This window comes from Delphinus delphis, chromosome 1 (genome assembly GCF_949987515.2).
Source record: "Delphinus delphis chromosome 1, mDelDel1.2, whole genome shotgun sequence".
NCBI classification, from domain to species: Eukaryota; Metazoa; Chordata; class Mammalia; order Artiodactyla; family Delphinidae; genus Delphinus; species Delphinus delphis.
The window spans coordinates 84,892,172-86,045,604 of NC_082683.1; the positions used below are offsets into that span (position 1 = coordinate 84,892,172).

Sequence of the window (1,153,433 nt, forward strand, 5' to 3'; positions counted from 1 at the left end):
CTCTAATTTTTGCATGTGTATTTCTGTTTGGCTTGTAGATGTTATTCTATGCTATCCGGTAAGAAGAAATCTACAGTGATAACTCGTACCCCGTATCATACCTGACTTTCCCTTATGGTCTTAATTTTGTTAGTGAAGACTGATATTTTTCTCTTCTCTATATTTCTCTTTTCTTTTGTTTGAGACTATCCCATATTTTATTTTGGAATATGTCATATTTTACGTTGAGAAGATGGACTCCGGACAAAATTGTTCCTGAATTGCTTAGTTTGTACCTTACTTAAAAACAATTGGTTATTGCAAGCCACATTACCCACAGAATGTAGCTGGCTCATGCCAGTCCTTGATTTAGTAATTTACTATAGATTATTGAAGGGGTTTTGCATTTTCATTTTTCAAATTGTTTCAAGAGCGTTTTGGTCATTTACAACAAAAACTTCAGTGAGCAGGATACACATGTAACATTATTTTTTACAGAAGGATTGCTGAGACTCTGATAACTAAGATGGCATGTGGGTTAGCACATGGTGAAAGCCATGGATCTTGAGTAGGACTTCTGGGGTTTGAACCCCAGATTCTTCATTTATTTGCCACGTGGTTTTGAACAAGTTACTTAGTCTTTCTGTACTTTATTGTTTTTGCTTTTTAATCTGTAAAATGGGCCCAAAATGACACTTTTAGCTTAGCTCAGAGCCTGGCACATGAGCAGTATTATTGTTTTGATGATTTAAAAATTTCAGGATAAAATTGTCAAAACTGGCCTGCAATGAACTGGAACGTAATTACACATTATTGCCTTAATTCCATGTCTCTTGGCTATTAGCTGTTGGGTTTCTGTTATCCAGAGAAAGCTGTTCTATAGCCCAGCATTATACTTGTACATTGGGGAACAAAAGGGAGCTCATGTAAAATGAAGCTGAAAAAGAAGTTGATGATTTAAATAAATGAGAATTGTTTCTTATAAAACCCGGGAAGGATAAAGAACCCCACTCAGTTCATTAACCAGTCGCTAAATGGTGTTTGTGTTATCTCCATGAATACTAAATGAATTCATTATGATATGTGCTATTATGGTGAATAGCAAATGAATTCATAACGATGGGCTTCATAAAAATATTCCTAATGGAGAAGTTATGCATTATCAAGCTGGTTTCTAGAGTAACTAGGGCTTACACTTAAATGGGGGAAATAAATAATACTAGTCACGACATTGGTTAGTTGGAGTTATTTGGGAAGGTTCTACAGAAGTGAGAACACAGTTCATGTCTTGGTAATATATCAGTAGCCTCAGATGACTCTCAGTTTTTGGTTTCTGTCTTTTGTTACTGATGGCTGATATCTATTTTTGTCTTTGATTCAAAGAGAAGGATCCAATTATATGCAGCTAGTCAACAGTAAACCTTTACTTTGTGATTAGAAAGATTAAGTGAGAAAGTCTTAAAGCGGTTTCAACCTTTCCTGCCCAGAGGCTATCTGAAGGAATGGTTATCACACTTCACCAATCTTCAGGTCAGTTGCTGTACATAAAATGCAGTGAACCCCCTCATCTGCCCACTTTCTCTCAGCATAAGAATAGAATAAATTTTAGAATTAACGGCATGAATAGTGTACCCTTGAAGTAATATTTGAATTTTATTGACCGTCATAAATAGATTATGAAATCATGGCAGCAACAAAAGCACAGATGGTGTCTTATCATAAACCTGCAAACTGCAAGCAATGAGCCTGAAGACCCCTCAGAGGGCACTTGTGGGCCATCAGTGGTCTAGAAACCACACTATGCTAACCTCTCATCTAAAGGTAGAATTACTTTCTTAGAAAAAAATTCACACAACTTCTTGATTTCATAATAAAATTAAAATACATCCAGGGCTTAAGTTTCAAGAACCAGCAGTTTTATGTGTAACCCTAATTTATGAATTACATTTGAGCCTCTAAGAGAAATATTTACTGAGAAGTATAAAAAGTAAAAGAAATACAAGGTAAAACTTTACTAATGCAAGCAGCTTAACAATTCAATTAAATAACATTACTTGCAGCCTACAATGTGCAAGGCATTGAGGGAGGTATGTAAATAAGACACTGTGTTAGTCTTCAAGAAATTTTCAATAGAGTTTGTCGTGTACATATTTCACTATGATATAAATTAAACTGGGATAAGACTTAGAACTAATACATATAATGGAATGTGAATAATTATAGCAAAATAACAGTAATCACGTACATAGGATTTTTTTGTGTGCCAGGAACCTTTCTAAACACTTTACATAAGTTCTTCATTTAGTCCTCACAACAAGCCTATGATGTAGGCACTACTGTTATCCCCAATTTACGTGTGAAGAAATGGAGCCACAGATGGTAAAGTAACACAGAGATAGCTGACTGTGACCTTTTCTTGCTTTTCTTCTAGGAAGGAGTGTTTTACTGAGAAGAATTTTGAAGCTGTAAAAGAGGGTGGAGTCAGAAGATGGAAGAAGGTTGGATTCCTGATACCATAAAAAAGATCGGACTTTCCAAAACAGAAGGTGGTATCAAAAGCAACAGAGATATAAAATAGGGTGACTGGTGAAAAAAAGCAAAGAAAGATGTTTGATAACTAAAACATCAATGGTATTTTTAAGTGAGTGGTTCATGGAAGCATTAGTGCATAGACATGATTTCCAGATTAAACTTAAAGAAAGAATAGGGCATAAAAATGTGAAGACAGTAAGTGACGCCTGTTCTTTTGAGAAATTTGGTATTGAGGGCCAGGGGAGCAAGGATGAGATTAGTTATAGGTATTTTTAAAAAGGAGAGCTTTTCAAAATAAGCATGGAATAAATTTAAGAGTGATTGTCAGAGGGGAGGAGTCGATGGAGACAAAGTGATTAAAGATGCAATCATCCCACCCTTTCTTGGGAGGGATATGCAATTTTATTTAATTTGTTTATTGAAATATAGTTGACATACAATATTATGTTAGTTTCAGGTGTACTACATAGTGATTTGATATTTACATACATTATGAAATGATCACCATGATAAGTCTAGTAACCATCTGTCCCCATACAAAGTTATTACAATAGCATTGACCATATTCTTTAAACTGTGTATTACATCCCTGTGCCTTATTTATTTTATAACTGGAAGTTTGTATCTCTTAATCCTCTTCAGCTGTTTCACACTGCCCCCACACCCCACCCTTTAGGCAAACACCCTTTTCTTCTCTGTATCTACGAATCTGTTTTCATTTTGTTTTGTCTTGTTTTTTGGGATTCCACATATAAGTAAGACCATATGGTATTTGTCTTTCTCTGACTTATTTCATTTAGCATAATACATTTAGCTCCATCCATGTTGTTGCAATAACAAGATTTCCTTTTTTATGGCTGAGTAATGTTCTGTTATATTACAGCTCCTTCTGTTATATTACAGCTCCTTTATCAAGTCATCTATCAATGGACACTTAGGTTGTTTATATATCTTGGCTATCATAAATAATGCTGCAATGAAAATTTCATATATCTATTTGAATTCGTGTTTTTGTTTTCTTCAGGAAAATACCCAGAAGTGAAATTGCTGGATACATGGAAGTTCTACTTTTAATGTTTTAAGGAACCTCAATTTGTTTCCATAGTGGCTGTACCAAGTTACAATCCCACCAATAGTGTACAAAGGTTTTCATTTCTCCACATCCTTGCCAACACTTGTTATTTGTTGTCTTTTTGATGATAGTCGTTCTGAAAGGTGTGAGGTGGGATCTCAGTGTGTTTTCAATTTGCATTTCCTTGATGATGTTAAGCATCTTTTCATGTGTCTGTTGATCATCTGTATGTTTTCTTTGGAAAAATGTCTATTCAGGGCCTCTGCCCATTTCTTAATCTGGTTGCTTTTTATTATTGAATTGTATGAGTTCTTTGTATATTTTGGATATTAACCTCTTTTGGCTACATCATTTGCCTACATCTTCTCCCATTCAGTAGGCAGCCTTTTCATTTTTGTTGTTAGTTTCCTTTGCTGTACAAAAGGTTTTTAGTTTAATTTTTTTTTCTTTTGTTTACTTAATTGAAGAAACATAAAAAATATTGCTAAGATCAATGTCAAAGAGCATACTGCCTATGTTTTCTTCAAGGAGGTTTATGGTTTCAGGTCTTATGTTTAAGTCTTTAATCCATTTTGAGTTAATTTTTGTATATGGTGTGAGAAAGTAGTCCAGTTTGAGTTTTTGCATGTAGCTGTCCAGTTTTTCCAGCATCATTTATTGAAGAGACTGTCTTTTCCACATTGTGTATTTTTACCTCTTTAGTCATAGATTAATTGACCATATAGACTTGGGTTTATTTCTGGGCTCTCTTTTCTGTTCCATTGATCTATGTGTCTGTTTTTGTGCCAATACCATGCTGTTTTGTTTACTGTTGCATTGTAATAGTCTGAAATCAGGGCACGTGATACCTCCAGCTTTGTTCTTTTTTTCTTTTTTTGGCTATTCTAGGTCTTTTGTGTTGGTATTTTATAGAATATTTTTTCACTTCTATGACAAATGACATTGGTGTTTTGACAGAGATTGCATTGAATCTGTAGATTTCCTTGGGTAGCATGTTAATATTACCAATATTTATTCTTCCAAACCACGAGCACAGAATATTTTTCCATTTGTTTGTATTGTTTTCAATTTCTTTCATCAGTGCCTTATAGTTTTCCAAGTACAGGTCTTTTGTCTCCTTAGTTAGATTTATTCCTAGATATTTAATTATTTTTAATGCAATAGTAAATGGGATTGCTTTCTTAATTTTTCTTTCTGATAGTTCATTTTTAGTGTACAGAAACACAACAAATTTCTGCATTTTAATTTCATATCTTGCAACTTTACCAAATTCATTGATGAGCTCTAGTAGTTTTTGATGGTGTCTTTAGTATTTTCTATATAAAGTATCACATCATCTGCAAAAAGTGACAATTTTACTTCTTCTTTTACAGTTTGGATTCCTTTTATTTCTTTTCCTTGTCTTATTGCTGTGGCTAGGACTTCCAATACTATGTTGAATAAAAGTAACAGGAGTGGTCATCCTTGTCTTGTTTCTTATCTTAGAGGAAATGATTTTGCTTCTAACTGTGGAGTATGATGTTGTCTGCAGGCTTGTAATATATGGCTTTTATTATGTTGAGATATGCTCCCTCTATACCCACTTTGTTGAAATTTTTATCATAAATGAATTAACTCTGCCCAAAGCTTTTTCTGTATTTATTGAGATAATCAAATGATTATACTTCTTCAATTGGTTAATGTGGCATATCATATTGATCAATGTGCAGATATTGAAGCATCCTTGCATCCCTGGGATAAATCCCACTTGATCATGGTGTCAAAAAGATTTGTTGTTAGTTATAGGGATTGGACACCATGGTGTGAGGAAACATGGCTCGATGGTGATTTTCCTAGCTCAGGCTCTTCATTAACCAATGGACCTATTTCTTATTATTGTAATCCAAGAAGGGAAGGAAAGGAACTTGTGACCAAGATGGAGAAGAAAAGTGAATCCAGGGAGTAATTTCAGGGAATCCAAGAGAAAAGTTTGCTGATTTTTTCAATGTTTGGTACATTTCAATATCACTTGCATGTTTTCTGAAGAAATTTTTATCAATTTTTCAGACTCTGGACCTTCATTAAAGAAAGTTTTATAACACACACACACACACACACACACACACACACACACACACACACACCCCTACAGTTACTCTAACTATAATACACAAAAGCCTTAGTTTTGAGTAATTTCCTATATTACTTAAACATGTAATATAAGGTATATATAAGGTATATACCTTATATATATATATATATATATATATATAAGGTATATATATATAAGGTATATATATATACCTTATATATAAGGTAACTTTATATAAGGTATATATAAGGTAACTTTACCTTAACTTCATTAAACCAATGGCATTAGAGTCTATCTAACTTATTAATGGCACATTACACATTTCAGAAATGAGAGAACTTTTCACATAGTGTCTAGCAAAATGTTAAATGAATTAAATGTAGTTAAATATGAGCTTTAACACACATCTCATTTAACACTCACAAAAATCCTGTGAAATAGGTGTCATTATCCTATTTTACACATGAGGAAACATGTTAAGTGACTTGACTAAGGTTACAAGGGGTGGAGAGGAAAAGCATGGTCTTGAATGGGTTTCAAATATCCTAGTAGTACTTTCCCTTGCATTACATTTGTTTCATTTGTACTTAAAATTGAAAGTATAAGGCAAGTTTAAACTATAAACTTCACTGTGTATTAAAAATTATAATATTTTTGTGTAATGACTTCTAAAAACTGTTCACAGTCTTGTACTGTGGCTTACACCTCAGCAGAAAAAGCTCTCAGCTCTTTGAGAGTGGGACCATTTTATGTAGCCTAAAAATGCTCTCAAATGAAGCCATTTAGTAGCAACTCCACAGACAGCCTCCGGAATATAAAGTATGAACAGAGTCTAAATGGGAAGAAATGTTTTTGTGGGGGAAGAATGCTATTATTAGTATCCTTACAGTCACCATGCTTGTGGTGTGGAACCTGAAGAAAAACAATGATGTAGATTTATTGATACTAGTCTCTAGTACCCTCCTGGAGGTAATTGATAATCAATTACTTATCTGACCTTAATATCTTTTCTATTTCTACCATAACAACCACAATAAGAACACAAGTGGTTTAATGCAATCATTTATTCCTTCCACAAACTCTTTTTAAGTAATTATTTGGTGCCAGGCACTGGGATTAGCATTTTCACTACAAATATGAACAGAGTTCCTAATCTATTCCCTTGAGGCTCTTGTTCTCTATTGTGTGTATTTTAGGTATATATATATACACACACACACACACACACACATATGTAGTATTACACATAAGACTGTTAAAATACATTATAAAAGATATTATATTAATGATAACCTGGCATTATGCATCAAACTAACAGTTGTCCCAGACGACTCAAATTCTAAACTTTTTCAGGAGAGAAGCTGCCTTATACAGCACTTCTCTTCCCTCCCTAACAGCTCCCCTCCTCACCAGCTGGTACAATGGCTTAGACTTAATGAGTGGCCAAAAATACTAATTAAATGATTTCTTGATTGGCTTTTGATAATCTTTATTCTTTAAGGTATATATTTAGCATTTTTCTCCACAGCAATAATTTTTAACCATCAGATAGATTTATTCTTTCATCAAACTCTAATAAATGCTACTAGACTACTACTACTAGGTAGTTTCTGGATAATTGTCACTGAGTTCAATTCACATCTAAACAAAGTCTTGATGCTCCAGGATTACTAAGGATGATTTGGCATATGTCAAAATTATTTCCTAAGGTCAGTAAATCAGGCAGTGTCTGCATAATGCCACCACCATTACATGATCTAACTTTCACATTCACATGTTGGCTTTATGTTTGCCCATCCAGGGGAGGAGAAAAAGTGAGAAAACCAAAATTTGCTTGGTCATAGAAGGCAAATCACTCAGTCAATTGTCTTGCCTCTCTAGGAAGCTATGGCTCAAAAACAAATTGAGCATATCTAAAGCTGATAAAGTGCCTAAGCTTCAAAAGCAAAACAAACCCAGAAACTGATAAATCCCTTTGCTTAAAAGCAAAACTGAAGAAATTTAAGTGACTAAGAGAAAAGCTTTTGTTTAGCAGCCAGGGATATGACACATAGTCTTGTGGGAGATGGGATGAGAATTAAATGATCGCATAAATGATCCCACTGTTTTAATGGATGATTATGAAAAAAAAATGTTGTCTCATTTTGATCAGGGTTTACGGTAATACAGTGGAACAAGTTTGATAATTAAAGAGCTCCAGGAAAGCTGATGTTTATTTAAAAAAAAATTAAAATAAGCCATTCTCCTCACTATGTAATTTAGTTGACGACATTTTTTGTTTGTTTATTTTCATGAAAACCACTTCATTCTTTATCAGCTAGGCTCACTCATTTCTAAGAAGTCAGAATTATGTGCCCCCAAAGTCAATGATGTACATTGCAGAGCAATCAAATCAGCTTGAAGCATAAAGTCATTTTGTGATTAATTAGATTTGAACTAACTCTTCTTTGGAGGATACTTTGTGATAAATCCCACAATTTTGTGTGTGTGTGTGTGTGTGTGTGTCTGTGTGTGTGTGTGTGATTTGGGCAGTATTTAGCCCCGTGACCCTTTCTTACTTGTTGAAATACTCTCTACCTTTGGACTGCATGATAACTAACTCTCTTGATTTTTTTCTCAATTTTTTTACTTCTTAGTCTCCTTTCTAGGGGTTTTCTTCTTTGCCCCATCTCTTTAACTTCTTAGTTTTCTGCCCCAGTTTTAACATGTGATGAAGGGCATAAGCTTTGAGACAGATTGTGGCTTCTCAATAACTATGGGACTTTGAGAAAATATTTTAGCTTTTTATGTCTTGTTTTCCCTCAATAATATGCCAAGATAATTGTACTTGCCTGTTTGTTTCCTAGGGCTGCCACAACAAAGTACCATGACCTGGATGGCAGTCTCACAGTTTTAGAGATTAGAAGCAAGAAATTTAGTTGTTAGCAGGACCATGCTCCTTCTGAGACCTGCAGTTTTGCCTCTTTCCAGATTCTGGTGGGTTGCTGGCAATCTTTAGCATTCATTGGCTTGCAGTTGGGTAACTCCAGTCTCTGTCTTTGTAATCACATGTTTTCTCCCTGTGTCTATGTCTTCACATGACCGTCTTCTTATAAGGACCAGTTACATTGTATTAGAGGTCTACCCTACCCAGTAGGACCTCATTTTAACTTAACTAATCACATCTGCAATGACCTTATTTCCAAATAAATTCATATGCTGAGATACTGGAGATTAAGACTTTTGGGGGGACCATTTCAACCCATAACACTGACCTATGGCATTCTTGTTTGAACTAGAATGACTGATCAATTGCTTGGCATCTAGTAAGTGCCACAAAATTATATTCCCTTCCTTTCTCCTTCATGCTGGGTTATTATTACAGTGTCTGTCCATGACTGATTTCAGTCTGTCCCAATGTCCTTAATCTTTTTCCAAAAATGTGCACTGAATGTGGTGAAAGTTGGGTCACCACATTGATCTCTATTGATTCTCATCCTCACGCTGGTTTCTGAGGGCATGGGCTTATTAATGTTATTTGGTGTTTTTGTTTAGAGAAGCACTTACTTGCACCTCATGCAGTGTTTACCCATTGTTGGTTTCTTTCTTTGTCATCTTATTCAGTTTTACCGCAGTCTCTTCCACACCACAATATGCTTTTGTGCAAGAAATCAGATTACTCTAGGGAGAGGGTTAACGTCCACAGAGAGTGGACCCCAGGAGCACCTGATCTGCTACAGGAGGCAAGATGGCTCTGGAAGACACAAACTGTCCTAAGTTACGGATGCTCGAAGAAGAGTGGTTAGTTTTCATTGTAATACTTTACTTTTGGCTATGCTTACCTCCTGCCAGATTTCTAATTCCCTTGACATTTAAGATTGCCAAATCAGGCCATCTGTAAACATGAAAAGTTGTAAAACTGGGGTCTTTCACCAAAGTGATAGTTTTAATATTCTGAACAGAAGAAGGAATGATTTTTCTGGTCCGGAAAGTCCCAAACAATTTGGTTTGGAGTGGGTATACCTTCTTCCTTCTCTACCCTCTGTAATTTCTAGGGCTTTCTAAATGTGGGTGGATTTTGGTTCAATGACCATCTTTTAAAATTTTTCTTTTTTCCTTTCTTTCCGTCCAGAATGCGCCTTGGCAAGCATTGTGGAGAAGCCCAGCACAGCCTTTCATGAGCCAGAAAGGTTAAAACTGTGATGAAAGGACAGCACCAGCTCTCTGGTGCTGGTGAGTTATTCTGTTTATTCTACATATGTTTCCTTTTAATTAAAATGTCATTTTTAATTAAAAATGAAATGTCAAGAAGGAAAAAAAATTGGCAAAGTCTGGACTATTGCAATGAATGCAAGCAGAAAAAGTCAGTAGAGAGGAAAAAACTTTGAAAGGATGAGAACCGTATCTCATTCCCCATTTTTGTAGAAAGAAAAAAAATCTGGAAGAGGATTGGAGAGGTTTGAATGGTCCTTGTTGTTCATGGCACACACACACATCTGCTTTATAGCATGTTCCCATAATTAAAAAATATATATTCGATATGTGGGCACACGCTTTAAGTTAATGAGTGATACTGATGGGTGCCACATTTTTCATGAGTGACAGAGCCACTAATGAGATGCAACATTGACTGCAGAGGGCACCAATAAATTGTGTAAAACACACTTGCTGGCCATTTATTTAATATATTTTACAGAAGTGTAATGCCTTATAGCTTAATATGGGGCTTTTATTTTGTTATAAACACCCAAGCCTACAATGGGCTTTTCAAGAATTATGCATCATTTATGCCTCCCATTTCAGCATCGCTCTGATAGAGAATGTTCCACATTATGATTAAATCCTCAAAGGGATGCTTCCATAGACAACTAAATTCCATAAAAATAATTGCATGAGAGTATCCATCCCTTTTTCTAGAGTGTAGGAGCTGACACACGGTTAGGAAGATGGTGGGGCATGTAGACATCAGCTGTGGAGGAATGACAAAAAAGTAGTTTTTGTATTGAATAAGGGAGAAACCAATGAGGAGTGAACCTCTCCCCAGCAGGTAGTACTTTGATTTGGCCTTTCATCTCTTTCATTTTTGTCTTGTTTGCTCTTTCGATGAAAACTTCCCTTCCCTCTCCCTGTCTGTCCACGTTGGCTTTATTTTCTTCCCTCTGTGGTACTATGCTTTTCCTTGACTCGCGTCTGTGCATATTGTTTTCCTTATACTTGAAATATAATTTTTCCCCCAAACTCTCCCCTAACTCCCTTCCTAGCTACTCCTTCTCATCCTTTGCATCTCAGTTTATAAAATCAATTCTCAATAGCATCCAAATCTACTGCCTTTTTTCTACCATCAGTAGGTTCTGTGATTACCCACCCACCATGATATTCTTTCATAACACACTGGACCTCTCCCTTGTAGCTCTTATTGCAACTGTAATTATATAATGAAATGCTTAACTTCCAACTTAACTTGCCTACTTTTTCTAGAGTGTAAGCTCCAGGAGGGGAAACCATGCCTACCTTATTGATGACTATGTCTCTAGCACCTGGCTCACTGTCCAGTACATAGTAAATGTTAGATACATATTTGCTGTTGAAAGAAGTTTACGGTCAGTGAAGTAAGACTCTGTGTGTGGTTAATATGTTTTGCTACAAAGCAGGTGGAAAGTAGTGTAGGTTCCTGCAGATTATGAACAGGCTCTACAAACAGTCAAGCACACCTCTACTGTAGATTTAGCTGTCTCTAGTATGGCTATGATCCATGAAAATGATAATAGTGCTTAGAGTTTTATCCTGAAAAGATCAGGAAGAAAATGCAATTTATGGAGACATAATTCAGTAAACCGATATTAAGTTTCTACTGGCAGTGTGCTTGGTACCTACTGTACAATTTAAGAGCTCTCAGTTTAGTAAAATTTGTGGAGCAAGTGAGAATGAAAGAACATTTTTCTGCTGGCTATGCTTTTTGTTCTCCACCGGTAAATGTTATCTAGAGGAAAATGAAGGTTAGGTATCTGCCCAGTTCTTCACTGGGTCTACAAGGAAACATACTTGTAACTATTTACAAAGCTGAACCTGAAGGAGATCGAAATGGTGCTAATTGTTTACCTTAATAGCTGATGAACTAACATGAAATGACTGCTTTTGTTGAAAAATAAATAAAATGGTAGAAATTTTATTAGGTATATATTAATTTCCTTGCCTCGTCCTCAGTTTTGTAAATATAAGTAATAAAAGTAAAGACATCTCCTATCCATTTCACTGGATATTTTTTGACAGCTATCTTTGAAAAATATTGAAAAGGTTGCCCCATTTTTCTTTATCACCATGACAGTCCAGAAGTCCTGCTTTGTGTCCAATTGAAATCCCTCCTGTTTTATTAAAACAATTTCTGCTTGTTTGCTTCTCTGTATCCACGGAGAACAACTGATCAGCATATAAAACCCTTTATATTCTTGGAGGCAGTAATTTCCTGTGAGATATTTAGTTGAAAGTTTCATAAACTTTAAGAGAAAAAAAGGACTGTGATTTTGTAACTTTACATTGTGTAAAGTTTATACTTTACAAAAATATTATCCAAAGTTTTGGACATAAAGATAATTACATTTACCTTCCTGTGTGACAAATTAACTCTAACCCTCTTTTAAATAGCATTTTGAGTCCCATCATAATACATTTAAATCACATATTTCCTGTCAAACATGGTTAATTATTTTGAAAGTGTGTGCATTATAGCACCTCTTTTTGGTTTCTCTTAATTTCTTGGTAAATCTCTTCTACTGTATTCTATCATTTAAATTTGTAATTGTTCCAATATGAATTATCACTCATTTTGAATTGATTTTGGCAATTTGATTTTAAAACCTTGAAATCTGATTATGGATAACCAATAAAAAAAATTCATGTGAGAGACAATAAAATATTATCTTTTAGGGTTGAGTGATTCGATTTAGGAGCAGTTTTTAAAAATAGCTTATCTCTAGCATTAATTTCACATTAGTTGTCCACAGTAGTCTAAGACATCCAAACATTTACATAACAAAAAAGGCAAAATGTCACTTAAACTGCAAACATTTGTATGTGATCTAGAGGTGAAGTTATTTTCTGGGATTGACAGCACATGGTATTAACTGTCTCACAATTTCTTCATTCTTCACAGCAAGGGAGCTCTTCTTCTTGGAAGTTCTATGATTGGAGGGGTCTCGATACAAATTAACAAAAAGTTCTGCCCAACTGTTTCCTTGGTTTTGGTGAAAGGCTGCCCTCTTGTGCAGAGATGAGAAGCAACTGTTTAAAAACCTCATTTGCCTTATTAGTGATGCAATTACTGTTGGATTCTGAAATGAACATTAAGACTTTGCTTGGCACACACAACTCATCATTTAGAAATACCAAGAAGCCACTCTTAATCTTCCTTTGGATTCCTTCTACTTTATAAATGAATTATGATTTCCATAATTCTTTTATGCAACTCAGGCCAAAGGTAAACTTTCACTTCGATATAAGAATATAGCCCACTAATAGGAAGAATATACATGGCTCCCCTTTTAAAAAATAAATGTCCCAGCTTACCCTTCCCCCTCCCATGTCCTCAAGTCCTTTCTCTAGTAGGTCTGCGTCTTTATTCACATCCTGCCCCTAGGTTCTTCATGACCAATTTTTTTTTTTTTTTGAGATTCCATATATATATATATGTGTTGGCACACGGTATTTGTTTTTCTCTTTCTGACTTACTTCACTCTGTATGACAGACTCTAGGTCCATCCACCTCACTACAAATAACTCAATTTTGTTTCTTTTTATGGCTGAGTAATATTCCATTGTATATATGTGCCACATCTTCTTTATCCATTCATCTGTCTTTACATTTTATTAAAATATTCTCTCATGGAAAAAAAATAAGTAAATGATGTGCTTATTTCTAATTACAAAATCTTCTGATCTGTTAACAAACAGGGTCATATAACTAAATAAAAAAGAAGTCAGGGGGCTTCCCTGGTGGTGCAGTGGTTGAGAGTCCGCCTGCCGATGCAGGGGACAGGGGTTCGTGCCCCGGTCCGGGAAGATCCCACATGCCGAGGAGTGGCTGGGCCCGTGAGCCACGGCCGCTGAGCCTGCGTGTCCGGAGTCTGTGCTCTACAACGGGAGAGGCCACAACAGTGAGAGGCCTGTGTACCTCAGAATCATTCCTTTTGGTCTGTTGAAGGCTGGTTCTTGACTTTGTCACCAGAGGGAGAGAAGAAACTTGGAAAATCCTTCCAAGATTAGCACTTAAAAGTGAAAAATAGAGCACACGCACTCTCCCACCCTCTTTTGGTCTTATTTTTCCAAGTATTTAGTTTCACCGAAGTAGTGATTCCAAAATTCATCTTTGATAAATAGATAGATAATAGTATATAATAGCAGTAGATAATAAGTGGATTATTTCTATCTAATACTTTAATAATGTTTTATTTTATGCAAATGCTTTCTTGCACTTTTTAAATTTAGGATTTTAAAGAACTTAACAAATAATTATTATTATTTAGAAAAGAATTAGTTGACTATCTGTGAAAGGTATGAGCAATGAAGAATACTGAGCATTGACTATCTGTGAAAGGTATGAGCAATGAAGAATACTGAGCATTGCTATCTGAATTAATTACTCTGTCTTTAACCCATAACTCACAGAATGGAGAAGTAAAGCTTTGATGTGGCTTACACTTTAGAATTCCATGAGGTCTTTAGTCATCTGATAATGTTCGAACTCCATCTTTTTAGAAGATAAGAATGACTTAAAAGCTAAAGGAGCCCCCCCAAAATAAAAATATATGTCCACACAAAAAGTTGCAAACAAATGTTCATATCAGTATTATTCATAATAACCATAATAGCCAAAAAACGGAAACAATCTTAATGTCTATCAGTGGAAAAAATGTGGTTTATCCATACAATGGAATATTATTCATCTATAAAAAAAATGAAGTACTTATACCTACTACAACATGGATGAATCTTGAAAACATTATGCTAAGTGAAATAAGCCAGACACAAAAGGCTACATAATGTATGATTCCATTTTCATGAAATGTTCAGAGTAGGCAAACCTATAAAGATAGAAAGTAAGATTAGTGGTTTCCTAGGAGTAGGGGTAACAGGGAAGGATGGAGAGGGAGAGGAGAAAAGGAGAGCTGCTATTAATGAGCACAGGATTTCCTCAGGAGGTGATAAAACTGTTCTAAAATTGATTGTGGGGATGGTGGCACAGCTTTGTGAATATATTAAAAAAACGTTGAATTGTACACTTTAGATGAATTGTATGGTATTGGAAATACATCTCGATAAAGTTGTTGTTTTTTTTTTTTAAAAAAAAAGGTAAAAAGAAAACAAACCCTGCCCACTGTGTTCTGTAACAAAGTCTTTTCCTTTATTGTCAATGTCTAACATTTGGCATTCAAAACTCTTCTTATGTGTGCAGTTAGCCTCACAGAACCTTCCTTGGTTTTTAAAGATTTTATGTCACTGGTTCAAATCTGCCTTCTTGTTTTATGAGTTTAATTATTATGAATAATATTCCTTCAGACATTTTTCCCCCCTTCCAGGACAAAATGCCTTGCAGGGAATGTAAATATTTTAAGTGTTGTTACAATATTTATATGTGCAGAAACAAAGAGTCAAGGGCGGCCCTTTGCCCTAACAGATCAGAGCACAGGCTTTGAGGTCTGACCGATTAAGATTCAAATCCTGCTTATTAGTTGTGAAATCTAGCACAAATCCTCTTTTTGAGTCTCAATTTCCTTAGCTGTAAAATGGGGACAGCTTCACACAGCTGTTCTCTCATGTATTAGATGAGATAATGCATTTAAAACACTTTGCAAAGTTGCTTAGCACATGATAGATATTCAAAAAAGAGATTAATAATAATTCTGAAGGAAACAATTTCGTTTATTTAACTAAAGTACATGACTAGAAAAGAGTTAGCTTCCTCAAGCCACTTTAATGTTAATTAGGGAGTTTTTGCTTTGGTCTTTAAAAATATGAATATTTCTAGAGCGTTCAATATGAAGATGCATTTTTTTTCCTTTAAAAAAAAGCTAGATAGAAACATGTAAGGAGTCATCACAGCTTTGGGAGAATGGACAAAATTATTCTCTTCAGGTATTATTTTCAAAATAATGGATTTTACTTGTCTTAGGAATTTTTTAATTCTTTTCATCACAATTGCAATCAGCACACTACCTGCTGTCAACAACAACAGAAACAGCTGGATCACCCATTTTGATGAGGGATTACTCTTCAGTATTTATAGTAACACCCATTTCACCAAGTGGAGCCCAAAAGAAGGAAAAAACAAACAAGTGACTTTCCTTATAACAGGTAACTGCTTTCTTTTGTATTAAATTTCCTTCCCTATTGCTTTCCCCAGCTTCAGAGTCTGAAGCCCGTTTTGCCACTCAGGGGACACTTTGAAAGCAGCCAAACCAATGTAGCTAATAGAAATTTAACTTAAAAAATACAAAGCTTTGCTTTAAATATCCTGTAGAAGCATTAAGCAAAATATTAAGGGATAAAAATAAGCACATAGCCATGCCAAAGACCTTGAAATCTGAACAGAGACTAGGTTCGAAGTCAGACATGCATAAATGTCTTTTCTCAGTGATATTAATGAAATGGTTAATTCTGTTGTCATGGCAACAAAGAACAGCTGTGATAAAAAAGCTAAAGGTCTATACATAATGCCCAATACAAGGTCTCTCTAGTTCTAAAGCTGATTTTCTTAGCTACAATAGAAGTGATGTGTTTTCAATATCATCCTAAGCTTTCACGTCAAATCCTCCCAGTTAATCCAATAAATAGACAAGTAGCATAAAAAGGAATATATGTTTGTACATTATAAACCTTATAAAAGAAGTTTACCTGTGCTCTATCTTAAGAGGGGATCTGGAAGGTAAACATATGCTCCTGGAAAAATAAAAACCTTTACTGAGTGGAAATTGTAAAAAATAAAATATGTTCAAATGGGATATCAGAGTAATTATCAAACACATTATTGTCTAGCCAGTCAGTAGGAATGTATTATATGTGAGATAACAATATCACTGTCAACAACAGCAATGCAACAGCAAAAGTAACTCAATTTTTAAAACTCACCAGAACATAATAAGTGAATGAGTTTGTTTTCCAGGCCCATCGGTGTTGTTTGTGTGAAAGTGAATTCACTTCAATTCACTGAATAATCACACCAGTAAATCCACCCTGACTGCAGATCAATTTTGGACTCTGATAAAGACCCATATTTCATCTTTCTTCATAAATCTCTTCTCTCCACCTTCTGGTTCCTGGAAGTTGTCCTAGCTTTCTTGGTCTTCCTCATCTCTCCTCCTCATGGGTCTCTATCAGAACTATTCTCTCCACTCTCTTCCATGTTTGTAGCTCGGGTACTCATTGTGCCTTCCCTGCATTACTCTAATAACTGAATGGGTCCCCAATTTAATGTCTTCTCAGATGGCAGAGTGATCTTTTTAAAACACAAATCAAATTGTGTCATTTGTCTTAAAATCTTTCAGAGAGTCTCCCTTTACATTCAGAAAAAAATCCAAACTTCTTTCTTTGTTTATTCATCTGTCTTTATTTTTTAAATAAACACTATATATATTTAAGGTGTACTTGATGATCTGATGTACCTATACATAGGGAAAAGATTACAACAGTCAAGCTAATGAACATATCCATCTCCTCACATAGTTACCATTTTTTTTGGTAGTGAAAGCACCTGAAATCTATTCTCTTAGCAAATTTCAAGTGTATAATACAGTGTTATTAAGTACAGTCAGGCCATTCACTAGATCTCTAGACTTAACACATCTTACACAATGGCAACTTTGTATCCTGCGACCAACATCTCCTCATTCCCCAACCTCCCTGCCCTTGGTAACCACCATTTTGTTCTCTGCTTCTGTGTTTTCAACTTTTAAAAATTACACATATAAGTAAGAGCCTGAAGTATTTTTCTTTCTGTGTCTGGCTTATTTCGCTTAGTATAGTGTCCTCCAGTTTTATCCCTGTTGTTGCAAAGGGCAGAATCTCCTTCTTAGAAGGCGCTTCATGATCTGAACCTTAGTGACTTTACTCTCATCTCCTGTGACACCGCACATCTTCCTCTCTGGCCAAAAAGACCTTTTGAAGCTTTCCAAATGGGCAATATGTTCTCAATATCTGTGTCATTTTACAACTCTTTCTTCCTTTAATTTGAATGTCTCTTTTTGCTTCTCCATCTAATACTCTCCGATTTGTAATTTTAGATCTAACTCATATTTTCAAAGGTGAGCAACATAGTATTATATGTAATGCAAAAAAAAAAATTAAATGTCCCATAGTTAAATAATCTAGTTAAATAAATTGTGTCATAGACGCAATATGGAATGTTTCAAAGCCATTACAAACTATGCCAGAGATATACATGTATTGATACAGAAAATATTTACTGCTATTTTTTAGGTTACTATCAGGTGAAAAAACAGTATGTTCAATGTGATTCAAGTTTTTAAAATTAACTTTCTTGATGTATAATTTATATACTATAAAATGTACACATTTTAATTGTATAGTTTGATGGGTTTTTTTTTTTTAAATGCATACTATCATGTGACCATCGTCACAATCAAGATAAAGAATATTGCATCAGCCAAAACTTTCACTGGCTCCCCTTACTAGTTAATCCCACTGCTACCCCTGGCCCCAAGCAACCACTGATTTCCCTTCTATTAATATAGATTTGATTTTCTTTCCTAGAGTTTCAATGAAACCATATAGCATGTGCTTTTTGTGTTTGGCTTTTTCCTTCCAGCACAGAGATTTTGAGATTCCCCCATGTTGTTTTATCGATAATCCTTTCATTTTATTGCTGAGTGGTACTCTACTTCGTTATTCAGTAATTTATCTATTCACATGTTGGTGGACATTTGGGTTATTTCCAGTTTTTGCCTAATATTAATAAAGCTGCTATGAACAGTCAAGTACACTTCTTTGCATGGACATGTGCTTTCTTTTCTCTTGGGTAAATCTCTAGGAGCAGAATTGCTCAGTTGATTGGTAAATGTATGTTTAACTTTATAGGAAACTGCCAAATTGTTTTCCAAAGTGGCTGAACAATTTTACATTTCCATCTTCAGTGCATGAGATTCCAGTTCCTCTGTAGTCTTACCAAGTTTAATAGTGCCATTCGTTTCAATACTGGCCATTCTAGTGGGTGTGTAGAGGTATCTCACTGTGGTTTTTATTTGTATTTACCTGTTGATTAATGACATTGAGCACCTTTTCATGTGCTTGGTCATCTGTTTATCTTTCTGGTATCTATTCAGATCTTTTGCTCATTTTAAAATTTGTCTCTTTTTCTTGAGTTGTAAGAATTTAAATTTTTTTTTCTGGAAACAAGTTCTGTTTTATGTATGTATTACACAATATTACATAATGTTTTATGTAATACTTACATAATATTACATAATATTTTCTCCTTGTCTATGGCTTGACATTTCATTTTCTTAATGGTTTCTTTTAAATAGGAGAAGTTTTCTTTCTTTTTTTTTTTTTTTTTGCGGTACACGGGCCTCTCACTGTTGTGGCCTCTCCCATTGCGGAGCACAGCCTCCGGATGCGCAGGCTCAGCGGCCATGGCTCACGGGCCCAGCCGCTCCGCGGCATGTGGGATCTTCCCGGACTGGGTCACGAACCCGTGTCCCCTGCATCGTGTCCCCTACTCTCAACCACTGCGCCACCAGGGAAGCCCTAAATAGGAGAAGTTTTTGCATGATTATGTTTTGGTAAAAATAAAGCATAAGCACATCTATCAAACACAGACAAGAACTTAATTGCGTCTTTCATCTTCGCATTCCTAGAACCTGGCTCAGTATCTGACATAGTCAGTGCACAATAAAATTTGATTGAATTCATTCAGCAAATATTACTGAGCACCTACAATGTGCCAGGAACTATGCCTGGAACTGGGAACACAAGTTATATATGAAATACAGACCTTGCAAATAAGTAGCTTATAGTTGAATAAATGAGAGGCAGAAATACTGTATATGGACAAATCTCTATATTCTCTGTGCCTAGCAGGATTCCTAGCACTTACTAGCTACCTGAAAAAAGTGTGCTGATGAATGAACTGCAGTGATAAAAACTGAGCCTTGCATTTTTTAGTGCCATTGTTTCAGATACACTATCCATTTATTTGAGAGGATTTTTTGCTTGTTTGCTTATTTGTTTTTAACTTATTTAATAAATATGAAGGTGGACAACCCAAATAAATGAGAATTCGATAGAAGACTGAGAAAAGTTTATAGCAGAGTTTTGTTTGGAGTGACCCAACCAAGTGAGCTGTTACTCTGGGGTCTCTGCAGAGCTGATGACTCCTAAAAGGAGAGGGATCAGGCAAATAAAATTTTTTTCATTTTTTTTTTTTAGGAGAGTTCATCTTTAAATAAAAATAGAGCCCCAGATGTCTGCATGGAGCTATCTCCTTTTCTTCTCTATTAGAAGTGGTCAGATCATATCTCAAGTCAGTTTAAATGTCTTAATTATTAACAAGACTACGATCATTCTTTACATAGATGTTGTCTATGTATTCCTCAGTCATTAGAATCAGGACACTAGTGTCATTATCTGTATAATCAAATTGGATGATTTCATCCTCAGGCTCTCTAATCAGCATGATACTGGTAACTCATTTCCTGTGAAACATTAACTCCAAGATATTAGATATATCATTATTGGTTACTACATTTGAACCTTTTTCTAATAAGGGCAAATAGAAATCGTGATTGCAAGAAGTCTCAAAACATATGAATAAAGAAAATGTTCTTTCAGCAGATGATAAATTCTAGTTATGTAGTCATTCATGTGTAAATAGAAAAGGCAATCAGGAGTGTGGAAGGATTTTTTATCTGGATAAATTGATCATTGACTACTATTTTAGGCATGGGATGTATTTTTCCTTTTATGATAATACTTAACAGGCAGGTTTTTTAGTATCAAGATTTAAGATGGGAGATTAAATAAAGCATTTTTAATTTTATGGTAGCATTCTACAGGGTAGGGACTTTTTACAAATACTAGTTTCCTCTGAGTTTAGCTTCTGTCTTCAGTTTTGAGAATAAATCACTACCTGTGGGTGGAAATATGCATCTTGATACATTTGGTAACAGCTTTGAAGACAGAAAAACACACACACATTTTTTGGAATGCAAATAGAGAAAATGCACTTATTATAATCTTTGCATTTTTTGGAATGCAAATAGAGAAAATGCACTTATTATAATCTTTAGACAGGAATGCATTTCTGGGGAACACAAGGCTGTTGTCTAATTATTGGTGAATTCAGAACTGCTTGTTAACTTGTATTAAATTGAATTGGGATCATCCCTTAATCTGGCCAATGCATTGCCCTATTACATTTACTAAACTTTACCAGCTGGTTCATGATAATTCTTTCGTCCTTCTACAGGACAACTGGTTATATAGAATTCCTTAAAAAGCAACAAGACTTATTTTTTAAGTTTTCTAATTTCTTCCAGCAGCTGATAGGCATTACTGTAGAAAGCCTTGGAGACGACAGTGAACTTTGTCTGGCTTAGATTTGTATGGGAAAACTCTGAAAGAGACAGCAACGTTTTTCACACAGAGAGAAAGCCCTGGAAGAAATCAGTTACCTTCTTGGGGGGAAAGGTGGCTTCTATTGTTCTGTTCATAATTTAAAATCCTAATGATTGAAGAAGAGGGTTCTTGGAGGGAAGAAAGAATGATATATAATTTTATCCTCAACAATTAAAAACCAACAAACAGAGACCCAAACTCTAACCCAGTTGTAATGTTCCATCTCATCAATAAAGACAGGAATTTTTAAAGTTTGTAATTTTGTTAATTAATCTACCATTGCCTCAGTATCCTTGTCTAGAAAATGAAGATAATCATACTATCTTTGTCACTGACTTATTTTGAAGTTAAATCAAATTATTTAAACAATCCACTAGGACAATAGATGACACTTAGTACGGGCTCAATAAATATTAGTTTTACTATTAGTACTATTTTTAATACTATTATTTTCCACTTTTATTATTATTATGGATAACTCCTCTCTGGTTTCTGTAATGTTTAGGGTAAAGTCTGTAAAATGAAAAGAGCTGAGCATTCATCTTTGGGGGTGATCAGGAACTGACACTGGCCTTCTGGAGAGAAGTATCCTCAAACATTAGAGATCACCATGTCCTACTTAACAGATAGAAGGAAGCTGTGTAAGCCTTTCAGGCTTGCATCTTGGAGGGAAAAGGATGTCATGGGAGACCTTGGCCTGAGCCAAGGTCCTGGGACATGATCGTGTTTCCCACTGTTCTGAGAAAGCACCAAAGATAAGTCAAGAGTTAGTGGTAATCAATTCACAGTTTTATTTGGAAATACAGGTCCATGATCTTTTCTTCCACAATTCTAAACAAAACCTCCAAAATCCAAGAGGGTTTGGGGTTTTTTGTTTTTGTTTGTTTGTTTTTTAGTAACTTATCATTTGCCAGTAAAATTAACCTGACTTGCACTCATTTGGGGGTGAAATCTGAAGCATCATCGTCACCCTTAGAGTGAATACACTGATCCAGAAATATTAATGACTTCGTATATGGAGTGCTGCCCTCATCTTTCTAGGGATGTATATGATATACAGCATATGCATATGCATTTTTTTTCCTAAAATGTGAGAAATTCTGAAATGGGAAACACGTGTGGCCCCAAGCTTTGTGGATAAAGGATTAAGAACTACATCTCCTCACAGATTCACTTTGGTCTGGTAGGGTGAGCTGACCCAGTGTGCTCCATCGATTCCTCCCTGGGCCACTACCTCTGAGTGCCCACTCCTGGGGAGGCGTCTGTCATCTCCATGCAGCACCGGTGGGCTCGCCAAGAGAAGGGAGGCCATCGAGACTGAAGCCTCAGCCTGACTGTGGTGACTTCTTGCTTTAGAGAAAGCAACCCATCCCCACTTTTTTTGAAGCCAGGAGTCAAAATTTAAAGACTATTTGGACAATCAGAATTCAATCTGAAGGGTGACCTCCCCAGTGAGAGTAGAATATGGCCTTGTGAGTCGAACATTTCTAGTTCCAATAAAGCCTTTGTATATTGGAGACTTGGGCTCCTACCCATCTTTGGCTTTCAGTTTGGTGCTGAGAGCTCCTGCCGTAGTGAGATGTCCACACTTTGCCCCCCACTTCAGTAATGTAGCTAGTACGTTGGGACCACTCTGGGCTGACGCCTTCCCTCTTCTTTCCACTCATCTTGAAAATAAGACACTACCTCTGAGATTTATCAGTATCTAACCAATCATAGCAGACATATAAGGTCATGTTAAAGAAAGACTAAACATAGATGCTAGTCTTGGTACTTAAATATTCTAGAGAAGGAATGTGAATTGGAAAGGTGTTTGTTTAGTAATGAAATCCTAGAAATGGGATCACAGATGGAAATCATTAAAGCACCTTGGAGGGAAGGGACTCTGGCCGGGGGAGGTGACTAACCAGCCCAGGTGCTCTGGACGATTAGAAAGTAATGTCAGTGAACATTCCAACCATCTAACCAACTCCCTTTACTTTACTCCTGTTTTCCTTGTTAGAGAGAAAAAAATATGTTGACCCGAAGGCTTGAGAGTCCAAGCTCCTTGGCTGTTCTAGTTCTTATTGCACAGTCTGTTTCATAGAACTGTGTCTCTGAGTGGAGGTGATAGGAGTTTACCCCAAGATGTGGAGCTAGTCTGCTATGTGCGCTAATAAGCCCCCAAGACTAAGTTACCACCCTGGAGGCATTCTTGTAGGTGGGCGGCAGCCTTTCCTGAGACTGCCTGCCTTTGCCTGCAGAGAGCGGATGGGTGATTAGGAGAAGCTGACACGGTAACGTCCCTAGTTGTCAGATGGGAAATGTGCGTCTTCCCCTCCAGGTTTTCTTCCTGAAGGAAAACATCTATTTTGGTATTCTTTATTCTATTCTAAGGTTAGGGTACATCAGGTTGACAACAGTTAGTCAAATAAAAATATTTACTAAGCATCTATTGTTTTATCCTCACAGAGCCAGGCCTTAGGGGTGTGCAAAAGAAGGGGAGCTATGTTCCAAACAAACTTTAAACAAGAAGAAACCATTCCTGCAGCTAAAGCAGGGCAGGTAACTGTGGCTGGTTTGATTGACAGTGGGGAGAATTGGGGGTTGACTTAGTTAAAGGAGGGGGAGAGAGGTGTGAGCAGAGGTGGTGAGAGGTTCTAGAAACTTGGAAACAGGGAAGACACTTGCGTGTCTGCAGGGGCCAAGCAGCCAATGAGAGGGGTGAGTGGAGGTGGTCTGTCCACTTGGAGAGCCCTGCCTGAAGGGGCAGCTGCTTCTAGTTTTAGCGCAGGGGTCAGCAAACCTTTCCTGGAAAGTGCCAGATAGTAAATATTTCAGCCCTACTGTCTCCGTCATGACTTGTGACTGTGAAACTCTGTTGCAACCCCACTATGCAACTTGTTACCCATGACAGCAGCCATAGACAGTTCGGTTAGTCAATGGATGTGGCTTTGTTCCATAAAACTTTATTTACAAAAAGAAGCTGCCTTGGCGTGGCTGCTGAAGTATGCCAACCCCTGCTCTAGAACTGATGGCTGTTGGATCTGAGTTTTCAAAAGGATTTAGAAATCAGGATCGTGATGTGACATATTTTGATCTTAAGATGTTGACTCAGTAAAATTTTTAATGCCACCTGATCCAAGCAAAATCATGTCTATGGCCCCATTGCGGCCAATTTGTTCACTCTCAGGAAGATCTGATATAGGCTTGGGGATAAGCAGGATCTGACAGCTGATGAGGAGAAAGAAGAACTTTCTAATAAAAAGAATAGCATGAGAAAGACGATCAGGGAGCGGAAGGTGCTCGTGGCGGGTGGTTAGGAGTATAAACACTAAAGCCATCTTCTAGCTGTGAGACTTTGGACGAATGACCTCACCTCCCAGGCTTGGGTTTCCCATCTCTGCATAACAAGGATTAGATTAGTTATTATTTGTAAAAGTGCTTGAAACAATCCCTGGCACAGAGGAATCACCAAATAGCTACTGGGTTAATAATAATTTAAACAATTTGTTAAGAGGACTTGTAAATAACAAGCTAGATGTTTAGGCCAGCTTACTCTTAGGAATAAGTGCAAAAATTTTCACTCATTGTTCATTTTCCATTGATATGGGTGCTTTATTATTTGTAGTAGAGATTAGTGAATTCTACACAGGCAGACAACTTCCATTTGGTCCGGAGTCAAACTCCACTCCTGACTGGTCACTCACTCTGCAAATGTGTCTCTTGATCCCAAGGGGGACCAGATAGACTATATATACCAACTTGGGAGGAGAAGAGAGAAGGAACATCTAAGGAAATCTATTATATGCTAATTGCTCCTTAAGACGTTAGAATTCGTACCACAATCCTGTGAAGTAAATATGACAGTCTTCCCTCATCCTCCAAGTCCAGTAGCTTGCTGATGCTAAAAGTGGCCGTGACAGAAACTCAAACCCGGTTTAACATCAATGCCCATGTCCTTGCCTCTTTGGTAGCTGGGGTTTTCAAAATGTGTCTTGTGGCACTCTAGAATTTAGGAAAGCGACCATAAGCTCCTTGTGAGCAGAGATTTGTCTGTCTTTATGTTGAAAACACCAAGTCCTAGAGTATGCCCTAGGTATTTGTTAAACAAATGAATAAATATCGATACATAAATAAAGGAAGGGAGGAAGGGACATAGGACGATTTTTCGTGGCCTGTTTCAACCAGAGCAATTCCACCTGCATCTGCTTTACCCTTCTGGAAGCTCCTGCAGTGCATGTCACTGCCTCCTCACAAAAGCACATTATCTTCTCTGTGACATTTGCAGCAAAACTCAGAGAACGATAGTGTTATTGCTACATCACTGTATAAGGGTGTCTTCTCTAGGCCTGAGCTGAGATTAGAATCATCTAGCAAGTAGAGGCTCTTGAGCCTATGCTTCAGGAGCCCAGAATTCCCAACCATCACTTCTAGGACTTGCCCAGGCCTGTACCCTGGGTCCCCTTTCCAAAGGCAGATCCTACCATGAGACCTGTCATGTGCGATGTGGGACAGGCTCTTTGGAGGAAAATACGTTTTCGGTTTTTTTTTTTCTATTGACCTGCATATTGGCACTAAGGTGTCCACAGGCATGTGTCTAAGGCCACTGACAGGGGCAGAGAGAGTGCGGAGAGAAAGGTTTAGGCTGGGAAGACACTTTCCATTTGTACTTTTGTTCCAGGCACCGTAAATATTAGGGCCAACACATTGGACCCCTTTAACAGAAGGTAATATAAGGAGTGGGGGCAGCTTTTATTCCTTTTACCTGAAAGTAGAGCTGATGTCACAGAAGCTAAGAAGATTGAGAGTTCTGTTGCCTCTGGGACTGGAAGGATGTGAATGAGGATGTTAATGATGCAGTGGAAACTCAGGTTAGCAGAATCCAGGTTTAGAGTGATGGGACCCTGGTGTCTCCAGGAGCAGTGCTGGTGTGCAAGAGGATGGGGGAGCACATGGCCCCTTGGAGACAGATGTTAATCCTTTTGTTGTTGTTGGAAATTGGGAGTGGGATGTGCTCTTCAAAAACGGCTGACATAGGTAGGCTTGCAGGTGAGGGTTGGCTGTTAACATTTATTTCATAATGTCCGTGTGACCTCATTGGTCCACACAGTGACCTAGTGAGGCCTGAAGATATTCAAATCAGGTGAACATTTCACATGAGCACTGTTTTATTAGCCCAGTGCTGACAGTTCAGCATGTGTCCCCATCGGAGCTGTCCTCACTAAAATTCAGCCCTTCTTGCAATAGTTCTCTTTAAGTACGCTTTGTAATTCTTTGGATGAGGGTTTCTAAAAACCTATTCTATTGGGGAGCCCCAAATCTGTAATTTCCTTCTAATGAGTCCTGTTAATTTGATGACAGCCTTCTCTAACATCAACACCACCCTCCTTTGGTCTGTAGGGGGCTTCATAATAAGACAGATCCAGGGGGACAGAGAGCTGCTAGACACATTAAAGAAGCTAGCGTCCCCGACTAAGGAAGGACTTATTAATGATTTTAGTCCCAAAGGGAGAGACACACAGAAATTCTTCAGAAAGAAATGGCGATGGCGAAATCAAAGCAACCCAGATGGCCTATAAACAGGCTAATTATGTGGAGGACCCAGAAGCAGCTCTGAAGTTGCTTCCCCAGCTGCCTTTGGAGTCTGCCTGGTAGCCAGCTGCTGGCGAGGCAAGCACATCTTCCACAGGTCATCAGCAAAGTGATGCCACATATTAAAGCAAGCGATAACCCCCTAGGATACTTCTTTATGTAACAAAGAATATTTTACATCTTTATGGGTAAAATTCTAGAGGATTTAGAAACCTCCATATTATTCAATGAGTAAAAAGTACTTATAAATTGTTTTTCTTACTGGAAAGGCATAATTATGGAACACTGCCTATATGTATTTGTTCACACCCATAACCCTGATGTCAGATTAAGAAAATGGTACTAGTACATGGTTAATGTATTGTAATTGAGAGATAAATGGCAACATTTTGATGAATAATGTCATTTAATGTCAAAGTTTTCTTTATCATGTTAGAAGTAGCAAGCCCAAAGCTTGGTGCAGACTCTGAAATTAGAGGTCAGGATTGAAAAACTCTGCTCAATCTCTTGGCCTTCACCAGACCCTTTGTGACACCCTGACAGACATCCTAAAGCAGGGAGTGCAGGGCTTTCTCCCTAATTGAGTTTGGTGATTCTTTTTTAAATTAATTAATTTATTTATTTTTGGCTGCGTTGGGTCTTCGTTGTTGCTTGCGGGCTTTCTCTAGTTGCGGCGAGCGGGGGCTACTCTTCATTGCGGTGCGTGGGCTTCTCATTGCAGTGGCTTCTCTTGTTGCGGAGCACGGGGTCTAGGCGTGCGGGCTTCATTAGTTGTGGCTCGTGGGGTCTAGAGCACAGGCTCAGTAGTTGTGGTGCCAGGCTTAGTTGCTCCACGGCATGTGGGATCTTCCCAGACCAGGGCCCGAAGCTGTGTCCCTTGCACTGGCAGGCGGATTCCTAACCACTGTGCCACCAGGGAAGCCCGAGTTTGGTGATTTTAGCAATGTCTGCAGAGAAGCCAGGCACCTGATTCAGAATGGAGGAGACAGATGGTGGGAAAAGGAAGTGTGGAGGCTTCCTATTTAAAATGAATGGATCAATTTAACAATGGCCAGGATGATGTCATTAAAGGCATCTTGGTGATTACTAATTGATGTTCCCATGAGGTGAAAGACAAGTGCCCCCCCAGAAATCTAGATATTATGCACGTGTCATTTTTAACTATATCTCATAGGAGGAAAGAACAATTGTTTGTAGTAGTTCTATGTTCAATATACGGGCTTAGTTTAGAAACCTAGAAGAGATTCCTAGCTGACCCTTGCACTCTTCTGGGCTTACACACTGTTATAGGATTTTCTGGTGTACCTACCAGTCTCCATCATCGTACTGTGAGTTCCCTGAGGGACGAGCCATGCCATTTAAATCAAAATTTTATTACGGGGGAAAGAATGGTCTTTCCAACAAATAGTGCTGGGACAAATGGACATCCATGTGCAACAGAATGAAGCTGGACTCTTACTTTACACCATCTAAAAAAATTAACTCAAAATGGATCAAAAGCCTAAATGTAAAAGCTAAAAATATAAAAATCTTAGATGAAAACATAGGTGTAAGTTTTATGACCTTACACTAGGTAATAGTTTCTTAGATATTACACCAAAAATACAAGCAACAAAATAAAGTAGATAAATTGGACATCATCAAAATTTTAAAAATTTTGTGCTTCAAAGGACACGATCAAGAAAGTGAAAAGGAAACATATGGAATGAAAAGAATTTTTACCAATTGTTTGTCTGAGCAGGGGCTTGTATCTAGAATATATAAAGTACTCTACAACTCAGTATAAAAAAGACAAATAACCTAACATAAGAAGAGAATATGAATAGACATTTCTCCAAAGCAGAGATAAAAATAATACACACAAGAAAAAATGCGTAACAAAAAGCTATCAGGAAAATGCAAATCAAAACCACAAGGAGATACCATTTCACTTTGCTAGGATGACTATAATCAAAAGGACAGATAAGGGCTTCCCTGGTGGCGCAGTGGTTGAGAGTCCGCCTGCCGATGCAGGGGACAAGGGTTCGTGCCCCGGTCCGGGAGGATCCCACATGCCGCAGAGCGGCTGGGCCCATGAGCCATGGCCGCTGAGCCTGTGTGTCTGGAGCCTGTGCTCCGCAATGGGAGAGGCCGCGGCAGTGAGAGGCCCGCATACTGCAAAAAAAAAAAAAAAAAAAAAAAAAAAAGGACAGATAATAACAAGTGTTGGTGAGAATGTGGAGATATTGGACATTCTTATACTGTTGGTAGGAATGTGAAATGGTGCAGCAGTGACTTTGGAAAGCAATCTGGTAGTTCCTTAAAAGGTTAAACATAGTTACTACATGACACACCAATTCCACTCGTAGGTATACACTCAAGAAAAATGAAAACATGTCTACGCTAAGGCTTGGACATGAATGTTTATAGCAGCTTTATTAATAATAACCAAAGATGAAAACAAATGTCCATCAACCGATGAATGGATAAATAAAACATTGGTATATCATACAATGGAATATTATGTAGCCACAAAAAAATGAAGTATTGATACATGCTACAAGTTGGATGAAACTTGAAAAGATTATGCTAGGTGAAGGAAGCCAGTCACAAAGGACCAAATATTTTATGATTCCATTTATGAAATGTCCAGAATAAGCAAATCCACAGACAGAAAGTAGATTGATGTTTGCCTGGAGCTGGGACAGAGAGGAATGGGGAGTGACTGCCAGTAGGTATGGGGTTTCTTTTGGGGAGTGATAAAATTGATAGTGGTGATGGTGGCACCCCTCTGAATATACTAATAGCTAGTGAATGTTATACTTTAAATGGCTGAATTTTATGTTCATGAATTATACCTCAGTAAAGCTGTTAAAAAAATAATTTGTTGTGTACCCAGCCCACAATATGCCAGGACCTCAACCTGGCCCTGGGAATGCAAATATGCGCATGGCAAGTGCTTGCAACTTAGTGCACTCATAGGCAGATGCATAAGGAGCAAAGATATTATCAGGAGGGAATGATTAACTCTCATGTCTGGGGATGCCCTAGAGAAGAGGTCCCAACGTCTTGTGTTAGTTTTTGAAGAAAGAAAAAAAATTACTCCTTGTATGAAGAGCAATACAGAACAAGGAAGCAGCACATGCTAAAGCATTAGGGTGTTTTATATATTTTGGTATAGGGTTCATTTTGTAAACCTCTATGCTAAAAATGGGGAAAATAAAGAAGTTTAGAAAGCACTTCATTGGGCAATTGTTCTAGTATTGATGAGAAGTGGGAGGATGTCAGTTCTGGTCGAAAGTGTAGGATGGAGGGAATGGAGGGCAAGGACCACGCAGGGGGCATGTTCATGGGGCCCTCACTCTGGACCTCTGTGCGTCAGCTCTCTTCATCCGCAGCAGCCCCCCTATAAGGTCTGTTTACTCTTTTTTCACTTTAGAGACAAGGGAAGTGAGGCACAGAGAAGTTAGGTAACTTGTCCAAAGTCTAAAGCTAAGTGGCGAAATTGGGATTTCAAACCTGGGAAATCTGTCTCCAGAAACTGAACTTTTAGCCACTACTTTATTTTGCATCCCCTGAGAAACCTGCCACAAGGCTTAACCCATCCCTTGTCCTTGGAAAGTGATTGTTGATGGAATGAACCCAGCTCTCCTGTCAAGCCCAAAGAGACTGTGCTAGGAAGCCCTGCCCTTGAGCATGGGCACTGCCACCACCTACAACCAGAGAAGTTGGAGATAGAGGCCCTGGTCTCATGTTTCAGGACAGCTGCCTCCTTCCTTCCTTTTTACTCTTTATAACATTCAGCCAGCAGATCCTACTGCCCAGGGGCACCATCCTGAAAAGCTAATTTAAAAAAATATTTGATATTATATTATAATTTTGTATTATTAAACTAATATTTATTACACACTTTGCACGTGCAGGCACTGAGCGAAGCACTTTGCATGCAGTATCTCCTTTTGACCTCACAATAGTGCTGAGAAGTTGATCACTGAGAGAGTGGTATATTGGTTAATGGCGTGGATTCAGGAGATAGACTGCATGCGTTCAAATCTCAGCTCTGCCATTTACCGGCAGTGAGCCTTGTACATATTGTTTAGTAGCTCTGTGCCTCAGTTGCCTCGGCTCTAAAACTGATGATAATAATAGTACATACTTCATAAGACTGTGATGGTTAAAAAGACTATAGGATGTACGGTGTTTGGAATAGTGCCTGGCATGTAGTGCCGACTGGTTAAATGTTAGTTGTAATATCCTTTCTCCTGAGAAAACAGGCTGAGATTATTAAGTATCTTCCACAAGAAGACACAGCTAAGCGGCAGAGCCAGGATTCAAGCACAAGGAGTTTGATTCCAGAATCTGCATTCTACATCACTACGCCATGTCACCAGTCCACGAGATTCTGTTCACCTGGTATATATCTTCTGTGAAGTATCCTTTGCCTTTCCCAGATGAACTTAAGGATGCATTTATATTATTTCCATAATAGCACGATCAACATTCTATTAGAAGAAAATTACTGTGTATTTCTAGTATTTTTCCATTACTTTACACAGTGGCTGGTATCTACTGGTTATTAATAAATATATGGTGTTCTCAACTCTACTGCTAAATATATCTTCAATCCATTCCTTCATCTCTAACCCCACTATTGCTGCCTTATCAGTTCAAGTTCTCAAAATTTCTTGTTTGAGTGGCTGTAAGGTCACTGTAATTAAACTTTGTGCTACCATGCCCATCACCATATGTCATGATATGAGATACTCTTAGTAAGCCTTTGTCTGTGCAATCAAAAGACTCTACAGTTTCCCTGCTGATAAAATTGATCTGAAAGCTAAATGTATATACACTTAGACCCGATAATTTCATAATTTGGACAGCCCCACCACCTGAAAGTCCTTAATAATTATCACTTGATGAATGTGGAGCTGTCTCTGCTATTTAAGGCATGGTAATGAAGAGTTAATTTGTAAACACCTCCTGGCTGAGTGTAAAAATGGTTGATGCAATACTATCGATAATATGCAAAGTATGGTTTTCTTTACTGTTGCTGTACCAAACAAGCCGTCTAAGATTTTCAACCACCCAACAAATTCCATAGGGGTCTGTATGTAGTAATGAACATCTTCCCTAAGGAAGGTATCTTCTAAACTCTCTGAAATTGACAGTCATTCATTCATTAAAATCTCACTTGATACAGGAACTAATAAACTTCCTTTCCTAAATAACAAATCCTTTACAATGAATAAAGATTAAGAAAACTTCATTTCTCATTTTGCCTCAGCATGAAACCAGTAGGCTAAATTTTATTTACTGCTCAATTACACACTCTGGTTAGGGGCCAAGCAGCTTCAGAATTTTCTATTTACTACAATTCTTTCAGGTTTTTTTCTATCTAGTGGAGTTGTACCTTATATTTTAGTTTTCAATACCTTGAAGCACCTTTTTATACACTTGTTTACAGTTAGAATATCCTCTTTTTGTGAGGCATCTATTTATGTCTTTTGCCCATTTGCTCTATTGGTGGTCTGTTTTTTTCTTATTGATTTGTAGGCCTTTTAATATTTTGTAAGTGAGTTCTTTGCCAGTTATATGTATTGCAAATGTATTTTCTCACTCTGTGACTTACCTGTTCATACTCTTAGTGGTCCTTTTGATGAAAAGAAACTCCTAACTTTTAAAAATTTTTTAAATTTTTGGCCGTGCCTCACGGCTTGCAGGATCTTAGTTCCCCGACCAGGGACTGAACCCAGGCCCTCGGCAGTGAAAGCGAGGAGTCCTAACCACTGGGCCACCAGTGGGAGTTTCCCAGAAACTCCTAATTTTAATGTTGTCTTTATCAACTTTTTCCTTCATGATTAAGATTTTTGTTTTCTGTTTATTAAATATTTACCACTATGCACCCATCAGATTGCTAACACCCCTCCTTCCAATATAAAGTGTTAACAAGGGTGAAGAGGAACTTGAATGCTGCTGGTGAAGTGTAAATGGCTATAATAATTTTGCAAAACATTTCGGTAGCACAAATAATAATAAAGACACACAATTCCTACGATTCAGCTATCCCCTTCCTGGTTATTTCTCAAAAGAAATGCATACATCTATGCACCGAAATACAAACACAAGAATCTTCATAGCAGCATTATTTGTAATAGTAAGAAAGACTACCAACGACCTATATTTTCTTCAATAATAACATAGATATGAAATCATGTCATTCTTATGCACTGGAATACTATACAGGAATAAAAATCATCAAATTACCATTACATGCAATGGCATATATGACTCTCCAAAGGCTAATATTGAGTGAAAGAAATCAATCATTTAAAAAAATACATATTGTGGGGAACTTCCGTGGTGGTCCAGTGGTTAAGACTCCATGCTTCCACTGCAGGAGCACTGGTTCCATCCCTCATCCGGGAACTAAGATCCTGCATGCTGTGCAGTGTGACCAAAAAAAAAAAAAAAAAAAAAAACTTATTGTGTGGTTCTATTTATATAAAGTTCAAAAATAGGCAAACCAGCATGGTGCTAGAGGTCAGGATAGTGGTTACTTTGCAGGAGAAAGGAAGAGGTCCAAGAAGGATTTCAGAGATGCAGGGAGATTTTTGACTTGGGTGGGAATTAAATGAGTATTGTTCTCTTTGGGGTGTTCCCTTTTTTTTTTTGTGATACGCGGGCCTCTCACTGTTGTGGCCTCTCCCGTTGCGGAGCACAGGCTCCGGACGCGCAGGCTCAGCGGCCATGGCTCACGGGCCCAGCCGCTCCGCAGCATGTGGGATCTTCCCGGACCGGGGCACGAACCCATGTCCCCTGCATGGGCAGGCGGACTCTCAACCACTGCGTTACCAGGGAAGCCCTGTGGTGCTCCCTTTGTGTGATAAGCTGAAACTTATGACTTGTGAATTTTTCTGTGTGTGCTATATTTTAATAAAAAGTTTATGGAAATAAATTAGCACATAAGACAAAAATCATATTAAATTTCTTTTTGAGAATATTTGACTCTACATTTTACTGTCTCATCTCCTATACATATCAATGTAATCTGATATTTTTGGGCACAAATGAATGCTTTGTTTTTACTTCTAAGGTCATGTAAATTTCTACTTTAGACAATTTTTTTTTTTCATATCTTAGGTACTAGATTCTAGCAACACGGAACTATTATGGACCTTACAAATTATCTTTAAGTCCCTTGATAAAGACCTGAAGTAGGACAATGAGAATAGAAGAAGATACAGAAGCACTTCTTATTTCAGAGGTAGAAGTTGATAAAAACTGGCAAAGGATGGGAGGAATGCAGTGGGACAGACTGTAGTTGATTTTTATTCTTTGGTCCATCCGTTTACCCAAATTTGGTAACAACAGAGGCTCTTGATCCTTGCAGAATATATGAGATTCCTATTGTTGCTGTAACTATCACAAACTAAGTTACTGAAAGCAACACAAATACTTATCATCTCACAGTTCTGGAGATCAGAGTCTAAGAAGTGTCTCCATTGGTTACAAACTAACGATGGGCTAAACTGCCTTCCTTTCTAGAGCCTCTAGGGGAAAGTCCATTTTCTTGCTTTTTCTAGCTTCTCGAGGTGCTCGAATTCCCTGCCTTGTGACCCCCTTCCATTTTTAAAGCCCTAAGTGACCAGCTGAGTATTTCTCGATTGCATTGCTGACATTCTGTCTTTTCTGCCTCCCTCTTCCACTTACTGAGGACTCTTGTGATTACATTCAGCTCACCCAGATTATCTAGGGTAATCTCCCTATTTTAAGGTTAGTTGATTAGCAACCTTAATTCAATCTGGTATTTATTCCCCCCCTTGTCATGTAGCTTGATAAATTCACAGGTTCCAGGCATTAGGACATAAGCAGCTTAGGGAGGGGACATTGTTTTGTCTACCACACAACAATATGATATTTTTTATGATACAACAAAGACGATGTGAACTTAGAGCTCCAGGGGTCACACGTGGAAACTGAAAATAAAGCCACAGAAGGCAGAACAGAGAGATGAAGGGAATCTGAGTTCTGCTGATGCCGTTGTTTGAAACTCTGGATCCAATAAACACTACCCCTGGGTTTTTAGTTATGTAAGCCAATAACATCCTTCTTTCTTTTCCTAAAATAGTTTGAATTGGATTTTCTGTCACTTGAAATTAAGCTTCGTGACTGATATGGGGCAGGAGAGAAAGGAAGAGCTTATTTTGATTTTATTGGATCAATCCTGAGTGACTAGACGAGGAGCAAAGCTATGATATACGAAGAAGGATGGGAAGAGATGAACTAAGGAGGAGATAAGAGTTGATTTTAGGCATCCGAAGTTAGGCTTTGTAACTGAATATCCGTTGCACAACAAGGACTCTGATATACACATTTGAAATTCAGAGAAGTGGGGATGACACATAGACTTTGGAGTCACCAGTCTTTCTCCTCTTATCTTTAATGTAGATGTTTTATCTATGGTGTTCTTTGCTAGGTCCTTGGACTCCTACACTGCTGTCTTTAGCAGAAGAGAGCATAAAGTTGCCATGTTCTTGTCTTCAGGAAACTTTCAAAGATTTTTATTTTAAGGGTTAGCTCAGAATAATACTGGAATAGGAGGCATTGCCATTGGCCATAGTTGTTGGTAAGACGTTGCAGTAGGATAAAAATTATGCATGCTGGGCTTCCCTGGTGGTGCAGTGGTTCAGAGTCTGCCTGCCGATGCAGGGGACGCGGGTTCGTGCCCCGGTCCAGGAAGATCCCACATGCCGCGGAGCGGCTGGGCCCGTGAGCCATGGCCGCTGAGCCTGCGCGTCCGGAGCCTGTGCTCCGGATCGGGAGAGGCCACAACAGTGAGAGGCCCGCGTACCGAAAAAAAAAAAAAAATTACTCATGCTTGTAGTCTCAAAAGAGAAAACGAACTTTCATTATTAAACATACCATGCCCCCCCAACCACATAAGTGCCCCATCAAAACATCACAACCTATAAGAAGGAAGAGCAAGATGTAGTCTCCCAAATGTTGCAAAACAAACGGGGAATGTAAAAAAAAAATTATGGTTAGCTTCCTACAGTTCTGTCCCAAATCCCTAAGCCCTCCCTCTCTGTTTCACTCAGAAGAGATTCTTTTAAAACAGAAAATAAGCATTTTTGAGTTTCTTACATAAAGACATGAATTGAACGTTTCTTATCTTTCACTCAGGTTCTTATATCTCCAAGAAAATATGCAGACTTAACCTTTTCAATAATTGAGTCTTAACATACATGTGTCTTTCTCACACTTGTGTGTGTGTGTGTGTGCGTGTTTGTGTATACTTGGCACTTTATCTTTGACCAAATACCTAGATTCCATGGAGCTGGATACCATAAAATCACAGAAGGTCAGGAAAGATGAATAAGCCAGCACTAGTAATAGGCAGGTAGATCTTAGTTTCAACAGAAACACATGAAGGAAAATTATTGGTAAGAGAGGAGATCTTGACCCGTATGTTGACTAATGCAAATCTTCAAAAACTTCCAGCAGTGTATGAATTTGAATTCATCAATGGTAGTGGAATAGAGAAGGCAGGGACACAGAAGACTCTGGGTGCTCGCGGAACACAACATGTGGAAAAGCACTACACAAATTCTGTAAAGAAATAACTGCACAGATACATTAACCAATATGACTCAGTACTATAGACTATCTACCAGTGACAAGATGGCTTGGTTTCTTTAATGGCACAGCAGTTTATAGTGCATATTAGAAGAACAGTAAACATGAAAACAATGATAGACAATATCAGAGTTTATAAATGCTATAGATCAGTTAATGAAAGGCTAACATACTCAGAGGGACAATTAGCCATGCAAGTTTCCAACCTGAATGGGACTATTCACTTAAAAAATGTCATTTTGTAATTAAAAAAATTTAAGCAGAAAATCTGTACTAATTAATAAAAGAGGTACTATATTAATTAATGTTACCATATTAATTAACCCTTTCAGACAATGGTTATTTCATAGTTTCTTCAGGCCATTAAATGGCACCCTAAGACCACCAAAAGTGAATAATGCATCTCCAAATATTCATATTGTAGAAAAATAGGTAATACCCACTTAGTAAAATAATATGGAAGAGAGGGCATTGTCTGAAAGTCAAGTCAGCTGAGCTTCATTTCTAAATATGGTAATTGGATATATATATATATATATATGTATATATATATGTTAAGTTTCATTACTGGGATCTTTCATTTTTGTTAGAATTAGCTACCCTACTCTCTCTCTCTCTCTCTTTTTTTTTTTTTTTTTGCGATACGCGGGCCTCTCACTATCGCGACCTCTCTTGTTGCGGAGCACAGGCTCCGGACGCGCAGGCTCAGTAGTTGTGGCTCACGGGCCTAGTTGCTCCGCGGCATGTGGGATCCTCCCAGACCAGGGCTCGAACCCGTGTCCTCTGCATTAGCAGGCAGATTCTCAACCACTGCGCCACCAGGGAAGCCCAGTGTAAACATATTTTTAAGTGAACACATTAAAGATTTTAATGAACTCACTGTTAACAAGGGAACCAGTAAGATTTAAACTTGTTCCAGTATAAACATTTTCATTTTAAAATAACAAACATAGGGGCTTCTCTGGTGGCGCAGCGGTTGGGGGTCCGCCTGCCGATGCAGGGGGCACGGGTTCGTGCCCCGGTCCGGGAGGATACCGCGTGCCGCGGAGCGGCTGGGCCCGTGGTCCATGGCCACTGGGCCTGCGCGTCTGGAGCCTGTGCTCCGCCGCGGGAGGGGCCGCGGCGGTGGGAGGCCCGTGTACCGCAAATAAATAAATAAATAAAATAACAAACATAATAGGAGAGACAGAAGATGATTTGTATCCAAAACATATCTTTGTTTTCTAAATTGCTTCACTGTAGGATGCTTTTAAGTGAGGAAAAAAAAAGTGAATACTTATTCAATAAGTTATTTAATTAACCTGTATTATTTTGTTTTATCCTCACAATAACCTTAGGAATTAGAAACTATTTTAATACCAGTTTTATAGATTAGGAAGTTTGGTTGTCTGAGGTAACAAGCAATTAAGTGACAGCCAGGTATCAAACTCTAAAGACTGCAATTATCTTCCAACTTTGGTTAAAGCCCAGAGTATGTAAAGGACATATGTTTGGAATAGTAGTGGAGGCTCTTAGTAGGAGAGTATTCAATTCCATTTTAATGAAACTGCATTTAATTTGTTAACACATGAAAGGATCTGGAGGTTTTTATGGTGGTGGAGAAATATGATGGGACATTCATGTTGGCAAGTAATCTATCAATAGAATAGCACTGAAGAAGTGGAAGGAGATGTTGGATGGCCTGTTAGGAGGTATTACAAGAGCTGCATAATACACAATGGAGGAAAGAACCATGGCAGTTTCTACAATTTAGAGCTGGGGAAAGACTTGGGGAATGTTTTAGTAGTAAAATTGTTGGACATGGTAAGGGACTGCATGAAAGGGAAGACAAAAAGCAGGAGAAGTAACTATTTTGACTTTTGACATTGAGTTTGAAATGCTTAAATACAGCAAGTGGTCAGATACATGGACAGAAGTCCAACTTGGAGGTATAGATGTTAGCACCATCTGTATAGAAGGGGTTATCAGAGTCAAGAGTGGGAAGAAATCTTAAGGACACCTTCATTAGATTTGAACTAGCTTGATATGTATGACTGACTGTGAATGGAATTTGCTGTAGAATTAACACCAAACTGCTCTACCAAGAGATAGCAAAAGACCGTGTTATTTAATAATGCTTTATAAAATTTTATTTGGTATTATTCAATCATACAGATTTTGTGGTAAATGTGCATTTCTAAAAGTGCATAATCAAACATTTAATTTTTCTTGATCTTGCATTTGTCATAGAAATATGCCACAGATGATTACATAAAGATTCACTACTTATGGATTCATATTAAAATATGCCACAAAGAAGAGATAAACTAATTTATAGGATGCTATTTGCTGATTATGAAAATAGAGAAATACGAAAATATCATTTGGCAGTAACAGAAAATATTTCTTTTTTATTTAATTACTTTCAAAATTCCACATAAACACTAAAATAAAGAGTTGGTAAAGTGGTATCACACATTTAATATATATTTCCAATACTATATTTTTCATTCTTGAATGATGAAGCACATGACCCACTGCTGTATAATCTGGGTTGTGTTCAAACATTAATTGCTGTAATCATGAAGGTTACTATTAGAAGCAGATAGAACAGATCTGTGCACAGCAAAAGAGTGGCTTTAACCAGAGCTCCGTCCTAACACATCTTACTTTGTTAGGAACATAGTTTAAATATTTAAAGAAGAATGTCATGTTGATTCATTGGTGGCGTTTGGACACCCATCTAAGGAGTGAGTGATGAATAGCACAGTGTGATATGAATGGTTACTAAATACTCTCGCCTTCAGTATCCAGCACCAAAAAGAAGTTATTTCAGCGAAGGGGCCTGAAAAAAGTTTCCCAAATCCTTGTTGGCTTTCTTTTCCTGCCACAGAAAATTATTATGTGACTTCATTTGAGCTTTATGGAGCTAATTACCTCTGCTTAGAAACAGAGTTAAAATTAAATGTAATTTTTAATTATAAAATGTTGCCTTGGAAACATTTGCTCATAAGTTAAATTGTACTTTGTTCTAAAATACTTATTTCTTTTACAATTAGAAATCAAAGACAGAGCCCAGCATAGGGCAATTTGGAAACTGTAGTATTAATTGCCACAAAACTGCTAATATTTTTCATAATGGACAACTGATGGTGAACGTCCAATTAACTGCTACACAGTTATATTTAACAGCTCTCCTCAGAAAAGAATTATTCTATTTTATGACCATTAACTGAATGGTCACTGGCAGTAGACATTTTTAAAATTTAGAAATTTCTTTAGAAATTATCTTTTTTTATTTAGAAATTATATGTTTGTTTGAATTTAGAAAGAGCTGAGCATAATGATCACAATTAAAAAGATCAGCATAAGTAGGTGACCTCAAGGTCCACAGCAACTGTTTCACAAATCACCTTAAGACATGGGATTCACAGCCAAGGGCAAGCCTCTCTTTGGTTCATAAGGTGTTGTCCTGGAAACCATTCTGATGCAGTCGATAATAGGGCAGACGGAGAGACACAGGGTACAGCCTGTACAACTGTCAGTAATGGTGGGCAGGTGGGTTTCAGGATCAAACTGGATAGCCTGCGAACAGAAATAAAGAGTCTTGCTGTCACTGCCCACAAAGGTCAAGAATGCCCCCATTTTAGCATCAACGTTTTTTTCCACTGCAGGAGAGCTGCACTTGGAGACAACTACGCCCAGCACCGTGGTGCAGCTATAGCAACAGTTGAGCTGCCAGGGAGAAGGAAAAAAAAAAAAAAGGACAAAAAAGATATGCCTTTAAAATTAGAAACACAATGTTTAAAATTCCTTAGAGGTATTTTTCTCTCTTTGTGTGAGGAAAATATTTCATAACATAGTAACTCTCTAGTGTCCTGTGTTCTGAGAAAAACACAGGTCTTGTCAGTCTGACCATGACTGGGCAGGTGTCAGCTACCTGAGGGGGGCAGGGTGCTTCCACACCTTGTCCTTCTCGCACTCATGGTTCTCGGCAGTGGAGAAACGTCACTGTCAGATGGGGCAATGAATGCACTTGTTTGGATTTCAAATTATGTGTGTAGTGTTTAGAAGAAGGCAATAGGAAAAAAAAATTAGCTTAAGTGCCAGCTTTCAGGTTTGAGGATTTCCAAGCTGATTCTAGGCATTACCCGACCACCAAGGGGAAAAATCACTGAAAGATGGGAGCCTGGACACCGCTTCCTGGTCCTGGCCTGACACTCCTCAGCTGGGAGAACCAGGATAAGTCTTCCAGCTCTAAAACTGCTCAGGATTTTGAGAAATTCAATAATTTATTCCATTTCCCCCCCTCCCTTCTTTCCTTCCTTCCTTTCTTTTAACATGAAGCAATCTATAATGTGCAATGAAAATACCTAGTGTGAAATTTACAATTAGATTTTTATTTAAAGTCATGATGATTATTTGTTAAAGAGAGAAACATTTGTTTCCAAATGTTATAACATTTCTTATTTGGAAACAACATGCAAGAATTTCCATCTAGGGGAGACTTCAGGGTAGATACGTGGGGGCAGAGGGGACTTGAGGACTTGTCTGGAATCTTGCAGAACAATTTGATGTTTTTACTCAGATGGTGCACTAATTTGGAGGAACAAGCTAGGGGGCTGAGCAAAATTATGAGGGTCATTAAGCCCCCGCCTCACTCCAGATACTCCTTGAGGCCAGGTCTGCAAATCTTACATTTTGAAATAATTACTGAATTCTGTTGTGTTTTTTTTTCCTGTGTCATACAACATGCTATATAATCCAATTCAAAATATTTTTTATGTTTAAACTTTTCCTCCCCCAAATGAGGCTACTTGTAACTATAATTTTTTTCTCTTTTATGCACATAAAAATGAAAATGGTCTCAGAGTAAATTATGTCAGGCTGCTTAATATTTTTTAAAAATTTCTGATCTTTAAGGAAACAACCATATATCTGAACAAGAACTGTAGTTATGACAAACTATTAGAAAATTTGTCTAAACAAATTGTTGCTATGTTTTGTAAAACAACATCTCAGATGGCTGTTTAAATGAGTAAAAGCTATTTCTCTTCTTTATGTACCCTTTTATAAATAGAAATCCAAGAAACAATTGATGAAAATAAAATAATACTTATGTTTTAGAAATCTTAAACTTTGGGCTTCCCTGGTGGCGCAGTGGTTGAGAGTCCGCCTGCTAATGCAGGGGACACGGGTTCATGCCCCAGTCTGCGAGGATCCCACATGCCACGGAGCGGCTGGGCCTATGAGCCATGGCCGCTGAGCCTGCGCGTCCGGAGCCTGTGCTCCGCAACAGGAGAGGCCACAACAGTGAGAGGCCCGCGTACCGCAAAAAAAAAAAAAAAAAAAAAAAGAAATCTTATACTTTGAAAATTTGCAAACATGTAAAACTTTTCAGTTGAAGATTTTGATTTTCTATTTTTTATCCTTTAGAGACATAAGAGTCAAAGGACTTTTAAAATCTTTTTAAATGTATAATTGTGATTTTTTTCCCCTCATTAATAAGATTATTTTTGCTAAAATTGTACCAAGGCTAGAATTCCAAGGTGGGAGTAATAACCTCTAAGATTTAAGATGTTAGAACCCTGATGCTGTGATTTTAGTGATGAAACTTCCTTACTTATCTCTGATTGGTTAATTAGAGAAAAGAAGAAATGAAAATGAATGTGATATGATTAGCATTTTCAAAGTAACTGTTAGAGACACTTCTCAGATAGAAAAAAAGTGATACAAGGGTGAAAACTTGGTATAGAAGTAGTGTTAAATTAAGGAAGAAGAGATTTTTAAAAAATTAAAATTATGTCTGTCATACCTGTATTAGGTGATCAGAAGAATATGTAATATCGTACCACAAGCAAATAGGAACTTTCTCCAAGCTGAATAAGGTAAATGAACTACAATTTTTAACAATGGCCAGTTTATCTAATTTGAAAATTCATTAATCATCTTAAAGGGATCTTATTTTACTTTATTATACTTCTTTATAGCTTGAAATATTTAATGAAAATAATATTATTCTGTAGTTTTTAGCCTGAAGACAGTTGAATGCCCATTTTTTCTTTATTGTTCCATGGCAGACTCTCAGCTGAAGGCTGAGGAACTGGAAAGAATCTCTGGATCATTTCATGTGGTAGGAATACAACTTGTTGACTCTTCCAGCTATAGAGGAATTTCTGGTCCCAACCAGCCCATCTAGTTGGTGGGAAAATGCTTCTTCTTTCTAACTGAAGCTCAATCAATACTGAATGCAAGAGCATTCTCTTTTGGTAGAAGGAAGCAAGTCCTTTCAGGGTCATGGCAATAAATTGTAGCTCTTTTCCCTCTGCATGAGAGCATAATGCTTCCTCATGGGCATAATTGTGTGAATTTCTTTTTTTGTTTGAATTCTTCCTTCCAATTTTATGAGTGATGAAATGATACTAAAACAGTACTGTCCACTGAATGGTGGCATCGTTAGTATGAGTTATGGCTTCCCTTTAAAAAAAAAATCACTATGTTATGAGGGTGAGAGGACAGAGAGCTATGTCACTGCTGAGTAGCAATGTTTGGCACGTCTGGTCTGAATCCCACACTTTGTGACAGAAGATGCTTTCTGCTACAAAAGCCAAGAAGAAACATGCCTCACAGCATCCTAATTGCAGCAGGATTCTTACCTGGTAGCCAGAGTCATTACAGGTCATGTAGCATTTGCCACAGCTGATACACATTTCTTCATCAATCACAGCCACAACTTGCTCTACGGTGCTCAGTTCACCAAATGTTCCAAGGTACTGCAGTGCTTTTCCAATCACATCCTGAAAGATAGGCACTGAATTACTTACAGTGTTCATTGTAAAACATTGCCATGTGATGATTAGTATCTGTCCAAATTTCCCTGTTTTTATAAAATCCTGCATTATATAACTTAGAAGGTTTTGGATACTGTAGTTCTCACAGATATACTTTTTATAACTATAGCTTACATATTTCTGTCTCCTGAAAGATGGGCTTTCTGTATATATCTAGCGTAGAAACACAAGACCTAACTAATTGCATTCATCAGGTTTTCTACAAATGATCTAAATCAGTGTTTCTGTGGACAGAAGAAATGACACCCTTTTCAGTGGTTGTGGCTTCCTTTTTCTCAATTTTGGACTTTGAATGATCCAAAAGTAATGAAAAGTGACAAAGGGTAATGCACTGATACTAGAAAACTTTAGATTGCTAGGAATGAGGGGAATAAAAATGTGGACACTCTGCATTTATAGCACTGCATTTGGAGTCTAGATTTCATTTAGAAGAGTGCTTTGATAGCATACCCCCCTGTCATGTCTTGAAGAGTATATTTCACGATTTAAAAATTCTAATTTATGTTAATTAATTAGGTTAATTTAATAGCTAAATAAGATGCTCTTTTACTATTAAAGAACTAGGATTTTCTTCATTCACCACTGAAGATTTTTCATGCTGTTACACATTGCTTTGTTCTTCATATTAATTGGAAGTGTGCTTAATATGTGAAGCACAGAAGATGTTTCATCAACAATAAGAAACACTTTGTTTCATAAAACAGAAGAATGTAACAATGTTTGTAAAATTAGTATGCTGTCGAGATTTTCTGCTTCTGTTTTTAACTTTTAACAAGACAATCTTTTGTTTGAATTCAAGGTCCGTCTTCAAGGTGGTTTGACTCACATTTAAAGCCACCTTCCTATATTCTCTATGGTATCTTATTTTCTGTTCTTCTTTTTATGACCTTGGTTACCCTTTTTTACTCTATTTTTTCCCGATTTCAGCTCTAAATGACAATATGCTCATGACTTTGAGCTTTTAAACTGAAACAAAGCTTACATAATTATATACCATTTGTGTGTCTCTCAAAAAATAAGGTGATCAAAAACTTACTGTCTTGACTATTTTCTTTTCAGTGTGTTGAAGGTATAATTTCAGTGATACCACAGTCTGTTTGTAGAGGGGGGGCACTTGATGTCCAAATCAATATCTCCATTCTGAATTTCTCTCACAGACTTAAGATCTACTTTTATCAGCTGCATGATAAGCACTGTCATTAGAATTTGGTATGTCAAATTCACCCCTCACCGAATTTTTCATCAGCATCACAAAACTGGATCTTCCTTCTGATTTCCTTAGTCTTACTAACACTGTTAGGATTTCTTCAGTCACTGAGGCTTGAAATTTCAGAGCTGTATTTCACTCTGACTTCTCCCTACTCCAAGATCTCATTAGTTGCCAAGTCTTCTGAGCTTTGGATCTGCAATATCTTCTGAATCCTCTTTCCAAGTCTACTATAATCTTTAACCATTACTAATTAATTTCCCATTACTTCTAATGTACTTATAAGAGCCTACATGTCTCATCCTCTTATTCTCCCTTTCCTTTCTACCTTATGCAGTGTTGTCATCTTCATCTATGCTGTAGAGCACAGCTTAAATGTTCTCACTACCTTACTCAAAAATCTGTTGAATTAAATACAGTTTCACATTTAAGTCTAGCATTTAAGGCTTTCTACCAACTAGTCTTTTTTGGTCTTATTTCTCACTTCCGAACACCATGTGCTTTAGCTACACTGGACACATGCCCTACACTGAACACACTTGTCAGTCAACTCCTCTGGCACCTAATTTTATCTTGAGTCCTCTGTCCAGAATACCCTTCCTTCCCATCTTCACTTTGAAAAATCCTGTCCATCCTTCAAAGACATCTCACATGCCACTACTTCCTGAAAATCTCCTTAATTCTTCCTTCTCCTTTCCTAACCAAATTGAAGGTGTGATCTCCCGCTTCTTCATTCTCTTCTTCCTTTGTCTCCTACATCTTTTCCTCCTGCCCTTTCCCCCTCTTCATCCTCTCTCTCTCCCCCTCCTACCAATGCAATGGCCTAGAGTGTTTTATCTATTATGTGGAACTAATGGTTACAGATTACTTTGAGTTCTTACTATGTATCAGGCCAGTGCCATAATTTTTAAGCATTTTCTCATTTAAATCTCACACATTTTATAGAGGATGAGATTATTGACATTTAAGGTATAAAATTAAATAAATGATGAAGCAGGGATTCAGACCAGTGCTGCCTAACTTCAAATTCTATGATCATAAGCACTCTGCTTTACTGGCTCATCGGTTATTTCTCTATTTAGCAAAGTTTACTTCATGTTGTAGGTATTTTCTACATTCAGCTCCTTATTTGCAGCCTCTTAGGAGGCTTTATTCATCTTTGTATCTCATGTTGTGTATCTTGCTCCTCAGATCACTGAAACATAACGGGTACTCAAATCTTTGTTAAAATAAATGTATCTTTAGTTTTTCTATATACTAAATATTCAGCAAAATATTAGGCATACAGTTGTATGAGCTAACAGCTACTTTTTGATTTACCGAATACTTTTATTAATATGAGATTCACAAAAAGATTTAAGTACCTCTTTAAATACAAAATAATCATAGTCAACGTATCTGGATATGTTTAATATTTTCTAATATTTTAAGACAGCAAATGCATGAGGTCACTCTATGGCTGTAAAAGACTCTACGTGGTAGAAAATAATTTTTTCAATCTAGTAAACAAATTAGCCAGAACAGCTGTTTCATTGAATTAGATCATGGCTTGACTGAAATCATCAGTAAATATTCAAAAGATGATTAAACAGGAAACTCCTTAGATGGTCATCCAGCTTATAAGGCTTATTCCAAAGAAACAGTGCATATTTCTAAGGTATTTTATTGAAGGAAGCAAATTCACATTCTGTGTATATCAAATACGCCTTTTGCTCTATATTGGAGATTTGCTGTTGTCATTTATTAAAACATCATTGTTTAATGCAAAACTAAATCAAACAAAGTCCTTGGAGCCTCTAAAAATTATTTACACATGGTGTTAAAAATCACCCCTCATTCATCATAGTTCTTAAGAAAATTATGTATATATATATTTAATCTGGAAGAGGATAAAAGAATGGCAACAATTTTAAGTTATTTTGTAAAGAGTAATCAAAGAAAATGAATTATCATTCTATGTGGCAGAAAACGTGGACATTTGTTTAAAACTCAAAGCTTCCAGGTAGTACTGCCAGCTTATCAATACCCTTGAGTACACGTTCTGGAATTTGGAGTTTGCTGAAAGTTGCATATAATCAGTGAAGCACATATGGCTAGTCTAGTCCCTGTTGGACACATACCTGTGGAGATTAGGGTACCTACATTCATTATTCCAAGCAGGGTGTGGATATACAAAGGTCGCGCGATCTGCTATAGCCATCCCTGATTAGTGGAAAAGTTTATGTATGAATGTGTATGTGGGAAGAGTGATGCCAAATTCTTTAAAGTGTAGGTGATACATGTGATTTAAATATGTTTTCCCAAAATTAACATTGGGAAGCAGTACAGAATTCTAGAATCACATCTTTGTCAATTAATTATTTGTTTGGGATAATCAGAAGTATTTTTAAAAACTAGATCAGTCAATATTTCTGTTTGATATAAAGTTTGGGATCAAAAGTGAGGAACTAGAGGGCCCCCATCCCATCCCTGCTGCATCATACTTAATGTATTAGGCTTAGTATGACTTTCTTACTTTTGGCCTATTTTTTTTTACGGGTGATTGAAGTATTTTCAAGTTGTGATTGATATCTGGCGTGTTAACTGTCCTTAGATTTAAGTCTTCTACACATCTGATTAGCATACTATTTACGATACCTGTAAAAATGTGTCATTCAAAGGCCAGGACCAAGGACAGTGTGCTGTGGGCAATCACTATGATGTCTATCCAAAACAGATCAAAATTATTTGGACGTAGCTGTTTAATTACTTTACCATTTCCTTATCTGTACCATTACCAATGTCACAGGTTCTTATCTGTTATATCAAGTTCACTGCTTGCCTAATAAACCTATCAAAATAGGAAATGAGATAATTTGGTTTGTTCTCACAGAATTTATGCTGACACTTGATAATTTCTTCCTTTACTAATGCTCTCAAGTCAAAAGTTTAATGATCCTTAATGAAGCTTTCTGGTCTATTTCTATCTTTTCTTCACTCCCCTTGCCACATCAACCTTTTCCTTTTCTAAAGAACCTAGAGCACCATTTAATTTTTAGCAGTGTGATACAGCAATATCATACTAAAATAGTTTCAAAAATACAGCATACAATTTATTTTTGATATCCTATATAATGTCCTCCGAGCTAGGAGACAGGGATGGTGACTGTACAATTAGATAGGGAAGTCTTGAGTTTAAATTCAGTAGAACTCTGATAACAGGACTCAGTGTGAATAAGCTGAGTTGGGAGGGCAGAGACAAAGCATGATTCAGGAAATAAAATAGTAAGTAAATTAGTGGAGAAGGTAAGAGAAACAAGCAAACCAAGAGATGGGGTAGGAGCTAGTGAGGACCTGGGAACTGAAGTGGGTGAGAGAGGGTGGAGTGGAAGGGAGCTTGTTACTGAGAGACAGATGGGTGAGGTTTGGGTGTAGTCAATATTGGTTCAGTAGAGATCTGTGGCCCTGATCACTATATTCTTTTTATGTGGGCTGGCTCAGGCTTTAAAGTAGCAAGTTCTTGCCAGACACTTTGGATTTAAATACATTTAATGAGGCTAAATGTGATATGTTTCTACTTTATCCTTACCTATCTTGGGCTTCACCTCTCGAATATGTTTTCCTTATCCTTTTCAGTTCTAAAAGCATTCTTTATGGGGATGCTACAAAGATAACAGGAGCTGAACAGTTCTAATTGTAAGTTAACAGTATACCATCTGCTCTAAGTAGTGGGTGTATTCTCTCTTTTTTTTTTTTTTTACTTTTAATAGACAAAATACATTTCCATTTTTCCTAATATTTTCTCCAAATTCAGATAATTTGAGGCTTTGGTATTTCTGAAACACTTTAAAATCTTGACGCCACTCTTTTATGATCGTCGTTGGTAATGTGATATCTATTTTCTCATATGACTATTCAATACTGAGTTATCTAAACGCTTCACTCTTTTCCTATTCCTCGTGAAACTCAGAGATTATGTCACCAAATTTCAATTTGACAGCCTCTCATTCTTCTTGATCCATGTTCAGGTTAGTGCTCTGACTACAGGATTGTTTTCTATTGTCGTTTCTGAGCTCCCTGAAAGTAGATTTACTAAAGGTGGCATACTTGTACATTTAAGTTTAGACTTCCTTTCTGTGGCCTAACAAACTCTACGATGATATGGGATGGTTACTTTCCTTCAAGATTCTTTTAGCTGCCATTTTCCCCAAACAGATTTTTATAAGGAACCAGAAATAAGTCAATGCAGTAAGTCTCTCATTGCTTCTCTCTCCTTTGTGAGATTAAATTTCCAACATGGCAATTCAATAGTTTTGCCAATGTTTTGCCTTTAGTGGAGTGGGATTTTCATCTGAAGTCTGTAAAGGCTTACATCGCTGCTCTATCTTGCCTGTCCGTATTAACCATCTAGTTATGGGGTCTCTGATGTAGTCCCGGAAAACATTTCTGTTTTCCTTTCATTTCACTCTCCTGCAGCTGCTTCCTCCATGCTTCACTTTCACGTTTGTGGATTTCCATGCATGTGTATATCTTTTTGACATATACTGTTCCTCCCCCAGCCCTTTCATCAGACTTATTTATTCCAAAGAAAATATACCTTTCCATCATCATATTCCGGTCAGGAATCACATCTCAAAACATCCCTGTAAGACTTAAGAGTTGATTTTCACCATATTCTGTTCATGTGTTTTAAAGTGCAGTCTGATAATTTTTCATCTGCTATTTGCCTGTATATAGACAACTGAGAATGTTAATGCCTCCCGCCCATTTCTCTGGTATCTTCTGAAAATGCTGGGAGAATCCTCTACTATTTTTCTTCCTGTGTCATCCCTTTTATGCTCCATAGTATCTAATATGCCTTACAGTTATATATGAGTACTTTTCTCCTTCCCCTCACAACTCAATTGAAATAATAAACCTCTCGATCAGACTGACTGGTCTCCTGCCAACACTGTCTTGCCAGTCTTATGAGATGCAGTCTATCTCTTCCTAGAAGCAGCAGGAAGAGATGAAAACATCACTAGTGCCCCTAAACCATTCATTTTCCTACCCAGAAATTCAAAGACGTTAGAGATACATTCCTGGCTTCATAAAGAGAATGAGAATTCATTCTCAAATATATCAACAGAAGTGGGAAGCATTCGGGGAACTTTATAAGCCTTGGCAGACTCTCAAATCTCTGTTATATGCTGCCTGGGACTAAAGCACGTTTCTCATTTAGCAGGGCCAAATGTGCACGCTGTCACTTCAGTTCTCTTCAGCCAGGAGATAAAACGGCTTCCTATTTGGTTTCTTTTCTCTAGCACAGGTGAACCTGTGGAATGTGTTAGGAGCTTCTTCAGAAGGTCCTGGTTCATCTTTTAGAAGGAGACCTTTACATCTATTGCTGGAGGTCAGTTGTCTTTTTCTTACTTTATCTCATTCTTCCCCTTCCCCTTCAGCACTGATTTTGATTACCCTCCTCTTCCTCAGAAGCCTTTTCTTTCACAAAAGCGACAGCTCTGCAATATGGCAATATGTATGGTAAATGTGTCACTATGAAATGGAAATCCAGATGTAGGGTTGATAAAGAGGAAATTGACTGGACGCCAGGCTGACGCTAGGGCCCCAGACTATTCCCTGCGGTAGGACTGACAGCCTCTGAGACCATTTCTTAGCTTCCAAGGACGCAAGGGGAAGCTGGATACCATGTTGGCTAGTGAAGACTTCTGGTTCTCAAGGACCCCCTAGTCACAGTGTAACACTGGGAGTAACCACTCTTGACGCTCTAGCTGAAATCCTTAAATGTTTAATCAGTATATCCCCTCGCCCTTTTACATCATGTTAAGACTGAGCAAGAAAACTGGATTATTTTCCTCATTACTGCCTCTCAGTTTGGTCCTTTCTAGGAAATCCTATTGAACAAAAGAATGAGTTTTGTATTGTATTTAAGGTCCCATGGCTGCATTTATTCCAAGTATGTATTAACACTATGCTTTGCAAACATACTCATATGCTTGAAATGCCACCTTCCTTTTTTTTTTTTTTTTTCTTTCATGAGAGACAGAAGAAGATAGTGATTAAGGACCAAGTTTTAGAGCCAGATTTTGGAATCAAGTCTTGGTTTTCATGTCTTCCTAGCTGTGTGACCTTAGACAAGTTATTTAACCTCTCTGTTTATTAATTACTTAATCAGTAAAATAGGGAAAATACGGATACCTGATAGGGTTATGGTGAGGATTAAATGAGTTAATTCACAAGCATGCAGAACAGTGCCTGAAACCTCATAAGTACTCAATAAATATTAGCTTTTATTATTAATTCTCTGCTTAATTAACACTAATTTATTAAACTCCATGTTAAGTATCACCATCTCTGTGAAGCTTTGCACAATTACCCGAGGCGGAACTAATCCCTTTCACTCCTCTGTGTTCCCAGAGCATTTTGTACATATTTGATTGAACTGTAAATAATTTTTAACGTGTCTTTCTCCCTTGTTAGACTGTGAGCTCCGTAAGGATAGATATCTCTCTTTTTAAAATTCATGTTGTATTCCCAGTTTCCTGGATTGCAGCGAGTGCATAATAAATATATGTTAGCACTACATCTCCACCAAGATCAGGAAAAACCTGGTGCCTTGAACCATACCTTGTCAGTCTCTGGACGAAGACCCAGTCCTGAGCACACTGCTAAGGTCACATAGCAAATACTCAATAAATACTTACTGATTGACTGATATTGAAACTGCCTACTTCTGAAGCAGCAGACCATTAAGTCTTATCTGAGGCATTTGAAAGAAAAGAACAAAAGATGAGATCTATTGAGCATGGCTTGCTTAGAAATAATATTGTCACACTCATAACCAGAGAAGATGGGGGTAGATTAGAAACTTGAATCCATGACTGAAAAACTTGTTCAGACAAGAGGGGCTTAGTCAACTTTGTGGGACACTGGGGCCCTTTCTATAGCAGATGGGGAATAATATACTGTGCTAGCTGAGAGGATAAACAAAGCAATGGCATGGAGTTTAAACTATTGAACAGAGGAATCTATAAAGAGGCCAGCAGCGAGTAGGGAAGAAACATGCTAAAATAAACAGATAGGTGGACAGGGAAGATATTAAGCACGAAAACAGATAACCCAGGCCCTCAGGAAAAAGGGGAGATGGAAAAATGGTATGTCAAGAACAGAAGAAACACTGTAGGGAAAACATAAAAGTAATGATGAAGCAGCAGAGGGAAGTACGTAGCATGCCTGGGTAAGTGTGGTACAATAAAACAATAAAAGCACAAGAAGAAATGTCTGATTCACATGCAGAGAGAAAATGACTCTTAAAGGGAACGTGGCTGTTAATTTCAATGGGGACTGAACAACCACATGGCCGCATCATCCAGATGGAGTCTAAAATAATGGGCAAGGGGGCAAGGGACTCGTGAGAAAATGACAACAACCGTGGCTCCTTACATTTGAATAGAACTATGCCTTGTGCAATACTTTCACACACATCATTTCATTTAGAACAATGGAGTTGAGGTCTTCCGGCCTTATCTAGTATTTATTCTCCTTCCTGCCAATCTCCCACCTAGATTGTTACAACAGCCTTCTAACCAGCCTTCCTGCTTCTGTCCTTGCCCATCTAGGATCTTGTATCAACACCGCAGACAGAATGAGCCTTTGAAAAATTTTGTCAGATCACATCATTCTTCCTTTTAAAAAGCCTCAATAGTTTCCTGCCAAGGACTTTCCTACTTCGGGGTCTTTGCATTTTCTGTTCCTTCTGAATGGAACGTTCTCCCCCGACCCCGATATCTATCTGCATTTATCACTCTCTCACTCTTTGAAGTGTTTACTCATATGCCATTTAACCAGGCAGGCATCTCCTGGTCAACCTCTCCAGCAATTACTTTTCCCCTAATCCTGCTGTATCTTCTCCACAGCACTGTGACCATCTGACGTAGTATGTACCCACTCGTTCATTTGTTTATTGTCTGTTCTATAATGTAGACACCAAATGTAGGCACCACGAGAGCTGGGCTTTTGTTTTGTTCACTACTGAATTGCTAGAGACTAGAGTAGTGCTGGAACATAGTGGGTGGATGTTAATAGTTGTTGGATGAATGACAAAATGGATGTATGGGTGAATAGGACAATTATTGCCAACTGGAAATTGGAATCTCAGTGGTTACGTGTGAAAGGCAAAATGAAACAATACCAGATGTCCTTGCCAAGATGAGCAGTGCTTTCTGACCTGTGGACCACTTCCTCATTCTTAAGACTTCCTCTATTTTTTTCTCCACGTCATCATTTCCTTCTGGTTATTCTCTTATTTCTTTGATCACTTGTTCCCATTTGCTTCCCCAGAACTTCCTACTCCCTCATAGGGTATTAGGTTAAGCAAGAAATGAAGAAAATATACGTGAAGCCTCTGTCTTGTGTCTGGCACCCAGTAGGCGGTCAGCATGTCAGTTCTTTTTTCTTTATATCATCCAGCACAGGTGCAAAATTAGTTTGAGTTCACTAATTTCAATATGCTCAAATCTAAATTTTTCACCCCACATTAAAAAACTCATCAAACCTAAAACACCAAGATTAAAACCCTGATTCATTATCTTTCATTTTTCTTTATCTCAGTTAGTGGGACTATCAAAAATCTAATCATCTTAGTCTCCTTATTTTCAACTCCTTACTGTCCCTTATACTTCAGTATATAAAGAGAATCATCAAATTTTAGAGGGAGAATTATCAAGTCTTCATCAATTTAACCTCTGCTTCTGTTTCCATAACCATGGCCACTCACCAAATCTAGGACCACATTATGAATCACCGGGAACAGCCCTTTTTCCACTTACCCCTCTAATCACTACCCAGTCTACAGGGCTCCTTAAACGCCAGTTCCTCAGAGAGGCCTTCCTCATCTCCCTCAATCTAAATTAGGTCTTGCTATGAAAGACTCCACACATCCTGTATTTTTCTTTATTGTTTGTATTACAAATATAGCTTTATATTATTAGTGTGATTCTTTGTTTTAATACCTGTTTCTTTCTCTATTCTGTATGCTTCATGAGGACAGAGGCTGTGGCTGTTTTATTTTTTGTACTATAGATGCTCAATTCCTAGCACACTGCTTGTCTCATGGTAGGTATATGATAAAAATTTCCTGAAAAATATATGGATTTCTTCAAAACTTCCAACTTGGTTGACTTCCAGAGCTTTATGTATTCCTACTAACATTCTTGAGTTCACTTTATTGGACATATGGAAATGGAGGGTCACCCTAACCTGTTATCTACTTCAAGCTGTCCATTCCTAACATCATAACTAATAGTGGGTAACATATACAGTATTTAGGATATGTTTGGTGCAGGCTAAAAGCACTTCACACACTACCTAATTTATAATCCCATGAGGCAGACTCTTTTTTTTTTTTTTTTTTTTGCGGTACGCGGGCCTCTCACTGTTGTGGCCTCTCCCGTTGCAGAGCACAGGCTGCGGACGCGCAGGCTCAGCGGCCATGGCTCACGGGCCCAGCCGCTCCGCAGCATGTGGGATCTTCCCGGACCGGGGCACGAACCCGTGTCCCCTGCATCAGCAGGCGGACTCTCAACCACTGCGCCACCAGGGAAGCCCAGGCAGACTCTTTAATTATGTCCACTTTACAGATTAGTTAACCGAGGCAAGTTCATGTAGCTGCTAAATGGCAGTGGCATAATTTGAACCCAAGCAGCGTGACAGAGTAGTTCCAGGCTTAATTCAGGAAACTCTTTTCCCATAAATATAATCTTCTAAAATCTTATAAACCTTGCTACATCTTGCAATGAAGGAAATAGCTTCTTAAGACTTTCTAACAGTCACTTTCTTCAAACACAGGCTACTTACTAGAATGACACTGGTAAGCCCAAATTCAGTTTCTTTAAATGCCTATGGCATTGCAGTAGGTAGAAAATCATATGTCACTCTCTTATCCAAGATGACTTAATGTATTGTCTGGACTCCATTCCTTCCTTATTTGCCAAGGATATAGCTTCTTTAATCATGCCCTTTCTGGTAGCTGTAGCTCTCCTTTCCTAGCATATAAACACATGCAAGCTTATAGTATCCTAACATATACAAACCAACCTTTCCCTCTACTACATTTCTTCTTGTCACTTTCCTTTTGATCTTTCTCAAGTTCAGGGAAGAGTATTCCATATGCCTTGTCCTTAATTTTGAAACCTTTATTCACTCTTCAATTTACCACCTCCTGGATTCTACTTTTCACCACTCCACTGAACCTGCTTAGGCCAAGATAAGCTAAAATATGAAGGTCTGATGTTTATGCTAAGGAGTTTACCTTAAGATCATGCTTAAGATGTGGGAATTTTAAGCAAAGGGTAAAACAATCAGATTTGCATTTAACAAAGAATACTTCATAATAGTTGGAGGATACATTAGGTAAGAATGAGAAAAGAAGGTGGGAGGCCAGTTTGTAGAATATTTCAGAATTCCAGGAAAGAATGTATAAAGAACTTCCCTAAGACCTTTGCTGTAGGGAAGAGCAGAAGAGGAAGAGGACATGACAGATAAAAATGGTGGACATTGGTGAATGTCTATGATCCCATTCATGAGTGAGATGAGTCATAGGATGAAATCTAGGCCAAATTTCAGGTTTCTGCTTAGGTAAGAGGGTAGATAGAGTGCTGTTCGTTGAGACACAGGACTCAGGAGGAAGATCAGGCTTAGAAGGAATGATAATCAGTTTAGTTTGAAGTACGATGGCCTTTAGGCACCTTGCTTAGACTATCCAGGTGGAGGTATCCAGAAGATAGTGGGTGACACAGGTTTGAAGCATAAAAAGAGGTAGGGATGCAATCCAAAAATGGGCAGAAGACCTAAATAGACATTTCTCCAAAGAAGATACACAGATTGCCAACAAACACATGAAAGGATGCTCAACATCACTAATCATTTGAGAAATGCAAATCAAAACTACAATGAGATATCACCTCACACCGGTCAGAATGGCCATCATCAAAAAATCTACAAACAACAAATACTGGAGAGGGTGTGGAGAAAAGGGAACCCTCTTGCACTGCTGGTGGGAATGTAAATGGATACAGCTACTATGGAGAACAGTATGGAGGTTCCTTAGAAAATTAAAAATAGAACTATCAATCATACGACCCAGCAGTCCCACTACTGGGCATATACCCTGAGAAAATCATAATTCAAAAGGAGTCATGTACCACAATGTTCACTGCAGCTCTATTTACAATAGCCAGGACACGGAAGGAGCTTAAGTGTCCATCAACAGATGAATGGATAAAGAAGATGTGGCACATATATACAATGGAATATTACTCAGCCATAAAAAAGAAACAAATTGAGCTATTTGTAGTGAGGTGGATGAACTTAGAGACTGTCATACAGAGTGACGTAAGTCAGAAAGAGAAAAACAAATACCGTATGCTAACACATATATATGGAATCTAAAAAAAAGGTTCTAAAGAACCTAGGGGCAGGACAGCTATAAAGATGCAGACATAGAGAGTGGACTTGAGTACATGGGGAAGGGTAAGGGTAAGCTGGGACGACGTGAGAGAGTGGCATGGACATATATACACTACCAAATGTAAAATAGATAGCTACTGGGAAGCAGCCGCATAGCACAGGGAGATCAGCTCGGTGCTTTGTGACCACCTAGAGGGGTGGGATAGGGAGGGTGGGAGGGAGGGAGACACAAGATGGCGGAGATATGGGGACATATGTATATGTATAGCTGATTCACTTTGTTATAAAGCAGAAACTAACACATCACTGTAAAGCAATTATAGTCCAATAAAGATGTTTAAAAAAAAAAAAGAGGTAAGGATGGAAGATAGTTGAGTCGATATATAGGAAAAGTTTAAATGAATCATAAAGGGAAATGATATAGTAAGAAGGAAGCAGAGAGAGGAGTCCAGACACCATCATCATGTTCTCTCTCCACCCTTTTCTCTTATTGTACCCCAACCTGCACCTGCTTCTGTCATGTGAAGCTACATGCTTCTACTTGAACTCATCACCTCAAGGTCCACCTTCTGCTACCTTTTCCATCTGGTTCATATCAAGAAGAAAAGGGAACTATGTTGAACATATTTTAAAGTAAAGAATCAGCACTGTAGTAGAAGAAACATTTTTGTCTTCACAGAAATGTTAAAAGTAGTACTAAGGTCTTGGTTTCAAATAAGGGGCTTATAGCCAAGAATTCTGGACTTTGTCAGAAGGTTTTATTTGTAAAGTTTTTTGTTAAACTCTTCCTTATTAGACAAAGATTTACTTAAGGTATGAAACTTTTTATAGAAATTGGCCATCCTTATTGGAACTTTGTCTAACCCATTTCTGATTCACTCTTGAAAAGCTTTAGCGAATTCTGAGACACTGAACATTTAAATGTAAAGTAAGTCATGCAATTTATGATACATTTTTTTGTCATTGGATCATAACTTGAGAGAAGGAAGGAGTCACTTTAAAATGCAAATATTGAGATCTTGGAATGGTTGCTTATTTGTGAAAAAAAATTAAAGGTATAGCCATATCTGATACTTTAGAGCAGAACAAATTTTAGATTAATTAAATAATCAAATGTAAATTCCAAAAGAACCAGATGGGGTGAATGCATATGATCTTAAGGCAGAAAAAGCTAAACTAAGCAAATAAAGAAAGGGAGAAATCACAAAACTAGCTTTTGCCAGATATGATTTCATAAAAGTAAAACTTCTGTATGTATATCTAAAAACACCATCATACAAATTATGAGGCAAATGGCAATATATAAAAAGTTTATTAAAAAAATCTATAAAACAAAGATAAATACGACAACAGAAAACTGGTCAAAAGAAATAAGTAACAAATTCACAAAAGAAGAAATGGTCCAAAATATATTAAAAAATCATGCCCATCTTACTACTATTTAGACATTGGAAATTAAAGAAAAAATACTTTTTTGACTATTATATTAGTTAAAATTAAAAATAAATCTATTGTTGATGGGTGTCTAAGAATATGAGTCCTCTCTTACATTTTTTGGCAGAGTGTAAATTTGCACATTCTTCCTGGAGGACAATTTGGCACTATGTATCAAAAGCCCTACAATTTCACCTGCAATTTCTCTTGAGGAAACAATAAGAGATCTACACAAAGATTTTTGTACAACGATAGTTATAATAGCATTATTGGTAAAAAATTCTGGAAATAGCCTAAAAATTCAACAATAGGTTAATTTTTAGAAGTTAATAAGTTCATATTATGAAATATTATAAAACCATTAGAGTGATATATAAATAATTATGAGGTTTTTATATAGAAAATTTGAGTATTCTATGTTTATTTTAATGTATTACATTTAGGTTTAGAAAAAGAACTAGAATTTTATAAATATAAATTTTAATAGTGATTAAGTTGAGGTGGTAGGATTATGGGTAAATTTTAGATTAATCTTTGTGCTTTTAACAGAAACAAAACAAAACAAACAAATGAAACTACAGAAGGTCAGGAGGAGGAAGAAAAGCAGAAAGGAAAAGAGACGTCTTTGTCCAGTGGTCTCCTCTTACAGATCTCTCATTAGATATTTTTCCCAAATCAAGTGATTAGTAGCACAGTGGTGACAAAAGCTATGTGTCACAATTCCCTTATAAAACGTTATTCTCCTTGTTCTATACTGACACCTTCATCTTCCATGAGCAATCTCTAGGTATATTTCATATATTTGCTAGAATGGATCCAAACATTTGGTCCCTATTATGAGCCAATCTTTTCAATCCTAAGCCAACAATTCTCAATTTCACCTCCATCCCCCACTCTACCACTGTTTACTATGTGACTTGATCAAATTATTTAATGCTTTTTAATTCCTCAATTTTCTTATCTGTAAAATGAATATAAAGATAGCACCTATCCCAGGTATTGTGAAGATTAAATGAGATAAAACATGTATAGCACTTGGAGCAGTATTGGCATATTAGAGCTATTGGTTGCTACATACTTCCATTGGTGCTTTCAGGAGATGAAATTTCTCTCCTATTCTGGAAAATCATACTGGAATATGAGTAAAAGTGAATTTATTAGAGGACAACTGTTCTAATTAAAAATACAATCATACACACACAGAGCTCACTTTTGGTAACAACATCATGACTCTAGCGATCAAGTGTCATCTAACGCCACCACGAATATCTCTGGGACAGGAACAGATCTCTATCTTCCTTCTTCCTCTAAAACATAAGCTCTGTCCCACTCTATAGAGATATAAAGCCTTATAGAAAGCAAGATGAAATGAGCAGTCATTGTCATGGCAAATGTAATTCCTCATTTTCCAGAAATAGTTGCACCTATAACTGGTGAAAATTCCCCATCTCTCTGCAGAAAAACCTCACCATTATCAGCTACCATTATGCTTTCTGACAGGATACACCATATTTCTAGAAATGATAACAGGTATTATAGAATGGGTATAGACACCCTGGGAAGAAAAACAAGATAGTGGAATATCCACTGGACATTGAGAAAAATCTACCATAGCAGCCCCTTAATATGTCAGCACTGTTATGGTCTTAGTTATGGGAAGATGGTGTCAATGGTCTCTTGAGGCTTATGTAATGTAACACCAGGGGTACTTCAATTTGGATCATCTCTGAAGTAACAATTTAGGAGAGGAATGTAAGCCTGTACGATTTCTAATAAGACTCCTCATCTCTTCTTGAGACTTTAAAAAAATGTTTACTTACTTTCCTGACTTCCCAGTTCTTTGGTTTATTTAATTCTGCTGAGTTTGATATTTTATTTGGATTAGTGATCGGCTAGCTTTAATTCAACTTCAGCAGGTTTTTTGTTTGTTCTGTTTTTGTTTTGATTCTAGGTTATCAATATATTCCCTGACAGAATAGAAGCCTAAAAAAGGCTGCAATGCTTTTATAATCACCTTGCTCTTCCTTTATTTCAAATATAAATAATATTTTTCTTTTGAATTTTGTATACATAAGGAAAAGATGGAGATCTTACATTTATTTCAAATTAATTAAGTGGGAAAAAACAAGCAGGGACAATTCCCACTTAACCCCAAATCATATATTAGTTATAGCCAAAGGGTGGGGGAAATGTGAAGAGTGGAAGGATCTGGCTTCTTCTTTACCATCAGTGTCCAGTTCATCCTTTCAGTATCACACAAATAATTGAAAGGAAACAGCTCAAGAGACTCTTTGGGGCTATTATACTGCTGAAAGTCCCAAGTGTTCACTTTATTTGGAATTATGGCATTAAAGTGCTGGTAGAATTTGTGTTCAGCCACTTCCATATTTCCTTTCAGAGCTCTGAATAACTTAGCCCTCTCAACATCGTCTAAATTCCACTGTTTTTAGCATAGGACACATTTCTTCTTTCTCATAGATAGAGGGGATTTTTAAGGGTTCCAACTCCTGTTTGACTACTAAAGAGGAATTTCAAAGAGCTCCTAAGAGTCAGCTTTTCAGCTGATGCTTCAACCAGGAAATGGAGATAGTCACTAAATGGAGAAGAGTAAGTTTCAGTGACTGAAAACCACATTCCCTGATGGTGACTTCAGAGAGAATGTGGACCAGTAATACTCCTTTTTTTTTTTTTAAATTATGATTGCTTTAAAATAATTCCATCTTGAGGGAGGTGGGCAGGAGGGAAGTAGGTGTGGCTATAAAAGGGCAAGCTGAGGGATCTTTGTGCTGATGGAACTCATATCTTGACTGTGGTGTGGATACAGGAACCTACCCATGGGGTGAAATTACACAGAACTAAACACACGTGTGTGCTCACACACACAAATGAATAGAAGTACAACTGGAGAAATCTGAATAAGATCAGTAGATTGTATCTGTGTCATTATCCTTGTTGATTGTATCTGTGTCATTATCCTTGTTGTGATGCTGTATTACAGTTTTACAACATGCTACCATTGGGGGAAACTGGGTAAAGGGTACATGAGACCTCTCTGTATTATTTCTTACACCTGTATGTGAATCTACATCTTTTTCAAAATAAGAAGTTAAAGAAGAAAAACAAGAAATATAATGCACACATAATTCCATCTTAATGATAATTTTTGATATTATCCAGAAAATAATTTCCTGAAACCCAAATTTGTACAGGCTTTCCCAAGGCTGAAGCAGAGAAAGTTTGTCCAAAATGTAAGGTATCGTGTTGATATTGATGGTGCATATTGATAATTTAGTTGTACTGTATGACTAAGATACCTCTTCGATTTAATTAAGATTACAGTAATTTTTAAATGAGTGTAAGAAGACAAAGAGTTCACTGTAATATTTTATGGCCTATTTAATACATCCAAAATTTGCATGAAACACATATTTGACAGTGTTCTAAAAAGTATAAAATATACAAATAAAAGAGGCTATCCTGTCACTGCAGACCGAATTTTTAAAACTCTCAATATATTAAAAAAAAAAACAGTGGTATATTTAAACAGGAAATAAACACAAACTAAACAATAAAATAGACATATTTATATATACAGCTTAATCTTTACCTTAATAGTGGGAATAGGCTTTTTGGGGATAAAATGGTTTCTCTCAAGTGGTGGAAAAGTTGCATTTTGTTCTTTCAGTCTAATCTTTTCCTCTGCTATGATTTTCTTGCGCTGCTCAAGATAAGGTCCAAAACTTGGCAGTTTCTAATAGGAAAACACACAAATAAGAAAGTATGTTAGCTCACAGAAGAGAAAAATGTGAGGATATAAACACAAATATTATAAACAAACAAATGTGTGTTCTGAGACTGTTTCACATATACTGTAACAAGGTCTTCATTCATTCTTGGACCCTAGTCTTCTACGTAACAGAGTCCATTAATTATTAAAAAGAACACAATAGCACAATACCTTTACCAAATAGGTATGTATTAGATATACAAATATTAATTGAAATACATTTCTAAACAGAGTAAAATTCACAATGGTAAACCAAATCATTCACTTAAAACAATAGCTATTTGTTAAACCATTTGTTTAGTTCATATAGACAGAAGGTGAAACCTATTGATGCTTTTTTTCCTCTTCATCAGGTTTTTAGCACAATATAGACACAGCCTAGTCTCTGACAAATGCTTTTGCCAATAGCAAAACTTTGCCAAAGTTCAAATCTGTATCTCTGTTTTATTGTGTTCAAATTCTTACTACATCTCTTTAAAGATTGTAACTAACGTTGATTGCAGTTTACTGGAATAGCTGAAAAACAAAATGGTAAAAATATTGATTTCTCTGCACAGAAAATAAAGTTTATTTTGCATGAAAGAGGCAAAAATAGAAATGAAAAGCAGAGGAAATAACACAGTGCTTCAACAAACTCCCTCAGTATTCAAAATCACATTATGGAGCTTTAAATCTCAAGGTTATTCAATTGTACTTTACAAAGTTCATTTAGAAAGATACCTGGGTGTCATGGAAAAATGCTAAGTGGTTTCACGTTAACATGAATATGCCCTCATACTATTCATTATCCGACAATTATTTCCTCTTCACTTTGTCCTTCTCTTCTAGAACCTTTGATCTTCACTTTTACTGACATATACTGCTGGTGATAGACACCACTGAATTCCAAATGTTCTGTGTCTGCCTGGAACCTGGAATTGCTAGGTCTCTTTTCAAAGACTGCAAAAATACCACCCGCCGCCCCCGCACCCCCCCCACCTCCCCCCCGCTAGCTCTCCTGCAGAATAAAGCAGATTTACCTAGCCAGTGAAGGCTTGGAAAACTACAGCATTCCAAGGTCATCCTGATCTCTGCCCTAGCAAGTAATTAGGTGAAAAAATCACACTTGTTTTAAAACACTGGCCTCTACCTACCAGGTTGCATAACACTCTAGGAAAATGAGTTCTCTGGTCCTTTAGAGATGTCACTACAGTAGGTAAACTAAACTGAAACTGTGTTCCAATTTGGCCAAACTGCAACTGAAAATTTATATTAGCAGAAAATATTCATGTGGAACTATCTAAGATTGTTATTTCCATTACCAGTTTACTGTAATTATGTCAACAAGTTGAGCAAATAGAAACAATGTTATGAATGCCAAATTAATACACACAATTAAACCAGAACTATATACTTCATCTCTGCACCTTAATGCTTTTCTAAATTACAGTATTTAATGATTACAGTAATATGAAATGATATGACAGAGGGAGAAAATATATGAATATGTTGTATCTATTTTATCATAAAATAAGTGATGCTGTCTTGTTAAAAAGCATAAAATAGAGTCTAAAACAAATCCTCAATATTATCACATATGTAAGCCCTTTTCATGTAGAAAAGATAGTGCTTGCTTGTCCTATTATGAAATGATTCTTTTCCTAGGGCAGATGAGGTGTTACAGATTACACTTGGTGCCAAAGAAATGCCCCGAGGGTCCTTTCTTTGGTGAATGTATGTCCACTTGATATAAATCTTGTCAGAATATCAATCTCCCCACACTTCTCTTACACATCAAGGACACCTCTACCCTAATCTTATATCCTTGAAGATTATTATCAAGACTTGTTAGTGTGAAACACATGACCTCTGAGTCTAGCAGATCCCTCATGATAAAGGCAAGCTCTATGAAAATCTGAACCATCATCCTGATTCCTTGATGGGGCCTTACCTTCCTCAACACTATCTCATTCCACCTAAATGTTCTGTAAAATTATTCAAAAGGAATTATTTTCAGAACTTTTTAACCTATCTTCTTTTAAACATAGACCAGAGGAGATATTTTTTTCCATTTAGATTATTCTTTATCCAAAGAGAAATAAAGCAGTTAAATTTAAACTGTGATGATTTTAAATTGTTCCAATAATGGTAAAAATAATAATAATTAATAATAGGAAATCCCTTGATTCAGAATAGAATACAGCCTGAATAGACACCAACCGCCTGATATTTTCTATAACTTTTTTGCCGTGGTTGACCACATTTACCATATTTAACTAATGCAGCCTTTCCATAACTAAAGGTGCTACGATTCTAATGTGCTAATCTTTTATAACTAGTCCTAAGGAGAGGTTTTCAATTTAACATAGAGATTCCTATAGGATTTTCTTTGTGTGTGGGTTGAAGAATCAGTGGAAAAAAAAGAAAACTGTTGCCAAAGTTTTCTTTAAATCGAAAGCACACCCACACAGAATATCAGTGACTGCCCCCTCAACGTTCTGCCATTTATCTCCAAATCAAACAGGGTCTATTTTCATGTAGTTTCTCACTGCCATATGGAGATCCCAGAGGCTGAAGTGTTGTACCAGGTTCCAAAACTTCAAGGCTGCCATAGTCACTTTGCTTTCTGCATTAGTGTGAGAAATTTCACTGCTTTAAAAAAATTATTATTACATCGCACGTTAGAATGCCTCTAGGATAGCTGAGAACTGAACATTTGAAAAGTTAAGTTTTCTGCAAATAAAAAGGTCAATTCTCCCTTGCACCAGAGGATCACATATTACATTTACGCATATGTTTGTGTTCAGATCTTGCCAAAGGAACAAACCAAAGCAAAATAGAAATAAGAGTGAAGGTGAAGGCAGAGAGGGCCACTGTATATGTGTGCAATCAGCGATGATTAATAAAGCATTTAGTTCAAATCTCTGTCTGAACATATAGTTAATTGATTTCCTATTGCAGGAGGAGAAGCAGCAGGGCCTGACAGGGCCAGCAGCAGGAGCTTTTCCTCTTCATTCATTATTTTCTTGCAGAAAAAGTTGTAGCCTGCGGTACCTCAAAGAGAGCAGTTTTGAGCGTCATGCTATATTTCTTAAACAAAGGAAAAAGTTCTTTAGGACTCTCGAAAGCTGCTTTGTAACTGATGAGCTGAACAAAGCTCAGAAATGGTGTGATTTTTGTTTCAATGCTTTCTCCAGGGATTCATCATTGATGAATTTGTCCTCACCAGAAAAGCTAAATCCTACTCATTTAAAGATAACAGTATCTCACACTAAAACTGTCTCTGTCCAGATATTAAAAGCATTACACTGCCAATAGAAAAGTGACAACATAATGAATCAACAAGGATACCTTAAGCCAGCAAAGCTTTAGGGTAAAGAGGTCTATCTGGATTATAATTTATTCATGGATCAATCTAAAGGTAATTGAGCATATTATGAAGTAGAAGAGGGTTCTTGTTTCTAATAGAAGCAGGCACTAGTATCTTCCCATTTAAATTGCATAATTTTTATGAGAATGGCAGCAAGTTGGCTAATAGCACTGGTCTATAGTGCTGTAAGAGATCAACTCTTATTTTCCTAATCATACTCTCTCATCTGATTTGAAACAATGAGGGCAAGAAAAGTAATTTATTTGATATTCAAATGGTAATAAAAGATAAAATGATTTCAGGTTTATACTTAGTGCAAGATATATATATATATATGTATAGATATAGTGCATATACTGTAAATATATATATATATACACACACACTGAGTGCAATATATATGTGTGTGTATTTTAATTTGTATACATATTTTGTACTCAGTATAAACCTGAAATCCAAATATATATATATGTCTCATTTCTGTGTGTATACACTGACAGATTGAAGAATAAATTAGAGGTAAAGGATATAGTATGCTTCACAACTAAGAATTTATTTTATATGTTTTACAAAAACATGTTCACATATGACTTAGTTACACTATCTATCTTTTGTCATTTATTCAACATATACAATAACAAATGCCTACTCTGGGCCAGGAACTGTCCTTTGCTACATTAAAGGCTGAATAATTTCCATACGTAATGTGTGTAATTATCATTGCAACTAATTTTGTAAGTATCTCTTATCATTCATTAAGGGGTACTGCCAGGCTGAATTATATGTCAAGTATATCTGGTTATTGCAGTTATCTAAAGGCATTGTATACAAAGCTCCTTGGAAAACTATTTAATCTCAATCAAATGACCACCAAAGAGAAAAGTGAAGAAAACAAACTTTCGAAGAGTTGATCTTTAACAAAACTCAGAAAGGCAACGGAGTACTCTTGGATACCTAAAATAAAAAATGCAGGGCTTCCCTGGTGGAGCAGTGGTTGAGAGTCCGCCTGCCGATGCAGGGGACACGGGTTCGTGCCCCGGTCCGGGAGGATCCCACGTGCCGCGGAGCGGCTGGGCCCGTTGGGCCATGGCCGCTGGGCTTGCGCGTCTGGAGCCTGTGCTCCGCAACGGGAGAGACCACAACAGTGAGAGGCCCGCGTACCGCAAAAAAAAAAAAAAAAAAAAAAAAAAAAAAATGCAGGAGCACGATGGCTGGGAACCTGGGTTCTCTGAGTGTGTTCCTAGCACACCCTAATTTCAATCACTGTGCACTTGGCTCGATGCAAGGAAGTATGGGAGACAGAGATGAGAGGTCTCTGTTCTGTTCTGTCTGAATTCAGTTACTTTTCTTCTTCCCTTCCTTCAGTTATGACAGTAATCACTTACATTTGATCCTGATTTTTATTCCAAAATCTGCTTTCATATGGCTTACATTCAGAAACTCAGATTTTCCCCATGAATAACTGGCTTGTAATACTTAATCACTGATATAACAGCAAGCCATTTTTCATGATATTATCAGATTTGGACAGTGGAAAACAATAAGAAGACAAAGAGAGAAGGGCCATCTGTACATTATATTACCATAGTGCTATGTGGTGCCCAGTGGTGCACATTGGGACACTGGAGTAGGACATGCAAAATATATGAAATTAATGAAATATAACTCTTAGTTTAACCTGATAAATTTAAGTGGACAACTTCTGATCAAAAATGCAATGTCTATAGCAGTCAAAAGCAAAGATAACTCATGCTTCATAGTGAAAGCAGAAAGCCAGCATTTGCATAGTGGTTAGGATACTGATTTAGAAGTCAAATTTGCATTAAAATCACAGTTTTACACTCATTACCTGTGTGACTATGAGCCAATTACTTAACCATTCTGCTACTAATTTTCCTTATCAATGAAATGAGAATGATAGTATCTAACTCACGATACATTTAATGCTCGGTATAAGCATTAAAATGGAATAATTGTAAAGTGCATGCCTGCCAATTTATTCCCACAAGCCTTAACTGCTTATGTTGCATTGTGTACCAGGCTCTGTATTTCCACGTTTGCTCATGCTAGAACGAGCCCGCCCTGTCTTTTTTACCTGGTACAGGCCCATTTGGCATTTTCCTCTCAGCTTGGTATTCACAGCATTGAAGTAATGTCCTTTACTGACTCCCCTCTGTCCGCAGTGTTACGGGGGCCTTGCAGTGCTGCAGAGCACTCTGGGCACTTTTTAGCCTTGCACTTATGTCGCTGCCTTATCACTATTAGCTTCTGCCTCCATCTTCTCCACTTGAGGTCCTAGTTAGTTTTTGATCCAGCACATAACAGGTACTCAATATGTTTTTTCCCCCCTTGTTTTTGGCTTGTTGCTTAGCTTTTTTCTCAATAGGTTTTTCAAAACTTGAAAAATTATTGAATGAATGCATGCATGAATATCTTGAATGTATTTTAAAAATCCCGCTGGTTGTTTGAAATGTCAGGCAATCCCAAACAATTACTTTCAGAAAGAAATTAAGTTACAGAAATAAGTTCTTTAAAATTAAAAATTATATCATACTTACACAACAGCTGTGATTCATAAATTTAAAAAAACCACTTGTAGAGTGCAAGACACTTACAATTTATATATAAAAGACAATCTGTCTCCTTAAAGAGCCTGTCGTTAATAACAATTGCAATACTCCAAGACAGAGGCTGTGGCAGAGGTGCCCCAGGATGTCAGATGAACAATGACAATGTGCACCTGACCCCGGCTGAGAGGACAGAACTTTTCTAGAAATGACATCTGAGCTGAGTTCTGAAGGATAGGGTGAAAGTCGGTTGGCAAGTAGTGAAGTTGGAGGTGTGAGGGTCAGGAAAGGGGAGGAAAATCCTCCAAGTGGAATAAACACCAGAGAGAGAAGGGCGATACTTTGGAAGAGATGCTGGGGAGCCAGCAGACTGCTGACCCTCTGCTCTGTGTTTAATAAGATACAAAGGGTGAGCAGCTTCTTCCGTGAAGGGGAAGCAGAGCACATTTTGTTGTGAAGTGATAAAGTCGGGATGTATGTTACGGAGAATGTCAACCAAGAGAAGAAAATCTAACATGAATGGAATGCCAGCAAAGGATGAAGGAGATAAGACTTGCTTTTTTGCCAAGGACTGTGCATGTGCTGGAGCTGCAAAGACAACTAGGAGGTCGTTCTTTCCAAAAGCAGTTTATGGCCTGTAGGAGGACTGACTCATATTCAATGGAACTGAGGTGAGAACATTATTGTTTTATATTGAAATATCATTTAAATGATGTATAGCAGATTCCTCTAAAGAAATAAACTTCATTGCTTAAAGCGATAACTTTTAAAGCAATATCTTTAGCTTGGAGTTCGGGAGATTAAGCCCTGATGGCATGATTGAAGAGAAACAAAACCAAAGAGATGGTCAAACCACTATGCATGAGAAATGCAGAAGAATTTTGAAACAGAGACGCAAGAGGGAAGAGATATGGGGATATATGTATATGTCTAGCTGATTCACTTTGTTATAAAGCAGAAACTAACACACCATTGTAAAGCAATTATACTCCAAAAAAGATGTTTAAAAAAAAAAAAAAGAAAGCAGAGAGGAGAGGGAAGAGGAACGTGCATGAAGAGAAGGAAAAGCGAGAGATATAGAGGGAGAAGAGCCTATTGATGTGATGACGGGAGTACTTCTATAAAGAGGAAGTGCTAATATCCAATTTTAAGCAATCCAAATCCTCCCCTATGACCCCTAAAACTTTAAAAACGTCTCCTACCCACTTACATATCCTGGAGAGAAATTTGGAAGAAAGTCGGGGAAATAGGGTTGAGTTTCATGCTTGGATTGGCATATAGCTCAAAGAATAGAGACCAACGAGAGACAAGATTTGAGGGAGATTCAGAAATCAGTGGGAATAGGAATTTACTGCCAGAAGTGACATAGAGAACATAATCTCTAGGAATTTTGTAGCAATATCCAGAAGGATGGGACTGGTTGACCTCAGCTGACATTTGGGTTATGTAGGTAATTATAAGGAAGAAAGGGATAAGCAGAGGAAGAGATGCACAGTTTGATGTAACCCTGATTTAATGAGCAATTAATTCCAACTAAGAGACTTCTTAGTGAAGGAGGAATTTAAATTGTGATGAAAGATTATAAAAGGGAGAAATAGTGTGTGGTGTTGGAAAGGGGGGTAAAAAGAGAAAGGAATGGATGAGTAAAGGGTTGAAACATTAAGAAACTACAGAATGAACTTATTCTTACATGACTAAAACAGAGTAAGTGTCTGAGGAATACTAGCAGGTAAAGCTGGGAAATCTATGAAGGGCTCCGAATTCTGCGCAAAGCAGTTTGGATTTTTATTCTTCAGGGTGAAGGGAAACACCAGATATTTGAAAATATGTAATCGGGTCTTTGTGGTGGCAGAAAGAAGGATGAATTTTGGGTAGGTGCTTTGGCAAAAAGAGGAGAATGATCCAGAATGTTGGAGATAGGATTCTGGTTGTAGCAGAAAAGGGAAATAGATGACATAACATTTTTTAAAAGATTATACAGTACTCTGGAAAATAGAGAGCCAATACTGACTACACATCCCAACTCCAACAGTACACGTTGATTTTCACTCCCTCACAACCCACCAGCTGCTGCACCGCTGCTCTGACAGTGACTCCTGCCTGAAACCACCTAGCTTTCATTCTTTCTGACACAGAACCCTCTCTGAAAATCTTCTGTCTCTACCTCTTTGCTACTCATCTTTCTGCAAATGACCCCTCCTCTCTCACCATCCCCTGCTCAATCAGAGTCTCCAACATTTTCAAAATCACATGGGAACTGTGTTCACGGGTGGCTGCATAGGCTGTGAACTACAGAAGAGTTACACCTTAGTGAAAATGAGCATAAAACAGTGGTGGTAGGGAGCCTGGGAAGGATGAAATAGGATTTGTTTTTCTTTCCTTGCATTCTGGAGGACTCCTGCTTGTGTTTTGTAGTGATGATGAATTGGGGGAGAAGTGAAGGAAATCAACTTCCTCAACAATAGCTCTAGTGAGAGGGGATTGTAAGTTCTATACAGGAAGGGACTGCACCATCATTATTATCTTCATCAAAATCAGCATATTTATTGAGCATCGCTATACACCAAGACCTTTGCAAAGCGCATGAGTACCTAATCTCTTCTTCATTGCAACCCCATGAGGTGGGTATTGTTCTTGTCCCCTTTTACAGATGAGAAAACTGAGGTTCAGAAAGGCTAAATAACTTGCTCCAGTTTTCACTTATTAATAAATGGCAGAGCCAGGATTCAAATCCCAGTCTGCCAGATGCTAGACTCTCTGCTACGCTGTCACTCATATTTCGATGTAGTACTTACAAAGTTTATTAAATGAGTATTTAATGTATTCTTGATTGCTATAAAGAAGCATACTACACACATATTCCATTCCTTGAAATCTATGCTTCCCGTTTTTCTTTTTCCACAAACTGTGAAGCGGAAAACACCTCACACAGTAGACATCATTAAAGAAAATGCTGAACACATACCATGCAAAATATCTGTGTTAGTTTAGTCCTGTTTATTACTGGTCTCAAGTTTAATGAGCTCAAGTTAATACAGGTGAAAGGCCAGAGTGTTACATGTAGCAGTTAATGAAATACCATAGAGATGCTGAGAAAATGATTAGCAGCCAAATGTGAATTTAATATACTTCATTCTCAAGATGCAGCGCCCTGTGGGAGGCATCTTTCTGGGGGAAATAATGTGGTATATTGGAAGTAGCACTTGCTTCCGAGTTGGGAGATGGGGCTCCGATCTTAGTCTTGCTATCAGCTCTTCTTGTGACCTATGACAGTGTAGTGACTCCCTCTTAGTCTCAGTTCTCTTATCTGTAAAATGAGGAGGTTGGACCAGATAATTTATAAGGTTCCTTCCAGTGTGTCATTTTGTTTTGTTTTCAAATTCAGTTAGAAATCCTCAGGGTTTATGCCCAGGTAGCATCACATAGTCTGTGGATGAAACATTGGACTGAGTCATAAATTATATTGATATATACCTCTTTCCCTCCTATTTAGCTATAGAACATTCTGAATCTGTTGAAGCTGTAAAATATAGATATTATAAATAATGTTTATCAAACTCCTAAGATTGGAGTTAAACTGTTTTAGACTTCATCAGTACAACCACAGATAGCATTGCTATTTTATCTCATTATTAAATAATGAAATCTGTATAGATAATTAACAGAAATAAAAACAATTTTAAAAAGAAAGCTATTATAATCTGTATAAATTGGGAAATTCCTACGATCACAACTAACACTACACTGTAATTATCTTTACGAAGTTTGATGTCTAGTTACAAACTCACCTGAGACACACTCTATATAAAATCAACTACACACATAGTAGGAGTAGATATAAGTGATAACAGGCATGAAATTGCCAAGTGAGTAAGGTTAAAACACAAATACACGTCAACTGCATTTGTGTATATTCAAAGTTTTAGGTTGTTAAAGGAAAATAGGGCCTTCTACTAAAGCAGTGCAATATACAGAATGGTCACTCGTCTTGGGATGCAGAGACTAAGACACTTAGTTTCTAAGACAAATCACCTGCCCTCTGTGAGCCTCAGTTGTCATCTGTGTAAAACAGAAATAACAATGACCACCCTTCCTCCCTACTCTTCATAATTTTTTGAAATAGGAAGGCACGAATAGATTACTAAAATACAGCTTTTACCATTTTAAAAACTATAAAGCAGCATAGAACCCAAGTGTTATTTTAATATGAATATAAATATGATTTATGCTCAATATGATGAACAATATAAAGATGAAGTATGCTGAATTATAAAAATGTCACAAAATACTAGCTACACATGAAGAAAGACTTCCTGAGCTATAGTTCTTCCAATGCTTTAGGACGACTTGAATGAAATAATTGGCTTTTGAAATCCACCTTCAAAATGCTACTGCTTTCATGGCTAAACATTGCATAGAATGTCAAGTGCAAACACCAATAAGGGAAAATGGAATAAAAATTACTTCATTCAATGGTGTGGAAGCAAAGGAAAACAGAAAAATGGAGTGATGAAGGAAATGGGACCGCTATCAATATGAAAAAAGCATTCAGGATTCAGGCTATATTTGGAGCCAGAGTAGAAGATTAATCAATCTTTTCCATATTTATTCAATATGATACCTAGTATTTCCCTACACAAGAAACACCTGGATGACTGCTTTAAGCCTTCTTACCTCAAAGTGTGGCACAAGACAAAAACTGTTACATTTTGATCCAATCAAAACTATTTGGAGTTACATTTCAGGACATACTGGAAAAAAAGATCATCATTTTGAAAGTCAATTTTTAGGGTTTCTATGCTAAGCAGGAGATTTATACTGGAGAGAAAATAAAAGTAAGTGCAAGTTTTTAGTTGAAAGGAAAAGACTTTTCTAACATAGTTAATTACCATGCTAGTAGGAAGTATTTAACATGGGAAAAGAATCTTTTATATGCGTGGCAAAGTTCTCCATAAACAATAGCTTCTGCATACAGAATAGAAAACACTAGCTAACATCCATCTGTAACATCAGACTCATATCCAAACCTAGGTCACTACAGAAGGCAATCCTTGCCCCACAGATTTGGATTTTCCTCTCTGTCTCTCTTCCACATCACTTTCTAAACTATAATACCATTATTTATGTATTTTCTATTTTTCTGAATAGATCATAAACATTTTGAGAACAGGATACTTTTTTAACATGTTTTGTCATTCCTCTTAATTCTTTACATATAGTTGGCTTTAATTAAATATTTGATGAATGAATGAAGGATTAAAATCAACAGAAAGCTGTGCTGACAAGAAATTTCAGCTAACCATATGTGGTCACAGCTTAATGATGACAATAAGTGATCTAGTCTAAACACTTTTCATATAAAATATTCAGAAAGATTCTCTCTATGCACAATGCTGGGCAAGAGTGGGATTGATCTAATGCCTAATGACCAGGCAAATACAATTTTGCCTGGTCCATAATATTGCATAATCCAATATCTGATAATAACAGGGAATTGTAAAAACAGATAGCATTTGTAGTGATAAGGTATTGTAAGGTATAATTCCAGCAATCAATTTAGATTCAATGGCTTAGAGCTCAATACAAATAATTTCTTTGTATTTTCCAGGTTCTTTGTTTAAAGTTTTCTATCAAGAAAATAGTAATGACCAACTATTTCATTTTCCTATTCATAACAAAAAAATCCAACAACAAAACATTTTATAGACCATAGTTACAAAAACCATTATTTTATTAAAAGTTTACTTTGAACAATTGTGAATCTAGGCAATTATCACATTAAGTCAAATACTCAGCTTCAGGGAAAGAATAATCCACTTGATTCTGTGGCCTTTACAAAGGCCATATGGCTATGCAGTACATGCTACTGTTCTTTTGACCCCCTACCGCAGCCATTGGCTGCCACAGTCTTTTATAAAGATGACCCTAATTCTTTGCATTGGCTAATACCACAAAATGAGGACAGCAGTCAAAGAAACAGCCATTAGTACATAATTTTCTGAGCTTCATCAGACATCAGCCAATTGTTGAATATCACATGTCCTAAGAAGCATTAACACCAAACTCTAAAACTCTTATGTAGCTCTAAATTTCTAAAACCATAAAACCATAGCGGTTATGGTTTTAGAAATTGTTTTTGTGTATTATCTCAATTTCCACAATAACATAATTATTATAATATTGCTGAAACTTGAGGCCCACAGATGTGGCAAACACTTAATGCCCAAGTCCACATAACAGTAGGCAGCAGAGTAAACTCAAACCTAGGTCTCCCAACTCCAAGCGTAGCCCCTTCTCCTCTATATTGACTGGCCATGTCCTTCCCAAGCTTTTTAGCTGCTATTTCGCCAAAAATTATTGTATGTTTTTTGGCAAGGGAAAGATCTAATAAAATGTGTTCTTGTGGAAGGCTCATTCTATGTGCTAAGTATTGAAGATGTAACAGAGGGCAAAAGATATGATTCCTATCCTCAAGGAGTCTGTAGTAGTTTGTCATGTAATAGGATTAAACATAAATAAATAATCCTATGAATACATACAACATTTATACAATTTTCAATGATATATAGTTATCTGATTATTTGTTTAAAGTCTAATCCTATCCGACAACAACCTCTAACCCTTTGCTTTACTCACCAGGCAAAATCTTAGCCCGTATTTAACCCAAATATCCAGCTAGTCTATATTTACACTTGAAAACTGAATATGGCTGGAGAATATGACTGCTCCCCATTCCCCAAATGGGCACTAAGTACCCAATAAGCCTTGGTACGGTACCACTGTCATTCTTTTTTTTTTTTTTTTTTTTTTTTTTTTTTAGCGGTACGTGGGCCTCTCCCGTTGCAGAGCAACAGGCTCCGGATGCGCAGGCTCAGCGGCCATGGCTCACGGGCGCAGCCGCTCCGTGGCATGTGGAATCTTCCCGGACCGGGGCACGAACTCGTGTCCCCTGCATCGGCAGGCGGACTCTCAACCACTGCGCCACCAGGGAAGCCCACCACTGTCATTCTTGAACTTTCTCACTACAAGATGACATTCTTATACCTTCTTCTTTCTCCTAAAAACTAAACTGCCACTCCTTCTCATTGTTAGTTGATGATCTCGGTTAAAGATCATTACATTATTGGTTAACATTTTTGAAGTAATTGTTCTAAATTTTATAAATCCACCTCATCTGTACTATCATCCTTCATCTTTTCTTCTTGCTATGATGGGAAGTGTCCTGGTTCTTTCAAAGGCTCCACTGAGGGCTCTATCTCACACCTGCCTGGTCATCCAAAGGAATGTGCCTCTGTAATTTTTATCTCTGCCCACCCCATGATTCACTCTCACTTTTAAAAAGTATTCCATTAACACACAAATGTGCTTTAATCTCTCATCCTGAAAACAAATACATAAAACAAATAAAATAACTCCTTTGAATCTACAGCCGCTTCTAGGTATTATTTATCTACTGCCTTTTAAATTTCTTTTAAGAATGGTTAATCGTGTCTGTCCTCACACCCTCACCTCCCATTTACTCCTCAGTATACTCTTGTCAGGAATTTGTCCTCCATTCCAAACCATGGAAATGCTTTGGTAATGAGGTCAACGAACACCTTTATTTCTCAAATTACATGGCTGCATTTTTGTGCTCATTTTACTTTATCTCTCAGAAATATTCAACCTAGGTAAGCCCTCCCTCCTTCTTAAAATACTACCCTTCTTTTCCTCCTACATCACTTCTGTATTTCTTTTGCTGGTTAAATCTTTCTTTGTGAAACTTAGAATATCCAAGGCTCAGTCCTAGACACTCTTTTTTCCCCCTCTGTTGACATACTCTTTCCAAGTGATTTAATCTTGTCTTATGGCCTTAAACATCATTTAAACTGTGGCTTTCAAATTTATAGCTCCAGTTCTATTCTTTAAACTGAGCTCTAGACTCTTATGTCCAGCACCTTAATTAACATATTTAATTAAATGTTGAGAAGCAATCTCAAAACTTAACATGTCTTAAGTAGATTCCTTGTTATTTCACTCCAAATAGGTTTCTTTTCTAATCTTTCCCATCTCAGATAATGGAGTGACTGCTCACCCATTTGCTCAAGTAAAAACCCTAGGGTTATTATGGCTTCTTTCTTTCCCTTACCATCCTGCGTAGATTGATCCTTCAGCAAAACATCCAGGCTCCACCCCCAACACACATCCCCAAACTCCCCACTTCTCACCATCTTCATTGATACGGAACTAGCCTAAGGCTTCACTGTCTCTCACAGTGAACATGGCAATAGCCTCCTAACTGATCTGCCTGCTTTCTCTTTTGACTTGATATAATGTATTCTCCACATAGTTACCAGAGCAGTTATCTCAAACACAAGTGAGAACAGGTCACTCCTCTGCTTAAAATTCTCCAATGGTTTCCCAGCGCACTTAAAATAAAATCTAAAAGCTTCACAATGATTGCAGATTTATCTGGTCCCCAACTACTTCTGCAGTTTTCTTTTTTGCTGTTCTCCTCTTAATTCACTATACTGCAGGCACACTGGTCTTGCTTTTCTCAAGTCTTATAAATTCCTATAGCCTTAGGGACTTTGCAGTTAAAGTAGGCCCTCCAAATCACACTCTGCGTATCTCCCTTTTAATAATAATCCTATAATTAATTAATTAATAAGTTCATTTCTCCATCCTCTCTAAAAGGTATGAACTACCAGAATAGGTTGTTCATCAATTTCATTCACTGATGTTTGCCCAGAACCTTGAACCCTGACTGACTCATTGTATATTCTTAGTGAATGAAGGTACTGGGTGGCAGTGTATTTAGGATAAACAGTGCAGTCCTTGAACTGAGCTTGGCTTCCAATCCTGGTTCCATTATTTACTAGGTTTTTGACCTAGTCAAATTTTGCTTAACCTTCATATTATCTCAGTTGCCTCATTCATACAATGGGAATAACATTTCATAGGGTTGTAGTAAGGATTATATAATTTATACACTGTATATAAAATGAAGCTAGAGTTTTGTGCATAGCAGGCACTTAATAAATGTTAGTCCTTGTCTTCAACATCATCATTATTACAGAAATTCCAGCAGTGTATTATAGTTTTTTCAATTATTATCTTACATGTGCTTTAGCGTCTTTTGCTATGGGCTTACCATTACCCTAGAATTAACATTCCCCTCCCTCCAGTAAACTATTTTTCCATCTTTTACAAGGAAAGTCAATGGATTAACATCATGTTTTACATGAAGGAAAATTGTTTATTTCACATCCAGACTGCATACCCTCTATAAAGTAAGAATTGCTCACATTGTTATATAATTTTATGCTCCACATGTTTAAGTAAGTAAAAGTAAGGAAATGAAGATTTGATAGTTGCGAAGTAAATGTAAACACTAGTGCTTAAAGAATGAAGCCAAGCCCTAAAGTGAATGCTGTCATCTGTAGGGGTTGGGGAAAGATCCTAAGATCTGAGCCCATTACCGTGCTACTTCACGAACATCTGGCAGTCTGTCACTTCACAGGCAACAACATCTTCTCTAAACAGAAGAGACTTGAATTCATCAGGGAATCCCATAGTACAGTATATGCTTAACTTAAGTACCTGCTTTCCGTGATTTCCATAGATTATCATATTCATGACACTGTGGAGTGAAAGCATTCTTCTCACTCTCTAACCAGAACATGAAAAAGAAATTAAAACATTGGCAGGCACTTTGTCTCCAGTTTGTTGGACAAGTAAGAAAAGGACTGTCTACCCATTTATGTAAATGAAATTCTGTCAACTCAGCGCATTTTAAAAAGATGACAGCTGTCTGTCTATTAATAAATACCTGACAAGATAACAATTACATTTGGAGTTGACTGTTTTTTCTTTCAATAAATGTAGGTCAGTGGGTATTTTTAAGATTTTGTTTAAAATAAATTTTCAAACCCCAATAACTTTCCGCCTCATTTCCATTAAACCAGAAAGAGATTTCAACATGTACATTCTTGCTTTCTTAGCAGTGGTTTCAGAACATAATGGTCAAAGCCTTTTTTAATATATATAACTATGAAATTAAATACGTATGAGCTTACTGTGTGTATATACATACATACACACACACACATGCAAATACGACATCCATACTCTAATGCAATATTTTGAATTCTATAGAAAGGTGTAAAACATAGTGGGCTCTCTGGGCTTCCCTGGTGGCGCAGTGGTTGAGAGTCCGCCTGCCGATGCAGGGGACACGGGTTCGTGCCCCGGTCCAGGAAGATCCCACATGCCGCGGAGCGGCTGGGCCCGTGAGCCATGGCCGCTGAGCCTGTGTGTCCGGAGCCTGTGCTCCGCAACGGGAGAGGCCACAAGCGTGAGAGGCCCATGTACCGCAAAAAAACAAACAAAAAAAATAAAACATAGTAGGCTCTCTGTTGTCCAGTGAGCGGCTACTCAGTTTAGGGATTATCTGGGTTCTTGTGCTGCTTCTTCTATTTGACTTTGGATTTTTATTTCATTGTTAACTATCAGAAAGGAAGGGTAAGGATATATAACAAATTAATTAATCTGGTTACCCATCAAGCTTTGGGAATATATTTATGAATAATATATTAATGAATGATTTGAGTTTGGGTGGATTATCTATAGCACCCATTAATCCATCCTGGCCCAACGGCCTATTAGTTAGACTTCAGAAAGTGAGTTTTTTAAACAGAATGAGGATGAGATTTTGAACTTCCTTTTATGGAAGATCATTCCAGGAGAATGTGTTTTTCTCTGTCTAGTGGAGTTTGGGAGAGGGTCTATGTTGATGTATTAGAATGCCAGTTATAAGTACTGGATAATTTTATCTTTATTTATTACAGATTAAGAGCACAACATTGTATTTAATCACATTTAAAATGTTATGTTATTATTATGCATACTATAAGAGGAAAAATATAAGCAAAATAAATTGTTTAAAATATTAATAAAACTTTTTACACCTTCAGAGTCTGCTAATTTAAAGATGACATCAATTAATTGCAAGACATTCTGATTCAGAGGTATTAAAATGTGAAAAAAATGCATGTCTCATAATTGATGGAATGCATTATGTTCCCTAAATACTTACTGGTGCAGTTCTAAGGTTCTTTCTCATCATTGTTAGTAGCTGTAACAATGGTATTTCATTATTCCTAGAGCAATGCTGTATGAAAATTACATCATCATCCTAAAATTCTATTTATAAATAAATGTCCAAATTTTAGAAGTATAAAACAATAACAAAAACCTTATCATCAGAAAAAAGGCAGGAAATAAATATTGTTTTATTTCCAGCTTTACCCCAAAAAACAATGTGAGTATCTGAAAGAAAGAGAAGGCAGAGAAGAGAACTCACTGGATGCCTCTGATTTGGGTGGAGTCCAGATCCGAATGCTTCTGAGATAGGTATCTGTTGTTTCCTGAATTCTATTTTCCCCCTATATCTATTCTAGAGGTAGGTAGTGCCACTTAGAAAATAAGATTAATGTGAGTTCAAGAAGAAATTATCGGGGGCTTCCCTGGTGGCGCAGTGGTTGCGAGTCCGCCTGCCGATGCAGGGCACATGGGTTCGTGCCCCGGTCCGGGAAGATCCCACATGCCGCGGAGCGGCTAGGCCCGTGAGCCATGGCCGCTGAGCCTGCGCGTCCGGCGCCTGTGCTCCGCAGCGGGAGAGGCCGCAGCAGTGAGAGGCCCGCGTACCGCCAACAACAACAAAAAAAATTATCATATGCAATAGTGTTCCTTCAAAGCAAATCACGATATCTGACCATTTTTTAAAAAGCAAAATTCACCTCTTGTATTTCTTATGAATGTTTTTGCATGAGCTAAATACCTGAGCAGTTGATGGACTTAGTTATTTCCAGGAGAAATTTCTGTTGATCAGAGTGCAGGGAATAATTCTATCACAGCCCCTTGGAAATATTTTTTTTTCTAGGACAGAATGAGCCACAGGGAGAAAGATACACAAGACAATGTCAAAAGATACAGCATCATTATGCCATTTAATGGCTGGTGTGGGTTACGTCAGCCAATAGTCCTGGGAAAGTAGGTTTTCCCTGAATAAAAATGAATCAAAAAGATAATGTCATATTTTATTAGACTCAATAAAATCATAAGCAAATACCATACATTCCTGTTAGTCATCTAGTGATGGAACTGTGTATGTGATGGCACTAATGGATTCCTTAAATGTAAATTACTGCTAAATTCCTAAGTAAACCGTCCCTCACTTCAGAGCCATTGTAATCCATCTCTTATGTCAGTTGAACTGTGATGCTTATCCTTCTGATTGCACAGGCTTTACTGCTTTTCTTCATTCATCTCTCATACTCAGTAATCTTTTTACCTCTCCTTTCCAAGTTTGTAATTTAAAAGCAATCTATTCACTACTGAAAAAAGGACCCTAGTGTAAATAAGATGACTTCGAGTTATGACCAAAGAAGCCATTACTGGCTTCTAAGAAATGGTCCAGGTTCTATTACACATACGACAATCTGGGGAGCCTCACTGCTCGCGCGCCTTCAGCAATGTTTCGTGTCAACACACAGAATCAAGGCTGGGTACTGACTTTGGGGTCTCCTTCTGTTCCTACTTTTTTCACATGGTCTTACATTTCACATTTGAGAGAAAAGTCCCAGAGGGCCAAGATTTGCTGCATTAAGTTCTTTGTCATCAAAATGGATTTTGATTTTTTTTAAAGTTGCAAAATAGTGGATTGGCTAAATTGGAACTCATTCCTCAAAATCCTAGATGGCCATTAAAAAGAAAATCATATACAGGAGGATTGTAAGAAGTATAGAAAATGCTTACATAATAAGAGAAATAAAAAGCAGAATTAGAGCAGTGTATGCAGTAGGATACTAATTTAGTTTGAGAAATTATTGTTTGTATGTGTATACACACACCCGCACACACAGTTGGGATCTCTGAGTAGTAAGATTAGCAGTGATCTTTTTTATACTCAATGTATTTTGCTAATTTCTACAGTGAGCACATATTACTTTTATAATCAGAAAAATGTTATTAAAACAAATATTGTCTTAAAAGGTATACTAATGGGAAATATTATAAAAACCTTTGTGGGAATAAAATTACAGTTATCATTATGGCAAAAATTGTTCTCTTTTTTTAAAACTATGAGCTTCAAAAATTAATTTAGAACTGTAGCTACCACGCAAACCTAAGTTGTGGGAGAAAGCATAAGCAACGATGAGACAGAAATATGATAAGCAGACCTCAGGCCAAATTCTAAAATATTGTTAAATACATATTAAATCGGAAATGTTCATCCACTCCAGCAAAGCACGGTGCACATTTGAGGTTAGAGATATTTATTGCTGAATACATGACTAGATTTCTGTCCTATGTGGGGTGTTGGCAAATTAATGTGCTTCTAAGAATTAAACTGTAATGTAAACTTTTTAAGAATTAAAATTCTAATATTAGCTTTTATTAGAGTGAGTTATTTTTAATTTATATTTCTGAAGGAAGACATACATTTAGATAGATGTACATATAAAATATTTACACGCACACTCAGAATAAAACTTCGAGCTACCTAAACAACGGTAGTTTTCTGAATGTCCCTGAGCCTAAAAACATTGCATCTCCAGAAGGCTCTTTGGTGGCAAGTATCATCTGCACTGAACGGAGCTGAGAAGAGCTATCAAGCTAAGAGTTACCCTCACATTCAGTTTTGATGGGTCCGTTTGTGGATTGAAAGAGAACACTTTTGACTGGCTAGTGATGTCTTTTGTAGGCCAGTCTTTTTATGTAGAAGTCAGTGACTATGAGAGAAGTTTCACTAGAATAATAAACCAATTTCTAAAAATATGAAACAAAGACTATACATAGATTAGAGGCCATAGAAGCAAATACATTGATGCTGGAAAAATAAGGTATCAGTAGAGAGAGGATCGTAAACAACAGTTGGTGAGACACAGTGAAGGCTTGGATTTTACAAGCACTGAAGACCCATTAAGGTAATATCTACTTCCCAAACACTTAAAAACGGGTATCTGTATTTCACTAAGGCCTGCTATAACACATATATAACATGTATATAAATATATAACAATATATACTATATAAATATATATATTGTATGTGTATACACACACACATAAGTACACATGGAGAGAAGCCAACTGTAATTTCAACTCCATCTTCCTCTGGAAGCAAAGGACAAATGCATAAAAGGGAAACTGGGCATGTGCACATGATCTAAAAGAAGATAAATGAAGGAAAATATTAATGAGTCAATAAAATTTTCTCATTGCATATGATATTGAAGTTCAGAAAAAGTAGCTGTGGAAACTCTGCAAATGCTGAGACATTGGATGTGATTTGAAAGCTGAATAATCTTCTGTCTAAATAATCCAGTTAAGTTACACCAACGTTTCCTGAGAACCTACAATTTTTTAGGCATTGCCCTCTCTCACTGATTCACTGTTCAGCAAGGAGACTCAGGCTGACTGCACCATGGACACCTTCTAAAGGCGGCTATGCTGTATTGTACTGAGACACCAGCTTCGGAGGCCTAGAGACATACAGCTGGTGTGAAATGACAACCCTGGATCTGCTATGGATGCGGGGGAGCTCTTCTCACAGAACTCATTTCTGTACACAATCTCTTTCTTGCAACATTTTGTAGTGAAGATGAATTACCGTTATTGTCTTCTAATATCTATCCCAGCAGATGCTTGAACAAGTAACTCAAGTCCCCATGGGATAAAAAGCATAATGACAGGTTGAATGTGCTAACACTATAGGTTTCCCCACTAAAACCTTTATTGATTAAATGCCTTATCATCATCAAGAGTCACTCATTTATCCGATGCTTTCAAGTATATGTGAATGTATGGATGAACTACTTTTTCCTGAACAGTCTTCACTAAAAGATCACTTCAGAATCATCAGCTGAAGCTTTATTAATGTAGAATAATTGCAGAGGACACTCAAAGGAAGTTAGGTCAAGCACTGTTACCATCTTACTCATATACTGATTCAACCTATATACTGGGGTTTATCCACATTCTAGAAAGCTAATACAGAGATTAGAAGAGAAAGTTAATCCACTGTAGAGATACATTGCTTGGAACTTTTACATCATTGTAATGTCAATACAATTACAATTTTACATCATCACATCGTTGTAATGTCAAAGATGCAGTTTTTAATATTATTTGGTTTAGAATTTTGCATCTTTATTCATAAGTTGAAAATGGTCTATAATGTATTATTGCAGTGTTATCTGGTTTTAGTAGTAAAGTTGATCAAGGTTAATAAATTTATTGGGGGGGTTTCTGTATCTTTCTATAAGCAGGGATTGTTTAAATAACAGAAACTCTGACAAAACTATCAGCTATTCAGTTGCAAAACTACTCTTGCCTGATATCTTTTTAATGGTAAAAGTTAAAGTTTGCTTTCCAGTTCTATAGATGATAACTGGTTACATATTTCAAAATTTTTGTCATTTATATTTGATGAGAAATTAGCTACTCTCTCTAGATTTTATTGCCAAAGTGTTATACATAACACATTATTCTCTAATTCTCTTATATTTGAGGTTACTTCTGGTTTCATTCTTACAGAATATATTTTTACTTCCTCCTTTTTGAGTTTTAATAATAATTTTATCTATTTATTGGCTTTTTCTTTTCAAATGTCATTTAAAATTAATTAGTTAATTAATTAATTAATTAATTTTGGTTATTTCCCAAACAGTCCTTGCTGACACCCAGGAGAAGAAAATATTCCTTGTAGATGCAGTGTATTTCCCCCTGGTGCAGGCTGACCTTCCCTTCTCTGAGCATCCTGAGCTGTCTTTATAATCTTCAGGTTCTATTGTGAAAATACCTTCTTCCTTTTCCCTCCTATCTTGCCCCTGTCCTTAACCTTCTGCCTAGATGCTCTTTCTTTTTAACATTAGATTTCTCTTTTTTTTCAGGCCAGAAACTTTGGCTTCCCTGCATACAGAGCATTTAAATGTACATGTGTAGAAAGCAGTAGGTGATTATAAAATAGATTCCCTCATTTCTTGGCTTCTGCAAAGAAGTAGGGATGGGAAGGGCGTCAAAAATTAGATCCAGCAATAATGAGTGACATTATTAGGTTTTCTGTCTGTTTAAGTACCAGGAAACAGCAGCATCTACTGAAAAGAATACTGAGCCTGGAATCAGATAAGAAGATTAAGGTTTTAGGTCTTTGTTTAAATTATTTTTTTCTGCCAGATTCAAAAATTAAGGCTTCTCTAAGGGATCTTTTACCAAATTTCTCTCTTTTTACTCAAAATATTAGAGAAGTACATGCAGCCAAACTGAAAAACAAAACAAAACAAAACAACAACAACAACAAAAAAACTAATTGTAAGTTTTGTGGTCTGGTGAATCTGCTTCAAAACTTTGTAAAAGGTTATTTGTTTATTTTTAATAATTTACCTTTCAGTGGTTTAGACCAGGTCATCTGAGGATTGAAGTTTAGTGAGAAAATTACTGTGCCAGTTGCAAATGGAAAAGAAGTTTCTAAATTTAGGTTCGTGGCTTTGGAGATCTTTGACTCTGGGATGAACCTGGTATCTGCATGCTGACCTGGGCAAGGAGCACAGCTCCCCCCGTGGATACCTCTTAAGTATGTAAGACAAACTATCATCATTTCCAAAAGATGTAATGAGACAAAAAATAATGTAATATTATTTAGTAATGAAGGCAAAAAAACTCCTCATTGTTTTTCATAGTCTTTGGAGACAAAAGGTTCTTACAATTTTGAATAAAAAGCCTTCAGTATAAAGCACACTAGGTGTGTTATTTATTGTGATTGCTAGTGACGTATTAGAGGCCAAGCAGAAGAGTATTTGAAAAGAAAGACCAATGCCGTGCATTCTGTAACTCTGGCTCACAACCAGTAAGACGTCAATTTTATGCCATCGACAACACATCTCATCCCTTCAGTGTGTCCCCAGAAGTCAGGTAGGAGTTCCGTGTAACAGCCTTGCACGAGAAGACGGTTGAAGACAACGACATGGAAATTAGCACATCGCGTGTCCCACTTTGCAGCCCAGTCTCTTGATTTCCATGATTTGACAGGAGATGATATCAAAGGCTGAAGAAGGGTGTTAAGGAATAGGTGAGCAGTTAGGATCGCGAGTCACACACTGACAGCAGAGGGAATGCTGGGGTGAGTGAAGCCACGGACATGGGCCCTATCATAGAAAATATGCTTTTTGTTAAAGCTCTCCGTATCGAGAGGGAGGAACAACCTTTCTGGCATGAATACTCTACTGCTGTGAGGATCTAGTAAAAGGTCTTCTCAGGGTTTGTTCAAAAAGGTCAGCTCAGGGACTACTGACCCCCACGACTTCATCCTGACAGTTTCAGCCCTCTCACAAAATCACTCTTGTCACTTCTAGCCTCCTGTGCTTTTCTGAAAACAAAACCCTCTACCACCTGCCGTCCATTATTCCATCAGCGAGCAACACGCGCTCTCTTCAGCTGATATTTCAATTTATTTGTGGTTAGATGTGCTATAATCCTCTGACCGAAGCCAAGGGAACAGTTTAAAGATTTAAAACAAAACGAAGCCAGTGCTTCAAACAACTCTTCATGCAATACTTACCAGACACAAAAATGTGGCTAATTCTCATCCGCACAAAAGCAAAACTAAGACACGCAGATGGTCAGTGCCTGCCCTCTGCAGAGGGAGAAGCAGGGTTGGCTCCAAGTAACAAATAATTATCCAGGTCCTTTGTAAATCAAGTTGTACCACTTCTCCTGTGAGCATCCACAAAGACGGCTGCATATATTTGCTATTAGCTCCTTCTTTGTCTGGGGATTTTGTTAATGCCCTTTCTTCATATAAGTTTGTGTCGCCTTGTTCTCACATTTGACACCAACTGAAATAGCCTCGCAGAACCTTTGTTTCTATTTTCTTCAAAATGTGTGTTCCTCAATGAGGTTTCATCCTAATCTCTTCTTTTCAAAAGGATATGAATTGAACATGCAGAGAATCAGCCTAACAGGACCGATTATCAATTTCCATTTCCTTTCAGCGCCTCTGCCACCCGTGGGCCCCCTAGACAGCGTTCCTTGAAGACAAAGGGTGTCTGAAATGGACAACTTTATTTTCTACACTGATCTCTCTTAGTGGACGACAGAGACTCATCGCCCATAATAAATCCTTCCTCTGACCCTTTTATATAATGCACAGCTGAGCTAAAAAGGAAATCAATGTGGCAATTTTAATTTAGCAGTTTCATTCTGTTAATTTATCTAAAAAATCCTATGCCATGACTTCCCCTTGTCAAAACAGCCAATTCCTGTCAATGTGAAAATGTGAAAATGCTTTGAGTTTCTTCCCTTTTTAAAAATAGTATGGCTGTAAAAAAAACCATGGGTCACATACTGAGCCCTCTGTGATTTTCTTGTGAGTGCAAAGCTCCTTTTGAAATCAATGTGAGCGCAGCAAGTTGGAGAAATGTGGAGGGTCTCTAGGGAGAAAAAAATCTGGGCCTACATTGTTTGTTAGCTTCGCTAAAGATGCCTGTGAAACACTATGGAAATGGGATGCCAAGAATCTGCAGTCTGTATGTGGTGGTGAAGCCTGGTCATTTTAGTAAAGTGGGGGCTGTCTAATCATGATTCATCCTTGGGGAGAGTTCTAAGTAACGAACCACACTGTGTTTTCTGTCAGGGCACCGTAAAATGAGCTTGAGCACGACCAGCAGACAGAGCCTTACACTCTGCTCTGGATGCCACGCTGTGGTAGGGGACGGAGGCCACCTCAATGCGACACAGCCATCAGGGCCACGGTGGGGTGAGCAGCAGTGGGGCCTGGGAGAGGTGCAGACTCCACAAGGGAGGTGGATTCTGCTGCCTTTTCAGTAGGAACCTCATGTCAAAGGAATTGCTTTTTCAAGTCTTTGTTCAAATCTGACTTTTCCGAAACATCCAATTTAAATTGAGAATTTTTCCTGCCTCTTGCCATTCCCCAGACCTACCTAGACCACTTACATAACTTTTTTCTTTTTTCCTCCTTGGCACTTGTGACTTTCAACCACCTTTATAATTTACTTATTTATTTTTATTATCCACCTCCATTCCAGGTAAAATGTTAAGTGCCCTGACTGCTTGTTCACTAAATCATCCTCAGAGCATGGCACAGTGTTTGGCACACCGTATGTGCTCAATAATTACGTTTCAGAAAGAAATGTTACAGGCCCACATCTGCCAAGCTGTCCTTTGGGTGTGGGAATGGCAGCATTGCACCTCTGTTGTCACCCCAGACCCGCTGTAGACGGTTTCCTGGAGGCTGACTCACATCATGGCCGTGTTTGGGAAGAAAATCACCTATTGCTCTGAGAACCCTCAGGACTTCCATAAGAACTGAGACTGGTAGAGGAGAGGAAGTCCAACTCCAAACCAGATCAAGGAACTAGCACAAGTGTGGGCTTATAAATAGTCAGATCCTGGGACTTGGGAATTGTAGAGACAAACCTAACTGGTTTCAGTTTGATACAAGGCTTCAGCTGTTGGGCCAGCATGCTTCAGCACAGTCAGTCAGTGAGGGCCATTATGGTATAGATACCATGCCAGGCACTGCAGAGGAGACAGCAACTGGCCTATGTCTACAAGTAGATTATGATGTATAGAAGTTAGCTTATGTTTCAAGTCCAGAGCAAGACATGGGGTTTAGTATCTTGAATCTTGAAGAACGGCAATGCTTTCAGCGGTGGAGATGAGACGAATGACGTTAAATGTAATGGGAATGGTGTTAAGAGAAGCAGAATGCATTTGAGGAATAACAATCATGTAATCCACTTACCTTGCAGACATATTTACTGGAGGGAAATTGAAAAGGGAGATAAATCTAGAAAGATCGGTGGCTAATTATATTGGAGATGGGTTTTATATGTTGTATTATTTTATTGGGGAACCACCAATAGCTTTTAAGGAGAGGGCAGACTCCTTCGGAAGTCTGTGCTTTAGGCAGGATGTCTTATTTTATTTTGTTTTTGTGGGGGTAATGGGGTGGTGGTAAACATAATTACTTAAGTAAATAAATATTTATGAGTGCTGAACTATAAAACTTAAGAACTATGAAATCCATCCAACTTCTAATCTTTAAGTGATAAAAGAATATTCTAGAAAGAGTCATGTATTTGCTTTTCAAAGACCTCGCAGATAGAGACTTTGCAACTTTGCTCGTCAATCTTTCTAGTACTCTGAACAGTTAAGAAATTCTTCTTTATTTCCAAATCAAATCTCTCTCTCTTTTTTTTTTGGTACGTGGGCCTCACTGTTGTGGCCTTTCCCGCTGCAGAGCACAGGCTCCGGACGCGCAGGCTCAGTGGCCATGGCTCACGGGCCCAGCCGCTCCGCGGCATGTGGGATCTTCCCGGACCGGAGCACGAACCCGTGTCCCCTGCATCGGCAGGCGGACTCTCAACCACTGCGCCACCAGGGAAGCCCCAAATCAAACCTCTTAACCTTCATTATAGCCAATTTTACCTGACTTCATCCTATGTGTATACAGAGAATTACCATATGCTATACAAAAAGTCAGCCTACTATATGCCTGAAGAGAGTAAGCAAGTAAATTTTGTTGAAATAATCTACTGTTCTCTAAAAACCTTGTTGCTTTAATCTTTCCTAATGTCACTCATTTTATCCCTTCAGTGAAAAGAAACAAAACAGAACAAAACTCTTAGGTCTCTTTGCTATCTTTATATTTCCTTCTGAAGATTGACATTAAAACTATACCTAGGAGAGTATGTCTATTGGAGAGAGTAGTGGATGATCATTTTGTGACTGTTTAATGTCATTGACTGACTTTTTAGTCCTCAATTGCATTGCTCTGATTAGTCTGATTAAATATAAGATTGCCTATACCCTCAGATTTTTCTTTTTTCTATACTCAGACCTAGTTAGATCAGATCATCCTCTGTTATCTTCAGAGTAAAGGTTAACTACCACGTGACCAGGGTACAGGGAAACATGGTTTTGACATATTAATTTGTTTTAAAGGTAAAACTCTCAGTTTTAAGTTGATAAAATATAGACTGAAAATTTTAATGCCAACAATAACATTCTGAAAATTCTGGGTATCTTTACATATCAGAAACATATTTACCTTGCATACCAGCCAGTTCTAAGATATACACACAAAGAGTTTACCACAGTTCCTGTAGATAAAATTTATTTTTCAAATAAATTCTGCCTCTAATAATAAGGTTGGAGTTTGACCAGTTCATTGAGACTTGGTCCTTTATTACCCTCTGAAATTGGTACTATCAAGTGAATCTAAGAAAACCAGTAAAAATTCAACTGAATAGGGTTTGAAATATAGCACCTTCAATAGCCCAGAGCACTCTGCTACTTTCTAAATCCGATAAAAAAAGTAAATATATGAAGAAAAATATATTTGCTCCTTGACATCACATTTATATACTAGCTTATTTACGAAATTTTTCTTTATCGGTCCTTTGAATGTAAGAAAATAAGAAACCTAGATGCTTTAAAAATGGATGAGAGCACTTATTAACCAAGAAAATATACACGGATGTATATCAATATTTACTTTTGTGTTTTTATTCTTTCATTGTTCCCTAATTTTTCTATTTTATTTCCTATCTAATCTTTAACAGATTTTTAGAAAGCTACATCACAACATCCTAAGCATCCTATTTCATATTAAGCCACTGCTGGGCTTAGGTGGATACTTTTTTTTTTTTTTTTCGGTACGCGGGCCTCTCACTGTTGTGGCCTCTCCCGCTGCGGAGCACAGGCTCCGGACGCGCAGGCTCAGCGGCCATGGCTCACGGGCCCAGCCGCTCCACGGCCTGTGGGATCTTCCCGGACCGGGGCACGAACCCGTGTCCCCTGCATCGGCAGGCGGACTCTCAACCACTGCGCCACCAGGAAAGCCCAAGGTGGATACTTTTATTGAGTTGTCAGGACGATGAAGGTTCTGAGCCCTCAGCATATAGAAGTCAATATGCAGTAGTGAATCTGGGTCCCTGCCAAATATGGTCTGCCATTGTGAAGTTCCATGCCTGCATTTTAAATCGTGCTGGAGTTTCTTGCATTTCACTTTTCCTTGGATTTTGCTTCATTAACCAACTTCGGGAGAAGTATTTTACGCTTCCAATCTCTGTGTGAAAGTCACTGATCAATCAGTGGATTTATGGTTTACAATGACACAATGCCTGATATATAGGAACCAAAATAAAATTTCATAATGAACTCCTTCCTTATCATTTTACTGAAGCAAATGGCTCCCCCTGCCCTGCTCCAAATAGCACATATTTCTGGCATTTTAATATATCGTTAGTTGGACCAGACAGATTTTAATCCCTAACAAAATAATTCTCCTAAACCTTAACTTATTTATTTCTCTTAATACTTTGCTATGAGAAAAGGCAAATAGTCATGTTAACTGGGTCACAGTGCTTTAATATTATAACTTTTAGTAACTTTTCTCAGTAATTTTAAAAACACAGAGAGGCACAGTTCCCAACAGACAGCCAAGGGAAACCAAAGAACTAGATTTATTCCAAGCACAGACTCCATAGGGCAATGTCCACATTAGAATTTGTGTTTTGCATTTTATATTATTTCCTTCAACTTGTTTCAGTGTCTCTCAAGGATGAGAAAATTATATTTTCTATGGTCCATTTGGAATTTATTCCTCCATATTTGTACAGATACTAGGGGTAAAATATTTGGTTTCCATGGATAGAAGACCACTGAGAAAAACTAGATGCTACTAAAATTTGCCTGCATCTTTGGACATCCTGTATGATCCTTCTCTTACTCTCCTCCTATCCCAAATATCTGTGCATCCACACAGAAAATAGAATGGTTTGCATGCTCTTCTCTTAGTGATTTGCTGGGCAATCTCTGTTTTATGAATTTAGGAAACTCCTTCTATCTGTGGGCCCTTACTTTTTCTACTTGGTGTGAAAGAAAAACTCTAGTTTCATCCTAAAAAACATCTGGAGGAAATGAATCAGTAAGGTAGAACCACAACTTCTATAATATTGTTTTAACCTTAATCTTGAAATCTTTAAAAAGGATTCTTTTGGAATAAACTAACTAGTGGGAAAGAAATAAACCACTTATTTTTGGAAATAACAAATGATTTTAGGACCCTGTAGTAGCAACTTCCCAAATTAGTTCTTAGATTAAAATTTTCAGAAAAGAGGAAATATTTTAAAATAATCACATTTTCCTATCTAAGGTGAGGATGGTTTGTTGGTGAATGGAAACCGAACTTGTATCACTATGTCTCCTGTTTTATGTGGATGAATCTCTTTTTCAAAAGACTGTCTCAACCGCATGAGTTCATTTTTTTTAACAAACAAACCAAAAAGTATTGCATCTTAGACATTCTGATTCTTAGACAAAGCATCAAAGCATCTCACTTTACCACAGAAAGTTAAGTATATTTCGGTTTTATAGCAGATCATCTACATAGGAGTGAAAGAGAAATTCCAGTTTTATAACTTCCTAGTACATATATTTATTAGAACTATGCTGAATACTTGCATAGGCCTGAGGTTTAAGAGCCCTAATTTACTGAACATGACAGAATAAACCATGATGAGCAATAAATTATTTCTATATAAATGCTTGGAAATAGTTCACTCTGCTTAGTGGAGATATAATTTATACCATTCCTTTCTTTTGATACTATTAATGTTTTATAAATCCTTTTGAGATTACTAGTACAATGATCAACTTTAGCCTTGCTCTTGTCTGACTTGTCACAGATTCTCAATTTTGGGGATAACAATGAGTTAAATTTACTGTATGTGTGAGACTTTTTCCAGAACTGTTCTTTGGCTCTCATTCTAACAGATGTGGTCTTAAGTGATAAATATCAATAGTTGGAGAAATTGAGAGGCAGTAGCTATGTCTCCACTTTCAGCACAAGTTTCCCAGTTGATTTGGTTTGGGATATCTTCTCTTTAGATACCAATATCTATACATAAATCTGATAAATTTGCTTGAGTAGAACTTCTGAATGTGAATATTTGACAAACTTGATTCTATCCTAGTGATTTTTATTATCTGTAGATTATAAATCATTTGTATACAAATGTCTTGCTGAAAGCTCTGGATCTTCACAAAACAAGCACTTACTTTGACTTGCCTCCCTGGCCCCTTCTTCCATACGTACACTGCAGCCAGACTAAACTTCTTTCAATCCCCAAATGCTGCATTATGTCTCATGCCTCTCCATCATGCACATACTGTTCTCTGGGTCTTACGTACCTTTTCTCTAGTCTTAGTCTTGTGAAGACTGACTATTTCTTTAGGTCTCAGCTTTTTTTTTTTTTTTTTTTTTTTGCGGTACGCGGGCCTCTCCCTGCTGTGGCCTCTCCCGCTGAGGAGCACAGGCTCTGGACGCGCAGGCTCAGCGGCCATGGCTCACGGGCCTAGCCGCTCCGCGGCATGTGGGATCTTCCCGGACCTGGGCACGAACCCGTGTCCCCTGCATCGGCAGGCGGGCTCTCAACCACTGCGCCATCAGGCAAGCACAGGTCTCAGCTTTGATATCATTTCTTCTAGGAAGCACTCCTGTCAACACTTACTTCTATAGCACGTGGAATTAACCCATTCAGAGCATTTCCTCTGCTACCTTGAGTACCTTATTTTCCCCCAGGCTAATTCCTCGAAGGGCAAGGATTGAATGTTGCAGTATTATTAGCACAATGCCTGTCACATAGCTGCACTCAAATACATTCATTGAATAAATGAAAGGCTGAGTGGGTAGTGAAAACATCGTCTTTTCTTTAATGTGCTTTCTGTACATGATTTCCCCATTTCAGTTCTTTTTTTCCTCCTGGAAATAGTACCTTGAAATGTTCTCAAATACTCTGTTTTCTTTGGAACTTTTCTGCCTTGCTCTACCTGGACAATCATTTATTCATTCACAAATATTTCTGAGTTTTGTTTATGTACAAGGCATTTTGCAAGGTTGTGAGAAGAACTCCAAGAGAAATCATACTTGGGTGTGGCCCTCAAAAAGTTTACAGTCTAATAGAAAAGGAAAGACTGGCATAAAGAACACTATCATCAAAGTAGAGAATAGTGCCAGGGAAAGGAAATGATGTATTCAGTTGGAGAGATAAGACAGGTCTTCCTAAACATGAACAAAGTCTTAAAGCATGTGCAGGGTCTGGACATCATGGCATACAGAGAAAAGACATTGCAAGCAATGAGATAACGTGTGCAAAGAAGAAAGAGGAAAACAGAGAGCGTATAAACACAGACAAAACCTGTTTGGAGCTCAGGGTTTATGAAGAATTGGAACAATGCTGATGGTATGTTGAGAAGGGAGCCTGGGTCTAGAAAGTAGAGATCCTTGAATGCTGAGCTAAGAGTTAGATTTCTGGCAGACAAAGGGGACTACTGAAGCTATGAGCAGAGCTGTAAATCTCTCATCGTCTGGCTGAGTCTTGCTTCATCTTCCTACACAATATTTCCGTATCTAACTTTTTTTTCCTACAAAGCCACAGAAATACTTCTCATCCTGTTCCTGTTCCTTTTCCTATTATTTTATGACATAGTAATTGATTCTTCTAAAAAGCCCCACTTGAAGGCTGCTGGAAAGGTCATTGTCAAAGTACTTTCCCCCATCCTCATTAAGCTTTATTACTTATATTAAGTTAAAAATCCCAATAATTAGCCTCTTCTGTAGTTTCCTGCTGGCATCCTTCCAATTCCAATTTACCTGCTATACATTTTCCTGGTCCTTCTGAGACCTTTGACTCCAACTCTTCCATTTCTGGAGCCATTTCCTTGTCTTATATACCTCTGTGTTGTCTCTCTTTTTTGAAACACCAACTCACGGCCAAGCTCCCTTGGACATCTTGGATTATGGATAAAGCATATTAAATAGAAGTCATTAACCCCCCAACATGATGTTATATGTTGCCATAATAAACCTGGTCTGTATTGCTCATCTTGCATGAATCAAGCACATAGTAATAGGTATTTAATAAGTGCTTAGTGAATAAATGAATGGAATGAATCTTGATTCATGTTGGAATACATGTTCCTTATGAATAGGAATTAATTTTTATATTCTACAACCTCCTCTACTCTCACTGGTACAGACACTCAATAAATGCTAATTAAATGAATGTAATTAATCCTTTCAGAAAAAGGAATGCTGTGGAAAAATCCCAAGGAGGTGCCAAAGAGAATAAATTTTGTCACCTCAACATACTCAGAGCCTCATATATGGTATTTAAGATAATACAGAAATGTACTCTTTAGCTCTCATTTACTGATGCTTGGCCTATATGCTTTCAATAAAATATAGCCATTGTTGATTTTTTTTAAAGTCCACCTCAAAGGTTTCATATCTGGGTTTTTATGGCTTGCACAAACAAACAGAAGCTGGATGTGCTTAGAGTTATCCGTGCCTAATATTTTAATTCCATTGTTCAATAATTCCCATTCCTTTGCATTACTTTTGCTTTATTACACTCTTATAATACTCTCAAATATATCTATAAAACTTTACAACCCTTTTCCAATGGCATATGGTGTGTGTTCTGAAGAGAAACATGTTTATGAGCTGAAAGATGGGAAGAAAATGTAAAGTACTCCTATGGGACTTGGGGAGGGATTACTGCCTGTCTGCATGGCAGGAACACTGCAGTATATCAGACTCTTGCAACCTGAATCAGAGCTCTTCTGTTTCCGCAATGAACAGAAGTCTGGGAATGTACTATGCCAACTTTGATGCTTTTAGGGGTTTTTTGTTTTGTTTTTTTGTTTTTCCTGCTGGAGACTGAAGTCAGTAGTTCCTTAAATGATACTTAAATTCTGTGTGCTATAGAATAATATCTATTAGCAAGGAGAGGAATTTAGCATGTGGACAGAGGTATGAAACCAAATACAATTTTACTGTCCTCTCCCATTGGAGCCCCCCACCCCCCAAGACTTTGTCAGGCCACAGTTAGTTCTTGGAGAACTTGTCCTTCCATAATCATTTTTGTAAGCCTACAGATTTTTGTTTTGAAAGACCCTTTTGTGTTCTTAAAATGCTTCACTTGTTGGGCTCTCAATTCAAATTTTGAGCTGCCTCCGATATACAGTCCCTATTTGTCTTTCTCATCACAATCATGGAGACACAGAGTCTAGAAATCTTAGCTTGGTCTCTAACCTTTCTCGTTGCTCCCTAATCGGTCAACAAGTACAGCCATTTCTCCTCTCAGTTCTCTCCTACCCACTTCTCGCCTCCATCTTCTTTGCTCTTCCCTAGTTTCAGGCCTTGACCTTATCTCCCATGGCCTACTTCAGTCATATCTTAATAGATCTCTTCTGACTCTAGCCTCTCCCACTCAGATTACCCTCCAACATGCCACCATAGGATGACTGTTCCTTTAAGAAAGCCTTAAAGAGCCCCTTAAATAAACAACAGCCCCCTCCCTCCTGGCTACTAAGTCCCAGAGGACTTTGGGATTGCACTGCTCCACACACTCTTTACATCAGCAGCACTGGATGCACTCAGGGTTTTCTGCACATTCTACTCAACCTTAAATCCTCTTGAACTTCTTCACCTCTGAAATACGGCTCCTCTGTCAAAGGTGGCTCAAAGACTCTCGTATGTATTCCTGGATTTCTCCAATTAAAAAGAGTCTCCCTTCTATGCTCCCTGACACTATTGTTACCGCATCTCCATTGCAGCATTTTTATCCTGCTTTTTATTAGAATTTGTAACTTTAATTCCTGTAGCACCCAGTGAGTTGCATCTTCCTGTCTTCTTCAGCATCTCCATTACCCATTTGACAGTGTGTTTTAAGTGGACCCAAAATTATCTTTGCAGAAAGTATTGGCTCTACTCATGAGGATTTTTTTGGTCTATATTCTGACATTTTTAAATGACCCAGCCTTCCTTGTAGATATTCTAGTAACAGGTAAGATAAAATGGCATGGACCTGCCTTAGCAACACTCAGTGATGATCAAACAGATTTGAAAATAAAATATTCAAGGAGAATGGTTTGAAGGATAAATTTTTCTAGATTTTCTAAATTTTATTTCTAGGTGTTCTAAATTCAAGTTTTAGAGATCTACTTAACTAGATGGTCCTTTGTAAAAATCTCATCACTGTCAACAGTGAAGGATGGTGTAAAGTGCTGCACTAGGAAACCCACATTGCATTTGTATCGGGATGGGGCTCTAGAACATAGTATCTTTGTAAGGATATAACAGACATTTCTGGAGGGATTCTTACCAGAAAAAGCTGTGCTTCATTCATTTCTGTTGGTTTATACCTACAGGTATTATGAATTGTATATGTGATTGTTCCACTTTTTGCATGTTGCTAGGCAGTTTAGAATCTTATTTTCAACAATGCTTTATTAACAAACACAAGGCCACTCATAGACAATGGCTACTAACTCCATTCCTTTTCCATTTTATTTTTCTCACTTTAATATCTACCCTCTGATTTTTTCCCTTTCTAAGATCTATCTAACCATCTGTCTATCATCTACTTATCCAGTTATTACTTATAACTTGAAAATCATTGTAAGAAGTTTTAAATATGAACAGAGTTGAGGGAAAAAAATTAGAAATTTCTATTTCATACAAACTACATAAGGTAGCACTTTATTTGTAGAAGGTACTCAAGGGTTTCCTGACTGAACTCAAAGAATTTCAAAGCACTGAAAAATCCCAGAGAAAAAGGCTATAGGTCAGATGTAATCAGTCACTAGAAGGAACCCAAATAGGCTTTTGGTCAAAGTTGAAGACAATAATATGGTACTCATTGTTATTGGGTTTCATGTATTTATAGTGACTCATACTTCATAATTTTACATAAAAAGAGTGAGGCAACATATGCAGTATTTTTCCCTACTATAATCCTCATAAAGAGGGTCTGAAAGAGAATGGTACTTTTCATGCATGTACCAATACTCAGGCACCACTACATCAGCTAACTCAAACAGCAGTCACAAAAGTCACATCAATATTTCTCTTACCTCCACCTGAGAAAGGTTAGTGTTATGGGATGTGCACAAGAAGAAGGGCAAGGAGCATGGATTGCTGGTCCCTGCTGTATGTCAGAGCAAGACAACTGAAATACACTGAGAAGGTCAAGAGCAGTGGAAGCTGAAGAGACAACTGTTTGTGTGTGTGTGTAAATGTTCATAGGATCTGAAGAAACCTCAGTACAAATGTCAGTTTTCATGACCTGATCACATATGACTCAATACAGAGGTGAAATCAAGATGCCCCTACTGAGAAGTTCAAAGTATAGACCCCTGAAGAATAAGACTGCAGCAAGCCAAGGGATCCAGTCATAACGGGAAGGAAATCCATGAACACACTTTTCATATTACGCTCAGTTGGACTAGCAATGAAGATCATTAAAAACTGAATAATTTTAGTTTCTAGGGTTACCTTATTTTATTTTTTTACATTACAAAACTTTTCATTCATTTATTTACCTTTTAGTGTATGCTTTTTAAATGAAGATATATGGTTGCTAAGGTGTCTACAATTTAAAATACACTTGAAAAGATTTCTGTGACTTTCACAATTACCATGCTATTAACAGTGAACACAACTAAAATTGGGAGGGACATGGAGAAAGAAGCCGAGGAAAAAAATTGTCTTTAAAGATGTTTTTAAAGACACACACACAAAATATAATTCCTTCATTATCTTCATCAGACTTTCTTACATCTCAGCATTCTTTAGGTCAATCAGTCAAATCGCTGCTAATTCTTTCATCAACAGGAACATCATGATTGAGGTTAACACATCTGTGCAAAAGCTGTTACATTATAATAAAAAATTATAATTCTAAGAACTTTTTCCCTTAAGTGATATAGAAAATGCCCCTACAGATAAACTACTATTATATATCATTTCATTAATCTATTCCATGTTCATTACCTTGGCTATAGTATAGTTTACTAGGATAGGAAATGAATAAGATGCAGGAAATCTTTATAGCATAAGAAATATGCATAAAACATCTTGTTTCTATATTTTACAATTATAAAGGTAAAATAATACTATAGAAAAAACTGACACATAGAGAAAAGTAAAAGAAAAACACACACAGAAATCCAACGCTCTAAAATTGGTATTCTTATGGGTCCTCCTTCCATCTTTGTCATGTGCAAGTCATCATGATGTAAAATTACTGTTAGAATGTGTTTGCTCATTTTGCATTTTATCATGTGGAGTGTGCCATATCACTGCCTAGAAACTGAAATACTCTAACTAATGATATACCATAATTTAATCAATTTTCCATATTGCTTCCAAGTTTTTATAGTTAGTACTATTTGATTATTAAATAATGATGAAGTGAACTTGTGTGCACATTTAAAAAGATGTATTTGGGAATATTTCCTTAGAATTAATTCAAAGGCTTTAGATTATAGGATTTCTTTTCCAAAGAGTTGAAACTATTTCCAAAGTTATCAATATTTACAAGATCGGAGAGAGGGAGAAGATGGCAGAAGGGTAAAACGCGGAGATCACCTTCCTCCCCACAGATACACCAGAAATACATCTACACGTGGAACAACTCCTACAGAACACCCACTGAACGCTGGCAGAAGACCTCAGACCTCCCAAAAGGCAAGAAACTCCCTACATACCTGTGTAGGGCAAAAGAAAAAAGAAAAAACAGAGACAAAAGAATAGGGACGGTACCTGCACCAGTGGGAGGGTGCTATGAAGGAGGAAAGGTGTCCACACAGTAGGAAGCCCCTTCGCGGGTGGAGACTGCGGGAGGCGGGGGGGGGGGGGGGGGAGTTTCAGGGCCACGGAGGAGAGCGCAGCAACAGGGGTGCAGAGGGCAAAGTGGTGAGATTTCTGCACAGAGGATCTGTGCTGACCAGCACTCACCAGCCCGAGAGGCTTGTCTGCTCACCCTCCAGGGCGGGCGGGGCTGCGAGGTGAGGCTAGGGCTTCGGAGGTCGGATCCCAGGGAGAGGACTGGGGTTGGTGGCGTGAACACAGCCTTTAGGGGGTTAGTGCGCCACGGCTAGCTGGGAGGGAGTCCGGGGAAAAGTCTGGACCTGCTGAAGAGACAAGAAACTTTTTCTTCCCTCTTCGTTTCCTGGTGCGCGAGGACAGGGGATTAAGAGCGCTGCTTAAAGGAGCTCCAGAGACGGGTGCGAGCCGCGGCTAACAGCGTGGACCGCAGAGACGGGCATGAGCCGCTAAGGCTGCTGCTGCCGCCACCAAGAAGCCTGTGTGCGAGCACAGGTCACTCTCCACACCCCCCTTCCGTGGAGCCTGTGCAGCCCACCACTGCCAGGGTCCCGTGATCCAGGGACAACTTCCCCAGGAGAACGCACGGCGCGTCTCAGGCTGGTGCAACATCACGCTGACCTCTGCCGCCGCAGGCTCGCCCCACACTCCATGACCCTCCCTCCCCCCCGCCTGAGGGAGCCAGAGCCCCCGAATCAGCGGCTCGTTTAACCCCGTCCTATCTGAGCGAAGAACAGACGCCCTCCGGCGGCCTACACACAGGTGGGGCCAAATCCAAAGCTGAACCCCAGGAGCTGTGTGAACAGAGAAGAGAAAGGGAAATCTCTCCCAGCAGCCTCAGGAGCAGCGGATTAAATCTCCACAGTCAATTTGATGTACCCTGCATCTGTGGAATACATGAATAGACAACGAATCATACCAAATTGAGGAGGTGGACTTTGAGAGCAAGATTTATTATTTTTTCCCCGTTTCCTCTTTTTGTGAGTGTGTATATGTATGCTTCTGTGTGACATTTTGTCTGTCTTTGCTTTCACCATTTGTCCTAGGGTTCTATCTGTTCGTGTTTTGGTTTGTACTTAAAAAAATTTTTTTTCTTAATAATTATTTTTTTATTTTAATAACTTTATTTTATTTTACCTTACTTTATTTCATTTTCTTTTATCCCCTTCCTTCCTTCCTTCCTCCCTCCCTCCCTCCCTCCCCCTCTTTCTTTCTTTCTTTATTTCTTTCTTTTTTTCTTCTTTCTTCTTTTTCTCCCTTTTATTCTGAGCTGTGTGGATGAAAGGCTCTTGGCGCTGCAGCCAGGAGTCAGTGCTGTGCCTCTGAGGTGGGAGACCCAACTTCAGGACACTGGTCCACAAGAGACATCCCAGCTCCACATAATATCAAACGGCGAAAACCTCCCAGAGATCTCCATCTCAACACCAACACCCAGCTTCACTCAATGACGAGCAAGCTACAGTGCTGGACACCCTATGCAAAACAACTAGCAAGACAGTAACACAACCCCACCCATTAGCAGAGAGGCTGCCTAAAATCATAATGAGTCCACAGACTACCCAAAACACACCACCAGACGTGGACCTGCTCACCAGAAATACAAGATCCAGCCTCATCCACCAGAACACAGGCACTACTCCCCTCCACTAGGAAGCCTACACAACCCACTGAACCAACTTTAGCCACTGGGGACAGACACCAAAAACAATGGGAACTATGAACCTGCAGCCTGCGAAAAGGAGACCCCAGACACAGTAAGATAAGCAAAATGAGAAGACAGAAAAACACACAGCAGATGAAGGAGCAAGATAAAAACCCACCAGACCTAACTAATGAAGAGGAAATAGGCAGTCTACCTGAAAAAGAATTCAGAATAATGATAGTAAAGATGATCCAAAATCTTGGAAATAGAATAGAGAAAATGCAAGAAACATTTAACAAGGACCTAGAAGAACTAAAGATGAAACAAGCAATGATGAACAACACAATAAATGAAATTTAAAATACTCTAGAAGGGATCAATAGCAGAATAACTGAGGCAGAAGAACAGATAAGTGACCTGGAAGATAAAATAGTGGAAATAACTACTGCAGAGCAGAATAAAGAAAAAAGAATGAAAATAACTCTCAGAGACCTCTGGGACAACATTAAATGCACCAACATTCGAATTATAGGGGTTCCAGAAGAGAAAAAGAAAAAGAAGAGAAAAAGAAAATATTTGAAGGATTATAGTTGAAAACTTCCCTAATATGGTAAAGGAAATAGTTAGTCAAGTCCAGGAAGCACAGAGAGTCCCATACAGGATAAATCCAAGGAGAAATATGCCAAGACACATATTAATCAAACTGTCAAAAATTAAACACAAAGAAAACATATTAAAAGCAGCAAGGGAAAAACAACACATAACACACAAGAGAATCCCCATAGGGTTAACAGCTGATCTTTCAGCAGAAACTCTGCAAGCCAGAAGGGACTGGCAGGACATATCTAAAGTGATGAAGGAGCAAAAGCTACAACCAAGATTACTCTACCCAGCAAGTATCTCATTCAGATTTGATGAAGAAATTAAAACCTTTACAGACAAGCAAAAGCTGAGAGAGTTCAGCACCATCAAACCAGCTTTACAACAAATGCTAAAGGATCTTCTTTAGGCAAGAAACACAGGAGAAGGAAAAGACCTATAATAACAAACCCAAAACAATTAAGAAAATGGGAATAGGAACATACATATCGATAATTACCTTAAATGTAAATGGATTAAATGCTCCCACCAAAAGACACAGACTGGCTGAATGGATACAAAAATAAGACCCATATATATGCTGTCTACAAGAGACCCACTTCAGACCTAGAGACACATACAGACTGAAAGTGAGGGGATGGAAAAAGATATTCCATGCAAATGGAAACCAAAAGAAAGCTGGAGTAGCAATTCTTATATCAGACAAAATAGACTTTAAAATAAAGACTATTAGAAGAGACAAAGAAGGACACTACATAAAGATCAAGGGATCGATCCAAGAAGAAGATATAACAATTGTAAATACTTATGCACCCAACATGGGAGCACCTCAATACATAAGGCAAATATTAACAGCCATAAAAGGGGAAATCGACAGTAACACATTCATAGTAGGGGACTTTAACACCCCACTTTCACCAACTGACAGATCATCCAAAATGCAAATAAATAAGGAAATACAAGCTTTAAATGATACATTAAACAAGATGGACTTAATTGATATTTATAGGACATTCCATCCAAAAACAACAGAATACACATTTTTCTCAAGTGCTCATGGAACATTCTCCAGGATAGATCATATTTTGGGTCACAAATCAAGCCTTCATAAATTTAAGAAAATTCAAATTGTATCAAGTATCTTTTCCGACCACAATGCTATGAGACTAGATATCAATTACAGGAAAAAATCTGTAAAGAATACAAACACATGGAGGCTAAACAATACACTACTTAATAACGAAGTGATCACTGAAGAAATCAAAAAGGAAACCAAAAACTACCTAGAAACAAATGACAATGGAGACATGATGACCCAAAACCTATGGGATTCAGCAAAAGCAGTTCTAAGAGGGAAGTTTATAGCAATACAGTCCTACCTTAAGAAACAGGAAACATCTAAAATAAACAACCTAACCTTGCACCTAAAGCAATTAGAGAAAGAAGAACAAAAATCTTCAAAATTAGCAGAAGGAAAGAAATCATAAATATCAGATCAGAAATCAATGAAAAAGAAATGAAGGAAACGATAGCAAAGATCAATAAAACTAAAAGCTGGTTCTTTGAGAAGATAAACAAAATTGATAAAGCATTAGCCAGACTCATCAGGAAAAAAAGGGAGAAGACTCAAATCAATAGAATTAGAAATGAAAAAGGAGAAGTAACAACTGACACTGCAGAAATACAAAAGGTCATGAGAGATTACTACAAGCAACTCTATGCCAATAAAATGGACAACCTGGAAGTAATGGACAAATTCTTAGAAATGCACAACCTGCCAAGACTGAATCAGGAAGAAATAGAAAATATGAACAGACCAATCACAAACACTGAAATTGAAACTGTGATTAAAAATCTTCCAACAAACAAAAGCCCAGAACCAGGTAGCTTCACAGGCGAATTCTATCAAACATTTAGAAAAGAGCTAACACCTATCCTTCTCAAACTCTTCTAAAATATAGCAGAGGGAGGAACACTCCCAAACTCATTCTATGAGGCCACCATCACCCTGATACCAAAACCAGACAAGGATGTCACAAAGAAAGAAAACTACAGGCCAATATCACTGATGAACATAGATGCAAAAATCCTCAACAAAATACTAGCAAACAGAAACCAACAGCACATTTAAAGTATCATACACCATGATCAAGTGGGGTTATTCCAGGAATGCAAGGATTCTTCAATATATGCAAATCAATCAACATGATACACCATCTTAACAAATTGAAGGAGAAAAACTATATGGTCATCTCAATAGATGCAGAGAAAGTTTTCGACAAAATCAGCACCCATTTATGATAAAAACCCTGCAGAAGGTAGGCATAGAGGGAACTTTCCTCAACATAATAAATGCCATATATGACAAACCCACAGCCAACATCGTCCTCAATGGTGAAAAACTGAAAGCATTTCCACTAAGATCAGGAACAAAACAATGTTGCCCACTCTCACCACTCTTATTCAGCATAGTTTTGGAAGTTTTAGCCACAGTAATCAGAGAAGAAAAGGAAACACAAGGAATCCAAATTGGAAAAGAAGAAGTAAAGCTGTCACTGTTTGCAGATGACATGATACTATCCATAGAGAATCCTAAAGATGCTACCAGAAAACTACTAGAGCTAATCAATGAATTTGGTAAAGCAGCAGGATAAAAAATTAATGCACAGAAATCTCTGGCATTCCTATACACTAATGATGAAAAATCTGAAAGTGAAATCAAGAAAACACTCCCATTTACCATTCCAACAAAAAGAATAAAATATCTAGGAATAAACCTACCTAAGGAGACAAAAGACCTGTATGCAGAGAATTGTAAGACACTGATGAAAGAAATTAAAGATGATACAAATAGATGGAGAGATATACCATGTTCTTGGATTGGAAGAATCAACATTGTGAAAATGATTCTAGTACCCAAAGCAATCTACAGATTCAATGCAATCCCTATCAAACTACCACTGGCATTTTTCACAGAACTAGAACAAAAAATTTCACAATTTGTATGGAAACACAAAAGACACCAAATAGCCAAAGCAATCTTGAGAACGAAAAACGGAACTGGAGGAATCAGGCTCCCTGATTTCAGACTATACTACAAAGCTACAGTAATCAAGACAGTATGGTACTGGAACAAAAACAAAAATATAGATCAATGGAACAAAATAGAAAGCCCAGAGATAAACCCACGCATATGTGGTCACCTTATCTTTGATAAAGGAGGCAGGAATGTACAGTGGGGAAAGGACAGCCTCTTCAATAAGTGGTGCTGGGAAAACTGGACAGGTACATGTAAAAGTATGAAATTGGATCACTCCCTAACACCATACACAAAAATAAGCTCAAAATGGATTAAAGACCTAAATGTAAGGCCAGAAACTATCAAACTCTTAGAGGAAAACATAGGCAGAACACTCTATGACATACAACATAGGAAGATCCTTTTTGACCCACTTGCTAGACAAATGGAAATAAAAACAAAAATAAACAAATGTGACCTAATGAAATTTCAAGGCTTTTGCACAGCAAAGGAAACCATAAACAAAACCAAAAGACAACCCTCAGAATGGGAGAAAATATTTGCAAATGAAGCAACTGACAAAGGATTAATCTCCAAAATTTACAAGCAGCTCAACAAAAAAAAAAAAACAACCCAATCCAAAAATAGGCAGAAGACCTAAATAGACATTTCTCCAAAGAAGATATACAAACTGCCAACAAACACATGAAAGAATGCTCAACATCATTAATCATTAGAGAAATTCAAATCAAAACTGCAATGAGATACCTTCTCTCACCAGTCAGAATGACCATCATCAAAAAATCTAGAAAGAATAAATGCTGGAGAGGGAGTGAAGAAAAGGGAACACTCTTGCACTGCTGGTGAGAATGTGAACTGTTATAGCCACTATGGAGAACAGTATGGAGGTTCCTTAAAAAACTACAAATAGAACTACCATATGACCCAGCAATCCCACTACTGGACATATACCCTGAGGAAACCATAATTCAAAAAGAGTCATGTACCAAAATGTTCATTGCAGCTCTATTTACAATAGCCCAGAGATGGAAACAACCTAAGTGTCCATCATCGGTTGAATGGATAAAGAAGATGTGGCACATATATACAATGGACTATTACTCAGCTATAAAAAGAAACGAAATTGAGCTATTTGTAATGAGGTGGATGGACCTAGAGTCTGTCATACAGAATGAAGTAAGTCAGAAAGAGAAAGACAAATACCGTATGCTAACACGTATATATGGAATTTAAGAAAAAAAAATGTCATGAAGAACCTAGGGGTAAGACAGGAATAAAGACACAGACCTACTAGAGAATGGACTTGAATATATGGGGAGGGGGAAGGGTAAGCTGTGACAAAGCGAGAGAGAGTCATGGACATATACACACTAACAAACGTAAGGTAGATAGCTAGTGGGAAGCAGCCACATGGCACAGGGATATCGGCTCAGTGCTTTGTGACCGCTTGGAGGCGTGGAACAGGGAGGGTGGGAGGGAGGGAGACATAAGAGGGAAGAGATATGGGAACATATGTATATGTATAACTGATTCATTTTGTTATAAACCAGAAACTAACACACCATTATAAAGCAATTATACTCCAATAAAGATGTGAAAAAAATTTTTTTACAAGACCACCAGTTTCATACCAATACTTGACATTGTCTTAATATACGTAATTGTAATTTTTCTGCTTATTTGTTATGTGATATAAAAAGGAGAACTTATCTTTCTTTTAATTTTCTTCAAAAAGCAGTGGGCTTGAAAAATTTTTCTGTGTTCTTTATTAGTTGTGCTTTTGTTCATGTATTTGACTATAGAGGTATCAAGATATTTTTCTAAAAATTTTAATTTAACCTTTTATTAAATAAAAATAGTAACTCTGCCACATTTATTATACTCTCCCTAAATTTATTGCTAGCCTTTTTAATTTAGGCTATACATTATGTACACAGGTTTTAAAATTTATGCATATAAATCTATAAATTATAATTTATATGTGTATTAATAAATGGAGTCTATAATTGTTGGTATTACCTTTATTTTATTTTTAAATTGCTTTTCAATAGTGATAACGTGCAGGGATATTAAACTTTATTTTCTTGTAAGTTTTTAAAGTTTATAGCTAACATACAGAGAAATCTATTTGTTGGTGTATTTTTCCTTTTTGTTGCTTTTTAAAATTGATTACCTATAGAAGTTTGATAAATATTCAGTTTTAATTTCTACCTGTTCTCTGGTTTGTTTTTTATATCTAACTATTTAATCCATTTGGAATTTGCTTAGGTGTATGGTATGAGACATTTTCGATTTTTTTTCTACGTAACTGCTATATATTATCATGTAATACATTTTAATTAAAAAATACTTTCCCACTGTTGCATGAAACTTTCTGTGATGCATAGAATTCATAGAACTTACTATACATACAAGGTTCTATTTTTAATTTAAAAAATTATATTCCATATAGGTATAGACTGTTCGTTAAGGGCTAATTACATTGATAATATATGATAATTACAGGAAGCAACATTACACTGATAATTTCCTTATCTTCTAGGGAATGACTTTTGACCAAGCTGGACTTTGGAGAGTTGGCACTGGGCTGATCATAAGTTTTCAAGAAATGAGAAGGATATTGCCTTCAATTTTTAAACTAAGTTATTATTCTATCTCCAAAATGAAAATAACCCTTCTCATTATATCTGAGTATAAACGTTTGTTTTCCTTTGGTAAATGAACTGTTTAAAATAAAACTGCATTTTGTATCATCACATAGTATTGTGAGCATGGATTCTGAAGCCAGACTGGCTGAGTATAATTCTCTGGGCTGCTACTGGCAGGCTGGATAGTTTGGGGCAAATTACTTAATCTCTTTGTGCACTACTTTCCTCATAAATAAAATGACAATAATAACAGTCATTATCTCCTGGGGTTATTACAAGGATTGAACGAATATTTATATTATTTTACCTAGTTTTAGAGGAAAAGGGGAAACTGTGTTAACAAAAGTTTCCTAGAAAGGGTTATCATTTGGCTAAATCTTAAAACATTAAGTAGACGTCCACTATTTGAATTTTCCATTTTGACACCAGTTTCGGAAGCTGGTGGTTGCCGATTTAGCAGAGAATTTTTACTACATACTTTTAGAAAGTTCTGCTCAGCTCTGCTGGGACAAGTAGAATATTGCTTTTTCAAAGAAGTTCTAGCATAGGTTTCTCTTCAGATCATATAAATCTTTTGCCTTTTTTTTTCAAAGAAGTCTTAGGCCTAATGATGAAGTATGTCAATACTGCCTTTGACAGCTATCTCCTCTCAGTAGAACTAGTGCTGAGAGTACCCCAGTGTTGAGAGTATACATGGTAAAAGACCTGATAGAATAATTTACACACAGGTGAATAGTAGCTAGTGGGTTACTTCTTTTAGGCAGGATCTTATGTACATTTTTTATTTAAAAAGTGTCTCAGAAAGAATTGATATTTAAAAATATCACCCTAAAGGGCAGCTTAATCCACTATTTTTCTGGGTTTCTCTAAGCATTAAATTTGGTCACCATGAAGCAATAATCCTAGAGTTATTAGCTTAGGTCTACTAACACACACTTCTACTTAGTTGATTTAGCTAATCCTTAGCTTCCACTAAGAATTGATATGGTATAGTTATTTGAAGGACATTTTTGTATCTTTCACAAAACAGCAGTTGTAGGCATTGTACATTATATTAAGGAATATTTCTTAAATATGGATCCATGTAACAAAATTTCCCAATATTTAGTGCCTGTCAGAGCAAAATATTGTCTCTTAAGGCAAACCTAAACTTCTCCTTTTATCAGACCACAAGCACTGCAAAGCCCATGACCTTCTTTAGTTTCTTGGCTACCATTAAGTTTAAAGCTAAACTTGGTGTCCTGTTTCAGTACTATAGCTTATCTTTGGTTTCTGATACAAGTACTTCTTACTTCCTAAATGATTCCTGATCACTCTTAAATTAAAAAAAAAAAAAGGAATTATCTTAAATATTTTAAATCTATAAGCTGTTTTAAAAAGCATATAGGTACATGAATGAAATAGTTATTATCTGTATTCCTCTTTTGACCTTTGTTAAATGTTAATTTTTAAAAGACAGTGGTAAATTTTTTTATTTCCAAGTAAATTTCAAGGTCCTACAGCAGGATAGGATTTCTTGTTTTATACCTTCTATACCCTTCACTTATAGGTACTCAATAAATAACTTGATTGGCTGACAGCTGTCTTTTAAAAGAGGATGTCTAGCTTTCGTTAAAAAATGATGGGTTAATAGAAATATTGAGCCAACAGAGGCTTTCTGTTATTTTCAAATTACTCCACAATGGTCTATGATTATTTTCTATATGTAAGGGAGAGTATATCCAGGATCACCACTCTTTAAACTGGAAGGAATTTTGACAGAGTCCAGTTCCTTTATTTCAGGGATTAAGAAAACAAGGCCCAGAGAGTTTATATCATTTGCAAAGGTTACATGCGAAGTCATTAGAAAGTCAAGACTGGAATTAAGGCTTCTCATTTTCTAGTCAAGTCATCTGAGGCCAATCTATTTATTCACTTTCTACATCCACACAATAAGAATGACTTGCACACATTTTAAGGTTTGAAATCAAGCATGACCCTAATTAGAATCTTCATTCATAAAACTCTAAGCTTTAAAAGCGTTAGGAGTCATGACACAAATAACAAAGTTCTAAGAGCTCACTGTGCCAGGCCCTGTGTTAAACATGTTTTATTATTTCATACAATCTTCACAATAACCCTCGATGTAAGTATTACTGTTATTCCCATTTTACAGATGAGAAAATGGGTGGCAGGCCCCATGCTTACTACCAAGATTCAGCTGAGCTGAGCTGAGCTCTCATTTACTATGAGTATTGCCTCACAAATCCATTACAGTACATGCTTTCCTTTTTAGATATGTAGATATTTTTTCCTAAACCAGACTGGGCTACTGTAATAATCCTCTACTAGAATCCTTAATTCCTATCCACTTAGGCCTTTTCCCTGGAAACTTCCTGCCATCAAAACAGTAATTCATACTCAGCCCTTCAGGACTTAAGTCACAAGTAGTGCTGGAATCCAAGAAAACACCAAGTATTCAGACAAATCGGGGAGGAATCATCTGAATTCCTTCAAAAGTCAGTGAAAAGAAGATGCTGCAATTAAGGAGTACCTTGGAGGAATGTAGGAATCAAATTTGTGAGGAGAAGGAAGGAATCTAAGGTGAAAGCAACTGGATCCTTTCTTTGTTTATGCCGTCCTCAACACCAGTAAAGAGGAGCGTATTGATTGTCTTGGACTAGAAAGAAGAGCTAAAATGGACAACTAACACCATAATATTTCAAAGTGACACATATCAGAGAAAGTCTCAGCTAACCACTTCACTCCATAAGTATGATATTTGTGAAAGGTGATCACCTGTTAATGTTGCTGATGAAGCCTAAGGAATCATGTGGCAAATGCTGAGGAAATAGTTCAATTCGAGCCAGATTAATTGTTCACCTGTTGGTGCCACAGTTCTGTGTAGTGGTTGTCGGGTCTTTTTGTAGCTGTGGAATACAGGGCCTCCTGAAAATGCTGAGAGTGTAGTGTCTTCCCGGAGCCGACTCTACTAGATGCCAGCCTCAATCACGCATGTGCCAGCTAATACCAGGCCACACAACCCATCAATGTTTTCAGCATATTTAATCATCTGCCTTGGAGAGACAGAAAATATTACTATTGATTTAGCTTGGTGTTTAATGTGGTTGTTAAATTTTAAATCACTGTACAATGACCAATACTTTGGGTAGTAATGTAATTCTTCCAGGTTTATCATCTCTCTAGAAGCTTAACTATTTAGTTCATTGTGTAGCATTAAATTCCAGAGAGAGGAATAATTTTTAATAACACAAACACTTAATAGAACAACTTTTCTGTAAGCTTTCTCATAATGGTAACAGGAAAAGACAATTGCTCTCACTGTGCTCCTCTGTAGACGTTCTGCCTGCTCTGTATCTCTGTTGGTTTTTCCATAATGTGCTCTTGGCACACTTACTTTAGGATTGCCGGTTTGAGAGCACTGCTTTTTTTATCCTTGTCACCAAATGTGATATTTTGAGCATTCAAGATACACTGCAAGTGTGGATAAATATTGAGACTGATTAATATTGAGACTGAAATGGAGAACATGTAGGTTCATCTACCTCTTTATAAAATGAGCCTTTAGGAAATTATTTCATCTTGGGGATATGCCTGGCTATTCTACACAATTTTTTCTAAAAGGCTAATAGTTAATGTACCAGGCAGCACTCCTTCTGTACTCACTGCCTACAGGCAGAGTGGTCTTGGTAGGTACACACCTTAACATAGTATAACATCAACTCTTGCCTTTCCCACAGAGAAACTGATGGCTCCACTGAGTACACATCCCTGATCCAAAATGTTAGTGAACACATTTCTTATCGGCAGTGGAGCTCTCAAAGGTTTCTTCACTGTTCACCAACCACGTTCCAGTGTGGAGGAAGGATGTTAGCTAGGTATGGGACTAACAACAGATGCAATCTGGGTATTCAAGCTGACCCTACTGGTGGATGTTGGCTGCACACTGAATGTGGCCTGACTGAAACCTGTTCCTATATGAGTGTGGCACGTGGAAATTGGAACAGATGGCGGGGTCAGTAATAAGAAACTTGTTTGTTGTTGCCGATTGGAGGCCATTTCTCCTGCCAGCATGACTCCACAGATTTATCCTGGCATTGGTGACCAAGGGGAGACAAACAACGTTGTTCAACAAGCATTCTGAAAGATAGCATATGGCCAGGAATAAATCTCCAGAGAATACCAGGATGTGTTGTGTTGTGCTACACTGTGGTAGTATTGCTCCTAAGCAGTAGAGGGCATGGTGAGTTCGTCTGGTTAGCAGTATAAATAGAAGTGACTGAAAACAGCAACAAATATAATCTGGTGAGCTTGGGAACAATTGTGTGGTGTGCTGCTTCTAAGATTACTTGCTTAATAAACTGCGTTTGTTTCATTCTTTCTCATTTTACTACCAGAAAATATTCACATGGGTTGGGTTTTAGGGTGACAAAGTGTTGAGAATGTTTGTTGATTTTATATACATATATATATATATATATATATATACACACACACACACACACACACACACATGTGCGTGTGTATGTATATATGTATATACATAGTAACTAATAAGAGAGAAGCGTTAATGATGCTAGTCTAGAAGCTTAGTTAATTGGGAGTCTCTGGGGGGAGCAACTCAAGTTGGTGTCTGCTAATTAAGGCAATGCATTTTCCAGGGATTTAGAAAACCAAGAGCCCGTCTGACTTTATGACCACTCACGGGTTATAATGCAATAGCAGTGACTAGCTTTCACTGATTCTACTCACATGGCTGACTTAGTTAGATGCATTTCACTCTCACAACAAAAACTCGTGGGCAGTAATATAGTAACATTAGTCATAGAATAAAATACCAAGGTGATTCCACTTTAACATTTTTTCAGAAATCTAGAAATTTTGTCATTTAATTTGGTCCTTTTGATAAAAAGAAACCTGTCACAATTGCATATTTCTTCAGAAGCTTTGTGGATTCACAAATCTTATTCAAATATAGATTAATTTCCTGAGATACCTCCAAATTAGGTATCCTGAAATTCCATTCATCCAGTTTTGATCCATGCCGGCTCTGGTTCATTAGTGCTGAGCAGGTCCTGGTGCCTCAGATCCTTCTCCCTCATTTCTGATGCTATAGCAGGATCTTCCCAATTACAACTGATCAAGTAAATGGGAGTTTTAGAAAATTGCAAGGTACTTTTCATTCTTCTGAGAACAAGTTATAAAAATAAAAATATTTACTGTTAAAGTGGTTTCACAAGATGAATCAAAGAAAAGTCAAACCATCATGAAAAACCCAATAATACAACTTCCAGATATGCAACAGAACAATGAAACAGTGCCAAAGCCAAAGACTTGGTTTTATTCATGGATTTAAAAAAATCTTGGACTTCTGGTATTTAAAACTCCTCTCCCCAGAATCTGGGTTTAATCCTAACATATGAGAGTGACCATAAAAGCTCTGAGATCTGCCTAGGGTTTTATCCAAAAGGAAGAAAAGAACCTAGTGGGTTTGAGAGAGAATAGAGATGTTCCTGGCTAGTTTTGAAAGTGAAGCTCATTCAGTAAACTGTAGTATCAGTTTTTCCAAATCTCAAGTAATTAAGTTTTGTGTTATCCTACAAAGCTGAACATAAGTGTGAGCTGAGAGTGGGCCTTAAGTCACATAGGTTTGCAAACAGGTGGAGGGTAGGGAAAGCTCTCTTCTGAGTAGATATTACACCTGCAAACCTTGTCATTATCATCCCAAACAGGGTGGAATGGGAAGTGCTACTATGGTGACCTGGCTTCATGGAAGAGGGTGCTTGCATTTTCTAGCACAGTTCCTGGCACACAATGGAAGCTCTAGACATGCATGTCAGACAGAACTTCAAAGCTTGGGAGACCATGGGGCGGAAGGGCACAGAAGGTGGCCAGCAGGTTCCTGAGTTAGAAGGGAATTAAGTTAGGGCATGAAGATGGGCACCCTTGCTCCACTCTGCCTTACCTCCTTGAATTTATCTCCTGTTACTTCCCCCAACCATTCTACTCCAACACACTGCTCCCTGTTGTTCCTTAAGACTTTCACACTGCCTGTTCCTTCTGCTTGGAAATCTCCTCTCAGGCATCCACGTGGCCTATTCTTCACATCCTTCACCACTGTGCTCAAATGTCACTGTCTCAATGAACTGCAACCTGTCTCCTGACTCCCATACTTTTAACTGCCTTACCCTGCTCTGTTCTTCCTTTTATATAGCCATGCCTCCTAACACACTATCATTTCTTATCCTTATTGTTCTTTTTTTTTAACAACTTTATTGGGGTATAAATGCTTTACAATGGTGTGTTAGTTTCTGCTTTATAACAAAGTGAATCAGCTATACATATACATATATCCCCATATCTCCTCCCTCTTGCGGCTCCCCTTATTGTTCATTTTTATGTCCTCTCTCTTGAAGATAAGTTCTACAGGGGTAGGATTTATTTTTACTGATGTGTCCTAACTGTCTAGAACAATGTCTGGCAAACAGGGATTTGACAGTTATCTTAGGTTTCTGTGCCATGTGAACTGAATTCCCTTTGAAGCATCACAGAATATGTGCTGAGGGAAAGTAAGGAATTATTGACTCCTATGCTAAGTAGCTGCAGTGCATATCCATGACCTCCTACCAAAAGCCAACATCCTGGGTATTCTAAAATCACATTCAAGAATTACTCAGTGGCTCTCGAAGAGATATATGCATTCCCATGTTCATTGCAGAAGTATTCACAATAGCCAAGGTATGGAAACAACTTGTGTCACACACACACACACACACACACACACACACACACACACACACACAGGAGTATTATTCAGCTATGAAAAAGAAGGAATTTCTGCCATTTGCAACAAAATGGATGGAGCTTGAGGGCATTATGCTAAAGGGAATAAGCCAGACAAGAAAAGACAAATACTGCATGGTATTACTTACACGTGAACTCTAAATAAAAAGGAAAAAGAAAAGACAGACTGAGAGAAACAGAGTAGAAAAGCGGTTGCTAGGGGCTAGGGGGAGGGTGGTGGAGGAAATTGAGAGAACTTGGTAAAAGGGTACAAGCTCAGTTATAAGATGAATAAAGTCTGAGGATCTAATGTATAAATGATGACTACAGTTGATAACACTGTAATTATCTGAAATTTGCTAAGAGAGTAAGACTTAAATGTTACCACAAAAGTAAAAAAAGCAAAAGAAAACAAGGTACATATGTGAGGTGATGTATGTGTTAATTAACTCTATGGGGGAAGAATCCTTTCACAACGTATACAAATATCAAATCATCACCTTGTCCACTTTAAATATCTTACAATTTTATTTGTCAGTTATATTTCAATAAAGCTGAAAAAAAAAAAGAGAACTACTCAGGGACTCTCAAGTCAAATGGCAGGTCAAAGAGCTCCTTTGGATTCCTCCTTGGCTGTTTGCAAGTAGGGTCTACTAAATTAGATTTAGAGGTACTCAAGGTTTGAGAGCTATCCCTATATAATGCAGAGAGGATAGGAATTTAGATACCATTGGAAATTAAAATATATTGAAATGGAATCAATTTAGATTAGATAGTTCTTCAAATCAACTTGCACTCAGAGATCACGGGAGCAGTTTTTTAGTCAAAAATAATCAAACTTCACATTAAGGATAAATAAATCTATCTTCAGTAGGACTTCACCAAATATTTCTGGTGTTAGTGTGAAGAACTAACTTGAGAATTCTTTTTTTTTTTTTTTGCGGTACGCAGGCCTCTCACTGTTGTGGCCTCTCCCGTTGCGGAGCACAGGCTCCTGACGCGCAGGCTCAGCGGCCATGGCTCACGGGCCCAGCCGCTCCGCGGCATGCGGGATCTTCCCGGACCGGGGCACGAACCCGTGTCCCCTGCATCGGCAGGCGGACTCTCAACCACTGCACCACCAGGGAAGCCCAAACTTGAGAATTCTGGTGAATGCATTTTAAAGAAAACTTCAGATAACATTAGGGAAGGAAAAGAAACTCACATCTTTCATATAGTTCCACACATTTAGAATACAGATACATGAGAATCTCTCTTTTTCTCGAAGACCTAAGAAAAAAATCAAGAGATACAGAAAAAAAGGAGAAAAGAAGTAAAAGGAAAAAGAAAAGATTCTAGGGATTTTTGTTTCAGTCCTCTTCAAATAGCTTATTCTCATCACTTCTATCGGATTTAACTTTCTCGTATTGGCTTAATTTCCCTTCCTCAGTGGTAGACTTAGAAAACTGCACTCCTTAAAAAAAAAAACTTTACATAATAACCCTTTTTAAAAAAGAAAAGTAACAATTTTTCTTCAGCCTTTCTTTTTTTGGCTAAACTAAGTTTAATTTAGTCTACAAAGCTAAATAATGCCCTTCCGGATTTTGCTTTTTGGCACTTGAAAAGTCTGGATTCTTTTACATTTGGCTCTTCTAGGGCTATTTTGATAAAATATTTGATCAATATTCTTTAGAGACTCCTACAAAACCTTCTAAAGCTACTACTTTCATTTTTAGACTTTGTCACTATAAAAAATATATGTTCACTCTGGGAAATTAAGGAAATACAGAAAAGAAAAAGAAGGAAACCAAAATCACCCAGAATGCCTGCTCTCAGAAATGCCAGTTAATATACAGATATCTCCTTTGCTTTTTTTCCTGTCCACATATACATGTTTTTTGAACAAAGCTGGAATTATATTTAGATATCATTTAGTTTCCTACTTTTTTTTTAAACTTAATACGAGCATTTCTAGGTACAGTGTACATTATTTTTAAATATTATATTTATTTTAAAAAGGAGTCACTTTCATTCTACCAAGGGTGTTTATAACAAGATATATTTTTGAAATCCTGCTTGGTAGAACAGTTATATAAGAAGTGGGGTATCTCAGCATTTGCTTTAAACACACTGAAATATTTAATGGCCAGCACATTTGGAACTGAGAACACTTGACCAATTAGAGTAAATTCCTTGAACTGCAAAGTAAATAAACCCAGAAAAGTGATTTGAGGACCACTATTACTGATTGAGGTATCTGATTCTCTTGTCCACAGTGGAAAGAAACCTCAGGGATGAGTGGACCTAGACTCCTGAGTAAGGCATTTTAGCATCATCCAGTGACTGTAGAAATTAGGTAGACCCTTCTATGCAGTAACTCAGTATATATAATGCATACATTTATAATGCTATCTATAAAATAGCAAATACAATCTTCATCTATATTCCACAAGTACTTTCTTAGAATTTAAGTTTTTCAAGCATTCACAGGCTAAAAATGATTTCTTTTTAATCATAAGAATTTTTTTACTATAGCATATTACCAGTGAACTTAGCTATTCATTACCTCAGGTTTAGTTTCTGAGATGAGTACAATCATAAAGCAAAAAGCATTCTGAAAAGAAAACTTACAACCCATCTTTGTAGGGCCATTTCTTATACGTCATCTTGCAAATTTTACTCTACCAGAATTTGGGCAGAGTTATTCTTAATAAGTGTGTAAAGGCTGCTTTTCTGTGTCATCAAGAAGAGTTATTCCCCCAGCACATGCCGACTTATTCCTCTAGTGTATGCAGTATCCCCAGTTACAGACCTTTCCTACATGGTAATCATTATTCCTGTTTTGCTTTTCTGGTCATCAAACCCCAGTACGTATCACCATGAAACAAATGTCAAATAAACGATTGTCTCAGGAGAACCCCAGAGCTGAACGTTTGACTCTCAAGACTTTGGAACAATATTCTCTGACTTTAAGGCCTTTGATAATTCAAGTGACTTTTTAAAGCAGAAGGACAAGAAATAGGTATGCTTCCTTAAAGTCGATACATAGGCAAGTGTTTTTCTTCCTGCTTTGCACAAATATAGTAGAAGAATCTTTTATATTCTGGCAACCAACCAGAACTCTATAAACTGGTAGATGAAGTAAACTAAACTATATGTTCCAGATGTAATAGGGAACAAATGCACTCAATCCATGGAAGGTAAAGTCACAGCCCACAAATGGAAAGAACTAAAAGTTATCAGGTCATTCTACATGAAAAGTCCATTTTGACATTTCTGTTGTATTAACAATCTGTTCCTGCTTTGGTGGCCTTGGAAGAATGAACAGCAATATTCATAGTCTCTACTATCAGCCTTGTTAATTTTTTTGAAGACCACTGGATAGTTATTAACCTACGACTTTTCACTACTTGAAGTGTTCTCATTTCTATAACAAATAGATTAAAATCAACAGAGAAAAGTTCCAAAGAGTGACAAAGTTATTGGGTTTTCTTGAGATTGTTATGCTTACTTCTTCATAATGGAGGTCTTTTGAGTCATGGTGAAATATCACCTATTTGGAGTCATATGCTGTGCTTTAAACCTCTGGTAGATCAGAAAAAGAGAGAACTTGGGTCCATCACTGAAATCTGATGCAGCAAAGAGGAGTGACAACTGAAGGAGTCTTAGACGAGTTATCATATTTTCTTACAAATTACGTTCTTATTCATTCTACAGTTATGCCAAAATAGCATTCGTTCTCTCAGCAAATTTAACAAATAAAATAAAATACCTTTCAATGTAGTGGCTAAGATTCAGTGATGTTGAGGGAAGGATGATAGGTAGAGAGATGCTAGTATGGTACAGGGTGTTGGTGGTGGGGGAGCAAGTGTGCACCGTTAATAGGAGAAGATGTCAAAAAAAAATGAAGCATAATAATAGTGCAATTTATCCTTGCTAAACGTACTGCAGTGTGCTATAATTAAATATGAAAACCTAAATTTATCTCTATGTTCGGTTGTCATTAATTTAACAGGGAGTGCACATGTTCTAATCTAATGGCTGATTTTTTTTTTCTCCATGTGCAGCATATTAAAATGTATATTAGCCTCAAGGTGCATAAACACAAAATAATAGACCAAAGGTTTTGGCCTGTGGAGAAAAAAATCCATGCTCAAAGGCCGTCAAGTAGCTGTGATGCAGGGGAGACACTCACTTAGCCTCATTAAGCCAAAGCTCTCTTTTGCTTGTCTTTTGTTCTGCATGACAGCAGCCTCTTTGTTGTATAATAATTCATTCCGAGTTCGTTCCAAGCTACCGAAACTGGTGAACTGTGGCCATTTTAATGAGAAGTATTGGTGGTATGCATAATCTGGAAGCCACGTGGCCAGACAATCACAGAGCACTGCAGCCCGCAAAATGAGATATTGTCGAAATCACAAATTTGTCAAGTTGTTTTTGGACAGGGTATTATAATAAGCACTAAAATATGCATCCTATTACTCTGCATCTGCCAGTCAAAGATCACAGTAATGAATGCGTGCTGCAGGGTAAAACCAGGCCGTTTTCCTAAGTAAAACAAACCACAGAGTACAGAAAAGAATTATGCGGTAGGTTTTTTTGTTTTTGTTTTTGTTTTTGGCATTGCTCGATTTCTTTTTTTAATCCTTTTGCACCAGGAGTCAGGTTCTCCTGGCATGGTGTCCACTGCTAGCAGTGAATACACAGAACCTTCTGATTCCAGGGAGTTTACGTGAATACATTGCTTTTTAATAGGTGTGCTTACCAATGGAGAATACAAAAACCTCAAACTCAAAGCTTAAACTGAGTCTAATGAAGAATTCCTTGGAGACAAAAGAAAAAAAGAAGGATAAGAAAATCTCTCCCAATGATATGATGCCTTATGTTTTATCCTTTCCTACTTCAAATGGTTTAGGCGTTGGGGCTTGTTTTTTGTTTGTTTGTTTGTTTCCCTGGGTTTTGTATCTGTTTGTCTGTTTCTTGCTTTTTTGTCTGTCTGTTGGTTTGTCTTTTTGGATTAACCTGAAGCTTCCATACTAGCCAGTTTAAGAAAACCAATACAGTGTATAAGGTAAGTCTTTTCACTTGTCAATAAAAATGGTCCTTAGGGAGAGTGACCATATAATTTATCATCTAACCCAGAGCGCAATTGAGAATGAAAGGGAGAGGGGTATCAACAATTGAAGGCATAAAAAACTGGTTTGTCACAGGCAAACTGGCCTATACGATTATCCTAACTGTAGGTTTTTGGATTGGTAAATGTGAAAGAAACTCACAATGACCAAAGGAAGTACAACACATTCTGTTATTTTAGACAATCTGTATTAAACGTGTAGGGGTTTTGTTTCTGTTTTTGTTTTTGCCTTCAGCTTACGGACTCTCCATAAAGCCCGGCTAGAAGTACAATGACTGGAAGACAATTGCAGAATAGGGAGAAGAATCCACCGTTCCACTCTTTTCTAACCACTCATTTAAACAAATTTTATTTGATCAGCAGGCACTATGAGAGACAGCAATCTATAAAACTATGGTCCTCATGGTGTTTATAAACAGGACTGGGGGTGGAAAGATGGTTAAAGACAAGTACCACAGTGACTCAAACAAACAGGTACACACATAGTAAATGTTCGTGTAGGTATAAACCAGATGGTCCCTTAGTTCAGAGGAGAGAAATATACTTGCTGGTGAGGAAAAATGAACAAAGCTTCCTGAAGTAGGTAATGACATCCTGAAGAATGAGTAGAATTTCATTAGGCAAGGACAATTGAGGCAGGGGAATTAATTGCACGTCATAAGCCGAGATGTTGAGGTTGTGATAGGAAGGAGGAGGGCATGTTTCAGGACCACCTGACTCAGAGATGATGCTGTATGTGCAGAGGAATAACAAAAGTAAGAGCGTATAACAGGTTGCTGTGAGATCCCAAAGAGCCTTGAATGCCAAATAAAAGAATCCCTCGGGCTTCCCTGGTGGCGCAGTGGTTGAAAGTCTGCCTGCCGATGCAGGGGACACGGGTTCGTGCCCCGGTCCGGGAAGATCCCACATGCTGCGGAGCGGCTGGGCCTGTGAGCCATGGCCGCTGAGCCAGCGCATCTGGAGCCTGTGCTCCGCAGCGGGAGAGGCCACAACAGTGAGAGGCCTGCGTACCGCAAAAAAAAAAAAAAAAAAAAAAAAAAAAAATCCCTTACGTCTATTGATCAAGCAGTGTCATTGAAAGCTCTGAACAGGAAAATGAGTTGTGGAAAGAGTAAACTGGCGGTGATATATAAGAGGGTTGGAGCGGGAGAAGCTGGAAGGAGAAAGCCTACGGTTGAAGAGCAGGAGAGAGGTCCTAAAAACCTAAACTAGAATGTTGTTATTTGAGTCAGATAAATGGGGCTCATCCAAGTGCTCCCATTCTTTCTGAAATATTTCTACTGTGAGACTTACACATATTCCCCAAGTTGCATCATATCTTCTCTGTCTTCCGTGCCCTCAGCCACCAATCCATCTTGTTTTCATGAACATCTCTTCTGTGCCTTGTCTCAGGCGCAGTGATTGGAGAGCACGTGAGTGGTCTTGAGCTCTACTTTGAAAATGCTCAGGACCAAGAGGGTGAGTCTATGTGACTTGGTATAGCCTAAGCTAGTAGGCATTTTCTTTTGCTTTAATGTTTAAAAGTGTAAGCACTTGGGCTTCCCTGGTGGCGGAGTGGTTGAGAGTCCGTCTGCCGATGCAGGGGACGCGGGTTCGTGCCCCGGTCCGGGAAGATCCCACATGCCGCGGAGCGGCTGGGCCCGTGAGCTATGGCCGCTGAGCCTGCGCGTCCGGAGCCTGTGCTCCGCAACGGGAGAGACCGCAACAGTGAGAGGCCCGCGTACAGCAAAAAAAAAAAAAAAAAAAAAGTGTGTGTATACTTTGGGGACATAACTATTTTATTTTATAGGTGCAGGTTTGCAAAGGAAGATAAGTGCAAGGCAAACCAGAGCCCCGAGTTTGTCTCAGGAGATACAAGCTAGAAGCTCTGCCCACAGTTGAATCATGGAAGCCTGAAAGTGTAACAAATGTCCTGGGATGTAATGTCTGGAGTCTTAAAGCTGTGATGCATGACAAGCTAAGCTCTTCAGTGCCAGAGGTCTCTGTCTCTGGGGCACTAATACATCCCTCCATTGCTCAAGTCTTCTGTTTGGGGTGTATCCGTGTGTGTGTGTGTGTGTGTGTGTGTGTGTGTGTGTGTGTGTGTGTGTGTGTGTGTGTGTGTGTGTGTGTGTGTGTGTGTGTATGTATGTGTTTTCCTTTGGTACATTTGCTTTGAAGTCTGGTCATCAAACTAGGCTCTTCCCTGGTGAGAGCACCATCCTATAGAGAAAACATCCACATTTGCTTGCAGTTTGTGTAACTTGCTAAACTGAAGACAGGCACACTGCACGGCAACCAGAATGCTTTCATTCACCTTTTAATTTCATTAGATTTGCATCTACTGGTCGAAATTCTGGTTTTATTTTTCAACTCTGATGATGAATACTAAGAATTATTTTACTTATAGCTCTATCTCATTTTGTAGGGAATGAGAAGTATTGTGGATTTTTTACTTTAAAGACTTCAATAATATTTATCTTCTAAATGGAATCTTCAAATATACCAGGGGTATCTTATGGCTTACTACATACTGAGACATGTCTACTATGAGATCCCTGGAAATATCTGTCTCAATAATATCATTCCACATGCTGATGTCATGACAAGAATCATTGAACACCTGTTAAATAATCAGAAACACTTGATAAAATTTCTAATGATTGTTCTACATAAATGGAATCCCCTACAGTGCATTGCTTGTATTTTCTTTATATTCCCCTTGAATATTCTTCCTTGCATTATAGCTATTTAAATCTTACCTTTCAACTAAACTATAAGTTCTCAATAGATAACACCTGCTTCACTCTAAGTTCACAGCACAGAGCCTTTCATGTGCTTTGGGCTAAATAGATATTAGTGGAATAGAAAGGTAAATCTAAATGTTTCACACTTTTCAGAGTTCCTCTCTATTATAGAAACATAATATGCAGATGTGCTAACAGAGGATGACAAAAAATAGCAGTCTTTTGAAAACTAGTATTTATTAAATGGATGGAATATATGTTATAAATTAGTGTTGTATAAACAATTAAAATGCTCTACAAGGACCAAACTGAAAGCTCATATTGGTGGCAATATGATATTGGATTCTAACTGTATTTCACCTGCAAAAGATTACTTTACTCCATCCCCAGTGCTATCATCTTAGTGTATGGCAACATTGTCTTGTAACTAGATTTCTCTAACAGCCAGTCCCACCTGCCCAGTGCACAATAAAAATGCAAGGCCCATTGTTTTAAAAAGCATTAAGATGGAGTTGGCAGGGCATTAAACCAAGAGCAGAACTCTTTTGAAGAGGGGACTGTTGTGAGACTGCACAGGTCACACACCCATGAAGCTGGCCCTGGTAATAGTCTTCTAATGATCTCTCGGATTTGATTTTGCGTATTTTCTATTTTCCCACTGCAGCACAATGATGTATTTAAAATGAAATTTAGATAATATCATTGTTTCTGGGTGAAACCATTTGACAGCTTCCCCTTGCACACTTAATATAATCCAAATTCTTTGTCATAAAGCTCCACATGATGTGGTCACTGCCAGCCTCTCTAATCCTATGTGGTATGACTTTTACCCTTTTTCTCTAACTTTGGCCATACAGGCCTTCTTTCAGTCTGTTAAACTGAATCACAGATGCTTTTCTCTCCCAGTGGAATGCTGTTCCCTGACTCCCTCTCATCCTTCAGATCTCATTTCAAATATCACTCCCTCAGAGAACCCTTTCTTGATACCCAAACCAAAGTAGCTACACATTCCACATATTCTCCTAAGCACACCTTTTTCTCCTTCATTATAGTTATGACAAAATTTAACTTTTAAAAATATTAAAATTGTTTCTCTCCATTATCTGACTGTAATCTCCAAGAGGGCCAGAGCCCAGTCTATCTTCCTCACCACAGTATAACATCTGGCACAGAGCCTAGCTTATAATAGGTGCTTAATAAACATTTGTTGAATGAATGAATGAATGATTCATTCAAATGATCAATGACATTTTTCTCATTCTTTTAATGAAGTTAAGATGTAATTTGCTTGGGCAACCAGAAATATACAAGTTCACTCTGGCATTTGGAGGGGGGAGTACCAGGCTCTGTCCTGTACCCAGGAAGAAACTATTTTCTCAGGATAATGAGTATTTATTAATATTTATTTTTGTTATACAAAATAGGACCCAGAACTAAGTACATTCCCTCATCATCTGTTTTCATGACTCCTGGGTGGTCTGAAATATAATGCCTCTTTCTAGGGCCTTCTCTTTCCCATTTTCTATTCTATTTCAGAACAATGAGCTGTTATTTTTCACTAGCCATCTTGTCCTTCTTTGGCTTCAAATAGAACTAGGGCTGTTTTTAAGAAACTACACACAAACAGAGTATATTGCCTCTTCCTGGAATTCTAGTACATTATTATGACAAATGTTTTTCATAGCAATATTCATTGCATTATGTTCAACTGTTTTTGTTGCTTGCCTGGAAATACTAGAAGTATAATTACTAGCTTTGACAAAGTAATAAAGTCAATAGAAAAAACTATGCTAGGATTATGGCCTCTTGTTAAGAGATAAGCAGCGAAGTCAATACATACATGGAAAATTAATATTGATATCAAATCCAGCTATCTTATGCTCAAAATAAAAAATCATTACATTCTTAAAATATTCTTCTATGAAATGTATTCCATTTATAACTTGAATGCTATAGAAAACATTAAAATGCTTTATATATATTTATATAGCACCTTACTTCATTTAGAAGCTTTTAATGATATGTTTTTATTATATATATATTATGCTTACATATATAATATATATATATAAATATATATTATTTATATATATAAATAAATATATATATTTATTATATATAAATATATATATAAATAAATATATATATATAAATAAATATATATGTGTAAACTTTCTTTTGATTCTCTATAACAGTTCTATGAAATCAGCAGAGGAAGATTTAGTTATCTCCATTCTCTAGATGAGAAAACTGAGGCTCAGAAATATTACCTATGACCATGCAATCAGCTAATGATAGATTCAGAATTCAGATTTTCAGATTCCTGTTCTATTTTACTGTTCTATGTTTAACAAATACAGCAGATATAAAAAGCATTTTTTTTTTTTTTTTTGCGGTACGTGGGCCTCTCACTGTTGTGGCCTCTCCCGTTGCGGAGCACAGGCTCCGGACGCACAGGCTCAGCGGCCATGGCTCACGGGCCTAGCCGCTCCGCGGCATGTGGGATCCTCCTGGCCCGGGGCACGAACGCGTGTCCCCTGCATCGGCAGGCGGACTCTCAACCACTGCGCCACCAGGGAAGCCCATAAAAAGCATTTTAAATTAAAAACATTTTGATGAACGTATTCTATTATTCCATAGAAGAACTTAATAGCAAAAAGTTAATTCATGAAGAAGATTTACGATCGTACATTATCTGAATCGGTCTAGTATTATTTACTAAGCCCTCTTCAACCTTTCCCCATCAAAAAGAAGTGTATTAAATTAACATTATAGTTATTTAAGAACTATTTTTTTTCTAGCCTGATTTAACTTTATGGATAAAGTATTAATTATCATGATTTCTTGGTTTTCCATCAAAATGCAGTTGAGGATATTTAAACTGGTATTTCCAGGAAATTCCTTATGCTAACTTGGTAAAGCATTTACTGCACAGGAAGTATTTTCAATACTTTCTATAGGAAATTACACTGTGCAATTTCAGCCAAAGTTTCCAGGGATATGCAGGATTTATTTCCTGGCCTAAACCACCTCTAAATGAGATTTAAGAGTTTAAAAGCTGGTAGTGGAGGGGAGTAGTGCCTGTGTTCTGGTGGATACGGTCATACAGAGTGAAGTAAGTCAGAAAGAGAAAAACAAACACCGTATGCTAACACATATATATGGAATCTAAAAAAAAAAAAAATGGTTATGAAGAACCTAGGGGCAGGACAGCTATAAAGACGCAGATGTAGAGAATGGACTTGAGGACACGGGAAGGGGGAAGGGTAAGCTGGGACAAAGTGAGAGAGTGGCATGGACATATATACACTACCAAATGTAAAATAGATAGCTAGTGGGAAGTAGCCGCATAGCAGAGGGAGATCAGCTCAGTGCTTTGTGACCACCTAGAGGGGTGGGGTAGGGAGGGTGGGAGGGAGATGCAAGAGGGAGGAGATATGGGGATATATGTGTATGTATAGCTGATTCACTTTGTTATAAAGCAGAAACTAACACACCATTGTAAAGCAATTATAGTCCAATAAAGATGTTTAAAAAATAGATAAATAAAATATATTCAAATTAAGGGACTTCCCTGGTGGTGCAGTGGTTAAGACTCCACACTCCCAATGCAGAGGGCCTGGGTTTGATCCCTGCTCAGGGAAGGAGATCCCACATGCATGCTGCAACTAAGAGTTCACATGCCACAACTAAGGAGCCGGCGTGCCACAACTAAGACCCAGTGCAACCAAATAAATAAATATATATATGAAGATATAAAAGATATTCAAGTTAAGTAAAATATTTCATGTACAAAATAAAATTTCATTCACAAATAAAATTATTATGCCTTAAAAAAAAAAAAAAAAGCCGGTGGTGAATGTATGGCTGGGCTACATTACATTCAGATGAATAAGATTTGCAAGGTCAGTGTCAGTATCAAATTTGGGTGTAAAATGCAAAGGTAGGAAATTTGATGTTCTCACTTTTTTAGAAGATGACTGACTCACATATATTGTGTATACCTATATATGAACACATACATATGCAGAGACCCATATTTAATATCTATTAGTGTATCTATTAAATGATGGTGTTAATCACATATACATACACACTCATATTTAATAGATATTAATATATTATATATTATACATAATATATGCTATTATATATAATATATGCAGATAGGCATACATACAATAGATATTGACATATACAATACAAAATCGATATTGACATATGATATTTTTTATATATTAATATATATAATTATCTATATGATATTAACACTATCAGCTTTTTTTGGTCAAGTTGTTACTCTCTCAGGTATAGCATGACTAAGAAATGGATACTTTTTTAAGCTTATGTTTGATGATTTTCATTGTATTTTCCCACTGATAAAGTAGAATTTTAAATATAACTCATTTTATTTTTATCTGTCCTCAATTGGACAGATTCATTAGTTCATTAAATTTAGAAATCCCTTCTCACTGCCCCTCTGTCATGTACTTAATGATCTGTAAAACACTTAAAAACACTAGAGGAGTTCGTTTTTTAAAAGAAACCCTACAGAGAAGCTTTCCGAAATGTCAGAAAATCTTTTGTAATCAGCGATTTATTTATTTGTGCTTTAACTACTAATGTTCATATAGTAGAGGCATTCTTTTGCAGGGCAAACCTGCAGTATGCTCTGCAGCTTAATCTGATGATAGCTGATACAGCTTATTTAAAAAAAAAATTTGTTTTGCATTGCTATTGTAACAAAACTAGTTTAGAGCCTAATGAGCAGAATTAAAAGCCAGAAGAACAGGATTTAGGTTCAGCTGTGGGGGAAAGAGAATAACAGCTACACTGCATCCACACTCCTTTCCTAGCACTGTCTTTTTTGTGGACTATTTGGTAACATGGCATGATAGGTGAATTGAGGCCTGGCTGTAGGCTGTAGAACGTGGTGAAGACAGTGTTAAGAGCATGTGTCTAGGTAATCTGCACAGTAGGTACCCTTGTCCTAGGTAAGTTAAATGTGTTTTTACCTGTGTCATCACGAAAGTGGAACAGGCTAGGGCTGTACTAGACTGAACTTTTCTCAAGACCTGGTAGTGAAGTGGGGAGTTGGCCTCTACTGGTTATCTTCTGTGTGGGGTAAGGCTTACCTGGCCTGAATGAGTACCCAGACTTGGGCTGGGTACTTCTAGGTATGTGGGATGTAACATTTGGGACATAGTTTTCTGTCTGATTTCACTACTATACGTCAAACATCATGCTTCCTAAAATCAAAGGCTTTTCGCATTTCATATTTCCGTGTGCTGTCATACGTCTGACCTTGGAATCATCATTTAAACTATTCATAGTTCTTTTCATCTATCAAATTTTATAACCTGTTGTTCTCTGGGTCCTGTGTGAAGCATGAGCCTTTCTGCTTTTGTGTCCAACTATTCTCTTTGAGTTTTTACCTGAGTCATTATCTGCCTCTTCCATGATTTGTCTCTGGATAGGAGGCCCCAAATTGCATTAGCTGTTTTTATTATCCTAATACATTGAAAGCCTGATTTTACTATAATTTGTTCTTCATTTTCATCCCAGTTCTAGGTCTCCTGATAATCTGTTTTCTAAATTGTGTCTATTAAATGTCTTATTTGGCATTGCTTTTTCACAGATTCATATCTTACATCTAACCAGGTTTCGCTTCATTTCTTTGTCCTTATTTGTAACCTCTTTAGATTCTTTTATAGAAGTCAGCTTTTTCTGAGAATTGAAAAGTGGCTCTCAAATTATAACCATCTACAAATTTCCTTACTGTTCTTTTGACCTCATTTTCCAATGATTTCATTAAATAAGATATACAAAGTCCTTCCTACTTTGAGATATTACTTTATTGTATTATATAAACCAGTATTTCTCAAACTTTAACATACACATCAATCACCTGGAAATCTTGTTAAAATACAGATTGTGATTAAGTAGATCTGGGGTTGGGCCTGAGATTCTGCATTTCAAACAAGCTCCAGGTGATGCTGATGTTGCTGGTTCATGTACCACGCTTTGAGGAGCATTTATCTAGACAATTTTAGTTCATGCAAATAACGTAAATAACCTGATTTCAAATAAAGTTTTAAGGAAACTGTTCATGTTTTTACACATGGAACCTATTTGAAATGGTGGTTACTTGAGATGAATTTCTTTGTATTAGACTTTGTATTAGAGAAAGGATCTTACTTCCATATGGCCTAAGAGGGTGATTAGGATTTGATTTTCCCTTCTTCAGAATCTAGGGTCCTGCTTTGGGGTACAAAAATGCTTACGTGGTTCTTTCAAACCCTTCTTGATGGTAAGCTATATTACCTAGTGTTTGCTCCCATTCAATCACATGTCACCTTTTCCGCCTATTCATATAACTTTAGAGATAGATCCCTTTTCAGTGTATTGTCATCCTCTTGCCTTTTGCTTATTGGGGAGATTTATCTACTTATGTGGGATTTTATTCCTCAAATAAGATAGGTTTGATTACTGACCCCTGAGGAACACAAATGCCTAGTTATCCCTATTTGTAATTTCCTATTATTAAGTCAGTGCTCTATGCAGGACAACAAAGTCCCTCTCATTTCCATGGTGACTGAATGAAGAAGCAATGATTACAAGGAGCCAGCCAGAGCATATGAGACAGAAAAAAGGAGGCTTGAAATTTCTCCAGACTTAGGAAATACGTATTCCGTGGCACAGAATGGAGTATCACTTCTGAAATATTTCAGTTTCTGTGAGAACTGCCTACACCTCTTGATGGATATATTTTGAAGTCGTACAAGCATTCCCATACCAGTAATATGTGTATAAGCTCTCCTTTATTTTTGACTCTTTTATTTACCCTTAATGGTACATGGAACTAAAAGTGATATATTTTCTAGACATGGCTTGATTTCAGGTGATATATATGTGCAACCAGAGAATAAGATTCTTTACAATGAGCAGTGTTGAATAGGTGCTTCTACAGTAATCAGGCGTCATGTATTTGGACTTGACTGCCCAGGGTAACCATATATATTCTTATAGAAGCACTGGGTGCTTAAAAATGCTTTACTTCATTCCAAAGTTAACAAAAATGACCCTGAAAAGTACACTGATAGCAAGCAATATTGCACCAATTATACCCTTCACTGCCTTTGATTGCGGGGTTTTCTCTTTATTAGCTTAAAAGTGAGCAATACCAAGTCTAATTCCCCAGGGCCTTTTGTGCTTCTACAAATCATGTCAAGTTGCTCACAACCACTGAATTCATTGCTCTGATTTAGAGATAGCAGTACGTTGGATGAGAATTTAAAAACAACAATAGCAAAAATCATTTAGGTCTTCAATTTATACAAATTCGCAATTTCAGAGAGTTTTATACCTAGGTGAATGTTCTTTTTATGAGGATTCTTCATGTTCCTCATTAACCAGAGGTGAATTCTGGAGAGTCCACTTCTGGTAATGGCCAAGGACCTTGTGTTGAACTTCTGCAAGTAACTCACCACACACACACATACAAAGTTATCCAAAGGGATTTAAGAATGATTAAAAGAAAGCAGAAACTGAAGGGAAGTTGACATTTGGAAGAAGGGAATAACACCATTCTTTTTGCTTGAGGATGGGTTCAGGTGGTATCAAGCAGGGAGGTTAAAATTCAGAGAGAAATCCACAGTCCTACTAGTTGAGAACGCAGAGTTCAGCGCCATCAAAGCGTCTAGAAACTGGGGGAATTTCTAGGAAAGGGGAAGGCTACAGAGAGCATCGAATTCTGCATATGTACTTGGCCCAAGTCTCTGGCTGACTTCTGAGCTATGAATGTGCTTGGCGGACTTCAAGCAGCCCAGCCAAAGCTGAAATAGCTGAAAAGATATTTCAGCTTCCGCTAAGTGCAGAGGCGTCAGAGTTCGGGGTTTGTGTTCACATAAGTTAACTGTCTGCTGAAACAAACAAAGTCAGCACTCTTAGGTAGCAAATAATAGAGTCCAGAGTCTCCACAACGTATCATTCACACAGTCCAGAAACAATAAAAAATTACCAGACATACGAAAAAGCAGGAAATTCTGCCAATTCTCAAGAGAAAGGGCAGTCAATGTAGATCAATCTTGAGACGATCCAGATATTGGAATTAGAGGTCAAGGATTTTAAGGCAGCTATCATAACTATACTCAAGGTATAAAAAAATATAATGATAATGAGTGATAAGAAACCTTGCAGGAAAGAAAATCTATAAAAATAAACCAAGAAGACATTCTAAAACGGAAAAATGTGGGATCTGAGATAAAAAAATTTCACTAGGTGGGCTTAACAGCATAATGGTGATGGTACAAGAAGAAAGATTCAGTGAACATGAAGGGAGATCGATAGAAATTATCCAATCTGAAAAACAGAGAATATAAACAATTGAAAAATAAATAAATAAAGGAACATCAGGGACCTGTGGAACAATATCAAACTCTAATAAATATTTAATTGGAGTCCCAGAAAAGAGGAAAGAAAGAATGGGACACCAAAACTACTTGAAGAAATAGTAACTAAATATTGCCCAAATTTAGTAAGATGCATACATTTACAAATTCAAGAAGCCCAGAGAAACTTAAGCTGAATAAATATTATAGTTGATTTTGAAACATTAAAACGTTTTATAACATTTTAATACTATGTAGGGGCAAGCTGGGGAAAAATTTGGGGACTCTGAATTTGTAATATGTTTGGGGATATGGAAAAATGGGAAAATAACAAAAATGAACTAGAAATGCATTTTGTTCCTTTTAAATCTATTATTAGAATGTTAAACAGGAGTACTATAAGAATGAATTATCCATTAGATAACTAAATAAAAATAATATTATTCAGTCACTATGCCACTTAAATAAATTCTAAGATTTCCTTTCATTTCCCTCCCTTCCTTCCTCACTTTCTCCCTCTCTCTCTCCTTCCCTCTCTCCCTTTTATCCTGGAGAAAGGCAAAGAACATAATTTTTCTTATTGGCAACATTAGATTGAAGAAGAAATGACATTTTATTATTTGGGTCAAGAGTTACTGTGATAACCAATAGTTTTATATTTATAATATTGCATATTTAACAAATTTCTCCACAATTATTATACAGTAGAGTGCTAGGATATCTAAGATTATTTTAAAATAATTTCTATTTAACAGATATGAAATTAAAACAGAAAATTATTTTATGAAAATAGGTGATAAAGGAAAAATAACAAGCCAAATTTTCTCTATTAACCATTCAGAATATTAGAATAGGGTGACTGGGAAATTATACTGAAAATGCAAGATAGAATGTTTTCTCTACACTACTCATAGTAGAATGTTAATTATACATCCTCAACTGAACCAATGCCCTGGAGCTTTTCTATAATATTGATAAGAGAGTTCAAAATGGATGTCTCTTTAATGTACCACCTGACAAATACGAGATTAAAGGTCCTGCAGAATTTTGAAGGCCAAATGATGGGGTGTCTGATTCTGAGAGATAAGCTAACTCTTTAAATAGAAATGAAAGATTGCATGAGACTTACCCCCTTCTATCAGCCCCCCTCTAATTCCCAAGGTTTAAACTCAATTACATTTTCATTGGTACTTGAATTTTCCCTTATTGTCACAAATTTTGAACATCTGAATTTCAAAGAGAACACAACAGCCTTACACGCAGAATCAGTCATAGTTGGAAGGGTACCACCCAAATTATTTAGTTCGTCTACAAGAGACTGTACCATTACTGGGATTCAATAATGTGATATCTGAATAAAAGTCTTACTTTAATTACTGCTTTCATTTTTTTTTTCAAAGCCCAGTTCTTAACAAATTTTGAAAACATAAATTTGGACCTGGTCACTGTCTGTTCTCCGGTTAATTCTTCAAATAGCTTCAGGATAGCTTTAGTTAACTTGGCAAAATGCCCTCAGAAATGAATTAGCATGTTTAACAACTTGGCCAATCTCTCCCTCATCCCTACCCCAAGCAAAGCCTATTTAATTTCAAGCAGGCATTTTAGCATATAGTGGTTAAATTCCATCCTGCGTTCCTATCTTGAATTGGCTGATTTGGAGGCAGGCAGACTTCCTTCTGTATCTCATGCAATTTAGAAACAACAGCAGATTAGCGATTAAATTGGCTGAACAACTTCTGGCTCATATCAATTAATTTCTCCAAGGATTTTTCCTTAAATAAAGCATCTTTTATACACAGCTGCAGGGAATGTCTCAAACAACCCAGCTATATAATACACCACTATCTTTGAATACTTTCATTTTTAATGTTAGAAGCTCTGCCATAGAAAAGAGCCTGGAAATCCATCATTATTCTACACTGATACAAGTATAAGAAATAACAATATCAGTGTCCCAATAAATTAAGACTCTGTAAAGAAGAACTCTCACCTTCTGAAAGGTGCTGCAATCATGAGGGATCTGAGGGTATTTCTAAGCCAGTCAAAGAGCTATATATTTGGCATCTGTAGAGGTATTCTCCTTTTTAATGTTAAATTCAACATGAAATCTAAACCATGTGTAGTTAAAGTGATTTTCCAAGTAGAAAGAAAACAACCTACCAACCAAGTCCACACACTGTGAACAGTATAAGAGGAATGGGATCACCCTCCTTTGGAAACAGGGCTGAGAGGATAAAGTTGTGGTATTCACTTGTTTCTGGCTCCTAGAGTTCGATTCTTAAAAAAAAGTGGAGGGTTAAAAAGTTGTATAGTAAAACTGAGTCTTCATTCGAATGGGAAAAATAAATCACTTTCCTCTTGGGGTTTCCTTAAGATGCTTGGTGGTTTACCTGTACTGTCCCCTCAGCTTTTGGAAGCTGATCAACCCAGCTACCTACTCCTTTCAAACTTCTCTATCCTCCCAGATCAGAGGTACCAGGAATTACCTATCAGGAATTACATTTTGTGTTGAGAACTCTCCAGACATAAGCAAGAACCCAGAAATTTGCCAAATGGGCTAAAACTTGTGCTTTAAAGTTTAAAAAAAGAAATCAGAATTTAATGCAGATACAGGAATATTACCTATGTTCCGCATTATCTGAGCATTTGGAAATTTTCCTTATATTTTATTTTCAGTAATTTTTATTACCACTAATGTTTTCAATAACTTTAGAGAGTATATTAATGCTAAATTAGATAATGGGAATGTTTCTGATAGCAAAAGTTTAGATTTATTAAAAAAATGGAAGAACAGATTTACACATTAAGTTTTTAGAGTGGCTTTTTTTTTCTTCTCAGCAGATATCCAGTGGAAATTTTATATTTATCAAGAGTTTTAGTGCAGGATAAAAGTTAGAATTATTCCTGTCATAGGAAGAGCACAATAAACACTTCTGTGGAATATCTACCTCATATTTATATACTCCCTGGATTTATTTAGTATCTCGCTATTAGATTTAAAAATTAAAGCCCGTATCACTCTATTTCCTGTAAGTTACCACTTCTTGACACTGTACAATTCTTGGACATAATTACTTTGAGTCCCTAGAGTAATGTCAGTAAGCAACTCATGAAAGCTTCCTGGTAGAAGCAGATAGAATGAGACAATGACTACATTAACTGAGATCAAATTATATCCGCAGGGAATATGGTGCTCTCTGTATCCTATGAAAGTCTACATGAAAAGCTCACTGATTTGGATGAATAGTGTGGAGAGTTCTTTCGAGCTGGTGAAAAGTCTGAATTATAGATTATTGGGAAAGAAATGCATATCCACTGGAAGAAACCACTAACAAGTGCTCATTTAAAACAGTACCTACATTGTTGGTTTTCATAAGCATTTTGATAGCATACTTGAAAGCTGTTAATTATCTAAAGTAGGTTAAACAGTTTCTTGCAATGTGTTTATACTGATAATTTGTTTAGCAAAGCAGTCCTTTTTATATCAAATAGCATAAAGGTATATTACAGCTACTGATGACTAAACATCCTGCATTTTAAATTAGTTATATCTCAAATTTACAAGTTTGTAGTTTTTCATTTCTAGTCTCTGGAAAAATTCTAGGACTTTCTTTCAGAGGTCCACTATTCTTATTCCATATTCACAAATATATAACTTTAATTAAATATGATCATATCCTGAGAGAATTATGTTTTCAAGTTTGGATGACAGATTTCTATAGTGCATGATAAGCTTAAACTTTTTCTTTTAGTCACATAGTCACAGATTCTAATTGTAAATCTGAGGAACTCTGAGAAGATGAAACCTTTTTACAAGCGTGATATTCTCCAACCAGCAAGTTAAGCTTTTCACAGGGAAATAAGAATATGATGAAGCTTCCCTAATTAATACCTATCTTGCTCTGTGATAGTCACTCCTACAGTGTTCAACAGGCTATCACAGTCAAGTGTCAAATAAGTTCCAGAAATCAAAGTACATTTTACCAGCAGCCGTTCCTCTCTTCTGAGAAGGATGTGGACTGGTTTGGGTTTGTGTTCTGATTTCCTGTTGTCTGGGTTCAAATCCCAGCTTGGCTATTTACTAGCCTTGACTGTTTTCTTATCTGTGAAGCGGGGACACCAGCAAGACCTATTTCACAGGTTGGTCTGAGGCTTAAATGTGGCACTCAGTCCAGCACACGGTACTTAGTAGGAGTCAGGAGAATGTTAACAATTGTTATCTGTTTGCTAGAAACATAGCCAAAGGAAGTTAGGTTCATTTGGCATGAATTGTTCTTATCGAGTTTTCGTTTCTCCATATCCCTACCCATTCTGCTTCCCAACGAACACTGTTTTCCTTTTTTCACAATTATATATATATTTAAAAGCAGTGAGTTCAAGTTTTCTCCAGGGGGCCAAATTCAACTTTAATATTCAGAAATTTTCAGAATTCACATTTTTTTCCCTTTGGGAAAATCAATGTATCTTCAAAGTTTTGGCCCTGCTCCTGGGGATGATGGTTTCTCAGAGATGACCAGTACTGTGTTCGATCACATTTTCAAGCTCTCTCAGTTCCCTTGATGCAATCTGTATGGGGCTGGAGACTTGCATTTAAAGTGGTTAAGTAGTACCTGACTAAACTTGCTCACATCAAAACAGGGTTTCAGTTTCCATTTAGTGATTTTTGTTCTGCTCTTTCCAGACTGAGATGATCCTTCTTAGTGGAGAGGATGGAAACAAAATAGGAGTTGAGTAGTTCTGTCAACTGTGTGTCGCCTGTAAACACTTAACAATTTTCCATTTACTTTCCTAAGAAATGGTCTGATCACTACCATTTTCATCTGGTAGCTCTAAAAAAAGATGTTACTGATGAGATGGATACCATCCATATTACTCTATTTTTTTCTTTCCAAATCAAAATGTCTACATATTAGCAAACTTCTTACATTTTGTCTTAGATGAAGCATCTATTTCTTTCCAAGGCAAAACAGTTGGGGGAAATACCCTTAGTATGAAAATGAGCTTACAAATGCCTGTAATAATGATCAGAGTTTCTTCTATTTTTTTTGGACAAATTGGGTTAACTTTTGAAACACTGCCATATTTTGCTCTTTAGATGAACTCTATTCTCAACTTGAAGCAGTTAATCACTACTGAATCAGGTTATATTGTTCTAACTTGCATTAGAACAGGCGTACATATTTGGCATAATAAATTAAAAAACTCAAAAATACTCTCTGATGGTGAACCAATGGTGTAACTCTTGTATACACCAATTACGCTCTGCCTGGGATTGTCGCTTGACTTTGTATACTCACTATGCTGAAATCTCCTCAAAGACAACCTTGAAGCTCATCCCTCAACCCCCAAATCCTGCTGCTGCTTCACCTCACCCCACCGAGCTCTGGCATGCTATACCTTGTAACACCAAATTAAAAATAAGGAGTAGGGCTTCCCTGGTGGAACAGTGGTTAAGAGTCCGCCTGCCGATGCAGGGGACACGGGTTCGTGCCCCGGTCCGGGAAGATCCTACAGGCCGTGGAGCAGCTGGGCCCATGAGCCATGGCCGCTTAGCCTGCGCGTTTGGAGCCTATGCTCCGGAACAGGAGAGGCCACAGCAGTGAGAGGCCTGTGTATCACAAAAAAATAAATAAATAAATAAATGAGTAGATAAAAATTTTAATGTTTTCCTGCGAATTTTTCTTAGGTCCAAGAATATAAGGCCAGGTATCCTGTAGGACTTCCAGAAAGAATCTTATAGGAGCAAACACAGGAAATATACAAGCATTGTAAAGCTAGGGCATAGTACCCACATACAGATCTAGGGTACTTTCAAACACCACTTAATTTTGGTTCGCTGCAGACTGACATGCACCACAATGCTTGAATAAGGACTGCACGAATGGGAGCTTCGCCTGGAGTATAATGAAAATGTTCTAATGTTCTTGGCAAGTGTGTGTAGGGGTTTGCTTACCATTAAGTATAAATCAGTCATTGCCTGGTACCCTGAACAGTGAAGGGCACTAGAAGCACATAAGAGACTGTGTACCACAGGAGAGTCTAAAGTCCATTCAAATACCAGTTACTGCCTAGATGTCTGATTTTCTATGGAACTGAGATGACTTAAGAGAGAAAGAAGTCAGTGTTCACAGTTTGGCTGGGCATCCAGCCAGACGTGCACACAAATCTAGACAGGCACTGCAGCTGCCGAAGGAGAGGCCCGATGCTGGGGAGGGCGGAGAAGTCTGCGGGAGCCTGTGCAGGCTCCTCCCCATTGAAGGCTCTCTCTTCTCCATTACCCCCCAGCTCTCTTTATCTCAAACATGTTTAAAGACATAAATCAGCAGACAAGAAGGACTAGATTCATTAAGGCAATGGGTGGGGAAAATATATGCATATAAATAAATATCTAAATTCATAACCCAAACTGGAATTGTTGTAGAGGAGCTCAAAGTCAAGAAATCCAAAATAAAGAGACAGAACTGAAGGAAGAGATGGGTTCGTGACCTTTGCCTGTAAACAGAGTACATGGTGAGAGGATCAGGCCAGTGGGCAGGATGGCAATGTGGCTAACGATCTTGATGCCAGCAGTGAAGGGCCTAGGAAAGGAGGTGATGTGCCTGCAAAAGTAATGATTTATCCTGAGTCCACTGAATACAGGTGAGCAAGCAGGTGTCGTGTTATTCTCAGTACAATCCACTACCACAGGTCACTGGAAGGCAGGTAGAAAGTTCACCACTTTGCCCACAGATTAATAGAATCTTAATCTGCTGTCAACCCAGCTCAAATCTAAAGCATTAGAAACAATGATTGTCTCAGCACAGGATGATAAGTAGAGGCAGTGAAGCACAGTGGGCAAGTGTGCAGATTTTGTGAGCACATACACCTGGGCTAGAATGCTGTCTCTGCTTTTACTAGCATGGGAACTTGTACAAATTTCTTAACCTCCCTGAGTCTCTTTTCTCCACAGGAAAAAGAGGAAAATGGTTCAAACCTTACATGGATTGTTATAAGGATTAAAGTAGGTAACATACAAAGCTGTCAAAACAATACTACACAGCAACCAGTTGAAAGTATTTTTATCATATCATCATAATTATTAATTCTACATTTCTTTGGGCAAATGACTATGAAGTCATGAACTGACTCTAACAGCTTTGTCTGTTTTATAAGATGAACACATACATCACTGAATGGTAGATGCAGGACTTAGCCAGGCTGTGCATTCAGTGGGTACAGTTGAGGGGCATCACCGGCCCCTTGGAATAACAAGACGGATCCCATTGACAAGACATGGGATGATGAAACCATGTAAGAGGAAGTTCATTGGAACAAAGGAATTCTTGGAATGGGAATATTAATGTCTAGAGAAGATGTAAGAAAAATTTTAAGCTAAGGAATCATTGTGTTTATGGCCATGACACAGGAAATAAAAAATCAGGTGAAAGTAGATTTTGTGTCTCATAGAATTTGAAGCACCCTCATTGTCACAATCATAGGTAGATGATGCTGTTACTTTCTTCATAGCCTTTAGAGTCTCTAACAGTGAGTGTGAGAAGGGGATTTGTATTTTAAAAACTCCAGAGTACATATATAAATGAGTAAAAAGTGTATCTTACTCTGGCTAACAGTTTTTATTGGACATCCTTCAAGTACCAAATAAAGTACTTAAAACTCATTGGATTAAGTTCTGATGAGCCTAGAAATGCTAAGGAGAGGGAAAGACATGATTTGATACAGAGTTATAGATCTGATTTCTGTGTGTGGAAATTCACATAAATTTGTTTTTGTCGCACTGATTTTGATAACGTGCCATAAAACTTTTGTTAATGCTAAGAGGAAAGACATAGCTAACGCTATAAATTCATATAGATATCTCTGCCTTACATATTTTGGTAGCAAATTAAATTTATCACTTCATTATCCCTTCCTGGCAGTTGGAAGTTGTAGACTTTAATGGAAGGTGCCAGGGCTGCTAATAGAATCTTCTCGTCACAGATGAAGGAAATGTAAAAGCAAAACTCACAAAGATTTGATGGGTTTTATGCTAAAAGACAACAGCACCCAAAAACACAAGCTAAGAATGAAGCCTGTACCCTATCAGGGGATGGAATTAATTATCTAACAGATTTGTAACTCTTTCTCTGCTATAAATAAAAATGCAGCAGTTTTCACAAGTGATCATTTGGCCACAGCCATTGCCTAGTATAGATTGGAATTAATGAGGACATTTACATAAAGCTTATACTACCATTTTCCACCCTCGAGACAGTTCATCTGTCCTTTCCCAATTGCTCCTAATTTCCCAGATTGAGATGGACACTTGTTCCTTTCTGCTTCTATAACTCCAGTATCATAATAGCAGTTATGTTGAAAGGAGGTATAGTTTAGTGGGTAAAGGCACAGTTTTGCAATAAACAGAACTGGGTTTCTATCCTGCTTCCACTAGTAATAACTAAACCTCTTTAAGCCTCAGCTTCCACCTTTATAAAATGAGGGTTTATATACATATAAGTAAATGCATGTATATATGTATATGTGTAGATAGTTATGTAAAGCAGTTAATTAATCTATTACTGTTATTATTATTATTATTTTTGCAATTGACCATCCCTTGATGATAAAGGGTTTATCTTGTTCATCACTCAATCTCAATTATCTACCACAATGCCTGGTATGTAACAGATACTCAGTATTTGTTGAATGAATATACATATGTTTAAATGATTAAAAGCCAAACTCAAATTAAAGCTTCTGAGCTAAGCAGAGAGACATAAATTCTAGTTAGTTCCCCAAATCAAACCTGTCACAAATGTTATGAGTTCAGAAAAGATATGTGATATTTGTTTCCAGCCATAATTTTTTAGGAGATGCATCTTAGATAATAGGAAGCACAAAAGCAGAAGCTTGAAGGAAAAAAATACCAGCATCAAAATATAGTTTTGAACTTTTTACAACTTTGCCATAGTAACGCCTCACAAAATACACAAAATGTATACGTGTGAATCGAAATTCAACCTCAAGAGTTTTGTCTTTATTTCTATAAATGTTATAATTTTATTATCTATTAATAATGGTGCTATTACAAGACAAAATGTCAATGCATATATTAAAGCATCAGAAAGGTATTTGGCTTAAATTTCCAGACAAATGTCCCACTGGGTTTGTCTGTATAAGGGTGCGTAGGACATTAGGGCAAAAGAGCCCAGCCTTGCATGTAACACTCTATCAACAATCAATTTAAGGTTCTGTTCTGGGAGCTGTGGCCTCAGGCAAGGCCAGCTTTTCTTCAGAGGCTGCAAACACTGGCTGATGATACAAAGCAAAGGAAGCTGAAGGCCTACCAAAGGACCTAATCAAATCTTCCATCTTTCTGAAACAGCTTCTCATTTGCATTGTGATGCCGCATCCCTTACCTGTGTCACTCCTCACGGAGCCAGTTGTTCCCCTTCTAGATTTCTAAGCCCTAGCCAACCTCCCTGATGTGCAAGGCCTAAAGTATTCCAATTCCACGCCCAGTTGGCAGAGGGAGTTGGCAGAGGGAAATACATTTGTTTATGCCCCCAGCCATCCATTTGCTTTAAGCTGGTTTCCAGCCAAGATTGTTATCTAGGTACCAGTTATTCTTTTCCAATAGTTAAATTCATAAGGTTTTAGTTTCCCAAAGGCTACCTGATTAAAGTAATTTGGACATAAAAAGTGTCTTTAGTATTTCTTGTATGATATATCTTACTTTGTCCCTAGAAATATTACTGAATGCTTCTTTTCTAGTTTCTTTCAGAATTAGTTGTTTATTTTTTAAAAGTTCATTTAACATATTTATGTATATTTACACACAGTAAAATACACAGTAGACAGTTGGAGGAGTTTGAATAAATAAATATATCCATGAAACTATGACCCTAATCAAGGTATAGGACCTTGTTATCACTCCAGAAAATTCCCTTGTGCCTTCTTCCAGTCAATTTCTACTTATCACTGTTGTCATTTTGAAATCAAGTAGGACCCTGTAGGATCCTGTGGGGATCCTGGGCACAGAAGCTTTTCTATATCCTCCATTTCTTGTTTATAGGGAATAGCCTTCAGCTTCCATGACCTTCCCTGAATTCCAAAGGGTAGGTTCAAACTGTTGCTAATCAGGGAAGGGAGGGGACACACAGACAGACAAAGGAGGAACAGTCCAAAAACAATAGCGCAGCCTTGGGGCAGGGTCCTGCTTCTGCCTCAAGGGATACACATAACCATATCTTTGAGCTCTTCTGCAGAACCCAACCCCCCAACAAATGGAAGATGTTAACTACTTGATGAAGGATTCTTCATTTCAGAGAGAAGGTCACAGTTTGATAACCTCAAGAATCACAGAAGTTCACTGGGAGACCACCTGAGGCCAGATTAAAGGAATACAGGCCCTGCACACACCTTGATCCTTATCAGCAACCCTACCCTTGAACCATTGCTATAAAACTCCTCACCAAATCCCCTGGGGTTGGAACACACAGTTTGGCGGCAGGAGCCTGCTGTGTCCCCCTTTGCCTGGCAAAGCAATAAAGCTATTCTGTGCTACTTCACATAAAACTCTGTCTCCAAGATTCAATACAGCACCAGTGCACAGAGGACAAGTTTTCAGCATCAATTTCTAACAAAATTTATTTTTCCCATACTAAAATTCCACATAAAGGGAATTATTTCGTAAGTATTCTTTTGTGTCTGGCTTCTTCCTCTTAACATAATGTTTTTGAAATTCATCTATCTCAAACTTTAAGGAGATATGTTTTTATTTCTCTTTGATAAATACCTGGGAGGAGAACTGTTGGGTCTTATAAGAAAGTGCCAAAGAGTTTTACAAAGTGGTTGTAACATTTTATATTTCCACTGGCAAAATACAGAGGTCTAGTTGCTCCATATTCTTGCCAACATTTGACATTGTCAGTCTTTTCAATTTTAGCCATTACAGTGGGTGTGAAGAGGTATCTCATTGTGGTGTTTCACTGCACTTTTTTTTTTTTTTTTTTTTTTGCGGTACGCGGGCCCCTCACTGTTGTGGCCTCTCCCATTGGGGAGCACAGGCTCCGGACGTGCAGGCTCAGCGGCCATGGCTCACGGGCTCGGCCGCTTCGCGGCATGTGGGATCTTCCTGGATCGGGGCACGAACCCGTGTCCCCTGCATCAGCAGGTGGACTCTCAACCACTGCACCACCAGGAAAGCCCTGCTGCACTTTTTAATGTCACCTAAGCTTTTTCTGTTTTTCCTTACCCAGGTTTGTCAGTTCTTACCTAGTACTGTCATTTACTTAGGAGAATATCATTCCTAATCACAGGTCAGGCTACCTAAACTATGGTGACGTGCAAGGTCACCTGTGTGATGGAATATAAGTTGGTGATGACAAAAGATGCATCTACCAAAACATTTCCTTGACTCACTCCTGCTAAGCTTCCTTTGGGTTTTCCAGGAGGGGCAGAATGTACCACCATCACAGATAGGCTTATCAGGCTTTTGGTAAATTAATTTTGGTAAATTAATTAAACAGAAGTCTGCTCAATTTTGGTGCCAAAGGACTAACGGAAGAAAAAGGAGTGGGGCAAGGAAGTGGGGCTATAGAATGTCTGTCCTTGGACTCTACCTTGTTTCTTTTATTCAATTACTGCCTGCTCTAGGCCTTGACACCTACCTAACCAGTTAATGCCTTCCTCCTTAGCCCACGGAAATTATCCTTGAAGCTCCTTAGAATCAAGTGTATCTCTTATTAATTGACTTAATGTGAAAAAACCCCACCACATTTCATACAATTTAGGCTAAATACATTTTTTAAACACAGTGCAAATCAATTGAACTGTCCTTTCATGTTGCATCCTTCAACTGCTGAATATTCTATATGGCATTTCACAGAAATATGATTTGATTTGAGAACATCTGCAGCAGTCTGGAACACATTTCCCCCTGTACTTGACTTTTAGCTCATTATAGCTCTCAGATGTTCTCTCAGCAATCCTGTGACATATTGGAGTGTTACTGAACAAACATCAGTGAAGCCTATGTCTTGAGTAGTGTCAATCTCGGTTGAAAATGTTTCAGCTTTCTTAGCATCAACACTAGAAGAATTTAATTAACCCACTGAAACTTTCAAAATGATAGCTAATGCATGTAAGAAATGAGAAATCTGAAACGTAGGGGGAGAGTGGATAAGTGCTTAACCTCCCACAAGCTGATGCCTGCCACCCTCAGCCTGCGCTTAGGAAGCCCATGAAAAGCCTTGCTGCTCTGTGCAGCCTCCTAGACTTTGCCATGAAACCTCTGGCTTGCTCTGTCACCCCTCCGGAGATGGAGAAGGTGGAGGTGGCAACCACTGCTGTCACACTCCCCTGGTCCCCAAACGAGGTCAGCTTCCAACCTCTAATCAGCTCCCATCCAGCTGCTCTTATGTTTTTAGTAGGTGGGGTTGGGAGACCAAGGTCAGAAAAGCGCTGTTGGCAGTGACACGGTTTTTTGCCCACTGCTGCTATTACATTAAGGAAGCAGCTGGTGAGATAATGTATGCCAAAGTGCTTTGTAAATTATAAAGTGCTTATATAATTGTCAGGGATAATCACTACTGTTGTTTTATTCCTAGGTTGCAGGAAGAGCACTGAACTGGGCTACTGGGTGGCAAAGTCCACCAGAAAGCTGGAGAGATGGGCGTGTGGGGTCCAGAGGGGGGGTCTTGGTGAGAGTACACATTTGGATGATAACAGCAAGGAGATTAAAATTGGCTTCTGGGTCTGATGAGCACAGACAGTAATAGAAGAGCCATGGACAGGGGAATGTTACGTGAGGGCCAAAAAAGGGGAGGGGTTCTAAAAGATTAAGTCCAAGAAGCTTCTGTTCAGACACAGAAATGTTGTTTGACCCCAAGCCTCTGTCATACTTTTGGCCTTAGCTTGGGCCCTAGCCTTCCCACACTTCCTAGGCCTTAATTTCAGATTGTTTTGGAAAACATTCTCAAGTTCCCTGCCACCCCTGCTATTCTGTGCATATCTCTATATCACTGTAATTATCATACTATATTATATAAATAACTCTTTAATTGCCTAATTTCCACACTAGTCTGTGATCCTTTTAAAGAAGGCAGCATTATAACGCCTGGCACATACTAGGTGCTAACTGTCGTTTGCTTGATAAAAAGTAAGGGAGAAATCAGGAGAAAAGAGTGTTCAAAAATCAAAGAAGAAATTTCTAATAGGAAGAAGTGGTCAATTGTTGAATGTAAGAAGATCTAGTAAAGACAAGACTGGAAATTACTGGATTTGGTGATCACTAAATCACATAACTTGAACAAGAGCAGTTCTAGTGATTTGGGGGGTGGGGATGGATAGAAATCTAATTTTGATGGGTTGGAGATAGTAAAGCAAGTAAAGAATGAGAGACAATGAGTAGAGATGATGTTTTCTGGAACCTGACCTGTGAGAGGAAGAAAAAATTCAGACCCTGTTATTTATTTTTCTCAACAATCCTATGGGATACCTATTGTTATCCCAATTTTTTAAACAAGGAAATGGTGGCTAAGAGGAAAGTATGTAAGCTGCCCAAGGCCTTACTACTAACAAGAAAGAAGCTATGTGAAAAGCATAAACGCTGCTCAGTTTCATCAGTTGGATTAAGCCAATGGTGGGATCTCTTCACAATAACTTATTTAAAACCAGCTACAAAGCAGGAATAAATATTTTTGCTGTACGGTTTGGAAACAAGGCTATCTGGTATCTTCCGGCATTTTGCCAAGAGATCAGGCCCAGGGTGGAGTGATGTAATGGAAAACCGCATTATGGAAAACCGCATTATGGTACCAGCTGCCAGCACGTGGAAAGAGGTGCAGAAAGGAAAGTGAAGGTCACTAAAGAGGAGCTCTTCCGTTTTACAATTTTCAAAGGGCTACAGAGCTATCAGTCCTCTGGCAACAGCTACAAGTTATTTGCAATTCTGTATTAATCCTCACTGGCTGGTTGTACTCTGGTAATAATCATACTTGAAATGTCAGTGACTTAACACAATAAAAGTTGATTTCTCACTCATAAAAAAAAGCCTGTTGTGTCTCTGGATATCCTCAATGTGGCGGCTCGGCAATCCAGGCCATCCATTTTATGTTGCCACTTTCTCAACGTGAGAATTCAGAGTTTGCTATGGCAAAGGAAAGGGAATTTAGAGAACTGAGTGCCAGCCGTGAAATGTTTCCACTCAGAATTACATGCCACATTTCACTCACACTGCATCAACGAGATCTAGTCACCTAGTCCTATGAAGCCTCCAAGAGGCAAGGAGGTTTACTTCTCCTACAGAACAAGGAAATATTAGTGAGCACCACCAATGCTGACCACAGACTCTGAGGGTATGAACAGAGAAGGATAATCTTGCAGGCTTGTTCTATATCTCAGTGAAGAATGTATACAGTAGTCCTGGGATAATTCTATTTTCTTAGGAGGCCAGGATTACTACAAATGCCATATGTTTACTTTCATTAATTTCACTTGGGACCTATATTGAACGTAAAGAAACATTTAGGCAACATTTGGTAACATTTAGGCTCCAAAAGATGACCAGCTTGATAGCCCTGAAACGACGGGTGACATTCTATAGCTCAGTTGGAATGGGCATATGCAGAGAATAATTGAAAGCAGAGGATCTAGAGAAGGTTCTCTAGTTTGAGATGAAATAGGATACAATTGATAAGCAGGAAAGACAAGAAAAATGCTTTAAAGATATACAGCAACAGAGGTTCAGGAGGCACGGTCTTGACATGGCTTGCCAGGAACAATCCACAGTAGATGGGGCAGCATGGGAGTGAGGCTTCAGGGCACTTCCAAGTCTATGAGGCAACTTCACAGACAGAGCCTGAAGCTGCAAATCAAAGAATTCCCTATGTAGCATTAGTCACATTCTCTGGGCAGGTTGTAGTCACAGCTTCTCAAACACGTTTCTAGGGGTCACTCGTGGCCATGAAGCACAGACTAATATAGGGCATGGATTTTAGACATGAATAAGATTGCTTTCCAATATCTATACAGCATGAAACGGAGGGGATATTTAGAAATTAGGTGGTTAATTAGGTCAATATGGCAACCAAACAGAGTAATCAGGTTTCTAAGGAGAAGAGGAGAAGGGATAGATATTTCATCTGGATATCTAAATGGATTTAGTTAATTGGGAGACTGCCAATTATTCAGAACAATTGAAGATATCTTGGCCTATCCTTCCTAAACTTCCAGGGTTTTGGTAATGCTATTCAATGGCAGTTACATGCATATAATTTCAAAGGTAAAAAAATACAAAACCAAAACCAAAATACAATAACAAAACCAAAGAACTATGGTTTGTCTTGTTTGATGTTTTGTGGGAGGGGGTAAATCACATCTTTCTTTTGAATTTCAAATAGCATTTAATTTTTTTTCTCAAATCTTAGATTAGGATAGGGCTTCCCTGGTGGCGCAGTGGTTGAGAGTCCGTCTGCCGATGCAGGGGACACGGTTTCGAGCCCTGGTCCGGGAAGATCCCACATGCCGCGGGGCAACTGGGCCTGTGAGTCACAACTACTGAGCCTGCACGTCTAGAGCCTGTGCTCCGCAACAAGAGAGGCTGTGACAGTGAGAGGCCCACGCACCGCGATGAAGAGTGGCCCCGCTCGCCGCAACTAGAGAAAGCCCTCGCACAGAAATGAAGACCCAACACAGCCAAAAAAAAAAAAAAAAAAAAAAAAGAAATCTTAGATTAGGATAAATTGTCATAAAGCTGAATATAATTAGAATCTCTGATTGACTATAATTGACTCTTTGCATTATCAAAATGACTCCTTTAATACCAGAATATTATATCTTTTATATAATGCTCCGTTTATTCAAGTGGACAGTGAGCTTAAACAGAGATATAACAAATGCCTATTTTTTTTCTCAGGGGCATAGCTCAGAATTACAGAGAGATATTTTGCTTTATTCCATAAAATCAGGATTAGGAACAAAGCTAACTGGTTTGCGATAAATGTTCACTGATTTTGTAGAGTTCTTAGGAGGGAGGATAGGAGATGAGTTTGAGGATAGTATTTGAATTCAAATTTTATCTTACATGCTTATACTAATGGTTTCTTTACAAATCCTCAGTCCCCACCCAGAACAAGAAAAATCCTAATTTCTTTTCCTGGCTTAAAAGTACCATCAGAATTAATGTGGGTAACTTGTGTTGAAGATGAAAAGCACTTTTACACAAGTTCTAAGTATATAATTAATATTAATGAGGTGCATTCTGATTAAAGTAGTATATTTGATGAAGTATGAGGAATTATACTGAACCACTTACTTTCATGAAAGTGACAAAGGGAATAATTTCATTTGTACTTGGAATTAGATATCAATTTAATGAGTGAGAAGAAATAGGGACTCGTAAGTTTTAAAAGCATGATGGGATGCTGGAAACAGTAAAAATGTTGTATGGCTTACATTTTATTTCAGGCACACAGTGGTGGACTGCAACGAGGTGGGTATAATGGTTACAAATTCAAGAGCTCATCGCTGCCCAAATTCCTAAACCAGTCAAGCTGTCAGTGCTCCACACTCCAGGAAGTGCAAAGCCATATCCTGCAACATCTTTCTGTGTCGGTGCCCATGCAGGCATTACCAATTGATCACATACCTCCGCTGGGCTTGGCTTTGAGTTAGAATTCTCCTCTACAAAATGCTCTCAGTAATTGCCACCAAATATCAGAGTTCCCCTGTGCAATGAACCCACCTACCCCTGAGATGGGAGAGAAAAGAAGCTGGGAAGGTTTATAGGGGCACACACTGGTTATAAGCAATGCAAAACTATCTCTTCCTATAACATGAGAGACTTCTACCAGCCCCTCCTATAATTGTTGATATTAAATTCTGATACAGTTACTCTGATTTGGCAACAAAGTAGGCCCCTCCCTTTCACCTACAGTAGGACCAGTGATGAACCATTCATGCTAGTTTACTGCCCAGACCCCAAATTAACAAATTTATCTCCATTTTGCTTGGAAAGCAAACATTTCTGATTTGTTTAGGAGCTTTTTTGTGTGTATGAAAGGGAATGCTTCAAAGGACAAAGTTGCAGGCTTTTAAGCAGATCAAACAAAACTAACCTAATAAGGGCATGTTATCAATAGAAAGCCAAGAGAATGTATAAAAATAATGTATGAGTATCAGCTGGAAAATCTACACAGAAGATTGAAGAAATCCACTCATAAAGCATTGCTCAAATGTTTATGCTTACCCTAATGTTATCCATATATTTTGGATACAAATATATCACATATCCAAATTACCCCAATCTATCTATCTATGTTAGACTTAATTATAACAATAACTGCCATGCATTGAATGCCTGCTATGTGCTACATACATCATATATATGTTTTCTGGTCCTCACAAAGCACCCATGAAATCAGTATCATTATCTCACTTTGGCATTTCAGCAAAGGGGAACTGTAGGATTCATGTGGTTGGTCCAAGTTCACCCAGTAGTAAGACACTGAGGTGGGATTCAAACCCAGACCTGCTGGACTCCAAACACAGTGCTCTTTTTACTACAGCGGCATATTGACTCCTTTGTGGGATTCTTACACATTAATGAGCTGATGAGACACTCAGGACTACAAGAGGGGGATATCAAATCTTATCCAGCATTTTTTGCTTATAAGTAGGAATAATCACCATTTATAACAGGTGATTGCCCTATTCTAAAAGGATACTTGGCAATTCAGCATTCTACCTAAGATACTACTCAAACCATCTGATGATATTTAGAGATGTAGATAAGTTCCCATATCTATGCAGTAGACTCATTTGGTAATTTTGGAAAGTTTGAATTTCCAGGAACTGATGTTTTTTTGCCATGTTCTATGAAATGAACTAAAACAATAAAAAATATTTAGCCTCATGCAATCAGTCATAGAAAGCAATAATATTGATTTCTATTTCAATCATTACCCAAGTTAACTGAAAGAAATGTAACATGTCATCTGGAACTTCTCTAACTGTATAATGTATCCCCAAAACATAACTGCAGGGACAAAGCTGCAATGAGAGAAAATAGCATGGACAAGAACTATGAGGCCGTAAGATGAACTTGAAAGAAAATCGCTTTCATCACCTTTTCTCTCTCTTTTCTGGGCTAGCCGTGCAAGTGGTCATGGATAGGAGTTTGCTGCAAGAGCCCACGGGCTCCCTCACAGTGGATTTTTCATTGTAAGATTCCGTGTACTTGTTGATAAGATTAAATTATTTCAAATCCAGTTTACTTGCATAAAGTATTACATATATTTATTCTGGTCACAAGTTCTTTGTGAGATATAAGTATTATGGATATTTTCTCTCATTCTGTGACTTAAATTTTCATTTCCTTAACTTGCCTTTTGATGAGCACTTGCCTTTTGAAGTGCAACTTATCTTTTTTTTTTCTTGTATGGTTAGTGCTTTTTGTATCCTATCTAAAAATTTTTCCTTATAAGTAAATATATTTACTTATATTTTCTTTAAAACTTTTATAGTCTTTTTACTTTTATATCTATGATATATTTAAAATTACTTTTGTGTCCTGTGTGAGGAAAGTATGAGGTTCATTAAAATATATCTATATCTATATCTATGCTTATCCATTAATTCTAGCACCATTTATCAAAAGGATTTTCCTTTCTCCATTGGATTGCTTTAGTGCCTTTGTCAAAAATCAATTGAGTGTATATGTGAGGGTTTACTTCTGGACTTTCCATTGATCTATTTGTCTATCCTGACACTAAAACACACTTGCTTGATTACTGAAGACTTATAGAAAGTCTTGAAGGCAGATAGGTCAAATCATCTAAGTCTGTTCTTTTTCAAGATTGTTTTGGCTATTCTGGCACCTTTGAAATCCAATGTACATTTTAGAATCAGTTTATCAACTTCTACATAAACGTGTGCTGGCATTTTGATTGGGATTGTCATAACTCTACAGATCAATTTGGAGAGAACTGAGATCTTAACATATCTCTCCATTGATATTTCTTCATTAATTTTTCTCAACAATTCTTTGTAGTTTTCAGTGGGTGGCTATTGCATATATTTTAATTTGTTCCTAAGTACTTTGTAGTTTTTAAATGCCATTGTAAATGGCACTTTAAAGTTTAATTTTCTGTTTATTGTTCCTGTTGTTCATACAGAAATACAACTGACTTTTGTATATTGTCTTTTGTCCTGAAACTTTGCTTAATTCATTTATTGACTTTAATAGTGTTTTTATAGGTTTTTTAGGATGTTTTATGTACACAATATTACTATCTGCAAATGAAAATAGTCTTAGTCCTTTGTTTCCAATCTGGATGCCATTTCTTTCTTTTCATGTCCTTATTGCACTAGTTAGGACCTCCAGTATAATACTGGATATAAGTAGTGAGCATAGACATTTACGCTTAGTTCTTGATCTTAGGAGAAAAAGTTTATTTTTTTTTGCCATTACATATGAAATGAGCTGTAGAATTTTTGTACATGCCCTTTATCAGATTGAGGAAGTTTCCTTCCACTAGATTGCTTAGGGTTTTATGATAAGTAAATGATGAATCTTTTCAAATGCTTTTTCTGCATCTAAGGACTTGTACTGAGAACATATAAAGAACTCCTAAAGTTTAATTAAAAATAAACCCAACTTCTAAGTGGACAAAAAATTTGAATAGACACTTCACAGAAGAAGATATATGGATGGACAATAAGGACACAAAGAAGTGTTTAAATCATTAATTTTCAGGGAGATGAAAATTAAAATTACAATGTCATACCAATGTACATGTACTAAAATGTCTAAAATTAAAAAGACAGAGGATACAAAATGTTAGCTGGAAGAACCGAAACACCCATCCACAGTTGGTAGCCGTGTAAAATGGTACCACCACTTTGGAAATCTGTTTATAGGTTTCTTATAAAGCACACACATCACCTTAAGACTCAGATATTACACTCCTGGGTTTTACTCAAGAGAAATGAAAATATGTATTCACAAAACCAGTTATGCCTGAATGCTTATTTCAGATATATTTATAATAAAGGGAAAGTGAAAATAGCCCAAATGTCATTTTGAATAAATATACAAATTGTGGTATATTTATACAATAAAATATTTTTTACCAATAAAAAAAATGAATTACTTAACACTCCCCAAATCATGGATGAATCTCTGAAACACTGTGCAGAGTGAGAGTAACTACACACAAAAAAAACACACAATGTGGAATTCTAATTATATGATGTTAAAGAGTATGAACAAACTAATCTATGTTGATGGAAATTAGATTGTGTTTGCTTCTGGTGGTGAGGAGGAGGGAGAGATAATGACTGGGAGAGTGCAAAAGGGAATCTTTGAGGTGTTGACAATGTTCTGTATCTTGATAGAATTAAGAGTTGCATGGGTATATCATTTGTCAAAACTCATCAAATGGTTTATTTAAGACCTGTGTTTTTAAAGACAGACCTTTTTTCTTTATGTAAATTATATCTCAATTTGGAAACATAAAAAGCATGAAAAAATAAATAGCATGAAGACATAAAACTTTTAAAGTTTCGGGTAAACAGGAGATACCACTCTCCTCTTCTGAGACTGTTATTATTAGAACTTTTGTGATGATCATGTTTATGACATTATATATTCCTTGTGGATATTTCTTTGTTCTCTGTGTTGGATAATATACCAGAGACAAATAAATAGACATCTACATATCAAACACCATAACCAGATAGCAGTAGTTTTACAAAATCATATTACTTTTGGTTTTAAAAACATGAGAATGATGCATCTGGTCATATAGATGCGCCAATTTTGGTTTCTATCATCAAAATAAAGCCTTGTTTTATGAGTCATTATACAAGCACCACGACAGTTTCTCTGACTTTATCCTAATGAAAGCTTTTTAATGAGTACACATTATGTTCACTTATTAATATCACTGATATGTATTTCATCATATTTTAATACCTACTGAAAGTAATTTGGCACATTTACTGTTTTCTTCTAAAATGCCTGCTATTTTTGAAAGGGCCTGGCTGGAATTTTAATTATAAATTTGTTTCCTTTTTTTCCTTCCAAATAAGGACAGCACAGATAGTCTGTGCAACTTAATTGTATAAACATGTAGCATTGTGCTAGTTGCTTGAAAACTCAAGTGTAAATAAGACATGATCTCTGTTTTCAAGTTGCTCATAATGAGCTCAGCGATGGACAAGAAGTAATGTTAACTAGAAGATAATGTCATAACTGCAATAGCAGTTATATGAACAAAGGGCTGTAGGAGAAAGGAGTGACAATTTTCCCAGAGGGAGAGGAAGATAGTCATAGATGGCTTCACAAAGTAAGTGACATTTAAGATAGATCTTAAAAAAAAGATCAATTCATCAATTCGGCTACCACGCTGTTGCTCCCACATGGTAGATATTGGGTCAGGCACTGGCACAGAGTGTGTGGTCTAGGCCCTAAAGAAGCTTGTACTCTAGGTACATTTTGCCAATCCTAGAAGGAATGCAGGTTGCTCACTTGCCTATCTCACTCTTTCCACTCTGGTTTCTTTCCATTTCATTTTACTAAAATAGACTTATACACCAAAAGGAACTTTTAAGTTCAAAGTTATTATTTTTCTTTATACATTTTTTCATTTCTGATGTCATGGGAAAAGTGATGGCTTGATAAGTCATTGACTACTAATATTTAGTTCTACCACTTAGCTGTTTTCTTACATTAATTTATTCGTTCAGTTACTTACTCGAGCATCATTTATTAAGCCCTTTCTGAGTATCAGTGGGTCCCCAGAAATTGGGATACAAAGGTGAAGAAGACTGTCTGGTAGAAGAAACAGAGATGCAAAAATTCAAATGCTGTGTGATACTGGTTGCAACTAAGGTTGAGGAAGAGAAGGAGAAATTAATTCTGGTGTAGAGGTCAGAGAATAACTCAAAGAGAAGTGGATGCTTTCATTACTCTTTAGTGAATTGGAAAGACATTTCAGATGTAAGGAACAGCATGTGAAAATGAACGCAGAGACTAAGCAGTCAGTAGTGTTGTCCTGTGCTGTTTCCCTTTCAAAGGCTCTTGCTTAGGAATCCTTCATCTCAGGCACAAAGAAGTGAAGTCATTTCCTCCTATGCTTTCTGACTGTAACATTCTCTGTTCTAATATTGGAGCCTCCAATTTCTTTCATGTTTCTCAAGCAAATAATCTCCACATAATTCTTATTTCCACACCTAAAAATGCCAAATACTAACAGTTTACTTTCTAATGTCACTAAAATATATACTTTGTCTCCAACTCTAAAGAAGAATTTGTGGATAAAGGTATAATTGCAACTATATTCTCACTTAAGTATTCTTCACAACGCTTTATCTAAAATACTTGGGGCCAAACGTAGTTCAAAATGCAGAATTTTTTTTGGACTTTAGAAAAGAAAAATGGTACACATACTACCTTTTCCCTAGCACCTACAGCAAGATGTGGCGTGGCAACCTGGACTTCAACACATTCGTCGCTCGGAAGTAAACACGTAAATGTTCACTCTAAGAGGAATAAATAAAGATTATAAAAGCCTCCCATCGGTTCAGGCCGGGTTTGCTGCCAAATGAGTTATGTGAAACATTTGGTTTCAGAGCTTTTTGGGTTTCAGAAGTGTTAATGAGAGATCGTGGACTTGTACTGTGGTTATCCTCATTTCATAGTTTTAGAAACAGATTTAGAGAGATTAATTAACTTGTCCAAGTTGCTTAGCTAGTATAGTAAGGAAGCATCATGGAAACCTAACAGTCTTACTTGGAACTCTGTTGGTAACCACTGTCCCATACGTAGCAAGCAAACAGTTCACTTTTATTAAGTCGCAAGGTTTTCACCAGGTAGAAGAGGGGATTAAGGTAACTGAGTATACAATAAAAGTGCTTTGCTACCGATGCGCCTCCTTTTTTTTTTTTTTTTTCTTGCGGTACGCAGGCCTCTCACCGCTGGGGCCTCTCCCGTTGCGGAGCACAGGCTCCGGACGCGCAGGCCCAGCGGCCATGGCTCACGGGCCCAGCCGCTCCGCGGCATGTGGGATCTTCCCGGACCGGGGCACAAACCCGTGTCCCCTGCATTGGCAGGCGGACTCTCAACCACTGCGCCACCAGGGAAGCCCCCGATGCGCCTCCTTTTTGATGATACTGTGAATAGCCTCTTCTTCCTTATCCTCACAGACTTCCTCGTTGCTGACTGTCTGCGTGGACTCTGGGTGTCATGCTTTGAGAACTGTATCTGTCCTTACAATTCTTCTTGCTTACATGTCTTTGACCTAGCTGCTGAACTAACTCCCGCTCCTGGTTCCTCAATGGGTATTTTCAACCATTGGCCATTCAGAGCCCAGTGTGCTGCTTTTCTGGATTTCCTCTCCTGACTCTCTATTTCATTTCTCTTCCAGCTCAAAACCATTTCTTACCAGCTTTCTCCCTCAAGAGAAGCTTGTGTTGTTCCCATTGCTAACTTCTCGATCTCCGACTGTATTCGGTTGCTATTCTTACTTTCATTTTTCTTGGCAATGCGGATCCTTGTATGCTTCCATCAGAATCAGGTTGTTAGAATGCAGATTCCTGGACTCACCTTTGACCAATGAAATCAGGATCTCTGGGAGCGGAGCCTGGGAATCTACATTTTCATAAGCATGCCACATGGTTTTTAAGCACCAGGAGTTGGAGGTCAATAGCTTTGTGGTGCAGCAGAGCTGGTGACTGCTCTTCCTGTGGGATCTACTTTCATGCTTGCAGGCACGAATTTATACAACTTGCACTGTAAGACCAGAGCAAACCATAAATGCCTGACTGCTTGCTCTTCCAAAGTCACATGAAGAAACATTGCTTGGGAAGTTTAATCAATTTATACGTGAGGTATGCATTAGGGAGACTATATTAAATATACTAATTATGTATATTAAATATACTAATTACTTGAAAGATAACATGACTAATTTGGCCAAACTAATTTGTTTCCATGGCTCAAGTCTCATTTTTCCTCCATCTTCAAACACTGTACTGTAATTCGTTTCTTCTAAATTTCTACTCTAATTTATTCTAGCCTGACCTCTGAGTGAAAGATGAAAGAGAGTAACAACTGTACTTTCCAAACAAATTTTTTCCTATCTAAAGAAGCCAGCTACTTCCAGCGGGGCTTTCTGGAAAGGGTCTGCAACTTCTCTTGTCCATTTATCATGAAAACAGGGTAAGAACCAGCATCCTATTCTTTAGCTAATGAGAATATAATATGAATTATTTTCAAAGATGCACACACACACACACACACACACACACACACCTGCAACACTAGGAAGGAATAGCTAGGAAGCCGCAGCACTTTGATTCACTATTAGGGATATTAACCTAAAGGGGATAGTCACCTATTGTCTGAGTCATGTCAGCCCTCACCAGAGACTCTGGAGCATAGATCTATTAGCAGACCATCTGCTTGTTCCTCAGCTTAGTGCTGAGAAATGAATTGCTAATATAATCACATAGGCAAAATCTTTTTTTTTTTTAACAAATGATAATGCTGGAAATTACACTTTTGATTTTGATGAAGGCTGGACATACTAAAATAAAGTCTGAATCTAGATTCAAACTATCAGAAAATCAATTTCCACTTAAGTCACTGACACAAGTGTTTCCATCATTATCCATCTTCTATTTGAATATGTAAGTTTTCAAATGAGTGTGGAAGTCTTTTAAAGACAAAAATGGCACAGTGCAAGGCAGCTACTTCCATTTCAGCTTGCATGGTGACTGCATACATTTGAGACAATGCTTTTATAGACAGTCATAAACTATCAAAACTACCATGTCAGAAACAATTGACTTGATATATTTACATTGGATGAGTATAAAGTTATTTGTAATTTTTTTTTAGTTATGAACAATTTTAGGATATTGATGGTCATTGATAAAGGCAAGAACACTCACTGTCTAAATACTTGCAGACTCAGTTTATGATAATATGATTAGTTACACTAATAATGCTGCTTAGGCACAGTCTCGCTAATTATAATATTATAAATATTAATGTCACCCAGCCTTTTTGTTTGATTGCCACTCATGGAGTCATTCATCATGATATTTTCCTGGAATCCACACTGTAAGATTTTATTTCTTTCTCCCTTTTATTTTTCATCACTGGACTTGCAGGGATACACATTATTCTCCAAGAAGCCCTTATTTTTGGCTATCTGTTTGGAGAGGAATAGTGATATTTCCCATTAAAATTAGCCAAATGTAAATTGTTATATGATGTTTCTCTTATTCTTTCTGAGTCCCTAACCTTGCCATCCAAGGCAGAGTACCCAGGGTTTTTGTTTTCCATTCTTTTTCATGTGACCTGTTTCAAGTTAAGATTCATTTGAATTATTAAATGCTTCCTTAAAGAATCCTTTTACTTGCCTCTCTTTTTTTTAAGTTAATTATTGATGTAGTGACAAGCTGAAAAGACTAAGAATTATAATTTTTTCCTCCCCTCATTCAGGACTCAAGAAACGTCTTCTGACAATGGTTATCTATTTAGAATAGTACAAAGGAAATACAAAGGCGAAATGCTGAATGTTGTTTTAGAAAAGATTTGCTAAAATCACTGTATTATACAAAATGTAAATGTAGTGTATATTTCTCTGAAAATAGCAGTTAGTGAGAAAGTTGGGACATAACCTTTTGAGCCCAGGTTTAACCACACAGCAGAAGCAGTTACAAAAGATACTGATTAGATTTTAATTTTAAAAACTTCATCGTATTATTCAGGGCTCCAGTGATTTGATTGTCTTGAAAATAGAAAGGTAATGTTATAATTTCCAGAGCTTGTTAAAGAATAAAGAAATCTCCAGCCTCCTACTGGAAAGAATGCCAGTCATCACCACAGTAAGCAAGAATTTGGAGGCACTTTACACTATAAACTTCAATCTTTTTCTTTTATATGACCTTGTGTTATATTGGTTTCATAAAAATGTAACTCAGAGACCTATCATAGAGTTGTAATCAAGCCTCCTTCAGAACGATTCTACAGCAGAAATCACATCAAATGGGCACTGTGTTTCCTCTGTTAGTGAGATGGTAGGAGGGCAAACAAGACCTGAAATAGAAAGTGAACAAGGCAGAGTTCTCAAGGACAACCCAGGAGAGGTGGCCACGTACCTTTCCCACGAGTTCAGCAATGCGAGGAACTGGTTTCCCTTTCTGGTGACTCTCGGTGGCTGGACTCTGCCCGTCCCAGTCTTGTAGCTCTTCAATGCTTTTCAGATAAAGCAAGGCTTTGAGGCCAGTGCAGTAGTCTTGAATGACAGTGAAATCCTGATTCTGAACAGCACTGCATACCTAGAAAAGGTGGAGCAACCAACTAAAAGTCAAGCTAAGAGCTAATTCTCCAAACAGCCTCACTTTTCATATAGTCAACACAATTTATTTTATGTGCCAGGCACTGTTCTAAGCATGACAGGTCAGTTGTTGCCTGGAGGGGATGGGAGTGGTCGGGAGGGAAGGACTACAAAAGGGACAAGGAAACTTTCAGGGACTGTGAATACTTTCATCAGCTTGATGTGGTGATGGTCTCACAGGTATACACATATTTCAAAACATCAGACTGTACATTTTAAATATGTGCAGTTTACTGTATGGCAGGTATAGTCAGTATGGCTGTAAAAAAGTTAGGTCCAACCAGAAGAATTTCCCAGGAGTTAAATTTAGCACAACATGAGAATGGACATTTTAACTCTCTCATTCTCCCTCCGTTGAGACGTGCAGCCTGGACGTGGTTCTCATGCGAGGAGGTGGTCCTGCTGAGCAGGAGACCCATCAACTCAGCCCTCATGTACCACGGCCTGCCTCTTTAGCCTCATCTATCACTGTCCCCCTTTGTATTCACTGTGCTCCAGTCAGCCAGGTCTTTCCTCTTTTCCTCGAATTCGCCACATTCCTTCTTTGCCTTAAGACCTCGTAAGATCTCGCAGCCTAGAAGGTCCTTCCCTTCTACATATGGCTAACAGCACAGCTTCAGTCTCATGGGAATTATCACTTCCTCAAGGAGGCCTCCAGGAGCCCAAAATAAGTTAAGACCTTCTTTAGCTCATATATTTTTGACTTCTAAGTCTTGCAACGTTATTTGATTGACAGTTCCCTCCCCCAATAGACTGAATCTTCAGGAGGGAAGAAGCTATTTTATTTTGCTCAACATATTATCCCCAGTGACCAGCACAGAGTTTGTCATTTATTCTGCTCTTAATAAGTATATGTTGAATGAATGCGTAATTCAGAAGAGATTTTTTAAATTTGAGTGACATTTCTTAGAAAATAGAGATTTAATTCTAGAGTTAAGGAAGGTTGATTCTGAGAAATTAGGATCATTCAAATAAAAATATACTTGAGAGTCTGTGTTAGGATTTGAATTAGAGCTTGAATTTACTGGAGTTAGAGAAACACTCCAGGTTGATTATTTACAAAGATACTTCTCCAATTTTGATACCATATATAGTCTCCAGAGACTCATTTACAACTGCCAGTAGGACCTCCTCGCCCCTATGGCCCATCATCACTTCAAATTCAAAATTTACCATATAGAATTCAACACCTCTCTGCATCCATATTTCAAATCAATCCAAAGAAACAGCTATCCAAACAAAACTAAGCAAAGCAAAACTCACTTCTAGCCCATCTTCCCAGATATTAAATTCTTAGCATATATCATAGTTACTGGTGATTGCAGCCAATAAAGAAAAACCATGTCATACATGAATGTAGATGAAGAAATACCTGAAAATAGAATAAATCATATTCTATTTCAAGTTCTCTTAAAGCCTTCTGAGTCTTTAATTAACACATTTCATTGTAATCCTCATGCCTAGTGCACTCCCTGATACCTAGCTATTGCTAGGCTGGTTGAGAAAATTTATTGAAAACACACTAAGGGGTTCCAGAATAGGGAATGGGAAGTAGACAGAGGCAGAGAAAGGGCAAGAAAAATATATACCTAAGAGTTCACAGCAAAAAGTGGTAGTGATTTCATCATATATATGAAAAAGAAGGCTAAGTGTGGAATTCTGGGAATATGAGCATTTAAAAGGAAGGCTAAGGAAGACCATGAAGGACACTAAGCAGAAGAGATACAAGACGGCATCACGGAAGATGTCAAATGCTGCACGAAGGTCAGTGACATCGGAGGTGAAAAGTGATCGTTAAATTTACCAATCAAAAGACTTTAGCATTTATGGGGGAGAAGCTCTGCAACAGGGCAGAAGCCATCTTATAGCGAGTTGAAGAATGGATGAGGATAGAGGATGTGACAATATGAAGACAGACTGCTCTGATGAGAAGTTTTGCTCCTATTAAGAGAAATAGGAGAGCTAGGGGTATAAGTAGGAGAATTTTGAATTTTTTTTTTTTTTTTTTTTCAGTACACGGGCCTCTCACTGCTGTGGCCTCTCCCGTTGTGGAGCACAGGCTCCGGATGCGCAGGCCCAGCGGCCATGGCCCACGGGCCCAGCCGCTCCGCGGCATGTGGGATCTTCCCGGACTGGGGCACGAACCTGTGTCCCCTGAATTGGCAGGCGGACTCTCAACCACTGCGTCACCAGGGAAGCCCTGTATCTTATTTTTATAAGGATGGAAATAGCTATGTTTTAGGGGAATGTGGACATTTTATATTTCAGAATAGGAGAGAGTGGCTTCTGTATATTATATTTCTGTCAAAATTGGCTGAATGATGGTGTGCTAAGAAGAAAACAGTGTAATATCTAACATGAGATGAGCTCTTACTATGGGCCACACACTCTGTTAAACACTTTTTAATGTATTGGGTTGTCCAAAAAGTTCATTCTGGTTTTTCCATGAGGAAATTATATCATTTAGTCCTCAAAATAATGCTGAGGTAGGTTTAATTTTTAGCCCTATTTTACAGATGAGGGAAGTGAGATGCAGAGACTTGCCCCAGGCAGGCCACATGGTTAGAAAGTGGATTATACTGCATAATTCATGACCATGCAGTCTAAGGTGACTAAGGTATAGACATTCACGAAGGAAAACTCTTTTCATGTAACTACAATTATCTTTTCCATGACCCAAACACATGTATATATAATTTTAAATGATCAATTATCTTCAACCCAAATATAACTATTGTTTTGAAAACTCGATACTGCTAGATAAAAATTGTCAATGTCCTCCTGTTTTATTTACTTCTTACTTGTACATGAGTAGAAACAACAAGGCAAAAACCAAAAAGCAGAAATAAAAACCTTTCATTTCCTATTGTGAAGGGCTGTATGTTACCACAGTGCAGGAAAGAACATTGAATAACCACTAAATACAGACAAGAATATTTTCTAGGAAGTCCATTTATATCACATTAAAAAAAAATGTTTCTCAGGAGGAACAATTTAAGCATTAATTAGGCCTGTTATAACTTTCTTAGAGTTGATTTTCTTTTCAGAACAATTATAAAGAACATCATTATAATTTCCTCCACGGGATTTTTTTTTTTTAACTGTAAAAGTCAACTGATGCTTTACTTAATCTTCTTTGTTCACCGTGAGATTCTATTTTTTGGTAGTATATGTTAATGTGTATACTTTTACTATAGTCTTAAAATAGTTCCCCATATGGACATCATAAGAAATCAGATTTTGAAAATCACATCATGTCATGTAATTTATGGGATGTTCATGACTGCTGTGAAAACCTGCTGCTAAAAGGACTCTAGATACTCTGCAGTGTATGAATAGTCAAGTTGAATCTCAGTCCTCCCTAACTTTTCCAATGAGAAGATACAAGAGCCACTACTTCTCTTAATCCACAAACATGGCACAATTGTGTAGAGTAGATTCAGCCAAGTGGTGCTGGAGTGATCACAAAGTAGACTTGTGTATTTTAACTATGGAAGAACATGTGGGGCTAAAGGCTAAAAAGACTCCCTCCTTGCCCACCCTCTTGTATGCACTTTACCCTATAGTGCTAGTGTTTCAGATAAATGGGAGCTACACCGAGCATGTGAAGGGGACACAGAACTTGAAGAGGTAGGAGAGACTACCAGATGGCAACTGAACATTGCTGGGATGGTGTGATATGCTGGAAACCCTGGACGCCACCATCAGGCATGGGTGTCAGAGGGGACCACTTCAGATATGTTTCATCATCAATCAAATGTCACACTATTTATATACCTTCCTAAAGTGAGTAATTTACCTTTTACTATCCATAAGATTAAATATTAATTTTCTGATAGAATTTCTGATAACAGAAGCGTTCACATTGATATTTCTTTGAAAATTTTAACATATATATATATTATCGGAGGGTCTTATTAAAATGCAGATTCTGTTTCTGTAGGTTTGGAGTGAGGTCCAAGATTCTGCATTTGTGACAAGCTCCCAGGTGGTGCTGATGTCGCTGGTCTACACTTAGAAGAGCAAGGATTTAAGCACTGGTGGGGATGAATCTCATCTTATCCTGAAATGCTGTCTGCAAAGTAAGTTTCTTCCAAACAAATAATTTCTTGATTTTTACTATTAGATTGTAGCAACATTTTCATGGCCCTTTAAAGCAGCACTACTTATCATAATAAGTCTCGTCTGAAAAAAAGAGAGTCATTTTCTGATGAAATAGTAATGAGACCCAAAATAAACTTAGGACGCAAGCACACCACTGGGAACAGAGCTTTGTCCATGGGATTTGATGCTCAGAAAATGGATTTGCTCAGAAAGGTGCCTCGCTCTTGCCTAACCTGCACTGAGGGCTTTATCTCTATCTCAAAGGCAAATGGTTCCTTTTAAAACTCCAAACATGTAGCTGCTATTCCTAAATGGGTGTATTTTATATGACATCTCTTAATTGTTTGTTTAGCAGCTCTGATTAGGACTCTTAATAGCTGTTAACATGTTTGCTCAGTATAATTTGTAAGTTCTTTATGGTGAAGGCTGGTTTATCTTTCTTCGCAGCAGGGCATCAGGTGCCATTATAAGGATCATTGCCACCATTAATTATTTCCATAAGCGTGAATCTCCCTACAGTGAGCTGTTCTAAATAGGAGCCCCTGGATTCTCAGCAGGACCAGCCCTGTGCAGGGGCTGAGTAGGTGGTGACCCCCCTGTGCGGCATGTTTTGAGGTGTGCAGTAAAGCTCCCGTGGCCACCGGACAGTCTCCTCTAGAGGTCCGACACAGTGCCCTGACTTTTCACTTTAGGTGCAGCCACATTTAATTGAAGGCTGTCTATGTAAAGCAACTGTAAAAATACCTGGGAGGTGACAGAGGGTTGAGGGGTGCTATTCCTTTCTCATTATTTCTCATTAAATGGGATTAACCATATTAATAGTAAATTACCTATTTACGGTGATTTATATTTTTAAAATCTCCTTTACATACATTATCTCTTTCAATACTCCGAATAAAACTATGAATTAGGCAGGGGAGAGGATAGTATTTTTACTTTAACAATGGAAAGAGCTTGGACTTGAAGAACTATTTCTTAAAGTCTAATTGAGTGGTTTTTATGCCATATCAAGGGGTTAAGAGCATACATGTAGAAGTTTGGCAGAATCAGGTTTAAACTGCATCTTAGCTGCCTAAGTGTGAGCAACTTTCTTCACTTAAAAATGGAGATTAAATACTTAGCACATAGGAGCGTCAAAGGCAATGTATTTAAGTGCATAAACTAGTAGCTAGCACTTAGTAAGCTAGATTGGCACCAAAAATAAATTTCATAACATGAATAAATCATTAGAGCATGAATTAGGCAGAATATAATTTTTTAAATCTATACTTTTTTGGTCTAATGCAGTAAAAGAAGGTCACGGATACTATTTTTGTTTACATTAAGTAATGACCTCAAAAAAAGCTCTGGTCTTATTGTCAGAAGACATGTGTGAGACCCAGCTCTGTCCTTCAGCACCTGTGTGACTGAAGCTAGTCTTTTAGCTTGTTGTTTCCTGCTCTCACACCTCCCAATCTGAACACAGTGGATGATGATAGCTAATTCATTACTGTGAGGATTAAATTACCTCATGTAGGTGGAACTGCTGTGGAAATTAGAGTACCATTCAGACAGAATGGTATCAAACCTCAGAGTTATTATCAGGTAATCTAGAATTTAAAGGGCCTGGTGGAGGTCAAAATAGAAACTTTTGCCTGTAAAGGAAAACAAACTCCTTGAAACGTAAAAGACAATGTACTAGAAAACTAGCAAAGAGAATTCAAACTGGATTAAAAATACGAATCCCAGGCAAATAACTTGGCCAAGAAGAGTTCTATAGAAATAGAACACTGTGGGGCTGGGACTTGTTATGGTGCAACAGAGTAGCACCTCTTTCAAATGATATTTTGAAAATGTGACAAGGTTCTTAAATAGAGATCTTGAAGTATCAGACACAACTCAGATGAACCCATGATCACAATGATTCCGTTTCATTTCTTACCACATAGGTGGACAAACTACACTCCAGGTCTCAGAAATGTGTGCCACCAGACTGTAAGCAAGTAAAATACATGTTTACATTTTAAGTCCAAAGTAGTCTCAAAGTTTCTGTACATTCATTAGTAAGAGGGATATTGGAGAGTAACTACACTTAAGCAAAAATGGAAATTCTGCAATGCTTATCACATTCCAAAATATACTAATAACAGAGCCTTATGTGGCTGGAAGAAGTTCAAGAATATTCCCATGAAATATGTTTGAACCATGAAATATGTTTCATAAATGAAACACTGAATAAGGAGGATTATCCATCCAATTCTTAAAAGATTTCCCAGAAAAAGAAGAAAAATGTGATCCTATGATCTCTCTTTACTAATCTCTTTTGATAAAGGGTTAATCTGTTTAAGCAATGTAAAACACTTGCAATATTTTACATAGTGCTTTATTGTTTTCAAAGACAAAAGGGAATTTAGACATTTTTCAGACCAGCCTCCCTGTTTCACAGCTTAGGAGTCCAGAAAGGTTGAAAGAACTGTCCGTGGTCACACAGGTGGAGGCAGGGCTGGCCTCCCCACCTGGTCTGAAGCTTTTGCGCTAAGGCACTGCCTTTCAAGTGTCATCACTTAGTCCATACACCAATTCGGAGAGGAAGACAGAGAAGGTGCTATTAAATGTTTAGTGAGTGAAGAAATGGAAACTAAACATTGAATGTCCCAACTCAAAAGATTAGTAGGTGGTTGAGTCAATGGTCAGATTCGATCTTCTGACCTCTGCTTTTATTTCTCTAAATTCCGAAATCTTAATTGTAACGTGTCTTCCATGGTTCAATATGCTCATACTTATAATTTTCATAAGAAGAAGCACATTATTGAACAATGATTTCAAATTTATTATTTAATGAATAATGGCAGAAATCCACAGATTTTTAAAAGCATCCTAAAATAATTGGAGGACTACTTGAAGGTTTACTACTAAAACTGGAAAACAGACCTCTATTGTTGTTGGATGAAAATGCAGTTTCCAGTTCCATCTGTCCACACCCACTGATTAAAAACATCAGATCTTCCGAAGGCATGGAATCAGTCATTCCTCACTGAATTGAGTTCTGACCAGTACTGATAAACATGTATAAAACTACATTGTACTTTTGAAACCGGTGTACAATACATACCGTTAAAGTAATAATTCAGAATAACAATATCCCCCTGTGAGGTTTTGGTACTACATAAACATGGTACTGCTTACTAGAATTCATGAATAAAACACCAAAATTATGATTTTATAAAGCTATAGGTGAAAAGACAGCCCCTGGAGATACATAGTACATAGGGAGCTAGATAGGGATATATTTGCATATCCACATAAAACCACAAATCTTAGTAGTTCTGTCATATTAGTTTCCATTTGTTGGAGCTGTACAACATCAAAGTTGTGATGTCCCTATATACTGCATTTAGCAGTAATGTAATGGACTACGTGAAGAAATCAAAGTGAGAGTTTCTAAGTAGTTTCCTGGCAATTGAGACAGCAGGCTCTTTCATGTGCTCTGTAACTGTAGCAGTGCATTGATTTAAACTCCTTCTGAGATCTCAAATGCTTTTATACTCTTAGGTCTCTCAAGCAGCATTTTTTTTTTCAAAGTGATAAAATTCTAGCATTCAGCAGAATACCATCTTGTTTGCCCCAAAAGGAGAGGGCTTATTTCAACTTTGCTACTAAACTGCACAGGATCACTAAGTAAAACAGCTGTCCAAATGCCATCCTATTAAGAAATCTGGCTTTGAGTTCAGTTTTCTATGTTCTGACCATAGCAAATTGGATTGGGGAAGAAAGAACAAAAACCAAATAGCCCCACAGATGTTGTTTTTGTGAAGGTTCAGTTCAGAAAAAGCCCAATGGATAAGCAGTTAAGCTTATTAATTTTTTTTCAAAGTTATCCTTTAATTGCTACTCATTGATAAATCCTAAAGGTATAGGAGTCACTTAATTTTTGTTTTGTATGTCATCTATTTCATTGTCGATTACATTCCTTATCCTCTTACCTAGCCATTTAAATTACCTATTTTCTGACAAATTCTAAGTATATGAATACCTCTTTTTTCCCAATCAGGAAGGAATTTTATGGAGCTTGAAAGGCTATTTTTCAATGTCCATCTGTGGTCATTCTCTATCTGATTAATTTCTTAACACACATTCAGCTGAAGACAGACTAAAGAGAATAAAGTGTTTCCAAGGTATTTTACACTGAGATTCAGACCACATTTTGCCAACCAGAATATATTCATCTATTCTCCAAGTACTTTCTTACAGGCAGCACAGGTGATGGGCCACGCCCTCGACTATTATTCAGAACAGCATTGTGGGACTGATCTTCTCACTTGTACTTTGTTGATGACACAACTTGACTGAGATGGCCTGGGCTGATTAGTCAAAGGGATGTGCCTTGCAGGTGAGATTGCCTCTGTCTCCTTCCTTATATCGTCCTTTACAAAGTCACTTCCAACTGGATTCAGATCTCAGTTATGACCTGAACCAATAAATAATAATAGAAAAGAATCATACAGAGACACAGCACTGCTGTCTGCCTTTTATGAGGGGCTAGAGATAAAATGGGTAAGCCAGGCACAACATGTAGGGCCAAAGAACTGTGACTGCTTACCTGCCTCCTCAAAGACATTGCTGTTGATGGCCATGCTTCCCCACAGACATAAATACAAGACAAAAAAAACTGAGGCAAGGCCTGGAGTCTTCTGCACATCAGGGTCTTATGTAGCCCATTCTTCAGTTAGGGGCTGTGGCTGCAGTTTGAGGAAGCTTGGTCCCTTTTGCTTCAGAAGCAGTAGGATTTTTCTACTAAAAAAAAAGAATCTCACCATCCTGGGCTATTGCTGTGGTGCAGCATCAGTTACCACAGTAATTTTCAATTACTCTGCAGTAACACAGGTGGTGGTGCAAGGGTTTCACAGAGCATTGTGCAAGCTCAGCACCTCCCATGATCAAAGTGGGGCAAGAAAAGGAAACTAAATATCCAAACAATAGCTGTCAGATGACTAAAATCCATAATTTTAGGCAATCTCTCTTTTTCAACAGTCAACACAGCTGCGAAAACTTGACTTACAATATCATTTACTAAAATACCGCACGGGGTTTGGATGACAGAAGGAGAATAAGTCATAATGCCTAGAAAGGAAATGTCTATTGGGCAAATTATCCCATGGAAAAATTTTTCTGGACCTTGAAGATGGATAAAGGTATGTGGTTATTCAACAATATAAGCAGACATTCATCATTCCAAGAAAAAAGGACTATTTGCCTGCAACGAGAAAAATGCTATTAATGTGAAAATAGCATCTCAAATAATAGTGTCCACTTCTTAACTCAAAGCCCTCACAATTCAGTAGTTGATTTTATGGTTAATATATTATTGATGAAAACACAAATTTGTGAGAGTAGTGTGTAGCTATTATCAGTGAGTCAAGAATCTTGACTGAGTTGCCAATATAGTCTGGGACAAAAAAGTTAGACAAAGTTCAGCTGATTGAGTGAATACTTACAGAGTTAAGTGCTATAGAAAAAAACCCTACCAATGTTCAAGTTAATATACTGAAAGCACTCGTATACACCGATGGAAGGCTGGAGAAGCAAAGCAAAAAAGTTTGTATTTTTAAAAAGATGTGCTCTTTTTAAACATTGAAGACCTAAAGACAAAGAACATTAAAGACTTGTTCTTAATTCCTTTACTATACAGTTAGAAAACGTGAGGCTCACAAAGTTTGTGACTTTGTGGAAAGACCAGGGAAGTAAATTGTGTACCAGGTTTTTATTTTTTAAATTAATGAAGACCAAGAACCTGAAAACAAAATGCCTGGTTTTCAAGCTTCCACAAATGGATCGCTGGGATATGGTTACAGATGAATGAATGCAATGACCAAACAGGCAGTTTTATTTCTGCATTTCTCACTAAAAGAGCACATATTTTATGATTTATGAGTATGAGAGTTAACCTGAAGGAAGATAACAAACACCAGTAAAAGTTCTAGGCTGAGAGTTTTAGGAGGATACTCAGAGGTGATCATATGATTTACCATTGAAACTATGACACTTGAGAGTAAACAGGGCAATTATTCATAAAAACACCAGGACAATCATCATAAATTAAAATTGTCCTAGACAAACCTAGATCTATGATTTCCTTACTTATTAGAAGGTTTTTTCCCCCGTGTTTAGATTGGAGGGAGATTTTCGCTTATCCTCATGGAATGTGTTCTGAAATGCTCTGTCACTTTTGGTTTGGTTTAATATTCTGGTCCTTCAGGTACTTATGCAGGCCTCAGAACCTTAACAATGGATTGAAGTCACGGGGCCTTTACTACTTAGGTGGGAATTTGGAGTCATGGATAGCTGACCTGATCCAGATAGCCCTAGGGTTAAAGAGGCCCTCTTGGCCTCCAAGGGTCTTTTGGCAGGAGAAGAACTCAAGAAGAAAAGAAACAATAAGGACTGTCCCAAATCTGAATCTTGTAAGCCAGAATCTTGTAAACCACCCTTAAGGGTGGAAAAATCTGATGTACTTTACATATTTAAAAGTCTGTTCTTTTGTAGCTATCATTTCTTCATATTTTACCCAAATTCCTTTAGGCTTACTGTGCTTTGAAATTCACCTAGTGGGTATTACATTCCAAGTTCATGTGTAGCACCACATTTAAACTTCACAATAATACCATGAAATGTGGTATTATTTTCTTCAATTAGCAGATGGGTAAAAGAGGGTCAGAGAACTAAGGACCTTGACTAAGATCATACAGCTAATAAATAGCAGAGCAAAGGTTCAAATCCTGGGTCAGTCTGCTTCTAGGACCCTTTCTAATAACTTCTGTGTACTCTTGCTTTTCCGTTGTAACCACGACAATCACTCATGTGGAAACAGGGATAAATAAATAAATAAATTTTGTATTATATATATTTATATATATATATTATGAATCTATCTACCTATCTATGTATCTAAAATAGAACTCTTATGAGGAATATATCGAATAAAATATGTAAGTATCTGGGTCAGTACCTAAAGTACATGTATGGTAGGTATCATTGTCTGGATCTCATTCACCAGTTTTCAGAGACACAATAAAAGGATAGGTACGATATCTGTTTTGTTCATCACTGCACACTCACGTAAAGATTTGCGCTTGGCATGTGATTTGTTCAATGAATAAATGAATGAAGCAAGAGAAAGATATCAGAGCAACAGCACTCAATGATGAGCATAGTTCTTTCATTTTCTGTCAATAATTCATTTTCTCTTCCTCTACAGTAAGATATTTTTATTTCAATTCCTATTGAATTTAGAGTCTGTTCCATTCATTGCACCATTAAACATTAATTTCTTTGCACTTAACTCTTTTCTGGGAACACCAATGTATTTCTACGATGCAAAGAAGCAGCTCTACTTCTTTAGCATTCTTCTTGATACTCAGCATACTGTTTGTCACAGCCAAACTTGGCCTGTATTTGGATTATTACTTATCTGGTGGTCCCACTCTAGATACCTGAATGTTGATAGCAGCTGTCATTTGATTTTTCTCTTCTAGTAGTCTCCTTTAATCACAACTGGATAAACATGTAATTTATTATTCTATAAAGACCTCATTTAATAGTGACTGAACTTACAGTAACATGTCCAAATTATGCAATGTTCTAAACTACTAATTTTCATTCATATATGCATATATGTTGAAGTGTTTATATATAGCAATCTAGATGCTATCCATGGTGAAGAACAGATAAAATAGAGCCAGGAGAAACTAAGAGAAAGGTCTTTAAGTTCATTTGCGTCTGGATTGGCTTATTTAATTTTTTTGTTTCTGCGTCACTCATATCCAGTTGTCTCCTTGGATCAGGACCAATATTTCCATTCTAAAGAATTCTTTCTCTATCTTTGATTATTTCAAGTTCATCCTTTAAATTTAAAGTTCAGAACTTCATCAACTTACTCTAAGTAGTTCAAGGTAAATAATCAAATTTACTACTGAACAGATTTGTGGAAACACTGGCATTTAACACAATTTGCCCTCCTTTAAAATATATCCTGCAAAATTGCTGCATCTTCCCAGTAAAGACCTTTTCTCTCTATTTGCTTGGGATGTAGCCAGGAGTGTTTAATAGATCAATATGAATTTTAATCATCAGAGAGCAGTTTTATGACATCATTTCTTCAAAAAAGTTTTACTCAAAAATTACCCACTCATTCATTTATTTTTTCATTCAAAGATACTAATTTATGAACCAGTCCTCTGGTTTCTTTTCAAATTCTATTATCAAACAAAACTGACTGCAGCATCCTGAGATGATGCTGTTTGTTTTATATCTATCAGAATGAACCTTCCTCAAAAAGATGTTGTCGGGACAAAATGAGATAAGAATTATGAAGAACTATATACAGGAAGGCTTTCTTGTTATATGTATGTCACAGTGAGTCTCATTCAGAGGTAAGAGTAACTATTCAAGTTTTTAATTGTGTATCTTGATGTGAAACTAGTGCCTTTTGAGTTTTCTTTCCATAATGATTAATTTCTAAGATAAGTTACTACATTGAGCCCCAGGACTAAAATTATCACATCTATGTTGTAAGCAATTGGCTTATCACACACAGATGAATATATAAGATAAAATGTGGAGACCAAGGAATAACTGAATTTCAACTGTCATGCTTTGACAACATAAACTAAAATCTGATTGCCATCCCCTCTCCACAAATCAACATACTGCAAGTTTTAAATCAATTAAGAATATGAATTAGAATATGTATATGAATTAAAGGAAAAGATAAATAAGGTAAATGCAGCTTAAGTGAATTTTATGTGTCTTACATTTCAGTCTTATCTATAAAATGTCACACTGTAAGTTAAACTATTGCTTACATCCTGAAGCTGTTATAAGGAACAGTCCCTAATTACATAACGCTCTAAAATGCAATAGAACTGGCTTATTTTTTTTAACTCTCTTTAGATTACTCACATTTACTTTGTGTGTTTCAGAGACATCATGCTCTATGAATATGCAACATTATTCTTAATTTAGCTCTGTAAAACCAGGCATGTGCAATGTGTGGTGTATTTGGCCATGCTGAATTCACCAGTGATTAAACTGATTTTTAGCTTGCGTCATTGTTTTCAGGCCCCATGATGAGTCACGGAACTTTTCTCTCACCTCATATATATTACTGCATCTGGTATCATTAGGATGGAGTTAACATCCAGGAGGTAGTGATTGATTTAGGGAGATGATAATGAGATTATGGCTCATGCCCTTAAAGCATGACAACTGAAATCCTATCCTTTTCCACATGAGGAAATATGCTAAATATTATAATATCTGACACGTCTATCACTGTGGGATTAAGCCAGCTATCTGAAACAGGGTTGATATTTTGATCCTTAGACATATTATCTTCTTTGTCTTACAAACACAGAATAATTGATTCGGAGATAATGAAGGTTTAAATCTGCATATCCAAATTTTTAATTCCAAGAAGTTTTTAGGTCCTCTTGGTTCAGATCTGTCAGCTTAAACAAAAGAAGCAAACAACCATCACTGTCTCTCTTTCCTCTGATTTTGTGGGGCGGGATCAGTAAACAGGATAAGAGAGGTGTTTAACTAGGTGTTTAACTAGGAATATGTATGTTTCAGACCGGGAGAATCTGGTATGAAAGTTTTCAAAAGACCCACAAGTCACAAGAACATTAAATGTGTGGGAAATCTGACCACTTAAACACAACAGAGAAGCAATATTTCCTGAGTGTTTGAAGAAAATGAGTTAGGGAAATGGATGAGCATGTTTTTAAAGACTAATAAATTTAGGCTTTTTTTTTCCTTTGGAAGGAAATGTTTTCTAGACCTTTTATTTACTTTATTTAAAAATATACATTTGATGCAAATTTCATTTCTTTTAATCTTTTCCTCTAACATAATCTTCTAGAACTCAGCTTCAGGATATATATATATATATATATATATCTCTCTCTGAGAATGATAAGGGGTAACTGAAACTGCCCTCTGAACTATTCAACACCCAGACGCTTTTTGTCTATTTCTAAACATTCACTGATAGAGACATCTACCCATTCATTTCTCAGCATCTGTACACGAGCATGTATCCATGTATCTACTTTGTGCCTAATCACTACCAGGCATTCATAAGAAATGGAAAGGAATATACATCCTAGCTGAGAGAGAAGACATATTTTTATGGGTTATACATGCATTTGAATGCTCGGTACATCTCTGGAAAGTAGGATAGAGAAAAGGAGATGCAACTGCCTATCTGACATCTCCACTGAGATGTCTCCTAGGCACGTTAACTATGGCCAGAATAGCATTCTTAATTTTCCCACTCCTTACGACCTAATTTTCCAATAGTCCAAGACTTAGGAATCATTCCTTATTCCTTTTTTTTTTTTTTTTTTTTTTTGCGGTACGCGGGCCTCTCACTGTTGTGGCTTCCCCCGTTGCGGAGCACAGGCTCCGGACGCGCAGGCTCAGCGGCCATGGCTCACGGGCCCAGCCGCTCCGTGGCATATGGGATCTTCCCAGACCGGGGCACGAACCCGTGTCCCCTGCATCGGCAGGCGGACTCTCAACCACTGCGCCACCAAGGAAGCCCCCCATGTGCCCTTTTACAGTCATCCTCCCACTTCCTCCCCAAGCTGCCGGCAAATGCTGATCTGTCTTCTGTCCTCACAGATTTGCCCCTTTGGATCATTTTCATATAAATAGAATTCTGTAATACAAATAGTACAGTATTTTGTGTTGGCTTGTCTTCACTTAGCATAATGTTTTTACACATGTTAAAACAACCTATGCTGTTATGGTGTCAGTTAATTTCATTGCTGAATATTATGCCATTGGACGTACCCCATTTTGTTTATCCATTCATCAGCTGATGTGAATCTGGATTTTCTCCATTTTGGGGGTATTAGGAACAGTGCTGCCACAATCATCTGTGTACAAGTCTTTGTGCGGATATATGTTTTTATTTATCTTGGATAGGTACCTAGGAGTGAAATTTCTGGACTGTATGGTACATTTACGTTTAACTTTCTAAGAGCTGTCAAACTGTTTTCGAAAGTAGTTGCACCATTTTACATTCCCACAAGCAATACATGAAGTTTCCAGTTTCTCCACATCCTCAACAGCACTTATTACTGTCTGTCTTTTGAAAATAGTCATTCTAGTGAGCAAAAATGTCAGTATAGCATAGTGGTTAAAATCAGAGATGCTAGGCCAAATTATGTGAGCTTAGATGACAGCTTTGCCACTTACCATCTTGTTATTTAACATTCCTATCTATAGAATGGGGACAATGCTAATATCTATCTCGGAGGATTATTGGAGGGGTAAGTGTAATAGAACTAATAGCTTACAAGAGTATCTGACACATAGTAAATTCTGTGTGAGCATTAGCCATTATAATAGCTTTGTTATTATGATTTGCAAAGTTATAATGTACGTATAGCCTGTTTGTGGATCATAGTGAGGCTGTGGGAAGATATTTATGTTCTCTTCATTAAGAGTCTCTTATATGACGCTGGGCTAAGATAGTTATAACAAAATCCAGGCGCTAGAATGTCAAGTTTTATAAAAATCAAACTAAAGATCTTACATATAATTAGAATGGGTAAGACTCCAAATGGCCAGAGTGACCTATCAGACAACTTCGGTTAAAATTGGGACTTAGACTGATTTAAGCAGTGGTTTCATTTATTCATAAAATATATCTATCCATGAAAAAAAATGAAAAACTAGTATAGACAAGTTGTTTTCCTACATAAAGTTGCATTCAGTTCTCAATTACTTGACCATAAGGACCTTCTTCCTCCCTTTTCTTTACCTGTATATTTGTACCTTTGATCCCTTTTTTCCTTTGCTTGACTGTTTGGATGATTAATGAATCATTGCGTGCTTCAACCAAGGAATGAATGGAGAAACAGCCAAAGAATGATATTCCCCCTTCTCAAATCACTACAATGCTCATTTTAGACACTTTTCCGGAGAGAACCAAGTCCCATCTTCGTATCAGGTACACTTCTGATGAATAACTTTAGAATATGTTTTGCACGCATGCTACTCAGTTTTTACGTATTACTGAAAGCATTTCAGAGCACTTCCCCTGGGTTTCCTGGTATAAGCAGGAATCACTTCTGCATGCTTAGGTTACTGCTGTCCTAATTTCTCCAGGTTCCAGAAAGCCTTTGGGTACCCATTTAATTCTCTCACAGCAAGCTATTCCTACTTGAGAGCTTCCTAGCTTCCTGTGTCTCATTCTGGGAGTGAAGTGATCTAGGTTATCGTGTAGTAAAAATATTACTATAAAATTGCACACTATTTTCACTTACCTATATTACCACTTATGGTTATAACCAAAGAAATGAACAGTATGAATATAACATTTAACTGTTTCTGTACTGACAGGGTTTTTCTCCATTTCTGAAATTCTATGCTTTTACAAAATAAGATGAATATATTCTCTTTAAAAAGAAGTAGTAAGGCCAACGGATGAAAGATACATTGAAGTAGAGTTTCCACAGTATGAGGCAGAATTTGCTTATAATTTTAACTGGATAACTTGTAAGGTCATAAGTTATCTGTCACTGTGAATATAGAGGCTCGATAACCAGATGTGTAGAAGAGATTAGAATCTGGATGAAGTACCACTATGGGCTACACTCCAGTTTGTAGGAGCCCGCTTTCACAGGGTGATAAAACCCAGAAGCAGGGAGAGTTAACTCTCCAGAAGGATGAACTTTAACGAATGGAAGAGAGAAGACCCAAGGGAATGGCAGAGAAGTTTTTTCTTCATTTTCCATGTGATGGATTGTCCCAAGGCACAGTTGTGTTTGTTTGTTTGTTTTGTGCCACACCATGCTGCCTGCGGGATCTTATTTCCCCGACTAGGGACTGAACCCAGGCCACTGCAGTGAAAGCTCCGAGTTCTAACCACTGGACCGCCAGGGAATTTCCCCAAGGCACTGTTTCTCTAGTCTGTCTGGAGGCAGTCCATGTGGCCAAGTGACTGTAGCTTCTCTTTGCGTCTTGTGAAGCAGTGGCCAACTCAGTAACGCATTAACTTGTATTCAAATCGCATCTTCCTCTGTCTCATTTCTAGTTTCTTTTACTCTAACTATCCTAGATTTTACTTTCCAACAAAACATTAGCACTTGACCTTTCCCTCAGGCTCCTTTTCAATCCACCTGAGCTAAGACTAGCTACATGCTAGCCAAAAGCTAGAATAGAGGGCTGTAAATTTTGTTTTAAAATTCTTTGTGAATGTATAAAAATGCTAGTGGGGGATGATGATGATGAACCTTCCTATCTAACATCTGTGGGGTACTTTTTTGCAGGTACTATTTGAAGTGCTTTACATGTGATAATGTTTAATCCTCACATCCATCCTACGAAGTAGGTATTACTATTATCCCCACTTTACAGATAACAAAACTGAAGTATAAAAAGTTCACACACCTATTAAAGCCAAGGTCATATAGCTAACGAACAGTAGAGCTAGGATTTCACTCTAAGCAGTTTGATGCATTTTCATTTGTGTTGAAACATACATCAGTAAGACCTCAGAAGACTGAGGTCCCCTGTGCTTAGCTGGCAATTCTGAGGCTATCATTGCCTGTGTAGCCGACTCTGGACAAGGCCACTTGGGTCCTTGCCACACTTTTATGATTAGAATGTGGTCGCTAAACAGCTGAGATCCACTTGCTTTCAAGAATGCGTGCTTGGGGCATCCGACTCTCTACCTCCCAGGCTACTTAGCTCACACGTTCAAAAGGAAGCATCCTAAAACACACACTTGGTTGCACCAAAGTTTCTCATATCTTCCTGCGTAGAGGTTTATTACAGAGACCTGTAATAAAACAGACTTTTATTTTATGCTTAATTCAGGGCATTTGTAGTTTCACCTTGCATCATTTTTACCCACCATCATACGGTGCATATTACATCCATCCTGCACACAGACAGACATGCCCACGCTCAGGCTCATTATACTTATACGACTATTGGGGCTGTACTACAAAGGTTCCTATTTGTGTTGTGTAAGATACTTACAGCTGAGAGTGACCTATACTTTCGTTTTGCCTTTCTCTTGCTCTATTTAAAATAATAACCACAGAATCTCTTTCAACAAAAGGTCATCTGGGTCAATGGACAGAACACAGAGGATCAGATCACCTGCCATAATTGCAAATTAATGCTCTCCTGGTAATGCATTAACTACACACTATTGATCTACAATTGAATCACAGAAGAACTACTGAGAAGTGATTTTACTTTCCTATTTTTTTGTGCTTTTATCGCTTTCTCCAAAACGCATTTTTCTTTCAACTGGAATTTTCTCTAATTGTCTCCATTTTTAACTTCCAACAGCGAGATGACTTCTAACTTGTAATTAGAATCTGTAAAAATTCATGTCTCTGTCTCAAAAGGCTTTTGGAAATCTACTGAACTGTAACTTTGATGCCATAAAACACGTACATGATGCACAGATACATACTTCTAGAGAGCCAAGCTTTTGAATGATTTTTTTTAACTTAGATAAAACAGAAATCCATTTGGTCCTCTATCTGAAATTACAATTTGTTGAATAGTCTGCAATAAAATATTCAAAACTTTCCCTTAAAAGCATTTTGCTTGGGAGCATTGATGATGTGATTTCCCTTCCTTGAGCAAACTTTTAACATATAAGTAAACTGTTTCTATCAGATACATTGTTTTAAGGAGTGTAAATGTGAGAGGAAGATGAAAAAATCCAGTAAATATTTATACACAGAATACTTCTGACAAAATCCAGATTTCCTCTTGTTTGTGGCAAACTCAATTGATAAAAATTCTTCTACTGAGTGGAGCTGATCATAAATTTCAATGCTGAATTTGATCATGCTCCTAGTTTATACAAAGGTCATCTGGCCTAAGCCTGGTTTCTGAATTGTGAATTAGGAGTCACTTGAACTGGAGACGGAAATTTCCTGACAGAAGTTTCCTGTACTTCTCATACACCTTAAACTTATCACTGATTTTTTTAAAACTTCTAAATGGGAGACATAGTTGTGATTTCTAAGAAAAGTCTTTTAAGAATGTTTTAGGCCTATAAGGACTTTGATATTTTACTGTAATTTCTTTCATAATCACTATTTGCATGAGTCCTAATCAATACTATGAAAATAAATGTGCATCCAAATTATTTGCTTATTCTTTAATCCTCAGTAAGTCACTGTCATCTGTAGCAAGAAAACCTCTAATAAATGTCAATTACATGACTAAAATTACATGATCTTGGTACTCTTTCTTCTAGGAGTTTATAATGAGAGACCAACACAATCAGAGTTGATATGCATTTTCCAACCAATCTGAGAGCTGGACCAGGGTGCTGGAGCCTCCCTGATGTGCCAGGCATCGCTGGATGGCAAGAGGTTGGCAGGATCAGAGAGGCTGGATCAGGAGGGAGGCACTAGACGTACTGGGACTCTGAATCGTGATACTTCCTTTAACATATTAAATATTTCTCACAGCAACCCAATAAGGTAGATACTATAACTTCTATTATACAGATGAATCAACCAAGGTTTACAGAGGTTAAATAATTAGCTTAAATTTATTTAGTTATAAAATGGTGAGTCCAGGAGTTGAGCAAAGAATTGTAGAACTTCAAATCTCCTTCTCTTAACTACTGTAATATACATGGCAATACAACCAGATCTGGATACATAACAGAGGCACACAAATACTGTCAAGAATCTTCAAGACTAGAATAAACAAAGTTTCTGAAAAACACTAGGGACCAACAAGAGGCTTTCTTAACTGAATGCATTAAGAGCAAGGAACTTGAGACACTGGTTGGCAAGATAAACGAAACAAAACACTACATATTAGACAATGATATAGAGGTATACGGCAGAACTGTTCAGCTTCAATTTTACCACACTAAGAAGAGATCCCACTAACCTTCCTAAGGCAGCTCTCAGAGCTCAGTTATATCTTTGGTGCAGAGCCCTAGGTGTCCTGTAGTGCAGTTACTGCCTAACAGAGTCGTCCTCCCTCTTCCTCTACCTTAGACACATCCTGTATTAAGATCAGAAAGTGAATAAACAAATCTTCACATTTCTAATCTTTGAAGATGGTTAGAAATAAGACGTTTTCAAGGCTACTCCGTAAGAAATGAGCTAGGTGTTCATATTTTAAATACTGCATGTTATACCCAAAACAATATTTTTAATAAACAGGACAGGTGAAAATTCATATTTGCATGACAATTATTTGTAGTGCACAAAGGCATTTTCTTTTTCATACTTATTTCTTCTCTCACACAAGAGAAAATTAACTCTGTAGTATGCTCTAAGTAAAAATAATTTGTTAAACACACATATTGCAAAATTGCAGGATTTATTTTAATTCACAGAGTAAAATGTCTTTTGGAATGTTCTAATGTAAATAAATCCAGGTTACCGTGACCAAAAAAAAAAAAAACAAGAAATGAAAGAAAAGAGAAGAAAAGTGATAAAGAATTGGGATAGCACATACAAAGCAAAATAGTACAGTACAAAATTGAATGTCAGGCCTGGGAACTCCTAGGGAGGTAGGTACTTATGAGAAACCAACTGTGAAATGTCTTTTTGTGGTCTGTATTTTCATTTTTTCTTGTAAGAGAAATATTTAGAATCTTTGTGGTCTGTACTTTCATTTTTTCTTGTAAAAGAAATACTTAGAATGGCACAAACAATCTATTCTGATCTGAACTCTTGGGGAAAAAAATTCAAATATATTAAGCATGTGATAGAACTGAATGATTCCGGAAAGGGATTTGTGTTAGTCTGATTTTTAGATTCATATCTAATAACATTTTTGTTGTATAGAAAATTGATGATGATGTTCTACCATTAACAGAACATGTACTGGGAGATATGTTTTTTTCTAGAAGTGATGGATTTGTGTTGATAAAAACAGATTTTTGGAGACCATCATCCTTGGAAACAGTAAAAAAATATTTGCAAGGCAAGGATGAGGGAGGCTGGCTGCAGCCCTAGAAGAGAGGAGAGTTGAATCACAAAGGATAAAAACCATAAATTAAAAGTGAACCATGTGCTCTGGAAGTTCAAAGTAGAAAGGGCCCACTGAGCATTTATTTGCTCCTGGATTTGTGGAGAGAGCGAAGGGGTATGGTGTCAGACTGTGAAAATGTAAAGACCTTGTCACTCTTTAATAGCTTCCCATTAAACAGAGAATAACATCTAAAATTTTTATCGTGGCGTACAGTACCCCACAGGAGCCACCTCTGCCTGTGACTGCCCCTTCATCTCCTATCATCCTCATCTCCGCTGTGTCTTTCTGTCCTGAAACAAGACAAGACTGCTCTCACCCTTGTGCGCCAGGCCTTTGTATTTATGATCTTGCTCTTCCTTGTGCCAGGAGGACACTTTTCTCCCAGACCTCTGCATGGCTGACTTCTTTTTTTACTCATCCGAATCTGGGCTCGATTATCGTATCACTCCTTTGAGGGGGCTTCTAGCATGCAAGGTTCCTAAAAGCATTCTCAGTTGTCTGAAAACATCCTTGTACCCTTGGGGCTAGAACTATGCCTGGCACATAGTGGGCACCCACCACGTGATAAATGAAGATGTCATCTGATGTGAGTTCATTGAGGACATCATTTCCCTTTTACTAAATATCATATCTCAAATACAACTAAGATCACATCAACATTTACTGGGAAGCTACATCAATATGCTATTTTTGTTGACCTTATTGTGAATTAAATCCCTCCACAGCTTTTCTACAAAATCTTCTCTTTGCCATAGTTACGTCTATTTTAGATGTATAATTAAGTTTTTGCACCCAAGGATGTGTCTTTATATTTATCAACAACCAGCTTTATCTTCTTATACGGTATGAGTCACATATGTGTCTCTTGCTTTTCCTGAAGCTACATTGGAACTTACTCTGCCTCCCTATTTCACGTTACTTAAAAATTGATTAACTGGATTTCTACGTTTTCCCCAAACAGAACTCAGGAGCCCTAAGTTAGTCAGCTTTCTAGAAATCTCATGATTTCCTTTACTCAGCACATGAGAAAATTTATTAGAATTTAAAGTAATTTTGGAAACTGAAGAATTCAGGGATAAATTATTTAAGAAGGAGTAAGCAGTTCACCTGGAAAATTATAAGACTGGGATAAACAAATGATACACAGGTGTAGTTCAAGAGTTGAGAATGAATCATCAGTTAATAAGTCAAGGACAGAGCATGCATTCACGTGTTTGTGAATGATGATGAATTTCTTTTTCATTTTCTAGAACAATTTCTTGAGCACAATAACATGGACGGTAGGAGACGCAGAGACAAATCATGGGATAGAAATCAGGAAACATGGTTTCTAATCACACCGGTTAGCCAACTGGTGAAACAAAGTTAAGGTAATTACAAATTTGCAAATCTACAAAATGGGTTAAAAATGCTTATTGATATGCCCTGAGCTTTGTAAGAGCCAAATGAATTAATAACTAGAGAGGACTTTTTGAAAAACAGATGGTAATTCATCATTAATATTCTTTACAATACATTTGCTATGGCCTAGCATTTTCTAATAACTCTCTATTCAGTCTGAATTCTGAACCCTAACTTAGTACCAAAACGAGTCTCTAAAATATTGAGGTGGATTTTTCAACAAATACACAATTATACACATCTAAATTAGTTTGGGTTTTTCAAAATAATGTTGGTGGATGTTGGCACTGCTCAGAATAATTTTGTTACACATTTTTTTGAACAGCTTATTAAAGTCAGTTTATGGACTGACAGAAAAGGAGACTCATGACTTTGTATACCTAACTCAGTTCAACAACCAACGTTGTTCACTTGGCTTGGCTCTCTTTAGCTTTGTTTACAGGAAATGAGATCCATTCTCAAAGTATGAAGAGTAGTTACTGATGGTATTGAAAATACATTAGCTCCCAAGTGACTATTTCTAATAGTCATTTGGGTGGATAAGTTATGGAATGATTATTAAAAAATTAGTTATGTTAAATCACAATTCATTTCAAATGATAAATTGATAAATTGGAAAGATTCAGAGAAAACCAACAGAGAAAACACAATGTTTGGAAAATAATATGTGAAATAAGAATATCTAAACAACTAGGATTTTTTTTTTAACTGAAGAATAAAAAGGTAAATAGTAGTTTAAAACTTTGGTCAGACATATGAAGATTCTTTGATGAAGAAGTGAAACTAGTAATTAACCATAGCTCTGCATACAATGCAAAAAGGAAAAGACAATATAAAGGATCTGGCCAGAGTCAGGAAAAAATTTAGCCAAGGAAGTTTATACAAGATCAGAAATTTCATATGGCTAATTGCAAACATCTTAGCTAACTCATGGTTATTTTCTCACATAAAATAGACATTGTGTGGTAGAGTTACTTTTTCTTATAGTAAAACTGTCATTCAAAAAGATTAGATTTAATTTCAATTAATTTCTTTTGAATCTAGATATTAATCTTTCTATCAAGTGGCGAATGTGTAATCATTCGAAAGCCTAGCAGGTTTCCATTTAATTTCCTCTGTTTGCTTATAAGCAACATTGTTGCACCGCAATCAAGATACTTTCCAAAAATTAAAACCTCTTCCATTAAAGACACCATCCATTAAAGTAATTTAAAATAATGCAATAACTGACACAGTAATTTGAATTTCACTGAATGGATACTACTTTTTTCCTATATATTATTCTACAAATATAGGGTTTCTATTTTTTAAAATAACTACTTGCATATTGTTCTTAACACTGTACATGAAACACTCATTAAAGCTAGGAAACAAGAAACTGCATAGTGGAAAGAAAAATGTGTCTATTTTAACTAGCTATGTGAAATAATTCTGATGCCATTTAAAATAACTTTGAATGGTATCAACTATTCTTCCTTCATGTATCATAGCCTGACTTTAATGATGATGATTAAATAAAAAATAAGAAATAATTGAATAAATATATTTTCCGCTTACCCAATAAGAGTTTAAAATATAGTACGCAAAATTTTTACCACCTAAAGACCCCATCTATATAGTTGAAGCACTGCCGTCTTCCTGTGCATTATGACCAAGAGAGAATGTCCATAATGCATCTGCACTCATGTGGAAACAGTGTCATCGTGCTGCTTCAATTACCTCTTTTTCTCTAGTTTCAATAAAATAATACATCTCTTGATCACGTTAAAAAATTCCATTTAGCTTGAACTAGCTCCATCAGAGCAGCTAATTATTGTCAAAAATTGATTTGGTTATATAACTCTAGTGAGTGTCTGTCACATGACCATGACTCACAGCAAATGCCCACTATACTCCCTCTTTCTCCTGTATTTCAGGATTTTCTATTAACTTCAGTGAAACCCATACAAAAGAAATGGAATAAAAAAACCCACCCATACAATCTCAATGAAGGCACAGGTCATAATTGTACATGAATGAACTTCCTATAATTTCTGATGTCCTGAATCAAAGTCCTTAAAAGATTGAATTGTAGTGGCAATATCATTAAATTAAATTATAGAAACCCAAAGTAATTCAGTGAAAAAAAAGGTAGCATAGTACTTATATCCTCTATCTATATACAATAGAGGAGAGTGAACATTTTGTGATGAAACCTAAAAGCAACTAAACCTAAAAACTAAAAGCAACTGACTCCGTCTGGGTTTTGGTTGCAAAAGAAATCCCTAAATAGTTTTTATTAACAGAAATTGTAGACTAGTACTTAAATCAGATGAAGGGGATATAGAATTCATTCTGAAGGCTAGATCTGGGACAAACAACTTAAACTACAAGTTTAAAAAAAAAGCCAGTGTTAATTTATTAATCTTTTCAAACGGTTTTAAAGGGAAATTATTCAAGTTGTTTATTTACTATGCTTTTCCTGAATAACTAATTGGCAGGCAGAAGCAAACTTCCTTTTTTCAGAGTAGCCTTTCAAAAGATTTAAGACCTCAAGAGTTTATGAAGAGCTTGAGAATGTAATTTAACAAATAGGTATTTATAAATTTCAGTGTTCGGTATCTTAATTTTTTTTTTTTTTTTTTTTTTTTTTTTTTTTTTGCGGTACGCGGGCGTCTCTTTGTTGTGGTCTCTCCCATTCCGGAGCACAGGCTCCGGATGCGCAGGCTCTGGACGCGCAGGCTCTAGACTCACAGGCTCACCGGCCATGGCTCACGGGCCCAGCCGCCCAGCGGCACGTGGGATCCCCCCCAGACCGGGGCACGATCCCGTGTCCCCTGCATCGGCAGGCGGACTCCAAACCACTGCGCCACCAGGGAAGCCCGGTATCTTAAATTTAATAATAATTTTCACTTAGAATTTTTATAGATCTAACTTGCATATTCTAACTAATGAGAGCCTATCAAAAAAGATGAAAAATAAGATTTCAAAGACACTGGGGTTCACTTAAATAAATTAGAAGTTAGTTGGGTTGACTGACAAAGTAATAAGAGCAGCTACCAAGAATACACACCCATAATTAGGTTTGAACCTTATTTCTTGGCCAAAGTGTTGCATGTGGTTCTGTTGTAATAGTCATTTTTACTCCAAAGTTGTTCCAGGGGAATGATCTGGAATACTCAAATTATTGTCTAGCTAACTCCTTAGTTTTTATATAAAACATTAACTGAAGCATTTTTAAGATAGGGTTATTGGATGCTTTACCACTGAAATGTTAAAATCCTCAGCAAAGCAAGTTGTAGAATAAGGTAATAGAAATAAACAGTGCCAATGAGAAATGGTACATTCCTAAAAATTGTAAGAAGACTTCAAAAAGCAAAAAATTGCCCATTAAAATGCAGCCTAGGGCTTCCCTGGTGGCACAGTGGTTGAGAATCCGCCTGCTGATGCAGGGGACGCGGGTTCGTGCCCCGGTCCGGGAAGATCCCACATGCCGCGGAGCGGCTGGGCCCATAAGCCATGGCTGCTGAGCCTGCACGTCCGGAGCCTGTGCTCCGCAATGGGAGAGGCCACAGCAGTGAGAGGCCCGCGTACCGCAAAAAAAAAAAAAAAAAATTGCAGCCTGAAACCTAAAAGGCATTTTCCATTTTTAAACTGCAAGGTGGTCTAAAGTATTTTGTGATTTTTATATTTCAGTTAAACTCTCAATTAGCAAAAATTTAAGCAAGTGATGCTATAACCTAAGTATTTTAATTCAATAAAAATTTCCCTGATTCCTCGCCTTCAGTTTTTTATACAAATATTACCTTTGCAATGAGACCACTTTTTCACAGCACATATCATCTTACATACCGGATAATATACTTATGTTTCATATTTATTATATCTTTGTCCTCACTAGAATGTAAGCCCCATGAGGTGATGGACTTTTGTCTGTTCTATTCACAGAAGTATGTATTCCAAATTCCTAGAATAGTGCTAGGCATGTAGATTCTCAATAAATATTTACTGAATGAATAAATGAATGAATGCTTCTCTGTGATGCAAACTGATCAACAAGAAAAGAATGTTCTATCACACTTATCAAACTTATGAAAAAAATTTTAGCTTTCCACTTTTGAAATGTCAATACTTTTTCTAAAGTCACATAGAAGGTCATGGTTATTAAATTCACTTAAAAATTGAATTTGAAATTGCTACTTTGAGAATAAATCCTTATTCCAGTAGTGCACTCGCCTAACTACATAGTTTATTTATGTGCATCAAGAAAATCAGAATCAAAATGTTTAATTTATATCACTATTTCTGTTTATTACTTCTCTTTCTAAACTCCAGTATATCAGCACCATCACACTACTTAAATACATATCATCTGTCTGATTATGTCTTGCAAAAAAATGCATCTTGTCAGTACATACTTTACATCTGAGTAGAAACAGAAAGCTAGATTTGATAGTATTCCACCTTAAGTTATGTAAGCGGATGAGCTCTTCAAGGAAAATATTATAGAATCAGAGAAGGGGAATGAGGTGGGCAGTTAAGAGCCAGTGAACAAATGGCAACAGAGGAATGGGAAGGTGATGATGGAGGGATTTAGGGCCTTGAGGTGTACAAAAAAGATTTGAACCAACTGCCAGAGGGAATTTGATGGGAAATTTTTTTTAAAAGATGAATAAAAACATGCTTACCAGCACACCAAGGCCCAGCTGACATTAAACACTGTGAATTTGGAGTAAATTCAATTGGCAAAGTTACCTGAATTTCTCTAATAATATTCAGCATCCCAGAAGTATAGAAAATGAAAGGTTAGATTAACCCAGGACTAGGGAGTGGAACAGGGTAAAATTCAGTTACAATGGAAGAGAGATAGAAATATTATACATTCTCCACCCCATTCAAATGCCAAGCCAAAATTGTATATTCAGGGATTTTCCCACTCATAACTGTCCTGAATATATCTTAATACTGATTTTAGTTCAAACTTTAGCTAAAATTGGTTTAAAAATATTTTCCGGCTGAATTAAAACGTGACTAAAGCTAATGACACATAATTGATACATAATCTGTAATTTTATGTCAGTAAAAGCCTATGTGTGGAAATTTACCTTTTTAACAACATCAATTGGGAGTCAATATTTTACATGGCTGGGAAGTTTCTGGGCCATTCTTAGCCAGAGCTGAAGGGGCAGTGCTTTGGCAGCCACTTTTTAATACCATGTTGACCTTCTCATCGCCTCTTCATAATCTGGTTTAAAAAAATGACGGGCTTGGGCTTCCCTGGTGGCGCAGTGGTTGAGAGTCCGCCTGCCGATGCAGGGGACACGGGTTCATGCCCCGGTCTGGGAAGATCCCACATGCCGCGGAGCGGCTGCGCCCGTGAGCCATGGCCGCTGAGCCTGCGCGTCCGGAGCCTGTTGCTCCGTAATGGGAGAGGCCACAACAGTGAGGGGCCCGCGTACCGCAAAAAACAAACAAAAAAAAAAAAAACGATAGAAAATGACAACTCGAGCATACTCATTTAAAAAATACATTCAACAAATATTTAATGTGTTTTTCCTATACCCTGGTCAATACATCAGATGACCAGTGTTCTAGGATGAGGCCTGGCATGAAAAGATACATTGAGCCAAACAGATTTCCTCTTTTGAAAATCTGAGCCAACAGATACTAAGCTGGTGAGGTATTTCATGTAGAAGGTGGAGCTGAAAGACCACCATGTCGAATGGGTCCATGATGAGCATGTGCTAGGCAGAAGTTCAGAGGAGGCAGGAACAAGGAGTAAGTCCTGAAGACAAAGGATCGAACAGAGCTACAGATTCCTTTGAGGGAGAAATCACATGGCTCACAAAAGAGATGGAAAAGGTCTCTGCCCAGAACTGCCCCATTGGTTCTTGCAGTTCCCGTCTCCATTCCCATATCGAATACAATAGGCTTCATTTTCTTCAAGTGGTTTGAGTGAGTCTCTGCTTCTTGATCCAAGATGAGCCTAAGCAGAAACTGCAATTTGAGCGATTATTTTACCACACGTTTTTATGAAGACACAAAGTACTCCACATATTTATATGTGTCCATAAACTGAGTGCACATCTGTGTTTGGAACATATCATGTTATTTATTTTTCTATGTTCCCACATTTCTTCTCTTCTTTGAATCCTTACTCTAAGAATTAACTTGTAGCCTGAACATATAAGCTTTGAGTAGATGGGGAAGATCTGCCTATTACTGCTACTCCACCTTAGAGGTTCTGGGAGGGGGACAGGCGGTATGACCAGTTGGAAGAGCATTGGCTTTGCAGTCGAGAAACTCAAGGTTTTAGTTCTGGCTTTAGCGCTAGTCATGTGACTTTGGCTACACTACTTTCATCCTCCAAGCCTAAGATGATGTCAAAGAAGTATAAAATGATTTCACTCTCAGGTAGGCATGGAAATACTGTATCTAGCAGTAGCTAGAATCAGCACACGGTAGACAGTCAACAATTACCACCCCTCATGTGTGACTCGCCCAAGCTTACATGTCTGGAAATGAGCAGGAGTCCTTTCTGGAACCCACTCATAATGCATTTTTATACTTGAGTTCATGTATTCCTCCATGTTCATGAAAACAAATTCAGGTGATATTCAAGCCTAGACATCCATTATCTTCCAGATTCTTCTTGAAGATACTGCTCTGTATTCTCCCTTCATTTCTGATGCCCACAAGTCCCTTCTTTTACCATTTCCCTTCTTCTTAAGAAAATTCCTTCAGTCGTTCTTTTAGTTATGCTTCCTGGAAATAAATTCTTAGTATTTCTTGAGTTAAGAATGTCTTGTTTTATCTTTCCTTTTTGAAGGAAATAGGATTATGGGTTGATAGTTCTTTTCTTTCAACAGTTGAAAAATTTTGTCTCACTTTCTGGACTTGATGGTTTCTGATGATGAGAAATCTATTGTCATAGTTGTTTGCTCCTCATAGGTAAGATGTCATTTTTTTCTTGCTTTCAAGGGCCTTTTGTCTTTAGTTTTCAGAAGTTTGATAATGATGTGTTTTGGTATGGGTTTCCTTGGATCTCTCATGTTTGAGATGCATTCAGCTTCTTGAATCTTGTAGGTTTATTTATGTCTCTTACAAAACTTGGGAAGTTTTCAGACATTATTTCTTTTTCATCCCCTCCTTCTGTGACCTCTCCTCTGGCACTCTGATAACATGAATATTACAACTTTTGTTACACTCCCACAGTTCCCTGAGACTTTGTTCATTGTTTTCCTTTCTGTCTTTTTTCTCCCTGTTTTTCAGATTGGTTAATTTCTACTGCTCTATCTTCCAGTTCACTGATTATTTCTTTGTCCTCCCCATTCTTTTGTTGAGCCCATCAACTGAGTTTTGTATTTGTTATTAGATTTTTCAGTACTGAAATTTCCATTTGGTTCTTTATAACTATGTCTTTTTTGAGACTTTCCATATTTTCCATTTGCTTCAAGCCTGTTTGTAATTGCTTCTTAGAGCAACTTTATGATGTCTGCTTTAAAAATCTTCATCAGATCATTCTAAATCTCTGTTACTGCTATCTTGGTATTGGCATCTATTAATTGTCTTTTACCATTCAGCTTGAGGTCTTCCTGGGTCTTGGAATGATGAGTGATTTTCAATTAAAACGTTGACATTTTGGGTATTATGCTAAGGGACTCTTCATCTTATTTAAACCTTTTGTTCTAGCTGGCATTTTTGGATACCATTCTGGTAGAGGAGGGCAAGGATGCTGCCTCATTACTGTCCAGATGCCCTACTTGTCCTCCTTTGACACCTGAGGGACATAACTCCTTGTTACTGCCAAGAGAAGATAGGAGTTCTGGCTCCCCTCTAGGCCTCATCTGACACCAGGGGGCTGTGACGGGGCGGGGACAGAGTGGCCTTGTTACTGCTGGGTGGTGATAAAAATCCTGACTCTCAGGCTTCACTGGTGGTGCAGTGGTTGAGAGTCCGCCTGCCGATGCAGGGGACACGGGTTCGTGCCCCAGTCCGGGAAGATCCCACATGCCGCAGAGTGGCTGGGCCCGTGAGCCATGGCCGCTGAGCCTGCGCGTCCAGAGCCTGTGCTCCGCAACGGGAGAGGCCACAGCAGTGAGAGGCCCGCGTACCGCCAAAAAAAAAAAAAAAAAAAAATCCTGACTCTCCATTAGACTTCCTCTGACAAGGCCCCGGGGGGGGAGGAGAAGGGACACCTCATTACTGTCAATGGGGTGGAAGTCCATGCCTCCCACATATGGGAGCTTATTATTGCCCAGGAGCGATGCTGGGTGCCTTGTTACAGCCTCCTGAGGCTGGAGGTAAGAGACCCATGCTTGTCCTTTGCTTGTGTGGACAGGTGTGGCGCTGCAGTGTTTAAGCTGTGGTGTTTGGCTAGAGAAGAGCAGTTACGGTCAAAAATTTTCTGTCTTGCTAGGCTGTCTTTTCCTGGTTCTCTGGCTAGAAAGAGTAGGGGTTTTTTTGTCTGCACCTGTTGTTTCTGGGTGGCTGGCTTCTTTGGCTCCAAGTCTGGGATATATGAGGCAAAAAGAAAACTCAGGAAATTCTCCACTGTGTGGTGCCTTGGGTCCTGAGATTCCTGGCCAGACTGCCTTCTCCCCTCCTTTCAGAATCTCTTTATGTTCGTTCTAGATATATAAAGGTTTTTAATTGTACTTACTCAGAAGCATAGGGAAAAGTACACCTACTCCATCTTCCTGGAAGCAGAAGTACTCCTCCATTAGCATTCTGATATATGTTATTTCCACTTTATATTTTATAACAGGATGTTAATTCTGATTGTTAAATTGGCAACACAAGATACTGCACTCCACTTTCTTGCCAGAGAATATAAGTGATGCTAAACACTCTGCTCCCCAATTACCATCAATGTTAGGTAGTAAGCAGCCATATTAAAGTGGGATTTACCTCAGAGGTCACAGTCTAGTCCTCACATGAAAAATTTTACCTGGGTCATGTCAGACCATCCAAACCTGCATATCTGGTCCCTGAGAGAAATGCTTATGCTATAAAGTGCTGAGGCACTGTACTGCATCTATGTTGAACAACATTATAATATAAAAAGCAAGTGTATAAATAATAAAAAATTAAGTAATTTCTAAGTTATTTGTAGAGGGCTAATAAGAGTATGATGGGGCTTCCCTGGTGGCACAGTGGTTGAGAGTCCGCCTGGCGATGCAGGGGACACGGGTTCGTGCCCCAGTCCGGGAGGATCCCACATGCCGCAGAGCGGCTGGGCCCGTGAGCCATGGCCGCTGAGCCTGCGCGTCCGGAGCCTGTGCTCCGCAGTAGGAGAGGCCACAACAGTGAGAGGCCCGCGTACCGCAAAAAAAAAAAAGAGCATGATGTACTACATCTCAAAGTATCACTTTATGAAGACAATGGATGATTTTCCCTCAGCTTTGTACCACAAGACGGTAAACAACCAATTCATTTCTATATTTTGAAAGCTGTGATTTCTTTGCTTTGGCTACCAGGAAGTTCACAGTCAAGTTTGTTAATGCCTCCAGTACCATATGGCATAGATTGTGTGTATTGGCCTTGCCCCTGACTTCTTTTATTTTTCAATCAAGATTTTACTTTTACCCAGAGTTCCTCATATATTTGGGTTTTTTTTTTTTCATATATTTGGTTTTTATCCAGTAGTACAGTATACATTTTGGAACATGATCTCATTTATTTTAGAAACATACAGGTGAACAAATATGTTAAAAAAAAAAATAGAGGGTTTGTAAGCCCTCAAAAGGACAGGAAATGAACCTCAGGTTTGTTCTCAACCCGTAATAGAAACTTAATGAGTGCTATGCTTTTGATCCCGCAAGGCCTCTTTCTCAAGAGACCCTACAAGAACATACTTGTCACATAATTTTCACTTTATTTGTTAGACGGAGTTTTGTGAAGGGACACACAAACACAAGTACTACCTGGAGGACCGAAGCACCACTGTGGAGAAACTGAAGACCACTTTCAGCTGAGTCAATTCCACCAGTGGCCAAAATGGGAAATCCAGGCAAAGCGCGAGCAATGGTGGTCACAGCTCTCAAAGCAATAGGTCTGATGGCTGTGCCTACAGAAAATGAGGATGATCAATGGTTAGTATATTGACCACTTGAGCATATTGCCTTATAATCACTATCATGTGATGGCAGTGTTGTACTAGACGAAATTCAATTTTATCTCTACTTAAGATATATACGTATGTAATATACAAGCATTGCTATGTTTCAAAGTATGTTAATTTGTAAATGGATATGTACTTATTTTAAGGACTTTGATGCTATTATTGCATGCAGGCATGTTATGCAAGTGGGTATAGCAACTCTAGGACTCTCACATAAAATACATACATATCACAATTTGATATACAGTAATGTGTAAAAGATTGTATGGAACACTTGAGCATCTGTTTTAAAAAGAACAAGGAATAGCAGATTTTGTAAAAGAAAAACAATCACATACAGTGCATAAATAGACATACAGCTCTGTTATGTTTCCGCGAAGTATAAAGCAGCTGGTGTGAATAGAGATACTGCAAAAACAAGCAAGGTGCTGATGAACTTACAGATTCCATATTGCATTTTACATGTATTTCCCAAAATCTGATAGTGATTTTACTCAAACATAGTAAGCCTAATCTAATTTTCAATACATTAGAACATTTTAATCAAGTTAAAGAGAATTTACTAGAATTCAGTAATTAGAGTATGCGTTTGAGTTTGTATACATTATTTAACCAAACATTACCAATACATTATTTGCTAATTGTCATAAAGGCTGTATGGATGGACAGAATACTCTGAGGTCACTTTTTACATGATTACACTGTATAAGGCTGCTTAGACTCTCAAGGGTTAACCCAACTGGGAGTAAATTAATGCTCTCGTAACATAGTAATATAATTTGATATTTCAGATGTACACTCATACGTCAACGGTCCTTTAAAGGCATTTTCTGAAGTAAAAATAGTTCTTTTTGTGCAACAATGTGGCATTGCCTCAAATAAGGGCTCTACAAACAACAAAACAAGCAAAGGGTAAAATAAGCCCCATGTGGTGCATACTTTGGCATCTCCTCCACCACCACAAGCATCCTTACCAGCATTCTCAATATGTATTCATTGGTGCTCCTATTAAGGAAGCACAAAGAGCTTTCATTAAAATCAGCGGTTTTCTTTTTATCCTGTTCATTTCAGATGAAACTGAATTTACGTGTAAACTAATGCTTTAGCACTCAACACCAAAAATGTTTGTGGAAATGTCTACTTGGCGCTCCCACACCTAAAAAATCTTCCTCTAGGTAGCAGTGTTTCTTAGTCAAGAATATTCAATGCTGACACTTCAGGATTCCATAACTGACATTTAAATACAGGGTAGTAAGTTAGGGCAAATTAGAAACTGAACGTCAAGATTCTATTTCTATTTAAAAATATTTATCAGCAACTTCTTCTTAGTCTATATGTTTTAACCATAAAAAAGGCTAACATAGTGGACAGGAGAATGCATGGAAAGAATACACACACATATTTATAGAAACATACCTTTAGCTATACTAAAAAGAAATTCAAGAGTAAAAGTTAGAGGAAAGCATTTTTAAAGGAAGTTGTAACTTAAATAAACCTTTTAGACAGACATACAGCTATCTTGGCATAATATAACTGATGTGTTCAATATATGCTAAGTTGATGGCTCCTTTACACACGTTACTTTGAAGTAATAAAGAAATATTGGGATTCTTTTTTTTTCTTATTTAGTTGACCCTGGAGAGTAAAGGAAATTTTTGCTAAGCAGATAAATAATTTATTTCTAACTGCACTGTTAGAAGACTATCATTAACACTAAGGGGTAAAATTTCAAAGTGGTACACAGGGATTTGGCCACATATTCCAATTGATATTAATGGACATCAAATGGCAAAATCCCAGAACACAGCTTTGAAAATTTAACCAGTTACATTTAAAGGGCAACATTATTACACAGGTGTTAAAAAACATCAGCAAATCCTCAGTGGCATTAGAAGATGTTCAATTAGGTCAATAAGACATTTTCTATTTGATGTATTTCTTCTTTTCTAAAACTTTTCTAATATAACGAATGAACATGAAAACCTTTCAAACTAATAAAGGTATCTTTTCAAAAATTAAGGGTAATTATGTTCTCTGAGGAAATGGGATCCAAAAATGAAGAAATGGATCCTTCTGTTGCTGGGTAATAGTAAATTCAGTTTTAATTTCCATTATAAATTCCATTTGATTGGTTTTCTTTATAACTCAATTGATTTAGTATGAAATATAATCTACCTGTTCTCAGCATTTTTATGGGGAATAGATTTTAAAAATGACTTTTATTCGCCATGAAAGGTTTTTGGAAGGAAACTGAAGGTATGTAAAAGGATCTTTTTAAATTGTTGTACAGAAATTTCTTTTTAGTTTTAAAGTGACAGAAATGAAAAAATAATAGATTCAATATAAAAATAAAACTTTTGGTGTGAAAGAAATACATATATCGATATCATACGAGATTGTACATATGTTAATTAAAATGCATACAGATTTCCAGAATCACAGTTATTGAGATAAGAATTTTAAAAACTTTGTCACTGCTACAGTAATTAATGATTTTAGACCAAAGACCAGGGAGGAAGAAGCCAGTTGAGAAGCTCAAGGAATTAAAAGTGGACTCCATCCTAAAGGAAGCAACAAGGTTTAAATCAAAAATTGAAATCCTATAAGCTTAAATTAATTAATAGGCAACGTGCAATTTAAATTAAGCCTTCATCTACATGGGGTAACCAGATGAACCTGATGGGAAATTAATTACATCAAGCCTTTCTGTTTCAACAGTGTGGGAGGTGCCAATGAAAGTCAGCCATTCTGAATCCCCACATTTTGAAACAAGCTGCAGGTTCAAACAAACAAAAAGTGAACTAGACCTTTGAGTTCCAGCATTGCTGTGAAGAGTCCTGATTTGTGCCAAAGTGACCCTAGCAGAAAACCTGGGGGACTAGAATGAACTTTTGGTATCTAATCAATCGAGACCCTCCATATAGTCACATCCTAAAATGCAAATCAGTATGTTGAATTCATAGATCTTTGATAAACTTCACTTTACATTTGATTGATTCACGATCTAGAAAAACATTTCAGTAAGCCAGAGATGTTGAATTCAAAGGTAACCAATCTGAATTCAATGATTTTTTTTCTTAAGAAAATACTTTCTTATTTTAATTGCAATTTCAAAAATGCTACCATTAGTAGTAGTATTACATATTGATATGCAAGTAAGAATTAATGTATTATGACTTAGGTTCCTTACTCAGGCCTCATTTATCCATTCATCTGTTCATCTGTCTATTCAAGAAATATTAAGCACCTGTGCCTTCTTTTAAAAAAGAGGTAATTGTAACTGAATTGGAAAAGCTTAAAAGACAATCTCAGGTAATCAGTTTATGTTGTAACCATATTGTCACCCAGGGTGGATACCCAAAACACCAGCCTCAGTGATCTTAGGAGGTAATATGAGTTCAGTTATTCATTCTGTACATATCCCATTAGGAAAGCTTCACATTCATTTAAACATCATATATTTTATGATTGCTATTAATACAAATTCTAGAAAGAAGGGAATTTGAGGATGAATTAGTTACATCAGAGAGACAACAGGGCCAACTGCTTAGGTTCAAATTCTAGCTCCACTATTTACAAGCTCTGTAATCTTGTGAAAATTTCTTAATCTTTTCATCTATAAAATAATAAAATTATAATAACTTCACAGAGCTGTTTTGAGGATTAAATTATTTAATATATATAAAGGGCTAGCACATAATAAAGATTATACAGATGTTTGCTATTGTAACCTGTACTACCTAGAAGGACAATTGATTTCAGAGGGAGCATTTATTTAGTTTACTTTGTGCCTTTTATGCTGTTGCTGTGTGCTTAGTAATGCAAAGAAACCTTTTTTTTTTTTTTATTGGAGACAAGATCGTGATGCCTAGGATGAAGAAACTTTATAACCTCTGCTCCCTTAGGAGAACCACACATCTCCCTCTCCCTTTTCCCCTCTCCAGCAGCTTTCATTTAGTGGTGTCATAATGTTGGTAGGATTAACTGACTCCAAAGCTAAAAATCTCAAAGGCAGACATCCATATATTTAAGATTTTATTTTGAGAATCAAAAGGTCCATGCATTAAATCAATATGCAAGACTTTTAATGACAACATCAGAAGTTGAGTTTATTGGTGAGAAGAAGGCAGAGCTTTACTTAGCATGACTAAACCTTTGAAGAGAAAAGACATTTTTTAATGGGCAAGATAGTGTGGAACATATGCTAATTTTGGATAACTGAAATTTTGAATAATTGAGTTTAATTCTGTTTGTTTTTTGCTTAATCATTTGACTCCTAAGACAGCTACTGTTACAGAGTTAGTTGTTAAAGCTAAGTCCACAATAAACTCCCTGATAATGGCTCTAGCTGGCAATAAAACAGAATTGGGTTATAATACTCACTCATGCTCACTGTGTATACAAAAAGAAAATGTAGTTTTAATTTGCTTACATTAATTAACATATAATGAATTAAGTGGATAACAAATTCCTTAGAAATTGAACTTTGACTGTCTAATTGTTAACAGTCTTAACATCACCCAGAAGAAAAAAAATATTAGCAAATCAAGAATTTCAAGGATTTAGGAGTTGAGAGATTGATTGTTATAAAATAAACATAAATCAAGCACCAAAAATTTATCCTTTAAAACAACTTTAAGGTATTAATGAACCTAACATACTGATAAATATGTAAAGCACATATATACATATATATATATATATATATATATATATACACATATATACAATGGAATATTACTCAGCCATAAAAAGAAATGAATTTGTTATTTGTAGTGAGATGGATGGACCTAGAGTCTGTCATACAGAGTGAAGTAAGTCAGAAAGAGAAAAACAAATACCGTATGCTAACACATATATATGGAATCTAAGAAAAAAAAAAAAAAGGTCATGAAGTACCTAGGGGTAAGACGGGAATAAAGACACAGACCTACTAGAGCATGGAGTTGAGGATATGGGGAGGGGGAAGGGTAAGCTGTGACAAAGTGAGAAAGTGGCATGGACATATATACACTACCAAATGTAAAATAGCTAGCTAGTGGGAAGCAGCCACATAGCACAGGGAGATCAGCTTGGTGGTTTGTGACCACCTAGAGGGGTGGGATATGGAGGGTGGGAGGGAGGGAGACGCAAGAGGGAAGAGATATGGGAACATATGTATATGTATAACTGATTCACTTTGTTATAAAGCAGAAACTAACACACCATTGTAAAGCAATTATACTCCAATAAAGATGTTAAAAAAATAAAATTAAATAAATAAAAATACATCTTTACACATGGATTAAAGTCCTCTGAGAAAATTACCATAATTCAACTAGAAACTGAAGTACTACAAGGATCCAGGGTTATATCAAGAGATATGAAATCTAAAGAGGAGAAATGGGAAAAAGAAAACCAATTATTTTAAGTTGTTATTTTAGGTTTACTGAAAAAGCTAAAAATTTTCTTATGAACATGTTTTAATTTTTGTTGAATATTTCAAGATATTTTTTCTGAGTCTTCATGTCTCTATAGCTGTTTATCTGCTTCATAACATATTCAATATATTCATAGTCAATTTATATTCAATAATTTGGTACCTAGCATGTGCCAGGCATTTTATTTTAAAGCAATAGAATTAATACTATTTACCAGAGAAGGGGCCATTTTCCTTTCTGAGCATTTATTTTTGGAGTGATTTCCATAGCCTGACACGGAGACTGGGGCTTCACACAGTGTGTGATTTAACCCTTAGAGTGCTGTGCAGGTAGATGCTATCATCTCTGTTTTGTATGTGAAGAAAGGGAAGTTCAAGCTGAATAAAACTTGCTTTATGCCAAAGTTTAAACACCAAGTCTCTGTGACTATCAGAGTTCATACTTTTCAGCTGCTACTGAGAAATGACAGTGCAGCAATTATGACGAGGATCACTTGCACATTGTCTTTGCCTAAGAAAACCAGTATCAGTATCATCTGTGGTCTAATGCTCAGAGCACAGGTTCTAAAGTCCAACCAATTAGGTGTAAGTCTTTGCTCTATTACTTTACACAATTGTGACTCTGAGCAAGCTCCTTAGTTAGCTTCCTAGAACATCAGTTTTCCCTATCTGTGAAACAGAGACATCAATAACAATAATATCGTAGCAACTTGGGGACTATTACATGATACAATTTGTGGAAAGCACTCGGCACAGGGCCCGGTTCATAGTATATATAAGCTAATATTACTATCAAAGCCAGAGAAAATTGATCAGAAAAATAAGCATTCACTATAAACATGTGGGGATAAACACTTAATACTTAGGGGGTGTTAATTAATCTCCTAGATATTAAATTTGGAGATCCTAAGTCATTTCATTTCTAAAAATTATAGTTTGAGTTTATGATTGTAAATGCATGTATTTGTGTGAATAGCTCTTTATTAGATGTATAATGCAATTGCAATATCTAAATGTATATGTCTTATCCAGAAACTCTATTTCGAGAAATCTAATCCATTAGTGCATAGACATAAAGTTACATGTACAAAGATGTTCCTTGAATATTGTTTCTTATAGCAAAACAGTGAAAACAACCTAAATAATCACTAGCAGTTATGCTAGTAAATAAATTATAGTTCATCCATGTATGTATGATATCACAGGAAACTTTTAAAACTGACGTGGAAATATCTCTAGGATATGATGTTATGTGTTAAATGACAAGTAGCAGAATAATATATAGGGTGTAGTCCCATTTTAGGTAAAAAAATGTATGATTACATTTAGTATGTGGGCATGTAAATGCAAAGAATGTTGAGTTTTAAACTGCTAATAGTTATTTCTGGGGAAGAGGTTGAAGAGGAACTTTCAAGTTCGATATCTATACGTCCATATTATTTTATTCTTTTAGGTAAGAAAGTGTTTATGATTCACTTCTGCAACGAAAAGTGATTATTTTTTATAATGCTTCTAAAACAATACAGGAATAGGCATTTTCAGATTCTGTGCTGTGAAACATTTGTATATGGGATGTGCAATGATCCTACCCTCTGTACATTCAGAAGAGCACATTTGGTTCTATATCCAATATTTTAAGTAAAATATTAACAAACTTAGAATATATCCAAAACAGGGTGAATAGAATGATCTCTCTCTCTTTCTCTCATTCTCCCCCCCCCCGCCACATACACATATACACATGCACACACATAATGGGATGGACCCAGAGATGGAAAAAGCCTATGAAAAGTTTTGTTTGGAATCAAAGGGTAAGCAAAACCAGTAAAGCAAAATTTCAGTATGTCAGTTTTCTGAAGTAGTTTAGGATATGGCGATTTAGAAGAACACAGAAAAGCAAGAAAGTGCTTCACACATATCAAATTAAGGATGTCGAGTTATGTTACTAGTGTATGAAACTTTAATTTTAACATTGTCTGCCAAAATAAACTTTATTCCCCATAACTTAAAATGCATATGTATATATATATGTATATATAATATACATATCATATATTATATATAAATAGTTTATTATGTACAGCTAATTCCACTGTTATGGTGCAAAAAGATTGATTTTGAAATAAAAGTTTTTTTAAATAATATGTGTGTGTGTATAAAATGGCTGAAAGTAATCCCAATAGTTGTTCTTCAAATATTTAAGGGACAACCATGAAGAAAGACTTCATTTATGTTTTCCTCAAAAGATAACGAGAACAAATGGTTAAGAACACACTATTGGTTTTATTGTTATTTTTATCATTAATTTGTTGTAAATTCAGCAACAGAAGTAGCTACATTTGGATGCCCATATCCCTTAAACCTAAATGGATATTTGGCAGGTAGTGGCAGGTAGTGGCAGGTAGGATGCAATAAAAAAGACATCTGTACTATAGAAAATATTGAATTAGATGATCTCTTCCAATTCAAAATTCCAGGATAATATGAACTTTGTCATGGTATTTTAAGGAGCAATTTTATATGCTCTGTGGTTTCCCAGTAGATACCAGTGATGAAGTTAACTTATAAAAGGATTAAGTATGAGTTAAAGTGAAATTTTAACATGCAATACATTCATTATAGAGACTCCTCTTTTGAGTGCTTTCTAATTGCCAGGAGTTTTCCTAAGTGTTTTTTCATGCATTGTCTCAGTGACATTACCTTAGGTATTTTTCTGTCCTCATGTTCTTAGATTTGTAAATGAGATCGTAAGAAATAAATATCTCACCCTCAAGATCACTCAGACAATGTGGGTCCAGTATTTGCATCTAGGTGTACCTGACTCCTAAATGCCATACTCTTAACCACAATACTATATTTCTTCCCTATTTTAATTGTTTGCATATTGATTAAGTTATAGAGAGAGGAGTTAATAATTGTTATAAATAATAAAGGTATGTTGTCCACATATGATAAAACCAAGAATATTGGCATTATATTAATTGTTGGCTAGTAACTAGATAGAAATGATAGTAGTTAGTAATTGGTCTAACTAGAGAGACCATATGACCTGGTTTGCCCAGGAGAGTTCCAGTTTATCACACCTATATTTATTTGTAATTACATGATGTAATTATAAACTGCATCGTCTTTCACTCTAAAAGTAATCTAGTTTGTTTAATCAATTATAATGATAATTGTATCTAGGAATTATAGGACAAAGATAATTATGGAAGCAAAGTGAAAGTTGATTTAGAACAAAACCATAATCTATGAAAAACTTAGAAACTAACTACACCTTCCAAGACTCAAAGGATGGCATGAAGAGATAAATTTCCTTGAACTTGTTACTAGAGGGAAAAATATATGGCATTCATATGTGATATCTAGGCATAATTAGTCTATATGTTCTTTCTGTTTTCAACCTGTAGGTGGCCACCACAAGCTACACTTATTAAACAACTCATTAGTAGCATTTTCAATACTGTCATCTTCAGATAATTAGCAATTTATTTAAATAACCAATTTCTGTAGAAATAATTGCCATGAAATGCCCTGAACCTACTTTTTTCATAAACTATAATAAAAGTGTTAAGATAATCCCTGACATTTGCAAATGCCATTAGTTCACCTTTCCTTTTGATAGTGCTATGGCATTATGTTTAAACAATTACCCGATAACACAGCAGTTTAATGAAACAGTACAGTAAGCACATTCTTCAATATGGCCAGCGAGGACATTCAGATTTAGAAAGAAATCCAGACATGTTAACATAGAGGAAAGACACACAGACAAAAGAAAAAGGATTATTGAAATAAGTACATTATTGCTATTTCCAACTTGGTTTAGTTTTCATAGTAGATGCTACAACATATGTACTCTCTTTGGAAACAAGAATGGAGAGTTTTGTAAATTGATTCATGTAATTGGATGGTGTCAGTTAAAATCGTATGAATCTATGAATATGTAAAATATACTCATCATATTATTTGTTCAGTAACCTCCACACACAAGAAACAAGTAGGGAATTTTTCTTACTCTCATTTTTCATGTATTTGTGTTTTTACTTACAAAATGGTTTAAATTTTCAAAGTAGAGTCATCAAGGAAAAACTATAAATGGCTTTTACATCTCAGATGGTATTTAGCATTTAAAATGGACCAGGGTTCTAATCTCAGTTTCTTCCTTGTGATTCGGCTCCCTATTTTAAGAACTACTGATGAGGGCTCCTAGTGTGTTTCTGAGTTACCAGAGATAAAACTCTCTGAGACCGTCACAATTTTTAAGCTGTTTGTCTTCAGATTGGGATTGACACAGACACACTACTATATATAAAATAGATAACTAATAAGGACCTACTGTATAGCACAGGGAACTCTACTCAATATTCCGTAATGGCCTATATGGGAAAAGAATTTTAAAAAGAGTGGATATATGTATATGACTAACTGATTCACTTTGTTGTACACCTGAAACTAACACAACATTGCAAATCAACTATACCCTAATAAAAATTAAAAAAAAAACCAACAACTAGAATTCAAAAGCAGTGACAATATCATTTTACGGCTTAAAGGAAATAATGCTGAGAACCTACTGAATACCAGGTGCTCTGCTAAGTTACTTACACATTACTTATATCTTCACAGGTCACATATGCATTATCCTCCTTGTACAGATGAAGAAATTCAGGCTCAAAAAAGTTAGATAGCATATGTATACAAGAAAGGCAGGGTTGTGTAGTAAAATAACACATTATAGCAATAAAACAATTAGTTCACAATGTGACCATAAAATTCATTGATGGGTTTGAATTTGAGGGCTTTTCTTTATTTCCAGATTACCATATGCCTCAGTCCCCCCCCCCCCCCCGCCATAAGTACTTCTGGCAGTACTGTAAGCTTATAAATATAATGAATTTACCTATTAATATGTGACTCTTTAAAAATACACATATTTCCTTAGAGAGGAGATTCTGAACCATGACAGACTTAGCAAACTTGGTGTATAAACATCTCTCATAAGATTTTGCCTAAGGATGTTCAGGGCAGATGTTATCATACCACATAAAAATCTCACAGTCTATGTGTATTCAAAAATGGTTATTTGAAGAGGAGAAAGAGAAAGATTAAAATGACGATGATAATGTTGATGAACCAGAACTAGGCTTTGCTCTTGGAGAACCCAGGACAATTACAAAGGGGCATTTTTCTGAAGATATAAAAAATAACAAAAATTTTCCCACATCCACTAGGATCATATTATCTCTTTCTTTGTAAAGCCATGATTTCTTTCCTCTCTGAAATTCTGTACTCTGTTTACACTGTGGGTGGTTCCATGGTCAGGGTGTCCATGGTAGCACTTGCCCTACTGTCAATCTATTCCTTTTATTCTCACTCTCTTTTTCACTTTACAATGAATTACATGTGTAAATCTCTGGGCCTTGTGATAAGGCTGCATTCCACAGAGTCTGCTGAAACCCAGGTTGTAGAGCAAGCACTAAGGTTTTGTTCTCTCCTCTGGGCTGGACATCTCTCAAAGATATTAATGGGCTTTAACTTTTTTTTTATTGAAGTATAGTTGATTTACAGTATTATATTAGTTTCAGGAGTACAGCACAGTGATTCGGTACTTTTACTGATTATAGTCCATGAAAAGTTATCAGAAGAGAATTGGTTAATTTTCTGTGCTATACAATATATCCTTGTTGCTTACCTATTTTATACACAGTAGTTTGTATCTCTTAATCCCATACCCCTATTTTGCCCCTCTCCCCATCAGTAACCACTAATTTGTTTTCTATATTTGTGAGTCTGTTTGTTTTGAATATACATTCATTTGCATATACATTCAAGATATAAGTGATATATAATAGTTGTCTTTCTCTGTCTGACATATTTCAGTAAGTATAATATTCTCTAGCTCCAACCACGCTGCTTCAAATGGCAGAATTTCATTCTTTCTTATGGCTGAGTAATATTCCATTGTGTATATCTCATCTTCTTTATCCATTCATCGCTTTTTTTCTTTTAACATCTTTATTGGAGTATAAGTGCTTTAAAATGATGTGTTAGTTTCTGCTTTATAACAAAGTGAATCAGTTATACATATACATATGTTCCCATATCTCTTCCCTCTTGCGTCTCCCTTCCTCCCACCCTCCCTATCCCACCCCTCTAGGTGGTCAGAAACCACCGAGCTGATCTCCCTGTGCTATGCGGCTGCTTCCCACTAGCTATCCATTTTACATTTGTTAGTGTATATATGTCCATGCTACTCTCTCACTTTGTCACAGCTTACCCTTCCCCCATTCTCTAGTAGGTCTGTGTCTTTATTCTCGTCTTACCCCTAGGTACTTCATGACCTTTTTTTTTTTTTCTTAGATTCCATATATATGTGTTAGCATACGGTATTTGTTTTTCTCTTTCTGACTTACTTCACTCTGTATGACAGATTCTAGGTCTATCCACCTCACTACAAATAACTCAATTTCATTTCTTTTTATGGCTGAGTAATATTCCATTGTATATATGTGCCACATCTTCTTTATCCATTCATCTGTTGATGGACACTTAGGTTGCTTCCATGTCCGGGCTATTTTAAATAGAGCTGCAATGAACATTTTGATACATGACTCTTTTTGAATTATGGTTTTCTCAGGGTATATGCCCAGTAGTGGGATTGCTGGGCTGGATGGGAGTTCCATTTTTAGTTTTTAAGGAACCTCCATAATGTTCTCCATAGTGGCTGTGTCAATTTACATTCCCACCAACAGTGCAAGAGTGTTGCCTTTTCTCCACACCCTCTCCAGCATTTATTGTTTCTACATTTTTTGATGATGGCAATTCTGACCGGTGTGAGATGATATCTCATTGTAGTTTTGATTTTCATTTCTCTAATGATTAATGATGTTGAGCATTCTTTCATGTGTTCGTTGGCAATCTGTATATCTTCTTTGGAGATATGTCTATTTAGGTTTTCTGCCCATTTTTGGATTGGGTTGTTTTTTTGTTATTGAGCTGCATAAGCTGCTTGTAAATTTTGGAGATTAATCCTTTGTCAGTTGCTTCATTTCCAAATATTTTCTCCCATTCTGAGGGTTGTCTTTTGGTCTTGTTTATGGCTTCCTTTGCTGTGCAAAAGCTTTGAAGTTTCATTAGGTCCCATTTGGTTATTTTTGTTTTTATTTCCATTTCTCTAGGAGGTGGGTCAAAAAGGATCTTGCTGTGATTTATGTCATAGTGTATTCTGCCTATGTTTTCCTCTAAGAAAACATATTAATGGGCTTTAACTTTTTTTATTGAAGTATAGTTGATTTATAGTATTATATTAGTTTCAGGAGTACAGCACAGTGATTCGGTACTTTTACTGATTATAGTCCATTAAAAGTTATCAGAAGAGAATCAGTTAATTTTCTGTGCTATACAATATATCCTTGTTGCTTATCTATTTTATACACAGTAGTTTGTATCTCTTAATCCCATATCCCTATGTTTTCCTTTAATCCATTTAGAGTTTATTTTTGTGTATGGTGTTAGGGAGTGTTCTAATTTCATACTTTTACATGTACCTGTCCAGTTTTCCCAGCACCACTTACTGAGAAGGCTGTCTTTTCTCCACTGTATATTCTTGCCTCCTTTATCAAAGATAAGGTGACCATGTGTGTGTGGGTTTATCTCTGGGCTTTCTATCCTGTTCCATTGATCTATTTTTCTGTTTTTGTGCCAGTATCATACTGTCTTGATTACTGTAGCTTTGTAGTATAGTCTGAAGTCAGGGAGCCTGATTCCTCCAGCTCCATTTTTCATTCTCAAGATTGCTTTGGCTATTTGGGGTCTTTTGTGTTTCCATACATATTGTGAAATTTTTTGTTCTAGTTCTGTGAAAAATGTCAGTGGTAGTTTGCTAGGGATTGCATTGAATCTGTAGATTGCTTTGGTTAGTAGAGCCATTTTCACAATGATGATTCTTCCAATCCAAGAACATGGTGTAGCTCTCCATCTATTTGTATCATCTTTAATTTCTTTCATCAGTGTCTTATAATTTTCTGCATACAGGTCTTTTGTCCTAGGTAGGTTTATTCCTAGATATTTTATTCTTTCTGTGCAATGGTAAATGGGAGTGTTTTCTTGATTTCACTTTCAGATTTTTCATCATTAGTGTATAGGAATGCCAGAGATTTCTGTGCATTATTTTGTATCCTGCTACTTTACCAAATTCATTGATTAGCTCTAGTCATTTTCTGGTAGCATCTTTAGGATTCTCTATGTATATAGTATCATGTCATCTGCAAACAGTGACAGCTTTACTTCTTCTTTTCCAATTTGGATTCCTTGTGTTTCCTTTTCTTCTCTGATTGCTGTGGCTAAAACTTCCAAAACTATGTGGAATAAGAGTGGTGAGAGTGGGCAACCTTGTCTTTTTCCTGATCTTAGTGGAAATGCTTTCAGTTTTTCACCATTGAGGACGATGTTGGCTGTGGGTTTGTCACATATGGCCTTTATTATGTTGAGGAAAGTTCCCTCTATGCGTACTTTCTGCAGAGTTTTTATCATAAATGGGTGTTGAATTTTGTCGAAAGCTTTCTCTGCATCTATTGAGATGATCATATGGTTTTTCTCCTTCAATTTGTTAAGATGGTGTATCATGTTGATTGATTTGCATATATTGAAGAATCCTTGCATTCCTGGAATAAACCTCACTTGATCATGTGTATGATCCTTTTAATGTGCTGTTGGATTCTGTTTGCTAGTATTTTGTTGAGGATTTTTGCATCTATGTTCATCAGTGATATTGGCCTGTAGTTTTCTTTCTTTGTGACATCCTTGTCTGGTTTTGGTATCAGAGTGATGGTGGCCTCGTAGAATAGTTTGGGAGTGTTCTTCCCTCTGCTATATTTTGGAAGAGTTTGAGAAGTTTAGGTGTTAGCTCTTCTCTAAATGTTTGATAGAATTTGCCTGTGAAGCCACCTGGTTCTGGGCTTTTGTTTGTTGGAAGATTTTTAATCACAGTTTCAATTTCAGTGTTTGTGATTGGTCTGTTCATATTTTCTATTTCTTCCTGATTCAGTCTCGGCAGGTTGTGCATTTCTAAGAATTTGTCCATTTCTTCCAGGTTGTCCATTTTATTGGCATAGAGTTGCTTGCAGGAATCTCTCATGATCCTTTGTATTTCTGCAGTGTCAGTTGTTACTTCTCCTTTTTCATTTCTAATTCCATTGATTTGAGTTTTCTCCCTTATTTTCTTGATGAGTCTGGCTAATGGTTTATAAATTATGTCTATCTTCTCAAAGAACCAGCTTTTAGTTTTATTGATCTTTGCTATCGTTTCCTTCATTTCTTTTCCATTGATTTCTGATCTGATCTTTATGATTTCTTTCCTTCTGCCAACTTTGGGTTTTTTTTTTTTGTTCTTTTTTCTCTACTTGCTTTAGGTGCAAGGTTAGGTTGTTTATTTGAGATGTTTCCTGTTTCTTAAGGTAGAACTGTATTGCTATAAATTTCCCTCTTAGAACCGTTTTTGCTGCATCCCATAGGTTTTGGGTCATTGTGTCTCCATTGTCATTTGTTTCTAGGTTTTTTTGTTTTTTTTTGCGGTACGTGGACCTCTCACTGTTGTGGCCTTTCCCATAGCGGAGCACAGGCTCCGGATGCACAGGTTCAGCAGCCATGGCTCACAGGCCTAGCCGCTCTGTGGCATGTGGGATCTTCCCGAGCTGGGGCATGAACCAATGTCCCCTGGATTGGCAGGCAGACTCTCAACCACTGTGCCACCAGGGAAGCCCTGTTTCTAGGTATTTTTTGATTTCCTCTTTGATTTCTTCAGTGATCATTTCATTACTAAGTAGTGTATTGTTTAGCCTCCATGTGTTTGTATTTTTTACAGATCTTTTCCTGTAATTGATATCTAGTTTCATAGCATTGTGATTGGAAAAGATACTTGATACGATTTCAATTTTCTTAAATTTACCAAGGCTTGATTTGTGACCCAAGATATGATCTATCCTGGAGAATGTTCCATGAACACTTGAGAAAAATGTGTATTCTGTTGTTTTTGGATGGAATGTCTTATAAATATCAATTAATTCCATCATGTTTAATGTATCATTTAAAGCTTGTGTTTCCTTATTTATTTTCATTTTGGGTGATCTGTCCATTGGTGAAAGTGGGGTGTGAAAGTCCCCTACTATGATTGTGTTACTGTCGATTTCCCCTTTTATGGCTGTCAGTATTTGCCTTATGTATTGAGGTGCTCCTATGTTGGGTGCATAAATATTTACAATTCTTATACCTTCTTCTTGGATCGATCCCTTGATCATTATGTAGTGTCCTCCTTTGTCTCTTGTAATAGGCTTTATTTTAAAGTCTATTTTGTCTGATATGAGAATTGCTACTCCAGCTTTCTTTTGATTTCCATTTGCATGGGATATCTTTTTCCATCCACTCACTTTCAGTCTGTATGTGTCCCTAGGTCTGAAGTGGGTCTCTTGTAGACAGCATATATACGGGTCTTGTTTTTGTATCCATTCAGCCAGTCTGTGTCTTTTGGTGGGAGCATTTAATCCATTTACATTTAAGGTAATTATCGATATGTATGTTCCTATTACCATTTTCTTAATTGTTTTGGGTTTGTTACTGTAGGTCTTTTTCTTCTCTTGTGTTTCTTGCCTAGAGAAGTTCCTTTAGCATTTGTTGTAAAGCTGGTTTGGTGGTGCTGAACTCTCTCAGCTTTTGCTTGTCTGTAAAGGTTTTAATTTCTCCATCAAATCTGAATGAGATCGTTGCTGGGTAGAGTAATCTTTTTTTTTTTTTTTTTTTTTTTTTTTTTGCGGTACGCGGGCCTCTCACTGTTGTGGCCTCTCCCGTTGCGGAGCACAGGCTCCGGACGCGCAGGTTCAGCGGCCATGGCTCACGGGCCCAGCCGCTCCGCGGCATGTGGGATCTTCCCGGACCGGGGCACGAACCCGTATCCCCTGCATCGGCAGGCAGACTCTCAACCACTGCGCCACCAGGGAAGCCCTAGAGTAATCTTGGTTGTAGGTTTTTCTCCTTCATCACTTTAAATATGTCCTGCCACTCCCTTCTGGCTTTCAGAGTTTCTGCTGAAAGATCAGCGGTTAACCTTATGGCGACTCCCTTGTGTGTTATTTGTTGTTTTTCCCTTGCTGCTTTTCATATGTTTTCTTTGTATTTAATGTTAATAGTTTGATTAATATGTGTCTTAGCATGTTTCTCCTTGGATTTATCCTGTATGGGACTCTCTGTGCTTCCTGGACTTGATTAACTATTTCCTTTCCCATATTAGGGAAGTTTTCAACTATAATCTCTTCAAATATTTTCTCAGTCCCTTTCTTTTTCTCTTCTTCTTCTGGGACCCCTATAATTCGAATGTCGGTGCATTTAATGTTGTCCCAGAGGTCTCTGAGACTCTCCTCAATTCTTTTCATTCTTTTTTGTTTATTCTGCTCTGCGGTAGTTATTTCCACTATTTTATCTTACAGGTCACTTATACGTTTTTCTGCCTCAGTTATTCTGCTATTGATCCCTTCTAGAGTATTTTTAATTTCATTTATTGTGCTGTTCATCATTGCTTGTTTCCTCTTTAGTTCTTCTAGGTCCTTGTTAAATATTTCTTGCATTTTCTCTATTCTATTTCCAAGATTTTGGATCATCATTACTATCATTATTCTGAATTCTTTTTCAGGTAGACTGCCCATTTCCTCTTTATTTTTTAGGTCTGGTGGGTTTTTATCTTGCCCCTTCATCTGCTGTGTGGTTTTCTGTCTTGTCATTTTGCTTATCTTTCTTTGTTTGGGGTCTCCTTTTTGCAGGCTGCAGGTTCGTAGTTCCCATTGTTTTTGGTGTCTGCCCACAGTGGCTAAGGTTTTTTCAGTGGGTTGTGTAGGCTTTCTGGTGGAGGGGACTGGTGCCTGTGTTCTTTGCTCAGACAGGATGTGGTTAAAGGAGCAGCTGCTTCGGGGGCTCTGGCTCACTCAGGCCGGGGGGAGGGAGGGGTAGAGAGTGTGGGGCGAGCCTGCAGCAGCAGAGGCCAGCGTGATGTTGCACCAGCCTGAGGCGTGCCATGCGTTCTCCCGGGGAAGTTGTCCCTGGATCACGGGACCCTGGCAGTGGCGGGCTGCACAGGCTCCCGGGAGGGGAGGTGTGGATAGTGACCTGGGCTTGCACACAGATTTCTTGGTGGCTGCAGCAGCAGGCTTCACGTCTCATGCCTGTCTCTGGGGTCTGTGCTAATAGCCACGGCTCGAGCCCATCTCTGGAGCTCCTTTAAGCAGCGCTCTTAATCCCCTCTCCTCGCGCACCAGGAAACAAAGAGGCAAGAAAAAGTCTCTTGCCTCGTCAGCAGGTCCAGACTTTTCCCTGGACTCCCTCCCGGCTAGCCGTGGTGCACTAACCCCTTCAGGCTGTGTTCACGCAGCCAACCCCAGTCCTCTCCCTGGGATCCGACCTCTGAAGCCCAAGCCTCAGCTCCCAGCCCCCGCCCATCCCGGCATGTGAGCAGACAAGCCTCTCGGGCTGGTGAGTGCTGGTCAGCACCGATCTTCTTTGCGGGAAAAGATCTCTATGCTTTGCCCTGCACATCCCTGTTGCTGTGCTCTCCTCCGTGGCTCTGAAGCTTCCCCCTCGCCACATGCAGTCTCCACCCGCGAAGGGGATTCTACTGTGTGGAAACCTTTCCTTCCCACTGGTGCAGGTCCCATCCCTATTCTTTTGTCTCTGTTTTTTCTTTTTTCTTTTGCCCTACCCAGGTACATGGGGAGTTTCTTTCCTTTTGGGAGGTCTGAGGTCTTCTGCCAGCATTCAGTGGGTGTTCTGTAGGAGTTGTTCCACGTGTAGTTGTATTTCTGATGTATCTGTGGGGAGGAAGGTGATCTCTGCGTCTTACTCTTCCGCCATCTTCTCAAATCTCCATTCATCTGTTGATGGGCACTTGGGTTGCTTCCATATGTTGGTTATTGTAAATAGTGCTGCTATGAACATGGGGTCCATGTACCATTTTGAATTAGTGTTTTTGTTTTCTTCAGATGTGTACTCAGGAGTGAAATTGCTGGATCATACTGTAGTCCTATTTTTAGTTTTTTGAAGAACCTTCATACTGTTTCCATAGTGGTTGCACCGATTTACATTCCCATCAACAGGTACAAGGGTTCCCTTTTCTTCACATCCTCTACAACATTTGTTATTGGTAGACTTTTTTAATGATAGCATTCTAACAGGGGTTAAAAGACATTAATGTGGACAAGGGCATTTCCAGGTGGACCTGATCAGAACTCTCTGAGTACCAATGCTCTCTGTAAACTGACCAGGCACTTAGGAAAGTAGGGGCTCTACTCACTAATATTTGCTCTACTGATTAGTAATTGCTCTCTCAGTTAGTTGACAATAAAATTTCTTCCTAAATTACAATAGGGTAAAAAAACGAGAAATCATTTTTAGTCAAAAGTATTGCTTGTACCCAGCACTATGTCAGTTACTAAAAGGCAGCAATAAAGGTACTTCCTTTCAGCAAACTTATGGGACTGAGTAGATGTGATGAAAACATGGGCAATGCATGTCCACATCCTGATTATGTGGAGCAAAGTAAAGAATTTCTGAAACTCAGAGGATAGGACGATCCAGGAGACTGAAGAGGTTCAGGAAGGCTTTGTGCGAGATGCAGGATGTCAACTGGGCTGTCAAGATGGATAGGTAGGTGTGGGGTTGAGAACTAGGATATTTAAAATTCAGGCAGGGGTTGGGGACAAGGTGAGCAAAACTGCAGATACAGTAATGAACAATTCATGTTTGTGAGACACTTAATGTTAATGGCAAAACTAAAGCAGCCTCTCAGGTTGGGATATGGTATATGACTCATTTGGGTGGGGAGAGGTGTTGCCTGGTGAGCAGAGGGACAGCCCCTCCCCCACTCCCCCAGCTATCATCATAAATTGCTGTATGATATTCTATTTAAAAAGACGGTTTTTAAAATTTTGAACTGGCATAAGAATTCTTCAATTCTTATGAATTTCAACAGTGACTGAACAAAAGATATAATAAAATGAAAGAATTCCAGATTTATTTCATTGTTAATAAAAAATATTTCTCCAAGGGAACTAAACAGAATATATAGTCTATGTACATGTCCCTTGCTATAGCCTTTCAACAACTGTCACCAGTATTGCACATTTTTATTTTCATAAATGCATTTATACTCTTAACAAATGTCATAAATATTGCAGAAATCTGCAGTAAGCATAAAATAGAGCACGTGATAGATCAATTAGGGAAGGGAAAATAATTTAACATTGCATTACTTCAGATAAGATCTTCCAAAGTATTACCTAGAGGAGCTCTCATACTATACTAGACGTTGGGGATGTGCATCACTCTGGTAACCTCTTCTACCATGCCAGAGGGCAGCTAGGTGCCTAAAACTGGTCATCTACTCTCAACATGTGCCTATCCATGTGGCCTTTGATACTTTAGGGCTCTGGACTATAAGCAAGGATGCTCCTCAGGCAAGTGGCTAGTTAGAAACCAGCAGCTATTTGGATAACCATATAGGGGGTAAGAACATCTATTGGACCTAAATAGAATCAGGTAAAATCAAATCAAATAATGTATGTAAAGCAGATAGCACAGTGACAAGCACATATTAAGTGCTTAAAGCAGTACCATCACAACAGATTTTAAAAACAATAAAAATATAAGGGAACACTGTGAACAACTTTATGCAATAAATTCAACAACTGAAATGGACAAATTCTAAGCAAAACACAGCTAACCAAAACTGACAACAAAAAACAGAAAGTCAAAATAAAAAACAACCCCATAACTATCACCCAAATTGAATTCATCATCATCATCATAATAAAAAACATTTGTACCAAGCAAACTGCAGGCCCAGATGGCTTCACTGGTAAATTCTATCAAGCTTAAGGAAGAAATAATACCAATCTTATACAAACTCTTGCAGAAGATAGAACAAGAAGGAACAATTCACAACTCATTTTATGAGGCCAGTATAATTCTGATACCAAAACCCAGCAAATACACTAAAAGAAAATAAAACTATAAGCCGATATCCTTCATTAATATAGACCCAAATATCTTTAATAAAATTCTGGTAAACTCTCTTTGAAGAAACTGATAAACTGATTCAAAAATTTATATAAAAATATAAACTAGAATAACTAAAACAACTGTGAAAAAGAAAACAGAATTCAAGGATGCTATTTCATTTCAGGACTTGCCATAAATCTACAGTAACAAGATAACAGTATAAAAATATAGAACAGGATGGAATCCAGAAATAGTCCCTACATACAAAGTCCATTGATTTTTGACCAAGTCACTAAGTTAGTTCAGTGGGGGAAAGAAAAATCATTTTAACAAATGGTGCTGGAACAACTGGATATTTGTAAGAAAAAGGGGAAAAAAAGAACCTTAGTTGTTATCTTACTTCATAGAAAAAATGTTTAAAGATTCAGAATGGACTGAGGACTTAAACGTAAACCCTGAAACTATAAAGTTTCTAGGAGAAAAACATAGGAGAATATCTCTGTAGTCTGGAGTTAAGCAAGATTTTTTGGAAAGAATATTAAAAGCACTTACTAAAGACAACCCTCAAATGGGAGAAAATGTTTGCAAATGAAGCAACTGACAAAAAATTAATCTCCAAAATACACAAACAGCTCATGCAGCTCAATATCAAAAAAACAAACAACCCAATCCAAAAATGGGCAGAAAACCTAAATAGACATTTCTCCAAAGAAGACATACAGATTGCCAACAGACACATGAAAGGATGCTCAACATCACTAATCATTAGAGTAATGCAAATCAAAACTACAATGAGGTATCACCTTACACCAGTCAGAATGGCCATCATCAAAAAAATCTACAAACAATAAATGCTGGAGAGGGTGTGGAGAAAAGGGAGCCCTCTTGCATTGTTGGTGGGAATGTAAATTGATATAGCCACTATGGAGAACAGTATGGAGATTCCTTAAAAAACTAAAAATAGAACTACCATATGACCCAGGAATACCACTACTGGGCATATACCCTGAGAAAACCGTAATTCAAAAAGACACATGCACCCCAATGTTCATAGCAGCACGATTTATAATAGCCAGGACATGGAAGCAACCTAAATGTCCATTGACAGATGAATGGATAAAGAAGATGTGGCACATATATACAATGGAATATTACTCAGCCATAAAAAGAAACGAAATTGAGTTATTTGTAGTGAGGTGGATAGACTAGAGTCTGTTAGACAGAGTGAGCTAAGTCAGAAAGAGAAAAACAAATACCTTATGCTAACACATATATATGGAATCTAAAAAAAAAAATGGTTCTGAACAACCTAGGGGCAGGACAGGAATAAAGATGCAGATGTAGAGGATGGATTTGAGGGCATGGGGAGGCGGAAGGGTAAGCTGGGACAAAGTGAGAGAGTGGCATGGACAATATATACACTACCAAATGTAAAATAGATAGCTAGTGGGAAGCAGCCGTATAGCACAGGGAGATTAGCTCAGTGCTTTGTGACCACCTAGAGGGATGGGATAGGGAGGGTGGGAGGGAGATGCAAGAGGGAGGAGATATGGGGATATATGTATATGTATAATTGATCCACTTTGTTATAAAGCAGAAACTAACATACCATTGTAAAGCAATTATACTCCAATAAAGATGTTTAAAAAAATAAAATAAAAGCTTACTAAATTTTAAAAAATTGATAAACTGGATTTTATAAGAAATCAATAAAGAAGCCAAAGTCTAGAAAAAATATTATATTTATACACATAAGTTTGAAAAAGAACTCATATCTAAAATGTATAAAGAGCTACTATAAAACAATAATTACAAGATGAATAACAGCTAAAATAAGCAAAACTTGAGCAGATGTTTCAAAAAAGAAAACATATAAATGGGCAACCAGTACATTAAAAAGTACTCCATCTTAGGGAAATAAAATCAAAACCTTCGTAAGACTCCATTTCACAATTGTTAGAAAATAGGTAAAAATCAAGAAGGCTGATAATACCAAACGTTGACAAGAGTGTGTAACAAGTAGAACTCTCATATATTGCTAGTTGGAGCATAAAATGAGAAAATCACTTTGGATAATTGTTTGAAAATGTCTTTAAAAATTAAACATACATCTATCCTATGACTCAGCCATTTCATTGCTAGATTTCTCCCCAGGAGAAATGAAAACAAGACTACAAAAGTGTATGTACAAGAATGTTCACTGCAGCCTTACTTATAATAGCCCCAAACTGGAAACCACCCAAATGTCCTTCAACAAGAGAATGGATAAACAAATTGTGGTCAATTAATTTACTGAAAATTATCATCAATAAAAAGGACTTGCCTACTGATACTGAAACAACACAGATGGTTATAAAAACTATTATGTTGAGTAAATGAGACCAAAGAGTAAACACACACACACACACACACACACACACACACACAGTGGTAGGGGTGTGAGAAAGAGAGAGACAGAGATCACAGAGAGAGAATGAATAATTTCATTTATATGAACTTTAAGAATAGTCAATATCTATATATATCTACAGTGACATATATATAATATGGTGAAGGAATTGACTGCCAAGCAGTATTAAGAGAAGTTTCTGGTATGAAAGAAATATACTCTATATTATTTCAAACTGTAGTTACTACAGATGTATACAATTGCCAATGCTAATTTAGCTGAACACTTAATATCTGTGCATTGTACTGTATGTAAATCCACTTCATTCAAAAAATAAAAAAAATATGTAAATACATATTAGAGGTAGCAAAAATGTCCATCTTAAAAGTAAGCATCTCCCAGTTGGATCCACATCTAAGAAATCTTTGATGGTCAGATCACTCAAAGACTTCATTTTATAAAATATGAGAGCATCTTCCCATTAGCGGGCAGAAACTACATCCAAGAGAAAGTGAATCTTATATTTTAAAGGTCAATAGGACTAAAGATCATATATGCAGTACATCATGAACGAGAAATCCGGAGAAGTACATGACCCATCAGGAGCACTTTTTATCATATTATTGGCCTCTTCTATGCTTGTAATCTCCATGAAATTTTCTTGAAAGCAGTGCTTTTAAAGAAGCCATATATATCCCATATAAGCATGTACAGCAACATATACACACTGTCAGTGATAAATTACTGATTGTTAAGAATAAAGATACATGGAGTATAAAAATGATGCAAATATGAAGACAGGTATTACGTCCAGACCCTAGATCTAAAGCACAGCGCCTGAATTAGCCAGGCATTGTAAGCAGCGCTCCATGTAGAAAGACGACAGCTCCAGTAAGCTGCAAAGGCAATTTGGCCCTTTGCTGACTATTGTACTAAATGAAGACCCCAGAGCCAAATTTCAGAAATGTCATCAACTGATCACAAATATTGTTAACATATAATGAGAGTTTCTGTTTCTGCACTTTATGCCCAAATTGCTGTTCGAGTATATCTTTACCTCTCCAAAACAACAGTGAGCACTCTAGGGTGTTATTCCTATTAAAACCTTGTAATCATAAACTGATCTTCCCAGCCGAATCTTTAAAGAATATTTGGCTTATAGCTTATGTCAAGTCTATGATGGGTTTGCAATGGAAAAAAATCCTCCCCCTATTTGCTGCTTTTCCAGTCTTTTATGTTTTCTGATGAAATTTCAGGCTCTTGTCAAATTGAGGTCGTTACTTCGTAGATTGGCAAGGCTATTTAGGCTGAATTGGCAAGTGTGCAACCCCGGATGATTCAACTCGTTGCCAAATGGCATTTAGCTAACTTCTGCATGAATGAAAAGGAGACAGCCTATTCTGAGAACCAACTTGGTGGAAAAGGATATATAGTCAGTATCTAATGCACGTATCTAAGCAGAAATGTGATGCATATGTTTTTCCTCATTCATAGATGCTCATTCAGTTTATATTGTTGCCGTAAGTGTTTCATCATCCAAATGCTTAAATTGTGCATAATGATTCCAAATAGCATTGGACCATTCAGAATTGGGCATTGGGCATCACAGATGTGCTAAATCCAGCTACAGTGGCATGGCTAGAACATGGTTTCCATGCCTCAAGGGGAGAGACTTTTCTAGTAACCTTTGCCAAAACTGCTATATATTGTTTTCTCAACAGAGTTCAGAGACTCTTTGTAATTGTGTAGAAACTGACAGAAATCATATAGGACTATACCAATCTTTCAAATCTTTTCAAGTATATCTGCAATGGGTGTAAATAGGGCCAGCAGTCACAGTGTATTTCTCTTTTCTAACACTAATATTTATTTTACTCTAGGCAATAAGAATAAGGTGTGAGAAATGGCATGCTCACAGGCAGTAAGTGGCTTGAAAAAGGTCTCCCGTTTGCATTCTAGAAGATCATTTATTTATAAACTCCAAAATACAAATCATAAGACTCCCAGAGTTCTTATTTACTAAAAGCTAAATTGTTACAGGGCAGCTCTTGAAATTTGATATTTTAAAATGGCAAATTATAAAAAGTTTCAAGAAAAAATAATATATGTCCCATATCTAGCACAAACTGAACTAGAGAAACATATTTGTGATTGCCAAAAAGGGCTAGCACTCTAAAGACTGTAGGCAAACAAAATGCTAACAAGTTTAATTATTCACAATGGCACATTTATGGAGAGTATAATGCCGCAATCAATAATTACAAGCCCACACAAACAGCATTGTAATAATTCTACAAGGCGTGTTCAGAAGTGAAATAATTTAGAATTTGAAATCAATAGCATTTATAGACATTGGAAAATGTCAAATGGAAAATGAATGCCAGTGTTTGTATTCTTTCTGGAGCATTTTCACTATTCAGATTTTAATTATTCCTTAAAAGATTTCCTAGTACCTAAAAGCAAAGGCAAACATTTGCCCTTTCATGTCTCAATTAACTCTTCCAACAGACTCAGATTTGTCGGGAGCTGTTTTATATACAGGAAAGTGACAAGTCTTCATGAGAACTAAGGTTTGTCCCAAGTTTTCCCCTTTAGTCTTTGTCCCTTTTGGCTTCTCTCCCTTATGACCTTCTCAGCCTCCAATCTCACTTTGTTTCAATTCAAAACACTCTTTTTTAGCATGTCAAAATAAAGGTTTTGGCACAAATGCTTTCTATCACAAGATATTACTTGGGTAAATTCGTAAATTAAAATGCTCCTTATAATTAAAAATAAAAGAAACTTTGTGAGGGGTATAGGGAAACTCTGAGTACTATCTTTTCAACTTTTCTTTAAACCCCAAATCATTTCAGAACAAAAAGTTTATTTTGAAAAATCCCTTATACAGCACTTGGAATCTTCCTGCTCTTACAAAAAATATCAGTTTGTCTACATTATTTGGCAAAAAGGAAGACACAAACTTGTGCATACTGGAAATAGTTTTTTAAAAACACAGTACTTATAGTTGCTTTTATTAATTGCCATTTCCTACTAAGAAATAATAGCAATAACATCTTTTATTGAACTACTATGTGCAAAGCACTCTATTAAGGCTTTTACTTAAATAGTTTCGTTTAAATCTCAGAAAATCCTTAGGAGCGATTACTTTTGATGCTCAAAGTGGTTAAATACCCTGCCCTTGTAATAATAACTGAAAGATCTTAGTTTCCACCCAAATCTGTTGACTCCCAAATCAGTGCTGCTTTCCACATTGCCTCACTTCAAACAGTTAGCATTTGTGTGTACTTATGTTCATACTAATATGATTCCAGGCACTGTACTAGGTTACATATTTGTAAGAGTGCTCAAAAATAACCCTGAAAACAAGTTGCTATTAGTCCTAAAAACAAAAGGAAACACACCGACGTTTTCTAGTAAAAGCTGTTCTAGTTATGAAAGCATTTCACTGTCAACTCTAGTCTTTGCTGACACTTCTTCAGGTTACTAAAAAAAAAAAATAATCTATATTTAGCCATTTCTTCATTAATGGATTGATGTCCAATCACCTTATATATCACCAAGTTATCTATCCACTGAAAAGGAAAAAGCAGAAAATTTCATTTCAGGTTACTCCAGAAACTATGGCAACCAGGCTGTTTGGCAGTCAAAGGGTGTAAAATCCAGATTAGATAGATGGATATATTTACATATTCACTTTTACATTAAACAGAGTGGATGACACATCCCTGTATAAAACCTATTATTTAAACACTTCAAGTGAAAAGTGTTAAAATAAATGGCTCATGACTTATGAAGTGTTAAAATAAACGTTTATTTCAACACTATACATGTCATAAGCCATTTATTTCAACACTTTCTACTTAAGAAGCCTCAACCAGACAAAAAGGAAAGATTTCCTTTGCTAAGATATGTCAAGAGGCCAAGACACAGAGGCTAAAATTGGAGTTTCAGTGCTAGAGGTCTTGGTTTGGAGAGGCTAGACCAGAAGGTATGGTGGGAGGTTTGATGCTTCACACCTGGTAAAAGCTCTATGCTTGTGGTAAGCAACATCACCCACATTGACTTCATTTAGACATCACATTTATCTAAACCGATTTTGAGACTTCAAGGCATGCCTGAGCATCAAACTGCAAATGAAATGTACTGTTTGGTGGTATTTCTACAAAGAAAACATATGTTCTATTTCATGTCTCCACTAATTAGAAGAGTCTGATGTAACCCAAACTCTGCAGGAAACAAAGCTTCCAAGAATAAAGGCAGAGTTTCATAAGTATAAAACAGCTTATATAGCACTTCTTATATGCCATACTTCATTCTAAGTGCTGTACAAATATCAACTAATGTAATGTAATCCTCACAACAATTTGGAGATGTGAGTTCTCGTATTTCAGCCATTTTTTTTTTCAGATGAGAAAACTGAGATACAAAGTGGTTGAATAACCAATCCAAGAGAAACCAGTAAGTAGTGGCACCAGGATTTTACCCCAAGCAGTTAGCACCAGTCCCCACACTTCATCCCTGGGCTAGGCTGCTGCCTCTTAGAAATAGGATAGCAGATTACTTCGTGTTATGGTCTAGAAGTTATGTAAGCTTGAGAAGTTGTCCAGTTCATCAATTCATCTTCAGACAGGGCCAAATTAAATAGGTGAAAATTTCTCCCCTTTGTAAATAAGACATATAAACACAAATAATTAATGATGTTTCTATAAGATATTAGTATTGACTGATGACTGATGGCAGTTATGAATTCTTTCAGTTTTGCCTATTTTAAGATTTTATTTTCCTACAAATAAAACATTTATGGTTAAAATGAGAATGTCTGATAGTGACTAAGTTATTTCCCTCTAGGATGTTTCTATGGCCTCAATGCAAAAATGCTGGCAAATGTTTCCATTTTCAAGCAAACCCAATAGCAGTAGACTTCATATTCTGAACATCTCTCTGGGGTCTCTTTTATAACGTCTCTAATCCCATTCACGAGGGCACCACCCTCATCATTTAATCACCTCCCAAAGGCCCTACCTCCTTATACCATCACACTGGGTGTTGGGCTTTCAACATATGAATTTTGGAAGGACACTAACCTTCAGTCCATAACACCAACCAATCCCTTTGACAATCTCAAAGCCAAAAATTGGTAAAAAGAAGTCAGGAGACAGAGGACATTGTGACATATGAAGAACATACTTTTAACATACCACAATGGGGAAAAAAATTCTTAGAGAGATTATAGGGGTATCTGGCATTTCAAAAGAGAAAACTAAAGTGTAGAAAAATTATGAAATGTATTTCACAAAAAGATGTAGGATTTTTTTTTCAAATGACAATTTGGTTAATATTAAAATATATACTAATATGTTTAAAATCTCTATATTTGATATATTATTAGAATATAAACTAATACTTTAATAGTATAATTTTGATAATTATTTATCATATATTACATATACTAGATGAATGAGATCTATCTTTTCATAAAGAAACCTGATATTTAAGAATTATTATTGAGAACAAATGTTTTTTTACTACTATATATATATGTCTGAGTGTGAATATCTTAACAGCTTTTCCTCAGTTTAAGAAAAGTTTCAGACCTTCAACCAGAAAACAAAGTTTAAATTAAAAATGAACTTTTATACAAATTTAAAGTATACATTTAAAGTATTTAAATATTTCCATCCATTAAATCACCAGACATTTCTTGAATGCTAACTATAAAGTAGCCATTATGTTTGGTGGTGGTGAAATAACATTAGCATGTAATACATGCTAATGGCTCCAGAAAAAATCTGAGCAAATGACCATGACAGCTCAGAGGAAGGTGCAATAGTATACTTTGTTGGGTCATCTTTAAGATAATATGAGCTAAATCTTAAAGGAGAAGTGGCATTTTAGAAGATGGAGAAGGCAGGCAAAGGAATCACAGATAGAAAGCACTGCATGAGCAAAAGGTCAAAGATCTGGAAGTAATTGGAACATGAGATGTGTAACAAGGCCTAGAGTAAAGGATGGATTAGGAGAGACAGGAAGGGGACAGGTCTGAAAGGAGGGTGTGGCAGGTATCTCTGTGACCCACATCTCACGTCCTTAACCACCTCCGATTTCAACTGTTGCTGCCATGGACAGTTCCACGCCACCTATTATTAACCCAAGAAGGCAGAGGCCCACTCTAAGTTCTGCTAGGCTTCTTTCTTCTTTGTGCCCCAGGGCTGCTGCTGACACAGCAGAAGCCTACCAGGTCTGCGCAATTGCATCCACAAAAGTGCCAAGCCGTTAAAATTCCCTGGACAGCTTTCAAGTAGGGGGTGATGGGCACCCCTGGATAAATGCTTCGGCTTTCCATCCTTCAGGTGGAAACTTCAGCAAGACCCTCTGCCGTCTCTATACTTCTCAGGAGTTTGCAACAGCGATCTCAAAATAACACTCTTAATTGGTTTTTGCTTCTTCTTTGTCTTACTCTCCTTCCTCCCTAAGGCCTGCTTCCTGAGATCAACTCCCAAATAAACAACCTGCATCCAAGTTTTTGTCTCAGGGTTAGCTTTCAGAAGAACTCAAACTAAGGCAGTGAGAGTTACAACAGGGCCAGTGTGTGAAGGGTCCTGTGCTCCACTCAGCATTTTGGATGTTTTCTTACAGGAGCAGGAACGCCTCTGCGAATTTTGAGCAGAGTGGTCACCAGATGAGACAGTATTTTACAAGTTATAAATGATAGTGGTGTTAAACAAGGATCAGAAGGAGATGAAAGTGAAAGTGAAGAGATTATTAAAAGGTCATTTAAGAATTAAGTCTGTTGGAGTAAAAAATGTAAGTCCCCAAATATACTCTATACTGTAGCATCTGCTTTGTATAAAGTACAAATCCAAGCAAAATTAAATATCATATTGCTTAGGTGTATTGCGCACACACACACACACACACACACACACACACACACACACACACACGATAAAATTAAAGAAAAAACAAGAACTTGGTAAACATAATGATAAAATTTAGGATGGTGGTAATCTCTGAGTGTGAGACAGGAGAACGGGATAGGGAGGGTCAGCTAAGTGTCGGTTATTGGCAACATTCTAGTTCTTACATTGGGTTAGTGGGATCATAGACTTATAATATTAATGAAATAATGAATTAATAAGTAAATAAGTAAATAAAAGAGTACCATTCATGGACCAATCATGATAGTGTTTTGTGACTGAAGACCCATTTTTGTGCATCCGAGATAATCCAAACAAATGAACCCCAAACTAGTGAGATTAAGCAATAAGTATATCTTTGTAGAAGAGTTCCACGAGGTTGTTTGCTGGTGAAAAAAATGTGGACTTAACTATTCTCCACATATTTTACTTCAGCTTTGAAAAAATCCATTGGAAGCTACTAAAGAAATAATAACTACTAAAAATAATAGTAACTGCAGTGAAACGAAGTTACTTAAAGTGTACACTGCTCTCTGATTGGATAGTGGCTAAAACAGACATGATTTAAAAAAAAGAATTAAGTTCATCATCTGTAAGTTCAGGCCTTGGACTAAATCAAGGTTATAGAGATAGAAAATGAGGTAAAAGAGTTCTGTCACACTCAGAGATGGACCATATTGTACCTTGTGATTAATTAGATATACAGAATAAGAGGCTGGGAGGTTAATGTTATTAACTGTGATAATTTTTAGGGTTTGTAGAAGATAATAATTTGGATTTGGGTGAGTACCTGAGGTTACCTAGATGGAAAACATCTGAGCTACTTAGGAACATGAAATATAGTCCATTATTTATATCTTGGTTTGCCATGCATAGTGCACTGTATAATTGGGATTCTGTAAATGTCTTATTTATATATAGTAGCCTAGGGCTGAAAGAGGATGTGACGGTATTGACTACTGGAAAGCATTTCCTAAAATGTTGTCCAGTTGAAAAACCATCTATGGACTTTAGTGTCGTAAAACCTTGGTATAAATTCTGCTTTCCTCTCTTAATAGCCACTGTGAGCTGGATTTTAAGCAATCTAAAAATAAAGCTAACAACACTTACCTCATAAGGTGGTTGTGAGAATCAAATGAAATTCTGAAAATGCTTTGAAACAGTAAAAGTGTTACACAAATAGCAGTTACCACATCATTTTAAAAACAGCTTTGGAAATTGATGAATATATAGCAACATGGATTCTGATGTTTCTGATGATGATGATGATGAAAGCTAAAATCTATTACCCTTACTATCTGCTAGCTAGATCTTTAAGTACTTTATAATGATTATCCCTTAATGATGATGGCAGAAATTGGAGTGATAGATCAATGAACCAAGGACCAAAGTGTTCAATCAAGGTGAGAGAGTGACTTAAGGACAGTAGATGAGATCGAGTGGCATAACTGAGGCAAGGTCAGTGCAAAAAGTCGAGGTGGTGTAAAGAAGACCAGAACTTCAAAGAATGGTGATTGAAGACCGTACAGCAATAATTTGGAAGGAGTAAAATAACAAAACAATTATATGAACATCATTAATTTATGATCACATTAAAACTCAACAAGCTTTGGACAGTGGCATATATGGACAGATAGGTATGTACACATACCTCTACATATATATAAAGTTGCCTGCCTTTCACCACTGTCATTCTTGGCAGATAAAACACTATAATCATTTTATAGTTGAATGGCATATAATACAATGAAAGGTCTTCAGAGGAAAAAAAAATATTATGTTTTCCCCCTTTTACTTTCTTTAGCAGTGATTAGTTCCAGAAATATAAGGTATCATCACTTCTCAAAAAGCGCTGTAGGCTATAAGACTGCTCCTCTGAAGTGGACACCATGTAATAAATGTGCTTTATTCCAAAACATCAATCAGTTTCAAGAATGGCAGCTGCTTGTAGAATGGTAATAATAGAAATAGTCAGCTAAGAAGTATGCTAGGCTTTAAAACACTGGATGACAGATGTGAAGTCTTCTTGTTATAAAAGAACACTCTCATATAATTATGGTTTTATAACTAGTTACATCAGTTTCTAAATATTTAGTTTTCAAGATTTCTGTATCTTTTTTGTAACGAAACTTATATGGCAGTGTTCTGTACTGACATAAGAAATAAGATATAGAAATATATTCAAGAACTATATGAAAGTATTCTGGATAGGTGCGGTGGCTCTAGGTCATTTAATCGGAAAACGACCCCATTTTAATCATTACTAAAAGCATGATTTGAAAGTATTTTAATTTACTGCAAAAGTATGGACTCGGAGTAAGAATGTTTGTGATACATCTTGCAATTACACGAAGTTAAAAGTTTAAGCAATTTATGAAATAGATACGTATACTTTATTGAATGTGCTCTTTGGTAAAAACCATGACGATTTTTATTTTCAAAAGCAAAACTTCATTTTGTGTCAAATACATAGAGAAAGTGGGTCCCTTACCTAAATTGAGTTATATTTTGCTGGAGAGAGGGTTTGCAGACTGAACCTAACTATATAATGTAACATACCTAAATGCCAAAGAAATACAGTGGACGGTTCTAAAGGAGATTAAAGAGCAGGTGAATTCCAGGATGTGCTGGGAGAAAGTGATCCTCAAAGTACAAAATGAGATAAGCGGACGTCAGGCATTCCAAGCTTCAGAAAGTTTTTGAAGGAAGGCATGGAAGTGAGAATGTACACACTGATTTTACAGAACAAGGAGATAAGCATTCACCCTGGGTAGACAGTGTGTAAAATGATCACTGAGATGTAAATTGGGAAGTAATGCTTGCTAGATTGTAGAGGTTTAGTCTAGGATGACTAAGAAGTTTGACAAACAGGACATTGGCATAATACACAGAGTTCTTTCTGTGTGGCACTGAGCAGATTTTGAAGGGGATTTTAATATAAAGGTGAAGGGAGAGAAAGGGAAGGGGAACTAACTGGGTGCCCCTATGTGTTGGGCAGCGTGATAGACAACTTTGACTTTAAATGTCATCCTTATAATTACACTTTATTATTAATATAAGTATTTGAAATCGCATCAATTCAAAATTATTTTAGAAAACCAATTGCACAAATATGGGGAAGTTTAGTACTAAATGACGCTTGCTCATGGGGATGAAGTTATGACAACCCTCTTTGAGAAAGAGATAAAAGAAGAACTTATATATCAAGAAAGAATCAATTTGCATCTCTCTCCTAACATGCTATAGGAGGAAGGAAAATTAGAAGGAAAACTGTGCCAAATGGTTGTTTTATTTTAAAAAATTAGTTTCAGAAGGTGGTTCCAAAATTATTTCTGAAGGTTGCGAAGGGTATGATTTTACTTGAGAAGATAACAAGTGTTCTTAGAATTGAGAAGTAAGAGTAGGCCAGGCATTCGGCATGCATTATCTCATTTATTCCTCATAAGAGCTCTGGGAGGCCTGATTTTGAGTATTATCTTCAATTCGCAGTGAAGATACAGAGGTCGTCAGCTGGTAAGTATGCTTTTGACGTTTAAACTCAGTAAGTTCTTTGCATCATTTATGTGGCCTCCATCCAGTAACTCCTGAAACACTGAATTATTTGCAGTTTCTTGAGGAGATCATGTTTATTCCCATCTCTGTGTCAATTCTCTTGCTATTCTCACTGCCTGAAATGTTCTTCACCTTCTTCTCCTATTCCTCCTTTGAGGCCCATATGAAATGTTATATCCTTTGGGAGGCCCTCCTGGATCATCCCCAATCACCACATTCCTTCCTTCTTGTTCCCTCTAGCACTAGCAGCCATCACCTTGAATGACAGCCAAACAGGCATGCATGCCTCTTCCTTTGTGGTATGAACTCTGTTAGGGCAGGAGAAAAATCTGGTTCCTACCTTGCCTGTGGGTGTATCCATGGGAAAGAAAATGAAAGGAAGCTTTAGGAAACACTGAGCATGGCTGGATGAGTTCATGAAGCTCTCTTCAGTCTGTTTCTTCATGTGTTAAATGGGGCCAATGGAAACCCCCCCATTTAACCCTGGGGGGTTCCTGTTTAACCCCCCAGGGTTAAACAGGAAACCGTGTGTAAAGTGTTCCACATAAAACCTGCCACACTGTAAGCCACCAACGCGCGTTATTTCTTACCACCACTGCCACTACCATCATTATTCCTAGAAAATTCATTCCTTAACTTCCTAAAAGATCAAAAAGCATTATGCTTTCCTCTAAAACTTGAAGACAATTTTAAGTTTTATAAAAACGATTGTCATTGGGAGATTGCCATTTGAGTTTTAAATGTCACGATGAAACATAAATTAACTTTTATTTCTGTTATAATTTATATTTTGTCTTAACTTTTGATCAAAGCCTCAAAAGAATTAGCAATTTGGGGTATGTTAACTTTTACCTAGAAGATACATAAAGGATAATATTATCCTTCTTATTTCTCTTTCTCTTTTAGGAGGTGGAAATTATAAGACATTTTCCGGTAGAAAAGATATCAGACTTAGGTATATAGTCAGTTTTATTCTGGATCCATGCTGGGAGAGAAAACAATGAGTGTTCCACTTCATTTATGATTTCCACTGTGAAAATGATAAGGACTAGTATATTCTCAAATCAAATTAATCTATAGTTGTAGCATTTAAGATACAGTGAAAATCCCTAATTCAAGGGATTCAGTATCACCTATAAAGCCAAAATAAATGGGGTAAGATAAGAGTTCTCAGTCTTGGGTTATAGTGTCAATGCAAGACTTGAGCTGTGTTAATTCAACAAGCTTGATCTTGATTGCCAAAGCATGCTTGTCAATATTTAGCTCCCAAGGGGGCATGTCAGGGGCCTTTACAGAAACTAGCTTAAATACAAAATACTATAGGAGGATTTGTGATCCTTTTCCTAACACTAAGATTAAACTGCTGTTTTTTTTTTTCTTCTAGCTTTTTAAACCAGGAATGTGTTTTCCATATTTCTACAGTAACAAGAAGAGGAGAAATTGCATAGAAGAATTGTAAATGCTGTTATTAGGATTTCTTGAAACCCAGATAAAATTCTGTCACATGAAATCACTATAAGGCTTTTATCTGAGGTTTGAAATAGAATTTCCCCACCGTGATTACAATATGGGAAAAAGTGTGGAAAAAAACCGTTAATCTGTATTGAGAAATAAATGTAATACAGATGAGATGACGGGTAATGATTCCTACAAACTTAAAAACAAATGGCTTGCAATTTAGTAACTCTATACTTAGAATCTTCTGCTACAATGATGCTATGAGGTTTCTAGACTTCTGTAGCCATTATTCCTTACATTTAAGAAAATATAGTGAGGATGAATCTTATAATGAAGAAAACCTACACCCTCTATGGTGATTCAGAATAAAACATGATATGAAAATTAGCCTTTTTTTCCTAAACTAATACATTTCTCTTTCCCATCTGACTTTTCTGGTTTAATAGATAGAGGTTAGCAATCTACATTTCCCTTTTATTGATCCTGACAAAGCATTTATGAAATTGAGTAGGATGAAGATTATGGCAAAAATAAAAACAAAATGTTAAACGTATATCTCACGTAATTGAAAAATTACCCCCTTCACTTGGTGATCAAAATTTTTATATATGTCAAGTCCTTATAACATAGCAGAAAATGGCCTTGATATCATCTATCTATCTTAGTTTTTACCCAAAATAATGACTAAAGATGAAATCAGATCAATGCTGCACTAGTGAGAATCAGGCTGAAACGACCAGAACCAGACCATGATTTAGCTATTTTCGGTTAGCTATAGACAGCTGTGATTGACAATACTGATTTTTAATACATAAATGGCAAATTTCTCTTCTCAGTCTACAAGTTTCTGAATTGAAAACTCTGACGATTCACTGAAAAAACTGTTTTGATTTATCATATTTGTTTTACTAAGGTAAGACAAACGTCTGAGATACATTCTTAAATTCTATTTGAACTTTTATGTAGTGATAAATCTTCCCATCATTGTCCCTAATTTAAGCTTCCTAAATGTCAGTTGACCCTCATAACTATTACCATATTTTATAGATGGATGGATCAAGTGAGTACAAGGTAGCATCAGAAAGCTACCAGTATTTAAACCAGGACTTGAACCTGGTTTTGTTGATTACAACCTTGGGCTCTGTCTTTAATACAACATATCAGAGATTTCTTGATTGAGGCAAAGCTTGTATACAATGATGAGACTTCCAGACCTAAAAATGTTTTTGGTTTTAGAGAAACGTTACTCTCCAGCATGTGTCAAAGATTTAGTTCAGCATGGACATATATATACTACCAAATGTAAGGTAGATAGCTAGTGGGAAGCAGCCACATAGCACAGGGAGATCAGCTCAGTGCTTTGTGACCGCCTGGAGGGGTGGGACAGGGAGAGTGGGAGGGAGGGAGATGCAAGAGGGAAGAGATATGGGAACATATGTATATGTATAACTGATTCACTTCGTTATAAAGCAGAAACTAACATACCATTGTAAAGCAATTATACCCCAATAAAGAAGTTAAAAAAAAAAGATTTAGTTAAGGAAAGATAAAACATTATGGTTTTCAGTTATATTGTGTGTTGTCTTTTCTTAGAAAACCACTTCAATTTCCCCCCAGTAGATGACAATGGCAAATCAGTTTTTATTCACTATCCCTTTTATCCTTGGACACTGCCTTATTGGATGCTGGGAATCCTAATTATAAACTACACCCTACTACTCTTGCTGTGGCTCACCATACTTCTGCCTCACTAGTATTTACTGTTTCTTAAATTCCTAAACTCGTGGTAGTAGGTCCTTTGCATGCCCTCTTCCCTCTGCCTGGTGCTATAAGTATCCACATGATTGCATGATTGGCACCTTTTATTCACACAAGTCTCAGCTCAAATGTTATTTCTCAGAGGCACCTACTCTGAGCCCCAATTTAAAGCTCTGCCCCTTTCTTCCTCTATCAAAATTATATCATCTAGTTTTTCTATATTCATAACAGTTAGGAGTATCTGAGATTATCCTTACTTATTGTTTATTCCTCACCTCCCGTCCCTCTCATCGTTGTTTGCTCAGAGTCTAGAACAGTACCTAGTACATGGTAGGCTCTCTAACAAATATGTTTAAAGGATAAAGAACTGAATCAGTCTCTTTAACATCCAAATATAATATATCCCACAAAAATATTTTTAAGAATAACATTTGTCATTATCAGCCCCATCTCTGGGAATTTAATCATAGCAGAATTTGTGTTACTGTGATGTATAAACAACCTCATAGTCTATTTTCTATTATGTAGTGTATTTTTAATATAAATACTGATTTGAAATAAATCTGGTATTTTAATCTTTCCACTCAACTTTTAAACACAATATTTCTTTAATCATTTCAGGTCGCCTACTGACTAGCTCAATTTCAAACATGTAACCTATCTATTCATAAGTCAGAACATTTTAGTATTCTCCACTTAGATAATCAGTTTTCTAAGAAAACCCCATTCCTTTATTATAGTATAAGTTTGATTCCTCCACTCAGAATTTTATAAATTAAACATTCCATATCAGATGTATTCTACAACATTTTTATTGAGAAAAGTAATATATTGTACTCCGAGTAAAAAATTACTTTTAAGTCATATGAACTTAGACAAATAGAAGTATTGAATAAAGTTATTACCAATTACCAGATTTTTTAAGCTAAAAAGATGGAGATATACAGAAATAAAGAATTTAATCTAAGTTTCCCAAGAATTAGCTCATAATTTTAATAGAATAAGAATTTCAGAGAAATACTGTGCTATAAAATCTGTATGATTTGTCCGAGTTCAGAAGGGTATTAATAAATGTCCCTAGGCAGCAACTTCCACTTGGCTTAGGATGTCAAGGGAGAATACTAGCCAGGGAATGAAAAAATAGTGCAGTTGTGCTCAGAATGCCCAGCTGCTAGGAGAAGAAATCTCCGCACCATGGACAGAGTGCACAGGAAGCATCCAGACAGACTCTAGGACTGTGACCCAATACCTGATTAAATAACATTGCTGTGGCCTGAAATTCAGGGTCCTGGATCTTTGGCCTTCCCATGCAATTCAGTTCAATACCATTATACCATGTCAAGGGATCTCTGGTGGATTTGCAGTTTTCTTCATCTTTTATGTGAATATTTCAGATGAATGCTGTATCATCTAGTTCTGCCCCTCCCTTTAGCAGACTAGTGAGAAACAAGAGTTTTATTTAGGTCAGAGTAATTTAACTGACCCACAGCAGAAAGTTCCTGAAGAGCTCAGCATCTTAGCTCGAATGCTGATTTAAAAAGAGAGATGGAGTTGGGAAAACATTTTTTTTTTTTTTTTCCTCTCTGAGCTGGGACAAGCCTTCAAGGCAGCCTGAAGTTGTAGGTTGCAAAGGATTATATTCCAGATCATTCTTTAATTTTGCTGAGGATAAGTAGGATTAAGACCTGATTTCATGTCTGTTGGCTTTGAAGAAGTGCAGAGTTAGAAAACAACCTCACGAAACTCCATAGCCAGTCCGAAAGATCAGGTGCTAGATTCCTTTTTTTCAGCAGTGTGCTTTCTGCTAAGCCACTGAGGAGAAGCTTTATTGTCAATGAAAGAATATTGTACTTAACATTACATCAGAGTCCTTTAATTCTGATCTCATCATTTAGCATACCTGGACAACCACTTCCCCTTTCTGAATCTTGGTGCTGTTATCTTGAAGTGTTCACTAGGATTCTTCAGAGGATTAACTGAGAGAAGAGCATGGGAGCTCTGAGTGTCATATGGAGGCACGTTCTTTGGCTTTTCTGTCAGCTTTGTTAGCTAAGCACAAGGTCCCTACTAGCTATTGGGGGAGCTCAATGTTTGTGCTCAGGACAAGGATCACACCAAGGAGAAATCTGACTCAGCAGTTGTCTTTTCTTTGGGAATTGTCACCATTAGTCCCTCAAGAAGAATATACTTGTCAACAGCTCTGGCTGCCTCCCCACTTGCTCCAAAGGCTAGATCTTTGAGCTAATAATAACTTTTCAGTGTGTTTGCTATTTTTTCTTATATTCTAGGCAATCTAGGAATATTATGTAACTATTACAAATGATAATCATGACAATTTTTAATCGCATGGCAAAGTACTTATGATGATATAACTTTAAGTGAAAAAGAATGCAAATAAAATTGAATATATAGTGTTTTTCTATGATGATAAAATATAAATTGCTTGTGTGTATACACATACATATATATAATGTATGCATGCACACACATATATTAATAGTGAATAGAGGACAGACTTACTGATTTTTATCTTCTTTATATATTTCTCTATTATCCAGATAAAAATTTTCAACAATAATGTCTGTTTTGATAATAATTTGGAGGTGGCAAATCCATTGGCTTTGAGATTATTACAGTTTGGAATGATTTGGTATGAGGACTATTTGTTATATTACTGGTAGCCTTGTCACTCACTGCTGAAGTCTCTTCCCTTTCCCAGCCTCAACTGGGACCAATGCAGGGATGTAATTTCTGCCATCCAAGCGTACCTACCATAGTTAGCCATAAAAAGGAGGAGCATTTTATGTCTTTTCCCCCAGATGCTGTTCTATGACAACTTGCTTTTTACCATTAATGCTTGCCTGCTGTAAATGTGTACTTACTCATTGTATTAATCAGGTAGGTTGGGCTGCCATACCAAAATACCATAGACTGAGTGGCTTAAACAGTAGAAATTTATTTCTCAGAGTTCTGGAGTCTGGGAAGTTCAAGATCAAGGTGCCACCTGATTCAATTCCTTAGGAGGGGAGGGCTCCCCTCTTGGCTTTCAGTCAGCAGTCTTCTTGCTATGTCCTCACATGGAGGAGAGAGCTCACTCTGGTGTCTATTCCTCTTCTTATAAGGGCGCCACCCTTGTGACTTTATTTAAGTTTATTCCTTCTTAACATGTCCTGTCTCCAAACACACTGGGAACTAGGGCTTCATAGTGAACATGAATTTGGGGGCGGGGGGGGGCATAATTCAACCCACTTAAACTGAGCTAAAGTATTCAACCGTACACAAGCACTCAAACTGAAGATGAACTGTAACTCCTCAAATTATACCACTGAGAAGAGAGTGACCTATATTTAAGCCCTGATAGTCTTTCAATTATGCTGTACTCTCCCAATAAACTTATTTTGAAAAGGAAACAATTTAATATGATATTTTGGATATGTCAGTATTTATCTGATAGAATTATAAGCAGGCAAATATTTTTTAAATTATTTAATCATTATTCTTGCATGGTGGGGAATGACCTCACAACTGAAAAGGCTGGATATTAGAATAAAAATCAATTTAAAATTTAAGAGTTGTAAAGATCATGAATGTATCCGTACATGATAAAGGGGAAAAAAGACCAAAATTTAGGTGAATTGGCATTTGTAGCTTGATATAAAATTTTCACTGACAAAATTACATATGATTTCAAAACTGTTTTATGGCAAATATATTAGATATAAGTAAAAATGTCTTTAGGAAAACTGTATTGGGTAACTAAAAAGTAGCTTCATTGATGAGAAATCACTTATTGATGGTGTGTGTGAGAGTTTGAATAAGATTGTTCATGAAATGAACATGAGAAAGATTACTTCCAAATTAACATATTATTTTATACACAATGTACTTTTATGTATGTATAAGGAAATTATGATATTAAATATTATTATTAAGTATTTGAAAATTTTCTTCACATCTGTACAATTTACTTATTCAGATTGGCTGAAAGCTTTTTTTTCTCAATCATCTCACTCAACATAGAGGATTGCCTTATAGTCCTAGGCACCTTGTACTTGGACATAAACTGCCTTTACCCGACACTTAATCCAGAAAAATTGTAGTGTGTGAACTACACAAAAAATAGTGTTTTAACACTAACTCTGTGGATATTATATTGAAACACTGGAGAGAGATGCTCATGTAATTGATAGTTTTCTTCATTCACTTAGCACAATTGCAATTATCTTCTAAATGTTCAAGAGTTATTCCCTTACTTCAAGGTTATTCCCATTGCCTTGAAGGCCTGGGGTTGTACATGTTTCCTTCACTTCATTCCAGCAGATTGCTTGGCATATATATTTCTTAAAGGAAGGAAAGAGGGTGGAAAAGTTAGCAAGAAGCAGCAGAATCACTAAGCACCTAATAATCTTCCACTAGGAGTCTGAATTCATAAAGAGTGGGAGAATGAGTTTCACTTTCCCCAAGGATCTATGCTATTGTGGTGTTGAAAGACAGAATGCTACTGCAGAAGAATGTCTACAGACTCTAAACCTCGATCCTTCTCTCTCCCCAAATCTGCCTCCTTGCATTTCTGAACCAGGTGCTGACACTCCTCGTATATGAGCTACTCCTTTGGGTTACATCACAGATCTCCAGAAGAATCTAATTAAAACATACATACATTATCTGTGGAAGTTAATTAGCTAAGCCATTTACGCCAAAGCTCACTCACATGGACAGCTATGATGTCTGTGAGGGGATAAAACATAGGACAGGTAAATTCTGCTGTGAGTTTGGGGCCAGAAAATATTTGGAATACAGGCAATCGCTCCCTCAAGCTGAGGCTTGGGAGACAAAAGTTGGGCTCAAACACCAAAAGGCAATATGGACACTGGGAATTTGTCTGCTGAAAGAGGAAGCAAAAGTGAGAGAGACAAAACCTTTTGTCTAGTTAAGTTCTAGAGTACAGCCCTGCCTGTGCTGAACATTTTAAAGGAATTAGTTATATATGTTCTCTCACAAACTGTTTTATGTGTTTTGAGTAATTTTAGTCAGGAAGATTTCTGTTCTTTACTTAATATCTGTCTCTTGTGTTGATTCCCTAAGCTGTTATTGAGTATCCACTACTACTGCTACATACCAGTGACTTTGCTAATAGAAGATTTTTTAAAAAATTGACCAATATAGCATTTCTGTGCTAAAAGATCTTTCAGACTACTAAGAGAGAGATGTAAACAAACAATAACCACACAAATGATTGACTTCTTTGACAGAAGCACACGGAGAGTACGTGGAAGCCATTGAAGGGAACATCTAATTTAGCTAGAGAGTTCCCAGAGAAGATTTGTTTGCACACTGAAGAAAAACTGGGATTTCCCCAGACAGGGGAAAAGCAAGAGATAAGCAAGAAGCATGGGGACCAGGGAGCATTTGAAGACCAGAGAGTGGTCCCCTGTGACTGGAGCACAGCTGAGTCTAGGGAGGTGGACAGGCAGAAAAAAACTAAGGCTAGAAACTTGCTTAGGAATGAGTTTGTGGGCGTAAGGAGTTTGAAGATTAAATAAAGTTGTCTGTAGTGTAAAGAAAGAATAGACAGAAGATGGGAGAGAAATCATGGAAGTAAAATCAGGTAGGAGTTTATTTCAATATTCCCAGTCAGCGATAGTCTTGGGGGTTAGAAGAAAAAGAGCAGCTCAGAAGAACATTAAGTAAGTAGGTTTCTTAGGCTTTAGAGATCAATCAGATATGGTAATCTTATCATAGCCACCTGTTATCATTTTGGAAGAGGTAATGTGCATTGAAGGTAAAATTGTAATACAAGTCAGAGGCTGTCTTTTTAAATTCAATATTTTTCAAGAAATCTGCATATTCTCCACACGCTGATGATACTATATTTTGAAAGCCCTACAAAAGCATCAATTTCATTAATGCCGATTAAAAGAATGTAGAGAACAAATTACTAAAGCATAAATATACAGACCATTTTTCAATTTATTGCCCACTCACCAATGCCTTCTACTTCACCACATTCCAGAATAATTGTTTGTATTCCCCGTTCTCCCACTTGGTGAACGACTGAATCATGGTGTTCAAATCGAAGGACTTCCACACTTTGAATAATAATAATTGATCTCAAGCATGGTCTCTTAGGATTTAACATTCACTGTATTCTTCTCTCTGAAGTGTTTTTATATCAGTAACTGTAGCTTCATTGGCCCTTATATCACAGTGTTTGTTTTAAGAGCAAACCAGTACCCTGAGATAACTGTGAGCCTCTTTTTGAAAGATGATTTGCTTCCTGCAATTTGAATTTAGGGCAACAGATTTTGTCAAAGGCAAACAAGCACATTTTTCTCTTTTAAAAACCCAAGTTTTGAACATCTGTGAGAGGTCTCAATTGAGTTTGACACTCCGCCACGTCCCAGAAAAACCCCAACTCACAGTCATGTTTATTTCTTCTCTACTTTTTCTCTAACTTCCACTACATTTTAAAATTATTGCCTGACTAAATTAATAAAAACAAATTGAAAGATGGCAGAGAGCACAGGCACAGAAGCTTATTTTTTTTGAGAGGGCTACATTTAGCTAAAAGCATATTCTGTTGCTTCTAGTTTGAATCTTTATTTACACAACAATTAATCAGCTATAGTATGTCTTTTATCTGAGTAAATGATCAACAACCCTTTCTAAATATGTTAAGGAGTTCATTTCCATCTGAATTCTCCTGGCAAATACTAAAATAGATAACCTTAATAAGGCACTAATGAGATCATTATAAGTAGTTTTGTCTGTATTTAAAGCACAGATTTAAGATCTTCATTAATGATTAACTACTGGAAAACTTTGTCCAATCCCTTGAGTTATTTTTAAATCTTCATACACTATAATTACATATACTCAATCATAAAACTTTCCTTGGTGCTGAACACAATTGAACTTTGAATAAGAACAAGTATGTTACAAATCTTGGCTGTTTAAAAGGTTAATCTTTAGGTAGATTAATGACGTAGTGATCTTTACTCATTTCAAGCATTTTTTGACTGTGGAAAAGATGCTTTACTTACAAGTTATCGCTCTGACCAGACTTATAGGGATAATTTCTCTAGAATATTTAACAACAAACACCTTGAACTTTCTGATTATAAGGTGTCTCTGAGATCAGATAAAGTCTATCACTGGTCTTTATTTTCGGTCGTAGTAAAATAAAGTGCACTTTTTCTTATCAGTTTTGAAGGAGTGACAATTAGTTTTTAAATTATATTTGAGCTAAAATCAATGTGCAAGACTTTAAGCCTAAAGTTACCTGACAAAATAAGGGCATTTTACATGTGATACCACAAAATTAAAAAAAACAGAAATACTTGATATTCCCGTTCATTAAATATAAAATAGTTATTTCAAAAAATAACTCGTAGGTGACTATATTTTAAATTCATAATGTACAATTTCAGAATTAAAGTCAGTTTCAAGGCAAATTAGCTAGTAGTTTCCAGCAAAGAGGTGAATTTAAGAAATGTAATTTTCTAACGTAATCAAACCTTTCAAAACATGGTTTGCCATGGGCCCAACAGGGCTAAGGGTAAAACTCAATATTTTCTGATCCCTGAAATCTTTGCAAAAAAAGGAATTCAGAAAATCAACACAGAAGTTTAAAAACTATACTAACATACTAATGGGGCAACATTGATATTCATCTATAAAGTATTCCCTCTCACAAGATATCATTTTTTAATACAGTACAATTACCTCCATAGTGACTGCAAAATGGCAGTTAAAGTTTTAAAGTGTAAATCTTTACTTTGAGTGTTTACCAGGCAGGGCTTTAAAAAGTGTTGGAGAGGACTAAGGAAGGTGGTAAGCTATTTATAAATGGGAAGGTCTTTTGCATTTGTCTAGGAATATATACTGTTAATATGTGATTAAATTACCATATCAGTCTTCCTGAAGGATTTCTGTGTTTATTGCTTTTTTTGGTGAAACATTTATCCAGCTCTCTCAGCCTTTAATATATGAATTCACATATATTAAAATGCAGGTGTGGGCTTCTCTGGTGGCGCAGTGGTTGAGAGTCCGCCTGCCGATGCAGGGAACACGGGTTCGTGCCCCATTCCGGGAAGATCCCACATGCCGCGGAGCAGCTGGGACCGTGAGCCATGGCCACTGAGCCTGCGCGTCCGGAGCCTGTGCTCCGCAACGGGAGAGGCCACAACAGTGAGAGGGCCGCGTACCGCAAAAAAAAAAAAAAAAAAAAAAAAAAAAAAAAAAAAATGCAGGTGTCTTACTTGTCTGATATATGTCATTTGCATTATTTGAAATCCTGCAGTACCCCAGTTTCTTGGAGTCCCTACAGTTCAGGAACAAGATTATTTAGTAATAAGATTCTAAGGATAAGACGATGTCTAATGAAACATACATATAACAACAACTTCACAAGCAATCTTTTCAATTTTCCTGTTGAATTTTAGGAGTAAAGGTGGAGAAAAATGTCTATGTTGAAGGAAGCACAGACTAAATTATTGTCATCATAGCCTGTGAATTATTATTGGATGCTCATTTTGCTCACAGGAGACTTTATACACCATAAAGTTATGGCAATCTTTATTTTAGAAGCTTATACTTTAAAGAATAAAATGAAGTAAAATAAACTTTACTTTAAAGTAAGTAAAATAAACATTAGCTCAGATACATACATCTAAGTGCAAGTAATTTGGAACTATATGAACAAAGTACATATACTCATTAACAATGATCATCGTAATAATAACTAAATGTCCAATGAGCATTTACTAAGTATTGCTATGCTAGAAGCCCCATGGGGACAAGGAGTGATCAGTGTTAGTGACCACTGTATCCAGTATGTGGGACTCGCATCAATTACATGCTAGGCAAGTCCTTCTCTCCTGAAGTTCACAGTCTAAGGAAGACAGACAAAAAATTAGAAGTAGAATACCATAGAACCATGATAGAGAGATGCACGGTATGCATGGACTCAGGGGGAGGGGCTTCTAAAGTTGGGGGCGTATAAGGAAAACAGTGGACTTTGTCTTGAAGAATACATGAAAGAGTGGCTCTCATGGTAGGAATGCCTCTATGTCTAAGGGAGCGGTATGTTTGTAGATGCATCAGTAAGAGAGAGCTTGGCATGAGGTAGATGTGTGAGTAGCTCAGCATGGTTGATCATGGCCCAGAGTAGCTGTTAGGAATGACAACAGATGAGGTTGATTTGACTGGGACAAAATCATGCAGGGCCCTGGGATGCCACTGTAAGGCGACTTTTATCCTGGAATTCTATCCATTTTATAAATTCTGGTTAAAAATGATACCTCTCCCACAAACCTTCTCTGATCCTTCCAGAGAGAAGTGAGCTCTCTCTCCATGGAGCTCCTACAGAATTCTCTTTGAGTTGATCTTTTGGCATTCACCACATTTTCTCTTGCAATAGGTTGGTGGACTGAAAAGAATAGGGAAGTAGGATTCAGAAGGCAAGAGGTCTACTCTCAATTGTGCCTTTGGACAAATGTGTTAACCTTATTAATTCTGGGTAACAATACTTATAAGCATTTACCACATAGGGTTATTGTGAGTATGTGAAAGTGCTCTAGAAATTCTGAAATGTTACTTGAGTTATCTGAGTATATATCATGTATTTCCTATAAGAATGTACACACCTTTAAAAGGAACAAGAATTAGACTCTAGGAGGGGTGGACAGTAGTTTGCCAATTATTTATAAGCCTAAAACCTTGAAGATTAATCTCAATCTTTATTTCTTCCAGGAAATCTTTGCTTTGTCCCTCTCCCTGATGTGTTACTTCCCCCCTTCTTCTTCTTTTTTTTTTTTTCTGCAGTACGTGGGCCTCTCACTGTTGTGGCCTCTCCTGTTGCAGAGCACAGGCTCCGGACGCGCAGGCTCAGCGGCTATGGCTCACGGGCCCAGCCGCTCCGCGGCATGTGGGATCCTCCCAGACCGGGGCACGAACCCGTGTCCCCCGCATCGGCAGGCGGACTCTCAACCACTGCGCCACCAGGGAAGCCCCGTCCCCTCTTCTTGATTCACACACATGTGCACAGCTATTGCATGGTGCTTGCCATATTATGCCTTCTAACCTTCCTCCTCTCAGCTTCCTTTGCTGGATCCTCCTATTCTTCCTGATCACAGAATGTGAAAACAGTCTTTGGATTTCTTCTTTTCTTTGTCTGTATGCATTTCTAGTGTATCTCATCAGGTCCCATGATTTGTAAATACCATACACTGTTTACAGTCCGAATGCTCTATTTATGTCTTAAGCTCTTCCTTTACCCTGAGCTTCATAATCAAATATCCAATCAGTGGCTATACGTCTTCACTTGCATTTTTAATAGACATTGTAAATCCAACACATCCAAAATGAACTACTGATCTTCTTCCCCACTCGCCTGCCATAAAGCTGTTCTTCTCCAGGGTTCTCCATCACTTTAAGTGGCACCATTATTCATTCAGATCCTTGACCCAGACTACTTGGAATCGTCTATAATTTCTCTTCCTCTCATTTCCAAAACGCAATCCCTCAGCCTGACTTACTTATAAAATATACCCTGAATGCAACATTCCCACCCTCCATTGCTTCCATTACTACCTCACTAGTCTAAATCACCATCATCTTTGGCCTGGATTCCTGCATTAGCCATCAAAATGATCTCCCTGCCTCCATTCTGTCTGCCACAGAATAGCTACTGTGACATTTGATTTAAAAATGGAAATCAGGTCATATACCTATCCTAAAAATTAGAATAAAATCCAAAATCCATAGAGGGCCTACATGATCTCTGGTTCCCCCTCTCATTGTATTGTCAAACACTCTCCTTGTTCACGCTACTTCACATCACATATCCTCACTGCTGTTCCCAAGCATTCCACCATCTCAGGGCCTGTGTGCTGTGCTTGCCTCTGCAGGTGAAAACATGGCTTGGGCCCACATTTAATTCAAGTCTTTTCTGACCACCATACTTTCTAAAATTGTGATTATATACTTCCCTTGCCCCAGAACTTATCACTATATTGCATTTAGGTATCTCTTTACCTATTTATTTATTCCCTCTCTCCTCTATTAGAATGTTAACCTTCGTGATAGCAAAAAAGCTTATCTACCTTGTGCAGTCCTATATTCCTGAGCAACTGAAAATAGCAAGACTGAATACTTACTGAATAAATATTCAATTAATAAATGTTTAATAAAACAGGCATTATAAGTATATTTGAATAACTGATTTCAAGTAATGGACCAGTTTAGCATTTGGATGCCGTCTGATCAAGATCATGCTCAATTGTCTCTTAATCCACCAATCTTTTCTTCATAATTTAACTGAACATTCCTGGCCGATAGCTTACCTTCTAGGTTTCCTCTGTAAGGCACTTTCTTCAACATGTTTTCTTTTGGTGGTGCTGATCTATGTATTTAGTTTGCTATTGCTCAGTTCAATTTATGTAACTAACTCTGACTAATGTGCCATGTAAGTGTTTACTGTCATTCATCTCATGACTCGGCCTGTTCCAGGAAATGCAAAGATCAAAAAAAAATTAATTTCTCTTTGATTGTGGCTTAATATTTTTCATCTTCAGAGATGTATTCCCCTCTGACTTGAACAACGTCTAATGTCAATGAAAGTCTGCCTACTCAGGGACTTCAAAGCCAAAAGTAGTGTGCCAGTCTAAAACAGAGCAGTGTGCTTTGAGGTTCCAATTTTTAAAAGTTAACATTTACTACTTGACTGCCCCTTTACCACATTACAATTCAGGGAAGGACAACTAAAAACTCCAGAAGGTGAGTGGATAGGGAAAGAGATACATAATTGTTATTGATAATATAACAACACATGACTAAGCTGCACTAGTTAAATGTTCCTCAATGTTCTTAACTCCATGCCTAGATTTAGAAAGTCACAGATCAGGACTCCAATTATGCTGAATTACCTGGGTATTACTAACCCCCAAGCCGACTTCCTGCCGTTGCTCTCCTCTAAAACTGTGTAGAGGAAAATGACAACCAAATCCGGCTAATTTCATGTGCATAATTGGAAAGAAAGCATCATTTAAGAAAAAAAAAATAGTTTCCTGTCATTTGGCAATGACGCAAAAAGCTAGAGAAATCTAAAATCCTGAATTCTGTGCGGAGAATATTTTCCTCGCACAAGGAAATTTACTAGTTCCATATCAGTTTTAATTATGCGTGTATGTGTACACACGCACAGACAAAACAACACACATACACATACATACACATTACACTGTTAATAAGACAATGGTATTTCACAGAAATTTTTCCATAGCTCTTTGTAGACACTGAACGTGAGCTTATGAATGGCAAGAATTTACTTTTAAAATATAATGTGAGGCCAGAAACTATCAAACTCTTAGAGGAAAACATAGGCAGAACACTCTAGGACATAAATCACAGCAAGATCCTTTTTGACCCACCTCCTAGAGAAATGGAAATAAAAACAAACATAAACAAATGGGACCTAATGAAACTTCAAAGCTTTTGCACAGCAAAGGAAACCATAAACAAGATGAAAAGACAACCCTCAGAATAGGAGAAAATATTTGCAAATGAAGCAACTGACAAAGGATTAATCTCCAAAATTTACAAGCAGCTCATGCAGCTCAATAACAAAAAAACAAACAACCCAATCCAAAAATGGGCAGAAGACCTAAACAGACATTTCTCCAAAGAAGATATACAGATTGCCAACAAACACATAGAAGAATGCTCAACATCATTAAGCACTAGAGAAATGCAATTCAAAACTACAATGAGATATCATCTCTCACACCAGTCAGAATGGCCATCATCAAAAAATCTAGAAACAATAAATGCTGGAGAGAGTGTGGAGAAAAGGGAACACTCTTGCACTGCTGGTGGGAATGTGAATTGGTACAGCCACTATGGGGAACAGTATGCAGGTTCCTTAAAAAAACTACAAATAGAACTACCATATGACCCAGCAATCCCACTACTGGGCATATACCCTGAGAAAACTATAATTCAAAAAGTCATGTACCAAAATGTTCATTGCAGCTCTATTTACAATAGCCAGGAGATGGAAACAACCTAAGTGTCCATCATCGGATGAATGGATAAAGAAGATGTGGCACATATATACAATGGACTATTACTCAGCCATAAAAAGAAACGAAATTGGGTTTCCCTGGTGGCGCAGTGGTTGAGAGTCCACCTGCTGATGCAGGGGACGTGGGTTTGTGCCACGGTCTGGGAGGATCCCACGTGCCGCGGAGTGGCTGGGCCCGTGGGCCGTGGCCGCTGGCCCTGCACGTCCAGAGCCTGTGCTCCGCAGCGGGAGAGGCCGCAGCAGTGAGAGGCCCACGTACCGCAAAAAAAAAAAAAAAAGAAACGAAATTGAGTTATTAGTGAGGTGGATGGACCTAGAGTCTTTCATACAGAGTGAATAAGTCAGAAAGAGAAATACCATATGCTAACACATATATATGGAATCGAAAAAAAAAAAATGTCATGAAGAACCTAGGGGTAAGACGAGAATAAAGACACAGGCCTACTAGAGCATGGAGTTGAGGATATGGGGAGGGGGAAGGGTAAGCTGTGACAAAGTGAGAGAGTGGCATGGACATATATACACTACAAAACGTAAAACAGATAGCTAGTGGGAAGCAGCCACATAGCACAGGGAGATCAGCTCAGTGCTTTGTGACCACCTGGATGGGTGGTATAGGGAGGGAGGGAGACACAAGAGGGAGGAGATATGGGAATATATGTATATGTATAATTGATTCACTTTGTTATAAAGCAGAAACTAACACACCATTGTAAAGTAAATATACTCCAATAAAGATGTAAAAAATAAAATAAAATAAAATATAATGTGACACGCTGAATCTCTAAGTATCATGGTTCTTACATTGAAATTTTTCAAAGAATTGTTTTTTAATTATCTAAAAATGTAACATATTTTGGTGAAACATTGCAGATTCACCACACCTATACACTCTTCCTGAAAACCCCACCTTAATGACAGAAAGTAAATACTAAAAGACAAAAAGCATAGATGCATGGAGACAAAGAGAGTAAGGAAGGTGTCTTCTATAGATGAAAATTTTGGAACTTGGAAAGTGAATTGAGAAGTGGTAACTGCCGTAGTAGAAACCTACGAACATGCATGGTGTGGAACTCCCAGAAAGGCTCAGGACTGTGGAACGCAGCAATGCAGTGGAATGAAGGGCCCACAAGGGACTGAAAATGGGAACATCATGTGAAGATTGGTATGTAGAATCAGCAAGACCCCAGGTCCCCTCTCCCACTCTTTGCAGTCAGATTTCTAGTAGTCTGCTAAAGACCAGAGATTTACTTTTATTGAGAAAGTGTACTAGAGATACACCAGATATCAAAACTAGTGGAAGGCTGTGATTGAGATGATAATGAAAAGTAGGGAAATGAAATGAAAGTCTGCATATTGAACACTGAGACTACCATTCACCCTCCTTTCCTTTTACATCAGAGGACATGTGCTTCCATGATAGGAGACTTGAGGATTCTTTTCCTAAGAAACTATTTGTTCCTAGAGAAAAGACCCCATATTTATGAGCCCCAATAAAAAGGACAGCTTACAGTTCAATCATTCTACATTTAAACTCTATAACTGCTCAACTTCACTCACAAACTCAAAGCTTCCAGTCAGCTTTTCAGTGTCTCACACTCAAAACTGAATCAAGAAAAAGAGCCCTGGATCTGCAGGCATTTCAGAAAGTCTCTTACATGAACTAGAGAAACCAAAACAAATCATCAAAATAAATAAAAGAATGAATAATGAGGAGGAAATAGTAAGCATATAAGAATTGAAGGAAAACTGAAAGAAAAAAAACCAAACAGTTAATATCCTTAGAAAGGGCAAGATAAGGCATTGCATTCAAAAGAAGAGCATGCAATAAAAAAGAAACTATTGGAAAACAAGAAAGAGTTTTAAGAAAATTAAAATATAACTACCAATAAAATAATAGGTTAGGGGATTTAAAATGATATAAAACTATATCCCAAAAGATAGAATAATAAATCTCCCAAAAGAGAGAACAGTAAGATTCAAGTAGGAAAAAAAAGATTTTTGAAAATTAGCAAGGAGAATGATTTAAAAAGACTGGAGAAAAATGAAGACAAATTATAACAAAATAACACCACAAAATTTCTTAGATCTAAACGTATAAATTTTCAGATAGAAAAGACCTGAGAGCTCAACAACATATTGAAAGGAAAATCCTCACTGCAAAAATCAGATCACAAGGGGTAAAGAGATCTGAAAGGGGGGAAATATATATATATATATATATATATATATATATAATATAATATATAATATATATAATCGTAAATGAGCAGATATTAATTGCAATCAGATTTCTCAATAACTGATAGAATAAATTGGAATAATGGCTTCAAATGTTTAGTCAAAAATGACGTTAATGTGGGAATTTATGCTCAATCAAATTATTAACTATGAAAATAGAATAAAGATATTTTAAAATATGCATGAGCTGAAAATTTATGAGTATGCTTAGACTATCTCAGGAAGTTCTCAAGCTAAGTTCCAGAAAAATATGCTAAGTAATTACACTAAGAACGAGGAACATGGAGGAAACAGAAATAGAGAATCCAACACAAGTACTAAGTTAAGGGACATTCCTAAATGATATCAAATAGGCATACAGGCATAGGTTTTGTTTTGAAAATGTATATCAAGTTACAATTCTACCAATCGAGTGTCAAAATCTCTACTTCACCACCATTTTTTGAATTAAATATTCCCTTTAAAATATTTTACCAATTTGATACTTAAAAATACCTCACTGCTGCTTTACTTTGCACGTCTCTGTAAACTGAGTTTTAAAAGGTTTTTTTTCCTTGTGTTATTATTTATTTTCCTTTCTTGCTCAAAGAACTTTAAAACTCCACCTCTAGTTTACGACAGACCAGAAAAGAGCTGATTTTTTGACTTACACCTGGATATTATGCTATAAACTGAGGGATGTCATTAGAAAACCAACTCACTGGCGATAGCATGTTGGCTGTTAAGCCTTTTGTTGAGGATAGAACTATTATATTATATGGTATTCACTTAATGAGAAGGCATGCACCTTGGTTCTGAAGCAACTGAGTTATTATCTTACGAACACTTTTTACATTCATATTTTAGTTTTGTTCATGTTTTTAAAAAATATATAGATGTTTAAAATTACATGCAAACACATTCAATATCTTCACTGTGATATTTTTTCATTTCTTTCACCTTTAGAAAGCTTTTCTTTTCCATTTTAAATAGGGTAACTATCCACCTATCATTTTTCTTTTTTCAACAGTTTAATCTAGTACAGTTCTTCTTTTAGGTTTTAATATAAAACTTGTTTTGATGTATAGTATGAAGAAAGGATACACTTAGATTATTTTTCCCAAGGAGCTAATTTACCCATTCATTATAAGTTTAATAAAAGATCTTTTCCCAATTGACTTGAGAGTCTTCTTTTATAATATGTTATGTTCTTTGGAATACAGAGTTTCAGGGCTTTCTGTTCTGTTCCTTGGTTTTTCATTGATTGTTATGCCAGCAAACACTTTTGAAGCATGTCAAAAACCTCAGTGTTCACTCGTCGCCCCCATAATTCCAGTTTGACTTTGAATGCAGCCACTTTATCCCCCGAGTTGAACACAGTTGTCATTCTTCTTTGAAGTGACAGATTGAGTTTGTTGAGCAGGTTGAATATGTCACACAAGTAAGCAAGTTTTGTGACCTATTGTGTGTCACTGAAATGTGCTGCCAGTGGTGACTGTTTTTCTAAAAGAAATCTCTGGAGCGGCTCTCATAGCTCAAAAATTCTGGCCAGTGATCTGCCTTTAGAAAGCCATCTCACTTCTGTGTATAAGAGAAGACCTGTGTGCTCTGCGTCCATCTCCTCACAGAGCTGCACGAACAGACGTGAGTTAAGGGCATGTACTTTAATGTGGTTGATAATTTTAATTACCTCCTGCAAAACGTTGTTAAGTTCAGGTGATATTTTTCGGCTATCCAGCATTTCTCTATGGATGACACAGTGCATAGACTCACATTCAGAAGTGACCTCTTTGACCCGAGTAGTGAAACCAGAAAGCCGTCCAGTCGTGGCAGCCACTCTGTCCGTGCATATACTGACACAAAATGACCAGTTCAGTTTTCCTGATATGTAATTATTCAAAGACTTTAATATTTCTGCAGCTGTGGTGTTGGTTGGCAACAAAAGTGCACATAACGCATCCTCAATGCACAATCTCCTGAAAAATATATTGCACAAAAACAAGCATTGTTGCCTTGTTGTCAACATCAGTAGACTCATCAACCTGGATTGCGTACCACGGTGACTCAATCCTCTCTAACAGTGGTGCCTCAATACCCTCTGCTATTTCATCAGTTGATCTAATTATGGTGCTAGCTGAAAGAGGAACACATGTCACCTTTAGAACTGCAGCCTCTCCTGAAAGTTCACGACAAACGTCCTTAGCAGCAGGCAGGATCCACTCTTCACCAACAGTAAAGGGCTTCTTAGCTTTAGCAATGCGGTTAGCCACTAATAATGATGCTCTCAGCGCAGACACATTTGACAAAGTGGTGGCCTTCAATAATTGCTTCTGTTCTTTGTGTCCACATTTTTTTCCCTTTGAAAAACTCCAGAGGCATGTATTTTAATGCAGGGTGCTTGGTCTCCGTGTAGTGAAGCAGTTTTGAATGTTTCATGGCTTCACTGGATAGCCGGTTGCCACATATTATGCAAAAGTGAGCTTGGAGAATGTGAATCACCTTTTCAATGAACCCATAATTTAAGTAGGACTCTTGGTATTTTCTTTTAAACGCAGCTTTCTTTTTGTGGGCAGTCTTAGTGTCTTCTGTTGTCTCATCATTGGGTCTTTCCCCCTTTTCAAAGAAGCTCTCCAGCGATGTTAGTTTTTTACTCATTTTGGCTAGGGTTAGCCTGTTTTCTTACCAAAACTGTGACTGAGACAAGTGCAAAGTGCAGGAAAGAGGTGCGGATGGAAGTGGTAAATAAAACAATGGGCGGGCCATGTGTGGACTAAAATAAGTGTTGAATTCTGACTTAAAGCCTGCCACCAGGTGCAGACGTACAACTGAAGTACGTCAACTCACTTGCCACTATAGTCTGCCACCAGATGCAGCTTAATTGCCACTTGCCACTCATTGATAGGGTTTTGATATGAGCCTGGAAGCAATTGATTTATTATGGTCTCTGTGCAGTCAAACCTCTCTGCTAATGATAATCTGTATTTGCAGCCGCTCTCCAGCGCTAGCATCACTGCCTCAGCTCCACCTCAGGTCATCAGGCATTAGAGTCTCATAAGTAGCGCGCAACCTAGATCCCTCATATGTGCAGTTCACAGTAGGGTTTGCATATCTATGAGAATCTAATGCCGCCACTGATCTAACAGGAGGGGCAGCTCAGCGGGTAATGCAAGCGATGAGGAGCGGCTGTAAACACAGATGAAGCTTCACTTGCTCACCTGCCGCTCATCTCCTGCTGTGCGGCCTGGTTCCTCACAGGCCACGGACCAGTACCAGGGTTGGGAACCCCTATTTTACCACAAGGGTGTACTATGTTTTTGTCATTTATTCAAATCTGCTTCTCCATGCTCTGCAGTTATGTTGTTTCTCACATTTAGCCCCCGTATATTCTTTGTTAAGGATGAATATTTTATTTTATTTTTTTTATTTTTCTTTGCTAGTGTGAATGTTAGTGCATAGGACAGCAACTCATATTTGTATGTCTGCTGTATGGTGCAGGCCCTACTGCCCCAAGAGCATAGGCTTGGGAACCAGTCAGACTTGGCCTCAAATAAAAATGAACCTGAGTCTCTGGCACAATTTTCCTCATTCATGAAATAACTCTTTGTAAAGGCTGCTTAGCTCAGTTCCTGGCACTGAGGGGCCCTTTAATAAAAGGTAGCTGCTATATAATATCTCAGTGCCACCATTGTCATTACACTGTCCTATACTCTTATTACTTCTAAGATTTAATATTTCATTTTGCATTTCCTAGGTATATGAGCAGAGCATCTCCAGGTAAGTAACTATATTTTCTAAAAATTCATATACCTTTTTTCGTGTAACATATGTTACACATAACTTCCAGAACAACATTTAGTAACAATCTAATGATATTATATAAATAATATTCATAATATTAAGCCACCCTTGCATTCCTGGAGGATTATTCTTTGGTCAAGATGGATATTTTAATATAGTATTGAATTTAACTTCTTAGTTATTAATGTACATTTAGATTCATAACTGAAACAGATCCCAAATTTTTATTTAGTGCTTCTTAAAAAATCAACTTTCTAGTGTGCTGAGTTTCATAATTACTTCCATTACAGAAATATTCTGGTACTATTTTTGTAGTATCGGCAAAGAGGAAGCACCTTATAAATGTAACCATTTATTTTATACATATCATTTAGTTTAACCATCACAAAAACCCTCTGAAGTAAGCCTTATTCTTATTCTATAGATGAGAAAACGCAGGAGATAAATGTTTCCCAAGGTGTCAAAATACATTAATTAAAAAATCTGTGCTTTTGAGCACTATGCTGCTTAACATGACTTTCAAAAATATTACTTTCTAATTATATTGCAAGACCACCATTCTTTATGTCAGGTCCCAATTTTTAATATTCATTCATTCAACAGTGTTTATTAAGCACCTACTATGTGCCAGCCACTGTTCCAGCAACAGAATATATATCAGTAAGTAATACAGTAAAATATCTCGCTCTTGGGAATTTTACTGAGTAGTAGCAGACCATAAACACAATAAGTAAGTAAATAATTTGTGGGCTGTGTCTAAAGCAACACTTAGAGGGAAATTTATAGTTTTATATATTTATATTAAAAGAGAAAAAAAGTATAAAGCCAATTATCTGTACATCCATTTTCTATTCTAAGAATCTAGAAAAAGAGGAACAAATTAAATCCAAAACAAGGAAAAGGAAGGAAATAATAGAAGTAAGAAATGAAAAGAGAAAATGAACAAAAGCTAGAACAAATCAATAAAGCCAAAAGGTGGTTCTCTGAAAAGATCAACAACATTAATAACTTCCAAGTAGACTTATCAAGGAAATAAAAGGTAATGCTCAAATTACTAACAATAGGAATGAAAGAGGCTAATAATTATAGATTCTAAAACATTAAAGATAATAGACATTAAAAGAATTATAAATAAGTATATGTGTCCTCTTTCCTTCCAGTTTTATTGAGATATAATTGACATACAGCACTGTGTAAGTTTGTGTACAGCATGATTTGACTTACATACATCATGAAATGATTACTACAGTAACTTTGGTGAACATCCATCATTTCATATAGGTACAAAAAAAAAGAAAAAATATCTTTTTCTTTGTAATGAGAACTCAAGATTTACTCTCTTAACAGCTTTCATATATAACATACAGCAGTATAATTTTATTAATCACATTGTATATTACATTCCTAGTACTTATTTATCTTATAACTGGGAGTTTGTACCTTTTGACCACCTTCATCTAATTCCCCATCTCCTCACTCCCCACCTCTGGTAAAATCTGATCTCTTTCTCAGTGAGTTTGCTTCTTTGTTTTTGAAGTATAATTAATTTACAACATTATGTTCACTCCTAATACACACAAAAAAGCGAGTCGATATTTCTATACATTAGAAAATGATCACCATGATAAGTCTAGTTGCCATCTGTCATCACACAAAGATATTACATTATTGACTATACTCCCCACACTGTACATTCCATACTCATGACTCACTTATTTTATAAATGAAAGTTTGTACTTGTTAATCTCCCTCACCTATTTCTCTCTTCCCCCATCCCCTCCCCTCTGGTAACCATCTGTTTGTTCTCTGTATCTATGAATCTGTTTCTGTTTTATTAGGTTTGTTCATTTGTTTGTTTTTTTTTTTTTAAATTCTACATATAAGTGAGAACATTATTTGTCTTTCTCTGTCTGACTTATTTCACTTAGCATAATACCCTCTAGGTCCAACCATGCTGTGGAAAATGGCATAATTTCATTTTTTATGGCTGAGTAATACTCCATATATATATACCACATCTTCTTTATCCATTCATCTATCGATGAGCAATTAGGTTGCTTCCAATCTTGGCTATTGTAAATTATGCTGCTATGAACATTGGGATGCATATATCTTTTTGAATTAGTGTTTCTATTTTTTTCAGATAAACACCCAGAAGAAGAATTGCTGAATCATATGGTAGTTCTATTTTTAATTTTTCAGGAATCTTCATACTGTTTTCCATAATGGCTACACCAATTTACACTCCCACCAAAAGTACATGAGGGTTCTCTTTTCACCACATCCTTGCCAATATTTTCAATTTGTTGTCTTTTTTATAATAGCCATTCTGACAGGTGTGAGGTGATATCTTACTATGGTTTTGATTTGCATTGCCCTGATGATTAGTGATGTTGAGCATCTTTTCATGTATCTATTGGTCACCTGTATGTCTTCTATGGAGAAATGTCTATTCAGCTCCTCTGCTCATTTTTAAATCAGTTTGTTTGTTTTCTTGATGTTGAGTTGTATGAGTTCTTTGTATATATTTGCATATGAAACTCATCAGATATATCATTTGCAAATATCTTCTCCCATTCATTAGGCGGCCTTTTTGTTTGGTTGATAGTTTCCTCTGCTGTGCAAAAATTTTTTAGTTTGATGTTTTCCCATCTGTTTGTTTTTGCTTTTTGTGCCCTTGCCTGAGGAGACATATCCAAAAAAAAATTTCTAAGACCAATGTCAAAAGTACTGCCTGTGTTGTGTTCTAGGAGTTTTATGGTTTCAGGCCTTACATTTAAGTTTTTAATCCATTTTGAGTTTATTTTTGTATGAGAAAGTAGTCCAGTTTGCTTCTTTTGCATGTGGCTGTCAGGTTTTCCCAACACCATTTATTGAAGGGAGTATCTTTTCCACATTGTATATTTTTGCCTCCTTTGTTGTAGATTAATTGATCATCTAAGTGTGGGTTCATTTCTGGGCTCTCTATTATATTCCATTTGTCTATGTGTCTGTTTCTGTCCCAGTACCATATTGTTTTGATGACTATAGCTTTGAGTTTGAAACCAGGTATCATGATACCTCCAGCTTTGTTCTTCCTTCCCAAGATTGATTTGGCTGTTTGGAATCTTTTGTGTTTCCACCAAATTATTTATTGTAGTTCTTTGAAAAATGCACTTGGTATTTTGATATAGATTGCATTGAATCTGTAGATTACCTTGGGTAGCATGGTCATCTTAACAATATTAATTCTTCCAGCCAATAAGCATGGTCTATCCTTCCATTTTTTGTGTTGTCTTCAATGTCTTTCATCAGTGTCTTACAGTTTTCTGAGTACAGGTCTTTTACCTCTTAGTTAGATTTATTCCTAGGTATTTTATAGTATATGTCCTTTTTAAATTTCACTACTTCAAATAATAATTATCCTTAAGTTTTTCAAAAAGCTGTTTCAAGTTTTTAAAATTATCTACGTCAAGAGTGAAGCAAAAAAAAAATCTCCAATTTAGGATAAGAAATTTGCACACCTGAATTTCCACCCACCTACTTTTGTTATTTCTCACAAATTATTCTTTGTTAAAATAATCTGGAATTTAGATCTAAGTTTTTCCTTTTAAAATTTTGTTAATATTTGTGGCTTCTTTTTCAGGATTAAGTTTTGACACAGGCATTTAATTTTGAAACAATTTCTAATACATGTTTAGGCCTACATATATGGTTAACATTTTAAAAGCTTAACATTTATGCAATGTCCTCCTAACTCTTGGATTCATAATTTAATTCAATGGTTCTCATACTTTAGTGTGCATCAGAATCACCTGGAGGGCTTGTTAAAACAGACTGCTGGGCCCTACACTTCAAAATTTCTGATTTAGTAAGTCTTGGGGTTCTCCCTGAAAAATCTGTGCTTCTAATAAGTTCCCAGGTGATGCTTACTGCTGGTCCAGAAACCATAATTTGAAAACCACTGTTGTAATTTATCACTCAGTTATTTAGTACATATATCTTCAATAATATTTTTAAAGAATGATATATTTTCTGAGCCCTTGTATATCTGAGAATTTTCGCACATTAATATCAACTTGGATGTTTGATTACCCTTTCTTCTAAAAATATATGCCACTCCATTTTCTTCTGCTATTTAGTGTTCTTGAGACCATATCTGTGGCTAGACTAATTTTATCCATATATTCTTGTAATTCAAACTATTTTGTAGAATGTGCTAGGTAAGTCTCTTTACAGATTCTTCTGGTAATCAGTGAATTCTTTCTAATTATTTTTTAATTTAGGAAAGTGTTTTAAAAGTTTAAAAATATATGCCTTTCATTATGAATTAACATATGGAAAGTGCCTATTAAAGAAACTAAAATTTAGAAAGTAAGCTTAGAATAGTGACTGGTATTTTTTCTTTAATTACCTGCTGCCCCACCCCCATTCTGCTACTTTTATCAAGAATTCCGTTTTTGGTTGTCTGTATGTCCATCACCTTCTCTTTCATGATATTGACTTCTCTGTCCTATTTGTCTACATTTTGGAGAGATTCCTAAGGCCACCCTTCACAACACTGATTTGAGTTTCCATGGTTTCAATTTTTCTCTGTCATAAAAGCAATGTGGATTTTATTTGTGCTATTGTATTTTGGCTTTTTTACTATTTTTCCTTTTCTCAACTATTTCCCTATACATTCTGCATCTTCTCATCTCAGTCCAGCATGAATTGCCCCTGTTTTTTCTGTCTGCATGGTTAGGCAAATCCCCTCTTCAGGACTAAAGGTATGTGCAGCATTGATGTTCACATTTCAAAGGCAAATTGGCAGAATCTAGCAGATCATGGGAGTCTGTGAGACTAAAGTGGGAAAGTTTTATTTTTTTCTCCTTGCCTTGATCTCTGACACTCTTTACAGATGGAATATATGTAAAACTACATAATTCCCTGTGAACAGATACTAGGACTCTTCGAGTCTCTAATTCTACTTGAAGATGTTAGCTTATGAGGATTAGAGCTCTTAAACATTAGGCATTGCCTCCAGCTACTCCTGGCCACCCCTCACAGAGAGAGAGAGAGAGATGAAGTTTTCATTCATTCTAGAATCTATCTTAGGGCACTGGAACAACAGCAATGCTGCTTGCCTTAAAGTAGGTATAAAAGTGCTGAAAGTGCTTCTTGGCTCTGTTTTAATCTATTCCTGGTTCAGAAAAACAAAAAAATCATCCAAAATATTCTCATAAAAACAGCTCTTTTGATACATCCAATCATACGCACATTCTCAGAAATACCTGGTCAGGAATACTATAGGAGTAGAAAAGAATGGTCTCTAAAGATATATCCCATCATCCCAAATTTAATACCTATACGTAAAGCTCACCAAATAGAAAGTAAAAATTGCTTGACAAGTGTGACATTTGGCTAAGAGTTAAGTCAACATTTTGCTGTTCCTTTGAATATTGGTCACTCTTTATTTGTTCATAAATGTTAGTAAGCATTTTGGAGAATCCTTCTGAGGGTCTACTCATTTAAAAATCTAAATTATTATTAGAAAGATCAATGACTAAACTGAACCATCAACGATATACTGGTTCACTTCATTCTCCTTAAAACAAACATCTCAAATTTTTATGCGAAGTTTTATACCTTGTAATGGTGACATTCCCCACATTAAAATGCCCCCACCAACCCTGTGCCAAATGGGGACTGAAGATCACAGGTGTCAGAATACTCTGAGATTCTTGTTGAGAAAAGTATGTATTCCTGGTCTCACTTCAGATCTACTGAATTAGATGCTCTCTCGGCCCAGGAAGTGGCATATTTAACAAGCTCCTTGGGTGACTACTATCACACTAAACACTTTGGTGATCCCTGCTATATTATAAACCTATACAAAAATGGTGAAACTAAAGAAAAGTCTTTGGGGAATAATTTAGAATAATGGATAAGGAACAAACATGCAAATACACACACACACGCGCGCGCGCACACACACACACACACACACACACACACATTATTTCTACCAAAAAGTTACCATACCCCCATCAAGTATAAACTTGCTATTAAAACAAGGATTTAGGGAGCTAGAAGGGCCAAGGCAAAAAGATATTTCCGCTACTCAAACTATTACTGTTAGCCCAATTCTTTTCTATTATGTTTTATTTTACACTATTTCAGACAGAAATTTATAATTCCATTTTAACGTTGGGCTAAAGTAAAAGACCAAATGTTTGGAGCTAGTGAATAAAAATCCAGCACAGAAATAATTTGATCCATTAAACCTTTGGCATCTCCCTTGAAAAGTACATATGTTTCTTTGTGTTATTTCTCAGTATATTAATATGAGAAATGCATGAAGCACAGAGGTTAACAGGAATACTGAGAGGTTTACTAGGCCACTTACAGTATAATTGTGACCTGTCATTACTGTGATATTTTTTAAACAGTGATTAATCTTAGTGGCATATTTATAGATTATTTTCAGTCTAATTTATTTTTTGTTGGTAAAGAAATACAAAAGTGGGTCTCTGTGTATTTTCATCCTATAATATATTAAGAACATTACAAAAGCATAATAGAGTAAATTAATACAGAATGAGCTGGGGTAGGAAAGTTGCTATAACATAGTGGTTAAATTCATAATATCAAGAGCCAGACAGCATGAATCCCAATATACATAGATATCAGCTGTGTGATATTACAGGATTTACTTGACCTTTCTGTGCCTCAGTTTCTTTTTCAGTAAAACAGGTCACTAACTGAGACCACCTGACCAGGTTATAATGATTAAATGACATCACACATGAAAAGTTCTTATAGAATTTCTTATAATTTCTTCTTAGAATTTCTTAGTTACAAAAAGCTCACCAGCAAGTCAAGGTGGATGGCAGAGATTAAGAGACAGTCTGATCTCCAAAACCTTCTGAATTGTACACAGCTGAAAATTAAGAATCAAAAGGTGTTTCTTGCAGGTCTAAAATGTGCCTCTAACTTTCCTACATTTTGGTGGAGATAACAAAGAAACAGCAATGGTTCCTGCTTTCAAGAAGCTTATAATCTAAATAGGTCAATCATTAAACAGATGTGCTAAATGAACAAAGATGTCCAAGAAATATTCCTTGGACTCTTGACTATGTCTATATACTTTTTTTCAAATTAATTCACAATGATTAAAATTTCTCATGCCATATGATACCCAATGTATGCTAAGAGGGTTTCACCTTCTTCTTATTTTAATTATATTTTATCTTCTTTTGTTTTAAACCAGGGAAAGTGAGAAATAGTGTAGTTTACTATTTCCCTTTCAGAAAGGGCTTAGCATAGGTTTTATGGCCCAATATCTTCCCCACCTCACTACTTTCAAAATGTCCTTTTCACTCTCCCCACTTAATGAAAAACTAACATCTCTGAATTACTTAATACTGCTTTTTGCAAGCTCAGTTGAAATTATAAAGGAGACAATACTGCTCCTGGGGAAAAAGATGGATCTGTCCAAAAAAGAAGGTGAGACAGTTGCAGAAATACATGGTCATTTGTAACTGACTGAAGATTACAAAGAAGGAATTAAGAAGGACCCCAAAGTTTGTTCTCAGTATCACAGTTGGACCAAGCCCTCATTCAGTTTATCTAAGTCAGTAACAAATAAGGATATTTATGGCTATATTGATGTCAGTTTCATTTCAATTGAATGCTGCATGCTTACGTTTTAAGAAAAATGCCTGAATGCTTCCTGTCTTTTTTTGTTGTTGTTTTTCTTTGGAATAAATTCAAGAATTTTCCCCTAATTCATCTATTTGACTCAATTTTCCCATTTGGAGATAAAGTGATACAGATAATAAGGGACATGATTTTGACAATGTTCACAGACTGTCAAATCGTATAATAAATTTTAGATTACTAAGTGACATCTGTAGCCTATTAGAATTTAATGAGTATACCATAGTTATACCATTTAGACTTATTGTGGCAGATTTTGGATGAAGACATTGAATAAAAATGCCTAGCAGTTCATCTTTGGAGACAGATCTTAGCTTGAATCCAAACTATGACATGTCCTGGCTCAACTCCAGATGGCTCAACTCCATATGGAGTTTGAGTCTTTAAGTCTGTAAAATGGGCCCAGTAATGTCCACCTCATAGGGTTATTTAAATAAGAATGCACTTAGAGTGTTCAATACAGTGCTGGGCACACAAAGATCATATTATTAAAAAGGCCTGGATATTCCACACAGCTGTTACTCATTTTTTGAATTGCCAGGGCTGAGGAGTGCAGAAAGGCTGATCAATTTTGCTAGTAACACAAGTGACTAGCAGCATAAATGTTCAAATACCACCATTAGCACATGTTAACTTATATACTGAAATTTATTAACTCATACAAGGAAATTTTCTCAGAATTGCTGGTGCTACTTTAAGAGACATAGTCGAGTTTACATAAAAAGTAATAAAACCAAGGTACTGTTTTGTTGTCATAAAGTTGTGCGAAGATTAGATGAAATAAGCTAGCACTCTTGTCCTAAAACTATGTATACTCAGTGATGTACTTCATATGGCAGTATGTATCCCATGGGTAAATTGATTTTAAGGGAATCACTTTCTAGATCCCATATTTCCATATGTATTATTTCTTAATTTATATTGCCTGAGAAACAGCACAGTCAAGAGATCATGCTGGCTCTTCTGTTCCCAACTCCCGTGTCTCAACGTTCCTTTCCACCTTAGAAAAAAAGCATATTTCTCAGTGATCTCAAATACTGCAATGGTATATTGCCCTGTGGTATAAAGATTCTAGGGTACCAAATGGAATGATAATTCAAAATATTGGCGTTGGTCTATGATTGAGTAAAAACTATTTTTGCAAGTCAGATGACTTCTAAGTTATTGCATCAGAAAAACTGAAAGAGAAACTCATCAAATTATTTAAGTATTTTTGGTTAAGATCGATAAGTAATGTTTAGCTTATAACATGAAAGGTGTCCAAAGATTTGGGTAAAATGACTATGATATTATAAAACTCCACTCTAAAATTAAAATTATTTAGATGAACAAGGACTTTCAATGTTCACATCTAAAAATAAAAGCAGGATAGAATGATGCTGAACCTGGGCATTTTTAGGAATAACATGCATCAATGGATACATGATCAGATATTTTTTTTAAAGCCATATTTTTCTCATTAAGAAATACATTTCCAATAAAATTAGTTTCATGTTGAAAAATAATCAAAACTTATAATACATTTATATTATTATGATAAAGTATAAATTTTAAAGTCTAACAATATGAAAGAAAAAACATTTATCATTTAAAGTCTTATCCCAGAAATTTAAAAAATATAAATGTCCAGTTATAGACATATATTTTGTTAAAGACAAATTCCATAGAGCGGCTTATAAAAGAAGTTCAAGCTTAAAAAATAGGAAAATAGAATAAAACAGAATAAAATCTGGTGAGAAGTTCAATTAAAAATATTAGTTCAAGGGAAAAAAATCTATGTAAAACTTTCAACTATTATTTAGAGCTTGTTTATGTACTTTTAAATAAGATGATGAGTATAAAGTCACTGCTTTTTAGACTCTATTAGGTTTATTTACAAGAACGATGTAGCAATTTCATTTTAAGAATGAATATTTGCAGAACTCGGAAAATTCTGTCTTTTGCTATCAAGTAAACTTATAGCCAAAATTTGTAAAGTGAAGGGTACATGGTATATAATTTTTTAAATGTGGGGTATTTATGAGCATAAAAATTTGAAGACCACAGACATAATATGTATAGAATCCTTAGTATACCTTCTGCACCAAACTGAATCAAAGTGCTGGACTTTTTGTAAAAGCATAGCAAAGAGGTTAAGCTGGCCTGACCAGATTCCTTTGGCTCCTCTTTTCCAATCCTAACTCTTCCTGTACCATCACTCCTGTATCATCTTGGCAGTCTGTACCTTTAATGCATCAGATACCGCATGGGTCTCTCAAAGGTTTACCATGTTCTACACTTAAGGACCTCTTGGAACTTATCAGGTATTCACATGATACAAAATTGTCTGGGCTGCACACCAGGACACTCCTCCATCCAAGAAGGCTGTAGGCAGCTTCCATGATTGATGAGCATTATGGCAAACAGGCTATAAACATGACTTTGGAAGACTCTCAGTGCATAGTGTAATCATGCAAACAGCAGGGATACTGTACACTGAAATAGCTTATCTCTGCAACATTGGTTATCTCCTTCCTTTTACTGCTAAAAGGATACCATTGTATGGGGATGACAGGAAAGAAGTAAGTGAAGAGAGAACAGAAGGCTACCAATACTGTTGTCTTCTATATTTTAAGAGTCTGAGAAAGTAACTTAGGTTCATTGATATTTAAGTGCTTGTCCTGGGAGAAAACTGTTATTATTCAGTATGTTAGTATCTGCACAAAGTCAAAAAGGAAAACATAATATTTCACAGTCGTGAGCTTAATTTTACCCTTGTCTACCTCTGACGCCTTCAAAGGATTACTAATATCCATAAATCGTCTTTAGTGGCACTCAGAATGTATTCTCTTCGCATAAACAATGGTTTGCAATCAACATTTAATCTGGAATGGGGTGACATATTCTTTCTATTCTGAAACATCAAATATTGTGTTCTATACTTTTTCTACGAATTAATTCTGACCTTATTAACTACAATTTGTTTCAGATACTTAACTGTGGGCAGAGATTCTGCATTTATTTATAGAATACCATGCTTCTCTAATTTTACCTTGGCTTAAAGCCTTTTAAGTTATTTGAGAAGTAAGTTATTCAAACCAAAATGCTCACTGACACTAACTGTACTTCATCTACTGTTCAATGCATATTTTCAGGCCCTCCCATACTTATGTATCAGAAATTCAAGAGGAAGGCTCCAGCAATCTGTATTCTAATAAGTCCTCCACGTACTGGTACACATTAAAGTTTGAGAACCACTGATCTCCTGGAGTCTCACCTCACCAGCAGGACTTCCATAAGTAAAAACTGGCTACAGTTTAGAAGTTAAATAGAAATATTTCCTTTATCAACATACATGAATCCTGATACATAAAGGAATCATATATACAAATCTTAAGTCCAACAATTAAGGGTTAATCTATTTTCTATTATGTGATCAGGCATTTGCTTCTAGAGGGTTTCAAGATCTCTAACTACTGAAAACCAATGACATTTTGATAGTTCTCTAGATGTTAGCAATAAATGTGTTAGCTTTATAGTCAGAGTTTGCTGGAGAGTTTGGACCAACGCTTACGGATTTAAGCCAATGAATGGATAAAGATGTGAAGAATCTCATTCTAATCATGCCCTCCTTTCCTAATTTCCCTTTTCACTGTTTGGTCTTCTCCTTTTCCTTAGGGAGCCAAGTGATTGATAGCCTAATCCAATGACTATTACAGCTGCCTCAACTAGGACTCTTTTCCTTATCATTAGCAGTTAGCCTATGGTTAAATTCACAGCTCACTGCTTGGTACAGCCCCTGAGATTTAAGGGTCTGGCCTTTAGAAAATATTTAACATAAAACTGAAATCTTGACATACTGAGAACTCAGTTCTCTGCAAGGTTTCTTTAATTAATCCAATGACTGTACCATTGTTCTGTATGAGATTGTGACATGGTGAACTGTTTCTGAAGCTTACAGAGATGTGTAGCTCTAAATTAAACAGTCACTGACATGTACCTACACTGATTTTTAGTACAGTAGATATGCATGAATCTGTGAATATTTAAATTCAAGCTCAAACAGTGACAAAATACTCTCTAGTTTTACTTTCATAATAGAACATTTTTGATTAATTTCAAGCTTGAAATCATTCTTTACGAAAACACACACACACACACACACACAAGAAAGAAATTTAATAATTCATTACCACTGCTGCAAAGGTAAGTTTTCTTAATATGCTTGTTGGTGTCCTTTAGTTTACAAAGTCTATCAAATATTTTCTTAGGAGCTGGTAACAGACATTAATTTATTTTCCTAATTTTGAACAAAGAAAACATATATACTATCCAGATACCCAAGAATTTTTTGGCTCTTAAACATTATTCGATTTTATCATTTGTCTGCAGTTATTTTAAAATACCTAAGGAAAGAATATAGACCTTGATCTATGCTTTAAACCTTTGCCCTTGCTCCAGTCTGTCGATGAGCTGTAAGCGTCTATGAATATGGCAGCTGAGTCCCAGATGAAAAATTATGCATCTCATAAACTGCTATTCTGCTGAAATGTCAAGCCAAGGCAAGGCTGTACCTCAAACTCAGCACTTGGCATTTTCCTTCTGTCTGCTTTGTTGCCGTGAAGCAAACATGAACAGTGAGGATTTGTGTAGGGCAGGTAGCAGGCGAGCTCACTGTCAAAAATCTATTATTAGGGCTCTGATCTCCTGCATAGACCAACGACGGCCAAACAGTAAGAAACTCAGGCTTCGGGAAAAGCAATATAATGCAAAAGGGGATTCTTTGTCAATCTGTACGTGAATATACTCAAATAAGCATGATTTAAATGAGAATAGTCCTAATGGTGAGCTTCTCTCAACTAAACTGATAATTTATAATGAAAATTGTAATTCAACATCTTTATTTGATATGCCTACTTTTCACTATTCTGCAAATATAGTACATATATTTATATAACAAGTTCTTTAAGAATTTGATCAGTTAAACTTGTGATAGTCTAAGAATGTTTTTACATATGTGAATAATAGACTAGAATTTTTTCCATTATGTTGGTACATATAAAAAAAGAAAATAGATAAGTGAGTATAAAATGGAAGGCTCTCCTTTTCATTATTCTTTTTGGCATGATTTATTACTGCTTTTTTATTCATTTAAATATTGTCTTTATCAGGTTACTTTAGATATTTCAGTATTAAAATCTAAGCTCCTATTGATAAAGATGGTTACAATAGATAGCTGAAATTTTATAACGGATAGTAGGTGTGTTTTTCTGAAAGGATTATATGCATCAGTAATCATGTGATTGACACATAAAAAAATCCAGCCCATTAAAAACTACTTCCTATAAAAAATATCAGTACTGCAGTTTATGATATAATTGTAACGTATAGTATAAGAACTTCAAGCAATCTTACTAAAATTTTCAGTTGCTTGCATGTGTGAAAATAGCTATTCAAAACAAAACGAAACTTCTGAGTCTCCAATCTAGTATATGTTTTGTCATCTTCTCCATTTTACACAATAGTCACTAATAAATACAACAAAAGAAGTTTAAGTTTATGCTTAGAGTGGGTTACATTGGATTTGTGTTTATGTAGTGCCCAGTAGCTGAGTGCATGCTGCTAAGTCCCGGCAACTCTTGAGTAACTATTTTAAAGACAAACATAAAATATGCAGTGTGGAGACAATGCTTAAATTCTTTTTTAAGCTACTATTGATACATTATTGATACATCGATTCCCTCAGGTTTTCTGAACTATACACGTTGTACTCATTTCTAGCCCTACATTGTCACAGAGTTACAAATTACTAGCAAATTTCTAACTTGCACCTTCTTTTATTGGTAATTCCCATGTTGATTTTACAAAGAAAACACCTTTAGGCTTGTAACTATAAGAGCTCAGTTAGTGTGCACTGTCCAATAGCCCACATAGCTAGATATCAAATCATATATCATTTATTTGTAGAATGTAAGAACATTTATGGAGTATACCATTATCATTTGTTGAGAAATACACCATCATTTCTTAACCTCTGTAATATCCTTCACGTGATTAGTAAAATATGGGTTCCTGAAACAGAGATCAAATCTTGAAGGCCGTCTTTGATGAATTATTCAGAAAGCAGTATAAAGTTCATAAGTATTAGTAGTGAATAATAATAGTGTTCTACTGTTTTAACTAAGTTGATACAGAATCAATAATTTCAAACATCTAAAATTTGAAATTGAGGACAAGAATTTCCCTTTTTTGATAAAATAAAACAAATTTAGCAAATAAAATAATTTAAAATGAGTTAATTTTTCAACCTTGTAGAAAGTAAATTGTACTGAGCCTAAAGAATCTATCATCATCTCAAAGTGCCTTCTGCAGAGAAATTTCAGAACTTTTCCCTATATGTGGGTGTGCGTGTATGCATTTTCATGTAAAACAAACGAAATATGTGCGGGGCAACGGAATAACAACAAACCTAAGGAATATGCCCATCCCTCATTAATAAAAAGAACCTTTTAAAACACAATAAGGAACAATAACAAAAACTCCTTCAAATGAGTTTACCCCATTGCTTGATTACTATTTCTCCCGATGCAGCTATAAATGAATAAAAGTTATCCTTGTGAAGTCAGTTGCAAGAAACACATATCTTTAGTTATGCCATGCAGGACTCATTTTTAACCATCTCTAAAAGAATCTTATCTACAGGGAGGACTTCATGTGAAAATGTTCCACCACAGCTGGATAACACCATTTATACAGGTGATAGTAATCACAGAGTTAGGGGCAAGCTTAAGATACCATTATTATTTGGGGACAAGTTCAAGAAAAGGGTCAAAATTTGAAACTAAATCAAGAAAAAAAATAACCAAACAAACTAGGTAAAATAATGAGTAATTCACTTGAGGACAGAGTTTAAAAATAACGTTCCTGATGAGATTAGTGTTCCTTCTAACCAAATAAATAAAGCCAAGGAATTTTCTCCCCTCCCCCTCAAAAAAAACACAATAATTTATTCAACTGTGTAGTGATACATGAACTAATTGCTGTTTGATGTTAAAAAGTGTTCTGCATGGATTCTAGAAAAAAAGAAAGTTAGGTGGTAACAACTTATAGTATTATGTTTCTACTGTCCATAGAAAGGTAGAGAATATTGATTCTTTAGAGCCAATGATTTAGACAGAAGTACTTGTATGGTGGAGAGCTTAATTAGTCATCCTAGTCATGAAAATATTCCTTATGAATACAGAACAAGCTTTCTTTTGATACTGTTCTCACTATGAAATCACCTTTAATAGACTCCTACTGTTATCACAAATCTTGCCAGGTATTTCTCCTACAATTAAAATTTAGGTTTATAAGTCATTTTACTACGAATTTGATTCCTGTGTTTGACCATCTTCCCCACTCCAATAACCTACAGATGAGTTGGAAAATGCAGTTTCTAAAATAACAAAGCTGAGGATGAGACCTTGGAATGAAGTCCTAACTCTCCCTCTTGATATAAATTTTAAACTTCAACAAGTAGAAGTTGCCTCACTTAATGACTTCTACAGGCATAATGACATCTTTTATTTAACAAAGAGACCTCCCTCTAAATCAGCAGCTTTCTGACATTTTTGAAGTTAACCACAATAAAAAATTCATTTTACATCATGGCCTAGCATAGAAATATACATATGTGCGCATTATATGTATAACTAAAAAAAGACGTTTGACCAGTGTTTATCCCAACTGTGTGCAAAGCATTCTGACAGTTTTTTCTGTTCTATTTCATTAAAAAAAAAAATTTGTCCAGAGTTCATTAAGCTTGATTCCATAGTACACTCATGAGTTGGGAACCAAAGTTTGAGAAATATTGCTTTAGAATACTCTAGAATCCAGACTGATCATATTTGAAATAATTAAACTGACATTCCTTAGCTGAGGTTCTGTTTTTGACGCTAGTCACTGCACCCTACTAGCTAATATGTTTTAAAAGAAGGACATTACTGAAATGTGACCATTGTTCTATAGCATGTGCTCTACTCTAGTTCCTCACCATTTCCCCATTGACACAAAACAAAATATTCATTTCAAATAGCAGGGATCTTATTCGGAGAAAAAAAAAAAAAAAGACTGATAGAGAGCTAGAAAGTTTTGAAAGAGAAAAATAGCCTTCCCTGGTAATGAAAAGTACGTACTGTATTTCAGGTGGCTATCCAAAACTGAACTCTTTGTAGCTTTCACTTAAAAAAAAAAAAAATCTATGATTCAAGCAGCTCTTCCAAAAGTAGATATTCCAGTGTTCTGAGAGAACACTTGGGTAAGTATTAGCACTGTGCTGTGGGAATTTTTTTTTAAATTTTGTAAAAATACCTGGCATATTTTGTGTAGTTTTCTATATTGAAGCAGCATAATTCATAAAACTAGGAATGGTATTTAGCCATTTTGATATTTTCATCACTCCTAAAATTTGAAGCCATTATTATTTAACACATTTTGTTAGGGTAGGTTTTGCTATAACTCATTCTGAAGGTACTTTGTTATAGAACTTACTTCTGTCCTAAAATATATTATCATTGCCTGTTTAAACTGCTTTTCAGATTATATTACCTTTAAATTAAAGCAAACATTGCTTAAAAGGAAAAAAAAAACTATTAATTTTGTCAATATGGAGAGAGTCTATTTTCAAAACAAATTGTTTATAATGTGAAGGGACTTATTATAGAACCTATCAGAAATGAGGTACAAACCCTTAAAAATGTTAGGGACATTTTGTTGTTTAAAATGAAAGTTCTACCCAGGCTTGGTTGAGTTTATAACCCAAGTGAATATTTATAGATGAATTTATAAATCTTAGAAATAGAGTTTTATGGAAATGTTAACGGGCCCTGAGGTACAGCTAAACTTGTTTGCAGATACTGCTATAATTTCCAGTGTGTGTATGCTTAAAAGACTGCAACACAAAAGACTTTTTCTAATGCTGTAATTCCGTCAGTTTATTAGACTGAGTTATAGTATGGGAGAATATTTAGAAACTGCAGCTTAAATGAGAAAACGCGAATGGTGTTACTTACATAAAATACTACTGCAATAGTTCTTTTATTAATTTTTAATGTTCAGCACCCTCTGTGACCTCCTTTATTCTCTTGCTGTCAACATGGCAGGCTGGAAAAATTGAAATGGGCTGACAGAAAACATAGCGCACGTTACAGCCCAACTCTGGAATCTCTCGACTCTCTTTCTGAGACACATGCTAACTTGCTCCATGTTATTCTGCATTACAATAATATTTAAGGCCCTGTTTGATAGCTCCTGATAAAAGGGAGTTCTGTCTGGACCCTGAGCAGGTGCTCCCCTACAGCCTTCCTCTTTCTGACATTGTGGGAATGGCATTCAATTAAAAGCAGAATATACTTCTTTTTTTTTTTTAATCATGGCTTATAGGCACACTTCACGCTCTCAGAACATAATACCTCAGCATGGAGAGAGCTTTATTTGTGTCTATGCAGCCTCTTCCAAAAGCACATTTTGGTCTGATTCAGCAATGCTTTTCTTGAACAGTGGGACACTGCTATGTTATGTATATTTACCACTGTCTCTATCACCAAGGAGACTAATCCCCATACCAGTACAGTCAAGAACCTCACAGCATTGTCTTTGCAAGACCAAGTTCATGCTGTCACAGCAACAGAGTGCACAGGGCAAAAGATACTGAACAGGACTTTGGGATTAAAACTTCTCTTTCTGTTTCAAATGAAAGCATTCTATGATGAGAGAAAGTGTGCAAAGGTATGAGGTCTGCAAATATCTTGTCAGCTGAAGCTATAAACATAATGTTTTAATGATTTATTTCACAGTTGTGAAGGTAAGATTTTTGAAGAAGGTAGATTTCAAACTTCTAGGAAGACTGGAAACTAACCCAGACTATGAAAAAAGATATTAAAATCAGGGTGCTTATATTCTTCTTTTAGAAGGCCTTGTTATTAGCCTTTACTAATTAATGATGAGACAATTGTGACAATGAGAAATTCTGAGTAATGCACAGACTGCAAGAGAAGAGAATTTGTATGAAATCCTATCTTGGTATACTCTCTTCTTGTGCTATCAGTCACTTGATCAATCTGTCCCATCTGTCATAACTATTAGGAGTTTTGACCAGCAGTGAGTTATAAGAATTTGGGATCATAAAAGGCACAGTATTCTTGCTTGTAACATGATCTCTTGATTTTTCACCAACCTCCAAGGAAGCAAAAATGCAAGGAGCGGGTAACACCTACCGGACACGCCTCCGTACGTAGTCCGTTTCCCAGTGCCCACTGCTGGCCAGGGTGTGCCATCGGCTTTTAATCCCATGAGACCTGAGACGGTGTTGGTGGCTGTAACGCCGTCTGCGCCACCTATGAAAAACACAACATTTTTCTGCAGTTCTTAAAGGGACGATTGCTAAAGCCCATTCAAACCCACACAACCCAGAAAAATGCACACTCTACTTCCTCTTGAGAACATTTCCTCCCCTCAAATATATTCACTAATTTCATTCCTATAATTATACTTAAAATGCTAGACATAAAAATTTTTAATTAGCACCACTTTATTTTTCGAATTATTATACAGATTTGTGGATGCCAAATGTTTTGTATTCAGTGTTATTTTTCCAGCTAATTTACAATATCTTTACAAATCAGGATGCAATTTCCATTGGATAGCACACAAGCATATATGATTTGTAAAATCATGCATTGACTGTATGATTTATGTATTCAAGATATTTATTGAGCATGTGTTTAAGGCAGAGTACTAGATCCCATCAAATATAAAGGGAGCTCATAAGAAATTTCACCTGTGGAAGCAGCTATCTTTTTAAAAAGTTTCATTAAAGGTTCAGGTGCTATTGCTGGACTGTTATATTGTGAAGTCATTCATTTTGGAGTGGTTTGTTGCGACTGTGGCTTCGGTTCACAATTGTTTGTGTGTAAACCAGGTGTTCATCAGGAAAAATTATAGATATTCTTGTATTCCCAGGCCACTTAGCTTGAGTATAGGTATGGAGCTGTTACATTTGTGAGGTCAAGCGCTCAATTTAATACTTTTCTTAAAGTTTAAAGAGAGATATGCACATATATTTGTGGATAAAGATATACTTTAACATGGCTATGAAATTTAGGCCCATACTTACATAACGAGGCAATTGATGTCAGTCAGGTTCTTACCTTCCTTTGCAGCTCTGGCGATGCTTACGATATCAGTGACATTTGGGGTCAACTTGGCAAAAAAAGGAATCTGAACAGCTTGCCTAACCCAGCGACAGATGTTTCGCACCAGCTCTGGATCCTGTTCAAATAGGTCAGTCAAATATAGAACATAATTAAAGAATTGTGATCAAAATGTGTGCTGGAACAACAGCAAAGCTGGAGATGTGCAAGACAAATCCAACTTGACAATGAGCAACATGATATATTTCTCAAATTCCTCCTCAGTATTACATCTAGACTCATTAGGGAACTAAGGTTAACACACTTCAAGTGAACTGCAAATTCATCACATAAAGGTTAAATTCCTCAAGGGAGCCTTTGGAAAATAAAATTACAAAGAACCAAATGGAAGAAAGTGTTTCCCACTTCCAGTTAAACAATGTCAGAAATAAAACATAAACTTCTGGTGATAAGTTCGGGAACCATTACAGAATTTCTAATGACCTCATTGGTTTAAGCCTAATAAAAATATTTGAATAGCTGACTCCCAGGTGAATGGTATGAAATCTGAAGTCTATTGTTTTCATTATTAGAAGACTTAGTCTTGTTGAATTGTATTCAAAAGAAAATATGTGACTTCCTAATCAATCTAATTACGGTATATAGTATATGCTAATATGGGGTAATTCAGTCTTAGGTTACACACGAGCTGATCAGTAACTTTAGCTTACTTTTGCAAATGTTGCCAAGAGCTGTGTAGCACTTTTCAACATTGGTCAACTTGAAAGAATTGATTAAAATGACAAGAATGAAACAAAATATCTAATGCTCATTTTTAAAAGCAAGGAATAGATGTTTTCCTCTGCCTGTTTCTTGTGATTTTTCAGGCTTCTATTTTCTCATGGGACAAGTATCATTGAGAGGGCAATAACCTATCCTTCCTATTGAAAATAACTTAGCAGTAGTAATGTTCTTTGATTTCAACACATACAATAGTCCTTTTTTTCATTACTTTTAGTGCAAAATTTATTCTGACAGGTACTGATAATGTGCTTTGATAAATTACATTAAAATATGCAATAGCAATTCATTATTGAACTTGGTAATATTATCTTAGGAAGTTAAAATGCTTTTTTTAAAAAATAAAAGATCCACCCAGAAAAATGCAGACATATATTTAAACTATGAAACAGTAGGCAAGTATTTCATTTGTAATTAATATTTTTATATGTAAGAAAGTTGCTCTTTGCATTTTAACCTTTCAAATTCTTTTAAGATGAGATTTCTAATGTTATAACCTTTAGAAAGAACCTTTTCACTTAGGTTTAATGTATCTTGATCAGTCATCTTGTATTACTCTACAAGTTATGTGGTTGTGTGCTAAGACACTGTGATGAGGTAATTTCTGTTGATTGTTATTGTTGCTATTCAGCAAAACTAATAATTTCAACAAGAAATCTTTGACTCGGCTTGTTCTCTTTTCAGAACAGTAATTTCTTCATTAAACATAAATATTAAAAATGCACTATATGGAATGCTCTACAGGGCATATTGTGTATTATGAATAGTAAAATCTGGAGACTTAGCTGTACAAATTCTAACTCATGAAAATGGAGATCTGCCCCTGCCCATGCAATGTTCATGAAATATTTATAACCACTGCATTGGCATTATGAAGACAGTTGCATCTTTGTGACTTTCATTTTTAAGTTATGAATTTCCATGGGACTTAGCCTAGAAATGACAGTAACTCTAGATGACATCAATTGCATGTCCTTTGTGAAAGCTTTCTTTAAGGTAGAATTTGCCGATAATTTAAAGATCACTTGAATTGCATAATACATGGAAGGTAGCCTGATAAAAATTAGTATAACAAATTTAAAATATTATCTGGTTCCAATAGAGTAAAGACTAATAATCTGATCTAGGTTTCTAAGTGGCTTTCAATACTATTGACCACCGTGTCTTTATATTTACTTTGAACATCTGTCACACTTTTTTCTGTTGATTCTCACCATACTTTAAATGGATGCCTCATACATTGTTTAACAATTTGAAATTTGTTCAGAGTTTTTCAGTTTTTGTAAAAAAATATGGTCCATTGGTTACCTTTATTTACTTGAATCATCTGCTGCTATTTTGAGATACCATAGTTTAATCCTCCGATAGTTCTATGAGTAAGGTTTATGGTGTTCAGATATATTTTACCTGTCTTCATACTCAGTTAAGCCAGCTGTTTACTAATCTTCATACCCAGCTGAAACACAATTTGATTACCTGAGAATTTTAAAGACAACTTATAGCCAACATTATTGTAAAAATTATTGACTGTTCCATAAATTGCAAAGTTTTGTTTGACAGGCATAATAGGGAATATTTTAATACAACTAGAAATGTGGTGAGGCTAATAACATGAAAAAATGAATCTGTATACTTTGGAGAAACTATTCACACATTCCTATTTCCTCACATTTTTGATATGAATGATCGAGATCTAAAAAAATTAATAGTGCTTCTGCATCTTGACCTTCTCATTTGCTAGTGATAGCATCAGGTGGCATGGCCCTTCCTAACAAGCCAATTTTTAGAATCTTATTGAAATGAATAAATTTTAGACAATTTCTAATTCTCCCCTACAAAAAGTCTTCAGGATAGGAAATACACAAAGTTACTACAACCTCTCAGACAGACTGAGACTTTAACATTATCCACACCAACAAAAATTAAATAAAAGAAGACAATTCTGGATTGCTTTTCTACTTCTAGGCATATAACATTGTAGGCACTCAAAAAAATTTGTTGTGTCAATGAAAGAAGACTAAATGAAAACTTGGCAGATTTTCAATTTATTTCTTTATGTATCCATCAATTTATAGATTATGTTTGGGTTTAAGAAAAACACAAATATATGTTATGATAGATACTGTCTAAAAGGATGAAATTCACTAAGACTTCTTTACAAAGCAGGAAAAATTCTGAAGAAGAATGGTAGATAATCATGGAAAAAAGAACAGCTTAACAAGTCTTTTAAAGTGTCTAGTCCACAAAAAGCCCACCTGTATCACCAATTTTTTACTGGCTCTTCCTGCAGATATTCATAATGTGCATTCCTGATCATGATTTGTAATCCCTCCCATAGCAACTGCTTGTGTGTGTGTGTGTGTGTGTGTGTGTGTGTGTATACTACTTTAATACCTGTTAACCCTTTTGTTATTTATATGATCGTCAAAGAAAGCTGTGAGGGAGCAGAATGGGTTTTCCTGTGATGGAGGTGTGTGATATTACTAGCAAGAAAGCAGTGAAGCCCTTAAAGGAATGAGTGACAGGTCTGGGGAGCACGTGGTGGTCTTGGGGGTACTACATGACGTGAAGGTAACAGATCAAGCTTGTGAGGTGCTAAGAAGAGGATAAAAGCAAACTAGAGATAAATGTGGCCTGTGACAATTTTAATGAGGACCAACCCTGTGTCTGTCTGCAATTAATACACTCTGGAATAGATTTCTGTGAAAACCAAACAACAGTGACAACAGCAAAAAGCAGAAAATGTATTTCTGAGCAGACTGTTTGTTGCAGAAATTTCCATTGTCCAAAACTGGCTGCTTTTAAAAGCTTAATGTTCTATCTGGGCCACAAGATAATAATTTTTAATTCTAGTAACTAGCATGTCTCTAGTTACACATTAAGGGGGTTCTATATATGATGCACCCTGCTGTTTTTGAGGACCCTTAGATGACCTCTCCATTGTTGGACAGGTATTTTCACCAATTACCTAGGGCATCAAATCTCACTGATTTCATGCCCTGTACACAGGAATAAGCACTGGAGAATGGTTGTGAGAATTTCTTGATAAGTTAAATTACTAGTGAAATCTTTGACTTTAAGAAACATTTTCTCCAATTTCCCTGGTAATTTCCACTCTGCACAATTCTTTTCAAAATGGTTTTCTTAGAAGGTGGCATTTCAATGAACCCACTGAAAAATTTTACCAGTTATGAAATGTTTTTTACTAAGGAACTCTTAAATCTTAATTCACATGGCATGCTAGGAAGTAGCTAGCATTTTTATGTCCACTTTTCTGATAGACAGAACTAGGGTCTAGAAGATCAATCTGAGCACCTATTGCTCCTTCTTAATTTTCTTTCCCATTATCCTGTCCTAAACCATCATCTTCTTTAGCAAAATTGTTCCTTAAAGTAAAATGCAGCCATCAATTGTAAACTAGAACTATAAAAGGCTTCTACTTCATATATACCTGTAAGACTAGCTGTAGCTTCAGAGTAATAGGCAAAAGTGATATATTTATCCTTCTATGTCAGTAAAGTAAGACAGAAAGAGTTAACTACTCCAGGTAGAACTATTAGTAAATGCAAAGACTAGGCATCGGAATGGGGATGTTTTAAATTAACTTATATTTTAGCATGTGTCCTTCTTGCACCAGTTTTCCTGATTTAAGAATTCTAACGATGGCATAATCACCTTGGAAAACCGTTTGGTGGTTTCCTCTAAAGGTAAATGTGCACTTACTAATCCATGCAGCAATTCTACTCTGAGTAATATATTCAAGAGACACGAAAATATATATCCACACAAAGACTTCCACACAAAAGTTCATAGCAACTTTTTCAAAATAGCTCCAAATTGGAAACAACTCAAATATCCATTAGTATGTGAATGAAGTGGCATGTCTACACAACGGAATACTATTCATCAATTAAAAAAAAAAAAAAAACTAAACTACTGAATCATGCAACAACTTGGACTTAATCAAGGAAACATTATTCTCAGTTAAAGAAGTCCACAAAATGGTACATGCTGCATGATTGCATTTATATGAAATTCCACAAAGGAAAAGCTACGCTGACAGAAAGCAGAGCATTGGTTGATGTCACTGAGGTTTGGGGATGGGAAAGAGACTAAGTGGGAAAGGGCATAAGGAAATTTTTTAGGGTAATGGAAATGTTCTGTATCTTGATTGTGATGGTATTTACATGAGAGTAGACATTTGTCAACACATATCAAATTCTATACTTACATGTATTTTTTTCTGTTATAAGTAAATTATACCACCACAAATTTCTTTTAAAATTTTAAAATAATTCCAAGGGTGTTCAAATATAAGTAGAAAAATTAAAGCCAGTGGCATTCTAGGCAATGTGGGTTCTATCCTTTTAACAAATTTATTTACTGACGACAAGGCACTGCAACTAGCCTATGCTGGAGACAAAGATGAGTGAGACAAGGAAGGCAGAGTCTACTAGGAAGTACAACCCAGGCACATAAATAACATGTATGTTGGATGTTAAGTATAAAAAAGGAAATCCTGATATGCGCTCTTATTTCAGAGTATTTGAGAGCATGTAGCACAGAGTTCAGCACATAGTAGGCACTCAACAAATACTGTCGACTTGATAGAGCTCACATTGCATAAATTAACATTGACTTTCTTATTTCTATTTACTCAGAAGAAAACTGGGAGTATAAAATTACTGGTTCCAAGATAACCTAATAGACAACTGTTTCAGGCACTATGCACTATGTTAGACAATGGTGTTAGAAATATGATACACTATCTCTATTCTTAAAAAACAAAACAAAATAAAACACTTCATAATCCAGGGGGGAAATGCATATAACAAACATATAATATGAATATAAAATGCTATAGGTCTATAGCAATGTATCTGTATATGCATATAAAATATTTTATATATATATATATATATATATATATATATATATTTTTTTTTTCCTCCACTTCCCTTGTGCCTTAAGCTGAAGATGACACAGAACTAACTGCTTGTGTGTTCTCTCCTCCCCAGGCACCCGTAGCCTTCTCCATCCTGATTCTTGCTTCAGGCTTTTCTTTCTCTCTCTCTGCCCAAAATGTCCTTCATCTCTTGTCCCTTGGATAACATCACTTCCATCCTACCTCAACACAGGATGGGTTAATAAATAATGATTCCCTTTTAAATACTCTCATAATGTTTCTTTATTACTTCATTTATCACAGTGTTTTATAATCATGTTTTTTTTCCCCATCTCTACCAGACTATTAGTCTCTTAGGGGATGTATCCTGCTCTTTTATCTTGATCCTCTTATGTAGAGTCTAAGACACTAAAGATAATAAATACTGTGTTGAACAAAAGAATGAAGAATTCCTAAATGTGGATCAGATTTCCACAGTCAGCAAGAAAACAACTGTCCCTTCCCTTCAGTGGAGCCAAAATAAGCTGGAGATATTAGTAGTTCTTGCTCCATAAGCCAGTGGAATTTGGAAACAGTCTTGCTGTTCTCTACCAGCTAGCTGGACTGCCTGGAAGACAGCTGTGCCCTCCTGTGGCCCGGCAATCCATTAAAAACTCCCTGAGGTCCCGACTGCCCATGGCCCTTTCTGTCTAAATCTTTAGGATATTGAAGATTTTCCAGTCTGCACTCCTAACCTTGCCTCAAGTCCCAGTCCTTGGTCCCTGAGGCCTGGTGGGGAAGTCTATCCATAGTTTTGCCAGTTAAAGGGAACTTGCATTCCTTTAAATACCATTTCCTGTGACTACGGTTTAATGCCGCTGTTTCTTCCATTCAGACAGCATTTCCCTAGCGTACCATTCCTCTGATATTCCTAGTGTCAGTGTTCCTCATTCCCACACACTTAGTTTCAGAAGCTTAAACCTTTCACAAATGGATGAGAATTGCCATGAACTATTTAGATAATTCTTAAGAAGTAGGTAGTCTTTGAGTCATTATTTTTATCCCCTCTGATGACTAGCCCCTCTTTATCCCCTCTGGTCCACTAGCTCACTTCTTTATTCCCAAGTGGCAATGTAAGGATGGAGGTCAGCTCTGAAAACGGTTCAAACTTCAAATCTTCCCCTCCATAATTTGTCCCTATGGAAGCAGATTCAGATTTCCTCAGATTGCCTTGATCCTATCTTAATCTCAACTAGAAATCCACTGCCTCAACTGACCATGGCAATAAAGTGGGAGAAGTACCTGTTCAGTAGTCAGGCCAATGAACATCTCCTGCTCACAGGTCCATGTGATATTCTAGCCAATGAGTGTCTTGGGGAGGCTCTTCCTCACAGCACTCTTGCTGTCTTATTATACAAATACCTTGAGTCTCTATTGTAGGAACCCCAAATTATAACAAAAAAAAAACAAACAGAAAAATAGAAACTGATTCTGCAAGTTAAGGGGTCAACTTTTTGAACTGTTGAAGAACTGTATAACCTTTCACCAGAACTAATGAGTAAATACACTAAGGTGACTTAACTAGGATCCGAAATGTTCTTAATGAGTACACGTAGAAGCAAACAACTATGACAGACCCAGACATGCACCACTCAGATCCTCCTTCAGGAAAAGACTTGTGCCCAGCTGCTACAGTGTGGTAGAGCAGACAACTTCTAACTGGTCCCTCCTTCAGATCCCCTTCAGCTTTCAAGCTAAGGTCGGGGTCCTCTTGGGGAGGTCCCAGCCAAGACAGCAAAACTGTGGTACAGGGGCCCAGCCATTTCTATCCAATGCAGGATTTCCCTAGTAGGCCATCTTTGCCCTAGGGCTCTCTGTCAGACTGGTGAAGATTCTTCTCATATCTGTTTCAGGGTCTGACTGCTCCCCTTCCCCAATCCTGCTTCATCCCTATCCGTCCCTATTCCTTCCACAAGTGTTACTCCCCAATAAACCTTTTGCACTTCTAACTCCATCTATGTGTTTGATTCCTGGAGGCCTCAATTCCTTACTTGAATTTTTTTTTTTTTTTTTGCGGTACGCTGGCCTCTCACCGCTGTGGCCTCTCCCATCGCGGAGCACAGGCTCCGGACGCGCAGGCTCAGAGGCCACAGCTCACGGGACCAGCCGCTCCGCGGCATGTGGGATCTTCCCGGACTGGGGCACGAACCCGCATCCCCTGCATCAGCAGACGGACTCCCAACCACTGCGCCACCAGGGAAGCCCCCTTACTTGAATTATTTTAATTCTCTTCATGATAGGGTTAGGGTGTATTCTAAGAAAGTCAAAGAAGATAAAGAAGCTCACCCAAATGACCCCAGGGTATCTCACTGAGAGAAACTCAAGAAAGCTAAATGGAATCCTAACAAAGCTCTTAAACCCAGCTTTACTGGAAGGTCCTGGAAACAATCAAGCCTAGTTTACTCAACAACGGACAATATATGCTTCTGGGTAAGAAAGGGTCCAACATCAAGAAGCAGGACTAATTTTTCCTGTGAAAAAGACTGCGTTAAGGGACATAGTAGCAGACAATGATTGGGTGTCCTCTGTTCAGATACAGTTCAGAGTCATCACTGGAGAGTTTAGAAACCTACCTTATCTTTTGATTCAGAACCTGTTGGAAAAGCCACTGCTGTGATGTGGGACACTGGAAATGACTGTGCGAAGTTTACAGATAAAGGAGATGATACCTTTGTGTCTGAAAAGCCAGGTCTACCCATCAGGGAAGTATGGCCAGGGGAATCAATGCACATGCTAATCCCTACCCCAGTGCCATATCCCTTGTTGATAAAACAAATTAATAACAACCTCTTTAAAAACATCATGAAGAGGTCGTCTGGCAACTTCTGGCAGGTGTGTTGGGTCTCTAATATTCTATTCTAAAGTCTGCTTTTGCTTTCATATCCATTCTCTTTGCCTGAACTCTTGCATTTCTGGACTTTATCCTTTGCCCACTTCTTTCGGGATAAGACCCCTTTGAGTCCTGACGCTTACCTGAATTGGCCTGCAGGTGCCCTGTTTGCATCCATATTTGATCCATGACTTATTGGTCAGTTACAGGCAGTCATTCCTTTCTGCTTCACAACGATTTTCCTTCACCTCTGCCGGATATTTCCATCTCTACTTCCCTTTTATCATCTCTCTCCCCACCCAAATGAAGAATGAAGCAGGCTCCATGTCTGTCTTCATAGGCAAAAAATGCCCTTTGAGAACCATACATTGGCCATAGTTCACAGAAATTAAGACACTTCAAAATCCTCTACATTAAAACATGTTTGAAAATGGCTTATTCTTTTTAGCATTCTTTACACTGAGCCCCCCAAAATACCTTGATCTTTCCTTATATGTGGGGTGTTATTTATTTCTGAATTCAAAGGTTAGTATTGTCCATGATGCAGAAAAAGTGCTGTCCATAGTCTGTTAATGAAGTTATTCAGTGTAACCTGAAAAATCTTATATGTGGAGAAACAGGCTATGAACATGCTTTGCTGATACCACGGGTAGGGGTTCAACATTGTGGACCAGCTGAGCCAAACTGAAACTCAGCAGGCTCCTTCATCACTGCCCAGAACACACCGAAAAGGCTTCAGTGGGTAATGAAGTGACAGCAGTCACTTGCACTTCTGTGAATGGATTCATTTTAGATAAGGGCAAGTAAGTATTTAAGTGTATAATATGGAGTTTTTATTCTTTGCAGACGTTAGGCAGCTTGTCATTTGTTTTCTTAATGCAAAGCATTAGTGTAAGCAGTGTAACAATTGATATTTTATACATCTGTTGGTCTACACACTTAGCCTATGTTTTTGAGTGATAGAGTTAGAAAACAACCAGAAGCACAAAACCTCAGTGTCTTTATAATCCCCTATTCGTGTGAATGATTAACTGACACAGGGAGGAGGCTAGTGTAAAACAGCCTTCTGCCCTGGAGCACCCATGATGCTGATACATTTAAGACGAAGAGTCTAGGGAAGCCACGCTTCTGTCCTGGGAACTTTATGAAATCCAAGCAAGAAGGAATTACTGTTGAGGCAATTTTAAATAACGTAGCAGAGGAAACCTCAATCCCTTGGCAATGAACGGTTTCAGCTTAGGGGAGCTCATCCGTAACAAGATGGTACAGTTCCTTAAGGGATTTCTTCTGCTGCTGCTAGAAGAGCTAGAAAGAAATACCTAGGCCTTTGTTTGTTTTGCCAGCTCAGTAGACTGATTTCCCTCTATGAGCTGAAAAGGATTTGGAGATAACTAAAAGTGGGGTGACTTTATTGAAAAGCGTTTGCGTGAAAATGTGGGATGGGAAAGATATTAAACATGACCTTTTGTAAGTGTGATATTAACAGACTCTTGACAGATAATTCATGGATGTTAGATTTTACTCCAAATTTTGAGCAATCTGAACCTAACTTAATCTTTATCAATGTATTTATACTCATGTGGTTTGCAAGAGTACACATCATAAGGTGTGTGTGGGTGGGTGGGTGTGTATGTGCATGTGTGTGTAAAAAGAGGATTCTCTATTTTAAAGTCTCTCAGGTGTCAAGAAAAGGAACCATGCCCCCAACCCCCATTACTGAGGGCTTATTACAAGTATATATGGAGAAGTAAGAAGGTAAGTGAAATGTTTTTGGCAAAGGAAGAGCCAGTCCTCTGGGGTCTGGGATGCCTGTCACTCATCTTGTAGGACACACAGCAGCTCTGGTGACCCACCAGTGAAATCAGTGACAGAGAGCAGCTCATACTTTCTTGTTTTTCCTTTAAGAGTTGGTGTCTATTGCTTTTAGGATTAGAAACTCTGTGATACTAATGAATCTGCTCTTACTTTTCAGTATCTCTTTTTCCATTTCTACTTCTACTCACTTTCTTTTCTTTCTATATTGCCTTTTTGGTTCTCCCAATCAGTTTTTCTACAATCCACCAGAGAATCTATATATTTCAAAACCAAACCCACAGAGAAGATCCTCAGATAAAAACAGAATAATATTTTTGTTTTGTTTTTTGGCCGTCCTTCCTATTTCACACCCTTCCCATTTATTTTGTTAAATTCCCACTGTATGAAGTATCGGTGGAACACAGAAACTATCGCCACTATGGAACCCACTGAAAAGAAAATTTTTGTCTCTCTATTCTCTGGCAACCAACAAACAATTGCATGATTCTCAGCATGGCCAACTGATGCTCCAGCCAAAATTTCAGTCTCACAATCAGAAAAGTGGCTGAAGTTTCTTTGTGGTAGTGTGTGGTGCAAAGTCTCTCGACAGTATCCAACAATGGCAGTAGTGGCAGATAACAGCACTGGTACAGGCTGTGTATTATCTGGGCAATTCTTGCTACCCATTCTCTGGATCCATTTGATTTCTGACCCTTTTCTAAGCCTGTTGTTCCTGCCTTCCCTGATTCTCTAAGACATCTTGTATCCTGCCAATAAATCTTTTCACTTCTGACAGCTAAAATCAGTTTCTGTTGCTTGCAATTAAGAGTGCTAAATGATAGTCAGAGAGCCAGTACCCAGTACAGAGTGACCTTATTGCTTGAGTTATGGCACCACACTCCCTGAAAGGCTGCTGATCTCTCTTTATTCAGACTACAGCTGGTCACTTTCTGCTCAGGATACAATATCTAGTCCAATGAACTGTGGCCAAAGTCTCCAGGACACATGCTTTTGTGACAGCTTGTACACAAGATATTGCTTTTGGTCACTTCCCTTTAGAAAGGAGCTTTAGGTGTGGCAGGTCCTCAGCTACATGGATCGTGTATAGTAATAAATAAATAAATAAATAAAACTTTTTATTTAGCTCCTAATAATTAACCTGAAACGTCCCATGAAATGTGAAAATTACAAAAAAATAAGGTATTAATTTGTCCTCAAATACAGTCAAATTAGATCACTTAGGGCACTAAAAATTGGTCAAAGTCAATAGAATATATAAATGGCTTTTGGGATTAGTATACGTCATTATTTTTCTATAAATCATTTAGCATTTGAATATGTCATAATAAGCAAGATGTCATATAATTCAAGAGACCCTTGCAGAAAGAAGTAATACATATCACCCAGGTACAGGAAAGCTTGATTTGAGATGTATTAAGAGTAGCTATGAGTTCTTAAAAGATGGATATGTAAACAGAGAATGGTAATATAGCCCATAAGAAAAAATATCCTGAGGCCCTGAAATTAATTTAAAATATGATCTCCCTTTCACTCTGAATACCTGCATGATTACCAATTCAACAAGGATCTTTCGTTTATCCCAATTCAACTTTACTAAGGTGCCTGCAGCCTACATGGTTGATAAAACAGTTAGGAAGCTTGCATGCGGGGAAAAAAATCTTCAAACTGCTTGATACACAAAATCGTATTAGTATTAAAAACAGGTGAGTATTTACTTTTGCAATATTCAAGAAATGTAAAGTACCCAAAGAACTGCTAAACTTAGATAGTTTAAAACTTTGCAGTTTTTTTTTCCACTTAAAAATAATAAGTGTGGTAACCCTTACTGGGTCATGTAATTAACATCTAGATGTTGCAGCATATAATTAGGTTTTTAGAATATTGGGCAAAGGCATCCAGCATCAAAAAAGGTTTACTCATATATTTCCAGTTGCTAATATTCTTAGATTTTAACATGCAACAGTTGAAATCACAAACGCGACACAGTTACTTCTTACTTTATCCTTTCTCTGCTAAGTAAGGTATTTGTGGGAATTCAAAAACTATTGAATCTAAACCTTACTGGACATTTGCAATCGTCCTGCAGTTAACCCCAAAGACTTTATGAATGGTTTCATTTTGGTATAAGAAAAAGACATAAAAACAACCCCAAGCAATTTGCTCTCCTTGAAGTGTATACAAAGAAAGTGGGAAGTTAGTGGTAGAATGATTACTTTTATTTACTTCTAAAGAGTGTGTGTGTATGTGTGTGTGGCGGAGGGCACTGGAGTCTTGAAAGAGTCACAAAATGGCAGCAACTGGATTAGGGCCTGTGGAGAAACACATGGGTAAGGAATGCATAGGAAGACTCTAAAGCATGGGAATGCACTGTGTGATCGGGAAATAGAAAGAAAATTCCAAACTATTGCTTATGAAGGGAGCAGAGAGGAGATATGGCTAAATGGTTCAACTAGAGTTTAGAGTCAGCTTCCTACAGATTCTGTGCCTTATCCTTTAGACAATAAGAAAACACGAAAAGCCACATGGTTAAATCCCCGTTTTAGAAATATAATTCCATATATGTCTATGGGTTGAGTAGGATAAGATACAGAGCAAGCAGGGACACCAATCTGAAAGAGAAAAAAGGCCTAGTGCTAGGCAAGAACTTCAAGTGGACTAGAACATCATTTTAAGGATGAATATTAAAAACTTTCAAGATTAGTACAAATTGGAGTTGGGGAATGAAAATCAAAAATAATTCTGTGGTTTGTCATTGTAGGAGAATAGTAATTTCATCAACCAAGTGAGGAAATACTAGAGAAGCAGGTTTGGCAATAAAATGATGAATTTTAGATACATTGAGTTTGTCCCTATAAGACACCTAGCTGAAAGAATCCAGTTGAGAGTTAATAGGAATCTGGATCACAGGATCACTAAATCATAGGTTTATGAGTTGTTAGTATGTAGTTGGTGGTTGAAATCTTGTGAAACCCTTGCTATGTCAGAGAGAGAAGAGAACAAAGAGGAAAGATCCAAGGAAGAAGCGAAACTCCAATAAAGAAGATGTAGATGTAGTTCTTGATATAAAATACACCAAAGACATCAGGTAGGATGAGGACTGAAATGTAGGCAATAGATTATACCCCTTAAAGTCACCGGCAACTTATGGCACATATAGCTAAACATAATAGGGATGGAGACAGATTACAATGGTTAAGTAGTTATATCTATAGATACACACAGCCCAAGGAAACCAAAAATAAATTTAATCTGAACTATCAGAGCTTAGAACTGTGCTTGACATAAAAGGTGTATGCAATGAATATGTTGAGTAATTATCATTTTATTTTTATCACAATTAGAACTAATGACACAGTGGAAGATCATTTGTTATGTTATGAGGCAATGCATATATGTAAGGGAGACTATATGACATTTTTAAAGGAATCGGTTACAGTTTAAACAATATCTCTGAATTCTAACAATGTGAAATCCATGACAGTCTGAGATCTAAATAATAAGCTTTGTTAATTAAATAACTTATTGAAATCACAGGCCTAGATAGGACTCAAAGAGGTTATTTAGACCATTCTCAGGCAATATTAAAAATAACAAACATACAACACAGTGATTTACAAGTGCTCTCACACATCGTAACTTAATTATCCTTAAATAATTCTACGTTTTGTTTTCTATCAAGTTATCCCCAGTGAGAGATACAGTAGACCCACTTCTCACAACATTTGAAGACAAGTTCACACAAATCTCTTTTGCATCTTAATATAAATTAAAATCATATATTTCTGTTTACCTTGAAAGAAAAAAAATAAAAATTGTTTAATATAATTTATACATTATCCTTGCATTAAATCTTTCTTCAAATGTCATTTTTAAGAAAGTTTTCCATGATTATGAAAGGATGATTTCATAACTATTGTGGAGTAATTTTTTGAATAAATTAATTAAAAATTATTGACTAAGAAAAATTAAAATTACTCATAATAAAACAACCAAACAACAGCACTATTAAAAAGGTTTATTTCCTTCAATTTTCTTGGAGTAAGAATACAGTTTCCTCAAAACTTAATTCTTACCATTTTTACAGTTGTATATCCTTTATTTTTTTCATTATATCATGCACACTTCCTATGTCATTCAACTTCTTTAAAAATACTAATTTGATATCCATAAAATATTTCATCATATAGATATACCCTATTTTACTTAATTATTTCCCAATTTTTGCACTTTGAAATATGTCCAGTTCCCATTATAAATAACACTGAACTAAATCTCTTCTGGTGATTGGTGCTCCTAATTCCCTTGCTTTTGTTCCTAGGTGCTGTGTTTATGGATAAAATATGAATTCTCTTAAAGCAAGCAAACAAAATCAGACATTTAGAATATATAACCCCTTAGAAGAGCTGGATAGTCAATAGACCTGGGCCTGACACTAGTGGAAACTTATGTTGCTATATGTTATCATGGGAGCAATTGGTGAGGGAGACGGAATTGGATTTTTCAGTTGATGCAAAATAGGCGAGAGCCCAACCACAATCAAACAGTCAGCTTTTAGCCTCTCCCCCATCCCTCCGCACCTCCCCACCCCGGCCCTGGACCTAGAGTACACAGGGCTTCCATGTCTCACTCACAGATGGATTTCTCTTCAGTTAGCACATGTACAATTTGGTTCCTCCACAATGTTTAATTTAAGCCAATGCTACTCATAATGGGATTTTCCTGAACCTTATATACCACAGATATCCCTATTAAGAGATAAAATGATAATGCTATTATACTGTGGCCACAGTCATTTCTAAATAATTAAGAAATAGACAATAACCTATGCTGTACATATAAACCATGGTATGCAGTCAAAATCAGTCACTACGTAATTTTAGAACAGTCATGTTAGCCCACTTATGTTTAACTACCAGACCAGAATTTGTTAATACGCTTCCTCCATCCAAAATATACTTCCCCATTCATATCACACACATTAGTTCCAACCCTTGAGAGAATTAATTTCTTCATTTATCTTTCCTTAGGATTTTATATATACTTGTATTTGGATTGCTCAATAGAAATGTATTAGACGAATGAATGCATATTATTTGTTATGTAAATGGATAATATGATAAAAAAAAAAAACTTTAAAATGTCAATAGGGCTATACATTCCCAAAGACACATTAGTTAGAAAAGACTAGGACTACATACTACTAAGTGAAAAAAAAAAGGTCAAACTACATTAAATACAGGCATGCTTTTATAAAGCATCCTTATGTAATCTTTTGCTAATTATCTGAGAATCATATATATACTTTTCTTTTCTTTTCTTTTCTTTTTTTTTTGCAGTACACGGGCCTCTCATTGTTGTGGCCTCTCCTACTGCGGAGCACGGGCTCCGGACGCACAGGCTCAGCGGCCATGGCTCACGGGCCCAGCTGCTCCGCGGCATGTGGGATCCTCCTGGACCGGGGCACGAACCCGTGTCCCCTGCATCGACAGGTGGACTCTCAACCACTGCGCCACCAGGGAAGCCCCCATATATTTACTCTTATACAACTAAATTTCCTTAAAATTTGCCAAAATTTTACTGTGATTATGTTGCAATCAATCCTTACAGAAAAGAGTTATCATTTATAAATTCTTAGGCTAGTTTTATTACATCAGTTCTTCATAACCAAGAGGCTTTTTAGTTTATATCTTTGTTTTATTCCACATTTAATTAAAGCTAACAATTTGTTTAAAGTGTGATAAATTAAAGAAAATGTTTCCCAACTTGAGTGAGAGACAATTTTTAAACGTTACTTCCTAGATTTTTGGGCAATTTGGTAGGATGAACTTAATAGCCTAAAACAGCTATTTACGAACAAGAGAAAAGAATAGTTGTAAATCTGAATTTTGTTAAAAATTGCACGAATAGGAATGAGCATTAACAAAAATATGTTTTGTAAGATGGAATTGCTACCAATTTGAAGTATGCATAAATTCATTTTTATGGTTATGCCATTAACTTTGAATTATCCATATTGGACTGGTAAGAGACACTTATAAGCAAACTCAAAAGCAAGTATATTTCTCTTTGGGATATAATCACAGTTACAAATGTACACTTTTAACTTTTTTATTTCCAGTATTTAATCCTGGATTAAAGTGATGCTTGGTGAGCACTCTGCTGGTTACTAACAGGTAAGGGTAAGAAATATCTTTGAGTCACCATGCATGAATGGAACACTAAATAAATATCTTACTCTACATTAAAGCAAATATACTATCAGATTATCTTATACCATATTTGTGAGTTTGATCAATATTAAATATTAGCATATTCAAATTTACAAAAGAATATACATACAATGATCTTTTATTTCTATGGTATTTCCCATAACTTCTGCAATACCAAAAGTACACTATGTGTTTCAAGAACACTTGACAATTTATTTAGACTTTCCAAAAATTTCAAATCAGAGCTTTAGTAATTTTATTATTAGTTATACATATAAAATCTTAATATACAAAGAACATTTTACATATATTCCTCTCTTCTTAATAGGAAATGGATAAATGGACAACTGTTTGAACATTAAATATCCTATAATTCATCCTGATATAAAAATGAAGACCTGAAAATAAATACTGATTTTCCTGTTTATAAAAGAAATCAGGCTGAGTCCCATGTCAACAAATGAATTCGCAGCAGCTCTAAAGAAACTGTAAAGACGATCAGTCTATTTTCTTTTTTATTATTTTCTTGTCGTTTATTGTCACAGTTGTTGCTTAACGAAGATGTGAACTTGTGTAACTAAAATCTGCACCACAGGAAACAATAAGGCATCATCAGCCATATGCAACTTATTTGCATAGTAGTGGGCTGTGTGTTGTGTAACCAGTTGTAACCATCTTTTCCTTATTTGGTGATATTCATCCATTCATTCAACAAATATATATTCAATTACTATCTTAGCTGCTGGGGTAAATAAGTAAAGTGAATAAGACAAAGTTATGGTTCTCACGGAGTTTTCATTCAACTCGGAAATACAATAAGGAAAAAAGAAATAAATATGTAACACAATTTCAAGTAGGTAATAGAAAATTTAGAGCAGGGTAAGAAGATAAGGAGAGAAAGAGTGACAGGGCTGTGGGTATGGTAAACTGAAGATGGGTTGCTTCGTTTAAACCTGAGGAAGTCACATTTAAGTTTATGTATATTCTATGACCAAAACAAATAATCACTTTGCTTTTATAGTACCTTAAAATTATTTTAATTTCATTTAGTTAATTTTTTTTCTTTGTTCCGAGATTTTGAATTGTTTCAAGTCGGAGACCATTTTTTTTTTCATCATGCAATATCATCCACAGAGGCAAGCATAATACTGATATACAACAGGCACAATAGATGTACTAATCACTGACTAAATACTCATCACTTTAGATAAAACTTTATTAGAACGAGATGTGACTTCAGAGCAAATACTATGTTGATTTTATATGATCACTACCTGTTTCTATTACCTAGTTTTATGTTTAATACAATAACAGGAAACTGAGATGCAGATGTTAGCTAGTAGAATGCTTGTAAAAGTTAGACTAATTCTTAGCTAAGTGATTCACTTATACTAACCTTAATGTACAATTCAAATTCCTTGCAGAACTATACACTGCTATATTTTATATGAGATCACTCACCAGTAGTTAAAACTGCAAATGCTCACACTCATGTTAAAATGAGTTATGGCTAGGTAGTGAGATTTAAGGAGGAAAGGAAGAAAGGTAGGAAGGAAGGAAGGCACATAGGCAGGCAGGCAGGCTAAAGAAGACTAGACCTAAGTAACTGAATTAACTCCTCCAAGGCATCATGGTATTTGGTTTTTGTTACAGATTAAATGATAGTGCCATATATTTAGAGTGGTTTAAGAATGATGGCTGGTTTTACTTTTTCAGACACAGATATAGAATAGTATAAGATTAATTGAATGCCTGCTTTTATTAAGACAATAACTTTAAGTTCTACTTAAAGTTACATAATGCTTATGCTAGAGCAGGTGTTCAGAGAAATACAATTCCATAGTACTAAGGGGATATTCTTGGTACTATGTATCTATTATCTAGGAACTTTTACATTAGAAGAAAGAATACCTTATTTCAGCTTTAAGTTTAATATTCCAGGTCCTTTTTATTCCATCTGAGATGCTACTGAGATAATCACTGTTAATTAACCTCTGATTGTGTACCTAGGAACACTGAGAATATACTTGGTGTTTCTGGGCCTTGATACACCCCTCTTGCCTTGCTGTGCTATTTGGCATTCTGAGGTCTCAGCTACCTCCTTAAAATGATGACACATCCTGTCTTTGAGGTCATCAAATATATGAGGTCTTTGAGCCAGTTCTCCTGTTTCTGTTTTACAACTTATATAAATGTGTATATATATATATATATATATATATATATATATATATATATATACAACCACATATATTTAGTAAACATATTAATAGTGGAAGTAATATGAAAGTAGGACTAGGGTTAGCATCACTATAGGCAAATTTTTTTTTAACATCTTTATTGGAGTATAATTGCTTTACAATGGTGTGTTAGTTTCTGCTGTATAACAAAGTGAATTAGCTATACATATACATCTATCCCCATATCCCATCCCTCTTGCGTCTCCCTCCCACCCTCCCTATCCCACCCTCTAGGTGGTCACAAAGCACCCAGCTGATCTCCCTATGCTATGTGGCTGCTTCAAGAAATGAAATTGAGTTATTTGTAGTGAGGTGGATAGACCTAGAGTTTGTCATACAGAGTGAAGTAAGTCAGAAAGAGAAAAACAAATACTGTATGCTAACAATATATATGGAATCTAAAAAAAAAAAAATTGTTCTGAAGAAACTAGGGGCAGGACAGTGATAAAAACACAGACGTAGAAAATGAAATTGAGGACATGGGGAGGGGGAAGGGTAAGCTGGGATGAAGTGAGAGAGTGGCATGGACATATATACACTACCAAATGTAAAATAGGCAAATTTTTGAAGTAAGAATTCTATCTCTGAAGACCTGACCATTTTGTTTGATTCTCTGTCTTAAAGGCATCTTCATCTACTCCAAGCCACATACCCTGTCTTCACGTTTGAGCATGAATATAATTCAGGATAGTCATCAACAAATGATAGTGGTGATGTATCATATGACAGAGACTAAATATTTACCATTTATTGGGTCCTGGCACACTATAAGCAGTAAAATAAATCACAAGCTCTGGGGAAATAAATTGTTAGTTAGGAGTCAATAAATAAATAAATTCCTTATGATTACTGATGTACACTGAAAAACAGTAAACACAAGAATTAAAACTACTACTTAATATAGTAAGTCTCTGATATTCATAGACTAAACATTTGAAGTCTCAACTCTTTGTGAATGATCCCATAGAGCATATATTAATATGTAATTTTATATGAAACTTGGAGGATGTTGTGAGCTTGGTCTGAGTGAGTCACTTGGCCAGGAATAAGCCTAACTTTTAATAGATTTTCTAGCCAGCACCTACGCTGAGGTGCAGGCTTAACTTTTTTTTTTTTTTTAATACTTAGAAGTACAAAATAATTTTTGAACATGTCAGAAGACTTTGTGTAGAGTGAATCCCAAAGAAAGCCAATTGTTAATTCTCATGACGGAAATAAGGAAAAAGTGAAACAGTTTTATAAAATTGATGCATCTTAGAAAATAGAAGTTCTGTATAAATTTGGTGGTGACTCAGGCAAAAATTAGTAACCATATGCTCTATATGGGAAACAAGAAAAAGTGATGTTTGAAAACGTTTCGGCCGGTGCTCAATTCAGAATTTATGTTAATAGCATTATAAATGACTTAAGTTCTGTTTCTATAGAATCATTACGGTCTACAGGGACCATTTAAATATTTCAGTTATACTTTACTGCTTTTTATGAGGAAAATTATATATTATAGTGATACTTAGGGATTTGAGAAGGTCTTGGGACCTATCCCTCATTAATATTTAAGTCTCAGCACTTGTCGATTTACTTTTCTGCTATAATTTCCTGTTGATTCTTCAGTAATTGCTAAAATTTGGCTTATTCAGCTTATTATTGAACTCTTTATGAAGATGCAGAGTTTTCTTGAAAGTTTTTGTTAAATTTGACACTACAATGCATGGAAACTTAGGACTTAAGATACCTTAAGAACTGCAACTTCTCCAAATGTATATCCCCAGCTACTGATTCCTGCTGTTTGGTCATTTTTTGACTCATTTTTGAAAACGATGGCAGACTTTATGGGATTTCACACACAGTCTGTGGTCATACGTAGTTTATAGTCTAAGAGGGAAGCAAAGCACGTAATCGTGCTTTGTGTAGGCTGGTATGGGATGCTAGAGGCAGCATGATGGCATAATGAAAAGAATATGGGATTGGAGTCAGCTAACCCTCTGTTTTCCTGGATCTGTCACTTACCAGCTATATGACAGGTACCAAGCACATAGCAGGAGGTCAACATACAAGGTAAGCAGCACAAACTGCTGCCAAGTTTAGAGAAGGAAAGGGTCATCTGGGGCAGCAGTGGTCAGTAGAGATATTTGACTCTATCCTTGGAGAACAAACAAGCTTGACTGGGCAGATGGTGGAAGGAAATCTGTTCTGTGGCCCAAACACAAACGAGGGTGCTGCAGGGAACAAGAAAGTGGGGTGCATACTGGGGAAAGCAGAGTGTGTAAGTGTTGCAACATGGAGGTTCTGTGGACAGGTGAGGGGAAATCAGATCAAAACTGTAGATTTTGAAAGAAAGACAGGTTGCCTATCTCTGTGATAAGCTTCAGGAGAGGGTACTTCCTTTGTTTTTCATCATGCTTTCCTTGGCAACATGCACAGGAAGCTCTGCTGTCAGCTTTTTGTAGAGGCTGCTTCCTAAATTTAATTAGAAGACGCTTCCTAACACAGAAGCAGAGCCTCCCCTCTTCTTTCCATTATTGCACTTTATCTAATCAAACTCAGCTCCTCAAATTTCCAGCTTAGCTGTTTTCAACACTGCCTGTGCATCAGAATCACTTGTGGAGTTATACACACACACACACAGGCCTTGGGCCCAGACTTCTGGACAAATCTAGGGAAGAGGGGTCCATGCACATTTTAAAGAGAGTTTCATTGGTGATTTTAATCTTCAGAAATGATTGGGGGAGAACTTGTAGCTCATATCTTCTTTCTTTAAAATGCGGGTCAAAGGTAGTCACCTGTTCAGATACAATAGCATGCTTATTTCTCCTTGGGATAACTGTACATTTCTCCTTAAAATAATGGAATATGTCACCTTGTGGATTAATTGTAGAGCTGTCAATAACCAAAGGCCTACTTTATTTACCACAGCTCTGTCGGACCCAGTGGGTCCCCACAGTCTTGCATTACCTCCCACTTGGCCAATTCAACAGATAGGACCAAGGATAACTAAATTTCTTACATTTTAAAATAACATACTGAAAAATATACCAGTGCAGTTGCTGCTCTCTTAAAAGTAGTACATATGCCTTTTTGAGGCAAAGACACAACGCAGTGTACTCTTTCTAATATTCTTTATTATTCCATTCCTCTACCTTCATCCTAGTGACTTGAGGTTACCGAGACCGCCTTTCTCCCTTTACTCCCATGGGCTATTTTCTTTATTCAGTGCCTTATGTCCTGTCTTACATCTCATTCTGTCTCTTTAAGGTAACTGGTTTCATAAATTTAAATCATGAAGTTATAAATAGATTAATGATTTTTCCTTATAAAGAATAGCCACATTTTAAAAGATAACTCCAGAAAACAACAATGTAATAATGTCTCCACCTCACAGAATGACTCAATGATGGTGGATAGTTCAGACACCACGGCACAATAGTAGGAAAGATACATTTGAACAAGTACGCCTTTACAAAGCGTCTCTGGAATTACACCTTGTAGACTATTCTAAGACTGACTAGTAGGTACGCAAGAAGTGTTTTAGAATGAAGAACTATGCCAACATATTTCAATAATGTCAAGAAAAGAGAATTGAACCAGGAGCCAGGAAACCTGAGTTTGAGCTTAGGAACAAGATGAAAATGGACCTGAAAAGGGGGGAAACAAGTGCTTAGAGAGATGGGAAGTGAACCAGAAGAGTTCCTTTCCTTTAAAAGAAAGGAAATAATTTCAAGAAGGTGTTCTAAATAAGGTCAAATTCTGTGCAAGAGATAAGGTAGACGATTGTGAAAATGTTATTGGTGACATTTCTGATAGTATTTTGACTACAGTGAGAGGAAAGTTAGACAGAAGTTTGGAGTGTATAAATGGTGAAGAAGTGAAGACAGTTTTCTAGATGACTGGAAATGAAGGGATGAAAGAAAAAAAAATGGACAGGTGTACTGAGAGGATGGTAGGATTGGAACAGGGTTTATCTCAGGATTTTGTTCATGTATGTAGGAGATGGGGAAGGGGCCAAGGTGAAGGAGGAATGAAAAATATAAATACGGGGAAGAGAGTGAGATATTAAAGAAGTAGATGAGGTTGGGATTAAGCACTTGAGCAGAGGGGTTTGTCTTGGAAAGGAGGAGGGACTCTTATCTGACATTTGGGTTAAAGGAGAATGCTGACTAGAAAGATATGTTTCCAGGAATGTCAGAGCAATGAGGAGGCAGAATTCCTCAGGCCTCTACCAAATATTTCCTGTTGTACTCTCTGTTCCAAGAAAAGTACTCATTGCACCTCGCTGAGACCACCACCCATAGGCCCAACTCTATGGTATAATGTACTTATTCAGTTAGGTCTCCCAGGACAGATCCCTGTCTCCCATTGCTCTAAGGCAGAAGACCTCTGAAAGACATATTAGCTGATGGGCTAAACTCCTAGGCTTTTTGCGAAGAAACTACTAAGGCAAGACTGAATTGAAGAATTATGACTCAACACATTCTTGGGAATTGGTTTCCAGCTAAGAGAGTGCCTCAAATGAAATTAATACAGAGTTGAGTAGGATTCTGAAGGACTATATGGCCAAGAATCTCCAAGTCTGGCAGAATGGCAAGGGATAGCTTAATAGCTAAATACCACTTAACTATATTAACAGTTCTTGCCAATACTGGGCAAGAACTATCTCCCAGCAACAGAACCTGAACCCATGGCAGCCACATTGGCTAAATAAAGAACTTGGTTTACTTCAAAGGAAGTGAGTTACCACTAAATCGGCAAGCAGAAGGTGGGCCCTGCTTAGTTCCATTGACGGCTATATCTTGGTTCCCTTCTTCCACTATTCTAAATGGGTGGCTCCTCCATGACTGTTTATTAAGAACGGCAATTACTGTATTAAAGAATTTTGTAGATGAAGTAGTAGGACATCATGATCCCATTATTTTGACCTACCGTTTTAATCCAAAAGATATTTCGACTGAAACTCTGGGAAAATTAGACTCAGTAGAAAAAAACCCAAACAAAATGACTGTGAAAGTGAAAAACTGTATAACATTAAAACTTTACACTTGATGGCAATATTTAAAACTGTGAAAAACAGATTCTGGGAAGATAGAAAGTTGCCAGAATAACACAACACCTAAAGAAGCTTTGAGCTCCCCAGAGAAGAGAGCAAGTATGAGGCTTCATTAACCTTGGGAAGAGGAGGTAAGCAGAAGTCTCACTAGGTCTGAAGTTAACACAGCAGATTTTTTTTTTTTGGAGAGGGCTCAGCCAACACATGCCAGTGATGCTCCAATCTTGCACATCTGTCAATATTTCACATGGTCCTCTGGGAGGCTAAATAATCCTGCTAGGGCTGACAGACCTAGAAGGGTTGGAGGGTGGGGAATAGGTGGAATAAATTGCTCCAACCATTCATATTTTAGGAGGAACTGACCTTTTCCTACTTTCACCAGAGTCTTAGGACCTGGTCTTACACCCTTCTCAGAAAAGGGGTCCAGGTATGCCAGTGTGTGATCACTAGAAGACAAAACCTCTGCATCATCCACAACCTTCCACTTGCTCAAGAGAACCTCAAATCCTGGCCTGTTCTTGAGTGACAAAACCTACATTATAGGGAAGTCAAAGGAGAACTACTACCTATTTCATAGACCCTGTAAGTTGTGGGAAGGAGGTCAAGCTGAACCAGTAGCTACTGTTAAAGAACAGCTAATGAATTAGATAGAGAAGAATGTTAATTTACATGTAATGAGTATTCTCAAGGAGCTGCAATTAGAAAATAAAAATAATAATCACTTGAACTGACAATAATGATTTTCAGAATTCTAAAACCAAATAGAGAAATTGAAAAAGAGTGTAGTCACTGCTGAGAACTGACTTAGTTGTCTGCATGATCAAATAAAAGGGGGAAGAAAAAGAAAATTAGCAATAAAATAAGAGACTTAGAGGAAGATCTAGGTGACATAATACGCAAAGAGGAGTTTCAGATGGGGAAAAATTGAGCATGGAATAGAAGTGATAATCAAGGAAATAATAGAATAAAAATTCCCTGAGTTGAAGAAAGACTTGTGTCTTTTGAATGAATAGGCTCACTAAGACTCAGACAGGATTAATTTTACGAAAAGCCACACACCTAGACATAATCAGGGGAAATGTCTGACCTCCAATGCTAATGAAAACAATTCTTTCTTCGACCCAGAACAAAAATAGTTTTCTTACAAAGGAAAGATTATCTGACTATGCTATTAAAAGAAAAGGCCTACGATCCAAGAATCTTTATACTAGCCAATATAATACTCAAATGTTAAGGAAAAAGCACAATGGTTTTCAACATTCAGGGATTCAGAAAATATGCCACCCATGTATTGATATCTTATCTGTAGAAAACACTCAAGGAAGTACTCCCAACCTCATAAAAATTCAACCAGAATCAAATCTTTACTTTCTGAGAAGAGGAAAGAAGAACAATACGATGAAATACTGTTAAGCAACTTGTTTTAATTTATATGACGACAATTCTACAACTAAGATTTAGAATAGAAGTTATGACAGGATTCTTAATAAATATGTATTCTTAAAATTATATGCTTAAAATAAGAGATATATATATGTGTGTGTGTGTGTGAGTGTGTGTGTATATATATATATATATATATATATATATATATATATATATATGTCTTAAATAAGTTTAATAAAAACTTGCAACTAAATTTTTTCAGCTACTTAGGAAACCCAGGAATTGCGAAGGGAAGAAAGTAGAGGAAGAAAGGCAGGCTGAAGCCTAACGGTCTCTAAAAACAAGTAGAATGAGGAGGACTTCAGGGGTAAAATGAGCAAGTAGGCTGTTCTAGTAAGGACATCATAATTATTGAACTTGATATACTAATTGAGAAATATTGCTTTACACATCATTGTGAAGAGAAGAATGAAAGTCCATATTAGAGTAACAAATAAATAAATAAATAATAAAACAATGGGGGAAAACTTCAGCAAAGTAAGCAAATAGTAAACACAAAATAATATGAACTATTAAATCAAATAGACCAGTTACCACTATATGTGTGAGTAGGCTGAATTCCTTATCAAAGTAAAAAATACCCAGATTGGGTTTAAAAAATCAAATCAAATACCTAAAATAGAAAACAAAAAGCAAAAAAGAATGTAGGAAGAGCAATTTAGTTTTGAGTGAAAATCTAGACCAAAAGCATTAATGAAGATAAGGAGTGATATTATACAGTGATAACAGACATGATTCCCAAAACTATATGCATAAACTATAGAGCAAACAAGATAAGGCATATAACATAACTTTAAGGCATGAGTTTAGCATAAGGCTTACAACCCTAGGAAACAAATAGGAAAATATATAAAAACACGATGATAATTGGAGATTTTAATAGATGTCTTTTAGGTGTTGACTGAAAAATAAGCAAGGATGTAGATAATTTGAATCATACAATTAACAAGCTTGATCTAATAGATAATTGTAGAATTATGTAACAAATCTAGCACATGCATTTTTCTCAGATAGCAATGTGAATACACTGGGAATACAACTGGCCACAAGAAGAACACCTCAGCGGTTTCTCCCCAAACAGTGGTTTTATTCACTGAGTTCTTTGACTAGAAATTAATAAACTTATGCATCAACCACTAATCGATGACCTACCACACTCTTTCATCCATTGCTGACATTGTAGGAGAGTGACAATAAAGCTGAGCTATGGAGAGAAACTGATTCAATAGACAGAGAGGGTACTGAGGTGTCAAGTTCTTGTCTCCACTTTTCCCCTGAGTCAGCTGTACTATCATTCCTGTGGTTTGGCTCAAGTCAACATTTCCCTCATTTGGCTTAAGCGTTTATATTTTCATCCAAAAAAAGGGTCAACTAACCAAAGGTTCTCTCTCTCTCTTTCTCTCCACACATACACGCAAACATGTATATTGAACTTATACAAACACCTTCAATTATGTCATGTTGAATTACAAAGGCCCTAAATTAATGCAGATATCCTCAGATTTATATCCATATGCACAAGGCTTGACAAGTTAGACTTTTCTCATGAACCTTCCTTTTCTGCCCCAGAATAGCATAATTTAAGAAAAAAATAATTTGTTGAGTATACTTAGGAATCCATGGAATTTTCAAGTTTCTGAATTCTTTCACTGAACACAGACTACATCATTAAAAATAAACATTTTGAGTTATTTGGCTTAGAATTTAAAAAGGTGAAATTTACCTTAAAGACTTTTCTGTTTTACCTACAAAGTTAATGGTTCTCATTTCCTTTATCTCAGAGCAGATAAGCATGATGATCTGATAAGAGCAGCTGGTTTCTTGGTCAGTCACTTCATCACTCTGTGTTTCACTCCTTGATAAAGATTGGCACATCTTTTTCTGTTGTCAGTGTTCTAGTAGTGCTCATAGCGGCTGCAGAACTAAGTCTTTCATAGATGAAGCCTAACTATTCCAGTGGTGGACTGGAACCAACTCTATATTCAGTGACATCAGGTGTAGCTTGAAACTGGCCATAGTGGGAGCATTTATACCACAGAAACCACAAATGCTACAGATCAGGGGTTCATTTTCCATAGAGCTAGTTTAACAGCACACTACTGATTTTTGTTCCAGGTAGCTGATTTGACAAAGTTTGGAATCTCATACTCTAGTAGGAAGAAATAAAGTAGAAAAAAGGCCTATCAGAAATTTATTATTTTCTGCTTGAGTAAATGAATTTATTTCTGAGAAGTATAGTTTTTTTAAAAAGTCATGGAGTCCTTAAACTAATAATTTTAGGAAATGTTAAGTCTGAAAAATCATCTTATAAAATTATAAGCTTAGAAAAAAATTGTACTTTTGCTTAAGGCAAGTTAAAAACATGATCTTGTCTACTCTCCTCTTTTTAATCTCCTATATTCTTGTAGTAGTGAATCTTTCTAGTTTCTACTTCCAAGAACAACTAATTTAATTTTTCAAAGGATGGTTAGAATGACATTCCGGTGAATAAGAATTTTTCATATTATGCCTTAATAAAACTTGAAGACCTGTTATTATTCTATGGGGAAAAAAAAATTACCAAAGCTTTTCCTTTCTGATAAAGCACTGAAACATTTTTATTACTTCATACAACTTAATAATGCTAAGCAGAAGTGAACTTATGTTCTTAATGGAATTAATCAATGTCCAGCTGATTATAACCAGTATTAGGTTCAGATTGGGCACAAGTGCTTCTCATGTGTGGGAACATGAACTGAAATCTCTTAATTTTCATCCACAAAATGTCCAGAAAAGTAAGAAAGGTAAAGACAAGGTCAAAACTGAGCGCCGAAAGTTGAACACCAATCAATGTGCAGAAGTCTAAGAGGGATTTGTGTTGGGAGTTGAAGTCGTGATAAGGGGCCTGTCAGGAGGAGGCAGAGCCCTGCTCTAAGGGGCTTGAGTTGTTTTTACTTAGCAGCCTTTGTACTTTGTGCCCTTGCCAGCTCATGAAGGGGCTTATCATTAGCACCCCACCACTCACCATCATCACCACTCTAAGAAGGACAATTCAATTTATTTTTATGGCAGAGACCAGTTTTTGAGGTCTGGATGAAGTCTGCTACCCCCTGTATTTGACTTACAGTTTCAGGTATTTAATAAACACTGTTAAAACAAAGAAGTGAAGAAAACCACCTCCAAAAATGACAACAACAAACAAAAAACAACAACAACCAAAGATAACACCAAGCAACTTAAAAAAAAGCCGTATAAAAAATACTGAGAACCAGTGCATTTCCTTAATGTTATAAAGGTCTGATATTCCTGTGTGTGTGTGTGTGTGTGTGTGTGTGTGTGTGTGAGTGTGTGTGTGTGTGTGTTTAATTGTCTCAGCTATCTTCTATGAACCGAGAAAGACCTTCTTTTGTTTGAATGTGACAGATCAGTTAGAAATGTGGCAACTACCATTTACAGCTATTGATTTCCATGTGACATTAAAGGCCCCAAATTCAACCATTATTCTCTTCAATTGTCACAAACAAAGGTTAATAATAGTTGAGTTTGGACTGAAGGAATCAAGTAAAGATTGCCCACTGAAATTAGCACGCTGTTCCTTTCTGAGTCTCAAGTCAGTATGAGGGTCTGTGTTCCACAGATTACATGTATATTATCACCCTTTTAAAATGTGCCTTTCTCACAAAAGTAATATTCGAAATACAGAAAAGGAAAATGTAGTTTCAAGCTATTTAAAATAATAAATAATTTAAAAATATATTTCTCTTTGCGCAGAGTAAAAACATTTTGTTTTGTTGCTTCTATTGCAGCAAAATAATGTTTTTCATAACTGTAAAAAGTGGTATGTAGCATGATTAAACAATATTTCAATCCCTTAGTTCATGCAGAGGTTACCAGCTGGAGGGGAGAAAGGTTTGATTAAGTTTATGTCTTCCATGAGGAATTTTAAAGGAAAGCATACAACTTCTTTAATATATGAGTGCTGAAGCTACAAATGGCTTTTTCTCATGGGTAGGTATGAAAGAATAAAGTCCTTTTACTATAATAAATAGGCAAAAAATAGCTGGTAAGATATTATAAATCTTCACAAAAGCAATGGCAAATTTTAAAAGTCTACAAGTCTTTACAATTTCAACTTGCTTATATTTATATCATGATTTACTACCTATTTATCCTATTTATGAATGGTAAATAAAGATTCATGTGCTGTGTCCACTGTAAACATTTTTTTAACAAGTACCTTATTTTGAAAAAATTATTCCAATAATTTTATTATTTATTGATATATTATCATTAAATAGTTATATAGCATTATCAAATTATAATTCTCATTAGATGGAAACTAGTCATTTTTGGACTATTTCATAGACAGGAATTCTAGATCAAGTAAATGAGTTTAGGATAATTTATTGTAGATCATTATTTCTAAAAAAAAATGAGACTCCTCCCAAAAGTTAACCTGTGGTTGTTAGTAATCATTCTAAGGAATTTTGGAAGTGGAACAATATATTTCCAAATAAACCTGGTTTATTCTTTGAATAGAAAAAACACTGGGCCTGACTTAATGTCATGCAATAGCATTTCATACCAACAGTGGTAGTGAAATTATTTTAACTACAGGATACTATCCTGTGCACTCAAGCATAATAATATCCATTTAAAACCTGACTGAAATTTTAAAACACCCAAGAATTAACAATTGTTCCTATATAATTGTATAAAAGAAGAAATAAAATTTCCCCCTTCCCAATCCCAGAGTTTCTAACCACTACGAACATTAGTGTGTATTCTTTCCATTTTTTACCCTATGTTTATATAGGCATATCTGTATATACTTATGTATTATTGTTATTTAACAAAAATTTAATCGTTTGCTTTGTTCTCTCTCTCTCTCTCTCTCTCTATATATATATATACATATATATGTATACACACACACACATATATATATACACACACACCACATACATTGATATATGTGACATGTTCACTTTTTCCCCCTGATTAAAACATACAGACCTACCTCGTTCTTGTTAATAATGGTAGAGTATCCTGTTGTATGGATGTGCCAGTCCCTTAAAGATGAACAATTAAGTTGTTTCCAGTTTTTGTGTTTTTACAAATACTGCTGCACTGAACTATTTTCAACATGTTTATGCATGTGCTAAGATTTTTATAGGATAGATTCCTAGAATTGGATTACTGGGCCTAAAAGTTCATGCCCTGAAATTTACTCAGATTCAGCAAAACACTTTCTCAAAGTGTGGTACGATTTACTTCCCCATTAACAAAATGTGAGAGTGACTGCCTCCCCCACATCCACAACAGCACAGAAGGTTATCACTCTTTGCCAATTTAATTGATGAAAAATTTAGTGTCTGTGTTGCTTTAATTTGCATTTCCATGCAGACCTACTGAGTTGGCTATCTTTCGCGTTTACTGGCCATTTGCAATTCTGCTTCTTTAAATTGATGATCCATTTTTTATTGGGTTGTTTCTCTTCTTCTTAATTGGCTAGAAATCTTTTTTTCTAATGTCCTTTTCTTCCTGCTTATATGGATAAGGCATGCTCACTTTAGAAAATACATATAGGCAAAAACAAGATTAAAGCTGTCCATATTGCTACCCACACAGAGAGGAATATTTTTGGCATATGTTTTGTTAGTAGCATGAATGATGAGATGAAATAATTGTGTCCATTCTGTTATGTCACCTCTTCTATTCACTCAGCAACATAGCCTTGGCATTTTTCTATACTTTTAATGTTCATTCACAGCTCAAAATTAAAGTTGAATCAAAGCCGAGCTGCTCAATCAGCTTCCTCTCATAACTCATATCCTGTACTGGATCATGATTACTGTGGGAATGCAAGAAAATGCCTTTTAGTTGATAAGTAGAAAACAGCAGGAAGAAAAGTGACAAGAATCTTAATGGCAATTACATACGCAAGCAGACTCTATTCTTCTAAATATTTACATGTATTTTAATCTTCACTACAGCTCTATAGGATGAATACTATTATTAATCCATTTTACAGAAGAGGAATTGAATGCAAAGGCAGTTGCTTTATATAGCATATAGTATGCATACAGACTGAATTCAGTAATCCAGTTTTGTAATCTATGCTCTTAGTGACTATGCAACCTGCCTAACAGAAGTACAAAAGCAGCAGTGAAATCATTTGCATTTGGATTGGTGTTTTCTGAATTATTTTTCCCAAGACTATTTTCCGATTGCAGGGATTTTGAACATAGAGATTTTTTTCATTATTTGTCTTTTTGTTTGTTTTTACTTGTTATTTTATATTGGAGTATAGTTGATTAACAATGTTGTGTTAGTTTCAGTTGTATAACAAAGTAATTCAGTTATACATGTAAATGTATCTGCTCTTTTTCAAATTCTTTTCCCAATTAGGTTGTTACATAATACCGAGCAGAGTTCCCTGTGCTATACAGTAGGCCCTTGTTGTCATCCATTTTAAATATAGCAATGTGCACATGTCAATCCCAAACTCCCTAACTCTCCCTCCCCTCCACCCTTCCCTCCCAACCTGTAACTGTAAGTTCGTCTCTAAGTCTGTGAGTCTGTTTCTGTTTTGTAAATAAATTCATTTGTATCATTTTTTTAAGATTCTGCATATAAGTGACATATTTCTCTTGCTGTGTCTGACTTACTTCACTCAGTATGACATTCTGAATAGAATAAATACAAAAGAATATTTATAAAATATATTTTTTTACATAAAAATACTTGTGTTTCTCATTTCCTTGCTTTTCAAAAATTAGTTTTACCATATACGTTTACATCCCTAAAAAACATATAATTTAATATTAAATAATTTTATATTATTGGGTTGGCCAAAAAGTTGTTCGGGTTTTTTGGTAAGATGTTACAAAATCCCGAATGAACTTTTTGGCCAAGCCATTGTATATATGTGGAATTATATTCTTTCTTACTTATTCTTCTGAAACTTTCTTTTTTAGCTCAATATCAAATTCCTAAGATTCATTTACATTTTTGCATGTAGCTGTGTACCAATCTTTTTTATTGCTGTATAGTATTTCACTGTATAACTACATTACAGATTTTTCTATCTTTTTTATTGTGGATGGGCGTTTGGTTGTTTATAGTTTTTATGTTATCTCTTAAGTGACTATTCAATTCTTTTCCCCATTTTTCTACTGAGTTGTCTTTTTCTTGTAAATTTGAAGAAATGCATACATTCTAAATTTTACTCCTCTGTCAATTGTTTGTAGAACAAATGTTTACTCCCAGTTTGTATCTTGCCTTTTCACTCTCCTCATGGTATCTTTTGATATCAATCTTTTCTTTTATGATTTGTGCTTTTTCTGCCTGTTTAAAGAGAGCTTCCAGATCATGAGGTCAATAACACATTCTTCAACATTGTTTTCTAAATGTTTTTAGCAAATGTTTTTGCCTATCACATTTAGGTCTTTAACTACATGTATTTGATTTTTGTGTATTGCTAACAATTGTCCTAGCACCATTTAGCTCTTAGTTCAATATTTTTGCACTGGTTTGCAATTACAGCTCACTTAAATCAAGTTTCCATATATGTTTGGGATTTTTTCATGAATTCTCTATACTGTAACTGCTCGAATATCTAAACCTATGCCAAAACCACTATTCTAAGAGCTATAGCTTTATAAGAATTTTTGATAGTGGTTAAGGCCAACTCAATGTATATTAGGTGCTTAGAGCAATGTTTAGAACAGAATAAATGCTATATGAATCTTCGTTATTAGTATTATTATTGAATGCCTTGGCTATTTTTTTGTCATCCATATAAACCTTAGACTCAGTTGGTCAATTTCAGTGAAATAATTTTGCTGGGATTTTGATTGGGTTTGCAATAAACATAGAGATCTACTTGGAAAAAAATGAAAATCTTTCTATAGCAATATCTAATTCCTGAAGATGATATTTTCCATTTTTTACATCTTTTTAAAATGTCTTTCAATAAAAATTTTTAAATTTTCTACAAAATGATTATATGTATCTTTTGTTAGATTAAATCTATTTATTTATATTTTTTAATGCAACAATAGTGTATAGTTTAAAAAAATACATTCCTAACTTGGTGTAGCTAGTGTATAAATGAATTGATGTTTGCATATTGATTTTTTCCCTAGAAACTTTCTAAAATCTTTTTTTTTTTTTCGGTACGCGGGCCTCTCACTATTGTGGCTTCTCCCGTTGCGGAGCACAGGCTCTGGATGCGCAGGCTCAGCGGCCATGGCTCACAGGCCCAGCCGCTCCGCGGCACGTGGGATCTTCCCGGACCGGGGCACAAACCTGTGTCCGCTGCATCGGCAGGCGGACTCTCAACCACTGTGCCACCAGGGAAGCCCTAAAATCTTTTTAATTCTAATAATTTATCAGTGGATTAGTTTATAATTTCACTATAGATAATCAGAAGATATATATCATCTAATTTTTTAATCCTTATATTTTAAAATTTTTATACTTTTATTTTATTATAAATTGATTTTATAATATAAAATTAATTAGTCTTACTGCATTGACATTTTATATCTAGTACAATGTAGGACGGATATGCAAATAACAGGTATCCTTGTTTCACTACTGATCTTAAAGAAATGCTTACCATTAAGTTTGCAATATGTATTATTGCAAAAATAATATATATTGCAAGTATTTTGCAAACATGTTAGATCACTTTAAGGAAATTCATTCCTATTCAGAGTTTTCTAAATGGTTCTAAAATTATGAATAGATATTGAATTTTATCAAACATTTTTTCTGTAGCTATTGAGATGATCATATAAATTTTTTCCCTTTTGACTGTTTATGTGATGATTTACCTTAATTAATTTTTTTCTTTTTTGGTTAAACCAACCTTGCTTTATTGAGGTAAGCCCCAAGTGTCATGCTATGTTCACATTTTTTATGCATTGTGGGATTCAACATGTTAATATTTTGTTTGGTATTTTGTATCAACGCTCATGAGTGAGATTAGCCTGCAATTTCTCACACTGACCTTTCAATATCAAGGTTATGCCTGACTTATAAAATGAGTTGAGAGGGGGGTATTCCTCTTTTTGCTATAGTCTGTAATACTTTAAAATCTTTTCTCCAAACACTTCCCATTTTTTGAAGCTAGTTTTGCAAGGGCTGCTTTTTCCTATGCACAAAAGACCAATCTGACTATAATGTTGGTCAGCCATTCTATAGTTAAAATGAAAATTATGAGTCTTTTTGACTAATTAGGTTTCAAACAGCTTTTGGTTGTACAGTATATCCATGGATGTTAAGACAGTATTGTCACAATTAAAGTTTTTGAAAAAAAATCCTTTCCAAGAGGATGTTTTCCATCAATAAACAGAAGTAAAATTAAATGCCCGATTAACAAACATAATGTCCTCTTTAATAATTCTCAGCACTCTGGTAATTCTGCTAATATTACTGTGCTATCTACAACTCTTTCCTTTTGTTTCATGTTTTGAATAATTCAATTAAAAGTCTGACAAAGCAATAACAAGGGATTAAATGTTGTAGAATTGTAATTCGAAATAAAAACATAAGCTCTTTGGAAGTATTTATTAAAAATTCTACAAAACCTTTTCAAGTATACGAGATCCTTGGATTCTATAAAGTTAACTGCTTAGCCAAGTTATCCTGCTTCGTCTTTTGTACTCAATTCCAGTAAACGAAGAAAATAAAAATATGTAAAGCTGAATGACGTCCTTGCAAAACAGACCACTTAGGAAGGACTCTGAGACTTCTCTATTTGGCCTACATTGAAGGAAGGATGATACCTTGCCTTCTTTTCTCCTGTATCGTGAGAAGACTCATCTGTTGTAAGATGATCACTGAACAGCAGGTTTATAATTTTGACCCTTTATCTGGAAACCATTAAGGTACAAGGCAATGAGGAGGATATGAAAAGGAATGTGATATAGACCTGCCGTTAGAAAATATTTACATTAGAAATGGAGGTAGGACAAAAGTCACTTTCATGCATAAACTAATCTCATGTGGTTGGTGGGCAGAAAGGAGCCAAGAAAATATGCTAAGGAGCATATGGATCAAGATGTCAACACCACAGGATTCAAACCTCCCATATAGATAGAGTTCTGCTCTCATCAGATTTAATGATGAAGAAAGATACAACGGGGAAATCGCTTATTCTTACATCAACATTAAAAACAAATTAATATAACGTGGCATCACTTTAGAAGAGGAGCTATGGAGTGGTGGTGAAGTGTACAGGCCTGTAGTTACACACCCTGACTCTGAGTCCTGGCTTGGCCACGTCTTGGCTGCAGGATTTTGGACAAATTGCTTAACCTTTCTATGCTTCTATTCTTTTATCTGCAAAAATCAGGAACATGGTAACACTAGCTCAGAGGGTTGTTTGAGGATTAAATAATATAATCTATGTAAAATGTTGACACATTTCCTGGCATATAGTAAACTCTCAAAAAAACAAGAGCTATTTGTTGCTAGCAATGTAAGCCAATCCTACAAATTCTTATCAAAAAATTAGTGATGATTCTATGAGAATCAGAAACCATAAGACACATGCAATCAAGAAAAATGCTAAGTAAGCATAAAAAGAAGAAAAATATAATTAAAGAAATAAAAGCAAGTAAACCATGAGATTTTTTTTTTTTTTTTTTTTTAAATCTTGTGAGATGAAAGTAGTCTCAGACCTGGGACTGCTCCTCTTCAGAGCAGGAGAGAGAGGTAAGAATGACAGGGAAGGGGACCACAAAAGAAAGGGAGTCATGAGGAAATCGAAACGTCTTTTTTTTTTTTTTTTTTTTTTGCGGGCCTCGCACTGTTGTGACCTCTCCAGTTGCAGAGCACAGGCTCCGGATGCGCAGGCTCAGCGGCCATGGCTCACGGGCCCAGCCGCTCCGCGGCATGTGGAATCTTCCTGGACCGGGGCACGAACCCGCGTCCCCTGCATCGGCAGGCGGACTCTCAACCACTGCGCCACCAGGGAAGCCCGAAACTTCCTTTTTAACCAAGTAAATTAAACTTTATTATAATACTGACTGGGGTATTGGTGGTGAGAAGAAAGAAATTAAATATTCAAGTCATAAGATTTAGCCCAAAATACATTGCTTAAACAGCTTCCTAATCTGAAGTGTACCACTGTATACAAACATTTAAAAAATAATAATATAGCCCTCTAAATTTACCTGCTTTCTCTATTTTTATGTTCACAACTTATACCAGAATGTGTGTTGCCCATGCCAATTTTATATTTACTAATCTACATATAAGACTGGATAACTTCTGTAGGCAACTATTCCATTTGACAAATTTGAGGTGATCTGAAAGTTTGGGTACAGGGGTCAGTCAAATAAACTAACTGATAAGTTAATAGTTTAATTTTGGAGAGTTTTTTTTGAAGATGACAGGTTTTATATTAAGACTGACACCAGTCAAGGAAGGCACAGGAAGAAGTGAACTTCAATTATTCATGGTACTATAAGTCATAAAATCAGGAGAAAACATACGATGTAATTTTTTGGATTGTTTTATATGCTGATTTTAAAAATGTTATCATTTAGTCAATGGTTTATATCATAGGTGGAATCCGGTTGATAAAAATGCAATAGGAGATTCAAAAGAGATTGATACTGTAGACTTTTAAAAATTAGGACATCATGTCAAAGGCACACAAAACAGGAGCGATGCCTCGTCAAGGCTGAGCCATTTAGTATCGGGATGAATAAAACTATAGAGGGTGAACTGGGTTCACCTAATACAAAAGTCAGTTTTGTTTAGTGGAATCAGCTACAAAAGCCCTGCTTTTTAGGAACAAATCTGTGGGAGGTTTCCTGAACTTCTCATCTTCTATCTTGTCACCAAAAATATTTCCCCCATGGCATCCTTTAAGTATGCAAGTGTCCTAGTTACCATATTTGCTTATTTACTTTCAGTTTATTATATCCCTTTCACTTTTACAACATCTTGATAGCTCTTTATATATGTTCCTCCCTCTTCTCTTCTCCCAACTAAGGAAGACAATATTAAAAATGGAAGTGTGAAATATATGAGAAAATAATACGAGCATTTTACTTCATCTGGAAGCTGACAGGACAACTGACTTATTCTTTTGGGTGCATAAAATGCACTATATTACAAGTTTGAGAGTTTACTCTGAAGGCCAATTAGTAAAAATAAGAGAAGCTGTTCCAATGGCATTTGTAAAATGATATTAAAGGGACCAGTGTTTCTTTTAAAAATAAAAAGACTGATACAGGAAAAAGTTAAAGGGCAGAATTCAAAGTGGCAAGAAAAGAGAAAAAGAAACCACAAAATGAAGGAAACACTTAACTAGAAATTTGGAGACATGAGGAACAGTGGAGAGATGAAAAATATAAAGAAAATGATTATGGAGATAGAAGAAAATCATTTAAGTGGCAAAAAACAATAAACTAGCTTTTCTGAGCTACTAAAGCAATTCTTATTTAAAATATCAAGTACCAAAAAAATAAAAACAGCAACAACCCTGGAATACAATAAAGTAAAAAAAATAGAGAATGAAAGTATAAAAATACAGTAGAGATAGAAACAGAAAACCAAACGTGATTCAGGAGAAACCAAATTAGAAGATAGTAATTTTACAGAAAGAGAAAATAAACAACCAAATAAAAGCAAACAGAGGGAGAAACATTTAAAAGGAACAAGGAACTAAATGCCGCAAAAGGAAGAGTTTAATTATAGATTTTTATTTAATTACACTAATATTTAATAAGTATACATATTAATACAATTAAATTCACCTACTGCAAATATTACAAAAATCCATAATCATACCAGATGTGAGGATACTGTTTATGTTTGTCTTTAAATGCAACTCAAAAATGAGACTGAAGAATCTGGCATATTCTCGGATAATCACTGCCAAGGAAATTTGAGCTTTCTAATCCAATTTAGGAAGAAAATCAGAAATTCTTTGTAAATAAATCTAGATAAAGAATAGGAGTGCTAGGTCCAAAAGGATCAAGGAAGAGAAAATGGAGAAGGCAGAATAACAGACAGCAATATGAGGTGTCCACAGAAAGAGGAAAGAAATTGGGGATAAGGGACATGACTAATTAAAGAATGCAAAAATGCAAAACAAAGCTGATGGTATCCAGTATCCTCAACACCTGCACAATTCCTACCACATAATAGTTGCTCAATTAATAACTAATTAATTAATTGAATGAATGGATGTTTCAGCTACCAGACTATCTTTTCAGGCTGTGTTCATCAATAGAAAAACAATGAAGGAAAAGCAAATAGGTAGATTTGCCAGGAATAGTGTCAACATAATTGCCACTTTGGAATAATACACCAACTTTTGGAAAAAGATGAAAAGCCTGAATAATACAGAAAATTAGGAACAAAAACATACAGATTCTATGTGAATTGATCTACAGGGAAGGTCTGCACTCTTCTCAAAGAACAATTCTTACTGGTTGCTTTGATTGTTTTTTATTGTCATCAGCCTTGGCACTCCTCTTGACGTGTGTGTAGGATTCTTGGAACCAAAACGAATATCACGTACAGTAAAGTACACCTATCCTGAAGGGAAAATGACAACCACATAACACCATGTAAAAGAATGCCAGCAAAAAGAGAATTTGTTTTTGCGTTATATGAGACAATAAGGCAGAAAGAGAAAGAAAAGTAAAGCAAATGACTGTGTGACAGAAAAGAACAAGGCTCACGACATACAAGACCAAGAAAAGGAGGTGGGGGAGCCCACGAAGGCAGAAACAACGTAACAAAAAGGACAAAACCAGCAGTAGAAAAGAACTGTCAGACACAAAACCCTCAAAACAATAGATACGAAAAAAAGGATCAAGATGACAGGAAAAGAACAGCATGGAATCTAGTAAGAAAAAGAAACAAAAATTTCAAATAATGGATTTTTTAACACCCCCGCTGTTCCACCAGTGCATTGTGTCACAGCCTCACAGAACAGTGCATAATTTATTATGGTCACTCGCTGCCAGGCTGTTCTAAAGAGCAACAGCTATATGAAAATACTCCCCACCGTTGGATGGCTTAATGATCCACCCTTTGTAGAGGGGTAGGGCTGTGGAATGGCCAGCGAGGACAGAACCACTTATGGTCAGGATGGTGCTCGGCATATTTAGTGCTCTCTACCCTGTGAAGAAAGGGCGAATTAACTCTGGGGCACCTCTGTGGGAGTTTTTTCACCCCTCTTCAGCTTCTCCTGAATAATCACCATCTATCAGGAGTAGTTTCTGAATGCTCAATATCACATATTGCCTCCTCTAGGGGAGGGATGATGTTAAATAGAAACAAAAAAAAAATGGATTTTTAGAATAAAAACAGTCCTTGAAAATGAACATTCATGGCTGTAAAATTGCACTGTATTTTAATCACGTCTGGAGATTTAAAAAATAACTGTTAGGGCTTCTTTTTAGAAATGAACTTGGATACAGAAAAAATAAATATGACATAAAAATAAAGATCATTCAAATTATTTTTACCAGTCATTTTCAGGAGCATGGCCTTTTCAGTAGTTTATATAGAAGAGTTTTCATTACTTCCACAAATAGCACTATCTTCAAAGACATGCATCATTAAGATATGTATCCATTTCTATGATTAGTAAAGCCAGGGATTACTTCTTTAAAATTCTTTTTTTAGGGGCAGTAGTGCCTGAGGTTGGGAGCAGAGGTTCATGAATCAGATGCCCAGGTTTTGGATCCTGATGCTGCCGTTTACTTGCTATGTGACTCTGCCACATTACTTACACTTTCAATCTCTGGACTCTCCCCTTCGTACAGTGGGAAATAATAATAGTACATATGCCATAGAGTTGTGATCAGGATTACATGAGTTAGACCTTGAATCAGAGCCTGGCAGGTGTCAGTGATGGTACCTGCTCTCAAAGTGCGAGGGGACATTCAGGAGGCATTTGTAATCCAGAACTGTCTGCCATTAGGTGGTGGGCATGGAGACAGCAGAAAATAATGTTCTGCTCCAGATCTTCTCAATAAAAATGGCACAAAAAACCACTTTGTATGAAGGCTTAATTCATCCACTCATTCATTCACTCACTCATCAATTCATATCTTTATTAATCTGTCCAAAAAGTATTTACTGAACATAGCATGTGTCAGAATAACATTAATCTTGGGGGTTCAATGTAGAGCAAGTCACTCTAGCCATAGTTCCTTTGTCTGTAATATAGATAATGTTCTATCTTCCACCTCAAAGTTGATTGAGGAGTGGATGTGATTCCATGTATAGAAAGACCTAGCAAATTGCCTAGAATAATACGGGCACTAAGTGAATAAACTCAATTTCTATTGTTCATAAAAACTCTTCATGAATTTATTATCTTGGTGTATATTTATTTATTTATTATACACACACACACACACACACACACACACACATATATATATATATATATATATATCTCATGGTACTTTCTTTGTAGCCACCTCAAAACTATAATTCCTTATTTACTATCTATTGGGAAAACTGTATTTCCCTTTACACTAAATCTATCATTTCTATAGAGAGAGTGAATATCTAATATATATAATACTCAAAATTTTATATGTGTAAGTTTTTAATTGTTTAAAATAAGGATGGTTCCATTTAGAGGAAATTTTTTAATAAGAGCTTAGTGATAAGGATTGGAGAAAGTATACTGAAAATATCAGAATCACAGATATCAGTTCATGGTCCAGGATTGGAAAAGTAAAGATCCCCTGATAGTTGGGATTATAAACCATGGATTTGTCTGAGGCTAGGTCATCAGATGGATAAAGAATGCTTATCTGTTGTGGGTAAGAATGAGTCACTCACTACACCATGGAACGAAGAAGAGAAAGCTGGAGAGAGTGTGAATGCTGAAGGCATCATCTGTCTTCCTGGATCCGGACAATCATGAGGTCACCTTCAACCTTGTACCATCAGTTACATAAGCTAATATACCTATCTTAGTTTGTAATACCAGAATTCCTCCATCTGCAGAAGACAGAAAGCTAAGAACTATCTTTCCACTTGTTTCTTCCTTAAAACTCATAGCCAATTCATCCTCAATTGCTGTTCAATATACTCCTTACCTTTGGCATATCCATTTCTCTATCTCCACCATCATTTTCTTCATCTAAGCTACAAACCATTGATATTTTTTACTTGAACTACTTTCTGCAAGAGATTTCAGCTGGTCTTCTCAAGTCCATTCTCATGCTCCTCTATTCTCTTCTCTCAAAATGAAAATATAATCCTATCATCCCCACCATGGTCACCGTCCCACTCACCAAACACATGCACATGTACACACGCACACACATATTCAATAAACCCTTTAATAGCTTTCCACTGCTGTTTGGATAAGATCAAAATGCTTAACAAGGCCTGGTTATGGGGTCTTTGACAGCATGACCTATATTTTCCTCTCCAATACCGTCTTGTGCCACACACATCTGCTCTAAGCACCCCATTCTTATTTCTTGCCCTTCGACAGGAGTTATTTCAGCCACAAGGCTTTTGCTCATGTTGTTTCCACTACCTGTAATGCTCTAACCCACCCCAATCATTTCACTTAGTTAAAAATCCTCTAAGTATTTCAGTTATCAGATCGAATATCACTTCCTTAAGTTATCCTTCCTTGACCTTTCAGAGTAGCCCAGAAACTTCATACTACATGCTCTTAAGTATCCTGGACCACTGCTTCATGGTTACTATGTCAGTCATACTTTGCCGTTTGTGGGGTTATTCATCCAATGTCTCTCTCCTTTACTAAATGGAAAGCTACATGAGGACAGAGAACATGTCTAATATTGCTCATCATTGTATTCTTAGCATTTCACACAATTCTTGGTACATGGTAGATACTCTAAATATTTGTTGAATGAATGAAAGTAGGGAAATATATGATGATTTGGAGAGTACAAAATAGGGTCTCTAGAATCTATTTCTCCTAGATAAAAAGGCTAGTTTCTAAAAGTTTGAGACCTAGGTGACAGAACATAGAAGGAGAATCAAGAGTGAATGCAGGAAAGAGGAACAGAGAACAGACACTAGAAGTGAAGGGAGCTAACTGTTCCTTCATATACCAAGTTCTCCCATATTAGGCAAAACATAGTGATAGAAAAAACAGGAATGGAATGCCTACTCTGTTGCCATACGGCTTCTTGCATAGTCAAGAAAAGAAAAATGTTGGCAATGGAAAACTGGCAACAGAAATCTCATTTGATAGAGGACTAGAAATTTTACAAATAAGAGAAAAAAAATCTGCATTGTCTTTTTTTTTTTTTTTTGCGGTACGCGGGCCTCTCACTGTTGTGGCTTCTCCCGTTGCAGAGCACAGGCTCCTGACGCGCAGGCTCAGCGGCCATGCCTCATGGGCGCAGCCGCTCCGCGGCATGTGGGATATTTCCGGACCGGGGCACGAACCCGTGTCCCCTGCATCGGCAGGCGGACTCTCAACCACTGGGCCACCAGGGAAGCCCTGCATTCTCTTTTTTGATGAGTGATTAACATACATTAAATGTAATTGAATTTGCAGTTACCTTTGATCTATGAGGACTTTTAAAGCTGAATACACCCAGGAACAAAAGATAGGGAGGGAAGAATAAACACCCAACCTATCATTTCTAGAAAAAATAAATAGCAAGTAATTAGCAAGTAATATGAAGAAAGAACCAAAGATATTTAAGACATCTCAAAGTGGCTAAAATTGACAGTCATGCTTTAAATTGGTATCTCTTTAAACAAAACTTTTTTTTCAGAGTATGTATTAGTTAATCATATTGCTACTTGATAAATTGACTTTATTTTGAAAGGACAAAAACAATGTTAGCTCCAAACGTGACTGTCATTAAGATTTCTGCAGTGTAATCAACGTCAACACAGACTTCATGTTTGTGTAAAATCCGTGATTCCCCTTTAGGACCTCCTCATGTGTTTCAGGGGATGGGGGATGTAACAGTTCCCTGGGAATGTGACTGCCGGACGATGGTAACAAAAGACATAGAAATTTCAATTTTGAATCAGTACTCCTAGGCTGTAAAATGCTATGAGTTTGATAAATCTATTTTCTTTGACTTACTTTTCTGGGGGTGGGGAGGGGCAATATTTTCTTCCATAGTCAAATAAACCCATGTGCCTCCTTCCTAACATTGCTCACCTACTCCCAGCTGGAAGCCTTAAACTGATTGTACTTTAAAAGATTACTTCTACCCCAGCGAGAAATGTGTAAAAACTTTCTCTCTGAAGTAGAAGTTGCCTTAATTTTACGGTCTTCTTAAAAGCAGTGCCTCTTATGCCTTCCCTTGATTTGCCTTATTCATTATCCTCTCTCTTGCCTTATCTTGAACTCTGCTGCCTCCGAGTCTGTTAGCTCCTGAGTTCTTATTAGTTTTCTGGTCCAGTCTTGCTTTTTAGCCCAAAATGCAGTGTCCTTTTACTCCTGGGTCTTTTGTCCCTATTAATGCAGGACTCAAGTCCTATTTGCCAGTTCTTTTGAATATTCTAGGCTAGTTGGATCCCGTGACTGGACCCGCCATTCCATTGCCAATATTTCTATCTTAGTAATTTTGGTTTCCAACTTTGTTCCTATTCTGCACTGCTGATACCTATTTATTCTGGTGTGACATTATGGTACACAAACTGTATGATATCACAGACTAAGATCATAGCCTCTCCCCACCTCATTTCCACATCTCTCTCTTTAGGTCAAACATGTTTTTGGTTCATCTTTGTGCTATAGTCAACAGACATATAGAAAACTCTCAAATTCACTGTGATGTGATCATTTGAGAGTGATTTTAAAACAATTTGAAATGCTATTGCTGCTTTATTTCAGGAATATAACATGATGAGTGTAGTAAAAACCACATTAAGTTTGAAAATACATATTTAGATATTTTTCCTGCAACCATTCACCAGGTGGTCCACCTATTTGTACTAAATATATATATATATATAAAATTTTTTTTAACTGACAGACCCATGATTGTTATTCTAGATAAAAACAATGACACTTCCTGATCTAGAACTAGTATCTCAGTTAGATTTAAAGGGTGTTGCTTTCTACTAAAGATTTATTATTTTTAAAAGAAAGGGATCATTTTTATATCATTTTATATCATTATATCAACATTAATAACTAAAATTGAAAAACTCATAGAGAACCAGCTTAAGGCAAAATATTGGCAGTTCTGTAAATGCCTCTTACAGATCTCCTGTAGTTGTCTACTTATCCAAGCACCCATGTCTATGTGAATGTCTGGGAATTAAAATCAAATAAAAAATTAGGCAACATAATATAGTGTAAAGCAAATATTTCTTTTTAATCAGATATACTCTTTCTCATAACCAAGTTGATAATTTATTTTAAAGCACTTCCAAAATTATACCGCCAAAAGGAAAAATAAAAGAAGGCAGGATAGTAAAATGTATTTGGGTAATATCAGATTTCAGTCGCTTTTGCAGAAGCTTATACCATGCACCCGTTTCTTGTCTGTCTTCCAGGAATGAGGTTATTTTACAGTGCAGTGATTTCCAAGCCTGTGACATCTCAGGGGCTCAACCCACTGAGGCTAACCTAGCCTAGCCCACGTTTAGCCAGTCAGCTCATAGACCTCAAGAACAACTTCCTAGCCCGAACTTACATTCGTCCATGTTGATTAGAGCAAAGTTAAACACCACATTCAGGACAAAGCAACACTTTGACACCCATGTTTCTTAGAAAGGCTAGAGTCAGAAGGGATGAGAAGAATCAAGAACCTTAAACAGAGGAGGTCTCGTGGGCACATACCTAACCAGTATCAAAAAGAAAATTTAACTCAGCAGTAAGCCTCACCTTAGATTCCCCCAAGAGATGTCAGAGAGGTCACTGTGACTTGAGTTTGTTGTATTTTACCATTGGTGGGGCTCCCACATTTCTTTCTCTAACCTTTAAGATTTCTCATACTCTTGAGTTCCTGCATTTCACCCCTGGGAAATATAGGAAGTGCTATCACTTGTCAGCTGTTTTGGCTTTAAAAGAGGTATCTTTATACTGTCCCCTCCGCAGACATTCAATGGGGACCAGATTGAGGCAAGGCTGTGGTCATTGTTCCCTAGACTTTGTATTGCATATGAGATAGAGGGTCTGTTAGCCCAGCCGCTGGAAGAAGGTTTTATTTCCTAAGGGAAGCGCTAGCACATCTGGGGCAACGTGGTCCTCACATTTAGTTTTGGATTCTCTTCCTGGTGACAGACATCTGCTGTCTGGCAAGGGCAAGAGCAATAATCTGCGTTTTATGAAAAATGTTGGCATGTTTTAACAGAAGCAAACCCTTTCTCTCTTTTTTTAATAAAAATACAGAGTTTATGTAAATTAAATTTGGACACAGAACAGATCATGAGGGAAATATCAAAGTGTTGCTTTAGGTGATCTTAATATAACTCAACAATTATTTAAGATCACTGAACATTTTAAGATTTATCACTTTTAAACTAGTTTGTTTTGCTTAGCTAAATCATCATAAAAAGCAGAACTGTATACATATTTCCTGACGAGAAAATTAATGTTAAGACTGTTTTAGTTGAATAATCCAGTGTTTGGAAATTCTATGCAGAGAATGTATGTAAATAAATGGAGGGGGCTGTGAGATAGAAAGACATGGCAGGTGATGATGTGACACCGCCATCTTTATTCAGAACTCTGCTTTGCCTGTAAAGCTAGAGTAGTCTTCTCTCCAATTACATACTATCATTTTGGAATTTTCCATCCAAAGGAATTGTTACCAAGCTAGTTGTGCACTATTTAGTAATCACACCCACAATGAAAGCCAAACCATGGCACCCAAAACACTGAACAATGAGAATCCTCCAAGGGCCAGATAAATAACATCTCTGTAGCCTCTTAGAACTGTTAGGTAAAGAAATCCAAATTCATTGACAGTGATTCAATCTCTAGGTCACCATAGACTGAAATGAGAGTATGCACCTAGTTTCTACCTTTAACCTGTTCATATATAAAATATTATTTTTCCTTTCTCATGGAAGATTTGTTTGATTGATAAAACATACCCAATTAATGAATTAGATGTCATTTGAAATAGAATTAGACAGGTGATTTTTATTTGAATAATTTCAGTTGAAAAGATACGAATTCCAGGCGGAGGGAATAATAGTATTCAAAAAGGTACAAAGTGAGAAATTTCCAGGGCAATTGACTGACTTATTCAGTTGCCTAGAGATTTGGTTACAACCAAATGACAAAGTAGAAAATACTGGACAGAACACCGGATGGGGGTCAATGACAAGGGCATCACAGGCTCTGAGCCTTGTTAGTTGGTTACCTCAGGCTAAGGTTATTTAGATCACTTCCCAGTCCCCAGTTCCTGTCCTCTAAATAAGGAGGCTGAACTGGGAAATCTTCAAGGTTCCTCTCAGTTCTGAGAGTCTGTGCCACATCACTGACTCAAGGCAAAGAAGGAAACAGCTGGTGTGAAAAGTAACTCAAGAAAAGACTTTAAAAATGTATGCTTTCTGATGGCAAGGACAAAAAATCATGGGGATTATGTAACCAGTATTTTAAAGTCCTGTGGAGCATGTTTCCTCTTGCTCTCCTTTTTTGCTATGTGGAAGATAAAATAGGAAGGTAGGAAGACAAGGCAATTTATCCCATACCCCACGCCGCCCCCACCAACTATTTTTCTTTTGGTAGCTGATGGAGGGTCTAAGAATTAAAGGCACTGTTGGCTGAAGAAGGCAGCCTAGAGAATCTTCAATGTCAGGAACCCAGAGGATTAGCAAAAATGCTGGGAAGGCTTGGTTTCAATACTTAAAGGTTGAACCGGACAGGCACATACTGATCAAATCCATGTTGCGAATGAGCACTTATCCTTGGTCAAATGTTTGCTGCTGTTTACATGTACCAGATACATTGTGAAAGGAGCCTAATTAAGCTCTGGTTCCTCACTGCTGCATGGCAGTGCAGGCCAAGTGTGGCCATATCTTCCTTATCACAAGAGACCTAAGAAGTCGAATTTTTTTGTCCAGCCGCCTGTTTTTAAAATGTTGGTAATAATTTCAAAAACAAAACAACCACAACAACAGTAGAAAGCTACTCAAGGTCTATTCAGCTTCTGTGTGAACCTAGGTTAGAAAGTTCTACAGGGTGGAAGTAAAAATATTCAGTATAATTCTAAAAGGACAAAAGAGGGATATTCACTTAATGCCCTATGAACACTTAGCATTTCAGAAAAGGAGAAGACCTCAAAGAGGTGCCATTTCATCTGGACTTTAGAGAATTTATTGTAGTTCAAGTACCTTTATAAAGTAATATGCTGCCACAGGAAACTGGTTTACACAGATTGCATGTAGACAACTTTAAATTTGAATGTCAAGACATCAGAGAAGCTTCCTTATTCCCAAGAGACAGAACACCTCCATAGTAGGTTCAGGTTTGTTTGTGACTTAGAGCTTACTTAGTCCTGCACTTAATTTTAAATTAATAATAATAATATTTATGCTAATATTCAAGTACTGATTTATTAGGAACTGTTCTCCGTGCCTTTCCTATATTCAGGCTTACATGCTAATTAAACTCAGGCCCCAGGAGCCACTGACCAGCTTTGTGACCTGGGAAACATGGAAGCTCAGGTGTTTTGTTTCTTATTTTTTAACTTGTTCAATGGGATAAAAACTCATCCTACTTCAGAGGATTGTTAGGAGCAGAAGGAAGAAGACAGAAAAAATTTTCATGTTGTAATATACCTCTGACTCTTTGGAGTATACACAACCCAAACTAGAGCACATTTTCACCTTTACTTGAGCAATAAGTAAAACGTTGACTTTTATGCAGACCAGGGAAAATGTTAATGTTTTTAAAAAGAACAACATGATATGCATTTATTTCTTTAGTTGTTCTTGTTTTACCAATGCTCTTTATGGGTAGATTAAAAAATTACATGTTAGCCTGCTGCCTATAATGTTAGCATTTAAAGAACATTAAACCTGGAGGGGACTTAGAGATCATCTAGTTCAAATTCCATGTTATAGAAATGGAAACTGATGCTTTAGGAGAGTAAGTGGCTTGATCAAGGTGACATAGATGGTTGATGGAAAGAATAAAGAATGAGACTGCCTTTAAACACTTAGAAAGTGTCATGCTAAGTGTTTAAGATTTTATATGAAGTTTCACCATGCAGGGAATATACAATTCAAATTCCCAAGGTCGGCTTGAGATATTATTTATTTCTATAAATTCCATAAATATATATGATGTCTCTGTGCTGTAAAGGTTAGAGCCTTTTCTATTCATATATTTCACAATTTTTAGTCAGTTATGGAAACATAAAGAGTTTAACTATATATGTATATGTTTAAATATATACAGCTAATTTAAAAGCACTTAGGTACAAAGGCAGTACTTTTCACTTATTTGATATTTGCAAGAAGATATTTGAGACAAAGGAGAATAAAACAGATGTTTAGAGAGGAAAATGTACTGTATTATGATACCTTACCTCATCTTGAGCTAAAATCACTATTGTTTCTAGAAACACCAGAAATGTGGACAGTACAAGAGAGTGTTTCCAATGGATAAATATTCTAGCCATGGAATTAAGGTCAGTTTGTTTCATTCATGAAGCAAACATTTATCAGGCTCTGGCGATACACACAGGTCTGTGCTTGGCACAAAGGGAGCTTTCAGCAGATGGGATTCAGGATCACACTGTGATGGGAAAAATGAATTGGAATGGCTCCTCAGTCCCCCTACACCGAGTACAAATTCCCCATCCCACCAACTGGCAAGTGTTTAAAACTATGAACCTTAGGGAGGGAAGACGAGCCAGTGGGAACAGGAGACAGAGAAAGGAAAAAAGGAAATGAAAGAAAAGATGAATAAGCCCCAGATGTTTTTGTGCCCACTCTAAAAATTCAGAGTTATAGTAAAGATTTTTTTTTTCAATGCGCTAATATTCTTCCTTCCTGCTATTTAAAATATTGAACATTCATGTGTCCCGAGGCAGAGTAATCATTTAAATTATGTTGGAGCAAAATGATTAAATTAGCTTTATTTTCCTATTATATAATTTGAGGATATAATTCAAAAGAAAATTTCTAAACTTGGCTAATAGAAAGAATTGATTATAGTTTTAGAGATTATAACTAACAAGTGAAATGGAAATGGTTCTAAGTTTCCTTCAGTCTAAGATATAATGGTTTTTGGAACACATGTTTTCCATGAGTTCAAATTTTCCATGACTGCAAAATTTTAGCACTTGCATCTTCATTCAGCCAAAGGCTGCGAGAAAATCTGTGTGGCTAAATAACTTTCTGGAGAGGATACACCTAAGACACTTAACAGCTGGGTAAGTTTAGAGGTGTTCCCAGAGCAAAAGTCTACTTAAAAAAATAAACTCAAAGCTGGGCAACATTTTCAAAATCATTGTCATATTTGTGGCAAGGAATATATATTAAAATACATCTTTCTTTTAAAAATTAGTCAATAGATTTAAATTTTCCATAGCTGTTTTAATCCATGTAACTGAAAGATATTTTGGTTCTAAGTTTCAGACACTGGGAAAGGGGTAAAGAGAGAAACTTGACTCCCTCAGGCCCTGCTGCAGGTGTCCTTTTAGGAACCTTCCTCATTTTAAAGAAGTTACACATCTTGACACACTGACAGTTGCCTAATCATATGACTTATAAAAGTTATGATTTAATACAATGGTATTTTTCCTCTACAGGTAATTCTGAGGCTCGTTCTATTACCACATTTCTGGATAATCTGTTGTGAGTGGAACAGAGAATGTACTTGAGCAACATTTGACTAGACCATCCTTTCCTGCTGCCGTAAAAGAATGGTTTCTTCCTAAGTCACAAATCTATTCTGAATGTTAATTAAATATTTACAAGGTACTTTAAAATCCTCCCTGAATGCTAATATGAAAAGAGCAACCTATGTTCATTTGAATAAGCAGAAATTTCTGCCCAAGTTAAGGGCCTCTGGCCTCTGAGTTTAATTCAAATAATTCTATGACTTAAAAAAAAAGAATTGAAGAATTGAGCACCTACTGTGTACAAGGCCCTGTGTCACATGTGGAAATAAAACTAAACTTTCTAGGACTAGGAAATTTGTCATAAATTACAACATTTTGTATTATTTAATTCACATCATTTTCCTCTGGGCTTAAAAGCTAAATTAGATGCAAAATACTCACCTTTTTAGCATTAAGCTTTTACATTGTTCCTTAACGTATAACATTGTATCTAGTTACACAAAGATGCAATATTTTCTACATATTAACATATATTTCCACATTTTATTCATTAGGTTTTTGAAAGTACTTTAGCATGAAGTTTCCATTTATTGTATCCAAAAATAAAAATAGCATCAAAGTCTTCTTGCAACTCCCAAAACACAGTTAGGGAATAATGATCATATGCTAAAAAATGTAAAATGCAATTTGTGCTGTGCCCCATTTACTACAAAATCACTACGAACAATGCATTTTGTACAGTATATTGCTCCAGGGAAACTGGATCAGCATCAGGAATGAATAAAGAACATTGCATTTGAAATCAGCTAATTCTGCTTCAGCGCTTTTAAAAACTATTTGTTATAATATTACCTCCTGTCAAGCACATAATGTGATATTTTCCTCAATAAACCTAAACAGTTGCTGTAATTTCAACTTCTCTCATTTTCCACTTTTTAAGCACTAAATATTTAAACAATGCAGACCTGGAAGTCTCAAGCCACTCATCTGATCCTCCCATCTTCCTGCCTAAAGTATAGTAACTATCCGTACACGGCCTGTTCTGTCACACAGACATACATAATGGCAGCTGTTGAGGTCCTTACCTGCCCGCAAGCCAGGCCCATTCCTCTTTCTCCCATGCCATGTGGACACGATAAATTTAACTCCAGGGCGTCTGCTCCAGAAGCCTTTAAGATGTGGAAGGAAAATGAAAGTAAAGGCAAAGCTTTATTCGTGTACTGATAGGTTTCACCATTGATAACTCAACATAGGTCACATTTGCCAAATCTCAACTACTCTGCTTTCTGCACCACGGCTACCTTGTGAGATAAATTCTGACTCTCAAATGAGAGTGTGTATGGCAGCAATAATAATAACAACAGCAAATGTTTATTGAGTGCTTATAAGATGACACTCACTGCACCATATGAGTTATATTTGCTATCTCTGACTCTCATAATCCTTGGACTATTAGGGTACCAATTTTACAGATGAGGAGACTGAAGCTCAAGGGAATTAAATGACAAACCTGGTTATCAAATGTCACAGCAGAGATTTTAACTCAGGTCTGTTTGACAGCACATTGATTCTGCCCTACACAGCTTCTATTTTCATATAAACAAATCTTACTAATTCTGGATAATTGGTACTGGAGGTAGCAGTGCAAAGAAAAATGTAGTAGGCTAGCTGGAATGAATTTGAGTAAAATTTTAAATGTTCCTCTTTTATCAATTAACTTTTATTACTCATTAATACTGCTTTCATATGCTTCAGAGCATTCAAGCATGTTAATTCCCCAAACTGGAACACCATTCATTATGTTCTATGTTGCTTTAAATAAATTTAAAAGTAAAATAAAACTTTGGTAACAGTTCAAATTAAACCAAAGTATAGAAAAATATAGTCTTTCTCTTCTCTCCTTCAATTTCCTACTTCTAAAGTAATCAATGTTAACAATTTAATGTGTAATTTTCTACTTTTTCTATGTATAGAAAAAAGTAAAACATACATATAACACATGCATCGGGCAGCTTTTTCTTCTTGGTTTTGCTCTTTATACTTTTCATTTTTTTCTTCCAGTTTCATTGAGATATAACTGACATATAGCACTAAATAAGTTTAAGGTGTGCAGCATAATGATTTGACTCACATGCATAACAAAATGATTACCACAAGAAGTGTAGAGAACATCCATTATCTCATATAGATACCAAATAAAAGAAAAAGAAAAACAGCCCTTGTGATGAGAACTCTTAGGGTTTACTCTCTTAACAACTTTACATATGACATACAGCAGTGATAATTATATTACTCAAGTTGTACGCTACATCCCTAATACTCGTATATCTTATAACCAGAAGTTTATGCCTTTTGACTGCCTTCACCCAACACACCCTGACTCTGATAACCATAAATCTGATCTCTTTTTCTATGAGTTTGTTTGTTTGTTTATTTTTGAAGTATAATTGACCTACAACACTGTGTTAATTCCTAGTGCACAACATAGTGATTCAATATTTCTATACATTTCTATACATTACAAAATGATCACCATGGTAAGTCTAGTCACCATCTGTCACCATATAAAGATATTACACTACTACTGACTATATTTATCATACTGTACATTTCATACCCATGACCCATTTATTTTGTAATTAGAAGTCTGTACCTCTTAATCTCTCTCTCCTATTTCTCTCATGTTTTTTAACTGATAATCAATTTTATTGTATTTCTTAAAAGTCCATGCTAAGAAACATGAAGTACAGATAATTTTGTCTTACTTTAATAATTAAATGGGAATCTTTCTTATTTAACTCATTAATTCATTAGTATACAAATGGGTCTTAAAAATGAAAAAAATATTTCATGCTAAGCATTCTTATAATAATTGGAGAAACACAGAATTTTTGAGAAGTCTTCTGTAAAAACTCTTAAGAACAAACAGGACGCTTTTTAATTTGAGGAATGGAGGATAAACTAAACAATTCTTTTACCTAACTTCTGGAACTCTTCCAATGCCACAATTTCCTTTTAAGTAAGGTAAACCAGAAGCTTGAATCAGTTCCCATAATATTATAACATGTCTATAGAATCACACAAAGACTTAAAGAAAACTTCATTATTTTCTAGGTGTACCAAACCTTCCTTTAGGCCAACAGAGTCTCTTCAAGTCTCTCTTTTCTTCCTAATCAATCAAGATTTTAGCCTATTTTTTCCTGTTTCATGAATTTTAAATAGGACCTCAACAAACATAAAAAATTCTAGTTAGTTCTTTCTTGGTTGACGTCTTACCCACCTTTATTCATTAGTGAGTCTGCTTTTTCTTCTGTACATTTGTGAAAATTCATTTGCTCATTCAGCCTATTTTCTAACATGGTTTTATTACGGTTTTTGCTTCTTTAATTCAATTTTAAAATGCTTCATGTTATTTGAAAATTACCATGAATCATGCTACATTTTTTCCTGCTGGTTTGGTGGTAAGCTTGGACAAAGCACAAACTGCTAAACTCTTGAACTCTAATTCTAGAGCTGCTAAGGAATTTGGGCAAGTCAGTTAACTTTCTTTGTTTCCATCTATTTTAGTGTAAACCGGAGATAATATGACTTATCTCAAAACCATGTCATGTGGGAATTTCCAGCTTAATTAAAACATAGTACGTTGTAATTATATACAATACTGCGCTTTTCTTATTATTTCTTAGTTATTTCAAATACTTCTTTTAGACTTCTTTATTTCTTTTAGACTGCTAGTTGAATTGCAGCAATTAATAGTAGATCAATTCAACAACATTTTGGAATAAGTTTTAGGTACCATTCGTATACATATTTACATTATACACATTTCCTAAATTGTAAGTGCAAGTTTACAATTAGCTATCATAGTAGACAATAATAGCTAACATTTACTGAGTACTTACAATACGTCAGACATTTTACTAGGCTCTTTGTAATGGGATATACCACTATCCCCATTTTGCAAGTGATAAAACCAAAATACAAAGAGTTCAAGTGACTCACTTTTTGTTCTATAGCTTGTAAATGAGAGCAGGGTCTTGAACCCAAGCATTCTGAGTCCAGAGCCTGTATTCTTAGTCACTATCATAACTGATTAGAAATCACTTATTCCATGGCTGGAGTTGTTTCAGTGTGTTAACAAAACCTGACAACTCGACATCCTTAAAGCTTCTAAACTTTAAATAAATATTAAAATCTTGTAAAACCACTTATCCAATTTAAAGTCTGTTCAGTGTCTAATTGTTAAAAATGTCCCCAGTGTTATACACGTATACAAACACTGACTCACCAAACACACCTGGAAAGACCTTTGAAATGAGCATCTAGGCTTCAAAAACAGATAATCCTGCTCAAGGTAACACCAAGAGATGGGGAATATTCAATTGGCCTCTGCTTGAATATTTCTGTCATAGGGTACACCACCTTAAAAGGTAGTTAATTCTATTTCCAAGCAACTATATGCATTCAAAAAGCCTTAATTGCTGAATTCGCATGAAATGTTAAATAAACTGAAACTGGGCATGCATTCTTACTCTTGTTAGTCACAAGCTTTTTAGTTTAGTCACTTAGCCCAGAGTTTATTCTGCCTCACCTAAATGATTATACAATAACGTAATCTAGTGAAGGCAGTGACAGAAAATTTGCTGTTTCTAATTTCATATATTATCTATCACCCATTTATCGGCATGAAGTAGAATGATATGTTAATAGTGTGGACTATGGAGCCAGAGTTCATGGGTTTGAATCCCACTTTTACCACATCCTAGCTGTGTGAGTTTGGGCATATTATTTAACAACTTTTGGCCTCAGTTTCCTCACTTCTAAAAGGTGGAAAACAATGAAAGTAACTCGTAAGGTTGCTTTTAATCAAAGTGAATGACTTAGAAAAGTGCCTGGACTACATTAAATACTACGTGAGTGTAAACAATTGCTATCTATCTACCTGTCTCTCAGCCCATCCATCCATCCATCCAATTAGAATCTCCAACTTGCCCTTCCTCAGCTTTGATCTCAAAAAAATTTAGAGTAGCTATCCATACTTCAGGGGGAAAAAAGAAAACTATTCTAAGGAATCCTCAGAGTAGTGGTAGTAGTGTGATTTCTAAAATTTTATGAATCATTTTATAAAAACTCTCAGAGAAACTAGGGAAGCAAAACCACAAACCCTTGTACAATATATACAGCAAAATCGGGTACACAGCTCTTTCTCTTCTCCTTTCCTTACCTCTCCCTTCCTTCCCGATCAATGTAGTTATAAAGTCATTGGTTGGGGTAGAGCAAGGTAGGTGACTAGGAAGATCTAAGGAAGAGCCATGAGGGTCCAGTGTGGGATATCAGAGCCCAAGCACAGTGAGAAGGACAGACATGCGGAGGGTGGCTTGGTGTCGTGCATCAGAGTCCTAGTGGGAAGGGAAATCTCCCATGGATCAGGGGAACAGGCAAAGGACAACAGAGCCCAAGCAGGGTGGAGAGGCACGAAGCTACACTTTTTGGATTCTCTCTTAATTTCTTCTGTTAAAAGAATACACGAGGTCCACTGCCAACTTTCTATGTAGCAACAGTGCCAACTAGTCTCAACTATCCAAAACTGGGGACACAAGTTTTCTGGGATCTTAAACCACTTTGAAGTGGACGTGGCACAGGTAAACACTGAACTGGCTTGGGACCCACTGGGCACAAAGTCTGTGACTATCTCTTGTCTCCAACTAGGTGTCTATCTTCCCTGATTCCATTCTGTCCTGCTTACTGTTAGTGTTCAGGGACTTATATCCAACGGGTCCTACATATTTCTGTAATGCGCCTCTCTGCTTTTTACCTCAGTCTATTTGAGATTTCCTAACTTCAACATCTATTTAATTTTATGAAATACTGCTAGCCCAGACCCAGGTCAAAAATGACAAGAACCTGGCTTCAAAGTGGCTTACTTGGACTCTCTGCTAGGAGTAGTGTGGTTTGACACACTACTGGTTTGACATCTACACCTCTCAGCTGGGCCTTCCTTGCCTCATCCTACCAGTTACAGCCAGACCCTTCGCAATCCCTCATCAAGTCCCTGACTTAAAATCTTCAACTTTGGATCTTAATCACCTCAAGTTCATTGGTGCCCAATAAAGTGCACTCTTTCCATTTATTGTATAATTGCTTCCCTTTTGTTCGTCACATGCCAGTATGCCAGCTCTGTGCCTCTATTTTGCTTCACTCAACAAATATCTGAGGACTATCCGCTGGCTGGCAAAGCTATATGTTTGGAAATGGGAATTAAACAGTGAACCAGATGGGGGTCTCTACCCCCCTGCCAGAGTTTGCTTTGTCATAAGGAAGATAGGTTACAGGGCTGATGACACCACTGTTTATCACCATTTTATTAAATTCTGCAGAAAAAAGGTACAAGCAAAGGTAGACCCAGATTTGGCGGAGCCTGAAGTTTGTACGATTTGGGGAAACTTCTTTAAAAATGAAAAATAATTTTAAAATGACAAAGAGAAAATTAGTACAGGCACTTGGAAGTAGCTTGTACAAGTCAGAGCTCTGAAACTTAACCTTCATTAGCTTTATGGTAAACCAGTTTTTGAGGACAGGATCTTAGAAGGAGTAGGACAGGGGGTTAACCTACTGGTTAGGGAGCGCAGAGTGGAGGAAGAGGGAATATTCCAGGCCAGGGGAACAGCAAAGGCTCTGAGGTGTAAATGTATTGGAGGAGTGAAAGAAGGCCATCGGGGACTGGAATGTAAAGAACATACCCAAGGTGACACTGGGGAAGTGGCAAGGTACCATACCATGTAGGTCAAGTCAGGAGTTTTGCATCTTAAGAAAGGTAGTGGGAAGACTGTGGATTGATTGAGGGAGAGATTAGTGGGGCATCCTGAGATAAACTTAGATTAGGATGGTAGCATTGTTTATTGAGCCACACCTAATTTATATGTCTCCTCAAATCTGATGGCCTTAATTGCCACTCAAGCTTTTACCACTAGCTTAAAAAGTGCTATCCTACATCTCCCATCATTGCCAGCTCTCACAGCTCCCTCAGGATGAGAGCGGGGCTCTGTCACAGCCTCCACTGTACCTGTCAAAGTGGGAGCTCCAGGAGGGCCAGTGCCCTCAATATGCTGTGGGATTTGACTTCCCTAGCAGCTACCTAAAGGGGGCAGGACACATAACACAAAAGTGCAGAAGAAAGTAAAGTGTTGTAGTGTAAAATTTTACCAATGAGAGACAGGAGACAGGAAGGAACCAGTAGATAGCTCCCTCCCCCTTCTTCTCCTGTAAACTGGTGCGAGGCAGGACAATTCCATACAGCCCTCCCGGTCCCACACGACTAAGCGATTGGCTCCATCTCCTTGGGAAGTGGCAGCCAGCTCTGGAATGCATCATGCTCTCTCTGCTTTCCCTTCCTCCTATTGCCTTTCCCCGCCCTCACTCTTACTGCTCTGGAATTGAATCCTTCAATGAACCATCTTCACATTAATTTTGACTCAGGTTCTGTTTTCTAAGTTAACACGCATTAAGAAAGAAATGGATTCAAAAATCTATTCAAATGAGTTCAAGATCTATTCAAGACCTACTATTGTGTATGGTTCAATTTGGTATACACATTTAAACTGTGAACATATCTACACAGCTGAGGCTCTACCGTATTCACCTTTGTTTTGGCTGGCCAGGGACTCTGCACATAGTAGGTGCTTCATGGATCTTCCTTGCATGGAATTGGAATAGGTTATCAATGTCCCAGAAAAGTAGGATAGTGTGTGATCAGATAACTGAGCCAAAAACAATTGAGCAGAGCCTAACCATGCTACTGATTTGACACCAAGCTGTAAAAACTTTTCCAGAGGCTGCTTCTGTTTTATGGTGTTCATAAGACAAGACAAATGAAAACCAGGTTGAGGAATGCATAAAAGAAGACATTAAAAGTGTGGGTATTCTAGGGTTAGAGTGAAAAGGAAGGTTTGGTTCAACATGGTTCTATTTCCAAGAATATGCATGTGACAAAAAAGATATACTGTATGTGCATTAACTTTTAAAAACAGCATTTAGTAGAATTTACTATATTTTAAGAATGTACTAGGTTCTTTTTTTTTTTAACCACCCACGTGGTCTTAAATGTTTATTCAAAATAGTGAAATAAAATGGTATCCTCTGGTGAAACAACTAATAATGATCCCTTCTTGTGCAAATTTTCATTCTGATACAGAGTTTCTGTCTCTATTTTTTCATGTTCTTATACAACTGGATCTGCTCTGCTGTTACACATGTGCATTTCTGTTTTCAGATATAACAGTAAAGAGCAGATTTCCTCAATTCCCTACTGCGTAATTCAAGAATTAATCTACTCTAAGGAGAGGAAATTCATGAATTTAAAGTATACCCATCACCACATTAAGTGATTTGCCGAACTTAAAAGCAGTGGCTCGCTACAACAGCTGCTGTGTTATCTCAGATTTCTTACCCCTCATTATCACCACCCCGAAAGAAATGTACATTCTAAGTGGTATAGTAACTTTGGCTTGAACACTCTTTGTTTTTGTTGATTTGTTTTAATGTGGGCTCTTCCATTGTAAGAAAATCTGTTTTAATCTGTTTTGAAGTATGTGTTCATAGAAACAAAACCAAATACTGACTCTACAAAGCTTTACTGGGTGTCCCCCATATAAGCTGTGATGGAATCATGCTGCCTATCGCTGCCCTCCAGGGGGATGTGAAGACCTGGGGATAGTTCCTTCATGTGCTATACCCTGAGTTGGTCCATATCTTAATCTTAGAGGGAAGTGTTTTTTTTTAATTGACACCATCTATGGATTGAACTTCTTGATATGTATATTGCTTTCCTGTGGAGAGATCCCACACACTGTTTTGACTGAATGGAAGGCATATCTTTTTCTTTTTTTTTTTTTAATGTTTTCCTTTTTTTTCCCTCCTTACTTCCCCTTTTACTTTTATTGATTGATTGATTGCTATAAGAACCTAGAATATGATATCAAATTGTAGTTTTAAACTATAATTTAAGAAATAGGTATAGAATGTGAGAAATATGAAAAATATCTTTAAGTTGCTTACATGTATAAAGGCTTTTGACTTTTTAAAAGTAAAATTTGCTTATTTAAAAATTAATGCTCATTATTGAAGAAAATTCTTTAAGTATTTTATTCTACAGAAGGCAGAGAAGCTAGTAGCGTGATAAAGCCATTCATCATAGTCAAGCTTTAAATTGGCAAAACTCATGCCAAACATGGGCTCTGTGGAAGATTTCATGGTCAATTAGGCCAATACATGTATGAAATGGACCCAGCTACAAAGATCATAAAGCCAGTTACTGATCATGTTAATTTCACGCCCCCCAAGTCCCAGAAATAATTTTTGTCCTCGCAGGTTTAAGATATCCAAATAAAATATACAATCAATATTTTTGAACACTATAGAAAGCTTTATAATATTTTATAATGTAGAGTCCTTAGTTCATAAGTATTGTTAGATTTAGTCTTCTGTATTTCTGAGAGGTTTTCAAGAAACCCCAGCTCAAGCTGTCTACAGTATTTTTCATGACAACACGATGGACATAAGCATACAATTTTAGGTATGTATTTTTCCACTTGAAATACAAATTTGAGGCACATGGTTAGTTGTTTGCATTTGTGCAAGCTTCAATTTATACTATAGAAAACCTGCTGACTGGTGTTCCACTCAGGAGCATTCTGTCCTACCATTTTATGCATGTCTGTATTCAAACTAGAATAGTATTAAATGAACCTTTTATATTTTAAATATTCAAGAGTTTTATATTCAAAATTTCTTTTCTCGCTGTCAAACTAGTTTGCCTAAAGGCAAGGTAAGATCAAGTTAGACTCTCAAAGGTAGAATTAAATTTTATCATGGCATCCATCATAATATACAGTTTGCTTAATATGCAAATAAAGAGCATATGGATTCAAAGAATAAAGGATTTTCAGGCAGTGTGTGAAATCCAAGGGACCACTTTTATAGAATAGATTCCTTTTAAATTTACATTCCCATCATTTTAATGAAAACATAGGGTAAACAAATTATAATAGAAATGTTTTAAGTTACTATTTTCCATTCAATTTTACTTCTCCTGGGTTATTTTTCATGACAGCTCTTTATTTAAAACTAATAAAAATAGAAGAGAAGAAATAAAATAAATATACTAGAAAGAAATCATTACCTCAGCCTTTCTGGAGAGTTCCATCCAGTCATTTTTGTTGTAACTGCACATAATGCTAGCAATCACAATCTTTAAAAAGAGAAAGGAAAGAATATTAGATCAAATAGTTATGCCTTTGTACACAAGGGTATATGATATATATATATATATATGTTTATAATGATAAACTATATTATAAAAATTAGTTTTCCATCTGTTGAAAGAAATCATTAAAAAAACAGCAGGGCGTTATAGTGAAGCAAAGGATGAGATCTGGAGCTTCAGACTTACGTTAGAGACTTTCTCATTTACTCTCTTTGTATACTTGAGCAAGTTACTTAAGTTTTCTGATTCTCAGCATTCACATTTTTAAAATGGAGAAAATAATACTGACCTTGCCCATCTCAAAGAGTGATGGTTGGAATTACATGGATTTGTGTATGTGAAAGGGTTGTTTAAATTATACAATGACACAGAAATATTTATTAATATAATTACTGGTATAGCTAAAAGTTTTCAAGGTATGGAAAGGAAGTGAATTAGTGTCTTCTTCAATCATATCTTATTATAGTATGGATAATAACACCTTACATATCATATTCAGAGTGAATTATAGTTTTAAAGTTTGTTAAATGTTGATTATTTAACTATAGTCTTACAGTAACCTTATAATGGAGGCTACATAGAGTAGTATTTACTAGTATCTGCTCTGAAGCCAGAATGTCTAGATCAGAGCTCAGACTCTACCACTAACTGTGTGGCCCTGGGCAAGATATTTAGTTTTCTCACTGGTTAAATATGGATAATAGTACCTTCCTACTTAGAAAAGTGATCATTGAATTGCTAAGATTTTATGGCTCTAATGATGTGCTAGGTAATGTTTTAATGGATTTTACTTTATTAACTTACTTAATCATTCTCAACATTACTCTCCCCATTTTACAGGTGAAGATGCTAAGGCACTGATATGGAAAGGTCACAGCCAGGACTCAGACCCAGAAATCTGGCTGACAGTCTGTGCTTTTAACCACTAGGTTTTGCTGGCCTAATGTAAATATTCAATATATGTCAGTAATTCTTTTTATTATTACCATTTAAAGACTATGAGATTGTGACACAAAGAGTTTGTGCCAAGCCTAAAGTCACAGAGTCCAGTGGAAGAGTCCACTAAAAGACACTGGGCTCTCACCACATACAGGTTTTTAATGTATGTCTAAAAAACAAAAGAAAACAAAGATGTGCTGTACAAGTCAGATGAATGCTTTTAATATTAAGAGAAAGACAGAAAATATGTTGGAGAGAGTTCTGAATACCAGAGCTCGAAATACTGAACAAGTCTGTCCTTAAGATTGGGTCAATTTTTTCTCTCCTGATAGACTGTAATCTCCATGGGTGCCTGGACTGCTCTGCATCATGCATCATTTTATCTACAATAACCAGCATGATGTTTGGCACATAGTAAAACTGAGTGAATAAATGTACGAGGGCACTAAAGGTTTAGGAACAGACAGTTGCTTTTGCAGCTCATCCTTTTAAAATTAAGCAGAAATGAACACCATGCGTTAGAGAAGGGAAAAAAAAAATAAACAATTGGTGAAAACTGTTGGCAAATAATTATTATACGAGTCAGAGTGAAGAGTGAGCAGGGCAGTTGCGAGGGCTGGTCTTGCCAATAGAAAAAAGGGTCAGATGTCAAAATACACAGAACTCGTGAACTAGAAGGAGTAATTAAGAAAGAAGAATCAGGGGCTTCCCTGGTGGCGCAGTAGCTGAGAGTCCGCCTGCCGATGCACAGGACACGGGTTCGTGCCCCGATCCAGGAAGATCCCACATGCCGCCGAGCGGCTGGGCCCGTGAGCCATGGCCGCTGAGCCTGCGCGTCCGGAGCTTCTGCTCCGCAACGGGAGAGGCCACAGCAGTGAGAGGCCCGTGTACCGCAAAAAAAAAAAAAAAAAAAAAAAAAAAAGAAAGCCACTTCCAGGGAAGGAAGGTTTACTAGCACTGACAACTGGATATGATAGATGCTTTCAACTAGTGACTAAGATGGTTCCTCTTTACTAAGTGGCGAGTTTTTTTTGTGTTTTTTTTTTTTTTTTTCTTAAAGAAGATGTTGGGGGTAGGAGTTTATTTATTTATTTTTGCTATGTTGCGTCTTCATTTCTGTGCGAGGGCTTTCTCTAGTTGTGGCAAGCGGGGGCCACTCTTCATCGCGGTGCGCCGGCCTCTCACTGTCGCGGCCTCTCTTGTTGCGGAGCACAGGCTCCAGACACGCAGGCTCAGCGGCCATGGCTCACGGGCCTAGTTGCTCCGCGGCATGTGGGATCCTCCCAGACCAGGGCTCAGACCCGTGTCCCCTGCATTAGCAGGCAGACTCTCAACCACTGCACCACCAGGGAAGCCCTAAATGCCGAGTTTTATTTTGATAAAGCTGTTTTTGCTCCAAATATATATTGATTGTGCCTGGACTGGTTAAAATCGTCACTTGCCTTATAAGGCCTGGGGATCACAGGAGCTACACTTGAGCTCGATGGAGAGAAATAAGTATCACCCAGAGAATTTTCCTGAACTTTGAGAACACTGGTACCATCAAATGCCTAGGAACGCAGTGACTAGATATGATTTGGGGCACACTGTCATTGGGGAAGGGTGACCACAGGTGGGAGAGATACATTACGTTGAACAGATACAAGTTATATTTGTATGCTCTGAGCAGCCGAGCACTACCCTGTTCTTCCCTCATCATCTAAAAACAGACTTTATCTTCTTGCCCAAAAAGCTGGGAAAATATCCCCAACAGGGTTAATCACAGTGATCAACTACTCTGGTCTCATTAAAGTCCTTCAATGGAGCTGGGGAGTTAAAGGCTTTTTTCCTCTTTGGTCCCTGAACTGGAATGAAGGATGTTCAGAGTAGCTGGTAATCACTGACTGCTTACCTAACCAACCCAACCCTCCCACTCCTACCCAAGGCTAGCTGCACTAGGTAAAAACAAAGCAGAGACAGAGGAAGGTAGAGATGCAAGATGGAGAGATGTTTCTGCCACTTCTAAGTCAGGTGTACCACTAATATGCCTGTACAAGTGAACCAATAAATACCACTTTGGGCTTAAGAAAACCCAAGTTATATTCTATTTTCTATCACTGACAGTCTTGGCAATTACTACATGCAAAACTAGAATTGTCACTTTTAAAATAACTTCCTAAGCATTTTTTTTCTGTCAAGTAAATTTAAGGGAAAAATAACTTTATACACTATTTTTATATGCTAAATTATCTAAGAAGTCTAAAAATCTTTATCTAAAACCAAGGGATAGTTTGTGAAATTATATGGTAACATTCTATTTCAGAGGAATATGATGACTCCAAATCATTTTATTTTTTATTAAGAGATATTAGGATTTTTCGAAAAGTCAGGCTAAAAGACATTAACACTAAAAGAACACTGGACAGAATTTAATCTTTCTTTGATGATTAGAAAGCCCTTCAGTGTTTTGATGTGCTTAGTTTGTAATCAAACAAAGGAAGACAGGTTACTTTTTTCCTATGGAAAAAAAAAGAATTGATGTGTATATTACATTGTGAAACATCATGAAATGTTACTAGAAATGAATACCCAATGAAACATTTTTAAAACCAAGGAACATTTCCCTATCTTTCATTTAATTTATGCCATTTCTAAGTACTCCGTTTTTCATGGCTAAATTTTAAAACATTATTGGATGAGTCTATACATAACTATATCCTACATTTTTTGATACACAGTCTAGTGAGAGATTCAAACAATGTCAGTTAATCAATTAATATGGAAGCTGAGCATCTGCTGTGGTAGGCACTGGATGACATGCAGAGGAGCTTAAGATATTGATTCAGAGTCTTTGTTTATCAACATTTAACCAGTATCTTTTGAGACCTTCTATGCGCCAGTAACTGTAACTCAAAAGTGATGAGCAAAAGAGGAAAAGTCCCTACCTTCCTTCAGCTTACATTTTTAGGGAGGGAAAAAGTCATTTAAAAAATACATTATTAGGACTATTTCCAGGTCAAGATTAAGGAAAAATAGAGGAGAGCAAGATGGAGAATCACAGGGGTGCACAGAGCCTCATTAGTTGATGGTCAGTAAAGGGCTCTCTGAGTTGAGAAATAAAAGATAAGAAGGCACCTCACACAGAAGAATGGATTGGGACCTGAGTGAAAAGTGGCATTCCAGGTAGAGGAAACGGCATGTGCAAAGACTCTGAAGTAGGAGTGAGCCTGATATACTTAAAAAGAGAAGCCCTTTGTAGATGGTATTCCATGACAGGGCAAGAAGAGTGTAAGAGGAGACGAGAGAAGCAGGCAGTAGCCATATCTCTGGGAGCTGAAACCTGTGGGAGTTTGGATTTATTGTAGGTATAATGGGAGACCACTGAAAGGTTTAAAGGAGGGTGATAAAATGATCCGATTTACATTTTCAAAAGGTGCTTCTGGCTACTTTACAGGGAACGGAATGAGGGGCTGTAGGGTAAAAGCAAAGAGTCCAGTTGAGTTGAAATAATGTGGCTTGCATAATATGCATGGAGATACCACGAAGTGGAACTCTGAGCTAAGACCAACAAGGCAGGTCAATGGTTAGACTCAGGAGGTGAGAGGAGAGAAAAAATTAAGGATGATCCCTAGATTACTGGCTTGAGCCACTGAGTGGAGCATAGACACTTCACCAAGATGGAACAAAGCGTAGTGCAGTAACAAGTGGGGGACTGTTAAGAGGTTCAATTTTTAATATATTACATATAAAATGACTAGCAAGCATCCCATTAGTGATAACATCAAGTGTGCCACTGGACACATGAGTCTAGAATTCACTGAAGAGGTTAGGGATGAAAGTGAACACTGTAGAGACTTCAACATATAATGGTATTTAAATCTACCTAGCTTAGTGACTTCTAAACAGAATAGCATAAAATAGAGAAAATGAAAGAGATGAAGATTAACCCAGAGCCACATGAAAATGCTAAGAGAGGGAAGTGTTCCAAAAAGTAAGGAGCAATCAACGGGGATGAATGCTTCTGACAGCTGGTGTAAGAAAACAGAGAAGTGTTCACAGGATTTGGCAGTACAGATGCCACTGGTAAGCTTTACAAGAAGGGTGGCGGTGAAACAGGGAAGACAGAAGTCAGACTGGAGTAGATGGAATGAACAGAATATGAAGGAGTGAGAGAATTGATACACAAAGCTCTGTAACAGTTTTTGTGGGCTAGCTCAAAGAGCAATGAGGCAGCAGATGAAGGGCTGTGGGAGGTCTAGTGAGATATATATATTTTTAAATGGACTATATTTGAGTATGTTTTTATGCCGATGGAAATGATGTGGAAAAGAGGAAGAAGCTGTTGAAAAGGCAAGAGGTGATGATGAATCTATAATAATTTATGAATCAAATTTTGGGTGTTGTTTCTCCCTGAAAAATACTTCAAAGGTTAAAAACAACAGGACACTTACTCTGCAACAAGGAAAAGTAGTGTTAAATGGCTTCAACTGTCATCCTTCCAAACTTTTAAATTAAAGAATCACGATTCATAGTCAAATTATTTTTTTTTATAATTCATTTCCTTATGGAATAAATAAAATGATTTTATTAAGTATTTATTTTTTCAATCTGAATGACAGTAAAGTCTGCACATCAGAAATTAAGGTGAAGAGCAACATAAAATTTCCAAGTAGTTACAAGCAGGCCGTCTTGTCAAATTCCCAAATACTTACAGTCTATGCCTAGAACACAGGTTGGAAACACTGATTTGGTATTCTGTAATCATACTGTGAACTATATTGGAAATTCAGTCAACAATTCAGCTTCAAGACAACCTAAATTTTTTAGTACGGAAAAACTGCAAAGTGACAAAGGTGAACAATTGTAAATTACAAGTGGCCAAGTTAGGTTTTGTCAAACAATTTAACAAAATCATTGCTAACACTACTGGGATTATATTATATTGAGGAGGAAAAATAGCATGGGACATGTGATTTTCAAAGACATTTAAAACTAAGAAAATATGTTTACTAAATATTAACTAATTGTACAACATTCAAATTGTAAATGTTCTTTATACCACTGTACAAATACACTAAAGTGAGATTGGTACAATTTTCCTGAAATGTACACATTGAGAGTAGAACATTAAAAGTAAAACTCATAAGCTCTTCAAATTTTATATGGTTACTGCTAATTTAATGGTTGCAAATGAGAATAGTACTCTTAAAGCTGTCTTCTATATTATTTTAAAATTTATCATTTTCTTTGCTTATTTTGGGACCCACAACTACCTTGCTTACACAACTATTCCTAATACAGAAAAGTCATGTTCAAAGTTATAAAATATGCACATGGTGTCCATAGAAAATCAGAGATGTTTTCCACTAGAACAAGAAATAGAAAATCAGAGATGTTTTCCACTAGAACAAAAAAAAAAAACAAAAAACTGTAGACTATTCAGGAACTACAGTAACTGCTTTTTTCCTCTCCTTTTCATCACTTCTTACTAGGTTTTTATGTACTTTCCGTCCCCACTGTATTTAGCAACTGATCTACCCTAGGTCACCAGTAACCTTGGCAAAATTATTAGATACTTTTCAGCCCAAATCTATACTGGAACTCTTTCCAGCACTGAGATGGTTAACCACCTCCACTTCCTGAGACCCTCCTCTGTGTGAGCTTTGGAGATACCTCCTTCTACCCCTATTTTTCCTATTTTTGCTATTCCTTCTCAGGCTGTCCTGCCTTTAGCCACCTTTCCACATTGATGTCCCCAGGTTCTACTCATGGTCCTCTTTTAACGTAGACATCATGTTCACAATGAATTCAGAGAATACCTATATGCAGAAAATTCACAAAGTAAACACCTCCAACCTGTGTCTTTCTCTTGAGTGCAAGAACGGCATATTCAACTATCTTTGAGCACCTATGTTCAACTTGCCCCAAATCAAACTTAAATTTCTCCACCCTGAATTTGCATTTTCCCCACATCGAATTTGCTTATACTCTACCCTTTTGTCCCAAGTTAGAAAACTAGTAGGAGATTTTCTTTCTTCATTTCTCCCTCATTGCCTACATCCAATTACTTACTAAATACTCTCTAGTCCACTGGTTCTCAGACTTGGCTGAGCACTGAAATCACCTAGAGAGTTAAAAACATAACCCCAAGATCTCTATGTAGTTAGGCCCAGTCATCAGTGTTTTGTCAGGATCTCCAGATAGTTCTAACATGCAGAATAGTCTGAGAAGTATTGCTCTAGTTTACTCATCAAATATCTCTTCTAGGTGCTCCTGACTCTTCATCATGACTGTCTTAGTTAAGACCTTCACCACTGCTCCCCTGGATTACTGAAGTACCTTCCTTATTAGTCTCCTCATCTCTGATATCAGCCTATGTCATCTGCCAGATCCGTCTAAGAGACAAACCTGATCATATCACACTTCTGCTTCAAATCCAAATTCATGCTATACAAGACCACAATGGGACATTTGCTCCAACCGCACTGAATTACTTTGCTTCCTTTTTTTTTTTGCAGTACGCGGGTCTCTCACTGTTGTGGCCTCTCCCGTTGCGGAGCACAGGCTCCGGACGCACAGGCTCAGCGGCCATGGCTCACGGGCCCAGCCGCTCCGCGGCGTGTGGGGTCTTCTTGGACAGGGGCACGAACCCGTGTCCCCTGCATCGGCAGGCGGACTCTCAACCACTGCGCCACCAGGGAAGCCCTACTTTGCTTCCTGAATGTAACATGTATTCTGCATTCTCTTGACCATATGTCTACTCCTTTTATCTGAATGAATAAGGAATGGTCCCTGTGCTCATATGGTATAATAAAGGAGACATATGTAAATTGATACAAAAATAATTATAGTGTATGAACCAGAATACAGTGAGAGCAGAAAGGAAAGAGTGATTATCTGTATCTGTGTGAATCAGGGAAGTCCTCAGAGTAAAGGAACTCTTATTCGACTATGAAATCATCCATGGGTATTTACTGGAAACTGATTAGAAATGAAAAGGCCAAGAGTACTCCAGTTGTAGTAAGCAGCAGAAACAAAGGCACAGGGTGCTGTGTTTAAGGAATATGCTCTGCTTAAGGAATATCAAGCAGTTCAATTTAGCTTTGGGGGAAATGAATGGCTACACTTTGAGGGCATGGAGCTGGATGCATAGGTTGAAACCAGATTTATTCAGGCAAGGGGTTAAAACAATGGTTTCTAATCCGCTGAGCATTTGGCATTGAATTTTAGATTATTTTGTCTAGTAAATTCCTGCTCCTCTTTTTCCCATTATCTTTCCCAGGAAGGCTTACCTGTTCACCCTTCCTCTCCTGTGTCTTCTGAGATCCCATAGCACCCTTTGCATGTCTTTATCATAACATTTACTATATTGTACTAAATTGTGGTTTGTATGTCTTTCAAAAGATGACCGAAGTTTTTGGGGATAGGGCCCAGATTTTCATCTCTATATCTCTAGAATCTAGTATTGTACCTTATATTCAATTAGGATTCAAAAATGTTTGCCTCAAAGGGATAATGAAATAGGTAGCTGAGAAAAGAAACTGCAAGTAACACACACTGCAAGTAATCCAAGCAGTTAAATAATGTATTGCATTACATTTACAATATCTAAATGTAAGTAAATTTCTACATTCTACAGAAAGAATGAGAAGGACAGGTAGGTGGTGCAAGGTAAGAAGTTCAAGAACCTCTCACATTTTATAAAGTATATTTTATATCAATGAATAAGAATCCATTATATTTGTTTATAGATTTACACTTAATACACATTTTCACATACATTATCTCATTTATTCCACATAATAATTTTGAACTTAGAAAACCTTGTATTGAGAATAATGAGCACAGATAATTTACTTTACCAGCATAAAGTAAATCAATAGCACAGGCAGGGATTAAGCTCAGGTCTGTTGACTCCAAGTTCCTCTTGACTACATCAAGACTATACCATATTGATTTCCTATCCTTTCAGTTTACATTAGAGATTCTAGCTGATTCTGTGTCCTCAACCCTCTTGTGGTAGTCTATTTGAAAGAAAGTGTTCCCCTCCCTGTATCCATACCCCCTTGCAAAGTAACTGTGCAGCTACTCTGATAAAGTGGGGGATTTATTTACCTGCTTTTTGAATGTGGGCTTTGTGACTTGTTTTAATCCATAGAATATCACAGAAGTGATGCTGTGCCAGTGTCAAACCACAGCTTGAAGAGGTCTTATCCTCTTCTGTTTACTCTCTTGAAATCCTGCCTAGCCATGTGATCAAGCTAGTACAGCCTGCTGAAGGATCAGAGACCACATGGAACAGAGATGAACCATCCAGCTGAGGCCACTTGGGACCAGCCAGCACATAGCCCACTTGGAAGTTGACTATAGACGGAGTAAGACTAGCTGAGACCAGAAGAACCACACAGCTTAGCTCAGCCCAAATCGCTAACATGCATGCAGAATTGTGAACTAAATTCATAGTTGCTTCAATCAACTAAGTTTGGGGTGTTTTGTTATGTAGCCAAAGCTAACTGATACCACTTTTATTAAGTTTAACAAGAACAACAAGAACTAGCACTTGCTCTGTACTTGCATGTGTCAAGCACTATGTTAAGCATTTCACGTGTATTATCTCTAATCATGATAAAGTGGAAATTATCAGCCCCAATTTACAGATAGGAAAGAAAAAAACTTATTTAAAGAGGTTAAGTACTCAGGACTGTACAGCTAACAAGAGTAAATATAAATCTTAAACTCTCTACCTATAATATTTTTTCTCTGACTCATTTCTCTTTGCTCCTTAAACACATCATTTATAGAAAACTATGTGGGTTTATTTTTATACATGATGCATTTCATTCAATGTGTGTCAATTTTTATTACTTTTATTTTCAGAGACCAACCTTATTTCTGTGTTCTTGCTCCATGTATTATTTCACTGTGACTCCATAAGTACCATCTAAGCTAGATAGGCAGACTGAACTGCCTAGGAAATCATGAAGTCAAAGGGAAGATCAAGTGAGAAGGACCCAATGAGATGATCGCTGTTTCCTAACCACCTAAACATGTTAAGGAATGAAAACAGGGTAGTGTTGGCTCTTTATAATTCGGTCCCAAATCAGCTTGCTGCCCCTTATCTTGACACACCAAACTGAATACACTATATATACTGGCCACCAGACTTTTCTTGGCTTCCATTCTTTTCCCTGTGCTGTTCCTTCTTCTTATAGCCTACCCTACTCCTCTGACAGTATATCTCCTATTCATTCTTCAAGTTCTAACACAGAGCTAACTTCTACCACACTGCCCTCAATGATCTCAGAGACAGAATTACTGTTTCTACTAGGTATTTGAGTGTGATGCCTCTACCTCTATTTCAGTTTCTATCACACTATAACACAGATGTATGTTTATTTATACCATTGTCTTCCCTTACTCCACTCAATGGGAAAACATGCTAATTTTTATTCACCTTCATTTTCTTATCATTTGGTTCAGCATTGAATAGCACCTAATGTGAACTTAACAACTGTCTGTAGAAGGAAAGATGGCCTTTTGTTATTTTTTTTATTCATTTAAAAAACTTTTCTAGTTCATCCCTATAAAGATTACAGTACTTGCTGCATCAGTGGAGAAAAAGTACATATATGAAACCACCAAGACTACCGTATATTTTCATACCTATAAGTCATTTACTGTCTTCATAGCATGATTTTGGCACTGGCTTTAATCTATGATGTCTAACTGGATTTAGGTTGTTCTATCACTATTGACCCTTCACTGAGGTTGCAGTAACTCAGCTGAAGTCATAAAATTTGAATTCACTGTACACAAAAATGCTGTCACCTACATAAAACCTGTGAATGAGATTTGATTTTTCTTCTGCTTAAAAGGTCATGATATGTTGCCTGTATTGATGTGGTTCATTCAGGGACACAGCCTTTCAAAGGCACATAAAGGAGTTGGTTTGAAATATGTTATAAAGTATCTGTATTCCAATTTTAAACTTTTTCAATTTAGAGACTATAACAAATATTCATTTAATGAAATGCCTTCATAAATTAATAAGGTTAATAAATACAGTATTAAAATGTGCTATAGGAATTTGAGGTTTAAAAACAGGTTAAAAATAAAGTATTATTAAAAAAAAACCTCTCAAGATAATTACATGGAATAATGCGCTACCTTAAATAGTCTGGGCGCTTCTTCCAATACTATACATATAACACATGGGTGTTATAAAGATTATTGAAACATTTTCTGTAAAGATTTTAAATTCCAAATAAAAATTTTATGTAAATACTGTTATTGTAATTATTTTATGAGATGTAGCTCTTTTGCTCTCATTAACTATGGTTGCACGTTTAATGCATATTCAATTAGATAATCCTGTTGTGTAAGTTAGTGGTATCGTGTCTTAAGTTCTGGATGGTAAGCTTCTGGAGGACGTTGGCTGTGTCTTCCATCTCAGCCTATGTCCCTTGTGGGCTGGGATTGCCTGTTCTGTTTACTAATGTACCTGACACACATTAGGAACTCACAAAATATTTGTTGAGTGTAGAAGTAAATAAAAGAATAGCTGAAATGCAATAAATGTTTGTTAAATGCAATGTTTTTAAGAAGTCAGGGACTTCTAAAAACAAACAACTCTTTCCCAACTATATGCTATTACCTCACAGAAATTCTATAGGAAGCTTTAAATCCAGTTCACTGTGGAACATGCTGCCCACCCTTGGGAGACTCTGATTCTGTTCTGGGGACTTCTTCAAACTTACATATTCTCCCCTAGACATCCACAGGCACTCTCCCACACTTCCTTCCATTCTCTGCTCAAATGTCATTGCCTCAGTGACACTTTACTTAAGACTGCAAACCATCCCCTCCCAGCTCTGTTTTCTTTCCCATGGCACTTTCTATTATATCATTTTATTTAATATAGTTAATGTCTTTCTTGCCTCGGTGCGAATGTAAGCTCCACTAAAGTAAGAATCTTTGTTTTGGATACAGAACAGTGCTGGCATATATAGTGATGCCCCTTACTTGTGAAATTAATAATCAAATACTAACATGTCATTTAAATGTCTTTTTGCATCAGCTACCTGATCTATAAAATGGGAATAACTTGGCTTCCCACACTTTTTTCATAGGGATTATTCTGAGAATAACATGGTTTCATATATTTGACATTAAATACTTTTCAAAGAAATTCAATGGTTTTTTATGACTACGAGAATAATGCCATATTCAGATTTGCCATTTTCTACAATTTAGTTAGAGTGCAAACAATGACATTTTGAAATATTGCACCACTTTGGTTTTAAACATCCACTGATAAGACTTTTAAAAATATGCTGTTGGAAAGGGTAGAAAGCATCATCTGTATATGCTCCTTTGATCTTTGGTAGGTGTCACTTTGTGGGTATATTTGTAAATTAATGCAGTTTAAAAAAAAAGAGGCAGATCCACAGGATCAAACTTTATAGATCAATTCACATTTTATAGATATTTTAAAATTATTTTTAGATTTCACTGAAATATTAGGAAATTCACTAATATCTAGGACACCTTTTATTAAATTATGTGTCTTGGCTTAAATTGTTTTATCAGAATTGAGATTAAATTTTTTTTCCTACTCACTCAGAAAAAATTCTAAGATCTTTGACCCCAGACATGTATGATTCCCTATTTGGAAGACCCAAAGAGGGCCAATACTGCAAACAAGTAGCACGTTAAGGATAGAGGAGTGTGCTGCAATGAGGAAAGTCTGGAGAGTAGGGGAGGCGTTAGCAGCCGTGCCCTTTTCCTGAGAGGTCTGAAGAACACACACTTTAGACCATAAAGCTGGAAGCTTTTCTCCTCACCCATGCTCTGCATGAGACACGTGTATTTCCATTGCTCCTGTCCTTCCCCTATGCACTTCTGTAAGTAGTCATTCATCACCTTTCTCCCCATGAAACCACCTGCTTCAGTGCCCACCTTGAGACAGGCACAGAGAAGGCGCTGAGGGAAAACTAGATGGCTGAATAAACTAATGATCTTGTGCACTCTCTTTTTACACAAATAATGCCATCTTCACTTTTTTTTTCTGCTTTCCTTCTCCTCTTCATCACATCCCATCCCCACCACAGTTTCCCTCACCTCACCAGACCTTTCTGAACAGGAAGCTATTTCCATGTGGGGACTCATGTGCTTCCACCTCCTCCATCTGGAGGAGCCGCATCTGCCAACAATGGGCACCTTGGTAAACTGCAGTAGAAACAAACCCTCTAACATGCTGCACTTTTCAGGATAATGATTAATGATACTTAACTAATAAAACATTCATTGTATCATTGAATTTTGATCAATGATTCCCTGCCTTAATGTGCTGTTCATACTTGGGAATCAACCAAAGATATTTCCACATTTTGTAAACATCTTAGGGTTTCATCTATATTTCAAATTTCAGTTCAAAATGTTCCTTCTCAGAAGCTTGGCGTAGTGATTTACAACAGAAATAATGACAGGATCTTTTTCAAAGTGATTGGAACCTTTCCGGTATAAACTTTACACAGCATAATGAATGTGTTGGCATTTTGAACTTATGTGCATACTATAAAAATAAAACAGAGTGTACAACAAAGTCCCTGTTAAATTCACATTACCTGTTAAATGAAGATACCAAAAGGCAGAGTAGCCTAATTAAAATCAAGAAATGCTATTCAAGCCATACTTATATACCTCTAAGATAATACATATGCGCTAATATTTACAATGCATGAAAAGGGTATACATCTCATTAAGCACATGGGAAAAAATCCCCAAATTTCTTTGCTTTAGTGAGTTATTTCATAAAATATTTCTAATATCAAAATTAGCTGTTTCAACTGCTGAGATAAAGTCACATTTGTCAATAATCAATGTACTGGAACTTCTAATCCAAAGCAAACTCTGAAGGACCTTTTCAGAGTTTAAAATTTGACGTTTTTTCAAAATAATATATTTAAAGCTTAAAAATTAAAAAGTTTTTCTCTTAAATGTTCTTTTTGCTCATTGTTCATACTTTCCAGCTTGCTCACGATTGCACAGATGTGATATAAATGCTGTTTTTAAGAAACAGCAATGAAGTGTTTGTTTTGTAATCTTTTCTCTCCCATATCCCACATATAATTACATGATCTTTGAAACATTCAAAACAAATAAAAGTAGCCTTTCTAAAGTAATTTTATGGCTGGAATTTGTAGTCCTCTATATTAAAGGTAGATTATACATATTCCCTAGTATATAAGATTTGCCAATTTGAAAGTTTATTTAAAAAATAAATTTATAAGCATACACATGTCTTAGGAACTACTGTATAAAAGTATACACAATTAAGAGTTGGGAAAAAGGCATAAGACTGAAATTTTGGGTCATCAAATGTTTTGTTTTGATAATTACTATGTATTTTCAAAGAGCATTATAAAAACTATAGCACTGATTATTTTAATTACTTAGAATATGGCAGAGAACAGCCTCCATAATAATTTGATTTAAAAAAACCAAATTCCTGTTTAGACCTTTTGAATTATTTACAACTACCTCCAATTGTTCTATCAGTTAATGAAGGAATAGTGAGGTATCCTTACCTGCCCCACCACACAAGTCATCACAGTAGAATACCATAAAAGCATGTGATGAGGATTTTAGTCTCAGATGCAGCCCATGTCCCCACATGTCTCATAAATTCTTCTAATGCATTTTCAAATGCATGATCATGAATGCCTATTCAGTGAAAAAGTTTACCATATGCTACATTTTTCAACAACCAAGAACAAAGAGCAAATGGTTCCTGGCCTTGTATATGGAACAAAAAGCATAAAAGCAAAACAAAAACCTCTTACATTTTTACTAAATAAAGGAATGAATGCAGAATTGTAAAGACTGAGTGGAAGCTTCTTTGGGCACCATGCTGTTCTTTTCTTGAGACAAAAGTGTTCAATGAGAGACAGATAGGAAGGAAAGGAGGTACAAATGTAGACCTCATGTGTCACCCAATCCATCTTCTGCTTAGTAAAAACTGTTTGCTACAGTATAATATTCAATGCTTCCTTCAGTATACTTTAAGTAACATGAATTTTTATTATTTCTTTAGGAAGAATTCACAATATAGTAAGTAGGAAGTTACTGTCAAGAGTTTTTTTTTCCCTTCCCCCTTCAAGATACTCTTGGGTATGCCTCTTGAATCAGGCTAAGAAATCCCTTTCCTCTTTTAATATGTTCTAATGACTTGGAGTATTATTTCTCAGTAGATATTAATCAGTCAAGCCAGAGATATTTACTGCATTGGCTAAATGTATAATATATTCCCCCAAATTATTTATGTAAATAATATATACATATGTATGCTTAGAAATCATATATATATTATATGCATACATATACAAATACACTTCCCCTTAATCAACCACCCCAATAACTCTACAATGATCCAGCCACCTATGAGCCTGAATTACTCAGCCAAACACACACACACACACACACACACGCACACACACACACACACACACACACACACACAAATTCTATGAACTGAAAGGAAAAATACTTAACCTTACATTTTTGTCCTATCTAGGCAAAGTCCTTCTTTTTGAATTGTGACTTATTACAATTAGTCTTTTTATCAACTGGTTACCAGCCTTGGTTGAGTGCACAAGCAATTTCTGGTAAAGGACTCATTGTATCAAAATACCTTAACCAATAAGCTATAGGTTCTGAGAACCTCATTATATGGGATATTATCTCTATCATATACTTTGGTCTTAAGACCTGCCAGAAAAAATTCACTCAAAGCAAATTAGTGGCTACATTTCATGTATTAAAGGACATGTATAGTTTTGGTCTGGTGTCAGTTTCATGGTGTCATTTTACTGATGTGCATCAGAAGGGACCCATGGCGGAAAATTAACTTGGGCTTTTTAACTGGCAGAGCAAGATGCTCATCTTCTAAAAATACTTATGCCTTAATGGTGTTTTTTTTTCTCATATAGAATTATTCTGCCCCACTCCATTTCTTACTGCCTTCTTATTTATTTGCAGAAGAGCTATCACTCCACTGAATATGCTGTAGCTATAAAATTGCTAAGAATCGAGTCTCTCTAGGTGCAAGTATTTTAGTGCACAACCTGTATCTTACTATGCATGCTAACAGCAAGCAGTATTGAAGCATTTTTATTGCCTGACTTGACCTTTGGTCTGGTTTAAAGTGTCAGCCTCTTCCTCTGTTCATTTCATCTTGAATAAATTTGTCAATGAATATATTTTTTAATATCTTTATTGGAGTATAATTGCTTTACATTGTTATGTTAGTTGCTGCTGTATAACAAAGTGAAGCGGCTATATGTATACATATATCCCCATATCCCCTCCCTCTTGTGTCTCCCTCCCACACTCCCTATCCCACCCCTCTAGGTGGTCACAGAGCACAAGCTGATCTCCCTGTGCTATGCAGCTGCTTCCCACTAGCTATCTAATTTACATTTGGTAGTGTATATATGTCCATGCCACTCTCTCACTTCGCCCCAGCTTACCCTTCCCCCTCCCCATGTCCTCAAGTCTATTCTCTACGTCTGCATCTTTATTCCTGTCCTGCCCCTAGGTTCTTCAGAACCGGTTTTTTTTTTTTTTAGATTCCATATACATGTGTTAGCATACGGTATTTGTTTTCTCTTTCTGACTTACATCACTCTCTATGGCATAAATCACAGCAAGATCTTTTTTGACCCACCTCCTAGAGAAATAGAAATAAAAACAAAAATTAAAAAATGGGACGTAATGAAACTTAAAAGCTTTTGCACAGCAAAGGAAACCATAAACAAGATGAAAAGACAACCCTCAGAATGGGAGACAATATTTGCAAAGGAAGTAACTGACAAAGGATTAATCTACAAAATATACAAGCAGCTCATGTAGATTTCTAGTAGATTTCTGGTAGCATCTTTAGGATTCTCTATGTATAGTATCACGTCATCTGCAAACAGTGATAGTTTTACTTCTTCTTTTCTGATTTGGATTCCTTTTATTTCTTTTTCTTCTCTGATTGCTGTGGCTGACTTCCAAAACTATGTTGAATAATAGTGGTGAGAGTGGGCAACCTTGTCTTGTTCCTGATCTTAGTGGAAATGTTTTCAGTTTTCACCATTGAGAATGATGCTGGCTGTGGGTTTGTCTTATATGCCCTTTATTATGTTGAGGTAAGTTCCTTGTATACCTACTTTCTGGAGGGTTTTCATCAAAAATCGGTGTTAAATTTTATCGAAAGCTTTTTCTGCATCTATTGAGATGATCATATGGTTTTTCTCCTTCAATTTGTTAATATGGTGTATCACATTGATTGATTTACATATGTTGAAGAATCCTTGCATTCCTCATATAAACCCCACTTGATCTTGGTGTATGATCCTTTTAATGTGCTGTTGGATTCTGTTTCCTGGTATTTTGTTGAGGATTTTTGCATCTATGTTCATCAGTGATGTTGGCCTGTAGTTTTCTTTTTTTGTGACTTCTTTGTCTGGTTTTGGTATCAGGGTGATGGTGGCCTCGTAGAATGAGTTTGGGAGTGTTCCTCCCTCTGCTACATTTTGGAAGAGTTTGAGAAGAATAGGTGTTAACTCTTCTCTAAATGTTGATAGAATTTGCCTTTGAAGCCATCTGATCCAGGACATTTCTTTGTTGGAAGATTTTTAATCACAATTTTAATTTCAGTGCTTGTGATTTGTCTGTTTATATTTTCGATTTCTTTCTGGTTCAGTCTCAGAAGGTTGTGCTTTTCAAAGAATTTGTTCATTTCTCCCAGCTTGTCCATTTTATTGGCATACAGTTGCTTGTAGTAATCTCTCATGATCCTTTGTATTTCCGCAGTGTCAGTTGTTACTTCTCCTTTTTCATTTTTAATTCTATTGATTTGAGTCTTCTCCCTTTTTTTCTTGATGAGTCTGGCTAATGGTTTATCAATTTTGTTTATCTTCTCAAAGAACCAGCTTTTAGTTTTATTGATCTTTGCTATCATTTCTTTCATTTCTTTTCCACTTATTTCTGCTTTGATCTTATGATTTCTTTCTTTCTGCTAACTTCGGGGGTTTTTTGTTCTTCTTTCTCTAATGGCTTTAGGTGTAAGGTTAGGTTGTTTATTTGAGTTGTTACTTGTTTCTTGAGGTAGGATTGTACTGCTATAAACTTCCCTCTTAGAACTGCTTTTGCTGCATCCCATAGGTTTTGAGCCGTCATGTTTTCGTTGTCATTTCTTTCTAGGTATTTTTTGATTTCCTCTCTGATTTCTTCAGTGATCTCTTGGTTATTTAGTAGCGTATTGTTTAGCCTCCATGTGTTTGTATTTTTTACAGTTTTTTTTCCTGTAATTCATATCTAGTTTCATAGCATTGTGGTCAGAAAAGATACTTGATATGATTTCAATTTTCTTAAATTTACCAAGGCTTGATTTGTGACCCAAGATATGATCTATCCTGGAGAATGTTCCATGAGCATTTGAGAATAAAGCGTATTCTGTTCTTTTGGATGGAGTGTCCTATAAATATCAATTAAGTCCATCTTGTTTAATGTATCATTTAAAGCTTGTGTTTCCTTATTTATTTTCATTTTGGATGACTTGTCCATTGGTGAAAGTGGAGTGTTAAAGTCCCCTACTATGATTGTGTTACTGTCCATTTCCCCTTTTACGGCTGTTAGCATTTGCCTTATGTATTGAGGTGCTTCTATGTTGGGTGCATAAATATTTACAATTGTTATATCATCTTCTTGGATTGATCCCTTGATCATTATGTAGTGTCCTTGCTTGTCTCTTTCAGTAGTCTTTCTTTTAAAGTCTATTTTGTCTGATATGAGAATTGCTACTCCAGCTTTCTTTTGATTTCCATTTGCATGGGATATCTTTTTCCATCCCCTCACTTTCAGTCTGTATGTGTCCCTAGGTCTGAAGTGAGTCTCTTGTAGACAGCATATATACGGGTCTTGTTTTTGTAACCATTCAGCCAGTCTATGTATTTTGGTTGGAGCGTTTGATCCATTTACATTTATGGTAGTTATCGATATGTATGTTCCTATTACCATTTTCTCAATTGTTTGCGGTTTGTTATTGTAGGTCTTTTCTTTCTCTTGTGTTTTCTGCTTAGAGAAGTTCCTTTAGCATTTGTTGTAAAGCTGGCTTGGTTGTGCTGAATTCTCTTAGCTTCTGCTTGTCTGTAAAGGTTTTAATTTCTCCATTGAATCTAAATGAGATCCTTTCTGGGTAGAGTAATCTTGGTTGTAGGTTTTTCCCTTTCATCACCTTAAATAGGTCCTGCCACTCCCTTCTGGTTTGCAGAGTTTTTGCTGAAAAATTAGCTTATGGGGATGCCCTTGTATGTTATTTGTTGTTTTTCCCTTGCTGCTTTTAATATTTTTTCTTTGTATTTATTTTTTGATAGTTTGATTAATATGTGTCTTGGCATGTTTGTCTTTGGATTTATCCTGTATGGGACTCTCTGTGCTTCCTGGACTTGATTAACTATTTCCTTTCCCATATTAGGGAAGTTTTCAACTATAATTTCTTCAAATATTTTCTCAGTCCCTTTCTTTTTTCTCTTCTTCTTCTGGGATGCCTATAATTTGAATGTTGGTGCATTTAATGTTGTCGCAGAGGTCTCTGAGACTCTCCTCAATTCTTTTCATTCTTTTTTCTTTATTCTGCTCTGCAGTAGTTATTTCCACTATTTTATCTTCCGGGTCACTTATCCGTTCTTCTGCCGCAGTTATTCTACCATTGATTCCTTCTAGAGAATTTTCAATTTCATTTATTGTGCTGTTCATCATTGTTTGTTTGCTCTTTAGTTCTTCTAGATCCTTGTTAAATGTTTCCTGTATTTTCTCCATTCTGTTTCCAAGATTTTGGATCATCTTTACTATCATTAGTCTGAAGTCTTTTTCAGGTAGGCTGCCTATTTCCTCTTCATTTGTTTGGTCTGGTGGGTTTTTACCTTGCTCCTTCATCTGCTGTGTATTTCTCTGTCTTCTCAATTTGCTTAACTTATTGTGTTTGGGGTCTCCTTTTCATAGGCTGCAGGTTTGTATTTCCTGTTGATTTTGGTTTCTGCCCCCAGTGGGTAAGATTGGGTTGTGTAGGCTTCCTGGTGAAGGGGACTGGTGCCTGTGTTCTGGTGGATGAGGCTGGATCATGTCTTGCTGGTGGGCATGGCTGCGTCCAGTGGTGTGTTTTGCGATGTCTGTGACCTTAGTATGATTTTAGGCAGCCTCTCTGCTAATGGGTGGGGTTGTGTTCCTGTCTTGCTAGTTGTTTGGCACAGGGCATCCAGTACTGTGGCTTGCTGTTTGTTGAGTGGAGCTGGGCCTTAGCATTGAGATGGAGCTCTCTGGGAGAGCTTTCACTGTTTGATATTATGTGGGGCCGGGAGCTCTCTGGTGGACCTATGTCCTGAACTTGGCTCTCCCACCTCAGAATCTCAGGCCTGACACCCAGCCAGAGCACCAAGACCCTGTCAGCTACTCAGCTCAGAAGAAAAGGGAGAAAAAAAGAATGAAAGAAATAAAATAAAATAAAGTTATTAAAATAAAATATATGTTTTATTAAAAATAAAAAAAATTAAGTAATTTAAAAAACGAAAGAAAGAAGAGAGCAACCAAACCAAATCCACCAATGATAACAAGCACTAAAAACTATACTAAAAATATAAAAGAACAACAAAAAAAGAGACAGAACCCTAGGACAAATGGTAAAAGCAAAGCTATACAGACAAAGTCACACAAAGAAGCATACACATACACACTCACAAAAAGAGAAAAAGGAAAAAAAATATATATATATATAAATAAATAGGAACAGAGCAACCAAATCAATAAACAAATCTACCAATGATAATAAGCTTTAAATAGTAAACTAAAATAAACATAAAACTAGAAAAAAAATAGATTCAGAAAGCAAGCCTGAAGTCTACAGTTGCTCCCAAAGTCCACCGTCTCAATTTTGGGATGATTCGTTGTCTATTCAGGTATTCCACTTATGCAGGCTACATCAAGTTGATTGTGGAGATTTAATCTGCTGCTCCTGAGGCTGCTGGGAGAGATTCCCCTTTCTCTTCTTTGTTCTCACAGCTCCCGGGGTTCAGCTTTGTTTTTGGCCCCGCCTCTGCATGTAGGTCGCCCTCTGGCATCTGTTCTTCAACCAGACAGGAAGGGGTTAAAGGAGAAGCTGATTAGGGGGTTCTGGCTCACTCAGGCCATGGGTGGGAGGGGTATGGAATGCAGGGTGAGCCTGCAGAGGCAGAGGCCAGTGTGACGTTGGAACAGCCTGAGGTGCACCATGTGTTCTCCTGGGGAAGTTGTCCCTGGATCACTGGACCCTGGCAGTGGTGGGCTGCACAGGATCCCAGGAGAGGAGGTGTGGATAGTGACCTGTGCTCGCACACAGGCTTCTTGGTGGCTGCAGCAGCAGCCTTAGCATTCCATGCCCATCTCTGGTGTCCGCGTCGGTAGCCGCTGCTCCCACCTGTCTCTGGAGGTTGTTTAGGCGGTGCTCTGAATCCCCTCTCCTCGCACACCTGAAAATAATGGTCTCTTGCCTCTTAGGCAGGTCCAGACCTTTTCCCGGATTCCCTCCCGGCTAGCTGTGGCGCACTAGCCCCCTTCAGGCTGTGTTCACGCGGCCGACCCCAGTCCTCTCCCTGGGATCTGACCTCCGAAGCCCGAGCCTCATCTCCCAGCCCCCATTCACCTCAACGGGTGATCAGAAAAGCCTCTCAGGCTGGTTATTGCTGGTCAGCACTGATCCTCTGTGCGGGAATTTCTCAGCTTTGCCCTCTGCACTCCTGTGGCTGTGCTTTCCTCCGTGGCTCTGAAGCTTCCTTCCGGCCCATCCCTCGTCTCCACCAGTGAAGGGGCTTCCTAGTGTGTGGAAACTTTTCCTCCTTCACAGCCCCCTCCCAGAGGTGCAGGTCCCATCCCTATTCTTTTGTATCTGCTTTTCCTTTTTTCTTTTGCCCTACCCAGGTACGTGGGGAGTTTCTTGCCTTTTGGGAAGTCTGAGGTCTTCTGCCAGCATTCAGTAGGCATTCTGTAGGTGTTATTACACATGCAGATGTATTTCTGATGTATTTGTGGGGAGGAAGGTGATCTCCATGTCTTACTCCTCCTCCATCTTGAGGTTCCTTATAGCTTTGAAAGGATTTCAAACTGTGTCATTCCATCTACGTATAAGGTCTAAATTCACATGAATTAGACTCTCACTCATTAGACTGTCACTCTCACTCATCACTCATGTAATGTGGTACAGAAACTTCTTGTCTTGTCAATGGTTCATGTAGAGCTATAATTTGGAATATGCTAAAGAAATGTATCTAGTGACTGTTCATGGTGCTAGATCCTTCCAGAATCTTTGACTGAGTAAATACTTAACTCTCTGATTTGCCATATCCATAAGTATTAAATTTTGGACCTCCCTCATTTAACTTTAAAGACACTATTTTGTTTTAGCTTCTAGATATACAGCAACATTTTCCCATCAGAAATGGATCCTAGAATACTTTGAAGCAACTGGCATAGAACTTATCTCGACGTATGTCTTGTGGTAATTAGCAGTTGCCAAAACGTCACATTATTCTTGGTGAAATAGAAAAACTTCTATCTGGAAATCATTAGAGGTCCATGATCTGTAAAGCTATTTGCAAACCCAACACAAATTTAAACAATGTGAAAGTGTTGCTCCATTCATCACTCGGATGGAATTAATCCAGACCTTCTGGGATATCCTTAACTGAGAGGTGGTCACTGAATCCCCCCTTTAATTAGGCCCTGGTTTCATCTCAATCCCAAAAGATTTCTTATTGACTCATATTTTCCTACAATTGGTTCTCAACATTCAACCTCTAATATAATACAGCCACTAAAGATTAATTAATTAACTTTAAATTTTCTAAGGTGTGTTCTGAAAGATCTTTGACTCCTGTCTCCCCTGCTTGTTAGCTGTTTGATCACTGAGAGGAAACATACTTCCCTAAACTCTACAAGGGAGGTCACATGACATAGTGAAAAGAGCTTGGACTTCCACATTTATTAGCTGTGGAGCTTAGGTAAATTTCATAGTTCCTTGGGTAAGTCAGTAGTTTCTGTGAGACTCAACTTCCTTATCTGTAACATGGGGTTAATAATAGCTGCCTTAGTGAATTCTTGAGCTACTGTTTAAAAAGCATTTCTATTTATTTGTCTATTTCTATACCCGTCTCTGTCGCTTTCTCTAATCCTATCTCCATCTCTACTTCTACACCTGTATTTCTAAATGATAAACACAAAACACCCCAAAAGTATTAGCTAGCTCCTTTGACTCTGTAATTATCTAAAATTAGCACATATTTCTTATATACAAATATTAAATCCAATATGTAAATTTCAATTTCAACAAATAACATATTACAATACATGCCTTTAAGCAGGAGAATTGCATTAACTGAACGGTTGAAGGAAGTACACGAAATACATTTCTTTTAAACAAAACTACATATAGTAAGAAGAATATTCTTTAAATAGACATAGTCTATTGCCTGGTAAATCTGATTTTGATTTTATTTTACTGTGTGTTTTCACTTCAATTTTTTTCAACATTGAAATACAAATATGTTTCTTATTAAAAACTACCTAGAACATCAAATCCCATGCAGTAAGAGTGTTAACCATTGTAAACCCTGTCATGTCTCTGAGAAGCAAAGGAATTATCTTGTTATCAATTTAATAATGGAACATTGAAGTAAATGATGCCATCCACTGACACCAGTAACACTGTCTCTCTGGGGAAATTCATGTCTGTGAGAACTGTCAATCCAGATGGATACGGACATATTAAACATACTCCTTTCAATCCATAAATCTACCCTTTCTGGGATGCCTTAATAAAAAGATTCCTTATTTTGATAAAGACAAGCTATGCAGAATATCCTGACATTACTGATCTATAATCCTTTTATTTAAAAAAAAATATTTTGTGGAAGGGGTTAGTAAATAATTTAACAAATTTTCTTCTTCCTTTGTTTGCTTTAACATAACCTGCATGTAAAATATTATTCTGAGGTTTTAGATGAATGAAGTATTAATAATTACATAGAGATGTAAAAAGCAGATATAAGGTATTGAGATTCAGCTATTTGCTTTAGCAAGCTTTCTGCAAAACACAGTTTACCTCTGCTGTTTTGCATTAAAATTGCTTCTAGTTCTAATTCAGATGTATATAAGATGATTCTTTATATTAAATGTGTCATACATTTTCCCATGAGAATATATGACAAGAAAAGTAAAAATCGTAAGTATAAATATATCAATCAAATATACAGTACTAGAAAAGAATGAAAATCTTCTCGGTACAAAAATACATTATAAGAAGAAGCAGAAAGCAAGAAATCAGTTCAGTTGCATTGTAAAATTACTGAGATGTTTTGGTATCTTAGATTGCTGGTGCATATTAAATTGCATTAATGGACACAGGTTTTAGCCAAAACCTAGAAGTAATGACATCCTCAATGCCTAAAAACTGTGGAAGGAAGAACACATATTGATAAGGGGAAAAGAAGTTCAAGATGGAAGTAAGGATTCTAGAAAAGGTTCTTGAAATTTCCAACTGATTTTGAACTATTACTCCCACCGTCCCCACCCCAGACGATTATATTCCAGGGTGAAGAGAGGGCTAACTTGCCATGAGATCATTCAACGTGCTCCTGTCCAAATGCCTTGTGGGCAACCCAACTAGATATCTTAACAGGCACGAGAAATACTATGTACCCAAAACCAAACCCACCATTTCCCTCCCCAGATCTGTGTCTCCTGCTACATTCCATCTTTAGTGAATGGAGCCATCAAATACAGTTATGTAAATGAGAACTGAGAATCATTCTACAATACTTCATTTCTTTATGCAATAAGTCCTACACTTGCTACTTGAATAGTCACTATCTCTGGCAATTCCAACTGTTACACCCTCTAAAATTTATCACCTCTTCCATGTCCACTGCGCTTGTCCAGGTTGTTCCCATGTATCACCTATGTCAGGTCCTTCTATAGACCTGGTACCTAACAGCTACATACGATATATTATGGCTTTAATTCTCACAACAATTTTATGACATAGGCACAAATATTCCCATTTTAAAGATTTTTTTAAATTAAAAATAACTTGTATTAAAGTTTAGGTAATTGCAACAGTTCAGAAAAATGCAAAATGAAGAATAAAAACCTACCTCTAACTCTATTCTCTACCTCTAGGCCCTTTTTCCACAAATGTGAACACTATTAATGTTACTTATCTATTTAAAAACATACATTTTCACACCAAAGAGATCACATTATGCACATGGTTCTGCAACTTGAACTTCAATTCCAAAATTATCTTTGATATTTATTAAATCAGCCTCTATGTATTTTTTCCAATTTTTTAAAAACCATTAAACAATACCACAAAAACTACTTTTGTACACATATGTTGGAGATTATATCCACTGAATAAAATCTTAATGAAGAGATTTCTGGGTCAAGGGGCACATGCATTCAAAATTTTATTGCTATGGTCAAATTCTTCTGCAGAAAGTGTGTACTAATCCCACTATCAGCATACGAAAATGCCTATTTTCCCATATTCTATTATATTAATCAGAATCCTGGCAGGAAACAGATGGCACACTCAATTTGGGTAATTTGAGTAAAGATTAATAAAAGGGCTATTTACAAAGGAGTAGCCTTGTGGAGGAAAACCACAAGGGAAAGTGGAGGATAACAAAGGAGCCAGTAGGGAGCCATTACCATCCCAAGACCTGAAGGCTGGTGAAGAGGGAGGGCCATCAGACAGGAGCTGAGATTTAGTGGCAATCACAGCCGCCTCACAGTGACTCTTCAGGGAGGGAGTTCCCAACCTTTCCACAGTCTCTCTGGTCCTCCTGACTGAGCCCAACTGGAAGCCAGAGGACAAGATGGCCCATTGATGCAGGTCAGCCTTCCAGATCCAGATATGGTGTGAAAGGGGAGAGTGGATCTGAACACACACTGAAGATGTCGACTGGACCTTATAATTTTCCAGAGTTGAAAGTTAAAAAGGGCTTGTGCATAATATTGAAGCATGTGGGTACTTCTATTCTGTCATGTTGCTTTCTGAACTATTAAATACTCCTTTGCGAAGTGGTTTTGGTGCCTCTACTCTTGTTCTTTTTCCAACAAGTTTCGGTAGAGCTACTCAGGGATCTTTCCAAAATGTAAGCGGGATCATGACATTTCTCTGCATAAAATCTCTCTGTAGTTCTCCACTTTTCAGGGATAAAGTTCAAACTCCTAGGCAAGAATAAATGGCTTTCATAATTGGGCCCCTGTGGTCTGGGGCCATCTCTCTAGCCATCGCGCCTGCTACCAAAAAACTGCCTGTTTGTATTCAGCTCTCAACCACTGCTGAGCCATTTGCAGTTCCCAGTTGTGAACCATTTTCTCACACCTGTGTGTGACTATATTACTTGGTCAGCAAAGCCAGCTCCTCCTTTGTACACATGGTCAACTCCTATTCATTCTTCAAGATGCCACTCCAGAGTCCCTACCTCTGGAAGGCTCTTCCCAACCAACTCTCTTTTGGCAAAGTTAGACACTCGGTACTCTCAACCTCTATGTGACATTGTGCATTTCTCCCTTGCACACAGTTTTCTGAACCTGTTTACTTGCTTATCCTCCCCTTTAGATTGTGAACAACTTGAGAGCAGGGCTTGTTGCTTGCTCATTTTTTCATCTTCCTCTTTGGTATAGAGCAGAGACTCTGATGTCTGATGAGTGTGAGTCCTGGGGCCTTCACTAATTTGCTGTATGTACTTGGTAAAGTCCTTTCATTTCTCCAAGTTCCTTAGCTTATAAAATGCACGTAATCTTAGCACCTCACTCTTACGATTGTTGTGAGAGTTAAAAGAGTTTTAAGTTTGCCAAACCTTTAGCACTATGTCTGGTATAGAAGCCCTCAATAAACTGTTAGTCATTAATCTTGTTTGCTCCAGAATGTTTACGTATCATATCAAACCACCAAGGATTCCATTTCCAAGAGGTTCACAGCGACTATTTGCATGAAGAAACACTACCTTTCCCTAGAGTGATGTGAAAATGTTTGAGGCCTGACATTAAAACTCCTGAGGGCATCAAATTTAAGATTTCTGGACAAACAAAAGAAACAAGTGTTTGCTCAAATCTCTGGGTAACTAGAGAAATACAAGGGTAGACTTGTTTTGTCAGTTATTGTTCATTGTGTAATCCATAGCATACAAGAGTGTCTAACACATAATGGGGGATAATAATACTTAGTGGAAGAATGTATATGCCTTAGGTTGGGGGGGGGACACCAACTGCTTATCGATATGAACCACTGTTGTGGCCTAAAGTGCCACACAAGCCCATTGTCAGTGACTGGGAAATTATTGCAACTCCTCAGGAGGGTGGAAACACCACTCAAAAAGCATGACAACAATGTAGGGTCTTAAAAACTGTTATCTCTGGTGGGAAATTCTCCCTCAGCTTTGAAGACCTGATGGCAGAATCAATAGGAAGAATATTTCCAAGAGCAGAAGCAGGAAGAATTTCTGTAAGAGGTGAGGTTCTAAACTAGTAAGACATGTAAAGTACTGAGGACAGGAGCAAGGAGATAGAGCATAGAAGCAATGGGGATTGGAGTTCCGTGTTAATACTGAGTGCTGCTTCTGAGTCAAATGCTCCTGAAATTCTGATTCATTCTTACTCCTTGTTTTATCTTTGGGAAAAGGGAGAGAAATAGAATTCTCCTCACCATTAATTCTAAGTGATATTATGAATAAACTAAAAAAATAAATCCGATTTTTAAATTATAATTTACAATATTAAGAAAAGTACCACTAGTTGGATACAGTTTAGAAAATGCAAATTTTAAACAAATAATACATTCATTAGGGAGAGTTTTACAATTAGACAGAAGATGGCTTTCACAATTTGATTATTTAGTCCTTATCAAGGCACGATGAAAATGACTGGATAGAGGGCAAATGACAAGGGCAAATGATATTAAATGAGGGGATTAAGGTCACATTTGCAGACTTCCTCTAATAACATGTCCACTGATGAGTAGGTATTGTGGTAGGCTGACCTAGGAGTCAGGACAAAGGCATATAGCCAAGCCTTTGTCCTTTGTTTTTTGAAGTTAATTATCTATATGTTGGTAAATCCAGACCTAGGAGACCATGAAATCAGCAAACTAAAGGCGGGGTAAAGCACAATAAACTTTTCTCATCACGGTCTAAGACATCCCACTTCCTACTTGCATGGTGGTGTTAGGTCAGCGGCGTTGCCTCAGATCCTACAGGTCAGGAGAGAGTCTTAGCACATGACAGGGTGGTAGGCTCTGGTGCTTCATTCACTGAGCACCTACTGTTTGCCAGGAGTTGTGCTAGGTTCTAGGTATACAATAGTCAAGAAAACAGATGTGATATCAGCGTACATACCTCAAGATTACAGTCTAGCGAGGAACAGAAGTACTCAAAGAACATAAAATGGTGTATGCCTACAAACTGTGATGAGTGCTGCAAGTAGGTTGTTACGGTATCCAAACAAACACATACATACATAAAATAATGGGCACTTGACACAGATAATCCTTTCAGGTAATGTCTACCCATAGAAGTGACTTGCAATTGAAAATCTGACAGATGAGTGGAATTTGGGGGGTGAAAATGGCCAAATTCAACTAAGCGGATTATCATGTATCAAGACCCAGATGCAGTGAGAACTAGCCATGTTTAAAAGCATAAAAGAAGACTAGTATTGCTGGATGGTACCGACAGGAGGGAACGGAATAAGATGCTGTCAGGGAAGCAAATAGTAACCATAGTAAAATGTTGGTTCCAGCAAAAGAAACCATACTGTGATGATCTTACGAGGAATTAGCTGGAAAACTCTCTAGCTCTCCCATGCTGCCCATATGCCTATTTTTTTCAACCTGAGGGTGGAGTTGAACATCACTGAATTCTTGATTTCATTCAAGTCTGCAGGTAACCACACATCCATACTGTAAGTTCTTTTTCTGTCTGGTGAGTCATCTGGCCTAGGGGGAGGAGTATGATTATGGCTAAGTGGGGTAGGTGAAAGGAAAGCAGCAACTTCTTTTGTTCCTTTCCTTTCAGACCTGATTTTATCCTGAAGAAGAGAATACAAAATGACACTGCATCCCTCCTGCTGGGGAGAGTGCAGAATTGGTCATGGGCAATTGTGAGCACTGAGCTGACATAGTACCCTGGTGACCCGAATGAGTTAATGTATTGTCCAGAAGCTCTAATTTACAACCAGGAAGAATTTGGGGTATTGAGAGGCAGATTGAATAGGTCCATTTTGGCCCATTGTGATTTCAGTGACAGGTCCAGTTTGCTCTAGTCTAAACTGACTCACCAAATCATGCATTCAGACAATTAAATTACCAACCCTTTGACATACTGTAGGATTCCTGCAATGTGACACAGCCCTGTCACTTCAGGTTCCAGCTTAATGTGCCCTTTACTTTCCAGTCCTTTCCTCTTTTCAGGCACTTTGCACTGAAAATCTTCTTTGACATTGATTTTAAAACAAGATAGGCACAGTGTCGTTTATCTTTCTATTAACCTATGAATACAAAATCTTGCCTATAATCTTGTAATAAAACCAGATATATAACCAGAAATATAGCTAGCCATCTTGATTCTAAGATTTGTACCTTTTTAATTAACCAGCACTATGTCATATCTGTTTGTCTTTTCTTGTGGAACTTTCTTAGTATATATCAATAATAACTATTACATTTATTTTTATCTACTGATGATAAAAGATAATTCCAATAAAATACATAATCAAAGAGGATTTAAAAAATACACTTCCAGAGTGGTTCATGAAACTAATAAAAATGATATCTGGGAAACATTTAATACTTTTTCAATCAAAATACCAGTGGGAAAGTAGTCCCTATAATAATGGGTGTTCAGTGGTTACATGGGGACACTCCAGAACTTTTGCTAGGGTGGTTTATTCAGAAACAGTCACGGGGCTGCTGGATGGAAACAAGATGGAAATGAGTCTTTCATCACACAAGTAGAAAAGACAACTGAAAGTAGAGTGGTAGTCAGAATACTATTGGCAAAGAAAACACAGACACATGGCTCAGATAAGAACGAGAAGAAAGAGAAACACCACGTGGAAACTGACCTGCTATACTGTGAAAGAAAGATTCTTTGGCCCCAGTGGTTAAACTATATCACCAGAACTATAGAAAGGAGGAAATGAACATTGATTATGATACTATGCATCATTTATTTTTTGTTATGCAAATACTTATAGTGAAATTCTCCATAACACTCATTACTGAGTTTGGGCTCAGTAATTCTTCCAGGATCCTTCTGTCACCTTCATAAGATCAATTTGAAAGAGCCTTCCTCTTCTCCAGACACTGATATTAGTATATGACCTAGTGGGCCCTTGAGTATTATATTTGAAATTCTTGTGCCCACAGTGAATAAAACCCTTTTCCAAATGCTGTTTTAGTGAAGATTAAATTTTTCTTAGATTTTTCTAAAATATAAAAACCAAGCAATTAAGAGTTCTTAGATTGGCCATTCCCAGCATCCCACATTATCTTTATTCTAATATGTTCCAAATGCATCAAGTAACCAATTCAGTTTTTCAGATTTAAAATTTTCCTTGTATTAAAAAACATATAAATTAAAAAAACTGAACCATGTTTATTGAATATAGATTACATAGATAATGAGTCTGTCTTAAAAATTTTAGGGCATATGGTGACTATACTTAGGGTAGTGTATTATAAAAAACTGATAAAATTAATTTGAAATCCCTAGACTATAAATATGTATATGTTTGGCATACATAGTTAATTCTTTTATTAAATGTATATTAAAATCAGCAGGATAATTAGATGTTACCAAAATATTTCAACTCAAGAAAAACAAAGAAAACTATTTAGTTTGCTCTTTACAACAATACAATACAATAGATTATTAAGCTGATATCTTTAATAAACTGATGATTTGTACATTTTGGTAGAACACAATTAGGCAAATCAAGATATTTCAGTATGACAGCAACAATTTCAAAGTAAGGGTAGAATTATCATATTGTCTTATTAATTATTAGGAATATTTTATTACTAAAAATAAAACTATAAAGATATCAGAAGAAAGGGGGAATTGGAGATTTCTACCCTCCTTCTATGACTACAACTTCTTGAAAACTCTAATCTCCTATCATGATCCAGTTCTTTGTTACTCCAGAGGAAAATTTAGAAGGGACATTTTGTAGAAACAGATGTCTGATTAGTAAGGTTTCACACATGATTATGCTCTTAGATTATAGATAAACTTCAATGGAGATAAAAGTATATTTGACATTTTACAAAACAGCCTTCATCCAAACATGCTATGGCTTCAAGCCAATCCTCCAACTCTGGTCAAATCCTTCTGTATTCGATTCTAAAAACATCCTTACTTGAACCTTTGGCAGCATTCTTTTAATTATTCCCCTTTTCACAACTTTCATTCCTTACTTGCATTACAACTGTACACTTTCATAAATATTATATCTATTGGCTTCAGCTAACTGAAAAAGAAAACCCATGTCTTCTTTACAGCTATAAGGTAGATGTCACTATTTAGGCCATTTCGACTACTTAGGAGTTTGTTTTATATGATGTTCCTGCAAATTCCTATAGCATTAGAGATTTCAGATTCAGAGTTGGCAGAAGAGCTTCATCATTTATGCAGCATTTAATATATGAATTAAGTTGTTTTGATCCTGCACTATTTCATGTTTGATCCTCAAATACGTTCCTTTAGAAAATTTCTATCAACAACCACTGACTTGCAATACTCTGAGGCAAAAGGAAAGACATATTAGCCAAGGCTTTGCCCTTTGTTTTTTGAAGTTAATTATCTATATGTTGGTAAATCCAGTCAAAATATAAGCTTTCTGATATTGGAAATCTTGAGAATTAGACAAAAATGACTTTCTCGATTTTTTTTCCTGGTTATTATCTCAAGAGCCAACATAAACATATTCTTATTTGTGCTTGGTCAAATGACTGACATTTTTGTGTGTCCAAAGATCTATACCTTCATCACATATAAGCTATAATACAAAACTCCTGTTTGTCTGTTCTAGGAAATTACTAAGAAAACATAACCCCAATCCTTCACTCTACACTAGGTACCAAAATAATTTCACAGCTGATTTAAAACTCTTACCCTCATCTTCATGCCCCAAGTGCAATGTGACCTGTCTAGCCAGGAAACTAACAGAGCATTCTCTCCCTTCCTCTTTCTGCCGTGTGTTCCCCAGCTCCCAGCAGTGGTCTGTTCCCATAGTTAACCTCACAGACAAGATAAAGCTTTCTTGCCCAATGAAGCAAGAAGAAAAAAAATTCTCTCTGAAAATGTGCCTCCATCTGAATTTTTTTTTCCAGGAATAGATATTAATCCTGCCCCTTTGCCCACTCGGCCAATAGTCAAAAAACCTCTGAATATAAAAATTCTCAGTAATTTTCTATGTTGCTCCCATCAAACTAGTTCATTACATATGACTAAAATGGAGTAGGGAATAGAAAATAATATGTATTCACCTCTGGAATGATCTCTTATCTTTTCTGAGCATGAGATCCCACTGGCTTCTCTTATGTGCAATTCAAAGATGCCTAAAAAATGACTAAGTATTTATGGTTCAGTTAAAATATAAAAGCTCTTTCTTCTGTTATTCAATATCCACTGCAACAAATACTACTGCAGTGTAGGTTACATGGTACAATAAGATTTCTCAGCCTCAGTGAGAGATCTTTTTAATCAAATCATTGTCAGCCATGTAGTATCTTTAAGGCGGTGATAGCATCACTCCATCTCTTTGTTTATGGATGAGACTGTGATTTGGCCAAGTCATATAGCTGCCAACAGAGCTGCAAAAGATTGTAGTTCTTGCAGACTGGGCCCAGCATTTATTCATTTATTCCCTACACTCCATGATTGTTTCCCAAACTCATCCTCCTCTCCCCACTCCCCCCACCACCACCAAGCTGCAGACTCCCTAATCTCAGTTTCAATCAGTTGCTTGAAATTATTTTGGAAAGAAAAGTAGTTCTTCAAATTCTAAACCTGAAAAGGAAAAACAGTTCAAAAAGTTAATAGCCAACAATATTTATTTGAGTGATTACCATGTGCCAGGCACTGTAGAACAAAATTAATAAGGTGGAATCAGTAGAGGTAGAAAAGCAGCAGGTTTTGTTCACACAAGGAAGTTTCAAGAGTTTGAGCTCATTACTTAAAATAACAAGGGAATCATGTGATAGGAGACAGTTAAGACAGACAACCAATCAACCAGCCAAGGAGCTACAATAAAAACTAAAAGCTAAACAACAACAAAATCTACCTGAGGTCCTTAAAAAACACTTGATAACATCACTTACACAAATAAGTGATTCATATAATTTGAAAATGAACACGTTCAAAATGCATCAAGTCCTTAAGTTTTTCTGAGTGTGTTTAGGTGTTTTTAAGTCTGTTTATGTGAGTACCAGTAAGAAAGGTTTCTTTTCAAAGTGCTCATATGGTTATGATTAAATTGCAGTATTAATTTGGATTGAGAAAATGGTTTACTTTGCTAAACAGAATATTTGGTAAATAGAGTATTAAAATTTTAAAACATTTAGAAAATTTTACCAGGATGTAAATGACATCAGAATATCAGTTCAGGAAAACTTAGTAAAATAGTGAGCATTTTTAGAAGTGGACATTAGACATAAATTTGGATTTTGGTAGAATTAATACAAACTATTATGCCACCTTTGTAACTATACAGAGAAATGTTAAATGTTTAGCTCAGACTATTAATGGTATAATATGATATAGATCTTGGTAAATTTGAGTTAATGTGGACTACAATTTGTGCTATGCATGTGACTGTAAAGATTGGTATGCTTTATAACTTGTTTTATTTCACGTAATTTGATTTTATATTTCACTTAACTTGTATCATTTTTAAATTTCAGTAAATCAATAATATATTGGTGAAAATATTTTATATAAGAAATAAATTCAGCATAACTTTGTCTGCCTTAAACCTAAATACAAAGAAATATCTGTCATTGTGGTCTGCAATTTCTTCCTTTTTTTTTTTTTTTTTTTTTTTTTTTTTTCTTGTCTTTCCTTTTCCTTCTTCCTTTTTGTTTTGTTTTGCTTTGCTTTCTGGTCAGGAGGTATGATTAAGTAGATATTGTTATAGGTAAGTGTTGCATATTGGTGAGACTGAAAGCTTTGAAGTTCAATTCCTGGCTTTGCTACTTTCTAGCACTTTTATCTTAGGTAATTTACTTATTTTTTTAGGATTAGTATGCACATTTGTAAAGTGAGGAAGATACTTTCTGTTTAAAATTGTGATGTGCATTAGTGACAAAGTAGGTATTACTCAGCATAGCAACTGGCAAAATAATGGGCAATTATTACTAATTGATTTAGTCATCGTTAATTACCATACCCTGACTAATAGATACTGACAACATATAAGTCTAAAGGATGTGCACCTGGGTTCTAATAGTATTCTCTTGGGTGTGTTTTATTTGGGGGTGGGGGGAAGGGAAGGTTAGCAATAACCAAAAAACATGTATTTAGGGAAAGAGGCATGAGGTGCTTAAGAAATGTGGACAAACTGAACACCATTTTGCATGACTTGGGTACCAATATCTCTAAACTTCATTTTTCTCCTTAGTAAACAGATTGAGCCAGATGATGCTTGCTAATTAGTGATTCAAAGATTCTGGCATTCAAGGACCCTGTGACTTAACAATTCAGTTACATTTATTGAGAATGATAAAGAATGGCAACTCCAATTTTTTTCTACCATCATCAGATTTCTAAGATTAGAAGGCTGTTTCAGTGATGATTGGAAGTAAATCTTAATATAAATCAGAACATCACAGGAGGTGCATAGAAGTTCCTTAGTTAGAACTATGAGAAAGGAATATTACCCTTGGAAAATTCAAGTGTGTGATTTGATATAGCCTATCTAATCAATCACTGATCGACTTAGATTTGGTCACCTGTTTGTTAGACTCGGCCAACATGGCCCAGGGGACATGGATTTTTAAATAAGAATAATAATTTAGGGCTTCCCTGGTGGCGCAGTGGTTAAAAGTCCGCCTGCCGATGCAGGGGACGCAGGTTCGTGCCACAGTCCGGGAAGATCCCACATGCCGCGGAGCGGCTGGGCCCGTGAGCCATGGCCGCTGAGCCTGTGCTCCGCAACGGGAGAGGCCACAACAGTGAGAGGCCCGCGTACCGCAAAAAAAAAAAAAAAAAAAAAAAAAGGAATAATAATTTAAACTAAGTATTTTGACAGTTCCCTTTTCTTTAAAAACAAACAAACAAGCAAACAAACCTTTCATGGCATGAGTCCTTTAATTATATGGCTGATTTTCTATAAATTATTGAAAAATTTAAGAAATGCCCACTTCCACATGAAATTAAATAACATAACGTGATGTATATGACAGAGAAGCAATTGAACTTGGCTGGGCATGGGCCTTGGCCCTAGGAATACCAAGAGACCACTATCTGGAGAGAAGAACAGAGACTACGTGCAAATAATTACAAGATAGAGTTATATATGCATTGATAGAAGTACTATTACCCTTCTCCCATATCTAGTTCCTCTTATAAAAATTCTGGTTTACATCTGTACACCTTTCTGTATCTGTAAAATGTGCTTATGTGAATCAATTCTTTTGAGAATGTGGAAGTGGAGCCTAGAGCCTGGGGGTTGGAAAGAACAAAGAAAGAGAAATAGTACATAGCAGAACAGGCTTAGGAGTTTTTGTCAGACAATCTTTGGCAAGACACTATAAAATAGGGCCTAGAACTAACCCTTAGAAAAATTCATTTATTCATTTTTCTTGAGATATATTAATTGAGTCCCACTATGTACAAGCTACTGTTCTAGAAGGTAGAGATTCAGGAACAAATGAGGAAAAATAAAAAAGGTCCCTACCCTTATGAAATTCACACTCTAGAGAAGAAATAAGTTTTGTGAGAAAAGGGACAAATATATTATTGAATATATACTGAAATACTGAAATATACTGTCTAGTTGAATATTATATTCTAAAATAGTTTCTGACACTTAGTATATATTCAATAAATATTGGTAGAATAATAAAAGGGAACAATTTTGATAGTAATGAGTACTATTGGAGTTTGTGATAGGGGACTGCTCTCCACATGACAGTCAAGGAAAGCCACTGTAAGATGGTATTATTCGAATAGATAACTTGTGCTAGAATCTCTCATTTCTTTATAAGATTCAATTACATGAATGTTAGAGGATTTGATATTGTCCCACAGATCTCAGACACTATGACATATTTCTTCTTTGTTTTCTCAGTTTGGGTAATTTCTTTTACTCTGTCTTCAACTTCACTGATTCTTCTCTCTGCTATATCCAGTCTCCCTCAAGCCTATACTATGAATTCTTCATTTCTGAAATAGTATCCTTTATATATTTCTATTTGGATCTTTTTAATATTTTACAACCCTCTGATAAAATTCTACCATCTTTTCATGAATGTTTTTCCACTAGACCCTTTTTTTTTTTTTTCTCACATTTATCATATTAATTCTAGAGTCTTTATCTGATAATTCCAATTCTATCTCTGGATATGCTTCTACAAACAACTTGCGAGAAAACTCTCTTGACCTGGGTCACATTTTTTTTTTTTCCTCAAACCTTATAACTTTTCATTGTATGTCTGATAGTCTGTGTAAAAGAACAGTAGAGACTTAAATAAATAAAAATTATCTCAGAAAAGGGTGTACCCCTCCTTATGAGGCGGCTAATGTAGGAGACTGAGTTGATCAAATCTGTAGTTAAGCTGAGTCTGGGCTTTGTGTTGATTTTACTAGATCTAGTTCTCCACTGGCTTCAAATGTCTGAGTGTTGGATTAGAAATTTCTCTTCAGTAGGACTTGGAAACTGAGCCCCAGAAAGACTCCAGTCTCTTTATTATGATTAGTCCAGCCACCAACTTTCCAAACCATGGGATGTCTCTTGCTGCCTGCAGACCAGCTGCTAGCTTTTTGTGTCGTCAGGGAGTTCTTTTTGCTCTCTCCTTCCACACTGGCCTTCCGTGCTTCAGAACATCTTTCTGCTGAGCATGCCTTCCTCAAGCCTTCAAAAGGGCTACTGCAATACAACTGGTGAAGGCTTAGAATGCCTCGGAGAATTTCTCTCAGGGCTCTTTCCCCACCCCAGGCTTCAGTAGGCCTCTGCCTTGTAATTGGAGAAGGTCCTGATTCCCTTCAGTATGATCTCTCTGAGCTCTGCTGCCTCAGCCCCACATCTGGTAGGCAGCGCAATGAAATAACATGGGAAAGAGTTGGTTGCTAATGGCTGACAAGTTCTCTGCCTGGGCTCCTTGAGGTTCTCACGCATCATACCACTCCAAACACATCCATTAAACATTTTTAAATCTTAACTGGTTTTTCTGTTGTGATTTCCTTCCCTTCCCACCATTCTTCCAGGGAGCAAAACAGTCAAGAGTCTCTTCTCTCCCAAAAAGAGCTTATCACTTTCTGGAATTTATTTCTTTTGGGTTAATCTGCATGGGTTTAAAAAAAAATTCCAATTTTGCTGATTATCTGACTTACTCTGTTTTTGAGGGTGGGAGTGTAATCTCTTCTGGCTTTCTATCTCCTAACTAGAAGCAGAAGTCCTGCCTGAAATTCAAAGACACAATCTAATCATATTGTATCTATCCTAGCTGAGTTTGAACTGAGAAGGTCTTAGAAGGTGTTAAGCAGAAGTAAGGCAAAACCTCTGAGTCGTAAAACATGATACAAAAACTTATTGAATAGTAAGTAGGAAAGTATGTTAAATGTAAAGTATTTGAGGTGTAATTATAGTCTGGGTAACAACAAAAATTATTGTTATATGTCATTTTCACATTGATTTCTAATCTGTTTTCTAATAATTCATCTAAAAACTTATTGCATACATAAGTTTTCCAGTCTATAAATATGTTCATTTTCTATATTGACACCTCCCCCCCAACCTTGCAACCCAAGAGCCATAACTAAATTTACAATTTAAACTAAATCAACCACAAAACAGTTACTGATCATTTTAATATTAGGGCTTTTAAAGGACACATTATGAAAAAATTAAAATGCAAAAAGAAGCACAAAGTTAAATTATTTATTATGGAAAGATTAGTTAATCTAGTTACTTCTCTAAATTTTTCATGAATAAAATATTACACAAAATTTCCTTTTGGGTGATCAGTATATAGATCAGAAACTCCCCAAAGAAGCTGTATTAATAGTTAACTCATTCTTTATTAATACTCTAGGCATTTTAACAACATGCAAAGTGAAGTATCTACCTCAAAAATGACTTTAATGATAAGTTATTTCTTTGCTTCATGTACATAATGGATAATTAGCTTAGGAAAAATCTCAAAGGGAGAAAAAATAACCAAATGTGAAATTCACAAATACTTTCCTTGGACTGGGTGCAAATGCTATTCAGGCCAATACCAGGGATGCATAAATTCTCTCTATCTTATTTACAATCCAGTTTTGATTAGTTAGGAGCTCATTTTCCAGTTTGTGAATTATCTAGGTCTTTGCTTCTTCTCTTCCCTCTGGCTGATTACCTTTCCCATTTCTCTGCTCTTTAGCACCTCCACCAGAAGGGGAGGAAAATCCAGGTGAAAAGAAAAAGTGAATCATACATGGACATTTTTAAGTATTCTGAAGCTTGACTTTAAAAAATACTTTTTTTTCTACTGTGAGTGTTTGTACATCAGACCTCTGTCATCAGTTTGAAATTTTACCACTAACAGTCTAAGAAATATCCTTGGGAAATTACCTTCATCTGGATATCAGATTCTAATACAAAATGGGGATGATATTCATGTATTCCTTACAAGGTTATTTGAATTCATAAAATCTCTTTGTCAAATTCTTGCTTCTTTTCCTTCTGTTAAGATTCAGGGCTTGCCTTGGGAAATGGCTCCTTGCCAAAAAATGTGGTTTTTTTTTTTTCTTCCTTCCTTCTTTTTTTAAAATCTCTCTTCTCTTAACACGGTTATGAAATGCACTCTTGGTAGAAAAGTAGAAGCTACTGGCAAAAATATCATATCTTTACTGTTGTATTTCATTCGTAATTCCATAATTCTTCTCTATCTGTTATTAAAATGATAATCACAAGCTACCAGTATTAATGGACCTCATTTTAATGTATATTTTCATGACTTTGATTCTTAAAATGAAGACACATCCCATAGAGTGAAATTTTAAGTAAATTAGAGGGTTCATTTTACACATGTTTGTTCTACTAAAGTTTGCCTCATTTGTGATATTTTAAGGATGAAGTACTAAATTTGCCTAGTGATTAAATTAGAAGTCCAGTGCCTCCGTGACCATTCTCCTTTTAGATTGTTTACAATTAATTAGTTCATATTTGTGCATCACAGATATAGTTTTAAATTCTGATTAAATTGAAACAATTACCCAAACATAAATAATGGTTGAAATAGAAAGACAGTTATTAAAGAGCAGTCTATAGACTTTTAAAATAGTACTAAGTATTTATTTTTTTGAAAATTGTCTTAAAGAATAAAGAGAATAATTTTAAGTAAATACCTTAGAAGACCTAAGGGGAAAAATATGAAATTTGCTCCTTGTGAAAAATAAATCTCTGGAATATTCCCTGTACGGTACAGTGTAAAATAATAAAATGCCCAGTGGCAAAAAAAAAAGTAAAATAGAATAAGTAGTTTGTAACAAACTTAATGCAACACACATAACTATAGTATCTTATGTTAAATAACAGCCTCTATTTAACAATCTCCAACTTTTAGCCTCTCATAAAATGTTGGAGATTTAAAAAAAAAATAATAAATTAAATGGGCCCTTCAAGATTTAAAAAAAAAAAAAAGATACAGTTAGGGACTTGAGGGGTCAGGGGCAGTAAGAGGTTTTACTTTATCCTTTCTCTCTCCTAGTTTTCCTAATACTTTAAGAGAAGAATGCATTAGAGTTGATTTCTCCACAAAAACAGAACACTGACTGATGTGAAATATTACTAAATTGATATTAAGTAAATGAGTCCACTGAGCAAACCTCTTCAGCGGTTTGAGTATGGGCTTTGTTTTTAGTTTATGACATGGTCTGGTTATGTAGCAAACATATATAATTGATAAATTGTATCCACTGCCTCTCTCATGAGCTAGTATATAATCAAGAAAGAGTCTAAATTCAATGCAACATCGCCATCCCCAGGGTCTCTTTCAACATGGTTCAGTGTGTTGGATGCTATACTTCCAAACTGAGGAGACAATATTGTTACCCAAAAGGCAGCCTGACAAATTACAAAGTGGAGGAGAATTTGAGAAAAAGTATGTTGCAGGCAGTTAATGCTTGTATATATAAAGTGACTAAAAGCTTTGAAGGATTTTCTTAAGATTTTCCCTTTACTGAATGAGATAAAGCCCTAGCATTTTAATCTCCCACAAAGCAGAAGCTTAAAAAAAACACCCAACATTTCTTTTCTTTCTTAACACTGCATAACATCATTTTTAACCTCACGTTAATTCCCGTGTCTCCATATCAAAGTGAATACAATCAAAACACTAGAAAATTTCACGGAAGGTAATAATTGACTGGTGGCTTGGTCAATGGGTAGGGATTGAACAGCCGGGTGACAGCAGTTTAGCCATTTAATCCAATCTGGGATTAATTCCCAGGGCACATCCCATGAAAAGTGCTTTTATAATTTTAAATGTAACCTATTGAATATGTTAAAACAGATTTATTGAAATATAATTCTCTATATACTATAAATTATATAAAGTATAACATATAATAATTGCACGTATTTAAAGCTTACAATTTTATATACTTTGAAACTATCATCACAATCAAGATAATGAATATGTCTATCATGCCCCCAAATTTCCTTGCGACGCTTTATAATCCCTCCCTCCAACTCCTCCCCTGTCTATGAGGCAACCATTAATCTATTTTACATCCCTATAGATTAGTTAACAGTTTCTACAGTTTTATCATAAAATATGTATTTTTTGAGGGGGAGAGGGGCTGGCTTTTTTTTTCTCAGCATCATTTTTCAGATTAATCCATGTTATATGTATCAAATAGTTCATTCTTCTTACTACTAAGTAGTATTTTATTGTATACATACACCATAATTTGTTGATCTATTCAGCTGGACATTTGAATCATTCAGTTTTTTGCTATTACAAATAAAGCTGCTGTGAACTGTCCTGTACAAGTCTTTGTATGGACATATGTTTTGGTGTTTCTTGGGTAAATAGCCAAAAGTGGATTATCTGGGTCATATGGTAGGTGTATGTTTAACTTTTTAAGAAACTACCAAACTATTTTCAAAAGTGGTTTCACCACTAGCAATGTATGAGAGCTCTTGTAGTTCCATATCCTTGCTAACATTTGATATGATCAGTCTTACAAATTTTAGACATTCTAATAGATGTATATCTCACTGTGGCTTTAATTTGGATTTCTATAATGACTAATGATGTTGAGCACCTTTTCTTGTGCTTATTTGTCATTCATGATCTTCTTTGGTGAAATGTCTCTTTACATGTTTTGCTCAAAGTGGGAAGGGTTGTTTGCTTTCTTATTACGGGGTTTTGAAAGTCCTTTAAACATTTTGGATATAAGTCTTTTACCAGATACATGATTTGCAAATATTTTTCTTAGTCTGTAGTGTATTTTCATTTTCTTAGCAACAGGTTTGAAGACCGAAGTTTTAATTTGGAAGAAATCACATCTATCATCTTTTTCTTTCAAAGACTATACTTTCGGTATGCATCTAAGAAATATTCAGTATTTCTCTAACCTAAGATAACAGAGTCTTTCTCCCTTTTTTTTTTTAAAGGAGTTTTATAGTTTTAGGTTTGTCATTTGGGTCTATGAATATTTTGAGTTAATTTTTATATGTCATGTCAGACATGAGTCATTTATTTTATTTTTATTTTTTGCATATGGATACCCAATTTTACCAGCATCATGTGTTGAAAAGACTAAATGCTGTCCATTGAATTTCCTTTTAGCATCTTTGTCAAAAATCATTTGTTCATATAAATAATTTGTAGGTTGTTTTCTGGACTTGTTATTCTGCTCCATTAATCTATTTGTCTATCTATCTTTACGCCAATGCCACACTATCCTAATTACTGTAGTTTTAAAATAAGTCTTGAAATCGGAAAGTTTTAGATTTCCAACTTGTTTCTTTTTTAATTATTTTGGCTACTGTAAGTTCTTTATACTTCCATATGAATTTCAGAATCAACTGGTTAAATTCTGCAAAAAAATCATGCTAATATTTTTATTGTAATTTCATTTTACCTTTAAATCAATGAGGTTACTTGACATCTTAACAATAGTGACTCTTCTGATCACTGAACATGATATAGCCTCCCATTTACTTAATTCTTTAATTTCTATTGTAATATATTGTAGTTTTCAGTGTTCACATCTTTCACATCTTATGTCAAATTTACCCATTTCATTTTTTTGCTATACTGATATATTTATAAGATATACTTATTTCAGTTTCCAATTGTTAATTGCTAGTATATAAAAAGTACAAATGATTTTTAAATGTTGATCTTGTATCTTCAATCTTGCTAAACTCATTTATTATTTAAAGTTGTATTTTGGTAGGCCAAGGCTAGGTTGAGTCGTTAGGCATTTGCCTGGAGTGCAGAATTTAACGGAGTGCAAGAAAAGTTAGTAATAAAGATAAACAGTATTTTAATGCAACTCTTTAAAAAATCAAATCTGAAAACAGTAACTTGTAACCTAGCTGCCTGCTTTTGTAAATAAAGTGGTTTTTATTGGTATATTCAGTCAGATTTTCTACATAATCATGTCATCTGTGAATAAAGGTAGTTTTACTTCTTCCTTTGCAATGTGCATATCTTTTATTTGTCTTCTCTTATTTAACAGTACAGGAACTCTAGCACAATGTATACTAGAAATGGCAAAAGCAAATATCATTATTTTATTTCCCTTAGGAAGAAAGTATTCAGTCTTTTACCATTAACTAGGATGTTAGCTCTAGGATTTTTTTAAAATGCATTTTAGAAGGCTAAGAAATTACTCATATTCTTAGTTTGCTGAAATTACTTAAAAGTTAGGAAAGGATTTTTGAATTTCTTCGAATGTTTTTTCCTGTTTGTGTTGTTGTTATTATTTAGTTTGCAACTTATGTGAATTATATTATTTTCAAATGTTAAACCTACCAGAATTCCTGGAATAAACCTCATTTGTTCATGAGGTATTATATTCTTTATATATTGTTGGTTAATATTTGTAAATTTGTTTAGGACTTTTGCATCTACGTTAATGAGGAACACTGGTCCATAGTTTTCTTTTCTTGTCCTGCCTTTATCTGGTTGTGATATCAAAGTGTGGCATTACAGATTTAGTTAGTAAGTATTTCCTCTGTTTTTCTTTTCTGAAAAAGTAGGTGTAGAATTGGCATTATTCTTTCTTAAATGATTGGTAAAACTCACTCATGAAGCCATCTGGGCTTGTAGTTTTCTTCATGGAAATGTTTTAAACCAGTAATTCAATTTCTTTAACGTTATCCATTGCTTCTTGAACACACTTTGAAAATTTGTGTCTTTAAAAGGGATTTGTCCAGTTCACCTAAGTTGATTATCTGCATAAAATTGTTAATAATATTCTGTAATTTTCTGTTTTATATCTGTAAAATCTGCAGTGGTGTTACTTCTCTCATTCCCTATATTGGTAAGTTATGTTTCTTTTCGCTTTTTTTTCCTGATCAGTCTGGCTAAAGTTTTATCAATTTTATTTGTCTTCTTAAAGAATCAGCTTTACGTTCCTTGACATTTTCAATTATTTTTCTGTTATTTATTTCATCAATTTCCTCCTCTAATCTTCATTATGTCCTTTACGTTATTTATTTTGGGTTTAATTTTCTCTTTTTCTAGTTTTTAAAGGTGGAAGTTGTAGTCATTCATTTGAGATCTTTCTTCATTTCTGATACATGTATTTGATACCACAGATTTTCCCTCAAGTAATGCTTGTATGGTATATCACAAATTTTAACATTTTGTATTTTAATTTTCATTCCATTCAAAATAATTTTTAATTTTGCTTGTGATTTCCTCTTTTAACCAAGGGTTATTGAAGTATATTATTTATTTTCTAAATATTTGGAGATTTTCCAAATACATTCCTGTTTTGATTACAAATGTAATTCTGTTGGGGGCAGAGTATATACCTTGGATGATTTAATTTTTTTTTAATTGCTGAGACTTCTTCTATGGCTCAGAATATGGCCTATTGTAGTAAATATTATGCATGTACTTGAAATGACTGTGTATTCTGTTGACTTTGGATGGCGTGTCCAATAAACGTCAATTAGATAAGTTGATAGCATTTTTCAAATCCTCAACAGCCTCATTCCATTGTTTTATTAATTACTGACAGGTAAGTATGGAAATCTCCAATTATAATTTTGAGTTTTCCCATTGCTCCTTGCAGCTCTATCAGTTTTTTATTCAGGTTTCTTGAGCTCTGTTATTAAGTCATAAAACATTTAGGATTGTCATCAACTCTGGATGAATTTTTTTCATCATTATAAGTTGATCTTTTTTTGCCCTTGATAATATTCTTTGCTTTTATAACTACTTTGCTATCAGTATTATGAGATTGTATTTGAATAGAATTACCATTGTATATCTCCTTCCATTGCTTCAATATTCTCCTATTTGTGTCTTCATATTTTAAATTGTTTTTTCTTGTAGGCAGCATACAGTTGAATCTTGCTTTTTTTTAACCAAATATGAAAATCTCTGCCTTTTAATTGAGATGTTTAGACCAATTACAATTAATTTGACTATTGATACAGTTAGGTTTAATTTTACTTTCTTTTGGTGTGAGTACTTTGTTTAATTCTATCTTACACCTTTATTTTTCATGTTTTATCTGTAACTAAGTCACATTACTTTAGTGGTTGTATAGAGCTTAGAGCATATATCTTTAAGTTATCACAGTCTACCTTCAAGGGATATAAAACTTCATAAGGTTTTAGAAGCTTACAGTAGTATACTTCCATTTCTTCCTCACAACTTTTGCACTATTGTTGTCATATATTTTACCTTCATGTATGCTATAAACTCCCCACACTATCTTATAATATGTTTTTGTTTAAACAACCAATTACCTTCTAAAGTGAATAAATAATTTAAAAAATTATTTACCCATGTAGTTACAAATCTTGGTGCTCTTTACTCCTATGTGTAGATCCATATTTCAACCTGGCATCATTTTCCTTCAACATAAACATTTTCTTTTAACATTTCCTGTAGTGAAGATTCCTAGTGATGAATTCTTTCCATCTTTTTTTGATTGAAAAAGTACTTATTTCACTGTATTCTGAAAGATATGTTACTGAATTTTGAAATCTAGGTTAACAGTTTTTGTTTGCTTGTTTTTTAAATCTTTCAGCACTTTAAAGATGACCTCTAACTTGCACTGTTTCTGATGACAAATCAGAGCAGTAACCCTTATGTTAGGTTCCTCTTTATGGAACATGCTTTTTATCCCTGATTGCTTTGAAGTTTTCCTCTTTATCAATGGTTTAATTAATTTGATTAGGATGTAGTACCTTGGTGTAATTTTATTCATGTTTCTTGTGCTTGGAGTTCATCAAGTTTCTTGTTTATTATTTTTATTTGTTTGCTTTTGTTTTGTTTGCATACTGGGAGGCTTAGAGTTTTAAGAAAAATTGGGAAAGTTTGGTCTGTTATTTCTTCAAATTTCAGGAATTCCAGTACATATTAGGCCACTTGAAGTTTTCCCCAGCTCACGAATGGTATGTTTACTTTCTTCTCTCTCTCTCTCTCAACCTCCGTGTGTATGTGTGTGTGTTTGTGTGTGTGTGTTTCACTTTGGATAGTTTTTATTGCTGTATTTTCAAATTTACTAATTATTTCTTCTTCAGTGCCAATATGCTGATAATAACTTCCAGTGTGTTTTCCATCCTTTTCGTTGTAGTTTTCATGCTTGGAATTTTGATTTAGGTCTTTTATCTAACTTCCATGGCTTAACTTAGCCTTTTGAATGTATGGAATAACAGTTTTAATGTACTTGCCTGTTAATTTTAACATCATATCAGTTTTAACTGATCGATTTTTTTTATTATTTTGGGGCTATTTTCCTATTTCTTTACATACTAGGTAATTTTTAATTGGATGCCAGACATTGAACTTCCTCTTTTTGGTACTAGATATTTTGTATTCCTATAAATATTCTTGAGCTTTTTTATGAGTTGCAGTTAAATTACTTGGACATATTTTTATCCTTTCAGGTCTGGTCTTTAAGGTTTGTTGGGCATAACCAAATTAGTGCTTGGCCTATGGCTAATTGTGAATCATTTTGGATTTATTTTGATTTTTGTACATTAGACAGATCTTTTTAAAAAGAAATAATAAAGTAATGCCACTAGATAATTGTCCTGGATTTTAGCAAAAAAGCGAGGCTGGGAAATATCTATGTCCTCTGGAATAAACAAACAGTATTACAAAATCATTACTTAAGCTGCGGTGTAAAAAAGAGAAGAGCTTCCTGGAGGATATACTAAGCTTCCCTTCAATACCTGATCCAGCAGTTTTCTAATTTACTTAAAATAAATCAGCATGGGAATATGTAGACATTTACAGAAACAGGGACATTATAAGCTTAAATAATTCCAGATGGAACAAAGAAGGAATGCCTCCAGTTACAGAGACTCTTACGTTTCTGTTGGTGAATACCCTTTTTGGGATACGAGGAGAGAAGAGCTAAGGTGCTGTTTGTGCTTTGTAAGCTCTGTGATCAGAAAGCAAAAGTAATGAACTTACACTGATCATTGCTTCCTGACAATACATTTATTGTAGTTCCATTTGTTACAAATTTATCTGAACAGACTGAATGGGTAACACAATCCCCTATTTCTAATTAGCTGGACTTAATTATACATACTTCAAAGAAAAGGAAGACCACTTCTGCTGAGCCGGACTTTGTGGCACCTGTAAGAAGATTGTGCAGGAGTAATGGGGTGACGAATGTCCACTGAATAAGTAGGGAGCATCCTCCTGCTTGGAGGATACCTAGATCTGACTCAGTCCCTCGAATTCCCTATTTTCAAATACAGAACTTAAAACGAGGCCAGGTAACAATTCAAGCCAAGGTCCACATTGAGTCACTGGCATTGTTTTCTATAGACACCTACATCCCTGCAAAGCAAAAAGAGCTGAGCTATAAAGTGTTCTTCACTGGAACTAATGACAAGATAATGATTGACTGATGACAGAACTTTCTTTGTCAAATGAAAAGATTTGTTTTGTTTTGTTTTTTCTTTTGACAGTCTGCAGCTGAGAAAGCTCAATCTAATTGGCCCATCTGAGTGGGTTGACAAGGGAGGATTGTAATATGTATGTTCTTAATTTCTCAGGTTCTTTATGGTCAAATAGAACACCTCTTCATGGTGTAATGGAAAGATTTCCAGTCCCAAAGCATTTACTTACTAACTGTGTCATCTGGACAGTTAATGCAGTGTCTCTAAATGTCAGTTCCCTCATCTGTAAAATGGGGAAAATCTCTGTTTCACAGATACATAAAACCCTTAGCACATATAAACAGCTCCCAGTAAATAGTTCTGGTATAGGAGTTTTATAAATATTTAATGATATATGCCAAAGTTCATGAGTGACATTGATGGTATATATAGTGGAATCAATTGAGGAACTTTATAAAAAATATAAACACACTCACATACACATATACATATCTATACACATACTTACACACACACAGATCTATATTCACTGTATCCATGCCAGAATTCTAAACTGATTCAACTAGTATAGGGCCTAACCATAAATATCATTTTTGAAGCTCTCTAGGAGATTCTAATATGCAACCAGAATTGAGAAACACTGGACACAGGTTCTTAATGTGAGGTCCTTAGAACCCCTGATAGAAAACAGAAAATTCATGAACTTGGATGGAAAAAAAAATTAGGTCTTTATTTTCACTAGTCTCTCACTGAAATTTAGCACTTCCTCCATCATGAAGCAACAAGCCAGTGTGCTTTGCACCAACAGAAACCAGAGAAAATCACATAGAGATGTAGAGTTGCTGCAGCTATCTCAGGGTATCAGTTGGAGTCACCATTATATCAAGACAGCAGTAGGTAGTAGATCTGCTATTAGATTGTATTTTTAGTGCCTTACTAAAGAGTAACATATTTTACTACATCATATTTTTTAAAATATTTCAAGAATTTTATTTTAATATAACGGGAATCCTTTATTACCTTATGAATTTTGTTTTATGCATTGAAAAACAGTATTCTAAAAGAGGCTTTTAGGCTTCACCAGGGTGCTTATGGAGGCCATGGCACACACACAAGGTTAAGAACTCTGTATTTAGAGGCTACTGGTCAGGAAAGCATCTTCAGAATGCTGACGGAGAGCAACTTCTTTGGAGTCATTTTGAACATAATGTGTGCAATGCCGATCTCTCAGTAATAAACTGAGAATGGGTTTCAGTAGAAATGAGGTGTCTTATAATAGAAGTATATTTACATACCAATTGTTCTTCCCTTATTAATTTCTCTAACAAAGCCATCATTCCCTTTTCTATCTTCACCAGCTGATTCACTGATGAATCCCTATCTTTTGCCTAACTCTCACTTTAGCTGCCACAAATGATAGAAAATGCCAGTCTTTGCTTGCTAATTCAGTGCATTCAGACAAAATGCAGCATGTATTTCTTGCTAAAAATTTTTTGCAAGCCTAAAGTATATGATGTCTAAGGTTTTTGCAGTGAGAATTAAAGGATTCACTTAAAATTGATTTCTGTAAGCCCTAATTACACAATACATTTCATAATAAGCATTGCAAAATCTCAGCTTAGGAAAGAAAAGAAAAAAACTCTTAGTAATAAATTGTCACTACAATGATCAGTGTGCCAAGTTTAATTCACAGGTAAATAAAAGGAAACTTTGAAAGCCAAGCAGAAATCTGGTATAAGTGTAGGCTTTGGTATAATTCTGTGACAGTTAAGAAACAAGCCCTTACAATATATTTCAGGGGGGTCTTAATGTCTTTATATTCAACATGTTCTTCCAGCTGTCTCCTCTAGTTCATGGTCAACTGGTGCCTACTTTTTCTGGAAAGAAAGATACTGGCTGCTGATGTTAGCTGAACTATATGCCCCCCCCCCACCCCGCACAATTCCTTTTTCAGAAAAGTTAGCCCTTGTTTAGAAGCTGCCATAATAGGTTGAATTATCTGATCCCTGTCATTAAAGGTGGCAGCCACGCGCTCGAGAATGATGTGGGAAAACTCCAGTGAGAGTGATAATTAAACGTGGAAAATGAAGGGTCACCTTCTTTCATTCAGCTCATTGGGTTTGGCATCAGAGTAATTCCAAAACAGTGGGGGACATTCTGCTCTCAGCATGGCAATATCTAGGTGCACACATACTATTTCTATGGGTTCAAATGGGAATGCCATTTTAATTGTATTTAAAATGTTATCTTTGATATGGGGAGTAAAAATGTTAGAAATTAATTCTAAGAATACAGAAAAAGAATAATGAATATAATCTAAATGGTGAAAGAATTAGAAACAAGAAAAGCTGCATTGTTTTCTCAGAAGAAAAAGTGTTATAGGAGAAGAAAATTATTTCCAGGGAAATTGAAAAGAACATTTAAATGTGTTCAAGTCTTTCTGCTTGACTGTAGGATCACAAAGCAAGGGTTTTGTCTCAACTTTCTTGTCTACTTACTGTCATTTCTTGGAGGCCATTATTATAACATCTTACTCCTCCTCAAGAGAGGGTAGAAAGTATCAGGTGAGCTTAAGACAAGTTATTGGTAGGTGTTATTTTCCAGAAAAAGGGATTTTTTTCAGATACATTGGCTCATCTAAATACTATTGAAAGAATATTTCATACTGTTCTTATTTTGCATTAATATAAGTAACACTGAGCCTTTAAGGGACTGAAATGATATTGCAATATAAGCAGGTGCACTAGTGAACACTATTACTAGACAGGAGCATGGATGCTAAAATCAAATTTCAAGTTCAAATTCTGGCTTCACCATATAATAGCTGTGAACCTTGGGCATGCATGCTACTTAACTCTGTGTGCCTCAGTTCCTCATCTGTGAAATGGGGAAAATAATACTACCTATCTTATAAAGTTGTTGAAAAATTAAATGAGTGTTAAAATACATAAAGCATTTATAACCATACCTAGCACAGAGTGAATACTATGTAAGTGCTCACACTTATTACCATTTATTATTATTTTATTGCATGTTCAGTACCTAGCATAGTATTACTTAACACTGTAGATTGTTTAAAAATATATTAATAATTATTTCTATGGTTGACCACTTTTTGTCCTTGTCATTCTGAGAAAAGCTTCCCAAAACATGTGGATTCTTTTAAACACAAATAGTCCAACAAAATTGTTACTAGAGTTGATTATATAATGTGCAAACAGATAATTGCAACATCAAGCTCAGGAAGTGAAAAATTCCTGAGCAGAAGCTATAGATTTCAGATGGCCTTTATAGTTCCCTTCACATCTGAAGGGTTGAATTGAGGAAGATAAATTGTATCTTCTGTGATTATATTTTGTTTCAAGATAAGAGAGAATTTTGAAACAATTAGAGCCTTCTAAAACAGAAAAAGAAACTTGATGAGCTAGGTGATAGTGTGATAGCTAAAACTCCTTCGTAAAATTTCCTGATTTATCAGTTTGTGGGCAAACATCCACAAATTTCATTAGATTTTAAAATATTTATTATTAGAATACTTGAAGTGTTCTCATTTGTCTTTGAAATATTTTCTACAATGCAAACATACATCGCCCCAAACTTCAACCTCAATTCACCACCAGCTCAGTGAGAGAGAGAGAAATGTGTGTGTGTTCATGTGTGTGTATGGTGAAGGGGGCTGGGGGGAGGAGGAGGAGAATGAATGAATGACATTAAAGACAACACTAACCAATTATTGAAGAGAAAATACTATCTGTGGACTAAAAAAATATAGGCAATATATAAAATCCAGAAAAAAATGAAATATCATACATAAGCCTGATATTACTGTAATATTTGTGTATAGTACTTTAGAAGAAAAAAACATTTTATAAAGGCTAGTTGACTCATTCAGAATAAAGGTGTTTGGTGCATTATTTCCCACTGAAAAAATCTAAACTATACAAGAAATTCTGCTTCTGCCTCAGCTTTATATTTAAAATGATTTACAGTCTGCAATTTCTTCCTAAGGTCATCACCTTCATAAATACTAGCCACATACAGTGAAAACCAACTCAATACAATGAGTATTTCATTTCTCTTCCTCCTGCTTATGTAGATACTTCTTCCATCTACATGGCACCCATTTATAATAAAGCCTCACATTGTGCAGATTTTTATGAGTTCTTGAGCATTTCTTTCTTTTTCATCTTTCTATGCATCAGCAAAGCAACTGGCAGATTCTTTAATAAAATATATTATACACATTAATATTTATAAGCCTATGAATTGGATGTTTAAATAAACATTCACCAACTTATGCCAATTCTTTTGTTTTAGACGTTAAATCACACTTACATTGTCTGGAAAGTCAGCTTTTAGTTCAGTGACACTTTGACACCAATATGCAGCTGTTTTTTCACTGATGAGCTCAATATTCAGGAAGGAGCTTTGTCCAGGGCCATACATGGGGCCGGAGGTGGTCCCCCGGATGATTCTGGGTGAAACATTTGTCACTATGTCCTGTTGAAAGAATAAAGATATTGGGTCTCCTTTCTACAAAGGAAAAACTGTTATCTTCATTCTATGCTCATTTCCATATGACAGTATTCTACTAAGTCCTGCCTCACATTTTTAATATATTTTAAATTACAGTTGAACATAAACTACTTTCAAATGAAAAAGTAAAATAAAATATTTGTTATCTTTATTTAAATTACTTCGTATAATTGTAAGGTTAGCATAGTGGAAAAATATGTAAATTCATTTACACTGGTTTTGGGCATACACACTTTAATTTGTCTGCAATTAAATAATAAATAAAAATGCGAGGGCTTCCCTGGTGGCGCAGTGGTTGAGAGTCCGCCTGCCAATGCAGGGGACACGGGTTCGTGCCCCGATCCGGGAAGATCCCACATGCTGCGGAGCGGCTAGGCCTGTGAGCCATGGCCGCTGAGGCTGCATGTCCGGAGCCTGTGCTCCGCAATGGGAGAGGCCACAACAGTGAGAGGCCCAGGTACCGCAAAAAAAAAAAAAAAAAAAAAAAATGCGATAAGTAAAATGTAAGAAAATCATTTCAGTCTATTTAATCTAAGCATCTCCAATGAGATTTTAACTCAAATAAGAGTTAATGTTTGTAAAGAAAAAGATTTTTTTTTCTAAAAAGTAATTTCAATATAAATCAGCTAAGGAGTACATATTAGCATTATTGGCTCATCAAACTTTAACACAGATTCTAACAAACTAACTAGGTTGACTTACCTATATGATTCTAACCATAAATTCACATTCAATGAGAACTAATTTTTCCTAAGACTGAAATGAGGATATCAATAACTTCCTGATAACTATAAACAGTAAACAGTCAAATTAACTTGCTTGTTAAGTGTAATTAACGATCCATACTGCTTCTAAAGCTGTATTAACAAAGAAGAGTAACATTCTTACATTGCTAAAAACTAAAAAGAAACAGACAAAAAAAATGTTTCTTTAGCCAGCTTCCAATTAAAATTAATTTTGAGTAAAGGTCATTTAGTTAAGGAGCTATCAGAATTATTCCTTTAAGTACCCCTCCTCACCATCTTGTCACTTTTAGTGAGATAACATGAACCCCCATTAGTATATAGCAATTAAGGTCAATTTACATATTTTAATTAAGAACCACCCCATATAAAACAATTAGCGTAATAGGCATACTAACTGGATTTCATAACATTTGGACGTTTTTCCAACTAGATAGACAGGAAACCTTAATTAGCATTAATTAGTGCTGATCTGCATATGTTTGATAAGGCATACCCTTGCCACAAAAGATTATTTATTCCTGAATCTGCCAAATGCTACAGTTGCAGAGGATAAAAGGACTTTTCTTCACATTGCATGTTAATTTCTGGCAATTTACATTCACTTTTACATACGAATTAGTATATTATAAAATAAATGTTATAAATGTTACAATAAGCCACCTTAAATATGTACATTTTTACTTATAGGAATCCTGCCAGTTAATGTTTTACTAATTAAGCCATTCTAATTTTATTGTAATCGTAGGAATACCACCAGCCTTACTTTGATTTGCTATTGTGAAACCATGTTACACGATCTTAATGGGTAAAATGACAAGTAGAGTCACCCCAGGAAGCTCAAGCCTAGTGGGTCCAATTTCTATCTTGGCAAATGCTTAAATGTGTGCTCTGTGTACCTGCTGGTGGCTTCTGTGCAGCTCAGCCAGGTAGGTACTCTCATGCTGTCATGGTCTGAGAAAACAATTCTAGAAATGTTGCATTCAAATTAGGCTGATTTTCTCTTAGGTTTCAATTTTCAAGAGACATACATTTAAGCCTCGAGTTCCTCCTTTCCTCTGCTATCCCCTCTACTCTAAATTTTCTTCACCTAGATAAGTCCAGTCTAGGTCACAGTCTGTGCTCTGCACAGGAGAATTGGACCAAGGAGGTGAAGAGAGTCCATATTCAGTTTACCAAGTCATGCGCCCTGGCAATGGGTAGCTCCACAAATGAAAAGGCACCCGTTTTAAATGACCATTTTGTAATTTATTGACTTGTGTTGAGGAGGAAGAAAACTTTCCCCCACCCTTCTAGGTTCTTCAGGCTGGTCTAAGAACTAAATTGACATGAGATAAACAGGAGAAATGGAATTTAACTTCATATGTACAGGAATCCTACATACATGAGAGGGTCAGAGTCCCCACATACATGAGAGGTTCAGAGACAGAAAGGTTAAATGAAGTATAAATGCCATCCTGAGCTAAGGAAAGAGATAGGGATCTGGGGCTTCCAAGAACAGAAAGGTCATTATAGGACAATAAGAAGAAGAGTAGATGTTTGGTAACTAGATGTTTGCCCTGTTGAATAGATGGAGACACTTAGGTAAATAACTCTTTTCTGGGAAAAATCCCAAATTTAAATTCTTCTAGGTACTTAAAGGAGGGGCAGTAGTTTCTCTTGAACCTGCAGGATCTTGACTGCCTTTATCTCAAAGTAACCTTCATGCCAAAGTGACACATTTTGGGGATGCTAATTCTGAACCCCTACGATTGGAAGTGGCACTTCCTGCTTATTCAACAAAACTGACTCGTGTGTTAGACTCCCTGCTCCTGCCCATTCTTCAGGTCTTAGCTTAGACTTCAGTCTATTTAGGAATCTTTTCTGATCTCTCCAGCACCATCAAGTCTTAAGCTGCTCTGACTCACACCATCATAACAATAACAATGGTACCAAGAGTACCATTCCTGGGGCTTCCCTGGTGGCGCAGTGGTTGAGAGTCCGCCTGCCGATGCAGGGGACACAGGTTCGTGCCCTGGTCCGGGAAGATCCCACAGGCCACGGAGCAGCTGGCCCCGTGAGCCATGGCCGCTGAGCCTGCGTGTCCGGAGCCTGTGTTCCGCAACGGGAGAGGCCACAACAGTGAGAGGCCTGAGTACCGCAAAAAAAAAAAAGAGTACCATTCCCCATTTGGTACTCTTTACACTCTGTATCGTTGATTGTCTATATTCTTGTCAGTACTTTTCAGTAGAGTGTAAACTTTTGAAGAGGAGGAACTATATCTTGTTTACTATTACATGTCCATCTTCTAGCCTCGCCTTTAGTAAGTGCTCATATAATGCATTTTTCTTTCTTTCTTTTTTTTTCAGTTGAAGTACAGTTGATTTACAATGTTGTGTTAGTTTTGGGTGTAGAGCTAAGTGATTCAGATATATACATATACATATATATATATACATATACATATATACATATATATACACACATATACATATATATGTATATATACTTTTCCAGATTCTTTTCCATCATAGGTTATTGCAAGATACTGAATATACTTCCCTGGGCTATACAGTAGGTCCTTGTTGTTTCAAATAATGTTTATGAAGGAACCTAAACTAGAACCCTAGGCACTAGAATAGGTCTTGTCCTGAGGCAGGAACTATAAGGTATTTGTTGCTGGCCTCATTCTGTTGCTGAACAAACAAATGAGTTTGGGCTTATAGTCAAACTTTAGGAACTCGTTCTTTGCTTAAATCCTTTCCTACCAGACCATTCACTTGCTTCCCCTGATCCCTCAGGGACACCTTCTTTGAATACAGTCCCCCACCCCACACTATGGCTAGATCCCGATACCAGCATGCAGTGATGCAGATTGCCCATTACTCCACTTCTCCCCATCCTAGCCTACTGTAGATCTTTGATGACAGAAAGCATATTTGAACTTGATCACCCTGTAGCTTCTAAGACCTTTCTGACTGTTGACCTTAGGTTGCTGGATTTATCTGATCTCTAGGATCCAAATAGAATGGCCCCATTCAGATATAAACCAACTCTTATGCTTTTCCAGTTCAAGTGGATAAGAATTCCTAACCTGGTCGATGGCCACCTAGAGGACTTCTTGGGTTAAGAGATTTCTTAGGTTAAAGTCCTGATAAGATGATTTCTTCCTATCAGGACCTTAACCAACTATAGTTGCCTCTTATATCTGTGCCCTAGGCTGTGCCCATATCTTCATAGAATGTGTAGATATCTTTTTAATATCATAAAACAAAAAAGATGAGTGGAAGAATCACAGCTATACTGAATAAGGAAAATCTCAATAGTCCAGGAATTTTAAGCCATATGCTATTTTACAGTATTCCTCCTAATAACAATTCGGCCAAGAACTCACAACAGCCAAAAGGGTCAATAAGATGACAACATTTAATTGGAGGACAGTCAAGTCAATGCTTCTTTCTTCAAATGTTTCCCCTCAGTGATACCTTAAAACCTCAAATTCTTCCACTAGAGATTTTGTGTACTGTGAGTTAAATTTATTGTTAATGTTGGGATTGTTTTATTTCCTCTTCCATAATCCAATGTTAAACTGTAAATATACTTTGGGAGGATTATCAATGATTTCTTTAACCAAGATCCAACAGGAAGTACAAGGCAAATCAAAGGGAAGTTTTATCTACTGTATGACAGGGATTGTTTACTCATTTATGTTGATTTATGACAGGTAGCGCCTCTCTATACAGGTCAGTTTTCTCTCTCCTTAAGCAAAGAAAAAGATTCTTAATAATGGCCCAGATTACAGCCACCTATTGTGTATAACTTGTCAACTATCCATGAGTAAATTGTTACCATCGCAGCAATTAAAAAGTTCAGCATATTCCAAATTCAACTAAAGTGCCAAAATTCCAATATGGTCATCCGGTGATAAATCAATAATATAAATTTTATTCTAGGTTTTGTTTCCCAAATTCAGTCATATTTACCACTACTTTGTCAAAAACCTTCTCCACTGACTTGAGACTTAGACTTTTTAAATTAAGTGAAAGATGAATGAAAACTTGGATATAACAAATTATCCTTGGTTATCTGATTAAAGTTAGAGCTTCAATAATTGGGCAATAACTTACTAAAGCATTTGACCTGGGAATACTAGAATCTGAGTATGATTTTACAAGATGATATTTTGCTTTAATATTTAACAGCTAAATCATATTAGCATTGCTTTAGGGAGTTAATGTAACAAAATAAACATATTCAAGAATAGTTAGAACAGATAAGAGTTTATTCTCTATAACAAAGAAGATGAATCACCATAGTTCTAGTGTTCAGTACATTAGCAATATTCAGACATTTTAAAAAATTGATGTTTATTTATAAGAAACCATTAGGTGATATCACTGCTTCATGTGATTCTGTAATTACCATTATAAAATGGAGTGCTAGTGACCTCTTAACATTTGAAGTGATGATAGTGATTTTTCAGCACTAGTAAAGAGACTGAAATGGTAAATAGGCTGATTATATTTGTTTGTTTAAGTTCATTTACTTGACCTCTCTTATCCTAAAAAAAAAAAACCATGCTGTTTCCATGGTTACTGCTGGAGTAAGATAGTCACAATGGGCTCAATGAATAGGAAAAGGAAACTTTGCAGAGATGACTTGGTAAGAAACTAGGAAAAGAATTGGGGTCTAAAAATGGTAGCTGAAAATGAAAAATAAAATTTGCACAGTGAACCACAGCTAGTATACTACAAGAGATGAATTTTAAAAATATGTTGTTGAGTGAAAAAGAGCAAGATGTAAAAAAATAAAGAATATGATACCTAAAACATATTTCTGTGATGAAATTAAAAATAAGTAAGAGAATAATTTAAAACAATTACTTTTGTTACTTTTTGGAGTAGATAGATGCTGGGGGAGAAACTGGAGATGAGGGGCAACAAAGGCTTTCTAAAAGTATTAGTGATATGCAGCTTCAAAGAACCTTTATTCCTGAACTGTAGAAACACATGGTAGAATGAGAAATCTGTTTAACGAGCTTTGTGCTAGCATAGTGAATACTATTATAAGCTATCGCTAAAGGTTTGTTGGTTTACCTGAAAACCTGTAACTTAAATCTTAGGGATATTTGTTCCTTTTTAATTTCCAAGATTCTGCTGTGAATTGGTTGTTTTTTATCCAAAATTCTTTTAATTATTTGGTTTTAATAACTAGAATTTCAAAAATGTAATGCACTGCAGGAAAGATCGTCCTCTAAAATATATCATATTCTATATAAGTGGGATTTAAGTATTCATTATTCCATAAAAGAGTAGACTCACTTTACAGATAAATCTAACAACAAATATCCTGTTACATAATATGATTCCATCATTATAAATCTGGCATACTGTTACCCTGGTAATAGCAAAAAGTAAAATAAAATTCAACAGTGGCCCAGTTTCTAGTGCAACTCCACTGTTATGAAAGAACCCTCTAACATTTTATTTTCTTCATGAACTAAGTATATTAATATTTGATTACTCCATAAAATAAATTTTATAAGGGTCAGAATAATTTCCACTTGGTTGTTTTGGAGGGGTGACATGGGTAGGATGAGAATCTTTTCTTAATACATCAATTTTCCATCTTAGTATCTTATACAATGATAGTGCTCAAAAACCTAAATTAGGGCTTCCCTGGTGGCGCAGTGGTTGAGAGTCTGCCTGCCGATGCAGGGGACACGGGTCCGTGCCCTGGTCCAGGAGGATCCCACATGCCGCGGAGCGGCTGGGTCCGTGAGCCATGGCTGCTGAGCCTACGCGTCCAGAGCCTGTGCTCCGCAACGGGAAAGGCCACAACAGTGAAAGGCCCGCATACCGCAAAAAAAAACAAAAAAACAAAACCTAAATTAGTGACAAAATTTACCCATTTGTCATCAGGAACTTTAAAGCTGTCTATCCACATGGAAATCACAGTAAATAAGATTACCAACGTTATCCTACAAATACAAAATAATTTATCAGAGAAACAGTGGTGTTGAAAATGCAGAAACAATAGTAATTTAGATTTGTATAGCACAGATCTTCCACATAGATCATGTATTTGATCTTCACAACTCTGTCATCATGCAGTTAATGCTACAACCAGGTCTTAGAGAAATTAAAGTGACTTGTCCACTGTTGCACAGCTCTAGTGAGCATTAGAGACGAGACTAGAATCTAGATGTATTTATGTGATATGAGTAATAAAATTATTAGTGATTTAACATTTGATGTATATGATAATAATTAGTACTAATTTTAGTTGCAAGAAAAATAAATCAACTTGAACAACTTAACTTTTAAAAGTGGGATGTGGCATATGAGCTTTAAGGAAAAGAAATGTATTACATAATGCCAGAATGTTAGGAATGTTTCTCTGTCTCTTTTCTCTGCTTCTATTTGCATATCTCTTCATTCTTTTCTCTTTCTACAGAGGGCTTCCTCTGTCTCAGTTCTTATGATAGAACACAGGCCTGTTGACAGGTCCCAAGTTACAAGATGTATAGTGTCTCCCCAAAACCTGTAATCTCTCAGGCCCACCAACCCCTGTGGCAGAGACTCTGACATGCTTACTTGGGTTTGATAGTCACTGTTTGTCTAATTAACTGTATCTAGCAGGGTAGAATTAAGCAGGATTCACACAGATGCTCATGTAAACAAAGATGTAGTAACTGAGAGCTGAACAAGTAGTCTTTTTAAACAAGTCTTCTACCTAGGACTAGTCTATGCAGGTTCACCTTAGAAAGAAGAAATTACGATATGGGCATTCATAAAGTGTCATTAACTTGGAAAATGGCTGCAAAAAGACAAAATTATTATCATTTAGTGAAATTAAACTTTCCATAGTCTTGAATCAACCTTGATAATCCATTTCTTATTCCTGTGGCCCCAAACTTTGCAAGATCAAAGTCCTAAGAACCCTTTGAAACCTTCTCATGTTTTAGAACACATTGGGAATTCTGTATTTCCAGTGTGCTGGTGTGCTGACGACTGTCAACACAAATGGCCTGGGGTGCGCTTAATCTCAATCTTGGGCTGGACAGAACCGACCAATGGCTACCCTATGTAAGAAAGGGAAGACAGTGGAGGGAGCAAGAGGAAAATCAAACAAACAACAGCACATTGTGCAGTAGAATAATTAGGGAAACGATTTAGAACCTGATTAGGCTTAAAAAGGAAATGATGAACAGAAACTAAATAGACTGAATGTCTATGTCAAGGAAGGAATTTTACTCACATGCTCTTAGTGCACACCTGGGGCCAACTGTCTTCCTCCTCCTGGATAGTGTCAGACATCTAGAAGATATGGTTTCTCACAATGCACAAATATGGAGATTTAATTTTTGAATTTTATTCGTGTCTGACTGGTAAAATTCTGGGTCACAGATTTGTAGCCTTTTGTCTTTCCTCTTCCCCCTTTTCAAGGAGTTTATAACTTTGCACACAGGACACTAAAAAGTAATTTGATTTGCTCTTTGACTTTTTCATCTATCAAAATGGCTTCACTATATCACAGAGAGGTTGTAGGATATTACATGACATAATAGAGCACATGGCTGACATGTGATATTTGATAAATATTTATTCATTCATCAATTCACCAACTTTAGAGACAAAGTAGAAGTGAAAGTTCAGGCAACTGTGCATGGGCTGAAGCTGGGAACTCGACAGGAAATTAGGATGGGAAGATTGCATAGAGTTAGGTCAAATTAGAGAGTCTTGAATGACTGTTTTAAAGAGTTCAAACTTCTTTCTGCAGGCTTTGAGAATCCATTGTGTTCTGTCTCTTATTCAAGTTATTAATACCAATAGCTCACAGCAGCTGTGCATTCACAGAGATAAGTCTTACAAGAAACAGATGAAGAGCTTTTTCAGTGCTGATATCAGATGGATTAGAACGTGATTAATCAGCAGACAGACTGATTAAATTATTGGGTTCACTGTTCAGATAAGAGGTTTTGGATATACTCTGCCAAACTGTAATTAACTTAGAGATTTCTGCTGGCCTGCTCATAAGATGATCATGTGATATGCTTTGAGGAAATCTTTTAGGGCCCAAAACAGCAGCTGTGAAGGTATAAGCATGAGTCAGTTCTAATAATTATTAAACATCTTCAAGTATCAGGGGAGGATTTTCATTGAAAATGATAAATGTTAAAAAAAAAAACTTTACTTTTTATAAAACTTGTATAAATGCTGTGGTCTTACTTGAGAAGCCACTGTAAATGAAATGGCTATTATTTAGGGAAGGGGACATCTAAAAGAATCAGACAGGAATTCTCCATCTTTGCATTATGATTAATAAGATATTGAGAGAAAGCCCTCACAATATAGTTCATTTAAAAATACCTGACAGGATATGAAAAAGCAAAAGCAAAAGATGCACAACTGTACCTGTGTCAAAATAAGGAAATTTCTCAGAGATCAGAAATGACAACCAAGCAGAGATCCACAAGGCAAACCAGTTGTAGAGTGATATTTACCCTCAAGGTTTCTGCCAGTCCCAGGTGGCCTACAGCCTGAGTTCTAATGGCTTAGAAACATCTGAGAGAGCCACATAGTCAGGGCACAAGCACGGTGGTCGTGTGACAAGAAGCCTCCAAAAAGTTATGCTCTCATTTTCTGAGCTAAAGAACAGCTACAGAGTAATGATGTGTATGTGTCCATTTGAGCCTAAATACTGGATGAGAAAAAAAAAATCTCTCTCCTAAGAATACAAACTTGTGCGGGTCCCAAAACCACAAGTTGAAAATTTGGTTTAAAAATGGCTCTTGGGGCTTCCCTGGTGGCGCAGTGGTTGAGAGTCCGCCTGCCGATGCAGGGGACACAGGATCGTGTCCCCGTCCGGGACGATTCCACATGCCGCGGAGCGGCTGGGCCCCTGAGCCATGGCCACTGAGCCTGCGCATCCGGAGCCTGTGCTCCGCAACGGGAGAGGCCACAACAGTGAGAGGCCCGAGTACCGGAAAAAAAAAAAAAAAAGGCTCTTGGCCATAGTGTCTTCAGATAATTAATAGAAGCAGTGTCAAAATCTCTCTGGAGGAAATTTTACCCCAGGGATGTGAGTTCACAATAGATTTCTACTAATCAAATGAGGGGAAAAAAGGCATCATAAATGAAAGTCAGTAGGAAGAAAAAGCTATAAAATCAAATCTACAAAACAAAGCAAAATAAAAATCCCCCACAGATACTGAGATTTTCAAATATGGAGTGTAAAAGTTTAGTACGTTTGAAAAATAAAAGAGAGGCTTGAATGTATAATCAAAGAATAAGAAATTCAAAACTTACCATAAAAATTTTAAATATAAAAAAAAGAATTTCTAGAAAAAAAAAGTAATAATTGGGAAAAAAAAAGAATCTTAATAGTTGGGGGTAAATAAGAGATTAGACATAGATGAAGAGAAGTAGTCAATCTGATGATATATCTGGGAAAATTACCTGAAAGGTAGCACAGACAAATGAGATGGAGGTAAAGAGACATGAAACACAGATTGAGAATTAAAGGAGAAACCTAACTGGAGTTCACAAGAAGATAATGGGGACAATCAGAAGAGAAAGTATTTCAATATATATTGTCAGAGATTTAATAGAATTAATGAAAGATGTCAGTCTTCAGATCCAGGGACACCAAAAAACTCAAGGAAAACACATCAGATCAATGGAAAAGAATAGAGAGCCCAGAAATAAACCCACACCTACATGGTCAATTAATCTACAACAAAGAAGGCAAGAATATACAATGGGGAAAAGACAGTCCCTTCAATAAATGATGTTGGGAAAGCTGGACAACTACATGCAAAATAGTGACACTAGACTTATTATCTTATACCATACAAAAAATAGACTCAAAATGGATTAAAGACTTAAATAAGATCTGAAACCATTAAACTTCTAGAAGAAAACATACGTAGTAAGCTCTTTGACACTGGTCTTAGCAATATTTTTCTGGATCTGTCTCCTCAGGGAAGGGCAACAAAAGTAAAAATAAACAAATGGGACTACATCAAACTAAAAAGTTTTGCACAGTGAAAGAAACCATCAAGAAAACAAAAAGCAGTCTACTGAATGGGAGAAGACATTTGCAAATGGCCCATCCAATAAGAGATTAATATCCAAAATACATAAAGAACTCATACAATTCAATTACAAAAAACAAACCTGATTAAAAAACGGGCAGAGGATTTGAATAGACACTTTCCAAAGAAGGTGTATGGATGGCCAACAGACACATGAAAAGATGCTCAACATCACTAATCATCAGAGAAATGCGAATCAAAACCACAATGGCATATCACCCCATACCTGTCAGAATGACTATTATCAAAAAGACAATAATAACAAGCATTGTTGAAGATGTGAAGAAAAGGGAACGCTCATGCACTGTTGGTGGGAATGTAGATTGGTACAACCACAAAACAATATATAAGTTCCTCATAAAATTAAAAATAGAACTATCATATGACCCAGCAATTTCTGGATATTTAACCAAAGAAAACAAAAACACTAATTCAAAAAGATATATGTAGCCCACTGTTCACTGCAGCTTTATTTGCAATAGCAAAGTTATGGAAGCAACCTAAGTATCCACTGATGGAGGAATAGATAAAGAAGACATGACATGTATATACAATGAAATATTACTCAGCCATAAAAAAGAATGAATTTGCCATTTGCAACAAGATGGATGCACCTAGAGGGCACTATACTAAGTGAAATGTCATACAGAGAAAGAGAAATACTGCATGATTTCACTTACTTGTCAAATCTAAAAAACAACAAACAACACAAAAGAAACAGACTCACAGATACAGAGAATAGACTGGTGGTTGCCAGAGGCAAGCGGTATAGGGAGATGGGCAAAATAGGGGAAGGGGATTAAGAGGTACAAATTTTCAGTCATAAAATAGATAAGACACAGATATGTAATGTACAGCATAGGGGATACAGTCAATAATATAACTTTGTATGGTGACATATGGTAACTAGATTTATCACGATGATCATTCCATAATGTATAAAAATATTGAATCAGTACATGGTACACCTGTAACTAATATAATATTGTAAGTCAATTTTACTTCATAAATAAATAAATAAAATTAGTACCTTGTAGTAAATAAAGCACTAAAAGCAAAGAGAAGACTTAAAAAGGAACCAAAGTTAAAAAGACTACCTACAAGGAAAAGCAGATTGATAGTGAACTTCTTGACAGTGCCAGTGGAAGTCAAAAGAGAGTAATCTATTTTCTATAAAGAAGAAATATTGACTGAGAATAACTGTATACCTTCAAAATTATAACTCAAAAATGAGGATAGGGACTTCCCTGGTGGCACAGTGGTTAAGAATCCGCCTGTCAATGCAGGGGACACGGTTCGATCCCTGTTCGGGAAGATCCCACATGCCGTGGAGCAACTAAGCCCATGCATCACAACTACTGAGCCTGCGCTCTAGAGCCCATGAGCCACAACTACTGAGCCCGTGCACCACAACTGCTGAAGACCATGTGCCCTAGAGCCCATGTGCCACAACTACTGAGCTCATGTGCCACAACTACTGAAGCCCACACACTCTAGGGCCCACGTGCCACAACTACTGTGCCTGCATGCTGCAACTACTGAAGCCTGCGTGCCTAGAGCCCGTGATCTGCAACAAGAGAAGCCACCACAATGAGGATCCCAAATTAAAAATAAATCAATAAATAAATAAAACATAAAAAAAAGAATGAGGATAAAATAAAGACATTTTCAAATAAAAGGAATGATGAGCAAATAGTATATGGCAGTGACAATGAATGAACTAATGCTAATTCAACTAAAATAAATGCGAAAAACAGAAGATTAAACAATAAGTGAAAAGCATAACAATATAAACTGTGTGGTCATACTTATATAAAGTATTAAAACAGGCAAAACTAAATATACTATTTAGGGATTCATATGTGGCAAAACACAAACAAAAGTAAGAAAGTGATTATTCCAAAATCTAAGTTACTACCTCTAGAGGAAAGAGAAAGGAATGCAACTGAGGAGGGGTGCATAGAGTCAAAGGTACAGAAATGTCTTATATTCTACATCTTAACTTGTGAAATGAGAAATAATAAACTCATTTTATTATTACTTAAACTATGTATCTAAATTACACATACTTTTTTGGTATGCATGCTATGTTTCATGGTTTTAAAAAAAGTAAAACAAAAAAATATATCAAGCAGGAAAAAGAAAAACTGATAGGATGCAGACCTCATGGTGGAAGTATTCTAGAGTAAGCCATCTAAAACCCTAAGATTGGTGTGTTCTTCCTCAACCTTAACACCTCTGTTGATATAGAGCCCTGTACATTTTAGAAAATACTGGTTCTAGTGTCCCTCTAAGAAAATAATGAGGTTGTATGACATGATCCCTACCATCAGTTTCAGCCACCACTGATTAGGATAGCAAAACGTCATTTATCCTAAAACTATAAAACATTCAACATGCAAATCTTTCAGATTAGAAATGTTACTCTCTGAACATTTTCCATCCATGACACAAATTTATGATTTTGGGATAATCTCAAACTCATATTAAAACCACATGCTGTGGCTATCTTAGGGAATCCTCCCCAGCAATATTCTACTGACTAAAATAAGAAGACACAATATGAGGGAGAAAAAAAGAAGTTTACTTCTGCCAAGAATCTGTGAAACCAATCAGCTAACAAAAAATCATTCATCTGAGCAAATATACAAAGTCAAACTCCCCTAAATGTAAGTTAGGCAGCCATGAGATTTAATAATTGAAATAATAAAGTTTAAAGTCTATTTTTTCATAATTCTAACACCCCAACTCAATAACATTCTTTCATATATTAGGCTGTAAAGATGCTTGCATTATAATTACAAAACACAATTTAAAAAAATGTATTATGTCCTACAGCACTTAGCCTTGACAAACAATTACTGGATATCACATTCAATTGAATACAAAAAGCAATCTTTATCACAGGTTAAAATTAGCCTTGGAACAATAAATGCTTTCACAGCTATTATAAACTCCAAACTGCTTTGTACCAGTCTCTTCTGAGGAAATGCAAACAAGTAAACTGAAGGACATTTGAAAAACTTCCTGTGTCCTCTAGTTTTTTCAAGTTGTTTTTTTTTTTTAGTTTCATAAGTAATAATCATTCATGTTACACTTAAAAGGTGGTCGATACGGCTTCATAGGGAAAGGCTTTACAAATTAGAATAAAATAAAACAAGAACAAATAACCAAGCAAACAAAGAAACTGAGAATTCTGAAATTCAGAATGTGTTATTCATAGTAGCATTCTATTTTAATTATCAGGACCACTTTTTAGGCATTATTGTAAAAAAGAAAATTGAATGGCAAAGTCTTTGCTTTGATGGGTTTCAGGGACATGCTACCCCAAAATATGGCACGTTGGCGTATTTAACACCTTAAGCTGAAGAAATTGTTTAAAATGGCAGAAGCAGAAAGGTCACGCTGACCTCATTCCTCTCACCCTTTTCTCCTGAAACATGTTATACAACTTTCATGTGAAAAGTACCCTTCCTGTACCTGGAGGAGGGAGACATTCTTATACCAGAGATGGGGAATTGGGGGCCAAGAAATCTGTACAAACAAACCTTGTTAAACTCACCCATAACTTCCTAGTTATTTCTTCACCACTTACTACCCCCTAGTCCAAACTGCTTTGTCTTGTCCATTCTTCACAAATTTATTGTTTCTTTGTCTAAAACGTATTAAATCTTCCTGCTCTGGCCACTTCTTTGGGTCTTCATTCTCTTGTGAAGTATTCTGTGTACATGTAAAAACTCAACAAAATGTGTATGCTTTTCGTCTCTTAATCTGTCTTTGTCAGTTCAACTTTCAGAACCCAGCCAGGGACCCAGCCAGGGACCCTACAAGGGTCCAGGAAAACTTTTTCTTCCCCTAGAAATGGCTTTGTCAGTTGGTTCAAACCTAGTATTCTGAGATAATATACTTTCTTGTCCACTCATCCTTCAGAAGACAGCATGAACTGTAGAATTTCACCATTTAAATTACTTAATGAATTACTTTAATCATAATAGTTATTAATTCTGAAAATGGTACAATCAAAATCATAACAGCAAAGTGGTGGGCAGATGCAAATGCTGGATATAACCACAAAATATTCTTACAGGTTGACCTAAAAATAAACTGATTCCTGGTAGAGATGTTATAATCAAAAGCTTCCATCACTGACTAAAATACTAATTTGAGAGTCTACCACTAGCTTGCTGAAGTAGCCTTAGAGATCATTAGATGGTTAGAAGGAACAATCCAGTGCTCAGTTTTCCTTTGGGCTGTAATCATGTTCTGACTCTAAGTATATTCAAAATTAATTAATTAAATAACTATAATAATAACAATGAATATATTTTAAGTAGCAATTAATTCAGTCACTTAAATGCTTGTCCAGGTGCCAAGACTGGTAAAAGCCCCTCCAAACGATACCTCATATTTGTATAGTGCTTGGTGCTTTCACATATACAATAAAATTTAATGCTCTTAAATGTCCTATGAAATGAAACATTTCCCAAGGGTGCTTGCTGGGATATTTGGGTATGGATGGGAAGTTCTTTGACCATACCACCTTGGGAAAACATCAAAGTTATAGCTCCTCTTGGTGATTAACAATGCACCCTAAGCATATGAAAGGCCATAAGACATCCAGTACTAAACCTATCTGTCAACCTTTCCATAATCCATTATCTCACAAACCCACAGGACTCTGAAACTTTTTCTCACATATTGCCAATTAATACCCTGCACACTTTAATATTTTATAGAAAACAGATTATGATATACATATATGGCAGTGGTCTTTAAAATTTTTTTATCTTATACATATCAATAAGAGCAAACATTTGACCAGTCATCTCCAAATAAATAATTTGCAAAAATAAAATATTTTCCTACTTTCTTACTATATCCCAATGCTTTAGGGATGTTTGAACTCACAGTGGACAGGAGGGCACTGAAAAATATCTCTCTGGAGTACAGAAAGAAGAAAAATCTGTCCAGAGAGAAAGCTTAAAATCTTACAAAGGACAGGAAGATTGTCCAGAGCAGAGGTCGGTAAACTTCTATTGTAAAGAGCCAGGTAATAAATATTTCAGGCTTTGCGGGCAATGTGATCTCTGTCACAACTACTCAATTCTGCCATTGTCATATGAAAGCAGTCATAGACAAAATGTAATGACAAAGCAATCTGTGTTCCGATGAAAATATATTTATGGACACTGAATTTCATTTCTTGCTGCTACTTACATACATTTCATATAATTTTCACTACTTACAATATTATTCTTCCTTTGATTTTTTTTTCCCCCAAACATTTAAAAATGTAAAAATCATTCTCAGTTCATGGGCTGTATAAAAACAGGCAGAAGGCCAGATTTGGCCAGTGGGCCACAGTTTCCAGACCCCTTGTCCTAAGTGTAAAGGGTCAGATTAAAGAGCAAAGCAAAGGATGGGGATGAGGGAAAGCACCATTTTGATTTTCCTACAAAGCTTTACAGGGTGAAACACAAATAATTAGATAAAGATGATCCTGTTTCTTAAGGTTTAGTAGGCTTAAGACATTTAAGCTGCTTGACAGTAAGCAGCAATACGAAATACAGCTGGTCAATATATAACTGATTCCAAAATATAAATGTATAGAGGAATACTTTCCAAAATATTTTTTTAAATGGCCACTTTGACAAGTTTTCAGGAAACTCCAAGATTAGTCAGAGCTGGCTCCATGGTCCTTACGGCCCTCTGTGGAGAGTCAGCACCAATGTTTACTAGTTGGACTTGTCCTTGCAAAAATGATACAAAGGAACGGCCTTTTAATATATCAACCTCATTAGGAACAAAATGCACTGCTAACATCTGTAATGTTTCATAGCACTACATATAATTATTTTCAAATTTAGGTGAGGGTTACACAAACATCATAGATCTCCAGAAGCCTTTTATCTGATATATGTAAACATAATAAAACCTCACGGTTCTGATTACCAAAGGCTAAAGAATGAGTAATTTATACACTGCAGGCCTACAGATGTACAATTTGTGTGATAAAATAGCCCTAAGGGGAAGTTCTAATCGCAAAGACAAAGGACACAAATAAAATGCCACTATTTCCTCACAAACTTTTTTGGCTGTGGTTGATTTTTTAAAAAATAGTATTATTATTTCTGATTTTCCGGTAGCAAAAGTAAAACAGTAGTTACAGGCAACACAGTTTAATACTAGTTATAAACAAGAGAATGTTGAATTTCATTCATTAACATATTGATAAATTTCTGCTTCTATAACAAAATTAAGTTCTACTAACAGTTCACAACTTAGACTGTAGATACTAACCACAGCACCATATAATGATCTTATAATTGGATTGCAATGTCTTGGATCAATTTTGTAATGGGAGTAATTTCAAAATAATCTTATTTCTTTTTTGAAATGGTTACAAATCTAATATATAGACAAATGTGGAAGATCCCAAGTACCTGAACCATAGCAAGTAAGGTATCTGATTGTTCCCTTAGATAAGATGAAGGATATGAGTTAGGAAAAAAAAAACAAAAAAACAAACTTAAATAATTGCTTATTCACATGGAAAAGGATTTCTAATATTGAACAAAAGGGCTCCACTTTCAGCCAAGTCATGTTCATCATTTTTATAAATAACTGACGGTAGCCACATAAAGACCTGAATACAGATATGGAGAGATCATATTTATTAAATGTGCCGATGGTATTGAGGGGAATTAGAAGAAATTACTCCAATGGACTAAGAGACCAGATTAAGAGACATAGGTCAATACTGATTACCATAAACCTACTGCACCCATTCCCCTGGCATTTTCAGAGGCTTTTTTTTTTTTTTTAATACAAAGAGGCAGTATGGTGTATTGGTTAAAAATAATAAAGTCAAACTACCTAGTTCACATCCTAATTCTTTCATCATACTAGCTGTGGCACCTAGACAAGTTACAACCTCTTTCTACTTCATTTTCCTCATTGGTAACATGAAGACAGTTAAAGATAACATTTCAAAAAGTTATCTTGGATAAGGTAAAACAAGGTACATGTAAAGTACTTGGAACAGTATGTGATAAAATATAAACATTTATTATAGTTCAATGGTCTTCTGTGCATTAACATTCTTTACCCTCCCTCTAGTTCCAATATATATGATATAATATTGATGTCAACCTTATTTTGGTGAATTGATACTGGATATTGGGGAGGTTGTGCATCGCTCAGAGTAGTACACCTGCACAAAGATACTGGGAGAACTCTGGTCTTCAGGAGGGCTTCTGCTAATTTACTGAAGCTGCACATGTTAGCTGACACAATTGGATCCACAAAAGGATTATAAAATTTCTGAATTAGTTCTCCTGATAACATGCCACACTGCTTGTCCTGGTAAAGAGAAAGAATTTAAGCTGGAGATTGTGAGTGCTACAATGTGGCAAAGACCTAGGTCATACATACCCCCTTTTTTTTTTTAACATCTTTATTGGAGTATAATTGCTTTACAATGGTGTGTTAGTTTCTGTTTTATAACAAAGTGAATTAGCTATACATATACATATATCCCCATATCTCCTCCACCTTGCGTCTCCCTCCCACCCTCCCTATCCCACCCCTCTAGGTGGTCACAAAGCACCGAGTTGATCTCCCTGTGCTATGCGGCTGCTTCCCACTAGCTATCTATTTTACATCTGGTAGTGTATATATGTCCATGTCACTCTCTCACTTCATCCCAGCTTACCCTTCCCACTCCCTGTGTCCTCAAGTCCATTCTCTACATCTGCATCTTTATTCCTGCCCTGCCCCTAGGTTCTTCAGGACCTTTTTTTTAGATTCCATATATATGTGTTAGCATACAGTACTTGTTTTTCTCTTTCTGACTTACTTCACTCTGTATGACAGACTCTAGGTCCATCCACCTCACTACAAATAACTCAATTTTGTTTCTTTTTATGGCTGAGTAATAGTCCACTATATATACTTGCCTTTTACACATCCTTTCTCTCTCAGTGTATGGTGGAGATTTTCAGAGTCTATGTAGACTGTAGTGTCATTTCTCTTATGGCTATGTGTATTTTTGTGTTTTCTTTTTTAAAAAAACTTTGTACAAAGCTTGAGATGCCTACTTCACTTCTGCAAATGTGTATAATGAGATCAATAAAGTTTCCCCAACAGTCGCAAATTACACTGCCTCTACCTTCAGTATGTTTTAAGGGAGATCATAAAGACTAAGGTAGACAGTCCCAAGACAGGACAAAAAAAATAAAAAAGCTAGAGTCAGAAAGGGAGACCAATATATTGGATACAGAATCAAATTCCAAAGAGATGTTGATGGGCCGGAATGATAGACTTAATTTAGCAAAACAGCATGTAATGAGTAATTATATTTTGGATCTAACACTCCAAATACACAAGTACAAGATAGAAAAGGCATAGTTCATCAATGGAAAAAAAATAAAATACTATGCTGCTTTTATTTCAACATGGCTATAAAGAAAAAGGAGGCTACACACAAAAAAGTAGTGAATATATTAACAGTAAATTTGTATTAGAAAAAGGGATGTGACTGTCCCACTCTTTTCAGAGATGTTCAGAGTACTGCTTCCAGTTTGGGGCAACTGAACACTTTCATTAAAAAATAACAACAACAAAACTTGGTTAAGAGACTTAAAATGATATCATATGAGGAGTAATTCAAAAAAGTAAGTACATTTAGCTTAGATAAGGTAAAACAAGAGATATATAAAAGTTTTGATCATTTATCTGAAGGACAGTTATATAAAGGAGGTTTAGACTTTTTCTCAAATTACCTTAAGAAGCAATAACTTGCACAATAATTAGAAACTATTCAAAAGCATTTCAACTATGCTTTCTAATGTCCAAAGCTGTTTAAGGAGGCAATTATTTGTCTCTAGAGAGTTCCTCTTAACTGAAGTATTTGAGAATAATGTAGTAGACACCTACTAGATTATCTACCCAGCGCTTCTTTTCTGAGAACTGTCTTTTCTCTCCTTCATCCACCTGGTTGTGGGAGCCCTATACACAACTTTAGATTGATTTGGGGGCAAGCATTTTAAAGAGAGTCCAGACATGGTTGCAATTTTTAATTACATTTTTTCCTTAGGCGAACTGATTTCTTGTCTTTGGGATCCTGTAGGACATCCCATTATATACTTCTCACTTAGACTTAAGTTGCTGCAACCAAAACAAAACTAACATACCTATTGGTATGGATACTAATTGATAACGATGGAACAGGCAGATGACAGCAAATAAACCCGCAAATCCTCTTCCAGCTAATATTTTGCATTTTTGTGGTTAACTATTTTCAATAAACATCCACTTTTAAGGGTGAGATTTAGAAGTTTTATCACAAACCCCAACATTTACCCAAATCTTGTTAGCTCACATAGCCTTAAAAAGAGAAGAAAATAGGATAAAATGTTCCCTAAATCATTAAAATACTGAATTTTTGAGAAATAATTCCCCATTTTCCCTCTCCCCCCAGTCCCTGGCAACCACCATTCTATACTCTGCTTCTATGAGTTAACTATTTTAGATAACTCACATAAGTGGAATCATGCAGTATTTGTCCTCCTGTGACTGGTTTATTTCACTTATCGCAATGTCCTCTAGGTTCATCTATGTTGTTACAAATGGCAGAATTTTCTTCTTTTTCAAGGCTAATATTTCATCGCATGTATATACTACATTTTCTTTATCCATTCATCTGTCAATGGACATACGGATTGTTTTCATATCTTGACTATTGTGGATAATGTTGCAATGAACGTGTGGGGCACAGATATCCCTTTGCAATCCTGATTTCAACTCTTTTGCGTATATATCCAGAAATGGGATTGTTGGACCTTATAGTAGTTCTGTTTTTAATATTTTGAGGAACCTCCATACTGTTTTCACAGTAACTATACAGTTCCACATTCCCACCCAACAGTGTATAAGGGTTCCATTTTTTCCACATCCTCACCAACAGTTACATGTTTTTGTTTTTTTAATAACAGCCAGCCTAACAGGTGTGAGGTAATATCTACTTGTGGTTTAGGTCCAAATTTCCCTGATTATTAGTGATGGGTATACAAGATGAGTAAGTTTTAGAGGTCTGCTGTAAAAAACTGTACCTATAGTTATAACAATATGGTATTGTGCACTTTAAAATACGTTGAGGATAAATCTCTTGTTAAGTATTCTTACCAAAAAATAAAAATCCACAAAAAACAAAGGAAATTTCTGGAGGTGATGAATATGTTTAGTGTCTCGGTTGTGATGATAGTATCACTCGTGGGTGCATGCATATGTCCAAACTGATCGAAATGTAAAAACTAAATGTGTGCAATTTTTTGTATATCAATTATAGTTCACAACTCTAAAAAAAAGATACTGAATTTCTGAACAGATGTTAAATATTGATCACAGGTCACTGAAATGACAAAGTCGAAGTTGTAATAAAATATTCTAATGATGAACAATGCAGTTTAGGGAGAAAGAATAGAAATATAATTATTTCAAATTCTGAGTGTAAATATGGACATTAACACAATGAAGTGTAAATGCCAATAGAGCCCAGGTATATATACTTTCAATGTTTGATTACATATATGAGAACATACCAAAGATATATTTCGAATTAGATATAGATCGGGAGTTCCGATAGATGTTATTTCACATTTTAAATTTCTGGGACTTTCTCTAATAACTTTTAGATATTTGGTGTTCTTTGATTAGTGTCTAGGTATTAAGTCAACTCTTCTTAAAATAATGTACAGATTAATTTTATTTGTAGTAATTGTATACTAGATATTTTGAATATATTTACTGTTCATTCAGTAAAAATTTAGAGGGCAATTAGTCTGTACCAGTTACTTCCCGTTAAAATTAATAAATAACCCTCAAATGAATAATAAACATATAAGATATGTGTTTTTCATATTTAGGTATAAAATATTATGGTGGTATATAATGTAGAAAATGCATACAGATGTAATTTTGTCATTTTGAATATCTTTCCTAATCTTTTATTTAGCCTGAATGAAACATATATAATTATAACAAATCTTTTTTCTCATATAAATTCTATAAATCATGAATAAAATGTAATTCCAATAAAAATTCCTTTGATTGACTTTTGGAATTATAAAAAAAAACGATTCCAAATTTTACCTATAAAAATAAAGTAGCGAGAATAGCTAAGGAAATGTAAAAAGAAGAAAAGGGCAATAATATATATTAGTAAAATTAACACATATAATAAAAATCAGTAACTTTAACAGTATGGTTTTGTTACAAGAAGAAACAGAAAGAACAATGGAGCAAAATAGGAAGCCAGTGTATGTGGGCATGTGTGTGAATATGGTGGATAGTTAAGCTATAATATTCAATTAATGGGAAAATATGAATTAGTCATCAATTGTCCTAGGACAATTGATAAATCATTTAGTGAAAAATAAGCTAAAGATAATTATGACTTGCCATACACCAAAATAAACACCAAATTTTATAAAATAAAAATAAGTAAATGAACAAGAGGAAATAGAAGAAATATGTTACAATGTACCTCAATTTTATATGTTGATAAATTTTCTAAGTATAAAATCAATGAAAACAAAGAAACAAATAAATGGGACAAACTAGACTTAATAAAAATTTTAAATATCTATACTTCCATACCATATAATCATAAAAATACAAATGAAAACATGGGAAAACGTTTGCAGCATGGAGAGCTTGGATTAATACTCCGTCTATTGGAAGGAAAGGATTAACAGCTGAGTTGTGGCCTTTCTTCTAGCTCCAATGTCAGCAAAATTTTTTCTGTAAAGGGCTATTTAGTTAATATTTCAGTCTTTGTGTTTCAAAAGTCTCTGTCATAACTACTCTGCAATTGTACCATGAAAGCTACCACAGACAATATAAACTAATGGGTGTAGCTGTGTCCCAATAAGACTTTATTTACAAAACTCGGTAAGGGGACAGATTTGGCCTGTGGGCCTTAGTTTGCTGACCTTTGTTCTAGCCTCAGAGATGCCTAAAGACTTGACCTCTGGCCAAGTTCTCCCTGCAACAGTAATTCAAAGAATGTATATCCCATACAAGTTAAATGAGAGTCCTGCTGAGGTTATGCTCTACTCACTGGATGGCTGCACCTTGTTGTTGAGTTTGGTCATTAATTAATTAATTGATGAGATGCAGCTACATCAAAGGATGTACCTACCACTGAGAAAGCCATAAACTAGCAAGGTAAAAAAGACTGGATGGATCCGAGAGCTGATGGTGTCTCTGAACTGAGAGTCCTCACCCAGGCCGCCTCTTTTATAGTAACCATGGAAGTCCACAGTGCAGAATGATTTGTGGATGTTGGAAACTCTGCCAGAGACTCATGCCACTTCCACTCTGCTGTCACTCTGCATGCTGAACAGACCTGTTCCAGATCTTTCTCAAACCTAAGTAAACCTGATACTGAGTCTCTGAGCTTGACTATCAATCCAAATCCAAAGACAACTGCTACTGGGAAGAGCAAAATATATGTGTGATTATAAAGCGTTTTAAATCACTAAGAAAAAGGAACCTTCTAATAGGAAAATGGCCCCAAAATATGAATAAACAGCTGACAAAATAAAATTTCACATGAAAAATAAAAAGAGAAACAATAAAAATGTTTTACCTCATTAGTAATCAAAAAAATAAGTTTAAATGATACCCCATTATATACCTATCAAATCAGAATTTATTTTAATGATAAAACTGTGCATTGGTAAAACTTGAGGGAATAGGAAATTTCATGGAGTTGACACTGGAAAACTTGAAAGAATTTAGCAACAGAAGGTGAAATAAAATGTACTTTTTGAACAATAATCTCATTTCTGGGATTTTATTTCAAATGTAATAAATTATTACATTATTTGTAATGCATTTTTTGCATTACAAATAATGTAATATGCATATTTTGCATATTACAAATGCATATGTGTATGCAAATAATGTATATACAAATATGTGTATACAAATACACATATGTGTATACAAATAATGTGTATATACATGTGTATACAAATAATGCACAGCATGTGTATACAAATATGTGTATACAAATATGTGTATACAAATAATGCACAGCAAAGAAATTATTTGTAAGCAAATAAATTAAATACAACCTTAAATGTCAAATAATAAGTGAAAAACAATATATATCAAAACCAAATTCAGCAGACATTGTTCACTGCCTATCTAATATCCAATCCTATTTTTGTTCTTACTCACAGAATCCTGATATCATTTAGGCGGAAATGTGCCCAATTTAAGACTTGCCTCTGTATATTTCCTTACACCTAGGGGAGGCCATTTGACATAGATCTGGTCAGTGAGAAGTAATCTGAGAATTTCTGAAAAAGCTTTGCTTCTTGATATAGACATTGCACTTTCCTGCTTTTCCTTTCTTTCTGCCTGAAAAACATATTTCTCAATAGCAGCATTTAAATGATAAAAAGCAAGGAGAAATGCCTCAAATTTTTGAAGAGAAATAACTTTTAAGCTAGAAAATTTAAATCAATAAGAATTCTAAAAATGTACCTACTATACACCCTTTCTGTGGAGCTTTCTGGAGGATTGGTTTTAGGAAAATAAGAGTTCAACCAAGAAAGGAAGAAATGGGATTCAGGAAACATGGAGAGTAGCATAAAGTAAATTGAGGACTCAGAAATATGAGTATAGATTAGAACAGGAGTGGGTGGTCTCCATAAGATGAATAAACTGACTGAATCTTTGGAACTTTTTGTGGAAAAACTGCTTATGCATATGTAAGAAATCAGGTAAAATATATAGGAAAAAATAACGAGTTATATAAAATATAAAACTTTTTTAAAAGGTGTAATTATTAAATCCATGTAAAACAAACATTTGTAAGTCAAAGGAAACAATCATCACACACAACTTAAGTCAACAATGAGCAATATTTGCATAGACAAAGTAAGGTAAACATTAATAATTGAGAATGAAATTCTTAGGAACTGTAACAGGAAATCAATAGAAAATGTATAACTAAAAAAATGCAATGTAAGTGCATTAGACTCATACTTTTTAAAAACCTAAAAAATGGTAAAAATTGAAAGTAGTTGCTTTGCAATAGCAAGAAAAAAAGTGTGAAAAGGTGGGGCAGGGAACAGCTGAATTTCATAAAAATATTTTTAGTATTATTTGAGGTTTAACTTTGGGCACATAATACTTTGCTAACAGCAAACTTTTGTTTTAAAAAAGTTATAAAAAGTAGGCTAAAAGAAAATATGGTATAAAAACTACTATGTTAAAGATTACTATATGTGCAAAAACACCCCTCAAAATATTAGAGACATATAACTCAATAGAAAAGTAGTCAATATTTGTCAATTACTCCTCAATAAAGCTTGGGGAAAAAAAGGAAAAAACATAGTTAAAGGAAGTGCACAGACATTTCATAGAGGAAGGAAGGTAAATATTGATAACAATGTAAAAAGACACTTAAATTTACCAGTAGTCAGGAAAATGCACATGATAACCAGGAGATGCCATTTTTCACCCATAGGATTTTGCAATATGGTGTGTGAAAATAAGTAAAGAAAACCTCATTTTAAATGGAGTTGGGAAGCCCTGAAGGGGGAGCTCTCATGCACCACCACTCCCAAGATTTTCTCCTTGCCCAGCAATAGCCCAAACAATGAGACACAGCCACATTCAACCAATGAGAAACTGCCACTACCCTAACTCTTGTTCTCCTCCAATGAACTTTCATTCAAACAGCCCCTCTCAACTCCCTCCTTTCCTCTATGAAAGAACATTCGTCTACTTTGTTCTTCAGACACGTCTGTGGTTCACCCATAGTCGGCATGTCCTGAATTGCAATTCCTCTGCTATCCCCAAATAAACTTGTTCTGTTGGCTAAACTGCTTACCTTTGTTTTAAACGTTGACAGTCAAAAAGTTTAAAAGATTGATATAACATTCAATGCTGAAATTCACGGTGAAGATGGATACTTTTACATTATTGGGTGTGTGAACTGCTAGGACATTTTTGAAAATTAATCTTCAGTGTTTCTCAAAATTAAATAATACATATACTTTTGAATCAAAATTCCCCTCATAGGAATCTAGTTTAGAGAAATAATAGTCCAGAAAACCAAATATGAACATTTCATAGTGACAAAAATTTATAAAACCCTATTGTCCATCAAGAAAAAAACAGTTGAATAAATCCTGCTATAACCAATCCATACTATGAGAATTAGGGAGCCATTTTAAAAAATGAGTGAACTTGCTTACATTCTACTTTGAGAGGTAGACCATAAACAGATAACTAACACCGCATATATTAATATAACCATCTTGTTAGAACCTTAAAATCTTGATAAAGTTAAAGCTATTTTTTAAAGTTAAGAAGCCATGGTTCCTTTGGTTGTTTCATTTGTCTAACTGATACCTGCATTGGCACATATTTTTATCTAACAAGTATTTTAAATTACCAGTTCCTCTTAGAAAACTGTATGAGCTCCACTTTCTCCTTCTCTCTCTGTATATGTATGATCATTCACACACATAGATATATTAAGAAACACACACCTAGTCCTAGAGAAAGAAATTACTGATAGTGGACTATAAATCATCATTGCCTTGAAAGTTTTTTTTTTTTTTTCCATATACCTTTTACTAAAGCAGACGCATTACCTTCTCCTATTGTGGAGTGGTGAGGGTGGTGGGAGAAGCAAAGGTCTATCACGTTGAAAGTTATAGAAGTGATACTACATGTCGACAACAATTGACAAAGCACAGTGCTGTTATTGAGAGAACGGTCTAGGGGATATATATATATAATCTAGATATAAAGATTTACTGTCAATCAGTGAACTATACAGTTATTTAATATGTGGATGTATCCAGTTCTTCCCATTGCATTAAATTGCCTTATTCCTCCTTTAAAGTGGTGTTATCCACCTGAACACACATTCAATTACATTTTCCACTAAGGATGAACTGCTAAAAATCAATGCACATATCATAGACACCTATATTTTTCTTTCTCCATTAGAGTTTAAGAGTGCTACAATTCTATAAGTATTGACTCACTTCATTAGATTATTTTGGGTGAAGAACTTGAGGCAAAGATACCGTTTCCATGTGAGTACTTTAATAGAAAATATATACTTAAATTCCACTGTTTTTTTCTTCAGGTAAAGGCTGAACCAGATTCGGGTTCACATGGGTAAAAAACTGGTTTGGATAAATAAAGGACATGTGCAGGCCAGTTTCGTTAGCGATAACAAGGAAGAATTTTTATTATTTTATTGGGAATCAAAGATAGCAAAGTTAGTTTTCATAATAGAAGTAGCAATTAAAAAAAAAGTATGCATTTCTGGGTACTGAGAATAGGCCAGTCACCTTTGTGCAGAAAAAGTCCCCCACCTCCCTCTGCCTTCACCTATAATTTCCCATTACGAAAGTTAAGATTTTAGTTCTTTTTATATTACCTCTCATGCAAACTTACCCTCCTCCAACCTCCCAACATATCTGAACACATTTTCAGTTAAATCTCCAATCAATATTTTTATGTTTGTAACTAGGTAAATATTGGGATAGAATGAGAATAGGGGGAAAGAACAGAAATACAAGCTTGACTTTTTTGACTATATCTTATATACATTTGACTCTGGACCAGGCACATATTTTACATAATTTAAAAGCAGCCAGTGGCATAACCACACAGAGAGTTGCTACACAACACGGCTACTTTAAAGCACTGTGATTTGTACATCTCCAGTGGGACAAAAATAATGGCAAACAAAAAAAAATAAAATATATGTCAATTTTTTTTTCAGTATTAAACTTGTTGGGATAGTGGTTTGGCTGTGTATAGTATAGAAGAAAGAAAGTATAGATGTAACATTGACAATGTCAATTAAAAATCATGTAGCTCTGAACTGGAATTGGAAATAACAAGTATCATTATTTATTTTATTCTAAAACAATTAATATTCAGATCACTGTCTACTAAAAAAGCCTAGAAGCAATGACCAACCTAGCATCAGTGGGCAGCCCTAGGACCCAGATTATGGTCTCTAAATACTATTTTTTTATTAAGTGGAACCAGATTACTCAGAGAAATGACTTTCTACTTCAGGGCAGGAAGTAAGCAAAGTGAGCCTAGAACATTTTGTCCCATCATAAAACAAGGCAGCTGTCAAAAAATACAAGCATATTAGAGTCATGTGAAAGCTTATAAATAAGTGGAAAAAAATAAAGCATTTATCCTGCTTCTCCTATATGAACTCTAGCTCGGCGTAACCAAATAATTCATGGTAGGAAATTACTCTTTATAGAATTCTAGTTAACATTTGAAGAAGGTAAGATAGAATTAAAGTATAATGTTTATGCAATGTCATATAAATTAATAGATCCATGTAGAGTAGTAACAAAATTTGTTTTCTAAATCAGTGTACTATTGAGACACTGGAAAAAACATATGTAACCTGGGCTCTTTGGGATGTATGATTTCTTGAGATGACCAATAGTTACTTACTAGCATCATCAATAGAGAAAAGTGGCTATTTTATATACCCTGATAGATTAGGATAGATACCTACTAGATATTCTTGCCAAAACAACAACAACAACAAACACTATCAATCCTCTAGATCTAACCACCACATTACGATAAATCTAAGGGTCTAGAGATAATTTAAATGAAAGCTCAGGGAGGCAATCAAAGAAATCTAGGCTTTAAAAAACTCTCAAGGACACATCAGCTGGCTTTTCTAACAAAAACTGACAGAAACAATTTTAGAGAGGGAAAAGTTTAAAGAGATTTAAGAGAAATATCATACAATTGCTATTTAGGGATCTTATTTGGACATACTAATTCAAGTAAATAAATAAACAAAATTAGAAGCAAACACAAAAGTTGACTAGATATTTTATGATATTAAGGAATTATTGTTAATTAATTTTAGTTGCTATTCCAGTACTGTTTTCATATTAAAAGAGAATCTTTTTAGAGATATATATTGAGATATTTACCAATTAAATCATAAAACAACTGATATTTACTTCAAAATAATCGGGAACAGGAAGAGTGGTGAGGTAAAAATGGATGAAAGTTGGCTTTGAACTTATAATTATTGCAGCTTGGGGATGGACATGTGTTTTACATTTTGAAATTTTCTGTAATTAAATTTTTTAATATGACATGAATACTAAGCTTTGTTATCCCTTTCAGATACTCAAAACGGGTTCTATGAAAATCTGTATCTAATATCTCAACCTGTGTCCCCATCTTAAATGATTATATATATATATATCAAAATCGGTGTCTGTTGTAAATTTAATCTCTATTTCATAAGCTAACCACAAATTGGTATGAACCTACAGGTGTAAAGTTTGAAAAACAGTGGCTCTGACTAGATAATACCACTGTTTGAGCACATAAAACTTAGTTGAACAGACAATCCATAGCTTCGTGAAACTATTTATACTTGCTGATATCGGACACCCTATTTTTAGGAGAAATTATTTTGAGGAAAAAAATATTTTTAAGGAACTAATGAGTTTGGGGCATGTGCTACACTAAAGAGTTAATATCCAAAATATATAAACAGCTCATACAACTAAATATCAAAAACCAAGCAACCCGATTAAAAACTGGGCAGAATGGGCTTCCCTGGTGGCGCAGTGGTTGAGAGTCTGCCTGCCGATGCAGGGGACACGGGTTCGTGCCCCGGTCCGGGAAGATCCCACTTGCCGTGGAGTGGCTGGGCCTGTGAGCCATGGCCGCTGAGCCTGCGCATCCAGAGCTTGTGCTCCGCAACGGGAGAGGCCACAAAAGTGAGAGGCCTGCGTACCGCAAAAATAAAAAAAATAAAAAAAACTGGGCAGAAGACTTGAATAGACATTTTTCTAAAAAAGACATAGAGATGACCAACAGGCACATGAAACGATGCTCAACATTGCTAATTATTAGACAAATGCAAATCAAAACCAAATGAGATATCATCTCACACTTGTCAGAATGGATGTCATCAAAAAGACCACAAATAAAAAATGTTGATGAGGATGTGGAGAAAAGGGAACCCTTGTACACTGTTGGTGGTAATGTAAATTGGTGCAGCCACTGTGGAAAATAGTATGGAGGTTCCTCAAAAAACTAATTTGAAAAGATTATTTACAATAGCAGCATTATTTACAATGGCCAAGATATGGAAGCAACCTAAGTGTCCAGCAACAGATGAATGGATAAAGAAGACATGATATATATATGTATATGTATATGTGTGTGTGTGTATATATATATATATATATATATATATATACACATACACATAGGATAGATATATAGATATGTAGTGGAATATTACTCAGCCATAAAAAAGAATGTAATTTTGTCATTTGCAACAACATGAATGGACCTGGAGGGTACTATGCTTAGTGAAATAAGTCAGACAGAGAAAGACAAATGCTGTATGATATTGCTTATATGTGGAATTTAAAAACTAAAACAAACAAATGAATATAGTGAAACAGAAAAAAAACAAAGATTACAGCTTATGTTCTTATTTTGACATCAAGGCAAAAGCTCAGTTCTAAAAACTGGATGAATTTAGCACAGCAAAGTCAGGGAAATCCTCTCAGTAATTCTCAGACTGTCCCTGAGGGGTCTATTCACATCACAACCGCATGTGCTAGAGCTACTCTAGGACACATCACAGGCTTGACCTGAGGTCATTACCCTGGTTAATCCTCTCCTACTATCATGAAGATGAGAAAATATGTCAATAATGATAGTTACCCTTTGTTGAGCGCTTACTATGCCCTCAGCACTTGTTAAGGTTTTACTTCTATTACCTGCTAGAAATGTACTTGACACATGGGTGAACTCAGTAAATTATAGTTATTACTATTTCATTGTAACAACTTTACAAATAGGAGACTGAAACTTAGAGTTGAAATAAATTGCACAGAGTCCCCTAGCAAATTGGGACATGAAAGGGAAACCTGCTACTGAATACATGAGATGTATGCATAATAAGTCCTGTTGGTGTTTAAACCAGCTTGAAAATTCATTCCCCGTGGCAGTGCTACCATGAAAGTTGGTTGGTGAACCAGAATAAAGCAGAACTGGGCTTTATTCATTAGTTTATAATTCAACAAAATTTTGATTCTTGCTCCAAACATGCATTTAATAATGTTACCCTTAATATTTTTTGACCACTTACTAGATGCCAAGAAATATATCTAGTATTTTCATCACTATGCCAAATCAATCACCACGGCATGATGCTGGTTGGGCAAATCATTAACCTTTCTGTGACTCTGTTTCCTTTCTATAAAGTATTGATAATTATAGTACCTTTACTAGTACATTATCATCATCATCACTATCATCAACTCAGTGACTATTCACAACAATTCCTTAGGGGAGATATTCTCATCTGCTCTACCATTTACTAATAGCTCCATTAGAGCAACCATTCCATGTCTCATCCTCATCTACTGGATGGGACTAATATTAATATATACTGCACAGCCTTGTTGTGGAGATTTAGTGAGTACATTAACCCACAGCTCCTGGAATATAAACACACAAGAACTGTTTTCAATTGGGTAAGGTCCTAATGAATGGGGGAACAGAGCAGATATGAATGGCTTTGCCCCTGAAACCAAAAAATAATGAAATATCATATATACTGTGCAATTGTGAGGGCTCACTGCTCTTCTGTGTCATCATTATTTTTTTGAAGTTTCTTTTGATGCCATTTTTAGAGTAACATTTTTTAAGAATAAGGGGAGATAGTGCTGTGTAGTAGAAAGACATTGGTTTTGGAGTTAGGTAAACCTGACTAAGAATTCTGGCTTCACCATTTAATAGCTGTGTGACCCTGAATAGTTTACTTACTTCTTTGGGATTTTGTTTCCTTAATTACAGTATTATGAAACAATATGAAAAGATACAAAATTCTTATTTCTAAGAACTGTCATGAAGATTAAATCAGATGATCTCTGTCATAATAATACATAAACTGTTTCAGTCATATTTTCCTCTGTATCAAGTTTTTAGAGGAAGGTAGGCTCTACAAAAAGATTTGATCCTAGAGTTTTGTATCCTCAGATTAAATTTTTTTTCCCCAAAAGTTGCAACATCAGCAGATTCTCCACCCAACTTTCATGGTAGCACTGCCATTGGGAATGCATTTTTAAGCTGGTTGAAACATCAACAGGACTATTATGGATATATCTCATGTATTCAGCATTCAGTAGCAGGTTTCCCTTTTATGTCCCAATGCCTCAAAAGGAGCTCTTCTGATACGGTATTTTTGATTCATTTCCACTTGTCAAGGAGGGACTATCAGGTTTTATTTCAAATTTGTGTCATGCCATTGCTGTGTGATACTTCACATCACAAAAGATGACGCAACTTTCCACATATTAAGCTCGACACAGTCATAAATTTGCACTCCAAGCCCTCATCGACTTCAATAGGGCTTCAACTTGTAGAATGATTACAGATCAAGCCATTTTGATATAATGTAATTTTTTTAAGTAGCTTTCTTCCACAAGTAGAAACATGCTGCAAACAGCAAACTACCTGCATAGCACACACACAGCAGTCAGTAATCCCGCTCCTTGTCAAAACATTTTCTGTTCATATGGGAGTGTTGACTGTCGTCAGAGACTTAAAAAGATTTTAAGGAAAACCTCTGTAGCCACACTCTACTCCCTATTAGCATAACACAATTTGAGGAGCTTCATTAAAATTCATTCTTACAGGGCTTCTATGGTGGCGCAGTGGTTGAGAGTCCGCCTGCCGATGCAGGGGACACGGGTTCGTGCCCCGGTCCAGGAAGATCCCACATGCCGCGGAGCGGCTGGGCCCGTGAGCCATGGCTGCTGAGCCTGCGCGTCCGGAGCCTGTGCTCCACAACGGGGGAGGCCACAACAGTGAGAGGCCCGCGTACAAAAAAAAAAAAAAAAAAATCCATTCTTACAGAACCACACCTTGGATGCTTTATTAGAATAAATTAGCTACCATTGTTGAACTTCTATGCATGCAAATCATAGTATGCTTTCCTTCATTTTAAAATCAGCTTTTGTTTCCAAATTAAGATTTATTTTGCCAGTTGATCACAGCATAAATCACAAAGAGCATAGCCTGCAAACATATGTTTCAAGTTCAAGCAGCAATGATCTGCTACTTACAACCCTGAAGACAATAAACATTTTTATCCAATCAACCGGAGTCTAAATAAATTCAAAGAATGAAAAGTCTTTGAAATATACAGGCTTTTGGATATAAAATTACCTTTGAACCCCCCCACCCAGAAGTATCTCTAACAAAATCCATTTGAAATACTGCTTCAATATTCTAAAAAAATCAATAATTTAAACCACAGGTTGAACATTTTTACTTCTTCTACGGCAGACTGTCATTTTTCGAAATGAAAATGCTAATGATACCGAAGGGGAAAGCACTAAGCAGAAGAGATGCATGAATGAAACCTTGGATTGGCTAGACTTGCTGGTTTGATGTCTTTCTCTCTCACTCATCTGTGACAAAATGTCTTTTAAAATCAACAACTTTCATTTCAGTGTTTCTAAAAAATGCACTTCTCTATTGTACATTACCTTCTTTCTATAGGAAGTTAAGGAATGTGCTATAGCAATACATTTTACAGTAAATACGAATACAAAATGTTATACCAAGTAGGCTCTATTATTTCAGCATAATTTATAATGTCAGGACACTTTTAAATATTGCACAGAGCACTAGGGAGAGGATATTCGCCTAGTACTAATGGTTTTCATATTCATTCCACTGTACGAAAATATAAGCAATGAAGAAAGCCATGGAAATCCAGAGCCCAGAGGAGTTCAATTCAGAAGAAACTTTTTTGCTGCCTCTGAAATTATGTGCAGTGTTTAAAAATGTTAAGAAATAAAGGTGTGAGTCCAGGGTCATCACCTTCCTTGTGAGGGAACTGGATTTAAATGAGCTCTACCTAACATAAAATGTTGCTAGTAAACTGGGTGAATGTTGGAGTTGAGTCATTTTTGTCCAAGAACTGGGAATTCATGGGGTGTAAAACATCTTACTGGAACAAGGGCCAGAGAGATAAAACCAACAAAACAATGTTGACCAATGAATAGTCAAACATGATCCCAAGAGCAGTGGGACTTACGAGGGAGAAATCTTGTCCCATAAAATAAGATAGTTAAAAAGAGGCCGATAGTAAATCTTTTAATAAGTTTCTCATTTTTTCCTAAAAACCTACAGCAACTTAAATTCAACCTATAGCTAAATTATGAAAAGAATATTATCGATCAGTTTGTATCAAATGATAAATTACATCATATTTCCATCTGGAAGAATAAAAATCCTAACTTAAAACAGAAGAGAGGAATTTGGCTTTTGCTGAGTGGCGGGCTGTGTTCGTGGCACTGAACTATGACTGCAGCAGACACAAGAAACAAGCAGACTCAGAAATTGTTAAGCTAACATACACACACTACTATATATATAAAATAGATAAACAACAAGGACCTATTGCATAGTACAGGGAACTATATTCAGTATCTTGTAATAACATATAGTGGAAAAGAATCTGAAAAGGATGCTGAATTACTTTGCTGTACACCTGAAACTAACACAACATTGTAAATGAACTATACTTCAATTTTTTTTAAAATGGTTAAAAATTTAGAAAACAAAAAAACTGTTAAGCCTCAGTTTATCCATGCAGTGGGGATTATGACATCTACTGTAGTGATGTGTGAGTAGTAAAAAAACAAAATGTAAATTATGTGGCTTTCAGAATTCCTGACATATAATATATATACAAGAAATACCTAATGCTAGTTTTTTCAGAGGAAGTTACATCTGGAACTCAGATAACTCTAAAAATTTTTAAATGTTCTAGTTAAACATTTAGCATGGTAAAAGAGAAAAGAGCTGGCTAATAAGTTGGTTCACCTACCTCCCTTTACAAGGTTACATAGTGTGTTAGTTGCAATTCCATGGCAATTTTCATCTTCTTCCTATTAAAACAGGCAGTTCTAGGATTCCAAAGGTTTATGGGAATGCAGTTTTAAGGGAGGAGAAAGTTTCCAGGGAGGGTTACATCTAAACTGGCTCCTGAGGCTGAATTGAGTTTCCCATAGGCAAAATATTGGGGAGGGGTCTTCAGATGGAAGCTCACCACATGAACAAGTGCTGGGGGAAGACAGCACCTGGCATCTTCGGGGAACGTGAGGGTGCCCTCAGGCAGGTGTGACTAGAGCAGTGAGCAATTTATAAATCTTGTGCACAAGCATAGTCTGTAGATTGGATAATAAAAAGAACACACAGGGTCTGAGAAAGTGTATATTACACAATTGTATTACACAATTATAGGAAATTCTATAATTGTATATACAAAGGGAACACTTCTATTTAAAAAAATCTTAGACTCTCTGTTACTAAACAGGTGGAGTGGAAATCAAGGCTAAGAAAACATTGGGTTGAGATGACAGAGGGCCTTGTATGACACGGTAAGGAGTATGAAGTTTCTCCTACAGGTAGAAAGGATAGTGACATGCCCAAATATATTTAGGGGGATAAATTTGGTTGAAAATAATCGCATTAATTTCTGTTGGGAGAGACCATGGAAATTAGACCCTTTAAGAGGTTCATGAAATGTTCTAAGTGAGGACAAATGAGGCCTTGAACAAGGAAAGTCAGAGCAGGGAAGGAAGATAATGTGTATGGAGTGTTCTGGATTTGGTAACTGATTCTATGGGAACAGTCAACACTCCATTTGAGAAAGAAGGAGAGAAAGAAGGAAGGAGAGGGAGAGGGACAGAAGGACAGAGGGACAGAAGGAGAGAGAGAGAGAGATTGATAAGTTTCCACATCTTAATAAACTGTAAAAATGTTTCTCATGCCTTTCTCTCTGCTTCCTCTTTCCTTCATTGAAAATCAAGAGTCAAAATGTAGACGTGGACTTAAATGGATGAACAGTTCTGTGCTGGTACTTTATCCACTTGTGAACTCAAAGTTTTAATAAATTTCCCTTCCTAAGCTGCATCAAAGATTTTTGTTCCATTGTTGATTTTATTATTATTGATTATATTATTATTACATTAGCATTTGAATCTGTGAAGTGCTGTAAGACAGTTTGTTAACAATTTGTCATGATACCTCTGGTGGGTGGGAGGATGACACATATCATTATCATTATTATTAAGATTTTCTTTTACAGCTGGTACCATGATAAATGATTTACAGATAAACATAGCAATACTCAAGTTATTTATATCAAGTTAATTAATCATATTGATTTAATAACCTGTTCTGTTAACTTTTCCCCTGTAGATGTTAGTTTTAGATCTAATTTTAGAATAATTAAATTGAGTTCAAACGTTCAAACTCTACATTAGTACCTATATCTCATCTGAAAAATTATTAACATTTTCAGTTCAATTTTAATAACTGAAACTCTTCTAGCAGGGTGACCTTTTCCTTCCAAATATTTGAAGTAATTATAGCTGGAGAATGAAAGTACCCACTACAATTTTCTTTTGCTATTGAAAAGTACTACTTCAGTGACTGGCCCAGAACACAGAAACCACGTTTTTCTCCTCCTATCTTCACTTGCTTTATGAATGGGGCAACCATAAACAGCTGCCAAGTCAGAGATCCTGGAGTCGTTCTTGCCTTGTCCCTCCCCATCTCTGGCTTCATGCAGTCAGTCACCAAGGCTGCTACTGCAGTCTCCTTTATACATTTTATATAGGTTCACGTTACTCAGTCTACAACCTTGGGCCGATACCATTTCTTCTCCAGTTGAATGCTCCTGTAAAGTCCATGAAGACTGGATGTTCCTTGCCATGCTCCTCACCACTCTATCCTCGGGGTCCACGTACAGCATTTGGAAATAGAGTAGCTTATAAATACTTGTGGAATGAATACATTGATCCTCCCCCTCTTGCATAGAATGAGAAAAGCACCAAGTATGGCAGCAGAGAGCAGGGAAAAACATTTGCTCCAGACTCCTAGAGTGATATTCTTTTTTTTTTTTTTTTTTTTTTTTTGTGGTACTAGGGCCTCTCACTGTTGTGGTCTCTCCCGTTGCGGAGCACAGGCTCCGGACGCGCAGGCTCAGCGGCCATGGCTCACGGGCCAGGCCACTCCGCGGCATGTGGGATCTTCCCGGACCGGGGCATGAACCCGTGTCCCCCCAATCGGCAGGCGGACTCTCAACCACTGCGCCACCAGGGAAGCCCTAGAGTGATATTCTTTAGTCTTGCTATCTAGAGTGTATTAAATGTTTCTCCTTAGGTTTCTAATTTAGTAAGTTATGCTCATAATATAGGTTGGAACACTTATCCATTTCCTTGAACTATATAAATAACCAAACAGTAAGAGAGTACTCTTTGAATATATGACATCCTGTAACACTGTCTCCCAAAGGCCGGGGACCCATATAAACTGGCTATTCTTTACAGGTTGCCTTCTACCCCCCACCCTTATTTTCAGAAAGACTTGCTCTCATGTTATGCCTCCAGTATAAGTGGATAAGGCTTTCCTGATGACCACACTTCCTAGATCAAGAGAAAAGAGTGAAAAATGGCAGCTATTTTAACTGCTAGTTATGACAACTAGTTGTTATGGTGATATGTTATTAAGAATATTAAGGCAATCGCAATCTCCCAATTTATCCCTCCCCCACCTTTCCCCTGGGTAACCGTAAGTTTGTTTTCTACATCTGTGACTCTATTTCTGCTTTGTAAATAAATTGACATATACACACTACTATATATAAAATAGATAACTAATAAGAACCTACTGTATAGCACAGGGAATTCTCCTCAATATCTGTAATGACCCATATGGGAAAATAATCTAGAAAAGAGTGGATCTATGTATAGGTATAACTGACTCACTTTGCTGTACAGCAGAAACTAACACAACATTGAAAATCAACTATACTCCAATAAAAATTAATTTTAAAAAGAATATTAAGGCAATTATTAGGTTTTCATACTTTTACTATTTAGTTATCAATTATACTAGAAGCGAATATCACAATGAGAAACAACTTCAAACTCATTCTGATAGCTATAACAAAAAAGACAACCAACAATGTTGGTGAGTATGTGAAGCAGCTAGAGACCTCATACACTGCTGGTGGCATTGCAAACTGGTGCAGCCATTTTGGAGAAAAGTTTGGTGATTCAACAAAAGTTAAGTATAGAGTCACTGTCCTACTCAACAATTCTACTCCTAGGTATATTCACAAGAAAATTGAATACATACATCCACTCAAAAACTTACCCATGAATGTTCAAGAAAATACTACTCATAATAAGCAAAAAGTAGAAAAAGACTCTAAATATTCATGAACTAATGAATGGATAAACAAAATGTTAGTATATCCATAAAAAGGAATGTAGTTTTGATACATGCTACAACATGGATGATCTCTTGAAAATATCATGCTAAGTAAAAGCAACCAGACATAAAAGGTCACATATTGTATGATTCCATTTATATAAAATGTTCAAAATAGTCAAACCCATGAAGATAGAATGTGTATTAGTGGTCTCCAGGGGCTGGGGGGTAGGGGGAATAGGGAGCCATTGCTCGTAGGTATAAAGTTTCTATTCTGGAGTGATGGAAGTGCTCTGAAATTAATTAGTGTTGATGGCTACACCATTCTGTGAATACACTAAAAAACATGGAAATACATATTTTAAAGAGTGAAATTTATGATATATAAATTGTAAAAGAAAAGAATTCTAGAATGAGGTTGATAGCTAAGGTTGCTAAATATTGTATTTCTTTTTTTTAATTGCAGGGATAAAACTTTCCAAAGAATTTAAAAAAACTGTGATTACATAACACACACACACACACACACACACATACACATATATATATATAATAAATATACATATTTTATATAATATACTTAGACCAAAGCAAAGTATTATAATTTCTCAACAGATAACTATATGATCTCATGATATACATATATATACTTTATTCTTGTGATAGCTATACATAAATGGAAATTATCTAGCTTTTGAATTAATAGAAAAAACATTGAAATTTATACATAAATGTAAATGAGGAATTTTTTTTTGAAGACTGTGTTTTGTAAAAATTCTTCTTTAAAACTTTATCAGCAATGATAGATATACGTGATTTCTTCTTATGCAAACTTATATCACTTACAATAAATAAACTTTTCATATTACTCTCTAAGGAATAAAATGAAAAACTGAGTAGATCAAAATGTAGAATGGTTGGAGTTGCAACACTGACCTCTATCAGATTTTTCTCCCTCAGGAGATATACCTTTAAATAAGCAATTTCAGTGTTTAGCCTTGTATTCCTTTGATAAATTCACTTTTTTTCTATCTTACATAATTTCTTTATAAAGACTTCATAACCTAAGACTCCAAATGGAATGAATATGATTTTTCTTTACCCTTGAAATAAAGAATATTTTACTTTACACCTTTTTTTAATATCTGTGACTTAATATTTTAAGGTATTGCTTTAAGACAGGTTGAAAAACACCTTTTGTGTTAAAATAGCAAATATTTTCATTTACCATGCATATATCTCCAAGGTTCATGCTAATCCAAAGATATTTTACAGAGTATATAATGTGTATTTCTCTCTTTCTATTTAAAAACATACAGCATACACACAACTTCAAATCCTCAGTGGAAAACAGTGAGAATAAAAAACATACACATTCATCTAATCACAGGCATACATGCATTTTATTAGCTAAGAAAGCAATTAAAAAATGTTGACACTAAAATTTAATCAAGACCTTATCTTTCAGAAATCTGTTTTGAAACACTTAAAATTTTATCTTTCTTCATTAACATAAAAGTATAAATCCAAGATTTATTATGCATCTGTGACCCTCTGTTTCAACTGCAACTTAAAGTTCTATTCAAAATCTTATTTCAAAATCCTCAAAAATGTTGGAATCTAGAGGCAAATGGCAGAAACAATCATTTGTATTCAGGTCTCTTTTAAAAGGGAGATGTATGTGTATACTAACTTCATTTATAAAGGGCCTGTATTCTTCAGTGGATTAGTTTAGCTTATTTACAAGGAGAATTTTCATGTTTGTATTTCAACCATAGATAACTTTCTGAAATGAAAAGTTATACTTCCTCAGCTATAAAGAACAACAATAGCAACAAAACAAACTTCTAGATCTTCTATTTTTAAGGCACTAACATTTTGCAAGTTATAACTCCAACAGTACTCACATGCATTCAGAAATGAAATACATGTAATTCAATACTGAAGTACTCTGTTCTTATATTTTACTAAATTTAAGCAAAAGCCATTTGTGTGGTAAAATTGTATAAATAATAAAACTGAAATTCTCCCATTACAAATAATTTTTTTTATTTCTTAAAAGTATATCTAAACATATCTGTAGTATGTCTAATATTTTATGGTTCTTGGTGAAGCATAAATTAAAAATTAAATAATTAGGGCTTCCCTGGTGGTGCAGCGGTTGAGAGTCTGCCTGCCAATGCAGGCAACATGGGTTCATGGCCCAGTCCAGGAAGAGCCCACATGCCGCGGAGCGGCTAGGCCCGTGAGCCATGCCCACTCAGCCTGCATGTCCAGAGCCTGTGCTCCACAACGGGAGAGGCCACAACAGTGAGAGGCCCGCGTACCGCAAAAAAAAAAAAAAAAAAAAAAAAAAAAAATTAAATAATTAACCCAAAATTCTTACTTCTAATGTCTTTTAATCAGTCATATTTGTTGTCTTCGCATATCTTCATAAAAGAAGCATTTTTCCCCTTAGATGCGTGGAATTTTTTTTGCACATGAACACCAAATAACGTGTGTTAAAAGGGGGAACTGTAAAAACACAATGTGTATATTAATATAATATGATATAGTGTATCAGAGCTGATAAATGCCAAGCAAACAGCACATTTAACATGTTGAAGCACATTTTAAGCCTTCCTTTGCTCATGTAACTTAGGCTTCAAATGTATTTCTCAATTGCTCACTGCAGAATATCTGCAGAACTGAAACAATACTTTCAGTATAAAAATGAAAACCCCTTTGTTTCCACAAAAATCCTTATTCTGTCATCCACTGGCATGAGCTTTCCAGTCATGTTCTCTGCCAGTCCTTACCAGTTTGCCAATTACACAAGCTGCTTCCCAGACATCAGACACAAATTCCACAAGACTGCTGTGCAAGCGTACCCTAATTAACCATCAGCTTAATTAGACAATTTACTGTGTAATTAGCAGGCAATTAGTCAACACCTCTCAGATCTTATTGACTGCTGTGACAGCCTTTCCATCTCTCCACATTCCAATACACAACAGCGACCATGTTTCTAGCACTCTTCAACCTGGTACGACATGGTTCTGGATGGAGAAGTGGGCAATATTATACAACAAAGGAAAAAATCAATATGTAGTCTGTCCAATTATTGAACTGCTTATAAACTTGTCTTTTATTTAATACTGAAAGTTCAATATTAAATATACTTTAAGTACTTGCTCCAAAAATGGCTATAGTGGCAACTTCTTAATATGTTTTATTTCATGTTTTAATGTGAAACACTGCAAATTACATGTACTATGAATTATGCTCCATGTGATTGACTATGCCTATAATAATTTGAGTGAATTTTCTGACCTGCGTGTAAGAGAACTACTCGATTAAATCCTATTAATGTTAATAGCAGTTATAGACACAAACCCCATACACACTGATGGAAGGCATTCTAGAGTTGGGAAGCATTTTCTAGTTTTCAGTGAATTATAAACAGGTTCAGAAATCAGGAATCACAGCTTGGTGTTTTAACATTTACATTAGTACTTATTAAGTTTAGATGAAAAAGCGTTTTTAAAAATGTTTTTCTCTGAGCCCGTGTGTGTGTTACATAACATCCACTGCTCTTTGCAGTGCAATTTCTGATTCTGATAAAATCCTTTCCTTTTTGGGGGGATTTTTTGATTGGCAACTAATGAGATTCCAACAGCTATAAGAAAGAACAATTCCTTATCTCTTTTGTTTTTCAGAAATATTAAAGAGGAATTTTATTGAATGATTTAAAAGTCACAAATCTTCTGCTATTTGAAAGGAACAGAAAATAAGAATATGTGACCATTCCTTCACAGTTTAATTGGTCAGTTGTCATCTATATTTTCTGTTATCTGATAAACTGCAATAAACATAAAGTACTTATTACAATAGATTTTTTCCTATATTATTTACACTTTCCCATTAGCAATGATTTTTTTTTTCTTCTTTTTGAATGTAAGGGCCCAAAAATTCTAGGCAAGAAGAACAATTAGTGAAAGGCAACAGGTGACAATGAGGTTGGCTCATTGGAGAAAACTAGAAAAGGCCATTGTGGCTGTAGCTTAATTGGTACAAGTAGAATGAGATGAGGTAGCTTAATGTAGCTTAACTGGTACAAGTAGAATGAGATGAGGTCTGAGAGACAGGCAGGAGCTATATGATAAAGCGATTTGTACAAGAATTTTGGATCTTAGTTTATGGGCTATGGAAAGCCGTTAGAATGCTTTAAGCAAAGGAGGGGCATGATATGACTTAGGTTGTAAGAGATCACTTAGACTGTGGTGTGGAGGCTGGCGTAGTATTCATTGAGAAATGACGGTGGCTTAGATGTGGGTGGTACTAGTGGAGATAAGACCTTAAATGAGAAGGGCAAAAATACAGTGATTTTCTATGCTTTAAAAAATGATTACATAACTATTAATGTTTTAGTTTGGCATGCAGATTGTGGTAATAATAATGACAACTCTACTGATACGGTATTTCACATGTTAGAAAATCATTTTTACAATTTTTTTTTTTTAATTCAAACTGATCTTCACTAGAATACCATAAAGAGGGGAAAACATATTTTGGTCCTGCTTTACCGAAGGTTTAGAGAAGTATAGATGTATATTATAAGTATAAGGTATAGATGATACAGACATAAGCCTCATGATTAGACTGGATTAATCAGAAAAAAGAGACTGTGTTGGGGGCAAGTGGAAGTCATTACTGAAATGGTGAATGGGAGTTACATCATGATTAATAGTGACTTCCAAATTGAATTGTGTAATTCCTCTACTTAAAACCTCTTCAGTTCCCTGTTGTCTATAAAATCACATTTAAATTCCCAGCCTAACAGGCCTTTCCCATAGTCACCACAGATACTTATACCACCCTGTGATGCATTATGCTGAATCTTACTTAAGATTCAGCTGCTGAATCTTAAATACGCTTGGCACTCTCAAGACCATGGATGTCCGTGTGCTATCCTTTCTGCCTAGAATAAAGATACAGCTCAAATGTGAAGTCATTTTTCTTTTTAAAAAACTGAGGAAAATACTGCTTTTGAAGTAACATTTTTAGTCTAAGAATCTCTGCTGCCTTATGTCAACATTTAGTCGGTCTTCCTGCATCTTTTTGTTGTATATTCTGAACGAGTTTAAATCTTGTAGAGCAAAAACCATTTATACACATACACACACACACGCACACCATATGAATGGTCAGTGCCTAACAAATGTTTGAGTCGATGAGAAAAAAAAGTGTATATAAAGACAACAACAGTTCTCAAAATACATCCAGTCTAGTCAGTATACCTAAAAGTGACACTTATGACACTTTTAGATAAATTTTAACTTTAATATAGAGTGAATTTGGCAGAAGCTAATGATAAATTGTTCCAAACATATGGGATATTGTGGGAAAACATGCAAATGAATAAGCAGAGCAGGATGAAAAGGGCAGGGATTTAGCTGAAATGAAAGAAGCAGATGGGGAAGTCGGGTAAGTAAAGGTAACTGATATATGAAAAGAAAGTTTGGCTGAATGTTTCTCTAAAAAAACAGTTACTTCCTTAAGCATCTAGTGACACCTTATTTCAGAAATAGTGGTGAATGTGAAGTGACGAATATTGAACATGAAGCTCATCGCAAGTCACGTAAGAAAAAGGAACACAAATAGAACTGCAATTTAAAACTGAATAAATTCTTATAACAAAATAGCCAATGTAGGTATATCTTTAATAAAAATTTGACAGTGAGCTAATCACTGGGTTTTATATTTAAAGTTTTTTTTTAATGAAGGTTAAAGACTATCTTTATGTAGTATGACTAGAATCTTGTTAAAAATCAATAAAGAAAATACAAAGCCAAGGATGGTATTATGGAATTCAAGTCATCTTAATTTCAACCAAGACTGCATCATTCAAACATTCCCAGAATATGCATACTTTTCAACTAGTTAAATTTAAAATCTGCAAAAAAATTAAGTGAGACTGGAAAATCAGTTTCCCAACGGCAGGACTATACTCTAAGGAAATTCCCATTAGCCATAATTATGAGACTTTTCCATTAACCTTGGCACTAGTTGCTTAAGAAAAAAGGAGCTGAATGAGAGGTATTTTCCACTACAAGTTAGGTTTTGCTACCAGCTAACCCAGATCAAAATTGTACACATCAATTTATATTATTAAAAAGCCTATTTGAGTCTCACCTTGTCCACTCTACCAAAATGATTAACTAATTAACAAGTGTGAAATCGCAGCCTGAAATGGAAAAGAGGTGAAGACGTAATTATATTGGAAAATTGATTGGTCTCCTTCATAGTCGACTAGCCCAAATTGTGAAATAGAAGGCAAAAAAATTTGAGAACAATTTAAATAACTTTAATAATATACTTGGTTAAAAATGCTACTTTGGTTACAATTAAAAGATTTATGTTTAATATTAGAAGTACGTCAACCTGTTTGGAAACATCATAATCTACATTTTACTGAACAAACTAAGCCTGGCATACATGGCGTGCTTGAAATTTAGAACTTTGGGGAGAGGTAGGGAGTATTTTTATTGGATTCTAACTTGCAAGACTTAGCTTCATTATTGCAAGTGTACACACAAATGGGTATGCGAGCACACACACACATTCTTTTGTTGTTGAAGCGATCAAGTTTGCTTCACAGAAGAGCTTGCTAAACAGTCTTGAAGTGAACATTTGGATGAAATCTCCCCTAAGACTACTACATGTGAACTGTACCCTTTAAAAAAACCCATTCTGTATGATCTGAGGGTGAGTCAATTTTATGAATTATGAATTCAGTCAAAATTATGAATACAGTTCATCTAAATAACAATTAAAGAACCTAACCAGTGAAAATCAAACTATTACTACACAGAAATCACTTATGGTTTTAGCATGTTAAAAAGTTTCTCAGAGGAAAAGCTTATATTGAATGTGTTTAAATAATTATAGTCCTTAGTTAATGTATAGTTAGATATACAATAGAATAATACTACACATTAAAAAACACCTATTTATGTACTAAATTTAAAGCCAGAACTATAGCAGTGAAAATAACACAATGGAATGTTGTTCATTCATTGTTTCATAGACTTTCATGATAAAGTAATGTAGAAGCTCAATAATAATAAAATATATTAGTTTTGATATAATCTTTTAAAAATCCAGACCTTTATTTCTCATAAGGCCTTCCAAAAGGAGTTATAAGAGTAAACTGTGATTTTCTGTATTGTAATCCAAAGAGAATTACTTAGGCTCTAAAATATAATTATGTATCATATTTGTGAAGTTTTTCTTAACACCTTTAAATATTATTTTTTGCATTTATAGTCCTGACAATGTTAGTCCTGATTTTTATCTGGTTCATAGGTGCTGACAATTTGTGCAAATGTAGGCAACTTCCTCTCAATTAAGATAATGAGGATCGAAACAAGTTTCTGGAAATCCACATGGGAGAACCGACAACCTACACGGTGAAAAGTCTGCAAACCTTATTATGGGAAGGAAAATGGGACTATTTAAAAAGGAAAAAGACAAGGCTTGCAGATAGGACATGAGAGCTGTCTCCAAGTAACTGAAGAGCTGTCATGTGGAATTGTGGTTTAAATTAGAATCCTATAATTATTCATTCATCTAACAAGTATGTATTGCATCCTTCCTATCTGCCAGACATGGTTCTTGGCACTGGGCATACAGTAGCAAACAAGAAAGATAACATCTCTCTTCTTATGAAGCTTACTTCAAATGGCTAAAACAGAAAATATACAAGTAAATAAATAAATGATTAAGAGCATGGTAATTTCATATGGTGCCAAGCACGGTGAAGATAAAACAACCAGGGAAATGGGGGACAGACAGAATGAGTTCTGAGTGGTCAGCGAAGAATTCTCTGAGGAGAGAATTTTTGATGTGAAAACTGAATGGGAAGCAAGAGTAGCTGTATAAAAAGCTGAGGGCAGAGCCTTCCAGGCAGAGCAAACACAAGCAAAATGGTCCTAAGAGTTGGAGGAGCCTACCATGTTGGAGGACTAGAAGGATGGCCAGGGTGGCTGGAGAAGGATGGTACAGGAAGATTGGCTTTTCATGACAATGGATTCCCAGAGGTTTTTAATAAATCTTTCTCTCTCTCTCTCTCTCTCTCTCTCTCTCTCTCTCTCTCAGTGAAATAGTAGATAGAACCAAAATAGACATAAAATCCCAAGTGCCACTCTGCTTGAAGCAGGGGGTGGGAGGCCCTCAGTGCACCTGTTCAGCTGAACTCCAAACGCTGATGGAGTCAAACTGCCTTCATTTTAGACATAGAGTAATGAGGTCCAGTGAGGATAAATTAGGAAACAGCATCATATAGAGGAAAGAGCCTGAAATAGACCAAATAGACCTTGGTTCAAAACCTGGCATGGTAAATTTAAGGCTTTGGATGAGTAGAGCCATTTCCATGCTCCTGGGTCTTGTCTGAGGACCGAAGCATGTGAATGAAGCCATCAGGGACAAGCCAGCCACCAAGCAGTCTGTCAATTGGCCACAAATGCACTAGTGAGAATAAGTAACATCACATGGGGCAAAAAAGGCCTACCCAACTGAGCCCTGACCAGATTACCAAACTATAGGATCAAGAGCAGATTACTTGTTGCTTTAAGCCACTAAATTGTGGAGTGCTTTGATATACAGCAAGAGATAAGTGATACAGAAATATCTGCTAGCCTAAAATCAAAAACATGCAGCACCAGATCTCAGATTGAGAGGCAGGAAGAGGCCTCTCTTGAAAACTCAAGAGTAGTCTGTTAGTAATCTGGAAGAATGTTAGTGGAGGCTTAAAACACAGTGTAAAAAATGCTATTGGAGACTGGGAAAGAGTGGCCTTGGGACTTCCCTGGTGGTGAACTGGTTAAGAATCCACCTGCCAATGCAGGGGATACAGGTTCGAGCCCTGGTCCAGGAAGATCCCACATGTCGCGGAGCAACTAAGCCCATGTGCCACAACTACTGAGCCTGCGCTCTAGAGCCCGCGAGCCACAACTACTGAGCCCACGTGCCACAACTACTGATGCCTGTGTGCCTAGAGCCCGGGCTCAGCAAAAAAGAGAAGCCACCGCAATGAGAAGCTCATGCACCGCAACAAAGAGCAGCCCCTGCTCGCCGCAGAGAAAGCCCGCGTGCAGCAACGAAGACCCAACGCAGCCAAATAAATAAATAAAATTAATTAATTAATTAATTTTTAAAAAAAGAGTGGCCTGTATTACGCAGTGACGGAACAAGTGGCAAGAATGTCACTGGTGATCATTCAGAAGATAGAAAATGTACATAATGCATTTGTGGATCTGACTAAAGAAATCTCTAGACAGAATGCTGAGAGTGTCAGTTGAGTGTTTCTGCCCATGTATAGTAGGGTACTGTAAGAGAGAAAAGAGTCAAATAAGGATATATTTGACTGCTAGCAAACTTAGAGTGAGTAAAGAAAAGGAGCCTAGAACTTGCCACATTGGAAAATAAAACTATTCTTCACACTTCATCTCTCCTGGAAGGAAAAAGATTTTCCAAGTAAGAAATGACCCTGGGGTAAAGATCACATCAAGAGCATTGCTATATGATACTCTGTTAGGACTTTACAAAGATTTCAATCTGGTCCTAGTAGATTCTTTCAAGTAGACAATATTGATTCTAAGAATCTTTAGGACACTGTGTCACAGCAGCAAGACATATTCAAAATGGAGAGAAGTCTGTCTCAAAAAGACTTATGGATGTAGCTTTGGGGCATGGAGTCGGCCCTTAACAGATCTGAAAAGTTTTTAAGAGAGTTTTGTGGTGACATCACTATGACCTAGGACTAAAAGAGATAATTCAAAATAAAGCGAGAAATAGGGATTCCTAACTTTCTATGGTCAGAAACAGGCTGAAAAGGCTACTCCACTGCCAACATGGACCATCAGTGGTCATTTCTAAACAAAACAAAGCAAAACAAAACTCAGAGGACAGAAGCAAGATCCCAGAAGTTAGGGCCAATAGTGGATAGGAACAATGGATTAGGGAACCACTACTAGAGAGTAGAACTGGATCTTAATTAAGTAAGGGGCCCTGACAACATGTGCCCAACTGAATTTCAAAATTGCAATGGACAAGTGATTGCTATTTTCCTTCCATTTCTTCTCTTCCTGAATGAGAGTATCTGCTGTGGTTCTCATGACCATATCATTTTATGTTGGGTGTATAGCAGATAGACAACTTGTCTTTCTATTTCACAGAACCCTGGATCAAGTGAAGGTGAACCCAAACAGCCTTATATGGGTTAGGACCTGATACAGATCACTAGATCATAGACATTGAGCCCCAAATCATGATTGGATGACATTTTGAGTGTCTTGGAACGGGGTGGATGCATTTTGCACATGGAAGGGATGTGAATTATTGTGACCAGAGGGCAAGTTACAAAGACAGCTGCAATAATCCTTCCATGCTGTATGCATGCCCCTTTGTGATATGACTTTGCTGTTCTTCCCATCAATGAGCAGATGGTATTTACCTACTTCTTGAATACAGCCATGTATATTGTACCTTGTAACTTGCTTTGTCACAGAAAGTACAGTGGAAGTGACAGTGTGTGAATTTTGAGGTCTCAGCAAGGCCTTACAGCTTCGAGTCTTGCCTTCTTAGAACACTGCTACCTTGTGAACAAGCCCAAGTTACTCTCCTTGATGCTGAGATATCAAGAGGCAAGAGAGATTATGAAGAGATGGAGAGAAGGGCCCGGCCATCTCAGCCATTACAGCAACTCTGACCAGACACATGCGTGGGGCCATCTTGCCTGTCCCCAGGCATCCCTCCAACTGACTGCAAATGCATGAATGAGCCCAGCAGACATCATGTGATGCAGAAGAACTTCCCATATGAGCTCAGCCAAACTACCAATGTACATAACTGAGTGAATAAATAATTGTTGTTCCAACTCCTGGGCTACTTATTTAGCTTTCTCAGACTATTACAGTTGATCCTTGAACAATGCAGACTTGAACTGCGTCCACTTGTATGCAGATTTTTTTCAATAATCAAGTACTACAGTACTGTATGGACCCATGGTTGGTCCAATATGCAGATGTGGAACCACAAATACGGAGGGCTGACTATAAAGTTGTAAGCAGATTTTCGACTTTGCAGGGGGTCGGTGCTCCTAACACCTGTGTTGTTCAAGGGTCGGCTGTATTTCATCTAAAAAAATTATACTATCTATCTTATTGTGAAGATTCAATGGATAACTTATGAAAAGTATTTGGCAATATCTATACATTCTAAGTAATTGATAAATGGTAGTTAGTAATGTGTGTAAAAATAATAATCATAACAACGACCTGCAATTTCAAACAACATGTTCAAGATAGTGATATAGAAGCAACTTTGGACAGAGACTGTTGTTGCCCAGGTCAAATTTCTTTTCCCTAGATGGCACTGCCTCGCCATACTTGTTAGCCTTCCTCTACGGTATTTATTTACTTGGAAGGAAAAAGAAAAAGAACGCCATATTTTAAAATCAACAATTCATTTATGTTAATAAGTTAGACTAATTTATGTCATGATGTCTCCGAGGGCAGAACTATAAAATATGGATGCAACTTATGAGAAGGCCGATTTGGGGAAATTAAAATGAATACATTTCTAAAACAGATCTTTCTATAGCTATAACAGGCTGCAGTGCCTTAAAAGATCTAGCATGTTCTGTCACTAAAGGCTACATTTCTTCTGTCAGGGCTATTGACACATAATTTGGCCAGATAATTTTTATTTCCCGTCCTAATACTGTACAATACTTATTCCGTTTTCTCAAAAATCCTCTGCATTTTAAAGGCTTAGTCAACAACCTAAATCTTAATATACAATCCATGCATTTAGAAATTCCACTGACATTTTCATTTTTAGACATGTATACATGTACTATAAAAGCAACCTGGGATATGAAAATTTTAAATTGGCCTTTTCTCCCTTGATTGAGATCAATACTCAGACCAATCCATTTTTTATGTGTTAACTGTCTGTTCATATGGCTGGAAGAAAAATAAACTCAATATGCTGTTGCCAAGAAATCTATGTATTCATTTACTAATTCATTTATCCAAAGAATATCTATGAAACATTTATCAAACTCTTCCTATACACTAAGCATCGTGCTATGTGGTATAAGATTGTATTTTATGCAAACAGTTACAATCAATACTTTGATGCCAAAGAAATAATGAAGACCCTTAAATATTTCTCAGATTCTAGTTTTCAGTATTTTATGTTGAGAGAGACTCATTATTTGTACACCTACATACCTAATTATTTGATACTTATTAAAACAAAATATATGCATTCAAGACATTTTCTTACTAAAAATAAAGTACAAGTGTACTGTAATAGCTATATATAGCTTATAAATGAAGTGAACTTCTGCTTAGGTCTGAATTTGATTTATGATAGTTAGAAACACTTCTGAGTTTATCTGGGTAGTGATGAAAATATATGCACCCTACAGTTATTCCATATTTGCAGTATATAATATGTGGCTACCTATGAGAAAAAAATTATGATATAATCAGCAAAAACAAAGTGTTTTATCTATTTCTTATCAGTATAATGCAAACACAGGTCAGGAGGTTATTTTATGTGAAATCTAAACAATTTCTAATATTCCCAGTTAAACAGAGCACTACTCTGGTTTGTCAGGACACTTTAGCTTTAATTAAGCTTGACAGATTGATTTCTCCCCTACCTTTTTAAACTTGAACTCAATATATATTTATAGTAAAATTTATACTTATATTTTAAATATTTTTATCATGATATTTCAAATATTGTCTTTATAACACATAAACAGAATCTCAAGAAAAGCAAGCTAGGTATTTTGGGACACTCTAGGAAAGTCTGATTTGGGAAGGAAAAATATAGTTAATAAAAGCCACCTTTGATGTTATTTAACACAAAAGCAAACATAGATCTTTTTATATTTGACATTAAAAATCTTATCATTTGCCTCCCTAAAGAAAGCACATACAGCTTTTATACAGACTGCACAGTAAAGAATAATAATATTTCTGTTTACTGAGATAACAACTGGCATTTCACTGTAAGTCAATGGTCTTTCATTGCTACAGCATATTAGACCTCAATCTGGCATCTACAAATGTCGAGTATAAAAAATATATATATAGGATGAAAATCAAAGCATGTTCCAAACTCCCCAAAAAAATAAAAAAAAAGGGAAACAAAGTTCACCTAAACATATTTGCTGCAGAAAGCAGTGTAATATTCAGCTGTCAATCTTGAAAAACAATGAGGGAGCCACACTGTCAGTAGGACAGGATAATAAAATCTCCAGCAGATGTTCAGGCAGGGCTCTAATTTTTACTGAACTCCCTTGGCAAGCATTTAATTTCTTTATCATATGCAAGCTCGGCAAATTGTACTTCATCAAAACTGTATTGTGAAATATTAATATTTCATATGATAACAAAACTGCATAGAATAACCTTTGTCATATTAAGAGCATCCAAATTTCAAATGTCAAGACTGAATTTTAATACATTTTAAGTAGACTCTTGAAATCGCATACTAAACTGTAATAAGGCTAATCTAAATTGGTATGCTATAATGCCACACAAATGTATAGTACATATAATACTTTAATAGATGTCTTTAGAAAGAGGCTGTGAAAAACATGTGTTTATAATACTGAGTTTTATACTACAATATTTCACCAATAAGAAAGCACAAAACTCATAAGAGAATAATAAATTCACAGAAATTTAATCACTAATTAGAGACAATATAAGAACACAAAACGAAAAGAAGTAGATCTCTATGAAGCAAAATGACTACTTTGCAAAATCAAGTACGGGAAAAAAATCATTTTTGAAAATAGAATTATATAAGCCCAAGGTGGCATTGTTATTTATGTCATTACAATCTGCACAGATACATTTAAAGTAGTTTTTGCACAAATATTTTGTTGTACGCACCATCAAAGTAAGTAAAGTGGAGCTTCCTAAAACCCCCGTCATTATATTTTATGTGCCAACTTTAATTTGCATTTGTCTATAACTCTCCTTTTGAACCAGCATCACAGACTTCTGAATTGGTAGATTAAATTCAAATTGGAGTTTCAGAAGGAAGTTAGCTCCCACATTTATTTCTGCTGGTGATCCTAATAAAGGCAACTGCTCTTAGGTTATTGAAAGAGACAGCTTCACAAATCAATGCATGTCACCAACAGAGCAAAGACAGATGTCTCTGATTAATCAGAATTCAATTTTTGTAAGCAAACAGGAAGTTCAAAGCAAACACTTTTTTTCCCCTACAATTCTTCCCTTATACCTGATTAGCCACCTATTTCTGTTTACATATAAAATTTTTTAAATAGCATAACTAAAATAGTCATTAAGTGATATCAGAGACTCAGTTTTTCTCAACGATTAAACATTTGATTATAGCTTCCAAGTAATTCTTAAGGAAGAATTGAAATAAAAACAAATGTATTGTCAGTATTCTACAAGGTTGTAAACAATTGATTAATGATATTCTAAAGCTAAATCCAATATGTTGTTTATTTTTACACTTTGTTTAACCAAAGTATTTCTAAGTATTCAGCCAATTTATGAAGAAACCTCCCTTTAGCTATTTAAACATAAAAATATTTAACCTTTTTTTTCATGCACTAGTTTTCTAACTTTTGAGGATTCTCTAGATATTCTTGATCACACTTACACATAGCATCTTGTAAAGCTGTCAGAATAAAACAGCTGTGATGGTTTAGCCATAATAACGCCAGCTATTGATCCTAGTAAGAGGTGAAAGAAGAGAATGTGCTTAATGGGGCATATTTCTTGCGTATTATTTTCTTTGCCTAAGGATAAGGCTGATTTAAATAATGATACTCTTTTCTCAGTCAGTAGATACACACATTCTTATACATTAATTATTACTAACTACTGGTAAGTACTAAATATATCGATAGGTGTAGCATTTAAAATTTTATCAATAAAGGGCCTAAAAATGTTAAATTTTGCTGCTTTTTTCTAATCCAAAACCGTGTAAGGATGCAACCCTCTACTGCATAAATTATTCCACTTTGAAAACATACACTTCTATGCTTTCTGTACTTTAAAGAATCAATCTGAACTTTAATATGTAGTTTATTTTCTACTAAGTATGTCCACTTGCATTGTGAGTACAAAGTCATAATATCAAATTAAACTCAGGTATTGTATTTGGGGAAAGGTTTCTGTATTTAAAAATTCAAGAAGAATCTTATTCCCAGCACCAGTAATTTACAATAAGTGATTTTTTTTGGCACGGCTTTGATTCCAGGATTATGTGCAAATAAAATTCATTGTCTCTCTAACTTTGAGTTGAGGCATATGTCCTCATTCACATACATCCAGAAATCACAAAACAATTAATAATGCCGACATAAGAATAAGTAAGTTTGTGATTATTAAATGAAATAGACACTCTGTAGTATTTATATTTTTGATGCTTCTTAGACAAAACACAATGAAAACTCTATGCCATTCCCCCTCCATGGGACAGAAGGAATAGAAGGAAATTAAAGACTCATTTGTAATAATAGGTTTTATCCAGTAGTTTAATAATAGTTATTTATAGGTCAGAAAAATCTTTCCATTATAATATTTATGCCCTAATTAAAATACATGATAGATATTTAAACATGACTTCAAAAATAATTTCTTACCTTATCAAGAGAGAAAGTTTTGGTCAGAGCAAAGCCCCATCCAGCTTCAAAAGCTCTACGAATCATTGATGAACTGCTAGTTGGAGTTGCACTGGCAAGACCAAAAGGATTTGTAAACTTCAATCCAGCCATTTCCACACTAATGTCCACCAGATCAATAGGAGTATAAAAGAGGGGTAGTTGAGGCGTGGCAGAAACTGAAGCTCCATATTGTGACTGCGAAAAAACAAATAGCCAATAATTATTCTTGTATCACATCTGATTTTCCCATATAATCTTTTACGAAAATCACTTCAACACAGCATTTAAATTAATATAGATTACATCGGTCTGTTTGGAGTGATGAAAATTAGCAAAAAAGTCAGTTAGCAGAGAACCAAATTCATATAATATCATTTTTTCTAATTTAAAAAGTAGTTTAGAGAGTACTAATGGAAATAATATCAATTAAATAAACAATAAAACTACACTTAAAACATTCTGAGATTCAAACACAAAAGGGAGTAATTTCAGAATTTATCTCCTTGGTCCCATTAGCCCAACCTTTTTGTACTTAATTTGTGGAAATGTCTTTAGTGCTCAGAGATAAGGGCAACAGCAAGTCAGGAGTCCTAAATTCAATTTCCAGTAACCTCACTCTATTTATGAGATTTTAGGAAAGCCACCTAACACATCCTTTCCTTTTCTTCTTTACCGTTTTCAGTACAGCAGCATGAATGCTGGTTGCCTAATTTCCTACCTCCTAGGGATCCTGGAAAATGCAGGAGATCAAAAGCCACAGGGAGACATCTAATTTGGAAAGTGGGTAATGTATTCATGTGCACGAGGGGACTTTCTTCAGAAACCAAACAGGTACCAAACAGTATAGAAATTTCAACTGTAATCTCTCAAAACTGTAAAACTACCTTTGTTAAATGAACAGTTAAAAGCAACTTTGCATTACTGGAAAGATTCAATCAAAAAACCCTTTACAAAGTGCATGGCCCACTGAAACACAGTAGGTGCTTGCTAAATGTTGTCTCTCTGATTGCAGAGGTTATTGAACATTTCATCAGGTCTTTTGTTTGTAAAATGTCTCTGTCTCTGAGGAGCTTCAAGATGGCGGAAGGGTAAGATGTGGAGATCACCTTCCTCCCCACAAATACATCAGAAATACATCTACATGTGGAACAACTCCTACAGAATACCTACTGAATGCTGGTAAAAGGCCTCACACCTCCCAAAAGGCAAGAAACACCCCACATACCTGGGTAGGGCAAAAGAAAAAACAGAGACAAAAGAATAGGGACGGGACCTGCACCAGTGGGAGGGAGCTGTAAAGGAGGAAAGGTTTCCACACACTAGGAAGCCCCTTTGCGGGTGGAGACAGCAGGTGGCGGAGGGGGAAACAGAACCACGGAGGAGAGCACAGCAACAGGGGTGCAGGGGGCAAAGCGGTGAGATTCCCGCACAGAGGATCGGTGCCGACCGGCACTCACCAGCCCAAGAGGCTTGTCTGCTCACCCGCCGGGGCAGGCGGGGCTGCGAGCTGAGGCTCGGGCTTCGGTCGGAGCGCAGGGAGAGGACTGGGGTTGGCGGTGTGAACACAGCCTGCAGGGGCTTAGTGCGCCACGGCTGGCCGGAAGGGAGTCCAGGGAAAAGTCTGGACCTTCCGAAGAGGCAAGAGACTTTTTCTTCCCTCTTTGTTTCCTGGTGCGCAAGGAGAGAGGATTAAGAGCACGGCTTAAAGGAGCCCCAGAGACGGGCGCGAGCCGTGGCTATCAGAGCGTACCCCAAAGACGGTCATGAGACGCTAAGGCCGCTGCTGCCGCCACCAAGAAGCCTGTGTGCAAGCACAGGTCACTATCCACACCTCCCTCCCGGGAGCCTGTGCAGCCCGCCACTGCCAGGGTCCCGTGATCCAAGGACAACTTTCCCAGGAGAACACATGGAGTGCCTCAGGCTGGTGTAACGTTATGCCGGCCTCTGCCGCCACAGGCTCACCCCACATCCGCACCCCTCCCTCCCCCCGGCCTGAGTGAGCCAGAGCCCCCGAAGCAGCTGCTCCTTTAACCCCATCCTGTCTAAGCAAAGAAGAGATGCCCACAGGTGACCTACAAGTGGTGGTGGGGGGGCGAATCCAAAGCTGAACCCCGGGAGCTGTGCAAAAAAAGAAGAGAAAGGGAAATCTCTCCCAGCAGCCTCAGGAGCAGCGGATTAAATCTCCACAATCTACTTGATGTACCCTGCGTCTCTGGAATACCTGAATAGACAATGAATCATCCCAAATTGAGGAGGTGGACTTTGGGAGCAATGATATATATATATATTCTTTTTCCCTATTTCTCTTTTTGTGAGGGTGTATGCGTATGTTTCTGTGTGTGATTTTGTCTGTATAGCTTTGCTTTTACCATTTATCCTAGGGTTCTGTCTGTCCACTTTTTTTTTTTTGTAATACTTTTCAGCATTTGTTATCATTGGTGATTTTGTTTTTTGGTTTGGTTGTTCTTTCTTTCTTTTTTTAATTACATTAAAATATTTTTTGTAACTATTTTTTGTTTTTTATTATAATATTTTTTTTAAAAAACCTTTTCTTTCTGCCTTTTATTCTGAGCTGTGTGGATGACAGGCTCTTGGTGATCCAGCCAGGCCTCAGGGCTGTGCCTCTGAGGTGGGAGAGCCAAGTTCAGCACATTGGTCCACCAGAGACCTCCCAGCTCCACGTAACATCAAATGGCAAAAATCTCCCAGAGATCTCCATCTCAACACCAAGACCCAGTTCCACTCAACGATCAGCAAGTTACAGTGCTGGACACCCTATGCCAAACAACTAGCAAGACAGGAACATAACCCCACCCATTAGCAGAGAGACTGCCTAAAATAATAATAAAGCCATAGACACACCAAAACACAGCACCAGACGTGGACCTGCCCACCAGAAAGACAAGATCCAGCCTCATTGACCAGGACACAGGCATTGGTCCCCTCCACCAGGAAGCCTAAACCTACTGAACCAACCTTAGCCACTGGGGGTAGACACCAAAAACAATGGGAACTATGAACCTGCAGCCTGCAAGAAGGAGACGTCAAACACAGTAAGTTAAGCAAAATGAGAAGACAAAGAAACACATAGCAGATGAAGGAGCAAGGTAAAAACCCAGCAGACCTAACAAATGAAGAGGAAATAGGCAGTGTACCTGAAAAAGAATTCAGAATAATGATAGGAAATATGATCCAAAATCTTGGAAATAGAATGGAGAAAATAGAAGAAACGATAACAAGATCTAGAAGAACTAAAGAGCAAACAAACAATCATGAGCAACACAATAAATGAAATTAAAAATTCTCTAGAAGGGATCAATAGCAGAACAACCGAGGCAGAAAAACGGATAAGTGACCTAGAAGATAAAAGAGTGGAAATAACTACTGCAGAGCAGAATAAAGAAAAAAAAGAAAGAATTGAGGACAGTATCAGAGAACTCTGGGACAATATTAAACAAACCAACATTCGAATTATAGGGGTCCCAGAAGAAGAAGAGAAAAAGAAAGGAACTGAGAAAATATTTGAAGAGATTATAGTCGAAAAATTCCCTAATATGTGAAAGGAAATAGTTAATCAAGTAAGTCCAGGAAGGACAGAGAATCCCATACATGATAATTCCAAGGAGAAGTACACCTTCAAGACACATATTAATCAAACTATCAAAAATTGAATACAAAGAAAAAATATTAAAAGAAGCAAGGGAAAAACAACAAATAACATACAAGGGAATCCCCATAAGGTTAACAGCTGATCTTTCAGCAGAAACGCTGCAAGCCAGAAGGGAGTGGCAGGACCTATTTAAAGTGATGAAAGGGAAAAACCTACAACCAAGATTACTCTATCCAACAAGGATCTCATTCAAAGTTGATGGAGAAATTAAAAACTTTACAGACAAGGAAAAGATAAGAGAATTCAGCACAACCAAGTCAGTTTTAAAACAAATGCTAAAGGATCTTCTCCAAGCAGGAAACACAAGAGAAGGAAAAGACCTACAATAACAAACCCAAAACAAGAAGAAAATGGTAACAGGAACATACATATCAATAATTACCTTAAATGTAAATGGATTAAATGCTCTAACCAAAACACATAGACTGGCTGAAGAGATACAAAAACCAGAGCTGTATATACGCTGTCTACAAGAGACCCACTTCAGACCTAGGGACACATACAAAGTGAGGGCATGGAAAAAGATATTCCATGCAAATGGAAATCAAAACAAAGCTGGAGTAGCAATTCTCATATCAGACAAAATAGACTCTAAAACAAAAACTATTACAAGAGACAAAGAATGATGCTACATAATGATCAAGGGATCAATCCAAGAAGAAGATATAACAATTATAAATATTTATGCACCCAACATAGGAGCACCTCAATACATAAGGCAAACACTAACAGCCATGAAAGGGGAAATCGACAGTAACACAATCATAGTAGGGGACTTTAACACCCCACTTTCACCCATGGACAGACCATCCAAAAAGAAAATAAATAAGGAAACACAAGCTTTAAATGCTACATTAAACAAGATAGACTGAAATGATATTTATAGGACATTCCATCCAAAAAAAACAATACACTTTCTTCTCAAGTCCTCATGGAACATTCTCCAGGATAGATCATATCCTGGGTCACAAATCAAGCCTTGTTAAATTTAAGAAAATTGAAATTGTATCAAATATCTTTTCTGACCACAACGCTATGAGACTAGATATCAATTACAGGAAAAATCTGGAAAAAATACAAACACAGGGAGGCTAAACAATACACTACTTAATAACCAAGAAATCACTGAAGAAATCAAAGAGGAAATCAAAAAATACCTAGAAACAAATGACAATGAAAACAGGACGACTCAAAACCTGTGGGATGCAGCAAAAGCAGTTCTAATAGGGAAGTCTATAGCAATACAATCCTACCTTAAGAAACAAGAAACATCTCAAATAGACAACCTAGCCTTACACCTAAAGCAATTAGAGAAAGAAGAACAAAAAAACTCCAAAATTAGCAGAAGGGAAGAAATTATCAAGATCAGATCAGAAATAAATGAAAAAGAAATGAAGGAAACGATAGCAAAAATCAATAAAACTAAAAGATGATTTTTTGAGAAGATAAACAAAACTGATAAACCATTAGCCAGACTCATCAAGAAAAAAATGGAGAAGACTCAAATCAACAGAATTAAACATGAAAAAGGAGAAGTAACAACTGACACTGCAGAAATACAAAGAATCATGAGAGATTACTACAAGCAACTATATGCCAATAAAATGGACAACCTGGAAGAAATTGGACAAATTCTTAGAAAAGCACAACCTCTGAGACTGAACCAGGAAGAAGTAGAAAATATAAACAGACCAATCACAAGCACTGAAATTGAAACTGTGATTAAAAATCTTCCAACAAACAAAAACCTAGGATCAGATGGCTTCACAGGCAAATTCTATCAAACCTTTAGAGAAGAGCTAACACCTATCCTTCTCAAACTTTTCCAAAATATAGCAGAGGGAGTAACACTCCCAAACTCATTCTATGAGGCCACCATCACCCTGATACCAAAACCAGACAAAGATGTCACAAAACAACAAAACTACAGACCAATATCATTGATGAACTTAGATGCAAAAATCCTCAACAAAATACCAGCAAACAGAATCCAACAGCACATTAAAAGGACCATACACCATGATAAAGTGGGGTTCATCCCAGGAATGCAAAGATTCTTCAATATACGGAAATCAATCAATGTGATACACCATCTTAACAAATTGAAGGAGAAAAAACATATGATCATCTCAATAGATGCAGAGAAAGCTTTCGACAAAATTCAACACCGATTTATGACAAAAAACCTCCAGAAAGTAGGCATAGAGTGAACATATCTCAACATAATAAAGGCCATATATGACAAACCCACAGCCAACATCATCCTCAAAGGTGAAAAACTGAAACTATTTCCACTTAGTTCAGGAAGAAGACAAGGTTGCCCACTCTCACCACTATTATTCAACATAGTTTTGGAAGTTTTAGCCACAGCAATCAGAGACGAAAAAGAAATAACAGGAATCCAAATTGGAAAAGAAAATAAAGCTGTCACTGTTTGCAGATGACATGATAATATACATACAGAATCCTAAAGATGCTACCAGAAAACTACTAGAGGTATAATCAGTGAATTTGGTAAAGTAGCAGGATACAAAATTAATGCACAGAAATCTCTTGCATTCCTATACACTAATGATGAAAAATCTGAAAGAGAAATTTAGGAAACACTACCATTTACAACTGCAGTAAAAAGAATAAAATACCTAGGACTAAACCTACCTAAAGAGACAAAAGACATGTATGCAGAAAATTATAAGACACTGATGAAAGAAATTAAAGATGATACAAATAGATGGCGAGATATACCATGTTCTTGGATTGTAAGAATCAACATTGTGAAAATGACTCTACTAACCAAAGCAATCTACAGATTCAATGCAATCCCTATCAAACTACCACTGGCATTTTTCACAGAACTAGAACAAAAAATTTCACAATTTGTATGGAAACACAAAAGACCCTGAATAGAAAAAGCAATCTTGAGAATGAAAAACGGAGCTGGAGGAATCAGGCTCCCTGATTTCAGACTACACTACAAAGCTACAGTAATCAAGACAGTATGGTACTAGCACAAAAACAGAAATATAGATCCATGGAACAGGATAGAAAGCTCAGGGATAAACCCACGCACATATAGTCACCTTATCTTTGATAAAGGAGGCAAGAATATAGAATGGAGAAAAGACATCCTCTTCTAAAAGTGGTGCTGGGAAAACTGGACAGGTACATGTAAAAATAAAGAAATTAGACACTCCCTAACAGCATACACAAAAATAAACTCAAAATGGATTAAGGACCTATATGTAAGGCCAGAAACTATCAAACTCTTAGAGGAAAACATAGGCAGAACACTCTATGACATAAATCACAGCAAGATCCTTTTTGACCCACCTCCTAGAGAAATGGAAATAAAAATAAACAAATGGGACCTAATGAAACTTAAAAGCTTTTACACAGCAAAGGAAACCATAAACAAGATGAAAAGACAACCCTCAGAATGGGAGAAAATATTAGCAATTGAAGCAACTGACAACAGATTAATCTCCAAAATTTACAAGCAGCTCATACAGCTCAATATCAAAAAACAAACAACCAATCCAAAAATGGGCAGAAGACCTAAATAGATATTTCTCCAGCAAAGATATACACATTGCCAACAAACACATGAAAGAATGCTCAACATCATTAATCATTAGAGAAATGCAAATCAAAACTACAATGCGATATCATCTCACACTGGTCAGAATGGCTCTCATGAAAAAAATCTACAAACAATTAATGCTGGAGAGGATGTGGAGAAAAGGGAACCCTGATACACTGTTGGTGGGAATGTAAATTGATACAGCCACTATGGAGAACAGCATGGAGGTTCCTTAAAAAACTAAAAATAGAACTACCATATGACCCAGCAATCCCACTACTGCGCGTATACCCTGAGAAAACCGTAATTCAAAAAGATTCATGTACCACAATGTTCATTGCAGCTCTGTTTACAATAGCCAGGACTTGGAAGCAACCTAAGTGTCCATCGACAGATGAATGGATAAAGAAGATGTGGCACGTATATACAATGGAATATTACTCAGCCATAAAAAGAAACAAAATTGAGTTATTTTGAGGTGGATGGACCTAGAGTCTGTCATACAGAGTGAAGTAAGTCAAGAAAGAGAAAAACAAATTCCGCATGCTAACACATACATATGGAATCTAAAAAAAAATGGTCATGAAGAACCTAGGGGCAAGACGGGAATAACGATGCAGACCTACTAGAGGATGGACTTGCGGACATGGGGAGGGGCAAGGGTAAGCTGGGACAAAGTGACAGAGTGGTAGTGTATATATAGACATATATACACTACCAAATGTAAAATAGATAGCTTGTGGGAAGCAGTCGCATAGCACAGGGAGATCAGCTCATTGCTTTGTAACCAGCTAGAGGGGTGGGCTAGGCAGTGTGGGAGGGAGGGAGACGCAAGAGGGCAGAGATATGGGGATATATGTATATGTATAACTGATTCACTTCGTTATAAAGCAGAAACTAACACACCATTGTAAAGCAATTAGACTCCAATAAAAATGTAAAAAAAAAAAAGTATCTGTCTCTCTCTTTCTCTTCCTCCTTCCCTTTCTCTCTGTTTATCTCTGAAAGACAAATAATACTGGCAAATATAAAGAGGATGAATTTTCTCAGCCAAAGTGGTTACTGAATGGACAGGTCTAGTTAATTGTAAGTTAGAACTCTTTTCTCTTGTGAATCATCACTCAAAAGTTGTTTGAGCAGAACTTTAATTTTACAGGAATGTGTCTTATGTAGATAAAGATTGCCATGACCTGCATAAAAATTATTTCTAGACCGCCACCATTTATAATGCAAAGTTAAGTTCACGTAATATGTAAAAAGGCATCAAACTTGTCAATTGAAAGACTAATGTGTCTCTGGTGCCTGCAAAGAGGTACCTGATGGCATCTAGCCTTCAGCTGTGGCAGGCATCTTCTGCCAACAATGTTCTGGGTTTCAAGGGACATTTCTGAATGTTGTGCAGTCCTATTGTGAGCACAATGTCTTCTGTTCTCACGTGGATGGCAATACTATTAAAAGGATTATTAGCAAAGACAAAAGTTATAATGTATAATATAAGGAAGTGAGGGATAATCAGAGTCATGTTAATTTGAGGTGTGTGTCTGTCTGTGTCTGTGTGAGTATGTACAGGGATAGGTGAGGAAATAAACATCTTCAGTGAGATTTTTTTAGCTCTGAATAATCATAATTTAAATTGAATCAAGGAACTTCAAGGTTAGACTATGGAAGAATTTCCTGACACCACAATTTGGTTAACACCAGGGAAATTTTAGAAGCCCCTTCCATGTTTGAGGAGCCTTAGAAACTTTGGGCAATCTTTGATCTGATGATGATAGCAGAAATACTTATGTTTCCATGTTCATTATTAGGTGAGGTGAATGACTCCACATTTTCTCCTTTTTTCATGGCTTTGTACTGAAATAACTAATCTCTTCAATCTCACAGATGAATTTTAGTTTTTCAATAATTACAGCTATATAGCATTAGACAATAGCCCAAGGACGTAGATATATATGTGTAGTTTAACTTGCATTTCTTAATTTACGTAGTTTTAAATACATAAAGCATTGCTTTGGAATTCTTAAGAAGGCTGCTGCCTTAATATTTAGAAAGGGAATGATGTGGCCAAACTCTGCAAGATTTTCCTTAAGCTTCAAAACAAAATCGAAAAGCAAACAACAAAACAAATAACAAAAAAATCAATAAACACACAAATGTCAAATGAGCAGTATACTTTCTTATAAAAATGTATATTTTATTTCATTGACAAAACTACTACTGATGTATATGCAGATATGACATAACCTAAAATCTTTAGTTGTAATAGGCAGTCTTTTTTCATATTGTACATACAGGGCTATTTTTTTGTTTTGTCTTTGTGCCTTTTTACCACAGTGTGGTGCTACAGCAAACCAGTCTGGTCAACCTCACACTATACTCAAGCCTTAATGTACGCTTCATTTTCTGAAATTTAAAAGCTTGTTCCCCTCTGCACCCTTGCTCAGGGAACTTAAGCATCTCAGATTTCAGCTCTCACCACAAGGCTAGTTCCTCCCAAATCCAAATTGCAACCTCCAAATTCAGATTTCCAAGAGACTTCAAGACCTTTGGATGTGGATGCTTTGTCATTAATTCAAACTCAACTCCTTCAAAATGTACCTCATCGTACATTCCCTTCTAAAGAATATGTTATTCAAATTTTCAATTTCAGACTGTATTATTTTTCCAGTCATCTGATAGTGTTAGTAAGCAATGAATGTAAGAAACAACCTAGATGTTGAATAATGAGGACTAGCTCCCCAATGATGCAACTGTACAAAGAATGTTATACTGGTGTCAGGAATGACACAGAAAAAAAGAATGTATTGACATAGAAGAGTGATTATCCTGTAATAAGTGAAAAAATTAGTGATGAACAAAACAGACAAGGTCTCTGGAGCTTACATACAGAAAAATGTAAATAAAACTACCCACCAACCAACTGAACACAAAATTAAAACCACAGATCATTCATCACACTGTCACTTGTCTCCATGCATTATCTTAGGTATTCCGACTAGCCTGAAATATAACCTAACACTTTCTTCACCCATCAAGCTCCTAATCATCCTTCGAAACTCAACTCATTCATGCAAGAATATGCTTCCTGGGGCATTTCCTTAATAGACTTCATATAGTTGTCTAAAGTAGCTGACTCTTTTCTTTGATATTTTATCATTTAAAATATGGCTGTACCTCAGTAGTCATCATACTGTGCAGTACATGTTGATTTTCTCTTCAAACAGAGCATAAGCTCCTTGAAGGCAGAGACTATAACCTATTCAAATTAGTATCTCCATTAGAATTTGAAATATTTGCAAAATATATGTTTAGATTACATTATATCATATTATATATAAAATACTTACTCTTAAAGGCAAATCTGCCCCTTGTAGAGACAAAGATAAATAAAATCACTTTACCATAAGGCAACTCTCATCATTTATATCTTTATAATTATTTTTAATACACAATGCTTTTCGACATTCTCATTGTCCTTTGTTGGATACCTCATTTACCTTCTATTTTCTGAAACTGAGGAGTCTGCTAAAGTAGTTAAAAGGGTTAAATACAGGAACTTGAATTTTAAAAAATTTCCCCCTTCTCTCCACTCTCTAATTCAGGAATCAACTTATAATCTGGACATCACCACAATCTCTCTTGTTGTTCAAAATGCACTTAATAGAAACAAAAAGAAAACTACAGAATCAAAAGAGACTGAAGTGATAAAGAACTGAGATCAGGATGGAGGGCAAGGGTAAAAATAGAGATTAAGGAAAAACTAAATATTCAGCAGATTTTTAGAGAGTAAAAATAAAAAGTAACACTTCTTTTATAAAAGCCATTGTCAGCCACATGAGATATTGAGAATGAGAGAGATGTCTAAAGATGACTTTTGTAAAAATTTCCTTTTTCCCCCTCAGAATTTTTTAGGGGAGACTGAGAAAAGATTTTAGTTACTTACAATTCAATCTAAAAAAAAATAACTCGATGACATGCATAGACCATGAGAGTTCCCAAATTTATATGAGTTACACTTAAATGTTCTCATTTCATTTCCATTTACAAAATCCTTCAAGGAGCTTCACTACCTGCAGAATACAGCATTATCTCTTCAGCACTATATAACCCCAGTTGTGATCTGGGCTCTTCCCTTTCCCTACACTTTCTAATCACATCTTTCGCCCTTTCTAATCTCATCTACTACCATTCCCTCACAACATCTTATACTTCAGTTTATTAAACCACTTACAATTTCTCAAACAAAACAATGTCATTAATGCATCTATGCATTATGACTTTTTATTTTTCCTAAAATGTTACCTCCTGCCTGGCTTTTCTGCTCTGAAAATTCCAACTAATCCTGCAAGAGTCAGTCTTGCTGTCATCTCCACCAGGAAACTTCCCCAGCTATCCACAAGCTCACCTGTTCCCTTATCATACTCTGTACTTGGTTGCTTACATGTATGTGTCTCCCATCTAATTTACTTCCAGCACCAAGCATAAGACTTAACAGAAAGATGCTTAAAATATTTGTTGAATGCATCAGACTACTGTCCATGGGTACTTAGCCTCTTTTTTACATCAGTTCCCATAAGATGATAATCAGTTTAGATGAAATAATCATTAACTGTATTCCAGATATTTAAAAAGTCCAATATTCTATTATTTTAATGTAGAGTAACATTCGACTCTTACCTCTGGAAGACTACTGAATTTATTAGCAAAGCCTCTCAAAAGAGCCATCTAGTAGGAATGGTAAATAACTGTTCTAGGCAATCAAGTTCCTTATGTAAATACAGGCATTCTATAATTCAGTCACACAAAGTGACGTAAAAATTCATCTCACAATTTTGCTAGGATCCAGCTTAAAATAACACATTTTTAGGCCCTCCATGACTTTTAACTTCCAGATTCAAATGGACTCCTTTGGTTCCAGGTAACAGAAACTAGGTTCAGAAGATTATTATGAGGGTATAGAAGTATCTCATGTAACAGCAGGAAAACAGCAAGGCATCCAGGAAGAGCTGGGAATCCTCATGGAAAGCCATAGGATCTGTCTCTTGCTCTCTCTTCTGTGTGCATCTAGGTTTATTCTGTCTCTGCAAATTGACTTCCTCTGCTTCATTATCCAGAATGGTTGATATTTTATAGGTCTAGCCCAGACATTTTTAACTCTACATTTTAAAACATTTGGAGAGTTTTTTAAAAATTCTGATATCTTGGCAAGAGAGACTCCATGCTAATTACATCAGAATTGCTCTGAGTAGGACTCAAGCACTGTAATTTTTAAAAATCTCTCCAGGAGACTGCACTGTGCATCCAAGCTTGAAAATCATTTCTTTAGCCGTATTAATGCTTCTCTTAATTCTTATTCTCAAGTGAGACATTCAAGTTTAGCCACCATCATCTTAAATGTCTACATTTTTCATATAAGCTGGGCACATACTCTAAAAAGTGCTTAACTGCTTAAAAGGCATTAGTTCTGACAACCATCAATACATTTTCCAAATATTAAGGCCCACTGTAAAAATAGGTCACTTACTTTATTCTCAAAATGAACAAGATACTTGTCTATTTGCAAATAATACTTATGCTGGGCCTAGTGATAAGTGTTTTGTACTTATTCTCTCTTTTTGATCACAACTCTTCAAGTTAGGCACCATTCTCCTATTGAAGATGAGAAAAGTGAGGTTCAAAGAAAGTAAATTACTTGTCCAAAGATAAGCAGCTAATATGTGGTAGAGCAAGATCTGAATTCAGAGCTTTCCCTTACTACATTATATCAAGTTGCCCCTATTTACATAAACATTGTTTTTCTAAAGTATTAATGCCCTCAAAATAGGAAACTGACTTAAAAATTATTCATGATGATTTGATTAAACACACACACACACACACATGTACACATGCACTTTAAAATCTATTATCAAAAATGAAAAGTAGGGCTTCCCTGGTGGTGCAGTGGTTAAGAATCTGCCTGCCAACGCAGGGGAGATGGGTTTGAGCCGTGGTCCGGGAAGATCTCACATGCCGCAGAGCAACTAAGCCCGTGCTTACTACAACTACTGAACCTGCGCTTTAGAGCCCGCGAGTCACAACTACTGAGCCCACATGCCACAACTACTGAAGCCCATGTGCCTGGAGCCCGTGTGCCTGGAGCCCATGCTCCACAACAAGAGAAGCCACCACAATGGGAACCCCATGCACCGCCACAAAGAGTAGCCCCCACTCACGGCAACTAGAGAAAGCCTGTGCACAACAATGAAGACCCAACGCAGCCAAAAATAAAATTAATTAATTAAAAAAAAAAAAAACACTGGCAAACAGACTCTTATACCTAAGGTCCAAATTAAAAAAAAAAAAGAAAGAAAAATATATACCAGTCAGATATTAACGAGATAATCAATCATAATGCCTTTCATTTGAGAATAGAAATAAAAACAAGTACAATGCTACACTACAATGACCTATTATTTTATTATTACTCTTTATCACTGGTATTCTTCTATTATACCTGGCTGGGTCATGGAATCACAGACAGAGAAATTTTCATATATAATTGTTATTCTGTTGAGGGAAAAGCAAATCACATCATAATTATGTATCCCAATTTCACTTTTTCCCTAATTTGCTTTAGTAGAATGATTTTTTTTTAAGAAAGCACTGTTAAAAGCAAGACTATTGGTAGTGTTATGTTTAATTGAAGAAGAGAAAATAACTATCACTATGTTGCTTCCAATTTAAAATCCTCAAACAGCTTTCACTTACTCACTTTATTTATATTTCATTGTGATATAACTATAATGGTCCCTATCTTGGGGTACAGCTGTTCTAGAAGCATCCATTCTGAGATTATTTTAAGGCAAAGAATAAATAACATTGTGCAGCTACTTACAGCTAGATTAATTCATAGGTTGGATTAATGCATTAATTAACTCCAGCTCAGTTACTTTGCCCTTTGAAGAAATATCCGAGGGAAAAAAACTTACCAGGCAGAAATTAATTTGGATTAGCTGTTTCCATGATGGAAAAGCCTAGGTACAGTGATTATAATTATAACATAAAATCAGATTTCATTTCTCCATTTTGAGAAATTATTATTTATAATGAAAATTTTAGAAAGATATGAGTCTATAAAAAAGTTTCTAAAAAATAATGATCCCATTTTATTCACTTAAAGGACTATATTCACATTGCTTTTAATAAGATATTTGTAACCTGAACACAAAATAAGGCTACAAAATTAAATGATATTAACTCAAATCAATGTGATCTTTTTTCTCCATCTAAACCCTATCTTCACGCCTAACTACCAGCTGTTAAGCAACTTAAAGTAGTATCATGCAAACATTCCTCTGTTCTTCAATAAAAAAACTATTCCTCCCTTAGTTTTTCCCATTTACTTTATTATGACACTGCCATTTATCCAGCTTAAGCCAAAAATCTGTGAATAATTCTTGATATTGTTCTCTCTCATTCCCCATTTCTCTTCCACCAGCAAATCTAATGACAGTGTCTCCAAAATATATGAATCCAAGCACTTCCATCCATTTTCACTGCCACCATTATCTGTTACTGGGACTATTTCTTACTGGTTTCCCCAGTTTCCCCATTTTCCTTGCCTCCTACTGAAATCCACTCTTTACTTTGCACCAGAATAGCCTTTTAAATACATAAATTTGATTGTTTAAAATTTTTAATTGGCTTCTCATTGCATTTTGTTAATATTCAAACTCTTTATTATAGTCTACAAGATCCTTCATGATTTGGTCCTGTGTCCCTATCCAAACTTACCTTATTCCACTCTCTATATAAATATACATATCAGTCACATGTGATTTCCACCAAACTCTATCTTTCCCTGGGGGTCTGCATGTACTCTTCTACCTGGCATGTTTTGTTTTTTTTTTTGTTTTTTTTTTCCTTTAATTCTTCAGTTTCCATGTAAAACTTTACTCCCATTTCCAAGTACCAGCACTTTTGGCAACTGCTATAGACTGAACTGTGTTCTCCCCAAATTCATATATTGAAGCCCTAACCCCCAAGGTGATGGCATTTAGAGACTGGGCTTTTGAGGGTTACTTAGGTTAAGATGAGGACGTGAGGTCATGAAGGTGAGGCCCTCATGATGGAATTAGTGCCCTTATAGGAAGAGACACCGGAGAGCTAGCTCACAGCTCACTTGCGCTCCTCTCTCCCTCTTTCTCTCTCTCTCTCTCTTTCTAGCTCACTCTCCACCATGTGAGTACACAGCAAGAAGGTGGCCACCTACAAGCCAGGAGAACCCTCACCAGAACCCGATCATGGTGGCACCCTGATCTCAGACTTGTAGCCTCCAGAACTGTGAGAAAATAACTTTCTGGTGTTTAAGCTACCCACTTCATGGTATATTGTTATGGTGGCCTGAGCTGAGTAATAGAGCAACCCAATGTAGAATCACCAATGAGTCAAGTGAACTTGTAAAACATGCTTCCTAAATCTCATGTGTCCCATGACCTAAAATGTTTCCTAGGCATATTCAATTTCTCAACAATATTTACAAAGTGCTTACTATATGGTAGACATTGTGACCAGGTCTAGGGACAGAGCAGTAAACAAATTACACTTTCTAGTTTCATGGATCTTATACAAAGTGATGGGGACTAGGGGGTGGGACACAAACACAAACATAGATTAGTGTATCTCTGTGTGTGTGTGTGTGTGTGTGTGTGTGTGTGTGTGTGTGTGTGTGTGAGATAGTGTGATTCATAATGAAAGGTATATATTTGGTCTTTGTCCTGTTTTCTCACACATTGCTCCTAAAACTCTTGGACTTTCCTCAATGATGAAAACAATGGAAGTGTCTTTTGCTATGTCAATGAGGTGACTTTTGGAAAGAACCAAAGGATGGGGGCTGGTTGCCAGGAGAATCAACCTTGTGGTAAGTCGGAACTTTCAGTCCCACCCACCTGTCTCCCTGACCTCAGTGGAGGGGAGAGGGGCTGGAGGTTCAATCAATCGCCAATGGCCAATGATTTAATCAATCATACCTAGGTAATGAAGCCCTATAAAAATCCAAAAGAACAGGATGTGGAGAGCTTCCAAGGTAGGAATACCAGATTTGGGTGAGAGTGGTGTGCCTGGTGAAGGCATGGAAACTCCGTGCCCTTTTTCCATATCTTGCCCTATATAATAATTCTTCCATCTGACTATTCCTGAGTTATATCCTTTTATTATAAACCAGTGATCTAGTAAGTAAAATGTTTCTCTGACTTCTATGAGCCACTCTAGGAAATTAATTGAACCCAAGGAGGGGATCATGGAAACATCTGATTTATAGCCTGTCAGAAGTACAGATAACAACCTGCTCTTGTGATTGGCATCCTAAGATAGAGGGGGGTCGCTGGAACCTCCTATAGCCTATTAGTCAGAAACACATGTGATAACCTGGGCTTGGTGACTGGTATCTGAAGTGGTAGAAGGGAGGAAGGTGTCAGTCTTGTGGGATTGACCCCTTCCCTGTGGGATATGACACTTATCCCCAAGTACATAGTGTCAGAATTGAGTTAAATTGTAGGATACCCAACTGGTGTCCTGAGCATTGCTTGGTGGTGTACAGAACCACTCCCGCTCTACACACACATGTTGGTATTAAGTCCAGGGACCCAAAATATTGTGTTTTAAAGTGGTTTTTCCTCAGAAATAGAATGCAGAATATGTGGGTTAAGGAATAGTATGGCTGGGGTCAGGGAAGTTTTCCATTTGGTACGCACAGAGGCTTCTTTAATAAAGTAACACCTGAGCAGATACCAGAAGGAGGTGAGCAAAGGGTCATGTGTGTATCAACAGAGTTTTGGTATACCCTTTTCATGACTTTGAAATGCATGGCCCAATTTATCAGTTTAGTTACGGCAATAACATTGGTTTCTACCTTCTGCTAAGTATAATATCATCCATTAAGAAAACAGAATGTATCAGTCTCCCAAGGCAATAGAAATAAAAGCAAAAATAAACAAGTGGGACCTAATCAAACTTATAAGCTTTTGCACAGCAAAGGAAACCATAAAACAAAAAGACAACTTACGGAATGCAAAAAAATATTTGCAAACGATAAGACTGTCAAGGGATTAATTCCCAAAATATACAAACAGCTCATACAGCTCACGATGAGACTGTCAAGGGATTAATTCCCAAAATATACAAACAGCTCATACAGCTCAATAACAACAACAAAATAAACCCAATCAAAAAATGGGCAGAGGACCTAAACAGACATTTCTCCAAAAAAGACATCCAGATGGCCAATAGGTAATTTCTCAACATTAATTATTAACAAAATGCAAATCAAAACTATAAGGAGTTATCATCTCACATTGGTCAGAATGGCCATTAAAAAGTCTACAAAAAAAAAAAAAAATCCTGGAGAGGGTATGGAGAAAAAGGAACACTCCTACACTCTTGGTGGGAATGTAAATTGGTCAGCCACTGTGGAAACCCATATGGAGTTTCCTTAAAAAACTAATAATATAGTTATCATATGATCTAGCAATTCCACTCCTGGGCATATATCCAGAGAAAACTCTAATTTGAAAAAATACATGAACCCTAATATTCATAGAAGCAGTATTTACAATAGCCAAGACATGGAAGCAACCTAAATGTCCATCCACAGATGAATGGATAAGGAAGATGTAGTATATATATAGTGGAATATTACTCAGCCATGAAAAAGAATGAAATAATGCCATTTGTAGCAACATGGCTGGACCTAGAAACAGTCATACTGAGTGGAGTCAGACAGAGAAAGACAAGTATCATATGATATCACTTATATGTGGAATCTAAAAAATAATACAAATGAACTTATTTACAAAACAAAAACAGACTCACAGATATAGAAAACAAACTTATGGTTTCCAAAGGGTAAGGGGGGACAAGGATAAATTAGGAGTTTGGGATTAGTAGATACAAATCACTATATATAAAATTGATGAACAACAAAACCCTACTGTATACCACAGGGACCTATATTCAATATCTTGTAAAAACATTATCATGGAAAAGAATTTAAAAAAAGAATATATACATATTTGTATAACGGAATCACTTTGCTGTATGCCAGAAACTAATACAACATTGTAAATCAACTGTACCTCAATAAAATTAATTAATTTTAAAATTAACTAATTAAGTTGTAGAAAAGAAAACAGCATGTAGACTATTACACAGAACCTCTACTTCATACAACCATAAGGGTTGGTTAAAAGGATAATACAGTACTTTAAGAAATGGCTTCTGTTAGCCAAGGATCCCTCCCAAATAATAAATAACATGTTGACAAATTTTCAAGTGTCAGTCAAGAAGGTAACAATTGCCATATTCACAGGCCCAGGGGCAAATGCGGCGACACTGCTGACAAGATGTCAATGACTAGTGTAAGAAAAGCCTGGTGACCAGCACAAGGTGGTGCCTGACAGCAAATCCATGTAGTACAAAGGAGTCAGTATGAGCAAGGTGAGAGTGATGAAGGTAAATAACAGAAGCTGACATTTAAGAAAAGTGACAGCAGCAATGTTAAATATTAAGACTTGGAATAAAAAGTTCAAAATTGTAAGTCAACAACCTATCAGGCAATCCCTGCTTTGGTGTTAAGCTATTAACTCTGTATTTCTAGGAGAAGTCTCTGATATAGGCTAAGGTGGGGATAGGATGCAGGGAGAAAACCAGTACAGTCTCTCAGAGGTTATTTTGCCACCCTCAACAAGTCAGTTAGGCCTCTTTAAGACTCATTTGTCTCATCTTTAAAACAACGATTGTGAAGGATGTTGTGGGAATCAAACGAGAAAAACTGTAACACTGTTATGCTCATTTTCACCCTTCCATTTCCATGTTAACTGTACCCCACCACCTGTTTTAGCAGTTGAAAGTAGTATTTATCACCAGTGAGACGAGTGCATTTGTAAAATCTACTTCCTAAACCTCATGTGCCCTGTAATCCTCAGCATATGCAATTTTTCAACCACAGTTATCAAGTACCTACCATATGGTAGGCATTTGTTGTCCAATCACCTACTATAATACAGGCGTTGTTCTAGGCATCGAAGATACCATAGAGAACAAAACTGACGAAACATCTCATTGAAGGCTACATTCCCATGGGATGTTGTCCTGCAGGCAGTGACTATGCAATATATGCTAAGTCATCCAAAAATGACATCATTTCGAGGGGTGATCGTATGGATTACAAAAGCCCAGTACCTTTGTTCTCATCCCCACTCTGGTACAGAGTTCTCTGATGACTAGCAGGAACTTACCTACGCATTCTGCCTTCCACAAGCTCAGCTAAAGTTCAGCCAAAAGAACACCACGAGGAAGAGGATGCACAGTTACTGAAAAGAACAGCAGGGCTGAGGATGAAAAAACTTGGCTACAGCCCCAACACGGCCATCACAGAGTTTCAACACCTTAACGGTGGCATTACATTTCTCCTGTTCTTTTTTGTGGATCTTATTGCTGTCTTTATCTCTTTGAGGATCTTTAACATACTTATTTTAAAGCCCTTTCAGAAGATAGTTCCATTATTCAATTCTCCTATAACTTGAATTTAATCTTTCAAAGTCTGTTCTTCAGCTTCCTGCCCTATGTATTAAGGGGTTGAATCAGATGATATTCATATCTCTCTCAACCAACTTCAGCATAGGTTTTCTCATTTGTAAAATGGGGGAAAAATGGTTACTCCAGAGGTAATTTTTCAGTGTAACATGAATGTTAAGCTCCTAAAAAGGAAATGAGCATGTAGCAGGTATTCAGTAGATTAGATTCTTTATTTTTAACATGTATTATTTGGGTTTCAGAACCATAAAAAAATTATAATTTTGTCCTTTTTATGGATGAAAATAGTGAGGCACAAGATAACACATCAGAAACTTTAACCGGTTTCAAGTCTTTAAACTGGGAATTCCACCTCTATAAGTACATTGTGCTGCCTCAGAGCCATTAGTGAGATAACCAAAGGGCAATATGACATTCCCAAAGGTCTGAAGGGAGAATTAATGAATAATTAAGTCAGGACTTGAACCCAGGTCTCTTGACTTTTAGGTTTCCATTACGTCACCTTATCAGGATAATTTTCTTTTTTTTAATTTTTATTTTATATTGGAGTATAGTTGATTAACAGTGTTGTGTTAGTTTCAGGTGTACAGCAATGTGATTCAGTTATACATATATCTATTCTTTTTCAAATTCTTTTCCCATTTAGGTTATTACAGAATATTGAGAAGAGTTTCCTGTGCTATACAGTAGGTCCTTTTTGGTTATCTATTTTTAATATAGTAATGTGTACATATCAATCCCAAACTCAGATTCTTTACAGCTTGTATTAAGAGTCAACTTTAATAAATCATTGAATGCAGAGAATAAAATTTTAGCTAAAATTTTCAACTGAGTTATTTTGCATTTGAATTTCCCCCAGCAACCTAAAGAATTTTAGTTCTTTGTTCTACTGTGATATTGTCCTTAGCCCTATACAGCTCCAGGCATTAAGGTGTTAAAGATTTGGCATAGAATTCTTAACGTCTATAGCCCATTTGGACCAAGTGACACTGCAGTGGCTAAGTTCTTTCATTCAACATCAGCACACGCTGAGATCAGGTTCTGTATGGCATGGATCAGAATTTTCAGAGTTATTTTTTCTACCCATTCTAATCTTGAGTTATCTGCCTGAAGTAGCAATCTACTGCTATATTGGTAAGGAAATATTCTGCCTTTATGGAGACAATTTCATTTTAAATTACTTTTCAGGTCAAATGCTGCCATTTAATAAGGTTTGGAACCTTATACAAAGTCAATAAAAGGCGTTAAAATTACTTATTAGTCATGGCATTTTCTTCCCCTATCACCAACTAGATAGTTTTGTTTTGATAGCTCCATTAGATATAGGCTCATTCCTCAGTTTTTCCTTGATTTCCTTTTACAACATATAGATGATATAAAAAATAAATCCCCCTTCATATGCAAAAAGGTACACATTATTAAAATTGAAATTTTTAATAGAAAAAGTATTGTCTCTGATACTTAATAATTACTTTAAACATTAGCTAGGGAATACACCAAAAATTAACATGAATGTACCACCAAAGGCAAATTCTATAGATAGCACTATAGGGTTTATTGTATGCTTATTTACAACACTTAAAATGGACTTTATTTTTCAATAGCTGTAAGCGAATTTAACTTTACTACTTCCCATTGAAAGGGATACAAATTAGATCACATGCACTTCTGATTCTTTTTCAGTCTGAAGGTCCAGTTTCCCAATAAGCAATTGGGCTGAAGTCATCTCAATACTGTGATCCTGACCAAGTGGAAAAACTTAGCATGGAAACAGCATTTAGCCATGACATACTTCAATATTATTTTTCGGAGGCTATCACTACCTCAAACTAAATCCATTATGATTTAAAACTGTCTTTTTATTGATATTCATTGTTTTTCAACCTGACAGTGGCCAAAGATTTATACCAATTTTCTTTTAACACAGGAATTAAAGAGTTTGAAATATATCTTAGAGGACACTTTTTCAATAGGCCTCAAGATTTTAATACAGCTGTCATTTGAAAAGCCTTACCTCCTCTCAGTTGGAGAAGGGTTTAGAGAAGAAACCAGCTCCCTTGATAAGACTGTTTTTATTTGAAGCAGTGGAGGATTCAAAAATTAGTATGACATATTGATGATGCCTTTTTTGAAAGGCATTTTTATTCCCTAAGTAGAAGAAGACTGTAGAGGGCTGTCAATCATTAAACCACAAATGAAGTCCTTTGCCTGGCTAAGATATTTGCAACTATACCAATGCTGGTAAACTAACCACAAAATTATAGCCTTTTCTCCTGCCTCACCCAGATTTCACAGGGGCTGCACACCCAAATAAATGCCTCTTGGCTACCCATTCATCTAACAGCTGGAAAGATGACACTTGACATTTGGAAACTTTCCTGTGAAGATTGCTGCAAGGCTTTCCCATTAGCTTCCTGGTGAGACTGTAAGGTCGAATAAGCTGCCTCAAAACCTGCAAAGGGTAACGGAAATACTCTAATATTAAGCCTGTGCAATTTAAATTTCTAATTCTCAAATCATATTTCTTCAGATACTGTAGAAACCACTGGTATATTTCAGGGCAAAAGAATGCCTTTGAAGATGTGGAATTAAAGTGATATCTTAAGCAATGATGATGATAAGTGCCTTTTATTTAAAGTTGGCACTGAAGGTCTTCTAAGCAAGAGAGACTTGGACATAGATAATTTCTTCTAAGTTTGTTTTCTAAAATCCCAGACTGTCATATTTTTTTTAGCAACTGTTCATCTTTGTTCAGAACAGAAATCTTAAACAAAAGGCACTGTCACTACCATTCTTTGGGCTTTATTTTCACATCATAGATGTTATGAGAGATAGGTTTAAAATTTTAACAATCCAACGGTGTGGGTTTGTTTGGAAAATCACTGACCCCAATATAAAATAAAATTGTAAATATTCCAGTATTAAGAAAATGCTGTGATCTTATACATCTTTCAAGTATAAACATAGGACTTTTTTCTCTTTAGAAAGAGACCTTTCGAAGAGACCCCCAAATCAAAAAGTTTTAATAACCTGACAGTTCACTAAAGGTATTAGATAGATAAAATCCTTCACATAATCTCAAATCCTAAAGATGGCAGAAGGTGAAAGATTTCATTTATTGATATGAATGCACATAATTCAATTAGCTTTATAGCAATGATCCTTCTGCACTGTGCCCAGTTTTGAATTCCCCATCTTCAAAGTGTCCTTACAATTTTCTATTCTTGGTTGTTAACTCAGTATTTCCCATGTGAGAGATTCACAAGAATGAATAGGCCTCTCTAAATGTTCAGTCATATGTCCAAATGTAGATAAAATTAATGATTAAAGAGGAAAATGAAACATTAAAAAAAATATATGCAGAAGGGCATTGAAGAAACAGCAGACATGAATGATGTAACTTTGAATCTTGAATTAATCACCATCTGAGACTGAAATCACTTTTTAAAAGTCAATTTAGTGAGGCTGAATTTTACCCTATTAGTGACAATGACAGATAGGGATTCCTCTGGATGGGAATCTCATGGTCTCAAATCACAAAAAAAACACAGACACAAACCTAGCTTTCTCACAACATTCCATTAACAAATCCACCAAGAGGAGTCTCAGCTCACAGAGAGAAAATGAAATACTTAGCAATGACTGGATGACTCTTTTCTCTTCAAACTAAAACCACAACTACCATGTTGTACTCACTCACTATATGGTGGGACTATGTCATGTCTCTCTCTCTAGGTACTGAAATCACAAATTTGTTTCACATAGCCTATTGAACTACCATCAGATAGATGGTAATGACTTTCTGTCACTCTTGACCTGGGGCAGATCTGAACTAGTGACCAAAAGGTTAAAGGCTCTGTATCTCATTACTAACCCCCTGAGAGATCTAGTTCTCTCAACAACTAACTATTCTTTTGTGCCTCAATGAAACCAAAAGAAAATACACAAAAACCTCAAGCAGTAGAGAAGCAGGTTATCCATGCAAGGAATTTATGATAGTTTTGAAGAACTTTACAAACACCTATTTCAAAATATACCCATATACTACATACAACTGAGGAGAATCACATTAACTGTGAGAGAAATTCATTATAACCTTCATTAAAATATCATATAAGCTTCACTGAAGCCGAACAACACTGTAGAAAGTTGAGCTGAAAAAACACTGTAGAAAACTAAAACTTAAAAGATACCTGTGCTCTGTGATCTTACAGGGTTAGGAAAGACATTTTAGATCTAGTATGATGCTCTAATATTTATGCGTGTATCTTGTACATACATTCTAAGATAATTTTGCCACAACAATTAGTTTTAGGAGGGATTGACAAAATGGAAGTATAACATAAAGAAATAATCATAAATGAAATAATCATAACAGTATCAGGCACTTTAACATGGATACTTATTATAGGAATACAGCTTATTTAATTAAGGGTAAAGTTTGAGAAAACAAAAAAAGAATATCATTTGGGAACATGCATGTAGACAAACTCATGTACATAGAAGGAACACTGAAACAAAACCAATAATAAAATTAACTTTTTGTTGTAGAAAGTTGACCTCAAATGCTGACTGCCAAGAAACAATATTCTGTAACTATTTAACTTCAACTATTCTGTTTTTCTGCAGTGTGCGGGCCTCTCACTGTTGTGGCCTCTCCCGTTGCGGAGCACAGGCTCTGGATGCGCAAGCTCAGCAGCCATGGCTCACAGGCCCAGCCGCTCCACGGCATGTGGGATCTTCCCGGACCGGGGCACGAACCCGTGTTCCCTGCATCAGCAGGTGGACTCTCAACCACTGTGCCACCAGGGAAGCCCTAACTTCAACTATTCTGTAACTAAGTATTCAGTGACACCTAAAGTCACTTGTAAGCTCAGTAACCAAAACATTTTTTTTTAATGTTTAATGACCCAATGCCTCCTTCCTTACCCTTTGCAGTTTCTCATGAATTCTACCTAGAAGAAACCAGGTGTTATCCTTTTCATTTCTTGCCTATAGTTGAATAAGCTCTATACAAATTCTGTCCTTTATTTGAGTTTCTATTAATTCCGTACTTATCCTTCCACTAATAACTCTTGTCTTTTGCCTTTCAATATTTATCTTTGTACCACAACTGCTTTCATAGCAGCAGCATGTACATTTAGATAAACCCATCCACTACCAGTAATAAATAGTGTTTTTTTTTAATGTTACATATAAGAGATAGTGAATTTAAAATAGAATTCTGAATCACAGAATAGTGACATGACTAAAGGATCACTCTAATGATGTAATCAAACCTGTGACTTTTGAGATAATTTCCGTATATTTAGATTGCTTTATTTGACAAAATGTCTCCTGTTTACAAGATCATTTTCTGAGAACTACCATGATTACTTTAGGAAAAATGAACTTCTGATCTAGGATTAGACTTAGAAGAATTTAGCTTGTATTCTATCTCCAAGTTCTCAGAGAAGGCCATAGCATGGTGAGATATCATATAGTCTTTTTTCCCTCTACGTTGACCAAATTTTTGTTTGTATGTCAATACTAGAACAAAGTAAGTGCTGAATCTTCTGAATGATTGTATTTTTGTAAAGAACATTTGGTATTAAGGTATTAACGTCCTCTTTGGTAAAGTAGGACCTTAGGCACCTTTTACACTCTCTTAACCAAGTTCTTTGCACCAAACAGATTCACTAGACTAGTTTCTTCTCTCCTTTTCCTCTCTGAGATATACAAAGGAATGCCAAGGAGTACTGAATCTTTGTAATGGGTGGGGTGCTCCTGTGTGCCTATGAACCTTCTACTCCACCTGTTGAGTTATGTGCTTATTAAGAGTCAGTTGTACATTCTTTACCCCATTTGTGTTGGCTCAAAGTGTAAATAAAAATTATATAAATCGGTGAGCTATACGAATGTGAAAAGAAAGAGGGTTGATTCTGTGAAAACTAAGTTGAATGTTTCCAAAAGATATGATAAAAAGGTGAGTTACTAAAAAACAGTTGCTGTCAAATTAAGTGTGACAGAAACAACTGAAATGACTTCAGGGCAATCATAAAAACCCAGAAAATTGCTATGTACGTTCCTTGAAAATGTGGTTCCACTTTAAAAAACAAAAATGGAAGTTGTAGACAATATATTATAGTTAGGTTTAGATAAGAAATATTCTAGAACTCCAGTGACTGGATTGAAAAGATCTTGGCCCTGCTTATTTTTTTTAAGAGAAATGAAAATGAGAAAATATCTAAATGCATTAAAATAAAATGATATGCTTAATATATGTGTATATCCTTTTTATAGTCCCATTTTAACTTTTTCGGATTAACCAAACAATTATTGATAACTGTTTCATAGGACAAGATAACTTTTTTGTACTCCCGTGTTTTTAAATAAATGTTCTAGATTTAACCAATTTATCATTGATAAATGTTCTGGATTTACCTATATAATTAAATGTCTGATTTTTACTCCAATTAATAATTAAATAGACTTTAATCATACTAACTGAGCTAATTGCCCCTCTATTTTCTTTCTCTGGGAAGTTCAAATTCCTAGAACTTTTCTATACACTTAATCATTTTGGTTAAGGTATATTTTGGGCCAGAATTAAGTTATACACAGACTACAGCCTCCAATCACAATCTTTAATTTCAGTTTCAAACTACAGAGGAACTCTCAGGAGAAGTTCTATTGCATTATTATATTTTTAAATTTTAACACATACTGTAGGGGAAGGTGTCAAGGACTGCTGCTAATTGGCAAGAAAACTAAGATTCCAGAGTTGAAAAGTACCAGGGAAGTAGTCCAGTACAGGGGAACTTAACAGCTAGACATTTGTGTGTTCAAATCTTGGCTTCATTTCTAACAGGATACTGACCTTGAATAGGTTTATCATTTGAGCCTAAAGTAAAGTAGGTAAAGTTGGTAAAGTATTTTTACCAGCTATGAAACATAGATAATGATGCCTGTTTAACAGGGTCATTATAACCAAAAACTGTACAATGTATGATAGATGCTAAACAATTAGTGGCTGTTATTTCAACGGTTGACAAGTGAATATAAAAGGCATGTTCCAGGGAGGATAAAAATCAGGGACTACTTCTTTTGAGTCTTCTCTAATAATTCTAGTCAACATTGATTTCTGTTCTTTGACTAATTTAGCATTTATTTGTTATAGTAAATTTAGCTTTCTATTATGTCATATATATTTTTCTCTAACTATTTCACATGGATGAAATAATTGAATTCAAACATCATTATAAGCTCCTTTAGAGAAGGAAGGCTGATGGGTTAATGTGGTTAATTTCTTTTTTTTTCCTATTACAGAACTTTTTATCTATCCATCTGTCCACATACATGCACACACACAGACACAGACACATACACACACACACTAGTTAAATAAATCCATTACAAAGATACAAGTGCGAATTTGAAAATTTATAGAATTTTTTTGTTTACCTGTAGTCATTCTTTCAGTTACATACTCTTTCTTTGGGTACACTGTCAAAGTTATCTTAGATAGTCAGTATTCTCATTTAAGTGAAAGAAGAAAACTCAAATATGCCTGGACTCCACTAATATCATAGTATTATAAACAAGTGAGGTGAAGTCATACTGGATCACTTATTAGTACAACTAAAGAAGAGCAAGTTTAATATTTTAAAATAATGACTTACAAGGAGGGAAATGTTGACAAAATGAAAAATATTTCTCTCTCTATAAATTCCAGATCTGACACTATCACTTCTTTATTCAAACAGTTCCTACCACATTCCTGCCTCATTACATACTCCACATTAAATTCCCGAACTGGGTACTCTCATCATGTTCTAACCCCAGTATAATAAACCCCAGATCCTTTCTCCCATTTTTCCTATATAGTCTCCATGTTCGGGGCCTCCACTAGCTCAGACTGCCTTTTGGTGAAAACAAAAGAAAAAGCTGTAGCACAGGTGCAAGGCTTAGGGAGGAGGCAGAAAGCACCTTTGTGAAAATTCAAGGAAGGCACTCCTGCCTCTGAATAGAAGCAGCACAGCAAAAGATGCCATTGTTCGGTGAGTGGAGCTTGGTCTGAATTTCAGCCAACTGGTACCCTTGTTTGGGTAGCCCTTGCACAGTGGGCAAGCTATGCAATCTTATCCAGTAGGCTTCTTTAAGTTCCAGCGATTCAAATCACTCAGCATTCTTCCAGTTTTTATCTTCCCTCTTTATGTGTATCTTGATTTTTATGAAGTCTGCTGACTCCATATCCTGATACCCACCTCCAGGCAGAATCAATCATTAACTCTTCCATACTGCCTCGTGCCTTTACATTTTTTATTACTGCATTTGTTATTTTGTATTATATGTATGCTTCCATAACTATTTGTAAAGCACCATTTTAAAAAACTACTGCTTACTGAATGAATGAATGAATCCATGCATGAATGACTACACAGATAGACAGATGGATGCATATGGATGCAAAAATGAATGGCTAGATAAAATGTTCTCATCATGACCTGAAACAGCCTCTTTCAGTCGTCATCTGTTAAAATACTATACTTTGACTTTCTATTCAAATCTCCTCTTTTATAATTTTTCTCTGATACCATTTTAACAGTCCAAAGGGAATAATCTCTAATAATTCACAAACAATAAATATTTAGAGCTCAGACTCTTTACTAAGAACTTTCCATAAATTCCCTTATGTATTCTTCCCTGAAACCCAATAGGGTAGCAACTTTATTATTGCTCCTTTATTAATAAATCATTTCTTTACCCCTAAGAAGACCACATCTTAGAGCAATGAAGTGACTTTCCCAAGGTCATACAGTTTGAAAGTATTGTTGAAATCAGATCTGTTTAGTTCAGAGCTCAAATTTCTAACTACTCTATTATACTTCTCCTCATTTATTCACTTTGGTACCCTCCCAAAGTCAAGTGTTAGACCGAACAGCTGGTACTCAATAAGTAGTAATTGATTAAATTAACTAATAAAATTTAAGTGAAGCTCACTTCAGATAACTATGGGAATTACTGAAATCCCAACATGTGTGTCTTTAAATAATCACATTTACCTGAAAAAGTGTATTTCAAAGAAATTCTAAATATCCAACTGCAATGATTGCATGTATGAATTAATACTATAATGTATGTATAAAATCATTTTTTTAAGTCCACTGTCTAGTGTTGCATGTTTCCCCAAAGTATAACATAAGACAAGGTGTTATAAACCTTCATTCATGAATACACTTCAGGCATTATATAAATTTTTCTAAACTAATGCTACATTGGTAAGAAAACACTAGTTATTTACAGTGCTAATTAACTTATATAACAAATATATTAGTTTTCTTAACTCTTCTTTAAATTCCTTTAAAATCAATTATCCCTACATTTTTTCCTATTTAATGATGAATACGCTCTTTATTTTGAGGGTATATTAGTAAGCTAGCAGGCCACTGGCTTGTGTAGCATCAGACCAGTAAGAAGGCTTCAATCAGGGAAACATAGGATGCTAAAGAACACACTAGAAGGAAAGTGTTTCTGGAAGAGGAGAAGGAAGCAAAACCTGAAGGACAAGCGGGATACAGACAGGTGAAATGGGTGGAGTCAGGAAAGGCCCAGATGTAGGAGATATCTTGATGTGTTAGGGGAAATTCAAATTGGTATCACAAGCTAAGGAGTTTGGACTTCATCTTGAGCATAAAGAGGAGCCTCTGAAGGGTTTTAAGTGAGGAAATTAGGATCAAATTTGTATTCTAGAAAGATGACTCTGGCTGCAGCATAGGGGCTTTGGATTTGACAGGGGGAAATTGGGGGCAATTTTAGGAGGTGATAGAGGCCAGAACTAAGTTACTGACAGAGAGAAAAATCCTACTTTGTCTATATGTTCCTTTTTAGTCTCATAACTGCTTAGCACTTTGTATCCAACACCCTCGCATAATAGTGAAAGTGTTCATTTTACCTGACAGAGATTTTATCTGCCTTCTGTTTTCACTGCATTTCTAAAATGTCATTCAATACTTTCTTTGACAAATCTGAATTCTTCAGCCAAACCCAAAACTTTTACTGGTCACAAATTTTTAATTTTTTTTATATTTTAAACACTATCATTCCTAGCAATATATATTTAAAGCACATGCACTTTTTTTCATAATACCTAAGAGTCTGTGTCTTTCCTTTCATGAGTAAGTGGAAACTAACTAAAATGATTGCTCATTTTTATCAGCACACATTTATCAGATTCAGGGAAGTAGAAAGATAACAGGGAAGTAAAAAAAAAAATACCCTTAAGAATCTTCCTGAATGATAATTGTGAAGCACTACAAAACCACCATCATCATAAAATATAGTAAACATTCTCTATGTCTTTTAATTTAAAAGCTACAAATGGATTTAAATATTTAGAAAACAATAACACACGCCATTCTCCACTTGCCTATGTTCAAGTTTACTGTTTCAAATCTCTCTAGCGTCTCTGCCTTCCCACCATTTTCACTTCTGCAAACTGAATTCACATCTTCACTAGGTTTTATCTGGCGTAGCACAAAAGCCTTTTCCCTTCTCCTGGGTCTACCTTCATTTCTTCAAGGAGTTAACAGACTGGTCAGTGAGATGTCTGGTCAACCCAAAATCGTATTTCACACAAAAAATAAGCAAATTAAAATAAGTGTATGAAAGTCTTTACAGGCGTAGAATTGACCAGGCATATATGATAGAAAGAAGAAAAGAAAATTTAGATTGGGGCTTCCCTGATGGCGCAGTGGTTGAGAGTCCGCCTGCTGATGCAGGGGACACGGGTTCGTGCCCTGGTCTGGGAAGATCCCACGTGCCGCAGAGCGGCTGGGCCCATGAGCCATGGCCGCTGAGCCTGTGCGTCCAGAGCCTGTGCTCCGCAATGGGAGAGGCCACAACAGTTAGAGGCCTGCGTACCGCAAAAAAAAAAAAAAAAAAAAGAAAGAAAATTCAGATAAATAACTCATAAATAAGGGTGTGTACAGCAGTGCTGTTTTATGAGAAAAATAGGTGTGTGAACACACTAGCATAAATCTTTCAACTGTGTTTTCTTAAGAATTATCTCTATTCTGAGACTGTGCTGTTTCCTACTTTTCTCATAAACTTTCTTGTTAATAAATGTGAGTAAATATTATAATTTCATGTGTTTGAGTGTTTATTTTAATGCTGTTACTCAGCAAAACAAGAAGCAATCAGCCCTATATTGGTTTTCAAATTGATTTTGAAAATTTTATTAGCCTGAGTAATCCAGAGTTTGAGGACCACTGATGTAGAGGATTTGACTCTAGGAATCAGAAATGTTAAATACTGGAGATGAAACAAGTTTAGGAGATCATGTTTGGTTTAAAAGAAGTGAGTTTGAAGTGTAGGTAAATATATATCCAAATGGAGTGGTGAATTTGAAATGTAGTTTAGACAAGTGAAGATGTTCAGCAGACAGCTGGATCATGGAATGCTCTACTGGAGATACAGATTACGGAGTTACACACTTAGGAGCCTTGGGAGAACACTATGAAAATAAGAAATAAGAGTAGAATGAGAAAATTAAAAGAGTGATAAGTTTTGGGACAGAAAAAGTGAAAAAGGCAAAGCAGGAGTCCATCCTGGGTAGTTGTCTTGAACTGTTCCTGCTGTGAATTTCTGAGGCCATACGGACTCTCCAAAATACAGATGCTGCAGCAACTAGAGCCAAAACTACTACCGACATGTCTCCTTTGTATTCCCAGATTTCTGTCTGTTAAAATTTCATTCCTTTTCCCCTTTTCTTCCTAGCCTAGTCCCCTTTTGATTTATGAATGATTTGGACAGAATTCTTAATTTTAGACTTATCATCTCCCCCAAACACTGCTTCCTTTGTCTCTATGCACAACCAGTAGACTGTGGTTTACACCCATTCTTAGAGCATTACCTCTATGGGACACCACACCACCCTCTGGCCCAGATCGCAACATCTCAAGCCCCACTACTCAGAGATGCCAAGGTGAGGTGGGAGTAGGTTGGTTAACTGAACATAAAAAATATGATGTAATCTGTACCAAGTCCAGGCCCTACCTAGTAAGTAAGTAGTCACGGATGAATTACAGAAAGAGTAGAGAACAACCAGAATAGACTAAATGGTGGTGACAAAGAGGAAGAAATATATTCAAGGAAACGGAAACATTAAAGACAAAGTGAATTTTGCTAGCATGTGAGAAACCAAAGAAATCAAAAGAAGGGAGGCAGGAATTATATCGTGAATTTAGAGCCTTTCTTGAATAGGAAAGAAAAATAAGGATTTTATTTACAAGAGCAAACTTTTCCAGAAACATTTTATGTAAATGAGGTTACTGTGTCTACATTTAGTTAAATTATAGAGCAGGAAAAGAACAGAGCATTTTGTCAAAAAGTAAGACAACTGAAATCTAGTAGATATGGCTTTTTTCCCCAAGAGCACAAAATTACTGTACCAGAGTACGCTTAACTTTATATTTTATCATTTTTACATTCTGCATTTGTATCATAACAGCAAATAGTGAAAAAATAATTACAATTGAAATTTATAAAATTTTTGTTTTCTTTTCAATTAGGTGCATATAATTTAGGAAGTGAATAGGAACTCACTGATCCACATGGACAGACAACATAATTTTCTGGACTGTGCAAGATTATTAGGAATATAGATTCTATATCATACTGCATATCATCCAGATTTGATAAATGTATTATCTATGTCTTTAAGCATTGATAAATATTTTGAATACAGGATGAATAACTTCATAGTATTCCACTGGTAGAAATGCATAAATGAATTTTCAGTCACCTAAACAGGTCTGCTATCCAGTCCACATTTAAAAAAATTTATCCAAGTAAATATGTATGTGACCTATTGCATATATAGTTACTATATACCTTATAGAAATGCTCATATCAATGAGTAGCAAAAATAAAGAAGTACTTATCCATTGGAAAAAATTAACTGAAATTGATGGCAAACACCTACCTGTATGTATTTGTGAATGTACCAAGAGGCTTGCTTTCCGTCATTCACGGATTCCACCGTAGTGTTAGCCATACCAACAACATCACCACCTGCAAACACCCATGGTTCACTGGTTTGCATAGTTTCTGGATCTACTTCTGGGAGATCCCATCTGTTAAATTTTATAGGGCTCAAGGCTTCTTTTACTGGAAAAAAGTGAAAGACAACAGGCAATGACTAATCTGTGCATCACATAAAAATAATTTGAAAATTAAGAAAAATTATGATGTAATTATTGTTCTAGGGATTCAAGCAACTGTTTTTAATGAACCATAAAAATGGAAAGTTAATGAAATATCTTAGTTAACAATACATTCAAAGTGTACTGACTTAACCAATTCAAAATAAAACTCACATGTAGGTGTTAAAGACCACAGATTTGGGCAATGTTTCAGATCTGGTATTTATGTGTAAGATGTTTGGCAGACTACAGTCCTTTAAATATTCTAATGGTTATAAAACACATTTTCTAAAACTTTGTCCATGACCATTATTTTCACAAATTTGTTACTACTCTTATGAACCCAAATTTATTCCTGTGTAACATAGATGTAAGTTATATTGTGAATTTGAATCAACTGCCAATCTCTTCCTTTCACAGCAAGTTTTATGAACAAAACAAGACATATCTTCTACGTTTCCATCAAATTACTTACACTTAATGTTAAGCGATTTAATGGACCCAGAATACAGTTACATTTAGCCAGTAATTTCTGTTTTATTTTGTAAAAATCTACAAATGCAACCATTAACATTAGTTCCTTGTGGAAATTGCTCTGTAAAAGAGATTTAAATTATCTGCTAAATATGCTGTGTTCCAATGAATCTAAACATGTCAGGAAAAGGAAGAGGTTGAGTCCCTTTAAGAAAAATTACCTAAAGGAAACTCACTTGTCACACGATCTGGATATTTGGAAGAGATAAAAGAAAATAAGTTAGATTAAGGGGTTAATCTAGAGAAGAAATAAAGAAAGGTAGACAGTACCATACATGACGGAGCAAACTGAGCCAGTGTTTAAGATAAAATGTTCTTTCCAGGTATTCATATCATGAATTTTAAGCACAGCTTCTCAAGATAGACTAAGGGAGTTATTTTTTACTCCAATTGAAAAGAAAATATAACAGTATAAACAAAAGGAGAAAATATTGGAAGCTCTTAGAATACAAAAATTAGTTGTTGAATAGATGAATAATTTAAGTTTAAAATAAAATAGCCAAACCATGTTATTCTAAAATTATTTTTTTCTGAGCAATAGAAAAAAAAAAACATAAAATAAACCCTGGTGCATATTTGTAGCTTTCTACTTGAAGAATATTAGAATTCTAGAAAACTATTAAGGGACTACTGTTGATTGTGTTTTCCCCACAAGACTGTAGGTTCCATGAGAACAAGAATGTGTCCATGCTATACTGCTTACCACTGTGCCACCAACCCTACCACAGCACTTAAAACATAAGAGACACTCAATTCAATGGATGGATGGATGGATGGATGGATGGATGAGTAGATGGATCAATGCCATCATGCTCAGGTTTTTATTTAAAAATCTTCTATTGTTTGTATCTCTGATGCAATTTCACCCTTCATTGAGAGTAAAATTAAATATTCATGTAATTATTTTCAATACAGAATGGCATTCTGAGAAAATTTTTCTATTGTCTTTAAAGGTCACATGAAAAGAGACCTTTAGCATTTGTTCCCTGTTGCACAACAGATCATCACTACCATTTGTGGACAGTTACCTGAGTTGCAAAACATCGATAGTGAGCATGGCTCATCAATTCAACCTATTATAATAATGGTAACTGTAACACACCATCATTGAATGGTATAGAGACATACACACACACACACACACACACTCACATGCAAGGGATAAAAAATAATTCTCCTGTATAAGAAATGACCTTATTTGTCCAAGACTTTGATACAACTTTGTCCTACATAGAGATCTGAAATAAAGATGGTTTTTAAATGAGAAGAAATTCAAAATTATTTCACTAGGAGATCAAAGCTCTCTTATACATTTTCCTCATTTTTTTACAAGAATATCCTTGAAGATTAGCACAGATTTCACTCTAAGCTTGAGCAATGCAGGGATTATGCCTTAGTTATCTTTGATTTCCCACAGCAGCTATTAGAGTCAAAGACATATATACTGTGAAGTTATTGAAGCTTAAGCTTCAGGGTCCCTCACTTGCATGGGCCTCTTTCAAGGCCTAAATTTGAATTTGTAATTTTTTTCTTTTTTATAGAAAGTCCTCAAGTTATATAGGCTTCAGGTCTCGCAAAACTTGAATCTACTCTTCAGTACAGTGCACCTTAAATAGTAGGTGCTGAATAAATGCTTGCTGAATTAAGTTGACGTTCATGAATAACGTGCTTTATAACTTTTTTATGATTTACAAATGCATATGGTATGATTCACTTTAATATTAGAGCTCTATCACTAACTCAGTCAATAAATAGGAGACGTTACTAGAAGTTTAATAAGTAATTCTTGCATTTCTTAAAATATTTAGCACCAACACTATAAGCCAACCTAGGAATATTTATTTGTGAATTCAAAAGCACTATTCTACTCATGGGTCTTTCCATTGGATACACTTTGTATTACTTTATGTCTCTAAACATTCATACATACTCATGTTTAATTTTTAAAATATGCTCTCTTTCCTCAATATTTGACTCAATTATAGCTTGAAGTCAGACCTGAATATAAACTTTTAATTTTTCTATCATTTGTAACATCCAACTAACCTCACAAATAATCAAATAACTATGACACTGTATTCCAAAACAAAATTTTTCTCTCACAGTAAAAATTATCTCAGCCCCCTTTTGAAAATCACCTATTTAATTTTCCCCCTACTCTTTTTAGAGGGCTTCAAGGTTCACATGTTCATAGTTTCATTTAAGAAATAAATAAAAAAAATGAGAGATCAAGCAATTGGTTATGATGTTATTAAATAGTATAGCAAAGCTTACATCAATCAAAATAGAGATCATTTGTTTGCCTTTTAATATCTAATATTTTAACTTTTTCTTTGTCCAAATGATAAAGGATCATTGAAAAAATTGAAAAAAATAGAACACGGACAGCTTATAAGAATATAAGCGATGCTTTAGTGGGTCAGAAATGTTTTCAATCAGTGGCACTAAGCAGCTAACACAAGAATGACTATTCATTACAACTTGAACATCAAATGATTAGGATCGTTTCCCTGTAGGCACAGTGGACTCAATATTTAAACATGAGAGACAGAGAGAGGGGATTAATTAATTTTTTGAAACTTTGTTGATTCTGATTGTGGATCCTAATAACACTTTTCATGATTTCGATGACTCTTTTGAAATGTAGCTATTTCTATTACTTAATCATATTTTTAAAGCTCCAAAGTATTTAACTTAGAACTCAAATTAAGGATTCAGTGAAAAAAATCTATATGCTTTTATTCATAATTTGTCAGGAAGGAGTTCATTTATTTAGCTGCTTCTTATTAGAGGGACTTTCATCCTCCTCATCATTGTAACTATCCTTCTATGGACTCCTCACAGCTCTCTTACATCTCTGCTGATACGTTTAACTTGGAATACAATAAAAATAAGTCTCAGAAGGATATCTTCTGTTTTGCCTTTATCAAGCTTGGAAGGAATGAAAGCATAAGTGGATGAAAAATGTATATTTACATTTGCAAACCAAATAACTGCTTGCCATATCCTATGAAGTGTTAAATGAATATTAATAGAAGGATTGTATTATTTTCTTTCTTGTTTATAAAATAATGGGGGTGGGGGAAGAGGGATTTTCTGTTATGATCATACACAGTTTCCCCACAGATTTCCATGAGATTGCATCTTGCTGGAGACTGCAGCATATGTCCTGGTAGTTCCATAGATGAACAGAAAAAGAACTTGAAAAAGAATCCCAAAACGTGCTTATTCACAGTCTATATTATTCTGCAAATGGGATAGAAATGTGTTAAATGTTATGGTGCCTGGAATTTTATGCAGTCTTTAAAAGGAATGAAAACATCCTTAATTCATACCAAACATTCAAGATTTATGTTAATTTTCTGCTTTAATCACTACTATGTTCGAATGAGCTTATTTAAAAAACAAAGACACACTGAGGTAGCTTTAAAACAAGAAATGGTTTTGAAATAGGAACTTTTAGTCAACTTAATGTTATGCATGAGATGATTTTTTTATATAGACTTAATTGTATTGTGACACACAAGTTCTTCAATAAGCCAGAGCTTAAAATTGCAGAAACCGTCCCTCAGGGACACATCACTGGCAGATGCAGATTGCCAAGGTCAATTAAACTGATGTAGCTGTGCTGTCATATATGTAGAAGAGAAACCCACAAGCATATGACAAGTATATTTCTCAGTATTTATAAAAAGATGTCAAGAATGTTATATTTTAGTACATAAATATAAATTAATTCTCCATAAACAATAAAACAATACAACAGAAATCATAATGAAGAACGATTATTAGTATTCTTTGGAGAGTTTGAGATGCTATAAAACAATGGGGGGAATAAAAAATTTCAACATTTGTAATAAAATAGTATCTTGAAAACAGATGAATTCATCAATGTGTTTGTTGTTTAATTTTACATAACGTATTAGCCAAGAGGACCAAAGCACAATGAAACAAAAAGGCGAGCTGAGGCAATAATCTCAGTAAATCAGAGCTGAAAGCAAAATCTCAGCAAGAGCAAATAAATTCTAATTACAGGGCCAGGATATCAGAGCTGTGTTTAAATAAAATAACCTGGGGTATGGAGGGGACAGAACCACAGAATGCCTTCAACTAAGTATATCAAGTCCGGTTGGCACGAGCTTTGTTCTCACACCTCCCTTCTGCCTCTGAGTATTCGAATCAATATGCTGTCCATTCCCAAACACAATGGAGCGGACAATGCCAATTCATCATTTTCTTTCTGTAAACCCCTCAAAAGTCAACCTTGATATTGTACCTTCCTGATTCTACAGAACCTCAAGTATCTCTGATTCTTTTTAGACTATTGCCTTTCTCATATTCTCCTCTCTCATCTCCTATGTTGAAAAACTGGTCTTAACCTGGTTCTCTCTTCTCACTGCCATTCTTACATCTTCTTTTATCTAATTTCTGGAGTAATTTACACTACCTACATTTTTTACCACCCAATTATTCCTTCCAGTGTATCCCTCTTATGAAAATATGGTCTCTACGGTCACCAGATTCCGTGATTTCCTTTTTGCCTTTCTATAGCATCCAATAGACGAATCAGGGTAATTTTGATCTCCTTCTCTGATTTGCGGAATGCTACTCTATCTGGACTCTCCTTCTTTTTAAACTGTCCTTAGGCTCTATCTGGCTCGTTTTCATCTTGTCATCATCCTCTTCCCAGCTCTCAAATATTGTCTACTACACTTTTCTGTGTCAGAAATTATAGTTGTCTTGTGCTTTTAACTTCATCTCTCTGGAAATGACCTCAAACACGACCTTCTGCTTTTTTTTCTGACACTTCTAGCTGCCTGTTAGAGATTCTAATGTGGATACTCTACTGTCCCTTCTAAATTGTCACATCTAAAACCCAGTTCACAAGCTTCCTCTGGGATTTTCACATTTCACAATTATTAGTAAGCTTACTTTTTCACGTCTCCTACTCATCGTGACCACCAAAGCTTCACTGAAATTCTTATCACTAAGATGATCCAGATTGCCACATCCAGTGACCCTTCCCGTCATCACCTCACTTCAGGAAGTAGGGTGGGGTGGGGTGAGACACTCAGAGAACAAGATTTAAGAAGGTCCTTAGGCTCAAGATCGTGCAAGGGCAGGTCAGTGCCTCAACTGTCTCACCCTACACATGGCACTGTCTTCCTTGATTTCTCAGTAGCATTCAACAGATGACCACATCCTCCTCATAAAAGTCCCTTATCTTGGCTTCAATGACACCACACTTTCCGCTTTTCCATTTGCCTCCATGATCACTCTTTAACCTTCACTGCCGCTTTTTCCTATTCTTCCTTCTCAAAAAAACGTAGAAATAGATCTTAGTCTTGGCATAATATTTGAATCTTTTCTCTCCACTTATCTCAACATGCAGTCAGTTACCATGTTCTAACAATTCAACGAAAGGAAATTCTCTCCTAGTTACTCCTTACATCTCATTTATATCATCCTCACCTAATGAAGAACGTTAAGGAAAACAATCAGCATTCATTGATCCCTTGTGTGAGGCAGACATGATGATGAATATTTCCATACAGTAGTCTCATTTAGACCACAGCACAACTCTTTAAGGTAGGTATTAGCATCCTAAATACAGCCAAGAGGTGGTAAAGCCAGTATATGAATCCAGTTATTTCTCACTCCAAAGCTCTCCTTGCAACTGACCCTTGGTGTGAGGGAAAGAAAAAGCCAGGAATAGGCCAAAAACAGTCTCTTAAAGTTTCACTATTGGGAACCGTGGGAATAATTAAAATGAAGCAGATTGGGGTTGAAGGGGCAGCAATTATCTTTCTTGTAGGTCTTATTTCCACAATTAGAGAATCAGCTCATTGTAGAGAAGAAACCCAAGTATTTTCCAAAAGCTTCCCAAAGCTTCTAAAGAAAGTCTCTACAGTGACAAACACACTGATTAGAGAAGAACAGGCATTGGCTAATTTCTTTTGACTGATTTAACTATTTGATTTTCCTACTGCTATGGTTAAATAACGCTCAGTTTGGATATGCTTGTAGAATTCAGGCAGTGTAAAAGTACAGATTTAATTTTCTTTCCCTCCATGCCCAAGATAAGCTTAGACTCCCCAAGTTAAATACAAAAGATGGATGTCAATAATAGCCTGTAGCAACTCCTTTTGTTTTACCTGTATTCTATAGGGAGTCTCATTTCCTAAACTGACCGACTAATCAATTCAAAATTAAAATTGTCTAAGCACTTCACCTTGATTTGCTTATTTCTCTGCAATAATTCCATCTATTTAAAACACTAAACTCCTTGAAGATTTGATTTCATTTTCTCTGTAAGAGATCTCCTCAAGGAGGTCAGTGTCCTTGAGGAAAATATATGGGGATTGTTTTCAGATTCTCAGTTGGATTCCCAAATGCTGCACTTTGATTTGCTTATTTATATTCAATGATACCATCTACTTAAGACTACAAACTCCTTGAAGGAATAGATCATCCTTTAATCTGATTTGGACCATAATCATCATAATTCTATGCACATTTGGGTGCCTAATACCTCTTGATAATTAGGAGACAGTGAAAAAAGTGGAAAGGCTACTGAAATATTTTATGTATACTTCTCAGTGAAAGAACTTTTTAAAATGCTGGATGATACCATCAAGTGATATAAATAACTACAGAAAGGGGTTAAAAAATGTTTAATATAAAATCCTCATTTGCTGCATTTAAAGCATAAATAAAAACAAAGAGAAAGCCAGAAGTAAATTACACTACTTGTGAAAACAATATTATTAAAATATAAGTGAATACTGAAAAATATTTTAATTAACAAAATAAATCAAATGGAAAAGATTCCCTAAATAGAGCTTTAAAAGTAAGTCTATGTGTGTTTGACTGCCATGACTAATTATGTATCCATGTAATGTGTGTTCAATTTGGGCTTATTTAAATAGCAGAAATGCTCATTAGCTGCAGTATATCTGTGAAGCTTCAGTAAACAGTTTAATGGTTTTTATGTTTAACCAATTTCATAAGTTCCTGTAATTTTAGCTTTAGCAGCTCATTAATGTTACTTTTTGATATCCATCTTATGACTTTTTTTTTCCTTGTCAATCGGCTGTAGCCATACTTCAATGCAAACTTAAAACATACAGTAGAATTTATTTTAAACAATTTTAGCACATAAGTAGATGCACGATTCAAAAATATAGCTTCTTTATATAGAGTACTGCTTGTATTACCATGCAGTCAAGAACTATCTTTGGTATTGACAAAGGCTATATTCAATAGAATTCATGATGATAATAATGACAAACATTTATCGAGTGCTCCAGGAACATGTGGTTGGTTTTGGATGAGGCAATGTATATGTTATCTCTCTGGATCTTCACAGAATAGGTATTATTTTAATTTTATAGCTGAGGAAACTGAGACTAAGTTACACAGATCACATTCTCAGGATTTGAACCTAACTACAAATCCACCACAGCTGTACCAGCTGGGAATACCTTCAGAGGCATTTGGAGATAAAACACCTAGACCTTAGTAGAGGGCCCTACACCTTGGGATTAGATATAGTCATATGATGGACGAAATTCTAGAGAAAGAACACAAACCTGGGTAAAACTAGAATGAACCATTTATTTTTTAAAGTGGCAGCAATCACAACCTGAACTAAAGCCAGAAGAGGAATCATCAGAGTTTCATGAGATTCAAGATGTTTCTGAGCCATACAGCCAAGAAGTGATCATTTCAAGAAATGTCAGATACAAGAGAAATGTAAGGTAGGTAACCAGATTTGGGGATCTGGAGTTCAATGAGCAGTAAAAAGATGATATGTGCAGGTAAATGATGAAGGCAAAAGGCAGAATAAAAGGGGTTAAGGAGAAAGGACCTGGCACAGACAGCAAGGCGGTGCATACAGGATGTTCTTCTGGGACTTTAGTAATGATTGCACAGGAAAAAAATACGGCACTAGCTTGCATTGGTTCATTCAATTAGCAAATATTGTCTGCTGTGTACTAAATCCAGCTGTAGGCACTGTAGTAAACCACAGATAAGGGAACTGTCCTTGTGGGATGTACATTTCAGTTGGCAGAAGATAAAAAATAAAAGGTGAACAAGTAAGTGAACTATATGGTAGTGAAAATGGCTATGAAGAGAGATATATCAAGGAGAGTGTTATGAGGTGAGGGGGCTGAGAAATGGAAGATCATGGTGGGGATGGAGGGGCACAGAGGGCTCTTTGATGAGATGACATCTGAGCTAAAACAAAGGATAAGAATGAGCCAGCATGTGAAGACCTTGAGGCAGATCATTCCAGGCAGAGGGAACTGTTACAGAGGAGTTAGAATGAGCTGAAGTTGATGCACTTGAAGAGTAGAAGGGAGGCTTTAAGTGCGTGGAAGAAAGCAAGCAAGAGAAGAGGGGAGGGGGCCTAGAGATAGGCAGAGGCCTGATCAAGGAGGGCTTCATAAGCTGTGGGAAGAATTTTATTCTAAATAAAGTAGGAAGCCACTGGAGGGTTTGGAACAGGGGAATGAAATGATGTAATTCTTCTTTATGAAGCTGATTCTGGTAGGATTATAAGGAAGCAAGAGTAAATGCAGGGTGACCAGTGAGGAAGCTACTATTTTCAATGCAAGTGAAAGTATCAAGCATCTGACCATTCTCTCAACAGAAGGAAGACTTGCTGGTCTTCATGTGATAGTTTATATAAACATTGCTTTCATAGGCTTTTGTCTTTACTGTGAATTTTCTGTAGCAGTATTTAGAATAAAGCAATCATTTCATTCTATTCATCCCAACATTTATCCGTCTCTTCATTCATCCATTTAGCCATTCATTCAGTGAACCCTTGAGACTGTGCTGGGTACTTTGGGTTAAAATGTGAATAAATTACCCTGCAGTCCTACTATCAACATAATTTAGAGTATATAAGGTGTATAGGTTGAAATAGGAGAAGAGAAGGAGTCAAAAAGGAGACACAAAATTAATTATATGTTTCCCTCTATGTATGAGGGGAACATATTTTATTGACATGGCCCTTTAGGTTTCAGGTACCCACCAACTTTAGAAGAAAATTCAGATACTTTAGCCTAACACTAAAACATTTTGTGAATTAGCAATGATACATTTCTCCACCTTTACTATTTCTTGTTGTGTGCACTATGATCTAGCCAAAGGAATTACCCCTTGTATGTATCTAGCCTGTTCACTGTGATGAAATGTGCTTTCCCGTCTCTAGTCTCGTAATTCCTGTCCAGTCTTCATCTCTATTACCAATCCCACTGCCTCCATACACACTTCTTTGATGCTTACAACTGGAAGTCATCTCTCCACCCTGTGTGTTATGCTAGCAGTTTATCTATTTCTCCTTGAGTCTACCTAATGGCATTTTGCATTTTTCCCTCTCTATTAGACTGCAAGCTCCTGTAGACAGGGACAATGTATTTTGTGTGTGAACCCAGGAGAACCTAATCCAGAATCTTGTAAACTCAATAAATATAGAATGAAAGAATGGGAAATAAGGTCCCACAAGTATGTAGGAGGGCAGATTAGAAGGGTGTTAAAATTAAATTGAAGCATTTTGTTTCAATCCCACCGTCAGGGGAGAATAATTTTAGATTCTAAACTATGAGAGTAATACAATGATACTGGTGATGTGGCAGCTCATTTGGCTGCAGTGTGCAAATACAGGGAAAACACTGGGCCATGTTAAACAAAGTGAATTGTCAATACGCTTTTCAGAGGTCTTGGAAAATCATTGGATGTTCACTGAACATAATATGCTTGACACTCTTTCATGCACTTGTACGGAAAAAATCGTTGTGTAAATGAAAGTCCTTTGAAAACATTTGAAAAGCTTCATAATTACAAAATATTATAAGAATGGCTAGCATGGAAAAAAGGTTGGCACTGGATAGCATTAGAACATATAAAGCTTAGGTGAGACCTCTGAATGTATGTTCAAGTAAGTGCTGGCTTTCTCCTCCAGCAATGCCAGCACGTTCGGGACACCTAATAAATTACATGTGAATATTACATTTGAATTGGGTAGCTTCCATACTGGGGGGCTATCTATTAAATATGATCCAATGTAATTTTTCTAACTGATGAAATTACAACTTACATGTATGTAGGTCAATATCTAATTTAACCAAAGACTATTTTAAATAGGTATACTGTTATTTTTATTTTGTGATTTGAGCCAAGAATACAAATGCAAAGTAATTAACAAAACTATTCTGTAATACCAAATACATATTACTAAGAACATGATGAATCTACATCATTACTAAATTTATAATTTCACTAAATTTTACATCTTGATCTTACATCTCACAGCAGCAGCTTACTGTAGTTTAACACTTCACAAGAATCTTTGGTTTCAGAATAAACCATAAGCTAACTAGTATTTAAAAGACAAATATAAGGGCTTCCCTGGTGGCGCAGTGGTTGAGAGTCCGCCTGCCGATGCAGGGGACACGGGTTCGTGCCCCGGTCCGGGAAGATCCCACATGCCACGGAGCGGCTGGGCCCGTGAGCCATGGCCGCTGAGCCTGCGCGTCAGGAGCCTGTGCTCTGCGACGGGAGAGGCCACAACAGTGAGAAGCCCGCGTACCGCAAAAAAAAAAAAAAAAAAAAAAAGACAAATATAATAGGCTATGGTAAACAAAGCTCTGGACATGTATTACACTCACTCTATGTTGAATAACATTTTCCTACGTTTTAAGATTTCTGTTCTCTGAAACAATTATGTTATTTTGTCCATTTTCTACCTTCTTTCCCCAGCAAAACTTGTTACATGCCACTGCTCTACTTCTTGTATGTAATCTTTGATTTGATGGAAAAGTACTGATTTATCCACTGTCTCCCTGTGAGAATGCATATGATATCAACCACTAGTGAAACCTGGAAAACAAAGATAAGGGAAGGCTCTGAACAGAGCTATTCACTGGGGAAACAAACGTATTCCTATGCAGTTATTAGAGGGAAGTAAAATAATTACAGAAATATCATGTTGTGCTTCAAACGGATGTCTAAGGCAGTTGTAAGTGATGTGATGTTGAGTCCAAGTCACTTTCAACACTGTTATCAGTTTCACCTCCCTCCTCATCACCTTCACCCCTTTAAAATAATTCCAAAGAAAAACTGTGCAAAGATTCCATTATTTTGGATGGTTACTCTGCAGAAATGCCAGTACTTGCTTTAAATCCTACCACTTTATCCTCACTCTGCACAGTGTATTCTGTAATAGAAAGACAATAAATCTTTCAGCCAGAAAAAAATTTGATAATTAGGACAATTTTTAAGAAAATATGTACAGTTTTACTATTGGTTTCCTGAGAATGCTTCTTGCCTAAAATACAGTTAAAAGCCAGACAATGTACAGGGAGGACTAAAAAAGGATTCATTCTCATCACTGGGCCAACGATACAAAGGATATATCACCTTTTATTACTCAGGCATTATGAAATGAAACGGTAGCATCAGGAACCAACTGCATTAGTGAAAGGGGGAAGGTACAGAACCATGGATTAAAACTGTCTTGATGCCATGTCCTCCAAAGATATTTACCACCTAAAAAGCAGCAATAACAAAAGCTGATTGTTTTCCTCTTCATAATATGGTAGGTGAGATCCTTCTGGATTTCCAAATACCACGTGTCCTCTTTCATCATACTTTTAAGAAGTTGTTATCTAAAGTACAAGTTATACCAGCTTTTATTCATTAATTCAATCAATGAATAACCACTGTTCTGGGCACTAGGTTATGACAGTGAAAAGACAGACAAATGATAGATAATGATTCTTAATGTCTCTTTTCAATCAGAATGTTCTTAGTTCTAGTCCTATTTCCAGTTGTTGAATGGATTAGCAAATCCAAATGACACACATCACCATTTCCCTCAGATCTGTTCTGTCTGCTGCATTTGTGAGTTCTGTAGGCATTATGGACATCTGATCAGATTCCCATGCCAGATACTCCATATTCCACCCCTTTATCAGATGACCAAACCCTGACTGCCTACGTAAAAAATATGTCTGGATTCTGAATGTTCTTCTGCAGTTCTATGTCCTTTAATTTAATCTGGGCCTTAATTAGTAGCCACGCAAACTGACAACAAGTCTTTTAACTGGTTTGATCGATACTATTCTGTCTTAATCCCAGGCCACCTTGGAGCAACATGCTTATTCCACACTCCTGATGCTTCCTTCCATGTGGGGAAACAATTATTGGTATAACACTCGCGGTGTCTCTCTGTATCTTACCTCTCTTAGAAAAGCTGAATTCAGTAATTATAATTAGTGGATCTGGAAGAAGAAATTAGGCATGCATGACACACCCTTGTCAAGCTTATAGCTTGGTAGCTCCCCAGTTGAGCACAGGTTGTCTCCCTCCCTGAACACTGAAAATCTTACTGCTGCAGCTTCCCAACAGGGGACCTGCAATTGTTGGATCTTACCTGTGACTGGTGAGTAACTTTGCTTATTTCAGGCATCCAGTACTAGGAAACACACTTGTCTTCTGATATGAACCACCTCAAAGGTGACTTCATGGTTTCTAACTCCCAACTATCTGAAGAATATTACAAATGCTGCAAACCCAAGCAGAGAGATGGAAGATCCATCACCTACCAGAGTTACCTCATTAACATAAAGGTCTCTCCCATATTTAAACCCCCTCATTTTCACCTGGGTGTCTATAGGATAAAATTCAAAACTCCTGGCTTAGCATATAAGTCTCTTAACTCCACAAAAATTTGTAGCCAAATTTCCTGCCATCTTGCCCCTACCCACTTCCCACCTTATCTTACCATACGGCATCTGCCCCAGCTAAACAGACTTTCTCACTATTGTCTGGTCACCTGAGGCCATTCATCAGCTTGTACTTTGTGTATGAATATTCCCTCTAACAAAGAAACTCCTACTCAAGCCCTAAAACCCAGTCCAAATATCATCTCAAATTAGCACATTATGCTACAATTTATGTATTTACATGCCTGTTTCTCTCATTAGCCTATGAGTCCCTGGGAGGCAAAGACTCTCTTTTACTCGTGCTTGTATTCTTAGTGCCTGGACAGGGCCTATAACATATTTGGATATTATAAAATGTTCATTGCATGAAAAATAATGAGAGAATGAATAGTAAAAATCATAAAATTAAAAGTTCAATTTTAGAAATAAAAATGCAAAATTCAGACCTTCATTTATAAAGATGAGAACATGCATGAAATAAGTAGGCTGATGACAACTTTCTAAAGACATGCTGTTTTTTTTAATATAGCTTTTAAAAATGACTGTAAAATGACTACTTAATCTAACAGTATGGTGTTGAGCAAGTTGCATAATCTCCCCGTGGCTCCCTCCCTTCCACCCCCATTCCACCTGGAAACTCCTACACATCACTCAGCCTTCAATTTACAACCCACTTCCTCTAGGAAGTTTCTCTGAACCTTCAGACTATGTTTTGCGCTTCCCTAGGACTCTAAACTTCTCCCGGCACAATTTATTAAACTGCATTCCTAGAGGCAAAGTTTGCATACACCTTTTCCACACTTTATCCCCAGAATACAGCCCAGGGCCTGGAATAGCAGGCCATCAGAAGTCATTAGCTAAACAAATAAATCTGTGAAATTAGGAGTCTAGAATACATTATCTCTTAAATCCCTTCCAGCACGTTTGGAAATGTATGTAAGGAAAACTTCTACGCAAGTTACTGTATTGTAACATATCCATAAGTTACATTGGACTGACAACTTTATTTTTCAGTTCTTTCTCATCCATTCTTAGTTGTATTAATCATTAGTGAGGTCCTGCCTCTAACATTTGTGCCATTAATTAAAAAGTTCTCTGATCTATCAATAAGGTGCAGTATTCCTTAACCTGTTCTTTGAAACTATATTGTAAACATTTCTGTTTATAAAAATGCATGCAACAGGGATAATCTAACCAATTATGACACATTTTCAACTTGGTACTCCACTCCTTCCCCTTCCTCTTTATTTTTGGTAAGGCAGAAGAGGAATGATGAAAGCTGAAGGCCACAAAGAGTGGACAATTGTTCAAAGAAAAGTTTGCTGAATCTCTAAGTGCCATGAATGGCTTCTGAAGGACATACTTTATTGTTTGAAAAATGAAACATATTGGTTAAAATAAAAAGGGGTTATTAAAATGCCTCAGTGTTCCCACTTCCATTAGAGAAGTAGCATATAAGTAACATTTTAATAAGGAAAGAAACAAATCAAACATACTGATGCCATGTCTTTTCAAGCACAGGTAACTATTATTATTGGGCACTTGACTCATCTAGTGCTCAGTTTAAAACATCTTTTCTAGGTTTTTCCCAACACCTAAAATAATTGAGGAAAAAATGGGCCCATTTGAAAAATTCCTAAATATCTGCACTGTCACAGTCTCATGCACACCATTTCTTGCCTACATAGCAATTTCTAGCTCTGGCTTAGGCCAGAACAAGGCAAACTAACCCATGGCCTGCATCTTTTCTCAGGGTAGGAAGCAAGTGAATCAAACTACACTTGAAGCTAGTACTGGCAGAACATTTTATTTACCCCATGAGGTTTTGAAATAATTTTCTGAGGGAACTGGTAAGCAATTTTAAAGCCTCTCCACCATCGTCCCCCTCCCCCCCAAAAAACATCTCACTCCCTTATGGAACTAATTGCAACTAATGCTATGAAGGAAGTTGCTTTCTGAGGGTTTCCTTAAATCTTCAGAAAGAACTGGGCTTCATGTTTCCTTGTCTCTAGAAAGATAAGCAGGAAGAAAATGTAGGCACTGGGTGAAGTGTATAAACTCCTTTCCTAGAAGAAAAGCCATGCATCCCCTGCTATGCCCAGAGAATTCAGTCACCTTGTGATTTGCTCTCCTGAGCAGTACTGTGCAGCACTATCCTGAGTCAGTTTTACACATCATTCATCCTATCTTTCCTTCCAAAAAACAAAGGTTTTTAATCTTAGTTATCTCATACCATAATTTTCAAATGCTTAAGAGCTCAAGCTTAGTATCCTCTAAAGTGCTTCTCTTTCCATTTTAAGATAAAAGTGAGCAAACAAACCAAGAATTTGGCCCAGTTTTACCATGTTTAAGAGGAAAAAACAAAGATATTAAAAATATCCTCTGCTCTTTATATACATGATTTATGAAAACACAAAATGGAGTTTTCTAACTACTAACAATTAGTTGAAAGAAAATTCCTCTCAATGGTATGAAAATCATCAGAATTGATAATAACAGATTTTTAAAACATATGATACAGTTACAAGCTGTGTAATCTTTTTTCTGTAAATAAAAATAACCAAATGTAGGAAACATCTTCTCATTTAAAAAATCATAAATTGTAAGAGCATCTGCTTCACTTATTTTACAAAGACATGTGGACGAAGCCTGCAGGTCCCCAAATGAAGTCCTAATTTTCAAATGCTTTTATTCCTAGACAACATTCATAATGTCATAAGGGTATAATATAACTCAATTTAATTATTAAAATATGATTTTGTTACACAAGCATAATATCCAAAATGTTAAGAGATGCTCACTATGTGCTAGACATATATCTAAGTGCTTTACATATATTATTAATTTATTTATTCTTAAAATAACCCTAGAAGGTAGATGCTATAATCTTCCCTCTTAAAAGATCGAGACCACAAGACCACAAAGTATGAAGAGACTAAGGGAGCCAGATTTCCAGAGGGGCAGCCTGGCTCCAGAGCCCCTGCTCTAAGCTGCTCTACCAGAGGAACTCTAATTAGTGTCCTATTTATTGGATTATAAAGAGTGCAACAATTTATGCTAAAACAGGGGAAAACATCAATAGCAATAGAAAAACAGAACTACTTGTCTAACATTTGTGCTTTCTAAGAAAAGTAAACCAAACTGACCCCACAGCAGGAAAAAATAACAACTAGATGTAATAAAATTAATATCTTAACATGAATCAAGTCAAGTCAAATGCACAAATATATATTGTGCATCTATTATGGGTACAATAATATGTTGGCCACTATTGGGACTACAACTTACTATAAAGGTACAGTCTATGCCTTTTTGGGGTTTACAATCTAATTGGAAGATAAATTATAATAGGTTCTGGAAGATGAAAACACATAGCTCTTTTCACAGTGGACACTTCAAAAGAACGAGAGGATGAAGTGGTGTAGTGCATGAAAGAGGCACAGAGGTCATGGCTAAAGTGCCTTCCTTCAGTTGTCTGAAAGCATAGTCAAAGACACATAAAACTGTGTCAACTAGGAATGTGAGGACAAGGCGACTGTTATCACCTCCACTGGAAAAATGAAACTGTGAGTTCAGTGAAAATGGTAACACATTCTCCTTATCAATTCCAAACCAACAATGAAGATATGCACGCTTTCACAACTGGCAGTTTGGTTCAAAGCGGAAAGAGAAGGGAATAAAATAAGGAAAAAGTCTCTCAAACTTGACATTGTCCAAACAAACAAAAAGAGGGAAAATTCAATTCCATAAACACTGACATTGGTGTTTAATAGAAGAGGAGACTTCCTATATTATGAAATACATACTTTTAAAATAAATAAATAAATGTGTTAAAATCTCCAGTGAAGGGCAACATTTGTGGAGTAGAAATGCCAGTTAAAGGTAGCTTGTGCTTAATTTACTGACAGCCTTTAAAATCAGTCTTCAATACTAAAATCCAAATTTGAGGTGATTTGGAATCTTACATAGTTAGAGAAAATGGATGAGAATTTTGAAAATGTGGAACCACTCTCAGTTTTTCATAGGAAAGATATTAAATAAGACTAAGACTTTATCATACCAATCAAATTAGAAATTGGACACCACACTGCCTTTAGAATTTGGACAGTAGTTAATGAAGGATTCAATTAAATTGTGCCCATAATAAGCACACATATATTCCATGCACAGGGATGTGGAATACAGAGTCTTCTGTTCTTATTTCCCACTTACTACTACAATCCCAAAAAAAGAGAAATAAAATAGAATTAAATAAAATAATGATGATTACTTATAATTGTTACAAGCCTTAGGAACAATGAAATAATTAGCAACTGTAATCCAAGGATATTATACAAATTTGTTTTATAAATTTGACGTACTTATCTTTTCTTTAAGCTATGAGGCACTAACTATTTTTCTGACAGGAAATATTTATTACAGATATATTGGGTGCTTAATACTAAATAAAGTTATTTTATATTCTCCTTTGCGAAACACACAAATTAATGGACTTGCAAAAGTGATGCCGTATATCAGAAAAAAGTGAGATTAAAAATTTAATTTTCTGCAAATTCCCAACTTAGTTTACCTTTACAAATACCTATTATTGATATAATTGAGACACTACAATTTCATTTCACTACTATTTTCATTTAAAATATTATTGTAATCAGACAATGCTGAGAGTATAAATTATCACTGTACTTTATATGTACTCTGTCAAGTTTATTTCATTCCTTGAATTCTTCAGCATATATTTACATAATGCATTCACCAAGGACTTTCTAAATTAACCGCTTTGGAATCCACCCTGTATTAGATACTGGGAGGAACACTTCAAGAGGGAACAGTGGAACGTAAAGTCAGGCACGTAGTATACATAAAATCATTTCCTGAAGTTCTCAAGTACTAAGGCGTAGGCGCTTCATCCTATTGTGTAGGGTAAAATTGTTGAATTTAATAAAAAGTAAAACTGGAATTAGATATCTGAATCTGGAACACCACTTTTGGACTTTAGTGATAGGAGAACTATGGTGTGATAGCGAACTTGAGAAGAAATCTGCCTTAAGGAAACCTGATGAGGTGATCCTTCCTTACTCTGGGCATATCTCTCTAAATGTATTCTTAACTTGATAAAACAACTATTTGTTTGCAGGTCTGCCTCCAACACCAGTTTGTGAGGTTTTTAAGTATAAGGAAAGCATCATTCATCTTTGTACTCTCCAGAATACAATTTGGTACCTGGCATTCTCTAGAAACTCACTAAATCATTGTTACATGCATGGGCATAAATATATGATGAAATGTCTTCTGAGACACAGAGAGTGGAGAAAGAGACTGCAGAGTCATTTTACACAGAAGTGCAATAGTGTCTACTGTAATCTAGCTATTACTTGGCACACAGAAGTTGTTCATTAAACATTTCTTACAGGAATTAATGCATGTGTGAATAAATGAATGAATGAATGAATCAGGTCAGTAAAGGAATAAATATATTAAGAAGAGAAATGGGCAAAGTCTGAACTTTGGAAAGCTAGAGGAAGAAAAGCAGTCAGTGACAGTAGGAAAGGAATAGTTAAAAGAAAAAGCAAGAAAATGGAGTGTTGGACTTCCCTGGTGGCACAGTGGTTAAGAATCCGCCTGCCAATGCAGGGGACACGGGTTCGAGCCCTGTTCCGCGAAGATCCCACATGCCATGGAGCAACTAAGTCTGCGAGCCACAACCACCGAGCCCATGTGCTGCAACTACTGAAGCTCGTGCGCCTAGAGGCCATGCTCCGCAACAAGAGAAGCCACTGCAATGAGAAGCCCGAGCACCGCAAGGAAGAGTAGCCCCCACTCACCGCAACTAGAGAAAGCCCATTTGCAGCAACAAAGAACCAACACAGCCAAAAATAAATAAATAAAATACATAATCTTTTTTTAAAAAAAGAAAATGGAGTGTCATAAACAATAATAATGTGTTACAGTTTCATTTCCAAAGCACTTTCCCATTATATTTTAATTCTGACAACAGTCCTGAGAGGTAGGAAGAGTGTATATTATTATCATTGTTTTTTTACAGAGGAAGAAAGCTGAGGCTCAGAAAGGTTAAGTGACTCGGAAGAGAGTTTTTCAAACAGAAAGAAATATTTAACACTGTCAAATGCAGAAAATAGAATATGGACCGAAAAGATGTCACTGAGTTTGGCATGAAGTTCACTGGAGCCTGTGCAAAGTGAGGTTGGGAAGGACAGAAGAAGAAGGGTAGAAAAGCAGGTTGATGTTTAAGGAAAGAGATTATAAGTAAATATATTAAAATATATCATACCACATATGTAATAATCACAAAGGTACCACACATAAATCACATCACACGGGTATCAAGAAGGGATAAAATTCAGGGTAGAAGAGGGAGACATGAATATCTTCTCTTCTTAGCCAAATGGACAAATTGCTTCCTATAAACTGATTTTCACTATACCTGATACATGTGCACATGAAAGTTTTCTTTGAAATTATTATTTTAAGATTTTAAATACCATTTAGACAAGATCTTCTTGATCAACTTCTAACAAATAATGATTCTCTCTACTATTTTTTAAATGCTTTCCATTCAAAAAACAATATTGAATATATTTAGAAAGCAGTAGAGGCATGAATGCTATTTAATATTCCAACTCTTCCAGCTCCCCTCTAACTTGAAAGTAGCTCTTATTAATGTCAATATTGAAGGGCCCTCGTAAAGCAAGTAATTCTATTTGAGGAAAAATTTCCCAAGCAGTTTGCTTTTCAAGTCAGCAGGAGGCGGGAAGAAAGGAAAGTGAAGAACCATTTTTCCTTGATTTCTCTAATGTATAAGGGGTAACACATGTAGAGCACTGGAAGAAACAAACACAAGTAAATTTTGGAATAAAATACACAAATAAATTCTTAAATGACTTCGTCAAATAAGCACAAATAAATCAAATTCTCTTTTCTTCTACTTCATATTTTAAATACTAAGTTAAATCTTTCACACACACAGGAACATAAGCTTTGGAAAGCTGTTTTCTATGATTTTCTAAGTCATATCTACTTTAAGTTTGCTTAGAAAAAGATATATTTTTCTTAATATTAGAGTTGTCAGTTGTGGAACATAAATTTAGATGGTAAAATAAATTATTTTTGATAGGCAAATAATCAACAGAATTGCAAGTTAAATATGATTCAACTTTTTACTCAATTTTTGGTCATATGCAGAGCAGTAAGAACAGTATGATTTTTTTAGATAATAGAATGCAATTTATACGTTGTTCTTTTTTTCCTTGCTGAACTCATCAACAAATAGCAAACCACACTGTGACTATGTCTACATATCACATAAACGTCTAGATGAAAAGTGACAAATTCAGGCCATCATCCAGCTATTCAAAAACATTTATCTTGATGACATTAAACATCTGGATGTTTCCAAATACCAAGATGTTTGATGTCCTGCAGATAAAATATCTTGATGAGTGGTTAAAATTTTCACTTATCTGTTGCAGAAATATGCACATTTCCAAGTATATATCTCTTCTATTTCAGACACAAAATGTAATTTTAGCATAGATATAGTAGAAAGTTATAGGAATTGTCAGGTTTAGATTTTTTCTTTTTTTGGTTACTGTTTTTCTTAATGAATCTCTGACAGAGAGAAACTTTCTTTTATTTTCCTTTTAGTTAATAAAATAGTTAATTGTCATTTTGACAGCGTGTAGTAAAAGGTAAAAGATTTGCAAAATGAAGGCATGGGGAGGTACCTAAGCTTTATATACAATGGTCCACAGAAACACTGTGTGTGGGGAAAACTTAACACAAAATAGTCTTAGTTGGTTGACTTATTATTCATTTGGAATGCTATATAAAACATTTCCTTTTCTCATTGTCTTTTTTTTAAGCATTTTGTTCTTTCTTAGCATGTCCATTTATGCCATTTAAATGAAATGACAGGAGTTCAAACTTCCTAATTTGATAATTTTGATGTCTCTAGTGATGATTTGGCATGAAGATAGTAGTCAACATGAATTCTATTTTTGACTATTCATTAGATCCTAATTTGCTTGAATCACTGAAGATTGGCTCTTACAACTTATCTGTCACATTTTCTTACTCTAGGTCTAATTGAAGAAAAAGCTATTCTTATAGAGGAAACAAGGCAAAAATTATTACAAAGTAGAACATGTATTTTGATTATAAGCTTAAAAGAAAGGTTAATGTTCTTTTCAATTCCCACTACCTTAAAAATAATTCTCTGTAAACATTAAATACCATTTCTACATCTTATAAATCAAGATTTCTTGCATTCCATACTAGAAGAAGGAAATGAATGTTCAAGTGAAAAACAATTCCCTGAAAGCTGGAAACCATTATGGCAGTAAAATAACAGACAATTCATAACACATTTCAGCTCCCGAACACTCTACCTTTAGGATCACTCAGAACTGAGCCAAAGGCACTGATGACCACATCGGCTTTCAGATGGACTATCTGATCTTCATCTTCATTCCAGTTTCCGGTTTCATCTTGCTCTGTCCGAACAAACTGCACAGCAACAATTCTCCCGCCTTTTACGATAACCTTCCGTGGGGACAGGAAAGGCAAAAATTCACATTTTTCTTCCTTCGCAAGCTCCATCTAAAATGAAACAGAATAGAGAAAAACTCGAAAATGTTTCTTCTTTATTTAATATTTGATTTTTAATTCAATTATACATGCTAAAGCTTATAATGTTTAAATAAACATGAAGTTTTTTCTTTCACCAAAGCTGAGGTTCAGTTATCAGCTATTCACGTTTTATAAATCACTGACTCAGGAGAGTCTTAGACTGAAGTTGTCATGTGGAATTTTATAGATCATGGCATGACAAGATGCTTCTCAAGTTTTAGGTTGTGCATGCCCTACGGTTGGTGATGTGTGACGTTTCTCACTATAGTAGCCTGGTCTCCTTATGCTTTCATTTCTGTAGGTTAAGTTCTCTTTTTAATTCTGCATTATATGAAAATAAATTCTTATTATTATTACCAGACTGTATATACCTAAGCTGGAAAAAAGTCAATAAAGTGAGTGAGCCAGTCTCTGGAAGTAAGTGATTAGAATGGTAGGTAGGAAAATAGATTAGAGGAATTCTGTAGAACCAAGAAATAAATAAGATTTATTTTTACTTTTTGTGTAAAAATATACACGAAAATTTCAGGAAACAAGCATGCTCCTCTTGACAAATTCCCAGTTATTCCACATATCTCACATAATTTATTGTGCCATAAAATTAGGCACCCTAGTTTTTGTTTGTTTTCGTGCCCATAAAGGGATTTCTATTAAGACAGAATGTTGATATTTATTTATTCCACTTACTGTTTTGGAGGAAATACAGGCATTTTTTAATGTGATCCTAACCAGTCTGTTGAGTAGTCTTTTCCAAAAGATATAAAAACATCCCACTAAAGAGGTTGAGAGGGTGTTGAGTCTTATTCTTTCCCTACCCCATGGAAGACAGGTAGATTCTCAGTTGACAAGTGAGGCTGAGAAAGTTGTGTGTGTAAGGCTTCAAACCAGGAATTATCTGGGCTACATCAAGATGAAAAAACTGAGACACAGAGTAACTTGCTCAACGTTGTTCTGAAGCCATGGACCCATCTCTCAGCGCTCTATCCATAACTAGCGGTTCCAAACTTTACAGTGCATCAGAATCACCTTAGAGGGCTTGTTCAAACACTGCATAGGCCCACCCCCAAGGTTCCTAGTTCTATAGGACTGGATGAGTCCTGAAGATGCGCATTTCTAACAAATTCCTAGGTGATGCTTTGCTGCTGGTCCAGAAGTGATATTTTGTGAACTACTGTCATTGTAGATTATAGCTGTCTCTGAACTCAACAGATCTATACCATGTATTCTCCATGAGACTAATATTGCCCATAAGGGAGCAAAATTGATTCTTGGGGAAGAAAAATTCTTAGATAACATAAAGCATAGAGCCATAACTTATAAACAGATATACAGAATATCTAGTATATTAAAATAACAGTGTGGGGGTAATTAGAAAAAAAATCTAAAATGACTCCTTCAAGGGCTGATAATTTTTTTTTTAATTTGAGAAATGCAATATATTACCAAATATTGGCATGAAGCTATTTCAATCTACATCTTACTTAGGATATTTTTTGAATACTGGTTTTAATGGCTTAAAAATTGGACTACCTAAGCTATTATCACACAATATTTTACTTTGCATTATAAAATTAAGAGGTTAGCAATAGCAAAAGTACTACATAAGTGGGTAGTGTGGGTGGTAAGTATACAGAACAGTGGATCTCAAACTGCTCATGGTTTAGAAGGAAAACAGAAGTAAGTGGAACTGAATCAGTTTTGAAACCCACTTCCACTGCTTATTTGGCATAGTTGCTGAATCTCTTTGACCTTCAAGTTCCTTATATATAAAAACAGGATAACAATACCTAACTAATTGGTATGTGGTGTTGTTTAAGGCAATTCAGAAATGTAAAACACCTAAAGCAGAACTTAACATGTAGAAGGTGAAAATAAATGCAATTTATTTGTAGTTGTCTTTTTCTGAATTCACTTTTTCCCCAAATCATTCTTCAATCTATTTAGTATCACTTAGCAATAGGATTATGACTCCAATAGAAAGGTAGCCCAACAACAAAGGTAAAAAAAGGAAAGCCCCAAGAAACTTGGACTACTCTTTAAATTTCTACAAAATAAAAATGTGCGATGTCTGGAAAGCAAAATATTCCTTAAATACCTCAAATTAAAAAATAAATAAAACATACCATGATATGCTTTCTGTATCTCTTTTGTCCCATTTGCAGAATGCAGTGCCTTATAGCTCAATATAAACCAGTTATTGTGTTTCAAAAATGTCAAGTGATGCTAAATTTTAATGATAATGCCAAACTTGACTGGATAACAATGCCAAATGTTTATGGTTTGAATAAATCAATACACGATGTGTATTTATAATAGTACTCCTCTCTGTGGAGGGCAGAAATAAAACCCTGAACTTGGCTGTACACATATTGAGAGCATGTCTCAGACTGATTTAGGGCCTGTTTTGTCCCATTCTACTCTTCTTAACTATGAATACTTAGACAGTATATATTATTAGATGTAGATAATCTCACATACTTTTTGCCAAATCTGGCATTTAATTTAGAAACAAAAATTGAACACTGCAAACAAATCAAACCTTTTAAGAATTTAAAATAAGGTTACCAAATGATTTATGTTTGAACATGCTTCAGTAGTACTCTTACCATGGCTTTTGACTAAAATCTATATTCTAAAACCTACGTAGAGTTATGAACATGAAGAAACCATATGTTAATGTATCCTTAGCTCATATCATAATTTTCCATATATGCCAGGGTTGATACCAAATATTTAGTATTCATGCCAGCTATCTGACAGTGCACGGAAGTCAGCAGGTATATACATTGGCCCCCAAAAAGACTATTCTAAAATTCTGCTTTTTTTTTTTTTTTTTTTTTGGCGGTACGCGGACCTCTCACTGTTGTGGCCTCTCCCGTTGCGGAGCACAGGGTCCGGACGCGCAGGCTCAGCGGCCATGGGTCACGGGCCCAGCCGCTCCGTGGCATGTGGGATCCTCCCGGACCGGGGCACGAACTCCGTGTTCCCTGCATCGGCAGGAGGACTCTCAACCACTGCGCCACTGGGGAAGCCCTAAAATTCTGCTTTTGAAACTTGCAATGTTATTTACTTTCTCAAACATTTAAGATTAGACTATTGGGCAGCAGACACAAATCACACTCCTTCCTGCTATTTTTCTATTAGGTACCTAGATTTTTCATTTTACATAAAAGAGGGGAAAAAACTTTTAAAGGAAAGATAGAAAGACATGACGAACATATGTAATTATTTGGAAAGTATTGACATTATATTGAAAAAAGAACTGAGATAATAAGATATATCTTAGTCAATAGGGGAATATTAGGAAAATGAGAATTGAAAGTAAGTGAAGCCATATGTTAAGTGAAATATCCTTTGCATTATTTGTGGACAACAGAGGAATTTATTTTCACTGTTTAAGAAATCTGTCTGACAAGACAAAAATAATAATAATAAATACTTACATAGCAGCTATCCTTTAAGTGCTTTATACATAACTCATTTTAATTTTCACACAGGAGATGTGACACCTATATATTAGTTATTTTTTAAGTATTTCTTCAAACCAAGTTTTTCTCCCTGTTGTGGCTCAAAAAGCCAATAACACCCTGGATATCATCATGATTTACAGATTTATCAACCGACCTCTGGCACTCTGCTGCTTGCTGGCCTCACAACCAACACTTTGTGGGAAGAAGTATTATTTCCTTCCTACAGAAGAGAAACTGAGGATCAGAGAAACCAAAGGTATATCAAGAGATGGCAAAGCTTAGCTAAAATCCTGATATGGCTAGAACAAAATCCTGTGGTATTCAGTTTTATTCAAAGGCAGAAATTGTGGTATATTTGAAATAATGAGACTTTGTATGGTTCCAGTTGTTGACTCTCAAAACAAGGCGAATTCGAACAGGAAAGGATCTAGCTAAAGGCAAATTAAAGGTAAGGAGTTGGCTGGATAAAGGCTGCCTTCAGTGGGAAGAGGAAATCCAAGCTTCCTAGTCTAAGTAAGTTTAGAGGTACTATATAATCATGAAATACAGGAACCAAGTGATGGATTTATGAACCCAATATTGTAAATTAGTTAATGGAGACTCCTTGAATCCAGAGGAAGGATAAGTTTAGAACAAAGAAGTACTACTTCATAAAGCAAATAGTAGAAACATAAAACATATCATCTCAAGATATAAAGGTGGAAAATTAAAATAGAATTTAAATACATTTATTTGTTAGACAGTAAACTTCAAAAAAAACTCTTTAAGTACAGAAAGAATATCTTACTAACTTTCTATCCCCAGTGTCCAGGAGTGACATTCAAATATTTAACAAATGATGAGTACAAACAAATGAACATTCAGACAGATGCCTGGCAAATCAGGATATACTCCAGCTGATATGCCACATGGAAGGTTATCAAGTGAATTTCAGCCGTATCAGTATCTATCAAAATAACTGGCACACAGTAGACACTGAATAACATTTTGTTTACCAAAATGAATGACTAATATGAAAACCCAAAGGACATTCAAGCTAACAAAAGGAAAACCAATTAGTAGTATGTGGAGTCAACAGTTACTAAACATCCATCCTAAAGCAAGGAACACAGAGCATGCAAAAGACATGCTACCTGACCAGAGCATCCTATGTTGTGAGTTTGAAATCAGAAAGCAAATGGTACTTCTCCTCAGTTGTCAGTTACACTGTCATATGAAAATGATGGACCAAAGTGACCAGTGGTCTAACCTCATGCTGTGGGTCTTAATATTTTATTGTTCAAATTAATCAGCCTTCTGGGCTAATTAGTTCACAGATGTCAATGTTAGTGCCTTTTAATACCTAATGTTTGTTCATGATCATTAATAATCAGCAGCTCAGAGTTTGGTATATGGACACTCCTGTTCATGGCACACATATTTATTTGTTTGATGGAGCCTGTTCTCATGAGGAACAAGTGGTACATCAAGCAAACATACAAATATCTCTTGTCTTTTTCTCCACCAATAATTACTCAAGGGAATAAAAGACAAAAGCATCTATAAGGTTCCATTTTTGAGGTTCAGTAAATCAAATTGTTCCTTTCTTTTCATACTGTATGAGCAAAGTGAAAAAAAAAACACTTCTTAGCTTTGATTTTTACCTCCATATTCAGGGATAATATGTGGTTGATGCAGAGTGAAATAAAAATAGAGTGCTATAACATGCAATAATGATCATCATTTTAATGATTAACTTTATGTAATATGATGATTTGGTCTGATTAATATTACAGGCATCATACTGTGGAAATTATGAAACAACTTAATTTACTATAATTAAAAGCATGATGTCAACTCATTTTTAGATTGCATATAGGCAAAGTAAGCATAGGTTATAAACCATAATTAGCAGAATTCAAAACTAGCATACATTAAACTCTAGTTGCCAAAGTTTGAGAAACAATATGAAGAAACTATATTCTTTGTAAAGATTATCCTCTAACAGCTAGACATTTAACAATTTATCAATTCTGTATGAACATGAGGACCTCAGAGATGGTATTTCAAATCAAAATTGTCTGGCAGTCTGCTTTGGCCAGTGATAATCCTGGACAATATTATCTTTTATTTCATCGCTGTTAAATTTATTCATACTACATAATGAGTCCAATTAATTTATAAATTTACCATATATTTATTAAGTACTTATTATGTACAAAAATGGTGCTAGGTGCTGCCGTTAATAAAATAATCCCTACTTTCAAAAATCTCATAGAGGCAGACAAATCTGCAATTATATTGTGTGATAACATATAAACACCTTCTGTTCTAATGACAGATAAAAGGGCATTTTACACAGCAGTTGTGCAGGTCAAGAAAGGTCAGCCTGGAAAAGATACAGCATAAACTAATCTTGAAGGATGAGTAGGAATTAGTTACTGAGAAATCCTGGTATGGAATAGATTATCTTCCTTTGGTAAGGGAAGATGTAGGATGGTAAGAAAGTTAATCTCAAGAAAGAAAGAAAAGTGACCTGGTTAAATCCCCTTGTAAACATGCTAATGGAAAACAAACTACCAGCATTTGCAAGTGGGAGAGACCTTATCTGCGTAAAGCTTTTGGCAAGATATACCTGCTAGTCTAGGATTGCTATGGTAAACAAAACCTGGGAAATATGGATTTATACAGCAAGGTTCTCTCTAAAGAGTCAAATAAACTACGTAACTATCTGAGTATAAACTGGAGATGCTTTATAGTTAAAACAGCTTCTTTTTGTGTAAGTGATGGAGCTACAAATGTTACTTAGAGACCCTACGTTATTCTGAACAAAAGCACACCCTGATGCAGCAGGATGGGACCTGGAGAACTGTACTAGCGGTCTTGCACCTCCTCTTGTTTACCCCACACTTCATGTTTACTTATATCCTTGAAATTATTTATAAAGCTCGATACAAGTTATATCTCTAATTCATGTGAGTTTGATTTCACAATCCAATCTTCTGGTTATTTTGGTTACCAAGGAGACGAAGGACGATAAAGAGTCAGTAAACTCTGACAATCCACTCTTGATCTCATCTTTAATTTACTAAATACTTCCTAATGTATTTTGTACCTTTTGGTTTATACAGACTCACAGTCTGTGGTGGAATGCAGAGCAATTTTGATATGCTTACCACTCTCTGGACCTACAAGCTAATTCTTCAATTATTCTTTTCTTGGGCGAAAGAGTTTGCTGAAACCACAAGTTGAGTTTCCTTCTTTTAGTACCTCCTATGGTGTTACAAGCAGTTGGCTTCTTTTAATTTTAAGCTTTTAAAATGGAAGAATCTTGAACAGAAGGAAATATTTCTTCACATGAGAGTTGTACTACACATTTGATATAGTTGCCCCTTAACTATATTGTGTCGTGATTGAGCTGCACAAACCAGAAATGCAATGCCTACATAATTTATAGGCTTAAAATGCCTTTGCACAGGTATCATAAAATACATCTTTTCTAACAAGAAGAGGGTATTTTTAAACATTACTCACTTATGATTGACAACATTTTCTTAAATCTGACTATAGCTCTTCTTGTTCCTCATCTTAGATTTTGCTACAGTCAAGCATTCCTGGCTAATGTTGGAGTATCTCACACAATTACCTTCTGCATAACTTTGGTGCCTTTGCAGTACCTTCTTCCATCTTGAAATGCCTCTTCATATAAATTCTGTACAAATCAGGATCCTCTGTTTTATGCAACTCACTAATCCTCTCTGATTCTACAACTTTTTATTCATTTTTCCATTGGTTTCATACATTGATGGGTTGAATTTCTTTTTTTCCTTTTTTTAAAAAAAATTCTCAGCTATTTTTTAAGAGACTGAAGACCAGGAACAATTAACATTTTTCAATCTACTTTTAATACTAGGTTGATATTGTAATATAATACATTAAAAAAAATTAAATTAAAATATAAATAATTAAATAAAAATAACTACTTATTTAAAAGCTATCAGAAGTAATTTTGAGGTATATGTATATACATAAATATAAATTATATACTTTGAACATTTCATATTCATTTAAAGTCTTCCTATAAGGTTTTCAATGTCCCTAAAATATTTTATTCAACGTGCTTCATTGATCTGCTGTCTTGGATCAAGCACTATTCTATACTTTCAGTCAGACCCAAGTTGAATGAGCCAATCCATTTGAAGGAGACTGCACTTTAATTTGTGGGATAAGTATAAAGTAATAACTACCCTATGCGGTAAGTGCTCTAATATAGGAAGCATAAAGAGCTATAAGGTCTCACAGGAGGGAGAGGCTAATTAGAATGGGATTAAGGAAGCCTTCAAAGAGAAAATGACATTTAGAGCAGACCTTGAAGGATGAGCTCACCTCTTAAGAGAAAAAAAATCACTTTAAAAAGAATGACAATTTTTTTTGGTTTTTGCATTAATCCATGCGTGGTTTTCATTTATTTTTATCTTTTAAATTGTGTGCATGTTGAACATGTGTTTAAAAAATTATACAAATTAATTTTTAATATTTTCAATTTATATAAAAGAAAAGAAGATATTGGAAAGCTGAGATGAATATTATTAATGAGAGAGGCGCTTCTAAATTTCACATAAAAGTTAACAGAGTAATAGCAACATAAAGTTTAATAGAGTAATAACAAAATATCATTATTTAATAAGATTTGATAGTGACTTGATACCAGTTTAAAATGTTCACTGTTAATGAATCTGTGTGTATATATATATTTTTCATATATATAGTATATATATGTACATTGGAAAGTTGGTAAAAAAAGGTACATCGTTTTTAGCTCTACAGATATTCCTAAGTCAACACAATGCAGCCACCCCCTTGGGATTTTTGAAAATAATTAAGCATTTAGAATATATAATCTTGAATGGGCACAGGATTTGTTGGCTCCTGGCCTATTTACAGTCCTTTTTTTCCACTCACCATCTGAATTATCACATGTAGTGCAGAATTCTGACAACCACACCTGTCAGCTTCTTTGATACCCATGTCTTGAGTGCAGCAGACTTTACCTCACCAACTGACTGAGGAAACATTAACTGCAACTCGTTTCAAGTGTAATATTTATAGATATTGCTAAAATTTTCAGTACAGAGTTGCTCTCATTCCATGGAGAGATAAAGCCTTCCTGTCCAGATTCCATATCATTCACAGATCTTTCTCTAAATGTTCAAAATACAGAACTTGGGGAAATAGAAGAAACTCTGAGAAGCATAGTTATAACACTTATTTTACAGATGGGCACATCAGACTAGAATATATAACCTAGAACCAAGTACTTCAACTTTTAGTTAATTCCTTTTTGACTGTTCCATTCTACCTCTCATACTACACTGAAATTTCAGGCTTTTCAAAATGTAAACACATACAGATCCTTGGAATGTCATTCCCACATCATCATAAATTATTAAAGGCATACTTAATATCTCAGTACCAAGGGAGTCATTAACTACCATTAATTAACTTTGTGTTCCTGGGGACAATTGTGTGTTTGTGTTTGTTTGCAGGTACCTTCATATCTCCAACCATGCTAACAGGTCTTTGATCACCTTCTGTGGAGAACGTCAACCGAAATGATTTGCAGGTGACAAATATTGAAGAGCTGCTTACTAAGTAAAATTAAATTTGCCAGCTTATAAAGTTTATTTTCTAAAAATAGTCCCACGGTCATCTCTCTCATAACTAAAAAACTAGAAAACATTAGCTACTGGTAGGAAAATGCATGTTTAGCTAGCCGTATTTAGATGATGAAAGTATCTACGGATGTAGCTTTAACATGATCATTTGATATTAAAAATATCTGAGGGGAGACCTACGGATCATGCCACATGAATGATCTATTATGGGGCATGCTGTGTGGTACCAGAAGGATTCAATTAAAAGGTACATTTTTTCACACTAAGATGTGTTATTTCAGAGCTGTAGTAACAGTTGAAGAAATTTTTGACTAACAGACCAGGCAATCTGGTTCTGTTATTTTATTATTAAAAATAATAAAGTAGCATTACCAAAATAGTTGACCTTCTGAATAGCTAAAATACATAGAAACAGGCATTATCAAAGTTAAATCAGTTATCATTTTGGCAAATAAACAGGGGGGAAGCCAAGGGGTGCTAGGGAGTAAAATAGAGAGCCCATTTAAAATATAGCAAAATTAAAGACCTGTCATGTTTTGCTGCCATTGGGAAATTGACTATGTGAACAATAGATTCTTGGTATGTTCTCTGTGTGTGGGAATATGCTATTAAAATAATTTTGTATCATATTCTTCTCAGTAATAATTAATAAGAACTACACAGTCCTTCCCTAACCTTATCCTTTAAATTTATCAACTCAAGAGGGTCTATTGAGTCCTGACCTTCATGCCTCCTTCTAGGGATTCCCAACTGCCTAAAGCATTCTTGCAGTTCTACCTGATCTGTCAACAACTTTTAATACCAGCATTTTTGGGGATTCTGTTATCCTGTGAAATTTAATCTCACCTATTTAAGCTTGCAGAAAGTTCTGGAGGGAATTATTAACAGATTTTCCCTCATCTTCTTAGAGGACAGTGCTGAATGATTGGCTGGTTTCCCTAAGGACCCATGGCTGAGCAGTGCTAGTTTGTCAGTAGCATCCTATTTAGCATGTGTGTGAGGCCACAAGGGAGACTGAAAGACATTTGGAATCAGAATTACATCAATATGCTGATGATGCCTCCATATCTTCATTTCATCAAACCTTATATCCTGTAGCATTAATGCTTTCTTAACTAAGATGGAAAGTGCCCCCAAACAGCACACTGCTTATGGCTCTAATTAGACAGCTGGAAACTACATTGATGATACACTAGAGCAGTGGATCAGCAGCCTCAGCATCACCAGTGAACTTGTTAAAAATGCAAATTCTCAGGCCCATCCCACAGCTACTAAATCAGAAATTGGGACTAGGGCCCAGCAAGTTGTGTTGAACAAGCCCTCCAGGCGATTTTGATGCACACTGAAGTAAGAAAACCACTGCATTAGAGAAATCGGATGCGCTTGTCACTGCAGAATCTATTAGTAGTGCCTCCTAACTTAGTAGATTAAAACATTTCTGGATCTAATTATATGGTTCTTTGTTACTAACCATGTAACAATTCCTTGTTAAGTCTAACTGGCCTATGTAATAATTCATATTTGCCACTAAATGATGGGAAAACTTTATATTGTTCTGTATTTGCCTCCCCCTTCAAAAATCATTTGAGAATTAGACCACAGCTTTGGATATATACATGCTGGCATGCCTGACAGAGAGGCCTTTTACCAACAGACAAAATATGTTATTTCCAAATTCCATCAAAGAGCCAAAGCCCAATAAACAATATACATATTTAAGAAAAACTTTATCAATCTTCATTGACTTCAAAGAAACCAGTGTGATTGCAGTTTGTGTGTACTGGGGGTAAAAAGCATAGGAGGAATAGAAGAAATACCAAGAAATTGGGTTTGATATTAAATTCTTCGTATAGGTTGAAAATTTGTCTGAGAACATTCTTTCAAAACCTGTATCTTGAAGTAGAAGATATTGACTTACCAGTTTCATAAGTGTTAGCACTACCATGTCTTGGGCCTCTTTGATGTATACCAAATCAAGTAATTACATTTATCTAACTTGGAAACTATGAGCCTTTTTAATGCTAGAAGCCCTGGATGCTTATTCTCTCCAGAAAACATTTATTCCACAATTATTTGTTCAACACTTTTTATGTGGAATCCATTGTGCTAGGCAGGGGAAGAAAAAAGTGATGATCATGGCACCGTTCTCATAGAGCTCACAGCTCAGTAGTTTTAAGACCATGTAAACATTTTAGTTTCTTGTAAGCTAATAATAAGCATCCAAACATTTGTTCTTCTAGTTTTAATTAAGCCCCAGATCCGCTTGAGTTCCACTAAGCTCAACTGCAGGCATACGACAAGTTATCCCACCAACCCATTGCTTCCTCCCAATACTTTGATAAACACACTTCATCCCACCAAGCTTTGGCCTTCTGACTGAGCCATGCCTGGACTCTGATCCTTTCCTTCCTATAATGCAGCCGCTTTAACAGTTAGCCCCTGAATAGCCTCCCTGCTTCTGACCCAATCCCCTTAGTCAATTATCAGTAGAGCAGTCCTTTTAAAATTTAACTCAGATCTTGATGTTTGTCTGCTCAAAACAGTTCAGTTGTTTCCTCTTTCACTCAGTAAAAACTAAAGACCTTATGAACACTTACAAGACCTCACCACATACCGCCACATACTATCCTCTCATACTCTGTTCCAGTTACGCTGACTTTTTTTTTCTATTCCTAGAAGTCCAACAGCCTTCCTCAGTCAAGGGTGAATGCATTTACCTTGACATGGAACCTTTTTCTCCCAAATGTCTACATTCCCTCAATGTTTTCATCTCTATCCCCAAAGTCATCATATTAGAGAGGCATTCCTGGGCCATCCCATTTAAAATGGCAAGTCCTGGGCTTCCCTTGCGGCGCAGTGGTTGAGAGTCCGCCTGCTGATGCAGGGGACACGGGTTCCCGGTCTGGGAAGATCCCACATGCCGCAGAGCGGCTGGGCCCGTGAGCCATGGCCGCTGAGCCTGCGCGTCCGGAGCCTGTGCTCCGCAACGGGAGAGGCCACAACAGTGAGAGGCCTGTGCACCGCAAAAAAATAAATAAATAAATAAATAAAATAAAATGGCAAGTCCTGTCTCCTCTTCCACCATAGCCTCTCCCCAAATTCACACTTTGTTTACTCCTATTTCAACTATTTTCTCCATTGCATTAACCACTGTTCAACATACATTTATGTGACAATTTATTTGTTTGGTTGAGTGTATTTCGTTACCAGGTATGAGCTCCATGAGGGCAAGAATTTCTATCTGACGTGTTCACTGCTGTATTCCAATTGCCTAAAGCAGTGCTTGATACACAGTGGATGCTCAATAAATGTAGGTTGATTAAACAAACAAAAAAACAAACAAGCAAACAAAACTTCTACCTTCTCAAGTAATTAATTATCTGGTCTCATTTTGTGTGTCTATGTGTGTTCTACTTATGCAGAAGAAATAGCCACTACTCATTTCTAGTGACCCTTGCCAATGGATGATGGCTATAATATAAAGCATGAAGTAAACTGACATTGCCATTCAGGGGTGTCTTCCCTTCCAACTTTCAAGATGCAGCCTTTCATAATGAAAACTTCTCTGACTTTAGATTTAGAAAAATAAGATTTAAAATATTTAGTTCAAAACATATTGCTCAAGCACTTATTCTTTGCTGAGGTCCTATGCTATGCATGAGGATACAAAGATGAATCAAATTAGCTTCTGTTTTTTTTATCTTAGGCAAGTCACTTTACTCCAGTATGGCTGTTTTCCTTTTATTTGTACCATGATAGGTTTGTACTAACTGATGCCTAAAATGGTGCTCCAGAGAGGGTGTGGAGAAAAGGGAACTCTCTTGCACTGTTGGTGGGAATGGAAATTGATACAGCCACTATGGAGAACAGTATGGAGGTTCCTTAAAAAACTAAAAATAGAAATACCATATGACCCAGCAATCCCACTACTGGGCATATACCCTGAGAAAACCATAATTCACAAAGAGTCATATACCAAAATGTTCATTGCAGCTCTATTTACAATAGCCAGGACATGGAAGCAACCTAAGTGTCCATCAACAGATGAATGGATAAAGAAGATGTGGCACATATATACAATGGAATATTACTCAGCCATAAAAAGGAACGAAACTGAGTTATTTGTAGTGAGGTGGATGGACCTAGAGACTGTCATACAGAGTGAAGTAAGTCAGAAAGAGAAAAACAAATACCGTATGCTAACACATATATATGGAATCTAAAAAAGAAAGAAAATGGTCAGAAGAACCTAGGGGCAAGACAGGAATAAAGATGCAGACCTACTAGAGGATGGACTTGAGGACACAGGGAGGGGGAAGGGTAAGCTGGGATAAAGTGAGAGAGTGGCATAGACATATATACACTACCAAATGTAAAATCGATAGCTAGTGGGAAGCAGCCGCATAGCACAGGGAGATCAGCTCTGTGCTTTGTGACCACCTAGAGGGGTGGGATAGGGAGTGTGGGAGGGAGGGAGACGCAAGAGGGAAGAGATATGGGGACATATGTATATGTATAACTGATTCACTTTGTTATAAAGCAGAAACTAACACACCATTGTAAAGCAATTATACTCCAATAAAGATGTTTTAAAAAATAAATTAAATAAATAAATAATAAGTAAAATAAATGGTGCTCCAGAAAAAAGCTCCTATGATTACAAGACTACCTCCACCTTGGATTTTGGAAAAGTCTGAAAGGGTAGAGTGGATGGAGAAAAACCTGGAGAATAAAGTTGACATTTTTAATTCAGTCATGAACCAGTGGTGACTCTGATATTTTAGTGAGATTGATCTGTAATGTGGTTAGTCTATATGTGACAAATTACCTATTGACTACAGTTATAATTCTTTCCTAGAATAGAGACTCCAAATATGTTCAGGCATTCTAAAGCAAATCAAATTCATAATACTGATTTGGATAAAATGAGTAATTTATCTTTCTATAAATACATTTGGTTCTTGTTCTCAGAACTAATACCCTTTATAAGGCATTATCTTCCTTAACGTTAAAATTTGAGAAGTCTGTGGTACATGTACCCAGCTGATGTTTCACCCAAGATTAGTCACCAGTCACCTGTTAGAATGAAATGATTTTAAATCTGTCATTTTTAGTAAGTTAACTAATTATTAATTCTAAGTAATGCTTACATTAGAGCTCTTTTAAGAAATAAATGGAAATCTCTTCATTCTACTGCCTTCATAGCAGAATGAATTAACTATAAGTATTATATATATCTATATCTATATATAGATAGAGATAGATATAGATATAGATATCTTTGAATGCAGCTTGTAAATGTGACTTATGGAAAATTCCGAATGTCTCTAATTACCACATTCTCCTAATTAATATCCATATATTTTGTGAAGAGTATCTAGTATTTGGATATGCAAGACTTAGCACATTCCACTGTTACTAGTTAAATACAGTACCTTTCAAAGATATTAACCCTGAGAATACAATACACAAGAAGCACTTGTGTATTGACAAAGATAAACTTCTCATTGTCTCCAAATCAGTATTATAAAATAATTTTCTTTTACTTTGAATGTCTGTACTAGAAAAAGCAACTATGGGTAACCCAGAAATTTTTAAATGTGCATCTCACAATCTGAGGAACATTCTAATGATTTAAACTAGGAGACTGCATATTAACAGTTTTACATCTTCTAAAATTTGTTGCATGACAACTCCATATTTTCTGATGGTTCCATTTTACCTCCTCAGGGACAGCTCTTATATGAACAAAGCCTTTTCTGAAGACGATGAACACTCGGCGGGCTCCACAACGTAAAGCAGATGTTGCACAGTCGAAAGCTGTGTCTCCAGCTCCGAGTACAATCACGGCTCCCCGTATCGATGGCAATGGAGAGTGACAGGCACACATTCCTGAATGATGAAAGGAAAACCCCATTTTCAAGTAGAGAAACCATTTCTGCATGACAGCTCAAAAGATACTTGTACTCAAAGCAGTGTAAAATTGCATCTTGCAGTTTTCGAGGATGGAGTGTCACTATCAAATTATTCTGCTTCATTGAAAGACAGTTTTATTCCCACTTTAAAAATATGCTCATACATGTAATTTCATAGTCAATACCTTTAACTTCTTTTTTTCCTTCTAGAAGGATAGCTATAACACATTTTGAAGAGTTTGGGTCATAATAAACTGGAATCAATCAATTTAAACTCTGTCAAAGTTGTGATATGTATTTTTAACTTATTGTCATTAAATTTGTTTGTTAGAAGAAAAAAAGTGATCCTTGTGATCTGAGTTAATAATTTGCAATATTTCATTAAAACCTTTTATTTAGAAATCATCTTATAAGATTTCTAACATATAGCCCTGCTGTATAGTATATTTAGTAAATTTTGAAAATTAACATGCTGAATACGTTCCCTTTATGTAACTGAAGAATTTCTGAGAACTATTTTCTTGAAATAGTTAAAATAAAACTTTCTCCCTTTTACTGCTTTTTTCCTGGTTTTGTTTGTAAAACTGAGCAATAAAAGAAATATGACTCTCCAAGTGAACATTTCTCAACAGTATTTATATGAATATTTGATGTCCACATGAAGATTCTTTAAAAAGTAAAATGCAGGTGTTCGTTATGTATTAGGTAGCGCTGTATTATTGGATTAAATGAAACTGTTGACAAGATAAATTACTATAATTTTTGAAATGGCACCACAGATAGCATAATCATTTTGCTTGAAAGAGTTTGTATTTGGGATTACATAATTAGCCTTTTGTAATTCTCAAATACATGCTATGTGTACAATGATCTTCCCTAGCAAGCATCGTGTTCTCTTGCAAGGAAGAGGATGAAGATGTTACACAACTTTAGCTGTAAAGTTCTACAGATTGATCTAAGAGAGAAAGTTTCTAATCTTTTTCAATTTTAGGAGAATAAATGTAGATTCTTATCTTTTCCATATGTAACTGATGTTAGAATATCTGAAGTTCAGAATTCTTTAAAAATATATATTTAAAGGAGTTTGACTATCGGGTTTTAGTGAATATATTATAGCTTCTTTAAGACTAAGATGATGATTCTAGCCCAGTCAAAGCAGAGGACAGGCATAGCTTCCAGTTGTTCTTCCTTTGGTGTGTGAAGTGATTTCACACAGAGACTAGGTATTAGGGTATCCATCAAAGTGTTTTGTTTTAATTTCATAAAACTGTGGTTCAAGAAGAGACTGAATCTTTCTGCTGGTATGGATACAAATCATGGAAGACATGATCACTTGTCCTATTTTAAACAAAAAAATAAAACAGTTCCCAAAGTGAAGTTCCTGCCTTTTCTTTTAAGAACATCTTCTGATGTTTGTTAAGGACACTCTTATTTTGAAGCAACTTTTCATAATGCAGTTTAGACCTGTATACAACACAGTGAAAAATCCTTATGATGATGTTTGATTGGGAGGATGGACAAATAGATGATTCTGGCTAACAGTAATGTCAGATTTTTTTTTTTTTTCATTTTACATTGGTGTTATAAAAGGATGAGCTGGAGATCTGGACAATTTCCTACTGAGTCTGGACTTAATATATATTCATAATACACATAACAACATAGGTAACATTAGAAACAGAAGACAGTATGTGATACCTGCTTTACTGCTTTTGGCTACAAGTGGCAGAAAGTCTTTGGATGTATAAAACCCCTGGTCCTGTGTCAGGCCTTGGAAGATGTGATCCTTTTTGGGTTCTGGCAAACCTAAGTAAAAAAATTTATAAAATGTCATTAGAAGGAGGACTGACTTTTTCTACTGACTATTAGAAAGAAAGTAGAAAGCTGTAATCATTAAGATAATGTGGTTCTTAGAGGAAAAAAAATCTATAAGCAAATTAACATAAAAGAATGTACATAACACAATGTAACAGACCTCAGAGTATACCTTTAATACATAACTAAGAATACATCATAAATCACACATTCATGTGCACATGTACATATACAGAAACATGGATACTCACATACAGTGTTAAGGGGAAAATCAGGTTATATTCTTTCCTCATGTCATAAATAAAAGTAAATTTCTGGTGTATTAAAGTGCTAAATATAAAAAATTCATCACAAAACCTAAAAGAAAATATGGATATATGTTTATCTAGTTCCTGAATATGGAAGGTCTTTCTAAGGGGGTGGGGGGAGACTAAAAAATTTCGAAGGAAAAAAAAGTGTTTTACCACAAAAATTCAGCTAGTTTTACACTTCAAAAATATTATAAACAAATTAAATGCCAAGTGATTAGCTAGAAGAATATTTTAACAAATAAAATGTCTTTTCTACATAAAGACATTTCTCAGTTTTAATGAGGAACATATTAACTTTTCAATAGAAGCATAAGCAAAGGGTAACAAAAATTGGGATAACAAAAAACATAGTTTATAAGCACCAAAAATCTTAAATCCCCTAGTAATTTAAGAGCTGCAAGTTAAAACAATGAGATATGATTTCTCCTCTACTAAAAAGTAAAGGGTTTAAGAAAATTACACTATATGGCAAGGTTAAAGATGAGATTTGTTATGCTCTTTTGGTAGAAATTTGGTAGAAACTGGTGCCTAATTCTAAAAAACAGTTTGGAATCTATCATAAGAAAATACTAAGACATGCAAATAAAGGTTTGATGTACAAAAACGGTCAGTGCAAAAAAAAGATAAGAGAGAAACAGAAAGGGTGGAGGAATATCAAAATGCCAACAGAATGAATAATCCAGTTTTACTTTAAGAGATGAAAAAATGACAGAACAAAATGCAGCCATTAAAACAAACATTTGAAAAATGTGGTAACAGATTGTAGTCAAAATACAGTGTTAAATAAACTAGCAGGACATAAAACACTGTGTATAGTATGATTTAAGTTTTATAAAAATATATAAACTATATAATCTGAACAGTAATCATTTCTGGTGGTGGGATTGTGGATATTCTGGGTTTTTAAAAATTATTTCCTTATTTTCCAAATGTTCTATAACATGCATGTATCAACTAGTTAGGAAATAATTGCCAACAGTTTGAAAAGAATATGAATAGTTGGTTAAAATGTTTTCAAACTACAAATGAAGCAAATCTGATAGCTTTCACCCCACTACAGGAAAGCTTTTCATCTCAATTCCATAAGGGGGAAATTTATAGTTTAATGTTATTTACTATCCAAATCTCAGTCTACCAATAGGCCATTCCAGAGAAATAGTAGTTTATTTCATAGTTAAATGAAAGCCAATGGTAGCTGCTGGTAGACACACAGAGTAAAAAGCATGGCCCAGGAGATGAGTTTGTTGTGTGCGATAAGGTTGATACTGTATCTGACCTGAAAACTGAAGGTGCTGGTGGATTGAGCGCATAGCCAGCAATAAACCACTGCTGTCCCTTCAAATTAAATCAAACATTTTTCTTTCCTGTCTAGCACCTCTTTCATTTCCTCCCCCCCCCAAAAGATTTGCCCTTTGTTTTTAGGTTATTTTAAGACCATTTTTTAAAAATTATTTTAATTATCTAAGAAAGTTAGGCAAGTCATTTGACTGGTCTTTGCTCTGGCTTCTCTATAAACAAAATGGGGATAATTTTATTTCTTCATTTTCTGACACGGAGGAATATCCCTTAGTCTATTTGTAACATGGAAACGATTACATAAATGTGTGGTTATATATATTAATGTAATTCTTTTCAAAGGGCTGAGATGGGGGTGGTTACAGTTACATAAATATAGCTGAATATGTACTTGAAGATTCTAATGACAAAACAATTTTTCTTGAAAGCTGTTAAAAGATGATTGTAGTTTAAGCTATATTTGATTAGTCAAACCAACATGTGTCATTTTATATATATATATAAAATATATATATTTAAATAATAAGGACCTGTCTCCCCTTTGATATTACTATACTATAGAGACTGCATATGTTCTATGGTACTTCATTTTCCCATTTTCCTGTTAAAAAAACACAACAAGGAAAACAATGTGAAGGGTTTTGCAATTTCAAGGTGATGTGATAAGCAAAAACCTTTAAGACAGATCAAAAACAAAGCACAGAGAATATAAGTGGTGGATAAGAATTCTACAGTTTCTGGTAATGAAGTCTAAGATCCTTCCTTTACTAATCCCTAATCTGAGCTTTTTCATTACTTGCCATGGTTAAGGTAAAAGGGAGATTTACAGCTGTGCTTATTTTCTATAGACCCACTGCTAAAATAACTGTTATATAAAGAAATGCAAGGCATTCGTATTAAACACACCACCTGACTCATAGAGATGATGTTTTCTCTCCGGCAAGAATTATTTCACAAGAAAAAAGCTTCGGTAAAATTTAGATTTCATTTTTTCACTTGAATCATACACTGACAAGGACAACTGAGTTTCCTGTGCTTTCACCCCACTCTGCATTTATCACTATAATGAATTTAACATTTACTGGGTCAGATTCTCCCTGTAAATGTTCAAGAGGGCACCAGCTAAATGTTCTGACCTATAGATACTGGCTTGAGGACAGGAAAAATGAGCCAGTAACTGGATGGGATGATTATGATTGGGTTATCTCTGCAGCCTATTTAGCCACACCTCAAGTCATGCTCACTTTTAGATTCCCAGTGTCCAGGGAGCGCTTCTCCCCTACCTGGGTGGCAGATCATCTATTAGGACCATGTATCTGAAGTTCTGCTCACGTACTCTTTGGCAGTCCAGCCCAGCTGGCAGAAGTACCCTATTCTCTGCTAACTATGATGCTGCTGGGTAATTAGGAACAGGGTCTTTGTCATCAGACAGAGTTTGGTGTGAGTTCTACCTCTCCCATTTATCTGATTGTGATCTTCTGTAAGTTCCTATGACGGTTAGTTTTATGTGTACATAGCTAAGTACACACATCAAATTATCCAATCAAACACTAATCCAGGTATTACCGTGAAGGCACTTGATTGATGTGGTTAATATCTATAATCAGTTGATTTTAAGTAAAGGAGATTACCTCAATAATCTGGATAAAGTTCATCCAATCAGTCCAAAGGTCTTAAGAAAAAATTGAGGTTTCCTTAAGGAAGAACAAATTCTGTCTGTCTGCTGGCCTGGCCTACAGATTTTAGATTTGACAGCTCTCGCAATTGCATAAGCCAATTCCTTGAAATAAATCATACCACTCAATCTATCTATCTATCTGTCTATCTATCTATTTATCTATTTTATATATCTCTTAAAGGCTTTATCTTTCTAGAGAGCCCTGAAACAATTAATTAATTGCTCTGATCTTCTACCTCTGCATTTCTAAAACAGAGATAATAATTATATTTCTCTTCTCTCATAGATGTGTCTATCTATTTATCTATCCATACATATATATATAAAGCATTGGGACCTGGCACATAGTGAATGCTCAATAAACACTATCTATTAATATTAAGATAGGTTTATTATTCTGTAGTTTATAATTTTTATTTCAAATTCCACATCTCGTGGCAAGGAAGAATAAATCTTAAATCAAAGTAAGGTATTAAAACCTTAGCAAATTTAAACAAAGTGCTACAAAAGAAGAAAAATGAAGCAACCTTAAGTGAAATATGAAAGATAATGAAACTTGCAAATACCCATCTATCAAAGGAAGATTTCCCTGAGAGTAGGTGGCATATTAATAAATAAGGTATGTGTCTATACCAGGATGATTTCAAAATGACACTGAAATGACTTTTTAATTCACCTTTCAGTGGGAAGAAGGAGGTTTATGAATAAAGAGGAATTGACAAAGATTTGACAAACAAAACAGCTCAGGGTAATATAGGTATAGTGTTCTTTGTCTTTCAAGGAGGCCAGATAGTTTCTTTGTTCCCCTAGAATAGTTACTGAAGTTTTTGGTGTTTCAGCATGCATTTTTACAAAGGTATACAAAGGAACACGTTCTTAAGACGTACTGAAAGATTATCATTTTCAAGTTCTCCAAAAAGAAAAGAAAGAAAGAAAATGTTGCTTATACTACAGAAAATCTAACTTAACATGTATTGATTACTTATAGGCACTGTTTTAAGTGCCTGACATATAGGTAGGTGATTTTTATATACTAACTCATTTAATTCTCAAAACAACTCTAAAAGACAACTCACATTATTATCTGCATTTTAGATATGAGGAAACTGAGGCACATAAAGATTAAGTAACTTTGCTGAAGGTCATAGAACAAGTAAGTAGTAATGCCAATTTCTAACCTGGATGGTCTGGCTGTAGAGTGTATGCTTTAACTTCAAAATGCTGCCTTTGCCATGTATAAGGTTATAATTAAGCCCTGTTATAATGTGTTGCTACATAACAAGTGATGTCTAAAGTAATCATTCAACGTATATGTATTAAGTTTCACTGTAAGGCTATGGATACGCATACAACACAGAATGTTCCAATCTAGTGGTAGAGAAAAGACTGGCTGCTTCTCTGGGCTGCATCTTTCTTTTGAGATTCTTTTCTCTAGCACAATTCCTCTCTAAAATGTCTTCCTTCTTAACTGCATTCCCCTTGGGTATCTGCTGGTTATTTTTCAATATTTGATATTCTTTGAAATCTGTATTTTTGCTTTGTTTCCAAAGCACCTCCCTCTGAAACAACTACAGAATATACAACAGCAGTGTATTTAGTAAATTCTTTGTACTCATATTAAGTTCTGCACAACTTCAATTAACATTAACAAGATATTAAATATTCTGTTTTGTGTTATCATCTAGTAAGTAATAGATGAGGAATAAGTCTCTAAGGCTCAGTCTTCATAGCTATTGTAGGACGTGTTTAAGAATTTCTCAGATTTTATAATGTCTGCATGTGTTACTTTACTGGGTCAACTCATTCAGTGTTAATTGAATTGAGCAACAATTTGTGTGACGCCTCTCATTCTTGAAGGCATTCACTTGAATGACAGCTAAGCCGTCATGCGGAAGATGGTGATCAGACAGACATGTCACGGGAGACAGCCTCACACATCCCACAGAAGTGGAGAAGACAGCACAGAACATTGTGAGACTGCCTCAGGTTCCTGGCTTACGGAAATGGGCAACGTTCTAGTATTCTGAACTCTCTCTGCAGGTATACTGTCTTGTTATTTCACACGAGTGCTTTTTCAATAAGAAGATTTTAGTAGACATATAAAATCCCTCTGATTATGTCCTACTCTCAAGTTTACTGGCTGAGCACAGCAAAATGTAGTTGATGGCAAATGTCCTAAGTTTTTCACTTTTCCAAGTACTTTTGTGTCTGAGATTTTGCTGTCTTCTCAAAGAAGAAAGCACGTTGTGTGATCTCAATCCTCATTGCTAAGCCTGGTTTGGGGAATGGTGCTGCATGAGGAAGAATATTAACATGTGAAGATTAAACATGGATTCATTAAACAAACCCTCACTAAGGGACACGAGGCTATCTACCACAGCTATGCAGTTGTATCTTTGTAAGAAATGTCCCTGTGTAACCATTGTTTTTCTTTATTTTTGTTTATTAAATCTTTTAAAAATATCTTAATGCCAACTGACTTATTTCTATCATTTGTAAATACAGCGTACTGAATAAGAGTGAAAGCTCTAAAACTTTCTGTGTTAAAATTCTCATTCTAGCTCTTACTAGCCATTGACCTTGGGCAAGTAAATTATTCTTTCTGGGCAGCAGCAGCCTCATCATAGGATTGTTAGGAGAGTAAAATGAAAACAATATATGTAAAGCTCTTTGCATAGATGTGAAATAAACGTTTCCTTTTATTTGCATTTTCTCCCTATATTTCTCCCTATATCTCATTATATTTGTTTGATATAATGAAAGGACACATTCGGATAGACATAAATTAAATGTTCATCTAATCCATCATATACACAATTCACACTGTTGCACATTTAAGTGGGCAGTGTTGGACAGATTTGTTAGAATGAAAGGCTGTGGTAAGACAAGGGTATTCCTCTAACCTCATTCATTCTACAGACTACAATGGACGCAAACCATACGTGCTTCAAGACCAGGAAATAGCAAGGTTAAGACCCTCTATTGGTTAAGGCATCATTCAAATTGCAGCAGTTAGTTAACATCCTGCCTCAGAGACCGCTGACCTAGGATTCTGGAGAACTGGGTTCTAGTCTCATTATATCCCCTTTCTAGCTGTACTTGGGTAAAATTACTTTTAATACTATGGCTGTCAAATTCCTTTATTTTATCTAATTATGTTTTATTAAGCTATAATTGACATATATTAGTTTCAGGTGTACAACATAAAGATTCAGTATTTGTATATATTGCAAAATGATTACCACAGTAAATCGAGCTAACTGCCTTGATTGGAACGAAGATATCTCTGACTTATGTACAGGGTTGCTCTGAAATGAGGTGGAAAAGTACACATAAAAGCACTTTGGTAAATCTAAAAACCATTCAAATGTAAATCATTATTACTGTCTTGGGTAAAATATAAAAACTATGGAAAATAAAGACTCACATTATAAAAGATTCATAGTATACACTTTCACAAACAGAAGATACTGCAATTAATCATAAGAAGATATTTAAATGGCTGTACATGGATATGTAAATGTAGGTATAACTCATAAATACATGTATTATGGATATATGTGTTTATATACTTACTAGAAAAAGTAAACTATTTCGATATCAAGCCCAAACAGTTGAGATTACAATATGGAAATAAAATATTCTTTTCAAGGGCCTAAGCATTCCACAATTTCACAATGGATTATAAAGTTCTTCATCTGTCACTTAAAGATCACTTATATGACTCAAAGGATTTACTTCCAAGGGAAAACAGTGCCGTAAGGGTTATCATTCTAAGATCTATATATGGATTAGAAAGAGAACAGATCAATGATGCCCTATTGTGATTCTTTTCTCAATAAAACTCCCCATCTTTTTCTGACAACCCACTGTAAATGCGTTTAGCTCTTGGGTGTTCAGACCGAATTCAGAAAGAGTGGAGTGATTCAATATAACACATATGAAATCAGATCACCATATATCACAATAGTATTCATTTCATTGATTTTTCAAATCCCCATTAAATATCTGTTCTGTATAACTGCTGTCTAGTCTCTCTCTCTATATATATATGACCACAAGAATAAATTGTATGGATCACATAATTCATTAGAGCATAACAAGATGAAGACTCTTAAAAAATGTTATGAATGAAATCACCATCTCAAATCATATTTTTTCCCATTACACAAGGTATTTTTCTATACAGAAACATATAACAATAATGACATCCAGACCTAAGAGGAGTAAAGAACACTCATACAATTTTGAAAATCGGAGAGACGCTGAACTAAGATCTTCTTTTTGTATTTAATTATGAAAACAGTATAATTTTAAAAGCATTGGAGAAGAGAATAAAATAAACAAATGCAATAATTCCTATGAAGTTACAAACGTATTTCAGTTTGCTTCTATGATTACATGTAGAAAATATGTATAAGTTCTATTATACCAACGAGATCAGTTCATAAAATTTCATATTAGAGCTTAATATCAGGCTCCAATTTAGAGTTTTCATGGTGACAGAAAATATAAACATATTAATAAAGCAATGTGTTCACAATATCAACACATGTGAAGTAAATTGAATCTAAGTGGTTAAAATTCTTCTAGAGGATTTTTAATCTGTAATAAAATATCTAGCAATTTCATATAACAAAATGAGAATAAGATTCACTATGCATTTGTAGTCTCATAATTTTTACTCCTTTTACACATTTGGAAAAAAGAGAGAGAGAGACCTTATTTTAATTAATAAAATATTGTCCAAGAACTCAAAGACAGATAAAATATCCTTGAGTGTTTTCTACTTTCCTGATAAATAACTTCTATATTCAGGATCCACCTTATCTATTGTTCTTTCTATATAAAGGGACATATGAAGGAAACAAAACAACAAAATTCTGGACCAAAAAAAAGAAGCTGAACTATTTTTCTTTATATTTTTGTAATCCAATTTTCTTGTAATTAGCAGAAGTTATTTTACTAATTAAAATTTAATTTTAATATAAAAATAAGATCTCATTAAAATCCCTCTTCTAGACAACATGTTAATGTAATTTTCTTCTTCTGTCACAAAATTATACATATCCCTTTGATTTTTGGTATTATTTATTAAAGTGTGCTTTATCTCTTGGGCTTTTTCTATTTGTTTTCCTCCCTTCTCTTTTCTCTGTTTCTCATTCTCATTTGGCTTTTGCTATAAAACAATTTCCTTAAATTTTAATCCTCACATCATGAAGTAAGGGTAAGCAAAAAAATTCAAAGAATATGCCTCAGGGGAAGATTTTTTTTTCTTAATGACTGGAATTCTTAGACGGTGTTAGAAAATTACTATTTAGCACTATGTAAGTATACTATATTCCAAAGTAAAGAAATCATTAATAATAAAATACTAAAAAGGAACAGTTATATTACAAAATAAATCTACCAGGCTTACAAAGAAAACAAATTTGCTACAGCTACCTGCTGTGGAGATGAGGCAGTAATCTCAACAGCAGGAAATAAAAGAGAAGAGAGGAGAAAAATACAAAAGCACAGACATTAAAAAAGTAATTAAAACACTTATCTCCATCGACATACATTACGGGAAAAAACCCTCAACCAACCACCTAAAACCATACTTTATTGAACTGCACAGCAGGAAATAGCATTAAAGCTGCCACCATAAACACACATTCTGTAGAAGGGAGAACACCCCTTTAAAAATGTAATCTCAAAAGTATTACTAATGTGTTAATCACCAGTAAATGTACCATACATTCATTGTATTGTATTAGCTACTTTCTCAAAGGTATTTATTAATTGTACTTCTAAATTTTTTACTCAAATAAATTCTTAAATATACGTACTGGTAACCTCTTTATTTGTAATCGTTCTAATGAATTTTACAGCTATATTGTGAGGCTAAAGTATTCTGTATATCAAAAACTTTATGTAAAAATTTTTAATATAATATGCATTTATAATAGATAATGCAGTTAAACTGTTTTCTTTAAAGCCAAACTAATCTTTGCTATAGTACTGAAATAAAAAGAGTGAAACACAATGCAAGAGTTGAGGTCATGGATTAAAACTGAAATGAAAGCTAAGAATCATTCTGAATTACCCAAGTATGCTCTGGCCTTCAGAACTCTGCAAAGTGAAACAATACAAGTCTGAGGAAGCAAGTGGCAGGCCTTAAAATAAAGATCATGCACCAAATGTGCTTGGTGACTCTCTCAGCTGCTGAAACTTGTTTCTGCATCTACCTGATTCTCCCCAGGCATGTCTGTGAAACAATGGAGAGCTGCCTGATTCAGAATCAAGACTTCTAATGGCCTCCTGACCTTTACTTTTTAGCTATTAGCTATAAGCTCATGCCTAAGTCATTAAATTTTAAACCTCAGTTTTCTCATCTTTAAAATTAGAAGAATTACAAAATGCATTTCCTTATAGAACTGTTATGTGGACAAGTAAGCATAGTACAGCTCTATATTGCTGAAACAACTTAAATTTACACATAGAAAATATAGATATTAGTTTTGCTACCATATAATTCTTTTACCTTTTAATTATGCATTTTGTTCTTTACTCAAATGATACATTTCTGTGCAAATTTATTGATCTTATTCTAAGTCACTGCTGTGGTTTTTATAAATCTTACAAGAAAATACTTATCTTAGTAGATTTTTTAAAGAAATGTGTATGCAATAAGAAAAATATTAAATTATTTCCATGATTAAATATACTTGGAATGTGCTCAGTATTACCGATATATTGCTGAGTTAGAGTCTTGAAACTAGAATACTTTTCTAGGAATTCAGAAAATTCCACAAAGTAATCACTTTCCAAAGACACTCTTGATGGATAGACATGGTCAACCATTTCAGAAACATATAGTTGACCTTGAACCTCAGTTTGTTCATCCACAAAATAGGCAGATTATCTAGAAACCAAATTCTGAAACTTGCCTGTGATTTTCTAGGAATCCAAGACTATGAAAACATATCTTTGTACATGTGTACATTTTATTGTGTATGTGTACAGAGGGTCCATACCTTTCATTATACCCCCTACGGAGCCTGTGACTCAAAAATGGTTAAAGAATCACATTGACTAAGATTAATTCAACTATACCATACCACTTATCCAGCTGCCATTCCAAGTGCATGGAGTGTGGTCTCAAATGCAATGTAATTATCCACACCTGACAACTGTTACGCATCATGAACAAATACCATTTTATATAAGACTTTGTAAATATATTAAGGTCTGGTAAAATAAAGTTATAGTTTTGATGTCAGACATAACTATGTTCATGTTATTACTCCACGGTAATATTGGCTGTATAACCTGCATAATCACAGTTACTTAAATTTCAAGTCTCCATTTCCTTATCTATGAAATCAGGTAAATTAATTTAGATAATATATCTCAATAATATGATAAATGCTTACCACAGTGACTAGCATGTGGTAAATACTAGTAAATGAATTGGCTTTTATGTATTTTAACTTCCAAAATCCTATTACTTTCATACTTGTACCTTCCTTGATATTTTTCTTTCTTAACACTTACATAATTTTAATATAAAACACCACAACAACCACCAAAACTACAGATAATTTTAAAAACTTAATGCCAATTGAAATTTCCTTTGATATTGGTGATTAACCATATAAAACTTGGCAGATTCAATGTATATTCACTACATATCCAGTTCTGAAATTCCTGTTACTTAAAAAAGCCAAGCAAAACTACAGTCTATCCTGTTCAACTTTCAAATTTGGATACTAGTTGTGATTTTTAATTGTTATTAAGATAAGATGGAAATAGAAATTTTGGATGTTTCATTTATTTAAGCACTTATTCATTAATACCTACTGAGTGCCTACTGTACTTAGGATACAGAGGTACCTGGGATATACAGAGATGAATAGCTTCCAATCTAGTGGGAGAAGAACATATAATCAGAAATAGAAGAAAGCAAGATAAGTGCTATGACAAACGGATGCATAGGTAAGTGCACAGGAGCCCTTACAAAACACAGTTCACCTCAGCTGGTGACAATGATACTTACGCTCAGTCTTGAAAGATGAATGTTTCCCATGGTAGAAAAAGAAAGAGGAAGAATGAGCAACATATACAAAGGTGTGAAGGGGTAAGAGTTCAATCTGAATGAAACTAGGGTGTGGTCAGGGGAGCAGATAGGAGAGAGGGAATAGCAAAATTTGAAATTGACAGATAAGCAGGCCCCAGACCATAAAAGGCCATGCAAGCCACACCAAGGAGTTTGGATTTTACCCAGAGAAAACACTGCAGAGAAATGATACAGTCAGCTTTGTATATTAACAAGGACAAACTGGTATCAGTATGTAGACCTGATTTGCAGACAGTGAGAATGAAGGAACTAGATCATTTAAGGGGATGCTGCATAAATCCGGATAAGACAGGAACACTAACCTTGTACTTCTCAACCTGGATTATTAGTAACCTCCACTAACATGGCATTACAGGGAGTGTCCACAGCCTCAGTACAAACACAGCCTACTTTCCTGGGTCAACAATTTCAATCAAAGATAAGTACTTTAAATTATGGTGTTTATATTAAGACAAAAATGGAGATGCTCAGGAATGAAATGCAAATTTCGAATAAAATTTTACTACTTCAAAGAAACTCTGTATATGGGATTTGAAACTGTGCCTCTGGATTCCTTAGAGGTATGTTTTCACTTTCTTCTCCTATTACAGTAACTTTAATGGGGAAAAAAAAAAAAAAAAGAATTGATTCACACTAAGATACTGACAGTGGGGATACATACAGGAGAATAAAAACATATCCTGAAGGTCTTTAAGGGCTAATTTCATTGGATTTGGCACCTCGCGGTTGAAAAGTGTAGAGAGAAAGGAAGGGTCACAGCTGAGCCTCAGCTTCCTGTTTCGGTGGGTTCCTCAACAGTGGTGTGCTTGACTGTGGCCCAGGACAGTGGAAGAGGAGCAGATGCTAGGGCAACAGTATTGTTCCACTTCGAACATATTTAATGGAGTGTGGGATATCCACTAGAGTCATTCTACAGATAATTAACAAGTAAAATTTCAAGGCTGAAGCTCATGAGAGAAATCTGGTCTGGACCAACAGATCTGAAAAGTATCAGCAAAGAGACTGTACTGGAAGCCATGAATGCTAATGAGCTAATCCTGAGGAAAAGAAAGCCAACAGTGGAGCCCTAGATAACATAACAACATTTAAAGGAAGAAAGAGGAAAAGGAGCCCAAACAGAAATTGAGGAGGGATCAGTCAGTCATGAGAGGCAGGAGAAAGCAGTATGCTGAATGCCAAGAGAAGAGAGGTATCAGTTCAGACTTTATAGATATATATACATGTATATATATTTATATATATATATATCTCCAGTGCATAAAAATGTACCAAGAAACAGGTGTTTAAAGAGTACTTTTGATTTTAGGACTCATCCTTCTTGAATTTTAAGTATAGTGCAAGGTCACTTTTATTTTGGAAATAAAAGCATTAATTAATTAATTGTTTTTGGAGATAATATAGCTAAAGGAGATTTATTGAGAGAGAACATAAAAGAGAACAAAACCAACAAAATAGAAATATATGTATTGTAGCTATGAAAATCAATTTAAATGAGGCAAATCAGAAGAGGAAGAGGAAACAGGATAAACCCTATACTGACACCCACACTGCAAGGTATTCTAGTGGTAATGCCTGCCAAAGTATGAAAAGATTTTGCTAGAAGAGAAACATAACACATGCCTTTCTAGGAATCAGTATCAGTGGAGAATATATTCATACTAAAATGCATTCTTAAGAAGAAAGAATTAGTCAACAATGGCAACTCTGCATTAATTAAATTCTGAACGAATAACAGAAAATGGATGTAGCTTAGCTTGTATAATATTTGTTTGATTAAAAACTGCCTTTAGGGGCTTCCCTGGTGGTGCAGTGTTTGAGTCCACCTGCCGATGCAGGGGACACGGGTTCGTGCCCCGGTCCAGGAAGATCCCACATGCCGCGGTGCGGCTGGGCCCGTGAGCCATGGCCGCTGAGCCTGCGCGTCCGGAGCCTGTGCTCCGCAACGGGAGAGGCCACAATAGTGAGAGGCCCACATACCGAAAAAAAAAAACAACCGAAAAAAAATAAACTGCCTTTAGGAGGGCTTCTTAAAGAATTTCGTCAAAACTGAAGCTTTGAATTAGGGAGCTGTTGTTCCACCTCTAGTAGGTTTGGAAATCCCACAAAAGGGCCCACTGATATGTGGTTCACCCTGCAACAAATTTTTCTGACTTCTGAAAGGAAAACCAAATAATGACTCCCAGACAGGTGAAATACATGGCCAAGGTAGCAACACCTATGTTTGCTCTCAGTTCCCCCACCTACTTGCTATGTGATGTGTAGCAAATTAGCCTATTTCTCTGTACCTTAGCTTTTACTTCTGTAAACTGAAGCTTTTAGTACCTCGTCCCCTGAGCTTTTCCAAGAACTCTTGAATCACGAAGCATTATACAGACATAAGAAATTTAATAATAATTGAAAATATTTTCATTATAATGGAGTCTATTACATAGACAAAGAGTATCATCTTCTCTTTTACTACTACAAGGTGAAGAAACTACAGTAACAGTGGATGGTGGATTAATCAGGGAGATCAAATTGAAATTCTGGGTTGCTCTTTGGAAATGATTTAAATTCCCTATGAACTGTGCAATATACACAAAATCAAAAACTAAATTATACTCAAAAGCGCCTGAACCACTCTAACCATGGTATAAAAGCATATATCTTGACATCATCAATAAAAATCTTACACGTTTTAAAGTCAACATAGAATAATGAATTCTATCCCAAATGCCTGTGGTTTAATGAAGTGAGCAGTCGATGTTTGATTTTTTTTTTTTTTCAGTTTCTGAAATATGATATTAGGGTCATTTCTTATAAATATTTTCAGTTTTTTTAAAAGAAGTCATAGTCTACTGCTAAGCTGTTTGAGTTATGCTGCTTAGAGCATGGTTCATGTAAAACCAATATCAGCAATTTCATCTAATCCAATAGTTGTAAATTCTAGCCACGATGAACACTTTTGTGAGTCTAACTTGCTGTCTTGCCAGTGTACTCTGTAGATTATGAAGGAGAGGAGACAGAATGCAGTTCAGAAGCTCTCTTCAGCACCCCCTGTCCTAAATTCAGGTTCAACTTCATATAAGCTCAGTAGTAATAAATATTTTGAGTTAACGTTTGTAGCGTGTTTTGCCACTTAACAATAATTCTTGTGTACTGGAGCTCCACAACAGCTTTATCGGCTAGGCATCTTTATGACCATTCAAAAAATGAGCAAACTGAGGTTCAAGGCAGTGAAACAAGCTTTCTGAAGCCCACAGCTAGTCCCATAGCTAGTAAGTGCCAAAGCCAGAATTAATCCAGCAAAAGCTCTTAAATACAGTGTTTCTTCCACCATTACATAGAATATATGTTTAGGATAGTCTATAATCTTTATTATTAGGGGAAGAAAAGGAACCATAACCTAGTCTTTGAAAATTTAGCATACAATGATCTGTGGCACCTTAAATTTTCTGAATGTTAATACAGTAGTTTTATTCATAAGAAAGATAAAAACATGCTTTACAGATTAGCAGGTAATTATTCACATATCCCACCTACGCTACATTTTCAAAGATTTTAGGTAAACTATGCCTACTTAAATTTACATGATGTCTTGTAAAAAGGATTTTCTAAGCCTTATTCATTTGTTTAAAGCACAGATCTACAATGACAAACCTATCATCAATTCATTTTGTTGAAAGGGTAATAATGAAAGCGTTATTTTCCTTCTTTCACTGTGAGTCATTTGACCTATGTTAAATCAACTCTCAAATTTTCATTCATTATTTCTACATGAAGGATTTTGCCAGCTCAAAAAAGTATAAATCTTCATTTGTCAAATTTAAACTATCCCTGTCCCAGTTGCTATCAAGGCTCATAGCTCTTATCCCTTAAAAAACAGCAAAATATTGTCAAGTCACACAACCTGCCCACAGCCTCAGATGACCCCTGGAATCAATAATATTTGTAACTTGTAAGTGCACAGTTAAGGAGATCAGAAGGCAAGCGCTGTCCTCGTTAACCGCATTGAGCTGTGATACTACAGCCGACTCCCTTGTGTGGTCTGTGATCAATTTTAATCTCCTGACCAAGAATAAAAGAATGCAGACTCCTGATTCTGGATTCATCTTGAAAGGAGAGTATAGATTTGTATGTCTGCAGTGTGAATGAAAGATTTAATTCAACTGGCATTCCAGGAAAGAATACATCTAAACTATCATTCCTCCTCATTACCCTCACTGCTTCCAGGGTCCTCTATCGACAGAGCTAAATACTGAAAAATGTGTACACAATGGGTTAAAAAGCAAAGCTGTCTTTGTGGACATATGATCAACTGCCTACAGAAACAGACTTTATAGTGACTTGTCTTATTGCTACATGATTTAAAGTGGAATCACTTTTTCTATCTTGAATTTCCTTAGAAAGATTATAATTTTGTGCCAGACTTCTTTGTGTGAAAATCTTTATGTTTAAGCAATTAAAGAATGCATAATTTACAAAAATCATCATTTAAAATAATCATGATTAGTTGTTTTCAAATCCCTACATTTAGGTACACTGTTACATTTTGGGAACTTTAAATTGCAAATTGATACGAGAAGAAAAGACATCACCAGTTTGTTAGTTTTATATCTTTATATCTATACCCATGTCTCTCTCTCTCTATGCACGTACATATATATGATAATGCATTTACAAACAAATGCAGAAATATTCTTATTTTTCTATGAAAATAAGAAAGAGTATATTTTATTGTTAAAAATAAAGTGTTCTTGCAGTTTACAGGGACAATTCAGGCAACTGTAATTTGAAAATTCCCTAGTTCCTATAAAATAGCATTTTCAATACATCAGACAAAAATTCCCATTCCACATCATCACCACCATCATTGCAGCAGTTTTTGAGCATTCATGATGCATCATGTACTGTGCTAGACAAAAACAAACAAACAGAGCAAGCTGGTGAAGAACACGGACCCCAAAGGCAGAGCCTAAGTTCAATTCGCAGCTCTGCTCCTTCCAAGCTCTTTGATCTTGAGCCTATTAATTTGCCACCTTTGCCGCAGGTCCCTCATCCGTAAAGCAAGTATAAGGTCATGAATAGCACTGAACTTAGTAGAGCTTTTATAATGACTAAATGAGAGAACACAGACAAACATGGAAGTATGTGTGGCACTTCATGGGTATAAAATAGGTGTTAGCTATAATAAAATGTATTCTGGCTCATTCATTCATTCATTAATAAACATTCAGTAACTGCTCCCTACGTAAAAAGGACCATGTTAGGAAACAAAGATGAGCAGAAGACAACAATCTGACGTTTGCAAGCTGTTTAACTTTTGGACATCAGCCTTCTTATTTACAAAATTAAGATACTAACATTTGTCTTGAAAGACTGTTATAGGGAGCAAATGAAATTAATTACATAAAGTGTCAATCATAACACCAGCTACATATAGGGGATGGTCAATAGATGTTTATTGAATGAAGGAGTAAAGAACTGGATGGATGGATGGATGGATATATGTTATGCCTTAGGCAGAGAGGAAACAAGAGTGAATCAATCAGTCATCAGCTCAGAGCACACATTTATAAGTGAATTTCAAATATTTCTAGACTAAAAAATTGAAATGTAGCAGGTAACAAGGTTTTTACATGAAGTCCTGGCAAAAAGTACATTTGTCCTGTTTCCTCCCATAGAGAAATCAGCATCTAGTGAAAATGTAAAGGATAAATATAGATTCCTTTCACAGGAGCTGCCTTTTCTCTGTTTATTAATTGTGTAATGGGTTCACAGTTCAAAAGGCCCAAATTTGGCAGTGGTAGACAACTGATATTCTAAAACCAATAAAGCAGGGTATGGTGCTGTTTACCAGGGAGGAGTGATTTATTTTATCATTTGATTTTAAATATTTAATGAAATCCACGACATTTTGATTGGCTTGAAAACTCTGGAAAAAAAAAAAAAAAACCCAAGAAAACAGAAGTGGAAATCATCTTGACATTTTTATTTTAAGAACAATGACTCCACCTCAGCTAACAGAAGTGAATTACTAAAGGAATCTGTTTCTCTATGTGAATTTTAGTAATGGAAAATTATGTTTATTCTGTCTCTTAAAATGACTATTAACCAGATAGTTAAAATGTATATTGATTTGAAAAGGATAGTAACATTTTAACCTATCCAGTGTGCCAATTCAGTCCAATTCTGTTCTATGTATGCTCAAAGCTGATCAGTTTTAATGAGCTGTTCTATGAAAGTAATACCACCAAGCATTCATTTTCTTCCTAGTTAATGCCATGCTAAATTAATGGTATAATGAGAAAGAACTCAGGGATGTGCCAGCATCTTAAATGGTAAAGAAATTGGGGGCTATCAGACCCAGTCAAGTGGTAAGTAGAATGATAAATCTAATTGCAATGTGCTCAAGTAAAAGACACCCAGATCCAGGTAGAAGAGCATGAAACTCGGAGTCCAGATCTGGCAGAGTTGGGTAAGGGGCAGAAAAGAGGACATTTAGAAGAAAATTAAGTAGCACCTCTTGAACACTGGTTCAGGAAAGCTTTGTGGAACTAAAAACATTTCTTTTAGATATCTTAACAGTACTATACTATCTGACCAAAAAAACTGCTATAATTTGACTACTGTAAATGCCAGCTTATGTACAGAACCCATCTCTTGTTTTTTTGTTTTTTGTTTGTTTTGTTTTGGGTTTTTTAAAAAAATCTATTTATTTAGGCTGCGCCAGGTCTTAGTTGCAGCTTGTGGACTCTTACTTGAGGCATGCATGTGGGATCTAGTTCCCCGACAAGGGATTGAACCCAGGTCCCCTGCCTTGGGAGCTTGGAGTCTTACCCACTGGACCACCAGGGAAGTCCCAGAACCCAACTCTTCTTAACCGAGGATAGACTTTGCATATGTGTGTACATGTGTGTGTATAATATATATTATGATGCATGTAAACATATTCACAACTACAGGTACACAAGCAACTCCATATCTACTTACCTAGCTGTATATGTATATGTGTATGTATGGTTTAGAAGTATTAGTTAGTAACAAACATATTGTAGCTTTATCAAAAAGTTAAACACCCATCCTTCTCAAACTCTTCCAAAAAACTGCAGGGTGTAACACTCCCAAGCTCACCCTGATCCCTACCATCACCCTGATACCAAAACTAGACAAAGATATCACAAAAGAAGAAAATTACCGGCCAATATCACTAATGAACATAGAACCAAAAATCCTCAACAAAATACTAGCAAACAGAATCCACAAACACATTAAAAGGATCATACACCATGATCAAGCGGGATTTATGCCAGGAACGGAAGGATTCTTCAATATACGCAAATTCTCCAATATACGCAAATCAATCAATGTGATACACCATAGTAACAAATTGAAGAATAAAAACCTTATGATCATCTCAATAGATTCAGAAAAGCTTTTAACAAAATTCAGCACCCATTTATGATAAAAAACTCTCCAGAAAGTGGGCACAGAAGGAATCTACCTCAACATAATAGAGGCCATATACAACAAACCCACAGCAAACATCATTCTCAATGGTGAAAACCATAATTTGAAAAGATACATACACTCCAATGTTCCTTGCAGCACTATTTACAATAGCCATAATTCGAGAAGATACATGCACCCCAACGTTCACTGCAGCACTATTTACAATAGCCAGGGCATGGAAGCAACCTAAATGTCCACTGACAGAGGAATGGATAAAGAAGTGGTACATATATACAATGGAATATTACTCAGCCATAAAAATAATGCCATTTGCAGCAACATGGATGGACCTAGAGACTGTCATACTGAGTCAAGTAAGTCAGACACAGAAAGACAAATGTCATATGATATGGCTTGAATGTAGAATCTAAAAGGGTACAAATGAACTCATTCGCAAAAAGAAGTAGAGTCACGCATGTAGAAAACAAACTTATGGTTACCAGGTGATAAGGGTTGGGGGGAAGGGATAAACTGGGAGATTGGGACTGACATATACACACTACTGTATATAAAATAGGTAACTAATAAGCTGTATAGCACAGGGAACTCTATCAATACTCTGTAATGGCCTATATGGGAAAAGAGTCCAAAACAAAAAAAAAGTGGATATATGTATGTGTAACTGATTCACTTTGCTGTACACCTGAATCTAACATTACATTGTAAATCAACTATACTCCAATAAAATTTTTTTTAAAAAGTAAGACAATTAATTGACTTACCTCGTCCCCTCTACCAGCTCGAAAATCATTCACAAGAATCAGTAGGTATAGCTGCTTTAGGTAGAATAGCTGCTTTAGGTAGAATGAGTAGGTATAGCTGCTTTAGGTAGAGATAGAAAGGTATCTCGTAACCTTCCTATAGGATAGAAATCACCAAGAATCCATTGACTGCCATTATCCAAGGTGGTTTAAGACACCTAGACAAATTAGGGATAAGATGGCCACTAGGCCAGGCTAAGTTTTAGCCAAACAATCAAGTCATTCATCACCAAATCTTTTATAACCGATGTACCTCCTGATTGGTCTGTGCCCATGCGTTGCTGGTTAGTCAATATTTAAATGTCATTCCTGGGATCTAGCCAAATTAAAGTGAACATGAGGATGAGAGGCCAGGAAATATTTTCTATGCTAACATGGCAACAAGGTGGAGTGGGATGGGGTAGGGGTAGGAGTAACAGAGAAATGAGAAGACACAGAAATACTATCCCTTGCCTCTTATCAAAATATATAACAAAATCTCAGCGTGCTTCTATACTTCACTGACTCCTTAATCCCTCCTTCTACCAAATGAAAGTAAATACTCCCAGAGATTTATTGTTAACATGACTTTCAAGCATTAGTTTACAACTAGAAAAAGCATGAATGGCTCATCTATTATTTGGGCCATAATGACAAATATTTAGAGTGTATCCTATTTCCACAGATCTCTCCTTAAAACCTGCATTTATATAGTAATTGGCATTAAAAGTAGAAAGGGTTAAGAGACTAACCTAATCCTGTGTTGCATTCAGCATATCAACGCAATATATTGTCTCTGTGGAGTTTCATTTCACATGATAAAAGAAACAAGAAGCATCTGATCAATAAACAGAAAATCAAGTTACATATTCCCACTAGGTTGCTCTAACAAGGATTAATCTCAGAAATGTTGGTGCATGCCTAACGTTGTGGCTTTTAATCCTCTCACACCAGTGGGTCTAAAGTACTTGCCATTAGCGCTAATGTAAAAAGAATTAATACTTTACATATGGATACCCACTCTACTCAAATGAAGGGGTTAATGGTAAAATAAGCCTTTAAGGATGTAAATGATTCCTCCCATGTGGCTGGAAAATAGCTCAAGTGTTTTTCATTTAAAATTATTAACATATAGAAACATTATTATCTCTGCAGTTAATATGCACCTCACTGAAAATCTCATGGTCTGCAAAAATTAAGGAAGGTAGCATCCCTAATGAAGTTATAAAACATATATCATTTATTAAGCAACAAATTACATCTTTAATTTTGGCTTTAATATATCTTTAATTTAAGCTTTAATCATTATATGGAAAATGCCTTCCAAAGCCCCAGGACAAATTATGTCATGACAATAGGGTTTGTTTCTTCTACCCCCTACCTTCCACCCACCCCCAGTGCTAAACAAGGTTGTAATTGACCTCAAGCTTCCTTTTTATGAGCAGGCACTTCTCTGAAATACTGAGAAAATCAAGGGCAAGACAAGAAGATATGAATGTTTTTCCATTAAGAGTCTAATTGTATCTAATTTTGATATTTTTTATTGATTAATGTAGAGTATTGAATAATCTTGTGAATATTTTGAATCAGATTTTCATTGCTTAAAATGTGAAATGTTAGAATAAAAAGGTTAAAGCCAAATTAGGCATACATTTTTCTTCCCTCCCTCCCTCTCCCCCTACATTCTTTCTCCCCTTCCCTAGATTCCTTCCTCCCTTCAATAAATATTTATTAAGGGGCTTCCTTGGTGGCGCAGTGGTTGAGAGTCTGCCTGCTGATGCAGGGGGCACGGGTTCGTGTCCCAGTCTGAGAAGATTCCACATGCCACGGAGCGGCTGGGCCCGTGGGCCACGGCCACTAAGCCTGCACGTCCGGAGCCTGTGCTCCGCAACGGGAGAGGCCACAGCAGTGAGAGGCCCGCTACCGCAAAAAAAAAAAAAATTTATTAAGCAGCCTTGATATGATAGGCATTGTTCTCTTCTAGGAAAATTTATCTAAATTTGTTTTAAATCATATACTAATTTAATGTAATGTCTATTTGCACAAAGCATAATTTCAGTTGTCAATAGTTGATAAAGTTTGTCTGAAAAACCTTCTTTCAAAGGAAAAATACTTTATGTCTTGATAATACAAGGGGGCAAACTCTGTTCAGTGTGCTTATAGAAATCAATCATACTTCTCTGAAAATAATTAGGGAAGAGTCATGACAATTGACATGTCATTAAAATCTTTAATAAATTATTTATCATTGTTCATCCTCTAACACAATGCTCATCACCTGTTTTACATAAACAGGTAGTTTCAATCACAAAATGTTAGCATTCTGATGCTATATGTAGAAATTTTGATTACATGCCATTTCTCAAATGGCAAATATGTCTTCCCCTGTGTAGCAGGTCGAGGTGAAGGATGAGTCAGCTGAAGGAGGAGAGATGTGTTGATCCTGGAGGAAGGAGGGCAAGAGGAGAGGACAGAGGAAGGAGCACGCTGATAGGTGCTGGTGAAACTTCCAAAACAACTGTTACTAATCCTGAATTGCCAGTACGTGTCTAAATCTGTTCATTTATTTTATATACATTTACAAATTAAAATTACAGTTTTAAAGAGGTAGGGTATGAATATAAACATATATAATGAATTAATTCTAATTTATAAATTTTATTACATTAAATAAATAATGAGGGTATCATTACATGTCAATTAACACCAATAATGAGTAAAGACACAGTATAGAAAAGAAAATGAAATTAGATTCCTTGAACATACAGAGGACAATTGCACAGAGCCAGAACTATGGGCACCATACAAGTGGTAACAGTTGACCCTTGAATAATATGGGTTTGAACTGGGCAGGTTGACTTATATTCAGATTTTTTTTCAGTAGTAAGTACTATAGTACTACGTGTTCTGACTTTTGGTTGAATCTAAGGATGTAGGACTACAGATACGGAGGAACTGTGGATACAGAGGAACTGCAGATCCCAAGGGCCAGTTATAAAGTTATGCCTGGATTTTTGACTGCACGGAGGATTGGCCCCCCCAACGCCCCAACTGTTTAAGGGTCAAATGTATTTTCTTTTGTGTATACATACAAAATTATAATTTTCTTTGAATTTTCGCTGCTGGATCATCTTTTTCTCTAACTTTCCAGCTCATGAAGAGCCAGAGAGACTGGATCTTACTTATAATCCCAGTGGTATCTCTCATGGAGTCAATACTCAAATAACTGACCTATGGGAAATTTTATACTGCACCTACAAAGTTCTACTCATGGCACTGAAATATAGTGATTTAAAATATAATAAATGTTTTTAAATGAGCCAAATCTTTAAAGTTGATTTAAATTTTTTAACAAAGTTTTATAACAAGGTGTATCAAATCAGGTTCCCACAAGAAACAGATTTCACTCTTAAAGGATAATAACTCCAGGAGATTTTATTTACAAAGGAAACATTGCAAAGGTGCAGGTAAGATGTTAAGGAATTACAAGGGACAGAGACTTGGGGCTAGAAGAATTAATCTAACATCAATGGTTCTGCCAGATAATGTAACACTTTCACTCTGTTTTCAGTAGATCAAGAGTCACCTATTAGATATTACAGCATATAGTATTTACAACACAGTGAGGTTATTTCCCCCATAAGTCTGACAGAGCAAAATCAAACATAGAAACTTTTTATAAAACCAGATAAAACTGAGATAAAAAGTACTTCAAGGATGATTTGCTCCCAGAAGGGGCTTGACTTGTCCAAAACTGCATAGTCAACTAAGTGACCAAGCTGGGGTCTGGACCCAGTTACTTAATTCTCAGACAACTTAATTTTCATTAACAATGAAAGCATCATGATTACCCACCAAAAGAAATCAAATGTACATCTTCCCTACTCACCAAAACATGCACTTTTCAATGTATTTTTAAAAACCATGTTTAAGTGTGAATGTACAGGATTATTTAATGTTATAAGTTGCAGAGACCTTGGATATCATCAGAGCTCACTGTCCCATTGCAGTAGTGAGAAAATGAAACTTACAAACTTTTTGAATATTTGGGTACCAAAAGGGCAAACTAAGACTTCGAGATCTTCTAATTCAAACATCGATGCTCTTTCCACAATCAAAGCTACCTCTTTTATATATATATATATATATATATATATATATATATATATCACGTTTTCTTTAGGAAATGTACACTATTAGTAATAATGTAAATTGATACAGCCATTAGGGAAAACACTATAAAGCTTCCTCAAAAAATTTAAAAAAAAAAAGTACCATTTGATCCAGAAATTCTGCTTCTGGGTATATAGCCAAAGGAAATGAAACCTGTATCATAAAGAGATATATGCATTTCACTGTTCAATGCAGCTATTAAAAATAGCCACCTCACAACGGTCAGAACGGCCATCAAAAAAATCTCTCAACAGTAAGTGCTGGAGAGGGTGTGGAGGAAAGGGAACCCTCTTGCACTGTTGGTGGGAATGTAAACTGGCACAGCCACTCTGGAGAACAGTATGGAGGTTCCTTAAAAAACTAAAAATAGGGCTTCCCTGGTGGCGCAGTGGTTGGGAGTCCGCCTGCCGATGCAGGGGACACGGGTTCGTGCCCCGGTCCAGGAGGACCCCACGTGCCGCGAAGCAGCTGGGCCCGTAAGCCATGACCGCTGAGCCTGCGCATCCGGAGCCTGTGCTCCGCAACGGGAGAGGCCACAACAGTGAGAGGCCCGCGCACCGCAAAAAAAAAAAAAAAAAAAAAAAAAGGATATGCTGGTTGGCATGATAAAATACAATGTTCTGATTGATTCAGTTGCCTTTAGCATTTAGTAATATGTAAACAAGTTAACTACTTTTCATGAGATTGGAATTAAGCGAATTTTTTTTTTAATTTTATTTATTTATTTTTGGCTACGTTGGGTCTTCGTTGCTGCATGCGGGCTTTCTCTAGTTGCGGTGAGCGGGGGCTATGCTCTTTGTTGCGGTGTGCGGGCTTTCTCATTACGGTGGCTTCTCTAGTTGGGAGCACGGGCTCTAGGCGCCCGGGCTTCAGTAGTTGTGGCACACGGGCTCAGTAGTTGTGGCGCATGGGCTTAGCTACTCTGCAGCATGTTGGATCTTCCCGGACCTGGGCTCGAACCCATGTACCCTGCATCGGTAGGTGGATTCTTAACCACTGTGCCACCAGGGAAGCCCCTAAGCGCATTTTTGTACTTAATTGTTTATAATGTCACATGAGAATTCTGAAAAAAAAAATTTCCTTTCCTTTCAAATGTGTTACATATATACAATCCATATCCATGTTTTAATCAATGCAAGAAAAGCTAACTAATGATATTGTTAGAGCCATTGGTTCTATTTTTACAATACTGACCAGCATCACAAATCCAGCAGCTATGTTTTTTATTCCTTTAAAAAGTTTCAGTTTTCCTCCTTAGTCTTGGTATCTTTTGTATTTTTACCATATATACAAACTCAAATTTCACTTAGTTTCTAGGAAATCTGGAAGCAATTTTTATCCATTAAAAATGGATATTTTTCAATATGGCAACATTATTTTCTAGGCTTGAAGCATTTTTAAATATTGCCAGTGGCATTTGTGCCTATACTAGTTGACAGCTTTTTCTCATGCGGAAAAATAGATTTGGGGAAGTTAAAGCAAATTCACACATCTGGAATTGCCATGACTGATTCAAAATATAAAATAGCTGAATGCTATGAGAACCAATTTAGTCATTGTTTTTTATTTAATGTTATAGTTAGGCAAAACTCCCTAGAATAAGTAAAAAATATATGTATATATAGGAACCCTGGAATTATTACCCTGGATCAAACTCAGATTCCTGGGCTACTTGGCTACATCACTATCTCAAGGTATAGATAGGACATTAATCTTAAAGTTCTGCTATGTATTGGTGTTTCCATACCCATTTGAATATATTTAGATTTCTCACTAAGAGCATCTCATTGGTTATAAGAACCATTTCCGTATCACCTTCTCAAAATCAGGCAAACATAACTGGCCAAAACATTTCACTCAAGCTTCAAATAGCTTACAGTTTCACATATTAGACCAGAAATCCATATTTACTTTTTATACTGTTCAGTAGTGTATGACTTTTATTAGTGTATGCTCTTTCATTCTTCAGTCTCCCAACACGTGGAGGTCTAAGCTTTTTAGGCTTCCTTCATACTTCTGCCTTCATCTAATCATTTTAATTAGTTTTATGGTTCCATTTTTATTATCATTTTTAATTAAAAAAATCAGCCTCCCATTTGCAAATGTACTATAGCTTTATATGAAATTGGATAATTAGAAGTTTTCACCCCATTAAGAGAACTATCATATTTGCTTCAAACTCAACTATCTAATAATTGGCAAATTTATACACCTACCGTATAAGAGTACCTAAATTCATAATGATGGCCATGTCAGCATTGTAAGAAGCTGAATGTCTTTTGGATATCAAAGAAATTTGAATTTGAGTATAATAAAAATATTAACTATTTTTAGCATAAACATTGAGAACCTACTATAAATTTATCACTCTTCTAGGTACTTTGAGTAGTACAGAAATATATGTACCTGTACTTATATATTATTTTATATTTAATGTGTTAGGATAGGGATATGAGTTAATTTGAATACCACTATACATGTACACTGGAATTGAACAATTAGGTAAATCAATGGCAGATGATGGGAGTCAGCTTTCTCACTGTTGGCATAGGAGGATATAGGCAAATAAAGGGAAGATGCTAAAATGACCAATGAATTAGAGCTGGAGACACCAGTATGTACTCATGTTCAGCTTAGTATAGATACAGATGATTATACATTTATAGATATATGTATGTACACAGGTGAGTATACACATATATATTTTCTTACTCTGTCAGTTAAGAGGTCCTAGAAGCAATAACACTGCAGTAGCAATGAGCATACTTAGCTCTGAGATCTTCATTTTTAATAAAAGGACCTTGGAGAAATGGCTGATTCTAGGACTAAAGCAAAAAATATACAAGATATGCCTGTAGTCTGTTGTAGTGCCAGAAGTTAAGTGCTAAAACACAAATACACATACGCATACACACACACATAGGATGATGGGCATACATCACAGAAGCACGGGAGCCAACTTACAGAACTCCTAATGGTCACAGCTGGAAAAATTAGAGCAACAAAATAAATAGCTTAATATTAGATTATATCCCAAAGCACAAAATAAGCATCCTTGAGCTCATACTTATATAAATAAATGATGAGATAAATGAATAAACAGGAAGAATAGACAAATCTCCACACAGTATAATTCCAAATAATTTATGTAGGTACTGTACTCTCAAAGAAGGGGAGCATAACTCCCCAACTCTTAAGTATGGCCTCTGCTCATAGTGACTTCATTCCAAAGAGTATGAAAAGGGGGCAAAAGAGTAACTTAGTAGTGGGGGAACCTGGCATACACTACTTTAGCCAGGTAGACTAGAACAACTTATTGAAGGTGGACTATCATAGAAAGTGAAAAGAATGACCAACCTAGAGTAGAGATGATTCACTGCAGAATAACTGGAAGTAAATTTGGAACCATAGAGTGTTCAGTTGTTACCAAGACCTCAAAAAGTCAGCCCTAAGCAACAGAAGCATCTTAATGAGGGTTTTTTGATCAGGGACACAATATAATGAAAAGAACTATTAAGGAAGATAATTTTAGTTGGCGGGATGAAATTAAAGAAGAAATTCTGATACAGAGAGCCTGTCTATAAGAGAAAATATTATTGTTTATAAACATCTGAAATAGAGTAGCAGCAGATACAATTGAAGAAAAAAAGATATAGAATTATTATAGATTAATTGTAGATGATATACAGGACAGTAACTGTTATGGTCTGAGTTGTGTGCCCCAAAATTCATATGTTGAAGTCCTAACCTTCAATACTTCAAAATGTGATTGTATTTGGAGATAGGGTCTTTAAAGAGGGAACTAAATTAAAATTAAGTTAAGGTCATCGGGGTAGGTCCTAATCCATTAAGACTGGCATCCTTATAAGAAGAGGAAATTAAGACACAAACACACACAAGGAAAGACCATGTGAAGACAGGCACAGGGAGAAGACAGCCATCTACAAGCTACGCAGAGAGGTCTCAGAGGAAACTAACCCTGCTGACACATTGATCTCAGACTTCTAGCTCCCAGAATTGTAGGAAAACAAACTTTTTTGTTTAGGCCACCCACTTTGTGGTACTTTGTTATGGTAACCTTGGAAAATTAATATAACGATAAAACAATAATTCTCAATTCTAAAGTTTTGCAACCTAGTACAATAACCACGACATCACTAAAAGTAACTGGGAAAATGGAGGAGGAAGTCCATGTGGGCTGTGGCAGATGATAAATCCCTCAACACAGATAAATGATTGTCCTCTTTGGGTCATTTAAAAAATCAAGGATAAAATAGCTTGTCCTCTTGACTGTGTACCTACTAGCCTGTGGGCAAAGTGAGGCCTGAGACCACTTCCTTCTTATTTTTCACTCTCTGTGATCTTGAAACATAGCAAGAAATATATATATATTGGTTAAGCTAATGAATTTATATTTCCCACAGTGCCAAGCCCAGAGTGTCTTGCATTTATCAGTGATTCATTAATGTTTGTTGAAACAAATCAATAGGAAAAATGTTTTAAGCCCTAGTCAAAGTTATAATTATTTTTAAATGTCAATGATACCAACATAACTTAAATGAGAAAACAATTATTAAAGTAATGGGAAAAATATCATGCAAATATCCAGCTACTTCAGGTACTTTAAGATGATTTTAATCTCAATTTAATTTGGAAGTGAATACTTCCAATGCCTATAACTGGTTACTCCAAATGACAGGAAAAAAAGCAAGCAATGACTTCTAAGCCTCTCCGAAAACCTCTGCCTAACTGAAAATGGGTTTGTGTTCTCTCTCACATTTCTACTTCAGTCTATTGTTTCTAAATATGATGTATATATTTCCAACATAATCAATAGTCTTCTAAAACAATGTTAAGTTGCTATCAGTTGTTAGTATTTGCCTGACTTGTATAGGTGAGAAGGATCAAGTCTTATCATGTCTCCCTCTGTATTAGCTTGAAAACTGTCAAAATGAAAAGACATAGAAAGGGAAGAGATTGGAGGGGAACTATAATTCTTGAAATACATATTATGTGCCAGGTATTTTCTAGGTGGCATACATTCAATTCCCACAGCATCTCATCTCTAGTTTATCTAAGGGGGAATTGGAGCTTAAATATGTTGAAGTAACTTCCCAAGGTATCATATTCACTAAGTGGCAGATCAAGGATTTGGTTCCAAAGCCTAGATACTTTAATTTACAGCCCACTGCCTTCCAGGATTAATGAAACTTTGTATGTAAATATTAACAACAATAATTTAATAACTATAATCATTTCAATTATCGCTTCCAAGTAAGTAAACTGCTGTTACCTGCATATCGCCTCTTGTTGCATTATAAACTGAGTGTGAGGACCCAGCCTGTGGCAACTCACATTGTTTCAGGTATACTTCCCAGATCACCCTCCTGCTCTTCAACTTCTCAGGTTTCTAGGTACCAAAGAATGTATGTCCCCTCGCCTTCCCAATTATGACACCGCACTTGGAGGCCCAACTATGCTTTTGTCTGTTGCAGGGCCAGCAAGTTTCTAAGTTCCCCTATCCCCATCTTGCCTATGACAGAAAATCCTGCTCTGAATAACACTTATTTCCTTCTCTCTACGTACTGTGTTTTGGAACATCTTTTCCAGACTGGATGACTTAGGGGGATTGAGCACTACCAACTGATTATCATTCGACACTACATTGCTAATTGCATTGAATTATAATAATATATATTTATATATATATAGCATATATAATGTATACAAATAAAATACATTATTATAATTATAATACTATTAGGTCCAAAGAGGCAAAATTATAAAGAGCCTTTTGAACCACACTGAAGACTTTGGATGCCATCCTGAGAAAGACCAGTTTGCAAGCTGGGTTTTAACTATTTAGTAAGGAAAAGATAAGTGCTAGGACTAAGGAATGATAAGAAAGGGACCCATTTTTGAGACATTTAGCAGTAGACTCTTTAGGATATGAAAACTGCCTGGATATGGAAGGAAAGGGAGAGAAAAAGTCTCTGAAACTTTGGTCACTTCCATTGACTAAATCTTCAGGAGCATTTGCTTCCTGGAATTACCCATCCTATTGCCCCAGCTCTCTAATACTCTCCATTTATACTCCAGGAACCTATTTCCACATCCTGCTTTAGCTCACGCCCGATGTGTATTCGTCACTCCTCCCTGCATCTTGATATATATTCCATGCCCAGATATCACCCAGTATACACAGTGATTCTCTTGTTGTGTATGCCATAGAGAAAAAATTCTCCGACATTAATGGTTAAATTGCCATTTGAAAATCAACTAGTAATAAGAAAAAATGCTTTTGGCTTCATATATGTTTTGCCTGCTGTTTTAGGTCCTGCAATCAAGTACATAGCAATAGTCTCAAACAACTGTATCAATAACAGTTAATTATAGGAAATCTAATATCACTTGGAAATCTTGCCAATAATAACAACAATGATAATAATAATACCTCTTCATAATTTTTAGGAGATGAGAACAACCATGATTTGTGAGGTGACAGCCAAGTCCTACTTAGACTTACAAAATGATTTATATATGCAAAATAAAATGGTTAAAAGGAGAAAAATTCAGGATTCTCATTTCATTATATGCAAACAGAACTAGTAAATACTAATGTATGACTGTGCTGTTTTATGGGCCATGTATTATATGTAAAAGAGCATTATGTGCTTAGACTTTGCAACTAGACACCTGGGTTCAAATCCTAGCCTCTACATGCTAACAAAAGGACTTGGGATGAATTTTCAACTGGGAATCCCAATGATGGGAAGATACGCATAATTCATTTGACTTAACATATGTAACAGAATTAGAAGAATGCCTGGCCATTAGTAAACTCTCACACACATTAGATATTATCTCTGCTCCTTTTAAGTTAATAGTTATCTTTAAAACAAAAAAAAAAGCAAATCACTGATTTATTTGATTTTCTGTTTTCCTCCCAGACCATAACTACTCTAGCAGAAAATGCTATCTGTCCACCTCTAAGTCACATGCTAAATCTGACATCTTTTTACCACTTAGGTTGCTACCACTTGGTTTGGGCTTTCCCAGAAACAGCCTAAGACAAGAAATCAATTGCAAGTACTTTATTTGGGAGATGATTACATCCTTGGCAGAGGAGGACATGAGTCAGGGATTCTGGGAGCCAATGTAGGACACTTGCCTCAGAGCTATCCCATCCCGGGGGTCTGGTAACTGGAGCATTTAGGGGGCATCAGTGATAGTTCGAAGGTGGCTCACAGAGGCATTATTTCTTTTGGTACATCCTGCCTCTCCACTGTCATCTCATACTGGCCCCTTACTTTCTAGATTGATACAGCCATATTTTATCAAATGTAGTAAAGCCAGCATGACCCACATCCTCACATAATTCAATTACTCAAGTGACTCTCCTCAGAGATGCCATTTCTGATCATTCTATTTAAAATAGCACCCGCACCCCACTCCCCTTAAAAGTCAAAAATTTATTTCAAATGTTAGCAATCTTTTGTTCAAGATCAATATATTCAGCAAATACTATGATGGGTTTTAGAAATTAGAATCTAGACAACACTATGATTTATAGAAATCTTTTAAATTTTATTATTATACCTATAAAATGGGGATAATAAAATCTATTTTCAGGGGTATAAGAATTGAATAAAATAATACAAATATGCTATAAAGTACTATATAAATGTACTACAAATGCAGTGTTCTTATACTTAACACTTTTTAATATTTTGTACTAAAGTTTTCCATATGGTTCATTTTATTTCATTTCCATTTTCCTTCCTTAACCACTTACTTTTGTCTGTTTTGTTTTGTTGTTTGCTTCCTAGGTCCCTTCAAGTACTCTGTATGCCATCTCTTATGTGTCTAATCTGGCGCTGCTCTATTTCTCCATGACTTCTTAGTCACTCTCTTTCTAGCTCCCTCCACATCTTCCTCCTGGAGGGTTTGTTCCTTCCTCTGAGCATTCTGCCAGTATTGTCTCTCCTGCCGCTTGAAGCTAACAAAACCCTGAACTGCTGCTTCTCTAGGACCTCGGAGCTTAATGTTTTGTCAGCTTCAAGCTGTTTTGGAGAAAGTGTTGGCTTATTTCTCAGCTGTAGCATTGACTTAGCAAGTCTTCCTTCTAAACCTGTAAATAATTCATTTCAGGTCAAGTTTTTGTTACTAGAAACTTTTCCCAGTAAATAAGTTTCTTTATCTCTGGTACGAAAGTATGGTTTGGTGGTACTAGTGCTAAGCAACTTATTAATAAAATATAAGTTCTATAATAGGAAGGCATAAGCCTACCACTTAGGTACAACACTATCTGCTACTATTTTTTTGTTTTGGGGAGCAAAGCAAAGAATTACAGTGGTAATACAGCTTCCCGCCCTTCAGAAAGCCTGTCAATAGGCGGTACTGTCAAAAGCTTCAAGACATAAGCCAAACCTCAATGGAACACTAATGCTCCTGTTGTCTTGATATGTTTCAGTCTAGGTTCTATAATAACTTAAATAATTGAAGAAATGGAGGTAGTTGAAACAACAACAAAAAGGTAGGTACGTAACAGGCTTCTGAGAGTGGCTTACCAATTTTCATTTTGCTGATACTACACCTAATGTGGCTTACAGGGATCCCAGAAGGATTTCCCAGTCACTTCAAACTGTCATAGTCTGAGCTGCCCCAATGATGGGAGTGGGATCAAGAGTACTGGGCATTCTGTTAGTCACTCCAAGCCCAAAAGACTGTAAGTCAAGAACAGGCACAAACTCTCTTCTGATCGGCAAAATTGAAAGCCCAGCCAGCCACTATCAATCCTGCTCAGAGTATAGTTTATCTTCTCTTGTCAATCTAGAAAACCCTACTTGTTGCTGGCATTTCAACAAGCAAGATTTATTAAGGGTGAAATGTCAATCTTGAGCCTTGCTCCACCTTGTCCCAGGTCAGTAGGCAATGAAAGTGGTCATTCTAGAAAGTGGCATTTTGCAATCATAAGCACTTATGTGAAACCAATTTGGGAAATGATTTATGTTGACAAAGAGTAAGAGATCAAATGCATAAAGCAATAAAGAGATGGACAAAAAAATATGTGCTTCTAAGGAACCTGTTATTCAGAACTAAGTTGAAGGAATTTCATGTAAAAAAGTAGATATGAATTAATAACTTTTCTATGTTTTATTCAGGAAAAAGGAAACACATGCAAACTGCTAAAATATAAAAAGAAATGAAAATGGAATCTTCTTGAAACATAATTTGCAATTTTGGACAAATGTTTGCTCTTTAAAGGTATGGGAGTAGGAAAAATAATTTGTGGAGAGATCTTTATAATACAGTAGGGGGATAAAAGAGTCAGAGAAACCATAACATTAAAAGATGCAAAATAAGAATATTAGATCATTTTATGGATAACACAGTTATAGTTTTTTTAAATGATTTTTAAAGACCCCTTTGAAATTGAGACTTGAATTATACATAAATACAGCCACAGGCTTGGACTTCTAAAATTCCATACCACCACTCAGTTGTAACCTAAAAGTAATCCCAAGAGTATATAAGCACAAGACCATGTAACTTCTTCCATAGTAAAAATAACTAATATAACAGGGAGTGAAATGAAAAGAGCTGGCAATGCATTTCCCCCCCAGCATATCAAGCAGGTTTTCATAAGGAAGCTGTGGTCATCAATCACTACCTCATTACCAGCCCGTCATCTGGGCTTAGGCTAAATGTATTCTGGCTGGCTGCCATACTAAATGTTCAATGAAACATCCTTAAGGCTCTCTACAAGTTCAGCTGAAGTCGCACATGCTATACATCAAAGAGGAACATTAGCGTTATCATAGCTTAATAAATAGTGCCATTCTGGCAATGTAATCTTGTGTTCTAGAGCTATCTACCATCCCCAGTATTATACTGCTTAAGTAAACAATCTTGCTGTCTCCTGTGAGGTTTATTTAATGATAAATACATATAGAGATAATTACTCATACTACAGATATACTGCCAAATCTACTCAAAAGCTGGACATAAATGAGATTAACAAAATATTTTAATACACACAACATGTAAAAAAAAAATCTTTCTGGGAATATAAGTCATACATGTCCATTGCTATTCATCATGTTTGACTCTCACTGGAAAACTTTTAAGCCAAATAATGGCCCCAATCTTGCTGGTGACTTTCACAATTTCAACTAACACAGATATTGGGTGATACGCTCGTTGTTGAAATGATTGCTCACTGTCATTAGTCTTATAATGACAGTCCCAGAATTTTTAATATACATACAGGTGTCATTACCTTCACTTGTATAAACTATATACCTAAGTTTGAGGATGGGCTATTTTTTAACGTGAAATGTGCAAAATGGTTTCAGAGCAGTCAACATTTTTGCAGTTTCTGGTTATTCTTAGTTTGGTCGTTAAAGCCTAAGGATATAGGCAACATGCACATTACTAAGAAAAAATGTCCCTGGCTTCTTCCCAAGTTTCAAAAATATATAAGTAATTCTAAAACAAAATTGTGGGGCATGCTTTTTTAACACTAACAAATTTGCTGAAGCCACACAACTTTCTTTGGTTTTCTTGCTAATTACATGCTTTTGATTAAGAGTTTCCAAAAAAATAGTGATAATATTTAAGAAATCTGAAAGCTAAATCTAAAATGTGAAGTCAAACATCTTAATAAGAATTATGAATCAAGATGGGATATGCCAACAATAAGTAAATTTTAAAAAGAAAAGACTTAGTGTCAAATATAAGATGAAGGTCATCTTGGGCCAGAAAATGAGATATAAATATAAAACAGCAAGCAATATTAAGGCCCTCATAAAATAAAGGGCACTAAAAATGAGATAAGGATATGGAATCAGGTTTCCCCTGAAAGTCTAGGTCTGGGGCTGGGCTAACCTGCCAGGGAAAAGTGGCCAAAACCATTGCCAACACGCCGTCTGAAACTATGACATTTTAAAATGTGAGCCTACAGGGGATAGTTGGGCATAGACACAGCCTCTTCACTATTAATCAAACCAAGACATCAACCACTTCAGACATTAGATCACTGTGGGAAGAAGCCCCCAGACACATTATTAAGATGTCAAGGAGGAAAACCGTTCACTCTATTCTTAGATTCAGTGTCTGGGACCTGTGAATTCAACAAATAAAAGATTAACAGGAGAAAAGCTGTATGGTTTTTATTAATATTTGCATGCATAAGCGTTCACAGAAAATAAGCAAAACTCAAGAGGAAGTTTGACTTGGGGGCTTATACACTTTTTTAACAAAGGAAAGGAGGTTTGTGCTACAAGGGAAGATAAATTATGGGGAAATGACTAAGAAATATATGAGGGAAATAAAGAAAGATAAGGGTTATTTTAGTAAAGTCTGTTTATGCAAACTCGTCTCAAGTGTTGAATCCAATCTTTGGCATTGAGGTCCTCTTCCCTTCCTTTCCTGCTGGGCAGGGCAGGGTGGTCAGGGGCATGACTAAGGGGCACTTCCACAAAGAGAAATTTATGCCCTGTTTTTAGGCAGATAAGGGGAGGGCAGAGTACTCTTCCTGTATCTGTGATTCTTAATTGCTTTCAATTCAAAATAATCCTTATGCCTAAGAGGCATATTTTGGGGAGGCATATTCTGATTCCCTTCAAAGATCTGATTCAAGACTAAAGTTCTAGAGGAACAGATTAGGAAACTGCAAAACCACTGGATAGGCAAAGGAGGGTACAGATGAGGAGAGAAAGAAAAGTAAACCAACACAAAATTTTAAAATTCTATTAAAAATGAATATGCAAAAACAAATGTTATAAAGGATTCAAATGCTAAGAAAGAAAACCATCTAAGTCAATATGCGAAACAGGAATTACAAAAAAATAAACATTTTATGGAACACTCTGACAAAAACATTACAATAAGTATGTCCAGAATGCTTAGAACAGAAAATGATATATTGGTTTTTCTTAACAAAGTATCAACTTCTGGTACAAAAAGAGGGAAATTAAATATGAAACAACAGATTTGAAAAAAATAATTGATATAAAATAATGGAAATGAAATACAATTAATAAAATAACAATAAATGAAAAAATAACTCTTGCTCTGAAGATGTCAAAAAGATAATTAGAAATGATACTGAAAAATTCATCCACAAGGCAGAATAAAAACTAAAACATGAATAAGTAGGTAGAATATATTGAAGCAGGAGGAAAGGGGGCAGGGACAACCTTTAAAAGAATGATATAGCCATAATACAAGACAAAGACTGGTTAGAACCAACTGGGTCCCAGATGAAGGAAGATTCGACTTCCAGTGGACCTTGAGCCTCATTATATGCTCATTGTAATACATTAGCATGCTAAATGACACACCCACCAGTGCCCTGACAGTTCTGAGGCCAACCATAAGAGGTCAAAAAGCGGGCAGTGGCCCAATTCCTAGAAATCCCCGCCCCTTGCCCAAAATAATTGGAATAATCCTCCCACTCATTAGCCTATGAAATTACCAGCCCATAAAAATTAACCACGCCATATTTCGAGGCTCTCTCTCACCTTCTGAGATGGCCCACGCTCTGTCTGCAGAGTGTGTTACCCTCTAAATAAATCCACTTTTTACCTATCACTTCGTCTCCGAATTCTTTCGCAATGAAGAAAGAACCTCAAATTCACCGGGAACAACATGAAAGATACCAACAGATGTCTTTGAAGTTCCAAGAATAAAATAGAAAAATAGAGAAGTATGATTTAAAAAGATAGTAGGTGAGTATTTTACAGTATTTAACACTGGTTGCCAAAGTGGGCACTTATGTTTCCACAAGGCTTATAGAACAGTGTCAGAATAAAACCTATTCATGTCTCAGTGTAGTACAACTGACAAGAGCAGGATTTTTAGGGACAAAGAAAAACCCTCAGGACCAAATCTAATCTCCTCCATCTAGTTGCAATTGCCTGAAATTCCTTTAACTGAAGACAAAGCCTTTCAATCTGTAGATAGAGATAAAAGGCTTAAAATGCAAATAACCAGGAAGAAAGAATGTATTCTGTCCATGCTCTGTTTACTTAGATGGGGTGTTCAAAAAAGTGAAGAGGCACAAAGCACCATAAGAGATCTGTTGAGAGTGATGTCTTTGAAGAGAGGGTCTGGAACAGCACTGCCTTCAGACTCAGGCTATCTGTGCCCCTGGCTCTGGATTTCAGAAGGTAATGTTCTAGTAATTTTTTGGCCGTACTCCAAGGGGTGAGATGTTCTGTAGAGCCTAAGCTATGTGCCCACCTGGAGCCCACGCTTCAGGATGGAATTCCTTTCACCAAAGGCCTGAGCCTGCTTCCTGGGCCTGCGGCCTCTTTGGTTATTATACCATCCTTAGTGTCATGTCTGCAAACCAAGGGCTAAGGGTGGCCAGGGTGCAGCTATTGCTCTCCCCATTTATAAAATGGGAATAAGACTCTATTCTAGAATTGCCACAATGATTTAAAAAGTCATTGTATATGATTGATATATATAAACATTTAATAAATGCTCATTCCTTACCCCTTATTGATAATGCTATTATCGTAAAATAAATGTATGTGTACTGAATTAAGAATAATGTTCTATTATCTTCTGTTATCTACTGTCCCATGGCTCAGACACTGAACAAAACTACCGTACTATACTCAACATTAACTGTTACTTTGTGCATATTTATTTGGTTGTTTCCTCCCATCCTGTCTTTTTCTTATCTATTATAGACATTTTGGAAATAAGAATTTGTAAGCACTGTGCATTTTAAAAAGTATAAATAAGAAACAGTTGAATTTTCTGAAAGTTTAAAAAAATCTCCTTTCCTAATGATCATTAAAGTGATGTGTTATATCAAATAATCAATGGTGTCATTAAAAATGACAGCAGTCTTACAAATAGTCTATGAAGCTGGGTCCTTGAGTTTCAGTGGTGTATGTCTGTGTATTTAATTTCATATAATTGGTAGGTAAACAAAGAAATAAGATTTTCAGCTATGACATTGATTCCAATTATCTCATTGTTAATTTAAGGAGCCCACTGGAGGCTTAAGATGCATTAAAAAAATATAACCAAATTAGATCCTCAAACACATGTATGCATCACTAAATGATGCTTCACATTCCTATGCAAGCTGATATGATTTCTGAGTGACACTGATAAGGTCAACAGTCATGTGAAAGCTGGTTCTTATTCTACTCAACCTAATTGAAATATAGGGACAGAAACTGTATTTTTATGATATCACAAAAAAGGAGTTAACTATCGAAACAGAAGTAACCCAAGGGCAATCAATCATCAGAGAATCTACCTCTTTATCTAGTCTGCATATATAACTGACAACTCATCAAAATATTTAAATATATATAAATGAAGTCAGGTTAAACAATGACTTGCAGAATTTAAAGAGTACAAATTCATTGATTTGTTTTTTAAAAATAAATTCCTAAGGAGGAGAAAGGGCATTTTCCAACTCCCCTTGAGGCACTTAAGATTTTTTTTTTTTAGTATTGCTTTCAACCTCTAGCAGAGGTGTTTTTCTTGACATATTTATTCTGTTAAAAGATTATGTGAGTCTGTAATTGTACCGGTCGCATAACAACACCATGGCCAACAAGGTCAACATCCAACACCATGGCCTAACCAGTGTAAGTGGTTCCCCGGTAGTTTTGGAGAAGTTAGGACACAGCCTACATTTGCAACAACTGTCACTGCCTGGAGGCTCCTGACCCTTCACAGATGCCATGTGTCATGGAAGTTTTCCCTGGGTGAATAAAATGGTCATTTTTATAGAAAAGTCACAGAGGTCAGTAAAGTGATAGCAGAAAAGGGTGACTCATACTTGACTCTGGTGCTCTAGCTCTAAGGTCTGAAAGTTAGTCTAAATATCTTGTTTATTCTTGCCTGCTATGACTTTAAGAGGTCAATCCCCTTAAAGAGATAGATCCCAGTAGCTGGTCTTCTAGCATAAAATATTTATTATGAAGTCAATGCTTTACTTTTCCTCTTCAATGTGAAAAGCGATTTTTAGCTTCCCTGTCTTTCTTAGATGAAGATTATGACTGCCTAGCTGACACATGCATGGAATATAAAAGACATATGTCACTGCTTAGCCTGTCCCAAGTCTTGGCAGTGGGAATAAACCAAATGATTCTTCCTTTGGACACAACTGGTTGGACAGAGGATGAATGCTTAATCCAGGTCCTAACCTCTGATCAGTCCACCCAGATACTATATGCAGTCTGTAGTGGGGAATTTGGTTGGTATCTGTAATGCAGGTTAAGGACTTCTTTTGGAGACAAGTACAGTAAGCACATGTAAAGTTATAGAGAAAAGTAGAGGATGAAAATAGCAGAAACAAAAAGAGACAGATCAGATTCAAGAGTGTTTGGCAACCAAGAAATGAAGAGCTTTATTTCTGTTCCTGATGCTTTCTACTTCCCATAAAGCCTGGCAACATCTCATGTCCTATATTTACAATGAATCACTCTTAACTTGAGCTAGCTTCTGTGGCTTTCTGCAAAGAAGACTACCACTGAGAAAAACACAGCAAACATATTTATTGTTACTGTCTATAAAATTTGAACTAGAACTCTCAAGCTCCTCCATCTCTAAGATGCAATAAACAAAATTGTAACTTTGTATAACTACCAAAATGTCATGTTAAAATGTCTTCCCATTGCTTTCTACCCTTAGTTATCAGGGCTCCACATGTTGCAAATATTTGTGTATATATATCAGATGATAAGGCACTATAGAGTGAAATTTATCACATGTTTTTAAAGGAAAATATTTCAAAGTTACATTTTGAAATATGTAATACTTCCACATAGTTCAAAGATAAGATACAGAAAGATACATTGTGAACAGTCCCCCTGCCTTCACTGCTTTAACTTTTTTGGATAGCACTGAATATATGAAATTTTCATGCATACACAAGTAAATATTCTTATTACCCTATTTTTTGCATAAATGACAGCATATATTGTTGTACACCAACTTTTTTCACTTTACTGATCCATCTCAGAGATATTTCCCCATTGATATATAAAGATGTTCTTCAGTATTTTTAAAGCTTCCTAGTATTCTGTTGTATAAATATACCATAATTTATTTGTTGATTATTAGCTAGTCTCTCCTGATGGACATTTAGGTTGTTTCCATTACTTTGCTACTTTAAAAAGTACTGCAGTTAATAAACTAGTAGACACATCATTTCTTATGTGTGAAGAAATTTCTCAGAAGTGGAACTGATGGTTTTACATAAGCATTGTATGAGAGTGCCTGTTTTCTCACAGCCTCATCCAACAATCTGCCAGACTAATAGATAAAATGGCACCTCAGTGGAGTGTTAATTTGCATTTCTTTTATTATGAGTGAAGTTCAGCATTTTTTCAACTGTTTAAGGGTCATTTTTTATTTCCTTTTCTGTGAAACATGCTATTCTATCTTAGTGTAGGATGTGAAACATAGATACAACTTTATTGAAGAGGATATCCCAGTTATATCAAAACCATGTAATGAATAATTTGTTTTTCCACACTAATTTGGAATACCACCTTTTACATATACTAAATTCCCATGTACATTTGTGTCCATTTCTGGGTTTGTCTAATCTATTCTGTTGATCTGTCTTTTCAGGTACTAGTACCATATTATTTTAATTGATAAGATTTAATGATGTTTTAGGTTTATTACAATATAACTTTAACTTCTGTTGCTCTTATAAATACATACTTTCATTTCACCACATCTTCTAATAGGTTAATTAGAATCATTTTTTGTTTGCATATATAAAAGCTACTGATCTCAGTACACACATTTTGAACTCCAGTTTTCCTGAAATTTGTTTATGAAAGTTTATCAGTTGATTTTTCTTTGGTACTCATCTAGAATGAAATATTTTTTCTCAACCAATACAATTCTTATAACTCTATCTTCTTTCTTTTCCCTAAGTGTTCTAACTAACTACTTCCAGTAAATGTGAAATAACAATAATGATAATGGACATTATTATTATTGTCTTGGTCCTGAGTTTATTGAGAATGTTTCTCCATTAGAGAAATGCTATGTTAGATTTGCATTAGGATAAATATATATTTGTGTTAAGAATATATCCATCTCATCCTACTTACAGTATTTTTATTTGAAAATCAATAATGACTATTGAACTCTGTCAAATGACTTCCCAATTTTGATATAAATTATCATATTCTCCTTAGACTTATTAATACAGTATATCACTAGCTTTCCCTAATGTTGAACAACGCTTATATTCTGTAATGAACCTCCCTTTTTCCTGGTGCATTATTCTTTAAATGTGTTGGTGGAGTCTGCTTGATAAATTTCATTTAATATTTTGTATTAATATTTATAAGTGAGATTGGTAAGACTCATACATAGTTTTTTTCTTTTTTTTCTTTTGGGGAGAATTGGGCAATTTTTGTCAGGTTTGGCATAAAAGTTATGAACATTACAGGAAAAACTTTAGAAGTGTTCCTTACTTTCCAAGCAATTTAAATAATAATGAAGTTGTTTGCTCTCTTATGAAAATTTCTGAACCTGACTTTTGTGAGGTGAACTATGACATATTTTTCTTCTTCTTTGTGGAAATCAGTCAACTCTCTTTTTGAGGTAAGTTTTGGTAAACATTATTTTAGTAAAGAATTATACATTTCAAATGTATTTGCCCTGAATTTTATAAAGAACTTTTTATAATTTACTTAATTTTTTCTGTTATTTATAGTTATTTAGTACTCAGAGTTCATATTTTTTGTAGTTTTATTTGTTCACTTTTTCCTCTTTTCCTAATTAATCTACTTGGTTTTATAGCCAAAGACTAGATATTAGATTTATTTTTTTTAATTCTATTTTTCTGTTTTCTAAGTCATTAATTTCTGAGTTTGTCTTTATTAATTACTTCTCTTCTTTTTTCTCAATTTAAATTATTTTTATTAATACATTAAATTATATTATTATTTTAATTTAAACCTAACCTTCTGGGTCAGAAGTTTAAATCTTTGTTTTATTCTTTCTTTTTTGTTGATAAAGTTATTTAAGGCTATAATTAATTGTATTCCACAGGATTTTATATGTTGAGTTTTGATTTCCCCCCCACTTATATTACAAATTCTGTTATTTCAATAAGTATTTCCTATTTGACCCAAAGGTAGTTTAAAGGAAATCTCTTCCCCTGTATTTCCCATACAGTGTTTTTTGTTTTTTTTTTTTGCGGTACGCGGGCCTCTCACTGCTGCGGCCTCTCCCGTTGCGGAGCACAGCCTCCAGACGCGCAGGCGCATTGGCCATGGCTCACGGGCCCAGCCACTCCATGGCATGTGGGATCTTCCCGGACCGGGGCACGAACCCGTGTCCCCTGCCTCGGCAGGTGGACTCTCAACCACTGCGCCACCAGGGAAGCCCCCCATACAGTGTTTTTATTGTTTGTTTGTATTTACTCCATCATGATCACCTAATCAATACCAATATATTGTTACAGTGTGATCAATATTGTGTTTACTCATGAAAATTTACTGAGATTTTCTTCATAGCATAGTACATGCTCATTTAAAAATTGTCCATGGGTGCTTTAAAGGAAGATGTATTTTCAGTTTCAAGGTACAGAGTTTTGTTTATGTGTTTTAGCAATTGATTATTATGTTATTTAATTCTATCTCACTTCTGTCACCTTGATCAGCTTGGACTGAGAGTGGTGAAATAAGTTTCCTACTAGTAATGTGCCTATAGGAAATTTGCTGCTTTCAGTGCATAGATTTTCATCACTACTACATCTTCATTGTGATTTTCAGCATTTGGTATTAAAAAAGTGCCCTATTTCTCATTTTATTGCTTTTGAACTGAATTTCACCTTGCCTGTTATTAGCATCATGACCCTTGCTTTACTTTTGTTTTCATTTACCTGGTGTAACATTATCATCCTTTTATTTCAGCCTTTCCAATTCACTTTGTTTGAGCTGTACCTATTAAATAAAGCACAGAATTGGGTCTTGATTTGAGACGCAATCTAAAGGATTTGTTTTCGTTTTTGTTCTGTGCCTTTTATGATATAGTCAATATAGTTGGTCAGCTAAGTCATCTTATTTCATGCTATTTTTCCTGGTTTTTACATATTTTACCACTTGGTCTGCTGCTTTCTAAAAATTTAAAACGGGTAGTGTATATATGTCCATGCCACTCTCTCACTTTGTCCCAGCTTACCCTTCCCCCTCCCCATATCCTTAAGTACTTTCTCTAGTAGGTCTGCATCTTTATTCCCATCTTGCCCCTGGGCTCTTCATGACCAATTTTTCTTTTTTTTTTTTTTAGATTCCATGTATATGTGGGAAGCAGCCGCACAGCACAGGTAGATCAGCTCAGTGCTTTGTGACCACCTAGAGGGGTGGGATAGGGAGGGTGGGAGGGAGGGAGACGCAAGAGAGAAGAGATATGGGGATATATGTATATGTATAGCTGATTCACTTCATTACAAAGCAGAAACTAACACACCATTGTAAAGCAATTATACTCCAATAATGATGTTAAAAATAAAATAAAATAAAATAAAATAAAATGGGTAGTTCTTTCGATATTTTTACAAAAACAATACCCTCAACCTACTAATATTTTAGATGGGATCAATAGTTGCCTAATATGAAAAATAATAAGATTTCTTCCCCTAACACCCATTCTCCACCACTGGCCTTTAGTCAATACTATTTCCATCCTCATGTTTTTCCATTACATGTAAGAGTAATGTGCTTATGTTAAGCTCAATGTGCTTATACTTCTATTGAGTGACTCAGTCAGCTTTAAATGATTACCTAGCTATTAAAGATAAAGCCTCACATTGTTTCCCACTTTTCTTCCATATTTGATATTTTTATCATTTCAGCATTATCATAGCACATTTCATTCATATTCTCTTCTATCACCATGATCCCCACGTTTGTTCTAGACTTTATTCTTCAGTTATGTTTGTAGCACTCACTAACACTTTTGACCCACCAATCAGCATCTTTTCTGATTGACTGAAGTTTGTTCTCTAATAGTTTCACCAAGAATGGTCTCCTGAAAACAATCTTTCCTGAATTCTTGAATGTTCAAAATGTTTGCCTGTAGACTTTATACCTGAGGACAGTTTGGCTAAAAATAAAATACTTAGCTCATATTTTCTTTCCTTGACTCTCTTGTAGGTATTGCTTCAGTGTTTTCTGTTCTAGAATAATGCTGCAGAGTTGTATGAAGCCAGTCTAATATTTTTTCTCTTAAGTATGACATGATCTTTTCCCCTACATAACCAAAATATATATTTTTTTATTCTTTAAAAAAATCCATTAATTTTCCTTGGATATTTCACAGTCTTAGGCACTCCAGGGTAATTTTTCCTGGCAAGACGTTCAAAGTATCATTTATAATCTTTTATTTCATGCATAGAAGTTTTCTTGAATTATTATTTCAAATATTTGTTCTGTTCCATTGGAGGAGGAAGAGGCTTTCTTCTGAAGTACTCCAATTATGTGTATGTTAGATCTCTTTTGACTGTTTCTTATAGTTATTATAATTCTTTCCCTTTATCCATATCATTTTTTGCTCTTCTCATTTCCATGTTATATGTCCTTTACAGTGCTTTGCAACCTTTATTAATTTTTCTTCCATTCAGTGATTATGTTGTTTTTTTGTCATCTTTCTTATATTCTGCCAGTTCATTTTCTATCTCCTCCTATTTTTCTGCCTTGGTTTTGGCACTTAGGCTTTACAGCTTTCACTCATAGACATGATGACACACTACGTTTTCTTGTTTTAAATAAATAGCAAAATATGAGTCATTATTTTTATATGTTCAACTGCAGTATGTTTCTGGGGAGTATGATTCATCTATTGGTAAATGTATTTGCTTTTTTCCACAATTCCTTATAGTATTTATGTTTTAAGGCCACAATAATATCTTATTACTCAGTACCTAATGTTTTGACTTCGTTTAGACTGGTTATTTAGAGGATGATCCTGCAGAGGTGGTTAGGCAGTGAGAGAAGGTAACATTCCAAGATTATTAACCCAAAGGTTCTATCCTTTTTTTGCAGCCATGCACACAGATGGCTTCCTGCAAATATAGCTTTTTTATGTGGGATTGCTTGAGTAATTTCACCTACTCTGTTTTGCTGAACAAAATCAAGTACAGGAAGAGCTTTTTGTTTTTGTTTTTTCCTACGAGCATTGCCCACCCAAGTTCCAACACTTATTTATGCAAAGAAGGGCAAATTGCCATGCTGTATGAGCTCTCTCACTTCTAACTCTATAATATTTGTTTTCACTTTCTCTTCTACAGTTTTTGTCTGATTTAAGCAGCTCTTGGCAGCTCCTAAAATACTTCGGAGTATACCAGTTATATCTATATTCTGATTTTACTGAAAAAAAATGTGTTTGGATGTTTTTGTTATTATTGATGTTGACTTTAAGAAGAAATGTAAGGGGCTTCCCTGGTGGTGCAGTGATTGAGAGTCCGCCTGCCGATGGAGGGGACACGGGTTTGTGCCCCGGTCCGTGAAGATTCCACATGCCGTGGAGCGGCTGCGCCTGTGAGCCATGGCCGCTGAGCCTGCGCGTGTGGAACCTGTGCTCCGCAACGGGAGAGGCCACAACAGTGAGAGGCCCGTGTACCGCAAAAAAAAAAAAAAAAAAAGATAAGCTAGCTTACTAGAAAATATAAGTTTAAATATTTTGGTGTCCTTTTCACAAATACAGAAAATTAAATTGATGTATATTATTCTTAAAATTTAACATGAGTTTATATATTTTTTCTAAGCAAATTTTATATTTGATCACCCAAAACAATGGGAAGTACAGAGCCCAATTATTCATCTGATTAGAAATAGAAGACAAATTCCCTGGAGGTGAGATATACCATGTATAGAACTAGGAAAAACAAAAATAACAGTATAATATACAGCTTTTATTCTAATATATACTCATATAGTATGTGTTTCTTACTAAAAGCAGAAAACTTTAAATTCAAGACCACACATGTTTTCAAAGAGGGAAATTTGCCTATTATAATGTGTAATAAACTACTGAACATTATTTCATTCAACAGTGCTACATCTTTATAAGTTCTCTGAATAAGCCAAAGAAAGTTTATCTTAAAATACTTATCAGACTATATTATATCTGCATAGTACCTTTGTATAATTATATAACTTCTGAAAATAAAGATACATAAATTCACTCTGTATTTGTTTTCCTAACAAAGTATTAAAATTATTACACTGTCAAGTACTATATCATCACAAAAATTATGTCCAATAGGATTACCAAAACAAAAGTCTCCTCAGACTCTCCATTTTTTTCCAATTCATACATTTGATATTTTGCCAATTACTGATGAGTCAACTCTGCCCTTTCCCTTTCATTCATCTTCTCATTTTCATTTCTGCTGCTACTACCAAATCAAATTTTCATTATCTTTCACCTTGACAATAGGCCTCATAGAAACATGAAAAGTTATTGTTGAAAGGAACTTTGTGATCATAGCTAGGCTACCAAATATCAGGTCTGGATTTAACTGCCGCTGTTACTAGGTAACGGTTTGAAACTATCGGTATAGTTGAGGTCTAACAGAAATAGTAGTAAGGAATCTAGGTGGTGAGATCCATCCTGGATTCAATCAAGTAGCAGCTGTCATGCAGAAAACCCAACCTTTGATAGGACTGTGGAAATCAGTCTGTGGTTTACAGTGAATGTCTAAGGCACTATGGGAAAACTAATCTAAAACTAAAGTAAAAGTGGGCCAGGTGCTGTGGACTGTGTTAACGTAACAAGGAAAGGAATTAGGGAGCTGAGCTTTAGAAGCAATTTAATGCCTGTGTATCATCTCCTTAGGTATTATGTCTTGGGCTTGATAGGAAACCAGATACTTGGGGAATAAACTTTATTTCTGTTATACGATTATGGTTAAAATTAGTGTTTTGAGAATAAAGTTTAGAACATAATTACTGAAATAAAGTAGCTATACAAGTAAACAGTAACAGAAAACGCATAGAAATATAATTAAAACTAGAGATTATATTGATTTATATCATAAGGACATATAGTTTTATTCACTATTGAGAACTGGGATTTTTTTTTTTTTTTTACATCTATCTCAGTGTATTGTAATGGTTCATTTTTATTTATTTATTTATTTATTTATTTATTTATTTTAACATCTTTATTGGAGTATAATTGCTTTACAATGGTGTGTTAGTTTCTGCTTTATAACAAAGTGAATGAACTATACGTACACATATATCCCCATATCTCTTCCTTCTTGCATCTCCCTCTCTCTCACCCTCCATATCCCACCCCTCTATGTGGTCACAAAGCACCGAACTGATCTCCCTGTGCTATGTGGCTGCTTCCCACTAGCTATCGATTTTACATTTGGTAGAGTATATATGTCCATGTCACTCTCTCACTTTCTCCCAGCTTACCCTTACCCCTCCCAATGTCCTCAAGTACATTCTCTAGTAGATTTGCATCTTTATTCCCATCCTGCCCTTAGGTTCTTCATAACCATTTTCTTGTTTTTAGATTACATATATATGTGTTAGAATATGGTATTTGCTTTTCTCTTTCTGACTTACTTCACTCTGTATGACAGACTCTAGGTCCATCCACCTCATTACAAATAACTCAATTTCATTTCCTTTTATGCCTGAGTAATATTCCATTGTATATATGTGCCACTTCTTCTTTATCCATTCATCTGTTGATGGACACTTAAGTTGCTTCCATGTCCTGGCTATTGCAAATAGAGCTGCAATGAACATTGTGGTACATGATTCTTTTTGAATTATGGTTTTCTCAGGGTATATGCCCATTACTGGGATTTCTGGGTCATACGGTAATTCTATTTTTAGTTTTCTAAGGAACCTCCATACTGTTCTCCATAGTGGTTGTAACAATTTACATTCCCACCAACAGTGCAAGAGGGTTCCCTTTTCTCCACACCTTCTCCAGAATGTACTGTTTGTAGAATTTTTAATGATGGCCACTCTGACTGATGTGAGGTGATACCTCATTGTAGTTTTCATTTGCATTTCTCTAATGATCAGTGATGTTGAGCATCCTTTCATGTGTTTGTTGGCAATCTGTATATCTTCTTTGGAGAAATGTCTGTTTAGGTCTCTGCCCATTTTTGGATTCAGTTGTTTGTTTTTTTGATATTGAGCTGCATGAGCTGCTTATAAATTTTGGAGATTAATCCTTTGTCAGTTTCTTCATTTGCAAATATTTTCTCCCATTCTGAGGGTTGCCTTTTGGTCTTGTTTATGTTCTCCTTTGCTGTGCAAAAGCTTTTAAGTTTGATTAGGTCCCATTTGTTTATTTTTATTTTTATTTCCATTTCCCTAGGAGGTGGGTCAAAAAGGATCTTGCTGTGATTTATGTCATAGAATGTTCTGCCGACGTTTTCCTCTAAGAGTTTGATAGTGTCTGGCCTTACATTTAGGTCTTTACTCCATTTTGAGTTTATTTTTGTGTATGGTGTTAGGAAGTGTTCTAATTTCATTCTTTTACATGTAGCTGTCCTGTTTTCCTAGCACTACTTATTGAAGATGCTGTCTTTTCTCCATTTTATATTCTTGCCTCCTTTATCAAAAATAAGGTGACCATATGTGCATGGGTTTATCTCTGGGCTTTCTATCCTGTTCCATTGATCTATATTTCTGTTTTTGTGCCAGTACCATACTGTCTTGATTACTGTAGCTTTGTAGTATAGTCTGAAGTCAGGGAGCCTGATTCCTCCAGCTCCGTTTTCCTTTCTCAAGATTCCTTTGGCTATTCTGGGTCTTTTGTGTTATCCTCAATGGTGAGAAACTGAAACCATTTCCACTAAGATCAGGAACAAGACAAGGTTTCCCACTCTCGCCATTATTATTCAACATTGCTTTGGAAGTTTTAGACACAGCAATCAGAGAAGAATAAGAAATAAAAAGAATCCAAGTCGGAAAAGAAGAAGTAATGTTGTCACAGTTTTCAGATGACATGATACGATACATAGAGGATCCTAAAGATGCTACCAGAAAACTACTAGAGCTAATCAATGAATTTGGTAAAGTAGGAGGATACAAAATTAATGCACAGAAATCTCTTGCATTCCTGTACACTAATGATGAAAAATCTGAATGAGAAATTAAGGAAACAATCCCATTTACCACTGCAACAAAAAGAATAAAATACCTAGGAATAAACCTACCTAAGGAGACAAAAGACCTGTATGCAGAAACTTATAAGACACTGATGAAAGAAATTAAAGATGATACACACAGATGGAGAGATATACCATGTTCTTTCATTGTAAGAATCAACTTTGTGAAAATGATTATACTACCCAAAGCAATCTACAGATTCAATGCAATCCCTATCAAACTACCACTGGCATTTTTCACAGAACTAGAACAAAAAATTTCACCATTTGTATGGAGAACTGGGATTAAGATATAATAATAGCTAACACATGTTAAGCATTTATTTTATGCCAGGCACGATTTTACACATTTTATCTGTACCAAATCACTTAATCCTGTCTATGATCCAGTGAGGCAGTTATATTATTTTCCAGACTTAAAGTTAAGAAGACTGAAACAAGGAGTTACTGAGTAACTCATTCAATAAAAAAACTAAGTTTAAACCCAGGCACTACAGTTCTGGAATCTTCAATCATAATCACTTGGAATACATGATTCTTTGAAACTACGCATAGGCATATGACTCCTGCTATCTCATTTCAGTCAGATGAGATCCTCCATAGAACAGTTTTCATGCCGGAAGCCTATGCTGAAAGAGAAACCACCTGGAAAAAATAAAATCTACTTTTTCCTCAGTATAACATACTACCCGTGGATTGTAGATTGTTTGCACAGAAGGCCATAAGAACTCCTTCCATCCTTGTATGCATGACCCATTGTAGATGACTTTGCCATTCCTCTCCTTAAAATTTAAGGGGAATCTATGACCCTGCCCTTGCATTTGGATTATCCTGTAACAATTGCTTTGACCAAAATAATGGGGTGAGAATAACACTGTGTGACTTCTAAGCCTTGGCTTCAAGAAGGCTTGAAGCTTGTACATTCATTCTCTTGGGACAAACCTACCTTGTGAACAACTGGGCTAGCCTCCTTGAGGATGAGATACCATGTGAAGAGAGATAGAGGATGGGATATCATGTGAAGCGGGATAAATGTGTAGATTAAAAAAATCCAATTTTCCCAATTGACACCTGAGACATGTGAGAAGCCGATCCCACGCCAACCAGCTTCTAAGCAACCTCCCAACTGATTCCAATTCATGTAAAAACAGCTGAAAATATGTGTAGCACAACTTCTGTTTGATCCCAGATCAAAATGCCACCCATGGAATCATAAACAAATAAATGTGGGGTTGTTTGTTATGTAGCAATAGGTAATTGACACACTTTAAACACAAAAATCCATTAGAAAATTGGTCATCCTGGTTATTCCTCCTGATTGGTCAATTTCATAATCTGCTTGTTGACAGTGATTGTTTAAATTAGGTCTTTCTTGATATTTTGTTTTATTACCCTCTATCTTTCAATACTTTCTCAAGTCCTTTGGGCTTTACTCTCATTTCCAATATGACTGGCTTATACTATATAATTTCTCTGTCTCTGTCTCTCTATATGTGTGGGTATGTGTGTATGTGTGTGTGTGTGTGTGTGTGTATAAAATATATACATTATATATATACACATATATAAAATATTGTATGACTTTATGGGGTACTAGTCACTTCAACTTCTGTCTTTAAATCCCAAAATCATTTAGTTCAAATTATTCTGAGATGACAGCTTTATATGTGTGTATATGTAGAAAGGAATGGAGAAAGACTATTTAAGTAGCTATTTAATACAGCTCTTTAATATTCACTGTCTACAATCACTTTCTGAACTATCTCCCCCAAAGCACATAGGTATCCTTCTGTATGTATTCATTTCTTTCATACTTTTATTACAAAATAACCTAAACTATGGTTCTTTCTCTAGTTACCCTGGATTCTTTCCTACAACAGAAACCCTACTGAAAGTGTAAACTGTCAAATTTTCGTCCATTATGAAAATCTCTCAATACTGACAATTAGCTTCCAGTTGTTTAAATCACCAAGTGCTACCTTCCGTCCCCACAGCCAGCCTAAAAAATGCCCCACAATGTTAAGTTGAAGGTACAAAACCTTGCAAGAAATAATCTTAATGTGGGGTTGGTTGGTGTTCAAATTTTCTTATGAAGGACGCACATAAGGACATAGAGTCTGCTTATGCCATTTGTATGAGTCTGAAACTATGCTCAGTTTTATATGAGATGAAAAGTGGGAATCAATGTCAGTACCAACAATTAATATTTATAAGGATTACAGACTGATGCATAATTATCAAGGTTTCACATGTGTCATTTCTTTTCATCATCATATCAACCCTGCATTTGGGACCTGGGAAGGGTGTGACTTGTCCAGGGCTGCAGATCCATTTTAAAGACAGAAAGAACCAGAAACCTATATTTATTATGAATTCTTATTAGATTCCTACTAAGTATGCCGTGGATCTTAATTTTGTTTTACATATGTTATATCTACATAATTAGAAAGAAGGACATACCTCTGTATGTTCTTTGATGTCAAGGATGCTAGGCAATATTAATATTTGACATCTTAGCAAGGAGTTCTAAGAAAACTCTTAAATCTAGAAGGCTTATATTTTCATATGTTTGCCTACACATTTCAGTTTAATTGAGGAAGCAATTTTTGGTCTTTAATTAATTGGAACTGTAATTATTCAGCCTGGAGAAGTCAATTTAATGAAGATTTTCAGCTACATAAGGAGCTCTCAAGATGATCATGCCTATTTCCACTTAAGACTGATTTATAAGTAAAAAAGATGAGGAAAATATTCCTGACAGTGAAGGTTAGCAAATTTTAGAAAACACAAAGGTTACAGAAATTCTTTCATGACTGTTATTAAATAAATCTTCATATTTCTTATTCTAGTTATAATTTTGTCTGCACATGAATAAGTTACTTAAAAAATAATGTTTCTTTTGCAGTTTTGAATGATTCTGTGGCTGCATATAGTAATGTATTTAAATCTGATCACAATGCAATTAACCATGTATTACTATTTGGTAATTAATTTTTGGACACTTCAGGGGAGTCAAAATTTTGAAAATAAGCAAAAAGTACAAAGAAAACTTTGGGGGGACTGTCTTGTTGCCAGACAAGTATTCCTGTGTTTAATTTAAATGATAGTTAAGATTTCATAAATAATCCTAAGTTAAATATAAGAAGGGGGAGTTAGGAGGTACCAAACAGTAATGATGAAAAGCCCCTTATTTTTAGGCCATGAATGCTCCCAGAGAACAGAGAAAATGAGAGACAGGGGAGAGGTCGAGAGACCATAATAGGAAGAGATCTGTGTTCCTGAAAAGAGCAGAATCAATGCCATCATCTTGTGTTCCTATTAGCAAAGCCTCTTAAATGATTTTCCCACCTCTACCCTTCCCTCTATACAGCTGCCAAAGAGATTCCTTTAAAATGGAAATATGGAGGCAGCCACATGCGCCTACCAAGGATCAAGGTCTCAGCAATGGGAGGCCACCGTTCCTTCCCAATATCAGAAACTTAGGGGCTGTGGGGCAGGAGGCCACCGGAATGGAGCCCACCAGATAGTAGCCAGCGCTGTCTGCTTTTACCGCCCTCCCTCTCCTGACGCAGGCCACTGCTCTCGGTCTCCTCTTTGTGCTGCTCAACCAAGGACGGCTCACTCCAAACACCACCCGTTCCTGGGCACTCAGAAACCACTGTCCCTGCCACCCTCACCTGTCCCGTGCCTCCTGTGACCAAGTGACCTCTGTAGACAAAAGAGTCTGAGGCAGAAGAACCAGGAGTGCTTAAGAATGCTGGGATCTGTAAGGTGCTTTGTGAACACAGGAGGTGGTTCACTGTGGCTTCATAACAGCAGTTGATACTGGTGATGTGGAGGTTTCAACTTTTCCTCAATATAAGAAAAAAGATTTAAATAAAGCACCAAACTTTGGAAAAGTCTGCTACACTCACACATTTTTGGGAGAAGTTTGGGAAGAGCAATGAAAAGTGGTTGTATCCACATCTGGTTACTATGGAAGTGGGAGCTGAAACAGCTGCAGAAATGACAGGGTCATGAGAGACCTTCAAGATGGTGGAAGAGAAAGACGTAGAGGTCACCTTCCTCCCCACAAATATATCGGAAATACATCTACATGTGGAACAACTCCTACAGAACACCTGCTGAACACTGGCAGAAGTCAGACCTCCCAAAAGGCAAGAAACTCCCCACATACCTGGGTAGGGCAAAAGAAAAAAGAAAAAAACAGAGACAAAAGAATAGGGACGGGACCTGCACCAGTGTGAGAAAACTGTGAAAGAGGAAAGGTTTCCACACACTAGGAAGCCCCTTCACTGGTGGAGACTGCGGGTGGCGGTGGGGGGAAGCTTCGGAGCCGCGGAGGAGAGCACAGTAACAGGGGTGCGGAGGGCAAAGCAGAGAGATTTCCACACAGAGGATCGGTGCTGATGGGCACTCACTAGACCGAGAGGCTTGTCTGCTCACCCACCAGGGCGGGTGGGGGCTGGGAGCTGAGGCTCGAGCTTCAGAGGTCAGATCTCAGGGAGAGGACTGGGGTTGGATGCGTGAACACAGCCAGAAGGGGCCAGTGCACCACAGCTAGCCGGGAGGGAGTCCAGGAAAAAGTCTGGAACTGCCTAAGAGGCAAGAGACCATTGTTTTGGGGTGCGCGAGCAGAGAGGATTCAGAGCACTGCCTAAACAACCTCCAGACACGGGTGCTAGCTGTGGCTATCAGTGTGGACACCAGAGACGGGCATGGGACGCTAAGGCTGCTGCTACAGCCAAAAAGAAGCCTGTGTGCAAGCACAGGTCACTACCCACACCTCCCCTCCCGGGAGCCTGTGCAGACCGCCACTGCCAGGGTCCCGGGATCCAAGGACAACTTCCCCGGGAGAACACACGGCACACCTCAGGCTGTTGCAATATCAAGCCGGCCTCTGCCGCCCACAGGCTTACCCGACATTCCATACCCCTCCCTCCCCCGGCCTGAGTGAGCCAGAACCCCCGAATCAGCTGCTCCTTTAACCCCATCCTGTCTGAGTGAAGAACAGACTCCCTCAGGCGACCTACATGCAGAGGCAGGGCCAAATCCAAAGCTGAACCCCAGGAGCTGTGCGAACAAAGAAGAGAAAGGAAAATCTCTCCCAGCAGCCTCAGGAGCAGCAGATTAAATCTCCACAATCAACTTGAGGTACCCTGCACCTGTGGAACACCTGAATAGACAATGAACCATCCCAAATCGATGTGGTGGACTTCGGGAGCAACAATATATATATTTTTTTCCTTTTTCTCTTTTTGTGACTGTATGTGTATGCTTCTTTGTGTGATTTTCTCTCTATAGCTTTGCTTTTACCATTTGCCCTAGGGTTCTGTCTGGTTTTATTTGTTGTTTGTTTTTTTTTAGTATAGTCTTTAGAGCTTGTTATCATTGATGGATTTGTTTTTTGGTTTGGCTGTTCTCTTCTTACTTTCTATTTTTTCTTTTTTTATTACTTTTTAATTTTCTTTAATTTTAATAATTACTTTTTATTTTAATAACTTTATTTTCTTTTCTTTTCCTTCCTTCCTTCCTTCCCTCTTTCCTTCCTTTCTCTCTCCCTCTCCCTTTCTCTCTTTCTGTCTTTCTTTCTTCCAACACAGACCTCCTGGCTCCACGTAATGTCAAACAGCAAAAGCACTCCCAGAGATCTCCAACTCAATACTAAGACCCAGCTCCACTCAACGACCAGCAAGCTACAGTGCTGGACACCCTATGCCAAACAAACTAGCAAGACAGGAACACAACCACACACATTAGCAGACAGGCTGTCTAAAATCATAATAAAGTCACAGAAACCCCAAATCACACCCTTAGACGCAGACCTGCCCACCAGAAAGACAGATCCAGCTTCATCCACCAGAACACAGGCACAACTCCCCTCCACCAAAAAGACTACACAACCCACTGAACCAATGATAGACACTCGGAGCAAACACCAAAAACAAGGAGAACTATGAACGTGCAGCCTGCGAAAAGGAGATCCCAAACACAGTAAAACTAAGAAAACTGAGAAGACACAGAAACACACAGCAGATGAAGGAGCAAGGTAAAAACCCACCAGACCAAACAGATGAAGAGGAAACAGGCAGTCTACCTGAAAAAGAATTCAGAGTAATGATAGTAAAGATGATATAAAGTCTGGGAAATAGAATGGAGAAAATACAAGAAACGTTTAACAAGGATATAGAAGAACTAAAGTGCAAATAAACAATGTGGAACAGCACAATAAATGTAATTTAAAATTCTCTAGAAGGAATTAACAGCAGAATAACTGAGGCAAAACAGATAAGCGACCTGGAAGATAAAATACTGTAAATAACTACTGCAGAGCAGAATAAAGAAAGAAGAATGAAAAAAATTGAGAACAGTCTCAAGACCACTGGGACAACATTAAATGCACCAACATTCGAATTATAGGGGTCCCAGAAGAAGAAGAGAAAAAGAAAGGGACTGAAAAATATTTGAAGAGATTATAGTTGAAAACTTTCCTAATATGGGAAAGGAAATAGTTGATCAAGTCCAGGAAGCACAGAGTACCATACAGGATAAATCCAAGGAGAAACACGCCAAGACACATATTAATCAAAAATTAAATACAAAGAAAAAATATTAAAAGCAGCACGGGAAAAACAACAAATAACATACAAAGGAATCTTCATAAGGTTAACAGCTGATTGTTCAGCAGAAACTCTGCAAGCCAGAATGGAGTGGCAGGACTATTTAAAGTGATGAAAGGGAAAATCCTACAACCAAGATTACTATACCCAGCAAGGATCTCATTCAGATTTGAAGGAGAAATTAAAACCTTTACAGAGAAGCAAAAGATAAGAGGATTCAGCACCACCAAATCACCTTTACAACAAATGCTAAAGGAACTTCTCTAGGCAGGAAACAAGAGAAGGAAAAGTCCTAAAATAACAAACCCAAAACAATTAAGAAAATGGGAATAGGAACACACATATTGATAATTACCTTAAATGTAAATGGATTAAATACTCCAACCAAAAGACATAGACTGGCTGAATAGGTACAAAAACAAGACCTGTATATATGCTGTCTACAATCAGAGACCAACTTCAGACCTAGGGACGCATACAGACTGAAAGTGAAGGGAAGTAAAAAGATATTCCATGCAAATGGAAATCAAAAGAAAGCTGGAGTAGCAATTCTCATATCAGATAAAATAGACTTCAAATTAAAGACTATTACAAGAGACAAAGAAGGACGCTAAATAATGATCAAGGGATTGATCCAAGAAGAAGATATAACAATTCTAAATATGTATGCACCCCACATAGGAGCACCTCAACACATAAGGCAAATGCTAACAGCCATATACAGGGAAATCGACAGTAACACAATCATAGTAGGGGACTTTAACACCCCACTTTCACCAATGGACAGGACATCCAAAATGAAAAATATAAGGAAACACAAAGATCAACGCAAAGATCAATAAAATTAAAAGCTGGTTCTTTGAGAAGATAAATAAAACTGATAACCCAATAGCCAGACTCATCAAGAAAAAGAGAAGACCCAAATCAACAGAATTAGAAATGAAAAAGGAGAAGTAACAACTGTTATTGAAGAAATACAAAACATCATGAGAGATTACTACAAGCAACTATATGCCAACAAAATGGACAATCTGGAAGAAATGGACATATTCTTAGAAAAGCACAACCTTCTGAGACTGAACCAGGAAGAAATAGAAAATATAAACAAACAAATCACAAGCACTGAAATTGAGACTGTGATTAAAAATCTTCCATGAAACAAAAGCACAGAACCAGATGTTCACAGGTGAATTCTATCAAATATTTAGAGAAGAGCTAACACCTATCCTTCTTAAACTCTTCCAAAATATACCAGCAGGAGGAACACTCCCAAACTCATTCTACGAGGCCACCATCACCCTGATACCAAAACCAGACAAAGATGTCACAGAGAAAGAAAACTACAGACCAATATCACTGATGAACATAGATGCAAAAATTCTCAACAAAATACTAGCAAACAGAATCCAACAGCACATTAAAAGGAGCATACACCATGATCAAGTGGCGTTTATCCCAGGAATGCAAGGATTCTTCAGTATATTTGTATCAATCAATGTGATACACCACAGTAACAAACTGAAGGATAAAAACCATCTGATCATCTCAAGAGATGCAGAAAAAGGTTTTGACAAAATTTAATATCCATTTATGATAAAAACTCTCCAGAAAGTAGGAATACAGGGAAGTTACCTCAACATAATAAACGCCATATCTGACAAACCCAGGGCCAACATGTTTCTCAATGTTGAAAACCTGAAACCACTTCCAATAAGATCAGGTTGCCCACTCTCACCACTATTATTCAACATAGTTTTGGATGTTTTAGCCACAGCAATCAGAGAAGAATAAGAAATAAAAAGAATCCAAGTCGGAAAAGAAGAAGTAAAACTCAGTGTTTGCAGGTGACATGATAGTCTACATGGAGAATCCTAAAAATGCTACCAGGAAACTACTAGAGCTAATGGATGGATTTGGTAAAGTAGCAGGATATGAAATTAAGGCACAGAAATCTCTGGCATTCCTATATACTAATGATGAAAAATCTGAAAGAGAAATTAAGGAAACACTCCCATTTACCATTGCAACAAAAAGAATAAAATACCTAGGAATAAACCTACCTAAGGAGACAAAAGACCTGTATGCAGAGAATTATAAGACACTGATGAAAGAAATTAAAGATGATACACACAGATGGAGAGATATACCATGTTCTTGGGTTGGAAGGATCAGCACTGTGAAAATGACTATATTATCCAAAGCAATCTATAGATTCAGTGCAATCCCTATCACACTACCACTGGCATTTTTCACAGAACTGAAACAAAAAATTTCATAATTTGTATGGAAACACAAAAGACCCCAAATAGCCAAAGCAATCTTGAGACAGAAAAACAGAGCTGTAGGAATCAGGCTCCCTGACTTCAGACTATACTACAAAGCTACAGTAATAAAGACACTATGGTACTGGCACAAAAAACAGAAATATAGATCAATGGAACAGGATAGAAAGCCCAGAGATAAACCCATGCACATATGGTCACCTTATTTTTGATAAAGGAGGCAAGAACATACAATGGAGAAAACAGCCTCTTTAATAAATGGTGCTGGGAAAACTGGACAGCTACATGTAAAAGAGTGAAATTAGAACACTCCCTAACATCATACACAAAAATAAACTCAAAATGGAGTAAAGACCTAAATGTAAGGCCAGACACTATCAAACTCTTAGAGGAAAACATAGGCAGAACACTCTAGGACATAAATCACAGCAAGATCCTTTTTGACCCACCTCCTAGAGAAATGGAAATAAAAACAAAAATAAACTAATGGGACCTAATGAAACTTAAAAGCTTTGGCGCAGCAAAGGAAACCATAAACAAGACGAAAAGACAACCCTCAGAATGGGAGAAAATATTTGCAAATGAAGAAACTGACAGAGGATTAATCTCCAAAATTTATAAGCAGCTCATGCAGCTCAATATCAAAAAAACAAACAACCTAATCCAAAAATGAGCAGAAGACCTAAACAGACATTTCTCCAAAGAAGATATACAGATTGCCAACAAACACATGAAAGAAAGCTCAATGTCACTAATCATTAGAGAAATGCAAATCAAAACTACAATGAGGTATCATCTCACACCAGTCAGAATGGCCATCATCAAAAAAATCTACAAACAATACATTTTGGAGAGGGTGTGGAGAAAAGGGAACACTCTTGCACTGTTGGTGGGAATGTAAATTGTTACAGCCACTATGGAGAACAGTATGGAAGTTCCTTAAGAAACTAAAAATAGAACTACCATACGACCTAGAAATCTCACTACTGGGCATATACCCTGAGAAAACCATAATTCAAAAAGACACATGCACCCCAATGTTCATGGTAGCTCTCTTTACAATAGCCAGGACATGCAAGCAACCTAAGTGCCCATTGACAGATAATGGATAAAGAAGATGTGGCACATATATACAATGGAACATTACTCAGCCATAGAAAGAAACAAAATTGAGTTATTTGTAGTGAGGTAGATGGACTTAGAGTCTGTCACACAGAGTGAAGTAAGTCAGAAAGAGAAAAACAAATACCGTATGCTAACACATATATATGGAATCAGAAAAAAGAAAAAAAAATGGTTCTGAAGAACCTAGGCACAGGACAGGAAAAAAGACAGACGTAGAGAATGGATTTGAGGACATGGGGAGGGGGAAGGGTAAGCTGGGACAAAGTGAGAGTGGCTTGGACATATATACACTACTAAATGTAAAGTAGATAGCTAGTGGGAAACAGCTGCGTAGCACAGCGAGATCAGCTCGGTGCTTTGTGACCACCTAGAGTGGTGGGATAGGGAGGGTGGAGGGAGATGCAAGAGGGAGGGGATATGGGGATATATGTATACATATAGCTGATTCACTTTGTTATACAGCAGAAACTAACACACCATCGTAAAGCAATTATACTCCAATAAAGATGTTAAAAAAAAATGGAAATCTGATTCTTTCACTCCCCATCCAGCTACCTCGCCTCTCTGGCCTCTAGTCACCTTTCTTTGCTCTCTCCCCACTCAGGTTACATGATCCCTCCGTGTCTCCCACTCAGGTTAGGTCCCCTTGGAATGCAGCCTCATAGTCCTTTACAATTCATTATATCACTTTTAAAATTGTTTCACGATGTGGTATGTGTTGTATTTAATATTTGTTTCCCACCAGCCTAGGATCTCCTTAAGAGCAGGGATTATGTGTGTCCTCTTCACGTATATATTTCCAGAACCTGCCCAATGCCTGACATGAAGCAGGTTTCCCAGTACCCTGTTAAATGAATGAGTAAATTTGCAGTGAATAATATTTTCTTTACTAATCTCTTCATTTATTCAATCATTCAATTAAACATTTAATAAGGGTTTAGTTTATGCTCAGTCCTAAAGCTACCATAGGCAAAAGGGATGCATAAAACTTGCTGCAATTTACTTTCTAATTCATTAAGAATAACATATAACAAGTTCCATAATATTAAAAAAATTCTTTCATAGAAGTTAGTTTTCTTATGATAGTGATTACATTTTTAAAAATCTTGTTGATCTGAAGAGGATGTTCCTCATAGTAACAACACCAAACTTTGCAAAAGTGCCTTTTAGAGGTGAGTTAAACAAGCAGATATATCTCACAAACCACACAAAAAGGAATTAGTAGTCCTGATGGCATAATTCTGCTACTGTTCCAAGTTTATTTTCACATTGTTTTTCATTGGGTTTAACCCACTATGACTATTATCAGGTTACTAGTAACTTGAAAGAATTTTGAATTTTATTTTCTGAAATAATTATCTAGTATATGTGAAATATAAGGTAACTACTTTTATAGAAAAGGTATAATTTTTACCTAAGCAACAGTGAATAATTCCAGTTGTGTACACACACACACTCACATACACAACACACACGCACATTAGAACTCCAACAGCAGTGCTTAAAATAGTACCACTCCCTTCATTGCATTCTATTATTTATCATATAACATGTCACCTAACTAAAAATTGTTCAATCATAAAATGATAGATTATTCAAACGTCTAGCTATAAAAGTTGCAGTGAAATCCTCAAGTCAGAGTATTTGATGAGTGTTAAGGCCTCAAGACTTCAAACCTTGTTTCTGTTTGGGGACTGTTGTTTCAAGTATCTACAATTTATTCATCTTTATACATAAAACATATGTGCAATTTTAATAGTTGTATATGATGCAGAATTTGAACATTTAAGGGATGTTGTTACACCACATTAAGTTTAACCCTCATTTACGTCTTGGATGATAGATGCAAGAATTCCAACTGAGGCGATTTTATGAACCAGTTAAATGATTTGTATTCAGAACAGCATTAAAAGTCCCCATGACAAAGTGTACTTGAACAAAAATACCCTGCTTGTGACACATTCTTTACAAGTAATGCGTTTTCATTTTTCACATGTTGCATCTCATTTATATTACTCAGGCACACATACTTAAATCTGCAAGATACTGCAAGCTTCCAATACCTTTGAAATAATAAATCACTTCTTGCAGATGTTTTCACCCGCTGCAAGGCTGCCGTTCATTAATCAAACATTATCAGTTTCTATCATTGCCCAGTGTTAAACAGAAAAAGCACTTCATTTTGAGTTCTGACTTTCATTCACTGGTTAGTCCCTGACCCCACAGTACTCACTGCTTTCACTTTAGAAATGTGAAACCTCCTACAGTGTAATAGATTTTACAGCAAAAATCCTAAATGGTATTATATTTTTTGGACTCTGTATTGCTTTATCCTGAGCTAAATCACACTACATATCTAAAATGGCAATAAATGCAGTCATAATATCCATTCAGAATTATATCCACAAAAATAATAAATTTATAACGTATGCTGTATTTCTATGAATATGCCTAACATCAAATTTCTAGAACACAGGTGCAGGGACATACTTTTTAAAAAATTTGCTTAAGCTATTTAAATCATTTCAGAAGACAATGAAGGGCAATTTGTCTACCCACAGTAATTTTTAAGCCTACAAAAAGAAATTGGAACAAAGAGACAACTGTAAAATCTTTCTGAATTTTTTTTCTCTCTAGGGAAACACATTATGGAAAATGGATCGACTTGTAATACAAGATATTATGGACGATCTTATGGATCATGAGTCACTGGAGACACCCCATAACATCCTTACGACCTAAAGAACTGACAACTGATGTAAACTGCATTTCTTTACTGCCTTAAAGATAGCCCAATAATACAGATACTACAAAAAAGAATTTGAGCATCACTTTCATTTTCTTTTCAAAAACACAGTCTCGTGTTAATCATTCTCTTTGACTAACAAGTCTTGAACAATAAGAACTCAAAGCCAACTCTAAGACCAAAATTGACTTTACAATAAATTCATGAACTGGAGACTGCCATGCAATTAAATTTATTTATTTACTTATGACTGTGTTGGGTCTTCGTTGCTGCACGCGGGCTTTCTCTAGTTGTGGTGAGCAGGGGCTACTCTTTGTTGCAGAGCACGGGCTCTAGGCACACCAGCTTCAGTAGTTGTGGTGCATGGGCTTAGTTGCTCCACAGCATGTGGGATCTTCCTGGACCAGGGCTCGAACCTGTGTCCCCTGCATTGCCAGGAGGATTCTTAACCACTGTACCACCAGGGAAGTCCCCACCCAATTAAGCGTAAAGGAAATGCTTTATAAATATTTCATTTCACCAGTATGAATCGATATCATTAGTGATTATTCATAAACTTTCTCTCATTAAGGTATGGTGCTAAAAGCCATACATATTGATATGGTCCCCATTCCAGTAAATTTATAATAAAAATTATGTGAATTTTTGCAAGATCCTTTTTCAGATCAAGATCTGAGGGATTCAAAGTCAGTAAGAAAAGCAACATGAAAAACATGTTACCATGATTTCACTCAGGTATCAACTAACCTTACAGAATATTAATTTGAGGGCAGAGGGGAGAGTAACAGTACCATGGCAAGTTTTTTTGTGGTGATGCTCCTAAGCCTGGAGGCCTAAAGCATAGAGGCTCTGATGTCATCAATCCAGAAATCCAGATGCCTCCCACTGCCTTGGGAATAAATCCAAACTCCATAAACTTCTTAACCTCATCTATGACCCATAACAATTTATTCATGCCCTACTGTCATGCCCTATCCCTGTCATATACTTTCTTACCCTTCAGCATGAATCTTAGGAATACATCATACAATACTTGCCACAGTTTTCAAATTTCACTCCATTCTTTCAAGTTCCTGTGTTGTGGTGGACACGATCTTCTCTGCCAGCAATGGAGTTACCTCACCTCTGTCTAAAAGACTCCCACCCTCCCATTAGTACAGTAATTATAAAAAAAAAAATTATGAGTCTCCAGGAAGTATGTCTAAATAATCATGGAATTCTTAGTGACTAGTAGAGTGCCTAGACGAATAATCATTGTTAAAAATATGACAAATAATTGAATAAAATAATGGACATGGGTAAAAGTTGTCTTTACCAGTCAAAATTTGAATTTCTTGTTTATGCCTTAATATGTTCTTGTCCTTACATTTTCATAAAATCAATCCCTCCCCCCTTTTCTTTCTCTATCCATTCTATCTTCTCGTTTTAGTTTCCCACAAGGAAAGGATCTGAAACACTTTTGTATTAGGTTTAAAATAAGTGATAGTGCTAAAATTTTATTCTTTCCATACACATATGCATTTAACTAAAGATAAGCATATGATGATGTCCTTATGCTAAATAACAAGCCTTTAGCTGTGAAATTGTAGGTTTGGGTTTAAAAGTGTTTGAGGAGAGAAATCAGACTCAGATCTCTATTTAAGTCTGAACTTAATGTCTACCAGTGATCAATACTGTGCATGTGCTTTCTGTATGTACAATAACTTATCAAGGTGTCATCTATAGTTTATAACCCCCATCTTATCTCAACTAACCCAACAATCTCAAAACTTAATGGGATAAGTAGAGATGCCATTCACAAATTTGTGTAAGGCCAAATAGGTTACAGATATGTAGTTATAATATATATTCTCCTGCTTTCATAATGTATTTGAGATAGTATAAAATTTGAGATAATCTAATAATTGGATAATTACAATGATTGAACACTCATATTAACTCTGAGTTTCCTGGCAATGGAGTAAAAATGAGATGATTATAAACTACATAGATATCAATATCTAATGAAAGAAGGTTTACCAATTCATCAGGAGAGACTATTTTTCTCAAGGAATTTTGTTATACCAATCAATATATAAAATTTACTGACCAATATAACAATGTTCAATAGTAACTGTACCAAAGGAATAAGATTTCTTTACTTGGCTTTTTAATATTTGAAGAAGTCTTGGGAATTGTAATAAAATATATATATATATTTCCATATAATTTTCAAGATTATGTGAGATATCTTATTGTAATCTTTATATAACCTTTGTAAGGCTATAACCTGATATCCTAATAACCTTTCTGTACAGAATCACTAATATGTATTATCTGATCTGAGCAGCAAATACATACCTTTAGAAAAAACAATTCGTTGACTATATTATCCTATCAGAAATACCTTTTATAAAAATAAGTAAAATATTAAATAGCAAACAATACTAAAAATAGCTTGAAAAATAATCAATCAAAATCAAATATAGACTACCATAAAAGGGATATTTTCTATCTATTGTGTTCTACTTGAATATACACAAATATGATTAAACACTTGCATTTCCCAAGAAAAAAATCTTGACAATTAATTTTGCAATGAGGCATTTTGAAAATAAAATCCTATGTGATCCCACAATGAAGTGTCATGAATTTGATTTTTAAAATTACTACACCACTTTCTTACAAACTAGTACATATCCCTTTTTTCCTTAGAGGCTAAAAACATGATCTCACTGAACCTCAGCTCCACTACTCTGTTAAGCCTCAAACAGAGCGAGACACATTTGTGACTGCTGTTTCAGCGCTCAGAAGATGCTTTTTGTGAGTCTCTTTCCATGTTGCATGCTGAAACACATCTAGCCATCCCAGCTCCAAAGTGAGAGTGGTAATCTCTCACGGAGTGTCACAGTTTAATTTTGTTTTTGTTTAAACACATTGATTCCTAAAACTCAGCTAGGGCAAGGAAAATAAAACCTTTGGGATTCAATAATAAAAGTTAAAATATTTAAAAATAGTCTTATAGAAGAAGCAATCAAATAAGTGTAACACACACATGAGTACACAAAGTGCTGGCATCTCCTCCAACTCAAGAAAACAAAAACTTAAAAATTGTACAAATTTGAGATAAATATGAACGGACTTGTGTTATCTTGTGTTGTGAGGCAATTAATAAAAATATTGACTTTTAAATATTTTTCTGAGTCATCTAGCTTTCACTGTTTGCGGGGAAATAAGGCTGAAAGGGGGGAATAGCATGCTTAGGAAACTCAAAATAAGGCCACATTTTCCTCTTTAATTTTTAATGAAAAATAATTGCTAAAGAATACCATTATTTCTTCTGCAAGAATGAGGACTTAGAAGATTGAAGGAACTTTTCAAAAAAGCAACATCTCTTGAGCTCTGACGTTATTGTATTTCCATGTCTCTTATAAATCTAATGTACCATTTTCCATTAGCTATTGATCTCTTTACAAGTCATAACAACACATCTTATATAACAAACAACCATGCCTAACTGTCATACTCTACCTACAAAGCAGTTGCTCTGAGAGCTCAGTGAGAGAAAGGATAAAAAGATTCTCGGGCTTCCCTGGTGGTGCAGTGGTTGAGAGTCTGCCTGCCGATGCAGGGGACGCGGGCTCCTGCCCTGGTCCGGGAAGACCCACATGTAGCGGAGCGGCTGGGCCCGTGAGCCATGACCGCTGAGCCTGCGCGTCCGGAGCCTGTGCTCCGCAATGGGAGAGGCCACAACAGTGAGAGGCCCCGCGTACCGCAAAAGAAAAAAAAAAAAAAAAAAAGATTCTCAACTTGTAGAGAAATTCACTCACTCAAAATGTAGAAATTCACTTAATCCTCCCTTTTTTTCCCTAGAGTACCCATGTGCCTCGTGTCCTCTAGTTTAGGCACTGGGTTTACTCTCCTGAACAAATGGGGTTCTTAAACTCTTCAAGGTGGACAAGGGATCAAGAGATTTAGCTGCTTTTTAACAGACTTTTGACAAATCTCTTCCTTTACTCCTACACTCACAGCTGCCCGGTATTACTAATATTGAAAGTTTAAGTGGATTCCTTGTTGTCCAGTCCAGGACTCAGTTTTCTAGGGTCTGCTCAGTCCGATCCCATATAGCCATCTGATTTTCAGCTTCTAAAGTTTTATTGTTGTTTTCTCTCCTACTCTTTTTTCTTCTGGGTTTATGGCATTTGAAAAATTCTATTGCTTTTATGTTAGTGGCAATTCAGGGTAAGATAGAAGCATATGCTTGTATTCAGCCTCACACTTTCAAATAGAAGCCTCACTTTAATTATAAAAATAAGAACGTCTGTATTATATCTTACTTTGTGTTTAATACTTGGAAAATTTTCTATTTTCTTTTCAATAACCTGAATAGAACTAGAAAATTTATTTGTAGGTGTGACTTTTCTCTCTTTGGTCTACATTCCAAGAATGAATTTGAACTTTTAAGTTCAACTGTAATTTCTTAAGCCCATTGCATAACTGTATTCTTTAGCATCTTCACTGTACAATTATCACACCAGTAAGCAAGACGTAAGGCAAAAAAAAATCAGCTATGGCTTTCTGTAGATATTTACTAAAACTTCTAGAAAGTATTAAAATTTGTATTTTTAAATTAAATTTCTAAATTCTAACATACAGTCTTGCCCATGAGTTGCCTCACGCTTGTGACTCTTAAAGTTTGTCAATATTTTATATGAGCCAATGTAATATAAAACCAAATTATTTTTTGACACTGTTGGGGCTTCTGTCAATCAATGACATCACATCCTATTGCCATTACAGACTAAGCAAATGGTTTTATTTTTAATACATTGTATGTAAATGAAAACCATCCATTTTCTTATAGTCACAGGTACATCTGATAAAAAATGGTTCCCTAACAAAGGAGCAACAGGTGTCCAGAAAATTCAGTTCACACTGCATTTTTCTTCTGCTAGTGGTATCAGAAAACTAATAAGTTAACATCAATAATATATTCCAAATAGAAATATATTTATTATATAACTAATGGGGGATATTGAAGATGATTGTTTCCTCAATTCTTCTCAGAGACCATTCTCATTTAAGTATAACAATTGGCTAATTAGCATTATTCCTGAAAAATTTTTAAAACAGATACAGCTTATGCATTTGAATTTCATACAAATATTAAAAAATTTTTAAGCCCAACTAATGGTTCAATATACCTATAGGACCACACCTAAAGAAATTAAAAGTTATTTAGTTGCTTATTTCTGTTCATAAAATTCTATTAGTTTTATTCTACAGACAGTACCTGCAGTTTGCATCAAATAAACCACAAGAACAACATCAAGAAAACATTTTGTTTAGTTATACCAGAATTCAATTTTTGTTGATGCCCTTTTAAGCATTTCAATTAGTTGTTATGTTTATGTTTAGTTTTATAAATTAATCTTCTCAAATATCTAAATATACATTTCCTAATAAGCTTTAATATTCCAAGTGATAAATATGAGAAAATGCTTTGAAACCAATTATAAGAATAATCTTACATAGTCTGAAAATGCTGATCAAAGTATATCATTTCAATAATGTCACTGCTGGGACAATATAGCTTTATTTGGTGAAAATAATGATTTTCACTTTTATGAGAATGTTAGATTTTTATCCTATGTACACAGAGATTAATACAACATTGAAAAGCCTAAGCTACAGGAATTTAAGAGTAAAAGACTGTATATATAATTCTAATAGCTACTTACTAAGTGGCCATTTGTTTTCCAATGTCCTCATTTAGGTTCCTAATTTTAAATCATAAGGAAAAAGACCTAAGACTTTAGACCTAAATATTAATTACTTACCTCATATTTTGCCCAAGTTCAAGCTCTAATCACCTCTTACCTACATTGTATAACAATTGCCCAGCTTGCCTCCACATGTCCAGTTTTGTTACTCTCAAATGCATCCATACAGACTATGCTGCTTAAAACCTTTCAATCGTCTTTCATATTCAATAGAATAACAGCCCAAGTTCCTTAGCTTGCTAAGCTGGCCCTCCGTGATCTGCTTCTTGCCTAACTCTCCAACCCAAACGCTCAACAATTAGAGATTCACACACTCCAACAACACTAAAGTACTCAGAATTTATTATGCTAGTTCACTGAAAACTTGCTCTGTTGAGCCTTCTGTCAGAAATAACCTCCTCCCTCCAACTTCTCTTTTCCTGATACCTCTTAATCATTCTTTCAACTCAGTAAAGATGCCACTCCCTCTAGTAAGTATCCATGACTCCCTTCCCCCACCCTAAAAAACATTCTTACACTTAAATTCATCAGGGCCATGGATAATGTTGGGCATCCCCATTGTGCCCACAAAACTGGGCAACTCTCAGCTACTATATACATTACCATGATGTTTTGAAATTACGTTACTCTACACCCCCGTGAGTCTTTAGTCTTCATGAAGCCAAGTACAATGTTTTCCCCGTTACTGAATGCTTAACAAGCAGTACCTACAATTTCTTTTGTTCGATACAATGTCTATCAAGATCCATCCATGTTGTTTCATGTATGCCTAATTCATTCTCTTCTGTTGCTGAGTAATATTTCATTGGTGAATATTCCAGAATTTGTTTAACCCATTCATCTATTAATGGACATTTGTGGGGGGGTTCCCCATTTTTGACTAATATGAATATTCATGTAGGAGTCTTTGTTGTGGACATGTTCTTATTTCTCTTGGTTAAATATCTAGCTGTGGCATCACAGGGTAGGTATATGTTTAACTATATAAACATTTACTAAACTGCTTTCCAAAGTACATTTTACACTCCAACCAGGAATGTATGAAAGTTCCAGTTGCTTTATACTCTTGCCGATCTTTGGTATTATTAGTCTTTTTACCTTAGTCATGCTAGTGGGTGTGAAGTGGTTTCCCTCTGTGGTTTTAATTTGCATTTCTCTAATGATTACTGATGTTTAGCATCTTTGTCATATACTTATTGGCTAGTCCTATATATTCATTTGTCAGTTCAAACCTTTTGTCTCATTTTTATTTTTTAAACTGGACTATTTACCTTATATGCCATGAAGAATTCCTACCATATTCAGGAAATATACAAATTCTCTCTCTATATATAGAGAGAGAGTATTTGCCATTTCATTTGAAGAGCATTTTTAAATTTTAATGAAGTACAATTTATTTCTCAAATTTTAATGTTTCATTTTTTAATTTTCCTTTCTCACAAGTATTTTTTAACCTAATTAATGATCCCGAGGATTTTAAGGGAAATCCATAATTTCAATGAAAATTACACTAACAACCACTGAGCCCTTGGTACTAAGCACTGTGCTAAATTAACTTAATCATCAGAGTAACCCCCATGAGGCAAATTATTATCTCCACTTAAAAGATAAGGAAACCTAAACAATGAGAAGTTAAAAGAATTTACTCAAGGGCACACAGCTAATATAAGACAGAGTTGGGATTATATTCTGGTCTTTCTAACCTTGAATTCCCTGCTCCTAACTTTTATTGCTTTACTGCCTCTATAATTCCAGGCCCAGGTGATAATTCGCTGGAAATTTTTAAAATCTGGAATGTTTTTACTACTAAAAGAGATCATGGGAAATATCTGTAGGATGAATATAAAATTTTGATATAATTAGATACATCCAAATAGGCTGCTTGTAAATTGGCACACTGGAGATTTGGGAGAAAGATTCCAATGATCTTTTTTTTTTTTTTTTTTTTGCGGTACGCGGTCCTCTCACTGTTGTGGCCTCTCCCGTTGCGGAGCACAGGCTCCGGACACGCAGGCTCAGCGGCCACGGCTCACGGGCCCAGCCGCTCCGCGGCATGTGGGATCTTCCCCGACCAGGGCACGAACCCGCGTCCCCTGCATCGGCAGGCGGACTCAACCACTGCGCCACCAGGGAAGCCCCTCCAATGATCTTTTTTATATTACATAATACAGTTTGTGCACCAGTATATGGGTGGTATCTGCTCCATATATTCAGTAATGGAAATTCTTTGGTTATCTGTATTGTTCTGAACAGTTATAGTTTAAAAAGGTCAATCCATAATAAGAAGTAGTTACCACACTACATATATTGAACTATTGTTCTTTAACATATGGCTAAGTAAGTCTTTGGCAGAACTCACTTTTTTCTTTTGACTAAAGTTTTGGCCTAAAGGCTTAGCTCAAAATGAATTACCTCATTTTTCAAGTCAGCAAATAAGACTTTTTAACTTATTTTTTTTTCACTTATGCCCTATAGTTGACTTAGATTATTTAAAAGTGAAATACATGCACAAAGTATAAGAACTCAAGTTTTTGAATGAATGCTCAATTAGGTCATTCTTTATTGAATTTTACATACATTTATTTTGCTCTCTTGTCTCTTTCTCCTCATTCACTCTCATTTCTTCCATTTCCACCTCCTCATACATGAGTATTGTACATTCATATAGTCATCATTCATATAGTACATTCATTTTAGTCATCCAGGTTACCAGTGCCTACAAAGCTCCAGTAACATAGCATAATACGCTTAAGGATGAATTTATCTTCAATCTTTAACTTACAAAATGCCCTACATTTTTCCTAACAGTAATATTCTCTAATGGCATGGTGGCAGATTTCATCACTATACTCAAGCAAAACACAAGCTCTTGCTACGGACTAGTAATTTGCTAAAATACTACTGTTCCTGCATTTTTGAAAATAATATATTTGTCATAATAAGTTACTAATGGGGTTATTCAGTGATCTGATAGTATTAACTCCTTTTCAAAGCAATTAATTATTTATAGCTGAGTATAACTTATAGCTAGACAAACTGGCTCAAACCAGCTTTGTGTGTTGGTTTTATTTTTATATGCTTGAAGGGATAACAATTTTGTAGTTCTCTTAGAATTCCATTGAAAAAATAATAACTGATTTCATTGTAATACATTAAAGAGATATTACTTTTTTTAAATACAAATAAAAAATAAAACTAATGTTCAATAAAGGTATCATTCCCACTTGTTCCATCTGTTACAATAAAATGTTTTATTTTGTTCTTTTCTTCCTTCTATCCCATAAAAGTTAACTGGCTAAGACCTCCCATAAATGTAAAAGTAGTTAAGGAACATTTTAATGTTCTTTGTCTATATTTCTCTACTTTGCTGTGGAGTTTCCTTTCCCCACTTAACATTTTCTGTTGGGTGTGCTCCTGGAGATAAGGTTTTCTCTTCTCTCTCTCTCCCTCCTCCACTCCCCCGCCACTCACTTGGCTCTCATGTTCTACCTTAGAATTTTTTCCATCATCACCAAACTCTCAATGAGGAAAAATATCCTTACAACCTTCAAACACTAACACAGCTGCCTATGCTGTTCTTTGCTAGTCTCTTATTCTTCCCCACCTTCTCCTCTTTAAATATTTCAAACTTTTGTTTTCCATTTACTTCTTGCCTTGCCAGAAAGTGTATTCAGATTTCTCTATTAAAGCAATAACTACAACTTTCTCATCTCTCCTCTTTCCTTAAGCCACTTTACCACTCTTTACTTACTTTCCTGTGATTATTGTATGGGGTACTGTGGAATGGTAAGAAGACCACAAACTTTGGATATATGCTTTAGTTCTTGAGATCCTTGGTGACCTTAGGCAAGCCACTCTTCCACCTAGACATAGTTTCTTCAGCATTAAATTTGATGTAATGAACACCTGCTCCCTGGGATTACAGTGCAGTTTACATGAGATCATACGTGCAAGGCCTCTAACACATAGTAGGCATTCAAAAACAAACGTTAGCAAAGCACTCAGGCACTGATGGCTCAAGCCAAAGTTGACATTTACAATAGGACAGATGTGATTTATTTGCATTAGATAAGAAAAACTCTCAAAAACACCAAGTGTACTTTCTAGAATTATTGGTTTTTCTTACTTTTCTCAAGTTAATCAAGTTACTGATAGAGTTTTTAAGGCTCTTTCAAAATACTCAACAAAGGTAATTACCACAACTTAGATTCAGGACCCTAAAAAAAAGCTGCATTTCAAAACAGTCTTCACAAAGTAATCACAAAACATTTGCTAGCCTGATTAATAGACATTTAAAATCTTCTGAATGACTTGGCTCAGGATTTTAGTTTATTTCCATTGTAACCATTTAAGGAGAGCTCACATCTGTGATCAACAAGCCTGTGTTGTGTCCTGTCATTCATCTACACTGGTTGGTGGAACGATCAGGAACATGGTAAAAATTCCCGCAGGATCCCAGAGTCCTTTCAGCATCCTGTTATAAATAAAAAGGAACTCTCCACTAAAGCCAATTTGATAAGAAAAGTATACATCACTTTTCAGCTGAAAGGTAGGTGATTTTAATAGCAGGTTTAAGCATTATTGGAAAATTATTTTTTAATAGAAATAAAACCAGTGTAATTTTAAAAATTGAATACAAATAATGAATACCAGTGGTTAATATTATATATTGTTACCAGGATTCTAAAAAAGTTACAATGATGAGGGAAAAAGAATTTAGCAAAACAACAATTATCAGTGTTTAAAAAGATCTGTTTATTTGATTTAACATAAATTATGTCTGTAGTAATAAGTATTAGGTAGAGTTTAATGCAACTCATTACTACAAATTCATTTTGTCAAGAGGGTAAACATAAATCCTGAGATCATAACTTGCCTAAGATTTTCCTCCCCACTCCTTTATTTCCTCTACCAATCAACCTACAGTGGTTTGTGGAGACCATATGTTCAGTTATTCTGCATTGTGAAAACTTAAAAGAATCTGTAAGGATTGATTTTACATTTCCATAATACATAATATATATTTTCTTGCCAGACGTTAGCGGAATACAACATTGAACTCTAATGATGGCAAAAAGTTAATTTTAGAGATGTATCTATTTAATAGTTATGTAATTGTGAGAATTTCTAAATGTATTAAGCCATATACTAGTACTATATTTTGACAAAAGAGAAAATACAGAAAGCCAGTAAGAATACTCTAGGGAAGAAGTAAACTTAAAAAGGAACAAATTATGGCAAAATTGAATTTCTTTTGCAAAAGAATTTTATTGGTTATTGAAAAAAGGATGGTAAACTCACATCTCACTTTATATGATAAACATGTCTCTAGGAAAAAAAATCAATAAATTTTATAAACTATATCTTATGTTAATTCTTGTTAAGGAAATTTGCTTTTTTAAGGACAGCAAGATCATGGTTTTTAAAGTAAAAGTTTTCTTTCTCAATTCATTTATTTTCTAAATATACATGTATTATACAAGATTTTCTTTTAAAAGGTATATTTTCATGTAATTATTTAATATTTCCAACTTACTTATGACAAATATCCAGTATTTCCAAGTCAACTCCTTAGCAAGTAATAACCAGGTTTGAGAATACTGGCTCTGTACATCAACAGCTAATACTAGCATTGCGCCACAGAAGTTCAGTACTCATGTGAGTTAACTTTACTTTTTCTCTATTATCACAAAAGATCCCTCTAACCAGAGAGTTATCTAATCTATGCTAAGGTCAAAAGAATGAACAATAACAGAACTAAAAATAACTATGAATAAATCATGTTGAAATAATATCCCTAGACACAGAATTAGAACATAGTCATTGCAGTGTGTCTGAATATCACACTCTGTGAGCGTGGGCAGTCATACAATTTCACTGGGCCTTAGTTTCTCACGCCACATAGGGCGGTTATGAAGAACAAATATGTAATCCCAGTGATACCATGGCTTCACATAATACCTATAAACTGATAATACTAACGACTGCCATTTTTTTATTCCTACCACATGCCAATTTCAGTGAAAAAATAACTTACATTATTTCTATTACTCCCAATAATCATAAATGGTGGAATAATAACTGAATTTGACCAGCTTTAAGGCTTATAGTTTTTCTGCTAGAGCACACAGCAAGTAATACCAAATCCACCTCTCCTGCCCACACTTCACACTTGATTTACAGACATAATCAGGTATACCCGAGGGCTTACTGGATCTTTCCACCAGGATATCACAGGAATCCTAAACGTAAGAGGTCAAATCAGAACTCATAATGTTCCCCTCTTATTCTACTGGGAAACTGACACCACCATGCAATTGGTCAAAAGAAGTGTTGAAGACATCCTGACTTAGAGCTATTCCTTAAATTTTGTACCCGCATTGCTAATTCTTGCTCCTATTCTTCACTGACCATATCTAATCAGGTGCTAAGAACTACTCATTACACTTCCTCACATTTGTTCCCTGCTCTCAGCTCTCACAGCCCTACTTCAGACCCTCAATTTTATTTTACCTGAATTATTGCAACAGGTACAATGTAAGATCTCCCAGTATCTGAACTTGTCCTTCCCCAATCCATTTCCATAGTGCCACTAAATTAATCTTTCTCATCTCTTACCTCTCACATCACATTCCTTCATCTTGCACAGTAAAATGGAAATACACTAACTAACTAAACTAAACTCACAGGCATATCATGCAACACCTGCAGAATCTGACTGGGTTATATCTGTTTTACCCTACTTTCTAGCACACACCCCTGGCAGTAAAAGCTCCAGCAACAATATGGAGCTGTTCCAGATGACATTCCCTATACCTGGTGTCCTCCTCATCTTCTCCCTCCTGCATGTTCCCTGATTTGTCTTTTTCCTATAGAGGCTAATGGCTAGGATGAATTAATAGGAACACATATAAGTAAGTGAATACAATGTTTAGAGGTTGTGCCACCATGTTACATATTGTAGGAAAGAAAGAAAGAGTTACCTGGGGAACGGTCATGAAATGTTTGTTTATCTCCCCTTAAAACTGCAAGCTTCTTGATAGCAAGGACATATTAATCACCTATCAGGAATTTAATATTTACTGAATGAACAACTGAATGAAGTAATATAAGCAATAATGGGAGTGAAAGCCTTAGCATTATAAAAATTGTAAGAATGAAGGTCATTTATTATTGTTAATACTTTAAGCACATGTCTGTTGATATTTTTTCCAGTGATGCCAGAGTTGGATTCTAAAGATAACTTATAAATATTAGATTTTTCAAATAGCATTTTCAGGTTGTATGGGCATAATTAAGTAAAAAAATACAGCTACATATGTCAAATTATTCAAAACTATTTTTTTAATATGATGTTGAGTCAAAACATTTTTTAATCGTTGCCTCATTTTGGTCCCTGTTCTTGATTCTTAGAAAACTTTCAAAGTCTAGAAGTGAGGTTTGCTTCCCCTAGACTGCTTTTTGACTCTTCTTCCACAGAAAAAAAGGGGCGACAGAATGAAAATAACCTTAAGTTATGCTGCCTTTGAAAAATTACTCTTTCCTCACTTTATCCTCCTCAAGCTTCCATTTCTCAGAACGTTGATGTTAAATTGCAAAAGGCTGGTAGCTAAGAATTAAAACAAAATAAACAACCCCACCACCCCTCCAAAAAACCCTGCCCAGAACCAAGAAGGATTGTTTCATAACTTATATGTGCATGTGTGTATGCAATATAATATGTGTATACCATACACAGAAACACACAAATATATAGAAGAAAAAAGAACACATTTAAATATAATGGAAAATAGTTGCAAAGAAACCTAAGACAGCTTTAGGGCCAAATCTATACCACTCTAATAGGAAACCTCTCTGTTGAACCAATCATTAGAGACTTAGTTTTCTTTAGTCCCCATATGATCCACTCTATAGTAGCCCAGAATTTTCCCACCAGAAATTCTAGTTAATAGCTACCAAATATGTATTAGAAGGGGGAAAAGCACAGATACATAACAGTGATTCAACTTTCCCTAGAGTCCCCCATTAATCAAGCATTTCTACAGTCAATAGCAGAGGAAAACATACATATGCAAACACAACACCAAAAATTTACTTATTTGACCGTATCAGAGTGGTACTCTTTAGAAAATAACTTTAGTCTATATACACAAAAGGCTTCTATTTTATAATAATAATATAATAATAACTGATTATACCTTCCAAAAAATGACAATAGGATTTTATATTATTAATCTTGGTTAGCATTTGGGTTTTAGTTTTCATATACATTTTTTGTTTTGGCATTTTTCTAAGTAGCATAAAGGCAAACCTGAATCCAGTTTAAGGCAAATTTAAGAAAAAATAAAAATTGAATAAATCAGTCCTGAATTCAATATATTTTTACAGTAGGTCAAACAGATATTGAAATAAAATAAAACATGATTTTTCCCACCAATTAGCACAAAAAAAATGCATTTCTACCTGATCTTACTGTCCTTAAAGTTAAGAAAAATCATAAGTTCTATTCACTATCCACATTCTTTTCTTATTCAGTATTTAGTTTAATGTTATCTCTTTTCATTTACCAGTTATACTTCTTCTACGGTCTTTAATAAACTTTGCTACATAACAAACACCTTATCTGTTTTTTGTATAAGACGATGGATACACTTACATAAAAATGTAAGGATATGTTCCAAATAATGTCCAGCTTACTTCCCTGAGTACCAAGAATAAGAGGAATTACAGTCTGAATGGCTCTTTGTTACTTCTGGGCTGAATCAATAGGTGCTAATTGTTAGAAATTATAATGGAGAGTTGAGAGAGAGGACAAAATAATGTAGAAAGGAAAGTTACATATATTTAATAAATCATGTCCTAGCCTAGAAACAAAGATTTTTACTGTGTGTGTATGTTTCCTATTTACCTATCAAAAATTGATGAGATACAGCAAGAACTAACACAACATTGTAAATCTACTCCAATAAAAATTCATTTAAAAATTGATAAGAAAACATAAAACTAAGCATGAATCACAATTTATAAGATTACACCTTAGAACCATCAATCACTTCACAGACAACTGACTAATTTCAGTTCTCAATTCCTGCTGTGACTTTAGTTCATGGATGTGTTTTTGTTTTTTCTTTGATTGTGAAACTAAGCATATACTTAGTTACTGAAGACTACTTTAAAAGGATAAAAATTAAACCTGAGGAAAAAAAATAGCAGGTTTACCTATGTTAGTAATGTTTTCAAAAAATTAATATAGGCATGGTATCAGGAAGAAAAATATTCCTGGATACACCTTTCAGATAAGCTATTTGCTAAAATAGTAACTAAGATGTGAGGAAGCCATGTACTTTAACGAACACGAAAATGTGGGGACCCACCTACAACTGGCTATTTTAAAGTGCTAGCACAATATAATCAGTGATGGATACATCTGCTTCAAAGACAGGTTTTATATTGGTGTTCTTAAAAGTATTTAACAAACAGTTCCATACTCTCAAAACAAGTTAGGTGGTATTAGACAAAAAAGTTAACTTGATTTACATTGCATGTGGACGTCCATATAAAGGCTTCTCTTGTCTCAAAACTATGAGAAAATATAAGCAGTCAGTGTTCTTAAGTAATTCCTTGGTCTACAATCTGCTGGGTAAATCTGGCCTTCCACCTACAATATAGTTTTATTGACACATAGCCAGCTGTGTTCTTTTGTTTACATTTACTCTTTTCTATGCCTGCTTTTGCACTATAAAGGCAGAGAGTTGGGTAGTTTTCTATGCCTGCGTTTGCACTATAAAGGCAGAGACCTATGGCCCACAAAACGTAAAATACTTGCTCTTTTTTAAATAAAAATTTTGCTGACTTCTCATGTAACTTTTTTTGCCACTAGATAGAAGCTCAAATAGAAGATATTTAAGTTCTGTCTTCTAATATTCCTCTCTCCAATTTACCCCTTATAAACTGATCTCTTTGCTGTATTTCACCCTCTTTCCCCATCCTTTTTGCTTATAATCCAATTGAGGTCCTCATGACATCAAAAAGATAAATAAAATTTCATTTTTACTCAGAGAAGTTTTTATCTGCTTATCCATCTTCTTGATTAATTTTGCACTTAACCTATATATTTTTAATATTCATTACCTCTATATTACCACTGTGAGTTTTTGTTGGTAATAGGTAGGATGCAAAGAAAGTATTAAAAATCACGATAAACTACCTCATACCCATTACGATGGCTACTAACAAAAAATCACAAAATAACAAGTGCTAGCAAAGACAGAGAAATTGAAACCCTTGTGCACTGTTGGTGGAAATGTAAAATGGTTCAGGCACTATGCAAAATATTATGGCATCTCCTTGAAAAATTAAAAATAGGATTACTATATGATCTAGCAATTCCACTTCTGGGTATATACCAAAATTAAGTGAAAGCGGGGACCTGAAGAGATATTTACCCATGTTCATAGCAGTATTGTTCAAAACAGCCAAAAGATGGAAGTAACCCAAGTGTCCACTGAAAGATGAAAGGATAAACAAAATGCAGTAATACATAAAATGGAAAGGTGTTTAGCCTTAAAAATAAAGGAAATTCTGACACATGCTAAAACATAGATGAAACTGGAAGACATCTGCTAAATAAGCCAGCACAAAAGAACAAATACTGTATGATTCCACCTATATGATGTATCTAGAGTAGTTGAACTTACAGACATAGAAAATAGAATGGTGGTTGCCAGAGAACGAGGGAAGGGGAGAATAGGGAGTTGTTAAATGGGTATAGAGTCATTTACCATTGCAACAAAAAGAATAAAATATCTACGAATAAACCTACCTAAGGAGACAAAACACCGGTATGCAGAAAATTATAAGACACTGATGAAAGAAATTAAAGATGATACAAATAGATGGAGAGATATACCATGTTCTTGGATTGGAAGAATCAACATTGTGAAAATGACTCTACTTACCCAAAGCAATCTACAGATTCAGTGCAATCCCTCTCACATTACCACTGGCATTTATCACAGAACTGGAACAAAAAATTTCACAATTTGTGTGGAAACGCAAAAGACCCCAAATAGCCAAAGCAATCTTGAGAAAGAAAAACGGAGCTGGAGGAATCAGGCTCCCTGACTTCAGACTATACTGCAAAGCTACAGTAATCAACACAGTATGGTACTGGCACAAAAACAGAATTATAGATCAATGGAACAGTATAGAAAGCACAGAGATAAACCCACGCACAGATGGTCACCTTATCTTTGATAAAGGAGGCAAGAATATACAGTGGAGAAAAGACAGCCTCTTCAATAAGTGGTGCTGGGAAAACTGGAAAGGTACATGTAAAAGTATGAAATTAGAACACTCCCTAACACCATATACAAAAGTAAATTCAGAATGGATTAAAGACCTAAATGTAAGGCCAGACGCTATCAAACTCTTAGAGGAAAACATAGGCAGAAAACACTAGGACATAAATCACAGCAAGATCCTTTTTGACCCACCTCCTAGAGAAATGGAAATAAAAACAAAAATAAACAAATGGGACCTAATGAAACTTAAAAGCTTTTGCACAGCAAAGGAAACCATAAACAAGACGAAAAGACAGCCCTCAGAATGGGAGAAAATATTTGCAAATGAAGCAACTGACAAAGGATTAATCTCCAAAATTTACAAGTAGCTCATGCAGCTCAATATCAAAAAACCAAACAACTCAATCCAAAAAATGGGCAGAAGACCTAAATAGACATTTCTTCGAAGAAGATATACAGATTGCCAACAAACACATGAAAGAATGCTCAACATCATTAATCACTAGAGAAATGTAAATCAAAACTACAGTGAGGTATCATCTCACACCAGTCAGAATGGCCATCATCAAAAAATCTACAAAAATAAATGCCGGAGAGGGTGTGGAGAAAAGAGAACCCTCTTGCACTGTTGGTGGGAATGTAAATTGATACAGCCGCTACGGAGAACAGTATGGAGGTTCCTTAAAAAACTAAAAATAGAAATACCATACAACCCAGCAATCCCACTACTGGGCATATACCCTGAGAAAACCATAATTCACAAAGAGTCATGTACCACAATATTCATTGCAGCTCTATTTACAGTAGCCAGGACACGGAAGCAACCTAAGCGTCCATCAACAGATGAATGGATAAAGATGTGGCACATATATACAATGGAATATTACTCAGCCACAAAAAGAAATGAAATTGAGTTATTTGTAGTGAGGTGGATGGACTCAGAGTCTGTCATACAAAGTGAAGTAAGTCAGAAAGAGAAAAACAAATACCGTATGCTAACACATATATATGCAATCTAAGGGAAAAAAAAAGGTCATGAAGAACCTAGGGGCAAGACGGGAATAAAGACGCAGACCTACTAGAGAATGGACTTGAAGATATGGGGAGGGGGAAGGGTAAGCTGTGACAAAGTGAGAGAGTGGCATGGACATATATACACTACCAAATGTAAAATAGATAGCTAGTGGGAAGCAGCCGCATAGCACAGGGAGATCAGCTCGGTGCTCTGTGACCACCTAGAGGGGTGGGATAGGGAGGGTGGGAGGGAGGGAGACACAAGAGGGAAGAGATATGGGGACATATGTATATGTATAACTGATTCACTTTGTTATAAAGCAGAAACTAACACACCATTGTAAAGCAATTATACTCCAATAAAGATGTTAAAAAAAATTCAAAGAAACTATAAGGGACTAAAAATAAGTGCATGTATGCACAGTTGGGGCAAATTATGGACAACAAGATACAAAAAGACCAAAAACCCATCTGCCACTTCTGAAGAGCTGGGAGCAAAAGCAGGGGGTCCAGAACAAAATCAGAGTACTGTGCATGCCCCGTGCACACAACACTACCAAAGGGGTGGACACATCCCCTAAACTACCCCTCCAGACCCAACACCTGGACCCACCCCTACCCTCACCCCATATAAGGAACCAGCTAGCCCCACCTCAGTGAATGAGCAGAGAAACTTGTTACTTGTTTTCGCTCAGGAGCCCCATTAAAGCCTTGCCTGGGGAAAAAAAAAAAAAAAAAAGGTATAGAGTTTCAGTTCTGCATGTTGAAAATTGTTCTGTGGAGGAATGGTAGTGATGGTAGCAAAACAAAGTGAACCTACTTAATGCCACTGAACTGTACATGTAAAAACTGGTTAAAACAATATATTTTATGTTATGTGCATTTTACCACAATTTTTAAAAATGAATTTAAAAAGTTTAAACCATTATATACGAGCAACGCCATCTTATTGTGTTTGTTAAGAGTAAGGCTTTGGTTTCACATGGACCTCCATTCAAATCTAGGTTCTAGTACTAAGAAAATTACTTAACTTCTTTTAGACACAATTTATGTATGTGTGAAACGAAAGTACCAATAATACCAATCCAAAATTACTTCAAGATAATTAAAATAATTTATGCAAAGAATACAGCCAATACTCCAAGAACTTTAGCTACTATATATATATTACATTCATATGTATACAATTCTTATTTATTAATTCCATTAAAGTAGTTTTATTGTTTTTCTAAATGAATCATAACCCTTTAAATTTATTTTGTAATCTATAATCCTTAGCACATATGGTATAAGTTTAATAATATACTTTGAAATATGATCAGCCAATGGTAAGATTAAAGGAATAAGAACAGTGGCAATGCACCTGACTATGGTATGGTCTTTATAAAATACAAAAGAAAGACTGTTTCCTCTCAGTAAAAGGGAAACAACCATAGAGATACTAAATTGCAGTCAATTTTAAAATACATTAATCTGGCACTGATAAATGTATCAGTAAAGTATAAATATTAAGGTTCAAAAAACAAAACCATCATGTACATAAAAAAAGGAAGAGTAGAAATACAAAATAGGAACTTAAAGAGTCAAGGAAGCAAGTTTCCATTTAATATGACTTTTTTCCACTAAACTAGATGTACTGACATAATCTTTGACTGATTAACTCAATATCAATATCTTCTCCAAAGTTAACATGAATTAAGAGTTGGATGCACAATTTATCTCAGTAACACAAGCAAAGTGAACATCTGTTAATTTTCTGTTGTGGAAGTTTTTGTTTGGGGAGGTGGGGGATGTGAACAGAGCCTCTGATGAACAGAGCCTCTGATGTGTAATGTTCTTTCCATCTGCACACCAGGAGGCACTGCATGGCTAATCAGAAGATAACACACATCAAGTTTCTCACATATTTTGAGATAAGTAAATAAATCAAAATTTTGTTTTAAAATTGTTTTCTTAAATGTCCATGGCAAATATGCTTAAAAATATACTCTAAAGGTTTATGTTATTTGAGGTAATAGTTATAAATTAATCATGAAGTATTGTTTTCCTCATAAATAATATTACGAAGTAATATGAGTTTAAGAAATTAAGAAAGAGTAATGTAACCAAACTAGGTTCTCCCCCATTGATTTTCACTTATTCATTTAAATAAATCTGTGTCATACAAAAGAGCCTTGGGGAATTCAGAACATGATTTTGCTGGAGGCCCCTTAAACGATTCAAAGACAGGATCTGGAGAAAAACTGATTTGATATAAATTTCAATTGAATTGCTTCTAAAATAGATGTTATTACTTAAAATACAATGTCTTAATGAAGTCTCCTCTTCAAAGCACTTGTCTTGCTTTAGAACATACTGTTTTTAAGCATTTATGTCAAAGAAGGTGTTTAAAAGTCCATGGAAAAGAATATTAGTTCATTTGATCTACTGCTGCTAGCCAAAGATGGTATAGCCTAACCTGTATAAATAGGAAATAAGTGATAAATAAGACACAAATTAGCCTGCAAATTTTCTCATTTCTATTCTATGGAAAAAGTATCTCTAGAAAGAATGCTAAAGCATATGTAGAAATATACCTACTTTCCTCTAACTCGCATCAACTCTGCCATTTCCATATCGTTTCTCATGCTTCTCTTATTAATCCCTCTTTCATTGTGTATAATGGACTCCCTTATTTTACCAACTTTTACATAGAGTGATTTACAAAAGGGTAAGATATGCAGAGTTGTGTGATTTGTAGTATGAATAAAGCTATCTAGTAGTATGCCTCAACTTTAATTGGAAATCACTGATGTTTTGTACATATGTGTTCGATGTAGTTGTGAATTTCAAATTCATTGAATTGAGGGGTTGGGGATGGAGGTTGTGTACTGTGGCATTACTTAATACTTCTATAATATCCACTAACAAGGAGTCACTTCAGTTAGTGACTTCTAATTTTGTTAATTATCCTGAAGTTTATCCTTCGACATCAACATTCTACCTCTAGAGGACAACCCATACCTATTGGATGATTAGTACATTTAAAAACATCCATCGTGTTGCCCATAGTGAATGTTCAATAATATCCCCTTCCAAGTTCAGATGATGATTTTCACCCATCAAAAGATGTAACCATTGGCCATAAGCCATTAGGAACTGCTAAAAAAACAGTGCTTTAACAATGTGCTTCTTTAATTTCAGCAACTACAGTAAGTGCAATATATTTTCATTTCATAAAATATATAGAGAGAAATATAATAAAAATTCCTCCATGTCTCCATCCAAAGAAATCCAAAGATGTTCAATATTTTAAAATATAATCTACATTCTTTTACAATTTTTAAATAAAATGAACATGGGCTACAGGATATTTTAAAATAACCCTCTTGCTAAATAAATTACTTCCTCTTTGACTACCATACGAAAGCAATCAATATGTTTTAATTAAACAAATGGTTAATTCAATAGATATTTATTGAGCACCTACAATATTCCAGGAATTCTACCAGCAGAAAAAGACATTTTTTAAAGAGATTTTCTGGGGCTTCGCTGGTGGCGCAGTGGTTGGAAGTCTGCCTGCCGATGCAGGGGACACGGGTTCGTGCCCCTGTCCGGGAAGATCCCACATGCCACGGAGCGGCTGGGCCCGTGAGCCATGGCCGCTGAGCCTGCACGTCCGGAGCCTGTGCTCCACAACGGGAGAGGCCACAACAGTGAGAGGCCCGCGGACCACAAAAAAAAAAAAAAAAAAAAAGATTTTTCTGTATCACCACCTTCATCATAAAACACTTATTAAACACCCTCAAGCAAATAGCTTTGCCTTTACCAAAAATGCTCAAAAACCTCCTAATATTCAATTTAGCAGTGTAATACTTGATATAATGATAGACATAAGCATAAGAATGACATTCACTATAACATTTAGAATTTTTAAATTATTGCCTTTGAGTGGGTAATCAAAACCATGAACACGTCTTTGCATTTCATCGAAAACAAGATGCCTGGAAAGTACATGAATTTTAAAAAAGGTTAAATGATCAAGTATAGTTTTAAACTTCTCAAGAAGTTATGATGCTATTTTTCATTTTTTCCTTTATTTCTCTTTTCTTTTACTCTTCCAATTATTTTACTTCAAAAAACTGTATTGATATACTTTGTGTCAAGAAATGTGCTGAAACTGTAAAATACAAAGATTTAAAAACTAATCTCAGTTCCCACAGGTTTTTAATATGGCATTTTTGTCCATGGGGCAGAGAAGTGGATATATGCACACACCAAAAATAAGAAGAAAACTAAATTCAGTCCTATAAATGACATATAAAACATTTTGCTATATGTGAACATACAGTGAACATTTATCTCAGCAGGATAAGTACGACAGTCTCATGTAGGAAGTACCATTTGAGATGAATATTATATGTATTGACTTTACCATATGGGGACAGACTGAAAATTTTTCTCAGTAAAGGAAAGAGTATAAGCCAAGGTATAATGGTGATTATAAAAGTACAGGTTACTTTTGAGGAATGGCTAGAGATCTGGTAGTGGGAGAGGTCAATAAGGGGTGTATGTTTAAGGAAAAAGGGGTATATTTAGACAGCTATGGTAGCCAGTTGAAAGTCATACTAAGAAAGCCAGTTGAAAGTCATACTAAGAAAATTTCTTAGTCATACTAAGAAAATCATACTATGGTAGCCAGTTGAAAGTCATACTAAGAAAGCCAGTTGAAAGCCAGTTGAAAGCCAGTTGAAAGTCATACTAAGAAAATTTCTTAGTCATACTAAGAAAATTGGACTTATTCTGAATGCAGTGACAGCCACAAAAAATGTTTGAGACATTTATAGCTTATTTTATGTAGTGTTATCTCAGGTGGAGAGTTCTTCAAATTAGAGTATCACATTACTCAGAGAAGCAGTGATAACCATCCTGGGGACCAGGATTACTCTTACCAACATGATTAGTATGGTCTCCTAATATAATCAAACTCTTTAGGAATCAGCACCAGCTTGGTGAACTTGAAATTAGAACAAGGAGATTTAGGGACCTTTAAAATGGACTTACTATGTATCTTCATGATAGGGGCTCAAATAACTCCAGGTTCATTGATTCATGTGCCTTTAAAGAGACACTGCCAATATTTCCTCAGGTTTTTTTTTGTTTTGTTTTGTTTTTTTGTCTTTTTCTGTGCTTGGAAAGTTGACCAGCCCCTATTACCTACTTCTGCAGATTAAGATGCACTTTCTATAGATATGTTAATATGATCAAAGACTAATTGCCCTACATCTATTTTATCTCCTTCTGGGGGCTTTGCTTGAACTCATTAAGTGATGATTTAATGAACTCTCAGCTGGAATTCTATTTCCCTCATTTCTGAATTCTTGGGAGCCATCTAACAATTATACCCGAGTACTTACAAGTGACACTAGATTAGACATTATTACAAATTTTAAAAAATGGATTGGCAAAATATCCATGCCCTTTTCTCACTTACAATTAAGACACGTTTACTATTTTAAAATAATCTATTCAGAATTGTGCATAGTTCTCAAACAACTTCAGTTTTTATCTGTAGACAGAAGTGGGTGGTCTAAAAGCCTATTTCATTTTCTTCTAAATAAATAGGAAGTATACATGATTGTGTACAATTTAGAAACTACTGATTAAGAAGCTAATTAAGAATAACTTTTATAGAGAAGAATTCTGGCTCTAAGAAGGCACAGGAGATTTAACTAAAGGCCACACTATAGCAAATTTAACACCATAATCTCTCCATGGGTTTTCTTAATTGTAATTATCTCTTCTTTACTGTTACAATATTTGGGCTTCATCACATTTAAAAAACATTCTTTTCTGACAGTAATGGGAGAAAACCAATTGGTAGTAACAATGAGAAAAGTGATCTTAACTATAAAGCCTAATTCTTGCAGATTATTAAGTCCCATATTCAAGATCATTAAGCTGGACTCATCCATGTAAACAGGTGTCATCAGCTAACATGTTGAGTTTCAGTCATTGCATCTGAAACACTTTTTATTTGTTTATTTAGTTTTAATTTTTATTTAACATCTTTATTGGAGTATAATTGCTTTACAATGCTGTGTTAGTTTCTGCTGTATAACAAAGTGAATCAGTTAAAAGTATACATACATCCCCATATCCTCTCCCTTGTGCATCTCCCTCTCACCCTCCCTAACACACCCCTCTAGGTGGGCACAAAAGCACCAAGCTCATCTCCCTGTGCTATGCAGCTGCTTCCCACTAGCTATCTATTTTATATTTGGTAGTGTATATATGTCAATGCCACTCTCGTTGTCCCAGCTCACCCTTCCCCCTCCCCATGTCCTCAAGTCCACTCTCTACGTCTGTGCCTTTATTCCTGTCCTGACCCGAGGTTCATCAGAACCTTTTTTTTTTTTTTTAGATTCCATATGTATGTGTTAGCGTATGGTATTTGTTTTTCTCTTTGTGACTTAACTTCACTCTGTATGACAGACTATAGGTCAGTCCGCCTCACTACAAATAACTCAGTTTCATTTCTTATTATGGCTGAGGAATATTCCATTGTATATATGTGCCACACCTAAGTGTTGATGGACACTTAGGTTGCTTCCGTGTCCTGGCTATTGTACATAGAGCTGTACATGTAGCTGTCCTGTTTTCCCAGAACCACTTATTGAAGAGCATGTCTTTGCTCCATTGTATATTCTTGCCTTGTTTATCAAAGATAACGTGACTATATGTGTGTGGGTTTATCTCTGGGCTTTCTATCCTGTTCCATTGATCTATAATTCTGTTATTGTGCCAGTACCATACTGTCTTGATTACCATAGTTTGTAGTATAATCTTAAGTCAGGGAGCCTGATTCCTCCAGCTCCGTTTTTCTTTCTCAAGATTGCTTTGGCTATTTGGGGTCCTTTTTGTTTCCATACAAATTGTGAAATTTTTTGTTCTAGTTCTGTGAAAAATGCCATTGGTAGTTTGATAGGGATTGCATTGAATCTGTAGATTGCTTTGGGTAGTATAGTCATTTTCACAATGTTGATTCTTCCAATCCAAGAACATGGTATATCCATCCATCTGTTTGTAGCATCTTTTTAATTTCTTTCATCAGGGTCTTACAGTTTTCTGCATACAGGTCTCTTGTCTCCTTAGGTTTATTTCTAGGTATTTTATTCTTTCTGTTGCAATGGTAAATGGGAGTGTTTCCTTAATTTCTCTTTAAGATTTTTCATCATTAGTGTATAGGAATGCAAGAGATTTCTGTGCATTAATTTTGTATCCTGCTACTTTACCAAATTCATTGATTAGCTCTAGTCGTTTTCTGGTAGCATATTTAGGATTCTCTATGTATACTATCATGTCATCTGCAAACAGTGAGTTTTACTTCTTCTTTTCCGATTTGGATTCCCTTTATTTCTTATTCTTCTGATTGCTGTGGCTAAAACTTCCAAAACTGTGTTGAATAACAGTGTTGAGAGTGAGTAAACTTGTCTTGTTCCTGATCTCAGTGGAAATTGTTTCAGTTTTCACCATTGAGAATGATGTTGGCTGTGGGCTTGTCATACATGGCCTTTATCATGTTGAGGTAAGTTCCCACTATGCCTACTTTCTGGAGGGTTTTTTTAATAAATGGGAGTTGAATTTTGTCGAAAGCTTTTTCTGCATCTATTGAGATGATCATATGGTTTTTCTCCTTCAATTGTTATTATGGTTTATCACATTGATTGATTTGCAAATATTGAAGAATCCTTGCATTCCTGGGATAAACCCCACTTGATCATGGTATATGATCCTTTTAATCTGCTGTTGGATTCTGTTTGCTAGTATCTTAATGAGGATTTTTGCATCTATGTGCATCAGTAGTATTGGTCTGTAGTTTTCTATTTTTGTGACATCTTTGTCTGGTTTGGTATCAGGGTGATGGTGACCTCATAGAATGAGTCTGGGAGTGTTCCTCCCTCTGCTATATTTTGGAAGAGTTTGAGGATAGGTGTTAACTCTTCTCTAAATGTTTGATAGAAGTTGCCTGTGAAGCCATCTGGTCCTGTGTTTTTGTTTGTTGGAAGATTTTTAATCACAGTTTCAGTTTCAGTGCTTGTTACTGGTCTGTTTATATTTTCTATTTCTTCCTGGTTCGGTCTCGGATGGCTGTGCTTTCCTAGAATTTGTCCATTTCTTCCAGGTTGTCCATTTAATTGGCATAGAGTTGCTTGTAGTAATTGCTCATGATCCTTTGTATTTCTGCAGTGCCACTTGTTATTTCTCCTTTTTCATTTCCAATTCTGTTGATTTGGGTCGTCTCCCTTTTTTTCTTGATGAGTCTAATGGTTTATCAATTTTGTTTATCTTCTCAAAGAACCAGCTTTCAGTTTTATTGACCTTTGCTATCATTTCCTTCATTTCTTTTTCATTTATTTCTGATCTGATCTTTATGATTTCTTTCCTTCTGCTAACTTTGGGGTTTTTTTGTTCTTCTTTCTCTAAACTTCAGGTGTAAGTTTAGGTTGTTTAGTTGAGATTTTTCTTGTTTCTTGAGGTAGGATTCTATTGCTATAAACTTCCCTCTTAGAACTGCATTTGCTGCATCCCATACGTTTTGGGTCGCCATGTTTTCATTGTCATTTGTTTCTAGGTATTTTTTGATTTCCTCTTTGATTTCTTCAGTGATCTCTTGGTTATTTAGTAATGCACTGTTTAGTCTCTATGTGTTTGTATTTTTTACAGATATTTTTTCTGTAATTGATATCTAGTCTCATAGAGTTGTGGTCGGAAAAGATACTTGATACAATTTCAATTTTCTTAATTTACCAAGGCTTGATTTGTGACCTAAGTTATGATCTATCCTAGAGAATGTTCCATGAGCACTTGAGAAGAAAGTGTATTCTGCTGTTTTGGGATGGAATGTCCTATAAATATCAATTAAGTCCATCTTGTTTAATGTATCATTTAAAGCTTGTGTTTCCTTATTTATTTTCATTTTGGATGATCTGTCCATTGGTGATAGTGGGGTGTTAAAGTCCCCTACTATGATTGTGTTATTGTCAATTTCCCCTTTTATGGCTGTTAGCATTTGCCTTATGTATTGAGGTGCTCCTATGTTGGGTGCATGTTTACAATTATTATGTCTTCTTCTTGGATTGATCCCTTGATCATTATGTAATGTCCTTCTTTGTCTCTTGTAAGTCTTTAATTTAAAGTCTATTTTTTTCTGATATGAGACTTGCTACTCCAGCTTTCTTTTGATTTCCATTTGCATGGAGTATCTTTTTCCATCCCCTCACTTTCAGATTGTATGTGTCCCTATGTCTGAAGGGGGTCTCTTGTAGACAGCATATATACGGGTCTTGTTTTTGTATCCATTCAGCCAGTCTGTGTTTTTTGTTTGGAGCATTTAATCCATTTACATTTAAGGTAAATATTGATATGTATGTTCCTATTCCCAGTTTCTCAATTATTTTGGGTTTGCTATTGCAGGTCTTTTCCTACTCTTGTGTTTCGTGCCTAGAGAAGTTCCTTTAGCATTTGTTGTAAAGCTGGTTTGGTGGTGCTGAATTCTCTTCTCTTTTACTTGACTGTAAAGGTTTTAATTTCTCCGTTGAATCTGAATGAGATCCTTGCTGGGTAGAGTAATCTTGGTTGTAGGTTTTTCCCTTTCATGACTTTAAGCAGGTCCTGCCACTCTTTTCTGGCTTGCAGAGTTTCTGCTGAAAGATCAGCTGTTAACCTCATGGGGATTCCCTTGTATGTTATTTGTTGTTTTTCCCTTGCTGCTTTTAATATTTTTTCCTTGTAATTAATTTTTGATACTTTGATTAATATGTGTCTTGGCGTGTTTCACCTTGGATTTATACTGTATGGGACTCCCAGCACTTCCTGGACTTGACTATTTCCTTTCCCATAGTAGGGAAGTTTTCAACTATAATCTCTTCAAATATTTTTCAGTCCCTTTCTTTTTCTCTTCTTCTTCTGAGACCCCTATAATTCAAATGTTGGTGTGTTTAATGTTGTCCCAGAAGTCTATGAGACTGTCCTCAATTCTTTTCATTCTTTTTTCTTTATTCAGCTCTGTGGTAGTTTTCTCCTCTACTTTATCTTCTAGGTCACTTATCCGTTCTTCTGCCTCAGGTATTCTGCTATTGATTCCTTCTAGAGAATTTTTAATTTCATTTATTGTGTTGTTCATCATTGTCTGTTTGCTCTTTAGTTCTTCTAGGTCCTTGTTAAACGTTTCTTGTATTTTCTCCATTGTATTTCCAAGACTTTGGATCATATTTACTATCCTTACTATGAATTCTTTCAGGTAGACTGCCCATTTCCTCCCCATCTGTTTGGTCTGGTGGGTTTTTACCTTGCTCCTTCATCTGCTGCATATTTCTCTGTCTTCTCATTTTGTTTTATTTAGTGTGTTTGTGGTCTCCTTTGTGCAGGCTGCATGTTCATCATTCCCGTTGTTTTTGGTGTCTGTCCCAATGGGTGAGGTTGGTTCAGTGGCTTGTATAGGCTCCTAATAAAGGGTACTGGTGCCTGTGTTCTGGTGGGTGGGGGTGGATCTTGTCTTTCTGGTGGGCAGCGCTGTGTACAATGTTGTGTTTTGGGATGTCTGTGAACTTAGTATGACTTTAGGCAGCATCTCTGCTAATGGGTGGGGTTCTGTTACTGTCTTGCTAGTTGTTTGGCATGGGGTGTCCAGCACTGGAGCATGCTGCTCGTTGAGTGGTGCTGTGTCTTAGCGTTGAGACAGAGATCTCTGGGAGAGCTCTCACTGACTGATATTAAGTGGGGCGGGGAGGTCTCTGGTGGACCAATGTCCTGAACTTGGCTTTCCCACCCCAGAGGCTCAGGCATGACACCCAACTGGAGCACCAAGACCCTGTCATCCACACGGCTCAGAAGAAAAGGGAAAAATAAATAAATGAATAAATAAAGGAAAAAGAATAACGTTATTAAAATAAAAAATAAAAAAAATATTAAAATAAAAAAATTAATTTTAAAAGAAGAAAGAAGAGAGCAACCAAACCAATAAACAAATCCACCAATGATGACAAGCCTTAAAATCTATACTAAAAAAAACCCAGAACAACAGACATACAGACAGAACCCTAGGGCAAATGGTAAAAGCAAAATGGTAAAAAAAAAAAAATCACACAAAGAAGCATACACACTCACGAAAACTGAAAAAGAAAAAAAAAAAAAAAATATATATATATATATATATAAATTTTAAAAAGGTAGAGGGCAACCAAATCAATAAACAAATCTACCAGTGATAAAAAGCTCTAAATATTAAACTAAGATGAACATAAAACCAGAAGCAAACTAGATGCAGAAAGCAAATCCCAAGTCTACAGTTGCTCCCAAAGTCCACCGCCTCAATTTGGGATGATTTGTTGTCTATTCATGTATTCCACAGATGGAGGGTACATCAAGGTGACTGAGGAGATTTAATCTGCGGCTCCTGAAGCTGCTGGGAGAGATTTCCCTTTCTCTTCTTTGTTCACATAGCTCCTGGGGTTCAGCTTTGGATTTGGCCCCGCCTCTGCATATAGGTCGCCTGAGGGTGTCTGTTCCTGCCCAGACAGTATGGGGTTAAAGTAGCAGCTGATTCGGGGGCTCTGGCTCACTCAGGCCAGGGGAGGGAGGGGTACATAATGAGGGGTGAGCCTGCGGTGGCAGAGGCTGGCGAGACGTTGCACCAGCCTGAGGCACGCCATGTGTTCTCCCAGGGAAGTTGTCCCTGGATCACGGGACTCTGGCAGGGGTGGGCTGCATAGGCTCCCAGGAGGGGCGGTGTGGATAGTGACCTGTGCTTGCACACAGGCTTCTTGGTGGCTATAGCAACAGCCTTAGCGCCCCACACCCATCTCTCGTGCTGATAGCCGCGGCTCGTGCTCATCTCTGGAGCTCGTTTAGGCGGTTCTCTGAATCCCCTCTCCTCACGTACCCAGCAACAATGGTCTCTTGCCCCTTCCACAGATCCAGAGTTTTTCCCGGACTCCCTCCCGGCTAGCTATGGCACACTAGCCCCCTTCAGGCTGTGTTCACGCAGCCAACCCTAGTCCTCTCCCTGGGATCTGACCTCTGAAGCTGGATCCTCAGTTCCCAGACCCCGCCCGCCCTGGCAGACGAGCAGACAATCCTCTCGGGCTGGTGAGTGTTGGTCGGCACCGATCCTCTGTACGGGAATCTCTCTGCTTTGCCCTCTGCACCCCTGTTGCTGCACTCTCCTCCATGGCTCCAAAGCTTCCCCCCCCCACCACCCGCAATCTCCACCCATGAAGGGAGAGACTTGTGTGGAAGTCTGTGTGTGGAAACTTTTCCTCCTTCACAGCTCCCTCCCCGAGGTGCATGTCCATCCCTATTCTTTTTTTTTTTTTTTGCAGTATGCGGGCCTCTCACTGTTGGGGCCTCTCCCATTGCGGAGCACAGGCTCCGGACGCACAGGCTCAGCGACCATGGCTCACGGGCCCAGCCGCTCAGTGGCATGTGGGATCTTCCCGGACTGGGGCACGAACCCGTGTCCCCTGCATTGGCAGGCGGACTCTCAACCACTGCACCACCAGGGAAGCCCCCATCCCTATTCTTTTGTCTCTGTTTTTTCTCTTTTCTTTTGCCCTACCCAGGTACGTGGGGAGTTTCTTGCCTTTTGGGAAGTCTGAGGCGGAAAATAGTCAAAACGGTTGCATAAAAATCAACAGTTTAAAAATATTTATAGATTTCGTACTATGTGCCAGGGACTACACTATACACTGAAGATTTATCAGTGAGTAAGGCAGACAGACTCTTTGACCTACAACAGTTTAACTTCTACTGGCAGAAACAAACATGTAACCAGTCAATTATAATACATGGAAATAAGTGCTAAAATCTGATCTGAACATCCAGAGAGGGAACAGGGACATAATGGTGTGAGGATTGTTGGTAAGGAAGTGGCTTCATTCATCCAGGCTAAAGAGTGAAGGTAGGGAGTGGATCGTCACAAGTAAAGAGAACTCCATGAAGTAGAAAAAAGGATATGGAAGAATTCAAATATGAAAATAATGACAGTTCTGGGTCCAAGCAACACCAGGTCCAAAATCCAAGTTAAAAAAATTAAGATGAGGTAAAAGTGAAAACATTTCAAATGTCTGCAACACCCAATTTACTAAGTGACTAAAGACATAAGTTGTGAATAAATCATGAAGAGCCTTGAAAGTCTTATTTTAAGGAGTTTTTCCTGTATCCTGAAAGAAATAGGGATGGGGCGATTTAAATGAGGGAATGACATGATGAGATCTAATTTTAGAAAGATCACTATCTCTGTTGTGTGGTTAACGGTGGCGAGACTGGTTAGGAGGCTAAGGAGTAGCCTAGTAACATGAAGAGAGGTGAATAGTGATAGTGAGAAGTGAATTCAAGAATCGACACAAGTAAAGCATACAGAGAGAGAGACTCTGTATGCTTCACAGAGTGAGACAGAGACTATTCAGCTCTATAATATCTTCCGGCAGCCTCTGCTCCCTTTGTATCTATTGTGACTGTAATTATGGATTTTACTGGTATTCACCCCGTCATTCCTTCCCTCTCTCAAGTATTAAAAACAAAAATTCAGAAAAAAAAATACTTCGTCAGAAGAATCTATAAAGTATTACCATTTTTCTGAGGGTGTCTTAGTGGATATTCTTTCCCTTACATGCTTGCTTAGCCTTTTCATCACTGCCATGTTTTGTGAGAATATAAGAGGTAAAGTACCATAAAATGGACAATCAGAAATGGGAAGGGAAATAGGCTCCTTTGAAGCAAAGATTAAGGATTCAATTCTTCAGTCACCTAGAACAGTGATGCTTAGATTGGCTCCAGAATATAATCACCCAAAGAACTTAAAAAAATATATATACCTAAAACATTGTAGTCACTCAATACTTATTTAATTCACTTAACAGCTGCTTATTGAGAGGTGTTGGGCATACTATGGGGAAAAAGCAATTAGTACTTGAGGGTGTTTACAATGTATAGCAGTGGCTTTCAAGCATTGACTATTAAGCCGCATCTTAAAAACACATTTTCCATATAATGCAGTACGCATGTGCAAGCACATACACCAAAAACAAATACACATATGATAGAAAAACATTTTTCGCAAAATAACATTTACCACAACAATATGCAGCACAGTTTTTGATATTTTCTATTTGCTTGTGCTCATTTTTTAATAATAAAAAATGATGGTTGTAAACCATTATATTGATTTCAATATCAACCAAAGAAAGCCATCAAATACTCTGAAAAAACCTCGTACAGGGCTTCCCTGGTGGCGCAGTGGTTGAGAGTCCGCCTGCCGATGCAGGGGACACGGGTTCGTGCCCCGGTCCGGGAAGATCCCACGTGCCGCGGAGCGGCTGGGCCCGTGAGTCATGGCCGCTGAGCCTGCGCGTCCGGAGCCAGTGCTCCGCAACAGGAGAGGCCACAACAGTAAGAGGCCCGCGTACCGCGCAAAAAAAAAAAAAAAAAAAATCCTCGTAGAGAGGATGTTCTAAAACTCTATTTCTAAATACTGATTGTAACGCACTGTGCCGGTGCTTTTATTTCAATAAGAATACCCAAAATTTACAGTCTTTTAAAAAAATACCAATTATCTCAAAGACAACTCAATCCAGTATGAATAAGACACAGAGCTTTATCTCACTTACCTTTATTTCACTTAGAAAAAACTAAACATCTCATGGGTAAAGAGATGTACTCTTTCAGTCTCACAACGATGTACACACAATGACATAATTTCCTTAATGGATTCTGGAATTAGTTAGGGAAAAACCTAAAAGTGAGCAAGTTTTCACCAGCAATATTACACACAATACTAAAAATCAGGAAACATGAGAACACACTTCTGTTAATGCAATGGATTTATAAAGCTATCCTTAATAAGTCATATTTAATTAAAAACTAACTTTTTTTCTTTTAGAGAAACTAACATAGGATGAGACAATAGTTATAAATATAGAAGAGCTATAATACGGTTTCCCCAATTACAGAAGGAGAAAATACTCTTTTATCATTAAGTGACCTATGTAACCAGCATGTAAGAACTAAGTTCTAAGAGTTTTTTCTTTGCTATTAACTGCTTTACTGATTTCTCTCAATAAGGATTCCACGTGTCAGATACAAATGATGATGCACATGTATGACAGAGACCTCTATTTTTTTCCTCTCTCTATATCTATTATCCCCCTTCTCTATAGAAATAGAAGTTTAATGGAGCATTATGTCCACCCAGCTGAAGGCTTTATGTCCCAACATCCTTTGCTGCCAGGTATGTTTATGTGACAAGGATGTAGACAATAAGATACAAACAGAAGTGATATGTGCAATTTCTGGGTCATAAACTTAAAAAGAAAGGAGTCCCCTTCCTTATTTCCAATTTTTGTTAGCAGGAATGTGGAAATATTGGCCACCTGAGAACGAAAGATGGAAGTCAGGTGTTGAGGATGGTTCATACTGTTAAAATGAGAGAGAACTAAACTTACATCTCGTTTAAGCCTCTATTATTTTCCTTTCTTAAAGTGGCCAAACCTATATCCTAAGTAATGTAGAATTCCCATTCCAAAATGTACTCCTCTATACTGAGTGGGAAAAAGTAGATAAACAAAGTGAGTGAAGTTTAATTACAACATAGAAGCATGGTGAATGAACAAAAGCATGTAAGGATGTGAGGCTGTCTAAGTAATAGGTAGTTATATGGTAATAGAAAGGTCACAAATTCCCAACTCGGCAGTCAAGAGTGTCAAATAAATACTTCCTGGAGAATAAGGCTACTTGTCTTCTACACACAGAACCTTTTTTTTTTTTGGCAAAATGAAACTTTCTTGTATACGTTTCATACAAAATACTGAAATAGAACATAACTGCATTCTACACATCACTACACCAAAATGTCAAAAGATTCACTTCTCAGCATGAAAATGCACAGAAACATAAATATGAAAGGACTTCACATTAAATGTTTTATTCACACCTCAGTGCAGAGTCAAATGGAGTATTGTGAATGGGATGTAGCACTATCAAATAACATATGTAAGGGGACTTAATGGAATAAAAGAAAAGAAAACTCAAACATTCCTGATTCTTGCAGATGGAAGATATCTCCATGGCTGAAAACACTCAGAGTGATAAAATTCAGCTCTTCCAAATTTTGTTATAATTTGCTTCTTGAGCAATTAATTTGGTGATATTTCAATGTATTGGTTATTTATTTGGCCCCTATCTCTTCAGTACAGAGATTCTTTGTAGACAAAGTTCATAGAGATACACTAAACTGCATTAGCATATGCAACTCCATTAATAGAAAATGTATCTTTTACATACAACTGCTGTAGGAAACCACAATGGTGAATTTCAAATAGCTATTTGAAAACATTGCCAATGTTTCAGCGCTATTGCCTGACTAAATTTTTCATTTATTATTAACCAAACATTTTTTAATACACATTTGTTGAGAGTAACAGCAACTTACTGATCCAATTTTACTGGTGTTTAGCAGAATATACATCAAAAAATACTTGCCCAATTTCTTTAAGTAAAATTCTCAGTACAAATGTAATGTTGAAAAGTAAAACCAAAATCAAGGGTAGTGCCACTAAAAATGGAACCTAGAGAATATATCCCTAGATATTTTCTCTTTCCTCTTTGTATCTACGCATGATTATTGTACTTAGATAACATAGGGAAATACTGCTGACAATGGCACTCAAGTTTCTGAAAGAAAGGAGGTTCAGTACATATATTTAGGAGCTAGAAGGCAGGAAAATTTATCTTCCTCTTCATAATTTTTCATCTAAGTAAAGGGAGTGACAGAGATGGTCTTAAACTTGGTATCAATTATCTAGTAAGAGAACACACACCATCCTGATAAGAAAATTTAGTAGATAGTAAAGCATTCCTGATTATTTTACTCCAGAAACACTATGAAAAAAGAGAGCCCTAAAAGAAATGTTATCTAGTGTGTGATTACTTAAAGAGATGGAACAGTTTTCACCTCTGTGTAGGTTTATTAGACATTCCTATTCAAAGAATGTGAACTAGAGAGGAGACAAACTAAAAGACATGAGGATGCACTTAGTTTATATGCCATAATTGTTCACAGTATGATCATATAAGAGAATAAATACAAAGTTCATGAGACAAAGAATAAATTAAATCAACCATTTGCTCTTTCTGGTTTCTCAGTATACAGGAAATGGAAGGGAAGAGTATTAGACAACTCAATCTCCGTGGGATATTTAGGCAAAATATGGAACCATAAGATACATCAATTGCCTTAGCAGTTATACACTGTCCATGTGACATTCAGAACTATGAATAAACATCTTTAAAATTCACCCAAATAAGAAAAGTCTTTAGAAAATATTGAAAGAAAAAGAAAATGAGCTAATTCTCTCCTTTAATATCAATTTAACCAATTTGTTTAATCATAAAGAGAAAGCTACAGCATCAAGATATTTCTAAGCCCAAATTCTGAGCTTCTGTGGCATGACTTGAAAACACTTTGCTTCTTAGATGTTCGCTGGTGATGAGAGTATGGTGAGAGAATGGGAAGATAAAGACAGTCTTGCCAAAGTCAATCCATAATGAGGTGAGGCAGTGCAACATGTTACAAAATAGGAAATATTCTTTGGCCATTCATTTCTGTCTGCTCCTCCCTGAACAGACACAACTTCTAACATGAAAATGTCTGAAGGTAGTTATTCTTCTGGATATTATCAGGAAGTAAAAAAAATATTATAAAGAAAAATATTTTAAAGTAAGCTACTCACCTATCCCAATGAAAGCAGCTTTGTACCCTTCTTCTTTCAAAGTGCTAAGAGTAATTTCATTCACTGAAAGGCTTTTACCACAAATTACCTGTAAGAAAAAAAATTCTGTAACTGTATTTTGGCATTTGAATGACTAAAACCTTAATCTTTAACATCGAAAATAATAAAAACTCCATATACCATATATATAATTCCATGTATAGATATGAAAATATTTTTGTCTTTTAGTATATAGGCTTATGTATACTAAATAGTATATAAGTAGAACAAACATGTTTTACTTAATAGCTAAATGCATTTTTGCCTTTTAATTAAGTACCACAAGAAAAGTTAGTGTATTTAAAATCAAGTCAGTAAATTTTCACAGCTTAATTAGTATGTTCAAGGCACTATGTGGGGCATTTTAAAGAATAAAATGTTAAATGAGACACAGTTTCTGCCTCAATGTACAGTCAAGATCTGTGCAGAAGATGTACAGAAATAAGTATAATAAATAACTGAGTGTGATCAGCACATGTCTACAAGAACTCAAGGGATGGAGAAATTCATTTTGGCTGAGGTCATATAGATGAGAAAAAAGAGAGGTAGTGGGATTTCAATAAAGCCCTTCTTAAACTGAAGAATAGTTGATTTACAATATTGTGTTAGTTTCAGGTGTACAGCAAAGTGATTTGGTTAAACATATATATGTGTGTGTATCTATATTCTTTTTAAAATACTTTTCCGTTACAGTTTATTTTAAGATACTGAAAATAGTTCCCTGTCAATAAAGCCATCTTAAAAAATGGATAGGATTTTGATAGCGGATACTTTCGAGGGAAGATGAGTAAAGTCAGGAGTCAGAGGGTAGATACTTCTATTAAAAATCACAGTACTTTGCTTAATTCCAGACATGAGCCTATTTTCAGATCTTGAACCTGCTGACTGAAGAGGTGGTCAGGTCCCTAGAAAGAAAGACCCTGAAACATCCTGGCAAGTAAATACTATAATGATTCCTCTATTCCTTCTCTAAAGGGAATTATAGCCATTTACCCAGGTGACCGTACACTGGGGAAGGGGGCATAATCACACATTTCAAGGACCCTGGACAAGGTTCTTCACTGACATTGATAGCTGAAGAGTGGGGACCTACAGTGATAAGGTGAAAAATGGAACCTGGATAAAGTCTGGTTCACAGTGGGCCTAAGGGGATCACAGACCCAGTTAGTGGTTATTCCCAAGTCTCCAAGTGTATAATAAAAATTGTTATACATGTCAGTAGAAATAATCCCCACATTGGGTCTCTGGTCTGCAAAGCAAGAGCTATTATAGCTATAATATTGGGAAGGCCAGAAAACTTCTGAAACCCTGGTCGAGAGAGTAAATCAACCCCAATGATAGCCTGGAGTCGGTGGGATAGGAAAAGATGGTGGTGGTCCATGTAATACTTCTGTTTCATTTCCCAGTCTGGCCCCGCTGAGACTAGATGATTTCTGGAGAATGACTGTAAACTCCTGCAGGCTTGACCAAAGTGAAGCCCTGACTGCACTGTCTGTGACAGATGTGGTATTACTGCAGATTAGTAAGGCCACAGGTACAATGCACGTAGCCATTGATATGATGAATGCACACTTTTCATGTTTCTGTGGAAAAGGGATCAGAAACAGTTCACATTCATAGGGGAAAGATAAGAATATTCATTTACAGGTTTGCCTCAGGAATATGTCAACTCTCTTCTGTAACAATATGTATAATCTGAAACAATCTGGCCATACCACAGAACATCATAGTGATCCATTACACTGAGAACATCATGCAGATTGGACAGCATAAGCAAGGGGTAGCTAGTATGCTGGAGACTTTAACATGCCTGCCCTCCACAGGGCAGAAGATGAACCTTATGAAGATCAGGGACTAGCCACCTGAGTGAAGTAAAGGGGTCAGGTATGTGCCAGTATATACTCTCTAAAATACATGACTTTGCTGCAATTTTGCACTCATTTACCATTATAAATAAGGAAGCACAATGTCTGGTAGGTTTGAGTTTTGAAGTCAACATGTTCCTAAAAACAAAAGTCTCTAAACTGATCCATAACAGAAGAACAAAGTTTACCCATTAAAGCAATAATTGCACCTAACTTGCATAGAGTACCTAACTAAGTGCAAGACTCTTCTAAATACTGCATAGATGGACTTCTTTCATCCTCACAGTAGCATTATGAAGTGATATCGTTATCCTCATTTTACAGATGATGATACTAAGGGACAAGAGAGCTTTGACAACCTTTACCAAAGTCAAATATGTAGTTTAATTGCAGAACCAGCACGTGTAAAAGCTATGCTCTAATGTCTCTTGAGAATGAAGGGCAGAACCAGCACCATCCTCAAAGGCACAGAACAACATACTGCATGTGGAGTTGTAGTGTTTCTGGGGTATAAAGTGCAAAGCAAAGAAAACAAAGAGAAAGTAGGGGGATAAAATGACTTTGGATATAACATAGGGGGGCATTTTTGTTTTACTAAAATACTAGTTCTAATTTTATTGGCAGATAAAGGAACCATTTGAAAGTTTACAACCAGGGGACAACCAAGGTGAGATTAACGACTAATATTCAGAACTCTGGAACATATCAAATACCATGAAATAAACTAGACAATTAAATAAACACATATTATTAAAAGTACTTAATACTAAGTATCTAATAGTGGGTATTACTATTAGAGTTAGTAGAGTTAGATGCTATTAAAAGTAATGGATAATGAAGCTTTAGAATTTTAATTTATTTTTCAAAGAGTAGATTTTTTTATTAAACTATTTCTGATCATAAAGAAAGATAAAAAGTTCTAGTGCTTATTTTTTGAAATGACCTCAATACCAATATACAATGAAGGTTAGACATAAAAGAAAACTACAGGTCCAAATATTCTAAATAAAATTTTAGTAAACTGAATAATACTACAATTTCCAAAGTTGAGCAGTGGAGTGCCCTGCCAATGGGTCTGTCAGTGGAAGTGATACTCAGAATACTTGACTTTAGGTTTGGTTTACTAACTGACTCAGCAAAAAAATTGAAGAAAGACCCCCATCCTTCCTGAGGTAGTGTTTGTGTGCATGTGTGTGTGTGTGTGTGTGTGTGTGCGCGCGCGTGTGTGTAGCTGAGTAGTGGAGTTATGTGATTTATCAAACAGGATTGAAAATATTCCAATTTTTCCACCCTGATAGAGTGAACATGTCCCTGAATTTGTAACATACAGAAAGGATGCACAGGCATTTTGCGTTTCTCAGTCTGTTTCCACCCTAGCAGGCAACAGTGTGCAACTGAGGAAGCAAAAAAGTTGAATTATACTTTTGTGTATCGAAAACTGGAAAGACAAGTAGCTTTACTCCTAGTGTTAATTTACTGGGACTGGGACCAGTAAGACTTTACTTACTGTAGTCAGACATTGTGGGACAGGGGGAGAATAACCATCACTGTGCAGTAAGTAGCTCCATGGTGCAAATGAGAACAAAGCAATAATAACAATAATCAGTGGAGTGACAAGCACAAGGACTCTTCCCTATGTTGGGGAATCTAGTCAAATTTCCCTTTTCTAAAGCATAAAACCCCCAAACATTTGCCATCAAATCCAAAACTCACTCTCAGAAAGAACAGGAGAAAGATTCTTTGACAAAATGCTAAAATTTTGCTTACAGTATGCCTTAGGAAATTGGACCAAGACGTGTAAAACTTAAAACTGGTATTATATGATAACTAACAGACATCAAAACATTTTGTGGCTGATATACTATGAAGTCCTAAGATTATTTGTTAAGTATATACGATGTTAGAAAAATCATGTTATGGGCATTTTGTTTGTGTTTTTGCTCCTTTTTCTCCCATATTTTTTATATATGTAATATTTTCTGTCATAATTTTCTTAGATATGGATTATAGCATATATTAACCTCCCTCTAATGGCTTTAATATATGCCTGGGTACTCAAACATCCCAGCTAAATTGAGAATAAAATTTGCTCCACATCAAGCTTAGTGTAAGAGTTATTACTATTTCAATAGAAGGGCCGAATATAATAAGCCCTGAGCCAAAGTTCCACCTAATATCTACTCCGGGACTTGACAAAAACTTTCTTTATGCATCCATAATATGTCTTCATACATATAATAATATTTTTAATGTAGGATTAAGGTTTACAACTTTTTTGGCGTGGAACGCTTTTTTGAAATGAACTGTGTGGCACCCATTATTAAAAACTACAGATAATAATGTACATGCTCTTCACATTTTTGATAGAAAATTTGGCTAAACAGACCAAGTATTTCCAGACTCTCTAACATAGAAAATAAGATAAAATAATTTTAAAACTAAATTCAGCTCTTTTTAGACACAAAATTATTTTGTTGGCTCTTAATGCACGTTTCTCGCCTTCCAGTAGAGACAAAATATGACTTCATATTAGTTTTCAATAACATCCTATAATGATGGAAATGCTTGCTGCAAATAAACATAATGACAAACAAGATGATATAGAAAATTTATCAAGAAAGATATCTCAGATATTTTTGTTCAAATTATGAAGACAGAGCTTCCCTGGTGGCGCAGTGGTTGAGAGTCCGCCTGCCGATGCAGGGGACACGGGTTCGTGCCCCGGTCCGGGAAGATCCCACATGCCGCGGAGCGGCTGGGCCCGTGAGCCATGGCTGCTGAGCCTGTGCGTCAGGAGCCTGTGCTCCGCAACGGGAGAGGCCACAACAGTGAGAGGCCCACGTACCGAAAAACAAAAACAAACAAACAAACAAAAAAACCCATCAATGTTCTGTTTCTCATAAAAAGATTGAAATCAGATGGATAAAATTTTCAAATTTAGCAAAAATATAAGTATCAAGACAATATTCTTACCAACAATAAAATAATGAAATGCTTGGAAATTTATTTCTATAAAGCTAGCATAACTCTATAACCAAAATCTATAGCATAACCAAAACTCACAAAGATAACAAATAAAAAATAAAGCAAAACAAAGACTTTCAGTAGCTTTGAAACTCTATAAAGCGAGCAACAGAATCTATTCCCTGTTGTATTTACAGTTTTAATATTCAGTGCATAAATAAGTGAATGCAAAAGAAATTAAAAAAGAAACTCATAGAACAAACCTAGTTCTAGATGTACAGATATAATAAAACATGATGCAAAATGTATATATTCCAGAAATGCAAAGATTAATATAACTCAATACATTATCTGAACATAGACTTTCAAAAGGGGCAATTAGGGCTTCCCTGGTGGTGCAGTGGTTGAGGGTCCGCGTGCCGATGCAGGGGACGCGGGTTCGTGCCCCGATCTGGGAGGATCCCACATGCCGCGGGCCGGCTGGGCCCGTGGGCCATGGCCGCTGGGCCTGCGTGTCCGGAGCCTGTGCTCCGCAACGGGAGAGGCCACAGCAGTGAGAGGCCCGCGTACCGCAAAAAAAAAAAAAAAAAAAAAAAAAAGGGAGCAATTAAAAAATTTAACACCCCTCCTCCGTTAAAATAAAACAAAATAACTTAGGAAATGTTACTATTCTAAGTCTAGAAAAAGAAAACATTTATTCAATATGATAAAAATACTATTTCATAGATCAGAAAAGATGCCATGCATTACCACTTTTATAACATACTAGTGACAATGAAATAGTGGAAGAAAAAAATATATATATATAACATACAAATAGAGGGTTTTTTTGTGACACAATATTTGACTGGAAAAATTCATCTTAGAAAAAACAAGAACTAATCTATCAGCTATTAGATATGAAATAAATTGAAATTACTCAACAAGAAATTTAGCTGAAGAACACAGTTGGGAGGGAAGATGATGAATTAAACTAAGTTTATATATGATGAGTGTATGTTATTTGGATGATAAATGTGTTCATTAAACTATTAAGATTACAGGACTGGCGTTCAAAAGAAAGATGGTTCTAGACAAGTCCTTAGCACACCTCTAGGCAAAAGTAAATTCTCAATAATTATTTATCAAATAAATGAAACAAACCTATTAGAAAGAGAAAAAAATCAGATAATAACCAAGATAATGCTAGATCATGAAAGCTAAAAATACATACATACATGAACATAAATGCATGCATTGATATATACATGCCTGCATACATATCAGAATATATCACATGCTGCACAGGAGCCAAACAGTATAAACCCAGAGAAAACTTCGTTTCATTGCCAGGAAATTATTGTTGACTTTAAAATATACAGTGTTAGTTGAGAGGTAAAAATGGAAGGCAGGTTGTAAGAAGAATCTGGTGATGAGAAAAATGTGGTAGCAAGTGTAGAACATTTTAAAAAATATATATCCTTTCATGGATAAAGTTGATAAGTCATAAAAGATGCAAGCATTTCATCAATGGATGCAAGTCCTCAAAGCTGAAAAAGAACCTCATTACTGTCTCTCCTCAGAGTGATGGACAAGACAGTATTAACCTTCTCTTTAATTCAGGTTCTAATTCTTTCCTGATAATTTAATAAATTCATAGGGTTTAAAATTCAAATGTACAAAATGGTGAAAAACTCCTTCCTACACCTTCCCAAAGGCAATCTATACTATCAGATTCTATACATTTCCAGAGCACATATATTTCCAGGCATATATAAGCAGATATGTTTATATTTTACACAAACTGTAGTAGCATACTTTTCCCTTTGAACAAATATTGACCAAGGCAAGGGACATTAATTGACTTTGTCAAGCTTATCTGACTATAAAATTAGAAAGTGTCATAATTGTAGCTGAAATGTACGTTTTCTGGCACTCAGTGAATTGACTACTATTATGTCTTGAGTTTCCTAGTAAGAGAAATGGGTATGCCCTAATTTATGCAATATATTTGGTATGGTAAAAATCAAATGCAATTTTGTAATTACTTATAAGATGAATTCAGAGGTGTCAAATTAATTTTTGATTCATCTTCAATTTGAAGTATCACTTAATATATTAGCTTGAAGTCTCAATAATCATGTTCTTATTTAATGAGATTTAGGTAAGAACTTGCATTCAAAATGAAATACATTTAACAAACTTTTCAGAATGTATTTATATAAAGCAAGTAATCACCCTTAAATCTATTTTGAACACTATTTTTGAACTCTGTTTTCATAAAGTTGTGCACATCTGTATGGCATACTTGCTATAAGATTTTTTGTTTGGTGATTATGTGTAAATGTTTCATCGCCTAACCATTGCCAAATAAGATATAATTGTAAGTGTAAATGCACAAAATACTGTTTGAGTGTTTCCCTTTTAATTGGTTATTTTAATTTTTATTTCTAAATGCAAGAGCCATGAATAGTTTGTACTTTTCAAAATAGCTCCCATATGTACTTACAGAATGTATTATGTAAATCATAGTACTTTGTTAATCTATTATCTTATACCTATTACAGAAAGGTAAAATTTTTGAAATAAAAATAGCAATATGTTCAAGTGAAGAGCCAGAGTATGATACTCTTAAATAATACAAAAGAATAGGAATATCTAAAGCTATATTACGAAAGTAAAATGTATTAATTTTTTGACCATCTTTAAAAGAACACAATATTTATTTCACAAAACAATTAAAAATACAGAGCTGTTGCTTTCTACCTTGCTGAGTAACTGTTTATGTTGAAAAAGGATTATCACATTAACACTACTGACATTACACATATAGTAAATAAAATAAACCTCTGTAAGAAATTATGTTCCAAATTGTGAAATACAAATGTTTCAGAGTGCACAAAACTTGCATGAAAAAAACGTGATTAAAGCAACCAAACCCTTCTATTAGCTGCACTGAACCCCTAAAGCAATTTAGGAATTTGTTTCTTACAGACAATTAATCACATGCAGGCGTGCCAGATGAGAACTATTGATTGCCCTTTTCCAGGCTAGTGGCATTCAGACAGTAGACAGACAAATGCCCTAAGCAAGGAGAAGCATCTTTCTGCTTCTGCCTGGTGTAGCTTTTAATTGTTCTTTCCTAAAGTGTGTGACATTTTGTTGTTAATCTTTAGTGTAGAGCTTACTCCTTTCTTTTGGAGCAATACACATGTAAGTGTTATGTTTTTCACTTACCTTTACACCAAGGTCCTTCATAAGCTCAATCTCAAAATTGACTACATTATATGGTAGCCGGAACTGAGGGATTTCAGAGATACTGAAAATAAAAACGAGAAGCATTTGTGGGAAAATCACCAATTTAAAAAATGCAACATGTCTTTATTGATCAGTATTAAAGGAATAAGTATCTCTTCTGAGGGTATTTTCATATCACATAATGTGAGTGTGAGGACATCCACATTTTTATATGCATGACAGAATATGATATGGGCTTCAAGAGAAACAGTAGAAACTGATGTGGAAAATAAATAAAAACAATGAAAAACAAATAGTGAGTAGACAATTGGCCTATACTTTTAAGTTTATTACAGTATTTAGTTGACTTATTTACTAACACTTCTATAAATTCCTAAGAAAAGAAAATCTTAAAAAAACAAAAATTTGAAAGTATACAGTGTTTAACATATATATCATATATACATATATATTCTATAACTATACCTCTAGCTTGTTCAAATTCAAATCTGTAACTTTGTATTATCATGCTGTTCAGGACATTACAGAATAAGTTCTGTAATGTGATCTACAGAATATTTTTACAGTAAAACAATCTTCTATGAAAGCAATGTGTCCCAAAAGGGTTCAGTCATTAAAAAGTAATCCTACTTGATATCAGTGCTCATTGTTTTCTGTCTTCAAATACAATCACTTCAAGAGTTAATAGTTCATACATAGTATTAAAGGTAAGTTCAAATAACTTTTCAATATCTTATAGCAATAAAAAGGCTACATATGTTCATGAATATACAGCAATTCATGTAGTCATTCGTCCAACAAGCATTCATCCAACAAGCATTTACAAAGTACCAGGTACAGTGTTAGCTGCAGTGATTTAATGGTGAATTTGACCAAATTACCACTTTTAATAAGCTCTCATTCTTGTGAGCAAAGATATATAAACAGATCATTACAACAGAATGTAGTACATTCAGTGAAAGAGCTATATCCAAGCACTATAGAGATTGATTTGTAAAATAAATAAATAACTGTTGAAGATGAACTTTCTGGATCATTCAGTGCAAGGTCTTCCAAAGTGCACCTGTAGTCTTTTCATTCTTTGGTGACTTAAGAACTTGATTATTCAATTAATTTCCATACATCAATCAGCAAGGCACCATGCTCATCTCAGTGCTATAGAAAATGCAAAGTACTGAACAGTACAAAATCAAGGTCCTATATTAAAGGAGCTTTCTATCTAGTTAGGGTGTAAGATTATACATAAGAATGACTTAGGGCATAGGGTAAGAGAGAAAAACCTCCTAAGCTGATCTTTGGACAACCACGCTACCTCAGCGGTTATCATAATGCTCTGGGCACCACACAGGACTCTGCCTTTGTAGGGTAGCAGAATATGCCCCTCCAAATACGCCACTTCGGCACAGGATTATTTTGAGCTGAAGATAATTAAGAAGAAACAGATACAAGAAAAGCTCTCCGGTCCCCTATTACCTGCCAAAAAGCAGTACATAACACACATTGCAATGGTGTGTCTTCCTTTCCTGTACCAAGAAGGGCAAAACTCTTAATCACCAGGAGACAATTGTAGACCCTTACCAGCCCAAAGATGGGCACCAAGAGGAATTTACATTACAAGCTTTACTAAATAACTCTTATGTTCCATTAGTTTCCCCCATATATTAACCTCTCACAGTTTGCTGTCCCTAAAAGCATAAATCCTTTTTCCTTTGTCTTGTCACTTCTCCACAAATTTATCATTCTTTGTTAAGATGCTACATAGGGGCTTCCCTGGTGGTGAGGTGGCTGGGAGTCCGGCTGCCAATGCAGGGGACACGGGTTCAAGCCCTGGTCCGGGAAGATCCCACATGCTGTGGAGCAACAAAGCCCGTGTGCCACAACTACTGAGCCCGTGTGCCACAAGCACTGAAGCCCACGTGCCTAGAGCCCATGCTCTGCAACAAGAGAAGCCACTGCAATGAAGAGTAGCTCCACCCCCAACCGCAACTAGAGAAAGCCTGCACTCGAGACCCAACGCAGCCAAAAATAAATAAATAAAATCTATCTTTAAAAAAAAAAAAAAAAGATGGTACATAAACCTCAAGTTCTGACCCCCCTTCTCTGAATGACTCATCACTGGGTTCTCCCACATGTATGTACAATACATGTGTTAATAAACACTGTTTTTCTCCTTAATTTGTCTTATGTTAGTTTATTTCACAAGGCAACTACTGACCTAAGAGGATATTTTTTTTTCCTCCCTGTACCTTCCGAGGCTAAGGAGAAAAATTCTTAAATAGTATGGATTATATAAGTAGGCACAAAGAGACACCCAGTCTTGATAGGCCTGGGGGTCTGCAGAAGAGAGACTGAAAATGGACTAACATTGGAATCTGATGAAAGTCCTCAAAGGGCTAGACACGAAAGCAAAAATTCTAGCTAAATAAACCAACCACAGCAAGGTGAGCCTCTAAATACAGACAGATACACTGTGAGGCTGAGTACCTTCCTCTGACTTGGGCTTTTTATGGGTTCTGAATAGAAGTATACGATATGTAAGTAAAAAAAATGATGCTAGTTTAGGTCAATGGTTCTAATTTAAGATATGGCTCTGAAACAGCAGGTTAATGAAGCAGGAACAATTTTTCTATTGACCAGAAAGAAAGGAGAACACTCTCAACCTAGCAAGAAGAAACCAGAGCAAGGAGGAAGTATAACTCTGAAAGTTGAAGTAGCCAGCAGAGCAAATGGAATGCCAGGCTGCTAGGGCTTGAGCAGCTCTGCTTAGAATCACATACTGCCCTGAAAGCGTTGTAGCCCACACTTACTTAGCACATGTGTTATGAATAAATGTGTGAGAATCACATTTCCAAGCATCTTCTATAGGAAATAAGAGTAATGTGAGATACTAAAAAGAGTTAGATTTGATCATAATCAAGTAGGCAGGGGATAAGGAGGTAATTATTGATTGTTATAAACATGACACAATTATATTCACCAATGGTTGAGGTCAGCAGACAGATGGGCGACACACACACACACACACTCACACACACACACACCCTCATGGTACAACGTGACAAATATCAAATACCAAATGTGAACGAGAGTGTTTCAAAGGAGAATTAGCTTATTGCAAGATGAGATAATCAGGTGAAATGTGACATATGATCAGCTTTCAGACAAGTGAAGGCATCTCAAGATGAGGAAAATGATAAGGAAGGAGGAACAGAAGGGGGAGGAGGGGGAAAAAAGTGTACATGCTGTGTTCAGGGGACGGGCAATGGAGCAGAGGGGGTGTCAGCAGGCTTCAACAGGAACACTAACCACCCCAGATACCAGGCAAATTCCTCCTCATTTCAGAGCTCTAAATGCCGTCCATATGTGATGGCACCCACATTTTTATCCTCAAACTTAAATTCCAGAACTTTATATTCACTTGGACGTCTAATAGGTATCTCAAATTTTTTATACCCCAAACTAAACTTTGGTTCCTCCACCCCAACATACGTCCTCAGACAACTCCTTCCTATCAGCTGCTCAACCCTATACTCGTACTCTATTCTCTTACCAGCATCACACCAAGTCCAAGTGCAGGCAATAAGGAGGTACACTGTTTTCAGACGATTTAAAAAGTTATGAAACTGACAAAAATAAGCCTTTTTGTATTATCACCATGAGCAGGTAACTCTCAACAAGTCAGTGATATTCTAAACACTGTCTCCCCCCAAAAAACTCTTTGGTGGATCTAAATTCTAAATAATGGCTACAGTTGCTACAGAGTTTTAGTAATAAATGATTTTAAAATAAATATCCACATGTGTCAGGTCTATAGTCTTCTGCTCTACCAGCTGAGCTATGGAAGGTGAAGCAATTATACTCCAATAAAGATGTTAAAAAGATGTGTAACCTTTAAATAATCCCAATTTTATTACCCATTCATTAATAAACTGAGTTCTACAGAACAGTTAATATGGAGAACTCCAGTTAAACAGCAACCACTGGCACATGCTGATACACCTACAAGCATATTCCTCATTCCAATGGCCATAGGCAGCATGTGTCTCCACCCCTGCAAGACTACGTATTCCAATGTTTAAACAGTTGATCTGAGACTGATAAAATGATAACACATGAAGCAATATGAATCTACTTCAATTCTATCATTTTGTGTGACCAGAAGTTTTTAACTTGGGTTTAAACTTTAAAATAGTGAAACTGTGAACTATACCTTTAATATTGAAATTATTTTGTTTTAATTGCTAATATTTTGTGTTATGGGAGTGAATAAAAATAATTACAATCACCAATTATTACATAATTCTCTTTGAAGATTATTTTATTGTACAGACTAGAGGATAACCATATTTTAAAAATTATCTATTCCATATATCAAATGCTCTAGGGACAGCACTAAACTGCCATTTTTGAAACCCCCTCATGCATTTATAAACACCTGACATACTCTATATTTGGTTTATTGTTGCTTTATTGCCTACCCCCCCCACTACCAGAATACAAGCCCCATGAGAACAGGCACTTTGCTTTATTTACCTTTGTATCTCTAGGGCCCGAGACAATGACCAGCACATAGTAGGAGATCAATAAATATAAAAGGAAGGAAGGAAGGAAGGGAGGAAGGAGGGAAGAAGGGACAGAGAGAGATTACCCTCAAGACTGCGTATTGAGAAAGGGGATACAAGGACAGAAGATGGAATTTAATTGGAATGGTTACTTCCCAAGTTTGTTGTACTTATAAAAACAAACTTTCATTCTTCTATATGTGCTCTTTTAACAATCTAAAGTTTTGAAAGAAATCTTCCTTGTGGCCACAAATCCTTTAGTACAATCAGTGGAATGCCCAGATAACCTAAAAAAATAATCGTTCTTATATGTTCATGTTTCTTTCATCTAAATGGAATTAACCAGTAACAACCTCCTTCCATTCTTTTTAAAGCACGATGCTCATACTCCGATAGAAGTTTGCTTTAGTTTATTACGCTAAGGTACCACACTTTAAATTTGTGTTACATAACACATGTTCTCAAAATATTTTCTATGACCAAATCTATTTCACCTAAACCTCATTTCCTTATTGTGAATCCATAGGTTGTCTTTTTGTTTTGTTGATGATTTCCTTTGCTGTGCAAAAGCTTTTAAGTTTGATTAGGTCCCATTTGCTTATTTTTGTTTTTATTTCTTTTTCCTTGGGAGACTGATCTAAGAAAACATTGCTAAGATTTATGTCAGAGAATGTTTTGCCTCTGTTCTCTTCTAGGACTTTTATGGTGTCATGTCTTATATTTAGGTCTTTAAACCATTTTGAGTTTATTTTTCTATATGGCGTGAGTGTTTTAAGTTCATTGATTTACATGTAAGCTGTCCAGGTTGCCCAACATCAGTCGTTGAAGAGATTGCCTTTTCTTCATTGTATATTCTATAGAGTTCCATTTATTTTAAATAAAGCATTTATTTTAAATAAAAGTTCCATTTATTTTAAATAAAGCATCCAATTTCTAAGCTTAATATGAATTTCTGAAAATCAGATACAAAGTGAATATTTTCCATTTCAGTGTATGAATCTTCATGGGAATAAATGATTATGTGACTGAATCCTGGTTTAATAATGATGCTGATTAATAGTAAATAATAATATGGTATCTATGAGATAAACACTGCATAAATGTACATTAAAATGGAACATTTTTAGTAGACTCTAACATAATGATAATCAAATGCAAAACTTAAAGAGCTTGGAGAATGAAAATACGTGATCAGGACAGCACGTCTGTGTACACAACAAAATGAATCATCCAATATTCTGTGGAGTTTGGTTTCTCCATCTCTAATTTGCATAATTTTCACACATATATATCGCCATTAAAGGAAAGATTCACAGGGGTGAAATAAGCTTTCTTTTTTTTTTTAAAGATTTTTTTGATGTGGACCATTTTTTTAAAGTCTTTATTGAATTTGTTATAATAGTGCTTCTGTTTTATTTTTTGGTTTTTCTGGCCGTGAGGCATGTGTGATCTTAGCTCCCTGACCAGGGATTGAACCCGCACCCCCTGCATTCGAAGGTGAAGTTTTAACTGCTGGACAGCCAGGGAAGTCCTGAAATAAGCTTTCATATGATTGGTTCCTCTATTCATAAAATATTTTGCTGAGATTTCTCTTAAATTCACAGAACTAGACAGAGAAATTTTAAAATAAATATTGCTTAAAGCCAACTGCAAATTTAAAGTGAATAATGAAATCAAAATTTGAGCATTTGGAAAAAGAACACTTAAAATACCATCTGTGAGCCTGAAGTTCCTATACGATTACGAACCAACAATGTTCATAATCATTTTACCCCATCAATTTTGACACTGTGAACATGAAATAAATGTAGGCATTACCTTAAACCACCAACGTATTCTTGTTTTTCAAATATAGTGATGTCAGAGTAGCCTAATCGAGCCAAGAAGGAAGCACAACTTATACTTGCAGGCCCAGCACCCAAAAGAGCAATCTTTGCAGAATAGGCTTCAGGCATTTTTTCTGGGGGAGGCAGAAAATGACTCCTGATTTGTGGGATATTCATTGCTTTGAACACCTACGGAGAAATCAATTGGCATGGTTAACATTTTTAAGCTAATTTTTACATCCTCAAACATAGTTTTAATGTTTCCAATCCATTTGTGCTTTTAATAGAAATAAGCAGTACATTTTAAGTATTAGCATACTTAGAAGTTATACTGGGTCAAGCTGATGGCAATCTACTACGCTTGACTAACTCTTTCTCAATCTTTGAAATTCCTGTCTAAGGTCCTCTAGGAAGCATTCCTGACTCGCTTTCCCTACGCCAGCCCTGGTCCAAGTTAAATGCTCCTCCTCTAAGCTCCTGTATCATACTGTGTATGCTATTAATGAAACCATTTACCACGTGTGCCACGTTTCCATGTTAGCGGAACATTAGTTCTTGAGTCATAGAATATGTCATATATAAAAACACACACATATAACTTATTAACTATTTGTTTTAAATATTTTTAGAAACATGTTACCATTGTATAACCAGCAGTGAGCGCTCACCTGGCACATAGACATTCAGTAGATAATTTATGACATCTGCTTCTGGTTATGATAGATTAGCTTTTGAAGAATAACATTTCAAAAATACATTGGAAGCACTGGAGAGCCTCTGAAGTAAGCCTGACTAGAGGAGCCAAGATCTCAGAAAAAAGGGAACAGCAGAGAAGTGAGGTGACAGTTTAGGAGTTACTTTTCCCCTGAGGGAATTCGCCACTTCTTAGCAGAGTGAGGAATCTTGTAGATAGATGACCACGGCTCAGAAGAGACAGAAAGAGAGATTTTAGCTAATTTTCTAGGACTAGAGAGACACAGTGTTTATAAACAAAACAAATCTCTATAAAGCAGAAGGGAGCTTTCTGCACTCTGAGAGGCCAGAAGAAACAACTGGAGTACAGGAGTAGCTGAAGAAGAAAAAGTCCTAGTAAACACCTTAGCATACAGCTGAAACTTCTGGAGGGCTGTACTCTGCAAGTGGGGCAAACCAGAGGAAGACATGTAACCCAGCCTGATTTAGATGAAGGTGATAAGGTCTCACTCCTGTCTACCTCCCAAATGATAGGGTGAACCTTCTGTGGAGGATAAGTCAACTGCAACATCTACAAATTTTCATATACGAGGCCTGGCTTTTGATCAAAAAAGCCCAGGCCTCTCATTAACTAAGAACTAAGAACTGCCAATAACTCAGAAAACATAAAGATATGCATACATAATCCAGTAAGTGTAGTTATCAAAGATAGACTTTAGAATAACTATAATGAACATGTTCAAAAAATACATAAGAATGTGAACTTCACCAGGAAACTTGAATTTGTTTAAAAAAAACAGAAATTTTAGAAAAGAAAAAAATTCAAAATTAAAATTGAAAACTAAATAAATGTACTTAACAGTAATTTGAACAGGTGAGCAAAAATGGACTCATAAACTGAAGATGAGTCAGTTTTGTTCTGTTATTTGTAAATTATTATTGCACTGGATTTTCCCCCTTAGTTTTACAGTAGGGTGCATCAACCTTGGTAGTTTCTGATGAACTGAATATTTGAATGAAATTTTGTAAACTTCATCACAAACGCAACATGTTTAGAGGTCTGGCTTTAAAATTATGCTCTCGGGGTTGAGTCATGACCTCCATCATTCTCACGGTGTACAGTATTGAATAAGTGTTTTAACATCTCCATGCTTCAGTCTCCTCAAACTGTAAAGTGGGGTTAATAATATCTATCTCATAGGGCTAATATGAGGATTAAATGAGTTAATACATGTAAACCTAATCTGAGGGTTTCTCTGAATGCCAGGGCACAGTAGAATTGTACCACATAGTAGGCATCCAGCAAGATTTTGATGAATTTCAAAATTACTGAACTCCAGTGATAGTTACTCATTTCAACAAATGAGTAACACATGCAGTTCTTCCTCAGTGATACAAAAGGATGGTTATTTATAGGTTATTTGTAAGTGAATAATCTTGAGGAACATTTTAAATAGATTTCCTTGTATAATCGCCCTGTGATTTCTGACTTTTCACTCATCTGGAAAGTGCATTTCTTTCATCACTCCATATTGACTTTACTAGCATTTTCCCCATAATTTTCATATTATTTTGAGGCAAGGGAGAAATTATCCTGATTTTAAAAATGCAAAGACTGAGACACAGAGAGGGGCCATGTAATATTCCCCCAAGCTTCCTCACATTCTGGAGACAGAAACAGTATAATTTTCTAATAATTATGCAGTGCTCTCTAAATGGAAAAGGACATAACATGGTAAATGCAAAGATATTTACTGATTCTAATTGGAGAGTATCCTTTTACTCATTTAAATATTTCTTACTTTCTAAAATGGTACTTAATGGAAATAAACACAAATATTTGGTAGCTATATTTCTTCCTCAATTACTCTACTTGTTCTTATAAACCAAGCAATAGCAACTATAAATTATAGGGGAATCATGACAAAGTTTTCTTGGATATTTCAGAATATCTCCACTAGTTGAAGGGTATATTGTAAAAGGTTAGTTGTATTCAACATATCCCATAAGAGTTTTATATTTTTGCAAGTATTTAACTTGATTTTATTATAGAAAAAAACATAATTTCTGGTCGTTTCTAAAGAGATACTATTTCATCAGTTTAGGTCTAAGAGAAACCTTAAAAAAAATACATTGGTTTTCATTTTGCTGGTTTCAGTTTCTTTGAGTTAATTAATTAGCAATATGACAGTCTGGTTACCTTTTGAATGCTTAAATGGAAAGAGATTGTTATTTGTGCATCCAAAAGTAAGTTACCTCAAATTACATGCCTTCTAGGAGATGCTTCTATGTAATTTTCTTTGTAACTTGCTTCCTTTTGTGAAAGAAGTCAAAGGAAGTACTGAGTACATACTATTCACCGCACTCATCCTTAGAAAAGAAATATTCTTGGGCTGTCTGACAGTTTCTTCATCACAATTAAACAAGGGACACCAAAAGTGGGAACTGTGTTTCAAACACATGAGAAATAAGGAAAATTTCATGCTACGGCAAATTTTTAGTTATCAAAATTATTAATGCATTAGTGATTCTTAAAAAATGTTTCATTATGTTCTTATTATTAAAATAGACATTATTGTGAGACATCGCTGGCATGGTAAAAATACTGTGTAATTTGAAATCAGAATATTCTGTTCCATTAAATTTCCACCTTAATTTGGTAAATATCTTTATGTGCCCTCTATACTAGTATGAATAAGACAAACACAGACCTTCCAGTAAGTAGTTCCCTGGGTAACAGAGTACTCATATGTCTTAAATATAGAAAAATTATTACAATGCAATCTGTCCATGTGTAGGGTTCATTTTTATACATGGTGCTGTTGGAGCTGGTGAGAAAGAAATGTTATCCCAGAAGGGAAGAAAGATAACGCCTTAGCCAAATCTTAAAAAAATGACACATGTTATTGTGGAGAGGATTTCACCTCTCTAAATGTCAGCTCTAAAATTAAGAGAGTAATAATTACTTCAACAATTTATTGTGAAGATTGAATAAATCAATGATGATAACCTCCCGGGATTAATGCTTTCTCTTTATAAGGCACTCACGTAGGTGCTTAACATTTATATCTCCAGCCCTAAAAATCTTTAAAGTTAGGTATCATTGCTCATTTTATAGACAGCAGAACTGATTCCTAACTTATTATTCTACATTATAGTTCATAGTTTTATTATGATTAAACTATATGTTCTATTTGTGATTTAAGGCTACAACTGAATTGAATAGTTAAGTTGACAAAATACAATTAGAAAACATAGGTGTGTGTACTTTGGTTATGAGCAACTTTACTGATCCAAAATCATATGTAGGTTCAAACTAAATCAGTGCAAACACTCATTTGCCTTCAGAATTTGCTCATGCTGTTCTCTGTGCCTTGAATTCTCACCCACTCCCAACTTTACCATACTTGGTGAACACCTTTCAGGATTCGGTTTAAATTTCACTTTCTCAACTCAGCTTCCCCTCCCTGCTAGACTATCTGTTAGGGTTCCTAGCTACTGGCTCCCACAGTATTGTCTGACTGCCCCCTCTCCGCACTTCATTGTAATTTGCTTGCTTTATTGTCTTTCTCACTAGGCAATAAGCTCCCTGAGGGCTAGTATCATTCCTATCTTGTTCATCACTGTATCCTTAGCACCCAGACACTGCCTAGTACCTAGTTAGTCACTCAAATATGTGTTCATTGCTGGAGTTGGAAAATAAAGCTGCGAGGGGTCAGGCAATCCACGCTACAGCTTGCTGGGGACAAAAAAGAGAGCAGGGAGGCAACAGAGAGTGATGGAGACATGGCAGACTGGAGAGATCATTCCCCCATCCTATCAGCTTCAACTGATTTTTAATATGATTTTTCTAGAAACAGCAGTAATGGTTAACTACTTATAAGCAGGTCAATAAAATAATAAAAGAACAGTAATTAGAAGGCAGCCATAATTGAAATGTACTGGTTGTTATGTGATATGCCAGATAATCATTTACTAAACTATTTTCAAAGAGCCAGGTTTTCTTTGTAGATCACCATTATTTTTGCTCTCATGTTCTATTTCATTATTTTTCTATTATTTTCAGTTTCTTTCTTCTACTTTTTCCACATCTACCACCAACACATCCCTCCTCCACCTGTTTCCTCTCTCTCTAGCTTCTTGAAATGAAACCTTCTTACTTATATATAATCTTTATCTCTTCTGTTATATACACTTAACACAATAAATTTTCATGTAAAAATGGCTTCAGCTACATTTTACAGGTTGTCAATGGAAATTGTGTCATTCAGGTCTAAATATTTTATAATTTCTATTGTGATAACCTTTTTAACCCATGAGCTATTTACAAATGTGTGTTTTAAATTTGTTGCTATTACCTTCATTTTGACAATATTTTTATTTTTGATTTCTAATTTAGTTGTGTTGCAGAAAAGTGCAGTCTGTATGTATTTATTTGGAAACAATATATACATATATGTCCACACTCATATATATCTATATGCACTCACTCTATATTAGTTGGGTACAGGAACCTTTCTGGATTTATCAAATCAATCTAATAAACTTTATTCAAAAAAATCTTACAAATTTTGAGTAAGGCCATATTGTAATGTATATGTAAGTTTATGAATTTTATACTTTTAAGACATTAATTCTTCTTTTCATTAATTGTTTTTCTCTTTATTTTTACTAGTACACTTTCCCTAAAATTCCACTTTTGTTACATATGAATATGACTACACTAACTTTTTTATGGTTACTATCTTGCAAGGTATTGCTTTTTTCAACCACCTTATTTTCAAGTTATCTGATAAGGTCTTTCTCTTTTAAACATCATATAGCTGTTTGGAGTACTTATTTTTAATCCATAATAAAGTCACTTATGTTTTAATAAGTAAACTTAATAAATATTTTATTATGATTAATTATATATTTGTATGTATTTCTACTATCTGTTCTGTGTTTCCTGTTTACCATATTTTGTATTTGCTTCTCTCTCTCATTTTTTATTTTTCCTTTCCTGTCTCTCACTGGATTAAGTTTTCTACCCACCCACCCCTCTTTGATTCTATGATTTCTTAGAAGTTACAGGTGGTATTTCTATACTTTTTGTGATTACCTTTTAATTTTTAACATAGATATTTCAATGTTTTTAAAACATTGAAGAGAGATATCAAGTATCTCTCTCCTCCCAACACAAAAGGCCCTTACCACCCTTAACTGTGCTCTACCACACCCACCTCAAACACCTTCCTTGTCAATTTTATATAAAATTTTATCTCTATCTTTTTTAACACCCCAAAATGAGTTGTTATCATTACCTTACAGTCAATAATTTTATTTACAATCATATTTTTCTGGTTTATTTGCTCACCATCATTTCGTACATCTCTCTTTCATTCCAAGTTTGTCTCAGTCATGCTGAAGAATAACTTTTAGCAGTTCTTATAACAAGGTGAGTAATAAGTCACCTTAGATTTTAAATGCTTAAAATACCTTTACTCATGCTTGTATTGTTAAGGGAGAAATACAGTTCTTTATCTTAGTTCTTTATAAAAAGTGTTCTTGGCTTCTAACATCTATGGATGCTGATGAAAAGTCTGGGGTCAGTCTAAATGTTGTTTGGTTTTAAAGTAATCTGTTTTCTCTTTTTCTGAAAGCTGCTTCTTTTGAGATCTTTGGTATTTCACAATATTATAATCGTGTGTCTAATAGAGGGGCTTACATCTTTTCTTTCTTTTGGAAAATTCTCTACCATAACTGCCTTAAGGCTGCTCTTCACCAATCTCTTTCTATTCCATTTCTAAATTTAACTTTTTACTGGTATTTTTACTACAGTGAATATTTCCAATCAACTATTTTTCATACCAAATTCATTGTTTTTTTTCCATAATTTTACCTTATTTTTATGGATATTATTTTCTATTTGTTTTAAAGGTCTGATTATGGTAGTATTTGGTTTCACTAGGACAAAATCATCTATAGGTTGAGTCTTTTGATTATCACTGGCAGCATTAGCTTTTTCAATGTGGCTTTGGACTTTTTGTTCCAAACTTATTCTGAGACAAAGTTTTCTGTCTTTGCACTTACCCTCTTGCTTCTTATGTACAGTACACGATGGCCTCCACCCAGCATCACTCCTCTCCCTCTACCCCACTGCAGAAACAGGTCTCTAACTGGAAGCCCAGGGCTCCAGTCCCCAGGTGATATTTAGAGATAACACAGAAGCAAGTTACTGGGCCACTAGGCACATGCCCAAAACACTGGGGCAGAGCTCTCATTGCTTATCTTTGTAGCTTCATATAAGCCCTAGCCCTGCATCTATTTTTTTTTAAACTTTCTACCAGGGTTAGGTAAATCCAGTCCTCTATGATGCATAATGTTTTTGGTACTTATTATCCCACACCAGTCAAACTCCCCAGCAGCCCCTGATTGTTTGCTTATGCAGAGCCTAGGAGACAGTGGCCCAAGTCCCCTGTTTACTGTTGAATATTTCTATACCATTTCTGGCCCCAAAAGGTATTTATCTTCCTTGTTAGTTCAGCTATTAACTTTTCTTGTGTGCTTATTATATTTCATTTATAGTTACGCTTTGGAGCAAACGGGTATTTAAATTTTAACTCCCAGCATAATGGCTCTTACAAGTGATTCATGCTGATACACTATTACTGCTTTGTGCTACTTTATACTACTACTCATCAAATATATTTGCAAAAAAATACATATTTTTAAGTTGCTAAGATTCAAATGAATGAAAGTCCATCCTTCTACACTGTAAGGTGCCCACAAGAGTATATATATTTGAACTTATAAACAAAAATTCAAAAAACATTAATAGTAAATCTTAATAACCATGTGATTTTGGTAAATTTCAATGTTATTGCCCCAAATCTCTGAATGTATTTTTATGTGTTAAAACTCCAGATACTAATATATAGTTATAAGACAAACTAAAATGTTATGATGAAAATCATCTAACTATCTATCCATCCTGCAGGTTTAATTATTCATCATTGTGCCAGCACTGAGTATTTTTTTTTAATTTTTACTGGAGTATAGTTGCTTTACAATGTTGTGTTAGTTTCTACTGTACAGCAAAGTGAATCAGCTATATGTATACATATATCCCCTCTTTTTTGGATTTCCTTCCCATTTAGGTCACCACAGAGCACTGCGTAGAGTTCCTGTGCTATACAGTAGGTTCTCATTAGTTATCTATTTTATACATAGTATCAAGAGTGTATATATGTCAATTCCAATCTCCAAATTCATCTCACTCCCCAACCCCGCACTGAGTATGTTTAATAGATTTCTAAAGATTTTTGGAAAAGAATGTCAAATATTTACCAATATCTTTATCAAGACATTATTCCTTTCTATTAATCATTGCATTAAGACCAAAAGGAGAGACACAAATGAAGCCTCTACAGGCATTACTTGTGTTTGCATCCCCAAGAGCAGCCCTCTTGATTTCATTTATACAAACCACTGATTTTATTACTCTTTAATGCATATCTTTCATGTACTTCTTATTTCTCTCAGAAATACTTTTTTTTCTTTTCTATGAACAGTATTCACAAACTATTGATAACACTTTTTTCAAATAGAAGTGGTATGGAGAAATTTTATTCAAAGATGATACAAGTTTGGGACAATAAGGCAAGTGTGAAATGTCATCAAATCTAACAACTATTCGCTAATCCATATTCTATTTATAGATGAACTGCAAAAGGCATTAGCCATAAATATTGGTTATTATCCATAAATAGTGGTTATCATCCATTATCATGGTAATATATCTTAGATTATACTTATACACATGAACTAGCAGATCTTATTGACCAGTTTGCCAAACTGTATCATAAATGTGTTAGACTCATTCTTAAATGTACTTATAGACCAGTTATCACAAAATCAGGCTTAGGTTTTCCTAATTAATATAAAACTTTAGGTAAAAGCTTAAACTTCAGGGCTCTCAATTGCACAGGTCCCTTCCAAGGCCCTGCATTTAAATTTGTAGCACTACTTTTGTGTAATTCTTCAAAGAAGGAACCCAAAGTTTATCATCTCAGGCCCCATGAAACCTGAATACTGGCTGTATAATAATCCTTCAATGGCAAGAAGAAAAGAAAAAACAAAAGCTTCCTGGTAACATATATAAATAAAGAAAACAACTAAGCCATATGTGTTGGTCATACACAACCTATTTTAATATAGTTGCTTCATATCTAACAGAAAATGAGGTACAGTGACCTCATTTTGTGAGTTGTAAGGTACAGTGACTGAGGTATTTGTGGCTGAGTCAACAAGGTGTAACTGTGAGCCTGCAGCCAGAAAACCCAAGTTTACATTGACTTTGTATCAATGACTTATAACATTAGGCGGGACAAGTGACAGTTTGTGAAATAATGGGAATTAGATGCTTTGTACTCTGGATCTGCCTTTTATTACATGTGAACTTGTGTAAGTCTCTTGTTACTCATACAAAAAAATGAGGGTGATAACATTTACCTAGAGGGTTATTTTGAGTATCAGTCAAGTTCTAAGTAAAGTACCTAACATTGTCCAGGGCTAAAGGAGTTTGTTTAACAAACTATGATTTTCTAATCATTTTGATCCTTGGTTTCCTCATGCCCCAAATGGGAAAAACATTGGCTAGTTTACATGTCTTAATGGTTGTTTTTCAACATTTTAAAGTGAGATATTATAAAAAAGCATTGAAGTGCTATGCAAGTATGGAGTATTATGATGCTACATTTTCCCCCTACCTGATCCTATCCTTTGTACTAAGGTCTAATCATCTCCAAAACCAAATATCAAAAATTAATGAAGATTAGAGAGGGGAGACAGCAGATGCAAGAAGAACTACAATCCTGCAGCCTGTGGAACAAAAACCACATTCACAGAAAGACAGAAAAGATGAAAAGGCAGAGGGCTAAGTACCAGATGAAGGAACAAGATAAAACCCCAGAAAAACAACTAAATGAAGTGGACATAGGCAACCTTCCAGAAAAAGAATTCAGAATAATGATAGTGAAGATGATCCAGGACCTCGGAAAAAGAATGGAGGCAAAGATCAAGAAGATGCAAGAAATGTTTCACAAAGACCTAGAAGAATTAAAGAACAAACAAACAGAGATGAACAATACAATAACTGAAATGAAAACTACACTAGAAGGAATCAATAGCAGAATAACTGAGGCAGAAGAACGGATAAGTGACCTGGAAGACAGAATGGTGGAATTCACTGCTGTGAACAGAATAAAGAAAAAAGAATGAAAAGAAATGAAGACAGCCTAAGAGAACTCTGGGACAACATTAAATGCAACAACATTCACATTATAGGGGTCCCAGAAGGAGAAGAGAGAGAGAAGGGACCTGAGAAAATATTTGAAGAGATTATAGTTGAAAACTTCCCTAACATGGGAAAGAAAATAGCCACCCAAGTCCAGGAAGTGCAGAGAGTCCCATACAGGATAAACCCAAGGAGAAACACGCCAAGACACATAGTAATCAAATTGGCAAAAATTAAAGACAAAGAAAAATTATTGAAAGCAGCAAGGGAAAAATGACAAATAACATATAAGGGAACTCCCATGAGGTTAACAGCTGATTTCTCAGCAGAAACTCTACAAGCCAGAAGGGAGTGGCATAATATACTTAAAGTGATGAAAGGGAAGAATCTACAACCAAGATTACTCTACCCAGCAAGGATCTCATTCAGATTCAATGGAGAAATCAAAAGCTTTACAGACAAGCAAAAGCTAAGAGAATTCAGCACCACCAAACCAGCTCTACAACAAATACAAGGAACTTCTCTAAGTGGGAAACACAAGAAAAGAAAAGGACTTACAAAAACAAACCCAAAACAATTAAGAAAATGGTCATAGGAACATACATAACGATAATTACCTTAAAAGTGAATGGATTAAATGCTCCAACCAAAAGGCACAGGCTTGCTGAATGGACACGAAAACAAGACCCATATATGTGCTGTCTACAAGAGACCCACTTCAAAACTAGGGACACATAACAGACTGAAAGTGAGGGAATGGAAAAAGATATTCCATGCAAATGGAAATCAAAAGAAAGCTGGAGTAGAATACTCATATCAGATAAAATAGACTTTAAAATAAAGAATGTTACAAGAGACAAGGAAGGACACTACATAATGATCAAGGGATCAATCCAAGAAGATATAACAATTATAAATATATATGCACCCAACATACGAGTACCTCAATACATAAGGCAACTGCTAACAGATATAAAAGAGAAAATCGACAGTAACACAATAATAGTGGGGGACTTTAACACCTCACATACACCAATGGACAGATCATCTAAAATGAAAATAAATGAAGAAACAGAAGCTTTAAATGACATGATAGACCATGTAGATTTAATTGATATTTATAGGACATTCCACCCAAAAACAGCAGATTACACCTTCTTCTCAAGTGTGCACAGAATAGTCTCCAGGATAGATCATATCTTGGGTCACAAATCAAGCCTCAGTAAATTTAAGAAAATTGAAATCATATCAAGCATCTTTTCTGACCACAATGCTATGAGATTAGAAATCAATTATAGGGGAAGAAACGTAAAAAACACAAACACATGGAAGCTAAACGTTACTAAATAACCAAGAGATCACTGAAGAAATCAAAGAGGAAATCAAAAAATACCTAGAGACAAATGACAATGAAAACATGACGATCCAAAGCCTATGGGATGCAGTAAAAGCAGTTCTAAGAGGGAAGTTTATAGCTATACAAGCCTACCTCAAGAAACAAGAAAAATCTCAAATAAACCATTTAAGAAAAAATAATAATAATAATGAAGGTTGGATTATTAGTCCAAGGATGCTAATGTAAATGCATATGCCTTATCAAGTTTGTTATGAAATTTCATTGTTGGTTTGTATTATTTCCTGAGAAACTACAATGTTTCTCAGGACATGTAGTATGTAGAAGCAGCCTACAACAACATTTAATTCTAATCAATGTTCAATCAATGTTTGTTTGATTAACTGAATCCTTACCTAGTGGGAGCTTAATACACTGGGTGTTTATACAAGCCAGTTTTCCTGGTATAGTCCTGGTTTGTTTCTGTTGCCCTGAATTAATTATTAATAGTGTTCTCATTCACTTTCCAAAGTATCTCGGTCATTTGTTTTATTAACTGATTTATAAAGCAATCGACATAACACACAGAGTATATCCAATCTCATATTTCAATTTATGTACTTTTTCTTAATAATTGATTTTAATATGAGGACTGCACCTAAATTTTTTATTTGTTCTCTACTTATCTATTTGATAGATGGGATGCATCAAAAAAAAAACATTATTTGAGAGAGGACATGCAATACTCTATTATTTATTAGTGTATGTGTGTCTATATTCTACTCCAATATACCTGTAGAAGGCAAAAGTTTAAGGCTTTCAGTGACTCCGTGTTCAAGATGAATATATGGTAGAAATAATATTTGTTCTATTAAAATAATCACTAACTCAAGTATTCATGTTCATTCACAATTCTTTAAAGTATTTATTGCAGCATTTAACAAAATATAAATATTGATGTCATTTAAGTAATTTTATTAGGTTACTTAATGTAGCCTCATAATACCTGGCTGCTTGAATCATATCAGTGTATTTTTTTATTATATTATAAGCACTGGTCAATTTGATTTCAACTGTGCCTACTCAATAAAACATAGAAATAAACACAAATAGTATATGATGGTATATAAATGGTATATGATGGTGGGCTAAGAACTGGGTATTACAAATGAGAGGTGATATAAAAAACCTGCTGAGAGATACAATTAGAGAAAAATCTAAAGAGTAATTCTGTTCTCAGTAAGTCACCTGATTTAGTCTGGAATTCCGTTTGTCAGTTCCATTCTTAACTGAAAATATGAAAAGTAAACTAAAAGTACAGTGTCAAGAAGTATATGCCACACAAAACAGTATATGTAATGGGTATTAAAATAATCTCATAAAACATTTACTCGGAAAAATATATTGTTTTTAGATACCAATTTCATAATCTAATGTATTCCTAAAAATTCATAATTGAGGAAGCAATCTTAAGTACTAATCCTCTGAACCTCATTCACTTTAAGATTTAGAGTCAAACTTTAGAACCTTGGACTTTCAATTTTAATTTTTCTAAATTGTCTCTAAAACTCTTTAACATCAGTAAAAGGGAAGTGATTTGACATGCAGCTAATTATCTACTTATAGTTGTTTTTCAAACTTTAGAAATGAGTAGAAAGATGCATTCTTATTTCACTATCTTTTTGCAACAATTCATTAGTTAAATTTGAGAGGTAATGAGAGTCTAGTTGGTTTATTAAATGTGATAACTACATGATTTCTTAAAAATTCAACGAAATGATCAAACACATTTTAAAATAAAATTTTCAAGTGTTACATTTTTGTAGAGAAATTTTTAAGACCCTGATGAAATTGATAAGAAAATCCATGGCAAACTATTATTTCCAAAATTGTTTTATTGAAGCACTATTATTATACCTAACTGAACTAGGAAAAACTGCCTCCAAGAGAGATTTGGAATCACCCTGTAGCCTGTCTGTCCCACAAGCACACAAAAGTGTATGAAGCAAGGTCACTGCAGATGTGAGGACAGCAAAGGACTGACAATACAGGACCAAAAGAAAGTAGCTGAGTAGCTGGTCTCCTGATTCTCCTCATGCTATCCTTTGTGTGATTTATTCCTTTTCTACCACAGTCCCTCCAAATCATATGCCCATGTTCAAATGGAAAGGTGTAAGATATGGATTTAAATGATAACGGCAGACTACAGAGTTGATATTTTAAAAATCACTTATAAGTTATAGGAAAAACAATTTTGAAAAATATCATACTATTTTACTCTGCTTTCCTAACCTTTGCTTAATTTGGCTGAAAAATAGATTTATATTTCTTTAAAGGTCAAAAATCAATCATTGCTTTATCAAACAACCAAAACATGAAATTATTTTCATCATGTTCCACTTTGACTTAAGTATTCACATCAATAGTTTAGTAGTTTGAAAGAATAATAGTATTTTGTATACTGTTATTTATAATTAATATTTTATTTTAATATTATTTAAAATATTTATACTTTTTCTTTTCACTGGAAGTCAATTAGTTCATTGTATTTTGCTTATTTTTTTAATTGAAGTGTAGTTGATTTAGTGTTAGTTTCAGGTGTACAGCATAGTGATTCAGTATTTTGCAGATTATACTCCATTTTAGGTTATTACAAGATAATGAGTGTAATTCCCTGTGCTATATAGTATATCCTTGCTGCTTATCTATTTTATACATGGTAGTTTGTATCTGTTAATTCCACACCCCTAATTTGTCCCCCCCATTCCCTCTCTCCTTTGGTAACCACAAGTTCGTTTTCTATATCTGTGAGTCTGTTTCTGCTTACCTGCACAACTATGAGAGTTGGGTAAATTTAAGTAAACAACCCTTTCACAGAACTCTCTACAATAACTTGCCCTAAGTAGTCAACTTAAAAAAAAAAAAAAAATGAATGGAAAGCTTTTCTATATAGTTCCACTGGGAGATTTTTATTTATGATTTGATAGATATATTTGAAGACACAGTAATACAAAGTAAAAATGGAATGTAATAAGATACATTCCTATCTAAATTCCATGAGTCACTTAAAATAATTTTAATGCCATTCTAATCTATGCTATGTCTTAAATAAACAGACTGCTTTGGAAAGCAGTGGTAGTAACCTCATTAAAACCAAGTGAGAGTTCTCCGAGGAATGGTGTTTCCCTTTCTCTCCCTCTCTCTGTTTCCTCTCTCCCATGCTCTCTCTCTCTCTCTCTCTCTCTCTCTCTCTCTCTCTCTCTCTCTCTCCCCCTCTCCTCCCCTTTCCTTATCACTCTCCCCCTTTCGCCTTCTCCCTCTCTGTTGTCAGGTCACTGACAAACTAACAATATTATTTTAACTCATCTTGTTTTGAAATGCAGTGTTAGTTCGTATACATGTTATGTGACCTTTTACTTACTACATCCTTGCAAGCTTGCCCTGTTTTAATGAAGAGGCAATGAGTCCCCAAAGAAAAATGTGGAAGAATTCAAGTGAATCTTCTCCATCAACTAAGGATTTTCTCAGGTTGTAAAGATCATACCTTGCACTGGTCAGGTAAGCCTAATGCAATTTTGAATTTGGTAGGAAAAGAAATTAAATCCAAGAATTTATTGCAACAACTCACAACCTCAAATTGTTTCTATTTTCTCATTCCCAGGAGCCCTTCCTTAGAATTAACCTGTCAGAAAGCAGGAAGGGAATAACCCTGATTTATTACTAAAAGCAAAGTGAAATTTAAGCTTGAGGGATACTATGGGAAGGGTCCTAAAAAGAAAGAATATATTGCGTTTAAGTTGACAAAATCAGACAGGGAAGTCATTAACTAAAAATCTAGTGTTGACAGGCATTTAATTTGGTATTCTAGCCAACTGGACACCAAGGATTACAAAATTTTACTGGAACCTCCATATAAGCTGGTCATTTAAATGATACATGGGAATTGACCTGGTAGTTGACTCCAAAAAGGAGACCCCAGAGAGAATAAGATGTCCCAGAGAATCAAAGTCATTTAAAAAGGATTCATAAAAGAAAAAGACATGGCCCAAACTTACAGGATAAATAGGGACAAAATGTTTTCATATTACTTTATTATAAATTTGCATTCAAATAACACACCGGCTTTTAATCCATAAATTCACAAAAGCTAATGTTAAAGAATATTATTCAGTTTCAGGGTGTTTGATAATTCTACAACCTCTATTACTCAAAAAATATTACAGAAGAATACTGATGCATTATTTCAAGCTGTAAAGATTAAAGACAGTTTCTGAAAAAAGAATCAGTTAAGCAAGATAGTCTTTTCATAATGAGGGCTCCTAGCCATACTCCAATGTAAAGTTAATGAATATATCCCATTTTCAGATCCTCCACTTTATATAATTTTCAGTGAAAGTTTTTTATTAATCTTCTGGGATTACAATTAAATTGACATATGGTTTTAGAAAATTTCATTTTTGAAGCCAAGTTGTTGAATAAAAATACTGTTTATGGCACAAAACACTTTCACTTTACCTGTATTATCACACTAAAAATATTGGATATCAACAAAGCATCAAGAATTAAAGTTATTTTAAGATTTTTGTGCTTTGGGGGGAGGGAAACAATGTATACATCTTACATACCTCAGTAGCAAACTGTTGCAATCCACCAATATTAATTGGTCCCTCTTCAGTGGCATATAAATTGCATCCACCTACACAAAGATCAGAAGTTGGACATACCATTCCACAGGTCAGACCAAGTGGGTTATCAGAAAAAATCATCTTAGCAGCTCCATAATAGTTCTGCAAAAATAAAATAAAATAAAATTTTCTTATGTAACAATGTACCTTTTAAACATTCAAATTATGACCTATTTTTTTCTATTAGGTTATTGGATTGAAATCAATATATGTATAAGATGCAGAGGTTATAATACTGTTTACCATCATCAGGAGCTATAAAGCAATTATTAGCAAAGTAATATATAGGAGTATTCAATATACATCATATTAATAAATGAATAATTTTGGTAGTCGAAGTTTAAAATATGAATGTTCTGTAACTATTTTTCTTTCACAAGGCATCTAACTCTATCCTGCTATAAATATTTATTTTCAGTTTTAACAAAGATTAGTTAGGTAGATTACTTGAACAAGCTTAAAATCTAAACCTTAAGGAAAAAAAAAAAGATTATGCTCAGGTTATCCAGGTTATCCTCCATTTAACTAAATTAAAAGCAACCAGGGCTCTATTTCCCTTCATTTCTTCTGGCCTGTCCATGGGTACTATGTACTGTGACACTCTTTGTTGACTATCCTCCTTCAGTAACATCCTATTAACCAAATATGCAGACGAAACTCATTATACAGGACTAAACCTTAACAAGTTCATCCCTAATCGCTCCCTTCCACACATTTGACTATTATAGATTAGCTTAGAATCCTTTACGTTTCATTAAGAATTTCTAGGGACTTCCCTGGTGGCACAGTGGTTAAGAATCCGCCTGCCAATGCAGGGGACACGGGTTCGATCCCTGGTCCAGTAAGATCCCACATGCCGCAGAGCAACTAAGCCCGTGCGCCACAACTACTGAGTCTGCACTCTAGAGCCCGTGAGCCACAACAACTGAAGTCCATGCGCCTAGAGCCCATGCTCCACAACATGAGAAGCCACCACAATGAGAAGCCCACACACCGCAACAAAGAGTAGCCCCCACTCGCTGCAACTATAGAAAGCCTGCGGGCAGCAATGAAGATCCAACGCAGCCATAAATTAATTAATTAATAATTTTTCAAAAAAGGATTTCTGGACTAAAAAGAGAACTGCCATATGACCCAGCAATCCCACTACTGGGCATATACCGTGAGAAAACCATGAGTCATGTACCACAATGTTCACTGCAGCACTATTTACAATAGCCAGGACATGGAAGCAACGTTAAGTGTCCATCGACAGATAAATGGATAAAGAAGATGTGGCACATGTATACAATGGAATATTAATTACTCTGCCAGAAAAAGAAACGAAATTGAGTTATTTGTAGTGAGGTGGATGGACCTAGAGTCTGTCATACAGAGTGAAGTCAGAAAGAGAAAAACAAATACTGTATGCTAACACATATATATGGAATCTAAAAAAAAAATTGTTTTGATGAACCTTGGGGCAGGACAGGAATAAAGACACAGACGTAGAGAATGGACTTGAGGACACAGGGAGGGTGAAGGGTAAGCTGCGACGAAGTGAGAGAGTAACATTGACATATATACACTACCAAATGTAAAATAGATAGCTAGCGGGAAGCAGCTGCATAGCACAGGGGCATCAGCTCGGTGCCTTGTGACCACCTAGAGGGGTGGGATAAGGAGGGTGGGAGGGAGATGCAAGAGGGAGGGGATATGGGGATACACCTATGCGTATAGCTGATTCACTTTGTTATACAGCAGAAACTAACACAACATTGTAAAGCAATTATACTCCAATAAAGATGTTAAAAAAATTATTTTTGGAACCCGACGTGTTCATAAATTATACAACTACATCATCATTTACTAAATAATAAGTTGAATATTTCAGAAGAATGTTTTCCTCTAATGAAAATTAAAATATTGGGCCTGACCAGTATTCCTCAAAGCTGTCAAGTATTTTGTCAAAACTAAGGAAAATTTTGAGAAGCTGTAACAGTCAAGAGGTCCCTAAGGAGATGTGACAACTAAATGTAATCTGTTATTTTGGACAGGATCCTGGATCAGAAAAAGGGCATGAGGTGAAAACAAAGGAAATCTGAAGAAACTATAAACTTTAGTTAATAATAATATATTAATAATGTTTCATTAATTGTAATAAATGTGCTATACAATGTTAGATGTTAATAGTAGGTGAAACTTTGTATGGAAATTCTCTGTACCATCTTCACAATTTTTTAATAAATATAAAAATACTCTAAAAATACTTTTTAAAAAAGAGATGGTAGAACATGTTTAACAATATGAAACAAATGCATTTGGTTTTCTTTTGGCTTTTGTTTAAAGTACTTTTGAAGGTCTTCGAAAACACATACATTGCTTCCATAACTAACTTCAATCATAAATACAAATTCCTATATAAAATACTGATGATAATAAACAACAACAATCATCTTTACTATTTATTGACTCTTTACTATATTTCTAGAACTTTACCAGGTCTTTATTTAAGTTTTAACACCAATCATCTTATATAAGATGTCCAGCACTAAATAAAAAATTTCTAGGCATAAGAAAAGACAGAACTAAATCCCTGACGATCAGAAAAACAAATAAATAAATGAAGCAGACCCCAAGGTGATCCAGAAAGTAAAGTTAGCAGATGAAAACTTTAAATTAATTTTAATAAAAATTCAGTCTAAAAAGACACACAAAATAGATGAAACAATAAAAATATAATTAGAATATTGTAATCTGTTAAAAAAGAATCAAACTGACATTCCATAACTAAGTAAAACATTTTAAAATAGATCTAAATGCATGGTTTTAACAGCATTCATGGTGGTTTAACAATATTTCTCTTATTCTCAGATCTGTCTCTCCACTCCATTTCTGTGCTTACCACCTTATTTCAGGCCCTCAAACCTCTGTCTGGGAAAAGGAAATCATTGTGTACTGTTGGTGGGAATGTTAATTGATGTAGCCACTGTGGAAAACGGTATGGAGGTTCCTCAAAAAACCAAAAACAGAACTACCATGTGGTTCAGCCATTCCACTCTTGGGCATATATATGAAGAAAACGAAAACACCATTCGAAGGATTACATGCACCCCATGTTCATAGCAGCATTATTTACAAAAGTTGGGATGTGGAGGCAACCCGGATGTCCATCGACAGATGAATGGATAAAGAAGACATAGTATACAATGGAGTATTGCTCAATGGAGTATTGGTCTTCTTAGAAACCAACAGTCACAACTGACACATGTAAATGTTTCTTCAATACACTTGGAACCCGAATGACTTTTTGGCCAACCCAATATGTTCAACTGATTTTTTTTTTTTTTTGGCGGTACGCAGGCCTCTCACTGTTGTGGCCCTCTCCCGTTGCGGAGCACAGGCTCTGGACGCGCAGGCTCAGCGGCCATGGCTCACGGGCCCAGCCGCTCCGCGGCATGTGGTATCTTCCCGGACCGGGGCACGAACCCGTGTCCCCTGCATCGGCAGGCGGACTCTCAACCACTGTGCCACCAGGGAAGCCCCAACTGATTTTTAAAAGGGTTCCAAGACAATTCAATAGGTAAAGAACATTCTCTTCAACAAGTGATACTGTAATAATCAAATTCCACATGCAAAAGGATTAAGTTGAAACTCTACCTTACACTGTACATAAAAGTTAACTAACAATGGATGATAGATCTAAATTTTAGAGCTAAATTTATAAAACTCTTAGAAGACAACATTGGAGCAAATCTTCAGGACCTTGGATTAGGCAATGGTTTTTAGATATGACAACAATGCACAAGCAACAGCAAAAATACAGATAAATTGGATTTCATCAAAATTAAAAGGATGCCATCAGAAAAGTTAAAAGAAAACCAGAACAGGAGAAAACCATACATGATAAGAAATTTGCATCTTGAATATGTGAAGAATATTTACAACTCACTAATAACAAACAAATAGCCCCAATTAAAACGAGCAAAGTATTAGTATAAACATTTCTCCAGAAACATATAAATGGCCAAAAAGCATAAGAAATGACACTCAACATCATCTATCAGGGAAATGCTAGCCAAAATGACAATGAAATATCACTTCTCACCTGCTTAGTGGGCTATAGTTGAAAAGACATACAGTGAAAAGTGTTGGCAAAGATGTGAAGAAATTGGAACTCTCATAAGCTACTGATGGGATTGGAAAATGATGTAGCTGCTTTAAAAAATAGTTTGGCAGTTCCTCATAAGTTTTAAAAGTAAAGTTACCATGAGATTCAGCAATTTCACTCTTCGGTGTACACCCAAGAAAATTCACAACATATATCTACGTAAAACTTTGTACACTAATGTCCATGGCAGTATTATTCCTAATGGCTAAAATGAAAACAACTCAACTGATCATCAACTGCTGAAAGGCTAAAAAAAAATGTTGTATATCCATATAATCGACGTTATTTGGCAATAAAAAGTAATGAAGTAATGATAAATGCTACGACATGGCTGAACCTTGAAAATATTACGCTAAGTGAAATAAGCCATTCACAAAAGACTACACATTATATGATTCCATTTATAGAAAATATGTAGAATAGGCAAAACCAAAGAGACAAAGCAGATTGATAATTGCCTATGACTGGGAATCTGAAAAGAAATGGAAAACAGCTGCTAATGGGTATACAGTTTCATTTTGGGATGATAAAAATATGCTCAATTTGATTGTGGTAACGATTGTAACTCTGCAAATTTATTCACCATCACTGAACTGTGCACTTTACATTGGCAAATTGTATGGGATATGAATTATATCTCAATAAAGTTGTTATTTTAAAAAGTACATTTACAGGACTGGGAATTATATAGGCAATGTGTAAGGCAATAAAAAAATCATTCTTGTAGAAAATAAAATTTTTTTATAAAGGGATATTTGAATAAGACTGCTAAATTAGATGCAAAACTGGACAATATCCTAGAAGACAACAAAACATCACTTTTGGAGTTATATTTTCTACTGAATGGAAATAATTTGCAACTCTACTATACACAAATCTCAAAGTAAAGATGTAAATTTGCAGTCTAAAATTTTAATTAATGTTACAAATTAATAGGTTTTTTTTCCTAAAAGTTAAATAATACTTAGGTGTCACGTTGTATTTACTTACAAAATGCTTTAGTATGATAATGGTAAACAAATACAGACTTATCTCATTGGTCGTTGGTCTGATTTTGGATAATTTTGCCTAATAGGGGTAAACATTAAACAAACTGTTCATAATGAACAGTTACGAGCTTAAAATTAATTGGTCTACTCCTAAGCAAACTTCTTTAGTTCCTACTTAAACCCATTGATCCACTAACTCAGCACCTGCAATTAAGCAAGCAGTTAATCACTGCCGAGAAAATCTCAAAGTCATTGTCAGTATTCTTTCCTCATCTTACTTGACACATCAGGAACATGTGACATGATTGATTAACAAATATTTACTGACTCACTGACTAAAAAGTCCTATTGCATAATTAGAAGTTTTTATAATATAAAAAGAGTATCATAGCAAAAAATGTCAATTGCAGATAACTTTTAAGGATATTTGAGGAAAAAACAATGCAGAAAGAATATAATCTACTTAAACACCTAAGGATCTTTCCACAAGAATACTGATTGTTTTATGAGCCCCAAATTAGTTTCAAGACTGCACATAAAATAATCACAGAAGAGAAAGAGATACATATTTTTTTAAATGCAACAAATAAAACAGTTAAAATTACACTTATGGCTCATGATATGCTACCGCTGTCAAACTTACTGGGCCTGATCTATCACCGCCTATCATTGACAATAAAACTGTCTAGTAATTTTTCAGCACTCTCATAACTCCAAGTGTAACCATTACATCAAAATAAAATTATAGGAGGCTATAAAATTTTTTTAAATTAATAAGAATTACTGAATGTTTCTTAAATTAAAAAATCACCATGACAATTTTTTTTTAAGGCAAATTTACGTTCCCTGATATCAAAATGATTTGCTATCGGAGTAAGAAGTCATTTCAGGCTAAGGTTTAGAATCAGTTTTAAAATTGGTGGCATTCAAAATGACTCTGGAGGTGACAGACCTAAGAGATGAGAGGGAATGTGATATAGTCATTGTAGACTGAAATGAGTAAATAATCAGAAAAGTTCAAAATATGTCTTGGCATAATGACTTGGCAGTTTGGCTAGAGTAGTTCATTCATCCACTTAGGAAATGATGACTAGGAGATATATTTGGAAAATGTGTTTGGACCAAATTATGGAGAATCTTCACTGTCAACTTAAGGGTTTGGTATTTAATTGAAGTTTTTTAATAGAAGGGTGCCAGTACTAAGGGACTAACTAGGAAGACTACTGTATAGATGATGTGGAAATTCTCAGAAAGGGAGTGGAATTACAGGGAATTTGAAGAAGAAACAATTTAAACCTAAAAAACGGAAAGCATTGGCATATATCACAGAATATAGAAACATGGTTTTGAAAATGGGCTAAGCCAACATTAAGCACCTATTCAGAAGTCACCTTTGCAATTGACCTCTTACAATTAATTTTGAAGAAACGGTAGATAACTCCATGTGTAGAGATATGGGTACTCAGAGTCAAAGACATTCAGAAACCTGTTAGAAAGGGAACACTTCCTCAACTCTTCCCATCAAGAACGTCAAGATCAATATCAATTATTTCTCTCATAGTAAGTGGGAAGATTTCTTGAGCCCTCCTTCTAAACTAGAGTTTTGACTCCTAGTCTGTGAGCTCTTAAACCTTTCTAAAAGTAAAGGCTATAAAATTTAAATTTAGTAGGGTACTTTAAAGACAACGCAGCAGTCTCCTTCTAGAAAATACACAACCACTTCAACTGGTTTCTTCATGTTATTCAGTCACAAGTATTTCAGTCTTCTACTGTGTGAAAGAAAAAATGTACAGGGCTATGTTAGGAGGGAAAGAAAATAAATACCTGATCTTTTGTGCACAGATTTATTTTATATATAAAGGATGATGACTTTTCCCTTCTTTAAACAAAAATCTAAAAGACAAAAATGATGTTTGATATGTTTGCTGTTTTTATCTCAACACAAAAGAAGAGGCGTTAACTGTTATCCGGTCCATTAACTTACCCAGTGTCTTCTTGGTGCTGAATTTTCTATTACTCATTGGGATTTTTAAAGCATATTCTAAGGAACAACTTATGTCATTTACGTGAGTTAATTTTAAGATAACTTCAACTTTTATTCTTTGTTTTTCATTTAAAAGTTATAGCTTGAAACTTCATTAGTGTCATCCCTCTACAATTTAATGATTTTTAAAGTCATTATCAAGAAACACGAAAAACTCACAAGCCAGCTATTCTCTCATATGGTATAACTATTTTAACAAATAGTTCTATCATATTCAGGCCTTCATGTCACTACAGCATTATCAATACAGCTGGTGGATTTATTTTAAAGTGTTCTTCCTTCTTCCAATGAGTGTTTTCACAGATGGAAGCACCCTTCCAAGATAAACTCCAATCTGTTGCATTTAAAAAATACTTGGGCTAAACTTCAATAAGTTTGCATGTGTGAGAAGGGTGAATTAACATTACTTGTATTTCTGGATTGAGCTATATAATGGTGAGTGTCATGATGTACATTAGTTGAATAGAAAATATCTCTAGTAGCACATACAAAAGTATAGGCAAAGGACATCTCTCTGGCACTCACCATCCCTCAATAAACAATCTATGTATCTTCACATATTTGGCAAAGGAGAGGTAAGGATCTATCACGAACAGAATACACAAAAATTTCCGCCCTCACAGTACTCACATTCTTGTAGAGACAAATGGAGATGGAAGAATAGATTTGGATGCTTTTATTCTGAAAATCCTCCCTTCATACCACATACACTAAATTTTACAAAATTTTTACAGGAGTAGACTTTAGAACTATGAATTTATTTTAGTCTCACTTAATGCGTAAGGAAATAAAAAAAAATCATTCTTGTAGAAAATAAAGTTTTTATCTGACCTTGAGATGCTAAACTAGAAAACACACATTCAAGTGCACGCACGCACGTGTGTGTGCGCGCGCGCGCGCACACACACACACACGGGTTTCTGAGCCATATGCTCCTGGATTTGAATCATGCTTATACCATATGATTGGAGGAAAATGTAATATCTCTCAGCCTCAGTTTCATCACCTAAGAAATACAGATCAAAATTCCTTCTTAATTAGTCATATTTATGTTAAATATTGTTTAAATACTTGACACAGATAAGATGCCTAGTACATTATGGAGCATAGGGCAGATTTAATGAATTTAAGTCCCCACGCCTTCCCCTAGGCTTTTTCTCCCTAAAAAGGTTTTCTTAACATGTTAATTCTAAGAGTTTAAGATTTTAACACTTATTAAAGAAAACTCATGTTAGGAAGTAGAAGACAGCAAAAAAGAGCAAAAAGTACAGAAAGAAAAATTATCATCAATCTACTAGGTCATAAAAAAGAAATGACATGGAGGCATGTAAGTAGAGGCATAATAATTTATATACATTATAGAAATGTAAAAATGTCACTTCTACTTCTCCAATTTTCTGCACCCTATCCACCTTTCTCTATTAAATTGACCTGAGAACATATAATATTACCCAACTTAGTTAAGATAACTTAGTGTGTATGTGTACATGTACTCAATTCACTAATCATCAAGTATTTATGAACATCTACTCTGTGAGAGGCCTTTTGGTAAGCACTAGATATGCGTGAAGAATCAGTATTTTTGCTCTAGATTGTTCTGGTTAAATGGAATACAATTATCTTCTATACCAATATCCACCCTATTCATACCATATATCATTGTTCAAATAACATTTCCCTTAAAAAACTTTATCAATTTTTCACCATTTTCCAACCAGAAGCATAATGCAGGTATGTCCTTTCTTTGCACTACACCTTTTCAACCACTGTATTTGTTAATATAAATTTACGATAGTTGTATATTTTTCTGATCTGTCTTTTATTAATTTTTTAAAATTTCAGAAACCATGTCTAATCTATAATCTTTGCCTCTAAGCAAGCAGTAGAATATTAGAAACTCAATTGATTAGCATTTATCTTTTAATATCAAAAATAAACATTTAGGTAAAATTCAAAAAGTGTAAAGTACTTCACAGTTTTGAATGATCATTTTAAAGTAAATAATGTGAATATCTGTTGTAAAAACTAACAAGCCCACTTTATCCGACAAAATAATAAAATGTGCAATAGATTTTGTGAGAAATTTACAAAGGTATAATTGTTTTCATTCTTAGAGAGAGATTAAGAAGCACAGAAATAAACAATAGAACATAAGATTATTTCATTTAGTGTATGCTAGAGTTCGCATATAGTAGTTTACCATAATTCATGATATACTTTCTTCAAGGAGATAGGATGCCTTTCTACATCTAAACTGCAATGCAAATATAGAAACACATATGTTAGAGTCATGATCATAATGTTAGAATGATCATTAAAGCTAAGAAAAAAATGTAAAAGTAGAAATCTACAAGCATCATTTATAAATATTACATAACTTGAAAGCAAATAGAAATATTTTAATTTGAGAAATTATTGAAGGTGAAGTAAAATTAACATTGATAGAATCCCCTATTTATAAACTACATAAAAATGCTAAAAGATTTTTCTCTAATTTTATATTAGAGAATTGTGTCATCTCGGATATAATTTAAATATACTGGTTACTAATATTTGGCTACAAAAAGAAAAACTGTGGAGGTTTTGTTGTTGTTTCTCTGTTCTTTAAAAAACTTTTGTTATTGAAAAGGGCAAAAAAGTACAAGTCAATCAAGTTTTTGGCCAAGTTTTAAAAATAAATTTATATTTTCAATAACAAATATATATAATAGCTAAATTAAAAAAAGAAACCTGAAGGTAAGAAAGAGCTCAAATAATCTCACTCCAAATCATCTTACCCCAAACAAGATTTAAAACAACAAACTCAGTGACCGTTGTTGAACATCATATATACGATAATAACTTGACAGAATTTTACTACTTATGATAATAGAACTAGACTATAATTTAACACTCCTATTTTCTTTTATTCAAGCAAAATAAAGTCACACTATTTTATGAAGGTTTACTCTTCACTGACAGAAATGAGAGATTTCTTAACTGACAGGGTGTTTTGGTGTCTACCATAGTGTGTTATATATGGCTCATAAAACCAGCTGTCAGTTACAATCTGTACAGTGGGTACAAATAGATTTATCAGAAAAGTCTCCTTTCCAAGTGCATTAATTTAAACCCAAACTACTTTCAAAATTGTAATTAGTTTTGATTATAACAATTTACTTAAAAATCTTCAATTTATCAAAGTACTTGTCTAAAAATGAAACCCAAATTTCTTTAAGATGACGTCTACTGTGTTATACATTTTGCCCACTCTTCAATACATTAATACTACTTATAAAACTCAGGATAGCAAATGTGTTACTTATTTAGCTCTTTATATTTTAATAATGACTTATAAATATACATACTTCATTCATATAAATAGCGTAGTGTGATGCAAACAAAAGCACACTCGACAAGGAAAAGCATACTCAGGAAAATCCAGTTACATTATCAAGTGGTTCTGTGATCTGGGATAAATCATTTAACCTTGCTGGATTTCAAATTTCTTCGCCATATAATGGGGTGGTTAGTTAGATTAAAATTCCATTTGTCTAGATTCTGTTACACTGAATTTTACTTATTAATAATGACAAATATTCTAAGTAGTATCTCATGTGTTTATATAGATTTTTCTTTGTCTTGATTATACTAAAGAAAAAAGCCGTAATTCCAGTTTAATTTACATATACATATATAGACTATAAATCATTGTTCTGTTTAAAAATAATTAATTTTTAAAATATATTTACAGTAGCATATGTTTAAATGTTTCCAAACATACACACAACCACAAACAGTGTGGCTTTACCTGTCTCATATAAAATTGGTTTCATATGTACAATGAATATCTTTTCTCATTTAGTTATATTACTTTTAGACTTTATATTGCTCATATTTTATAATGGGTTGACTAATAATGCTTTGTGTTACAGGTTTTCAGAACTAAATGTTAATCTTTTGAAGCAAATACAAAGAAAAGTAGTTAATGTTACCTATGTTGGATGTGATTAAAAGTAAAAATGTAACCTTTTAAAGGTCCAAAGACATATATTATAAAACAGAAACAGGACAGACTTTGCATAAGCATTAATGATTCAATAGACAATTTAACATCCATCTATCTTTTCCAGCACAATGCATTAGAAAAGAGGGGACATTTTGACAATAATATTATAGTCCTTTGTCTTTAGCACTAGTAAATTTAGCATTCTACCATTTGCTAGACTCAAAACTGAGAGGCTATGTATTAAAGGTTGAATTCCAGAAAATTTAATGTTATACCAACTGATAAATGAATAAGGTAAGATAAGCATACATTTGCATTAATAAATTTAAATTAATATATTAGAGTCCAAACACAGTGTTCAATAATTATTTTGCAGAGCATCTTTCCATTTCATAAAATTAATTTTACATGTTGAGAAAAGTCAGGATATTCTGAAAATAAATATACTATCAGGGGAATAAATATAGAATTAAGTATATGATAGATGTGGCATTTCAGAATAGTGGGAAATGTATTATTCAACAGATTTGGAACTATTAGTTATTTAGAAAAAAAAAAAGCTGAATTTTTCTCTCATCCTTTATACCAAAATAAAAACTCAGAATAAGGCCTGCACATGTTACTCTGTAAACCCTTAGATTTATTTTATTTTACTATTGAATTTTAATTTATTATTTTTATTAAAAATATACATGCTGGGACTTCTCTGGTGGTACAGCGGTAAAGAATCTGCCTTCCAATGCAGGGGATGTGGGTTCCATCCCTGGTCAGGGAACTAAGATCCCACATGCTGCGGGGCAACTAAGCCCACATGCCACAAACTACAGAGTCCATGTGCTCTGGAGCCTGAACCACAACTACAGAGAGAAAACCCATATGCCACAACTAGAGAGAAGCCCATGTGCCACAACGAAAGATCCTGCATGCTGCAACTAAGACCCAACACAGCCAAAAAATAAAGAAAATAAATAAATATTTTTTAAAATATACATGCTCATGTAGAAGTAAAATAATAAGGACATTTATAAGAAAAATGTTAATAACCTCTTTACCCTGCCCTCAACCTTAATCAACTGAGGAATCTAAAGTTTAAGTTATTTCCTTCTATGCCACTTTTAGCTTATATATAAATTAGAATTTTTTCTAAAGATAGTGTTATGTTATTCATATTAATATGCAACTTACTTTTTTCATTCAATAGGGATATCTCTCTAGATCAACAAATATAATAATAATGCATAGCCTCATAACATTCCATAATGTAAATATAACATAATAGATTTATCAATTTTCCTAATGATGGATGGCACTATAATTGTCTCAAGTTTTTGCTACCTCAAACAATGCTATGATTGGTATAATAAATACTATTGTACATATGCCATTAAATGGTCGTACTTTTATTTCTCTAGGAAGAACAGATAGCAAAGCATTGCTAGTACAACAGTATATATATTTGAAATTTTCAAATACATTACTACTGTATGAGACTTCTTGCTTCCTTTCTGCTAAATAGCATAGGAGGTTATTTAACATTTTAACTTTAAAAATATGATGAGAAGGCTTCCCTGGTGGCGCAGTGGTTGAGAGCCCACCTGCCAATGCAGGAGACACGGGCTCTTGCTCTGGTCCGGGAAGATCCCACATGCCGCGGAGCAGCTAGGCCCGTGAGCCATGGCCGCTGAGCCTGCACGTCCAGAGCCTGTGTTCCGCAACGGGAGAGGCCACAACAGTGAGAGGCCCGTGTACCGCAAAAAAAAAAAAATATGATGAGAGAAAACTGGTGTCCCACCCTTTGATTTACATATTTCTGGCTAATATGGAAGTAGGACATCTCTAATATAGCCATTAATCATTTGCATGACCTCTTCTTTAATGTTTATAACTTTTGCCCATGCATACACAGGGTCAGGTTATTTTTTCTCATTTAAATTTTTAGGAACTCTGATTTAACAGAGAAGTTACCACTTAGCCTAAACATGCAGAGCAAAAAAAAAAATGTTCACTTGGTTTCAAGTTTGGTTAGATTTTATTTTAAAATACATTTTTAAATGTGTGTAGTAAAATTTTCTCTCACATATTTCACAGGTTCAAAATTATCCTTAAATCTTTTTCTTTTTATATTTAAAAATTTAGTCCACCTAAAATTTATCTTAGATGGCCTGATGAAGGATCTAAAAGTAAAGTAAAAATTTTATCAGAACCACTTTTCAAAGAACTCATCATTTTCCACTGAATTAAAATGTCCTCTTCATTATATATTATGTTCTCTTACTTACTTGGTTCTATTTACAGATTTTCATCAGTTTCAGAAATGTGCATTCCTATACCAACTCTATATTATCTTAACTATAGTAGCTTTATAGTGAGTATCAATATCTGATGGCAAATCTTTTTGTCTTATTTTTCAACAGTTTCTTCCATGTGTCTTCTCAATTACTATTCCAGTATTTACTAATAAAAATGTGGGTTTCAATCATTCTAGACCACCCACTAGATCTTATTTATAGCACTTTTCCACATGTATTGAGAAATAGTTAGCTACCATGACTCTTCTAATTTAAAAAGTTAAAATTATAGGTAAAATATGTTTTAAAAAGTCACTGTGGTGGGAGAGCAGGAAGATGGCGGAAGAGTAAGACGCGGAGATCACCTTCCTCCCCACAGATACACCAGAAATACATCTACACGTGGAACAACTCCTACAGAACACCTACTGAAGGCTGGCAGAAGACCTCAGACCTCCCAAAAGGCAAGAAACTCCCCACGTACCTGGGTAGGGCAAAAGAAAAAAAAGAATAAACAGAGACAAAAGGATAGGGACGGCACCTGCACCAGTGGGAGGGAGCTGTGAAGGAGGAAAAGTTTCCACACACTAGGAAGCCCCTTCGCGGGCGGAGGCTGCGGGAGGCGGAGGGGGGAGCTTCGAAGCCGCGGAGGAGTGCACAGCAACGGGTGCTGAGGGCAAAGCGGGGAGATTCCCGCACAGAGGATCGGTGCCGACCGGCACTCACCAGCCCGAGAGGCTTGTTTGCTCACCAGCCGGGGCGGGCGGGGCTGCGAGCTGAGGCCGGAGCGCAGGGAGAGGACTGGGGTTGGCGGCTTGAACATAGCCTGAAGGGGTTAGTGCACCACAGCTAGCCGGGAGGGAGTCCGGGGAAAAGTCTGCACCTGCCGAAGAGGCAAGAGACTTTTTCTTCCCTCTTTGTTTCCTGGTGCGTGAGGAGAGGGGTTTAAGAACGCTGCTTAAAGGAACTCCAGAGACGGGCGCGAGCCGCGGCTAAAAGCGCGAACCCCAGAGACGGGCGCGAGCAGCGGCTGAAAGCGCGGAACCCAGAGACGGGCGCGAGCCGCGGCTGAAAGCGCGGACCCCAGAGACGGGCGCGAGCGGCGGCTGAAAGCGCGGACCCCAGAGACGGGCGCGAGCTGCGGCTGAGGGCGCGGACCCCAGAGACGGGCGCGAGCCGCGGCTGAGGGCGCGGACTCCAGAGACGGGCGCGAGCCGCGGCTGGAGGCGCGGACCCCAGAGGCGGGCGGGAGACGTTGGGGCTGCTGCTGCCGCCACCAAGGGGCCTGTGTGCGAGCGCGGGTCGCTCTCCACGCCCCTCTTCCGCGGAGCCTGTGCAGCCCGCCATTGCCGGGTTCCCGGGATCCGGGGACGACTTCCCCAGGAGAGCGCACGGCGGGCCTCGGGCTGGTGCAGGGTCACGCCTGACTTTGCCGCAGCAGGCCCGCCCCGCATTCCGTGCCCCTCCCTCCCCGCCAGCCTCAGTACGCCAGAACCCCCGAATCAGCGGCTCCTTTAACCCCGTCCTGTCTGAGCAAAAAACAGACGCCCTCCAGCGACCTACACGCAGAGGCAGGGCCAAATCCGAAGCTGAGCCCCTGTGAGCTGTGAGAACAAAGAAGAGAAAGGGAAATCTCTCCCAGCAGCCTCAGAAGCAGCGGATTAAAGCTCCACAATCAACTTGATGTACCCTGCATCTGTGGAATACATGAATAGACAGCCAATCATCCCAAATTAAGGAGGTGGACTTTGGGAGCAAGATCTATGATTTTTTTCCCTATTCCACTTTTTGTGAATGTGTATGTGTATGCTTCTGTGTGAGATCTTGTCTGTATAGTCTTGCTTCCACCATTTGTCCTAGGGTTCTATCCGTCCATGGTTTTTTCTTAAAATTTTTTTCTTAATCAATTTTAATTTTAAGAACGTTATTATACTTTACCTTCGTCCTTTCTTTCTTTCTTTCTTTCTTTCTTTCCTTCCTTCCTTCCCTACTTTAGACAACGAATCATCCCAAATTGAGGAGGTGGTCTCTGACAGCAAGATTTATGATTTTTCCCCCCTTTACCTCTTTTAGTGAGGGTGTATGTGTACGCTTCTGTGTAAGATTTTGTCTGTATAGCTTTGCTTCCAACATTTGTCCTAAGGTTCTATCCGTCCCTTTTTTTCCCTAAACAAGAATTTTTTAATTCAATAACTTTATTATACTTTATTTTATTTTTACTGTATCTTCTTTCTTTCTGTTTTTCCTTCTTTCCCTCCTTCCTTCCTCCCTCCCTCCCTCCTTTCGTTCCTTCTTGCCTTCTTTCCTTCTTTGCTTCTTTCTTTCTTTCTTTCTTCCTTCCTTCCTTCCTTCCCTCCTTCCTTCCCTCCTTTCCTTCTTTCTTTCCTCATACTTCTAGTAATTCCCTCTACTTTTTCTCCCTTTTATTCTGAGCCGTGTGGATGAAAGACTCTTGGTGCTCCAGCCAGGAGTCAGGGCTCTGCCTCTGAGGTAGGAGAGCCAACTTCAGGACACTGGTCCACAAGAGACCTTCCAGCTCCACATAATATCGAACGGCGAACATCTCCCAGAGACCTCCATCTTAACACCAGCACCCAGCTTCACTCAACGACCAGCAAGCCACAGTGCTGGACAACCTGTGCCAAACAACTAGCAAAACAGGAACACAACCCCACCCATTAGCAGAGAGGCTGCCTAAAATCATAATAAGGCCACAGACACCCCAAAACACACCACCAGACGTGAACCTGCCCACTAGAGAGACAAGATCCAGCCTCATCCACCACAACACAGGCACTAGTCCCCTCCACCAGGAAGCCTACACAACCCACTGAACCAACCTTAGCCACTGGAGACAGACATCAAAAACAGGAGGAACTACGAACCTGCAGCCTGCAAAAAGGAGACCCCAAACACAGTAAGATAAGCAAAATGATAAAACAGAAAAACACACAGCAGATAAAGGAGCAAGATAAAAATGCACCAGACCTAACAAATGAAGAGGAAATAGGCAGTCTACCTGAAAAAGAATTCAGAATAATGATAGTAAGGTTGATCCGAAATCTTGGAGATAGAATGGACAATAGAATGGACAAAATGCAAGAATCAGTTAACAAGGACCTAGAAGAACTAAAGATGAAACAAGCAACGATGAACAACACAATAAATGAAATTAAAAATACTCTAGATGGGATCAATAGCAGAATAACTGAGGCAGAAGAACGGATAAGTGACCTGGAAGATAAAATAGTGGAAATAACTACTGCAGAGCAGAATAAAGAAAAAAGAATGAAAAGAACTGAGGACAGTCTCAGAGACCTCTGGGACAACATTAAACGCACCAACATTCGAATTATAGGGGTTCCAGAAGAAGAAGAGAAAAAGAAAGGGACTGAGAAAATATTTGAAGAGATTATAGTTGAAAACTTCCCTAATATGGGAAAGGAAATAGTTAATCAAGTCCAGGAAGCACAGAGAGTCCCATACAGGATAAATACAAGGAGAAATACGCCAAGACACATATTAATCAAACTGTCAAAAATTAAATACAAAGAAAGCATATTAAAAGCAGCAAGGGAAAAACAACAAATAACACAAAGGGAACCCCCATAAGGTTAACAGCTGATCTCTCAGCAGAAACCCTACAAGCCAGAAGGGAGTGGCAGGACATACTGAAAGTGATGAAGGAGAAAAACCTGCAGCCAAGACTACTCTACCCAGCAAGGATCTCATTCAGATTTGATGGAGAAATTAAAACCTTTACAGACAAGCAAAAGCTGAGAGAGTTCAGCACCACCAAACCAGCTTTACAACAAATGCTAAAGGATCTTCTCTAGGCAAGAAACACAAGAGAAGGAAAAGACCTATAATAATGAACCCAAAACAATTTAGAAAATGGGAATAGGAACATACATATCGATAATTACCTTAAATGTAAATGGACTAAATGCTCCTACCAAAAGACACAGATTAGCTGAATGGATACAAAAACAAGACCCTTATATATGCTGTCTACAAGAGACCCACTTCAGACCTAGAGACACATACAGACTGAAAATAAGGGGATGGAAAAAGATATTCCATGCAAATGGAAACCAAAAGAAAGCTGGAGTAGCAATTCTCATATCAGACAAAATAGACTTTAAAATAAGGACTATTAAAAGAGACAAAGAAGGACACTACATAATGATCAAGGGATCGATCCAAGAAGAAGATATAACAATTGTAAATATTTATGCACCCAACATAGGAGCACCTCAATACATAAGGCAAATACTAACAGCCATAAAAGGGGAAATCGACAGTAACACATTCATAGTAGGGGACTTAAACACCCCACTTTCACCCATGGACAGATCATCCAAAATGAAAATAAATAAGGAAACACAAGCTTTAAATGATACATTAAACAAGATGGACTTAATTGATATTTATAGGACACTCCATCCAAAAACAACAGAATACACATTTTTCTCAAGTGCTCATGGAACATTCTCCAGGATAGATCATATCTTGGGTCACAAATCAAGCCTTGGTAAATTTAAGAAAATTGAAATTGTTTCAAGTATCTTTTCTGACCACAACGCCATGAGACTAGATATCAATTACAGGAAAAGATCTGTAAAAAATACAAACACAGGGAGGCTAAACAATACACTACTTAATAATGAAGTGATCACTGAAGAAATCAAAGAGGAAATCAAAAAATACCTAGAAACAAATGACAATGGAGACACAACGACCCAAAACCTGTGGGATGCAGCAAAAGCAGTTCTAAGGGGGAAGTTTATAGCAATACAAGCCCACCTTAAGAGCAGGAAACATCTACAATAAACAACCTAACCTTGCACCTCAAGCAATTAGAGAAAGAAGAACAAAAAACCCCAAAGCTAGCAGAAGGAAAGAAATCATAAAAATCAGATCAGAAATAAATGAAAAAGAAATGAAGGAAACAATAGCAAAGATCAATAAAACTAAAAGCTGGTTCTTTGAGAAGATAAACAAAATAGATAAACCACTAGCCAGACTCATCAAGAAAAAAAGGGAGAAGACTCAAATCAATAGAATTAGAAATGAAAAAGGAGAGGTAACAACTGACACTGCAGAAATAAAAGAGATCATGAGAGATTACTACAAGCAACTCTATGCCAATAAAATGGACAATCTGGAAGAAATGGACAAATTCTTAGAAATGCACAACCTGCCAAGACTGAATCAGGAAGAAATAGAAAATATGAACAGACCAATCACAAGCACTAAAATTGAAACTGTTATTAAAAATCTTCCAACAAAGAAAAGCCCAAGACCAGATGGCTTCACAGGCGAATTCTATCAAACATTTAGAGAAGAGCTAACACCTATCCTCCTCAAACTCTTCCAAAATATAGCAGAGGGAGGAACACTCCCAAACTCCTTCTACGAGGCCACCATCACCTTGATACCAAAACCAGGCAAGGAGGTCACAAAGAAAGAAAACTACAGACCAATATCACTGATGAACATAGATGCAAAAATCCTCAACAAAATACTAGCAAACAGAATCCAACAGCACATTAAAAGGATCATACACCATGATCAAGAGGGGTTTATTCCAGGAATGCAAGGATTCTTCAATATACGCAAATCTATCAATGTGATAAACCATATTAACAAACTGAAGGAGAAAAACCATATGATCATCTCAATAGATGCAGAGAAAGCTTTTGACAAAATTCAACACCCATTTATGATAAAAACCCTGCAGAAAGTAGGCATAGAGGGAACTTTCCTCAACATAATAAAGGCCATATACGACAAGCCCACAGCAAACATCATCCTCAATGGTGAAAAACTGAAAGCATTTCCACTAAGATCAGGAACAAGACAAGGGTGCCCACTCTCACCACTCCTATTCAACATAGTTTTGGAAGTTTTAGCCACAGTAATCAGAGAAGAGAAGGAAATAAAAGGAATCCAAATCGGAAAAGAAGAAGTAAAGCTGTCACTGTTTGCAGATGACATGATCCTATACATAGAGAATCCTAAAGATGCTACCAGAAAACTACTAGAGCTAATCAATGAATTTGGTAAAGTGGCAGGATACAAAATTAATGCACAGAAATCTCTGGCATTCCTATATACTAATGATGAAAAATCTGAAAGTGAAATCAAGAAAACACTCCCATTTACCATTGCAACAAAAAGAATAAAATATCTAGGAATAAACCTACCTAAGGAGACAAAAGACCTGTATGCAGAAAATTATAAGACACTGATGAAAGAAATTAAAGATGATACAAATAGATGGAGACATATACCATGTTCTTGGATTGGAAGAATCAACATTGTGAAAATGACTCTACTACCCAAAGCAATCTATAGATTCAATGCAATCCCTATCAAACTACCACTGGCATTTTTCACAGAACTAGAACAAAAAATTTCACAATTTGTATGGAAACACAAAAGACCCCAAATAGCCAAAGCAATCTTGAGAACAAAAAAAGGAACTGGAGGAATCAGGCTCCCTGACTTCAGACTATACTACAAAGGTACAGTTATCAAGACGGTATGGTACTGGCACAAAAACAGAAAGATAGATCAATGGAACAGGATAGAAAGCCCAGAGATAAACCCATGCACATATGGACACCTTATCTTTGATAAAGGTGGCAGGAATGTACAGTGGAGAAAGGACAGCCTCTTCAATAAGTGGTGCTGGGAAAACTGGACAGGTACATGTAAAAGTATGAGATTAGATCACTCCCTAACACCATACACAAAAATAAGCTCAAAATGGATTAAAGACCTAAATATAAGGCCAGAAACTATCAAACTCTTAGAGGAAAACATAGGCAGAACACTCTATGACATAAATCACAGCAAGATTCTTTCTGACCCACCTCCTAGAGTAATGGAAATAAAAACAAAAATAAACAAATGGGACCTAATGAAACTTCAAAGCTTTTGCACAGCAAAGGAAACCATAAACAAGACCAAAAGACAACCCTCAGAATGGGAGAAAATATTTGCAAATGAAGCAACTGACAAAGGATTAATCTCCAAAATTTACAAGCAGCTCATGCAGCTCAATAACAAAAAAACAAACAACCCAATCCAAAAATGGGCAGAAGACCTAAATAGACATTTCTCCAAAGAAGATATACAGATTGCCAACAAACACATGAAAGAATGCTCAACATCATTAATCATTAGAGAAATGCAAATCAAAACTACAATGAGATATCATCTCACACCAGTCAGAATGGCCATCATCAAAAAATCTACAAACAATAAATGCTGGAGAGGGTGTGGAGAAAAGGGAACCCTCTTGCACTGCTGGTCGGAATGTGAATTGGTTCAGCCACTATGGAGAACAGTATGGAGGTTCCTTAAAAAACTACAAATAGAACTACCATATGATCCAGCAATCCCACTACTGGGCATATACCCTGAGAAAACCGAAATTCAAAAAGAGTCATGTACCAAAATGTTCACTGCAGCTCTATTTACAATAGCCCGGAGATGGAAACAACCTAAGTGCCCATCATCGGATGAATGGATAAAGAAGATGTGGCACATATATGCAATGGAATATTACTCAGCCATAAAAAGAAACGAAATTGAGCTATTTGTAATGAGGTGGATAGACCTAGAGTCTGTCATACAGAGTGAAGTAAGTCAGAAAGAAAAAGACAAATACCGTATGCTAACACATATATATGGAATTTAAGAAAAAAAAAAATGTCATGAAGAACCTAGGGGTAAGGCAGGAATAAAGACGCAGACCTCCTAGAGAACGGACTTGAGGTTAGGGGGAGGGGGAGGGGTGAGCTGTGATGGGGCGAGAGAGAGTCATGGACATATACACACTAACAAACGTAGTAAGGTAGATAGCTAGTGGGAAGCAGCCGCTTGGCACAGGGATATTGGCTCGGTGCTTTGTGACAGCCTGGAGGGGTGGGATAGGGAGGGTGGGAGGGAGGGAGACGCAAGAGGGAAGAGATATGGGAACATATGTATATGTATAACTGATTCACTTTGTTATAAAGCAGAAACTAACACACCATTGTAAAGCAATTATACCCCAATAAAGATGTTAAAAAAAATAAAATAAATAAAAAAAATAAATAAAAATAAAAAGTCACTGTGAACGCATCCATGAGCTTTCATGTCCAGGGACTGAAAAATGAAAAGGCAGTGAGCAGAGAAATAAGTGGAACCATCTTAAAGGCATTCATCAAACCAGGTGAAAAAGGCTTTCGTTTTCAGGTCCTTTGAGAACATAGCAAATATAAATTCCTTCTAAAGAAACATCTTCATTGCTGTCCTCAAAGAACTTCCACAGATAAAGCCTCAAAGAAAATGAGCAACCAGAATTAAAAAATAATAATAAAAAAAATAAAAATAAAAAAAGATATTAAACACACAGGGAAACAAAACACTACGAGTGGAGCCAGTAGACATCACAGACAATATAATCAGGCTCACAAATACTTTAGATAGTGGGATTCTCAGAGTACAAAGTTAAGTAATTTTATCTGTTTTAAAAAATTAAAGACAGGCTTGAAAAATAAATAAAAAGCTACGAGATTTTTTTTAATGTAAAAAAAAGGACTCCTAGAAATGAAAGATAAAATTGTAACTCAAAACTCAGTGGACCATTTTAACAACATGTTTGCAATTGGTTAAGAAAGTATTAGTAAACCTGAAAGTAGAATTGAAGAAAATGATCTAAGATGTAACCCCCAAAACACAGAGATGAAAGTTTAAAAAATAAATTGAGTCATTGAGACTAAAGTAAGAATGTTTAACATATATCTAATGAGAGCTCCATAAAGAGAGGAGAAAGACAATGAGAAATTCCCCCAAATGATGAAAGACATCAATCCACAGATTCAAGAATCACAAGGAAAACCATGCAAAATAAATAAAATGAAATCCAGACTTAGATAAGTCACTGTAAAACTGCTGAACACTAAAGATAAAAAGATCTTTAAATCAACTCCCCTCCAAAGATATTATGACTCTCAAATGAGCAATAACTAGGCTGCTGGTGACTTTCCAATAGCACCAATGCATGACCAAAGACTAAAATGATATTGTCTGAGAGGTGAAAAAAAATAATAACTGCCAACCCAGAATTTTATACATAGTCAAACTATTTTTCAAGAGTTAATAAATGTATAAAGTTTCAGAAACAAAAAGAGTTGGTCAACACCATACCCTTACTGAATAAAGATTTAAAGTATTTATTCTAAGCAAAAGTGAATTGATTTCCCATGGAAATCTCAACGTGGAAAAAAAACCTGAAGAAAATAGGCAAAAATTTGAATAAAGCTAATCCAATATTGGCTAATCAAGCATTAACAATACTACTGATCAAGTTTTAAAAGGATAGAATTACTACATTATGAGATAGGGAGGGCTAATTAGAATTACAGTACCTTAGTCTATGCCACAAGACCCACTCAGATTAGGTCCCCAAATGGCACAGATACAGAATATTTAGCTTGTTTTAAAATTTAGAATACAATCAGTCCTAGAAAAAAAATACATCTTTCACATTACTCAAAAATTGGCATCTCAACTGTAAGGGAAACTGACAGACAAGTTCAGAACTACTTAGTTAAACCAAATGGCAGACTTAGCTCTGAAGGATAATGGCTTGTCAGTCCTCTTGGTGCATCACATAGACTTTTTAAAAGCTGTGTTCCCTTGAACATCATCTTATGGCAGGTAGGTAAATTTCTTTCAGTTTTCTTGTGATGGATAGAGGTGCTCACACTATCATCTGGCAATAAAAGTGAGGGAACTAGCCTTGTGTACCAAAGAAAACCTGAAATCTCATCACTACATTTTGTTTTATTTATCCAAAATATTCATATCTTTTAAATTACTCAGTAATAAATTATGGACTTCCTAATACTTTTTTTTCATCTGCTTACTTCTCTTTCATAATAGTGGAGAAAGCCCAATTGGTTTACATAATAGGTTATGTATTGGGACATTAGTTTCTAGGCAATGGGGAGCCACTGAAGCTTTTTGAACAAGGGTGTAATGTAATTAGAGTTACGATTTTAAAAAATTATTCTGAAAATGATCCACATTTTATTTGATAAGGGTATAAACCACTTAGCCATTGAAGTTGAAAAGCAAACCCAAAAGGAGGATGGACTAAATCTATTGATTGCACTTCTGCTTTGTAACCTTTGTGCATGTGTGTGCATATGCACACACACACATATATCAAGACAACATATTTAAATAAAAATATTGTTATCAAGAATATTTATCAATAAATTCTGCTGGTTAAATTGTGTTGCTCCTCTGACTTCTTGTTACTTTCAATAGGAATCTATGATAAAGAAGAGTCTTTTATTTTAAATTCAGTCATTTAGTCAGTTGTTTTTCTAATGTATATTATTAAATTTATCTATCTAGATATAAAAGTCACAAAATCTAAGTACACAGATTCTGTAAAATATGCAAATCTGTGGAAAAACCAAAGCTTTACAACTTAATATAAAATTTTGAAAGAGAAAATAACTATTATTTGAAATAAAGCATCATGAAACAAGAAACATTTTTTAGCAATTTTTCAATAAATTTATAGACTGACCTTATGCATACTGTTTTTTCAAAAGAAAACTATTGGGCTTCCCTGGTGGCGCAGTGGTGGACAGTCTCCCTGCTCATGCAGGGGACACGGGTTTGTGCCCCGGTCCGGGAAGACCCCACATGCCGCAGAGCGGCTAGGCCCGTGAGCCATGGCCGCTGAGCCTGTGCGTCCAGAGCCTGTGCTCTGCAACGGGAGAGGCCACAACAGTGAGAGGCCCGCGTACCACCAAAAAAAAAAAAAAAAAGAAAAAAATAAGAAAACTATCAAAAAATATAGCCTAGCATTCACAGTTTGATTAATCTGAAACGTGTACTTCCGACTGAGAGATACAATTGTAAACAACAGCCTGCACGAACAGGCAGAAAAACTGACTGAGGAGGTACGACAGAATTGAGTGTACCTTTGGAAACTAGAGCTGTAATCCAGTTTGTAAGAAAGTAAAGAATGGAAGTATTGGCCTAAACTCCACTGAATCACAGAAACCGAACACAATACAACACAAGTGACATCCTTTTTTCAAAAAGGCACAAGGTTCATTGAGTTGGGTGATTCAATTACCCTCTCAACCTGGAAAGAACCCCCCTCCTGATCTGAAGTCCACTGGCAGAGCAATGTGGGACAGCCTACATTGTACACAGCTGGTAAATAGCTAAAAAGCTGCAGGCTTTAAAGTACAAGAATCTCTGACCTTTCATGATTGGTGCAATGATTCTTCAACAAAATACTACTTACAACAGAGTTCCTTAAAAGTCTGCAAAAGATTACATTTTCAATTAAATACCTCCAAATATCTTCTCTTCATACGGAAATCTGTTTAAATAAATACAATGTGCAATGTGCAATGTTTCATCAGGTAGTAAAGAATTAATGAAACAACATTTTTTCCTAAAATAGAAATGATTTTAATCTTGTTTAGACACTTTATAGACTTTTCAAAGAATATCATTATTCCCATTTTGTCTTTTTTTAATAAACTTTTGTAGACCTTAAATGAATGTGCTATACACTAATTAGAATCACAAAATCACTATTGAATTATAGAATATATAAGGAAAATTTAGCTAGCATGCATCATAATTCTAGTATCTCCTCATGCATGAAGCCAAGAGTACTACTACCTTAGATATAATTTTAGCCAAAACACTTTCTACTTCAAATTTTGGACATTTTGTTTTACTCCTTTTCTCATGAGGTTATTAAATAAATGAGATTTCATGCACACATTTCACATAAATTATTCATTCTCACATACAAGACAGAGATCCTGTGATGATAAATGTTTGGGATACTACAAAGTTAGTATCCCTTTTCAGATTTCATCTTATTTACAAAACAAACATAAATCATTGATGATTTCCTACTATCTACAGAATTAAGTCTCAAATATTGAGCATAGAATTAAAATATTTTCACGACCTAATCCCAACCTAATTGTCTGGTCTCTTTCTCATCACTCTTGTTCATGTAATCTAGGCTTCATCTTAGCTACACTGAATTTATTATATTTCTCCAAATATGCCGTGTATACACCCATATTCCTGCTTTTTCATATGCTGAATACTCTTCCTGAACTGCATGGATTGCAGCACTAACCATATTGAATTATGGCTAGGTTTTTGTGTTGCTTTGTTTTTTAACGTATCTGGCTTTGCTTACAGATTATGAATTTCCAAAAGGCAAGGTCATAGCAGGGACCCTTTCTTACCCAGTACCTGTCACTGTGTTTGGTACATAGTAGGTGTTCAATGAATAACACCGGCTACAAAAAAAGTAATCACTTGTATAATATTTACCATATTGAATGAATAGGGAAGTTAATAATTCTACATCAACAAAATATTTGTTGAATAATTACCATATTAGAGATTTTTTTCACATACAAATATTATTTAGTTTATACCATAATCCTGTAAGACAGATGCTAGCTTTCTTTCATAAATGAAGGTAAAGAAATAAGTAATTTTCCCTGGGTTCACAAGCGTTCAATCTAAAAATTCAACCTGGACTTCAAATCGTAAAAAAACTGACCATGTAGATTAATACCATGTCCTATACCTAAGTAATAACCTCTAAATCTTTTGAAATTCTAAAGCTATATAAATTTATAATTTTTCTCCTACAATATTTTTTAAATCATTGACATATTAAGAAATGATCTTTATATATTAAAAGGTACCTGGTAGTTGAAGGGGCACTTTACTGGATTTTTGCAGCATTTTAGAACATAAGTTTTACACCCTGTGAAAGGAAGGATTCGCTACATCCTTATGAGAAGATTACTTCAGCTTTTGCTCAGTTAAAAGATAAGATACTTGGCTAAGAGACTGTAATGCTCCTTTCACAAACAAAAGATACTATTAATTAATTATTCAATCAATAAACCATTCTCTTAGTGAATAAAAATTAGGCTTAGCGTTACACTGACTTAAAAAAAAAACAAAAACTGAAAGATCAAAATTCCTTTTTTTTCTACTCATGCCCATAAAAGTCTGTTTTCTATTTTTTAATTGTTGGGGGGTTTTTGGTTACAACTCTATCAGTCTCTATGAATTATTCCAAATCTTAAACAAATTCCCTTGATTTGTTTCAGTGTGCCAGAGTTAATACCAAAGCACATTTTAAAACAAAGATACGGACTTCCCTGGGGGCGCAGTGGTTGAGAGTCCGCCTGCCGATGCAGGGGACACGGGTTCGTGCCCCGGTCCAGGAAGATCCTACATGTCGCGGAGCGGTTAGGCCCGTGAGCCATGGCCGCTGAGCCTGCGCGTCCAGAGCCTGTGCTCCGCAATGGGAGAGGCCACAACAGTGAGAGGCCCGCGTACCGCAAAAAACAAAAACACAAAGATACTTCACAAATTTGAATGTGTTCAGATAATCAATGACATTCCTATCTATAAGCATTTAGCACGCCTAAGCTAGATTAAATCTACTCAGTGAATGCTTTGTATTAAAAAATGACTAATTTCAACACGAACTAATTTTTAAGACAATAAACAGTGAATACGCATTTCACAATAATCATATCACAAACTGGGAGAGACTAATTAATAAAATGTGCCACATTTTCACAGGCCTATAGAAATCATATTTTTAATACTTTAACCCAATTTACTAAGACAAGCTTTATGCTTTAATCATGGTCATAATAGATAGAGAACAAGATCAAAGGCTGTTATTAATTTTCATTTGCAGAACTGAATCCAAATTTACCTTGTTTGAGATACTTGTGATGAACGATTTAATATCTAGATTGGTTGGACAGCTCTTCTGACAGGGGGCATCTGCACATTTCAGGCATCTAGGGAATAAAATAACTGAATTAAAGAAACTATAAAGTAAGTGAGATAATATTCTATATATTCTCTACCCTATACCCATTCAGAGTTAGTGTCTATTAAGAACAAATAAAATTGTACTATTTTTAGATACAAAAATTTTTTAAGCAATAAACATAGAGTACTTGTGTTTCACTTTTTGCACACCTCCTAAGGTGTATGAAATGGCACCACTGAGGCTAATAACTGCCCTTTCTCTTGGTGCTCCTCCTAGAGTTTAAGAAGATCAAACTTATTTAAGATACATCATTCATCCATCCATTTACTAAATCAGTCTTACTTGGATCCCTCACAACACTGATAATGCTTAGAGAATGGAGTCTTTTATGATAAAAGTTTTGTATGCCTTTTACACCACAATTATACAAACACAAAGGTAAAGTCTCTCTTTTTACCACGTGTAAATTCCTTTCTTCCTCCATTCATCCCTCCCACTTTTCCACCCACCTCTCCTCCCAGCCTTCTTCTTCCCCTGTCATCATCCCTCCCTCCCTCCCTCCCTCCTCCAATTTTCTAATGTCTTTTAACCTACGCATTATTCACATGGCAATTGGGCTTTGCAGTAGATGCCTCAATGCATAGACCAGATCTACCCCCTTTCAGACTGAAGTATTTATTCCTCCAGCTGCTGTGCCCTCACGTGAAGAGAACAGGCTGAACCAAGGTCATGCCCCCTTTCTAGCTGCTGCCAGTTTCCAATCACAGGTCAGTGAGGGGAGGTAGAGGCGCAGTCTCCTTGCCCCCACTTGGGGAATAGGTCTGCAGGGATCTACTGCAGCCTTTATTGTAGCTATGTCTGTCCAATCCTGATTCCTTCACTCGTTACAGGTGTGGATCTTCTAATAAACTTCCCACATACTAATCTCATATCAGAATCTGCTTTCTGCGGAAATGACCAGAGACATGTTCAAACTTCAGTGTTCCTAAGAACCACCTGGGAAGCTTGATAAATGTCATAATTTCCACAGAGAAGCCCCTCCTGAGTCTGAGTTACTGGTCTGGGAATCTGCATTTTGGAAAGCCCCTTTAAGGTGATTCTGATAAACATGGTTGGAGCCACACAGTGAGAATCACAGTTCTATAATTACTACCTTAGGACTGAAACCACTGGTTAGAATGGTCTTTAATTTGTACATTCATATACGTATTTGTGTATTCATTTGATAAATATTTAATGAGCCCTTGTTACATGGCAGAACCTGGGATATGAGGTTATAAAAGTGATGAACAAGACCACCATGGTCCTGCTGTCATGGAACTTGCAGTTTGGAGGAAGTTCAGACATATAAAAGGCACTTGTAGTCAGTGTGGTCAATGTGAATTTGGGTAAAAACAGCATGCTAAGGGAGCATATAAGAGGAACAGTAGTCCTGGAGGGAGAGAGTCAGGCAAAGCTTATTGGGAACAATAACACTTAAAGGGATGATTGAAGAATGAGTGGGCATTAGGGAAGCAAATGAAGGTGGGATTTGGAGTGCAGGGTCACTCAAGAAAATGACAAAGGATAAAAACAGTACGTGCCAAGGCCTGGAGAGAAAAAACATGAGAGGGTAGGTGAACTAATGGAATCTGGTATGGCATAAAGTGAAAGTGGGAGTAGTGAAAAATTAAGCTGGTGATCTGAAATTTAACATACACCATTGTCACATCTGTCAGAAGACGAGAATTCTCTGAGAATTTCACTGAGAATGAGTCCCACGTTGCTCAGTGACAAAGGTCACTAGCTGGCTCATTTTCTATCCACTTCCAAGTGTAAAGACGTTGGTTCATTTCCTTTAAGAAAACAATACCGGTCTCCTTGTCATTCTTTTATAAGTCAGAGAGTCCTCTTCATTGTCTGAACCAATTTCTCAGTACCTAATTAATATCTTGTTTTTAAATCTGATCTCTTCTCTCTGGTTTGTGCCCTTAGCCTTCTCTCTAAATTAAATTTTACACAATGAGTACCGAAGGCTTTTCATAATCAATTGTCCTCTCTGAAATGCAGTCATTAAACCTCTCCCCTATCATTTCACTAAATGCCATTGTTAGATTCACATTTATAATTTAGTTGAATTCCTATCTTCTTATACTTATGGGTTTTTTTTTTCCCTAAAACACTGTCACTGAGTTTAAAAAGAATTTCTTGGAAGTATGATCAGTAGGACAACAATCCAAAAAGAAAACAAAGCATGGTTTATTTGGTCCTTGATGTTGAAACGACGTGATACTTATATGTGTTATCTTCACATGGATAAATATGCTGTACATTAACAGTGGTTTGAAAGGATTTCCTATTATGTGGTAAAATAAAATAGCTAAAATAAAAATAGCTATAAAATAATATGCAATCTTAAATGTCTTCTGATTTCTAAAAAAGTCATTTTGACAATTTTTTAAATATCTGCCACTCCATAAGAATAAAGCAACAGAAATACTTGTTATGATAGATAAAGATATAGATAAATAGATAGAGGATTCTGGTTATCCCTAATGAAGTCACAAGCTTTCGGCTTTTCTTTTTTTTAACACGCAACTTGAATAATAAGGCAATTAAAAAATAAAGTTATAATGTCAGCAGGTATGAATGAGCCAAATTAATTCAAAGTGTATTTTTCTGTTCTTCCAGAGAAATCTTATATTCAACATAAACAGATTCACTTAACAGCACTGACAACACACGGAGTTTTAGTTGTGGTTATTAAGCCTCTTTACCAAATAATTCTCCTTTTATTATTGAGCTAGTTCACAAATAACAGCTGTTGGAAATGTCAAATGTTAATGAGGCAGGGCAATGGAAACCTGAATTGTAGCATTCTTTTTTTCTTTGGTGCCATGAATATGCCAGAATGGGCAGACTCTGATAATAATACCATCTTGCAATTCTCTAAGCGCTCTGCAGACTAAAGTGCATCAGGCTGCCATTAATCCCACTTATCACTCTGACAGCTCAGTAATTACACTACTGCTATAGCCAGGTAGTCCTAATAAAATATCAACCACTGCAGTGGAATGCATACTGGGGAGATGTTTTATTAAACTTGGGGGGGATTGATCATCAAGTGACATTAGTGTTGACCTATTTTTCTATTTGACAATAAATTATCCTTTGACCATGCCATAATAGATATTACAGAGTGCATTTACTGTACCAAATCAGAAAGGTACTGCATTACAATGATGTAGGCAAATGGTGTAAATAAAATAACAGAAATGCATGTCAGAATGTATTACCTAAATTGCTTTAAATGATTGATACCATGAAAAATCACAGACACAGTACTTAGGGGAATATGTCAACAATTATTGTAAACCACAGTCCTACATAAATTTTTCATTAGAAGTAACATTTAAATTACACTTGTTTTTATCCTCAGTCATTTAATTCCCCTTTTATGTTTCAAAGTAACTCTTTTATAGTGCAGTTTATTTTTAAATGCATTGTAAGAGGCAAAAGTTAATACAGATAAACATTTATGTAATATTTTAATCCCCAAATAATTACATTTATACTGAGTATGTTAAATTATTTTTAAAGCAATAAAAAGTCTTAATTTTTTACCAATGATGAACTTTTTTCATTTTTATATTTAATAGAGAGGATAACTACAGATTTCATTAAAAGCAAAATATACAATCTTTAATAATGTTAATCCTTCATGATTCAACATCACCATAAAAAATGTACGAAAACTTTAGTACTGCTACTTAAAGGACAAAAACTATTAAAGATATATTTATCCAGGAACTTTCTCTAGGGAAAGAGAGCTATGATTCCTCTCCCCAAATATCAGTGAGGCTGGACAGTTTGTTCTTTTTTTTTTTTTTTTGCGATACACGGGCCTCTCACTGCTGTGGCCTCTCCCGTTGCGGAGCACAGGCTCCGGACACGCAGGCTCAGCGGCCATGGCTCACGGGCCCAGCCGCTCCGTGGCATGTGGGATCTTCCCGGACTGGGGCACGAACCCATGTCCCCCGCATCGGCAAGTGGACTTTCAACCACTGCACCACCAGGGAAGCCCAGAGGCTGGCCTATTTTACTCCACAGTATGACACCAAAAAACATTATAGTGAGCAATGAACTAAAGCATTTCATTCTTCACACATCTGAGAACAGATGCCTGCTTCTTTTATTGTTAAGCATACATAGCAGTTGGAATAGTAACATATGCTTGTTGAAGAATTTTCTAATCCATGAGTTTAAATAATAATTAATTTCTTTCTCAGTTTAAAAAAATCACACAAATCTGTTTGAAAGACTTGAAAACTCACATTGCATTGTCTTTGGGTTTTTTGCTAGACTTTGGTTCAATCAAGTCAGCACTGTTTCATCAGGTTATGTATTATCTATGTTAGCTTATATAATCAAACTGGGCAAGTCAGTATTTACATTAAAAAATTTAAATATTTTCTTAATATTCATGTTGTATTTCCTCAGATCTTTGATATTCAGTACCTTTATTTGGAAAGGTCTAACTACTTCAGGTGTAGCAGTGGGTACAGGATCTAACTTCTCCACTCTATTATAACCAGTGTAAGCAAATATATAGTCTAATATCCTTCCCCAACTTGGCAACATTTCTACTGAAACTGGGCAGAATGGAGTATCAGATTGAATGGAAGGTGTGTGAGTCAAGAAATGGAGGTTAGAAGTGTCATACATATATCTGAGTTCCACAGCTTACATCACTTGCACCCAGATTCAGTCATAATAAAAGGACCCAAGAAAGCTGGTTGGCATCTTTAAAGTATGATGAGACTAATCCAATGTTCTGATGCATTAAATATACAAGAGCCATTCTCAGCTTCCAATAATTCTCTCTGCTTCTCTCAGTATTCCATTAACAGCCTTTCCTATATACTTTCTGACTCTGCTTCTCTGATTACACCACAGGTTCTTACTAGCTCAAGGGTATTTGGAACTAACTTTGAATATTCCTAATATGCATCTTGGCCCAGTTTCTACATTCCACTGGGCTGGAAAGCTATGGCAACATCATTTACAATAACTGAATTTTTTTTTTTTTTGCGATATGCCGGCCTCCCACTGCTGTGGCCTCTCCCGTCGCGGAGCACAGGCTCCAGACGCGCAGGCTCAGCGGCCATGACTCACGGGCCCATCCGCTCCGCGGCATGTGGTATCTTCCCAGACCAGGGCACGAACCCACGTCCCCTGCATCGGCAGGCGGACTCTCAACCACTGTGCCACCAGGAAAGCCCTAACTGAATTTTTTTATCCTGTGCACCATTCTGCCTTTTAACCCCACCAACGATGTTCATGTTTTAAGGCTTTTAATATTTATTTGATTTTATAGGTTAACAACAAAACAATCTTTAAGTAAAGATATTTATCCACTAGAAATTTCCATTCACATGTGGGTGCTCCAAGATAGTTCAAAAGAAGGAAAATTTAGGGCTTCCCTGGTGGTGCAGTGTTTTAGAGTCCGTCTGCCGATGCAGGGGACGTGGGTTTGTGCCCCGGTCCGGGAGGATCCCACATGCAGCAGAGCGGCTGGGCCCCTGAGCCATGGCCGCTGAGCCTGTGTTTCCGGAGCCTGTGCTCCGCAACGGGAGACGCCACAACAGTGAGAGGCCCGCGTACCGGAAAAAAAAAAAAAAAAAAAGAAGCAAAATTTAGAACAGTACACAATTCACACAATCAATGCTCAAAATATTTTGTTGGATGATCATGAATCTAGGAATATAACATAGTTAAAAACTTTTCTACAATATGTCTATAGTCTGTGTCAAAAAATTGTTTTGTCTCAAATACTAATAGCTAAAAATGTGCATTTTACACTTTTTGCATATTTTGAGTTAAATGAAGGAACTTAAAGTTAAAAATAATACTCGTTTTTGATCTTCATATATAACTGATTCTTAAAAATTAATAAGATCACTTTTATCTCCACTTCATAGATGAGAATATTGAGCCTCTGTAAATCTCCCAGAAGCATAATGAAACCAGTGGCCAAGGCAGCTGAAGGAACTACTGGAACATATTTACCATCTTACACCCATCTAGCCCATTCAGGTATGAAGACAACTCAAAATTTTAAAAGGTGATGTTTTACTGACCTCATCTCTTGACAACACTAGTGCCTCCTTCCCAGAGTAATTTGAAGACTGAGAAAAAAGCAGTTGAGAAGTCACAGCTAGAAAAAGGCTATAGTATCCTCTCTCCTAGAGTCCAATTTTAGTTTAAGAAAAAAAAAAAAAGTGGAAGGTAGTCTTAATCATCTCCTCAAGAGGCTTCTCAAGTCAAGATGAAAACATTAGAGTTTTATGATATTACACAGTTTCGAAGGCTAATTCAATTACAGCTTTAAACAGCTTTAGCTGTAGCCACTTCTATTGGAAAGATACTTTTTGAGCATAGTCTTATTTTTGAAAAAACTGTGTGTGCTACAGAAACCTCAACAGCCTAAGAAGCCATAAATTTGCATACATCTTGTCCTGCAAGCAAATAAAACACTTCCATAAGACTTTAGTACATATTACCTCCTAAAATTTTAAACAAACATACCATCCTATTTTACTACACAAAGAGAGTATCATCATGAGTATCTGAAGAATGCTGCTCTTAAACTTAGATTTTTCTCTTTCTTATGAGAGCCAATGGGACTTTAAGTTTTTGTTGTACAGAGGTGGAACAAGAAGAATGTGATGGAATCTGTATATATTACAAACTGCAAGAAGTCGTTGAAAGAAAATAAACACACATCATGCATATATGCATAAGACAGAAATAATTAGGTATGAAAAGAGAACCAAGTATGATTAAAGGAAGTGGGGTCAGTCCTTAAGGCTTTCAGAATCTACTGGGACTTTAAGATACTAGAAATAGCAGTTTTAAATAATAAGCCAAGATTTAAATACCAATACCAAAATCTAAAGAAAATAGGTTTATTTGCCAAATGTAGGTTACAGCAGTGAAGGAAGAGTGCCCCCATTTCCAATTTCTCTCTACTATAAATTTATTTGAAGAGTACAAGATCATGACTTACAAATTGAATTGTTGAAATGGAATAAAAAATGTTATTATATTGTAACTATTACAAGTAATTGGGAACTTCCCTGGTGGTCGAGGGGTTAAGACTCTGTGATCCCAACGCAGGGGGCATGGGTTCAATCCCCAGTCAGCGAACTAAAATCACACATGCCACGTGGCGCAGCCAAAAAAAAAAAAAGTAAGTATTACACATTCACAAGTTTTAAAAACATGTCAGTAACACAAAAACACTTAAGGTCAATGAATACAGAACAAATCAAAGTATTTATTAAATGTTTTTTTCTGCCAAGTAGATATCTAGGCCCTAAAACCTATGATATAATTTTATCCCTGTCATTTGCAGCTACAACAGAGGTATACTTTGATCAAGAAAACCAGAGATACTAATAGATAAAAGTCCTGCTTTATGTCCTGGAGGGATGGTCCGCTTGGCAACACTCTTAGGAAACCTTTTTTTTTTTTTTTTTTTTTTTTTTTGCGGTACACGGGCCTCTCACTGTTGTGGCCTCTCCCGTTGCGGAGCACAGGCTCCGGACGCACAGGCTCAGCGGCCATGGCTCACGGGCCCAGCCGCTCCGCGGCATGTGGGATCTTCCCGGACCGGGGCACGAACCCGTGTCCCCTGCATCGGCAGGCGGACTCTCAACCACTGCGCCACCAGGGAAGCCCAGGAAACCATTTTTTATCCACCTTAAAGATGGTGGGGATTGAGAGTATTTAAAGGGATTGAAGAAGATGGCCAAGAAGATAAAGAAGATTTATCAAGAAGATAAAGAGATTCCTCTCTCTTGCAGTAATGAGAGGGTGATAAGCCATGTAGCTGGATAGGGTTACTTGTGAGACTTGGTTATACTAAATATAGGCAGCATAAACAAGCCAGATTATACATAGCGTATAGGTATGATATATAGAGCGTGTGTGTGCACACACCCAGACTTATGTGTACACTAATATTAATTACTAAGTGCTCAAATGTGCTTGCTTGTCCAAAACCTTTAAATGTATTACCTCAGAAAGCATAGCATAGAGGTTAAGAGAACAAGCTCTGGATCTTGATTGCCCATATTTAATTCTTGACTTCACTGTACTGGTGTTAAGACTTCAGGCAAATGACCTAACCTCTCTGGGGATCAGTTTTCTCATATGCAAATGGAGGTAATAATTTGTACTTCAGAGGTTTGTTGTGAGAATGTTTAAATATTATACACTTACACCAAATAGTATGTACTTCTTTAGTTACTTAACAGGCATTCTCTATAACTCTCAAAATGCTCTGAAAAGTTATGCATTGCTTTCTCTCCTTTAATGTGAAAGGGGTCAGTGAAGAGTCACAGTATAATGTTTTACAGTTATTTATATACATTAAACGTAGTAGATATCTGACAAACATAAATATATGCTTTAAATCTTCATTTTCTCCTTATGGGATTTCAGAAGAAGGAAAAAGTATTTCTACTTCAGGAAAATCAGAGAAGCCTTCTCAAACAAAGATACTTATGCTGGAGACTGAAGAACAAGTAGGATTTTACTATGGACCAATGAGTCTACTAGAGCTTGATACTGACAGCAAGTTATGGATGCATATGTGGTTTCTCCGTATTCCACACAGCAGCTACTACACCATGTACATTTTACCTGCCCAATAATATAGGAGGAATGAACGAATAAAAGGAATGAGAGGAAAAGAAATTCTGTTGCCTAATGTAATTCATTAAAAAAAAAAAGATTATGGGTTCATCCAGGGCAGAGACTACATAACCCATCTTTGGTTCTCAGTATTACTCACAAATGTTTATGGAAAATTCCTGTCAGTGCACTTCTTCAGGAATCAAACTGCTAAAATACATGTCAATCTCATTAGTGACCCAAAGTCATTTATACAGAATCCTTTCCTCATGAGGTTTCTGGTTGTTTCTTCATGCTAATAGTATGAGGCAAACATATTCTTCTCCCAAAAATCAGTTAAATTAAAGATGATAGGTTGGGCAACTCAGTATACTGTGAAGTTTGTGCTTTTGAAAAATGGATATATCCTAACTAAAAATGTAAACTGATCTTTATTATGGATGTATAGTTGAGTAAGTAACTAACAAAAGCAATTAGCAAATATGAGGATCCATGCGATGAAAGAGGCTTTCCTTCATTCCTGCTCCACACATTATCTCCTAGTACTTCTGTATTTTCAATGCCTGTATAAGGCATATTTCTCCCTTCCCCTTTTCAACTGCTGCCACCTGGTGAGATGGTGACAAAGTATTTCTTACCCTCCAGGGTAGGGTAGCACTTTGTCCTGACAAAATATGCTATCTATGCGCAAATAAAATATTTCCTTAGGTAACTGTTTGCAAATAAGAAAATACCTATATTTTGCATACCATTTTAATTTGAATACATTTATATACATGTGACGACATACATCCGTAATAAAGATCAATTACACGTTTAGTTAGCATGTAGTCGTTTTCAAAAACCCAAGATTCACAATACATTTTATAGTCTAGCCTACCATTTTTAACTACAACAAGCCATATGTAATTATTTTTCAAACCAGTATATTGCTGCTCAGCACAACTGTGGTTCCCCTCACATTCTAGACATCTGTTACATGATGCTCAATACACTTTTGATCCTTTACAGACCTTAGGGAGAACTAGGTGACAGTACTGACAGTTTTTATTATAGCTTTCCTACTACTCAATAATCTTGTTTCACCTGGACTATTTCCCCAGTAGTGTCATAAACTCTTTGATTTATACTGAGAATCCTTCCAGGCTTCTTAGAAGGAAGAAATTATTTTTCGTAGCATGTCCATATGCTGTGCAAATTGTATTTTCAAACTTTGGAACACCTGTTGTATGTTTATCTTAACGCCAATGAAGCCCCTTTAGGAAGGGCAACCCAAAAAGGTAATTTATATTAGTCATAGATGCTCTAAAAGCAAAATTTTCAGCAAATGTCAAAACTGAAAAAGCTTTATATTTTATGACTTTTTTCAGGCAATTTCAGAAAAAATATAATAATAATAGTAATATTGACAGATCTTTGATTTCTAATAAACATGTAAAAGAGAAACAAAGTCAAACAGTTTATAAATAAAATACAAGTCCTAGATATGTGGGATATATTGATCATGAAAAAAAGAACATTTGTGTAAATATGTAAACCTACTTAAGTGCATGGAGACTAAGATTTAGGATAGATTTTACTTTTTACAATGTTATATTATTTGAATTTTTTGCAATGTGTAAATAAAACATGTAGTATAAAAAATAAAAAAAAGACTTAGATGTTGTTTGGCAACTAAAATCACATTATCTTGTGTAATTTTCATTTTGGTCATTTGAATTGACAAGGCCAAAGCCAACCCACGATGCTCCCATATCCTCTTTAAGTTTTACAGGGGGCTAGTTGAAGGTTTTAATAGGAAGACCACAATGAAGTATACTTCTGAGTAGCTGGTGGTTCACAAAGCTAACAGAACAAAGGGTCAGGTCTGGCCAAAAAAAAAAAAAAAGAGTGAGTGAGTGACAGCACAAGTGCTGGAGGGAGTCATTAATTAAGTTAAAACAACAGCTGAATAAAATACTTGGCCTTAAAATTATAAGACAGTATTTGCCAATAATAGTATTTAAATTTATCCAAATCTCAGCTATCTAAGTGCAGCAGGAATGTAGGAATACATTTATTAAAAAGCCACCATGTTCTAAATTCTGTGCCGGCGAAGGAGAGAATTTACTGAAACTTACTTGGAAGACGTCGACTCAAAAATATACTGGACTTACTTCATGTAAAAGAGATTTTTGTTCAGTTTTTTTTTTTTCTTTGTAAGTGCAACAGTGATTGCAATACTTTAGGTGCTGAAAGAACAGATTTGGAGAGCAAATGCCATATCTGAATTTTCTTCCTGTTGGAACTAGTATTCAGTTTCAAGTGTGGAGCCCACACAAATTTATCTGAAAGTTTTACTTCATAAAAATAATGTCACTCCTCCTTTTTTTAAAAGTAAAAGTTTTTAAACACACTTTAAATTAAATTTAAATATTCATTCCTTTTACTTAGTTAAATCTATGTTGATTACCCCAAGTAAAAGAAAACTGTATTCAGCACAAATTTTTTCAAGTGTTTTACACAATCCTGGTGATCTTTTTAAAAACCCGTATCCGATCATGACATTCTCCTGTGTAAAGGGAGAACTGGCATATAATGACCTTTGAACTTGGCCCCTGCCTATTGCACTCCTCCAGCTCCAGCTGCAACACCTGCCCCACTCTAGAACTCTGCAGTTCTGTGAGCAGGGCAAGTCATTTTTCAACCTCTATCTATTCCAACAGGCTCGTCCCTTGCCTGAAGAGCCGCACTTCAAACATGCTGCAGAATTCATCTCAGCTGTCTCTCATGAAGCCCCCTGGTTCTTACCATTCTGATCTCCCAGAGCACCCTGTGGATTTCTTTATCAAAGTAATTAACACATTGGACTATAACAGTTGATTTTCTGGTTTCTCTACTATTTCCTCCTCCAGTGAGAAAATGGTTGGGTCCCTTGTCTTTGTTGTTGGTCTGCTTGAAAATAGATTCATTTTAAATTAGCTGAAAAAGACAACCAGAACTTTGGGTATATGCCAGTTATTGTTTTTAATGTTTGGGAAAAATTATTTTAATAATTGACTTTCAAACTTATGTAAATAACATACACGTACGGTGAAAAATATTTATATTTGGTTTAATTTATTTAATAAATACTTGTGTAGAAGTTGCTATATGCTAGTTCTATTGTATGTGTTTTATAAATATTAACTCATTTAATCTTCATAACCACTCAGTGAGGTAGACATAAATATTAACTCACTATATCTTTATAAGAACCTGATAAAGTAGATACTGTTGTTATTCTCATTTTAAAGATAGTAAGGCACAAAATTTTCTTCTCTGATTTAGGTTTGAAATATTTTATTGCTTATTTCTGTGATCCTGGTGATTATTAAGTTAATAGACATTTCCTAAAGTCCTGGGATTCCCAATTTTCTCTTCTACTTCATTCTAAAATCATAATAGTGTATGGTGATGTCAGGGCTTGCCTCACAGGTTGTGAAAGCTGAATTCAGGACTATTATCCAGGTGTGACTTTCTCCAAAGTCCAGTCTGTAGGTATCATCATTTCATTTCTGCAGCATTTCTCATAATGATAGCCAGGAGCCCCAGAGAACTTGAGAAAGTTTCTGATATAATATAAGAAAACCATGTATGTTATAGTCATTATTATACAATATATGCCATATATGGCTGGCTTCAAATGCAATCTAACAAAATTCCTCATTTGCTTTACAAGGTACCCAGCAATAACACTTACAGATCATGTTATTCTTTACAAAGCATTTTCTTATATGTAAATTACCTACAGAAATCACTAAGATCAATCTTTTCAGTAGAAATACCAGATAGACAAAATAAAAGCAATTAGAAACATCCTACAGATACAACTATGAGTCAAAATAGATAAACTAAAAATATATTCATGACCAGCCTAAAATAATGTCACTATAATTATAACATTTGGAACATTATATATTGTGGCAAAAAAATAATTAAGACCAAAATTGTTCTGTTAAAGATGTTGTCCAGACCACTATTACTTCCCACTAGGGTTTGTGTGAAGTGACTTAGACACTATTTCAGTACTTGGGAGTTTAATGCCTAAGAGTCAATGCTGACATCGCACATGAAGAATATGCAGAAATTTCAGGAAATTAATGAATATGAGAGAAAAACAGATAAGAATATAAATGTTTAATCTGCTTAATTTAATTCATATCTTAAGGTGGACCAAGGTTTCAGGTAATAGCACTGCTTGGAAATGAACTAATGTTATGATGGTCTGATCATTATCAGAATATTTTGAAAAAATTAGCCTAGAAGCCAAAGGACACAATGTTCAGAAATAACATCTTGAACATTGTCATCAAAACTAGCTGCCTACAGCTAAATATTATTTAAACTCTAAAAACAGCAAAATAAAAAGCTATGGGCACATCATATATATTTTTGTAATACTGGAAAATTCCATTGACTACGCTTCTAGTGAAATGCATTATAATACTGACAGTGCTGTCACAGTTTGTCACAAGTACCATTAAATTTAAGAAATTTAAATGAAGAATTTGAGTGGAAGTAATAGAACTTATATATGTTTGTGGTCTATGGAATCTTAACATATCATTTCCTTCGTTTTTTCATTCATTTCCTTCCTTCCCTTTTTTCTCAATCAACAGATATCTATAGAGCACTTGTTACTTGCTGAGGATTACTGCTGCATTCTGGAGTAAACAAGATGAGAAAGCCTTGGGTTCTGCCCTCAAGAAGCTCACAGTGGAGAAGTCAGACAAATAAATACACATTCTCAAATGATGCGAAGGTGTGGCAATGGAAAGATGAGGGATGTACATACTTGCTCAATCTGTCCCCTCCTCTTTCTTAGTATAATGCTAAGGACATAATGAACAGATTTGTTTCTCTAGGATGTGTGTGTGTGTGTGTGTGTGTGTGTGTCTACGTGTGTATAGGTGTGTCCCTGTGGATAGGCCAAGTAATACAGGGCTTGAGGAAGAAAGAAAAAGTGAGGAACTGGAAGTATTTGCTACTATCTACTGAAAGTAGCATTGAGCTCTCTGCCCAATTACTTTTAGATTCACCTCAATCACAAACACATCATCTCTTTCAAATGATCTCTCTTCTTTTACCCACACACCAGCCAGTAGGTACTCATCACAACACAATACCATAAGAGACAATATAGTTTGATGGATTCTGGACTTAAATCCAGCTCTATCACTTACTAGCTTTGTGATCTTAGAAAAGTTACTTAAATACTTTGTGCCCCCAGCTTCCTCATCTAACTTGCTAACTATAGGCTAGACACCATACAACTATAGGGAGGACTGCATAAATTAATACATGTAAAACGCTTAATGTCTGCCATATAATAAATGCTCAATGATGTAAATCACCGTTGTAAATCATTACTGCCTAGGAACAATGGAGAATGCAATGGAATAAATGAGCACTGTTTTTCCACAGCTAATGGGAAGCGCAATGTTACGATGAAACTGTAAAATAATGACTACCACACAGGTTACTGTGAAAACCAAGTAAGATAATTATGAAGAAGACCAACAACAATGTTGCCTAATAAATGATGAGTAGAAAACATTTAAAAGAATATCTTCCAAGCCACTTCAAGGGAGTTTGTGGAATACAGACGTGAAGTGGTATCATACTGAATAAAAATAGAATGTGTAACCATGAGAGATTATATGAAATAAAATATGTAAGATGTGTTATGTGCATCCATAAGGTTTATAATGAAAACAGCAGCCACACCCCAAAGCCAAAAATAAACTGATCTCTACAGATACCCTACAAGCATGATGGGTCAAACTTAGAAATGGCTTGGCAATCATTACCTCATTTCTCCAAATGATCTCTTCTTTAGCTCATTATTAATAGTTTTAATGAGACTGCGTTAGTAACCAATTCTGCATTTGGGTAGTTAGTGTAGGCAAATTTATATGTTACCAATGAAAAGAGGTACTGGAGCCTAGGGTGGTGACAGTAGGCAGGGAGGCAAATGAATTTTGCTTTGTCAAGGGAAGCACCTCTGATAGAGTATAATTTTTTTGCCTCTTTTATTTCCCACATCTAGAATGGATATTTTTCCAATACATGAACACATTTCATATGATAGGACACCTAAATTTTCTACTTTAAACAGAAAGAGAAAGAAGAGAAACTTATTTTCAAAAAATATTTTTAGAGAATAATTTTTCTTATGTACTACCTTTTAATTCAAGCTGTGAAATGTCCCACCTGTTCCCTTCTTGATATTTTTTTAAGGTGAACTTTTCAGAACAATCCCACGGAGAGGAAATTGCTTTACAAGCTAGGAAGATATGAATCTGTTCTCCCAGTAGAGTGAGTGCATAAATCCTTTTTTATTGAAGAGGTGTTGGTAAAGTTCTATATATAAGACGACAGTACAGTATTGATTTTGGTAGTGCTGATACAAAAGCAATATTTTTATTTAAACATGCCATATTCTTTCCATTTTCCTGCCTTTGCTCTTACTTTTCCCTCAATATAAAATGGATGACTCCTCACTCATATTCCTCGTCTGGCAAATTCTTGGGCATCCTTCAGGATGCAGAATAGGTATCATCTCCTCTTGAGAAGGCTTCCTCAATTACCTCCTTTCCCTCCTTAAAGGTTATTCATTTACTTCATATCCCCACATTTTTCACACTATACTATAATTATTTTTTAAACTAACTATATCCCCAAATAGTTGATAGGTTTCAGGAGACATTCATTCATTCAAAAAATACTGATGGAGCATCCATTAGGAATAAGGTCATGAGAAAATAATGGCTAACAAAACAGACACAGTTCCTTTCTGTAGCTTAGGGTTAAACAAACAAACATTTCACTGAAGATGAAGAAGGATTATAATATCATAGAGAGGTGGGATCAGGGGATCAGGAAAGTCTTCCTGCCATCTCAAGGATGAGTAGGAGTTACCCCAAGCGAGGAGAGGAAGGGACAAAGGAAACGTGCAAATGCTGTGAGATGGCAGGAGGCTCAGAGGATGGAGGTTTTGAAGGAAGATGCTGGTGCCTGGAACAGGAAGTGAGCAGGAGGGTGACTAACAAGGGCTGGGAGACTTCAGATTTATTCTGGGACTTCCATCAGATAGCCATACCAGGGGCTCAAAAAATGTTTGCTGAATAAATAAATGAATAAAAATAATAATAAAAAGAAGACTATGCACTTGCTTGGTTTTTGAGGGCTTATATTATTTCTATCTTGAGAAAATTAAAATTTTTACAAGGTAATTTACTTCACATTACTATAAATAGGAATGAATATTTTTGCCTTAGTGAGACTTTCCCCTTTTCATATATTTAAAAGTAATTTAGAGCGCTATAATTCAGATTAAAATACAGTATTTATGATGCAGCTAACTTGAAAAATAGGCATCTTACATACATCTGCTTCCAGAGGAAATATTTATAATATTTACAAAGTTTCTCTGTGGATTCCAAGAAGATGAAATTGTACAACCTCTTTAGGAGAAAAATTATCATTTTCCACATAGCCTTACCAAATGAATGCCCCCAAAAGCAGCTTGGCACTAACCATTTCTTTTGTCTGCACTACTGAATTCCCATAATATACACTACCCAAGAAAAAGGAACACCTGCCCCTGACTGATCATCTCATTGTAGACATTTCCCATCATGAAGTGATTCAGTCATGAGGCAAAGACACCTAAAAATAAACTCTCAGGGGAAGACAAATTCAAGCATCTAATCCACAATTGTCCTCTGCATTGAAACAGCACTGGGCAAAGAGTGCCTTCTGGCTCCTATGCTGTTATGAACAAATTATATAACCCTAATCACATCATTTAACCTGATCAGGCCTCAGTTTTCTCATCTTAAAGGTATGGGTGTATGATGAAGTGGTCTCTAAGTGGCTTCTAACATAAAAGGGCCATGGTCTGATGTCCTCTTCACATGTTTCTCAAATGTTATGGGACTAGGAGAGTAAAATTCTTAAGAAAAAGTATAAACACCATTCAGTTTTCAGTTTGAGGAGTCAATAAAGGATCACCAAAATTTTAAAGTCTAATTTTTTTTTAATGAGAGAAATGAACATTTTAATAAATGGAACATAGTTTGAACCCAATAGTGAGACCTGTCCTAAAAATTCATTAGTGACATGGAAACGCTTATTTTAAAAGTAATGTGAAGAACATGAAAGAAACCCAACCCACAGTAATAAAAATGGTAAAATATTTGACAACCTTGATCTGGTCCAAAATGTTCAGCTACATTAAGTGATGAGGATATAGAATGTTTCCAATTCCTCCACCCTGTTATTTCTTGGCAGTCTGACTTAATTTGGGATTAAAAAGTCCTTAATAAAGGTATTTAATTCCATTTTTAAGTGTTAGGAACTGACCGCCTCTACCTACACTACAGTCTGAAGTTCCCATTAATTTCTATCTTCATCATGCCTTTTTTTTTTTTTTTTTTTTTTGCAGTATGTGGGCCTCTCACTGTTGTGTCCTCTCCTGTTGCAGAGCACAGGCTCCAGACACACAGGCTCAGTGGCCATGGCTCACGGGCCCAGCCGCTCTGCGGTATGTGGGATCCTCCCAGACCGGGGCACGAACCCGTGTCCCGTGCATTGGCAGGTGGACTCTCAACCACTGCGTCACCAGGGAAGCCCCATCATGCCATTTTAGTCTCCTGCACAGGAGAGGTCAAGCTCCTTTCTAGAAAGTGTATCAAAAGAAAACAGTTTGGGGCCAGAAAATATGGGCTTATATCCTGTCACTGCTACTTGAAGGCTGTGGGGCTTGGGTAAGCCACCTAATCTTTCTATGCCTACCTTTTCCCAACTGGAAAATGAGATAATACTTACCTTAGAATCATGAGAATTTAATAATGTACATGAAGGACTGAAGCCCAAGTAGCTATTCAAAACAGACATGGATTCACTTACACATTCTGTTTGCTGGTGTTCACACTCATCCCACCAACACCTTACCTGGAGCATGTCTCTCAGGGACTAAGTCTTTTGACCTGTATTTTGTTTACTTGCTGCCCAAGCTATAAGCCAGAATTACTGAATCCCACAGATATACACCTTTTGCTGGGTTGGTATTCAGAAATATTTCACTAACTTTCCTAAGGCCCTAAAACTCCAAAGATCTGTTGACTACTCATTAGGTCAGATTTTTTATTTCTGTCACCTTGTCTCTCTCTGTCTCTAGTCTACACTTCTTAAAATTGCTAAAATCCTGAATTTTGAGTCTTCACTGACAAATTGCCTTTTAATATTATGCTTATCTCTTCTTCGATAATCCAACAGATTTATTCATGTGGCTTCTTATAACCTCACCACTCTCTTTGATATTTCCTTTCCTTCCTAGCCATAAAGTTACATAATAGTGGAAAACAGCATTTGTCTAAATTAACATTGGTATATTTCTCTTAGAAGACAAATAAGAAACTATATTTTTGCTTAATTTTGTATATAAACCACTACATATCATTTTTTTAAAAAAAATGATATTTTGTTTTAGATGAATATTTGTAAGACACACAATTTTTATACTGTATTGCCACCTTCTATAATCTTTTATATATATGTGTATACATATATATTTGTATTAAACTCACATTCCTAAACTGAGAGGCTATTAAGAAAAGACATGACTCTAATTTGTTTCAGCAATAACATCATATTTATTTATCAGGCATTTTCTAAGTACCTACCATGTGACAAACACACACCAGGGTTTTAAAAATGAATAGAATGTGATCCATGACTTTACACAATAGCCATATTGTTGGGCAGCAAATATTTAAACACCTAATCATGGCTATATATGGTGAGATAAATTAAAAGATAGTACAAAATGCTCCAGAAGCAAAAAGAAAGCAGTGATAAGTTTATAGTGGGGAGAGTCAAGGGAAGTGTTCTTCAGAAAGTGGCTTTTAATCAATCTGGTCTTAAAGAACAATGACCATGACAGAGAGAGAATGAAAGCGGGGGGTGGGGGGGACGGTATTCGGTGGAAGAAACAGAATGAGAAAAGGCATGGAACGTAAAACTACATGGTGTGTTCCTGAAAAAGCTGTTCTATAGGAAGGTTAGAGTAAGAGGTACCTGAGAAGCAGTAGCTAGAAAAAACTGTCCAGAAATATAGTCTGGATTAGAACTAAGTTTTACTAGTCTTCTAAGAATTTTGGTTAAAATGACATTGTAAAATTTTGATTTGAAGTTCATCTTCATTTCAAATAGCCACATGACATTCTCTCTCTCTCTCTGCCTCCCCCTCTCCCTCCCTCCATATATACATATGTTAAAAGTGCAGAGGTAACCTAAAGAACAACTGAGATACCTCGATGGATAGGAAAAGAAACAAAACCACAGAGTAGCAAGCAGATTGGAAGCAACAGGTCTGATGGGCTCCAGGCCCTGAAGCAAGCATAGAGAGACTAGAATCAACTCTTTTGATACAACTGAGACCAAAAGTGCCCCATCTGAGATGGGGGACTGGAACATGACTCTCTGCTTAAAATCATGGACCTTTACCATGTAAGGGATTAGAAAAATACTGAGAGTTGTGCTAATTTGAATAAAGACTCATATAAAGCTTTATGCCAAAGAGAGACAGAAGGAAGCTAACACAGACTTGATTCTAAGACATGGGTCAAGCCACCCCTCATGTGGTTACCACAGATACAACATCAACACAATATTACTATGGGATAACTTCCAGAGCCACCAATAGAAGACATGAGATCCATATCGAGGCAACCATGGAATTATTACATGGGAAGGGAAGAAAAACACATTTCATCAAGAGAAAAACAAATAAGCACAACAATCACTCAATATACACAAACACACAAAATTTATAAAAACAGACAATGAAAAACTTACGTAAAAGACTGCCAGTAATCAGGAATTGAATTTATTACAAAGTGAAAATACAGAGTAATCTGAAAATTTCAAGATTACTATGTTTATAATCCTCATAATAAAATAAAATAATGGAGTAGAACCTGCTGTATATAGTACAGGGAAATCTACTCAGTGCTCTGTGGTGAACTAAATGGGAAGGAAATCCAAAACAGGGGGGATATATGTATACACATAGCTGATTCACTTTGCTGGTACAGCAGAAACTAACACAACATTGTAAAGCAACTATACCCCAATTAAAATAATAAAATAAAGAAATATTTTAAAAGTTCAACTGTAAAAAAAAATAGTAGTAAATACCATTCCTTAAAAACAAAAGAATAACATATGAAACAAAAACAAGCAGAAATGAAAAAGAAATGGGAGGATATTGAAAAGAACCAAATAGAAAATCAGGAAATAGGAAGTTTTGTTGTTGAAATGAAACTATAATAGATGGGACACATTCTAGACTGGATGCAGTCAGAGAGAAATTTACTCAATTGTAATATGATACTGGAGAATTCATATAACCTGCAGCACACAGCGAAAAAGATTAATATATTTATATTCTGGGATAAGGAGTTTAAACATCATTGTACAGCAGAGAGTGGGAAATTACTATTCAGAGGATTCTTTAGGAACTAATTCTGGTGTCAGTATAAAGAATGAACAACAGGTCACTGTCATATTCCTGCCAAGTCATGATGAGGTCATGAGCAAACAGGTAGTAGAAGGAATGGAAAGAGATACATTATTTCCCCCAGCTTTTCTCACTTGATTTAGTTTCCATATTTTTAAAAATTACTTAGGTCAAAACTTCTTTAGTTGTTCTCTGAATCCTCTCTTTCTTGGCCTCAGATTCTTTCTCCACAAGTATTCCTATCTTCATTATTTCCTTCCAGTCCCCCTAGCATAAAGCCTTATTACTACCTACTACCCAGAATATTATTTATTTTCAGTATGATTGGATATCTCCAATCATATTATTACATGGCATACTATTTTCTAATAACTGTCAAATGAAGTGCAGATGCTTGAAAAATGATAATAGAAATAGTACTATTTTAAAATCAAATGGATCTGGGTTCAAATCCTGTCTTTTCCACTTATTAATATGACAAGTCACAACTGTTGTGAGCCTCACCTTCTGAAGCTATACAAGGGGATTCATAGAGTTATTATCAGGACAAAAGGAGATTAAATACCTACAGTCTTGCTAAATATTTGTAATGTAGTAAGTGCTTAATAAATGTTTTTACTTCCCCATCCCCTTGAATACCCAATAAGAACAGCAGTCTCTAATATTCCTGATTAACCAAGAAAGAAAAGACCAATGCCCGCATTGTGTCTTACCTTTCTCTGTTTATGTATTTGGTTAAACTAATTTATTTACCCAGCTGTCTCCCCCTCTAGTCTGTAAAACTTTCAGAGCAGTGCCCACTTTTATTCCTCTCTGCATCACTCTATACCTAGCACAGTGCCCAGCTAATAGTAGAGGCTTAATAAATGCTAGATAAACAAATTAATGTATCTACCATCTCATTTATCTCCCACTCACTGCCCCTACATGCAACCAATGCTTTTTAAAACTGTACAGTATGATATTCTTAAATTACCTTTACAAGTCTCTCCGTCTTGTTCTTCTATCATTCCCCTCAACTTTCCTCCTCCTAGCAAAAGCACATCCAATCTACCTCTTCGACTGATTTTATTATCTCCCTCAAAACTGACCTATCACTTCTCTGAATTCCTCAATCAAGAAAGAGAAAGGATCTTAATTATCATATCCAATAATATATTCTGTTTCCTAGTCTAGTTTATCACACATAGTAGGAGCTCAAATTTGTTAAACTGACTTCAATAATCTTGCCAATTAATTAAAAGTTTTTTCATAGCAGTAGAATACATCATAAAAAGATAATGCATATTTTAAATTATTATGATTTATTAACTCGATTATTTTGATTTATGCCAGGGATCTGAAATGAGGATTTAAAATTCCAAATAGGATATTAAGATTCTCAATATTCATTCAAACATCTATTATGAATCTTATTTCTCTCTGAAAGTAAAGCTTCATACCAACCTAATTAGCATGCATTTATTGTGTGTGAAAACATCCTCAAGGATTTTACTTTTTTTTCCAATCAGGTCATAATTGCTTTTACTAATAGCTACTAAATATTTTATTAATTTAGAATTAACATAAAGATAACACTATATATAAAAAATAATAAGAAAACACTGCTGACAATCTGTTGAGGTAAGAAGGAAAGCATGAGAAAGAGGGGAGAAAAGGAGAATAGGAAACTGGAAGGAAGAGGTGATAATGTTGAGAAAAAAGGAAAAACAAAAAAATGGAATAAAAAAGGAAAAGAACTGATAAAGGGGTGAAAAAGTAACAATGAAACAAGAAGGAAGAATACAGAAAGAAAGAAGAGAAAAACAAGAAAAGAGAACAAAGCATAGAAAAAGAAAAAATGTTAGATGCATATGGTATTTATTCTATCCATATATAAAATTCTAGCATTATGAAATTAAAATATAGTATAAGATAAAATGACTCAGCTTTCCTGAGACAGCACCAGGCAGCAAGCAGGATGTTAGTTCCCCGATGAGGGATCAAACCCGCGCCCTCTGCGGTGTAAGCACAGAATCCTAACCACTGGACGGCCAGGGAATTCCTAAATCTTCTTTAAATACTTATTTTATAATGATATTCTCCTGCCACAAACATTAAAAAGACTCATCCTTTCTGAGGCTTATAAGTTTAAATCCCTTGACCTCCCTACCATTCAGTGATAGATTTAAATGTTCTCCAACATTCAACTTTCACTCTGATGAGGTTCTTTGCTGTTTTTTTTAAGCATTAATATATGACACTGTCATAAACTTGTGGGAGTTCTTTATAGAGTTTGTGGGAAGGAAATGCTTTTGCAGATTATGTTTCATTGCTTGAATATTTAACATACGACAGAAAAATGTCTGAAGAAATTTTTTCTTTAATACATTTTTATGGGCCGTGGCTACAGGCAGGCTATTGGACCACCTCAAGGTCACTACACTCAACAGCCATTACACTAAGGTAGGACATCTAAGAAATTCAGGTGCAAGCTCATAGGACACAGAATCAGCCGTAGAACACAAGCACCTGTGGCAGGTAATACTTATGTAACTGTGGCAGGTATACTTATGTATACCACTCAAGAATTTCCAAATTCCATCTCTAGTCAAAAACTCACACCTCACAGGTGGGCTTACAACATAAGCAGGAGAGTAGCTGGTAGCCTTACTCTTGTTTTCATTTTTTTCTTCTTTAACATCTTTATTGGAGTATAATTGCTTTACATTGTTGTGTTAGTTTCTGCTGTATAACAAAGTGAATCAGCTATACGTATACATATATTCCTATATCCCCTCCCTCTTGCATCTCCCTCCCACCCTCCTTATCCCACCCCTCTAGGTGGTCACAAAGCATGAGCTGATCTCCCTGTGCTATGCGGCTGCTTCCCCCTAGCTATATATTTTACATTTGGTAGTGTATATATGTCCATGCCACTCTCTCACTTCGTCCCAGCTTACCTTTCCCCCTCCCCATGTCCTCAAGTCCATTCTCTACATCTGCGTCTTTATTCCTGTCCTGCCCCTAGGTTCTTCAGAACCTTTTCTTTCTTTAGATTCCACATATACGTGTTAGAATACAGTATTTGTTTTTCTCTTTCTGACTTACTTCACTCAGTATGACACAGTATGACACACTCTAGGTCCATCCACCTCACTAGAAATAATCCAATTTTGTTTCTTTTTATGGCTGAGTAATATTCCATTGTATATATGTGCCAAATTTTCTTTATCCATTCATCTGTCAATGGACACTTAGGTTGCTTCCCTGTCCTGGCTATTGTAAATAGAGCTACCATGAACATTGAGGTATATATGTCTTTTTGAATTGTGGTTTTCGCAGGGTATATGCCCAGTAGTGGGATTGCTAGGTTGTATAATAGTTCTATTTTGAGTTTTCTAAGGAACCTCAATACTGTTCTCCAGAGTGGCTGTATCAATGCCCATTCCTACCAACAGTGCAAGAGGGTTCCCTTTTCTCCACACCCTCTCCAGCATTTGTTATTTGAAGGTTTTTTGATTATGGCCATTCTGACGGGTGTGAGGTGATGCCTCATTGCAGTTTTCATTTGCATTTCTCTAATGATTAGTGATGTTGAGAATTCTTTCATGTGTTTGATGGCAATCTGTATATCTTCTTTGAATAAATATCTGTTTAGGTCTTCTGCCCACTATTGGATTGGGTTGTTTGGTTTTTTGATATTGAGCTGCATGAGCTGCTTGCATATTTTGGAGATTAATTCTTTGTCAGTTGCTTCATTTGCAAATATTTTCTCCCATTCTGAGGGTGGTCTTTTCATCTTATTTATGGTTTCCTTTGCCATGCAAAAGTTTTTAAGTTCCATTCAGTCCCATTTGTTTATTTTTGTTTTTATTTCCATTTCTCTAGGAGGGTCAAAAGGATCTTGCTATGATTTATGTCATAGAGTGTTCTACCTATGTATTTCTCTAAGAGTTTTACAGTGTCTGGCCTTACACTTAGGTCTCTAATCCATTTTGAGTTTATTTTTATGTATGGTGTTAGGGAGTCTTCTAATTTCATTTTTTCCATATAGCTGTCCAGTTTTCCCAGCACCACTTATTGAAGAGGCTGTCTTTTCTCCATTGTATATTCTTGCCTCCTTTATCAAAGATAGGCTGACCATATGTGCATGGGTTTATCTCTGGGCTTTCTATGCTGTTCCACTAATCTATACTTCTTTTTTTGTGCCAGTACCATACTGTCTTGATTACTGTAGCTTTGTAGTATAGTCTGCAGTCAGGGAGCCTGATTCCTCCAGCTCCGCTTTTCTTTCTCCAGATTGCTTTGGCTATTCGGAAACTTTCATGTTTCCATACAATTTGTAAATTTTTTTGTTCTAGTTCTGTGAAAAATGCCATTGGTAGTTTGATAGGGATTGCACTGAATCTGTAGATTGCTTTGGGTAGTATAGTCATTTTCACAATGTTGATTCTTCCAATCCAAGAACATGGTATATCTCTCCATCTATTTGTATCATCTTTAATTTCTTTCATCAGTGTCTTATAATTTTCTGCATACAGGTCTTTTGTCTCCTTAGGTAGGTTTATTCCTAGTTATTTTATTCTTTTCATTGCAATGGTAAATGGGAGTGTTTCCTTAATTTCTCTTTCAGATTTTTCATCATTAGTGTATAGGAATGCAAGAGATTTCTGTGCATTAATTTTGTATCTTGCTACTTTACGAAAATCATTGATTAGCTCTAGTAGTTTTCTGGTAGCATCTTTAGGATTCTCTATGTATAGAATCATGTCATCTGCAAACAGTGACAGTTTTACTTCTTTTCCAATTTGGATTCCTTTTTGCTTTTCCATCTCTGATTGCTGTGGCTAAAACTTCCAACCTATGTTGAATAATAGTGTTGAGAATGGGCAACCTTGTCTTGCTCCTGATCTTAGTGGAAATGGTTTCAGTTTTTCACCACTGAGAACAATGTGGTTGTGGGTTTGTCATATATGGCCTTTATTACATTGGGGTAACTTCCCTCTATGACTACTTTCTGGAGAGTTTTTTTAATAAATGGGAGTTGAATTTTGTCGAAAGCTTTTTCTGTATCTATTGAGATTATTGTATCGTTTTTATCCTTCAATTAGTTAATATGTGTATCACATAGATTGATTTGCGTATATTGGAGAATCCTTGCATTCCTGGGATAAACCTCACTTGATCATGGTGTATGATTCTTTTAATGTGCTGCTGGATTCTGTTTGCTAATATTTTCTTGAGGATTTTTGCATCTATGTTCATCAGTGATATTGGCTTGTAGTATTCTTTCTTTGTGGCATCTTTGTCTGGTTTTGGTATCAGGGTGATGGTGGCCTCACAGAATGAGTTTGGGAGCATTGCTCCCTCTGCTATATTTTGAAAGAGTTTGAGAAGGATAGGTGTTACTTCTTCTCTAAATGTTTGCGAGAATTCACCTATGAAGCCATCTGGTCCTGGGCTTTTGTTTGTTGGAAGATTTTTAATCACAGTTTCAATTTCAGTGTTTGTGATTGGGCTGTTTATATTTTCTATTTCTTCCTGATTCAGTCTCAGAAGGTTGTGCTTTACTACAAATATGTCCATTTCATCCAGGTTGTCCATTTTATTGGCATATAGTTGCCAATAGTAGTAATCTTTCATGATCCTTTGTATTTCTGCAGTGTCAGTTGTTACTTCTTTTTCATTTATAATTCTGTTGATATGAGTCTTCTTCCTTTTTTTCTTGATGAGTCTGGCTAATGGTTTATCAATTTTATTTATCTTCTCAAAGAACCAGCTTTTAGTTTCATTGATCTTTGCTATCGTTTCCTTCATTTATTTTCATTTATTTCTGATCTGATCTTTATGATTTTTTTCCTTCTGCTAACTTTGGGGGGTTTTTTTTCTTCTTTCTCTAATTGCTTTAGGTGTAAGGGTAGGTTGTTTATTTGAGATTTTTCCTGTTTCTTGAGGTAGGATTATATTGCTACAAACTTCCCACTTAGAACTTCTTTGCTGCATCCCATAGGTTTTGGGCCGTCGTGATTTCATTGTCATTTGTTTCTAGGTATTTTTTGATTTCCTCTTTGATTTCTTCAGTGATCTCTTGGTTATTTAGTAGCATTGTTTAGCCTCCATGTCTTTGTATATTTTTTTTTTGTATTTTTTAGTTTTTTTCCTGTAATTGTTATCTAGTCTCATAGCGTTGTGGTTGGAAAACATACTTGATATGATTTTTATTTTCTTAAATTTACCAAGGCTTGATTTGTGACCCAAGATATGATCTGTCCTAGAGAATGTTCCATGAGCACTTGATAAGAAAGTGTATTGTGTTATTTTTTGATGGAATGTCCTTAAATATCAATTAAGCCCATCTTGTTTAATGTAGCATTTAAAGCTTGTGCTTCGTTATTTATTTTCATTTTGGCTGATCTGTCCATTGGTGAAACTGGGGTGTTAAAGTCCCCTACAATTATTGTGTTACTGTCGATTTCCCTTTTTATAACTGTTAGCATTTGCCTTATGTGTTGAGGTGCTCCTATGTTGGGTGCATACATATTCAGAATTGCTATATCTTCTTCTTGGATTGATCAGTTGACCATCATGTAGTGTCCTTCTTTGTCTCTTGTAATAGTGTTTATTTTAAAGTCTATTTTGTCTGATATGAGAATTGCTACTCCAGCTTTCTTTTGATCTCCATTTGCATGGAATAGCTTTTTCCATCCCCTCACTTTCAGTCTGTATGTGTCCCTAGATCTGAAGTGGGTCTCTTGTAGACAGCATATATACAGCTCTGGTTTTTGTATCCATTCAGCCAGTCTATGTCTTTTGGTTCGAGCATTTAATCCATTTACATTTAAGGTAATTATTGATATGTATGTTCCTATTACCATTTTCTTAATTGTTTTGTGTTTGTTATTGTATGTCTTTTCCTTCTCTTGTGTTTCCTGCCTGGAGAAGATCCTTTAGCATTTGTTGTAAAGCTGGTTTGGTTATACTGAATTCTCTTAGCTTTTGCTTGTCTGTAAAGGTTTTAATTTCTCCGTCAAATGTGAATTAGATCCTTGCTGGGCAGAGTAATCTTGGTGGTAGGTTTTTCCCTTTCATCACTTTAAACAGGTACTGCCACTCCCTTCTGGCTTGCAGAGTTTCTGCTGAAAGATCAGCTGTTAACTTTATGGGGATTCGCTTGTATGTTATTTGTTGCTTTTTCCTTGCTGTTTTTAATATTTTTTCGTTGTATTTAATTTTTGATATTTTGATTTAATATGTGTCTTGGTGTGTTTCTCCTGGATTTATCCTGTATGGGACTCTCTGCACTTCCTGGACTTGACTATATCCTTTCCCATATCTGGGGAGTTTTCAACTATAATCTCTTCAAATATTTTCTCAGTCCCCTTCTTTTTCTCTTCTTCTGGGACCCTTATAATTCTAATATTGGTGCATTTTATGTTGTCCCAGAGGTCTCTGAGACTGTCCTCAATTCTCTTCATTCTTTTTACTTTATTCGGCTCTGCAGTAGTTATTTCCACTATTTTATCTTCCAGGTCACTTATCTGTTCTTCTGCCTCAGGTATTCTGCTATTGATTCCTCCTAGAGAATTTTTAAATTCATTTATTGTGTTGTTCATCATTGTTTGTTTGCTCTTTAGTTCTTCTAGGTCTTTGTTAAACGTTTCTTGTATTTTCTCCATTGTATTTCCAATATTTTGGATCATCTTTACTATCATTACTCTGAATTCTTTTCCAGGTAGACTGCCCATTTCCTCTTCATTTGTTTGGTCTGGTTAGTTTTCACCTTGTTCCTTCACCTGCTGCGTATTTCTCTGTCTTCTCTTTTTGCTTAACTTACTGTGTTTTGGGTCTCCTTTTTGCAGGCTGCATGTTTGTAGTTCCCGTTGTTTTTGGTGTCTGCCCCCAGTGGGTTAGGTTGGTTCCATGGGTTGTGTAGGCTTCCTGGTGGAGGGGACTGGTGCCTGTGTTCTGGTGGATGATGCTGGCTCTTGTCTTTCTGGTGGGCAGCACCACATCCAGTGGTGTGTTTTCGCTTGTCTGTGAACTCCATATGATTTTAGGCAGCCTCTGTGCTAATGGGTGTGGTTGTGTTCCTGTCTTGCTAGTTGTTTGGCATGGGGTGTCCAGTACTGGAACTTGCTGGTCGTTCGGTGGAGCTGGGTCTTAGCATTGAGATGGAGATCTCTGGAAGAGCTCTCGCCAAGTGATATTAGGTGGGGTCAGGAGGTCTCTGGTGGTCTAATGTCCTGACCTAGGCTTTCTCACCTCAGAGGCTCAGGCCTGACACCTGGTCGGAGCACCAAGACCCTGTTAGCCACACTGCCAGCCCGCAGTCCCCAGGAGGGTCGTGGCTTCAGTCAGTGGGACCTCTCCAGATCCGGCAGCAGAGTGAGGCTGCCATGCCCTGGGGCTCAAGGGCAGCTCGGTGATGGCAGAGGAGCGGGACCTCAAGCCAGGAGTTCCAGCTCTGCCCAAATGCGGGCTCCGTTCTGGTAGCCTTACTCTTGAGGACATACTAACAACTCCTGCAAAAACTGGCCAATCAATCAAAGCTAATGCCAATCTATTGGACTCTCCATCCAACCCATAGTCTGGTAAGCAGTAATATATGCACATTGTTCAAACCAGTGAGCTGGGGGTGGTTTTTTATGTGACAATAGCTAATTGATAGGAAAACTGTACCTAGAAGTTCAGTACTATCATTAAAAAAACCTAAAATATGTGGCACTGGCTCTACAATGAGGAGGTAGTCAGAGGTGGAAAATTCTTACAAAAGATAGAAAAATGGCAAGAGAATTATTAGTAAAGGCTGGGAAGGTGCTGGAATTATTAGGGATGCTGGAAAAATAATGGTGACTTGTGTTTTGTAGCAGCAAATGTAACACTGTGCCCTGTAGTAAATCTAAAGCAAGATATTATAATATACCTAATGAATTTATGGATCTTGGCAAGATGATTTTTCAGGTGATATATTCAGAATGTCAGTTGGTCTTACTACATTTAAGGTATATTAATAAAGGTGAACCAAGAAGGTACTTGTCCATTTGCAAGTCAATTTTAGAGGGAATATAGTGAAGCTGAGGGTAGCTAAGTTTGAAAATAAAATTTTTCTCATCTGTAGTCTTCCCAGCTGGCAAAAGATTTTCAAAGTGAGATGAGGCCCAAAGAGTACAATGAAATCAAGGCTTAGGTTGTAACGCCCTTTGCTAAGATCTCTAAAAGAATTAAGTCGTGTTCAGTGGTGAGAGAAAAGATGAGGACGAGGACATGGGCTTCTAGAAATCTTTAAGGTGTGGTCTCACAGACACCAAATCAAAAAAAAAAAAAAATAGCAATAAAAAAGTGTATAAAGAGAAGCATTTCTGGAAAACGATTGTGGTTTGGCTTTTGTGGTGAAGAGTAAACTATACCAGACATAGAGAAAGCCCACAAAATTTTATAGTAAGTTTCATAGGTAAAAGAGCCACCAACCTTTAATAAAAGCGATTTAAATTGTTCAAATTGCAAAACATCTTCTGGGCCTCTAACTTTCTATGAGAGGAATAAGCCTAAGAAAACTACTCTGGTCCCAAAATGGACCTGAGAAGTATTTCTTCAGAAGTAGCCGAGAAAAGTAACAGATTAGGAAGGACATCACAAAGAGCAGAGCAAAAATCTGAGAAGGGGCCATGGGGAACAATGAACTGGAAACTTACTCCCAAGGGGAAGAGTCAGGACCTAATCAAGGAACATTTCCTATTTTTGGAGTTGAGGAACTTGATAATATTTTTCCAGCATGGTTTCAGAATTACTGTGGACCAGTGACTGTTTGGTGCCTCTCATTTTCCCCCCTTTTGAAGCTGCATCTGAGGAATCACATCAGAACTTTATGTAGTTTATGAGACCCTGTAATTAACATGATACTAGAACTGGACAAGATTTCTGATGGTGCTGAGTTGGAAGTGAGGAAATTTTGCTTTTGGGAGAGACATGTGTAACTGATGCAAGAAGTGGTCTATAATAGAGTGGTAGAAAAATGGACCAGTTTCTTCACCCCTTCCCATATCTACACCCTTCGCAATGTGACTTTGCAGCTCCTTTCATCAAGGGGTAGATCTATTTCCCAAATCCTTGAATACAAGCTGATGCTGTGAACTGCCTTGGCCAAGAGAATGTGGCAAATCGTGTGCCAGTTCTGAAGCTAGGCCTCAAGAGATCTTTCATGCTTATGCCCCCTCTCCTGGAGCTCTGCCATTCCTGTGTGAACAACTCCTATCTAGCCTGATGTAGCTAGTACATGAGTGACCACAGGGAGGAGAGTCCAGTTGTAAAAGCCAAGGCTACCCGGACCTCCCAATAGGCCACCAACCTCAAACATGTGAAAGAGTTTAGTCAAGATCAGCAAAGCTATCTGCAAAACTTAGCCCTGACGGGGTGTGTAAGTATACTCATGTACAATAATAAATACTATTGTTTTAAGCTTCTGAGTTTGGGGATTGCTTGTTATGCAGCAATAGCTAATTGATACATGCAATGATCCTCTAAAAATCTCAAATGCAGACTAAATAACATCCAAATTTTTAACAACATCTAGAATTAATTTCAACAGTCCTCTCTTTAAATAGGGCCAGAACCAGATGGTCATTTTAGGTTCTTTCATCTTATGACTTTGTTCTTTCTGCCTATGCACAAAAGAGAGGCTGAGATTTGACAAAGTTAAGAGAAAACACACTATTACAATATCTACTTTTTACTTAAATGTTTCCATGAATAAATTTATAATGGCTCAATTTAAGAAGGAGATGACCCAGAAAAAGAGCAATCAGTTCCTCTGAAGTTCTAGGAATCTGAGGATTCTCTCAAATATGTACGTATATCCCTTCCTAATTATGGAAATTATTGAGCAAGCATCTTCCTATATCTAAAAGTTCTAGATTTTGTAATGCCAGGAGACACATAATCTACAGTTTTCTAAAAAGTACTGTGTGCATATTTGTGTATTAAACATAATAATTTTAAAATTCACTGTAATCAGGCTACAGTCCTGGGAAGCAGAAAATGTACTTTTACCCTGAGTGTGCTCTTATCAGCATTTATTTCTATGTTAGCTGATTCTAAATACTCTTTTTTATGCAAGCAAGCATTGCCAAACATCATTCTATAGGCAAGAATTTCCCACAAATCATAGATTGACAGTGAAAGAAATTCACTCATCCTTTTTATTGGCATTTTAGAAGACATTAAGATCTGTGATAATGTAAAAATTTCAAGTATCCTTTCACATTCTAAATTTAGTCATTTTCTTTGCAGTTTAGCAGTTAAGCAGTTATTTCACGTGTGAAAATGGAAATATTTCAATTACAAAAGCTAAATTCCTACTACAAGAGGGATAAATGTTCAACATTTTTTGCTGTAAGTAAAACTACTTTTTATGCCTGTAGGACTCCCAAAATCACAACTATTTATTTCAAAATGCATCTTTTCCTAGTAAGGAAAAGTACATATCAGTCTACCACTTATTGAAGGTTAAATGAGAGCTGTTTCAAATTTAGCCAAATTTCACAAAATACAAGCTATTTTATCAAGATATGATAAATATTTGTCATATAGTAATAAAAGAAATAAGAAAATTATATTTATAATATTAACTATATCACATAATCCCCCCAGATAAAAAATAAAGATCATTAGATTTTAAAAATGAAAACTCTATTCAGTTTTTCATATAAAATTGCCAAAAAATATCCTTTACTAGGTTATAACTTATAAGATGACTTTCTATAGCCATTCATCTTTCTATTGACAGAATGTCCCAGATTCTTACAAATTAGGTAGAAATTGCCGGTCTTGCCTTGATTTCCACTTACTAGCACTATTCTGCAGGAAGGAAAAGGATTTTTTGGAAGAAATGAAGTACTCTGGTATAACAATTTTCATGCTCAAAGAATACAAGAGCTGGATACAATTATACAAATTTTTCTAAAGCAATAGAACATCAAGTTTCAACCAATTCATCATGGGTTTTTTACCTTTAAAAAACTCCTCAATTTTTTACCAACATTCTTCAAGCATAAGAATAATCTCCATCATACATTCGAGTTATAAAACAACATTTAACATACCAGGTTGGAAAACATTTGTCATTGAGTAATGATGTGTTCATTTTGAACAATTATGAGACTGTGACTGTTAAATCATTACATTTTTAGATTAAAAAAAATTTTAACACTGTCAAAGTGTGGGACAAGATCTCAAGACTACCCTCAATATATTTTGAGAAAAACATCTCGAAGTCAAATGTGAACTTAATTTAGAAATATTTCTTAGTTGTTAAAATATAGATGCACATATTTTCAAACTTCTGCCACAAATTAGCTGCTCATTCCACATTGGATAATAACTTTAAAATATTCAAACATTATTTTTCTCCATAACTTATAAAGAACACAGTGTCTGGGGAAATAAAACAGAAAATAGGAGACATTAGGAAGAAGTTATCATCCTTCCACTTTAAACCTTCCATTTTGAGTGGGAGTGGAGGTTGAGAAAAATAAAGGAATAAATCAGTAAGCAAATTAATCAGCAATATGATTTTAGCTGCTGATAAATGCTTTGAAACAAACAAAACACACACACACAAAAAAGCAATTGACTAACAGGAGCAAGGATCATTTAGATTAGGTAGTTGGGGTTTCCCTTAAGACACAATATTTGAAGTAAGTCCAAACGATATTAAAAAACCAGCTATCGGAAGACCCGGAAGGAAGAGTGTTTTGGCAGGAGGCTCTGTAAATGCAAAGTATCACTGCTCATTAACATGTTCATGCTGCACTTCCATAACTAAACTGCAGTTGCCTGAGTTCAGAGATTACGTTACCCTAGTTGCTTTATGTGAACATTATTATCAGTATAACTCTACATTTCCAACAGTTGATTAATAAAAGTCTATTAGTTAATGAAAATAAATGTTTTTGTAGCACTATGATGTATGAGTGTGTATATTGCTTTTAGCTATTAGAAAAGATAAAATGTCATTATTTAAGCTATGTAAATAAGGAAATGACTGATATATTTAATAAACTATTCAAGAACAAAACTTTTTCAAAAGTTTTTTAAAACTTTTGCATGCATTTTTTCTATGAGTACCAACATTTTCCAAATTAGAACATATAAAAATACATATTTGCATAATTAATGTTGTGAATGAAAAAATACCCACTGGAATAAAAAGCACCCCTATTTTCATTACAGCATTATTTACAACAGGCAAAACATGGAAGCAACCGAAGTGTCCACTGATAGATGAATGGATAAAGAAGATGTGGTATATATATACTCAATGGCATACTGCTCAGCCATAAAAAATAATGAAATCTTGCCATTTGAGACAACACAGATGCATCTAAAGTGTATTATGCTAAGTGAAAGAAGTCAGACAGAGAAAGACAAATATTGTACGACCTCACATGTGGAATATAAAACACAAAACAAATGAACAAACTAAACAAAACAGAAACAGACCCATAGATACAGAGAACAAACTGGTGGTCACCCGAGGGGAGGGAGGTGGGGGGTTGCTGAAATAGGTGAAAGGGATTAAGGGGTACCAACTTCCAGCTATAAAATATATGTCACAGGAATGTAAAATGTATCATAAAGAATACAATCAATAATACTGTAATAATTTTGTATGGTGATAGATGGTTACTACACTTACAGTGATGATCATTTCATAATGTATTTAAATGTAGAATCACTATGTTGCACACCTGAAATTAACATGATATTATATGGCAACTATAGTTCAATTTTCAGAAAAAGATAATTGTGACTAACACCTGACATGAGAACATACTATTTTGAGTAACTAGAAAACACACTACATTTTCATGACAGCTTTTTATTTTTATAAATTTATTTATTTATTTTTGGCTGAGTTGGGTCTCCACTGCTGCGCGTGGGCTTTCTCCAGTTGCAGCAAGCAAGGGCTACACTTCGTTGCCGTGTGCAGACTTCTCATTGTGGTGGTTTCTCTTGTTGCGGACCACAGGCCCAGCTGCTCTGTGGCATGTGGGATCTTCCCGGACCAGGGCTCGAACCCGCATCCCCTGAACTCGCAGGCGGATTCCTAACCACTACACTACCAGGGAAGCCCCATGACAGCTTTTTGACATAGGCTCTGTCTAGGATGACTGGATAATATAACAGTCATTTCTATATTATTAAACTGGGAAAATTCATAATACTCTTGTAAATAAATCTTTATAAGTGTTAGATCAAGCACAGGAAATAACATGAAATATATTAGATATGATATCCAAAATCTCAGTGTAACCATTTATTTACTGCAAAAGTCTCATTCATATATTCTATTTCTTACATTTATTTATTACCTCCTTAATACATCTTAAAACATTAAAATCTAAAATATAAATATATATGGGCACACACATATACATCTGTACATATAGGATATATTTGTTTGTGTGTATGTAGATAAAATAAACCATAACACTATAAATTGGCAATTGTGAAAAACAAATGGCCATCCATTTGAGATATTTTAAAATGTTTAAGCTTAATTTTATCAAAAAACTTACAGTTAAATCAAAATGTAATTTTTCCCACATCAGATTGGCAAGTATTAAAAAGTATCCACTGTTGGAAAGTAAATGGGAAACAGACACATTAAAAATCCATCAGTGGTTATCAACTTTAAAGAGCTATTTGACATTTATATTAAAAAAAATACTCCTGCCCTGCCTCAGGTGGGGCAATAACTAGTAATTTTTCTGCATCTGTGGGGAGATCTCCTTCCTCATTCCTAATATTCTGAATTTATGTTTCATAGCATTTATTTTTATCCATTTGGTATGGTCTATCTAAATAAATGATTTATCTTTTCAAAGAACCAGCTTTTAGACTGAGTTATCAGTTTTTCATTTTTTATTTGATATCTTCATTAATTTTTACTGATTTGCCTACTGCTATCACATTTCTCACTACTATTGAGCTTCTATCAAGCATCCTAATTTTAATAGTTTTCTCATTATAAATAGTGCAGTGTTAATTAGTACATAACATTTTTCCTTTTCTTTTTTTTTGTCTCCCCAATGTTTTACAAGGCACATATTCTACTTTGAATTTTTCTAGTTGCTCTCTTGGTGTTTTATTTAATAGCATAAGTGAACCAATTTTTCTCCTGGTCAGTTAAAAGTAAAATTGTATATTTTTGACTTCTTTAATTTCCCTAGTCCATAATTACCCATTCTTCATTATTACAGTCTGGGGTCTTACATGCAAATTATCATCATTATATTGACATGTTTTCATTATAACCTATTCTTTCAAGAATATTTGTCTTTTACATTCACTTGTACCCAAGATATTTTAAACTCCAATTCTTGATTTCTCAATTTTTTTCATTCACTTGGAAAACATTTTCCAGTAATGTTCCCTAATAGGTTAAACGGTATATATTCTGAACACTTGAAAGTTTAAGAACATCTTTCTGTCACTACCATAGATAAACATCTTGGTTTTTCATAAAATTATTAAACACAATATATTTTTTCCTTAAAATTCTATAGATAGAATTTCTTCACTGTCTTTTGACATATGGAATTGAAAATAAGATGTGTGAAGCCGACTGATATTTCCCCCTCTTATAATCTGTTTCTTTGGCCTAGATATTGATAGAACTTTTCTTAATTATTGCAGTACAATAATTTGACAGTAACAAAAAGAAAAAGAAATTACTGCAAGGTAAATAAAATATTCTTCTATTATGCCTCTGATTATTGTCTCATTTCCACATTTTTGCTTTCTCTTTGGGGCACATCTATTTCTGCCCCCCTACTCTCTATTCCCTTACTCTGCTCTTTTTTATTCAAAGTATTTATCATTCCTAACATATTATATATTTCTATGTCTCCATGTCTATAATTCTTCATCCCTCCACAGGATGTCAGCTCTGTGAGAGCAGGTACAATATTTACTCTGTTCATTGCTGTATCCCTAGAGAATTGACTGAGATTTAGTATGCCTAGAATGTAGCTAGAATATAAACGTTTTGAGTGAATCACTGAAATCATATATATTGGGCCATCATTTTATCCTTAATATAATTGATTGTCTCATGTTACACATTATAATTTTCATCTGCATTATTAAGAACTGCTCAAATTTCTTCTTTTTATCACAGATTTTATTTTATATTTTTAGCCCTAGTTCTACTTATTACTGTCTCCAATGTGGGATTTTTCTTTTTTTAGATTCTTAGCAGTTCTGTCTTACCTCTCTCCCTTATCCTATCTCTTCCTGTATTCTGCTCTTTTTTCATAGAAGTCATGCCTTCATGACTGTGTTGAGGTCCTAAAATTCTTCCAAGGTGCGTGCACGGCTATGTACTTTTTTTTTTTTTTTTTTTTTTTTGCGGTACGCAGGCCTCTCACTGTTGTGGCCTCTCCCGTTGCGGAGCACAGGCTCCGGACGCGCAGGCTCAGCGGCCATGGCTCACGGGTCCAGCCGCTCCGCGGCATGTGGGATCTTCCCGGACCGGGGCACAAACCCGTGTCCCCTGCATCAGCAGGCGGACTCAAACACTGCGCCACCAGGGAAGCCCCCTGTACTTATCTTTAAACAAAAGATAATGGGTAACAGTTACAGGCATTGCTACCAGAGTTCATCTGCTTCACATGACCAAGTCCTGTGACTATCTTGGGACTACCTTTCAAAGAAGATCCTATGACTTGATTAGTCTTGAAGACTTCCTATCCAGTTTCTCTAGGACTTTCAAGATCTGCCTATATGTAGAAAGAGGAAGGAGGCATGGTGGAGACAGGAGCGAGAGTCTAGAGCAATGAAGTATCCTCCTCCCTCAGTCTCAGGCAGTCTTTATGATATAAATTTCAGGCACAATAAAAATAAGAAATCTGGCCAAAGTTTTCTTAGGAGAATTCCTTCTGATGTATATGTAGTATGTAATTCTTCAAGACTATTAAATTGTCCATCAGACTTAGTTGTCACTGTTTTTGTAAGGTTTGACATTTTTAGTGTATCTCCTTCAGAGTTCATAAAGGCTGGAAAAGGCTACATTTTAATTTTAATTAAAGTAGTATTTAAGTTTTCTGACAGATATTATATACTTCTAATGAAATTATCTTAAATACACATGAAGTTTGGATACTATTTACCATGATTAAACTACTAACTACAATTAATAATTATTTATTTATATGTCTTTCTTCCTTTTCTTCCCTGGGTAGTCATTATTTGCCACCTACCAGCTGGTAGTGAAAATCCATAATGATTCATTTTTAACCCAGATTATTTAAAATATTAATATTTTAAAATTTATATATGCCAGGCTTTTTCATATTATGTATGTCTGATTTTTCACTTGCGATATAGAAAAAATGACTTTGTAATGAAAATGACTTTCCCTTTGCTTATGAGCAACTATAAATCTGTTTCTTGGAAACAGTGTCAAAGATACTCCAGACACCCAAGCCCACATTAATTTCTCCTTACTGCACATTCACTCACTAACATGCAATTCAGTGCTTACTTATTTACAAATTCATAGTATGAAATGTTCTTAAGATAGAAGTGCCAGAAGGGACCTTACAGATTATCAAGTTCAATTTACAAATGAGAGAACAGAACCACAGAGACATATTCAAGATTACAAAGCTAGCTAATGGCAGAACTGAGGCCGTAACACAGGTCTTACCATTTCTTTTCCAGTTTTATTTTTCTAGCCAGATGGGAAGGTATTTAAGGACAGAGATCATGTCCTCTATGTCCTAGTAACCTCTTTCATAATATGGGTAATAAGTGAAAAATGTTGAAGTGCTGATAAATGAGGGATGACAAGCAACACATGCTTTTGTTTTTCTGTTGCTGTTCTAGCTTGACTGCATGGTTAAGTAACAATTATGTACCATATCATAATAATGTGACAACTAAATGTGATAAACCTCAAATGTGTTCTCCAAGTAAGGTCACATCAGAAAATACTTAGAAATAAAAAAATATTTTCTTTGGTTGTAATAATAATTAACAAAATATCTCAAAGTTTAGTAAGCACATCAATAACATCATCTCATTTAATCTTTCAATGGCCTTATTTAGTAAACATTATTATTATCTCCAAATTACTAATAAGAAGAAAAATCTCAGAGACAAAGTAACTGGCTCAACGTCTCAAAGCTAATGAATAGGAAGGCAGGAAATTAAACTTAGTCCATTTCATTAAGAAGCTTAAATTCTTTCTATCACTTCTCCACACACGAATGCTGTTTATTAAACCATGTCCAAAAACTCCTGTATTCAATACCACCAAAATGAAAATTATAATTATTACTCTCAACATTCAAAATTACTATAACCTAAGATATATTTCTTAAAATGTGTAAACTTAGTTATCACTTCTCACTAAAACATGTCAATGATTATAATAGGAAATATTTCACTGTTACGTCATTGTATATAGGCATAGGGTGAAGGGAAAGGTTTCCCTTTATGCAGCAGTGAATACATAAACCTATTTAACAAATTGGAGTTAGCAACGGTAAAACTCAAAAGAGTAGTATCTTTGATAATTTTCCACATATTCCCTAAGAAATAGCTGCTCAATTTTCCTAAAAAAAAAAAAAAAAAAAAAAAAAAACCAAAAAAATCCTTAGGTACAGTGAATTTTTATGTACAGCACAACAATGGTTAAGGAACCACTTGGTGCAACAAGCTCTCTTTCTATACTGATGGTTATCATTGAAACACACTGCCACCTTATGACAATTCTTTTTATATCTTAATTTTCAGAAAACTCTGTTTTAAAAATAAACTCTTGCCAGGAATATGACCATGAAGTACAGAAATTATCTAAAATTTAAAATAAACAAATAAAATAAAATCCCTAGCTCTACTGAAAACAGACTGAGAGAAAAATGCTATATTTAAAATAATATTTTTAGATTTTGAATAACACAATGATTTTGATGACATGATGTAAGCATTTTTAAATTCAAGAGACCAGGATATAACTGATTGCATGCTAGCAATGGACTTAAATTTTGAGTCTACTTTCCAATTATAGTTTGAGAAGTTATATCCAAAGCTTTAGTCCCTTATTGTATCTATCATACTGCATACACACACCCAAAAGATATAAAAATTGCAATGGTTCTGTTTGGAAGTATAGGGTAAAGAGACACTAAAATTAAGAAAGATGGTATACCTGAATAAAGTCTTTATTATGTGAAATTTATAGTAAAGCAAAATAAGTATTATTACTACTACAAATTAAAGTACTGATTTGCATAGAATCCTCTTTTTGTTTCCACAGTAGAAATTTCTATTGTACCAGAAAATGTGAAGCTTTTATCCAGCAGCTGGCTTATTTTTCTCTATGGATCCAGTGATTCATGTCTGTATTGGGTTTTGTTTCCTTTTTTGCATTAGCTCCTAAGGTACTTATAGATGAATTTATGGTTCATATTTATTAAGTATATAAGAAGTCACTGTATGCATTTTGTACTCTACTATCACTCCTGGCTACACCTTATTTTTCTGCCTTATTTTTACTTTGGCCTGATAGTACCATTTACTTTCATTTTTATGTATATACTTGGTACTGTGGAATGAGTATGGATTTTGGAAGCTGAACAACCAGAACCAGCTCTAACTTTTACTAGCTGCAGGATCCTGATAAATTACTCCATCTCCAGGGTAAACTATAGATTTGTCATTCATAAATCAGGGTTAAAATACCTTCTTTGCACACAGTTGTCGTAATGATTAGACAATGATTAGAGATACTTAATGTCTATTGAGTGCTTGATATGTAATGGTTACTTATATAACTTAATTTCTACATTTTTATTTCAATAAAGCATCTGAAATCAAGTTGTATTTTATAATTGCAATTAATACAGTAGTATTCTTTCAAAAAAGATGTTTTTAAATCAGTGATATCTGAGAATCTAGGAAAAACAGTATTAACTTATTGTGCTGTATTTTTATAATCACCCTCATGCTCTTTTTGAACTAAACAGAATTATTAACAAAAATATTTCAGCGAAATGCTCAGTTGAAGTTAAATTATGAATGAAGGATAAACAAATGAAGGATGTAATAAAGATTCTGGTATTATAGTTTTAAGGGAAAAAGTTGACGGTTCACTAAAGTTTTCTATTTTTGTTTAAAATTTATGAGCAAAGGAACAAAACTTTAAAAAAGAATTTGTGCTCAATAACACATTGCTTAGTTTAGTTACTGACTTGCTGTTTGCCCAAAGTTTTCATCAAGAGAGTTCTTACATGTGGATACCAGTGGAGACATCTGTAAAAGTTAGTGCCACGTTAACTCTTCTAGGCATCGCGGCACCTGGTGACGCCACAGGGAAGAAATCATGGATACTTCTTGAACATACTGCAACAGCTGTCAACTCAGAAGGAGGTATATTCTAAGTTCTACCAAGCAAGTAGTATTCTACAAAACCTCATTCTATTCCTTCTTTTAACTGAAAAGAAGCCAGATGGAAACATGCAACTTGTCAAATGGCAAATAAAGAATTCATATACATCGTATTGCATGGGTCTCTTTATGTTCAGCTTTAAATACTTGGTCGCTCAATTCTCAGAATAATTTCACTGACATTTTAAAAGAAAAATAAAGATACCAGATGCTTTTCCAGGTAAAGAAAACACCACATCTCTAAGAGAACACAATAAATGTAAAGACAACGGCAATATGATTGTATCTTTAACATAATATCAGAATGAAGAAATGAGACATCATTCTAGAAGGTTAATAATGTCCAGAATGACTGTGACTATTGCATGACTAGCCATCTCTCACAACAGTTAATGGTGCAATCTGCTTGGAGCACACAGCCACAGAAAACCAGAAAACAAGCATTTTTATTCATGATATAGCAATCCTAGCTGTGCTGCTAGGGCTAAACCTCCACCTGTATCTCCATTGCAGACTTTTATTTCCATCCATTATATGAAATTACCATAATAATTCTAAATATACTGTGGCCAGATTTAATCGTTAATGTATACAAAGATCAAAAACTAGTAATTTTGTGATATATTATTGCTACCAAAAATTACTTACGATTTTAAGATAAGATGCTTTTCACAAAATTGGACATGTAATTATTCAATATTTAGAGTTCAAGCTTCACTATTTCTGAGGTGCCACTGGGAATGTGTTAATTTGTCCATCCATTCTCTTATGGCCGCATAAAAACATTAGTTGAGTACCTACCATATAACATACACCATGCATTTTTATTTACACGGAGCCATTCCTTAAACATCACTAAACATTTCTTTTATAGCTGAAGTGTAGTTTAGGGCAGGAGAAATACCCTACAAAATCTGAAAGAGAATGATTTGTATCAAGAATCTGAATCACATCGTAAATGGTCTCCATTGGGTATGATGTCTTAATGATGGTGTGATAGAGATCACTGAATCCCCACGAGCATTCATAAATTTCTCACTAAACTAAATTGTAGTATAAATAATTTCCTAAAAGCTTCTTAATGACACAAATTGTTTGCTTCTCTTCTACATAAAGCCTAAGAATTATATAAATGATTGTAGCAAGTCAACTCTCATTTTTCGATACCAGTAATAACACATCTTAATGTGGTTAAACAACAATAAGCAGTATTTTATTAACAATATTATCCACTTTTCAAATGCTTAAAATTTTACGGTATTTAAATACAACAACCACATCATTCATGAGAAACAGACATCTTTACACCCAGCACTACAGATGAGAAAGCTGAGCCTCACAAAGGTTCAGAGAGCTACCTAAGATCACACAGAAAGTAAGAATACTGGGGTTTTGACTAACTGATTCATGTTTGTGTCCAGCCCATGTCTCATTCCAGTCCTTTATCCCTTGATAAAGCTTTTAGGCACAAAAGTTAAATACTAGAATGTACTCTTCAGTATACATTGTAAAGGAAACTTTAAGGGACAGAAAGATGGCACTTAAGATGTTGAGGCAGGAAAGCCAGCCACTATTTTCCACTTTCTCTCTTCCTTATCCTCTCCCGCTAATAGATGCACAATTAAATCACTGCAAACAAAGAACTTCTATGTAGGAGGTGTAGTTCATACTGCCCAGTTTCTGTGAGTTACATAACTCACTGTAGGAGATATACTCATAACTACTACTTCTACAATCCTCACTTCTTTGCAAGTCGTTTTACCTCACCTTTCTTTTCACACCATCATCCCATTTCCTTTTGTGGCACCAGATAGCTGCTGTGGTTAACAATATAAACGATGACAGTCACTGCAGCCTTGCTTGGCACATGCTCTATGGAAGGTCCTCATCCTAGTAGCTACCTCTTTCCCAGAAAATGGAAGCCTACCACAGAGAGCTCTTGATTATCTGCAGGTAAAACATCTGCATTGGGAATTACCCATTTGCTCCAGACACTGCCGTGCACACACTTTTCTTCCCACCCTACCAAGCTGCATTCCAATTTCATTCAGTTGCCTATTTACATTTAAAACTTCCAACAAAAGCACAGAAAGTGAAAGTGGTGAAAAGGCAAGGGGGTAGGTGGGGAAGGCCCACTCAGAAAAAGGCCATAGAATCATACTACTATTGTATATATACCCACTCTAGCATTAACAGGATTAGTCAACTAAGTGCCTTAAGTCATTTATAAAGAGTAAACTATTTTCCTTGCCTACATTTGAAAAACAGAATAAATGACTAAACTCCTTTTCTGCATTTGTCTGTATGAATCAAGCCTTAGAATATATTCCCTGAATATCAGCTGGTAGTACCATCAGGGTGTTGCTATGGTTCTTTGTGACTCAAAAATATAAAATGTGAATCAACATAATGAAGGTACAATCCTAGAGAAATGTGCAGTGATGTGACAGGCACTCAAGAATTCTTGGAGAGTGGGGGAGCGGTGGGTAAGGGAGAAGCACAAAATGTTAACATTTATAGTTCCTGTGTTACCTATCTCTCAAACATTCTGTTCCTAGTTCTTATAGAATCAAGACTATGGAACATAAAAACAGAATAGAAAACTTTGATCTTGACAAAATAATTTCTGAATAATTATGACTATAAGTGATTGGCCTCTTCTACAATATTAAGAACTCCATGGCTCAGTTTTATGTAGATATGTGTTGATCATCTTATTTTAAAAAATCTTTCTTATTTAAAAAAAATATTTTGATACGAGTGGACTCGGACCATAGGAAATAAAATGTACTTTCATTCTTAGGTTGAAGGTGAAGGGGTTGTTACCCCAGGAATGATGTTCTTACTTTCAGGCAAGAATAAGAAGGCATCATTTCTTGGGGATCATAAAGCTGGAGATAGAACCTCATGACAACTTGTTCAATGGAAGGCCATACCTCCCTTAAGATCAGTACTTTATCCTAAATCCCAGACTTGTCCCCAAATCAGTAATAGGAAACATCAGCTTTTCCACACAATCCCTCATACTTCTAATAAAATCATGCTTCCCATGGCAACAGATGATATCTCAGGAGAGGCAAGTTCAGAGTAGAAACAATACACATAATTGTGGTTTAACGAGCAGGACTGATACTACACTGACCTTATTATCCTCTTACATTTTTTGTTAGGGGTAGTAGTAATAGTTTACAAGAACATGAGTCACGTTATGGTATAACCAATCCGATGCGAAATATTTGATCTCATTTGAATTTCTATCCCCAAGAGACAGAAAAGTGTTCAATATAGAAGGAATAGTAAATAAAAGCAAAACTAAGGACATCTCAATTCCCAGTGATCATTATCTCTCCAAGCAGTAGTGTTTCCTTAGGCATGAGCCATGCTTTTCCTTTTCCTTTTTTTTCAAATTACTCTTACAGTGAAAATAAAACCAATTTTTCAGCTTTTCATAACAACATTTGAAAGTATAGGTATCTATTCAGTAACCTAGTCTCCCTGGCAAAAAGCTCTAGGGATATATGAAGAAGCTCTTTAGAGGAAAAGGACATACAGAACAAGGGAATACACTTAAGTCTCTAAGTGTATTAAGGAAAATGTAAATATATACAATTTTACAAGACTAAACCATTGTCTTCAAGAAATGGAGCACACAATGTATTCGGGGGCGGGGGAGGTTCTCATTTAATACAATAGGCTATGAATCAACCAGATTATATATTTCCTCTTACTCATAAGGGCACTAGGGAAGCACTGTTTCTCACAGATGGTTTATATTAAAAAACACAGCCACTCTCTTTGCTCCCCTTTCAGAATACTCTCTAACTACTTCTATGAAAAACATGCGAGGGATTCATATTACCTGACTAAGCTGACAGATGTTATCCAAAGTGACATTGTTATGAGACTGTGATTTTGACAGTCATCTATATCAACTTCTTCTTAATGTCTCATTTTTCACAGGGTTAAGTACACAGGAACAAAGGTAGACAATACATTAAAAAGTGTGTCCAGAGGAATTTTAACACCAACAGAAGCTGGGAAAGTAATTCCTGTGTTGCTAACTTTTGTGTCGGGAAATAATGTAGAATTATGGTGTACATGGAGCTCTAACTTTAGTAAACACAATGACATTTGTTAGATTTTTGTTGTGTAATAAGAATTAGATTTACATCTTGCTATTTAATAAAATCATTAAAAGAGAATATAACTCAGACTTTGTAGAAGGGAAAAAAATACAGCAGAAAAATTAAAATATACTTGCCTTTCCAACAAGCTTCAAACACCATGAAGTCCATTAAACATTTAATTTAATTAATATGCCTATTTCCTTGGTGATAACATTTACTGTTATAACATTTACCATATTTTAATATGCTTTACTGAATATGAGAAAGATCAAATATCTATCTTTTGAAGTATGTACCAGAGATATAACACACATTTCCTCTACTAGTATCATATGAAGCAGCTTGGGCCATTGTTTTATGCTATGCATATTATTCATTTTGAATATATATTTAGAGTAGTATTTTCCAAGTGGAAGAAGATAACTACTCACACGCATTTGTGATTCAAAGCTTTCATTTAGGCAATGACGCCCACCCATCAATAGTCTTTCATGCCATATGTTTTTATAGCAGTTCTCTAAACACAAAGGGAACCTAAATATTCAGTGAGTTTCAAGTACATCAGACACCTCTGTGTTTATTAATAGATCTTTATGTGAGTTGAAAGAGAAAGATGACCTTTCCTTATAGGTCACTGCCTCCTGACTGAAATAATGAAATAATGTGTGCCCAGTTTGGCCTTTAAATCTTAGGTCAACGATATGCCTCAGCCACATTAAAAAAAAAAAAAAAAGGCTCAGCATTTCTCCAAAAATACTCAAGACAACCTCATAGAAGATGAATGGCATTTAAATCTTATTACTCGGAAAAGAACAAAGGTAATTTTTTTAAAAAAGCATTCCCTTCTCTTTTTATAGCATGTTTATTAGTAACCATTATTTTACCAATCCTATCAAATATGATGGTTGGTGCCAAAAAAAATTTAATGATATTTCTAAGGAAATCCATGCCTTCTCCAAACATAAAAATGAAAAAAAAAAAATAGGGTGATATGTAAAAATATTAAAATTTGTGACGTGTGATTAGCCTTCATTTCTACACAAAAGATATCACCCTTGCAAATATATTTTTATAAAGCAGAAAGATAAAATGTGTCCAGTCCACTCTGAATTACTGTAATGTTCTCATTTAAAACCACCATCTGTCAGAGATAATCTTATTTTATACCAAGGGAACATCCATTAAATATTCATCCTCCTCATCCTGGAAATACGCTCATACAAGATTAGGGCCCTACCTGAGGAGATATGAATATTAGTCATTTTATTAGCTCGTCGCTGAATGAACCTTAGAATAGACACCTGAGAAGTTTACACCTAAAGAGTATCATTCTTTTTAGGCTGAAGAGTGTGATTTCTGAGGGCTGCTATTAATTTACACATTCTGAGGCCAATGAGTTAATTTATACTATCTTGGCAACGAGCAGTTATCACCTATTTTGTTTGATTTTAAAATAGCAGAAATTTGCAAAGGTAAAGTTTGTTAAAATACAGCATATACCTGCAAGAATTTGGGTGGAAATAAAAAGCTAATGTTGGCATAACTGCTGAGGGGGAAAATTGGGTATATCGTTCTCTTTTTGCATGGACGTTCCTAACTTCTAGACTACTTAATCACAGCTTCATAATTTATGCTTTATTTCCCCGGCTTTGGGGACAAAAATACACAGGTCACTGTGAACTAAGAGCAGTCCTTAAAATATTCATGCCGCCTTCTATTCTTCATACAATAGTAATGAGAAAATTGAACATTTTGTTCAATTACAGAAAAAACTACTAAAAATTTCAAGTTATATATGCAGACAAATCATATGTAAATTCAAGAAGAAAATAAAGCCTCCCCTCTCATTTCACAGATTTCCCAGGAGGATACTTCACATAAGCAGTAAAAATATTTGAAAGCATAACTTAGTAAGTCATAACTGCATCTATAACTAAAGTGAAATGGAAAAAGTGAGACCTTCATCCTAAACAGTGAAATAGATCATAATGACACTTTGGAAAGAAAGAAGTTTCAAGATGCTATATCACAACTGCTGGCTTACATTGTCAACCTGCATTTCTAGTCTTCATTTAGAATAGTGGCAGTCTTTCATGGCAAGGTTCCCCTGCTATTCTGTAATACATGAAAAAGAAGAAAGAGGTCTATTTACAAGATTCAACTTACCCGTAGGCAGAGAAGTAGCAAACACTTTAAAGAACGATTCTTGGCAAAGACTAGAAGTCTAAGATACAAAATTCAAACTAATGATCCTTCTGCAATTTTTATGATGTCCTTTACTTTAAAAAAAAAAGCTAAACTCTGAACAAACAGAAGTTCAATTGAGTAAAACTATGGTAAGAAACGTACTTTTAAAAATAGAGCTAATGACTCTCAAAATGTTCTTTTCTGAAAATAGAAGATATTTATACATTAAGTGCTAAAATATAAGTGTGCATGAACATTGATATTATCATTATCAATACCTCTGCACAGAGTTCACTTTGACATTGACTGTTTTTGGTCACCTACTGCACACATTTGAAAGACAAAGTTTAATAAGTCTTCCCCTAGGGAAAATTATACCACAGTGGGGAAATATGCATGAAAAGGTTTAAATAATCATTGCAGTACAATGTAACAAGTACTTTATTATAATATGTGATAGATTTTCTTCAACAATCCCTCCCATCCTTGTATGTGCATGCCACTTCTCCCTTTAAGAGATGGGATCTTCCCTCTTGAATGTAGACTACATTTGTGACTCCCAGTGACCAATAAAATGGTGGCAGAAGTGCCACTGAACCAGTTCTGAAACAAGGCTTTAAGGGGCTCAGCAGCTTTCACTTTTGCTCTCTTAGAATCTAACCGCAATGCTATGTGATGCTAGTTTAGCCTATTGGAGGATGAGAGGCCATGTGGGAGAGCCATGTGAGTGAGACCATTCTAGTATTCCAGCGCCAACTGAGGTCCCACAGGACTGCAACCATACAAGTGAGCCCACATAAGAACAGCAGAACTATCCAGCTGAGTCCAGCCAAAGGAATTATAAGAAACAGTAAACTGTTGTTTTAGGCTACTAAGTTTTGGGGTGGTTTGTTATGTAACAATGGATAAATGATACAAAATAAGGAAAAAATAATCATGGCATTCATAGACCTATAGAATCTAATCTAATTTCCCCAAGAATAACCAGCTAGTAAAGGACAAAAAACCAATTCCCCTGAATTTCCACCCAAGATGCAAGTATAGTGCAAAGGCAAAAATACAAGCTCTATTCTCAAGTTGAACATAAAATCCTGTGGCTGAATATGAATCCCATTAACCAATATAAAAGATGACCTACATTGGTGGGACACATTAGTATCCTCACTCAATAATAAATTCACAGTGATCCAGAATCTGGCAAAGATTCATGTAACAGCCCCAATTTAAAATATTACAAATAATTTGCTAACTATTCAGTATTAAAATTTTGAAAGTGATATCCACATATTATATTTCAGAAACAAATATAACAGGACCATATAAGCTGAGCCTCCTTCAAAAATGCTTTATATGAGATATCGTTTAATGATAAGGCTTCTGACTGTACTGGGAGCATCAGTCATTGAACGGCATCTCTTTCTTTTCTAAAACTGAATGATAAGCTATTACTCACATACTTACTATTGATCACTAGGATACAAAAACCTGTGTGGTAAATTCTAGTAGTTTAATTTCTGGGAAAATAGTTTGTGAACATGAATTTTAGGTTTTTCTTCCCAGAAAATAAATCATATTTTTTATTATAGATGTTAAGCAAAATTTTAAATAGCCCCATTTCTTTTCTTCTGCTTTTCTCTCACCTCCCACACTTCTTTCTCAGCCCATGGGATCTCATGCTGGCCTGAGTTCCTTTTGCTATTTCACAATTTTCTCAATTCCTCAGAAGAGCAATATTTGAATAACAAAATTAAGTATAACATAAATATGTCTTTTTAGATACATCTCCCAAAGGACTCCATGTCCCCAAATCACTCAACTCTTTTCCCCAAAGCAACACGTTCAGTCTCTGAATACAGCTGGTATCAGCTAGTTATTAGCAAGAAAGCTTCAACACATGGCTAATAAAAATACCTCTTTAAATCTCTGATAGACTTAGAGATGGATGCTTTGAAAAATCAAGGAGGGCGGCCTTCAATAGTGCAAGGGAGAGAATCAAGTTAAAGAGCAGAGAATCACACCGGCAGTACCTGAGGATGTGTGCAAGAGGGAAGGTGCGCCTTTGGAGAAGGGAGAGGTTACTAAGGATCCACATTAACAGGAAGTTGGGATGTGTGTTGTAAATCCTTCACTCACCTCCCTCAGAAAATTTTCAGTAATTTATCCACTGCTTACTAACAATTTCTAAGAAAGAACTCTTTCTGTTGATGGAGAAAAGTGATAAATTCTGTCTCAAAGTTACACTCTGGGCTCAAAACAGATACTACTCGTAGACCCAAGCGACTTCAGGATTATGCTCCTTTTAAACAGAAAAGGTGTTGCTGGAAGAGGCCACTCTTCTTGCACAAGAGGGAGAGCAATGATATTAGCATTTTAGTCTCTAGAAGTTCTTTCTTACACATATTGAAAAGGATGGTACGACGCCTGGAGGGATTCCGCATCAGGACCCAGGAGAGAACAGATTTTCTACAGAATCTATGCATTTCAAACAGAAGTACCATGTTTCCATGGAGGGCACAGAATATTCTGCAACAATGTGATTTATATGGTTCTCTTACTTTTTTGACATTTGTTTCAGAGCAATTGCCTGAATACATTCTTTTTTTTTTTTTTGGCAAAATGTGGATAATAACATATGTTGAAAAAGTAAAAAACAGTGTGATTATTTTCTATGTTCACCTATCATTTGAATATTATTTGTTACTCTCTTTACATCTCTTCTTTACCCTTCTTTACAAATCTTCAAAATATTAGGTTTATGTATGATCATTTATATTGGAAAAAGTAGAATTACTACAGAGGACATTCTGTTGAGTTCAAAATATTCAATTAGGAAAAAACATCGATACATCATTTACTCACATTTATAGTCATTAAAGATTATCTACAAGTATCACACGGTAAATGTCCCTCTTTGCTTTAGTATAAACTGCAATCAAAAGGTTTCCAATTATCTATTAAATTATCATAATATGTTTTATAAATAGATAAGCTACTCTATTGAGCTTACAACTTCTTTATTAATGTTTATACATTCAGTCAGGAAATAGGCAGTTGGTTCATCCGAAGTGTCTAAATAAGAGTTATATATATATTATAAATAAATACCCAATATGACAGGTCAGTTATACCCAGTTTCTTAAGAGGCATCATTCACATTTTGTAAGGAACAACTCTTTTTTGTACCGGGGATGTCTGAGATCTGTGATGCACTCTTATTAGATGCCAAAGCACCCACCCATCATTGTGACAACAACCAAAAATGCCTCCCCACGTTTTCAAATGCCCGCCGAGGGGTAATAACACCTACTGCCCCAGTTAAGAATTACTAGATTCACTTTATAGTTCAGGAGGGAATAAAAATCTTTTACAAAACTGAAACCAATGAAACCTCTACTTAACTTGGAAACCATAGTACTCTGCTTTTGCAACTGTAGCATTAGCAGTACTGTAACAAGTTTTATGGTCTAGTGTGTATTTATAGTATAGCTGTGCTAAACATTTTTGAAGGAGTGAGAAATTTGCATTTGTGATAATGCAGAAAGCTTACAGGGAAACTATGCTTAAGTCTAGTAACTGTATCATGGTCTGCTCATGAATCAGTTGGCCCCAGGTACATTTCTTTTTACTATTTTAAAATCCCCTTTCTTTGAGAAAAAGAATATTTAAATGTTATACTAAACTAATTCATTCCAATCAGTATCCCACATTTGTGGACAACACGAAAACAAATATTTTATAGACTTGTCTAAAACTATTCTGACCACTGAAATTTGTCCAGTTAAATATTCAGCTACATCAATATTTTATTAGACCTTTCTTTTTTTGTTAAATTGTGGGGGAAGACGAGGAAATAGGAATATAGAAAAGGAGTTAGTAATGGGAAAAGAGAAAAAAACAAAATCTTCTTGATTCTTAATTGCTCTAGGAAGCACAGTGTTCATAATATTTTGGGTTTAAGAAACTGATTTCAAAAAATTATAAGTATTTTTAAAATGAGGGAATAAATTGATGTTTCTAATAGCTCTCAAAGAGAACCTTCTTCTGCTAACACTTTTATGCAGTCATAATGCAGTATAAAGATACTTCAACTAATAATTGTTCATTGTAGGCCCATTAAATACAAAGAAGGACTATACTATCAGAAGTCCTTAATCAGGGGTACCTTCCTGACACCAATTTAGTCATAGGACTTTGCCCATCTCCCAGAGTAAAAAAGAGAAAGATACTGCTACTGACTCTTCAGTCTGCAGCTGGCCTTTCTTGTGCTAAATACTTTTTATATTTTTTTTTCTTAGTTCCACAGCATTTCAGCAGCAGCATCTCCATTTTACCAAAGATGAAGCTAAGCCTCAAATATGTCACACCACACATAAGTGTCATTAAAATAATATATGAAAACTGATGATTAATAAGATAACCAGAAAACTCAGTTAAAGTCATGCTCCTTTATGTAAGTTATCAGTCTTGGGTAATTTCAAAATGGGTAGCAGAAAAATATAGGAGAGAAAATAGTTTCTATTTGTACTTTCCTATCCTCTCTAAAAAGAGATTCAGCAACTGGAGGCAGCTTACTACATATTCATCATAATTCATTCACTCATTCAACAAATGTATCTACCTACAACAAATATGATCATATTATTTTATTCCATCATTTATCAATTTTTTTAAATGCTAGGGATAGTAATTTCAAGTGTTGGAATAATAAATAACTGTGCAATCAACTATTGAACATTTAGTGAAAAATATTAACTGTTAAGTCATATGTGAGTCCTTCTAATAGAATACATAAAATATATTGAAAAGCAAACTAAAGTAGAATGGAGAATAGTATACATTACAGCAAATAATCAGAACAAATATTCCTACATAAATTTGACTTTATATACTTTTACCTTTATCTTAACAATTTCACTTTTTGACATAGCAAATAAAATTTTGCATTCATCACTGCAGTTTTTTTTAAACAATGAACACAGTATACACACTTCTATGCATAAGAGTGCTTAACTTTTAATATATGTATATGCTCAATAAAGATAGTATAAAATAGAAATCTCATTCTCTGAGGAAGTTATTTATTAAAAATAACTGTTATAGGGCTTCCCTGGTGGCGCAGTGGTTGAGAGTCCGCCTGCCGATGCAGGGGACACGGGTTCGTGCCCCGCCCGGTCTGGGAAGATCCCACATGCCGCGGAGCGGCTGGGCCCGTGAGCCATGGCCGCTGAGCCTGTGTGTCCGGAGCCTGTGCTCCCTCAACGGGAGAGGCCACAACAGTGAGAGGCCCGCATACCGCAAAAAAAAACAAACAAAAACAAAAACAAACAAAAAAAAACTGTTATAATAATGATTACATGTCTCATTTTGTTGTACCAAGATATAATGAAATACTACTTATTATTCTAATAAAATGCAATAAAAATGATTTTTCCCTGTGTTACTGTTGTGATTTTAAGGTCTCCCTATAAATCTCCTACTAACAAAAACAGTACTTCATCAATCAATGCCCCCATTAAAGACACATCAATGATGGTGACATCTTAAAGCTTTTATTGTTCTGTACAGTTTAAAATTCACTTTCTCTTTTAATCTACATATCAATTCTGTTAGGTAGATATTATTATTATCCCCCATTTTACAGACATAAATATTGACACTTAAGGAAGTTTTTTTTTTTTTATTGTGTCAAATTACACAGCTAATTAAGGAAGTTAGGTAACATTCATTTTTCTTCAGGGCTTTTAATCACATTAAATGGATTCCTCTATTCAACATATGGAATTAGTTTTCTATGAAAATAATACTGTAATTTCTCATTCCACACTAATCACAAATTTAAAATATCCTCTCAATACACCAGGAAAATCTATGTTTTAGTACTTATATAGTAAACATCCTAATTATGGATGTGACTCACATAAATAAGTTTTCACCCCACTTCACTGTAACTCTTTCTTAATGCCAGTATAAAAATTACTGTTTATTATTACTTGTGAAAAAAGACATCAGGGAGATTCTGAACCAACAAAGGAAGAAAATACACGAAGGGAAGGAAAAAGAGAGATAAGGAGGGAGAGACAGAGAAACAGAGAGAAGAGAGAACAAACATCCAGCAGTAGTGATATGAATTATTTTTTTAGTTATCACAAAAGTAATAATTACACTGTAACTCCATGGGAACAATGGTAATTTCACAGTAGCTCACGTTACTGTTATCATCCTATATCCTGAGAACTGTGAAATTAATTTGTGGCACTACTGTAAGTGTTGGCCATAAGCTGTTCCCTTGGTAACAGTATTATGCTACCATAGAGAAGGAATATTTGGCAGCAAAATGGACAGCAGCAAGCTGGTAATACATGGGAAAGCTTCTATCTAAATACACATAGCATAGCAATCACCTTTGGAGAAACTACATGGCTTTCCAAAAGAGTTCCCTCTGTTCACTGTCCAGTATCTGTTGACTATAGTTAGTTCAAATGAATAGCAGGTAATGATCAAATTACCAGTTCATATTTAGTTAACAGGGCCTTCTTATCTTTAAAAAATTGCAAGGAGAAAGTACAAAAATGTATTACATTTATCTTGCTCTCTTGTCTCTTTCCTCCCCTGAAATTATTACATGCCATTAGAAGCCATACCAACGTATACACATACACACAAACATACACAGTTCAATGAAAAGCATGCATGCAGCTGATAGCTAGGCAACCCTTAGGTATACTAGGCATATTTTTAAAACTATTTTGCTTAAGGATATTCATTTAAGAAGGAGGATCTTTTACATCTGCAGTCTACTACCTTCAAAGTCACAGAAGGAAAAGTTGAACATGTGGCCAAAAGTCTAGTAGCTTACATTTCTACTTTTTCTTTTTCAACATAAAATATTGAAGAGAGTATACACTAAAGTGGAAGAGCATAACTGTGTGATACCACAAGAAATTCTGAATTAGAGATGTGCATTTTAAAAGCCATACACCCCAAGCTTTGGATGGCTTAACAACCCAGAGGCAAAGGGCAGATTCTCCAGCTCGCCTCTTCTTTCATAACACTAAGCAGGCTGAATACCACTCCAGGACAGCAACAAATTGGCTGCGCACACTGTTTAGATTAGCTAACATTTATGTGTCTGTGCTAAACTAAGCATCATGAGACTGGCACTGTTTTGTCATTTTTCAGATAGAAAATTCAGATATGAATTCTTCAGAGTTCAGTAAGTCTATTTTAAAATCTATTTTTGCTTTTGATATGATCAAACTGTACCTAGAGATATAACTGCATCTTAATATTTATGATAAGCTTTTGCTGAGTAATATTTTCCGTATATATGCAACGCAAGGTCAATAGTTACTAGAAAGTCCTTTGTTTGGCGTATAAAAGATTCCTGTCAGCCTAACTTCAGGGACTATTAGGTTCTGACAAGTTCTGCAGAAAAGTTAAATCACAGACAGAAATGTATTAAGCTTAGTTGGCTCCTACACACCAATCTTTTTTTTCCCCAAAGTACCTGGCACAGAGTAGGTTTACAATATTTGTTGAATAACTGAATAAATATTCTCAAAATCCTATTTGGCTATATTCCCCATAATGACATTGTCCTAACCTACATTTAGAGTCATCTCCTCTGACGTCTATTTCTCCAGAGTTATTCTCCTAATTTAGATCTCTGGATATTCTCTCTGTAATATCTTGGAAAAGATCAATGAGAATAGGAATTATTGGATATTATTTTATTTTATTTTATTTTATTTTTATAAGAACTAACCACACATACGCTAACCACAAACTAAGCTAATAAACCATGGTTTAACAGAATTCTCCATAATAACCCAATAAATAGTGAAATAGTTTTTGCTATTATGAAGTTACCACCTATTCAGTGTATGACCACGGGCAAGTTTCCTGACCCACTTGAATCGCAGTATCTTCATACATAAAATGGGTATAATAATAGTACCTACCTCATGGGATTATTATTAGGGAGAAACAAGATGATCCATGTAAAGTATTTAGCATAGTGTTGGAAAAGAGAAAGATCATATTAAATGTTTATGTTATTGTTATAATATTATATTAAACACATCAAAAGTATCGATACTTAAGATATATTCACTTCAGTGCTTAAAGTTTTATCTACTATGTCACCTAGTCTGGATATGTTCCAAAACCTATGCTGAATAATCTTCCTTGTACCAGGAACTAAAGGTGGTATTGAAAAGAAACAGATTTTGGTGTCAAGCAGACAAGAATATAAGTTATAGCTTTGTCACTTAAGAGAGTTCTCATCTGCAAATTACTGAAGCTTCTTGAATGTTAATTTTCTATTAAAAAGGGTGGAGATTGTAAGTGTCCACTACCTTCTTCTGATTTTTAGAATAAAATTCATACTCCTTTCAATAGCCAATGGGTCGTAGAACTCATCTTCCTCCACCAAACTCCATCCACGTTGCTTTCTTCAGAGTCCTCATACATGCCAAGCTTGATATCCATTCAAGGTGAGCCTGGAAACCCATGTACTTTACCTCAGTGGTACACCTCCCCTCACCCATGGAAAGCAACATTGAGGCATAGAGGATTTATGTAATGATTAGTCGGGCACATTATGTCAACTGAAATAAGGTTTCCAGGAAGTTTGTATATTTGAGTAACTTCAGTATTTCTTAGGAATCACAAATGATTATCCTAGCCTTACAATAAAATGTGACCCTGATTTGTGTGATCAATAAGCAAATTTTCATGGAAATTACTGAGTATATGACAGTAACTTCTAGAGGCAAATTTATACCTGCATGAATAAGTTCTCATCCTGAAGAAAAAAATTACCTTCTGAAAGTCCATGCTAGTTATCTGAAATAACAAAGGTGAAGTACAAACTACGTGATCCATCATAACGTGAAATAAACATGTATTGCTACTCTGTGATTTTGGTCTTTATCTCTGTCTGACCCATTTCTTGAGATTATTACCTCAAGATGCTCTCCCATGGAGTTTTCACTGGGAATACTTTAATCCAGTTTCTTAAAAATCCATAACAAATTACTAGGGTCTCAATGACTCAGTAACACTCCTATGTTTCAAAAATGATATATAAAAAACATAATCTACAGTAAGTGTGACTAAAGTATTTTATACCTGCAGTGTTGAATTGTTCCATTGGAGGAGAGCAGGAAAAAATATAAGTTCACATGCCAAAACTAGAACCTTGTTGTCACTTTAAAGTGTATTCTCTCTGAATTTACTAATTCAAAATCCCACAATTCCAACATGAATCTCTTAGCCTCCCATTCTGCTTGCTCAGTTTCCCAGTTACTACTGGTCTTTATGTTCTTCAAGATCTCTTCTATACTCTGTGTTGAAAAAATAGATAAAGTGAAGACACGCAGAACTAGACTACCAAATGGTTCAAGTCCCTGATTTGTTATTCATTATCTGTGTAACCTTAGGCATGGTTCTCTTAACTGTGAAATTAATGTAAGAATAATACCTTGAATTTTAAGTAATAATAATACGCACCTCATTGTATTGTCACAAGAATTAAGTGAGTAATCATATGTAAAGTATTTAGAAAAGTTCCTGGCATAAGGTAAGTAAGCAATAAATTACAGCTATTATGATTGAGTCCTTCATTTTTTCTTTATTTTAGTTCCTCCCTTTTTTTACTTAAACTCCATTTTAATGATTTTAAAGAACCTTCTATAAAGATGCCTATCCCCTTGTTTCCCAGTTTTTCCATTATGCCTTTCTTAGAAAATTCATATTCTGAATGAAAACTTCCATGCCCACAGAGAAAACCATATATACATGCAGAAAACCAGCAACATAATATAGCCAGTGTCACCAATTATCTGAGCTCTCAAGACTCCACAGAAACGGGACCTATTTCTTTGGTCAGCTTCTCATTCTTCCATTCTCCAGAACAACTATGAAAAACTTTCATCTTTCCTCCTCATTGCCAAGCCATTCCTGTTCCATTCCTTTACCCTCAGCATGATAACCTTCCTTTTTATTTTTGTGACAAAAGCCTTTAGTTGGTGCTCCCTAACAGAGCTGTCACCAATTCTCTAAACCTGCTTGTAATGATCACTGTTTTTCTTCTGCCCCTTATCATAACTGTATTTCTGGTCCTCTTCCTATCAAAGGTGAATCCCCACAAATGTAAATGGTTCCATCTCCTTCTACTGTCTCTAAAGTCACATGCTTTCAATTTTCACCTCTTCTCCTTTCATCTCCTAGAACCTCCTTATTAGCATCTAATTATTTTTAGTCACTCCAATGTAATAACATTCTTCTCTGAATCCTACATCTCCTTCCTCCTATGAACAGCCAGAAAGTAGAAAGAAGTTTGTTGTCTATACTGATCATCCCCATTTTCTTCCTGTCTACTTATTTATTCATTCATTCCACAGGCTATTCCGGTCTACTTTCTGCTCCTACTTCTCCATGGATACATTCATGTTACTAAGTATGTCCACGCCATTCACTCCAGAGAATACGTTTTCAGATCTCCTCTTACTTAGTCTTTCAGAAGCATTCAATAAAGTTGTCTACTCTCTCCCTGTTAAAGCACTCTCTTTCTTTCAACTTTAAAAATAGTATATTTTCCCCTTGCTTTTTTGGTCATTCCCCAGTCTCCTTTGTTTTCATTTGTGTTTTCCCATTCCTTTCCTAAATAATTGTTAATACTGGAGTTCTTCAAGATTCTACTGTGGTCTTTTGTCTCATTCTACACTCATTTCCATGGCTTCAATTATATCTCCATACTTATCATCTTTATGTCCTGCATTCTCAGATCTCCACACTACAACCCATCTCTGTCCTTATCTTTGGGCATGTATGTCAAATATAATTATTAATTCCTTCATTGTTCATTCAACAGATACATAGTGAATATTTGTCATGCCCCAGGAACAATTCTAAATGGTAGGGATGTACATTGAACAAACACACAAAACTTCCTGCCTTCACACAGCTTTATTCTACTGAGGGAGTTACATTAAATATAAACAAGTAATATAGACAGTATATTAGATAGCTGTGAATTCTCAGGAGAAACATAAATTAGGAAAAATGAATAAGAAACGTTGATGATGTAACTTGGGTTATGTTTAGATAGCAGCCAAGGAAGGTGTCTCTAAGAAGGTAAGATTTCAGTTCTTCAGAGAGAACTGAAGACTGAGAGGAAGCAAAGGGCATAGAGAATGGCAAACTCCTGTGTTCTGTGAAACTTTTTATGGTTTGCCTCCTCCCTCTCTAATCAAATTTTCAGTCATGTATATTGACTTTTCACTGTCTAACATTTTTTTAAAATTTCTTATGCCTTTCTTAATTGTTTACTACTTTGCAATAAATGTTAAACATGATTTATTTTATTATTTGAATAGTAGTGTCTTATCTTCATGCAAACAGATCCTCTTTTAATTTATTTTAGAAGTAAGCAGGATACAAATAATAAAATAAGTCAAAGTAAAATATATCAGTATGTGAGTTGAGCTTTTACTTTGTAAAGAAAGGGCACTATGCTTAATAGAAAAAGAGATGCAAAGAAGCCGGATTGTAGTGGGTAGAGGTATGACTGAAAGGTAGAGACATGGAGTCACACTGTTTAGATTACTTATTCCAAAAGGTTGGCAGTGAAACGCCTTCCAGATAAATTTGTAGTTAGATACAGCACAATTCTGACAGTTGGCTCTTAGTGAATTCTTTCAGGTTTTTAAAACTATTTAATTATGAACATAAGCCTTAATTAAGACAAATCTTTCCTCTGCCTAAATAAGAAACTGCTTAAATGTCAGAGGGCAAGACTAAAAGTTTCTGTCTAAACTCATTTTACAGTCTCCACATTTACATACAACGTGCCATGCTACCAGGAACCACTAAGCACATTCTCACACAGGTTCAGGGCCATCCATGCTCCAGTAAGAACTTTGAACTTGAAGAAACATACAAGAAACCACTGAGTCAGAAGCAATTTCTACTACTCAAAGTACCATTTGTTGCCCTTTGGGTGTCCCAGATACATTCCTCAGATATTTCTGTTACCAAGACTCCCAGCTTAATCTTTGCAAGACTCACTATGTGAGATCCTGAATTTAGGGACCTTATTCTCTTTAGTGCAGACGTCAGAGCCGTCTTACTTATCCTTCATGCCTTGACTGATCTTTCTGAAATCTAGAACTTTTACCATTAAAAAATATATGTTTTACATGTCTACAAATCTATATAATGAACATATTTATCCCTCTCAGGCTATAGTCCAAGGTATGGCCCTGAAATGGCTTCAGGTTTTTTCTTCAAAAATTCTATAGGATCCTATATCAGTTTTTCTTTTTTTTTTTTTCCTTATGGTTGTTGTTGTTTGATTTACCCCACCAGTAACATTTTTTTTCTCAAACTAAACTGAACTGGCTTATCAAGATATAGTAAAGTAAAAAGACATCTGCAAAAAACTTGATACAGGCAAAAGCAGTGTTTAAATGATTCAAAGTTTTGTTCTTACATGTCTTCAACATACTAGTTTATTATTCTTTTCAAATAAACACATTATTTTCTCAAACCGAAGGTATGAAATTATTACAATAAAATCAAATTAAATATATTAAATGCTGTATAATTATCTCATTTATATGGCTAAGGTTATTAGCTTATATACAGTGTCTTTAAAATATCTATTTGCAGTTATGTTTCAAACTGCAGATTTGACACACCAGCCAGGAGGAATGCTACAATTCCTGCTGTGCTAAACTTACTGAAACAAATAGAAAAAACACTTTATTTTGTTTTGTTACTGTTTTACTATTTTGTAATTGGACTACCCTACAGGAAATACTCTTCTTTATATCACTGAGTTACTATAATAATCTTGTTTCATGCTCTTCCTTTATATACAACATAAGGATTTCTGAATTATTATTTTATATGAGGGATAAAAATAATGACAAAAAAATTTAAAGATATTAATCAAAAGGTGTGTTAGAACTACTTGTAATGGCAAATGCTCCTAATAATATGATTGAATGTATTTTTTGACAATGGAAATATGGGCACACATACTTATATCCAAGTATCTATAAAATGCGACTACACAGATAGAGAGATAAGAAGCATTCTGAAAAAAAATATGTCTTCTCCAAATGTTTTAAATGAGCAACACCATATATCTTACTATTCAAAGATTACAAAGTTGTTGTTTTTTTCCTTTCAATTATTAACTAAAATAAGGCTAAAAAGCAAAGTCTCCTTGTATACAAAGTAGTCTTGAAATTTATATCTGGAGACTATCATTTAGGGTTATATTCAGTGATGCTTATATATTATGTGTTCCATGATTAATTTTGTCAAAATAAATAACTTTTATGAAAGTGCTAATATCTTCATAGAAGAATTAAAAACGATCTTTAGAAAATGCTTGATAAGTCCACTCCATCTCTCCCTGGATTCCACATGCTAAGACCACTTTTAAAGAGAATTTTGTCACTGAAGTAAAAAATTCATTTAAAAGGTTTTTAAGCTGGAGTAGCTTTATGAACAGTTGTGCTAACAGCAATAAAATGTTATTTCTAGTGAATAATGAAAAGTCTTATCACATTCCATTTAGAGAAAAAACAAACTTGTTAATAGGCTAAATGGTTTTTTTAACCATAATTCTCATTTAATGCAGACATCTTTGGGGGGGGGAAGGGGTGCATATAATGGTGTATAACATCTAATTTGGAGCTCTATATAAATACCACCTGTTTCTTAAGTACTATCAGCACTTACTGAGGATCAGATTATAAGGATACCAAAAAACTTTATTTTATATAAAAGCACACATAGAATTTCTTCAGGAACAGGCACTTGTGAATATAATAGTAACGAAAAATAAAAAGGAACTAAATATAATTTTGCAAATTACATCCTACGGTATCATGTCCTAAAGCTCTGTCCCAAAACTCACTATTTCAGAGGATTTTAACATGTTACAAAAATTCATTAAGAAAAATACATAAATGCATTTATTTCATAAAACCTTAATTAGACACATCCTACAATGTGTCTTTGACATTATCTATCCCTACAGAATCTCATTGATATTTCTCTTCCTAGACCAAAGTCTATGGCATTTGATTGTGTTCACCCAGGTGTAGCATACTCAGTGATACAGAACTCTCTCCTGAATAAAGAAGAGGGAATTAAAGAAATTAGAAGATAACAGGTTGCATATTCTAGTTGTAAAAACAGTCACTTTAGGAAAAGTAAGTGCTTAAGTGGTCATATAAAAAGCCGTATTAAAGCCAATTAAGCAGGCTTCCCTGGTGGCGCAGTGGTTGAGAGTCCACCTGCCAATGCAGGGGACGCGGGTTCGTGGCCCGGTCCGGGAGGATCCCACATGCGGCGGAGCGGCTGGGCCCGTAAGCCATGGCCGATGGGCCTACGCTTCCGGAGCCTGTGTTCCGCGGTGGGAGGGACCGCAACGGTGAGAGGCCCGCGTACCGTAAAAAACAAACAATTAAGCTTTGTCTCTTAGGATTTGTAAACCTACACTTTTGAGCACTGAACTGAGTTGACAAGACCAATTAATAACTAATTCTTATCAAAGTAGTGAAATACTTCATTTATATTTGGGATAACCTGCATGTATATTATTTTGGTTTTGAAAAAATAAACACTAACTTGACACTTGCTAAAATATTCTGTTAAAACAAGCAATGACCTGGGGCTCTATTTCGATTCATTAAATGAAATATAAATTAAAAATGTTTTGAAAAATAAGGCTCATAGATGTTAAGAAGCTTACTAAAAATTACAGTCAGTCCAAGGGACAGAGCCAAAATTAAAACTCTGGAAGGATAGAAGACTGACCAATTGAAAGGTAAAGCAAATTAATTTTGGTTTAAGGAAGCTGAGTTTTGCATGACAAACATGCAAATGTCAAATAAGCATTTAGAGCTTTGGGTCTGGGGTTCAAGAAAGTGATGTGGCAGATAATACAGATTTAAGAGACAATAACTAACACACAGACTACGAATAAAGGCAAAATAAGGAGGTGCGATCACTAAAGGCATGAATGCAAAGTGAGAACAGGACCCAAGAGGAAAAATATTTTAGAGAGAATAGGAAAAAAAAAGTGGATTAAATATTCTGCTTGAGGGAAGGAGACACAAGAGGGCTATGGGGATATATGTATACATATAGCTGATTCACTTTGTTATACAGCAGAAACTAACACAACATTGTAAAGCTATTATACTCCAATAAAGATGTTAAAAAAGATATACATATAAGATATATGTATATACATATATATGTGTATATATACATATGTATATATACACAATGGAATATTACTCAGCCATAAAAAAGAATGAAATAATGCCATTTATAGCAACATGGATGGACCTAGAGATTATCATACTAAGTGAAGTAAGTCAGACAGAGAAAGACAAATATCATATGATATCCCTTATATGTGGAATTTTAAAAAAAGGATACAAGTGAATTTATCTACAAAACAGAAACAGTCTCACAGACTTCAGAAACAAACTTATGCTTACCAAAGGGGAAAGGTGGGGGTGGGGAAGGGATAAATTAGAAATTTGGAGTTGACATGTACACACTACAAAATATAAAATAGATAATCAACAAGGACCTACTGTATGGCACAGGGAACTCTACTATTATTAGGATATTATTTTAGGATAAGGATATTCTGTAATATCCTAAATGGGAAAAGAATCTGAAAAAGAATAGATAATATGTATATGTATAACTGAATCACTTTGCCGTACGCCTGAAACTAACATAACATTGTAAATCAACTGTACGCCAATATAAAAGAAAATGTTTTTAATTAAAAGAAAAAATATTCTGCTTGAAATGAATAAAACAAACAAAAGAAAAACAACATTTGTTTTTCTCTAAAGTTATAATGACATGTAATTGCTTATATTCAACCAGTACATAAATTTAATAACCAACACAATGTGTTAAGGTAGACAGAGAGGGACTTCAACTTCTATACAGAATGTAGTAGGTCACAGTAGGTCAATCGATGCTCTAATTGCCAAAAACTAGAAAAAGCTGAATAAACCACAAACATTTTCAGAGGCATCAGAGATCTGAAAAAGCAAGGAAAATTACACAAACTGAAGTTCTTGAGAAGGGAGAATGTTCTCAAGATAAGGTGAGGAGAAATTACCAAAACTTTTAGTGATCATTGGCACAAGGGAAGGGGTGCTGTAAGTGGAACATTAAAAGGACAAACACGTCTGTCTCCCTGCTGGATATATGCAGAATTCTAGTGCTGTGTGGGAGGCTTATAGAGACTAAAGTTCTAAAAGGCAAACAGAAAAAAAAAAAAGGGAAGAGGGAATGGGGCATGAAATAAAAACTGTTAGAAACAAAAGAAGAAAACTGACAAATCTCAAATCATACTTGAAGAGTTTAACAACCCTCTCTCAGAAAAAAATAAATATTTAAATAAATAAAAATCAGTAAGGATACTGAAGATCTAGATAACACTATCAACTGTCTCTAAGTGACATTTATAGGACACTACACCCAACAATTGCAGAATAAACCTTCTTGTCAAGTCAACATGAAATATTCACTAGGCATAAACCATATGCTGAGATAGAAATCAACTTTGAAAATATTAAAATCATAGAGATTTTATTTTCTGGCCATAATCTTTTACAATTGATAAATCAACATTGACACGTCTTGATCACCCAAAGTCCATAGTGTACTTTAGGGTCACTAAAATGTTCAGATCTTTTGCCCATTTTTTAATCAGGTTGCTTGTTTTATTATCATTGAGTTTTAAGAGTTCATTGTATATTTTGAGTAAAAGTCCTTTATCCAATATGTATTTTGAAAATATTTTCCCAGTATGTGACTTGTCTTCTTATTCTGTTGGCAGTGTCTTTGCAGAGAAAATTTTTAATTTTAATGAGGTCCAGGTTATCAACCTTTCTTTCACAGATCATGCCTTGGTATTGGATTTAAAAGTTATCAGTGACTCAAGATCATCTATGCTTTCTCCTATGTTCTGGGAATTTTCTACTTTTGCATTCTACATTTAAGTCTATGATCCACTTTGATTTAATTTTTGTGAAGGCTGTAAGGTCTGTGTTTATATTCATTTTTATGCACGTGGATGTCCAGTTGTTCCAGCCCCATTTATTGAAAAGACTATCCGATATCCATCATATTGCCTTTGATCCTTGGTCAAAGATGAGTTGACTATATTTGTATGGGTCTGTTTCTGGGCTACCTATTCTGTTCCATTTATCTGTCTGCTCTATAGCCAATACTACACCACAATATTATAGCTAGAATGTCTTAAAATTGGGTAGTGTAAATTCTCTGACTTTGTTCTTCTCCTTCAATATTGTACTGGCTATTCTGGATCTTTTACCTCTCTGCATAAACTTTAGAAACAGTTTGTCAATATCCACAAAATAACTTGCTAGGATTTTGACTAGGATTGTATTGAAGCTAAAGATCAACTTGGGAAGAACTGATATCTTAAGAAAACTGAGACTTCCTGTCAAGGAACATGGAATCTCTCCATTTATTTAGTTTTTCTTTGATTTTGTCCATTGGAGTTTAATAGTTTTCTTCATATAGATCTTACATATATTTTGTTAGATTTATACCTAAGTATTTCATTTTGGGGGTTGCTAATGTAAATCATAATGTGTTTTGAATTTCACATTCCAATTGCTCATTGTTGGTATGAGGAAAACAATTGATTTTTGTTTATTAACCATGTATCTTGCAACCTTGATATAATGCTTATTATATACCAGGAGGTTTTTTTGTCAGTATTCTGGGAGGGTTTTTTGTCAATATTTTTCAGATTTTCCACATAGACAATCATGTCATCTGTGAACAAATAGAGTTTTATTTCTACCTTCTCAATCTGTATACCTTTTATTTCCTTTTCTCGTTTTATGCATTAGTTAGGACTTCCAATATGGTATTAAAAAGGAGTGTTAAGAGTGGACATTCTTGCTTTGTTCTGAATCTTGTCAGATAGATCTTTTTATTTGGGTCTTTTTTTCTTTTTTGTTATTTAAAATAATGATGTATGCATCCATGATCTTTTTATTTATTAAAATTTTTTTTTATTGAAGTATAGTTGAGTTACTATATCATGTAAGTTTCCAGTGTACAGCACAGCAATTCAGTTATATATATATATATATATATATATATATATATATATATAAATTGTTTTTAGATTCTTTTCCCTTATAGGTTATTACAAAATATTGACTATATTGATAGTTTCCTGTGCTATACAGTAGGTCCTTGTTGGTTATCTATTTTATACATAGGACTGTGTATATGTTAATTCCAGATTCCTAATTTATCCCTCCCACCACCTCCCTTTCCCCTTTGGTATCCATAAGTTTGTTTTCTATGTCTGTGAGTCTCTTTCTGTTTTGGAAATAAGTTCATTTGTGTCTTTTTTTTCCTCTTAGATTCCACATATAAGCGATATCATATGATATTTGTCTTTCCCCGTCTGGCTTACTTCACTTAGGATGATAATCTCTAGGTCTATCCATGTTGCTGCAAATGGCATTATTACATTCTTTTATGGCTGAGTAATATTCAATTATATAAAGTCCAAATAATCTACCATGTTACATACTTATGAGGATATAAAATATAAAACTTAGTTAAGGAATTTATTCATATCCTAAATAGACTGTTTGGAAATTTGTGTAAATATACTTCTATGCAACATCATATATAAAATGTATTTACTGTTACATATAAGCAGATAAAAATAATAAATAATAAGAGGCATACAATAATTTAGCATGTTTAGATAATCTTAAGCTTGCTCATATATTTATAGATTGCAAATAGTATGTATTAGTATTGATACAGTCAAGATATCTTTCTGGAATAACTATATCATCTATAGAAATATATGTGACAAAAATATTTGTCATGACCCTTAAAAGCAGGTAAATATTTTGGTGGAAGTGCTGAAAAAACAATCAATTCTATAAAAATTTCAAGTGAGCAGAATAATCCTGAAGAAATATGAATTGCAAGACAAGTCTTGTATTACTACCAAATAAAAATAGACTTTCATTTTAATGGAATGACTGAACCTAAGCAATGATTCTCAGGCTTCAATTAATGGTTCTAACTGGCTCAAACTTGCTACTCAATGCTTTTTAATTATTTAATATATTTTACTCATATGCAATCATTTAACTATAATTATATGTCAAAACTAGTAATTTATTTCTTTACAAAGAAAAAATTACTTAACCTTGTTTCACTATTAAAAAGAAAAAATCTGATTCCTCAAACAGCTTTTTCATCCAAACTGTTTAAATTTCAACACAGTTCTTAGCCCTGGGTGAGAAATGTCTCAAGCAATATTCCCTTACAGAATATGAAATTATAAGCAACATCTAAGGGGATGAAGGAAGAAATGAAATATGAAGGAAAAATATGACAATGACAAATATAATACCAGTAAGTAATTTAACCTTATTGTAAATCATTTTTCTTACCTATCTAAAAAAAAAAAAGAAAGATTGCTCTAAACTTTCCTCAAAGATAGAGGGAGATACTGGCAGGATAACTGGTTTGTAAACACAGCACAGATATCGACTAAAAGTATCACCTATGACGTCCAACGACAGATACCCATTTCCACTAAAACTTGATGGAAGTTGATGTTATGGAAGACTTCTAAATAAAATGACTACTATTGTTTCTTCTATTTGCCAGCCAAAGTAATGGCCCTTAAAATGGGAGAGAACTATAGGGCTAAAAGTTAGGACATGTACTAAATTAACTAAATTTCTTAGGAGGTTTCTTGGAAGATATTAGGAAGGTTGAAATTTAAACATCAGGAGCATTTTTTTAAAGAGTACAGAGTATCCCATATGGCCTCTCATTGAATCCTAGAAAATACTTCTTTGTGCACTAGAAGAAAAAATATTTATTCATGATTAACTGATTTATTAAGTAAATACTGACTGATTAAATTTTAAAATAGAGGCAATTCCTCAGAGAGTCTCATGGGTACAAAAAAATAGACAAAAAACACATCACAATGAATATTTTCCAATAAATATAGCTATCATGTATGTACTTTAGTAGATGCCATGATTCTTCATCCATTTATAAAAATAATTGATAAAGTATAATATCACAACGTTGAATTTTCATAGGTACCTCATTGTGGTTAACTAGTGTCAAACCAAAGAGTAACATTATACTGTTTCATAATGTACATGGTTCTTCAACCACAAGCATAACAGATTAATGCTAACTGATTCAGTGGCATTGACATGGATACCTCAAGTTGCCTGCATACTGGTGACTTTACAATTGCAACTGACGATTTAATTCTTAATCATGTCTGTTCACTTGCATGAGTAATCTAGGAAATGTAACTTATTCAATTTCAAGGAACAGCCCAGAAACTAGGAGATATGACACCTCAGTAAATGTTCTAAGTCACACTTATTAATAACAGTGGAAGAGCTTCATAGTATTTTTACTATTAATCAGAGAAAATCACAAATTCATAATATATGTACCAAACAATTCCTTGAAATTTATTTTAATTGGTTTATGTCAAGTTTGCTCTTAACGAGGGGTCAGTGAACTATGACCCATGGGACAAATCCAGCTGGCTGCCAATTTCCATAAATAAAATTTCATTAGAACACAGCCACAACAATGCAGCCACACCCGTTGGATGACATATTGTCTATGTGGGTGCATTTGCACTATACCAGCACAACTGAATAGTTCCAATTAGAGACCATATGACCCAGAAAGCTGAAGATACTATCCAGACTTCTACATAAACTGCTTGCTTACTTCTGCTTTAGACTATCAAATTACCATATTCTGTTTATTTAAGCAACAAATTCAGAAAAAGTAAATCTAACCAGTTAGCTATCTTCACCAATTGTCAGAATGGGACACATGTTTTCTTCCCAAAAAATAGAGTAAACACAAACACTCTCGATGGATAGAATTCAGTATACATCACAATAACCTGTAGAAATAATAGATAAGAAAGGGTAGAAATCTTCTTTTAAATGTAGTGTGCTGATATATGAGAAATGGTAAATAGAAAAACTAAACTGCAATGTACATCTTCTAGAAGAGAAGACTATTACAGAAAAAAAATAGAATCAGCTATTGTGTTATATGTGGAATGAACCTAAATTAATTAGAATGAGCAATAACAAAATATACCAATGTACTTATAAACAATAATGAATTATCTATAAACCCATTCTATTATTCTTCTTAAATTGTAGAAAATGCCAAATATAATTACAAAATACATATTCAAAACATGTAAACCACTAATTTTCCACTTGTAAAAGCCTGATTCAAAAAGCAATTTACTTTATGGTTTACTTAAGCTTTGTAACTACATTAAAATATGATAGTATATACACAACAGCTTGTTAACAAGATTATCATAACATTAAAATCATAATGGGGCACTTCAATTATGGATACTTAAAATTAAAGCTAATCCTCACAGTACCAATTTTTATCTCCTAAATAATTTTAGCTATTAGCTGCTCATTCAAAGTCTGTATCTAAAATGATAAGCATTCTAGAGTAAGACAGCTCTGTACTTTTCTTTGGTAGCAAAACAAAAGCTGTACCCTTTCTCTGTAGTCTTTAACCCACAATCTTTTGCTACGAAGGGAAAAATGCAATTTTTTTTTTTACCTTAGTTAAGTACTATTTATTTATGTTGTTGCTAATGTTGTTGTTTTAAATAGTAACTTCTAATATAATAATACATATTTTCTGTTTTGGTTTTATCATTCTAAATGTATCAAGTTGTCATAAAATAGCAGTTACAATATTAATTTGATTTTTTTCTGTAAATATTTCTTTTAAGAAAATATTGTCTAGTTACACAGTGGGCACCAGGTTGAAAGAGCCAATGCTCAGATTAATGAATATGATAATGCATTTTATAAGTATATAACTGTATCAAGTCATGCCTGATTTACTTGTGCTGTTGTTTCCCAAAATTTATAATTAGCAAGTATGCAATCATTTCTCACACTCAAGTTCTAATTAAAGTTCAAAGTAGAGGGCTTCCCTGGTGGCACAGTGGTTGGGAGTCTGCCTGCCAATGCAGGAGACACGGGTTCGAGCCCTGGTCTGGGAAGATCCCACATGCCGCAGAACAACTAAGCCCGTGTGCCACAACTACTGAGCCTGCGCGTCTGGAGCCTGTGCTCCGCAACGGGAGAGGCCCCCGCTCACCGCAACTGGAGAAAGCCCTCACACAGAAACGAAGACCCAACACAGCCAAAAATAAATAAATAACTTAATTAAAAAAAAAAAAAAGTTCAAAGTAGAGGAAAACAGTAAATTAACATAGCTCCTAATTCATATATGCCAATTGCTACCAAATCCATAAATAATCCACAAGTATTAGGTATATATTTGGTTTTATTAAACATTAGTGAAAATTAATATAGAACTTTTCTTCTACTTCCCATGAATGGTGAAAAAATTAAATTATCTTTGGCCCATTTGAAACTGAATGACAAATCTTGCTTTCACTCATCCCTGACATGAATGAAAGTAACATTCGTAAGTTATGCAGTAAACAGATAATACCAAATGTATGTGTGTGTGCATACACGTGTGCACATTTGCACACATATGTGTAAACTGTGTGTATACATATGTATTCGTAGTACACAAATTACATTAACTTAATTACACGGAATATATAATCAAATGCAATTAATTACATATATTTTTACATAATTAATCATTCTCCTAATGCTTAACCTACCTTTTCTAAGCTGCATTTCAATAGTGTTATTAAAGTAGTTCCATCACATCATTATCTAGAAAAAGTGATGGTGTGCTTTTGTCTTTATATTTTATAAAATTTGACGATATTCAGCCTGGTTGCCCTCTTTCTATGTTAGGTGACAGAAACCATAGACACATGTGCTTATGTGCATAGTAGAGTGTGTGCCTCTCTCTAACAGAAGTGATAAAGACAAGATATTCTCCTCTGCATGGAAGAAAAGAGGATACTCTTGTAACCTGCTTACTGGGGGCGGAGGGTGGGGTGTGTCTTCCAGAGATTCCTGCTGATCCATTTAGCGAAAAAAAAAACTTGGAGAAGTATAATTATTATAGGATCAAGAAATGTGATTGAAATAGAAAGCTTACACATTGCTTCTGCATCCAATTTCACAGGTCAAACTTTGCATGTAGTTAAAACACACACATACACACACATGGGCATTTATAATTACCTTTATTTTTGTAAACTTTGAAAACAAAAATATGTTACTAATATTGAATATGTAATCACTGATCATTATATAACATATTCAGGATTTTAAACAATTTGTGTTTACTTTTCATACCATTAAACAACCTGCTGATTTCATTAGAAATATTTTAATAATTTCTCATTTTACTTATTTTATACTTCTCTTCAACACCACTTCAAATTTTCTCATGCCTTAGATTTGTTTTCTAAACTACTTATTCAATTCACTATTCATAAATATTTAGGTTGCCTTCTCTTCCCCCTCATCTTTTTTTACCATCATAAAAGAATTTCATTGAAAGTTGTGCATAAAACTGTAATTCTAACAGATATGTCTAAAAAGCAAATGGATCTCCAAACTTCAAATGCTGTCAAACTGCAAGATTTCCTTGACTGGGACAGGGAGATTCATATAGAGATAAAAATAAAGATAGAAATTAATAGAGATAGAGTACATATATATGGACATATATATATATACAAACACACATTTCTGCATATAATATATATATATACACATACACACACAAACATCTACAAGTGTAAGGTTAAGTAGCATAGTGATAATATTCTTATCTTCAAGTCTTATTCAGATGGCCAAATTACTCATAGAGACAGTCTTTTACTTCAATTCATGTAGAAGTACCAGTTAAAGAAATACCAGTGTAGTTTAACCATTATGCTTAGCAAGGGATGCAAAATTAATATAACTAAAACAATAAGCAACTAAAACAATATGTAGGTACCAGGAGTAACACATCCCTTAGATCAGATGGCAAACAGCCTCAGTACCACTAGATATTGACAGAGGAATGAAATTAAAGTTGTACTTTATAAACTAACACATCTAGAAGGAAAAACTGAAAAATACTTCTTTTTAATGTCTTTGAATCTCTCTTCAGACCTCACTCTTTCAATGAAAAGTTTAGATTGCTATTTATATTCCTTCTACCTCTCGAAGTCTAAAGTAAAGCAATAGCTTTAAAGGATTTTTACCTTTCAACTTAAATGATATTTAAAATGTACTGTATCTCTTAAAATTATTTTCCTAATTTACATAGTTATACTTTCAGTTTAACTCTGGATACATAGCTGGGTTTATGGTACACCTGCAATTACTATTACACGCACCAGAAAAAAAGCCAAGAATATAAACTGTGCAACTCAACATCACCATCTAGTGACAGAATTCCTAACACGTGACAAAGCTGAGCAAAAAGGAATAGATTTTAGAGATATAATGCCCTGGTAGTTTATCTTTAGAATAATCACCAAATGTAACAGCTCTCACTGAATATGTATGGCTCTACAAATAAAATCCTAACCCTTAATTGGCTATGTCTGTACTCTAAAATGTAATTTATATTCTTACCATAGAGGTATATCCACAGATCTCACCAATCTATATTTTTGTGTATTAAGTCATTATCAGAAAGCTTCATATAGTTTTTTACATTTTTTTCTTAATGAACTACATTCTATATGTAACTTTTCTTTCAGATTTTGACACCCCATTTTCTTAAGTTATTCAACTGAAGTACCTTCCAATTTCATTATTTCTACTACACATGGCCCACTACTGCCTTGGGAAGTAAAAAGGTGACAAAGAGACACCACGTTTTTTAAAAAGGTCCCACTTTTACCCTTGATGTTTAGAAATGATTACAGGGACTATGACAGGTGCAAAATATAATACAGTAATCAAATCACTTTGGTATGATAAGAGGGTTGAATTGGCAGAGATAAGGGGAAAAAATGAAAAGAAATTGAGAATTTCACCTCTAAATTCACTATTATCATACTATAGACAGAGATTTCACCTGGAGATGATACATTTTTTTCTGTCCTTAAAATTTTTTCGTGTCATCATTTTCAGAAATCCTGTACAGTATTTCCACACAGCCATGGAACTACAATGGACTCTATAAGTTAGATAAAAAATATTCCCTCTGGCATTCTACATTCTAAGACCACACCGAAGTTTTCCAGTCAATTCCATTATGTATGACATATGTAATTTATTTGAAATAAGCACTATACACCATTCAATGGAAATAATGTATACAAACATTGTAATACTTTGTATCTTCATTTTCTTAATGTTTCATAAATTACAAAGCATTCTCTCCTACATTATTGTTGTTCTTCATATCAATCCTATTAAGCTTTTAATCCTATCTTATAAAAAAGACTAAAAAAGACTAATTTATCTAAAATCACAGTTGGAGTCTAAAATCTGATTTTTGCCACTTATCCAAGATTTTGTATCTTATTTTATTCTTCCCATTTTTCCTTCTTACTTCATTATTTTTCTTTTTTTCTTTTATTTTTTTTAGATGGAGAATTTTAATTAAAATGGCATAGTTAAGGCCAAAAAGGGAAGGTGGACATTGTCAGTGTATCTTCAGCCCTTGCCTTAACGGGCGAATGAACACAACTTGAAACACAGGTGACTCTTGCTGGTCTATGAGACAGTGAAGGGAGCTTCTCAATATTTAAATATATTAATATAACCAGTTATAGAAATCTAAATATAAAACCAATCTCCTATAGGGTTTGAGAAGGCATTCACCATATCCCTGAAAAGTTTAACATTCCTTATTCAAGTTTAATCATCTCTTTAGAAAGGGAAAACAGTGATAGTACTTGTTGAACCAGAATTACTATCAAAATTCAAAAAGCTGACCATATTTATTTAGCCACAAGCCAATCTTATTTAAATCAGGACAGAAATATTACATCAGCCATTCATGATCTGAATTCTAGTGTATGAGATCAATTTAAATATGGTACACATAAAAAGTCATGAGACATTTCATAATAAATAAGGCAGTGGCCAACTATTACTCATTAGTAGCTTTTTTGAGATAAGCTATCAAGTCTGCCCTTTCTCCCTTCTTCTTAATGCCAGCAAAGATCATTTTTGTTCCAGGGATGTACTTCTTGGGATACTCCACATACTCCATCAGCATCTCCTCTCCCCAGAGGTGATGCCTTTGTTTTTGTTGGCATCTGTGTAAGAGAATCCGACAGCCTGTCCTGTCTTTCGCCCAAACAGAACACGGAGATTTGGCCTGGTCTTGTGCTTGCCTCCCTTTTCCACAGTATGGCACTGGGCACACTTCTCAACAAAAATCTTCTTGCCCTTCTCGACATCACCCATTATTAAATCGTTCTTTCTCTGTGCACGACTCAGAGGTTCCCACTCGCAAGCCGAAAGTCCCGCTCTCTAATCCCAAGAACACGCCGGTCCGCGCCTACGTATCTCATTATTTTTCTAATCATTCATAATATGCTCCCATTATAGAAAATTTAGAACAGAAAATTATAAGCCTGAGAAATGTGTAAGCCCACCACTCAGATATAATATATTTTGCTGTATTTTATTCCTATCTTTTTTCTCTTTATTCTTTATATTCAATGGAGATCATGTTCTACATGCAATTTTGTTTCCTGGTATTTTTCAGTGAACATGATGATACTCGTGTCACTCAAAAACACTGTTAAAGGTCATTTTAATATCCAGATATAACTAAATACGCCACAATTTACCATTATGTATATATATTTATTGATATACCATATATATTATTTTATATTCTAGAAACTTCATTTTCTTATTATTTCCTTAATAGTAGACAATTAGGTTCTACTCAATTTGTTTACTGTTATATTCTATAATTTGAGAAACAGTTTCAGATTGTCCATAATGTCTATGTCTTGTGCATAGTATATTTCATGAAGTTAAATTTATATGAAAAGGGGTATGTTTGTTTCAAGGTTCTTAGTACTTATTGGTACACTCCCTTCCTTAAATGTAAAAGTAATTTCAATTGCTCTTGATCTCTGAGAATGGCACAATGGCTCTTACCATTCCATCTCCAGCACTCAAAAATCTCCTCCTCGCTGAACTGCAGTAACGTCAATAACCAAGAATTAGTACTTTTTATGTAATTTATATTTTGCTTGCCATTAGAGTTGAATATTTTAAGGGTTTCTTAATCATACTTTGCCAATTAACCACTAAGCTCCTAAATTGTTTTGAATCTCTTACACACATGGCAATACAGAACACTGATGTTGTCTTTAAATTTTGTGATTTTTCTCCATATACAGAAGCTTTTTTTTTTTTTTTTTTTTTTTTGCATTACGCGGGCGTCTCACTGCTGTGGCCTCTCCCGTTGCGGAGCACAGGCTCCAGACGCGCAGGCTCAGTGGCCATGGCTCACAGGCCTAGCCGCTCCGCGGCATGTGGGATCTTCCCGGACCGGGACACGAACCCGTGTCCCCTGAATCGGCAGGTGGACTCCCAACCACTGCACCACCAGGGAAGCCCCAGAAGCTTTTTTAATGCAGTCAAAGCTTAGTTATTTCCTCAACTACTTTTTGGATTATTATCTCTTTCCCCATCTAAACCTCAGAGATAGTCACTTTCATAGTTTATTGGACTGTGGCTGTCTCATTTATTTATTTTAGCTCTTTAATATACACGAAACTTCCTTTAATACCCGTGAGGTGAAAATATAAGGTGATTTCTTTTCTCTAAACAGCAAAACAACTGTCTCTTATACCATTTGCCAAGCAATTCAACATGTCCTGGATGATTGGGGTACCCTAATATAACTACCTCATAGGATCTTCATAGAATAGGTAATACACAGAAAAGTTCACAAATTTCCATCTTTATCTTAAAACTGACCATATTACTAAATTCTTTTATTAATTTCTAGAGTGTTTTTGTTGTTAATTCCATAGAGATTTCTACATACAAGTCATGTCTTTAGAAAATAATAGTCACCTTGTCTCCTCCATATCATATTTGTTAATTTTGGTTTTATATCCATTACTGTGTTCTGATTTCAGTTTTACTCTTCATTTTTTGAGAGTGTGCATGATGTGTATGTGTGATGTGTGTGAACATGGTTTAACCTTACCCTAGACTCTCCTTTGATGATAATTCCATCGGTGAGAGAAAGGTGAATGTCATGTTAGCAACTCAAAAACATCCCTCTGGGGCGATGCTGTCCAAACCATAGCCACTAACCACATGCAACAATTTACATTTAAATTAATAAAAATTAAATAAAATTAAACATTCAGTTCTTCAGTTACACTAGCCACAGTTCAAGTGCTCAGACACACCATATCAGAGTCCCAATTTATTCTGTTGGAGAAAGTTATTTAAAATGTTTAAATCCCGGGCTTCCCTGGTGGTGCAGTGGTTGAGAGTACGCCTGCTGATGCAGGGGACACGGGTTCGTGCCCCGGTCCGGGAAGATCCCACATGCCGCGGAGCGGCTGGGCCCGTGAGCCATGACTGCTGAGCCGGCGCGTCCAGAGCCTGTGCTCCACAACGGGAGAGGCCACAACAGTGAGAGGCCCGCGTACCGCAAAAAAAAAAAAAAAAGTTTAAATCCCAAAATATGTTTCTCTCTGACACACATTTTCCTAAACCAAGTATTTTCTTAGGCATCTGGTTAGATTCTCCTTTCTGATTCCATGCACTATCATTCGAAATCAGATGCTTTCCCATGGCTACAAATATCAAAGTACTTAACAAATCCCAGGCTGCAACCTCCAGTCTTTTTCCTGAGTTGCAGAGTTGTATTTTCCTTTGCCTACTGCAAATTTACACATGAGTTTACCATAGCTATCTCAAATTCATCTGAAAACCAAAATCATCTTACTTAATCCTCCTCTTCTTTTCTCTTTCCCTATCTTAATTAATGTATATCCAAATACTCAAAATAAAAACATTTGAGTTTAAACTTACACAGTGCTGTATGTCAATTATATCTCAATAAAACTGGAAGGGACAAAGCGATAAAGAGGCATGGACATATATACACTACCAAACGTAAGGTAGATAGCTAGTGGGAAGCAGCCGCATAGCACAGGTAGATCAGCTCGGTGCTTTGTGACCGCCTGGAGGGGTGGGATAGGGAGGGTGGGAGGGAGGGAGACGCAAGCGGGAAGAGATATGGGAACATATGTATATATATAACTGATTCATTTTGTTGTGAAGCTGAAACTAACATACCATTGTAAAGCAATTATACTCCAATAAAGATGTTAAAAAAAGAATGATTAAAAAAAAAAAACTGGAAGGGAAAAAAAAGTTGAATACAAAGTCAAAAAAAATTTTTTGACTTGCCCTTGATAAATGTCCTTCTTCTTATTTTTTATCTTTATCAATAATTCAACAAATAATTATTAAGCACCTAATATGCTAAGAATACATATGGTAAGGTTAAGAATACAAAGGAGAGCAAAATAGCAATCCTCCTACCCTCATGAGATTTACTATCTAGTAGGATACACAAATAAATTAGACTTTATTCTGAAAGCATAAGAAAACTTTAAAAGGTTTTAAACAGAGCAACAGAGATTAAATCAAGTTTTTAATATATTGAGGCTATTAAGTCACAGAGTCTCATCAGATCTACCTTCTAAATATTTCTAAATTTCTCAAACACACTCCTCTGTTGACCTCTATACCCTTCTACCTTTATCTTAGTGGGGTCACTGATTTCTCTACATCTCTCATTCCCTCCACTGTACCCTCTACTCTACTGCCAAAACAAACTTTTGAATTATTTATTCCCAGTCTGGGTATGAGTTAAAACCTAATAAAATACTTGTTTCATTTAGCCAGCACATTCCAGAGTAGGCTGTATCCCCTTACACGTTTTAAATAGCCGGCCACACGTTCTCACATCCAGGATTAGATCCTCACATCTGGGATCAGGAAGAAGCACCGGAGGGGTCTAAAATGATTCCTGAGCTGGGACACTGATGAAAGAACAGGCCCAAGATTGCGTGGCAAAGACTGCCCACGAACAGGGATTGGATGAGACGACAGAGAACTGAGCAAGGGCAGAGACCTCTCTTTTTTGTTCTTAGTAGAACCTTAATAAATGAGGAGGTAATACCCAACTTGATGATAAGGCCCAACCAAGGCAGCCACAAAATGTCTGTCACTCTTCAGATTCAGTCGAGTTTTGCTCCAACTTCTCCAGACTACAGACACACTCAGGAGGAGGGTACCACTGTGGGTGCCCGGAGCCACCTGAGGGCTGCTGCAGAGGTTAAGTTAGTGAGAAAAAAAGGATGTTCAATAGCCAAGCTATGTCATGCCCATGGACCAAGAGAAAAAATGCCATATCATTTTTGGGATCAGGGAAACAACTCAAGTACTGGGGCTCTGAGTCTTCACATCAGGCATTTGATTTTTGTATCTGTCTCCCCAACTAGGCCATTAGCCCCTTGAGGGCAGAGATTCCCTTATTCATATCTGTAACCCCATTACCTGGTGTATTACAGAAACACAATAAATGTTTATTAAATAAATGAATGATTGTATCTATCCCCACATTATATTTTCTTACCCTATTAGAATTCTAAAAAGTTGTAAAATAATCTTCATAGTTTTATCAATATATTTAATCCTGTCACCCTTCCTTAAAAACCACAATCACTCCTTGAAGTAATTTAAAGTATCTATCCTGGCAAGCTAGACTCTATGTAACTGACCTCTAGAATATGGTAACAAACACATTTCCAACAAGCCTCCTGAAACCAGCCCCTGAGCTAACTGAAATTGTTGGCAAATTATTCATACCTGTCTCCCACTGCCCCCTCTCACACTCTGAAATTCTGAATAGTTCCCACCATCCCTGCCAACCTCATACTGCTTTATTTATACCCAAGGATTCTTGGCATATGAGGAGAGATATTACTGACCAAATAATTCTGCCTATGTGAGTTTTGCAGGAAAACATACATTCAAAAAAGCTTGAAAAAAATTTGCTCTACGTCTTTAAAGACGACTTTACTGTTCTTGAAATACATCTTGCACCTTTGTTCAATACCTTTCCCTCTACCTGTAAAACTGGCCATATTCAAGGCCTAGATCAAATTTCTTATCCTCTCCATGGTTTTCTTTGATTTGACACTCTTCATGTAAGACAATAAAAATGATCATAGATGAGAGAACAATTAATTTTTGCCCCTTGATGCATTCTCCTTTTATTCTGTTAGTCACATAACATTATAACTTTTTGTTTATATGCGTCCATAGTCTCACATATAAAGAATGAGCTCCTGCTGTATTTTCTAAAGGCAAAAACCAGAAGTTTTTTTAAAAGTGCTAGGCCCACAGTACACTAAACTGTTGAATGCTTTTGGTAACAAGATTATTTAGTTGTGTTTAGTGAATCTAAAGATTATGAGTGTGTGTATGTGTAAAATATCCTGCCAACGTAAACAAAGTACATTACACAGCCATATGATTAAATGCTGATTTAAATTATCTAGCCTATTGCTTTATCTCATAGCATGGATGGTTGAGAGGTTACTCCAATCAGGTAATACTTGTTTTTCTCATTAATTCATCTCTACTTTTTGAAAAGCAGAATTTTCGAAAATGGCAAGTATTACAAAATTTGGCAGAATTTTATAATCTCTTCCAACGCAGTTCTCCCATAATTCAATTTGTTTTTTTCTTGATGATGAATTTTCTATACTAATTACATCCTTCCCTTGTTCATTGTATTTCCCTCACTCACAACCATTTTCATTCACATTGCCCCTTTGCAATTCTTTCTATGTTTTTGGCCTTTTATTCAAAGCTTCAGAGCTGGCATTCTCTTTGTCTTCCTTTGGGTCTATGGGTTTACTTCAAACTGAATAGATATAAAAATACAGAGAATAACTGTACAGTTCTAAATAAATATTGATGTTATGCTTAACATATTCAAAGTTATTACAATAAACATTTACAAAAATGATGTTTTCAACTTATACCTGTGGTAGTTTCAGGTAGAGGATAAAGAATATATTGAAAAACAGCAGTTCAGTCATAACTTCTGCATTGGCCTTTTCCACATACATTTTACTCTTTATTTTAAATTTACGACTATTTTTAATAACTTTTACTTTCTGAGAATGCCCACTTGCATTGTATATAGATACAAACTCTCTATTGTGGACTCAGTTTTATTTTTCCCTCTTTTTTATTAGTAAAGACATTAACAATAAAATAGGCTCACTTGCTCCAGCTGGTAATTTCTCAATACTAGTAATATATTATTCCTCTTTTTGTGACATCATAATCATCTATATAGAAGTACCATGTATCTTTGTGTAGAAGCTACTGTTTCCATTAAATTTAATTACCTCCCCCTGTGGTTTTAAATAGAAGTGGCTTCAAAATGAGGGCAGCTTCTATTAAATTTAATTACTTTCCCCTGCTGCTTGCCTGGTAAAAGGGAGGTCACTAAATGAGAGCAGCTTCTAGCCTAAAGTATATGGTAACTGTGTGCCAGCAATAACAAAAGTGTGCCCAAAATACCCTTCTAGGGAGCTTCACAGGTTTATCCTTTCTCCTATTTAAAATTTTTCCTTTAGCCTTAATTTAAGCCCTTAAAAAATGAGCATGGATAGAAGCAGATATATCTTAAAAATCAATTTTAGTTTCACAGGCTAAATCAAGGCAAATATACTATTTCTGTACAAATATATTGGAAATTATCCCACTCAAAGGTTCAAGCTCAGAACTTTTAAGATTAACATCATTTGTTGTCGTTTCTCCAGCTGTAAGGATGCTAAGTTTTATTCTTCACACATTTTCAATGTCTAGTAAAAGCCTTCATTGATTCTGATCAGATGGATTTAAAGACTGCTTCCTAAAAGTTATTAAAAAGGTATTAAGTTTAGGGAGATTTCAGAAAAATATTCAGAAATAGTAATGTTAAAAAGGAAAAAAAAGAAAACCCATCAGGTTCATTATAGACTGCTGTATTTGAGAAAAAGTTAATCTGTATGCTTTATAATAGTATGAAAACGTGTATCAGTTTAAAAATACTATGGTATAATCCTATAAAATATTTTAGTTAAATATTAATTAGGAGAAAATACTACTCAGTTAAAACACCATTGTACTATTTATTTTTTTACACAGGCAGAATGTAGATGAACAACATTTCCATTCAATCACACAGTTTAGTATAAATATAAAACAAGACACCCCTCAAGCATTTTAAGTAACAAATTAAACATTTACATTTTTTACTGTGCACTGAGGCTTAACATTTATGCAGCTTCAAAACCAAAGTACAGCCTCAAGGGAAGTCTCTCCACTGACAAATTAATACCTTAGAGAACAGAGCTGAATGGTGGCAATGAACTCATTTGTTCCCCCAATAATGAAGAATGACTTTTTCTTTACCACATCTGTGACTGTTGCTATGGTGACCCAGACTTACCTCATTGCTTCTCGGAGAGCTCCTCGTTCACCAAGAGTCGTGTGCTTGATGTCATCAAAATTATTCTCCAGCTTCTCGCAATTCTGCAACATATTAGAAAAATGCATTAATCCCCCAACATACTGAGATAAAATTATATCTATGCAATTATGTAAAATATAATTGATTATATTGATTATGGACTCAAAAATATGCACACCATTTTAATTGGGTAGGATTCATTAAAATTGACAGTGTGAATTCAACAGTAACAAAATAAAAACGTTTTATGTTACAGCTGTCACAGAAGTCTTCTTATCAATTTTTCAAAATTGGGTAAATAGAAGAAATGAGTATTATATAAAAGTAGTACAACTTCTAGAGTTTTGAGGTTTAAAAATTAGTTCTCTAAAATAATCTCAAGTATACCAAAGCCAACTGGAATTCAAATAAAGTCAGTAAAGTTTGAAATCACAATAAATTGTATATGATAAATACCCAGTTCTAAAATATTAGTATTTACTGATATGGAAAGATAAAGCCCAGGCATAATATAATAATAAAAGTTCAAACATTTTGAAATCAAAATTTTAAAATTAGATCTTTAAATAACAGTTATATACAAATTGTTCACAAATATATATATATGTATATATATTTGAAAATAAATAAGTCCACTCATTAAAATTATGTGACATTGCATCAGGCTCTTAGCATTACTGGACTGAATTTTCTAAGAGTTTTTTTGTTTAATTTTAATTATGTTTTTATATGTAAAACTAACTTAATCTCACATGACCCTAATAAGTTATCAGAACATAATATATAGGATTAAATTTTACCCTAAAAAATGTATCCATATGAATCTTTTGGCACATTAGATTTCATGTATTTAGGTAATAAAATAACTGGATTTAGCATTTTAGTTAATTTAACAGACAGTAAAACTAAAGAATAAAATTTTAACATTAATGGGTTCTATATTAAATTGTAAATAAGTATGCTGGATTTTACAAAAATACAGAATTTAGATTAATAATTTCCAATGTGTAAGAATTCATTGATTTAAAACCCATTGTTATATATACCATTATCTTACCTTGATATCTTTTTTAGATTGGCCAAATTAAGGCAAAGATCCTTTTTAACACATAGTTACATGTTTTACAATGAAAATCTTGAAAATTAGCAAAATGTATCTAAAATAATTTGAATTATGGATCAAAGTCCTTTTTTGGATATGTAACTTGCAAATATCTCCTGATCTGTGTCTTGTCTTTTCACTTTTTAATAGTGTCTTTTCATAAAGAGAATTTCTTTTTATTTTTTATTTTTGGCGGTACGCAGGCCTCTCACTGTCGTGGTCTCTCCCGTTGCGGAGCACAGGCTCCGGACGCGCAGGCTCAGCGGCCATGGCCCACGGGCCCAGCCGCTCCGCGGCATGTGGTATCCTCCCGGACCGGGCGAGAAACCGTGTTCCCTGCATCGGCAGGCGGACTCCCAACCACTGCGCCACCAGGGAAGCCCGAGAATTTCTTATTTTTAAAGAGGCCCAATTTATTATTGCTTTAATTTATGGTTAGTGCTATTTGTGTCCTGTTTAAGAAATCTTTGATTTCCTCAAGGTTATAATTTATTTTCCTATATTTTTCCACAAAGCTTTATTACTTTGCATTTCACATTTAGATGTGTAATTCATCTGGGATTGATATTTGTATATGTGTATAACAGAAAAATCACACCATACAGGTCAGCGGTTAAATCAGTACTATTTTTTGAAAAGGCCATCATTTCCCCACTTTAATTCATCTTTTCCATAAAGTAAGACACAGTATACATAGGGTCTGTTTCTGGGGTCCATAATGGCCAACTGCTCAATTTCCTATATTTGTGCTAGTATCACACTGTTTTAATTACTCATATCTATAATAAATAAAGAACTCCGACAAGTAAATATGAAAAAAAACCAGACGATTCAATGTAAAATGGGCAAAAGACTTATATAAACACTATATAACAGAGACTATACAAATAACTAATTTAAAAGAACATGCTCAACAGCATTAGTCATGATAAAGATGCAAATTTTAAAAATGAAATATCACTACACACTTTGAAAATGTGTAAAATGAAAAAGACGATAAAAAAGTGGGTTTTTTTAATATAAAAAGCAACTGAAGCACTGCTGGTAGAACTGTAAATTGTTAAAACCACTTGATAAAGCTTTTTGGTAGCATTTTCAAAAGCTGAGTTTTCATGTCTTGGAATACACCCAGAACAAATATGTAATATGTTTGCCTAAAGTCGTATACAAGAATGTTAATTGTAGCACTATCCAAATTTCCCCAAACTGGAAACAAGTCAAATGCACATAAAGATGGAATATATAAATCAACTGTGTTATATTACTACAATGGAAAATACATAGCAATGAGAATGAACAAACTACATCTATGTGGAATAACATGGATTATCTCACACCCATAGTATCAAATAAAGTGACACACAAAAGATCACATAGGAAAATTATTCCACTTAAATGAATTTCAAAAACAAGCAAAGCTGCGCTTCTCTTGTAGCACAGTGGTTAAGAATCCGCCTGCCAATGCTGGGGACACGGGTTCGAGCCCTAGTCCGGGAAGATCCCACACGCCGCGGAGTGACTAAGCCCGTGCACCACAACTACTGAGCCTGCGCTCCAGAGCCCGTGAGCCACAACTCCTGAAGGCCAGGTGCCTAGAGCCCGTGCTCCACAACAAGAGAAGCCACCGCAATGAGTAAGCCCGCGTGCCACAACGAAGAGTAGACCCCGCTCACCGCAACTAGAGAAAGCCTGCACACAGCAACGAAGAGCCAACGCAGACAAAAATAAATAAATTAAATAAATAAATTTTTTAAAATTACCTTTAAAAAAATAATAACTTGGAAACAAAAATAAGCAAAGCTACAGTGAATAGTTCAACAATAAAAGTAAGAAAACAATTCCATTTATAAGAATATAAAAAAGAATAGAATACTACTTAATAACTTTAACAAAAGAAGCATAAGACTTGTGTACTGAAAAGTACAAAACATCATGATAAAAATTAAAGAAAGCTAAAATAAATGGTAAGACATCCATGTTCATGAATTAGAAGACAATATTGTTAAGGTGGCACTACTCCCTAAATTAATCTAAAGTTTCAATGTGATTCCTGTCAAAATCCCAGCTGACTTTTTTTTTTTCAGATTTTGATAAGCTGATTCTAAAATTCATATGAAAATAGAAGGGACCCAGAATAGCCAAAACCTTCTTAAAAACAGAATAGCAAAGTTGAAGGCCTAACACTTCCTGATTTCAAAAATGACTATAAGCCTACAGTTATCAAGAAATATACCCACATATATATATATATACAAATGTTCATGGCAGCATTATTCATAACATAAAAGGTAGAAAAACTGCAAGTCAATAAAATGATAAATGGATAAGCAAATATGGTATACCAATATAATGATATACTATTCAGCCATAAAAAGGTAAGTTCTGATACATGATGAGCTTTGAAAACGTTATGCTAAGTGAAAAAGCCAGATGCAAAAGGTCACATTGTATCAATTCATTTATATAAAATGTCAAATACAGGCATATCCATAGAGACAGGAGATTAGTGGTTGCCAGGGGCTGCAGAGAGGGAAGGAATTATTGCTAATGGTAACGGGGTTTCTTTTTGGGGACATGAAATTTCTGAAATTAGTGGCGATCAATGAACAACACTGTGAATATACTAAAAACCACTGAATTATATGCATTTTAAATGAGTGAACCGTATGGTATGTGAATATATCTCAATAAAGCTACTATTTTAAAAGTAGGCAAAACTAATGAAGGTGTTGGAAATTAGTGGATACTGACTACAGGAGACAGAAGAGGGTCTTCTAGGGCACTGTTTAATTCATTTTGTGAAAATTCATGGAACTGAATACTTAAGATCTGTTTAGTTTTCCATATGTAATACTGCAATAAAAAGCTTTAAGAAGAGAGCTTGAATTCTGGTGAAGGAATCATAATGCAGTAATATATCACTACAGTTAAAGAATGCAGATAAAGAAGTTCAAAGTATCTGACACAGTAAGCGTTAGCTACCAGCTAATAATAATAAAATAACATTTTATTATTTACTAAAATTCTGTACTAAAGTTCCAATTCCTGTAACTTACCCTGATAAATTTTTGATACTTCATTAACTAAACTATGAACTTTTTCTCTATAGAGTGATAGTCTTAAAGAATGACATTTATATGACTATAATTGCAAAGATGAATAACTAAATTATTTGAATTAGATGGCCTTTGAAAAACACTTTCCCAGTACTTCTGGGATAAAAATTAGTCTGGACCTCTAAGGCAGAAAGCAGAGTTTTCCTTTCTTTATTCAGGAAAAAAAAGAGGGGGGGGGGGACAAATATAAATTTTACACTGAACAGATGTAGTGCCCTTTCAAATATTTCTATGGAAATAATAATATTTTTTAGAAGCTTTATGTTCATAGGTGTTCAATGCAGCATTTTTATGACAGTGAAATATTGGGGGGGATTCTAAATTTTCAACATAAAAGAATGGTTAAATAAAGCACTTTAAATTTGAGGGATATTATGCATTAATTACAAATCCTGTTTAGATAGAGTTAGCCAATGTTTATTTGACATTGTGTAATTTTTTTTAAAAAGACACTATAAAATTTAATATGTTGTATGATATGATTACAATTTTGGAAAACAAAACAAGCAAAGCCAAAAAAGACTAGAAATGAAATAGTAACTCAGATTATCTCAAAATGTTGAATAAACAAGGGTTTATTTTTTTACTTATAGTTTTCAATATTTTCCAAAGTTTCAGTTACAGGTTTATATTTCTTTTTGATTTCAAGATTTAAAAAATTAAGCATTTTTTTAAAGATTTTGAAAGTATCTGTATATTCTGTGCTGAATATGCTATTTTTGTAAAATATAATAAAACAAAATAATTGCTAGCAATAAAAGAAATTTAATATAAGATAGGACTGGACTTTTCCAATATTTATTTTTTCTATTAAATATGCACTTGACTAATTAAGATTTCTGCCTCCTGATTATTTGCCAATGAGTTCATGAAAGTTTTAATATTTCAAATTGTCCAAAAAAAGTTTCCAATCATCAGTTTGATTTCTTTACTTTTGCACACCCAAAAAGAGGTATAAGGATGTACACAAAGCAGTAAAAGAAAATAAAGTCATATAATAAAATCAGTTACACTTATTTGCTATATTCAACCTACAACATAGCTTAATGTGAACAACTGATACTCAAATAGTGCCACTTGGGCTAAGCGAATACCTGAAAAGACCCAAACACAACTACTAGTTATATAATATTTGGAATATACTATTTTTAACTTTCATATATTTAAACTTAATAACAGATGACTAGTATTTATTCATGATTCTAAACAGACTTCACAATACAATTTTTAGAGTTGCATAATATTCTACTGCACCCATGTGCTATTACTTATTTAGCTAATTCCTTTTTGGTTTGGTTTGGTGGTTTGTTGCTAATGCTATTATAAATATAAAACAAGAATAGATGGCTAAAAATGAAATAAAAGCTTAAAAAGTATTAAGAAAAAATAAATATCATTGACTGGGATTATTCATTCCAACTAATTTCCCATCTAACTCAAATTGTTTTCATCTAAAATATAATCGAATTATGTGACTATGGTAGAGTCAATACTCAAATTCAGGATTACTGATTCTATATCTCATTCTCATTCCTGAATTTAACTGTTAATGGAAAACAATGCATGTTTTCTCTGTGGTCATATAATTATACTTATTTTTATCTAGATTTGCCATAAACCCAACCCCATCAATTTAGATGAATCACTGCTAAGAGTCTTACATTTAAATCTTAAGTTGGAAAAAGGTTTCATAACGTTGTTCTTTCAAACTTTACTGACTCTTGATATGGAAGACAGCACCTATCACTTCCCCACAGGTGGTTTATAAATCAGATGTGGAAATAGATATTTCTATTTAATTGTTTTGGGCATATTTTTCATTTTTAATATATCTCCTACTTTGGATATACATAAATATATACACAGATACACACACATATATACATACAAATGTGTTTGTTAAATGGAGTCATTTAATAGAAATAAATCTGTACCTTGACGAGGTATTTTTGTTTTTTATGGTTGGTTTTCAAGAAAATCTTAGAAACTTTGATTTTACCAACAGAGATTAACAAAATCAAATAACGTTATATCTGAATCTATTTATTTAAGAACAATTGTCTTCAGTTAGGGTACTGTCTTCTCAGACGCCTATAGGAAATGTGAGATTTAATCATTAAAATCAATGGAAAGGCTAGAAAAGTCACACTACTGTAATTAAGAGAGAATTTTAAGATCTCAATTTAGCCATTTAAAGTAACTCCCTAGACCAGAGCAACAATGCCCACAGCAAAACAAAGTCATAGATAACAAATATTTAAGGCAGCCTGCTACAACCGTGTGACACAGCAGCTTAAATCAAAAGCAAACACCGATGGAGTCCACAAAAACCTCTTTTCATCCCAATATCCATTTCTGAGTCCCTTGGGAAAAGCTGTATAATAAAATGTAAAAAGCAAAAAATAAATAAGCTTTTACTATTTCTTATAATTTATAAATCATTTCAAAAAAGTGAATGTTAATCTGATCAATTTTTGAAAAAGGTCAATTCACAGTAAAATCCATGTGTAGACAACCTTTTCAAAACAGAATTCTTGTGGAAATTTTACTCTTTCAGATTTATATTTTTAAAAATTATACAGATGGTTTCAGAATCTCAAACGAGTCTAGATGTTACTACAAAAAAATGCATTTGCCTCCCTTCTATGTGGTAAATTGAGAGCATAAAGAAAAAATACATATATTTTCTTGTTTGTCTGTTTTTTCTTCTGGTCCTGAAATCCCTCATCACTTTCCTCCTCTTAGCTACCTGCACTGTGGTTTTAAACTTTATTTTGGTCTCCACTGCTGCAGAGAAACAAGTTCGTGAAGGACATTAAAGAAGAAACAAGCAAAATTACTGGATTTTGAGTTTTTAAAGGCCTATCCTTGGCATACACAAACAATAGGGTGGAAAGACTGCTTGATTGTCTAGCTTTTCCAGCCACAGAGATAGGAGATAACAACCTTCTTCTAAAGACAGAGTGAGAGAAAAGTTGGACACAGAAACCTTAAGTAGCCCCACTGAGCTCACTATGGCTCCAGGAATTGAGAACAGGCAAAGATATCAGAGTTGACTGAGACAGAAAGTGTTCCAGAGCATCTGAAGGTACTTCTTCATTTTAATGATAAGAAGCCTCAAATTTAATAGTGATTTTATCTGGAAGTGGTTAAAATGACATATTTTACCATGAAGTGGAATGGGAACCCAAAATGATTATTGAATAACAGAAAAGGAAAGAATGCTCCATGTTTCACACTCCCTGAGTCTGCAGAAAACTTATTGTGCCCAACAGAACAATAGAGGAAATAAATAAGTCTTGTAAACATTTAAACAGTCTAATTGTTACCTTCACCAAAAATACCTGTGTCCTGAAGAAATCAAATCCAAGATTTTTTTTTTAAGAACAATATATGAAAGTACCAAAGAAGAGATACAAGAGTTAAATTCTAATTAAGACAAATGTTAGTCTTTTTCCAGAATGAGATAAACATCTCAAGAAACTAACATTTTTATCTGCTCATCCTCTCCATAAATAAAATTAAGCATCAGATGCTTTAGATGAGAGGCAGAGAGACACTCTCACGTTCACCATTAGTAACATTTTCCTAACAGTAGGGACAACTGTAAGTAAAATGGAGCCAATGTCTTCTATCAAAGTCTATTCTCAGCCCAGTTCATATGAGTATGGATCTAAAAAAAATTATAAACTTATGTTTAAATAACAAATAACTTAATACGCTGTTCATTACAGGGTGAAACCATGTAACCCAGATTGGGACTTGAACCCACAGTCTTTTAATTGAGATCACACACCTGGTCTCAGGACTTAACGAAGCTCAGGTTCTTGATGTTCTTGTCGCAGAAAGAATTCAGTGAAAGACAAAGTGATAGGTAAGAAGTGGATTTATTCAGAAAGAAACACACTCCACAGGCAGAGTGTGGGCCATCTTAGAAGGCAACAGGCCCCAAAATATGAGGTGGTTAGTTTTTATGGGCTGGGTAATTTCATAGGCTAATGAGTGGGAGGATTATTCCAATTATTTGGGGGCTGGGGTGGGGATTTCCAGGAATTGAGCCACCACCTACTTTCTGACCGTTTATAGTTGGCCTCAGAACTGTCATGGCGCTGGTGCGTGTGTCATTTAGCATGCTAATGTATTACAATGAGCATATAATGAGGCTCAAGGTATACTGGAAGTCAAATCTTCCACCATCTTGTACCTAGTTGGTTTTAACCAGTTTTTGTAATGTCCTATGGTTATGTCATTATTTTAAAGGCTGTGCCCTGCCCCCTTCCCTCCTGTTTCAAGGGGATTCTATATGTTAGTGTAGGATTATCCCAGAATACAATTTCAGGCATAAGTAAGGCATAGGGGACTTTCCAGGATGTAAAAAGCTTTCAAACAATTCTAAAAATGAACTCACGCATGGTGATGACTGATACTTCTTATTTTTCAAGTGCCTCGTAATTTCCTTTGACCAAGATAATTGCATGAGAGAGCTGCAACCATCACAGCAGATGCAAGACAGACAATCTATTTTGTAGGAAAGAAGGAAGGCAAAGGCAAAGGGTAACTAAAAAGGAAAAGGGGACACAGGGAGAGAATGAATGAACAAACTACTCCTCAGATTAGCAAGTACAAGAACGAGAAAAATCAGTGATTAGTAATAAAACACTGGAACAAAAAACAGGCCTATTAGCCTAAGTACCATGGAGCAAGAAAGTGGGAACACACAGAAAAAATGGAAGGACATGAAAAGTATTGAATTTAGTGCTGACCAGATATTCCATTGGCTACAACAGGCAAATGTTATCTCTACTTAATTAGTAGGAAACTGGAAATCCATATCAGCAACCAAGGTAAATGTTATAGTTTTTTGGCATATAAAGATGAATTATATTAACAGTAAACTAGCTAATAACATGAAGGGCTTACTCTGTGTTAGACACTTTTCTAGGAACTTTATCCATTTAATCTGCACAACAACCATTGAGATCCATACTTCACAACTGAGGAAACAGGCACAGGGAGATTAAGATAACTTGCCTAAGGTCATATAGCTAATAAGGGATAAAGCAGGGATTTGAACCCAAGGAGTCTGTCCTCAGAGCCAGACTCAAATCCCTCAGAGACTGCTTCAAAAGAGTAAACTGAGTAAAGTGAATATAATAAAGTTCTGCATAGGTCCTCCTCTAGACGTTTGTTGTTAAGTTTAGATAACTGGATTGGACGGACAATAGTTTACTAATAAAGTGGGGCATAAGTTTGTACAGAATACTGTTTTATTTCTTTCTGGATGTGCTACACTTTACAAGGTAGAAAATAAGGAATCCAATATACAGATGTTTAGGCAAAATTAATTCCCATAAATATTTTGCATGCAACAGTCTTTATTTGGGTCTGTGACACCACTGTGACAAATATAATGAGCAATTAAATTCCCAAGTGCTCAGATTTTGGCAGCAATTAAAGTAGAAACTAGAAACTAAGCATCAAAAAGAACTGGTTTTGGTGGCCTCCTGCCAAATGAATCCCCATGGGTTGAGAGAAGGTCTAGGGTTTCAACTGTGATAGATTTTACAGTGTTTTAATATCTCATCTGTATTAAGGATTGTATAAAGGTATGATAAAACAAATGAGCAAAATATCAACAGCAACATGGGGGCAAAGTAACACACAAGAAGATCTCTGAATGCTGAGAAATTTAAACACGATCACTGAAGTATCTTTGCTTAACTAAACCAAACAATAACAAATTCAACCAAGTATCTAGTGATTCACATGCTGGATGGGGCAGGAAAGAAGCAAAAAATTCAGCAAATTACATTATTAAATAAAAGAATTGATGGTATTACCATATAATGTAATTTCTATTAGGACAGCATTTCCTTTATGAAATAATCACAATAATTAGAACTAAATAGATTGGACCTAAATTTATACAGTAACCAATTTTTTTAATTAGTAAATTAATTTTAATAAATGAGGAAACAGTTTTATATTATTAAGGTCACAGAGAGTTAATGGCACAGCTACTAGAACTTTAGTCTCATAATTACTAAATAACAAAAGCTGAAGTTAATCAATTAAATTTCAATTCAGAAAAAAAACTTGAAAATCTACTGTTAGGCATCATACTAAGCATCAGGGATATAAAGGTAAATAAGAAAAGACCCCCATATTGATCACAATCCAGTGATAATATAGAGAAGAGAGAGGAATTAACTCTCCTAGAGCAGATATGTCTATGAGTTAATGACTTCTAAACATGTCTTTGAAATGAGTCAAAATTTTCCAGATTAACAGGGGCTGAGGAGGGGTGAGAAGGCAAAGGTAGTGGAATTGGCTCTAGCCTCAGACCTCAGCATTACTGCCTACTAGTTATAGGTCCTTAGGCAGGACACTCAGTTTATTCTAAGCAAAATATACTTGAACCTTCTAGCATGGTCATCAAAATTAAATAATACATGTAAATCACTTAGTACACCAAACAAATAGAAGGTCTTCAATAAATGGAGGAAGCAAAGGAAAAGAATAAAGAGGAGGAAGAAGAAGAGTATCCATGAACCCCACCATAATCCTAATGGATCAGACATTATGGAGTGAGGTAGAAAAAAGTGCATTTTTCATGTCTTCCAAGTGATTCTAATGAGTAATAAAGTAAAATCAATACAGTCTTTATGGGAAAAAGAAGATTTTTAACTTTTTGATCATAAGATCCCTATGAGAATATAATGAAAATCATGATCCTTTCCTCTTAAAAAATTAAATATTCACAAAAACTTCATATGCATATATATACAATATGCTACATACAATTTCAATGAGCCAGTGGATCCCCTGAAGCCCATCTATAGCCCTACGTCTATGCGCACCAAATTTTAATATGAGGAAGGATGATTTTGTAATGGACCTAGATGACATAGAAATGAAGGTTACAAATATAATGTCCAAGTACATTGAGAAGCAAGGGGTCCAAAAGCTGGCAAATTTCTACTGTTTGATAATGATGCTTAAGTATTCATGTTACTAATAAAAAAATATGTTGCAAAAGTCAATTCTGTTGCCAAGCTAAAATGAAAGCAAGTCATTCACTCATTCATTCATTTAATATTCATTTAGATTCTAATAGGTGCCAGATACACGGTAGTCACTGGGGATACGAAGGTTTAAAAAAAAAAACCTCTTCATGTTCAAAAACACAATTTCGGTTCAAAAAGGAAACTATTATCAGGCAAGTATGTCCCACATCCAGAGGAAGAATACTTGCATATTAATGCGATCATTACAAATGATCACATATTAATGCGATCATTACAAATCTCAGATGACTGGAAGCCTGCAGGACCCACAGGGAATTAACACCACAGAGGTCACAAGTTTTATGGAGGCAATTATAAATTTACATTTCATAAAGCAGAAACTAACACACCATTGTAAACAATTATACTCCAAGAAAGATGTGAAAAATAAATAAATAAATTTACATTTCAAAATCTGAACAATTTAAGTAAAATAGCACACTCCAAGCTATAAAGCTACAACTCTAAGGTAATTTAGCATTGATTAATTTAATGATTTTCTTTAGGCAGTAAGGTAAACAGGGAAAAGTTAATACCAACGCCTATGTTTCTCATGAAGTCAGAAATTCCTAAGGTCTAAGTTCCTCCAAAGAATGAGTCAATTAGATGAACTTACTCTTCCAGTAAAATGTTATGTTTTAAATCTTGGCACTCAGCAAAAAGCCTCAGAACTAGCCCCACTGAAGTTCTTTATGACCGAAGTAAGAAATAATAATTATATTCAGATTTTTAAAATTCCAGATGAATATTCTCATACCAATATACGATTTCCAGTTCTAATCCAGAGTTTCATATTTCAATAGATAATTGCTTTTCCCTTCGGTATGTCTTAACTAGTCTAATCCTTTCAGTGAACATTAAGACATAATCATGTTTAGCTAATGTCATTTCACTAATGGTGGCCAGCTTACAATCAAGGCCTGTCTAGGAGAATCTCGTATGAGTCACAGTGAAATAGAATATAATATAGTAGGAGACATAGGAGCTGTGGAGACAGGAAATCTGTTTTTAAGTTCCAGCTTTGCAAGTAAACTGTTTATATATTCTTAGGAAAATGCTTAACATCTCAGTCTGCAAATATTTCCTCATGAAATGAAGATATCAATGAAAATGATAAAAGTAATGACACACACTTCAAAGTGTTGTGAGGAAAAATTAAATGAGATCATGTATGTGAAAATATACTCTAAACAAGAAAGCACTGTTCAAATAGTGCTATACATTTTTAAATGGATAGAATAAATCTCATTTCCAGGCTCATAGTCTAAGTCAAAATGTATTTTAGCTACAATTACCTTGAAGCATTTTAAATTTTAACTCGTATCCATGGTAAAAATTAAGTAATATTTTAGTACTTTCCCAAGGTGAGCAAAAATTAAAAACAGTTCTGCTGCAGAATCCTACCTGCTGAGCATTAATTCCTATATCTAAAGGAGGTAAACAAAATTCAAGATTGAGTATTTACTTTTTAATCTTAATTTCTTATTCAAATTACCACATAGGTCTTTACATAACGTATGGTTATATTTTGTCTTTTTTGGATTCGTTTTTTTTTTAATATTTATTTATTTGGCTGTTTCGGGTCTTCGTTGCAGCACGCGGGCTCTTAGTTGCAGCTCACAGGCTTCTCTCTAGTTGTGGCATGCGGGTTTTTTTCTCTTCTCTAGTTGTGGCGCACAGGCTCTAGGGAGCGTAGGCTCTGTAGTCTGTGGCACGCGGGCTCTCTGGTTGAGGCGCTCGAGCTCAGTAGTTGCGGCGCACAGGCTTAGTTGCCCCGAGGCATGTGGGATCTTAGTTCCCTGACCAGGGATCGAACCCGCATCCCCTGCATTGGAAGGCGGATTCTTTACCACTGGACCACCAGGGAAGTCCCCGTATGGTTAGATTTTGAATGAATCTCACTTGGTTTACAGGATAACCAAATGAAAAACAATTATCATTATTTCAAAAAATATTGTGGAGTACTATGTGCCAGACACTGCCTATCTCAAATCACTATATAAACTTTAATATTTGCTTTGTAGAAGTCATTATTATTTCCTTATTCACCTAATCTTGAGGGGGAAAAGCCTTTCAAAGAGCAATTTAAATAATGAAAATCTACTACTTCAACTGCGAAGTTTGCTCACCTTCAAGCTCTGTTTGATAGGACCGATCTCATTTGCTACCAGGCTTCCTGAACTCAGTTTGCTCCAGTGACAGTGCCTCCTTGCTGTTCCTTCTACACAAAAGCACCCTTTCTCCTCAGGACCTTTGCACATGCTGTTCCCTCTGCCTGAAATGTTCTTCTGCCAAATATTCACATGGTTTACTCTTTCATTTCATTCAGGTCTCTATTTAAATGGCACTTCTTTAGAAACATCTTCCCTAACCACTGTCTCTAAAAATGAATTTATCTTCACTCTCTCTGCCGCCTTTCCCTACTTCACTATTCTTCTTCATAACATTTCTTATACCTAACATTATATTACATGTTATGGTATTTTTAAAATACTGACTGTATTCATAAAGGCAAGGGGTTGTTTTTTACTTATAAATGTTGACTATACTTATGAAGGCAAGAGGATTTTTTTATTAATTTATTTACTACTACATTTCCACATAGTAGTTAACCATTAAAGGCTTGTTGAATGGATGGTCTAGGAACTTTCACATACATGAATCAGATGCTACCTTCAATTAAAAGTGCAAAATGATGTCAGTGAAGGCAGCTAGCTATCTTTCCTCCAAGAGACCTTCCATTGTAGCCTTATCTTGACAACTACCTCATGGTTCAAATTTGGTTATTCAGTCTTGCAAACTAACAGCTAATTTTGTCAGTCTGCCTTTCATATTTTGTCTCACATTAACCAAGTTAAATGAAACAGAGATACCAAAGTAGAGTGCAAATGCAGTCATTTATTACATTAAACTGTTACATGGACCAGACTATTATGATAACATAAACAGTGAAATTTAAGTTTCGGGAAATTCAATATGGAATGGCAAATAAAAATCAATGTTGGTTAGTGAGCATAGATTCTAATGAAAAGAAATCAGACTTTAAAAAGTGTTACTTTAAAAGAGACAGCATAGAGTATTCTTGCTTTCCACAAAGAGATCATTACCAGTGCCTTTACTGGACATGAATAGACACTGCCCTTGTTGAGCTTTATAACTCATTTTCTCCTATGATTCTAGAGTTAAGTACTCTTAATGGACATTTGGGTAGAGCTAACCCAAACAAGTCTTTTTCTGCCAGTTGAATCTCCCAAACTTTTTAAGATAATTTTTCCTGTACATACTCGTAAGTCACAATAAAATGCTCTTTGCGGTGCCAAAAAAAAAAAAAAATCAAAAAGAAAACTATTTGCAAGTCACTATAGTAAGAAAACAAGGACTTCCAATTAAGTACTTAATAAATTGCTAAAATGGAGGGGAAAAAAAACAAGAAAGCAAAACAAAACCAAAAAAATCCTGAAAGTACTAGAAACTGATGGTGTTTATAGAATATGCCTGCTAAGAATAAGAAAAGTGGGAAAAAATTGGATTACAAATCATAATCTACATTTGTATCATTTTCTCAAGACACTGCTTCAAATCCTAGCTCATTTACAGCACTCTCATCCAGTTCAGCCTATGATATCTACTGAATAGCATGGGTGTATATTTTTTTGATGAACAGCAAAAGCTTACTGGCCAAACTGGACCTTCCTGTGTTCAGTGATACGGTGGAAGATGGACAGAAAGTTATAGAAGGAATAGAAGCTTTGATCACCTTATTTGTCTCCTAAGCTAGGGTATGTGCGCTCATATTTAAATACCTCTTTAGCACTGGAGTGATGCAGACCACGGTTTACCATGAATTAGCTCCCTTTTGGCAGTTCCTTGCTATGAACTTCAAATAAATGACAGAACTTTGTATACCTTCAAATAACCCTCTGGTAGATATTTTGAGCCCTGCTATGCTAAATGAGGCCAATAAGAAAAACCTAATTCCAAGAAGATCAGAACATTCCCAAAAGACAACTCGTCAAGTGTTATATATTTATGAGTTAATTTCTATAAAAAGTATTTCTACCAAAACAAAAAATTAAATTCATTTTCTTAATACTAATAAATTCACGGTACCAAGCACTTCATATACTGGCTGATTTGTTATTGTAGAGAAGGATCAATACCAGTCTGAGTAATCTACATTAAAATGCCCATCAACCACATGATCCAACAGCTATTTACCTTTGCAGTGTGGAAGCTTGAAAATAAACTATTTACTAATAGTTTTACTAACATCAGTATGCCCCCACTAAATTAATTACCACCACTAGAAAGGCAGAGGTACACGGTTGTTCTATATAGGATCTTAAGCCTATTCAAAATTAAAAATTTGATATAATCTGGAGGCTTTAAAATTAAACAATCCCTTGTCCTTGGGCAGCTTATCTCAGAAGCAGTGGGTGTTCTTTCCAGAATAGGGATATCTCAGCAGATGAGGAAAAGTTTGAGGTCAAGGTTGACAGTGTTGGGGGAGTGGAATAATTCCATTATTACTACTCTGACATCAGTGGTATTTTTCTACATCTCAAAGACAATTTTAGATAGTTAAGTTTTTCACGTGAAGGATTGTCTTTAGGAACATCATCCACTTTAAAAATCTTAAACAAGTGTCTCATTTACTGAATCCAATCTGCTTATTCATGCACTTAATTACACAGAAAACACATCATTCTCAGTGTTCAGCACTTAATCTTTAGTATGTTTACTTTGGTCAAAATCTACAAATGTCTACAGACCATATGGCTGCGTAATGCAATGCATAATGTATTACAAACAGTACCATACATAGCATGTACGATGTAAAGTTAGACATCAGGTAAACTCAAAGAAGTGAACATACACAAACATAGTCTTTTCTCCAGTGCTGGGAAGGACCACTTATTTTAAAATTCTATTAAAAAATAATTAAAAGCTGACTATGTATCATTTTAAGCTATCTCATTCTCTTGTTTGGAATAAAACCCTTGAGATCACAGCAAAGTGAGTCAATTCAAACAGGAAGGAGTAATTCAGTACTGGAAGTACTGAAATTTAACAATCTTTAGTGCATCAAAAATTTTAAATGTACATTACAAAAAAAATTATGCAATCCAATCCAACATAAGTCTCCATAAACAGTACCTAAACTGATAAACTGATTTTTGTTTACAAAAACATATGCCTAAGATTTCTCTATAAACATGGAATGCTTGGTACTAGATAGATATCAAACAAACAAAAGACCCTAAAATAGTATTTCTAATCATGTATCTTTAAAAGCACACGTGCATTTTAAATATGTGAAAAAAGTTTAATAGAATCATTTAAGTTCTTGTGTTAAGTTAAAATTCAGAAAAGCAATAATTTTTAAGTCACAAAAATGAAGCCTTCTAATATCCTTTTGGTTTTGAAGAAATAAAGGCTTTTACTTGACAGTTACTTACATAAATTTGTATCAAAAAGAGAAGTTGGCAGAGACTTCTAAATTCATAACAATTGTCTATTAGTCTGTTTTTAATAATTTTTCATTGGCATGTAATCCTCTTTAATTAGATTCCACTCTCTGTTGTTTCAAGACTCCATAAACTGGTGTCTTATATACCAGCTGCTAAAGCAGGAGTTACTGTCTAAATGATATTCACAATGAGTATTTAGAAGGTTTACAATTATACCCTTGCTAATAAATTGTGCTATTTTCCCCAACAATTTTAAGTGCTAATCTTCAGAAGCCATTTTAAAATTAGCTAAAATTCCGTCAAGAGATTTACAAAAATTGTTAGCATGAAGATAATTATGTCACAGTCCTTGGACTCCATCTCTGATTGTGTGCATAAATCAGAAAATGTCAGCTGTGTTTTCCCTTAATAATTATCCTTGCAGCAATATATTATAGTCTAAACTCCTATTATAATTTTTGTTTCTGGTTTCTAAAACATCAGACAATTATTTCAAAAGTTTGGAACTGATTAAATAATTTATATTGCCCAGAACAGTAAGTGATTATCAGTTCTAAAATTTTAAGTATCAGTAATAAGTGGATCAATATGGAAAGTATAAATTCAGTGCTCATGAACCCTCCATCCTCAGGAACTAAACACTTGAATGTGCTAACAATTTTTTTAAAATATTGATTGATTAGAAATCTAACATAGCAGATAGTAGGCACATAGAGGTATACAATTGAGTAGAAATTCTAAGACATATATCCTTTTACTTTCAACACCAGAAACACATGAAACATAGTATCTGTGTATCTGAAATATGTGTCAAGTTTCTTATCATCTGTTAATATATGATTTTTCTATCTTTCTTGTAAAAAAGTATAACCTTCATTTCAGGAGGTACGAAATGAAAAATAAGTTCTCTCCCTTTCATCCAATAATCATAAATTACAGGTGTGTTTTGATTTTTTTCTGATTAAACAAATTAGACTAAAAGATGGAATTCTGATATAAGCTTAGTAACCATAATAAAAACCAAAGTCTTAGATAGTTATCTTTATACTTAATTAATAGCTAAATACCAGGAAATATTTTTGGTGTATTTCTCACCATATCAAGCATTTTAGAATTAGCAAAGATAAAAGTTCCAGTTCTCTGAATACATCAATGCTATAACTTATCAAAATGGCTAGATGTAATAGTTAAAGGCAAGTGGCTGAAAGTTCTGGGTATTCAAAGACAGGTGAAAAAGGGGTATATTTTCCTGAAATATTAATTTCATGAAAGATATTCTGGAAAAAATTTTGAAATTTTGCCAGTCAACTATAATCAATAGTCACATTTTCCATGTTATCCAATACTATGTCCTTTCCATGAAATCTCAGAGTGGAAAATAGTTATGTGCACTAAATAATTGGTAAATAATGGAAATTGAGTATTATTGCTGAATTTAACATTACAAACTCTGCAGTCACATCAAATTAACAGGACCATTGCTAGCCCAAAAAGGAGTGTAGCAGCTAGAACCAATGATTTCAGGAGACTCCCATGATTCAATTTTCTGAAGAATAAGTTTGTAACCTTAGAAACCAGGCTTCTTTCCTCATCAATTAAACCAACCAATAGACAAAACTCTTTCCCACAAAATACATCAACATTTTCCACAACAGCTTCCTTAAAAATGTTTTAGTAATACACATTATCAAGCCACAATCCTTTCTGAGTATACTCCCCAATATAAAAAACAAGTTTAAAATTGTGCTTAAGTGAATTAGCATTTTTAAGTTTAATTTTTCAATTTCAAATTTTATTTAATAATTAGATGTTCAATTGTAAAAGTAATATATTTTCCTTGTAAAATTGGAAAAAAATGTGAAGTTACATAAAAAATAATAATCTCCTACCCCATACTAAAGTCTATTCTAATCCTCTGTACTAGTCATTTTAAGCACAATTACTATCTTTCTATAGAGTTTTCCATGCTCACAGAAACATATACTTTATGCTGTACTTTTCCTGTGTGTGTTGGGGGGCGGGGGGGTTTCAATAAAGTTCACCTTTTTAAAAAGTCAGCAATTTTTTTTCACATAACATGAATATGTAGATATCCTACCAGATCAATAAATATGCCTCTAAAATTCCAAAAACTACATCAAGTTCCATATTTTTAACAATTTTATTAATGATAGAAATGTACTTTTTATCCTAGCATTTTATGGCTACAAATAATACTATAATACGTACCACTGTACATGGGTGATGATAATTTTTCTTATTGTGGGATAAACTTTTTCGTAGTAGAAATGTTAGGACTTTTTTTTTTTTTTTTTTTTTGCGATACGCGGGCCTCTCACTGTTGTGGTCTCTCCCTTTGCGGAGCACAGGCTCCGGACGCGCAGGCTCAGCGGCCATGGTTCACATGCCCAGCCGCTGCGCGGCATGTGGGATCTTCCCGGACCGGGGCACGAACCTGTGTCCCCTGCATCGGGAGGCAGACTCTCAACCACTGCGCCACCAGGGAAGCCCTAGGAGTTTCTTTTTCATTTTAAGATATATTACTAGATTTTTCACCAAAATTTTGTACCAATTCACAACTCACTAGCAGTGTATGAAAGTGCTTAGTTACCTGAAACTTTGCTCGTGCTAGATATTATTAATCTCCTACACGTTTGCCAACTTAAGACTGGAAATCATTTTACATTTACCTGTCTCCTAATGAGGTTGAGCATCCTTTCACGTGTTTACTGGCTGTTTATACTGTCTCTTTTAGATATTGCCTATTCATATCCTTTGACATTTTTCTTAATCATTTATGTTATAAATATATTCCCAGACAATTGCTCCTATTTGACTAGTTTAGGGTACATTTTGCCACACAATCATTCTTTGTTATTTTGTTGCTTGTTTTTAAAGTATATTAAAAGCAATGACAATAACATAAAATCTATAAAATGAAGCTAAAATGGATTTTTTAGAGAAAAATTTATAACATTAAAAGAAATAACACAGGAAACAATCATAAAATATTGAAAATTATAAAGTATTTATAACAATTCATAACAGAGAAAAAGAAAAGAGAATCCCTCCACACTTATCTGATGGAAATGGGAATAAATTTTTGAAACCCAGGGCTGTAAGATTTTGGTTGGATCTGCTTTGCATCAGAAAGAAGCATCCAAGCAGAAAACAGGGTTGTTATTTATGTTTAAATCATAAAATTTAATATATTCAAATGACATCTGAATAACTAGTTGAGAATAGAGGTTAACCAAATACTGTATCTTTCTTAGATGAAAGCATGAACTTCACTAATTTCCTTAATTTTTCCATGTTCACCATTTCACCGTTATTTATGATGGTATGTTCATTTTCCAAACATTTAAAGACAAAATAATCTGTGAAGAAAATTTCAGTAGGCTATTTGAGTCTTTTCCTTTTATTTCTTTTTATTATTATTTTAAAATATTGTATTTAATTAGAAAAAATGAATGGAGTCATGTGTACAATGATGCCAAATCCATGAAAGGCAAGAAGATTCACCTGCATCTGGACCATGCTACTTTGAATGCTCCAGGAGCTATAGCCACATTCTCAGTTTATACTTTGTCTCCATGAGTTTGCTTCTTTTTTCCTGACTGGTTTGAGTAGCAAAACAGGTAATTTGAAGTATCAATAACTGTAATTTTAGATAATTTTTTAATGAAATAGACAAGAATGTGTACAGTTTTCTCTGCTGCACTTCACTGGAGACAAGCGTTGGTCCAAGAAATTTTCATCATGAAGGAATATGATGCTCTGTCAGAGGTTAAAAACTGAAATAAGGTAAATCAACTTAAATTCATTGCTCACTCTAATACAGAGATTTGCAAATTTGGTCTATTTAAACATTCTTACAAGTTTGGGCATGATTCATTAAAAAAATTACAAGGAAAACAGTCTATTTATGGTACATGACCAAAATGCTGCAATGAAAATGAAATTTGAAAACTGAATGAAGAGAGTTGATTATGCAGATTGCAAGGCTCAGATAATTTACATGTGATGAAAATTACAGTATCAGTTTTTAAATTAATGGCATTATCAGTCATCGTTTTTCCCTGAATCAGTCCTTTTATGAGATTATCACAGAGACAAGAGAAGATGGACCAAAAGATTAGTGACCCTTTTATCCCTTTCATCCCATCATAAACCACAAGTGGCTTAACTTGTCATCAAAAAATATACTCATCAAAATTTCTGTCAACACAGCCTCGAAATATTGCACTGCACTGCCTCTTTGACTTCATTCTGGATCTCTCTTATTAGTGATTATCTGGGGGTATTTAGTAAGCAGTGAAGAAAAGAAAGTCATGGCATCTCTCCCCCACATGACTGTGTGCAATCGCCAATGCTGGGAGGGCTAAAAAAGAATGATAATCACCACGTTGCTGAAATGAATATGTGATGTAAGTACTTCTTAATTAAAGCAGCTTCCTGACACTGACAGGATCATTGAAACAGCATCCTACCGACTATCCAAAGCTGGGGAAAAATATTGTTCCTTGGCCTGAGCAATTCGAATATTTTAATGTCAAAATGAACAAATCTTAAAGTAATCTGACATACTATATATTTTACTTATTTTGTTTGCTGTTAATTTTATCAAACTAGAATGCAATTTCCACAAGAGAAGATATTTTCCTATATTTTGTTCACTGCTGCGTTCGCAGGGTATCAAGCAGTGCCTGACCATAATAGGCATTCAATGAATGAATTAAAACCGTATTAGATGTAGAATTAAAAATTTGCATAAATACTAAAATTAAACAAAAGAGACTTTATAGACATTTTCGCTGGGCTAAAGGCCCAGACCTTCTCTAGTATGCAGTAGCTCCTTTGAAAAGCACTACTTTATTGATACAATTCTTAAAAACTGACTTGCTTCACAGGGGAAGATGATAAGCATATCTTAATTGTTCTTTAATGACTATTAGTAATATATAAAGTAATGTATTATTTATATTATTATAAAGTAATATTTCTATTAAGCATATTAAATATTTCAACTTGATAAATTGAGTAGATATCTTGCCATCCTTGTTAGAATAATTAAATGTTGTCTGCAATCATTAATAGAATAACAAATATAATAAAATTGTCAGTGAATATGTTAAAATTGCAAAGATGAAAAATTATTTTAGGGCTTAATTCTCAAATGCACTTTTTTAAGGAAAATCATACTAAACTGCAATTCAAGATAATTTCCTCTCTCACAAATATATTATTTAGTTATTTCTATCAGAAGACATCTATATATTTAAATAGTCCAAATATCTTAATTCTTAAATTAAGCATTATATACATATTACATACACATATATTACATACATAGACTTAAACATATCCTACAATTCATATAGGAGCTTACTTGGTATAACTCTCCACCAAATGATACTATTAATACCTTTTACTAATTTCACTGTTATTATTATCATAATTAACATGATTATGGTTAGTATTATCTTAAATAGCTTATATATTACTAGTTCTACAAAGATCTGCTCAATATTGTATTCACTGACAGATTGCTGCTGAGACCACTGAACTGGAGGGGGCCTTGAAAATGCAATAAATGTTTGTTGAACTGAATTGAAACTACTGCCTATTGGTAGTTATGAAGTGAAAACCTATATTGTTTAAAAGACTTCCAAAAAACAAAATTCACAACCTCTCAAGGAATTAAAATCTTCACTCTTAGGATATTCTTTAGTTCTAATCTAAAGTCCTTATGCTTCCCACCCTCTTGTTCTGCACTCAGTGGAGATGTTCAATAAATATTTGTTAAATTCCATCCTCTTGTTCTGTTCTCACTGAAGATGGAAAACAGCTAGTCATCTTTCTTTTGTAAGAACTCTTCATCCTTAAAGACTGTTATTAACTCCCTATTCTTATCGTCTCAAGATTGAACAATCCAATTCTCTAGCCTTGCTTCATCATTCTGATTTGTTTTCAACTCTAAATTTATACACATGCTTATCTCAGGAATCCACTGCATTTCTCAACTTTCCTTCTTATTAATGGGGCTCAAAACTGGATAACTTGTTCTATGCATTTAACCAATTTTGAACATAATCAACAAAATGTTGCTTTACAGCTTCTTACTACAGCAATAACTCCCTCTCCAGCAGCCCAATCTAGATGTTCTTAGGAATTAAAATGACACTTTGACCCACTAGAACATACAAATTTACTGGCAGAAGCTATTTTCCCTCATAGCAAATAATGTTTCCCTTCAGTACATTCCATAGAGTTTTATCATAATTTTTCTCAGCACAATCCAGTTACATGTAAACTGAATACAATTTTAAGACACAACAAAACAGAGTAAAAAGTGACACCCATGTGCCGTTTCATGGTAGATTTGAATAATTCCACTGTCTTCCCCAAATCATTATTTATGGAGCCTCTGACAATCCCCCTGTGAACAATATGATACCTGCTGCATAAGAACTTTTATTTCGTCAGCTAAGTTGGAGATGTAAACTTGATTTTCTAAACACTTAGCATACAATCAGGCTGACCTTGCTTTGTGTATTAACTAGATTAAATGATAGCCGCACTTCTCTCCTTAAAAAGTCAAATGTTCATTAATTAAGTAATACTCTGAAATAGACACTCCATAATATTTGTATACATAAATCATTTTATGAATTTTATTGGTATGGATTTACTAGAAATAAATTAATAATACTTTTAGAATTTATTCTGAATATTCTAGCTCTCTGTCCTTGTAAAGTTTACATTTTAATGGAGGGGAGAGAAATGATACAAATATATACTTCAAATATCTATGTAAAATATAGTAAAATACACACTTCAAATGTCAACATTTAACACTGATAGCCTCAAATACTGTTAAATGCTTTAGGGAAAGAAAGGAAGGTAATGTGATAGTGAGGGAGATGTGGACCTAGTACAAACAGAATGGTCAGGGAAGGCCTAGTTTTTAAGGTCATGATAGAGGAAAATGGAATTGCAAAGACCCTGAGATGGCTATGAACTTGGCTAATTTCAAGTAAAAGAAACAGTGTTCCTTAAAAGTTTGATAAAGTGCATAATAGTAGAAGTTAAAACAGGAGAGATGGACAGGGTCCAGATCATAAAGGATCTTGTTAAACCGTGGTAAGGAGTTTGTAATTCATTGGAATTACAACATGAACCCTTCACAGGGAGATACTTATTTAGCATCATTGTCTTAAAATCATAAGAAAATCATCACATAATATTTTCTGTTCTCTTTTGTAATCACTATTCCTCATTTACTAATTTTTTAACTTCTTAAAATATTAGTTCATCATGTGCTTCTATAAAACACGTATTTATCAAGAAGTGTAGATTTCTAAAAATACTGCACAACAGATAAATTATCTTTTAGCTTGTGGAATTAAATATGATGAACAAAAGGGAGGGATGAATGGCTGTCCCAGTCATCATTTTTAGTTAGCCACCCTCAGATCTGACTTGCACTGCTCACCTTTCACTAAGAATCAGTGCTGTATTTCCAACTTACTGCTAGGAATTTAGAACATGTTTGACACTAGACTGTATATTTTTCCTCAATATAAATTATTTTGGGGAATTCCCTGGCAGTCCAGTGGTTAGGACTCCACACTTCCACTGCTGGGGGGCAAGGTTCGATCCCTAGTCAGGGAATTAAGATGCTGCAAGCTGCGCAGCATGGCCAATAAATAAATAAATAAATTATTTTCTTCCCAGGAACAACCAAGTACTTTTGGGATGCAGTGACTGTTGAAAACTAAGAATACAATCGCTACAAAAAAGAATCTCAAATAATTATTCAGACAAGAACTCTCTCCACTTATTTTATTTCTTAAGTACAAAAAAAAGATGTAGTGTAAAAAATAAAGATAAGTGAGGAATAAAAGTGTAAAAAACATAAGCAATTGGTAAAATGTGTCCTTAACATACCTATGAAGCTTAGTAAAAATAAATTATTCTTAAAAGTTTCATAGTACTTTAAAAATAAAACATATTTAAAACACAAGTTTATCCTAACAAAATAATAAAACGGATCATTAGACAGGAAATAAAAGCATGCTATATTTATCAGCTTAAATGAAGGGATTAAAGAGAGCCTCATTCCATTTATTGACTCTGGTATTTACTGATTGTGATATTGAGAAGTCAATTAATTCAAATATGTTACAAATTTAATATTATACATTTATAGAATCAATATACAGTGTATGATTTATTAGTCTAAAGGAAAAGATTAAAATTTCAGCAAAAAAGGAAGAAAGAAAGAGAAATATCATAGATGTGATGAGGGCAGGGTAGGGATTAAGATAGCATTTGAATGCAAGTCAAAATATACCAATTAAACATAAATGTAAAATGGTTAAGCTTCTTTATTAAAAGATATTCTCAGAATAAAAAATAACAAGATATACCTCTATATCAAATGACAATTATAAATAATAGGATGGGCCAGGCAAATGCAAAGAACAAGATTGTTTTATATTGATAAATAGTAAAATCTTCAAAGAAGATACAATAACATTAAACTGAGATGGAAACAAAGCATTCAAAACATTTTTTAAATAGTCAATAGAAAACTTTAAGACATTTCTCTATTTTTTTCTCTTTTTTAAATTATTTTATTGAAGTATAGTTGATTTACAATGTTGCATTAGTTTCTGCTATACAGCAAACTTAGTTATATATATATATATATATATATATATATATATATATACACACACACACACACACACACACACACACACACACACACACACACATTCTTTTCCATTCTGGTTTATCACAGGATATTAAATATAGTTCCCTGTGCTATACAGTAGGACCTTGTTGTTTATCCATTCTATAAACAATACTTTGCATCTGCTAACCCCAAACTCCCAATCTATCCCTCCCCTACCCACCTCCTCCTTGGCAACCACAAGTCTGTGTTCTATGTCTGTGAGTCTGTTTCTGTTTCATGGAAGTTCATTTATGTCATATTTTAGATTCCACATACAAGTGATATCATATGGTATTTGTTTTTCTGTTTCTGACTTAGTACGATAGTCTCTAGGTCCATCCATGTTGCTGCAAATGGCATCATTTCATTATTTTTATGGCTGAGTAATATTCCATTGTATATATATACCATATCTTGTTTTTTTTAAGGTACTGTTTATCTGCATTCTTTTAACATCTTATTGAAATACAGTTGATTTACAATGTTATTTTTAATTTCTGCTGTACAGCAAAGTGACTCAGTTATACATAGTATTTTTCATATTCTCTATTTAACAATAAGAAAATATCATTTCTGTTTAAGAACTTTTAAAAATTGTGACTATTCTCCTAAAATGTCATATTGAATAGATAAAATAAAATAAATCCAAAACAGTTCATCCTTTAAGAGAATGTGTAAAGTGTCATTATAGAGGAGACAGGAGGTTGGGCTGTGACATGCAATTATATTTTACGTTATTAGGGCAGCAGATCTAATTTAAAAAGTTTTACTGTGTGTGTATACAGCATATAAATATCAAACACCATTATCATATGAACACTTACAGTATATGTGTATAATACACATTCAAATTGTCTTTTTAAAAAATCTACAAGTATATGAAATTACTAATTATACAATTATGCCTAATTAGATATGAATCAGTGTTATTCATGTCATAGTTATAAAATGGTGTTGTATAATTAACAGCAAGTGTTATCTCCCTCTGTACCATCACCATTACTCAGCATCTTGAGTGCTATGTTTGTTTTGGAGAAGCTCAAATAAAAAATCAAAGAGTTTTCAGAGGAAAACAATGAGGAAAGATTAAGGACTTTTTTCTGTGTATTATGAGATTATGAGTCAAACATTTCCAAACATTTGAAATGTAATCAGTTTCAGTTTGCTTTAAGTTATAACTAACAACTGAAGATTAGATGTGAGAGAAATTTCTTATACAGTATATTTTAAGAAAATAATCTTAAATATGTAAATATGTGAAATCAGGGCCTTTATATCAATACCATCTGAGGCATTGTTGATAATAGCAAAAAACAAAACCTGTATAAAAATTGCATATTCAGCTTTAGGGCACTGAATATATAAATTATCATATTACTGTGGTACTAAAAGCATTTAAATAATATGTAGTATGATATGTGATAAAATAATATGTAGTAAATTTTCCATTTAAAGTGAACAAAACGAGGTTACAAACTAACAGGTATGCTATATAATCCCATATTTAATAAAAATATAGAAGTATTAACTAAGACTGAAACAACACACCAAAATGTCTGTGACTTTACCTTTTTCTTAATTTTTTTTTTTATTTTTGCGGTACGCGGGCCTCTCACTGTTGTGGCCTCTCCTGTTGCGGAGCACAGGCTCCAGACGCGCAGGCTCAGCGGCCATGGCTCACGGGCCTAGCCACCCCGCGCGGCACGTGGGATCTTCCCGGACTGCGGCATGAATCCGTGTCCCCTGCATCGGCAGGCGGACTCTCAACCACTGCACCACCAGGGAAGCCCCTGTGACTTTATTTTTGAGGGGTAAGATTTCAAGTGATTCATTCCACTTTGCTCTGCTCTGTCTATATATATTTCCTAAAATTCTCTAACACTATCAAAAATTCTTTAATAGCTAACTTTTACTGAATTCTTGTTCTGTATCAGGCATTGTTCTAATTCTTTTAAACCCTCCCAACAGCTCTGTAAAAGAGCCATTACTAAATTTGTTTTTTTCAGATGAGGAAAGTGAGGCAAAGAGGTTAAATAACTTGTTGCCTAAGATTTACTGGGTAGAAACTGACAGCGTTCAGATTTGAACCTTACGCGTATGGTACCAGGACCTGCACTACACTCTAAGCATTCCACAAACAAGAAAAGAATTATCTTTTATAATTCTCAAAGCATTATAATAGTTATATTAAAAATTAAAGAAACAAACCTGATGAATATAAAGATTGCCATAATCAGTTCTATCTCCTTTTATGCATATTTACAGGAAAAAATATGGGCAAATATTCTGTAGCAATGTTTGAATAAAGCTTTCCTGAAAGACATGAGTCTCTTCCAAACTTTTAATTTTGTGACTTTCCTTTAACAAAAACAAAAAAATCACATGTTGTTGTTGTCCTCAGGAGCACTAAGAAATTTCCTGCCTGAGAAGTAAATGACTGAGGGGAAAAAATTATAGACTATTATGGCATGCTAATAATCCAAATTAGATAAACAAACACAAGCAACGGAAAGGAAGAAAGAGCAAATGCACTCAGCAGAGAATGGTGATAAAGAGTAATGGACAGCTCATTCTCCACAGCTAAAATTGCACAAGCTAAGCTGTCTAAGGAAAATGAGTCATGTGATTCTCAAGTTATAAGGGAATCTTACAGAATATTTTGAGTTTGAATAGCTAACACTGCAGGCAATTGAAATAGGTCTCCAAATATCTGATTAATGTCATGCACGATTACAACTGGTATAGAATATTTTTGTACCTCTCTTACAAATGGTAAAATGCAGGTTAAATTTCCAGTTTCTCTGTTACTTAACTTGCAAAGTAGGTATTAATTAAGGAAGTAAATTAAGGTTAACTAAAATTTTAGTTATGAAAATGAAGTTTAAAACTCTTTATTAGGACACTTTTCACGTCTACAATGCTTCTTAATGAACTATTTTGTGCTTTGATTCAATAGTCCTTTTATTTCATATGAATTCTTTAACACAAATGGATTTTTACACCAGAATCTGGCTTTAAATCTCTAAAAAAAATCAGCCTCAGAATACTAGAGTGACTGTATAAAAGGAAAAATGAGAAGAGGAATAATATGAGGGGTGCTGTGCAACCATGAGAGATAAGAAATACATGAGATCATAGGGAAAATAAAACTACCAATAATGTCATCTATAGAATTAAGTCTCCAATTTTTTTCAACTTAATTTAATCATGCAAAGTGCCTACTAAAAACCACCAGGCTAACTGATTTTTGTATTTCAATGCTTATAACTATAACTCTACCAACTGTTCCTCTATAAATGATATATTAAAATCAAATCAATAATGATTTTTTAAATATATGTCCTTTTTTAGAATATATCTCCCATGATTCCTTACCAATTTGCAAGTGAAAGGGAAAAATACATTGTTCTCTTTTTTCATAAATTGTCTATGTAATAAAATAAAACAACATAATTTATGTAAAACACAGAATAGAACTTTAACATCTTTCCTAAGTTAAGTATATCACTGTTTTATCATTTGACAAAGCAATGATGCTCAAAGAGTAATATTTGACAAAGGAAATAGTCATATCTATAGTCATAGGAAAGATATATAGAGAAGGACCTCTTAATTAAAATTTTAAAAATATAATGTCTCTAGGGCTTCCCTGGTGGCACAGTGGTTGAGAGTAAGCCTACCGATGCAGGGGACACGGGTTCGTGCCCCGGTCCGGGAAGATCCCACATGCCGCGGAGCGGCTGGGCCCGTGAGCCATGGCCGCTGAGCCTGCGCGTCCGGAGCCTGTGCTCCGCAACGGGAGAGGCCACAACAGTGAGAGGCTCACGTACCAAAATAAATAAATAAATAAATAATGTCTCTAACAAGTTATAATTTTGGAACACAAATTATCACTTGCCTAATTCCTATATATGTCATTTCTGTTGCACTTTATTTAATATCCTAATTCAAACAAAGTAATGAAAACTATTCGCTATGATGAGGTCTAATTAGGATCCTCCTTATTTTTAAGGTAGTGTAGTATATCACCTCACTTATTATTCCTTTCACCTATAAACTATGACATATATATAAATCACCTAAGTGTAGACACTACATATAAGGTCAAGGTCAAAGGTGAAATTCTTGAATGGTAATATACCATGATGGAAGTTCAAGAAAGAGTAATTATAATTTAAATATGCAAGGACATTTGGACCTCCCTCCCTTATGTAGTCTTTTTCAGATATCCATATATTTACACAAAGTTTTACAGAAAGTTTCTGACCTTAAATCAAAATTAGATATTCAACCCTAGTCCCAAAACTTCTGCAAATATCAAACCAGACCATACCTACTTTTATAAATTTCACAGTGGCTAATGGTGCCAGCAGCAAGGAAAAAAAAATAATTGGGAGATGGACAAATAAATATGAAAGCTTTCTGTAATTGTAAAGCACCGTAAATAAGAATTGATGTCTATGTGTGTGTGTGTTTGTGCTTGATTCAGGTAAACCAGGACTGAACACCTGAAAGAAACTGAGCTGTTAAATTTTGCATGTCTAAACCAGTCAGGAAGTACAGTTATATGATGACTGAAGAAAACCAAATGAAGGAATGGAGAAATGAAGTGGAAATTAGACCACTTTTAACAAATATTCAAGGATCAACATTAGAGACTAAACTATTATTAGCTTAGTTAGCTTAAAATCAGAAATTCTCACATTAAAAACTAATTCTCTGTTTTAATTTTCTTTCTGCTTTCTCTTAGTTATAATAATACCGACTAAGTGTTATTATGGCTTACATAGTGCTTGCTATGTGCCATATATAGGGTGTCACATTTGCTAACAATATTATTATTATGTTAGTATTAAGATTAGTATAAATTAATATCATTCTCATTTTATAGATGAGGAAACTGAGCACCAGATAGTGGAAAATAACCTCCCTAATATCACAGAGCTAGTAATTTTCTTTTCTTTTTTTGTTTTACAGGGCTAGTAATTTTCTAAACCTCAGTTTTCCCATCTTTAAAATGGAACACAGTATAATACATGTAATGCATTATAATAACTATTATTATTTATTAATGATGATATTATCCAAATTGTAAGAGTGGAGTTGTAACCAATGAGCACTGAACACCTGCATTTTCTAAAAAGGTCATCTCCATTGTGAAATTGCTTTGCAGAATGGCAACTTTCTATTCATCTTACTGAAATTCAATTGATCTGATGCTCACATAGTAATATTCTGATTATTATCTGGCTTTTAACGGAGTTCCTTTCTAGTGTTCTGATACATGGAAGAGTTACTTTCCTCATTATAAACTAACAAACTGGCACACTGAAAATTAGGAAGAACCATTCCCATATATTTCCCTCAGAAATAGTTTACCAATTTATTACTGAGAACCAATTGGCTGTCGATACCCAGACCCCACAGTGCATTCTTTGTATCTTGACATCACCTACGGGCATATCTCTCTAAAACCCATTAATCCCATTCTGGGTTAATGCTTCAGAAGTGCTTTCTGGCACTTGGGTATCTGTCTGTCAGGTTATTTCTCTTGTATTATAGTCCTTTAGTAACAGGTTTCTCTCCCTCACTTGACTAAACATTCTTCTGTGTATAAAAGTTCATGCATAACCCAGTGTTTGATCGATAGTATGTACTCAATATCCACTTACTGGATTAATTAACGATTGATTTATATTTAGTTCAACTCTTTAGGAACTTCTATGATATTAGTTTAGTCATGTGCAGTCTTCAAAATTCTTGATCAATAAACTCCTTGGGCATTATCATACTTAAATTCCTGAACTAAGTGAATCACTCTGAAAAGAATAGTTAAGATTCTGCTGCCAAATGTGAGCACTTCTGATGAGCAGCAACTTATATAAAATTGCTGAGTACAACCTCAAGGCTGATTTTTTCCTATCCAAGTATGAGACATACTACACCACACCTGGCCTAGAGTGTAAACTATAACACTGTCTGAATTAAAATGGTTAATAAATCTACTAAACTGTGTAAACAAACAGGCAAAATTTATTTAACGTTTAATTTTTCTTTCAAAATATATTACACACCATCTTCAGTTATCTTCAGATACACTTTTACTAGAAGGCTGACATGAAGGATGTCATCAGATAATAAGAGATCATCAGATAACACGAGTCACATGACTTATCTAAGATTGAGTAGTTAGCATAGAGTCTACTTCCATTTTCCAGTACTGCTGTGCTTTATGAAACTATCTTCAAAAAAAAAGCAGCAGTTATAAGAATAAACCAGGCCACACGGAAGCAAATGCCTTATCCTCACAAAAATAAAAACATTTATAACCGTAAAAGAATACTAATAAGAAATAATAAAGATGGATGGAAAAATATTCCTAATTACAATGTTTGGTTCTGGGCAAACATTCTGGAGGAAAGAACAAATTTATAAGAAAATTAATCTGATTCAAAAAGAATCAGAGGGCTTCAAAAAGAATTTGGAGGACTAGAATCAACTTTAAGAGAAGCCAGATTCAGGAACAAATCATTAGAAATACGCAAACTTATAAATCTTTAATAGACAGGTAGAGAGTTCCTTTTAGAAAAGAGCCAAAAGAAGAAAAATCTAAATGTTTAGAATAAGTTAAGCTGGGAGCTGAAGTTCCAAGAAAGTTTCAGTCTTTAGAACACACATCAAAACACAGCCAATTTCACGTAGCTGCAACCAAAACAGCCTTCAAAATACATAAGAAGAATTAAGAATGACTTCAGATAGCACTAAAAGCAGTGCATTGGATAAAAATTTCAATCTTGAGGGAAGTACAAAACTACTTTCACAAGAAGCCAGAGATTGGAAAAGGGAAAGGGAACAAACATTAAACAAAATAAAATGTTAGAAAACTCTAAAGTGTGCATGAAATGAATTCTAAAAGATAAAGAAAGATCAAGCCTTGGGTGAACACTAGCTAAAGATGAGGGATTGGGCTACTGCTCTTGGAGAAGATAACACAGATGGTGGGAACTTGGAATTGAATATAAATAATGCATTAGATCCTAATTGTCCATCAACAGATGAATGGATAAAGAAGATGTGATACACACACACACACACACACACACACACACACACACACACTCTGGAATATTAGCCATAAAAAGAATGAAATTTTGCCATTTGTGACAACATGGATGGACCTGAAGGGTATTATGCTTAGTGAAATAAGTCAGACGAAGAAGGACAAATAATGTATGTTTTCACTTATATGTGGAATCTAAAAAATAAAACAAATGAAAAAGCATAAAACAGAAACAGATTCATGGACACAGAGAACAAAGTAGTGGTTTCTGGGGGGATGGGGATTAAGGGAATACAATCAATATTTTCAGTAACTTTGTACAGAGTATACTCTGTAACAATGTCGAATTACTATGTTATACATCTGAAACTAATACAATATTGTAAGTCAACTAAACTTTAATTAAAATAAAGAATGCATTAGAAAATTAAGCCCACTTAGAAGATGGATTGAAAGTTATTTTGAAGAAATTAATTGATGCAACTAAGTTATTTTTTTCACAACTTTATTGGAGTACAATTGCTTTACAATGTTGTGTTAGTTTCTGCTGTACAACAAAGTGAATCAGCTATACGTGTATATGTATGTATATATATATATATATATATATATATATATATATATATATCCCCAAATCCCCTCCCTCTTGAGCATCCCTCCTACCCTCCCTATCCCATCCCTCTAGCTCATCACAAAGCATCGAGTTGATCTCCCTGTGCTATGCAGCAGCTTCCCACCAGCCATCCATTTTATATTTGGTACTGTATATATGTAAATGCTACTCTCTCACTTAGTCCCAGCTTCTCCTCCCCCCCCAATGTCCTCAAGTCCATTTTCTACATCTGCGTCTTTATTCCTGCCTTGCCACTAGGTTCATCAGTACCATTTTTTTAGATTCCATATATATGTGCGTTAGCATATGGTATTTGTTTTTCTCTTTCTGACTTACTTCACTCTGCATGACAGGCTCTAGGTCCTTCCACCTCACTAAAAATAACTCAATTTCATTCCTTTTTATGGGAGAATAATAGTCCATTGTGTGTGTGTGTGTGTGTGTGTGTATATATATATATATATATATATATATACACATATATGTGCCACATCAATGGAACAGGATAGAAAGCCCAGAGATAAACCCATGCACCTATGGTCACCTCATCTTTGACAAAGGAGGCAAGAATATACAATGGAGAAAAATAGCCTCTTCAATAAGTGGTGCTGGGAAAACTGGACGGCTACATGTAAAAGAATGAAATTAGAACATTTCCTAACATCATACACAAAAATAAACTCAAAATGGATTAAAGACCTAAATGTAAGGCCAGACACTATAAAACTCTTAGAGGAGAACATAGGCAGAACATTCTATGATATAAATCACAGCAAGATCCTTTTTGACCCACCTCCTAGAGTAATGGAAATAAAAACAAAAATAAACAAATGGGACCTAATGAAACTTAAAAGCTTTTGCACAGCAAAGGAAACCATAAACAAGATGAAAAGACAACACTCAGAATGGGAGAAAATATTTGCAAACAAAGCAACGGACAAAGGATTCATCTCCAAAATTTACAAGCAGCTCATGCAGCTCAATATCAAAAAAACAAACAACTCAATCAAAAAATGGGCGGAAGACCTAAACAGACATTTCTCCAAAGAAGACATACAGATTCCCAATAAACACATGAAAGGATGCTCAATATCACTAATCATTAGAGAAATGCAAATGAAAACCACAATGAGGTATCACCTCACACGCCATCATCAAAAAATCTAGAAACAATAAATGCTGGAAAGGGTGTGGTGTAAAGGGAACCCTCCTGCACTGTTGGTGGGAACATAAATTGATACAGCCACTATGGAAAACAGTATGGAGGTTCCTTAAAAAACTAAAAATAGAACTACCATACGACCCAGCAACCCCAGTACTGGGCATATACCAAGTATATTCAAAAAGAGACATAATTCAATGTTGTGTACCACAATGTTCATTGCAGCACTATCTACAATAGCCAGGACATGAAAGAACTTAAATGTCCATCAACAGATGAATGGATAAATTACTTAACAACTCAATAAAAATAAATAAATGCTAACTAAGCTAACTGAAGAAGATAGGAGAATTTATGTACTTAAAGGTTATATCAAAAGTTTCCAAACTGGCAAAGCTTCATTGCAGTCAGAAAACACACACACAAACACACACAAACACACACACACACACACACACACACACACACACACACACACTGAACAGTAGAAGCAAAAGCTCTGGTGAAACTTCAAGTTTTTCCTGAACTGAATCAAAAAAAAAAAAAAATGCATTTTCACAAAGTATCCAATTAGAGTGAATTTATTCCATAAAGATGGAGGGGGGCTTCCCTGGTGGCACAGTGGTTGAGAGTCCGCCTGCCAATGCAGGGAACACGGGTTCGTGCCCCGGTCCGGGAAGATCCCACATGCCCCAGAGCAGCTGGGCCCGTGAGCCATGGCCGCTGAGCCTGCGCGTCTGGAGCCTGTGCTCTGCAATGGGAGAGGCCACAAGAGTGAGAGGCCTGCGTACTGCAAAAAAAAAAACAAGATGGAGGGGAAACTTCTCAACAGAGAGAAAAAGATCAGCTACACATGTAAAGAGATAGACATCTATAAAATTATTGCCAAAAAGTCTTTTAGAAATAATTTCAAAATATATCATTGGCTATTATCAAAGGCAGCTTATTTCCCATGAGAAAAAAAACTCAGATAATAGTTTGAGAGATCTATTGGCTGAGAGAAAGTCTGATATCATAAGAAAACAAAATGCCAACACATTAGACAAATTATTAAGAATTTAAATATTCTGAAAAGTATCCTAACATCCTCAATACTCCACGTGGGAGGCACTTAGCAGAGACCAAGGAGGACTACCTGGAAATGCTCTGGATGAAAAGATCTCTGGAAAAGGAGGAGCATCAAGCTGTCGTGTTGTGCAGCTGCAGAGTTTCAAGTCCAGAATGGACCAGATGCCACCTGCTCCTGTCCCAGGGTTACAGCCACATGAGCAGGCCCTTCCATCAAGGCAGCTCCTTCCTGACAGAGCAGGTCCTCCGTAACAGCAAAACTGACCTTGCACTGGCAGGTGGTTTGGACTTTCTTTGGGCACAACTCTCCCACTTGACGTGGAGTTGCTGGTCCAGACCCTGGTGGTCTAAGTCTTTCTGTTAAAAGTGAGATGTTACAGACAGATACTCAGGGGCAGGTATTAAGAGAAACCTTTCACCTTCCCCCAATTCTGTAAAGTGAAGATGAACTTCCTGAAGAATCCACTCCCCTGAAGAAACTCCCTCACTCAGTACATCCTCCCCTGACAAGAAGAAAGGTCTGTATACCAAGCACTGAATTTTGTCTTCTAATCACATAGCCTGAAAATAGAAATAAGTCAGTTTCCTAGTTCATCTCACCTTCCCATGAGTCTGTTTCTGAAGATCCAAAACCATAGCAAGATGCTTTTTTTTTCCTTTACTAAAGGAATTTTTTTTTTTCTTTCTCACATTTTTTTGGTTTTCTTTTACTATTAAGTGATTACATAATGGCTCAAATGAAAGTTTGATAGGATTATAATCCATAGGAAAATGTTTTATAACTGTGTGTTATTTAAATGTGAATCATATGTAAATTACTTCCATCTTATTCAATTTGTAGGTAGTGTAATTACAGTATTTTTGTTTTTAAATCCACTAAAATAATCCAGAAACACAGGCAAGTATTTTTGTCTTCATTCAAAAATGTGATTTTTTTCCTTTTTTTATAGCTATTATTTAAGTGATTATGGAAACTTGATAGGATTACAATTCTTAGGATAATGTTTTATAAATGAATTTTATTGAAAAGTGAATTTTGCAGGTACAGTGCTTGTTTTCTTGTTTCTAGATAACATAAAGACAGTACTTCTGTTTTGCTGTTTTACAAGTCTTCCCTAACATTAGCTGTAATAAGAGTTTTACAAGGAAATCCTGCCATAGAGACATTTGAAACTTGAACTTTATTCTGTAACCAGCGATCAAATTTAATGTATTGGGGATTCCCTGGTGGCGCAGTGGTTGAGAATCTGCCTGCCAGTGCAGGGGACACGGGTTCGAGCCCTGGTCTGGGAAGATCCCACATGCCACGGAGCAACTAGGCCTGTGAGCCACAATTACTGAGCCTGCGCGTCTGGAGCCTGTGCTCCGCAACAAGAGAGGCCGCGATAGTGAGAGGCCCGCGCACCGCGATAAAGAGCGGCCCCTGCTTGCCACAACTAGAGAAAGCCCTCGCACAGAAACGAAGACTCAACATAGCCATAAATAAATAAATAAATAAATAAATAATAAATTAATTAAATTTTTAAAAAAACTTAATGTGTTTGCGAAACTAGTACGTTTACCAAAATAAACTTTGATTTAAAAAAATTAAACTACCTAAACATCTAGGCTCTGGGAAAGAAAAACAGACATTACTGTCTAGTACTTCAATTACGAATTATCAAATCTACACTACTGTCAAAACAATTTTAATATTAGTCACAATATATGCTTAATGAATATATATTTGAAATCTTTAATGCCAAATGCAGAATGTATTTGACAAATATTATGTGACTAGTTCTAATTTTGAATGAAAATACATGTATTATAGTTCTATGAATTTACAATGACCTATAGTTAATGTTTGATATTATTTCTGTTTTTCTAATTTCTACTTGATTTTTTTTTCTTATGTTTATTTTCCACTGGTAATTTTTAATCATTCTCTCCCTTTTGGACCATTTACTTCTCTGTTTTTGAAAATATCAAGCAATTTATTTTTTTGTTATCTTTGTTTTATTCTTCAGCTTTATATCTTCTTGCCTATTACCCAAATGACCCTAAGCAGTACTCTTTCTAAACCAAAAAATTAATAAGTTAAAAGAAAATGCTCTCTATGGGACTGTTGTATGGTCTAGCAACATTATTCACTGCCCTTTTTAACACAGAGCAGTAACAAGGATTCCTTCCCTTTCTGTCTCCTTAGTATACTATGCAAAACCTTTCTTTCACTGTATATCGACTCACTGGTAAACAGAAGAAAGACATAAATGACAAAGATATGTTCCACTATTAATATCAGTATTCATAACAATTTAATCTTTTTTTAAAATTTCTCTCTGGTAGATTAAATGAGATAGCCTTAGATTTTCATAATTATGGAAGACAACAGAAATTCTAAATATTTTTATGAGGTCGTATTTTAAAATATCTTATTTATAGCTAGAAAACACTTTTAAGATACTAACATCCTTACTACTATTCAATTATTGACTTTTAAAGTTAGAACAATGTCAGCTTAAATATAGTTATTAAAGTACGCTTTTTTCCAATAAAGGAAATTTTCCTACCAAATTATTGCAGAAGATAGAGGTAAATATAGCTCAGTATATGCACTAAAATGTAGAAAACAGTAAAAAGATTTTAAAACCAAATAATAGAAGGCATTTAACAAATTTATCATTTATGATCATTTGCATTCACCAATAACAGACAAAGTTTTTCACCTTGAACTGTAATTAAATCCAAATCTATACTACTTAGGAGAAACAAAACAAAACAAAGCCAGAAACAAACTTTTTAAGATAAAAGCATGAACAAAAATGTATTAATAAGCAAACAAAAATAAAACAGCTACAATAATATACTAACAGATAAAATACAAAGCAAAAATTTTAAATTGAGTTTCAACACATGATAAAATATATGGCTGCCTCACTTAACTGCTACCTCTTCAGAGGCCATCCAACCTAAATTCCCTGTCTAGTCACTTCCTCTCATTTCCCTCTACTTACATTCACCACAATATATTTATAGTACCCCAAATTTTATCTATTTAATTACTGCTCATCTTCCCTAACTAAATTGTACTCACCATGTATTCAGTCCCATTTAAACAGAGACCTGATAGTATTGTTTAAATAACACAGCTAACAAGTTTAAATTAATAAATATATATCAAATTTCACATGATATCCCATAATTAGGGGATATATTTACTTTCAATTGTTCTTAGGACATTAAAAACTAATAACCTAATATTACACAAATTTAAAATAATATTTTACAGTCATTTCTAAAAAGCAATTTTTATACAGGCCTTCTCACTACAATGCAGCATAATGAGAAAATGATAACATAACAAGAAAAATATAATCATTTGGACAAAAGCGCCAACCATTATCCTGAACAGCTATTAGGTAAAACTATAATTTTTCTTAAAAAATATTGTTTTAAATAAGTAAAATGAAAAAACTCCATACCGTAAGTCCCCTACATATGAACCTTCAAGTTGCCAACTTTCAAAGATGCGAACATGCCTTCTCATGTCCAATCACGTAAGCTAGTTCACGTGTCTGGCGTACACTGTCATGTGCGTGCATCCTCTACGAGTGGTTGTGCTTTTGTGTACTTTACGGTACAGTACTGTATAGAGTACAGTAGTACAGTATCTTTATTTCAAGCCCAGGATGTCTGGAAGCAAGTGTGAAAGCAGCAGTGATGTAGCTGGTCCTGCCAAGAAGCGCCGAGCGATAACGATGGAAACAAAAGTGAAAGTAATTGAGAGAGTGGAGCGAGGTGAAAAGATGGTACACGTCACTGGTTCCTGTAGCATTGAACTCCTTGCTGTGCAACACAAGGAGCTTACTAATGAAGACCTAATGGAACTGGAGGCCCAGAGAAGGACAGAGAGAAGAGACACAAGAGGAAGAATTAACTGAAGAACTGAAGAGATTCACAACGCAGGAAATGGCAAGGGGATTTTCTTCCTTTGAGGAGGCACTGTAAGTTTTTGTGGCACAGGACCCGAATGTAGAAAGGTACACGAAGGTTGCAGCAGCCGTTCAGAATGCAATCCAGTGCTACCGTGTCATCCATGATGAGGAAAAAGGAGCTACTACCCAGACATCCCTGGATCATTTTTTCAGAAGGTAGACAGAATTGAATCCAGCAAGGAACCAGAACCTGTGCCATCAACATCACACGTGAGTGAAATTTCGGCTTTCCCTCCATCTCCTATTGCTGACGTTCCTTCAGCTCTACCATCTCCCACCTCCCCTCCCTCCTCCGGTCAGTAACTCTTCTTATCTGTTCACTTGATGCCAGCCCCTGTATGCCAGCTGTTGTACTGTATTACTGCACTCTTTCAAGGTGCTGTACTGTAAGGTTAGAAATGTTTACTTTTCATGTTTGCTTTTTATGTATTATTTGTGTGAAAAATATTATAAACCTATTACAGTACAGTACTATATAGCCAATTGTATTAGTTGGGTACCTAGGCTAACTTTGTTGGACTTATGAACAAATTGGATTTACAAATGCACTCTCAGAATGGAACTCGTTTGTACGTAGGAGACTTACTGTACTAAAGACCTAGCCAAGCTGTAATTACTACTTTTTAATCTTAATGATATATTTAAGTCAAGAAGTTATGACTTTAAAAAACAAGAGTGATAGTAAAAAAGTGAAATAAAATAGTAGTGATATTAGTAATAAGGATAAAATGTGACGTGGCATGCTACGAGGGCATCCAGCAGAGACACATGAGCTAGGCTACAGATTCAAGGTCAAACTTCCCTTCCTCTCATAAAGAAATGCTATATGATCAACAGAGGATGAGAAAATTAAACACACACGTACACATACACACACACACACACACACACACACACACACAGGAAAGATCTGTAAAGAAGAAAGGGAAACAGCAGCTACACTTTTGGGGAGGTATAAACTCCAGTTTCTGGAAGAAAATTTGTCAGCATTCATTGTTTGAATGAGCAATTTCACTTCTAGGAATCTATACTATAGAAACATGCAGAGGGACTTCCCTGGCAGTCCAGTGGTCAAGACTCCGTGCTCTCAATGCAGGGGGCACAGGTTCCCTGGTTAGGGAACTAAGGTCCCACATGCCCCATGGTGTGGCCAAAAAGAAACGTGCGGATATGCAAAAAGAAGGTAGACAGACGGAGCTTCACTACAACGTGGTTTGTAACGGTATAGAACTGGGAAGTACTAAAAGTCTTTTTAAAAAGGATGATCAGGGACTTCCCTGGTGGCACAGTGGTTAAGAATCCACCTGCCAATGCAAGGGACACAGGTTTGATTCCTGGTCCGGGAAGATCCCACATGCCGCGGAGCAACTAAGTCTGTCTGCCACAACTACTGAGCCTGTGCTCTAGAGCCCGCAAGCCACAACTACTCAGCCCGTGTGCCACAACTACTGAAGCCCACGTGCCTAGAGCCCAGGCTCCGCAACAAGAGAAGCCACTGCAATGAGAAGCCTGCGCACCACAATGAAGAGTAGCCCCCGCTCGCCACAACTAGAGAAAGCCTACACACAGCAATGAAGACCCAACACAGCCAAAAATAAATAAATTAATTTAAAAAAATAAAAATAAAAAAGGATGATCAGATATGTAATTACATATGTATATAATAGAATATTATGTAGCCATTAAAATTAATGAAATAGATCAATATGTACTGCCCAGGAATCAGGTAAAATCTGTTTTATATGTAGCAACTAACAGCAGACTCTTCTAAAAGTCTATAACCTGATGATAAATCCAGTATAACCATATAAGTTCTAATGTTACATAAAAGTATATATAACACTAAGTTTCTGGAATGCAATCAATAAACAAGTAAACCCCCAAACTGTAATAAAAGGAAAATAATAATGCATGTAACATAGTAATATAGATCTGCTCAAAGAGAACTTCTCTTTAGGGTCCTAGTAAACCATGAAAGTGACATTAGTCTAAAGTTAATTTGTGTAAGACCCTGGAATATGGGAATGGAGGCTAGGCTAATTTTGGAAAAGAACTCACCAATTAGTGGGAAAGGCAGATCTTAGACTGAATAAAAACTTTTAAGGGCTTCCCTGGTGGCGCAGTGGTTGAGAGTCTGCCTGCTGATGCAGGGCACACGGGTTCGTGCCCCGGTCCGGGAAGATCCCACATGCCACGGAGTGGCTGGGCCCGTGAGCCATGGCCACTGAGCCTGCGCGTCTGGAGCCTGTGCTCTGCAGCGGGAGAGGCCGCAACAGTGAGAGGCCCGCGTACCACAAGATGCTAGGCACTTAGTAGGTATAAGAACTTACAGTATCATTGGGAAGAGTGACAAGTAAAGCAGCAATGTAAACACAGTGTAAGAAATTTCTTAATAGTATAATATAATTTACTTGTTTGGAAGTTTTTATTGTCTGTCTCCCCTGACAAGAATGAGAGTTCCATGAAGAAAAGATTTTTGTCTAGTTGTATTCTAAATGCTTATAGCAGTGCCAGGGAATTAATAAGTCCTCAACAGATTAGTTGATTGAATGAAGAAAGGGAAAGAAAATAAGGGATAGCAGAAAGGAGGGAAGGTGGGCTATACTGGAGGTAGGTTCATGGTGTTGGGAGGCCAGGGAGTAATCAGAGAAGGTTTTCCAGAAGATATAAAATCTTAGCTGAGACCTGAGGACAAGATTGAATTTAGTGAAAGTATTTGAATGGTGTGAGATTATCTTAAGTCCTTGATCAAATAAATGGAAGACTGGTTAGACAGAGATAAGTGGAATTGATTTCTGTAAAAATACTGTTTTATTTTGCAACTAACGTTCCAGTGGTGTATCCAAGGTGAAGATGTTGATAGACAGATAGATAGATAGATAGATAGATAGATAGATAGATAGATAGAATTTGATACATATGTCAAATTATACAGAGAGTTCTAGTAAGAAAAATGATTGGAAATATGTTCACTGGGCTTAGCAACACAGAGGCCATTTGTGACCTTGATGAGAGCGATTTCGTTCAAGCAGAGGAAGTGGAAACCACATTGTGGAGAGTTTAGGAGTAAAAGAGAAATGAGTGCTTGGCATTTCCAGAGAATGGGCAGTGATTTTGAGGTCTGGATGAGGGAAGGAGATTTAGCTGGTTACATCTGTGAATACCTCTAGTTATAATATATACTTCAACTAATTTTTTAAAAATGACAAGCCTAGGCTATGTGTTTGAATGTGGAAGAGGAAATACTGCTGCAGAGGTAGAGGGGGGAAAATGTGTACTGCACTCAAAATGAGCGTCTTCCATAGGCGTTTGGAAATTCTCACCAGGAGCTTTGAGAATCCAACAGTATAAAATTACTTAGTGACACTAGTTGGTGAGGAGAAAGATTTGCCTGCCTATTATTTGGATGTTAAAAGAAAAGAAAAACAAACAGCTTTAACAAGGAGAGTAAGCTTCTCCACTGAACTACATGAAATGCATTTAATTTTTCTCTCCAGGAGTGTACTCAAGCTTGTATATCTCTGTGGTTTTGGTTGTTCTAGGACAATACCTTTGAAAATATCAAAATCTTTCTGCAGATATTTAAAAACATTTATTCCAAAGAATAAGAAATATTGAGACCTAAAATTCATAATTTATTGATTACTGGATATTGGTTTATTTATATAATGGAAAATTACCATAGAATTTCCATCACTACCATTTTTTCATTCTATTTTTTTTCTGTCTCTTTCTTGCCATCCTCCCTCACTCTTTAACTACATAGTTCCATTCTCTCCACAATTTACTGTCAAGAAATATTTGCTGAAAGTTAATAATATTTATAATAATAATAAATATTTGCTGAAAGTTAATAATAATAATAAAGTGCCTGTTGGCATGAGTCAATAACATTGACTCATGAGTCAATAACATTGCATTTATTTTGTTATACTTAAATTTATTGCAAAAGTAACCCAGAAATTTCACTTACATCATACCAATGGAAGTACATTGCTTTTACTTCTAAAATTAGTTATAAAATTATAAAATACGTGACCATATTATAATGTGGTAACTGGCACTCTTGTTTTAAAGCTTTTTTTTTTTTTTTTTTACAGTATTTGGGAATGTGTAATTGGGAGAACTGTATATGGGCATACCAATAAGCTTTTTTTAAGAAACAGTTATTCTGGTCAAACCATGACCATAATGTCTCTGCCTAAAACCCCAGGTTTTTAAAAATAAGACATATAAACAAGGATCTAAAATAATTTAAAATGTCAACACTGACACACATTTTAAACTAGCATACATAGGGCTGCCTTTTTAAATTATTCATTATTGAGCTATAAGTGTTTATACAGACATAGAAGAACCAAAGATGACTAAGACACAATCCCTATCATCAAGCAGCTCAAATCATCTCTGATGTTCTAACAGAAGACATGGGAATCCACGTAGTTACATGGTACAGATAGAAAACTTCCTTCCTTAAAACTAGGATGAACCTCAAGAAGCATTTCCAAAAGTACATATAAAATAATTTTTACTTTTCCATTCACTTTCCAAACCACCTTGTCACCTTTGATTGTTTCAATCAACAGATGCCACAGGAGGGCAAATGTAGAGTAATCACACATGTTGTGGCCTCTCAGTGTGACTTCCATAAGGGAGCTTCTTAGCCAACTTTTTGCAAATGGGTTAGAAGTATGGCAGGACATACTGATGGATGTAAAGTGATAACATTTTTTATATTGATAAAAACTGAGTCATTGTACACATTCAAAATTTACCACACTTGAAAATATATTTGAAAACTATACAGGTCCTTCTGTTAACTTTCTGATCTTAATAATTTCAAAAATATCCTATTTGAAAGTTTTTTTTATAAATTATAAATACTTAATATCTTCTTTCTATACTTGATTTTTACTACATTATATTATATTCTTTATATACATTTATGTTTTATATATAATGACATATTTGTTATATATTTACTTATATATAAATATTTTTATTTACATAACTTATATAGGGAAATGTAACTGACTCATCTACCAAGCCCCATTTACACACCTCCAAATACTCCCTGGTATCTCAGTGTGGCATGCAAATATTTCTTTGTGTGTTCTAAAACAAAAGAAAAATGGTGTTCTAAAACAAAAGAAAAAGGTTGGGAAGTGCTATGCTAAATGATTACTCAATTTGTAATGATGGGAAAACTGGCCTATCTGCAGTAGTGGTGCTCTCCTCAGCTAGATTATTCTGTGTGTGAAATTTTAACCTATAAACAATATTACAAAGTATGCCTCTGACGGATCCCACAATTTCATAAAATGTCCAGGTCTTAAGTGCATCAGGGTAAGAAACATTATTACTGATTTCATTTGGGCACCATAGAAAAAGCATAATATGCTCCTCTTCAAGTCCTTTATACAGAATAATTCCAGACAAAATAAAAACTTCTCATCATAACAATCCAAAGATATAAGCTATGTGATATTTCTCTTCTTATGACCTAAAACAATCTTTTCAGTTAAAAGCCAGGATGACAGCTGTATTATATTTACTTATAAAACTTGAGAATCATTTTGCTCACTAAAAGATACTGTTAGATGGTTAGAGAAAACAATTTATTGAGCCCACTGGGGGCTAAATATTTCTAATTCCAATCCACCTCAAAATGGATACAACATGAAAATACTGGTGTTCAAAGAAGCAGATGAATTTGAAAAACCAAACTTTAAATGTGAACTTCAATTTTGATTCATGTGTGACTGTATTTTTTTGTGTCATTAATTAGATTTGAGATAATAACATGGACTAGTTTCTAGAATCTTTGTTTCATTAATCTGTGTATATACTTTTGACAAGTATTTGTCTTGGTCCTGAGGATATAGCTGTGGACAAAACTGCCTGAGCCACTGCCCTCAAGAAATTTAAATTCTAGAGAGGGAGAAAGTCAATAAACAAATAAACCAGCAAATATATAGATGATAATAAATGCTACAGAGGAAAATTAAGTGTGGTTAGAGATAATAAGAAATGCTGGGATGGGAGATGTTGCTATGTGACTTTCAGTCTCAAGAAAGATATTTCCAGTTAGATTACATATGAGCAGAGATCTGAAGGAAGTTAAGAGAGTGTGCTATGCAGATATCTGGGAAGGAATATTTCAGACAAAAAAAAAAAAAAGATAGTGTAAATGCCATGAAGCAGGAAGCTGTATGATGTTTCATGAAAAATTAAGGAGACACGGACTTCCAGTTCCTGGTTCTGCATGTAAAGAGCCTGGAAGTCACTACTGCAACCTAACAAGTAAAAAGCCTGAACAAACTGAAAAATAAACAGCTTTTCTTGGACTTGTGAAAGAGGCGAGGACCCAGAGCAAAGTGTTTTCCCCAAGACTGGACAGACAGGTGCATACAGGGAGTCAGAGAGTACCTGTATAAAGACAAAGGAGAGGAAATTGCCACAGGAACCAGTGCCAGGGTAGGAAAAGCTGAACTGTAATTGGTAAATTGCTGCATGCTCAATGTGAACAAGTCTGAGAGTGAAAAATTCCAGGGAACCCAATCATAGGGAAGCCCCCAAAATATTGTCAGATTTACCTCCAAGAGTAGATATATTAACTTGAGAGAGAGCAGACTTCAAAGCAAGGAAAATTATCATAGAAAAAGAAGCCACACACAAAAGAATGAAACCTGACCCCTATCTTACACCATACATAAAAATCAACTCCAAATTGATTAAGACTTAAACATAAGACCTAAAACTGTAAAACTCCTAGAAGAAAACAAAGGAGAAAAACTTCTTGACATTGGTCTTGGAAAGATTTTTTTGGATTTGACACCAAAAGCAAAAGCAACAAAAGCAAAAATAAATAAGCGGGGGACTACATCTAACTAACAAGCTTCTGCACAGCAAAGGAAACCATCAACAAAATAAAAAGGCAGCCTATGAAATGGGAGAAAATATTTACAAACCACATATCTAATAAGGAGTTAATATCCAAAATATACAAGGGACACACACAACTCAATAGCAAAAATAACCCAATTTAAAAATGGGCATAGGACTTAGATATTTTTCCAAAGGCATACAAATGGCCAGCATGTACATGAAAAGGTGACCAACATCACTAATCATCAGGGAAATGCAAATCAAAACCACAGTGAAATATCACCTCCCACCTGTAAGGATGTCTATTATCAAAAAGACAAAGATAATAAATGCTGGGGAGGATGTGGAAAAAAGGGAACCCTTGTATACTGTTGGTGGGAATATAAACTGATACTGCTATATTGAGAACATATGGAGGTTCCTCAAGATATTAAAACTAGAACTACCATACGACCCAGCAATCCCACATTTGGATGTATATTCAAAGTAAATGAAATCATTATCTCAAAGAGATATCTGTACTCTCATGTTCATGGCAGCATTATTCACACTAGCAAAGGTATGGAAACAACCTAAGTGTCAACTGATGGATGAATGGAGAAAAACAATGTAGTATATGTATATATACAGTGGAATATTATTCAGCCTTTGAAAAGAAGGAAATCCTGTCATTTGCAAAAACATGGATGAACCTGGAGGTCATTATGGTAAGTAAAGGAAGCCAGACAGAGAACGACAAATGTCACATGGTATAACTTATATGTGGAATCTAAAAAAAAAAAGGTCAAACTCATAGAAAGTAAAAAAAGTGGTTGCCATGGGTTAGTAAAGAGTACAACTTTCAATTATAAGATGAATAAGGTCTGACCATCTCATGTATAACATGGTGAGTATAACTGATAACACTGTAACGTATAATTGAAATTTGCTAGAAGAGTAGAACTTAAATTCTCTAAATAAATAAAGTAAATGTGTGAGGGAATGGATGTGTTCATTAATGTGAAGGGAAGAATCATTAGAAAAATAAAAAAATAAAAAGAAGGGCATTACGCAATGATAAAGGTGTCAATTCTCCAGAAAGACATAAAAATCCTTAATGTGTACATGCTTAACAACAGCATGTCAAACTAAGTCAGCATAAAATATTATAGAATTGCAAAGAGAAATACATGAGTCTACTATCATAATTGGAGACTTTAACAACCCTCATCAGAAATGGACAGATCCAACAGGCAGAAAAAGTAATAATATAGTTGAACTCAACAACTACATCAATCAACTGGACATAATTGACATCTACAGACTGTATCCAACAACAGGAGAATGCACATTTTTCTCAAGCTCACATGGAACATTCACCAACACAGAACACATTCTGGGCCATAAGACACATCTTAACAGATTTAAAAGAATACCAAACATACAGTGTCTGCTCTCAGAACACAGTGTAATTAAACTAGAAATTAATAACAGAAAAACAACTAGAAAATTGTAAAATACATGGAGATTTGATAACACACTTTTAAATAACATATGGGTCAAAGAAATCTCAGGAGAAGTTTAAAATATGTTGAACTAAATAAAAATGAAAATATAACTTACCAAAATTTATGGAATGCAGTGAAAGCAGTACTTAGAAGGAAATTTATAGTATTAAATACATATATTAGAAAAGAAGATCTAAAATCAATAACCTAAACTTCCACCTTAGGAAACTAGAAAAAGAAGAGCAAATTAAGCAAAATTAGAGAATGACAGGAATTAATAAAATTGAAAACAAGAAATCAATAAAGAAAATCAATTAAACCAAAAGCTGGTTCTTTCAGGACATCAGTAAAATGGGTAAGACTCTAGCCAAGCTAACTAAGAAAAAAAGACAGAGGGCACAAATTACTAACATCAGAAATCAAAGAGGGGACATCACTACAGATCCTACGTACATGAAAAGGATAATAAAGGAATACTAAAAACAACTCTATGCCCACAAATTTGATGACCTCGATGAAATGGACCAATATCTTGAAAGACATAAGCTGCCAAAACTCACACACAAAGAAACAGACAATCTGAATAGGACTGTATTTATTAACAAAATTGAATCAATAATCAATAACCTTTCAAAACAGAAAGCACTAGGCCCAGAGGGTGAATTCTATCCCCTGGTGAATTCTACCAAACATATAAGGAAGAAATTATACCTATTCACTACAACCTTTTTCAGAGTTATCCTCTGAAGCAGAGAATACTTCCTAACTCATTCTGAGGCCCACATTACCCTAGTACCAAAACAAGACAAAGACATTATTAAAAAAGAAAACTATAGACCAACATTCTCATGAACATAGATGCAAAAATCCTCAACAAAATATTGGCAAATCAAATCCAACAATGTATAATAAGAATTATACATCATGAGCAAGTAGGACTTATTCCAGATATGCAAGTCTGATACAACATTCAAAAATTAATACAATCCATCAACAGGCTAAAATAGAAAAATCACACAATCATATCAATAAATGCAGAAAAAGCATTTGACAAAATCGAATACTCATTCACGATAAAAAAAAAAAAAAAAAACAAACCTCTTGGTAAATTCGAAACAGAGGAGAACTTCCTCAACTGGATAATGGACATCTACAAAAAATCTACAGCCAACATACCTAATGGTGAGAAACTTGTAGCTTTCCCACTAAGATCAGGTGCAAGTCAAAGATATCCCCTCTAAACCACTTCCTCTCACCAGTCCTTTCCAACATCGTAATGAAAGTTCTAGCTAATGAAATAGGAAATAAAAGGTAAACAGATTGGGAAGGAAAGAATAATGCTGTCTTTGTTCACAGATGATATTACTGTCTATGTAGAAAATTGGAAAGAATCTACCAAAACACTCCTGAAAATGATAAGCTATTACAGCAAGCTTGCAGAACACAAGGTTAATAAACAAAAGTCAACTGCTTTCCTCTATACTTGAACAAAGGGAATTTGAAATTAAAAACACACTGTCATGGGGCTTCCCTGGTGGCGCAGTGGTTGAGAGTCCGCCTGCCAGCGCAGGGGACACGGGTTCGTGCCCCAGTCCGGGAAGATCCCACATGCCGAGGAGTGGCTGCGCCCGTGAGCCATGGCTGCCGAGCCTGCGCGTCCGGAGACTCTGCTCCGCAACGGGAGAGGCCACAGCAGTGAGAGGCCTGCGTACCGCAAAAAATAAAAAATAAAAAAAATAAAAACACACTGTCAGTTACATTAGCAGCCAAAAAAGTGAAATACTTAGGTATAAATCTAATAAAATATGTACAAGATCTATACAAGGAAAACTACAAAACTCTAATGAATGAAATCAAAGAGGAACTAAACAAATGGAGATAAATAAATGATCCTATATAGAAAGGCTCAATATTGTCAAGGTGTCATTTCTCCTGAACTTAATCTATAGATTAAATGTAATCCAAGTCTAAATCTCAGCAAGTTATTTTATGGATACTGACAAACTGATTCTAAAGTTTATATCAAAAGGCAAAAGACCCCACAACACCCAACACAATATTGGAGAAGAAGAACAAAGTTGGAAGACTGACAGTAACCAATTTCAAGACTTACCATAAAATTACAGTAATCAATACAGTGTGGTACTGCCAAAAAAAAAAAAAGATAAATACATCAATGGTACAGAACAGAGAGCCCAGAAATAGACCCACACAAACTGATCTTTGACAAGAGAGCAAAGGCAATACAATGATGCAAAGACAGTCTTTTCATCAAAGGGTGCTGGTAAAACTGAACATCTACATAAAAAAAAAAAAAATTAAAAAATAATCTAGGCATAGACCTTACACCCTTCACAAAAATTAATTCAAACTAGATCACAGACCTAAATATAAGAAAAACTATAAAACTAGAAGATAACATAGAGAAAACCTAGATGATCCTTGGGTATGGCAATGGCTCTTTAGATACAACACCAAAGGCACTTATGAAGAAATAACTGATAATTTGGACATCATTAAAATTAAAAGCTTCTTCTCTGAAAAGACGATGTCAAGAGAATGGGAAAGCAAGCCTCAGACAGGGAGAAGATATCTGCAAAAGATTTATCTGAGAAAGTACCATTATCCAAAATATAAAAAGAATTCTTAAAACTCACAATGAGAAAGCAAACATCCTGATTCTAAAATGGGCCAAAGATCTTAACAAACACTTCACCAAAGAAGATATATAGATGGCAAATAAGCTTATGAAAAGATGTTCCATATCATATGTCATCATGGAAATGCAAATTAAAACAACAATGAGATACCATACATAACTATTAGAATGACCAAACTATGCAACACCAAATGCTGGCAAGGATGTAGAGCAACAGAAACTCTCATTCATTGCTGGTGGGAATGCAAAATGATACAACCACTTTGGGAGACAATTTAGCAGTTTCTTACAAAACTAAACATACTCTTACCATATGCTCCAGCTATCACACCCCTTGGTATTTACCCAAAGAAGCTGAAAAATTATGTTCACACAAAAACTTGCACATGGATATGTATGGCAGCTTTATTCTTAATTGCCAAAACTTGGAAGCAGCCAAAATGTCCTTAAGTAGATGAATCGATAAATAAACTATGGTACATACAGGCAATGGAATATTACTCAGCACTAAAAAAGAAATTAGCTAGCAAGCCATGAAAAGGCATGCAGGAATCTTAAATGCGTAAAAAAAGTGAAAGAAGCCAATTTGAAAAAGCTACAGGCTGTATGATTCCTACTATATGACATTCTAGAAAAGGCAAAACTAAGGAGACAGTAAAAAGTTCAGTGGTTGCCAGGGGTCTAGGGGAGGAGAACGATGAACAGGCAGAGCACAGAGGATTTTTAAAGCAGTTAAATGTACCACTCTGGTGGGAGATGCTGATAATGGGAGAGGCTATGCATGTTTGGGAATTTTCCATATATGGAAATTTTCTATATATTTTCCATATATGGAAATTTTCTATATATTTTCCATATATGGAAAATTTCTGTACCTTCCCCTCAATTTTGCTATGAACCTAAAAATTCCTATAAAAATCAAAGTCTTCCTTCCAGAGTAAGTCACTGGGAGAACAACAGAAGTTGGAGCAAGAAGGGTAGTGTTGCAGATTGTACAAGACTGTATTTTATCTCGATTGTGATGGGAAGACAACGAGAAGACATGCCGTATTTTATGTTTCAAGATAATAATAATATGGGTTTTTTAAGGTTTTGTTTGTTTGTTTTAAACGTCTGAGGAATAGGGGAAAACAAGGAGACCATATAGGAGAATACCTAAGTTCAATATTGCTTTAAATCTGGGCAAGAGATGGTCACATTGGAGAACCTCTATCTCTCAAACATATATACCCATAATACATTTATTAAAGAACAAATGCCTGCTCCTGTCACTCTGAAACTGATATTGGGTGCTGATACAGTTTTAAACCCTAAAAGGGTTCTAAACCATTTTTAGGGTTTAGAACCCTAAAAGTTCTAAACCATTGAGGCTCCAGAGAACACTTCTCTACATCTTCCATCCTATCTCCTTCAAAAAGAGAGAATAACATGAATAAGTGTGGGTATGTCATTACTGACATATGAGATAAAAACTGCTTTGGAATGAAGGGAGGATTTAAAGGCAGAAGCCGTTAAATAAACAACAGAGAATTAAAGTCCTTCCTTACAGATAGCATAAATTCAATACTTCTTGTATCATTTTCTAGTAGTGCCAAAAGTCCATTGACTTGATTCTTTCCATCTCCTAATTCATAATTCCAGAAACACGTTATTGTAATTGTAGGGAAACAAAATTTGCCACCCCAAAATGTGTTTCTTTGGCTTGAGGATTATTTTAGGCTGATTGCTTTAAAGAAACAAAAGGCTCAGGAAGAGTTTTTAACCTCCTCCTCTTAACGGCCAATTAAAATATTTTATAAAGGGCCTGGTCCAGAAGGAGCACTATCACCAGAGATATCCACAAAGAACACGAGCTCAGTGTGGCCCAGGGCCTGGAAAGGAATGTGTTTTTCCCCCCCACCACAATCCTTACAAAATCTGCACATGACAGCCAGTGAGTAACTAGTAATATTAAACAATCCATATTACTGTTAATTTGTATGCATATATAGAGCTAGATATAATATGTGAAACATGATTCTTTAGAGTACCATATACATGAAAACTAAAGCTTATATTCAAATTGATTTATTTTTATCAAATACTAATATTTGATAATATTTACAAAAAAGTTCAATATAAATTTCAACTTCAGTTAAATATTTTGATATTTAATAATTATAAATTGTTTTACTTCATTGAATGATTTTGTTTATATTATTTTATTATACCATTTTAATAAATAATGTGAATATTTTAGAAAAAAGTTTTAAATATATGAAAATAGTTTGTAAATGTTTAAATATTTAATTTACATTTTAATGAAATATATTCAAATTGGTATATTTTGAATAAATTCCATTATATTTTAATCCTTTAAAACATTATTACCACTAGAATACAAATTATATGGCATCTTCAATTATCACAACACAGTTTGTTTCTGCTGAAACAAAGGCAAGAAAAAATAAATTTCATAATATAAATATAGTAATTTTATAAACTACACACGTTTATTTTATTACTCACCTAAGCATCACCAGCCCACCAACAGAACAGCCATGTATAAAAACCATATTTTTCAACTTTATCATGAACATGTATTTGTTAAAGTTGGGTGCTAGAATATAATTTTTTAACACTTTTTTGTCTTGCATTATAGCTTGTAAATATTCAAATATATGAGATGTGGGCCTCTACTTGTATTCTTGCCTGAGCCAAACAAATGTCCAGGCCAGGGTAACAGCCAGAAGACCAGGTATGGTTGTGCAGTTGTACACATAATTCTAAGAGAAACCATACCCACAGATCACAATACAGATGAAGCTCCCATGAGGTGGAGAAGGTGAGAAGTTGTCTTTTCTGTATATATTTTGAAGGTAGAGCTAATTTATTAACAGACTAGATATGATGTGTGGAGAAAATAAGAAATCAAGATTCAATATTTTTGGCCAGGGGAATTAAGTGGATAAAGTTATCTTTTACTGAGACTTATCTGGCTATTAAAAAGAAAAAAGTTTAGGTAACTGTTAAAAAAAACAGCTCCCGACACTTTCTATGTATTTTCTCTTAAGAGGAATGACAGAACAATAATACCTACCATAGAAATACTGCACCAAGGTGGTAAGATAAATGTCAAGTGTTTTGAGTTCCTTGGAGGAAAATATTCTATAAATGCAAACTGGAACTGCTATCTTGATATTATTTATGATAGTTTTAAAATGATTTCTTGAGTATATATTCTGTCTAGATTCTTTTCTGATGCCAACACTGTGTTAACAGTTCCAATGAAAGACTCAAATACAAGGCAAATCTCAGAAAATTTTTTTATTTTGTCAACATTACTGTTTTCAGCACTTCAGCACTGTTTTCAGCATTACTGAATTTTACTGATCTTTCACATGTAGCTTTCTAGATGTTTATTCCCATTATTAAAATATCTGTTTCTATTTTTTAATTAATAATAAAATATTTTTATTTTTCTTAAATTTACTGCCCTTACAACAGTACAATAATATTATTGCTTTGAGACAATTTTCTGTCAGATATATCAAGCTGCTGAGTATAATTAGATCACTCTTTTGAAAATTAGTTTCTTTGGAAAACTTGATTTGAATTTTGGGCAAACCCAGTAAAACTTGCCTAATGATATATTGGTAATGAAAACAACTAAAAAAAGGTGGTAAATGTAACAACTGTTCCTATCTTGTTTCAGTTCAGTACAAAAATATTCCAAACATTTACTTTCTTCTTGCAAAAACATAAACATATTTTTATATATTCTGAAGTGTGCTAGGACTTGCAGATGTCCAGTTTCATCCCTAGGTGTTAATAGTTTACTTACTAGCTACATAACCTGGACAAGGAACTTAACATCTCTAATTCTCAGTTCCCTCACCTTTAAATAGGAATAACGCTAGCACTTACATCACTGAATTATTGTGAAAATTAAGTAGGTGTTGTTTAATTTCTTCTTCTAAAAGGGTGCATAGTAAGAATATACATTTAAAGGCCTTCATATGCTGGTCCGTATTATCCTGTCTATTCTGGTAATACTATAGTTATCTGCAGTTCATTGAAAACATGTCACTGCTTTATAAATCTATGAGGCTACACATGCTGTTCTTCTGCTTGTATTGCTTCCTTTTCCCCTTCTCTTTCCTGCCTGGTTAAAGGCCTGCTGTATCTTCAAGATTCAAATGACCCATAATCTTCTCCAGTTATTCCTCGTATTCCCTCCTGGCAAAGGTAACTTCTTTAATTATCCAGTTATTTATTTCTCAAATATTTATAGAATGTCCAATATTATCCAATGTTCTAGAATTTTTCTATGCTTTAGAATATCTATTCAAGATTTATCTTAAAAATATAATTGTTTTTATTTTGACCTTTACTCTTCAACTTTCTACCATTGGTCCAAACCCAGTTTGTTGAATGAATGATAAGAAGACTGAAATGCCACCATTTCTATTTATTTCTGTTTGAGGGATTAAATATTTGTTCAATTGATTCATAATATTTCCCACTCAAAAGATTAAAACTAGGTTACTATGATGACATTCATCACAAAGCAAGCAATGTTTCAGGGCTGGACAAAATATACTATGAACTGTTTTTCCAAGAAGGTATAAGATAAATGCAGTAAAAAGGAATAATGCTTTTATAGGGGAGATAAGTAAGGTGTTCAAAAGAACACTTTCAGTGAAAAAATTACAACCTATTATATTTAATCTAACAAAGCTTAGTATACATCTGATAAAGCCTAAACCTTGCATCGCAGATAACTTGTCCAATATATACCCGAAGTTTGAGGCTTGATAAGTTCTTTCAGCCTTTTTCTGGGTTGGAGTGAAGTTATCTTCTCTTCCACTTTTTTTTTTTTTTCGCCTCTGCCTAGAAGCCATTCCGGTACAGCCAGAACCACAGAACGTGTAACATTACCAGTAATTAGCAAGAAGTGACTTTACCACTGAATGTCAATAATAAGAGAAAAAATCAGCAACAGTGATAGCAAAATCTATCAAGGATGAATATAATAGCTAGCAATCGTTGAGTGCCTACTATATGCCAGGCACTATGCCAGCTGGGAGAACAATGGGCCAAGATGGCACCATAGCTGGTATTTCCCACCGTACATCAGTGCTACATTCCATTGATGTCTGTTTCTCCCTAATACGAATATGGATACCTTCTTGTATCCCTATTATGGTACTCAATATGTATTTAATGAATGATGGATGGCATTTTATTTAATTTTTTCATCCCTTTCCAACAAAGAGTGTTGTTCATTCTTCCTAAATAATTTTCACAATATCTGAAGAATCTTTAATCTCTTTCTCTTTATTCCCATAACTCCCACCTTTATTGATGTACCTAACTAAAAAGTAAGTTCCAAATTAACATTCTAAGGATTACTCATTAATTTTAAAACATTACTTTTATGATGGTAGTATCTTAGTCCAAATCATGAGTTTATTGCCCTAAGAAAAACATCCAAATCCCTAAAGTGTACTTAATTTTTTTTCACAAGCTCAATCCAGTCTTCTTTTCTAGACATTTTCACCTCCACCCTTCCTTCCAAAACTCTTCTTCTATTGCTCTCAGGCATGAATCCCTTCTGGAGCCTGAATTATCTACTGGATTTTTGCCTCCCAAACATACGCTGCATATTCCACATTCAAAAATCTGTTCTCCTTGATGGACCTCCTGGCCCTCTTCCTTTTACTCACTCTTTTAAATCCTCCCCTACTAAACCAAAATATGGCAAGAACCCAAATATGCTAGAAAAGTTATTCCAAATATGTGCAAGAAAAACCACCACACTGTCAAACTTTCTTAGGCAGAGCTGTGGGGAAATGATTTGGGTAGATTACTTGTTGATTTGCAGCTTACAAAGCTGCTGGCTTTGAAGCCAGAGAGTATAACTTTAAAAAGAAGGCATATAGATATAGATTTAGAGATAAAGAGAGATAGATAGGTTAATATAGAGGTACAGAGATAGATTCCAATTCTCAAAACACATGAGAGGCAATTTAAAATGAAACATAATAAACCTAAAAGCAAATGGATAGAAAATGGATAGGATGAACTAATAGATAATAAGGGCAAAGGTATACCATAAATACTATCTGTATTCTTACTGGAGCTCAGGGAGGAAAAAATAGAAGTAATCCAAAATAACCAACTACAATTACTTCATGTAACATGGAAATAAACTAAGAATACTACATCTGTATACATTTTGTCTCTTATAGAATAAGGAACACTGAGAGAGTTTATGATAAAGGGTCTATTTAATCATGAAAATCATATGGTTATATCAACCTGGATTTGTTTACCAAATACCCAAATGGATGAAGCGGGTCAACTGTATGGTGATGAGTGGTAACTAGACCTTTGGTGGTGATCACTTTGTAGTGTATAAAGATGTAGAACTATAATGTTGTACACCTGAAACTTATATAATGTTACATACCAATTTTACCTCAATTTTTTAAAAGTATATGACATTTGAAAAAAAATCACACTTAGGATAAATAAATGTAGTATCAGTTTACTCAATTTTTACCATCTGTAAATTATGACAAGATGTAAGAAATCCTAGATAAATGTCTTATCATCTAAACCTGAGACATTCCCCATATGCACATAAAAATAAAATAATAAAATAACACACCATTTAGTGAGCATTTACCATGTGCTAAGCTTTGTATTATACCCTTTTAAAATTCATTAGTTTATTTACTCCTCAAAATAATTTAATTAGATTGCTATAATTATTAGTATTTCCATTTTTTATTGAAGGAAACTAGAGCTAGCTGATAGAAGTGAAGAATAGTACCCAAGGTCAAGTTAGTAAATGCTGAGACATAATTTGTACCCAGGCAGTCTGTCTCTAAGTGGGAGCTAATTACATTACACTCTACTGCTTCACCCAACACATACAATTTAACTATCTTTGCCCCTTACTCTGTTTTTCTTTTCCTACTTAATATAATTTTCATATATTCCCTAAAACTAAAACACCCTTTTCTAAGTCATTAGAATTTGATATATACCACTGTGCTCCTTAGGATTTTTTGGTTGTCTATACCTAAAATCTGCTTTAGGTAGTTTAAGCCAAAAAAAGAAGACTATATTTGGATACAAGAGTATCTCACAAAACACAAAACTGCAAAACTCCCCTGATGAAAAGCCATGAGTAACCCAGGCAGCCTTTTTATCTACATCTGCCTCAATCTTCTCTCTCTTTAGACTGGCTTTTTCTGCTTTTAATATAATTGGCAGGTGGAAAATGGCCACCCCACAACAACCAGGTTTCATTTTTTTTTCTACTGAAACAACCTAGAATGAAATGTTATCTCTTGTCCCAGATGTCTAAGACAGAATCTGCTTTTCCTGGGTTGGGTGAGTTTTCTCAATCAGATTCAGAATCTGACCCTAGAATTGGGGTCACAGTCAGATGGTGCAAGTATAGTTTCAACGGCCCACACCTATGCATCTGTGAATTGGGGGGCAGATACCCTCAAAAGCATACACCACAGTCATATTTATTCCAGAATTTATGATAAATATTTGCCTCTTGTAGAAGAGAATCCTATAACTAAGGAACATAAAAACTATAGGGAACTCAATCCTAAGAGGTTGTACATGAAGGCAATCAGAGTATGCTATCCCAAAATATGCTACTTTATTCAATTTTTAAAGATTATTTTGAGCTGAAGGCAATTAAGAAAAAACAAGTGCAGAAAGAGCTCTTTGCCCTCCACTATCTGTCTAAAAGCAGGACATAAACTCCCCTTCCTGAATGCGTTCCTCCTCCCTTCTCCTGAAGAACAACCCTTATCACTGGAGACAGAAAGTTGACACAAAGATGCAAAAACAAACCTTACTAAAATAAGTCCTATCAGCCATTAGTTTCCCCCATATACTTACCTTCCCACAATTAACCACCCCTAGAAGTCAAATCCGTTTTCCTTTGGTCACTTCTCTACAATATACTGCCCTTTGTTAAAATGATATATAAGCCCATGAGTCTAACTGCTTCTTTGAGTCTTCACTTCTTATCTATGAAAGCCTTCATGGACATAAACTGTTAACATCAAATAAAATGTGTACACCTTTTCTTCTATTAATGTTTTTTGCCAGTTTAATTTCATAGACCTCATATATTGAACATAAGAAGAAAATTTTTTTTCTCTTTTACATAAATTATAAATATGGATAGATAGATGATAGATAGATAGCTATAGAAATATACAGATATTTAGAGCTACATCTTCAAATGCTGATGTTGAAGTGTTAACCACTGATCCAATCTGCAAATCTTGAATAGATACTAATGTTTTCAGGATCAATCCTATGCAATGTTCTGGAGAATAGGTTAGTAAAATCTAAATAGATATTAGAAATTCTGAGAGACTAAAAAAGGAAATATTCCATTCTGTCTTATTAAAGACTACTGAAGCGAAGTATAACCATGCATAGGATATAACACAATTTTTGTTTTTGTTGTTATTAAAGCAACTCAAAAGAAGTAACACTAAAATACCCTGGTCTAAAGAAAACAAAAAAATGCAATGCAGTTAGGATGTTCCGATCTTGACTGAGTTATATAAAACTCCAAATAAACTTCCATAATGGAGGACTATGAAAGCAGAGTTTCACATCTCTGCTCATAGTCAATTGTAAGTGTGTGACTAGAGGAGGATCTTTTTCAAGCTATTTCTCTATAGTCCCTGATACCCAGAGTGCATGCAATATTAATGTTCTAGCTTGAGTATACAGCATACACCAAATCCTCACTAAAAGAAAAGCTCCTCAATTCTTAATCATTTCAATAGGCTCTAATGTAATATTTCCTACATTGGAAATCACTGCACTTTATTTAAGGAAATCAGTTTGGCCGAGTGAGCTCTGTGGAGTGCAGCCTGCACAGACGTCAGTTCAAAGGATCAGATGTCAAAGTGCTCCCTCTAATGTCCCTTAATCATCACTCTGATTAGCGCTTGAATAGGACTGTGATTAAAAACGTTGCTGCCATTGTCTACCTATTCAGGCGCCTAGCATTCTACGTGGGTTCCACCGATTAGTGTTTGAATAGGGGAGCGATTAGAAAGACAGCTGCCATTGTATGCCCATTCAGAAAACAGCAAAACTCGCATATTTATTTGTTATGAGCACCAAATAAATGTTTTGCAAAGGTAAAATATACCATTAGGCTCTAAAGACAATTTAGCTGATTTCTTTAGTTCAGAGCACTCTATTTTCCCATATGCAAAGTTATTTCTTATTTGCAAATACAGTAATATGCTTCATTAATATCTTTTAAAATATACATATCCTGTTTTTATAGACATAGTCTTAACACATCTGCTTTATTATATACTACTTATTGACCTACAATACATCATATAATTCCAGTTTAGTATTTATGACTATGCAAAGAATTTCTATATAAACAAACCAAATCAGTTTGGTTTCAGATCTTTTGGATTCCCTTCTCAATATTCCTGGACTAATATGTAATCTATATGAACAACTTCTCCAAAGAGAAACTTCCTTGTCAAATGGTTAGAGGAAATGTTTCACTCTCGGCCATTTTAAGGGAAGAGAAACATTTCAGGTTAGCACTTAGTTCCCTACAGGGGCTCACACAACAGAGCATCGGCCAGGGCGAAATCCCCATGACAACGAAGAGCTATAGACTGGTGAAACTGGGCAGGACCAAGGTGTCATGATGAAGCTTTTTGGAGAGTGCAAAATATGGTAAAAAAAAATTCACAGGAAGATAATTCATTCCAACTTCATGGATATATTAGGCAGTGCTCAGAAAATCTGGTACCTCCGTTCTTTCTCTCTCTCTCGCTCTCTCTCTCTCTCTCTCCCTCTCTCTCTCTCTCTCTCTCTCTCTCTCTCTCACACACACACACACACACACACACACAACTTGCTGCTAAGAAATTTCTCGGCAATACAGGAAATGTCTGCTCTGTTTTCCATTACCGTCCTTAATATCTTCCTGTTTATTACCCTTCCACATTCTTCCCATATTTAGTTACTTTGTTCTGTATCCACTATCATTATGGATCTACATACGTAGTAACAGAAACAGATCTGGGAGCATCAACCCATCAATGCTACACAATGACAGTTATAGAGGATTATATATATGCCAGGAAGTGTTTTAAAGTGTATAGGAAGTGTATATAGTATACAAATTGACTCATTTAATCCTAACAACAACTATATCAGGTAGATGCTGTTATTACCCTCATTTTACAGAAGAGGAAATGGAGGCAGGAAGAGATTAAGGAATTTACTCAAGGGCACATAGGTAGTAAATGGCAGAACCAATAATTGAACCCAATTAGTTTATCTCTGTAACTCACTCTTAAACCAACCTTTCTGCTGATAGGTCATCCCTTCAGGTTCCACTGTCTTCTTTCATAAAAAGCCAACCTCAAAGATAAGGCAGCTAGCTTTAAAGGGAAAGATTTCTTTCTTTTGCTAATAAAGCTAACTGAAACACACCTTACTCAGAGGAAAGTTTTTTCCAGTTCCATTTAAACCCTGACTAGATAACTACACTCCATTCTAATTAACAATAAAGTTGGTTAAAAAAAAAAACAACCAGAACTGCCACTTAACTACTATAAAATTTCACTCCCACTTAACTATTATAAAATTTCAAACTAAAGAAGAGCAAAATAAAAGTAACAGAGCTGATGGCTGACAATTACAAATGAGTTTAATTTGTGCGTCACATGGACGTGGAGAAAGTTGTGATCAGTCTGAAATAAATAATTAAAGCAAAGCTTTCTTGTAACAGCCTCAGGAAATCAAGAGTTAACACTTTTCTTCTTTTTAGCCAATTAGCATTTTATTACATATTTTGCCTGGAGAATAAATCTCTGACAATACTATTCTAATTCTATGTGTGCAATAAAGTGCCAAGGAAACACATACTTTCAAAGACAGAACCTAATATATGGCAAAATTCCAAATTCTAGCAGGTAGCAGAGTGTGCTTTCTTAATGAGATGGTATGCACTTCTCTCAATGAAAGAACTTTTCAATAAATGTTATTATTAATATCATTACTGTTATTGTTACTTGTACTACTCCCCTCTGATCTCTTCTGTCTCATCACTTGGTACTTCCCCCCATATTCTACACAGCCATGCAGCACTAAAATTGTTAAAGTATCAATATCGTTAGTTCAATATCCTCCCTCATCTTAGGTGTCTGCAATATATAGTCTGTACTCTGGTGGGATCCTTCTTCTTCTTTCCTTCCTTCATCTACATTTTCAACTTAAATTCTGTTTTCTCAGAGAGAAAACAGAATTTTCTGTTTTCTAACGCTAAATCCTGAGACTAGGTTACATACTTCAAGTCCCATGGATGGCAATACTCACAACACTTGGTTGTGAATGAGTTTAATGCCTGTTCGAATGACTGTAAGCTGTCAGGGCAGGAAAAGCATCTGTCCCTTTCCCCACTTTTCACAGTGGTTGGCAGATATTTGGCCTTCCATTAATATTTGGTAATTAATTAAACTGTACAACTCAGATTTCAAGCAAATATACTATGAATATTAGTAAAATAATTTATCTATAGTAGTGTTGAGGCAGGAGGTAGATGGGCCCCCCCCCTAGGGTAAGCAATTGGAGTTTGTCCCCTGTGGATACTCCAAGATGAGAATAGCATGACAAATCGAGAGAAGAGGCTGGGCCCTGCCCAGATAGAAGATAAGAGACCATATATTTCTCACTCTCGAAGTCAAGGAGACCTTCCCGACCAGAAGCTCCTTGGATGTCAAAAGGGGAGTTATGCCAAGCTACCCATAGGTCTCTTCGGTGGAATCCATCTTGGCTGAGAGATGCGTGCACACACGGAAGGATCCTGAGATATACCAAATATGGACTCTGAGCCAGGCAAATCAAAATGATTGGCCAAAGGAAACCTGGAAGAAATGCCCAGAAAAGCGATTTAAACTACCACAAGGGCGCAACCCTCTCTCTGTGTCCGCCCATGTGTCTATCCACACGTACTGTACTCTTTTTTCTCCTAATAAACACTTCACTTGTTTCACTACTTTCCGTTTTTGTGGGAATTCTTTTCTGCAAAGCCAAAGGGCCAGGGCCTTGTCACTGACCACTGGTCTAGTGGCTAGAATTCGGTGCTCTCACTGCCATGACCCAATCTTAATCTCTGGCCAGGATCAGAAACCCTGCTTCTAGTCACTGCAGACCGAGGCCAACCAAGATCAGTGTTGTATAAATATGGAAAAATGTGATGCAATGTATTAATTATCTAAGAGAGGTCAATGCTATAAAAAGTACCTTATTTCTAGCCATTGGATCAATGCCCAAAAATGTTCAAAAGATGCTCTTTGGAGTTCATAATTCATATATAGACAATGGAAACCAATCAATGATTTCATATTTTAATTACAGATTCAGAGTATACTTTGTATTCTTAAAGAAATTGAGATTGCCCAAAATTCTTTAGAAATTTGTAACTAGACTTTAAGACTTCTACCAAAAATGCCCTTCCCGTAAGTAGTATGCTACTATAGTAAAATAAATACTGGTTATGTGTCAAAATTCATACGACTGAAGACTCCATCCCAATTTCAAAATTACAAGGTTTACATATGTCTAAATGACCGTGCAGCAAGAGTTTAGGCTCAGAATCCCTGTTCTTCTTAAAGTTGTATATTCTGACAACAGGATTTTTAGGTAGTCACATTTCACAGTACATTTTAACTCTGTAAAATTTTCCCTCTGCTGAACTTTTAAACTTGCATTTTCTTTAAAGGATTAGTTTTTTCTAGTTTATGTCTATCTTAACACACACATAAAGTTAATTACTAAATTTATACAGTAATAACTTCTAACCTTTGTTAGAAGTATGGAAGAGATGATCCAATAAAGATCACTTAAAATACACCTATTTAAAAATAAACTTATTTTTCGAATCCATTACAATGTTCTCAACAAATGCAGCAGGATAACTGTTCTTAATAGAAATGGTAAAACCATACCAGATTAATGATTCCAAAAAATCCGATAATATATGCAGTAGCATTACTGGGAAATTAATGTAAGGACCAGGGAAGCCCACCCAGTGAGCCAGCTAGGATTTCTGGGGCCACCTGTGCCATCCAAATCCATTTGAGTCCCTGCTGCAGGTTGGCAGTTGTTACCCAAGTTTAAACACTCATGGGGACATTGCTGGGTCCCAAGGCATGCTGGTACCTCCGGCACAGTGCAAGCCTTTGGTTGGCAGCAGTTTTCAGGGTCAGTACTATGGTGATGTAAGTGAGGTGTCCATGTCACAAAATTTAAGGAGACACTCACTCTCAAGAGTCCTGCAAGTACTATCTCAGCTTCCCAACACAGGGTTCTGAATGGCTTTGCCTGGCCTAGCCCTTCTTTCTTAGTCTCTCCAACCCAAAGTAGGAACTTACCCTACCCTAACTTCCCACCCCAACAGACCTCATTTGATACTCTGCTGGATGAAGGATGGGAGATAATCACCGATTCTGTTAAATTCAAAATCAGACTTTGTGGGATACGAGATGTTTTACTGTAATTTTTGTCTCCTTCCTCCTAAAGTTTACACATGTTAGGCAGCTAGGCCACTGGTTTTCATTTCTTAAAGAGAAGAATGTAAGTGCAGAAAGCAGCGACACAGAGATTTTCTGTGAGACTTCGGATTTCAGAAGTCAAGTTTTCAAGGAAACTGGAAGAACTTGGGTGATTGACAGTGTGGATTTAGGAGGATATGTGTGATGAGTTAAAAGCAAATTTTTTCCTTCACTCTTACCTTCCCATCTAAACTATATAAATATTTTAAGAATGGAAAAACAAAATGAGGATCAAAAGGAAAGGGAAGGGTCCAGGAATAATGGTCGATCCAGAGAAAGAAGCTCAGTTCCTCAGGCTGGATACAGGGGGAATGACAAACCCTAGCCAGGTGCGTGGAAATCATGAGCTTGGAGAACCTGTCACCCACTAACTAGATGAAGCCCTGGGAAAAGGTGACTAAACCGTGAAGTTCCCCAAGCCCCTGTGTTGAGAAGGACGTTAGAATGATTGTCATGTGTTCGAGAGTGACTTCAAAGTAGAAGAGAGGTGAGGGACAGGAAGGGACCCGGTGAATGGGAATGAAGGATGACTCCACATTCCCCGTGATGGTTATTAGAAGAAAGATGTCATGAAGAATCAGCAGGGCTCAGCTCACCTATCACACTTGCCACCAAATCCCCAGAAACTCATATATTAGCTCAGAGAAATAAGGGGGAGTGGGGGGACAAACAAGGAAAAGAGAATTCTGAAAGTGACAGTGACTAAACTTCTACTCTTAGAGAAGTTCAAACTAAAAATTAAGTTCAGTTATAGGAAAATAAAGGAGGTTTTATTTCCTGCATGCCTGAGTTTCTAGTCTGATATTTGTATTAGGTATACAAACCATGTATTTTTCAACTATTGAAGAAGGCATTAAGTTGTAAAGAATCTTGGTTTTGGTTACTTTTTTTAATTCCAGAAACTCCTTCAGGCATTGAGTCTATTTTTGGAAGAAAGCTATTGTCAGCAATCAGGAAAGCAAGCTCAAGCCTGAGAAGCTGTTTTAAACTATGGTGTAAGAAGAGGCCAGTGCAGAATAGGATTGCTTTCTTACTGTGACTCTGGTCAAAAGCTCATTTAATTTTGGAGCTTAAAAATAAAAATTCATATTGTGAATTTGATATGTACCAATATTGGGACCTGCATTCTATGTCAAGTTTAACAGAGCCAAGTAGCTGGGGATCCAAGCTTCCACCTTCCCTTTCTGAATGAGACTGGTTGACTAATAACTTTATTAACTACGTGGATTTCATCTCTTAATAGTCATGTAAAATTGAGAGGGAAAAATGGACTCAGCAGATAAGGCAAGCTAGAAGGATAATTTCCAAAGTACAAAAAATAGCCCCATTCGGTAATCAGGTATTAGAGGAAAAGCACACTGATCTCTCCTTCTTTGTAGGAACTCTCCCACTACGCTCCTCTGGTTCTCATCTCACCCATCATAGCACTTCTTGGCTAAATTCTCATCTCTGCCTGCCCTTGCCTGGTGCTCAGTGCCAAGCTGAGCCACAATGGAGCCTGAGGCAAAAGGAAAGAAGTGTGCTTCCATATACACATTTTATATATTTTTTGTATTATTTATATATTTTGTATGATTTTTGTATTATTTACCTTGATTATTGAGTCTTTTGGTGCCTCCTTTACACTCTTCACCTGAGGCCTGTGTCTAACTCCCCTCTCCCTAATCCCTGCCCAAAGTCTAACCTCCATATTCTTCCCACTCCACACACCCTTCCTGGGTAACTCTGCCCACAGGCCTTTAATTACCCACATATATTCTGATTACTCAAAACTCTTCATCTGCATTCCTGACCCCGTTACTGAGCTTCAACCTTTAAACTAAACAGGATGACCCACAGGTACAAGAAAGTCAAAAGATCCCAAACTGAATTCACGATTTCTCTCAATTTATCGTATGAACAATTAAGTGTACACATAAAGTCAACTCCCAAGTCATATTTATTTTACCTCCCTGTTATGGACTAAATGTTTGTGTCCATCAAAGTTCACATGCTGAAATCCTAACTCTCACTGTAATGGTATTAGGAGGTGGGGCCTTTGTGAGGCTTTTAGGTTATGAGGGTGGAGCCCTCATGAATGGGATTAGTGCTTATAAAAGAGGCTCCAGAGAGCTCTCTCATCCCTTCTGCCACGTGAGGGCACAGCAAAAAGCCATCTATGAATGAGGAAGCAGGCCCTCACCAGATACTAAATCTTCCGGTGCCTCGATCTTGGACTTCCCAGCCTCCAAAAGTATAAGAAATAAATGTTTGTTGTTTAAGCCACCCAGTCTGTGATATTTTTGTTATAGCAGCCCAAACAGACTAAGACACCTCCTATATATTCAAGCTTATCCTCTCTCCTACATGCTCCCCGCCCCTGGTCTCCATGATTTGTCTTCCAGCCTTGCACATCAGTCCCAGAGACCTGGCCTCCCATCTTTCTCGTTGAACCCATCTTCTACACTGAAAGTTAGACTGATTCCTCTCAAGACAAATCTGACCAACTCATACTGATAATTAAAATTCCTCCAGGGTTCGTCCTTTGAAAGAGGACTATATTTTGATATTTCTGTCTTCTTCTAAAGAATGTGAGACCTTCTTGGCAGGGTCTATATCATGTTCATTTTTATTCCAGAGTGCTAAGCAGCACAATGCCTGGCCCATTGTAAACAGGCAATAAATGTAGAAACAAAGTAGTGACTAAGATGGTGAAGCTCACCCAGGGAAAAAATAAATGATTACCAAAACCTACATATTACTTACTAGAAGAAAAAAGTTCAGTGATTTATTTTTATTTACTTATTTTAAATAGTCTACTTAAAGAGCTCTGGTACCAGACTGCATGGATTCAGCCTCTAGTTCTACCATTTAGTTGTGGACCCTTAGACAGGTTTCTTAAGCTTCCCTCATCTGTGAATGGAGATAAAATATAACACCTCACCAGGGTGGTTCTGAGGCTAAAAAGAGTCACTTCATAGAAAGCACTTTGAAATATACCTGCAGTCAGCAAATTCTTAATATACATTATGGTTTATTTTTATTTGTATTATTTTACTTTGAGCACCTACTACGTGCCATGTGTTTAAAACAAATTAGCTAAAATTCTCAAAACATGTCAAATAATTGGTTGTCTTTAATTGCCTTTCCTTTTTATTTTCACCCAGGGTAAGTTTTCTGATTTGTAACATTTTCTGCTCTTTAAAAACTGCTAACGGAAAATGAGCACAAAATATTTATGTAATTAAAACAGTTCAACATTTTCAAAAATGGCAAAAATAAACAGCAGTTATAGAACACCTGCTTAAAAGATACTGGAAATAACTGTTTCGTGCTTCATTAACCAGTAAAAACACATTTGCCAGTTTAAATTCCCTACTGAATTCAGAATTTCTAATTATTACTAGAATAGTATTAACTTGGCAAGGAAAGAAATTCCTGGGTAAAAAATTTCAGAATTGCCATTCTTAGGGTACTTCTACAGGCCAAAACAGATGCCTATTTTCTAAAAAGCCTATAAACAAATATTTGTTTATTAAAACTAAATGTGATTTAATTTAATAGACAATTTTAGACTACTTATTTTGCATATTTTATTCACCTTTGAGTGGCATTCAATACAGTGCCTAACATACAGTTGCTTCAAGGACCAAAGTGGAAAGAGAGACAGAGAGGACTCTACCCAAATAAACCCAAACCACAGCCCCAATGCAGATATGCTAAGAATGATAAAGCAGTAATTATCTGAGTCAAACCAAAACAGAGAATTGTAAAGCCAAAAGCAAAATCATTAGAAAATAAAACAAAATAAACACGAATAAATAAAGCCTTTCTATTTGGTAGTTGGGGAGTTGGTTCAAAACGAGCTCTTTGGCTGCCTTCAGAAATGATGTAAGATTACTGGTCACAAATGTGACCACCACTACAATCTACATTTTCCTTAACTTTAACGTATCTATTTTCTAATCATCTTATTCGTGTTTTTTAAGGAGGCCAGGTAATACACTGGATAGGACACACTAGATTCAGATAACCAGAATTCTAGACACGGCTCCAACACTAAGTAATTTCAATGAGTTTAAGCAAATAATTTAACATTTTCAGCATAGTCAGTAAAATGAGGAAACAGATCAGTATAATGAGGAAACAAATCTGGGTTGTCCATTCACATCATGGCAAAAATCAAATGCAATATGCAAAGGGACTCTGGAAACTGTATATAGCACTATACAAGAAAACATGTGATCCTTATGTCTAGTATGTAAGGACTATGTAAAAGAGGGGTCATATTCATTCAACAGATCTTTAGTGAGCACCAAGGGTTCATGAAGCTGGGGACGCAAAGAAGCCAAGAAGTCTAAAGAGAGCTTGGTAGGGTGGCAGGTTAGAGTTTTAAATAGGGTGGCTGGAGAAGCCCTTGTTGAGGTGACAACTGTACAAAGGAAATTATGCAAACTCCAAGTAAGCTAGAAAACCACTGAAAGATTCTGAGCACAGGAATATTAAAAGGATTTCTCCAATGAATTATTATGAAGAGACTCTACCAGGAAAGGGCATAAGCATGGAAACCATTACAAAGCAACTGAAATAAACCAGATGAAAGATAATGATGATGGCTTAGAAAGGTTGGTAGTGGTAGAAGTGGTGAGAAATAATCAGATTCTAGATATATTTGAAGCCAAAAGGATCTTCTACTTAGGTATGGAAGGTGAGAGAAATAACAAAATCAAGGACTCAGTATTTTGCTCTCAGAGAAAGGGTGGATGGACATGACTCCAGGAATAATACATTTTGGAGGTAAGATCATAATTTGGATTTTCAGTATGTGTACGCTGAAATGGCGATTAGACATTCAAGTGGAGGTATTCATTAGGCATTTTGTTATAGAGGACTAGAATTTAAGAAAGTGGTCCAGGCAAGAGATATAAATGCAGGAGCCATCTGTCTATACATGGTATTTAAAATGAGGAGACAAAATGTGATCACCAACTTAAGTGAGTCTCTAAAGAAAGAAAGAAAGATCTGAGCCCTGGGCACTCTGATATTTAAGGGTGAGAAGATGAGGAATAACCAACAAATACGCTGAGTGAGAAGGAGATACCAATAAGGAAAGAAGAACACCAGGGAGTCTAATGTCCTGGAAGTCAAGTGAAAAAAATATTTCAGGAAGAAGAGAGTGACTGCCTATGTCAAGTACTGCTGATACAGGCCACAATTTGCTCTTAATTTAGCAATTTAAAGTTCGTTTTCCCTAAAAGCAAAATTTGAGACAGGGATTTGGGTTCACGTGATTATGGAGTGAGTGTTCTTCAGGAAATACCAATACAAGAGGGGTGAAGCAGGGTAGGGAAAAAAAAAAAAATGCTGAGCAAGCATTTGTCAGTGATAGTGTCTTGTCTTAGTCAAAGCTACAGGGCAAGGATCTGGAGCACAACTGCCCATAGGAGCTGTCCTTACCTTGAGGCAAGCAGGCTGGCTTCTTCTAAGATACTGTCTTTCTTTTTAGTTCTCAGAAGGTTAATTATGATACGTCTTGCTATGGATTCCTTTGTGTTTCACAGAGGCTTTTGAATCTGTAGATTTACGTCTCTTGTTAAATTTGGGAAGTTTTTAGCTATTATTTCCTTTTGGGGTATTTTTCAGCCTCACCCCGTTTCTTCTCTTCTTGATAGGGGTAGAAGTTCAGTGGTCTCACCACTGACACCACAGAGGGTGACTGGGGTTGTGGGCTGCATTGGTTACCGGCTAGCTAGTGGGTATGAAAGTCCTGACTCCCTACTCTTTCACCCAGCAGAAGGATTGGAGCATCTCATCCTCTCATCATAAGATGGAAGTCTAGGCTCCCACTCGGCCTTTATGAATGCATCAGGATGAGGTCACAATTTTTTTTGTTGTGTTTGGCTAGATTAAAGCAGTTACTGTCGAAAAGTCTTCTGTTGCTAGACTGTTCCTTTCCTGGTATTTTGGCTAGAGAGAGCAGACTTTGTTGAGATCTGTGTACATGTGTGTGTGTATGTGTGCGTGTGTGTGTGTGTATCAGTTAGCATTTCTGGTTTTCCAATTTCTTCAGCTCCAAGGCAGAAAAAAGAAAACCCAGGGAACTCATCACTGTGTCATGTTTCAGGTCCATATCCCTAGCTGGCTGGCCTTCTCTTCACTTTTCAGAATCTTCTTATGCTTGTTTTACCTATAAGGCTTTTTAGTTTAGATGAGTGATTATAAAACTCAAGTATGAAAACTTATCAATTCAAAATAAATCATATCGTGTGGTGATACTTTTATTCATGCACAAAGAGAATAATAATGAAAAGGAAAAAAATGCATTCTTTAATTACACTGAGGATAACTTTCAACTCTAGCTCCATATTTCCCCTTGGGAATATTATTTCACTGTTCTTTATTAATCCAGTGTATCACATAGAGTTTTCAAAATGGTTTACATCCAGAGCAATAGATCTGCTGTTAGAAATTGAGATTATTTTAACATATATTTAAAGCTTTTATTTTTCCTCTAACACTTGCTCATTATAGAAAATTTGAAATATACAAAAGTGCTAAGAAAACAAATATAATTACTATTAACATTTCATTATTTTTTTCTTTTTTTCTTTGTGAATATGTATATAAGTGTGGTTATGTAAAAGTGCATACAATCATTCTTAAATACAGTGCTGTTTCGTGCCTTGTTCATATAATATAGATTGTAAGTATTTTTTCAGATTATTAATTATTTCAAAAGTAATTTTAATGGTTGCACAATTTACCACTGAATAGATCGGCCCTAATTTACTTAACCATAACCCAATGGTTGGAATTCAGTAGGTTTTTTCCCCCAGATTTTTCTCTACAAATAATGTTGGGATGATCTTCTTTCTATTTAATTATTTACCTACATTCCTAATTCTTTCCTTAGGATAGTTTACTAGGAGATGAATTACTGGGTGTAAGTGTTTGATAATTTAAAGGTATTATTATGGACTGAACTGCATGTATATCCCCTCAAATTAATTTATTGAAGTCCTAACCCCCAGTAACTTAGAATGTAACTGTATTTGGACAAATTTGGAGACAGCCTTTAAAAAGGTAATTAAAATGAGGTCATCAGAGTGGATCTTATCTGAGATATTGGTGTCATTGTAAGAGGAAATTTGGACAAGTACAGAGTGAAGACCATGTGAAGACACAGAGAAAAGACAGCCAGCTGCAATCCAGAGAGAGGCCTCAGAATAAATCGCCCCTGCTGACACCTTGATCTCAGATTCCTAGCCTCCAGAGCACTGAGAAAATAAACTGTTCTTTAGGCCACCCAGTCTGTGGTACTTCGTTATGGCAGCCCTAGCAAACTAACACAGGTATTAACAAATATTGTCAAAGATATTGCCAAAGATACTGTCAAATTGCTTTTCTAGGAATTTGTGCCAATATATATTTAATAGAGAAAAACACTTCTCACTGTATCTTTGCCAATTACAAAAAATAGGATAATATTGGACTGGCCAAAAAGTTTGTCCGAGTTTTCTGTTAACACGTTATGGAAAAACCCGAATGAACTTTTTGGCCAACCCAATATACACCACTCAGTTTACAGGCTAACATTATGGAATGAAAATGCTAATTTTTATAAAATAACAATAACAATAATAATAATAGAGAAAGCCTCTCTTTCTAAATAAACAGTTTAATAATCTATAAAGGGGACCTTAGAGAATTTGTCTAATTTAATCTAATTTATCTGGATCACATTTAAAATGAGAGAGTTAGACTTGATAATCTTTAAAGGCATTCTAAGTTTGAAAATTATGTGATTCTTTTTTCAGTGTCCTTCAATTGTTCACATCATTATACAGGAACATGACTGATAGTTGATCTATTCCTTGATCTAATTTGGACCACATTAGTGTCCTTCCAGAGACCTCTACCAGAAATGTCATAGTAGAATGCAAAGCTCACAGAGCTGGAGCAAGGAAAACTGAATTTCAAATCCAGATCTGCTGGTAAGTGGCTGTGTTATCATCTCAAGTCATGTTGTTTCTCCGTATTTCTATTTCTTTTTTTACTCAAAAAAACTTTGCTGGTTGGTCAGTGACAGAAAGATTAAATATCAGATAAAAACAAATGCACATGAGCACATACCCTCAATTCCTATCCTCAAAGAGTTTATATGTAGGAAAGAAGTACATAAAAATAAATTAAAATCATTGTATTAAATAGAACATATACACAAGGTACCAAAAGAGCTAATGTTAAATAAGCTAATACTATTAACTAGCTCACTAGTTACTTTGAGAAAATTAATTTTGGAGAAATTAATTTCGGGAAATCAGGTAAAAAGGAAATTGCTTTCCCAAACTTAAAGATTTATACCTCCTAAGACAGCATTTTAAAATTGCCTTCAAGGTTGTACTTAATCCTCATTTATGGCCTAACAATCCCAGCCCAGTAATCATTTCATGGGCCCAATTAAATAACATTCTAGCAACCAGATCTCAGATTTTTGCACCTATACCTCACCTGGAACTATGAGATGCTCATATTGAATACCTAATGTTCAAATATTCCCCCAAAGCATATTTTATAACAGTTTGTATACATTAGTATACCCTTGTTCAACTGAATTATATTTATAACTTTGAAACTCTTCTGTATCATTGTGTCATTACAAAATGATTTTAAGAGGTTTTTACAGATTTTTAAGAAAATAAATTTTGGCACCAAACTAAATTTATGATTTTAAACTATTTCAATAGATTTTTAAGCATCAAAATTAAACACACTTTTCAGATTATTCAAATATAAAATATTTAAAATAAGAAAAATATCACAGCTGTACTTTACACATATTTAATTATGTTTCTAACTACGTATAAAATCTGGTCTTACAGTGTGTAGAATGAGATAATTTTCAGCATGAACTCATGTATCAGTGGTACTTACAAAGCAGTTCTTATCAGGATTTCTTTTCCAATGTTTCTTGGCTAATTTCTTGGCCAAAGTGGAATGCAGAGTTGCATGAGATTGTGTTCGAGGATTTAAAGCCAGGATACTCTGAAGACAGTATAAACAAAGTATAAGCATGTGTAAATATGTTGGCATTTTAAAAAATCAAATTTTATTTTAAGATTCCCCACACATACCCCAAAGACATATATTAAAAATGTTGTTTTTCCCTTCTACTATTGTAATTCCACAACAAACTTATCTAAAGTAATCATTTACTAGGTGATATCCCAGCTGACTTTATAAAAATATTTATTAATGATAATATGGAGTTCAAAAACATGTGAAATATAACAAATAACTCTTTAAGATAAATTTTATAATTAGTATTCTTACATGAGAATGCAAATAGAGGCACTTCATTCCAGATTTGATTTAAAGTAGTAATAATACTCTCTACTTTAAGTTTTTAGAGTTTTACCAATTGCTTTCAAACGTATTATTTAATTTAACTTACAAACAGCTACTATTATCCCAAAATCTTGGATGATCAAATAAATTGAGGCTGGTTAAGTAACCTGTTCAAGATCTCACAATTAATATGTGGAAGGGAATGAATCAGAACTCAGTTCTTCTGAGTGTTGGGCTTACATTTGAATTCATCCAAAGATGAAATCTATATATTTTACTGTGACTTTGTGAGGTATAAAGTAGAAGAGAAAACCTTTCTAACCACACATGTAAAGCAGCACCTGAGTAACTGAATAAAAAATGAATTCCAAAGCCCTGTCTTAAGCAATGTTTTAAAACATAACCACTGGGCTTCCCTGGTGGCGCAGTGGTTGTGAGTCTGCCTGTCGATGCAGGGAACACGGGTTCGTGCCCCGGTCTGGGAAGATCCCACATGCCGTGGAGCGGCTAGGTCCGTGAGCCATGGCCGCTGAGCCTGCGCGTCCGGAGCCTGTGCTCCGCAACGGGAGAGGCCACAACAGTGAAAGGCCCACGTACCGCAAAAAAAAAAAAAAAAAAAAAAAAAAAAAAAACATAACCACTAGGAGTCTTCCAGAACAATCACATGAAGACCTCTGCAGATCAACTCCCCAGCAGAACAATATAACTGATAAAAATTAGTAAAATTAAGAAGCCTTTGAAATCTCCAGAAATTGTCGTAAAGCCAAAGAGCAAATGAAGGAACATTTATTCAGGAAAAATCTACTGAAACTTGGTAAGAATGGCGAGGGTGTGTGGCATTCGAAGTGCAGTCTGCCCCCAGCCTCCACGTTCCCAGTTCAGCCTGACAGAAATTCTACCTCAGGTGAGTACAGCCAAGAACACAGAGCTCCCTCCGCCCCCAGCCTCTAGCTGAGGCTGTGGTGTCTCCCAGAGAGAGGCAGGACATTAACATTTCTCATCCCCTCTCCCTACTCTACCAGCTATGCAGCAACTAAATGCCAAAAGTGCAGCTGAGAAGTCAGGAGCTCCTTTGCTTCACCCAGCCCCCACTCATAGAGCAGAGGCTCTACTTCAGAAGCAAACATACCAGTAACAATGGGGTTCTGATCACCATCATCTCAGCTCGCTCATGGTTTAGAGTTAGCAAACCAAGAGAAGCAAACTGAGATCAGAGGTTACCGCCTATACCAGGGCCCTGCTCATAAAAGCAGGAGTGTCACTCTGTGAGAAGCAGGCCACTGTAACCACACCTAGATCTGGAGCTGTGGCTCAGAGATTTTTCCCAGAGAAAGAGGCAGGCCATAAGAACAGACGGCTCTCCCCAGAAGAACTGACTTTATTTGAATTAATACATAGGAAGTTCAAGCCTAAGGGTAGTCTCAAAAACAATAAAGATTTTGATGCCAAACAATTAAGACAAAACTGGTAGCTTCATGAGAGCAATAAAGTAAGGCATAAGGCAGACAGTTTACCAGAAAGAAATAGCTAACAGCTCCTGCAGGGCCACAGCAAGCCGCAAAGACTCACCTGAAAGCTACCCCAGCAAAGGGGCCCAAATTTAACTGAATCACACTGTGGAGCAATTTATATGCCAGGGCATTGTCAAAAACAGCAGAGCAATCAACTAGCAATCAATAGAGACTAAGAGCTGGCTGTGATACCAACAGAGGTGGATAGTTTAACAAAGAGATCCAAAGACAAGACACAGAGTCCCACTAAAACCCCTGTCATCCCAGAGTTACTAGGCACACACCCACGACTTCACCCTACATGAGTGCTATCTGAGGTTCACACCTTGGGGGAAATAGACTTCCCTAAAGTAGTACACCAAATCACTAAACAAATATGCAAACAACAACAAGCCCCCATCCCTGGGGTGGGGGAGAAGGAAATTAGTATCCTGAATTGCTATATTATCTGAAATGTTCAGCTTTTAATAAAAAAAAAATTACAAGACATTCAAAGAAGCAGGATTATGTGATCCATGCAAGAAAAAAAGCAGATAACAGAAATTGCCTTTCAGAGGTTCCAGGTATAAGATTTAAAAAAACTTCAAAGCAGCCATTATAAGGAAGGTATAGTAACAATATCTCATCAAACAGAATATTCATACAGAGATAGAAATTATTTTTAAAATTATGGAGATAATAAACTACAATAACTGAAATGAAAAATTTGCTAGAGGGGCTCAGTAGTATATTTTAACTTGCAGAAGAAAGAATCAGCAAATTTTAAGAGAACTCAAGAGAGATTATGCAATCCAACAAACAAAGAGAAAAAACATTTTTTTTAAATTAACAGAGCCTTAAAGATATGTGGTACAAAAAAAAAAAGATATGTGGTACACCATTAAGTACCCCAAAATATTGTAGCAGGATATCAGGAGAGGAAAGAAAGGAGGAGAAAAAAATATAAGGAGAAAAATGACTAAAATTTTGATTTTAAAAAAAGACAGAAAAAACATTAAAGTATATATCCAATAAGCTCAAGAAATTTGAAGTAGGATAAATGCAAAAAGATCCACACATAGGAACGTTGGTAAAAATGCTAAAAGTCAACACCAAAGAGAAAATCTTGAAAGCAGCAAAAGAAAAATACTCATATGTACAAGGGAACTCCAATAAGTTTAATGGTTGACTTCTCATCAGGAACAATAAATGTCTGAAAGTAGTAGGATAACATTTACAAGGTACTAAAAGAAAAAAATTGTCAACCAAGAATCCTATACTGAAGGCAGAAGAACAAAAAGGAAATAGATTTGAAGTATACTGTAAACCAACTAGACCTAATAGATATCTATAACCACACTCCAGCCAACAACAGAATATACATTCTTCTCAAGTGTACACAAAACATTCTCTATGACAGACCAGATGCTAGGCCATAAAACAAGCCTTAATAAATTTTAAAGGATTAAAATCATACAAAGTAGTTCTCCAACCACAATGGAATGGAAACAGATATCAATAACAGAAAGAAATCTGGGAAATTCACAAACAGCTTACATGCACATAGTAAACATTGTGCTGAGAGGAGTCAGTTACAAAATACCACATATTGTATGATTCTATTTATACACAATGTCCAAAATAGGCAAAGCTACAGAGACAGAAAGTAGACTGTGGCTGCCAGGGGCTGGGGGGATTAGGGCAAATGCAACATTACTGCTAAAGGGTATATGGTTTCTTTGGGGATGATGAAAATTGATTGTGGTGATAGCAGCACAGCTATGAATACACTAAAAGCCTTTGAATTCTACACTTTATACAGGTAAATTGTACAGTATGTGAATTACATCTCAATAAGGCTGTTACCAAATAATAATAATAAACACATATTCTACATTCAGTGGATTTCACTGTATACTGCATTCATTCTAATAAACATCAATTGGGACTTAGTTTATTATCCCAGTATAAATGAAGATTACTTTTAATAATTGCTATATATGATATACATGATATTTCTTCAATCTATCAATTTAGATGTCTGTGTTCTGGACAACAAACGAACAATAGAGCTATGAGTTTTAAACTCATAGTGTATTCCTTATGATGAAATAATGCCAAAGCAACCTAGTAATAAGAGCCAACATTAGAAAACATAAGTGGGCTCCCCTGGCGGCACAGTGGTTAAGAATCCACCTGCCAATGCAGGGGACACGGGTTCGAGCCCTGGTCTGGGAAGATCCCACATGCCGTGCAGCAACTACGCTCGTGCGCCACAACTACTGAGTCTGCACTCTAAAGCCCACGAGCCACCACTACTGAGCTCACGTGCCACAACTACTGAAGCCCGTGCACCTAGAGCCCATGCTCCGCAACAAGAGAAGCCACCACAATGAGAAGCCCGCTCACCGCAACTAGAGAAAGCCCACTAGCAGCAGCAAAGACCCAATACAGCCAAAAATAAATAAATTTATTTTAAAAAAAGAAAGAAAACATAAGTAATCTCATTTTTATACAAAAAAAGTTGAAAACACTTCCTTATTATAAAATAGATGCAGTTTTGTTTTAGTTATTCAACCTGAACCATTACTAATCTCACACATTAATTCAAACTGATAAATAAAAAGATGACATTTTTTAAAGGTAGTTATTGTGGCCAACATTTAAAGGAAAAAAAAAAAAACTGGGTAATATGCAAGAAAGATGGCTGTATTTCATTTAGTTTTTACTTCCACAATCCATACTGTGATAAATGATTATGTTTATCTATGTCGGCACAGTAATGTAACTTTGAGAATAAATATTCTGAATGCAATTTATTGGCTGCTTATCACAGTAACTTTTCTTTTACACAGCATAAGTAGAAAGTATAACACAACATGAAATATTGGGTTAACCTTTTGCAAAAAGGCAGTGAGTTGAATTCAATGGATCTTGGCTAAAAATAAATTGGATTGTGGAGAATGGTTACCAAGGATTTGACTTAATAATATCCCAAATGAAAAGTGATATAAAATAAAAATACAAGACACGAGTGGTTGAGAGCTGTTAAAAACAATTTTCCAAAGCAAGACTTTTTAAAACTAAAAGTCAATATCATCAATAACTAAGCAGCTGGCAGAATAATACAGGAGAGTTCTAAATTGTGTTCTTCCTAAGAAATGACCAAAGCCAGGTCCTAAAAGGGTCACAGGGTCCCCTCCCTGGATAAATTGAGCACTATAAGAGGCCCATTAACCCTTTCAGATATAAGGCATACTGCTTATAAAGGGAGATTTTCTCCCATGCAAAGAATTTGGCCTTTGGCTTTCCCATTTTCAGTAACACAATAAAAATGTACTGGTGATTCTAAAGACAAAAAAACAGAATTTGAGAAAATTTCATTGTACTAATTTTATTTAGGTTAAGAAACGATAGAATATGATCCAGAGACAGATTTACACATGAGATCAAGTCAGAGGCATGTGTTGTCACTGTGCTGTCTGTCAGTGCTATTCTGGGAAGCAGCTGGAATGCCACAACACAAAAACTAGAATTCTGCATCTGAGGAGCATCCTTCTGTACTGCCATAGAGAACACAAAGAGGAGCCCATATTGACTACAATAACAGGCCCTCACTTCACAAATAAAAGCATTAAGTCTTAGTCCAAAAATACTGGAACTGAGTACTGAGAGCTTGAATTCCAATTGCAGAAAACCACTTGGCCAACATATTCTCTTTCTAAACACACAGCTTTGTTTTATATCACAATATCGATTATTCAAACATAATGCACCATTAAGCTCCCTTCATCCTTTGCATTTTAAATTATAAGCAAATGTTTCCTCTTCAGTACTGGTCATTGCTTACTGACCCATTAACATAATACACATACACTGACATTTCTGATTTACAGGCTGAACTTAATGAGTTAGATTTTGTCTTATTTAAATTATGTTTAAATTTTGTCTCTGGTAACTTATCCTGAGGTCTCTATAATGGTCTTCTACTTTCCATTGAATCATGTCAAAAATAAATAAAATTTAAAACATGCTTTTCTCATTTTTTCATAATTCGGTATAACTATCTTGATTTCAGCAAAACATTGTATTGTGCTGCCATTCTTTTCCTCTATAAATATTCTCAGCTAACAGAAAAACAGAAACAACTATTGCTTAATGATTTTGCTAAGTATCTCTTGCTTCATCCAGGTAACAATCTAACAAATGTTCATCAATGGAGAACTGAACTTTTCAGTATTCATTTGCTTAACAGTCTCTTGCTTACAGGCCCCAATCTCAGCCAATTACCCTACTCTTTCCTATGTCTATCACTAGTCATAGTATAAGGCAAGTTTAAGTAACTTAGGAATTTACAAAGGTGTCTTTGGCTCTTGGATAAGCTCAGAACTCCAGCTGGGTTGGGAGCTGAAGAGGAGAGAATGCAGCCTCCATTTTGCACCTTGCACCCACACTTGAGATATAAATAACCTTGAAGTCTGAAAACCTTGGAAATCCATGGTAATCTGTCCCGGTCAAGAAATCTAATTATTCTTAATGCACTTTCATTCCTTGTCCAGGCTCAGATTTCTTTTCCTTTAGGTTGGACTACCTTTCCAAATAACTTATCTTCCATATTTTTCATTTTACTAGCTCTATTCAAAGAACATTTTTTCCTTTATGCACAATGACTAACTCACTACAGTTAATACATAATTGATGAAGGATGAAGTCTCTAACAGTCCTAAATTTTACAACTTTCATTGTATTAAATATCTACTAAGCAATATGCATAGTGTTTCAGATTAAATTTGGGCTTAGATTTTAGCTCTACTATTTTTGCTGGTTATTTAAACTCTCAGTCCCTCTACTTCTTCAACTATAGAATGGTCATTAGTAATAGTACCTACCCCATAGGGTTGTTTTGAGGATTAAATAAAATGACATATAAAACTTAGAATGGTGCGTGCAGAAAGTGCTTAATACATGTTATCAATTAGTATATGATGGGACTAGATTTTAGACTCCTCAACCCATTTATATTCATATTCTTATATTGTTAATTTTGAATACATATGTATATATGAATCATACAGGAATATAGAAACAGATGAAGGCAACAGGTGAAAAGGTAACTATAAATGAGACAGTAAGTAGAGATATATCCCAGGTGAAAACAAATCATTGGTCTCTGAACTTATCTTTGCCCTAAGTCTGCAATTTCAAAGGCACATTGCCTGAAAATGCAATATGCTCTTCACAAATTAGAATGGAAGGGTCATGAAATTCAATTACAGATTTTTAAAATCCAGTACATGTATATAGCAATGTAGATATCATTTTATAATACATACAACTCTATATAACTCATGGACCTTTGGCTGCAACATGTTTAGGTGAACTCATATTACATTTCCTTCCCAAGAAAGACAGGGCAAGTCAAAAGTGATGAATTTATAAAACATCAAAAAACTCATCAACTGGAAGTGAATGAACCCCTTCAGAAATGCTAGTCATTCTGGGACTTCCATGCCTGGGAAATTTGATCTATTTCTACTGAACCAATAGTTAATACAAATAAAATAGTTTACGTATCTTAAAACACTGCATTCATCATGTCACTCTCCTATTCAACAAGCAAAGGTCTGCCACGTGAAGCTGCTGTCTGCCTTTGCAGGGTCCAGTATGCACTCTTCTTCACTTACAGAATACACACCACACATTAGGCACCTAAGTGCTTCCTAATTGAAAAACGTCTTTTAATGTCTTTCAGAAAAGATTAAGAATTCAAACACAGGATTCATAACTTATACATCTGATATTAATCTCATAATTCTTAATACAGAACAGAGCATACCAAAGGTGGTGACTGATTCTGACTTAGACACTGTATTAGTCAGCTTGGGCTGCTATAAAAGAATCTCATAGACATTTCTTTCTCACAGTTCCGAGAAGGCCCTGTCTCTAAATACTATCACATTGAGAGTTAGGGCTTCAACACATAAAATTTAAGGGGGACACAAACATTCAGTCCATAACAGCCATGGAAAGGATTCTACTATCTGTGGAACTATGCAAATGTTAACTTGGGCATTAACTTAAAAGATATTTTTCTCTTAAGATTGCAGTGGTACTACATTGAGTCTACACTTTTATTTTATCAAGAAGAAACTTCAGAATAAACAAAAGAGATATTACATGGTATTGCTTAAATTTTAATAAAAACAATATTGACAAAGAAATTAATACTAGCCATTAATTATGTATCTTCCTTTATTCCTTTAACCATTTGAATAGCATATATACCTAGTTATGTACTGTTTATATATTTTCATAACAGGAATTGAAAACAAAGTGTCACATGCAAACCCTTATAAAGTGGTATCAAAAAAAATAAAATAAAATAGATAAAGTGGTATCAAAAATATAAAAAAGATGAGAACCTGTACTATACCCATTTTATTTAAAAATTTCACTACTTTATAAACTATTTTCTATTTAATATAATTTAATATATTATTGCAAAGTATCTCTGCATTATATATTTAAATAAAAAACAATATTTGGAAAAGGCATAACTATAAAAACTCATGCTAAAATAGTATCTTACATTCTCAAGGGTTGCATATATATATATGAATGTATACACAGAAACTCAAGATAAAATTATGCACGAAGAGAATTAAAGAGAATTATTACATTACCAAAAAATATTCACCAGTTCACTGATAATTAAGAAAATTCATATTCTAGAATTTATACTTTTTATATTCAAGAAAAATTAGTAATTTTATCTTAAAACTTGCTTTACAGAAATTTTTTGGCCTCAAAAATCAGCCTTTGAGAATCTTTTTAAGTAATATGAAAACTATTACAATTTACCTTTAATCTATTAACTTTTGTGTATAAGATACATTGTTTCTCAAAAGAGCTGTGTTTACAAGACTAAAGGTCATTTTAGTTCAAGAGAGGCTAAGTGTACGCCAGCATGCTAAAAATAAAGCAATACTGGAGAGCAAATGGAAAAGCTAGAAAACAAGATTTAAGGGGAAAGAAGAGAGTAGGACCTTGGCTGAGTTTAGATTTTTTTTTTAATTAACTAAATTGAGCAAGTAGCATGATTTCCAGGTTCACAAAATCGTAATAAATCAAGGATTGACTAGTTGCCCTTCATTTATATGGTTAATAGCTAAAAGGAAACATATATGGGCTAGCAAGTGATTTATATCAGAAATAAAAACTAAAATTATTTTTAAGTGATCTATTAATTTCTTGATTTTATTAACATGAAGAATTATCATAAGATACATTTTCTTTTTGCCACCAGGAAGAGATCCACACCTGTGCAGAGACTAACCTACTTTCTTCCTTTTTTCCGCCCCACCATCCCCTAGTCTATCCCCACAGCTGTGCTTGCTTAACAAAAACTAAGGCAAAACCTTTGAACCAGCCCCAGCCAGAAAGCGCCAAGACGGTCAACCGCCCTGAACCGGTTCCAGCCCAACCACGAGGGCGGCGCCTGTGCAGACGAGAACCAAAGTGTCCATAAGTTGTCTTTGCCTCATTACCATGCTAAGATCTCCTTCCAAAGAGGGGGCTTGCACTTTGCGAGACACAGTTTGTGCTGCATGCAAAGGAGCCCAAAGGACTACTCATGCTCTGGTTGCTTCTGGAAATTGCTGCCCCTTTCCCAAAGTCTGATGGCGTACTCACCTGTTACCCCTTAGGAGTTTCTCGCCTCCCTCCCTGAGGGAGAAGGGTTCAGTAGAACACAGAGCTTTCCCTTCCTCATTCCTTAATCAATAAAGTTTCCCGCTCTGCTTTGCCGAACCTGCTCCCCTTCAATTGGTGCAAGCAGCACCAGGCAAGAAAAGGACCCAACTGGGATCCACCCGATCCAGGAGGGGGTCAGTAAGAATTTGAGAAGGATAAGTGTGAGGCAAGGATGTGGTGAGTTTGGGAGTTCAACTATTTAAAATCAAGAAAATGCAACTTTTGAAAACTTTTTTTTTATTATGCTATAAGCTTTAGTTTACTTCTCAACTCTCCATGACTTTTATGCCATATTCAATACTGTTGATTTGCTCTTCTATCCAGAAATACATCGTCTTTGGTTTCTGTGGTATCAGAGTTTTAAGGCCTCTCTTTCTATTCACTACCTTTACTTCTGTGACTTCCATTGTCCTCTTGACCACAATTAAGGGTCCTTGGACCTCTTCTGAATGCCCCTTTATTGATGATTTCTGCAGCTGAGTCTTATATCTATATTCCAAACCCTGAGATCTCTCTCTGTCTTGATCTACAGTTATCTACTTCACTGGATGCCAAATAACCCACTTGCATGTTCCATCATTATCTCAATTTCTTCACATCAAAAAACAATGTATTGTCTTTTTCACCCAACTTTTTAACTCCACTTGACTTCTGTCAATAATACCACCACTTCTCAGTAAATTGAACTTCACATGTGGTCAATCTATAACTACTGTTTCTTTTGTTCCTTAAACCCACACAATGCCAATGTCATTTACATCTGGCCCATCCTCTCTGTATTTCCTATTTCTACAAACTATTGCAGATCCTATTACAGTACACTTGGATCATGATATACTACTACTCTCCCAATTAAACTATTCACCTCAATTCTGTACTTTCTCTCTTTCCCATATAACAGACATCCTACACACATATAAATGCATGTGCACACACACATATACACACCACAAAGCTTAAATGTCTCCCCATTACATACATAATGCCAATAAAACTATCACCTTGCTATTCAATCTGGTACCCACACATAGACACACCACAAGGCTTGAATGTCTCCCTGTTACATACCTAATGCCAATAAAAATTATCACTTTGCTATTCAATCTGGTACCACCTACCACTCCAACCTACTTCCGCTCTCACCTATTTGTTGTTTATTGAGTCTGTGTACAATCCTACCTCCACACTTCTGCTCACATCACTTCCTGTCTAGGATGCAGCCACTTTATGTTAGTTTAAATGCTAACTTTCCTTTAAGAACTAAGAACTATTTCCTCCAAAAATTAAGAAGAACTGTCCTTGCCTCTATTTAGATCATATCCATGAACTTCTAGATAACCTATTGCCACTGTCACTGGACACATCAGATAGGATATCAATTATTAATATATATGCCCGCTCATCAAACTGTTCAGTAAAACCCTCAAAAGCAATGATATAGTTTATATATCCTCCTGTCCTCAAAACCAAGCATAATTTTTCGTTACTAAAATTATGCAAAAAATGGTTAATAAGAAAAGTTCTTTAGCAAAACAGTCATAAAAAGCAGCAAGAAACTTCCACTGGAGAACGAACTTTAATGCTGGCAAAACAAACAGAATTTTGTTTTCTTAGTGTTCATTCTATTGCAGAGGACAAAAAACACCATTCAGTATCTGTCAGCACTTACAAAGATATTTAAGCCATATAATCATTAACTACTCCAAAATGGGAGGTCAGTGTTTTCCTACTTTCATTGGAAGGTTTAATCACTTGCTGAAGCAGCAGTGACACTTTGAACTGAACCTTGCAATCTGTGGTAATATAACACCAGCAAAAAGTTCTGACAAGAAAACAAATGAATTTCTTGTTATCCACTTTGAACATTTTCTAGGGTCAAAATTTTGAATTTTATTACACAACACAGACATCTCCAACATATGATAGATGTGGTCCCTACGACAAAAGAAGATGCAGACCACTGGACGAAGTAGACACAAAAAAAGAAAAATAGGGGCTTCCCTGGTGGCTCAGTGGCTGAGATTCCGCTTGCCGATGCAGGGGACGCGGGTTCGTGCCCCGGTTCGGGAAGATCCCACATGCTGCGGAGTGGCTGGGCCCGTGAGCCATGGCCGCTGAGCCTGCGCGTCCGGAGCCTGTGCTCCGCAACGGGAGAGGCCACAGCAGTGAGAGGCCCGCGTACCGCAAAAATAAATAAATAAATAAATAAAGTGGTCTAAGTATGTTCATAGAGCAATGCATGGTGCTAAGTCAGCCCATAAGGTGAGTCTAGGAAAGGCTAGATTTGAAGTGTATTTTTTAAGGTTTTCCCTTGTAATCTTTAAAATAAAAAGGAGATCCTCTTAAAAGAAAGTATGACTTGTTGTTTATAAAAAAAAACCTGGAAAATACCTGGCAAGAAGAGAAAAGTTAAATTACAGTCTGTCTACAGTTGAGTAATATACATACTTATTATAAATTGTGTTTAAAAAAATACTGATGTGGAGAAAATATTATGAAAAGTTTTTAAAAGGAGGAAAAATCAAATTTATATATGAAATAAGATCAGTTCCATGAGAAAGATATAATTTTGTGTATTAGATAACTATTTTAATTAATATAAAATGCATGGATATAATTACTATCTAAGCCCTTTCTCTTACGTGATATCTTGTATTCTTAATGACCTTTGTTTGAGTGCCTAAGAGAATGATCTCCATTTATTATAAAAAGTAGTATTAGCTAATGGAAAATATGCAGTATGAAGTCAGATCAAGATATCTCAATTCTTTAACAAACATGATCTAGCAATTCCAACTAGGGGCATAAATATCTCACTTTAAATACTTTGGATTTAAACCTAAATTAAGATATGAAGAAATGAAGCCTCTTTTACTACTCTTCCGTTGTAATTAAATACTACTTGACCTAAACTGGTTTCCTTTCAGGAATAAGTAAAATTAAACTCTCTGCATCTTCTCAGGGTCTCTAGGATTCAGTACATTAGAGTTGGAATGGACTTTAGATATTAAGATTTTATTTCCCATCCTAACTCAGAAATCTTATTCCAAACACTTATTAAACTATATCAATCAAATTTATCAAAGAAATATGACAAAGCATTAATCTATAACATATACAAGGCTCACACAAATTATTAAGGAAACAAGAAAATGCTAAAAGATAAATACAAAAAGGGCATAAACACTTCACAGAGGAATGCATGTATATTTCCAGTTAAAAAATGTTCAGCCACCCACTGGGTCTTCATTGAAATAATTTTCTGCTCCTACCACTACTAGAAAAGCTCCTGTCAACTCTCTGATGATGAACAAGTTGCCCAGTATTTCTCTTTGTGCTATTGTTGTCACACATTTTACTTTTTTTTTCATATTTTTCACTTTTTTAACTTTTCAAGTAATTTTTATAATAGCTTTATTGAGATATAATTCACTTACCACACAGTTTACCCATTTAAAGTATACAATTTAATGGCTTTTAGTACATTCACAGAGTTGTGTAACCATCATCATAAACAATTTTAGAACACTGCATCAATTCCCCCTCCCCCAAAAAATCCATACCCATTAGTAGTCACTTTCCATTTACCCCAAACTCCCAGATTCAGGCAATCATTAATCTACTTCCTGACTACAGATCTGTCTGTTCTTTTTTCCCAGCTTCACTGCAGTATAATTGAGAGATTATAAAATTATATATGTATTTAAGGTATACAATGTTGTTCTAATATACATATACATTATGAAATGTTACCACAATCGAGCTAATTAAAATACCCATCCCCTTACAGTTATCTTTTGTGTGTGTGTGTGTGTGTGGGAAGAACATTTTAGGTCTACTCTCAGTAAATGTCAAGTAATACAGTACTATTAACTATGGTCACCACGCTGTACGTATCAGATTTCTAGAACATGTTCACTCTGCATAACTGAAACTTCGTACCCTCTGACAATCATCTCTCCATTTCCCCCACCTCCCAGCCCCTATTTTTGCCTTTCTGTGCCCAGCTTATTTCACTTAGCACAATGTCCTCCAGGTTCATCCATGACATTGCAAATGAGAGAATTTCCTTCGTTTTTATGGCTGAATATTCCTCTGTGTGTGTGTGTGTGTGTGTGTGTGTGTGTGTGTGTGTGTACTCCATTTTAGTTATTTACTCATCCACTGATGGACACTTGAGTTGTTTCTGTATCTTGACTATTATGACTAGTGCTGCGATGAACATTCCCGGGAGTGCAAGTATCTTCTCTTCTGATACTGATTTCTGTCCTTTGAATAAATACCCAGAAGTGGGATTGCTGATCATGTGGTAGTTCCATTTTTAATTTTTTGTGGAAATTTCACACTGTTTTCCATAACTGCTGTACCAATTTACAGTCCCTACAACAGTGCACAAGAGTTCCTTTTTCTCCACATTCTCGCCAGCACTCATTATCTTTCGTCTTTCTGATAACAGCCCTAACAGTGTGAGGTAGGCTCTCACTGTGGTTTTAATTTTCATTTCACTGATGAATAGAGGTGTTGAACACCTTTTCATATACCTATTAGCCATTTGTATGACTTCTTTGAGAAACGTCTATTTGCATCTGCCTTTTTAATTGGATTATTTGTTTTCTCACTATGGATTCACCTATTCCAGACATGTCATATAAACAGAATCACACAATATATGGTCTTTTGTAACTGCTTTCTTTCATTTTGCACAATGTTTTCAATGTTTTATCCATTTTGCATTTTACTTTTATATATATTATAAACCCCACACTACATAGTTTTCATTTAAATAATTACCTTTTAATGACCTTTAAATAAGTAAAAACCATACATTTACCCATGCAGTTACCATTTTTGCAGTTTTGTATTCCTTTGTGTAAATCAATATTTCTGCCTGATATTATTTTCCTTGTCTGAAGGACATGACTTCCTTTCACGTTTCTTACAGTGCAGGTTTGCTGCTGATACATTCTTTCAGCTTTTGTCTGAAAAAGTCTTTTTCACCTTAGTTTTCGAATGCTGATTTCACTGGGTATAGAATTCTAGGTTGAGAGTTGTGTGTTTTTCCCAGTACTTTAAATACGTTGCTCTGCTGTCTTCTCACTTGCATCGTTTCCAAGAAGAAAGCTGTTTACCCTATCTTTGTTCTTCTGAACTAGTTTGCCTGTGTTTTTGTCTGCTTTGAAGATTTTCTCCTTATAACTGGTTTTCAGCAATTTGATTATGATGTGTCTTTGTGTGGTTTCCTTCATATTTCTTCTACTTGGCTTCATGGGGCTTTTTGGACCTATGGATTTATTTTCTCAAATTTTTTTCTGATTTCTCATCCCACCACCACTCCTCTCCTTAGGGGATTCCATGTACGTATATATTAGGCCACTTGAAGCTGTCCCACAACTTGCAGCTCTCTTTTTTTTCCTCTCTATGCTTCATTTCAGATATTTCACTATCTTTTCTTCTGCACTATCTAATCAGTGTTTCATCTTATCCAGTGTATCCTTCATCATAGATATTGTACTTATCATTTCTGTAAGTTCAATTTAGCACTTCTGTCTTATCTTCTGCGCCTCTACTTAACTTTTGAACACATAGAATGTTATAACTATTCTAATGTCCTCTACTAATTCCAACATCTGTGTCAGTTCTGAGTTTGTTTCAATTCGTTCACGTTTATCCTCATTATGGGTTGTATCTTCCTACTTCTTTTCAAAAATGTCTAGTAATGTTTAATTGGATGCCAGGTATTGTGGATTGCACCTTGTTGGGATATTTCTGTATTCCTATTTATGTTCTTGAGTTTTGTTCTAAGACGTAGTTATGTGGAAATAGTTTGATCCTCTTGGGTCTTGCTTTTAAGATTTGTGAGGTGGTATCTGAGCAGCAGTTAGTCTAGGGTTAATTATTTTCCACTACTGAGGCAAGTGCCCTATGAATCATGAAGTGTTCCAGTCTGGCTGGCGGGAGCAAGCATTCTTCCCAGACCAGTGTAAATGTCAGGTACTGTTCCTTCTAGTTCTCTCAGATTGTTCTTTACCCAGCTTTGGGTCACTTTTCTCACATTCATGTGCTGATTTTCCCTCTGAGAAGCACTCTCCTCTGTTACTCTGTGCTACAAACTCCAATGGCCTTGGTCTCCCCAGAGTCCACCAGGCCCTGGGTGGGTTCCCACTTCCTGCGATGAGGCTTATAAACTCTCTCAAGAGAGTAAGCTGGGCAAATATTGGGGGCTCTCCTCCTTTGTTATCTGTCTCTCAGGGATCAGAATCTTTTGTTGCCAGATAGCTAGTTTATTAAAAACCATTGTTTCATATGCTTCATTTTTTTTTTACTATCAGGTGGGAATGTATGCAGGAACGGGTTCGTTCAGTAGGCCTGAGTCGCTCAAATCCTGCACATTACCAGAAAAGGACTATTTTCAGAAGTAGCCCTTGACCCACTCCTGGGAACCAAGCTGGGAATGCTCTGATCAGAGTACTTTTATATGCCTAAGATCTTGGGCCATGCTACACTAACCTGACTAGATAGTTTAAGCTTACAGTGTGATTAATGATGAACATCTGCTTTTTCTCTGGGGGTCTGGTGCTTGAGTAACTGAAGTCAGCCATGTAGCACTATATGCCTCTGTGACTAAGGCCAAATAAAAACTGTGAACACTAAGGCCTGGGTCAGTGCCCCTGGTTGGCAACACTTCACACATGTGGTTACACATTGTGGTTGGGGGAATTAAGCATGTCCCACATAACTCCATTGAGAGAGGACACCTGAATGCTTGTGCCTGGTTTCCTCTGGATTTGACCTATGTTCCTTTTCTCTTTGTTGATTTTAATATATCTTTCATGTAATAAACTGTAATCATGAATATAATAACTTCTGAGTTCTGTGAATACTTCTAGTGAATCAATGAGTCTGAGAGTGGTCTTGGGCACCCCTGACCCAAAATGTAAACTCATTCCCTTTTACTCCACCTTGAGCAGAAGTGGAAGTAGAGACAAGAGTACCATATTTTAACGGTCACTCTGTCCCACACAACTTAACTTTCTAAAGCATCTTGACCAAAAAACATAGAAAAATTCTCTAAATGGCAACAAAGTGATTTCTCCACTCATATATTCAAGTGTCAGCCAATAAGATGTAGTTAGAAGTGTGGGTCTTTTAGGAAGTCTCATTAAAGGGAGGGGTACACCCTTCTTTTCCCCCTCCTCCATCCTTCTGGAGCTCTAACTTCCAAACTGAACGATGAGGTGGAGTTGAGGATATCAGAGTGTAAAGACAGAAGCCTGCTGACAAGAAAAAGGTGCTGCATGCCCTCCACTATGTATCTCTGGGATGCTTTACATGAGGAAGAAATAAATCACTGTCTTGTTTAAGACACTTTTATTAATTTTTTCTATAATATGCCTCATAAACTGGTTCTTACAGTGGCCGAGGTGATTCTGGTGGCCAACTAGGTATGGGAAGCACTGATAGTCCCATCAACAAGCAAACTATTTGGAGCCAGAATATATATAAACATCAAAATGAAAGCATTTGGCTTACGTACTTAAAAGAAAAATGGGAAATCACATCAGCATAAGTTAGTATTTTTCTTGAAACCCATCACCATGTCAAAAATCCTAAACCAAAAATTACTCATTTCAAAAAATGATCAATGGAAACTTTGTTGTGCCAGCACAGAAAAAAAAAAAAAGATTCATTTTAATCTCCATTGATTGACTGCTAATAGGTTTCTCCATTTTAACTGACATGAATTTTTTACAATATGGCACGATGATGTGAATAAAAATTTACCCAATGTTCATTCGTACACTGTTTTCTGGAAACCTTCCATAACCATCCTTTGCACACTCCCTGCCTTCAATCCACTCAAACCAAGCTATGTTAAACCCAACTTACCAGGCTGTGGTAGATTACACACTCTGTGCTCCCAAGATACACTATCTCTATCAATATTTTTGGACTTAATTTCAGGATTTATTCTCAGCCTAATATATATTTCAAACAAGAAGACAGCTTAACTCCTCTTTCTCAAAATTTTATAACGTTTCTTCTTTGTAGAAATACTTAGGCACATTTTTCTAATGTTCTTACATTGGACGACTGTTTATAATAGCTGATGTTAAATCGGAGATTCCAGTACACAAGGCACCATTCTAAGAGTTTTTCAAGTTGATCCTGTGATGCCATTACTATTATTATTGCCAGTTTATAGATGAGGAAACAAAATCACAAGGAGGTGAAGTAACTTGCCCAGAGAGTGGCAGAGTGTCTTCAGATTCCATACTGTTAATCACTACTCTACTTCCTCCATGGGCAGCAATAATATTACCTTCATATTTACTTTTAATGTATGTAACTCAGATATTGCAGTATATTCACTGTAAATAATGAAATGAGTTTTGTATTAGGACATATAACAATGTAAATAAGACATGAATAAGTCAGACTTAAAGAAAAATCTATTATCTGTCTGTTAGCCACAGCACCTAACAAACTAACTGGTATACATTGATTACCTGTTTCGAGGTTAAATGAAAAGAAAGAGGCAAATCTTAGAAATATTGTTAAGGAAACTCTGGAAGGAGGTGATGACAATGAATGAAAGCTGTAAGAGACAGAAAAATAAGTGTATCTCCCATGTCAGGAATTTGTGATTATAAGAGAAAGGGTAACCACAGAAAATAAAAATTGAGATACAGAACTGGCTTAGGAAAAAGTGTTCAATTCTTTTTGACACATCACTTGAGTACTGGTGTTATCTTACAAATGACACATAGACTAAAAAAACTGACAGTGAAATACAGCATGTTACCAGTGCCTTTCAATTGTTGAATTTGAATGAAGTCCAGACATCTTATCTGAAAAGCTAAGATCTTTCCTTAATTGTGAAGAAATCACAGATGCTCTGGTACCAAAAATACAATTTACAACTTAGAAATGCCAAGTAACACTACTTCCATTATAATAGAAATTATATGCTTAACACTTTCAGTTTATAAAAATTTTTACATATATTATTAGATCATGTGTTCCAATTGAAATCTACACTGTAAAAAAAGAAAAAAAAAAGTCTACTTATGTGCCTGTCTGCCCAACAAGACTTGAGCATATTGACTATAATGAATGGCTATGACTCATCTCAGTACCTTCAGTACCTTGTATAGGTATAACATAAACGAGGCTCACAATGAATTGAATTGCACCTCCTTAGAGTGTTAGAGCTGTAAGGGACCTCCATTTACAGATAGATGAACCTAGGAAGGTGAAAGGAGAACCCAAGTTAAAGGCAGTCAAGATTAGGACCAAGTCTCCTGATTCCATTACTTCACCATATTCATATAAAAATATTACTACAAAGAAGCTACAAAATATTTTGAGTTATCCACTATTTTACATTGCCTCTGACCACACTTCTGACTGGAAGTATATATAAAAGCAGAAATGGAGCAACAATCAAGAAACGTATAAATATTCAGACCAGAGAGAGGCATAATAGGTCAGAAGTTCAGTGTTTCAGATTTTTTGGATAAAACTAGGCTTCTTTTGTTTCCACAGGAAAGATCACATGATCCCCATATTTAAAATAATTCTTTAAGCATTAAAAGTTTTCCATTGCCACTGAAATACTATTCATCTCAAGATGAGTAAATTATCACTGTCACTTTCAATACAAAGCTTCTTGCACTTCAGCTGTCATTTTACAGATTCATAACTGAAAATAAATTTTAAGCAGAGTTACATTGCTGTGTAATGAGTAATAATTTTATCAAATTAGTAGCATTCAGCTTCTAGTGAGATTTATTTTAGTCATAGAATATTTAGTAAAAGGAGCATACAAACAGAACCATTTACCTTTTAAGACTTTTCTAAAATGGGGCATACTACTAGGAAACAATCAGCTATTACTCTCTATTTCAATCTAAATAACTGTAGTAACTTCCAGGTGTTTGATAAAAGGCAATTCCATCACTGTATAGGTCCACATAGTTTCTATAAGCCTTCCTGGCATTTAAACTTATTCAAAGGTATAAACATTTTCCTCAAAAATGATGGATATTAACTTGTAATTAAGGTTATTATGTTAGCATAGAGGAGGATTTGACTTAATGGAAGACTCTCTGTGATGGAAATTAACAAGATTGCTACATAATTACATAACAGAATTAATTGTGAGCAACATTTGTGCTATTTACACACTTGTTAAGATTTAAGGAAGCAAAGGCTGGATGATTAATACATCTCGTAGTATTTACAATGAAGTGAAATAAAAACGAAGTACTAGAAATGATCTGTTTAACGTTATCAGAGAATGAGATATCTCAGACTTCTTTTGCTTTTTTTTTTTACATTGAACATAATAACTTTTTATTGGAAAAGGTAAGAAAACTTTAAATACAATGAAATTCAACCCTCCTAAAAATACAGGTTATGGAACTGAAGCATTTGATAACTTTTAAGTATACAAAAAAATGGTGTTTCTCACAATTCATGAATCAGTTCCAAAGTAGAGCTTCTGCCATAACCAGAATCTTGAAATAGGCAAAACATACTAGACTAGCAAAGCAATATCTAATATGAGCAAGGTTGTAGAAATGTCCCGTGTTATTACATTAATTCTATTATTAACATAGCAATATCTTTAGGTTCACTAATATCTTTCTAAAATTATTCCTTGGAAAACTTTTCTTGGAACTATCTTACATTTCACTGTTTTTCACTTTCTAGCCCACTATTTGGTAATTTAAATTAGTTTCAACTGTACTAGAGGAACCCAGAGATCCAAATATTTAATGTTTTAAAAATCTTAATCTTTAGGTGGTCTTTTAAAAAACTGTACTTTTCCAAAACTGCTAGGCAAATAGCCAAAGATAAAAAGAAAAATGTCCAAAAATGTGATAGATGAATCATACTATGGGTAAATTAAAAGCAGGAACAGCTAAAAGTGTTGCCTCTAAAAAAGGAATGGAGAGAAGATGGAGAGAGCTGCAGAGAAGTCAGTGTTGTCGGAGCTGGACCCAGCTCCAGCGGGTACTGGAGAGCCTACAGTTAACATTTTTTTCCCAACTTCATGTTTTTAGGGTGTAAAACCTGCTGTGGAGGATGTATCTACCCCCTGGTAATCAGCAAACACTACAAATCATGGTTTCCCTGCTCCCCGTCCCCCTTTCTCCACTCCCAATCAGTAGTTTACCAGCCTATCACTGGGAGGAATAATAAAGAGCACCACTGATTTCCTTAAAAGCTTTTCTTTATTTTTTATTTTTATTTTGTCCATTTGTTACACTAATTAAATTACATTTAAAGATGCCTTTATGGGCTTCCCTGGTGGCGCAGTGGTTGAGAGTCCGCCTGCCGGTGCAGGGGACGCGGGTTCGTGCCCCGGTCCGGGAGGATCCCACGTGCTGCGGAGCGGCTGGGCCCGTGGGCCATGGCTGCTGAGCCTGCGCGTCCGGAGCCTGTGCTCCGAGACGGGGGAGGCCACGGCAGTGAGAGGCCCACGTACCACCAAAAAAAAAAAAAAAAAAAAAAAAAAGATGCCTTTATTAAAACAATGGGATAATTCAGAGATTATTCCACAGGATTCACTGGGCAGCAAGGTAATCATAACATTTCAGTGACAGTACCTTAATAACATGGAAAGAACTCAAAGTTCCATATTAATCCAAAGTAGTTCCCATGGATATTAAAAGGCACTGGTGAGCTTGAGTAATAGCATGAGCATTTGCATAACTAGTCAATGTAATTTAATATCCCCAGAAAAGTTGACTCAAAGAATAAAAGTTATCAAACCCAAAGGTTGTATTTTTAAACCATAGGTGAATATGGAGGTATACTATTTTAAAATTGAGAAATGAAATATTTACATAGACTCCTGATTTATTTCATTTTCAGATTAACTGAGAACTAGACAAATTGCTTTGTTTTGAACATTGTAGAGCAAATTACAATTACACAATATGCAACTCTTAAGTATTTGCCATTGTAGTATAATTAATTCAAAATTGTATTAGTACTAAAGATGCAAAAGAGACAATGGTTAGGCTTATATAAATTAACCACAGATCATAGCCTTGTAATGATTTTTTTCTAATTCTCAAATATGAACTGATTGTCTTGACAGTGGCATCATCACTGTTATAAAGTAGAATTGCAAAAGAATAATGTCTTTCAGTCAAGGGATCCAGTGAATGTTTTATAACAAATGTCTAAATGTATAGAAACTAAAGAAAAATATATATATATATACATATAGAATCCCAAAGCCAATTCCAGTTCTGCAGTCCATTTTGCCTATTTTTCCTAATTTCTCCAACAATTAAAGACTGTGTCCTGTCAGAGATCAACATAGCCTGGCAAAGGGCAAAACTGGTCAGTTGACACCATGTTGAGAAGTGATTGATGAAACCTCATCAGCTCCCCTCCACTGCAACCATCTGGCCTGTGGATTAGAAGCCATTCATACCTTGTTTCATTTACACATGTGAAGGACTCCTTGAAGAACTGAATATAAAACATCTTATTGAGAAATTTTGTGAATGCATATAGTAGGAAAAAATGTAACGTTTGAAGGACTTCCCACTCCTGTACTTCTTTTACTCCTCATTTTCATGTCATGTATTTTAATGTCTGAATAAAGAGCAATGTAAAACTGGGCTCATATTCATAGATTTTAGTTTCCAGTTCACTACTGACTTTAGTCGAACCATTTAACCTTTCTATGCCCTTGGTTTTATCATTTCTGAAACTAATATATCTTTGTAAGGCTGGAAACATGTTTTTAAGTAAGGCAGGGAGGAAAAAAGTGCTGTGAGTACACAGACCCACATTCACCCTTCTTAACTCTAACACTGCCAGCTCCTGTACTTACACCTGTCTTACACTTGACCCATTTAAGCCAGGAGAGCCCTCCTCTACCTGTCCCTAGAAACAGACACCTAACTCATTTTTGGCCCCTGAATTACAGGAGATTGGAGTGAAGGTGGGAGAAGATTATAACACAACTTACATGTATCTCTTTATTATCATTTATTTAATAAAATGAAAATAGTGTAAAGCTAAATCACCAAGCTGCATGAATGTGGATTTATAACATGCATACTTTAATTCTAACACCATAATTCTGAACCATCACACCCAAGCACTTTTCACCTTCTGTCCTGATTTATACTTATTTGTCAATTTGCTTCAAATTCCATTCTGATGTCATAAGCTCATTGAGGGGAGGCGCATTTACCTTTTTAGCCAGTTCCCACATGGTACTTAATGTAGAGCTTAGGATATAGCAGATACTTAACAATTACTTATAAAACTGAATGAAGGTATATACCTTGTTGGTAACTTTAGCTTTGGAAAAATACATATTTAATTTTTAGTGTAGATTTTAGAATGTATCTACTTGGTTCTTTATCATATTTGATAATAAACATATTTCCCCTCATACAACGACTGTACATGTCCGTAAGTTAAAGAACTTCATGATAATATCAGCTTCCAGATGCATTTGTTCTTAATTCATTTGTTCCAATCAATAATAGTATGAGGCAGACAGGACAATGACCATGATCTCCATTTTATAGATACAGAAATTAGCTTAATTTGACAAATCTATACAGTGGCAGAACTAGGACTTTAACAGCATATTTAGGGTTCTCTAAAATATATTATGATATTTAACCCTAATTACTTCCTTAAACTATGGATGTGAATTTAATAAAGATCTTCTCTTTTACAAACTTTAGCTATCTCTACTTCCAAAATCTCATCCTTCCTTCCCTTGCTTCCTTCCACAAATATCCCAGCTTTTTTGCAATTCATATTAAAATCTGTATTCATTTGCTAGGGTTGCCATTAAAAAATACCACAAACTGGGTGGCTTAAAACAACAGGCTCACAGTTCTAAGGCCTATAAGTCTGAAATTAAAGTGTCAACTGGCCATATTTCCTCTGAAACCTGTAGGTTGTCTCTTGGACACTCTGGTGTTTGCAGACAATCCTCTGCATTCCTAGGCTTGTAGATGCATCACTCCAATCCCGGCCTCCGTAGTCGACTATATGGCCATCTTTCCTCATGTATCTTCACATCATCTTTCCTCTGATTCTCCTCCTTATAACTCTGCATTCCTGTCATCTACCAACCCCTTGGTCACCACACCACCCTCTGCCCAAATTCAGTGAAAATTTAACATCAAGTTTTCTTTCCATACCCTCCATTCTTTTCAGCAGTCCAGTGACTTCAACAGCCACTTAGATCATCCAGCATGTGCCTCTTACTCAACAGTCTCACCAACAATTTTTTTTTCTTCCACATCACTTCAGCCACCATCTCCCTTAGTCTTGTTATTAATTATTGCACCACCTCCAAAAGCTTTATTTCAAACACACCACTCTAATCTTCACCTCTTATACTCTTCCCTCTTACAAAAATTCTTTGACCTTACTGAGACTGCCAATCCATTGAGTGCACCCCTGGTATTCTGACTTCCCTCATCTTCAAAACACCCTTAACTCCCTTCCCCTCTCTCACATCAACTTCATTGCCCAGGCAAATCTGAACCCAATTAAGCCCTTTAACTACTTTCTCTAGCTACCCAAGCAGCTAAAAGTGGCTGGAGAATTCCCAATTATGTTCACTGTTCTCATGTTAAATTTTTGACAAATTTCAAATGGAAAACAAACACTGCCTAACAATCCTACTCTACTTTCCTATTGTTTTCATTCTCCCACTTTGCAGAAAATCTATTCATAGTTTCATCTGTTCTTCAAATCTATATTCCATTTTCCTCTTAGCCTCAGTTAACGGTATTGCCTCATACGCTTATTGAGAAAATAAAAACCATCAGATGGAAACTCCCTCAATTTCCCACCACCCAATATACCACCTCTCTACTTTTTCTACTCTAATGCTTATATTATCAATCCTATTCCCTCTCACCAAAAGAATCCTTTCATACATGTAATTATCCCTATGTATTCAACACTGGTGTCTCTTCCCACTGGATCTCTTCCATTAACATGTGTATATGCTCTTTTATCCCCTTCCAGCTACTTCCCCATTTCCATGTTCCTCTTTACAGCAGAATTTTTCCCCAGAGTTATCACTTGTCATACTATCACTTCCTTATATTCTGTTCTCTTCTCACTCCACTCTTATTGGCTCCTTTCTCCAAGCTAGCTATTGTCAAGCTCACAATTTCTCCATGTTAACAAACTAAAAAATCTTTATGCCCTCATCTTACCCTCTCAACAGCAATAAAGACAGCTGACTTTAACACATCCTTCCTCTTTCCCTGGTCTCTGTGATACCAGACTCCTCAGCCCCTTGTCTAGCTCCACTGTCTCTAAGTGGTTTTAGCCCTATAATTCTCCAATATCCATCTCCACTAGGACTGCTTCACTGATCTTCAGATGCTTATTTCCAGCTGCCTATCTGATATCTTCACTTTGATATCAAATAGGGATTTCAAACTTAATGCCATTACATACAACACCTGTATCTCCCTCACACCGGTTACTTCTTTTTGCTCTTCAAACTAAGTTCTAGCCTACCTCTTTGATTTGCTTTTTTTAACTCAAAAGCCATGACAGACTTCTGGTCTTTCAGGTTTGAGTTCAAAAGTCACCTCCATAAGGAAGCCTGCTCTGACTGCTACATATAAAGAAGGCTCTACTAGTCATTCTGCATCATTTTACTCTGGTTTACTTTTACCAAAACTCGTCATACTGTCTAAAACTAACCACACATTTTAAAGTTTTTTTACTGTCTATTACTCGCCTACTGTAGTGCAATTTTATTGAAAGCAGAAATCTTTTTGGTCTTGTTTGCGGATGTGTTTCTGAAATCTAGACCAGTGCCTAGCACACAGTAAGAAATTTATAAATATTTTTAAATGGACAAAACAAAAAAAGTAGATTTCTGTGTTTTTAAAATATCAAAACAACATATTTTCAGAGATACAAAGTCCACTGGAGTCAAAACAATAATTAGTAGCCACTATTAATATTTTAACAGCTGACATTACACAGTTACTATGCGTTAGAACTATTAAAAATATGTAGTACCGAATATGCACTATTTCCTTCAACCATACAACAATCTTATGATATAGGTACTATTACTGCCCCGATTTTTCAGGCAAGGAAACAAACAAAAAAAGTTATTTGCTAAGGTCAAAAACTAGTAAGTGGCAGAGCTAGGATACAAACACTAGCGCTCTCATTCCAGAGCCTATACTCTTAATCACTAATCCATGCTACCCTTTCATTACAATTAAAATAAATAATAATGATCCATTACATATTACCAATAAATATTTTAATAGGTTAAGTCTACTCATCTATTACCATTTCTGAATTTATCTGAGGGTAGTTTTAGTGGATGGTATGTTTCCAAAATAGCATTAGTTTTGTTCTGATTTTGTAATTCATTAGCACTTAATTTTCTTAAAATCAGTGATATTTCTACTGTTCTTATTTGTATTTCTTATTTTCTGTTATTATTACATTAAAATTCTGTTAACATAATTTGTTTAAAAGAAAATGCAAACTATTTTAAAATGTGGAAAAATGTTCAAACTTACAATATTCAAATAAATGCAAATTGAACTAATCAGACAGTTTTCATCAAATTGTTTATTTAAAAATTAAAAATCAATATTAACCTTCAAGGGTATCATTTCATACACATTCATACACTGATAGCAGCCATATGAATTTGTACAACTCAAAAATATTTCAAATCCTTAAAACAGTCATACCTGCAGTGGATAATTTCTTTTCTAGAATCCTTTCATGATAATGTGATCTTAAACATGTATAAAAATATTTTAAAGTTTCGTTTATTACTGTCTAGTTTTGGTGTGAAGGGGTGATGGGCAGTAATATTCATGAACATATGAGAATTTTCTTCTACAAATGTTTTTATCTCTTTCAAAAAATATAGAGGCTTAAGCATACCAATGTTCAGAGTTCAGGCTGCAAGTAAATTTTAGCTTTAAAATGAAGCATGAATCAAAGTTATTTTGGGTCTTCCCTAGCGGTCCAGTGGTTAAGACTCCATGCTTCCAACGCAGGGGGTGCAGGCTGGATCTCTGGTCGGGGAATTAAGATCCCATATGCCACGAGGCACAGCCAAAAGATTAAAATTTGAAAAATAAAGAAAAGAAAATGTTTTTTTAAAAGTTATTTTGGTTAACACATCTAAGACAAAAAAAAGTTTTGCTTTATTAAATTTGTCATGTGAGAAAACTGTGTTGAGGCAAAAGTAGTTACACTAACTGCCCCTTTTCTCTTCCTAAGTACTATGAGGAAAAGAAAAAGGAAAAAATTGCAAACATACATGTGCTTGTGTGTACACACAAACACACACACACACACAACTCATTCTTCTGATATAAAGACCTAAGGTGAAAGAATCCTTTGAGAATCTGGCCTGACAGAGTGATTTTAAAGGTGGGGCTACAATGTAAAAGTTACCATCCTTGGTCACATGTTGGGACATCTGCAGTTGGTGTTACATTTATTCATTTGCAATCACATCCTGAGATTTATTCATTCAAGATAACAACTTGAATCCCAACCTTACTCATCCTGTTCTCCCAGGGCAGAAAAAATAAGGAACCATCATCAGGCAGTAAAGCCACAATCTAGAAATAAGCATCAGATCAGGACTGAATGCAAATCAAGTCATATCCACATCAAAGGAAAGGACATCCAGATGCCTGAGTGTTCCATAGCCTTGTGTCAGTGGTGGGAGGATGAGGCAAATGGGTGATTGGTTCCAATTCCATTTTGTCCTTTCTTTGTACCCAATAATGAGACATTTTTCCATTTAAAAAATACTTTTTAAAAATGCTTAATTCAGTTGAATCATTGTAGGTTAGAAGGGCAGAACTGAAATGCACTACAAATCATTAAAGCCACCCTCTCAAGTATATTTACAACATTTTAAGAATTTTGTTGAAGCATTATTTTTAATAACCACACTAAAAACAAATGTCTGATAATAAATGTTTTCAATAAACTTGGGTATCTCCACTCCCAGAGAATCATGCTGCCTTTTAAATAGTAAGAATGTAGGGAAATACTTCTGACAGGATAAAAAAGCAAGTATAAAATTATATATGATTCCTTCTCTTTTTTTTGCATGTATGTATTATAGATTTTTGGTCTGTGGTTGATATGAGGTTTATATATAGCTATATATATATATAGCTATATATAGCTATATATGCTGATCTCTTAATTTCAAATATATATATATATATATGCTTTAAGTTGCTGATCTCTTAATTTCAAATGCATTTTAACGACCCTGCATTTTTACTCCCCACTACTACTGTTTTTGACATCATATTTTACATCTTTTTGTTTTGTGTATCCTATTGCAGATATAGATGATTTTACTACTTTTGTCTTTTAACCTTACTAGCTTTGTATGTGGTGGACTTGCCTTCCCCAATGAGCTTTTTCTTTTCATAATTTTCATGTTTCTAATTTCGGCCTTTTCTTATTCCCTTAGAGAACTCTCTTTTACGTTTCTTGTAAAGCTGGTTTGGTGGTGCTGAACTCTTTTTCCTTTGCTTGTCTGTAAAAACTTTTGATTTCTCCATCAAATCTGAATGAAAGCCTTGCTGGGTAGAGTATTCTTGGTTGTAGGTTTTCCCCTTCATCACTTTAAATATATTATGCCTGCAGAGTTTCTGCAGAAAAGTTAGTTGATAGCCTATGGGAGTTCCCTTCTACATAACTCGTTGCTTTTCCCTCATTGCTTTTAATATTCTCTATCTTTAATTTTTGCCATTTTAATTACAGTGTGTCTTTGTGTGGTCCTCTTTGGGTTGATCCTATTTGGGACTCTCTGTGAATCCTGGACCTGGATGTCTGTTTACTTTCCCAGGCTAGGGAAGTTTTCACCTATGATACCTTCAAACATGTTCTCTTCCCTTTCTCTCTTCTTCTGGGACCACTATAATGGGAATATCAGTGAGCTTGATGTTGTCCTAGAGGTCTCTTAAACTGTCCTCATTTATTTTCATTCTTTTTTCTTTTTTCTGTTCAGCTTCAGTGATTTCCACTACTGTCTTCCAGCTCACTGATTTGTTCGTCTGTATCATTTCATTTACTGTTGATTCCTTCTAGTGTATTTTTCATTTCAATTATTGTATTCTTCACCTCTATTTTGTTCCTCTTTATATTTTCTAACTCTTTGTTATAAACTTCTGACTTCTCACTTTGTTCATCCATTCTTCTCTCAAGTTCTTTGATCATCTTCACAATCATTACTTTGAACTCTTTATCTGGAAGACTGTCTATCTCTTCACTTAGTTTTTCTTCTGGGGTTTTACGTTGCTCCTTTGTTTGGAACATGTTCCTCTGCCGCCTCACTTTGCCTAAGTTGCTGTATTTATTTCTATGTATCTGGTAGGTTGGTTATGTTTCCTAACCTGGGAAAAGTGGCCTTCTGTAGGAGATGCCTTATGCATCCCAGCAGTATACTCCCCTCTGATCACCAGAGCTATATGCATTAGTGGTGCCTCTATGAAGGCTGCATGGGTACTTCTGTTGTGGCAGGCTGACTACTGTGGATGGCCTGGTAGGCGTGGCCAGCCCTTCGTCCAGTTGGTTGCCAGGCCTTGCCTTGTGCAGAGGCTGTTGGCTACTGGTTGGCAGCACTGGGTCACAAGATAGCTGGCTGTGGAACCCCAGGGGGTCCTGGGACTAGTACTGGCTCGGTAGGCAGAGCTGGGCTCTGGAGTGGGTGGACGAAGCACTAAGGTTCCTGGATCTAGTGTCGGTCTGCTAGTTTGTGGTGCCAGTTCTGACACAGCAGGCTGTGGGTTTCTGGGTGTCCCAGACCTGGTGCTGGTGTGCTGGTGAGTGAAGCTGGAAATCAGGGCAGCTGGCTAAGGAAACATCTCAGAACTGATATTGGCCTGCTGGTGGGTGGGGCCAGGGTTGGCAGGGCCTGAGGCTTGTGATGGACACTGGCAGCTGGGTCCAGGGGTCCCAGGGCTAGTGCCAGCTCACTGCTGGGCAGAGCCAAGTCCCAGGGTCTCTGACTGCAGGGCCCCAGGGTGTCCCAAGGCTTGTGTTAACCCACTGGTGAGTGGCCAGCCCTAGGGTGGCTGGCTGAGGGGCCCAAGGTTTCTCGGAGCTGGTGTTAGCCTGGTGGTAGGAGGGCTCAGGGCCCACTGGGTCCCAGTGCTGGTGGTGGCCCGCTGGTGAGCGAGCTGGGTCCTGCCAAGGCAGGCTGCCAGGTGCAACTGACCTGGGACTGGTGTCCACATACTGGTGGGTGGGGTGGGACCCAGGGGGTTCTGGAACTAGTACGTGTCCAGTAAAGAGCTGGGAAACAGCTGGGTCCTTGAGTCTCTGGTTGAAGGGCGCTGGGGTGTCCCACTTCTAGTGTCTGCTCCCTGGTGTGTGGCATCAAGTCTTAGGCCCTCTGATGGACAGGGCCATGCCCAGGAGAGGCTGTGGGTTCAGGGGGTCTTAAGGCAGCCTGCTTGCTGGTGGGTGGGGCCATGCACGCACGTGTGTGTGTTGTGTTCGTGCGTGCGTGTGTATAATGGAATATTACTCAGCCAAAACAGAGAATGAAATTTTGCCAATTTTTCCATTTGCAATGACATGGATGGACCTTGAGGGTATCATGCTTAGTGAAATAAGTCAGAGAAAGACAAGTACTGTATGTTATCACTTACATGTGGAATCAAAAATTAAAATAAAACACAGCAAATGAATGAAAATAACAAAAAAAGAAACATACTCACTGATACAGAGAACTAGTGGTTACCAGTAGGGAGAAGGAATCAGAAAGGGGCAAGATTAGGGTAGGGGATTAAGAGATACAAAATACTATGTGTAAAATAAATAAGCTACAAGGTTATATTGTACAGCACAGGGAATATAGCCAACATTTTATATGGAGTATAATCTATAAAAATTTTGAATCACTACGTTATACACCTGAAACTAATACAATATTGTAAATCAACTATACCTAAATGAATATTATACGTGATTAAACTATTTAGGGAAAAAAACCTCATGTATAGGAAAATACTAAATTACTATCAGCATGACTGTTTCATGTGGTATGACTGTATGTTTGGGATCTTCTTTTCACTTTTTTTTGCATCTTTTAAATCTTCTGTAATGATCATGAAAAATAATTAATTTAGAGAAATTTTTAAAAATTATTGAAAGTTAACCCCCAATAAAGAGTATTTTGCTGTGAATGTTGTTATGCTTTAATCCTAGGGATCTGTGAAGAGAACTGAACGACTTTTTTTCTTTGAATTACCAAGGATTTCAAACTTCACCAGCACTCCCCAAAATCTGTCATGGAAGAACATTTGGAAGAAGATTCCCAAAGCTTTGAGGACACTGTGGTGCAAAGAGTCAGAGAAAGGTAACTTGAATTTCTGTGGGGCTGGGAATCCACTATCTGTACTCTAGTTTCCGTTGACAGTTATCAATCAAAAAGCACACTGGAGAAACTGATTCCTTTCTGGAATCTCTGGTCTTAATTCCTAGTTAAATACAGCATCACTCTACAGACACACAAAAATATGAATTTATTAATTCCAGATCACCCTCACAGAACTCCAGCCATATAAAGAAGGATCGGACTTTTTCTGTGTGCTCTGGAGAGATTTAGACTTAACTCATTCATTTGATTAAAAAAGAAAAGGAAGCAAGCAAGCATGAAGAAAGTTTAAAAATCAGGTGAATAAGTATATCAAATCCTTATAGCTGGTATAAATGGTGCACTTAATCCCACCTAGCATGTAAAATACAGTAGCTCCACACCACTACCTTGCATTTCCTTAATATGATCACCCAGCAGGTCACGTTTCCAAACGATTTCACCATTGCCATATTGTATCACAAACCATCCGTAAAAGACTGATCAATAGCAAACTCATTGAGGAATCAGCAAACTCTTCACAGTGGTTGAATGATTTCCACAAGGTCAGACAGCAAGGGATCTCACTTATGGAGCAAAAATATCCCCAGGCTTGGCCCCTATCCCAGGATACTTGTTTTAATTAACATATAGTAAATACACATTATCTTCTATTGTTTTGCTGAAGATTTCCTCATGGCCTTTAAATAAACATACTAACATTTCTAAAGTTTTAACATGCTACTATGGTCAATTTTTAATATCATTCAAAGGATTTCACAAAGACTAAACAAACAGATCTACTTAGATGAGTCAATCTTGAGTAGGTAAAACAAGTTGAAAACTGGAGGATGAAGTTTTGGGAGAGAGGTGAAGGTGGGGAAGGGCATGCGGAGGATCAGCAGAGAGTGGTAGGTAATAAAATATTGGGGGAGGGAGAAGTACAGTCAGGCTCCATCCTTGAGCACCATCTGTATAAATCAGGCCTGGAGTTGACATGTAATTTTGTGTGGGTCCCCTGAGAAGTGGCCCTCAGGGCTTCATTATTGATGAAGAGATTTTTCTTCAAAGTGGCCTAGCCAGGAGTACCTCAAGGGGACATTCATAAGCACTCATAATATCAATTACCAAGCACCTGGGAGGTAGGGACACGGATTGTCTCTTTAATTATTATGATAGAGGTAGAAGATAGTGAGAATGCTATTACACAACCAAGCTGAAATCCTCAAAGAAATTAAATTACCATAACCTAGTATACAAAGTTTATTATCTGAGTCATCCTTTAGAAAGGGCACACTTTACCTTTTCCTGGTGCAAAATAGGTTATCTCCAATTCCCTCCTTCCTAGGAATTCAAAAAGTTATAAATACAAATATAGTGTGTGCAGGGATGCTTAGAAGTCCGGAAAGAAACTCTCTTTGAAGCTAATATGCTCACTTAGAGAAACTATAAGTTTAGTCCAGTTTACACAAAGAGATATGGAGTTGGACACTTTTTCTTAAAATAATTGTATAGGGATTTCTTTTCAGAAAAGGATAACACCAATCCCTTCTACATATCATTGAGAATGCCAAGAAACCATTTTCACCAATGCTTGCGCCTGATCTCGTCACAAAAACACTCAGAAAAACACCAAAAATATCAATCCATATGTACACTGCAGTAAAACAGCAAGGGTTAGGAGGTAGGAGAACAGTCAATGCTGAATCTGAATCTTATTCCCCAGAGATTTAGATGTGGATAATCCTATATAGACAAAGCCTGTGCCACATACTTCCTTTGAATCTCCTGCAGCTTACACTAGAGGGTTGGTAATACAGTGGGTATTAAAAATATTTTTTAAATAGAAATAAAACTCCACATGAAGAAGGTCTCTTTAATTTGACCTGAATTTTAAAAACTCCCCCATCTCACTGGTAATACTGACCAAAAGAATTCAGGAATTTTCTCATAAGTCATGTCTGCAAAATTTTTTCATCTGTAATAAGCCTCACTGATAATTCTTTTAACTTCATTAACTCTCCCTTTCTTCACGTATTTTAACAGCTTTTGATACCACTAGTTAATTCTTGGAGTTGAACAACATTCTAGCCAAATGACATTTACATAACACAGATGATATATGCAATAATAATATTTACAATAACTACTACCATTCAAAAAGCACATATTTTAAGTGACAGATGCTGTCTAAGGCATTATATGTACATGACTCCAATTAATCCTTATTTATTAAATAAAATTAAATTAAATTAAAGTTAATAAATTAAATCCTTAATTTATTGCATGAAATAAATTAAGATTAAAACCAACTGACAGAGGAAGAAATGACTGATAGTCCAGGAAACAACTTGACCACAATCACACAAATAGAAAAATAACAGTGTCAGGATTTGAACTCAGGACCGTTTTAACACAATTTTTGTTTGTTTGTTTGTTTTGGTTTATTTTTCAAACTAACCATGAAATGAAGCTTGATTTTGTGAAATACAAAATAAAAATTTTTATACAAAAATAATGAGTTCCTAACATCAATATATAGATAAGTGTGGTGAAGAGTCTGAAAGAAGTTATATGTTGAGTTAAATACAGCTGTTTCCTATCTACTAGTATAACATTTTAATTAAAAGCAATGGAAGCAGTAATAATTATAAACCACAGGAAAGACATAATCCTATTAAGAGTTATCAGTAGTATAATTGGCTCCAGGATATCTGTGAACACCCACATTATTGATGTTTGAGGCCAAAAAATACCTCTGTCTTAACATGGAGGATTAAGAGCAAATGAAGTCCAGAAGGCAAACACGTCACATTTGAATATCAAAATCCTGATTACAGATAAATTTATAACCTTAGAATGCCTTATTAAATATTTTTTAATTAAGGCAGGATATGAATGACACAGAACTTTCCTTACAGTTTTAAGGACTGAAGATTTCTTCCTCCTATATATCATCGTGTCCATTTAGCTAAGAGGCAGAAAAGCAAATTGGCCAATTCTACTTTTCAATCTCTTTGGCCACACTGAAGCCTAGACTATATCAAATCTCTTACAGTTCCTTTGTCACATTATTTCATGACGATTTTTTTTTAGTCTCATTGTCTTCAATTTTAGTGTTTCTAATTTTCTGACTTAACTTTATGCTAATTACTAGAATTCACCCACAGTGACCACACATGTTTACCTTATTGGAAGGTCTATTTTTCAGCTCTTGTTTATATACAGAGTTTGGTAAAATGCTGTATTCCAACAGTTTAGGAAAGATATGATTGCTTAATGATCATCCAGTTATCTCAGCATTCTGACTAGAGATCTTCTTGGTATTCTTACTAATTCCTTACTGTAAATGTAGACCTTTCCAAAACTGGGTTTTCCTTCTAGAATGTAAGAAAGGAGACTATTGAATTTTAGCACATTTTAACAATTAAGCGATCAGTCAACACTATCTGCTATGATTAAGATTAAGCAGATCCAATCTAAAAATCTCCCTAGTGATAGATTCATCATTAGTCATTAATCTCACAGTTTTTAATTAAACCACTGAAACTAGCCATCTACTTCACATGTAGGAGGTAAAATTCTTTTTAAAACTGTAATGGAATACATACATAACCATCCTTAACTACAGGAATGTGTAGTACCTTAAAACTACAAGGAGCTATCATTGGAATAACTCTCCAAATTTGGAGTAACTTTCCAAATCACATAATCAGACACATTTCTACCACCCAGCTAAATTCGTTAGAAAGGAGAAATACTTTAAAATAAAATTAAGTATTGTCCACGGGACAGCTTAAAATACGGAGAACAAGCACATTTTTAACAACTCAAACTCACAAAACAAATTTAAAAAAAAATTTTTTTAATGCTTTAAAAGCCTTGGCAAGTCAAGATAGCATTCCCAGAGATTTGTGGTGCCCAATCAATAAAAGGAAGGAGACAAAAATGGATGCAGTAAAAAACATTTAAGTTTAAATAAATAAATAAATAACCCATAACTTCTGCAAAGTTGAATCCTTATTCTCTCCTTTGGATCTATGCACCTCCTCCCTCCCCAGGGGCAAAAGTAGTTATGATAAAGGGCATTCTGAAATATCTTTTGCCATCTCTACCAATTCATAAGCCTGTTTTTAAAATTCTCCTGAAAATCTACTTTCTCCAAGTTGTTTCCATTATACTGCCATTTCCCAAAGCCATCGTTTTATTATCTTATTTTCTTAATTAACAAACACAGAAAATTCTAGATTATCTTCTCAAATGAATAGAAGTCACATTATCGGTAATTCAGAAACCATTTCTACTTAACTCTAAAAGCATTATGATTTTGTGGACATTGGACTAAAATCATTTTTTTATTCAACATAAATTTGAAATGAGTTTATAACTCCTTATGAATCATTAACTGATAATTCTAAGAATAGACCTTGATTTGGGATTATGGAAACAGTAAAGGGGTGGACAGCAATTTAGTTCAGCTATAAATACTTACCAAAATTACTAATATCCAAAGAATTAATTAAAAGCTCACTGTACCTGCATACATTTTCACTCTGCTATACTTTTACAGTAAATTCTCAATTACCCATGTCAGTGGAGGGGAACAAGACATTGAACAAAAGTGAACTCTTCCAAAATCATTCTTACTTGCTTTTAAAAGTGCAGATATTGACAACAGACCAGTTGTCAGTTCAAACTAAATGAATTATTGTGAAGGTATTGCTGAGGTCAGGGAACGTGATCAATGTCTGATATTCACCTTTCTTAAAACCTTCGCAGGAGAATTTGTATTCAAAAGTCAGTCTTGACAAAATTTAGCTAAATCCAAAAAGTAAGCCCACAAAGCAAAATATCTTTTTAAAGTATATAGCTACCATTAATGAACTTTAAAATAGTAGTTATTTCACAGGCAGTGATTTTCCTAAGATATTTGTTCTATATTTTTATTTTTTAACATGTTTTGTCCTTTTCCTAACAAGATGTGAAGTTGTGACATTTATTTACTAATTTTACATCTTGTCTATGTTTATATCTTGTCTATTTTATATCTTGTTTATTATCTTGTCTATGATTATTTTCCTTACTTAGCAGATTATGCAGATGTGACACAGAGAAGCTAGGTAACTTAAACAACATCACCTATCTAAAAAGGGGTAGACATAGACCTCAACCACAGGCAGTTTGCTCCAGATCCCAGGCCCTGAACCACATTAATAGGTCTGGAGAAATGTCTGACTTCTCATACATCTGCTACCATTACTACAATTACAATAATTTTTTAGTATATGAGCTAGATTCTATTGCCTAGTATCTATTACCTACTAATGCATCCTTGCTATGCCTATCTTCCGGCCCAGGGATATTTCAGTTTTGGAGTCTGGTGACCTTCTGACTGTTTTTTATGCTCCCAACCCTTCAAACCCTGATGCACTATTGGATTGAGGCTAGAAATATGGAGTGAGCACACAAAACAACTTTGTAAGCCTCAGTAACTTTTTTCCCCAGAAACAAAAATATTTCTTGGCTGCTTCACTGAAACCTGAGGTTCTATAGGTAGCTTAAGGAGAAAATTTAGTCACTATTATAGCGGGTTGTCACCATCACCTTCTGTTCTTTTCACATTCATCAACTGAACACTTACTGTTTTACACTGATAATTTTTTTTAAAGATTACGTGCTTCTCCACATATTTGAGACAAGGCAATGGTCACAAGCAGATCAACCTCTAGACAATGATTTTAAAGAATTCATTCAAAAAAGGCAAATCCAATGTATACATTCAAATTTGATAGAAAATTGAACCTTCATAATTCATTTTTACTCTTCCAAAAAAAAAAAAAATGAGCTTTGGTGAGTCAATAGGATCACCTGAGACATCTATGCTTGGATGTATTCCTCTAGATTTAATGTATTTTTCCTCACTGCATTATATTTTAATGATTAATTTCACACCCTTTCATGGTACTCTAGCTCCTGAATCGTGCATATTACTTTGAGGGAAAAGAAAATTCCCATGCATGATGAAAGATGTTACTGATTAAAGTGTGGTGCATATATGAACTACATAAAAGGTGAAAAAGCTTGAATGCCACTATTCTATATCAAGTAATATTGGGCCAACTAAGCTTAGATTAAGGGGAGTAAATGTGAGGGCTTGACCTTCTTAAATGGTCTTAGTTGAAACAATTCATGAAATTAAGCTGGTCGTTAATGTTTCACTGGCATCTTTTTCCTTAGTGTAATATGGTTATGAACTGATTTCATGGACAACTGCGAAATAGATAAATTCAAAAGCCAAAAGCCCTCTGACATTCTTATCTCTGAAATCAGTATATCACTACTACCTAATACTGTCAGAAACGTACTATTTGACTTAGCTTCAAAAGGGGGGGGCGGGGCAGAGGGGGCATTTGGTGAAGTCAAAGTAACAAGGACCAAAAAGGACAATGACATAAATCAAGTATCTTTTACCCTGTGCATGAATAAACATTGGGTTAAATATATCATATTGATCAATATGAAAAAGTAAACTATCCACAAGAGAAACTACAAGTAAATTAAGTAGACATGTCCACATAATATACTTTGGCTCTTATTACTACAGTGGATTTTTCAACCCAATGTATGGAATCTGGAGAAAACACTACTATCATCCCCCAAACAGAACACAAAGTTCCTTCAATCACTGACAGAGAGAACACAGAGGCAACACAATGGCAAAAAGCAGCTCTTCTGCAAACAGGTGGTTTTAAAATTTTACTTAAGCCACTGAAAGGACTGAGGAAAGGAAAATTTTTTCATTCTAAGGAAAACATAGGCGTGCACATACACACGTTTTACCAGCGTAGGAGACTCAAATTTTAAAAAGCCCCAAACAAAAAACTACAAAGCAGTTTATTTTAGCTCAAAAGTGCTGACATTGGGTTAGTACGTCTAAAATCACTGTTTGTTATTATATCTGTCTCATCGCATACATAAAGGTCTTAGGGAGAAGTCAAAGGAAATGGTCATGTATTTCAGGGAGGACTTTATTCACAGGAAGAAAGATGACATTTTCACAGAAACAGAGTGCAAGAATCAAAAACTGTTGACGAGAGGAAAATACAGTTTATTTTGTATTTCTGAAGGCACTGTATTTTTCATATTTTCAATACCTTACCCCATTCTTCTCTATGTTATTTTCATAAGCAATACTAAGGCTAGCAGGGGCTGCTGTAGCTGACACACAGATCTTTATTTCTATACTTTGCAAATATGCATTATTCCGCGACTGGAGGTGGGGCAGCAGACTGGAGGTGTCCGGAAACGCGAAACGCTTACAGGGGCAAAGGGGAAGGTGCGGGATAGACTGCGTGAGAAATGAGCGCTCCTTTGAGAAAATCCATCTCTCTCGAACACTCGTGGTTCTTCAGTCACTGCCACTCAGAGACTTCTTTAACCCCCACTCCGAAGTAAACAGCCAGGTCCCAAGCCAAAGAACACCCCTACCGTCGCGGGCCCCCCACTTCCCTCCCTGCCAGCCCACACGGGTCTCTGGCTCCTCGCTCCTCCGCCTCCCCGCAAGGCCTCCCGCGGAGGCAAAGTTTCCCGCCTCTCCCACTTTCCCCGGCCCTGCGGTGGCCGCGGCGGCCTTCTGGGCACCCGCCAGCTGCGTCCCCCTCCCTCCCTAGAAGAGCCCGCGCGCAGTCGGTACCTCGATGTCCACCACGTCCTTGCTTAGCACAGAGGCCATGGCGTTGCCCACAGCCTGGAGTCTCCTACAGACGAAACCACCCCGCGTCCTCAGGCTCCAGCCGGAGAGCAAAGCAACAGCTTGCCCGAGCGCCTGTGGAAATGGAAAACAGAAGGCAGTTGGCGCGGGGGCGGGGCGGGCGCCGGCCGGTGACGCCCCCGGGGCGGGGCTGCGCGCTCGGCCCCGCGGTTCCCCGCGCGCCGCACCGTGGGCCGAGTGGCGGGAAGGAGCCCGCCCCCTGTTTCCCGCCTCCGCCCCACAGCCTAGCAGCTTGTTTTCCTTCTGTTCTCGGAAAGAAGGGAGGGAGAGAGCGGTAGCTCTGGGGACTGGCCTTTGCTCTGTAAACTGTTAAAGGCTGAGCTAGGTACGTAGGGGCAAGATGTGATTCAAGGTAAAAACGGTCGGCGCTCTAAGTAACTAATTACTCCTTTTCTCTCCTTCCGCAGGAGCCCTGCAAGGTGCAGAAACATTGTCTCATGGGCAGCTGCATCCTCAGAATTCCTCAGGGATAAGATAGTAGTAAATGTTCCTCAGGCCATCCAACAAATAGGCGGGAGCAGGCAAGGTCAGTGATCTTCTGAGAATTGACAATCCCTGGGGGCAGGGGCGAAGAGAAAGGGGGCCCGGGATGAAAGTGAGCAAAAATTTCTACAGACAGAAGCTGCAAGTAGCAAGTCCTGTAGGTGGTACAAAATCAAGGTTGTGTTTTTGCAGTGCAGTACGTTCTAATGTCTATTTTAAAAAATTGTTCTAAAATGTGAAGCTCTTTTGAAGAATTGTTCTTTATGTTTTGTTCTAGAGCTTGCTGGGGAGAGGGGAACGACTTCATTTAGAGACAGTCTCAATCCAGAAAATATTCTCCTCATCTTTGAGTGTATCTGTACTCCAGGCGTCCCTCCTTTCTCCCTCCATCGTCCTCTCTTCTCCTGTAACTCGTCCTGCTTACTTCTGTTAAGGCTTTTATCACACTTCTTAGTCCTCTTGGCTAGATAGTGAGCACCTTGGATTCTAGTATTTCCTCTTTATCATTATTCTTTCAACAAATATTTATTAAACATTTTCATTCATTCAACAGATATTTAGTAAACATTTTCAGTTACCAAACACTGTGTTAGGTGCTCTGCCCATAGGCTTCAAGAAGACACATCAGTCTCATGGAAATTTTACTCAGAGTAAGGAAGTGAGCAAACTAATAGGAGACTGAGATGCCAGCTTGGAAGATTAGAGGACTAGAACAGAATGACTGGGGTGTGAGTGTTCACCATCTTGAGTGGTTGGGAAGACTACTTTAAACAAACCATCAGATTACCGTCCAGAACCTGGATAGAGGCTGGATACATTTTTCTTAAATCTAATAGTATATTAAGAGAAAGTAGAAAGTTACATAGAAACCTTGGACTATTCTTTTTTTTTTTTTTTTTTTTTTGCGGTACTCGGGCCTCTCACCGCTGCAGCCCCCACCTCCGCGGAGCACAGGCTCCGGACGCGCAGGCCCAGCGGCCATGGCCCAGGGGCCCAGCAGCTCCGCGGCATGTGGGATCCTCCCGGACCGGGGCACAAACCCGCGTGCCCCGCATCAGCTGGCGGACTCCCAACCACTGCGCCACCAGGGGAGCCCACCCTGAACTATTCTTGACTCCCCTTTTCTCCCACATTTAATGCATCCCAAGCTCTCAAGATTCAACCTCCTAAATACATCTTGGAACATTTCTTCATTTCTCTTTCTTCACTGCATCCACCAAGATCCAAGCTGCTGGTATTGCAGCTTCTACTCTTACCCCTCTTCCCTCCAGATTGAGCTTTAAAAAGTATCGATTGGCTCATCTCACACACACACACACACACACACACACACACACACACACACAGCATAAATCTTTCAGTGGTTCCCACTGTATTCAGAATAAAATACAAACCCATAGTGACCTCTGAATAACCTGCTCTTCCCCTCTTCTCCAACCTCACCTAGGGCTACTCTTGCCATGAGTCATTATGTTCCAGCCACAAAGTAATCTTCCCATTCTCCAACCACTTTTCTCCTTTTACACATGTCCTCCATTCTACTTGTATTTCAGGTTTCAGAGAAACCTTCCCTGACCTATCCCCACCACCAACAAAATTAGACCCACCCTGTCTCTGTTGTTCTCTTTCAGGACACCCTATTTTTGTCTCCATAGCCCTGTCAGATTTTATTTGCATATTTATTTGAGTGTGATTTGTTTAATATCTGTCTTCTATTTAGAATGTAAGCACCAGGAAGGGAGGGTCCACATCTGGCTTGGTAGCCTACTGAATATTAAGTGTCTAGACCGGGACTGAAACATGGGACCAGGAATACTAGGTGACTGAATGAACTCAGTAAATCCTAAAGTTAGTTTATGCAGTAAGCAATTCATTTTAGAAACTTTAGTTTTACTTTACAGTTTCACTTTACCATATATTCTTCTCAATGTTCCACTTATTCCTGGGAAGTAAAATCATAGTATCTATCAATGATTTTCTAGTTAAAATGTGTCAAACTAACTACTTTTCTTTTCATGGAGTAAAATTCCAAAGTCTGATTTCCTTCATCGTCCTACGACCATACCTTACTCACCACCAAAGTCATCTATATCCTCTTTCTTGGAGATATTTTTTATATATGCATACATATATCATACATACATATACACATATTTAGAAGGCTAGAAAGAGATATACACATGTGTGCATTTATCCACATATAATATGTATATAATATGATATATGTAATTTTAATATGTATGATTCCTTCTCCAGTTTAACCAGAAAGTTTCAATAGTCAATTTCCTGACCACCAGAGATATGGATTTATGTGTTGTTTTAGGTTGCACACTAATACAAATCTTATCAGTTTGCAATCCATACTTTAGTTGTCCAAGTTATCCTTAAGAGTTAGACACTATATTTCCATTTTGATTTTATGTGATTATTATTCTCCTAAACCACCATAGAGGATAAAAGCCCAAAATATGCTGTCTTTCCAAAGGTGAGAGCTTCTTCAGTGATACTCAATAATCAAATAGAAAATTTAAATGTTATTTTACCATCCTCTCAATCTCACCAAACAGATGTATCCTATTCTGAGATATTTAATTAAGGCATATAATCACATTGCTCACATGCCACACCTATACTCCATGATCAGTGATGGAATCTAGTAATATTTTAAATCCATTAAAATTCCACATTAAACACAGTTGTACCTGTAAATAATCCAAGCTGTTTAAAGCTTACTGCAAATGCATTCACACTACACTTTTTTAAAGTTGTAAGTTATGATGGCACTTGTCAAGCTGTCCCTCCGTCTGGAAGCACAGTCAAATATCAGGTGTTCCATTAATTGTTTGTAGGCTTTAGAGGGACAGCATATCAAATAGTGTACAGATTTACCAAAATGCATCTCAGCCTAATAATTTACATTACACAAGTGAATATTATTACCATAATCAGAAGGAAGGCTTATGAGTCATCTTTCATTTCTGGAAAGTTATTCAGTACCATGATTTTGGAAACACAATAAAAATCTAGATTTCCATATGCTTTTATTTCCCCTCTTTAGTCTAGAATTAAGCAATTTTTAAAACATTCTTTGGAAGATGATTTTCTTCCAAAAAGTCAGAGCGTTTGATTTAGCATAAAACCTTTTTTCCCCCATCTGATTTTCTAAGGCCAGATTAACTCCTATCCAAACTGACAAAGAGGATAATGACTAAAAATCAATTGGGCTCAAATGTATCAAGTATTCCTGCTCAAAAAGATAATAACGTATATATTTGTCCTATTTTATGGAATAAACATGGTATAATTTATTCAGCTGTGTATGCCATGTATCCTATATAAGCCTGCATGTGCACATGCATACACACATGTGGGTGCTACATGTATGCATATATATTATGTAATGCCATAAAAATCACAGATAACAAAGAGAAAATATAAATTTCTGTCACAAATTTATTCAATGATTACTTACTGAATGCTATTGTTTCAGGCCCTGAGATAGGCATTAGTGATACCTCAGTGTATAGTAAAGACAATGTCCTTGTCATCACAAAAATTAAGCCACTAGTTCAAAAACTCACACTGTCACATAGTGATTTTGAGTAAGTGATGAATGGGGTTATTATGAGAGTTAAATGACAAAATATGTGATAGTATTTTGTACATTGCAAAACACCATGCAGTGTTACACATTAAATGTTTAAAGATATGTTCTCCAATGCTCATATTCCAGAAATACACCATTGGGGTATGGTTGACTAGAATGATTTGGGGTAAAATGCAGTGTGAGTTGGAGGTTTATAGACTTAGCCGACTTAAACTAGGGGAAAAATATCCTCTGGAATGAATAGTCCCTGAATTTCTGTCATTACCTCGAGGTCTTTTTCTCAGGCTTGCTGCTTCTCTCTCACAATCAAAACTTACCATAATCCCAGCAGCTGGCAGTTAATAGCTGTCTCTTGGTTTTCTTGCTGAGATTTTACTCTTTCATAGTTTCAAGTGTGTTTATATTTGGGATTGAGACAGAACCTTACTGAAATTATTCAGTGTTTCTTTTGGTCAACTGCAGTGGATGTCTGATGTGCCTCACAGGTTCCCACACTTCCCTGCAAGTTAAGACTAAGGTACTCATTCTCACAGCTGCTGGGCGTGTTGGCAGAAGAGTGACTTTGCTGAGTCACTCTTCGGAAATTGCCCCTGGCTAAAGAGAGCTATTCACTTAAGGGTCATTCCTCTTCCTCAGGTAATGCACATCCAATAACTGATTGATGTGGGACCATAAAGGTTTGGCACTTGCCTAAATTCAAGATATCTTTGAGGGGCCATCCCAACTTCAGAGGTCCCTGGAGGGATCATCTGAGACATTTGTTGGAATTGCCAAGAGTTCAACTTCTCCCTCTGTCCATCCTGCTTCATTCTCCACTCCCACAGGTCCTCATCCAGATAGCAATTCCCAATAAATAAGCTTCCTGCATGCACATTTCTATCTTAGGTCCACTTCCCAGGGGACCTAAGCTGCATTATCACCACTGTATATTGTTTCACTGATAAAATATATTGCATGTAAAATGTACTTAATTATCCACGTGTCTGGACATTAAAAAAATTGACTCATATAATAAAGTCTCATCATTTCTTTCAGTATTCTGAGATATTCCTATATTTGTTCATATATTTATTTATACCACAAATAACTATATGCCTAATACATACTAGGTATAGTAAATAACATTAGAGGTACCATGGTAAGCAAAAAAGAAATGAAGTCTCTGCTTATGCAGCTTGCAGATGAGTTAGAGAGATAAACATTTGTCAAGTAATCACACAAAAATATAGTACTTACTATGAATAACAATATCAAGGAAAATATAGAGAACTATTATGTCAGAAGGACTGGGAAATCAGTGAAGGACACCTTGAGTAAATGACTTTGCTGCTAATTTCTGAAGGACAGTAGAAGTTAAGAAGGCAAAAAAGAAGAGATCAACAGCATTCCAGGCAAGGAAATAATCTCTGCAAAGACTCCAAGAACAGTGGTATCCTAATGGAAGGGAAAGAAGGCTCTGATATCTGGAGGTCAGGAAGCTAGGTGGAAAGTGTCGCAGAGCGAGGCAGTAGAAACAAGAATGGACTGTGGTGTTTTAGTCTTAGTTTAAGATTTTGAATATTATCCTATAAGAAGTGAGAAGTAATGGAAGTTTTTTAAAGCAGTGGAATGACATGATCAAATATGTATTTTGAAGTATCACTCTGATTGCAGTGTATGTGTAATTGCATATTCATATACTCACTTGGGTAAATATGTGAAAATCAACCAAGGCAAGTGATTTCTGGGGATGGGCTCAGTCATTTCCTCCACATGTTAGCCTGGCTGATAGTCACCATGGTCATAGAAACCAAAATAGTGAGTTTCCTACCATATATTAATGTCATTGTCATTTATTATTTTCTAATAATTAAAAAGCAGATTTTTTTTCTTAATTTTTTAAACTTTTTCTTTTTTAAAATTAATTAATTTATTTTTTGGCTGTGTTGGGTCTTCATTGCTATGCACAGGCATTCTCTAGTTGCAGTGAGTAGGGGCTGCTCTTTGTTGCGGTGCACGGGCTTCTCATTGCAGTGGCTTCTCTTGTTGTGGAGCACGAGCTCTAAGTGCACGGGCGTCAGTAGTTGTGGCTCACGGGCTTAGTTGCTCCATGGCATGTGGTATCTTCCCGGACCAGGAATCAAACCCGTGTCCCCTGCATTAGCAGGTGGATTCTTAACCACTGCCCCACTAGGGAAGGCCCTCTATTTTCTTTTTAATTGAGTTGTAGATGATTTATAATATTATATTAGTTTCAGATGTACAACACAGTGATTCAAAATTTTTAGAGACTATACTCCATTTGAAGTTATTATAAAATATTGGCTATATTCCATATGCTATATAATATATCTTTGTAGCTTATTTATTTTATACATACTAGTTTGTACTACTTAATCTTCTAACTCTATTTTTCCCCTCCACCTTTCCCTCTCCGCACTGGTAACTACTAGTTTGTTCTCTATATCTGTGAGTCTTTTTCTGTTTTGTTACATTGACTCTGCCCCAGGATCCAGCCCCACTCACCAGCAGGCAAGCACCAGCTTTGGGACACCACAGAACCCATAGCCAGTGATGTCAGGATCCAGCCCCACCCACCAGCAGGCCAACACTAGCTCTGGGAACCCTAACCCTGCAACCACCCACCCCAGAACCTGGTTCTGCTCACCGGTGAGCCAGCACTAGCCCTGGGAACCTGGCCCCCTCCCCGGGCTTCCACAACTTGGCCCCACCAAAGAGTGGCCATCAGCTTCCACACAAAGCAGGGCCTAGCAACCAACCAGACTGACAGCAGCCACCCACAGCCAACCACAACAGAAGTACCCATGCAGCCAACAGAAGGGGTACCCCTAGAACACATAGCTGTAGTGACCAGAGAGAAGGGAGTGCTCTGCTGGGACTTAGAGAACATCTTCATAAAAGGCCACTTTTCCCAGGTCAGGAGGCATAACCAAGCTATCAGATACATAGAGATAAAAACAGCAACTTAGGAAAAATGAAGTGACAAAGGAACAAGATAAAACTCCAGAAGAACTAAGTGAAGTGGAGCTAGATAGGCAGTCTACCAGATAAAGAGTTCAAAATAATGATTGTGAAAATGGTCAAAGATCTCAGAAGAAGAATGGATGAACAAAGTGAGAAGTCAGAGGTTTATAGCAAAGCGTTAGAAAATATAAAGAAGAACCAAACAGAGGTGAAGAATATAATAATTGAAATGAAAATACACTACAAGGAATCAACAGTAGACGAAATGATACAGAGGAATGGATCAGTGAGCTGGAGGACAAGAGTAGTGGAAATCACTGAAGCTGAACAAAAAAAAGAAAAAAGAATGAAAAGAAATAAGGACAGTTTACAAGACCTCTAGGACAACATAAAACATAGAAATGTTCACCTTATAGTGGTGCCAGGAGAAGAGAGAGAGAGAAAGGGGCAGAGAACGTATTTGAAGGTATAATAGCTGAAAACTTCCCTAGCCTGGGAATGTAAACAGACATCCAGGTCCAGGAAGCACAGAGAGTCCCAAACAAGATCAACCCAAAGAGGACCACACCAAAGTACATTGTAATTAAAATGGCAAAGCAAAAATTAAAGCCAGAGACTAGATTATTAAAAAACATCAAGGGAAAAGCAATGAGTTATGTACAAGGGAACTCTCAGAAGGCTATCAGCTGACTTTTCAGCAGAAACTCTGCAGGCCAGAAGGAAGTGGCATGATATATTTAAAGTGATAAAGGGGAAAACCTACAACTAAGAATACTGTACCTGGCAAGGCTTTCTTTCAGATTTGATGGAGAAATCAAAAGTTTTACAGACAAGCAAAAGGAGAAAGAGTTCAGCACCAGCTTTACAAGAAACAGTAAAGAGGGGCTTCCCTGGTGGCACAGTGGTTGAGAGTCCACCTGCCGATGCAGGGGACATGGGTTTGTGCCCCGGTCTAGGAAGATCCCACATGCCGTGGAGCGGCTGGGCCTGTGAGCCATAGCCGCTGAGCCTGAGCGTCTAGAGCCTGTGCTCTGCAACAGGAGAGGCCACAACAGTGAGAGGCCCACGTACCACAAAAAAAAAAGAAACAGTAAAGAGACTTCTCTAAGGGAAAAGGAAAAGGCCACAGCTAGAAACATGAAAATTACAAAAGGAAAAAGCTCATTAGTAAAGGCAAATATCTGGTAAAGGTAGTAAATCCACCACATACAAAGCTAGTAAGAAGATTAAAAGACAAAAGTAATAAAATCATCTATATCTGCAATAGGAAGTTAAGGGATACACAAAACAAAAAGATGTAAAATATGATGTCAAAAACAGTAGTAGTGAGGGGGCGAGGAGTAAAAATGCAGGGTTGTTAAAATGTATTTAAAATGAAGAGATCAGCAACTTAAAACAATTATATATATATATATATATATATATATATATATATATATATATATATATATATATATATACCTGTAATACATACACACTGAGAAAAGAGAAATGAATTCAAACATCGTTAAAGATAGTAATCAAGACACAAGGGAAAAGAAAAAAATAAGAAGAAAGGAACAATAAAGAACTATAAAAACAACCCTCAAACAATTAGCAAAATGGCAATAAATACATACCTATCAATAATTACTTTAAATGTAAATAAACTGAATACTCCAATCAAAGACATAGAAGGGCTGAATGGAGACCAAAAAAAAAAAACAAACATGTAATATGCTGCCTACAAGGGACTCACTTCAGATCTAAAGACACATACAGACTAAAAATGAGAGGATGGGGAAAAAGTATTCCATTCAAATGTAAATCAAAAGAAAGCTGGGGTAGCCATCCTTATATCAGACTAAATAGACTTTAAAATAAAGACTGTAATAGAGACAAAGAAGGACATTACGTAATGATTAAGGAATCAATCCAAGAACATGTAACAATTTTGAACATATATACACCGAACATAACAGCACCTAAATACATAAAGCAAATATTAACAGACATTAAGGGAGAAATTGACAGTAACACAATAATAGTAGGGGAATTTAACTCCCCACTTGCCTCAATGGACAGATCATCCATACAGAAAACCAATAAGGAAACACTGGCCTTAAATAACACATTAGAGCAGGTGAACTTAATAGGTATATAGGTAACATTTCATCCAAAGCAGCATAATATGCGTTCTTTTCAAGTGCACATGGAACATTCTCCAGGACAGAACACAGGTTAGGCCACAATACAAGCCTCAGTAAATTTAAGAAAATTGAAATCATATCAAGCATGTTTTCCAGCCACAATTCCATGAGACTTGAAATCAATGACAAGAAAAAAAACTGCAAAAAAAGACAAACACGTGGAAGCTAAACAATATGCTACTGAAAGATTAATGGATTACTGAGGAAATCAAAGAAGAAATTTTTAAAAACCTGGAGGCAAATGAAAACAAAAACACAACAATGGATAATCTATGGGATGCAGTAAAAGCACTTTTAAGAGGGAAGTTTATAGTGATACAAGCCTACCCAAGGAAATACAAAAAACCTCAAGTAAACAACCTAATCTTACACCTAAGGAACTAGAAGAACAAACAAAATCCAAAGATAGTAGAAGGAAAGAAATCATAAACATCAGAGCAGAAATAAAGGAAATAGGGACTAAAAATACAATAGAAAAGATCAGTGAAACTAAGCTTGTTCTTTAAAAAGGTAAACAATATTGATAAATCTTGAGCCAGACTCACCAAGAAAAAAGAGAGAAGGCCCAAATCAATAAATCAGCAATGAAAAAGGAGAAGTTACAACAGACACCACAGAAATACAAAGGATCATAAGAGATTACTACGAACAATTATACTCCAATTTGAACAACCTAGAAGAAATGAACAAATTCCTAGAAATGTACCATCTTCCAACACTGAACAAGAAAGAAATAGGAAATACGAACAGAACAATTATGGTAATGAAATTGAATCAGTAATTTAAAAAACTTCCCCAAAACAAAAGTCCAGGGCCAGATGGCTTCACAGGTTAATTCTACCAAACACGTACAGACGACTTAACACCTATCCTTCTCAAATTATTCCAAAATATTACAGAGGAAGGAATACTTCTAAACTCATTCTGCAAGGCCAGCATTACTCTGATACCAAAACCAGACAAAAATATCACACACACACAAAAAAATTACAGGTCAACATCACTGATGAACATAGATGCAAAAATCCTCAACAAAATATTAGCAAACCAAGTCCAACAATATGTTAAAAGGTTCTTACTCCATGATAAAGTGGGATTTATCCCAGGGATGCAAGGATGTTTCAGTATCTTCAGATCAATCAGTGTGATACACCACATTAACAAACTGAAGAATAAAAACTATACAGTCATTTCAATAGATGCAGAAAAAGCTTTTCACAAAATTAAATATCCATTTATGATAAAAAAAAAACTTCACAAAGTCTGTGTAAAGGAAACATACCTTGGCATAATAAAGACCATATATGATAAGCTTACAGCTAATGTCATACCCCGCGGTGAAAAGCTGAAAGCATTTCCTCTAAGATCAAGTATATGACAGGTATGCCCAGTCTCACTACTTTTACTCAACATAACAGTAGAAGTCCTAGCCACAACACTCAAACAAGAGAAAGAAATAAAACTAGTCCAAATTGGAAAGGAAGAAGTAAGACTGTCACTGTGTGCGCATGAGATGATACCATAGAAAATTCTAAAGATGCCACCAAAAAACTACTAGAGCTCATCAGTGAATTTGGTACAGTTGCATGATATAAAATTAATAAGCAGAAATCTGTTGCATTTCTATACACTAAAAACAAACTATCAGAAAGAAAAATTAAGGAAACAGTCCTATTTATAATTGCTTCATAAAGAATAAAATGCCTAGGAATAAGTCTAACAAAGGAGATAAAAGACCTGTACTCATTAAACTATAAGACACTGATGAAAGAAATTGTAGACAACACAAATAGATTGAAAGATATACTGTGTTCATGTGTTGAAAGAATTAACATTGTTAAAATATTTATACTACCCAAAACAATCTATAGATTCAGTGCAATCCCTATCAAAATACCAATGGCATTTTTCACAGAGCTAGAACAAATAATTTTAAAATTTGTATGGAAACACTGAAGATTCCAAATAGCAAAAACAATCTTGAGAAAGATGAACAGAGCAAGAGGTATCACACTCCTTGACTTTAGACTATACTACAAAGCTACAGTAATCAAAGCAGTATGGTAGTGGCACAAAAACAAACACATAGATTAGTGGAACAGAATAGAGAGCCCGGAAATAACCCCACTCATTTATGGTCAGTTTATCTACAATAAAGGAGGGAAAAAGATATAATGGTGAAAATACAGTCTCTTCAATGCAATGTGCTGGGAAAACTGGGGAGCATATTTAAAAGAATGAAATTAGAACATTGTTTCACATCATAGACAAAAATAAAATCAAAATATATTAAAGACCTAAATGTAAGAGAGGAAACCATAAAACTCCTAGAGGAAAACATAGGCAGAACACTCTTTGACATAAATCAATATTTTTTTGGATCTGTCTCCTAAGACAAAGGAAACAAAAGCAAATATAAACACCTGGAACCTAATTAAACTTAAAAACTTTTGCACAGCTAGGGAAACTATCAACAAAATGAAAAGAAAACTTACTTACTGGGAGAAAATATTTGCAAATGATATGACTGATGAGGGGTTAATATCCAAAAAACATAAACAGCTCATACAACTCAATATCAAACAAACAAACAAACAACTTGATTTTAAAATGGGCAGAAGGTCTGAATAGGCATTTTTTTTCAAAGAAAACATACAGATTGCCAACAGGCACATGAAAAGATGCTCAACATCACTAATAATCAAAGAAATTCAAATCAAAATCACAATGAGATATTACCTCACACCTGTCAGAATGGTTATCATCAAAAAAACCACAAATAACATATGTTGGTGAGGATATGGAGAAAAGGGAAACCTTGTACAGCGTTGGTGGGAATGTAAATTGGTAGAGCCATTATGTAGTACAGTATGGAGGTTCCTCAAAAACTTAAAAATAGCACTACCATATGGTCCAACAATTCCACTTCTGGATATATATCTGAAGAGAATGAAAACACAAAGTCAAAAACATATATGTACCCCAAGGTTCACAGCAGCATTATTTACAGTAGCCAGGTATGGAAGTGGCCTAAGTGTCCATCATCATATGAATGAATAAAGAAGATGTGATATATATATATATATATATATATATATATATATATATATATATATATATATATATACACAATGGAATACTGCTCAGCCATAAAAAAAGGAATGAAATTTTGCCATTTGCAGTAACATGGAGAGATTTGGAGGGCATTATGCTTAATGAAATGTCAGACAGAGAAAAACAAATACTGTATGTTATCACTTATATATGGAATCAAAAAAATAAAACAGATCTCTATGGTTTTAATCAAAGTCTAGAAAGAAAAACCTAAACCCCAGAAGGAATTCTGTCTCTCAATCAGTGGCTACCTTCCTATTTTCCAACATGAAACTATAAAGATCCATTTTTAATCTTCTGAATAATGAATGACAGGCTATTCTTGTTTCTTGGTTTGTTTTCATGATCACCGCCTCCTCTATATTGTGAGGTCCTTCTTAGTATTGAGTGTGTCGTATCTTTTCATTCTCCATGCCTAACACAGTACCTAGTAATAGTACATACATAAATATGTTGGAATTAATATTATTACTCTCTCTAAACTTGACAGCATACAGAAAACCTGAGAGGAAAAGATTTCTAGTAATAAATGAATAAATAAAGGGCATTAATGGGCCATTCACAAAAAAACAAAGAATACAAGTGGATGATAAAGAAGTGAAATTGTATCAACCAAACTAGTAATCAAATGCCATTTAAATGATAATGAGATATTATTTTTCACCTATCAGACTGGCAAAGAAAATTTAAGGAGTGATCAAGCCATAGGAAAATTAATGGATTCATAAGACTCTATAATGAGTAAAATTTTCTTATGGTGTATAGTTACAGCAGTTTAGCAGTACATACCCAAATTTTAAACATGTTCATTATCTTTGTCCCGGCAACTTCATTTCTTATATTTTTATCTTTAAAAAAAGTTATGCTTCCATGCAAAATTTACCTAAAAATATGGTTCATTCCAATGTTGTTTATGCAAAAACAAAAAGGTAACAACATAAATGTCCTACAAAAGGTGACTGATTAATAACTGTATTGAATGGATACAGTTAAATCTTATGCAGTCTTTAGAACTGGGGTTGTAGAATTTTACCCACAGTGAAAGATACTGACAATATATCAAAGAATATATGAGATTATATGGTCTGAATATACATGGATAAGTAACAAACACATATTAGTTAATTATAGGAAAAAGTAAAAGTTATTTTAAAAACTCTATTGCATCATGAGCAAATACACAAGCACATATACCTTTTATAAATTTGTATATGTGCATGCAAGGAAGACCTTCCTCACTCCTACCATGGTGCTTGACACATGTTAGGCACTCTGTAATTTTCATATGAAGTATTTTATATGAAAAACTGAATACCAAAAGTGTTGATAATATTCTACAGTCCATTCTATGAAAATAATTATTCATATTGTATTTCTGGATGAACATTTTTTAAGAGTTATAGAAACTGGCACGTAGAATTATTAATATCATAGTCCTGGCTACAATTTTTTAAGTTATATAAACTGGCAAATAGTGAACACTACTTGAGCCTCATCTAACTAGACAAAATAATCTGAATATTTGAATAATGTCCTATTACAAAATAATTGATTGAATGTATTGATTTATTTAATCTATAAAGTAATAATTACATCAGTCCTTTGTTCCAAACCCTTCACGGCTTCCCAATTTACTCAGTAAAATTTACAGTGCCCTATAAGGCATGCATGATCTAGCTGTCTGATTCCTCTCTCCCCCTAATTCCTACTGTTCTTGTTCACTCCAACTCTATCCAGATAGGCCTTTCCATTTGCTGTTCCCTCTGCCTGCAGTGATATTCTACCAGATATTCTAACAACTAGCCCCTCATCAGCTTCAAGCATCTATGTAAAATTCACCTTTTTGGTAAGGTCTATTCTGACTACCTAATTAAAACTGCAGCTCCCATTTCTCACATTCACCATACCCCTCTCCTGCATTACTGCAAACTAGCATTCTATTTGTTTTAATTATGTGTCCATTCATCATCTACCTTAAGTTCTGTAAGGTTGTTTTGTTCACTGTTATACTCTCAGTATCTGGACTACTACCTAGCACACCGTATATGCTTAACAAATATTTTGCCTGAATGCATGATACAGCTAGTACATTATAGTCCCCTTTCACCTTTTCATACTTCTGTATTAGCATTTAACGTTGAATATTATACATTTATGAGTCTGTCTCACCCACCAGAGAGAATTGTTCAAGGGCAAGGACTATGTCTTGTTAATCTTTGAATCCTTAGCTTACATAGTGTCTAGAAATAAGTAAATTCACTCAGATATGTGTTGATTGAACAAACAAATGGATTAAGAATCAGCATACTTGTATATTCTCCCAGTAGCACTTGCCCCAGTGCATCCTTAGACATTTAAAAGTTGAAATTTATCATGTATGGCAATCAGAGAAACTCCTGGCTAGAAGCTTACTCTGAAACATGTTTCCTGTTCTCATTCTTGTCTTAGCAACTTACTTGGCAATATTTGATAAATATAGTCACCTGTATAAAGTAAATAAATTTGAAAATATTTCCATTTTCTTATTTCATGTCTTAAACACATTCAAAGAGTTTCATTAGTTTTGTTTTTTCAAGTGTCCTGAGCAGTCCCTTCTCCGTCTATTGAAAATATTATCAAATTATGCTTTAAAAAAAATTGCATCTAATTTGCAGAATGCTAGAGAACAATTGTTTGATAGTGTTGGGGAGCAGCATTTGACAGCCCCAAATATGTCTCTTTGGCATATTAATTGTTTTAAATTGGTTATTTTCTGAGAAACAGCAGACATGGAAGGGCTCTGAAACCCACGTAGAAGTTGCCCTTTTGGAAGAAACATAATTTGTAAGAGGAATCTCCATTTTAAGTGTGTCTTTCTGTGCCTGAGAGATGGATGACTAAATATCTAGAAACTCCTATCAGTAGAGAAAGCAGTGACTTGAACCTGCATCACAATCACCCTTGTTTACTATGCTTTTCCTGATACCTCCCCAAACTGATTCTCCCACTCTCAATATCCTCTTTTTTCTTAAATTTTTATTGAGGTATAATTGACTTACAATATTGTGTTAGTTTCAGGTGTACAGCAAAGTGAATCTATTATACAAATACATATATCCACTCTTTTTCAGATTCTTTTCCCATATAGACCATTACAGAGTATTGAGTAGAGTTCCCTGTGCTATTCAACAGGTCCTTATTAGTTATCAATTTTATATATAGTAGTGTGTATGTGTCAGTCCCAATCTTCCAATTTATCCCTCTTTTGTCTTTAGCTGAAGATGGTGTTTATGGTGAGGGCTTCAGCCATTTTGGCGAGTTATTCAGTTTTTCTGGGTCTCTCCCATGTATACATGTTATTAAATTTTTGTTTGATTTTCTCTTGTTAATCTGTCTCATGTCAATTTAATTCTTAGACCAGCCAGAAGAACCTAGAAGGGTAGAGGAAAATTTCTTCCTACCCAACAACAGTTTGTATCATAGGCAGGATAAACGTTCCTAAAGTATTTTAACACTCTTTTAGAAGCACTAATAATTACATGTTTGTGCCATTGTATGTGACATGTTTGTGTGTATATAGATATATTTTATCACTCAGTATACCGTTTAGATTTATTGCTTAAGGTTAGTCATCACTGAACTCATAAATTCAACTATCTTGTTTTAAACTTTAATTGAAAGAAATTCTTTTAAATATCGTCTTATTCTTTTCCTTTTTTTTTCAATCAGAGAAGTGGGAAGGTGAGGGATACTGATTAGCATGACTCTTCCAAGTAGCACAAATACATTTCACAATGTGATCTTTGATAAATGTCCAAATGGATTTTAAAACTAAGTAAATTGAACTGCTTTTTATTGAGTCCCATAATTTATTCCAACCATCTGTGTTACACACACACAAGTTTGTTTTTTAAGGGTTTTAGATTTTTTTTTTGTCCTCCTCAGCACCATCATTAGGATATAAAAACATTAACATATTTCAGGATTGACTTTTGCCCCCTAAAGAATATATCTTTCAGTCAAGAAACATTTTTCAACACCACTATTTGCAATTTGGAGATTAAAAAATATGAACCCAAAAGCATCCTTTTGGCATCATACTTTCTATTTAAAGGCCACCAAATGTTTCTTTCTGAGAAATTGTATTGAACAGTTAGGATCTTGGCATGCACTGTTGTTCTAGGGAGAGATATTCCTGGCCCACACTTGTTGCTGGGTAATGAATGACTAGAATGTGTGGACGGAGCCACCTTCCCATCTGTACTAGCCTTAGCTACCATCGATTGCTGTGTGGTATCCTCTGTTGAACCATGCATGCTTAGTCATTAATTTTACTTAGGACTAATAAAAATACCTGCCTTTATTGATCAGCTACTGTATGCCTAGGACATTACATATAATTTCCGATTTAATTATCACAGCAATCAGAATTTAAAGATAGAGAAACTGATGCTTATGTATTTTATGGGAATTTCTGATAACTACTTTTTTTTGTGTGTGTGTAGAAGTTATTATTGATAAAACAATGTTAGAAATGTGTGGATTTTGTTTGTTTGTTGTAAATGCACTGGAATTTAAAAAGTGCATTTTTAGTTTTCTTCAAGGAGAATGGTACTAACTTTTAAAGTGTCTACTATGCTAAACTTCATATTAATTATCACAGTGAAAAGAAAAGAGGCTTAGTAAGATTAACTGTGTATCTTCTCAAGACTGAATCCAGGCATATCCTGGATTCTTGCCTAAGACTCCTTCATTCAGTATGTGTTTCAACTTGAAATAGTGTACTGGTAGCCTATATTCTCCTACAGAATCCACCTATCTTCCTAACTATGTATCTATCTATTCTAGTCTAGTCTAGTCTAGTCTACCTGTGACCTATAATAATCCTGATGTTTGGGGAATGATATTATCTAAATGGTGACTTTTCTGTGCTACAGTAAGAGTCAAACATATAAGTTACATGTGTAACTATATGTATCAACCACATCCTATGTAAATACATGTATTTGTGGTTGATTCATACAATAAATCCATGCCTAGGTGATAAGCTCTATTGTCATCTTTCTCCCGTCATTTGCACTAAGCTGAATTACTAAGCATGCAACGCAAATCTCAAAACAACTCATATGATGCAATGATACAAAAAGCAATTCACAGTTTAAAATAGATTGTTCTGAGAATAAGAAAAAAATTGGCTAAAGCAATAAAAGTAGAGAAAGATGAAGGAATTTGAGATCATTTAGCCTAGAGAAAATAAAGCTTGCTGAGTTTGAAAAAATGATTCATTTAAATAGGTTTTTTATAAGAATAGTGAACAGTTTTCTATTCTGACATCAGATCAAGAAATGAATTAATAAATTATCAAAGAGTTTAATTGGCTATAAGGAAAATAGCCTCTATGCCAAAGTGATGAAATATTAGAACGAATTACTAAGGAAGATATGAAGTCTTTATACTGGAAATCTGCACAAAGAACATAAACAAACATCCTGCCCCCAAAAGTAATCTACTGGACAACAAGATCTCAAGTAGTTTTTTTCTAAATTTTTGTTTTATAGACATCATAGCTCTTTCCTTACTTTTCTTCCATCTCTCCCTGCCATTCATAACAATATCCTAAACAGTAACAATTTCTGCCTTTTCTTTTTTTTTTTTAAACATCTTTATTAGAGTATAATTGCTTTACAATGGTGTGTCAGTTTCTGCTTTATAACAAAGTGAATCAGTTATACATATACATATGTTCCCATATCTCTTCCCTCTTGCATCTCCCTCCCTCACACCCTCCCTATCCCACCCCTCTAGGTGGTCACAAAGCACCGAGCTGATCTCCCTGTGCTATGCGGCTGCTTCCCACTAGCTAGCTATTTTACGTTTGGTAGTGTATATATGTCCATGCCACTCTCTCACTTTGTCCCAGCTTACCCTTCCCCCTCCCCATATCCTCAAGTCCACCCTCTAGTAGGTCGGCATCTTTATTCCCGTCTTGCCCCTAGGGTCTTCTGACCATTTTCTTTTTTTTTTTTTTTAGATTCCATATATATGTGTTAGCATATGGTATTTGTTTTTCTCTTTCTGACTTACTTCACTGTGTATGACAGTCCCTAGGTCCATCCACCTCACCACAAATAACTCAGTTTCGTTCTTTTTTATGGCTGAGTAATATTCCACTGCATATATGTGCCACATCTTCTTTATCCATTCATCTGTTGATGGACACTTAGGTTGCTTCCATGTCCTGGCTATTGTAAATAGAGCTGCAATGAACATTTTGGTACATGACTCTTTTTGAATTATGGTTTTCTCAGGGCATATGCCCAGTAGTGGTATTGCTGGGTCATATGGTAGTTCTATTTTTAGTTTTTTAAGGAACCTCCATACTGTTCTCCATAGTGGCCGTATCAATTTACATTCCCACCAATGGTGCAAGAGGGTTCCCTTTACTCCACACCCTCCCCAGCATTTATTGTTTGTAGATATTTTGATGATAGCCATTCTGACCGGTGTGAGATGATATCTCATTGTAGTTTTGATTTGCATTTCTCTAATGATTAATGATGTTGAGCATTCTTTCGTGTGTTTGTTGGCAATCTGTATATCTTCTTTGGAGAAATGTCTATTTAGGTCTTCTGCCCATTTCTGCCTTTTATTTATTTATTTACTTATTTATTTATTTTTGGCTGTGTTGGGTCTTTGCTGCTGCGCACGGGCTTTCTCTAGTTGCGGCGAGCGGGGGCTACTCTTCGTCGTGGTGCGTGGGCTTCTCATTGCAGTGGCTTCTTTTATTGCAGAACATGGGCTCTAGGTGAGCAGGCTCAGTAGTTGTGGCTCACAGGCTCCAGAGCACAGGCTCAGTAGTTGTGGCACATGGGCTTTGTTGCTCTGCGGCATGTGGGATCTCCCAGGACCAGGGCTCGAACCCATGTCCCCTGCCTTGGCAGGCAGATTCTTAACCTCTGTGCTACCAGGGAAGTCCCTGCCTTTTCTTTTTAAGCACATCTGATTATAAGACTATTAACTGCAGTTTGTCTTTTACATTCCATTGTCAAGAAGTGAAAATAGTTATATATGAGCCAGTTTTTCAAGAAAAATGCAGATTGCAAGGGAGAGCACACTTAAAATGTATTCCTTACATACATGTAGGGACTAGATCGATGATTGAAAAATATTGTTAAATCATAACACTCCCCTGTTCAAAACCTATCAATGGCTTCTCATTAAACTAAAGTAAAATCCAAATTCTGTAGTATGGTCTACAAGGCCTTTCAGGATCTGAACATTCTGTATCTCTGTTCTCTTCTCCTCCCATTCTTCTCCAGCTCACACCACTTCAGCCACTCTGGTCTTATTACTTACCCAACACACCAGCTTCTTAGCTCTTCCTAGTCTTTTTCCTTGGAGTAATACCAAAATGATACTGAACAGGTGACCACTCAACAATGTTGTATGAGGATATTCTACACTCAGGGAACAGCAAGCACAAAGCTCTGAATGCTCTCTTTCTGTCATTTCCTCCTGAACATGCATAGGTAGACATACACATCAACATCCATATCTTTCTACTGAACATTTTTCTTTGCTGCACATCCACTGACATTATATCTGTTTTGTATACCCATTTAGTGTCAGTTTCTCCTTCTATGTCATGAGTACTATGATCAAAGACTGCTTTCTTTCTTATTCTCTGTTATATTGCCTACACCTAGTATAGTATCTGGCACATGCTAGACATTTAATAAATCAGCCTTTCATTCCACTTTCAATTTAAACGTAGACATTATTTCCACAATGCCAAAATCTGATGGAAAAAAAATATTGTTTATAGTTGTGACTATAGCCAAAGTCAGTATATTTGTGACTGAATATTAAACTTTTCATCTGTATGGTTTGTCATAATGGAAAGAGAGATGTAGTCTGAAGGTGAACTGGGAAGTACAATTTGAAGAAATTATATCATTTATTCTTTCTAAAATGAATCAAGGCTTATTGTCTTCGGGTAAAAATGTATTATTAAAAAAAATCTTACAGTGAACTTCTTTTCTCCATGTAAGAAAACATTTGCTATTTAAAAAATGTGATTCTCTCTCTGATGTGAGAAGAATTTATTCCATTCCCTATCCTAGAATTTCATTGCCATTTGCATGTTGCCTGGAATACAAATTGTACTTAGTAATCAATCAGTGTTTAATTGCTGCTCAAGTAAACCCTCGTAATCAGACTTGCTGTAAAAATGTTAAGGTGTGCAAAAAGCATAAGGTGGCATTTTCCCCTCCTTCTTATTATGCCTGTGTAAGTTCCATTAATACTAATAGGAGGCACAGCTGGTCGTCAACAGGAGATTACAGGTTGCTGTTTAAATCATATTTTATTTTTATACCTTGACAAGATTTATGTATTGAAATCAGTTGGCCAGATTTTTGCTGTTGTTAAGAAAGCTTTTCTCTGAAAGAATGAGATTGGGGAAGGGAAATGGAGTCTCATATTTTTTATTTTAGGAAGATAAAGACTCGAAATCCAAGCAGCAGCTTGTCCTTATACAGCAAGTCTGTCTTATGCTTTAGCACCAGCTGGAGTCCCATTTCTAATTTGCTGTGAAGAATTAAGTGATTTGAGACACATACCCTGGAGTATTTGACCTCCAGTGTCAACCAGCTAGCTTGCAATTCCCTTGGCTGGAAAGTTTCTCCAGAATTGATTTGAACTAACATCAGTTAAAATACTCTGCAATATAGTAGTAAATATCATTGAAAATCTGAGGATGACTTTATAGCCATGAAAATAAGCACACTGTAGAATATTAAGGAAAGGAGTTTAAAAAACATGGGAAGCTTGGTGATCAGAAATGTTGTGACAATAGAACTTTTCACCTCAAGGTCATCGGTTTGAGTCTGGCACAGTTGGGTAGCTTCACTGGCTGAAGGTGATTGTGAACTGTGTCAGAGCTCTCAAGCTTATTTGTCATAAAACAGCTATTCCTGTTATTGTCAATTGCCACAGTGTTGACAATTCTTGAGATTAAAAGGACTAATAAGGACAAAGTTAGGGCAGTATCCTCATTACCCCAATGCAAACCAGCCTCCATTTATTTGTCTTCCTTTTCCCATGTTGTTGCCCTCTTCTGGATTGTTGTCCATTTTTTCTCTGTACCTAATCTAGTTCTTCAAGTCATTCAACTCATTCCTTCTCCCTCTCCATGATACTTCTCCCAATAATCCTAAGGATTATTATTTTCTCATTCCTGACCTTGCTTGGTATCCAGTTACCTGATGATAAATATACCAGTATGAGTAACGCTATTATAGGTGGGGGAATAAATGTCACCATTCCCATATTTCTTGAACTTCTCTATCCCTCTATTTTCTCTTTCCCCAGATTCCACTACAGTTAATTAGCCACATCCCATGGAGCCATATCCTAATTCTCACTCCAAAATCTCACCTGTATCCTCACCCTAGTTCTGGTGCCCCTAGTTGACACTGCCTACCCTAACTTGCTGTACTATCCACTCTAAATCATGAAGGATACAATGAAAGCTTATAACCAGGGACATCCCCATCCCCTTAACATGATAAAGTAGATAAACGAGAAAGTAGATGGAAAGTGTCAGTTATGAGGTGAGATCAAAAGGTAGGGGTAGCTTCTGAGAATCCCTAGTTGGAAAACTACATAGTGATTACCTTTCATAGCCTATTTTCCCATATTTATTAGAGTCATATGTTTGTTGGGATACTTAGTGCATTTAATACTACAGTTCAAGTATAGTGTGAGTTCACATAGCCTTATGACTTTACATAATCCCCTAATTCTTTAACTTCTATGTTTATTCCCAGAGTAAAACTACATGGTGGGATGGAGTAATAAAAATATCTACCTTTTATTGAGAGATTACTCTATGCCAGGTACTGCCTTGAGTGCATTATGTATATTATCTCATTCAATACTTAAATCTATCTCAGGAGATATTATTATGCTTGTTTTATAGTAAAGGAAATTGAGCCTTCAAGAGTTTAAGTACATGACCAAAGTCACACTACCAGAAATATCAAAGTTTCAGGATGAACATAGATATTTCCAAATTCATAGCCCATTTTCTTAACCAGTATTGCCCACGATGTCTTCAAATTCTAATATTTTGTGATTTGATCTACCTATTTAAGCACCTAAGGTCTAGCCTGAGATTTAGCATAATACATCAAGTTTGCTTCAAGGAACACTATGCATATGCATTCAACTCAGTGCTTTATTTAATATATTTGGTAGAATGAAGTAGAGTTAGCTTATGTGCCATTGTGTACCAATTCTTGGTTAAGTCTTTGTCACCCAGTAAGATTTTGAGTGTAATAATGCAGTAACTGACATATATTTTCTTTTTGTCTTAGAAAACACATGGCACATTATTGGGCACTGAATAAATGCTCAGCAAATGCTTATAGCTTTGAATTGATGTTCTAATAAAATTATCAGTTTATGGAAATTCAGAAGTTTGTGCCCTGCAAATTTTGATTTTAATTTGAAAGAAAAATTATCCTACTTGCTATTATGGTACCTAAGACTATATACAATCCACTAGTGAGGTTTTGAGGAATATGTGATCATTTTGTATTCATAATTTATTTTTTCTGAATATGTGATAATAAAAATGTAAAAAAAAATAAGGGAGAAAATATGTAACACTCATAATTCCACCATCAATGCTTTAATCTATGTCAATTTATACAACTGTTTTACACAGTTGGAATTATTTTAATAACCTTGATTTGTAACCTGATTTTTTTCACTTAACACAAAGTATGATATTTAGTAGATTCATGTTATTCTAAATGTTGAGTGTTATTAAGTATAGGTTAGGTTATGCTGCAATAACAAATGATGGCAGAAATTTCAGAGGCTTAATACCACAAGGTTTATGTCTTACTCATGATACATTTCCCATGTGGGTCGACCCAGACCCTCTGCTCCATACAGTCATCCTGGGACCTAGTTGCCAGAGCTTTCACTTTCTTTTGGTTGTACCTTCTGGAACATGTGGCCTCCTCAGTCACTGCAGCACATTAAAAAGATGCAGGAAGTTTTCATCTTAACAATTAAATACTTAAACTAGAAATGACACGTGTCATTTCCACCCATAGTCCAATAGCCAAAACAAGTTATATTACCCTCCTAATTGCAAGGGGGCTGAAAACTGTAAGGAAACATACGGAATATTTTATATAACTAATCTTCCTCACTTTTTTCCTTCAATATAATTCCTTCAGTTTTATATTTAACAGAGATTTCTCAAAGTTATGATTATCAAGAAAGGCATTCTTCCCATTTTTCAAGTGTTGATATAAAGGTAGCAGTTACTAACCTTAGAGTTCAGATTCAGTTAGGTTCACCAGAAATGTAACTTAAATTACTCTCTAACAGAACTTAATTTTTATTCTGAATCCTTAATCAGTCAAATGGCAAAACCAAAATCTCTTTCATTGTAAGGCTTCTTTTCCCTTTCACACAGAGTTGCTTCTTCTAAATTCTAGGCAGTTGACAAAGTGCCGGTGTCTTAGTAAGGAGGGTGGGCACCTGGTCCTTGGTCATTTTCATGTTTCTCTGTGATAAAAGATGAGATGACCATCATCCATTCTGTTCACTGTCCACACATGTAAGTACAGTTTGCTTTTCTTTCCTGAAGACAAGGCCTCCAAAGCATCCTGTTCTCTCTCAGTTACTGCTGTGCGCCTATGGAACAGAGGGAACACATTATTTTGCTACTGTAGCTACATTGGGAATGTGTTAGGGATGGGATGAGTGTGAGGGGAAGCAAAACAGGCAGAGCTCAAGTTCTTTTCTGAGAAACCCACAAGTGACTAATCTTTCATTCTTGATAGGAAAAATTAGGAATATAGAGATTGACCACATATTCTTCCCAAATCTTATGATGTAGCATAACCTTGTTCCTGGATCTCAAGTTTTAAAATGAAAAAGAAAATCTGACTCATTTTACTCGTGTTTTACAACCCTCATTTCAGGCTATAATCTGACTGAATAAATAGAGGAAACACAAAAAATGAGGAAAGGAAAAAGAAAAATACATAGCAAATTATCAAGATATTATTCTGTAATCTGCTAACCAAGTACTCATAGCTGGTTTCTTCTGTGTAAGGTGGCCATATTCTGCACCATGCAGCTATGTTATCTAATAAATTCTGACTGTCTAGTGTTTATTTGGGATCCCGGAGCCAAACTTCTCCTGTAGTAATGTGTGGCTCAATCATATTCTCAACCTTAGAATTTTGCTTAGAGACTCTGGTGTTCCTAGGAATAAAATTTTATTATATACCTTTAGAAGTGGTGGTAGTGAAATGGGAGATTATTGCTGTTTGTTCATTTGTTGGTTGGTTGTTGCTTTAGAAGAAGCATTTTGTCTATCACTGTGGGTAGGTGATTCATTAGTTGTGAATTTTAATTCATTAATTGTGAATGGCTTGTGAATTCCCTCTCTCCCTTCATCTGGCTCCTGGGAAGGAAGCTCTCTCTTGTTTCTAAGGAATTATTTTCCAATCCTCCTGCCCATCAAGCAAAGTTAGAAAAATAGATTATTTTGTCATTCTGGTGGAGGGATTTTTGGCTGAAGAAGCCCTTTTTGAGATATGAATTCATATTCTGAGAAAGAAAAGGACAGGGATAGTAGAGGCCTTATGTTTTGGGAGTGGGGTGAGAATGAGAGTTGACCCTCAGTCCTGAGTGGAAATGGGAAGGAGTGTGAAAAAACAAAAGTGAGTGCAGCTTCCACAGAGTAGAAGCCCTCTGAACAGGTAGGGTCTTAGAAGCTGAAGGCTCGTTTTTGCAAAGACCCAGTGCTAAGTTTCACACTTTTGAGGATCATGGCAAGTGTCCCCCATAACTTAGCCAGATAAAGTGGAAGTTGACCTTCCTTTGGAGCAACAGTCCTCAAAGGCACTGTGTTGTCTAGGCAGGAATTCTGATAAAAAATATGAAAGAGCACATAGTGAAAGATCAAAGTCTAGTATTACATGACATTACGTAGACCCTAGATGGTCTCTTTATTTTTTTATAAACCTTTTATTTTAGAAAAATTTTAGATTTACAGAAAAGTTGCAAAGGTAGTACAGAGAGTTCCCATGTATCTCACATCCAGTTTTCATTATTATTTCCATCTTAGATTAGTATGGTACATAGGTCAGGTTAATGAACCAATATCGGTCCACTATTACTAACTAAAGTTCAAACTTTATTCATATTTCTTTATTTTTTACCTAATTTTTTTTTATTGTTGCAAGATCCCATCCTCTATACCATGTTATATTTAGTTGGCATGTCTCCTGAGATTCTTCTTGGCTCTGGTAGTTTCTCAGAAATCCTTTTTTTTAATGATATTAACGGTTTTGAGGAGTGCTGGTTAGGTATTTTGTAGAATGACCCTTAATGAAGATTTGTCTGATGTTTTTCTCATGATTACACTGGGCTAAGGATTTGGGGGAGGAAGACCACAGAAGTAAAATGCCATTCTCATTGCATAATATCAAAAGTATATGCTATCAGTCTGACATCACTTCTGATGTTAAACTTGATCATTTGGCTGAAATAGTATTTGTCAGGTTTCTCCACTGTGAAGTTACACTTTTTCCCTCTCTCTTTTTCCATACTGTATTTGCGGGGGGCGGGGGGCGGGAACGGAGTGATGAAGTCACTATAAAAGCTCATATTTAATGTTTAGAAAAAAGAAGATCAGTGGTTGGTGGGGAAGAGTGAATAGGTAGAGAAGTATGTAAAGGAGATAGAGTCTGATCTGTGCTTCGAAACAGAGGTAGGTTTGGATAGGCAGAAAGAACAGAGGATGGGGGTCATGCTCCCCTTCCTTGAGGACTGAGAATCTATATAAATTACCTGTAATTCTTCTGCATGGAAGCTTTTAAAATTCTCTCCCATGTATTTACTTATTCAATAATTAATTTATATTAGTGTAGATTCATGGATTTTTAAAAATAGTTTAGGTTATAATACAGTACCACTTTATTTTGTTACTCAAATTGTTCCAGCTGTAAACATTGAGAGCTCCTTAAGTTGGCTTCTGTGTTGCTTTAAGATTCCATTTATGTGTGTGTGTGTGTGTGTGTGTGTGTGTGTGTGTGTGTGTGTGTGCGAGTATTAGTCGACTCAGGAGGCTGCTATAACAGAATACCATAGACTGTGTTGCTTAAACAACAAGAATTTATTTCTTACAGTTCTGGAGGCTGGGAAATCCAAGAACAAGATGCCAGCTCATTCAGTTCCTCAGTGAGGGCCCTCTTCCTGGTTTGCAGGTGATTGCCTTTTAATTTTATCCTCACATGGTGGGGAGAGAGAGAGAAAGAGAGAATGAGAGAGAAAGAAAGAACAAGCTCTGATTTTAATGCCGTCATGGGGGCCCCACCTTCATCTAAACCTAATTATCTCTCAAAGCCTCCATCTCCAAATTGGGGATTGGGGCTTCAACATATGAATTTGGAGGAGATACAAACATTCAGCTCATAACTGTGTGTGTGTGTGTTTTACCACTTTCTTTCTGGCACTACAATATGCTGCAGGCTCATCGTGTGTACTTCCTGAACAGTCTGGAAGCAACGATTTCTCCAAGGAGCCCTGGTTCATTTTATTGGAGAATGGTATTAGAAACCAAGATCTGGGCACGAGGTATGCTTACTGCTACTGGAGTGTCATTGCTTCTAGGCCTTCTCAGCAGACAGAGCAAGGAAATATGTGTATGTATACTCACCCTCGTGTAGATAAATATCTATAAATATTTCCTATGTATCCTTCTGTGACTATATTAAACTAAATGTGAGTTTATACTGATGTCTTCAACTCTAATCCATTACTACGTAGATCATCTAACCTTCTCCCCTTGCTTTTCTGTAACCTCTTATTCCAACGGTGAGAGAACTGACTCCCATCATCCACCATCCATCATCCACCATCCATTTACTTAATTGTTCAGTTTCAGTGCACATGTATAGCAGTAGCAGAACTGTTAACCCATGCTCCAGTGGGAAGCAACAATACATTGCTTTTGTAGTTACTTTTGCCTAGTTTTACAGACTCTGCTAATTTCCAAAGTTGCTTTGGTTAACACCTGTTCCCCCACTTCTTTCAGTGAGGTTATTTTGTGCATTTGTAATACAGTTAGATCCTTTTGTCACAGTCTGCATTCTATCTCGGGATCACTTGATTTCCTAAATAATTTCTTTTTAATTTGCGTACATTAAAGTTTGCTGTTGGTGTTGTGAAGTTCTATGGGTATTGATTGACAAATGCATTATGTCATATATTCTCTATTAGCATCATGCAGAATAGTTTAATTGTCCTAAAATATCTCCTTTATCTCATCTATTCAAACCTTCCCTCTTCTGGAATGCTTGGCAACTATTAGCCTGTTTACCCATTCTACAATTTTACCTTTTCCAGAATTTCGTTTAGATGGACTCACACAGTATGTAGCCTTTCAGGTTGACGTCTTTCACTTAGTAATATGCATTTAAGATTCATGCATATTTTTGTATGCCTTGCTAGCTCATTACTTTTATCACTGACTAGTATTCTGTTATTTGGATATACCACAGTTTGTTTAACAAAAAGAAAGACATCCTGGTTGCTTCCAACTTTTAGTGACTATGAATAAAGTTTCTGTAAACATGCATATGTAATATTGATTTTTATCTTACTTTAAAAAATTTTTTGACATAATTTACATACCATAAAATTCATCCTTTAAAGATGCATATTTAAGTATTTTTAGTACATTTACAATGTTATATAATCATCACCACTAATTCCAGAATAATCTCAGCACCCCAAAATGAAAACTTGTATCCATTAGAAATTACTCCACAGTGTCCCTTGCCCCCAGTCCCTGGCAATCACTAATCTACTTTTTGTCTCTATGGCTTTGTCTACCTGGGGACGTTTCATATAAATGGAACCATACAGTATGTTGTGTTTTGTTTCTGACTTCTTTAACTTATCATAATGTTTTCAAAGTTCATCCATGTTGTACCATGTAACAACACTAATTGCTCTTTATGTCTGCATAATAGTCCATTTTATGGATATAGCATACTTTGTTTATCCTTTCTTTAGTTGATGGACGTTTGGGTTGTTTGTACTTTTTGGCTATTAAGAATAATACTGCTCGGGCTTCCCTGGTGGCGCAGTGGTTGGGAGTCCGCCTACCGATGCAGGGAATGCAGGTTCGTGCCCCGGTCCGGGAGGATCCCATATGCCGCGGAGCCGCTGGGCCTGCGCGTCCGGGGCCTGTGCTCCGCGGCGGGAGGGGCCACAGCAGTGAGAGGCCCGCGCACCGCAAACATAAATAAATAAATAAAATAAAATTTAAAAAAAAGAATAATACTGCTATAAATATTTATGTACAATCTTTATATGAGCATATGTTTTCATTTCTCTTGGGTCTATACCTAGGAGTTGAATTGCTGAGTCATATGCTAACTCTATGTTTTACTCTTTGTGGAACTGCCAAAATGTTTTCCAAAGCAGTTTTACTATTTTAAATTCCCACCAGCAATGTATGAAAGTTTCAATTTCTCTCCGTCCTCACCAATACTTGTCATTGTCCATTATTTTTATTATAGCCATCTAAGGGGTATGAAGCAATATCTTCCTAGAGTTTTGATTTCCATTTCTCTAATGACTAATGATGTTGAGCATATTTTCTTGTGCTTCATGTGCAGATTTTTGTATGAGCGCAGTTTTCAAATCAATTTGGCAAGTACCTAGAAGCATTATTGTTGGATTACGTGTTAAGACTATGGTCTCTTTATTTTTATTCAATCGAATAAATATGATATGAATTGCAACCAACATTTGTGGAAAAACTCCTACCTGTTACAAACTATGACAGCCAGCCATTTGTTAGCCAGAGAGGAGGCAGAAAGCTCCTATTACCCCGTGTCATTCTTCCCTGAGTAGGGAGGAGACATTTCACCCTCTAGGGAAGCTTGGAGAAGCGTTGGGATACTTTTGGTTTAACAACGACTTGTGTGCTACAGGCATTTATTGTCTGAGGCCCAGTCAATACTGTGCAGTGTGTGAAAGCGTCTTGCACAATCAAGAAAAGCCCTATCTCAAATGTCATTGAGCGTCCCAGATGAAAATAACAGCCAGACGTATGAGTCAGCAGAAACCAAAAGGTAGAAAAAAGTGAGGGGTAGAATTCAAAATTTGCAAGTGATGGAAAGAAAATAGTGGTTAAGGACAACTTCCTGGGACTGAGAGGTGATACGATCTTCCTAGAGCTGTCTTGAGTCATGTCATCTCTGGGAACTCTATATGTTATGGTCTCTATTTAACGACCCCTGGGTCACTTGAGAATCTTGTTTTCCTTATTTATATTTTGTATCTTCAACCTGACCACCTAACATTATGTAGATTACCTAAGTGAGTGCCAGGTTTTGCAATCAGGAGATGCTAAGTAGCATACCTTTTTTCCCCCATAAAGATATGGAGAAGGTGGAATTTGAAGAGGGAGGTCCACTTTACTCTGAAGTTATTCATTATAAGCTGTTAGGACTAATATTTGCATGTGGTTAAAATGTTACAAGTAATGGTGGTATCTTTAAATATTAACCTGGCAAACTCATTATTTGGGATACTTTGATTTGTTGTTTTTTTTCTATGTGATTCTAGTAAATTGGTTTCTGAGAAAACTCCACATTATGAAATGGAAGCAAATTTCATACCAAATATTTGCGGAGGAGAAAAAAAAGCCAGTACTTTGCAAGTTTACTCACACTGTGTGGTTTGTTGTTTCAGAAAGCTTAGTATTTCACAAATGTATTCAACATTATGAATCATGAATTAACATAGAAAAAAGTGAAAACTTCTCAATAACACCCATAGGTAGGAATTATAGCTTAAGTTGTGGTTAAAGTAGGACTTTGTCAAACGTATAACCAAGTTACATTCTGTATACACTAAAGCATTGACTTTCCATATACTTGAATTTTGCATGTTACCAAAATGCTGAAGTCATTTTTTCCCTAGTGATTAGAACCTGGAATACATTGTTCTGTATTATCAAGCTGCCAAGGCAATAAGTAGTGGTTAAGCCATGTGGTAGTCTATTACATTGGTGGCCCTGGATGAATTAGTCTCCTGGTATTTGTCCCCTTGTGCAGTCCTTTCCCTGTGAATCTGGACTGGACTAACAATGTGCTTAACTAAAAGAATAGGTCTAAGGTGACTGTGCTAGTTCCAGGCCTAAGCCTTAAAAAGTCTGGCAGCTTCCATTTTTGCACTCATAGGAGGCCTTGATCTTCTAGACAAGAAATTCAGCTATGCTTTTGGAAAGGCCATAAGAAGCAGCGAGGAGAGTGAGAGGCCCTGAGACTACATGAAAGAGAGATGCTTAGCCCTCAGAGAGATGCCTAGCCCTCTCAACCTCCCTGTTGCCCACAGCTGACTTGCCCGCTGAATTTACCTACAAAAGTGACCAGCAATAGGACCATCAGAAGAATCAGAAGCTGAGCCCAGCCCAGACTACAAATGTGTAAGCAAATAAAACAGTTGTTTCAAGCCAGTAAGTTTTGGCTATGAATGACCAGAAAAAGCACTTACAGAATATCTGACACTGCATAGTTTGCCAAGGAGGTACAAAGAATAGATGATGGAGTGATGCATGTTTGACTTCCAGGTTTATTTTATTTTATTTTGTCTTATTTTATTTAAATTTTATTTTATTGAGGTAAGAACACTTAACCTGAGATGTACTCCCTTAGCAGTTGTTAAGTGTAGAATACCATATTGTTGACTATAGGTATGACGTTGTACAGCAGATCTCTGGAACTTGTTCATATTGCTTAACTAAAACTTTATGCTTACTGGTTAGTAACTCCTCTACCCTCTCCCCCCAGCCACTGGCTACCACCTTTCCACTCTGATTCTATGAATTTGGATATTTTAAATACCTCATATAATTGACTTCCAGGTCTTGAGCTTCCAGTCTTGAGTATACTATACATCTTTTCACTGAAAGTTTTAGAAACTACATTTTTTATTAGTAATATATTTTAGCTACATTTTAGATTATCCAAAATATAGCATGGAATATTAATTATATTTAGCATTTTTGTGAGTGAATAAGTTTTCATCTTCTAATAAGTAGCTTATAAATGAACTTTTGGAAGGCATTAGTTTACTGAGTGTTGTCTGTATCATCACATATAGTACCTCAAGGTACAATTTTCAATTATTGCAGTAATTCAGGCAAGGGAGAAATTTGGACCTGCCTGAGCAATTCAAGAAAGGTGCAAGCCACTTTGGTACCCGGAACTGATAGGAAGGAAAGAGTTGGAGTGAGCCAGGTGTAGAAGAACAAGACAGACCTTCTGAATGAGGTGTGACATGCTAAATGAGGCACAGTGGCCTGGGGGAAGCTGCCATCTTAGAAGGGTACTTAAAGACTTGGTTTAGATTCACACTGGATGGGTTAAGAGGATTTTAAAGGAATTACCCAAAGGTAACTTAGCAAGGAAATTACATGATTAGGCCATGTTTTAGACTTATGAATCTGGCAGCAATTCTGAGGACAGAGTAGAAGAGGGAGAGGTTTAACAAAATCATGAAAAATCTTACTGACATCCAGTGTTTTCAGAAACTTTCGCTAGTATTCAAAAGAGATTTTTTAAAACAGAAGTATAAAATAATTGCAGTAAATAGTAATAAGTACTTTTGCTGTTTAGTCAAATACTTTCATATAATGTCATAATAACAACAAATTAGAAAAACTACCATATCTTCTTGATCAAAAAGTTAATTCTTTGGTCATGTAACTTTAATGATCATCCTGGGCTGTTCCATGATACTGTAAATAAAGAGATGTATACTTTTTGCAACCATAACCTTTGTCATCCTCGAGCAATTTTGTTAATGTTGACTTTCCTTAGAAACTTTAGAGTGCTTGTATACGTATATATGTATTTTTCTTTCGGTCTCTTATGCTGGACATGATTTTTCATATTTTGACAAATGTTAAACAGCAGAGCATTTTCTTACACATTTAAATGTCACTAAATAAATGTGAATGTGTCTTCCTGTAATGAAAAAAGATGTTCAAGACAAAGAAATTCAGGCGGACTCTAAAGGAATAATTGAGTCAGGATGAAAAATAAAACGAAAAATGTTCTCCCTATCTCTCAACTTAGTCCAAAGTATCTCTTAGAATATCTTAAAGGTATCCTCTGTGAACGTATACCTATACTTCATATTATTATTTGTAATTGCATAGGGAGTATCACAAGAACTGAGAAAAATATCTTGTTAAAATGTATTACCTTTATAAAATTTGTAACCAAAGATTTATTTATGCACAAATACTCTTCAAAGGGCAGGCCTCGTGTTCAATACCCAGTTATGGCTAGAGTTAGTGCTAGAAAGGCAGGTCCATAAGGTCTGTCCAATTTATATTCCTAGGAGGATGAGCTGTGTTAGGATTATTTCTAACACACAACCTGAATATTCTATTCTATACAACTTTGTAGAATTTGGTGGAAGCCTTTCCAAGTTAGGTAAAGCTTTTTAGAGGGCTTAGTATTTAGCTAAATTTCCTGGATTGGTCTCGGAGCTAATTTAGGCTTTAGTGACATGTAATAACAACTTGAGACATTTCCTTGGCCAGAATTTATGTGATATGTGCTTCTGTGATTTAGAGTGTTATGTTGTATCACTGGATTACAGATAATCCATTTCCCATTGAAATATGTAGCCACAAACTTTAAATGAATAAAGAATGAGTCGAATAAGAAGCATAGCAAATGTTGCTAAAATGCAAAGTCTGCATATATTTTTAGATTTGTCTACATTAGGACCTATACTATAAAATATGGAAATTCTTTTAAAATCTGGAGATACTGCATGGTTTTGGAAGGCATTCCTCTAAATGGATCTAATTTAGGTTTTAAGTATTGTTTGGGATAAAATATTAAAGGTAGCTTTTGATTTGAGATGTTTAAATTAGAGTTGCCTGTAGATTAACTTCAAAGATTAAAACTCATAATCAGCTGTTAATTCTAATTCTTTTTACTGTCATATAAGTGTAAAATTGTATTTTTATCTCTAAGGTAACATAATGAACCATGAATCTACAATTTGAAAAACTGTATACTAATGAACTTATAATTCCCTTGTGCATATGTTGGAAGGCTTTTTTTCAAAGCATATCTGAAAGTATAAAGAATCTCTTTTTAGTGTTTGATTAGCAGCAAAATTAGTGAGTTAGAAACATTATTCATACTACAATAGAGACGTAGGCAAGTTGGAAACTCTCCAATTGGGTATTTGGAAACAGGGACAACTTAATTGTTCTGAGGTTGAGAGACAAATTATTGATTACATTTTCCCACTAAAGTGTTCCCTTTAAAATGAAACTGAAATTTGCGGGGTGGGTGGTGGTGGTGGTGGGATGAACTGGGAGATTGGGATTGACATATATACACTAATATGCACAAAATATATAACTAATAAGAACCTGCTGTGTAAAAAATAAATAAATTAAATTAAATTTTAAAAAATTAAATTAAACTTATATTGTTGGTACCTTTTGCTAAGGAAACACTCATCCTCTACTGGAAAGTGCTTGGCAAATGGTAGGTGCTCAATAAATATTTTCAAAATGAATGCTAAATGCAAACATGTCCACTAATTATGAATCTTCTGCTGCTTATTTGAATTGAATAAAAATTGTGTTTTATTTTTTTTATTGTACAGATTAGACACAGTAAAGAGATATGAATGTTGATGCCATTTTTGGTGACTTTATGAAGCAAATATGTGATTTTCAAATTTTGACTCAATATTTATATTTCTAGTGCACAAATAACTGATTTCTGGAAAATATTAAAGGCAATTTTTTGTGTATCAAATGTTTTGATCTTTTCAATAATGCCTCTTGAACATGAATTTTGAAAATATAAACCCAAGCAATGAAAGAAAGAGTACAAGTGTCTAGATATTAAATGAAATGTTTAGAGGTGTATATCTTAAGCTATGTCTACTCAAACTGAAAATAAGAATTTTCTGTGCAGCATAAGAAATTATGGTAGAATGAGTTGCCTCTGTGTGTGTGAGTATGTACGTACTTGGGTTAGTGTTCTGTTTGTTTTACAGTAAATGGAAAAATAAATGATTCTTCTTGTGGCTGAGTGAGAATTTTAGTGTCCTAAGTTGTGTATGTGTTAGATAAGAAAAAGTCCTTAAATATTCAAAATTGGTATTATTTGTATATACATTAAAGAAGTTCTTTCACTGAATAGGAGAAGCAATGCTTACAGCAAGCTTGGAGTTGGGTGAGGAGAAAGAGGATCAAAGCTGAACAGGGATAGAAGTAAGGATAACCATGAACTAAACAAAAGTGTGAAAAATACTTTTATTACTCATTGGACAAGAAAATTACAGAATCAGGGATGCAGAAAATCCACACATTTTGATGTGTGTAATTTAGTTTCAGTTTAAAAGATGCTGCTAAATAGAAGAGAAACAAATTCAGATATTTCCAATTGAGGCTTGTGTCCAGAAGAAGGGATTTCAGGCTTTACTCAGGTCTATCACTAAATGTATCTGATACCATCATTAAGTATGTATTAATAACCTAACACTTATGTATGTACAATACTATGTTAGATGATGAGAAGACAGAGAATCGTTAGACATAGTTAAGAATCTTAAGTTTTCCAATCTTATTGGAAATCCAAGAGACACCTATAGAAAGAAGATAAGATCTGGTATCATCTGCTATGTTCCAAATATGTGTACAAATAATAAGTGTTATATTCAACTATGATAGAAGGTGGAATGTGATAAGTGTTAAAGCCAAGTAACATGGGAGCACAAAAGGTGGAGAGATTAAAATTGGGGAAGAGGAAATAAGATTTTAATACACTAAGTTTTCATGTAGAGGGAACAGTATAGCAAATGTACTAACGTAAGAAAGATGGAGCAAGATTGTGGAGTTGCCCTGACTGAGCACACATACAGGGTGTACAGTGGTGTAAAAGCCTTAAAAAAGTAAGTTGACTGTAGTAATGGAGAATTTCAAATGTTGGAATATGAGGTATTAATTGTATTAAATAGACCTGTAAAACTTCACAGTCTTTCAAGACTCAAATCCTGGTGTAACATGATGAGATTTTGGTTTAAGATGAAAACTCTGGTAGTGGGTAATGAAAAGAATAAAGTGAAGGTGTGGAGACAAGTAAGGAAGTTACTATAATAATCCAGGTGATAGGGATTAAGAATCTGAACTAGGACAATAACAGAATGAATGGAAGCAAGAGGTAGATGATGTTGCAGAGATGAAATAAAAATACTGTGCAAGCAAATAGTTGTTAGGACAGATAAATGAAATAAAAATGTTAGTAACTACTATTTGTTACACATTTTTATATCCATATTTATTGTCTAAAATTGTCTTTCTGAAATTCTTGGAAAGGTACAATTTTCCAAGACTGAACCAGGAAGAATTAGAAAATATAAACAGACCTATCACAGTGATGATATTGAAACTGTAATTTAAAATCTTCCAACAAACAGAACTCTAGGACCAGATGGCTTCACAGGCGAATTCTATCAAACATTTAGAAAAGAGCTAACACCGATCCTTCTCAAACTCTTCCAAAAATTTGCAGAGGGAGAAACACTCCCAAATTCATTCTACAAAGCCACCATCACCCTGATACCAAAACCAGACAAAAAATCACAAAAAAAGAAAATTATAGACCAATATCACTGATGAACATAAATGCAAAAATCCTGAACAAAATACTAGCAAACAGACTCCAACAGCACATTAAAAGGATCATACACCATGGTCAAGGGGGATTTATTCCAGGGATGCAAGGTTTCTTCAATATATGCAAATCAATCAATATGATATACTACACTAACAAATTAAGGAATAAAAACCATATGCTCACTTCAATAGATGCAGAAAAAGCTTTTGACAAAATTCAACACCAATTTATGATAAAAACTCTCCAGAAAGTAGGGATAGAGGGAATCTACCTCAACATAATAAAGGCCATATATGACAAACCCACAGCAAGCATCATACTCAATGGTGAAAAACCGAAAGCATTTCCACTAAGATCAGGAACAAGACAAGGATGTCCACTCTTGCAACTCTTATTCAACATAGTTTTGGAAGTCCTAGCCACAGCAATCAGAGAAGAAAAAGAAATAAAAGGAATACAAATTGGAAAAGAAGAAGTAAAACTGTCACTGTTTGCCAATGACATGATACTATACATAGAAAGTCCTAAAGATGCCACCAGAAAACTACTAGAACTAATCAATGAATTTGGCAAGGTTGCAGGATACAAAATAATGCACAGAAATCTCTGCTATTCTTATACACCAACAACGAAAAATCAGAGAGAGAAATTAAGAAAACACTCCCATTTATCATTGCAACAGAAAGAATAAATAAAATACCTAGGAATAAACCTGCCTAAGGAGGCAAAAGACTTGTACTCAGAAAACTATAAAACACTGATGAAAGAAATCAAAGATGACATAAACAGATGGAGAAATATACCATGTTCTTGTATTGGAAGATTCAATATTGTGAAAATGACTATACTACCCAACGCAATCTACATATTCAGTGCAATCCCTATCAAACTACCAATGGCATTCTTCACAGAATTAGAACAAAAAATTTCACAATTCATATGGACACACAAAAGACCCCGAATAGCCAAAGCAATCTTGAGAAAGAAAAATGGAGTTGGAGGAATCAGGCTCCGTGACTTCAAACTAAACCACAAAGCTACAGTAATCAAGAAAGTATGGTACAGGCACAAAAACAGAAATATAGATCAATGGTGCAGGATAGAATGCCCAGAGATAAACTCACACACATATGGGCACCTAATTTACAGCAAAGGAGGCAAGAACATACAATGGAGAAAAGACAGCCTCTTCAGTAAGTGGTGCTGGGAAAATTGGACAGCTACATATAAAAGAATGAAATTAGAACACTCCCTAACACTATACACAAAAATAAAATCCAAATGGATTAAAGACTTATATGTAAGACCAGACACTATAAAACTCTTAGAGGAAAACATAGGAAAAATACTCTTTGACATAAACCACAGCAAGATCTTTTTTGACCCACCTCCTAAAGTAATGGAAATAAAAACAAAAATAAACAAATGGGACCTAATAAAACTTAAAAGCTTTTGCACATCAAAGGAAACTATAAACAAGACAAAAAGATAACCCTCAGAATGGAAGAAAATATTTGCAAATGAAACAAGAGACAAATGATTAATCTCTAAAATATACAAACAGCTCATGGAGATCAATATCAAAAAACAAACAATCCAGTTTAAAAATGGGCAGAAGACCTAAATAGACATTTCACCGAGGAAGACATACAGATGGCCAAGAGACACATGAAAATATGCTCAACACCACTAATTATTAGAGAAATGCAAATCAACACCACAATGAGGTATCACCTCACACCAGTCAGAATAGCCATTATCAAAAAATCTAGAAACAATAAATGCTGGAAAGGGTGTGGTGAAAAGGGAACCCTCTTGCACTGTTAGCGGGAATGTAAATTGATACAGCCACTATGGAGAACAGTATGGAGGTTCCTTAAAAAACTAAAAATAGAGGCTTCCCTGGTGGTAGAGTGGTTGAGAGTCCGCCTGCCAATGCAGGGGACATGGGTTCGTGCCCCAGTCTGGGAAGATCCCACATGCCACGGAGCGGCTAGGCCTGTGAGCCATGGCCGCTGCACGTCCGGAGCCTGTGCTCTGCAACGGGAGAGGCCACAACAGTGAGAGGCCTGCGTACCACAAAAACAAAAACAAAAAATCTAAAAATAGAACTACCATAAGACCCAGCAATTCCACTACTGGGCATATACCCTGAGAAAACTATAATTCAAAAAGAGTCATGTACCACAATGTTCATCGCAGCTCTATTTACAATAGCCAGGACATGGAAGCAACCTAAGCGTCCATCAACAGACGAATGGATAAAGAAGATGTGGCACATATATACAATGGAATATTACCCAGCCATAAAAAGAAACAACATTATTTGTAGTGAGGTGGATGGAGCTAGAGTCTGTCATATAGAGTGAACTAAGTCAGAAAGAGAAAAACAAATATGGTATGCTAACACATATATATGGAATCTAAAAAAAAAAAAAATGGTACTGATGAACCTAGTTGCAGGGCAGGAATAAAGAGACAGACATAGAAAATGGACTTGAGGACATGGAGTGGGAGGGTGAAGCTGGGGTGAAGGGAGAGTAGCATCAACATACATATACTAACGAATGTAAAATATTTGGCTGGTGGGAAGCAGCAGCATAGCACATGGAGATTGGTTCCATGTTCTGTGATGACCTAGAGGAGTGGGATAGAGAGGATGGGAGTGAGGCTCAAGAGGGAAGGGATATGGGCACATATGTATGCAAATGGCTGATTTGCTTTGTTGTGCAACAGAAACTAACACAGTACTGTGAAGTAATTATACTCCAATAAAGATCTATTAAAAAATAAAAAAATAAAGTTGTCTTTCTTATAATGTAATTGTCTGGTGTGTGTGTGTCAGAGCAATGCCAACCTAATAAACTGAGTTACTTCAAATATATTTTATGCAAAGATATTTGCATTATTTTGAAGTAGCAGAGCATCAATTTGGGGTATAGAAAGGTTCTCTCAAATGAAGAAGGGATAATAGGCAAAATCTGATAGAAATTCACATTTCATGTGAAATGTATGGAGTATATGTATGTGTGTGTGTGTATATATATATATGGAAATATATATATATATATATATATATATATATATATATATATAATACTCCCCATCAGCTTTATATCTGAAAAGATTATTGAGAATCATTGTTGGAAAATGTGTTGGAATAAGGAAGTTTATTCACCACCTAAACCAATTCATTTGAAGTGGGATTAGATATCATCTATTTAATAATGAGAAAAACCAAAAAAAATAAAAGCCATACCTGAATATGTTAAATAACAATACAAGACAATGGAAAAGAAGCATCTGCTTGACCTGGTGAAAGGACTTTTTTCTGAAAGTGATTTGCTGCAGGAACCAGAAGGAAATATTAGAAAACAATCAGCGTTCAAAAAAGTATGCAAGAAATCATTGTTTTTTACAAAACAATAGAAGAAAGTCATTAGAGAAACAATGTTCAAGTGAAATGATAAAGGAATGACTTAAAATAAGAAAGAATTGTAAAGAAATTAAAAATTATATTAAAAGAATAACAATCCATTGATATCTCAAAAAGCTTAATGATGATGTAGAGGATAAGCTTGAATCAAACAAGAAAGAGAAGAACAATAAAACAGTAGGAAATGACTTTTGCTATTTTAGTCTCTGATGTTTTAATTAAACATAAAATGCATTATGGAGAAATTTGAGAATAAGATAAACTCTGTGGATCTTTTCCCCAGAAACAGGTACACATGCATATACACCTAAAACTCGTCAATTTTAAAAGGTTCGCAGACCTCCCAAATTGCACACATGTACCCTACGTTAAGGTGAAGAATTCCCATTATGCAGTGAATCTGAATAATCTAGTTCAATATTTCCAAAACCAGTATTCCATGGAATACATTTTTTCCCCAACTGGCTAAGACCTAAGTGTCCCATACTCAAGTTTGGGAACTGATAGAATAAGCAATATTAAGCAGATTCCACTACTTCATTACTTCTCAGAGCCTTATATATGCAATGTATCAATACCTAACTGTTTTTAAAAATGCTTACTCTCTGCCAGACAATAAGTGTTCAGTATAATATATATTCATCTTACAGTCCTCAGAACAGTCCTATAAGTACTGTACTGTTATTGACAGTGGAATGACATGGAAAGTGAGGTTAAATAACTTGTGAAAATTCACACAGCCTGTCAACTGGGAGAGCTAGGATTCAAACAATCTAGTTTAGACTCTGTGTTATTAACCACTACAATAAAGACAGGAAGCAGGGCATATAGGGACTATTAAACTTTTGCATTTTGAGGTGAACCTATTAATATTCCACAGAAGTATTTTATAGAGCATATATGGAAAGTGTTAATATGATTAAGTAGTTGAATAAAATATAAACATAATGCGAAACTTACACACACACACAGTTACATAGCTTTGAAAACTAACAAAATACAGAACATGTTTACAAAACGTGATCATTTTATTAGGCAACCAAAAATATCTCAACATATTCTGGGCAGAAATTATGCTTTCTATATTCCTTGTTAACAATGCAAAGAAACTAAAAATTATTAACTGTATTAGTTATGCTATAATTATAGCTGCTGATACAGAGCCTCAAAATAACAGCTCTTAAATGAGTTAGAAGTTTATTTTTGTCACACAAAGAATTCTATCATAAACCATCAGGGTGGATAGGGCAGCTCCTGGTATCAGGGACCCAAGCATCTTCTATTTTCTTATTCTACACACCTCAACCTTTTGCTTCCACATCGTGGTCTAAGTTAGCTGCTTCAGCACCTCTCTCCTTCATGTCTGCATTTCAGACATTGAGAAGAAGGGAGCACACTCTTTCATTTTCAGAGTAAGCATTTATATCACTTCATCATTCCATCACTTTCACTCAGGTCTCCTTGTGGAACTATTACATGGCAACACCTAGCTTCAAGAGCAACTAGGAAGTAGTAGTCTTCAGGATGGTGACCATGTGCTCAGCTAAAAAACATATCACCACATAAGAAGGGGATAACAGATATTGGGATGTTGGAGCAACCTATAGATTTGGCCAATCTAGAAGAAAATATTCTCTTTACTCAGATACACAATGAAATCAAAACTATAGTTACAGCAGGTTTAAAACTGGTGGGATGCTGCCAAACTTACACTCAGGAAAAAATTGAATGCTTAAATGATCTTGTATTAAACAAGAAAGAATGAAAATGAATTAATCACTCAAGTGAAGAAGTTAGAAATAATTCTTTATAATGAGTAGAAGAAAAGCAGGGAAAAATTAATAAAGATAAAATTGCAGGTTAATAATTTATAAATGAGAAAAAACAGCAGAATGGTAAATAAATGTAAATGCTGGCTCTGCAAAAGACCATTAAAAGAGACAAACTGCAGAAAACGCAAGTCAATAAAAAGGGAAGATGCAAGCTCTTTACATTATGTATGAAAGAGCGAATATAATCACAAACACAAAGGAAGATTTACAATCATAGGCATATATCATCACCTAGTGCAGTGCCTACCAGAACACCTAACACAAGTAACAGGAGCTTAGTTTTAATTAGTTAATAGGCCCTAGCCTACAAAAAGCTCTTTCTATAAAGTAATTAATATATAAATCTGTTATAGTAAAAAAATCAATTTAAGATGTTGGAAATATGAATCAGAGAAGAAGGAAGGAAATCAATATTTTTGTAGCACATTCTGTATGCCAGGTACTTTACATACTTTTTCTCATTTATTTAAGCTTCACAACCCTGTAAGGAAAGATTACTACATTTCAAAGCTGAGGAAACAGATTCAAAGAGGTGAGTAGTTTGTTCAATCTCAGGATCTAAATGATTGAAATAGTGTCTGTTCAGGTTAGTCTGCCTAACCTGAAAGCTGATGTTCTTTCCACTGCTTTGTACACTTTTGCTCATTCTCAGACTTCTCTTTGCCAAGAAAATCTTTTCGAGTTCCTTATATCTAAGCAGGCCCATTTAATCTAGTTTATTTTTTCAAATAGCAGGAATTTGTATACAACTTCTTTTGAAAAAGCAGTTTACTGCTCAAAAAAAAATTTTTTTTTCTTTTTAGTTATTGCATCTAGGTGGGAGGGAACTTGCCTAAGGCAGAAGTTTCTCTCAGATCTCAGGACAAATCATATTGCTTCTAATCAACCGGTATACTTTTTATCTTTCAGACACTGGTCTCATAACTGACTGCTTCTTTCCTCTTTGGCTTGTGAGAAGCTCAAAAAACAGGCAGGTTTTTTCCAAAACCCTGCAAAACCCATGCGTGTTTTTTGTACTAACCTTATCTCTGATTTTATTTTCTCTAAGCTTTTTAATTTTTGTTTGATTTTAATATGTTTATTATATCCATGATGTTCCAAATACTTTTGCAAGCCATTTAAAATAGTATATGTACTAAAATGTTGATTGGATAAGACATATATATAGGGCTTCCCTGGTGGCACAGTGGTTGAGAGTCCGCCTGCCGATGCAGGGGACACGGGTTCGTGCCCCGGTCCGGGAAGATCCGACATGCCGCGGAGCGGCTGGGCCCGTGAGCCATGGCCGCTGAGCCTGCGTGTCCGGAGCCTGTGCTCCACAACGGGAGAGGCCACAACAGTGAGAGGCCCGCATACCGAAGAAAAAAAGAAAGGAAAAGGTAAGTATAGGAGTAAATATAAATGAATATTGATATTAAGGAACAATACTAATGTCTTGAGCACTTTACAATGTTATATAATTAAGTGCATCATAATAATAAAAATTATCTCAACGAGGATAATATTTTCATAATGTATACATAAATCATAACATTGCACACCTTAAAAATCTTAAAATTTTATTTTTACCTCAACTATACCTTAATAAAGCAGACAAGAAGATAACACAAAAGGGGAGAAGGGAATAAATTGAGGCAAATCATTCCAAGATCTCAGCAATGAAAAAGCAATAATTTATAGACAAGGATGCATATTTTAGTAACTATGGCAATCACAGAAGGAAAAAGAACATAGAACTAACAAATAGTAGGGAAATAGAATGGCAAAATATAATTAACCCCAAAGAAGTTAAGAAAGGACATAAAACTATAAAACAGATGGGTTATATAGAAAACAAATTATATAATACCTATCAACCCCCTCAGTAACTCTACTAAATAAAAAGGCATTAAATATTCTGACTAAAAGACAAAAAATAAAGCTTAACTATGCTACTTATTAGAAGTATGTCTTAAGTATAAGGGCACAAAAAGAGTGACTGTAAAAGGATATGAAAAGATATATAAGAATGTATTCAAAAGGAAGTTGGGTATTACATTAATATAAGACAAACTCGATTTTAAGATTAGAAGAATTTGTACAGAAAAAAGAACTATTTCATACTAATAGTAGGTCAAAGCAACAACAGAATATACAATTGTAAATTTGTATACACCTATTAACATAGCAAATATATATTATGATGGATAGATGGATAGATAGATATAAGCAAAAGTTGACACAAGTAAAAAGAGAAATAAACAAGTCCAAAGCATATGAGAGAGTTTAAGTCACCATTATTCATAGCTGATAGAACAAACAGACAAAAACATTGTAAGAATATAGATCTGAACAACACAGGAAATTATTTATTGGCATAAATTGAACAGTGCATACAATCATGATAGAATATACATTATTTAAATACATATTGAATATGTACCAAAATCTAAACTTGGCAAGTTCCATAAAAATAAGAAGAATTCCAAAAAAAAGTTTCAAATAATTGAATAATACAGAGTATAGACTTCTGGTCACTGCTGAATTAAGCTATAAAGTAATAACAGAGGTAACTAGAGAATCTCCAACTTTTGGAAATTAAGCAATTTAGTTTGCATGATTGAAAGACAAAACCACAGTGGAAATCAGAAAATCTTAGGAACTAAATAATAATACAGCACATGAAATCTTAGTTACAGCAATGTTCTCTAGAGACAATTTATAGCTTTAACATCTTATATTGGAAAAGAAAGGGCTAATAATGAATATCAAAGTTTCCATCTCAAAAAGCTAGAAAAAGGAACAGCATATTAAACACAGAATAGTAGTTTGAATGAAATAAAAGTAGAAAAAGATGAAATAGAAAGCAAACACACAACAGAAAAATTCAACAAAGTGCAAAGTTGTCTTTTGTTTTTGAATAATAAAATTGATTATCACTTGGAGATAGGAGACAGGCCTGACCAAGTTTTTTTAAAAAAAAAGGAGAGAGAGAAAATCATTTTTACGAAAATCAGGAACAAAAATGAGATGTCATTATAGGTTCTATCGATATTAGAAAGATAATAAAGGATGTTTTGAATAACTTTACACAAATACGTTTGACAGTTTAGATGAAAGGAATAGATACCTTAAAAAACAAAATTTAGGGCTTCCCTGGTGGCGCAGTGGTTGAGAGTCCACCTGCCAATGCAGGGGACACAGGTTCGTGCCCCGGTCCGGGAAGATCCCACATGCCACGGAGCGGCTGGGCCCGTGAGCCATGGCCGCTGAGCCTGCGCGTCCAGAGCCTGTGCTCCGCAACGGGAGAGGCCACAACATTGAGAGGCCCGCGTACCGCCAAAAAAAAAAAAAAAAAAAAAAAAAAAAAACAAAATTTGCCAAAGACATCAGGAAAAGTAATAGAAAATTAAATAATTCTGTGTCTATTTTAATAATGGAACCCATTATTGAAAATTTTACACAAAAATATCCCGTCAAGTTGATTTCACCAGTGACTTCTTCAAAATATTTATGAAGAAACAACACCAATTCTATAGAATCACTTCCAGAGGATTTAAACAAACAAACAAAAAAAAAACAGAAGAAAAACTTCCCATTCTTTTTATGAGGCTGTATAATTCCAGAAAATCTGGAAATATTTAAAAAAATTAAAATCACACAAATTTTTTTACATGAACACAGATGAAAAAAATCCTGCACCAAAAAGTGCAGTGTGTTAAAATGAGTCAGTTTTATTCCATGAATTGTAATGGTGTTTTAGCAACAAAAAATAAATCAATATAATTGACCTTAATGGAAAAAAAAGGAGAAAATAGATACAATCATATCAATAGATAAAGAAAAATAAAATACAATTCATGAAAAGAAAAGAATTGTGTAAGCTGGGAACAGTTGGGATCTTCCATTTTATTGAAAGCTTTCCTCAGAGTTTGGGAATGGGACAAGAGTGTCTGAAGGTTTCAGTCTGTGCAAAAATATCTGAAAAAATGAAATGAAAATAATATTACAGGAAGAAATAAACTGTCATTATTTATAAACAATATAATTACATATGTGGTAAATCCAAAAAAATGTGGAAAAATTACTAAAATTTATAAGTGAATTCATCAAGATTACTGAATACAAGGTCAATATACCAAAAATCAACTGTATAGCTATATATCAGCTACAGAAAATATAACATAGAAATGGTAAAGATAACTTTTACAATAGCATAAAATATAAACTATCTAGATATAAATCTAGATAAATCTAAATACAGATAAATCTAGATAAATCTAAATACAGAATATGTAAATTCTGTATCCTAGAAACTACAAACATTGTTGAGAGAAATTAAAAACCTAAATAAATGAATGGATATAATATGCTCATGAATTGGAAGATATAATAGTGTATAACTATTTTCCCCCTTATAAGTGATCTATAGATTCAATGCATTCCAACTAAAACCCCAGAAGAGTTTTTTTTCTGGTAGAAATTGATTAGCTGATTCTAAAATTTATATAGAAATACAAAGGTCCAAAAATAGTCAAGAAAATCTTTAGAAGAATAAAGTGGAAGAATTTCCAGTGCCAGTTATCGTGGCTTATTATCAAGCTGCAGTAATGAAGATGGTATGGTACTGACAAAATAATAGGTGAAAGAAATAGATGAGAATTCAGAAACAGACACACATTCGCCTGGTCCCTTTATGTATGGCAAAGATGACACTGCAGGGCAGTGGAGAATAAGGGGTACTGGTTCCATTGAATATCCATATGAAAAAATGATAGTTGTTCACCCAGCTTTATTAAGATATAATTGACACATAATTCTGTGTGAGTTTAAGGTGTACAATGTGGTGATTTGATACACTTATATATTGCAAAATGATTACTGCCATAGTGTTAGCTAACACTTCCATCACGTCACATAATTACCATTTCTTTTTTATGGTGAGAACATTTACAATCTATGCTCCTAGCAACTTTCAAGTGTATAATACAGTATTATTAACTGTAATCACAATGCTGCAATTAGGTTCCCCAGAACTTATTCATCTTATTTTATAAGTTTACCTTTTTAGAATCCACATATAAGTGATATCATACAGTATTTGTCTTTCTTTTCTGACTTATTTCAGTTATCATAATGCCCTCAAGTTTCATCCATGTTGTCACAAATGGCAGTATATCCTTCTTTCTCATGGCTGAATAATGTTCCATTGTGTATGTGATATATAGATAGATGATAGATAGATAGATAGATAGATAGATAGATAGATAGATAGATAGATAGATGATAGATAGAGATATATCACATCTTTATTCATTCATCATTCACATTGTTGTTTCCATATCTTGGCTATTATGAATAATGGTGCGTTGAACACAGGAGTGCAGATATCTCTTCAAGGATCTGTTTTCATATCCTTTAGATATATACCCAGAAGTGGGATTGCTGGATAATATGGTACTTCTGTTTTTAATTTTTTGAACAACATCCATACTGTTTTCCATAGTAGCTATACCAATTTACATTCCCATCAGCAGTGCACAAGGGTTCCAATTTCTCCACATCCTTGACAGTACTTGTTATCTCTTGTCTTTTTGATGAAAGCCATTCTAACATGTGTAGTGATATGTCTTGTGTTTTGATTTGCATTTCTCTAATGATTAGTGATGTTGAGTACATTTTCATGTAACTGTTGGTCATTTGTATGTCTTCTTTGGAAAAATGAATATTCAGTTCCTCTGCCCATTTTTAATTGATTATTTTTTGCTATTGTGTGAATTTTTTATATATTTTGAATATTAAATCTTTATCAGATATATAATTTGCAAATACTTTCTCCCATTCCATGGGTTGTCTTTTCACTTTGTTGATCATCTCTTTTGCTGTGCAGAAGCTTTTTAGCTTGAAGTAGTCTGACTGATTAATTTTTGCTTTTTTGTTGCTTGTGCCTTTGATGTCATATCTATGAAATCATTACAAGACTAATGTCATGGAGCTTTTTTCCTATGCTTTCTTCTAGGAACCTTACAGTTTCAGGTCTTAGGTTTAAATCAACCATTTTGAGTTAATTTTTTGTCAGTGGTGTAAGATATGGGTCCAATTTCATTCTTCTGAATATGGTTATCCAGTTTTCCCAACACCATTTATTGAAGAGACTATCCTTTCCCCACTTAGTATTCCTTAAAGGCCTTTGATTCTGTTCTGTTGATCAGTGTGTTTATTTTTAATGCCAGTACCATACTTTTTGATTACTATAGCTTTGTAGTATAGTTTGAAATCAGGAAGTGTGATGCCTCCAGGATTGTTCTTCTTTATCAGTATTGCTTTGTATATTTGAGGCCTTTTGTTGTTCCATACAAATTTTAGAAGTTTTTGCTGTTATTGTGAAAAATGCCACTGGAGTTTTGATAGGGATTGCATTGAATCTATAGATGCCTTTGGGTAGTATGAACATTATAAAGTTATTAATTCCTAATCCATGAACATGGGTATCTTTCCATTTTTTGCTTCTTCTTCAATTTGTTTCACCAAAGTTTTGTAGTTTTCAGTGTATGGATCTTTCACCTCCTTGGTTAAATTTATTCCTAAGTATTTTATTGTTTTTGATGCTACTGTGAATGGAATTTTTTTCCTTGTTTTGTTTTAGATGCTTCATTGTTATTGTGTAGAAATGCAACAACTACTTCATGCCATACAGAAAAGTAAATTTCAGAAGGATTGTAGATCAAATTATTAAAGTTAAAACAATAAAGATTAAGAAAAAGCATAACGGATTTTTTGTTTGGTTTTGGAGGAAGCAAAGATTTATTCATCAGGACACAGCATTAAGTTTACATAAAGGAAAGAATGATTAACTGGATAATATTTAAGTTAAGTATGTAAGTTTTACTGCATAGAATTAAGAATGTTCAGCGATCAAAAACACCATTAATAGAATCAAAACCAAGACACAGGGCTTCCCTGGTGGTGCAGTGGTTGGGAGTCCGCCTGCCAAGGCAGGGGACATGGGTTCGAGCCCCGGTCCGGGAGGATCCCACATGCCGTGGAGTGGCTGGGCCCGTGAGCCATGGCCAATGAGCCTGCATCTCCAGAGCCTGTGCTCCACAATGGGAGAGGCCACAACAGTGAGAAGCCCGCGTACCAGAAAAAACAAACAAACAAACAAAAAAACCAAGACACAATGGTAAAGATATAGATATATGATAGATAGATAGATAGATAGATAGATAGATAGATAGATAGATAGATATCTGACAAAAGACTTTTATCTAGAATATATTAAGAATATCTTCAAATCAATAAGAAAAAAGCATACAGTCCAGGAGAAAAAATAGGCAAATGATTTGAATAGACAGTTCACATAGGAGGACATCCAAATGGCCAGTGAATAGGATAAAACATGCTTAATATCATTGATAATCAAGTTAGTGCAAACTAAGATGAGATTGGGATAACATTACTCACCCACCAGAATGAGTAAAATGAAAAATACAGGTAGACACCAAGAGGTGCATCATTTCTTGATGGTTCCCATCCCAAATGGTTCCCATCTGCCCAGCTGTTGGACTCACTAAAATGTAGAGGACAGCACTGATGAGGATGTACCTTTAAACAGCCCAGGATAAGAAGGAAGCTCACTGTCTTCAGACCTTATGAAGCTTTGTGGTGAAGTGAAACCTAAAAACAAGCCATGTGGCTGACACGGTCTTGGTGTTCCAGCCGGGTGTCAGGCCTGTGCCTCTATGGTGGGAGAGCCAAGTTCAGGACATTGGTCCACCAGAGACCTCCCTGCTCCACATAATATCAAATGGTGAAAGCTCTCCCAGAGATCTCCATCTCAATGCTAAGACCCAGCTCCACTCAATGACTAGCAAGATACAGTGCTGGACACCCTGGACCAAAAAACCAGCAAGACAGGAACACAACCCAACCCATTAGCAGAGAGGCTGCCTAAAATCATAAGGTCACAGACACCCCAAAACACACCACCAGATGTGGACCTGCCCATCAGAAAGACAAGATCCAGCCTCATCCACCAGAACACAGGCACCAGTCTGCTCCACCAGCAAGCCTACACAACTCACTGAACAAACCTTAGCCACTGGGGGAAGACACAAAAACAATGGGAACTACGAACCTGCAGGCTGCAAGAAGGAGACCCCAAACACAGTAAGTTAAGCAAAATGAGGAGACAGAGAAACACACAGCAGATGAAGGAGCAAGATAAAAACCCACCAGACCAAACAAATGAAAAGTAAATAGGGAGTCTACCTGAAAAAGAATTCAGAGTAATGATAGTAAAGATGATTCAAAATCTTGGAAATACAATGGGGAAAAATACAAGAAATGCTTAACAAGGACCTCGAAGAACTAAAGAGCAAACAATGATGAACAATACTATAAGTGAAATTGAAAATTCTCTAGAAGGAATCAATAGCAGAATAACTAAAGCAGAAGAACAGAGAAGTGACCCAGAACATAAAATAGTGGAAATAACTATTGCAGAGCAGAATAAAGAAAAAAGAATGAAAAGAATCGAGGACAGTCTTAGAGACATCTGGGACAACATTAGACACACCAACATTCAAATTATAGGGGTCCCAGAAGAAGAAGAGAAAAAGAAAGGGACTGAGAAAATATTTGAAGAGATTATAGTTGAAAACTTCCCTAACATGGGAACGGAAATAGTCAATCAAGTCCAGGAGGCACAGAGAGTCCCATACAGGATAAAAGCAATGAGAAACACTCCAAGACACATATTAATCAAACTATCAAAAATTAAATAAAAAGAAAAAATTTTAAAACCAACAAGGGAAAAACAACAAATAACATACAAGGAAGTCCCCATAAGGTTAAGAGCGGATCTTTCAGCAGAAACTCTGCAAGCCAGAAGGGAGTGGCAGGACATATTTAAAGAGAGGAAAGAGAAAAACCTTCAACCAAGATTACTCTACTCAGCAAGGATCTCATTCAGATTCAATGGAGAAATTAAAGTCTTTATAGGCAAGCAAAAGCTAAGAGAATTCAGCACCACCAAACCAGCTTTACAACAAATGTTAAAGGGACTTCTCTAGGCAGGAAACAAAAGAGAAGGAAAAGGTCTACAATAACAAACCCAAAACAATTAAGCAAATAGTAATAAGAACATACATATCAATATTTACCTTAAATGTAAATGGATTAAATGCTCGAACCAAAAGACAAAGACTGGCTGAATGGATTCAAAAACAAGACCTGTATATATGGTGTCTACAAGAGACCCACTTCAGACCTAGGGACACATACAGACTAAAGTGAGGGGATGGAAAAAGCTATTCCATGCAAATGGAAATCAAAAGAAAGCTGGAGTCGCAATTCTCAAATCAGACAAAATAGACTTCAACATAAAAACTATTACAAGAGACAAAGAAGGACACTACATAATGATAAAGGGATCAATCCAAGAAGAAGATATAAAGATTGTAAATATTTATGTACCCAACATAGGAGCACCTCAATACATAAGGCAAATGCTAACAGCAATAAAAGGGGAAATTGACAATAACACAATCATAGTAGGGGACTTTAACACCCCACTTTCACCAATGGACAGATATTCCAAAATGAAAATATATAAGGAAACACAAGCTTTAAATGATACATTAAACAAGATGGACTTAATTGATATTTATAGGACATTCCATCCAAAAACAACAGAATACACATTTTTCTCAAGTGCTCATGGAATATTCTCCAGGATAGATCATATCTTGGGTCACAAATCAAGCCTTGGTAAATTTAAGAAAATTGAAATTGTACCAAGTATTTTTTCCAACCACAACACTATGAGACTAGATATCAATTACAGGAAAAAATCTGCAAAAAATATGGAGGCTAAACACATGAAGTCTAAACAATACACTACTAAATATCCAAGAGATCACTGTAGAAATCAAAGAGGAAATCAAAAAATACCTAGAAACAAATGACAATGAAAACACGACAACACAAAACGTATAGGATGCAGCAAAAGCAGTTCGAAGCGGGAAGTTTATAGCAATATAAACCTTCCTCAAGAGACAAGAAACATCTCAAATAAACAACCTAACCTTACACCTAAAGCAATTAGAGAAAGAAGAACAAAAAAAAAAAACCGAAAGTGAGCAGAAGGAAAGAAATCATAAAGATCAGATCAGAAATAAATTAAAAAGAAATGAAGGAAACAATAGCAAACATCAATAAAGCTAAAAGCTGGTTCTTTGAGAAGATAAGCAAAATTGATAAACCATTAGCCAGACTCATCAAGAAAAAAACGGAGAAGACAAATCAATAGAATTAGAAATGAAAAAGGAGAAGTAACAAGTTACACTGCAGAAATACAACGGATCATGAAAGATTTCTACAAGCAACTATATGCCAATAAAATGGACAACCTGGAAGAAATGGACAAATTCTTAGAAAAGCACAACCTTCCAAGATCGAACAAGGAAGAAATAGAAAATGTAAACAGACCAATCACAAGCACTACAATTGAGACTGATTAAAAATCTTCCAAAAAACAAAAACCCAAGACCAGATGGCTTCACAGGCAAATTCTATCAAACATTTAGTGAAGAGCTAACATGTATCCTTCTCAAACTCTCCCAAAATATAGCAGAGGGAGGAACACTCCCAAACTCATTTTACAAGGCCACCATCACCCTGATAGCAAAAGCAGACAAAGATGTCATAATGAAAGAAAACTACAGGGCAATATCACTGATGAACATAGATGCAAAAATCCTCAACAAAATACTAGCAAACAGAATCCAACAGCACATTAAAAGTATCATACACCATGATCAAGTGGGGTTTATCCCAGGAATGCAAGGATTCTTCAATTTATGCAAATCAATCAATGTGATAAACTATATTAACAAATTGAAGGAGGAAAACCATATGATCATCTCTATAGATGCAGAAAAGGCTTTTGACAAAATTCAACACCTATTTATGATAAAAACCCTGCAGAAAGTAGGCATAGAGGGAACTTACCTCAACATATAAAGGCCATGTATGACAAACCCACAGCCAACATCTTTCTCAACGGTGAAAAATTCAAACCGTTTCCTCTAAGATCAGGAAAAAGACAAGGTTGTCCACTGTCACCAGTATTATTCAACATAATTTTGAAAGTTTTAGCCACAGCAATCAGAGAAAAAAAACAAAAGGAACCAAAATCAGAAAAGAAGTAAAGCTGTCACTGTTTGCAGATGACATGATACTATACATAGAGAATCCTAAGGATGCTACCAGAAAACTACAAGAGCTAATCAATGAATTTGGTAAAGTAGCAGGATACAAAATCAATGCACAGAAATCTCTTCCATTCCTATTCACTAACGATGAAAAATCTGAAAGAGAAATTAAGGAAACACTCCCATTTACCATTGCAACAAAAAGAATAAAATACCTACAAATAAACCTACCTAAGGAGATAGAAGACCTGTATGCAGAAAACTATACGACACTGATGAAAGAAATTAAAGATGATACAAACAGTTGGAGAAATATACCATTTTGCTGGACTGGAAGAAACAACACTGAAGGTGACTATACTACCCAAAGCAATCTACAGATTCAATGCAATCCCTATCAAACTACCACTGGCATTTTTCACAGAACTAGAACAAAAAATCTCACAATTTGTATGGAAACACAAAAAACCCCAAATAGCCAGAGCAATTATGAGAAAGAAAAACAGAGCTGGAGGAATCAGACTACCTGACTTCAGACTATACTACAAAGCCACAGTAAACAAGACAGTACGGTACTGGCAGAGAAACAGAAATATAGATCAATGGTACAGGATAGAAAGCCCAGAGATAGACCCACGCACATGTAGTCACCTTATTTTTGATAAAGGAGGCAAAAATATACAATGGAGAAAAGACAGCCTCTTCAATAAGTGGTGTTGGGAAAATTGGACAGCTACATGAAAAAGAATGAAATTAGAACACTCCCTAACACCACACACAAAAATAAACTCAAAATGGATTAAAGACCTAAATGTAAGGCCAGACACTATCAAACTCTTAGAGGAAAACATAGGCAGAACACTCTATGACATAAATCACAGCAAGATCCTTTTTGACCCACCTCCTAGAGAAATGGAAATAAAAACAAAAATAAACAAATGGGACCTATTAAAACTTAAAAGCTTTTGCACAGCAAACGAAACCATAAACAAGACCAAAGGAAAACCCTCAGAATGGAAGAAAATATTTGCAAACGAAGCAACTGACAAAGGATTAATCTCCAAAATTTACAAGCAGCTCAATATTAAAAAAAACCAAACAACCAATCCAAAAATGGGTAGAAGACCTAAATAGACATTTCTCCAAAGATATACAGATAGCCAACAAACACATGAAAGAATGTTCAACATCACTAATTATTAGAGAAATGCAAGTCAAAGTTACAATGAGGTATCACCTCACACCAGTCAGAATGGCCATCATCAAAAAATCTACAAACAATAAATGCTGAGAGTGTGTGGAGAAAAAGGAACCCTCTTGCACTGTTGGTGGGAATGTAAATTGATATAGCCACTATGGAGAACAGTATGGAAGTTCCTTAAAAAACTAAAAATAGAACTACCATATGACCCAGCCATTGCACTACTGGGCATATACCCTGAGAAAACCATAATTCAAAAAGAGTCATGTACCACAATGTTCATTGCAGCTCTATTTACAATAGCCAGGACATGGAAACAACTTAAGTGTCTATCGACTGATAAATGGATAAAGAAGATGTGACACATGTATACAATTGAATATTACTCAGCCATAAAAGGAAACGAAATTGAGTTATTTGTAGTGAGGTGGATGGACCTAGTGTCCGTCATACTGAGTGAAGTAAGTCAGAAAGAGAAAAACAAACACCATATGCTAACACACATATATGGAATCTAGAAATAAAAATTGGTTCTGAAGAACGCAGGGGCAGGACAGGAATAAAGACGTGATGTAGAGAATGGACTTGAGGACATGGGGAGGGGGAAGGGTAAGCTAGGACAAAGTGAGGAGTGGCATGGACTTATACATACTACCAAATGTAAAATAGATAGCTAATGGGAAGCAGCCGCATAGCACAGGGAGATCAGCTCAGCGCTCTGTGACCACCTAGATGGGTGGGATAGGGAGGGTGGGATGGAGACGCAAGAGGGAGGAGATATGGAGATATATGTATATGTATAGCTAATTCACTTTGTTATAAAGCAGAAACTAACACACCATTGTAAAGCAATTATACTCTAATAAAGATGTTAAAAATAATGAAAAATTCAGATAATGCTAGTGTTGGTGAGATGATGCTACAACTGAAACCTCATATAGTGCTAGTATGAATGTAAACTAGTACAACTACTTTGGAAAACGGTTGGACAATATCTACTAAAGCTGCATATATGAGCTACCAGCAATTCCACTTTTAAGTATATGACCAATACAATAGAGTATATATGTTCACCAAATCATTGGAACAACATTTTGCAATGAGAAAAGAGGAAAAGAATAAAATCTTAAAATAAATCTAATTTGAGTTGGGTGATGTTTGAAGCAGCTACTACCTGTAGGGCTAAGTTAAATTCTCCCAGCTCAGTGATTCTAGAAATGCTCTCAAAAACCCCTTTAGCTGGGCACAGGTTCCTGGTCTGTTGACTTGGTCCCAGTTTCAACATCTCACCCCATCTTTCTCAGACAGAGGTGTTAATATAGTGTTTTGCCTGATCCCAGGCTTGCCCTTGGATCTTGACTTTCTAATGTTTCTCTACTCCATATTCTACAGTCTGTGAAGGAATTTCACCCTATTCCTATGATCAGGCCTATCTCACAGAACTCCATCTCAGGAATTGCCCTCAGAGCCCCTCTTTAGCTGGGATGGGAAACTATAAGGTGTCAGTGAAACAGGCAGAAGACTAGCAAACATAGAAGAGTCATATTGATTAGATGGCCATTATTTTTCTAATTGTCCTGTCACTTTTGTGTCACCAATTGGTTTTTCCACGTTGATGAAAATTAATTATAAATTTTCTAACACACTGATTTCATGGCATCCTTCTGGGCATATACTTATTATCAATGTAATTAATATGTTTTCAGATACTCTGCTTTGGGAGAAAGTTCAGGTAGTTGAACTCCCTCTTTAGCAAACACTGTGTCTTGCCTTCATGATAGCCTTGTCTTGTTTATCAGGAGAGTGTCATGGGAATTTTTTTTCTTTTTTAAAAATTTTTTTAAATTGAAGTATAGTTGCTGTACAATATTATGTAAGTTATGTGTGTACAATATAGTGATTCTTAATTTTTAAAGGCTATATTCCATTTATAGTGATTATAAAATATTGGCTATATTCCCGTGTTTTGCAATATATCCTTATAATTTATTTTATACCTAGTAGTTTGTACCTCTTACTTCTCTATCCCTGAATTGCCCCTCCCCCCCTTCCCTCTTCCCACTGGTAACTGCTCGTTTGTTCTCTATATCTGTGAGTCTGCTTCTTTTTGTTATATTCACTAATTTGTTCTAATTTTTAGGTTCCATATACAAGTGATATCATACAGTATTTGTCTTTCTCTGTCTGACTTATTTCACTTAGCATAATGCCCTCCAAGTCCATCTATGTTGCTGCAAATGGCAAAATTTCATTCACTTTTATGGCTGAGTAGTATTTCATTCTTTATCCATTCATCTGCTGATGGACACATAAGTTGCTTCCATATCTTGGTAATTGTAAATAATGCTGCTACGAACATTGGGGTGCATGTATCTTTTTGAATTAAAAAGTGTTTTTGTTTTTTTGGCTATATACTCAGGAGGGGAATTTTTTATTTTTATTTTTTTGCAGTACGCAGGCTTCCCACTGTTGTGGCATCTCCCGTTGCGGAGCACAGGCTCCGGATGCGCAGGCTCAGCGGCCATGGCTCACGGTCCTAGCCACTCCACGGCATGTGGGATCTTCCCGGACCGGGGCACGAACCCGTGTCCCCTGCATCGGCAGGCGGACTCTCAACCACTGCGCCACCAGGGAAGCCCCACTCGGAAATTCTTTACAGAATTCTCCAATCGTTTCACTCCTTTTGTCCCATTCCCTTGTTTCCTTATTCCCTCTGTTCCTTCCAAAGTTTGCAAATTTCTGCATAGGTGTGGAATATCTTCTTGTCATAAAATGTTATGTTCCTCCACCTTCCACTAAGCTTGTTAAAATATATTTACCCTTCTTTTCTGTCTTCCAATATTGAGTTATATCCCATCAAGTTGTACCTAGGAAACTTTTTGGTTAACATTTCAAATAACTTTTGTATTATATAAAGACATACTCTATATAGGGTCTAGAACAATCAGCTTTACGTTTTGTTCTTATATTTTTTACAGTGGCTTAACTTCATAGCCTCATTCAAAGAATCACGTAGGATAGTGAGAAACTTCGTTATCTAATTGACATATTGCTGGATGATGGACCACTCAAAAGTAGAATCAATTTTAGAATTTACACAACAAATCCATTCTCACTGCATTTAGGAGAAGTTAAAAAATGTATTTTTCATTCTAAAAGTATTCATAAAGGGGTAAATGTTAAGAAGATCAATTCCATAATAAGTGAAACATGTTTGACATGTGGTTAGTGGGAGGGGGGATGAAAATAAGAAAAAAACTAAAGATGATATAATTTCTGAATCCTTACAAGTTTTAAATATTCTAAACCTAGCATAATGCCATCTTCTTTCTCTCTGCATTTCTGTTACTCTCTGCACTTTTTATTCCTTAAATCCTTTAATTATAGCACTGGACCAGCTGCAGCAATGAGGACTGTAACTATGATTTGCTAAAACTCTGTAAGCTTTTCAGTTTCTTACAATTCACTACCTCCTAAACAGATTGGACTTGCACCTCGGCTTTCAGAGAAAAAAGTGTGGGCTCTTGTACTCACATGAGATTGACTGCAAGCTGATCCAAGTGGTGCCAGGGATGGACCATACGGGGCTTGGTTTATGCACTACCTGAGATCTGCTTGAGACCATCTACATCTCCAGACCTCAGACACTTCCCTCACTAGTGATGGGGTAGAGGAAGTGACACGCTAGCAAATAGTCACACCTTCCACAGTTATGAAGCTCCGGACACTGCCAGTGCCACTGCCACCTTCATTGCCACAAATTTAGAAGCCTTCACATGTTGTACCAACTGACATAAAGACATTACATCTGCCCGTTGGCTGTACTGCATGCCTGGAGGCTCTGGATTCCCCAGCATATACCTGGAGGGGCCAACTAACACAACCCAGAAACTGGGGAGCTATTATTGCATGGGACATATAGAAAACAGGATACTGCAAATAAATTGTTTGCTTTTCCTTTCCCTCACTGGACTGTTCCAAGTTGCAATTAGTTACATATAACCCTTCTGGGATATCCTGCAACAATTAACAACCAACTGTGATGCAAAGCTGTGACCAGCTCAAAAATATACTCCTTATTATCCTCAGTTTTTCCTTCACTCCTGCTTCTCTGGGATTGCATACCCAAGAAAGTCATAGCACATAAGCTTTGCCTCAAGGTCCATTTTCTAGGGAAGTTTATTTAAGACATGGACTAAACATCAACTAAAAAGACAATTTTAGAGTCCCTCTTCTAAATGGCCACCACTAAAACATAAGGACATGAAAAAGTTGAAAGAAGTATAGAAAAATATATAGCAGGCAAATGTTAATTTTAAAAACCCACTGTAGTTTTATTAAAGACTGATAAATAAACTTCAATGAATAAAACAGGATAATTAGGAATAAAGTGGCCAAATACATGTCAAAAATTCATCAGAAATATTAAATAATTAAATTGTGTGCACCTAATAAAACATCTCTAAAATATATACAGGAAAAATGGTTGAAACAAGAGCAAAGTGATAAATTTCCAATCATAGAGACTTCCAGTCGCCCTTTCAATCGTTAACACATTAAGAAGAAAGAAATTTAAAGATAGAGATAATTTGAGCACACAATAAACATATTTTAATAGAAATTTTAAAAACTGGAAAAAACCCAAAATATTCTTTGTTAAGTGACTGAATTAAGAGACTGTTATATAGGCACTCAGTGGAAAATTATGTAGCCATGAAAATGAACAAATTATAGCTACATGCAACACAGTGAATCTAAGAAACATAGCCTTGGGTGAGACAAGCAAGTTGCAAACCACGAAGTTAATAATACCATGTTATATATGTCAAAATCTAGAAATAGATACATCTACAACAGAAACTATTTGAAAAAGCAGAGGAACAATAAACCCAACATTCAAGGTATTGGTTACCTTTTGGGATTGGCAGGGAGATGGGGTTTGGAGGAAAGCATATGTACAGCCTCGGTGACATGGGTAATATTCTACTTCCTGAGCTGGCTGCAGGGTTCATGACTGTTATATTTTCATGCTTCATGATTTTTATATATAAAATATTTTTACTTATATATATCAATTTTATATAACAAATATTATATTATAAAGTAATATGTAAAATTTTAAAATTAGTCTTAAAGATCATGTCTATTGAGTAAAATATTGATATATCATTAGTTAGTGATAAAATTGTTTAAGAAAATTAATTTTGACAATTTCAATACCAAATTTTAGTCACTGTAGATCTTGAATTGTGGTCTACTCAGAAAAAAAAAATCATACTTTATATCCTGAGTCTCCTAGATTCTCAAAGTCAATAAAAAAGTAATTTTTAAAATGATAAACTCTGATTCAACTTAATGGTCTGCTTTCCAATTCAATTCAGTATTTTTTTCAATATAGAAGGGGTATAAAGTATGTCCAGGGAAATATGGCATGTTTTTCTAATGGTGTTCAGAGGTGTGTCTATCTATAACTTTGAAACTATCAGTGAACGTGTATACTTTACTTAATGTAGAGAAATATTAGTGTTGCTACATGTCATTTAAATATTCTTCCTTGAATTACACATGCTATACATACAGTGCTATATCCTCCCACTCCCATACCTGTAAATTGTTAGTTCAGTCTGTGCACAGAGCTATGAGTGATAAGCTTAGAGAGCACCAAGATGATGTGCTAGTCTGTTCATTTTATTCCTAAATGCTGCCAAAAACCCATATATATCCCATATCTTAAATACACATATTCATTAAGAGATAGCATAATGATAACTAGCTGATTCCAATCAAACCTTCAGTTTATTCACTTATTAGCTGTGGGTTACTTATTATCTTGCTGCCACATTTTCTGCATTTTAAAAATAGAGATAATGTTATTCCCCAATTTAGACGTTTGTTGTGAATATAAAATAATATAGGTGAAGTTCGTAGCACAATGTCCTTTTTATTCATTGAAAGTGCTCAATAATTGTAAACTACTGTCATTATTATTATATAGTTGAGGTAGTGCTTACACCTGTGACCAGTGTTTTTCTCAAAGGAAATAGTACTGGTGTGCTATTTTACTCTTATGTAAGATTTCAGACTACATAGGCTCTATAAGAATATCATGTTTATATGTACGGAGATTGGAAATAAAGGAACGAGTGTATCAGTTTTAGCTGCAAGATACAGAAGACCCAACTAAAAGTGGCTTAAACAATAAGGAAAATTTATTATGTCATGTGTCAAAAATCCTTTTTTAGATGTAGGGTGGTACTACACAGTTGGTTCAGAATCTCTCTTTTCTGCCATCCTCTGCATGTGTGTTACTTTCTTCAGCCTTACAAGAAGGCTACAATAGCTTCAGATAGCTTCTCAAAAGACTATTCAAAGATTGAATGAAAAGGCATCCCTCCCCTTTGTCTGAAGAGTATGAAAAAAATCTTGCAAGATGATGTAGTCTTGTGTCTCATTGGCCACAACAGCTTCACATGTCCCTAGAAGAAGCAGGGGTGGAAGGTTGTGAAGGTAGGTAGTGACAGTATTTGTCACATTGAGGATGGGAAGGAAGTGTTGGAAGCAGCATTTAAAATGTTAATCAATCAACAATCAACAAATATTTACTGTACAACACCTAGTATAGAGAATTATTCTATAAATATTTGGGGTAAATACAAAAAAAGATGGCAGTATGTCATTAAGAAGAAAAATCAATAATAAATATTTTATTAAAAAAGAAAAATACTAGCAGGGACATAGATTCAATTAAAATAAGAAAAATGTACAGAATTATAAAGTAGAAGTATCACATTATTTGTGTATAAGCAAATGTTCTTATCTATATATATATATCTCCTCTTTATCCTTAACTACATTTCCCTCATGGGAAATAACACTCATTTTATTTTCAGTGTTAGCATACCACATGGTTTGGAGAAGTTCCTTTTTTTTCTGGTTGTTACCTGGACACTAACATTTAAAAAATAAATGGAGAAACTCTAGAAAAGTTATGCAATTTGCAATTCAAGATGCAAATTATAATGATAAACTAAGCACTTAGCATGTATAAATATTATACTTAGATTCTAGGGCTTACTGACAAATGATAAGCATGAAAACACTTACACAAACAAGGAAGTATATCATATTTTAGTTCAAAGCCATCACAGAAGCCATAAAATTCCTTAGTGCACATTTTTGAATTTTGGAAATATTGATGATTTCTACATGCATATTGAATCAAAATGGTCATCAAGAGAGTAAGCAGTAAATATTTAATGGATTTGTGAACATTAGGCCAATTATTTTTAACTTGTTTCCATTATAGATAAAAGGAATATTGAAAAAAAATTCTCAGTGCTGTTTTTTTTGAAGATGCCAAGTTTTTAAAGGCTCTGAACTCATAAAAATTTTAAAGCTAATAGAAACCTTATAAATTATTTCATCCTTTCTCCTAATTTTACTAATGAGATTCAGGTAGAGAAGAGGTTAAGTGACTTTTCCCAGTTCGTGCAGCTGGCTAACTGCTTTCTGGGACTGGCTTGCACCCTTTTCAGGCTGCATTTGAACCTTTTTCACAGATTCTTTCCTTTTCTTCTCTAATGTATTTGTGTCCTTCATTTCTTCTCTGGCATGCTTGGAATACACAGAAACTATAAAACCTGGATCTTAAAGCAGGCAAATAATATATTTTACTTAAATTTTAAACAATTCTGTTAAAAACATAATCTGGAGAGATGGATTATGTTTTAAGTCAGTTGTGTTTCCTCCCCACCCCTCCACCCCAGATTTACTGAGGTATAATTGAGAAACCAAAATTGTATATATTTAAGATGTAATGATTTGCTACACATTGTGAAATGATTACCACAATCAAGCTAATTAACAAATCTCTCATCTCACATAGTTATCGTTTTTGTTTCGTTTCTTTGTAGTGAGAACACTTAAGATCTACTCTATTAGCAAATTTCAGGTATACAATCACACTATTATTAACTATATTCACCATGCTGTACATTAGATTCCTCAGGATTCATTCAACTTATAACTTACAGTGTGTACCCTTTGGCCAACATCTCCCCATTTCCCCCTCCACCCAGCCTCTGGCAACCACCATTCCACTCTGTTTCTGTGAGTTTGAATTTTTTAGAATCCACATTTCAGTTGTCCGTTTCTTTGCTCAAGTTTGGATTCTAATATCTGGGATATTACTTCTCTGACAGTTGGGAAATCTAACCAACAGCTCCATTCCTCACAAGCTCACCATCCTCAAGCTTACCCAAAAGACTACTTGATAACACTGAAGAATAACCACTGTAATTATAGAATAACAGAACAGAAAATCAAACTGGTTCAAAGTCTCTACCCCAACTGTAAGAGACCCCAAGGAGTCTCTTACAGTTCTCCCTGTAAGAACTGCGTAGTTCTTACAGGGAGATTGTTCTTATGAATAAGGATTTTTATCTCCAATCCTTGCCCATGCACTAAAATCTACCCCTTCTCCAAACAGGAATGTCCTCAAGGCCACATGGCTCAACGTTATCTTCTGAAAATACCTCTGCCATGTCTATGTTGCTTAAGTCATTATCTGTTTGATAGAAGCACACCCTTTAGGCAATTTCCACCTGGTCTCATTACAGTTCACGTCCGTTTCCTATGTTGGTAAAATCAACCAGCTATTTTCCATTCAGAGATTCATTCCTTCAATAAATAATGGTTAAGCACTTGGCTTATTCCTGGCATCCTAATAAGCTCTGGGGATACTTTGGTGCGCAAGAAAGAGACAATTTCTTCCCTTAAAGAGCATTTAGTCCACTAGGGAAGACATGCAGCTAGACAACTAAACTCAACGCGATTCTTGCTCTGATCCAGCAATTATGGAGTATAATGAAGGCACGTGACAGAGAGGCCTGATGTAACTTCCAACGATGGTTACTTTTAAACTGAACACTGAGTAGGAAGCTCACAGGCAAAATAGGTCAATTTCCTTTTTACTCTTGTGTTTGGTAATTAGTTTCCTCATTAGTTTTTCAACAGAATTGTTCCTCATTAGTTTTTCAACAAAATTGTTCGTGAAAGAATATTTAAAAACTAGAAGCTTTTCTTCTGGAAACCTTAATTCTTTTTCTCCACACTATTTGCGACATCTACATTTCTCCACTTCCTGGAACTGACTCTTAATATGTGAATTTAATTTCTGTCATGGCTGTGGTTTCCAAAGAAGAGTCACTGACCCCCTATCTCACAATCACTTAGGGTAATATTTAAATATGGAGATTATAGGTAAGCCTCCTAGTCCTACTGAAACATAATCTCTGGGAATGTGAGGAGAGGAAGAGAGAGAACTAAAATTTGCATGCTTAACAATTCCCCTCATACACACTAAGGTTTGAGACTTATTGGCTGCCATCATTGAGTGTATATTCAGAATGTAACTAAAATCCTCTTCCCCAGTTTTCTTCTCATTGCCTCCAAATGGAGTATATGTGTCTTTTCAAGGAGAACTATTCCTAGCTGTCCAAGTACCAAAAAACTCACCTTGATTATTTCCCATTATATTACCTAAGGCACTATGTTGGTATATAAGCATTTCTTGGGACTAAAATGACACATGCCTAGGGCAATCACCAGTTGTTGTGGCTCTCTTACTTGGTAGAAATAGGAATTAGTAAGGTCAGTTTTCAAAATTCCTGCTTAGCCTATCTGGAGTTGTATATTTTTATCTAGGGAAACAAAATCACAGTTCCTATAAGTGACTAGCCTCTAGCCAATTCAGAAAATTAGGGCAAAATTTATCAAAGTACCCTAGAGTTTTTGACCCAAGATCCAACATTCTACTAACTAAATCATTTGGGTACCAAAATATATTGCACAAAACTATTGTATTAGTTAGGATAAGATTAGTCTGCTGCCAAAAAGACTCTTAAGGAGAATTCAGTGGCCTAAGGAAGATTCAAGTTTATTTCTCTCTCATGTTAATAGTCCAACATTAACTCATGGTCCAAGTTGGGGGGTATGGCACTGCTCCACATGGTTTTTAACTGACTAAAATTCCTTTCATTGTATCTCCTCCATTCTCTAGAGCATTCTACCTTTCTGCATGGTAAATCAGATTTCTGTACATTCCAGTTAGGGGAATGGAAGGGGAAGGGGAAGGGGAACATGGAGAAAGCACAGTAAATGCATACATCATTTCCGTTCATAGTCCAGAAGTGAAAACTTTGTCCTGTGGTCACACACAACTGAGAATCAGGCTCATAGTTGTAATCTCTGACTGAGTGGCTATAAGCCTGGTGCCAAATGTATTACTATGGAAAAAGGAAAAAACAGATATTGGTGTACAGCTAGCAGTCCCCATAACTGTACTTTAGACATGCAAACTGAAATGGTATTATTTTTCCCATAAAAGAGATTATTGACGCTGAAAAAAATGCATGTATTTTGTTCATGAGCATAGGACTTTATTAGCTTAATAAGAAATGAGATATACTCCCTTTTTTGGAAAATAAGTCTGTGTCATTTTTCTATTGCTACTTAACAAACCACCCCGAAACTTAGTGGCTTAAAACAGAGATCAGCAATTTTTTTTTCTGTAATGGGAAGATAGTAAATATTTAAGGCGTTGAAGCCTATATAGTCTTTGTTACAACTATTCAACTCTGCCATTGCAGTGTGAAAGGAACAATAAACAAATGACTATGGCTGTGTTCCAATAAAACTTTATTTTCAAAAACATGTCATGTTCTACATTTGGCTCATGGGCTGTATAGATTGGCTGACCCCTGGCTTCAAACAACAACTATTCTATTTTTGCTTATTATTCTGTGGGATGATAAGTTGATTGTCCAGTTAGCAGACAGGTCATCTAAGGCTAAATAATCTAGAATGGGCTTGCTCATGTACCTGGTGTTTAGCAGGTTGGTTGATATTGGGGACCTTAGATGGTATGTCCCATCTCCACCCCATGTGGTCTCTCATCCTCCAGGAAGCTAGCTCAAGCTTCTTCGCATGTCAGTCTCAGGGCAGCAAAGACAGCAAGCCCAGATGTGCAAGTGCTTGTCAAATCTCTACTTTCAACATGTTTCCTGATGTTTTATTGGCCAAAGCAAGCCACCTGATAAAGCCCAGATTGAAGGTGCAGAGAAACTAGCTCTTGATGAGAGGAACAGCAAAGTCATAATGCAAAAGGTGTGTGCAGACAGGGATAGGAGGGATTATTTTAGTCACTTTTGTAAACAATCTACCATGAAATCATTGAAGTACTAAAGGACATTACAATTCAACTTGATATTTTTAACAATAAGATGATCTTCATACTTTGTGAGCTATAGTGGAAAGTGGGTAGGTATAACATCTTAAAATATTACAAAGAATTATATTCCAAGGCCAGAGAAATGAAACAAGGATCTTAAGAATAAATCCATATTGAAGACTACCTAGATGAGAGAGTTGTTAAGTAAGCAACTAAGCGGGTTTATCTCTAGACTGTTTAATCTTTTCTTAAATTCCTTATTTCCTGCAGTTGCTACCTTCAAAGTTTCAAGGTATACATACAGCCTGTCATCTTGATAGACATAGTGGCCTCTGGCTCAGAATTTTCTGTTTGAGCTTTCCAAACAGTGGGGTATACAGCCAACATCAGTCCTTGAATTAACTTATCGAGAAGTTTTGAAGAACTAAAGCCATTTACAATCTAATTTAGTGGATGGTGGGTTAAAAGCCCCAAGGATGCCCTTGAGCTTCTATACGAGTCACTGTAGAAAGCAGAAGTTTTTCTAAACTAATGTACAGAAGAAATATACTATACAAGTATTAGCAATTGTCTTCTTTACAAAATCTAAAAATATATAGGAGAAATCATTCCATCTGTAAAGCCAGTGAAATAATTTTTACAAATCCTCCTCTCCTGGAATTTTGATTAACTAATTGAAATGTTTTCTAGTGTGTTAGAAAAGCAAAATGGTTCAGTGTTTTATGTAATAGGATGAATTAAATTACTAGAGTGCTACCATTATTGATGTTTATACTACATACCAGGCATCATGTGAAATATATCATCCATGGAAAGGTATGCAGAACATTATGAGGACCTGTCGTATTTGTTTTTTCTTCTCAGATGAAAAAAACTAAAAGCCCAGAAAGATTAGGGAATTTCCCAAGGTCCAGGGGTGTGCTGGTAAGCTGGCACATGGGGGTAAAAGCCCTGATTTATATGGTTTGCCAATTTTTGCCATGTAACTGATCTCAACCTGGCTGATTTCAAATTATCAGTGTGATGTCAGTGAACACGATGTTGGGAAGAGCTGTACATAATCCGCTATCATGATCCAGTAGGAGGTGGCTCTGATACTCCACTGTCAAGATCATAAGCATAATAGGAAGTTGGAGAGCCAGGATTTGAGCTCCTGGCTGTCTACAAAGTCCATCCTTTAAACCATCATACAATATGCCTTCAGACATAATAAACTATTCACCTGAAAAATCACAAAAGATCATGAAGGTCTACAATATCTTTAATCCCAGAAACATAGATACTTCTTTATTCTCTATTTTATTGAAACTAATACAGGAAATAGTCTCAGAATTATTCAATAACCATATGTTAGAGGCCAAGAAAAACGGTGTACTTCATCCATCACCATTTCTATTATTCTTCCCTTTCCATTATCTTAAGCTTTCACAGATTTTGCTAGTGTTGCTTCTTATTCATATTTCATTGCCACTCTTCATCTTAATATCCATATACTTGGTCCCCAACAATTTTTTTTGCTGTTTCAGAATGTTGGCTGCTTTTTTTCATTTTCATAGTTTATTAAATTTTTTCTTACCTTATAGTGTAACTTTCTCACTTATGCTCTTTAGTTCTTCAACATTCTGGCATTCCTTGTTTGAGCAAGTAAGTAGATGGATAGAAGTCTAACTACTAAAATAAGATGGGTTCACATTTTAAGAATTATTTAACCTTTTTTAATACCAGAGTATCCTCATCTGTAAATGAGGATAATAAGAGTACTTACCTTGTGATGTGTGAGTGATTGATCATTTAAAAAACAAACAAACCAGGAACTATAGCAGGAACAAAAATGGAGGGTATGAGATGGTGGTACGGATGATACTTTGAGAATGTATGAGATCCAACATCATTTTATGCTGATGAAAAACATCATTTGATGTTTGGTGGGAACATATCTCAAAGATTTGTAAACAAAAAAACTCTTGAAAATGATAGCATTTTTTTCATAGCATGAAATAAAATTGCACTAGATTATTTTCTTTGCATAACAGATTTTATACTAAGAATTTCATCCTTTGCTAAAATAATTAAGATACTCATGAATACCATTTACTGTTACCATGAATTGAAAGAATGACAGATGAGAAAATTAATTTTTCCCAAATATTCTCATATGTGTTAAGCTTTAAGAAAAATAAAGAAAACAATTTTGCAAATTAGTATGAATTTTTATCTGATTGGTAAAAGGAAATTTATGAAAGCATACCTGTGATGATAGACCAATACATGTTTATACTATGCTGGAGAAAATGAGAATTTTAAAACTCATCAGAATTTTCATAATTTCTTCAAATAGCTGAATTGAAGTGAGTGGATACCCAGCAAAATTATTTTTCATATACTTCTGTAGAAAAATAAAAGTACAAATTGAGGTGATTTCTCTTTTTATAAAATGAGCCCCATTATATATTTTCTTCCCATATAAAGATAGAACATATACTGCAAAAGAACAAACTTAAAATGGAGAATTCTCACTGTCTAGTAGTAAAACAAAATCTTACCTTCTGTTTGATGTATTATTCTTGTTACTCATAACAAAATTCAGTGATATCACGATTTTCTGTTGAAATTATTATTTTATCATGTAGCATACCCTAGAGTTTTGAAGAGTTGTACAGAATGGTGAATAAGAATTTTTTTGGACCTGATGCATTTTCAAGTACATCCAGGCAAATGAAAATAAATAGATAGGAAACAGAGCTAATTAAGAAGATTGAGTTTCAAATGAAATAAAACCGGCAATAGGAACAACATTGAACTCTGAATCAGGAAATGAAGCCATGAGTGAATTCGATTTTAAGTAGTGGTTAATTACAATTAAGCTTCAAACATAACTTGTAAATCATATATCAGAGCATTATATAGAAAATATAACGTAGTTTGTGTTTAATATATTTTAATTTACTTTCCTTCCTTAACTCCTACTCTAACGTTGTTATACTATGGAAAGCCAAGTTTCATATGACCAATAGAAGGTAGTTTAATAATGTAATAATGTCAAGGGCTAGAAGGAAATTCTGGAGAGAAAAATCATTGACTTAGAATTTAACCAATATCCTTCTAATAAATGGAAAGTACTGATGAGGGCATAGATGCTGCATCAACATAAAGAAAAGAAATCTATTGAATATAATACCTCTGTTCTTTCCAAAGTCAAATGATTCTCTTTACTATTCCAATGGCTTCACTTGTTAAATTTCATCGCTTAGCAGACAAAATGTGCAACTTGGTAATAATATAGTCATATTGGCATTTTTTCTTCCTACAATTAAATAACTTGAACTTTCCCTCTATATAGCATATTACACTATAGACATATATTGTTTCTCTTCAAATTTTGGTATTACCGTAAGGTGTGAGCTTCACTTATTAAAACAAGATAATTGAGAGCTTTATTTTATTCAGGGGAAAATATGGGGGTTAGTTTTTTGTTTTTATTTTTTGCGGTACGCGGGCCTCTCACTCTTGTGGCCTCTCCCGTTGCGGAGGACAGGCTCCGGACGCGCAGGCTCAGCGCATGGCTCATGGGCCCAAACGCTCCGCGGCATGTGGGATCCTCCCGGACCAGGGCCCGAACCTGTGTCCCCTGCATCGGCAGGCGGACTCTCAACCACTGTGCCACCAGGGAGGCCCGGGGGGTCAGTTTTTGCATAAAACTTTAGACTGTAGTAAATCTCATTTTTCTCAGTATTCTGGGTTAGATTTTTATTGACTAGTAAAATAGCATGATGTTTAAAACATTTACAATAATTTATTTTATATGTAAAACTGTATCACTGACGAATATTGAATCTAAACATACTTTAGTTTAAACAGATTGTAAAGCAGAAGTAGTGAGAAAGCTAAATAAATGATAGACAAATTAAAGAGGAGTCAGGATTAGTCACAAAGTGAAAATGAAAGCTCTAATAATGACAACGTTGTGAACTAAACATTTAAAGAAAATGCAAGACATATCTTGGATTTCTAAATTTCTATTTCCTCATAGTTTCTCTGGGCTTAATTTTATTATCAGGTTATGAAATCTAGCCTAATGGAATAATAAGCATGCTGAACTTACAAAGAATGCTACCGAAATTATCTTGCAACATAAATATGGATTTTGTATTATCCTGAATATAATCACTATACTGTCAAGATGTTATATCTAATAGTTTTTATCCTGCAATGTAGACTACTATAATTCCTCAAACCTTTATTTATTTTTATAGACAAGCCATTTTATTATTAGAGTTTGCTTTTTGTCTTGAACACTTTATTTTTATATTAATTCTACCTTCTAGAGAACAGTGGAGAATGTTTAAATTGACCATTTTTATGGAGTACGTGATTTGTCATGAGCAATATAAATAAATACATTAATTGCCTTATCATACTTGTATCTGACAGATGGGTCCCCAGGCACAGAGCCTAACCTTTTATTTTGACACCTGCCACATTTTGCCAGCCCTGACCCTTTTTCTTTGCCAGAGTGTCGCTGTGCTGTTCACCATGGTTGCACTAATCCCCAGCTTTTAAAAGGCATAATATTGGAACCCTTCTGAGAATCGCTGCTATCAATCAGCTGATACCACAACATAAAGCATTTTACAGATCCATCCAACATCCTTTCTTTCCTGTGATTCAAACACATTTTCTCTTATTTCTGTATCCTACTGGCTCAATAAGATTACATGGAGTTTGTTTTAATCTAATACCCCATATTGTTACCTTCTGATATAAACCATTTAGTTTAGCAGTAATTTAAAATTTAGAATTTATTGGAGAATAATAAAAGAAGTTATGTTTACATTTTTAAACTAAAAGATACTTCTTTACTACAAAGCAAGTATGCTACTTTAATGTAGCTAAGGAGTTAAAAATAATCTGAACATGTTAATTTGAAAAAAAAAAAAAGCATCGGGACAATAAAACATGTTTTGAGAATTACTGTGCACTCAATCTCAAACCTGCACCTTTGATTTCTGGGGTGATTCCAAAAGCCACTAACACATGATATGTGTCTGGATTCATACAAACTAAAAGCACATGCCTAGTCCATTAGACAGAGGTCTGATTCTAAAGAGTTCTGCAACTCAGAGGACAGACAGAAGGCAGGTAACCTGTGGAGGCGCATCCATTACTGAAATAATTTAATATAAATTTTAAAGGATTCCCTCTTTGAGAAAAATCAGACTATAATTAATTATGGAAAATGTTGTAAGCAATATTTTGGAGGGAATATGTTGGAAACAAAGAATGTTAGAAGTAGATAAGTAGGTGGGAGACAGATATTTGATAGCAAACATAAAGTTCCACCAGACCAACCCAGTTTGGCTTACAATCTCATTGCGGACTGGAAGCCAATTAGAGACAGGTACACTAACAACATGCCTTTCAAATACGGCATCTATTGCTTCTGAAGTAAGCTTATTTGGAATAAGGGAAAGAGCCTTGGACTATGTCTTAAGCTAACTTTCTTCTATAATTTAGACCCATTTATGCCAGCTAGGATATATATGTACATTGCAAGAAGTATGGGATCTGTATCTTAGGACATTCAAAGATAATGCTGTTTCATGCCTGGGGCTAAGAGATATTAGAGTTAAAATGCAATTCTAGAGTTATGGCAGCTTTTTGTACCTCAGCGTCAGCGTTTTTGAATCTTTAGTGAGCCACCATTAATATGACTCAGCTGTATTTCACTTCTTCCTCTTTCTTCTCTGCCCCAATCCAAATTTCACAGTTTACTCAGAGTTTCTGATAGTTTATATTTTAAGCATGTACAAAACCTTGGGCTATCATAGAAAATCATTTTTTCACTTATTAGATCTAAATCCAGAGACAAAAAGACTGAAGGGCCCGTCATCTTTTCAAGCCTGGCCACAGTTCATAGGTTGCTAGCCAGCCTATTCTTTGGTCCCAATTCAATCAACTCTAAATGGTGGGAAGCAGAGATTACTTGTGACTAAACATCTCCACTTAGGTGGCAGATGTTCTGGATGAAAATGATTCTCTTAGAAGGAATATGTCATGACTGACATAGACAATATTCAAAGCGTAGTCCAGAGACTGGAGCTGGTCCCTGTGCTATTTGTTACCCAACCAGAATGATAAGCACATTGAGGATAACCATGTCAGAACTTTTACAGCTATTTGTTAAAGTCACTTGATGGCTGTTGAATCCCACAATAAAAAGTTTAGATTTGTGTTTTGTATACATTTTTGGGTTTTTTTCCTAGTAATTCATTTATATTATATTATTAAAAAATAATGGTGACATTGAAAGTGGGTGGTAAACTCATCTATCACTACAGATATTTTGATAGGCACTGGTTTAGAAGGCTCCTAGAGTTCTAATTGTGGTGCTCGCCTAGCTAATTAAGTAATAATGATCAAATCTTTGCAGTCATATTATAATCCTCTAAATATCAGTTTCCTCTGTAAGGAAACTCACCTTCCCAAGTTATTATCAGTCATAAGGCAATACATGAGAATAAATTTGAAAAGTTGTAATAGGCTAATCAGAATTAACTTATATTTAATTGTTATTAAAGTCTCTACATACATATATCTATATATATCTTTCCCATATAAATATAAGATATAGCTGCAGTGGAGATTTTATTGCTTGTTTATCTTGTATTTGCTATTTTTTGCAAAAGGCAATCAGAGATCAAATTGATAAAGATCTACTCAGGAAACAACCTGTTCTCAATAATTTTACAATTTAGTTGATTGTAAATAAAAGTTAAGTAAAAATATTTTAGCAGTGTAACATTCCAAGAACTACGAGGAAGAAGTATATGTGTAATAAATTAGTCATATAAATATTAAAGACTAAAGATATTCAAAGGAAGGAGAGAGAATTTCATGCTATGGTGATTAAGGAAAATTTTTAGAACAGGTAGGATTTGTACAGGATCTTGAAGAATGAATGAAATTTGGAAAGGTGGGAAGGACAAACTAGGTTATTCTAGGCATAACACAACTTTCAAGCAGAAGCATTGAGTCAGAACATCTATGTATATGTGTGTGAAATGGGTGGGTATTCCAATAGATAGATAGATAGAAAATAAATAAAATTAGAAACAAAATAAATAAAGTTAAAAATTCTAAAAATTAAATTACAATAGGCAGTCTTAAGTTTTTTGTAGTTTTCCTCACCTAAAGCATGATCTTAAATTATTAAAACTGAAACACTTGAAATAGAATTGCTTTTACATTCATATCATTTACTGTCACATGTTAAATGCAAACAATGGAAGTGCAAAATAATTTAATAAATCATTTTCTTCAAGTAAAACAATAATTTAAATGATAATTTTTAAAAATCTCATAAACAATTCAAAGAATAAAAACACAGTTATTAAAGTATTAGTATTCTTTCCTGTGGATATCTGACATTTCAGTCTAATGTAAAGAACAAAACTGAATGGCAAGAGAATTGCTTCCCCTAATAAGCAACTTATTACCTTAGCAATTTTATTACTTTACACTAGGGTCATAATAATTAAATTACAGAATATCATAGAGCATCATGTAAATTTGAACCACTGAACATATAGTGCCTCACTTATAAAAGTCCACCAAGTATGAATGCCGTTATTTTAAGGCATAAGAACTAAGATATTATTAGCAAAGCAGTGATTTCAATACAGGTTTTTGGTATTTCACATTCAACTCTATGACACCAATTTGAAGTACCAAGGTACCAGTAATTTTGTTTGTATAATATTTTTATTTTTATTCTGAAAATTTTATATGATAAGATTAAATCAACAATTTATTTGTTCAATTTGTACAAAAATGACAAACCAAAAAATAATCTACAATTCTAAAGTGGTCACTGCCTAATATAATAAGCAAACATATCATGCTGCTGCAAACATATATTGCAAGAATCATCCTACTCTGTTGGCATATAAATAAGACAGTATTGAAAGTGAAAGAGTAACTCTGTGTAGGAATCTCCAAGTATATAAAATACAATTAAAGATGGTAAAGACAAACTGAAAATGTTTAAACAAAAAAAATCAAAACCACAGTTCTGCCTTAATTTTAAAAACTGCAGTTCCTGGAAAGAAAAAAGGTAATAAAAAAGATCTTAAGCTTAGGAAACAATAGGTGGAATTACATGAAAATGAAAGAATTAGAGGAAAATGTGTAGAAACAGTTAATAACTTCCTCGGCAGCATTTCCCAGACCACGTAGATGTGACAAGAGCTTATCAATCAGTTAGAAAAATACAATAAAATGGATTGAATGAAGCTTTTCCACTTAAGATCACAAATTTATAAAGCCAAAGAATTTTATTTTGGTTTCAATTTGTCTTAAATAATTAAATTTTCTCTACATTTCTAGTAGTTTAATAATACTTTTATTAATTGACTCTATGAATAATTTATACTAAAATTTGTTTAATATTCACATGTTATAAATTCTTGCATTTTGCTTTGTAATGTGTTTGTAAATGTTTATCTTTGAACTGTATGAACTCTTTAATTTTGCTTTCTTTCATTAATTTTTAGCAATATTCAAACTACCTAGCATCAGGCTTATCATTTTATCTTACTATTAATTGCCTGTCCAATTGAAGTTCAGTATTAATCAAGCCATACTAGTTGATCTCAGCTGAGGACTCTTTTAAGAAAAAGACGTGATGAGAAGATTGTGGTTGTCAAATGATGTTTAGTCAGTGAGCTGGCTGCTCCTTTTACTCTGTTTCTTTCCACTTATTCTAATCCCTCCTTTCCATAAACTCCTCTGCAATGTAGCAATTAGACTTATTCCTTCAATTAAATATGATATCCGTATAACATATACTATTAAAAAGTTATCTTTTTCTTTTAAAGATTATGATTCTTCAAAGAACGGTCAATATTCACCGCTTTGTTGTTTACCACACATTTCGCCCCTCAGCTATTTTTCAGTTTGGCATCCTGTACCCCAGCTGTAGATAGCAAGAATCTTTAGTTAGCAAACTCATGACCTTTCCTCAGAACTAATTCTGAGTCACCTTTTGCTTTTTTTTTTTTTTTTTTTGCAGTATGCGGGCCTCTCACTGTTGTGGCCTCTCCCATTGCAGAGCACAGGCTCCGGACGCGCAGGCTCAGCGGCCATGGCTCACGGGCCCAGCCGCTCCGCGGCATGTGGGATCTTCCCGGACCGGGGCACGAACCCGTGTCGCCTGCATCGGCAGGCGGACTCTCAACCACTGCGCCACCAGGGAAGCCCTGCTTTTTTATATTACTTATCACTCTTATCTTAAAATGTATTTCTTTCGGCTTCCTTGACTTCTTGTAACTCAGACGATTTGTTTGCCTCCTGCCCTTTTTTGCCCTGGAATGCAGGTATTTCCTAAGGATCCGCTTTCTTTTTTTCCTTTAGTTTTCTAATCATCTGTGGAATGTAGCTCTTGTCTCTCCCTACTTTAATCTCTGTGAGGATTTTCCTGAAATCACTCTCTCTCACTCCACACCACCCACTGGATCAACCTGACATACCACCAGCACCTCAAACTCAACGCGTCCAAAAGCTTTTCTCTCCTCTCTCCACACACTTTCCTATTCCTTGGGTAGCAGGACCATAATCCTAGAAAACCAGACAGGAATACTGCACTGGGGTCTCACTCCCCACCCCACCATCCTCACCACATGTCTTGAGTTTAGAAATTGTGTGGATTTTGCCTTCACAATATTCCTAACATCTGCTTCCCCATCCGGATTCTCATTTTTACTGTTAGTCTCTCATTTAACTTTGATCTAAAATATCAAAATAATTATATAACTTGATTCTCTATATTCACTTTCTTCCTGTAAAACATAACTCTGATCATGTTCAGAAACCTCCAATGATTTTTTATGAGAATTCTAAATTACTTGTTTTTAAATTTCAATAACCTCTACTATTTGGCCACATATACTTGTCTAGCCTTATTTTTAAATTCTGTAACTTTTAAGATACATTTCCCCTGTCTTTTCTCCCTTACAATACACTGTAAGTTTCTTAAGAATTAGGGCTTGGTTATTATTTGTCTGCGTGTTCCTTAGACCTTCACACAACATTTTATTCTAGGATCTCATTATACATGTTTTCATAGTGAATGAATAAATGAATGAAGTAGCTTTTACCCACCACCTCTTCATCCTGGAAATTCTAACATTCCAGACTAGCAATAGAATTCTCTTAAGATCAAACCTAATAAAAAAAAACCAGAGTGATGGGTCACAGCCCTGGATGCACCCTGGAATCACTGGGAAGATTATGAGAAACAGTAATGCTCCACCTCCAGAGACTCATTTAATCGTCCTGGGTGGGATTCAGTAAAACGGTATTTTTAAACGTTCTCCAGGTAATTTGAAGTACGCCCAAAGTTAAAAACTTTTGAGCTAGAGAGAAAGTGTGGGCTGGGGAAATTGGAATTTTGAATTTAGTTCAAGATTAATTTTCACATACTATATTTACCCCAACAATAAAATCCACCCAAATGAATATTTTCACTGTCTCTAGCATCAGAATTTGATACTTAATAGATCTACGGCTAATGGAAAATATGCATAGAAAAAAGAATTAGTTTTAATAGAATATTAGACTTTTAAAATCTATAGGTAATTATCTGAGATTAAACTATTCAAAAAGAATATTAGACCTGAAAGTAAACCATCGTAATTTATGCCTGGTTCTTTTATTCTATTTATGCAGTGATCTGTTTATTCAACCAACATTAATATTCAGTGATGTTTTGGTTGTTTATAATTGCAATTTTAATTTATACAGAAGTAATTTCATATCGGATTGTTTTAAATTCTAGAGTTTATTGATCCTTAATACATCCTATGTAATCATTAACAGTATTGAGTTATTGGACCTTGGTAAGATCTTCAAGCTCACTAAGTGTTTTGAATCCTTTACGCTTTAAAGAGGGAAAGGGTACAAATGATGTAATCATTTCTGAGTTTTTAATATTCCATTATTTTGTCTTGCTCTCTCTTTAAATACAGATATAACACATATTTGGAAATATGTTTTACATTTTAGATATCACCAAGCAGCCAAGTGGTATTGTTTATCTAACCCTTATTTTTTTTAGAAAGTAATTGGTTTTAACACCACCATTTGTGACTCAGTAATTCATTAACTAGTTCTGAAACGCTAACCAATTTTTTTTCTTAATAAGTCCCTCCTGTGTCACTTCCCTACCTCCTCTACCCCAACTCTGCTCCAAAACTGTCAATATTTCAGAATAATATAGAGGTAAATGCAGAAAATTTTTTTTTTAAATTCTGAAACTGGTTTCAAAAAACCTGAAGCCCTTGGAGTTATGGAGAGGACTTAGAGTATAGATATACTTATGAGAGGGAAATTTGTGAAAAACTAAAAATGTGTCACCCCCAGCCCCCATCTAGGCTTGCTGGGCATGGAGCAGGTGGAGGAGAAGTGATATAAAGAGATTATCTATCATTAGAAATATAGAAGGGATGAAATAAAGTGAGCCACCTGAAAGAGTAAAGCAGGCAGGAATAAGGAATGTGTAATAGATGATTACAAGTGTGGACTCAAGCCAGACTGCCTGTGTTCAAATCCCAACTCAGGCATTCACTAACTGTGTGACCCCAGGCAAGATATTGGCAATTATGTTGCCTAATTTTTTCTATAGTCTAAAAAATGAGGATAAATAAAATATCTACCTCATAAAGCTGGGGCAGGAATTAACTGAGTTGGGGATGCTGGAGAGGATGTGGTCTCACTCAGACCTCCCAGCTCCCCACGTACTTCACAACATCTTTTTCCTCCCTTGGCTCTGTGATGATGCTTCATCCTCATTCCTTCCTATTATCTTGACTATTCTCTCAGTTCATGTAAGACCACTGTCTTTAAGCGTTGTCTTCTAGCCAACACCTAGGTCACAGGCATCCTAGAAAGACCCTGACACCTGCTTAAGACACTTCTCCAAGCTTTGCCTCCTACCACCTAAGCTGAATTTCTTCATTTTTCTTTGCTCAAACCTTTTATGTGGACCTTGCATTTAGATGGCATACCAGGCTTTTGATTTGGCATCTTCCCCCCTGCTTCATCCTCTCAGCACCTAATGTGCTTCTGATAAGAGGAGGACACACTGCCCCTGCACTGGACCAGATTTCCAAGATTCTTCCCAGACCCCAGGTCCGGAAGCCTCACCTCCCTTTTCTCCTTGGGATGATCACACAGCCTCCACAGTAGACTTCTGTCTATCCAACTACCCCTTAAAGGATCAAGGATCCTCTCAATTTCTCATTTCCCACATTAACCCAATCTCCTTTTCCTCCACGATTCCAACATTCATTGATGGGCTAATAAAAATAATGACTTAACATCGATTGAATGCTAATATATACCAAACACTTTTTGGAGATAGGTAGTATTACCTTCATCTTGCAAATGAAAAAATTGAGGCACAGAATGAGTAGGTAACATAACCAAGGTCACACAGCTCATAGATGGGAAAGGAAAGAATGAAAATCTGAATCTCCACACCGGATTTGTACTAAGTGTGTTTTTTAGAAGCAGACTGTCTGGGTTTGAATCCTACTTGGCTGGGAGCTGTGTGACCCGAGGTAAACTGTTTAATAGATCTGGGCCTCAGTTTCTAATTTATAAAATTGGGATCGTTATGCCTGTCTCCCAGGATTTATGAGAGTGTTAAGTGGGATAATAAATGTAAGGCACTTACAACAATACCAGCACTTAGAAAGTGCTTTAATGGTTTCTTATTGTTATTACTCTTTATTGCCTCTTCCTGATGGCTAAATCTTTGTTCCCAGTTTTTTGAGCACTGACCCATGTATCTGACTCTGCTAGATGTCTGGATGTTCCACAGATGTCTCAACTCATTATTATCTCCCCAACTTATCCTTCTAGTAGAGCTTACCTTGGCGAATGCTATTATACAAAACACAGGAGTCATCCTGGACTGCTCGTTATTAATCAGTTAATCCCAACAATGAATTTCCCCATATTTTTCCAGCCTTAAAAGTTATCTCATCTTCCCTCCTCTCACTCCTACCTATAGCAGACTCATTTCTCATAATACTGAAATACTTAATGATAGTTTACTATTAAAAAACAAACAAAAAAACAGGAACACTGCTATGTGCCAGCGAGTCAATGACAATCATAAAATGAATAGTATCTAATCTCTTCTCTCAAGGATCTCACAGTCTAATTAGGAAAAGAACACATTAATAATTGAACACCAAGTGGTGAGCGCTTTAACAAGGCATATGTCAGGTATTAATGGAAGGTGGAAATGGGGATTATGGATGGTGTGGTGAAGAAGGCAATACCAAAGGTCAGTCTTATTCAACAAGCCAATGATACAAGGCTCTGTGCTAGGTGTTGGGTTATTTCTTCTGACCTGGAGAATATCATAGTCTATGGGAGAAACTATAAATATACATTTCAGTATAAAATAGCAAATGCTAAGACAGAGGGAGACACAGTGAGTTCTGAGAGCATAATCGAGGTCTGCAGTATAAGAATAAGACATTTTAGAAATGTCAGGATCTAAACTAACTGCCTCTGCCTTATTTGACTTGTCTTACTGGAAAAACCTATTTTTAAGGCTCTCTTCAGATGTTGCCTTCAGTTTGAGGCTGATCCTGGCTTCCTTCCAAGTGGGTTTGGTTCACAGTGTCCGTTTTACCCCACTCTCATCACTCCACCCTCAGCCTTTTACCTCTCCTTGACCACTCCTCTGTGAGAGCAAATATAATTTCTTTTCTAAATAATTATTTGCATGGTACTCTTTCTCCCAACCTAATATCAAGTGAGACGTCTCAATATGTGGGGAGTTTGCCACCATAAAAGCCTCATTTTCTTATAGTAATCCACTCAATTATCAAATGCTCTACCCAGTTAATAGCAAACTGTACTTGGTGACTTCGGAAATTTACCATGATTGAAAATGAGAGTTAAGGATGCAGTTTACATTTAATCTAGGTGTTCCTTAATACAAATAGTACAAATGGGTATAATATATCTTCAAAGCTTTAATTTTCTTTATCATTATAGCAGTCAGATTACATTTAAGATGTGTTTATATTCAGCGGAGTTTTAAAAAATTAAAACATTAGTCACAATGAAATACCTACGTATTACATATAATACTATATGTAAGAACTCAGTAAAGTTTAGTTATTGTTCAATCTCTTGTACTTAAATTATCTTCATTGATAGCCAAGATATGGAAGTAACCTAAGTATCTATCAACAGATGAATGGAAAAGGAGCTGTTGTGCGTAAATATATATACAGTGGAATGTTAGCCATAAAAAAAGAATGAAATTTTGCCGTTTGCAACAACATGGACAGACCTGGAGGGGATTATGCTTAGTGAAATAAGTCAGTCAGAGAAAGACAAATATTACATGTTTTCAATTATATGTGGCATCTAAAAAATACAACAAACTAGTGAACATAATAAAACAGAAACAGACTCCCAGGTACAGAGAACAAACTAGTGGTTACCAGTGGGGAGAGGGGTGGGGGGAGGGGGGAGGTAGGGGATTAGGAGATACAAGCTACTAGTATAAAATAAATAAGATACAAGGGTGTAATGTACAGCACAGGGAATATTTTATAACAACTTTAAATGGAGTATAATCTACAAAAATATCTAATCACTATGTTGTAAACCTGAAACTAACAAAATATTGTATAAATTTAAAAAATTATCTTCATTGAACATACGAGCACTTCCCCAGTATTTCCTATGTGCCAGGCACTGAACAATCTGACCTAACAGGGCTGCCAGCCACTAATTCATATGGCATCGTTGTACAATTTGGAAAAGACACTCTTCCTCAGGACATTTTTGTGTTCATGTTGAGGAATTTGTCATAATAAACTAATTTTATTAGAACAAGCCACCATACTGCCATCTGCAGAAGAGTGTTGTAATAAATACATAAATTTGCAAGGCATACAATGTGAATGGCTCCTCTAGGATTGTGCAGTAAGCAACCTACACAACCATTCACCGAGGTCCAGCTTAGTCTATCCTTGTCCTCAAAAAGAATGTTACATTTGGTAAGAAAAATAAATGCTTCAATAATGCACTAAATCAGAAATCATAAGTTTATATAAGTAAGCAATTTGCTATAAAATTATTAAAAAGAAATACCATCTTAATAAGTAATGAGTATCATACATGGTTTCAATTTGGCAAAATGCTATGCTGACTGTGAGACTCTGAGAAGTCACACTATAAACAGTGATGAACTTTTGACTATGGTCATTATTTAGAAAATCTGTTTTTTAATAAAAGCAGCTGAGAATCTGTCAGACACACAATTATTGGGTTGAAATTGACCTAAATAAGTCCACATGTTCAAAATCCTGTTTCCAGAAAAAAAAATCCTTAAACCACCTAAAATAAATATTTATCTTTTTAAAAAAATATTAACGACTCATATTATAAGAAAATCCTCCTTATAGTTAAATCCACAGTGCTTAGAATTTAATGTCTTTTATTCTCTCAATGTGAGAATAAATGATACAACAAATGTATGGTGCCTGGATAGGGTAGGTACTCTATAGGTGATGAAATCCTTCTTATTAATGCATTTAGAATACTTTTCAGGTTTCCTATATTATGACAGGTTACAGTATTAACTTCCTGCAAGCAAATATAAATGAATAATCAACTAGTTGATTACAGTACCTGAAATTTTCTTTATAGAAAGTGGATATGGCAGTCTGTGATCTCAGGTTCACGTTAGAGCATATGTTGCACAAGTACAAGATTTAACCAGGAGATAGTAACATTGTAAACATTATTCCAAATTTGAAGAAAATGGCTTTTTAATATTTATGTCTATCACTGACTTTTAAAAATTGAGAATGCCCAGGTTTGATGAATTGAGACAATGGTAACTAACTAATTAACTAACTAAATAAATAAATAAAACTAAGCAATGCCTTTTCCTTACCATGGAATCCCTTTACCTGTTCTCTTTTTCTTAACGATTTCTTTATGTTCTCTTTTTCCCAACATTTCTCAATTCTTTTTCCATTCAGCTTCTTACTGCCACATATAACATATTAAAATTTCCCACAATTTCTTTTCTTTCTTTCCTTATATTCTTTTTTTTAAATCATAGGTTACCTAAGATATATTAGAATACGAATGTGTTTGGATTACTGCAAGAAGGATTCCATATGATCCCAATATCTATATTGAGCTGTTTTCTTCAGTTTTATGTAGCCCAATTAGCAGCAGATGTTTTTGAACATTTTATGTGTAGAATGTTTGTATTTTTCATAGTAATTTTTCTTCTAATTGTGTTGGCACTTTTAGTGTATTTCTAACCTTTTTATTGTACAGAAAAAAAAAAAATCCTCTAATGCTGCATCATGAGAGATAAAAGGGACACTTCTATCTTCGTGCTTCATAATTACAACCTGCAGCCAGGAATGGAAGTCATGGTGGCACAACTAGAGAGTTGCTTATCAGGGACATGAGATTAAGGAGTCTGAAAGAAGAATGCACCCATTAATTGTGGAGAAAGAAATAAGGGGATCATTTTCTTAATTACATAGAAATGTAGGAAGAAAAAAATCTAGGAAAAAAGGCTAAAAATTGCATTTCTGTAACAATTAGTAGAGAAAAGAAAACTTTAATCAATTTATTTTCACAGTTTCTACACAAATAGATTCAAAAAGAATTATCCACACCAAAATGATTCAATTACTTATTTTTTCAGTGAATTTAGTAACTATTTTTTTCCTGATTGAGTGAACCAACCAAATGTTTGATAACTTCTAGTGGATGTTGACAGTGTATTGATGTCAGTCATGCCAACAGTTTTTTTTTAATAAATACTAAACTGAGACTATCCTTTGAATTTCTCATTAAATATGAAAGTCCATATTATTTCCTTGTTGTACTCTTGAAAAAACTCTTACAAACAGGGCCAAACATCTCTTAGAGAGGAAAAAAGGAATTTACCTCCTTGACTTTACCAAGAACTGTTACTCAAAATTTGTTGTTATTGTTTAATTCAGGGGAAAATGCTATATTAAGCAGTGAAAAAATTAAGAGAACATGTGATTTTTAAAAAATATAGCTACGATATAAATGAGAGTAATTGATCTGTAGCACATCAACCCAACTTCATAAGAAACCTTCTAAATTATATAATAAATTGCCCTTTTTTCTACCACATAGGCCACTGCTTTTTGTTGATACTATTTACTATAATAGTACTAATGTCTATGACTTGAAAAAGCAGACTCTCTCTGATAAGAAGAAAGATTTTTAAGACAAGGGCCTTCATTCTTTGTGAAGAGCTAATTATTCAACAATTACATGTGTGACATATTTTACACGTTAAAAACTATGTAACAGAACTGATTGTTGCTTAAAACAAAACAATCTTTTTAGGGAAAACTAGTAACAGTAAAATCTGTTTTTAAATCCATAGAGTTTAAGTTGCTATATAAATGATGATATAAAGGAAAATAAACTGATTTTTGATTATACATTTAATGTTAATTCAAGTGCCTCTTGATATCACCTTAAATTAATTTTAGCTATAAAATTGCCTGTTGACAATCTGTTTTTATAAATCTCTTAAGAAAGATTTGCATTATCTATCATTTAGTTCTAGTTTGTATTTAAACAATAAAACTTAGTGTTTGTAATATTACTGTCATTTCTACCTAAAACTTAGTTAGATTTAGCAATATACTTTACCCACTTATTTGCACAGTGGCTCCCTAATTTATACTTTATAAATTATTTATTTATAAATAAATAAATCTCTATGGATTTATTTATTTATTAATGAAATATGTCCGTTAGTATTTCTTTCAAGTGACACACTTTGTGTGTCATTGTATGTCTTTAAACTTTTTTATTCTACCCTCTTTTGTAAATGTTAACTTTACTTTGAATGTTATTTCCTCAGCACTTTGAATTTATTACTCCATTCTCTTCTAGCCTCTCCTAATGATGATGAGGTCTGTTATCAGTCTGATTGTTCCTTTGTAAATAAGGAACTTATTTCTCCTTTATCTCTATTTGATTCCAAGATTTTCTCTTTGTCCCTGATGTTCTGCAATTCATGACAAAAAGTGACTAAGTATAATTTGTTTTATTTTTTATCTAACTTTTTGATATGAGGGCTCATTTCTGTCTTCAGTTCAAGATATTTTTCAGCCATCATTTCAACGATTTCCCCCTCCCTATGAACACTATTGTTTCTTACTTGGATTATTATTAGACATATGTCAGAGCTTCTTGATTGTTTTTTTGTCTCCACGTCTTTTAAATTCTCTTTAATGCCTTTTTTTTTTCTTTCCATCTCTCTCTTTGTGCTGCATTTTGCACGCTTCAATCTTCCTATTCACTCATTTTCTCTCCATCTATGTCTAGTCTACTTTATATACTTTTCATTATTGTTTTATTCCAATGACTTTATTGTTTTATTTGATTGAAAACTGTTTTTGGTTTATATTCGTGGAAGCTGGGAACTCAGGATTCTATACTAAGTCTTGAATAAATAATGCCAAAATATTGAGGTTGTAATTCCAGAGAGGAAAATCCTATGATTAAGCTACAAGATGCATGCAAGAAAGGATGAATCATTATCTTAGTAGCCCTAGCATCTAGTAAACAGCCTGGCAAATTGTATATCTCAATAAGCATTTACAGTATAGATTAAATATAAACCAACTAAGTGATAAACTTAGCAATAGTATATGCTAAGCATTGATAGGTTGTCTTTTCTAATTGTCAGTGGTTCAAGTACAATGATTCTCAAACCAGAGATATTAAAAACAACACTTCAGGAGAACTTTAAAATGAAGATTTACAGGCCTCACCACAGAGTTTCTGATTCAGCAGGTTTGGAAAATGTCTAGAAGTCTGTATTTTCACATGTTTGATGTTGATTCTGGGAGTACAGAAAGTATTTAGAGAAATATTACCTGAGTGTAATCAGATTTTGAAATGATAGTAGAGGTAGGTAAACCAAAGATTCCTCTACATGATTTAGTCAGTAGAGAGGACAGTTGAAACTGACAGGAGAGAAGACCTTTGGAATAAAGCTGAATAACAGGAGAAAAATTTGAGAAAGGCTGATCCTGCCCTTATCAAGTATTATATCAAAGCTAGATCCTTTAAAAAATTTGTAAACAATAAATGTTTGGTCATTTGCTCTAGTAAAAAGCAGCATTTTTCAGCATACATTTTTAAAATTCTTTACATTGTTTCCTTAGTTAAAACCATTTGAAAATCTGTAGAAAAAGTTAATATTGAGTCTTTTTTTCTTGTGGATTTATTTTTTTAAAAAAAGCTTTGCATTGAATTTTGTAGCATCACAGAATGATAATGTAATGTAATTTAGCTTAATAGCTATTTTGTGTTAGATGACAGTTTTATTAAGCAGAACCAATAATCATCTTTATTCAGAGTCATAACGACCCATTATAAATGGTCTTATTTTCCCTAAATTTAATTTTACCTCTTAGAGTATGCCTTTCTAGAATTGCTAAAATGGTTACACTTGGTTTCTTTCATAAATATAATTTTAACAATCACTATAGAAACATGAGTCATCTGGTAGTTAGTACCACTATTCTATATATTTGATCCAAAACTATTTTAGTGTCTTGGTTTGTTATTAAATTATTATCGGTTTGTTATTAAATTAAACTTTCAGACAAGGAAATTTCAGGAAATTAAATTACCATCCTTTATGTGTTGGAGGCTTAAACTGAGATGAATATTCTTTTCTTTCTAGGATGCCACCTTTCAGACCCCTGTATGTATTAGGGTAGGGATTAGCAATCAGATTAGACAAAAGTGGGTTTTGTCCCCAGCAACCTCCAGAATAACTGGATTCACATTCGCCTCTTTAAAAGTAACAACAAGCTAGGGTGGTTTTATGTTTATCAGGTATTTTAGCTTAAAGTGAAAAAATTTAGACAACAATCAGATTATTTTTTGTCCCAACAATTGCACTGATAAATGAGGGGAGAGAATGAAGTTATTTAGGTCATAGATACTTCAGAGCAGAGAGGACATCAGAAGTTCTCCAATTTTAAGGTTGTTTTATATAATATTAAATATCTATTCAATGTCATATAGTTTACAGAGCATTCTCACTTGCATCCTTTTATATAGGCCTACACCTTTTCTTCCAGAGGAACATTATTATTATTCTAAATTTACACTGAGGGGACTAAGTGTCAGAGTAATTAACTCACACCCAAGACGGTTACCTAGTTCAAGTGGAGGCAAAGCTTATGCTCTTTCTCCACAACATCAGAGTGTTGACAGTCAGAGCACATCCCAAAGGCTCTGGATGCCTGGGAACAGAGGCAAAAGGTCAAAGAAGTTCAAAAAATGGAGGGTGAAGGTCACCTCAACTACAAACTTTACCGGCTTTATATTATTGTCCTGGGACCAGCATGCAACAATTGCTTAGAATTCAAGGAAAGTCAACTCCTTTCAGCTTCTGTCATGGGCACTATAGGTGGCTCCTGTTGCTTTTGAGTAATAATTCTATTTCATCTATACATGATTAAATATAACTTTCTTCTATAAAATTTGTTCCTAAGTGAACTAAAGATGTATTTCCAAGAATTCAAGGGTACTATGAATCAAGGGGATGCAAATATGAATTAACCTATGATGCCATTATGTAATTTGATATTTTACTTTATATTATATATTTATTTATTCAATAAGTAAATAGTGAATGCCGGAACTGCATTATACACTGCGATCATAGAGAAAAAGACACAGTCTCTGACCTTATAAAGCTCATACTCTGGTTATGGAGAACGGCATTGACAATACAACATGGTAAGTAATATAGTAGAATTCATAGGAGGTCCTGAGAATGCAGAGGGACAACCTTTAAACCAACCTTCCAATTGTTTTTGAAATTATTGTTTTGCTGTGATTCACTTACATACATGCATATCAATTATTTGAAAGTTTGCACATATGTGTATATACATATAGCATGTAGCTTTACTCTTTCTCAGTTGCTACCTACCTAATCTGTAAATAAAATAATGTTCCCGAGTTTGTTCAGACAGAAAAAATTCATGGAGAATGGTAAATTAGAATTGCTTTGATTGCACTTGGAGCATGTAGTTAATACAATGAATACTGGGCTATCTATTTTTATAGGGGTCTTAATAAGCCATGCTGATAGTGGCATTTTAAAAAGTCTTGGGTAAATTAACAAAAGAAATGCTTTTATTTTTAGCCTAACAGATGTTTAGTTTCTGGTTTATAACTATCTCTTAAAACATTAGAATCACTGGAATGCTGCAACTACCCAGGAATTCTGCCAGTCTAGCAAAGTCTCTAAGATAAATCTAGAATAACTAAGAAAATAGGATATCTCTGTCAATTATGTCCCATATCTATAAAACTCTTGGTCACAAATTATGGTTCTCCAAAAATCCGTGTTCTCCACTTGGGTTTTTAGGTCAATAGTTATATCCATTTGTTAGTATAAACAATACAAATTATCTGAATTCTATCAAGTTTTTTGGTTATGTTTATATTATTTTTATTTTAAATAAAAATGATCATGGTATTTGGAGTAAGTCTTTCTGGCCAGATTCTGAAGCTTTCTCTATCTTTGGCTCTAGACAAGTTATTTACGCCAAGATTTAGTTTACCTTGAAAATGAAGATGATTCTTACCACATAGTTCTATTGTCAGGATCAAGCACAATATATTATATAAGGAACATGTATAGCACAAGGCATAGGGCAGTTTCTGGGTCAGTGATAGTTTTTATTTTTGCTTGGCTATAAAACCTGTGCTGGATAATACTTTAACATTTAAACACACCTTACAACATTCCGATGGTGGCATTTAGTTAAAAAATGTACTGATTCCTATTCATTTATTTTGTGGGGACATCAAACTCACCTGTCAGTGATTGGCCTGGTCCATATGATCCGACCACTCAAAATATTACTTGGGTTGTGTTTCCTCACCAAAAACGGGTGAGACATACAAAGTATTTTCCTTTTATTTTCTCATAGTTGTAGCGTTAAGTGATGCCTGACATTCTATTTTGAATGCACAGGCTGAAGGCTGTACAATAAAAAGGAACTGGGGATGCTTTGTGAAATTCATCAAGGTATAATGACACCAGTTGATTTTTAAAACTGGATTAAATGTAGTTGTATTATTTGACACCATATGGATATTTGAGCTTAGTTGGTCAGAACTTGGTACTAGTATGTCAGGTTAGGGTATTCAATCTCCCTCATGTACCAATTACAATCTGATTGATTTTTCACTCATCAGATTTTTGTTTTGTTTTTTTCTAGGCTCTCTGACTGCAGCTGTAACTTCAACTTGCCAATGTACACCATTGCTCACAAGAAGACCAGATAAGAGAGTGTGAATGAGTTTATTGCCAACCCTTTCCTACTCCCAAAACAAAACAATTTTGTAGATTTGTTATTGATGGGTCATAGCACCATCTTCATATACAAATGACAACATTTCATATGGCATTATTTTCAGTATAAATGATAATAGAGATCACGGGGAGACTGTACAAATTATCTTGGGCTATTGTCTTATTTATAGATTAAAGTACAGTTACGTTTTCCACTGATTTACATTCTGACATCTTAGCTGATTATGTTATTTGCTTCTTTTATGCTCGTCCTCCCCTTAGATCTTGCATAACTATACTTTTCTTTACTATTCTTTCCCTTGTTAGATTGTGTATTTTCTCTGAGCGGCAAAATACGTTTTTTATTATTATTATAAGAATGCTAAGTATTTACCTAATTACCCTTCAGAGAACACTAGAAGAAAATGCAGTTGAACAAATGGATGAATACTGGAAAGGGATTACTGAATACTTATATTATTTCTGGAAGTCAGCAGCTGTTTTCTCTTACTTTCAAATAGTTTTATTCTAGGTTTCTATTTTTTTTATGACAGTTTTTCAAGCTTAGAGCTGGTAATTTTTCTTCCTGTTTGAAAAAATATTCCAGTAGTGTGCAAGTACTCAGATAAATATTTTCTATTAAATATTCATGAATTTCAGAACTGATTAATACATTTGTTCATTTTTAGAATGAAAAAATAATATAGTATTTATTTTTATATCATGGATTTCAGTTCACATATAAGTTCAAAGAATTTCAAATTAAATTTTATGCCAATCCAAAAATTGAATAACTGATATAAGTAAAAGGGCATAAGCCCAATACAAATAGTCAGACAGAGAAGAATCTCATTAATTTATTTTAGGCAGTCAATCAGTCACCATCATACAATATCAAGAGCATAACTTTGTGCCAGGGATTTCTGTAGATACAAAGTTGAAAAGACATAGTACGACTCCTCCAAAATTACATACTCTATTAAGAAAGGTAGATGATGTGGATGTGAAAACAAATTAACATCAATACAGTGCAGTCAGATGTATCATAGAAATACGTAGAGTCACTGAGAGACTACCTAGCCCAATGGATAATCCAATCTGGCAGACAACGTATACTATTTCTGTTTCAATTTGGAATGCATTCTGATTGTGGCCAAGCAAGTTTGTTTTATTAACTTTTGTGCTGGATTGGCTAATCTTTAAATTGTTTTAATTGCTTACATACATATTATTTAGGAGTAGGACAAATGATAAAATATAATGAATGATAGGATAAAGGATCATGTGAGATTAAACATTAGTAAAAAATAATTCAAAAGGTGGAATTCATTCCTGAAGTGGAAAAGTAATTGCAAAATTAGGAACATGTTTGTGGAAATTCAATAGCATAGCTTGGCACTGACACTCTGATTCACGGCTCTCTTGCTATCTATTCACATTTTTCCTTTAGGGGAAGTTTGACAATGATGTCTTGCAAATGGGTTGCCACTTTCAAAGCATCTTGCTAGCATTTTAGCAAGGGGAAAGCAGCTCTGGCATTTTAAATAAATGTTCTCCAAATCTTCCCTGCCAGACATCTCATTAAGTAGGAAGCCTCAATAGAGTAATACGGAAAAGCAATTTTAAATAGAAGTTTGATCCAAAACATGGTGATTTTTGTAAATAATATTCTGGGAAGTCTTCTGTGCTTTTTATAGATTTAATTTTACTGTTGGAGTTGTATGCCTCTCGCTGTTTATTATGACCAGAAATATCACCCTGCCACCCACCACTCCTTTTCAAGGAGAATGGATTGTAAATAAATGTATGAAACCATTCCATAATTTACAGAAGACTATTCAAGAAATGACAATTTCTGAAAGGATCGTTTATTCAATATGTTCCCACATAAATATCCTCTAAGATATTAAATGCATCCCCTTCTTTAATATGATGATATTTTTTAATAATATCATTAGAGACCTTCTTTTAAATACTATATTATGATAATTGTCTCTGCCTCATTGTGATTCTCTTGCTAAAAGTGGACCCCTGAAAGCAGGGGTCATATGCACTGTATACACATTTATATCTCCAACCTGACCACAAACATATAAGTACTTGATTAATTTTTTTTTTTTGCAGTACGCGGGCCTCTCACTGCCGTGGCCTCTCCCGCTACGGAGCACAGGCTCCGGACGCACAGGCTCAGTGGCCATGGCTCACGGGGCCCAGCCGCTCCGTGGCATGTGGGATCTTCCCGGACCGGGACATGAACCCATGTCCCCTGCATCGACAGGCGGACTCCCAACCACTGCACCACCAGGGAAGCCCTGATTAATATTTTTGAAGCAATGACTACTAGCATGACTTATCAATGTTAGGTACTTGCTGATACCTATTTATTTCTTTTATAAATATGACTTTCAATGTGATTGATAATCTTAGTCTAATATTCTTGTTTGCTGAAATTGGTTGGAAACAATCCTGTGCCATTCTATCTGGATTGCCTTCATTCCAGTGCATGTTCTCATCCTCTCTTGGTTGGATCACAGAAATAACCTTCTTAGCACTTACCTGGCATAAGTCAAATGTCCCCACCCACTCTATGTCTGACTTCACTCCCAAAGTGATATTTCCAACATTCAAATCTGATTATGTCACACTCATGCTCAGAACTCTTCAATGCCTGCCTTTCACTCCACAATGAATCAAGACTCCAGGGTTATTTTACCTGGACTTAGTTCTAGGAGTATATGAAAAATCCTGTCTTTTCACTTTTCTCCCTGAAGTGCTCCACTTAGGAGGTTCATTAAATATTGTTGAATAAACCCTGCAGAACTGAATAAATATAGATGTCTATTGTAGCCCACTTATGCCAAAATTTGGGCAGTCAAGTTTGTTCATGGAAGTTTTTTAATAGAGATGTTTGTTTGAAAATGCAGATGGGTGCTTTAGGAAAGCATTTCACACACTGGGCCTGTTGATAAAAATCATCCAAGGTGGAGGGGGGTGTGTGTGTGTGTGTGTTTTGCTTTTTTTTTTCAGTTTTTATTTTATATTAGAGTATAGTTGATTTACAATGTTGTGTTAGTTTCAGGTGTACAGCATAGTGATTCAGTTATACATATACATATATCTATTCTTATTCAGATTCTTTTCCCATATAGGTTATTACAGGATATTGAGTAGAGTTCCCTGTGCTCTACAGTAGGTCCTTGTTGATTATCTATTTTATATATAGTAGTGTGTACATGTTAATCCCAAATTCCCTGGAGGGATAAATGAGGTATATTTTTAAAATGAATATTTCTGGAATTAGAATTTGCTAAGGAAAACTTGAGAATCTTTAATTTTTTTTAAATAATTGCTCTAATCGATTCTCTTGTCCAGGTAGGTTTGGGAAAGATCTCTTGGAGTTATAGCTAATATCTGGAGACTAGATGCCTGCTCAGTGTGGAAAGCTGAGATATGTGACCCTAAAGTCATTCCCTTCCATGAATTTTGAGGAACTGGGATTCTAGTGGAGGTCACAGTTTACACATGTGCAGATGCAGATAATTGACTTGAGATTTAACTGAATGCAGATAGGAGGAGTTTGGGAACAAATGACTGGGTCCAGGGTCACCAGATCTGGAGAGTTCTGACCAATTGTCAAGGATTCTAAGGGAAATCATTCTCTAACCCCACATTTGTTTATTAATTTAACAACTATTTGTTGAACACCTATTATGTGCCAGGTATAGTTTTAGGTGTTGGGATATAGCAATAACTCACATAATCTCAGCATTCTTTTAGGTGATCTGTCCCAACTCACCATGCTTGACTCTAGAACTCTCCAGTTAAGAGTAATTTTCATAGCCAGTTGGCTCTTATGCAAATTGAAAACAATCTTCCCCAAAGAGCCATCATCAAAATAAGTGTTGAGGTTTTTGGTCTGACTGAAAACTCTGAAAGTATAACAGTTGGATCCAGGTTATCAGGCACAACTTCTCACCCTATGAAACCTGTTTATATCCTACATGAACTCTTATGAAGAGTTTATTCTAGGCCTAGCCCAGAATCTCTGACTATTAAATGCCCTATCATTTTAGGTGAAAATACATTGTATTTCTTATTTTTATCTTTTGAACGTGGCATTTTTCTGCTCACATTGATAATCCTATAAATATTTCAAGCTGTAGAGGCAGGATGGTGAAGTGTGGAGAATTGTTCTTACCTCACAAGCTGTGAAATTAAATGAGTTATAAAATGGTGTTATATTGACTAGCATTTAACATCTATACATTAAAATTACTGTGTTAATTTGTCTGCATTTTGCAGGATGTTAAACTGAAATTTGAGGTGGCTACAATGACTTGTAAATATTTATTTATGATAACAAAAGTGTCTTCAAACATTGTCAACTTTTTAGTACACCTAATGTTTCTATGAAGTATGGTGAGTTAAAATGATGGCCTTGAGACAATGTTTTCTACTCTATTTTTAAAATCCTGTGCGGTAGTCAAGGCTTATGTTTCTTGGTATTTCATTTCTCTGTGGTAACATTAAAATTTAATTACTACATTTTTACAAGGAAATCGTTCTAAAGGCAAAGTCTACTAAATTAAATCTAAAGACAATAAAAGACCATAGTGAAATAAAAATAGAACTGCAAATACAAAAACTAAAAACAAAATAGTAAGCATGGGGGTTTTTCGTTTTGGTTTTTAACCAACAGTTTTATAGATGTGGATGCTTTGGAAAATGGAAGAATTTTCAACAAGAGCCAAGAACGTCATGGTGATTTCTGTGAGTGTATTTCCAAAGACCAGAAGAAATATATCGGCCACTAAATGGGAATTATATAGACTCTTACATAGATAATACACCCACCAAAAAGCAAAAGAACTACCTTACTTTTGGAATTTCCCTAAAATTCCACTTGTAGTTGCAAAAATAAAACAAGAAAATGGTGTTTATTAGCAGTGGTCTTAAAGTCTATGGAATGGTGCACTTGACTTATGAAAGTAGAAAGCCAGGGTATCCAAATAAATATCCTTTTTGTCTTGTTTATTGGAGTGAGAGGGAGTTTTACTAATTACTATGCTGTAAATATAAGAAGTTAAAGCATTTAATAGTTTCCTTTACTGTTCACGTTTTTCTGGGATGTTTTGAAGATGACTGCATCAAACACAAACTATTTTAAAAACTAGTAGATTAAAAAGAGAAGTTACCGCTTTTCCTTCCAGGGGTTTTATGAGCCCACATTTAAGTATTTATCATTGAAATTAGGATAATTCCCAACATTACCACCGACATCAACATCTACCATGTATATTGTACAACAGGGTTTCTTAAATTCTTCCACATCATAGCACTCATTGAAAGTAGCATTTGTATAGCACACTGGGGTGAATAAAATCAAAAAGAAGGTTTCTTCCTGCAGAGTCTGAAAGCTGGGGAAGGTCTGGGCCCCAGGCCCAACCCAGAAGCCCTGAGGGCTGCAGGCATCACTATTCTGGCACACTCCTGGTCCGTTTGCATGCATCAGGGTGTATTGGCATACCTGTTGGGGAGCTCTGTGTTTGCTTTTAAAGAGATGGTAATGCTAAAAAGACTACGTGTTCCTTTTTTTCAGTTTCCTTGAGCCAAAATTTTAGCAGGAAATATTTCTGTATTTTATATCTCAGCTTTCTACTGGAATAGATTGCTTCCAATGTCCCCAGTGAAGAAGATGATGAGAAGTAAGTACTTGAGTTTTGTCTCAAATAAATGCAATTAGCATAAGCGAATCTGTTTGTAGTGACTCAGGTTTTTCTTTTTCCCTGAAATTTTCAATAAAAAATTGGGGGTTCAAAGTAGCAAATTGGATTGCTTAGCAATTTTTTTCTAAGGTAATTATTAATGGTTTGCAAGAAAAGAATAAGGTGGCATATCCATGTAACTTGATTTATTTTATTTTAAATATCTTTTTTTTTCTAGTTTAAGATATAGTGTTTTTCATCTAACTCGTGTATAACAATGACAATCTCTAAAACAGAATTAAGCATACCAGCCAGTTTAACTTCAGAAAGAAATGTCTTTAAAGCAATTAGAGAGGTGAGAGTGGGTGGGGGAGAGAGGATTGATTTATCAGCTTCCCTTAGTGTGTTCAAAATTTAACAACTCTTCCTGTCTAGAAACTGTTATATGTAGCTTTAATCTCTTCTACTACAATGCAACTTCATTTTCTTTTTTTATGTCTTGTAAGGCAGAGGGCCCCAAGAGTGTAAGAGAAGTTAAAGAATAACCAGCTCTACAACTGTGATTGGGTAGCGTTGCCACAACTATAAAATGAAAGCTATTTCACTTGTTCTATAGCCCTTAAACTTTGGAAATAGTGTCCAATAGTGGAAAATTAAAAGAAAAAAAAGTCTTCCTTGTTGTCCAAAGGAAAAGAATCATGAGTCTGTACACATGATAGATTAAGTCAATTGTATTTCTTTCAAAAGCTTTTAAAAGCACAAGTGAAGTCTAAAAAAGGTTGTATGTCACCATGAAGATGTCAGTAACCTATGACACTTAAGCAATTGATTCCTATGTTCATTCTGCTTTATTAATAATCTTTTGTATATTTCCCAACACATTAACCTGCTCGTACTTCCATAATAATCTCTTCAATTTTGAAGATAGTCTCATTGCAACATGTACTCTTGAGCACTAGTCTCATCTGTTGGAGACTGAGATCATATACCAGGAATACCCTTTGAGCATTTGTGACCTTAAAACCAGTGTGAAATTGGATCACAATTACAGAAAAATACCCAGTCTGCAACTATTTGTCTCAGACATCTTAATGGCAGCTCTTGTACTTGAAATGACTTAAGAAGACTATTCAACATCAAATCTTTTCTAAGGAACTTATTGAAGTACATTTGAACTTTATCATACTCCTAGAAAGTTTTGGAGAAACTGTTGGTTTCAACATATATGTCCCTTGATTGTGCCTTTTGTATTGTGCTTCAAATGGATAAACAATGGGATTTTTCCCATTTTTAAAGGGCACGATGGATCCATTTCCTCAACATTTTGAAATGCAGAGGACATGAAACTATATACCAACTATCCCTAACATATTTATAACATTTCTGATGATCTTCAATAATTTTACATATAATGTATTAAATTTACACAGTATATCAACTATTTATTAGAGTTTTATTACAAACATTGAATTGACACACAGTAAAAATGTCGCAAAATTATTAAACACATAGGGAGTACACACTATTGTTATTCTATAGCATTTAGAGAAACAAATAAGGTGAGTTGGTGCCATCTCACGTATTATCTAGAAATTGTTACTCTCATATTTTTCCAGATTGATAATTAATCCTGGGCACCAATAGATTGCGGGGGTGGGGGGAGGTCTTTCTGTACATGTGTAACTTCTGAAGTTCTGGTTAGAGAAACACATTCCACATGCCCACACAAAAAAACTTTCACTCGTGAATAAATTTATATGATGGTTAAATTTATTTCTAGAACATTTTAAACTAATGTTTCCTATTAAGCCATTTTACAATTTTGAATTGATATAAATTATGCCATTTCTGAGTTATGATTCTTCTGTAACAGTTTTTTACCAAGTACTAACTGAACATATTTCCTAACTCTGTCAAATGAACTTTGCTATTTTTTGTAGATTCTTGATTTGAACTATCAGCTAATTACAATATTATCTTTTCTATGAACTTGGTAGGTCTAAGGTTTTCTCTATTCAGTAACCAATTTGAATGAATTTATTTTGGCAACATATGGAATTAGTCTAAATGATCTTTTGTTAAGGTGAGTTCAGTTTAGATAATAAAATTTAATTTCAGAAATGTAGCTCCATTCACCATTTTATTAACTGATGCCAGTAGCTGAATATATGGATTAATAAGTGAAATGTTATTCATGAGAAAGTAGAAAAGTCAAAATAATTTCCTGATTTTTAAAATCTGATTATTAGTGATACTGTTATATACTTTTACCAGTTCCTATAGTTAAAACTGTATAAAGCAAAGTAGAGTTACAGATGAAGCTTTGTGTTTTTAAAGACAGTCACATAAGGTTCTTTCCAAATCATTCAGCAGCTGCTTAGAAAACTGCTATTTTGAATGATATCATTTTGCAAAGATAATTATCACTAAATTATTACTACAGCATAAATGGATAGGTTGTCTCTGGTTATCTACCAAAGAATCTCCTTCATCTATAAATTTATGAGTACATTTTAATGTGAAGTTCATATTTTAAAGACACGAAGACAAAAGGGGTGCATCCTGGTCTATGGATTTGGGAAATTCTTTTCTTTCTACCTCAAAAGAGGCTATTTGTTTGGAGGTCAAGTCCAACACATGTGCAGTGTAAAATTACAGAGTTGTCTGGCCCTGAGCTTCACCTGGAAGTCTGGTTACACGTTTATTAGTGAGAAATTCTAGCCAGGCTAGATCACTTGTGGGACCCCACCATCTGCTGTGAGCCTATATCTTAATGCAGTCTGGCCTCCTCTTTAGATGATGGGGGATACACTTTTAAACAACATGTGATACCACTTCCGCTATCAATTTAGCAACATTTTACTGAAATTGGAACTTACAAACAATATAAGGACAGTGGGATCAACGTTTTAAAACATGGATAGTGGGAATGAATTGATAATTGTAAAAATCAATTTGGCAAAAATGCATCAGGAACCTTAAAATATTTGTATCATTTGAGGTAGTAAATTCTATTTCTGGGGATCTGTCATAAGGAAAAACTAGAATATTGACTAAAAGTTGTATTGAAAGGTTTTTATGACAGTGACATTTGTAATATGGGAATAATTTAAACATCCAACACAATGTTACTGGGTAAATAAATTATAATACACTCTGAGGAAAAGAGATTACAAATAATTAAACTTGTTCATAATATGGGAAATGCTTTAAAATAAATAAAAAATGACAATTGAAAAACAAACTTTAAGAAAGGATTACATAAATTCATGAGGAATTGTATCTGCATGTATGTGCATAACTATATTTTGTACCTATTTCTGCATTTTTCTAACTATATTTAAAATGCATAATGAAATGTCCTTAAGGAGATAATGAAATGTCCTTTGTGTTCTTTTAAATTTCTTTACACTTTTACACATTTTCAAACTTGCATAAAATTAGATATTATTGTTATAATCACAAGAATCTTATTTTAAAAAATAGACTCAGCCCCTAATAATGGAGAAAGAGTGCCCTTCATCAGCTGATGTGTCCATCTGACAGCACAAAAAATACACTATCAGACTGTCCCCATATACTAAAACATTCCATCACTTACTCATGGGTGACAAATTGGGATATATTTGATAACATGGTTTGTATAATTATTACTAATAATTGAGGCACTTGGCTTCATGTATAGTAATTTCCAATACTTCTCTTTTTCAAGTGTAAGACAACAAGAGTGAGTTGAGAGTTTTTGTAAAATCCCAAAGAAGGTGTGAAAATAATAACTGAGAAATAATTTAAAAATCATACAGAACAAGACCTTTTTAACTCATAAAATATACTATAAAATTATTTCCTGAGGAGATTATTTCAATGTATACTTTAAGTGCCTTTTTCTTTTTTTTTTTTTTTTTTTTGTGTGGTACGTGGGCCTCTCACTGTTGTGGCCTCTGCCGTTGTGGAGCACAGGCTCCGGACGCGCAGGCTCAGCGGCCATGGCTCACGGGCCCAGCCGCTCCGCGGCATGTGGGATCTTCCCGGACTGGGGCACGAACCAACGTCCCCTGCATCGGAAGGCGGACTCTCAACCACTGCGCCACCAGGAAAGCCCTAAGTGCCTTTTTATAAACAATATTGACTGGAGAACTTGAGTCTGAAATGTTTGGAAACTAATAGGAGTTTATTAATTTCATTTAGGGTATTTCAAAGCCAAGTCTTATTAGAGTTGTTAAAGGACCTTTGCCATAGTACTAATGATCATTGTGTTTTATTATATTGCCACCAAACTGGGAACTACAGATATGGAAGAATGGTCTTAGGACAAGAATAAATTGGAAATGGTACAATAGCTCAATTTTGTCCTGGTAACAGAGGTCTGAGGAGGAACAATTTTGCTATGAGATGATTTTTGTTCATGGTAAACACCACAGTTAACACCTTTATTTCAGCATTTTTTTCACTGAATAAATACAGGCAGGGAAAATGTTTATGAATGAAATGCATTAAGTTAACGTGTATGAAATTTACTGGCACCAGGCATGCTGTGGCACAGCATTCTGTTCACAGTAGGAACAAGTTGAAAAGAAAGTAGAATGAATGAATAAATGATAGGCATTTAATGAACCCTGATTTCCTTCTCCTTCATCACTGTTTCTTCCTTAATTGATAGGTGAGTCAAAAATTCAGGTCTGCAGTGTGGCCTGGAAGATTTCATGCTAAAAACAATACAAAACAAACAAACACAAATATATTTATCAGTGTACAACCCAATGGTATTAAATTTATTTTGAGTAACATAATTTTTTAAATCTCCAGAGTAAATTCAAATAGTAGGCAAAATGCCATGGTTTTTAGTTAAAATCTCAGGAAAGTGAACATTTTTATATGTGCCTATTAATAACCCTATAATATATGTTTTCATGAGTAAAATAAAATTACTAATAGACCCCTACAGTTACACTGCTGAGAGCTGCATATCAGGATGAATTTGCATGAAGAATGTAAATTTCATTTTTTGTCATAGTGATCTGACTTTCATCACATGTGGCTATTACATTTTTAATGGCTGCTTAGCAACTGAATCTATAGCTTTTGTTTGGTAATGTATATTTTAGGGAAAAAATCACATTCAACAGGAGTTTAGAAAAAATTCTGGTTTTTATATTGATTGATGCACATTAATTGTTTACCAGAATATTTAAACATCCCCCAAGCTCATCTTCTGAATAAATCATTTGCAAACTCATAGGCAAATAGAGCATAATTGATGGGAGTAGCATTCAACAAATGCCTTGTGATTTGAATTTTATGTGTGTTTTATATATGTGGTTTTATGGATAGCAGAAACTGAATAATATATTTATCTTTGGGTATAATTTTCCCCAGTAAGCTAACTAAGAAACTAAAATTTGATATCTCTGTTTGGGGTAATTTGAAACTGAAGTTGCATTTGTTTGAAAATAATTTTAAAGTTTTGAACTACCCAGTAATACTAAATAAAAGTTTTATTGAAAACTACAAATGCAAAGCAATTGAAACGTTGATCACTGAAAAAGAAAAAAAAAAAAAATAGAAGTGGGGGTAAAGGAAGGAAATGAGAAATGGTTTTATTTCTCAATAAACATGTCATTGCTGATTAAAGAAAGATATGAGATTTCATTGTATGCTACAACGGAGGATGACATCAAAGTGTCCTGTTGGTAGCAAACTAGCTATGTAAACCAAAAAATAGAGCTGCATTAAAAATACAATACATTGAAACAGTAATTTTTCAATGCTGGGTAAATACTGTGGACATTTTAAATTCAAAGATAAGCAGAATCAGCAGACAGTGACAGAGTTAAATTTGCTAAAAATCAATAGAAGAGCAGTAAAATGCAATTTTCTTAAACCAGGCTGTAACTTCAAGTGAGCTGAACCATTCCTGATTCAACTGAGAGATTTTTAAATAGGACTTAAGAAAAGTGGATTTAATATTGTTTCATTTTATTAGTGCTTGAGCAACATAAATGTGAAACGCTTTGAAGTAATCTACATTATATTTTTATTAGCTTCAGAGTTTCTATATACATATTTTATGTTCTTTTCATAAGCTTAAATAGTATTACATTCTAATTATTATTTGCAGATGGTATTTGTTTTTCTCATAATGACCAGTCAGGAATCAGTACTCTGAGTTCATGAAAAAGAATCATTTCATGTTGAGTAGCAGTTACTCAGTATGCATTCTAGCTCTTCCTCTCAGAGGGAAAGATTTAAATAATGTATGGCGGGTTCCTTTGTAATGAGGTGCTCTTTTTTTATGTTTTGTTGCAATTTTGTCACTTTAGAGGAAATGTCGTTAGTTAAAGGGTCACAAATCATATCAAGGATTTCATCGATGCCATATAATTGAGCTATATATCTTTTAATGGGTGGATGAATGTCATTCAAGGCTCTTGGGCATTTAATTCAAATACTAAATTTAAGAACCATGAGCATATTGATGAGTTAGGAAAAGATATAGAATTTTTTGCATGACACGAGACCTGGGTGAATATCTCTTTTTTTTTCCTTTCTTTCTCATTAAAGATTGATCTAAAGATTTTTTTGAGGGAGACTTATTTGATAGACGTAGCCACTTTTTTGATTCCCAGAGTGGCAATAAAAAAATCGCTCAATAAAACACCATTTCCCATTTCTCTTGTGTCCAGTACTCCCTTCCTCTTCAAATGCAGCTGTTTTCTTAAGAATTCTTTCAAAAGTGAAGGCCATGGGAAAAAAAAAAACAAAGACAGTTTCTGAAGAGCCAAGTAGCTTCTTAAAGCACTGAATTGAAGTGTTGCTTCTAAGCATTGTGTGGCTTCTAACATAGGCTATCTTGAAGTAATAAAAATAAAAATAACAAATCTCACCAAATTTTATTTTAACAGAAGAGTAGCCTTCCTAAAGATATCTTTCATTATTTTGTCATCTCCTTTTTTTTTTTTTTTCGGTACGCGGGCCTCTCACTGTTGTGGCCTCTCCCATTGCAGAGCACAGGCTCTGGACGCTCAGGCTCAGCGGCCATGGCTCACGGGCCCAGCCGCTCCGCAGCATGTGGGATCTTCCCAGACCGGGGCACGAACCCGTGTCCCCGGCATCGGCAGGTGGACTCTCAACCACTGCGCCACCAGGGAAGCCCTGTCATCCCTTTTCTTAAATGTTTCCTGCATGTGAAATCTCTTGTATCCTCTGGCACACATGACTTGTTAGGTATTGATATTTATTTTGTTCATTTATTTATTTTTAACATCTTTATTAGAGTATAATTGCTTTACAATGGTGTGTTAGTTTCTGCTTTCTAACAAAGTGAATCAGCTATACATATACATATATCCCCATATCTCCTCCCTCTTGCATCTCCCTCCCACCCTCCCTATCCCAGCTTTCTAGGTGGTCACAAAGCACCGAGCTGATCTCCCTGTGCTATGCGGCTGCTTCCCACTAGCTATCTATTTTACATTTGGTAGTGTATATGCACATTTATTTTTATTGCCTACACATTTTGCTATTATGCCATGTCAGGCCCTTTGTCAACTGACAGTATGTGTAGCCCTGTATTTGGGATACATGTCTAGGAGGCATAATAGGTAGCAGCAACATAAAACACAAAATCAGCAACATCCTATGCCAGAGAAAATATTTTCTTTTTACAAAAGTTTTGTAATATTCTCTTAACTTAAAACACTAGCATGTTAATTGTACCTGTTTCCAAAGAGCATGCCATTATTATTGACATGCTGCTAGCTTTATGGTCCCAGGATGCACGAATTATTAGTGTTGCTTGACATTTTAAAATCCCTAACTCTATAGCCTATAGCTATATTCCCGTTAGCTATTACAGGCTTTAAGAGGTCATGCTAGTTCTTGATCAGTGATTGCTCAGTATTTCAGAGGTGTCAGATTCTCTTGTTGTTAAAAAAAAATCTTGGTTGTTACTTTCGGACTTTATAAAACATTGTCTAAATAAAATTGTAAAGCACTGTTATGTGTCTGATGCTTAGAGGACACCTACGATGATTTTTGTAAAGAAACTACAATTACTTTTCTACCACTATTTTTTTTAACACTAGAACAATACTATTCAAATGCAATTATTATTAGATTTCAGTGCCTTTCTCTCAAAGCATTCCAATGAAATATTAAAACAACACTGTATCATACATAACTGAATATGTCTGAATACTTATTATCCAAAAAAATCCATCTGATTAGGAGGAATAATGAAAATAGTTGAGTTACAGGAAGGTATAGCATATTTATGAGTCTTTAATTTTCCAGGAACAACATACTGATTCGTATCAGACTGAATGGCTATTTGCTTGTCATGGAAAGATACAAGCATTGGAAGCATGAAACACAAAAACAGAAATATCAAAGACATCTGATTTCTTTTTCAAAGACTTGTGATACTTTACTTTTGCATTCTCAGTTTGTTTTTCATTGTGAGAAGATGTTAACTGACAAATTCTTTGAAATATTTAGGCAAATCAATGAATTCCCAAATAATATGTCTGTGTTTGGGGGTTTTAATTATTAATGAATTACAATGAAAATATATTTTGTTTCATTTTTTTCCTTTAATACACACTTACCCTCTCCTATCAGCAGGAAACATTTTAAACTAGGACACCTGTAATGAAACTCAGCACAATTAATTGCCTGTTAGTCTCTTACACTAGATCTATACTGCTAGTTATGTTGCTAAATTGTGGGTTTGGAAACTTGCTTTATACAGGTTGACTCCCAGCTCATCAAAGGATGTATTCCAAAGTCCCAGTGAATTAGTTCCAGTGATCAGTTGACAATAGGAAACACAGTTTTCAGTGTTCTCCCACTGTCATATTTAATGGCTGATTTTAAGTCCTTGTCCCAACTCATCTCTCTGAAGTACTTCAATCTGTGGGACAATTCTCTATATCTTGAAATATTCTTTTCCTTTGGCTTCCATTCTTCGCCTTCTCTTCTCATCGTATCACTAACCGATCTTTCTCACTTTCCTTTCTGGGTCCCTTCCCTTTTCCCATTCCTTAGATTCTCCTTTTTGGTTCTCTTCTCATTTATCCAAAGAACGTTTGTGAAGCAATTACTATGTGTACTATAGTGTGAAATCTCTGAGGTATTCAAAAGTGCATACAATAAAGGCACTATCCTGAAGACCTTGACCTTTAATAGTGAAGAAAGCATGTAAACATAACTTTCTAACTGAATGATGTCAATGCTTCTCTTCTCTGCATGTTCTGCCCAGGTAATCTCACTGATCCTCAAGACCTCAACTACAGTGTGTGCTGCCTATCCCTGACACTTACCTGCAGCTGTATTTCCAGCTCCTTACTAGACCTCTCTCTTTGGATGTCCTCTAGACACTTAAAACTCAATGTGTCACAAATTAAATTTTTTCTGAACCAATGATACTTTAACTTCCAGAAAAAAAAATTCATAGTTCATCTACTTGATTCTTGGTCTTGAATGTTGTCACTTGTGTTAATACTTTCTCAGTCTTATAACCTCTAAATTATCCTTGACTAGTGCTTTCTATTTCCTTTCTTACACTGAATGTGTTTTTTTTTTTTTTAAAAGAAAAAGTCTACTTATTTTCCTTGGAATATAAGTCTGCTTATTTTCCTTGTCTTCTGAATATCAATTCCTCTTGCCACTTTCTTATTTCAGTCCTACTTCACCTCTCATCTGGATGAATGGCAATAATTTCATATCCTATTTCCCTACCATGTAGACTAGTGGAAATATACGGGGCTTTGGAATCTTTCAAAATGATTAAAAGCACAGCTGCACCACTGACTATATATGTGATCTTGGATAGCGAACTACTTACTCCAAGCTTCAGTTTCTCATGTATGACATGAAATAATAATATGAACATTTCAAATTTGTTGAGAAAATTATTGTATAATATAATTTCTGGCATATATTAAACACATACAAATATTAGTTACCTTCTCACTTCAATTTATCCCAGACAATACCATTAGAATGATCTTCCTTTACAATTCTGATCATATTTTCCTATTGAAAAGCTTCACTGAATTCCCACTGCTTAAAAATTACACTCACCTGGATATTTTAACTCCAGTCCACTTCTCTAACCTCATTTCCTGTCTCTCCACTCCTGGCTTCTATTGACTAAATTGTACCAACCTTCTCACCATTCACTGAGCTCTCCGATCCCTGTGAATACTCTATGTCTACCCAGACTGTTCCGGCCCCCTCTTTGGAAGGGTCTTCTCCCAACTCTTCTCTTGGTAAAACTCCTTTTCATCTTCAAGACCCAGATCAAATGGCACATCTTCTGGAAGTCTACACTGACTCATCCAAGAAGAAATAGTCATTCTGCCTTTTGTACTTCAGCATCACTTTGTTTACAAACAAGGGCATGTTAATGTCTTGTGACCTTTCCTATATGAGCTTCAGTTTGCTAAACAATAATAACAAGGAGAACAACAGTAATAACATTTATGGAATACTTCCTATATGTAAGGCATTGTACTGTGCCCTTTACGTTGCTTATCTCATCTGGACCTCACTGCAACACGGTGAGGTATCAATAGATGTTATTCATCCCTAGTTTACTGATGAGCAAACTGAGGCTTAAAAATTTGCAATTAGTCCTAGATGAACCACTTAGGTAGATCTAACTTCAGAATCCATGCTTTTAAACACATATAATTATTTATTTTAAACATCATATGTTGATTTGCAAACTCCTATAAGAATATGATAAAAGTAATTTTTAAAATACCATTTGCGGGCTTCCCTGGTGGCGCGGTGGTTGAGAGTCCGCCTGCCGATGCAGGGGACACGGGTTTGTGCCCCGGTCCGGGAGGATCCCACATGCCGCGGAGCGGCTGGGCCCGTGAGCCATGGCCGCTGAGCCTGCGCGTCCGGAACCTGTGCTCCGCAACGGGAGGGGCCACAACGGTGAGAGGCCCGCGTACCGCAAAAAAAAAAAAAAAAAAAAAAAAAAAAAATACCATTTGCAAAGCCATTTCCATATCATGTAGCTCATGGATCTTCTGAGGAATCCACTGATCTGAAGATAAAACCCTTTTCCTTACAGATCAAATTTTTAATTCTATAATCTGATGAAGAAATATTATCAAACTTTTCATTTTTAAGTAAAATCCACATTTAAAATGACAACCTACAGTTATCTCAATGATGTGGCTTCTAAGGAAATTGAGATCCTTTAGGTCTCCTGAAACAATGTTTGAAAAACACTGGCTCAAGGTAGTGACATGTTCAACTCCTCAGAAAATGTTTATTTCTCTTCGTGTTGGAGAGTGAGCTTGTTATGAACTGTACAAAATTTATCCTTGCATCCCATCATGAGTTTTTTGAAGGGTTATTTACTCAATCAAGCTTTTATCTGAACATTTCAATGAGGTTGGGATTTAAAAGAAAAGTAAAACATGTTTCCACAGCCAAGGTAAGTTGGGCAAAGTACTTTTTATCATGAAAACTGAGCAGCATTGACAAATAGCTGACATGAATGGAAATGTGTTGATCCAGATTATTGAGATCACCCCCAGACATATTTGGATCAATGCTCAAACATATGAATTATAAGTTAATCAGTGGGAACAAAGTTGTTCTTACATATGGATAGAAGAGATTGCAAATTGGCTGCCCGTGGACTGAATTTGGCCCATAAACATGTTGTTTGTTCTGCCTGATATTTTTTAAAAATTTAAGACAGTATTTAAACACCAGGGTATTTGGTTTTTACATGAATCTCTGGGTTTACAGCTTCTCTTGAAAATTTGGAAGCTCTGATAACACTGGGTCCATATTCTCACATGGCAACAATTGGCTGGAACTGAACAGCAGCTGTTCCCTCTACATAGGACTTGTACTTTCCAGTGTAGCACAGCCTCCAGCAGACCCATTTCACCCATTTACCATACCTGCCTGTCCCTTGTTGGTAGTTGTAAACTTAGAAGACTGGTCTGGAAATTTGAAGAGTTTATAGGAAACTGTTACTTTTAATAATGCATCATGTGCTGCAATGCAAAATGAAATCACCTCTTCTAAAGTGTAGGTTAGAGGGCTTCCCTGGTGGCGCAGTGGTTGAGAGTCTGCCTGCCGATGCAGGGGACACAGGTTCGTGTCCCGGTCCAGGAAGATCCCACATTCTGCTGAGTGGCTAGGCCCGTGAGCCATGGCCGCTGAGCCTGCACGTCCGGAGCCTGTGCTCCGCAACGGGAGAGGCCACAACAGTGAGAGGCCCGCGTACCGCAAAAAATAAATAAATAAATAAAGTGTAGGTTAGAGATATACACTCCTAGATAGTCACTGAGGCTGCTGTGACTCACAAAAATAGTATAAATAGAAAAATCCCACGTTTAAATATTTGGAATCAAATACTTTTGACTATGGAGAAACAAAAGACTTGAATCCTCACCTCCTGGTCAAATCTTCGCCTTCTTGAATCCAGGTACCCTATGATGAGTATGAAATCAAATCCAGAAGCCCAATAGTATTTCAATGAATAAGTCATCCACAGTTCAATGTAATTTTAATATTGATTATCTATAAGAAAGATGGGAGGAGGGGGTTGGAATGAAGATCTATTTTCTTTTTATTCTCTTTAGTTTGGTATTATTAAATTTGTATATCACCTTGTAATTAGAAACAACAATATAAACAAGCAAAACATAAATGGGCAAACACGTTATTTCATCATATTTTACAATTCTTTGTTTTCTAGTCTTTAGTCTTTTCAATCTGGTGGTGATGATGCTAGTATTATTAAAATGGTCTAGTAGGTTATAGTATTTCCAGTTATTCTAAATCCTTACAGTTCTATAGGACCTTGAAGGAAATTTCATCATGAGAAAAAAATTAACCATATCATGGTTTAATTGTTTGTGTTGGCTAATAAATGTAACACTAAATTTCTATTCCTACTGCTTTGCTGAATCTTAGACTAGAGGATATATTAGAGGACTGATTTGATTTAGAAGGACTTTGAGTCCCTTAAATTATCATGAAAAAAAAAAGCTCAAATTTCTTTGATGTGTCACTCATCTTTCAGCAGCCCTGGTAATGTTAGAGCACTTCATTTTTTTCCAAAGCACTTTCACATACTGCAAACTTGCCTTTAGGTATTGCAATTAAGTTAATTTAGGATATTTAGCCTAATGGAAGTATGAACAAGGATAGCTCAAAAAGGAGGGTGACTGATTGAAGACTTTTCTTTCTGGTTCAGCAGTCTTTAAGACTGAGAGAGATTTAATAATTCTGATAAGTAGGTAACAGGAGAACCAATACCTAGGAAGACTCCGGAAATGTGAACATTGTCATTTGTATTAGATTCTCACCATTTATGGATTTACCATTTGAAATTTGACTCTTCACAAACTGCCCCAAAGGTTTATGACATTTAAAAGCTGTGATCATTTTTTGAACCTTAAAATTTGAATTATTTTCTTTTCAACTCTGGTAATTTGAAGAAAATCACTTAGCTAGTATGTGAACCTAGTTACTCACTGGACATCAATGCTGCCTGTTGTTCCCTAACCATCTCTGCGTACAAAGCATCTCACTTAGAATGGTTTAAAAAACACAACTATTTCTTTGTGGAAAGGAACTGGTCTTCAAAAGAGAAGAGGAGATTAGACAGTCAAAAACAAAAGTGATTAACTTCTGGTGAAAGAATTTCTCAACTGAAATAACCCAACACTGAAAGCAGTGTTTCTGTTTATAAATTTGGAAACTTCAGATTTCAAATATCGAAAATATCAGGAGTCTACTACCCTTCTGGTATATCCTTTAATACCAATTCTCTTACTTTCAACACTGGACACATTTAAGTTTGCTAAAAGGTCAATTTAATCTTCATTTAGTCAAACAAAAAAATACTCATTGAGTGCCTATTTATGCAGATTATGGCATTAACAGAGATTAAAATAAAGCATTGTTACAAATAAGGTTCCTTCCAAAGATATTCCTCACCTTCTGGATTTAAAGACTTCTATTTCTGGTCATATGGTCCTCTGATTATTCACTTTCCTTTTCATTCTGCTGTATCTTTGCATATGCCTTTTATTTCCCCTTAAATGATGTCTATGCCTAAGTGCTGTATTTGTTCCAGATTCAGCTCAGGTGGTAATTTCTCCAGGAAACATTGCCAAGGAGAGTGGAGCATCTTTGCTTGAGTCTACTCAGCACTCTATACTGACTTCTCATGACGTTTCCCATTGTAATGAGATTATCCATTCATGTGCTCCTCTCTACACTGGTATCTCCATCACTAGGACTTCAGCTTATTAAGGGGTTAGACCATGTTTCTTTTTCAATTAGTGGGTATCCCCAGTGCACATCAAAGTGCCTAGAAGAGTAAACATTCACTTAATTTCGATAAAGTTGGGAGAACCAGGTGGAGAAAAAGGCCCGTCTGGGAGAATGGGATGATGAGGTGAGGTGGATGCTGTCCTGGAAGGAAGAAAAAGCTGAAAGGCAGCAGTATTCAGTATATACAGAGCATCGATGTGCAGTTAATTGAGAGCTGACAGTACACTGCCAAATGAGAAAAGAGCAACCTCGCTGGAGAATAAACTTGCATCAAATCCAAGAAATACAGTAGCCATTTGTTCAATGATCATATGATTGGGTTTGATTCTGAGCCTACCAGGCAGTACTTTGTCAAAATGATTCAAACAGATGTGTTTCATATCCAGAGGAAATAAAACATTTAGGATAATGCAGTAATGTTCTAAACTTAAAAAAAATGCAAATAAAATATCTTCTTGAAAGAGGCATAAATTACAAAACTCAACCATATATGTAATTTAGGTTGTATCTATGCATTCAAAAAGATAAATTATAAATGTATGCCACTAATTTATCTTTTAATATCTTCATGTTCTTACATGTTTTCTTAATATAATATTAAATAATATAGATACCAGATCTAGAAAAATTTTTCTTAGTTTGATAATTGTTCTAATTATGAAAATCTGATGAAGCAAGAATTCAATCTGGAATAGCTCTCTTCTTTTGATTCTCCTTTAAACATTTTATATTTATTCCATTTAGTGTGAGTTCTGTCTCTTGATACAGAGACAGAAAACAAATAGTCTTTAACATATTGTTTTATTCATATAAGATTCCCAGGAAAATGCTGATTTTTAAGATTAGGAATCTTTCATAATGACAATATGTCTAAAAAATAGGTCTAGTTATTTGTTTTTGCCTGAGGATATGACTTAAATCAAGGCTTTCCAATTACAATCCAAGGAAAGGAAAACAGGTTGTATAAATAATTTTATGACCAAATATTATTATCTTCCTACACTGAGGGCTGTGACATCCTGAGCACCATACTAGGCCCTGGGACAACCAAAATTAATTAGAGAAAGCTCCTGCTTCCGAAGAGTTAATAATCAAGTAGGAAGATAGACACAATAACAGAAAATGCAAATATTTGAAAAAGAATTAGCTAGAGCTTTGTGCGAGTGCTATAGGGGCAGAGAAGGGAGGGCATTTGCACCAGTTTGAAGGCTTTATAAAAATGCGGTGGAGATGATGCTGAGTCTTAAGGGTCAATAAAAGGAGGTGAAGGGAGTTCCAGGCAAGGGAGACAGCAGGTAGCAAGACATGGGGTTAGACAATAGAGTACCTGATGAATCAAGCAGGTTCCCATCTCAGGGCCCTTGCACTTGCTGTTTTTCCTTCTGGAATGCTTATCCCCCAGAAAGTTAAATGGTTTTATTTTCTCTCATTTCAATCAGTTCTCTGATCAAATGCCAGGTAGTACTCCCTAATCTGTACTCTCTGTCTCCTTACCGTACTTCATTTTTTTCTGAGGAGTTATTACCATATGCTTATTATTTATTGTCCACGTTAAAGCTCACATGAAGGCATGAACTTTATATGTATCTGGATTCAAAGTCCCTAGAACAGGAAATTACTCTCCATAAATAACTTGCCAAATGAGTGAAACAATGACCCTAAAAGTATTAATAGCAAATGAGCATACCTGAGATTCAACTTTCCCTCTGTGACTATTTCGACACATAAAATGACTTAGGTCAGGAAACATGTTAAACAACCCTGAAGTTGAAGATAAAAGCATGAATCATGGAGAGGAATAAAGTTCTCCATACTCCATTCCTGTTCCTAAAACTGCTCCGTCAGTTTCGTAAAGCTTTTCTGAAGAAACCAGAAGCCTCATATATTTATAGGATCAAGAGTTAATCTCACATATTAAAGTTAAATTTCAAGCCCAAACTAAGTGATATTAGAGCATCTAGATCAACATATTTTTGAAAGAGCTTATGTCATAAATTATTCTTGCAATATAGTCATGACTATAATCTGAAGATTTTCTGGCCTAGAAACCCTACTCCCATAAAACTACACTTTTTCCAGGATTTCTCAATTCTCTAATAAATGAAAATATAAACTTCATTGTCACAAACCAACACATTCATAACTTTTAATTTGGTGCAATTCTCCTTGAAGTTCTCAAGAAATGTGTATTTCTTTCCAAATATATAATATATTGTATAATTTATATTTGCACATGTCTACATGCTCTAGATATGCTGAATACAGATTGTGGGAAAATATTTGAATTATATTAATAGGAAAAGTGATCTAGTGGTTATAAATACGTCCTGCTAATTATTAATATCACTTACTATACATCTTACACTTGAATTTAATTACTTCAAGTTAATAAAAAAAAGGGCAGCTATTTTATTTGATTATAGAGTAAGTTAAAAGACCTATTTTCCTAATCCTTGTAATATAGGTCATGCACTTTTAAAATATTTGAGAACATAATTTGATTTTATATTATTTTACATGCTTGCCAAACTTCAAGCATGAATACAGAATTAGTGCTCTATAACTACAGGTTAAATTACATTTTGAAGAACATATATATTATGTACATGAGGAATATATATATGTTAATATATATATATGTTCAGAATATACATATATAGTTTGATGTAGTCCCACTTGTCTATTTTTGGTTTTGTTGCCTGTACTTTTTGTGGCATATCAGTGAAATCACGGCTAAGACCAATGTCATGAAGCTTTGGCTCTATGTTTTCTTCTAGGAATTTTACAGTTTCAGGTCTTACATTTAAGTCATTAGGCCCATTTTGAGGTGATCTTTTTTTTTTGCATGGTGTAAGATAAGGGTCCAATTTCATTCTTGTGCATATGGATATCCAGTTTTCCCAACACCATTACTGAAGAGATTATCCCATCATCATTATGTATTCTTTGTACCCTTGTGGAAGATCAGTTGACTATATATATATGGATTCATTTCTGAGCTCTCTATTCTGTTCCTTTGGTTGATATGTCAGTCTTTATGCCAGCACCATACGGTAGCTTTGTAATATATTTTGAAATCAGAAAATGTGATGTCTACAGCTTTGTTAATCTTTTTAAGATTGTTTTGGCTCTTTGAGGTCCTTTAAGGTTCCATATGAATTTTAGAATTGTTTTCTCTATTTCTACAAAAAAATTGCCATTGGGATTTTGATTGGGATTGCATTTAATCTGTAGATTTCTTTGAGTAGTATGGACATTTTAACAATATTAAACGTTTTAATCCATTAACACAGGATATTTCCCTATTTTTCTGTGATTCCATTCCTTAAGTTCTTTCATCAATGTTTTGTAGTTTTTTAGTGTACTTCTTTAATTGCCTCAGTTAAGTTTATTTCTAAGTATTTTTATTCTTTTTGTAAATGAAACTATTTTCCCATTTTCCTTTTCGGATAGTTCACTGTTAGTGTATAGAAATGCAACTGATTTTTTATGTTGATTTTGTATCCTGCAGCTTTACTACAGTTGTTTTTAGTTTAACAGGTGTTTTCGTTGTTGTGGTTTTTTTTTTTTTTGTCTTTATGGAATAATAATCAACAGAGTGAACATATGGAATGGGAGAAAATATTTACAAACTATATATCTGATAAGGGGTTAATTTCCAAAATACATAAGAAATTCCTATAATTCCATAGCAAAAAAATCTAATAATCCAATTTTTTAATAAAGGGTTAAGGACTTGAATAGACATTTCTCCAAAGAAGATATGCAAATGGCCAACAGGTATATTAAAATATGCTCAACATTGGTAATCATCAGGGAAATGAAGAACAAAGCCACAATGAGATATCACCTCACATCCGTTAAAATGGTTATGATCAAAAAATCAAAAGACAATGTTGGCGAAGATGTGGAGAAACTGAAACCCTTATACTGTTGGTGGGAATGTAAAAAGGTACAGCTGCTGTGGAAAACAGAAGGCAGTTCCTCAAAAAGTTAAAAATAGAACTGTCATATGATCCAGCAGTTCCACTTCTGGGTATTTATCCAGAAGAACTGAAATCAGGATCTCATCTCAAGGAGTTATTAGCACTTCTATGTTCATTATAGCACTATTCTCAACAGCCAAGATGTAGAAACAACCTAAATGTCCATTAAAAAATGAATGGATAAAGAAATATGGTATATACATACAATGGAATATTATTCAATCTTCAAAAGGAAGGTAATTCTGCAATATGTGACACCTTATGCTAAGTGAAATAAGTCAGTCACAGAAGGACAAGTACTGCATGATTCCACATATATAAGCTATCTAAAATAGTCAAACTCATAGAAGCCAAGAGTAGAATGGTGGTTGCCAGGGGATGGGAATAGGGAGAAAAGAAGAGTTGCTAATCCATGGATATAAAGTTTCAGTTATGTGAAATGAGTAAGTTCTAGCAATCTGCTGGACATTTTATGTATAGTTAACAATATTTTATTGTACATGTACAATTGTGTTAAGAGGGTAGATCTCATGTCAAGTCTTCTTACCACGATTTTAAAAAAGAATATATATATATATATATATATACATATACGTATAATTTAAAAATCTATGGGTTACTTAAAATATTCAAATGCTTTTCTCTTTTTGTTTTGAAAAAATAAGTTCCACTACTAGAAGTAATTGGTCATTTCTTTTAAAATCAACATTACAGCGGAATGGGGGGAAAGGCCTTTTTTTTAAACTAGACATCTGAAATAGCTATTGAACTTGAACTACTGTAACTGGGAAATACATAATTATGAAAATTTGAGAAACCTTCAAAATGTGAATATATATTTCAGAGTTTTTCACAGTATAGCTACATGAATCCAGCAGACGTTGGTTATGTGTATTCATATTCTTTGTAAGTGGTGTAAACAGCATTATTTAGCATTTATATACTGCCTGACAGAGAAGTCAAGCATCACAAAGACATTTATTTATTAATCATTAAAGGAAATAGGTGTCAAGAATAATTTACAGTATATTATGTATGTCTCCAATAGGCTAATTTTATAAACCTTACAATCAGGAAGAAAAAAAGCCACAAAGAAAAGCAGTCTTCTGGTTTTCATAGTTTAGGAAAATTGGACTGTTACATAGAACACATAAGAATTTTCTCCCCTATGTGATTTTGGGGAATATTTTTCCATGTATAATAGAAACTTGAGAGAAAAAGTGAGAGAGAGAGACAGAAAGAGACAGATAAAGGCCCTAAATACATTGATTATGTAACTTTACATGCTGAGAATGAATTGGCTATGAGGTTATGAGACAGGAATCAGGTCTAACACCTGTGCCCTAACTGCTTTCATGAATGACAACTGCAGATATACACACAGGCACAAGTAGAGAAGTAGAGTATATCAGACCTATGACATCTCCATTTAAAATATGGAGATATGACACAAAGTAGTTTCCTCTTTTTCAGATTTTCAACTTAAGATAGATTCCATAAATGAAAAAAAAGTATATCACTTCAGAGTTGTAGCTTATAAATTAATTTTTAAGTTCATTAGTGTAATAATATCTCATTAGCATAAAAATATTAATTTTACCACATCCAATCTGTGTATGCCTTTTTCATTCATACCTGGGAGTCAGTTCTCCAAGTGAAAGGTAAGAGTTAATATTCGAATAAGTGATTTCACCCATTTAAACTTAGAGCAGGCAAGTATTAATTTTTACATATTCATGATTGCCAATATTTTGATTAATTTTCATGAATTTCAACTGATATTGATACTTGAAATAGGTTTTCCAGATCTTTAATGTGAGTTATTCATATAGACTAAGGCATTATCAATACTTCTCCTACGAAGAAAGACTAGATGTAAAGGGTAAAATACCTTAGGAATGTATTGATCAGTTTATAAGCAAAAAAACCCCCACTAAAATTAATTTTCATTGAATTGATAAAATTATTTACATATATCAAGAATTCCTGGCATACTAATTTTTACCAAACCCTTAGGGAAAAAATCAGCTGTATCAAATTTCATCTAGAAGCAACTAAATCTTAATGCTAGCTACCAAGCAAAGATGCGACTCCTTTCAAATGTGAGTTTTCTTCATTTCTAAAAATAATGAGTACCAGAATGTTTTAGGTAGATTATTCTAAGGGAAGCAGAATAGCATGGTAATAAATTTCCGAAAGGGCTCTTCAGTCGGATTGCTTTTTTAAAGCCCTGCTCTGACATTGCTAATATTTTCTCCTGGACAAATTGCTTAACCTCTCTGTGCCCGTTTCCTATCCATAAGATGGAAAAAATAATGCCTATCCCACAGGATGGTTGTAAGAATTAAATAGAAGAATCCATTTCAACTAAGCACTGTGCCTGACACATAGAAAATTCTCCATACCTTTTCAGTATTAGAGTAATGCTGTTAAAATTGAGGTAGTCTCAGTTTAAAAATAAATTGGTCAGTAAATTTTAAGACTGTGGAGTTTGACATTTTTACTTACAGTTTGAGGGGTGTTGGTTTTAAGAAATGTTGACAATATTTCAGGAGAACATATTTCTGACTTCTTTCTTCCTTGCAAACTTAAATGTGGAATTTCAGTTGTTTGCATTGCACTTGAACAACTATTTGAACATGTTTCTAAGATACTATCTCTAAAATTACCTCTAGAAGCCTCCTCTCTGTTTCCTGTAGCTTATATTCTACACCAATGTAGATAAGATAAGTATAGCATTGCGTGCTAAAATATTCTGCAAAAGTCAACATGGGTTTAAATAGTTTCATTGATTCAATTATCATTGGAGTTATCTCTATATATGTATCATTTATATTACTATATACTCCAACCAGCTTCATAATAAGATGCTTAGTAGGAAAAAGTAACTAAGATAGATAGGAAAAATCAAAACACGCCCCTTATATTTTCTCTTTATGCATACATTTACTTTGTACTTCAGAGTCCTGTTCTGGCAGAGCTTTCCAATACTTGTACTGGGTGCACAATTAGTAAACTTGGCACTGACATGTTTCAATGGTCAAAACCATGCAAGAATATAGTTCCTTGCTTTGTCTGAAATTGGCCAAGACTTTTTGTGATAATAGCAAATAAATCATCTGCTATATTTTGCACATATACACATAAAACCTCTCTATAGGTGTCTGTGAGATTAAAATTTTTCTCAATGATAGGAGTAGGTGTATGTAACCTAATATTATAACCCAAATAAGTTCTAAATGTTAGGTGTTTTAATAAATTTTTTTAGATTGCTTTATTCTACTGAAATTTTAGAAAGCAACTATGACCGCAGTATAAAGTTGTGGGATTTATACCATAAAGAAATACTACATAACACCTAAAGTTTAGAGTGTTTGCATTTCTTAAAAATTTTGACCTGAAAAAAGTAAATGCAGTTGAAATAATTCAATGTATTTCAACATATTCTATAAAATATTTTCATTCTATTATCTCATTTACTTTATGAGGTTATGGGACTTTGTCATAGTTATAACATCGCAAAGTAAATTATTTTAGATAACAGAGAATTTAGTAAAATTTAAGTCAGCAACTTCCTGTCAGTTAACACAGTACCTTTTAGTATCCTAATTTATCTTCCCTCTTTTTTCTCTTAAGAAATGGGTGTTCCTCAGATATCTGCATCTATCTTTCCATGTCCATATGGTTTTGAACAAGTGGGGAAAGTATTCACTATTTGCTGTGTACCCACACTTGTATAGTTTAGCTGGAACACCATTTGGTGTGGTACTCTTCCCATTTTCCTCATTTTGATTGCTTTCTCAATCTGGAATATGGTAGGTTGATCATCCAACAGGTCTCCAGATGGCTGCTGGATCATTCTATGTAGTATCCATCAACAATATTTGATGAGTTATTTAAAGTTTATCCAAGATTTTTGCAAGTTAATTATTTGGTCATAAAATATAAATTTTATCTGGAGAAATATCATAATCAGATTTTAGGAATGAAATCTTATGGATTATTTAAAGAAAGAAACAGGAAAACACATTCATATCTTTTTGAGAAACAGATGGCTACTCTTACTGTTGGTTATCCAAAATTGTTTCCATTTTTACCCTTCTATACTGGCTAAGATGACATTTTAGTGGAAACAGCATCCTTACATACAGACCATCTTTGTTCCTTGAAGGACAACTATTGAAATAACAAAGTATATGAGTTTAAACTTCTGCATGACAATGAGGCAGACCCACAGAGCTATAAGGATCAATCAGTGGAAATGGAATCAGATCATAATGATACCATGAAGATGTGATATGAGGCAAGAGTGTAAAGATGTGAGGAAATTATGATGTATATCCTCATGTGAATATAAATGTGTCTATAGAAGATCATGGTTTATCAACCTCCTTTTCTGCCTCCCTACCAAAACATGCCAAATCTTTACTGCATTTTGGAACACCAAAAATGTATAGTTTCTTAATTTATCCTTCAACATTCTCCATTTCTCCATTGTTTTGTAAACAGGACTGGTGTAAAAAATTGTTTTCCCCTCTCTCTAACCAACTCCTGTTTTATGCTTAGCTGATTGTAATTTCATCTCAGTTACATTTCCCATTCTCTCTTCTCATTCATTCATTTATCCTTTCCTTTTAAGTTTACTGAATACCTACTGGAGATTCAGGAAAGATAACAGGTGATTTAGAGAACATCACGCAGGGAGCTCTTAATAAGGAGGAAAAACGGTATGTGAACCAGTAATTACAATAAAGTGCGATGGGTACCATAAGGTATTCATAAGGAGATGTGAAACCACAGAAAGCCCCCTAACTCTGTTAGTTTGATTCCAGATTAATGCATCTTCATGTTTTCCTGAATCACTATCTGTACATAAATATCTGCTTTATTTTATCTTTCACGCAAGATTTGCTGAAGCATGTTTAATGACATCATTTGTTGTATAAGTGGAAGTATTTGCAGCGGGCTTAAAACCTTAACAAGCAAACCCTAACTGAAATTGGAACATACTTTCCAATTTGCCTCATCTGTGTAATACATGTATGAAATATTTCTGAATTAATTATTCCCTCTTTCTTTTTCCATGCAAAAATGGAAAAGATGTTCATGATTCTTGCCTAGTGACTATTCATTCTTTGGGTAAAGAATATATATATTATAACCTTTATAATGGGACCAGAATTTAGCTTCAACTTTCAAGCTTTAGCCTCCAGTTAAAATTATCACATGTTGTATTTTATGAGCTTTTCTGAGAAATTCTTGATATCTTCAACTTTCACAAAATGCTTGCTTTAGAATTTACCTTCTTCAAAGTGGATTTGGATTCTGTTTCTTTCATCTCAGAAGAGATGTGTTAGTCCCTATTAAGTTCTAAATTTATTTCAAAATTGATTGAACAATGACATTTAACTGATATCTATGTTTTAGAATTAATTTAAATGAGAATTAGGATTGTCAGAAGTAATCTGAAGATTGGATGATGCCTATTTCAAGTACTAGGCTAAAGATTTACAAGACGTATACTAGTTTTAATTTATTTTAAATCTAATGGCATTATCATCTGATAGAGAAATGCAAAGTTAGTGAACTAATTCAATTTTGTATTTAATTCTTGTCACTTTATACTAGTCAATTAAGAACATTTAGACCTAAACAAATTTCAGAATAGTCATAAAAATGCAAATCCTTATATTTTGTGTACAAAACCAAGTTAATTGATTTTTCTGTTACTTTTTATTAATTTGATTTGGCATTAGGTAGATATGTTATTATTATCATGAATTTGTGTGTAAAACTGATTAAAATTCATTTTCATAAAAAACATCTATAATTATTTCATTAAATATTATTTAATTTATTTTTTCATCATACAATGTAAATATTTCAAAATAAAGTAAGGCGGTCTCTAACTAGCACCCATGTATGTGTATAATATAATGACAGGATAGTGTAGTAAATCAATCTTTCAGATAGCCCACGTCTTTTTTTCTGAAACAATGAGTTTACATGAAAATATTTTTAGAAGTTTTTGACAAACAAATTTTAGCTTTTTCTGTCTTCCCCAAATATGGTGTGTATTTTGGGACTCAAATGCTTTCATTGTAAATAAGAAGAAACAAATAAGAACAGTTACTCCTCTAAGGACAGAAAATTATCAGAATAAGTTTTGTGTTTTATAAAAACACATTAAACTATCTTATAGACTACTATAAACAGAAAATTCAAGCAGAGATCTTTGCTCTGGGATATGTTTCTTAAAAATATAATATCCAATAAGTAATAATATTTTAGATATTAAATACTTCATCTACCCTCATTCTTTTTTTTTTTTTTTTTGTCGGTACGCAGGCCTCTCAGTGTTGTGGCCTCTCCCGTTTCGGAGCACAGGCTCCGGACGCGCAGGCTCAGCGGCCATGGCTCATGGGCACAGCCGCTCCGCGGCATGTGGGATCTTCCCAGACCGGGGCACGAACTCGTGTTCCCTGCATCGGCAGGTGGACTCTCAACCACTGCGCCACCAGGGAAGCCCTACCCTCATTCTTAAAGCTGTTCCTTAGGAGTAATTTCTTTATTTTTCTAAATTACTACAACTTTAAAAAAATGCCTTCCTTTAGCAAATCTTTCAATAGAGAGTTGGAATTTTCCTGAGAATCATGCTAATTAATGAAACTGAAGGACAAAGCAGACAATGTATTCCTAAACTATTTTGATATGTCTCAGTGTCTTTGTGCTTGATCCTGCCTTAGCTTAGAACACTCTTCACCGAGCACTGGTTCCATTCCTGGCTTTCCTGATCTCAGAAAGTCACCTTATCTCGGTTGGCTTCCTCCAGTTAATCTTTGTCTCCTCAAGGTGTTAATTTCCTTTGTGGAAGTTTTCACAATTTGTAATTACTTTTCTCTCTATTGGTTTAATTGCTTATTGGTCTCTCTTATTGCACTGGAAGCTTCAGGTAAGTATCAACTTTGTGTTTTTTAGCAACAAAACCCAGCACCTTGCATAGTGTCTGGCATGTAGTAGCAGTTCAAATAAATATATGTTGAATAAATAAATGAGTGAAATCAAAACTTAACCACACTTCTTTTTTGGCCAAAATTTCTACTAGCTCAAAATAGCCTAAAGTGACATATTTTTGTGTGTGTGAAAATCATATATTCCAAGAAAGTGTTCTAGGTGCTTACAAATTCTGTGGAACAATTATTTATTATTATTTCTAATCCAAAAATTGTGGCATTCTGCCAATATTTATGCAATAGCAATATGAGGGCACAGAGTAATAACTGCTGAAAGAAATGATAATTCTTTTCACTTTGCCATCATTTACATTTTTGTCAACTTTAGAAAAGGAGAAAATGGTGAGAAAAATCTGTAAAAAGTTTACACACAAAAGAATATTTCAACGAAGGAAAATATGTCAGCTTACTATACCATATTTTGTTCTTTCAAAATATTACAAAATTGACATGGGACATAATGATGTTTGATGTTCTAAGAAAAATACAATATGTTTAGGAAACTGTATATGTGATATGGATGCATCATTGTGAGAAATACATAAGGAACTGTTAACATTTCAAAAGCACAGATTTTCAAAATGGTATGTATATGTGTCTGAAATTGCTGGTGTGCTACAGTTAATTTTTATTCACTTATCTTTTATAGACAATTTCCATAACATATCATGAATCCCTAGAGCTGCTATGATTAAGTCAATATATGTACTTGAATAGTATGTAAATGTATTTAAGTATTTAAATATAGTGTTCTTGATATAGCCTAAGGTGTTTCACATGAATATATACAATATTTTTGCTTTTTGAGGGAGATAAATGTATTTTTATGCTTCATCACACATACTGTAAATATCCTTTATGCTTGTACTAAATTCCCACCTTGCTTCACATCATCCATTTAATTTTTTTATATATGCTGCATAATAAATGCATGATGCTAAATTCAAACTCTGTAACAGTCTGACCCATGATAAGTCAATTCCATATCTTTCTCTGTGCTTCACTGATCTGGTCAGAATATGGACTTCTTTTTATACAAACAGGATTGTTCTGTGATTGAAGCCATGAAATCAGATGAGAACCTGGGAAATACTGGAGAAATATTGTTCAATGGCATTATTACTGTGAATGATTTTTTTTTCAATTTTCTTTCTCAAAAAAAGAAAAATCTCTGAGATTACTTAAAATCACAGAAAGCTACAGCTAGTTTTATCACTTAATTCTACAGATGAAGGAAATGAGACACAAAGTGCTGGTTTAAGGTCACATTTCAGCTAATGGCCGAAGCAGAAATAGAGCTCAGTTCTACTAATTCCCAAACTGATGCTCTTCTCAGGTATCACGCATCTTCACTGGTTGTTTTAAGAAAACATGGAAATGGCAGTGAAGTGGGAAGAACTGAATATAAAGTAGCCCTTAGGCTCTTGAACTTATTAGCTGTGTGGCTTTGGATATGTGACAATCCCTATGAAACTCAGTTTTCCTATTTATAAAATGTCAATAATAGTACCTGACACAGTTTCAGAAGTAAGTAAAACGAGATAATAGATACTTTATACAATGCCTGCCATGTGGGAGGCATTCAAATAAAGTATACTATTATGATTATTTACAATTAGCATTCTTTTAAAAGTTAATCATTACTATAAGCATGAGTAATCACAGCATTCTACAGTATGAGACAATCATTGGGTGGGCAGAGCTCTCCTGACATTGGAAGGATCTAGCTTTGCTGTGGCAGACCGTGGCTGCACCCAGTTTAGCAGTAATTAGTCCTACTCAACCAAGGTAATCGGGGAAATTGGCTCTCAGACCATATTTGCAGGTTTATGTGGAGGGAAATGATTCAATATTCAGTAATGGTTAGGTTCTTTCAATGTTCAACCTTGACGTCCTTGTGTAAATAGGATCATTGTTGAAATGGCATGGAAGTTTTGTGTGCAGAATGACAGCTGGGGCAGCCCCTTAATCAGATTTACACAGAAAAGGAGGGGATGTGCCATCATGGGAATGCCAATGAGAAGATGCGCTGAATGTGAAAATCAGTTATTTTTAGTGTTAATGTAAGTATTAACAGTAATAACCGGACATAGAGTTGTCCTTCTAGTTTCTATGTTCCGTAAAGGAGAAAAGAATCCCATGTTTATTTGTCATGTTATGTTTAACAATATTTTCACTTCAAATAAAGGCCTAGAAATATTTTATAAATTACATAAGTTTCATAAATTACCCAGTAATTGAGTAAAGAATGTGACAATTTGGGATAAACTATGGGAGGAAGAAATTTTTTGTGATAATTATAGAGATGATCACGCAAATACTTGGCAGGTTAAACCCCATACGTGTTGAACTAGACGTGATCCATGACTCTGGAGTTGTTACTATCAGCAGGACTTTTCTTGCAGAAAACAGTATCATATTAAGACTGGAAGTTGTAATTTCTCTAAAGCTCAGTTTCTCATCTTTAAAATAAGAGTAATTGTACCAAATGACCATTTAAGTCTGTTTCAGCATTAAACTCTGAAAACAATTCTATCATCAGTTCAAAGATAGAGTCCTTCCTATACATGCACCCAGAATCCACCAGGACTGAGGCTTGAGGGGAGATATTCTACCCTGTGAGGTTCCTATTCTCAATCAAACCAATACCAGGATTATTAGAGGATTTAGGAGTGATTCCAGAGATACTGCTTCTATAATCACAACCTAGTTTGTTCTTGACCCTTCAGGACAGCATAAACCTAGTTTTGACTTCAGCAGAAAATCCTAAATTCAAGGCCAGAAGCAGAACCACACTGTTGTCCAGAACTGGGAAATATGTTTTAGTATACTAACCCATTCCCTCGGTGGCTGTGACATAAGTGAACTCACAAAATCAGATTCCCTTTTTTTTATGCTCACATATTTTGACACTTATAGCTTGTTACGTCACAAATTATCCTTCATCCATGTGTTGTCTGGAACATGGCTGAAGGTATTCAGTGGTCTTCAAGCCTCAGGATTCCAATTTTACTAAATTTTAAAGAGACATCCATTCCAAATTTCATTTGTTTAACCTACTCCAGAAATCGAAGTGCCTTTAAAGGTAAATGACAGGATAATAGATCTCTAAGTCTTCTTTGCAATGAATATTATACTTTCATTTTGCACAGTAGAGCTCAAAATGCCTCACTTTATGCTGATGGTGGGCACTTTTAGAGTTGTTTCATCCTCCTACAGTTAAAGCATATGACAAAGTGGCCACTTGCAAAAAGAGATGAAGGGGATGAGAGCATGAAATTCACAGAAATTAAGATCACATTAAACACTAAGTAGATGTACTTCCATTTACCTCTATTTGTAGTTTAAATTTTAAATTTGCTATACCAAGAATTTCACATTGACAAATTACTTTTATGGTTAAAATTAGATACCTTGGGGAAAAATATAATAATCATAGTAAAGACAAACTGGAAACACAGTAATCCTCACAAATCAATGTAAATCAAATACATAGATATGTATGAATAACATTTAATTATTCATAAATAGTTCTTAAAAATATACTACTAAAGGAACTTAATACATTACAGTTTAATGTATTTTTTTCAAAATAATTAATTTCTGTAGCCATATGGATCTACCACAGAAAGCAAATTATGTATATTAGAAAATGAAAATAAAATAAAGAAAATGCCTTTCCTAAATATAAACTTTATTCCTTAAGTTAGTGTAATTTTGTATTATAATAAATGTAAAAAAACAAATCCATATAAATGTCCCTCCTACTAAATAGTGGAGAGAAATCGAAATGAAGCTAATTCTTTGAAAACAAATTTCTCTAAACAAATTTTTACCATGTGTTCTTTCTGCTGATAAACAACATGTAAAGTTAAAGAGAGGAAAATGAAAACAGTAATCACCATTCACCAAATATAATTTTGGGAAATCATTTCAGAATCTTTTAAGTCAACCTGGATTTTTATCTCTTGACTGAAAATAATAGTGGCTTCCCCAACACAATAGCCTAGTTTTTTCAAATAAGCTAGTATGACTAACAAGTGACGGTTATTTAAAATATTATTTTACATTTTAAAATTTATTTAAATAAATTTAACTAATGTATATCAGATATGTGGGATTCCTTTTTAAAGACTAAGAAACCAAGATAAATTAGGATAGCAGTTAATAGAACAGAATTTCAAATTTGATATAAAGTTTTTTTTTAAAGAAAAATAGATCATAATTTTAAAAGGATATAAATGATATATTTTATAATTATTTCTACATTAGACTAAGATATTTAATCATCCTAAGACTGGACGTTTTGTAAGTGGTCATATTTTTCTAAGAGATGTAAAAGCAAAAGTATATCATGTGATGGTCTTTTATCATGGCCTAGCTTTGATTAGAAACCCTTAATCCCTATTAATTTAACTACTAAAATATTTTGGATTGTTTTTATAGATTTTTTAAAAAGCATTATACACAGTGATAGGAAAGGATTTAAATTATTTGAATACCTTGTTTTGTCATCATCTAGGAGTACTTTGAAATTAGTTTTCCTGCTTTATTGGCATTCTATGGCAATCTTTGTGCTAAAATGTCAGCCCCATAGTTTCATGAATCATTATAAAAACATCATGGAGTATCATTTATAATGCACAATAATTCATTTTGACACAAAAAAAACAGACCTTGTTGCAGTATGCCATTCTTGAATTCTATTTTCATGAAATTTGAGGTAAGTGCTAAAAGTTTGATCTGGCCTGGTTCTTGTTAGTGAGCCAGTCATGGCATTAAAGTTAATATATATCAAAAAGAAAGAACAGAAAGGACGGGTAATAGAAATAATTCGATTTAATAAACATGTTACACCTAATATTTCATATTTTAACATGCTAATTTTAATACTTGGACTTAATACTTGGCCAAAGTGTGCTTTCACTTTTATTTCCTCAGTATTTTTTTCCAATTATCTTTTCCTGTATGGCTAAAAATTTCAAGTTTTCTTCTTTACAGGAAAATGTTTTTTATATAAATATTATTTGAGTGTTTTAGGAAATTTTGTTTACTACAAACTTTAAAACGTACATCATTTAATAATTAGAGTTCAGAGCTTCCCTGGTGGCTCAGTGGTTGAGAGTCCGCCTGCCGATGCAGGGGACACGGGTTCGTGCCCCGGGCCCGTGCCCCGGGCCGGGAGGATCTCACATGCCGCGGAGCGGCTAGGCCCGTGAGCCATGGCTGCTGAGCCTGCGTGCCCGGAACCTGTGCTCCGCAACGGGAGAGGCCACAACAGTGAGAGGCCCGCGTACCGAAAAAAAAAAAAAAAAATTAGAGTTCACAAGCTATAAAATAACACATTTTCCGGTGGATAATCGTTTAAAATTTCCTGCATAGATATACTTTTATAGGCATATTGAAAAACTTTCTAAGTAGCATCAGGTAGCAGTTTGCAAATAAAATGGTCCAGATGTGACTAAGTCAATTTTGCAAAAGGCTTCAAGCATTCTAGAACAGAGATGCTAAACCACTAATGTTTTATTGTTGATAATTAATAAGCTCACATCTGATAAGTTTCCAGCTATCAACATACTAATTTATATAAAGTATAAATCCACAATGATGAGATGATCAGCAATATACGTCCACAATAAGCCAAATGAGATATGGCTAAAAAGTAAATCTATATACTCATTTGAGAAAGATTCTAATGGGCTTTATAATGTTAACAAAATTTTCAAACTGACTTTTCCTTTATAAAATGTTTAAAGTTACATTTGCTACATAAAAAAAGAATGTGTGAAACATCAACAATGTAATAATTGAACACCTCTGAATCCACCCTATAACTTAAGAAATAGAACCAATAATAAACTGAAACATTTAATAAAAATACAATAGAAAAATAAGCTGTTTTTGACATTTCCAAATTGTATCTTTTCTGCTTAAATATAGGCTACTTGGTACTTATTTTGTATCCTTTTTACAGTCACACCTTCTTTGTTTGAGGTCTGAAGTAGTAGTCTGAAGTACTAACCTTTAAATTAGTGTCTATTTAATTTAATAACTAAATCCATCAAACTTCAGACTCACTAAAATGATTTCATTTTCCTTTCTGGATAATCTGAAGTGCTTAATCTTAAATGTTAACTGTCAAAATAATGGACTTCTTTTTTCCTCCATAAGAATAACTTGGATTTCTCACATATCTCTGGTCAATCATTCTGTCTAAACTGGGTGTGCATAAATTGTTCCACCACTGAGATTCTCTCTTTAGTGTTTAAGTCTGGACAGCGTTGCTCATCTCTACTGTGAAAAAGAAATAAGATCATATTCTAAAATTAATATATAGTCTTTTGCTCATAGTCAGAATGTATTTTTAGAGACAGAAAGTTCTATTATTCTGACAAGTAATGGAGCAACTATAAAATTTTTTTTGAGAAAATAGGATATTATAGAACACTTTAATGCATTAAAATTATAATGTGAAATACTACACAATTTATTATTTAATGTTATACATATTCTCCATTAGGTAATTTTTTGATATTTGGGCTACGCCTTCTCTCTTTATACATTAGTAATGGTTGTATTTTTACTAAGAAATATTATTATTAGTTGTTCATTATATATTCTGGCATCCTATAATGCATATGACTAAACTTACACTTTGTCATAAGCAAGTACAGTGTCTTATTAAAAGAAGGAAGAGGTTAGACTGAGAAAAATTTCAGTTATGTTGCCAATCGGTTACTTTAACATTAACTCAAAGGTGGTTTGAGATTATGTTTTGTGCTAAATACAAAAGACAACTTTAATGGATCAGAGAACTATTCTAGGTCTTACAATCCAGAGTGATATAGTTTATTAGTTGTCCTTTTAATTTGAATTTAAAGTATAAAGAGAAACAATTCCCTGCACTTTAGAGCTGTGTTATTTTAGCCTTTAAATTCCTAGTATTTCCATGAAAGCTTGAATAAAAAGCTGTGGTCTGACAAACTAAGAACATATTATAGTTCTATGAAAGTCTCCACTTGGCATAATGAGAACTGATATAATCTAACTGTTTAATCAGTAACATTCATTTTTACTATTATACAATAATCTATATTCTAAGTAAATTTTAATCAAATGATGTTCTAATAAACATATTTAGGAAATTTATTTTACACTATTGCATTACTTACTGGAACGTTTTGTAAATGCTCAAAGAATTTGATCAGGGCAATTCACTTACATGAGAATTTAAAAATTCTTTGTGTCATTGATGAATGAGAAAATGTTAATAATGATCCATGGGACAATAACACACACACAAAGTACTTATTAAATGCTTTACGCCTTTTATAAAATGAAGCTGATTCTCCTTGCTTCTGCACTGGGACACAATTTAACACCAGAGTAAAATTTGGGAAGCTATTGGAATTACTACAATGATAGTAACTTAAATCAAAAGAAAAGTTTAAATTCTGGAAAAATTCAATTCAATATGCATTATCACAATTATAAAGCTATTAGCAATAAGAGTACTATTAAGAGTATTATATAACACTAATAAGAGTACTATATAAGTTCCATACACATAGATCTCCAAATAAAGTGGAATATTTGGGAACCTAAAATATTTCCCAAATGTTACGGAATTTGCCAGTGAGGTGCAGTCCTGATTTTGAATTTAAAGTATCTGCTATAATTAGTAATTAATAATAAAGTATTACTATAAATCTACAACAGAGCCTAAATTATTGATATTTGTGGCATAGAACCTGACTTTAATTGTGAATTATCTTTAATCAGTAGGAAGCAGTGGTTCTCAAACTCTAGCAGGCATCAGAATCAGGCTTGTTAAAACACAGACTAGCAGGCCCTCACCTCCAGATTTTTGGATTCAGTGGGCCTGTGATGCCATCTGGGAACCTGCGTTTCTAACAAGTTCCCAAGTGATGCTGAGACTACGATCGAGAGACCACATTTTGAGAACAACTGATCTTAACTGTAGCATTGTACTCTTAGCACCTTCTTTGAGAAAGCCTATCATCACATTCTCACAAGACATTTATTGACTCTGGAACCTAAGATTATTAATGGATTTGGGAATTACATGTATTCACTATCATTTTAATAGTTACTAAAATAAAATTTCTGATAACCATAGATACACTAACAATTTTTCCTAGGACAGTATAATTATGTGTAGTTATAAATTGTGTTATAATAACTTAGAAATGGTAATAAAGTATTGCTTTGAGGTGAAAAACTGTGTACTTAATTCTTTTCTTATCAGGTGCTTCCTTGGTCTCTTCGGTTCTGAAAGGTAGTCTATACTCTAAGGAAAAGAAATACAAGTCCTTTTAGAAATAATTTTTAATATTATATCTGTGATGGGTAAGTGTTTTCTGGTGAATAGAGACAACAGTAATGGCTTAGAGCAACATTCACTTTTACACAATTTAATATTTGTTATATTAACCACAATCTTGTAAATTTCTTGAAAGGAAGATGTTACTTTTTTGCGGTCTCTCACTGTTGTGGAGCACAGGCTCTGGACGGGCAGGCTCAGCGGCCATGGCTCATGGGCCCAGCCGCTCTGTAGCACGTGGGATCCTCCTGGCCCGGGGCACGAACCCGTGTCCCCTGCATCGGCAGGCGGACTCTCAACCACTGCGCCACCAGGGAAGCCCAGGAAGATGTTACTTTACATTCTTTTGAGTCCCCCACAGAGCTCGTCCACAGAGCCTGGACTGTGAGATGTCTTAGAGGGCATGCATGATTTAATGACAATGTCACCCCAACATTTAGAAGAATGCCAGGTACATAGTAGGTGCTTAATAAACGTTGACAGCCATGAATACATGACTCATGAAGAGTACATGCATAATAGATATTTACTGATTTATTCTGAAAGACGTCCTAGCTCTTTTGACTATACAATCTGTTTGATCTCAGCATGTTCGTCAGAAGCTGTAAAATGAAACGTGGGATGGTCTAAATATTCTTGCATTAAGGCAGATGACTTGATAAATACCAAATTGGCCTTAAGTTATTCATTTTGCCCATGTCTATGCTACAGGCATTACAATAAAAACCTGTTTCTACATTTTAAAAGTTTTCTCATTTTTAATAATGTAGCTATGACCCTGTATAAACAAAATATATATTCAAAATACACATATTATCACTGTTACTTGTAGTATAAGCTACAGGTTTAATGAGACTAGAATGGTGAAAGCCAGATTTGGTTCTACTTGTGGCTGATGAGAAAGAGATTTATAACCTAGAACTAGGTCTTCTGAGGCTTAAATAGACCTGTGTATTGCACCTGAAATGTGAATTTAATTTCTGCTTTTAAAGTATATTAACTCAGATATTATCTTTGTTTTTTCATCAGTTCTGAGAATTGTACCCTAACATATGCAGGGGGATTTAACTGCATACGTTAAATGACAATTACATCATTACAAAGAAAGGATGAGTGTGAAACCCAATGACAAAAAAGTTATGAAGGAGTTCTGTCTTCCTCTCACTGATTGGTAACCTAAAAGCCCAGGAAAAACAATTACAGCATATAGGATGTGTGGTACGGGAGAAATCACAATAACATCTGATAAACCCAAATGCCTTGATACAGCTGAACTAATTTTTTCTAACACGATATGAAAAACCACTGATGACAAAACACTTTAATAACAGAAGTCATTTAAAAGTTTTTCTTTTTTTTTTTTTAAGGAAGAAAGAAAACGAAAAATGAAAGAAAAAGTCCTACTGCTCTGCGTCTATTTTTAAGACTGACCCCCAATACACCAGTTACAGGACACAGTACTGAGGCCTGCTGGCTGTGACAGCCCATGTGACTCTATAAGGAGACGCAGCCCCGACTAACACGCCAGCAGCCCTGCTTCTGGCAAATATCCTTTACCACCTTCAAAGAAAGAACAGGGTGGGCCAGAGCTGTAATGCTGCTTAACACGAAAGACTCTTTCTGCTTCCTTCTCCCTTTCCTCATAAAGTGAATGAACTTTTGTTAGAAGACAACATACAACATTAAGTTAATGTAACTTAAAAATTTACAGCAGGTTGTATGCCTGGAGGCACATTCTGGGGCCACCTGTAGGCATCTAATTTCACTGAATATAATGAATACTTGTGGAGAATTTCTCCGAGTCTAGAGGAGAGTGGGTAAGAAATGTGTTGCTGGTTTACTCCAATACGGATTCTGTCGTGGAGGATTAGAGAACTGTACTCTCTCCAACAAATAGGAGTAATCTTTCTCCCCACAAAAGATCCGTTAAATGCAACACCAGACACCTGGGTGCCAGATCTACACAGCCATTTCTTGGGCACTTTTGATAACCCACCTGCGGCAATTGCCACTTGGCAATTGCTTAATATAGCACATTGATCCATTTGAGGCTTTTTTTTTTTTTTTTACAGTATAGAAAGCTATTTTGTCTCTCTATATCCTCTTTATCTCTTTGAAGCCTCCTCATATTTTGGCAAAGGTAGCAAGTGACAGTAAGAATACGCTTGATATGATTCCAAGCGTTTATTTGGGAGAAATTAATATGTGTAGTTTAGCAATGCTCGGCAACCTTGACCTTTTTCAACTGGAAGGTAAAATTAATATACTGCAGAGCTGCTTTAAAGAGAAAGTGTTTGTTATTATGCTTTTGCCACAAGGTAAGTAGATTTAGTACTTATTCTGTAGCTACTTAAAGTATATATGTTGTTTCAGATCCTATTCTGCTGTAAGATCAGTGAAATTTTCCACACACAAACTTTTATCGAATAAGTTCTAAAAGCTAGCCTAATTTTCATTCATTTGGGTTATAAATTACCCATAAACGTTATTAATGTAGCCCTTAGTCTTAGAGTCCTTGCAAATACTGTTTGGATATTTAATTATCCGACAACCTTTCTCCACAACAGTCGCATGGTTTTGAATTAAGAAAAGTACATTTAAATTATCATTTACGTACTGAGGATTGGATTCTTGGTGGTATTAAGGTTGACGTTTCCTTTTGTTTGTACTACACAAAGGGTTAATAAGGTTTGCATAACCTTTTCTTTGATGGCTTTACAGCAGAGCATTACAGGATTGCTGCCAAAACAGATTTTAACCCTTTTAATCGTGCTGTTAATAACCACATCGCGAAGAGTACAACCTATGCTGCACAGGAGGCAAAATAGCTCTGAACACAGTTTTGACCTGATAGCCAATCAAGGAAAGTTTCCTAGAGATACTTGCCATTTTGGTTGCTATGGTGAGTTTCATATTTTGTGGAAACCACTGCTAGATGTCTTAAAATAGACCTTTGCCAAGAAAAACATTGGTCCAGTGGCATATGCTGGCAGAGCATTGCAAGGTTGCTCAAATTCCCTTCCTTTATTTTTCCCTCTCTCCCCTGGGGCAACTGCTCCAAGCATCAGCCCACTAGTCTGGCAGGCTAAGAATCCAGAAACTTGCTGCTAATTACAATGCTGACAATTCCCAACCTGTTTACTGGCGCCAGCAATCAAACCGCATCCTCTGGAGTGAACCAAAAAGCACTTGTTGGCTTTAGCTTCCTGAGGTTCCAAGCTGGCTATATTAATTACTGTTAACTTAAAGCTGTATGTTGTACAAAAGAAGCTTAATTAGCTGGTTTGAGGATTAAAATCTATCCTCTACAAATTTTAAAGCCTTCTGTTCTTGACCAAATTATGTGAATCCATAAAACATCTTTCCTTGGACAAAATGTTATTATTTTAGGTGTGGCTTCTCAGAGTCAGTTTTGCAACTGTATTTATTACCTTGAACTAGGCACCAAAATAATCAGAAGAAAATCTCTCTCTCCTTCTCTCTTTCTCTCTCTCTCTCCCCCCCTTCCTCTTCTCCTCCCTTCCTTCCTCTCTCCCTCCCTCCCTCTTTGCTTCCCTCCCTCCACGTTTCAACTCTTTATCTTTCTATCTATCTTAGAGTTATGTTCACATTTTGTTTTTTAAAAATTGAAGAAAATAATGAGCATAATTATTTACAGTTATTGTTTACAGTTAATGAAAAAGGAAAACCTTTTGATGAGGACAAAATGGTCAAAAGATATATTTTTATCTTGGTAAATTTTAAAACCGTATAGTTACTTACACCATTTTTCAAGTGAACTCTCACTGCTGTGAGTGAGGTCTGATTTTGGAACAGTCATCTTTCGAGTATAAGAAGTGTATTTCCTTGATTGATAAGCTGGGTGACTACACAGTGAGTAATCACCCTCTCAGGCTCCTAAATGGTTAGTATTACAGGTACTACATAATTTTCATACACAGCATAATAGCAATGGACAAGGGTTTAGTAAAACTGAGAATTTTATTTTGACTCTATTCTAATCCAAGAGTCATTCTGTCTTTCTTTATTCAAGATAGCTTTGAATACTTAAAAGCTGAAATAACAGAGAGTAAATACAATTTTAATTTGTATATTAAAGATGTGATTTGATTTCTGTTCTGCTGTGTGAAAATCATTCAGCCAGTGTTACTTACTAATCTTATTTTAAATTTTCCATTGAATGTACTACATGACAAATATTTGTCACTCCAATCTTTTAGCCAATATTTTCATCTGGGAGCTTATTAAATTGAGCTGATTTAATTGAGATTAAAATTTTCCTTTTTTTACTGAAATATTGCAACTTGGGTAAAAGATCAAGCTGTTCTTTTAATTATGATTTATGTTTGTTTCAGCATTAACATTAATTTGGCCTATAAAATCTTCCTAGATTTTGAAAAAACCCTATCCATAAGCACACTGCAGACCTTTAGAATCTATTCGCACATTCACATCTGTATATACAATATTTGAGCTTGAAAAGGTTAAATCAGATAATAACTGACTAGTAAGGATAATATAATTATTGTCAGATACCAGGAAAAGCAAAATTATAATAAAAACCTCAGTGTTGAAGTTTTAGTGTGATGTGTTAGAAAGAAAACATCCGGAAAACTTAGAAAATGGGTTCCAAGTATTAACTGCATGTCTATGGGGACGTTACTTAGATTCTCTGTGTTGTGAGGATTTCATGTATAAAAAGTAGAAGTATGACCATACACCAAATAACTGGATCTGAAATAGAAAATTATCATGACAACTAAAAATCATAAGAATGTACTATAGGCTTATCTAAGACTCATGAAATTTTGTACTCTGTGTGGATAATGGACTGGAAAATAATTACATCAAAAGAAAACTAATGATCAAGTGGGAATGTTATGTCTTTGGACACAAGAGCCAAGCCAGAGAAGAACAAGTGTGTCAATCTTCTATAACTTTACCATTGTTAATTAACAAACAGTCCTCCGCCCTAAAATTTAAATTGCAGTGAAAAGGAAAAGCTAGACTCTTAGATACAAGTGTCCTTTTTATACTGAGAAATATTGCTAATACTGTCTTAAACAAATCCCCCTAGGTAACTTTATTTCTAAAGCAGGCATTCAAATATAAAATATGTCTTTTCCAATAGAAAAATGGATTAAAAAGGCTTTTTAAAGCCATGTTCCCCTTAGGCTTAATTTTCCACAAGTCTGTCTTTTCAGACTGATGATCTTTCCTTTGAACTGTGAAACATCCAGATTTCATGCCTTTCTCAATTTTCTACCTGTAAGTTCCACCCATTTTACTCAGACACTATTTCTATTTTAATTGATTCTATACCATTTCTATATAGTTCTGTACTAGAGCATGACTTTCTATCTAAATAAAAGCAAGAACTTTTGCGTACTATGAAAGAAACCCTACTATATAGTTACACTATATAAAATCAGTACTGTCAACTTCCCATATTTTGGGAAAAGGACACTATATAAAACAGATCTCTTGTAAAGTTTCCTAAAAATTGGTATTTGTTCAATGTGCATTGGTACTAGCTATTAGATCTGCCAATAAAACTGCCACAAATAATTTCATTATTGTTTCTTTAACACATCACCCCAAACTGCATGATCCTCTCTGCAGTTCACATCCTTAATATGGTTACTTGCTATCACTGTCCCTTGTCTCTTGTCAAATCCAATTGTTATCTGCACAGATCGCCAGATCTAAATGTGAAACTGTCTAAAAAATTTAACGTCAACACTGATTCTTAATATAGCAGCCACAACTAACAAAAACCTGTTTGGAGTAAAGAATTTCGACTTTGTCCTAGTATATAGTATTAAACAATGTCAGAGCTGTTTTGGACAACTATATCCAGCAACAGAAAAGAATATGAGATATTTTAATTGAAGTGTAAGTAAATGGCTTCTGAACCTTATGCTCCTATCACCAGAAATCTATTTGAAATCAATTGCTTTTGAAAGCTTTACAGAACTTTTATTAAACGTATTCTCAGAGTTTTAAATGGACATGATGTGTCATATCCATCATTAAACTGTGGATGAAACATTATGTAAATTATCTGGATAAAACAATAGCTGACAAACCATATTATTTTAATTTTAAGAAAATGGGTGTATTCTTTTGTGGTTAAAATGTTAACATATTTATTATACTTGGAACATCCAGGAGAGTCACACCTTTCAAATAAAACTATAAATTAAGTTTGCTTGTAATTTAAATTTGCTTTGCTAGTAAATAATGAAAAAAAAATATTGCACAGATCCTGACCTTAGAAAATATATCTATCACAGTAATTATTATATGGGATAAAATGAATTTCTATTTATTATTTGTTTAACATTTTATGAATTCTTCTAAGTATTTATAGATTTAATATTAAATAAAATATATTAGGTAATATTTTCTACATCAGAATTCACATAGAATGAAATGAGTCTTGATTAAACAGTTACTTACAATTCTAAAAAGCATACCAGCTTAAAAGAAATGTTCCCACAGATTTTTCAATTATTTAGGAGTTATATCTGAGAATCAGAGAAAATGAATTTTCTATCTTAGCAAAGAATAAAAGCACTATTAACACAACATTATAAATCAACTATACGTCAATTAAAAATTTAAAAAAATAAAAGCACTATTAAACAAATTGATAATTAGAGTTTACATTAACATTAAATTAAACTTAACTACATTTAGTTCAACGGCCATTTTTAAAAAATGACATTAACTATGGAAAAAAATGTAAAATTCTGTGTTAACATGTCCTGAAAGGATATAGTTGCTTTCACTAAATTAATAAATATTTTAAAGAAACTATCATGTGCCAGACACCGGACTAGATATTTTAAAAGGATGTACCATTGCTATGCTATTTTAGGATTAACTATCCTAGACAAATATTAGTCCTTTTCTTTTTAACAGAATGAAAAATAGTAATTTCCCCATTCCTCTAAAAATTGTAATTAAATTTAATAGCAGAAACATTTACACACAGAATAAACATTTTAAAAGGCCCAATGTTTAGTCTTTACCCACTATTATTGTATACATAGACTTTGAAAAGAGTTGTTTGTGATTTGGTCTTATTAACTTGAAATATTTTTGAGCTGTATCCATGGTTTGAGAGTCTCACAAATATTATACATATAGAGACATACACATACACGCATTCCCACAAAAACACACTAGGATGAATCAGTAAGTCATTCTTTTGGGGTTTTCTTTCCCACTGAAACTTCAAATAAAAATCAAAGGGTGAAGAAGTGATAAAAATGTCTCCATGTGCTCATGTTTTAAAATTTTACGTAAAGATTGTTTAAGTAAAAACAATTTCCTGTTCAATATCAAGACAAAATATGTTGGTGAATACCTTTGAAAGATTTATGTCTTTTTTAAATCTGCTTTCTTAGTTGTGGTATGGATTTGCTCACCATCTATCTATATATAAAATAAAGAGTAGAATTCAGGCCAAAACAAAAAGGTTATTTTGGAAATGGAATTCATGAGAGGTAGAAGGGCCTTGAGAGGATCTAAATCCAGCCCTCCTGTTGTGGATGAGACCCTGAGCGCTGGGCAAGCCCTGTGGCTAGTCACAGTTCACAGCAGAATCTGTACTCAAAATCAGATTTCCCAGCCTTTATTCCAAAGTTCTTTCTACCATAAGATGCACTTTCTTCCATTAAGTATCATATAATTGAGGAAAAGACAAGATTCAAGTTTTTTCCATATAACTGCCTCAATTCTCTAATTTGCTTTGTCTTTGTAAACACCGTGAAAGCCTGTTTAAAATAATAGTTATGAAAACAAATTGTGCATGAAACTGGACCCATAAAGTAACCATTCTTAAATTTAATCCCCCACAAGTTATGCATAAAATAATTTAGAATATTTGTTAAGTCTTATCCTAATATGTTTCTATTGTAAAGGAAAAGATGTTTTTGCAATTATGCTTCTGATAGAATATTAGGCATTCATTCATTCATTCACTCATTCATTCATTCTTCTTGAAGTCCCAAAATGAATGGAATATTTACCAGATATACAAAAGAAATCTTAAATAAGTAACTTTAGTTTATCTTGGGATTGTTTGAAGCAATTCTTGAAATTGGTCACATTTGCTCACGGAGATAAAAATAGACCGCAAACAATTTCCACTTGTGTATTGGATATAAATTTTTTAAAAAATTACAAGAAATATCAATTTTCTAGTTAAATTATATCATTGTTATGAAAAGAATTTTTTAGAAAGTGTCTCTTAAGAGCACACATTTTATTTATTTAAAAAACAGACACTACTATGAAATTATGCAATTATGCCACTACTGTAATGTAACTTGTCAACTTGAAAAAGTGTACTATGATATAAACTGTATTTTAACCATGAATTGTATTAGTAAATAGGCTACAGCAATATAAGTGTTTTTTTAGTTTGAAATTTGAGGTTCAGTATTGTTTTGAAGCTAATAAAATAAACACAGGAAGCCTTATTTAAAATCCTTTGAATATTTTAAAGTTCATAGTTCATTCTTGGCTTTTTTTTTAACTTTTAGTTTCAGCTATAGGTGTCATGTGTATAAATTTTCAGATACCATGGATTGTTACAGAATCTCAAAGGGTATTTCCACAAACACAGCAAATGAAAAGTGTTGTCTTTACACTTGTATAGACAGTATAATACTTTTCATTGGTTGTGGAGAACAGACTGTCTTACTTAGCTCTCATTATTAACCAGGATAGAGAACTCAGAACTCAGAACATAAAAGATTTAGGTAGTCACATATTTGTAATCTGGGACAATATAAATATTAGGACACATTGGTTCCACCGTCAAGCTGCACTCAGCAAACTCAACCAGGTACTAAACATATTTCAAGAAACTTAAAATTTCATAATATTTCTTTAGCTTACAGTTTTTGCATGAATTGCAATGTCTTCTCAATGAAAAAGCTTATAATATACACTCACATGAAAGGTTTTGTAAATTTAAATTTGAGTTCTAAGTCATGATTTAAAGTATAGGTGCCAGAGGAGAAAATCTCAAAACATTTGAAAAACAAACTGTACTACAAAACTCATTGTTTAAAAGATATTTAGCACTTATGTTTATAGGTGTATAACTACCAATAACTATATGTAATAGCTAAATACGATAATAAAACTCTTTAAGTATTGTCATTAATATGTTTTCTTCGTATTGAGAACATTTATCATCAAATAAATTTACTTTCAAATAGTAAGTCTAACATGCAGATTACACTACTTTATAAGAGTAAGAACATCATCCTGTCATTTCTGTGATTCAGTGACAGCGGAAACTGTACAGTATTGAAAAGTTGTGATCATCTTATACTGGCTTCTGTGTCCTCAGTCCTTCTCTGTCCTACATAAAAGCACAAAATCTTCCCCAATATACCCATCATCTCCACCTAGACAAAAAAAAATGTCTATTTTTATACTTGAAAATTTACTAGTACTGATATGGAATATAATTTAAAAAATGGTAATATGACTTATGGAATTTTCCTCCCATCAAAATGCTACTTCATCACTCTCCTTTGCCTGGACATTCATTGATAGTACTGTTCTAGTTCTAGACTGGCACTGCTGTAACACCAAGAAACATATCATTCTAGAGCTAACAGTGGACTTGGAGAGAGATCCTGCCTCCAGGACATGATTATTTATTTAAAAATGTACTTGGTCAGAATCATCTGCACAATAATTTTTTTGGTATTCACACAGAGGTTGTCACGACCCTCAATGGATCTTTAACCCTGAAAACCACCATTCCCTGCACTTCTATTCAAGCAAAAATATCAGAACATGATTCACAAACAAAAAATAAAACCAGAAAATTCTTTGTAAAACGCAGTTTCTGTGAATCTCCTTACCTGAGACTCAGTAGTAAACCATCAACCAAGATGGTGTTTCTTACACCTATTAATGAATATCATGTTATAAATTTGAGTGTTCTAGACATATAAATTTCAACGAGAAAACGAAAATCTTCTATCAAAAGCCATAAATTGTGTTCATAAAGATTTGAGTACTTAGGCAGACTTCATTAAGGTAAAAATAGCAGACAAAAGCAATTTTCACAAGTTTACTCCTTCCCTGTCCACTGTGCCTTAAGTATTACTGTCAAGTAAACAGTCTAAGCTGTATCCATATGCTTTTCTCAGGTAGAAATTGTATCACCTTTGTAAAGCAAACCATATTTTAGAAAAAGGATGCATACCCTTCTAATATTTGGACATCAATTGAAAAACAACCCACCTATTATGATTACTTAAAATCACTTGTATCTAGCATGAAAAACATACACAATCACTTTGTACTTCTTTAATCTTGTCTATGGATACCCACAGGGCAAAAGTGATAACAGGCTAGTGGTGATGTAATTTAAAATTCTATTTTCTGAGGGAGAAAAAAAGCTGCCTTATAACAATAACAATTAACTACAGCAATTTCAATTGAATAAAGTTTTGGGGATTTTCCTCCTTCTTATCTAAAAAGGCCAAGTATGGTAAAAACCCATATTTTTTTGTTTTGTTTTGTTTTCTAAATTTAAATAGGAACCAGCTCAGTCAGACTGACACTTAATGGAAACTTTTTTAAGAAATAATTCTGCACAGGAAAGAAAGCAATGAGATACGTAGTTAAACCACTTGAACCAAGAATATCAAATACTTTTTGTGACCATGAGATGAGTACAGGTTTCCTCTAGATTTCGTCACTAGCATTTAAAAGTATTCCACTCTAAAAAATTATTATTCATTTATGAAGCAATTGCAATCATAAGCTAAAGTACCAGTGGCAAAGAATTGAATGAAACAGCTTATTTTTCAAAAGTTCTTCCTTATTCTCTCAACAAATGCCAGAGTATTACATCTTTCATTTCTTGCAAACTCTGTCACTAGGTTCCCAACTTCCTTTCTGCCTTTCAATCTCATACACTTATTTAACCAACCAGCATGAGGCCAACTTTCCAAAGATCACCGAATTACTGGATTATGCAGGTTCTCTCTACTTTCCCAATTTCCTAATGAAACAAGGGCACCAGTAGACATATTGAATTCTGTTAAATACACAACAAGCACAATATTTAAAAGCCCTTAATCACCAACTGGTGAATCCCGAGTGAAAGAAGGTAATTCATGGAACGATGAAGGAAAGAACAGCAGTTTACAAATTCTCTTGCTAGTGATAGAATTTCGAGTGCAAAGGTAGTATCTGTGTTTTCTTTTCTACTTAGACTCCTTCTTAAAACGGGATCGCCAGCCCTGGGAGCTTCTGAGAAGGGCCACCACTCATTTTCCTTGCAAACAACCTTCCCTGAGCGCAAAAGCTATGAGTGCTGATACCCTGAATGTGGGATCAGATGCGGTGAGGTAGGAATAGGGACAGGGAGAGGCGTGGCATAGTGTACCCTTCACTATGAATCCAAGACACTGGAAGAAAGGCGAGACTCTAGATGGGAAAGTGTGAGAGTGTGCCTGCCTCCTCTGGGGCACTTTGCTCTCAATGTCTCCATGGCTCAGGGCTGCTCTGGTGGGCAAGAACCCATCGGGGTACATGCACGTCGCGCCCGGGAAAGGCCAGTCCTCCCAAGGGAAAAGGTGTCTGGGGAGTAGCTCGGTTTAAAGCTGGTGTGGGAGCGCCGCAAAGGAGAGCGTCGCAGGCTTCTCTCTCTCTTTTTTTCCCCTCCTGCAGCTTCGACTTCTCAGGAATTCAGTCTTCGCAGCCCGTGCAAAATCAGGGGCCACCACGCAGGTAAGAAATTTGGTCTTAGGGTCCTATGAGGTTCTTAATGAGCCTCGTGGAACCTTCTGGGGGCCTGGCACGTTCTAGTCCCCAGCATTTTCTCCTTCCACCTATGAAGCGCCGCCACTGGGCAGGCCCTGGCGCCTCCCTAGAGGGAAAGGAGAGTTGCAGAGCCGCGTGGTCTTAAGCCCACAAGAGCTGAGAGCTGGAGCCTCCTTGGCCCGCGTCTTCTCCGGTGGATCACCTTTTCCAGCACCATTTTGGGCATCTCAACTCCCGCCACAGCCGGTCGTCCTCAGATGTGTCCGAGTGTGCGGGGTGGGGGTGGGGGGTCGGTGGGTGGTTGCTAGCTCTTCGCTAGGACCCCTCCTCTGCTGGACAAATCCGTAGGGTTTGATCGTCCATTAACATTTGAAACAAACAAACAAACAGAAACTGTAAGTAGAAGTAGGGAAAGGCTCTCTCTTCCTCTAGTCCCATCGCAGCAGACCTGAGAAGGGGAACGTGCCTTGGGTTTGTTGATGTTTGAGACTCATCCTAACGGCAGAGGCAGGGAAGACACGACGAAGAGGTGTCCCAAAGAAACTGGACGACTGAGCAGTCCCTGCCTGCCCCACCGCTTTCGGGAAGGTTCCAGTTCTGTGCCAAACGGCAACCAATCCGGTTCCCATGCTGATTCTCCACCCCTTCGCGGAGAATCCGAAAAGAAAATATGGGCCCCTGAGAGACCCAACACACTTCCAGTCTGGAAGTTCCGGGGGACCCGGGCCCGGGTCTCCCGCCCGCTCCCCACCCGGGCCGCCAGGTCTGGCTGCGGAGTGGCACGGCTGGGGGTGGGGCCCGGGATTCGCGAAGTCACAAGCCTCCGCGGCTTGCGGGGGCACCTTCGCCCACGGACACGCCCTTTCTGCGCAGGCAGCCCGCAGCGACCCTCTGCTAAGCTCCAGCTCCTCACTCGCGACGTTGCCAAACTGCTCAAGGCCTTTCCATCACTCCTAACTTTCGAGATTCGCCCGGGCTGCGTCTCTCCCCGCAGCCAGACCCCAACGGGGAGAGGAGCCTGGAAGGCCGGGGACGCCGAAACTCCCCGCAGGCTTCGCGGAACAGACCCTCATCCTTTCCCCGCCCCTCCCCTCCGCCTCGACCCCCGCCCTTCTGCACGCACCCATTCTACAGCTCCAGTCACCAGAGGCGCGGCGCACACAGCCCTTCTGGTGGGATGTGTCTTGCGATCACCTAACACGCGACCCAGAGCGAAAACACCGAGGAAAGGAAAAGATCAAAAAAGTGCTACCTTGGCAACCACAGGCGTTTAGAGGCCAGCTGGTGGGCTGGGAGGGGCGGCCGCTGCCCGCCTGCCGCTGGTACTCTCCTCGACTACGCGTATTCTTAAGCAATAACAACGTAATCCGTATTATCCACCCAAGAATACCCGTCACCGAAGAGAGTCAGAGGACCAAGCTGCTGCTGCCGCTGCTACCGCTGCCGCTGCTACTGCCGCCGCCACCAGAACTCTTGCTGCTGAGCCCGCCCCTGGCTGGGGCTGGGCTGAGCTTGACCGGGACCATAAATCCATAACTCGATTTCCCTAAAGAAGGATCCAAAGCTGTGCTCGGCTGCTTCCTGCCCAAATCCAAATGGCTGCTCTATCTCCAATTCTGAAAGACAAATCACAAAACCAACCACTTAACACAGAAGAAGAGTGCACTCTTCCCAGTGAAGAAGGAGGACGTGGGAAGGCTCTTTGGGCACAGGGTGGGCGTGACAAGTAACCTTTAGTTTACCTGGTGCTCTCCCAGTGCCTTCCTCTGTCCTTGTTCTGCTTGGTACCCCCTCTGGTCTCAGCCAGCCCACTCTAGGTGCTTTGATTGAGTGTCATGGCAGCGAGAGAGCCCTGTAAGAGACATGCATAGTTAAGCACACAAATATTACAAATGTATTTGCCTAGACGGCTTTAAGAAGAAGTGAGGCTCAAATAAAGATAGGGTCATGCATGGGTGAAATTTTCAGCAGTGTGTTTTGGAAATGCATTTTCTCAAGCCCAAGATCACAGAAAATAAACACTCATTCAATTTACTACTTGAAATCAAATACTTATAGATCTACAAAAATAGGCATCTCTCCTTTGAAGGCCTTAGAGCTATACAACATAATGATTTTTAAAGGGGAAAAAAAAAGCTTCAAAGCACAAAATAATTAAACTCATTTTCCATAGTATCAGAACTCACTGAATTGGCAAGCTGGTAGAGTTTCCATGATTTAGGCACTGTTTTGTAGTACCACGATGTGTAATTCCATAGCCCACATTTTTAATATACAGTATAAATACATTGCTGTGCAGTTGTTGTGAACACCTCTACAGAAAAACCTTTGAAGATCTGTCTTCATAAAAAAAAATTTAAGAAAAAAAAAACAGTATAAACTCATTTGCAAATTGACTGTAATTTTGGTTTCCAGAGAGAGAATCTCTGTGATTCTTTGATGATCAATATGGCTCTTACTGGAAAAGCTTTGTCTTAAGATCCTGCAGTGAATATTCTGATAATAGGGGTTTATTGTTCACTAAATAAAATGAACAAGTGCAACGTCACTACCCAAGACATGTTGTGGTTCCATTAGAAAGTTCTCAATTTGCTTTTCCCTTTACTCTCAAATACATGGAAGTACATCCATGTGAGTGGAATAGGGAGGGGTATATGGAAACATGGCAATAGACGTTATGATTCCTCAAATTATGTAAGTGCAAATAGCTCTTCATCAAGGGATAATTATATAACAGAATCTCTCCCACTACCACAACTCATCTCTAACTGACCTGGTTGCAATTTAAGGCATTTAGGTCGTGCTTTCTCTTATTACTGTTATTTTTTAAATATATGACTTCTCCAACACACCAACTCATCATTTTCCTGACATGTTACTTACAAATAGAAAAATCAACATGAATTCTAGGTTTTATGAACAGCTGTTTAGTATATAATGCCTGATGCCTAAAATAACTCAAAAGAAAAGAAGCATTGCCCAATTAGTAGCCTATTTTACAGTATTTTCAGATGACTTTTAAGTACACCTTTCACAAAAAGACAGATGCCAATTAAACAAATTAATAAGTGCTATTTTCTGCCATTACCTAACATAGCTATAAAGTGAAGCTTTTCTCTGGGGATGCTACAACCAAACACACACACACACACACACACACACACACACACACACTCACACAGAAAGCTGACAGGTTCTCTTCAGCTTGAACTCCTAGAAACAAAAGCCCTTAGGGAAAGTAATGCAATAGTCTGTGAGCAAAGTGTACATTTGTTCCTGAACTCTTCCATTTAAAATCAACTAACATTAAAAGGAAAATAAGAAACACATTTTAGAGACAGATTTTGATTTAGTAAATAGAACATTCCTTTTGAATTAAAAAGGATTATCAAGGCATATATACACCACACACACAAACACACATACATACATATATGCATATACATACATACATACATACACAACAATACATGGCATATCAGAATCACAGCATAAATACCCACACAGCTTTTCAATGCTTTCTGAGTAATCTCCTTTAGTTTTGCTTCCTCACAATTGGAATAAAGCACACACACACACACACACACACACACACACACACACACACTGACCCACAGACTCACACGCTTTAAGAAACTAGAACAACGCAGTCAATATGCTTTCTTTTTATCCAAGTAGTCAGTGCCAGCCCTTTCCCTACCTACCTAAATGTTCTCCCAGCTTCAGCACCTGGACGAGTGGACAGCTCAGCCCGGGCCGATTGCCGGCAGCACTCGCAGCAGAACTGACTCTCTGAGCTCTAACCAAAGCTCTCTCGTGCTTCCGCGGGGCAGCCTGACTTACGAGAACACCATTTCCTACGAGACCACTGCCGCTGGGTGCATATTCAATTCAAGCCTCCTTAAGCTGTCGGATTTCCCCCACCCATCCACCCTCCCCCCCTTCTCCACCCTCTACACAAAAACGGAAAAGGGAAAAAAGCCCAATACCATCAGGGCGTTTGTTGATCAACTTACACTTTGCTTTTGAATATTTAGATACTGCTAGCGGAGCAATATCAACGGAGGCTTAGGTCTGCATTAAGTACCTTTGTTCATCGACTCCTGCAAGCCATGTTTATTAGAATCTACATTTCTCTAGCTCCCCAATAACTAGAGGTGTGTTTTGCGGGCAAGGGCTTTCAGCACCTTTTGATCTCTCAAGGCCACCGCGACTGACTGCCAGTCCCCACTACTTTCCCACCCTGTCCCCCGCACTCCAACACCCATCCCAGTCAAACGCTTGGTAATTTGCGACCAAATATACATAAAGAAACGCGACAAAGCAATCGGTTTGAGGAAATAAGCCAATTAAGCTAAAGCAGAAATGCCTGTCTCTCTCCCCTCCTCCCCCTTGCCTCCCTCCCTCTCCCTCTCTCTTTCCCTCTGAAGTAGAAAGGGGGAAACACCGAGGAGAGGGGAAAAATCGGGAGGAGTGTGATAGTCGACTCTTACAATCAATGGAAAAACACTATACACATCTTACTGAATAATACTGTCGTTCTCAGACAAAAAGAAACAGATTTATCGATGTAAACATAGTCTCCCTGTTCCACACATCCTACATCCTTTACGTTTGCTGAGATTTGTCTTGCGGTATAGCAAAGTAACTGTCACAAATCCATCTCGATTGAAGAGCTTACCCTCTAAATCCAGGTTTCAAGCGGAACTCCAACTGTGTGTAGAAGCCAGAGAGTCATCTGATGAGCAGTGAGGTAGGCTCTGGGCAGTGGGAGCTGCTTCCCTCGGAGTGCCGGGTTACAGTGTTAACAAGCCCTAGGAAGGGACCTCGGTGCCTTGCGCTGGCTGTGCCCCAGTGCCTTCGCATGGTGGCGGCTTGCTCACGCTTCCGAGGAGTCCCAGGCGGTAGCCTTCAGCTGATGCGAGCTTCCAGAAAGGAGTGGGGAAGGGAAAAAAAATCATCTAATGCAATCAAATCGATCTGATCTACACCATCTGTCGCCTGCCACTATACACAAACGTTAAAATAGGAAAACGGAAAACACTGACAACCCGAGAGGGCTGGTCTGCAAAGAGTTCATTTTTAGCAGAGCATAATTGGGTATGGTCGGCGTACAGTTACAAAAGCTGCTGTTAACCATCCAGTAGTGGATCCCAAACATGCTAATGGTGGATTAATTGAGGAAGATCTGACGTGCAAGCTTCATAGTCTCTTATTCATGACTTCCCAATGGGAAAGGACCAATGCCTTGTGGGACCATGGTAACATACAGTCAAAAAGCTGCTAAGAAAATGGCTGTGTGTTCACAGCACCTCTCTCTGATAACAAACATATGTCGACTAAAACGGTTTAGTAGAATGGGGGGGGGGGTGTTGGAGAATAAAATTTTCTTTCCCAGTATAAGCAACCCCATCTTCCTTCCTTAAAGAAATGCAAAAATAGACACCATATCTTTACCACAGTGGAGGAAAAAAAGATGTTTTAAAAGATTTTTTCAAGATTAAATTCTGCCACATGAAAGAAACAACACTCCTGTGCAGCAATTCTAAAAAAAAAAAAAAAAAAAAAAAAAAAAAACTATTATCATTTTTTTCCTTACTGTGATCAGAGTAGATCTATAGCATGTGCAGTATATAGAAACTCAGCCCAGTTAATCCTACCAGGATTGACTGGATGTTGTTTAATGCCAGATACCCTTTTGATTTCCTGAAATCAGGATGCCTCTTGGGCAAGACATTTTGCATCACTGAAAATTGACATAATGAACGTTAAGTGTGATTGCAGTGAGGAGATGGGGAGAGTTTTCTTTTTTAATTCTACAGTTATTCCCTCTGGCCAAAATTCCTTTTGGACTGTTTCCAGTCTTTCCTGATCAGCTGATGGGGGAGGTATAGGGAAGGGGAGGGAGTGTAGATACAGGGTCAGGGGGAAGAAGGAGGAGGGAGACTGTAGATTACCAATAGCCAATAAATTCAATTCTACCTGTAATAAAAAAACTATGGCAATAAAAGAGATCACTTACTAATTGCTGATCATGATATTTAAATATAAATATAAACCAGTTTTTAAAATTAGTGGTTTATATGTGGAAAGAAAATAGTGCAAACAATAGAGTGACCATCCCTTACCCATTTGTATTTTTAAAATTAAAAAAGGAATACAGAGTTTATTATCTAGATATGTGATGTTCTTTTATTATCTATGTCCAAATAGGCCGCGTTTCCTCTCATTTTGTCATCCATTTGAACGCTGAAAGTTGTATTTATTTTGATTTGGCTGCCTTTGAGAATATAAATTACATATATTCATAGTAAACAATTAGTGTTTAGGATAATTCTTGAGAAAGCTGAATATGTCTTCTGAAACTTTGATCATCTCTTTAAGGAAAAAAAAAACCTCACAGTTATGAATTAGATTAGTCTCAAAATATATCTTGAAGACAAACCAAACAATTTACCTGATCTTTTGTTTCAATATACATTAATTAAGCACTCTTTCCAACCTACACAACATTCCAGGGTCATAGTCAGAAATCCCAGTCTAATAGCTCAGCAACCTTTGTTGTCATTCGTGTCAAGCTATTGCCCCCTGCAGGTTAGGCTGAAAGTGCAGGCAGAATTTGGCCAAGTCCTCGTAAATTTATGGTAGTCACGTTACTCATTCTCTCCCAATACTTAAGTAGAGTCCATTTATTAACTTTAAGTTTGTTTACATCATAGTTTAAACTGTTTAGAAATAGCTAGTAAATTGAGAAAAAAATGAAATGAGATTTGTAGATAGAAGATTTCAGTTTTCCTTCTGAGAATTGCAGGGTGGAGCAGATTACCCACTTTGTTGTCACACAGGAAGTACCTTTTTGCACTCAATATTGTTTCTTCACCTTTTCATATCCTTTCCCCACAAGCTCCAGCAAAACTTAAAAACAAATGCAACAGAATTGGAATTATGATTTCTCAACAATAAAGAAATTATTCTGGGTAATTTACTACTTGATGTCAGTGTGCTCTAGGTAGACTCAATGAAGTGCATTCGAATCAAACCCTTTCAGAGTCTTCCTACTACTGATATGAGGACAATTACAATGTTTTTCTTGAATATAAAATGAAATGTTATTTCAACGTCCATGCTCCCGCCATCCTATCCTCCTCTCCTACAATCAACTTTTCCAAACAAGGCACCTCGCCAAGATGAAATAAATTTAGTGTTGACAGAATAGAGATTAAGTCAACTTCTCAACAGTATTAGAAAGTGGGGCAGGTTTATGGGAATGATTTCAGAAGGCTTATGGGAAGATTCTTTTATATTTTCGAAGTCATGATATAGCTACTTACACTGAGTCATAAAGAACCCTGCAGTGGTATTTCCCTATTATTTAAATACATATTTTATTGAACAGTGGGATATCATTATGCAAAATATCATTGATTTTAATGTCAAATTAGCAATCAATAAGAATTTTACCCAGTCAAATGTTAGAAGTACTATTTCCACATTGTGTTGAAGTAGTTAGAAACATGAAATGCATTATTCTATCTTAACAGCTATTCTGAAATGCACACAAAAGACTTAAATAAGGATAGTGGCAAGACTCAGGGCTTTCTTGGAGGATTTTTTTACCCTACTCACTGATACTTTTTCCAGACCCTCTGGAATAAAAACATGGTATGGGAACTGGGGATGACTATGTCATATTTTGAACAAATCTAAAAACAAAACCAACCAAACAACAAAACCTGAAAACCTACCCTTGTTTTATTACATTTTTAAAGCTTGGTAAATTTCAAAAGGACAGTACATCTATAAATTAAGATCTTTGCTTCTACATTTCATTAATACTCTTGATCCAAGCAAAGAGAGGATTTGGACTAGGCTGTTGGACTATTAATTGCATAACTTGTTGTAGCCAGAAGAGTGACTGGTTGCCTGCAGCTGACATTTCTAGCTGTCTTTGAGTGGACATTTTTCTTTCAAAATACATATCATATATTTGATATGATTACACATGATTATATATATATATATATATATATATATATAAGCACACTGCTATTGAGCAAGACAATTTCAACTATTTTGATTCAAATGTCTATCAAACGTCTATGGACAGAGTTGCTCTTAATTAGCGTCCAGAAAAGAGAGATGGTGTCATTTGACCTGCGGGTCTGAATCAAGGGCAATGATTTTTAGTTCTCCCCACACACGACGCAACAGATGGCCCGCAAGTGCCCTGAAAAACACAATTCTCTTCCTCTTACTATCATCACTATTATTCTAATTGTTTCTAAAGGATCCGAACAGGGTTCCAGAAACCTTGTAATGTTGTTATTGCCGGAATCCTGGGTTATTGGACATTCTTATCCTCAGAAGCTAAAGGCCAGGCAATCTTATTCATTTGTGTCCTATGACTCAACTCAGTTTCCAGTTGGCGGGCCGTGTGTGGGGTGTGTGTGTGTGTGTGTGTGTGTGTGTGTGTTCATCCTGAAAGTGCTTCTTTCCAGAGGTTTTCAAATGCAAATGGAGTGGGAGCGGTGGGAGTTTTGGTGGAGTGTGGTGTGTGGCTTGAGGGCATTTGGGGAGAGGGTGTCTCGGGCAGTAACTTTATACAAATTCAAGGCCATCACTACTGCTGCAGATCTAAACAAGGTAGTTCTGAGAGACCCCTTAAAAGATAGGAGTATCTTCCTTATCTCCACCGAGACGAGCTAAAGGCAGGTACCAGTGCTCGCGCTGTTTTGAGAGAGGGTCCCGAACACCGCCGGAGGCCAGTTCTCGCGGGCGGGCCGGGACTCAACTCTCGTGTGGCGAAGGGCAGCGCGCCGGTCGCCAGGCCCAGTGCGCCAACGCGGAGGAAGGCCAGCCGCCCTGGGCCCCGGCTCGGCTCACTTTCCCCGGACGCCCCGGCGTGGGACGAGGGCACCGCTTTAGCCACATCCACTCTAGTTTCAGCAGCTGCGGCCCGCCAGCGCGGTCTCGGACCCGGGCCTCCTCGGGGAGAGTAAGGGAGCGAAAACTCCACCTCCACCTTGGCTCTCAGCTCGAGGAAAGGAAGCCAAAGCAAAGGTGTGCTTACACCGGACAACGATACACAAACCGTTGCCTCTTTGGGTTAAGGCGGCCTGCGTTTTGCAGCCCCAGGAGCGCAAGGTGCGGTCCGCGCGGGGACGAGGGCACAGGGAGTCGCCGCCCCCGCTGTATCCCCACCGCGCGCTCTCTCGGGCCTCCCGCGTCTCGGCCAGCGACGTCGGCTCGCCCCCTCACACCCTCGCCGGGAAGGCTGCCCCCAGCCGAAGGCGACCTGGGCCGGAGGCCGGAGCGAGACGGCGCCGCGGCGCTTGGGAGCCAGAGTAAAGCGGAGGCGCGGACCCTGTTCCTGAAAACGCTCGATTCCTCCAGAGTTTGTCAAGTGTCAAGCAGCTCCAGGAAGGCGAGCTTTCGGGGAAACCCACTGTGTGGCTCACCCCGTTTGGTCTCTGTCAAGCCCTCGCCTTCCTCGTCTCTCCAGATCCTCCGCGCTCCCGGGGTCGTGGGCAGCGCGGGCTGAGCCGGCCGAGGAGGCAGCGCGGCTTTAGGCAGAGCGAAGGGGCCCCCTGCTGGCCGGACGCGGCAGGCGCGGCAATCCGCTCCTGGTTCCCGCCGCCCGGCCGCGCAGCCCCGCCCCGCCCAGCCCCGCAGCGACCCTCCAGCGCCCCCGGCGCTGAGGACGCGTTAAAAGAAACAGAAAACAAAACAAAACAAACAAAGCGCCAAAATCCACTCTCACCTCGTCTGCTGCTTAAAGGTAAGTGTGAGTCCAGCCTCTTCTCCCATGCCCCTCTCTGACCCTCCTCTGGTCCTCTGGGCTGAGATCTGGGGGAGACAAAGGGGCAACTCACCCCACCCCAACTAAATCGTGGCTGCTTTTGAAAGCACGTTTTGCAAACATAAAGATCAAACACAGACAGACACACACACACACACCCTCATCCAAACCCACACTTACCAGTCCGGAAGAGGGCTACTGATGTGCATGTTTCTGGAAGCATTTCATTAGCTGTTGGAGGAAACGTTTACTGATACTGCAGGTTGTAGGCAACTCCAGTAATTCTGTGTATTGGAAAGAGGAGGGAAGACGAGGAAAGATTCCCTTTAGTTTAATCCTCCCTCCCATACCTGGACGTGAGTCCTATTTTCAGTCTCAAGTCCTAGCATGGGTAGAAAAGTTTTCATCCTCTTACTGAGAAGGAAGAGAGATTCAGCCCTTTTTGGGGGTTTTCCTGTGTACTGCTCCCATTCTTCACCAGAGAACTGGCGAAGGGATTGTTTTGTTTATCTAGACAATTCATAACTTAGTTCTGTATGGTGTTTTGAAATTAGTTTAACCTTGAAATAGTCTATGTGCTTTGAGTGGCAGGTTCTTCTGTGCTTAGGTACAGGTTATTAAAAATCACAATGTTTCTTTCTATTCAGGCAACCTTGAGTTAGAGATGGGCATAATGTCTTACTATTGTGACTTTCAGTAGTGTCTGTTGCCTCTGGATGTTTACTGTCTTTGGAGAAGGAGTAAGGTTTAAAAAATTTGTTTTATAAGTTTAGGCAAATAATAAGTATAGGTCCAGTAAGAAAAGATCAGTACTATTTGCTTCTACTTTCTTCACACACTCTTTGGGGAAGAGAATTAAGGATTTTGACTGTCCCTGAGACTAGTTTATAGTAGGCCAGATCTAGAAGAGTATCTTTTAAAATGGTGTGTCTTTTTATTTGGTATTTTCAGATGGATGACAGAATATTTGATCTGCTAATAGGAAAGGGAGTAAGGCTGATTTGGAGTGGGATCCGGCACCTCTCTTTTATATCCAACAGTCTGGGAGATCTGAGCTGGTCACAGAGGATTAGAACTCCAGAAGATAACAATAACAATTATAATAATAAGAACTAACATGTATTGAGTGTCTGCTCACTACCAGGTGCTAAGTTTCAGCCTTTACCTTCATTATCTCATTTAATTCTCACTACAGTCTTATGGATAAGGTACTATTATAGTTTCTCATTTTACAGATCAGGAAAGTAAATCTTAGAAAGGTTTATTTATTTGACTAAGGAGACAACAGGTGGTCATCATAAAGTAAGGATCTGAAAAGTAGGCAGTGGGAGAGATATCTTGAGAAATGATGCTTATTGTATTGAATTCAAGGTGGCAATAAACTAATAGTTTAAGTCTGAGTTTTGTCTTTCATAAAAAAAAAGAGAAAAGGTAATCTTTTCTGGAAAGAAAATATTAGATAAAATGGGAGTATTTGTTGCAAAAAATTCTAGTCATCAATTCCCTATTCCTATTTCCCAGTTGAAAAAACTGAGAGAATGAATCGACTTAGCTTCCCTGGCAAGGTGCACAGCCAGGCCTGGAAATGAGATTTTCTGATTCCAGCTCCTCTGTCCATTCTACTTAACCACACTGTCCAAACACAGAAAGGGCCTTGGTTTTTCTCAAAATGCTAAACAGTAAATCATTAACAGCTCATAGTCCATATATCTCAGTGAGTAAGCTTTCTTTCAGCTTAATTGTGAATACCTTTTTATACTTAAAAGGATGCAAATGTAGAAATTGTGCTGTTTTCAGTGGTGAATTAAATGACATAAAATTCACAAAAGACTAAATAAGCTACATCAGCTTTACTTGAAAAGCAGTTAAAGCATTAAAAAGATATCTGAAAGGCCTGAGTACAATTTTAGTCTTCTTCACCCCCCAACAAGACCGATCTTACCCCACGCCAGGTAAGTCATTCCACATTACATTTCTGCTAGTTTTTGTTCATGAAGGAGTTTAACACTCACAAGGTTTTGGTGCTTTTCATCTCCATTCATATCTTTCTTCTTTGTTCTGTGAATGGTTACAGTAAAAATATCAAAACAAATCTCTGGAGTGGCCACTTTAATGAAAAAAATATATAAAACTAATTGGCAAGAGATTTTAGACTGGCACCCACATTTTAAGACACACTTAAAATGCACTGAAGTATATTGTGTAGAACTGATTCACTCTGTGTTGTAAAGTTAGCTCAGGTACAGAATGTGCTTCATAAAATGGTCTTAGGGTTACTTCATTTTCAGTAGGGCTCAAAAGTATCAGAAAAAGCCAGATGAACTGCCTTAAGTCACTGATTGGACTGCAGCCCATGTGTCTCATCTTTCTCAGTCATTTGTGTGCAGATTATTTGGCCACATGGCCTCCTGTCATGTTGGGGATCTGTGATTTTTCCAAAGGTTTAATTTAGTTGAATATGATTGTTAATGTCAAGCTGGGAATTTTCTCTCCCAACCTCTCATTAAAACCATTAGTATCAATATCAGTTTGGAACTATTATGTTATGTAATGAAACTTGCTTGTCTGCGTGAATTTGTACCAAAACACTCACAGATTTTTAGATTTGAAGGGCTTTTTGAAATTATCTAGTCTAATCCTTTTATTTACTGATGGATAAATTGACGTCCTAAGAAGTAATTCAGAATTCTCCATGTCACTGCCTACTTAGTGGAAGAATGAGAACTGGAACCCAGATTTTCTGTATTCAACCTCTAACGCAGAAGTGCATTGCCACAGCATCATGTTCCTTCTTTATTTGATTGTCAGAGATTCAGTCACTCATTCAACAACTAGTTATTGCCATGAACTTGGCAGCTGTCCTAGACATTAGAAATTCAACAAAAGGAAAAAATATAACAATCCAGAAAAAGGCTTTAATTTGTTGAAATTTATATTTTAATTGTGGACAAAGTCAAATGCCAGTCTTAACAATGGTTAGAAAGACATTTTATAAAGACATTTTTCTTAAAAAATACCTTTAATGTGTTATAAAGTGAAAGGCAGCAACAACATGCTAATATTCTTCCACATTTCCTGTGAAAGAAATTTGGGGATCTCCTTAGTGCCAAATAATTAATTGACTGGAAATTGGTAAATGGAGAAAGCACACTGTAACCACGTAGGCAGGGCCCTCTCAGGTGATCCATTCATGGATCAAGGGTAATTCTTTTCCAGAGTCGTCTTGTGATTTGGGATTACAGGCCTGTGAGAAAACATGGACTTGTGCAGGAACTAGCATAAAGAAATAATAAAGAGATCAAAGAGGAAATTATTCAACAAGATGTTTTTAAAAAAGATACATTTTCAAATGTATATTAGATTATCCTAGCAGATGAACCAAAAGGCCAGGAGAGTACTAGCTTGAGAGTTTAAGGCAGAAGCCACAGGGTCTATTATAATTGGTTTTTGTGATAAGCTCAAGTTTCCCCTTTTAGAATATGATATACAGTAGCCCCCTTCTCCACACCCCCCAGTGGAATAATTGGGGAGGGCAAGGTATAAAAAGTTGAATCCTGTAAAATCCTTGGTCTCATTATTGTGAGATTCATAAAAAAATAACATTTTTCAATGTTATTTCAATGTTATTCAAGTAGAACAGGCCATTACAAACAAGACATACACTGGACGTTGAAATGAAAAATTATCAAATGATTAGGATACAGCAGCTTCCTAAAATCCCTCCCCTGCTGCTTTTCCTGCAACAATTTTGCTTGTCAGAGTTTAAACAATGAGGACCAATGGCCGATTGTCTCATGTCCACGTTTACTACTAGTGAGGGGCAGGGTTTTTTTTGCAGGGTTTTACCATATTTTGCCTAGTAATGAAATGAAGTTTTCTTTTGACAAATATATAAAGTCAAACTTTTAGAATTGGGGAGAGTGGGGGGATGCGGTAGGGAGAAAAGAGTTTTGTCTGATAAAGCAGGGGGAAAAGGTACATTTACACACTGAAATTTCTTCTCTTCTCTTTCCTGACAATTTAATTTGTATTTGTTCTCAGTTCCAATAAAGCAATAATATAACATATTAGTTGTAAAGTAGTTAATAATATAGTATAATATATTCGTTAATAAAATAGTAGTTTGACTGTTTCGCATTTCGGCAGTCTATGTGTTAGTCATGTGATAGACAAGACTGACTGAAATAAACTTGGATGACTGTTCCATAGTTAGGGCCACCCAAATCCAATTCACTGTATTGTGAACTGTTAAGGAACTCTTGCAGAATTTCTCTTTCATGTTGCCTGGATGTCATGTGTTGGTATCAACCAAGGAAATGATTAGATTATATCCTCAGGAGAATCACTGATCTATTTTCTGCCTCCAAGTGTAATCAAGATTAAACTGCAACTGCACGAAGTGTTGCATTGGAGATAAATGGTTGAATTGTTATCCCTATTACCTGTATTACTGAGACTAGAAGTTGGAAGTAAAGAGCTCTGAATCTCTGACTTTTCTGCCCATAGACCCACTGAAGAAGCAATAGCATACTCCCCCTGTAGGATCACTGAAAAAAGTAGCAAATCTTAAATGAAGAAAAACATGAGACCTGAGACCTTTTTGATCTGCTTTAAGATCCGAGTGAGCTTATGGAACAATTATGTTGGAGCACCCAAGTGATGTGACTGAGGTTATCTTTCTGGAGGGGTGAAAAGGTCTTTGTGAAACACACAGCTTTTGGAGCCTACTCTCTGTAGAAAGAAAGACAGGAAGGAAGGACGGGAGGGAGGAAGGCAGACAGGAAGGAAGGAACAGAGGGAGGAAGGGGGAAAGGGAAGTGAAGGAAGGGAAAGGAAAAAGGGAGGAAAGGAAAAAAAAATCTCTTTTGAGGTAGGGGTTGAGTGACAAGAGAAACTTTTAGCCTTCAGGTTTATTTTCTCTGCACTAGGTATATAATAATATAGTTTTTAAATTTGTTATTAATTTTCATTGGAGTATGGTTGCTTTACAATGTTGTGTTAGCCTCTACTGCACAATAAAATGAATCAGCCATACACATACAGATATCCCCTCCCTTTTGGACTTCCCTCCCATTTAGGTTACCACAGTGCATTAGGTAGAGATCCCTGTGCTATACAGTATGTTCCCATCAGTTGTCTATTGTATACATAGTATCAGTAATGTATATGTATCAATCTCAGTCTCCCAGTTCCTCCCTCCCCACCCCTTTCCCCCTTGGTTTCCATACATTTGTTCTCTACGTCTATGTCTCTATTTCTGCTTTGCAAATAAGATCATCTATACCATTTTTCTAGATTCCACAATACTATAGTTTTTATATCTTTAAATCCATACTTAGCTAGGCATTAAACATTAGGAATAATCTGTTTATAGAAAATAAAGCCATTTTTATTTGAAAACAAATGGAAAAGATAATTATTTTTCCCCAAATGTGTACCCTTTTAATTGATCAAATGCATCCAACAAATTCTGCCGGCAATTTGAACACTCTGTAGGTGTTGTTGCTGCTCTAAATTTGTCTGCAAGAGGAATTGTAAATGGTATTTACCTTTTAATTAAACAAAGCATCTTGCAAATTAAACACATGTTCTTGCACATCAAAATTTAGTTAACATTCTTTTCATTGTTCATCCTGCTGATACTCTGACTGCATCATGAGTCCACACACAATATAGAATCACGCTGCTCCCCCCTCTCCTGCACTTTGCATTCTTCAGAGTAGATGATATCACATGCTAGAGTACACTCTGTAACTGACTTCTAATAACTGAGCAGCTTTTCCCATTTAATATACTTAATATTGTGTAAAATATGGGGCTGCATTGGTGTGTCCAGAACCTGGAAAGCTTTGGACACTGATCTGACATATGTCTTATAATCTTACACTGGAAATTTGACAGTGAATGACAGAACACCTTAGAGGAATATAAGAAGCTGATAAAGGCAGAAGCACTGCACATAAATGCAGAGTCTGGTTTCTAATAGCTACATACTTTTTTACATGCATACTAGTAATTTGACATTTATAATTCACTGTTGAGCTGAATTTCTGTCATTTTTTTACTGTCAAGTTTTCCACATTTTGAAATAAATGTCCCTTCTAATTATTATATGAATTTGAACTCCAACATTCAATTATTTCCCCTGTCCCTTATAATGGAGTACTACATTTGGCTGAAGTCTGATTTGTAAGACCATTTAGGAAATGTGATCGTTTCACATGTATCCCCGCAAAACTATACATGGGCACCCCTTTCTTGATTGTACTCTGCCTTACTTGTGAAAGTACGATTTAAAACTCATCCATCAGTACTATTTCCAAGAAAATAAGGTTATTAATGGCAGAATGAAGCTGAGATAATTAGGATATCATCTTAATGGAACAAAAGTCAGAGAGAGGTTTTTCAATAAAGCAAAACTGTAGTTAACGACTGTCACTCAGTTGTACCGGTGCTCATTAATCTCTTTTATTTCTGTTTATTTATGGTTTATATAATTGAAATAAAGCCATTCGCTTAGAATATTGCCAAAGGAGAAATGATTTCTGCTGTGAAAAGCGGCATCTCAGAATAAAGTTAAATAAAATCCAGGGTGAGATGAGGTCTTCCCTTATCATTATGGCACCTCGAAGATTTTTCTTTTTTAAAGTTGAGAGATTATTTTTACTATCAGTGTTTAGTTTTAAGGTTCAGGTAAATAGCATGTTGAAGAGACGCTATTCATGTAAGAAATTGCTTTGAGGCACAGAAATGATTGGTGTGGATAGAGTGGAGGAAAGGGTGAGCAGCCCTTAGTGTCATAAAAAGCTTCAGCTTAAAGGAGTCAACGACATACAATCTTTCTCTGTCGTAACCAAGCTTTAAAATACAGAAGTAAATAATAAAAGTACCATGTGCCAATAAAGAATTTTATGTTTTAAATAGGTTTTTATAAAAATGTTGGTAGTATGATGCTTGTTTGTTGATTAAAATAAGCCTTCACACATAAGAATAAAATGCCCTTTCTTGATTTCCAGGAAATGAATAGAATGTGAATACTGAATGCGTGCAAATAGGACCTATAATAATCAAATACATTTCCCTAGATTCAGATAAGACCAAAGATGATGGACTTTGGATAATGACAGAATTTTAAAATGTTATTATTTGCTTTTATACTAGCACAACTTCTGTCCCCTTGTTTAAACATTTGACAATTTTCCAACTATAAAGAAAATCTATGCCAGTCAACGAGTTTCAGAAATATTAATTGGAACTTTCACTGATGTGTAAAAATGTGCCTGAACTATAGACGTAGATTTTCTGTCTGAAAAAAAAATTTGTTTTAAAGTTTCATATTGATTCTTGTGCCATTTGGTTTTCACTAGGCTTATGAAAGATAAAGCAGTGATTTAACTCTTCATAGAGCCATCCAATGTGTAATAATTTTTAAAGTGATGTATAAGGCTTCCTTCTTTTAAAATAATTTTTATAGCATATTTAATAATGTGCTCTCATTTTATATATCAATTTACAAAAATATGAATAAAAATTTTTCAAAAAATAAGTAGTGCCTTCACAAAAGCTGACAAAATGACCAGTGCTTCTTTAGTTTTTGCTGACTACCAGGCATTGTGCTGGATACGTGACACATCCCAGAAACGCTGTTAAGATACGTTGCATCTTGCAGCAACCCCACGTGGAGGTACTCTGAGGGGACTGAGACTTATGGAGACTGAATGCCTTGTTCAAGGCCACCCATCTGTAAAATGTGGGATTTGGTTTCAAACCAAGTTCTGACCTGAGGCAAGGCTCTTATATACATTGCTGTGTGTCTACTCACAGTCTAATTTACTGAACACTTAGCAAGTACCAGACACTGTCCTTAGTAATTTACAGGCTGTGAAATGTTTCTTCTTTAGCATCAAACCTAAATCATAATCTAAGACAAGAATTTTGACTCAAATGGTACTTCTGGGTTTAGGCTGAGTGGGGAAGTAGAAGGGTGTATAGGTAGGGTCACCTAAAGCTAATATGCTAAGTGGGCCAAGTGTGTTTTCAGTGCCTTTTCATTCCCACTTTCTCCCCTCCCCCAAGTCTATTTCCCATTCCCATCGAACAAATTTTCAGAAGAAGATACTCCTGCCAAAAATGTGCATTTGATTAGGGTCATCTAGAAAACTGAATGGAAGTTGACCTTTAAGGAAATAGATTCACTCGTGCATTCATTCACTCATTCATTCGTTTTAAAGTATGAAAGGAATGTGAGGACCAGAGAATATCCTAGAAATCATATAGTTCAAGGGTGAGAAACTAGAGTCCCTCCAAATAGGGCCTGCAATGTGGCTTTTCCCCATTATATTTTATTTTGAAAAATTGAATTTGAATGCCTTTAGGTGAGGCATAGTTTGTCCAGTACACCATAGATCCTCACCACCAATTCCATCATACTCTCATCCTTGTTCCACACATTCCCTACTTGGTTCCTCAAATCATTTTAACCTTATGACTGCAGATAGTCACACATAGAAAATTTTTGAGAAGCCTGAGTCCAAATAAGTTAGATTCTCTCCCCAAAGTCAATATCATCTTATTCTTTCAACACCTAGGACAGTGCTTTGCACATAGGAAGTTCAATAAATATTTAATGAATGAATGAGTGAATGAATTAATTAATGGGACAGACTTGAGACTGCAGCCCAAGTGTCCCTGGTCCGATCCAGTGTTTGTTGCACCTTATCACTTAATCCTTGGGAGGAATGGGGAAACATCTCTACTTTTGTGCACAGGAAATTTGACTCTATCTTTCAGTACATAATTTTTCTTTTTCTGCCTAAATCAAATGAGGCCTAAACTAAAAGTAATTCAGCCAGAGGAGATTCATTCAAAGGTTGGTTTCAAATTGAAATCATGTAAACACAGCAACTAAATGTATAGTACTTTCCAGAAGACCCAGAAAATCATATTTACTTCCAATAAAGTCATGATTATTGATGTAGTACACTATCTTCATCCCTGAGAATGAAAGGGACAAAGAAATATGACAAAGTGAATATCTTTGTCAGCCATATCCAGAATGTTTTAGGAGCCTGGAGAAACCTTTGGGCTGAGCTGACTTTATAGCCAAACATCCCCCCCCCCCAAAAAAAAAAAGAATAACTGAGCCATTTATCTATCACTATGATTAATCTACTCCATACCAACAGCTGGCTATTTAGAAAACAACTGGTTCCTTTATTCAGCATTCATTTGTGTATTTAGTATGGTATAGCTTTGAGCTGATCCTTCTATCATTGTTATAGCGTGTCAGCCATATGACTGCTCTGGAGAACCTTGGAATGTCCGTTCGGGTTAATTGTATAAAGTAAGAAAAGTTATACTTTTGATTGAGAATGAGTTTTAAGGCAGTAACCATGTTGCCACAGGTGTGAGAGATACTCTAATTGGGCCTATCAAGCATACAGAGTCAGGGCAGGGTATGACATATGATGAACTGAGACCAGGTCTTCATCTGCCACGTAACCATCTGCATGACCATCACATTACCATTACAAGCTGTTTCAAAGCCTTCAATGCTCCTTATTTTCTAACAACAAATTCCAAGTCCTGAGCATGTCAGTCAAGGCTCACCATGCTGGATGCTCAATAAATATTTTTTCAATAAGCTCATGGATATTTGCTGGCATACACTGTGTCCTGCTTTCACCCAAGAATTCTCAAAGGCCTCTGAGCCTTGTTTTATTATTTTTTTTCCTATGACTTTTCCCACAATTCCCTGGGAAAGCCCTTCTCTTACTTCAAGCATGTCCCCAGCCTCACCTCCTTTATGAAACTATTTCTGTCCCTGTTTTTGAGCATCCTCTAAAAAGTTTAAAGAAATTGCTCTCTCTTTTCTAATATATTGCACAGCACTTTCCTGGCTGCTATTATGCATATGTCACACTTTACCTATTTTATAGCTATTATGTACATGGTGTATTACCTATATTATAGATGTTAGGTGCAAGCCCATGTTACCTATATTATAACATTATATATATATATATATATGTGTGTATATATATATATATATATATATATATATATATATATATATATATGGTTCCCTAAAAAATGTAAGCTGAGAGGAAGTGGTGATATCTTTTGAGATATATCCCTAGCTCTACCATTTTTTGCTTATTTGAGTGTGACTATAAAGTAGTATATTTTCTCCTTTCTTCTTACCTAATTTCTTTTGTTCTTTTCTTACTTAAATTTTTTTTTTAAAACTATGAAATTTGCACAGCAAATATAATTTCATCTTTCAAGATGATATTTATTTTGTTCACGCTGACATCATTAAAACATGTTTTAAGATCATCTCCTCTGGAATTGTTTTAAAATTGTCTCATTACTTTCTGCCAGCCTTTAGTTTTTGGTCTCATTTTGGTTGGTTAAAAAATTTTAACTCATGTTCAAAATTTGAAGACTTGCAGCAACTGAAAAAAAACCTAAATGCCAAACAAGAGTTATTGGTTAAAAGGAAGTGTAATAATCCTTATAAAGAATATTATGCAGCCATTAAAATAATGATATGTAGGAAATTAGGAAATTATTTGTATGAAAATTGTTCATTCTTTTTTCTTTTTTGTTACTAGTGATGATTTTTCTCTTTTTATAAAAAGATAATTAAACTAAAGAGAATTTGAAAGAGCAATTCCATGGACATGCGTATATCCTTCTCCTTGGTTCATTGATTATTAACATTTTGTAAACATTTTCTTTATCTGCTTTTCTGTTTCAATTTAGATTGATGGAGAGAGAGAGAGAGATAGGGGTGTGTGTGTGTGTGTGTGTGTGTGTGTGTGTGTGTGTGTGTGTGTGTGTGTGTTGTGTGTGTGTTTCCTAGGCCCAGAGGATTTTTCTTCATCTTTAGAGTCTACAGTCTAAAAAATACTAGTTTTATTAGAGCTTGTCTGGGTCAGTTTTCCCAGTTACACAGTGGGTCCTTTTAATATGAGTCAGGTCTTCTTTTACCAGAATTTCTTCCTTTGATTGTAACTTTATATATTTCATTGTTTTTAAAAAATTTTCTGGGGATCAGATCATTTCTATGATAAATGTCCTATAGTCTATTTTATATATCAATTACATTTTCCCTGTTTTTTTCCAGTTTATTTTGTTTTCATTGACATGGCTTTATGTTTGCGTTTCTTTAATATCCTTTACGATCTATTGTTGTTGTTTAATCCATTCTCCCTTGTGCACCTTGTAATTTAGTCTTTATTTCTAACATGATTTTTATAATTTTAAAAATATCATTTCTTTCTGAGTTTGTCAATTCTTCATCTCTATTTTATTTGCCCATTTCTGTTTTGAAGTTTATAAATTATGATTTAAATTTTTAAAAATTTTGTAAATTCTTGTTTAAGGTTTATTTAATTTAGTTTCCTTCTGCTTTATTGTAATTTCATTAAGGAGAATATAAACTGAAATACTTTGATTTGTACTTTCCATTTTCCTTGTACAGTAGTTTGGTATGAACATCGTTGGACATCTTTTTAAAAAATTTTAAATGTGTTTGATTTTCTTAGACCAGAGGTAAGTTTTATGCAGACAAAGGAGATAGGTTTGGCTGGCCTATTAGTACAAGAGTACTTCCTTCTTTCGATATGGTAACGTTAATTTTCTTTTATTGATTTATTTATTTTTTCTCTTGGGGGGGTGGATGATTGTATCTTCTGATTTTGTAACTTTGTTCAGGCCCTTTAACTTTCATCTCTTACCTCCTTCTTTTGCATCACCCTTAAACCTCCAAAGGGACCTTTTTCCTTCCAGAAGTGGTGCTTTCCCAAGAGTACTGTTACTGGTCTTATGCACTTTATCTCTTTCCTTTTGGTTTCCTGGGTATGGATGTAGAAGGTCCTGGTTGAGCAATAAAGGGTGTACGTCACAAGCATTCCCAAGTAATCAGTGACCTTCTTCTTTTCCTAAGCAATTTCAATCAAAGAAAAGGAATGGTTTTTGGAAAGAAGAGAATAAAAATGCTTTGAAGGTAGATAGTTGTATATTGCAAAATATTTGTGCAACAGTATGAACACATTTAGAATATTTGGATGATTAATCTCTACAGACATGTCACAAGGATTACAACATTGTTCTCCCTCTAAAGAACATAATGGAAGTAAACTGAAAGTAAATAAGAAAGGGAATGTGCTCCAGGTGCTATCAACCTTTATTTGCTGGTGTTTTAGAGTTCTGAAATTTTCTAGAGTTCAAGAAGAAAGAGTTAAAATGAAACAGAACTATCAAATTCACAATTAAATTAAACTGTTGACCATTAGAGAATTTGATAATATAAGGTTGTACATTTTTAGTACTGAGAATTTTTATTCATCTCATTTCAGAGCTATGTATTTCTCCTTAAATGGAAAAACCTAGTGTTTTATTCTTAAGTATGAGCTTTCTGATGACATGATGAGAATCAATCTTTCTCTCTCCCACCCTTTCTCTTTCCATTATTCAGACTTATTAGTGCTGTTCACCAAACAGTTCTTATTCTCCTTGGGTACATGGAGTTAGTTGTGACCATGTTATCTATGTTGGTCAAGGAAATGTGAGCAAAAGTGCTGTGTGTCCTACTCCATGGAAGTATTAAGAACCAGAGTGCAACACACCCCACTTTTTGCCTCGGAAACTTCTCTCTTTACCCAGCTCCTGGAGTGAGGGAGATGAAGAGCAAGGCCCTCAGCTCCCCACACTACCATCCCTCACACACCCAGAAGACAGGTAGAGTAAGAAATTAACTCTGAGATTTTGTTTCTGTTTTTAACTACAATATTATTTAGCCTATCCTGTAAGTGTGTAGACAAACAAGGAAAGTTACATTCTTCATGCAAGTTTAGCATTTTGGAGTTGGGGAAAATTTTACACCATAGGTCAACTGTGTTATAACTTAACAGTACATATTATATATATGTATATTAAATATACATATATAGCCATATATGTTGTCATATTTTAGTAACATAGCATTTTATTTCTTCAAACACTTCAAGCTAACTCATTCTTGAGGATCCACAAGGTCAATTCCCTTTGCAGGATTTCCTCCCATACTTGTGTGGTTGGCTCCTGCCCATCCTTCAGGTCTTGGCTAGGATAATGTCTTCCCTAAGAGCCTTTCCTGGTTACCCTATCTAAGTAGATCCTGACCTGTTACCTTTTATTGCAGCATCATGTCTGGATTTTCTGAGCTTGCAAGTAGATATTTATTTGCCTGTTACATGTTTATTGTCTTACCCTTTAGCCTGTCAGCTACATGTATCTGTGTCTGTCTTCTTCACCACTGTATAACCTGTATAGGGCAAAATGACAGGTTCAAAGTAGACAATTAATGCATATTTGATGATTAAACAAATGACAACATTATTGCAATAAATGTACATGGAATAGTTGCAACTCTATACAATATTTTATATAATCATGAATTAACAGCATTTTCCTCCTAAAACATCAGTTCTTTTAAGCTGGTGGTAGAAAGTATGGAAATAGAAGTAGTTCAGAGGTTTTGTTTCTTATTCAAAAGAAATTGGTCATCATCATCATTATTATTGTTACTGTTATTATGATGATTTACTTTTGGGGCCGCCTGTCAATTTTTTTTTTTTTTTTTTTTTTTTTGCGGTACGTGGGCCTCTCACTGTTGTGGCCTCTCCCGTCGCGGAGCACAGGCTCCAGACGCGCAGGCCCAGCGGCCATGGCTCACGGGCCCAGCCGCTCCGCGGCATGTGGGATCCTCCCGGACTGGGGCACGAACCCGTGTCCCCTGCATCGGCAGGCGGACTCTGAACGACTGCGCCACCAGGGAAGCCCGCTGCCTGTCAATTTTTGACAGAAAAATGTGCTCTTGTATCTCTAATTTTAAAATACCAATCGAGTATATTATCAGCATGATGTAAGTGTTAATTAAGAAGTCTGCCTGTGATTGTGCTAGGATAGCCAGTACATTTTCAATTCAGATTGATAGCATAAATGATCTAGGCACTACAAATTTCTGTTTAATAATAATAAATTTTATTACAAAAACTCTATGTACTATAATATCTAAATATGTGGTTAGAAAAGTATCTGGATTATTTTCTTTTTAGAAAATAATAAAATAAAATTATTTTTAATAAAATTATCATTTTAATAAAAAATAAAACTATTTAGAGTGTTCAATTGATTTGACTCCACTGGGCCAATGCTAAACCCAATCTTCGGAGTTTACAATCAGTATTAATGCTTTTTGTTAATACTTTGTTAAGGACTTTAGAAGCGTAAAAGCATCTAGTCACATGTTTTTGGAGTATAGTTAATGTTGTGAATATAAATATTTTATGTAAGAACATTTTCAGCAAAGTTAGACTTTCAGTGATTCCATATTATCAAAATAGTGATATAAGACTACAGTATGGTTAAAGAATAATTTCAGAAATAATTAAGACATTAAGTTTGTAGATAACATACTTAGGAGGAATGAGCCTTTTGTATATAATCAAAATAATAATAAATGCCAAGGATTTATGGATTAGGCTCAAAAACTGTTTTAAGAAATCTTTAATCCAAGAATTCATAAATAACTGTACACACACACACACCATTTTGGCTAGCTTAAGCAGGAAATACTTTACCAGAGAACATAGGAAGATCACAATTTTTGGAGGACTGAAAAAAAAGCTTCTAGTCTAAGCTTTCAGAAGGGACTTGAAACCACAGCAGAACCAAGAGGACTGCTGTGTGTGCCATGATCAGGAAACTGCAAAATTAGGAAGCTTTCCTCTTGACTGCTGGTACTACCCTGATTCACACCTGCAAGCTGAATGGGTACCTTGCACCCTACCCCTCTCCCTCTCACTGCATAACTCTCTTTCAAATGAAAGAGGAAACCAGGTTACATCTGGGGCCCAAGCTACAAGCGGATATAGAAAAGGTCATTTTTAGATTTTGAACCTCTGCCACTGAAGGGAGTGGGTGTTGAGAAAGCCTATACAGCCCTTATAACATCAAACACAATTAGAATTATGCTACCTAGATAGCTTTGTGTCTTGCATTTTTTCAGTTTAAATTTTATCACACTCATTTCTCACATCTTAAATATGTTATAAAATCACATTGTTGGATGACATGATTCAATTTATTGAAATAGTTTAATCATTTTGATTAATAAATATAATTTTACTAATTATTAGAAAAATACAGTGCATAGCACATTTGAAGTACTCAATATATACTTGTTGAATGAATGAATGAATATCATTTGAGGATCCAGGTTGATAACAACAATACCATCTTAAATGCATGATATCTGAGATCATTGTCGTTTCTACCCATGGGATGGAGAGAAGAACCTGGAGGGGTGGTTTAGGGAACTTTATGGGGCAGACTTGGCAGTAGCATATCTTATTCATAGCAGTATCTTCTGCTGACATTCTGAGGGGGAGAAAAAGACACAAAGTCACATCTAAAGGCAAGGGAGAAGGGAGGATAGGAAATGGAGTGTTCCTGGGGTAGAAGTTTTAAAGGACAGCCTTCAACACAGCATGAGAGGAATTCAGACTTATTTTTCTACCTTGTCTATAAGGCCCTTCATACTTGGATTATTCATTGGTTAACATTATTTTTGAAACTGCTGATCATTCACAATCTATATTATTACTATCTAATTTAACCTTAACAACACATTTTCTCTAGAAGGAAGGAATAAACGTTAAGTGGAGACATGATGCATTTGAAATATTTTTATCAGAACAGTTGACTGTGTAGCATAACTAAACAGAATTATTTTCAACCGTCATGATATGTGGTTTGTAGCCAATGCCAACTCTATTGAGACAACTGAAATAAGTTGTCTGAACTGAAATAGTTCTATAAGCATCCAGACCTTCCCCATTCTCTTTGATATATATAACTAGAGTACAGCTTTTCTTTCTAAATTTCCTATAAGTAGTCTACTAAAATACAACCAACTTGTTTATGGTCCTCTTATTTCATTGACCTTACAATCTGATCTAGACTGGACTGTGTCACCAACTACTGGGAGTGCGCCCTGCCACATTATCACTTTTCTAGTTCTTTATAAGACAGAGGCAGTGCTCCTTCCCCTTTTTATTCACAGCCTGTATCTTCTGTCATTAGGAAGATCATAAGTCCTGTTTAGTACATCACTAACTACATTATTGCTCAGCAAATTACTTCTATTTCTATGCCTCTGAAATACACACAGAAAATAAGACAAGGTAGGTCAGCTTGACAAATGTTGACTTTGACTAGAGAGAATTTATGTCTACTGCATTGGCTGAGATAAATTAGACTTAATCACACTTACCATCATCATTAATTTTCTCCCTAGATTCTAAATGATAACAAATCAGTTAAAATGTGTACCTACTCTAGAGTAAGCAGCTCAGCCTTGAGGTTATTATGCAACGGAAAGGAGAGACTCTTCAAATTATTTATTTTTATGAATAGAGAGCAAGTCTTAAAGAGATAAAATGTGTATGGAATCCACAATAGTAGGTAAATATGACACTCAGCAAATTATCCAATTTGGGTAATTGGGTATAATTTTTTGATTTAACAAAATTAGTTGACCAGATAATCTAATGGATTAATTTGTGGTCAATCTGATATGGATTATAGTATTTTCGAAGATTAGGGTAGTATTTATGTTAAAATCTTTTTTTTTAAGTCATTGATCCAACCAAAATTAGGTTCTTTCTCCTAAAAGGGATAAGGTAGATCTTCATTATTCCCATTATCTTTATCTTAAGGAAGACCCTATTTTTAGACAATTTGAGGAAAAAAACGGATAAAAAAAGAAAAAGTATAGTAGTAATAACAAATAATCTTTATTGTATGCTTACAAGGTGCCAAACACCATGCTAAAGACTCATTCAACAAATATTTTCTGAGGGTCTGACAGGTACTGAGGACACAGCAGTGAAGAAAGAGCCACAAGTCTCTGGAGTTTGCATCTTAGAGAGTGGAGATGGACACTATGTGCAATAAATAAGTAAATTTTATAGCATATTCCAATATAGTAAGTCCTATGAAGAAAACAAAGGAGAGTAAGGGCGAACAGGAGTGTTAGACTGGGGCTGAAGTTTTTAAACGGAATGGTCATGGTGGTGTTGAACACAGAGATGAGGTATATGAGGACAATTACAGATTTACAGACTCTATCTGCCCTGGGATTTCCTTTCCCTTGCCAGCTAGAGTTCTGTATCACTGACCTGTGTTTACAGTTTGCTCTCACTTTCTACCTTCTAGTTTGATTCTGAGGCCCTTCCTCTGTCTCAAGGGTGAGCAAGGCCTTTCCATCTGGGCTACAGTGTTACCTTTTCAGCTCAAATTGTAGCCATTCTTCTCAAAGCCAACCAAGTCCTAGCTCCACCAGACTCTGTCCAGAGAAATTCCCATCCAGTTTTTTTTCTTTTCAGAGCACATAGCTAGAAAGACTAAACTCGTCTGAACCTCTTAGTTTCTCTTTAGCACGCTCTAAACTTTCTCAAGTCTATACAATTTTAAAATGGAGGATAGGGATTAAGTTAAATACTTTCATTGACAAATATTACAATTTTAAAATGAAGGATGGGGATTAGATTAACTACTTTCATTGACAAATATTGTGTCATAGAGTATGATGGCTGCTTTATGTTATATTTATGCATGTAAAAATCTAAGGAAATAGATATTACTCTTCCATATATAGTTGAGGGAATGAGGCTCAGTGAGTGGTTGATTGGGGCTTAAAGCCATGCTAGAATTTTTTTAAAAAAGGAAAGATTTGCTTTTGCACAATTCCTTCACCTAATATCATCATCCCAATTCTCCAGACATCAGTTATTCCTCCGCCACTTTTTGATAAAATACAGAAATCCGATGTTTGTAGGGTTTGATTTATTTGAAACATTTCATTTCAGGATTAAATTTAATTTTTGTAACAAAATACACCTGAATATAGAATTGTAATTTAATTTATTCATTCATTACTTATTTATTTATTTAACATCTTTATTGGAGTATAATTGCTTTACAATGGTGTGTTAGTTTCTGCTTTATAACGAAGTGAATCAGTTATACATATACATATGTCCCCATATCTCTTCCCTCTTGCGTCTCCCTCCCTCCACCCTCCCTATCCCACCCCTCTAGGTGGTCACAAAGCACCTAGCTGATCTCCCTGTGCTATGCAGCTGCTTCCCACTAGCTATCTATTTTACATTTGGTAGTGTATATATGTCCATGCCACTCTCTCACTTTGTCCCAGCTTACCCTTCCCCCTCCCTGTGTCCTCAAGTCCATTCTCGAAGTCTGCATCTTTATTCCTGTCCTGCCCCTAGGTTCTTCAGAACTTTTTAAAATTTTTTTACTTTTTTCCCATATATGTGTGTTAGCATACGGTATTTGTTTTTCTGTTTCTGACTTACTTCACTCTGTATGACAGACTCTAGGTCCATCCACCTCAGTACATATAACTCAATTTCGTTTCTTTTTATGGTGACTAATATTCCATTGTATATATGTGCCACATCTTCTTTATCCATTCATCTGTTGATGGACAGTTAGGTTGCTTCCATGTCCTGGCTATTGTAAATAGAGCTGCAATGAACATTTTGGTACATGACTCCTTTTGAATTATGGTTTTCTCAGGGTATATGCCTAGTAGTGGGATTGCTGGGTCGTATGGTAGTTCTATTTTTAGTTTTTTAAGGAACCTCCATACTGTTCTTCATAGTGGCTGTATCAATTTACATTCCCACCAACAGTGCAGGAGGGTTCCCTTTTCTCCACACCCTCTCCAGCATTTATTGTTTGTAGATTTTTTGATAATGGCCATTCTGACCAGTGTGAGATGACATCTCATTGTAGTTTTGATTTGCATTTCTCTAATGATTAATGATGTTGAGCATTCTTTCATGTGTTCATTGGCAATCTGTGTATCTTCTTTGGAGAAATGTCTATTTAGGTCTTCTGCCCATTTTTGGATTGGGTTGTTCATTTTTTTGATATTGAGCTGTATGAGCTGCTTGCAAATTTTGGAGATTAATCCTTTGTCAATTGCTTCATTTGCAAATATTTTCTACCATTCTGAGGGTTGTCTTTTCGTCTTGTGTATTGTTTCCTTTGCTGTGCAAAAGCTTCTAAGTTTCATTAGGTCCCATTTGTTTATTTTTGTTTTTATTTCCATTTCTCTAGGAGGTGGGTCAAAAAGGATCTTGCTGTGATTTATGTCATAGAGTGTTCTGCCTATGTTTTCCTCTAAGAGTTTGATAGTGTCTGGCCTTACATTTAGGTCTTTAATCCATTTTGAGTTTATTTTTGTGTATGGTGTTAGGGAATGTTCTAATTTCATTCTTTTACATGTAGCTGTCCAGTTTTCCCAGCACCACTTATTGAAGGGGCTGTCTTTTCTCCACTGTATATTCTTGCCTCCTTTTTCAAGGATAAGGTGACCATATGTGCATGGGTTTATCTCTGGGCTTTCTATCCTGTTCTATTGAAAAACTGAAACCATTTTCACTAAGATCAGGAACAAGACAAGTTTGCCCACTCTCACCACTGTTATTCAACATAGTTTTGGAAGTTTTAGCCACAGCAATCAGAGAAGAAAAAGAAATAAAAGGAATCCAAATCGGGAAAGAAGAAGTAAAGCTGTCACTGTTTGCAGATGACATGATACTATACATAGAGAATCCTGAAGATGCTACCAGAAAACTACTAGAGCTAATCAATGAATTTGGTAAAGTAGCAGGATACAAAATTAACGCACAGAAATCTCTTGCATTCCTATACACTAATGATGAAAAATCTGAAAGTGAAATTAAGAAAACATTCCCATTTACCATTGCAACAAAAGGAATAATATATCTAGGAATAAACCTACCTAAGGAGACAAAAGACCTGTATGCATAAAATTATTAGACACTGATGAAAGAAATTAAAGATGATACAAATAGATGGAGAGATATCAACATTGTGAAAATGACTATACTACACAAAGCAATCTACAGATTCAATGCAATCCCTATCAAACTACCATTGGCATTTTTCACATTACCAGAACAAAAAGTTCCACAATTTGTATGGAAACACAAAAGACCCCGAATAACCAATGCAATCTTGAGAAAGAAAAATGGAGCTGGAGCAATCAGGCTTCCTGGCTTCAGACTATACTACAAAGCTACAGTAATCAAGACAGTATGGTACTGGCAGAATTGTGATTTTAAAGGAACAGCAAAGTATGTTCATCATACTGGCATTTTCACATTTTACCTTCTTACCCATCCTTTAATGTTGGTATTATTATTATATCTATTTTATAGGGCAGCAAAGTGAGGTTTGTAATGGTTACATAAAATGCTCAGGATGATATGTCTAGAAGTGACGGTACTTAGATGCTGAAAACAAGTAATAATTCAATTAATTACTTCTAACAAAAGTGTTAACTAAAATACCTCCCCAAATCAGCTGTGGAGAAAAATGTTACTACTTAGACAAAATGTTACTACTTAGATAAAACATACTTATTAAGATTGAAGAAGAAAATTTAAATAAAAGTCAAATAAGAAATCCATATATGACTTTTATTTTAAAAAATTAGAAAACTCTTATGTTTTTTCTCTTTCAAATGAAATGGAATTTTTTAAAGTTAACAATCTTGGGACTTCCTTGGCAGTCAGTGGTTAAAGACTTCACTTTCCAATGTGGAGGATGCGGGTTTGATCCCTCGTTGGGGAGCTAAGATCCCACGTACCTCGTGGCCAAGAAGCCAAAACATAAAACAGAAGCAATATTGTAACAAATTCAATAAAGACTTTAAAAATGGTCCACATTAAAACAAAATCTAAAAAAAAAGAAAAGTTAACAATCTTATAACCACCTGTGTTAACCTGAGCCTAATATTCCATGTTTTTTCCCTTTACACTTAAATATTATTATTGGCACACACACTACAACAAAAAAGAGACAACTTTTACTTTAAAATAAAATCAAAATATAAAATGTGTCCTTATGTAATGAAAAATGACATGATATTTTAAAAACTCTTCTTTTAATATTTTAAAATGTAGAATGTAAGTATGAATGTTGCTTTAAGAAAGGTACTCATATTATTACAAAAATAGAACTTATGCTTGTGATGTTGCAGTTGCCATGGTTACTACAAATTTGTTACTTAATAGCAGAGCAAATAGATTCATAAACATGCTAATTATATCTGATACATTTTTCAGACTGTTTTATATGAATATGCATATAGTCTGCATAAAAATGAATGTCCCCATCCAATAATTTTGCAAGTTTGGGAAGGTTTTGCTGTATTCTCTATAATGTAGTGTATGAGCATCTCAACATAGGAAAAAAGAGAAAAGAAAATATTCAAGCAAATTATTTTATGATTCACAGAGTAGACAACTGTTGTTTTTAAATTAAATAATATAAACAATTGTAAATGCTAATTCTTTACTATACAGTCAGTACTTAGAAAGGTTAAAGTTTTGGATTTATAATAAAGCTCTTCTTTTCTGTCATTCCAGTTAAAGAAATATTAAGAAGCTAGTAAGACAAATGAATATAGTTCTGAGTTTTGACATGAATCAGCATGCTATAAAATTTATACATGAAGATGAACAAAGATTTTACAAATACAATGTTTTCCTTTCTATAGCTTAAGTATTTGATAACATTGAGTACACACTGAACGTTGCAAAAATTCAAGGGCGCTGCTCTATCTTTTTCTAAAAAGCAAAGCTACCAACATAATGAGAAGGGAAGAATAGTCTTCTGCAGTTACAAAACCACGAGGAGGGGAAAAAATTGGCCCAGATTACCCATTGAGTGAGCACATGATATAACTCAAAATAGATGCAGGAAAGAGGCTGTGACCCTTCTTGAGAAAGAGGATTTACTTGGGAGATTTGTGACTTCAGTCAGGGCCTTGTATAGCTCTCTGATGAAAGAGTGAGAATATATGTGTCTCCAGAGAGTTACACCAGGAGGGGTTCTTTGCCCTAATCTTGTGATTGAAGATGTTACCACTCTCATGTCTCCATTTAAAACAATGCCCCACTTTCTGTTTTATTGACACTGACTTTTCTCTCCTTTGATGAAGTTCTAGGTAAAAACACCAGTTAATTGCTCAGAAACCAAGTGGTATTGAGCAACATATATGATATTAACAATCAGGCGCTTATTTGTTTATGCTCCGTTTTTCACTTTCACAAACAAAGCACATGGAAGTTGGTTGCTGTATTTCAGATGTTTGAGCATGTCAGGTATATTGACTGAAAAATCTGCTCTGCAGCTCACTGTCACCTAGTGATTGATATCAGCTGTAACAAGATAAAATGTTATGGCATCATAATTCTGTTTGATGGAAGGTAATCTTTGATCTTTTACTATCAACAGAAGATTATAATATATACTTAGTGTGATAAATAATACCCTTTCACTGATGTCAGAGAAGAGCAAGTTAAATTGATATGGTTCCAATAGCTAGTATTTTATTTGCAATTTTTTTAAAGATTAAACACCTAATAAACAGTAAGACTAGATTCCTAAAATGTATTATTATTTAATTATTACTTCTGTTTGTTAATAATCATCAATTATGCTTTCTTTTGCATTGAACTAAAGGATGCATTTTAAAAACTGCTTAAATGTATAGCCTTGAGGTAACATTTTTTGGAGGGCATTATGGCACTGAGGTGCCAGTTAGAGGCATTAATATGCCAAAGTATTATGTAAGTTAAAAAATCAGGAATTGAATATTTGGTATGTGAAATACCCTAAATAGTATGAACAACCATCTTCCCTTTCCTTTAAAATATAGAGTCCAAATTCCTTGCTTAGCATGTAAGAAATACTTGATAGATATTAGCTCTCAAAATTATTTTTTTATCATAAGTAATTGCAGCTCTTAGCATATGCTATGATCTTATGATTTACCTCAAATGTCTGTCTGCCTAGAAAAATTCTCACCTTTCAAGATATAGTTCAATTGCCACTTCCTTTGAGAGGCTGGTCCAGAGTATCCTTTCTCTATGTCTCAGAAAGGATAGTTGTTCTTCCTCTCTGCTCCCTTAGTGTTTTCGCCATGTTTTTGTTATTACTGTTTTTTATTGCTTTGAGATGAGTTGTTGCTTGTATGACATTCCATTTGAATGTGAGTTTCTAGAACCAGAGATTGGGTCTTGACCATCTTTGCCTTCAGTGTTCACTAGGTGCTCAGTAAATGTTTGTTGGTTGAGTTACTGAATATGATGAGAGGTCCACATAGTATGAAAAGCAAAAGGGCAGAAAAACAAAAATGGGAAAAAATCGATTGACAAGAGAAAATAGTCATAAAAAAGAAAACACAAAGTCTACTTCTGGTGTTAATCATTTCTATCCAAAACCTTACAGCTTTGTGTACATACAGCAGACCTCAGGCATTGCCCTGAATTGAGAATTGCCATACCTCTCACTTTTCCTTTCCTCGGGGTATTAGCCATAGAGCATTTAAAAAAAACCTTTCTCATCAAATCCTCTGATTTGATACTCACAATATCCTTGTGAAATAGTCAGTTCAGGTGTATCATCATCGCTTTTTTTAAAAACATCTTTATTGGAGTATAATTGCTTTACAATGGTTGTGTTAGTTTCTGCTTCATAACAAAGTGAATCAGTTATACATACACATATGTCCCCATATCTCTTCCCTCTTGTGTCTCCCTCCCTCCTACCCTCCCTATCCCACCCCTCTAGGTGGTCACAAAGCACCTAGCTGATCTCCCTGTGCTATGTAGCTGCTTCCCACTATCTATCTATTTTACATTTGGTAGTGTATATATGTCCATGCCACTCTCTCACTTTATCCCAGCTTACCCTTCCCCCTCTCCATATTCTGAAGTCCATTCTCTAGTAGATCTGTGTCTTTATTCCTGTCTTGCCCCTATGTTCTTCATGACCATTTTTTTTTTTTTAGACTCCATATATATGTGTTAGCATATGGTATTTGTTTTTTTCTTTCTGACTTACTTTACTCTGTATGACAGACTCTAGGTCCATCCACCTCACTGCAAACAACTCAATTTCGTTTCTTTCTATGGCTAATATTCCATTGTATATATGTGCCACATCTTCTTTATCCATTCATCTGTTGATGGACACTTAGGTTGGTTCCTGTCCTGGCTATTGTAAATAGAGCTGCAATGAACATTTTGGTACATGACTCCTTTTGAGTTATGATTTTCTCAGGGTATATGCTTAGTAGTGGGATTGTTGGGTCGTATGGTAGTTCTATTTTTAGTTTTTAAGGAAGCTCCATACTGTTCTCCATAGCAGCTGTATCAATTTACATTCCCACCAACAGTGCAGGAGGGTTCCCTTTTCTCCACACCCTCTCCAGCATTTATAGTTTGTAGATTTTTTTGATGATGGCCATTCTGACTGGTGTGAGATGATATCTCATTGTAGTTTTGACTTGCATTTCTCTAATGGTTAATGACGTTGAGCATTCTTTCATGTGTTTGTTGGCAATCTGTATATCTTCTTTGGAGAAATGTCTATTTAGGTCTTCTGCCCATTTTTGGATTGGGTTGTTTGTTTTTTTGATATTGAATCATCACTTTTTTATAGAGCAGGAAACTACAGCTCAGAGAGGTTAGTGGTTTGTCCAGGGTTACACAGCTAAGAGACAGGTTGTAGACTCAACTATGACTATCTGACTCCAGATAAAGTGCACTTTCACTGGTACCATAAGTCTTTCCTGAGGCTAATTACAAGTGTTTTGTCTATTTGAGAAATTTTTACATTCAAAACACTAGATTCATGTTTAGCGGGCTATAAAATAAGTAGATTCAATGATGTCTACAGTTGACTTGAATTTGGCTAGTACACAATGTATCATTTTTGATTCTTGCTATATAAACGATATGAGAACATTAAGAAATGAGAACTCTGAAAACCTGGTGCAGCATTTTCAGGTAAATATTTCTGTATTTCTGCAGATTCCTCTAGTGAGGTTTTATTGCCATGGCTAAAGATTTTTAGAAATAATTTTGCTCTGAAATAGGGAAAAGTTTACAAAGTTCTGTAAGTTCATCTTTCGTGTTAGGTTTGTACATACAGGCCAGTACTATTCACCTGATCATACTGCATTTATTCAACTTGTAAAAGGAAACTATCTCCAAAAATACAAGATTCCCTTAGACTTTTGGCAGAATCATTGTTCTCAAAGAGATAACAGATGTCATCTTCCTTTAGCAGGTGAGAATCTGGACTTTCTAGACAGTTATGAGCAGTATTCTGAAACCAAAGCTTCAGTTAATTTGGATCTACAATTACTGTCAGCTATAGTAACTTAGAAGCATAAACTTTGTAGCTGAGGTGACAGAAGATTGCCTAATGAAATCTGTTTGTACAAGAAGAAATTGTGGTCTGGAGAGGTTAAGAGGTTCATCCAATTTTACATGGGTAATCAATGGTGCAACCAGGACTTGAAGCCAGGTTACCTTATTTCTTTTCAACATTCTTTTCTCTGAAATATGCTGACTCCATCTTGGTGGATATATCAGTTGTCTCTTGCTATGTAACAAATCACTGCATATGATGGTGGCTTGGGGAAGCTGTGGCCATTGTTGTGGGCTGTGCTAGTGATTCTGTCACAATGATAAATTTGCATACCAATGGGGGAAAAAAACCTCTTTATCAATTTGTGTAAAGACCTCTTTTCTAATTGTCTGCTTGGTCACTATGTCACCAAGTGACATATGTGTAGGACAAGGATATAAGTAAAATGTATGGTTGCTAAGTTTCAATTTCTGTTTCACCAAGGAAACGATTCAACATTAATTAGCCAGAACTACATATCAAATATGTTTATTCAAACATAAAATACCCCAAATTCTACCAGTTTGAAGCTATTAAAACCAATTTTAGGGGGAAGGACCATGGGTTTTCCCACATCAGCTGTGGCATTTTACTCTCTTCTGGCAAAGCAGATATTTAGCATTAAAGGAGTCAAAAGTATCTTCTTTAGCTCATATTTCATTGCTTTCACAAATGAAAGTAAAGATGTAGGCTGGAATTTAAAGAAGCCAGATATTTAGGCAACAATTTTGAACTTCTTTGAATCTTTTCTGAAGAAGCATATTCAGGAGAAGTAGGATCAGGAAAAACAAAACAAAACAAGACATGAAGTTATGACAATAAGGAATTTTAGAAACTAGAGTGTGGCCAACTCCGTGGGAAGAGGGAGAAATATCTCTAGAGGATTTGAGGAGGGCATTTTACAGCTGAAATGCCAAAGTTCTTTGCTAGTTACCCTGGTCCAGTCATTACTCTGAAAAATAGAATTCAAAACATGCTCCAGCAGAAGTAGAAGATGTACAGCCAGTTATGGATGATGAATCAAAAGAAAAGAGGCTCACTCATTTTGATACAGCCTGGCTTTCCTTTGTGTCCAAAGGTTATAATTGCTCGTAATATATATCAAACTTTTATTATTAATCTTCTGAAGAACTTTGTTGAGAATCAGTAAAATATGCCACTTTTTTTTCAGGAAAACTAAAACAAAAGCAAAAACCTCAGTATCCTGAAATAATCATTTTTTTGCTCCTCATTCTCTTATTCAGAAATTTTAGCTGGGATCAGCTGGGTGCCTTTTCTGTGGGACTCACTAGAGGTCACTCTTGTGAATGTAGTAATATGGAGGCTTAATGGACGAAATGATCTAAGATGGTCTCACATCTGGCTGCTGACAGGGCTCCCTCCTCTCTCTCTCTCTTTGTAGCCTATAACTATCAAGAAGTCTAGCTCAGGCTTCTTTTTATGGCATTTGGTTTCTAAAAGGGTGACAATGGAAGCTCGAAGGCCTCTTGAAGCATAGACTTGGAACTCCCATAACATACTGCCCATCACATATTTCTGGTTAAGGTGAGTCACAAGGCCCATAAGCAGGGAGAGAAATTGACTCTACCTTTTGCTGGAAGGAACAGAAAAATCATACTGCAAAGAGGCATGTGCGTAGAAACGAGAGGCATTTATGCACCATCCCGTTTGTTTTGCAACCTGTGTTATTGGATATGCCAAAAGTTCTTAACCATTCGCTTTCATCTATATGTTATATAAAATAATACTTTAAGGTGCAGAGAATTTAATTTGTGTTTTATTTTTATTTTAGTGAGAAGAACTTGTGTGGTTACATATCATAAAGACAACCGTTTTCTGACTCAAAATAATGGTGATACTGACATTTTAAAGTTTTTTTCCCTTGCTACAAGTCAATGGAATAGGTTGACATTTTTATAGATATATATTTCTTATTTCTCTCAGGAAGAGGTTGAGGATAAAAATTGGTTCTCTAGTGAGTGTCTGTGTTTTGGTTTCTGTTAAATGATGATCTATAATTGATTTGTGTGCCAACTAGAACTGCCTCAGACTGTTTTCAGCTATTTTGTTCTCAACTCAATATGTAGTTTATTCACAGCATTACCAGCCCTTTCCCAGATAATCAATCATAAACTAAAGAGAAAAAGACTGTTTTTAATGGAATATTGAGAAAAAAGGAAGTGACTAAATAGTGTGGGCTTGGGGAGGGAGAAGTAGGGGAGAGTAAACTTAGTAACTGTAAAGATGTTTTGTAATAGGTCCAACTTTCTAAGCATTCTTTTGTTATTTAACCTTATGCTGTTAGAGATGCCAGGGCAGAAAGCAATGTAGATGATTAGGGACAAACGTGGAAGCCTAATGTGTTTAGATGCTTAATAGACAAAAATGTTATTTAATCCTTACAACAATTCTATTAAATAGTGCTATTATACCCATTTTACAAATTAGAAAACTGAGGATTTGAGGTTAGTAATTTATCCAAATTCGTACAGACATAAAATAACAAAAGTAAGATAAGAATACAGAGAAACTTGATTTCAAATCCTTATTTTGTTCTTCTGTTACATACAAGCTTTTGACTTGGGGAATATTAACATGATAATCCCTAATTTTTCTGCAGTATCGTAAATAAAGGGTCATAATAACCAGGCATAATAAGCTACAATTGTTTAATAAACACAAAGAATACAGTGCACATTGTAACTGGTAATTATTCTACTAGAAATACTTATCAGTAAGTATTGTCTAAAGAAGCTATGAAAATATCTTGCCCCTCCTTTCAGGGTGAATACAATTTTGCCAATTTATATCACTGTTTTAGAGTAACTTCTGGGTGGAATGTGGGTTGGTAATAATCATTAATGGACTGTCATTTTGTTATACTATATCTTTAATCCGGTCTTAAAAATATTAATTTAGAAGTCTTAGGTTCCATTGTGAGAAGAAACAAACTAATTCAATAAGAATCAAATCCAAGGTGTATATTTTTTTCACATTACATCTCTGAAATCAGAATTTGTCTTACACCAGTAAGAAAGCATTTTATCTTTTTTAACTGTTTAATGGTCCTTGATTCAAAATAATAAAGATGGAAACAAGCTCAAGTAGGTGGCTACTTGAGCTTCTTTCTTCTTTTTTATAGATGAAGTATCTGAAACACAAAAGTTTAACTAGCTTTTCCAGTGCCACAAAGGCAGACCCAGGATTTGAACTAAGGATGCATGAGCAGCAAGAAAGTCTGGGATAGCAAAATTAAGCCTGACTTTTGGAGTATAGGATGTAGGAAGTGCAGAAATTTGGAGAATAGAAAACTCACTATGTTTGATGTGTCACTGAAGAAAAATTTCCATGCCTTATTCTTTATCCTAACCTTTATCTTTACAGCTAATTCACTCAGTGACATCATTGGCCCTCTCCTTTCTTCTTTTCTACTACTCCTTCTCCACCCTCCACCATTCAGCTTATCTTCCCTAGTAAAAAACTTCGGCCAGTCTCTAATCAAATCCTATACTTCATTTCCGTATTCCTTTTTTTCTGACTAGCAAAACCAACAATGGATGACCTTATCTATGCACTTTCTCAAATACAGTGAAAACCACACATGGGCAGATTCATGGTCACCAACCTGAAATGGACTCTTGACATTTTTGAGAAATATACTCTTTTCCTTTTTCAACACTCTCTCCCATTGTTCACATCAACTCTTTCAAATATCCTCTTCCGGCTTCATGTTTTCTTTCTCACCTCACATTTACTCTAAAATTCCTAATTTTATCTCGTTATAATCACTCAAAGTGTTATAACATTATTATAATAACAATGCTAAAATATATAATATTTATTTTAATGAAATCAAGAATAAAAGTTGGAGGCAATATAAAATAGCAAATTGCAGAGGAGCCAGGCTTAGAGCAAAAGTTTCCTTGTTGCCAAAAATGATTCCCATTTCCTTATTATCTCAAAAAGTAGGGTACACACACACAAACATACATGCAAATACACACAAGGACATATATATTTGACATTTTGTTATCTTGTGAATAGATGATACAGTCACATAGTTTGAAATTAAAATAATAACCCCTTCCTCATCTACCCCATTCCCTCCAACCCACTTTAGGTAGGCACTCTTCCAGTGTTTCTTTATGAAATAATATGTGAATTAAAACAAACATTTTTGTGCTTCCTTTTCTTATACAAAGGATAACATTATATATGTATATATACATATATGTTTTCATATATATATATGTGTATATATATGCATATTCTTACTGCAATATTTTTGGAGAGAAAGAGGGTCCTCTTGGGATATACATATGCATATACATACACGTGTGTGTGTGTGTTCTGCACATTGAGTTTTTCACTTAAAATATGTTTTGGTGTTCTCTCCATGTCTCTATAAAGAGACTGTCATCCTTTCTGTTTGCTTGTTTGCTTTTTTAGTAGTTGCATAGCATGCTGTTGAATGTATGTACCATAGTTTATGTTTAACAGTTCTTTATTGAAGGACTCTTGGTCTGTATCCAATTTTATGTTACTACAAGTAATGTTGCAATGATATCCTAGTATATTTGCCATTGGGTTCATGTGAAAGGGTATCTGAGTCAGTTCCAGAAGTGGGTTAAAGAATAAAGCGTTAGTAATCTTGATAGATATTTTTAAATTACCCTCCAGAGGCATGTACCACTTTGTATTCCCACCAGCATTTTGTGAGTGCCTGTTTTCCCATAAGGTTTGACAACAGAGTATATCATCATACTTTAGCATATTTGTTAATATGATATGTAAGAAATTTTAATATGCTTAAGAACCGTTTGTGTTCCTATTACTGAGGTCTGTCTTTTTACACCATCTGCTTAATTTCTTATTGTATTGCTGTTATTTTTCTTCTCCATATCTTGAAGCCATTTATATTTATTAAGGGATCAGTCCTTTGTTTCTGACATCAATTGACATTTTTGTCCCCATGTTGTCTGTTGTTTTTGCATTTATTTCTGGTGCTTTTTAAAAAATGTAATATAGCTTATTAATTTTTGTCTTCATTTCTGGATTTTTTAAGTCAGAATTGGAGAGAAGTTACTCCTCCAAGCTTATAAAGAAATTTGTTCATATTTTCTTCTAATAATTTTATGATCTTACATTTACATTTACATCTTTAATCCATTTAGAGATTATCTGGTAAGGGTCAAAGTTGTCTTTTGATGCCTATCCATTTGTTATAGTACCACTTATTAGAAATTTCGTTCTACTTCACTGATTTGAGATGCCACTTAATAATATGGCAAATTGACATTTCTTCTTTGGGTCTATATTTGTACTTTCTGTTGTTCTTGTTTCATTCATCTGTCTTTATTCATGTGCCAATATTTTACTGTTTTAGTTTCCTTAGAGCTGTGCTATCCAGTAGGGTAGCCACTAACCACATGTAGCTATTGAGCAGTTGAAATGTGGCTAATGTAAATGAGGTGTGCTGTAATTGAAAAATACACATTGGATTTTAAAGAATTAGTTTAAACAAGGAATTTAAAATACTCCTTTAATTTTATACTGATTATACATTGAAATAATATTTTGGATATATTGGTTTAAATAAAATATACTTCAAAATTAATTTTACATGATTCTTTTTACTTTTTAAATCATGGATACTAAATGTTTTTTAATTGTTTATGTGACTATCATTATATTTCTATTAGACACCACTGATTTTGAGTATGTTTAGGCATGTTGAGTTTAATGTGGCAAAAAGACATTTAAGTGGAGTCTTAGGGAACACTGAAAAGTTATAAGTTTGTGTAAGAAATCTGCTTTGCTCATGGCGAATTAGGAATTTTCTTGTCAGGCTCTCACTTCCCTTCAAATCATCTGTATGTTGCTTCTGCTTTCTGGAATGCCCTTCCGTACTACATATATCATGTGTGTGTGTGTGCGTGTGTGTGTATGTTTAAACACCTCACTCTTACTCATTTATGACTCAGATATCACATTATCTCCTCTGCTGGGCTCACTATCATAGCTATGCCTAAATAACTGTTTTGTTTTTTTTTTTTTGTCTTTTCCCCAACTTAGTTCTAAGCTCCTTGAGGACAAGAACATTGCCGTAGTCATATTTGTGAATCCACAGCCTAGGACAACACATGCATAGATTAAACAGTCTTTACTGTTCGCAGAATGAGCTGGTAATGAGAATCTATGAGACTGGATGAGTTCTCCACGAGAGGAAATGCTAAGGGGAAAAGAGTGAATTTTGGAGGCATCTGCAGGTAGATAAAGCTAAAGAAAGTGGAGTAATGAAAGCAACCTTGAACTAGACTCCAAAATGCAGGAAAATAGCCAGGAGCATTCTTTTCATAAAATAAAGTGAAGTGTGTTTGAAGAGATGAGGCATGAGCAAACAATTTTTAGTTTGAATGGAAACTTAGTGATAAGAGGCCTTGAGAATTGTTGCATTCTTTAAAGAAGCAAGTAAAGAAGGAGAGATTTGTAGGCTACTACACTCCTTTAATGAATATAAAAATTCCCCTACCTTGCCCAGTGTTAAATATATTAATTAAAAGATGCAATGTTGCTTAATCTCACTAGCGTTTTTCACTCAGAATAAAATGCAGGTGATTCATGTGAAAATTTGTGAAAGGGAATATATTAATATTTTAAGAGTTAGAAAGGTCAAGTGAAATGATTTTTGTGTTCTAAATGAGGAAGATGCATGCACATTTGGAGACACAGAGAAGGAGCCCATAGAGAAGGAAAGATCCAAGATGCAAGAGAAAGAGGATGACTGTTCTCTCAGGAGGTGAGAAGGGAGAGTATTGTGAGCCCAGGTAATGGGGATGGCTTTTGAGATGTAGAAAAACATTAGTTTTTTTGGACCTCATTTACACTGGGTGTTTCATGGAGCAATGATGCTCAGGTAGTCTTTTGTTATTATTTAAGCCCTTTCTACATTTTATCACCCTACTCTTTTCCATTATTATTTGAGACACAAAATAAAGAAGATAGGTTTGGTGATATTTGGCCAGAGTCAGTTTTTGTCTAGGGTTTTTGTGTTTGTTGCCTGTATGTGTGTTTCAAAAACTAAGTTCTGGGAAAGTAGCACTCTACTCAATTTTATTGGATTCATTTTGGAACATGTAAGCATACTGATTTCAAACTTGTTTAAATATTTGAATTTTTTGATTCTCTACCAGAGATTAATAACTCTAAAAAACATTTGCTGATTGGAGTAAAAGTCTCTGTAGTTTATGCCTCTATTTCATAGAGTACAGAGCGAGATAGCACATTTGTCTGACAAATATATATTTATGTCAGATAATATCAGTTTTGTTATCACCATCTGCACTCTGCTATATTTTAACAACAATATGAACAGAGATATACATATAAAATTGTGGATTTACAACAGATATCATCACTAATTTCTAATTAACTACATGTTTTTTGCTAGTTTAGATAACTTCAGAGTGTTAAGTTAAATAGCAACTGAAGCTCTATTTTATGTTCTCGGAAATATTACATTTTATAGAGGATTAAATTAAAAGATGAAGAAAATGATGCCAAATTAAAGCTAGTTTAAACGAAACCATGAAGGCAAAAAATCTGTTTTTGACATGAAAGGAAATTATTATATAATATTGTGATTATTCATTGAAGATTTTTATAGTGCATGGCCTGCAATTTAAGATTAGTAATTTATCAAGTAACTCTAAGTCAATATCTGCTGGACATTTTCTGTAACAATATGTGCAATGAGATGGTGAGGTTATGTTTACATTATGATTTCAACATTTATTCTTTGCTTCAAAAATTAAAGGTTTTCATAAGATTATTATTACTCAGAAGAATATGTTATCTTAATATCAATATATTTATACCAGACCTAAAGATTTTGCTATTTTCTTAATATATGTCTCAAGGTATCACTTTATAATCATTGAAATCAAATACAAAGGAGAAATTCTCTGATAATCCTTCTAGCCAAAAAATACGACTATTTTAATTTCATAATCATTTGTAATCCTAATCTAAATATAAATTTTAACAATATATCAGAATTGCCCATGCTGCCACATAGTCTTATGATGCTCATTTTAATGAGTCCATAATAATCAAGTTAATATTTGTTTATTTAAACACTCCTTAATATTAGGACAGTTAGATTGTTAACAATTCTGCCCACCATAGATATTGTTGAAATACATTTCTTTGTAACCATCATTTTCTCTTTTTTTTTTAGCTTTGGAGTCACAAGGCCTAGGTCTAAACTCAGACACTCCCATTTACTAACAGTGATTTTTGCCATTTATTTAACTTTACTAAGTTTTAGTGTCTTTATCTGTAGAACGGTGTCACTATACATTACTTTACAAGGTTTTTTGGGAATTGAATTCTAAAAATATTGTATTCATTCCACTCATATTTAACGGGCATATATTCTATGGCAGGGACTGTTCCAGATTCTATGTATCTACACTGGAGAAAACAAAATCCCCTGCTAGCCTATTATATTGCTTACGTAGGGAAAACATACAATATTATATATATATATTTGGTAATAATATATACTAAGGATAAAAATAAAGTAGTATAAAGGAGAGAGAGAGTGCTGGGAATGGGAGTAACTATTTCTTTTTTTCTTAATAGATCTTTATTGGAGTATAACTGCTTCACAATACTGGGCTAGCCTCTGTCACACAACAAAGTGAATCAGCCGCATGCACACATACATCCCCATATCCCCTCCCTCTTGAGCTTCCCTCCCACCCTCCCTATCTCACGTCTCTAGGTGGTCACAAAGCACCTAGCTGATCTCTCTGTGCTACGCAGCTGCTTCCCACTAGCTATCTGTTTTACATTTGGTAGTGTATATATGTCAGTGCTACTCTCTTACTTCATCTCAGCTTACCCTTCCCCCTCCATGTCCTCAAGTCCATTCTCTATGTCTGGATCTTTATTCCTGTCCTGCCCCTAGGTTCATCAGAACCATTTTTTGTTTTTTAGATTACATATATATGTGTTAGCATACTGTATTTGTTTTTCTCTTTCTGACTTACTTCACTCCGTTTGACAGATTCTAGGTCCATCCACCTCGCTACAAATAACTCAATTTCATTTCTTTTTATGGCCGAGTAATATTCCACTGTATATATGTGCCACATCTTCTTTATCCATTCATCTGTCAGTGGACATTTAGGTTGCTTCTGTGTCCTGGCTATTGTAAATACTGCTGCAATGAACATTATGGTACATGTCTCTTTTTGAATTATGGTTTTCTCAGGGTATATGCCCAGTAGTGGGATTGCTGGGTCATATGGTAGTTCTATTTTTACTTTTTTAAGGAACCTCCATACTGTCTTCCATAGTGGTTGTATCAATTTACATTCCCACCAACAGTGCAAGAGGGTTCCCTTTTCATCACACCCTTTCCAGCATTTATTGTTTCTAGATTTTTTTGATAATGGCCATTCTGACTGGTGTGAGGTGATACTTCATTGTAGTTTTGATTTGCATTTCTCTAATAATTAGTAATGCTGAGCATCTTTTCACGTGCCTCTTGGCCATCTGTACGTGTTCTTTGGTGAAATGTCTATTTAGGTCTTCTGCCCATTTTTAAATTGGATTGTTTGTTTTTTTGATATTGAGTTCCATGAGCTGTTCGTATATTTTGGAGATTAATCCTTTGTCCATTGTTTCATTTGCAAATATTTTCTCCCATTCTGAGGGCTATCTTTTTGTCTTGTTTATGGTTTCCTTTGCTGTGCAAAAGCTTTTAAGTTCCATTAGGTCCCATTTGCTTACTTTGGTTTTTATTTTCATTACTCTAGGAGGTGGGTCAAAAAAGATCTCTCTGTGGTTTATGTCAAAGAGTGTTTTTCCTGTGTTTTCCTCTAAGAGTTTTATAGTGTCTGGTTTTACATTTAGGTCTTTAATTCATTTGGAGTTTCTTTTTGTGTATTGTGTTAGGTAGTGTTCTAATTTCATTCTTTTACATGTAGTGTCTAGTTTTCCCAGCACCACTTATTGAAGAGGCTGTCTTTTCTCCATTGAATATTCTTGCCTCCCCTGTCATAAATTAGGTAATCGTAGGTGCATGGGTTTATCTCTGGGCTTTCTATCCTGTGCCATTGATCTATATTTCTGTTTTTGTGCCAGTACCATACTATCTTGATTACTGTAGCTTTGTAGTACAGTTTGAAGTTGGAGAGCCTGATTCCTCCAGCTCCATTTTTCTTTCTCAAGATTGCTTTGGCTGTTTGGGGTCTTCTGTGATTCCATACAAAGTGAAAAATTTTTTGTTCAAATTCTCTGAAAAATGTTGTTGGTAATCTGATAGGGATTGCATTTAACCTGTAGATTGCTTTGGGTAGTATAGTCATTTTTACAATATTGATTCTTCCAACCCAAGAACATGGTATATTTCTCCATCTGTTTATGTCGTCTTTCATTTCTTTCACAGTGTTTTATAGTTTTCTGAGTATAAGTCTTTTGCCTTCTTAGGTAGGTGTATTGCTAGGTATTTTATTCTTTTTGTTGTGATGGTAAATGGGATTGTTTCCTTAATTTCTCTTTCTGATTTTTTGTTGTTAGTGTATAGGAATACCAGAGATTTCTGTGCATTAATTTTGTATCCTGAAACCTTGCCAAATTCATTGATTAGCTCTAGTAGTTTTCTGGTGGCATCTTTAGGATTCTCTATGTATAGTATCATGTCATCGGCAAACAGTGACAGGTTTACTTTTTCTTTTCCAATTGGTATTCCTTTTATTTCTTTTTCTTCTCTGATTGCTGCGGCTAGGATTTCCAAAACTATGTTGAATAAGAGTGGTGAAAGTGGACATCCTTGTCTTCTTCCTGATCTTAGTGGAAATGATTTCAGTTTTTCACCATTGAATATGATGTTTGCTGTGGGTTTGTCATATATGGCCTTTATTATGTTGAGGTATGTTCCCTCTAAGCTCATTTTATGGAGAGTTTTTATTATAAATGTGACTTGAATTCTGTCAAAAGCTTTTTCTGCATCTACTGAGATGATCATATGGTTTTTATTCCTTAGTTTTTTAATATGGAATGTTACATTGATTGGTTTACCTATATTGAAGAATCCTTGCATCCCTGGGGTAAATCCCACTTGATCATGGTGTATGATCCTTTTAATGTGTTATTGGTTTCTGTTTGCTAGTATTTTGTTGAGGATTTTTGCATCCATGTTCATCAGTGATACTGGTTTATAATTTTCTTTTTTTGTGATATATTCTTCTGCTTTTGGTATCAGGGTGATGGTGGCTTGGTAGAATGAGTTTGGGAGTGTTTCTCCCTCTGCAATTTTTTTGGAAGAGTTTGAGAAGCATCAGTGTTAGTTCTTCTCTAAATGTTTGATAGAATTCACCTGTGAAGCCATCTGGTCCTGGACTTCTGTTTGTTGGAAGATTTTTAATTACAGTTTCAATTTCAGGGCTTATGATTGTTCTGTTTTTATTTTCTAATTCTTCCTGGTTCAGTCTTAGAAAATTGTACCTTTCCAGGTATTTGTCCATTTCTTCTTGGTTGTCCATTTTATTGGCAATAGGTGTTTTTAAGTAGTCTCATAATCCTTTGTATTTCTGCAGTGTCAGGTGTGATTTCTCCTTTTTCATTTCCAGTTTTATTGATTTGTGTCCTCTCCCTTTTTCTCTTGATGAATCTGTCTAAGGGTTTATCAATTTTGTTTATCTTCTCAGTGAACCAGTTTTTAGTTTTATTGATCTTTGCTGTTGTTTTCTTCGTTTCTATTTCTTTTATATCTGATCTTTATGATTTCTTTCCTTCTACTAACTTTGGGTTTTCTTTGTTCTTCTTTCTCTTGTTTCTTTAGGTGTAGGGTTAGATTGTTTATTTGACATTTTTCTTGTTTCTTGAGGTGAGATTGAATTGCTATAAACTTCCCTCTAAGAACTGCTTTTGCTGCATCCCATAGGTTTTGGGTCGTTGTGTTTTTGTTTGTCATTTGTTTCTATGTATTTTTAAATTTCTCCTTTGATTTCTTCAGTGATCGCTTGGATATATAGTAGCACACTGTTTAGCCTCCATGTATTTGTGTTTTTTACAGGTTTTTTCCTGTAACTGATTTCCAGTCTCATAGCGTTGTGGTCAGAAAAGATGCTTGATATGACTTTAATTTTCTTAACTTTTCCAAGGCTTGATTTGTGACCCAAGATGTGATCTATCCTGGAGAATGTTCCATGTGCACTTGAGAAGAAAGTGTATTCTGCCACTTTCAGGTGGAATGTTCTATAAATATCAATTAAATCTATCCGGTCTATTGTGTCATTTAAAGCTTGTGTTTCCTTATTTATTTTCTGTTTGAATGATCTGTCCATTGGCGTAATTGGGGTGTTAAAGTCCCCCACTGTTATTGTGTTACTGTCGATTTCCCCTTTTATGGCTGTTAGCATTTTCCTTATATATTGAGGTGCACCTATGTTGGGTGCATATATATATTTACAATTGTTATGTCTTCTTCTTGGATTGATCCCTTGATCATTATGTAGTGTCCTTCCTTATCTCTTCTAACAGCCTTTTTTTTTTTTTAAGAAGTTGTTAGGGGTAGGAGTTTATTTATTTATTTATTTTTGCTGTGTTGGGTCCTCGTTTCTGTGCGAGGGCTTTCTCTAGTTGTGGCAAGTGGGGGCCACTCTTCATCGTGGTGCATGGGCCTCTCACTATCACGGCCTTGTTGTGGAGCACAGGCTCCAGACACGCAGGCTCAGTCGTTGTGGTTCATGGGCCTAGTTGCTCCGCAGCATGTGGGATCCTCCCAGACCAGGGCTTGAACCCGTGTCCCCTGGATTAGAAGGCAGATTCTCAACCACTGTGCCACCAGGGAAGCCCCCAGGCTTTCTTTTAAAGTCTATTTTATCTGATATGAGTATTGCTACTCCAGCTTTCTTTTGATTTCCACTCGCATGGAATATCTTTTTCCATCCCTTCACTTTCAATCTGTATTTGTCCCTAGGTCTGAAATGGGTCTCTTGTAGACAGCATATATATGGGTCTTGCTTTTGTATCCATTCAGCCAGTCTGTGTCTTTTGATTGGAGCGTTTAGTCCATCCACATTTAAGGTAATTATCGATTATATATGGTCCTATTACCATTTTCTTAATCGTTTTGGGTTTGTTTTTGTGGGTCTTTTTCCTCTCTTGTGTTTCCCACCCTGAGAAGTTTCTTTAGCATTTGTTGTAAAGCTGGTTGGATGGTGCTGAATTCTCATAGCTTTTGTTTGTCTATAAAGCTTTTGATTTCTCCATCGAATCTGAATGAGATTCTTGCTGGGTAGAGTAATCTTCATTGTAGTTTTTTTCTTTCATCACTTTAAGTATATCCTGCCACTCCCTTCTGGCCTGCAGAGTTTCTGCTGAAAAGTCAGCTGATAACCTTATGGGGTTTCCTTTGTATGTTATTTGTTGTTTTTCCTTTGCTGCTTTTAACATTTTTTCTTTGAATTTAATTGTTGTTAGTTTGATTAATATGGGTCTTAGTGTGCTTCTCCTAGGGTTTTTCCTGTATGGGACTCTTTGTGCTTCCCGGACTTGGGTGACTATTTCCTCTCCCATGTTAGGGAAGTTTTCGACTATAATCTCTTAAATATTTTCTCAGACCCTTTCTTTTTCTCTTCTTCTTCTGGGACCCCTATAATCCAAATATTGGTGCATTTAGTATTGTCCCAGAGGTCTCAGAGACTGTTCTCAATTCTTTTCATTCCTTTTTCTTTATTTTGCTCCTCGGCAGGTATTTCCACCATTCTGTCTTCCAGCTCACTTATTCGTTCTTCTGCCTCAGTTATTCTGTTACTGATTCTTTCTAGTGTATTTTTCATTTCAGTTATTGTGTTGTTCATCTCTGTTTGTTTGTTCTTTAGTTCTTCTAGATCTTTGTTAAACATTTCTTGTATTTTCTCAATCCGTGCCTCCATTCTATTTTAGAGATTCTGGATCATCTTTACTATCATTACTCTGAATTCTTTTTCAGGTAGATTGCATATTTCTTCTTCATTTATTTGGTCTCATTGGTTTTATGTTGCTCCTTCATCTGTGATATATCTTTTTGCTTTCTTTTTTTTTGATGAGTGGGATTGTGTTCCTGTCTTTCTGGTTGTTTGGCCTGAGACTTTCATCACTGGAGTTTGTAGGCTGTTGGGTCTTGGTGCTGAGATGAGGACCTGGGAGACCTGAGATGAGCTGGGTCTTGGTGCTGAGATGAGGACCTCTGGGAGACCTCACTCCGGTGAGTATTCCCTGGGGTCTGAGATTCTCTGTTAGTCCAATGGTTCGGACTCAGAGCTCCCACCACAGGAGCTTCAGCCTTACCCCTGGCTTGTGAACCAAGACCCCAACCGGTGTGTGGAGTGGCAAAAAAAAAAAAAAGGGATAACAATAGCAAAGCAAAAAATAAAATTAGAGTAGGAAATTAACAGATATGTTAGAAAAATAAAAAAATAAAAATATAGATGAAACAATAACCAGAAGGTAAAACAGATCCACAATAGTAAAAAAGAGGAGAAAAAAAATGTGGAAAAGTCCTTGGCTGTGGAGGGCGGGGCCTAGCAGGGGCTAGGTTTGGGCAGTCGGTGGGGCCTATGCTTAGGACCCACAGGGCTGGAAAAGGCCCTGGGGGTGTGGGGGTGGGGCTTAGGCTCAACGGAACAGAGTGGGCCCACACGTGCCCCCCACCTCTGGTCTCAGAGGGTGGGGGACCCCACCTGGGGACCCAGCAGGCTTTCTGGGCTTGAGTGGGTGGGGCAGACACCCTCTGTGCCTCTCCCACTCCTCTGGTCCTGGAGGACCCCTCCTGCCTGCCTCTCCTGTTCTTCCCCCAGCCTTCATCCTATGCCCCCAGGACCCACATGGCCCAGAGGGGACCTCTGAGGGCGTAGGACCTGGCCCAAGAGCTGGGCAGACTTCTCTGGCCGATTGGGCAGGGAATATGTTGTGCTCCACCTGGATCCCAGCCCCCCGTGGTCCCTCCAGGTGTGGGAACCCCTCCCCGCCAGCCACCCCTCAGGGGCACCGGTCCTGTCCGGCCTCCTCCCACAGTCCCCCCACGTCCTACCAGTTCGCTGGTGGGTTCCTCCCATCATCTAGGGTGTCAAGATCCCACATCAGTGTCCTTCAGGCGCCCCAGTTGTGGGGAGACACGAACTCCAAGTCTTCCCACACTGCCATCTTGACTCCGCCCCTCCCGCCCCCCAGAGTAACTATTTCTATAGAGTGGTATCTCAGAGTCTCAGATAAGATAATATTTAGGTAGAGAACTGCAGAAAGTAATGGAGCAAGTGACCTGACCGTCTGTGTGGCTGGAGTTGGGAGTGAAGGAGAGTATTAAAGACAGAGAAAACAGCAAGTTAAAAGCTCCTGAGCTTGCATTTGTGGAGCAGGAAAAAAAAAGGCCAATGAGGCAGAAGCAAAGTGAGAAGGAGTGGGAGATACAGTCAGAGATGAACGAGGATGGTGGAGGGTGTTGCCCATGATTTAGAGCCTTGTAGGCCATGGGAAGGATTTGGCTTCTCTGAGTATGATGGGAATTATTGCAAGAATTTGAGCAGAGAGGAGACACAACTGGATTTAAGGTTTAATAGACTCATTTTGGCTGCTATGCTGAGAATATATTCTAGGTTGGCAGTGGTAGAAGGAGAAAGACTGTTCAAGAGGCTACTATAAAAACCAGGCTGGAAATGGTAGTAGCTTAAGGTAAGGTAATACAAAGAAGTGAAGAGAAATAGTTGCATTCTGGATTTATTTAAAAAATATGTCCAAAAGGATTTGATGACAGATAGTGTGTAGGATATTTGAGACAGAAAGAAGTTGAAGGTGATCTCAATAGTTTTTCTTCTAAGCAGTTGAAAGAATGGCATTGTCATTTCATGATATGTGGAAAGTTTAGGTGTGGAAGGAAAATCAGAAATTGATTTTGGACATATTATATTTGAAATATGTATTATACTGTTCTGAGGTATGCAGTAGACTGTTGGATGCATGAGTCTAGAATTCAAGAGGAAGGTCCTAGCTAGATTATTAAACTTGAAAGTGGTCAATATTTAGATGATTTTCTAATCTATAAACCTGAATGCTCAGCTAGAGATTAGTCAGGTTAGGGAGGAAAATGATTTGGAAGGCTGAGCCACTAGGCAATGCCAACATTTAGAGGTCGGGCCATAGAAATCAGCAAAGGAGAGAGAGAATCATTAGTCAATGACCGAGGAGGAAAACCAAGAGAGAACTGTCTTCCGAAAGCCTAGTGAAGAATGTTTTTCAGTAAGGATGGAATGACATAGTAAGAGCAATGCAAAATAAAACTATTATTTCTTATCAATTGTATTGGATGGTGACTTAGTAATATCTATAAAAATTACAAATGCATGTATCTTTCAACCCAGTACTCCCATTTTCAGGAACTTAAACTATATATATAACAGAGTAATGTGGAATTATGTATGAATAATAAAGTATGAATACTGAATATTCAAGGAAACATTTTATGTTATAGCAAAAGATTCATCTATAATAGGCTGGCTGTACTTACAGTACATCTCCATGATGGAATATTATGCAGTTCTAGAAAAGAATGAGGAAGTTCTCTATGTAACTAGTATGAAAAGAGTCCATGTTATATTATCAATATTAAGTAAAGGTATATATCGCATACTATCTTATCTATAGTAAAGGGAGGAAGTAATAAAACCCAGAGTCGTTGTATGTGCATAAACATTGGAAATGTATACAAGAAAATAGTAAAAGTGTTTACTATATGGTGGGCAGATATGGAAGCATATGGATAGGAATGAGGATGGGAGTGAGCGTTGTAAATATATACTAAATAAAAATCATTTTGATAGAGACTTCTCTGGTGGTCCAGCAGTTAAGACTCTTCACTCCCAATGCAGGGGGCCCGGGTTTGATCCCTGGTCAGGGAACTAGATCCTGCATGCCACAACTAAGAGCCCTCATGGCTCAACTAAAAGATTCCTGCATATGGCAACTAAAGATCCCGCATGCCTCAATGAAGACTTAGTGCAGCCAAATAAATAAATAATTTTTTTTAACAAATGATTTTGATATTTGAATCACATATTTTTAAAAGGGAGGAGAAGGAGAGGGAGATCAGCTTTTTCAAATGCTGCTAATGGGTTGCTGAGGTAAGCTCTGAAATAAATTGACCATCATATTTGGTAAAGGAGACACGTCAATAAAGAAAATACCTTCTAGAAGCTGTGTTGAAAAGGGGAAGTGAGATACGGAATGTTAGCTAGAAGGGGTTATGAGGAAAGAATGTTATTAGGTTTATCTAGTGATGAAAGTAATCGATCAGAAAGGAAAATATTGATGATGCTGAGAGAGAGAGAGAGAGAATTGTTGGCGTGGGTAAAAGACCTACCAGTGATGGCATTCCTTCTGAATTTTCATTTTCATGCTTCAGACTAATATCAAGCTATCCTCTCAACAGAAATGTTTATCACCTTCCTTCATTTCCTTACATCTCTGCCCTTTTAAACTGTTTCCCTGTTTGCCACTGCAGAAGAACAAATAGATTAGATTAGAATTTTTAGAGATCTAAAATACCCAGTTTATGTGGATATCTAATTTAATCCTCAGAACCATCCTGTGAACTTCATATTGCTATTCCCATTTTACAGAGAAGGAAATTGATGTTCAGTTTAACTTGCCTATGCTTGTACAGTGGATAGTAGCACATTCTAGATTCAAATGTCAGCTCTTTATGAATCTAGAGGGTTTTTGTTTTGTTTGTTTTTCCATGTTGTAATGACTTCTATGGATATTCTGAAAAGGCTTCAAAGAAACAGCGTGTTACTACAAGCAATAATAAAATTTTCTTCTATTTGTTCATTCAACAAATAGTTATTGAGCACCTATCTTGCATTAGGCACTTAACTAGGTATGGAAATAAAGGGATGAATGGGATGGATATGAATTCTGGCCTCATGATGCCTGTAATCTTTTGAAGAAAAGAGATTTAGGAAATCATTGTGATTACAAGAGGTGTTAAAATAGCAAAACGCTGTCTGTGAGTAGAAACAAAGTTCTATACTGAGAGAATGAGCTATAATAAAAGAGCTGTGGGCTATAAATAAAATAATAGGGTAAACTATTTTATTTTTATTCATTCACATGTTATGTGGTCAATATAATTATAAATAATAGTAAACTGTCATTGAAGAGAATGTCAAGAACCACAAAATAAAATATCCTTTAAGTGTCTTATATATTAGGGCTTAAAGAAATCAATATTTTATGATACTAAATATGTAGTAAAAGCAGTTTACCTTTTTTTTTTTTTTTTTTTTTTTTTGCGGTACGTGGGCCTCTCACTGTTGTGGCCTCTCCCGTTGCGGAGCACAGGCTCCGGACACGCAGGCTCAGCGGCCATGGCTCACAGGCCTAGCCGCTCCGCGGCATGTGAGATCTTCCCGGACCGGGGCACGAACCCATGTCCCCTGCATCGACAGGCGGACTCTCAACCAGTGCACCACCAGGGAAGCCCAGTTTACTTTTTTCTTAATTTAACTCTTATTCTTAAAGTCACTCACAGTTTTAGAAAACTTGAAAATAAAACTCAAACGTCTGTAAGTTTTTCTTTGGTGATCTCTTAAGGGTTTTATGAAAGAATTATAAATATTATCTTTCATCTTTGAAACCATGTTCTTTGGCCCTCTAGAGGAAACGGTGTGGGAATAAATAATACATTTGTAAACCCAGGATAGAATATAATCTTGACTTTATTGGTAAGAATTGACATACACAAAATAGCTAGTAAAGTACAAATCACAGTGCCATTGTGCAGGAGGAATGGCGAGATACACAAGACTAAGGGAGACACAATAAAAAAGAAAAGTACATGATATAACTCCCTCAATATTTTAAAACAGATGTCATCACATGCAGAAAGTTTTCAGCATTTTTATGTTTCTGATTCTGTACTTTGTTTCAAAATCATGAGAACTATAAAGAGTAACAGTGTTTACCTTTTATGAATTTATCTTTCTAAAGATATGGTGCACAATAACCAAATTTTCTTCCTTTACATTTTCGTCAAAAACTGGAAGAATATTTTCTGAATTAGCCTTGAGATGGATGCTATTGTGCAGTTTCACTGAAATACCCAGATACTTTGATATTATATGCACATTTTTTAGTTCAAGAAGAGCAAGAGAAAGCTTTGGGTGTTGTCCATGTATGGAAAGTAGTTATAACTTCCTTCATTCACTTTCTCCCGCCTTCCAATGTGGCATTTAGTAGCTTAAACATTCTTCAGTGGTTCCTTTTCATTTCTGGGTAGAGGATCCACCCATGAAAATGAACAATATACGTCATGTCATCTGATTCCTGCCGTCTCCCAAACTTACTTATCTCCTGTGCTCATTACTTTCTAAATGCTCTCCCATTCCCAGATATCCCATGCTGTTTCTCACTGTTTTTACATTCATGCAATACTTAAAATGCTATCCTGCCTGCTCTTTGTCTGATGAACCCTTACTCACTTGTCAAGACTCAGATCAAATGGTCACCTCTTCTGGGATGGCTTCCCTCACCTCTCCAAGTGGAGTTAATCACCTCTGCTTTTCTGCTCCCATCTTGTATTTCTTTGGTCTTTGTTAGTGATTTACTTGTTGAATAGCTCCATTTCCAGATTGGTAGTTCTGGGAAGGCAGGTTCCAGTCATCCTAGTATCACTGTCCAGAGCCTGCTCTATATTTGTTGTTTAAAAAATATGTTTAATAAGTCTTTTGAGGGTACAGCGGGTGGAGGTGAATATCAGAGAATAAAAAGTAGGCTCCTAGGGCTGCTAGCTTTAAACCTGTCTCATGGGGATGTGCGGCTACTGGTGGGTGGGGGAAAGAGTCAGATCATGCAGATTAGCTGGGGAAAAAGGGCAACTGGAGTTGGACAAATTTTGAAAGAATTGCAGTTTATATATGTCCAGCATTCATTCCTAAAGGGCACTGCTTCAAGAGTGTTTCATTGGAGTGTGGTTTTAATAAAGTCTAGAGCCATTTTCTTGTCCTCAAGATGTTCCTTGTAACTCTAAGGCTATATCTAAATTAAAGCTAATGACCAAACAGATTTTTTTCTCTGTTAATGTCTAGCAGGAAAGAACCATTAGAAAATTTCTGAATTAGAGTCTGTTTATTGAGAAGAATCATCATGTATTCCCTTAAGCAACTCCCTGTCTTAAAAGTAAGTATAACTGATATGTTCAGTGAGCAAGACTCATGGAATGTAATCAAAAGCAACTTTATTTTGTCTCCCACTATTCTAATAAAATTTATTCAGTGGGGAGAAGTTCGTCCTCTGACCCTGGATAAAAAGTCTTGCAGTCCAAAGATTTTCTATTCACTCCTAGGTAATAAAAAGCCCTGCAGCCACTTTAAGTCACAAACACAGTCTCCTTGAATAATTAGAAATCCCTAGGGCCCCCTGTAATAATCAGAGCTTCAAACTTTATTCACGGTTAGAAGGACGCCTTGTCCTCACAAGGGCTTGTTGCAGACCAGCACTTCGATTTCTTTCTTACCTCCTTCTCCCTCACTAATGGTAATATTTGATGCTGCTAGAGTTGAAGTTCTGGAAGGAAAGGTCAGAAAGAGGCCAAGAAGGTCTTATTTGGCTGACACTGCCATAAGGTGGCATTGGGGGTTTCAATCTGGTTCTTCCTCTCATGGGCTCTTTGTTAGGTTCTTCAGAGAAGCCCACTGGGAGCCTCTCACCATGCCTCCTAAAGTGTGGATAATTTGGGACTAGATGATGCATTCTCTTCTGCACTCATCAGCCCCTCATGAGTCTACCCCAGTTGGGGTTACCTTGCCCCTCTAGACAGTCCTTTTCAGCCATATTTTCACAGGCTCCAGGCTGGCTCTTGCTCACCTGGACCACAGTTACGAGTCCTTGCCCTCATAAACGGTAGAATGGAGCCACACTGGTGTAGCCCATATTGATCTCTTTCACTACTTGCCGCCTCAGATTGACAGCAGAGCCTCTTTCCTTGAGATTCCTAAGGGATATATTGGATAACTATCCACTGTGCCTCCTAAACTCCTGCTGATACATACCAGAGCACACATTTTAGCCCTTCTCTTCAAGCTTAATCTAAAGGGAATGCATCTTCTACCCCCAGTCCCCCTCAGCACACTGATGCCTATCTCCAAAGAATGACCCTCCTCATAAATCTTATTTCAGTCTTCAAAAACATTACCAGCTCTTTTCAGTCTCAGACATGGGCACACCGCAGAAGAATGTTATTAACAAGTCAGATGCACCCGACACCCTATTAGTGGAGAAGCATGCAGATTATATAGCATCCTATGGCTCAAAGAAAGATGATTACAAATACTGTATGTCTGCATATTTGAGAATGAGTGGCATCTATTGGGGTCTGACTGTAATGGATCTCATGGGACAACTACATCGCATGAATAGAGAAGAAATTCTGACATTAAGTCTTGTCAACACGAGTGTGGTGGAATAAGTGCTAGTGTTGGACATGATCCTCATCTTTTGTACACTCTTAGTGCTGTCCAGGTTCTTACTCTCTATGATAGTATTAATGTTATTGATGTAAATAAAGTTGTGGAATATGTTCAGAGTCTACAGAAAGAAGATGGTTCTTTCGCTGGAGAGGTTTGGGGTCCCACTAAGCAGCTGGTCTAACTGAAGTTAATGGTCTGCTGGAAGTTCCAGCATGCACTGTGCTAGTTATATCAGCATACAGGAGTACTGGAACAGAGGGGGCCAGTCTAAAAGATAGGGCTGAATACAGTGCAGGCAGGAGAGACCAGCTGCTTCATGGGATGTGGAAATCTACTTTTATATAATAGGGAGAAATCGACGCAAGATTGTCTTTTTGTGCGGTGGCAACTTTGGCTCTATTGGGGAAGCTGGATGCTATTAATGTGGAAAAGGCAATCGAACTTGTTTTATCATGTATGAACTTTGATGGTGGATTTGGTTGCAGGCCAGGTTCTGAATCCCATGCTGGGCAGATCTATTGTTGCACAGGATTCCTGGCTATTACTAGTCAGTTGCATCGAGTAAATTCTGATTTACTTGGTTGGTGGCTTTGTGAACGACAGCTTCCATCAGGTGGACTCAATGGAAGGCCAGAGAAGTTACCAGATCTATGCTATTCTTGGTGGGTGTTGGCTTCCCTAAAGATAATTGGAAGGCTTCATTGGATTGACAGAGAGAAACTGTGCAGTTTCATTTTAGCATGTCAAGATGAAGAAACGGGAGGATTTGCGGACAGGCCAGGAGATATGGTAGATCCTTTTCATACTCTATTTGGAATTGCTGGATTGTCACCTTTGGGAGAAGAACAGATTAAACCTGTTAGCCCTGTGTTTTGCATGCCTGAAGAAATACTTCGGAGAGTGAATGTTCAGCCTGAACTAGTGAGCTAGATTAGATTCCTTGATGCAAAAGGTGCTTAGTGTAGTTTTACTGTTTTAACATTTCAGTATTTGAAGTGCTTAACAACCTTAATGGCTGCCATGTTAATATTTTATACATGAATTGTGTTGATTTTAATAAATTATATAATTATACATATTGTAAATTAGAGACCTTTATTGTATCTTCAGCTTTCCGTTTTCTTCTGGAATGCTGTTATTCTGAGCGTAATATTTTGTTTATGCTTCAATGTATCTATCTTGTCTCCATAACAGCAAACTGAGTTGAACTCTATTTAGCTGATGAAGTCTTGTGTTCTGATTTTCCCATGTACTCCCTTGATATGTTATATATAACTATAGTTAATATAAATTGGTCTTTGTCAATGAGAATGTTAACTGATAAAGAATTGTTGAACCCTATAGGAATTAAAAGATGAAAAAGAAAAACCAAAACACAACATTACCATTTTACTTCCTTGGTGGGAGTAAAGGGTTTTCAAGAGTCTTGTAACTACTTTTCAAACATTCCTTTTTAAATTCTGCATATAGCCTGGCAGTTTCTTTGGAATACATCCCTTAGGGTATCTTGGTGTCTAAGATGAAACTTCCGAATTAAAGTCCTGTTACTCAAATAAATGTTCACAAAACAGTAATAAGTAGACATTTGAATGTATTAGTCTTCACTGATAGGCATTATTGACTTGTACATATGAATTTAGGGTTAGTGATCTGTAGAGAGGCCCCTAAGTAACAAATAAATTAATTGTTCTTTATGCCCTTGATGTAGATCTTATCTTGATACCTTCACAGGCCTAGTGAGTGAAGAGGTGAACAAGAGAAGCTTTTTAATTGTTCTTCAAAAATTCTGTAGCTAGTAAATCAAGTGGATTCCAGAATACAACATATGTGTTATTTGGATTGGGAAGGCATTTTCTCATAGAAAGAACATGGTAAGTAGTTCAAGATGAGTGTCTGATGAACGAATTAAACAATGATCAGGTATCTAGGCTATCTCTAAGGAATTCAATTATGTCCCTAAAAGTACTAGCCTGTAATCTGAATGCTAAGAACAGAGTGACATATGGTTTTGGGAGAAGAAGAAGAGGGTTTTTTTCCTCTCTTAGACTGAGTTGGACAAAGTGTTTAGCCAGTTTGGCTTTGGTATACTTTTTTTTTTTTGCGGTAAGCAGGCCTCTCACTGTTGTGGCCTCTCCCGTTGCGGAGCAACAGGCTCCAGATGCACAGGCTCAGCATCCATGGCTCAAGGGCCTAGCCGCTCCGCGGCATGTGGGATCTTTCCGGACCGGGGCACGAACCCGTGTCTCCTGCATCGGCAGGCGGACTCTCAACCACTGCGCCACCAGGGAAACCCTGGCTTTGGTATACTTTTACCTCCTTTTTTTTTTTGGATACCTTTGTCCTGTCTCCTTGTGCTCAGGCACCTATTTACCCAGTATACTAATAGTTTTCTAAATCCCAAGCCCAGCCTTCTTTTCAGAGTTTTCTACATTCCTAATTCACCTCCCCTTTTCAGTAACACAGTTCACATCAGCACCACTCACTGATCTAAGCTGGAGATAGCAGAAAGTGTTATGATTGAATTAATTCACACTAATGTTTAGATGGCTGGAAATAGTTTAAATAGTTTATCCGTGCTGGAAATCCAATATTTGCATTTAAAAAAAGAGGTTTATTAATCCAAATTAATTTAATCTGTGAAGGAATGAGTATCTTGCATAGGGCCTGGGATATGTTAAACTTTCAATATTATTTGTTGAATGAATGGATGAATGTTGGGCTTTCAGGCAGTATAAAAAAACGAAGTGAACATTTTGTGCAATTTAGGGAAGGTATTTTTAGGTAGGGGTGGCATCTTTTTAGACTTACCAGCTCTACCTTCAGGGTCAGCTCCTTAGACTGTTTTGCTTTTCAAAGTTCTAAAGGTAAAACCCATAGAGTATTTAAAAATCTAAACATTTTTACAACTCACAAATGGAAGTAGAAAACAAAGGCAGTGGGAAATTGGGGAGTTGGGATTGGGTCAGGAATTGTAATGGCAAAGGTACTTGTTAGTCCAGATTTGTAAAATTGAGGGACTCTGAACTGAAATACAATATGAGTAGAGTGTAAAAATTAGATTTGACTTCATGTTTATTTAGCTTTTTTGGTGTAAATTATCTGTATCCTTTTATCAAGACTATGTAACATGAGCTCCTTGGTTTCTTTCACAGCTATTTTGCTTCTCTAAATAACCCAAACTGTGACAGAGACTGGGCTCAATGAGGGAAAGAGAAGAAAAAAAAAAAAAAAAAAAAAGGAAAGAAATTTGCCTTGTGTCCCAGCAGTCACAGTCAGTATATGAAGAGGAGGCTAATGAACTTGCTTGAGCTACACCGTAGGTTGTGAGTTAGGGCTGGTGCCTTTGAACTGCCTCACTCTGCCCAGACGCTAGGTAATCTGGACTGAAAAACAATGAAAAAGGCAATATGGAATAACATATACTAATAAAGTACCTGAAGTTACTATGTATTCAATGCCAGGTAAAATAACTCTTCACTACCATAAAGAGCAGTGGGTATAGCTAAACTTTTCCAAATAAATACTAATGTAAAACATCAGGAGGAAAAATGGCCCCACAAACTAAATATATGTTTCACATTAGTAAAATAATGCTATGGGGTTTGAAAAGAGGGTGGGGGGAGGAGGAATCACCAGTATGCAAATGATTAGAAGCTAATTGGATTTCCCAGAGGAGTAGAGTTGAGAACCCACTGGTTGTTTAAAGAGCAATGAATTCTGAGCTCTTACAACTGCATGTTGAAGAAGATCCTCCGTGCACTTAAAGAGGTCATGGTGCCTTTTAATGCAACTATAATGCAACTATAGGAATATTGCTAAAAACGCTGCACAGATAGTAATCTTTAAGCCTCAGATGAGCCAGAGTCAGCTTTGCAATGCTGCCTGCAGAAAGAAAGATCTCATTTGTGAAAATAACCACCCTGTTTTCATATTGCCAGACATCTGCTCCTGGCTAAGAACAACATGAAAGGGAAATTTTTCTGGTAGGGCTCTGTCCTTCTGCAAGGGAAGACATTCTTTTGAAATAATTGACCATCTCGACAGAATGGCCTATATTCGTATCTGCAAATTAATCTAATCAGGGCCTCCCCCTTGGGTTAAAATTGACACTTAACTCTCGTGGAGGCCTAATGGCATTCTTGTCCTTACACTTTATGCCAGGGTCAGCGACGACAAAGATAAGGTGCAAAATATTTGGCAATACAAAAAATACAGTGTCCTAGAAGAAAGTAAGGAAATACACATTCAGTGGGCACCTATGGTTTGCATTTATCAGGCATGCTACTCTCCTATATATACCTTTGTAACAACCTTTTTTTTTTTACATCTTTATTGGAGTATAAATACGATGTTGTGTTAGTTGCTGTACAACAAAGTAAATCAGCTATATGTATACATATATCCCCATATGCCCTCCCTTTTGAGCCTTCCTCCCATCCTCCCTATCCAACCCCTTTAGGTGGTCACAAAGAACCGAGCTGATCTCCCTGTACTATGCAGCAGCTTCCCATGAGCCATCCATTTTACATTTGGTAGTGTATATATGTCAATGCTACTCTTCATCCCAGCTTCTACTTCCCCCTGGTGCCCTCAAGTCCTTTCTCTAGGTCTGTGTCTTTATTCCTGCCCTGCCAGTAGGTTCATCAGTACCGCTTTTTAAAATTCCATGTATATGCATTAGCATATGTTGTTAGTTTTTCTCTTTCTGACTTACTTCACTCTGTATCACAGACTCTAGGTCCATCCACCTCACTACAGATAACTCAACTTCGTTTCTTTTAATGGCTGAGTAATATTCCATTGTATATATATGTGCCACATCTTCTTTATCCATTCATCTGTTGACGGACATTTAGGTTGCTTCCATGTCCTGGCTATTGTAAATAGTGCTACAATGAGCATTGTGGTACATGACTCTTTTTGAATTATGGTTTTCTCAGGGTATATGCCCAGTAGTGGGATTGCTGGGTCATATGGTAGTTCTATTTTTAACTTTTTAAGGAACCTCCATACTGTTCTCCATAGTGGCTGTATCAATTTACATTCCCACCAACAGTGCAAGAGGGTTCCATTTTCTCCACACCCTCCTCAGCATTTATTATTTGTAGATTTTTTTGATGATGGCCATTCTAACCAGTGTGAGGTGATACATCATTGTGGTTTTGATTTGTATTTCTCTAATGATTAGGGATGTGGATAATCTTTTCATGTATTTGTTGGCCATCTGTGTGTCTTCTTTGGTGAAATGTCTATTTAGGTCTTCTCATTTTTGGATTGGGTTGTTTGTTTTTGTGATATTGAGCTGCATGAGCTGCTTGTATATTTTGGAGATTAATCCTTTGTCAGTTGCTTCATTTACAAATATTTTCTCCCATTCTGAGGGTTGTCTTTTCATCTTGTTTATGGTTTCCTTTACTCTGCAAAAGCTTTTAAGTTTCATTAGGTCCCATTTGTTTATTTTTGTTTTTATTTCCCTTACTCTAGGAGGTGGGTCAAAAAGGATCTTGCTGTGATTTATGTCAAAGAGTGTTCTCCCTATGTTTTCCTCTAAGAGTTCTATAGTGTCTGGCCTTACATTTAGGTCTTTAATCCATTTTGAGTTTATTTTTGTGTATGGTCTTAGGGTGTATTCTAATTTCATTCTTTTATATGTAGCTGTCCATTTTCCCCAGCACCACTTATTGAAGAGGCTGCCTTTTCTCCATTGTATATTCTTGCTTCCTTTGTCAAAGATTAGGTGACCATATGTGTGTGGGTTTATCTCTGGGCTTTCTATCCTGTTCCATTGATCTATGTTTCTGTTTTTGTGCCAGTACCATACTGTCTTAATTACTGTAGCTTTGTGGTATAGTCTGAAGTCAGGGAGTCTGATTCCTCCAGCTCCGTTTTTCTTTCTTAAAATTGTTTTGGCTATTTGGGGTCTTTTGTGTTTCCATACAAATTGTAAAATTTCTTGTTCTAGTTCTGTGAAAAATGCCCTTGGTAATTTGATAGGGATTGCATTTAACCTGTAGATTGCTTTGGGTAGTATAGTCATTTTCACAATATTGATTCTTCCAATCCAGGAGCATGGTACATCTGTTTATGTTATCTCTGATTTCCTTCATCAGTGTTGATGAGTACAGGTTTTCTGAGTACAGGTCTTTTGCCTCCTTAAGTAGGTGTATTTCTAGGTATTTTATTCTTTTTGTTGCGATTGTAAATGGGAATATTTCCTTATTTTCTCTTTCTGATCTTTCATTGTTAGTGTATAGGAATGCCAGAGATTTCTGTGCATTAATTTTGTGTCCTGCAACCTTACCAGATTCATTAATTAGCTCTAGTAGTTTTCTGGTGGCATCTTTAGGATTCTCTATGTCTAGTATCGTGTCATCAGCAAACAGTGACAGGTTTACTTCTTCTTTTCCAATTTTATTCCTTTTATTTATTTTTCTTCTCTGATTGCTGTGGCTAGGACTTCCAATACTATATTGAATAATAGTGGCGAGAGTGCACATCCTTATCTTGTTCCTGATCTTAGAGGAAATGCTTTCAGTTTTTCACCATTGAGACTGATGTTTGCTGTGGGTTTGTCGTATATGGCTTTTATTATGTTGAGGTAGGTTCCCTCTGTGCCCACTTGCTGGAGCATTTTTATCTTAAATGGGTGTTGAATTTTGTTGAAAGCTTTTTCTGTATCTATTGAGATGATCATATGGTTTTTATTCTTTAATATGTTAATATGGTGTATCACATTGATTGTTTTGCATATATTGAAGAATCCTTGCATCCCTGGGATAAATCCCACTTGATCATGTTGTATGATCCTTTCAATGTATTGTTAGATTCTGTTTGCTAGTATTTTGTTGAGGATTTTTGCATCTATGTTTATCAGTGATATTGGTCTATAATTTTCTTTTTTTGTGATATCTTTGTCTGGTTTTGGTATCAGGGTGATGGTGGCCTCATAGAATGGGAGTGTTCCTCCGTCTGCAGTTTTTTGGAAGAGTTTGAGAAGAATATGTGTTAGCTTTTTTCTAAATGTTTGATAGAATTCTCCCATGAAGCTATCTGGTCCTGGACTTTTGTTTGTTGGAAGATTTTTAATTACAGTTTCAATGTGATTACCTGTGATAGGTCTGTTTATGTTTACTAATTCTTCCTGGTTCAATCTTGGAAGGCTGTACTTTTCCAAGAATTTGTCCATTTCTTCCAGGTTTTCCATTTTATTGGTATATAGTTGCTTGTAGTAGTCTCTTATGATCCTTTGTATTTCTGTGGTGTCAGTTGTAATCTCTCCTTTTGTTTATATTCTCAAAGAACCAGCTTAGTTTTATTCATCTTTGCTATTGTTTGTTTCTATTTCATTTATTTTTTGCTCTGATCTTTATGATTTCTTTCCTTCTACTAACTTTGGGTTTTCTTTGTTCTTCTTTTTCTGGTTGCTTTAGGTGTAAGGTTAGATTGTTTATTTCAGGTTTTTCTTTTTCTTGAGGTGAGCTTGAATTGCTCTGAACTTCCCTCTTAGAACTGCTTTCGCTGCGACCCATAGGTTTTGGATCATGGTGTTTTCATTGTCATTTGTTTCTAGGTATTTTTTGATTTCCCCTTTGATTTCTTCAGTGATCTCTTGGTTATTTAGCAGCACACTGTTTAGTCTCCATATATTTGTGTTTTTTACTGTCTTTTTCCTGTAATTGATTTCTAACCTCGTAGCATTGTGGTTGGAAAAGATGCTTGATATGATTTCAATTTTCTTAACTTTTCCAAGGCTTGATTTGTGACCTTTATTCATCTTTGCTATTGTTTGTTTCTATTTCATTTATTTTTTGCTCTGATCTTTATGATTTCTTTCCTTCTACTAACTTTGGGTTTTCTTTGTTCTTCTTTTTCTGGTTGCTTTAGGTGTAAGGTTAGATTGTTTATTTCAGGTTTTTCTTTTTCTTGAGGTGAGCTTGAATTGCTCTGAACTTCCCTCTTAGAACTGCTTTTGCTGCGACCCATAGGTTTTGGATCATGGTGTTTTCATTGTCATTTGTTTCTAGGTATTTTTTGATTTCCCCTTTGATTTCTTCAGTGATCTCTTGGTTATTTAGCAGCACACTGTTTAGTCTCCATATATTTGTGTTTTTTACTGTCTTTTTCCTGTAATTGATTTCTAACCTCGTAGCATTGTGGTTGGAAAAGATGCTTGATATGATTTCAATTTTCTTAACTTTTCCAAGGCTTGATTTGTGACCTAAGATGCAATCTATTCTGGAGAACGTTCTGTGTACACTTGAGAAGAAAGTGTATTCTTCTGCTTTCAGGTGAAATGTCCTAAAAATATCAATGAAGTCTATCTGGTCTATTGTATCATTTAAAGCTTGTGTTTCCTTATTTATTTTCTGTCTGGATGATCTGTCTATTGGTAAAAGTGGGGTGAAAGTCCCCCACTGTTATTGTGTTACTGTCGATTTCCCCTTTTATGGCTGTCAGCATTTTCCTTATATATTGAGGTGTACCTATGTTGGGTGCATATATATTTACAATTGTTATGTCTTCTTCTTGGATTGATCCCTTGATCCTTATGTAGTGTCTTTCCTTAACTCTTGTAACAATCTTTATTTTAAAGTCTATTTTATCTGATATGAGTATTGCTAATCCAGCTTTCTTTTGATTTCCATTTGGATGGAATATCTTTTCCCATCCCCTCACTTTCAGTCTGTATGTGCCCCTAGGTCTGAAGTGGGTTTCTGGTAGACAGCATATATAAGGGTCTTGTTTTTGCATCCATTCAGCCAGTCTGTGTCTTTTGGTTGGAGCATTTAACCCATTTACATTCAAGGTGATTATCGATATGTGTGTTCCTATTACCATTTTCTTAATTGATTTGCATTTGTTTTTGTGGGTCTTTTTCTTCCCTTGTGTTTCCCACTTAGAGCAGTTCCTTTAGCATTTGTTCTAAAGCTGGTTCGGTGGTGATGAATTCTCATAGCTTCTGTTTGTCTGTAAGGCTTTTGATATCTCTGTCAAATCTGAATGAGCTCCTTGCTGGTAATCTTGGTTGTAGGTTTTCCCCTTTCATCACTGTAAATATGCCCTGCCACTTCCTTCTGGCTTGCAGAGTTTCTGCTGAAAGATCAGTGGTTAACCTTGTGGGGATTCCCTTGTATTTTATTTGTTGCTTTTCCCTTGCTGTTTTTAATATTTTTCCTTGTACTTAATTTTTTTTTTTTTTTCTGTATGCGGGCCTCTCACTGCTGCGGCCTCTCCCATTGCGGAGCACAGGCTCCGGACGCACAGGCTCAGCGGCCATGGCTCATGGGCCCAGCCGCTCCGTGGCATGTGGGATCTTCCCAGACCAGGGCACAAACCCGCGTCCCCTGCCTCGGCAGGCAGACTCTCAACCACTGCGCCACCAGGGAAGCCCTGTACTTAATTTTTGATTAATATATGTCTTGGCGTGTTTCTCTTTGGGTTTATCCTGTTGGGACTCTCTGCGCTTCCTGGACTTGATTGACTATTTCCTTTCCCAAGTTAGGGAAATTTTCGACTATAATCTCTTCAAGTATTTTCTCAGACCCTTTGTTTTTCTCTTCTTCTTCTGGGACCCCTACAATTTGAATGTTGGTGTGTTTAATGTTGTCCCAGAGGTCTCTGTGATGGTCCTCAATTCTTTTCATTCTTTTTTCTTTATTCTGCTCCCTGGCAGTTATTTCCACCATTTTATCTTCCAGTTCACTTATCCATTCTGCCTCAGTTATTCTGCTATTGATTCCTTCTAGAGTATTTTTATTTTCAGTTATTGTGTTGTTCACCACTGTTTGTTTGCACTTTAATTCTTCTAGATCCTTGTTACATGTTTCTTGTATTTTCTCCATTCTGTTTCTGAGACTTTGGATCATCTTTACTATCATTACTCTGAATTCTTTTTCAGGTAGGTTGCCTATTTCATCTTCATTTACTTGGTCTTGCAGGTTTTTACCTTGCCTCCTCATCTGTAACATATTTTTTTGTCATTTCATTTTTCTTTTTTGATGGGTGGGGCTGTATTCCTGTCTTACTGGTTATTTGGCCAGAGGCATCCAGCACTGGAGTTTGCAGGCAGTTGGATAGAGCCAGGTCTTGGTGACGAGATGAGTTCCTCCAGGAGCCCTCACTCTGATTAATATTCCCTGGGGTCTGAGCTTCTCTGTTAGTCTAGCAGTTTAGACTTGGAGCTCCAACCATAGGACCTTGGGCCCGACCTCCAGCCAGGGAACCAAGATCCTGCAAGATGTGTGGCGTGGCAAAAAAAAAAAAAAAAAAAAAGCAAACAAGCCAAAAGGAGCAGAACAATAACAAAGTATAAAGAATAAAATAAAATTTAAAAAATAAAAGATTTATTAGAAACAATAAAATGTAAATGAATCAACATCAATGAATCAACAAGGTAAAACAGGACCCCAATCTAAAAGAGGAAAAAAAAAAAGGCTTGGCTATGGGGGACAGAGTTTAGGCAGGGTGGAACTTGGGGGTGGTTAGGGTTGGGTGGGGCCTAGGCAGGGCAACGTTCAAACGTGGGGCATGACATCTGCTTAGGACCTGCATGGAAGGGGAGTGGCAGCACATCCAATAGGGGGCCTCCAGAGTGTGGAGTTTTGGAGTTTGCAGGTAAGGCCCTGGGTCAGGGTGTGTGGGTGGGGTTTAAGCCCAACACGGTTGGAGGGGGTCTCAGAGGGGTTCTCCAAGTGTAGAGGTAGGGCCCTGGGTGGGGGTATAGGGGTGGGGCTTGGCTCTGCACCACAGGATGAAGGCTCCAAGGGCAGACGATTAGACCTGGGAGCCCAACAGGCTCCCTGGTGCCTAAGTGGACAGGGAAAGCACTGGCCGTGTTCCCTTCCATTCCTCCGCCACCACACCTCCCCCAACGTCGACCCCATCCCCACTGGACCCCTAACCGTGGGTGGGTCCCGCTGCGTGTAGGAACTCCTCCCCTCCCCCAGCCACCCCTCAGCGGTGCCAGTCCAGTTGGTCCAGCCTTTACTTTTGCTCCCCCTTCCCTCCCTCCCACTCCCTCCAGACCTACACGGCTGGAGGAGGCCTAGTGGGCAGAGGATCAGGCCCGGGATCCCCAAGTGGGCAGGGGGAACCTGGCCACACGCCGTTTTTGATCCTCTGCTCTCCCAATGGTCACTCAATTTCCCCCTACCGACGTGGGATCTCTTCCCCTCCCCCAGCCACCCCTCAGGGGTGCCAGTGCCGTTCCGCCTCCACTTCTTCTCCCCTTCACTACCCCCCCATGGCCCACATCCTGCCCAGTCGCTGGGGGTTCCTCCCGTCCCATTAGGTGTCTGTGGTCCCCCATCAGTGCCTGGCAGGTGGCACAGTTGTGCAGAGATGCGAATTCCCAGTCCTCCTAGTCCGCCATCTTGACTCCGTCCCCAAAGCATGTCCGCAACAACTTTTTAAAGATGAGGAGCCTGGGCTTCCCTGGTGGCGCAATGGTTGAGAATCCGCCTGCCGATGCAGGGGACACGGGTTCGTGCCCCGGTCTGGGAACATACCACATTGCCGCGGAGCGGCTGGGCCTGTGGAGCCATGGCTGCTGAGCTTGTGCGTCCGGAGCCTGTGCCCCGCAACGGGAGAGGCCACAGTAGTGACAGGCCCTAGTACCGCAAAAAAAAAAAAAAAAAAAAAAAAGAATATAAAGATGAGGAGCCTGAGCACAGAGAGTTTAAATAAGTTGTCCAATATTTGTCAGCCCGTAAAGTGGAAAATGTAGAATTTAAACCTAGAGCTATCAAACCCTAAAACCCCGGTCATCCCTCTGGGTTACACTGGCTTCCTTAAAGGACTTAAAGGTTGCAAGAAAGGTTAAGACTAACAAAAGGTACTGTGAAATACTAAACGCTTTTGTTGGGGCAGAGGACAGGGGGACCAGGGACAATGCAACATTCTAGATATTTCATCAAATGGATCCTCCCTTGAGCACATCTGAGTGCACTCTGTGTTTCAATGTTTTCTCCTTAGAGACACTATATTTTCTTTAAGGCCCAGACTTTTTACTCTAATCTTGTTTCCCCAATGTAGTGCCTAGCCAAAGTATTGATAACACAGGGAAGTGTTGTGTTAACACGTGCTGTCCTATTTTGAATGGAACAAAGAGGTCCAAATAGAACTCTGCTGTGTCAGAAAGGTGAGCTATTTACCATATTTCACAGGCATTGCTTTGTGGTACTTTAAAATTCACAAGCATATCGTGTTGTCTTTTCGATTATGAATTGTAGATATTTTGACAAACTAGATATTTCTCTAAGAAGCCCCATCCTATATTTAAGTAGCAAAGAACCAGAAAAAAACCTGTTTTCTTTGGAATTATTTTATATGGTCTGGTCAATGTCAAAATGCTGTAGTTGCCTAATAAATAGCAGGTCATACCAATCAGTCCTCCACGGGTCTATTGTGATTGCACAGCAGACCCCACACATCAACAACCTGAGTAATTTGACACTCCAGCTCTGAAAGAGGTAAATACAATTAATGCTGGGCTGTGAAATAAATTGAAATGTTCATTTGGGGATGCTAATCAGATTTGGAGACCGACCCCAAAGTATTCTCAGGGTTGCGTTTTTCATTTAAAAATCTATAAAATTTTATTAAGAGTGAGAAATATTGTAACTACCAAATAAACATGAGGAGGATAGTAAGTGGCCTGTCTGCTGATATTAACTGTGGAATTTACTGTAGAAAAAAAGAGCTAGTGCAAAATCAGCATTCTGCCTCATGTCCTTGCTCTTTGAAGAACACCAAACATTTGACATATTAGAAATGGCTTAGAACCAAGTCAAAATTTAAACAGAACTACTAATCCTATTTGTATAAACTTGACTTGGAAGGGCTGAGAAGGAGCACTGGACTGCAAGTCAGGAAACGGGCCCCCATCCTGGCTCGGTCACAGTCTGTGTGATCTGCAGGAAGTCTCTCAGTCTTATGTTTCAATGACCTCATCTGGCAAATGGGGGAAATAATACCTCTCTCTGCCTGTGTGGGGATGTTGTGAATATCAAATAAGATGATCCACATACTGGCAGTGAGAAGCATGTCTTAGCACTATAAAATATGTGTTATCGTTATTATTATCCAGAGATAAAGCTATTAAAATGAAGATTTAATTTGATGTATCTAAAAGAGGTATGCAATAAAATACCTTGTCAATCAGATCAAGGCAATGTCTTTTATTGATGACAGTAAAATATACAAGCATAAATTGACTTTCCTACCAACTGTTCCCTACTGTTTCCCAAGGAACATTCCCTTTCACCCCCAAGAAAAATTAAGCTCTAGAAATCTGTTATTGTGACATTTAACCATCAGACACTTACTTTACCATTTTACTACTTTCCTTTTTATTGTCCTTGGTGGTAAATTCACTGGAGATGGAGGCACTGGTAACGTGCAGGTTGGGCCTTTGGATTTCCAGCAGTAATAATTGCCTAACTGCTTGAATGTCAGTGGTTGGTGTACAAAAGGACTCTCTAACTGAGATTTACTAGTTTCCCCCTTTGATATTCCATTAAGGATATTGTAGAGAGAAAGTGTGCTTTGAAAAATTGTTAGGAAAAACTGTGAGTTAGGTTTCTAGAGCTCTACCACATACGGCTCTAGGCTCAACAGGCTGCTAGGTGCAGGGAAATGAGTGGGAGTTCTGATTATGACCAATGTTCAAATCTTAGCTCCTCCACTTACGCATTGAAATGACTTTGGTTTTAAGCAATTTATTATTCAGAGCCTCAGTTTCCTTGTCTGTGTAAAAAGCATGATGGTGCGTTCATTTATTTAACTACTGTGTATTGAGCCTTTGCTATGTGGCAGATACATGCTGGATTCTTAGGGGCCAGTGATGATCAAAACTCTTCTTCACAGTTTAGTAAGGAATCAAAGTGGAAGGGCTATAGACTGTGAGAAGTATTATGTAATTATAAGATTAAAGTAATAGCGGGGATAAGCAGAAAAGAGATTTAGAAGAATATGTTTAGAGGACTATACCTAGTAACAATAGTAGCTACCAGTGCATTCAATAATAATAATAATAATAATAATAATAATAGCTATCATTATTGAATGATTACTAGGTGCTACATACCGTGAAAGTAATTTACATTTATTACATACATTTTATCCACTTTACACACCAATGAGATAATTATTGTTGTTTCTTTTAACAGAGGAGAAAATAGAAGCTCCAGAAGGTTAGGTGACTTTCTCAGATCTCGCAGCTAGTGAGTGATCGAGTTAGAACTCTGATCCCAGGTTTTTTTTGTTTGTTTGTTTGGTTGGGTTTTTTTTGCGGTACGTGGGCCTCTCACTGTTGTGGCCTCTCCCGTTGCGGAGCACAGGCTCCGGACGTGCAGGCTCAGCGGCCATGGCTCATGGGCCCAGCCACTCCGCGGCATGTAGGATCTTCCCGGACCAGGGCACGAACCCGTGTCCCCTGCATCGGCAGGCGGACTCTCTACCACTGCGCCACCAGGGAAGCCCTGATCCCAGGTTTTTTAAGACTGATCATTAATGCTCGTAACCACTGTGCTAACAACTGTGCCGCCATAACAACAGCAGCAACAATCTAAATTTTATGGAAATGTTACCTAAATATCTCTTACCCTCCCTGTCCACTCCTATCATGTGTAAAAAGAAGCTTCTACAATTCAGGAATTGTGACCCATGAAGACATGCATATTGCAATTCACATGTCTGATCTTCTTTTGGGGGGGTTCCAACTTCCAGAGCAGAAAGTTCCTAACTAATATATTTCCTTGACAAATAAAATAAAGCAAGTGTGTCGTTCTACCTGGAAATCTTTAAATTATCTCTTTAGACTTTCAACACACAATTTACAAGTGACAGGCAACATATTTCATTATCTTTATGTTTGAAATAACTTTCAAAGAGAGTGAAGAGGGGCGTTTGACATTATTGTAATCAATTCTGTCAAAAATATTATTGGATTTACTTGATTTTTGTGAACACAATCATTTTTCATTGTTATTCTGAATTTTCTTAGATGTTTTACAGGAGGCTAACATAAATAGTACAATATGCTTCAGTAAGATAGCTATTGAAAAAATAATGAGGAGGTGCTCTTCTGAGCAGAAGCACTGTGTAAGCTGTGATGGCCATTTTTATAGCAAAGAAGGCAATTTCCCTAGTGTCCTCTGCCTAATACAAACTCCACTCTCCTCAACCAGAAGGGTGACATGGCTTCCTGTATCCTGAATGGCAGCTGGACTTTGTTGGGGTCAGAAGGGAAGCAAAACTTAGAGAGGCACTAAGGACCTCACAGGGTGTGTAGGTCCAAGCCTTGACAAGATTATGAATCGGTCTCTGTTGGCCCTGATCCAAACAGACTTGCCTAAATTAGGTGCTTTGGGGCTGAAAACCTTTGTGTGAAGGTTCACTTTTTTGCCTGGTTGCCATGAGAGTTAAGGTTGAAGAAGGCATAGGGCAGGTATCCATGTGGCTGGCAGCTCTGGATGACTCATGTCCAACAATGTTTTGGAATATTATGAGGAAAACTCTATCTGTGTCTCCTTATATGTAGATGAGGGGAAACTGCTCTTATCCTTGGGCACAAATTAAGACTGGAACAGAAATACGCATTTAAGTGAAGTACCTTGGATTAAAAATTATTATTGTGTGTCCTTAGTTGACTCTTAAATTGCTTGTAACTCTTGTCGTCTTATTTATTTTCCTAAGCAAGATATTTGTTGGTCTTATATGTAGAATTTGACAGAATATCTGGCAGAGGTCTTTGACATAAATTAGAGAAGGTGCTATTATCCTCATTTTATGTATGAGGCATCCAGATATCTGAGAACTTAAATTATCTAATGACTCTTAGCTACTAAGTGGCAAAGTAAAGAGTGCTTAGAGTCTAGATGCTTTTCCTGCAATACCAAAATCTTGCATTTGGAAATATTTTTGTCATATATCTATAGTTGAGATGAGAACCTTGAATTTCCTTGTTCTAATTACCTACCCCGTGGGCTAATTTCTATATTTTTTGGTCTGTGGTACTATGTGTATCTTATGTGTATGTTTGATGTGATTGTGTATTTGTATGAAATGGGAAATAGTCTCAAGAGTCTTTAGAGGAGATATTAAATAAAATTTTTTTCCATAAATGTGAAAAAAAGTTGAGTTATTTTATTTCTATCCCTCAACTAATTTTGTTTTTTATTAGTAAAATAATATTTTGACATTGTTAAGCATACTTTTTTGAGGGTATGAGAGTAGGGCAGCAAAAAACAGGGCAGTATCTTTCCTATTTTTGTATTCCAAGGGCCTAACAAAACAGCAATAAAAGAAAACTGAATGTTTAAAAGTTTGAATCATAGAATTCTTCTGAAGGAAAGCAATTTGATTCCTTTGAAATATACCTAGCTATCTAAATTTAGCTAACATAAGCTAAAATTACCTGAGGAAGTTTCTTAAAAGATCTATTATGATGAATAGCTAAGCATACTTTAGAGTTAGCATATCAGATATCAGGATGTAAATGAGTACTTCCAAACCACTTGAAAAGCATTTGTTCTATAACTTGTACTCTAAGACTAGCTACAAAGTCATAAGTACAGAATTTTATACAGCTCCATGTTACGAATGTAAGAATGAAGCAGTCAGATCCTGCCTGCAAAGGGTTGGTAGGCTGGCTGACTGGGGAAGTTAAGTAAGATTTAAGATACTTGAATTACTTACAGAACATGCTAGCAATGAGGACTAATATCCATGCCAAATAAGGCTTTGGTCAATAAAGGTTTAAAACAGAAGTAAACAGAATGCAGGAAAAGAATAATGTGAAGGTGGAGTAGGGGAGGCTTCCTAGAGGAGGTGGAATTTAAGCTAGACCTTTAAAGATTTGGATTAGCAAAGACAAGGGAGGTTAGACCTACACTGCACAGAGAGCTAGAAGAAAAGGCCCAAATGTGCACAAGCATGAGGTCTTCCAAGGGATAATGAGGACCAGTCAGGGGGATGAGTATGATTGAAAAGTGATTTGCCCATCAAAGGTAATTTAGCCTTGGTTTTGTTGCCTGATCTTCCACAAATTTGCATCCAAATTGATGAAGTTATAATGTATGTGGTCTCCAGCCTATTGTAAATTTCCATCTCTGTGTTTTTCAGGCATCTCTCTCTCTCATGAGCCCCCTTAGAAATCAAGAGAAATAATACACTGTGCAGAGGAAAGAGAATCTGGTCCTTTGTGCATCCCTGCTGTGGTGCAGCAAGGTCTGATGCCCAAGGTCACACGATCCTATTTCTAGGATTGGTCAGAAAGGATTGAGCACATGTCTGTAGAGTTTTGCCTCAATATTATATTTTAGGTGGTTCAGTCAGAGCTGTTACATTTGGCAGCATTCCTTGTTAGCATTTGATAAACAATTATTGCCAAATGTTAGCAAGGAAACCTGCCAAATGTTACAGCTCAGATTTAACTGCTGAAAAAAATATGCAGTTTGAAAAAGGCTTTTGCTACAGAGCCATCGCCTGGTGTGCCAGTTCTGAAGCTGCAGGGGACCCCGGTTGGGACAAATTGTGAGTCTAAAGGTATAGGGCTGTTTGCCAGCAGTTCTGGGTTCCCTTCTGAAGTTATGAATTAGTTGACACCTGTTGGTTTTCAAAGCAGTAAGTTTGGGGCAAATCATTTTTGATGAACATTTTGTTCCAGGGCGTCTGGTTACACTTTATATATGACACATCTTCTTTCATGGCACCTTATGCCAATGGATAAAGTGGTAGATTATCAGATTATATAGTCTCTTGCTTATCTGTTGGTGGATTGCCCAATTTCTTTCAGGGTTCAGCGTTCTTTAAGGTACTATGGAATTATTCCTGTTTTCCATTTCCTCCAGGAAACATTTTCCCATCTTTTCATTCTCATTTTCCATTCTTGGTTACCAAAAAAGAAAAAGTACCATGCTAAAATTACCCCTGTCCCCCCAATTTTGGGTAGTTTTACCATCTTGGTAAATCAAGAGAATATTGTCAAGATGGCGCACCTGGATTTTAGTTGTTGGATACTATCCATGTCAGAGGAGTTCTAGATACTTGGTTAAGAATAAGAGAAAATAGATGGCTGGATAATAGTTAGTTATCTTTACAACCCACTGAAGAGCTCTTGGTGGGAATTGATTATAAGATCAACTTCAAACCAGAGGGTCTTTATCCTTATTTAACAGAGCTTTGTTCTCCTCTTTGCCCTGTAAAATTTTGCCAGAGGCTTGTGTTAGGATAAGCAATTTTATTTAATGTGTGGGTGGTTTAAAGCCTGGGGGGATAACTAAAATGTTGGGACACATTCAAGGTGCATAAAGATAAAAAAGTTAAAATTGGGGGTAAAAACCGACAAGTTTACTAAATAGGAATTGATAGAAAATTTTGCCTATATGTTAAAAAAATCCATGGCACAAGTCACATTTGTATTTTCTCTCCAGGATTTAATCTGTCTTCCAATGTTGAGGTAGTTTTCCTCCAACCATAAATTCAAAATGCCAAATACTTGCTTTCCTGGGCCAGTGTTCCCAAGCAGCTTGTCTTGGCCAGTCAGATGTGCTAGTCCAGGACTTTGAATGTGAAGTTAGTGACTCAGGAAAGAAAGATAGTGAAGAATTCATCCTGCAGGAGGTGGTGCTATCTGTAACACAGAGCATCAGTGGTTTCCGTAGGTCATTTAGTGCTGGTGGCAGTGACAGAATATTCTTTTTATAATGTGTTATATTAACTACAATGTTGAGTTTATCTCTTAATTATTTATTGAACCTTTTCAACCTCCCCATCACTATGACCATTTTCTAGCTCATATTTTTATAATCTCCTCCCTGAACTAGTATAAAGGCCTCTTAACTGTCACCTTATATCCTCAGATGTATTCTGCACATAACCTATAACCTATTGAGTGATCTATATAAAATGGAAAAAAAGCATTTTTTCTAAAAACAAAAAAAAATTTCTCAGTTCAGAGGAAAGATAAGATATAGTAAGAAGGTGTTAATTAGTGTTTTAAGATAAATAATGATGTGAGGGGGAATTAAGAACATAATCTAAAGTAAAATCCTTGGTGAAAGTGCAGAAAGGTAGGGATGAAGATATATGTAAATAATTTTGAACATTGAGGAAAGAAAATGAGGACTAACTGCCCTCACCTTTGCCTGTGAGGTACAGGGCAAGATCTTCTGCCAAGACGTTGAGCTGGGTCTTGAAGAGATGGAAAGTTTAGAATATCCACTGAGGGAAATATTGGTTGGCCAAAGAAAATTAAATAATTACCATCATGAGGACTCAGCTAAGACTGACAACCACAGAAAATGCTGTGGCATCGATTAATAGTGTTATGAAAAGAAAACTCTTTTTTGACAGGATATAGGACTATAGAAAGTAAAATACGGGGTTAATTTAGGTTTGGGAATTTATCAGATGGGTTTGGTTGAAGGGTAATTTCACCCAAAAATTGAAGATGGGGATGAGTAAAAATCCCAGTTCTGAAAATGAGGAATAGGTTAGGTAAGAAAGGAAGCAAGTCACAATATACAGGGCAAAAATTGAAGAAGGGGGTAAAGGAACTTTGAGATGGAAGAACCAATTATGGTCATACATTAATCTTATTCTTTCAAAGTTGGAGTAATGATGGAAAGTACCAAAATTGAAAGTAGTTGATTATTAAAATGGAATGAAGATAAAATTTACTGTAGTAAGGGCTTCCCTGGTGGCACAGTGGTTGAGAGTCCGCCTGCCGATACAGGGGACACGGGTTTGTGCCCCGGTCCGGGAAGATCCCACATGCCGCGGAGCGGCTGGGCCCGTGAGCCATGGCCGCTGAGCCTGCGCATCCGGAGCCTGTGCACCGCAACGGGAGAGGCCACAACAGTGAGAGGCCCACATACTGCAAAAAAAAAAAAAGTTACTGTAGTAAGATTTGATCTAAAACTCTGAGTGGAAGTCTCTGTTCTGTTCTGAGGACTAAAAAATGTTTCCTTAAAGGAGAGAGGAGTGGTAGGTTTCATCGACTACTGTTATTGACCCTGCACCTTAAGAGAAATAGCCACATGCACAGTGGTTTTTCATTGGAAAACTTTCTGCCCAAGAACACAAATAATTCGGCAGCAAAACTGATACAGAAAATAGTAGAAACCTCATAATTAGTAGTAACTTCAAAGTTCATATAACCTAAATTCCTACCTAATTAATTCGATTTATAATTTTCCTGATCAGCTTGAATACCAAAAGTGACAGAACTCAGTTGCCTTACAAGACAGTCCATTCTGTTGTGGAGTTGATCTGATCATTAGCCATTTCTTCCTTGAATTGTGTAAGCATATAGGCAGAAAGTTTGCATACTTGTACTTTCAAAAGGCAGCTTTTCAATTGTGTGGAGGCATTCTGTGTCCCCTCTACTTCTTTTCAGGATAAAATAAGCCCATTTCCTTCATTTGACCCCCGTAAGATACAGTTTCAAGGCCTTTTGATATCCAGATTGTGAAGGCTTAGGGACCAAGTTATAGACTGGCCTTTCTTGAACAGACACCACCCTTCATCTGTCTTCTCATTTGGGGTATCCTTGTCTCCCTTACCTTACACTCCAGACCCATCTCTCATCTCAGTTTCCTCTGACTACTGTTCACTTTGCCTGAAATGATCACCTTTTCATTCTTCTCTTGGTGACATCTTGCTCATCACCCAATACCCAGCTCAAATGTTTACCATTCTTGTTCCTCAAGGCAGCTTTGGCTACACCTGTTTTGTGCTACCAGCACTTGTTTTACACTTATGTTATAGCACTTACAGTTATTTTTTCCACTAAAGTGTATTTCCAAAGGTCAGTGATCTTATTCATCTTTCTGTTTCCATTGCATAATATTCTTCATGTAGAATTCAGTAAATATTTTAAGTGTATATATTTTTTTCAAGTGTGATGCCCCAAGCTGGATACAATACTCCAGCTGCTACAGAGTAAGGTGGAAATATCATGTTACTTAATCTGAACACTGTGCCTCCTGACACACTTATTTATTTGTTTTATCATTTGCTTGTTTGTGTTGTGGCTCCAGTTTACTCATATTGTGCTCATACACAACTGCATTCCCTGTTCTTTTTCACCAGACTCTGCTATTAAGCCATATTTCCTCCATGCTCAGTTCCTAGCAACAGAAACTGATTCTGGCTAATTTAGTTAGAAAATAAAAGCAGTTGTTGAAAGGTGGTGTGTAACTCACAGATGCAACTGGAAATCTGGAATTTAGAAAATGGGCAGGAGTAGGGAGAGACCAGGCAGCTACAAGCACAGCCAAAACCCTGGGGGAACATCGACATTTAAATGGCAGATGGAAGAAAAGAGCCCAGGAAGGAAAACTGAGAAGGCGCCATCAGAGGGGCATGAGGAGAGCCACAACAACAGTTTTAAAGTGATGGACGCTAAGAGAGTGGAGAAGAGAATTCCACCAACAGGAGGCTGAACAGTGGCAATGCAGCAGAGATTTAATAAGACAGTGATTGTAAAATGCCCATTGCATTTGGCAGTTAGGCAGTCGTTGGCAAGCTTGGTAAGAGCATTTTCAGTAAAGTGGTGAAAACAGAAGGTAACTTCCAGTGAGGAGGTGAGTCAGCAGGGTAGGCTAAACTTTTGAGTATCTTGGGTGAAAACAGATGAAGAAAGGAATATGACCCCAAGGGAGAGCTTTTATTAGTTGAGGTTCTTGAGCATGTTTATAAACTGTGGGAAAATGCTGGGAAAGAGGTTGGAGCAGAGAAGAGAGAAGGGATAACTGGTTAAAATGTGTTTCTCAGGAGACAGAAGGGGCTTGAAGCAGAAGTCAGAATAGTAGTCGTGAAGGTGGGAGGATCACCTCATCCACTGAGGTGGAAGGAGGGCAGAAAAAGGTGTATGAACCTAACAGTAAGTTTGCTTGTATGGGGATGAAAAGTGGATGGACATCAGCCTTGATGGTTTCCATCTTCTCAATGAAGTAGAAGGGAAAGTGATTTACTGAAGATGGAAGAGGACTCTTGAGGAGTTTCTTTTTTCAATATATTTTGTTGTTGTTTTGTTGATGGCTTTTCTTCCATTACCCATTCCTTAATCTGTGGTATTTGCCAGAGTTTACACTCCTTAAGTAACCTACTCTAGAGTTACTTTCAGTTGCCTTCGTGATAACATATACCATTTCTCACTGTGATCGTTTACAGAGGCATCCACCTCCACCAATAGATACTGAAGTTAAAGAAGATACCCATGTTTTATTTCCATTCTTCATCTATAGATGGTCCTTAATCAGTATTTGCTGAGTGAACAAAAGGTTTTTAAAATTTAATCTCTTTACTCTGGTTCATATTAAGGGTTTTTATACTTGACATATTTAGAGCACACGGCAAAGTAGAGGGGGAAAAATCAAGTACACTGTATAATACCTCACTCTGGCATTTTTACATGAACCCAATATTATGTCCTTTTAGTTCTCAATATTTCATCAATAGACCTCCATGCTCTGGTGCAGACACCTTGTATTGTATGTCCTGATGTGTCCATCCAGTAAGGTGGGTAATTGAAAGTTGGATAAAATTTATTGTGGAAAAGACTTAGAGCTTAATTCTTCCTCTGGTCAGCAACTGGGCCCATGTGCCTCTGCCTACAGAAGTGAGGCAGGAGGCCCAACCCCCCCACACCCCCTCAACTTGGAAAAGGGCCCAATTCTCTAAATGGCCACTCTACTCTTGTGACTCATTGAAGCAGCAGAGAGCAGGACACTGTTCCTGCTTTTGCTCAAGCAGGGGTGATGACCCCTAGCTCCTTGCTTTGCCATTTCTACTCTGACTTATCAGAGGACTGTGTGGTCTGTAGGCCTATGGCAGCTGTGACTTAGCAGTTCTGGGATAGAACTGGACATAATTTATGGGCCCAAAGACCTGGAGAGGAGAGATGATGGCTTGGCTGTGGTATGTGTCAGACAGTTAGCACACCCTGTTGGGATGGAAATGGATGATAGGACAATGTTTTCTGTATCTTTAGTGTACTTATTTTAGGTCCTCACAAAAGGGGACTTCACATCTGCTTAGAAAGGAGTGGAAGAATACTAGGAATAGACGCTGACTTGCTCAACTTTCTTCATTGACTCTGGCACGTGTTTTTTGTATTTTCTTTCCTGCTTCGTCTTCTACCTTAAGTTGAAAGGCCATACGACTGCATCTCTAAAGTCAGCGTTACTGTTCAGTGGGTATGATCCAGGAGGGCTGTCCCAAGGTTGGCATCTGTTCTGATTTCTTGGTGCTTATCATACCTAGATTCTATTTATTCAGAATATCAGTCCTGGACCAGAAGAATCTGTTGGAGAGGAATGCTTCCTCTCAGCCTCCTTAAAGTATTAATAATGGAAAGAGTAGCTAAGGCACTTAAAGGGTAGCTAAGGCACTGTGCTAGCTAGGCATTTTATACACATCTGATTTTTGCAATACCTCTTGAGAAATAGGTGTTATTATCCATATTAGCCAATACATACTGAACCACAGAATGTTTTTGTGAAGTTCCTAAAGTCACAGTATTAGTAAGTGACAGTGATTCAAATCAGCTGTGACTGATTGATCTTAAGTCTACTCCTTTTCCACTTAACTGAGCCCCATGAATAGATTTGGAGAGGAAAAGTAGTACTGATTGGCACTAAGGATCTAGAATGTTAGGTAGACGGATGAAAAGAGGCTGTTTTCTCTGTAACTCCTTCCCCCACCAAACGTTGGCATTGGTGAATGTTTGGGGTAAGGAGGAGACCAAAATGAAAATCATATGCTGATATGCATATGAATTTCTCAGGGCCTCATTGAACAAGCTGGGGATGGGTCTTTCTCTCATTTGCTCCCCACTTATTCTCCAGTCCAGTTTTGATGAACCCTAAAATTTTGACTAAAGATATTTCTAGTCTCTATGCCTTTGGAACTGTTCTACCAAAAGTTTAAAATCATACAACATGAGTATAGGAAAAGAATAAGAGGCAATAAAAAAGACTGAAGTGGAAAAGGAACAAAAGGAGTTTCACCTCAGCCAATCTTTTTTTTTTTTTGTATGAAATTGTCCATTAGCTGCCAAGTGTCTTCCAAATGTAACAGCTGTGTTCTTGAATATATGCAGAGAAATTTAGGAAGCCTATTCTGTTTAAACTAAATGAGTTGCTTATAAAAGTGCTGATGCAGTGAAGGGTCTAGGATTTCATTTAAGTTAATATATAGGCTAGAACCCCAGGCTGATGAGGATCAGGAGATCTCATTTTTATTCTAAAACCACATGTACTGTTGATATCTTTGCTCTCACTGCCATTAATTAGGGAGTAAAGCACATGACTAAGGCACTGGGGCAATAAAGCCATGTTTAGGAACCAGACAGACTGGGTTCAATTTCAATGTCTACCTCTCATTAGTTATAGGATTTTGAGCAAGTTCCTGGAACTCACTGTAGCTTGGTTTCATCATCAGCAAAATGTTCACAAAATAATATTTTAAGCAAGCTGATGTATACAGTATATGTATTAACAGTGCTTAGCATGTAAATAGCCATATGTAAAGATTATTTGTTCTTATTATACAAAATGAAATGGCACTCTGTAGAAACGTACCGTGCTTAGCCAAAAAAGAACTCAGACTCCCCTCTCCCTCACACACAGGAGAGTTCTAGAGGGAGAATCTCCCTGTATCTAACATTTTACTTTGGCATTTACCTTCCCTTAGGAGTTTCTCCCTGATTGAGTATCAGCATCCTCTCACTGGCCTCAGGGGACACAGCTTCCTTGGTAATATTACTCTAAAACCAGTGAGTGGGGGTTGGTGAGGGTGCTCTCATCTTATGACCCTATCTGAGATGAGGCTCCTACCACAATGAGATCTTACTAGAGGTTACTGGCAGAAAGGTGAGTGAGCACGTATTATCTATTTCTGTGCTACTACATGTGGCTATTGAGCATTTGAAATGTGACAAGTCTGAATTAAGATGAGATGTAAGTGTAAGACACACTGAATTCCAAAGACATGGTGTAAAAAAAGAATGTAAAATATCTCATTAATAATTTTTATATTTTACATGTAGAAATGATACTATTTTGGATTTACTGGACTAAATAAAATGTATTATTGAAATTAAATTTCCTTGTTTAGAAATATGGCTACTAAGAATTTAAAAATGACCTATGTGACTCAGATTTTTGACTCACTTTACATTTCTACTTGACAGCACCAGTTATAGGTAACCCGGTTTAGTAAAATATAGCTTGCTCTCCAGGTTTGCTGGTATCTTTCTTTTTCTGTGACTTTTTTTCCTTCCTTCCTTCCAAGCTTGTCATCTCCTTCCATGTGATGGCCAGCAGAAAATCCAGTGCCAAGACTATTATTACTTGACAGCTAGGTGCCTCAAGGTCAAAACCAAGGGAGTATCAGAATTTGCTCTCTGTCCCATAGGAGATGAGCACCAAAACCAAACTTAGCACTAAGGTTAGGCCCTGTCATTGAATACAGGGCTGCATCCTTACTCTTGGAAGCCTCACTAAATTCTCCACTTCGTAATACAGCATAAATAACTCTGATTTTTGTGGAACAAAAAGCAATTATAAAAGACATACTTATGATTATCATCTTTCCATTTGTACAATTAAATGATTTGGAACTTTAACATGCCAGACACATACAAGTTACTTTTTACCAATTATACTGTATGATATTAATAAAAATATTGTGAAGTAGATAATGTTTACATATTAAAAAACTGAGATTTGGAACAATTAAATACTATTCCTAAGGCCACATAACTAGTGTTTGTTGAAGTTGGTTTAAATTAAGGTGTATATATCTTAAAAGCCCATTCTTGTTTGGATAAAGCACTGTGTATCTCTTCTTAGTTAAGTTCCCTGAAAAATTCAGAAATTTCAGCACAGATTTTGGATTTCACCACTCGGATTTTGCTTCTATACTCCAAATCTTCTTCCCCATTTTCCAAGTCAGAGTATCCATTTTTTCCCCTCAAAGATCATAGAAAGATGCCATGAGGGATTGTTTGTTTTCAGTTTTGTGAGTCTAGGGGATAGCTTCTCCAAAGAACCAAGAATTCTGGGAATGTGGAACAGGGTAAAATATAATTTCATGATAATATGAATTTTCCTTCCATTCAAGTATGAGCGGGGGAAGCTTAGAAGTAAGGGTATGAAAGTACATCACAACCTTCTCCTGGTATAAGTCCTCTGGAAAAGTGGAGGAAATGTTATTTGCATGGAGTATTTGTGTGGACATGATTGTGTGCAGTGGTTTTGGAGCCAGCCTGACTTAGAAAACCAGACTCTTATCCTTACAGGCATTGTAATTCTGGTCAGGCTAAGTAATCACTATAAGCTATAGGTGGTTCTTCTGGCAAATGACATTAGTAATAGTGCCTACTCACAGCATTGTAGGATTCAATCTGGTGAGGCATATAGAGCACTCATTGATCACTGCAAGCTGTAGATTCTTCTTCTGGCAAATGGTGTTAAAAATAGTGCCTACTCACAGAGTTGTAGGAGTAAATCTGGTGAGGCATAGAGAGCACTCAGCCTAGTGTGGGACATTGTATGTATTTAGTAAATGTTAACTTTTATTTCTGTGACTTTCCATGCATTAACATAGACTGTGACCAAACTAAAAGAAGGCTTTGCTGTTATTTCTCAATCCTTGCTAAAGTGTCCTGTGATTTATTTTTCAATACAGTAAAACCCTCTCAGATTGCCATGGAGAAAGTTTTAAAGTGTCCGTGGTCCCCAGAAGGGAAGCCAAGCCCCTTGCCTGGGCATCATAGTGAGCACGCAGAGACCCAACACACTGCTGGGTGTTCTCTCCAAGAAGCAGAGAAAATTGTAAGCTCCAGCAGCCATTTAGGTTGCTAACTTGGGGAACGAATTCCTCTTTTCCTCTCATTTGGGCAGAATATATTTTTTTCCTTTTTCTTTCTGGCATTCCTCATTCTTTGATGGACAGAAATGGGAAGGGATTTGGAGCTCCAAAGGGATGTGTGGTAATTCTCTTTATAAGGTTATGATTGATTATTTCAACACACAATTTCACTTTAATTATGTTCATTTAGTATACCTGGCTGACATAAATACACATTGTGGTGTATAATGTATCCCCAACGTATATAAAATGAGAGCTACTATTCCATTCAGGGTTCTGGTGCTAATAAACAAGCTATTCAGGCTTTGCTCAGGTAGTTTATGGCATTGCTGGAATACCTTGACGGAATTACAGTATTATCCATGTACAGTTGGGGGCATATGATTCCTTTTATGTAATATAATACCCTATAATATAATGAGTATCATTAATAAAGTGACAAAATAAAACTTGAGTTACCACTTCAGGATGTGCTTTTATTCAACCAGTAATACACTTTCTGGTCCTTTGTAGTTTCTCTCCTTTGAATTCATGGCTTACTGCATTCAAACTGTGGTATTAACACACCAGCCAAGCACTCTGTTGTGTCATAAAGCCATGGTATGACATTTTAAAGGGGAAAAAACCAAACATTATTCTAAAACAGAAACTGGGGAATGTTGCTGTGATGCTTCAAAAGATGATATGGCTCACATGAATAAGCAAATTTATTTACTAACCAAAAGCAACATTTCTGTTTTTTGTTTTGGGAAGGCAAGTGTTCTTTACTCAGAAAACATTTTTTTGTGAATTCTGTACTTCAAAAATGGAGCTAAATGATAAAGCCATAAATTAATATTAGCCAAGTTTAGATAATAAAGGGCTGCACAGATTTCTCTGAGAATGCTGAACAATGTAGAAGGCATTTAAAAAAATCTTTGCTTCTCTTTTCTTTGGTTCCACTTGATACTATGAGTTGATTAGTCCAGGGTAAATCTTGGAAAGACAGCATCTGGAGTTTTCTCTGGATAGCTCAATCATCCCCAAAGCATAAAGGATTTAGACATTTGATTGTGATATCAAGGATATCAGTTACAAAGGATGTTTCTCCTGCAGGTACAGTTAAGCTGAGCAGATTACCACAAAGCATAGTGACATATTCAGAAGATGCTCAGAGTCTTAGAAATTGGTTTCTAATTCTAGATAGCAGGAAGCCTATATGTTCATACAAGGTGGGTGATGAAAAGATTTGAGATTCCTTGATATCCAGCAGTAGGAAAAATTACATAAGTAACAGTATGAGAATTACTAGATTTAAGAAGAGGTTCCTGCTGTGGACCTTCAAGATGACAGAGGAGTAAGACATGGAGATCACCTTTCTCCCCACAAATACATCAAAAATACATCTACATGTGAAACAACTCCTACAGAACACCTACTGAACGCTGGCAGAAGACCTCAGACTTCCCAAAAGGCAAGAAAATCCCCATGTACCTGGGTAGGGCAAAAGAAAAAGAAAAAACAGAGACAAAAGAATAGGGACAGGACCAGCACTTCTGGGAGGGGGCTGTGAATGAGGAAAGGTTTCCACACACTAGGAAGCCCCTTCACTGGTGGAGACGGGGGGTGGTCGTGGGGGGGAGCTTTGGCGCCACGGCAGAGAGTGCAGCAACAGGGCTTCAGAGGGTAAAGCAGAGAGATTCCCACACAGAGGTTCCCTGTCGACCAGCACTCACCAGCCTGCGAGGCTTGTCTGCTCACCCGCCGGTGCAGGTGGGGGCTGGGAGCTGAGGCTTGGGCTCAAGCCTCTCTGAGGGAGAGGACTGGGGTTGGCTGTGTGAACACAGGCTGAAGGGGGTTAGTGCGCCACTGCTAGCTGGGAGGGAGTCCGGGAAAAACTCTGGACCTGCCTAAGAGGCAAGAGACCGTTGTTTTGGGGTGCACGAGGAGACGAGATTCCTTCCTTGTCTGCCCACAGAAGGCAGAGCACTGCCTAAACCAGCCCCAGAGACGGGCGTGAGTCACAGCTATCAGCTTGGACACCAGAGACGGGCGTGAAATGCTAACACCTGCTGCAGCCACGAATCCTGCATGTAAGCACAGGTCACTATCCACACCCCCTATCACCCCCCTGGAGCTTGTGCAGCCCACCACTGCCAGGGTCCTGTGATCCGGGGACAACTTCCCTGTGAGAATACACGGCACACCTCAGGCTGTTGCAACATCACACTGGCCTCTGCCACCACAGGCTCACCCTGAATTCTAATTATAACTATGGTACCACTCCCTCTCACCAGCATGAATGAACCACAGCCCCCTAATCAGCCACTGCTTTAACACCATCTTTTCTGGGAGGGAACAGAAGCCTAAGGGCAGCCTACACACAGAGGTGGGGCCAAACCCAAAGCTGAACCCCAGGAGCTGTGCGAAAAAGAAGAGAAAGGGAAATCTCTCCCAGCATCCTCAGGAGCAGTGGATTAAACCTCCACGATCAACTTGAGGTACTCTGCATGTGTGGAATACCTGAATAGACAACGAATCAACTCAAAATTCACGTGGTGGATTTTGGAAGCAATTGTAGACTTGGAGTTTCCTGTCTGCAACTGACTTGTTTCTGAATTTTATGTTTATCTTAGTATAGTTTTTAGTGCTTGTTATCATTGGTGGATTTGTTAATTGGTTTGGTTGCTCTCTTTTTTTAATTTTTAATATTTTTTTTTACTTTTTAATTTTAATTATTTATTTTTTTCATTATTTTATTTTCTTCCTTTTATTCTCTCTTTTCTTCTGAGCCATGTGACTGTCAGGGTCTTGGTGTTTCAGCCTTGTGTCAGGCCTGAGTCTCTGAGGTGGGAAAGCCAAGTTCAGGACATTGGACCACCAGAGACCTCCTGGTCCCATGTAATATCAATTGGCGAGAGCTCTCCCAGAGATCTCTGGGAGATCTAAGATGCTAAGACCCAGCTCCACCCAACAGTCACCAAGCTCCAGTTCTGGATGCCCCATGCCAAACAACTAGCAAGACAGGAACACAACCCCACCTATTAGCAGAGAGGCTGCCTAAAATCTTACTAAGTTCACAGACACCCCAAAACACAGCACCGGATGCAGTCCTGCCCACCAGAAAGACAAGATCCAGCCTTATCCACCAGAACACAGGCATCAGTCTCCTCCACCAGGAAGCCTACACAACCCACTGAACCAACCTTACCCACTGGGGGCAGACACCAAAAACAACGGGAACTACAAACCAGCAGCCTACAAAAAGGAGACCCCAAACACAGTAAGTTAAGCAAAATGGGAAGACAGAGAAATATGCAGCAGATGAAGGAGCAAGGTAAAAACTCACCACAACAAACAAATGAAGAGGAAATACGTAGTCTACTGGAAAAAGAATTCAGAGTACTGATAGTAAAGATGATCGAAAATCTTGGAAATAGAATACAGAGAATACAAGAAATGTTTAACAAGGACCTAGAAGAACTAAAGAGCAAACGATGAACAACACAATAAATGAAATTAAAAATTCTCTAGAAGGAATCAATAGCAGAATAACTGAGGCAGAAGAACAGATAAGTGACCTGGAAGATAAAATAGTGGAAATAACTGCCACAGAGCAGAATAAAGAATAAAGAATGAAAATAATTGAGGAGAGCCTCAGAGACCTCTGGGACAACATAAATGCACCAACATTCAAATTATAGGGGTCGCAGAAGAAGAAGACAAAAAGAAAGAGTCTGAGAAAATATTTGAAGGTTGAAAACTTCCCTGACATGGGAAAGAAAATAATCAAGTCCAGGAAGTGCAAAGAGTCCTATACAGGATAAATCCAAGGAGAAACACGCCAAGACACATATTAATCAAACTATCAAAAATTAAATACAAAGAAAAAATATTAAAAGCAGCAAGGGAAAAGCAACAAATAACATGCAAGGGAATCCCCATAAGGTTAACAGCTGAACTTTCAGCAAAAACTCTGCAAGCCAGAATGGAGTGGCAGGACATATTTAAAGTGATGAAAGGGGAAAACCTACAACCAAGATTACTCTACCCAGCAAGGATCGCATTCAGATTCGATAGAGAAATTAAAACTTGTAGAGAGAAGCAAAAGTTAAGAGAATTCAGTACCACCAAACGAGCTTTACAACAAATGCTAAAGGAACTTCTCTAAGTGGAAACACAAGAGAAGGACAACACCTACAAAAACAAACCCAAAACAGTTAAGAAAATGGTAATAGGAACATACATATTGATAATTACCTTAAATGTAAATGGATTAAATGCTCCCACCAAAAGACACAGACTGGCTGAATGGATACAAAAACAAGACCCGTATATATGGTGTCTACAAGGGACCCACTTCAGACATAGGGACACATACAGACTGAAAGTAACGGGATGGAAAAAGCTATTCCATGCAAATGGAAATCAAAAGAAAGCTGTAGTAGCAAGTCTTATATCAGAAAAAATAGACTTTAAATTAAAGACTATTACAAGAGAAAAGGAAGGACATTACATACTGATCAAGGGATCAATCCAAGAAGAAGATATAATAATTGTAAATATTTATGCACCCAACATAGGAGTACCTCAATACATAAGGCAAATATAACAGCCATAAAAGGGAAAATTGACAGTAACACAATAATAGGGGACTTTAACACCCTACTTTCACCAGTTGACAGATCATACAAAATGAAAATAAATAAGGAAACACAAGCTTTAAATGACACATTAAACAAGATGGACTTCATTGATATTTATAGGACATTCCATCCAAAAACAACAGAATACACATTCTTCTCAAGTACTCATGGAACATTCTCCAGGATAGATCATATATTGGGTCACAAATCAAGCCTTGGTAAATTTAAGAAAATTGAAATCGTATGAAGTATCTTTTCCAACCACAGAGCTATGTGACTAGATATCAATTACAGGAAAAAAAACTGTAAATAATACATGTACCTGGAGGCTAAACAATATGCTACTAAATGACCAAGAAATGACTGAAGAAATCAAAGAGGAAATCAAAAAATACCTAGAAACAAATGACAATGAAAACACGACAGCCCCGAACCTATGGAATGCAGCAAAAGCAGTTCTAAGAGGGAAGTTTATAGCAATACAATCCTACCTCAAGAAACAAGAAACATCTCAAATAAACGACCTAACCTTATGCCTAAAGCAATTAGAGAAAGAAAAACAACAACAACAAAAAAAAAACAAAGTTAGGAGAAGGAACAAAATCATAAAGATCAGATCAGAAATAAATGAAAAAGAAATGAAGGAAACAATAGCAAAGATCAATAAAACTAAAAGCTGGTTCTTTGAGAAGATAAACAAAATTGATAAAGCATTAGCCAGACTCATCAAGGAAAAAAGGGAGAAGACTCAAATCAATAGAATTAGAAATGAAAAAGGAGAAGTAACAACTGACACTGCAGAAATACAAAGGATCATGAAAGATTACTACAACCAACTATATGGAAATAAAATGGAAAACCTAGAAGAAATGGACAAATTCTTAGAAAAGCACAACCTTCTGAGACTGAACCAGGAAGAAATAGAAAATATGAGCAGACCAATCACAAGCACTGAAATTGAAACTGTGATTAAAAATCTTCCAACAAACAAAAGCCCAGGACCAGATGGCTTCACAGGTGAATTCTATCAAATATTTAGAGAAGAGCTAACACCTATTCTTCTCCAACTCTTCCAAAATATAGGAGAGGGAGGAACATCCCAAATGCATTCTATGAGGCTACCATCACCCTGATACCAAAACCAGAGAAAGATGTCACAAAAAATGAAAACTACAGACCAATATCACTGATGAACATAGGTGCAAAAATCCTCAACAAAATACTAGCAAACAGAATCCAACAGCACATTGGAAGGATCATACACCATGATCAAGTGGTTTATCCCAGGAATGCAAGGATTCTTCAATATATTCAAATCAATCAATATGATACACCATATTAACAAACTAAAGGATAAAAACCATATGATAGTCTCAATAGATGCAGAAAAAGCTTTCAACAAAATTCAACACCCATTTATGATACTTTCTCCAGAAAGTAGGCATAGAGCGATCTTACTTCAACACAATAAAGGCCATATGTGACAAACCCACAGCCAACATCATCCTCAATGGTGAAAAACTGAAACTATTTCCTCTAAAATCAGGAACAAGACAAGGATGCCCACTGTCACCACTGTTATTCAACATACATTTGGAAGTTTTAGCCACAGCAGTCAGAGAAGAAAGAGAAATAAAAGGAATCCCAATTGGAAAAGAAGTAAAGCTGTTACTGTTTGCAGATGACATGACACTATAATAGAGAATCCTAAAGATGCTACCAGAAAACTACTAGAGCTAATCAATGAATTTGGTAAAGTAGCAGGATACAAAATTTATGCACAGAAATTTGTTGTGTTCCTATACACTAATGATGAAAAATCTGAAAGGGAAATTAAGGACACACTCCCATTTACCATTGCAACAAAAAGAATAAATTACCTAGGAATAAACTTACCTAAGGAGACAATAAACCTGTATGCAGAAAACTATAAGACACTGATCAAAGAAATTAAAGATGATAGAAACAGATGGGGAGATATACCATGTTTTTGGATTGGAAGAATCAACATTGTGAAAGTGACTATACTACCCAAAGCAATCTACAGATTCAGTGCAATCCCTATCAAACTACCAATGGCATTTTTCAAAGAACTTGAACAAGAAATTTCAGTTTGTATGGAAACACAAAAGACCCCGAATAGCCAAAGCAATGTTGAGAAAGAAAAACGGAGCTGGAGGAATCAGGCTGCCTGGCTTCAGACTATACTACAAAGCTACAGTAATCAAGACAGTGTGGTACTGGCACAAAAACAGAAATATAGATCAATGGAACAGGATAGAAAGCCCAGAGATAAACCCATGCACCTGTGATCACCTTATCTTTGATAAAGTAGGCAAGAGTATACAATGGAGAAAAGACAGCCTCTTCAATAATTGGTGCTTGGGAAACTGGGCAGCTACATGTAAAAGAATGAAATTAAAACACTCCCTAACACCATACACAAAAATAAACTCAAAATGGTTTGAAGACCTAAATGTAAGGCCAGACACGACAAAACTCTTATATGAAAACATAGGGAGAACACTCTTTGACATAAATCACAGCAAGATCCTTTTTGACCCACCTCCTAGAGTAAGGGAAATGAAAACAAAAATAAACAAATGTGACCTAATGAAACTTCAAAGCTTTTGCACAGCAAAGGAAACCATGAACAAGATGAAAAGACAACCCTCAGAAGGGGAGAAAATATTTGCAAACGAAGCAACTGACACAGGATTAATCTTCAAAATATACAAGCAGCTCATACAGCTCAATATCAAAAAAATAAACAACTCAATCCAAAAATGGGCAGAAGATCTAAATAGATATTTCTCCAAAGAAGATATACAGATTGCCAACAAACACATGAAAGGATGCTCAACTTCACTAATCATTAGAGAAATGCAAATCAAAACCACAATGAGGTATCACCTCACACTGGTCAGGATGGCCATCATCAAAAAATCTACAAGCAATACATGCTGGAGAGGGGGTGGAGAAAAGGGAACCCTCTTACACTGTTGGTGAGAATGTAAATTGATACAGCCGCTATGGAGAACAGTCTGGAGGTTTCTTAAAAAACTAAAAATAGAACTACCATATGAGCCAGCAGTCCCACTACTGGGCATATACCCTGAGAAAACCATAATTCAAAAAGAGTCATGTACCACAAAGTTCATTGCAGCTCTATTTACAATAGCCAGGACATGGGAGCAACCTAAGTGTCCATCGACAGATGAATGGATAAAGAAAATGTGGCACACATATACAATGGAATATTACTCAGCCATAAAAAGAAATGAAATTGAGTTATTTGTAGTGAGATGGTTGGACCTAGAGACTGTCATACAGAGTGAAGTAAGTCAGAAAGAGGAAAGCAAATACTGTATGCTAACACATATATATGGAATCTAAAAAAAAAAAAAGGTTCTTTCGAACCTCTGGGCAGGACAGGAATAAAGACGCAGACATAGAGAATGGACTTGAGGATACGGGGAAGCGGAAGTATAAGCTGGAACGAAGTGAGAGAGTAGCTTTGACATATATACACTGCGAAATGTAAAATAGATAGATAGTGGGAAGCAGCTGCCTGGCATAGGAGAGCAGCCTTGCTTTGTGACCACCTAGAGAGGTGGGATAGGGAGGGTGGGAGGGAGATGCAAGAGGGAGGAGATATGGGGATATATTTATACATATAGCTGATTCACTTTGTTATACAGCAGAAAGTAACACAACACTGTAAAGCAATTATACTCCAGTAAAGATGTTAACAAAAAAAAAAAGATGTTCCCTACAGAAGGACCAGAAATTAGTCATAAACCTGAAAAGTTATTGAAGGCCTATAATCCCAATGTCCAGAATTGTATTTTCCTGACCTTTTTTGGTTGATATATCAAGTACAAAAATGTGGCCTCTTTCAAGACCATTACAGAATAGTTTTCAAGAGCTATGTAAATAAGCATGGCTCAGAGCAAAAACTGAGTTAGATAACTGAAGGGTGTGAAGAAATAAATGAATTATCACAATTCATCTGAGAAACTAAGATTAACATTAGGTCAAGAATTAGTGACAGTTTCTTCTTTCCAAATTTTCCAGCATTAATTTTGCATGATTAGAGAGATTTTTATCTATAATGTTGTCAGACTTAACTATGAATTTTCAAGAAATATTCAAAATGTGATATTAGAAGAAGCTATAAACCAAGATTCATTTTATCTTTGGTATTCTGACACTGGTTCATTGAGAAAAAGATCTAGTGTGAATTTGGTGATGTCATTATTAATCATGGAACTTGGAATTCAAGAAGTAGAAATCTTTAAGTGCTTAAATTCACGTAATAATATTATTCCAATACCTACAGGCCAAAGTAATGGGTAAACTTTTAGAAAAAACAAAAGAGAATATTGACACTTAGAAGTTGATCTGCAGAATGACTGACTTTTATCCTCTTCTCCATTGAGCTAACAGTATTCTCTAACCTAAATTCCTTTGTGGTCACATATCTTTAAATTGACTGACTGGGATTGCCGTGCAGCTCTGGAATGTCTTTTCCTTGAATTACATCAACTGGCCCAACTGAGAAATGAAACCTACATATTTGTTCTCACTAACATCATATGCCAACTATTTCAAACTAAATCTTAGGTTTACTGCTGTGTGATTCTCCTGCTAGCAGGTCTAGGAGGTCCCAGAACTAAATTACATTATATTTTTTTTATTGTTACACTAGTGCCCACTATGAATATTTACTCAGTATTTATACCTTTAAAAATATGCATATAATTAAAGTTACGAGACTGTATAGTTCACCATAATCTCATGAGTTTCAGAATAGCTCACAGATTGCAATGTGAGTGTGAATGTATATAATACAAATCTTTCTTACATTGAGTTCAAGTTCTGACTCTGATTTACCTATTGTTGAACCTTGGCCGATGCATTGAGCTTCTTTTGTGATCAATTTTCTTGTCTGAAAAATGGTTTCAGGTCTGTCCTGCCAGCACACTGGATGGCTACTATCATCCAGTAGAAAAATCAGGAATCTTTATACAATGCACAGAGAATCAGACATAAGCTATCACTCTTATTATCCCAGTAGAGCAGAAAAGGAAGATGTGTCCTGTTTAGGAAGCATGAACTTTTTCTCCTGCCCTAACGCATCACTCATCTCTGGCTTGAAAGAAATTCATAGGTCATAGAATAGTTCAACAGTTCTCACATACAAAACACAAAAGTGAAAAGGAAGCCTCTGCAGTTTATCTCTGTGTCATGTGACACAACTGAGTGAAAAGGTTCACATTGACTTAAATCAAGCCATTCCTGACTAAACTCCCTGAAACTTCAGGTTGAGACCAAACTACCAGATATATTAGAAAATATCACTATGTTTCTAAAATAATGTCCCCTTTGGCTGGAGAGCAACCATTAGTTCAAGGTTTTCTTGTAGAGAAATGGAGTTATAACCCAAGCTGCTCCTGAAAACTGACATAACTTTTAAAGGTCTTTGGGAATGCTCAGACTGATGTAGAACTGGGGAGCGCTCTTGGAGACATTGTTAGTCTGGAGTGGGCTCCCCAGATTTACCCCAGTTCTGACTTGTTCCAATTTAGGGTAGATTGGGTAATGCTGAAGAGGCTAGAATTAGATTTGGGCAGAGGAATTAGGATAGGCTCCTTCATTTAATGCTATACTCCAAAGCTTGCAGAAAACCTTTAACCTCTTTGCCTTCTTTTTTTAAATTCAGTAAATGGGCTACCAGATCTCCAAAAAGTTAATGAAATGCAAAGAAATTGTATTGATCTTTTATTTTTAAATGAAGAGAATATTTTTTAAAATTCTATTTAAAAACTTTTAGCAGGAATAAATGCACACCCAGTATTATTAGGCTAAAATAGTATATTTAGTTAGTTAACCAAAAGAAGCCTTTATTGTAACAATACTCATATAGCATAGAATTATAAGACAGTAATTTTTCTGTTTACAAAGCTTACGTTCGGTGACTTTATTTTTTCCTGACACATTCAGATATGCAGAGATAAGGAACATATTAACTGAAATAACAATTCTACTGTGATTGAAGCTGTATGTTCAGAAGGTTATTCATATCCTGTATTTGCTAGGTAAATACATAAGGCATTCTTTTTAAAATAGAAAAAAAAACCATAGCTCCTAACCTGTGTTTAGTTGCTGGATTTTGCACAAGATTTATGGATGTTGCCTGAGATTATTGAAATCTTTTATTTCTTTCAAGGTGCAAACTCTGTCATGAATGTAATCTGCACCACTACCACCAAAACCAACTGACAAACTTAAGTGGTTTCTCATGTGTTCCCAAAAAGATGGTATAGGTTTTTCTAAATATAGGCCATAATATGCAATTAAACAAATATATTTGAATAGTTTTCACCTCGCAATTAAGTGTTCAGTGCTGTTCTGAAATGCTTCTTTGCAAAGATCTTGCAGAGTAAATTTAAAGGTAAACTATTTGATTGTTTCAATTAAGAATTCTGTTTTTCTGTGGAGAGTGGAAGTCTCCATTTCCAAAAAAAAATTTTTTTTTTGTTGCTGCTGTTATGCACTTCTGAAAATACAGCCAATATCTCTTTCTTTAGGCTATCATATAAAATATTATGGAGGTAGAAATAAGATAGTATACAAATGTCCAGGTGATTAAAAATCTTACTTTTCTGAATGTCTTTAAAGTTAACACACACTTGACAGTTGGTCCTGTCTCTCTTGGGACCACTTAGGTGCCACTTATAGCAATCCTAATAAGTATTTGTTCAGTCAAGAGAACCACATTGGTTGGGGTGAGGGATGGGGTGGGGTCAGAGAAGAAAGGCGCAGCCACAGCAGCAGCAGCAGCAACTGGGCAACTGTCCAGGGTTCTGAACCATCTGTCTGCTTTAAGGCAATGTTTTCTTCCCTTGAACGTGAGACCTGGTGATACCTGTCCAGCTTCTCTTAGGCTCTATATTATTTTTATTTTTTTATATTGGTAAGATATATATATATATATATATATATATATATATATATATATATATATATTTTATTATTTTTTTTGCAGTATGCGGGCCTCTCACTGCTGTGGCCTCTCCCATTGTGGAGCACAGGCTCCAGACGCGCAGGCACAGTGGCCATGGCTCACGGGCCCAGCCGCTCTGCGGCATGTGGGATCTTCCCGGACCGGGGCACAAACCCATGTCCCCTGCATCGGCAGGCGGACTCTCAACCACTGCGCCACCAGGGAAGCCCTGGTAAGATATATTTTAATTTAAAAATTTATCCCAAATAAACAGGGCTGGAATTTATGTTTTCCAGTCGATGTGTTTTTTAAAATTTTCTTTAAAATATTATTCTATTCTTGAAACATTTGCATATCCTTTCTCTTACCCGAAGTGGGAAGGTGGAAAAGGTTACATACGCCTCTAATATCATAATTACAACAAAAGTTTTGAAATATAAAGGAAGTCCCAATGCCTATTCTGGTAACTGTAAAGGCTGTACAAGCTTTATGACTGTGTACTCCCAGTGATTTGTTTCATACACAACCTCTGAGATATGCTGATAATATCCCAACTGATTATTCTTATTGAAATTTTCCACAAATACAAATCCAAATTTAGCTGAGCAGAACTTAGCGTCCATTACTTATGGTGATGTCATTATAGTGATTTTGGGGTTTCTTGCTCCAGGAACCACAATTTGGAAGATATGTTAACCCAATCCAAAGAATAACTCTAATAATGCTGAATATCCAAAAAGATAGTCTTTCTTGGACTGAGCCATCCATAAGAGATAACTCAAGGGCATGCCATCAATCCTATGCTAAAGGAATCTGGCAGAATTCGAATGTCTCTACAATCTATAATGAAATATTATCACCTTAGTCGTATTCTATGACCTTTATGGACTTCAGCTTTCCTATCTGTAATTGAGAAGTTTGGGTTTGATGATATTAATGGTACCTTCAAATTCCAAGGTTTCATACTCTGTAGTCTAGGCAGGTGAGTTACCATGAATACCATTCAATAGTCCAACTGTGACACCATTCTTTGTACTATGCTGGAGTTCCCATGAGTGTTATATATCTAAAGGTATAAGTAATAACTGCTTTTTGCTCTCCTGTGTGGTGAACCATGTAAGAGAGCAGCACTTAATTTGTTCATAGGACAAAAAGTCAAACTCTCAATAAACCTGTGCGTGTGTGTGTGTGCCTGTACGTGTGTATGAGAGAAAATATGTGTGTGTGTGAGTGTAAGAGAGAGAAGGAAACAGAGAGAGAAAGGAACAGTGATTGTTCTGTAATATGGGGAAGGAGTTAACTGGTTTAGGGGAAAATAAGCAAGGAATTATACAAGAAGGAAACATTAGCTGAATAATGAAGAACATTTCTATGGTGTTTCATAATGTACCAAATTCAGGCTCATCCCTTCCCAAGTACATAGATTCATTGCTAGACCTTCTCTCTAAACAGTTATAAGAGTTTCACTTTATCTGTAGAATGAGTAATTCCCAGTGATTTTTGGAGCTGCCATGGTAGAATCTTTACTGCACTTTTTGTCTTTATGCTTGTGCTTACAGCATTACTGTTATATTAATATGAGTGATTGCAGGCAGTTATAATCTTAAAAAAATTCTAGAATTCCTTATATAACTTGAAAGAAACTATTTTTTCTTAGAAAATATAATGTTGGTTAAGAAGCTAAGTCAATTTTTGCTTTGTAAGTCTGTTGTTATGTAATATAATTGTACTTGAAACATAAAGACAGATCCAGAAAATTAAAGAATGGGAGAAACATTCTGTAGTGGAAAGTTAGATTTTATGAAAAAATTAAGCCAGTAACATCTAAAGAGCATTGTAAATTCATAGTTGGAGAGTCAGCCATGGTCGACCAGGTTCTACAGGATCAACTTTACTCTGGGCACATGTAGGTAGTGGATCTGGTATTTTATGATCACCCTGAGCACATAGAAGTAGGAGAGTTGACTGTGGGTATTCTTGCAGTTTTGCCACTTCTTTTAAGATCATACATATCTGTTATTCACATTTGCATAGGGAACTAAATACCTCCAGGAGAGAGGTAAATAAGATGTTTGTGCTTTTCTTATTTCATTTTTTTTAAAGTTTTATTTTATATTGGAGTATAGTTGATTAACAATGATGTGTTAGTTACAGGTGTACAGCAAAGTGATTCAGTTATACCGATGCAAGTATGCATTATTTTTCAATTTTTTTTCCCATTTATATTATTACAGAATATTGAGCCAAGTTCCCTGTGCTATACAGTTGGTCCTTGTTGGTTATCTATTTTAAATATAGCAGTGGGTACATGTCAATCCCAAACTCCCAATCTATCTCTTCCCCCTCACCTCACCCCTTCCCCCTGGTAACCATAAGTTTGTTCTCTAAGTCTGTGTTTATGTTTTGTAAATAAGTTAATTTATATAACTTTTTTAGATTCTGCATATAAGTGATATCATATGCTGTTTGTCTTTCTCTGTCTGACTTACGGCACTTAGTACCGTAATCTTCTTTCTAACACTGTTCATCATCTCGTTCAGTTCATGTAGCACTGAAACTCCATATGTTCCTTTGTCCTCCATTCCTGTGAAATCAATCTCCTTTGGAATCTCTGTGTCTGACAAAAGAGGTACAACAATTTGGAGCACAATTTAGGGCATCTGTAAAGTTGCACAAGTAAAAATGACTGAGATTTCCCAAAGAGGTTAATTAAGGGGAAAAAATCAGCACAGTCTTGCTTTGATATTTCATGTCAGTATTTCCTTAGAAATTTCTCCACAGACTTTCAATTATTGAGTAAAATAAGTAGGTTTTTTTGTTGTAGTACTAATGTATAAAATGTGGAAGGACTAACAGCTCAAAAGTGAGTAGCTGTTTATTAAAATGCATCGAGTTATGGTAAATCTCAGCATGTGGTGGGAAGTACTCTTGGTGGTGAAGATATAGACAGAGATCATAGACAGATATAAGATATAGATATAAGATATAGACAAATGGGATGCTAGGAAAAATCTGAACTATCTCTGCTTGGGAGAGTTAGTGAGGCTTTCCGGAGGAGGTGGCTTTGGAGCTGCACTTTAACGAAAGAAAGATTGGACCACTTTGGCAGGGTTTGCTTTTTGTAATATGGATATGCATCTATACTGCATGGCACAATGTAGGCAATCAATATTTTTATCTTTTATAATCTTTTTTTTCCTATCCCTCCCTACCAAGCTTTCAAAGCAGGGAATTCTCTGTGAGCTATGATGAAATTTGAAAATTTATTTTCAAGAGAGCTTTTTACTAGTACCAATAACATGTTGGGGTGAATATTTTTCCTCTCTTGGACCATAAAATCCACTATCAAGAGCACTGTGAAAACAAAAAACCAAACCAAAACAAAACCCAAAAATGTATTAGCACCTAGTGCATGGAAGCTACATATGTGGTTACAGCCTCAGCTTTGGAGTTTCTTTAGATTTTAGCATGTCTATCATATATCTATCTCACTGTTGTACAGTGAATGCTTGGAAATTCTAAACCAAGTCTTAAATGTGCACATGTAAAATATACAAATTATGTGCTCCTTTGTTTCATAAATGGAAAACTAAATTTTACTGATTTTTTTTTTTTCTCAGAGTGTTGCTCCTCCTGCTTATGCTTCCCAGTCGCAAGTAAATCTCACTTTTACTGAGACACTAATACTTAATTCTGGTCCCATTCTTGGGATCCATGGAATCCTCCTAGAACTTTAATAACTATGTCCCTTTGTAAGGAGTCAAGGTACACAGATCTTATGTTAAATCCATTCTGTTGTAATTTTAGCAGGACTCATTGCATGTACAGGTAGAAGGATATTACCATTTAGATGGTTTTGGTTGTTTTTTATTTGTTTTGTGATGATAGTAGACCCATAGGCAGAAGTGTGAATCAAGCCATATTTGTCTTTACCTTCTTTTAAGCTGTTAACATGTCTTATGGCCTCATTCACAGCTGGCACAAAATTTTTTACAGTTTCCTCTCCCTGAAAAACTTTCATTTTAGTAAAATACTCTTGAAAATAAGAATCAAAAGAGTGAATTTATAGTGATGGATTTTAAATAACATGACTGAGTAATGGCCAGTGTGTAGAGTAAGTTGAAAATTAATCATGGGGAAAACTATAGGGAATGAAATCTGAAGATTAATTAAAGAGAAACCAGCTGAAGAAGAGATAGAAATGATGCAGTGATTGGTAAAGCGACAGGATGGATGATACCAGGAAAAAGGAGAGGAAAAGAGGGTGTTTTCAAGTACAGGAAAAAAATTGCAATTAACTGAGGCAGCCAGTGGTTAATACAGCTACCTAAAGATTCTTGAAGTTGACAGGCATATATGAAAAATATTGTTGAATTAGAAGTCCAGTTTTGCATCCTGCAGCCATATTTTAAAACTATATCTATATGTGTATGTATATATTCATATGCATACCATATGTATATATATATGAACTAAATGGTTAAACCGTAAAACTTTTAATTATCTGTCATCAAAGTTGTTGTTCTATGATACTACGCAAGTAATATTAGAGAGTCCCTCCTTTTTTCCTGATGTAAAAATCATGTTTTAGTTTAGACCCCAATCAGGAACAGATCAAATGAGGGAATCAGGTAATACATAGTGGCTAAACATAGTGGCCAGTAGCCGGAGACAGGCAGTACTCAGGTTGGAGAGTTTCAGGGCCAGAAAAACACAATGAGAAGTCATTCAAGGGTTAGTAAGTAAAAAATAATTATAGAATGCATTGGGGGAGTCAGACTTCAAAATATGTATGGTTGAAGAAAGAGGGATGTCTACCCTGGTAAAGATAAGCATCCAAATACTTAAAGAATCATGAAGTAGAAAATGTGTTAATTTTGCTATATTTTTGACAAAGGTGTGGCATCTAGTGAAGAAGCTAGACTGGCGGTTCTAGGATTTTCATTCCCAACACATAAAACTCGGTCATTACCTAATGGAATAGAAATAGAATTAATGGGAAGAAGCAATAGGTAAAAGATTTCTGCTCAATAAAGTAGGAACCTTCCAAAATTTCCTGCTACCTAAAGATGGCATATGCCACTTACAGCACTTGGGAGTTTCTCATCAGGAGACAGGTTCAGCTCTAGGTTGAATAATCATAGTTAGAAGATGTTGTAAAGTGATACCAGCCTTTGATCTTGATTAGACCATGGTTACTTAATTCTGATTTCTCATTTTCCTCATCTGCAAAATGGGATAGCAGTAGCACTAACCAAGGTCACAGTTTTGGTGAGAAGTGGAGCTGGAATTTGAACCAAGACCATCCCACACCTGAGCAGAGATCTTAACTATTATGTAATATTACCTTTATAAATTCTTTGAAAGATGTCTTAGGACAGTCCCAGGCATATACAAAGTGCAAAAAAGTTTTAGCCATTATTATTGTTATTTACTTAAACAATATTTAGAATGTAGTCAATGCTGTCAGATTTACTGGCTAAGCATGAAGGTGCTGGAATCAAACTTTCAAATCTTGGCTGTATTGTTTACTAACCATAGGGCTATAACTTAAGTGTGTCAGTATCTTCACCTGTAGAATGAAGGGGATAATAATAATAATAATAACCTATATCAAAAGTTGGTTGTAAGTATTGAGTGAAATAATATAAATCCTTAGAACAATACCTGGCCACATAAGAAGTACTCAAAAAAATCACTTTATTATGATTACTAGTTATGTACGAAAGACCGGGTTGAGTGGAGGCAGGGAAGAAGCAAAGTATCAAAGACAAATATGACACAGAAAAGTCCTCAAAGGTGCTTGCATTTCATGAGGAAGATAAACATGGGCATAAATAATGTAGAGAACTAATCTATATAGTTTTTCTGTGTTTGAAGGTGATTATCAGAGTAGATGTCGAGTATATGTATAGGCTAAATATGAGGGTTAATATGCCCATGTTAAGGTTCCAAACTGTAACACTAGTGTTAAGATGAAGAAAACCCATATTCCAGAGACCCATTCTGTCTTTAGGGAGCACGGGGAGAGGAGAGCAGGCCAGATGGAAAGAGTGTCTCTAAAATCTGCTCCAACAATATGATTGATGGTCAAACCTTCTGGTTCTGAGACATTTTCTTTTTGTCTTTACTTTAGGTTGTCATTTGTGAACACATACACTCTTCCCTTCAAAAAAAAACAGTTCAGTAATATCAAGAGTCTCTTACCACACATTTTCATTATGGAAGACTCCAGAAGTTTCACAGGATACTAACCTCAAAGACTGAGAGGTGATCAATATGTTAAAACAATTAATATCCAATATTCAGCAAAAGATGCATAATTTCACCAGTGGAAAATGTTAGATATAAATAGTCAGTAGACTGTTGCCAGAGAAATGCTCCTTGGCATGTGAAATAATCAAGTAAAATTCTTGAAAGATGAATTACTTTCTTAATTTGCATATCTTAGATTCAATACATTTACACAATATTTGCATTGGAAGCATCTAAAGCCAACCAATGGAAAGAATACATGATTTTACCAACATGCTTATACATTAATAAAATTACTTGGCAATCTGATGTTTCAAGACCCAGGGTGAATTACTTATTAAAAACCCATATACAGCTATCTGTCTTTATCTTTCTTTCTGTATGAGCCATAATGGCTCTGAATTGTTTTCAAAATTATATTTGGACAGGATATGACTGTTACATGAGGCCTCTCAAACCAATATCATTTCCCTCACTCATAAAATACATTATACTGCTGTGTGCATTGAGCCAAATCATTAATGAAGGAAGCATAACCTAACCTTTATGCCTCTGATTTGACCAGCAGTTACACTGTAGCAAGCTAACATCTTGGAAATTGTTTAAAAAGTGAAGCTAACATGATTATGAATATTTATGGTAGATTCACTTATTTCTTAAAAATTCATCCTGCCATCTGAACCATTTCATTATTCTTAACTATTTTCTAAGAGGCTTAACTTTGAATAGAAAAACAGTATCTGAATCTTACATTATTTGTGAAGTCAAATAACTGTATTCCTGGAGTACATCCCTTCTCTGTATTTATTTAAACATGCAATAGCTATAATAACTAGTTAAAAATCTGTGAAATATGCAGATTAGGAAGTACATTAACACAGTCCTCACCCTTTCAGCTTTTAAAAAAATATTTGGAAGGCAACCATTGACTTGTTATTACTATCATAAAGGATAGTAATAGCTGCTGAAATTTCAATTTAGCAGCTGAAACCAACACTTACTAGCAAACTGCTTTATGTGTAGTAATTATTTGCATTTTTTGGGCTAGGTAAATCTAGACGTCTGAATTTATCAATGATTAGAATTTTTGCATAGACACATAATGAAGTTCATATTTGAGATTAAGAAGAATAAATGACCCTGAGTTATAGATTAGTTATATTAGCTTTATTTAATTACTCATTTTACCATTTTCCTAAAACAATCTTACAAAAATAGGAATATAGTATGACTTCTGCTTCACAGTTGTGAATGAATGAACATAACCTGCTTTTTAGGTGTGAATGAATGAACATAACCTGCCTTTTAGGGAGTATCTCTGGTTCAGAAGAAGGAAATAAGAATGAATTTAATTTAGAAGTTGCAAACAGGTGTGGTGGGGAGTGGCACAAGGCCTCTGATTGTGATGTAGGGAGGCACTGAGTAGGCTGGCATCAGCCCTGAAATGTGGTCTGCAGGTGTATTTATTTGGGCTTACATAGTCTTTTCATCTTTTTTAAAAAAAGTGTATCCTGAGAGAGTAGGAGTGGGTGGGACTCCACTTCAGGTTCGCTAGAATATCTTCCTCTCCTTACTGTTTCCGCTCATTTATGATACCTGTCTGGTTGTCATTTGACTTGGCTACCCTTGATTTCAATAGTGATCAGGGAACAAAGGAATCTGCCTTGAAGAAAACTAGTCTCAGAGCATTGCAAGGTGTATGATTTTTGATCCTCTGTTCAGAAAACAAGGGCATCAATGCCACAGATGCTTTGATGGTGAGAAAATTACCCTGCTTCACTAAGGTATGTTTCATAGAAATCTCTACAACCTTATTCTAGAAAACATACTATTTCAGTTAGCTAATGTAATCCTGAATGAATTAAGTCTTGGTGTTTGTCATTTTGCCAGTTATCACTTTATCCTACATATGTCATCCTTTGTAATTGAGATTGCTTTAAAGTATACAAATGTATGCTTAGGAACACAATAGTCATTTGCAGTGTCCTTACCAATGTTTCCAAATTGGATCCTGATTTTCAGGGCCCACTCACAAAACACTCAAGCATCCATCATACAAAATTATGGAATTTAGACTCTATCGAAGGTGATTCACTCATGGGCAAATAACACATTAGTGCAGTCCTCTCTTCTGCTGGATGAATTTCTGCAGTTCTATAGCCAGGATTCATTAGGAGTTGGGAAATAGACCTGTACTAAACAGTGATTCAGTCATAAGAGATGTCCATGTAATGGTTCCAGCTGTGACCCTTATCTTCAAAGCAGATACAAAGCATCACTTCCCTTAAATATTCTTGGAAGGAAGCTGCTTTGTCCTAGCTGGGAAGAAAAAGGGAAGAACAGGTAGACTGATTTCCCTTTTGCCGTCTTCTCCAATGCTCCATTTTGCTGAAGAGCACTCTCCATTTAAGCACAGTGTTCTGACAGGACATAAAATAAGATTGTGTCTAAATGATCTTCTGGGCTGGTACCACCCACTAAGATGTGTTGTTATGCATGGGGTCAATAAGAATGTTTTAGGAGTTGTTTTTGTGCAGAAGCTTTGGGGACATCAGAGTCTAGAGAGATGTACAAGACTGGGTGGTTTTGTCCCCCTTCTGGACCCAAGATCTGGAGCTGAGCGCTCAGCTGTCAGCTAAATGTGAGGCATCCCTTTGCACGATTGGAACAAGGAATGAAGATAACTCAGTGTTGTTTGGTACCGGTAGAGTACTGCAGGGATTTTTTTTGAAGTGTTGGGAAGCACTTGCTAAAAATATTGCAGAAAAACAGTTTCTCACAGAGGATACCAGAGACTCCATCATTGGCAAGGAGATTTCTTAGGGCAAGAGTTGCCATAGATAAGGAACATCAAGGGGATTGATGCCATTAGCACTCATGAACTACCCTAGACCCATAGAAATAATTGTGAGAGTGGCTAAATTTGGGATTATGAACCAACTTATTTGGCAATGTTAATGTAATCTCCTGTGAATCCACCATACATAGGCAGGTGAAGTTCCAGAACATTTGAGTTATGCTTGTGGCTAATAATAATGCAAAAGTTCCATTATTTATTTTGTTTGGCTGTGACATGAAATCACATGGCACTGCATAATGATAAAATAAACTGCAAAAAGTGCATTCAAGTGATGCTGAGAGTCTGCCTTAAATTGTGAAAATGTTAGGTGGAAAGCTGAAAACTTGCCAATGCCCATCTATGGTTTATAGTAGATAAGCCACTAGTCTTGGCTAGGTATAGCACTTCCTACATTATTGTGCATGCAAAATGTGAACTCCTGAGACCTGTGGGGTGTTTATCATCCAACAGAGATATGCCTTTAAGAAAGAGTTTGGATAAGGTCACTGTCTTAGAAACAGATATGGTTTGGGGAGGCTGCTAAATGATTATTTGAGAAACAATGAATTGGAGGCCTAAACCTTATTAGGTTAGTCAATTAAAGGCCAATGAGTGCCCTCCCTCATATAAACTGGCAAATAACCTACAACTAACCTACTAAATTCTTTTGCAAATCATTGAGATTCTAAAGGCTTGGAATGGAGAATTCTACAGCTAAGATTGTTTCAGTAGAAATTTAATTGGGTTATATCACACAAAGATATCCACTGACTTGTAAAGTGACATGGAAAATCAGCTTCTACACAAAATGGAAAATGGGCTAACTATATTGATTATTTCAGGGAAAACAGAGAAAGAAAAGCTTTAAATCAAATCAAGAAAAGTCTGTCTTATGTCAAGATTAAACCAGAAACTGAAAACTCTGATATAAATTAAACTAATGTTCTGTGATCCCTTAGAAACGCTAAGACCCAGCTTGGGGTTTTAAAGAATAATTCAGCTAAACCACTTCCTTTCTTTTTGTAAAATATTATTAAAACAATGAATTTGGACATCACCTACACTGACTTCCATTAAACATCTGATAAACTTTCTTATGATATAATTGCAGATAAAATGCAGAACTATGGATGTGTACAGTTTTATGGATTTGTAATTGCTTAAACAGAGTCCCCAAAGACCGTGATTCAAACAACAAGGCTAATAATGTAGAGGGAGATCATAGTGATGTGTCATCAAGCTCTCTCCCCAAGGTACCAAGATAGGACACTGTCTAAGGAATATACCAGTTACTATGGTGATAAGAGAATTTACTGATCACACTTCATCAGGGCTCATTGACCAGAGCAGCTCACTGATTGTCTGGTCCACAGGGGAATGAGGAAGCAACTGTGTCCATTAATCCACAGGCAATGGAAACGGTATTGCCTGAAGAAAATGACTCAAATGGCAGCCTACATATCCAACATAGGTATTCTTTTAAAAAAATCCACCAATAAAAAAACAAACAAACAAACAAAAAACAGAAAAGCAAGTCATTAGAAGGAAATGATAATCAATTCCAGATAGCCAGGAAGACTCTTGTGATTCTAAAACAGGGAAAGACACCCATGACCATAGCCGTCTCAGAAAGAGTGATTCCTAACTGTTAAATCTCAGGTCAAAAAAATCCATTCAGTAATTAGAAATAGCTTGAAAGAGCCCATCAGGAAAGATATTTTCAGTAGGAATCTTTCAGGAAATTAGAAATGCCATAACTGAAAATAGATGATCTGGATAATTTTGTCTGTTTGGGAACTAATTAAGGGAATGAAATTTTGGACAAAGAAACTTCAAAGGTGGCCATGGGAAAGAAGATGTGAGCCCTGTAAGAACTTAAAAATTAGAAGTGCTTGGACAGATTTTTTTTCCCAATTTCTCAGAGAGGCAAGGCTATTTTAGTTATCACTCATTAAAAGGAGATACATTTAAATGATGGAAGTTTTCCAAGAGTGGGAACTTTGTTCAGTTAGATTCAATTTTAAGTTATAAGGTTGCAAAATCTAGCCAAGTTTTATTTGTGATTACATAAGGCGGGGTTGGTTTGATATTTTTTCCAAGTTGGTTTAAGGCTTTTGACCCTTCTACGGAAGAGCTGCTGTGGGAGCTCTGCCAAGTCATCAATGGACAGCTTCTGCAAATGGCTAAGGGCCACTGAGGATATTGCTGAGAATTCAAGACGTGGAGCACCCTAGAGAATTAGGTCAGGACTACAAGGGCTTTACCTTAGAAAAGGTAAACAGCTAGAGGAAAAATGGACTTCTTTTATGAGGGCAGGAAATAATTGTTTTGTTCTCCATCACCTAGCACAATGCCTGACAAATAAATAGGCATTCGATAAATGCCAGTGTTCAATAAATTCAATAAATGTCAAATTTCAATGAGAGAGAGAAAGAGAAGATAGATAGATAGATAGACAATAGATAGATAGGTTGATTGATTTTGGTCTGATGGAAAGAAATGCAGAAAAGAGTAACTAGCAGCATTTTGTATCTCTGTGCCACCACTACACTATGCTTCTTGTTTTACATGTATTATCTATTTTAAAAATCATCTTGGCAAACCTCAATCTGTTATTATTCCCACTTTACAGGGATATTGAGGCTCAGAGAAATTACAGATCACCCCAAGGTCATACTGCCAGTAAGTAATGGTGTTATGATTTTAAATCATATCTTTTGGGCTCCAGAGGTACATATTCTTAAAACTATACCAAGTTGTTAGAAAAGCTCAGTGATTTCCAGATAGATCGGATTTCCTCACAAAGCAGCTAGCTCGCTCTCTGTCTCTTGAAATTATAGTGTCTTTAGGGCTGGAAGGGACCTTAGAGGTGGAACTCTCCAACTTCTTCATTCTATGGATGAGGAGTTGAAGCTAAAAGAAGTAAGGAGGCATGCCCAAATGCACAGCGAGAATGGGGCGCCCTAAAACTATACCTCCTCTCGTGTAACCCCCAACACACTCTTGACTGTTAACCAGATATCTATCTTTCACACCAAATATCTTCTATCCCCAAAGTCTATCCATGAAGTTAGGGGCCTTGATTGTCAGGCCTAGCACCCATAACAGGATTTCAGTAAGTATGGAATGAAGAATGAATGGAACCAGAACTTGAACCCATGTTTTCTAAGCTGAAGTGTTTAAACAGCATTTGTGATAATTTATCAACGGTGATAATTTATCAACGGTATTTATCAACGGTATTCTGAGTTGTACTCACTTGTGGTACAGATGGTCACTATGGACCCTTTCAGCACTAGCATCTATAAAAGGAAATTGGTTCAGGTGTTCCTGATTTCTCTGCCTGCTACATCCTATCTAGATTTCTATTTAAGCCTTTGCCATGTTGCACTGAAAAAACTGTATTCATCCCTGTCTTTCCCATTAGATTAAAATTATGTGAGCCTTTAGGCTGGCTGTGTCCTTGTCAGAGTTTCCAGCACTTAACGTGGGGCCTTGTACCTCACAGGTATGCAACAAATCTTCATTGACCTGAATTGCAGTACATTCAGCGAGGATTCTTAGAATGCATTTAGATATCTATCACATTGCTTCATGTGGTAGGGACTTCTGGTTGAGCATGTCTCTGTGGGAAGGTGTTTATTGAATTGATTGGCTTTCGAACTTGGTTTATATTTGAGCAAAGTTAGGTAGAAAGTGAGATTGGGCATTAAAAAGAAATCTGTGATCCGCTTGGCTTGCCTGACACAAGGCTCTTCACAGACCCAGGTTTCCCTTTGAATTCCGTATGAATTCTACATTTATAGAAAGATCTAGTGCCCAGGATTAGCTTCATTAGGCAGTTGGGCTTTAACAGAGGCAGCAGGAGAGCAAGAAGGGTTCTTTTAGGAATAGGCACAGAAAGACAGACATCGTGTGCCTAGATGAATTCTCCTTTAAATAAAAACTGAGTCAGATTTTAGAATGAAATTCTGTAGTGCTGTCAAACTGTTTGAAACTGGATTTGGCAGTTGTCCTTTCAAACTGTTATTTCAGAGCACGTGTCCCAGAAGGGACAGCTAAGAATGTTTGTCATATTTGAACTCTTTCCAGAGCCATTCAGCAGGATACTGGCAGTCCACTTTCTGTGTTAATTATTTCTGCCCTGATTGCCTGGCAACACATAACATGGGAAGTATTATACTTTGCTATTTGTGAATGCTTCCAGCTGAACGCAGGAAGAAAATGGAATACAAAGTCAGCTGGAGATGCAACTTAATAAGTTAGGTGTTTTTTGATTGAAAATTTGTTATGGATGAAGTGGTTTGTAATCCCATGATTGTATGTGTTAACCACAATTTCAGAGAGTTTGAGGGTATCACAGTTGGCCTTGGTGGAAAAAAAACGCTGATTGATCTTCAGGGCCACTGGACTAGAAACTATGAACATGAATTGTCTCCGTAGAAAGAGTAGACTTTCTGTAAGTCCACATTATTATTATTATTTTTTTTTTGCGGTACGCGGGCCTCTCACTGTTGTGGCCTCTCCCGTCGCGGAGCACAGGCTCCGGACGTGCAGGGTCAGCGGCCATGGCTTACAGGCCTAGCCGCTCCGCGGCATGTGGGATCTTCCTGGACCGGGGCACGAACCCGTGTCCCCTGCATCGGCAGGCAGACTCTCAACCATTGCGCCACCAGGGAAGCCCAAGCCCACATTATTTTATCCTTCAAGAATTTCCTTGGTTTGGGGTTTTTTTTGTTGTTGTTTTACATTGTTGGAATCTAAAAATTTGAGTTCAGTTATAAGAAAGCTAAGAATCAGGTGAGATGGGCAAAGATGTCATCACTGCAACAATAGTGAAGATTGCCGTAAACTGGAAAGTAATGAGGGTTTTGATGGTGACTCAGGCACAAAAAGGACTTCTCACCACATCACTATGAGAAAGCTTTGCCTGGGGCTGGGGTTCTGTTGAAACCTGTTTGTAGAACTGAAAACAATAGATCCACACATAGCATTGGAAAACAGTGACACATTTCTGAATTAGTTCCACAGCTTCGATAAATTAAGAAAAAGATTCTCTGAAGTTATTCTTCTTGCTGTGTTCATGAAAGCCACCCATGAGTGACAGCTTCAAAGGTGGCAGTGTTGCATTCTGTACTGCTAGGTAATGTGAGATGACGACCCAAAGGAAATGAATCCCAAAAATTGAATTGTAAAATGCCATCATTAATGTGTTTAGAAATACTTTTTGTTGTTGTTGATGAAGTAAGTACTGAGTTGTAAGTGCTCAGTTAGAAACTCATGCTTTAAATTTTTTGTATGAAGATTGAGATCAATCTTAAAAGTAATTTTTTTCCATAGTAATTGGGACTTCAAACATTTATTCAGATTGTTACCTTCTCTGTTAAACTAGGTAAAAAAAAAATGGTAAAAACAAATAAAAACAAACATGCAGATAAACAGAAAAACCAAAGCATATTTCTGGAACAGATATGTTCAGTTCTACACATAAAAGTCCCAGCAAAATTGTACCAAATTGGAATGTGGACAAAAAAGGTGGGGGCAAAATGCATTCCCTCCAGACCTGCTGCCATTGTTATTAGGCCTACTTTCTTTGAGAATTAGCCTAGGGCCAAAAAGAGGATTGGCTTCTCATGATTATTGTGAAGATTAAATTAACTGAGAAATCCCGTGTTTCTTTAGGCAAACAGGTTAAAAATGGGATTATTTTGATCATAGCCATGTTTGCCACTTCTTTTTCTCTTTTTGTGCCCTAACTGCCAATTTCCAGGGCCAACCTCTTTCCTCACCTTCCAGGGAAGGCCTGCTCTTTCAGGAGTGCTCACACATGCTTGTATGCCAGCAGTCATTTCTATCATTTATGGCAGTAAGCAGGGTCTTCCCTTCTGTTTGTTTCCTGTTCTGTATCCTAAGCACCATGGGCTGCTGTTTTTGCAGGCCACAACAATACCACAGCTGTTTGAGAGTCCCTAAAGTGCCAGATTTGGTGGCAACCGGAGGAGAACGCTGATCTCCTTCACCTTTTTGTGTAAACTCTTAGGCAGTGGAACAGTGCTGCTTCCACTCTGATGTCTTACAGAGTTCTTAGAGGCGGGGAAAAACAAAACTCATTTAAACACTTAAACCCTTCCTGAGAATTTCAGACACAAGTTCATAGAGGTTCACCTATGAGGCAAAACCATGTGAAAAAATATCAAAAAGTATTGTGTTGAAATCAGTTCCCCCTCTACCTTTAGACCAAACTTGTCTGTCCAGTCCTTTTTTCTTTACTTTGGAAGAAATTCCCCCTGTGATAAGGCTTCTCAATATCTCATGCAAATAAACTTCTGGAAGGAAAGCCTCTTTCCATCTGACAGGGCATCTTAAAAATGCCTTAATTCCAACAGTAGATAACAGCATAGAAAATAGGTGGCAATTGTGGTCTAGAGGTCTAACCTGTCCTGATGCTTGTGTTTGTATGTCCTGCTAGATAAGTTTGTTCTTATATTATTAAATCATTGGGAAAAAAATCAAAAGGAGAATATTTTGGGATGTAAGAAATTCAAATTCTGTGTCCATCAATAAAGTGTTATTGGAACACAGCCTCACCCATTTGTTTATGAATTGTTTGTGGCTGCTTTCACACCACAATGGCACAGTTGAGTAGTTGGGTCACCATATGGCCTGTCAACCAAAATATTTACCATCTGGGCCTTTAGGGAAAAAGTTTACCTACTTCTGATCCCAAGTAAATATGGAACCACTGATTTAGGTAAAGGTTTATATTGCAGAGACTGGCACTTTCTGAGAAAGTGCTCAATAAACATTAGGCTCATATGTCCCTTACACATTACAGTGCAGTGATTCCTAGTTTGTTTCCTTTCCCTCCCTCCTTCCCTCTCTCATCCCTCTCCCCTCCCCTCCCCTCTCTCCTTCCCTCCTTCCTTTCTTCCCTCTCTTTCCTTTTTTTCTCTTCTTTCTTCCTTTATCTTCCTTCCTTCCTCCCTCCCAACCTCCCAACCTCCCTCCCGACCTCCCAACCTCCCTCCCGACCTCCCAACCTCCCTCCTCCCGACCTCCCTCCCTCCCTGCCGACCTTCCTGCCTTCCTTCCTTCTCTCTCTCTCTCCCCCACCCTCCATCCCTTCCTTCCTTCTTTCACCTGCAATAGTTCTCTTACCATTTCTTATGAATATTTAACTTATTCCTAACTTTTTCAATGTATGAGAACTGATATTAAACTGATTTTATGTCAGATCAGTATCTTTTCAAGATTCCATTATACAGTGCATTTTAATATACTCTAATAATAGCCCAAACATATAAAGCCATTTTGAATTTTCTCAATTAAATGTCAAACATGGTTGTTTGATAAATTATACTAGGAAAAGCATGACTTATGGACAAATACATTTTGAAATCTTGGTTTGAGGGCCAAAAGTATATTAAAATGTATATGACAGTTTAACTGTGTATTATAATACTAAACATAGGCAGTGATTGTTTTTATGAACTGATGTTTGGTGTTCTTACACTTTTGTGTTTAAAAATGCGTTCTGCAATTTTGTTATTTTATATAATATTTTATACAAATTTAAATGTTCTATTTAAACTTAAGTATTTTGTATAATATTCATTTGATTTACTTTTTGTTATTTAATGTTTGTTTTCTAAATAATGCAGTAAGAAAGGTTTCAGGCTTCTATTTGCTTTAATAATAATAGCACATTATATATGTATATCTTTCTTATAAAGGAAAAGGCAAAATGAATGATCACCATTATTTTTTTCACCTTTTAATTTTGGTTTTAAAGAAGTAGATATATCTTGATATTATAAAATAATTTTATTTAGACAAACAAACTTCATTGACCATGAACATCTTGAAGCTAAGGATGTATCATCTTCATTTTCACATTTCTGGGACTGAAAAATGAGTACTTTTTGGGTGAGTTGATTAAGGACTGGATAGATGAAATAATCATCTCTAACCTTTATGCCACCACCATAATCACCCAGCACAAACATCATCATCATTTCATTGATGAGATGTCTTACTTTTCTCCATCCTCACTCAGCACATACCTTCCACATCCTTTGAGTGCTCTTGTTTTTCCTGGAGGAAGATACTACATCCTCTGTATTAAAATCACATCTCCTGACAGTCAGTGCTGCCACAGCCCTGAAGTAGGGGAAGTACACTTCACCCATTTGTTTGAAAGGACAGCATGAGGTTACAATGCAGGATAAGCTTGTGCTATTTGTTTTCTACAGCAATGGTCTTCAAACATTTTAAGTTTGTATCTCATTTACACATTTTTTATAACATTCCTTCATAGATAGATAGATAGGTAAATGGATAGATTGATGTGAATAAATAAATTTAGATAAGTATATAAATAAGTAACCTTTAATTTTGACAATTTTTAAAAATACATTGTCTCAAGATAGCTAGTGTACATAAATATAGTAAAAAATTTTACATATGCTCCCCATCTCTAAATAATTGTTTACATTCATTATAGAAGACAATGTGACCCATAAATCACTTTAAAATATAGTAAGCCACACTGTGCTGAAAGCTAACAAATGTTGAGCTACTTGCATATTATATGTGATTTGAGACTGATGACATATGGCCATAGTGTGGGTATCAGTATTCAGATGTGTAATAAAAATTATTAAATGTAGACTTTCTTATATTTTATATAAAAAGTATAAATAGAAATTCTAACATGCTATTTTATATTCTAGTGGATTGTTTTGCATATCCCCTGGGTGAGAGAAGCTCATTTTAGGCAATTATTATTTTGTTGTACCTCTAGAGGTATGGCTTTTTCAGTTCATTAAGTTTCCTCCTTCTGATGCCATGGTTCCTGAAGATTTGTGTGAGAAGACAAATTATGAATGAATGCTAGTGTGCTCCCTTTAATATTCTCTATCTGCTCTGTCATCTAGCACTAATCCTGGATACTTTGACCCTCCCTCCAAAATAATGTCCTTCTTCATTTAGACCATGGCCTGTGAGGCTAAGGAATAGCATCAGTCCTCATCAACTCAGCAGCCTAGCATGTGTTGGATGTATTATCTATTTCTCTTTGGAGGTATCAGGCCCTGCTGCAACTAAAGCACATTTTATTTTACTCTGTTCACCTACTGAAGAATTGCTGGTATTCTCATTAGTTTTAAGGGTTGGAGTTCGTTCTAGAACTCCAGTAAACTAGTAATCTTGCTGGAGTCTCCTCCTTGGAGAGTTGAAACCAGTTAGCAGGTAGGAGATAGGGGGTAGATAGCAGGTAAGGTTTGTCCCACCCACATCCTAGTTTCACCTATTTTGTGAATGTTTAGTCACAGATGGGCAATATGGAAAGGGTTGGGAAGTGATATGTCAAACTTTCGAAGGGATGCTTTGATTCCAAGGTTGATATTAAATTTTACGTTCAAACACTACCCTATCTCAAGGCAGAAATAGAAACTAACAAGGATCTTACTTATCTGCCAAAAATGTGTCAATTTCTGCCATTAGAATCATTCTCTTGGGCTGAGGTATTCACTATACAGAGTTAGGTTAGAAAAATTTATTTTAGGAGAAAAGTTTGTTCATTCATTCATTTATTGAAAAATATATCTTTGGAGGGGGGAGGAGTCGAGATGGCAGAATAGGAGAACGTGGAATTTGCCTCTCTTCACAAGTACATCAAGAATACATCTATACATCTACAAATGGAACAGTTCTCACTGAACACCGGCGGAGGACCTCGGACACCTAAAAGGACGAAAAAAATCCCCACGTAGTTGGGTAGGATGAAAGAAAGGAAAACAGAAAAGAGGAAATGGGAAGGGACCAGCACTTCTGGGGGACACCTGAAGGAGAGGAGAGTTCTTGCACTCAGAGAGGCCCCCTCATGGTAGGGGGATCATCTGGGATAGAAAGAGACCTTCGGGGGATCGGAGGGGGGTGCAGCAGTCAGTCTGTGGAAGGCAGGACAGAATAGGACCTATGCACATAGTCTGTGCTGCAGCCCTGCACACCCCAGCCTGAGTCCTATGTCTTCTGGTGTGGAGTGCGACTGGGTGCTGGAAAGTTGATTTTCGAAAGTGGACCCAGGGAAGGGACAGCTGTTGGCTGTGAGGAGACAGCCTGAAGGCAAGGGAGTGGGGAGCTCCACAACAAAACTGCAGAGGAGGCCTGGGCCATCATAGAAGCAGGGTGCCGTTGTTGAGTGGCATGCAAGGGGTGGTGCTGCCACTGCAACCCCCTTCCCCACCCACTGGCCCCTACCTCCGTGGGCTCTGGGAGGGGTGCCCATCTGAGCAGGCTCACCCCCTTCCCCCAAGCCAAGGCCTCCTTTGGTTGTGCAGGTCCCAGTGGGCCTGCATGCCACACCTGCCAGGGCATCCTGGAGAGTCAGCCCTGGGTGCCCCAGCCTGAGACCAGTGTCCACCGGTGCTGGCGGGGGCTGGGTGCTACAGCATGGGATTAGGAGAGCAGACCCAGGGAGAGGACTGCTGTTGGCTGTGCAGAGGCAGCCTGAAGGGACAGAAGTGAGGAGCTCAGCTGCACAGGGACAGCCTGAGGAGATGGGAGTGAGGAGCTCCATGGCTGGGAATGCTCCTGGAGGAAGCATGGTCTGCCTCAGAGGTGAGGCGCCATTGCTGAGTGGCATGCAGAGGTCAGGGCCGCCATTGCGGACTCAATCCCCACACAACAGCCCCTGCCTGTGCAGGCACTGGGAATGACTCCCACCAGAGTGAGCATGCCCCAGTGTGTCACAAACTCCTGCTGGCCTCTGTCACCATGGGCACTAGAGGGGGATCGCATCGGAGCGAGTGTACGAGCCCCAGGTGTGGCTGCCCTGTCCCTCCCCTGCGTGAGCGAGCATGCCCCCCCCCCCAATCTGTCGCTGCTTCTTGCCTCTCCCACCTAAGTGAGCAAGCATGCCCTAGTCAGTCCTACCTTTTGCCCCTTATTGTCTGGGTGGGGAACAGATGCCTGAGGGTGGCCCACATGCAGAGATGGGGCCAAAAACAAAGCTGAGCCCTGGGGCCTGTGCAGTTAGGGAAGAGGAACTGAAATCTCTCTGTGCAGCTGCACAAGCTGTGGACTAAACCCCCGTGATCGACTTGGGAAACCCAGCATCTGCAGAATATCTGAATGGATGAGCGCTCCCACAATTGAAATCAATCTGGCTTTAGCAGCTGTGGATTTTGAGGGCAAGTACACATGGGAGTTGGGCCAGGACAGAATCTGAACTGCTCCCACAGTGCCCACAGCAGTTCCAGAGACCTATTTAGAGGTCTTAGAGACCCTCCTGGGGAGGCAGGGGTTGGCTGTGTGTCACTGCAGCAACAAGGACACTGATAGCAGAGGCTGCAAGAAAATTTTTTAATTTATTTGTTTAACTTTATTTTTAAAACATTTTTATTTTTCTATTTTTTATTTTATTTTGTTGTTTGCTTGTGTTTTGTTTTTGCTTTTCTTTCTTTTTTTTTTCTTCTGAGATTTTTGTTTGTTTTGTTTCTATCTTTATTTGGTCTTTTTTGTGTGCTTACTTTTCTTTTTAGTTTGCTTTCTGTTTTTTGTTTTTGTTAGTTTTGTTTTTATTGTTTCAGTTTGGGGATTCTTTTGTTGTTTTCCTGTTTTTTGTTTGATTTTTTTAGTTTGCTTTTTGTTGTTTTTTGGTTTGTGTGGTTTTTTAAAATTGTTTTTCCTCTTATTTGGTTCTATTTTTATTACTTGTCTTGGGTTTTGTTTATTTGTTTCATTTGTTGTTTGGTTTTTATTTGTCTTGCCTTTTGTTTGTCTGTTTGTTTTATTTTCCTTTTTTTGTTTTTGGCCATGCTGCGTGGCTTGTGGGGACTTGGGTCCCCAGCCAGGGGGTCGAGACTGAGCCCCTGGGGTGGGAGTGCCAAGTCCTGGCCCCAGGGAATATTAATTGGTGTGAGCTCTCCCAGAGCTCCCCATCTTGGCACCACGACCCAGCTCCACCCAACTGTCTGCAAGCTCCAGTGCTGGATGCCTCAGGCCAAACAACCAGCAGGACAGGAACACAGTGCCACCCACCAGCAGACAGGCTGCCTAAAGTTGTACTAAGCTCACAGACACCCAAAAACACACTCCCTCATGTGGCCCTACCCATCACAGGGACAAGACTCAGTTCTATCTACCAGAGTGCAGGCACCAGTCCCATTCACCAGGAAGGTTACACAAGCCCCCGGACCAATGTCACATACTAGGGGGCAGACACCACAAGCAAGAGGAACTATGACCCTGCAGCCTGCAAAAAGGAGACCACAAACACAATAAGTTATACAAAATGAGACAACAGAGAAATATGTTCCAGATGAAGGAGATAGGTAAAAATCCACAAGATCAAAAGAAGGTGAAATAGGCAATCTACCTGAAAAAAATTTAGAGTGATGATAGTAAACACGACCCAACATCTCAGAAATAGAATGAGGGCACAGATTGAGAAGATATAAGGAGTGTTCAATAAGTACCTAGAAAAACTAAAGAACATACAAACAGTGATGAACAAAATAATAACTGAACTGAAAAATACACTAGAAGGAATCAGCAGCATAACTGAGGCAGAAGAAGGGATAAATGAGCTGGAAGATAGAATGGTGGAAATAACTGCTGTGGAGCAGAATAAATAAAAAAGAATGGAAAGAAATGAGGACAGTCTCAGAGATCTCTGGGTAAAAATTAAATGCACCAACGTTCAAATTATAGGGGTCCCAGAAGAAAAAGAGAAAGAGAAAGGGTCTGAGAAAGTATTTGAAGAGATTATAGTCAAAAACTTCCTGAACATGGAAAAGGAGATAGTCAACCGAGTCTAGGAAGTGCAGAGAGTCCTATACAGGATAAACTCAAGGAGGAACATGCTGAGACACATGTTAACCAAACTAACAAAAATTAAAGACAAAGAAAAAATATTAAAAGCAGCAAGGAAAAAGCAACAATTAACACACAAGGGAATCCCCAAAAGGTTGTCAGCTGATTTTTCAGCAGAAACTCTGCAGGCCAGAAGGGAGTGGCAAGATACATTTAAAGTGGTGAAAAGGAAAAACCTACAACGAAGATTAGTCTATCCAGCCATGATATCGTTCAAATTCAACAGAGAAATCAAAAGCTTTACAGGCAAATGAAAGCTAAGAGAATTCAGCACCACCAAACCAGCTTTACAACAAATGCTAAAGGAACTTCTTTAGGTGTAAAACAAAAGAGAAGAAAAAGACCTACAAAAACAAATGCAAAACAATTAAGGAAATGGCAATAGAAACATACATATCGATAATTACCTTAAATGTAAATGGATTAAATTCTTAACCAAAAGACACAAACTGGCTGAATGGATACAAAAACAAGACCCGTATATATGCTGTCCACAAGAGACCCACTTCAGACCTAGGGACACATACAGAACTGAAAGTGAGGGGATGGAAAAAGATACTCCATCTAAATGGAAATCAAAAGAAAGCTGGAGTAGCAAAACTCCTATCAGACAAAATAGATTTTAAAATAAAGACTGTTACAAGAGACAAGGAAGGACACTACATAATGATCAAGGGATAACAATTGTAAATATGTATGCACCCAACATAGGTGCGCCTCAGTATATAAGGAAAATGCTAACAGCCATAAAAGGAGAAATTGACAGTAACACAAAAATATTGGGAAACTTTACCACCCTACTTATACCAATGGATAGATCATCCAGACAGAAAATGAATAAGGAAACACAAGCCTTAAATGACACATTAGACCAGATAGACTTAATTGATATTAATAGGACATTCCATCTGAAAGCAGCAGAATACACTTTCTTCTCAAGTGCACATGGAACATTCTGCAGGATAGATCACATCTTGGGTCACAAATCAAGCTTTGGTAAATTTAAGAAAATTGAAATCATATCAAGCATCTTTTCTGACCACAACACAATGAGATTAGAAATCAATTACAGGCAAAAAAAAAAAAAAGGTAAACACAAACACATGGAAGCTAAATAATATGTTACTAAATAAACAGTGGATCACTGAGGAAATCAAAAAATACCTAGAGACAAAAGACAGTGAAAACACGACAATCCAAAACCTACGAGATACATCAAAAGCAGTTCTAAGAGGGAAGTTTATAGCAATAAAATCTTACCTCAAGAAACAAGAAAAATCTCAAATAAGCAATCTAACCTTACACCTAAAGGAACTAGAGAAAGAAGAACAAACAAAACCCAAAGTTAGTAGAAGGAAAGAAATCATAAAGATCAGAGCAGAAATAAATGAAATAGAAACAAAGAAAACACTAGCAAAGATCAGTGAAACTAAAAGCTGGTTCTTTGAGAAGATAAACAAAATTGATAAAACTTTAGCCAGACTTATCAGAAGAAAAAGGGGGTGGGGAGAGGATTCAAATAAATAAAATTAGAAATGGAAAAGAAGTTACAACGGACACCACAGAAGCACAAAGGATCATTAGAGATTACTACAAGGAACTATATGCCAATAAAATGGACAACATAGGAGAAATGGACAAATTCTTAGAAAGATACAACCTTCCAAGACTAAACCAAGAAGAAATAGAAACTAAGAACAGACCAATCACAAGCACTGAAATTGAAACTGTGATTGATTAAACATCTTCCAACAAACAAAAGCAAAGGGCCAGATGGCTTCACAGGGGAATTCTATCAAACATTTAGAGAAGACTTAAGACCTACCCTTCTGAAACTCTTCCAAAAAATTGAAGAGGAAGGAACACTCTGAAGTTCATTCCACAAGGCCACGATCACCCTGATACCAAAACCAGATAAAGATATCACAAAAAAAGAAAATTACAGACCAGTATCACTGATGAACATAGACACAAAAATCCTCATCAAAATACAAGCAAACAGACTCCAACAACACATTAAAAGGATCATACACCATGATCAAGTGGGCTTTATCCCAGGGATTCATGACTTCTTTATTATACACAAATCAATCAATGTGATATACCACAGTAACAAACTGAAGAATAAAAACTATATGATCATCTCAATAGATGCAGAAACACTTTTGAAAAAGTTCAAGTTCAACACCCATTTAAGATAAAAACTCTCCAGAAAGTGGGCTTAGAGGGAATCTACCTCAATATAATAAAGGCCATATACAACAAACCTACAGCTAACATCATAATGGTGAAAAGCTGAAAACATTTACTCTAAGATCAGGAACAAGACAAGAATGTCCACTCTTGCCACTTTTATTCAACATAGTTTTGGAAGTCCTAGCCATGGCTATCAGAGAAGAAAAAGAAATAAAAGGAATTCAAATTGGAAAAGAAGTAGTAAAACTGTCACTGTTTGCAGATGACATGATACTATACATAGAAAATCCTAAAAATGCTACCAGAAAACTACTAGAGTTCAGCAATGAATTTGGTAAAGTTGCAGGATACAAAATTAATACACAGAAATCTCTTGCACTAACAATGAAAGACCAGAAAGAGAGATTAAAGAAACAATCCCATTTACCATCACATCAAAATGAATAAAATATCTAGGAATAAACCTACCTAAGGAGGCAAAAGACCTGTAGTCAGAAAACTCTAAGATACTCTTAAAAGAAATCAGAGATAGCACAAACAGATGGAGAGATATACCATGTTCTTGGATAGTAAAAATCAATATTGTGAAAATGACTATACTACCCAAAGCAATCTACAGATTCAATGCAATCCCTATCAAATTACCAAGGTCTTTTTCACAGAATTAGAACAAAAAATTTTACACTTTGTATGGAATCACAAAAGACCCCAAATAGCAAAAGCAATCTTGAGAAAGAAGAATGGAACTGGAGGAATCAGGCTCCCTGACTTCAGACTATACTACAAAGCTACAGTAATTAAGACAGTATGTTACTGGCACAAAAACAGAAATATAGATCAATGGAACAGGATAGAAAGCCCAGAGATAAACCCATGCACATATGGCCACCTAATTTACAACAAAGGAGGCAAGAACATACAATGGAGAAAAGACAGCCTCTTCAATAAGTGGTGCTGGGAAAACTGGACAGCTACATGTAAAAGAATGAAATTAGAACACTCCCTAACCATACACAAAAATAAACTCAAAATGGATTAAAGACCTAAATGTAAGGCCAGATACTATAAAACTCTTAAATCAAACACTCTGACATAAATCACAGCAAGATCTTTTTTGATCCACCACCTAGAGTAATGAAAATAAAAACAAAAATAAACAAATGGGACCTAATTAAACTTAAGAGCTTTTGCATAGCAAAGGAAACCATAAACAAAATGAAAAGGCAACCCTCAGAATGGGAGAAAATATTTGCAAATAAAGCACCTGACAAGTGATTAATCTCAAAAATAGGCAAACAGCTCATGCAGCTCAATATGAAAAAGACAACCCAATCAAAAAATGGGTGGAAGAAGTAAATAGATATTTCTCCAAAGAAGACATACAGATGGCCAACAAACACATGAAAAAATGCTCAACATCACCTGTTATTACAGAAATGAAAACCAAAACTACAATTAGGTATCACCTCACACTGGTCAGAATGGCCATCATCAAAAATTCTACAAACAGTAAATGCTGGAGAGGGTGTGGAGAAAAAGGGAACCTCCTACACTGTGGGTGGGGATGTAACTTGGTACAGCCACTATGGAAAACAGTATGGCTGTTCCTTAAAAAACTAGAAATAGAGCTACCATATGACCCAGCAATCTCACTCCTAGGCATATATCTGGAGAAAACCATAATTCAAAGGGATTCATGCACGCTGATGTTCATTGCAGCACTATTTACAATAACTAGGACATGGAAGCAACCTAAATGTCCATCAACAGAGGAATGGATAAAGAAGATATGGTACATATGTACAGTGGAATATTACTCAGCCATAAAAAGCAATGAAACAGTGACATTTGCACAGACGTGTATGGACCTAGAGACTGTCATAGAGAGTGAAGTAAGTTAGAAAGAGAAAAACAAATTTTGTATAATATTGCTTATATGTGGAATCTAGAAAAATGGTAGAGATGAACTTATTTGCAAAGCAGAAATAGAGTCACAGATGTAGTGAACAAATTTATGGTTACCAAGGGGAGAAGGGGGGGATGAATTTTGAGATTGGGACTGACATATATACTTTACTATGTATAAAATTGATAACTAATGAGAACCTACAGTATAGCACAGGGAACTCTACTCAGTGCTCTGTGGTGACCTAAATCGGAAGGAAATCTAAAAAAGAGTGGATATATTTACACGTATGACTGATTCCCTTTGCTGTACAGCAAGAAACTAACACAGCATTGTAAAGCAACTATACTCCAGTAAAAATTAATTAAAAAATAAATAAAAACAAAAATATATCTTTTGTACCTGCTTACCTACTGTGTACTCACTGCTTGGCCCTGGATATAAAAAGAGGGTAATGCCAAAAAGCAAAATCCTAAAAATTCTCAGCCTACAAATTAAATATTGAACATTCACTATGTATTTAGAATTGTGCTTAGGTGTTGTGTGGAAACAAAAGATATAAAAGGGGGTTACAAGACCTATTCTATTTAGTTGAGTAAGTCCTGACAGAGAACACTAACTTCCCTAGAAAAATCTCACTGTCTTTTTTATACTTTGGGGTATCCATATGAAAATTTGGAATAATAGCTTCCTTACAGGCGTTAAGAGTTAGTTCATTTATGTTGATAAGATCTCTAAGTCAGAGGCCTCCTCGAGTAAGAGGATCACTTAAGTGTCATAAGTAGAGAATATAATTGCATTCATCGTCCTATATTGAATAAATTCTACCTGGTAAACATTGACTGAGTCTCATTAAGACAAAGTAATAAGATTCTGTGCTCTCAAATATCATTTTCTCAAGTATGCATTTGCTTCTACAAGCTCAAAATCTTGTTTCTGAGAAGAGTTGCCAGTGACATGTTTAAAAGACCCATTTTAACAGAAAAAGTTACAAAGCCAAGTAAGTTTAATTGCATGTCACCTCTTGGTTTTGACAAAATATAATGGCACAAGTTGCTAGTAAACTTAATTATGTAGATTTATTTTAGCTTAACAAAATACATGCTATATAGAGTAAGTAGTTAGCTACCAGCCAAGTTTTAACTTGATACTTTTTTTTATGGTGAAAATGTTCATGAAAAAATGATTTAAATTAATGAACTTTACCAGTATAATTGTTGTCAAAAGAAGTTTTAGACTGGAAAAATACCTCTTATTGTGGTTCAAGGGGAAATATAAGGGCCTCTTTTCAATGTGTAAGCCAAACTTTGCTACAGGTGTTACAAGTCCTTGTTCAGCCTTGTACGTCTGCCAAGACTCCTCAGAATTGCCACAGTCACCCCTAACTTCTAGAGGTCAGCTTTCCCCATAGAATCCTGCCTTCTATAGGGACAGAGACTGTTAGCTAAATGAAGACTCGTGGTGTTTGAAAACACCCCAGCCTCCCTTTCTTCCCTAAATTAATTTCCCCCATTTCCTTAATTTCATTACCCTCTTTTCATGCACCTCCCGCCACCCCCCAACAAAATCTCTGGAGGTATATTTGACTTTTTGTTATCTTTCAGTACCTCCCAGTCACCAGACCCTACATACTCTTTCTTAAATATTTTCGGATATCAGTGTGCCCCCCTGTTGATTCTTATTTCTGTCACCTTAGTCCAGCTCTTTCTATCTAGACAAACGCAATTGCTTTTTCATGTATTTCCTTGTCCTTCCCCTCTTCAACCAACCCATTATATATGATTAATGTTATTAAGATAGAGATTTTATTGCTGCCCAGCTCAATGTTTCTATATGGTCTAGGAAAAGAGTTCAAACCCTTATCATGGCGTTTAACATCTTCCAATCTTTCTCTATCAATCCACCTTCGTCTTCATTCCAGCACAGCTTGTCATCATCTCCTGACCATGGCATCTTCAGCATTGAGTTCATTGTGTTCCCATTTCCCATCATTCCTTCTCTTTAATCATATCTTTCTCAACTTTCATGATTCAGATGAAATCCTAATTTCTTTGCACAGCTTCTACAAGTCTCCCAACTCCAATTGATCAATTGTTCAAGCTGAAAGGAATCTCACAAACTATGTAAATGCACATCTGCGTTGTACACAAGAAATTGAGTCCCAGAAAGGTTAACTACTTAGAAGCAAAATTGTGATTTGAGCCCTTTCATGTTCCTTCCTATCTTGTTGCCTTTCTAGCCTGCTTAAAGAAATGATAGTATTTAAGAGTTACATATCTTTTTATTTGTTGATTAACAGTGTACTGTTTTGCCTTATTGCTGAACTATATTTCATCTGCATATGTTTGTTCTTACTATTCTATAAGCTCTGAGAAATAAAGGACTGTGTAGCACATGCATTTCAGTGCTAAGTATATCTGAGCAACTGTATATACTGTATATATTTACTGAAGGGTTTGAATGTACTCTTTAAAAGTAGATCTAATTGAATTGTTTGTTTTTTTGATATTGAGCTGTATGAGCTGCTTGTATATTTTGGAGATTAATCCTGTGTCAGTTGCTTCGTTTGCAAATATTTTCTCCCATTCTGAGGGTTGTCTTTTCATCTTGTTCATGGTTTCCCTTGCTGTGCCAAAGCTTTTAAGTTTCATTAGGTCACATTTGTTTATTTTTGTTTTCATTTCCCTTACTCTAGGAGGTGGGTCAAAAAGGATCTTGCTGTGATTTATGTCAAAGAGTGTTCTCCCTATGTTTTCATATAAGAGTTTTATAGTGTCTGGCCTTACATTTAGGTCTTCAAACCATTTTGAGTTTATTTTTGTGTATGGTGTTAGGGAGTGTTCTAATTTCATTCTTTTACATGTAGCTGTCCAGTTATCCCAGCATCACTTATTGAAGAGGCTGTCTTTTCTCCATTGTATGTTCTTGCCTCCTTTGTTGTAAATTAGGTGGCCATATGTGCATGGGTTTATCTCTGGGCTTTCTATCCTGTTCCATTGATCTATATTTCTGTTTTTGTGCCATTACCATACTGTCTTGATTACTGTAGCTTTGAAGTTTGAAGTTGGGGAGCCTGATTCCTCCAGCTCCGTTTTTCTTTCTTAAGATTGCTTTGGCTATTTGGGGTCTTTTGTGTTTCCATACGAATGGGTGGAAGACCTAAACAGGCATTTCACCAAAGAAGACATACACATGGACAAGAGGCACATGAAAAGATGCTCAACATCACTAATTATTAGAGAAATGCAAATCAAAACTACAATGAGGTATCACCTCACACTGGTCAGAATGGCCATTATCAAAAACTCTAGAAACAATAAATGCTGGAAAGGGTATGGTGAAAAAGGAAACCTCCTGCACTGTTGGTGGGAATATAAATTGGTACAACCACTATGGAGAAGAGTATGGAGGTTCCTTAAAAAACTAAAAATAGAACTCCCATCCAGCCCAGCAATCCCACTACTGGGCATATACCTTGAGAAAACCATAATTCAAAAAGAGACATGTACCACAATATTCATTGCAGCATTATTTACAATAGCCAGGACATGGAAGCAACTTAAATGTCCATCAACAGATGAATGGATAAAGAAGATGTGGCACACATATACAATGAAATATTACTCAGCCATAAAAAGAAACAAAGTTGAGTTATTTGTAGCGAGGTGGATGGACCTAGAGTCTGTCATACAGAGTGAAGTAAGTCAGAAAGAGAAAAACAAATACTGTATGCTAACACATATATATGAAATCTAAAAAAAAAAAAAAGGTACTGATGAACCTAGTGGCAGGGCAGGAATAAAGACATAAACATAGAGAATGGACTTGAGGATACGGGGTGGGAGGGGGAAGCTGGGTTGAAGTGAGAGTAGCGTCGACATATATACACTACTGAATGTAGAATAGTTAGCTAGTGGGAGCAGCAGCATAACACAGGGAGATCAGCTCGGTGCTTTGCTATGACCTAGAGAGGTGGGATAGGGAGGGTGGGAGGGAGGCTCGAGGGAGGGGATATGGGGATATGTGTATGCATATGGCTGATTCACGTTGTTGTGCAACAGAAACTAACACAATATTGTGAAGCAATTATCTTCCAATAAAGATCTATTAAAAAATAGATCTAAAATTCTAATGAAGTCCCTGTGTTTTTGCTAACGTGTTCAAGTTGAACATTAAATAATATTTTATTCTCAAAGAATAACAATCTGTTTATTCAGCATTTAGCTAAGCAGTGTAGCAAAGAAAATGGAGATTAAAATAGGGTTAGAGGTAAAATTCAGATATTAAACTAAGTAATAAAGCCCAATACCTTACTGCTAATTAAAAGATAATTCCTGAAATAAAGTGAAGATGAAAGGTTTTGCCAAATTGTTTTCCCCCATCATTTTTGTATATTTGATTAATATTGTTCGATTAAAGGGAAATATTGATATATACATAGCTATGGCATTATTATTTTGGTAAATAAGAGATATTTTACCTTTATTTTTCTTTCTGTAAGTCTGGTTTGTGGTCTATAGTATTTGAGGTATCACCAATATTTAACTACCTGGCAAGCTTTTGAACTATAGAGACATAGACATAGACAAAAGCTAGCTAATTTTAAAAGAAATTCTTCTCGACCTATTAGATGCCAACTCCTCATATTGTCTATTTGTTAGGGGCAAGACAAAATTTACCTATAAATTAGGAAAATCTAAATTCAATAACACAGCACACATTTTAAATTTAGGATAGGAAAAATATTTTCTCTCATTAAGTGCCATCTTTCTGATGAGCAACAGTTATGGTCTATAAGAGTTAATGCAAAGTCAGTAGAACAAAAGTTAATTTTTTAAAATGTCATTTACCATCCTGAAAAAATCTGCATGCAACATTACATTTCTCACTTTCTGTAAGTCTTGGAAAGACATGATATTTTCCTGGTTTCGTCAACAGTGAAAATGCCTTCACACAGGCCTGTAGCTGATGACATTGTAGTGAAAACTCTCCAAACGCTAATTAGAAATTAAAAAAAAAAATCCTGACAACACCTCACTACATCATAGTTATGTTTCATCACCTTAGACATTCATTATCACTCACCACACACATATGTTAATGGGGAGAATTATTTAGAATTGCTCTATATTGCAGAGTCAAGATATTTCTCTGTTTTTAATATTGTTGAATTATTTTTGGATGACTAACAACTGGTGATATCAAATTGTAATTTTATACATATTTTATTGTGCAAAACAAATGGAAGCCCCTATTTTTAAAAAAAAATTCTTCAAGGCATGTTCTTCCAAACACAAAATGAAATGCATAGGTTTCCTTACAACATTAAGAGAAAAAAATCTGCACTCTCTTCAGATTTATGAAATAAGATCAACTCTATCCACATGACTTTAACTTTCTTACTGTTTGAAAAATGAAAATCTTAATGGACATTTTAGTGGTTATATGATGATTAATGAAAACTTTTGAAAGAGATACATAGAGTGCATTTCAATATTTGAATTCTAAGAATAGCAACTAGAGAAAGATAGTGCTTGGTTTGTACAAGGGGCTACAAGGAATTTGGAATATGATAAATATTTGACTTCCCTCTGCTTAATTTCCTCTTTTAACCCACAAAGTGTTACATCAAGTGTTCTTGCAAAATTGTATACAAGAAAATAAAAGGAAAGCCTCAATTTGTACGTGATTCATAGAATGAAGTTTACAGTAAATATTAAATGATAAATACATATAATAATACAATTAAATGTTAAATATATACAATATAGTGTATATATTAGTACAGATAATATGTTTGGCCTCACTATCTGCTCTTTAGCTTTAGCTTGGGTTCTGGCTTCATAGAATCCTTTCCTTGGATAAGTTTAGAGTAACCCCATTTTATATGGAGACTATCTAAAGGAAATCACTTCCCTGCTCTCCTCATAAAGTACATGTAGATGATATCACATAAATATGATATGACATGTGCTAATCCATAATACTGCTTACCCAGGCTAGTATTCCATCTCTTTCCTGCTCATTCATTTGTATAGCCAGGCACTTCTTCATAAAAACTCTGGCTGTATCAATGTATAGGACTACTACACTTCTTAGAATGTTGGAAGAAGCTGTAAGTGAGGCTCCGAAATTCTTCACTTTCTACCGAAGCAATTAGAAATTTGTGACCTGGAAGTAAAAATGTGCTAAAGATGCATTATTTCCAGCTGTTGATTGTTAACCAAATCAAGTTAGAAATCCCTCATAATGGTAGCTATTGTTCATTGAGTGCTTTCTATGTGCAGGGCATCTAAGTTACAAATAATTCCTCAAGCTTGTAGGAAAAAAACTGACAGTTTAACTATGGTAACAAGTAAATATGAGAACTGGTTTTAACCTTATTTAATCAATAAATGACAATTTGTTTCATTTAACATGTCTTTGAAAGCCAACCAACTAGTGTTATGTTAGTGACAGTGTTATGCCTTCAAAGTTAGCCAATCAGTGGTAGACTTACTGCAGTGAATACTCTAAAATAAAATTTTATTTTATATTGATCATAGCTGATTAAAAATGTTGTGGTAGTTTCAGGTGTACAGCAAATTGATTCAATTATATATATACATGTATCTATTCTTTTTCAAATTCTTTCCCCATTTAGATTATTAGAGAATACTGAGCAGCATTCCCTCTGCTATACAGTAGGTCCTTGTTGGTTATCTATTTTAAATATAGCAGTGTGTACATTTGAATACATTTTCAGAGCTGACACTGCCTCTCATCCAGACCTACAACACAAACCACACTTCCAAGGCAGATGTTAATAACTCTTGCTTGAGAATAATCAAATATTTCTCAAGTATCCTAAAAGAAGTTTGACAGTTTGCTTTACTCAGTGAGTTTGTACCTGGCCAGCATAGACCTTCCTCACTTCAGGATAAAATTCAGCTTTTCCATATGTGATAGTGAATGGTATTCTCTTCCCATAACAAACTGTTAAATAATTTAATTCTCATGTTAGCTCTGTGCAGTAGATACCATTATTATCTCCATTTTAGAGGTAGGGAACTGAGATAAGGGAAGTTAAGGAACTTAAGGAATTTTCTCAAGGCTACAACAATTCTAGTGTCATATAGCTGGTAAGAGTCCAAGCAATCTGACTCAGAGCCTAGACTCCTAACAACTTTGCTGTACTGCCTTTTACACTTTGTTAAAGAGGCCTAGAAAAGTTCCCACAGTCTCTCACAGACCAGAAAAAGAAGCTAAATTTTAGAAAAACGACTGCTGTGTTTTTCCCCTTCACTTTTAGCAGTTTGAAGCAGAGTGATTTATAAGGATGTAGACAGAAAGTGAAGCACTTTAAAGTATTATTGGGGGGCTTGTAAAATATGAAATCGTCAAAATATGGATTATGTGTGGCTGAAGAGCTACTCGGTGAATAACCTCCTGCTCCATTTGTGAGCCTTTCTCTTTCTTATAGAAAAAAGATCTCTTATGATTGCTGCAGCCAGACACAGCCAAAATTCTACTCTGCTTTTCTTTTTCAGGGCTGTTTGGCTGGGAGTACGCGGTACATGAGTACCTGTTCAGCCAAAATCTATAGGCTAAACAGTATTTCCTCAGTGGAGAAGTGAAAATTTATTAGAAGAGGCCAGGGATTTTAGTGCTTCATGATTGGGTGATTAGCAATGAAATTACAATTAATACGTACAAAGGTACGTACAAACTACTAAAAGTTTCTTGGTGATAGCTGTACTGTATTAGGCTGTTAATAATGCAAAAAACAACAAAGTGGAGTTAGAGAATGGATGGCTATGATTACTGTGAGTTTCTCCAGTAGGCATCAAAATATTAAAACTAAAACAGCAATTATTGCAAAGAGCTTTTAAAACTCAATGATGAAAAAGCAAACAAACTAATTAAAAAATGGGCAAAGAGCTAAAAAGATGCTTCGCCAAAGGAGATATACAGATGACATAGAAGCATATGAAAAGATGTTCAACATCATTTGTCATTAGGGAATTGCAAAAACTACTCAGTGTCTGGCATTCAAGAAGAATTTGATTGGTTTAATTGCTTCGTGTGTTTCTAAATGGTATCTTTCCTTTACCCAGTTCCCAAAAGATTTTTTAAAACATCTTTATTGGAGTATAATTGCTTTACATTGTTGTGTTAGTTTCTGCTCTATAACACAGTGAATCAGCTATACATATACATATATCCCCATACCCCCTCCCACTTGTGTCTCCCTCCCACCCTCCCTATCCTACCCCTCTAGGTGGTCACAAAGCACCGACCTGATATCCCTGTGCTATGTGGCAGCTCCCCACTAGCTATCTAGTTTGCATTTGGTAGTGTGTATATGTCAGTGCCACTCTCTCACTTCGTCTCAGCTTACCCTTTCCCCTCCCCGTGTCCTCAAGTCCATTCTCTATGTCTGTGTCTTTATTCCTGTCCTGCCCCTAGGTTCACCCGAAACATTTTTTTTTTTTTTTTTTAGATTCCATATATATGTGTAGCATATGGTATTTGCTTTTCTCTTTCTGACTTACTTCACTCTGTCTAATAGTCTCTAGGTCCATCCACCTCACTACAAATAACTCAACTTTGTTTCTTTTAATGGCTGAGTGATATTCCATTGTATATATGCGCCACATCTTCTTTATCCATTCATCTGTCGATGGACACTTAGGTTGCTTCCATGTCCTGGATATTGTAAATAGAGCTCCAATGAACATTGTGGTACCTGACACTTGTTGAATTATGGTTTTCTCCGGGTATATACCCAGTAGTGGGATTGCTGAGTCATATGGTAGTTCTACTTTTAGTTTTCTAAAAATCTCCATACTGTTCTCAGTAGTGGCTGGATCAACTTACATTCCCACCAACAGTGCAAGAGTTTCCCTTTTCTCCACACCCTCTCCAGCATTTATTGTTTGTAGACTTTTTGATGATGGCTCTTCTGACCACTGTGAGGTGATACCTCATTGTAGTTTTAAATTTATTTATTTATTTATTTATTTATTTATTTATTTATTTATTTATGGCTGTGTTGGGTCTTCGTTTCTGTGTGAGGGCTTTCTCTAGTTGGGGCAAGTGGGGGCCACTCTTCATCGCGGTGAGCGGGCCTCTTACTATTGCGGCCTCTCTTATTGCGGAGCACAGGCTCCAGATGCGCAGGCTCAGTAGTTGTGGCTCACAGGCCCAGTTGCTCTGCGGCATGTGGGATCTTCCCAGACCAGGGCTCAAACCCGTGTCCCCTGCATTGCAGGCATATTCTCAACCACTGTGCCACCAGGGAAGCCCCTCATTGTAGTTTTGGTTTGCATTTCTCTAATGATTAGTGATATTTAGCATCCTTTCATGTGTTTGTTGGCAATCTGTATATCTTCTTTGGAGAAAAGTCTATTTAGGTCTTCTGCCCATTTTTGGATTGGGCTGTTTGTTTTTTTGATGTTGAGCTGTGTGAGCTGCTTGTAAATTTTGGAGATTAATCCTTTGTCAGTTGCTTCATTTTCAAATGTTTTCTCCAATTCTGAGGGTTGTCTTTTCATCTTGCTTATGGTTTCCTTTGCTGTGCAAAAGTTTTTAAGTTTCATTAGGTCCCATTAGTTTATTTTTATTTCCATTTCTCTAGAGGTGGGTCAAAAAGGATCTTGCTATGATTTATGTCAATGAATATTCTTCCTATGTTTTCCTCTGAGAGTTTTATAGTGTCCAGTCTTACATTTAGGTCTTTAATCCACTTTGAATTTATTTTTGTGTATGGTGTTAGGGAATGTTCTAATTCAATTCTTTTACATGTAGCTGTCCAGTTTTCCCACCACCGCTTATTGAAGAGGCTGTGTTTTCTCCATTGTATATTCTTTCCTCCTTTATCAAAGATAAGGTGAACATATGTGCGTGGGTTTATCTCTGGGTTTTCTATCGTGTTCCATTGATCTATATTTCAGTTTTTGTGCCATTACCATACTGTCTTGATTACTATAGCTGTTTAGTATAGTCTGAAGTCAGGGAGCCTGATTCCTCCAGCTCCATTTTTCTTTCTCATGATTGCTCTGGCTATTCGGGGTCTTTTGTGTTTCCATACAAACTGTGAAACTTTTTGTTCTAGTTATGTGAAAAATGCCCTTGGTAGTTTGATAGGGATTGCATTGAATCTGTAGATTGCTTTGGGTAGTATAGTCATTTTCACAATGTTGATTTTTCCAGTCCAAGGACATGGTACATCTCTCCATCTGTGTGTATCATCTTTAATTTCTTTCTTCAGTGTCTTATAGTTTTCTGCATACAGGTCTTTTTTCTCCTTATGTAGGTTTATTCCTAAGTATTTTATTCTTTTTGTTGCAATGGTAAATGGGAGTGTTTCCTTAATTTCTCTTTCAGATTTTTTATCATTAGTATATAAGATTGCAAGAGATATCTATGCATTAATTTTGTATCCTGCTACTTTACCAAATTCATTGATTAGCTCCAGTAGTGGTAGCATCTTTAGGATTCTCTCTATATAGTATCATATCATCTGCAAAAAGTGACAGTTTTACTTCTTTTCCGATTTGGATTCCATTTATTTCTTTTTCTTCTCTGATTGCTGTGGCTAAAACTTCCAAAACTATGTTGAATATTAGTGGTGAGAGTGGGCAACCTTGTCTTGTTCCTGATCTTAGTGGACATGGTTTCAATTTTTCACCATTGAGGATGATGTTGGCTGTATGTTTCTCAGATATGGCCTTTATTATGTTGAGTTTAGTTCCCTCTATGCCTACTTTCTGGAGAGTTTTTATCATGAATGTGTGTTGAATTTTGTCAAAAGCTTTTTCTGCATCTACTGAGATTATCATATGGATTTCCTTCTTCAGTTTTTTAATATGGTGTATCACATTGATTTGCGTAATTTGAAGAATCCTTGCATTCCTGAGATAAACCCCACTTGATCATGGTCTATGATCCTTTTAATGTGGTGCTGGATTCTGTTTGCTTTATTTTGTTGAGGATTTTTGCACCTATGTTCATCAGTAATATTGGTCTGTAGTTTTCTTATTTTGTGACATCTTTGTCTGGTTTTGGTATCAGGGTGATGGTGGCCTTGTAGAATGAGTTTGGGAGTGTTCATCCCTCTGCTATATTTTGGAAGAATTTGAGAATAGGTGTTAGCTCTTCTCTAAATATTTGATAGAACTCATCTGTGAAGTCATCTGGTCCTGGGCTTTTGTTTGTTTGTTGGAAGATTTTTAATCACAGTTTCAGTTTCAGTGCTTGTGATTGGTCTGTTCGTATTTTCTATTTCTTCCTGGTTCAGTCTATTTCTAAGAATTTGTCCATTTCTTCAGGTTTTCCATTTTATTTCCTTCTAGTTGCTTGTAGTAATCTCTCATGATCCTTTGTATTTCTGAAGTGTCAGTTGTTACTTCGAGTCTTGTCCCTTTTTTTCTTGATAAGTCTGTCTAATGGTTTATCAATTTTTTTTATCTTCTCAAAGAACCAGATTTTAGTTTTATTGATCTTTGCTATCATTTCTTTCATTTCTTTTCCACTTATTTCTGCTTTGATCTTATGATTTCTTTCCTTCTGCTAACTTTGGGGTTTTTTTGTTCTTCTTTCTCTAATGGCTTTAGTTGTAAGGTTAGGTTGTTTATTTGAGTTGTTACTTGTTTCTCGAGGTAGGATTGTATTGCTATAAACTTCCCTCTTAGAACTGCTTTTGCTGCATCCCATAGGTTTTGGGCTGTCGTGTTTTCGTTGTCATTTATTTCTAGGTATTTTTTGATTTCCTCTCTGATTTCTTCAGTGATCTCTTGGTTATTTAGCAGCGTATTGTTTAGCCTCCATGTGTTTGTATTTTTTACAGTTTTTTTCCTGTAATTGATATCTAGTCTCATAGCACTGTGGTTGGAAAAGATACTTGATGTGATTTCCAGTTTCTGAAATTTACCAAGGCTTGATTTGTTACCCAAGATATGATCTATCCTGGAGAATGTTCCATGAGCACTTGAGAAGAAAGTGTAGTCTGTTTTTTTTGGATGGAATGTCCTATAAGTATCAGTTAAGAAGTCCATCTTGTTTTATGTGTCATTACAGCTTGTGTTTCCTTATTTATTTTCATTTTGGTTGGTCTGTCCATTGGTGAAAGTGGGGTGTTAAAGTCCCCTACTATTATTGTGTTATTGTCGATTTCCCCTTTTATGGCTGTTAGCATTTGCCTTATTTATTGAGGTGCTCCTATGTTGGGTGCATAGATCTTTACAATTGCTGTATCTTCTTCTTGGACTGATCCCTTTATCATTTTGTAGTGTCCTTCTTTGTCTCTTGTAATAGTCTTTATTTATTTATTTATTTATTGTGGTACGCGGGCCTCTCACTGTCGTGGCCTCTCCGTTTGCAGAGCACAGGCTCCGGACACGCAGGCTCAGCGGCCATGGCTCATGGGCCCAGCCACTCCACGGCATGTGGGATCCTCCCGGACTGGGGCACAAACCTGGGTCCCCTGCATCGGCAGGCAGACTCTCAACCACTGAGCCACCAGGGAAGCCCTAATAGTCTTTATTTTAAAGTCTATTTTGTCTGATATGAGAATTGCTACTCCAGCTTTCTTTGGATTTCCATTTGCATGGAATATCTTTTTCCATCCCCGCACTTTCAGTCTGTATGTGTCCCTATGTCTCAAGTGTGTCTCTTGTAGACAGCATATATATGGTCTTGTTTTGTTTGCCTTCAGCTAGTCTGTGTCTTTTGGTTAGGGCATTTAATCCATTTACATTAAAGGTTATTATTGATATGTGTGTTCCTATTACCTTTTTCTTAATTGTTTTGGGTTTGTTATTGTAGGTCCTTTCCTTCTCTGTGTTTCCTGCCTAGAGAAGTTCCTTTAGCATTTGTTATATAGCTGGTTTGGTGGTGCTGAATTCTCTTAACTTCTGCTTGTCCATAAAAGTTTTAATTTCTCCATTGAATCTGATTGAGATCCTTGCTGGGTAGAGTATTCTTGGTTGTAGTCTTTTCCCTTTCATCACTTTAAATATGTCATGCCACTCCCTTCTGGCTTGCAGAGTTTCTGCTGAAACATCAGCTGCTAACCTTATGGGGATTCCCTTGTATGTTATTTGTTGCTTTTCCCTTGCTGCTTTTAATATTTTTTCATTGTATTTAATTTTTGATAGTTTGATTAATATGCACTTTGTTATGTTTCTCCTTGGAGTTAATCTGTATGGGACCCTCTCTGCTTTCTGGACTTGATTGACCATTAGTCAATTTAGTGACCATTATAGTCCCTTCAAATATTTTCTCAGTCCCTTTCTTTTTCTCTCCTTTTTCTGGGACCCCTGTAATTCGAATGTTGGTACATTTAATGTTGTCCCAGAGGTCTCTGAAACTGTCCTCAATTCTTTTCATTCTTCTTTCTTTATTTTGCTATGCAGTAGGTATTTCCACTATTTTATCTTTCAGGTCACTTATCTGTTCTTCTGCCTCAGGGTATTCTGCTATTGATTCCTTCTAGAGAATTTTTAATTTCATTTATTGTGTTGTTCATCATTATTTCTTTGCTCTTTAGTTCTTCTAGGTCCTTGTTAAACATTTCTTTTATTTTCTCCATTCTATTTCCAAGATTTTGGATCACCTTTACTATCATTACTCTGAATTCTTTTTCAGGTAGACTGCCTATTCCTTCTTCATTTGTTTGCTCTGGTTGGTTTTTATGTTGCTCCTTCATCTGCTGCATATTTCTCTGTCTTCTCATTTTGCTTAACTTACTGTGTTTGGGGTCTCCTTTCTGCAGGCTGCAGGTTCATAGTTCCCATTGTTTTTGGTGTCTGCCCCTGGTGGGTAAGGTATGTTTCGTGGGTTGTGTAGGATTAGTGCTAGAGTGGACTGGTGCCTGTGTTCTGGTGGATGAGGCTGGATCTTGTTTTTCTTGTGGGCAGGACTGAGTCCGATGGTGCGTTTTGGGTTGTCTGTGAACTTATTATGATTTTAGGCAGCCTCTCTGCTAATGGGTGGGGTTGTGTTCCTGTGTTGCTAGTTGTTTGGCATGGTGTGTCCAGCACTGGATGTCACTGGTCGTTGAGTGGAGTTAGGTCTTAACATTGAGATGGAGATCTCCAGGAGAGCTCTCGCTGATTGATATTACTTGGGGCCAGGAGGTCTCTATTGGTCCAGTGTCTTGAGCTCAGCTCTCCCACCTCAGAGGCTCCGACCTGACACCTGGCTGGAGCACCTAGACCCTGTCAGCTGCATGGCTTAATTTAAAAATTACTTTATTGGGACTTCCCTGGTGGTCCAGTGATTAGGAAACCATGCTTCCACTTCAGGTGGTGCGGGCTCAATCCCTCTTCGGGGAACTTCTAGTGTTTGAGGGTCTCCTGCAGAGGCTGGGGCAGCTGTGCCTCACCACAGGGACAAGGACACTGGCAGCAGAAGTTGTGGGAAGTACTCCTTTGCGTGAGCCCTCTGAGAGTCTGCCATTAGCCCCAACAAGGAGCCTCCCAAGTGGATTTTAAGTTCCCCAAGTGATAGCATTATTGTACCATTTTTGGAGATGTAAATGTGTTACAGAATACTCCACACATCATAGGTATGTGATAAGTGTTGGCTTAAAGTATATCTCTTGTAGAAAACATATAGTTTCTTTTATTCAGTCTGAAAATCTCTGACTTAGGTTTAATTGTTTAGTTCACTTACATTTAATGTAATTATTAATATGGTTGAGTTTAAGTTTATCGTCTTTGCTATCTCCTTTATTTTTTCTCTTCTTGCTTTTTTGTATAAATTGAATATTTTTTGTATTCTATTTCCTTTCTCTTTTTACTTTTTAACCAATGACTGCTCTAAGCATTACAGTATGCATTCTTAACTTATTACAGTGTGACTAAAATGAACATTACACCAGTTACCCTAAACTATAAATATCTAACAATAATATATTCTATTTACCCACATCCATTGTGTTACAGTTCTCATATTGTTGTTGAACCCATGTTTGTATGCCGTATGTACAGTGAGGCCAAACAAACCAAAATGTCAGAGTTTGGAGCAGAGAAAGGTTTATTGCAAGGGCCAAGCAAGGAGAATACACAGCTCATGCTTTAAAAGCTAGGGAGTGTCTAGGAGGCTGAAAGCCTTTTTCCTACAAACAAGAAACGTGGGTACACAGAAAGGCTTTTGTACCTGGGAGGGCCCCTCAGGGTCCTGCTTGGTTTCAATATATTTTACTTTTTCAATATATTTTACATACATGATAAACCTCACAATAAAGTGTTATTGTTTTTGCTTTAAACAGTAACTTGTCCTTTTTGAAAAAAAGAGATTAAAAGTTTTAAAAGTATTTACCTAAAAATTTATTATTTCATGTGTTATTCATTCTTACACATACAGATTTCCATATTGTCTATATATACATATATATGTGTGTGTGTGTATATATGTATAAATATGTATGTGTATATATACACACACACACACACACACACACACACACACACACACACACACATATATATATATATATATATATAAATCATTTTCCAGTATTTCTTGTGCATAGATCTCATGGAAACAAATACAGTAAATTTTTATTTATCTGAAAATTTCTTATGCATATTTGAAGAATATTTTCAGTGGATATAGAAATCTGGTTTGCTTGCAGTAATTTAAAGATATCACTGCATCTTTGGGCTTCATTATTTCTGATAAGAAGTCACATATTAGATTTACTGTTATCCTTGTACATAATATGTCTTTCTTTTCTAGATTGTTTTTATGATTTTCTCTTCATCTTTGGTTTTCATTAGTTGACAGTGATGCATCTAGGTGTGGTTTCCTTTGAATTTATTCAGCTTTGGGTTCACTGATTAGTTTTGTCCCACAGCTTACTGAAACTCTGTTTACTTTGTTTTTTGTCTTTCTTTACCATGATTTTCAGATCAGGTAATTTCTTAATCTGTCTTAAAAATCAGTAATCATTTCTGCATTGTCTAATATGCTACTGAGCCTGTCCATTGATTTTGTTTTTCATTTCAGATATTGTATTTTCAATTCCAGAATTTCCACTCGATTCTTTTTCATAGTTTCCATTTCTCTGCTAACATTACTGAACTGTTTACTCATATGTCTATCTTTAATTTTAAGACCTTGAACATATTTTTAAAGTAGTTTTAAAGCCCTTGTTTAGTCATTTCATTGTCTAAGTTATCTTCTGGGTCTATTGGCTATTTTTTTTTTTCTTTGACCTGAGGGACATTTCCCTGTTTCTTCATATGTCTAGCAAGTTTTAACTGCATGTTGGTCATTTTTAATGATATATCAGAATGAGGCTGAATCATGCTATTTTCCTTTAAATGCCATTTAATTTTGTTCTGGCAGGCAGTTAAATTACCATTGGGTATTCTTGATCTCATCAGGCTTAGTTTTATGCTTTGTCAGTTTTATGCTTTGGGTCTGTTTTTTTCTTAGACCTAGGACATGACCCTTGCTCTAGGGTACAGCTCTTTATCTTAAGTCATAGTCTTATCACATCTCAGCTGAATGCTAGAAGTGCCCAGTGAGATTTCATCACTCTAGATGGTCCTAAACTATAATTTTTTCTCTCCCATATCTCCATTTAGCTCTTAGTTTCATAACAGCCACTCTGTAGTCTTGTGTTATCTCTCAGCTAAGAACCCTCAGTCCTCAGTCAATATGTGAGAAACCCTCAGTCAGACTTCTGAGGCTCCTTTTTACAAAGCATCTACCTCTCTGATACCCTGTCCTGAAAATTCTAGTCATTTCAGTAGCCCTGAAGTGTAATCTCTGCCGGCTCAGCTCAGCAAGACCACTCTCTCAACATGGGCATTATCTTCTTACAATGAGGTTTGAAAAGTGCTCCCAGGTGGAAAATCTGACCACTCACACGTGTGGGCAAATCTTAAAAGTGCATTGTAAATGACACTATGCTTTAATGGTGAAAGATCAATGAAATGCAAACTTCTGATAAAAATGCCACCACCAGTCATGTTTAATGTTCTCTTCATTGTGAAATGGTATAAGTTTTAGGTTTGATAAATTAGTTTTGCTCTCTTGGTGCTGGCATGGGATCATAAGTCACAGGTAGATAAAATTCAACAAAGGTAATAAAGTTCTGTGCCTTTGGTAAGGTAAACTTAATAGAGAAATTTTGAAAAGTTAAATAAGAGTCCGAAAATAGAAACCCAAGGAAACGTAAAAAAGTTAGAAATATTAGAAATAATAATAAACCTTTCACATAATTTCCTATCAAACTATCCACCTCAGCTGTTGATGAGCTGAAATCTTCCTAGTATCATTAAGTTAACTGAAAACTAAAACATAATAATACTTAGTTTTTAAAAATAGTTTTATCATTTGATCATGATCAGAAATACTATGGGGATTTCTGTGGGTTTTACATAGAGGTAGAAGAACTATTACCACAAAATGAGTTTGAGATGGAAATATTGGGAGACAAAAAAAAATTATTTGTAATTGCACCCAAAGAGTTCTGTTTACTCCATATAAAAATTACATAAGAAATCAATAATGTACTTTTATTAGAGGTAGTAGCAGTAGTGTTACCAAACTCAGGTTCGGCTTCTTGCCACTCAAAAGCCAATACTTGAGAGGCAAGTGTTGGTTGGAAAAGAAATGTTGCTTTATTTAGGAGGCCAGCAACCTGGGGAGAAGGTGGACTCATGTCCAAAAAGCAGCTCCAAAGATTCTGCTCGACCATGAAAGTTTTTAAAGGGAGAATCATTTGGGGAGGGGAATCACAGTCTTCATTATCTTCCACTGTGTGCAAACTTTCATCTGATTGGTTGGTGGTGAGGTAACAGGGCTGTGTTCCAGGAATCTTGTGTTCAGCCTGAAGTTACTGTTCACCACCTGGGTGGGGGCCTTAGTTTCTCCAGAAGAACTCAAAGGCATTGCTATGTATATTCCTTGAGGAGGAACAAGGACCTTGCCCAATGCCTGCACTGTTTTTTCTTGACTGCTCCTCCTTTGTTTCTTCATTCCTTCCCTTCCCTGATAAGCAACTGTTTGAATATGCCCTTTGGAACTCAGGGAAGGTCAAGGAGGCTGACTAAATGAAGTCTATTTCCTACACACAAGAAATGGGGGACACAGAAAATATTTCTGCCTGAGAGGGCCCCACAGGGTCCTGCTCTGTTTCAGTAGTGGTAATAGTAGCAGTAATAATAGTAGATTTTGATGAACCTTGTTGATATTCCTAAGGAGGAGATTAAAGAATGAACTTCAGATTTAATAAATAAATAAATAAATAAATAAAAATATTGAAGTGTTTTTCAAATAAAGTGATCTTTTACTTAGTTTCTTTCTTGTAATACTCAATGATGCCCTCACTAATTCTAATGTTTATGAAATAGTACAGATTTACTCTTGATATTACCATAAGTATTTGAAACTGACACAGAAAGGACTGCTCAATCTCACCTTTTGTGGGGACTGTGACTGCATACATTTTTTAAGTTCCCAACCTACTTTCACCTTCACCTTCCAACAACTGTATGTAAATTAGGATTTTCTCCTTCTGAGGTTCCTCCCTCTCCACCCCATAATGAAATCTATTATTTGACCACAATACTTTTTCTAATGGAAACCAGTGACCATTCATAACTGTTAAGTGTTAATGCTCAGGATGGGACCCCTTTCCATGGAAATGCCTACTGATCATTACAGTTCATATGTTAACTAGTTGCTAGTAAACAGTTGCTAGTAAACAAGGAAATTCATACTCTCAAAGTCCTCTGCTTTTAAATAGTTGTAAATTTATGGATTAGGGAAGTTCTATTTAGTAGAATCAAGGACTGCCAACTTTTTTTTTAAGTTTTATTGAAGTATAGTTGATTTACAATGTTGTGTTATTTTCTGCTGTACAGCAAAGTGATTCAGTTATACATATATATATTCTTTTTCATATTCTTTTCCATTATGATTTATCACAGGACATTGAATATAGTTCCCTGTCTATACAGTAGGACCTTGTTGTTTATCCATTCTGTATAGAATAGTTTGCACCTGCAATTCCCATTCCTTCCCTCCCCCACCCCCTCTCCTCCTTGGCAACCACAAGTCTGTTCTCTATGTCTGTGAGTCTGTTTCTGTTTTATGGATATGCTCATTTATGCTGTATTTTAGATTCCATATACCAGTGATATCATATGGTATTTGTCAAGATCTGCCAACTTTAATAATATTTTTTCATCAGGGAAATAGGGCCAAAGATGGTATAAGGAAAGTATACATAAAAGTTTCACATTATATTAAAATATCAACAGAAGTAAGTAATTGAGAAATCTCAAGCAAGCTATATTGTCACAAATGGTTAAAAGCACAGAAAAATGTTTTTTTAAATTATTATTACTATTTTTTTTAATGATGGAAAACACTACATCTATAGAGTGTACCTTCATTAGGGTTCAAAAACACAGGAAACTATAGACTTTAGTGCCTCCTTTATTTCTTCTTCCTTCTGGATATTTTTTTTCAATTGTTAGTCTCTGCAAAGTACATCAGATTAAAAAAACCTAGTAAGAACATATAAGTATTCATTAGATATCTGGAGGAGTAAATACAAAGAAATAAGTTTTCAATGAATACAAATTAGGAAATGTTACTTTTGCTTTCCTTACTTCACTGTAAGGAAACCACACCACGGAACAAATTTTAAATGCTATTTATCTTCATGTATCAACTCCAAATGAAAATTTAAAAAAAAAATTCAATTTGACTGACAGGTGTGATCAGTAATGATAGTAAAATACTTTGATTTTAACTTCACATTAAAAAATATATTTTTTACTTGATGTATCCTTTAGCCTTCTGTTACTTAGTACTCCATGTTAAAACAGGAACTATGCAAGCAATTTCAGTGGATACAGGAGTATGCTGTGCTTTTATTATATTTGGCATGGTTTCTGCATTCATAACTGAAACCTTTGCTAGTATTTCCATGCATTATGTCATCTAAAGTGCTCAGTTTTCTTCCTATCCCATATCTCCTGTTTTGCTGCTTTTTCTAGTTATTTCAGAAGAAAACAAACATCAACCTTGCCTTTGGCTCAGAAGCCAGAGAGCATACCTCTTGGAGTCAAATGCCTGATCTACAACCTAGCGTTGGGATCTTCATGTTACATCTTTTAATCTCAGTTTTCATATCTATAAAATGGTGTATAATAATTATTATCTCTGGGAATTGTGTAAATATGCAATTGATAATGGGTACTTATATAAAACATTCAATGCAGTGTATGGCACATGATGAGTTATTTCTTCTTTTTCATAAACTTCTAAAAGGCTGTTGAACCTCTTCACAATTCCATGTGTTCTACACCCATAATATCCTTGAGAAATAGGTAGTTTACATGAAAAGCATGTCAAAATTTCCAACTCCAATAATCATAACCATCAATTTGTCCTATAATATAAACTGATATGCTCATCAATACACAGTAAGACAGCATCCTTTCAAGTTTGTGGTAGAAGTGAGATTTAAACTTCCAACTTGTGATTTAACAGTTTAATACATATGTATATTTAAAATATACATTTACACAGGCAAAACTGACATCCACTGGGCAGCATTTAATAACACTATTTTGAATAAGACATCTAGGATATTCAGATCTTTACAAGCCCAAAGAGCTAAACTATAACTTCTAAATGGAATTTTTACTGCCATTGATTTACATGGTTATAAAGCTAGCAAGAAAAACAGCTACGTTTGCTTCACCAAAGTAAACCAAAATTGTGGCTTCAAATATCTTCAAGAATATTTTAAACTGGATATTATACTTGAATGTTATTTTTTATGTCATAAATGTAGACACTGCCAATAATAATTGATTTTCTGGGTTCATTTTATACTGTTCTACTTTAAGTATCACAGTAAATTTTGTCTCATTTTGTTTTCTATTTAATAAATTTAAAATATTTATTTTCACTTAATTTTATTTAATTATATTTAAACAATATTATTCATAAAACTTCAACATGTCACTCTTCTAAGTGTTATTGCAGGTATACAGATGAGTATGATGTAGTTCCTACATGCAAGGAAGCATGCAAATCAATAGGGGAGATAGATGTACCCAATGTGTAATAAAAAAATGGGGCCGGGAGGCAAGTGGACTTCTTATCTCCAAGATTTGTTACTTTTTACCATACCCAACAGGTAATTCCTTGGATTACTGAGGTCATCTTTATAAAATATGAAGCATCTTGCTGCTTTGGTCTTTATTTTTTCTCCTGCTTCAGCCTTAATGAACAATCAGTGTTACTCCAAAATAAGCAATCTGTTAGAAAATGTGAGTTGTAGAATCCATATACTTATCAAACTAAGTACATGGATGTATAATTTCTCTCAGGTACAATACATTTTAACTTTTTTTTGCTGCCTTCGCTTTCTTTTCTGGCACATAAGATGCATATTTTAGATAAAATAAATTCATTTTTCTCCAGAAAGAGCTCATATTTAAAACTAAGCTTAAACAAAGCATAATGACCTAGCTCTAAAATTCTATATTTCTTTGCCAGTAGAAACTTCTCTCCCAATGATCAAATCCAAAACAGCCTGTGACAGTATCATGAAATTCAGTAAAAGGGACCCAGAGGAACTTCAGTTTTAAAAAAAGAATATTGTTTGTCTTATCATGTAGTATATGACATTTGAAAAAAATACATGTATGCTTGATAATGAAGACAAGATTCTCTTCCCTCAAAGACCAAGAAATTATGTAGTCACATTCCATCTCTGTGCAGACAGCTCTTCACTTGTTTGATTAAGGGCAATGTTACCCGTAAATTCTACAGCTTTATTCCACATCTTTAAGAGCATATGATGATAAATTTGAGCACTCCATATTTCTCCCAAAGAGTTCTTTGATTTATGGAACTTGCTTATTGGACAGGGGTCTTCAACTTCTTTTATTCAGAGAAATATATTTTTTAAAAAGTTATAATTATGGCAAAATTCCTTGACTTGTACCTTATTCAAGACAAGAGAATACTCATTCTTAACATGGACGCTAAAATGATCCATTTTGTATGTATGAGAATAGGAAAAAACAATCAAGGATAACTGCTTTTAGTCCAGATCTTAGTAAGTTAGAGGGCAAAGCACATCAGAGATATGGCTTTGTTAATTATATAATATGTGTAATATATAAATATAATATACATATATACCTACATATATATGTATCCCCCCAAGATCAATTTTAAAGTGATTATTCTCATACCTTGAGTCAGATAGCAGATACAAGTCAGTGAAGTTTACCAATATTGTATTTTTAAAAATAATGACACAGTTAATAATAATAATCTGAGCTGCACTTGATCAACATTTCCCCTCCAAGTTGCTGCCTTAGATAAGAGCAGCCATAGGTAGTAGTAGTAGGTCAATAATTTAGGGTTTCTGAGTCTTGGCTGAAAATTTTTCTAATCCATCACGACCAACAGTCTGAAAGAAACTTAAAAATTATGTATTGTTTACCATGATCTCTTCAGCATTTAGCAAAGTAATCTGTTATGCATGGCATTTATAAATGCTTTAAAACCTTGTCTGATTAAATGCTCCACAATGCTTGGTGATAAATACATCTCCTATTCTCAGAATTCCCAGAATTCCCAGATGGTGATAATCAAAGGCCCACAAGCATAGCTGTAGTCCTCTTCAGAGATCCTGCCATGAGAACCCAAACGTGCAGGACTGGTTTCCTCCACAGAGCAGGCTGAAAGAATATCAGGGCCAGCAAACAATTTAATTCAAGACAGGCTGATTTGAGGACGCAGAGAAAGATCTTGTACTCCAAATCTTGTCTCTTGATTCCCAATAAATGTAATTCTGATTTGGGATCCAAAAAGTACTGTTCCCAAGTATGCCCAAGAATATTAAAAGTAGCAAGTTGCTAAGTGGACCCTGGCATATTGAACCCCTTTCTGCAGGAATTTTGAACTTCTGTAGAGTTTTCACACTGCATGTACTTCCTTGGTGGTAATTTGGGGAGCATGGAGCAGTGTACGGCTTTTAAAGTCTGCTCAGCTGAGATTCATGTTCATTCTTGCTCTGTCTCTTGTTACTCTGTATTCCCACCTGTAAAATGGCATGAGGCTTTGTGTCTCACAAAACTGTTGTGAGGATCAACAGAGATGTTTGCAATGGCCCACAGTGCAGAGGGAATAGGGGTAATGCCATTTATACCTTTTGTCCATGGAACATATTTGAAAAGAGCATACATAGTGTAGGAAGTCCCACTGAATTTTTTTTTTTCTCTCAAAGGATAAAAAAGGAAAAAAAAGCAAAAACCCTCATCTTTGTCTGGAAATTATCTTAAAAGCCATATCCTTTTGATGTCAGTGGTAATGGAAGATAGGTGGCCTAATGTGACATTCTGTCACTGAAAGCATAAGGATTACTCTATTGTAGAAATTTAAGGAAATTAAGCTGCCACATTCTTACTTGTGATACTTGTTTGTAAGAGTATTGTTCTAGAGCAGTTGTTTTTCAAATAGGGTCCTTTGAAACCTGCCTCAGAATCATCTGGGGTGCTTTTTAAAAATGTAGATTCAGGGTCTAACCCTAAACTGACCGAATTGAAACAAGAACATTTCAATTCATAGCTTCCCCCAGGGAGCTGCATGTTAAACACTCCCCCTAGGTGGTACATGTGTATGCTAAATCTGAAAAATCACTACCTAGAGTAGCAGTCTCCAAATATTTGATCAGCCTTCCAATTAGTAAACTTATGACATCTCCCCACACATGTGGTTTATGTTCTATTCACTGTCAATTATGGACATTGTGAAACACACAAAAATTTAAACCATATTAAAGGTTGAAAATATAAATATAATTGGAAATCAAATATTTTATTTCTTTCTTTATATTGGTCTTATAAACTGTCTGGGTTGCAAGAATTATACTTTGTACCGCTGGCCCAAAGCATATATTGACTTCAAATGTGGAGGATAACAAGCATTAGGGGATGTACAACTCCAACTCTGTGAGTTATTTCTTTGAAAAATCTCTATTGCAAAATAACAATATAAGCCCTACCTCTCATCCAATTTTAACAAATCTAACCTTTTGCCAAATTTACTTCAGAATTTTTTAAATAATGAAAAACCTACAGAAACATTTAAAATCCTCTCTGTGTCCCTCCCTGTCCCTTGTTCCTTCCCTTTTACTCCAGATAACTATTATTCTGAAATATAAGTGTATGATTCTCATTCATGATTTTATACTGTAACTGCATAGATACATATCCACAGACAATTCTCTTTCTTCCTCCTCCTCTCTCTGCAAGAGAATTGTTATATGTGGTTTATCATTATGTAAGTACTTATTTAGTTCAGTATTGTGATCTTAAGGTTTATTCATATTGATAAACATATTTATTTTAACTACTGTAATATTTCATTGTATGAATGCATGTATCATTGTGCATCTGTAAAAAAGCTTTTCTTGAGTTGTACATACAACCAGAATTTCTGGCATATACATGTAGTGGATCTACAATTTCATATTTTCAGATGTCTTGCTATGTCAGTCATAACGGTATAAAAAATTATGTCCTGCTTTGAATTGTATTTAACTCATGATTAGTGGGATAGCCATATTTTCATGTTTGTAGCCATTTGTTTCCATTTTCTGTGAATTGCCTGCTTATTTTGTTTGTTCCTTTTCTACTGGGTTCTTTGGCTTTTCCTTATTGATTTGTAGATGTTTTTATATATTTTGGATATGAACCTTTGGTTTATAGATGCTGCAAATACTTTCTCTCAATGAGTCACTTGACTGTTGCACAAAAGTTTAAAATTTTTTATGTAATTTATAATTTTTTCTTTTGTGGTTCAGAATTTTTGAATCAGCAAAGCCATGATGTCATTAAGATATTCTCCTCTACTTTCTTCTTCTAAATGTTTAGTGCTGACTTTAAAATGGAGGTAATTGGTTCATCTACAATTTTTGTAAAAGGTACTTTTTAATTTTCATGAAGTACATTTGTTATTATTACATTTTCTGAACAGTTTTATGAGCTTTGGCAGGTACATATACTTTTGTAGCCACCACCACAATCAAGATACAGAACAGTCCCATCACCCCGACAGTTCCCTCATGTTACCCTTATGTAGTCAAGTTCTCCACCCACTCCTAAATCCTGGCAACCGCTGATCTGTTCTTTCTTCCTCTAGTTTTTATTTTTCCAGAAAGTCATAGAAATGGAATTATATGTTGATTGATTTCTTCTACTTTTTGTTTCAACCATGTTGAGATTCAGCCATGCTGTTGAAGTATCAATAATTCGTTCTTTTTGTTGCTGAAGTATTCGGTTGTATGGATGTGCCTTACTTTGTTTATCCATTAACCCAGTGAAAGACATTTAGGTTGTTTCCACTTTGGGGCGATAATGAATATGTTGCTATAAACATTACTTGATAGGTTTTTGTGTGAACATACGTTTTCATTTCTCTAGAGCAAATATCAGGGATAAGTGTTTGTTTTACTTTCAAAGAATTTGCCAAAGTGTTTTCCACTGTGGCTGTTTTCATTCTGCAATGCATGAGAATTCCAGTCACTCCGCATCCTTCTCAGCACTAGACATTGTTTGTTTATTTTTTACTATTAGCCATTTAAATTGGATTGTAGTGATATCTCATTCTGGTCTAAATTCACATTTTCTCAATGATTAATGATTTTGAGCTTCTTTTCATGTGCTTGTTTGCCATCCATATATCTTCTTTGGGGAAATGTATACTCAACTATTTGCATATTTTTTTGAAGAGTTGTTTTCTTATTGCTGAGTTTCAAAAGTTCTTTGTATATTCTGTATATAAGTCACTTGTTAGATAAATGTTTGTAAATATTTTCTCCCGGTCTATATCTTGTTACTTTGGAAGAATCCTTTTGAAGTTATTTTGTAGACTGACCTTCTTTTTGGATTTTCCTGATGATTTTATGATTAAATTCAGGTTATACATTTGGAGCAAGAACATCACAGAAGTGATCCTGTGCTCATCCCTATGCATTGTATCAGGTGATATATGATGTAGTTAGGTCTCATTATTGTGATGATCTCTTTTTTAAAAGTCTGCTTGACTTAGCAGATTCTGACATTAGTACATTAAAATGTATCATTTATAGGTGTATTTTTGTCAGTTTCTTCTGTTATTCTGTCAGTCTTTGAGGTAGACGGTTTGAGGCTGTTTTTATGACATGATAATTAGATCTTTGGGGTGGATTTCTCTTTTCTTGTGTGTTATATCCATTTTTATTGCTATGATGGTTTTCAGCTTTAAATTATATTTTAATATTGCTAATAATAATTAATATTTAATTATTCCCTACTCACCTCTTTTTGACTTTCTAAGTGGTTTTTAGCTCAATTTTGATGTTTTGAAATTATTTTAGACTTTCTCTTTTAAAAAATGCATTCATATTTATTGTAAAGATTAGCATATTTAGACTTATTTCTACCATCTTATTTTATACTTTCTTCTTGGTATTATTTCCTTTCCCTTCCTTTTCCTTCTTCATTTTGCATTAAGAAATTTTAAAATTCCTTTTTACTTCCTCTACTGGTTGGCAGGATTTGTATTCGATTTATATTTTAGGGTAGGTTTCCCTTAATTGTTTTTACATTCATGATTATATACAAACACTTCTCACAAAGCCTAAATTTATTCAGTACTTCTCTCTTCCCCCTAAACATGTTACAGAAATCTTAGTACACTTTCACTTTCCTTTAACATCTCACCCAATACCACATGCACACATATATATACATCCATATTGTATTGTTATCTAGAACAATGGTTTTACAATTTTTAAAGTATACTTAATAAAGTATTTCATTTAAAAATCAATAATTACATCTTGAAACACATTTTTATTAATTTATCCATTCACTGTTGTTTTTAGTATCTCTTCCTTTCTTCAGGGCACAATTTTCTTTCATTATGTGTAACTTTAATAGTTCCAAATTGGTGTGCTTCAACGAACTGGGTGTTACTGATCTCAGTCGTCAAGGCGGTCCAGTGGCTCTGAAGGTGACCAGGTGTTACCAGCTGAGGGTAGCCTAGTTTGTTTATCCCCATGGAACATACAATTATTTTGATGTTCCAAGCAGGCCATCATGTGAAAAAGTTTGGGAAATACCACTCCAACAGCTCTTTCAGTGTGAATCTGTAACTTACACTCTGTTGTCTTTGAGTGTCTGAAAAGTCTTCATAACCCAGTTATAAAATTTGAGGTTAACAGTTATTTTTCTCCATCACTTTAACAATATTAAGTTATTACCTATTGCTGCTGATGATACATATTCTGTCAGATTATGTCTGAAAAATTAGTCATAATCTACCTTTTCCCTCTGATAGCTTTTGAGATTATTTCTTCACCCTTTATGTTTTAGGTATAGTTTTATTTTCATTTATCTTGCCAGGACACTTTGAATTTGAAGACTGATGTTTCCTTTCTTTTTTCAGTTTGGAAAAATTCTCACCATTAGCTTTTCAAATTATGTGTCTCCATCACTTTTTTAAAGAATCCAGAACTCTTATTAGAAATTCCTCTATCCATCATGTCTCTTAACTGCTCTTTCATTTTGTTGTTCGTTTTAATCCCTTTGTAACTCTCTGCTACATTCTGGATGAAGACTTCAGTGGTATCATCCACTTCACCTGTTCTCTCCTCATCTGTCTGCCCCTGTATCCAGGCTACATTTTATCCCATCTTTTTAGATTTTGATCCCCTCACAGTGGCCATATATTAAATTTAAAATTTCTATTTGTCTATTTAGTTTTGTATTGCGACAGTCAGAATTCTAAGATAGCCCTCAGTGACTCATGTCCTTATATAAGCCCTTCCCCTTGAGTGTAAGTGAGACCTGTAACTCTCTTCTAACCAACAGAATATGGCAAAGGTGATGGAATATTATTCCCATTATGTTTCCCTAAATGGCAAAGTTGGAGGGATTTTGCAGATGCATTCGAAGTCTCCAATCTTCTGACTTTACGGTAATTGAAAGGGAGATTATACTGGGCCTGTCCTAAACAATCGAGCCATTTAAAAAAGGGTTCAGAGGTCAGAGATGGGAGCAGCAGAGATGCTCTCCTCATGGCCTTGAGGAAGCAAGTGGCCATGATTTCTATAGCCACAGGGAAATGAATTTTGCCAACAACCACATGAACTTTGAAGAGGCTCTTAAGACTCAGATGAGACCACAGCCCTGGACAACACTTTGATTTCAGTCTGGGAGACCCTGAGCAGAGGATGTAGATAAGCTGCACCTGGCCTCCTGATCCACAGATAACTGTGGGGTGATAAATGTATGTTGTGTTTAGCCATAAGGTTTTGGTAATCTGTTACTCAGAAATAGGAAACTAATACATATATTATTACATATATTTATCAATTTGTATTTCATCATTTACATTTTTGATTTCAGGATTTCTTGTTTCTTTTTCAAATGTTATTCTTGCATTTTTTCTTTGTTTTACTCATTCATTTAAAACACTTTGTAACTCTGTTATATTATTTTTATTTCCTCCGGTCTGCATTAAATTTTGAGTTAATTTTGTTGACTCGAATTTCTTTCTAAGAACTCTATTTTTTGTTCATGTAATTATGGGTTTTAGGCTCATTTAAATAGGAAATTCTCTTTCTCTTTACTTCCCACTACCCTCTTTCTCTAAATCTCACTCTCCTGTACCTATTGCTTTGACTTGCCTCTCATAGGGCCACCGGTTCAGAAGGTGGCCTCATGTCACCCATCTTTAAGCCAGTAGGAGTATTTTTTTAGGTTCTGTCGTGAGGATATTTCTGGCAACATGTTCATGGAATATCTAACAGGACGCAGAATGTTTTTAGATTTCTTTCTAGAACAAAGAGGCTCCTTTGCGGCCACTGGTTTAAGCAGTAGGCCTGTTCTGTCTCCTAACGTAAGGCACTGTGAGTACTCATTGTCCCTCAGAAACTTCCAGCCCTATTAGGTCTTTTTCTGAACCAAAAGCTCATCTGGCTTGCACCTTCAGCTCTGCTCACCTCTCTATCCCATTTTGGAATCTCAGTTGTACTTATTTTGGAGTCCAATTATGTTTTTTTCTCTTTTAATGACAAATATTTACAATGGCCATCTAGGTATAGAAAGGAGCACAAAATGTAAACTTGAAATTTTATTTATTTTGCAGAAAAGAACTACAAAAAGGTTCATAACATGTTATTTTATCAGATATATAAATGCTGTCCCATGTATGCAATATTCAAACCAGTATTTACATATTAATAGGTACTCACCCTTTTTAGATACTTATCACATTTCTTTTGTCATTTTCTGAGTACTATCTGTTCCTTTCGTACATGAGAAGAACCATGGGTTCCCGGCATCTATTTTATTTAATAAACCCTCCTCAGTGGCCAGTATTGCTTGGATTAGTGGTTGGTATGTAGGTAATGTAGGTAAATCCAGAGGTGTTTCCCTGAGAATTTGAAATTGAGAGGGAGAGTGGGAGATAGAGAAGGAGAGATCAATTGCTTTTCATGTGGCTTATGTATGTGAGGCAAACTCAGATCAAGTTTAGCACCACATGAAAGGAGAAGTAGAAGCTCTTTTGCAAAAAGACTGAAGACGCACAGAGAGAAACAGAGTTAGAGATGGTCAGAGGGCTTTCCAGTTCCTTATTTCTAACATTTCCTACATCTGTGTTTCAAGAAAAACCTACATATTCTTTACAATAAATGTACCTCTGGGGATGTTCTATTGAGTTTCTTTTACTACAAGTAAAATGAGTCCTAACTCACTGAGGTGTCACTTTATTGTTCCCTTGGTTAAGCTGGGTTTGTGCTTCCCAGAATCTCCTTCCCTTATGGGTTGGAGTTGGCTAAAAATGGTACTTGCATGAGATTTGGGTGGTAGAAGGAGAATGGTGTCCAGGGCTCTCTGAAGGTTGTGATGGTCAATTGTGGTAACAGACTGAGTGAGGACAAGCTGGTTGGTTCCAGCTTGTCTATAAACTCTCCTCTGCTTCAGATCTAGCTCTCTTGCCAACTGTTGATCTTGCCAACTGCCTTACTGATCAGTAGGGCTCATCACCTCAGGCTCATCGCCAGATACTTTCCAGACTCTTCCATCAGCTTCCCCTACTTAGTTCTACTTAGATGACTAAGCATGCTTGGTTTCTCAGATTGACTGGTTTGTGACTTGTCTGATTTCTTTTTTTGTTTGTTTGTTTTTTTGGGGTTTTTTTTGCGGTATGCGGGCCTCTCACTGTTGTGGCCTCTCCCGTTGTGGAGCACAGGCTCTTGGATGTGCAGGCTCAGCGGCCATGGCTCACGGGCCTAGCCTCTCCACGGCATGTGGGATCCTCCTGGACTGGGGCACAAACCCATGCCCCCTGCATGGGCAGGCAGACTCTCAACCACTGCGCCACCAGGGAAGCCCTTGTCTGGTTTCTTAATTCTCCCTTTCAGACATTCATTTCCCCACTGCTCCCACAGTTAACAGAAGGCCTAATTTCTGTGATAAGTCTTTTGTCACACAGTTTGTAGTCATTTCACTTCTCTGATTGAACTATGACTGGTATACAGATGTAATTGTCATGTCAAAACATGGCCTCAGAGGTGTGATTTCCAGCCAATTTTCTTGTCACTAAAGGACTAGTTCCCATGCCTTCTATATTACTCCTTTCAGAATTTTTCTGCTCTAATAAAAACTTTTCATTATAAATATTGTTAAATACAATGTAACATTTGAAATCAAAATATATGTTTACATAATATGTACTGAGCACTTACTATGTGCTGGGCAAAGTTCTAGTACTGGGGATGCAAGAGTAATCAAGATTTTATAGATTTTTGCATTCTATTTGGAGGTGGGGAGACACAAGGGACAAATAAATAATATGATTTCAAATAGTGGTTGTACTATGAAGGAAGATATGAGATTGAATAACCATCAGTGACAGTTTCTTTAGCCTGGGTGGTTAAAGAAAGCCACTTTGAGAGGTCTTTCAAACAGAGAAACCAAATGCCATAGAAGACTTGTATGGAGATAATTGGGAGAGAGTATTCCAGGCAGATGGAAACAGCAAGTGCAAAGGCCTAAGTGGAGAAAGAACTTAGCAAGTTCTAGAAAAGGACGAAACAAGTGGTAGAATATGAGATCAGAGAGATGGGTAGGGCTGAAATGTTTGGCTTTATGGGCCACAGAAAAAGTTTGAACTTTTATTCTAAGTACAATGAAATGCCAGTGCCAAATTTAAGTTTGTTGTGGTGTGTTTTCTGTTTTAAATCTCACTCTGGTAACTGGGTGAAGGATGGATGGGAAGGGGGCAAGAATGAAAGCAGAGGGACTACTATAACTAGTATGAGGGAGAAGCAGGACTCAAGGGGTGTAATCATGTAGCGTCTTTCTTGTTTTCTCTCCCTGTCCTTTTATTATTTATTTTGGTAAGGGAAGTTCTTCCCCTCACCTTCATTGAAAATTTGAGTCAGTGTCTTTTCTAATTACTTTTAGATAACAAATGTTAGAGTCATTTTAAGTTACTCCAGAAATTATAATGTACCTTCCCATAGAATAATCAACACTTCAGTTTTTGTTCAAAGCTCAAGCCTGCTGTAGGTGGCAAGCCTATGTTCTGGGCAGGGATTGTGATTGGTTTCTTTTTCACCTTCCACTCTGTGGTTTCTGTGTCCTGGGAAGGGAGTTGGAGGAAGGAATGAAAGTTGAGAGGATCTGGGACAGGAAAGTTCTGACTTGCCTGGCACCATCACTCTCTCTGTGTCTAAGCGAATGTTTAGAGCTTATCCTGGAGTACTTTTATGGATTAATCAGAGAACTCAGCTCTACCCCCCAGCTCTGTGGACTGTTCACTTGCATTCTCATTGACAAGTGATGCTCTCTTTGCCTTTTCATTCAGTTCCTTCTGGAGTCCCTTTGAATGGTTTTCTGTGGCATGCTATGTGTCAACTTGACATTGGCTCTCTCAGAGCACGTGGACATCATTTGGTACACAAGAAACATTTAGGCATAATTGCCCTGCAAAACTCTAGAACATTCTGACCAATTTAACCACCTCTCCTTTACTCCTTTCTCTCCGCTTTTGAACATTCCAGTCAGGAGTCAGACATCACTTGATTGTTTGCTCTTCACCGACACAAGCCAATCGTCTTCCCATAGCCCCCAGAACACCCAGTTTTATATCTCATGTCAAATATTCCACCTGCTACTAACTCTTTTGCAGTCTAACACAACATATGAGTTATTCCTCACTTGTTCTGTGAAGCCTAATAAGTGGTTAAGAATATAATTAGCGATCTAGACAACTTGGGATCAAATATGAGTTTGACTGATTAGTTGTGTGACCGGTGAATTACTTAAGTTGTTTGCAGCCAAATTTCTTAGCTTGAAAATGATGATAATAATAGTAGCTCACAGAGCTGTGTGAGGCTTAAAAGAGTCAGTATTTGTGTAGATTCGTGTCTGGCTCACTGTAAGCACTCAATAGCTGTTGCCTGTTACTCCCTGAACATTTCAGATCACTGTATCACTTTCTGCCTCTCTCTCCAACACTACTCTGCTCTGAGTTCTTGATCTAAGAGAATTTGAATGTATTATTTTAGTGCCTTGGCTTCTCTCTTCTTTAATAACCTCTTCTTCAGTGGATTTGTCTTCTATCTTACCTCAGGAATTTTCTCACTTGTATCGTAGAGTTGTCATTAAAACAGGTATAAACCCTCCATAATCTCAAGTTTAATTATCTCACTCTCTGATTACAGCCAACCCTGACTGCTTCTCCTCAGATGTCTTACAGTCAGTTCTCAACACAGCAGTGGGAGTGATCCTGGTAAACTCTATGGCATGATGACCAATTTGTGGGAAATTTAAAAACAAAATAGAACTAAAATACTAGATGTCAGTAACATGGGATAGAAGTGATAGGAATGAAAACATTCTAAGTTTCTGCTATTAGATAACAACTAATTAAATCCATGTCTGAGAAGTTATGGGGGAGGGGTTTTCTATGTCATGAAGCAATGTTCAATGAAACTAATTCCCTAGTATAAATTTTCAGTAAACCTGATGAAAGTGCTATATGCTAATTAGTCTTAAAATGGAAAGAGAATTTTTAAACTTATTAACACTATGTTGTTTTCTGTGGCCTGTTGACAGAGACCAAGTTGTGTTGGAAACTTCCTTTAAGAATAGTACATTTACTGTATACGTTAAGTGTGGTCTTTTCCATTGTGAACCCATATTTTCCACTGGAAGGGTCTATTGGAAATAAGATTTTCTTTTAATAAGAAAATATTGCTAGTGAGGAAAGAAGGAAACGTAGATTTAGATTGCCTAGGCCCAGAGGGAAAAAGTAAGCATTCTTTTATTTAATAAGTACATAAGGAGTGCTTTTATAAAGTTATAACGGTCAGTCTTCTTGGTCATACGGTAAGTACTTAATGATATCCATTTTAGCTGTGTTGGAAATATAAAAATCTCATGCGATCTGTGAAAGCAATCTGAAAAATATCTAACTGTGGTAGTTACTACCTATGGAGAAGAACATTTCCATTCCATCACTGGTGGGGCAATTGGGATCTCCTGCATACTTCATTGCACTTTCATGTCCTACAGCTCAAGGTTCTATTAATCCCGTTGCCACTGTGTGCATTTGAGTTTCAGGAAAGAGGCAGACAGGGTATGAAACTAATGTAGGCACCAGCCACACTACTCAAGAAGAAATTCAGGTGATTCCTATCTCTTCTCAGCCTCCTTGATTTCTCTGCCCCTTCCCTGAAGCCCAGCTTCAGTAACTTAGGTAGAGCTTCATATATGAAGCATTCTTAAATGGAAAGGTCAAGAGTCTTGACTTCCCTCAGCTGTAATATGGGACATCATCATATTTTCAGTCGACTTGTTCAGTGTTTAATCATTTGCATCATTCATGTAGGGCTCTTGTGTGGCCAGTCATTTCTTAGCTTTTATACTAGTCAATGCTTAATCAGCATTATAGGGTTTTTATTTTTTTTAGTTTTAACCATTTGACTCTAAGGGAATAGGATTGTGTCCATAAGTCACACACTCACAGGAATCTTATTCTTCCATGGCATACTTTAAGTAGAAGTTTCTATTAATGGAATGTTCCCAATTCAGAATCCCCTGTTAAGAAAGGGGCTTTTTGTTCTTTTTTCAATTTTCAGTTATTAAAAATGTTAAAATAATAAATTCCCCCCAAACTTTCAGTTTAGTCTAAATGCTTGATCTTGCTAAGTTTTGACAGGTTGCAAATTCCCTATTAGTTGGATTGACTTAAGAGCAGGAGCTGGATCCTCTTCTCTTTGCTGACATGGTCACATGTGTGATGGGGATTAATATGGACTTCAGTGATAATACCTTAGCTTACAATTTTACAAGCTCGCCAGCTCAACATTTCCCTTGCTTATCACTACTCTTACAACACAAAGGAGTAAATTGAATAAAAGTATTGGCACTGTGAGAAGCAAACCGTGTATCAAAAATAGTTACTGGAATATATACAGACTCAGTGGAAGAGAGGAGAGATTATGCCCACCTGCTAAAATTTACTCATGCCATCATATTTTTACTGGGTATGTCTAATTGTCACTTTGAATCATTAAGAAAGTGCAAAGGTTAGGGAATGGCGTTCATGCAACTTCCCTTTGGCATTCATGCAACTTCCCTTTGGCCAATTTTTAAGAGGCATGTAAATATTTTGTTTCCTTGAGAAACAGCAGAAAATTTCCAATTTGCATATTCTCAGCTTCTTTGTTATCTACTGTACCGAAATCTCCCTATATTTTTTGAATGATTTGCTACATAGATTAAAGTGAAATCACTAGGAGAGGCATAGTATATACTGTAATAGAATGAACAAATATAGCCGTGAACACTGGGCAAGGACTCTTGGCAGCTCTTTCCTGAAAGCTGTGCGGGACCTGCTGTGCAGAGCCCTAAGGCATTCTGACAGTGAAAAAGCACACTGATAAATAATGTTTTAAAACATTTAATTAATAACTAAGGCCACAGTATGTATCCCTTCTAGCTCAGACAAGAGAGGTTTTTTTTTTTTTTCTTTACTCTGCAGTATTAGCAACTTTCCAAGAGGTAGTATACAAAAGATATTGGAAAATACCAATATCTATTTAATTAGTGTTTTTGAATAGAAATACCTTATCAGCATTCCAAAATGAATTCTGGGGAGATAAAATGGCAACTCACCTCATCATAATAATGATGATAATAGCAGTAACAATATGATACTAGTGCCTGGGAAGACCATAGAGTGTCCAAAAGCTCAGACTCATGAGTCATGGGGATCTAGGGTCAAATATACCTCTGCCAGTGAATGACCTTAAGAAAACTATGTAACCCTCCGTGCTCCTCTGTAAAATAGGGATACTTATCAGACCAATGCACACTGCTGTTAGGGTTAAAATACACAATATATGTAAAATACTTGGTGCCTGGCATATGTTAAATACTCAGTATATCTTAGCTATTAACTTCAAGTATTGGTATTTTACACAGTTCTTCATCTTGATTGAAAGAGTGGCAGAGTGTGCTGTGCACTAATGCAAGGAATGTTTCAGTTCTGAGCTGTTAGATATTCTCTGGGGCAGAAATGGTAGAGAACTCCGTAGAGTTGGTATCCATTAGAGAACTTACAGGGTATTCATGGTCCCCATAGCTTTTCATAGTTTCCTCGCTCATCCCTTTGGGATTGTTAAGAGACTGAGAGTGGGAGGGAGGGAGAGACAGAAACAGACAGAGAATAGAAAACTAGTTCCTAAGTCCTTCTCATCCTGCAAACATGCCCATTTGCTTGTGAATTCCAGGCTGGGGGCCGTCCTCCTTGTTTTTCCACATGGTGATTTCTTTTCACTTGTTCATTTATTCTTTTTTTAATAAATTGAGGTAACATTGGTTTATAACCTATTCTTTCCAGAATAGTTTAGGGTGGACTTTTAAATACAGTCACTTTCCTCAAGAAAGCCTTTCTGAGCACCGAAGTCTAGGCTTGGTGTCCCTCCCGTGTGCTCCCAAGTCACCCTGTACTTCTCCTGTCACATAACCACACCCTATGATGATTGCCTTCTTTCTTGTCTTGTTAATGCTTCCAGTCTGCAAGCTCTGAAAGGACAGGCAGCATTGTTTACCCAGTGCCTAGCATAATGCCTAGCACACAGTGGCTGCTCAGTAATTTTCATGTGGTTGTTGTTAATAATTGAGTGAGTGAGCTAGCTGTGCAAGTAACTATCTTCCAATGCTTGCGTTCTTAAGAACGTATGTTCTTCTCTGATAGACATTCAGGCTTAAGGGATATGAAGTGAAAGGTTACATGTGGCAGTGATAGTAAAATAAATAAATTATATGGATTTTAATTTTCACAAAGACAGAGTTGTTCAGGAGACAAAAGAAGGTATGAAAATATGAGCCTTGTCCACACACCCTCTTTGATTTATAAATTTGTTTAATTGTATTGGGCACTTGGGAAATGATTGTTATCCCTTCAGCATGAGGTAGTATAGGTATAAAAGGATTATAATGTACATTGTTTACATAAAATAACTGGAAGTAAAATCTGTACATGGTTTTATATTTTACAGAGCACTTTCCTATCTATTTCACAATAACTAAAGTCTTAATATTTATTTGATCTGGATTCCCCCTTAGGTTTTCAATTCCTTAGCTCAATGAATTTTGATAAGTGACTTTGTGATCCAGAGATCTACCTAACCTTCCCTTGCAACCTCGACTCTATGGATTTGACGGAAATTCTTTTGTTTCTACCAAAGAACAACTCAAAGCTCTGTGATATTTTGTACCCATTTGACTCCAGCTATTTTCCAACGAGTGGCAACAAGTTTTGTTTTTTTTTAAATTCAAGGTTGTCACATATCTGAACATACCCTGACATCTTTCTGTCTTACTAATTATCAGTCTTAAAATGATTCTCTTTTCCTCTTTAATCCTCTACTAATTTGGCAAGAACTGTCTGATACCATCTAGGTTTTTCACCCTATTTCGATATCCTTGCATTGTGATTGGAAGGCTAATTTGTTCAGGACTTGTACAATGATGAGCTTTTCTCAAAACAGAAGCAGCAAGCTGCTTCACACCAACGTATACTTGGCCCCTCTCCTGTCAATCCATATGTAGCAGATGCAGATAGAATCTGTTGGTTGGCACAAGAAGCTCTGTGCACATGGCTCCTATTTTTAAGCCTCTGTTGGTGTCCATGTGCAGAGAATGCGGCTTGTTACTGACGGACTCTGAATCACTCCAAAAGGAACCAGACTTAGAAATCCATGCAAGCAACCTAAAAATGAAGAACTTCCGTGTGTGTGTGCGCGTGTGTGTATGTATATTGACCAGGAAAACATGAATAATTCAAACCTCTCATACCCAGCCACTGAGATCACAGTACTCTAAATAGAATTGCAATGATTCCATATAAATCATATCAGTCTGGAAAGGTCCAATGATTTTATTGACAGATTTTTCTCTCATGCTCCACCTTTTAAAACAATACTATTACCAATGTATAGATACATGAATTAATGGCTCTTTGATTTTTAAATAATTGATGCAAAAGGCCATAAGGGTGGCTCACTGTAATATGTACGAAGAATAAAGACCCCAAAGATAATTTCAAAAACATATTGTGTTCTGTCATTAATGATAAAAGTGCATTAATTGAGTTGGCTGTCATTGAAACAAGAGATAAGTTAGATATGAAATTTTCAAATTGGTTCCTAGAAAGTTAGAACTTAGTGATTACTTGATATTTTTTGGTTAGTAGTTATAGTAATTCCTTATTCTAATTTACTTTTGTATAATGATACCTTTCAAAATACACTAAAGTGCCTAACAAGAATTTTTAGTGATGAAAAGGATTGTTTTCAAAAAGTGTTTCTTTTTAAAAAATTGCCCTTCCCATTTCTGAGCTGACACTTTGTACTTTTATCTTTATCCCATTCTTATCCATTCTCACAGTACCCACTCTTCACATTTTATACTTCCTGCTATCCTATAATACCTGGAATATATTAAGGAAGACCTAAGGTATTTCAGAACCAGTGAGGGATGTGGTGAGATAGAAAGATATTTTGGGGATAAAGGACTCAAGAAAGTCTAGAGAGAGGCAAACATGATAAAGGAGGGCTTTTAAAGACGATATGCTCTATCCACAAAAGATGCATCCTAGAGGGTCCCAACACCTGTTGTATTATCCTTAATCTCAGACACCGTCTTATCTCAGACTTTGATTTATAGTTTTGTATCTCAGTTTGGGAAGATACTGCCCCATTCCCTTGACTTCTGCATCCATATGTCAACCGCTAGTCCTTCCCTGAGGACTTTACCTAAGACCAATGGTGCTCAGATAGAATTTTTCATCTGGGTAGTAAAGCAATAGTTTTCAAATTATGAGTGGCTTATAATATCAAATTAATAGATTTTCGACCAGTATGTTTTTAATAAAATAGAATACGTTAGAACACATCAGCTTGTATATACAAAATAAGGACATTATTAGTTTTGTAAAATATTTGTTTTGGTTAAAGTGTGTCTGTGTGTGTTTTTGTGTCTGTGTGTCTGTGTGTTTACTGGGTCATGATCTAAATATATTTATTACTATGGGAAGTTGTCAAAAACATTTGAAAGTCAACATAGCTAGTCCATCCATCAAGCTACTTAAGAATTGGCTAATAATTGCCAGCTTAATCCTCCCACCCGGAGCCTTGCTACTTCCCTGACTTCCTGGGACCGCAAACACCTTGAGCCTGGCCAACTGCAGGATCAATGACTCTTTAAGTAGAGTTTTATTGAGATCCTTTCCATTGTACCAGGGAGTGATAAAAAAGAATGTTCCTACCTCGAGACATCTGAGGGAAGAGAGATGATGATGGCATGCTCTCTTCTTTGTCCATGCACAGCTCTGCACAGTAAGGGGAAGAGAGCATGCGTCCTACCAGAACGTCCTACCCAGAACCGCCTGTCATAGGTAAACTATAATTAACCCTGTCTCCCTGTAGTCTACCCTCGCCCTTTTATCCTCAACGTGCAGTTGAGGATAAAAGTTCAGGCACAACCACGTGTATTCTAAATCAGGAACACAATAGAGTATGCTAGAGTGTTTGGCTAAGTGACCATGATAAAAACCTGGCTCTGTGTCCCTTTAGAGAAAGGGGGTCCTTAAATCCAGTTCAAGTATCCATGCCACAGAGGACAAGGAATATATAAAAACTCTTTAGCTCTCCTGACTCAATTTTCTTCCATATCACCTCTGGGTCACCAAATTTTTGTTACTCCTTTCCATAATCTCAGGCTATATGACTCATGGTGGCACTGGTCTTTGGCTTCTAGTTCTTGTGTCAGATCCCATCATTAACTATCTTATTTGAACATGTTTTCTGACCTGAACCTCAGCCCTCTCTTTAGGACAGAACTTTATATTTAATTTCTGTCTTCTTGTACTTTTCACCTTCACACGGCATCACCCAGGTCAGTTGGATTACCCCATACAGCTGTTCTGGAAGAGGAGAGGGAATTAATTACCTATAATTGCCACCACATATCCTGACTCTCTTAGCTTCTGCCCCTCACTACCTGTGTACTGGTGGAAGTGTTGCAAGGAAAAAGAAACTGACTGTGTGAAATTGGAATGGAAGATAGAATTGAACTCACTGATGACTCTGTAATCATTGCTTTTCCCAAGTTGGAATATATATTCTCTTTTCTACTCTGCTCTCTCCTGTCATTTTTTTCCCAAAATAATCTTAAATTAAGGCAGTCTGAGATTAGATTCTTCTAGAAGTAGACCCTGAGCCAAGGATTGGGGTGCAAGTCATTTTATTTCTCTGGTGAAATCATTAAGGAAATGGGGGCAGCAGGATAGAGGAGAGAAGAAGCCAAGTCAGGGGCAGGTTTATTCGGCCCAGTCCTGAGAGTTTGTCAGCTATAAAACAAAGGAAGAGGACTTTAGTCTTTCATACTAGTCGGTGTATTGGGAAGTGTACTGGGAAGGGGAGAGCTTGGAAGCAGGAGTGCTAACTCCTGGCATTTCTGCTTCTCCTCCACGCCAGAGGGCAATCCTCTGAAGTAAAGCTGGCGTTGGGGGAGAGGAACAGAGAACTTGTAAAAGGGATCCTAGGGGATCTGGACAAGGCACCATGAGTGTGTAGTACAAAGGCATGTGCTTCTTCCTTTAGTCTGAAAAGTTGAAGCCATTTTCTTAAATCATGTAAGAATTTTGACTAGAATTCTCTTCTAACCAAAATGAATCTTGCTTTCCAGTGGCTGGTGCCAGGTTTAGACAGAATGGTGTTGCCTAGAATCTGATCAACTCAGCCAAGGTGGGATGGAGTGACCCCAAATTACCTAATACCACTGAGTGCTATGATGGCCTAGGCGCCATTTTAAGACTGGAATGTATATTACTTCTTTTAATCTCATTTAATTCTTTCATCATCCCAATACAATACATATTAGTATGTAGTTGAGCCAGGCAGCCTGACATTGGGGCCTATACTTCCCTTCAAAAGAAGCTAATGTAGGTTCTGCAAAATCAGAAAGAAGAAACTCATGACTCCCAGGCCCAATTTCTGCACATAGCTCCTCCATTCCTCCCCACCTCCTGAAAAATTCTGGAAAAAAAAAAGGAATCCCAACTCAATGGGCTGAGAGCCCCAAGCTTGACCTCATTAAGCTGGACTCTTTCTAATGTGTGTAATCCAGTCTTCCTGCATGTGGTTCATGGTACTCAGTAATCTCACATATAAGAAATAATATTTCCCTTAGGAATTTGGAATTTATCTCTTAGGAATAAGATTTAAAAGCACATAGGTATTTTCTTTCACTGCCATTCTTTACAAACAGGAGGCGTGCCTCTTTTCCCCTTACTGTGAGTTGTTCCGTCTGTTGTATGATGTGCTTTGGTATTGCTACAATTTCTGCTACAAAATGAATTTTCCCCATTACCTCTGGTTTATATTGTTCTCCCCTATAGAATTCCTTACCTGGTTTACTTCCTTCAGCAGCAGTTTGTGAGTTTCAGGTGCTTTGCTGTTTTTATTGAACTGAGTTTGTGTCAAAGAAGCTGTGAATTCATTCCCAGAAGGCTGTGATTCTGTCCTGAAATTTTGTCTTAGTTACCTGGTTTGTCCTTCACTATTAGTCAGTTACTTTCATTTAGAATTGTATTATATTAACTATTTTATTGAGCTGTTTTCCTAAGTGCCATTTTAGAAAAGAATGTAATGTAATTCTTTAACAAAAATACATGTGTGGATATAGTTCTTTATCTTTTTGTTTAAAAATTGTTCTTCCAAACATGGAGTACATGTTCTCTCCAGATCTTCATTTTAGGTGTGCTTGTCTCTGAATTAATGAATTCCGCAGGTTTTAGATAACTATTGATAATATTTTTATATTGGCTGTCTTTACTAACATATCAAATTAATTTTGAATCAGTGACATCTAGTAATATTACAATGGAAAATCAGATGGCATTTTCTCTTTGGGAATTCTCTTCTAGCATTAACTTTTTGCTACATGAGGGGAAAATCTGTTAAAGTTGCCCCATCTTTGTCTTCCTAAGGCTTAGTTTCCCCAAGTGCTTAGTGAGAAATACCATAGAAGGCCCCCTTAGTGCTGTGTAGACTAATGACAAAAATTATTGGATTAATGTTTGGAAAGTGTTTCAGAATTCTCTCAAGAAAGCTATTATGTAAGTAGCAAGTACTATTATTATTTTGCTATTTCAGCTTCCTTATTTTTCATGTCTCAAAGTCATTTGGGTCATTTCCTATGGAATTTTCTGATTCCTTGACAATTTTTAATGGCTCTTTGGAGAGACTTTTGAGGCCTATTTAATCACTTTGTTGATGATCCACCTGCTTGTGGAGTTCATGCTTTTTTCACAACACATTAATATTCAGGATTTAAAAAAATAGTTGTAGCTATTTTATACCTAGATGAAATTGCTTATCTTGGTTTTCAAATTGGATTTTTAATTTTTTGTAGACTGTTTTTTGTGTGTGGGGAGATGGAAATGGAACTCAGCTATACCAATTATTAATGACACTATTTGGAAGGAATATAATTAAGGCATGGTCCCCAAATCATTCTCTGAAGCCACCCCAATACTTTCTTCCTGTAGTATGGCAATCTTTATGCTCTCTAGATTAGAATCACAAATTAACAATGCCTATTCTATGAGTATGGAGCACATGCTATGAATTCCCATACATATATTGTAAAAATTTACATTTTCTCACAATTTCTACAATTGAGGAAAAGAAAGGGACAGCATATTTTCTGGCTTCCTTATCCTCTAAGCTCTTGTGAACAGGAAGTGGTACCAGAGGCTGATTTCGTCCATAGAAATCATTATAAAAGTTCTAGAGTGGGAAAGAAAGGTAAAACTGCTGATTAGGAGCATACTGCTGTTTAGTGATAAAATTGTATCTATATAATGGTTTAGAATTTTTTTCAGTGTTTATATCTACATATAACTCCAATAAATCTGGTCCCAAAGATTTACCTTAGGAGTCAATACAGAAAGGGAAAATATTGAAGCTCAAATTTTCTTGTTTCAGTAGTATTCTGAAAGTAATTTTTTTTTAACAGTATTAAGTGATTCTGCTTTTAAAACGTGAGTAGTCCTAACTTCTTATTCTGATAATAGCAAGTGAAAGGAAATAATTAAGCATTTTCCTACCTTTACTGTACTAACTATATTTTAGGGTAAACAAATAGCTCCAACTGATGAGAATTATTCTTTTCTGCAGAAGAATGCCAGCTAATGAATGTAGAAAGAATTAGAAACTCATAAACTTGCAACCCCCAATGAAACAATTGCTTGAGACAGTGATCTTCAATGGAATAGAGAATTAGGTGAAAGGTTGTTGGGAACCTTTACAGTGAGGGTTCAGCTGTCACCACCTGAACCACCGTTTAGCTAAGTGTCACTTGTGTGGGGGGACCAGCCAGTGTGTGTTCCTGAGGGAGCATCTCTGATGGAGTGTTCTTGCTATGAAACAAGTTGACTCTGCATTTAATCAAGCCTCCAGAGCTAACTTCCATTTACAAGAGAAATGGAAAATATTAATAGAAATAACATCATAAGGAAGTACAGATAAGTCCGCAACGAAAGCCATTTGCCAGGGTAAATAACCAATTTCTGTAATAAAACAATGATGTAGGGGACAACAGGTATGAGGGAGAAGGGACTGCTTTATTTTAAAACAACTAAACATAACGAGTAAATCTCGCTTGAATCCTGATTCTGATAAACCGATGCTTAGAAGGACATTTTTTGAGACATTCAGGGAAATTTAATTATGGAGTATACATTGGATGATGACAGTGAGTTATCATTATTTTTTTAGGTGTGATAATGGCATCATAATTGTTAAGAAAATATATTTTTAAAAAGATATAAACTGAAATATATGAGTGAAATGAAAGGAGTTCTAGGATTTAAAATAATTCAGCAAAAAATAATATAAAAAAAACACAATGCTATCAATCAGAGCAAAATCTTGAGGGTTACATGGAGAATCATTATACTTTCTTCCTTTGTGTATGTTTGAAATGTTTCTGGATAAAGTAATTTTTAATTGAATAAAAGGGCATGTGCTTCAGAATGTACTTCATATTTCCTATTCTTTCACTGGTATAACAACAATGTCATTGAATTCTTATGCATTGTCACTGCTAATTAGTTTCATGAAAAAGTGATGGGTTGGAAATCTTTCTTTTTTCTCCTTGGGACCATCAGAACCACAGAATAGGATATTTATTTATTTACTTATTTATTTTTACCACAGAGTCACATTAAACTTTTAGTGACTATAAAGGAGCATGCACTTAATAGTTGAAATGAGAAACTGATGAACACGTATTTCCTTCACTATTTCAAAGATTTGGTCTTCTGCCTCTTTTCCCATAGCTCTGAATTCCCGTCTGCCTTATCTGTTCTGGGATGGGCCAGGCAGCCTCTTCTTTCTGTGCTTTGGTAGACGTTAGTCCCTTTGGTTAAAATGCAATCACAAGTCTCAACAACTAAACACATTTCTAACCATACTTAAAGCCTCATTACAGGTACTCTATCATCTGTGAAAGTCAACTTGACTCCTTCAGTCTGTTTCCTCAGTCTTTAGTGCTCTTTAGAACAATTGTTTTTCCTTACTTTGTGTGTGTGTTAGTTTCCTTACTGAAGGGTAAGATCCTCGAGGACAGGACAGGTACCATGTTTTTTTGGTCTTTGTGTCTTCACCTAGCACGGGCTTCACATATAAGAAATTCTAAATGTTTATTGAATGGGTAAGTAAAGGAGAGTTTGTTAGTGTAAATCAGCTGCATATGTCCCTAGGGACTGCACTAGAATTTGGCCAGCTCAGATGTCTGGGGACTGGCTTTGGATGTTTTAAATTAGTGGCTCTCTTTCTTTTAAAATTCAACATCTTTGCCTTAGGAAGGGGGACATATTTTCGTTGTTTCCATTCCATTGCAGCCACCTTCTTTTCCTTTTACCAGTTTTTACCACCTGTAAGACCGTGATTTCTCAACAACCTTCCTTCCCAGTGGGTTTTCCAAAACTCATTTCTGTTTATTGTATACTATTGCATTATGTTAGTATGGAATGGAGGGTGAACTTCATATTATTTCTCTCTCCATGCCATGTTATGTGCATATCAAAGGCAACTTTCCCCGAAGCTGTGTCTGGCATCCCGGGACCATGCTTTGTAGAATCTCTCTTTGCAGAGTCAAAGATCTGAGTCCAGTGCCTATTCACAGACAATTTCCATTGCTGCTGAATTCCTAAAGGGAAAAAGTGTGGGCAAGTTCTTAAAGCGGTCAGTTTCCCAGCCCTTTAGGCTTGTTTCTATTTCCCCACAATATGCTATACATCCTTCTGAAATGCAAGCAGGAGGATCAGTCTCCCTTTGGGCAGGAGCAGAAATTTTTGTGACTTTTCTCTCCCCTTAGATTAATAGATGAATCTCTGTTTACCCGAGAAGCTCAATTCCATTCACATGGGATAACTTAAAACTCATAAAGTCCATAAACTTTGAGAAGTCTGATAATGGTTCCTTACCTCAACTGATATTTCAAATAATTCCACAACTTTGTGTTGTTTCTTTGCGTTCAAGAAGAACAGCATCAAGTTTACTCAAAGGAGGATTCAGGGACAAACCATTTGAGTGAAAAGCCATAGAAATTATTTAAAGAACCACCAGGAAGTGGTTCTGCCTCATTCTCAAGGCCCTTGACAAAACAACCTAGGGTTATATTCAATTAGAAACTAAGAGAGGTGTTTTTGAGATTAAGTAGAAAAGATGAAAAGGTATATTAAGGAAATAAAAACAGGCTCCAGACAGCATGAGAACAAGCAGAGGTTGTGAGAAGGGGAAAAGAATTGTGTCCAGTGTCCTCTGCAGCAGGGAGGCCAGACAGGGAAGCACCAATTTGTCTTCAGTACAAATGTTAGGAAGTGAGTCCAGGTTAAACACTTGTTACTCAGCTTTTGGGAGTGTTGCCAAGTCTCTTTCAAACGAAAACTTGGATCACTGCAAATGACCATGGAAACATTTAGAACAATAAATATTATTTTCTCAAAGCAATTTAGTGCTAGAATTCACAAGAA

At 35.9% G+C, this 1,153,433-nt stretch overlaps 2 protein-coding genes and 1 pseudogene across 2 annotated transcripts; 1 reads left to right on the forward strand and 2 right to left on the reverse strand.

The window, feature by feature from the left end:
- Positions 1-38,560: 38,560 nt before the first annotated feature.
- On the reverse strand, positions 38,561-847,999 carry DPYD (dihydropyrimidine dehydrogenase). The gene is made up of 23 exons (XM_060026070.1): positions 847,793-847,999; positions 809,044-809,154; positions 736,060-736,142; positions 655,444-655,531; positions 628,115-628,276; positions 612,179-612,375; positions 605,778-605,859; positions 597,694-597,781; positions 499,987-500,094; positions 498,096-498,265; positions 483,009-483,219; positions 461,110-461,294; positions 428,302-428,517; positions 374,217-374,381; positions 322,479-322,547; positions 313,387-313,470; positions 262,250-262,370; positions 261,317-261,436; positions 187,571-187,713; positions 154,900-155,079; positions 60,970-61,113; positions 43,082-43,222; positions 38,561-40,010 (listed from the first exon to the last, which is right to left on the reverse strand). The coding sequence occupies exons 1-23, from the start codon at positions 847,829-847,831 to the stop codon at positions 39,840-39,842; spliced, it is 3,078 nt and encodes a 1,025-aa protein (XP_059882053.1). The 5' UTR covers positions 847,832-847,999; the 3' UTR covers positions 38,561-39,839.
- On the reverse strand, positions 720,785-731,055 carry LOC132434394 (cytochrome c-like; annotated as a pseudogene).
- A 194,938-nt stretch (positions 848,000-1,042,937) lies between the features above and the next one.
- LOC132421442 (geranylgeranyl transferase type-2 subunit beta-like) lies at positions 1,042,938-1,044,179 on the forward strand. Its single transcript, XM_060006412.1, is given in 3 exon segments — positions 1,042,938-1,043,151; positions 1,043,154-1,043,365; positions 1,043,539-1,044,179. Coding segments are annotated over 3 exon segments (1,008 nt in total). The 3' UTR covers positions 1,044,121-1,044,179.
- Positions 1,044,180-1,153,433: the final 109,254 nt, after the last annotated feature.

Bases quoted from the DNA above. Each gene is read 5' to 3' on its own strand.
- DPYD (XM_060026070.1), bottom strand. From the start codon at position 847,831: ATGGCCTCTGTGCTAAGCAAGGACGTGGTGGACATCGAG. The intron at 500,095-597,693 runs GTGAGTAGCTTA...TTTTTTACTTAG, and splicing joins AGCTGCTTTCATTGGGATAG to GTTTGCCAGAACCCAAAAAG. The intron at 498,266-499,986 runs GTATCACATACT...TTCATCATTCAG, and splicing joins AGCCAAAAGCAGTAAAGCAG to GAATGTGTGCCTGTCACTCT.